Source organism: Grus americana, chromosome 4 (assembly GCF_028858705.1).
Source record: "Grus americana isolate bGruAme1 chromosome 4, bGruAme1.mat, whole genome shotgun sequence".
Taxonomy (NCBI): Eukaryota; Metazoa; Chordata; class Aves; order Gruiformes; family Gruidae; genus Grus; species Grus americana.
This window is the reverse complement of record NC_072855.1, coordinates 50,112,777-51,140,752: the sequence shown is the minus strand read 5'-3', so window position 1 is coordinate 51,140,752 and position 1,027,976 is coordinate 50,112,777. Positions and strand designations below refer to the sequence as shown.

General features: G+C 38.7%; 3 protein-coding genes and 1 long non-coding RNA gene across 11 annotated transcripts; 1 reads left to right on the top strand and 3 right to left on the bottom strand.

Moving 5' to 3' along the window:
- Nucleotides 1–26,417: 26,417 nt before the first annotated feature.
- On the bottom strand, nt 26,418–35,513 carry LOC129206364 (uncharacterized). Its single transcript, XR_008577096.1, has 3 exons — nt 35,376–35,513; nt 26,634–26,719; nt 26,418–26,511 (listed from the first exon to the last, which is right to left on the bottom strand). It is a non-coding gene; the product is annotated as an uncharacterized LOC129206364 (long non-coding RNA).
- An 18,707-nt stretch (nt 35,514–54,220) lies between these two features.
- CCSER1 (coiled-coil serine rich protein 1) lies at nt 54,221–767,092 on the bottom strand. Of its 7 annotated transcripts, none has more exons than XM_054824860.1 (11): nt 766,825–767,092; nt 693,622–694,977; nt 690,879–691,066; nt 634,581–634,674; nt 587,304–587,424; nt 485,247–485,457; nt 430,305–430,382; nt 382,676–382,759; nt 327,369–327,446; nt 201,276–201,321; nt 59,406–59,637 (listed from the first exon to the last, which is right to left on the bottom strand). In XM_054824860.1, the coding sequence occupies exons 2-11, from the start codon at nt 694,931–694,933 to the stop codon at nt 59,552–59,554; spliced, it is 2,298 nt and encodes a 765-aa protein (XP_054680835.1). In that variant the 5' UTR covers nt 694,934–694,977; nt 766,825–767,092; the 3' UTR covers nt 59,406–59,551. The 7 variants fall into 7 exon arrangements, 6 of the variants coding, with proteins under 6 accessions (XP_054680832.1, XP_054680833.1, XP_054680834.1 ...); XR_008577013.1 differs by lacking the exons at nt 59,406–59,637; nt 201,276–201,321 and adding exons at nt 218,317–222,597; nt 225,846–225,964; XM_054824857.1 differs by lacking the exon at nt 201,276–201,321 and having other exon boundaries at nt 54,221–59,637.
- A 63,440-nt stretch (nt 767,093–830,532) lies between these two features.
- MMRN1 (multimerin 1) lies at nt 830,533–877,968 on the bottom strand. The gene is made up of 8 exons (XM_054825192.1): nt 877,324–877,968; nt 860,558–860,677; nt 858,155–858,261; nt 852,612–852,710; nt 848,393–848,566; nt 841,491–843,470; nt 834,324–834,470; nt 830,533–833,195 (listed from the first exon to the last, which is right to left on the bottom strand). The coding sequence occupies exons 1-8, from the start codon at nt 877,848–877,850 to the stop codon at nt 832,774–832,776; spliced, it is 3,576 nt and encodes a 1,191-aa protein (XP_054681167.1). The 5' UTR covers nt 877,851–877,968; the 3' UTR covers nt 830,533–832,773.
- A 24,060-nt stretch (nt 877,969–902,028) lies between these two features.
- On the top strand, nt 902,029–974,570 carry SNCA (synuclein alpha). Of its 2 annotated transcripts, XM_054824204.1 has the most exons (7): nt 902,032–902,270; nt 902,553–902,679; nt 903,984–904,129; nt 910,570–910,611; nt 920,192–920,337; nt 972,845–972,934; nt 973,937–974,570. In XM_054824204.1, the coding sequence occupies exons 3-7, from the start codon at nt 904,009–904,011 to the stop codon at nt 973,967–973,969; spliced, it is 432 nt and encodes a 143-aa protein (XP_054680179.1). In that variant the 5' UTR covers nt 902,032–902,270; nt 902,553–902,679; nt 903,984–904,008; the 3' UTR covers nt 973,970–974,570. The 2 variants fall into 2 exon arrangements, with proteins under 2 accessions (XP_054680180.1, XP_054680179.1); XM_054824205.1 differs by lacking the exon at nt 902,553–902,679 and having other exon boundaries at nt 902,029–902,270.
- Nucleotides 974,571–1,027,976: the final 53,406 nt, after the last annotated feature.

Genomic DNA, 1,027,976 nt, shown 5'->3' with positions numbered 1-1,027,976 from the left:
AAGATCTCGTGACTGCAAAGAGTTATTAGACAGGTAGTTACAGTCAAGGATCACAGCAGTATTACAGATCTGCATTTGTCCTTTTATTGTTCTGTTGTTCTCAAATTAGTCAACCCTAGAAACAATGGTCTTTAAAGAGCTCTCACCTCTGGCACGTGGTTTCACAGTTTTCTGCAGCCCTCAACACTAGCAGTGTTACTGCTTTTTAAAAAGGTAGATATGAAAAAAATAGTCGTTTTATTTAATCTTTGTCTCAGAGTGTTACAAAGCCTTGGTCTGTCTTTGCATGAAAGGATGAGTAATGGGTGGTAGAATCCATTCCTCTATAAAGAAGCACATTGATATAAAAGGAAGCATTTAAGAGAAATACTGCTTAAAGGGAAGACAAAACCACAATTCGCTAATAATGTCACTACGCTTACACTTACTGGAATTATTCTATCTACATGCAAGACACAGCCCAGGATGGAAAAATAGAAATTTAGGTTTACAGGGGTTTTTTTAAATGCATATAACAGCAATGTTCAACACAGTAACAGTATGTGGAGAATATATTGGATAAATTCTACACCTGGAGATCCATGTTTGAATATCTTTTTACAAAAAAAAGGAGGGAATTAGATACTATTTCAGAAAATACACAGATAGTAAAAAGAGTAATTTAATTATTGTGATTAATTATGTGGGCTTTTTCTTGATACTACTGGATATTGAAAAAGAATATTTGAGTGTATTTACACTTATGAGAGCAGGGCAGGATTATGATTTCTAGCCTATTTATGTTACAAAAGAGAGTAGCTCTTTCCTTCCACTAAAGAGGGAAATAGAGCATCTTAATATTCAGTTATTGAATGGTTGCTACATTTGTGCAAAATGCAAAAAAAAGTAACAGAGAGAAACAGGAAGCTGAAACAATCATTCACAGAAAAGTAGATCTTTCTTTAGTTCTCCCTATAATTTAGGCACTCAATCACACAAATATTTATGCATACCTAACTGAACTGAGGAGAAAGCTTTATTTCAGCTTTTCTGAGATGGAGCTTCACTGAAGCAGCAGCAGTAAGTATGGGAGACAGTAGACTTGGAAGAGGCATTGTCTTCAGTTTTCCCACTCTCCTGCTAGTTTACGTCAGTGTACCCACTTATGCGTGCACCAGCCACTCACTTCTGTGTTCAAACCATTAAGAATAAGCATCTGCTACATTTCTCAGCCTAAAAGCTAACCTAATAATTCAAATTATCACAACTCAGGTATGTATTTCTCTCTAGATTCACTATGTACACCAGGACAACCTCTGGATATCACACTGGAAATGACTTTTACTAATTATGAAAAGACGCTGTAATAAGCATTTCAACAGTAGAAGCAAAGTTCATCTTCTGCTTAGAAGTTTTGTTTCATCCATCTAAAATCTTACTAAGAATATATCTGTAAATTCTCCATTTTTTGCATTTCTAATTCAGACAACCCTTTTTCCTCAGTTATTAGGCCTGCGGAGTCAAATACATTCCTATTGTATTATTTCCTAGGGAACATGTAATTTGCTCTCTGATTTCAGCCTGTATGCATATTTGGAGAAAGATGCAAAGGAAGGTGATACAGACCATGGTTTTAAAGTGGAAGAAGGGGCTAAATATGGCCCCTAGACCATACACCACTGAAAGACAGGCAGGTTACATTATTTTTCCTCCACACTCCCCAGTACTAAGGGGGACATAAAGAAATTTCAGTTGTTGTGTTTCTCCCTTCTGTACTTTGTTTTCTCTGAGGCTTAAGCTAACACATTTCACTTAATGTGAAGCTGGAGAAATAAAACAAACTAGAAATAGCAGGAAAGACAATACCATATAACATTTTGTGGGGTTTTGTTCCATCCACAACCTATCGAATAAAAAGAAGACCTGCTGCCGAGCTCCCTGGCTCTACTCTAATTCAAGCTTGTACTCTTTTGGTGTTAATCATTCATTTACAATCTGATTTAAAATATTAGAAATAACCGATATAGAACTCCCACAGAGAAAACAAGCTTTTAAGAACCACCTAACAGAGAACAGGTCCAGCACAAGAAAAGAAAGGGCAGAGAATAACCAAGGGTAAGGCTTTCTCACATACTGTAGCCCTCTATTATTGCACGCAACATGAAATAGGGTAGTGCAGGTCAACAGTATGTACAAAAATTGATCATAGATCAAAGAATCGTCAATAATGCAGCTGCTTCACAGTTTTCTCTATGCAATTTCTTACAGAGCTTTCTTGTTTACCAATGTCAGAGGGAACATACTAACTTTTGTCTCCTCTTAACTTCTTCCCCTACTAAGGAGTAGCACCAATAGTTAAAACATTGATTTTGGCACAAATGACATCGCACTTCAGTATTCGTATCTCAGCCTGACCACCAACGGCTGTTTAATGAGCCCTGTATGTTATGTTTTTCTGTTTTGACTGACTCAGGGCAATAAGCAACCTTGCAGAGAATCTGCCTCAGCCAAATTTTCTTCCACAACTTTTTTGTACTTTACATAGTTCCCAGGCAAGTGATAGGTGAATTGTATCCAGCACATTTAGAGATCTGCGATACAGATGGCGACTGTGAATAACTGTTTTAATACCTGAAATAATAAAATGGGTCAACAAGGAGGGCATAGACTTTATCAAGTCTTCTAAGAGAGAAAAATGTAAGGAAAAAGAAATTCGCAGTTGAAGTCACAGGTCTTTAACTTGTGTTAGCCACATCAAAACAAAGTATAAGCAAGAATTGAAAGGACAAGAGTTTGATGTAAGGTCATGGATGCAATCTTTATTATGGCCATTACCATCAGTTTTTGACCTGCCTTTTTAGGCAAAACCAGCAACACTGTGTTTAAATCCTTTTTGTTGTATTGGTTAGTGGTGCCTTAGTATTTAAAAATATCTGTCTTATTCGCAGTCTCAGAATGGTTTACATGAGCACACTGTAAACTATGTGAATATCACTTATTCTCAGTTTAGCTGTTATACTTTACGTGACGTGCTGTCAGATGCCTTCCAGATTTTGAATACACACTGTCTACCATGCCAACTGTTAGGTCTGTGATACTTCGAAAGAGCTAAGATTTCTCACAACTGCTTCGGCCTCTAGCCTCAGCAATCAGATCTCAATATGTGGATTTGGAATGCTTAGACATCTATATCTGGGATTTTTTTATCACCCTTTATGATGAAAAACTCTGGTCTTTTTATGTCTTGAGTGAAAATGTTTCTGACTTTTAAAAAATCCCCTATATTGCATGCCAAAATCTCACCATATAATTGAATGTGACTGATCTTCTGCCAAGGCCTGGATAGGAGGGAGAACTGCCTGCAGACATGTTTCACAATTTCTGTTAGTAAAGCACTTCACTCAGAATAATTTCTGCTTTTGTGTGTTAAAACTTCACTCTAAAGTTGTGGGAAAAAAAAAACAAATCTGATGCTTATATTAATTACAAAGCAAACAATCTGATCAAGACTGCAGCACAGATCTGTCACCCACCTCATTACAATCTCAGATTTACACTAAGTTAACCATGGTTTTCTTTGGTGTTTTCTTACTCTGTTTTCTTGCCAGTAAATACACTGGTACTACTCTGACTTCAGGAGGAGAAGAATTGGTCTTCTGGATGGGTAGTTTCTTGTTCAACAGGGATGAAGCCAAGACCCCCACATTGGACACTAACAGTTTCAGTTCACTTCCAATTTTTGCACAATAACAGTATTATTATTGTTCCCACCCCCACCCTCCCGTATAGTCCCGTTGCTGCCACATGCATCCTTCATTCGGAGCACACAGGACAAATTTGGCATTTAGACCCTGGTATTTAATGGGCATACATCTCTCACTGGTGCTGTCTGAGTCTGGAAATTTTAACCAGGATCTTAAAATCCAAGAAAATCCTGCTACGCTGTTATATTCCAACCCTTACTTATTTCCTGTAGCAGTTAAGTTGTTGCTTACTTTTGAATATTTTTAGTAACAGTTTTGTTTTGTGAAGCCAGAAGTCCGCGTTCAGCTACAGCAGTATCACTGAGGGTCCACACTTAACAGTTTCTGTAGAATCACAAATAACTTTGTCTTTTTTGCTCTTAAGCACAGATTTTTTTTTTGAAGAGGTCATTTGGACATGCTAGAGCGAGTGATTTCTGGTAAATGGAAAACAAGTAAAGCCGTCCTCTCTGTCACTACTGTGGTAGGCTTCTGAAACAAGACAAAATCTACTAAGGCAATACCATCCCACTTACTGTAATCATAGAACCCTTAGAATTCTCTGGTGCTACATAAGAGGAAAGAAAACCAGAGAGGGAAAGCTGCACTGATCCTGCAAACAGAATTCTCCTGAGCTTGGTCCATTGTGAATCAAACTTGTATCATAAAATTAAAACACAATATTTTTTCCTTGACACACCTGCTAGGAATTATATGACTGATACCTTTCTCCCAAGCACCAGTGGACACCTCGCTACTAACATCCCAGAGGAAGACATGTGCCTACTACACACCTAAGGTGAACCAATTCATTCCACTACAGATGAATCCTGCCAGCATCCTTTTCTCTATGAGACAGGAGGAAAGCTCAGTTTGGAAGCTCTGCAGATTTGGGCAGTGACAGCACAGCAAATGGCTACCTCAACCATTCAAGTTTCAATATCATGTATTTGCATATGCACACTGTCGTAACTCCAACTCTGCACTCTGGAGCAACAGAAAGTCATGGGAAAATTTATTTGGAAAGAGGTTGTATTATTATACCATCTCCTGTCTCTAAGATCAGAAGATAATTGTGTATAAGACCTGCGATATACAGCATGGTTGAATAGTGTCCAGCAGAATGACAACAATACAGTAACAGGCTTCAGTGTTTCAGAGGGATGAATGGCATCAGCTACCTCGAAGATGTTTAAAACTATACAAATAAAAGTGATTAATTTCAGAAAGTTGCATTACTGAGCTTGTCTTAATAAAAAGCATATTATAAATGCTAAATTGTACTGCCAATATGGTTTCAGCTCACCTTGAGGCTAATAAGGTAAAATATATGTTATGGTATACTCTATTTATTAAAATCAGTTCCATATAAATATCTAGGTGGCTTTTTTATTAAACTACAACATAAGCTGACCAGAGCATTATATCATATTGGCATAAATAGCCTACAATGACTTATACTTCATGTCGCACAGCACTTAATAGCCTGTTAATCGTAATATTGGGATTCAGCTAGAAAAGAAAAGGCTTTCAGAGAGAAAATATCATTTAGTAGGCTTCAACTGAGTGGTTCTGAGACATCTTTTGTAGACGGGGAAAAAAAATTCATAATTTCTGTACATAACCTTTTGCAAAACACAGGTGTAATCAATCCCTCCTCTCCTTGTTAAACCATTTGAATAAAGGGAGGTTTCAAGTGCACAAATGCCAGCCAGCTGTTTGATTCACCTGAGAATAAGGAGTACATTGTCTATTTTCTATTATGCTTTTTGAAAAGTCCTACTTTTCCCATTAAGAAGATAAAATAGAATATGCAATTCCAAACAAGACAATGGCAGAAAACCGGTCATTTGGGATCCAATGTGACAGATCACCATTAAAAAAAAAAAGGGGGGGGGGGGGGGAAGGAAAATAGATTGGTCCAAAATGTGAAGAACGTAAAATGCAGAAAAGGAGTAGAAAATGTACAGTCAGGTTATGGGAACTTTACCTTGAACTGAAGAAATTTATCTTCTTTCTCTTGAGAGTATGAGATGAATCAGTTTGGGAGGATCTTTGTCCTGGGAGCTAGAGGTATCACAAGAAGTTCTTACAAGAAAGGAGCATGTTGTGATACCGAAGCACACTTGTATACGAGCACACCAGAAATCTGGTTGAACATTACAGGCATGAACAATTCCTCCCCAACTCTTACTCCTGACCAGTGAATGTGGGTTGCTGACAATAAACTGTGCAACTCCCTTCTTTGCTATTCTGTCAGATTGCCGAGTGGTGTGAAATGCTTCAGGTCATACATCGCACGCGCACGTCGCCTACATGAAGATACAAAAACGAGAAAGGAACCCCGTTGGCCTGCCTGCCCAAATGCTGGCTCAACCTGCAACTCCAATGTACAAGGGGATCTCTGAGGAGCTTATGGCTAATGGTTTCTATTTCATGCTGTCAGTCTATTGCTGTTTAAGCAACACACATGCTGTTTGGGGCTTTTTTTTGTTAACTACATTACCATGTCGACGCAGGTTGAATGAGAGAACAGAGCCTCATTGCATTTAATGTTTCCTAGACATACTGCAAAAATATTGTCCACCTTAAAGGGTAATTAAAAGACAAGCAGATAAGACAAGAAATAAACATTCTGAGCAAGAGAGTGAAAAATTATACAGGTTTTCTTAGTGTGTCAATACTGAACAGGTTCAGAATCATATAACACAAAATCTTTTTTATGTCCATTTTGCACATTGTCTCCTCAGTTCCCTTTTCCTGAGAATCCATCCCTTGACCTACAACAATATGGCGATATTTAATGTTCTGCAAGAAGTTTGGCTTACTTAACCCTGATGTACAATGAAGCGAACAAGGCATTCCTAATGGTGACATGAAGAATACCCTACTGAAGAGTATTTTAATCTCCAATCCAACAACAGTTTATTGCAAACTTTTTCCTCAAACAACAAAGCCTCAGTTTTATACCACTATCTTACTTTTTACCACTTACCACTTATGGAAAGCTAATATTACATCGCTCCTGAACACATCCCCATACTCTCGTCATTTCCCTCTATAACTGGAAAACCAGAAAACATAAACCTATGTCTGTACCTCTACACAAAGGTAAACAATCTCTAAGACTTTTTTTTGGCTGTAGGCCATCTATAAGTGACTAAGCCATAAACCTCTGAGCAATGTGATTTAGAACAGAAATGCTACCACAGCAGAAATGAATCTCAATCTTAGTAGTGTGAACACCAACTGCTATTGTAATGAATCGAGACAGTAATCTGGATAGTTTGAGAGTAATATGCTTCGGAGTTTCTGGAGCATTTAACAAGGCCTATCATGTCTTTTCCTTACTTGAAATTGAGAGAGAATTACTCCACAATTTACAAATGGGGATTTAACTATTTCTAAAAAACCTCGCTATTGAATGTACTTTTGTCACTATCTAAATTTATATTGTACAATATCCTATTGTCTGTGAGACACTTGCTACTAATGGAACAGATCATGTTAGCTTTTCATTACTATTATGGACAAGCACATGGGTAAAGCAGCAAAAACAGTGACATATTAGAAGCCAAGCAGACTTGTGAAACCTCATTCTCATGAAAGAAGTGACTAAAGCACATTATTAGGATGGTACATTGCACTTGAAGAGAAGCAAAATGACCCATTTTTTTCACACATGATAAGAAAGCATTTGGATCTCAGTAGATCCATATAAACCTGTTTGAAGGCTACATATCCCAAAGGAGCTCTAGGTTAGTGGACATGGGAGAGACTTTCAGCAAGGACATATGCCAGAAGGGAACTGGCAGGGTGACACACCTTTAGTTAACCTCAGGTAGCAAAACCAATTATTTCCTTTACAACAGGTCAAGAACTGCTGTGAAATGGGGCTCTAAAAATCCCTCTCTCCAACACAGGAGCCTTCTTCTAAGGAGTTACTGCCTAAGTATTGTACCATCTCTCAAAAGTTAACCAGAAATATTTTTGAGAAGATGAGAGTTAAAACTCATGTAATTTTGTTTCCCCAAACAATGAAATATCTTATGGTACCACTAGTAAGTCCCCACAAAAACAGGTTGTCCTGCTAGCATGAATATGATTTTCTGTGTTGCGTTTGGCTGCTGTGGTATTACTAATGCTTAATACATAATATTTTTTTCTAGTATTGGGATGCTGAAGTTACAAGTTGACAAAGGACAGAGAAAGCCACATGTACAGGACAGTTGTTGCCCATTTAAGACATTTTTTTGCGATTTTTGTCAATTCGAAAGTGTAGCTTGGCATTGCACTACTCAGCCCTCAGACCCTTCAAGATAATAAATGCTCACTGGGTGGAATGCTGTTGGCACCCCAATTCCAATGTAGAATTCAGCCCATCCTTCCCACTTTTAAAATGTTGGTCTTTTTATTGTAATTACATCTTACAAATTACAGTGCAGAAGATATAATGTCCTTTAAAAGTTGAAGAGGAGACGAATGGCAGAAGAAAAAATTTCTCGCTTACTACAGTAATCTATGTTTGACATAATTTAAAACAGCAAAGTTAGTTGATGTTTGTTGCTACCTGTGTCCAAAGTAACCTCTCCAATTGTCACTAATTCTGTTTCAAGAGCCTATTCTCAATTAAATTGGTTTTGTCTCATACCACTAACCTACATTAATTGCTGTAGAATTTTTTTTTTTTCCCTCCACAACCAACACCCCCACCAATCCACATTCAGTTACTTTTATCACAAGCTATAGAAAAATCAAGTTTGACACACAGATTTCCTTTACTTATGCAACACAAACAGCAGCAAGTATAAAATGGGTCCAAAGAAACTCAAGCCCCAGCTTCCCCTTCTACAAATCTTATCCTGTTGTTACAATTTATAGCCCAGATTTCTCTTCTAATAATTGTCTCCAGTCACTTATCTATCAATAACTGGTTAATTGATTTAAGTGAAAGATGCACTGAATGTTCCTTATGTACTGCATAAGGACATTTACCAGTTTGCACGTCCATATTTCATCATGCCAGTGCAAGCCTTCTGTGGTGGCTTGACCCTGGCTGGGGGCCAGGTGCCCACCAGAGCCGCTCTCTCACTCCCCTCATTCACCAAACGGGAGAAAAGGCATAACGAAATGCTTGTAGGTCGAGATAAGGACAGGGAGAGATCACTCACTAATTATCGTCACGAGCAAAACAGACCGAACTTAGAGAGGGAATTCATCTGATTTATGACTAAGCAAAACAGAGTAGAGGAATGAGAAATAAAATCAACTCTTAAAACACCTCCCCCCACCCCTCCCATCTTCCCAGGCTCAACTTCACTCCTGGTTTCAACCTCTGCCCCCCCCTCAGTGGCACAGGGGGACGGGGAATGGGGGTTACGGTCAGTTCATCTCATGGTGTTTCTGCCGTTTCTTCATCCTCAGGGGGAGGACTCCTCTCATCATTCCCCTGCTCCAGCATGGAGTCCCTCTCATGGGGTGCAGACCTTCAGGAGCAAACTGCTCCAGCGTGGGTCCCCCACGGGGTCACAAGTCCTGCCAGCAAACCTGCCCTGGCATGGGCTCCCCTCTTCACGGGTCCACCGGTCCGGCCAGGAACTTGCTCCAGGGTGGGCTTCCCATGGGCCACAGCCTCCTTCGGGTGCCTCCACCTGCTCTGGTGTGGGGTCCTCCACGGGCTGCAGGTGGAATCTCTACACCCCCTCATCCTTCCTCCATGGGCTGCAGGGGGACAGCCTGCTTCACCATGGCCTTCACCAGGGGCTGCAGGGGGATCTCTGCTCCGGCGCCTGGAGCACCTCCTCCCCCTCCTTCTGCACTGACCTTGGTGTCTGCAGAGTTTCTTACATCTCCTCACTCCTCTCTCCAGCTGCAAAAGCTCTCTCTCTCTAAGTGTTTTTCTTCTTCTTAAATATGTTATCAGAGAGGCGCTGATTGGCTTGGCCTTGGCCAGCGGCGGGCCCGTCTTGGAGCCGGCTGGCATTGGCTCTGTCAGACACAGGGGAAGCTTCTGGCAGCTTCTCACAGAAGCCACCCCTGTAGCCCCCCCGCTACCAAAACCTTGCCACGCAAACCCAACACACCTTCATTAGGCTGTGAGTGTTAAAAGTGTAAATGGGTGTCAAAGGAACTACTGACTGAATTCTGTGTTTGTTATCAGTTAACTGATGTACTGACTCTACTACAGGAAAATTCCAGTAGGCTTTGACTTCTGCTGGTTTTAGTTGTTAGAGAGTTTAATTCCTAGGAGCTGTAAAATACCTTGATAAAAGGCCATTTCAAAAAGCAGAATAAAGAAGGAAATCCTAGTACATGGAATAACAAGAGATTATGCTATTGCTTACCTCCACTGTGGACAGCAATAACACAAAATGTTATATTGTATAGGAGGTTAGATTTCTTTGGTTGTGTGCTTAAATGAAAGAGCAAAAAAAAAAAAAAAGTTTTCTGGGGTAGTCAGAGGATAATTGTCTTAGCCTAACATAGGGAAAATTGAGGCAGTAAATGGAGGAAGAATGCTCTTTAAGACTTTAAGAAGTTTTACTTTCTGAAATAAATGCCTTCCTTACAGCAAGGGCCCAGAAGCTGTTTGAGCTTAGAGGAAGGTTATTTACTGTTGTCATTGCATTGCCACAGCTTGTTACAACTACCAGGTGTCTCCCTGTCTTCAAAGCTATGCAAGCTTCCAGGTGACTTCCATGACAGAGAAAGGATGTCATAAAAGATTAGAGAAGATATAATCTTGACAAGGCATAGCAGCTCTTTCCCCTCCATTCTGGGAATAATAAAACCAAATAAACAAACCCCAAAACCCAGAGAAAACAGTTGAGGTAGTTGTGGAAAATTAGTAGTTTTCAGTGTCAGGACACTTCTCTAATATTCAGCTGAGAATCACTTTCATCTACCTCTAGGTTCAGACAGCAATTGATCACACTTCTAAACCTTCCCTTTGCTAAGATAATTTCTATTCTTACAATGATACTTTTAATATTTTGGTTGTTCATTATTGTGGTCCTATTGCTTTGTTTCTAGAGTATATTTATCTTTGTCAGCCTTTTCAGATAATTTTATTCCTGCAGTCCACCAGTGTATGTACATAAAACAGATCTATTGATTTTTCTAATTTTTAAATGCATTTGCAATAGTGAAGTAATCATACATATAGGCAGTAAGTATAATTTTATAAAATCCTATCATTTCCCTGCCTTCTGATTAGAGGCATCCATCATGTTTTGGATGCTCTACGTCATCCACAAATACATACACAACATCATATCAGTAATTTTCTCTCAACATGGTCTTAATGAGTAAGTATGGTGGAGAAGAGGCATACAAATCTAAGTCATCACAAAGAAGGGAATCTAGTTTCAGAAAAAGGGGGGAGAGGAAAGTCCTGAACTGCTAAAAGTACTCAGTGGTGCCAAATACTTTCTTAGTAAGATTTGGCATAAAGGTTTCTCAAGGTAAGTCAGCAAAGGCATGTAGCTGACCTAAGAGTGCGTATCTGTTGATGTCATTTAGGGTCTTTGGAAGAATCCAGTTTGAAATGTGTTCCACTTTTTGGTGTGATTACCAGCTTCATCTTGACATCCATGTCAGAAGTCAAACTCCATTGATGCTTTTGCATATATAGATAGAAATATTCTTACCAGCAAAGCAGCGTTAATTTGGGGAGGCTTGAAAGTCAGGTAGAGAGTGCAGTTAGTTCAGTTCTCAAGCCTGTACATGAGTGGTGCTAAGATTTATACCTTACAACAGAACTTTTTCCTATTAGAATATTTTTATTGTTATTTTTGTCTTTAGTTTTAGAGTACTGTTCTTGATTACTCATATTAACTGGTGCTGTATTGTAGTTAGAAATTTATTTCTACTTTGAATCATTAAGGCCATGACCCTTATTTGTTCCATCACAGTTCTCCAATATATCTCTAAAGAATTGTTATAATTTATTTTGGAAATTACAGATCCTGAGAAGTTTTATTTATTCATATTTTAAATCAATATTTTAATTAATTTCTCTTGTTAACAGGATATGTTTGTGAATTTAGAACACAGTTTTGTTGAGGATAGAAATGTCTTTTGCTGAGTGAAGTTATCTGCTATGCAAAGCTGTTATTGAATCCCCAGCCATAAAATATGTGTCTGTATTAATCACCTAGGTGCAATACTTTACATATAGCTTAGTTTTGCATAGTTTTACTCATATAATTTTCTTTTGAGTGTATTTTCTTGTGACTATTTGTGCTTCTGTTTAAGATGACTCTGAAAACGGTGTTGACCATTTAGTATAAAGTCTTGACTTCCTTTACAAAATTTACATTTGATCCCCTTCCCTCCTTTTTTAATATCTCATGGTTAGTGCATCGAAACTTTCATAGTATTACCAAAGCCAGTGGGTAGTTTACACCATTAGAAGATATTTAATTTATATATAAAAATCTACTTCTTAGACTTGGAAAAACAACTAAGACTTATCCCAAAATGTATCCACTGCCAAAGGAAAACCTCAACAAGATTCAATTGTCCTCCGCAGTAACAGGGATATTTTTCATGCTATTTAGATTGGGAATACAGTATAATGGATATATTAAAGTGTTTCTGTGTCCTACTTAGGCAGCACAATCTGTACCAGTTTGTATTTGGGGACAGAGCTGGCATAACTCATGTCGGCAGGGGATTCACAACGCTGATCAAAAGGGCACTTGTACTAACACTGTTCTGCTCACCTCCACTCCACTTCCACCCTCACCTTGGTCCACATATTTGTGCAACCAAACTGCAAATCTACACCATTTCCTGGTGTGATTAAAACCAATCTAGGCAAAAATAAAAATCATAACCTAAACCTAGTTCATAGCACAACTATAACAACTACAAATAGTTCAAAATCCACTGTGAAGTGCCACTGACTTCAATGGTCCACAAAACTGTGACCCAACCAGAGAACTGCAAAGGTAAATTGCATACCGTTGGCATTTTTCTTTCTCACTTTCTTCAACTGCAGCTTCCCCTGCATATCCTGTGCCATCTTCAGTAGAATTGCTTGCATTTGAAACTTGCATTTGATCACAACTTCCCAAATTGCATCCCTTATTTTTTTCTGTAGATTACCTTTTAGCAGTCTTCTGTTTATAATTGGTTTTGCATTTGTCTCACAAATTCAAACAATTCAAAATAAATGTAAAATAAAGTCTGCCTCAGGTATGGTATTCACTGAAGTCACTAGGTCTTTTTCCTGATTGAGCTAAGTAGCTACAGACTCTGGTCTATTCTGAAGATCATATTAGGGACATAATTAACTGTTGGTAGAGAATAGTAATCTAGGCAAGGACCTAACAGTACAATGAAAAAGATTTTACAGTAAAAAGGAACAGATATATTTTGTTCTCATGTTCCAGGACTATTTTTTGAATAAATTGATTTCTCATAGCATCCAAACCCCCCAAGTGAAAATGCCATCAAGGAACTTCAGTTACAAAACCCCCCCGCTTTATAATATTACCATTATAATCTCTGAAGACACAACACATGCTAGGGTTTCACTAGGTGCCAGTCCTCCTTTGTTGCCAATGGGAGACATTATTTTTCTGCATGAATAGGATGGAGTGACAAGGCACTTTCTCCCCCAAGTTTTAAAAGTGGGTGAGCATATGTGTATAGATGTATACCTGCAGCATTCTGATAGTGCTGGTGAACTTTCATATAGCCCCAGTTGAAAAAATAGATGTGAGCTAGTAAAACAAAAGTATTAGGGATAACACTCAACAATTTCCTGAATAAGTTAGGAGTTGTGATAAGAAAGGAATAAAAAGAGGAAGAAAAGCAGTCTGGTTAAAGTTTAAGATAAATGCTGCATTAAAAATAATCCAGAAACAATATTGAAGAATCAACAGTGGTAGTGACGTTGAAATCTGCATACAAAAATTTTCACATATATATTCTGGGGTAATCACATAAAAAAGGTCATTGACCTGGGATTTTTGCCAAATGTAGCATAGGTCAGATCAGATTTTATTGTACGTCTGCTCCTGGTGCCAATGTGTGTGGAGTTCAGGAATTTGCCTGCAAAAGTTGTTCATTGCACTGAGAGCAGGAGGTCAAAGAGAAACAATCTTCTTCCTACAGTATGTCACATCACCTTGATCTGAATTTAACCCAGGTAACTGGATAAATTCTTGTTTGGAATAATGAGAGTTCACACAGAGGGAGAGTATATGAAATGTCATGAGCTAAACTTAACATAGAAAAACTCAAAAAAATACACGCAGGAGGGCAAACAAACTCAAGCTTACTTTTTGTGATCAGTGACTACAGCTGTAGGGACCGTGGTTTAAGAAGAGGCACTAAATAATCTAGAAGAAAAACAGTTAAATGAGAGCCTCTTATTCCTTGTCCCTGTTGCTGCTGTACTGCATTGTTGGCGTCCTATGGTTCCTAACACCCTTACACAGGTTCAAGAGCTTGGCAGTACATTTTTCTAATATAAAACCAACGTAAATTTTATCATCATTACTACTACTTTTCTCACCTAGCACTTGCCGCTAGACCACTTGTCGACAAGCAACCTGTGGGAATTACCCAGCCTTACTGACATTTGCTGAGCAAAGCAGCAAAGCGAAGAATGGACTTGCCCAAGCATGAAGAACCTACAAGGAGCACCACTTCCTTTCCAGTAGAGAGGCTGCCCCAAAAGAGCAGGGAGGAAGAGCAGAGAAAAAATCTTCAGCAGTATGGAAAAATCCTGTCGAGAAAATGGGGAAAAAAAAAAAAGGTAGCTGCTCATCTTTGCACAGATCTGACATCCCTTCTTATCCTGTTAGCTGTCAACAGAGGAAGAGGTTGTCAATCGGCAACTGAGCAGGAAGCCAGAACTGGAGTAACTGATCCTGTGTTGCTTCTGTTCTCCAAAACCAAGCTTTTGTGGTTATTTTCATTAACCTGGGAGTGGCATTGGAGAAAAACAATTTAATTTCTTAGAACTGCAGATTTCTCGTAGGACTCCATGGAAAAGTACTGGCATTTTTACTCAATGGCTGGTACTGATCCATTGAGGGGCATTAGTACAGTACTTCTTTAATCTCTAATGGAGAAAAAAAAAAAAAGGGAAGGGGAAAGTGATAAAAAAAAGTAATCTGTTTGTAAATTTAACAGATTGATTTCTTTTGGATACTACATTATATATCCAACAATAAGGTTTTATTTTCTCCCTTTTGGGGCCTTTTAAATCAAATTTCTTCTTCTAACTGCCATGCTAACAAACCACCAAGAAATCCAAACTGAGACAGACTAACAAGTCAGTCTTCTCTTGAAGTCTTCATGACTATTACATGCTAATCAGAGCAGAAAAGTATCTGGATTTGTCACATTTCAGGATTTGGACTGATTGACAAGTCATCAAAGTTTTCTTCAGTATGTCTTTTTAAATGAAGTAAGTTAGAAATAAAATGTTTCATCTTAAGTAAAATTAAAGCACATCAGAGAATACCATATGATTCTGCTCCTTCCAAGTATTAAAAGCCAAGCATATACTTTTATGAGAATGACTGATTAATGAGGATTTAATTTAGGATAAATCTCATTTTATACAAATCATCTAGAAAGATTTTCTAGCCAGATATTCTACCGAATATATAATGACAGTCAATTAATGAAATCATATTGTGTTAGGCTGACAGACAGGCTTTGAATAGCTCAAATTCTAGTAGAAGAGAGGCTCACATTTCTAATAATTCTTTGCAATAAAAAGTTATTTTATTTGACTACATTCAATACTTTATGGACCTTAGAGTATTTTCTTAGTAATTATGCTGTACTAATAAATTTGAAATACTTTAAATCATACATTCCTATCCAGCATTGCAACGTTTTCCTTTCAAAAATCTACATGTTTGAATTTCACAGATATACTAGGGTTTGGGGTTGGATGGGGGGGAGGGGAGCTTTTAGGCAATACCTTATTAATGAAATCATTGTCTGGGCTTATATCTTTAGTTATAAAATTTACATATATTTAGTTATATAAACCAATCCTTTTTCAGTTAAATTATTGGCCAACTTACACTAAGCAGCACCTGGCCTTGTGATTTCATAGAGCATACTTAAAATCCCTATTTTTAAAAAAGTCAGCTGCTTGATTTGGTCCACAAGAAACACAAATATTTTCTTTAAGAGATATGTTAGACTACAGGCAACTCCAGCTGGTTCGTTTGTGGTGGTTTTTTTTTTTTTAAATTTGTGTAGCGGTTCATACATATGCATCTCCATCCACAGTTGTATTCAGACACAGAGTGAAGACCAGATCACAAAGCTGAAACTCTTCTTCTGCTGAAGCACCTATAACAAGTCTATGCGTAAGTACTAAGCAAAGTACACATGCACTCAAATAGACTGATCAGTTTTATTCATATAAGTCACTCCAAGTCAATAGAAATGTACCAATATAGAATAGATAAAAATTTCAGATTTTGGCTTATATAAGACACCTCTAAGGATACCTTAAATCTGTATGAATTATGTATAAAGGAAGTATGAGTGTGTGTGCATATAAGATGCTGAGAGTGAATGCTCATTGTAAAATAAATATTTATTTCTGGTAGAACATTTCTTTGTTGATCTCAAAGACCTTTAAAGTGAAATATCCAGCTCATTAAAGTGAACCCAAGCACTTAACCATTCTCACGTAAAAACAACAACAAAAGAAAAAAAAAAAGTGCTAGAGGATTTTTTTCCACAAGGATGTATAGACAGACAAGCAACAGGAAAAAGAATCACAAGGAATAAGGAGAATCTTAATCTATTCATAAGCTGTCTTCTTTATAGATTGTGAGGAAGGTTTGTCTACAAAGAATATAAAGAAAGAAAATCAAGGGTTTCAAAATGCATATGAAGAAAATTGCATCTCATCAGATAAAGAACTTGTTTTTAAGTGATGAAAATGATAATGAATCCATTAGTAATGCTGTTCTCAGGATTAATAATGAAGATGGTGATTGTGAATGCAGTGTAGAAGAAATATTTCCATTCTAGACAGAAGAAAACGGTATAAACAACAGGTTAATGAAAGTTAACTAGAAAAGGAGAGAAGAGAAAGATACATGCTAATAACAAAGCAGCAATAGATGCTTCACTCAAAAAAATGAAGTTTCAGAACAGAATGTTGTATTATTAGCACCAAAATTGGAAACTATACAGAACAGATTAAATAACCCATGAAAAATATGAATGCAAATCTATCTTTTCTTATCTCCATTTGAGTATTGTAATGTATTCTGCAAGTCATCTATATGCTTTTAAATAAACCATGAGCTGGTAGTTTTCATCTTACCGCGTACCAACAACATTGTTCCCTGTACTGTAAGTTTTGAACCATTTACACCTATTGTATCTCGGAGAACATCTATGAAGTTATTTTCAAAGGAAAAATGCATGAAATATGATTTTTACTTCAGGAGTGATAAGTACTGTCTTGAACAAACAGTTGGTATTTCCTAACCTATTCAAAACTGCAATCACACTAAATAACCTTATTTTGACATATTTATTCTTGTTAGTAACTAACTGTTCATCACATGTGGAATTTAGATTCCATTCTCTAGGTCTTTGATGGGAAATTTGGATTGAACAAAAACACTAAAAGGTTAATTTTTTAAAGGTGTTAGGCATTTAATAGTTTTATTATAATTTAACATCTCAGAGTTCAAGCAACTAAGTCTATCACCCAGAACTCACCATTAAAGCATCTCCCAAGTCAAATGTCAAGCAGCTGCTCTGCACTGATGAAGATGACAAATGTTAAAGAGATTAATTTCTTTCAACACTTAGTAGATCAAAACACAGTTATTGTTAAGAGTTAGTTTCCAACCAACAGCATGCATCTGCTGTACTAAAAATATATCTTTGACATTCATCAGTCTACTAAAAAAAAAAAAAAACCAAACCATGAAATGGCAAGCTGCCACTGGAGTTAAAGGAAATGATTATTAACTCTTTGGGGTTTTTGGTTTTCACTAAATCTGAGAATAAAAACCAGGGCTCATTTTATGCTCAGTGTTCAAAAATGGCACTCTTTTTTTCAGAAGTAGCACAAGAGAGCAAGAAAATTCTAAAAAGAAAACATTTCATGAATGGCGCTTTCATCTCTCCGTACAGGAGCGCAAAAGGAAGGAGCTACCTGAGGGCATTCTGTCCTGGGAGTAGGAAGAGGGAAACACTGTCTAGGTGTAGTAAATTGCAAAGCATACTGGGACAAGGAGTGTTCAGGGCCAGAAGAATGCAAACTGCTGTATTAGATAATTGCAGTCAGCACCTCTTTTAAAAAAGGCCTTAGGAAGGAGTGATACACGTGCTACTGTCAGTGATTCTAGCAGTAGTCAGTACACTGCAATAGAGCTGGAGGAGAATTTCGATCTGGTTTTGGCTTATAGCATTAAAAAAAAAAAAAAGATTTAGAAAATGCCTTATTATCATCTTTTTTTTTTTGTCCTTATCATCCTTGTAACAGACAGGACAATTTTCACTGCTGTAGTTGTCCATGGAAGCTAGAAGCTATCTATTCATACACAGACAAAAATCTCTTTACTGATTTGGACAAGTTCTCCCTACTGTCATGCTGGAAAGCATGAGTTCAGCCCATGAAGTGTATTTTCTTGCAAGGTAATTCCTTGCCTTATTCATCAGTCAGGACTATTTCATTTCAACGGAACGACTTAGATCAGTGAGCCACTACTTCATTCAATCTTCCTTTTCAAACACACTCAGCTTTATGCTGTTTTTTTTCTTTAAGTTCCTGTGTCTTATCCTTTTGACTGGTAGCTATACAATCCACCAGTTGCACAGTAGGTGTCAATCCCCTCCCCTCAAAGTACTGCAGCTTCTTCATTATTAGGTTTCATTGCAGTTAAAGTCTATCTGGCCAGCTCATGTCATTTTGTGGGAGGTAACTTAGGGTGGGAGAGAGATCAAAGCATAGAATATGAAGTAAAATATTTTTTTAAAAAAATCTAAAATAAACATATATAACTGCAGTAGAAAACAGCAGATTAATTTTACTGCACGTACATCTGCTTCTGTGAAGGGATACAGACTCCAATTTAATCACCTCAGAAAATGCATTAATATTTACTAATCAAAAAAGGATTCTGTGTATTAAATATGCATATACTGATGTGAAATGTGGACTATCTGATGCATGATGGCTACAAGAATTCACAACATGTTTCATTCAGACTAAAACAATCAGGCAGCTGGAGCCTCAACACATTCAGAGTAGACAACTGCTGGGCTTTCTGCTCTTTGGTAAAAACCATCAAACACTATTTTATAAATAAGTGACAGTGAGTAAAATTAGCTGATGTTCCATATCTAGAAACACCTTCAGCAATGCATTATTCATTGAACCATGTACTGAATTTATTGAAAGAACCTTTGGTACAGTTCATTTAAATTGACTTTCTGTTTCTTATGCAAATCTCATGATACAATAAAGCACTTGTAATGCTGTAAGATAGCTTATATGCTGTATTCTACACAATAAAGTAATTGACAGAAGTATATCCTAGGTGAATAAACCAAGTGTAATAGTCCAAATAATTGTAGTGAAATCGTCTCAAACCAACAACAGGATGTTAAAACAGAATCAATTAAAATTCAATATGAGGCTGCACGTGTCAGGTTCAGTCTGGAAAAACACCATTTAAGTGTCTTATTAGCTTTTTATGGAATAGACATAAGAATCAAGATAGTGTTATCCACAGAAGCATCAAGGAGTGATCGTCCCCCTGTACTGGGCACTGGTGAAGCTGCACCTCGAGTCCTGTGTTCAGTGTTGGGCCCCTCACTACAAGACAGACATTGAGGTGCTGGAGTGTGTCCAGAGAAGGTGGTGGAGAGTGTAGAGCACAAGTCTTACAAGGAACAGCTGAGGGAACTGGGGTGGTTTAGTCTGGAGAAAAGGAGGCTGAGGGGAGACCTTATTGCTCTCTACAACTACCTGAAAGGAGGTTGTAGTCAGGTGGGTGTTGGTCTCTTCTCCCAAGTAACAAGCAATAGGACAACAGCAAAATGGCCTCAAGTTGTGCCGGGGGAGGTTTAGATTGCATATTACATGTAATTTCTTCACCAAAATGGTTGTCAATCACTGGAACAGGCTGCCCAGGGAAGTGGTTGAGTCACCATCCCTGGAGGCATTTAAAAGATGTGTAGCTGTGGTGCTTAGGGACATGGTTTAGAAATGGACTTGGCAGTGCTAGGGTAACGGCTGGACTTGATGATATTAAAGGTCTTTTTCCAACCAAAATGATTCTATGATTCTAAGTGAAGTGGTATTGTGTCAAGGTACACAGAGTGATTTCTACTTTTACTGTATCTTGGTGCCATTTGTAGGAAACTTACTTAACTTCTCAAGTGTTAGGGCAGGTATTAGATATTGTTTCCTGTTCTTATTTTGTTAGTTGGAAGTGTGATGCCTGGCTAATGCCTGGCTCTGAAATCCAGATAATTTTCTTCTCATGCATCTCCACCAGTAATAAAGAGCCAGTAGACCCCTTTGTGACCCTCAAGGACACAGACTTTTGCAGTCCCCTTAGCCACCAACTCTTTTTCTATAGTCCAGGACTGTGACAGAAGTTGAAAAGCCATTTCATTGCATCTGCAGTGGCTAAAGAGAAATAAAAGAGTTCCCAGGACTCATAGAATCTAGTGAAAGAAATAGAGGAATTAAAAAAAAAAAAGTGTTTGCCAACCCTATCAGTTACAGTAAATGCCCTAGATTTCCATCTTAAAAAGAGCAAGCTGGTGATAGATGAGAAGAAATGGTTCCTGAAGAGACCAGAAAGAGCCCTAGAAAATACAACTTTTCTTTGATTCTCTCTCTCTCTCCATTGTTTCTTTAACTTTTTCCATTTCTGAACTCTGGGAGGAAGTCCGTGTTAGCTTAATCCAGCGTCTTTCACATAACTTGCACCACCTACTTTCCTCCTCTTCCCCCACATCCCATGTTCATTTAGCATTTGCTTGGTTTTTTGTGAAACCTGAAAATTTTAATGCACATGATATAACTTTGTGGTCAAGAGACCATGATCTCAGGAGTGAGTGCCAAAAAGTAATGACATCTCCAATTCCATTTAGTCACCCTGCTTGTGAAGCAGGTCAATATCCTTTCTAATATGTGCATGAGTTTTTGAAAGATTTATGTGCAATTTCTACGCACAATATGTCATTATTTAAATGGCATTTAGCCAATTTTCAATTATGTGCATGTTTGAGGTGAGGTTATTGTGCATTAGTTAAGTAAAACAATTCATTTAGGATCACAGAAGTATCTAAACCCACATGTTCTAGTGTACTCATATTCTGAGCCTCTTGCTTCTATCCCCATCCTTCCTTCTCACAAAAAACATCAGATAGGCTTTATTTCTTTGTATTTCCATATCTACTATTTATGAACATTCAGTTCTTCATTTGAACACATTCTCTTAAGCGTCCTAGTAAATAATTAATATTTCTGGTAACAATTGAGCAGATTTATAATTATTGCAAATCATTTAGTTAAGCAAGCTCTACCGTTAATTGAAACCCTGCCATACCAGTTGGCAAAATATACAGTAAAATTTCTTTTCAAATATTCTATGATTGAACTCAATAATCAAGTATCTAGTGAGAATCAATTCATTCTAGCCCTGCAAACAGGGAAATCCTCTTAAAAGATTATCTTTGAATATAGAAATATTGCTGCATAAGAAGTGTTCTTCATGCCTAGGAAACCAAACACAAACAATACCTCCAAATTACTCAGAGGAGTAATAGTATCCCTCCAGAATACACATTACAAGGAACAAAATTAAACAACTTAACAAAAAAGATTAAATATAGCGATTACTCTAAGCCCCTTGGGGTTTCTGAAATTAACCTGCCTCAAATTGCAACTCAAAACCCCACAAATGCACCCAGGAGCCCTTTCTCCCTCTGAACCGTCTTCTCTTTCCTTACATTTTACTTTGAGTTTGTTCTCTCCCCATCTCTGTTTATTTTTCCCCCTCTGCCCGTTTGGCTTGCCTTTCTTTAATCGACCTCTTTTTCTGGCCCAAACTATTAGTTTCTTCATTGATCTTCCATACTCCTCCTTTTTCTTTGGTATGCTTTTTTAGTACTAAAAGCCTACTGCTTTGAACAAAGCATGTGCAAGCCCTAGGTACAAGTTATATACCATTTAAGTTATTTATCATCTTCTGATTTAGATTAGAGTTATCGTGGGCACTTTAGGGTTAGTTCAGGCTTTTCAGAATAGGGGAGATTTTTTCTTTTCCATGGTTCTTCCTCTTGACTCAGGTAATTTTTTAATGAAGTTCAATTCTTTGCATGTTATAATTTCTTCAGCATCTCTTTTTATCTGTGTGGTGACATAAATAAATGTAAAGCTATATCAAACAAAACTCAGCAGACACAACGAGTGTACATGCCACATAAATAATACTTTTCCTTTTCACCTCTTAGAACTTCACACCTTCCTTTGATGGGCTCTGTCTTGGTAGTAAAGACGTGGAATAAACATAAGGAAAGAAAATCACCCCCAAAATTCTCAAAAATTATGCATGATGCAAAACTGAAGATTAATTAAAAAAATCATACAGTTTCCTCAAAAAAACACCAATATTTTTGTCAGTACAAGCAAAACTAATCTACTGCAAGAGCAAGGAATGCTTTGAAGACCACTTAAATACAGAGAATACACTCAAATAGACAAGATACAAGAGATGACAGTGATCAAGGTACCTCCATTGTCCTCACAAAAAAAAAAAAGACAGACTTCAAATACGTAGTAAAAAGATTCAGAGCACTCATCTTAAGCAAATTACTTTATTCTAAACAGAATCCTGCTAGCCAAGAACAGAAACAGAGGTAAGGAGCAAATGTTCCCTGAATTCTGAGTCAGAAACTGGGCACTTACATAGAAAGTGCCAGACCTATTGCAGATTTACACCCACAAAACCAGTGATGAGTTTTGATCTAGCTGAGTACAGCTTTGTGTATTATGAACTTTTGAGATGTGTTTATATACAATGCTGTAGTTGTAAACAGTGAAACTTTTCTATCCATGTTAGGATGCCTGAGTTTCCTACAGACCCACTAACAAATATTCTCAATGTTTTACATACAAGATGTACTACAACAAATCAACTTTCTTGTCTTTTCAGAAATGCAACTTTTTGAAAGTAGTCTTTTACAGAACAACATAATAAGATGCATTAGAAGGTTTGTTGATGATGCATGTCATATTGCAAATTCTTTTTTTAAGTACCGGCCATCGATAAATTGCATAGCATGATGGCACACTTTTATTCTGCTGCTCTGTAGGAAGCAGATCCTCCAACAATTCATGAAACTCTAGCTTACGAGCCACAGCACGTGATTCCATATACACCTATACAGCAGCTGGAGTGTGAAAGAGTTAAAAGTATCATTGTAACCACCGTCACATTTACTTCAGCAGAACCAATGTATGAATTACTTCAAATGACAAAGCTCCTGTTAAAGTGAAATTTGTAATATTTTGCTCTTTTTGAAATAAAGGACTTTTAAAGATATTTACCTGCCTTCCTGTCATACATGGGCTATGCTAATAAATGTGTCAGTTCACTTACTGGGTCTGCACATTTATCGATTGCGCAAATCTTCACCAATATGTTAAAAATTAAGTTTCACTTAAATCCAAGTAGAATAATGTATGATGCTATCCTGTTCTGAAATGTCATCTTGACCAGTGTTGAGTTCTACAAAATATGCTCCCCAAATAGAAATTTTGAAAAGTTTTTATTTTAGCAGAAAAAAAAAAATCCAATAACAAGTTTACAAGAGCTAAAAGAATATTGATGAAACTGAAGCGTTCATGTACTGTCTAGGTACTTGCAGACCCCAACAGTCCTTCTTGGGATTAATCCATTTCAGGAATTTTAGAATGGAAAATAGTAAATATGCATATATAGTCAGGAATACATTTTTCAGTTTGGGGGAAAAAAAATAAAAAGACCAATCCAAAATTATTAATCCAGGATCATTTTGATCACTTAAAGTCTTTGCATGGGCATATAAATAAGTTTTCTCCTACTTTTTTGATGCACTGCTAATGTGTTATTTTGCTTCAGTATCACTACCCACAAGCTAGCTCTCCTACCATGTTTTTCAAGTGTCCTTTGCCATTTCAAATTCCTTTAAAACTTCATGACTACTTTAAATGCATTTTTTATATTAATAAAGCAGCTTATTCTAACCCATTCTGGCAAACAGCAGTGCTCCTGTGCTTCTTTCCACTGATGCAACCACTATCTTGCAGTTTCACTCTCTTTCCACAATTCCGTAAGTATACACCAAAAAAAAAAAACCCCCCAAAAAACCTACACCACTCCACAAACAGACCCAAACCACAAACAAACAGACCTAAACTCTACCATACTACAAAACCTGAATGTCCTGTCTTCCAACTTAATAAACAAACTGTTTTTTCTGTTTTGAAATCTCTTATAGTACCTTGGGGTTTCAGTCAAGGGTCAGAGTTCATTGTGGAATATACTATGCTAGAAAGTACATTTTATTTTTAAAAAACATCCATGGAACTGGTCCTTACCTCAAAGAATTTATAATCTAGGTAGGATAGGGGTTTTTCTGTTGTTGTTCTTAAGTATTAATCCCATCTTTCAAGACTGCTGATAGGAGAAAAGAGATAGCAGTAATGATGAGAGTCCTACTTTTAGCTGGTGGTCAACTTTGTATGATTAGAAAATACTGTCCTTTCACTATATTTGAAATCTTTTAGAGAGAGAAAACTATCAGTTTAAAGAAAGTGTTCTTTGCATACTCATTCAGAATGACATTTACAAAGCAGATGAGGCTGAAGTAATAATCTGGGGGGCTGGGGGAAAGAGGTTTGGAAGCTTGGATTTTTTTTTTTAATAAAGTCTTTTTTATATTTTGGAAAAGTTTGACGGTAAGTACTGAGGGTGGGGAGGAAATCAGCAGGAAGGATATTAATGGATGGAAGAGAAATGCCTTCCGTCTTGAGGTGCCTGGAGGTAGTACATAGTACCAAAGGTATTACATTTCATATGTATAAGATAAAAATACCTTTCAGATGTTAATGCCATTGTTATCTTAATTTATATTAATCTGGAAAGTCTGAAAAGCTATTGCATTGAATAACACTGCATAGAAAGAGATGATAATTAGAAGTGAATGTAGGGTCAAAGAAGTTTTTTTTAAGTGAAGTGTTAATGGATTGGAAGAAGCTTAGAGGTTATATAAAATTAGAAGTACATTTTCTAGCACAAATTTAGTGAAAGCCCACAGATTATTTTCTTCTCCAAGAAATGTGATTTGTATTAACATTATAGTCTATGCCATTTAGTAATCTGAAAAAAAAAAAAACAACCCCAAAACCTCTATATACTATGGTTTTGACTTATTACACGTTCTAAGGAACAAGTGGGGTGGGAATAGTGACCTGTATGTTTCTGTATTGGATTTCAGAGGCAGCCATGAAAGAAAAAGAATAATTTCACTCTTCTGTGGAATAACTCTGTATTTATGGGGTTGTAGCTGAGAACAGGTTTTAGATTTGTATTTGTTTCCTGTATTACTTCCTTCAGATAATGTATTATAATATTTAAAAATGAAAGTATAATATAATATATAAAATTTAAGAATGAAAAAAGATCCTGTTCTTCACCATTCATAAACTGCCTACAGAATTATGTACCTGTATTAAAAACAGAAGAATAAAGCTTTTTTTTAAAATCAGTGATCTACAGCAACTTTCATAAGTTTGAGATCTGGCATAAAATTTAAAAAGCTATAATAAGATAAAAAAGGACTAGGTTATAAACATATATTGTTAAAGCATTGATAATAAATAGTAACAACTTTGCCTTGCCTGGTTTTTGTTGTTCTTTAGTGGTTTTGGTGTTGTTTTGTTGTTGTTTTTTGTTTTGGTTTGGTTTTTTCCTCTCCTTTTGTGCATTGCCTTTTCAGGTCTATCTTCAGAGACTTCAGCATTCAGAGCAACAGCAGCACAGCAAATGGAGAAGGAACGTGAATCCTGGAAGAGAGTTTGACCAGAGTGGGAATGAGAGCAAGAGTAGGCAGACTGAGGTCAGTGACTAAGAGGAGGGTTAAAAACAACACGTAGAAGAAAAGTTAGTTGGAAGACAGCGAACATGAGAATTACAGAAGGTAGCATATAGAAACAGGTGCACATTTTGTATTTTGTGTCATGACCGACAAGGGGGAGCGCTGATTTAGCAAACAGAGTTTTAACAGCTGGTGAAGGATGAGCTAAGCAGGCTTTTTTTAACAGTTTTGTGTAGGAGCAGGGAATGCTGTGTCCCGCAGTAATTAAAATGAGCGGGAGGACTGAGCAATGGGGACCCTGGCACTGCACCTCGGTCAGCAAGCGGCTGAAACCTGTGAGAAAGAGGAGTAACATTCCTTCAGGAGAGCGCGACAGACAGGAAGAGGCCGTTATTGAGAGACAGTCAGTTCAAAAAAAGGCTGCAGTTGGACTCGATGATCTTAAAGGTCTTTCCCAACCAAAATGATTCTATGATTGTATGATTCTACAGAATTGGTGTGCGAGTACAACATTTTGTATATTTTGTGATTCAGGCTCGCAGAGTGACATGCAATAATGCAAACTCTTGTGTTTGGGAAGCAAAAGTGCAGAAGTTTACAACAACTGTTCTTCTCTGTGCAAGAAACCAAGGGAACTAACTGGACACATACTCAAAGGTCAATCCTTGTGAACCTATGGGGCAGGAAAATGAAAACAGAGAAATAAGTCAGAGAATGAGACTTCCGTATTATTTCTTTCAAAGCTAATGCTTTATATCATGGCAAGTTTAAACATGATCATGAACAGAAACTAACCTCAAATAGTGAGATACAAGTGCAGCTACAGTCCACATCAAAAGAACAGGATCACATGTTAGCCTTTTGTTTTCACAATTCTTGTCCTACAATTAAAAAAAAGCTGAAAAAAACCCAAAAGCAGGATAGAGCAAAATGATTACACCCTTTTGCATCAATGGCAGATCTCTACCAAAGATAAATCACCACTAGGGGAGGAAAATGTGATGAAAATAAAGATGACTAGTAGTAAAGTAACATTTAGACTGTGATTAATGTTGGTTCTCCTTCAAACATCAGCTATAAAGAAGAGAAATACTGAAAAAAAACAAAGTATGTATGTTTCTCTGTGTGACATAGGAATAGGAGCTTGTATTTTTGATAAATGCTGAGGGACATCCAAAGTGGGGCTGAAAGGCGAAGAAAACCAAAACCAGATAAAGAGTTTGAACTACAACCTGAATCCAAATAAATTGACCAAAATTGTCAGATTTCTATCATCTTCATCTTGACTAATATTATTCTACTACATTTATATTATTACTTCAGACTATATCTTGGAAGCATTATGGAACCTCTCATATCTCCATGTGTTGTTTTATGAAATCAGGGTTATCCACTATTCTATTATATTTTTATATATGCCAGAACCTAGATCTTAAGCAATTTTATTTCATAACTCTGCTTAGTTGCAAAACATCTTTGTAGCATAAATTAACTTGATGGTGATGTTCAACCACCTTTAGTGCAATGGGTGTAACTAATTAAGATGTGGGGCACTACAAATCTTTAAATATCTTCAGGGTTGTGTACTATCTCTTTCATTCTTCTTTCTGTAATACTATCTCCACCTGTTCTTTTAATTCACACACACACACACACATTGCACTTGTGTACTTCAAAATGTTAAAGACTCTATGCAGAGGAGAATATTATACATAAATTTTTCTGGTTTGGGCAGACAGATTTTTGTCCTCTATGTTTGATACGTAGCTACAAATTCTCACAAAAAACCCCACCAAACAAACAAAAACAAAACAAAACAAAAAACACCATACCACAAAACCACAACACAACAAAAAACCCCCACCTTCCCAAACCCTCCAAATTCTAGATTTCCAGAGACAATGCATTAGAATAACCTAAGATTACACCCAAGCAAAAGCCACATTTTAAAATCAAACTTTCCAATGATCAACTTTTCCAACAATCTGTGCAGAACTAATTTTTATCAGGTTTAATTTCATCTGAGATGAATGGAGAAGAGATTTGAGGTTTTAGCAGATGATTGTCTCTAACTGCAGATTACAAATGAGATAAATATACCCATCCATTATGGCAGCATGTGGGCACAGAGCACAAAAATCTCTATTACTGACAAGTCAGGTACTGGCCTCCCCATGTGGCACTAAAAATTTAACCTTAAAGCAGGAAGATAGTTGCAATAAAAATTTTTTTGTTCAGATTTTTAGCTTAGAAGATTGTACAGTGCTCCCTGGTGTTTGGTTTTAAGCTTTCCAGCAAACTGAAAGGTAAACATTAACCTGTTTTGTAAAAGACAGCTTTTGCAGAAGACCTACTATGGTGCAGGTGATACTGGTACTGATACATATTTTGTCATCCCTTTCCTTCTCCCCTTAAGATCAAGCATGCTATATCCAGAAGAGAAGCGAACCATTATAAGAAGCTCCAGAATAATAAAATAAAATTAAAAACTGTTTAATCAAAAGGTGATGACAGCTGTGCTAAATTAAAGGCTCACTTCTGTAAAAAAAAAAAAAAAGTGATTGAATTCCATCATTTTCTCTTTGCATTAAGTTATGCCCTCACAGTACTTCAGTTGTTTGTCTGCCACTTTCTTCAGTGAAGGGGGTTGGTTTATCAAAGTGACAGAAAAGTGTTCAAAACAGAGACAAATAGTTCATGTTTTCTGCATGTTTTTTGAACAGAACTGGCTGATCAAGAGGTCAAGCACTAAAGCCAACACAGGAAAGAGTTTGGGACCTCCTGTCCTTGGCGTATAAATTGGAGTACCTAGATCACCCCTTTGTGGCAGTACTGAGTTTGGCTCAGCCGCCTCAAATATCTCTCAGGATTAAATCTGAAGGCTTGCTCAGCTGACCTGTTAGTGATACATTCCTGACAGTCATTCCCTCAGGATTCCTGCCTTTCTAATAGGAACCCGTTCTTTGGTTACAACCATTAGAGAAAACCACCACCTAGCACATCATATTTCACAGCTTTTCTTCATTTCTAAGTGCCTCCAGGGGCTACAAATAGACTTACCTTTAATTTACAAGAATCCTTCACATTGTCTAATGCAAACGGAATTGTCTCACTACCTTGGAGGTGTGAATGCCACTTTTTAAAATAGATGTTATCATCTCACATACTTGGCTGCCTAATCAACAATTTCACCCTTCTGCCTTCCAAGTGAGGAGTCATCCTGAGAACATAGTTCAATTTAGAGTGAAGCAACAACATCTACTGACCCTTGTGTAAGTCTATACATTAACAAACATTCTTGATACTAATATCTAAGAGGCATTACTCTGTTCATTATTGCAAATTCATTGAAATCATAAATTATGCACTGGAGTAACAGGAGATCAGCAACTCACACTGAAATAGCCTAAAAATACTAAGGTAGACCCATTTTATGGAATTCAGTTGTGGCTTAATTTCCCAGCAAAGTTTGTTGCCTGTGTGTGGTAGCTTCTTTCTACAATGAGAAGATAATTAGAGAGAGTACTTGATGGAACATCATACATTCTGTCTTTTGTCATATGTTCTAATACGCATTGTGAACCACTAGTAAGGGTTATGCTGTGAATGTGATGGAAACACGTTGGTAAAGGCTCCAGCGCTGGCTGCCCGGTTTAACAGCCTTATAAGTGATTTTCACAAGGATGAGCACCTCCAATTACTACTACTGGCAAAAGAAATCTCAAGTGTTTGGTGAAGCAATAGTTACTGACAATCACTGCTGCATGTAGGCTCGGTCTTGCGTGACAAGGCAGAATCAAAATTATTAGCATTCTTAGACCGTCCATAGAGTATTTCATGGTGATAGCTTCCTCTGCTCTTACAAGAAGAATTGTATTGGTGAACATAGTATTTTAGGGAAAAAAGGGAATGTAGGACAAAATCCTCATCTCCTTGGGGCACCACAAAATTGTCTAGTTATCTTTTCCCATAGAGCTGTTTGCAATCTTTTTATAGACAACAGTTCTTTTGTTAGAGGAATAACAGAAGTTCAATGCAATTGCTTGTTAGGAGAACATGGAAAATGTATGAATAAAAGCTACAAGATCTGAGCTTGCTAAAAAAAGTGTTTCACAAACAGCTTTAGTGCCACCTAATACATACATGGTAGGGGTGCATATCAATTCTTTCAGTGGACGTCAGGTGAAATATTAAAATTCATAGAAAGCTTCTCTGTGTAAAAATGTCCTTTTTGGCCTCTGCTCGGAATATACACACACAAAAGAACATCAGTTGAAAACAGGCCTCCAAGAGCACAGGTTTGGCATAAACTTAGCATAGAATTGTTCAAGTAGAATTTACTCAGACATATTTTCACGAATTTTAATTCACATAAACCAAGCAATTGCCCAAGCTCAGATGGCAACATCTTCCTTCCTAAATTAGTTCTACTTGAATATTTGGGGAGGAAGGGGCATATCAATGTGTATTCAAGTGCAATGATGATATCACATGCTGCCATTGCTATTTTTTCAGTGTCTTATCACCTGACTATAAGAGGCAGCCATGGAAACAGTACTAATTATGTTATTACAAAATATTACCTGAAATGACAATAGGTAGATGAAGGAAGTACTCATCTGCTACAACTAGGAACAAACTCTCTGTTCACTGTAATATAACAGAAAAATAAGGTACTTCAGCTAATAACTTCAACTAACTTTTTGTTCAAAATGTGATTCAGAGGTGAACAGGTTGTGGATAATTTACAGCTATTGTTTATTTAACTTAATTACAGGCATTTTTGATGCAGTGAATATGATTCAGCCTCTGTCTGACTTCCCCTCCTGAGGCTCGCTTTGGTGGCAAACTAAACTTTACAACAACAGACTAAATGGTGTCCTTTTTGCTAGCACAGCTTTTCAGCACGGCAGGAGGAGGAGCACTCTGCTGGACCCCTGCTGCTGCTAAGATTTCCTGCCATTGTTTGAAAAGTTAAAGGTGGTAACAATACTTAAACATTAAGGGTCACAGATCTGTAGGCCCAACCTTGGCATCCTAGTACTCAAAGGATATTGTGGGTAAGTAAGTGAAACTATGCCACAAGTAATTAGAGGTTTCCCCTAGGCTCAGTTCATTAAAAATAATGCAACATCTTCTGTCTTTACTCATAAAAAAAAAAACCCTTTAAAAAGGTGTATTTCAATTATTATCTTGCTTGCAGCTAACCCTGTGTCTGTAAAATATCTCCTGGGCTTCCCTGAAATGCTACTTTTACTGAAGGAGCCTGTTAAATATGATTAGTCCCAAAGCACGGGGTGAAGTGCAGAGCCTTCATTGAAGTCAGGAGACAGCCTCTTCCAGGGTCTGGCTCTAAACATTTGTCCTCACCAGAGACAAAATAAAATAAATCCTGGAGGCACGGGAGTTAATCAGAAAGCAGTTTGCTCTCCAGATCCCTTTGTGGTGCCATCACACTGTTGGAGCACTTCTGAGTTCCCAGATGGCTAGTTTTACATTCAATTTGCATGCTGGAAGTTGGGAGTTTTGGGTTGTTTCCACACACCACACTCCCCCCCTCCAACCTCCTCCCCCCCCCGCCCCCAAAGTCATCTTAAATCCCTTCCACAACTATGTGCTCATTATAGCTCTCCTACTGAAGATACTCTTTCTTACAATCAGGCATTTCTTGGACTCTCTTCGGACATTAAACTTTCTTTGAAATTAAACACATTACTTTCTACGTCCATGGAAAAAACACAACTGAGGCTTTAATACATAGTTAGGTATCTTTTTCTGTGCTGATCTGAGCACATTTCATGAAATTCATCATTTACATCTATATCGTTAAGACCTTAGGGAATTTCCTCGTGTAATTTAAGCTTTTTACGCCCCTATTAACACCTTGCTTTCGTCACAGGAGAATCAATGCTTAGCACATCATACCTATATTTAAAAAGAAAAAAAATTATCCAAGAGTTTAGTCCTTTCTAAAAATATTACTCAGCTCTTGAAGTCTTGTTGTCAATGATGTGTAACTATAAGAAAAAAAATCTCAAATGCTAATAATGTCCACCAGGTATGCACAATTTTGTTGCCAAAAGGTGTTAAGCTTGTGTTAGAGTTGAATTACTCTAAACAAGGCAATTTCCTTCCTGGACATGAGACATGGGGATCTATTAGACTGTTTTCTTATAGCAGTGCACTTATTCTCCTGCTATGTTTGACCTAAATATATAATAAAGATTTAAAATAACTTAGTTGTGTGGCTCTCCTACTCTCTCCTTGTTATTGTAACCTGGACAGATTAATAGGTTTAGAGACTATAATCTCTGAACAATGTTTTGTAGTTTGGGTTTCTTTGTAATCCATACATAAGTTGTTGTGTATCTTTTAAATTGCCCATTTGTGCACTATCCTCTCCTCCCTGCCACAGTGTCATTGTACAACTTCAGCAATTTTTTTTTTTTAAAACACTAAATACAGCTAAAGACAAGACATCAGAACATGTCTTTCCAACTTCACTGTTGTTTTCCTGTGTTTTCCCTGAACTACTCTGTCATATAAGGTTGGAAATTAAAGTTTGGTCAAAATAAATTCAATTTCAACAAGTTCATATGTTACAGTAAAACCAAATGTAAAATGTAATATGAATCAAGTTGTCATGCTGCTACAAAATCTGCCGTGTAGCCCTACCCCTGCTGGTCTAAGGCCAGACAAGAAATATCTGAATAATGTACCTTTGTCTGATAAGTAGGTTGTGATTGTTAAAAGCTGAAATTTAACTGATATATTACTAGTTCAGTCAGTAAACCATGAAAAACCATTTGGACTTGCCAAAAGTATCGGGAAACTAGGGGAAAGATAATTTCAGCGAGGGGAAACGTGATCACAGATTCACGGACCACCTACCCCAATTACACCACCTACTCAAAAGATAAATGTAGAGAAAAGAACTGAGCATGCATTCCAGTTTGCATTCTAGGTGAAGAAATTTAAGCCAATCAGTTAATAGAATAACAATACATATGTATTAGAAAGATTAATATGTTAACGATATATGTATAAATCACCATTGATTTGGAGCTTTGGTGTGCTGTCTTGGGACAGACACCCATATCTGTGCAAATATGCAATAAAATACCTCTGCTCTGTGTGTATATTGGCATATCGCACATCAGGTAAATGAACCCCAAGTTTTGAGACAGCAATATTTTTGGTACACATCAGAATGCACTCATGTTCCCAACTTCCCTACTTTTTAATCTTTTCTCTTTTTTTTTTTTTTTTTTGCCATTGGTTTCTCCTTGCATTGTGTTCTGCAACTCTTAACGCAATAAATAAATCAAATGCTTGTGAAGTTATGTTATGCAAATCTAACAGTAAAAACGAGTTTCAGAAAGATTACTGGAAGAAAGGAAAGACTGAATAGCTCTGGATACTGTCACTAAAAAGCTTAGGTTCCTAATTTTGGTCAGAGATTAGAAGGTTGAGTGTTTTAGCTTTTGGCTATTTCTACAGCCAAATGTGTAAATTTATCCCGAACACAAGCCTTGCACTATCACCTACAATCTGCTACTCGTTTAGCAACCTTGTTAGTAACAAGCTAGCTCTATATGTCTATGAATTCCTAACCAACAGGGTGCTAATCAGAAATTCTTAGTCTAATCACTAACACAAACAGATTTTGGATCATCTCCAAACCTGTTTCCTACTACCAGCACTTCAGAGGACCTGGCTGACCCTACTCAGGGCTTCCAAAACACATCTAATCCATGCACTCTTTAGAAGCTTCTTGTAAACTAAACTGAATAATTGCACAAATAATGTGTCTACCATGAAAGTAAAAGTTTGGATACAAGAAAGGGAAACACGCAGCAGTAGTCTGATAGACTTTCTGATCCCATCAAAAAGCGTAGAGATTGAAGACCTTCTCAAATGCAAACTCTGTTCAAGGTGAGTGTTGAGGGATGCCCAAACGTATGGGAAGGAAGAGGAAATAAAATCAACAGGTTGAACTCTCAGAGCACATGTAGCAGTATTAGATCAAGTTATACTGTCTCTGGCAACAGTCAGAAGCTGATTTCTGGGAAACAGTAGGAGATTCACCAAATTCATGTGCTGACTGTTTATATGACATACCAACCCCAGGGACAGCATTCACTGATTAAGGAACTTTGTAAGTATGGCTTAACGGTCAAGAGACACCCGTTTTCCATTAATCAGTCTAATCCCAATTTGGATCCATTTATAGGTTTTGGCAACCCTGTTAAAAAAAAACAAAACCAAAAAAAACCCAAACAAACCCCCCCCCCCAACAACAACAAAAAGAGCAAAAATAAACCCCACACAGGCTCATGCGCTTCATTACTGGAAAATGTTTCCACAACATCCTGATACAGTGCATTTTGAGTCATGACTAGGAAAAAAATTTCTGATCAAATAACTTTTAAAATTAGTATTAGCACACATTACACATCTACATAACTGATGTTAACCATATGAGGTGTGGATCATTTTTCAATGCCATGGATTCCTTGTATAAGGAATCTGAAATAGGCTATAGTAGTTTACAGAGCCTGAATAAAGGTAATTTTCTCCTCCAAAGTGCTCTTATCTTGAATTGCTTTACTACTCTTTTAGTCATTATGGAAGAGAAAGAAATACTGACAGTCAGTTGAATTATTACCTCTTGTCATATGTTTTTTTTCTCCTTAAACTCAACACTTTGCAGAGAAGACTGTCATTTCAGTGCACTCCCCCAGGGAAGGATTAGGGGCCAGGAGAACTTACACATGAGAGCCAGGATCGCCAGGCTGCCCTGCAGAGCAAGACAGGTGGCAGGTTTTTGGGTTTTTTTTCAGGACTCACATTGAACTCCAGAACGAAGCAAAGGATTCAAGTTCAAAGCAATTACTAACTGAATTCAGCTAAAATTTAGCTTAAATTATTAAAGTGGTAAATTGGCTGAGTCCACTTTAAGTCCTTGCTACTTTTTGCTGAGAGTCAAAGCAACACAAAAATTTGTCCCAAAGCAAGCATGACTTTATTAACCATAAAGAGTGGTCTTTTTCCTTAACAAATAGCAGAGGTGTGTGTGCATGCCCTTTGGGAACCATAGCTATCATGGGGAAAACTAATGTCATGCTCCCAGTGGAATAAAACAACTGGCCGTGTATAAACAAGCAGGTGTTCAGCATTTAGCTGTGGTTTTGCAAATCAGTCCTACCCTCTGCTGGGAAATCTGTAAGCAAGTTCTGCTGACTTAGCAATAGGGGTATTTCTTTACTTCATCTGGGAACAAATACCTGGAAATTACAAAGATCTAAAATACAAGTTGAATTTATCCATCCTAGAACTGCTTAAGAGTAATCAGTCATAAGGAAAAGCTAATTCCTTGTACAATCTGGGAAAATAGAAATTAACTAAAAAAGGAAATTTTTCTTTCATCCTGATTCAGGCCAAAGTCAGGTTTTATAAACTGGTTATCTTGTTCACTTTTCTTCTCAGTTTGTAAATTTATCATCCACAGAAAAGGTAAAGGAATGATGCACTTACCTTTCTGAAGTACTAGGTAGCCAAATACAGAAAGAGAACCAACAGACTTTATCTAATGAATTGGGACATGTATTGGAATCGAGCAGTTGCATTCAGTAGAGCCAAGCAAAGAAAAAAACCAGCCACCCCTAAAAGCCGTCAGTACCACAACCAGCCCTGCAGAAAGAGATCCTTATTATCAAAGGACTTTGGCCATGGTATGCTTATAAATGGGTAACGGTCATGCCACTTGCAACTAGGATCATTGCTGATGCCACATATTAAACTTTAAATGGCTAGAGGATCATATGTTTATTTTTTTCTTTCCAAGAAGTTAGCAATTAACTAACTGAATTCCTACTGAATAGGGATGTGTCTTACAACTATTTTCATGGTTTAAAGTGCTGCCAACTCCCCCCCCCCCCCCTTCCCCAGCGAGCCCTCTATCATGCAAATGTATCTTTTCCTTGGTTGTCTTACTGACAAAAATGAATCTCTGATCTTTGATAGCTTTTGTGAAAACATGCTAGTTTTTTTTTCTTCCTCCATTTCTAACAGCAAAGAAAAAACAGACAAAACTGGGTCAGAAATGAAATGCATATATTTAATAACAGGTGCAAGTTTTCTTAAATACAAGAAAAACTCTGCAGGCTTAGACATTTTAGGACGTTTTGGTCTGAATCATTCTGCAGGTATTTGAGTGCAAATGTGTGCATGAAAAAAACCCCAAACTTAGCATTAACACACAAACATACTGAAAAAGGCCACCGGTATTCCTGGAATGAGAACTGAGGAAATCTGCTCCACAGTTATTTAAAAGAACTTTCAGAGTTTGGCTTTTACCATTTCACAGAGGTTCGCGTAACAGTGAACAGAAAATCCAAACCCCACTGTCAGTGTCCCAGGAACGAGCAGACAGAGCAGCTGAACAGAACCACCGCAAACTTCATTTTTGTAACATCAAGGAACACAAGTAGCAGAAACCATTCAGCAAGCCTTTTGACTTAAAACTTGTGGATGGGGGAAAGAAAGGGAGAAATAAAACTTCATGGAGCAAACTCCAATCCCATCTGTCCCCAAGAGCATCTCAGATTTTTCCATTGCAGTAGATAAACCTTTTTTTTTTTTTTAATTATAAACCTAAAACTCTGAGTGTACTACATTAGTATTTGAAACACCACCAAGGAAAAAATGTTTCATAATAGTGTTCTGTGTTTTTATAGCAATGGTTTAATTATTAAGAGCAGTTAATACAAGTCTGTACCTTTATCTGTGTCTTGTATATTTGTCTGCTGAAAGGCTGAATACAATAGTAAGATCTTTATACTTGGATTCTCTTTTTCTTCGCTTTGTTGTGTGGGTTGGAGATGGAGGGGGAGAAAAGGAATACGCTTGTCACCTGTACGTGAGGATTAATACTTTATTATTGGAAGGCTGCCTCTAAACCTGTTAAAGCTTTTTAACGTAGAGTTTGGTTTTCCACTCACCCTTCATTTGTGCTGAACTTTTAATGAGGTTTTATTCATTTGCAGTTTTGTTCTAGACTGAAAAGCAGAACAAACCCTTAAAGTTTGATTTTAAGACAAAAGTACAGGAATTGTAGCTCATCTGTCTCCCCAGACACCAAAAGGTGATAACTTAGATCTCACTTCAGTACTGTGTGTTTATGTACTTGCATCCATAGTTGATGCAAGTCAAAATATTAAAATTGGTTTTCACAGTTTTGGTCATTCAAATCAGAAACAAGCTGCCATTAACCTGAGTAGAACTAGATTTGGCTTATAACTCATGACAAAAATGATTTTACAAGGATCAAGTCACAATCCACACCTACAACCTGGAATGCTCCAAGTCCACAAGGAACTGAAGCAAGTGCTGATAACACTGATACTGGCACATCCAAGTTTCAGGAGTTATATGGACTGTGACTATTACAAAAACTTGCTATGATATGGTTCAGGATCAAACAATAGTTCAGATATAGCATCAGGTTTATAAAGCCACGTCTCTCCAAATATTTGAGAGATTAGTCTGTATTGAGTTTGTGTCATTGCTTACACTATGATGCATCACTTATGATGCAGCTGACACTTTAAAGACCCATCTTCTTCCTCCATAACATAGCTTTTTTTACCTGAGTGAGGCAGAAGGATATGCTATTACTGTGTCATTAGGCACATGCTCAGGGGGAATAACCCTTCCAGATGGCCCTTGCATAGACCATGACACCGAGAATAGTTAGTCACCTAGAACACACACCAGTCTAGCTCAAAATAGTCAGCCTGGAAGAGGTGACATGGTCCTATGCTGTAAATTCACACAGAATACATTGCAGGGGTTTTGGGGTTTTTTTATAGTAATATACTGGAGAAAATTATATGTATTACTCCTTGCCCTGCAGTGCAGGCTGACATGCTGTCACTATATTCACATATATGTACTGGCACAGAGCAGACAGAGTATTTTTTATGGGGTTTACCAGTAGCTAGAAAGATGATAGGAAAAGCTTAATATGCTCCTGACACAAAGGGAAAGCAACTTGTCAACACTACAGATGCACTAATGAGGGGTCAACTTTCAAAGATGCCTTATCTTCCCAGCATCTTAAAGTATCCATCCTTGTTTCTGGAAGCCTTGCCTGGTATTTTGATGCCTAGTACTTTGCCCGTGTACCCATCCACTTTTCTTAATTTTCTTCTCTCAAGCTAGAAATTTGGCAGATGTCCTTGCAAATTAAGAGGGGAGCATATATTTCTCTTTCCTGTTTGGGCTTTCTACTGGCTGTGAAGCAATAACCTTCAAAAGGTGACTGTCAGCCAGATTATTGGCAAGCAACGTTCTTCTAATTCCAAACAGCAAAGAATAAGAGACAAGGGCAAGTACAACTCCTTTTGTTTTCCTCCCAATATAGCAACCTGCTTTTATTTTTATGCAATCACCATTATTTCCATTAGGGACATACTTTGAAAAGTTCTTCACCATCAAAGATTAAAACTGACAAAGCAGGATCAAGAATTGCTCCAGACTGTAATATCTGGAAATTATAAGCCCAACTCTGCCATTAGATGTTGATCACATTTTACAGCAAAACTGATATTGCAATCCTTTGCTATATTCAGTTGGGGAAAGCCAGTATTTTTTCCAAGTACTGTCTTGTCTTCATTTCTGTAATTACATCCGTCAATATTATTTCTTGACCCTCAGTGCAGTTTGTCACTGAACGTAGTTTCAGGGCCTCCCTGAGAAGAGGATTTCTGTATACTCACACAATTCCATTGCCTGTAGGACATCAGACTGTACAGTATGAAGTTTCTTCTTTCTCCAAAAAGAAACAAAACCAGATTGTTTTTTAGCTAAACATAGTGACTGTTGTGACAGAAACAGTGACCAAGGACGCAGACATCATGCTAAATTGGGGATGCAGATGACTGCAAGAATGAATCTGCTTCTTCAGGCACTGTACTCTTTTTTGCACCCACAGAAAACTGCCTTTTTTTCAGGTTTCCCCATCCCTCACCTGTACAACTCAGTAGTCAAAGCGTCTCAGTTTGGAAACAAACAAACAATTTTCCAATCTGAAAGCAGAATTTTATGATATGTTCATTACTTCATTCCAAAAAGCACGTTAAATTAACTTTAATTCATGTTTGTTGTCAAAGCTCTACAATTTTATTCAAGTTACTTTTCTTGATTTTTGTTGTTTAAAATTAAAAAATAAAAAAAAATAAAAAATGGTTTCAGCAAATATCTCTCTGGCCACCTCAGGCTCTTAAAAAAACCTTTATGTTCACACACAAGACAGCAAAGAAGATGATGAAGATTTATCTTAAAAATAAATATGTATGTATTTAGACAGATCCTTTGGATTGCCATGAATAAAATAGGGGACTTTCTAGATTATAACTTCTGGTCAGACACTTTGTGTAATACCCACTTTCACCATGCTGAAGTAAGTGCAGATTTTAGACGGGAAAGTTGAGAGAAGACCCTTTCAGAAGCCTAGCACTTGGATTTAGGACATGCAGTTTCAAATCTTGGTTTATGCTCCAGCCACTGGATAACCTCAGAAAAATCTGGTTTTTAAAATGCAAATTAGTGCCCAGTAGGCTTCACCAGAATACATACATGAGTCCTTCTTGACATTTAATTGTATAAAACTACTCACTTAAGTAGAATGCTTAAATGTGTGCTTAACAAAGTAAAACAGGAATTAACCTTATTGTTATGTTGTTTATGAGAATGCAAGCCAGAGAAAAAAAGTCAACCTTAAAAAGTTTGTTTGGTAGAACTACAATTAAGGCACAACTCAAGGTTGCTTTCTAGGTTGTAGCGATACCCCACTTGCCCTCAAATTGTCCCAAGGAAAGTGATGTTTGTGTTAAGCTGTTTGAGCTGTTTGCTAGAATTGGTTTTTATGAGTTTAAGAAGTGCAAGGTTAAATTGCGACAATAGCTGCTATGGTAATAACACATGCAGCCAGTAATAATTTACTAATCAAATTTAGTCAAGAAAGTGACAATTTTACACATGCAATGGATGGCAGTTACACTTAAGGGAGCTGCTCTTTCCCTTCAGAGGTATTTGTTATTCTGCTTCTGCCAAGCCATGCCACGTCAGCCTTTGTAATGCTGGAGTCAAGAAAACTTGTCACTTTATTTCTGCTTAAATAAGTATGTGACTTTCCGCAGTTGCTTTTTGGTGAATGGTGAGAAGCACAGCCAAAGAAGTAACTGTGACCCACCTAATCTTCTATTCCAACGATTAACAGCTAAAAAGACCAAGAAAAAAAGGAAAATTTCTCTAAGAAAACCAAGGGGGCAAAGTACTGCTTGGGTTTTCCCTTTGCTTGTTTTAGAGTTAAAACTTCTTTAAGTAAACCACACTTACAAACACAAAGCTGGTTGTGCCGGGACACCAAGATAACTGATTTTTGGGTCCTTCTTCACTCTGAGCAGGGAAGGGCGCTACAAGGGTCAAGTGTTGCTAAGGAGAACCTAACTACCTTCAAAACACTACAGGATGAGGAGATGATGAGCTTTCCTTTGCTTTGCTAATGCATTAGAACATTTGAAGAAAATTATTTGATGTTTTCATTTGGATATAAGCTTTTAAGAGAATGAGTATCTTATTTTTTCTGCCATGTTTATTTCTTAAGAGAAACTGGTTAAGCTTCAAGTAAAGTACACCTTGACCTTGTAAAGGCTGATTGTCACAGCCATATTAATAACAATCTTGTTATTATTATTTTCTTCTTCATTTTTACTCTTTGAACCTGAACAAAGCCACCAAAACACAGGTAATCCTACTCTGAGATTGCAGGACATCCCTGACAAGGAAAGTTGAATAAGAGGAAGGCACATTTTTCCTCTTGCAAGCCTTCAGAAGCAGTGGTGAAGTTCCCCTGAACTATAGGTAGTGTATCCCAGTGCTTTACAAGAGAGCAGAGCAAGATGATAAAACCACCAGAACACCACTGTAAAAACCTTTGCCTGAGTTATATTTTTTAAAAAAAATATATACCCCTTGATGGTCTGGAGGTTAGGGTGTGGTTTCCCTTGTCAAACGGCACCAGCTTATGAAGTTTTGATCAACTTGTCCTTAAAATTAACTTTACAGCGTGCATCCCCCCTCCAGTCCCATGTTGTAACTTACTTCACTCATCTTATCCAGCTTGTTTTCTGGCTGACCCTAAAATCTAGACAAAACCTGGGAAAGAAATGGGCAAAGTGCCACAGCAGGCATTTATGCCAGTTGTTGCGCTAGAGCTTGACTTATTAGTGAAACATAAGTATAAAAACATGGTGACTTTGACTAAAAAGTCTTATTTTGATCATTTCTTTTGTTTAACATGTAGATAACTTATGTTCGCTTATTGAAATAAAGCTTTTCCCCCTTAGCTTAGCTGAGGATGGACATATTTTAAAGCAAAACCTACTTTCTTAAGCCTAAGTGTCAGCAGTTAGATTAGGCTATGATATGTCAAAAAATCCTCCCTATAATGTACTGCAAAGTGCTGTTGCAGTGTGTTAGACAAGGGTCTTTTTCCTGAGTTAAATTCTATAAATGGGAGAAGTGGTTGCGTCAAAAAGCTTGTATTTCAATTAATAATAATAGTACCTTCACCGTGTTACTTAGTCCTCCGCATACCACGATAAAATGTTAAATTGTTAAATCTGCCATCACACTGAAGAAAGACTTCTAGACTGCCCAGAACAGCAATCATCTTTCCTAAAAGTGCAGACACAGCGTACTAGAAGAGCAATGGCCACAGCCTTAAGGCTATAGAATCCGCTTGGACGGTACTAATTTATCAAGGAAACCACAGTTTTTGCTAGAAGACAAATGCAGGGCCAAAGAGCCCCAGGTATCTTCAGACCTTACGTAAGTGATTGTTGGGTACTTGTTCTGAAGGATAATACCATTTTCTGCTATTAGTACTGAAAAGCAGCAGAATTGCGCAGCTAGACTAGATCCAGGCACAGCTGGAGCTGCCAGTCCTTCAGCATGCATTCACAGCACAGGAACAGAGCCACTGAGAGCGGCTGCAAATGGGAACCCTTGGGGCATCTCATCCAGGGACTGCTGAAGTCCTCTGCTTCTCTGATACATGAGAAACTGCTTAGAGAGTCCCTGTCTGTCCCGCACCATCCGAAACCACTGATAATGGGGACGTTGACTCATGGCATGCGACAAGAAGTGGTGATGATCAAGCAATTCCGTGACAACAGCTTTACGCCGTAGGGTAATTTTTTCACAAGAAATTGAAATAATACTTCTGCAGCTATTTCTCTACATACACCACACCCCTTCCCAGAAGGCTAAGCATTATTAGGCTCACCCAGGGTGTCTTGCAAATTGATTATTTTGACTCCAAGTTATCAAAATACAAGAGATGTGTTAGAAAGACTTATTCTTATAGAGTTTAAGTTGGGGTTTGCTTTTTTTTGTTATTTAAAAATCAGAGCTTGCTTTTGTAAGGAATCACGGACATAACTGTCACATTTTATTACATATGTACAATTGTATGCACAATTTTCTTAGTCTATATAGGAGAGAAACAAACGGCTTCTCTCCCCGCCCCGCCTTTCTCTTGGAGTGCCAGACAGTTTCAAGTATTACAGATCTTGAGCAATCATCAGTACCATTTTTAGGGTGACAGATGGAAATTGTCATTATTTCTATAAATATTTAAAGTAGCTTAAGCAATTTCTATGAATATTTTGCTGCTTTATAAATACCTTAAGTAATTCACTTTCTCAGTTGGCTGTAATGACCACAGAAAGTAAAATAAGGAATCGGCATTCTTTATGACATGCCTTCCAAATAGGAAGCAACTGCAGCTCTTGTTTTCTTATGTGCTATATTTTAATTATACATATGTAAAGCCCACGCGGTGATATATTTACCACCAGAAGGTTTTACACTGGGAAACATATAACAGTTTCAGTGATACAGCATAAAGTGAGTTTAGCCTTTTATGGACTAAAGTCTTGGCATCTGTGAAGTTATGCGAAATGTAGGAGTGGGGTTTGGGAACTGCACAAAGTGTGCAATGATCTGTCGTTATGTCAGAAGACAGAAGGCTAAAACCACCTGGATAAATTTAATACCCATATGGCAGGTCTGAATGCTATGATGTGACCCACTGGCCACATGCCCGTGCTGCTGTGGAACAAGCTGCAGCTATTTCAGAAAGCAGAATTTGAAATGACCTGATACCATAGTGCCAAGGTCAGAGCACACAACCCATATGGTTCAGGGCATATGTTCCATATATTTCCGTTAGTTTACTACCCATTTATTCAGTAACACTTCTACAGCAATTGATTAAGCTACACTGAAATGACATCTATTAAAAAGAGACCACTAAAGAACGAGGGGAGGGCAATTTTTAAACCTGGGTTGGTTTTGTGCCTGGTTTACAGCACAGTCCTCCAGTTTGTATGAAGGCAACTTCTTGAAAGGCTTTAGAACCACATCAATGCATGGTTGAAGTATGAGCTAAGTAAACGATAGGTTTGTCTTGAAGCAGCCCTCTCTAAACCTCTGCATTTTTGATTTCTTCAGAAAGGGAGAACAAATCTCATTGGGGCAATCTAGCATTAAGGGCTGGCTCACTATGGCCCCATAAACAGTTTAGCTCTAAAGCAGAGATGAAGACAATATGATTCGGTTCACATCTGTTGCTAACAGTGTACAGCAATTTGAGTGTTCTTTCTGGTACTTGGTACAGAACACGCAGCACCTGAGATCTAAAAAAAACCCCCAAAACCCACAAAGCTATTTTTTGAGCTGGGAAAGGATATACTATGGAATAGTTAGCTCAGCCCCACAACAGCAGAGCATTTGACTTCTATAAGAAGTACTGAAGAATACCTGTTGCCTCTGAGCCCAATTTTCCAGGCCTACCCTTGTGAGGGATGAAGGAATTTAAGCTTGGAGAATTGGAAAATGCAAGACAGAGAGGAGACGTCCCAGCATGAAATGGGGAAGAGAGAAGACATCCATGGCAGAAAGGCAACTCCCAGGTCTCGTGCCTATCAGCAGCCTCCGGCCAAGGTCTTCGCTGATTTTATAATCTACCTGCTGTGGAGAGCAATCCAGCCGCATCCAGTCTGGCCCTAGCAGGGTTACCTCAGAAGCAGCAGAAGTCAGATGGATGACAAGGGTCTTCAGGAGAGTAATTTCTAGGAAACAGGCTATAGGAACAGTCCCTCAAAGGATTTGGTATGAGGAGTACAAGCTACTTTTAAGTTTAGGATGATAACTGCAGAACGCACGGAAGCAAAACATTGAAATATTGGAAGCAGTTAACACAGAGGGGGGCATTTCTCTGATAAGTACTAAGATCTGTAACTGCTCCCCAGGTGAAAGATATTTACTGATTACATGAACCTCTCCCCTTCCAAGCCAGCACAGGAAAGCCATTTTGGTACAAGCCATCCAGAAGATGCCAGCTGCTGAGGAGAGGGGGAAACAAAAGTTCCAATTTTTTGCTTTCCTATTTCTCACTGGATTAACTGATGGCAGCTAGTCACTGCTGTGGCACGTGTATTTTCAAGTAGATTATAACCCTAATGTTTGGAACAGATTAATTCGTTAACAAGCCAACACAAATCAGTTAGCTGCTGCTAACAGCAAACAGCAGCACGTAGGAAGAGCTGGGGCCCACACCAGACTGTCGTGTGCCATTGCTGTCAGGGTAACTTTGACAAGCCCAGTGCTTGCTGCATCTCCCCCCAAAATGGCCACAGCCAACAGTTCCCTTTCAACTTTTACTCTACCAACTCTATTAATTTATATGATCGCATCTAGATGTGAGAATTCAGGCATCGGGGAGAAAAGGATACTTATTGTTTAGGTGCTTTTTTTTCCCTCTGAGAAGACATCAGTGTCCTGAAGAAGTCACCAGCTTTCTGGCTACTTCTGCCCTGCACTCCCTTGGGGGCAGGAGTGAACGAGCAGCTGCGTGGTGCTCAGTTACCAGCTGGGGTTCAACCACAACAACTCTGCAAGGGTTTCCAAAGGAAAAAAAAAAAACCAAACACCCAACAACTCAGCAGTTTGCTGGCTCTGGGATTTTCCTTTACTGAATGTACACGAAGGCCTATTAATAACAGCCTCAAATTTCCACATTCTAATAGAATTAAAATGTTAATTACATTTGAAAGGGTAGGATAAGGAAAATAATTTGTCATTTATAAATTCATTTCTAATCATGTTTGAAATAGAGTATAATAGTTGCTCAAGTAAAGCTGTCCACTGTTAGATTTAGATGCCCTAGTGTACCATGCCAGCTTCTAGCTGTTGCTCTGGAGGAGCATGAGTCTTGATTTTTATTTTTTCATCTTTTTCCCTTGCACACATCCAGGGGCAGAGCTGTTGGCCTAAAGTACCAAGTATCTGACTGGTACCATCTGAAATGGCGCTACGTATCTGCCTGAGCAACAGAGTCTCGCTCAAACTATTTTGCTTAAAGTTTATTTGCACTGTTCAGTATTGCAGGAAAGGATTATTATTTCTACATATTCACCTAGCCTGAGAAAAAAAGAAAAACTAATTATTTTAGAATGCCTATTAACTCAGGCCTTGATTTTTCATGTTCTAATACTGATGTGGAAAATCTTTAGTAGTGTCTTCTTCCAAAAGCTTTGTGGGCCGGGACCTGTCCCTGAATCATCTGTCTAGTCTGTTGGGTTCTGGTTTTTTTTTTTTTTCAAAATAGCGGTGCAAACTTTTGGACAAGAGATATTTTGGTACGTCAATCTACTTTAGTGCCTCAAAATATTTTACTGCAAACAAACAATTGTCAGAGTAGGTTTGAGGAAAGGACAAAATACTATCCAAAAAACCAAGCTGGTATTACTTTTATTTTTTTTTCCTAAAGTACCCTGCCAGTCCATCTTCTCTAATCTGACTTCTCAAATAAAAGCAAGAAAGAACTAATACTATAGCCAGTCTTTTCTTTCCTAGCTGTACCCATTCATCTCCATTCTCAAAATTCGTATACTATGAAAGCATCTAGTGCACACAAGCTCCCAGACAAAAGCTGCTAATTATAACAACTCCGAGCTTGACAGTAGTACAGAAATTAGATTTCATTGTTAGAACTGATTAATTTTTTTTTAAACACAGAATTTGGCTATGGCTTTATATTAAGATTCATGTCATATAGTATTATAATGCATATTACAAAACAGATTCACTGCTTCAGCTAGGATTTCAAGCAAAGCCAGATGTAACTATGCTATAAGTTTCTACTTGAGTTACAGTGGGAAAAAAAAAAATGCAAGCTTGACTTTTGTGATAAGTGTGTAAGCCTTTCTATATCAAGCTGCAACATATTAGCATCAGCACCCAGAGGGGAATCCATTATATAGTAGAAAAAAATGAGATATCAGAAGTTGGAAGAACGCGTTTCTGATCATGAGATCTTTGACACATGTTAAACCAGAAATAACTAGGAAAAAAAAAATGTTTCATAGAAATTTCATATACCACAATCAATTTTGGTCTAAAATGAGAACTGAAAGCTTTTTTTTAAAAAAAAAAAAAAAAAAAAAAGTTGTGCACAGTAGTTACACATTTCATGGGTCCTAATGTTTTTGTTTGAGCTTTAAGTCCCTCAATCATATCCTGAATGTAAGAAACATTCATTGTCTACATCCTTACTATCGCAAGACCTCATACAAAACTTCTGACACTCATGGCCAGTGAGGCTACAAAAGATCCAAAATTCCTAAGAGTGCTCTAATTGTAGGATAACAAACCATACATGTACCCCGGTTACTTATAGCGTCCTTTTACACGCACCCCCTGCACACACACACCCCCCTTTATAGCTTGTTGTGCCCTATATTTGCTCATGGGATACTAAACTGAAAGGGCTGGCACATCTATCAGCTGAAGATATATTAGATCTTTTTTCATTACTATATATCCAGGGAACACTTAAGTGAAAAACCTCCAAACAAACAAACTCCAATCAACCGAAAAGCAAACGAGGGGGCAGAGGGGGAGGAAGCCTCGGTAGAAAGTCAGTCTGACAGTGTAATGCCTGCCTATGCACTCACAGTGTGCCTGGCCCTCTCCCTCCACAGTCTACATGGCCCAAACCACATATTACTCCTTTTTGAAGGCAGTCAGAGCTCTGCCTTTCTAGATTTTCCCAAGGAATTTGAACAAAACAGGTGTAGAGTCAGTACTGGTTAGCCTGGCTCCCCCAGGCATCTAATCAACAGCCCAATAAGATTTCCATAATGATTAACATTAAAAAAAAAAAATATTATTCAGAGGGAATTACAAGTAAACCAGGCAGATGGTCAAAGTGGAGAGCAGGACGGGAAAAGACAGCTGGGGTTCAAGAGAACGGCGAAGCAATTTGACAAAGCTGGCACAGAAATAATACACCAAGGTCTTGAGGCATCAAGATGAGTATTATGTAACTGCTAAGAAATAAAGGTAAGATATCAGCAATTTAAGGAAACTAAATCTATATAAACCTGTATCATTGCTAGAAAGGATAAGGACAAGGATTCTCTGAGCAGACAGTTCAGCCTTAGAAGAAAGTGCCAGGAGTCGCTCAGTCCCTGAGCCAGCGCTGCCTTTTGAGAACTACAAGGGGAAGTTCTTTTTCAAGGCGTAACCTGGGAAGGTTTTTCATGCTGTTTCAAACAGATACTGGTCAGGAATTTTCTTCTTGGAGTCTGCCTTTCAACTCAAGAACCTCGTGGCAAAGTCAGAGTTGCAAAGGTGCCAGTGGCATTCATTTGGATGAGTAAAAACCTTCACAGAAGGACCCCAGTTACTTTACGTGATTTGTTGCCTTTACCATTCTATCAGTTTTTCCACTAGTCACAATTTTAAAGGTCTTCTACAGTGTAAGGTGACTTTTGTTTTGCTTTCACTGTTTCTGTAACAGAGCATAAGCTTTTTTGGGAAATGGTGTGGGTCAATATTTAGCACAGCCGTCTCCCAGTCCGTACAAATTGCATTATCACAGCAATGCAATTCGGCATTATGGATCAAGATTCAAGCGCTTAATTTTACAGTCAGATTGCTCCCGCTATATCTTACAGCTTTCCGATGCCTTTATGCATCGGACACACATGCACAGTGTCAGTGTTCCCGTGGTTGAACTAACGCTACATTTTGGGGATGTACTTCTTGGCTTCAGGTAGTGGCATGTTACCATAGAAACGAATAAAGAAAATGACCTACTCATATGCACCTCATCAGATCCTTCTCTAGTGACTACTTCTTTAAGCCTTGGTGCAGCTAAGACACTGAGCTGCCTTATCTCTTCTTATTCTCCTGAAGCGAAGGGGAGGGCACCGGGAATGCCCAGAGTTAGGTTTCTCTGTTGGAGCCGATGCTTTTCAGTTTGCTCATAAGTGTCAGTTTTAGCTTCTTTTCCTCTCTCTCCAAGATCTTATCTGCAATCTTTTGCTTCTCATCTAGTTTAGTCCATTTAAAAACTGTATTTAGAATCCAAAGGACCTGTGAGGAATTGTATCTTTACGGCAAGAAAGCAGAAAGGCATCACGAAGGTATAGTAACAGCAGGTCCATAACAATTCACCTATAAAATTTTCAATTAGATTTTGTATAGTGCAGACCATGAATTGGGATATTTTTCACACTTGACTCTTAAGAGATCAAGAAATTCTATCCTGAGTCTACTATGGACCAAAAAGAAAGAGTCCGGTACAAAACTGAGAGCAGATGAAATAACTCTCCCAGGATTACACACCTAATTATCAACAGATTAGCAACACAAATTCACAGTGTCTTAATTTGTAGCCAGAGCTCTCTCCACTGAGCTATACTAAGTAACAGAAGAAGTTTCCTATTGACTTTATAAGGCATTAACAAGGTTTCAAAATGCAAATCACTTTAATAAAAGGAGAAAGGTGACAGGCCAGTAATGATAGGCCAGTATGAATAATGGGTCAGTAAGCAGAATGAACCAATTGATTAGAGAAAGACAAACCAATCTCATTTAACGGGTGTAAAAATGCCTGACTCGACAGCAGACCCAGCTCCCAGTAATAAACATTTCACAGGGCTGAGGCACAGGACCGTAATGACTTACCAAAGCACTCTTTCAGCTGACTTACTGTAGCATTCTTCTGAGAGCTGCAACATTTCCATCCCTCGCACAGCCAAGCCCCGAGTTTGTCCCTTTGAATCGAGTAATGAGCCTAAACTACTGCAATCTTAAAAACCAAGATAACCTGTAATTCAGAACATGCTGTTCCCACCCCTTGATACTGCCTCCCCACAAAATACACTTTCTCTAGCTTCTTCTGAGTGTTCTGTGACCAAGACCCCTGGTAGCAATGCTGATAACACCCCCCCCCTTTTCCCACCCTCACCTTTTAAGGCCTGGTACTTATCTCATGACGTGGTAATTAAATCAGGCACAGGGCAAACTCAGCTCTTAAAAGTTCTCAGTGTCTTAAAGGGGTCAGAATACCTTACATTACAGATAGAAATTTGTAACAAAGAATAAAATAAAATAAACAAAATAAAACAAAACAAAATAAAAATCACAAAGGAAAGGATGATTAAAATGACTGAAGTAATTTAAAGCAGAACGTAGACCTAGCTGGTGTTGCTAACAGGAGTGCACATCTGTGATATACAGCAGTGTAGAGGTAGATGCGTGCCGATTCCTCTAAAATAGTGCTCTGCATATCATCAGTTTGCTTGAAACAGTGTCGCATGTAGATGTAATTATGCTCACAAATATTTTAACTTGCACTGAGTCACTATATGCAGGATTTTTTCTGAATGAAATTTGATTCCTAGATAAAGTATTTAACATTTGTCATTAAAAGAGGTGAACTCAAGGAACTATGCTGATTATTAGTGCTTTTCCAAAACTTGAAATATCTTGGAGATCAATTTCCTTTAATTTTATATTAATTTTTTTTCAATCTGAAACCATGAATTAAGACTTAGCGAATTCTTTTATCGGTGGTTTTCTAAAGCAACAACATTGATAATATTTTTAGAGTCATTACAACATAAAACATTATTAATAATAATACACACCAAGCAACTGAGGAATTACTTCGCTACCTGCTGTACATTGTTTCACTCTGAGTAACCAGTAGCTTTTGAGGTATTTATGTGATAGGGAATAAATTCCCGTCCTGTTCTTTCACAAAAGACACGAACAATTAAAGAGGAAGTAAGGAACCACATATAACAAGTAACCATGAAAAAATTCTCAGGCCCCTTACAGACTATCACCATACAAAGACTGAGCTGTCCGTCATTTCGGACCCAGTCACGCTTCGCAGCAGTGTTGTCACGTGGGGAAGTGTCCTTAGCTCCCAAGCACTCTGCATAACCGGTGCAAATTTCAAAGAAACTTCCTCTTCCTTGCACTTGCATTTAATTTGATGTTCCTTTAGCTTCATTGAGTAGAAAGCTGATAATGCAGTAATTTAAATTCACAGAGAAATATCAGTGTTCTGTAACACTGTCATAGATTAAAACCTATTTTTCTACTGATATAATAATAATGTATTTCAGTTTTATTTTTCCTTGGATGCAAAATTACTTTGATACTCAGGAAACAGTGTGAGAAGGAATTTGCAAAATACCGAGGCAGAATAGATCCGCCCCGCGCCCCCACCCGCAATGCAGTAGAATTTTTGTATATATCCTTTTGACTGTGTAAAAAGTTCTGTCGAGCTGTTTGTACTTAATTGTTAACACAGTATCAAATAGCTTCAATCTACAATTCTCATCAAGTGATTAAAGAACCTAGGGAAACATAATATGAGTCTTTTGATTGTGACAGGTTGCTAACAGCATTAAGTCATAAAAGCATTTGTGTTTATTAAAGTGCAACATGTATTTCACCAACAAAAGTATGAAGAGAAGTCAAAGAAATGTAAGATATTTCAAAGGAAAAAAACAACATAGGCACATCATAGAATAACATAGGATTTTTATTAACCAATTCTCTTTTGGCAGAAAGGAAAGAAAAACTGTAAGAGCCCTTTATGTTCACTTCAAATATGGAAATATCTGAATGTGCACCTCTACAGTAAGGTTTAAAATTAAAATTCCATATAAATATTCAAAAATAATATTTTTTTACATCAAACATAAAAGTTAAAATGTCAACTAGAAATATGAACAAACAAATGCCCATTAAATAATACCAGTAGAATCCCATAGTACTGTTTTATGAACCGCCATAACTCTTCAAAGTAACCCACAGAAATCACATCCCCAGTAATCTGATTAAAAAAACAACAGAATGCTGCTTGATATTCTTCAGAGACAACAGTGTTTGTATCCAAAGGCTATGTATTTTTTTCAGTCAGTGCACAAAGATTGAATTTGAAACAATCAGGTTCTTATTGCACACAAGTTACAGAACAATTTAAAAAAAAGAATATAAAAGAAAAAAAAATCAGAGGACATGGGGTACTGTGATACTAAAATCAAAAATTAGGGCTGTGCCTTGAACATTTTTAAATATTAAATAATGTTTGCCTGTTAAATAAGAATTTAAGTCATTTATGGCTTTGTAGGGTAAAAACCACTAAAATTACCAATGAACTTGTCCAATCAGACCTTAGACATATTTTACAGCTTTCTTTTCAGATATCGACTCAAAGTTAGGTACCTTGGGGCAAATATCTTCACTATTGTAAATTCTGCTCCAAGTTGATTTTTAAGTTGCCTTTTTAAGTGCGTTATCTCTTAGAAAAAAATATTCTCATTTCTTTCTTTTTTACATTTAAGTTACCATCTAAATCATCAAAGTGACATCCTGGACTAGAGTAAGTTCAGTGAACAAGCTTTCCATTCCCTCACGTAGAACTGTACGCTTTTCAGTACTATTCAAAAATGCATTATTTATACTTAATCTTCAAGTGAATATTTTCCTCCTTTTCTCATCTTTGTTACTCTTTGAAAGCCTCTAATTCAAGTAATCTGTACAGTATTGCCAATTACGTTAAAAAAAATTTGTTTTCAATTGTATATAACGAATGGCCTTGCAGTGTACTGTTATTGAAATTAAATGGATGTTTAGCAGCATATAATACAAAAATCAATGTCTTATTAGTCCTTCGATTTTTATAGTGGTTAGTAGGTAAAAAAAAACCAAACCAAAACATCCTGAAGAGCAAGGTACTCATAAACAAGTATACAATGAGAAAATGAACAGATATCCTGTCCAATTTTAATACATAAAGCAGAACACTTCCATTTAATAATAAAAACCAAAACAAAAGCCTAAAGCCTTCTAATGGTCATTGGCAGTATTAAAGAACATACACGATTTTCAAAAACATTCAGAGTTGGCCTAATTTTAATTCTCCCCAGATCAGGTTGAATTTCACAGAGGCCAAACTGTTTGTGGAGATTTTTGTGTAAAAGTTTTCCCACAAGAATTGTGGTCCTTCATTGGAAAGTGAAACCAAACCCGTGACCCGATTAACTAAACGCAGCTCGTGACGTAGGGTATGGGTCACGGCTCTCTGCAGCGGTTCCTTACTGTTTCGAGTATGCCGATACCTAGCGTAAGGTCATTACCGTGGCTGCAGGAAATACAATTCTACAAACCTACTTCAGGTAGCTAGAAATGACCACAAAAAGGGCAAGGCTTTAGGAATACAATCTTCTTTTTCGTCTGAATTGTTTCTGTGTTAAGATGCAGTTGTGTTCTGCTAACATTTATCCTTCAGGTAAAGATAACACCCTGGTAATAAAAAGATGTACATTCACTCGGATGCTGTTTGATCAAAATGTTGAAGTACCCTTATCCATACTTTGTGGTGTTACGCGATCTTTTTATCTCATTTCTTGTTATTCCAAGAGATTTATTTTATAAATATTACCTCAGTGTATTTCACAGAGAACGGCTGTGCACCACCACCCCTGCAACAGAAAAAGAACTATCAATCTGTCACCCTTACTCTTCCGTTAGATTCTTCCCAGCTACAAAACATCTGTTCTCCACTTATACAGAGTTTTATGTACTGTTGATACTCTTGCTTAAACAACATCAGATGCATCACTGATTACGGAATTTGCTGATATTCTCCTTGTAATATTGATCATCCCTACATGCAATCTGTAAAGTAGCTACAAAAACTTACTTTTTTTTTTTTTTTTTTCCCCCACTCTTAACCATGGAAAAGAAATAGATAGATTTTTTTAAAAAATCAGTGATTTGGAAAACAAAGCCTGATGGTATAGCTGGACAAGGAACTTGAGTAGGAAGCCTGTTTCTTGTCTTTTCTACTTATCTGGGGGTTTTAGAGAGTATTTGTAGATAAAAGTAAAAATACTTTTTACACATCATACCGTTCAAACACCAAAATATGAATGAAATTGTTTATGTTAGAAAAAGCTATTATTTGTTTGTTCCCATGCTTAAAGTTAAGCAGAGAATTCTGAACCCTGTTGAAATCAAGTTTAGGTAAGAAAAAGAATACAAGCTAATTTGTAGTTCATATTAAGCCCTCATATAAAGTGCATTGACATAATGGAAAAATAAAAATAAATTAAAATTCTACTACTATTGTTGATATCCATATATATTTAAAAACTACCCTATTAGGGCTTTTACAATGTGATAAAAGCAGGTTCAAACCAGGCAACATATTTGTTTGTACAGGTGCTTAAGTAAGTTTGAGAGTCTTTTTGGGTAGACGTAACTCAGCTGTAACCACAACTCACCAACAGAGATGGAGCCTTCAGTTAGGAAATGGATTTTTTTTTCTGTGAATGTACCACTTACTACAGTAGCAGTAGCACTACAGTTCTGGGAGAAAACATTAAACATTTTAATGATCAGATATTTAAAAAAATCCAGTGGAGCCTTCTTAAAGCAGAAATGAGACCGTGGTGCATCCTGTCTACACAGTCAGCACAAGTCCATACCAAAAGGGACTGTTTCTGGAATCCAGAGAGACGCGGCAAGGGTCGCAATACAAAATATAAGGAGATATTATTTGTGCAACAGAAAAATCTTCACAAGTGGAGTATTTTCTGCTCTATAACCTCTAGAATGATTTGGTAAACCGACAGAGATGACACTTGCCACATCCATCAGATTTCACAAATCTTTCATAGTTAAGATCAATCAGAATAGGTTTTCCATCCCCAGGAATCAGAGAACTTAAGTAAGTTTATTGTTGCCCTGCTTTCACAGAGGTAGGATTACTTCTGCAGAAATCCTGCAGTCCTCCCTCTGTTTTTCAAGAACAAGATCAAGGGCAAAAAAACCCCATAGCTAGGGCAATGATTTCCTGGTAATGAAGGTAATAAAAATGGCAAGTTCAAAAATATTTCACAACTGTATAAAATGCAAGTGACAGTTGTAGCTACTGAGAATCTCAGTTTTATAGGAAATTTATGCTGATAAAAGTTGCATTTTTTTCTTTTTTTTTTCTCTTTTCTTTAGATATGGAAAGATATTAAAACAAACAAACAAACAAACAAACAAAAACCCAAATGCACAAAACTTTTCAAAAATATTTCAATAAGTTCCTTTACCATTAAATTTGCAACAACAGAAGATCCTTGAAGACACTAATTAAATCCAGACAGTTGCCCTGGACTGAAAATACACTGCAAATCTCAAGCCCCTCGGAGAGGACAGGTATTCGATGTCTTTTATACTATAAGGAGTTAGTATCATATGCATCACAGTGGATACACTCTCACCACCTGGACAGATTGTCAGTGAGGAAGCAAGATCCAAACAGACTGAGTTTACTAGGTTAAAAACAGCACATGGCATTTTTATCTTTAAAAAAATAAATATCTTACAGATATGCTCTGCAGCTGCTGAAATTTCAAAATGATCTTAGAAGTGCCTTACGTAGGACTTGTTCAAGTAAATTCCATTTAAAGGCGGTCATGGCCTGCATGATTTGAGTTCCTGAGGGATCTCTGCCAACTTCTTACTGACTGGAGAACACTAAAATACATCCTGAAAATGATGCTATGTGTTTCTCCAAGCTGGTAGAAGTCCTCCACCATTATTTTCAATGTACTTTTTCACTCTACTGCCTACTTCATCTGGAACGAGCTTCAAACAGCAAATTCTCCTTCAGAAAAAAATCATCAGTGGCAAGAGTGGAAGAAAAGAGGGCATAGGACATATTTCATTAATGCACTTGGATACAGAACTTATGCTTTCAAACCACTACAAACATCTGTAAGACTCCCCTGGATTTTTTGCTCCAGGTATTTATTTCAAAGTTTTGTTAGAGTTACCGTTACTTTATTGGACTTCATTTATGACCTACGTAGATGTACAAAGAGGTTTGCAAGGATTTTTTTTTTTTTTCTCTTGCACATTAACAAAAAAAAAAAGTACATTTGCTATAGATTGTGAACTGGCATTTTTGCTAGGTCAAATCTTTTCTTGTTTTTTCTGTAAACGAAGAATGGTTTCCAAATTCAGAGATCTCCTATGCATAAACTGAGACTAGTTGGACTAAAGGCCACATTCCCAATTGTCAGGCCACTTAACCCAGTATAGTCTAATCGAAGTCAATGTTATACCAATCAAACCAGTGGAGACATGGCACAACAGTTATGGCATATAAACTACAGCACTGCTTTGTAAGTAGCCTATTTTTATTAGTTTGCAGAGTATACTGTGTATTTAACAGTATAAAGTGAATCAGCACAGACAGAAGTCACTATTTCCAAACTGGCTTTTAGGAAAGGGAAAAATATCCATTTTTAGGCAGTGACTGCAATGAATTTGTAGGACAAACATGACTATCATAGGTAAGTTTTCATATGCTTATCCAAACCCCATGTGAACATCTTAGTCTGGATATAATTTCCAGAAATAGGACACATAAGAAAAGCCCTTCTGATATTGATGTGGATGTGTGCATTTGGAAATGAAAAGCAATAAAGTTAAATACAACAGTCTGGATTGAAAAAAAAGGAATCTATTCTGGCTGTTTCATTTTATGTATAGAGGGCTGGCCTGTCTCGAAAAGGTGGCAGAAATTTATGTTGCAGGATGCTTTCAGATGCTGCTGAACAGCCTAAATAGAGGAGAGGTTTGTAGTAAGAATTCTCCCTCTGGTATGCACACGCTCACAGCTCGAACTTCGTTCACGTGCACAAGGTATACCAAAAAAACCTTTCCACTGCTCTGACAGCCAAATATAAGAACAGTACTGGACAAGCATTTTCTTTCCATCTTAATAATTTATGACCAGGGTTGGCCCTAACCTGTTATTCTATCTTAGAAACACATCCTGTAGAAACAGTCTAGTAAGGGAAGTAAGTCTAGAGATGAGATACCATTTCATGTGTGGCTCTATTAAATTACTAAAAAATATTTAGGGCACAGATCTGATGTTTCTTTTGCCAAGTGTTTGTTTCAAAAAAACGGGACATCGCTTGGAATGGAAACAGTTTTTCTTTGGGGATTTCCTCCTCCTTAAAATGCCCTGTATCACACCAAATGACATGGAAGTAACAAGTAATTTTCAGTAGAAATTTTAGTTATGCTTTGTTGTACAGAAACATATAAAAAAAAGGAAAAAAAGGTACATCCGTGGAAAAAAATAATACGTGCCTTTTCCCCCGGTGTCATGTCTTTGGATATGTACAGCCTTGGAGAAATGTATAAATCATTTTATACATGGAACTCTTAAAAAACTAGAGATTTTTAGTACAAAGGAATCAATTCACTGCAAGAATGTCCACATGCTGTTGCTTTATGATTTACTATATACACAAGAGGATCGAACAAAGGACCTCTGTTTTACAGTTACTGCTGTACTGTACATTAACATGTGGCTAATACCCTCCTCTGGGTGAGATTTACACTTAGTATTACAAATAACATAACAATGTTGAAAATACTGATACAAAACAGCTTCAAGATGACATTTTAAAAATATCCCTCACTTTAATTGAACTGTTTTCTCCAGTTTTTTTAAGTTTCAGCTTTATAAAAGATTCTCCAAGAAAATAGTAGCATTTAAAATGTTCTTTTGGAAATGTATAGATGGATTTTTTTTAATAAAGTGTAATCCAAAAGCCCCCTTTTCCAGGAAAAAAACCAACTATAGATACAGTACTTAAGTTCAAATTGAAGAGTATTTTGTTTGTTTGTTTTTAATGCAGTATAGTACATTTGTATCCTGGAAAAAAAAATTCCTTGATTACAGTGTATGTTAATTTATTTACAGATCTGAAATATAATTGCATACATCAGCTCTTGAGATGAGCAAGACTGAAATGTATTGTTAGTTAAGAACCAGCTGTCCTTCCAATCTACCATGACTTTAAGAGATTGCTCAGATGAAAACATGATTCTGAATAGTGAAATTCTGTTACTACTATTTTAAATTTTTTTGCTAGAATTTAAACTATGAGTTTCAGTGCATGACTGGGAGTCTGGAATACCCATAGTTAATTCAGTAAATCTGTGTTTGCAATTTTTGCACGTTCTGTTTTGGCAGTAGCAACGCACACATGAACACGAAGAAGTCTGGCAAATGTTTGTCTTGATTCTTATGTATCCAGCTCTGGACACCCAAAATTACCACTACAGGATATTTAGACAAAACCTGCTCTCTTCAACATCAGATAATGTCATAAAATTTGCTCTAACCAAATTAAAATCCTCAATAAGTAGGATCTTGAAAATTCAGGTCACTGAAATGACTTTGCAGAATATCTGCCAAAATCATAGTCTAATTTTTTCTTAATCAAACCAATCCTTGTATTAATCTGAGTATTAAGCAGTTAAGCAGATATCTTTAGGTAAAAATTATATCGTTGATTTATTTTATATGCCCTATGTGACTTACCTTTTAAAAGTTATGGCATTTTTAGTGGCTACAGAAGCTCCATTTTTCATTACATGCTACTTTAGTTAAGCCACACTGGTTTGTTTCTTTGTGTGAGAATGTGCTGCACCCTTCTCTTCTGTTATTCATCATCATCAGTTAAAGAGAGAGGTGACTTGTCTCATATCTGCCTCAATAGTACTTAAATGTGCCAGGCTATTTATAAACTACTAACTATATGTCCTACCATCATTCAAACAGATTGTTCTCCATCAGAGAGGTTGTAAACTGTCATGTTTAGTATATGCCACATGTTTAGAGTAACTTGACTGAGATGCCTGTTTTCAAGCCCTCTGAAAGGGGAAAACAGGACCTTTTGTTACTGATAAGTCTACAAGTTCTATGGTTTGATCAGATGATTTCATATTGCCATGAGACCAGCATGCTGCACATCAGGTAGCATCAGATTCATCTCGCTTGTGTGTAATATGCCAAGACTAGCAAACCCGCTGAGTTGGTATAAACCAGGTACTTAAGTGCAGAGAATACAGTCTACAGAAATTACAACTTACATAGGTAATTTGGACTGGGTAATAAGACAATTTCTCTTTCTTTAGTCTTTCACCCATTTTTTGTTTGGGAAATTAAATGAAATTATATGATGCGTTACACAGCACAGAATGTCGCATGGTGTGGTGAGTGATACAGTGCCTGCAAAGCACAAACATCACCACAACTTCACATGTTCTGATAGAACAAAAAAACTCAAATGTAGTTAAATAAAGGTGGGGAGAGGGAAGGGAAGGTTGAGGAACCAAGCTGACATTCTCAGTTTGGGACTCAATTACTGACTCAAATACCTGGTGAGCCTCTATGAACCTTGCTGTTCTTGCTGTTAGAGGAAAATGAGTCACTTCCTCTACTTGGGCATGAGGCATGCATGAAAGACATACAGCAGGAAGCACTAACACACCTCTACAAGTGAGCAAGTTTCATTGTATTAAAAAAAAAAAAAAAGTGTAAAAAGAAGATCCTCAGAAATTTGACTCCTTATTTCCCTAGTCTCTATGAAATTCAAGAGGGTTTACTAATTACTTATCTATTCATTCCTCACATCTACTTTAACAGTAACATTATTAAACATACACAGTATTATTCAAGATCACCTTCTAGAACTTCAGGGAATGATAGTTGCTTATAGAGGGGGAAAAAAAAATATATTTAGCCAATATTGGACTAGCAATGCCAGCCAAGTGGTCCCGTTTATTATACCCATGATGACTTTTGCATGACAAATCAATCTAGTTCATCCTTTTGCCACAGTTCCGGATGGGGAAGTATGGAACCTATAGACAACAATTAGTTTTTAACTTTATTGTTTTTAGGTGAAAGTGGCAGCAGATGAAAACTGAAGACTGAACTCTCGATGAGCTCATGCTCCTCTTTAATCAACTTTCCTTCCAGAGCAAGAATATAAGCACCTTGTTAGCCGTCTTGTTGACCTAAAGTCTGTAGCTCTGCTGTGTGTAAATTGTGGTGGAGGAAAACATTTTTTCTGCTGTACATGTGTAAAGAGATGGGTCCCCTCGGAGGCTGTCCAAGTCTCCCTGTGAAAGTGGTATGCTGCCGAGGTACAGCAGTTTGGTCTTTTGGAGCTCCTGAGAACATTGAGTAGTTGTCTGCCTTGGATGCTGGCTTTGCTGTACTTGGTGGTGTGGTGGCCAAACCATTCTGGGTGACCTCTGAAGCGAGGGTTTCATATGTGCCTCTAGTGTGCTTGATGACTTCCACAATCTCCTTCTCTTTCAGGAGGTTGCTCAGACACAAATTAGACAGCTGACAGCTCTTGCTTTCATAGGCCAGTGCTTGGTTGCTTGATGAGTATCTAAAAGGGTCCTCGGTGGGAATATGTGCTGACTTTCTGTCCCTTGTGCTGAGATTTTGGCTCACCATTCTGTTTGGATATGTAGCCTGGGGAAACAAAACAAAACAAAACAAAAAAATTAGTAATAGAACATAGTAGGAAAATGGCACAGAGTATATAAAACACTCCTCACTATAGATGTACAGCACATGGGGTTGGCAGATTAAAACGAAAGATGAATCTCAGAAGCTGGTAAAACTCCCAGAGCACTGCTAGCATAGAAGTATTGTTCATTCATATTTAACAGAACTAATATTGAAGGTGATTATAGGTAATGATTTGGGCATTTTCTTTAAAAAGTAGTTTAAATCAAAGGAGGAGATTTTTTTTTTCCAGAATACAATAAATGGATAAAAAGTTCCCATGGATTATAAACAGATTTTCAAAAGCATATTGCATGATGAAAAAACAAGAATTTTGACTGCGTAGAGTTCAACTCTTAATACTCTCAAATACTTACAAAATTTAAAGAACATCTTTTGTGAATATCTTCATGCCTCAGTTAAGCTCAGAACATGCTCAATTTTTATTTTCCCTTGAATCTAGGTGTTTTGTGTACTTACAGTAAAATACATGCCAAAATGCTCTGCCAGAGCAGAGCAATAATTTTATTTCAGCTGCCTGGAAAAAATACAGCGTAAGAAGGATTCCAGCACGTTAGCAACTTTTGATGCTGTGTGAGCAGGCATGTATTTGTATTTGTGTAAATAAGGGGAATTTATCCGTACATGGCAAGCCAGATCACTGCAGATGTCCAGTGTGCACTTAGTGTGATGCTTCACTTTGTCCTCCACAGAACATCTGGCTGGGGAGGATATGATGGGGCTGTGGGACCCTCTCTCACACATTTAAAAAATGTATTCTCAGTGTATAAAGTAAAACAAACTGTTAGGAGAAAATGTTAATGCAGTGAAAGCAGGATTCTACCTGTTCCACTACTGACTGTACTAGGTAGCTTCCAGAGGTGATGCCTAGGAACTCGGATCACAGGGAGATGTGCTTGTGCTGAGGAATGGCACCAGCCGAGCCGTCAATGTTGAGAAGTCTGGTCCCTAGACGAACCCGAGTTTTGAGCCTACATGGCTTTGTAAGAAAGCTTCATCTCCTTGTATATTGTTACAAAACACATACGACACCAATTTGCCCAATAAGAATTAAGTACCTGAAAGCTGTATGTGAGTTTCAAAAGTTGTTGACGTAACCTACTTAACTCTACTGTCATTTGTTATCTAATACTGTGTGTACAAAAAAAAAAAGAAAAGGAAGGGTGTGTATGTTTCATTAACCTCTCCAGACACATATCCATATGATGTTTCAAGGAAATCTTTAACTTACACTGCAATTAGTGCACCTCTGACATTTTTTTTTCTTTTTTTTTTTTTTTATCCAGTCAGGTTATGGTAACTAAGCTACAGCTATGTGAGGAAGGATTATAATAATAGCATCTATTGTAACTTATTTTAAAAGTTATTTTGGAACACACATTTGCCCTTGTTTTATCCCTGTCACACTTTCCTAGGTACTGGTCAAAGCACCTAGTTCTGACATTCATTTGCAACAAAAGTCCAATTTTAGTCTGAATCAGTTTTCTGCAACTGCACTCTGAAAGGACATACTAGCAGCTTCTTGACATTTACATTGCTATATGGGCCCTGACGTTGCAGAACAAAGCTGAGAAAATAAAAAAATACTCTGAAGTCTTACAACAATACTTTGCTAAAAATATTTCAGGATATTTCCATGATTCCATAGGAAACTATATTGTTTTAAGATAATCTGCATGACTTCACATACATTTTTATTTTAAGCAACACAGTTGAATGATACAGTCAATAAGCACAGCTTACATCCTTTTTTTAGTGCAGGTAGGCTAATGGTCACGCTTCTACACAAATTCACACAGAGGTTTGGATACGAGTACTGCAGTGCATTTTAGGTGTTAAAGATTGTATTTTCAAAAATTATTAGTTCTGGCGTAACATTTTTCCCGCTTAATTCAGTGCTGATTGCACCCAGACTCATAAATGGGAGTAGAACACTTCTGGAAAACATCACTCAAGTTTTCATGCCTACAGCACACAGGTGTTGAGATGAAATTCAGTTTAATTCCTAGGGAATCATTCTTTGGGAGACCCGTCTGTAAGTTCAGTTACTTTTTTAAAAAAATGTATTTCTATGCCAGTAAATAAAATCTTTCTACTGGGACAAGAGATTCAAATTCAATGCCCTGCCAAAAATCCCTGCATTCGTTCTAAGGGAATGTTTCTGGAGTTACCATATGTCACCCTATGCCCTTTGACAACCTAAAGATTGATATCATAGAACTGAGAGGAACTTCATGATGGAACATCTAATCTATTTTGCACTCCTAGTTAGCATGAGCTTATCCCTATGTTGTTCCTGACATTTTTTTTTTTAACCAGCTGTTAAGGACCTTCATTGATGTAATCTGTACAGCCTCCTCAGCTGACCTCTTCCTCTACATTACCTTTATTTTAGGAAAGAGCTTCTTAATGTCTAAACTGAATCCTTCTGGCTGCAAGTCTATTCCTTCTACCTTTCTTTACCATGAAAATGAAGAAAGGATTGCTCTTTGGTCTTTGAATTCCTGCTTATGTCTTTGAAGAATGCTGTCAAGCTACCCCTTAATCTTCTCTGCTCTAGAATAGAAAATAGCACGTTGTTTTTTTCTCATAGGAGTCATCTTCTAGACTCTGAGTCATTCACATTTGTCTTCTCTATAGATTCTCTTCAGTAGTTCCACATTTTTTCTTGAAGTAGATGGCCCAAGAGTACAGTACTTAAGGTAATCCCCTATCACTACCAAGCAGAAGCAGCATTATTAATCCTATGAATGATTTCTTCACCTGCTTCTTTTTAATTCATACTTCTTCCAGTACAAGGCTAGTAATTTTACTTTGCAACAGCATGAAATTGTTCACTCGTGTTCATCTGGTTGTCCATAATAGTTCCAAGATTTTTTCCTACAAAGTTATTACTAAGTTGTTCAGCTGATTATTGTGACAAAGACCTAATTTCTCATTTGCTTCTTGAATTTCATTATTTCTCCTCTGATGTTTTATCTAATGTATCAAGATCATTCTGAATTCCAGTTTTATCCATTAATATGTTTTCCATCCCACCCAACTTCATGTAAACTGTAAAATTAATAAGAATATTCCCTAGTCCATCATCCAGGTAGTAAATGAATAGTAGGAAATACCATAAACCCCTTCTTTTTTTAACATTGGGCCATTGGTAAGTAATTTCCAAGGACAGTTTTCCAATTTACTCTATGTTTGTTTCATTTAGTCTGCATAGTATGTTTATAAAACAGTATAAAAAAAACTTACTAAAAGCAAGAAATCAGACATCTACAGCTTTTCTTCTAGCCAGAAGGCCTGTTACTGTGCTGTTGAATGAAATTAGATTGGTTTGGCAATTGATTTGATTTGCAATCCATGTTGGCTCTTGTTCATCTTGTTTTCTTCTATGTGCTTATAAATAGGGTTTTTTATTATTTGCCTCAACTTTTTGTCTAAGAATTGAAGTTAAACTAATGGAAAAATATATTCAATATAAACAATATATTTAAGATGAATCATAACCTCCCCCCAACACTGACAAAAATAGACACTGATACTGCACCCTGATCAGTATACACTTGTTTTAATAAAAACGCCTCAGAGATTTTCATAGTGGTATACACTGCCCCATAAAAAGTCTAGGAATTCAGAATAGTTTCTCTTCTTAGAGCTGCTATTGAAGTGCCAGGAAAAGCATATAATTTATCTGTTTAATCAGCAACTACCCATGTTCTTGTCTTCATTCAGCGGGATTACTCAGTCATAAGCAGCATGACATGTGAATAGCCAGAGTTTAAGCACGTTGCTGCAGTCATTTGTAGCCTTGGGTACAGAGGCCACTTCCAGTGAGAAGCATGACCATTGTTGGGGGTCTTGGATACAAGTTGTCTGATAGTCTTAAGACTGGCTTAGCAGTTACTTTTGTCTCTTGAAATAGAATAAAAAATAAAAACTTGTAGGGGAAAAATTCTTATGAAATGAGTTACACCAACAAGGTAGGTTTTAAAGTAAATATAGAAGAACCAACTAGTTTTGAAAATGAGGAGTGCAGAAGCATGTTTGAAGCAAGGCATATTGTTGAAACTGGGTACCAGTAAAAGGCACAAGGCATGATTACATGATTTTTTTATATTGCTATTTTAACTTGATCTTGATGAAATGCTCTGTTTTGAATATCTGGCACTGTGGTGTTTCTTCCCTCTTCCTTATCAAGGTTATACTTCACATGAAATATTTTCATTTTGGAAAATACATGCTGGGTTTGTAGGTCTCCAAAAGATTTGCTTCTGGTTGTTGGACAATGGGGGGAGACAGTGTATGTGTATGTATCGATAAATATTTAATAATATATATGTGGTGAAGGAAGGTCTTACTCAGTTTTGTGAAGCTGTGACTTGCTGAAATTCTCCTCCTACTGAATAAATAAACAAATACCAAGTGGTGATAAATTAAGAGCTGATTTACCTAAATTTTAAAACATCAGTAGAAATTTAGAATGTGCCATCAGTATTCTAAGACATTGGTTTGACCCCCATCTCCAGCAATAAGACACAGATGGTTAACAGGGAAAGACAGACTTATTCTATCAGATGCACAGTCATGGAATGAAGATATTTTAGTAGAAACATTGTCAAAAAGCAATAGTGTCATTGTTATCTATGACAAATTACTGAAGAACAGTTTCTAATCAGGAAAAAAGAAAAAAGTGGTCAGATGGGAGTCAAAATCAACAAGAAATCTTCTCCACTCCACCCCCCTGAATGACATTATTCTTCCCCAAAAAGACTATCAATAAAAAATCCAATGTTGCTTTGAATGTCATGCAAGTTACTCTTTGCTATAATTTAAATGTTTTTATAAAAATCACAACATACAGATTTGAAAAGAAGCGTATGCTGTTGTTCATTTGCTGAATTCAGGTAGTTTAGCCTGAAAGAATCTTATCCAACTGAGTTTTCTTGCTGGCCCATTTTACAGTTATTTAGAGTCCTTATGATCTGGTCGGAATAAGAAAAAAAAAAATCCCAGAATGAAATCCAGAAAAGTAAAATCAACACATCCAGCACCAACAAGAAAAATACTTTGGAAAAACTTGAGGGGTTTTGTTTGGTTTTGTTTGTTGGGGTTTTTTTAACCTATTTCTTCTTACTTTCCTCTGTTTCACACAAAATTTTCTGCAGTGGAATTTTGCGTTCTATGAGCGTTAGACGTGAGTGAGCAAAGCCACAATCCCAACACATCTGTTTGCCAATTTGAAGGCTGAGTCCTTGTCCAAAGCTGAAGGTGGCTTCATGCCAGTCATGTTCCAGCCCAGCCTAGAGCAGCTGCAGGGCTGCTGTAAACTGCTGCTTGGCAGCGCTCCGAGGACCCGATCTGCCAGCTGGTGACTGCTGAGGCAAAAAATCCATTCATCTCTTTCCTTTTTATTTTTCAGTACCTCAGCTAGAACCAACAACTTCTCTGCCCCAGAAATCCCCAAATGCCACCCTACAGTCTGCCTAACTCTGAACCCAGGAAATGGGCTGCAATTGGGATGCAAATGTGGCTCTGAAATTTCTTTCAAAAGTAGCCCATGTTAAATATATGGGCGGGGGGGGGAAGCCTCCTTTGTTGTTTCATTATGTCTTAAAGTTTAAGAAAACATCGGCATTTGAATTTCCTGATCAAACACAAAAAAGTGCATGCTTTCTTGCTTGAGTCTATTTCTCAAAAAAAAAAAGCCCAACCCCCCCAAAAAACAACAAACAACAAGATTTTTATTAAAATATTATTTGCTGTAAAACTTTGATAGGTTTGTATCATGATCACTGGTGTTTTAAGGTACATGAATACAAGAGAGAAGTAAATATTTTAGGTTTGATTATTCCACGCTGGTGCTAAATACATTAAGACCAAACAAAACCTGTGAACTTAATATTCTTAAAATATTTTTTCCACAAATTCTTTTGTGGATTCCTCTTAGCGATTTTCATTCTGGCAACTTTGTCTTATATTAAGAAAAAAAAAACCCAAACCCCTCAATGACCCACTTTAAAGTAATGAAAATTGACTACTCTTACAGAAAGCTCCAGAATGGGACATGTTATTAAAAAAACACTGCAGCCATTCATCACTTTCCATTTTCAAGCCCAATGAGTGAAATATGACAAGAGTTAACGACAAGACAATACTGCTGCAGGACATTAAAAAATGGATACTGTTGCTGACTATCTTGTGATACAGTACTGATATAAAATGACAGAAAAAGACATGAATTACAGAAACACTCAAAAAAGGGTGCCGATTTTTAAGATGCCTGTGCCCAGAGGCATTTGGAAGTCTTAGATGCCTATAATGTAATTCTCCCATCTTAGATGCCTATAATGTAATTCTTCCAAGTAGAACAACTTTCTTAAATGCATCATTCTGACAGTAGGCATAGAGAATAAAACCAAACAAAATACTCTCTCACCAGTGTAGCCAGTGTATCCTGACAACCAGCCAACAACAGTGTATTTGAAAAACAAGGTTTTACCATCCCAAAGGATTTTTGCTTTCAGAGGTGCTAACGAAAACGCACTCTAAAGAGAGCAATTATTCTGACAGAAACCTGAAAACTTTCTGGATTCCCTCAAGTTTTCTACTGCTTCATTATTTTGTGTTCGCAGGTACATGAGGGACATAAAAAAGTATTCTCCGATGTAAAATTTGCTATACAGCCCAGCGTAGCTCACTTGGCCCTTGCTAGGTCTCAGCTGGAATTCAGCACCTTCTGCAGAACTGCCTCCATTTGCAGCCTAGCCCAGGATTCATAAAACACAAAGCAACAAAAAGAAGTCCAGAAATGAAACAAGGTGCTATAACTCTGTATTTCTTTGAAGGATGGAACGTTTGAAGCCCTGCATCACACTTCTGAATTTATATCCCTTCAGATGCCTTTCACAGTTCTGACAGTTTATATAAGTGCAGATCTAATTTACCAAAACACAGGTTAACTCAGTACTTTGGTATGCCACATCTGTCACTATGTCAGCTCCTTAATTTCTACACCTCCTCATTTTTGTGCTCACCAGCTTCCATCCTAGAGATGATCCAATACAAAATGTAATTTAGCTGCAGCAGGTAATTGTTCTTCATTCAAGTCTCTTAAAAAGCACTCACTCTTATTGATTTCAGTAGCACCTGGAACATGAGAGTAGCTTTTACAACCCAGATCTGCAGCTATTGATCAACCGATGCTGCCTTCTGGCAACATGTGACACATGAAAGAAATAAAGCCCAGTGTCAAAATAAGGCATGGAATAGTATCAACAGGTTATGGGTAAGAACCAGCTGCTGATCAATTTGCAAGCTCTGCTCTCAGCCATTACCAAATGAATGCAGTCAACATAAATCAGAAACAATTCTCTGTCTTTCAAACATGTTGCAAAAATTGCAACATGCTAAAATGCATGCCTCTTCCCATAATGCCCTTTTAACCAACAGGCCAGTTGAATACAAATGAACTATAGCCCTAAATGGACTAATGTCCTAAAAGGAATTTATGGTATTGATGATACAGTGTGATAAGTAACTCACAGAGGGCTTAAATCTTCTCACAGCATGGAATTATCCTTGAAAAATTTCATTTATGTAAGTAATAATGCACAATTAAGGACAACAAGGTGCAATGCTGTTTTATAAAGTAGAAAGAAAACAGTAAAGAATTTCCCTTTAATCTCTAGTAACTCACAGTGAATCACTACTCTGCATTCTCAATACTGCATTTCAAGGGTTAACTGGAAGATTATGGGGGTTTTTTTCCCCATGAGGAAAGCTAATAGAAAATTTTGCATTTTACAGCTGTTTACCATGCCTTCCAAATTAAACATTCGGAACTTTGGAGCTGTTCACCAGTGTTAGTCATATTCTTCCAAAATGCTACAAAATTCATTTAGATGATACTGAATACACTTTGTTATATACTTATTCTAAATAACTATAAAAATACTAATGAAAATTAAGGGCTATTAAATAGTGTGGATCTTTCAGTGATATGACTACAGAACAATAGGACATACTATGTGAGATAACAAATCTTATTTCACTCAGTCTGCATCTAAGACTTCCCCAAGATCAGCAAATCAATCCAGAAAAGGTAATTTTTACCAGATGGGCTTTTCTTATTTTGGACCTGGGGACAAAATGGTAGGAAAGATGCAATGGACTTTTACCCCCATTTTGAAAAACTGTTAAACCCCCAGTCTTAGAAACATCCTGTGTTTAGCAAAGACTAGCTCTCCCACCCTCCAGCAATTCTCAGATCACCTCTGTCTCTCTTGATGCCTTTGGCATCTTTTTTTACTGACCTCCTATCCCCTCAGCTTCTTTGGGTAGCCACAGCTGTTGCAGGCAATGATAAGGAAACCATCTTCATCAAGTTCTTGTTATACACAGGCTCCACTTTTGGTCACAGGCAGCAGAGTCTACAATAAGGTGCCCAAGTCAGACTTGCTCATGGACCTTCTAGGCTCCATTCAAGGGGACTGGATAGGCCAGCACTTTGGGTCTCACTATCTCTGTGCAACCCAAGAATTCAGGGCCACATGTGCCATGCTTTTAGCTACAGTCATATAAAAAATCATAGGTGTCTGCGCTTGAGTTCCTCTTTTGCATAATAGATGCAAAATGAACTGACAGAAAATGGAGAAGTGGATCCATGGGAACACCAGGGTCACTTCAAAAGACCACAGTTCATGCAGTGTGAGCAGTGAAGTATGACACAAAGGTCCTGAGGAAACACTAAGGGAGCTTGCTCTGGAATTACAAGCAGGAAAACGGCACAAGTGCTAATTAGCCCTTCTGAGAAAGTGTGCTACTCAGCTGACATTTATTGCTACGCTAACACAGGTGTTCCGGCTTTGCAAGCCAAACTAGTATTTCTGTACAGCATTTGATGTGCCATGTAAACATAATAAGTTGTTCAAAGATCTCCACCTTGTACCTTATCTATTTTTTTGATGACTTGCTGCCTGAAAGCTATGAAGTCCATTTCTAGCCTCGGGTCTGACATGTGGTCACCAAAACCTGATTATCATATCTGTAGATCATCTGAATTAAAACTAACTTGTAGATGGCAATTACCTTTGTCAACTAATTTATATTATGTTTAGTTTTTACCAAGTTTCTAATTATATGATTATTTATTTCTCTACTTTAATGTCACCTAACATGATTTCCTATAGTACCAGAAGTTCCATATGTAAAATGAAATGTATATGACTATGTGTTCAGTAAGATAAGATAGCAGGATACAGTTGTTTTAGAAGTAGTAGTCTGAAAAAGATTTAAATATGCAATGTTCGATTATCTATATACCATATAGCTCTATACCTGAGACATACTTTTAGGAAAAGAAAGAAAAAATATAGTGTCCACATGAATTGCTTATAAATTCTCATTTAAAAAGTGGAGGTATACATTAGACATTATGCGTACAGATGTATTTCTGTTATGTTTAGGATGAGAATCTTAAATACTTTGGCATATGAGGCTTTTGCTTTATCAGCTGGACATATAGGAACTCAAATCTCTATTGTGTCTCTATATTTTTATTATCTTACCTTCTGTGAAGAAAATAATCATATATACTTATCTTTAAGTTCAGGGCTTTCTTGTCCCACTTTCAATTAGTGAATGCCATAAATGAGATTTCTGTGAACGTGTGCCTTCTGAAGAAGGCACTGTTTGCTCTTTCATAAAAAAACCTACATAAAACCCCAGATAAATTGTACTTAGCCAACACTCACCTTTTTACATTACATTCTTTAACAACAATAAAAATCCTTCCATTAAACTGAGTTTCATAAATTAGTGTCCTTACTTTTGAAAGCAATAGGGGCTGAACTTATAAGAACAGTGGGGGAAATTGCATACATTGGCAAATGACGTTCAGCTGCTGTCATGTCAGTCAGTGGCACTATCCCTCAGCTCAGTATACAGTCTGCAAAGAAGTCAGAGGACTAACAAAAAGGGCAAATTTTATCCTGATGACAAGAAAAGAAATCCTAATTGCCCTTTAATTGACTTGACTTTTTATTTTTACAACAAGATTACTGAGACCAAGATATCCTTGAAGAGAAAGAGAAAATGGGGGGGGGGGGGTGTATTTTTTTTTTTATATATATATATATATGAGGTTACCTGGTTTAGGAATGAAATAACACAGAGTAGCCAGATTTTTTTATTCCTAAAATAAATTTGCATAATTAAGCTTTTTTTGTGGTTAGACAAAAATATTATAACATACCTACAATCAATCTGTAGGCTTAACTGGTCAGATTCAGTGCGTTCAACAGAAGCATTGCTATTCCAGAAAGATACTGACTCCCTGCTATAGGATTCAGCCAGAAAAAAAACAGGTGTATGAACTTTGCACCATAGGACCGCAATCAGCGAATCAGATTTCATTCATAACAGAAAAAAATTGCTTAAAATATTTTCTTCAAAGATCATACTGTCTATGATGGCTATAAATCCATGCTGAGTAAATCATTCCATGCCTAGGTTTTTTTAGCTATTGACAGTCTTAGAAATAGGGAAAGAACAAATAGGATTCTCTTGGTGTAGGGAATAACTCTACTAATTTTTTTTCTCTTTTTTTTGCTGTTAAACCAATGACCCAAGAATGTATTTGCTTTGTTGGTATGGAACTGGTTCATATAAATTCTATTCTCTGATCCCCATCTGTCAATATCAAATATATTTACAGTAACAAATGTCAGGGAGATGAAGGGGACTCACAGCCAAGAGGTATAAGTAGATAAGTAGAAATGTGACCCCATAAGGAGTCCATACAGCTGATTTACATTAAAGAGATATTGCTCTAGCAAAAGAGTTAGTGCTTGTAGTTGAATGATGTAATTTATCTCATGTTCTAAAAAAATCCACAAACCTATCACCTATCATTTCAAAATTGTGTATAGCTTTGGTGATAGAAAACTTCCCTTACTGCATAAGTTTGAACAAACCAAGTTTCACATAGGTAAGATAGCCCATCAGATAAGTACATAAAATAACCTCTTCCCACCTATGTCAGTGGCTTACACAAAAGAATAAAATATTTCATAGCATCTTTACTGTATGTCTGTAAGGGTTCATTCAGTTCAGCTCGCTTTAGAACAGCTAGAGTAGCATGGTGTTCATTACCATATACTACTTAGTGTTTGGAAAAGTCAAGTCTAACAAGGTAAAACTATTTCATATATTTCACATATTTTAAGGCCAGCAAAAATGTTATATTCATTTTGTCTGACCTTCTCTGCAGTAGAAGCCATAGATTTCTCTTGGTGAAATCATGTAATCCAAAAAAATGGGGCAGAATTAAAGCATAACTTAAAAGGCTTAAAGTAATGGAGAATGTATTTTATTTCTTTGTAATCCACTAAAGTACTTTTACAACAATGCAACCCAGGTCCTTACTGGAAATGTTGCTATATTCTGGTAACAAATACTAAGTTAGTATTTGAATAAAAGAAAATAAGTAATATCTGCTGACAAAACAGCTGCTAAAATACGGTAGGAGATAAAGTGTCACCGAAGAGCAGAGGGGACTAGCGTCTAAGACATTTAGGAACAGGCAATTCTTGGAGAAAGTGCTGGTTGGGTTTGGAGTTATCCCTGTCTGGAAAAAGTTTTGGTCATGTAAGTGGTTAATATGTATGATTCGATGGTCACAATCTCTTTTGTAAATGATTATACATGAGGATTATACATGCGTGACCATGAGGAGCCTACTTCAGCCTGCAAAATGACAAAGAACCCAACACTTCACAAAAACCTTGTAGTATCTAGATCTACTTGGAAAAATAACCCTCCTTTCCATCTTACTTCCCTGGAAACATGCAAACAACTAATGCAGCTATTTCAAAATAGTCAGCATAGAAGCTCCTTATTTCCTTCAGCAAAGCTATATTACACAAACTTAGCAAGGAAAAACAAACAAAAGGAAACAAAAACATAAATAAGAACCCTCTGAAATTTCTTATTTTGCCTTTCCTTCTAGGAGAATCAACATCAAAAATTTTGGCAAAAACACTGAAATACCTTTATTGGTTTCTGCTTCTCTATTCATTTGCCTAGCCTAAGGAAGGTTAGCAATATTATATTTCATACTATACCTCCAACTTTCTGTAATAATGCACATAGGGAGACATTTACCTGCTGCCTGTTACAGCATACCCTTTCTCTGTAAATGTAAAAGTTTACATTTTCTTTTCTTTACAGCCCATACTGTGGGTCTCTCACTTGAAAAAAAGTGATAGAAAATCATAGAATCATGGAATGGTTTGGTTTGGAAGGGATCCTAAAGATCGTCTAGTTCCAACCCCCCCTGCCATGGGCAGGGACACTTTCCACTAGACCAGGCTGCTCAAAGATGATTTGCTCACTTGGGTTTATGGGCTTTTCAGCTGTAAATTAATGTAGTATTGCTGACTAACCAGTTGCTGCATAATAGCTGCTAAAATGGTTGGGAGTTTTAGGCTTCCTGTGACATAAACATCAGCTCAACTCTTAACCTCTGCTGTTTGCCATCTTATTTCATTAAGCACCATTTTAATGGAACTCCTACATTCTGAAAGATTTAAGTGAAATCATGGTCACATTGAATCCACTAGCAAAACTTCCACTGGCTTTATTGTGCTGTCTTGAGCAGGAATGAACTTAAGCATGTGCCTGAAGGCTATTTAGTACCATATAAATTAGGGACCAGCCTAATTTTCTCTTGTCTGAGCACCACATGCTGTTGTGATGGCAGTCTTTTATCCCTCTTTTCTGCCAAACTAAGGGTATAACGTTACTTTAAATAAGTCATAACCAAAGCAATTTGTTCAAGTACACTGTTTTGCAAATAGAAGTCTTCTGAATACATTTTAAGGAAAAAAAAAAAAAAGAAAAAATGTACTCTATTTATTATTTCTTCTAATTAGCAATTTTGAAAGATGAATATCTGGTTAGAGTTGTATATCAAAGAGACATTTTAGATATACAAAGTATTCCCAAGGGATCAATACTGGGTCCAGTCCTGTTTAATATCGTCGTTAACAATCTGGATGACAGGGCAGAATGCATCCTCAGCAAGTCTGCAGATGACCACAAACTGGGAGGGGTGGTTGATACGCCAGAGAAGTGGGCCAACAGGAACCTCATGAGTTCAACAAGAGGAAGCGCAAAGCCCTGCACCTGAGGAAGAACAACCCTATGCACTAGGACATGCTAGGAAAGCAGCCTGGCAGAAAAGGACCTGGGGGTCCTCGTGGACACCAAGTTGGCCATGAGCCAGCAATGTACCCTTGCTGCAAAGAAGGCAAATGGTATCCTCAGCTGCATTAAACAAAGTATTGCCAGTAGGATGAGGGAGGTGATCCTTCCCCTTTATTCAGCACTTTTCAGTGGTGCCCTGTGACAGGACCAGAGGCGATGTGCACAACTTGAAACACGGGAGGTTCCTTCTGAATATCAGGAAACACTTTTTCACTGTGAGGGTGACTGAGTACTGGCACAGGTTGCCCAGGGAGGTTTTGGAGTCTCCATCCCTGGAAAAAGCTGTCAAAAGCCATCTGGACTTGGTCCTGGGCAACTGGCTTTAGGTGGCCCTGCTTCAGCAGGGGGATTGGACAAGATGACCTGACAACCTCAACCACTCTGTGATTCTGCTCATGTGAGATTAGATTAAGAGCCCAGGTGAGAAGGAAAAGGCTTAACAGGATGGGGTTTAGGAAGTTACATATACATAAAGCCTGCAACTCACCTTCTACTTTCTCTATTTACAACCTATCACCAGGACTGAAGCTCTGAAGACTGTTGACTCGGTGCATTGGTCCTAAATAAGAGCAGAAGAGCTTACAGCTAAATCTGGCAAGGAACACAAATTTTTCCAGGACGTGAGCCCTTTGACCGCCTTAAACACTGGCTTGCAGCCATGCCACTCCAGCAACAAATAGCTTACAAGCCACTCTCAAGAGGACAGATCTCCGACCCGACCATCAGAGTTTCTGCTGTAAACCTAAATCCTCATGAAGCTGAACTCCTCTATTTTGTACCACTCTTAGTGTTGCAAATGTTCTTAGTGTTTTCCCCCATTAGGCAAAACAGTGCTGTTCTAAAACTGTGATTTATCTATAAAGGATCCGTTAAACGTAATCCACATGCAAAGAACCTGCCTATTGGTTGAGAGGCCCCAACACTTAAATTGGCTAAAAATTTAGCCAATGTAGCTAAAAAGGCACCATACTTAAAACTCACAAAAGAAGCAGGATAACAAAACTTTGCACATAGACAACAAAGCTGTCTAAGGCAACATAGAACCCCAACTCACTGTACACTGAAACATAAAAGAGGGGCAATGTTTGAAATTCATGAAGGAGGACACTCACACACAACCTGAGGATTGATAAAAGATAGCCTTACATTTGACTGACATCCATCAACTCATAAAAACCTATAAAGCACACACAAACAACTCCCCAGAATATCCCAACAGCACATCCAAAGTAGCAGGCTACGCAGGCTATGCTTACAATCCATCCTAGGTGATCATTATTATTACAAGCTGCTCATCTCACCTCTGGATTTCTGCCTCTCGACCATTGGCAAACCTCTCCCCTCACTTTCATAAACCTTGCAGGAAACAGGGAATACCGTTATAATTCAGGGCACATATCCACTGTATTGCCTCCAGGCGTCCAGCAAGGGCATAGCATCTACCTTTCAGTCTCTCAAACACGATCTCTGTTGGGATCTGGAAGATGCTTAAGCACTAGTTTGGCAATTCTTTGCTCTGGTCCCAAAGCATTCCTCAGCTGTAGAAACAGAGATTAAGCAGGGTGTCCTGGAGTAAAATCAAGTGTACTGATGCCATTCATGCTTATACTGCTAGGCGTGCTGAAAAAGTACCCTTTTCTCATTAGGAATATCAAGCAGAAATTTTTAAAACCCCAATTCACGAACATTTCCATATCAACCAGGTCTAATAATGATGAATCAAATGTTTCTTGGGCATTGGAGCACAACTGAGCATATTCATCCTAACATATATCTAATTTACTGCTGCCAGGATAGTCCCAAGATTACATTTCCCTGCAACTGTCTGAGCAATTGCATGCAGAGCCACTAGCAACCTCAGGAAGAGTGGCAAACAGTAGGATACCCACCAACTGCTACCTGCCACATGTAATAAGCCGCACAAAGACACCCCGTCAGAGCAGTCTCAACAGTTCACCTCCCCAGGCCAAACAGGTTAACAGCTGACTTGCGGCTTTTCATGTAGGAATAATTACACACTTCTCAGCAGACAAACTCTTGTGCTGATATGCTGCCCGCATAGCGGTAGGGAAGGAAATCAAATGCAGAAGCTCTACAGCCAAACCCGATTACCACAAACCTGCAACACAGCCTTTTTTTTACCACAAGCAGTCATTTCTTAGTGCACGGTGCGTTGATACTTTGAGAAAATTCAGGCTCAAGCAGCATCTCTATTTCATCTTTCTCTTCCTTGACCTTCCCTTTTTCCACTTACTCACTTTCCTGGAGGTGCAGCTACAAGGAAGAGGAACTTACAGCAGTTGCTGCTATGCCAAAAATCAATTTGTCAAAGAGTCCCACTGACAATATGGTGAATAATGCCAACAGAAAGTGTTGAATGTGCCCGAGTGCCAGGCTGCAGTGCAGAGAACTGCTCCTGCCCCGAGCTCCAAAGAATTTGAATGCTGGTGCCAGAAGAGGAGGAGATTATCAAAGCAGGAGTCGTCGTACCCTTCCTGCAAGATTGACCTGTGACGTGGTGCTCTGTGATTCCCTTTCCGTGAGCTATCCCTGCCTTCAAAAGTGGGAAACACACAGATGCTTGAAATCGTTTCATGAGATGCAGTGATATACGGAGCAAATTGTGTTGCAAAAAAAAGCTCTGACTGACTCCTTTGCAAACTGGTTTTGAATTGAAATGAGGATCTTAACTTTTCAGACTGCTTCCCTTTAAATGCAGAAAAGCATGTGTTAGAAAATAAATTGGAAGCAGCTGCTATGTAGAAAGAGAAGTACTCTCTTTTTAGTACCTGAAGATGAATGCTGAAAGTGTACATGAATACCAACTTCATATGGGAACAAAATATGTCACATGCCCATGCAAAAAGGAAATTGCTTTTAAGTCGCAGAAATGTATGTTCTCCTTTCTCTACAGAAATTATTTAATTGAAAATTACATTTAACACCTTTCATTTCAAGATGGAGCAGCATTACTTTGAAATTTTAATAGTGGATTTAACAAAATTTATGCTATAAATTCAATACACGTCATTACCAGAATCTGTAACCAGAATGTTTCATTATAAGTTCTCATTAATATTAAACCATGTCCTCCTGGCAGCTCTGATAAGGGCATCTAATATTATTATTATTATTATTAACCTTATAACAGTCATTAAGCTTTAACAGGATTTAAATCTCACAATATCACCTTAAAATAAGACTTGTATGTCCACATAAAGGAAAATAAAATTTAAGATTATACCTACAGTACAAACATCAAAACTTTTTCTGTGTTTAGTATATATTTACACAGAAAAAATATTAATAATTGTTATTTAACATTCTATTTAATGACAATATCTCTACTTCCTTCTATAGAACTTTTAATATTAAATCATTTTCAAACAATGTTGCCTATAATCAATATCACAAATGCAGAGAAGGAAAGAACTTGTATAGATATAAAAAAAAAAAAAACCCTCACTGAAAAAAATCCACAAATTCCTCACCCACAAGAAGTGTAATAACAGCTCAGACTAAATCCACATGTATGCGTGCACATATTTGGGTTTGTGTCTACAGCCTCATCAAAATATAGATGCCCCCACATGAAAACTATAGATTGTGCAGGTAATATTCCCATAATGTAGCTAGAAATGTTGACATGATGTACAGGCTGAATTTGACCATTTTTGATTTATATAGCCAGTGTAGACATGAAGTGAAAAACACACTAAATCTAACTAGTCCACAATGTCATAAACAATACCTATTTTACTTTATTTCATTCTCTTGGGGGAAAAATATATGGTAATTTGTTAAGCTATTTTCACTTCATTCTTAACATTTATGGCTATTACTAGTAGAAAGCAGCCAACAGCTTGACTTTTTAGCATGCAAAATGCTAAATCAGAAAAAGATTCATAAATGAACAATATGCGCTACTTTCCATTTGTACTGTGTCAGCAAAGCCTTTAACTAGGTATTCTTAGTAGAGTTTGCTAATTATAGGTGGTTTCCAGTTCTTACAAATTGTCAGGGGAAGACAAGGAAATGAGGTATGAGAATAAGATAATTTATAGGGGTGTGGCATTAAAAAAACCCCTAATGTCTCCATCTTGCCAATGTTTTGCATGTGAATTATAGCAAACGCACAGTATTCCCAAGCCTATTTCAGAAATGGCCTGTATTTAACAGCTGTGTCTCTATTCAGACTGTATATTGCTATGTTTAACTGCAGTTGTTACTGTTTCCTTCTCAAACACGAGGAAACTGGATGTCTACGTTGTAGGGAATCACCTCAAGCTCATACTAAAAAGCCAGGTATAACTTCCACAAAGCATTATTTAAACTTCTACCCTGGGGGACTGGGGTTCTCTGCAGAATATTTCTCTCGGGAACCACAGTTTTGAAAACAATATTAAATAAATTGGCCACTGCTATGGTTGCCAATATGGGACATGACCCCATATGCGCAAAACTTACCGCACCATGTTAAGTTTTGCACCTTTTTCATATTTATTGTTTGGGTAAAAATGTTTCCTGCTGGTTTTGGGGGGTGGTCTCACTCCCAGCCAACCCTGCCTGCTTATTCCCTTGTGCTGGTGTCCGTGTTTGAATAGCTATGCAGTGAATTAGGAAGGAAGCTGTTGTGGCTGAAAACTGTACCTTTCAAATCTCCCTATGTGGAAAGTTATTTTTCAGCCAGAACAGTTCACTGATCAAGCTCATTGCACAGTTGTACAAATGCTTTTTATTCACACAAGGAAAGCAGCCAGAACGATCAGCCAAAGAGGAAGAAGGAGACCAAGATCTCTTTTTTTTTTTTTTTTTTCATGAGAGGGCAGCAACGTGGCAAGTGAAAGTGGGTTATGTAAAAAAGTTTGGTGGGGATCCACCTTCTCCTCTGCTTGAGCTCTGCTGCCAGATGTACAGTACTTCTGCTTCTATTGAGCTACGATGACAGCAAATGCACCATCAGCACTTGGCTCCGAAGGGAAGCAAGATTCCTGTAGACGCAAGGGATTATAAAGCTCTGGTGGGAATGGATCCCACCCATCTCCAGTGCCAGGGTTGTCCCTGTGCATAACTACAACCTTCATACTCCTAGTGCAACGTCACTGCCGCCTCCACCCAGCCTGTGTGGCTACTGGATTTGCCACCTTCATCTCTGAGACTTTTGTTCCTAGTTCTGGTTTGTCAAGGTGTGGAAGCAGCCGCAAGTACTGGCTAAGCTTTCTTCTATATGTGATATCAGTGGGAGTTATCAACTTTGCAATTTCACAAAGTCACCATCTAACTATTAATTTTGCTGTTAAAGAATTTATTTACTACCGCACTATGAAAAAGCCATAAATATCCAGCTATCTTAGGTCCTATTAGGCCATTAAATGAAAGCCATCACCATAGTAAATCTTCTTGTCTTCAAGTAAATAATAACAAAACCCAATCAAAACCTAAAAAATATAAACAGCCCTTCACTACTCTTTCTAGAGTGTAAATTATTAATAAACATATTCCATTGGAATAAACACATTTCATGGGGTTTCTGCATCACCTGAAGACACTAACTGGTTAACTGACTCTGAGATCAGATTTGTTCAAAGGCAGATATAGAACGTTGCTCAGCAGGGTGATTTTGGTAAAAAAAATACCTGCAAAACTGCAATGTTCTTATATTTTCCAAGTTTTAAAAAGAAAACATAAAGATAAAATTTATTACTAAATTTGAGAGATAAAATGATTCAGTAAATGCTGCTATGAAAACCTAGTGGTCACAGGAGATATAAAACATTCTTATCCATATTGTGGAAGTGTCAGTTGCAAGGATGACATCAGAAATAAAGTACTGCAGCGTCTCATCTTTCAGAACTTCAGCTTTGATCTTTTTTTCCATTCGAATTTTCCCTCCTTTTAACTTCTCCACTCATACAACCACTACTGCCTGTTATATGATCACTTCACAAATATTAATACAATTATTCTTATGACAATCAAGGGAGAAAAGGAAGAATTATCAGCTTATAGGCATATAACAGACAGAGAATTGATGATTTCCTAATTTTACACAAGAATCTTTCAACCCCCGGATTGACTCAGGTTTTCTGGATTCCAGTCCAGAAGAACATGGTTCTCATTCCTTTGCTCCCTGTAAAAGACAGTTGCTTTTACACAGAGCCAATAAAAGGTTCATCATTTTTTTATTACAAAACAGATAATGAAATTATTAATGCACTCTCATACTGCAATACCTGAATTCCATCTGTTCCAGTATGGCAGACATTTGTTTATTTTTAAAATGTGACAGATTCTTTATCAGATTATTATATATCACCTTTAACATTATTCTCAGACACACTATTCAATATAGGACAAATAAATCAGCATCACTCCTATGATCTGTTACACATATTGAAAAATGCTTTTCCAAAAATTTTACAACTTTTACTTACTTCAATATTTCTATCTTGAGAGTGAAGATACTAGGTTTTCTGCTTATCCACATCGCTCACAATCAGGTGATGTAATGACCCAGACAAAGCTTTTTCATAATTAAACCTTTCTTTTCTTTACAGATTTCTAGGAGGAGATCTTTAATTTAGACAAATGATTGCAGATGGTGATATAAAGCTGTACAGAAGATGAATGGTAGCTGTGGCTTTCAGGTGAAACTCTCTATTTTACGCAGATCCCTTCTAAGGTCTCCAGAACATTTTATCCCTGAAAATAGAGCTTAGGTAGGATTTTAGTCTTTTGTCTACACTTGTGCTAGCTGCTTACAAAGAGCAGTTGCTAAGTGGATCTATTTCTGCAGTCAAGCATAAACCTATATGACTCTTACTGAAGGTTTAGGGCTTTAAAGAATATACCTATAAGGCTTTTTAGGTCATGTGTCCATCGTTGTTGTCATCCCCGTCCTCCCTTCCCCCTATTTCTGATATCTTTTGAGCAATGGGAAATATGAGAGCTGCCGACTCCCAGAAGCATCAAATAAGAATGTATTGTCCTTGGCTTTATAGACAGCATGTCAGATAATTTAAAAAGAAAAAAATCTTTCTTCATTATATATAGTGAAATGTATATGTTCAGATGGCAGATATTTTTATCAGAGTCTATTTTGAGGCAGATCATTAAGTACACTATCATAGTTTTTGAGCTTTAAAGCGAAGATGCAAAGCGGAAATCCTTGTTCCCCTCCCACATTCGCCGGTATGATGGAAGCTCATACACTGCAAAGAACAAGTTGCCACAATACAGGAATCCTTTGCTCCTCACTTTTATTTCAAGCCTCTGAACTCTGCACAAAAGGCAGTAGAATGGTTCCCTGAGGCTGTTAATGCCACATGTTTAAGGTATGAGTTTTCTGATAATCTTGTTTAAGACCTAAATTAAAGGTCTCTGAAGTCAATGTATACCTCTATCAGTGGTCTGAGTAGATTTGTTAAAACATCTTTAGTCCTGCTTTAAATTTCTGGTCATCTTTGTCTTCCCCTTTTTTCCCCTTTTTCTTTCTTTTTTTTTTTTTTTCTCTCTTTCTTTTAATGATTCATATAAATTCATAGCTACTTTTACTGTCTCCTCATTCATTCAGGATTGCTTTCCTGTCTGAAATGGGTAACTTGTGCCCTTCCTTCTCAGCGCTGCTAACCATCACATATATTAACTTTAAAAAATATATAGAAAGAATCTAATTTATCTTTCCAGGTGCGGTTATATAAAATTCGTAAGCTGCTTTTTAGGCTCCAGTTCACCCCTTAAATGATATAACTCAGTAGTTTCTTACAAAGGAATTTACAAATTGACCCACTAACTTTACAGAGCTCTGAATTAGGCCATTAGTAATTGGGATTTATTTCTGAACTTTTTAGTGTGTAGGTAGTTCCAGAGCACATAAGGTCCCTGCTGGAAAGAAGGCTCCTTAATACTATATTAATACATTAGACATTTTAAAAGAGAAGCTCATATTGCTACTGTGATCCTGCAGTGATCTAACCCATGTAAGACTGAGTACTTACCTGGAAATAACCAAAATATCATTCCTCCTTTCAAATTAAGCTCTAGTATTCTTGTCAAAACATACCATCATGATGTGGCAGGACAGTGGGCTGAATTTCAATGGAAATAATAGCCCCATGAAAATTCATTACATAAAAGTAGAAAAACCTCAAAAGATTTCTCTAATGATTGAGGTTTGAGCTTTGTTCAAGTTCTGTACTAATCCTTAAAAAATGTCTGGAGGAATTATAAAGGACCTTTTGCAATTTCCCTAAGTCTGTGTAACTCCAGGTGACCCTTTTTGAAAGGGAGATAATGGTATTTAGTCTTTTGAAAAGTCCTAATAAAATGTGATGATGTAGTACCTAAAGTCAGTTTGGAGACTGTCTTAGGGAGTCTTTAAGTAAAGAGGGTTTTTCATGTTATTATTTCCTGTTGTTGTTTAAAAAAATTAAAAAAGGAAGCTAATTAATTAGTAACAGAAAGCCATTTTATTTTTTGTAAATGTATTCATGAAACTGCTTGTTAACATTCCACCTAATTCAGTCCTTACTGAAACAAAGAAAAACTTAATTTGATTTCACTGGGCTTTGGGTCAGGACCCCAGTGGGTTGCTGTAATTCTATGGTCTTTCTTCCTCCTCCTTCACCACAAACTGCAATAGAACAGGAAAAGATTGTGTATAATGTAGCACACAATCATCTACTGTACTCTCAGTATAAATTTGGGATCACCATTTCACTGAAAATTGTCACAGATCTCCAATTTTACAGCATACAGCAGTCAGTTTGCCATGTTTTACATATATAAAAAAGTTTAATAAAAAAAATACATGAAACCTTTAGGATGCAATGCAGAGGGGCTGGCATATCATTACGTCTTTAAAATTAGACATCTCTAGATATTTCAGATCTTAAAAATCTTGTTTGTGCTACCAAGGTAGGGTTACCTACCCACCTCAGAGGTTCTTTTAAAGCTAGAAAGAACTGCCTCTCTAGGGCTGCAGCTATTCAATGTCTGAATAATGACAATCCTAGCCATTGAGATTCTTTGTCACCCACATTACAGGGGATGGGGAGCTGTTTAGATTGCTGGGGTTTATGACCAGCTCCCTGTGGTCAACGCTCACTCTTACAGCCAAGAATCAAAACCTACACTTCTCCTTCTCAAAGACATGAAATTCATTAGCATTAAAATCAACAACTGATTTAAAGCAAGAAATTTGGCTCTTTGAAACTGCACAGACAGCAAAATGCTGGAAATAGTAACAAAACATTAGAAAAAGGAAAAATGTAACTAACAAGTCAAATGTGGTAGCGGTCCCATGACAAACTGCAGAACCATATGATACAAGTTATTTTTCAAAGTATATTAAAAATGTAATCAAACTATTTTATGAAATACAAATTTAGTTAGCATTATACTGTATATCGCATTATAGATAATGCTTTAAGCTTCATTTCTGAAACAGCTATAGAGTATTTTCAGCCCATTTCTTTCTCAGCAAGTGCACAAAGTACCTCATTCATAGAATCATAGAATCATAGAATGGTTTGGGTTGGAAGGGACCACAAAGACCATCTAGTTCCAACCCCCCTGCCATGGGCAGGGACACCCTCCACTAGACCAGGTTGCCAAAAGTCTCATCCAACCTGGTCTTAAACACTTCCAGGGATGGGGCCTCCACAACCTCTCAGGGCAACCTGTTCCAGTACCTCACCACTCTCACAGTAAAGAATTTCTTCCTAACATCTAATCTAAATCGACCCTCCTTCAGCTTAAGGCCATTACCCCTTGTCCTGTCCTACATGCCTTGATAAACAGTCCCTCACCATCTTTCCTGTAGGCCCCTTCAGGTACTGGTAAGCCGCAATTAGATCTCCCCGGAGCCGCCTTTTCTCCAGGCTGAACAATCCCAACTTTCTCAGGCTGTCTTCACAGGAGAGGTGCTCCAGCCCTCTGATCAGCTTTGTGGCCCTCCTCTGGACTCGCTCCAACAGCTCCATGTCTCTCCTGTACCAGGGCCCCCAGAGCTGGACGCAGTACTCCAGGTGGGGTCTCACAAAAGCAGAGTAGAGGGGCAGGATCACCCCCCTCGACCTGCTGGTCACGCTGCTTTTGATGCAGCCCAGGACATGGTTGGCTTTCTGGGCTGCAAGCGCACACTGCTGGCTCATGTTGAGCTTCTCATCAATCAACACCCCCAAGCCCTTCTCCTTGGGGCTGCTTTCAATCCATTCCTCGCCCAGCCTATAGTCGTGCCTGGGATTGCGCCGACCCACATGCAGGACCTTACACTTGGCCTTGTTGAACTTCATGCGGTTCACACGGGCCCACCTCTCCAGCCTGTCCAGGTCCCTCTGGATGGCATCCCTTCCCTCCAGCGTGTCGACCACACCACACAGCTTGGTGTCGTCGGCAAACTTGCTGAGGGTGCACTCGATCCCACTGTCCATGTCGCCGACAAAGATGTTGAACAGTGCCGGTCCCAGTACCGACCCCTGAGGAATGCCACTCGTCACCGTTCTCCACTTGGACATTGAGCTGTTGACCACAACTCTTTGAGTGCGACCATCCAGCCAGTTCCTTATCCACCGCATGGTCCATCCATCAAATCCATGTCTCTCCAATTTAGAGACAAGGATGTCGTGCGGGACAGTGTCAAATGCCTGGCACAAGTCCAGGTAGGTGACGTCAGTTGCCCTTCCCTTATCCACGGATGCTGTAACCCCATCATAGAAGGCCACCAAGTTTGTCAGGCATGATTTGCCCTTAGTGAAGCTGTGTTGGCTGTCACCAATCACCTCCTCATCTCCCATGTGCCTGAGCATAGTCTCCAGGAGGGTCTGCTCCATAATCTTGCCAGGCACGGAGGTGAGACTGACCGGCCCGTAGTTCCCTGGGTCTTCCTTTTTACCCTTCTTAAAAATGGGGGTTATGTTCCCCCTCTTCCAGTCGGTGGGAACTTCGCCAGACTGCCAGGACTTCTCAAATACGATGGAGAGTGGCCTGGCCACTTCATCTGCCAGTTCCCTCAAGACCCGCGGATGCAACTCATCAGGTCCCATGGACTTGTGCACCTTCAGGTTCCTTAGATATTCTCAAACCTGATCTTCTCCTACAGTGGGCGGTTCTGCATTCTCCCAGTCCCTGCCTTCTGTGACCTAGGCAGTGTGGCTCAAGCATTTGCCAGTGAAGACTGAGGCAAAGAAGTCGTTGAGTACCTCAGCCTTCTCCATATCCTGGGTAACCAGGTCACCCGTTTCATTCTGGAGGGGACCCACATTTTCCCTCGTCCTCCTTTTATCACTGACATACCTATAGAAGCTTTTCTTGTTGTCCTTGACATCCCCGGCCAGACTAATTTCTCTCAGGGCTTTGGCTTTGCTAACCTGCTCCCTGGCTGCTTGGACAGTTTCTCTGTATTCTTCCCAGGCCACCTGCCCTTGCTTCCACCCTCTGTAGGCTTCCTTTTTTTGTTTGACTTTGCCCAGGAGCTCCTTATTCATCCACAGGGGCTTCTTGGTGTTTTTGCTTGACTTCCTCTTTGTTGGGATGCATCGCTCCTGAGCTTGGAGGAGGTGACCCTTGAATATTAGCCAGCTGTCGTGGGCCCCTCTTCCTTCCAGGGCTTTGTCCCATGGTATTCTACCAAGCAGATCCCTGAAGAGGCCAAAGTCTGCTCTCCTGAAGTCCAGGGTAGTGAGCTTGCTGAGTGCTCTCCTCGCTGCCCTGAGGATCCTGAATTCCACCATTTCATGGTCACTGCAGCCAAGGCTGCCCTTGAGCTTGATGTCCCCTACCAGGCCCTCCTTATTGGTGAGAATAAGGTCCAGCATGGCACCTCTCGTCGTGGGCTCCTCTGTCACTTGGAGGAGAAAGTTGTCATTGACACATTCCAGGACCTTCCTGGATGGCTTGCGCTCAGCTGCGTTGTCCCTCCAGCAGATGTCAGGGTGGTTGAAGTCCCCCATAAGGACCAGGGCTTGTGAGTGTGAGGCTGCTCCTATCTGCCTATAGAGGGCTTCATCTGCTCAGTCCCCCTGGTCAGGTGGCCTGTAGCAGACCCCCGCTATGATGTCCCCTGCCCCAGCCCTCCCTTTAATCCTGACCCATAGGCTCTCAGTGGGCTCCTCATCCATCCCCAGGTGGAGCTCCATGCACTCCAGCTGGTCACTGACATAGAGGGCGATGCCCACTCCTCGCCTGCCCTGCCTGTCCTTCCTAAAGAGCCTGTACCCTTCCATCCCAACACTCCAGTCACAGGAGCTATCCCACCACGTCTCTGTAATGCCAATAAGGTCATAGCCTTGCAGGCACACACACACACACACACACATATCTCCAGCTCCTCTTGTTTATTCCCCATGCTCTGTGCTTTCGCGTAGAGGCATTTCAGTTGTGCCCCCAATAAGGCTGACTTATTGGCTGGGGTGGCTGCAATTCTTTTGATGCATCTTCCCAGTGTTACCCTGTTGGTTCCTGTTGCATCCGGAGCCCCTGGCTCATCTCCTCTAGGAGATAAGACTGTTGTACAGCAATGTAGTCAAGAGTCCTCAAGAGAAACAATGTGGATTTTAATGGCATAAAAAGTTTATATAAAATTTTGCTGCATTTTAAACAATAAAGCTGCAAACCTATCATCTTGTGGGAGTCAAAATTAAATCTTAATCTAAACTTGTTCAAAACTGAGAGCTCTGAGCCTATATATCACTCCTAATATTCATTATGAAAAGCAGCATTCAAATTTCCAGTTTAATATTATGGTTCAAATTTGCCAGGGGAAAGACTGAAACGCAACCTCTGTATTTTCAAGGGAACACCAAGATAGATTATAACTTACAGCAACTTATTTTGCTATTTTCTTATTTTTGTTCAGTCAAGCAGCAATGAGAAACATATTGTAATTCTTATGACTAATCAAAATATTCTATAATGATCTCATTCAGAAAACCTCGCAAGAAGAAAAAGAAGTCCTAGTTAGCTTACGCTGTGTAATAAAATGGTCAATTTAAGTAATGCACACAATTCACATTTTCAGTCTTATAATAATGCATTACTAACAAAGCATTAGTAAAGATTATATTATGTTGTATTCTGCAATTTAATTAGGGAACATTCATCTTTGAATCAGCAATCCCCAGGTTTTATGCTTTTCATCAGCCGACAAATTTTATTTTAGCTAAGAAGGCTACACCACTGTGAAGTCTAAAGGGGCTTGTTGCATCTCTGCATGGAGGGCTTTACCTACCTACACTATTTCAGGGGAGGAAGCAGAGGAGAAGGTAGCGAAGCTTAAATGGACCCTGTTTTGCATAATTTTTCTGCTTGTAGGTGGTTCAGGTTTTGGTAGTGGGGGTGGCTGCAGGGCGGCTACTGTGAGGAGAGGCCAGGCCTGCCCCAGGCCGGGCACAGCCGGTTCCAGCCGGCTCCAAGCGACCCACCACAGGGCACGACTGGGCTCCACAGCCAAGATGGCGGCACCTCAGGGAAAGCGTGGTTAAGAAAGGGCAAGAAATGCTGGGCAGAGGGAGGGTAAGGGAAAAAAACCCTATAGTATACAATACAGTACAGTACAGTACAAGGAAGGAAGGAAGGAGGCATGTAAAGGGAAAATTTATTAAGTATTAATAATTCAACAGAACTTCTTTCTATCTCTATGTTCATAAAGCCATCAATGAATTTGCTTTGCAAGCTTTGCTATTTACAAGATGCACAAAAATATGCTAAAAGCTGATCTTCACTAGGCATGTTGATTACTTGCAATGAATAATGAGATTTTTTTTTTCTTTTTTTTGGTGTGTTTATATGTTCTATTTCTTTTACTTGAACACAGTAATAACTTTCAGAGAAGGAACCGACTCGTAGTACACTCTTCGAAATTAAAAAAGTCAGCAGACTATTAGCACAAAATAATTCTTTTAGAGGTATTTTCAAACTATATTTCACTGAAGTACATTACAGATTTATTACCAGAGCCATTCAGTACAACCTGAAGTATATTTTCAGCACCCCAACCAACAAACTAATGTCCTTTAGGTTTCATAGTAGCATTTCAAACCTCACAGTTTCCATGCTTTATCAGTGTGAATAATAAAAGAACAAATAAGCTTCTCATAAGCCTTCCATTCCTGACTTGGTGGGTTTTTTCCACATGCTTACAGAAGAAGAATGTCTTGCAGCAATGTAAGTGCTGTGCATAGGCCTTTGTTTTCCAGATTTGTTGCCTTAAAAATGTATTTTTTTATTCTTTATCTGAAAAGCAGTTTCAGTCTTCAGTGGATATGAAAATGATTCATAATGGAGAGGAAAACACTCTTGGATATAAAGTGCTTCAGGGAAGAGATGTAATATACATAAAAAAAGTAAATACATTTCCTCTCACTACCCTCTGATGTGAATTTTTGTAAATATCTACAACCTGTTCTGTCAATACCAATGTTCGGAACATGTATCAAGAATGTGACATAGAAAAGAATGAACCCAAATAAAATTCATTAAAAAGTCTCTTTTTTAGCCTAGACCAAGGAAAATCAAGCGAAGACTTTCTCATTAACAGAGAAATTAATTCTAATGTTGCTCTGGTAGCTTCTCATTCCAATGAGTGGTCTTCTGATCCTTCACAAAAAATAACCTTGCAAAACAGACTGTCGTTATAGATTCTTTTAAATTCTGTTTCTAAGATGAAGAAATAACAGGAGCAGCATTGCAAATTATCTTTGCGGGTTCTAATATTCTCATGATCAGTCCCATCATGACATCTAATACATTTCCCATCACAACATCTAATCATATAATGTGCATGCAAAATAAAGCTAAAATTGATGTAAATATAGAAAAATTAATTCACGTTAGTTTGCCACATTTGATCTAAAGAAACAGTTTTATATGATTCTATGGGCTTCATAATCACTTAAATAGCACATACTCAAGATGTTTTATTGAATAATGACAGGAGTAGACAGATTCTTAAGGCAAGCTTTTGCTAAATTAATTCAGTATAGCAGGACCATATGCAAATAAAGATTACGTTTTATGTTATGAAGGTCTGATACACTAGGTAGTGATGCGACATGACTTGACACTGAAAATCATATGCATAAATCTTAGGGCTTTCTCAAAGCTGCTAACTCCATGGTTACTATTAGGAAAGCATGCAAGAATTCACAAAGACTAACATTATACACGTTTTAGGCATATATGTACATATGTACTGTGCACCGAAGATCAGTATGTAACCAAATTTCTTTGGTTTTTTATTCCCCCTTCCAGTTCCACCTTATTCTTAGAGCTCTTAGGGTCTTCTAATGAAAAACACTAGAGGACATATAGTTGATAAGGTGATATAAAATTCCTTATTAGTTTATTGCATACATGAGACCCACAATAGAATATATGTCCAAATATTGTAGGTCTGTCACTTTGGAATTTCATGTCTTGCACATATACATCAGACTACAAAACTGGGAGAGTACAGAAACATAATTCAAAATTCCACCAGTACTAATCTTAGCAATTCCTACAATATAAGAACTGAGCATAACAAATGCTTTACCTTATCCTTGTAATATCATTTGCTGAAAGCAGGGATCATACTTTTTCATGGTATATGTCCACTATTTTAAATGGCCCTATACCTAGGAATGAAGTTAGCCTTCCAAATTTTAATGAAGGCAATACTGTAGAGCGAGAAATGGAGGTATGAAGACTGCAAAGAACATATGAATTGAGTATGCTGAACTGTTGTCATAAGCAGATATTTTCTCTTATACTTACAATGTTAAATTGTTGGCAGCATCACAGCCATTATTTTATTAGAGCTAAAAACATTGATAAAATCAATGTATTCCTCGTTTAGATCCTTTTTGCATTTTAGTACAATTCTGAAATTTCTCATATTCCTGTTGTAAGACTAATGTTACCCTTTGCTGCACCAGCAAACTAAAATGTGAAATTTCAGTCTGTTGATTTAATGTACTGTAGGTAACACATTATCATATTGGTGTTGCTGATATCATGGGATCTCTTGCGTGTATTTTTTGTTCCAAGTCAATCATTGAAAAGTTATTTTAAATTTGATACCTGCAAACCTATTTTATACTCCTCCTCATTCCTCCCTTTACTCTGATAATAATTTGAATGATACCTATACTTCTGTAAAGATTCTTCTTTAAAATCCCATATCCTATGCTCACATTTCTATATTCTTCCTGTTGGATATTACCTAATTTAAAATCAGGAAAGAAAAAATAATCCTTTTGGCCATCACCTCTGCAGCTTTATACATCATAAGACCTCTGTGAATCTTCAAAATTGGGTTCTGTTTTATATTGACATACACACTAGTGAGCCCTGAGTAGATAACTAATCACTGCATTAAAGGAAACAAATCCGGTCCCTGAAAGCTCACATTTAGGGACTACCTGTGCATTGCAGTATCTGAGGTGCATGTGTGTCAGCTATACAGTTGTAAGGAAGATAGGCAAGTTAATAAAGGTACACAGGTGACTCTGATTTTGAAAACCTGACTTAACACAAAGGAAATACTTTGATGTCCACTAAAGACACGTCACTCTCAGATATTTTTTTCTTCCCCACAGTACCTCTGCCAGAAGCCAAAACAAGAGTGTAAAACATCACACCAAAGAGCTACAGTTTATTTGGAATGCAATGAAGGTTCCAATCTTTCAGTCTTGACTAAAGCTAAACTTGCATTTCTTTCAGTGAGTTGTGATAACAGAACTGGATCAGATCAAAGTAAAATTGCTTCTGATGCAAGAGACCATAAAAAAAAAAAAAAAAGATGCTGATTACAACAAGTTCCATATACAGGTTGTTAATATTGAGACATCTTCTAAAAACACAAGCAACTCTTGAAGTGATAAGGAGAGTTGTTTCAGTGTTTCATTTCTATAATAGATTAGACAGTTCATAAAGATCTTTGTCATAAATTAAGAAAATCAAACTATGCAATTTTGTAGAGCTGAATAAAAGCAGACAAAGAATAATATCAAGGTAATGAAATAGTAACATGAGTAACATGCAACAGTTTCTAGGGGAAGAGTTTGTCTAGTTCCTGACTGCTTTAAAGATATATCTCTCTGAATTCTTTTGCCTTTTTGAATATACAGCTTTGACAATAACAATCTCCTTACAGAAGTGAGATCCGTCATTTTTGCAGAAAGACTTCTGCTTAGCAAAACTGAATTTTCACCTTCAAGGGCACAGTGAAATATTGCCATAGAGACCACCTATTTTTAGAAAGAACTATCAAACGTGCATCTAGAGCTCCACACTTGCTTTTTCTTGATCTGCATAATGTGGAGAATAACATTTTGGAAGCCAGAAGGGAAGCATTGTTGACATTGAACACTGAGAGAAAAACAACAAAAAAAAATCAAAGCGGGAAGGGGGGAGGGTATAAAAAAACGGGGAAGAGTAGAATGGAAGAGAGATGTTCGTTTCACTGGCAAGCTTTTGTCTTCTCACCAGTTTGGAAAATGTTACTTTTCTTCACATGCAGAATACTGATGTGTGTAATTAAAGTTCAGCTCATTCTAATTGCATAACTTGCAATCATTCCCTTGAAGGAGGTAAACACCAATACTTCTCCTTGTATGCTTGAATGGTAAACCAGTGGAATCTGCCATCATTTTCTGCTTGTGGTTACTTATTTATTTCTATTTTAGCATGTAATTCCTTGACTATAGACTTTTTCATCAGCTTTTCTGGCATCCATTCCACTGGAGCTCGGTGGAGGAAAGCCACAAAAGACTTAGCAAGTATTAATAAGGAAACCTGTAGTGCTTGCAACCCCTGCAGTTTTGAACTAGCACAGCACGATTAATTAGAAACAGTCGGACACTGCAACAAGCCCCTATCTGTATTGCCCTGGTTGGGTTAGCTCTCTGATATGAGGATTTTCTGTAGCTGAAAATCTCCTCTAAGCTGACTTGTGTAACTACTCTAGGTTGCTTTTGGGAGAAAAGTGATTTTCCACCATCTATGCTATAAAAGCGTAACTTTGTAGACTTCCTCTCCTGTAAACCAAGAACACCGACAAAGCCAAGAATAAATGATGCACATGATGGAAAGACAAGGAAAAAAACTCACAAATTTCACATTCTGTTCACCTAGTAGAACTATGACATGTATTAGATGCCAGCTATGCCTTATGATTGGTCTAAAGACTAAGAGCTTTTTAAAGATTCATGGAATAATGAATCAAATCCATCTGTTCTATCATAAATGTCTATTAAAGAAAAAGCCAAACCTTCCCCTTTCAAATTTTATATTTTTATCACCTACATATGTGGCATATTAACATCTCTTTCTTGCTGGAGATAAATACATAAAAAGATAGACTGTTTTAGGAGCCCATAACAGCACAGACATGAATTACTACTAATGTGACTTATTGTTCATGGTCCAAAATAAATTCTAAATTATTATATTGAAAGCTGTCTTCACTTACTGTTGTTTTTAACCACCATCCCATGAATTATTTTTTATTGTTTGAGATCATTCATAGACCAATAACACTTTTATTATACCTATCCTCTCTTATGTAAAAATCCTTTTTATGGTAATTTTGAACTTCTTTACTGTCTGAATGAGTGTTATTAAATTCAATGAGACCATATATTCAGGAAGGTGTTATTTGGTGTAAACAGAATATTAGGCTCCAGCTCTAGATTGTCCTTGTTTCTCTATATATACTGTGTTCATTAAGATCAGATTTTTATCTCTTTTCACTCCTCCTCTATTCCCACACATACTTGTCCTCCTTGGACTCCAAAAGAAACAGTTTCAAAACCAGAAAAATCATAGTGCATGTTTATAACAAAAAGCAATGTCACTGGAACAAGCAGTTTGTAAACTGAAGGGTTAAGACCAGGTTGACCGATATTATTTTTTTTTCCAGATGAAATTTCATTTGCCACAATTTGTCAGCATTCCCCCCCCCCCCTTTTTTTTCTTTTCTCCCAATAAGATTTGCTGTGTTGTGCTATGCTAGGGACCTGTGTGTCCATGTCACACCTTGAACTTCACGCCAGGTGCTGGTTCTGGTTGGTGGTGCCCACACGGAGGGAACAAGTTGCCTGAAGACCTTGTCTCCACATTGCAAATAGCTCTCATGCACAAAATCAGCCGCGGTTACACCAGGAGGAAAGTCAGATCAAACACGCCCTCAAACATGCAGCTCAAGACTCAGACACACGAAACTGTTACTGCAGGATGAAACTCTTGGGAACATGAGGATGCTTTGGGGTTACTTTAGCTGCCTACCAGAGGTATAACATAGTCTTGCTTAAAAAAACCTCTTAGAATTCTGCTTTTTAAAAGACACAGATGGAGATGGGGCACCTGGAGCAGTTTTTCCACTGTTCCTTATAATTTTCGTTGCAAGTTTCTAATGCTGAATTGATTCATCCAATTCAATTGTCAAAGCATATCAGCTACAAAATTTCCTTATCAAAAATTAAACAGCATGTAGCCTTTGTTCCACTATCTAATTCTAGAGAAAAAAAAAAAAAGTCCAAAAGTCTCATGTTCAATAATAAAGTCACAGGGAAGCTGGGAAGTAACTTTTTTTCTTTTTCCTTTAAAAAAACAACAAAAAAAATGATCACAGGCTTATGTCAGAAATTACCCTGGAAAATACATAGCACATCAAGAGCTATGGCAACAACATTTATAAAGCAGAACTCTAGAAGATAAAATACTATTGCATTACCACTATTTATATACAAAAAAGCTTATTAATAAGAAACCATGAAATATGTTCTTTGGAAATTCAGCTGATGACATTTGCATTACAGAATGTGCATTACAGGAATTCATACTACAAAAAGAGAACACAGTGACTAAACAGGTTGGCAAATTATTTTCAATCTATGGATACATCTGCTGATTGATATTTTTGGGAGGGTGAAAGACAACAGCATTTATCACACATCAAATTCTTAAGCTTTTCATCTGAAACACCACATTATCCCCACCACAAAAGAAAACTGAAAACCAGTACTCTGCAAATGCTGACAGCAATAAGACACACAAATGTCAATGGTGTTTCTGCTCAATGCTGCTCTGACTCACCACCATGAGAAAAAGTTCCAATGGTGCAGAGCTGTGAAACATGAAACACTGGTTCTGAACGCAGAGATAAAGAACTAGCAAGGTTTTCTGTGAGGTGACAGAAAGGTACAAACTCAGAATCTGCTGAAAGAGCTTCTCAAGTGATAACACGTCATATTCATAACAACACAATAACAATGTTACGGATAAGAAAACCTGAATGAAACAACTGTTTTCTATATAACAGAAAGCTGCTGAACAAGAAATGTTTAGGAAATTTATGCACTAAAAATAATAAGCCGTACGATCAATGTGACAGAGCAGTAAAATATTTTAAGTTCAGTGGATTTAGCAATACTCATTTCATGTATTTTAATGTGTGGTTTTTTAATATCCTAAATTCAGTGTTTAATGTGGTGACTGCCGGTAGGTATACATGGTTTTTATTGGAGAGATTATGAAGAATGTGCATTTAAGAGCATCCTCTCCAGTAATGATATTGTGTGCAATATAATGTTTATTTTGGGAGATTACACCTTGAGTTTATATGGGGCTAGGCTGAGATATATGGGGCTGGGCAGGATGAACACACTGCCAAAGTCATAACTCTTTATGTGGAAAATGAGACAAACCCGGCTGACTGGATTTTTGCCTACGGCAAATAATCATTTATCATGAAGGAGTTTTGTAAAAAATGATCCTTCAATTTGCATTAGTGCACATGAATATGGAGTACTTCACACTTTCCAACTGTACTCTGTTTAGCTCTAACGCTTACACTGAAATGATCACTTCTTTCTCTTTCAGTATAATTTCCACCTGCATTCATTGTTCTGCGATTAGAGACAGAAACAAATACAATGCAAATCAATCCCAATGCATTACACATACTGTACAATAATAATAATAGTAATAATAATAGAAAGAGATAAAAGGAAACAGGAATGGCAAGACTTTGAGAAGTCACTTGATCCACGTGCCTAGGAAGGCTCATTAGTATTTCAATTATACCCAGTATTGCTAATTTTTTAAATCAAAACTCTCAGTAGATCTCCACACTTTGAGTGACTCCTCCCACATGCTGGTAGGAATTTGCCAGTGTTATGAACATGTTTTGTTTGCTGGGATTATTCAGGTTTTGGAACTATCATTTTGTACCGAAAGCTTCTCTGGATAAAGATTTTGTCTCTTCCTTCCCAGAGTACTGACAAAGCTTTCACTTAAAACATTTTATCTCAAAAAGAAGATGCTGCCACTACATCTCCCCACCACCAGCAGTTCTTCTTGTGCCTTTTGTAGCCCGTAGGTAATGGTAACAACTACATTTTACAATTTACACAGGGACTATCTACTTCTCTCTTTTAATAGTAAATGTAGCTCATTTCTTTCATGACTGAGGACAATTATGAAGGCACCAGAAAGCAAATCAGATAGCACATGTTTAGGTCTCAGATATCAAATAGATCAAAGTAATTTAACCATTCCACATTTCAAAACAAATACAATTCAACTATTTGATGCTGCCTTCATAAGAAATCACTGGATTGGTGATAATTTTGATGAAATCTTTATTTTCACTTCCCAAGCTATTTCAAATCCTCACAAGGAATAATCTCATGTAGCTCCAGTGAATTCATGATACTCCATCAAACTTGCACAGAGGAGAATCTATCTGGGCCACAGTTTTGTGGTAACATTGCCTACAGTTTGAAGACCAAAGCTTATGGAAATTTCTACTACTTACAAAATTTATCAGGCTTCGCAAAGCATATTGAGTTAGGATAGCGTCTGGCTTTTTACAACGTACAGAGTATGATGAAGGAGCTTATTTATGTACTCTGGTTGTCGCATCTGAGGGTCTTGAATCAAGGCCCTCCTCAGTAGCCAGTAACGAGCAGTGTTTATATGGCTATATATACATGTTTAGAATTTGCAGAAAAAACTATGGTCAGTTTTGTCTTTTATTAACCTATCTTAAGGTGACTGCTGATCACCATCTGCTCAAATACTAGGACTCACATCCACAAAATTTCTTTTATATACTCTGATGGAAGAAGGAATTGGCCTCCAAGAAGAAATAAAGATAAGGATGTCCAAGGCAAATTCTGAAGAAAAAGAATTCCATACAAGAAGGTAGAATTTTGTCTCAATTTTCTAATTAATCCTGTAATGCAAACCTTAAACATGAACCACCTGGAGCAAAGAGGTAGAGTTTGTTCACTAAGATTTCATTTCAGGTACATGGGACAAATGCAGGACAACATGTGATCCCATAAAAATTCATACTACCACAGAATAGGTGGGAAAAAAATGAAAGCAACAATTGTTTGACAATTGAAACATGATTCTCTAGAGATACTCCTTTGTTTCATATCTACGGAAAACCCCTTGAATTTCCACCCCACGCTTCATACCCAGCCTTCTGTGACCGCCCAGAGCTGCAACTAAATACACCACCTTAACAAATCAAACCAGAAATATGATGATAAAAGTGGTTAATACTATCTATACAGACTGCCATGCTACAAACGAATTAGTTTTACTCACTGGTTCTATTACTCTAAATATTGCTGTAGTTCTCTTGATTGTATAAAGTTGTTTTTCCTTTAATATCCTACCTAATACTATCAATAAAGTCGTCAGTCACTGACATGGTGATTTGTAGTGAATTATATAAATGATGGCTTTCTCCTTATCTCTCTTTTTTTTTTTTGTTTTGTTTTGTTTTCGTTACTGTTCTTTGCGAGATGTGTGCTTATACAGAGGAATGTGTGTGCGCTCCTGTAATATGCAGGGTGGGAGACAATCTTGCTAGCAGCTGACAAAGACCCAAAGAAGAAGATTCATCATACACACAGGCTCCATAGATGGGGATGTCACTTATGATATATTTTACAAGATGAACACTGACAACGATATAGTGAAGCTGCTAAGGTTACCTCAGTTCTTCAAATGTGATAAACTTTTTTGTATTCCTACTGGCAAGATGGCTAACAATTCTCAGAGAATTCCTTTCTTTTTTTTTTTTTTTTTCATTCCAAAAACAACTGGTGCTTTCTCTCTCCTTGGTGTTGTACGTTCAGTTGTTTATTTGTTATTGCTAAACAAACAAAAAAAAGCGTGCCAACTGAAAGAAAAAAAGGTTATATTCTATTTGATATTAAGTACTTCAAATAGGGAATTATCCCAGTAGGGTGGTGTTGAAACAGCACATTTCAGATGCAACCATAAGAACAAGCTGACAAACTGCAGGAGTCCTACATATAAGACCACAAATACACTGAACGAAATGTTACTTTTATATATGTGTACATGTGTATATATACACACAAGAGAGACCTTATTCACAGTAATTATCACAGATCTGGAAATAATTATTTTAAGAAGCTATAGCACTTGCTGAAAGAAGTGCTAGATTTCTTCCTGTGTATTCTTATAAAGAAATTTTTTATTTAAAAATTCCAGGGTTTTAGCAGGCAGACTGCTCATTAGTCCCTCATATTTACATGTACATTGCAGCTTTCCATGCTAGAAACCTTTGATAAAAATACTTTTTTCTATAGGCATGCTGTGATTTTTGAATCCTCATACAATCTGTCAAAGCAGAACCACTTTCCATAAGAACACTCAGCAGTGACTGTCTTCTGGCAACTGAGATCTGTGACCTCTGACTACCAAGCAGCTTCAGTGACACACTGCCATGACTGGGGCTCTGTTTCACAGCAAACTCCAGCATGCTACTGCCAGGCAGTTTGATGCTAAAGCTGTCTGCAGAAGTGATTTATTTTTTTTCTTTTGTTTGAAATGAGAGAAACGTTTTTCACTTTCACCTCTCTTGAAAGTGGATGACACACATTTGGCCAATCGCTTTGCAAAAACTTGAAATAATTACAGAAATCAGAAAAAAAAAACAAAACCAAAATGGAAGACAAGATAGTTTAATTTTGAATTAATTTTCAGAAGGGTAAATGGGAAGATTCAATTGAGGATGTAATTTCATATATTGAGTGCGATGAGTGGAAATTAAAAGCAACAGAGACACGTTTAAGAAGAAAGACGCAGAAAGTAAGGCATTGTCCAGGATAGTGGAAAGCAAGTGGGTGTTTTAGATTGGCATTTGTCTAGTGGATATATAAAGTAGGAAAGTGCATAAGTACTGCTAAGGCAGCAGTCATGGAGGGTAAGACAAGGAGAACTCATGAAGAAACACTTGGGGACATCATAATGGACTTAAGCCAGGAGGAGGTGATCTCACATTGTCAATCACAGAAAAGTGAAGAAACAGAAAACAGGAACAAAAGCATGACAAGACAGTAATCACAGTGTCAAGATAAAGAGCTGTGCTTTTACGATCATAAATGTTCATTTGGAGGGAAATTTTCAAACTATGTCAGTCCATAGGCATCTCCTAGCTAGAATCAAGTACTATGATTAATGCATGGGTGCAGAGAAGGTGTTCGGAGATTGCGTGTGATTTCAGATTAAAAATCTGTTGTATTCTAAGAAAAGGACTGCATCTGTGTTGTATACCAGAAGCTGCAATTATGCAGATAGCACAATTCAATCCATTAAAATTAGAGCTCTTCATATAGAGTTTGGAATATAGAGTTTCTCTGTGAAGATCAATGTGACAGCAAGTTATCACCAGATACACTGCATGAAACATCAAATTGTACAGTACAGATACTGTGTTTTTCATATGGTGATAGCTGCACTTTGTTCTTAAAATATCCTGTAAAATGCACACTGCTATTGCAAAGTGCTGCTCAGAAATTCACAGATATGTTTTTTCTCGGACTGTCCTTTAAAATGTGTAAATTCAGGGCAAACATAAACAGATGCTGTGCCTCCTGTAAGGCTCATCTGCAGGATTACCAGATGTTGGTTATTTCAAAGGGACTCTGTGATTCAGAGAAGACACAAGCAGAACGTTAGGTAAATGACTTATTAAGAAAACGGGCCCTAAAAAGAATGAAATTAATGCAGGGGAGGAAAAAAAAAAAAAAACACCAAACCAACAGAACACATTTTAAGAGTGACAGTTCTAGGCTTGCATTGGATCTGAGATTAAAGATGAAACTGTTTTAATAACAGATTTTTAGCAAAACTCTCACTCTCAGTTAAGGGTTTCATATTTAAATCCTCATCTCAACTCAAAACCTGAGCTCAAAAGTTCACCTCAAACCTGTTCTTCCTCTCCACACAGTTTGTGTTAAAAGACAGCAACTGGATACAGCAGTTCAAAGGCCGTGTTTTGTTGCAAAGGCACAGCCGCTGGGGAACGGGTTTGCAGAAGGAAAACAATGGACTGGAACGAAGGCCTAATGCAGTGCCTTGGGCAGCCTCATTAGCCATGAGATCTTGAGCAGTAATCAACTGCTGCTTTGTACTGATTCTTACTGGTACCCTGTTCAGGTTCTAGCTTCACTCAAAACTAATAGGATGCAAATTTACCTGTTACTTTGTATATGTAACTACAATTGTGCAAAACACTGTTTCCCTTTACCTTGCTTAATTATATTAGAAGATTAAAGTTATTTGTTATTTTCAGTTCTTTTTAGCTTTATGCATGAGCAGAAACGTATCAATCTGGGAATTAAGCAAACGCTTGAACATCTAATTGAATAATTTAGGGCAAAAAAGGGCCAGGACAGAGAAAGAGAGGTTCTCTTGTCAATAGTGTTCTCATACTTAGAAAATTGCTATCTTCTAACTGAATTAAGAGCTAAGTTCATCCAAGCAGGTTGGTCTTACTCCAAAATAAAGGAGGTAAATGATTAGGAAAACGAGATCGGGAGTACTGTAACTGGAGTTTGGCAACTGGAAGTAAATGTCACCCAAGCTGGTGGTCAAACAAAGAGCTTGATTTACAAATTTGATTTAGTCTGCAACTGAGGAGAAAGACATTTCTGGGGTATTAGAAACAGCCAAAAAGTGGCCTGGGAAAAGTGAAGACTGACTGTTCTCTAGAAAGATGGAAGCCTTTAGTGCAGAGGAAAAATTTCCAGCAAATGCTTTTTCCTGTTTATTTGTCCAAATGTTTGTTTGGCAGGTCTTACTGTTGTTGTCCTACATTCTTCATCTCCTTCTGCTCTCTCCTTCTCCAGAAAAGTGTAATTTTTTGAATTTACAGATTCAAGTGTATTTATGAATCCTCCACATTTTTCATACCTCTACACTAAAGAAAGCTACAATTGCTTCTTATTTCTCAATTTCCCAACCTCAGTTCTCCTCTAATTCCTAAGCAGTATAAGAAATTTTAAATGTGAAGTCAAACCATTGACTGCTTACCATCATTACTAACGTACCTTCCCTATTTGAAGTTACTAAAAATAGAGCCTATAAAGAAAAAGGAAAACACACATCTCTGATTTCAAAACACTAGGTCAGTGCTGCTGCTGAACGTCATCTGGAAAATGTGAAGGGTGTACGCCGTGCTAGGGACACGTTGCTGGACAAGGATTACTGCACACAGGTGAGGAAGTGAAAAAGAGCAGACGACTGAGATGGAGATAAAGTAGGTGTGCTAGCATCTGCTAACCACGTAAGGGTAAAGCACTAACGGACTATTTCTAAAGTAAATCAACATGGCATAATAAACCATCTGCTTAATGGGAAGGCTAAATCCAGTCTTTCACCATTTAAAACAAAAACATTATAAGCAAAGTAAAAGAGCAGGCAAGCTGCGGGCAGCAAATCTAACTCTGTAAGATGTGCAAAGAAGCAATTTGTTAAACACAATTTATAACTAGACAGAAAAAGCCAATGAATTCCACAGATTTTATGGAGATATCTATATACATAACTGTAATGTTCATATTTACAACAATCTCAGGCATCTGCTAAAAAATTATCTTTTCAAAGGTAATGAGCGCTGAAAACAAAAAAAAAGGGAGCTGTTTTCTTGTAAGAAATAAACAGGCCATTAAGTAATTAAATATAGACACTAATTTGACTGTGAGATTTTATAAACTACTCTGTGATCATCCAATTCTGGTACTAAAAGCAGCATTTCGGGAAGCAGAGAAGAAAACACATCTGCAGACTACTTAAAGCCTAAACACTGGCCATGTAGAAGGACAATGTATTCATTACGTTGAGCATAGCAAGACCAGGGTTTCACAGGAAGACTGTGAGCATGCACACCACATACGCATGTGAAGTATATAAAGAATTTGCAGTTCAGTCTACTGTTGCATTACATCTCTTTACAGAGAGAAAGGGACTGGCAGAGCAGGATGGAGTTTAAGTTAAAAGCGTGAAATAATTTTGGTCCAGGTTTCAATATCTGAGATTTAGACATTCTGCCTCAGAGAAAAAAAAAAAAAAAAAACCAAAAAAAAAGCTTTGTGTTTCTTTTAATTTATGATTTATTACTGTCTTTTCTAACACATTAATTAGATCTGTCCTAGGCCATTTATTTCTCATGTGCAAAAAGCGGTAAAGAAAAAATAACTCAAAGAATAAACAGCCTCACTGCTTAGGCACCATCACCAGATAATACTGAAGTGCCACACTATGGATATTGAAAACAGGCTGATGGATAGAAATACAGAATTCAGTACAAAAGACTGGATCTAGTACACACGCTATCAGTAATAATCCCCTGCTTTGGCACAATCAGAGGATTTCCATTCACATCATCAACAGAATCATGCGATATCTCTAAGGATAGAAAAGTCTTCTTTCTAGAAGCTAAGTTGAACACAGGGATTTAAAGCACAGGTTAGGACATTACCCACTGCAATAATCTGAGTGAATGTCTTGGTCCAATTGCTAAATGAGCTTTTTTTCATTTTTTTCTTTTTTCAATTAAAACAATAAAGAAACAAAACAAAAAATGTTGCTTTCCACTTATATTTTTAAATAAAATATAAAGTGGAATATTTTCATTTCAACACAATGTTGGCTTCTCACTTTGACCTCAACGTATTCGCTGAATTTGATCTTACTTCATGAACTAAATATTTGCTGAACTTGTTCACTGACATTTTGTGAAGTTCTACTTAAAGGACTTTTACATTAAGTTGTATCATTTGCTGAGAAAGTAACGTGCTGCTTACAGCATTTTCTGATCCTTTCTCCCCAGACTAAATCTCCATTTCTTGTAAATATTTTTTATAATGACTTTTATTAAATCAGCCCATTTTTTTCTGAGCTGCTGTGCATTAGAGGTTACACATGCCTTGTTTACTTTCATTCTGAAAGCATATTTGTTTAACCAGCATTAGTTCTTTTCTGATACTTGATTAATTCTTAAAATTAAATATGAATACAAATATTTCTCCCTAAGTATTTACTACTGCAAATAAGGAACTTTTCAAGTAAAAGCAGTCAAAATTAAGATTGAGGCTTTGTAACCACCACATCTCTATCTCCAGATAGCTGAATTATTTGAATGAAACTAAATAAATGTTTAGACAAAAGTATTTTAGTTATCAGTTGCTTTTTTAATGGTCAACATGTGTGTGGTGGGTTGAGCCTGGCTGGAGGCCAGGTGCCCACCAGAGCCGCTCTCTCACTCCCCTCATTCACCAAACAGGGGAGAAAAGGCATAACGAAATGCTTGTAGGTCGAGATAAGGACAGGGAGAGATCACTCACTAATTGTTGTCACGAGCAAAACAGAGCAAACTTAGAGAGGGAATTCATCTAATTTATTACTAGGCAAAACAGAGTAGAGCAATGAGAAATAAAATCAACTCTTAAAACACTTCCCCCCACCCCTCCCATCTTCCCGGGCTCAACTTCACTCCCGGCTTCAACCTTCCCCCCCTCAGCGGCACAGGGGGATGGGGAGTGGGGGTTACGGTCAGTTCATCTCACGGTGTTTCTGCCGCTTCTTCCTCCTCAGGGGGAGGACTCCTCTCATCGTTCCCCTGCTCCAGCATGGAGTCCCTCTCACGGGGTGCAGACCTTCAGGAGCAAACTGCTCCAGCGTGGGGTCCCCCACGGGGTCACAAGTCCTGCCAGCAAACCTGCCCTGGCGTGGGCTCCCCTCTGCACGGGTCCACCGGTCCTGCCAGGAACTTGCTCCAGCGTGGGCTTCCCACGGGCCGCAGCCTCCTTCAGGTGCCTCCACCTGCTCTGGTGTGGGGTCCTCCACAGGCTGCAGGTGGAATCTCTACACCCCCTCATCCTTCCTCCATGGGCTGCAGGGGGACAGCCTGCTTCACCATGGCCTTCTCCAGGGGCTGCAGGGGGATCTCTGCTCCGGCGCCTGGAGCTCCTCCTGCCCCTCCATCTGCACTGACCTTGGTGTCTGCAGAGTTTCTTACATCCTCTCACTCCTCTCTCCGGCTGCAAAAGCTCTCTCTCTCTCTAAGTGTTTTTCTACTTCTTAAATATGTTATCTGAGAGGCGCTGATTGGCTTGGCCTTGGCCAGCGGCGGGCCCGTCTTGGAGCCGGCTGGCATTGGCTCTGTCAGACACAGGGGGAGCTTCTAGCAGCTTCTCACAGAAGCCACCCCTGTAGCCCCCCCGCTACCAAAACCTTGCCACGCAAACCCAACACAATGTGTCTTTTAATTCAGGTTTCCCTTGGCATAAAAAGAATGAAGATTTACTGTTTGTTTGATGGATACAATGTGATGCAATTTAGTAATGACTTGTTCTCATCTAGAAAAGCACTTAAACAACAGCCTTAATCTGAAGCATTTTAGCAATTGTCATTGACTTCAGTAAGACAACTTACGTGCTTAAGATTACAGTGGTCTTAAGAATGGTTGAACTGGGAACTTTTGCTGATTTTTTTTTTCTTCCCAGAAAACCAAACCAAAATACATATTCTTTCTAAAACTCTATGAACTGGTTTTAAAATTTGGAACTCCTGTTACTGCTTCCAATTGATGGAGGAAAAAGAAAAATCAGAAAAAGATATAGAAAACCTACAGCTTGCCTAAGAGTTATCACTGTGCTGAACCACTGTTATGCCATATGATAGAGTTCAGCTCTTCCTAAATTAAACTTCTGTCAGTGACAGCTCATAAAGAAGGCAAAATCCTTTGATTCCTCTGTAATACGGGAAAAGAAACCTGCAATTCCCTGTCCTTCATATTGATAATTCTTTAAGCTGTTTGTAGAAATTGACATTTGACTGAATTCTACGTTAGATAAGTTAGCTGAAAACCAGGCCCGAATCAAAAGCACTAAAACTCTCTTTGTTAACATTTACTTGTATAATAAACCAATTACTTATCACACCAGAACAGTTCACCTATGACTTTTCCCATTCCCTGTATATTTTTTGGTCTGCATGTAGATTATGCAGGAACATTTTCATGTCCTAGTCACAAGAGAAGACTATGCTGTAGCAATTTCTGTATCTAATGATTGCAGTAGGTGTACTATTATTATGCCCTTCATTCCCAAGCCTTCCTCTGGCATTTTTAAAAGCTGCTGTTGCTAGTAATCAAAACTCTGTTATGTATTAGTGGAAGGGAATGATGAGAAGTCAAGGTAGATTTTTTTAATGGTGCTACGAAGTGAAAGAAAGCTTAAAGGAAAACAGTGAAAGATGAGAATCCAAGCCCCATTAATAGCCAAATAATTTTTGTCATAAAGATAGCGGAAGTCTGCAAAAACAATGGGGTCACTTGCTCAAAGAGCTATTTTTAAGGAAGGTCAATTAAAAACTGACATGCTCTGCTCTGAGCACAGCTTTGACTTGTTTCCACTTCGGTGGCACAGCATTCATTTATGGCGTAACTTTTCAGAGCAAATTAGCTCCAAGTGACATGGCAAAATCCATTATTCTAGTGCTCTTGCAGAGAGACCCAGAAGTTTCAGACCAAAGCTCCTTCCATGGTGATCTTGTTACCCTTTCAGAGTCTAGGAGCACTAGCTCAAGCAGATAGGTAAGTTAAGCTACCTGCTTAAAACAGGTAGGGGGAACCGAAAACTATTCTCCATGCTCATTACTGCAGAAATGCCTTACCTCACATTTTGTTCAGTATCCCCAATACCATCTGTTTGGAGTACGGCTTGCAGATTTGTATGTGAAAGAGCTCTTGCCAGTCTCCCCTGTTTTGTTGCTACACACAACTCCTGCCATTATTTAAAGAGGCACCAAATAAATAAAGTCAGAACAACAAAAGAGCATAAAAATTAACTTCTCAGTGAATGATATTTGGGGAAAGGTAGAACATGTATTTGCAGTGAAAGAAAATTATTTAATGTATTAATTGTGATATATGTTTGAGTGGAATGGTTCCACTGATCAGGACCACTATGGCAAATAAAAGTGCTTCCAAAACACCAAAGAAAAGGCAAATATATTACTTGTTACTACACTGCTAAAGAATCACTGGAGCATATGAAACAGTAAAGTAACAGCTGAAGAGTAGCACACTATCATGCTTAGCACATCATATTTTCTCCTTCCTCATACATTAAAATATTTTTGTCAAAGGTGCACATGACCTCATGAAAAGATAGTTTCACTTTTCCCTATCATTTTGTAACGATGCAAGCAAAAAGGGGACAAATTTATTGGTTAATATATGGAAATATTTAAACTATAAATCTGTCATGATTCAAATATGTACATTCACTCCCTCCCATAGTCTCCCATCTCCTCCACAATCCATAGCTTTTCTGAGCCTGTCAAATCATCCTTTTGTCCTCTAAAGTATTCTGGAACAATATCTTCTGATGACAGTGACATTTAGTGATGTCAGTAAAGCTGATAAACTGATTATTGGGTTGCTATCATTTCCTATTCTCCTCCCTCACTTCTATAAAGCAGGAATAAAGAAAGTCTACTACCTGTGCTGCATTAAGTAGTCCTTTTAGCCTTCCCTGTAATATTAGTCTCAGTAAAACTGAGCTATCTGCAGACTGAAGTGACGCTACTGTGAACTGTTGTTTCTTGTCCATATTGAAAGTACACTCATATCTACATTATATTAAGGAAAACATGCTGCTAATATTGTATTTAATGAGCAAGAGTTTCAAAACTGATTCTGCTATTTATAATGCTGGAACTTAGAATAGAATAGCATAGCATAGAATAGAATAGACTGTTTCAGTTGGAAGGGACTTACAATGATCATCTAGTCAAACTGCCTGACCAATTCAGGGCTGACCAAAAGTTAAAGCATGATGTTAAGGGCATTGTCCAAATGCCTCTTAAATATTGACAGGCTTGAGGCATCAACCGCCTCTCTAGGAAGCCTGTTCCGGTGTTTGACCACCTTCTCAGTAAAGAAATGCTCCCTAATGTCCAGTCTAACCCTCCCCATGCGCAGCTTTGAGCCATTCCCACGCATCCTGTCACTGGGTCCCAGGAAGAAGAGTTCAGCACCTCCCTCTCCACTTCCCCTCCTCCGGAAGCTGCAGAGAGCCATGGGGTCACCCCTCAGCCTCCTGTTCTCCAAACTAGACAAACCCAAAGCCCTCAGCCACTCCTCATAGGACATTCCTTCCACCCCTTTCACCAGCTTTGTTGCCCTCCTCTGGATGCATTCAAGGACCTTCACATCCTTTTCAAATTGTGGGCCCAGAACTGCACACAGTACTCAAGGGGAGGTCGCACCAACACTGAGTACAGCAGGATAATCCCCTCTCTTGACCGGCTGGTTATGCTGTGTTTGATGCACCCCAGGATGGGGTTTGCCCTCCTGTATGCCAGGGCACACTGCTGACTTGTATTGAGCCTGCTGTCAACCAGCACCCCCAGATCCCTTTCTGCAGGGCCGCTCCTCTCCCAATTTACACTTGTGTCCAGCATAATTTCTACTAGCTGGTCTTCCCTCCAAAATCCTTATGCGTACCAGTGAAGACTGAAATCTCTTATACCTTTCTTAAAACTGCCTATCTTCATATCTTAAACAGACAAAGCGATATGCAAGCCAACTACTCTTGATTTCTGCCTGAAGACTTAGTTTCATGTTTGAAAATTTTCCCTTTTCTCTTCTACTAAGCTTAAGTTTCATTTTATTCATAGTAAATTAAGTATAGTAGGTTGCTATCTAAGTTTTAAAGTCAAGTTAAAATGTGGTAAACCGAACTGTTTGAGAAGGCATATCTTACTGTGTTTCTAATATTTTGGTAAATATTACTTACTCTTCATTAGGGAAATGCAGGCAGAAGGAGAATTTGACTCACCCAGAGTAGTCTGTAAATCACTAGATCATCTAGGAACAGAAAAAATTAATCCTAACTCCCCATTGTTTCCAATCTACTATATAATGGACTGGTTAAGCTGTACGTTCAAAGTGCTTGATTAATGAGTGCATAGGCAGGAAGACTTAATCAAATCTTCCTTTTGCTCCATCTGGGTGAAGCCACTTATGCTTTGGCTAAATGAACTTTCTCCCTCTGTAGAGCATGAGGGAGGAGGGTGAGAAAAAAGCTGCAGCACTATTTGGCATAGCCCTCTCACCCATCAGGGGACAGTGTGTCTCAAGAGCAATTCTAGAAGCCTGACTCCATGGTATTCTCGGTCAGTGCATATCTACACTTTCTAACGAAAGCACATCAATTTCTATCAGCTACTAGGCCAGTCCATGAGTTTAAATAGAAGAAAGTCTTCTACACCTGGTCATGGTAAGAATCCTAATTAGTTTGAGATCTCTGTGTAATGTGAATTCAATTATAGACTCATGAAATCAAGAGTACATTTGTTGTCTTCTGTGGAAGCAGATCAAGACCTTCATTAGAAAAAAAGATCCTATTTTACGCATTGACACCTTTAATTCTTGTTTCTGTACACTACTGACTTCAGTAGAATAAGATACAGCTAAGTATAAGTCAGGATATTAAATCTGGTTCTTATTTAATATGTCTCAGAGATGTTCTAGCTATACACTTTAGCAGTGTCTCTATTTTAAAAATGCTATAAAATTTTATGATGTCACTTTGATCAATTTTGCACTTAGGAAATGATAGTAGATGTTCTACTTACTTTCTCAGTAGAATAAAACCAGGAAAGGAACATGCACTTCCCATGGCAAAGGTGAATCATCAGGATACGTCCATCTGAGTAAGCATCAAACAGTCAAAACCACAAATAGCTTTTAACATACTCTTCAGGCTTTGCAAAAAAAATGAAGACAGCGTTCTTTTCTTGTAGTCTTCTCTCCTGCATGCACTGTGGTCCACCTTCTCACTTCAGCTTTCTGGAATTTGTCCCACTTTGTATTACCAAGTTGCAAATTTCCCTTTTTCTAATAAAAATATCAACGCTAATAACTTTTCCCCCCAAGACTCTTTTCTCTTGACAAATAATAGGAAGGGAACATATTCTGTATCTCAAAACTTGGATCTGTGTGTCAGAAAATCCCCACATCTTTAAGCTCTACTTCTGTGTTTATACAAAACATAACTGACCCTTCCATGAAAGATGATGCAAACACACAAGCATGAGTGAAACCCTAAATGACTTTTTACCACTGCTTTTACACATCCATGAAAATGCAAAAATCTTGCTCCATTTTTTTTTTTTTATTATACCTCACTTCTCAAGTCCCTTGTTCTCCTTTCCTGCATATGGACATTTTTTTCAGCAGCTTTTAGTATTCCACTTTTCATAACCAATATACAGAGAATTTTGCTGTACCTTGAGTGAATCAGACTACTTTTCTAATGACTGGAAGATCCTCCATTAATTCTTGTAAACATGATGTTTTCTACCTACTTTATATCCTCCAACCAAATGAAAAAATAAAGCAAATAGACCCTGACTGAGTTGTCCTGTATTTGGTTTCCTCTCTCTAATAGATTGAGAGATATAAATGACTACTGATGGGATGCCTATAACTGTGCAAAATAACATTCTCAGATGTACTGCCAGACATATTATTTTACTGCAACAAACCCAAAACCAACCAAACAAAAAGGCTGCAATCTTGCAACTGCTTTGCAAAAAGTGACTAAAATCGAAACAAAGCTGTTCTGGTAGTATTTGCACCTTTTCTCATTGAATTCTACAGAGTATTCATTCACAGCAGCTGACACTAGATTGAGACTCAAAATTTATGTCTAGACAATCCAAATCATTTTTAACAGCACATGAGTAAAATAAAACCTGACACAGCACACAAACTAAGGGGGTCTAAGAATTTAACTAAATTGTAATACAATAACAATTTTTACCAGAACTAATACCCAGGTCTTAAAAAATATTTGAAGATGTGGGACCATCCTGAAAAGGGTAGATCTATCATTCCTGTTTAGAGAACAGACAGAGAAGCTGAATATTGAAGGAAATCAGTTTTCTCCATCCAGCTGCCATTTGCTATGTGACCTTGCCAATTCAGTGTTGTACAAAGTGCAAAGCGACTGAATGTCCAAACTTTCTGAAACTGAAGTACCAGAAATTGAGGTGGGAATGGTTGGGGAAGAAAAGGTAGATGAACCTCCTTCTCATACATGTGCATACACACCACGTACATGCTCTCCAATGGACCACATTATATGGATCCCTATTCCAGTAGCCTGAGATGACTGAGTTCATAGTGAAGGAAGCAAGTAGCCTTCTCCATGCTCACCTCAATCCAGTATTATTCAGTACCACTCATTTTGAAGCTCTTCCATTAACAGAAAAGGCAGAAAAGGCTTTACATTTGTAATCTAAGTCTTGAGTGATTATGCTTCCATCGAAAAGATGAATGCATTAATCTAAGTAACTAAAGAAAAAATAGAACAAAAATACAATGAATTGCAAGTAAAAGATTAGTATAGAGAGGAACATGTACCGTGCATCATTCGTGAATATTCAACTAGCACTTTTTTCAAGCAAACAGCACACTAGGGGAATGGATGCTTCAGAAGGCCCGGTGCAGGTTTTCTACACATGGGTAAATTTGCACATCAGGAAACAAGAGCAGCAAACATCAAAAATAAATGTGTTAATGAAGTAAAATATTTCCCTGACTGCAGTGTTGTATTTTATTTCTGAATTGCAAATTTTACTCCTATCTCAAAGTATAAGAGCTTGACAGAGCCATGGCAAAGACCACACCCGGTAAACTTCTGACAAAGAAGAACATCTGCCGTCTCCTAACATTCCTGATAAGCTGTGCTGATAAGTTGGTTGGACAAAGAAATCTTGATGGGTGCAGGATAAAGAAACTGTGATAATGAACTGACTTTCTAGGAAAACAGGAGTCAGAAATAACTACTTTGGGAACTGATGTCCTACACCCACTTATGTATCTACACCAAAAGGTATAAAAAGTAACTTGCTACCTACCCAAAATGAGCTTCTTTGCACAAGATCTCCTGGACAACCTGGACCCTGGCTGGGGACACCTGCCTGACTCCAGACTCCATGACACAGGTCATCTTTGAAGTGAGACTTTTGTGTCATTGATTAGCCCACTGCTGGGAGTGGTTCGGTGAATGTCATACTGGTAACACCTCACCTAATATATCTATAGACTCACACATGGGTAAAGGTTCATAAGTATACTTGCTTCACCAAGCTGGAATTCTGTAATAACTTCTAATATACATATATTTACTTTACTCTTGTAATATATATATACATGCTTTCCTAGTGGTAATTTTGTAGTGACTTGTACTCTGTGTGTGTGTGTGTACACATATATATGTACTAATAGCAGTTTTGTAGTAACTTGTAATAAATTCTCATAAACCCAGATCTCTGTGCCCTTGTGTATTGCAGAATCCTGAGACCCGCCCCAGTCACAATCTTTACACACCTATAAGTCAGATAACCCTCACAGGTCGTGCCTGTGACTGCTACAGAGCTAATAAACACTCCATCAAAAATTTGGCATCCATTTATCTCTTGATACTCAGGGCCAGCATTCAAAGCTTGTAATGACTATCACTGTCCTCTTCTGGAAACATCAACAGCAGGTCTGGAGTAAGCATTGCACTTCCACCAGGGGATTTTCTGTTAACTTCACTGTCAATCCTTTAGCAGACATTTTACTGCCTCTTTGAAAATTTGTAGCATCATAGCCCTACAAAAAGTCCAATTATCATAATTTGCCTCAAGATAGACTGTGAGAAACCCTGAAGTTAAAAATACACAAGTTGGTAAAGTAAAAAATTGTCCAAATATTATGAAAAAGAAAATTAGCTAAGTGAATAAATACATCTTCTAAAAAAGCAGGATATCTAAATAGATAGTCATTACTGGAAATCCTGAAAAAGTATCTGTGTGAAGATGATTATAAAATATGCCACTCACTCTTTTATTACTCAATATTAAACCAGACATGGCATAATAATTACCATTACTGCTGACTGTTTGAACTGCTTTTACTCTATGCTGTGTTTAAAATAATCCTACCTCCAAGAATCTCCTCCCTCAGAAGTGAAAATAAATGTTACTTCTGTGTACAGTTATGTATCCTCTCAAATCTTTCCATTAGCGTACTGCCTCTTCTCCATCAAGGTCCTGAGCAACCTTCAAGGAGCTCCTGTACTCCCCCCATCTCCAACACAACAATGGCTCTTCCTCAGGCAAGCTCCCTCTCTTGTATCCTTCCTTTTAAAATACTCTTTATCCATATTACCTTTTAAGCCTGGAGCTTCCTGAAGCGTCCCTCACAGTGTCCATATTCTAATGGACGGCAGCAAATCCATTACAGCTTCCTATTTCCCTCAGAACCCCAACCTGCTGCTCTTTGCAAGATCGCGTTGTACGCACTGGGAAGGCTCCTACCCGTCTAACAAAACAACACTCCTTCGTGAAGACTTCTGCCATAAAGACGTGCTGAGTGTTTTGGTACTGTGTTTGACACTGCAATATCTCATCTATTAGACTCAGTCTGGAGTAAGGCTTTGCAGGACCAAGTCCAGGGGTCACATGCTGGATTGAGGGTAATGACTGGCACGTATTTTTTGTGTGTATTCATCATTGCCTTCTGATGAGTTTGATACAGGGCACCAAGAGAAGCCGTGTTATGAAATTAGAGATAAGAGAGCACAGGTAACAGAAAACTTTCATTCCCTGAACCACACCGAATGCTTCACCTATTTTTGTAAAAATGCTATTTTCTAACCTGGAGATTCTCTCTTAGGCTTGATGCTGTTCTCTGGGTAGTTGAAAGACACGAACTTGCCAGAAGATCTCTGATCATATTTATCATGTCAGCCTGCTTCAGTCAAAATGTTAGCCTGCGCTTTTCTCACCAGAACTTCCACATTTCTTCAGGGAGACATGTTTCTTTATTTCAGATGGATTCAGGACACTCCTTCCATCGTTTTTGTCTGTGGTTAGTGGATTAGCTTTCACCTAGCCTCCCTCCACACTTCTCCAATCTTATAACAATATTCTTTCTTCTTACCAAGCAAGAGCATGCCTTCTGTATTTCAGGGATAAAAACCTGATATAAAAGCCCAGAATAATCACCCTGCATGGATTTAAACCCACAACTAACAGAAACACAGTATTTCTAGTGCCAGTGAAAAAGAGGTGCTGCAAGAGAGACATCAGGAAAAGAAACACCTCTTGAAAATTAAGACTTCTGTATTATTTTATGAAGGATAGAATGTAAATAACAGATGCCCTGCTATCTGTCCCAGACTTTCTATTATTCAGTCAGTCAGCTTCAAATTCAGGAGCTTTCTTCTCCCTTGGAAGTAATGTAAGATTCTCTGGTAAGTGACCACACATCCCAGCACAGCTCATGCCAGCCCTAAGGGAGATGACCACAAAGTAAATCCATTTAAATCTGCCTGTTCTTTTATTTCTCCAAACACTTAGGAAAAACATTATCTACTTGCCAATGGAGGGACAGTATATTGATCATTTCTTGGGAAAGTGGTTACGGGAATAATGATGGTTACTGTAACTGACTACAGTTTTTTGTTCTCTGGGAAGGCAAGGATGTACTGCCATAATGTTATGTTCTGGATGCATTAGAAAAGCCTTCGTAAGTATGCAAGCTATCTTTTTTTTTTCTTCCCCCCCCCCCCCAAAGCACATAAGATATAGAAAGACTTCTGTACCCCATAACGGTCTGCAGAGTTGAGCAAAGGGGTGGTGGGTGCGTGGGGAGAGGTAGGGAATAAACAATTTATACAATGCTGATTAAGAAAAAGAGGAATTTGCATCTTGTCCAAAGAACTCTCTAGGTTGACAAGAAAAGACCTCAATCAACTTTAACAAGAGCTTTTGGCTCCTACAGCTGTGCCTAAAAGAAGGGAAAAAAGTTGCTGCGACATTAGCAGTGATGCACAGTATAGAAAGGAAAGTTCTACAATGCACAGAAATACCTTCATGGTTGGGAAAACTATGTTTGTACCAACATCTGTCTGAGGCCACAGTCCTTTTTTTAGCTACATAGAGTTATTTCTATCATTGCTTCTGTATGCATGCCAGTTACAGTCAAGTATTTACTGCAGTTTCTCTCAATGCCGATAACATGCCAAAGACTTTTAATGAAAGGCTTGCTGCTAAATAATGTACTTTCTAGAATTACTTGCAACTATTAATGATAATTGCCTTTCTGCTGATATGAAGCTGTATATCTGACACGTTTTCAAAGGCAAACTTGAATTAAAATTTGACATAAAATACAGGTGTTATGGAAAAGAGGGTTTTTTTCAATCTAAGACTAAGAAATATTTCATTATCTTTTCAATAAGTTTCAAAAGAAAAAGATATTTCAACAAAACTAAATTCTTTTTCTGCATTCTTATTGGTCAGAAGTAAGCTTTGTTCATAAATATTGGAAAAAAAATTGTTTAAGTTGTACACATGAAGAAACAACAGGGTTTTAAACAATTACACATAATACTTTTTTTAATGTTGGGCTTCTTCAAATAATAAAAAAATCCTATTCATTACCTGCAATCCAATATTGCCACATGGACAATTTGAATACAAAGTTGTCGATAAATAAGAATTGATGCTTGATTATCATCATTCTGTTTCTAAAGAAAAGACTTGGGGGGCTAGGGGGGGAAGTGTATTAAATGCAGGCCAAACAGTAAGTACACTCAAATGCAGAAAGCTAGTTTATTTTAATAATGCTGATGTGAAGTGTGTGTAACATTAACTCTGAACTGCCAGATTTTCCTAAAAATGATCTTTTTTTGTGGGCTGCTTTCTCTAAATGAATAATTATAAAATGTTAAGTAATTTATTTGTCAAAGCAAAACAGGAAGAAAAAATACTGTAGTATCTTCTAACTTCTGATGCTTTAGCTGATCTTGTACAGTTCCTGAAACCATCGCTACAACTGCCATCCTTAATAAGAAGTATCAGAATGTGATTCTTAACCATTTTTAGTCCAGATGTTATCTGACGCATACACTTCTGTTTATTCCTTCCAATATTGGTTGAAATATTCAGAAAATTATTCAGTTTCTTGGTAAGGGCTTCCTTAGGGTGTTATTTTAGCAAACCAGATGTGAGAGACAAATAAATATTCAATGTTGCCTTCCAGCTGCAAGTAAATTTCTACTGAGTCAGTTTTTTGTTACATAAATGAGGCAGGTAGGTATTAAATACAAAGAATAGCCCAGATGAACAATTTCCTTCTGTGGAAAGTGAGATTAATTGCAATTCAGCAAATTTATTTGCCTATAACAAAAGTAGGGCTATTCAGCTGACTGGGAAATACTGTATGTTGAACATAATTTCCTTCTGCTATTGCTTTAGAATTATAGAAAATATATACGCCAAATTCATTTATTCTAAATGATGACTCACTGCAACCTGATAATTCTTCTGACCTGTCATTTAGGCAGTATCTTTCTTTACTCCCAGCAATCTCTCAAAGGCGTGCTGTGTAACGGCCTATATGCAATGACACTTCATCTTAAACATATGCTGAATTTCAATGTGTTTCACTTCTTTGGTACAAAATAAACTGAAAACATTATTTACATATGCGGTGCACTGCTTTCATTGTACATCTGGAGAGAACACCACGACGCCCACTTCTCATGCTGCCACAACACAGGGCTTAGCCTTGCTCCACCCAAAAAGTTTTTCTTTAATGCAATCCATTAAAGCATAAGTGTTCTGGCTTTACCTATTTAGCTTAATATCAGGTGAAAAAAAAGATATATTGAGGTTGAGCAAATTGATTTAGTCTCAAATTAATCTATCCAATGGATAGATTTAATGCTCCCTGTGCAAAAACAGTAGTTGTGTGCGTCAGTGCTGAGTTTATTTTAGTCTGTGTTCCCTGCACTGATATGAAAAAACTCCTAGGAGCCTACATACCACTTACATAGCACTAGAGGAGATAGTAGGCAAACAATTAGAGGGCTACATTTTTAAAAGTCAGAGAGTAATTGTGATAGAAAATAGGAAGAAAAATTTTAGAAACTTTGAAATAAGCTTTCCTTTTGTTTTTCCTAAACAAAGCAATGTTTGGGGGGCTTTCATTACAATGAACAAAAAGTTAAGCATCATTTTGATAGAAATATTCCCTGTTTTTTTCCTATCCACAAGACTGTGCATGTTTCACCAATACAGTTTGGATGGAAACCAGAACCATTTTCAATGTTCATTAAGAACGGAACAAAAAAGATCCATAATTGCTGAGCTTTATAAATCACAACAGCTATACTCAGGCATCGTACTTGAAAAAGTATAGAAATTGAAAAGGATAGAAATTGTAACTAGAAGAGAGAGGTGAAAAAAAGAAGAGACTGGGGGTGACACTGCATCATAGATACACCAAACTGGAAACAATACAAATAGCTTTTGACACTAGAAAAAAGTTCAATCACTGTTTCTTAAAGGTTACATCCCTTATGCTCCTGCTGCCACCAAACTAAGTGTAGACACCATTTAGCCGCTCTGTTAGTACTAAACACACAGATCATCTTTGGCAATGACAGCAGGGAAATAAATACAGGTAAATATGGTGCAAGTCAAGCACTGAGTACTGCCAGTGGTTCTGGAGGAATAGACAGGATGTGGCAATTCTGTAAACATAATTAATAAAATAAAAAAAAAGCATTTTGGTTCTTTAAACCTACAATCTGAGTTATACAAAAGAAAAAGGCTATTCAAAAATCACAAAAAAACCAATTTAGATAGAGGTGTTCCCATTCTGTTTGCACACAAGCATATCCTTGGGTCAGCATGAAACATTTGTGAAATACAGCCATACTAAACAGTAAACCCATTCTGAGTACTGTCAAGCATATATTCCCCTCATAGGACTTAACATCATGGGTGCTGGTGTACCCACGCTTAGAAAAGGGCTAATACTCAGTAAATACCATGTGTCAATTCTACTTAAAAGTATGCTTTATAAGTAAATCAATCAAAAGTCAGTTCAAACTTGAAAGTATATTATTACATTTATTTTGTAATGGAAGCATCTGATGCTATGCCTTTGCTACAGATGATGCTCATGTTTGAGCTCCAGAAATCTATCTGGAGAAATCTGGAAACAGTGTTATTTCCATTGTTGCTCAGTGCAAAGCCTTTTACAGACTACAGGATGCAATTTATTCTTAATGGGCTAGAGCTAGGACCCCATTAAATCACCACAAATATTTTCCCCAGTTATACTGGTTTGGGCTGGGATGGAGTTAATTTCCTTCACAGCATATGGTCTTGTGTTTTGGATTTGTGACCAAAACACTGTTGATAACACAGGGATGTTTTAGCTATTGCTGAGCAGTGCTTGCACAGTGCAAAGGCATTTTCTGCTTCTCACACCGCCCTGCCAAGGAGGAGGCTGAGGGATGGGCGACAACCTGGGAGGGGACACAGTCGGGACAGCTGACCCTGACTGACCAAAGGGATATGCCATACCATATGACATCATGCTCAGCATATAAAGCTGGGGGAAGAAGGAGGGGGGACGCACGTTCAGAGTGATGGCATTTGTCTTCCCAAGTAACCGTTACGCGTGATGGAGCCCTGCTTTCCTGGAGATGGCTGAACACCTGCCTGCCCATGGGAAGTGGGGAATTAATTCCTTGCTTTGTTTTACTTGCACACGCAGCTGTTGCTTTACCTGTTCAACTGCCTTTATCTCAGCCCACGAGTTCTCTTTTACTCTTCTGATTGTCTCCCGCACCCTGCCGAGGGGGAGTGAGTGAGCAGCTGCATGGGGCTTAGTTGCCAGCTGGGGGTAAGCCACAACAGGCTCACAACCCTTTAAAAAAACTGCAACAATTACCCTTAACCTTTAATATTTCTATTGGAACAAATCAGAGGAAAGCATGACCTGATTCTACTCAGCACCATACAAAAAAAAAAAAAAATCCTGAAATGGTTTATGCCTTAAAGATCTCATAAATTTGAATGTTTAAAAAAAGTGCAACAGGAGAGACCTGTAAATTGGAGGACAGCCGTGTTAGGTACCGACACCCAAGCAACGCTGTGTCAGATGGCAATCTGCCAATAGAACAGGAACAGAACTGAAGCACAGTACTAAGGATTACTCTTCAGAGAGTAAATGTGTAGCTTTGTGATTTCTGATGTAGAGAGGAAACCAGGAGAAAGCTCTTCTTGTGAAGCTAAACAAACGGAGAAGCTGAGTCCTGTTTGGTTTTGCAGCATTGCTGCAGCAACACAAGTACAACTTTCAAAGTTTTTTGAAGTTCATCAATAACTGCCAGCATTGCTGAGCTGTGGTTGCTTATAGTATGTGGGCCTTGATTCACTGAGGTGGCTAAATAGGTATCGCAGAGGGAAACATTTGAATGGGTGGCTATGCTTAGCTTTACATTTTCTATATGAAAAGTTGTTGGACACTGACTTGAGAGTTTGTCCAGAGGCTCCTTGCTCATTCATGCCGGTCTCCTGCCTCCTCCGCTTGATTTCTTACTCATAGGGATTCACTGATCTTTAGCTTGGAGAAAGTGGTGCTTGAATATTGACTAGCTCTCTTGGACCCCCCTACATTCTAGAGCCCTAATCCATGGGATTCTTCCAAGTAGGTCTTTGAAGAGGCCAAAGTTAGCTCTCCTGAAGTCCAGGGTTGTAAACCTACCTATTGCCCTGCTTCTTCCATGCAGGATCCTGAACTCCACCATCTTATGGTCACTGTAGCCAAGGCTGCTCCCAACCTTCACATCCCCAACCACTCCTTTTTTGTTTGTTAGTACAAGGTCCAGCAGTACACCTCTCCTCATTGGGTCCTCTACCACCTGTGTCAAAAAGTCATCATCAATGCTCTGCAGGAACCTCCTGGGCTGCGTGTGCCTGACTGTGTTGACTTTCCAGCAAACATCAGTTTGAAGGTTGAAGTCTCCCATGAGAACCAGGGCCTGTGATTATGAGGCTACTTCCAGCTGTCTGTAGAAGGCCTCATTGACTTCCTCTTCCTGATCAGGTGGCCTGTAGTAAATACCTACAACAGTGTCACCCATATTAGCCTGCCCCTTAATTCTAATCCATAAGCTCTCAACTCGTTCTTCATCCACGCCTAGACAGAGCTCGATATGTTCCAATTGCTCTCTCACAAAAAGAACAACTCCACCACCTCACCTTGCTGGCCTGTCTTTCCTAAAAAGTACGTAGCCATCCATGACAGCATTCCAGTCATGCGAGCTATCCCACCATGTCTCTGTAATTGCAAGGAGGTCATAGCCCTGTGACCGCACACAGATCTCTAGTTCTTCCTGTTTATTCCCCATGACGCACGCATTGGTGTACAGGCACTTCAGAGAGGTAATTGAGCATGCAGGTTTCCCTGGAGGGGAGATGTATATTCCAGAAAATCAGGATATGGATATATGCTACACAGCTAAGAACAAAGAAAAAGAGAGAGTTTGATTTATCAAGGAGGACTTAGAAGTCCTTGAGAAAGGAACAGGAGAGAAATGAAGACAGAGAACTAGTATGTATGGTGGCTGAATATGCTTCAGACGGCAAGTTACTTATAGGGATAGATTGTTGGCCTTATTCTCGGCAGAAAGAACAACTGGACTATGAAATGACTGCACTAATAAAATAGCATTTTAAAATGTTGAAATGATAGCAGTGTAAAATTTAAATTATCCAGAGAAGTAGAGCCTAGATTGCATCTATTTGAAGTAATAAGACCAGGGGGCACAATATGCTATACTATCTGGAATGTGACTAAATTCAACGTATACATCAAATTGCAAAGGAATAGAAAGAAAGAGGCAGACTAGGTGGGATTTAAGACAGAGAAGAATCTCAGCAATGCAAATTTGATTAAAAGAAAGTTAAGTTAGGAAGAAGACATAAACTGTTCAAGGCTGAGTACAGTTAAAACCATATAGAAGTAAACAGAACGAGGCAGAAAAGTAAGAATAAGTGAAATGGGAGGAATTGAGAATGATTAACTGAACATACAGATAATATTGACACTGATTATAGGAGCTGGAAAGTAAATAATACATTGCTGCAACACCACAGCTCTGTGACATTTGGTTGGAAAGGTAGATTGACAAAAGGATTGAGAAAAAGTCTTACTGGAACTTATAAATATCAGTGAAGGAGGCTGAGTGAAAGATATACAAACAGAAATTAAATTAGAATCTCAGCATGGATGAGGAGGAATAAAAGCAGCCAGTGAAATAAAAATAGTACAGAAAATAAAGATGAATTGTAGGCAGGTCTTTAAAATACACAGGATGTGAGCAGCTCGATAAAGGGACCATTAAGGGACAAGAGTGACATCATGGTGACAGACGAAATCAAGTTGCTGACAGGTTGCATGAATTCTTTGCCTACTTTTTAAACACCGGAAGCTGAAGGTGATCCCTGAGAGAGATATCTTTCTGATAGAGAAATGCTTTACTTACTATTTTCATTACCACAGGGTAAAAGAACACTTGATAATGGGGCATGACTTCAGGGATGTAGTAAATATTTAATACCCTGGAATCAATTAAACAGTTCAGTGAGCTGGTAACCAAGACCTGAAAGATGCACTGAAACAATTAGAAGGTCACAGGCCCAGAAGTTAATGAGGGAAACAGGTAAACCTTTGGCGGATGGTTCTGTCATTCACACAACGCTGAACGAGTTCTAGGAGATGGCCAATACGTGCAGATGTGCCCATAAATAAGAAAAGAACCCAACAAGATCAAGGTATGATTCTGTCTTCAGCTGCTAGGACACACTAGTAAGAGAAAAGGGTTATATACAACCTGCAGCAAAGTATGGTCGGCCAGCCCAGATCACACCTGTCAGACATACTTGAGTTCCTCCACACACATTATTGAACTGGAAGGCAAAAAGTTGAAGTAATGAATACAATTTGTCTGGAGTGAAAAACAATCTCACACAGTGTCTGCCGTCAGGTTTGATTGCTTGTATTAGAGTGCCACAGCAGAAAAGAATTATTAAAATGAATTAAAGCCTACTTACAGACAAAAGAAAAGGTCTTAGTGAGAATTATTAGAAATGGAGGAAGATAAAAGATGAACTGTGCTACAAAGCTTAGTCTTTGGTTTGGGTTTTTATTCCTTACATATGAGCAACCTGGGAGATGACATAATTTCCAAGTACAATGGAACAAAGGATATCCTTTCAAGAAGCAGATGCAATATCTTTGTCAGCTAGGCAGGGTTAAGAGGTGAACTAAAAGCCTCTCAGTGTCATAATATGCAGATGGTAGGTCTCACAAGAAAATGTGCAGTAAATTGAAAATTGTAACTACTGTAAGAAAAGAGAAAGTGACTTAGGTAGGAACAACGAAAGCCCTCTTCAAAAGAAAACATAGGTGGTACTGCAAAGGAGATCATCTTATTTCTGCCAGTTATAAAACAGCAAACAACGATACATACACATCCATCCAACCTTCACATTTTTTTTCCACATAATAAAACACACATAATAAAAACATAATAAAAACACACATAATAAAACACACATAAACCTTCACATAATTTTTTCCAGCTCAGGCAAGTGTTACGGAGAATGTGGTCCTTCCTATGGAATTCTTATGGAATAGTCAACTGAAATGTTACGCTGAGCGTGGCTTGCTTTAACATATCCAAGATACTCTTAAATTAATTAAAACAAGTATCAGTAGTTACGTAGCCACTATTTTTCTTAATCACAATTTGAGCTGATCCCACCCCACTGATCCATATTACAGTTATGAACATGGCAATTAAAGCTGTATTAGAGATATGCACAATCAAGGCCTATCGAGACTCTTGGGTCCATTTTTTTAATCTGGTCCACAAGTTTTAAATCACATTGTAATTCAATTTCATTTCTACCACAGCAAAATTTTCAGTGCTCTATAGACAGGAAAGGAAAAAAAAAAGAAGTAAAAAGTAACAAAAGAAAAAAAAACCCAAATAAGAGAATGTCAGCTGCAGAAGGTTCTTGACTTCCACTTCTCATCCTTCAATCTTCTGTGAAGAATTTAAGCAAAGACTGACTAAACTGTTTGCAACTACCTCTTGCTGATTGCTGTAAGAAAATAAGATCCGTTTTTAAGAACAGAGTAAACCCTCAGATCATATAGTAAAAGAAGCGATCCTGTCCTGACAGTTGGGACACCCATAAGACCAGATAAGCTACATCTTTTAGTTCGGTATTACTGCACTAAATTTATCCAAAGCACCTTTGAGAAGGGTGGACATCTCAGGCAAACTGGCAAGCATAGCAGGCACAGTTTTTCTTCTCCATTCTTTACAGCTGGTTCTAATTTTTGTAATACAGAAGTTAGTGGTAAGAAAATTAAATGCAGCTCCACCCAAATCAAATGTTTTTAGGACAATATATCGATTACATTAAATTTTCATATTAAAAAGTAAAAATAAATCAACTTCTTTTTCTGATAGTGTAATTTTTTTCTGACAATGTAATTCTGATAATTTAAACCATCATTTAGATATACTTTTTTGATTGCCATAAATGATAATTTAAGTGTAACACCATGATGATTTTAGCATAATAAAAACCATAATATAAAACCATACAAAAATTAAACACTTTCTTTATGACTAAAAATATTCAGAAGTTTTATTCTTTAGAAAATTTAATCTTGTTCTTCCAGTTTGGAATGGAAAGTAAAGTTTTCTGCATTTGATATTCCAGGCATATAAAAAGCACTACTTATTCCCTGCAAAGAATGAAAACGCTCACATAAATAGGTGTAAGGAAAAGCAAAAAGTATAGGAAACAGGAGTGAGCGCAAATAAATATAAAGGGAGCACAGCAAGACGACGAACTGAAACTAGGTATCAGTGAGAAAGAAACAAAGGGGAAAAGGAGAAAGAGAAGACAGGGCAAGATAAGTCAAATGTGAGAAGAGAGAAGTAGTAAAAAATGTATATCCCCAGTACTGGCAAAAAAAAATTCCCATCTTCATCACTCATTAAAAATGGAGGCCTAAATAATTTATAAGAAACTGCATGCGCATCTGGTTTTTGCAATATAGAGGTGGAGTTACCACTTTTTTTTCCTCTTCATGTTAGCATAAGTAAGAGAAGAATTTTAAGTGCTGGGCTATGGAATAAGATTACCTTACTGAAATCTCACTGCAGAATTGTAAAAATACATAACTCTATGTTTAGGAACAGAAAGTTATATTTTATTCCTCTGGATTATGTCTCCACCTTTATTTTAAACCCTGTATGTGAAGTTTGACATAATTTTGGTCTCACGACCCCAGTGAACACAAGAGTACTGATTTTAAATAGATAAACTGGTGAAAGTGGCCTAATTTGACATTTTCCTGCATATCCCTTAAGGCAAAACACGCTGCAGAACTTGGATGCAATGCTCGCAAAATGCCTGTTTTCTGAAAAGAGAAATTAAATCCTGGTAGCACTTTTACGTTAAGTAGATAATTTTGCTATGAGCTAGATTTCCGCATTAGCTCTATCCCTTAACAAGGTCAAAAGAAGTGACCCTCCCTTAAACGCGAGACACTTCACATTTTGCAAACAACGGGCATTCTACGCTGGGGCTGTTCAGCTGGGCATTAGGTAACAGAGATTTAACTCTGGCTTGTAAGCCACAGTATCCAAACTATCTGAGCCAGCACAGACCGTTTAGTGTTTTTGCTGCTGCTATACATTGTTCCCAAAATCTTGCTTTCCTAAACCAGGTGAAACTGGGAAAGGATAGAAAACCCGAAGTCCTGGGAATACTCATAAAGACCACCAACTTAGCAAAATCTGATCTTATATTCTTGTACGAGAAGGTCATTCATATCTGCGAACACTGACTGACCTAATATGCCCAAGCTCTCAAGCTCTCTAGAATTAAACTGTAAATCTAGGCCCATTATGCTCAGGAGCAAACCTCTCCCTACATCAGTGGCTTTCATGAATCCATGATGACACCAAATCGGTCGAGGTGCCTTTTCACGTCATCATGTTGGAAAACATTTAATGTTCAGAGCAACATGAACGCTAAAATACTACTACTGAAAATATGCAGTATGACAAACAAATAAAAAACCACACTAGTGTTTTCTGTGTTACAGTTATAATAAAATATAATATGCTTTTATCTATTATTTCCCTTTCAATTCTGAACACGCTACTTGAAGAATTTCATTTTTGTCAAGAATATCACCAACTTCAGAGCAAGAAAAGCTACATTACTAGCTGACATTCCTTTTAAGAGAAAAACAGCTTGTGTCTATATTGTTCATCACTCCTCATCTGCACAAGCCCGGAGAGAAGTATCATTTTCCAGATTATCACCCTGTTAGCACAAGGAAGGAGAAAGTATAATGTATCATAGATTATAAAATATAATTAAAGCTTGCACAGAAGAAACATCATTAAAATTATGTCAGCCAGCTGTAAAAAAAAAAAAAAGCCCATTAATTATAATGGGGCGGAGGGATGAGAAGAAAGTGGCAAGTAACAAACTTATCTTTAGATGCTCCGATTAATTTCATCCATAAAACTGTCAGTACACCGTGGCACATATAAATTCCATAAATACAATTTGGATGACTTTGCAATGACGGCAGTCATGAATAATGTGAACACTAAGTATCCTAGGACTGCATATGAAGATTAAAGCCTAAGGTCACAAGTTATGATCTCAGAGCAAGTACTCAATGTGGTATTTGCATAAATTATAGGATCAGTTTAGAGCCACTGGTGAAGAGACTGAAATGGGTATGGAGAAGAAGTTACAGACAAATCCCTGGCATAGGTAAAAAACCGATGTTCTTACAAAAGGAGTTTATGCAGACCATCACATACGTTGTATACATTACAGTATATATTATATTACATATAATGTATTCCTGTATGCAGCTGAAATCTTTATGCATTTGGACTTGCAGTAGAGCATTACAAAACCGGAAGAAATGTACACAAGCATATTATGTATGGATGAATGCATATAGACAAGCTTCCTTTCTTCCAGGAAGGAGGAGATCTAACGTAACGGAATAATTTCTTTTGAATTCACTATGAAAAACTGCAGCACAGTTTTACAAATAACTAATAACTATAATAAGCAAAAGAAACACTGAGGTTCAAGAAAACGAAATATTCTCAAATAAGTTCAAATACTTCTGAGTGGAAATGCTTCAAATATTTCTTTTTAAATGCTGTACTGCAAAATCTGTCAAAACCTTGTCACCCTTCACTTTGATTTCACTTTTTCTACCAAGTTAAACTTGTGTTAGGAAGTTTTAACTTCTCCAGTTCTCCATTATAATTTCAAAACACATCAAGAATTTAACCATACACTCTGGTGAAATGAGACATAAATACCACAGAAAATTTTGAACACTGTATAAAGTATTTATCTCTATGGTAGCCTTATTTATCTGAGAAACTGCAGCCATGAGGGTCCCTATCAGAGACAATACTCATCCTTCAACCTTGGAGAAAGGGTAAAAAGTAGTTTAAATTTAAAACCAAAAAGAACAACCCCACATATATCACTTCAGGAGAAGATAACTTTCAGACACTTCTTTTGTTCAGCACAAAGTATTTGTTCTGAGAATAGTGGAGAGTATCAAATAGCTCTAGCTCGAGACAAAACAGATTTGAATCTTTATATTAAAAAGAATGAATGTGAAGTCTCATATCTGAGCAAGGGTCATAACCACAGGGCTACACAATATTCCGAGATAAGACTCATCATTTTTTTCTGTTGGTATTTCTTCATTAAAAAAACTTGAAAATGTGCTAAAATAGAGACTGAAATACAGGCATTACTTTCCCAAGGGTTCACAGCCACCTACATATCCTCTTTTGCCTTCCTCAATGACAAAAAACCCCCAACCAAAATGTGTTTGAAACAAAACACAGAAAAGAATCAACAAGAAAGCCTGAAAGGAAATCACCCCATAATACACAATGACTCTATGGCTAGGATGGGAGACAGAAACTGTGATTTCAAATTTCAGTCAAGGAAAAAATTCAACCCAAGTGCCCATTGCCTGGGTTACCCATTACCTAAACTGAAAGCATGACGTTATCTTGCTTCCTGGCACTGTGACTGGCTTTAAAGGTTAGCCCTTTCTATTGCTTAATTTTTATGTAATAAATAAATAAATCTAGAAATGAAAGAAGCCCCACAATTCTGTTTTAAATAAAATTAACACTGGTTTTGAATTTAAAAGAACATAATTTCAAGTTTCTTATTTCAAGAAAAAATTGGGAAAAATATTCATTTTCATTGGATTGGAGGGGAAAAAAAAAAAAAAGAGAAGTTAGGTTTCCTCCCCGGGGAGGAAAAAAAGAGTACACTTTAGGCTACAAAGGTAACTGAAAAAGCAATGAAACAACTTCTGGAGTAACTGTAAGGATATGTTTTTACAGTGTAAAAAGGCATATCACTGCAGAGATGTACTGGACAAAACACCAAGTGTGCACACACAAAACATATACAGAAATATGAGATTTTAAATAAAGTTTCAGAGTAAGGAAAAATACAGCAAAGTTACAACATCCAACACTTATTTTGTAAAGGAGTTAACAATTTAGTATTTCATGTGATTATTCAAGTCCTAAAACACCAATCTCTCCCATACAAACTTTTATCTCAAATCAAAATGTTACCAAACTTGTTTCTACGAACAGCTTAAATGGAACTCGAATTGTGATACACAGTGGACTCTTCTATTCCCAATTTCCAACTCCAAAAACCTCAAAATGATTTTCAGAAAATCTGCTATTTATTTATTTTTAATGAGGAATATGAAAGTGCTAACATATGCTCCTTTAAAAGAGTTCAGTAACACAGGGATCTCCAGGGAGGGAATTAAAATTCTCTGCTCTGGAGTAATGCTCAAGATAATATAATCACTGATAACGTAATATAATACTCTAAATAATATAATCACTAGATAATAATCAGTGCTAGAACAGCCTGCCATGTAGTTTTATGCTGAGAAAGACCTGTCCACAAGGAGCAACCTATAGCACATCGATACCCTACACATCAATCTTCCCCAGGGAAACATGGGGCAACCCATCACACCAGCACTACATACCTTCGGTCTTCTGCATACCTCCACAACCCAGTGTTAAGAATTGAGGAAGACACAAATGTGGAAAAATACAACATTACACATTTCCAAATGCAGTGCATACTGAGTATTGCTCCATGATGTCACATTTCCCACCTCAGAATTTGTCTAAGTAAACTCTGTATAAAGTGCTTGAATCTGTCCATATTGGCATCTCTTTATCTCCTCTGACCGGAGGTTACACTATGCACGAAATCTTCAAACGCTTATACAATATAATGCACCAAAATTATGAAAGTTTGGAGTTAATATTTCAATTCCAGCATGAAAAAAAGCAATCCAGATAATTAAGGAAGCAATTTTAGCTCTTCGGTTATGCTTTGCACACAAATCCCTGTAATTTTTGAAGTACAGTGTTTTTACAAAATTCAAGTTGCCTGTAACCAGGGGTGTTGGAGAGAGGCAGCCACTTCCATTCTGGTCACTGTGCCTTGTTTTGAGTTTCTGTGATGATACCACACACTCGCTGACCTTCATATAACCTCAGGAATGATGCTCATACAATAAATCACTTGCCCAAGAAACACAACTTGTTACTGTTTTATCAAAAACACGGCAGCCCAAACCTTTGCTCTCCTTTTGCACTACATCCAAGGTTAGCATAGTGTGCCAGCAAGATTGGCTGCAGAAACTAGGGCTAAATACGCTACATAACCACTCTGAGAGAAGACCTGAATTCATTTGGACGACTTCCTACATTTAGGTAATTTCAAATCCCTGAAGAAGATTTGAATGAACAGCAGACAGCATTTTTCCCTCTCCCTTCTCTTCCTTACACACCTCCATACAATCTCCTTTCTCTTTCTTTTTTTTTTCAGTCTATCAATTGCGTGGCATCAAGAGTTCTTTCCACTAACAAAGGTCAGAAATAAACAAAAGAAAATAAAATGGATGCAGCTATATCTGAGGACAACAGGTATAACAAAGAGCACCAGGGCAATTATAACTGGCATCTTCATTTAAAAAGGGACCTCCCCGAGTCAGGAACCAGTCATAAGTAATGAAACATGAACGTTAAAGTGTCCTCAATTGCTGTTAACTCTTAATTTACATTTTAACATTGAGTACAAAATATAGAGGTTTATGAGTTAAAAAAAAGTAATCAAAAGCTTAACTCTCTCCTTTTTAGCAGGCCGTACGCAATGTATTTCATTGCAGGAGTACTGCAGGAGTAGCCCTTCATTGCGTTATGTGCAGGTCTATACCGCTCTCATCACAGCAGTATCCATCCATATTTACATTCTGTTTCAGCAACACCTGCTCTCCTGGAGAAAATAAAAGTCATTCCTCTATTCTCTGCAGTACTTCATAAGAGTTAGGTTTCAAGTACTTTAGTCAGGGACAGAAGAGAACTCTTACTACTTGAAGAGTTCTGCAAGAGCTAATAAAAGCTGGAAACAACATAGCAAACAAAATCTGAATTCAATACCAGCGTATCAGTGTGGGGATGCAGCCATGTGAAGTTCCTTTGCTTCAACAGAAGGAAATTGCAATACTTCATTATCTGACAGCGCCTTTTTTTTTTTTTTTAAGCTCTTATGCGGTCTTCATGGCACTGAGATTTGAGTGGCTAACATATGTTGCACAATTGTGCCTGTCAAAGGATAAATTTTGGCTCAAGCATTAAGGTATTTATTCTCATATTTAAAAAAAAAAAAAAAGAGCTGGAGAAACAGCATCCTCTTAAGGAGCTGTGAATCGACAATGAATGGCTGTCCCACTCCACGTCTACAGAAAGAGAAAAGGAGCTTTAACAAGCAGAAGAGTGAACTGCTTTAATGTGTACCCGTATTTCTGACATTAGATCAGGGCATGTTAGCGACACCATACACAGATGCCCCTCCAAAGGACAACGCATCCACGAAGGACTTCTCAGTACCTGCCTATTTATGATTTGAAAATAAAAGAACTTCAGCCATGTCAGATGGACTGCATGATGCACAATTTCATACATCCTACCTGAAGAATTCTACAAAAGCTAATAAAAAAAGTTCAAAGCAAATCTGCGTTGCGCTAATCTGCACCCTTCTATTCACACCATAAAACTAAAATGTTAGAGAAGACCATCTCCTTTAAGCATGCAAATAACAATTTTGCAGCTAGTGATCCCATCTTTGAGTTGAGAACATCTTATAGTAAAACATCTAATAAATCATTGTGTTTTGCTACTATAATCTGTCATTCCTCAAATAATTCTCAGAAATGGAAGGAATTTTCTAGCAGATTTCTGCCTAAAAAACTTTTCCTTAAAGCACAAGTTTCAATGATGTACTCTGAAAATATTTTTTCCAGAATAATGCTACAAACTAAACCTTTGTTTTATTACTATGCTTGTACAGCTTGGTAGCTAGGCTATAGCTAAAAAAATGAGAATATCTGGTTAAAATATTTTTACCTGTCTCCAGGGTTAGAAGGTATCTTTACTGGAAGTCCTAGTTATGACGAAGTTTTTACTAGCGTTTTAACTGCATACAAAACCACTTAAATTCACTATCAAACAGTATGATGAACCCAATTTTGACCATTCTCATCATACCCTTATTAGCATTTGGCAATCAACAATACTACGTTTAGTGGAAGACTGTTAAAAGAGCAGCTGAACCATATATCAAGGAAGTTCTGAAACATCCCAACATTAGATGCCAATTTTACAGCAGCTTATCAAGTAGGGTTTTTTGTTTAGTTAGACAAATACATTCAAATCAATTCTTGTCAATGTTTCCACTTTCCATTAAATACAAAATGGAAATGTGGTTTCCTATTAAAAGCGTGGTTTGGCAAATTGGTGTTTTGCTTAATTTCTCTTTGCATTTTTCTACATTTTGTTCAACCACACAGACAAACTTCCATATGTCTGGCCCTGTTATTGCTTATGCTGGTAACACAGTCACTCTCATCTAATCTTGTGAGTCTGACTCTTCTTCACTAATGCTAACTGACCTAAAAAGAAAAGAAAATGCACTAACTTATTGTACCTATTACAAATAATTGGTAGGGTGCATCGTATTCTCACAACCTCATATTTCTTTAAGGACAAAGAGTAAAAAACCAATGCTGACCTCAAATACTTGATTTATGCCTGTTGGCTTTACGCTATATAGTATCAAGAACAACAGGAAGCACTAAATGAAATAAAAGATGTTAAAGTTTAAATGAGTTTGTCACATTTTCTGGTGTTTTTTGGAAGACAAGAAGAAGATCACCTAAGGGGCTGGTCAGGCTGGGTTTTTGCTGGCTTTATTACCCAGCAGATGGAATGGCAAATGTGTGACATACGGAGAAAGCTATCTTATATGCCAGTTTGTTAAACAGATTGTCTTCATCATCTGACCACTTTTAGAAAGGCAATTGAAAACCACAGGCTTCTAGCTTCTCCATAATGAATGTTAAAAATGCAAATATGGAGCCATTTCTCACCCTTCAAAACAACTGTCACAAAACCACACACAGAGTTAAAAATTCTACACAAGCCAAGGTGAGCCGGTATCGACAACAATTCCCATCCTGAAATGCCTGCATGGGACCTGGTGAGAGCTTATATCTTACGAACTGGTCCTTGGTTCTCGTCTCATGGGTACTCGGTGGGAAAAGATTTCAAAACTCTGTCAGTACACACTAACAATAAACACTGCCTTCAACTTTTTTAAAAAAAAAAGAAAAAAGGAAAAAGTGTTCTTGGTCTATACACAAGATCTCAGTGTTGGAAAATCAGGGAGATAATTTCTGTTGCATTCTATGTGCTGATAACGTACTAGTGTACCACACTGACAGGTTCTGTGCATTAAATAGGTTGCACTACTATTAGCATTCTTCTTATTATTTATAATATAGCTATGTATTATCATATACATACATATTCCCTTTTAGTGTGTGCAGTTGGTATGATCAGATGATAATTGCAAGTAACAAAGTGGTCAACTATTTTGATGCGCTATGTCTATATATGGTCTGATTTTCAATACATTAAAACAAGGTAGTCTTGCTGTATATTTAGATTAGAAAACAGGAGTTTTGGAACTGTGCTCCAAACAGCGCAGCAGGGCAGGAGAAATTAATTGTTTTAAGCTAGAACTTGAGAAACTTATGGGAAGGACAGTGAAAGTCTGTACCACACTTTTGTTGTGTGATTCACACACATCTTTATTTCTGCTGGTTCTGCACAGGGAAACACATCAGCACTGGGAACAAGTATCTTCTCCCTCTTTGATGCATAGCTTACCTTCAATTGCTACAATTGCAAATAGAATGTAAAGCAAGGTAACCTGGTATGAGTTAGTGGTGCTAACATTTCCAAGGTACTTGCTGTGTATCTGCTCTCACACTTGCCAAACTCATTGCTAGTTTTGGGGACAGCAGGGACTCCTTCGCTCCCACCAGGTCAGCAACATCACTGGGGCTTTGGTACACTCCATGGGGTTACGCAAGGCAATTTTACTTTAATGCTGGCAGCTACAGTGCAGATACTTGGGACATTAGCAACATTCTTGTCCTCTCACCTAGGGGCATCTTAAAGGTTCCACTTTGAGTCTTTTACTACAGGTTTTGACACTGCCAGAGACAGTTCCACCTGACATGTGGGGCTGGAACTTTTGTGGGCATCAGCAGCCTTATCCAGGGCACTGTGTTCAACATCAGATATACTCACTTTCTGTCCTGTGTTCCTATATAATGCAAGTGTGTTTGTGCTGTTGCTGAAATTGATTTTTGTTTTTTTAAAGACATTTGGAATAGAACTCCTTATCCTCCTTAGAAAATTGCATCTTTAAAGCTTCCTTCTTCCCATTAAGCCAAGCCCAGGAAGCTGACAATAGCAAGTCCTGCGAGGAGGACAAAATGCACAGCTATGCTCAGAAAGGTACTTGAAAATATTAGTGTGTAAGAGACGCAACTTTCTTGTGAGCCTACAGCAATCTCTCTAATGCATATGTTGCTTAGCATGTGAACAGTTGTAATACATTTTAAATCAAGAGAATAACACTTCCTTTCCCTCAGGGAATCTCAAAGGTTAGCACTGCTTCAAACACTTGCAAAGCAAGCTACATACAGCTCGCAGCCACTTGGTTCAGAGCTGAACATAATGCTGGCTTAAGTGTCAGTTAGATGTATTTTCCCGAGAAATGTACCATTTCTTTCTAGCATCATTAAGCCACAAATGCAAACAATTAGCAGAACTACAACTGCTAGAATCATGCTGTCTTACCATTTACATTAATACAACCCAATGCCATGACACAGTTACAGCCTGTGCCACTGGAAGGCTTTCATTAATTTCCACTTCTAATATAATTTTTTTTATTTCAATACCATTCCCACACTACTTTCTTTGGTATATGCTTTAACTGAGCCTATGCCTTCAGAAAAAAAAATGAACTAAACAATTTAATTTGTCAGTTTGAAACTTGAGCTTTTATTTTATGAAGACATTTAAACACAAGTTATACTATTTACTGCTTTTAAAGATCCTTTCAGCTGTTTTCTGCTTCCTCACAATACTTTGATACAGTTAAATCTTACTACTCTGCCTTTAAAGAAGGGGAAAAAAGACAAAAAGATTAAGCAAGTCTCTCAAGGCGCTGTCAATGGGAAAGAAGGAATAAGAATCTGCAGTTATGGCAGAGATTTTTCTTCAGGTTTATTTCCACCGAATTTATTAGGATTATTTTGAAGCAAGATATTATGCACCATAAATAAAGATATAAAACTTTAAAATATTATAATGTTCACAAATAATTACTCATTCCATTCTCTCTTAAGCAGTGTATGTTCATAAGGAGGAAGAACCAGTAGAGATCCCCAGGCTTTGCATGAACAGTTTAAAGCATCTCAAAGACAGGAGAAGAAACCCAGAAGTAGAACTATCATATCAATCTAACCTTTGGTCCTAAATAAAGGGGAATTTTCAAAGTCAGTTACATGCCTCAAAGCTTACCTTTTTCTTTCATTTTCGCCCTTCATACGTATTCTGTTGTCCATGAATTATAACAGAAGTACTGCTTCCAGGTGACTTAATTGATTTTGTAAACCCTTTCTAAAGGCTAGATTTTCAAAGAAGCCTGGTGATCAGTCTCACTGAAATAAATACAAACTACACCAAACTTCCATGGCTTCCTTCAAAAATCCTGTCAGAAAACTGAAACAGTAAGTGTCAGATGACACAATTTATAAAACTTCATTTTTCTAATGCATTTCAGTGACCCCCCTATAATGAATTCCCCTCAAGAGTGGAGTACTAGGAGAGTTCGCTATCACTTGGAAAAACCAGAAGTTGAGTCAATTGCTATTTGCAGCAAGAAACCAGGTTAATCATGAGGGGGGAAATAAATAAATAAATAAATATCTGTTTCTTCTACTACACTAACTTACTAGAGGCCCCAGCAGGGAATATTCCTTATTCCAAATGCATATAACTTCAGGAAGGAAACAAGGACACACTGTGTAACTTAGATGGCAGACAGTGAGATACATCAGTATTTGCCTCTCAGGTAAGTGGGCTTTAATATCTCCAACGCTTACTTTAACAGCATTACCCTTAGTTTTAACTGTAAGTGAAATGGTTCCATCAGAAGTGATGACCCCTGACAATTGATGTAGCTGCAAGTAAACATCTCTTCTTGCTTTGAAGCTGTTAACACGTGTTTTGACAGAAGGATTTATGCTAAGATACTGCTAAGAACACACCCTCTTTTATAACCAGAATTTTAATTGTCTTTTTCCTCTTTAAAATGGTATACTACATAATTTTCCAATGGTGTAAATTAACTTGAGGAACTAAAAAAATAATAAGGATCACTCAAGCCATTCACGGACACACACCCCACCTCCACCCCAAACAATACATATAGGACTGAGCAGAGACACCTTTGTCTTAAAACATGGTTAGAATTCACAGTAGGAGCTGATTTAGGTCAATGCTGAACAAATCTGGAAATCTGACCTCAATTATTCATCATCAGACTCAGTACAAATTGTAACAGAGAAAAAAAATACATTCCCCCCCCCTTTTTTTTTTTAAAATCACATTGCACCTGCCAATGAATCTTCCTAATTAATAAACATTCATGTCTCTGAATACTGTATCTTGGTCAAAGCTGTCATCAAAACCATATGCAGAAGTTGTCAACCTTTAGAGTCTGCCCTTCAATGCAGCTTAAATTACTTTGTTCATTGTTAATCCAAGCTGCTAAATACTGCAAGCACTTAAATCACTTAAAATTGGCAACTATCAGAAGACAAAAAAGTCTTTTCTGATTTTAGATGCTTAGGGTCTCTTACATGTATTGTTTATGGACAGATCAACATATCACATGAGAGTCTTTTCTTCATTATACCTTCTATCGCTGCAGGAGTTTGCCATATAACTAACAGATCTGACAGAGGTAATTAAGAAAAGGTACTTCACGATGTCCAATGCTACAGCAGGTCCAGGGCGAAAAACAGCATTTCTGAAGCAAATGATACAAAAACTGGCACGTGGAACTTCGTATCGCTACTGTAACACTGTTCCTATGGACAGCATGGATTACAAAGTCACGGTAACAGCTTCATTCCAAACTAAATCGACTACAGCGGCAGGTCCATATAGTCTCATATATTTGAAAGTGTGTATTAGCTAACAAACTGGTACTTCTGTGCCCATTGCAATACTTTCTTTCTGGCCCTCAAACCAATATCCTGTGGTATTTTATTGTTCTTAAGTAAGTAAAGGCATCAAATGAGTCAGTAAAGCACCTCTTACTGAATCTGCAGCAAATTTACAAGTACTCATTATAATTTTAACAACTCTGGAGACCGTCTTTAAACTTGCACAGTTTACACAGGAAAACTGATACAATAAATTTTAGGCTTATTCAGTGACTCACTGTAACAAGTGAGCAGCTTGTGAGTGGGATGGGAGGGTACAAATCTGATAAATTAATGAGAAATCTCTTTCTCACAGAGTACAGGAGCCAAGTAGGACTCTGTCATTAGGTCATTTATTTGTGCTTTGCTTTATATTAAACAGCTCCGTCTAGAAGGAAAGATACTGAAAAGTATGTATTGGTGTGCAAACCCCCATGGTAGGCACCCTGTTACGGACAGATGTTATCAGGAAACCAATGATGAAATCTGTTTACCTGACTGGTGTGGAGTGAAATCCTTCACACCATCTGATGAAAGATATAAGGACTTGGTCCAACAAGAGCAGATATCAGATGTCCTGCATCCCAGAGTAGGAACTGGGAACCAAAACTTGAATTCTTTTATTGGGTCTAAACACAATCCTTGCAATTTTCTTTGACTGCCTGAAAGTCACCAAAGGAAATCCGGATACAGATACCTGAATGGCTACCTGTTCGTGCCATAGACTTCCCCTCCTGTAACTAAGAGATCAACAAATTCTGAAAAGCTATGAAAAAGGAATGCAATTTAAATAGTTCTATTTCTATACAGAAATGGTGTTAAAAAATACTATGTACTGGCCACTGACGACTTATATCTGAGATACTCTTTCAGATTCTTAAATTAGAAAGAAAACAATAAGATCAAGGTTCATTTGCATATGGAAAACAACTTCTTGCTTTCAACAGTGATAATGCCACAGGCTTCCTGGCTAGTAGCAAACAGGACACCTGTGTGTGCTCTTTGGTTAACAGCGTAGGAGATGGAACACTTCTTTTGGTAGCCTGTGGAAGCGTGTTCACTGTTACAGGGATGCAATCAGCACAAGCATGGCTATCCACAACCACAGCGATGTGCAGCAGAGCAGAGTTATTGCGGATGAGAAAAGCCAGCATGTAATTCCGTTACTGAAAGTTACACTTCTAAATGTACGCACAGTTTCAGAGAGAAAAAAATTCAGACGAGGTTAAAAACAAGAACACAAATGGAATTCATGCCCTCATGGAAGAGAATCACTTCTGATTCTTGCCAGAGCTGTACGTTTGCATTTTTTATTGCAGGCATGTTTTTTCCCACTGACCCATACACAAGATGGGCATTAAGGAAAATAACATGACACAAATGACAAGAAGCCAGGAGATCATTACGGAAATGTCATCCTCAAAAAAACTAGTATTATTTGGAGGATAATAATTTTAAACAACTCTCTGAACAGAGATTGCGCTATGCTTCCACTGATGTCATTAACCCAAAAATGGCTAAAAAGATCAATCACACAAAAACAGTAGCAACAGCCTGTGCAAAAACCTTGCAAATTTCTTTTTATTACTCTATCAATTTACTTCCTTTTAATTCCTATACCTCTGGAGGAATAAAGAATGACAGTAAATTAACTATTTATAGTTATAAAAATAGTGACTTCCATCTGCTATAACTTGGAACTGCTGTCCCAACAACCTGCATGCTTGATGAGATATGAACAGCAGAATATAATTAGGTAACGTGAGGGATGTATAGTCAACTTTTCACTAAAATACTCTTTAAAAAAGGCACACTAACATGCCAGCCTGACAGTATGTGCTAGGTATGCCCACATAATCAGAAGATTTGAAAATTTTTGGAACATTTTCTGGAATATCTTTCCCACTTTGGAAAGCTCTAGAGGAATAATATCTCAGCATTGCCATCTAGAAATGAGTACATTATGAAAACAAGTAGCAAGGGAGCTTTAATAATATAAATATTTAGACAATGATACTAAGAGTCTGGGGGAAAAAAACCCAAACAATCAAAATACAAAAATGAGAGCACAGCTGTTCCCATTGCTAGCCTAAAGTGTCTGAGCAAAAATTAAAAGTTTTACAAGTGCTTAAGTGACACCTCATAGCACCATGTACCTATTTTTTTTATGTAACGCTGATTTTTTTGTCTAAGTATCGATTCAATTACCAACTGCAACATACAGTAGAGACACTGTTGGCAAATGAAGCTCTCACTGAAGATAACAACTGGCAAATTGCAGCATTCAATCATTTTCAGGAATATTAAATACACTTTATTCCTAAATGAGCAGATCTAAACTTTGTGAACTAATACACTAAATAAATAAGCTTCACACTTCATATTACCCTGCCTGAGTCTTTCCATTTAGGAAAATCCTAAAAAACTATTTCCTGGGGCATACTGGGAGAAGTTGCATTGCTAGTATTTAAATTGTAACTGTGCTTTAGAAAATATTTTTTCTTAGCAACTTTTGTCAACAGTATTTTTTTCATCTGGAAGAGGAGGAACAAAAACCTATATTTAAATATACCGTGGAGTCTAGCAACTAATTCAGAAACTGAGGTCTTGTAGTGGTACTCGGAAAAACCCAGAACTTGTCACAAATCTGCAGACATTATGGGCAGCTCATCTGTAGCCAGAGGTTTTGTTTATTTAGGAGAATCAAATCCCTTTGGTTTCATCACAGAGGGAAAAAAATATTAGTTTAAGTTATACTTTGAGAACTTTATTATATTTTCTCTTCAATCACTGTTAAAATTTTTTTTTCACAGACAAACAGCACTTTTGAAAGGGACATTTTCTTTTTCTCCTGAACAACTCCAGCTGTAAAATGTTTGTCTGACAAGTTGGTGACTGAGCAAAAGCAGAAATTTCAGTTTAAATGCCAACAGATTTTCAGCTTCAGAAGAGTCAAATGATTGCTCCACTGAAACAAAATTAACAGCAAGGAAGCTCACAGGAAATAAGTTTTTAAATAATCTCTTCCAGTATAGGAGTATATTTCTTTTTTATTTAATCATTGCAGGCAATCACTCCTAATAAACACTTGTAATTAAGACAAGGTTAGGCAGCATGATGATAAACACCTTTTATTAGTCACTGAGGACAAGGAACCCTTCCACTTGCAATAGTTTCAAATGGTTGTGGTTTATCCTATCATCCACTTTTCTGTAATAACTAAACCTGAGTTCATAAAGGAATCTAGATCCCTAAATCCCACTAACTGCAAGAGTAGTCATGTTGCCAAATGCTTCTGGCATCCAAGGAGAAATCTCCGCCTTCTGATGTAAGACTAGATCTGACTATCTTGACTACATTGAGGAATGAACCACTTTTCACATTATGTGTACTGAAACAGTTCTCCCTTTTCCACTGTGGACAAATCCTCTGTAAAGAAGATTAAACACCATTGTTTCCCCTGCTGACCCTTCAGCGCGTCATTAGGTTTTAGCAAAATAAAGAGTATGTGAATTAAAAAGTGCAAAAACTGTTCACAATTAAAGGTAAGTTTGTCCATATTTTGTTATAATCAAAAAGTTAGAGGCACATGCAGGTGATCTACCTGCCTGATCGCTTTACTATAACAGCAAACATCGTAAGTACACACATACAGAAAATAAACTTCCTAAATGAGGGATTGAACAGTTCCATTTGTCACAATGTACGTTTTACTTAGGTACATACACAGTGAGATGCTCACGACCTTTAAAGATAGCACCTGCTGAAGTGCTCTGCAACTTCATTATTTTTTTGGACTGTCAGCCACACATTGATGGACATGGTTGTAACACAACAGGGTTTGCCTGCAGACTCCTTTTAACAATCCATTCTAATTTAGGAGGGATGGGAAGGGATTATTACATGCACGCGAGGTTTGCTAAAACAATTTCTACAGGTATTTTCTTTCTTTCAGTTATTTATTTTTGCTTGTATGTATCTTAGGAAAGGCCAAGCATAAAATTGGAGCTGTAAAGGAAGTCAGAATTTATTGCTATGGCTCTGCTCTGAGAGCTCAATAGCTGTGCAGCAAAGCAAGAAGGGTGAAGGGGCTGAATTATTCATTGAACCTTTAAGCATCAACAAATAACACTTAGAGTGAAGAATGCCTGTTTTGCAACAGTAGGTGTGAGGTGGACGCATGAAAGAAAACAGATGTTCCAAAACCCATCTTGTAAGACCATCATAGAATCTTTTTCTTATTAGTAAATCTGAGGGAAAAGAACACTAGCGAGTTATTTACAGGAGATGCATACCACAAATGGGTTTTTTATTTTACTTAGCATAACATCTTGAACACTGCACCTACTGTATCAGCTTAAAGGGAAAAGAAAAACTGATGAAAAATTGATAAAAGGAAAAGCCTTTCTTATCAAGCAGTTACAGTGCTGGAATAAAGCAGCTGTTACTAACATAAACTTAGTATAAGAAATGAAAATATGTGAACTACACCTAACAAACTATATATATAAAATATATATATAACAGATATTATAACCCAAGCAAGTTGTTACTTTGAAGTTCCAGCTTCCATTCCTAATTCCACTTCTGTGATAACTTTCCCAGACAAATCTTTTTGGTCAGAAATTACCTTTGAGCTAAAAATTATTTCTTTTCTTATTTTTTTAGCTATTCAAATTTTGAAAGCATATGCTTTTTTTCTGTATGCCCACATCACACACATAACCAGATCTATTTTATGGTGAGAGCCACTCAATTAATTGATAAATCTGAGCCACCCTGTTGGTAAAGCCAAGTGACTGCAAAACTCTCTAACAGTACAAGTGGAAAGCTAGTATTACGCAAGAAAATGCAATATTGTTTTCAGACTGAATTAACCTCTGTCCAAAGGTATTTATGTGCAGTAATATTTCTCATCTTCAACTAGCTTTCAGTGTCCATAGTTCTAGTACTTTGATTCGTTCTGATTTCACCTGCTGCAGGCCTAACCCTAACATTTTATCACCAACCTATTGCTACATCTTCTCAAGGACCATTTGTAGAAATCATTTGGGAAAAAGAAAAAAGTATAAAATGTTATGATCACTTCTGTTTTCGTACCTCAGTGAATCCAAATCTTTTGCTCCCCCTTTTAATTGCCATTGTAGTTTGCTTCCACCATACAGACGTTCCAAGTTTCCTGCCTGCTGCTTAGGAACAAGAGAACACAGGAGGAAATAGGCAAAATTGTGGCAACCCAGCATCCTGCCTCTGACTGTGGCCATGACCTAATGCTAGGGCAGGGGACAAACGCTCTGGGCAATCATACAAGCTTAGTTCCCAAATAGGCTCCAGTAGCCTCCAGACTTTTAAAGGAGACCATGTAGATTCCTACCTTGGCTGTTCTTTGCGATTCTTCAAGAATATCACATACTAATGATTTAGTAACTGCTCTTCTTAACAAGAGCAAGAAAGCAAGGCATGGGAATTTTGTCCCCTACAGACCACATCAAAATACCACAAAAATGCCTCCCCCAAGTACACTGGCCCTGCTTGCCATTGTCAAAAGGACTGCACCTCTAGCAGAGGCAGCAGGAACAAACGCGTGCCCTGGGCTCGGCAGCTGCGGCTCACCATCGGAGCACAAAAATGAGTGTTGGAGAGGGCACGGCAGTCTAGACAGAGGTTTCTATCCACTGCTCCTGCCGTGTTGTAACTAACCCTTCCACAGAGGGTGGGTAAGAAGTGTTGCCAATGTCTTAAAACTGCAGCAATCACAGCCAAAGGAATAATGTTGAAATTTGACATCGCAGTAAGACTATTGCATCACTGAAGGTGGCTTTGGACAGAAGCAGCTTCAACCCCTATTCTGGCACAGGCAGATAGATCCAGACGGACTGAAACTCAGGGGCAATACTCATGGAGTGACATTTCTCATATCTCACATGTTAGACCACATGTTGGAAAGACATTTAAGACACATACTGCTTTCTGTTTTCAACAAAAACTTGACTAAAAACATTTCCAAACCCATCATCTGTATTTCAGCATGGCACAGCTTCCCTTGTGACAAAAGTAATTTCCTTAGTGAGTTATCATTTGTAAATATTCACTTGCTCTTTTCCTATGCCAGGCCCACATACCACCAAAAAGTAGAAGAGTTTATAGTTTGAAGCTCTCCAAGAGGAAAACAAGGTTGTGATGAATTCTCCTCTCATTTCCTAATAACTTATATACACCTTTATATAAAAGAAATTATCTCTCTTGTTTTGAAGCTTGTACAAAATAAATAGCGTTTCCAGAGAATGGAATAATTCAATTGTACTTCTACTTTTAATTAACTGCAGCAATTATTTATTATTTTGCTGTACTACAAAGAATGAGAGCTATGTATGAAATGAAAGCCACATAAAATAAAGCTTTTAATTTAATTCAATGTTATTCCTTGGACACAAAGTTTGTAAACTCCTTGATACCATTGTGAAAACAAACAGCTGGCTTTTACAGAAAAATTCTGTAAAAGAAAGTAGTACATACACATCTCCAGCAAGAGCAGAGTCCTGTGTAAGACTTGTGTAAGCCATGGCAAGGAGCCATTTTATCAGAATAAATTTTGGGTTGGTAGCTAAGATTATACAGAGATACAAAAATGTAAAGCAAATCAGGGGCAAAATAGTCACGGACAGTTGAGGGGCATCTACTGAAATGCTCTGCCCTCCTGCTTCTATCCCTCGCTGATAAGCCCAGGATTGCTTTTAAAAGGACCAGCTCTTCCTAGACACTTGCCTGCTGCTCAAGAGGATGTTTCAGGACTGTACGGCCTTAAGAAAGTTTATAACAACTACTAAGAGAACTGGAGCAGAAACTCCCAGGGAGCCAATTCTGCTTTTGCGGAAAGGTGTGAATGACCTACGGTCTAGCCACACAGCAAGGTGGCCACCACGTGGACCCTGCTATGCCCCAGGAACCCTTTCAGAATAAACTGAGCTAGAACTAAACTGTAGGAAAAGGTCATGTGAAATTACTTCATGAAGAGGTATCATGCTTTCGCTCTTACTTTTCTATAATATCTTTGCACTCTGCGTAACACCTCACACATAGGTATGCTCTGCTAGGAAGAAGGCGATCCATAAACAAACTGTATTAGATGTCATTTCGAGCCAGCAGTTAGACCCACAAGGAGAATGCAGCCTCGTTATTCTTTGCTCTCTAGCACAGAGATTTTACAATTGCATCTGCTCTTATCTCCACATTGACATCCTGCTCAATATGTATTAACTTCTGGCTAGTAAGTGCATGTTCCCCTTTTATGTCCTTTATCCCATGTTGTTGTTATTCTATATTTCTCAACATGGAACTGGAAATCCATCTATCCAACTTGAAGCCAAGCCTTTCTAAATCACTCCCAAGTTCATTGCTTGCTTTGGCAGTTCCAGCTCAACAGAGGATTTCATCGCATTTCAAGTTCTTTCTCTTAAGTCTTTAAACACATACAAAATCGTTCTTAATAGCTTCACATCCGGAACACAATCAGTTCACCTCCCTTGTATCAAACTGTGTCCGCTCCTGTACCTGCTGGCTGCTCGTCTCTGACGTGACCCTCAGTCCTCTGCCACAATTTCTAACTTTGCATTTTAGTTATTTAAGGCTGAATCCCAAACAGTTAATCAGCTAACTTCCCCCACTGTTAGCCCAGAGAGAAATCTTTTAACATCTCTCCACAAAGTTTACTGCATAAAATCCGTCAAAACTTAATGAGAGGGGGGGAAAAAAAGAAAGAAAAAAAAAAAAAAAAGGAAAAATTGCACACAGCAAATCATTCACTGCCAGAGATGTCTATCAAAGGGATCACTCTCTAAGCTCCAGATGGCAGGTCTCCTACAGGAAGCAGCTGGTCCTTTGGCAGCATATCCTCTAAAAGTGCCAATGGCTAAGTCCGTCTGTGGTAATTCAGGGCCACCACAGGAATTTTATGCTGAAATTATTTCAGCTGTACAAGCTAAGCCTTTGCTCTTCATTGGACCAGAGACAGTAGCCAGACCCACCGCTTTATCACGTACCACCCACCATGCCAGAGATGCTCTTTTCTCTGTGAGGGGGCACGTGGCTGTACCATGTGCTTTGAACTGCTTCTAACATAACCATGAAAGTTGGTAAACTTGATTTATTAGTTGAGCCGCTGTCTGCAATTTCTTCAAGCAGTGACATATATTACTACATGTGTAAAACAGCTAGCAAACCTACGGTACTAAGGTGTGTAAGAAAAAGAACAGTAGGTCAACTTTTACACACGGTGGACAATGCCCTGAATTCCTTACTCAACTTTTTTATTCAGCCCTTAAGCAGAAGAATTCTTATATATTAATTTCAATACTACTTGATTTATTACCATTTCTAAGCTTAATACATTCCATCGCTAAAAAGCTATCCATAAACTGATTTTGTTTTCAAATTTCTTTATTTCTGATCCACATATTTGGTGCACAGTTTCATCTAATTTCCTCCTTTCCTTCACTCTACCAGTCCTCTAGAATCTCCTTAGGAGAGGAGAGAACTTTTAAAGCCAGACAATGTGTAGCTCCTCTCTCTTCTATATAAAACTCTTATCAACATTTTTAAGATGCTGATCAGCAATTCCTCATTACAGTGTTTGTAAGATGACCACCTAACTTCTCCAAACAGCAGTTACAACTCAGTGGGTGCTCAGCAGACTTGTTCTGCAGTAGCGTGCAATACGCTTACCGTTCATAGCGTTGCTCTTCCTAGAGAATGCAATCCCCTAAAATTTAGAGCACTTTCTAACTTATGTAAGCACAATAATAGCTTAGGAAACAGACAATGACACACAATGTCAAGATTTCCAGTCAGACTGCAAAGCCCTGCTTGCTCCACACATCAGTGGCACCAGCTGTAGCCCCATTAAACTCCACAGTGCACAGGTGTTCCCAGAAATGAGTAACAAAAGCAAACTTCCCTTTAGGGTTCTGAAAAAAAAAGAGTTCTTTAACTTCTTCAGGTCTCCAAACATCAAACAGATTGAGGAAATGGGAAGGAGAGAGAAAATGATATATAGAGGAATAACAATAATCTGAATTATAACTTAATTAAATTTAACATATATTTGTACTAGAAAACACATATGCTCATGGTTTACCTGTACAAACCAAGACTCATGAAACATTTTAGGACTTTGACATGAACTCCACTTTTGTTTTAGCTCTGTGTTAAAGGAGTTGTTCTAACCTGGGAAAATAGCATGTATTATCCAAAAGACAAAATGTAATATTTCTAAATAACATTCTAAATCTTCATTTTGTATTGACATTTAAAAGCTATCTGCAGCAAAGACAATTTGGGTAAAAGTATCTCAGCTAACTGTCTACAATTCTGGCAACATTTCAGTGTGTCTCTGAACAGAGTGGAATCAATTCATATAGAATATCAAACAGAAAATGTGACCACCTCATTTTAAAAAATTGAAAAAGCTCACAACTGCAATATTCCAAAGAGCTAATTGAAAGATGAAAACAAGGAAAATAATTCTATAGAAATAAGATAATGGAAAAAAACAAAACAAAACATTAAATTCACCTTAGAATAACCTGTTTGATAAAAGAAATCCACTTCATTTTAATGCTAAGAAATTAATCAAGCTGAAGATTTGGAGAGTTTCATTCATCAGTAAAACATTATTTCATTATACCAATAAACTTGCTCTGACAAAATGAGCAAATGTATGTTTATTAATTGAACTACTAGAGAGCCAAGATACTACACTACAGTTGTCAGCATGTAAGATTCATAGATTAACATTCTCTTATTAAAAATAAGAGCACTTATACTGAGTAATTGGATCTTATTTTCTTAATAGAAGCTCTAAGAGAAGTTGTGGGGCTGTAGAGAGAGCACAAACAATAAAAATTTAATTACACTATGTATGACAGCCTTTTCAATTGGAGGCAATATTTACATTTATTGATATGTCCAGCCAATATCATAGAATATCACTGGCAGATGGTCACTTGTCTTATAAATTATTCTAATATACTAACTGGCAACACAGCAGATTTTCAGCTCATAAAAAGATATTCATTAGTAATACCAGTAATACTTACTGAAGGGAGAATTTGTTTGTCATTTTTTAAGGTAACAATGGTCCTACAAAATGAATAGGTCAATAAAGGAGAAGCGGGTGTTCAAAAACTCAAGACAGTCAAAATAATTGAAGTCCATAATGCAGCTGCATTTGGTAGACCATGGGACAACATTAGCTCCTAAAGCAGTCATTAGAACTGCAGTGTGACAATGTAGAATATTTTTGGTCTTGCAGCTTGCAGATGGGTAGCTATAACCAACTCATTCACAGATACCATTTTTAATAGTTTTTATTACCTGACATGTTATGAGTTGAGAAGGATAAAGAAGGCACAAGCATGTTGCTCTTTAATTAACTAACAGAGGAGTGGGAGAAGGGAGCTGGCCCAAAAAGAGATTTTACAAGCCCTCAGAAGTAGTTTGGAAAAGTTGTGATTCCAGCTAATAGATCCAATGTATTCAGCCAAACTCTGTGATGTTTTATAGGTTTATTTTAAATTGAAATTTAAGGATTAAATAAGGCAGGAGAAACAATATCTTGGGCACTAAAGCTGGAAAATGGATCACTGAGTCTCTGGGACCAGAAGCCTGAATCTTATACTGTGCTTTTGTTATGCAGTGTGTATGACTGTTTACTGCCCCATGCCTACTGCATCAAAGGAAAGTACTTCCAGAGACAGAGAGAGACATAAAGTTCCAAACACTCCCTGAAAAATCTACTCATATAAATTCTTTTTATTTACTCTGCAAAGACTCAGAGACAGGATTGAAGCTTTCTGTGTTGAGCTCAGATCACACCCCTCCTTTGTAAACAGCTAATTCAAATCATAATACTTATCTGGAAAAAGTTTTTCAAAGCAATAGCCACTCTTTTTCCCAAATGCATGCAAAAATAATGATCCCTATCTCTCATTCTTAATAGGATTGCAGATGCTGCTTGATAACGTCTGCACTTGTGAACTTTTAAAAAAAAAAAAAAATTAGGGTTGCATGGAAATAGAAACCTGAATCCAAAAATCTACACAGTTTGTATGCAGGTTTTGCAAGACTTAGTCCATTGTATTGCTGATACAGTCTGAAGGTCACTCAGAGCACCAGCTTTTCAAGAAGCATTTCATAAGCTTGGCCCTGTTCCCAGCCAAATGCCAAACTGCAATCTTACAAACTATGGAAAATCAGTGCTGTAGACACCTCAGAACTTCTGCCTAAGTCTGGTTTGAAAAAGGGTCTTATTTTTTTGGAGAGTAAAATTTCTGCTTTTCCAGGACTACCGTGCTTGTACTAAGACTCAAATGGTCAAAGGCGTGGTAAATCAATCACAAAGGTAAAAGCCAAGAGATGGCCACAAGATGCCACAACAATTGTCATAAGCAGTGACAGTTTCGATATTCGTAGTTCAGAAAGACTGGTACACTGCTAAAGAGATGCAGCGTTTCAAGTCTGTTTTCTGAAGCCGCTCTGAATTAACAGTTGTGGAACAGTTCTTTTCTAAAACTATACTTAATATTGGGGAATAACTGGATGAAAAGTGACCAAGAAAGGAATAAATTTTTTTCAACCTTTGAACTCATTACATTTTTCTTGGTATCTAGTAAACTAATTAATGCACTCTGGACAGTGCATGGAGCTGATGTTTTCAGAGAAGAAAGTACAGAGACTTTCTTTTCCCTCTTTGCTAGTTCATCAGATTTTGATAAGATGGCTGTAATCAAGCCTAGACATGGTAGACCTCAGATTACAAAACTCTGGGTGCAGATGTGCCCTTTGACATTTTCACTAAAAATACTTTTCAGGAACACTAGTAAAAATTCCGGAGAGATTACATTAGGGTGAGAAAGTATTTTCCAAAATGTTACACGCAAAAAAGAAAAGCTACAGGTAGCCTTAAGTATGTCACACTTGTCTGACAAGTATTGTACTTGTTGTGATATAAGTATACAACTTTTATGGAAGTTGTGTTGTACTTTCACAGTATAGCTTATGGCAGCAACAGTCACGTAAACACAAATTGTTTTGTGGTTGCTGTTTTCTTGTCACAATCCCTGAGCAAGGGGCTGAGGGGAGCCAGGAAAACTCAAAAGAGTTTAGTCATGACCCTCCCAGGCACAAGAAACGAAGTGATTAGTATTAGCCTTACCGTGCTACAAAACCTTCTCAGTAAGAGAGGAAAAAGAAGCAAGATCCACCATTAAATGTAAATCTCAGGGAACAGGGGAGCCTTAACAGACTCTTAGTTCCTTGTAGAGACGCACAGTAGCATGACAATTTGGTCCTTAATTTCAGGAACAACCTACTGGTTTCTCCTAGTTTCATTCCACTGGTCCAGAGGGCTTTTCTACAAAGGTTGGAGATGAAACAGAAATAAAATAAAAATATAAAAATCCTTCTGATTGCAAGTATAACCAAGGGAGAACTCAATTTCAGAAAGCCTTGAAAGGCATTAAAATGTTATAATGAGATTTTTTTCCTCCTCCTTATACAACAGTGGATAATCCTCTGAATTACAAGTCCCTTTTTACATAAAGTCATAAATTACGTTGTTAAAATATTGATATAGTCAGACCCGGTTAATTCAAGCTGGTTTTGCTTCTCATTAAGATTTAACAGAGGATGAACCATTTATGGTATAATGTCATGCAGACTTTGGGACACAGGGTATACAGCAAGCATGAATTAGGTGGGAATACAACAGCAACTGAATTGCATTAGAAATAATAGAGAATATCTGATACGGAGAAAATATTTTCCCTTGGGCTAATGCTAAAGGATGGAGACATGGCCAGCCAGCCAGCCTCCTCAGAGAGTTTACATGTGAGTAAGCCTTTGGTGGCCTCTTCTCATCTGCCACCCTCTTTGCCCAGTGGGTGTGACCAGAACATCTCCCTGCACGTCACGCACGCCTCGTGGGGCGAATATGACCTCCCGGGCGGCCCGTTTCAACTGCAGCCGTCCATCACAGCTGTGTGATGGGGCTTGGGCTCCAGGCTGTGCCAACGGACAACGTGGTAAATCTAAATGTACTTTTAAATCTATTGTGAAATAAAGGAGTAGTTCAAAGTAACTGCATTTAAAAACACTTTACAAAGTCATCAGTTTGCAGACTGGCAGTACATGCACTGTAGCTTTAGATCAATATAAGATCTAACTTTATTTAATCCAGAAGAAACACCAGCATGCAGTAATTGTGCCACCATAACAAATGTGTTCTTGAGAAGTGTTGAAAAGAAGTGACTGTTTCCAGGCAATTGTAAGTTGTCTGTACTATTGGAGACGGCAGACCAGCCAACAGCAGCAAAATATCTTTTGAGCAAGAAGTTCAATGAGGAAAAATAAGCAAAAATTTTCGAGAGCTCAGATCTAGTCCCAGGATATTCAGCTGAAGCATTACTATGATGATGGCTGTTATTTACTATCAGAAAATTGCCTAAGCTGAGACTAAGTGACAAAAGACAAACTTAGGCAAAAAATATCAAGTTTTTCTTTCTTACAGAATCCAAGTTCCCAATGACAAATAAAGATGTTCATAAATAAATTCTTTGTTACAAAATATCTAGGTTGGAAAATCCATATAATTGCAGAACTCCCCCCCCATCTCCAACCACATTTCTAAACCATTACATCTCTCAACAAAACAATTCTAGAAATATAAATCAAGTATTAAAAACACTAGATAAGCTAACCTGCTGGTCTACTTTGTGACCATGCATTATTACCCCAAAGTCATTGCAAAAGCATGGCAATATCAAGAAGGGGAAGAGAAACATTCTTACTAATGTTATGATTATAGTAAATTGACTATTAAATCCCAGAGGGAAAAGACAAATACTACCTTTACCAACAGGCAAGTTGAAAATACAGAAATGTTTATTTGGAATTACTTTATTGCATTCATTTAAAAACAAAATTAGGTAGAATAACCTTTCTTAGCATTTCTGAGTTCTTGGAAAAGATGCATCCTTCTGGGTTCTAGAAACAGGAGTCAAATGTGCAGAAAGTCTTACACACGATGTTTTAAAATTAGAAAATCTGTGATCACACCCAAGTTTGCCTGTTATGTCCAGTCACAGACCTGTGGTGGACAGCATATATGTACATTGGAAGTTTCAGGGGATTGCTTAAATGAAAAGACACAGTTCCAGGAAGACAGAGGCTTTCTCTCCAGCAGAAAAGAAGTCTGTTCCCTCTCTGAAATGACAAAACCAGAATTTCCCTGATCATACATTTATCCTTCAACTATCCTCTTGCCTTTTAACTAGCAGAGAAGATGAACACATCCTCCCATAACATCAGACTACACCATCCATCTGACTAATAATTAGAGAGCAGATAAATGGTTTCTTTTTTTACTGCACATCAGAACCAGCGCTCTTAAAAATGTAAAAATCAAAGAGTATAACTCATATTGGGCATACTAAGTCCAATTACATTTGAAGGCATTTCCGGGCCTTACAGCAGAATTAAAACATCACTCTTCAACCTGTTTCACAAAAGGGGCTTGATAAAGTATCTCCATCATTTCTGAGCGTGACAGCACTGCACTGCTCTACAGAAGTTAAGAGAACTAGAGACTAAAATTTTGCAAACCCTCCTTAAACAAAAAGCTAGGCTGCTGTTGCTACTGTTTAACTGTGATGAGATAAGGAAAATTTTATGGCGACTCAGGACTTTTCACTTGCGCTCTTACTTCTGACAAACACAGAGTGTATAAATAGTAAATAAATCACAGGTCTCCATTATTTATCACTCAGCAACCTGGAACTTCCTTCTCTGACGTCAACAGAAAAGTAACTGAAATATTCACAAGTGTCCTAGTTTACAATATTCACTACAATTATAGTGTATAATTACAACTGCAACCAAGCTCTGCTGGTCTCAAATAGAAGCCTTGGTTTGAGGAATCCTGATGGATGGTTCCCTCAGGGAGGAGCGAGACACCATCAGAGGAAGGGTGTTCTCCATGAAGGCACAACTGCCCAGCTGTTTTGCAAATTCTCTGGTTTCACTGGGTAGTACAACACTATAATGAGGCTAAGCTTTCTGCAAACGCTCTACATGGTATTCTGGATATCAAAATAAAACAGAGCAGTTTCACTACATTACGATTTACATTTCTCTCAAAATGTAATTGGTAACATGTTTGGAAGCAGAGGTCTGGCCTCATCGAGAAATGTGCAGACATGTGCTGAGCAGTATGCATGCATGGGCACAGTAAAAGAAGACCTGTCTAATCCTTAGTTAGAATATATTCCTTATTTGGGTCTAAAACTGTGGCTGCCTGATGGGACAGAAAATCCAGTGGAGATTCCAAAGTAGATACAGGTCTATATTTCAGTAAAATACTCCCCAAAATTAAGGCATTATTCAGAATTAGATTTTTCTGATCAAGTGAATGACTTGTATCACTTGTTTGAGAAGAAGGCACAAGAGATGTTTAAATAAAACCAGGAGGCAGTATCAACTGTTTCTTATTTTTTTGTAAACCAAAAAACCCAACAACCTTCCCCTTCCCAACTGTGAGTGAGAGAGGAGAATGAGAGAAGAATGCTAAATGGCAAAATGACTGATACTGAAATACAAAGTAAATATAGAAGCTCAAATATAATAGAAAAGCATCCCTTTGGGAAATTCTACGTTAAGGATACAAACGTGGCCACAAGGAAAATAGTGCAAGGTCCAGTAAATGGGTACAAGATACATTAGAGAAATTAACGAGCAAAAATGATGTTATCACTGTCAAAATAGATTGCTACTATTTAGCTGTAATTAAGTGAAAAATTCAGAGAAAAAATTCTTCAGATTTATGGGACAGACTCATTAAAAAGTTGTGAACAAAGTGCCAAATTAGATGACAAAAATTACATTAAAATACTGAAAATACAGTGTTTGTGAGGTTTGTGAAAAGAAACTACCACTGGGTTAATATTCAGAACTACATGTTCCTTTTACGGCTCCTTTGCCTAGTGGTTCAGGCTATTACTTGTTAGGTGGGACAACAGATCCTCCCTCCAACTATCATTATATTACATTTTAAAAAAAATGTATAATGAGATGTCACTTATTCTGCCTCAGCCTTTTTTAGAAGCAGCTTATTCTTTTACCTTGGTTATCTACGTCTAACAAAAATGGCTGGTGTAAGCTCAGTGCTACCTGCAAGTCCCATTCTTAAGCCCCCCCTTTTGGTCCCTGGACAGATTGGCTGTAGCCCTGTGACAACTCTGATAACTCCCAGATCACTTAGTAATGTCAATTTGGTAAACACCTGACATGTGTCCAAGACCATATTTTAGGTAGAATGCACAACACAGAAGAAAAGGTAGTTTTAACGTCTTTATATGCCAGTTTGACCTTAACTGGCCATGCCTGAACCCACATAAGGCTTCTCCACCTAAAATTAACCTGTCAAGATTATTTGAGTCAGTGAGTTTACATTGGACCAGCACTTTACCTGATATAACGAAAACATTTCTGATTTGTATACTAAGAGGTCGATACACACCGCTACAGCTCTTCTATCTGGAAGTCCACAGTTCAGGATCTGCTTGGGCAGGGAGATTTAGCTCCAAGTGTCAGCCACTTTACATAAGGAATTTTCCTTCACTGGTCACTACCTGCCCTCCCCCCCAACCCACTCAATTTTCTGTCTTCCAGAGACAAGGAACTGCAAATGAAGAATGATTCGCCATTCAGTTCCCCCTAAAGGATTTAGTGTGATGAGACATGTAGTGGCACTAATAGACTGTGAAAGAAGCTAGGCTAAACTAATTGAGTAGTATTGATCCACTAGTGCCAGGGAGATTATCATGCAAGTTTACTTGCCTAGCTGCAGAGTCTTCACAATATGGAAGATTTCAGATGAAGTGAGTGAATCAGGGAAAAATTCAGCCCTCCGAGTGACTCAACTGTGCATTTAGCAACCCTGTTGCAGGAATACTTAACACACAAACTGCGTAGCCTGATTTATCTTTGGAGCTTCACAAATATTAGCTAATTAATCTTTTACCATTGTAGTTTCACTCCACAGGACATCTTAATTTTTCTTTATAATTGAAGCGGAAGATTTTAACTGGCACAGAACTATGTACCATTTCTAAGAAGAAAGCTCCATGACCTCATCCTACTAATTTGTAACATACCACAACTAAAAACTTTAAAAAATGGATAGAGGAAATATGCATATTTATAGAATGAACTACAATCACTTTTCTGATTACTATTTAAAATAAAATGCATGTTGACAGTCATAACAGTAAGTAATCCTGTTTTACTGGAAGTTTAATGAGGGATTTGTGGTTGAAGTTGGTACTTCTGCATTGCAGCCGGCTGAAGTGCTAAAATGTCAAGCACTGACTGATTGCTGTCTAATTACAGACCCATAAACAACTTTATATAGCTACAGAATTACTCCCCTAGGTCTTCAGTGTTGCCATCAAGACTAATTTCAAGAGGGGCGCTTAACTTGTGCATTGTATTTGACATAGAACTTTTTTTTGTCAGAAATTTTAGCATTAGCACTGGTTAAAATCTGCATGAAGATTTCTCAGCTAACTTTGCAACAAAAGCTTTGTTTCTTGCCTTGAAAAATTTATTTTTATTTCTAGTCCTTATTTGCTATTGAAGCTGAAAATTGCATTGAGAGACATGGTGGTTTTGTGAGCATGTAAATGTTACCACAAGACAAGAAATAAATCATCAATTCACTGCAACTCAGTTGTGAAAGGGAAGAAAGTTTAGCATGTATGTATGCTGTGTGTCACCTCTTACTCAAGCACTCAAGAAAATAACATAGAGTGTATAATTATTTACAAATTTATTTATCCTTGTGAGGGTGCGAAACCCTTCTGAGCTCTTTTGAAATCATACGCAACCTCTCTCTTTAACAATACAGCAAATGGCCAAGGGAAAGTTTGAACTGCAAAATCATGACTCTTCCCTCCAGCATGAAGGTGATGTAAAAGAGGAAAGAAATAAGTAGAACAAGACAAGAGCGAGAGAAAGGCATGAGGAAATTGGTTTTTTACAGAGGAGAGGAAAAAGGATGTTTATTTCCAACGGCTTGATTTTGGAGCTACTTTATGTATTCTTTGCCTACAGTTTTAGACTATCTGATTTCCTGAAATATCTAAACGACAACACAGACAAGCACAAGTTCATTTGGACCAGAATTAATAAAAGATTAGTGTGCCATCAAGCTCTGCAAATCTAAATTGCTCCCAAGAACACAAAAAGCAGATTTTAGTAATAAAATATTCTCTTCTTACTCACACATTTTAATATCATTCTAAGTTGTTAATACAATTGGTATGACTCTTACTAATATCTTACCACTGTTCTTAAATTGGAACATGAATTTAAGTGAAAAATGACACACTGTAATGCATCTCTTTTTAAGGACACTTCTTCACCTCTTTTACACTATATAGACCAAATCATTATTAACACATGTTAATTATTTCTTAATGCCTTATTAAACAGCCCATCTCATTACCTAACTATACCACACACATTTTAACACCACGGTGAGGTCAATTAAAGATTTTGTCAAAACAATACAGGAGTAAAGTATATGTTTTCCTTGGTGTACATGTTAAAAGCAAGTCTCAGGTTTGTTTGATTATTTTGTGTTTTGTGCAAATAAGCCATTAAGCTCCTAAGGAAAATTTCTCATTTCCCAACATGCTTTCAACTAATTTTTCTAATCTGAAAGTGTAAACCTAATTTGAGAAGTGTATGGTTTCAGTACCACTACTGTGCATAATGCATTTCCTTCGTATTGACAACGATTCTCTCTCATTTTTTCTAATAAATAGCCTATTGTATTTATTGCATATTACATTTTTGTTTGTACCTCAGCATACTTCACATAAAAATAACAACATTTTCACTGCCCTTTTAAGAGCTCAGTACATTTTCTTAAGAACTTGGTTGACAGAACAGCTTCGAAAAATGCTGAATATTTGAAACAACTAGCCATTCTCATTGCATTCTGTACTACTCAGTGTCCTGTAAATCTACAGCTTTCACTGTAAACTTACACAGTTCAGTAAAACTTTAACATTATACCGTTATGTTTGCCTCTCTTTTCTGCTCCCCCCAAAAGACTGCATTGCAACTCTGATGAGAAAACACAACCGATCTTGACTACTAAGCCCACTAAGACGTTTGCATGGAGTAGTAGCACTGGTGCCTGCGGTGCTGTCACAACGCTCCTATTCAGGTCTTACTCGGTGTGTTTTAAGCCTGGCAGCTTGACTGAACTCTCATGTAGACCTAAAACATGTACCTCTGTGGTCCTTCGCACAATCTTATTCTAAGTTTGTATATGCACGTTAAAGGAATACTTTTTTCCCCTCTGAAGACGTAAAATCACATTGTTTGTGACTGACAGTGAAGCTGGTAAAACAAGTTTCCCATCTGTCCGTCCCTCGACTGCTCACTCCTGTTTTCACAAATGTCAAAATTTCTCTCCACCTGAGTTGTGCTGTTATAATTTATGGCACAGCTGCTCTGTAAACTAAATCCCTGATATGCTACTGATTAAAAATAGAATTTATTTAAATATGAACCCGTTCAATCTGTGCTGTTTCTGTGAAATAGAAAACAGGTATGAAAAATGATCCCCTAAAGCATTGTATGGCCATGTTTGACAGTGTGACAGCATCCTTTTTATATCAAAATGAATAAGCTTCTCACTATCATTTTCTACTATGGCTAATGATAAATGCATAACTCTATCATTTATCCTTACTTATATCTTCTTTTGAAAGGTTACATACAAATAACACTTCATATTTAAAATTTCCTCCTTGGTCAGACAATGCAGAGAAGCATTACTACCACTAATGAAATATTCAACTACAGGGCTTTTTAATCTAATTTGTAGGATGATTTAAATCCCATAGTTCTCCTTTTCCTAAGACCAGAAATGTGAACTAACTGGTTTTGTTCATCCTACACTGGAAACATAAAAACAACCTGAAAGCACACCTTTATCATAGATGATACTATTATCACATTCTGAGTTTTACTCTTTTATTTAAACATTTAAATTCACCCTGACTCTGATTTCTGGGCCTCCAACATTTGGAATCAAATATGCACTTGTGAGCTCGAGTTCTTTCTTTCTCTCCTCTATTGCCTCATCCTCTTCGCAACTTTTGCAGTTTTTCCTTCCTGCTTAACAGGGATTTCCTTGACAGTATGCCACTTAAACATGCTGCTGAAGTTTCCATAAAGCTGGAGCTTCATAAATTAGTATATAAATACACCTATCTTCTTTATGCTCTGCATATCTGCTTTTGAAATTCAAAGAAACAGGTGGTAAAATACTCTGAAGAGTACTGCAATGGCCCCTTCTCCCAAATACTGGCATTGTAACTCTCCAGCACTGATTTGCTGCTAAATTCTGTACCATAGTATGATACGAGAATTTTTGTTATAAAAAAATGTTCTTTAAGTGCTTCAGAAGCAAATTTTAATTATGAATATCCTTTCAGACTCCCCTCTGTCAGAATTTTCACTCACATTCTTTCCTTCTCTGCCTGTTTTGCTTCCTGTTTTGCACCTGACTGCAAGCTAGACTCTAAGAAAGATTTAGACAAGCCAACGATGGACGAGGTGGCAACGTGTTTTCACATGCCCAGCCCCGGAGAAAATCCATAATCCTTAATTAGGCACCTGGATTCCTTATATAGTTCTTAAGAGTGCTTTTCATAAACTGCCTGCTGAAGGGAGAGGTAATCCCCTCTCAGTCCAGAGTTGCTGACTCAGCACTGCAACGTTTGCACCCATGGGCTATCTCAGGTCACTGCATCCTCCCTGGCAAGGAAGAAATCCCCATCAGTTCTTGGGGAGCAAGGCAGAGGCCTCTCACTCCGTGCAAAACAGGAGGAGAAGGGGAAGGTAGACATCTAGGTAGGTGATCATTTTTTAAACAATATTGTTTTCATGACCTCCTCAGCTGTGCGACCAAAGTCGCTCACATCCAAGCTCCTACTAAGCGGCCCTGGTACTAGCAGCGGGTCAGGGAGAGCAGAGCACTCATGGCTCACCCCGATGATCCTGTGCCGCTGTGGAAGGGGAGATTTATGGGCTCAGAAAGAACACAAGGGATATAGAGCATAATTTAAGACCTTTGAGGTGAGGGCACTCTGTAGAAATTGGTCCTAAACTAGCATTATAAAGAACAGCAATTGACTAAAACAAGAAATTGCATTTGAAGTGAGGCTGGCCACAGTAGAGGTAGGTGCAACCAAGGAGAGAAGAGAAGAAGAACTGGAAGGGGCAGGAGAGTAAAAACTTGAATAACGGTACGTGTGTTGAGATCTTGATTCCACCTAAAATCCTCTTTAAAATACTTATAGCCATGATTTAATGACAACTTTCATTTTGCTCCGCATGCTTACAATCTCTTTACGTCCCATGCAGATCAGCTGGATTACCAGTAACAACTTTTTCTCCATCACAGTCGCTCTCTGTCATATTCCTCAGTTAATTTCTGGTTTTTTTCCCAATTATTGACAAATACATTTGACTACATTTAACAGTTGCATCTCTTGTTGATTTTTCACCAACTTGTTATTTATTTGAAGCAAGTGCTATACTTCCAAGCAGACATATGTCTCCCTTGTACTATTTCTATATGTGTGGTTTTTTCTGCTTTATGGTTGGACTCAATGATCTTAAGGGTCTTTTCCAACCTAAATGATTCTATGATCAATATACATTAAAATATTTGAGGAAAATGAGAAGGCTTGATTAGACAAGCAAGTAGAAGCACGTTTCCCTGGATGAAATATCTGAAACAAAAAAATAAATATTAATGTTTAAGAAATGAAACAAAAGAAACCAAAATAAGACAGAACTGCTACTTTGGAAATCCCTAAATACAGACAATTTCAAAGGCCCATCAGCACTCTGTGAATACTGTGAGTGGTGAGCATGTGCATTTTCCCAGAATAAAGTTTTATTCATACTGATCCCGCCTAAACTCATTCACCCTCTCCTTCGGGAAATGACCTGAAATTACAAGCCACAAACACCCATGGCACTATTCTTATCTTAATACATAAATTATTACCGAAAGCCAGAAAGTTCCACTGAGGAGCAGTAGATCTGGAGCCTTGGACATAGATGTCCTTGCCCATACTTTAAGACCTCCTGTGGTGTTGTGCACATGGATCCTTTCTCCTCCAGTGGAAAAAAAAGATCTCAATGGCTAATTAGGAGGATGTATAAATAACTTCTGTGGGAGAGACACATTTTGTAACTAGTAATTGGCACACTGTCTAGCTTTGATTTGCAGTTATATCGCATGACAGACATACGGCTGGAAGGAAGAAAACATTCACTGCCTCAGCCTACTGTAGTATCTTCTTAAATAGCTCAGACGAGTAGAAATGGAAATAAAGTGATTATTCCAACTACCAAAGCCTCACAGGAATACATTGAGTCATGAGAAATTTACCCTCATTTAATAAACTGCTTGAAATTAAAACTGTAAAAAACAGCAAGAGAGTCAAGAGCTGTATAAAGTTCAACCAACCTAACTGCAGCAGCAGGTACCAAGCAAATGGGGACACATTCCTCTTCCCAGTCTGTCCTGACAAACACCAATTAAGATCTCTAAAGGACTCCGACTAGACTTCAAAACAGCAAGCATGACATTTAAATTGACTTTGAATGTAATTTATCTATTGTTTAGATTTACTGAAACTCACTGCCCTTTGCATCTATCCTCTGGCATTTGTCCATTACAGTGGTGTGCCAAAAGTGAATTGTTTCATTAAAATCTGAAACAAAAGGGATCGACTCTGAGTTACAAAAATTAATCTTTTTGAAAGATACTACTTGTTAATAGAGAGCATCTGATCACCAGGATTCGGTGTCTGCACTTAATTCCATTAAGCATTCATACTCCCAAGTGCATTTCAAATTCACCCACAAACACATTTTCAGAGAAACTTGAGTACTATTTTCTTTATAAAATAAGATGGATTCAATTTCCTGGTTTTCCACAAAATTATAACTGTGTAGAATTTCAGCTGTTTCATGAGTGGCATATCAGACATCTCCTTTAACTTAAGTCTTTGTGGGTTTTGGGCTTTTTTTGAGAATTTGATATGTTCTGCATAAATCCAAAACAGTTGCATAAAAAAATCCTCTGACAGATTTTTGATGATCTAGGTGAAAAAACCCTTTGAAATTTCACAATTTCATCACAGGATAGCATCTGTATATAACCTCAAATATCAACAATACACTTTTTAATGAAATAGCATTAATTATATGGCATTCCATTCTCATGAACAAATTTATTTATCTCTTAGTAACTAAATAAAAGCATTGACAGAAATATAAAGTTTTTAAATGCCAATCTATACAATCTCAGTGATGTTTCTCAAATTGCCAAGATGTGAACCAAGAAAAAGGCTTCATGAGCGAAAACATACAGAACAAAAAGTTCAGTAGCATAGGCCAGATACAAACAGTACCCCTTGCATAGCCTCATTTAGTACTGAATACATCTAAAAAGGTGCTAGCCTACTCTATGCAATCATTTAAGGGATATTTGTGATAAATAATATAATACTAACATAATCAGAGAAGGCTTTGATTACCAGGATTGGAATTTAAATAACAGTAGTCAAACACAACTTTTCTTTTTCCTCGAGTCGCTGCAAATTCATGATCAATACAATACAATAACAATTTTGTGTGAAGTGCTCATCTCTCTTACTAGTAACATATAATGCAGAAAATAGGCAGAATTATTTTATAGATTTTATTAGCACTGTTGTAAGCAGTACTACAAGATGAGGCTTTGCTGTCTGTCCTCAGACTGTTCCTAGAAGCAAAATACAGACCTGTGTATTTCATTCAGATCCTGTTCTCCTCATATATCTTCACTTTCCAAATGATTTTTGATGCCTACAATTTACTGAACTTTGACCAACAGACTAAAGGTTATGCTAAAAAAAAATTAAAATCAAATAGCTGCTGGAATTCTATGGTCCTCATTAATCAGAAAAGGGGCTGCTTGAACTTCAGGAGTGATCTTGAAATTGCAAAACCTTAGTAAAAGCGGAACGTGTAAATTCACAAACAGATTTAAATCTTCTTTTAAGTACATGACAGGTATATTGTGCGCTTTTGTGACCCAAAGACTGTTTATAATGCAGAACTGTCTCTACTAATTTGAATCCAAGAATGCTGCAAAATCACCGAGTCTACCAGTGGGATTAGACTCACAGACGTACAACTATTCGTCCATCCATTACATAGATCTCTAGTCATCTCAATGTTTCCAGTTCTTCCTTCTCTAGGAAGCTCACTGTTCAAAACAAATCAATTATTTTAAAATCAAATTACATTTGTGCTTTTGCAAAATGTGATTTTACAGCAGGTACCATAACAAAGCTATTAGCCCACGTGATTACCATAACTGAACCATGATCCTTATCCATTGGCTTAATTGAGACAATTAATAGCTAATTTTATATCCCACATCTTTTACCTTACTAATAAGTAGGGAAAATCCATTACAGTAATGTAATTATACACATTGGAACATAACAAGGAAGCAATGAGAGTTCATTTAGGTTTGACCTCGCAATAATGTACCTTGCAGTTTGCATGCTACAAAGCTGCAGCTCGCAGCTATTTAGGACCACGTTTTATTTATAGCAGTATACATCCTGAATACCTCTAATGTAAGCTTGTGAACCCTAGCTGCTCTAAATGTGAACTGAGGTGAACCCTAGCTGCTCTAAATGTTGTTATCACTCAATATAAGAAAAAGTTGTACACATAAATCCAGCTATTTCAGAGTATTACTTTAAAAAGAAGTACTTGCCACTTCCTTTTTTTGACTTCCTAATATTTATTACGAATTTACAGTCTGAAGTTGAGGGGACAGACAAAACAGCTCCTACTGTCCCAGCAAAAGAGGAATTTAAACAGCAAGTTAATTATGTTTACATGGGAAAATGATTATGCTGTTAAACAGTTATTGCAGAGACACTGCAGATAAGAACGGAAAAGCTGCAAGATGACTAAAGCACCTAGGAATGGTCATGCTTTAGTTTTCAAGATTTTTTTTCTCTTTTTCTTTTTCAGATAAAGTTATACCTCCAGGTACACTGCAGCTTAGAGAGTCATAAGGACTCTAAGTTGTTCCAAAACAAACATTAAATACAAAGGGCTGGCATTTCAAATGGTGTATGAGATGTGTCACCATCAGAAGCAACTGCGTTATATTCATTTTCACCAACTCTGGATTTGGTAACTTGAACTTAGAAAGAACTCTTGTTCTTTCTTATTTCTTGTAAGGAGAATGCTTAGAAACACATCATTCCTGTTTAACATGTCTGTGTATAATAACTGTGCATAAGTTCATGAACTCATATTCATTAATGACATTAATTTTTATTCCTGAGAAACAAGTTGTAAGACATGGTTTTCCACTATCACCAAGGACAGTTGGTGCAACAGCTCTTTAATGAAATTTTCTTCTGCTAAAATACAAAAGTAATCAAGCTACAGGTCAATGATGTTCAGAAACATCATCAGAAAGTTATACAAATTTGCATGTAAATTAGCATCTTCAGGATCTTGCCACTGTCTCCAAAAAAAAAAAAATCAGCTAGCCATATAGCAAACTGTGCATAACATATTTGTGAAAGCCACGTAAACACTGATGAATGACAGTTTGGATACACAGAACTAGACCAATAAAGAACAACAAAAGTACTTCTTCATTCATCAGTGTTTACCATTGCAGAGGTGAACGCTACAGCCGAGTATCAAGCATTTCATACAAACCATTCACAATCACAATAAAAACTGACTGAACAATGCAGCTCAGGGATTTTTCAGAAATGAAACGTCATAGCAGATGTTAATCCACTAAAAAGATTATGGGGTCCAGGCCGTGAGCTATGGACAATCAGAAACCTGTATAGTACTACTCTGTAGCCCGTAAGAGAGAGAGTACCTCTTTGTTCCAGAGCATTAGAGTAAATGTTTAAAAAAAAGAAATTAATTTTAGAAATCCTGCTGAAAAGGTAGTTCATATCCAATGGGAAAAGAAGTAAGGAAGAAAAGAGGTTAATGAAAAGGAAATTTGCTATGAGGACACACAATACTGAAAAGGTTTGAAAACACACATACATTTCCCGAAACATGTGACATCGTACCTGGTGATGTGGGGAACTGCCTTCACACGGTGGTAACGATTACACAGACTGTAATCAAGAATGCAATACGTGACAATGGATGGATGGAAGGAAAAAGGAAGAAAAAAAGAAGAGAGAAGAAATGAGAATGGTATTAAAACACATATAACAAAGATGAACAATGTGAAAACTTCCTAGACATACTCCCCCTTCCAACTCACTTCTGAGACCTCTCATCTTTACAGACCTCACCCTGACATTTGTTTACTTTCCCCTTGTAACTGCAGTAAAGACAGACTGGTCTTCTGTGGATATAACATATTGGTCAATATTATCCTCCATTATTAGAGTATCACAGACTGTGGAAACAAGTCCCACCACTGTCACCAGAGTGCAATTGGGGTTTTGGTGTTGTCAAGTATCTCAACCTTTGTGTGTTCATAACCTAATGTAACGTGTGGGCGAGATGTTTAACAATCTTGCAATCACTGGAGAAAAATCTCAGTTAAATCAACACGAAAAGAGCCATTTAAAATGTATATTAAAATTCCAAAGAAGGATAGACGATATTTATATATAAAACATATATAAAAAAATAGATATTAAAAAGATATATATAAAACCACCTCCACTAAAACTTCACCCCCTGACTGTATCTTCTGTTTTACCACATTAGTCCCACAGTTTTGCGAGGAAGAAACAAATGGGGAGGTAAAAAAAGCAAAGGTACACCAAGCTCTGACTCGGGTTCAGTGTAGTTCCGAGGGGAGCTAAAGAAGAGTGGTGTGATCCGATCCACCTGCTTTCTGAAAGCCTACTCCAGGAGTTATTTGCCTTTATGTGAATGTGGTTCCCCCATAACGTATTCTTCAGCTGAAACATTGCTTAGGAGGTTCCTGTTGTTTGTTTCTTGTTCTTCTCTGATGTAGCTCAGGCTCCCTCCCCCTGAAAAAGGCCTTCCCTTGAAGGGAAGGGGTCTGCTGCAGTCAGGGGGAACGGGGATGGGAGGCAGCAAAGAGAGGGGACCTCTTTAACCAGTGTTGGCCACCAAGCGAGGGCAACATTAAGCAGTAGCAAGATTGTTCACAACTCCCATATTCAGCCTTTCACATGATACACAGCCAGAAAAATAAAACTGCAGATAACCTCAGACTATGGTAAACCACCAATCTTCATCTGTCATTTATATATAGTGTTTTAATTACCTGTGTTACACTCAAATTGGATTTACAAATTTTATGATAATTTAGTCCACTTAAGGAGTAGACTCAATTGCCAAGATGTAATCACTGCTGAAAGCCATCCATAGAAAGAGATATAAAGGAAATTACACTATAAGGAGCTGCTGCTGTTATTTATTGTATCTTTCTTTCTTTCTTTCAGAGTAAATAGCCAGATTACTGACTCGGGGCGGGGGGGAGGAAAGAGTTGCATATGTAACTGCATAGACAGTGCACAGTATGAAAGAAGCTAAGGGACTGTGTTTCTGGATTCACAATTAGAAATACAGCTATAAGGACTGGGCTCCTATTTTGTTTGTTTGGTTTGGGTTTTTTTGCTTTTTGTTAGAATACAGGTTCATGAGAAAGTAAAGATGTTAATGTTGCTTAGTTTGCTGAATCTTTGAATCTTTTGAATAATTTCTCATTCTGATCTTTTCCAATTTCTTAGAGAAGAAAATACTAGACTGAATGTAATAAAAAATTGCTAATACATGTGCAAAATAATAATTTATTGAATTTGTACTCCTTCCTTTACCAGTATTATCTGTATGTCATTTGTTAACATCACGTTATCGTATGTGTATATCATACACATTGTATATATTGCATATTCTGTGTATACACAGATCACGTTCATTTTCTGAACACTACCCAACAATGACAATTTGGAAATAAATGTAAAACTTAGGATATGGGTCCTTTAGGCTGACAAGCAAAGGAGTCATAAATTCATTATAAACAACGACATGATTCTATTTACTAGAAACTGAGTTAGTATCTACCTTATGCATTTTTTTTAATTTTTTTTAAGAAAACTATAATTTATGTGTTATGTAGGTGTTTTGGTTCATATATTTTACTAGTGTAATTTGAAAAGCATAACAAATTAATAAAACTGAGAAACCAAACACAACTAAAGCAACCATGTAATGATGAAAAATACCATCCCTTTTTTTCTGTTATTCAGCTGATTTATCTGAAAACTCATTAATACTATTTTCAAATTAATTTAAATTACTTTCTAAATCAGGAATAATTAGATTACAGACTGAAATCCCATGTTTCAAAGCAAAATTACTATATGTCGTGCAGCCAACTGATGGTTCAAAGTAAAATGTTGGAATCATTGCAAGTTGGTTCTTTTATGCTACCATTCTCCTTAGTGTGCCATCACAGCTTTCAGTTAATGAGAAAATAAGTCTAAAAATAAAACACAGAACTAAAACCTAGATTCACATGAAAAGTTATGTTCTAAAGTCACATATAAATCAAAGAACTGAAAGCCATTGTAATAACATATGAAGTTCAAGACAGTAGGATGAAACAGTAGTTGAATCTACGGATGCAGGCAGCAAAGTTACCATGTTATCCCACCTCTTCCTAATAATTTTGTTAAAATTGAGAAACTTGGCAGTAGTTTCAAGGAGAGATTCTGCTAAAAGGTTGATGGTAGGTCAGTAAAGCCATGGTTAACTGATATAAGTTAAGTGCTTTCTAATACTAACTGGATACTGCTGAGGACTGAAGGAAAACCTAAACAAACGGTGTTTAACCAAGTTGCCTATAACTGAAACTCTAAAAATTCTATTCAAAAATCCTGCTGAGGACTGATAACAGGGGCAATCCCATATCATTAATAAAAATAATCCTAAATGAACACCAACACCAGAATCCAGACTCAAATTCAGCAAACTGCTGAGTGCAAGTGGCCCTGCTGAAACCACCCAAAGCTTGGTCACAGCTCACTTGGCTGCCTGCACAGTTGGGCTTCATTCTGGACTGACAATGCAACCACAGGCAAACCCACCACCATTTAAATACACACCACATTCCTAGCCTTTGGTTTCCACCTTACATGGAAACAAGTAAGGTACTTACCTTACTCCATGAGTAGACATACTGATTTTAATTAATCGATCAATTTATTTCCAGTCATTTTGCTGACTGGAAAAATCCTCCTTTCCAAACTCACTAAGTTTCTCCTTTAATTTGCCTTTTTACGTAGAAGTAGGAATGCTTTGGGCATCAGTGATTTGTGCACAAGATACCCTTTAGCTATGCACAGTCACATCCTCGGCAAAACACAACAGCAATCCAATTGTCCTGTAAGACAAGAGTTGGGCGCCAGGTACCTTCAATAAATGGCAAGAGAAGCATGCAAACATTGTCCTTTATACACTGTTTCAGCAAGTACCTGCATCTGGTATCTTCTACAGGGCTCTGTTGGAAGCGACAGAGTCTGCTGACATCGCTGTTTAGTACAGTAGCCATATCTGAAACACAGTTTGCTTAGCTGCTTTATCAGGACAGTGATTAACATTACTCTGGAGTTGTTCTGGGCAAAGAACAAACTTCCCTTCATTTCCTCTTGAAACCTCAAGGCTGCTACCTAAATTCACTGGTACGCTGCAGCAGCTTTTCAAGAGGATGAATTAGTTTTACACAGACTTTTACAGGGATTTCATTTCATCAGAATTATCCCCTCCACCCACTTAACACTAGTACATACTTTCCTATTGAAATATTGTATTGCTTCTCACCATATAAAACCTGAACTCGACAGCAGCATAATTGCAAAATGGTATCCAGTATTTCATTCTTCACCAACGCAGAGGATAAATATGTAGAATCATATCTATCACTGGTTCATCCCAAACTGTTACTTTTATAATTTAAAAGAAACAAAAAAGTTATACCATCAAAACCAAGACGGACTGAAGAAGAAAGGGCTAAGAAAATTGCTAGTAGGATTCCACACTGAGACTGGTATACGCTGTCCTCCTTGCATTGCAAGGGATGCTGAGTACCATTTATTTGCAGAAGGTCAGGATTTTTCAGTGTAGCTAGACCCTCATCTGTGTTAAACACAGCAAATTCTTTGAAACCACTTCAAAATTTTCAGCAATAAAAGCCTGTGAAAATCTTCAAAGATGCAGTTAGGTACTCTTGATTACCCAAAGACAGAGCAGCAGTTAGAAGTTATTGCAAAATGCTACAGTTTATAACAGGCTGTTAAACTACTCAGGGGAGAAAGAGAAAGCCGCAGGAGATTAGCCCTCTTCCAGCTTCCACAGTGGTGTGGACCTACCACAGACCTCCGTACAAGAAGCATGAACTTCCAAAAGCCCATCAGAGTTTGTTGACCATTATGAATTAAAAAGAAACCAACTCTGTGCCATAGAAAAATGATCTCATGTAATGCAAACACATTTTTAAAAAAAAAAAAAAAAGTGGCAGTGAGAAGAAAAATAATGGAAAAATATCAAAATGCCTCAATAATTATTGTGGGTATAGGAGACTCCAGCACATCAGCCTGAACGAACATGTGAATTTCTGAGAGATGACTTCAGCTGAAGCAAGGGATGTTCACCATCTCAATACTCTCAACACCTTGAAGAAATGGTCCTTGAGGGATTTTCATTTGTTTGTTCTACAGAAAATTCCTAATTGAGAGCTAATGACAAATTTGGGGCACAAGGGATCCTACTGGGTGAATTTTGTACATTTAACTTGTACAATGCGTCTAAACATTCAGCTTACAGCAATTATTTCATCAGCACTAGTACAAGATCTTGGGGTTTTTTACTGTGCTAATGAGTCAAGTGGACGTAAATAAAAAGATACTGCTCACAAATAACGTGTCTCACGTTCCTCTCTGAGGATACTGATCAGACAAAAAAAAAACCAAACACAAACACAAAAAAACCCTCCAAAAAATCAATCTTTCTTTGAACATTTCACTCACTTTACATAATTCCTTCTGGAAAGCTTTCCTCTTCCCAGATTTATTCATCCTTGCTATAGCACAAAATCCTAGTTATGATCTTTAAGTTATGAAAATTTATCAGGATTTTTTTTTTATATTTTATTCGTCATCAATCTTCCATTAATCATATGTAATAAGGATGGTTATAGACCAGTTATATGTCTACGTTCTTTAACTATATAAAAAAGAACAATAATATCAGAAATAAAGCCAACAGAGCCTTATTGGCAAAACTGAAAAGATTTCTTTCTGCAGGTATCTTCCAAAAGATCATACAACAGCATAACACTGAAAACTATTACTCAATAGCAACACAGAAGTGTCATGCATATATATTTTAAATAATTCCATAATTGTTATGACATTTCAGTTTACATGTGTTCACCACATGTCCTCCATGGAGGAGGTCAGAACATGACAATTAGTTAAGTCTGTCAAACTGCATGGTTTTATGTGTAACAGCATGTCCTGTTATTAGCTCAGTTATTTTACTGACTTAGAAAGCCACAGTGGTTTTATACGGATATATACACACACACACGGACTTACAATTTGTCTTCTATGTCTAGGCTTGAGAAAAAGCAAGCTGGGTTTGCAAAGTCTTTTGAAAGCTAACTAGGATTTCCTTACCAGAAAATAAACGAGGTTGCTTACTGAATAATAGGTGGCACAGATTTGCAAAAATGCAGGTGCAAATACTTTAAAAGGTATTTAAATTTTTAGTTCTAGATTTTATACTGAAAATCATCCAAGACTTATGGCAATATGTATACTGTGATTTGTACCATCTTGCTAATTCTTCTGTTCAGCCTCATGGCTAAGTAGAAGAGTTTTCAACACAAAAGTTTCATAAATTGGCAATGTCCAAGAGTTTGAACTAAATGTCATTTCCATCCTTGATGATGCTGTCAGTTTTATGAGCTGTGGCACACGCAGAATATACGGCACACTTAGAGCATGCTCAGCAGTGTTATTTTAAAACCACGACAGATGTACAGCCCCAGCAGGATCTCACTTTACAGAAGCCACAGCAACCCTGCCATACAGCTGATCCCTTTGTTCAAGGAGGCAGAGTATGACCGAGGAAAGCCAACTGCCCAAACCCAGACAATTCCTCCACCTGTGAAGTTCCTACTGAATTCCAGCTCAATTTCCACATTTCGTCCTGCAACTTGTAAGGTCTTCATGAGACTGACACAATTACTGGAGTTGCTTTTCATTTACCACGAGAGGAACGAAAGCATACAGAGTAATGTGGTTCATAACACAAGAGACTGGTCACTTAACTTGGTATAGTATGACTAATTTGCTGAGTAGATCTGAAGGGCTCTGAAGTTCATCACCTTTAGAGCAACATGCAAACCCACTTCTTCAAGCTCATCCATGATAAAGTCAACAAAAACAAGACAGTGAGGGGGAATCTGATTTTATATACTTCCCATGAAAATTTGATGTAATCAAGTGCCAAGGCTGACGAATGCATGAAAGATGAACTGCTATAATCGAGAGAACATTATGGTAGGATCTTTAGTTAGTGTCTCTCCCATACATTTTCTTTTTTTTTTTTTTCCCCAATCATATGCCATCTTTAAAACAAGTTTTTAATACATCCAATTATACATCAAACAATAATCTATCTCCTGGTGAGAAAAATGAAATTGTGCATCTATATCAAGCAAAAACTCATATGAGAAGCAATCTAACCTTCTGAAATGACAGGTCTGTCATGACAAAGTATTTATTTGATGAGAAGGAATAATTGTTTTCAAACATTTTTCTAGTTTTTCTAACCCAAACAGACTTTCTTTCTTGAACTGGCTTTTCACCTATAGGGAAAAATATCAACTATCTTTGCAATGTTAGAAGGCATATTTTTATTATCCTTTTTTCTTCTGTTTTCCTTTTCTTTTTTCTTCTTTTTTTTTTTCCTCATTGCTTGTTATATCATATTGTCATGGTTTAACCGCAGTCGGCAACTAAGCACCACACAGCCGCTTGTTCAGCCGTCCTCCCACCAAGAGGATAGGGAGAATGGAAAAAAAAACTCATAAGTTGAGATAAAGACCCCAATGGGATAATAAAGGATAATAATCATCATAAATAATAATGCACAAATGCAATTGCTCACAACATGCAGAAGAAAAAAAAACCCTGATGCCCAGTCTGTTTCCGAGCAGCGATCCCGCCTCCCAGCCAGCTTCCCCAGTTATATAGGGATATTCCATGGCAGGGAATATCCCTTTGGCCAGCCTGGGCCAGCTGTCCTGGCTGTGCTCTCCCAGCTTCTCGTGCACCTGGCAGGGCGTGGGAAGCTGAAAAACCCTTGACTTAGTGTAGGGACTACAACTACCTAGCAACAACTAAAAACATCTGTGTTATCAACGTTATCCTCATTCTAAATCCAAAACACAGCACTATACCAGGTACTAGAATGAAAATTATCTCTATCTCAGTCAAAATCAGGACACAGAGATCAGATAGCTCCAGGGATGTCTGTTCACAATATGGAACTCCACTTGTGAAAACAGAAAGTTTTGAATTTCCTATGGAGACAGCAGGACTGGATAGGTAAAGTTGTTGTAGGTAGAAGGATAAAATATATTTCTCCCCATGTCCCTCTTTCATGAGAGGGACAGGAATATTCCTTATCCCACCTGAGAGCCAACACAGCTATGAGCATTGCTGACCTATCAAGAGTATCAGTGTTTAAGGAGAAAATGCAAAGAAAATAGCTGCAGTTGCAGCTTGTTAGAAAGGGTATGGATTCCAGGATATTAGGCGCAGTAGCCCACAGCCATAAACACTGTTTTAACCCTGCCGCAAAGCTGTTATTCCAAGAAGGCAGGAAATTAGACCAAGAATAATTTTGGTGAGAAAGCTGGTTTAGAGCTACTTTAGCATGTAATATAGACAATCCTAAAGACAGACACCTGAAGAAGGAAACTGCCACCAGTAACAAAAAAAATAAGTTTGTGTTATAATTGTCAGAGACAAAACAATCCTGCTAATCGACCTCATATCATTCTCACACCTAGAGTCACAAAATGGCCAAATACTACAAGCCTAAGAGCTTAGTCACGTTTCAAGGCTTTTGTTAGGGTTTTCAATGGTCAATTTTTCTGAAGTGAAACCACAGCAGCTGCCACTGACTCCAAGTCTTACTTCATATTTGCCTTAAAAAAAAAAAAGATTACAGAAAACTGAGATTTACTCAAAACTGCAGAGGGGTTCAAAACACAGAGCTCAAAGACTAGTACAAATGTTTTCAAACAACAAAGGACATTCAGTTTTCACTGGGATGTATGTACAGAGATATGATAAGGGTAGAAAACTCATACGTTAACTTTCCCCCAATTTGAGAAGCCTTCAAATATTTTTTAAAGTTTTGTCTTTCAGCCAGAATTGCCTGAGTTATGTCCAGAAAGCTTCAGTCAAAGTCCTGGCACCATCTGCTATCACCTGAAATATAGCCAAGGTACGCCATTGTGTAATTTCAGGTGTACGTGGCCTGTCTTCATTGGAAACTGGATCATTACTGTGCCTTTCAACTCTGCTGAACTACATGTTAGGTGAGCTTTGTGGACTTCTGGGTTTCTTTGGGAATGATTTGTCCAGCTCTATTCAGAAACCGCACGGATTAACTGGATGGTCTCCTTCCTTCCACAGCAACGCTCAGCCAGCCAGATCTGCCGTTTTATATTAGCCTTCCACTGTGCAACAAACAGATTTAATGGACCTAAGAATTTGCTTGCTTGCTTCCTAGACAGGGCTAGGATGGTAAGATGGCAGTATAATAGCAAGGTCATGCCCACGCTCTCCGAAGAGGAGATGGTTAAGCAGCAGTACTTATTGATTCAAAGAATTTCAACAGCATAAACCTAGTCTCATTTCAAAAAGAGAAAATATTTTCAAGCTAAATTACAGGGTAAACAGAAAGAAGGGATTTGCTCCGCTCTAAAGACAGAATTGGAAATGTAAGTCATAGGAAGGAACTGCAGAAGAAATTCTTTTCAAAATTATTTTTCCCCCCAATACTACGTTAAAACAAAAGTTAGAGAAACAGTAAGTAGTGCAACCTTTACTAATGTTTTCTCTAATACCCAGGGAATACTCACCAGCTTATATTGCCTCTCTAGTTTATAGGTTAGTTTGAAAAGAGTACTTTCCTGATGGTCTATCATTTGTAACTACAGTAACCAAGTTACATATTCATTTAGATTCTGCTTTGGTAAACAAGTGACTGACATGCCATGACAGCTGATTAAGATTGTGTATTATACGATATTCAAAATTATCTTCCCAGGCTATCAATCCAAGCATAATGCTATGTTTTAAAAACATGCACACTTGGACAATTCCTCTGATAACAATAGTATCCAAAATGTTTATGCAGCTGTTTAGCAAAGATGCTCTGACAAGAACGGCTGGTTAGACACTTATGAGCATTGAAAGACAATTTCTCTGTGATACAACTATCCTTGAAGATTTACTGAGTCAAAAAATAGCTTAAATGTGGGTTTGAAATTTTAGAAAACTTTTACTTCAGCAAAAAGGGCTACTTATTATCAGGCTGTAATTCATTCTTCAAAATGTTTCATTTTGCCAAAAGATAAATTTCAAAAGTTTTTATAAAAAACAACTGGTAAATCTCACTATAATAATAATGATAACATATTAAAAGAAAAAAATATAACAACAATGATATTTTTGGCCTGTCGGACCACTTGTTTTCTCTTTATCTGTTTTGCTAGCTTGCTTCTGAGAATTTTTTGTACAGCAATAATAAGAAGAGAATCAAGGTTACAGGAAATGCTTTATATTACTTGCTTTTAAATCATACTGTATACATTTATTGTACTCCTACTAGAATTTCATAGTCCTTTATGAGATAGGACTGAAAATTAAGATCAAGCTTCTTGAGTTTTAGAACAAGTTGAGATCGATCTATTTGGGTTTTGCTAAGTAAAAAGCAATTAATATACATGTTAGGAATAAGCAGACTTTACAATATAGTACAGAAAATATTTTCATTGGATAATTCATACCTCCATATTGGTAAATTTACTTCAGCAATGCAATGAAAATGCTAAATTAGAAATCTAAAATATAGTCCACTTAGTCCTACCTATAAAGGTATCCTTTTTGTTTTAAAGTTATGATTTTAAAATATAAAGCTAAAACATCAATATCTATTGATACAGTCTTCAGAGTAGCTCCTGGTTATCATTGCTGGTACCATTACATGTTTCAGTCTGCAAACACTTCAAACCTTGTAATGAGAATTTGAATCTAAATCCTTTGAGATAAACTAATAAACTCCCATGGAAGTAAATAAGCCCTGAATCCAGCAGATATTTCCAGTTTTCCAAAAGCTGTCAGAAACACCTAAAATGTTTAAAGCTATTTCTCCTCTTCTTCTTTGGTCTCAAAATAGGAGAACTCTTCTTCCTCTGACTTAAGGGAAAAACAAATACCATCAAAAAAGAAACACTGTATTTTCATGTTTGTGATTGCCTCCTGGCCTCAACAAAGTTATCCAAATAAAGCTAAGAGTTTGACACTGCGTTTTCACTGTGAAAATGTTGTTCAGGTTGTTTTATTTGGCACCAAAGACAAAATTTGAATACACCATTTTCCCTATTAGGGAAAAAGCTTTGACACCTACCAGCTCTCAAACACTGCAACCCAGCACTGCAGCATCAACTCTATAATCTCTCATACTAATACATCACACACAGTTTTAAAGGTCTCTAGAAGACACAAAACCTCATAAAAAAGCATCTTGACAGTTGACAGTCTTAACTTCTGAAATATTTTAAATAACCAATACGGCACTGCTTCTCCCTAGTGAGCGCTACACACTTCTTCAGCACGAGCTAACCATGAAATTCCTTTCAATAGGAATAACCCATCTTTTTGGAGTAAGGGGAGGAGGAAACAGGCAACACTACGACTATTCAGTAAAGACAGGTGACTCACCAGAAGTAGGCTTTGTTTGAAAAAAAAACCCCACCACACACACACAAACCCCCAAAACAACAAAAACCTCCCAAACAGATAAGTAGTCTAGTAAGTTGGAGTACAAAATTAAGAAAAAGATGGACATGGAAGGACATCTCGGGCAGAAGAAGGGGGCAAAATAACAGAGGCAAGACCAGATGGTGTCTGCCTAAGGATCCTAAAGGACCTCAGGGATGAAATAGTTAAATTAGTACTTGCAGGATATAATCTCATGCTTAGCACAGCCTTGGCATCTAAGGACTGAACAATGATAAATGTGATTTCAATGGGAAAAAAAATGTGACAGATCTGGGGACCCACAGATGCTGATGTCTATACTAGGGAAATTATTAGAAATAGCAGAAAGTCTAGAATTAGTGTACATAAGAATAAACATTTTCTGCTTGAGAGGAGTCAGCTGGCTGGCAGTTTGCCGATGGTACTGTGTTATCCAGGATGCAGAGGGCAAAGGCTGACTATTAAGAATTACAGGACGTTACAAGGCTGAGTGGATGGGCACAAAGTGGGCAGAGTGAGATCATCTCTGGATTATGATCTGTGGCTCTATGGAACATCAGTTCAACACTCAGCAGCCCTCCAGAAAACAAAAGATACACAGGAAATTTTAGGAAATGGAGATAATCCAAAGAAGGGTAACAAGGACTATCAAAACATGTAAAAGTTTCCTGTGCTAGGAACAACTGAATAAACAAGGGCACTTCATCCTGGACATGAAATTACGACAGGACATGGAAAAAGTTGCTAGGAATGAACTACTCAATCAAATGAATAAACAAAAGGAGATGGCTCTTCACACAGCACATCCCAAGCCACAAATATGCCCTGCACAATCCGTGAGAGGCCTCAAAGCCACCCAGACAAATAGCCGGGAGGCAGGGGACTGAGGAGAGCTGATCTTGTACCGTGTTTAACCCAACTCAGTGATAACATAAGCCAGATCAAGGCAATCTGAAGAAAGGAGAAAATGTGACGTGAAGTTTGTCTATTTGTAGATGATGTGATGAAATCTCTGACTGAAGGGCTATTTTTCACAGTCTTTAGGTGCCTGTAAAAAGTGATGGATGCGTGTATGGAAACAAAGAGAAGGAGAAGAGAAAGAAAGAAGAAAAAAAAAAAAAAAAGAAAGGTCCTGACTTCAAAATACCAAGGAACAGCATCGAGATCAAAGGAACAACAAGAGGTCACAAATTCCCTCGCTAAGATACCTAAAATCTGATCAAATCTCAACTATAGCTATGCTTATTGGTAGTAGACATAAAGTTAATTTAACACAACCTATAGCTGTTAATTACATCGTAACCTCAGCTACTGGTAACATACGGAGTCCCTCTGTACTGTGCAGCATCATGGCAAGCCATATTACTCATCCACCCTCACTGTATGGATTACTTTGCATACTGCCTTTGAAAACCAACAGGATCGATATGGAAAAAACATTCCATTGAGGGTTATGACATAGTCAGAAGCATATATGAATTGGAGCTGAAATTACCTGGGCTGTGGGAAAGTACAGGGGAAGGCACTATCATAGGGACTCACCACTACTGGAGACAACACAGGGCAAGCCGACATTCATATACTCTTATTTAGAAAAATCACTGCAGAAAGCAGCCCAGAATTGGAAAAACGAGGTCCTCAGATCTCTTTTAACAACGAGGTCGAGTTGTATCCAAGGGGCTAAGCTGAGGAATAGTTGCTGTTAAATCAATCCATGACTTTAAATAACATCAGATTCTCACACCAACACTGTAAACAGGATTCTTGATGTGACTGATTTTCTGTGCGTGTATTTTAGCCAAAGAATTGAAAGCTCTTTTAGCCTGAGTGAACTCTTCATTCAGTTCTATTCTTCAATATAATTAGGTTTTGTTGTTGGGTACATGTGTGAAAATACTCTGCCCTTTTCCTATACACGACTAAGCACACACACACACAAAAGACATAGTTGCTTTTAGTGCAATTAGTTGCTCCTGTGAAAGAATTCAAGTTTCTCTTGTACTTTCTATTGTGTTTAGAAAAGCTGGATTTTAATCAAGAGAAAAGAATGTCAAACAATTACTTTTCCAAAGAAAAAAAATTAGATTAATTTCCAATTAAACAATTGATTCATAAAGTTGTGACTAATGAATAAACATCTCCATTTTCCAAGATAAAACTAATGAATCATTTTACCAGCCCCAGTATTCTAAGCTATTAATATTTAATTGTGATTTCAGCTTGTTTTTCTTGTCTAGGACTGAAAGAGAAACAGAATAGCGCCAAGTACTTAGGATGTGCAGGCACGTAATTCCTGGCAAATAAAATTAAAGAGGAAAAAAGATCTGTCAATTGGCTCATGTATTTACCATGTGGAATGCTGCCAATGCAAATAAGCAATGTTCAGTACAAAAAATGGGTGAGACCATGAATCTGATTTGAGACATCACACTACAAGGCTGTGCCACATACTTTATTCTCTGCTTTTCTATGGAATGCTAACAACTCTGAAAGCAAGCTTGACCAACAAAATATTTCTGTTCTGGTCTTTTATCTGTCTTGTAAAGTTGATGATAAAAAATGACCCCTCTGTTTTCACCGGCCTCATAATTAAAAAGGTGGCAAAAAAAGCAGAACAGAGGATTAGCTGAATAAAGGGATGGACAATCTATCTAAATCATCATTAACTTCTGTGGGCTGGTTTTGGTGCTCCACTGCTATAACAAATTTTAGCAGGAGGTCAAGCAGCATAATCCAACCCAACTAATGTCAGAGTTAATATAATAGTGCATCCCAGTAAGTTCAGTTTCAAATATACTTGGACTACAGCTTTTCCTCATAAAATAAACACTCTCTTCTAAATGTACAATAGACCAAAACCAGAAGTAGTTCATGTACATATCCATAAAGCCTCATTTTACTTTTTTTCAAATGCTATATTGTCTAGACTCCCTCTTTTAATAGAAGCCACAAGGAAACACAGAAATAATTACTCCTAGAACTTGAGAAAAATACCTGGACAGAACTACGATGGGTCAGTCAACAGCTTGGTGGATAAGCTTTCACTTTCTTCTCCAAGACACAGAAAATTAGCATATACAAAACATTGGTGAGTAAAGGCATTGCTTCACTATATCATGACCTATAGAACATCTGAAAAATTTTCTGCTCCGAAATTGTTATGCATCATCATACTGAAAAGGAGCTGGCAGGAATAAAAGAGGCAATCAGGTGGATCATGGGGACTTACGGAGTACTAGATCATTAGTACAACTGGTACACCAGTGAAATAAAATCAGATTACAGCACATCAAGCTGCTGTAAATATGTGTTGGGTTTGCATGGCAAAGTTTTGGTAGCGGGGGGGGCTACAAGGGTGGCTTCTGTGAGAAGCTGCCAGAAGCTTCCCCTGTGTCTCATAGAGCCAATGCCAGCCGGCTCCAAGACGGACCTGCTGCTGGCCAAGGCCAAGCCAACCAGCGCCTCTGTGATAACATATTTAAGAAGGAAAAAAACGCAAGTTAGGGGAGCTTTTGCAGCCGGAGAGAGGAGTGAGATGTAAGAAACTCTGCAGACACCAAGGTCAGTGCAGAAGGAGGGGGAGGAGGTGCTCCAGGCGCCGGAGCAGAGATCCCCCTGCAGCCCCTGGAGAAGGCCATGGTGAAGCAGGCTGTCCCCCTGCAGCCCATGGAGGAAGGATGAGGGGGTGTAGAGGTTCCACCTGCAGCCCGTGGAGGACCCCACACCAGAGCAGGTGGAGGCACCTGAAGGAGGCTGTGGCCCATGGGAAGCCCACGCTGGAGCAAGGTCCTGGCAGGACCGGTGGACCCGTGCAGAGGGGAGCCCACGCCAGGGCAGGTTTGCTGGCAGGACTTGTGACCCCGTGGGGGACCCACGCTGGAGCAGTTTCCTCCTGAAGGTCTCCACCCTGTGGAAGAGACCATGCTGGAGCAGTTCGTGAAGGACTGTAGCCCATGGGAAGGACTCACATTGGAGAAGTTCGTGAAGGTCTGCACCCCGTGAGAGGGACTCCATGCTGGAGCAGGGGAACGATGAGAGGAGTCCTCCCCCTGAGGAGGAAGAAGCGGCAGAAACACCGTGAGATGAACTGACCGTAACCCCCATTCCCCATTCCCCTGTGCTGCTGAGGGGGGGCGGAGGTTGAAGCCGGGAGTGAAGTTGAGCCTGGGAAGATGGGAGGGGTGGGGGAGGTGTTTTAAGAGTTGATTTTATTTTCTCATTCCTCTACGCTGTTTTGCTTAGTAATAAATTAGATGAATTCCCTCTCTAAGTTCAGTCTGTTTCGCTCGTGACGATAATTAGTGTGTGATCTCTCCCTGTCCTTATCTCAACCCATAAGCTTTTTGTTATACCTTTTCTCCCCTGTCTAGTGAAAGGGCAGTGACAGAGCAACTCTGGTGGGCACCTGGCCCCCAGCCAGGGTCAACCCACCACAAAATATCTTCACGGCAAGAGCAATGACCTGCCAAGACAACTGGTAGGTAACCTTTTGCTATATCTCTGAAAGCTGCCCTAAAGGCTCTGCAGTGGCAGTTTCCATTCTAGACAATGCATTGATCTTTTTGTTGGTGTTGCACTTTTCATCAAAACTCACCAATATATATTGCTGCCTCTCCTATTCAAAACACTGCAAAAATGAACTGTACAAACAAAATATTATTTATGTATAAGGAGCTTCTTATTTGCTATTAAATGCTTAAAGAGGCAAAATTCTATTAGCAAAACAAAGGTCAACTTCGGGAACCAAAACTAAAAGTTAACTATACTTGATCAGTGTTTCTTTTGAGCGTCTTTAAGTATTAAGTCTTTAACCGTATTTTTTTTAAGCATCTTCTATTGTTAGTAAAAACAAGGATGGAAATATTGAAACTTGAAATAATTGTCAGATTTCACAAGTTGTATGAAAGGAAGCCTCAAAAGAGTAAGCTTCAGGAATAATTGTTTCTACCTGTTTCTGTACTTCGCTTATATGATAGGTGCTCAGAACTGTAATTACGGATATTTTCCTACCCTCAGGCCTATTTGAAATACAAAATTGCTCTGTGGCACTGGAGAGAATAAAGAATAAAAATGCCTGCTTCTACATTTAAGTGAACTATACAAGGTATAGGGTAGCTTTTTGCTGACCCCCGCTGCTGACCCATACATTGATAATCTGTGTGCGAAATGCGTGAGTATGACTATGGCCAGCTCCCCTTCTCTATCCTGTGGTTACCTAGCTTGTTTTTGAAAGTGAAAGGGGAAAATTAAGGCCTCTGTTGAACAGATATACTTACAAAACGCACTCCATTTTGGATCTGAGATAATACGGCTGTCAGACTTTTCAGCAGTGGGTTTGTTCAAATTCAGTCACTGTAGCAGCGTCTACGTTCTCCCACAGCATTGTTCAAGGCACATATATACTCTAAAAAAGCAGTGCATTAGAAGGAGCTGCAGTATGATGACGTTGAGAAAGATCAATTATAAGTTCAATTATCTGCAATTCAGAGCACAACCATTTGCTGAGTACAGCCAGGAACCAGCTGGTATGACGTACCTCTAAGAGAGGTACCAACGTGCTGGTAGTCAACGTGTGCACCTGCTTGTGCCTGAACGGTGCTGCATCCCTGCAAGCAGGGAAAGAAAATGTTATTCTGGAAATTTGATATGCTGGGTTAGGATTAGATATTTTCAGTTTTCTTATTAGGGAGCCCACAATTATTTGCACAAAAGCAAGAATAAAAAAAAAAAAAAAAAAAGAAAAAAAAAGAGCGTGATAAAACTACATAACAAAAGGTCATTAATTCCCTCACAGAAAGTAGTCAAGCCGTGAAGAAATATAAGATATCTATGCAGAACGCTTTCACAGTCTTGACTTGTGTACCAGGGTATATCATATCTCCATAATCCTCTTTTAAGGCTATATAATCAGAAAGGTTATCTTTGTGGGTTTTTTTCACCCTGATATGAAAGGATTATTTACATTTCAAGCTGTAAAACTCATTACAGTAACTAATTCCATATAATCAGATAATTTTTATAGTAATTGATTACCATAATTAATTAGTATTTTCAATAGTTTATAACAAATTTATTATACTTATCCTGAAAATAATGGATTTTTTAACATCAAAGAAATGCTGTTACTGAAAATTATTAGTTTGCAAATATAATCATTACTTTAACACCTTTTTGCATTTATGATGAAGCCATTATATTGTTTTGAAATCAAATCCTTACACAAAAAGTTCTCAAATTCCAGACAAAAAGCCATGTTGTTAGTACTTCTGCAAGGCTTCAGAGCTGTATGTCAACCAGCAGTCACAGCTGGACTCTGAGGTATTTGCTGTGTTTAGTACTTAAATTCCCAACAAATGTGCCTTTGTATGTGAAACTTGTCTGCATAGCTTGTGCTACTGCTTCATAGCTTGGATATTCAGTTTGAAAAACTGAAATATATACTGTATACTAGAGAATATTCATATTCAGAACTTGACTGGAGTGCTGGCAGTGTTCATTTTTTTAAATGGAAAGATACTGTCAGTACAATGAGGTTGGGTACTTCTGAACCCGTGCTTTCATTTTAAACAAATAAATGAATGGATTTATAGAGGGTTGCTTCAATGGAAAGTATCAGGACCAGAATCGTGAAAACTATTCCAAGGGACTAATTAATCATAGAACAAATAACAGAAGGCAAAATCTCTCCACTACATTGCTACAAGGAACAAAACCATTGTATTCAGAAGTGATTGTTTTTCTAGTCTTAAAAATAGCAGGTGATTCCAGACGCATTGCTCCACGTGGAGGGGTGGGGAAGCAAGACCGAGTTCATGTGGTCAGTGCTTACTTAAGGCTTTTGGTGCCCTTAGCGCTTGACAGCTACAAAATAAAAGAAACGACAGTGTTCCTAATCTCCCCAGAGGAAGCAGTGAGGGCAGCAGCACCCCCCAAAACCTTGTTGTGTCAGGAGCCACAAGCACAGGCTCCGTTTCCATCTCTGGGATCACTGTGTGTTGTGGGGACTACAAACTAGCCCACGCGCCTCTCCTGGCATCAGGTAGTCAGTCAGCTTAACTTCCCGGCCTTTCCTGTCCAGATTGCATCTCAGATCTGACTTCAGCAGAGGAAAACTTCCGTGTTTTCTTGTGCTAGCTCTGAGAAACCTGGTTCTAGCTCTCTCCAGTTAATGTGAACATTCAAGAGGCTTCTAATTATTATAAAACTATTGCAGTATTATCTTTTTTTTGTTTGATAAGGTACAACAATTAATTTAAAACACAGATGAGGGGTTTTTTTGTTTGCGTCTCATTGTTCATTATAATACAGTATCTCATCTCCAAATTTTTTGTTTCATTTTGTAGTGAAACGTTATTAATGCCTTAACACTACCACCACCTATAGTAAATTTGTTAAAATGGAATGAAAAGCTTCATCCAAAAAGCGACAACATTCTGAAAGTTAAATAATACAAAAATATCATCACTTTATAATTGTAGAGGGCTAAATTCTCATTCTCTTCATTAGTCAGACACAGTCCTCCATGTGCACGAAGGCAGCAGCTTCAAAGTGAAACAGCTCACCCCTGGGCTCTGACTACACCACTTAGCCCTACGTCATTGTTCCTTCATGCTCTTGGTATTCCACAGGCAATGTCTGGCACTATGAGGTGACTATTACCATTACTTAACACTTTTATATTAAAGGGAACAAGCTGGTGAGCTGTATTATTTCTGGACATGGGAAACTGCTCAGAGCTGACTCGGCCACTGGTTCCCACAGCACCTTACCACTCCCTCATGTGTGATCTGCTTTATTCACCAGATGCCATCAAATTATGAGGTTATAGACTGCCTGGGAATAACTTTATCTTAGAATTCTAGTCTGTAAGATAACAAATTTTCATAACGTGCTTAGGAAAACCACGGAACAAAGGAAATATATTAGAGATGCTTTATACACACATGCTGTGTCTACATATGAAGCTGCAGAACTGCATCCAACAGCACAGCAGGAGCAGGGCACACAGGATACAGCTATTCATTTATATAGCTATGCTACGGATGGACTAATTGGAATAATTCTAAGGGATAAGGAATATCCTAAACTCTGCAGGCTTAACAACTTGCTGGAGATGCTTAATCCTTCACAGGAATTGCTCTGAGAAAGGAGAGAAGTATAAATCCTATTACCATGATCAGTCTAGAACATAACATCCTTTACTGATTAAGAAGCACTTTGCTGCATTCACAGTTTGAGAAATCAGCCCTGATAAAGACTACTTCAAAATGGGAATAAAAGTATCAGTATTTAACCCCAGGCTTTACAAACTAACGTTTGTTGGTGATGAAAAATATATTAAACTTCAGATGCTATTTATATTTTTGCCATCCTACATAATAATTTAAAAAATGCAAATTTGTGGCTTTATGTAAACAAATATACAATTAATATTGAGCAGTTCTGGTCCTGAAAGTGCTACCTTCACCTGTCTAAAGCCCACCTATAGGTAAAAAGGTAGCATTTTCGTTAGTACCACCTGAATAACGCACAGGAATTGACTGTAATACACAGTTAGCGACTGTACACCTTGGATACCACATACTATGCTTCCCTAGCACCTATACCAAAAGTCTTTAAACGGTTACACCTAGCACATATTATCCTACCCTAGCCACATACTATGCTACCCTAGCACCCATACCAAAGTCATTAAACAGTTACAACTAGCACCAGAAGATGATCCATCTTCAAAGAAATCTTCCCAGAGCCACGTTTTCTATAATTGAAGTGGTACCCTATCCTAAGTTCACCATCAAAAGCATCTTCTGTGACAATCAGCATGCCTCAACCACGAGTGCTGCCTGTGTATAAAGCAATACGTACATCATTTGTTGACCCTTTTCCTCAATCACTGGAGTAAATACTTCCCAGACATTCCTCTTTCCCTTTCTCCCAGGAGAACCTCAACTACACATACTAATACACAATTATAACACAACAATCTCCTTCCTGCCTCCACAGTGAACGAAGCATATAATGTTTTTTGTCTCTCTTTTCCTTAGACACTAAACATCTTATTGCACCTTTTTGCTACTAACATCTCTACTGTCTCAGAGGTATCAGTTACTGTTCCACTCACAAACTGATGCATGTCTAAATAAACTCATAGCAGACAGTTTCAGGCTCACGTATTGATTTGAAATTTGCTGTGTCCATGGAGCCTTTCATAGACTTAGAACACTGTTGTTGAATATGATACCACCTATGACACGGTACTGTGATTCAAACAAGGAATAAATGCCACTCTCCGTTTCCCTTCAAAAACTAATATTAAATAAAGGTGTAATTTTAATGCTCGGGTTGATATTTAAAAGGGCAAGCTCCCCTGAGAGATTGTATTTCTGCTTCTCAGCATTAAAATCAATAGTGCCAGCAATCTGTATTGCTTTCCACAGATGAAGAACACAGCAGTTTATCAACTAAGTTCACTCCAGGATCAAATGATTGGCATTGACTTTGAAGCCTTTGAGCACTTAAGTAATGCTATCTGAGTATCACCTAATGACTGTATTATACCAGAACCCACAATTTTCTTGTATTAAAGTTCATGTATCACATGTAATGACGTTCCTCAGACACTGAGGTTTTCTAAGTATAAGAGTTATTTCTTAGAAGGCAGCATTATAAAAAAATAATCAAGTACACTACTTCAACTATATTTTCTTTTTCTTATATTCTATATTCTTATTGCATTTATAGCTCTTATGAGAAAGACTGCAAACAAGCAACTTCCTTTTAAATAAGCAGATTATTCCAGGGTCACCTCCTGAGAGACACTACCTCAACTTGTGCTTCCCCCAAAGTGAATGCTATGAGATGTTTGGCTAGTTATTATAATTAAATGGAATTTACAACATTATAGATTCAGAATAGCAGAATAGCCTAGATATTTTATAGTCTGTCATAGGACTTGAACTCGTGCCTTGAGGAGTTTCTGGTTTAAACCACAAATAAATAAAACAAAAATCAAATAAAAAACCTGAAGCAAATGGAAGACGATAGATAAAGGACCAAAGTAATACCGTGTTTGTGAAAGTCTGTTGTATTTGAATAAATGCGTATCTATTCAATTCCTTGGGTTTTGCAAGGAGTGGGGGAAAAATAGTGTACACCTAACTAAAACTGAGAATACTGGTGTCGAAAGAACTTGAATGAAGAAGATATGTGGAAGTTAGGAGGTGATGCAGCAGATGAACTATTTGTGATTTTGTTCTCTCTGCCTTACACTCAGACATACCACAATGACTTAGGGTAGGAGGCAAAGTGTTTTGCAGTAGCTTTCTATTTGGCACAAAAATAGTAAACCTAAGATAATTTCCAGCCTGCAACTGTTAGAATTAACCTGATGACTTGCAGTCAGTCAGCAAATAGTTAATGCTGGCCTTAATGAGCCAGAATAGACCCACACAGAGGAGATAACACCCATCTGGAGAAGTCCAAACAGTAGCAGTTGAGCATAAATAATTACTCGAGGTTTTTACATTTGCCTGGTGTCTCAGTCTCAGAATACAGCCCTCAGGACAACATCCAGTTCCCTTATTATAACAGCAGCAACAAAGGTACTGAAAGAGTTAAACAGGTTAAATTTATAGATGAACGTATATTTCTAAAATATGTTAAAAGTTCAAAGCCAATGCAATCTTCAGTTAGGGCAAAGATGATACACTCCATTTATGGTGTAATAAAGGAATCCATTAATTTTCTATATATTAGCATTCTGCATTCTTCAATACTGCGTACAATGGAGAGCTTGTCTTGGAATAACTCACAGCAAGGAGAACTTTCATGAGAATACAAAGTACTCTGGCTTGACAGTTACTACGTTTTACCAAGAAAACTCTAAAAACACTGAGTGCTCGAGTGAATTATTTAAATTTCACCAAGAACCAGAAATATTTCTACCACCAAAGGCTTAAGTCCACTTTACTAAATTAGTTTATTTGTAATGCTCAGTGTAAGATTTCATCCTATACAATGTAGCATGACTACTGCTTACACATACATTATATGTGGACTAAGCTTTGTCTCAGACAGATCTGCACCAAGGATATGAAAGATCATCTTTCACCTTTTTTCTCCTTTTCCATCCTGTTAAAAGACCACAGGTTAATGTATGCTTAATGGCATCCAATTATATGAAATGATTTATAAGGGAGTGGGAAAGTACCAAAATTATTTCTCATGTCGACAGACTTTCAAGAAGAGTCATACATAGTCTCACTTTTTGGCCTGAAGTAGGTCTGGGCGCAACCTAGTAACATAGTTTGAAGGTGTTAAGCTTCATCTACACTTGTATTTAAATTTTGTTGTTTAAAATGTGTTACCATTCATATTTCAAAAAAAGTATTTACAACCCTACTTTGCATAAGATTTGGTGCAGCTCACCAGGTAAATCGGAAGGACAAGAATACTTGTATCTCTCCTTCAACTTAGTCAATTCAGTGATCAGGGTAAATGGTCCTTGCCCCATGCTCTCATTACATAAACTGTGTATTAATAGTGATCCTATAAATCAAAATTTAATTAAAATCATAAGCTTATTCCAATTTACAAAAATAACAATAATAATGTCTAAAGACACTACCTATTATGAACCACAGTTGGTCTTAAGCAGGTGACTTCAAACCTATGAAATGTATATTTATAAATGTCAAGCATCTCAACATTACTCCCACAGATGCAAACAATCAAGGAAAAAATATAACTGACAAAAAAAAAATATTTTTCAACCCACAGTACAGCTAAAATCAGTAATGCCAGTGGACCAAATTCTAAAATCATTGATACCAGTGGACCAGCAGTGTCCAGAAAAAGCAACAAAGCTTGGCACTTACATTTTCTCAATGAGAAAATTATAGTTTATACTTCTAGTCACTTAAATTTCCAATTAACTTACAAATTCAAACCAAAATTACAATCTCTGAGGCTACCTGAGGGCAAAGAGAAAAGAAAAAAAAAAATGAGGAGAATGTAAGCTAAGTCTGAAAAAAAGCTGTTAATGTTTGCCTGAAGCTCAAAGAAGCATTTAATACTTTTGACGTTAGGATCTCAAGGTGAAACCAGCATGCAAAATTTTGTAATGTGAATCACCCTGAAGCCTTTGCAAAATGTCTGTTGGAAATAGGATTGTAACAAATCTGTCTGGTTTTACAGATTTGCATTCGTACCACTGATTTCAGTTGGGAATGTAAAACCATGTGACTTATTTCATGTTTTCCTTCAAAGGTCTGCTTATACACTATTCTGTTTACCTATGAGGACTTGCATTGTTTTCTGAGCGATGGCTGGTGATCAAGAAGGAAAAAAGCCTGTGATAAGGTGAAATAATACAATATTTGCCCACGCTTGAGGAGATCCCTTTTTTAAACTTTGCCCAAAAATATCTTAAGTGGAAGACTGCATTGTACAGAATGTATTGTACAGATACATTTCCTAGTATGATGATAAACGGGGTTGCCATCATTCACATGGAAAAAAGTAGTTATCTCAGGAATTTTTCTTAGGAGAATAGAGATCACCCAAAGCCTGTCTTTATGCTTGCAAGATCTCCATCTCTGTGTGTAGCTTTAAGGTTGACTGTATAAGCTGTAGATAAACATCTTAAGCTACTTCAGCAGGACTCCAATATACATAACTCTTGGTTAATGCCATGAGGCAGTTAGCTGACTGCAGCATGAAGTTAAACAAGGAATTTTTATTTTTTTTTAATTTTTTTTTTAATTTTTATTGGAGGAAAATGGTCAGATGCTCTGCTTTGTAATGTCACCAGCTGCTTCCACGGGGCAGAAGAGTTTGACCTTGCACGACAAGCCAGCTGTGGAGCCAAAAGCACAGCCATGCAGATCTCAACTGATGGGAATGAAAAGTGGCGTTTTGCCCCTTATCTTCCCTTTTACCTTAAGCAAAAGGGCATAGCTTAAACTACGTTCAGTTTGGATCAAGATGAAGTAGAATGTAATACTGAAAGAGCCTGAATCTGTTGTTTCGCCTAGAGTCTTGCAAGAAGGGTAACACTGTGGCAACACGGTTTCACCTCTCATTCCAGTCTCGGAAATGTAAAATGGCAACTCATTTCTAGTAAAGGATAAGCTGGTCAAGACTTACCAGCTTGGTTTCAGCAACAAGGGATGACGTGATACCATTCCTGGTATCACAAAAGATAGGAGCTTGAAAATTCTCTTATTCTTTAATGATGGTACCAACTGCTCTTTTCTGATATAGCTCACTCTTTGGAAAGAATGACCATTGAAGCCATAGAAGTTCTCATGATAATGACAATGAGAGTAAACAGATACTAGTTTCCCTTGTGGCTTTTCTCATGGTTTTAACCACGTATGTTCCCAATGCTTACTAAAATCATTTGGCTTATGAGAAAACGCAAACAATAACGAGAACGTGGAAAGTTATTTCTTCCACAAAATGTATTTACACATCTACACTTTTTCAAACTGTAGAAACCAATGTTAAATTCTGTCAATCTGATTTTTTATTTTTATTTTCACTACTGATTCCAAATAGTCAGCAGATAATGTGCTATATCTTCAAATACATTAATGTCAAGTTGTACCACAAAGGGAGTAAAAACAGCAATTATGTGTCATTTTGAAAGCACTTGGTAAAGCTAGCAGGGTGACAAAGGGGAAGTAAACGGTCAAACTATCCAGAGAATATTTTGCATTCTGATTTTTTCCTTCCTTCCTTTTCATCTTATGAGATCATTGGCCCAATATTTCTTCATTTTCTGCTCAGACTGAACTACTTAAAAAAAAAAATCAGCTTCAACTAAGTTTTAATATGTATTTTTTCCAAGATTTCTCTAATTCTATTTCAAGTGAATATATTATCACAAAATAGATGGTTCACTCCAAACAAAACTATTTTGAGTGCTTGCATAAACATGTATTATGAATCTAAATGAAAAGGTCTGGTACCACATTAAGAAATACCATAAGCATTAGTCAGCCATTTCAACTATTACTGCTATGATAATACTGCTTCCATATATTCAGAAAGCCTTATTAGAGTAAAATTACTCATTGCACTATGTTTCTAAATGCAGCATACATTTTCATTGATATTTATTTTGTAATAAGCTACGCGTTTATCTTATAATTCAAAAATGAAGCTTATTGCAAGACACTTTTTAGAGATGCTGAACATGCCCGGGGATTTCACAGGGCTGCAGAAACAAGAAGCCCCAGCACAGCTCACGCAGGCGCTGTACAGCACAGCTGCTCCAAGGGTAGCTGGACAGCGGTCCGTACGCAACTGACAGATGCTAATTCTACTACGGACTGTCGACTATGACACTGACACAAGCAGAACCCTGTTAATTATATCAACTTAATTTAAGCCACTTCAAATTACTCAGGGGGGGCAGGAGGACAGACACTGACACAATGGACAGGACACAGGCCCCCAACCCCCAAAAACCCCAACTGTTTGAGCATTCAAAGAACTGATTTCTACTTGCATTTTATTTTGTGGGCATGTGCTGTACAATCCGACTTTACTCACAGTCACTGATTCCCAGCCACTGAATCTATTTTGTATTTCAATACCACAATAAAGAGAAAATATTTTTTAAAAAAATCTTTTTTATTGTTTGTTACACAACCCTGATGAGTTAACCTAGGAACCAAGAAAAGACTGCAATCACATGATGGCATGCAATAAGTTACTTTTAAATGCAATTATTAAGCACACTTTGGCTTAGGGATGTCAAAGTAAACATATTTTCTTCAATAATAACTTCAAAATGGCTCCAGATAGCCATCAGTGCCCTTTCAGAAAGGCTTAGTTGTTCACTTAAAGTCTAGCCAGAAAAATAAAAGGGTGAACAAAAAGAAAGCAGTACCTAAACTGAAACTATTTACTACTTCATCTTTCTGATTTTAACTGATTCTAACTGAATCTGATTTCTGATTCTAACTGACATTATTTACTTTTCATCTTCAGAAACCATCACTTAGTTTTAAATATTTGTTTTGTTTAAAATTTTCCTAATTTTACTTTACTTGGAGATGCTGTATCTTTCTCAAGCAAGATTAACTTGAATGGCTGAAAGAGATGAGCTTAATTTCAGAATTAAGCTAAACGCTACAAGGCAGCGTAATTCCATGTAAACAGTATCACAAAGGCAGAGTTTGAGGGATGACAACATCTGGCACACGTTGCTGAGATACTACAAATGAAAGGAAGCTTGCAACTTCAGAATTTTATTAGAAAATCAGTATTAGAAAGATGATCCCCACTTCTGAGAAAAGAAACTTTTCTAACTTCAATATTTGTTCTGTCAGTAGCTTCCTACATCAAAACAATTCAGTTATTTGCTAGGTAATGCTCTTTAACAAGAACAAGAACTAGAGTTCAGCATGTTTACTTAATTTGCAAAAAATGCATAGGAGTATTTTATAATATGAAGTCTTTTTTCCCCATATTTGTAATTGGAACAAGACTGAAATCCATTAATGACACCAGAAAGTAAACATCAGCATTTGGGAATTAACATTCTAAAATAGCAAGGGATTAGCCTGTAAAGTTTGTTCTTAGCTAATCCAGTCCTTATTAAAAATATTGGCAAATTTGTGTGGACCATATGTAGATGGAATTGTTTTCCCTCAAACTGGCCATTTCATTTTTATAATTTTATGCCTCTTCTTTACAAATGTGCACTCTCAAACTATTGCTCATTTACTGGTTCATAACTGAGGTTGAGCTACTGCCTAAAATCTGAGCCAACAACTTCACACTGATCTTGTATACCCAGTCCTGCACTTTCTCTTTTGAAAAAAATAGCTTTGTATACCTCAGTGTGTGTGTATATATATATATATACACCTCAGTGTGTGTGTGTGTATATATATATGTATATATATACACTTCGTTCACAGCTTCTCTCTCCCTAGGAGACATCTGTGAAGCAGCAATGCAGGACCATGTTGTTCAGCAAGGTGTTATAAAACACACGCACATAAAATATGACTATATGGTGGCTGCAGGATCCTGTGGTGGGGGCGGGGGAAGAAAAAAAAGAATACAAACCCGTCTTTTGCATTTCTTGACATTTTGATCCAGATTCCAGGGGAGCCAAATGGCCATTTCACGCCACACGCTTGGCAAAATCTACTTGTACTACAGCTGTACTGCCATTGAGGAAATCAGTTAAGTGCAGCAGAGTCCCTCTGGTGCCATTGATTCTTCTCCAACAAGTATTAAATAAAACCAGAACAGGGAAAACACACCATGCCTGGGATGGAACTCCACATCATCAGCAATCACAAGGATTTATCTAAATCATGTAATATTTGGTTCATATTATTTAGGCCAAGGACAAGGCTTGACATGTCACTGGGTCACGACTGCTTTTGTGCCTTCCCAAAGGGAAGTTTGCAGATTTCCTTTGTAGCAAAAGATTTGGTCACTGAAATCTGGATGTGCAAGGAATGCTTTTGTAGAATTTCTTGGCATTTCATATCAAATCAACCCAGGAAAGAGTAACATTTTTCCTTTGCAGCTGAAACTAGACCTCATACCTGCTAAGAGCCACATTTGGATGGTAAGGGTCAGCATATGCAAATCCCTTAGTGGGAGCAGAATGTTAATTGCTACATGCTCAAGTTATTTGCTTTCAGCTGCTTTAAATACTTCATCCATCAAAGATAAATTACAGTATTTAAAATGCCTTCTGCTTGTTGTTTTTCTAAAGGAAAAAAAAAACGCACCTCAAACCAGTCTTCAAAGAATTAGTTACAAAATAAGCAATATGAAAAATTACTTCATATTTGCCTGCCTTGATTTTCCACCTAATTCAGAAACAGGGCAACTGCTTAAACAGTATACTTGAAAAAGTACAACAATATAGCACATCATCCTGTAACTATTTAGTTAAGTATTTTTAGGGAATCTTTGTTCCATGACATTGTAAGTCTATTAGGAAATAGCATTATTAGCCTGCTTCCTGCAGTGGTTCCTTTTGTACTTTATAGCTCAATGTAAACGTGAATGAAGAATCTGTAGCGAGGCATCCTATGCTTATGGCAATGAAAGATACATTTGGCTCACAGAAGTACTCAGGCTCAGTAGTTTTCCTTCTCAGATGAATTAATACTGCGGGCTATTCTTCACGCTATTGTTTTATTCCATATGACTTACTGCAGAAATTGCATTTAAATTTATTTTAGCATATCCAGATGTGATTCTCATTTTAGTCTGTGGCTATGTTTGACAGTTCCTTTAAAAATATTTGAGATGCTTATACTACCATAAGCCTAATATTTAATATCATACTCAAAAAAATAATAAGAGATTGTGTTTGCATCCAAAGACAGATTACAGACTTCACAAAGATGAGTAGAGAAATATTTTTTTAAATTTTGAGACTTGTGCACTTATTTGACTTGGACATCTAACTGAATACAATAATATTTTGTTAAAGTTTTCAGTAATGAAGTAGCTCCATTGCTCCCACCAGATCATTTGGATGTGCAACTCGCTGTAAGTTTGACGGTTGGAAGTGAGATCTTTCAAGTTTTTATAACCCTTTTCTCAATTAATAAAAACTTTTCACTGCCACAGGACATCCCCCTAAATGCCTGATCCTCCTGCTATGTGGTCACTGCTGAGGCAAGACAACACAAAATCCATCATGGGATGGAGACATCCCCACCCCTGCTCCAGGAACACAGGCACATTTCATCATACGTGGGAAGAGTTTCATTTTGTTCTTTTCACACTCAAAGTTAAGCACATACAACTGCCTGCCTGGCTGGCTGAAAGGCATGTTAGTAAAAAAAAAAATAAAAATCTTGTATGTAGAAGTTGAGAGGGAAGACTCACAGTGCTCCAACTGAGCATCCCACCTCCCAGCTCTCTGTGTTCTGCTCCCATAGGATGTTTGAGAGGCTGAGCCAAGGGACACCAGCAGGAAAAAAACAAAAAAAACCCCCAAAAACAAAACAAAAAAACCCACCACAAACCACCATGTGACTGCTGTTGCTAGTATCTAGTCATTACACCTGTATCACTAATTCATACCACATGAGGATGTTGACAATTTCAAATGAAAATCAGCAACACTTTCCTACTTAGTGCAGGTAATTTAAGAAAACAACAAGAAAGAAGGTACCACTCTTTTATACACTTTCATGTTGTTCTAAAGTACATTCATATTATTCCCAACCTAGAGTAGCAGTTGCTTTATTTTGTTTTAATTAATTCAGCTTATTTTGCTAATATAAGTGACTACTAGATTGTTTTGTAAAGAATGCATCACAAAAATGAATACTTTGTGTACTTCAAAATGGAAAAATATCAGAATGTTATTTCCATTGTAATCCAAAGAATAAATGACCAAAGACTTTTGTTAGGCATGTGTTAGATAAAACATTCTAAATACAATTTTTAACTTATGAACAATCACCGCTGCTGAAAGACAAACTACGGGTGCTTATAGTTAGGTGACAGCAGCCCAGCTTTACCATCTTTTGTATAGTACAATTAAATTTCATTCTTTGAAATTTCCCAGCCAAGGAATGTGAACAGGCCAACAGAAATCCTTAGCTCTGCTTTCTCCTACTGAACCCAGTATATGCTCACACATCATTACCCAAGAAAGGGTTCATATAGTCAATGAAGCTAAAATAATAACTAGACCGTAACTTTACTTACAGCCACACAGTGGTAAGCAAGAATATTATCCAGTCTACAGGCACCGCCATACATGCCATAGTCGAGGGCTACCAAGCAGGAGATCTGGTTCATGCAGAGTCACCTCAAGCTCAGATTTCATCACCTGACAACTATTTTACTTCTCAAGGCTGGCCCTGGCTGCTAGCAGAAAAGCCAAAAAAAAGTCCTGTTTGGCCTCAACTTGCGTGTTCTTCACAGGAAAGCTCCTTTACCCTTTCCAATGAGGACTGAGCATATATTATGCTGTTTATAATCCGTTCAGGTAGAAGTGAGTAGGCAAAGCTGATGCTAGCAGATATGCTGCACATGGCTAAGATAGCCAAAACCCAAATGAGTTCAAACTTTAAAAGTGTTCCTCAAGCCCTAGTAAGAAAAAAAATCACAACACACTGAAGATCTCTATATCTTTTACCTGTAAAAGGAGTAGTTCACAGAGTGGAAATTCAGATGGAAGCTGTAAGCTAGTGAGGCTTACAAAACAGTAGCTAGTGACAAGTACAGACCAAGTTGATCCCCCAGTAGTATTGTCTCTCTTCTCAACCTCCACAGATTTTGATTTCTTTTTTGAAAAGACACTATGAATAAATTAAATAGAATAATAAGCCTTTTCACATCAGAAATTATTGCTGGTGTTATAGGAGATACAACACAGTAAGATAGAAAGGTTGCACTGAAAACACAGTCCCAGAAGCGGGCAGGGACACATGGTGACGCTGAAACACTAGGGATTGTTCTGTATGTAAACCCACGACTACTGCAAGCTGATCTAGCCTCAAGCCCCCTGGACGGAATACCAGAAGACATGAATTCATACTTCTGGATTGCTTTTGTATCTAGCTAGTGAACCACATGTCTTTGGACTCCTGCCTATGCTTGTCTTCCAAACACTTCTCTCTGCATGGATGACGGCATCTTTCTTGTTTGGAGCCATGCCTCAGTTAGCTTCAGTGCCTGATCTCTTAACTTCAATGACTAAACCTACACATAAATCCTAAATATAAGCAGCACGGGGTAACGGTGATAATCTGATGACTAAAATATTACATGCTAGCATAAGGCCAAATTTATGCATATACTCACTATCCTAACAAATAATGGTCTCTGTTAACCCTCCTTACAGTTTTTACCTGTAAAAACATGGAATACTGCCTCTCTTTGTTAGAGAAAGAGGGGGACACAATTACCTATACCAGTCATAGAGCATTTCTACTTTCTGGTTCTCCAGTCCAAGTCTGGAGTCATTCCCAGAGTTAAGTCGAGAGAGTTGGCAGGTGACTGCGGTAGAGGAATGACAGTGACCACAGGACCCCACAAGGGAAACAGAACAATTCTTTCCACTAGGGAATCACCTGTGGGCTTCTGCAGCTGTCCTGTTAGTACAGAGGATAGGATTTTTCACTGCCCAAACCGGTAATTTTAAAATAAGTAATAAAATCCCAGTATATCCTTATTATACAAGGTAGAGTTTATTTTTACTACGTTAATTTTTACATGTTTTCTTCAGAATTACGGTCTTTTAAAATCCCAAAGATCAGGCAAATGTCAACAAATATCAATCATTTTTTAAATAAAATTTTGGAAGCAGCGAACTTTATATAATATACTATTTTAACAACAAAACTAAGGCAATTATTATCCTTTTGAAGAGACGGGAAGTAAAAATTATTGTTGCTTGATAGGAAAGCTTAACGAGGTTTTCTAGCGAGTACTGCTTTTATTGTATTTTCTTATAACGAATGCTTGAAATAGCTTCCAGAAAGCATTCAGCAGATATTTATTTCCCAACAATAGATGACTCTAACAAAGCACATAAAACCCTCTTATTCTCTTCCTGTGTGTTTGAGCTTCAGCGATATGACCAAATGACAATAATGAATTGACTTTTCTATAAAAGTAAAGCAGTAGACACTTTCCAGATGTTAGAAACGAGTGGATGAAAAGGAGGGAAAGCTTACTAGAAAAATAACTGAAAGAGGAATGAATTTGAATAAATTGAGTTGATATACTCATATAAAGTATTATATACATTGCTACTTAAAATTATATGATACCAAATGTTCATTTTTAACAAACCATACTTCATTATTTGTATTTATAGTTCCTATGGGTGAACTTGATAAATACCCATGAATAATTCAAGCATTAGCAATGTCTTGCTTTGTCACATTAAAACCAAGTAATTCTAATTAGTGGTCTATGAAGCATATAAAAATCCATGGATTTTATGGGAAAACGACAAAATGAACAACAAAGGGAAAAACAGAGGTAACAACAGAGTGGATAATTTCCTACTTTCTCTCTAGAAAGGTACAGACTGTGTAATGTCTGTGAGGGAGAGAATAGCAAAGGGTGCATTCACAAGCATGCTTGTGTGGCATAGAAAAATGCTGAAGATTTTTATTCCAACTGTTAACTCTTTTCAGCCATCTGAAGTAAAAAGTCTATCAGTCTGCCTTTTTTCACTGTTGATAAAATGCAAAAGTAATTGCAATAGTTGCACATGCCTAATCTTAGAAGGGAAATCATGCCTTCTATAGTACAAATTGAATAAAGGCAACATTTTTAAATCTATCCAATGGATTTAAAAACAATACAGAAAACTGTTAATGGTTTAATTGCTATATCAGAAGAGCAACAAATGACATCTTTCATTAATCAGCCTATACACATAGGTAGTTATGCCAAAGCAAAACATGATCATGGCATCTCTAGTCATATATGCAACAAACAGCAGTATGCCAATAAATGTAGTTTCATAGAATTTCTCCACTGTGTTTAACATACTCTAATGGGAACGGCTTGAAAACTTTTTTAATATTGTCTTGCCTATTAAGCCATTCAGTAATTTAAATAGCAATCTTCAGAAGTCCCAAATTTCATTTATCCCCTGAAGACAGAACTACTGACCAAAACAATTAATACAATAGTTTTTAATTTAACTACATATGTGAGAAAAGCACTATCCATTACAATAATGAATCAAAAAGCAAACACAGGCTCTATAACTGTAGATGTTGAATGTCACCCAAGGCAACTAAAATACCAGTGTGTAGGCTGTAATTCCTCATATCATGAAATAACATTTTTTTTATGACTGCACATACTCTAAATCAGAAAAATATGGGTAAATATTTGCTTTAGTTTAAATTCTGCTCGAGACTCCTTTGCTTATGTCTGTTCCAAAATCCATGAGAAGAGCAGTACCTGAAGCTGTTAAGTCTCTGACACTCGCAGGTCCTGAGAAAGAGCCTTTCAGCTGCAGGTTTTACATTTTCTCAGCAGATAATGTTCATTGTTCACGTTCACCCTCATGCATATTTTCTCTACCACAGTTTCTTTCACTGGAAACTTTATCTTGAACTGCTATATACTCTCCTACCCTACTATATTCGTTAATGAGCTAAAGCATCAATTTTCTGCAAGTGATTTTTCTTCCTTTTCCTGACACTTTCTGCATAAAAACATCTGATAATTACACAAAACCCAGAATATTTACAATAATTGAACAACTAAGCTGCTAGTAGGAAAAGTTTTTCACAGGAATATTTAACAATAGTGAATCTGAAGATAGGTATTGCTATTATTATAGCACAGTAGATGGTAGCCTGGAGAAAGAGAAGGGGGTTTTTGTATGGAAGAGTCCAGGAGCAGCGGCAATATTACAGCGGTCAGAAGGGGGAGTACTGAATGAGAGAGCTTACTCCACTGACAAAGCATAAGCTAACATATGTGTATACTGACAATTCATTACAATTCCAAAATAGTTATAAAAAAAAAATAAAAATCAGTCAGCTTTTACATAATTCACTAATAGGAAATACGTTTGCTTTGACAGGTAATTTATTCAGAATAAATGAATCACTGAGTTTACTCCTGATGAAAATCTATCAGTGATTCAATTTCCTACTCAAAGTAGAGTTAGGTAAATAAGGGACTCTTCAGTTTGATGCCTGAATGAAAAAGATCAGATGAGAGATATTTTGTTAGGCCTAAAATGAAAGATTACTTTAATTATTTACCATGTTAACCTTATTTTTAGGTTAAAAAAAAAATAAATGTATCACCACTTTGAAAAGTCAATCTCATTTGAAAAACTTGAAACCAATCATTAATTACTTAAAAAAATTACTGTTTTTAGTAGCTGCAGTTTCTTAGGTTAACTGCACATGAATTTACAAACAGAAAATAAACTCTAAAGAAAGATGCAGCTTCAGAGGACTGCATTTTTTCTCTTCCTTGCATCCCCATCAGTGCTCCCCAAATTACAGACTCAGAGAAGCCTTGGCTGGAAGGGGCCTCTGGAGATCATCTTGCCCTGCACCCTGCTTGAGACTACCACCAACTCCAGGTGAGCTCCGCTTCTGCCTGGCCAAACCTTGAAACTCTTTGAAGATCATTTTGCAACCCAAGCGACCTGTTCCAGAGCTGCACTAACTTCCCTGTGAAAAGTTCTTCCTAATGCTCATTTTGTACCTGTCAAGCTGTAATTTCTATCCTGTTCCCCTTGCCATATCATCTGGCACCATCGAGAAGATTAACTGTCAACCAGCCAGGAAGTTGTCACAAACTCTTAAGGTACTATGGTTAAAAGGCACCTTTTTGTAGACACAAGCTCTAGCATGAGAGATATGGAATTGACAAACACCTGAGCGCATGTAGAAGTTTCACAAATTGCTGTAGAAAATGCAGAGCTCAGTCTTTAGGAAAATAGGTATTTGTAATTTCAATTATGCATATTTTTCTGAGATGTTAGAGCAAGAGAGGTGTTACAGACCTTCCTCCCTCCTGTAGTGACCACAGACATAGTCACCACAGAAACTACTAATGGAAATACACAAAATATATAGGGTGTAAACAACAATCTGTTGGAGGCTGCCATTTCTGCTCATTTTCATGGGAAAAGCAGCAGCTTACAAAAACCCCAGAAGACTAAAGGGTTTCATACAGAAATTTTTTAAAACTTTTATAACAATTAATTATATTTTACAGATGTTTTGAAATACTTGACAGAACTTCCAAAACCATACAATTACAGCTACCTGAGGTAGTTCAAGAAGCCCAGAGCAGAACACTTTATTTTTAAAATTGTCCAGTGCTTTAAAATTAACTTAGCAAGAGCCTATCTAATTTCAATAGATTCCCTCAGTTTTCACCTTTTAACTTTTAAAAGAAGTGTAAAAGAACATATTTTAACACACTACAGCAGCAGTGAAAGCAGAAACAACAAACAGAACAAGCAGTTCCTTAGCTCATGGCTTCTGTACCCTACTCTCCCTCGATTAAGGTGTAATCAAGTCCGCGAATGCAAAGCAGGACAAGAAAATCTGATTATGTCTGAATTTGGTGAATCTCACCCTGATAGACTATTTATTTCAATGATGAAAGACTAAGTTTTTAAAGTGCTATTTTATTTAAACAACTTATTTTTAATAAAATTACGACCATAGCGTTTGTTCTGTGCTCAAGGATAAGATAGCCAAGATAGCAACGGGTTTTTTGGTTTTGGTTTGGTTTTTTTTTTTTATTTCTTCCATATTGAGGTGTAGTATGCAAATCAAACTTCAAGATTTTTACGTACCACTGTACATACCAGTCTAATAAATACTCTTCTCCTTCATCAAGCACAACCTGATGAAACTAAAAATTCAGTTTTCTAAATTCCTCAGTGCTCCTAGGTACAGAAACACATCCCTCAGTGTAATACCCCTTTTGGGGAGTTCTGTACTAGCACAATCTAAATGTAATAAAAATTCTTTTTTAAGAAGAAATCTTTCTTCCTCTTCAATCATGGAATTAAGAAACACAGACAAATAAAACCCACATGCTAAGCTATAATATTAAAACTTTTTATTTCTGTTCTATATCTAATCTCCATGTTTTTTTGAGTGGGTTCCAAATTTGCTTAAATGAATTCTCCAGTCCCCAATGTTTTAAAATAATCACTTTTTAAAAACTTTCACTGTGCTAATGTTTGTTTCCATAGAAACAGGACTGAAAGCAGGAGCTGCTGTTAAAAGAACTAGAATTCTCTCCCACAAATGAAAGACTTAAAAATAATAATATATTAATAAAACTATTGTCAGAATATATATTTTCTCATTTTGTAAAAACAGAGCATGATCTTACATCCACTGGAGTTAATAGGACTATAACTTGTGATTACAATAGAACAAGCCTAAATCACTAAAGAATGTATTACCGAGTTAAAAAACCTGATCAAAAGCCTATTCAGTTAAATGGATAATGTTCTAATGAATTTTTAAATTAAATTTAGCAGGTGACTGTCAGATGAGGCCATTTTTAGAAATATTATAATGAAGAATTATGAGACAAAAATGTGAAACAATAGCTACTGAGGATTATTACTATTTACATAATTTATTTCTATTACTGTTGCTTAATTTTTGGTGAGTGAATTACTTCATTAAATTCTGATTGGAAGTCTTTTACAGTTAGTCAGATATGTTTCTAAACTCCAGCCAGACAGTAACTGAAGCTATGGACATCACCCTGGCATAAACCTAAAATTCTATAGGATTAGGAACCTATTTATTTTGTGGTAATTAAGAGGTTTGCATTTTTCCTCACAAGAGCAGTTCTAAGTGCACCTCTCTGCATACCTTGTAAATGCTTAAACACCCCCTGTAAGAAAATTAGTAACCTAAGAAATCATAATTTACCTCCACCAAAACCATAACTTCAGTCAAAATCTTGAAAAGAGAACCTAACCAAGGTTCCTGAACTCCCAAAAATCTTACCTGTGCAGAATCCTACTGAGTTAAGACACCGAGTTATTTGGATTCAGTGGTGCACAACTATAATTTTTTAGTCTGAAAAGATAGACAAAGACAACTTTTCCTCCTTTGCATCAGCCCCAGCCACTTCACGCTCTGGATCAGCCTCTGTTATACTACAGTCAGGCGGACACAGTCTTTGACAGCTGAAGTTTGCGTGAAGCTCGGGGATTTCCCATCTGCACAGCTTAGAGAGGCCCAATGAATTAGTGACAGCAGCACCCAGGTTTTGGCAGAATACTTGCCATCAAGTTTGGAAGGAATCATGGCAAAGAGAACATCTGAACAGCTTAAGACTTCAAGCATTCTTCCAGACTTTCCACCCTTGAGGAATGAAGCAAAGCTATTGTTGCAACTCTCCCACACAAGGTATTACTGTGTACACACCTTTATCGAGAGCTGACTAAAATTGCATATTCTGTGACATACACAAAATATTTTCATCTTCAAAGGTTAATTCTTTACCTTTTTCATCACCTAATTATATACAGTGCTTTTCTCAATAATCTGCCATCCTGCTGCACATGCCAGGTAAAATCCTTCCAGTTCTCCTGAAGTCTCCAGCCTAGTTAGGTTGACTAACCTGAATAATGTTGTAAATTTTACTATGTAAATATCTTTGTCACTATTATGAAAGATGAAATAGGTATTTGCATCATTTCAAGCTGAAACTCGTCAAACAACTGATACCAGCCTTACTATAGACTTTGAGACCAACCACTGAAATTGGTGACCCTGTGTGAGATTAAGACATTTACCATTTTCTTAGTCAGATGTTCAGTCTGGAGAACTCGTATCTGGCCTATGGTTGGGGGGAGAGTTTTGCACCCTTCTGTGAGGGTAAAACTTCCTTATAAAGCTCAAAATACACCAATTATTTTTTCTATGCTCACAATTTTTATCATAAACAGAAGAGAATTCTGATAGATAAACCTCTGCAGAAAATACCATAGTTGGACTTTACAAATGTGTAGGTAATTTTAATAAGTTTTTTAGGCACTATTTTAACCAAACTACTATTTACATCTCTTGACTCCATATATTTTCATCAACTCTACAAGAAAATGACTGCCAGTACATTTTCCTAAGAGAATCTGTTTTTATTAGTAGGTTAGCCTACTCATTTCTAAATTTCTTTAAAATTCTGAAAGAAGATATTTTAAATCTTTTCATTTGCCACTTACACATTTACCATTACCACCTTAGGTTTTTCTCTATATTAGAAAAACACTCCCATGAAAAAGGTTTCTCTCTCCACAACGCACCATGACTCAAGAAAACAGTTAACTTCTCACCACTGTATCTACCTTCCTTGTTTTCTCCCTCTGGTTGACCAAAGAAGTCATCCACTCCTTTGAAATATCTCAACAGTGTGCAAGTACTTCTTTAAGACTGCTGTGTCATTTGAACTATCTGTGCTGGGAATTTAACTCTTGTAATTTCCATTCTACATATTTTCTGCTGTAATTTATGCCTTAAAAAAGTCACTACGGCTGAATTTAGAACTCTGAAGTATTTATGTTTGCCCCAAGTAATTAAACTTTGGTTATGAGAAACATTACAGTGCCATTTATCAAAAAACTAAGGATTTAACTTCCTTTCATTTTGATGTTAGGTTGGTTTATTTTTAAGAGCAAATTCTTCATTGTATGAAATCCCTTGCCTACAGGCTAGTTTAACTGTGTTAGATTTTGACACTTTTCTTATCATTAGATGGTATGAAATTCTTTGGATTTAATATGGCTCTTTCAAGTGTCTGATCCAATTTGTTCTGTCTGTAAAGTTGATTGTCACGTACCACATAACTGTATTGATTTTTTTTTTTTTTTGAGATTCTACTGTGTTTCAGGAACATCTATTATAGCAAGGCTCTTTCTATGATATTTCTTCTCATTGATTTCTTCTAAGTAGTGCTAATCAAAACTGGTAAGCATTTTTCATTCCCCAAATTACATGTAAATGATAATACATTTTCTTAAAAAGTACTGCACGCTGTCACCTCCAACTAGCAATAACTTATAGTTTGAGAACATTTCAGGTTAAACAAGCAAAATGTTTGGAATAAAGTCATGATTAAAAAGTACCACAGACACAAAAAAGTTAAACCTTTGTCATCTGGTGCAAGGCCCATTAGCTTACTCCAATGGTTTAACAGAGGCTATAAACTTAAACCCCTGTATTTTTACAGGACAGAAGTCTAGTTTAAAGGAAATCTTGCAATGAATATGTGTATTTTCAGAGTTGTGGGGTTTACTCTTCTTCATGTAATATGCAAATAAGATATTCTGGCAGTTTAAATTGCACAGGATATAAGTTTCACTGGTGCATTTGTGCTTTTGCTCCATGTAATGGACAAATGACAGGAAAAAAATATGATGGTTCTTCTCTCTCTAGGGCAATTATATTGCAATTCTGCCCAAAAATCTGGAGCTGCATTTTGTTTTGATATAACATTTTATTTAGTCATAACTGTATTTTGTAAATCTGTATTTTGCTTTTAGGTCAGCGGTACTCCAATAAACAAAGCTGGGTCATATAGCTATAATTACGGACTTCTGATGACATCTATAATAATTTTGGACTCCCCATTCAGTTTGTCCTCTGTCTTTGCATCTTATTTTGTTGCTAATTACAGATGATCTCATATTCATTATCAGTTTGGATTGTATGTTCCTTTATTCCCACTTCTGTTAGTGTCTTCATTGTAAGACAGAAACAAAGTTGCAACCTATTCCATTTCAAAAGGCAAGTTTTTATCTTGTGGAAAGGAGTCTTAGCTCCCATATTGGGATTTATTAGTTGTCCTTGTACTCAGTGTCTCATAGTTTATAGCCACAGTGTTAAAGTGCCCCATCAGTAGAAGCTTGTTATTTTAAAAAGTTATATAAACAGCATCTTAGTCTCAACTACTCATTACTTTGCCACATTTTACCAGCAGCTTCTCTGGACCCTGGGCTACCGGACAAAATGGCAGATGCCACTCAATGCCTGTGACCCCTTCGGATGCCCAGAGGTGCATGACATCCTGGTGACTCACAACACGACCACCAAGCCTACTCTGCTCACTCTGGAGGTGAAGCAGCCACAAGTCCCCAGTGGTCTAAATCATCTTGTGTGAACTCAGACCAATTTAATCTTGCCTCTTCTACTTGCTGCTACTGCAGCAGCATTACTCTAGGATCACTGGTAACATCAATTGGAAGAAAACATAGCCTGCCTTTAAGTTTCTGTGTGACAGGACACAGCATTTATCCAGTAGCATTCCTGCTCTGGATTCCCAGACATCCTCATTTCCCATTTTTGCATGTGAACAATAAGAATGTTCAATGTTTTGCAAGGACCAGAAAAGTTACCACCAATGATTAGAAGATAAGCTTAGGAAGTTCAAGCTCTAATTTTAGCTTCCTATTAGAACTTTGCCACAACATATTCATAGTTCCATATAATCTTTGCCTCCCAGTCACAACACTTTCATAATCTTTGCCTCTCAGTACGCATAAAAGCAGAAAACAGCTGGCTGAATTTTTTTTCCCCCTTCTCCCTCCCCGCAATGTTACGGATCCCCTTATTTATGTGTTTCTTCTGCTTCTGCTTCACAGTTAAGCCACTGACACATTCTATATATGCAGTTTTAAACCTACTTCTCCCATCTGACCATTTCAGTGATGGTAGTTTTACTGTTATTTCATCAGCTAACCATGGAGATTCTGACCACTTCTTCCAATCTATTCATCCACATATTTAACCCAATTATTATCCATTCCTCTGTTTACTTCACAGTTCTGCATCTTCGTTTAGGTACACAAATTTTATCCTGTCTCCTTGCCAGATAAAACATTTTCTGCCCTTCCCACACCTTCCCTTATGTTCAAATCCCAGACACTTCATTATGTGACGCTTCATCGTTCATGTCAAACAGGAGGTCTATACAAGGAAGGAAGATGTCAACAGTGGTACCATGCACACTTCTAATTATTTATAACTTAGCATGTTAAAGCATGTTATCATATCGGTGTACTTCTAAAGTCTTCCCTGATGGTGTTAAATCATGTAGACCAGTAGCAGGAATAATTTAAATGAAAGTAAGCCAGACAGCAATTTGAATTTTCATTTTAGCAGACTGCTAAGTATCACACATACTGGATAAAAATAACTTCAGCATTGTTTTTCTGAAGGATTCAATATGAATACTACTTCTTTCCACTATACCTTAAATAACCGTAATAGCAGCACAATTATATTTCATGAACAGTGTTTCATCTTGATATTTTTTCTCCCCTTAGATATACCCAGTAGAATAGAAACATCTTAGATAATTGCACAAAAGAAAGGACAGTCATATACAGATCATATTTTTTGTTACTTTTGCAAGACCCACGCTCATAGACAAATGCTGTATGTTTTCCTATGGATACACAAGAGCAGCATTGGTGAATTTATGCAAGCAACACGTTTCAAGACTGCCAACAATGAAGCATAGTTCAAACTGCACTGTATTTTAAGAATAAGCCTGTAATGTTATATTATAATGAATCTATTTGACATTCAGCGGTGTGATGCAGTGCATAGTAATTATAATAATGCAGTGCATGGCTGTAGCTTATTATATGCATATGGAAGACACCAATGTCTTTAGGATGGACATTTAACTCAAAGTAGGAGGAGAGAGACAGAAGTAGACTCAAGGAACGTAAGAAAGTCCTTATCTCAAAGTCTGATGGTATTCTGAGAATCTATGTATTCAATATACACACTCACACACGCACACTGTTAAAGCAGCAGAGAGATCATCTTGAATTAGAATGTAAGCCTTTTTCTTCTTTTTTTTAAAAAAATATAGCCCATTGTGTTTGTGATTTCTTGGGGGTTTGGATGGACAACAGGGGGAATTTTATTTTAATTTAAAAGAAATATTATCCATTGGAAATATTTCCAATGGATTCAAGGAAAAAAATGAATGGGATCCCTCTATAAAAGTTCCCTTTCCTCCTCAACTCAAGGGATGGACTTTTCAAATTAATTAGAAGGAAAGTTTCTTACAAGAAACACAACGGGTCTCAGTAACACCTGCCTTAAACCATATTGTTAGATTTTCCATTTCTTAATTTTTTGAGATCCAGATTCTTTATTGTTTGCACAATGGAGAGATTAATTTGGAGAACAGGAATGAGAGATTCTTTAGTTTTAACAATGCTACCCTTTACTATGTTGAACACATGATCTGAGGATATTATTCTTATTCCCCTCCAGACTTTGAGTCATTATGGTATTTTCTTTCCTTCTTGCAACTCTATAGTGCACAGCGCAGCCCCAATTTATGATGTGTTGAACAAAACACAACAAAGAAATAAAGAAGGGGTCAATAGAAGCCGTTAGCTACAAACACGTTACAGGCAATATACAACACCAGTGGTTGAATATTGACCTCAGGGCATTAAGTCTATATTGGCATGCCATGCTACAGCACATGAACACATAGTCATCTTTACAACACAGAGCGGAATTTAAGAGACTCACATAATTGCCTGCGAGAAGGTACAGGAGCACTTCCAAATGCTGTGCCCTGTAAATAAAACACATTTTTTTTTTTTTTTTGGAGCAAAGGATGTCAGATTAACAGCAGCAGCAAATGAAAAAAATGACAAGACATGAAGAAAATGAAGGCAGTGAAATGAAATAGAGACTGTTTAGATACAGGAGCTTGTTATTACTGAAGAACTGCAGTTCCTATTTTCAGATAAACATAAATTATAGTGGAGAACGTTCTATGAGTAATCCACCCATCAGCAGACACAATGAACCAAAAAGAGAGACAAAAGAGAGAGAGAAAGAAAGTAGACAGAAAAAAAAGTATCAGCATAAGACAAGCATGCTCACGCTTGTCAGAAATTAAACTTGATGGAAAGGACAATGTAAAGAGTATATATTAAAATTAATTCCTTTACAAAAATAAGAAGGCTCAGTTACACCGATGTCTTAGCTGATACTGTCACTGTTTGAAGGTAAAGTACATTTCAAACACGTAGGAAGGAGAGTGAGCGCAGTACAGTTTGGTTCCTGCCACTTCCTCCTCAACTTCTCTCCAAAATTCTTTAACAAGTCCTCACTGGGTCAGTTTGATGACAGCTGATAGGAAGCAGCTTTATTAAATCCCCAATCAATATACGCAGTACGCTCTTTCAGTAGAGTGCTTCATCTTTTGTTTATTATGCCAGCAATTACCATGCATCTCTGAAATACCAACTGTGCATGTAAAGAAAATATGAATCAAATGCCAAGCAAGTCATACCAGTTGGGATCTGCAGGCAAGCCACTTCCCAATGCAATCCCTTATCCCCAGTCTCCCTCCTGCCCCCCCAAAAAACCCCACCCAAACCCAGAAAAACAAACTAATAACACAAAGAGATTAAGAGGATGACTACATAGGGAGAAACTCTAGTATATAAAATTTAAAGAGTAGTGTTAAAACAAACTATGTTGTCTCATTCTGAATCTAGATGATGAATCAGAGCTTTGCTTTGCGTTTGTGTCCAAGACTGAATCCTCCTTCCCTATCTAAAAGGGCACACTGATCATTTGGACTGGGTAGTCAAGAATGACTAATTACCGTAGTATTTAGTTTGCCTTAAAAAAAAAAAAAAAAAATCAAACACCTGAAACTTGTGAGACTTCAGTGGATCTTAGCTTTCCTTGAGGTCATTTTGACTTCCACCATCTTTCTGAATTCAAGGCTGGGAACTGATTTACCAGGCATTTAGGTAGTGCTAGGCATTTGTTCTTGGAGATCATTTTCTCTTTCAGGTCTTGTAAAATTCTGTTTTCCTTTAACTAAGAAGAGTGAAGCATATATACATATCTAGAAAGCCCCATAGAGAAACCATCTTTACATCACTGTTCCCATACCACTTCATTTAAGGAAAACCAGAATAATTAGGACTACTCATCACTTCAGTGGCTCTGCCGCTGAGACCACAGCTTGCTACGACACGGCCACACGCAGCACTGTGCAGCTCTGCAGAAGCCCCAAGCTTGTTACTCCGAGTCCAACTCCTTCCTGCAACAGTAGTAAGAGGTCACAAGCAGTGCAACAAGTAGGCAAGGGGGTAAGCTGGGGTTAACTTGTGTTGGGGCAGTAAAAAACACGCCAGCTGCCTCCCTTGTTTCCAAGGTTGCATATACTGCCAGGAAGAGGCGGTAAGCTCTCTGATTTACCAGCCAAACAGCGCAAGCAGGCAGCGTGCTCAAAGCCCTTTCCTCCAGGGCAGGCAGTGCCCTGCAGGGGCACTATGCCCCAACCCCACAGTTATTTGTGGAGTTACTTCAGCACCACCAAAGTCCACCTTTATCTCCAGCTAATTTCTCAAAGTAGCCAAGGGACAAGTTGGCTTGGGTCCCAAATCTAATTGTACGTTTGGCACTTTAACCCAGTTCTTCAGCGGCTACTAAGGCTTTACCAATTATTTCCAGTGCTCCCTTCAGTCTTTTGGAAACAAAATACAATTATTTGAAATACTAAGAATACACGTATTCATCTAAGACAAAAGCTGGAAGTATTGAAGAATACACATTGCACAGGGGCAGTACCACAGCCTCCCTGTTCTGCCAACTATACACTATTCTGCTTTGCTTAAAGGCAGCTTTCTAGAAAAGCTGAGGTAATCAGTGGTACCTTATCTTAAAGTACCTCCTAAAAGTAAGTATTCAGTTCATCCCTTAAAGACATTGAAATGATTTGTGAAACCATACATAAAAACAAAAAGCACAAAGTAAATTGGTCGGACAATGGTTAGCTGACTGCTCGCTTATTTAGCCAAAAGTACTTTTTCCTCTGTGTTTTGAATGTGTAGTATCTACATTCCCCTCCCCACGCATGAAACAAAAAGAAAACATTTAAACAGCTTCAACTTACACAAATCCATCAACCAAAGAATTAAGAATTTAATTAATTTATTGTTAGTTACTATTATCACTTCTGACACCAATTAAGTAATGTATTTCTAACGACATAATGCTCCTTTGAAAAGCAAGATGCCAATGAATTTGACTGCACTACTTTTTCATGTTTCTGATTTCCACAGTAAATGGAAAGGAAAGGGGGGAAAGGACATATGCCTTTATCTTTTAATCAGGCTTTCCTTTCCTTTTTTCCCCCTCACACTCCAGAAATAAATGTTATCCTTCAGTGTCATCTGACGCTCTAAGAAGCGTTTTTCAAAACTAAGCCATTTCAGACATTCTCTGTGGAAAATCCAGGCTCTGCTGGAACTCTTAGCAGTTCCACAGTTTTAATCATATACAGCTTTTTTTCTGTCCTCTCTGTGTGGTATGATACTTGATCCTAAAGATATTTAAGCTTCCATGATAGCTTCAGTGGTAAATACTGTATTAAGTTTTCCAAGTGTCCTGTGACTCCTAGAAACACAGAGCCTTACGCAGGGATAAGATAACGCTATTAAAAATGTAGAGGCATTGTTGTAACTACAAGGTAACTAGTAATCTGAGTTAATGATTTATAAAAGATAGCACACGCATGTGAAGCTTCTAGGTGGCTAACACTTCCCTAGATTTTTGCTCCATAATTTTAACTAAAAGATCACTTAGTGAATAGCATCTCTCAAAATATTGCTCTTAGTATACAGCAAAGTTTGAATTTGAATTAATCTTTAAATATTGTTGCACGCATTAGGTTCACCACAGGACACTGATGTATGTTAAGCATTTCCATACATTTTAAACATATGTAACTCATTTTCATTTAAAATGTTTTGCAGTTATTTTAGAGGGTACATAAAACATGCTAACGATGGCATCTTCTAAACCTTTATTATGTAAATGCGCAGAACAGAGGTGCGGATTCAAAATCTCAGGATAACTCTGCAAATATTTCTTTTTTTTCCCCCTTAATTTTTTTATGCTAAAATCCCAGCAAGTCCATGCTGCCACTGATGAGAAGCAGGAAAAAAGTTTTTATGATGACTGTATTTTTATCTTTCTTAACCACTTTGATTAGTTCTAAAGACCTTTTTGACTTAACATACATAAATAAATCTCTCTGCTAATTCATTTAACATGGAATAAATTTTTAAAATTATATTCCTGATATGACTACATACATTATGCTTCCAACAAACACCAAAATAGTCTAATGAGTGCTGTAACTTACACTTTGTCATGAGTCGATTAATGTGCCAGTGTAAGGAAACTGGGAAAAAAAAAAAAGTTGCTGTTTGTGATGAGAGACGTTCTGGAGGGAAGGTTTAAAAATGGACAGCCCCCGCATTCCACCTTTGAATATAGAGGTGAGGAGAAAACAGTCATCAGTACTTGAAAAGCTCAGCACCAAGAAAGAATCCATCAAGATCCGGAAGCCTCTAAAAGTGAAGCTGTCAGGATGCCTCATTTATAACACCTGGCCTATTTGGCAGACTGATGAGGGAAACAGTTTTTAGGACTGCTTTGCACACAAACACAGTATGATGAGAAAAAGCGCCTGCTCAGATCTTGGTTCCTGCCTACTTCTTACATCCTGTGGCACAAAGAAAACCCCAAATATTGGTATTTCAGTCTGAAGCGTTTGCTGGCCTGCTTGTCCTGGGAGGGCCAGAGCTCATCCTCTAGGGTTGAGCTGCTAAACCAGTCAGCATCTTTTATGTGTAGATGCAACACATACACAGTCACACCCTTTTTTCGAATAAAATAAATTAATTAATAATAATAATAATAGACTTAAGAGCTTTGCGCAACCATATTCATTTATTTAATATTACCATAGCACCAGATGCTGAACTAAGCACTAATCAGCTAGTTTACTCATACTTCAGATAGATTCCCTAGGAGGTATGTTCCCTTTAAAAGCAGGGCAAAGACTAATTTTTCTGTACGACCCTGTGCCACACAATTCAGTGCTACAGTCCCTGCTCCTCATGGCGGGGGCGGCTAGAGAGAGGCTTTTATTCTATCTTTTCTGCCTCCATATAACATGTCCTCAGCATCCCCTCATTGATAATGCAGGAATGTTTGATTACCCAAGACATCCCTAAAGTGAACATGGATTTTACGCACCCAACAAGCAGATATGCTGTTGTTCTGTTTACATTCCTTCAGTCAGTCGTTTATAATTTCTTTTCACTTAGCTTTCAGAAATGCAATCAGAACATTATAAAACTCAGTTCTTTTTGAAAACACTATCAATTTTTAATCTTGTCAAGGTAACAGTATGACACAGTTTCTGTCAGAAGTCACAGTTAAGTATTCACTGGAAGCTCCAATGAACTCAGCAAGGGAATCTGGCATTTAGTTCCCACAGCTATTTTATTTCTCACATCCTCACATTGAACAAAATCAGTTACTGTCAATTTTTTTAAGTAATGACCACAAAACACCAGCCAGCCTAAATATTTGTGACTGTAGCTATTCTGGGACAACAGCAGCAAGGAAGTCCAAACGAAAAGGGTTCATAATGCAACCTGTTCAATAAAGCAAAACAGCCAAGTATGTGTTAGTTTGCTGTTCGAATGAAGCCTTTCAGTAAAAGTACTTTAGCAATTGCATATGCTTCCTACATCTCTCTGAACTCTGAAGTTGTGAGTTCACCTGTTATTAACCATATATAGTGACTGAAGTCCTCTGGGTTCACCTTGAGCAACTTGGAAGTCTGAGTACTGCAATATATGAAATGATCAAATCAATTCAGCTGAACACCCCCTGTGCAGCATACCTACACAAATATTGCTGTTCTTTTTGTGTCACTTTCTATGAGAAAGCTCCACAAAGACGTGTATTGACAACAGACCAATCAATGCCAGAAGAAAATAAAACAGAGCTCACCACCCATCAAATGAAGGTTTTTCCAATAAATGCTCTTTTCTCTTAAAGCACAAAATCTACCTATTACATGGTTAAAAAGGCACTTATTAAAAAAAAAATAAACCAACCAAAAAAACCCCCCAAAAACCACAACAAAACAAAACAAAAAACCCCACACCACACTGAACACTCCATAACCAACCCCAGATTATTATTTTTAAAGAGGCAACTCATGGTAGGCAACATTTTCTCTAGACAAAGTGCATAATTCTTTGACATGAACTTTGAAAATGAACATATCCCTTTTTCTCAACATAGAAATGAGACTGATACCTCAGAACATTTCAGAGCATTACTAAGAATAAAAATCACAGTCTTAAATGACAGGCTATACTGAAGTCTTAGTTGTTACCACATATGAAATGTTCAACTGATCTCACAAGAGTTTTGAAATTCCTTGTCAATACACGATGGCATAATACCACTGATGCATAAGATTGCCCAGAGACAGAAAAACTTGCTGGATCACCACCACATTCTCCTGTAATGGCAGAATGAGTTTCTTTCGTGAACAGAGCAAATATGAAAATGGGAAACTGTGCTCTGATACAATAGCTTTCCCTTGTATCACACAGCACTTCACTGGTTGAGTGTATCAATGAAGTGATGCACAGAGCAGCATGCTGCTACTCCAAGTTTAGCAAAGGCTGATGTGGATCTACTACTTTTCCAATGCAATGTCACTCTATAATGGTTCTAAAAAGAAATAATTTGATTCAATATAATGACATTAGCCTATGTTCAGACATCATGGTGCCGCCATACTCTAAAACATGCAGACTTTTACCAAACTTCATGTCCTTCCTTCAAAGTTTCTGTTTTGGTGCAAGAAACACTCATTATACCTTCTTGATCACTGGATTTTACTGTGCACACTCAACCATTCTGAGCACAAACATCTCAAAAGCCCTTGCACAACTGAAGACCAAAACCTTGCTCTCCAGTATCTCCTCGTTACAATAAAATGATCCATGGCCCCCTTGACGTAAGTATTGCCTCTTCCAACTGCATTTAGAAAGCAGCTTGTAACAGCTGATTGTACCATGTGAGTCCCTTGGTACTAATGTCCCACCACTTATTCTTCCATAAATGCCTGAGATCCCTGCTGTAGGTTTATTCATTTCAGGCCATGGAAATTCACTCTTTTTGTTTTTAAGATTTTTACCATTTTGACAAAACACCCGCTCTTTGTCACATCACCTGTTTTTGTGTGAGGTGATTCAATGGGACTATGGTTGTCAGGATAGCTCTGCCCTGTTTTCTTCTTGAAATTCATATACTGCCTTTTCACTCCACCTCTCATTTTAAAAGATTCCCATTTAAAATTTTAAGTGCTGAGACCATTTCTACTTAAGTAGAATTCATTCATCCTTCAGGCTCAATTTGACAAGCTAAAGAAATGATCATTTGAATACAGAAAGGTGGAGAGTTTGATACTTTGGAAGAATCATCTGCATAACTATAAATGAAAAATAGGAGTCAAAGTAGTAGTATTAAAGAGGAAGACCAAGGCTTTAAAGCAAAACTCAAGCAGAAAAGGAATTGTTACTCCTTTTAGAAAGACAGGATTAGAAAATGTTAAAAAAAACCCTAAGCAAACAAAAATCCCACTACTTCTCACAAGCAATTGTTTACAACTTAATCTCTTTTATAGCATTATCCAACTTTAATAACAGCCAACATTCAGTCTTTACAATCTCTCTGATGAAAAATGGCTTATCATTTGTGTCTTTTTCCTTTATTAGATTTCAGATTGCAATGTGGTTTATCTTAAACAAAGAAACAGGAAAAAATATTTTGTTCCTATGGTGGCCTGAAATACCATGAGGCCTTCATACAACTACAAAATATTTAAAGCTATGTGCAATTGAAGATTTGAAGATGATAGCACAGCAATCACACTTTTGTTGGGTTTTGATTTTTTTTTTTTTTAAAAAAAAGCTATGACAGGCAGGAACAAAATTCCTAAAATAAAATAGCCACAAGAGCAAATGTGGTTCCATAGCCTATAGAAATATTAATATAAATATGTTCCCTCCTCCAAGTATCTTCCAAACTGAAGTTATAGCTCAATAAGGAAGACATACTTCCATCTCAAAATTATCAGTAAATATTTTACTAGCAGTCTCTTGGCACATTGTCAACTCCGAATCAACGTTTACATGCACTTTTCAACAATCTGCTTCCACATATAAGAGAAAGATCCTAAAATACACTTTCACACCAAAGTTTGGATTGCAATCTCATAAGGCCAAACTATACATACTGCTTTAGATCTAGATACAATCAGACAAGGCAATAACAGTCTTTCTGGGTACCTATAGTGCCTTATGTGATAGCAATAGGAGATTTGTTTCAAATGGATAATCCAGCTAATGTTTCTGTATAGCTAGCTTACATTTGTTAATTGGATGCTTCCTTGCAACTATCTTACTAGCGACAACAATCTGCTCAAATTCCTTAGGTAGAAATTTCTTATAAATTGTGAATTCCTGCATGCATCAACATCTGCTGAAATACTGTTCTTTCATTTTAAAAAAAAAATATTTGTAAACATAATTTTAAAAGCCCATGAAATAGGAAAATATTAACTCATTTGCAGACATCTCATTCACACTAGAGATGTTATGTTACATTAATTTCTTAATCACTTTATGATCTGTCTGATTCTTTATCCTCTCAGGGGACTTAAGAGAACTTGAATTTAGTTATCCCTGCCTTCAAGCTTGTAGAAGCTGTTTTAAAGCCACTCTGCTTTGCTCATTAAAGTCTTTCATTAACTTGGTCTTACAGGCCTCTTAGGCACTCTTGCCTATGACATCTATCATTTAGAGCATATTAACTGTTCAGTAAAAGTGTTTCTATTTTAGGGCTGTGTGTTGGAAATTCAGACCGAAACTGCTGGGCAGCCTCAGTACTTAGCCAACTTCCACCACTTCTCTTGTTCTCATCAGCCCTCTGTTCCCACCAAAAGCCACCCTTCTGCTGACAGTCTGATCCGGGCTGATACTATGTATTTAGGTGCTCTTACTTGCACTAATTTTTCTACGAATGGCCACTTTTTTTTTTTTTTTCTGCTTGTAGCTGATTCATAACTATGATATCCAGTTCTGCAAAGTGATGTTCAGCCACTGTTTGGCACACATAAGAGATCCCATTAAAATCAACAACCAAAAAAAGGAATTCATTGCATTATATATCAAGTCAATTTGACATGTATTTTAAGGACAATTAGAAGACTTCCATGCAATAAATTGTCACATACATTAGGCAGTGTAGAAGAACCATTTAAGTTTGTTTAATGTCAGAAAAATACTTTTTGCTGATGTTACATTTAGTACAGGGCTGTAAATGGCTTAGAGAGCAATGGGTACGTCGCTGCCTCTCAGAATGTGTTGACTTTCCAAGTGGGGTGGATGTTATTTCTTATGTGAACCACTTCACTGGAAGCAACCCCTGTGGGCGATTCTGATCGTGTTCAGGAATACACATAATGATTCTGAGATATGGCCACACAGGGTTTGTTTTGGTGTTTTGGTTTTTGTTTTGTTTAGTTTTTAAAGACTGGTCTTTATCCCTAAATTATTCCCTGCTTCAACTATAGGAAAATTTCTTCATTAGGTTCAAAGGGAGACAAAAAGGCAAATGATTATGTTTGAGGAGTTAACTCTTTTTGCTTCCCATTTTCAGCTGCTGTTACTGCTGTCTACACAACTGTCTTCATATATATACACATCTGCATACGTATGCAAAGTGTGTCTGAAACATACAAGTAACACTTCAAAAATTGCATATCATGCAGACATATGCACATCCTGTTGACTGATGATCACAAAATTGGCACCATTCTGTTTGAAAGAGATCTCAGCTGGTCACCTCGTTCCCCCTCCTACTCAAAGCCAGGTGTCAACAATGACTTCTGGCTTAATCACCCCTAAATTAAAAACTCAGTATAGAGAGGTGCAGATTGGATGATTATATCTAGATCAGAATATAACACTGCAGTAAATGTTTGTATAAAGCTTAACCGAATGCCTAGGGATTCACATTCCAATTTTAATTTAGAGTCAGAACCTAATGCTGAAGCACACATTTAGTGCTACCTTTTCAGCTCATATTTCCACTAGAGCTCATTTATGTCTAAAAACAACCCCTCCTGTGCTTGAATAAAAAACAATGTTAATGCTAAAAAGAAATATATGCCAATGAAAAATGTGTGAAATTTGGACTTTTCTCCCTGTTGCGAACTGCAAATCTATTCACATGCTTAGAAAGTGCAGACCTGCAACATTTGCTTTGCCACATTAAATAAATACTTCTACAGTTGTGTATACTCTTTCCTATAACGGACTCTGTTGGAAATATCACAGCAAGACAAACTCATTTTTTTATTTTTAAGGGATGAATATCAAATTTTTACAAATCACCATGAATGCCATTTACCACTGCAGGTTTCCATGTGATTACATTACAGGTCTGACCAAAATTCACTGGAAATCTTCCACCTCCCAAAGTACTTTCTTCTTGTGTAAGCTCAAATACAGTATGAAGCTCTATATATATATTAGCTGACCACATGAAGTCAGGCACCCACGGTCCTCAAGCTGTATGACAACATTTTAAGAAGTTCTTGCTTAAGTGAGCTTGTTTTAATTTTTTGTCACAAATAACAGGAGAAGGTAACATGAATAACATGGTAACACAAATAACGTGAATAGAATTTTTTAGATGAGTTTTTGCTTAATTAAACTAACTTGATGGCTCAACCAGGAAAATCAGGATCATGGTTGAAAAATACATATAAAAAAAGAAATCACATGATTATACACAAGAAAAAGGTGACTGACTGTCAAGGAAAAAAAAGAATGGTTATTAGATGTAGTTATCATCAAGAAAAATCTCATTCAGTATGAAAGCTAGTGCCATTGGATCAATGCTTGATGGTCCTCATGAAACCATGTTAGTGCTCCCAGACCTAACTGGTAAATGCTCACATTACAAGAAAACTCTACTGCAGGGGGGTGGGGAAGTAAGAGGAGGGAGGGAGAAAACATTATCATCCTCGCTCAATAGAGAAATCAAAAATTGATTGGACACAAGCTCTCCTCTTATGCCCCTGAGCTGAAGCAAATTCTTATTTGAGAAAGATTATGCGGCTGAGATCTATGTTAATTTGTATCACCTTCAAACAGAAGACTTCTTTTTTTCAGACTGTTGATTCAGCTTTGCTTCAAAACCAAATTAAAATATAAATAAAACATATACCATACAAGAAAAGGGACATGATTCTGGATACTTCTCATTTTGATTTTTATTTTACAGGCAGTGTGACAAGCTCTCAGAATTTAATTTCAAACCGCCTAGTAGCAAATGCCTTAATTTCCTTAGCTCCTGAAGACAGTTATCTTTCCTGTCTATTCTTTTCCCTTCAAAAGAAGTTTTTTCTTTTTTGTTTTCAAGATAGGTAAATAAGAGCACCTTGGCAGTTGAACCATACAAATAATAATGAAAAGGGACCCCAACAGGTAAATTAAAACGATTAAAAATTTCATGATTCCTACATCTAAACCACAGTCTGATTGCTGTGTTCATGGTTTGATCCACTTCTTTCAGTATCTGAGCTTCTGAATTGATGCAATAAAACATGATTCTTTATTGAATGGATGGTCAGTCATAGAAGTTTGCTGTTAGATCTAGCTTTGCTAACTATTTCTTGTCTTTGTTTTCAGGTAGTTATGTGTGTATATATATATAAAGGTTAATTTGACCTATGCCCACCTGAGCAATATAGTATTTCACTATACTATACCCATCATCTTTTTACAGAAGTCTTTTAGCATAGCGTTTCAAGAGTATCTTAGCTGTTCAAGGAGTTTATTGCAAAAAATAACACAACCTTATATACACAGTTGCCTGACTATTTCTGCTGCTACTTGATTTTATACTTTCCTCAGTGATGAGGTCTGCCACACCTTCCAGAAACACTCTCTCTATTCTATTTAGTCCTGTCCCTTCCTCAAAACTGATCTAGAAATTCATAAGTTGAACACTATTTTTTCCAACCTTTTATACTAAAGTGGTTTCAAAACAATGCCTTGTAACTACATAAAACATTGAATGCAGCTCGGTCCCTTGCCTTTGTTCCTTATCAGATGCCCTGACATCTTGTTAATGCATATTTTGCTAAGAATACAATGCTATGTGCCTCGCACAAAGGGTGTGTGGCATAACAAAACCTAATTTGGCTCCAAACATTTCTTCCTTCCCACACACTGCAATTGAACTAATATTTTTATGCAGTTCCAATACGGAAAAATCTTTTTACCACTTGATGCATTAAAAATCATTACGATAATTAGATTTACTGACAGTGCATATGCCATAATAAATTCCAACTTTTTACTGAATGGACAGTAGGCTATGAGGAAAAAAATACAAATCTATTTTCCTAAGTAGCTTCATCAATGAGACATTAAACAAGAGAAAACTAGAGGTGTGGGGAGGGGATGGGGACAAAAATGCGGGAACAGAAGAAATGGAGAAACTTGGGTAGAAGTTGATGGACTAAATGTCTACTTCTCTTATTAGAATCAATAACAATGCCAAAGTCAAGATGATCTCAGCTACAGCATATGGATGATGCTAGGAGCTGTGTGGAAATGACTTCTAATAAACACAGCTCCAAACACGAACAAAAATAAGGCAGGTGACATTTCTACTTTGAACTTCAAACTGCTGAAGACATTTTTGGGTTTAGGTTTGGGAATCTTTGAAATTCTCATTTGATTAGAGTTGATTCACAGCAACATCTAATGCAGCTTTGTGCAGCTGGAGATACATTCAAGCTGTATTTAGTCTTCTAACTGAAACCTCCTAACTTCCCAAATCACAGATATAACTCTACTACAAAAAAAGATGAGAGTAGATATGAAAAAAGAGTAACTATTGGAAAGGAGGTTATTAAACATGGTAGAATTCAAACCTATATGACAAGGCAAGATATTACAAGGGGTCTTTCAGTGAGGGGAGCGTTAGTTATACACATACATACACATGGGATTTGATACCACGCCAAAGTTTTTGAAGTACCACAAAAATGACAGTAACGTGTTTGTTTTCTGTATCACTGCTGAGAGTCACCTTGACTTTGCCTTATTATTTTGAGTTTGTGTTGTGGTGTGGTTTTTTTACTGTCAAAGAAAGGACAACAGCTATTAAGAACTAATGATGACAAACAAAACTGTCTTAGAGTGATGGCTGTAAAGACAATTACAAACATGGGTTTTCAAAATGTTTCCCCTCTCCTTTTAGAGAATGTCTACTGTAGTAAGAAGGAACTATCACCAAAAGCATGAAGTATACATGCAGCAGCTTGTCTGGGGGTTGAGGGCATATTTTTTCTGTCTCCCAATTTAATAAACATTTAAATTGACATTTAAAGGGAAATCAAAGAAAAAAAGCAAAACTCCTTTAAATTTGACTACGCTTTATGCATTAGAACTCAAAAGTTTCTCATAACAGTACAAATGGGGTATTTGTCATCCCATCAAAGAACTTGTACCTCTGAGTACTTCTTGTCAGAGTATCTCATTAAAACAAGAGTTTAACTATAAACAAAAAAAATTGTAACTGCAGAAGCTAAAATCTGCCAACGCATGATTGATAATAACTAATATCACATTTAGAAATCAAATCCTCATTTACAGATCATCCACTGCCCAAATGATACACCTCCAAACAGAGATCCCATCTTTATAGAATTCCTTTTTTTGAAGTGAAACCCGTATGGTCAAAATGGTTTATTTCCCTACCCACTAAGAATCATACTTGAGAATGAAAAATTATTAGCAATTTTATGGCACACAGCACTTCAGCATCTGGACACACAACCACATAATTAGCTTAAAGTGAAAAGAGGCATGGCTCTAACTGTACATTCACTTAAAATCTTTGTGAACACACACAAGTGAAACTTCTCGATGTGTACTCAAGCCTACAAAACAGGAATATTCTTTTTCTCTGGCAGCATATATAGTGCACACTCACACTGCCACTATGCCTTCATTAGTCAGACATACAGCAGGGAAATATTTCATATTATCCTTGCTTTGCGAAACTCTTCGACTTCTGTTTCAGAAACTCAAAAAGACTTTAACAGAGAAAAGGCAGAGAATGGATGGTGAAGAAATAACACCTGTCAAGGAACCATAGTTACTATTAGGCAACCCTTCGCTCCCTCTCACGTGGTACAGTGACAGAAGGAAGGGTGGATGGGAAGGCCGTCTAAAATGTAGGGGCAGGGCAGGGGCAAGCAAGGAGATTTGAAACTGCTGTTCATTTCCAAGGTCTACTAACCTCCAAGACTTCGAAATCTACACAAAATCCAGGTCAGGTAGAGAAGAAAAACAAAAAGAAGAATTTTTCATAGCAAGCTCTACTTTTCAAAGCTCAAGAAGGGAATAAGGTGCTTAAAGTATGAAAATCCTCCAGTTTACAGCATGTCAGTGAAGGTCCATCCTACTGTGAAGCAGATGCAGAGGCACTCAAAGGAAAACCTAAATTTCCCAGAAAATAAACGTTACATTGTTCATGGAGGTAACTTCAATGACCAAAGCCCCAAATATTCATTGTGGGAATCAAAGGAAAAAGCAGAAGACATGTCAAGGAAAGACAGGTTCAAAGATTTTGGAGATCATCACCCTTCTAACCCAAACCATTCTCTGATATGATAATATAAGCAACAATCTACTCGCAACTGGAGAGGAGATGGAGCCAGCTGCAAAGCAGTCTGAAAAGGAAAATCACATGGGTTTGTGCAGCAACTGATACAGTCAAAATAGAAATGAAGAATGAGAATTGAAGGACTGTAGCTCAGATTTTCACCAATTTCCTCTTTTCTTGTGCTTTACTAACAGAGATGAGGCCACCAAAGTCTCGCTTGTTCTCCCAGAGAGAAGGTGGTTTGTGCCCAGGGCCACAGAGGTGGAAGGTTAATGTACTGACTTGCAGCACTGGGTTACCATTTCCACACAAACCTTCACATGTCTCATTTGAATAGCTTTGTGTCTAGCTGAGCTAGTGCTAGTTAAAATGTGCCAAAAGCAATTAGTGAATAAAGATGCTGCTATAGCAACGGCATCTAATTTTCCAATTAGTAATAATTGCTGAAACACCTGCCATAAAACATAAATACATTTGGATTGGGGGTCTCTTAAACAAACTTTGCTTTAAAGTTGGGGGTTTTTTTAATTGACCATCACGATAATGAAAGAGAAGAAAGTGCCCGTTCTCTTTTTCCTGCTATCAATTGTAATACAAACAGACAAAGCATTATTTATTTTTAAGGGAGTCCAAAGAATGTGTCCTAAAGTCTTAAACTAATTAACTACACTGTGCTTATAGATTCCCAGGCAAGAAAAATTCCAGATGGCAGTCATTTTACAATGAAGAGCAGTGCAATGAACGTAATATTGAAATACCACCTGTAAGACACAAATGCTCTGACTCGCAGAGGAAAAGAGAAAGCATATAGTAGTTCTATGGTAAACAATTGTGGCATCAGACAAGATATAAACGACCATATACACCCTACATATGTTCTGAACTCTGAACGTGTATTTTTTTACATGTAATTTTGAGTATATGTGTACTGTCCAGTTCCAGTCACAAATGGAAATGGGACACACATTCGCTCTGTGTTGCACCTAGAACATTTTTAGCACCTTCTCATAGCAGCTACTATCCAGCCTCATGTTGGAAGTATCTGAAGTCAGTAAGCTGATGCTGATTTCCACTCTTAGATAGCAGCAGTGGACAAGAGTGTAAATTCCCATGGACTTCACATACTTAAATTTTCTGTATTTCAAACATTTACCCTTGCTCCCCATCCATGTAGCAGGGATTATATAGTTCTCCAGCATTTCTCAAAGATTACTTTCAAAATAATACCTTGTTTTCCCCACTTTCTGATAGGATGCATCTGATTACATAGACTTATCTGTCTTATTCGCCCCCCTAAGTATGTTCTTATACACACTGAATTTAGAATAATGTGATTAACGTGATGGAAACATATAGTCATAACACGATGTTTGTAAATAATTTTTCAAACACGCATTAAGTACGGGCAACACGCAATCCTTGAGGAAAGAAAAGTGGGGACGTGTTATTATTTCTTATACAATAACTGTGCCCCAAATTTTGCTTTTTTGAACACTAAAACCCAGGGTAACTCTACGACAAAGCTCTTACAGGTTTCAAAGAGGGAGAAGAAAGCATGCTGTTTTCTCCTCTGTAGTGAAATGATTGATCATACAATGGCAGAGCATTTCATATTGGTCAGCAATTCAGACCATAAAAGACCAGCCACACATTAGTTCCCTGCTTGTAAGAGTCTAAAATCACACATAAGGATTCCCATTTAAGCCTTTTCAGAGATCCTAATCGGAGTGAACACAAGCAGTTAATCAGAAAGGCAGGTTTTGACAACGAATGTAATAAATTCCCAAATGGTCAAGCCCAGCAGTGCTTCTTGAAACAGCAGCAGCAGTAACTGCAGCAAACAGATGTTGTTGTTTCACAAAGATAAGTTTTAACAAACTCTTTAAGACATGGCTCAAAAATAATGTTTCTATATCACAACAGAGTTTTGACTTGTTTTTTGATTGAAACAGAAAAGGAGTAGAACAGCGGTAAAGACAAATTTACACTTTTAGTGATGTACACTGCTCACTGCATTTACATTTGTAAACTGGTTATGCCATCTATTGGGACCAACAGAAACAATTTGCAGATTTTTGTTTTTTTTCCTGGGGGTTTTTAGCTTATCAAAAGCAAGCTGCTTTTCTTTTTTTTTTTTTTTTTTTTTTTAAAGAATAATTTAGCTGTTTACATTCAAATATTTAACACTGAAAAAACAGTTGTTACTACAGCAGACAGTCAAGTGCGGGAAAAACTAATGGTATTTTAATACTCTATTGTTGCAAATGACCTAATTAACTTGTTACAAAAGTGTCCTCTAAGTTACATACTAGTGCATTGTGCTTCAGAGTTTCAATAACGTGTTAACTTCAATAATTTATATAAAATCATGGTCCTTGCCCAGTTATTATTCCTGAATTCCAAAGGGACACCTTTGGATAGAGGGACTTATCTAAAAATTACTATTTCATTACAAAATTCACTTTCACTTCACCTTTGAAAGGTGATGTCACAGTGACAAATACATTTAGAGAGAACAAAGTTTGTGATAAAGGCTCTTGCAGCATTATTAATTACACCCACGCTCTGAATGCTTAAAAAGAAGATGTGCTTCCTTTATATGCTTAAATCATATGAAGGCAACATAAGATGCCACGGAAGCTATCAGAAATCCTACCATTGAAAGGAATGCAAATTGTGTCAAGATTGAAGAAAAGCCTTAATGGTTCCATTAAACAGAATGAGTTTTTTTTTTTTTTCTTTTTTTTTTTTTTCCTGATTTATTTCAGCCTCTGCAGAACTGGCTTTTTATCCTGAAGCCACTTCCTAGGATTTCTATGAGCCAAAAGAATGTGTAGATTAAAAAACACACAAACAAAAAAACCCCAACCCCAAACCAGCCAACTAACCCAAACCATACTATGTCTTATTACACAGCAAACAGAATCCTCCTACGCTGTAATTCTAGTTTCAGTTTATGACCAGCATTTCATAGAAGGTCCTCCTCCTGTATTTCTAAATCAGGTAGGAAACCAAGTACATTTGAAATATGAGGAGAGCTCCTTCAACTCAAGTTTTCTGGTAGTTTTTAAAATAAGTGTATTTATGAGATTATTTTTGGTCATAAAAGACCAGAAATGTTTTCAGAACCTTCACGCTGGTGCAGGACATAAGCCCACTTGCTTTTAAGCACTGGTAATCTCATTGACACTGATAAAGTTATTCATGCTTTGAAAATTAAGTGATTAAGCATATTCTTAAACTTCTTCCTGGGCTGGACCTCTAAGTAATAGGCTTAACACGCTGCACAGGCTGCACACAGTTCTTATATGACAGAGTATGTTTTAAAACAAACTAAAAAGTGAAGTATACTGTTTATCTCTGGTCCTTTTGAGCACATTAGTCTTTCAGGGGGACAATTACGAATTCTGCTTTCTGGAAATGCCCAGGCTAGCACGAGAATTAAAGGAGGTAGAAGACATGCAATTACTTCACAAAAGGACAGATCTACAAAGAATCGACGATGGGCTACACTGCAGGGAATAAGCAGAGTTAAGATTTGTATTGTGAATTAAGATTTAATGAATCCCCAGGCAAGTTTTATCAAAGAAACTAAAGGAAAGGGAAAAGAAAAAGATGACTGCTTGATCATGGATTAGCTAAATGGAAATGCTATGTACGTTAAAAATAACATCCATCCAAGACAGAGTGACCTTGAACATCTAGCTATAGCACTAATCATCAGGAGGTAAAATACTCTGTTATTTCCATGTAATGATGAATTGACTGCCATGAAAAGAAAACTACGTTGTAAGAGTATTTCAAAATCACAGCGGCATATTTGTAATATGCATTTTCTGATAATAAGAGATTGTAAAATATGTTTTTTTTCTTTATGGAAAGGCTAAAAAAGGGAACAGCCTTACAAAACAACGAAAATAATCAATTAAGTGTACAAAATTTTCAGTAGAAAAACATCTCTCTCTCTTTTTTTTTCCTATATCCATCCCAGAGACAGTAATCTAAAATTAGATGGGCACCATATCACATCCAATACACAAATATAACTATCAAACACAATTATCTAAATGATGGTAAGAGTTCACTGCATAAAGTGATTTTTTTCCTTTGATAACTGCGCTAAGGAACTGTTTTTCAGGATAGAGCAAATAGAGTTTATGGACTGATGCAGATATATTATAGGCATAAGGTGGTTATTTGGACAAATATTTCAATCAATCTGTCACAGTAGTTGTTCCATTTCCTATTTCCAATTGATGATAATTTTATATGTAATTGATGGTAAATTATTTGTGGAGCTGGGAACTAGAGCTTTCAAAATCGTAAGTGTGAGGACATTTTTCAACAGTTTTTATTCTGTATTAGACAAACTGCCACAAAGAACAGTGGGGAATGTTCTGTTCCCAACAAATTGAACTCGTCCATGCAAGATATAATCATAGCCCCAATCTCAAGTACCAAAATTGCTGATTAAGAATGCAGCTACTAAGGAGAAAAAGAGTGATCCAAATGTCTTCTGAAAGAGCTCATTGAACATTGCACATTCCACAAAATATCAGCGACAATGGCAATTTTATTCTGTTTGAGACTCAGTGTTCTTCTGTGAAATTACAAGACAGAAAGTTCTCTATGGGAAGGCAAGGAATTTCAAAAGACTTAATTCCTCTAACTAGGGTCATAGTCAAAGGTGAGAACAGAGGCATAAACCTGATGAGAAGCATTACAGCTCATCCTCATGACTTGATGGAAGCCATAGCAGCGTATCTGACTGTGCTCAGGCCCAGACTAGCCAGCAGAGGCTAGGTCCCCCCCCACTTCTGTTCCCCAGCAAGAATCATTAAGCTGCAACCTCTATGAGATCCTTGGCGCCAGCAAGAATTTAAGGCTGCAGAAACATTCCAGAAACAAAATATTCTATAGTTTTAAGGGTGGATCTCTCAGGACCTCTTACAAATTATGGAAAAGCAGATTTTAAAAAAGTGTGATTTAAGAAACAGAATAGTCAGGATCTTCACTTTTTCTCCCTGAGAATATATTTTTTCTTTAGAAATGAGACCCTAAGGGATTAGCCCCCTTATGCATTAAAAAATATAAAATCTTAACATCATTAAAGCTACTTTTCTATTGTGTAAACACTGTATTACTAGATGGTAATAACTAAAGTTACAGTAACCAGAGGAAAACAAAACATTGACAACTCCTTTTTTATCCTATTTGTAGACAGAAGTAGGAAAGTGGCCATCTTCATAATTTCATGTAGAACACTACTGTCAGACTACATCTCTTAAATTCTGTATTTTGTTTTCCTTCAGCTGCACTTACTTGAAACAGTTGAAAAAAATGCTCATTTCTATTTGCTATGAGAGCCATGGGCCAGTAAGTTAAGACTCAAAAATTCCCAGTGAGACTTGGCCTACTAAGAATAGCAATGAAAGAGCCTAATCCCTTCTCTAAAATGATACTGTCTCAGTAACAAGAATATATTTATGTTTCTCCTTTATTCAGGATACATATTCACTAGCAAATAAAAAAATAATTCTACTCATTCAATGCTAGAAAAATAATTTTTGAGGCAGTCTTCAAAAATCAAGAAATACTTATGCATGAATAGAGGCAGTAAATTGTGGCCCTAATCTAAGTCATTTGCCTTTCAGCTTCACCGTCCCTTTTCTCCTTCTCTTCGTAATGTAGCTGCTAGCAGCTGCTCTTTATTCCAATAGATTTTTGGGTACGCATACATCCTTCCTGCCAGTCAACATAAAAATTCATTAGAGACAAACAAGGTGAAAGAAAATCCAAGCAGCATGAGAGAAATTCTGACCCACTAACATCAACAGCCAAACTTTATTTCTGCGTGACCAGCACATCGTCTCCACGCACTTCCCCAGAGAGGGCTAAAGTGGTCTAATGGTTTCATCTCAAGTCAGAAAACATGAAAAACTGCCAGATTTCAGGTATGACCCTGGGCAAACCACACAGCTGCTCTCAATTTCCTCATTTGCAACATGCAGATAATAAATTGGGGAAATGTAGACTGCCATAAAATAACTAAGCATGATTATTGATTTTTGCCTTAATAAAAGGCAACAGTAGCGACCCCAAATTAAGAACATTGTAGCCCAGTGCTAGTAAGCAAGAGAACCTAGGAGGAAGATGATTGTCTACTTTTATAATTATTGATTTTTATAGTGTACATATCACTTTATTACCTTGACACTCGTAAGCAATTAACAAACCAAATACAAGAACAAATGGACCTTATATAAATGCCAGTAGCAGACCTGCTTTAAAGGACAAAAATTAAAGAAATGCTGTTAAGCAGGCTAAATGTCAGAGATTCCTGAATGCTTGCACTTAATTAGAGGAAGACTTTGTTTTAGCAACATATTCTTAATCTATGAGAGTACATAGTTAATTGTATACCTGTGAGGAACAATCTCCATGGATTTCTAAATTCTATAAATGTGAAAACCTGAAGGAGGCTTTTTTGGTGTATGTCCTATTGAGGAGACCTGTGGAGAACAGCTAAGCACCCTCCCATATATACCAAACATAGAAACTACTTTGGGAGCTTCTCCTAAAAGCAAATACATTTTGGTAGCTACTACTTTGCCACCAGGGCTTTAATCCTTCAGGCTCCACACAGAAGCTCCAACTGCTCTGTCCACGCAGAGCAGAGGTCTGCCTGTACAGGCAACTCCTCTATTTGCAGCCACAAACAGTATCCTTGCGAATACAGCCTATAACCAGTGCTCGTGTTTTCAATTTGTAACCCTCCCGTGGTTCTTTCTTTTCTTTCATTTGTTTGTTAGTAATAATAAAGATACTTAGCTCTTACATGGCAAAAGGTTGTGCAGAAGTCTTAAAATATCTAGCAAATCTCTCACCCCACCAACAAGAAGCTGCTGACCAAAGGGCTCATCTTTGAGCCCCTGACCTGGGTGGTCCGGTCCACCAGTTCATGTTGCTTGTGTAACTTCTGTCAACGTCACCAGAAAAAGGGATATTCTTCCCAGAGCAATACTGTTTATGGCATGTCACCTACTTATCCTTTGCATACATGAAGTTCATTATATATGTGAGTAGAAGACTGTTGATCGTGAATTGTGTTTTCCCAGAGACTCCTCCAACCAGCTAACAAGAAAAAAACCTAGGATCTGCATAAACTGAACTCCTGGTCTTCTCTCTCACAGGACTGCCACTGTCAAGGACAGTACAGCATGGGGGAAACCACTGAAGATTGCCAAAGCAACTGTTAACAGAGAAAAAGAGAAAAAACAAACTTATCAACAGATTATTTTTTTTTCCATGGTGACTAAAATATAAACCCACACAATAATTTATTTTACAATAGATTATTTTTTAAAAGTCTGCTGAAATTTGCTCCTAGCTTCACCCTGTTCCAGCCTCTCACCACTCCCTGCACTGCATCATTTAAATCATGGGTGGTAGTTGCCGCTGTAGCCGACATAGGACTTGGTAACAAGCAGAGGGAAAAACCAAGGAACCACAACCTTTTAGACCAGCTTTTCCATAAAAGAAATCATGATGCTGCTACATGCTGGCAAATATAAAACACATTTATTGCAAAACATCAGAAAGGTTGCTGCAACTACCATACTGATCGTAAAAAATATCAGCAACACTGACACGTTATATCTTTCTGTGGCAAGCCAAGGATCAACAGTGTTTGCCACCTCATGGACAAACTGTAAAATACAGACAGCGTACATCATGACTGGCAGCATCTGAAAGTGGGATTACAGGCTTTCAGATGAAAATTTGTTCTCTTCAGATGAACAGGATTTGCAGATTTCCACAACAGTAGTCAATATTGACTGCAGCTACCTGTACTTGGACATAGCATTTTCAAATCTCTTGTAAATAGAGGAAAATTGTATCTTCCTAAACACAGTTGTTTGCTTCAAAGGAGAAGGTAGAGTTAATAAAAATCAGAAAAAGAAAAAAAAAAAAACAAAAAAGCATTATCTAGCCTTCTGCCTCAAAGATGTTTCTAACGTACAATTTATAGAGCAAGTGTATTTGCATATAGCTCAACAAAAGTAAAAATCTTCCATACTAATCCAGAAACTCATTTTCACATACACAACACCACAGTTCATAACAAACCACATTTATCAGAGAAACTAACATGTATTATTATTGAATATCAGGCTAAAGCATGTGACAGGCGTTCCTCTCCCTCCTCCCCCGCCAATGTTTAGTAATTTTTTTTTCTTTCAGTCTTAGATAATTTGTGAGGTGTCAGTCAACCAGCTCCAAATTCCCTTCCTTTGCCCTATAAATTTCCCAAACCTGACCTGCTCTTCTCATTCCAGTCACTGCAACTGTGTAGAAAATGTACGTTCAACCTCTTGCTTTTCTCCTCAGTCTGAGACTAGATTGTTTGAAAAACCCATTGCTAAACTGGGAATTTCTGCCATTTGTCCTAAAAGAGGTGTTAATGTTAAAGGCCAAGCTCAGCCATTTGAATGCTAGCACTGTTAAACTACTAGATAAAATACAAAGACTCAATCTGAGTCATTAATATTTCATTATTCAGAAAAGGATTAGACCAATTTGGTTTTAAATCTCAGGACCAATGTAGAATAAGAATCAACAATACATTCAACAACATACCAATAAATCTCACATTTTCAGGAAGATGAACTAGACAGCTTCATTAGGCTGCCTTGTCTAGGGTTCTGCTCTCAAAAACTGAGCAAGTGTCTCATTTTGTACAATATTCAAGTAGTATTTTGATTTGCATAAAAACTAAAGTAAGGGAATTGAGGGTAAGTATGTAAACTGATAACTGCACTCTGTAACCTAAATTAGTTGGGGTTATCAATTTTTTTTCTTACTTCTAAAACTTTTTATTATTTCCCATAATCAGTGGTAGGAGAAGGGAGTCAGACACTTAAGTCCAGTCTGGTTAGGTACTGCCACAGACAGAGTAACTGTACTTACTAAACACGGAATAAAAATATCCAAATCAGAGGGCAAATTGTCTGTCTGTAATGCATGTTAAAAACTTAAATCGTGAATCAGTAAAACTTAAACCAAATCTGAAATCAAAACTCTGCAGATCTTTTTGCCTTTTATATTTTGGCAGTTCACTGCACTTAGTTCTAAGATTCTCTGTAGCAGGTTTCAGCAGTTTGGCTGACTTTGCAAGAGATGGTCTTTTCAGCTCTTGTTCAGATTCAGATATGTGGAAGTTGGATTTCTTTTTCTTTTCTTTTTTTTTTTTTTTAACTAATAAATACCAAAGCATGTCCCTTCTTGCTAAACTCATAACACTAGCTATTACATTTAGACCTTTGTTGCAGTATTTCCTCATACAACACAATGCATTGCAATTCAATAATCTTTCCCCCACTTCAAAAGGAAAAACCAGGACAAAATAATGGCAAGACCTGCATCTTGGTTTTAAGTACAGTGTTTAATCAAAAGAAAAACACTCCATGAAGATGGGGAAACTGAATAGTAGTAGAAAAAAAAAAAATTATGAGGATTCAGAACAGTCTGCTTCAGTGCTACCCAGAATAGACTAAATACAAATTTAATTTGTAGCAAGATGGCAGAATTTGTATATCTCCAATAAATCAATTCTTTCATCTTTCTACATAAAAGAGAAAATCAAGAGAGTAAACATGATGTATTTTATACTCATTCCCTTAAAAGCCAGTCTTACAAAACCCATCAAGAAGGAAGGTGAAACAAATTCAAGACCTCTCATCCAATGCATTTCGTCAAATTGAACAAAACACCTGCAAGCAAACAAGTCTGCAGACTTGGTCTAATGGGAACAGTACGTAGACAATTGCTCTTTTCCTCCTTATTTTACTCATTTAAGGCCAGCTTACTGATGTTCATACAGAAACTCCCATAGAAACTCCAGTTCCAAGCAGAGACAAACTACTGGTTATTAATCTTACTTTCCTCTGTATTTTCCAACTTCCTTTAGATATCCTGTGAACCATCTCATTAAAGGACAAAATGAAACCAGACTAGATTTATGTAAATCAGTGCAGTATCTGAGCATTTTTTTTTTCTTCTGAGAAAGAATGCAAGAGGCTGGCTGGCTTTTGTGCCCTGAATAATGGTATTTTGCTTCCTGCATCCGGCTAACTTGGGACAATGAAACTTGGGAAACACCATATAGGAAAAATAAGAAGGATCTTTCTTCCTGCAGCAGTAATGATTACAGGGTTTTTTCCCAGTCTATCAGAACTACTGATTATATTTAACTTTTTCTTTTTTCAATTGAAAGTGACAGGTGGGAAAAAATATCTTGATAAAAAAATCAGCATAATCAAAATGAATTAATCTGGATAACTCTTTTCCAAGTGAGTTGCCAGCCCATTAGCAAAAAAGATTGCAGTCACAAGCTATCAGCCTGCATTGGAAGCAGTTAGAAATAACTGTCCTCCAATCCCACTTTTGCAAAGAAATCCACATCAAATGTTTTCTCATGCACTGAAAAAACAGTAATACCAGGACTGAAGTATTTGCTTCCTTTCTGATTCTAAAACTCTCTGACACACTCTGCAGGTCACAAGGCGTCATGTCATCGTGTTACTTTCTCAGTAGAACAGGGGAAAGCATATCAGGACCTAAGGGAAGGGAAAGTAGACTGTAAAAAGGCCTCCTTGAGAGGGGAACAGAAAATAATAACTAAAAAAAAAAGTTAAATGCAAAAAACTTCAGCAGGTACAATTCAAGAGCTTGCACAGAATTTAAAGAGTTTTAAAAGTTTACTCAAATATGTTATTTTACTACTAGATTAGAATAATGGCTTTCTTTTCCATGGCCACGTCTCTCTCCTTGCCTTGGAGAAGCACCAGGATGGCGAGTGAGCTGGAGGTGAGGCGGGGGATCAGCGCAGTGCCGGCACAAAGGCACTCGGGAGAGCACAGGGAGGTTTGCAAGAGGAAAGAGGGGCAGGAAGGAGATTCTCCCCTCGCAGAGAGGGGAAGTGAACCTCACGAAGCAGTCACAACATTCAAAATAGTTTTAAACATTTTTGCAATATCCACAAAGCCTAGAATAACTTCTCCATGTGATATCCAATGCTACTTAGCACACTGTAGGTGCTGTTAGAGTCAATATGTACTCTCACATATGAGGGTGTCAACTTTAAGACTACAGACTATGCCTCTCAACCTGCCACTGCTTCTTTCTTGAGATGAGCTCTCAACCATGACAACTGGCTCCTTGTACTATCTATAAATGTTCTCTTCATGTAAGTGTGTCTTTTTTACATCTCAACAGGAGCGATTCCCCAGGAATAGCGAACAAAGAAGTTGAAAATATTTTAACTTCTTTAGTAGTAATGGAAAAAAATTTCCAAGGGTTTATTTTACATTTCAAGCTTACCCAGCTCCTGGAAAAGTAAGCTCTGCTACGAGCAGTAATGCTGCTTAAAACTTAAAAGCTCTTAAACTGAATGATCAAGTTTCACAGGCATGGGTGGTACCTACTGATTCACCATTACTGATTTGCATTTCAGAAGTACAAATTTCAAAATGTTCATAACTGATTATAAATTAAATTTATAAACATTTATTTTGGCATGACATTTTCTAGCTATAAGAATTGCTCTTCCCATTAAAAATATCTTGATGGGACCTGCTAAACAGTGTCTTCCCCCAGTGATTTCACTCAAGATACCAGATAGAAGAACTGGTATAAAAAAAGGCAGGCACAAGGTACCCTTATGCTACAGGATTCCTTGTTAAAAACTCTTTCCATACTTAAACTTCTCACAGAAATGAAACTTTGGGCATGATGTATCATTTACAATTTCAGAGATAAGTTTATTATAGGAGAATCTGGAGGCTGGATAAAAAAATAAGATTGATGTAATGAAAAGTTTGATTCAAGCTTAAATATTGGCATAGCTACTGCTGCATTATACAATCAAGATGGATGACTGGATAAAGAAGTACTGAAAAAAAATGCAAAAGGGCTTTATAAGAAGCCAGCCAAACATTAATGTTGAATTACTTGAAAGGATAGAAAACTTATCATTATGGAAACAAGATAAATCTAAATAATAATGATATATTAAAATGCAGTAAAGCTGTCTTGTTTTAATTCTTTTTCCAACACTGACAGTTTTACTATGTATATGTAATCAAAATATATTTTTTTTAAAATATTGGTTTATTTGATTTGAAACAACAGATCACATTCAAATTGTGTCATAATATTTCTTCTCCATCATGTCTACACTTTGTGAATATATATGCAATAAAAATGTTATTTTTTCAAAATGAAAGAAAGAAGCTTTTACCAATCAAATTGTATAACAACTGAAGTAAATACTTTCATAGAAGCTTTTCAGGATATCGTATTTATTATATAATATGCAGCTAGCCTAATTAGACTAATTAGTTAAGCTGACAATCATTTAAGTAGGGATGAACTAAATAACTCAGTGATTATATTGTCTAATAAACATGCCTTTTTGGTTGGGTTTTGGTGGGGTTTTTTTGTTTTTGGTTTTGTTTCAGCCAGCTTTCAGTATTAGCTTCTGAATGCTAAACTCCTCCAGAGAAATCTTTACAAAAGCAAGCAAGCAGCTGGTAGCTAAAAGCTACCTTCTACCAAGCAATTATTTACACCAAACAGCTAGGAAATACAATGTAAACAGTATTTCAAGCATCAAAGTTCCTACATAGAATTACACACAACATCCCAATTAATTTTTACAGGAAAAGTCATTAGTGTGCATCAGCAGAGTTCTTTAATCATTATCTTATGCAGCAATAATGTTGACAAGGGAGAGCTCAACTCCTCTTTGGAAGCACTTTCCTGATCTTTAGTCATGCTGTCCAATGTCAAATCTCATGGATGCTGAGGAACTTTCATGCTTTCCTGGCTATGCTGCGTTCACAAACACCACAGTTCCCCCTTTTACTATCCATAAAGCACTTTGCATACTTCATTGTGTCTTTAAATGCACTGACCTCTAGGCATGGAAAAATCACAACTATAGTATTTCTTGAATATAGTTTATTTGTACTACATTTTCAAGTTTGGCAGGGGAAATGAAAAGAAATTTAAGGAGCAATGTCCTCTTTTGACTAACAGTCAAGTACAAAAAGGGCGTGTGATTTAGCAGTGCCATAGTTACATAAGCATACATTTGAACACACATCCAATTCAAAACCCCCACCCTCTGGGAATCTGTGCCCTAGTTTTCCTGGTAGCCTACAGCACATGCCAAATTTGAAATGGAAATATTTCCCTAATCAGCTAAATCTGGGTCAAAATGTCAACTCAGCTTAGGTCCAAGTCATTACCACTCATGATCCCTAGAATGGCCATAATGAATACTTGTGCAGCATGAGGGATTCCAGACATCAACGGCAGGGCACAGCCTCCTAACAACTACCACAAAGCAAAAAATACATACACGCTTACGCCTGCCTTTGGTACACGTGGACCTTACTGCTCACGGCAGGAAAGTAAGCAGCAGGACAGAAACGCCGCACTTGTCTCCATTGTCTTTGTGCCCTCTCAAAGGCTTCATGATAGTTTCTGTTCCATAAAAAGGCACTTGACAATCATGATTCTTGTTGGGACGCTGCTAATTTACATGGTATCTATAGCAAATTAAAGGCACTTATTTTTAGCCAGTCAACTAAAATACATAATATACATAACATTTCCAGATAAAAGCCCACTTGCAAGGAAAGAGCAGACACACAATACTTAAGAGGAATCGCTCAACTGTGCTGAAGAGGAGACTGGTGACAACAGGTAACTCAGGGTATGCAGGTGGGTCTCTCACTGACATGTACCAAGCTCCTTGCCATGTCTAGTCAACAGCTACTGATATTTTGCAAACTAAGATAGCACAGACATCATTAGCTGTTCCTGTTCACTTATACTGTATTTAAAAATAAGCACTGATATAAAAATAGAACATTACACAAGAAAGCAAGGTCTTCACTCTGCAAAGTACTAAAAAAAGGTGGTGATTTATTAATTACTGAAAAAAACATGTGCTCATGCGATTATTGTCTTCAAGGAGTTATACAGACCAAGAGGACAAAACTAAAGCCAAGTCTTAAAACTAGCCGATCCTCTGACTTTACTAGGCTTATACCAATTCACACCAGCAGCATGCCTAGCTCTTCCTTATGATACTTCCATTCTTTTAAGCCAAAAATGCACAATCTCAGCATTAATTGCAGACAATTTTTCTAGTCTCTGGAAAAAAGCTACATAGATTTGATGTGTATGAATACACGCACATACACATATTAATCATACTATAGATAAAGACACGTTACAGAAACTTAAATTAAGTTGTAACGTGTTCAAAATCACCTTCCCTTACTTTGCAAATGGTTCCCGTTTTGATGTAATTGGCCCATTAGTCAACAGAAAGCAGACCGAGTACGGTAAAACTGCGTTACTTGATTGTTTTGGACTGCATCATTACATAGTCTGGAAGTAAGACACCATAACCTATGGAAGGCTATGCCCTTCGCCTAAACCTGATGTTTTCAGACATTATATATATTTTGTTGAAAACTAGCTTTTGTGGGGGGATATCTTTTATACCTGAGGCAATCCCCCAGAAGTGCCTGTACTCCCCTAACCTGGTGCTGAGAGCAGGCAAGCAGCTTTCCCTTAGCTACGGAGAGCATTGTTTCAGGGGTTAATCATCGGGGATTGTTTAAACAGAGGGACATCTGGCACACCTCCCCACAGAGACCAAACAAATCATTTCTAATCTCCCTCTACTGTATCAGGGTCTGGGTTTCATCCAGTGCTAATTTGCAATTTTACTGTGCATTCCATCATTTCCACAATACTGTGTAGTAAAAACACCCAGCTTTACGTTTATTCTAGCGGAGAGGAAAAAAACAGAAGTATAACCAGAAGAGCTTTAAACTGCCAAAAGACAAAAGAAAGTTTAGTTTTCTAAAGAACACTCACCTAGTACTGTTGGTATTGTTTTTAAGAATACATTTGTGGTATTTGGCACAGGTACTGAATTGTGCAAAACCAAGAGTTTGAAGAATAAACAGAGCAAAATGTGGCAATACAAAATGTCTGTAATTTGAGATAATAGGGTGCAATGAAAAATGATACTCTTAGAAGTACCAGTTCTATAAAAATTCCAAACCATCAATTTTACATAGCAAAATGAACAAAGCAACTCCACAAGCAAGGCAATTACTTACTTCTCTTTGTACTAAATGCAGAAGAAATGGAATTAGGCAGAAACATTGTTTTTGCACTGCGAACATAAAAACTTGCAGTTTTGTATGTGAAGAGACTTTAAACCTTTCCCCCCCTTACTTATTTTTTAATTGTTCTACTCTCACTTTTCATCTGAATATTTTAATGTAAATGAGAAAAAGGATCGTAGGTCTTCCACCAAGGGGCTTCAGTAGCAGTGATACACAGGTGTAACTTTGACTAGGATAAAATCCATTACATTTTATTTGAGAGATGAAGAGGTATAAAGAAAAAACGATCCTCTGAGAAGTATATTGCATGGCATCTGTGTCAAGCAGGGTCAGAAATATGACTATATTACCCAGCTGTGCTAGGCAGAGTATCATAAAACAATTTGAGATTCTATCTCTTAGTTTCATCTGTTAGCATATGTCCTGTTTTTCAGGGAATAACCTAATACAAGTAATTTAGAGGTAATTAACTGTAAAAGCCTTTGAATGGACTATCACTTCAACAAAGAAATCAAGTCACTATCTATATTCAGATATATTCAGGGACTGTTTCATCATAGAGCAATATTACTGTTATGCATCTTGGGAGATACATTGCATTTTAAAATTCCCCTTATATTTCAGTCTTAGGATACTAAACTGAGTTTATAATTATATCCAAATTATTGGGTGTAATCAAAATTTCAAGTTGTTTTTACAGACTGACAATGTTTTGGAAAAAAAAAATCATATCGGAGGTGTGTCTGTCTAAGATTTCAAGATGTTGATGTTCTTTAACTGGACTTACACAGTAGCAGTGAAGCAGGCCGAGGGCCTCCGATGAATAGCGAAGTCGTGGCAATGCCATTAGTCAGTAAATAAAACTCCCCAGCCTTTCTGAAGTCTACATGATTTTGCTCCCAAACCAAACAGGAATCAGCCTGGACAGTTTAAATACGGAAGATTGCATCAATGAAATCTCTAACCTCAGTTTGCGTGCACATCTCCTCATGACTGTTTCATTAGTATTAAGAAATGATGATCGTGATAAATATCACGATACCTGAAAAGTTTATGTCTGGCAAAAAGTCCTGTTGTAGCCCATAATATTCAGTAAATCCTAATTCCTTTTCAGGAGAAAGTGTAACTGGCCTTTTTATCTCTACCCTAACAGCTGCAACAACATAAAAGTAAAGTGATCCAGGCACGGCCCTACCTTCACCTTGAAGCGGCCTAAACATTAAGAGTTAGTTATGCAAATATTACTGAACACAATTCAAGCCATTACTCACACTTTAGACTGAGGAGACTGAACAAAAGCTATAATAATGTGATACTAAGATTCCAAAGTGGAAAAGATAAATGACATTTACTCAGCAACACCACAGCTTCTGTATATTTAATGATACACATTAGAGAATCCGCCAACATCTGCCAAGGAAGTGATATATTAAGCAGAAAATTGGTCAAGTTAATAATACTAAGGGTTTGTAATTTAACCTCTGAAACTTCACTATTACTGCAGGGCATTTATATATGAATAAGTAGATACACACATATATCCAAATGGGCCCATACATAACGCTAGGCCATACCGGTGCTTGTCAGGGCAGCTAGAATATACAGTAACATTTCTGTGTAATTGTTTACATGAAGAAACAATTTACACCAGAACATTTACATTTCTATGAATTTATATACAGCTTATTCACACATTATAAACATATGGATGTTTGCATATAGTAATTTTTTCTGTCTATGCAATTGTACATCATTATTTTTACATGTACGTGTATCTATATACATACTCTAGACTACAAATATATATATGTAGGTATTATAAATAAAAATATGTATATACAAAGACAGTATGTATTTATGTTTTGTTGCTAATTTGATGTGTGCCAGATTTCAGATAGTGTAAACCATTTACTTCTCTCAAAAAAATTCCATCCTGAAATCTTGGCATACTTACAAGTGACAATTTATCTTCAAATCTTTAACTGTTCTTAATATGATTTCTATATAAGTATAAGCTAATTACAAATCATTATGACCTAAAAGCTTTTGAGCAGAACCATTTCAGTTCAGTTTCTATAACTAGTAATATCTTGGTTAATAAGTTTCAGTAGTGTGGGGTCACTTTATTCTGAATTGGAGCAGTCGGTGGAAGGAAAAGTCAGCCTGTGGCACATTCACCCTGCCTTGCAGACGTAAAGCCTCAGCCATTTCAGCCACACTTCAAATTGTCTTATGTATCAGATACATACATATTTAAATACATCACACTATTGAAGGACATATTAACATTTATATTGACTTTTAAAAATACCTATAGAGACTTAGGAGCAATACATGTTAATTAACTGCATTTCTAAGACTATCCAACTTCATACTGGAAAACAAAGTTTCCATTTCCTGGAGTTTCCTAAGCACCATCAAGGAATATGAAATTCTATATCTGTATTTCCTCTGATATAACCAGTCTACCAACCAAGTCGCAGCAGGCATGAGTTTGATCCATTTAACAGGTGGTCTTTACAGTTTCCAACAGAGATGCAAGAGCACTGGAAAAGGCAGAGTTAAATGCAGTAACAATTACAGAGAGGATTTTATCTTCTAGGAAGATGCAGATTTTTATCGTCTGGAGAAGATCCATACACACAACAGACAGTGACCTGAGAATGGGCACCACATGCTAGTTGTCAAGTCTGGCATTTCATTTGCAATAGATCTTACATATACTGGAAAAGACCAGCTCAAGGCCTCTAAATGTGGTTCATGATGTTACCACATAATTACACATAAATATAAATGAACCACTGTGAATTTTTTGGAAGAGAAACCTATTTATGTTTAGATAATTTGTATTTGGAGTGAATTACATCTGGAGGCATAGTAAATTTATTCTGAAATCTTTGTATGCATGATGACCTTTCAGATGCTAAAGAGCTAGTAGAAATACAGAGTTATAGATGCAATAATCAAAACAAATGGGCACTTGCTCTGAAACTGTAAATTATTTTATTCATAGTTTCCAAGGATTCACAGAAATTTAAACTTGCTGAAAACAATTCACAGTTCTGAATGGTAACTCAACAAATACCTTGGTAATTTGTTCATTCAAGCTGCATACAATGTCCCCTAGAGGATTTTTGAAAACTGAAGTGCTTAGAATTTTTTAAATTTTTTATTTTTGTTAATACTGCCTTTTGAATAGCACTACTTTTGGGTTAAATCAAGATGAAAAATTTGGCAGGTATTTTCACAAAAGAGATACACTTCACGGTCACTGCCTTCCGTTGCCGCCTCCAGGTCTGCACGCAGCAGTAGTTACAATGGACTTTGAGCACGCTGCATACTCTGCAAGCGCGCAGTTAGGAAACTAGATAACCAAACCAGAGTCTAAAGTGTAAGTGCAGGGTATGTCTTGCTGACCTTGCATCTCAAAGGCCAACAGCTCTTACTTCCAAAAAGCAGGAGGCATTAAAGCCTAACACTATCAAGTTGAAAAAAATGAAAAAAAGGGAATTTAGCTGAGTTTTAAGCCTCTATGCAAGAAAACTAGCATAGGAGCTGATTTAAAATCAGATTTTGGACTGCAGAATACTGATCTTATCTAATCACAGTTTTTCATTAGCACCATATTTACAGGTGTCATTTTTATAACGAAATTATCTAAAACAATCCCTGATCAGCACTCCTTAACAATACCAAACAAAACCACTTGAAAATAAAAACATGCCACTGGCTGGTACGTGTAAACTTGTATTTAATTATATTGGAATAATTAAAAATTAGTTTTATTTCAGTAACAGCTTTTTTCTACCATCCAGAAATAAACAGGAATACCCAAAACTCCACAATGCTTACAAAGTTTTCAGAATAGAGACTTCTTTTCAAGTGAATGCTTCATCTTTTAAAGACCATCCATGGTTTTTAACCTAACATCACAACAATACTCTTCAAACTCTGTGAGGTCTTAGCACTACAGCATAGAATGTAACAGAAGGAGGGGGGAAGATGCATGTTCATGTAGGAGCAGATTTTTTTGAGATGGCAGCTATGCAAAATAAATAACAGGAATGGAAGCAAAAGTGAAGCTTTAGATGAACTGCTCAGGTGAAATCTAAGCAGTCACAAAAATGCTTAGAAATAAAACTTTGTTTTGTTTACGATATAGAAAATATTTTGGTAGAGAGCTGTACTTTAGTCCTGTAAAGCCAGAGCTTCAACTCGTAAAATGCTATAAGCTTTACTGAATGAAATGGGGTAATGTCACCTTACATTGCAGAAATATCTGCCTGGTATATTTTTAGATACCTATGAAGTTCATTGTTGCTAAAGAACAAAATAATGATGGTATATAAAAGCAATACTGTTTTACAGAGCAGCATTAAGATGAACTTTATATAATCATTGAGCCTTATATTATCATATACAGCATGTAAACAGAATATGCTTATAGCTGGAGAGATTAATATTTTTAAAGAAATGATCACTCAAAGTGTTTTAAAGTTCTGGAACATTTGCCTTTTTCTTTCCAAAACATAGTGTGTTTCAAATATAACATTTTAACATCGAATTTTAAAAAAATTTGTCAAGAAACAGAAAATTGATTTCATATTAAAACCAGGAAATGCTTGCAATGGCTTTTTTTGGTTGTGGGTTGTTTTTTTTATTTTTTTCAAACTTTAACTTCAGTACCTGCTATAAAAATAGTTTTATAGTGCAATTATTTTCAGTGTTAAAAACCAAATTCTTTACTTTGTGAATTTCTCATCTTTCATTAGAACTGTGTGATACCATTACCTCTGTGACATCCTTCCTTCAGTCATCTTTTTGATGCTTACATGATTAAGCACCAGCATTAAGAGTATTCAAAGTAAGGCCATAATACTGATTCACAGATTTAGTAATATTTTCTGTATTTGTCCTTACCCTGTTGTCTTCTGGAAGAGGGCAGCGTGGGATTCATATGCTATTTCAGACCTTTCTCCTCAGTGTCTGTGTTCTGAGTCCTGGTATAGTTAGCAGAAAGAGCTAAGCTCCAAGTTTATGTGATGAGGACAGAAGGCACAGGGATCTTAGTGAGATTCAGAATTATCATAGGAAAAGCAGGTAAACAAATGTATTTTTCCTAACACTCTGAATGACAAGTGTAAAGTCAACGGCAATACAAAATCTTAAATATGATACATAAAACAATTAGCTCAAGAAATATTACCTTCTTTCTCGCCTTCAAAAATGACTCTGCAAATCATCAGAAGGTTTTTGTAAATATCCTAAATACAGTTTAATTTTAAGCTAAAGACTTGGAAATCAACAAAAGTGCCAGAAAGGCGCTTTTATGACCTTTCATTATTTCCTTTATTGCCCTTTCCAGATTTGCACATGCAAACTTTAATGTCTTCATCATAGCTATCTTCTGCTAGTTGTTTTCCACACACTGGGCTCATTTTTGTGTAAGCAGTTAGGTCTTATTGTTTCCTGCTTCTTGAAAGCAAGAGTAAGAAGTAAGATTGTAGAAGACTCATGAAGATCAGTGTAACATCCTTACACCTGCCAGCTTTGCCACTTTCTTTGGCCCTGTGTTAGTTACCTATTTACCTCCACAGAGTAACTCGGCATCTACAGAGCGTCCAACATGCCAAGATATGATAATGGCATGAGTTGTTATGCATCCTAAGAGCACCTAATGACTTGCATCCTAACAGCAGTAACAGGTTGTGAGAAGAACATAAAATGGATTTATTAATAAACTGTTGAAGCTGCTTCTGCAAGAGACAGAAAGACACTCATCAAATTTACTAATGCAAGACAGGAGCAATTTTCTCATTTCTAGGTTCTGAAAAATGCCTTCTGAAACCATGGGGAAGGTACATCACACAGACAGCAGATACATCAACTACATCTGCCCATTTCTGGGAGATTTCTAATGTGCAGATAATATAGAATCATAGAATCATTTAGGTTGGCAAACACCTTTAAGATAATCGACTCCACCCATTAACCTAGCACTGCCAAGTCCAACCACTAAACCATGTCCATAAGCACCACATCTACATGCCTTTTAAATCCCTCCAGGGATGGTGACTCAACCACTTCCCTGGGCAGCCTGTTCCAATGACTGACAACCATTTTGGTGAAGAAATTTTTCCTAATAACCAATCTAAACCTCCCCCGGCACAACTTGAGGCCATTTCCTCTTGTTCTATTGCTTATTATTTGGGAGAAGAGACAAACACCCATCTGGCTACAACCTCCTTTCAGGCAGTTGTAGAGAGCAATAAGGTCTCCCCCTCAACCTCCTTTTCTCCAGCCTAAACAACCTCAGTTCCCTCAGCCCCTCCTCATAACACCTGCTCTCTAGACCCTTCACCAGCTTCATTGCCCTTCTCTGGACACACTCCAGCACCTCAATATCTGTCTTGTAGCGAGGGGCCCAACACTGAACACAGGACTCGAGGTGCAGCCACACCAGAGCTGAGTACAGGGGCACAATCACTGCCCTACTCCTGCTGGCCACACTATGTCTGGCACAAGCCAGGATGCTCTTGGCCTTCTTGGCCACGTGGGCACACTGCTGGTTCATATTCAGCCGGCTGTCGACCAACACCCCCAGGTCCATTTCCGCCAGGCAGCTTTCCAGCCACTCTTCCCCAAGCCTGTAGTGCTGCATGGGGTGGTTGTGACCCAAGTGCAGGACCCGGCACTTGGCCTTGTTCAAGCCCCTACAACTGGCCTTGGCCCATCGATCCAGGATGTGCAGATCCCTCTGTAGAGCCTTCCTGCCCTCAAGCAGATCAACACTCCCGCCCAACTTGGTGTTGTCTGCAAACTAGTAGAGGGTGTAACTCAATCCCCTCATCCAAATGCAAATAAGTATGCAAATAAGCGGCAAAGACTAACCACCAAACCAGTATGAATAAGCCTAAGGAAGCTGAATACTCATTCCAGCGCTGTACTTTGAAAGGGTACAATTGCTGGGGAAACTCAATGGTCTTATATTAGCCTTAAGAAAATACTTTAAGGTGCCTTTTTAAGGGAAACTTAGCATTCTGGATTCTGATAAAAAGATGTCACAAACCCAATTATAAACAGGCTAACAAACTAGCTATTTTTTTCCCATGACACTTATTCCGATATCAAACGTTCTCTGAGAAAATCCCACCTGCAACCATGAATTATATTTATTTTAAACTAAGAAGGATCGATTATGCACTTTTCCCTTCAAGCTTGATACAGCTAAAAAAAGTTAAATGTCTCTTCATCTAAAATTCTAGCTCTGTAAAGGGTTGACCTGCATCTCTTCTAACAGACAATGTGTTTTCCAGACTGAGCATGTTTAACTATTGCTTGACATGCTTTTTTGATTTTCTGTGGCACATCTATGTGGACTGAAATGAGATTTAGATTGCTTAATCAATAGCAGGTTATAAAAACACATAATTAGGAATGGAGTTCACTTGAAGGGACAAGGCTATCAAAAGCTACTAGTGCAATAGCACGGTCAGCAGCTCACCCCCTTGGTATCAAGACTGGTGTCAACTCAAATAATACATGTGACACAATAGATATCTGTGTCTCAAGGGAGAGACACAGATAGCAAGCACAGTAACTGGCTCCCTATCACCAAAAATGCTGGATTACTATATATGTGCATTTCATGAATTCTGGGCTTTTTATTATTACTAGAAAAAAAACAAAACAAAACAAGAGAAGGGAGACCTGCTGAGAAATATGAAGCTGTATTTCATAAATTGTAATGCAAGAGAAAACAGCAAAGAACTTCATTTTCAAAACAGAACTCAAACCTTAAGAGAGGAATTATTAATCTATACGGCATGCATCTTTTACCATTTGTGATACATCTTGTTAGAGGATTTAATGAAGGGTGAGGAATGACTATTAAAACTGGGAAAATGCCTTCACTTTCCAGTTGAAATTTGGAGGATGTTGAGCAAATACCCGAGACAAGCTACTTTAGTATAGCCTATAAAAATACTTCCACATAAATAAATACCACATTTTATAGGACAAAGCTTGAACTACCTCTTTAGGACACTGTAGCATTAGCAACAGCATAATGGCAGCCATAGAAAGGCATTAACTCTGCTACAGTTCTCCGTAGTGAGATTTTACAATACTGTCACACGGTAGGTCTTTTAGAGAAGGAAAGCATGTGTTTGTGTGGCACTGAAAACATTTTGGGTGCCACCACAATAACAACACCAGCAGCAAAAACGTTTGGATTCAATCCAAGGGACAGGTTGAACTGTCTTCTGGGCAATGGGAAATCTAAGCTTTAAAAGCTTAACATTTGCTCAGATAGTGACAACATTAATAGGAAGTGAACTTTCCTTCTGAAAACAGTTTGTAACTGCTTCAAAAATAAGCATCTCAGCTTCATCTCAGCATTCATCTGTCAGAGCTGGATAACATCAAGAGAAGCGCATGCTTGTATTCTATTATCTTTTAATTACATTCACAATTTTTACTGTCAGAAGGCACTATGCACATGAGGCTTTTAGTCTCTCCTAGAGTGGGACCAGCTTGCTATGCATTTGACATCTACAGTGGGATGTTACTACTCCACCTTTTCTCCCCTTTCTTTCCCTTTCAGAGGTAAACAAAGAATAAGCGGGCAAAAAAGGTAATTTTAGACATAGTACCTCAATTGACCACTGGCAAATTTCATGTAGAAAAGGACTGGAGAATTTGCATCCTGACAAGGCTTCCATTAGTGTTACGATTTGCTCCTACTCCTTTCACAAGCCTGTTTGCACCTGGTGAATTTCCAGCTGATTTCATATCTTTAAAGCAATTCCCCAGTTTGATTTGTCGCAAAAATCTTCCACTGCTCTTTGTTTATGATGTCTGTCTTATTTACTAATGAGGTCTCCATGTAAATATTTTACTAATGCACAACAATATTAAACTGTAATGGGACTGCCTAAACTCATTTCTTCAGGATAAATTGCATCAGCACAAGGCAGTTTTACAGGTAAAAGAAAATACTATGGCATGTCTTAATGACATGCAGCACACCGCTTTGATCTCTTAAATAGGCATTTCAGTATAATGAATCCTATAACATAAAATATATTCGCTAAAAGCAGTACCAAAAATTTGAAAGGATCAGTTACTAAGTGATCTTCATTGTTTAAAGCGACTGTTTCTACCCACTTTTGGGTAGAAATACAAATATATTCTGGACAGAATCTGAGAATTTCTTTGAATATGCATTTGTCTCCTTAACTAAGGCATCCAATTAAGGTAATGAAAAAATATATTTTGGGCCTGGGAAAACCACAAGATGCATATAAAAACAAAGATTAAAAAACCCACATAAAAAGTCCTAAAAAGAACTGAAATGTTCCTAAATCATAATTCTACTACTGTTCCTAAATCCTAGCTCCCAGAGGAAGTCACTTGGATTTAAAATTATCTGTAATATAAATGGATAATTTAAATTGCCTCAGCACTGGCTTATTCTCTTAAGTCATTACAGCAAACTGAAGCACCCTTTAGTGTTTCTCAAATAAGAAAACAGTTTGTAGACTTGGCAGTTATGTTCATCTTTAGTATAAAGTACAACAGACTTGAATTAGAAGTAATTCCTGAATATATGATTAATTTTATGTATGTTTTATGTACAAATGTGTTCTATCATCCTTCCTCAAAAAACATGCAGCTAAAAATACATTAGATGGGTACTAAGAGGTAAAGCTACCCCTGACCACACTACATTTTGATACCAAATAGAAGTAAATTTACGATCACTGCAGAACATGCAAAATACCTACTACCCTCTTGGTGCACATACGCACGCACTTCAGAACCAATCCTTTAGGCTGGAAAGCAATATATAAGATTTCTACAACCACAGCATAAAGAGAATAATGAGAGCTTCAAAAGGCTTTATTTTAACAGAGCTTTATGTATTCGCTCCATATAACTGAGAAAAAGAAACTTCTGTGTTAGTGTTTAGATACAAGTCTTTTACTTCATCTAAGTCATATATTAAAATATTACTCTACCTTTTTATCTGCCTCATGAATTACTCAATATTTGTTTAGGAATGGCACTGGATTTTCAAGTCATCTAACTTTTGAAATTTCACAATAATTTCCTTTGAAAATAAGGAGAAGGAAAAATAGGCTGATCATTCTCAAGAGAAAGGCAGGAGAGGGAGGGGAAAAGAAAGGATGTAATTGAGGTCATAAGCGAAGCTGGCTGCTACCCAAAAGTTCTACCAGCTGAACCACTGAATTAATTGTTGGCCTGAATTCTCATTATATATTGCTGCAAAATTATACTGCCCAATTAGGTTGGTAATCTAATATTCTAACTACACCTTAGATTTTTTTTTTATACAGCACCCAGCAGTGAATTCCAAGAACTAATTAGATAGTCAATTTGAATCCTGGTTCATAATTTTAATAACTTTTAATGCAAGTTTTTGTTATTTTGCTGCTGTTTTAACTTGAAATCCCTTTTAATTCCTCCCTCCCCTCCAATTTGAAGCAACATGGTGGAAGCACAGCATATGAGCGACATACATAAAAGTATTTTGACATAGGCTATGAATGATTCATTAATTCTTGGTCAATAATTCAAAATGACGTTTCCAAGCTAATAGTGACAATTTTCCAGATTTTATTGGAAAAACACTCAAATTAGAGATGTGCCCAATTATGTGATGCAGGCCTGGTAATTCTCAGCTGCACGACAAGCAATCTAATACACTTCTCTGAACAATCACTGGAACTTTCTCAGATTGCATTTGCTTTAGTAACAGCCCATCGGCCCACCTTCCCACCACTCAAATAGCTGCCTGTTAAATAACGGTTTAGTTCAGCATCTGGGCAGAAGTTAGACGCAATGCATTAGTCTGCTAGGGCCAACGTGGTTACAAATGCATTTCCAAATGCTAGCTGACAACATGGCAAATGTCTCAAGTCTGTTAGCTACCTTTATCACAGCACACAAAGGTTCTTAACGACAGTGGGAATATCAGGTAAATGAAAACTGTCAATTCAAAATGACTTTTCTTTTTATAAATTAAACTCTGTATGAACAAATGGATTAGTACTTGCTTTCTTCCATACTTAGTCAACAACTATACTGCTCAGTTCTGGGCTGGAGTCAGCTAAAAGGAGTAGCAGTGAGGAAGAAAGGAAAAGAGGAAGGGAAGGAAAAAAGGAAAAAATACCTGAGGTATTTTCTCCTTGCCTTGCTGCAACAGACCAGTCCTCTACATACGCTGCAAATAACTGTTTGCCTGCTAAGGTACCTGCTGTGCATTGTTCCCATTAGAGGACAACATGTGCCAGAATACCTTAGTCGAATACACATTTTGACCTAAAAATCTAAAGACAACAGTGCTAGAAAATCCAGAGAATAAAGAAAAATCACATACTGTAGCTATAAGCGTCCTGGCCAAGTCGAAATCTTGATTTTCGGGGGTACGAGATCTAATCCTGATCGGTAGATCTGATCTGGCTGTCAGTAACAGCTGACATTCAAACAGTATGAGGAGGAGGGGTAAATTTTTACTGGAGTTACCACAGCCACAAAGCAGTCCTCGGAAAATTGATCCTTAAAAGCAAATTTTAACCTTACAAGAATAGAATAGGTCTTTTAGTGAGCTTCTTGTCCTGGTTTCAGCTGGGATAAAGTTAATTTTCATAGAATCATAGCATGGTTTGGGTTGAAAAGGACCTTAAAGACCATCTAGTTCCAACCCCCCTGCTGCGGGCAGGGACACCCTCCACTAGACCACGTTGCCCAAAGCGCCATCATTTAGGTTGGAAAAAACTTTTAAGATCATCAAGTCCAACTGTCATCCTAGCACTGCCAAGTCCACCATTAATTTTCTTTCTAGTAGCCGGTATAGTACTGTGCTTTGGATTTAGAATGAGAATAACGTTGCTAACACACTGATGTTTTTAGTTATTGCTAGGTAGTTGTGTCTACACTAAGTCAAGGGCTTTTCAGCTTCCCACGCCCTGCCAGATGCACAAGAAGCTGGGAGAGCACAGCCAGGAATGATGACCTAGACCGGCCAAAGGGATATTCCCTACCATAGAACATCATGCTCCGGATCTAACTGGGGAAACTAGCTGGGAGGCAGGTTTGCTGCTCAGAAACAGACTGGGCATCACTTGCAGGTTTTTTTGCAGGTGGTGAGCAATTGCATTTGTACATCACTTGATTTATATAATATTACTATCATTATTGTTGTCTTCCTTTGTTATCCTATTAAACTGTCTCTATCTCAATCCATGAGGTTTTTTTTTCCATTCTCCTCCCCATCCCCTTTGGGAGGGAGGGGTGAGTGAGTGGCTGTGTGGTGCTCAGTTACCGGCTGGGGTTAAACCATGGCAAGGCTTTACTAGCCAAATGAAACTGAAGTTGCTGCTGTCTTTTTTCCAAGGCTGACTGTTATTTTGCTCATCCTACTGTTGTAGTGCTTACAATTAAAACAAGGTGTCTTTCATTAGGACATCTATATAGCAAGGGGGAAGGAAAACAATTTGTTCTAAAATCAGACAGATATGTACAGAGATGACACTTCAAGGAGATAGTGATGACTGTGAATGTGACTAGCTGCTCACGTAGAAGGAAAGTTGGAAATTTAAGTAGCAACACAAAGCCAAGGAATTATCCTTCACTCGTGTAACAGGTCCAAACTGACAAGCCCAGAAATTAAGCAGGTTTATTTTCCGATGCATGTTCTGCACAGAAATGCAGAATTCTGCCACAGTGTCTTCACTGTTGTGGCCTGTCTCTGGGCTAGTTTAAACTGCACCCTACCACTAAAAGGAGTGAAGAAACTCAAGGCTTGGGCTAAACACCAAAGGCTAACTGAAATAACCAGCATTTAAAGTGGTCTACACTAGTGATGCCCTACATAGACATTAGCAAGGGGAAATACTTCCTTTTGGTGCATTTGGAGCCGTCAAGACAGAGACTGCGATTCCAAATCCCCCTTCCCAATTTTCTTGCTATCAATGGCTTTCCAGTCACCCTGTGAAGTCAGTAAATTTTCATAGACCTATTAATAATTAAACAACACACTAAGAGGAAATAAAATAACTTCACAGAACTTGCTCTCTGCTTTGGTTAAGTAACATGAAAAGTATACTCCACTCCCTAATATAAGCACGAAAGCTGTAGCATATATGACACCATTGACACAAATGTATTTTTATCACCCTACTCATCAATGTATAGTGAGCAAACATAATGAAATCTGAAAGAATTTAACTGGGAAGAGATACTAAATGGCATGTGTAAGGGCAACAGAATGTGGTTTACAGTGTTTTCTACATCGATAGATTCTAGCTCTGCTTTTTCCCAAGTAGGAAAAGCATAGTGCCCAAGATTACACATAACAACCGCTCCTTGTTAAATAATCTCTGTGGTTTTGTACACACTGTTCTCTTAGAGGTCCACCTATTTTAGGTACAAAAGTAGCTTTCCCTCAAAGCTTTGATCAGCAACCCTATTCTCTGTTGATGGTTGGTTGGTGGTTTTTTGTTTGTTTGTTTCTTAAGGGAGGAAAGGAAGAAAGCAGTTTCATTTCCAAGCAAACAATGTAACACAGTCAGGGCTTTAACTGAAGCTCATTCCCACTCATGCTAGTTTGAAATGAACTATCATGGGTACCTGAGCAGTGTCATCAGCCCCACACAGGCTACCCAAGCCCTTTCTAGTGCCTGTGTACAGAGGCAATGCTGTTTAGATGTGCCCTAGAATGTGAAACGATACCTTGCAGTCCCCAAGCAACACCTAGAAATAATTGACCATACAGATTTACTGTATCAGATCCTATATATTTATTATGAATAGAAATACAAAGATGCACAGATAATAAAGAACAGGTCCCTGCCTTGCTTCATGTGCTCTCTGATATCACTAAAGGTAGCTCCTAGTTGTGACTTTCCCTGGAGGCACTTGCAGCTCTGTTCTGAGCCCTGTCGTTGAAAGGGAGGCACAGTTTAATGACCCTGCTCACCTCTGCTTCTCTTACCGCACTCATGCATCCCCCTGAGGCAGCTTGACACAGCCCCCAGCAACTGAGGGCAAGTCAGAGGCCACGTTCGGTTAAATGCTGCACCCCCGGGGCCGCTTTTTGGGGCTGGTGAAGACAGTGCAGTTGGAAGATATGGCAGGATACGTATCTGTATGTGTACACACACGTGTGTGTACTTCTGCACAAGCGACACGCAGGAACTTTAGCATGGCATTAGCTGGTCATGCACCAGCATCAGGAAACAGGCAGTGTAACTATCCCTTGTTGAATTTGTGCTTTCCAAGGAATCTCTAATAAGAATTATCATCTTTCTTTTAGTCCATGGCCTAAATGAAGTAGGTGAGGGGAATTGTCTACCCTCTTCTTTTTGGAGGGGAAATACACACCTCAGATTCCATAGTCCTTCTACTACTATGCATGTAACTGAGCGCACGTGAGACTGGCATGGTCTTGCTCTTCGGGACAAAGGAGGGAGGGAAAGCACAGTGAATTACAACTTTTGAGCAGGGGCCAAAGCCATGCTTGAAAAAAAAAAAAAAAAAGAAAAATCTAGTCCCCCAATAAGATTTTTTTTCTTTGATACTTTGAGGATTTGCTCTCTGAAATCCTACTAAATTTATTTAGTGCAGGCATTTCGTGAATTTATTTTAAGTTTATACTCTTTTACTTGTGGTCTGAAGCTGAAGAATTTTTTTTTTTTATGTGGATCATCTTTTCTTCTGAGAATACAGAAAATGAAGTTTATATGGAATAAACAAGCAAGGTGAAAATAGGTTTTCTTAGTTTCCTTGAAAAAGAGATATTACCCTAAATTATTCCTGATTCTTTAAGAATGTAGCTGAAACCTACCTTACATAAAGACATAACTGTAAAGTTTCACCGCAATTAGGATTTTTCTGCAGTTTTGCTTTTGAAAATGTACAAATATATGCAAGTATATAACAAATCAATAATAGCTACTCAAAATAAATGCTGACCAAATCCTTTTATGGAAATGCCTGTGGAAAATGTAATTAAGAACAGACCAGTTCTTCAGTACATTTCTTTTGCTATTTCTGAACATCTTCCCCAAGCGTGATATTTTTCCCCTCTTGTATCAGGCAATTTTGACTCCTCTGTGGGTTCCAAATTCATTTATTTCAAGGTACTTACTAATTTCCTTCTCAAAAAAAGCTGAACAGTGACAGAAAACAGTTGCTGGGGAAAGCATATTTCCCCTTTACAACAGAAGCTGAATTGAAGTACATTGACTTTTCCCAATAATGGTACAATTTTGTAAGTGTTTTTCTACTGCTACACACAAATTACCTTACACAGAAGCCAGCGATTGCGTTTCAAGCTGTCCAACCCCCCACCCCCACCCCAATCAATAAAAGTATTATAACTCTGTTCTTCCATTTAAATAAAGAAATAAAAGGATCTGGTGATGCAGGTATGTGTGCACCAAAAACTCAAGCCTAGCTGCTCAGTATGCTTTCCCTTAGAAATTATTTTCAACAGTATCTAGGCCTGGACCTTCCGTATGCTGAAAACCTCCTCTCAGGTTTGAACTTTCTCAGCGCTAGTGAAGGACAGCGAGTCCTGCAAAAGCTCAGGCTTGGGGTTAAGTTCCCACGGCTATACAGTGACCGATCTGCCAGACCGCAAAACTCGCCACGACTTCCAAATGGGTAAGATTACCTGACGGCATGAAGTAATTTCTCTGAACTAACTGGAGTACTTTGAAACTAATTGGATTCTGGCGGAAGAGGAAAAAAGGGGTGTGTGTGTAAATTCTTCCATATAAATGAAAATACTTGCTACTTTCCCAGCTCAAAAGATACCATTGGGAACAGCAAGAAAAAGATAAGGTAATTATCACAGAGAATGCCAACGGTATTTTAAGAAATAATGGGAAAGTATCACTAAGAGAAATATTTCCAGGCTGGTGTGGTTTGTGTTTCTCCAGGAGTAAAGGGAATAAAAGCATAGAAGAGGGAGAAAATGAGTGGATTGGGCAGGTGCTGAAGTGTGAAACAACCTCAAAAAATGAGAAAACCATGTTGTCTCGGATGGTGATCTAGAAGCATGGCTGTCTCTTACAAACTTGACCTAGAAGCTAGGCTAATCTGGCCAAAATTGAGATCATAATTTTTATGCTGTGCTGTTCACTATGCATTTTGGGCTGAATGAATTGCTTTCAAAGGCATTGGAAGGAAGCATCAATCACAATTGGGACACACTTGGAAAACTCGAGGGAATCACACCTCAGAAATCATCTCCACAAGAGCCAAATAGCTGGTTTCCATCTTGAAAGAGCTGCAGAAAGCCAATCCTGACGTACATGTGAAACACTCAAAGGGATCCAAGGCAGAAACTCATGTGAGGACTCCCAGAACATTGCACATAACAACCAAAGATAATTAGTTCATTAATCTCAGTCCAAAACGTCAAAATCATGTTTACCATGTGATTTAGAAAACCTTTGTTAAAAACCTCTCATAACTAAACCTATTTTTTTGACCTTGTAGATCTTGCTGCACTATCTTTTATTCAAAACCAAGCGACTTACCATATTCATGACCTGTCTTATCGAAGTTATTACCTAAGGTCAGGGCTAGCTTCGGAGAAAGGGATAGCAGGTAGCAATCTGACAGGAAATGAAACCGGCAGAAGATCAGCTAGCCTAGATACCCGAACCCCTGTCATGGCTAAGGTTACAAAATACCTAAACCACCCTCCAAGACAAATAACAGGCAGCCAGAGCTCTGTTAGAAACGGGTCATAGCAACTTTCACTTCAGTTACATCTTCAACAACCCCCCCAAAAAGTCTTGTTGAGACAGTCAAGCAGAATAAGAAAAGAGAAAGAGTTTCATACCTCACAGGACTGTAATAAACAAAACAAAAAAGGAAAAAAGCAAAGTACAAACAGATCAGTTTATCAGTAGAATGCTGAAGATCTAGTACCTTGTCTTGGTCTTCCCCTTGTGTGTTACCATTTTCCTTAAACAGCATATAACAGGAAAGTAAATGAGGTGACAATGATGGAAAAAATGAAAAAATTGCCTCACTTCAAAATTCCAAGACAGAATTTGAAAATATTTTGTATGCAATCCTTCTCGTAACATGGAGAAGACCACCAAGAGGTTGAGCTCCTTCAGGTCTTTTTTTCTTCTCTTTTTCTGATCTGCAGTTTTGTTGGTGCCACCAGAAGATCAATTCCTATCTCAGCACCACATAGCATTTTCTCCTAATCACTCTGCCCACTCCCCTACACACACCCCCTCCCCCAGCAACAGTATTATCCTTATAGGAAAACAGGGGAAAGGGGGAGCGGGAGCTTGAAGACACGATTGGTCTATGTCAGTAGTGAAGACAGACAAGCAGCCATCAGAGGAACTGTCGGCAAGAAAAGTGTCTATGCAGACTACCATTCATCCACTGGTTATCTCACTTCGGGTGTGCCAGATGAAAAAATCCTACCTTTTGCAAACATCTGGCTGTAAAATGTAACGTTATAAGAAACTTCTGCCACAAAACACACGCCGACAGTAAACAAGTTCATGAAACCAGCGCAAAGCCACAGGGACCATGTTTTCTCTGCAGTTTAAGTCGTGCCTCCATTAAAAGGAACAACAATACATTTATAATACCTGTTTCCTCTATATCACCTCTCATCAGACATAATTTTCAGCATTATTCAAGCTCCATAACACTCTTAGATTCCAGAGTATTCAAATTTGAGCTTGTTTTGCCACCATAAGTTGATTTGACCATTTCCAAAGCTAGTTTCTCAAGAGAATCTCATTGCAAATTTGGTCCCAAATTTGTGAGGTCTTTTATTTCTTAAGATCAGCATAAATGAATGAAGAGCACTTTCTCATATGTATTTGTGAGAGAAGTTAATAAAACTCAGAAGGAAACAGCTCTTTTAAATAAATATATCTTCAGTAATAGACAACTCGAAAAGTGCAGCATTGTACAGAAAAACCTGAAACCCACAAACCTATTTCAGTATCCCCGTACATGAAGATGAAGGAAAGAAACTAACTACACATAAATGAGGAGAAAAACAGTAGTTCATACTACAGTTAAAAGAAAAATCTAATGATTAATTTTCCATAGCTAACATCAACATGGTAACTTTTTTGCTGATCTTAAATATAAAAATATTTTTACTTCAACCAAAGCAAAATTTTTCTCTGGATTAATCTTTGAAAATGTTTTGTAATATGACTGCACAGTAGGAATAGCTATCATCTGATTTGCCCTTTTCTTTTAGATTAGGGAAAGAATATCCAAATGCAAGTGAGAAATTCTCCATAATAGAAAATAATGGAAATTTTTTCATGACTCAAACCAGTTTAGTCTTGCCTGAAGAGAGTCACAGTATCAGGTGATTACATTCTGTTAACTCAGCAAAAGAGAAAAATAACTGAATTTTAAATTTCTAAACTATTTTTTTACCTCTTATTCTTAACATGATATATATAAATCACTGAATTGAACAGTATTATAGTCTATTTTTTGAAGAAAAAAACCATCAAAACCCATAAACCATAAAAAGTAATTCTTTTACATTATACAGAGTGTAACAAATACCAAAAATTAATCATTTTTTACTGAGAGAACATTTTGGATTGAGATGTGTCACTATGTAAACAGATAAAGTAAAAATGTACTGATGAGGACACTTAATTATTCCTCTGTATTCAATTACAGACACTAATATATGAATGTCAACTCAAATATATTTGCCTTAGTTTAGACTAAGCAATTTCAGTCTGGTTACTATACAAACTGATAAAATGTACTAGATTGAGAAAGCATGTCACTAGGACATCTTGTTGATATTTTTTCCTAATAAATTATTTACATGAAGAACACATTATTAAAAGGATGCCAATTTGAGTCCCAGCTCCACTTTACAAATGTCAGAGTATTGGCTGTTTTACAGGGCTTCAAAGACAAAGAAATGATTTAAATTAACTTCTCATGCTTTCATCTGGTGATTTCTACAGTTAACTACACGTATTTCCTATTGTGAGACAACCTTTGTGTGCAGAATTAAGTTGATATCAATTAGATGGCAATGTTTTTAAAAATGACACCAACCAGAGAACAGAGAAAAGCTATTACATTTCATGAGAACCTCTACTCCTCCTTCCAAAGAAACTCTATTGGTTTCCATACCATTAAATAGGCATTCGCTCTGGCAGTAGTGGGAAGAAGTAAACCATCCATGAGCACAAAGCAGCGTATTTAAGCGCATTTCATCAAGTCTGAAACTTGTATACAAGATTTTTGTGTTGTTGTTGTTGGCACAGGTGTCTCTAACAGGGGCGGGGGAGCATTTTAACAGCTAGGCAGCAGTTATCCGGGTCATTTTGACAGCATAACATAGAAGTGGGCAGAATGAGTTAAACTGTTTCTCACGTACATAATTTTCTCCTGCTTTTCAGTAGGAATTTTAACCTCCGAAGAAGCCAACCAAATATTATTCTTAAGTGTTAAAAGCCCAACTTATATCCACCAACATGGAATATCATCCTTAATATTGACGCTGCAGAGTACAACCAGTGCAGCTTAGAACGGACCTTACAAACATACCAAACATTGGTTTGGTTATGGAGGAGAGCTAGAGTAACACTACACAAGTTCAAGAATGATTATAACAATATCATGATGCTATGATCAACATGAAGACTGTGCTTACTTTTATTGGAGAGCTACAAAGATCAGATCTGATGCTACAAAGAACAAAATATTTCAAGACAAAATTTAAGGTATTAGCATGGCATTCCAGGAGCGACCAATTTGCTACCCATGGAAAGACAAAACAGAAGCTTGTTAAAAAAGTGGTGGAAGATATAAAGGAAAAAATTATATCAAGACTTCAGAATTTGTGAAGGGTTTTTACTAGACTTACAGGGCTCTTCAGAGAGAAGGGGTGGTTTACACTACAAAACAGGCAGAAAGCCAATGCCAGTTTGCAGGTATCTGTAAGTCTGCAGGATACAAGACAACTGTGGCAAAGAAATTCCTCTGTTAAACCCGATTTCTTGCTTGTCTGAAGAATACAATCACAAAATACAATATCCATAGCAACATGGGAGGGAAAGAAGAGACACTGGGTTTAGAGCTTAGGTTGAAAGCCCTTACATTTCTAGGAAGAATACTTTATTCGACCGGCACACCCAGATGATATAAAGACACAGAGAAACTGTTCTTACTCCCAAACCACGTGTATAATTTATTTTTTTATTTCTTAAAAAGCTGAAGATCACATTGGTTAGGACTGTAATCCAGCATAGTTCTTAAAACAACATTACATGCAGGTATATGGAGACATATATACATGTATATATTTTTCAAGACCAGGACGATACGCTTGAATGAAAATTTGAGTCAGTGAAGAGGCCGAGATTATGATTATATAGTTCATTTTTGATCGTAAGTTTTGCATTCTTTGTATCGTAACAAATGCTATGAAAATATTTTTATTTGCCAAGAGACAAAACAAGCAAAAAGCAACAAGCATATAACAATAAAGCCTACTAATTTGTTGCTAAGGGAAAAGGCTCAGCCAAGGTGGAGAAAAATTGGCTGAAGAACCCGACAAGAGACATGAGACTGTAAATCATCCATTTAAAAACAGCTCTGAGTGACACTGTTGGCTAGATTTTCCTTTTTGCCACGCAACGCCTTCTCCTATAACAGTATTTACACAATCATTGCTTGGAAACTGTCTGGGAAAGTCTGCTAATGACTAATTAAAGGGATCGCTCGTCAAAGATGGCACAATGACAGTTTGACCTACCTCCCCCATTTTTATACTTCCCCCAAAAAGTTGCTGCTTTTCTGATTTGTGCAATAACCATTATATCATTTAAATATAATTATATACATGAGAGAAAGTAATCTTTCCACTGCACGCATACAGAAAGTATAAATATTAAAAAAGCAGATGATGGCAAATGACTTGAAAGAGCAAGTGATTAAGCTTAATGCTTGTAATTTAAAAGGCACAGGCAAAGCCCATTCACCTACACACTTACAGAGCTCTCTTGAGCAAATACGAGCCAACACAGCTGACTAGATAATTTTAGTGTTATTTATCCTACAAAGAGCACTACAGAAGGAAAAAAAAAAACAACCCAAACAAATAATCCCCACCTTCTATGGTGGCCAAACTTTGATGGCATATGTTCACGAGTACTACGTGAATACTACGAGGATTAACAAAACCAACTTTGAACTGATTAGATTATACACATCCCCTTCAGGTTAGGCTTCTATTTGAGTATGTTTAAGCAGTACCTGCACTGAATTCTATATGCTGTTGTTATGCAGTAAAATATATTTAAAGCCACATATACCCCTGAGTAAAAACAACGGCTTTCTCTTTCTTTTTTAGTACAGAATATAATTTCACACATCACTGTGCATATTCAGTATTGGATATGGCTTTCTGATGGCATTTTTCTTTTTATTTATGTTTCCTTTTTTTTTTTTTTAACTGCAATATCCAAGTGTATTACATGAATTTGGTTTGCATACAATGTGGCAAATCTATGCTGCTTGCTAACTTGCTTTGCCCTAATTATTGGCTGCAGCTGGTCATACCCCTCACTGGGTCCCAGCAGAATAGTGTGGCAAAATTGCTGGAAGTCATAGTAATTAGTCACTGTCTGACAAGAGTAAAGACGCATTTGTTTCAAAAACACTTTTTCTTTTTTTTTTTTTTCCTTAAGGGAAAACAAACTCCCAAACACAAATTGCAACAAAATTCTCTGCATTTGGGAGTTAGCTGATTATCTCTGTGGAGACACTGAATACAATATTCACACTTTTGGAAAGAAGCTCAGAGTTGGCTGCGAAGAAGACCAGGAAAATTTCAGTGCCACACAGGGGCACGGATCTGAACATGAAATTTACTACTTCACCACAGCTTGCCAATTCTCTCTGAAATAAGAAACGATAATTCAGACCATACCCTGAGTGAGTATTCAATAAACAGAGAAGTTGGCTTAAGTAAATGTGTGTGTTCAATTGACCATTGAGGACTCTCAAAAAGGATTTTTCTCAGCTGCTTCCTCTGAACAAGCTCAGATAGCCTTGTCTGTAAATGTAAAGGGTTTGAATCAGAATAAGTTTCTCTTTAATGATTAGATTGCAGGTTTAGACATATGTGAAAGTCAACAGGTTTGATTCAAAGTGCTTTGATTTGGCTTTTACATTCTCATCACTAGATTAATAATGAGCTGTTTTCTTTACTACTGATCTAATTGTAGGTGTCTGGAGAGGAACTGAAATGTCCTAATTAGCAGGAGAAAGAAGCTAATCTACTATGGCAGTAAAGCTAAAAAATATTCCCCTGAATTACAAATTCCGTACACAGTTGAAGTTAGCAGGAGTAATTGTGCATTTTTTTTCCCCTTTGAACACTCATTTCTTGACTGGCAACTCGGAGTGAAGATGTGCTCTATTATGGACCTTTCCAACATGCACTGGAGAGGTTCTTGACCTTGTTTGGCCAAAAGGATCTACTGCTCTACCAGAGAATGATTCACTTTTTTTGGGGGTGATGGTCTTTAAGACTCTTGATGCATATGTGAAATAGAAAATCATGCCTCCCTACTCAACCTTCCCTGCCTGGCTTTTATGTGGTAACCTCTCTCTCTCACGCTTGACATTTTCCTTTTACTGAGTACTGGAGAGTATTGCTGACATTCAGTTTTACAAAGGGTCAAGGAAAGTGGTTAAATTGCCAAAAAACATCGTCACTGATATCCATGGGCCCATAGAGATGTTCAATGTTACATACAAAAACTGAATAGTCTTCAGGCTTAAATAATTGATTTTTCTTTTATTAAATAATCCCTGCTTTTCCTAGTTAGCATTATCTTTCTTAAACATGTCAGACTGAATATATCCATGTACAGTAACATCCTTATGGAAGTCTGAGGCATTGAATTATCCTTCGGTACAGACCAACATCAATTATGATCTGATCTGGGAGCATCGTGAGCACACCTAATTTCCACTGAGTTCATTAGAGTTTTGTAAAGCAGGATCTGAGTCAGAACAGAGGGGTAGATTCAGATGTCAACAGTTTTCACACAAATGCCTGTGATCTCAAACCATTCTTGACCTGTCACTGAAATATAGGAAGAACCATGTCTCTGAGATCATGACTATTCCTTTAGAAGAGTTTGGGAAAGAGCAGAGTCCAGCTCAAATCACAAGCAAAATACCAGTCAGTGAAAAAACATAAGTTAAAGCCACTTATTTTGCATACAAATGTCCTAAAGATCTTGATATTATTAGGAAAGAAATGGAGAATTTTTTATCATTCTCCTCTGGAATTACTGCAACTAAACAGTTACTGTGTGTGGTGGGTTGTGTGGAGGCCAGGTGCCCACCAGAGCTGCTCTGTCACTCCCCTCATTCACTAGACAGGGGAGAAAAAGTGTAACAAAAAGCTTATGGGTTGAGATAAGGACAGGGAGAGATCACTCACCAATTATCATCACGAGCAAAACAGACTGAACTCAGAGAGAAAATTCATCTGATTTATTACTAAGCAAAACAGAGTAGAGGAATGAGAAATAAAATCAACTCTTAAAACACCTCCCCCCACCCCTCCCATCTTCCCGGGCTCAACTTCACTCCTGGCTTCAACCTTCCCCCCGTCAGCGGCACAGGGGGACGGGGAATGGGGGTTACGGTCAGTTCATCTCACGGTGTTTCTGCCGCTTCTTCATCCTCAGGGGGAGGACTCCTCTCATCATTCCCCTGCTCCAGCATGGAGTCCCTCTCACAGGAGACAGTCCTTCACGAACTTCTCCAGCGTGAGTCTCTCCCACGGGGTGCAGACCTTCAGGAGCAAACTGCTCCAGCATGGGGTCCCAAGTCCTGCCAGCAAACCTGCTCTGGCGTGGGCTCCTCTCTCCACGGGTCCACAGGTCCTGCCAGGAACTTGCTCCAGCGTGGGCTTCCCACGGGGCCACAGCCTCCTTCAGGTGCCTCCACCTGCTCTGGTATGGGGTCCTCCATGGGCTGCAGGTGGAATCTCTACACGCCCTCATCCTTCCTCCATGGGCTGCAGGGGGACAGCCTGCTTCACCATGGCCTTCTCCACGGGCTGCAGGGGGATCTCTGCTCCAGCGCCTGGAGCACCTCCTGCCCCTCCTTCTGCACTGACCTTGGTGTCTGCAAAGTTTCTTACATCTTCTCATTCCTCCCTCTGGCTGCAAAAGCTCTCTCTAACTTGGTTTTTTTCCCTTCTTAAATATGTTATCACAGAGGCGCTGATTGGCTTGGCCTTGGCCAGCGGCAGGTCCGTCTTGGAGCCGGCTGGCATTGGCTCTGTCAGACATAGGGGGAGCTTCTAGCAGCTTCTCACAGAAGCCACCCCTGTAGCCCCCCCCGCTACCAAAACCTTGCCACGCAAACCCAATACACTGTGTATTTAACATAGGATTTTGATTTTTATTTTCTAATCTTTGAGAAAATTCTTTTTAGTAACATATGCTAATGCCCAGGATAAAACAGATTATAGGCTGAGCTGATAGTTCAGTTCTATGTATTGTTCTGGTTGCTGAACACTTCCTGAGATAAAAGTTTTTTCAAGCACTTATTGCTCACTAAATTTTAAACTGTCTGGGCTGATATTTCCCATCCCTCAAAGCTGACTTTTTAAAAATTTGAAGTTGAAATAAGTTGGCTAAGTTTTCAAATGGCATCAAAGCAAAACACTCTAAGATAGAGTTCCCAAATCAACTTCATTCACTTCAAAGTTTTAGTGCCTCAGAGTTCGGAGGTTAGAAGACTTCTCTCAGTTAGAAACTTCTCTCATTTTCTTGGATATATCCTTTATCTTCTTATGGAAAGGAATCTAAACTTGGGCAAGTTAGAAGCCATTGAAAAGCCTTCTTCATACAGCTACATGGTAGACATGTTGGTATTTGGCCTCTACATTTTCTTAAATTTTTTTCTATGCACAAAACAAACCCTACTTTCCATGTCCCAAATGTGCCTACAATGCCCCAGGCAGTTGAGCAGGACTTTACTGGCACTCACTCCTCCCACCAGATGTCCACAGTTTTTTCTGCAATTCTTAACGTGCTGCCAACCCCCTCCCTAACCCCCAATTATCCTCTTATTCTGCAGATGCTCACACAGCGTGGAAAATGAAAAGGCACTTGGTTTAAAGGCAAGGAATCAAGGGGAAAGCGAGAAGAGAGGCCACAGGATCCAGAATGCCAGGAAAGAAATCGAGACAGAAAGAGAGAGAAAGAGAAGGCAAGAATCAAAGTGGAGGAATACGCATGCAGACACAGTTGAGAAGGATGTAAGAAATCAGATGCAGGCTGAAGCTGCAAAGTTGAAGAGAAGATGAAAAGACAAGCCTACGACTACTAGACTCCCTATTCTAGGACAAAACCAACGTTAGTGCCAGCAACCACCTGTGAAATTTCTTTATCCCAAGCAAATCTCTATCTTGTTCCTTAGTGAAATAAAAAGTTTCATCGTTTTATCAGAAATCACTGAAGTCAAGTCAAGCATTGTCAAGAGGGGAGACGCTGAGTTTTAGGTACTTGGTGTAGCCTGAATGTACAGCACACTGCAGGGAATCATAATGCAGAACCTGACGACCACGCACCTTTTCCTGTACCGCCTCTGATTCAGTGCCCAGGGTAGGTACTGCCCAGTGAATGATCACATCTGTGTAATGAATGAACCTGCTATCTATACATATCTTTGATAAGTAGAAAATGGAAGATGTGAGATGAATGAGACAATAAAATTACTGAAGAGTACCTACAGAATCAGATCCTTGCTTCCACCATCAAGTTTCTAAATGCAGAGAAACGAACGCACCCCATGTTTTTGCAGCTATCCACTGGTCTGTACATTCTACCTTTTCAGGGTTGTGTGAGGCATTGAGGGTTTGATTTGATAAGGTACAGAATGCTCAGGACTGCAAATTAACTCAGCTGGATCCATGCTTTGAAAATTACAAAGCTAACACCAAAGAATAGCAAAAATAAATGTTCACATACACAACTTAGGCATTTTTGACAATTTGAAGTGTTAGCATCCCCTTGACTCAGTTTTCTACAAGTGAAACAGGCATACAGCATTGTTGTGATAAAGCCATTATTTTGGGGTGTGTTTACTACAGAATTGCATTATGGGACTGAGTTAAGGTTGCAAGAACTCCAATTCTACCAGTTCTAACCAAATTTGAAGCCATAATAATCTTTTAATATAGCTGTTGAAATGCAATTTCTGAACACAAACTTACTAAACATAATAATGTGCCATTAACCTTTGCAATCCAGATGCATTAGATATACATGCATATTCTAATAATGTGCCCTAATGTGATCATCATTATGTATTACCGGAATCTTGCAGACAAGAATTTAAGCTAGTACCTAACAACAAGAAAAACCAGTTTACCATCATAAAACAACAAAAAAAATCATTCAATTTGCAACAGGTTTCTAAACGTGTATGGCATATTTCTACCTACAGTTTCCAAAGCACTGCGTGGATTGCTCCCGAGGCCTCACAATGGCAAAAAAGGGATTGTTTATCATCTTTTGGCAAACAGAGTTTCATAGAAACTAGCATGCTTTCAGGACCGCTTAGGAGAGGAAAAAGCTGATGTAATCTGATAAGAAATTTAATGAGATTATGTATGCACAAATACATATGATTTCTATTTAACTGCGAAAAAAGAGAAGATATCCATCTTGCCACTAATACCTATCAATGCAAAATAATAAAAAATTCTAGCTGCAACTTCTGCTAAAGTACAAAATGACAATACAATTAAAGCTGGTCTAGCTATCAAACTGATTATACAAATTGCCTTTGTGGTAGCAGCATCAAACATTGTATTCCCCAAGAGCTATCAGGAAGGACAAATAATTCACAAATTTACCACTGGATTAATGATAAAATGTCAGAGGTTCAGAGCAAAAGTTTCTTACATTGCCTTTATAGAGTTTCACCTGCCTATGAATAGGAAGTGGAAATTAATGAATTTTCTCACTGTTCTAAGGAAGGAAGATGAAGATGGAATATATATTCTCTTGGGTAATCTTTTAGCCAGGGGGCACCGTTTCTAACAACAAAGGTAAATGAGATAGAGCCCCCAAAAAAACTAGTTTTGTCTTTGAGCAATAATCAGTGCAACATTACGCTAAAAGAAATCCTAGGGCTGGGGCGGCAATTAGCACATGTTTTTAAGTTTCCTCATGGTTTTAATTAATGACAAAATATAAAGACAAGAAGTTGAGCTTGATAGGTAGTAGCTTAATTTCCACTGAAAAGCATTGCAAATAAATGGGGATCTAAACAATCCAAATTCAAGACTTGAAATAAACCCCAAAGTAAAAAAGTAACTTCCTCAAAATGCTGTTTGTTTTTCCCAACTATTTTGCACAAATACCATGCCCAAAACATTTCATTTTTCATGGGTGGTCTTGACCACACATTTCAGCTCTAGATTTATTTTTCCTCAAAGGTTCATTTTGTTTGTTTTTTCAATGAAGTTTTACCTCAACCTTATATAGAAATAAGGTTAGTCATTCATCTGAGATTGCACAAAGACAAATTAATGAGTTTTGGGGGGTTTTTTGAATATGTTAGTTCTGCTACAAAACCAGATAATGGCCCCTTTAAAGGACACGGTTTGAAGTCAAAAACGTGCTTTGACTCCCCAAAATCTCACCTTTGTAAAATTACACTTTACTGGTTTTATTGCCAATGGGCAAGAGAGGGAAAAAAAACCACAAGAAGAAACAACTACCCAAACGAGATAAAAACCACTTTAGCTCTAACAGTTTATGCCATACAAATAACTGTTTGATCCATGGTTTCCCTTTGAATTCTATCGGAAAACAGTCAATTCAGAATATAGTGTTCAGTGAAAATAAACTTCTCGGGTTTTTTTTTCTTCTTACAGGTGTATCAAATTGCAAGTTAAAGTCAGAGAAATACAATCCCTTTAAGTGGAATTTTTAAATACCACTTTTAAAGTAAATGTGCAAATTCAACTAGAGCATCAAGTATACTCTGCTTAAGGTGCTGGGGAAAAAAAATCATAATCATGCATAGAACATTAATATTCAAACCAGAACGGTGACAACAACATGACACAACATAATTGTAAAATTAATAAATATCTGGTTATAAAATTAATATTACAACCTCAGGCCACTACAAGATCAGAGTGCTTTCAAGTTTGAACTGAAGCAGTAATCCACAACTCTAATATCACCTGCCTTGAAGAGCAAACCTTGCATGATCCAGCAGCCTCTTTCAAGGCTGTGGACAGAAATCGCTTTAGATGATCACAGCTCAAAGTTCGTACTTCCTGTAGCAGAAAGTATTTTCTGAGTGGAAGAGAAAGGTCAAATCTTTGAAATCTTCCCTACACAATTCCTCAAAGATCGGAAGCTAAGGAGCTTCCTCAGCTATGGAAAAGCAACTATTTCCACAGCACTGCAAGAGAGCGCTGCTCAGTGCAGCCCAAGACTTGGAACAAAAAATTCTAAAAAAACACCAATGTGACCACTATAACCACAGTCCAAGTGTTTAAGTAAAGTACTATATATCATCTAAGTCGGCAGCTTTTACGCATTAAGAGTGTTTGTATAATCCTCTTCCTAAATATCCACTTAATTGTCTTACACAGCCACTACCAAAAAACTTTTGGCACTTCCACTGACTATGGATATAATATTATTACTTTCAAACTACCTTTGAGATGGGGTATCACTTAGAATGTCAATATAGTATAATTATGTAATGAAATCCTAAACCGGATAAACATAGGATTACTAAAGATGGGCAAAGACAGATGGCCATGAAAAGTACCAATTGTGCCACAAAATTTTATTATCTATTCTATATTTTAATCTCCCAGGAATCTGCTCAATTTCTGAAATCACCACAGTACTTTAAACACGGCAGACGTGACATTAGGTAAAGAAGGATGCATGCAAATATGTTCAGCTTGCACTTTTACTACTATTGTCTTTTTTTTTTATACATAAAAAATAAACATGCTACCTTTCCTTCAGTTTGAAATATTATAGTGTTTAAAGCTGTTTAGTTCAATTTTTATTTCTAAATTACATCACTGTGCATTTATAGTGTAGAGGGTCAGCTGTTTACAACCTAAAGCAGTTTTATCAGCTTTATTTCGTGGTTAGCTTAAGTTGAGGGGGGGGGGGGGGGGGGATATAAAATTGTTAAAACAATGGATATTCCCAAACCAAAATATGTTTTAGATTTGGTTCCTCTCAGTGGAAGGACATCAGATGTTCTGCAAATAGTGCAAGTAAGTCTTTTATACAGAGAAATATCTCTTTAAAGCACAAATACCAGCCAACAGTTCTGATTTTTCACCAATGGGAAGGAATACAAAAAAAAAAAAATCTCTTCTTCGCATCAGCTCCCAGCACCACACCCAGAAACACGGTGATACACATCTACTTCCCTTACCAAATGCGGATGGCTGTTGGTCTTATCTTTGAAATCTTGATCCAAAGACTATAGGCATTCCTTTGGCTGGGCTGAATTATCATGCACTTACACTGTAAATTGCTGGTGATATTTAAAGAGATCATTGGGCCAGAACCTACAGGCTTCCAAGGAAACTTTCAGCCTAATCCACCTGAATAGAAATGTCATTAGCAAAAGGGAGACTATGTTAACCCTGAACTCAGAAGAGCAGCAGCAGGTTGTAGATACGTCCAAACTACCATTCACTTACCTGGCGTGTACGTGCATAGCAATGAAAGAACGGCCACACTGAATTAGGTTTCATTAATTATCTATCTAGGGTGTAGGGTACGCATTGTGTCATACATTCACTGCTGCTCTGTCTCTGATAGCAGGAAACACACAGTGGCTCAAACTAGAAATCCAGCTTTGGCACAGAGTACAGTCACCACTGAGAATTAGTCGTATTTCCCTAGCTGAAAAGGAGTCACCGAGAATTAAAAACAATGGACCTCAATAGTAATTTATGAGCAAAAACTATAGGCTTCTACTAACATCTATCTTGGTCAATAATGGGCAGTAACAGGAATTTTTCATAATTTACATTAAAGAAGCTTTTGACTGTCCCGTGAAATGCTCTGAAAAGCTCTTCATAATAATAAAAAAAAAATTATTTTTTAAGCAAGAAACAGACATGGATATTAAAGAGAAAAAAAAAAGTAAGCCACAGACTATGTGATCTTAGAGATATTTTAGAAATTTTGCACTGGTTTTCAATTTAAAAAAAATTCTACTAATTTACAATGTGACGATACAACTTTCAGGGCGCTAAAATCTATGTCCTGCTAAATCACTGCAGATCATTTTTCTGCAGCCCCCAGAAACAGTACAACAGGAAAATGCTTTCTCTTATAACCTGGCAGAAGAAGGTATGAGTTCAAAGAATGTATGTCCACTTAAATGTTGCTTTTATTACTTTGAGCAGGAGAATATTAAATTTGCCTGCATTTATCACTTTTCCTGGAAACCTCTAATACCCCCCAAATGCTACCACAAGACAGTAAAAATATAAAGTCCTAGAAATTCAATTTTCTGAAGGTTTTTAAAAGTTCCACCTAAAGTTCCACTTTTACTTGATCACAATTCATATAATGCAAAGTATTACAGAACCTGTATTTTACATTAAATAGCTTCCTCTATCAAAATCAGTTATTTTCAGCTTTGTAAGTGTCACTTGCTGAGGTTAAAATCCAGTAAGTAAGCTTTCTAATGTCCTACTTACTCAGCTGATAAAGTTCATTCTCCTAATAACAACACTTAAATACGAGTGTCACTGATACGAAAACAATTAATTGTTCTTTCCCTGTATAGCTTGTTCCCTCTCTCCTGACTCTGCTTCTGTCCTCTCATTTCTGCAGTACTATCAAAATACATGTGCTTTGCTAAATGACTTGGGCTCTGAATATCTTCTGAGATTTATCACAAGAGCTGATACTTGAATTTAAAACTTTAATGGCACACTTAGTCTTATAATTCAGAGATAATTTCATTGAGGGTAGTTCACTAAGATCAGTCAGATCTAAAAAAAGATAGGGTGGGGAAAGAAAAAAATGAAACCAGCCAGTAATGTACCAATGAGACACCTTTCATTAACGCATATTTCTAATTAACCACTGAACGCTTATAAATCGTGGACACTGAACATCCTCAAATAAACTAAACAGAAGAAAGCCACTGAGCTTGCCACAGAGATCACCTATTAGGTTGAGTAATCCGACCTAATATGCTACATGCAGATGTTTCTACATATGTAGGAACTGAAACTTGAATATCAAGCATCACCAAAGCTTTGGATTATCATTTATCATTTTTCACGTCTGCATTAATTTTCTCCTCTAAATTATCCCTCTGTGTTTACTGTAAGTTATGCAGAATGACTTCCAAGTTGAAACAAGCTCAGCAGTTTCCCCACTGGTTTCGCTAGAGGCAGGCTTTGTTCTGGCTCACCTGGCAGAGCTGTACTGATGATGCCTGCGCCTCCGGACAACCGCAGGTCTCAGTCTCTGGTGCGGTAATGCACAAATTGTACACTCTGTGGAGTCTGTGAAGGATACTGTAACCTAAATTACTACATGGTCAATCATTCCCCAGTAATCATCAACAAAGTGCTTAGCATATCACTTTCCTGTTATTGCTTTACTTTGTTTTCACAACTGTAGCTTAGATTTTACCCTGTTTTTCTCCTCTTGCACTGCCTAAAACCAAAACACCACTAATATCTAGTCTTGACTTATTTGAAATTCAAAATATGAAAGGAAAAATACTCAGAAACCTGAAGCAGGCTAAAAAAGTACATGTGCATTGCCTGAGTGTAAGAACACATCCAAAGCCACGACAAAAGCAACACATCTCGTTGCACACAGCAAACACGTAGAGCACCGGCTCCTAGTGCTACATCCACCTGGGAAGAAGAGAGGGGAGAATAACATTCCTGCTCACCTCGTAGAGAATACCCTGTGTAGATGCATTTTTTTTTCCTTCTCTTTTCTGGATAGACTTTAGCAGAAGACACAGCAGCTGGCCTTAGGAACCAAAACTGGAAGCATCTATGGAGTTTCACAGTCTGTCCATTGATTTCCGACCCCACGAAGCAGAAACAGAAGCACCGAGTCATCCTTTATATCTGATACGTTCCAGCTGAGAAGGCTTTTTTGCATGCTCGCATAATGGGATAAGGATACTGGTAAATAGTGAGTGTTTTCATACAACTACTAATATTTTATTTAGAGAACTGAAAATGATATACTTAGGAACTACAAATTCTGCATGGTAAGAAGTAAACTGTTGTATTTTTCCCAAGGGAAGAGAAAGTTGATGTGTTCTATAATGAATAAAGCACCCAGCTGTTAAGACTAGGGATGATTTAATCTTGTCTTGATTATTTTTTTTTAAACCTTAGGAGAGAATGGGTGGCAGATTGATTTGCAACAAGGTTAACTTCACAAACCTGTGTCATTCCCCTCTCTCTGTGACCCTGCTAGAAGCTTCTTCCCCACACCCACCCACACCAGCAGCTTTGCTGCCTGTGTAGCAAGGACCCTGGCTCTGATATGGCTCAGCTGCATCGCCTTGACTCAGGTGGCTAAACCAGACCTGCGAGAAAATCTATAGAAAGATAGGAAGGGTGAAATTACAGCCAGAGGGCAGGCTCGTTGAGATGGGATTGCTGTCAGGTTTGTGATTCAAGAGGGAAAACACCAGCATGGAGAGGACTGCTGGGTCTGGCTGGGATGGAGTCAGCCCTAGGTCACAGCAGCCCATACTGTGCTGTGCTTTGCATTTGCAGCTAAAACTGTGCTGGTAACACATCAGTGCTTTTGCTGCTGCTGAATAGTGTCAAGGCTTTCTCTCTCCTCCTAGCAAGTAGGCTGGGGGTGGACAAGAAGTTGGGAGGAGACACCCAGGATTCAGCTGACCCCAACTGACCAAAGGGATATTCCTCACCATAAGATATCATACTCAGTGATAAAAGCTCAGGGAAGGAAAGTGTAAGGGGGGATGTTTGTGGTTATGGTGCTTGTCTTCCCAAGCAAGTCTTACGCATGCTGAGGTCCTGCTTCCCAGAAAGTGACTCAACATCTGCCTGCCAAGGGGAAGTAGTGAATGAATTCTTTTTGCTTTGCTTGCATGCACAGCTTTTGCTTTCCCCATTAAACTGGCATTATCTTGATCCCTGAGTCTTCTCAGCTTCATTCTATTTTCACCTTCAAGCGAGAAGGGAGTGGATGTTGGCTGGGGTCAACCTGTCACAAAAAGTATAAAATCCTCAAGGGAAAAACAAACAAACAACCCACCCTATTTGTCTCTGCCAAAGGAGCTGGTGAGATACGGCAACTCAGCAACCTGAGGATGGAGCTTACAGCAGGCCACGAGGATGTGGAAGAGAGCTGTGGAAGCCAAACCTTCCTTGCCTGACGCCTCCCTGGCCAGCAAAGGCTCTTTGGGTGCCTTATTAGCAGCGGTGAGCTTAAGAGCTCAGTAAATCCTTGCCCCCTTATTTGTGTGTCAGCCAGTAAATAATTACTTTAGCTTTTAAGTCGTGTATATCCTGGCTGCAGAAGACTCTCTGCATCAGGCCAAAGATGCCTGAATAAACTGACACATGCTGCTATATAAATCTCAGACGTTTTGACAATCTGCATGCAAAAAAATTCACACTGTGTGTACAGGTGCTACATAGAAGAGTTTGATCTGTTCTGTGCAGGCAGTAGCTATTGGGGATCGTAGCATCTCAGAAAACCGTACCCTACATGGACGAGTTACACTCTTTCAAAACAACCAGTTTATAAGCAATATGACATGGTGTGCTGCAGGTCTGCTATGAATGGAGTAAGGTACAATGTACACAAGAATATACCTAGCAGTAGTCTGCTGTCAATATTCCACAACTCACTCCAGCTAATCAGACTGCTTCTCTTACTATCGCACCAACACTTTTCACCAAGTATGAGATAATTTTTCTAGTATGTCAATGTTTGTTTTATGTCGGCTAAGAATCTCTTAATGAAAAAAGAAAAACCCAAAAGAGCTTCATCTGGATAGGCAACAGCTGAGGGCTCTACACTTCCCTGGGAAAGAAGAGCACAGTTCCAGATCTGCTGCCTCGAGACAGTCCCAGGCTCTGCTGCCACCCCCACTGCACAGCAGTCCCCTAGGATGCAGCTACAGGATATTGCAAGGCAAGTCCTAGTTTCTCCTGAGAGCTTGCTGAACATGTAAATGAATATTCATTAGAACAGATAAAGGAATCTTGATATCTCACTTCGTGGGTGACTACGGTAAAAGCAGGAGGGAATCATGTCTCTCTCCACTGCTTTAGCTGTTCCTTTACGTATAAATAATTAGAAAGTAATTTTTAAAAGCTTTATCAGAATATTCCTACCAGTTCCAACTCATTAGCCTTCCTCCTCACCCCAAGACTGAAGTTTATAACTATTCCTGTCTCTCTGGTTTACTCACTTGTAACAGATCCATTTAATCTCCTGAGCCCACGGAAAGGTTTTGGGGTGAAGGGAGAGGGGAGAAAGAGGTTTGACAAAGGCAATGGTAGAAGAAAACAATCTTGCAGCTGAGATTTTAAAAGCTTTCTATGGATTTGGATGCTCAAATCCCTATTAATTTTTACAGCACCTTCAGGAAAATATTAATTCAAGCTCTTTGGAATAGCATCATTTTATTCTCTAGATATGCTGTTTGCACCATTTAATGAAGCTCATAAGAGAAACAGTGCCAAGAAGAACAAGGAAATGAACTACAATTTACTTCCTGATTTATCCATATGTTTTCTGTGCAAGCTACTTGCATTTAGCCTGAACATAAATTTACGTTTTCCCTTTTATAGATTGCAGATTTAAGCACGGGATATATTAAGTCATTTTCTGTAGACTATATAGTAGGCCTGTAAAAGGACAAAACCAGTATCTCACAGGGACAAGGAAAATGACTGCACTCAGCAGTATAATAACGCACTCAGCTTTATGGTGATGAAACAGGTAAGTTACACCACAATATGATGCAATTTTACCAAATTACATTTGAAGGTACAATAATGGACTAACAAAAGCATTCCTCTCAGATACTTGACATTATTAGTAATACTTATTGGTAATATATGGACACAACTTCATACTTACAAGTTATAATGCAAGTAACATGGAAAGTATCATTTAACATTATTAAAATTGATACACTAATGAATCAATGTACTATTCTCCACTTTGAAAATAAATTAAATTATATTTTAATCTTTTCTTTTTAATTTACATTTGTACTCAGCACGCTTTGTTCAAAGTTCGATATGCTGTCTAGCAGCTGGTTCTCTAGGCATATTTACCAGTTAGCTAGTAGTATACTCCTGCTTGCTTTTATTTTCCAAGCATACCTCAACTGTTGTCATTTCCTCCACTAAGCAAGTTGAACTTCTTTTTGAATTGACACAGCCAGCAATCACCTTAAAACCATTCGGTAATAGATGCTTTGTATTATACCCATTGACTACCCCATGGGAAACAGCTGCAGTTTGAATGAGAGTAAATCAGTGCACCATAACAAGCAATTATTGCAACAAAGCTCTGAATTTAAAACGTACAATTCTACAGCATAGGAGTCGGCCCAAGTGTCAGGCCAGAGTTGTGCGCTGTTCAGCTCGACATCTCTCTAGCAGGTTTGCACCTGGGGCACATCTAGACGGCAAGCTACAAACCAACATACTGTATGAGTCAGGCAGCGTCCTAAAGGAAATATGCAGATAGAGCTTGCTTACAGCAGGCCATGAGGAACCAAGGCTTCTCACTGAAAGACTTGGGCTAATCAGTCTTTTGGACGTCACGCCTACGATGCCACTCTCTGTGGATGCACATTGTCAGCTACCAAAGTTACAAATCTTGGCTGGTTTATGTAACCAGTAAAGTACATCCAACTAATGGCCATTCCTTGATGAGGCTCAAACTTGACAAGACTTCTTAGGATCCTACCAGCGAGGCAACAGAGTAATTGGCTTTTCTGATTCCTTTCAGCAAATCTACCCAGTCATCATAATATTTCTTGATGTTACGTCTCAGTGTAATCATTACTAATTTCCCATAATGGAATCCCATATCTTCTTATACTGAAAAATCATATCCATACTATAAAAAGACTTTTACGTCCTGTAAAAAAACCCCAAAAACACGTGCTAGTCTTGCATGTGCTTCATTCCCATGTTCACTAAAAGTCACCTCTCTGACAGTATGTAATATCTCTTGTACCTAAAAATAGTGGTGAATAGTATTCCTTTGCTATGTCTGAAAGTTGGACTGAATTAAAATGTCAGAGCCTATGCACGTAGTTCTGGCTTACATGTCCTTTTTCTTCTTATCCTTTGTCCTGACCTATTTATGGCCTTTCTTGCAATAAAGTTTGAATTACCTGTACAGCTACACTTATCTAGATGCCAAGATACAAATCGTAGATATTTGTACCCTTTACCAATAGCACAAAGGGGACGGTTAGACGAGGTGGAGGAGGCACCTACGGTAGCCTGCTGCGTCTATACTGAGTTTGAAACTAAGGTGACCTGCATTACTGAAATACTTTGAACAAAAGTGTAACTTGTAAATATCTATCTTCCGTAAGTAACTATCTTCCAGCAAAATGACAGTCCCTATTTTAATAACATTTCAGCTGTAAAAAAGGAATCCAGAAAATGTCAAAAGCCCCATTTAAGAGTAGCTCTGCATACATTTGAATCTATCTCTCTTTAACTGCATCAACATCGTCACTCATCAATTCTCCTGTACATGGACTCTGCGTGTCATTTGAACCACCTTCTATGAAGGCTGTATCAGAAACTAGGCCTTACCTAAATATGGAAGTTATTTCACCAGAAACATCCCCATCTCACCTCAAGACACGTGGGTAAAGTTATCGGGGGGGGGGAAAAAAAAAATCGAGACAAGTAGTACATGCATAGCTTAACGATAGCACTCCCATTACAGTGAGGAATGCTATAATGTCAGTTCCTGCGTTCTCCCTGCTCCAAATCTATCAATCAGAGATGTCTGGTCCTTCACATAAACTGGGACAGAATTCAATTTGTCTGTGTTTGCGAAACACAGCCTATGATATTACCCAGAACTTCCACGGTCCTATTTTAAAGGAAATGAACTATAAAGGAAAAGAAAAAATATCTGAAAATCTGAAGACAACATTTCTGTATAATTTTCTATGACAACACCTAGAAAAGAAGATAAAGGTAATGTAGAATTTTTCACAGCATATTTTAAGATGAATTGGAACAACTTTAAATAATCTAAACTCAGGAAGCATCAATTTTTAAAAATATATTATTGGTGTGACTTTTGGCGGCAGTGAGATTCTACAAAGTGTAACCTAAGAAAGGTTCACATTACTCTGCACTGTATTATGATACAGTGTCTAGATACTACATATGATAGTGCACAAGTCATTTGAAAACCAGAGTACTTTGTTAATAAACCAAAAAACCTTAATGTTCAACAATTAAATAATATGGACTGTTCCACTTCCGTGCAGTTTCACAGACTGCAGTGCAATTTATCATTACTCTATCACACTCAGCCCACAGGAGAAATACCACATCTCATCAAAGTAGATTACTGAGAATGACACATCCAAAGAACAGAAGAAAAAAATCATTAACATATCATTTTCAGAAATAGACATACTTAGATAATGAGGCCCAGAAATACTAAATCATCTGACCAATGTCACACAGGAAGCCCATGGCAAATCGGAGACATTAACACAGATATGCCAAATCCCAGTTTGGTACCCTACCACGTAAAACTCTCCTATCTCTAAGCTTATACCTGTGCAGATCTTGAAAACAGTTGTTTAACATTAAGTGGAAATGCAAAAAAAAAAAAAAAAAAAATTCAGCCTGGAGAGTATTTTTGATATGACTTATTCTCCTTTGCTGGAATACTTGATTTATTTTGTTTTAAAACACATTTCAGGAAGACACTATTTTCACTGTAACTAATCACAATTCGAACCTGTTCAGGAAAGGGTTTTATTAAATAACTCTAAGTATGAAAGAAAAAATTAATAAAATCATACATTACTCAGCCGGTCTGTACTGATACTGCTAGCTCTCTGTTTAAACAGGTAGAAAGAACTGCTCATATTTGTTATTGAGTGGGAAAAAGAGAATTCTAACTTCTGCCAAATATTTTTAAGTGTTATGAATTTACATCAGCTCAAAAGTATATGCTTTTGAACGCTGAATTTTAAAAGTGGGTTAGATGTTTCTTCTGTTCCTTAAAATGCTTTTCCCCATTAAAAAAAAAAAAAAAGATGTCACAGTGTGAAAATGAAAATACAGACTGACTTTTACAATCCAGTACATGTGACACATCTTCGTGATGAAAGCTGCAAACTGCTGTTTGCTTATGCTTAAATTTCTCATTAATAAACAATGACTTAAAGGTCTTGTCTGAGACCAACACCCGTTTTGCTAATTCTGAGACAGAAACTTTACCTAGGATGAAGTGACAGATATTGAGATATTCCTTGTTTCTCCTCCCATTTTATCTTGAAAATGAAGTCCTTTTTACCTTGCTCCACGACAACAAAAAAAAATAGAATTGAAGAGTTTATCTATTGCTTACTCTACAATTCCTCCTGCTATCCAAGATTCAGCATGTCAGTCATACGAAGAGATACAGCTTTTCTGATAGTGGCAGTGTTTAAAAAAAAATATATATATATCCACACCATTGTTTTAAACCAGGCTTTCAGCTGGCATCTTTGCTGTCAACATTAAAACGGCAAACACCAGTTTTGATAATGAATGAACTAAAAAAAGCACATATTGGGTGCCCAAAACACCTACAGAGCCAAAGGAACTCAAACCAAAGAAATAATTACGATATGCACTCAAGAGAGCCAATCAGACAACGAATACAACATGTGACTGGGTTAAAACAAGTTTTGATTCCACTCGGAGCAATATATTAGCACAACATGGATTTTTTATTATTCTTTTTAATTTTTTTTTTGACTACTATATGGAGTCTTTGTATGTGGAAAAAAAGGAATTTAGTAGGTAAGTATGTAGAATCCAATTCCCAAAGACAACCACTATTGCATAGCTGAGATTGTCTGTATTTAGTATTTTAGTTTCATTACAAATGCAGTCGTTCTTAAAGGAGGGGTGGGGGAAGTCATACGTAACAGAAGCCTTCTATGTTTTTAATAGCATGAATAATCCCAAGCTTCAGCTCACTTTCCTGGGAAAAACGAGCTGGCAGGCAGCAATGCTTTCTTCACCTTGCTTACGTTACAGAACACGGGAACTGCGTTACGCCAGCTGTTTTGCTCAGGAATGAATCAATATTGGCAGAAGGGTCAGACGAACGTTTTGAGATGATACTTATTCTCCTATCTGTCATTCTTCTCTCTGCTCTCCTGCAGCCAAACCATAGACAAGCTGGTGAATCACAGTGAGTGTATCCGTGAGGCTGACGTTGTCACGAGAAGACAATCAAAAGCCAAGGCAGGTGCTCAAGTAGCATTGCTCACCCTGGGAGGCGCCTTCGGCTGTGCCCCTCTCTCCCCCATATCAACACCTTCCCAGGCTAAAGGAGCATCCATCTGTTTCATTTTCAGATGATCTAGTTTCCAAGATCATAAGTTACAGCAAACCAGGCTGGCACTTAGGTTAAATAAGAGTACAGAATTTTATTTTGTTCTTAAATTGCTTTTTTGCTTTTTAGTTAATATTGCACATTTGGTTTATCTGTTACATTTCTATTTGTAACATTTTAATGTAATTATTTAACAACAGAGAAGGTTGTGTGCAAACATAGGAGCACCCACAAACAAAAGTACACAACCTGAGTGATGATTTTATATGCTTAAAGTCCAACAAAAACTAAGTAATCATTTGAGTAGCATTTTGATGTCAGGGAATATGTATTTTATTCCCATTTTATAAAATACAATGGCACCCCGATACTACAGGGTGACAGAGACAGCAACCCCAGATGCTGGCTTATTTGCAATGTTAAATTTTATTAACTTCTGTTTCCACAGCTCCACAGTAAACAGGCTGCCAGATAATCTTTTCCCTGCAGAAGCCTGTTGCTGTAGCAACCTGTTGGAACAGCCGGGATGCCAAAGTGACCACGCCGTTCGTGCACGCAGCACAAAATAGTTCCAGGAGAACCGAGCTGAAACGACGGAACAAATCCAGCTGCAGCACTGCTGAATGGAGTATTTCTGCAGTTATAATACTGTTTAGGTAGTTAAATCCACCAAGAATGAGGCTCTTTGTACCAGCAAGAGCATGAGAAGACCTTATGTAAATGGGAATCAGCGTGTGCAGTCTATGCATTTCTGGCAAGTTTTTTCCCCCACTACAAAATGTAGCCCTGAATCCATCAGAGACTACCTAAACATGAGCTTATCACCTTGGCGATTTGTTTTCAAGCCAGCTGGCACCTAAATGCTCTTTCCAGCCAGGTCTTAAAGTAACCTCGACTATGTCATATTTATGGCATAGTTCCAATACTAAGTTTGAACGTTTGGGTATTTACTAGAACCATTTTCTGTTAATAATGAAGTAGCAGGTTAATTTGTACGTTAATAAAGACAGAAAAAGGATTTTTAAACGCTGATAACTGGGATCGGTATAATTGACTCAACAAATAAAAACTATATCCTTCATGTATTAGCCATTATAGTCACAAATTCATATTTGAGCACTTCTCAAAATTGATAAACTTAGATACAAAAGGCTGTCTAAACCAGTGTCTCCTTAAAACTTTTGGTAGCAGTCTCGGCTTTGGAAACTGCAGAACCCACCTTCCCTGTCTCCTTCAATTTGCACATGCAGGATTTTTGTGAGTATTTTTATTATTTGGGTTATCTCAGTCTCTCCCACTGATCGTTACATTTAAGAGATGTGCTTATATATTCATGCATATGCATGCATACATACTTCTGAAATCATATTATCTATGTGTATATGTAACATACGTGGAATATTATCCATACGTATAAGAGGGATGGAAACATACATACACAGTACTGTGAGCATATAGCACAATAATAGGATTAAGACTATAGTCAACTCTAGTAGGCTTCTAAGAAACAGGCAAAATATATTAAAATAAATAGAATATTTATAATGACTGTATATGTAAGAATGGCAATATGATCAAATACATTTATTCAAAGTGGAATAAAAGTTTAGATATACTTTCCTATTGAAACTGAGAGAGGAAATATATTTCCATATACAAGCAAGCAGACATACCAGGATGCATCTAAGATGCATGTTTTCTGTATATGTATTAATTACGCATTTATTACAGAAACACAGAGTGGTTGAGGTTGGAAGGGATCTCTGGAGGTCATCTTATCCAATCCCCCTGCTCAAGCAGGGCCACCTAGAGCCCCTTACCCAGAAACGCGTTCAGATGGCTTTTGAATATCTCCAAGGATGGAAACTCTGCAACCTCCCTGGACAGCCCGTGCCAGTGCTCAGTCACCCTCACAGGGAGAAAGTCTTTCCTGATGTGCAGAGGGAACCTTCTGTGTTTCAGGTTGTGCCTGTCACCTCTGGTCCTGTCACTGGGCACCACTGGAAAGAGCCTGGCTCCGTCCTCTTTGCACCCTCCCTTCAGGTATTTGTACACATGGGTAAGATTTCCCCCCCGAGCCTTCTCTAGGCATAAACAATCCCAGCTCTCACAGCTTCTCCTCATAGGAGAGATGTTCCAGTCCCTTCATCATCTTGGTGGCCCTTCACTGGACACTCTCCAGTACATCCATGTCTGTCTCATACTGGGGAGCTCAGAACTGGTCCCAGAACTCCAGGTGTGGCCTCACCAGTGCTGAGCAGATGGGAAGGATCCCTTCCCTTGACCTGCCAACAACAATTTGCCTCAGGCGGCCCAGGATACCATTAGCCTTCATTGTGGCTAAAGCACACTGCTGGCTCATGGTCAGCTTGTACGCCAGGACCCCCGGGTCCCTTTCCGTTAAGCTGCTTTCCAGACGGCACCTCTCTCAGTTGACGTGATCATTCAACGATTACTGAGAGCGGTCCCTCGGTGACAGCAGCCATCCTCCCCGGCACTTGTGGGTGCAGCCCATCAGAGCCCATGGGTTTATGCGTGTCCAGTCTGCTTAAGTATTCTCTAACCTGATCCTCTTCTACCAAGGGTAGTAGTTGCAGTAAATCAGTTATAATTAGTGGATGTAGACATAATTAGTACCTTTATACAGATCAGAAACCAAATCACAAGTTACAAAAGTTATCTAAATTCAAAACAAAACAAAAACAAAACCAGAAGTGGGGTTTTAATCAGAAAACTGAGTCCCAACCTACTGCTGCGATTCTCTTCTTTAAGGCACTTTGTTCCAGGTGGAACAGACTTTAGTCTTTTCTGTCTGGAGTTCAGCAGCAAGGGTGCTTTTTTGCTCAGAACATTTTTCTGCATTTAATTAATAGATTGATTTGATGTAACAAAACACAATCTGGACTTTTAATCAATCTGATTTAAGTCCCTGCTTTTAATTATAACCAGATAAACAATCATAACCAGTGGAAATTAGAGGAGGTATAAAAGACAGTCTAATTTGACTCATTTTCTTCCTAAAACGAAAATGTTATCTTTTCTAGCTTATTTTGTATTGTACCAGCATCAACATCTGTACATCCAGTAAATATTTTCATGTCGATATTTTAATAAGATAAAAATCCTGCTTAATTATAACAGCACAGATCAGTTTTCCTCTGAATTGCAATACCAAAAATGCTTCTCAAACATCATTGCCAAATGGCTTGTTCAAATCTCTACAGAAAGGGCACTGCTCATTGAGAAACAGTGTCAGATCTCTGCTGTCAAAATTATCCACAGGGGACACATTTTACCGTCTCATAATGTTTCTAAACCTTTTGAAACACTTCTGTGGTCTCATAAAGATTTCCCTCGATACCCTGTAAACAAAAGGTCAGATCTGCATTTACCCAGGTTCCACAGTTACGGTAGATTTATCACTGCAATATCTGAAGATATGGCATGGGCAAGCAAGCTGGAGCACTGCAATTCATTTCAAGCAGCTGAGGCCTCCAGCTCCTATTTTGCCTTTTTGATGGTTTTTGTTTGGGGTTTTTTCCCCGTCTTTTTAGCAGAAATGAAAACAAGGCTCAATAGAACATTTTGGTTTGTTTTCTAGATCACTTAAACCATTCAATTAAAAAATTAGAGATAAAACAAGCTCCTCATGTAAAGAAGCACCAGTGAGAAATTTTGATTCTTTTGCTAGGTTTGGCTGATGAACAGTCTTAAGGTAAACTAGTTATTCAGAAATACGTTTTTGGCACAGAAATTAGTCCTGATTATCAAGCATCAAAGGAGCAGTAACAGTTTAAACATCATAAGTGAGCCTGGTGAAGCTTTACATAGTAGATCACAGTTATTCTAAATCAAATAGCAAAGAAACAATATTTGTCCTTTCCCATTTGTTTACTTTGGGCATTTGACAGAACTTTCTGTGCAGTTTGTTTTCTCTGCAGTGTCAATTCTCTCTGCTGTGTCAATTCTCTCTGCTGTGTCAATTCTCTCTGCTGTGTCAATTCTCTCTGCTGTCTCCACTGGCAGCCAGCACCAGGCACAAGCGAAGGACCAGAAGCTATTTTTAAGTTTTTCCTTCCATCCCTCTCCCTGCGTCCCTTAATTGGCTAGGTTCAGGTCCACGTTTTCCCTTTAAGCTAGAAATTGCTTGAGCTCTTAGTGTTAGGTTTTAGCAACAGATGGTACACTTCCCTCTGAGTTAATTCTGAACCAGTATCTCAGGGTTGAGATTGCTAGAGGTGTTATCTTTCAGCAGAGATCCTGATTTTATAATCATTACCAATCCAAAGCCTACTTTAAGCAGTTAAGCTCTGCTGTGGCATTATTCTGTATTAAACAACTGCTTCAATCCATCTAAGAGAAAGACGCTATACCGGAATGCTGAAGATGCAACCGTGAAACAGGGTATTAAATGTAGAGTCATTCGCTATTTGCTATTGAGTAAAATATCCTCTCCTAACCAACACCCAAGTTTCTGCAAGTTCTTGCCAATACCAATGAAACAGCTTTTCTCAACCTGGGGCGCAGGCAAAATTAATAAAATAAAATTATCATAATTAAAAAAAAAGGTAGAATCTAATGGAATGGGGAAAAGCAGGAAAGAGAACAGAGTAAAAAAAAGCATCGATCAACTGTGAGGGCAAAGCTGGAGAGAAGGTTAAGACAATTTGATAAAGTTAAAAGGAAAACAGGAGACAGTTCTTGGTCAATAAAAATGGGGAGAGCAGTGTAAAGGATTCATGGAAGCCTGACGGGATGAGTAAAACAGTGAAAGAAAGGGAGTGGCAATGGGAAGGGCAGAGAACACAAAAATTGCCTAGTCAAGAAAATGCCACAAGATTGAATCGTGAAACCAAGATCTGATGTTAGGAAAATCAATAAACTCTAGAAAGATGTTGGGATTTTAGCAGATGGGCACAAAAAATGCGTATTTTTATTTAACATGTTCTTACAATAACTCCAGTATTAGCACCATGGGTCATGAATCTATTAAAAATATGGAAATAAAGCGAAAATGAAAGGAAATGAGCTTGGCTCTCAGTACTCTTCCTTCCTTGCATGAAGAGCAAAATTCAATTGAAATGTTTCCTGGGGCAGAGAAAGATTAAAAGAAAATTAATGGTACTCTACAGGCACAAATAACGTTTCATAGGGTTTGTCTCTGGTTATCACAGCTAAAGGCTAAATAAAATATTGAGTGAAAGTTTGAATCATATGATATGCAGCTGCTCTTACTTTTTGTTGCCTAAATAAATTTCATTGCACCAACGAGTAAAGAGCTGAAACTGTAACGAGTCCTACTGTTTTGACCTCTGACCAAAATCTTTATATTTAGGTATCAAAAGGCTAGATAACCTGTTTGGGTCCTTCCCCGCAAGAGATGCCACGGACGCTTAATTTGCACAGATCTTTTACACAACAACTTCTGAATTCTTCCAAAGGCAGTCTCATTTACCCTTCAGTTACTGTCTTCTGAGCATATTAACCTTTATCCTTATTTATGCCCAAGACTTTCAAACTAGCATAACTTTATGCAGAATTTACTTTGTAAGGAAATCTTAAATTTTTTCTGCAAGTGGGACATTTCGCTACATTAATTTAAAATCAAAATTCAACCACTTATTTCCATTAATTACATTTGTGGAGCAACTGGGAACTATTAAAACATATATGGCATGATGAATAACCTTCACGCTAAACATTATTCTCTGGTCTCCTTTACTCCTTTCAACCAAAAATTCACCATGTCATCACCACTTCAGCAGGAGTTTTCCTTCTCTTTGTCTCTCTCTCCCCTGTTCATATATCCTGTAATTCATCTACTAGCTAAAATTCCACCTTTCTTCTCCACGACATATAATTCAGGAGAAATTCCCAATAAAATGCACAGAAGAAGAAAATAAACATACTGTTGCTTGTAGTAAGCACGGACCCGATTGTTAGCTTGCTTTCTCTCTGGCACGGCCTGATTTTTTTTAAGAGGAACAACATCTCTGTTGCCATTTTGTGATGTAAAGCATTAAAATAACTATATTCATATTCTTAGTATAAAAATATATAAAAGTGAACAATCCAACCGCTGTTAAAAATACAGACTATAGAACAACATTACAGCTACTGTACAAAGCCAGGAGGGATTTCAATATGCTGCTTTTGCTCAGGCAGATAAGGTCTTGTGCCCTTTCTCACTCAACAATATGAAAAGCAGGGAGGGTTTTTTTGGGAGTGGGATGTTTTTACTGATGTGACATACAGTTGCAACGCCCTGAAGCACATATCAACTCCTTGCCTTGGAGGACAGGATTAGGAGCACACCATCTGTCTGACAGCTGATTCCCATGGGAGGAGAGCAGGGCACACGGGCTGGAAGAGAGCTACAATTCATTGTAAGAGGTTCTCCACTCAGGCAAACCAGGACTATGGTGGCATGGCAGCATGCATCTGTCCTGCAAGCTAGACACAACCTCAGAGCGCCAAATTATCTGCTGATGTTTAACAGTGATGTTCCATCATTAAGCCATTTTATGCAGAATTAGCTCATTAGTTTTATCCAAAGATGTTTCCAAGACAAATAGGCTAATGGTTTATTAAATCAGCACTTATAATTAATACTTGCTTTTTTAAAAATCAGTGTCGTAGCCTGTACTCCAGTCTGACCACTTTGCGTTTCAAATGCAAAACCTTTAGGGAACAAATAAATAAATAAATAAATAAATAGCAACAGAAAGCATGCAGCACAAATTACTTAAAAAAATGTTTTCCCCAAATCCAGTTCAGCTTTGATCTCCCTGTTTATCTATTTTATTTCCTAGTTATGTGCAAATTGCATGATGATACACTTCGAACACAGAACTGCATTTGTGGAGTACCAGACACAATGCCCCATTCCCATGCCCTAGAAGTACTTAAGGGCCATCACAGAATGAAATCTTAAAATTGAAGGATTTTCATTGCTTTCCTGTATGCCCTATCTAGCACTGCTGAATAAGGCTGTGATCCTCTTCAGAAGATCTCCCTAGAAACCAGATGTTTGTTGAGGTTTTAAATTGTTACTTATTGTATCATACTAAAAATATCATGCTGTGAGAAATGTATTATGCACTTGATGTGTATGTTCATGCCCTGACATTTGCTTACTGAACGAGGACCTCTGGATGCATTCTTATTAGCATTGACTTTGGAAACAGCAGCAAGAAAAAAAAATACACACCTTCATCCACCATTTGGGATTAAACAGGTTAAGGGATATTTGTGTCTACCTCTGGTTTCCTTTACAGACATCTGGGCAAACTCCTGTCACCCTGCTCAGAGCTAGCAGATAAGCAGGAGGACTAGATTTTTTTCACTGAATAAGATACCTATCCTGGGCAGGAATTTCCTTTTCCAAAAATACATGTTTTCGTTCAAGCAACCTTTCAACTGGCAAGTTCTGACCTCTCTTCTACACTCAGGGTTTGGGTTAAGGTTAGGGTTGACAGTTTCTGGCCTGCTGTAGTTAATACAATTGAATACATTTGATGGAAGCGAGAAGCTTGCTGGAATTGTAAGCAATTTATACTGTCCACTGAACTATATATGATGTAGTAAACAGTAACATTAGGCTTCAAATCTCTTTTTTTCAAAAGCAGTACAGTGTGCAACAATAGTGCCTATCACAGACTGTAACAGCCTGTTTTAAAATAACTTCATTTGGTTTTTGAAGTGGAGATACAGGAATAGAGCAACGCAGGTGCACAGACAAACATCAGCCAAGATGAATTCAGTCTGGTAGAAAATATCTCACAATATTATAAAGTTTAAAAACTATTATTTGTGGAAGTGGATAATACTTATTCACTTTAGAATAAGGTCTATTTATTTTAATAACAGATAATCACAGCATTCTGGAAACATATTATTGTGGAATATCTTGTATAATTTTTTCCTTGCATACGGAGAAGATTTAAGAATTAGCACAGCTCCACCCCCTCTCCACCAAAATCTTAAAGCAGATTTCTGATTTTGGACATTGGGCTGCTTGCCAGCCAGCTTTTGTCAGATAAACAACGTAAAGCTCAAAAGGAAAACCTTTTCAGCTCCCAGTGGCAGCTCTCTCAAAGCTGACTCTCTCCCCTCCCTGTGTGTTGAACCTTTATGTCTAAATGCATTAGAAAGAGTCCTGAATATTTAAGCACAGCAGAAGACCAACGTGGACGACAGGCAGTGCTTAAAGACAATTTTGGCCTCAGTAGTATGTACGACAACCTTATTCACCCCACAGGTAGTGATTGCCCAATCCTAAATGGAGTTCACTCCAAGACTGGAGCCATCTCATTCAATTGGTGTTTCCAGAACTTAAACAGAAAAATCCTTACAATATTTAAAGTATATAAGAAAAAAATTATATTAAACTATAAAACTTGTTTCTCAAAGCTCATACGCTTTGCATCCAATCTGGACTTTAATTATACTCACAAGAAATTATTCCACCCTTTCATTGTTTAACAAAGGAGGAGAGATCTACAGAGTGTTAATAACTAGAGCAAAGCAAGGATAAAGAAAAGAAGAAAGTGATATCCTCAATCAAGCAGAACATCTTGCAGAATGTCTCCAGACTCTTTAGATGGTCCTTGCAAGCTGCAGTCAGACTGCACAGGACAGACAAGTTCAGCTGTTTGAAATCAATGTCACTTTTTATGTAACAAGGCTAAACTTCTGAAGACATTTAGGTACCTCACTCCCAGTAAAATCACAGATCAAAAAAGTGCTCAAAAGGCCTCTGAGGATGTATGTGGTTGCTAGCAACCTAATGGGGTAAGCATATAGGCTTTTTGTTGAGGGTATGAAACAGGAGGGACATCAGGATGGAATCCACAAAAGGCAGGCTGCTAAACAAAAAGTTCCCCCAACGAGACAGCAGGAACAGGTAGGCTTTAGCCTGAGCTCTGAGAACTCATACCCAAAAGCTGAGTTGTTAGAACATGCCCCCAGAATGTGAGAAAGCTGTCTGATTTCCCTGTTCAGCCTCAGGAGACTTGATTCTCCCAGCAGGGTGCTCCCAGCTGTCCCGTACTGTGGAGTGGGAAGCTTTGATCTCTTCCACTGAAGCTATATGACTTTGCAGAGAACAGGAACACTGCAGCTGTACTATGCAGAGATAAGAGTTCCTCCCCCTGTTCCAATGGCTGCTCAATACACCTGAAATGCATTAAAGCGTAGACCAGATCTCTCACTTCCTCTCCCAGGCATGTGTCTCAATGGCTATATTCTTAGAATCACAGAATAGTTTGTGTTGGAAGGAACCTTTAAAGGTCATCTGGTCCAACCCCCTTCAATGAACAGGGACATTTTCAACTAGATCAGGTTGCTCAGAGCTCTGTCTAATCCGACGTCGAATGTTTCCAGGGATAGGGCATCTACAGGCTGAGTAACCTGTTCCAGTGTTTTACCACCCTTATCGTAAAAATATTCTTCCTTATATCTGGTCTGAAATTCCATAAATTCTCCTTATTGGTCAAACTAGTTTAGAATGCTATGAAAAGTACAACAGCTTCAACAGAAGGACTGGCTGGGAGCATCACAGACATCCAATGGAGTAGGAGGTAAGTGACAGGCAGTCTCACCTCCTCAAGCAGAAAGGTGCACAGATACCAGGTTCCCCAAGTCCTGGGGGACAGCTCTATTTCCTGGCAAAGGAAGCAGCAGACAAACTTTTAAACATCATCCCATGTGCTAATACTTTTGCTCTGCTTCTCCTTTTTTGCATTATGCTCTTTCTTTTTCTATGCTAAGATATGGCGCTTTGATATTGAAACTCGTTTTGTAGTTTGACCTCTGAAGAACCACCTTCAAACTTGAATTCTTTTAATTGTGATTCGACACTGTGGGAACAAACCTGGCTTGCAAAGGAGGCCAGGTGAATCCCCAAGGTTTAGTGTTCTGTTTCATTTCTATACCCTGTCACTAACTGTGAGGCCATTTGGCAGCAGCAGTCTTTAAATCTTCAAGTAATTAGTTCTTGCTAAGATAGGCGGAGATTGTAGGAAGAACATAACATGGAAGACTTTAATAAAAAAAACCCAACCCAATTCCAACAACCCACACTTCTGCAATGTGCCCTACTTGGAAACAGTTGAAGAAAACTTTGTCAGCTAAGTTTGCACCTCTACATACCCTTCTATGCCAATTAAAAGCGATGCAAGAGAAAGAAAAACCTTTCAGAACTGGGATGTGTACAAAGGAAAAAAAACAACAATTAATCTCTGCAATTAAAATTGGTGGTAAACAAAGGATAATTGGGGGAAGGAAGTAGTTTTCTCTTTAAATATTCTGTATAGCTCCACAGTAGTATTTTCACAGATCACTTTGAAGAAATGCTAACAGAGAAACATGTTTTAAAAACATCTTTAAAAAACCCTTACTTGCTTAAAAATATAAGAGCTGTAAGATTTTTCCCCGTAACCAGATCTGTGGGGTTTTTGTTCGTTTGTTTGGGGTTTTTTGATCAATATTCTCAGTACTCATTTATGTTCAAGAAGGAACGCAGCTTTTCTGAAATCAACAGGAATTTCCCTGATGGCGCTGCTGGAGGCAAGATCTCACACCTGTATCTCAGTCTTCTAGTTCTGAAGAAAGTGGTCTGTAATGACACTAGACAGTGAACTGAGTATGTCTCAATGTCAAACAGAAGAAAAAAAAATAAAGAGAGAGGACTGGGGATGACAAGAACAGACAATCCACTAGATTACTTTCATGTCTCAGAAATTTCCTGTGGGACTGGGAAGTGGTGGCGAGACTCTGTCAGCCACTAAGAGACTGTAGATGGGATAAAGGGTCTTAAAAAGCTACAGATCTGCCTACAAATGATGCCAGAAGCAGGGGGATGTTCCTCAGAAGCAACTCTTCCCTTGTTTCCCTGCTAACATTTGTTTCAACTGTAGAGCTGGACCCAACATCATGCTGGGTATAAAAGACTCTTGGAAGATATTCCTCTCCTATACAATTACCTTTTGTTGGTGGTGCTTGTGGGTTTTTTTGTTAAAGTAACTAAATCAAATCTAATTCCTTTCTCTGCTCTCACCACTGTTTTTACTCCCCTTTTCATCTCCAGAAAGTATCAGAATATCTATAAAGTTAGATACTAGTTACTCCTTTTTTTTTTTTTTGTTTGTGTGTGTGTGTGTTAATATTTGCCTTCTAAAACTATTCTTAAAATATTTGCTTGTGAAAAATCAGAGTGAGATGGGATTGCTTTGATGTACTGCCAAGCTGGAAACTGATAACCGGGGATTCTCACAGCAACCAGTTGTCCTAATTTTTCCATTTTATGTGGAAGATAATGGAACGGGTGAAAGGACAAATGGTCAAAAGTTACTCTTTCCTGCTGTTTCTCAAGTGTAAATCAGTGCTTTGATGCCTCAGCTTCTGAGTTGTCCCCCTGCTTCCCCACCCCACCAGTATATCAGAATGCAGTAACAGCCTGCAGTTGAAAGGGGACTTAATGCTTCCTGCTGGTGCTGTTTACAGTTCAGATGAACAGTATCCATGGGCAAGAGCATTGCCCATCATCTTTCAGCTTTCCTGCCTGTGTTTGTACATCATCATAATTCACCAAATACACAAAACCTCCAATGAATTCTATGATTTACTCAACTCAGCACACCAGAACCAAAAGTCCTAGTTTTCCCGTGATCTTTCCTAGAATAGGGAGAGCATTTTTTTTTTAAACTAAACAGCTGTTACATATTACACTAACTTCTTATTCCAGTTGGAGTACAAGACATAAGGGTTTTGCCAATGCTAACAATACTCTCAAATACCTATAACTTCACTATAATAATCTAACATTATTGAAAACTCTGGGATATAAAAAAAAATAAAAATCAACCACACCCACCAAAAAAACCCCACCAAACCCCCATGTCTGTTGTGACCATCAAGGTACAGGAACGAATTCTAGAAATAAGTATACGATCCTGACACTATTGATATGGTTACTTTATAATCCTACTCTTAACACAACAAACTTCAAGTCTCTGGAGAAAAACAATGCACCTTTAAAAGAGAACCCCAGCATCTTTCCTTTCATGTCAACCTTTCTGGACCTAAAAGTTCTATGAAATTTGATAAAATGAATTTCTTTTAAATTACACACATAATAAACAACAAACTAGCCTATGCTGGGAGATGGTGGGGGAGAAAGAGAAATGCATAAAAAATAATGATACTATGCTAGAAAAGTTCTTCAGTATAAACTGTTGGCTGCTACCTTATCAACAGATGGCAATTTACCATTGACGAACTCATCCTCCCTAAGTCCATTACTTATACCTCCTTATGCTCCCAGCCATTTGCTACTCCACATAAGAGTCAGAGACTTTACAGAACCAGGAATGTGTTTTTTAAAAGTATAGAAAAAGTGGGTTTGGTATTAAAATTTTAAATGTTAATTTATGTTCAGGTAAAGAAAATATTTCACTTTGATGTTTGGAGCTGGGAAGTAGTGAAAGACTTAGTATTTCTTATGATGTAGGAAGTCAGAAAATAGCTTCGAGACTGCTGATTTGGTGATGTTCAACTCAGGATACCATCTTATTTTCAATATTTTGTAAAATCAGACGGAAGTAAAGGATTTTAAACACTATCCAAGAAATCACAAGCAACCCTATAAGAGTCTCTGATTCTGTTTCTATACCTGCACAGCTACAAGGTGTCAGTTTAGAATTTTGTTATATTTGTATAAAAACAGGAGGATGTCAGTGGTTCAAGAATGCACCTGGACATAGGAGGAGGGGAAAAAAAATATTGCTCTGGAAATTGTCCTTTTTAAAACAGGTGAATATGTCATTGCTTTAACAGCCACAACAAACTCAGAAGAATAGTCAGAAATCCTTAAGATCACATCACACACTTTTCGCTGTGTGCATCTCAGTTCAACGTGTGCAACACCCCCACTGACAAACACCCCCATATACCTGTGTATATATGAAACCATCCAGGCAGTATTTTTTGTAGCTTTACTAAACTTTAAACACAGCTTTTTAAAGGGAGACTTAATTTAACAACAAAATATTTACATACAGCTGAAGTGATTATCACTTACAAAGTAACTAGCTTTCTAACTTAATTTTAGGAGAGCCTGTCGTGGAATACTGTTAATATAGACCAAGTACAGTGGAAGAAGATTTTGTCTGTCTCAAACAGTTGGTTAAAGTCTTTCCTATAAAATGCCTGAATTATGATAATTATATAACTTAACCCTTTCCATGTATTTCAGAGCAGCCAATAGCCAACTATTACATGTCCCATGGGTGACATAATAGAAATTAATGCACATTATTCAATTACTAATTAATTAGAAGTATTTACTGTGTTTAACTACCATCCTGTATGATAGCGGAGTGGTGATTTCAAGGAATGCACTAACGTATTTTGTTAATCACATGGTAATTATTGTAATAAATTTAAATAAAAATGGTATTAGGGGATCGTAATTCTAACCAGCATCCTCTATTAGACAGACAATTATCAACCATCAAGAGGAGATACTCTCTGCCAATTGCTCGTGGTGGAAATATAGTGAGTCCATAAAAAACAGAATACAGGGAAAATATCGGAGCACCGCCGGCCTCTCTTCAGAAGTTTCCAAGGAGGAGACACTGCAGGTGGTGACGGCAGCTGTGAAGGAGCCAGCTCCTGCTCCTTAGCCCTGGCAAAGCCAGCCAGCTCATCAGAGCAGGGACAAGCCTCCTGGTAATTACACATTGCCATCGCTACCCTGCCAGGCCTGCAAGATGATGACCCCCAGCACAACTCTCTACAGCAGCTATATTTGCTTCATGCCTGTTTATACCATTACTGTTACAAAGCGCACAAAAAAAAAAGTCACAGAAGTGCCTAGGTAAATAACTCTTCAGGCCCATGTCAACAACAAAAAGTAATAACCAAAAATGGTGATTTTAAGCAACTCTTATTTTGCTAGCAGACTGCTCATCTCCATGTGTTATTCGTTGCCTTCAGGTTGAACAAAACAACAGATCTGGCCAGAGCTGTGACTTGATCTTGCTTTAGAGATGGCAGGCTCCAACAGAAGAACTACTACTTTTAAACAAGATGAGGGTTACACAGGTTGCTGCTACAGCTCCACACAAAGCTTTCATACAAACCAATGCAAACAATCATATTTATGTAACTGGATGGCACTTGCTTAGTGGCAAGTTCTGAGAGAGTTTGTTCGGGTAGATTTTGCACCACACAGGAGGGAGGAGAAAGATTTTAAAAAAAAAAAAAAGTTATTCAAAGGGACAACACAAGTGTGTACCAGGTTCTTCCAGAAATCACAAATAAATACCCACACTTGCTATGTGCACATGCAATTTGTTATCAGTGTGCTTTGTTTCCCGTGCATCCCAGTCTCATAACCTGGCAATTAACTGAAAATTGCAAGATTTCTGCATCATAAACTATTATAATACCATATTATGTAAAAACCCTTAAAAACCTCACAGTAGCCTGATACCTCATGGTATAACCATGATGGGCTGGTAGGTCTTCACCAAAGTTAATGAAGTCACAACAGCACGGAATTGGTATAAACTAAAAGGTGAGTTATGCTCCCTTTTAAAATCCAAGAACTTGAAGCGCTCAGGAGAATCATTTTAGAAGCTGGAACCGCTCAGAAAATTCATCGCATGTGCTGGCCTGCAGAAGGAAGGGGCGGGGGGGGAGGCTGCAGCAGCCCGCATTAGCATTTGAGAATTCCTCTAGTAGAAACAACCAACCTATTTCGCATGCTAAAAACAAAGTCCAGGATAGCAAACAACCCGCAATTTATGTGGCTGAAAGGCAAAAAGCAAAAAAGCCTCGAGGAAGTTTTATAATCACAACGTTATCAACTAACAAACACAATTTTATGAGAAATATCTGTGTAGGTGTGCATGGTTTCCAGAAGAGGAAATAATGCAAGCCATTAAATAGATTCTAGAAGAACTATGCAGTTTGCATAAAGCAGGTAATTTTAAAACCAGACACCAATATAGCAAGTTTAGTTTCCAATAAGGTAATCCAATTTTTCCTCTCCTGCATCCATAAAAAATAAAATATAACTAGGAATATGCACACAAGACTGACATTTACTATAATGAGACATTCAATAATCAGTTATATTTTAGTATTCATTTTGTGGTAAGCATTTAAAAAATAAATACCAATATATGACACTGCTTCTCTATGTATGAAGCTTATTAAAAGCCAGCAAAAGCTCTGCCTGTATATTTGCAGCAAAATTAGGGAACAAAAGAAATGTTAAATTATTTACTTGTTCTAGAAAGCACACAAAGGTCGACCAGAAAAAAAAAATCCACATCTTACTTACAATATTGTATCAGCCATCTATTTCACGAACATACGATATTTTTATCTAACGTACATTCTAAGCCTCTTATTTTTAAATTAACTGAATCTATTCACTTTCAAGAATGTAGCTGAATTTCTCTGTTGTTAGTGAGCAAATGCAACATACTTTTATTATTAAAAAACCCAAATGTTTTCAACCTATGTTATATTGCCTCTGTACTGAAGCAAATTATCTAACCCTTAGCCACACAGCAGCTGGGATTTACTTTTCTAAACAGAAATTTTATGCTGGCAGCATCAGTTCTGCTTCATTTGTTACAGACCCACAGATTATTTTATTTTATTTTTTCCTATGAAAACAAATGGAAATGGAACACCTGGTAGCTGTCATGTCAAAACAATGTATTGCAGCCCATGGCACCCTCCATACCTAGGGACTTCTTGCATAATGGCATGAGAACTCTTCAGTTCCAGCCTTCTCCTCCTCCAAGAGCTTTGCGATACTCTACTGCTCATCATTTTATAGAAATACTGGGCCATTATTGCACCATTATTAAACCATTCTGGATTTTCATCCAATAACAAATGCAATAGAAAAATTATTCTATCAAGTCAGATGCTTGCAACTCTTGTTTGTCTCCTACACCTCTCATTTTTTGTGTTTACAAAGTTTGCAAAAACTACTTAAGAACATATTCCTACATACAAAGTCCTGCCTCAAAAAAAAAAAAAATTCTTTTTTCCTCTTAAAAACATACAGGACTTTCCTGGTCACAGAATACCAGAGGAATTCTCCAGAATTTAGGCTACCACAAATGAGTGACACTCAAGTGTTTGACAGTATGCTTTATGTAATTTTTTAAAATTTCTTGGAGTTTTAACTTTGCAATTTTCCTCTGTATCTCTCTTTCTATATCTCCCCTCACACCCCCCTCCATCTTTGCAAGACTTGATCACTGGAATCAACAGCAGCACCTCGCACGTTTCTAATGTTTGCGCTAGATCAGTTCTATTACTGGCTGGTAACAGAAAGCTGCCATCCTTTAAGTGCTCCAAGTCTGAGAAAAATACGAGATAACATCCTCATAGAGTTTTATTAGTTATTAAAAAGAATAAATAAATCTTTTCATGAGAAAGTGTCATTAAATCACTTAACTCACTTAATTTGTCTAAGTAAGAACGAACAAGTACTGTGGATTCTGACTCCAGCTGTAAAAAGAAAAAAAACAATCAACTATAAGTGGACAGTGTTTTCTTTTTGAGAGGACAATCTACACTTTAAATACTCTCATGCTACATTTCCTAGGAATTTAAAACACCAAAGCATTTTAGTGTTCCCTCTCTCTCCAAGCTTTGCACAAAATAATACCAATCTTGTATATATGAAAAAAAAACAACCTTTTTTTTATCACAACCTTTATCAAATACCATGAAGAAAATAAAGAGATGGCCGCATTTCTAAAAGTATCAATGTAACAGCCAGCAAAAAGAAACACTGATAGACAGATCTATAATTGCTATAACCATTTGTTCTCCTACTTCTTTCTTACAGCCAAACTTTGGACCAGATAAACACCGACAGCAGCAGAGGTTTGATCATTTGATATGAGAATTAGAGACACACATATCTTCCAAGCCATTGTATAAACACAGCTAAGCTGACTTGGTAAAAATCTAGATTGAAATAGAAGTGTTAGAGACCTCTGCTGTATTTTCCCATTATTCTTGGACTATGTTCCTTTCTGGTCAGGCAAACCAACAAGCATAAACAACACATGCAAATACCCATACAGATTACAAAATCTCAGTGAAATTTGCCTAAGTCACTCAATGTAAAAGCAGGACTCAAAAGTACTATTTTGAGTAAGATATTTCTGAGAACTGAAAACATTTTTTTTTTCTTTTTTCTCTGGTTGTGTCTAACTTGATACAATTCAAAAACATGCAATAGCTTTAAAGTCCTCTTTAACGTGACTATTAACATTATTGAAGCAGAACATTTATCTGTTTTTAGTAAGTTATGAACAAATAAATTAAAAATACAGAAAAAACCATAAGGATTTATCGTAGCCTGAGAAGAGAGTACAGTTCACCTGCACAGAAAAACCTCCACACAAGAAATCAGAAAGCTAAATGTACAGCACCTGAAGAGCAACCTGCCTGGGCAGAACAGTAGCAATCAGCTTTCCAGTTCTGCTTGGATACCTAAGTCACCAACAACTAGGTGACCTTCACAGGTTCCTTCCCAAGCTAGTTTTTCAATGATTCTAGGAAGCTCTGGACTCAGAAGCCAGAAGAACATCACGTAGAAATGGATAGATAGTACACAGACCTTAACAGTGATAACTGCTGAGATGAACTCTACAGTGCTGAAAGACAAATTCCTTCATCAGGCTTTTAGAGATATCTGCAAACACACCTGAAAGGTACTCTCCGATGATCTTTCCATACAATTCAGCAGCTCTAATTATTAAATGCAATTTAACAGCAACCAATTTATATTCCTTTGTTCAGTACTAGAACAATACAATCTGTATTTAATTTAAAGTCCGCAGTGAAATCCTGAGTCACATTAATGGATCCTTCAGCCTTGAATTTGAATTGCTAGTCCTCATCCTTTTATACCTCCTCTCACTGGTATTTCCCCACATGCAAGAGATAAGATCTTAAAATGCATTTGCATAGCGCAAAGAACATGTCACAGTATAGAAAAGAATCAGACCTTAAAAATCAGAACCATCATCTAAATTCATTCTTACATTGGGAGCCATCAGCACCCCAAGTCATCTTTACTCCAGTGGGACACCACACCTTTGATCTTCCCTCCAATGCTCTTTCTTGCTCTAATGCTAATACAATTAGAATATCTAACATAATAACTGTTTCACCCACCACTGGATCTCCCAAACTCCCCACCTCCCCTTTGGTATGTACGATTTTCTTAATCCAAAATGCAATAGACAAAACTGATGAAATACTGCTTCTCCTAACTCATTGCTGCGTTCCTTGGTGGAGAACCTGGAACAACGCTCTCCCTTCAGAACATCTCTGTCAGGCACAGAAGCAACATTCATTCACCTGACTCTCTGGCAAAAAGTCAGACAATTTAACCTTGCTTATTATCCTAGGATTTTGCCCGAGCTGATTAAAAAAACCCTTTATCAATCCGTAAGTGAACTACCCTATTTAATTTTACTACATAACACTTAAACAAAACACCTTCTGCTCAGAAGATGAAGACTTTCAGGAATACTTGTGTATTCCTGACTCTGTGCGTGTTTGTAATACAGGTGTTCTTTAGCCTCATGATCTTACTGGGGTCAATTACCCTCACATAAAGCCACCGTAAAATTCAATACCATCGGCATCTTCATAAGAGAACATGGTGCAGCTATAAACAGAAAAAAAGCTTGAATGATATCATGAGAACCCACAAATGGTGCCTCAGCTATGCAGCTCCAGCAATCCTTTTCTAAAGCAGACATCCATTGATACACAGAATATTTAAAGAATTAGTACATTACAGTTTTTTCCAGGAACTGAAGACAAGGTCAAAAAAGTCTATGTAACATACCATATATCCCCACTGATGAGGGAGACATCAGTTGTTGAGAGGAAAAAGGAGATTTCTTAAAATTGACAACTGCATATGCATATTGAAAAGGAAGTCTAATAAACTTCTAACATATATATCAATCCTTCTTTAGCAGACTGCTTTGACTAACATTTAAAAGTTAATTTAGCATTCTTCTGAATTACTTCACACCGACGCTATTTTTAAGTGGCAAAAATTTCCAATGGGACAGTGGTATGAGAGATGGCGTTTGGTTATATTATGGCAGCATTTTAATTTAAAACAAAAAAGAGGGTAAAAAAAATACACAGAGGGCAGCATTCAACACTAAAAATAGCCACGGCTCATGAATAGATTCATGATCTGACAAGAGATTTATCTGCACTTATGAAGACTAACACAGATGGGATTACCCTCTTCTGCACAGTTAGACTCTAAAAAAAGGGCAAAAAAAAATCTTTTATTTTTTGTTTCAAATTATTTCTGACATGTTCCACCATCATTATTTAGCTAGGCACAATGTAACTTGTATTTTTAATGAGAAAAAAAAGAACATCAGTTAGAAAAGATTTAGTCACACTATATACAATCATTCATGAGAAGTTTAAGTGTATGTTATCAAAGCAAATCAAAGCTAGTGTTGAAGTTACTCGAATTACAGTAACACAGCCTTTGTTTCACAGATAGCTAAATCTCTCTTTTTCACACTTTCTTTTAAAAGCTCTCAGTATAGATCATGTTCTCTAAGTAGTAATCTGACTCACTGCCAACCTCATTAGCAATTTATAATAAATGTTCCTTTTCTAAAGAATCCTGATTTCTCCATCAGATTAAATGAAATGTATATAACTTTCATTAAGCATTCATTACATGCTTATGAAAGACTATTTTGATTATAGGATGAGAAGTAGAGAACATCACACAATGCGTAGGCTAGAGATAAGAATTTGTTAGAAAAAAAGAACCTTCTTCATCTGTCATTGATCTAGGATGAGTAATTTACTTTCTCTCTACCATTATTAACCCATCTGTAATAATGTTTGTCTGTTTCACATTCACACATTTCCTTTCATCTAACCCTTGGTTTTGGAAATCCCTTCTATGTTTTGCTTCATGTTAGTGGAAACACCTGTTACAACTGATTTCCTCTCCCAGGTCTATAAACTATTGGAATTGACAAAATACCTTAAAAGTACTGGAAAAAAAAAATAATTTTTTTGTCTTCTACTTGAATGCAAAATATAAAAATTCAATAAATGTATCAAATCATTTCCCTAGTTAAACACATCCTCAAACTTGCCTTACTGAAGAATAGGATTAGGAAAGGATTCCTCAAGTCACTCAAACTAATACTTTAATGCCTTTCTGAACTGTAGTAGCTTGGCTACAAACCTCTGAGAGTAGACACCTCTGGTTTTCACACCTTCCTTAGATGTGTCACGCATAATTCAATCCAATGATGTGCCATGGAATCTATCATGTTAATACAGCATTATTTAATAAAAGCAAAGTATTCAGGTAACAAGATCACACCTATTGTGTATGGATTTGAGGCTTCAGTCCTTAAAGGGGGATAATTAAGATTCAAAAATACGATGCGGCTTGCAAAGAGTAACATTTGCACAGCAGTTTACACTGCCATCTTCAAGCAGAGCAAGGTTGACAAGTACTAGCCTGTGAAGCGCTCCCTCTTCAAGACTGAGGCTTATTTTTAGTTCCATGTTGTAATACATCTTGACAAATAAAAATAATGTCTGCTAGCTCATAACTAGTACATGCAAATTTATTTTGAAACAGGCTTGAAGTGAAATAATTGCCTATTTTACCTCCTAAACTATAATTGTCAACTTTGGGCAATGCAGTCCTTTACAAGCACACAGTAATCGTGATACAGGGATTACTCACGTGCTTATGGACAAAATTTCTTGCAGATATACCTCCCCGCTCTCCCAACAGAACGGATGCAGACGTAGGCACATGTCTGCACACACACCCACACCCCTCCTCAATAGAAACAAGCTGATACTATGGGACAGACAGACCAAATTTGAGCAAAAATGACAGGACAAATGATCACATATTGAAAAGTCTCTTGTAATAAAAAAAAAAAGGAATTTCCTTCACATCCCTTCAAGTGAAGGACAGCTTTAGGATTCTCCATTCTCTTCTGTTCTTGTCCTTCCTTTGCAGTCAGCAATGGAGCATTAGCTGGCAGAGGCTGGCACCGCATTGCTATCTCTAAGAGAGCAATACAGATTTATATCTGACCTCCTGCTCTTCAGTTCTTTTCCTCGTTCAGTTTTAATTATCACTCCCATGCTCACGATTTGGAAAATTCAGCCCTTCTCCATTGCCACTGCTTGTACATTATTTCTCCATGTTTACAGCTCACACATAAATTTCATAAACATCCTGCCACCCAACAACCACACTAAGTTATAACAACATTGCAATATGTATGGTAGGGTAAAAAGGAACACTGGATAGAGTGTTCATCTGCTAGCACTATGTGACCTGAAAAAACAAAAAAATTCTGGAGAAGCTGAATGGAAAGAATAAATAGTTATTTTAACCCCATTCATCGATAAATTCCAAATTAAAACAAGTTATGCAAAAAAGTGCTCAGCCTTCCTGCAAAACATATTAATCATCTGATTGTTCCTTTAGTTGCATAGCATACAGTTCAAGTAATTAAGTCTCCCTGCTTTTAAAAATATTGCATTTCAAAGTTTTCTGTTCTAAAATAACTGCAAAGTAAGCCTTGCCCTCTGGATCTTTATCATCTTCCAATTGCTTAAGATAATAATTGTTTCTAACACATCAATAATGTGTATTAAAGACTCTTAGATGCTTAAATGATTTGCTGTGATACTTTAAAAGCCTTCCTCCTAGACCAAACTCTATCTTTCCAGAGCTAATAACATCATTTTCCGATCTTTTGGGAGACAATGCACATCACATTTACCAGGACTGGAGCTTTCTGCCTTCATTTTATGTGCACATATAAATAATCAGAGAACTATTTACATGCATGGAGAATACAAACAAACAAAAAAGATTTTATACTATTACACTGCCAGACATGGTTTCTGTAGTGAAAAGCATTCGAATGAATAAATAAATAAATTATATCTATAAGCCGTGCTTCTGTGTGGTAATTTTTTGGTGAGCTATTTTGTAGTTGCGAAAGAATTTGTAGCTCACATGCAAATATTAAAAAAGCGTCACACTTTTTCCCCCCCAACAAAGCAAAAAACCTTTCAGTTCAATTCAAACCCTTCTCTAGTGGTTTCTTTGTATTTTAGTCTGCTTTCTTCTTTGAAATCTATTCACGAAATGGAACAAAACATAATGAAATAATGCTGAAAAACACACTGAAGGAATGCCACCTTCATGAGTTTTTATGCTCGACACACCACTGCCAGCATATTTCACAGTACATTAAAAGGACGCGTGTGGACATGCAATTATAGCTTTTTATTATGAGCGAGAGGTGTTTGGATGCAAGATACATGCTACTAAAAGGCTGCGCTGCCATTCCGTATCACGGAATGCTTACTAGTCCACTAGAAGCTGATGTCAAGGATTGCAACAAGCCCTTCATCTTCGTGGGGTTTTGTGGGATACACCACGGTGACAAAGCAAAGCCGCACCTCCCCAAGGAAAAGTCATGACAAGGAAATCACAGAAACATCAACAGCGCTGATCAGACATCAGGTTCATACGAGCTGGGCTCCGGCTACAAGCCAAGCACACACTTGAACACTTTTTCCAGGAAGCTAAAATAAATATCTTCTACTTTCATCATTATTGCCCAATAAACTATACTTTTTATTACACACACCTTCCAGCTAATGGTGTGCAAAAACATGGCTTCTCACTTCAAATAGGGGCATTTAAATCTGTTTAATAGCCTTTAGAACTTTATGATAGGTATTAACTCAGAAAGTACTTACAAAGTTTTAAATTCTTACAGTCAGGTGCAACCGAGGCAAAATTAAAAAATTTTGACCAGTCACTATATTTGTTGCTGGTTGGTTGGGGTTTTTTTAAGCGACTCGAATTTTTTTTTTTTTTTTTTTTTTTTTTACAAGTCACACATAGAATTTGCAGCACTGTAATCCCAGGCTATTGTACTAGCAATGCTTTACACTCCTGGACTGTAAGGCCAGGAGGACACAGTGGTTTTATAGTGTTTAAACAGCTACTAGCATTTCAATATATTGAAGAGAACACGTGCAGTAAGAAAAGTATATGTAATACATGAAATTGCTTCACTGGCAAATCCAAAAGAATCTAGCATTGGTGTAGATCTATAAGCATGATATGGTCAAAGCTAAATATTTTATATCCAACTATGTTTGGGGGACAGAAGTTCACAGTATGCAAATGGAATGTAAAAATACGTAGCACCTAAAAGAAGATTAAAAAATAGATATTTTTCTCTTCTGAGGATAGTGCATCTTGGTTAATTGTCAAATAAAGTAAATGGGATGGATAACGGTTATCTCCTAAAAGCCAGGGTAACATTTTAAAGTATTATGGCTACATTTTTTAGCTCTGCTATAAATTTCCCTTCTTGCCTTAGGATGGACAGTTTAGTGTCTCAATCCAACTCAACAAAACTCCAAAGAGTGTGTGCACTTCTGTCTAGCTTATGTTTCTACCAAATTAACGCAGCTTACAAATACATTAAATATGTTATTGAATTACAGACTGTTTCTCAGAGACCTCGCCTACTTCTCTGGGCTTCTTACGGGTTTACCCTAATGAGCAAGGATATGTGTACACCCTCAACTCATGTAACTTTTCTTACATGCATAACTGAATAATCAAATTTCTTAGAGAACTACAATCGTTTAACAAATATCTACAAGATGGAGAAATACTGCTGCCTTTCAAATTTAGAAAGCTGCAATTATTAAAAAAGCAGAGGAGAGAAAATATTTTAATAATAACTACATATATGATCTATACATAGATGCAGAATCAACAGGACTTATTTGTTTTAATCACTCAGATTTCTTTTATTCAGGGGAGGAAAAAAGCCCTATAAATTCTGGGAACGTGGTTAGGCCGCACCAAGGCACAATACTTAAAGAGAATATAAGCATTTGAGCGAGGTTCTTCATCTTCCTATATTTTCTTAGGTAAATACTTGGGTTATAATGTTAAAACAGCAGAAACAGACTGAAAAAATTTACAGATGGCCAAGGGTCCACTTGTCTATTACGTTAATTAATTGAAGTTAATCTCTTTATTCATCAAATTAAAAATAAACCAATTTAGAGCATTAAGTCTTCTCATTACTTGAAACTTTTGTGTTAAAGACAACTACTACTAAAGAGCTTAAAATATAATTTATAAATATATAAAGCCTTCATAGACACAGTCAAGGAAGTTATGTGCTTGTCTTTCTCCAGTACTACTGTTGCCATTTAATACAGAAGACAATACTGCTTTTATTCATGGTACATTTAAAATGGATAAGTTGGGATATATACTTTGAATACTCCTAAGGCAGTGTAGACTTTGTTTGAAGACGTGTCTTCAAAAACAGATTTCTCTAATTGCTTTCTGTCTTACTAGATGCTTGTAAAATGTTTAATTTTTCATTTAAGTCATTTAAGATGTAAAAATCTCTGGAACTACTCATGTTCTTGATGTGAGACATTTTATTACATTTAATAAGCACTATAATGTGACTGGTAAATCATGTCAGGAATTTTAACAACAAAATTAAACTAACTTGGCTTGAAAGTATCACTAGATGAATCACAACCAGTGACAAACCATAAGTAAAATTGATCATAACAGAATTCCTTCTAGTGTAGATGAAAAGCCTACTCCAGTAGTGGCTGGATAAGTGTTAAAATTTCATCAGACTTCTACAAGTAGTCATAAAATGAAGAAGCCATTAATTAAATCTGCAAATGATGCAATACGTGGGAAGATAGTTAAGTGCTAGACAGATCAAAAGAAAAGAAAAAGTGGGCCTATGTTGACAAGAATTACCAAAATGAGAAGTAAAAAAATGCTCCTTAGCGCCTCTAAGGGAGATAAGCTAAACTTTACATGTATAAAAGGCATTAGATTTATGTTTCTATATAAATGCAAAGTAGCATTAACAATGCACTGAAAGATCTAAGACTGAAAATGGAAATGACAGCTAACCCTCCCCCCCCAAAAAAAAAAAAAAAAAAAAAATTAAAATCCAGAAAAGCAATTCGAAAAACTGAAAAGTAAGGTGATGCTCTAGAGCAGAGACTGCCCCTTGGCTTATAGCCTGGAATACATTGAAAAGTCTCCCTACAAAATTTGGTAGTATTTCACAAGCTGCCTAAAGGAAAACCGTTTAGAAAAACATTGGCTGCTCTAGTTCACCTCTAACTTACTTGGACAGACTGACTTGTGATTATCAGTCTCTGGGGTATCTCAGGCTACAGACAAAGAAAAATAGCCAGCATAGACCAGTAGGTTAGCCCTCAAATTCCTGTCATCACCAGAAATTTGTAGTGGTATCTTCAGCTAATGGAGCTTCAGTAAAAACCCTGCTGCTGCTTATGCTGCCCTACTGAGTAGGATTTCTTTCTGGGAATGAACTATTCTGATATACGGACAAGCTCTATATATGTCTCCATACAATCTACGGACCTAATACCAACAAGCACGAATCAAAATTGCAGTCTTTTCATGTGGTCAATCAGTTAAATGTTTGGTTTTATTCTTTACAGAATACAAGTCACTGGATCTAAGTAAACGAATGACTGTAGCATAGAAAATAATTCTAAGTTGTTGTCTGCTTATAGTGAGATTTCATTGTAGCTTTTTTTTTTTTAAAGCAGAACTAAAAATTTCTTTCCTTTTATTTCATGTTAATAGTGCTGTCTCTTTTATGGTGTAACTTTGATTTTATAGGACATTACTATCCTGTGTTTCAGGAATAGCATCCAGATCTTCACCAATCCCCCACAGTGCCTTACATAAAGCTGCATATTTTATCCCATCTTACTTGCCATTCATGCCCACCCACATGAGACACATTACTCAGATTCAAAGATTATAGCATTGTTATGCTGATGATACCTAGATTTATTTCTCTATTAAACATTAATGATGCAGTATCCTGGCATAAATTTAGAGTGCATTTTTAGATGTACAAACTTGAAGATAGCCATGAAATATATCAATTTTTCTGCAAAAAAAATTTATACTGTCAATATATAGTTAACTGCTACTATTTTACTTTGTCTCTTCCAAATAATTAACTGCAAAAACACATTTCTGTCTGTATTTTCACCTAGTCCTGGTAACACTGTAAATCAGCAGAGAAAGGTAACCAAAACCACTTTATAGGAATTAATACTTCCGTAAAGACGATATCGAAATGAGTTATGTACCACTTATTGTTGAATCTTGCACTCGTGTTGGCACATTAATTTTCTCATATCCTTTAACAGCAGAATTAGACTTTTGATAGACATTTATAAAAGATGGCAATGCTTTTTCAAATAAAACCCTCATTTATTTTACATAAGAAAAGACCATTTTCACAATTAAGTTAAAATTGAAACCCCAGACTTGATCAGACACCCAAAGGACTAACCAGTCCGATACTTATCAATCCTCCGCCACCGAGTACAGCAAGAGAGACACAACACATGTAAAACAGCCCAAGCTGGCTTTGGATATCACCATTTCTAGCACCGTCAGTAGGGAACACTTAGTAAGATAATTCCTGTTATCTATCATTCAACCCATCTCGCACAATTTAAACAATCTGCTGCCTCAGCAAAACGGTTAGCTTGCAGCTTTCAGGCTCGCTTTCACAATGTAGCTCATGCTCTCCACCATGGCATCTGTATCACATGAAAAAGTAGAGGTCCTTGCAAAGGCAACAGCAAACTATGAAGGCAAGTCAAGGAAGAGAAACAGGAGGTTGCTGCCTTCCACAGCATTCTGCGTTTTCTTTATCCCCAACAATGCTGTTGCAGAGGTCAATTTTGGAGTCACCACTTGTTCTAATGAAACAGGACACTTTTTAATGGGGTAGTATTTCAAGCAAACGGTAGACTTCTCGCTAAACTGGCAGTTACGTTAAGATATGTACAACAAAAAAATATTTTTGAGATACACCGATATAAATAATTTTCTCTCTCATAATAAATGATCCTTTCCTTGGGACCAAATACTCTACCGTTCTCCATATTATGTTTTCTTGAAAGGAAGCAGGCAATAAGATGTAAGTGCAGGCTTTAGTTTTACAGTACATGCATTTTACTGGAGTAATAGTAGCACGAACTAGTCAGGGAAGGTCTCATCTGTGTTGGGCATGTTTGGAGAGGAAAAAGAAACCCAAAATACCACCACAAAATGGCTTGCAAAATTAAACTTAGTGTCCTGAAATCTTTACAAAGTAACCTGAAAACACATCTATCTGCAACCAGAAAGAACTTGATTAGCGTCCTGGGTTATTTTGCTGATATGTTTCAGAAAGAAAATGGCACACCCTTAAATCAAATACAGCAGAATGTAAAAGTGCAAACTAATTGACCAATCATCCATAACAAAAGACAGTAGGACTCACTGGTTACAAGAAAATTCTGTCTTTTTGAGTTATATTTCACTTTTTCATTAAAGTTTGATATTTTAGAAGCTTGACCTTGCTATGGAACAGTAGGTTATGGCAGCCCACAGGGAAATTGAGACACATTACATACCAAGAATGATGAATTTGGAAACATCATAAGGCTCATGTGGTAGGTTGCTGTCCAGCTGGCCCATATTTTGTGATGCATTAATCAAAAATGGTAGAAGTTAATCCCATCTCAACATGCTAAAGCGGAACAAGCTGCATTATGGTTCCATGCCATGGTCCCATACACCTTCAGTAAAATAACACCGCACACAAATGCAGCTCTTCTAAACAGCATTATACAATTCTCCACACGTGCTTGTAACTGTGATTCATGCGAAATTAAGGGATGAGTGCCTCAGATGTCAATGGAGCTTTTCGAGGAATAATGCAAAATTTCTGCACATGCACTTGCTCCTACTAGAGAAAAAATTACAGGTTTTGTATTTTTTTTTGTTTGTTTTGCTATGAAACAACTAATTCGTTAATGAAAAGTTTTGGAAATTAAGCATCCAAAAACACATTGGCAGTAATCTTTGTCGGAATAAGTTATACACCTTCTCTCATTTTTCTGTAATAATAGATTAATTCTGTCTCAGAAATCAGTATTAACTTGATCTAATCTCAGCACCATTGAATGTACTTTTGGATGAAAACCCTCCAGGTTTATTAGAAAGTAAATATTTTACCTATGAGGCAGAAAATACCAAACCATATTGCAAAGTATTCAACATGTAGTACCATGACTGCCTCCCCCCGCCAAAAAACCCAAAACAACAACCACCACCACAAACCCACAACAAAAACCCAACAACAACAACAAACCCACCCCCCAAAAAACTAATCTGGTTATAGCATGTGAATCTCTGATAAACATGCCAGTTCAAACAGAAGAAACAAGAAGAATAATCTTGATCCTTTCATTCCCGGATTGCTGAAAATATTACCCTTTTCAGAATTAAGGGTTTTCTTGGTTTTGTTTTGAGAAAAGTTCCAATTTGTTCAAACAACCTGGCACAGGAACAGCTATATTAATTCATTTATATAATACATTACTTATAAAATTCAGTAATTCTCTCTTCTCACAGTGTGGGCATGCTACAGACAATCTTGCCAGGCAATGGTGGTAGTGTCAGGTACAGTCCAGTGCCATACGCTAAACAGCAGACCAGTTTCTGAGCACATACATTGAGTTTTATATGCTGCTACCATTAAACCATGAAGAGCAATGGCATTTAAACTATGTCAATTTATGATCCACTAGGAATCTCACTGTATTACTTTTCAAGCTAGGGAAAGACACATAAGGGTTTTAAAATTACCTATTTAAACTGTTAATAACAATCTGATTAACTAATAGCTTTTGTATTATGAACACTCATTTTTACTTTGAAATGTTGACACAAAGCCATCACACTTGATACCTCTACTAAACCGGTATAAACCAATAATGCAGTATCGCAAATTTAAATATTTTATGCAAATATTAATAAAGAAAGCTGGTACAGTTTCCTAATAAAGGATAATTCTTGACATTCAGAGAATTCAAAGCACTTCAGTAAATGGCAAATAAGGAAACCAAGGTAAAGAATGGAAAAATGACCTAGGTGAGATCATACAGAACCATCAGTGGACGCATAAGGTCAGAAAATAGGTTTTCTGATAATGAATTCAGAAGCCTGGCTGCTAAATCATGCTGTGGTGAAAAGAAAACGGGTACAAAAAGGTAAAGTGGAAATTGCAGAACAAGCCTCAGAGTGACATTACAGCTACATATACAGCATAAATGGCAGTGACGCTGAAAAAGCAAAAATACCAATATTAAGATATCATCAATTCATTATTCCCCTCAGAGCTGTAAAATATATTACAGCATTTTATCTTCAACAAGTACCTAATTAATATGTAGAACTACTATTGCATTTTTTTTCAAAAGCTATCAATTGATTTGAGTGGTAATCTGCACAAATGGTAAAATGAAAATTTTCATATACATCGTGTTTTGGTAAGAGCACCTACAACCCAGGCATGGACTATTTCTGTTTGTATATGCTAACTGAGACTTCTGTATCATTTTGAGATGAAGAGAAATGCTCTTGATAAGACAACTTCAATTGCAGTTTCCCTACGAAAGTTTTTCCTTCTTATAATACTTTGTCTTCTTTATTCTTCTTTACCACAAATAATACTGTGCATGCTCTTTCCTTTTTTTTGCCTAGTAGTGCATAAGGATTGTTGTGTGGTTTTTTTGTTTTTTGGTTGTTTTTTTTTTTTTTTAAGCACCACACTTTTCAGATAAGAATTATCATGTCACCATCCCTTACCTTCAACAGCTGCCCATAACAGAAAGGGGATCATTCTTAAGGTATTTACATCATTGATTACATCATCAGGAATGTGGGCTGTCAACTGCTAGAGTGTCACTAGTTGCATCCCTCAGTGGTACTCAACATCTGCAGCATGGCTCTCTAGGACCATGCTTACAGCATTCCCTCTCAAGGAAGGTCTGTACTAGCACGAGACACGTTCTCCAGGCACTCTGAGCATACCAGCATGCTTCTCCAAGTCTTGCCACACATAAAGCATTCTGCTTACGACTATCCAGCAGAAAAAAAATTTCTGACTTCAGTGAAAAGTTTCTTTCCCCGTTGTGCCACTTGGCAACACTGGCTCTTGACTCGGCTCACGGAGCACCTGTATGTGTTACCAGTGACAGTCACATTCCACAAACGGTGCTGGGAAGCTGAGTGTCAGCTTGCTTCAGTCCTTGTTTTCCCTCTCACAACTCAAGGTACCGATTTTCTTTTGCCTCAACTAACCTGCTGCAGGGGCAAGCTGCACTGAAATAGAAACCAGTGGGTTCCTGCATCCCTGTCCCTCCATCCCTTTATGCCAGCTCTAGAGATCAGGGTGCTGCAGGACAAGTGGTCCACACAGGTGGACCCCCCCTCACCATGTCAACTGACTCACACTGTGGCTCCACGATCACCACATTCAATGCTACATGGAGAGCAGAAACAATTTCAGTAGCATCTTGCTGTTGGAGCGCCGTAAGTGTAATGCCGTTACACCGTTATTAGTTACTTCTTCTCTCTCCTTCCTTCCTCTACCCTAAACAAAGAAAAATATTCAACTCATCCCATAAGATCTATTACCAGTTGACTGAATAGCTGTCAAGAAAAGAAATCAATCAACATTTGGAGCTAATATACTATGTAAACATCATCTTACTCCTATACTCAGGGGTTTGCAGGATGCTAGATTAAGGATAGAGCAGAAAAGACACTGCAGCTGAGTTTGGGGAATATATTTAAGGATGGGTGCTTCTGAAAACATTAAGATAAATTTTGTCTAAATGAAATATTGATGAATAGATATTTCTCTCTTGCCAGCTTTACATTAATAGCATTGAGTTTTCCTAGCAAAGATAAAACTACATCTTTATGGCTTCCCTTTCAATAGCTTCAGGGTTTCGGCACTATGGTACGTATGGTAACTGAACTCTTTTTAATGACCCAGATGAAAACACAGCTAACAAAATTAGTACTTTTGCTTCCATTTATTTAAAAAAGTCTATCAACTAATTACACAATGCGGAACTTTGAGATTGATTACTCAAGGATTTAAAACATTACAAAGGCTGGCAAGAATATATACCCACCCAAGCACAAACCTGAGCACGCGCATACTCTTGCCATCATGGCCTGAACTCGGGCTATTAGCGCCACATTTAAAATTTGAACTGGTTTCCACTTATCCGTGTGACTTTTCAAGCCAAGGTCATGACTTCTGACCCCACATTTAAAAACCTGTTGGAACAACAGAGCACCAGTTTAAGCTCGAGTTCAATTCTTTACACCGGCAAGATACTCCTCCTCCATAGCACATAAAGTGGGTCAAAGTCTGGGCTGCACAGTCTCGTCCTGCAGCCCTCCCCACTCTTACACAAGCAGTGGCGATTGTGTCAATCGTCACTGGCATGGTGAGCTCTCCAAGCAACAGAGTACCCGGACACTTGAAAATCACTGTCCACTTTGGGGAAAACAGAAATGCCACACAGCAAGGACTACATTTTCCCCGAGGCCTCTGCTTTTGTGGAGACCTGAGGTGATACACCAGCCAGCTGCAGCCTACAGCAACGGTCTTGTCGGGCCTCCTGCTGCTCCCTTCTTACCAGCACTGGCGCATCTCTGACACCCCAGGGAGCGAGGTCAGGAGCTCCACCAGTGGTGACTAACCCGACAGAGAAGCAAATACCTTCCTGAACTGGCTCACAAGATTGTCTGGTGAGAGCTGGTGCAGATTCTGTAGCAAACTGCCACTGACAGGCTTAGCTGGAGTGAATCACACCTTCAGGGAGGAGTTCGGCTTCCCTGTAATCATCTGCTGCTCCCAATTTCATGATATTGCCCTTTAAACTGCCAGCCCTGGCATTAAACAGCTCTTGAAATGAGACAGCCAGTAGAAAATAGTTTACTTTTTGCAGTTAAGATGTAGGTCCATAATATGAATGAGCAGTTCAGCATCACTGACAGGGCAGCAGGAGGACACAAGTTCACTCTGTGAGAGAACTGAATCCCAGGGGTGATCCTTCTCAGGTAACCTCAGCTCTGGATCACTGAAGGCTGCTTTGGCTAATAAATCTTGTTTCCCAGCTTCCTATTAATAAAGAATTATTGACATTTTTCTCCTTCCCACTTAGCTTTAATTATCTCTACTTAACCATTGCTTACATGCAGAACCCAAGCTGCAAAACAACTGATATGCAAACAGTTTTTGTAGAAAATCTCAGTTTAGAGATCCACGTTGAACAGTTTCTAACAAGGGTTTTTTCATTAAGCTAATCAGATTCCAGCAAATTCTATGAACAAGAGATGGTTTCTAGACTTTTGCTCATCCCCTTCAGCTTCCTTTGGGCTTTCACAAAATGATTCATCTCTGGTCTTGAAATGCAATCTCCAAAACACAGCAGCAATCTCAGAAAGCCTTACCAGCACCAAATGAACAAGAAGGATTATTTTGGGTGTCTTGCTGATAAATTTCTGATTCATTTGTGTGTACATATGTATATAAAAACTACAGTGACTTCTTACCGACATTTGTTTAGTACATGCAACCAGGCTGACTTATCTGAAATTTCAGCAAGAGTCTCTGCTTTCTTAAGGCCTTGAAAAAGATGAAATATTTAAATGTGACATTCAGGTAATTATGACAACACAAGATAATACCTCAAATGAGGACACACAGGGACACTCAAACTGCTCTAGCAGTGATTGCTTCTGGCTCTCGTCAGTCCTTGGCATTTATATTACATTATATATATGTCTATTACATAAATTACCATTGGATCACATCTTGTGGATAGTCCTTGAAGTTCAATAGTGACATTGTTTTAAGAACAACAATGCATAAATTACATATTTTAAGCTTTAAAAATACCAAAGAAACAAAGACCTACTGAATAACTGTAATTTATCTAAATTGAATCCCAGTGAAGGGAAGGTTGTTCTATTTATCATACAATGTATTTTGATTTTGAAGACTTTTTTTCCAGAAAATCTTTAAACAGAAAAAAAATACACATATTTTAGAGTAACAACTGTCAGTACTTAAAAATCAAATTTGCACTTGTGAATAAGATCCATCTCTTTTTTAAGCTAGGACTTTGAGGAAACTATACACGTTATGCGAGGTAGGCAACTGTACAGAAAACTGCAGAAATTTCAGTGACACAGCAGTATCGCAACACAGGAATTTGGATTAACATGCTTTTCACGGACCTGGAGAATTAATGTGACATTAAGAGCAAAGGACTTGATTTCAGAACTTAAAACAAGGGAAGAAATAGTCTATGGAAGGTTAAAACGATGCAACTAATAATGAAAACTTGCAAGTAGAGCACTGGGTACAAGTTTTCTGAAAAACGCAAACAAAACCAATGATTTGATTAAATCATTTGAGAGAACCTTGTCTTGCCACTTCCATCTCAACAATGCTCTATTGTTGCATACAGAACCTTTGCTGTCTTCTGGCCCCAAAAACGCATTAGATCACAAATTTTAAAAACATAAGGTGCATTAAAAAATGTGACAGTGTCTTAACAGTCACGCTGTCCCAACAATCACAGATTAAGAAATCAGATGTGGAAATATCAGGGAAGCATAAATAAAACAGTTTTTGCTTTTGCTGGTCTCCAATTCTTTTTTTTTTCCTCCTAATAACAATTACATTTGCTTAACATCTAAAGACTCACCCTCCAATGAAAGCATCTCAAAAGCTTTCCCTGAAGACTTTTTTCAAGCAATTAATAAATCAAAAGCATATACATGTAAATCGTTATCATAGTAATAAACTATAGAAACACATCTCTTCATTAAAACTAATGTCAATTTTTGACTCAGGAAAACGTGTAAAACACATTATACCCTGAAAAATTATAATAAAGTTGGCAATTTTTAAAATATTACAAAGTAAAACTACGAGCTCTTCGGTATCATCCCTGAAGTTGTACTTCTTAAACCAAGTGACAGACAAGAAAACGGTCCAAGGAAAACCAACATTGGATAGTCATCACATCTCTACAAAGATTATCACTAGTTCATTTGAATAACCTCTAAGTTGGGCTTATTGAGCTATTTTAGTGAGGTTTTATAAATTTAACTTTTCATTAATCTCTGCTGCAGCTTTCCATATATTCATTACAGACAGTTTGCCCATAACACCACAGAATTATGTGGCCAGAGGAAAAAAAAAATAAAAAAAAATAGGTTACATCACTGACCTGCATTAGGTCCCACTGTTACCACTGTCTATAATGTCAAGATCTGACGGGCTCTGGAATCCTTTGTTTATTTAAATTAAAACCTCACACTAGTAGAAAATATAACAACTGTAACAATAGTTTTTAAAATATCTGAGATCAAGTGTTTTTGCAAGTCTTCCCCAAGCTTAATTAGTTTGAGGGTTTTTTAGTTACAATAGCAGGTATATCCAATAAACAAAACAACAACTATTTCCCTAAGCAGCACATAATCACCAACTACTGCTGAGTGGCTGTTATATTATGAGATGGCTGAAATGTAAGTATTTTGTAACTATTGTTAGTAAATGTTTATAAATAACATTTTTTGACTCATGGTAGGAAACAAAAAAAGTTAAAATTATTCAAAAGCAGTGAATGAATTTAAATACAAGATAATAATTGGGTTTCAGCTATGGGTTTTTAATTTAGAAAGAGATAGTTTGTAATAGACCAGGTATAAAAATAAGATCTGCTAAATTTTATTTTTAGCTTATCATGGTTGAAAAGTAATACTTTGCTTAAACTAACACATTATACAAATTACATATTTCATCACAATATGCATATGTACTTTTTAATCTGCCTCTGAAAACAGAACAAAAACTAAATCCTCCAAGAAATTATCTTTCAGAATTGTAGGTTGCTCAGATTTCAAATTCTTCTTGTAGGTAAGAACAGACAAAAAAAAAGTATTTCAATAAAAATGTTAAGATATTTATTATTACTGTTACCACAAGAAAACTCTTATACTGCATACTGACCCATGCATTATTTGTACACCACACCATGACCAAGTTTATTACTATATAAGGGTTTAGCTTCCCAAGAATAAAAAGGAGGGATTCATCAAAACAGTAAAAGGTGAAAAAAACAAACAAACAAACAGATTTTTCCTCCCTTTTATGTACAGGTAAATTTAATTAGATTAATAGCAATTATTAAATAAAATGTCACAAACTAGTTTAACTCATCAAAAGATTAATCTAGATTCAAAATCAGGTTTAAGATGTATATTTGGGACCTGTGCCAAAAATGGCATGTTTTCCTCTGTTCACAGAGCACTAATGAGAATATAACCTGTTTGCAAATGTAAATACAATGAAGCAGTCCTTAATTAGCACATGCAAATGTAAATTCAGAAAATTGCTTATTATCTACAATGTTAAAAATTGTAACTTCTATTTATACAAATTTAGAGATTATATTCTGTGTAATTAGGTGTAAATTTTAAGGATATGCATTAATCATAATTTGTCTTTGCAAATAGGATTAATTAGTGTTTGCAATAGCATATGCAAGTGGAGATTAACTATGAAGCACACTTGCTCAAGTAATAGACTAAATGAAGTCAGCATTTTTCTAATTTTTTTTTTTTTTTTTAACAAAGAGACCTATGTACTTCAGTATCATTTCAGAAACTTTCATAGTAAAAGAAAATATAAAAAAGCACAGAACATGCCCACGCAAAAGACACTGCAATGGATGTTGCTTATGATGGACCAGAACAGCCTGGTGGAGTGCAACTGATTTGCACAGATCGGGACCCCAGTGTTCAGCGTGCAAAAACAGGAGACAACTGGTGAAAGAATATTTACTTCCCTCTGCCTCAGAAGTGGTAAATACCTGAATACCCACACTGTGGCTTTCTACATAATGCACAGTTCCGTTACAAAACTGGATGTGATCAGAACCTAATTAAATATACTGCAAAGGTCATACAAAGCCAAACAGTGGCAGGAAACTGCTTTCTGATAAAACAGAATCACATTGTACTTTATGTATGTATACTGTACTATACTTAAAATTCCAATGTTTTCATCAAGTACTTTGCAGGTAGAAAAAAATCAGACTCATTTTTGCAAAGATAATAAGATTTTCCAAATTCTGAATGAGTAATCCGCTGCTCTCTGCAGTCACAGTGCAAGGAATAATAAAACTAAATACTACCTGTCTATCTCATCCCAAATTCCTTGGACAGAGACAGATAGAGAATGCAGCCTTTAAACTCCATGGAAGGAGAGCAGGGCATAACTTTTAAATACGTTTTGAATTTAGAGAGCTAAACCATGGAAACAACAAACTATTGCTGGTCCCCCTAGTTCTCACAATTTGTAAATAGCTTCTGCTTCAATCTTGATATATGTGTTTATAGGAACTGTACAAAAAATGTCATACTATTCTATTTATGCCACACAAATAAATGAACAACATATTCAATTTCAGATCCCGTTATCAAAAAAATAAATGGATAGATCCCATCTCTGACACCTTTCACAGCAGCCTATCTGCACCTTTTAAAGGCAAAGCAGATTTCTATTCTAGCAATGGTGAAACCTCTTCCAGGCAGATACAGTGGAAAGTCCTTACTTCTAGGACATAATTTCATGCATTCATACAAAATGACACAGCAATTAATACTCATTAGTGCAAGATAAAGTTTTTGGCACATTTCACATACAAAAGGTTCACACTGGAAAACCTCCATTATGCTAATGGAGAATACAATGGTGGAAAAAAGGAGATGAAGTAATGAAAGAGAGTTCTATTAAAAAACCCAAGCCAACACCAATAAGCCCCATAAAATTTTAAAATAATTATTACTTCTTCTACAAAACCTACCCGCTCCTCATATTTGCATACAAATTTGTGCCTGGGTCATTTACATTACAAAGATACATAAAATTCCAACGGTTACCGTGATCCAAATCCACATACTATATTTAGGTTTTTGGAGGCTGTTGACTGCAGCTGGTATTTAAATACTTTTCTGTACTTGGACTGATGCGCTACAAAATTTAGCATATTAGGTGTCTCCTAATAAGTTCCACGTGTCTGCAAAATATTCAGTGAAGATTAGGATCTGTGTACTGATCTGACTCTGTTCACCAACAAATGTCAGTGCTGATTGGTTTCAGAAACCAGTTTAATTATTTTTGAAGATACTGATCAGGATGGTGCCTTATGTTTTGTTAAAAGAATGCCCCAGACCTTAAACATTCATTTAGCACAACCTTAGAGCCCACTGGTGGAAGTGTTTTAGGCTGCTCAAACGAATTGTTTTCCTGAAACAGGAAAAACTACAGTAAGATGTTGAGTTACTGAAGTTAATGTTTGTTGCAGCAAGTAACTCAACTCATTTGAAAAGGTAATGTTATTAAAACATATGGAAAAAAGCACTTTGTATGTTTTGCATTAATATTATATTAGTCTTAGAGATCCTTTGACATTGTATGCTGTGATTTGGATTTGTGTTTCCACGTACAGGTAGAGATGAAATTGTAATCCTCGGGTAAGTAATATAATCATGTACAATCATAAATTGGTTTGCCAACTTTGCCTAACTAAAGGCATCATAAATAATTTAGACTACAAAAAGAAAAGATTTCACGTATGGCTATTGGTCAACCTGCAAAAGCTGAAGTTACTACTGGCCAATTCCTACCCTCAGCAAATGTACTTTCCTTTGAAATTAAGAGGGCGTCAGCATAACTATCCACAGCATCAGCGCATCGCTGCTTAGAATCATGTATTATTGGACCAATTCAGAAAGGTTGCATTGAATTCAACGCAGTTACAATGGGTACGTAGCTTTTGTATACGATGATATTTATAGAGCCTATGTACCACTTTTTACGTGCAAAAAAACCAATTAACTAATTGGTGACTAAATAAGGTACATTTGAGACAGATTCTGGCTCCCTTGTGTTTTTTCTATACCAACCCAGGAAATAGTTTGCACCTAAGGACGAGAATCTGAACTGCCCTGAGGATTAAATACCTTCTCTCCCCAAACTTGGCACATCTCTAGAGAGCTCCGTAGAGTATTTTTAAAGGACTCTCTTAAAAGGTTCCTTCTATGTGGATTTTCTTGGTTATTGTAATTGAAACTAAAGTTATGCAAAAGAATAGAAATTAATGGAAAAGAAGCTATTATAAGTAAGCAAAGAATTGCTGCAATTTCTAGGGTCACTGCAATTCTGACAGCTGTACAGTTATCAAAAACTGGGCAAACTGGCAGAGCTTTTCCCTATAGCGTGAGGGCCAACGCCACACTGATTAAAACATTGCCTCCAGAAACCTCTATTGTAAAGGTTGTAATTTAAGTCCAGAGTCTGTCATGTGGATCCTCTATTTGCCAAATAGAGCCAAAACTGTTGACTATGTAAGTCAGATGTTGGCATCTAAAGACTAAGTAGAAAAATGGTAGCAAACAGTAGGAGAAAGTGTCAAGGTATTTAAATAGCATCATTACTATTTCTGAAGTGCTTTTGCAGAAGCCAAAGCTTACTTGCATCACTACCGCTAATGTGCTACTTCAATACACATTCGGGAAATCTGCAGCTGAGGCAGTAACTCAACAATAACAGGAGCCTGGAGAATATGCTTTCAAGACAGAAAAAGATAGAATGTCTAACGATTTTGTGACAATCCTTGATTTAACTTATTTTCTTAACGTGGCCATACATCCCTTTTTGCGGTAACCAATATAGAAGTTGAATAAGATAAAACACGTTAGTAAAAATTAAGCAATAACTTTTTCCAATTGGAAATTCTACTCTACACCCAAAAGTTTTCCCTCTTGACTTCACTGGTACCTCCATACAAACTTGCACTCCAAGTTATTGGTTTTGCACTATCGATATGACTACAAAGAAAACAAAAAAGATACATTCCAAGGAAAAATTTAAAGCAAGAATGAAAACTGCAGATGGGGAAAACTACTGTTCACAAATGAGCACAGAAGTACATGGAAACAAAAGTGCTGACAAAGAAAAAGTCTGGGAACTAATGCATAAAAAAAATTAAATATAGGAAGGACCAGAGACCATTAGAGAATTGTAATTGGCCAATGAGGCAAGTTTACAAGAATAGGAAGTGAAAGCACTGAAAGTTTTCAGAGAACATTTCAAGGAAAGATAGAATAAAAATATGAAAAAAATGAACCTTTCGTTAAATATATTGGGCAGTCTTCATCCCTGCTGCCCTCCCCAATGCTTCCACCCTTGTCCCTTCTAAAAGAAAATAAAGTTTCCTGTAGGCAGCAGACCTTTTTTCAGAAATAATGTATTTATTAACCTGTGAGAACTGACCCAAATTTCAGTCTTGGGAGAGGTGTAAGAGTGAATAATTGTCATGTACCATGGAAGGTTTCTCCACTAGTTACCTGAAACATCATCTCTTACACACACACACACACACACACACACACAGAGGAAAGAATTTATGCAACTACAGGTTACAAAATAACATGTCACATTAGTGCTGTAGTTGTATTTAATGAGCTTTGGCAATGTGTTTAGCAAAAAGAAAAAAAAAAAACCTTAAAAGTTACTGTGTGCAAAAGAAAACCCAAATACTAAGAAAGTGTGCAGAAGAGATTTTGAGTGACTCACCCTAATGCCTCAGGATAGTTCAATATAATGTTCTGGCATCCTAAATTGAACATGGAAGTTGAGCCAGGCTGTCCACACGTCCTTGTTCTTCAAACAAAACAGAGCTTCCCCTGGCTATAGGTATCGAGCTGCACACTGTAAATACTTCTGCAGAAGTTTTCTCTTGGTCTGATGGCTAAGAAAATCTGAAGCAGCAGGATGCTTCCCCTGGGCAAGAATTCACCAGACAACAGGATAGTTCAGTGATTTCTTTAACCCGGCCTTTAAAAAGCCTCCCGTGAAAAGGAGGTGAAATCTTGCTGTGCAAAATCTCCAAAGGGTATGCTTTCCCAGGTGTATTTAATAAGATTTTTGTTTGGTCCTGCAATAATCTACTCAAATTAACTGAAGAACAAGCTGAGTATTTTATAAGCGCATGGCCCCAAGTCTTTGAACATGTTTTTTACGCTTATGCAAAAATACTGGTACTAATCATAGATTAATTAAATTTATCAGACGTAAAGTAGCACATTACGTTAATTACTCACAAGCAAAGGGCAAGGGGAAGCAACACTGGAACAATGCAGGATAGAAACAAAGCCGAAACGAGTGTCTTCAGCAGAAGGAAAGCTGTCCAATATTGCCAAAATAATAACTTCTCCTGTCTTTACTGTAACAGTAACTCACTGAGAGTTTTAAAAGTCAGCTTTAAGAATTTTATGGGTATTTGTGGGCAACAACAAGGACTATGATATCTGTATTGAGGCGTACAGACTAGCAATATGAAAGAGGAATACATCATGTCAGTGCTCTCTCTGCACCCTCCAATTTACTGTGCTAGGATCTTCCGCCAACGCGTGACATCGTAAACATACAAAAGGCATTCTGTGTTTAGCCAGAACAGTGGCATGACCTACTGAAAATTCATTACATTATGAAATATAAGTTACAGCAAAGCACTAATGCAAAGTAAGCCTTCTGGCAGTCTAAAAATTTTTCTGTAGATGCCCAAAAGAATTTAAAAGTATTTTAATTAAATTGTACATCTGCATGGTCAGCTGAAAATGGCTGCTCTCTATGCAGTCCAAGTTGACAGCACACAGTAAAGCTCTGGATATTTGCCAACCAGAATCTGTTACAAATAGTTCAAGAAAACCAAAGGGTGGGTAAACAAGTTTTATGGGATTTTTACTTGATACAAGATGGAATAAACCAGTATAATTTTCTAGACATTTAAAACGATATCTAAAATTACCTTAACATCCACAGAATTGAAAATGGCATTATTTTCTTTTCATAGATTTTGAACATGGCAGCTAGCACTCTGAACTACAGGAAAAATATCACTTCCTCGTCCCTGAGAATTATTCTGTATGGACAGTTTGCCTTAGGTGTCTTTTTTCTCTTCCCTTCGGCCTAAAAAACAGAAACAGACTGAGGAAAAACAAAAGTTAAAAGAAAAAGTGTGACTCTCTGGTTTCTGTTATTGTTGAAGTTTTAGAAGCATGCTTTATGGGTGATAAAAATGATGTTTTATAGAAAAGAAAGAAAGGGGAGGATGAGCCAAATGGGACTGTAATGTGGAGAGAGAATAAAAACAATACAGCAAGATAAAAGGAAATGAGCAAAGGAGCAGCAGCAGGGGAAAATAATGAGCCAGAACAAAAGCCCCACCACTAACAGAGTTTGCAAATATTCCCAACAGCAAGAGAAATTTGCAGGCATGGCAACAAGAGATTTGAGAAAGGAAGACAGAAAAACCTGGGGTTTAGGAATGGAGTCAGCCAACTAATTTCTTCCCTTCCCACTTAAGTGAGAATAAAAAGCTCTTCGATTCAAACATTTGGCACCTTCTTTTGACTATATATATACCCTGTATATATAATATTTGCTTAATCTGTTTCTCAGCATAAACTTGTTCAACAAAGAACTATAACGATAGTGAACTACTGAAAAAACCTATAGAAATAATGAACATTGGATAGTAATTTTATCACCACTGTAGACAACGAGAAGCATGTTAATTAAACTAGTAGCATAAAGAAGAATAATCAAACTAAACTCAAACCAGAACATATTCCTTTAAGGATGTTGTCAAGGTAGAGAATCATAAGGGAAATCCAATCATAAAAAGTAGGTCTATCAGCAATTACCAGTCTTCAGGTTAAGAAAATCCCGAACCTCATTTGATGAGCTCGACAGTTTACCAGTGACATCGCTCTACGCTTGTTTTTCCTTTTACTTTTTCTCTACTACTGGCCAACATCAGGAAAGAACATTGACGTATGAGGACCTTCAGAAGACAGATCTATTGCTCTCCCTGGATATTTGTTGCAAAGGGAAATACTAAAAAGCAAAGAAAATACCAGATATATGTAGGTGCACTCTGATGGGTTCATATAGGTTTTGTTTTCCTCCTTGTTCTCACTACGTTTTGTTCTCATTTTGCCTTTCACGCTACTTGTCCATGCTATTTTATCAGTCAGATCACTCAAATCACATCTAGGAGTTCCATGACAAGGAAATTTTTTAAAGGTTTTGCTATTTAAGTTACTGCTGAGTTTACACCTGTGCTATTTTAAAATAGACTTGAAAATTTACTTCTCTAACAATACAATAGCAGGTATGTACACCAATTTTATTCAAAATTCTGCCAGAGACTATTATTACTATTATTTTACCAAGTAGTTTATTCCCACAGATCAAATTACTAACGTTTGACATACTTGTGAAATGGCTACACGGAATACGCGGCCCAAATTTAAAAGGCAAACTCTACCTGCTATTCAACTCCAATTTGGTTGACATCAAGCTTGCACGCTCTGAAGTGTTGTACAGATTTAAACAGAAAACGTGATGAAGAATCACCTCATACACAGGACTGCTAATAAAGATGTGATACACAACTTGGTGAAAGATTTTCCAGAACAGTAATATTAAATGCAACGCTAATCCACTACCAAAACAAGGAGAGAATTGCCTCCTTAAAAATATGCTATCTTTATTTTGGCCTTATTTATACAAAATTTGATTGCTAGATTATTTTGAATGAGAATAGGGGAAGACTGTATTCCAACAGAACATGGAGTAAATATCGGTTTCCATATTTTTTTTAAATTAGGCCTTTTCACTGACATTGAAGATCACCTTCTCCCAGATAAACTGAACACAGTCCCAGCTATACCAAATGACCTCTAATCTAAACACTTGTTCTTAACTCCATACTACCAAGAAAGAAGTCCAGTATTAATGCAATTTAATACAGTATCCAATCCATTTATTGATTTATTTTTTTTTAGGCCAGCTTGCAAGCAAAGCTCCAATTTTTTGCGTAATTCATGAAGGCTAATTTTTCTGAGAACATAATTAAATAGGAGCAATGTTATTGGTAAAACTTTTCTTTTTTTTTTTTTTCTCTCTTAACACACTCAATGCAAAGCCCAGCTCCTGTAGCGAAAAAAGGGGCTCTTGGCCTGAGGCGCCAATGGAAGTTCTGCCAACATTGTGTCTCTCATTCCAAGGATGAATTCATAGTAGTTGTCACCACCACCACCAGTCTCAGTGTATCTGGGTATTTTGGAACAAAAGTTATGCTAAGTTGCATTAGTTTCTGAATTTGTTACATGTCTGAATTCACACATCTAATCAACCATTTTATAATACTCACTCCTCACATATTACAGCTCTGTAAGTCCAAGGAAGCTTTTCCCTAACATGAAAAGGAATTATAAGATTATTAACACTCATCCCATTTGGGCCAGCTGCAGGACTACGCTTTGCTTTTGTTTGCTGTGGCAATGGGTTTATGCGGCAAGGTGCTGGCAGCAGGAGGGCTGCAGGGTGGCCTCTGTGAGACAACATCAGGGGCTGCCCCGTGCCGGACACAGCCTCTTCCTGACAGCTCCACAATGGACCCACCATTATGATGGGTCCACAAAACAACACAGCGAGCACCAGTAAAGCTGGTGGCACCTCTGTGAAAACAAATTTAAGAAAGGGCAAAACACCAAATAGCAGAGAAGTGAAGGAAGAAAAGGTGAGAAAAAGCCCTGTGAACAGCAAGGTCAGTGAAGAGGAGGTGCTCCAGGCACCAGAGCAGATACCCATCCACACTGCGGCCTGTGGAGAGCACTGCGTCAGAGCAGGTGGATATGCCCTGAAGGAACTGCAGCCTATGGAGAGCCCACACTGGAGCAGCTCCTGAAGCATAGTTAGCCCCTCAGTTTCAGATCCCAATTAAAAAACAGGAAAGAACAAATGACACAACCTCATAGCCCTGCCTTGAGTTCACTGGGATGCTCTCATTTCCAGAGAGTCCCATAAATGATGTTACCCGTGACTGTCAGCTCATCTTAATACTTAGTTTTGCAATTCAGAAAGCTTTCCACATAGAAGCAATGTGCTCACTTTTCTCCAGTTACCACAATGATTAAAAATTCCTGTTATTTATTTTGCTATACACATATATGAAACAGTCTTTGGTAGGCAACTAACCTGTCAGCTACTGTTTCTCTAGTAAGCACCTTCTAGCATCAAGGAACAGTTTCACAAGCCTTCGAAAAAATTGCGACACTGGGATTATGAACAGAAACACAACAATGTCTGAAGAGCCAACTGCTCATCCTTAGCCTCAGGATTTTTATTCGCATTCTGCAATTACTGGAGCTTTTTCAGGGTACCTGAATGCTTGCACAACATACAGAATCTTAAAAGCTGACTCTACTGGAGCCAGATAGGATCACTGAACCCGGTCTTTTTGCAGACTTCCACTCTAACCAACAAAACTTTAGGTATTACAGAAATAGACAACATGAAGACAGACAAAGTTGGCAATTTCTTAGGGGTTCTCTTTGAAGAATTTATTCATAACCTGACAGGAGTCCTGCAGTAGATTTGTCTCCGCTTTAATCTTTTCTCCTCAATCATGTAACAGACTGGAAGATGAAATATAGACGTACACAGATGCCCAAATATATATTCACATGGACACTTCATAATACTTGCATATTGGGAAGCTCAGGTCTCTGATGTGTGCACTTAAAATTGTTGCATATATTTAAAGTAGGAAGATCCTACTGCCTCTATCATCTGTTCCTCTCAAGCAGTTGTGCTTTCCTCATTCTTTACTTAAAACATAACATTATATGTCAGCAAAAGTGTTGGCCTTTCTCTCCAAATATTGCACAATATAGATGAAGCCCCCTTCTTTCAGCATCAAATACAAAGCTATCACTTAATTTCATCATGACAGTTAACATTAACAGCACCATCCATTTTTTCCTGGATGTTTTTAAGTGAATAAAAATCTCCCTGAAAGTAACGACGCTGGTACTGAATACAAGTTGTAATATGGTATCTAATTCATGTCCTTTCAACTTCAGCATGATATAATACATGCACACACAGAAATATATCTTTGCAAGTTTTTTTGCAGTGCATTTGCTAGTAACCAAACAGAAGGTGTTTTTTTTTTATTGTTGGTATCCAGTAGATTCTGTTTTCAATTTAATGCTTTTTTGTACACTACAAAAGAAATGTATCACTTCCCCAAATCTGATTTATAATCTTTTCCCTTCATGCTCCTTCTTGCTGTTTTATCATTAATGTTAATATTCTGTTGACTCTTAAGAAGTAGAAACTTCCATTACTAAAAATGAATAAATGAATACTAAAAGAGCACTGTATTGAAATGAAGGCAGAGTATACACAGCCTGGATATAGTTCTCACCGCACTTCAATTGTGAAAGTACCAGTAATAGGTCAGGGATAGAAATGGCATCTTCTGTTTCTATTATTGGTATAACATAGGTCATATATTGTATGCTAACTTTTTCTTCCTAAGCTCTTTCAGTTTTAACGCTTATATAAAAGTCTAAAGCATACTGATAAGTCTGAATCATAATCTAAATCACCAAATGGTGTACATACACCTAAAAGCCACTGGTTAACACTGGGTAAACTCAGCTCAAAAACAGGAGATCAGATATTCAAGAAAAACAACTTTTCCAGTCCCTTCACCATGCACACAGCACCTGTGCCCACAGACAGACTCAACTATTATGTTTCAAATTATTGGAGAGACCTTTTGTAAACATTGTAAGCTACAGGAGTTCTTTATTGGCCCAAATGCATATTGAGGCACAGCAGAATAATTTATATACCAGTGTTCACACTGTTCTGCATGTTTTCATATTGAAATTGCTTCAGAAGGTTAATTTTTTAAAAAAACAAAAAAAAAATGCTGACAAATGAAAGAAAATCTCCCTTTAATTCAAGCAGAATGTAATCTTTCTGCCTCTCAGTCCCACCTCAGGATTTTTGAGACTGGCCTGCCTCTCTGACTGCTTCTAACTATTAAAATTACTCTTGTTCCTTTTCAACCTCTCAACTTTTACCACAGAATATTTGCTTTAGCTGTAACATTTTTGCACCTGTGTTAATTTTAAATCCAGTGACTTGATTTCTACTTTTTCCTCTCTTATGCTGTATCAAACAGCATTGCGCTCACACATTCAGAAATCCCTGGAAGAAAGCGCAGAAAGCAAACTCGGGTTATGTGGTAGTACTTGCAAAGCATCAAATGGAGAAAGAACAGTGCGTGCTAGCTAAAATACCAAACCTCTGCGCTTGCTCAGAATGTCAATGCTCAGAACGAGAACAAAGTATTTTGCCAATACTGTTTTACCACTGTATCCCAGTTAACACGGCGTTCCTGGTGCTTGTAACAGGACACCAGCCTTGGATTAAACTAACACCATGGGCATCAAGATCTGTTTCTGTCTGGCCTGTCTGGGTATTTGCCTTAGCTCTTAAGGGCAGTTATCTAATGACCAGGTTACTGTTACCGTTTTCGCACTACCTGTTGGTCAGCTTTTCACAGTCGCAGAGTGTAACAGCTAGTATTAGGCTCACATGGCAAGGTTTTGGCAGCGGGGGCATGCAGGGGTGGCTTTGTCAGCTGTATGTTCGTATCTTACAGATATCAGTAACAAGCACTTTGTGAAGAATGATGTTCTGATAGTGAACGATCCAAATAATTAAAGGCCCTGGACAACACTAGAGACCCCAGGACTATGAACAACTAAGCAATGGTCAGTTACTCACCATCAAAGGCAAGAAACCTTTGAGGCGTGGTAAAACCAGTTGTAAGGATAACAGAGATGTCATGTAAACTTGAAATCAATGATAAAGAGCAAGGTATACAACATGTTAACAAACATATCAGAGAGATCTCAAATGGATTCCAGAATGAGGAGAAAGAAATTATCAACGTTAACATCAGACTCTTGCCAAGGAGTTGTGATATCAGATTTACTGCAGTGCTACCACTCTCACGACCGACCTAAAGTCATTGACCGTCACAAGAGAGGCTGTGCAAGAGTGAGCGATACATCAAAGAAAGGAGTAGATACTAGGAACTTCTTGTACATTTAATTTTTAACTGTTTGAACTAGATGTGCTAGCATCACTGTAACTGGAATAACAAAAAAAAAAAATATATCTTTGATCAGACTGTTAAGCCTAATTAGACTAACACCAAGTTCTTGCCTAGGCATAAAAAGTGTGGGCTTCACCCACATTGATCGTGTCTCCCTGAAGCCTGAACATTACTTGTCAGTCATGATTTTTTTCCAGACCATTCGAATGCTATGTGAACAAAAACCTAAACCTGAGTAATTTCTTATTGATTCATATTGTTTTGTAAAGTTATAGAAAAATGAAAGTAAAACAAAAAAATGCAAAAAAAGTATTGGAAGTGATAGGTAATATCCCAGGAAAGTTAAAATCCCAACTCTTACGCTCTTTATCTCCTAAGTCAAAGGGCGGTGTTCAATTTTGCACTGAAATGACAGCTGCTAGCAACACCTTCATCAGGCGACAGGCTTAGAGATACACCAGCTGTTTCAGTATATTAAGTACTCTTTCAGAGGCTCAGGAGGACCAGGTTAAAAGCTTGTTCATTCAGGAAGTGAAACTAGTTTTCTTCTCATTGGAATCTTGAAATGATATTTTCATTTTATTCTACTCTTATTTTTTCACTAACTTACATAGTTTTTTTCACAATTCTCTCCATCCCCAATATGGATTTCTTTAAGCAAAGCATCACAATGTAAAATGTTCTCTCTGTCCTCTTCCAGATAACAGTACCCTACATGGACTGAAAATATTACCATAATAAAAATGGTGATGAAAAAAGAAAGCATGACAGACAGGAAGAGGTAATGATGTCTGTGCAGAAAGGACTTTCTAGTACCAGGGAAGAGAAGGAAAAATTGCAACAGATGAAGTTCAAGAAGGAAGGTGAAGTTCAAAAGAATAATATGCACACGCTCATTTCTGTTCTTTCTTTAAATTATGTCTTTGCTACTTAATGGGTTTTTCAAGACACTTCCAACAAATACAATTAGAACTATGCAATTATACATGCAAAGAAGTTTCAGAAAGCCTGACCAAAAGGGCAAGAGAAGATGCTGAAGATGGATGTTATGAACAAAAGAAAAGATGATAAGGTTGATAAACAATAACACTATTTTAAGTGGTACATAATGCAACATCACTTATGAAGACGACTTGCATGAATATTTAGTTGATTGCTTTTATTTTCAGTTCAGATCCATTTAAGAATAACTGGTGAAATGTTATTTTTAAATGAGAGCAGTATGGCCACTGTTTGAAATTAAAGCCACAGGTGCTAAACAGTTGCTCCAGTTGAATAACTTATTATATACCATGAGGCCTGATCAAAATGGTATAGTGACAAGATTCAACTATCATCTCTTGTTAGTAAGAAAAAGTTTAGCAGGAAAGCTTTAAGCAATCAAATAGTACAAGCACCTTCTTATCTTACCTGGTAAGGGTGGGTGCAGAGAACATCCTTGGGTGAATGAAGTCAATCTTGGGGGAGGGAATACTGAGGCAGCTAATACTGGTGACAGGGTTTGTGGTGAACTCTCCAGTTTGCTTCTGATTTCTTGCTTAATAAAGCCATAAACCAGGAATTACACACACACACACACCCCCGTTTTGGACAACAACTGCTATCCCCTCAAGCAGCACAGTCAGGTCCAGCAAACACAATATTCACTTTGCACGTATTGGTGCTGTCCTAGCAATGTCTCTTAGAAGCTGAAGTACTCAGAAAATAGGATAAAAAGTAGAGTAAAGCTATGATTCTAACTGATTAAAAAACAGAGCTTACGTTTCTAGGATCAGCTCTCCTATTTCCAGGGATAAAGCCTACCAAGTCCCCTGCAGAAATGTCTACTGCATCGCACATTAAAATTACATACATAATTATGAATATCCATCAATAGAGCATGTATTGAAAGGTGCTGACCCCGTATTCACAAATGGTGCAAAAGTATTATTACTTGAAGACCAAAAAGAAAATACCAGTTTTAAAAAACTAATAGTTTACTTAAGTTTGCAGATCTTGAAGATGTATTTTTTCAGATCTCGGAGACAAGCATCACTGAAGTATTTTCTTACTTGTAGTGAATCACCAATGGATGATTAATTGCACAAAATTACAAGAATAATTGAGTTTTATTTCAAATAACTTTGTGATAGCTTACTAATAATTTATTCATAGACATATTTAATAATGAAGATATTTCTGCCAAAAAAATCATGTTTGACTTTTGACAATACAAATATTATATTTAGTAGTAGCACATTTTGCCAGTAAGGGTAACTTGCAGCTCATTTCCTATACAGCAGTATTTAATTAAATCCATAAGTGTAGAGTGTCCAGATGTTGTTTTTTAATTTAATAATGATGGAACCAATGAGATGCTGATAGGTTTGTAAACTAAGCCTTCAGAACATGGAGAATTCCACAGGGCCTTTAGGAAAAAAAAAAAAAAAAAAGGAAAAAGAAATGAAATGAAATCTTAAAGATGCATGGTTTGATGACAACACAAAGTTAAATGAAAAATGATCATTTCTGCTGTATGCAGTCATGCAAGCAGCATGTAATAATAAAGCTTCGTTCACACCAACGATCAACGTAACAAGGAATTAAGTGACAATGCATACAAAACCAGAAATATGACTTGTCAGCTTGTGCATGACATAGTTCTAGTTAGAAAACAGTTATGTACAACAGATGTCATGTTTGTACAGGAAGAAGGTCACCAGAATGAACTAGTTTATGCTAATAGAGGGAATCTACATGCAGCATGCACACAACATGAAAACATTTCCACATTATGATAAAACTGTGTAAGTAGATCATTCTGCATTAAAAAGCACTCATTCTAAATGTACTAATATGACAAAACCCATACACATTGCTTTATAATACAGTGGTTATCCATGCCTTATTTCTGAATTTTGCTTGTTGATCTCTTCTTCAAGGTGAATCCAAGTTTTTTATAATTTTTAAGAAGATATACTCAAAGCCTATTGTGAAAAGTTGCTAAGTTTAGAGTTTCTGATCGTTATTGAATGCACTTTACTAAATTCTCAGTTCATTCTTCTGAAGAAAATTCAAAAGATTTCAGTGCTGCTATGATATTCCCAAACCATTCTCTGGCCTTACAACTAGGACACTGCTAGTATTCAGCATACTGCACGGGCACAGTCAGCAAGGTATAATTTAGTAGGACAAGGATGGCTTTTTAATTTCAGGCAAATAAAAACGATGGAAAGGTCTTGTTTTTCAGGGTCCTACTTCCTTCTATCCTTAGCATAACAGGTCAGAGCAGACGTAGTAAAAACATGTTATTAATTCCAGGGATAACCGCTCATTTTATTAATACTTAGAGAGGTCATGAACTACCTGGTAGTATCTTTATGATAGAAACAATGTAACTGCACCATGCTGAAAATGTACTACTGCAATAACATTTTAGTAAGTCATACTCATTTATAAGTAGTACACAGAAATTAAAGTAAAAATAAGAAATGAGTTAAAATGTCTAGATGGATATGCTTAAAAAGTAAACTGGGGAACTCTAAGGAGAAGACAGTAATGGAGCTAAAGGAGGAAAAAGTGGGAAAAGCACTGTCTTAAAAAAATAATCTAGGGTGAATAAGTAGTAATAACTAAACACTCTCCTTTCCTTCTTCCCCCTCTTCTCTCCCTCACCCCAAGATGTCTAAGAAAAAGTTAGTGACAGTAAGTCTGACCAATATTTCTAAGTACCTCATATTTTACTGCACTTTAGAAGCAAGATAACAACAGCGTAAGCGCAGATACAAAGACAGAAGAAGTTTATAACAGAGAAATGTAGAATAAGTAGAAAGATGGGAAACTTAACAGGCAAGAAAAACCTTGCACTGTTATTGCAGAGTATATTACAGGAAAACAATATTTTAAAAGACACAGAGACTACAGTATTACGTTAAGTTCTGGTCTATGAGGAAACTTAGCTACTATATCATCAAGTCATATATTACTACAAATATTTAAGCAGCACACAGTGTATTTATACAAGCAGCCAGAAGCAAACTTGCATTCCACAAATCAAAACTGAAGATCATTCATACTAATTGAGCACCACTACAGAATGTAAATTTTACTGTTCTTTATTCCTAGAGATGGCAAAATTAAATGCATAAGACCTGTTCGTAATCAGCCACAGAATTAAAGTGATTAGCGGAAGCCTGTTTTTTCCATACAGCAAGTCAGAACCCAGTTACTTTTGAGGTGCGTTTATCAACTTTTCGTACGGCACCAGAGACTCCAAACCCTCAGCACAAGCGAGCATCCCCTGGCAAGTTCAGCACTGGTCACTTGAACTGTTGATCCCTGCAGTGAGCCAGCCCCAGGTGAACTCATTCATTCATTCATGTTCATGACTTGGTGGCTAAATGGAATTCAAACAGCAAGTACCTAGGGGCTTGACGGTCAGGCAATATGTTTGGTAAGGGCTGGAGGGAGGCAACCATCGAAACCAAAAAAGTTTCAGCATAAATGACACTGTTAATGGATGAAAAGTTTGACAGAATTTGCACAAGTAGGACATCCCAAAACACATATGGATTTTGAAACAGTGTTTTGAAATTGTATACAAAAAAAAACCAAAAAGGAAAATGGACAAGAAGAGAAAATGATTGCTAGAGAAAGTTGTTGGAAAAGAATTAGCATTCCAAGAACAACTTGGATATCCAGATATGAATAAGTACACAGAAGTACAAGCAAAGCCAAGACTGAAATGGGTAATGGTTTGTTTGATTTCTAACGGTACTTTTTTAAAAAAAATTAATTCTGCATTAGAGAATATATTATGCACAGGCTTGCATTATTTCACTGTATACATTAGAGAACAAAATCAGAGAGAAAATAAGAAATAAATCGAGAAAAATAATCTAGCTGTAACATAAAATAGCAGGTAGATAGCAGTCTCCAAGGCAGGGGGGAGGCAGAAGCGGGATCTATTTTCTGTTTTAGGTGGCAAAATGCAACTCATTTCACACTGTACCAAACTATGCAATACCGTAGGCAGGAATATATTTTAAACTGGAAAGTTCAAGAAGTTCAAGTACTTCAATATTACGTTCCCCTGCCCTCCTAAAGTATGAAGCACAGTCCCTCACAGCATCCATGGCTGCCAGGGAGGATGAGGACCACGGAAGGGAGATGGAGGGGAACAGTTAGAGAATCCACCTCCACATTTTCCACGCCCTCCTAGTGAAACACAGAGGCTCTGCAGAAAGCAGGGCCTGGGCTTTGAGAGGCAAACGGAGGCATGCTGTCCAAGGTAACGTACAGCAAGCTACAAAATAAATACCCTGAAAATATATTAGTATGGATTTCTATTAATTTTAACACTGCATGGTAGGACAGGTGTTTAGAGTCAGTGCCTACTTACGTATCACCCAGCACTGTTGCAAACGCAATGCTGGTGATCACCAAGGAAAGGTAATTTTTGTTTGTAGCTATGCAAATCAAACAGTAAGCAGATCAGGAGCAATACCACACAAGTTTGTTGCCTGACACTTTAGAAGCATAATACAAAAGGTAAGGACCACTAAACTGGAAAGGATTCACCTTAAAATGGGGAACGAGTTAAGGTTCAGTCCATAACCTGTTTACATCAGCTTTACTCACAGTTTGAAAGACAAAGAACAAATTCTGAGATGCAAAATCTATAATATCGGCACAAGACAAACACAGAAAAGACATGGTAGAAATCATGTCAGCTCTTGGGAACTTCTACTCTGTGTGGAATAAAATTAAGTACAAATTCTTTTCATCCAAAGACTGATAAAGATCGACAAAGCAGTGCTGAGCCGGACTTCTTTTGGTGACAGAAAAAGAGAACTCTACTGTGATTGTTTAATTCTGCTTTCGAGACACATTTTAATGAAAACTCATTAGCAATAGCACATGCTGCAGAGTGTTTGTGTGATGCCTGCATGATACTTTGGACTACCTATTTAGCTAGCAGCTATTCCAAGAGTTGTATCACTTAACGTGATACCGTAATCAGTCACAATGCTGGTCGACTGTATCTATTCATCGTCTGCTCCGTTTTAGTAACCTGATCGACATGGGAGAAATTATTCCTTGATCTCTCAATAAAATAAGGCTTTGCAAACAAAGGAAGGTGAAGGAGGTTAAATTGGCATTGATTATTTAAGACACATTAATCATTTATTATTCAGCGGCCTCCCACATCAATCTGTTGCGCACATGGCTCTTTCTGCAAGATTCCCAACATGTTTTAAATGATTCTCAGTACACGTATTGGAACTCAGAATAAATTTAGGACTATCATAAGGTGGACATCACTTGACGTTCTGCAGTAGAAAGCAAATAGCTTTCTAAGAAATTTGGATTACTTTCTAACATCTTTCCTTGAATACACATGGCAGCTGGCTTGATATTTTCCTTTTAATTTAGTCAAGAGAGCAAAGTGGTCATGTTAATCACTTAAGGAAACTGTAGCATTTCTCATCGTGGAAGACCTTTCTCCTCCTTATCAAAACTTACTTATGGAATTAAAACATAAAGTTTAAAATAAGTTTCATATTAAGACTGTTTTAATACAGAAAAGAGATTAAGCAGCATGCTTTCCAGTTCAAACAGGTCTGTACAAGAAACATTATCTTTACTACTACAGACTTTAGCTTCCACTTGCTTGCTAATACAGTATTCTAAAGCCATTTCCATTGAAAAATCTCAGTGTGCCACATGGGATAAACAGAGAAATCCATCAGAAGTATTACCCAACAATGTACAGGTATTGCAGGAGATTGCATGATTCAAACTTTGCTGATCATCTTGATAGCCAGAATCTGACTGTAATTATGTTACATCCACTAACAGAAAATATACTATATTAACTTCCATTCTGGTAACTTCTCAAATACTTGCTGAAAACACTCAGTCAACACTGTTTAAACTTTTTCAGAGCAGCTCCAAAGGGACAAGAACATTTCTTCCCTTTGAAACATTGCATTTCTTCCTTCTTCACCCATTCCTTCCCAGAGTAGCCTCTAGCCTTTTTTCATTACTGAACACCCTCCTGGACGAAACGATGCATTCCTCATCTAAGTCAAAGTCAGAACTTCCATTTACTTTTAATGACACATCTAAATGAACTCCAGGGCAAAAGAATAGTCTCTCAAATACTGGAGACAATGTCCAGAAGTCAAACAAAACAGAGCATTGCTTTCTTTTGGGGGCTAACCTGTCTCGGGTTTTTTTCACTGCAAAATAGGCAAGTATTGAGTTTACACAGTCAAACAAAAGAATGTAAACCCAACTATTCACAAAAGCACTAACTTAAGCGTTTCTGAAAAACTACAGTCTGAATATTTGTACAACATTGATGAAATAATGCTATGCAAATTCCTGATCATGCCTTTATCTGACTATTGTTAGCTTCTAAAGTTGCATTAAGGTGACTTTTTAAAAAAAAAAAAAATTTGGAATTACAGCAGCTAATCTGTAGTGATGATGGAATGAACTTAAATTTTCTGCTTACCTGTTAAACTAGATATCTTAAGTATTCAATGTATACTATTCTCAGAATGTGTGACTAATGGGGTGAAAATTCTATCTTGCATTCTCTGATCTGTTTTGTGGTTTTCTATTTAATCTAATTTCACTTTAGCACAATATTCTTGTAGTTACACACACTTATGCACATCCTGAATAAAACGATGTACAGATGCTACTTGCCAGGGTTACAGCTTGCTCTTGAAAATTTCATATAACAGCAAAGTATACAAATGTAATTGCCACTTGATTTCAACAGAAACACAGTTGAACCTATCATTACCTCTAATAGCTATCCTCTGAAGAAAAGCTGCACAATCTAATAAGTGACCAAAAGTTTTTAACAATATTACAAAAAGCATTAACACTTTATTTGCACATTCTTCTTCACTGAATTCTCTTCATGATGATCATAGTAAGAATGTCTTATTCCTGTAAATTAGGTTAGCTTTCTCTGTAATCAGTTTCTTGTAATACAATTTCCACAAGTACTCTGTACAAGATAAATATAGGTGGATGTGATGTTCCATACAAAAACATTCCACATTTCCTTTTGTTCTTGCATTGCATCACCCTGTATAAGAAAAGATATGATTGCAACCATGACATCATAGAGGCATTTTACCAAGGAAGGCTGAAAAATGTGTTCCACTAACATTGAAGAGAATACTGCTAAAAAAAAATATTTTTTTAAAAATTATTGTTGTTGTTATTATCTTTAATACCCAGATCTCAGCCAGAAAACTGTATCTGTTTGGGGGAGGGGGGTTCTAATTTTTTGCAGAATCGGCAATCATCTGCTTTACTGACAGAAGATCTCCTCCCCCAAACTCCAAGGGACTGGAAAGAGGGGAAAAAGAAAAATAATAAATCAGTTAACAATATGGATCTCTGCAGCATAAGATACCACATATTTGATTTGGGAAAGAACAACCAAATGCATAAATCACATCTGTTTAAATAACAAAAAACAACAACAAAATAAAAAAAAACCAAGCCAATGCTATAAATTGCTTATTCTCATTTTTTTGTGGAAGACTTTTATTTAACATCTAAGATGTAGTAAAAAGTAGCTGTTAAGGATAATTAGTCCCAGAAGAAAGGGATACAGCATTGCAACATACAAAAATGTTTTCAAGTATTTTTAAATATTATGGGATTTTTGCCATAAATAGATACACCTGACAGTTTCAGTAAATTCCAACAGACATTATTTCACAGACACAGTAGAACACAAAGCTTCATGTTTGGTAACCCATTAATACGAAATCAGTGCAGATAGTACCCTGACTAAAGTACCGACTTACTTGTTCGAAATAAAAAAAACACTAAGAAGAAAAAAACTAAAACCAAACACAACAACCCACAAGTGTTAATACATATAAAAGTAATAATTAAACTACATTTTTGCTCAAAGTATTGCTTTTTTTTTAAAAAAAGTTCATACTCCTGGCTTGAATCAGCTTAAGAGACAGCCTGAAAAAACACCAGAGTTTAGTTTGTTTCAAGAACTTCTCAGATAGAAACATAAAAATTTCATGTTTTATACTTCAGAAGACTATCCAAAGACTCAGAAGACACAACTTTAGTGTTCGCTGATACAAAACATACTGAAAGGAAGGTTTTAAAACCTGCTTTAATTCCAGTGGTGGTGGTAGAAATTTTAAGCAGCATGTTGATATACACCAATGCAGAATCACAGCCTTATTTTGCAGAACAGTCTTTGGTAAGAAGTATTGTTAGATTTTGCTCAAATCACAGAATAGAACCATACTAGATATTACACGCTGTGGTATTCTTCATCAAAGATTATTCAAGAAGGCTCATACAAACAAGTGAATCTCTTATACATATTCAACCAATGTCCCACAGACAGAATACTTTCATTTAAAAAAACTGGGAGAAAGAAAAAAAATAATCTACAGTTAAGGAATCTTCCTTGACCATGTTCTTGCCTGAGGATACATACAGTCAATTCACCTTCAAGGAAAAATTCTAACAGATGCTCTTCAGGAAACAGAATTTTAACCTCACTTGGCAAAATTGTATTTATTCCATTACCTTACAAAATTGTTTGGACAGCATAGGGCGATTATAAACATAATAACCTCATTAAATTGTCAATAAATGTGTAAATGAATACTGGGAAAAAATTACAATCCACTAATACATATCCCTCCACATTCACTTATGCTAATTCTCGGCTCTTTGGAAAGCATAAAATTAATAGGGCATTGGTATGCTGGCAGGTAGTTATAATTATCTTCCCATGTTTCAGAATGTATTTTAGAATCATTTAAGAGCAAAGGATGAATGGTGTTCCAGTAAATCCCACTGAATCAATGCATGGACACAACAGCAGCAGAGGTAAAACAGGCTGACATAAGTCTGAACACCCACAAAAATGACAAAAATATACTGTTTGAACAGCTACTTACATCATGGCCGATGAGTTCTGTCTGTGTGGATTTATCTGCTTGGGAAGCAAGAGCCTTCTGAAAGCACTGAGCCTTTTCCTGTAAAACAAAATAACATATCTTAGGTGAGTCATGTTCTTCTTCACTAGGCTTTGCAGCTACAAATACCCAGGTAAGTTCAAAACTCATGCACAGACGGCTGTTCAGAAATAGATTTATTATGGCACTATTCTCGTTGGGAGGTTGTTTTCCCTACTGTTATTTCCTTTTCTCAACTTATCTTTCTCTTAGACAGTGGACTCAAAGTCTGACTGCATGGTAGAGCTGGGTCCACAAGAAGGATGTCGCTGAAGCATGATGCAAAGCGATCTTCTTCTAGAGCAGATACAGGTACAAAGCACCAAGCAGCAGCAGTGACTCTTGCAAACACCAGCACCATTCCAAGAGCAAAGAAACCATTTTTAAGAAATATGCAAAATCCACCACAGATCACAATGCTGAGATGACTTCCCCCTTGCCTGACGCAAACACGTTAGCAAAGCCTAAATATTTTTTGGGTATTGTACTGACTTCTGCTTTTCCCATCCTTGTCCCTCTGTACCTCAATCATTTTTGGAAGAGTGACATGGAATCTCTGGGACAGGCTTGCACAAAGAAATTCGGCTGCTTTGACACAATTATGCTTCACCAAAAAAAAAGCATTTTGATACTTCATTTGAAACTCATCACCAAGTTGAAATGTTGATCCTCATCAAGCCCTTACATACACTATATTGTTTTCCACGAGAAAATCATACGATGAAACAACTGTAAATACACAGGATAAGGCAGGAAAAGGCACACAGGAGGGGAAAGTTCCACAAACAGAGAACACAAAGTCCTTTACTGCACTGATTTATGTTTTCCTATCTACTGATTCAGTTTTATTTTTCAGCTGTATCCATACAAAATACTTATCTTGGACTCAAATTCCTTAAGACCTACAAAAGTATGTTTTAATGTCACTGACAGGTGACAGGTATGTATTACATACAGTAAAACAGAATTTGTGTAAATTGAATTTCAAGTTAATTGAATCTCAAGTTGAACGAATCTCAGTTTTTACTGAAATAAAGACATAGAAATGTTATTTTCAGCTATTGTCTGAGTTTTGTTTTCCTTTATAAGGATCTCTTCTAGATATTTTAGAAATCAAAAGTTACTAATATCAAGGCAAGATGCACATCACTACATTAAGTCCATTTTGGCCAAAAGCACGTAAACAGCAGGAAGAAGACAACACACAAATAAACCTATTGCCAGTATTTCAACTCTTAAAACATCCAGTGGGGTTGTGGTGGCGGCAGGAAGCAGAAGTCAGACTGATCACTTCGCTGGTACGAGACAACTTGTGCCCAAACTTGCCGATGTAACTACTGAGTTAGAACTGAATTCATAGCAAAGATAATCTCATTTCTGACAGAAAACCTGCTTCTCCATGAATTTTCTAGTTACGAACCCCGATATTCACAGAAACGGAATGTTCAAGTAACATTATGATTGGGCCAAAATCAGTATTAAACTTTGTATCTGATCAAATGTAACATTTGCATACTTTCTCTGTGGATTCACATATTTTGAAGTAATTGGGGAAAAAAAAACCCAAAGAAATCCCAATCTTCATTAAAGCAACCAATTAATTGGGAAAGCTAGGAAGGCTGGAATAATAGAATGCATTTCTTTCTGTGAACTGCTTATATGCAGTGAGATCCATTTCTAACACATCCAGGTTCTGACTCCACATTATCATCTTTATAAGAAGCAGAAGTGAGACGTCCATGTTGACAAGTAGTATCTTATCTTTACAAAAAGTGTTTTCAATTGTGCTGATGTGAAACCACCTTCATAATATGAATTTAATTATTTTCAAAATTATTAAATAAAAGATAAAATACACTGTATTCTTATTATTTCCAGTGATGCAGGAAAAGCACAAAAAGTTTAAAATCATGGAGATAAATATTTCCCATGCAGTAATGCAGACGACTTATGGTAGGTCACAAAACAGCATCCTCCTGGAAGAGGCTACTTACACTTAATAGTCATTCAACTTCATCTCAGTTATGTTTCCGTAACTTGCACTACTTAATTTCTAGATTTCTTGTCGCCAGAGTAAAGTAGCTGTTCCAAAAGACATACCTTTGTTTATGAAATAATTTTAGTCACGTGAAAGGTATTAGATATCAAAAACCACTATAAAATGTTCTTGCCAATATAAAAATGCTTCTTAAAATGAGAAGCTGACGCTTTAAATATAATTTCATGCTGCGTTGACTATATCAATAGACAGACTTTATAATGAACTCATGTGACAAAGTGCCGGAAAAAAAGTTACACTGCAATGTGAATTTTAGATCTATAAAGTATAGCACACTATACAAAGCAAGCTAAATGCAAAACTTCAGTGCAAGTGATCCCGTAAAAGTGTAGCTGTTATTCACACAGAAATAGCTAGTAACCCTACTCTACACCAAAACAACCCTATAAACTGACACTTTATTTCACTACATAATAACTATTGTAAATATTTGACAACATTTGCTAGATATTTACAACACTGTCTGCTTTTGGCCATAGATTTCCTGTTCCCATCCATGTACAGCACAGCATTTCGGACAGATCCCAGCTCCCACGTACAACCCCAAACCCTCTGCAGGGAGGTCATGTTCTCCAACGAACAAAGAGTCCTTGCAGATTTGCACCTTTGACCAAATACTTCCTTTTCAAAACTTTACTAAGAACAGTCACTTTACAAGAAGCGATGTCCAGCTATTAATTTTGCTTTTGCAGATGTGTTACCTAGCACGCTGGTTGATGTGTCTGAGTCCACACAGTTCCTTCGGTCTTTGGCACTGGAGCAGACAACCGCCCAGCAGTGCTGCCACCAGCACAGCTGCCTGGGGCACTGAGCGAGAGGCAGTCTGAAGAGGAAGGCAATCCTTTTTATTTACATTATTAAGCTGACTAACACGAATGGGAAAGACTGACAAAATTCTAGGCCCCCAGGTACTGGGAAAGGAATTTTGGAACTCAACAGCTGTCTCCTTTTCTCAATTATAGCAAATCATCCAAATAAAAGATCTTTACAAATCAAGCAGCATGTTTTAACATCAATTCGTAACAAAGAAATAAGTTACCTGGACATATATTCCTATAGCAGCCTTCAATTGCCATCACTCCTACAGACAGTTACTATTACAAAGGAACATTTTAAAGCAATTTTTTAAGCTTTGCAATTTCCTTGAGACCTTCTTGCCATTTTAAAACACCAAACTTATCTTCTTTCAGAGGCTTCCTACTGAAATGGAATAATTAGTGACTTTTTCCATACATGAACAAGTATTCATACCACTAACGGCATATGCTGCACCCTAACACCTTCTCCTTAACCTACCACAAAGCTTCCAAAAGCTTTTTCGTAAGTCTACATTGAGATGTAAGGCTTTTGAGAAAGTCAAAACACAGTGTAAGGTGCTTCCTTAATGCCCCGATTTTTCTTTTGAGCTATTTCGTAGAATCACAGAAGGCTAAGTTGTCTCCTGCTTTCTGCCCTTTCATTGTGTGTATCCGAGAGGAATCGGCTCCACCTTTTCTATAAGATATTAGATAGTAAAAAGACTGCAAATAGATCCTTCCTTCTCCTCCTCAGGGTAAACAAAACAGGTGCCTTTGCCTCTCTAAATGCCAAGGGACCAAATCATTTATTTTAAAAATATTTTTAGATTTTTTAGGATCAAAGAACTTCTAGGTGACTTTTTAAGATACAGCATAAATGACCATCATTTCCTACCTTTCCTGTCTATTGTTATTCCCTCTTATTAAAATAAATAGCATTAAGAGTACATTTGCAAGGTGACAGGGAGAAGAGCATGAAAAATTCTCATTCCCGAAGTCCATTCTAATTAGTGAAAAGGCAAGAGCAGCTGCTGGTGATTTTTAAGTCAGATAACTCATAGCAACACCACCAGCAACACTGATCGCAAACTCTCCCTCTCACATACACACGTGTGTGTGTGTGTGTTTGGGGGAGAGATAGATTAAAAAAGAAAACCCTATGTGGAAGGACATTTTCTCCATAATTTGCAGTTGCTTAAATTACTAACTGAAGTATTTCAAACAGCCTTAGTGAAAAGCATTAAACGGTGATCAACAAAACTATTCCTTCACATGGGAATAAGTTCACATGTAGTTTACATCTCAAACTACCTCTAGTACAAGAGTGTCATTGTTTATATACTTATTTATATGTATATGTTTATATATTATTACATTTGTAGTAAGTCACCAACAGGTGCTGAAATAGGAAGATAACAGGCATCAGCTGATCACATGCATGTAAAAACATTACAGATAAAATAGATAAGCGAAACGTAAGATAAAATAGTAAGTGAAAAATGGGCTTGGTCTTCACCACTGAAAGACAGCTACTAAAGGAAAAGCAGAGCTAGTTACGACCAGACTACTTACATTTAGGGAGTCAGTATAGGTTAATACATCTTTAAACATATGACTGGCATTTTACAATGTTCCTTCCTTCCTGAACAGGAGAGCATGAAAACAATTTTCCTAGCTTTGGCTGTGAACAAGTCAAAGTTATTTTTTGTCACCATTCTCTTATCCAGTTCCCTGTCATTGACAGCACCGTGACCACTTGTGGTGCTTTGTTTGATTGCAAATTCCAAAAAGAAAATGCTTGAAAGTTATCTTAAGTGGTCATACTAAATCAAACAGCAAAACTTGCCGTTCCAGCTGTAACGCCAGAATCAGAAGTCTGTTAGCCAGTACAGCTGTGGCTTTTGTCACTAAGGAATTTATTTTGTCTAGCCGATAACATATTAAATATTTTTTTCTAACAGCTGTTTCTCCTTTATTCTTACTTAGATTTAAAAAAAATCTCACAACTTAACTTTTTGCCTTCAAATCTCTTTATACTCAAATAACTCAACTTCTTTCTCCTATAGTCTGTACAGATTATTGCATGACTTTATGAAGACAAATCTGTTTCATTTGGGTTTTCTCTCGGCATACATCCTAAACAGCCTACGATTGTCAGCATCAGCACTGCAGTCAGATTTACAACTTACTTGCAATCATTTCCCTTGCTTCAGGCATTTACCCCACTGCAAATAACGACTTATGTTTGCCACAGAACTGGGGGAGAAAAGCTTTCCTCCAGAAGACTTATAAAAATGCAAAGTCTTTTAATTCTGATGTGCTTTGGGATTAAACTTAATCAACAGCAGCAGTTAGGCAGTGAGAGCAAAGGGATAACAAGTACCACAAAAAAACTCCTCTCCAACATCTATTCTATCTAATTTGCAGGCTACGATAAGCTACAGAATTGACTATATGACAGCTATTTCCACAGAAATGGAGTCCCTGTTGGTTTGAGTCTCAGTTTGGGAAGGAAGCATAACATATACTGCATAGCTCTAGTGATCAGCTGTGGTACAGCTGAATCGCATCACACTTGAAAACACTTTGTGAAGCCCAGCAAAAAGCCCAGCTGTCTCTCGAGCACAGGCTAAGAAAACAGCTATAGCATGGTTCAACAAGCAACAGATAAAGTACTAAGAACTAAGGTGCTAAAAAGCCACAACAAATTTAGAGGCTTTACTCCTGAGTCTCAGCAGTGAATGGGTGCTATCAGCCACAAGGCCACTAGCCCATCGTTCAGGAGAAAAACAAGGGAGAACTTGGTGGGAATGCACCCAGGTATGCACCCAAGTATGCACAAATAGAGGTTTCATTGAGATTATAGTTCTGCCAAATCACTGTAAGTGACAAAGACCAAAACAACATGGAATTTCAGTGAACGCTTCATAGTTTTCACACAGGACTCTTATACAAACCAACACGGCTTTACTACGGGCAAATCGTGCCTCACAAACTTGGTGGCCTTCTATGATGGGGTTACAGCGTTGGTGGATAAGGGAAGGGCAGCTGATACTATCTACCTGGACATGAGCAAGGCATTTGACACTGTCCCACACAACATCCTTGTCTCTAAATTGGAGAGACATGGATTTGATAGATGGACCATGCGGTGGATAAGGAATTGGCTGGATGGTCGTACTCAAAGAGTTGTGGTCAACGGCTCAACGTCCAAGTGGAGAACGGTGACGAATGGCATTCCTCAGGGGTCGGTACTGGGACCGGCACTGTTCAACATCTTTGTCGGCGACATGGACAGTGGGATCGAGTGCACCCTCAGCAAGTTTGCCGACGACACCAAGCTGTGTGGTGTGGTCGACACGCTGGAGGGAAGGGATGCCATCCAGAGGGACCTGGACAGGCTGGAGAGGTGGGCCCATGCAAACCACATGAAGTTCAACAAGGCCAAGTGCAAGGTCCTGCACGTGGGTTGGCGCAATCCCAAGCATGACTATAGGCTGGGCGAGGAATGGATTGAAAGCAGCCCCGAGGAGAAGGACTTGGGGGTGTTGACTGATGAGAAGCTCAACATGAGCCGGCAGTGTGCGCTTGCAGCCCAGAAAGCCAACCGTGTCCTGGGCTGCATCAAGAGAGGCGTGACCAGCAGGTCGAGGGGGGTGATCCTGCCCCTCTGCTCTGCTCTTGTGAGACCCCACCTGGAGTACTGCGTCCAGCTCTGGGGACCCTGAGTACAGGAGAGACATGGAGCTGTTGGAGCGAGTCCAGAGGGGGGCCACGAAGCTGATCAGAGGGCTGGAGCACCTCTCCTATGAGGACAGGCTGAGAGAGTTGGGGCTGTTCAGCCTGGAGAAAAGATGGCTCGGGGGAGATCTAATTGCGGCTTACCAGTACCTGAAGGGGCCTACAGGAAAGCTGGTGAGGGACTGTTTATGAGGGAGTGTAGTGACAGGACAAGGGGTAATGGCCTTAAGCTGAAGGAGGGTCGATTTAGATTAGATGTTAGAAAGAAATTCTTCACTGTGAGAGTGGTGAGGTACTGGGAACAGGTTGCCCAGAGAGGTTGTGGCGGCCCCATCCCTGGAAGTGTTCAAGGCCAGGTTGGATGGGGCTTTGGGCAACCTGGTCTAGTGGAGGGTGTCCCTGCCCATGGCAGGGGGGTTGGAACTAGATGATCTTTGAGGTCCCTTCCAACCCAAACCATTCTATGATTCTGTGATTCTAAAATAGTTTTCCAGTTATTGCAATTTTTTTTGTAAATCACAAAGGCAAAGTCCTATGCATATGGTAAGTATGGTATCTGCAATGAAAGATGATGTCCCTTCTGCTTGGATTTCTGTCAAAGTATCCAATCAAGAAAGGCTAAGACGAGCCTATCTCCAAGCAGTTTGTAATACTTTAATAATTAGTTATTGCCAAGTCTGAATACATTTAATGGAAAAAAAAAAACAACCAACAAACCAAAAACCAAAAGACCCCACAACCCCCACACAAAAAACCCAGCTTCTAAAAATGTAATCCCTTCATAATAGCTCTTTGAAGATGAATAATATTTAGGAAGATTTCTAATCTTAGTAGAAATACAAGCCCCACAATAGCCATGCCAGCTAGCCTTGCTCACAGTAATGCAAAGGCTTACTAGATCTTAGCCAGAGAGGGTTATTAGTATTATTTAAAAAAAAAAAAGTTTTGAAATACTGATAATCCCAAGTATTCTCTTAAACTTTTCATCCCCAAGCTCTACAAGAAAAAAAAAAAAACCCCACAAGTCATCTGTTTTGCTGAATGCTGTACAACCTTACCAATAAAAAGACGACTCCAAGCTATGAGAGCACAGGCTATCTAATCAGAAACAGAAAACACACAAAAAAGTGATTTTCCTAGTCCACTGAGTTGACTAATACCAGAGACAGGAAAAGAGCCTTAAAAATTGTATCTTTTGACTCTCATTTATTTGACTGGACTACACTGTATCCTAAACATTACCATTACCACTTGTGTATGTATTGCAAAATTAAAATAAAATGTTTACAGGGACATGAGACCACCGCAGAATTTCAGGATAAGGATTTTGCAAACATACCTAAGCTTTTACCTTTATTTTTCAAAAGCATCTTTAGAAGATGCTTTAAGGTATAGCATTAAATAATGGCTGTTTATTCTATATTAAAATAACATTGTAGTTCTTGGGTCAGGGTTTTGTTTTTTTAAAAAAAAATAAACGTATTTTGATTATTTCCTGTTTTATTGGTTGCATCAACAAAAAGTAAAATACTCCATTTCCAGGTGGTATTACACTTCATAAATTATATTTTAAAGCAATACCTGGTTATTGTTGATTCCTGTCATTCACTCATTCAGTAAAGCTGTATAGAAAGTAGTCATTTCCTTGCTGATTATGTTTCCCACAATAAATCAATGCTTATTTAAGACATAAGTTTATGTACACGCATCACTGAAAGCATAAAGGAACTTTTTTAGTCATCACATCTCTAAAATAAAAAAAAATTACAAATCACACAGTCATATACGGCCCAGACGTGGCCATGCATGCTTTGAATAATGCAATACAATATTTATATAGTGACACTGTATGAATAATATAGCCATAACAAGCGATGTCAATCTTACCCCCCCCAACAAACTCAAAACCCAAGAAAGTTATTGAAAGAGAAGAAAAAACTCAAGCAGCAGTGCCGCCACAAAAACCTTCAAAAAGCTGACACATCAAGCGTAGTCATTCATGCAGAAATTCTCTCTGCAAGTACAGTTTTGAACTTTTAATAAGCATTGTCATTAGTCTTAATTTGTTTTATGGCTGCATCTCAATGTCCAAGAAGATATCCTAAGTCTTATACTAGCTAGTCTAATAAAGAATTAGCTCTTGCTCAACCCATATATCCTTGGATTATGACTGCTACACCACTTCTAGAACCACACAGACAAATACAATCCTGTTCCAAAACCTAAGACACCCAATAGACAAACCCAGGAGACAATATTATCCCAGTTTGATAACTCAGAAATTGTGATACAGGGACACTAAACCTTACAGCAGCAAAATGCAAAAACACATTAGCACTATTGACTTGATCTTCCTACAAATATTTGAAGGAAAATAGTCAAAAGGTAATTTATTTTTCAAGGTCATGCATGAAGCCACCTGCTGAGTTATGGAGTGCTGCATAGATCCACAGTCCAGATCTTATGTCCCATGCGCAAAAGCAGTCTTCCTCACACCATTAAACTTCAAAGCATTAATTTTAGGTATGAATTTCTGGGCTCAGCTGTTTTCTCAGAGTCCACAAAAGCAAACAGTATTCAGTACAACTATGTGCAAGATTACTGCAAAGCAGGACTACACATTCGGGTTCAAAGACCCAACTTGCATACCTTCAATTTACAGTATTTCAGCTTGTTTTCTAAATGGACATCACAGATATGGCAGTGAAATTCATTTCAATTACGTCTCTCATTTACTTAACCGTACAGTATTAAACAACCCCACTGAAGGTGTGAAACTGGTTACTGTTCTTTTACACAGCAACTGTTAACCCACCAGCTGTAGAATACTTGATCATCAAGAATAACGAGGTTTTACTTCTGTCCTGGTTTTAGCTGAGAGGGTTGATTTTCTTCATAGTAGCTAGTGTGAGGATATGTTTTGGATTTGTGCTGGAGACAGTGTTGATAATATAGAGATGTTTTTGTTCTATGGACTTATTGTTGAGCAGTGTTTACACAGGGCCAAGGCCTTTTCTGCTTCTCCCACTGCCCTGCCAGCGGGATGGCTGGAGGTGCACAAGGAGTTGGGAGGAGACACAGACAGGACAGGTGACCCAAACTGACCAAAGGCATATTCCATACTATATGACGTCATGCTCAGCTTATAAGGAGCTTGGGGGGAAGAGAAGGGGGGGGGCGGCGGCGTTCGGAGTGATGGCGTTTGTCTTCCCAAGTAACCGTTACGTGTGATGGAGCCCTGCTTCCCTGGAGATGGCTGAACACCTGCCTGCCCATGGGAAGTGGGGAATGAATTCCTTGCTTTGCTTTGCTTGTGCGCGCGGCTTTTGCTTTACCTATTAAAATGTCTTTATCTCAACCTACGAGTTTTCTCACTTTAACTTTTCCAATTCTCTCCCCCATCCCGATGTGGGGGGGGAGCAAGTGAGCGGCTGCGTGGTGCTTAGCTGCCGGCTGGGGTAAAACCACGACAACTTCTTGTAAGTTGTGCTTTTCATAAGTTTACTAGGTGAAAATGGAGATGAGACATGTAAAGTCTCTAATTACATTGCTTATAAGCCAAGCAAAGCAGCGTTCAGGTTTTTTAGAAACAACTGCAAGTTAGAAAATTACTATCCTAAACCCTAAACAAGGATATAAACATATTTATTTCAAGTATTTTTTCTCATGGGAGTAGCACACTGCTTTTCTCATAGCATAGCAAGAATTAACTCTTCCGAGAACCTAGATTAGGACAAAATGGATTAGATACATTATTCCTGCACTTCTACTTTCATTAAAATATACAGCCGCAACATCGCCTCTAGTTGGTACGCTCATGATTCAGTTGGCAAAGTTGTGCTGACACACAACACAAAACTAATATGAAAATGAATGCAAACCTATCAAGTTTGGTAAACAAAGAAAGCACACAGTTTACAACCTTGAGGTTTTTTTCTTCCTTTATCCCTTTTTAGAGCAACCACATTTATCACTTTCACGGCGCACATGATTTTAAATGCTGCCAGGTTCTGCATGGGTACACGAACAGAATTTATCAGTGTTTCAAAACATCTGTTTTGGAAGGGTTTTTTTCTTTCCATAACTTCTTCCATGGGTTTTTTGGTGATTATCAGCATTCATTGAAGGAAAAACTCTCTGGTTAAACAAATACAATACAAAAGAATAGCATTATGAAAATCCTGTAGCAAGAACTAACAGATGATTCTGCAACACATTTAATGTCACACTTTACTTAGGGAAGTTATTCTATTAACTTTTGAAGTTAATCAAAGGCACTTCTTAACTTTTTGTTATGGTTTTCTTCCCTCCTATGGGAAATGCTAACGTTACGTACTTTGTCCTTTAGGTCTCTAAGTGGAGATGTTTAAGTGCGTTGCCTGTCAAATGTTTCTGTTGGTTTGCGGTTTCCTTTCCTCCGTGCGTGCAGGGACATTCGTGGGATGTGATTAATGTCCATGCCAGCCACCTTGCACAGAGATTTAATGGCACGCGCATGAGACAAGAGGGCAGGAATCATTAACTCAGCACGTTCCAAATTGCAACTGATGTTTATTGAAGGCTTCTGGCATTAATTAAACCTCACACAGCTAAGTGTTTACAATAATTTTACAGATTGCTGTCCTGAGGAATGAGATTCATGATTGTGGCATTAGAAGTATATATGACAAACACAACCAAAGGGTCATTTTCAAGATATCCCACCAACTGCTGCATGGGGCAGATTTTGATCATTTGTTGATCAAATGAATAGAAAAAAAAATCATATAAATCAAATAATTGCTGCCACCATGGAAATCAACAAAACCACGTACCAGTCTTTGTGATAAATAAGGCTGCAATTTTCATCACTGATATCAACACCGTATGATCCCTGTAGCACTGTAAATATACCTAGCAACACTGAAAACAAACTGCAGCTGCCATTGAGTTGTTCCCCCTGTGACATTATGCCAGTTTTTCAATAAATTATTTGTACATTTTGGCAAGTGTTTTGGATAAAAGCCATCAGTTTGGGTTTAGCACTGCCAGAACGGGACAACTGTGGGGCTTGCTTTTGTCCTGCGCTCATACGCAGCCCACGTATGAATATGCACGCACTGGAAGCGATCACACTGCCTGCCCACCTATTCCTCAGTAATAATTTTTTATTACAGTGACCAATTCTAACTACTCCAAGAAACAGAGTTAGAAAATCAGTGTTTCAGTAAGTTTCATGAAAATCACTGTCTGGACAGATGCGAAGGACCTAAGCTGGCAAGGGGCTTCAGCATGAGCTTCAAGCTCAAAGTCAGCCAGATGGGGAGCTGGCAGACAGCTGTGTGGTGCCTTCAGCCCAGGCAACACTTAGGAGCCCAGGGGATGTTTAGGGACTGTGTGGGAAAGTGGGGCATGGAGAATTACAGGGAACTTCAATAAAAGCCTGAGGAGACATATACAGAATAGGATTTAACAATATCGCTCATGAAAAAGTTTCAGTTACTACACCAGGCTCTCAGATACACTGCAAAGACTTTTTCTTAGGCAATTATTTATACAAGCAAGGACCACAAGGCACTTTTACCCTTTCTGAACCTGCTCTCAAGGGAAGCCACAGCATGGGTTTTGCCAGTAATTGACAGTGGAAACTTATTAAAGAAGATACCTTTTTACTGTGAATTTAGGTTCATCATTCATGTCCTCTACTCTTACCCACTCACTCAACTGAGATACTGAAAATTAAATACAAAGTACATCATATTTAATTTGATAAGACAAAACCAATACACTTTAATATGCGTTATCATAGTGTTCCAAACACTCTTGCACATCTAACCAAGGCTCATGAATAATGTTCAGCAGCTTCGTACTGCTTTCTCAAAGCAGAATAGTTTTGATCAGACAACAAAATTTGCTTTCACTTTTAAAATACCAAAGCAAAGCAATCCAAACCAGCCTTCCTATTTTTGATAGTACTTGCCAGACTACGACACAGTAACATTCCCATAACAAAATGGGAAAGAAGCATATCAATCTCTTCTTCTTTCAAACATTTCCTTAATTAATTCAGAAGCTTTCCCAATGATGGGAATTTGACTTCATGAAAGCTGTGTGACTGTTACGAATTCTACAGCAAATCATTGGGATACTGGAATTTAGTCAAGCATTTATAGCACTGACATTTTGATTTCAAATGAAAGTAATGAAATATGTAGCAAAATATTTTCATCACTGTATAAAAGTTGTACTTTTCCAAGCACCTGCAAAAGATACTAACAATTCTTATACTGTACGAGGAAAGTAACCATTACATTCTAGTTTTTGGGCTGATGCACATGCACAAAGAATCTGAAATAAGTTTTTTCTTACTATTTCTACAAGCATTACAGGATCTTCAGAAAAGAGCATTGAAAAAAGATCTTTTTTTCTCCCTTTTAAAAATACCATTTCTCACAATTTAAGTTAATGGTGACTAGACCTCTATTTCCCACTGACATATATTATAAGCAAAACATGCTGCTATGGTCCCCAGATTACTGCTATAACGGAACCAAAAAGACAACTTATAATCATGACCATAAGCAGTTGTCACATAAAACTGTTTGAAGAGGGGAAATAACAACCCAAACTATCATATATTCATTAAACCTTAGGTATTGCATTATACAAGTCTAAGGAGACACCCTGATACTATCTTACAGAGTTTTTTCAGACAAAAGAAGAATAAATTCTAATTTTGCCTCAGAAAACAAGACATGAAAGAGAGATGAAGGTGAACTTATGGCACTTGAGAAACATTAATAGTCAGTTTATACCATAACATAAATTCAATCTACAGAATAAGCCCCCTTTATTGGCTCATAATCAGCCTGTTGGTACACTACTGTTGAGAAAATTGTTTTGCTGAAATTTTTTACAAGTGTTCTTTAATGCTGCCCCAGTGCTGTTTCAGCTCATAATGTGTGCCTACTATCAAAAAAGGATTTGTTTGTAAACACTGCTTTCAGATAAGCCAACGTTGCCGAGGAAGATGCCTCATTTCTCAACAGATGCTACATGCTGTAGTATCTTGTAAAGATACAGGAGAGCTGAATCCTGTCTGTTGGTCAAAGACCAGAGACTCCTTCTAATCTGTATGCATAAACCAATAAAGACAGCTTTGAAACAAAAGCACTTTCAAACTAGGCATGTTAAAAGATGGAGGTAGAAAACTACAAACGCTGTAAAATTGGATTGGACAAGTGAGCAGCAGAGATCCTTTGGGGGCTAACAAATAAACAGGTAACGAAGCGGTTCAGGAGCTCCCTTGAGCTGCAAAGTGATGGACTGGGAAAGCATTGAGGAAAATATCACGTGCTTTCACATACCAGTTTTCTGTAAGCGGCTGCTTGTGGCCACCACTGGACACAGACAGCTCAAGGGCTGAATAAACCCTTGCACCGATCCAGTACAGTTTTTCTTATTTCATATTCAAAAGTTTAAACCAAATCCATTCTGAAATATCAGTCTCCCAATCACCCAGTTTATACTGTTATACTGTTTCAATGGACAAGAAAACTGGTTGCTGCTATTTTTCATCCAGTAATTCCTTGTTTCTTAAATAGGACAAGATACTTTGTGTAGATTTTTTCCTCCTTCTTCAGTTAAGCTTATAGTACTAGGAGCTAAGAAAAAATAAAAATGAGCAAAAGCTATCAAATGGCCCATCCTAGGGCGAACTTTCTAGCCAACTAATGTAAGCTCCAAGAAAACAGTCATCGCTGTGATTACATTTCAGTAATGTTTGCCACATGGTCTAACAGCAGTACGTATTCTCAAACCGGGCATTATAAAAATAGTCTACCAACGTTGAAAAATAAGCCTTGTATACATATTTTTGTATACAAACCCAAACCTGACTATATATCAAAGATCCAGAATCCAGAGTTTAAAATCAGGAATGCTTAAAGACATAGGAAAAAAAAAATAGACCAAAAACAATGACTAATGTGGCAGATAAGGTTATAGTTTATATGATTAGGTGGTGGGGTGTGGATGGGAGGGGAAAAGGTTATGCTTCAGTAATCAAAATTAATGGGCAACATACAGTGAAAGGTACTAAGTCAATGTTGTGGTCCATGAGTAATTTTACCAATGCACAATGAAGTCATGTTTAAAAAAAAAAAAGTCTCTGCAAAAACTACTACTACTACTACTGACAACAAATAGCTCACTGGATGGTTTGATCTTGAGTTATAAATATTTAGCAACTGCACAGCATTATCCAGGGACTAAGTACTGGTTAGCATTTTTAGAATAAAACAACAAACCTCTGTTTAATGTAAAATAATCCAAACAATTTATTTTAACCTACATCTCTTTGCACTCAATTGGGAGATATATGGCAGCTCTCAATCAATTTTCAAGATTTCAAATTGAACCAAAGTTATAAAGCATGCTAAAGAAATGAGTGTTTTAACACAGAAATGAAAAGAGACACTACGAGATCTTCTAAATGTGCATCCAAAAACTAGTGGCAAAAGCAATTTCGAGTTTACTTGTGAGACCTTGGGGTAGGGTAACAACCTGTGCCTCTACACTATACTACTGCTACTTTGTTCAGATTTCTGTTTTCTCCAGAAACTTCCTGCAGTGTCCACTAGCAAGCTATCTGTGGATTTAGGAATCACCACAAGATGAACAGCACCTACAATCATTAAGTCTAAGCTGTGCAAAAGCACAGCCCATTTTTGTTTAGTGATTATTTAACAAAATCAAATAAGGTATAAAACTGACCATTAAATGGGTTTTGCAGAATTTAAATCTGACTAAAGCTTTTTTTTTTTTTAATCAAGACATCGATCCATTTGTTTCCCAGTTTCCTATGTATCTTCTTGAAACTTAAACTGACTCAACAACTCAGAACATCAGTGAACTCCCAAAGTCAGGTGTATATGGACAAACTAGTTTAGACTGTTGCATATTTGTTAACCACAAAAGGTCTTCCAGTTTTCACATTTTGAGCACGTATGGCACGTTATTCCATTCATGGCAACAAAAAGCCTCATTCCTCTGAATTCAAGAATACATTTACAGTAGGCCATCACATGTCTATTTCCAAATTACATAAAACATGAAATACAAAAGCAGAAAATAAAACAGAATTACTTGAAAAAACCTAATATCAAAGTATAGATATTATCACAAGTGGTAGATGTATCTTGTCTTTTATAGAAAAATAGCTGGTTTTAATTCCACAGAATTTCTCAAGTAGGTCATCTTAAAGTTTCAAGTTATCCCAGCTATATGTTCAAGAAATACTGCAGACAAGATTGACTTGTTATTCACAAGCACCACTATGTCAAAAGAATGGGAAGCTTCTTGAAAAGTGATGCAGCATTCAACATTTTTAAGAAGAGATGCTCAGTTTATTCGGTACACACTGGCTTTTCTAGCATCACTTAGAGACAGCATTTGCTTTCCTATCACAATCTGCACACAAGCAAAAGTGAAGACACTGACTATTTTTTGAAGTGCCAAAACTGCACCCAACCTGTGAAAGACTTAATTGTTTTTGGCAGCTTAAGTCTCCAATTCTACCACAGGGACTACAATGTAGACATTACAAACAGATGAATTTTCCTCATTTGTGTTCTTCTGAGTGCGTTTCATTTCTATCCTAGTCTTAGCTTGTTCTCCTGAGGCACTGCAGAGATCTTCCATGGCTCTGATCCTATATATTCAGCTCAGCACCATATAGCTGCAAAGTTTTACCTGCTGTTCTACAATGTTCCATTAGTTGTCTGTTTTATTTATTTACCAGTCCTGATGGTGGTCACTACCTAGACTTTACTACATAGAAGGAAACCACACCATGCAGAGACCTAGTCAAAGCACTTACACACAACACACACGGCAAAGGAAGCAAGCAATATTAAGAGATCAATAGTTTGTCAGTGGATATCAAAACTGGGGTTTAAGAGAAATATGTCCAGAAGACCACCTTTAGCCCAACAGCTGGTCTTCTCAGAGGCTCAGGTGATACCACTGAAGTTTTGCTGGCTTAGATTGGTGTAGTATGTGTAATCCTTACCTAGTTAGTGACCCAATAGTGCAGTCTATTCCACTGATATGAAACAGGAATTTTCACAGGGTAAAGGAAAAAAACCCAAAACATCACCACAAAAAAGCCAGACAAAATTGCCATGCAACTTTATTATGATCAGAATAGTTAAGAATAGGACACAAACGCTACAAAGCTGAACTTCTGACAAAATTCTCAGTTCTGTTCAGCTGAATTCATCTCCTCTTGTCTCTTTTCATCTGCACTAGATTTGAGATGACTGCCTCTTGCATTCCTTTCTTTCCATTCATGTTTTCTCCTAGTAGACCTGTTCCTTCCTTATTTGTACCTTTTTCTGGTCCTTTCTTTCCCTGCTACAGAATGACTAATAACCTCTGTTCTTTCTCTGCCAGTGAGAGATTTTGCTCTTTCCATTAGACTTCAGTTTCTGATACCTGCAACTCTTAAATCCAAGGTCTCTCTACACAACAACTTCAGTTTCAGGGGCAATCACAACAACTAGCTGCTAAAGTGCCAGGGCTGGCACCCTTTTCAGAGTTCTTACTGAAGAAGTAAAGGTGTCACAGGGAGGACAAAAACAGAACTCAATTCACTGCAGAAGTTATCTTTGAACTGATATTCTTATAGCCTTAGAACATCCCGACACATGAAACACAAACACATAGCATCTTTGTTATTCTCTCCATCACAGAATAACTTACAGATTGCGTACATTTGCTTTATATTATATAACAAACGTTCACCTAGATATTTCAATCAACGTCAGCAATCCCCCAGAGGGAAGGGTGATGCCCCTCACTTTCTGCTTCATCTTCCAACCACTGCCTGACATAGGATGTTTCTGTTTCTCCATCCGCAACCAACAGTGAAGCTGCAGCTAGGTCTGTTTCTATAGCTGGGACTCCATGCAATCTAGAATACAAGACTTTCCAGTCACACTAATAGCAGAAGAGTATATCCCCCACCACACTGCATGGCACTAGTCTTCACCCTACTTTCTTACACCTTCCCCACCTCCAGAATTCCTCTGCATTCAGCAGAGCAGCCTGCACAGCTCAGACTTCATAGGAAAGCTGAGCAGACTAGGATGTTAGATAGGTAAACATGGAGGACATAGTCAATGCTACTTGTCAATACACACTCCTGCATTAACAAGTTCTCAGAAGAGAAAATAAGACTACCCTTTTCATTAACTTGCCGTCCCTACAGCTAGCACATTTAAAATAGTCAGAGGCAGGTAAGAATGCTTTCTGTAAAATGGAGTCCTCTACAGGTCATGTCCTAGGAGCCAGTTAGTATTGATTTCTAGAAACTTAGCTTATCATGGCAAGAAAAAAGTACAGCTCTATGCTGCATGCTGACCCTACATGGTCCAGAGCTGACAGGACAGGAAGACACTATTATAAATTTTTTATAAACTCTTGCTGAATACATAGATAAATATATATGCATATTCACATAAGTGAAAAAGACCATCTCTCTGATGGTGGGTAACATGTGGTGCCTTCCATTGATGGAAGCCATGCACCATTATACCTTCCTGTTCTTGATATAATCCAGTTTAAAGAGAAAACCACTCCTGAAGTTCCAGTCTAAATCACTTTTAGCTGCAAAGACACCATTAGACAATCCAGTTGCACATGTATTATATTTTCCAGAATTCTGGAAAATTTGGTTGCAGTGGTCCAAAGAAATGTTGAAGAATCTTAAATGAATGTAATGTCAGCATTACAACAGTCTCAACTACTTAAGTTACGCTCAGTACAGTGTAAGTATCTCTTTTGCCCTCTAGGAAAAGCCCAACAAGTTTAAATTTAATTTAACATACATTTTTAGTAATACATTCTCAGAAAAAAAAAATGCTCCAAATTGCATTGGCTTTGATGATACCTTTCCAGGGAAATCTTTAAACTGGACATAATGAGAGATCCAAGGTCAAAAGGGAGAGAGAGAGTTGTGCTGTACCATACTTCTCACGCGCCCTTTCCTCTTATATTTTCATCCATTTTGTAGTTCAAAAAGGTAGTCACCAGAAATTCAATGTTCTATACCAATGATTCTTACCAAATTGCCTTGCAGTACAGGTCACATAGTTCATATACTCCCCTCTGTTATGTCTGGTCTTGTGTTTCAACTGACTGCTTTACACAGATGGTTTCTTTATCCATCTCTGAATCTCTACAGTTCTGAGTGGTAGTATCAGGATACTACTCTGCAAAGAACAATAATTCTGATTTCCCCGAGTGTACTGTGTCATTACAATCTGGCAGGTTAACATATCCAGCTTATCACTTCATTCCCTATCCAAAAAGGAAGCTTCAAAATCACACATACCCTTTAGACTTCTTTTGCAAATGCAAACCACGAACACAACGGCATGTTTTAGTCACAAGCACAAATGACAGAATACTTCACTGCAATATCAAATTAAGAACATTTGTGGAAAATCTGGAGAAAAACACTAACATCTTTCTGCATACTTGAACAAGTATTATTTATGCAGTGCAGGATGTCACAAAATCAGTTGCCTTGATCTTGTAATCCACTGTGAAACACTTTCATACCAATGGGGTAGTAGGAACATGTTCCTTAAAATGCTTTGGCACTTATGGGAAATCAAGTATGGTCAGACATTAGTTCACACAAAATACTGCAGTGAATCAGGTTTCAAAGAAGAAACGCAATTAAAAAAGTGTGTATTTATCATTTATATTGTATTAAGTTATCAGAAGACTTGTTTTGTATGTGGTAGACAGAATTTTTAGTATTATAAAAGATCACTGCTTTCTAAATTCAGGTTTGATTTTGTTTTTTAATTGAACACCACCATATAAACATATTTCCCTCTTTTTTGTTCCTTAATATTAATAGCCTTACAAAACGCTGGGCAACCTTTGCTGTATCTCAAAAGGGATAGTTTTCCCTCAGCAATAGCTTTGCTGAAGTTCAACTTTTTAAGTTAGTGTTTTTCTTACCAGTTATTTTGTCTGGAACTTTTTTAAAAAAGAAATGTTTAATGTGTTATCAAAAAATAATCCATATAAAATACACCTTTTTGATTGATTTCTAAGGCCTCCATCCCTCAGCAGCAACTTCTGGCAGGAAGGTGGAAATTTCCAAGGCTTAGACAAGTTATTCCAAGGATTTAGCTCACAAGCAAATACTTTTTGTGTTTGGCTGAAAAGAGGAAACAAAATCTGAACTGCATAACAAACAATGACTACATTAAAAGCAATAAACTCTCATCAGAAGATTAATATCTCCCTCTTTCGGGGGCTGGGGTGGGGGGGAAGCAGGAAGGTAGCTCATGTAACTGGAAATTTTATCACTGCCGGCAGGAACACAAACAGAAACGAAGGCAATCTTCACTACGGTACTTCCCAGGGGAGTGCTTTATTTTTCAGCCTTCATTTTCCTTCAAGGTTTTGTAATTATATTTCCATAATTTAGTCACATAAACAATATTATGATTTAGGTACTTCTCCTTAATTCTATCCCATAAAAAGAGCAGATTTGAATTTTTCACTTAGCAGTGTAATAGCTGGCTTATTAAAAACATGAGGCAGAAATAAGTGATAATAGGATATCCTTGGGTTTTGATATTTGTTTTAGAAATAGCTTTTATATATCTCCTTGGGATAGAGCTTCTTGAACAACACGGCTCTCTTCATTGTAAAGTGATTATATTAAACTGAAATTCATATATCTGGTTGATGGACTTGCCTGTACTTCAAAGACTACATAATGTTAGTGTTGATCTTGTAACTAAAAAGAATTTGGTGATCACCTTACCCTATTACTGAAAAACGAATGTTCTCAATCATATTTCCCTGTGATCAGCACAGAAAATTCTGATGCCTAGCCTCAGAGACAGGTTTTGAAGAATTAAAATTCATTTCTTATGAGTTACTGTCAACTAAACTGTTCTTCTTGATTAGGAAGTCTAGCACTATTTTTCCAAAGCATCCACGCCTGCATCAAGACTTCTAAAGCACCTTATTTGACAGATGACATACTCATACTCATTTGGGGGTTTTTTAGTTGGTTGGTTTTCCTGGGGGTTTGTTTTGGTTTTTTTAATAGTTTTCAAATGCTGGAAGCACCCAATTTATATTAATTTCTGTAAGACTCCCAAATGCCAATTGTATTCGAAGACTTATGCAATTTTCAAGGTAAGGACCAGAAGCCTAACTTTAATGAGAGAAAAGAAAAGGAAAAAAAAAAAAGAAGAAAAAAAGAAGGAAAAAAAAGACAAAGCCCTCAGCCTCCGAAACTTGGCTGTATGATAAATTCATGCCCTTAAACCAAAAGAAAGGAGAAAGGCACTTTACTTTCTATAGCATCAGATTAAAATAACATTTACATATTCACAGCACAACATACTGTCACCAACTGAATTAAATTTTTAAAAGCCAATGAGCAACAATTGTTGCTGTCAACTTGTCAAGTAAAACTAAATTAAAGGAAAACCTGAAGCATTAGCATAGAAGTAGAGGCATTTAAAAAATAAACACAAGTGCAAGAAATTAAGTTGCAGGAAATGAAAGATATTTTTTAAAAATATTATGAAAACAACATCCAGGAGATTGAAGAACAGGTGCTTTGTGAAAAAAACTAATTCCAGTGAACAGAAGTCTGTTTATTTTTATTTACATAAATATTTAGCAGATATTATTACAGGTATGAAACTTCTCTTTTATAGACTGAAGTCAATCAAATAATTACTTAAATTAATGAATGTACCTTTTATTTCTTATTAACACAGTAACTTTCAATTAAATTCTCTGTGATTAAAATGGTGGAAAGAAACAAAATGAAAATGTTTTAATGCAGCAATGCCTTAGGTCATTAATTCATGTTATGACAACAAGTCTTGAAGCTACAAAGGTTGAAGCCAATTAAGGTTGATATAAATACTGAATTTGCACCACATTTGATCTTGGGCACCACAGTGTGAATCCAAGTGTTATCAACCAAAATTGCTATATGAGCATCAGAGTTTCAGGTGTAAAACAGGAAAAAACCTTATACTTAATTTCACACAGGTAACGAAGTAATTTAAGGACCATATTCCTAATACCACATCAGCATTAAAGTGGAAGGATAAATTTAAGAAATAGAGGCTTTCATTTTAGAGTCAGAGGGATTTAGTCTCCCAATAATTATTCCATATTCCAATAATAATTATTAGCGCTATACAGTGCTAATCATCTAATCATTTGTTTTTAATGTTTTCTTAAGTTCCATATAAGATGCATATCTAGGGAAAAAGAAAAACCATACTTGGTTTTGCAAGAGCACAGAAATTGGCGAGCAGAAATAAAGTATAGAAGTAGCACAAAAAAAAAAGCTGGTTTAATGTTACAGAAAAAAGCTTAAAAAAATTATTAAAATAAGTATCTGGAAATTCAGGGAAGCATGGAAGATGGTAATGAAGGAGATACAGTCATTGCTTATTAACTGAATACATAAAGGTATTCTACCAAGAACATTAGCTGCCAACTGCAGAAAACCTGTCAGCAGCAACACTTGCATGGACTTTGCTTTGAAATAAAGAGTTGCTGTATGAACTGGGATATTTCAGTAGATCCACACAGGTACCACAGATGCAACATTGATAATCTAGATCAGAAGACCATATGATGAGAAAGGCATGATTAAAACCTTGTCATTTGGTGAAGAAAAAACAGAGTAACTTAAGTGGATTTTCAAAAAATCTGAATTTATATAAGAATACATTTCTTATAAGAAATAACACTAGCACAAGCCCCAATTTCTGTCGCAGACAAGCAAGGTAGTAGCCAAACAAAAAACAATACAAACTGAACCAACAGATTTCTGCCAGTATTTCTTCAATCTAAAGGCTCCATAGGACTTGCTTCTCAAAGGACAAGTCATTATCTTTGGTATCAAACTCCTAAAGCACATACAAGTTAGAATTACCTACTGCTTAGGTGAGTGAAAACTGCTGGATTGTGTTTTTCAACTTTGTATAGAGGAATGTACACCAAGTATGGTTACAGATAAATTACCAGCTGTATGCATTTTGGGTGCATATTAAAAAGAAAGTCAACAGAGAATTCAATTCTAGTATTCAGTATCAAACACACTGTATTTTTAAGTGTGCCCAGACTACCTTCATTTTCTTTGTGGTAGCTCAAGTCAATGTTTTCTATTACACAGATGTGAATTCTTAACACTAGACTCACACTGAATAAATAGGGAGCAATGGCATCTGCTTTGTGTTCCAGGCCTTTTGGAATACAGAATGACACATTTTCTCGGTCAGCTAGAAACACAGCTATAGATTAGATGTCTCTAGATGCTTAGATTTCTCTTGTTCAACTAAGAAATCCCCTAAATGTGGATGAGAAAGCAGCCATGCTGACATTGTTCTTAAAAAGCAATAAAGTTGAATGGGATAAACAGATTAGAAATTAGAATTATTTTATGAAATACATATTTCTATATAAACATGTATGAAATAATCCAGAAGATATTATAGTTTTAATTTCCTTCTGAAAATTTGAGACAGCTATACTATTTTGGACTTCCTTATTATACCATAGTATTTTTAAGCGAAACTGATTGAACATCCTTTGCTAATCTTTTCTACCCTGTCAAATTCCATTCCTCTAAGATAAGTTCCACCAAATACATTTAATATATCCAAATAAAGGAAATTTGCAAATCACTAGACACCATGTGCATTGACCTTCGCTCTTCTTTTGAATTTGCAGTATGGTTCATTTTAGTCAAGCTGTTGAAACATTTGTGCTATAATGCATCAAATTAAGGCAACCAGCTGTGATGTTTAATTTAAGCTAAAAGTTTATGATCTACAACTACACAATACCTTAGGGAATAACTGATATTTCATGTTACTAAACTAAATGCAGTTACAAAATGGTTACAATCTTCCCCACATTTTACTTAGAGTGCATTGTCATTTAAGCTTTGGGTCTGTAAAGAGCACACGCATTCAAACCTGTGTATTATATAGAATAAATTAACAACCAGTCCTAGCCTTCGCTGAATACATAGATTTGAAGCCTTCTGGTCTAATGTGTTGTTACAATACTCCTATATTTTATCCTGTGTTATGTGTAATGGAGTTTCTCCATTTGTGAGAAAGCGAGAATTAGGAAAAGTCATTAACTATTTTGTCATAATGCACCATCTTTAGGAGATATTTTGTCCCAACAGATACGGTACATAGAGTTGAATAATAATTGGAACAAAACCAACAACACCCTCCCCCCCAAGCATTTTCTAGCTACAAAGCACTCTTGAAAGAAAATCCCGTCCAACAATGGTTAAACCATCGTATTGTTCTTGACAACGGCAGTGAATAAAAGGAGAAAGCAATGACACTTTATGAATGATTAAGTAAACCTTTTGGAATGTCTTGAGAGATTAATAAAGGAGAGAAAAACTAAGGTATGGCTATATATCAGACACAAAAAGTGTGAAAACTAATGTAATGGAAGTTGAAACTTCAGGTTACCCGTCTAGAAAGGAACAAAGTCAGCTAGACTATTGATATATGGCAAAAACATTGTGCATAGTAACTAGCTCACTACTTTGTTCATCAGTGGTCAACTGTTCTTTTTAAAAGTGTAAGCTATAGATGTGATGGTTTATAAACAAAGGATACATAAGGTACATACTCCAACAAGAAAGATACATCGGTAAGTCTTACTGACACCTTGCCTCCAGTGGATTAGAGAGCTGATTTTCATTGATTCTGAAGTGTTCTGGGTAGCTCTTTAAACATTTTCTTAGTTAGAACTGACTGAGCAATCTTCTGCAAGAGCCAAAACACCCAGACAACATTAGCAAAATGAAAGACAAGATCTTCATGCTTACTGCAATCTGCTGGTAACAAGCTGTCACAGGCAAAGAGATTCCAGTGCAAGGATGGTCCATAATGGACACAGCTCTAACCATAGGGGTGCACTGGAGCCTCTCATTATTTTTTTCCTAGCACAGGACCTATAATGAAGGCAGACAGTTATAGAAAATTTAATTTTATTAAATTAAGCATTTTGTAGATTCATTCTATTTTGGTTAGTGCAGCATCCCTTACTAGAAACTGGGAAATTACTACTACATCAACAAAATCTCTCTGTTAGAACTTGCTTCAACTAAAACAGACAAAAAAAAATATCTATTTTTCTTATTATTGCAAGAACAATGATAAACTCTCTACCTTTAACATTCAGAAACTCCCAGAAAATTTAAATACATGTTAATAACATAGATTCCCATTTTTATTTCCCTAAATTCATTTTAATCACCATCCTGCTTCCCTGCCGTATTTCAATCTTGCATGATTGCAGTTGGCAATTTCATCAAAGGGTCATGCAACTGAGAAAGCCATGCTGCTTGAAAGCTGATTACTACTCCAATATCCTTGTGATAAAAACTATTAAGATCTAGTGAAGGGTGAAAACGAGCACAGAATCTGATGCTTTCAACTACATGCTGTTTGATACCACTCTCGAACCTGAAGAGGCTGCTGTATTAACATTTGAAAACTGGAGATTACCTGGTACAACATAAATGCCTGTTTTCCACAACAATATTTCAAAATTTTTCCTTCAGACTCAGGAAAAAAAACCCCAAAACTCAAAATGAACAAAGCCAACCTCAGCCTAAGATGGTTTATAATGTTCTAAACATTTGCTTAAAGGATTTTAAAGTGAAAAATGGGTGCTGAATACTTGGCTTGATCTTTAATAACACAATTATGACGTGACAATCATTAAAACGCTCATATAAAAGTTTATGCAAACCATATGCCATCTGTACAATTTCAAACAAGCACTATAATTTCACAGTGAGAACTAGAAACTGTGAAAAAGCAAAGTACTTTGTGGATACAAGATGTTGGAAGGCATAGCTCTAATATCTACAACATTTTCAACTGATTACAGTCTTTCATTCAAGCAGACACTAGTTACAGCCCAGAGGAACAAAAAATACCCAACAAACTACAAAATAAAGATCCACGATAATTATACTTAAACACAAAATACTTGACAGTCAATTCCTCCTTTGTTTGCCTGCCAAATACTGAAGTCAGAATTTTATGTTACTCTGGCAACAGTGAATTAGATCAAGTGCTTGTAAAAGTAGGCTTTAAATTCTGTTACAAGAATACACTACATCAAGAGTTGCAAAAACACCCCCAGAAAATGAATCCGTAATTTACAGTTTTCAAGGTTAAAAAAAAAAAAAAAGAGTTGAAGCTTTTTGTTTTTAAATGCAGTTTATTATGCTTAACGAACACCTAGAAAATATTAATCATGAGTGATTTTGTTCTGCTTTTAACAGTTAACAAAGAGTATCTCAACTTCACTTTCACTTTCCTTAGTGGCCATGTAAACACCAGCAAAAAGGACTGGCAGAACAACACGGATTTCTCTCCCTATGAATCAGCTATGTCAGACACTTCCTGGAGACACTGGCATCTTTAAAATTCAACCAGAGCCTTGCCATAAATGACCATGAATGATTTGAGACTGCTGTTGCTTCCAAAATTTTTCTACTATTTTCTCCCAAAGACACCAGAATAAAAATAACTTTTATGAAGGTAAATGTAAGTATAGTTACCTGCATGCTGAGAAAACAATTTATTTTATTCTACACTGGGATTTCAGATGCGTAAGACTGTTGCACATAGAGCTGAACTCCTGTTACTATGGCTAGAAAGTGTTCTTTGAGTTAGTGGCTTCCCATCCATCAGCATAACTGCTCAGATGTTTGCTCTTTTTTTAGATCAATACAATTGAGTTCCTACAAATGTTACTTCTTTATTATTCCAGGTTAGCAAAGTAATAAAACACGTTTAACAATGAACATATGCCAGAATCCCACTTGAATTTCATTTTAGAGTTGACTTTACTTTTCCTAACCTACGCTGATGACCAAACTTGGTGGAACTTGCAGGCATAAGCATTTGAAAAATGTAAAGCTGTCTCACTTTTGTGTATCAAAAACCATACATGCAGCATGTAACTTCAAAGTGTTGCTTACAAATAGTGGGCTGGGTGGAGTATCACTTGAATTTGGATTTTGCAGCAACATTATAGTGCGTGAAATGGTATTTTATATCAGAAACAACTAAGAACCTGCCAACATTGATAGATGTGTGTGAAAGACTGGACCACGCCATGGAAGAAATACGCCTTCAAGGATCTTATTTTCTATTTTGTCTTGTGGAACAGAAAAAAAACACACCAGAAAGTTTTCTTGAAAAAGTTCATCTTTTGCAATTCTTACTGTAATATATTACTAAAGTATTACCTATCAAAGAATAGTAAGGTTCTATGTTCAGCTCTATAGCAGCTTTGCTGACTACAGGTTTCCTATACGCTATTCTCCAATACATAAATTCAGTGTTTTCCCCTCTTCTATTTCTCTTTTAGATTCTAGAAGGACAAAGCTTTTTATAATCTTTAAGACCTACCTTGAAGCTCATTTTTACTAAGGATGTGTGTATAACTTCCTTAATAGTTTTCATTTTTGACAAACCAATTCAGAAAAAAAAATCCTTATATTCTGTAAGGATAACTATTAAATATCAACAACTGAGATCTGACCCCTTTTTGGATGGGAAAGAGGGTGGTAATGCTTATATTTTTCCACTAATCAGAATATATCTGCTTTATGTGAAACAACAGGGATGGTTCATGAAAACAGAAGTTCTGGTAATACCAAGAACTATATAACCAAAGATTTTAAGGCAAATCCATGTGAAAAATATTTCATTTTCTCACTATGGACTATATTACAATCAGGACTGAAATTACTTATATCATAATCCACACAATCTCTTTCTAAAAGAGATTAGTGCTGTGTTCAGCAAAATCTTACATTCTACACATTTAAATTTTCCCCAGAAAATCTCAAGAAACCAGGAATTCCTAATAATTCTCACGTAAAACTGGCCAGCAGGTTTTTTAAACAGACACACACATGGATTTACAGCTTTAGATGTGTATCCCACAGAATAAATTCTTGTAAGGAAAGTCTCCTTTTATTCTAAAGTTTCAGGACACTACCAAGTGCCAAAGTACTTGAGCAGTTAGCACATTCAGTAAAAAGTCCCACAGAATAATGGAAGGCTACTGTCTGGTGAGTATGGAATATATTTTTTGAGGAAAAGCATTGTCTTAACGTTGTTTCATTCTCATGGTTGAAAAGCCCTTCTAGACATCAAGTCACTCACTGCAAGCCACTGGAGAAGTGGCTCGCCAAACACAGAAATGTATGGCCAACACAGAAAGCATCTATTCTGCATGAGGAAACGGATTTGAAGGCTTCAGTACTCCTTACTGACCATCTTGTCACACTCACTCTTTCTATAGTTCAAGGAGAGCCAGAAAGCTCTGGAAAGGAGCAGGAACCAGCTCCCTGCTCTGCTAGGAACTGCCCGGGACACCTCCAGCAAGCTTCTGGGGAAGAGGGTGAAAGAAGTCACAAACCCCAATATTAGCAGTATTGGTTTTACACTCATACCATTGCCATTCCAAAGTATAACAGACATTTCCAAGCCTAATTTAAATGCACAGCCTAATTGGCCTACGAAAGACATATCACAGTGAATTGCTAATACTGACGTGCATATTTTATTCTCATCTGCAGATCTGAAGGAAGATTAAAAATTTATTGGGAGAACATATGAATACTTATGAGACATGTTAGTACATATCATTACCCATGGAGTCAGTGTTAATTTCTTAATTCCACATTAACAGAAGCAAGGAAATGGAAAGTGACACTAATTAGTCATGCTGAATATTGATGGCATTTGGGTAGGAATATAAAGTAATACTGAAAATATTTGCATATGTATGTAAATAAATAAATATCCAAATCTAGGTTAACAGCTAGGTAGACAGAGTTCAGCTTTGCTTTCCTCTATTTGGATCCTATCAAGATTCGGGTGTTAAACGAAACCACTGACTAGGAAGGACATATGTCAGTACCCATTGACCTTGCTAACACCAACTCTTTACAGACTGGAAGACAGCAGAAACCTGGACAGAAATGGAGTACAACAAAATCAGGCTCTGAAATTTACTCTGCAACCAGACAGTCTAAGACCAGAAAACTACATGACATAGTGATTCAGATAATGCCTGTAATAGAAAGTGTCCAGATGCCTATGCACACATGAAATTGAGACAATATGGAAACAATCTCGAACCCTTCTCAAGAATATATCTGGAAAAAAGTCTGAAGTTTAAAAAAAACCCCAAACAATAAACCACACATTCACCTGAGACAATACTGGAGGCCTTGAAAGGTGACCTCAGCAAAAAGACAATTTCTTCAGTATTCAGAGTGTTAAAGAAACAACAGTATTTGAAGACTTCTCCTAAGCACAGGAGAATCTCTCAACATAAGACAATTCAGCTGAATTTGAATTTCAGTTGAAAGACTGGCAATCTATAAGTGTCAATGCCATACAAATATAAAATGGTAATACTGGCTGCGTATACGTGCATGTGGGAGGATACAATTTATTACTCTCTAGACATCTGATGTTTACGTTACCCAGACTGATGGTTGAACTTCACATTACACCTAACCTAGAAGAGGCATCCTTATCTATCCTTACCCTCCTCCCTCAAACCCCCATCATCTAGCTGTTCATTTCTATTGCATCTCTTGCCTCCTATCACTTATGTAACCACATGATGAGCTGGATCAGCTCTTTGACATGAGAACAGACTCATTTATTTTTATTGGATCAGTTTTCCATCGTATTCAGATCAACACTGTTCAGTCACTAGCCCTTAAATTGGAAGGGAAGAAGGAAAATAAACAAAAACATCTCTCGCAGAAGCAGATTCTGCAGTCAGATTCAGTACAACTGACCAACAGAAGTGTGATACCTACAGAAACCAAGCACACGTTTGGAAGGATTGGGATATTATTCTTTCACCCCCTGGTGTTTCCTACCATTCAAGAACTGGGGAGGAATGCTCAGGTGGGAAGCTGAATCCAAAGGAGAGAATTTCTACACACACATGTTGCTAAATAATGCCACTCATGGCTAGAGCATATTGTGGATGTAGAAAGGGTAGATTGATTCAAAAATTTATTTGGCAGATTTGGAGAAGAAAAAAAAATATCCGTCAGTATTTATAAAACACCAAGATAAAACTTCAACATAGAATGCTCAAAACCAGCAAATTACCGTAAAATGTGAAGCTATGCTAGGAAGAGCAGTAGTGTAGCATCTTTCCCAAGGCATCTCTGCTACTCAACACTATTAAGAGATAGGACTCTGTATGAGACTGACATTTCAGTTGAACCAACTGATGATGGTTCTCATATTTTTAGAAATAAGTGATTGTTCTTATATCTTTATACTTTTATGACCGTATGGAGAAAGCTGCAAGCATTACAACAGAGAAAGCAATATAGCTCACAATGAAATTTCAGGAAAATTAAAGCCTAACTTCTGGCCAAGCACTTAAACACATGCCTAATTTTAAGGCATTAATTATGCATTAATGCATAATTCAAGTTACTTAGAATAAATCCTATGTATTTAAATCACACATAATGGTCAAGTGCTTTGCTGCAGTAAGAAATGACCCAGAGGATGGTATGGAACTACTCATAACCTTCCTTACTTTTTAGTTTTAGGTTAACCTCTGGTTCATAAAGAGAATTTTTTGAATACAATTGACTCTGTCAATGTCTTAAAGATTGGATGCAACTTTAATATACTGACAACATCACTGATGCTTTTTGAAAACTAAACCAAATAATTTCTGTCACTTTTTAATAAAAATAAAGGAGGAAATCACTGAAGTCATTAAATGAGAATACGAAATGCATAATTTTGTTTTAATATAGTTAAAATAGTCACTTCACAGATGTCAGGTTTAAAGAGGTTACTGGTAGGCTAGTCATCTGAAAGACAGGACTTCATTTTCATATTACAGGCTACATATGAAGTCTTACTTTCATTCTATAATTAACATGTGCTTGGAAGTAGGTACTTCCACATAGGAAGAGAAATAAGCTAGTACAGCACAATGTTTACTTTTGCACACTACCAAGCAGGGTATTTTGCTTGCTCCAGGGGGATAATGAGGCCTTGAATATCAAAATGTCATTTCTCATTACATTACGAAAAGGTATGAGAGTCATGTAGATGTAAGAAATTTAAGTATCCAGAAACATACACATCAGATAACTTCCTTGTGTTGCTGTACTCATCTCTCATTGGCAAAATATATTTATTCTCTCATTCATAATCTTATAAACTATCCTTCCCCACATGGCAGTAACTTTGTTATCCCTGTAAGATACACAATGATATTTGATCACAATTAACTGTCCACTAATGATATTATTTGGTAATTTATTAAGTTTCTATGGGCAGGTAAGCCTTTAATATGGTAATTGAAAGTGTTATAGCACACCTTGACAAAAACAATTTTAAGTTCTGATACTTCAGCTCCTCAGAGTGGAGGCTGTCGATAGCTGCACATCTGCACTCTCCCTAACAGAGCTAGTGTCTACTCTTAGACCATTCCTTTTAAAGTAACACAAATAGGTAATATTAAAGTTTTCTGTGGATAAACTGGCAAAAGCAAGATCAGGTGCTCATAGAACCACTGTAAAACACAATCATTTCTGAAAAACCTATATGAATAGTTTTCATGTGTTTTGGGGGGGATTTTTTTTTTAATTAAAAAGAGTTATTTATATTGTTCAGTAAATAAGAAAATTTATGGCTTCAAAATACAGATTTTCATTTCAGAAGTTGTTTCCCAACAACTGAAACAAGGAAAATAAAAAAAGAAACCCAAGAATTACATTCATCTCTACAAACCAGAATCAAGAATGAGATCTTGATTTCCAATACAAGTCAACTGTATCTTGATTTCCAATGTATTCTTTCCTTTACATGACTGTAAGCTAACATTTATCAATGAATTAGATTAATTGTAATGCATAGGCAATTTCCACATTAATTCTTTGTGTAGAGTATAATAAAAGGTCTTAATCACTAAGATACTTTATCATAAAAAGTGTCCTTTACAAAAAAAAATATTTTTTCAGTGCTAGAAAATGCTCTTCTTTTTGAAGTAGCAGAAAACAGCTACTAAAAGCATTCAAGTCCTATAAACAACTTGTATTCTGTGCTATGAAAACCAGAAACGTTATAGGCGAAACAGGAACAATTTAAAATCATTCTACTTCCCTTGCTGGTTACGTTAGTTACCAGCTCCCGCTGAAATCCTATGTGAAATCTCAGTAAGTGGGAACATCAGAAGACATACAAGACCCTCAGGGTTAAGAATTCAGCAGCTTTTCAGCAGCAACCCACTAAACTGTTCCTCACCTACACAGTGTGTTAGTTAGGAAAGCAACTTCCTAGTGAAGCAGACAAACCTGAGCATTGCATATCATGGCCTTTGTTATGACTGCATTTACACTGATAGAAAAGCCGACTGCTTAGTCTGGGTGCTTAACATTTATACAGCTCACACCATCATGAGAGAAGCAGCCCCTGCTGACAGAACCTGCACCCGTGCAACTTATGTGTACGTGGAATACAAAGGAACAATGCTTGGGTTTATATCACATATTAGTTTCCTGCTGCAGGTAGAAGCCAGCTGCATTCAAGCAGCTCCGTCTTTCAGACCTACTCTTTAGAAACTTCCACACACTCACACTGCAACAAATAAACTCTGCTACAAACACCACTCTGCTCAAAGAGCAAGCTCTGCTGGCATAAGAGCTTTTGTACAGCAGTAAATGGATCCAAACTAGGATTTGTACTATATAAAATTAAGTTTAATGATTTTGTAGAAAATAAACTGTAGGAGTACAGCAAAGTTTCAAAGCAATAATAGCCTCTGTACTGCAAGGCACATCTCGAAGGGTTTAAGGGTACACCGATTTGGACTTAAATTGACTGAACTAGATGAGTACATCTGCACGATGTACGACGACCATGGTTATACTCTAATGCCCTGGCTATTCTTTAACTCCATAATCATGGCCCTTCAAACTTCTGGAGTTGATCCATAAGTTATTGTCAAAGCACATCTCCAGTACCTTTCCAGGTATGGGTACATCCTGGTAATGTTCACTCATAATGAAACAGTCCATTCAAAGCTTTCAAAAAAGCAGCTTCCCACTCTAATAAAGAAAAAGAAATACATTTGTAACCTCAAAGCAAACTTCTTATGTTTTACACATTACATTAAACAATGGAACAGTGAGGATAGTCAGCTCTGCTTTGTAACAGGTGGCTTAATGGGAAATCTCACTTAATGGGAAGAGAATTTTCTATCCTAGTAACTCATTTTGCAGTAATTCAGGTCCACTGTACACATCTAATATCAATTGTCATTAATAATTTCCAATTTAATGTCAATTGAAAAATCACAGATTTCCTGCTTGTGATAGCACTTAATGTCAGGTATTACAATGTCTCACAGTATCTTTTTCAACCTTTCAATAAAATATATGGAGTCCATTTATGATGTTGTTCAAGTTGTTTCTGTGAAGGACTATTGAAAATAACAGTTTCAAAGAACAGGACTGAGAAAAGCATTATATGGTGATAATGCCTCTAACCATACTTACAAGCTGAGAACAAACAGGCAATTAATAATCCTGGATAGCATAAAAAAAAAATCCTACAACCATCTCAAATTAACTTACGATTTTGCCTGTTACTCTTGCCAGCGTTCAGTGAATCCAACCACAAGAACTATACTCTTCAACTACTTGTCCACCCTTGACCTCCGGCATAAAAGCACTACAATTCAGCAGGATTTTTCTTTCCCTCCTTATGAAGGAAGGAATACCCATTTTTCCCTTTTCAATGTTTCAGTTGCGGGGGCAATTTGTATTAACAACTCACCCCATAGGTAAGAACAAAGCTGAGAAATCTGCAACTCTTATCAAGGTACTCTATTTTCAGCATGGTCAACCTTGCATAACTGAAAATATTTTCACAGTAGCCAATTTCAAGAAAAGTGAAGTAAAGACTTGCTTATATTGAGGAAAGACATCAGTGAGTAAACAGCATGCAACACATGGGGAACAAGAGGAAAATTTTTGTTTCCCTTAGTCTTTTATGAAAAAAGAAATAACATGCAACTACACAAATATTCGGACACAACAACTGCAAAATCTCAGGAATGTGAAAGATCTTATCCAAAGGACATTGCTGAAGATATAAACTATTTTGTTGAATTTTATAAAGGCTAATATTGACATAAAGGCTCATAATGACATTTCAAAAATAAGAATATCAGAACTATGTATGATTTTAATGCACATGAGAAATTAAAATGACTGTATGTTGAAGCACTTCCCAAAATGCACAGTCTTCCTCTAATTAGCAGTAAAGACTACAGGTAAAAGAATATGTTGGTCTTGTAAGTGATATGCACAGCATTTAGAACACGTTTTTCCTGTTCATTACTAAGATACAAGTGATTTCACTTTCTTCATAACTGAAGGTTTCTAATGTTTGAGAAAGTGGTCTAGGATTTAGCATAACCATTCTAGAGTGTGACCTCCCATTCCAGAGCTGTGAATAATTCAGTAAGAGCCAGACTTTTAACAAAGCTCTCGGTGCCTTGAGATTCAGTTCAAGTTACCCAAGTGGAATAAACCTAACTGCCAGATGCCTCATTTCTCCTAACTGCTAGTAAATGTAATGCCTGTGAGAGGCTTAATGAATTCCCTAAAGTTATTGTGATTTATCTTACAGAGATTGTTCACTTTGCGACTGAAAGACTGAAGACAGACATTTACACTTGGATGTCTCATTTTTAAGTGTCGCCTATCAGAACTAAGCAATGTTCAGCTATTCAAGCCTTTGGTTTGTTTTATTTATTGTTGCTTATAATTTGAACACACGGATTCCAAAATTTATTCTGTATAGCAACATAATCTACACATAATATCAATTTTGGAAATAAGCATCACTCAGTATAAATACAGAAATCAGATTTTGGTTTTGAATTTTTGAGAGACAAACAGAATAAAGATACAAAAGATCTGTTTAATATATTTAGAGGAAATGCACAATGTACAATGACAAACAACATTCAGTGATATAGAAGACCGTTATCTGCAGGAAACAGTTTAAATGGGAGCAAAGCCCAATAATCATCACAAAATAGCAACATAAACCTCCTTCCACAGCAAATTTATTTTCTTTGTATCCATAATTACATGGGACAAATCTGACCTAATCAAACATAACATCTTGAAATTGTCATCAACTTCTAGAAGCGACCAGTATCTGCTTGCTTGAAATTGTAGAACCGCAAAGATTTTTAATATGATGAATCATTCAGAGATAATCAGAGAGAATTAAATGAATTCTGTGCTAGTTCATTCATTAACAGCAAAATTTTATGCTATCACCCTGTATTCAAGATCCCATTTGCTCTTTAGATCTACACTGATGATATGACAATGGCATAAATACCACAATAATGGGACGAGCAGGATTTTTATAAACTGATTAGGCACTGTGAGGAATAATGATTTTTCCACTTGCAACCCGTGCATCTTTCAGTGATTTGCAGTCACCAAAAAGCAGCAAAACATGGAATTCAAGTGAACATTTCAGTTACTTCTTCGAGAAAGGAGGACACTTCAAAAGACTAACAGAGCATTTCATGATGCTTTCTTCAAATATCAAAGAAATAACATTTTTAGTGCTTGCCAAAGTCACATATCACATGTTAAAGTTGTGCAAACAATCCATTTCAGATCACCTTAAAAAGGAAATACAACATATGACACTATGTAGCTGCTCATCTAAGGTGGCCCTTGAATATATCCAGTTCATACTATAGCTCCAAGATGAAAGGAAGAGATTGTAATCTTTAAATCTTTTGACAGTGTTGTGGTTTTACCCCAGTCAGCAGCTCGCTCACTCCCCACCCTGGCAGGATAGAGGAGAGAATCAGAAGAGTGAAAGTGAAAAAAACTCGTGGGTTGAGATAAAGATAGTTTAATATGTAAAGCAAAAGCCAAACACGCAAGCAAAGCAAGACAAGGAATTAATTCCCCACTTGCCATGGGCAGGCAGGTGTTCAGCCATCCCCAGGAAAGCAGGGCTCTGTCACGCGTAACGGTTACTTGAGAAAACACACACCATTACTCTGAACACCACTGCCCCCCCGCCGCCCTTCCTCTTGCCCAAACCCCTTATAAGCTGAGCATGACGTCATACGGTATGGAATATCCCTGTGGTCAGTTTGGGTCACCTGTCCTGGCTGCGTCCCCTCCCAATTTGTTGTGCACCCCCAGCCATCCCGCTGGCGGGGCAGCGTGAGAAGCAGAAAAGGCCTTGGCTCTGTGTAAGCACTGCTCAACAACAACAACATCTCGGTGTTATCAACACTGTTTTCAGCACAAATCCAAAACACAGCCCCACACTAGCTACTATGAAGAAAATTAACCCTATCCCAGCTGAAACCAGGACAGACAGGAACCACAGTATCTTCACGATTAAGACTAAGAAGCCCACTTCCACTTTATTCCATGACATACAATAGGTCACGCTTCCAAATGTGAAATCACACCCAAGCCAGTTAGCTTAATCCTGCAAAAACAAGTCACCAAAGCCTGAACCAGTCTAGGGGTGAATCCATACAGACATTTGAGTTCAGACAGGGTTTCAAAATGTGAACTCCCCTATGAACTTTTGGTTTGTACTAACAGTCTCTGAGTGCATGAACTCGGCTCCTTTCAGATCAAACTGAACCAAAATGTGTATTTGAGGAACACACTTGTTACGCTTTGACTCCTAATGAGGGTCCAATCCAGAGGACCAAATTTAAGAGTAAAACCCCAAGAAATTGCATAGAGTGGATAGTAGATCAGAACCAAGTGCTATAATCTTCAGATCCATTCCTACTCATGCTGATAAGTACTACCTGATAGTACAGAAACAACACACATTTACAGACTCATGACATAAGCAATGCAGATAACTTCCTTGGATGCAAATAATTGTTCCAATAAACAGTGATTTGAGTCTTGCTTATGTTAAAAAAAAATCTTTGTATTTTAACATCATTTTTCTTTTGTCAGGTTTTTAAAAAATGTTAATGTGAGGAAAAAAATACAGTGATACTGAAGTTAATTCTGAAAGTTTCAAACAACTTCAAACAGAAATCACAAATGCATCTCCTTGGCTTTGATCTGGGATTCTGGATTTTCATCAGAGCAGACTCAAAACCTAGCCATACCCCGCGAATTATTATAAAAGTCCATTAAAAAATAAAAATAAAAAAAGAGTCTGGCATGTAATGGATGGCCTTATAATGGAGGCTCAATAAACGATCAGTTCTTTCTGGTCCTACTTGAAATGAAAACGAGCTCTTCCAAAACACTCAAATTAACATCAAAAAGTTTATTTTTAATAAAAAAATTATCTACTACATAAAAGGTTGCACTAAAATTTCTAGAATCTAAGTATCCTGACACCAGGGAGAGAAAAAAGTTTTCATTTTCACTTTCAGAAGTCATCTCCATAAAAGTACTAAATCCTTGTGGAACCGCACACAAAAAGCCTAGAAGTGCTGAACTTTCATTCCTGCTGAAGAAGAGAGGTCCCCACAGTGGTTTAAATGGAGTTTACCATTATTTTTAACAGTATTTTAAAAGAATGGCCTGAATGGCATGGTATGTTCAGCCATACCTTTTTAACAATGAATGAAAAAACCTCGTGTTAAATAGACTGTAGGGGCTTCTCAGATGATCATTTGGAACTCCATCCTCTAAAGCTTAAAGGGTAATGTACTGTTTTAAACCCTCGTGACACCAAGTTGCACATCTCTCCTTATAAAGCTAGCTTTATATCTCTCTGGTAATCATTACAGTATATTCTGTATATATACGAAAAAATGCCCTGTCTATTAAACTATAAAACTGTACTCTGCTTTTAGGCTGTAACTGCCTCTGCCCCAAAACAATTTTTTTTTTTTTTTAAACAATAAAATTGTAGTTACCAAATTCATGAGGACAGTAATACAGTTTTGGCAGGATGAGTCTCCTTTGGATGACCATGGAAAGAAAGAGATACAAAAGAGCACAAACATTCTTTCTTTCATTCTTGTTCATCTCCCCCAAGCCTGGGTGGACATAAGTTTAGGTAATTCTACTATCTCATCACCAAGAGAGTCTGCAATAAAAGTAGTGTCCAATTTCTTTTCACAAAAACAAATCTCATACCATATTTAGCTTTTTGGTAACTTCTCTGTCAAAGCTAACATTCTGCTTTGGTAAACCGTTTTTTTCAGGACAACTTAAACATCCCTTTAAATTGATGCTAGTGCCTAAAAACCACTCGAAGTCATTTTCTACCTATGTTTCATTAAGCTTAGATGTATTTTAATGCATTTCTGATTCCTCTGCGTGACAAAAATATTACAGGATTCACAGCAGTTGCAGTGAAAAGGACAGTAATAATCATCTCTAACAGGCAACCTTGTGAAGAGAAATTTTCTCTAGCATTCAAGCACAATTTTTTCAAATCTTTCCTAAAGGCCATCTGCCATTCTGGTTGATTTTGAGATTGCACTCTTAGAGCTGCTATCTTGTACATCAGCTACCATAAACCAAAAAAACCTCAGAAAAATAAAATACTAAACCTTCAAAATTATTCTTGTTTTTTTTCATTTTTACCACGTGAAGTCTGAGAGACACCGTTGCTATTTTACTTCAGCAAGATTAGCTTTCAATATTCTATACAGATAAGGGTGGGGTTTTTTTGCACATGTGAGATAGCATATGGCATTGTCAACCTTTTCCTTTCTTAGTTTCCAGCCCATTGTTAAAAATAAGACCTTGTTCTTTTGGTTATTTGGTTAAGGAGGTCACGCCATTAATCACAAAGGGAGACATACAACTTAGTTAACATTGGCCTTTTTTGCAATCTTCTATTTCCAATGCAGTGCACAAATCATCTTTAAATCAAAAAAGACACAATCTGATCTAATGAATGACAGAGTAAGCTGCCAACAATCTTCACATGCGAGGTATTACATTAATATACCTGTCCATCAAAAGCATGTTATTAAATGAAGCATTCTATTATTCTCCTACAAAATGGATACTTACACTTTTCCCCTCTAGGCATGCAATGACAGGACTCGCTGTAAATCAGCACAGCTCATCAGCACATCAAGTAGCTACGCTTACGTGCGCCCGCTAAAGACCTAGCCCTTATTGACAGATAAATCATCATGAGCAGAAATTAGAGCTTTCTTTCCTCTTATAATTTCACACTGAAGTTTTGCAGAGCAAAAGTGTAAGTCAGAAAAGTTACATTTTCTACATTTTAAAAAGGTTTCATTGTGATCATGGTAGACAAATTCTCATTCAGAATTTGCCTATTTCATTTAAATACTTCTTGTCTTTCCTAAACAGCATACATGGGTACTGACGCAAACAAAGACAGTCTCCAGGAATGAAGTCTACAGGTGAGAGTGTTCACGCACAATTTAAAATGCTTCCCAACCTCATGCGAGAAACAGAAACCAGCTATTCTGGGGCTGGCACAAGGGGATGAGAAGATGACTGTATTATTACTTCAAGTCTTACAATGGAACAGGAGACTACATGGCTCTAACCCTAAGACATGAATGGGATGCTATCAGCTTGTTTTCTGTACCGCATTTATGTTCAAACCAGACAATACAGAATCAAGTCCAATGTACAAGTCGATGTACAGCTGACAGTTGGAATTGTTAAACAGTATTTTTTTAAACAGCAAAGAACCATGCATAAGCCTGTCCATGCAATTGTCTCACAATAATTACATATGAAAAACCAAAGCAGCCAACATTTCACAGAAAAAGGAAGGATAGTTTTTTTCACTTATTTTAGCATAAAAACAGATGAGCTGTGAAAGATGTCTCCTTGTACATGATCATTCTCAATTGCATTAATTAGTCATGAGTATAAAATTCTATTCCTACGCCTTCTGAGAAGCATATCGCTATTTATAGTACAATTTGGGAACTACTTTACTTCCCTGAGTGCCTAGTGGGAGAACAGCAATGTTACAGAGCTATGGAATATTATTCTATCTTTTATTTACTCACAGCAGTGTATACAAGTACAAGGCCTCTAGCACCATGAAAGACAAAGAGGGATGCTAATGATTAATAGCACTCTCCAAAAAAATTCAAAAGTAGTAACAAAGTGTGAAGTAACCAGGTTTGACAGTTCTTTAACATTCTTCACCAATAAACATTTGTAATTCTGCAGCCTGAAGTCATTAGCAAGAAAGCTGATGAAGAAACGCTAAGACATTCACAGAGCTAAACTCATGTAACTGGTAAATGTGAGGCCCTTAACACCACTTTAAAGATGCTGTTCTGTAAGTCAGACATATGGTACAATACAGTTATGAAGAGATGATCAACAAACTAAATGAGCACACTTTTAGTAACATTTTATGTTGACACTTTTAGTGCACACTAGTGGAAGTAGACAAAAAAGCCTGAAAAGCATTTCAAAAGTTACCTCACACAAAAGACTTCCAGTATACTAGGAGCTACCTGGGCAGGAGGCAGCAGCTCTCCAGGAGGAGGTGAATAACTTTCTTAGCTTTCTAAACAAACTTCTTTGCGTTGACCAACTCTATTAGCATGGGAAGTCCTTTCTGTTAACTACATATGCCAAGTCAAAAATGATTAAACTATAAAGCATTCTGTGCAAATAGATGATACAGTTTGCAAAAATTATAACAGCAAGACATAATCATTAAAAATATTTTTGAGCAATTCTTATTGAATAAAATGGTAAAAAATAAAAGCAATGTCAATAACAACCTACAAATTTTACAAATTATATTGGTCAAAGCTATGTAAAAGGAAAGTGAGAATAATTCTGTTCTGAAAAGGGATCCCATAAACCTTCATTGTCTTATTTTAAGACAGAGGAGTAATTATATCCTAGTTTCATTGTGACAAAGTACAGAAATATCTAGTTGGTGCACCATGGGGCAACTTGAGCCTGCTGCTCACCTGAGTTACACGGCCCCATGCAGTGCTGAAATTCTGAGCTGTAATCGCTCATACAGTCCTCCCCTTCTCCCTCCTTATTTTTATATTTTTTAACCTACTTTAGTTTTTATGCTGTTACATGTCTTTGATGTGAAAAATATTTTTCCACATATTAATTTTCTCAAAAGTCTTATTCTTAAAAATATATCCTATTTCCTTAAAGATGTATCCCATTTCAACATTGCATACCATAGTTACTCAGACATTCCTGAAGATTCAATTAAAACAGAAGCAATGCTAGATTTTCAGCTCTATAGGACACCTTCTAATAGTTCGTTGTGAATTAACCCAAAAGCCAGTGTCCATGTACAGACTATATATATAGTGTCTTGTTGGGTGTGTTGGGTTTGCGTGGCAAGGTTTTGGTAGCGGGGGGGCCACAGGGGTGGCTTCTGTGAGAAGCTGCCAGAAGCTTCCCCTGTGTCTGACAGAGCCAATGCCAGCCGGCTCCAAGACGGGCCCGCCGCTGGCCAAGGCCAAGCCAATCAGCACCTCTGTGATAACATATTTAAGAAGTAGAAAAACACTTAGAGAGAGCAAGCTTTTGCAGCCGGAGAGAGGAGTGAGAAGATGTAAGAAACTCTGCAGACACCAAGGTCAGTGCAGAAGGAGGGGCAGGAGGTGCTCCAGGCGCCGGAGCAGAGATCCCCCTGCAGCCTGTGGTGAAGGCCATGGTGAAGCAGGCTGTCCCCCTGCAGCCCATGGAGGAAGGATGAGGGGGTGTAGAGATTCCACCTGCAGCCCGTGGAGGACCCCACACCAGAGCAGGTGGAGGCACCTGAAGGAGGCTGTGACCCCATGGGAAGCCCACACTGGAGCAAGTTCCTGGCCGGACCGGTGGACCCGTGAAGAGGGGAGCCCACGCCAGAGCAGGTTTGCTGGCAGGACTTGTGACCCCGTGGGGGACCCCACACTGGAGCAGTTTGCTCCTGAAGGTCTGCACCCCATGAGAGGGACTCCATGCTGGAGCAGGGGAACAATGAGAGGAGTCCTCCCCCTGAGGAGGAAGAAGCGGCAGAAACACCGTGAGATGAACTGACCGTAACCCCCATTCCCCGTCCCCCTGTGCCGCTGAGGGGGGGCAGAGGTTGAAACCAGGAGTGAAGTTGAGCCTGGGAAGATGGGAGGGGTGAGGGGAGGTGTTTTAAGAGTTGATTTTATTTTCTCATTCCTCTACTCTGTTTTGCCTAGTAATAAATCAGATTAATTCCCTCTCTAAGTTCGGTCTGTTTTGCTCGTGACAACAATTAGTGAGTGATCTCTCCCTGTCCTTATCTCGACCCACAAACATTTCGTTATGCCTTTTCTCCCCTGTTTAGTGAATGAGGGGAGTGAGAGAGCAGCTCTGGTGGGCACCTGGCCTCCAGCCAGGGTCAACCCACCACATTAGGATATTCACTTATGATGCTCACCCTCAAACTGGAGTTCACTTGAATTACTTGAACTCACTGTTAATTAGAGTCTTTGCTTAAGAAAAATCAAATTGATGCTCAGAAGCCTTGTTACACATAAAAAAGACAAAGAGGGGAAAAACACGCCACCAAAACCCACAAAAAAACCCCAAGAAAACCACAACAAAAAAGCCACACACCAAAACCCAAAAGCTTCTCCAAGGATAAATTTCTCACATTTTAAGGGGAAGACTACTAGAAAGCAGAAACACCTGAGTATTTCACCTGTAAGTCATCAAATCAAGTCTAGCTCAAGCCCACAGTGAGTTACAAAGCCCTTACTAACCTACATTAAACAAGCTGAATCCTGCTCCTGCTGGGCAGGCGTTTATATCAAGTCATCATTTGTCATTAACATCCACCGTTAGTACAGCCTAAGCAACCTGATGAAAGATTAAATGACCAAGGAGGCTGAACTTGGCTCTTTCATGTCGGCTGATAATTCTCAGCCTGGGGCTCAGTCATATCAATAAAGCCATATAGGAAAAGCCATAAGAGAACAAAATTAAGATGTAATATTTAGTGCCTGTGATAAACAGGCTGATTTTTTAAATCTATACTTATCCCTTCCCAAAGGCCTCTGGATGGCTGAATAGAGCTAAAAATACAATTGTAATTAAAATTTGCACAAATACCTAATCAATACAACTGATGTATGCTTGCTTGAAGCAGAACTCCTTTCTCATTATTTAACCTCTCTTTACTCAAATTTTCTCTGACATGTCATTGATCATTTCATAAGGTGTTTTTTAAAGCAGATTTTAATATTGAACTTATTTGCATGAAAAAGTAAACTCTGTGCTATTAGGGCTTATTTATATTTCCAAACAGACTCTGACAAACAGGAAAGCTTTACTCCATTTTACTTAACAGTATATCTAACAATTATAATACCTTATACTTTTAACCCTCTCCACAGGCAAAGCAGCACGTACAGGAGAATATAGATCTGTCAAGTCTTCCTTTTTCTGTGTTTGTTTCATTTATTTTTAAGTACATGAATCTATTTACAGAAGCAAACGCTATGGCATCTGGTAGAAAAGATGTTATTTGTGATGATCATTTCTGAGAGATGTTATTGCCTCAATCTCACAGTTAAACATTAACCTGGATTTCAGGCATCTTTCCCACGTGAAAAAGCAATATCTGCACCTTACCATCTGGAGACGGGATGGCTAAAGGGGGATCTATTTGCTTTCTTCCACGATCGAACAGGGTATGGAGAAGCAGCAGCCAGATCCTTCTCAGTGGGGCACAGAAAAGCCAAGAGCAACATCACAGGAAAAAAAAAAAAATCTTCACAGAACTGGTTAGACAGGTCATCCAAGGAGGCTGCAGGGTTTCTGTTCCTGGAGAATTTCAACATGTGGCTAGAACAGACCCTGAACAACCTGGTCTAACTTTGAGGTGAACCCCACTTTGAGCCAGGAGGTAGGACTAGAGCACTCCTGAGGTCCTTCTCACCTAAATTACCCATCATTTTAAGTTACCTGCTTTTGTTCTAGTATTCTCTACTAAGAAGCTTGCCTGGCAGGCTACATACTGTTTTTATTTGCATATGGTTTTTTGGTACTTTTTTGAAAAATTATTTCCAGCCTCTACACTAACACATACAGAATATTAGTAAGTACACGGTACAGTGTTCCAATAAATAGTGGGATGACGGAGACGTAAAAAATGAACATCAGATGACTTCTTTAGAATTTTCTATATAAGCCTCCTGGAAGATGTGACAGCTAATAAATTACCTTATGTTTCTAATTATTATGTTCTGCAACTGGTCTTACAGGGCAGCGGTTGGTTTTTATTTTATGTTATTTATCTCAGTAGGCTTTGGGTAGGGATTCATATTCAACTGAACACAGTAATTGAGCATATAGCACATGGGAAAGGATGGAATAGCCCAAACTTAAAAGGTCAGGAGTTCAGCACTATTCATAGGCAGAATTGCGATTCAGTTGACTGCCTGCATCAACAGCTCTCTGGCAACATGGCCACCGTTAGGCCTTCGCTTTATCTACTTCTTCTCGTGCTGAATTTTATGTATTTCTTATCAGACCAGTCTTTGTTTCATTAAATTCCCTTTTAGGCATTTCATCTATCTGGGAAGGTTTTAATAACTCATTAATAATGAAAATCAATTAACAAAATTAATAAAAGGAAAAATAAGGCTGAAGTGGATTTTAAAAAAACTTCATAAGATCTCCTGTTCTGCAGACATTTCCTATTGATTCTAGGAATTATTAAAGACACAACCTCAGCTTTGTCACTCTGTTAGGGTTCTTCCTTTCTAAGCAAACAGATAACTAGATGTGCGTGCAACATGCAGCTTCCTGATTCCCTACAGGCTATGTACATTTTGCACTTCCCTGTTATTTGTCGCCTTACTGGTTAAGAGCTCTCTGTCCCTCTCAATCTGTTTATGCGATTCTGCAGAAAAACAGATCTTGGTAATAGCAACATATGTGAACAAAAGCTCTCTGCTTGGATACTTCTTAAAATTTGCTGGCTAAGCAGAATGGACCATGAATTTTAGGTTTAAAAATTAAGCAAAACAGATGCATGTTACTAATTCTGATTCGACAAATAAAGATCAGATAGTACTAGAGAAGATGTCTTAAGCTACTTGAGGGTAGAGAGAAAGGAGCTGATGAGCCACATCATCCCAGTGGTTCTGAACTGGAAGGAGAAAAACAACAAACATCTTTGTCCCTTAAGAACGGAATTCCATTTCCATAAATTAAACAAGATGCAAGAAAATAAATTCCACAAAATTCCAGAAATTGATCTAAGCTTCCTTATTCACACTGGCTAAGTGAGGATCATTTGCATAGCAAGTTCTATAGGCTGAGCACATCTATGTTTGCAGTGGTCTTAAAAGGTGGGTCTAGTGACAATTTAAAAATCCTCGGTCCTCTCTACACCACCCTTCCCTTCAGAATCTATCACACTGCTCTTGAAAGTAATATGATAAATACATAGTTCAGCCAAAAAAGAAAACGAGCTCTCCTGCTGCTTTAGATCATCCTTTAATTGCACCACTTTTTATTTTTCCAGCCTATTAACCTGAACTCCTCCACAAGCACACCAACCACACTGAAGCAAGTTTACATAAAGGTAGTTTATTTTTCTTCCTTCTCACCACCACACTAGTAGTACAACAGCTCCCCTTGTTCTTTCCAAAAGCATAATAATACAGCATCCTATTACCCAACTAGCATTGTTTGGTGAAACCCTCATTTGTAAGCTGGAACACAAATATCACACTGTGAGAAAGTCTGGTTTTATAAAGTCCTGAGTGGATAATTGGTGACTTCTGATAAATACTACAGCCTACAAACTCTATTACTCTTCCGGTATATCATGAGAGCTCCCTTTGAGAAAAACAATATAATCTGTAAGTCAAATTGGGAAATGTAAGATAAATGTCTTGCATTACTACTAGAAAACTCCAAAATATGTTAAGTACATTTCAAACGTACTGAATAATTCATAAACAATAGCTCCAGAAAAAAAGCAACCAAACCTGAAAAACCAAGACCTCTACATTCTGAACTAAACAAAGTATAGCAGAAAACTGTTTATTGCTTTTATCTTACTAGTCATACAGAGCAACCTAATGACAAAATATTCAGAATTGAATGCCCCACACAAAGCAAATAAATGTATAATGTGTGATATTAAGTTAATTTACTATTAACCAGTAGCTTATTTTCTTCTCCTTGTAGTTTAAATGTAGTATATGGTTAAAAGTCAGTAAGATTTTTTTTTTTTAATTTGATTTTCTGTTGATGACCATATATTACTTGGTCTTCTTCTAAATCAAGATACAAAGGAGTATAAAAAGTTCATCCAGTTAACCTATCAAAGGAGCCCAAATATTAAAGGAGATTACTCGAACAATATTTTTGAAAAGAATTTAGGAACAAAAGTAGAAATTTGCAAGCTAGCTTTTTGCTAGGACACTAGTCAGGCTTTTGTATATAGTCTTATAACATGCTGTTTATCAATGATATCCCACACGGCGTTTTTTACTACCACTCGGCACGAACGCATTACAGCGCTTCAGTCATCTGCCCCTCCCCTGAAGGGCAATGAAGCATTTATATAGACCACTGCCTATCTCATCAAACCCCCAATTTAAATACAGGGTAATAAGCAGGCCATTTATGAAAGCTTTGTCACAGAATCCATCCTCTTCTTGTCATACTGGGATACGGGTGAAAGCTCATCAAGAGTCAAAGGTTTTACAGCTGAACATCAATCCAAATGATTGAGCTTGAAAATAATAGCAGCCTCCACCCAAAAATCATAATCAGGCATCAAGTCAGAGTTCTCAAACAATGGATAAAACATGCGCAGGACATTAAAAGAAGCGCACACTGTGTGTGGTTTCTATAGAAAGGAAGAGGGAACAATATTTCAAAAGACAAAGACACAGGAGATCAAACCAGCAGAAGACAGACCCAAAATGGAGCATTAAAAGAGCTGGATAGAACAAAGAGACTTGGCACCGTGACCAAAACCTACCTCTTGCTGTCATATTTCTACTATGCTCAAAAAAAAAAAAAAAAAAAAAAAATTCTGAATTTTCTTAAATAAATGGCACCACTTTCAATAGCTATCTATCTAGCATCAGCATCCTTCTCTCCCATCCTAGGGAAAATAACACAGGACGTCCAAGATGCTGATTAACTACTCAAATCCAGAAGATCAGTAACACCTTATTCTATTTAATCTGCTTCTCTCCAGCATGGGAAAATTTCTCATCTTGATCTCTCCACTCCGTCCAGTTCCTGGCCACTAAACCAAATCAACCTAAAAAAACTACGGAAAAGGACATAACAGAAGTACATTCCCAATGTCAGAACTAAGACTTCACACAGAGGAATTGGGTATACAGCAGTACCTTCCATGCAAGTTACAGTAAAACTCCACATACGCATCACAGCTCTAACACTTAAACTTAAAATCCCTAAAGACTGTGTCTCAAAGAAAGCAGAGCATATGAGGAAGTGTTTGAGCGCCCTTTGAGCCATGCAATATTCATGATGCCTTAGTATAAAAAGTATCTTCAGTGAGAAAGTGTTCAGGCTTTGAAACAGAGGTTAAATGCAACCTCTTAAATCTCTTGTACCTGACATAACACTTTTTTTCCTTACATACAAACTGAAATTAAGTAACAAGAGAATGACAAAACCAAAACCAACCAAACAAAAAACATACAAAAACTTGGAGAGAGTTTATGGAGTCAGTTTCTGTGAAGCAATATTAGTGAGATCTAATGAATACTTTAATACAGCTAATTTCTTGTTACGTTATTTACTTAGGAAAGGACAGAGATTGCAGTTCAGCTTTTCAGTATCTTAAGAAGAGTTCCCTAGTCCTTACATCAAAATATTTTCAAATAAATGTTTACTATTTTTCTTTCTAAAATTTCTCATTTATGGACAAAAAATATTTAATGTCTTTAAAAGCTAGAATATACTGTGAGTGAAGGAAAAATATTCATTGATGATGAAAACCACAGAACTTCACTAGAAGATAAACAAAAATTATATTATGCTATTAAAATACAGATAATTCTTCATTTGTGATGTTTGCTGTACCAGTGTGTATGCACAGAATTTTCTGTGAATCGTGCCCAGGTACGGCAAAGAAAACTGGACGAGACACTAAATTATAACTGGGGGAGGAAGCAAGCAAAACATTATTCTTATAGTAGACCTCTAGTGAACTACACAGACAGACATCCCCGCATCTTCAAAAGCAAAAATTTCCCCAACGAGAACATTAATTATTGGAAGAAACAGTAGCAGTTGATCATTAAACATTGCTGTGCAGAGCTGAGGATAAAGCATTTATTAATCTGAAACTCATCCACATCAGATGACTGCTGCAAAAATACGTCACACATGCCTTTAGCAACATACTGAAGCTGTTAGGTCATACAAATTGAACTGCTGATCTTAAGAAGCAAAACAAGCTTTTCAGCATGTCTGTGTGTTTTTAAGCAACATTTCTTTTCTTTTTGCTCTTATAAACACACATAATGCAATAGCATGGCACTAGACGATACTGGCAGCATCTTCATGCAAGCTCAAACTTAAGTACTTCTTTGAGAATTTATCCAATATCAGAAATATAGGGCCATGTCAAACAACAGTAAGTTTCCATGGGTTTATCCAACTTTCCTTCTACAACCTTCTTTATCATAAAAATGTTACAACTCCTGAGTGGAAAGTAACTACCAAGAAGCACACTGAATAAGAGAGGCAGCGTGTGTGTACATGAATGTGTACATGTTTCTGTGTATCTATTTATACATATTTCTGTGTATATATATTTACATGTGTGTGCATGCACGTGTGTGTATGTATATATGAAAAACACAATCTGAATTTAAAAGATCCAAGATTTTGAGCAATCAAAACTATACCCAAAAAACCCCCCACACTGGCTCTTTGCTGCCTTATTCATATCCTTTATTCCTAGCACTTCTAAAACAACATAGATTTTCCTTTGCCTCAATTACTCAGCAAGCCTTGGTACCAATCCTGTTTTGCACCACAAAAACTCCCTTTTCAAGTCTTAGGTGAGGACTGTTCCTCAGGTGAGGCATGGCAGCTATACCCTACAGAGCTCCAAGGACACGGGTAAATGCTCTAGCTTGACCTTGATACACTCATGGTATAAAACAAACACTACACTACATGCTGCTACATAGGAAATATAATCTACCATCATTCATCTAAGGAGAAATTCGAATCTCTAAAAACATGTGTAAGTCAAAAGTATATAACAAAGCTGATGAACTGCAACATACAAAATCTTCCTTCCCACCACACCTCCAAGATGCTGCCATTTCCATCTGTCCTAAAATTAATTTGTAGTTGGCTGTCTTTGTACCTTAAGAAGAGTTAAAATTGATTAATTCAAATTGGTTTAAAAAAAAAAGTGAAAAAAGGAATGGTGACATTGAGACCCACTTTTTGTCTTTCACATAACCGCAAGGTGAAGTTATCTGAGATATCGGAGTAAGGCCAGATCATATTTGCCTGCTTGTACTAAAAGACCCGTCAGTGAAGTGCTGCGTGTCTCTCAAACTCAGCAGTCCACAAGTGACACTGCTGCCAGAGACAAGCATATGCAATACATCGCTATTAAAGGAGCGCAAGCCTCAGCACCGGGTCTCAAGGGAGACTTTGGAGAAATGTTGCACTTCAGATTTGCTCATTTCTGCAGTGTTATTTTTATGAAATACGAGCAGAATCTCAGTGAGACCAGGAAGACACTACTCTACGCCAGTGACATAATCGTTTATCTATGCCGAACACCACAATATGACAATGGTTTGTGATAGGGACTTGAACTCATATGCGGAATCACTTCCACAAGTGCCAAGGAATATTAAAGATCCTATCTGACTGGCAGTGCCTCATCAAGGGACTGGCACAGAGGAGGAATAGAGGAATCGGAGCCTAATCCCCATTGTGTGTCACAGGATATTGCCACTTTCACACTCCACATCTGTCTTGTGGAACTGATTCAGAGAACAATTACAGCTCAGATAAGCCTTTTCTGAAATACGTGCAATTAGTTCTCCTGTAAAAGAAGCCGAAAGAAGCCTGACACTTTAATAATGTTTAAGTATACCTGATCTATTTCTTTTCTGCTCCTAACGTTTCCTAAATTAAAGAAGAAAGAGGATTTGAAAGTACTTACAACTTCCTGTTCTTATGTAAATCATCCATATCCCCTCATAAAATAGTCAATATAAAATATTACTACAAACCAGCAGAACACAGAGCAAGTTGGGTAATCAGTGAAAAAAAAAATATCTAGAAATGTAAATATTTTTTAATATAAGGACTATTTTTTTTTCAAATAGGACTTACCTAATTTCTTTAAAATTTCAAGGGTGACTTTTTGAAAATAGAGTGGACTAATAGAAATTTATTTTTCGTAACAATTCAGAAAATGGTATTCTCCATGAGTTCATAAATTTATTTTTCCAGATCTCTTAGCCTGACAAAACAAATTGTGATTCTAGGAATGTGCAATTCAAGGCATCTATATTGGCGTAACCACATGTCGAGGTGATTTCATACTTAAACTAAATGTCTTTCATATACAGTTCATCAGCAGGATTCAAGTGTATCTCAGGCTTTCTGTTACACTTGAGCTGGATTACAAGTACCCATCTTCATGATACTTCAAAAGTGCAGCAATTGGCTAATTGCCCATTATTGAAATCAACCTACAGGAAAGAGCTAAGCTTGCCATCATTCTGCCCTCCAGAAATATAGTATATTTAGGGGACCAAAAAAACCAAACAAAAAACCCAACAGGGTTTGGGACAAGGAGGTAGAACTTGTCTACAATTTGCAAAGATTAAAAAAAAAAAAAAAAAACCAGTTATGTTTTGTTGAGCTGATTCTAGACTATCTAATCCTAAAGCATTAACTTCTACAGCTTGAGGTAAAGCTCACTTAGCCAGCACTGTACCTAGCTATTCCAGAAATGTAAAGTCTAACATTTGACAAAGAGCCACCTCCACAGCAGAAAAATATCTCCAACAGCTGGGCTATAAGGGGGATTCACTTCCTGACCTAACTTTGTCTCCAGTTCCACTCAGAACCCACCCAAACCACCTCATTATGTTTTTTATTTTGATGGGACAACACACATGACTCAGGTTACACAGGGAAATCAAGGTTGAAAGGATAATGTTGTTAAAGCTCATTTTTCAGTGTGAATGCCGTTGTACCAATGACAGAAGCAGGATAAATGTTACTGGAAGCAACACTCAGTTATTTTTGCTACGATACCATGAAAAAATTTTCTGCTTAAAGTCATTCTAAGCGCTCACACTGCAGTGGAAAAAGATGGATTTGGAAAACGTACACGAAGATAAAGTTGCAGGTAAAGCTGGGCAGGAGACAGATGAGGTTTCAAACATCTTTCTGTGTCCATTGAAAACGGAGTCTTTCATTTATTGTGTTTATTTTAATGGGAAAAAATTAAAAGATAACAAGAGCAAGCAAATGACTCCTTTTACCAAACCCCGCGGAATGGATTCACTTCGTTTCTTTGATTTTCTGGATAAGAGGATATTTTCATGAATTGAGTACAGCTTTGAGACAAAGTGATGCCTTGAACCCAAATTTTAAATTCCTGCTCACATTCACCATTTCCAAGGAGCTTTAGAGCAATTTTGGGCACCTGGCATCTTCAAAGCCAAACTTTCCTTCAATTTCTGAAGCAGGTATTTTTCAGGAGATAATGAAAGAATAGAGGAATTTATTCCACTGATCTATCTACCTATATTTATTCCTCCAAAGATGGACAGACACACTTCTGGTGACCAAGGGGGTCAATCCAAAATTATCATTAAAAACAAACAAAAAAGTGGCAAGGGACTACTTTTCCAAGTTGTTCTTTGTTTGCTCAGAGGTAGGTGAGGGGTCCTTGCATTTTACCCTTTGTACCTGGGTCTTGTAGCTGAACATCTAAACCCCTATTTTCATTCCTGAAAGATCTACCCTTTTCTCCCTTCAAGAGCTAGATAGCAATTAGGAGAGAGACCTGTTGCAGGTGTTCTGAAGTTTCATCAGTTTACAGCAAGTCAGCTCATACTCTGTTGACATTTTCCACACTCAGCTCTGCTCAAGGTCTCCTTCATAATGCACTCAAATGTAGTAGAAATACTTTTTTAAAAGTATTTGAAAATTAAAAAAAAAAAATAAAGGGGGGGGGGGCAGGGAGGAAGACCTCTAGAAAAACTAGAGAAAAGAAACAAAAGCTCCCTGAGAACCAAAATTTATCCGAAGTTGACTTTAGGTTACTTGCAGAGTTCTGCAGAAAAACTAATTAACCAAGGATTTTAAATCTACACGCAAGCATCCAACTTAACGGAAAACCACAAGGAAGGTACAGATTTTCATATACTTCTCTCAAGAAGTACAAAACTGACTCCCACTCAAATTGATTTTTATGTTAAAGTGTTATCTCTGAATTAACATCATGATGCCACAATTTTAAGACAGGCAGGTTGTATTTACAACAGTTATATTTCCATATTCAGAATGACAATAGAACATAGGTTGCCCTAAAATACAAAAATAAATATGGTAGTTATTCATCAAACGTTTTGTCTGTAACATTGTAGCTAAGTGAAAAGGTGTACAGTTTCATTAGCCAAAAATTACTGTTCTACTTATATTTTGTAAACATTCACTTTCCTAATACTTGCAGTCTTACAAACACATAAATAACTGTAGGATTTGCAGAATATTAAAGCATGTTTTGCATCAATTTTTGGCTGAGTTTATATAAGCGAAGAAAACCTTTTTATCAGTATTTTCTAGCAATCATTTCAAATTTACTTCATTTTTACCAGCTCTAAGAAGAGAGCTTACTTTCCCTGAACTGCGTGCAGCTCCTCAAAGCACCTTCAAGCAATGAGGAGCGAACTGCATGAAGCTCCAGTTGGAGGGGCGGAGAAGCGCAACAAGGGGATTGCGATGACCACCCGGCACCTGGAGTGGCTTCCTTAGCCGGCAGGATGGTGGGCAAAGCTGCAGCAGGAGCTCCCCCCGAGGCCCTGGGGCCCTGTGAAAAGCCCCAGAGCAAACCAGAGAGAGAACCCTGGGTGTGTCTTTTGGTGGGCCTCAGTATTTACTAGCACCGTAGTGGCAAGGCCCAGGGCACCTCCATAAAGGGGACACAGGATGTGCAGGGCAAGAGGTGGTGGCCAGAGGGACCAACACTCTGCTGCTAAGAGAGTGCACCTCAGGTTGCATCCTCAGCCTCATACGGGCATCAGGGAAACAACACGGGCTCACTGTAAGTATATTGAGGCTTTTTAGATGCTTGAGATCAAAGCCATGGCTGGAAAGAGCTGCTCCATAGCTGCCTAACTTCAGAGAAGCTTAAGCTGAGTGGGTGCTTCCCTGCTGGATTGCTGAGGTCCGTCAAGAAGTACATTTTAATTTAGTGATCCTGTGGATGCTAACAAAGCTATATGGTCACTTTGTTTCCGGAAGATTGTCAAAGTGTTCAGTTCTGGCGCAAGTACTAAGTGTGGTTTTAGTGAGCTTTTTTACTAGCCTGTCACCTTAACTCTAGCTGCTCTAGAAATCATGGCAGCTCTTACGACACCGCACCTTTAAACAAACCAACCCCTCAACTTCTTACAGGTAAATAATATTGCAGGAGAATACACAGTAGAGATTAAAAAATACACAGATGGCCAAAGCTAGCATATTGACTCCATACTTATACAACTCAGGCACAAAAATCCTTTCTTCCAATCCTGTGGACACCCCCTCCCCCATCCCCGCCCCTTTTTTTTTTTTTGATAGGTTTCAGAACCTTAAGTCCAGCTTCTGTCACGTTCACCTCCCAATCTGCTTTTATTTAGGTCGACAGGAGTAAATGAGATATACTGAGTGCTTTCAAAACTTAATTTCAAATGACTAAATGTGGTCTCAAGACTCCCACCTGTACTGTCTTTTACAGGTCCTAGAGTATCAAAACTGAAGGCAGTTAATCATGGATTAAATCCATGATACTTACTTTCAATCATACGGAAATCTTTATTTCATGACCCTAGGAAGATGTGCTTTCCTGTCTATTAAGAGGTGCAAGAACTAAATTCCCTGTGGGACTTTTTTCTGCAACTGACACGTACACAGATGAACTTTGACAACAGTTAACAGCAAATGAGCTACAGCTCATTGTATCAATACAGGATAATTTTACACTGACAAAGTTGTCAGCCAGTTAAATAGCATATGTTCTGAACTAGACTGATATAAAATTAACGCTCTAGCACTGTGCAGAAGCTTGATGTTCCCTGTGTCCCATTTTGTCGTTTAATTTTAGATAATAATTACATAATACATCATTTCTTAATGTAGCCAAATATGAAACAAAGAATATTGATGACCTGTATTTATTTTGCAGATGTTAATATAGCAAAGGAATCTTTCATCCTTGAGCAGCATTACATTTTTCCCATGCAACTTGAAACTTGGCTATTTGTGCTGGTGTAAAAGTATACCGGTGTTTCTTGGTCTTTTATGAAAGAGGCAGTAACGGATGGACCTGAATTCATTCTGTCCAAGTTCTGAGCTAGCCACCAGGCACGTGACAGAAAGGCACAAAAAGCCCCTGAGCTAGATCAGATAATTAAGATCTAATCAGGGTAACAAACCCCACCTTCCCAAGGGTGCTTATACAAAATCTTAGGTGCCTGCACACCTGCCAATTCCAGGGAAACAATGTACATACTGAACGTCTTCCTGAATGTGGTGACCCTACATGCTTTCTCTGTTAGAGAGGAGGTGAAAAGCCAAAAAATTCTCTCTCCTATATTTAAAAATACTGAAGACATACACGGTTTAATCATGTTCCATCAAAAATGGAATGTTAAAGTTATGCAAAGTTAAAGTTATGCCTTAAGAGGACAATAAAATCCATTTTCATGTGTTTATGTTGTTTAATTGCTACATTACATATTTTGCATCACTCCATCGCTGAGAGTATTCTATCTTTAAAATGGTAGCACTCAAGAATTAGCAACTCATATGCTAAGGAAAGGTTCAGCAAGCGTAAGAACATTTATTATTTTATTTAAAAATATCTATTAAGGAGAAAAAAGTATTTCATTTTCTACTGAACAATCCCGTAGGTGTGAAAAGCAGCTCATGGGAGAAGTATTCACAATTCATCAGGACACGTGCATGGCCCTTCAAGATTTCTGGCATGTGCATACAGTGCTGTGCTACTTCTCTGCCTCTTTGATACTGCAAGACAACTGTCAATACAATCTTTTCAAAGAAACTTCTACTAGCAGTGCACCTAGATAGCAGCCACTTCAGAGGCTGACAAGTCTCTAGAAAGGTGCAGTCAGTGTTATCAGTGTTTATCTGAATGATTAACATAGCCTTAGGCTAGCTATTCTGTAGCAGGTGTGAAATTCTATTTCTTTAGTTTCTGGTCTCCAGTGACATTATCAGGTAAATGAACTTAAAAAAAAAAATTGCTTCTCTTGCTTACCAGCTCCTCACGAAGTTGGGCTATGAGTTCATCTCTCTCTTTCAGCTGCAGTTTCAGCACTGAGCATTCATCTTTTATTCCATCCTACAAAAACATCAAAAGAGATGTTATAATAAGCTTAATGCTTTTACTTTGCTCTTGACAAGAAAAGGCTGTTTCACATAGTGTGAGATAATTACATTCAAGTAATGAAACTCAATTCTCATTTGTCATGTGTGGTGTTTTCAATAACATATTCTAAGTTGCTGCATAAACAAATTAATGCATCCAAAGACATTACACAGAAATGTGAATAGCTCCCTGCATCGAAGTCCATTTCATTGTTTTCTGAATCTTTTAAGCCTTTTTACGAGAGATCCTATCAGGCCATTCCTCTTCAGTTAAGGAATGGCTATGAAATGTTATAATTTCACTCCTACAAAACAACATCAGAGAAATATCAATTTAGAAGCATTATTGTGGAGCTCTTGATCTCGGAGAGGATGAAAAAGAAAGCACAACAGACATTCACAGGGAAAGTAAAGCACCCTTGCCATGCATACATCTTTTGTCCCACATCAGCCAAAACAGCAGCAATTCTGCTATTAACTGGGTGGAGGAAAGAAAATAGTTATCACTTAGTGATATAACCATTGACAATAACTTCATTCAGCTTGCATGAAGATTAACCTAATAGCTAAGACTGTAGCCAAACCCAGGTCCATGAGGCAGTCTGCAAACTGTTCCCAAGCATTGTCATGACTTCATGTAAGTCTAAACACCTTATTTGGAGAGGAAAGGCAATCACATATTTTTTGTGATAAACATCCAAGAAGAGAAACTCAAATGAAATGACTGAACTGTTAAAGAATAAAACCCCAACAAACTAACCAGCCAACTAGCTGGTCATACAACTATAAATGAAGAACTGTACCATATCTTTACATCCTTCTAGTACAGAGACATATTTACAAAGTTTGGGAAATGTACTGGTTTGGAGCATCATTATTTTCCCAAAAAAACCCAAGCTATACAACAAGAAAACTTTTGGAAATATGGTGATATTCACACAACATTTAGTTTAAAAAAATAAGAAAATTGGACCTCTCACTAATAGATGATAACAAGTGTAAAAGTACAGAAATTATTCAGACTATGAAGAGCTCAGGGGTTCAAAAGGGTATAACCAGTGTGATAAACTTGAACTCTGTCAGTAATAACGTGTTTGCAACTCCAAATGAACATACAAATAGGAGACAAAAAAAGTAAAATATGTGAAGTCCATTTTCCTCAGTTAAGCATTCAGTTATAATAATAACCTTTCAAAGTAATTATATTGCTCATAATCCACTCTAACAGAATTGGAAGAAGAAAACAGAATACTCACATATAAACCCCCAAATATTTACAACTGCAATAAAAAGAGATACCCTGTTTCTGGCAGACAGACAATGAACCTGCTTACACACTACTTCAGTAGTATGTACAGATCTCCTGAAAAATTCAAATTTAGGAAAGAACTAGGACTTGCACTATCTCCTTCAGGGAAAAACTCACAGGAATTTTTCTTTGCTGTATGGTATAGCAGCATTCCACTCTTACTATCTACTAGCAGAATGCCATCTAGGAATGTTAACTGAAAATGCTAATACATCCCAGAATACAGCCCTTAGCACACAGCACGTTATTAGCACATATTTAACATTTTAGCGAAAATATCTGCTTATAAAAAATATAAACTATCAAGAACTTCACTAATATTTTATCAAAGTGAGGCCTTTATTTTTTAAAATAGTTTAAAAAGTGATGCAGTATTAACTATTGTGCAATTTTTAGTTACATTATTCTGAGTTCTTTCTGTTAGCACGGTTTCACATTGTTGCTATCTCCTGATTTTCCCCTTTCTAACTTTAAAAAAAGGGTTAGCGGAATACACAGTGGAAGAATGAAAACAACAAGGTGCCATAACCAAGACTATTATAAAAATAGCTTTTAGAAAGCATGCACAAGCAAATACAGCAATAAGGGCTGTAATAGTGTGTGGTAACTAGAGGAGGAAAGATTGGAGAGATGAGCCTTGGTACTAGGTATTGTCCAGGAGGCAATGCAGGACTCCCTTGGACTACTGAGAGCTTGAAGAAAGGTTTTGCCTCCCAGAGCTTCCCAAGACTTGAAAACCACAGTGCACGTCTCCTGACAAAAAGCAGTCATGCACCCAGCTGGATCTTCCTCACCCACACAAAGGACTGACCCCTCTTGCGCAGAACAATCCTCCAGGCACTTAACTTCTGTATTCCACACAACAACTTTCTCATACAAAATAGAATGTAACTGTCATTACCGCTTAGAGAAAAATATCTAGGGCTAAGGTAATTTTTCCCTTGTCTTACCACATATCAGTGAAACTCTGATTAACAGGGGCCAGTGGGACATGGTTCTTGCAAATCAACGCTCCACATTATGAACTCCTATGCAGACCTTTCCAGCTTAGTAAAAGCACATCCTGCAATTTCTGGGGGACCCACTGTGCTGGGATATTTGAGACTATATCATTCATGCATTTGCCAGCTTTAGAGAAAAGAATACCTGTTGTTTCCACCCCTTGCTTAAATAATTTCCACTATTAAGCTAAGCTAGCAGTTAGGTAAACAACTGCAGAATGCAGGTGTAACGATCATTGCCAAAAACCAGAAAACCGTCTGCACTCAAGCATGTCAGCAAGGACCGTCCTTAGGCAGGGTCTTCCCTGCAACTTGCTGTGCAGGCACATCAAAGCGCAGGTAGGAGTTACCCAGAATTGCCTAGAAAAAGGGAAATGCTAGCAATTCCCAAATTTTTATGTTATTGTTTAGTAAAAGAAGTAATAATAAGCATAGCCTATATTCCATCCACTCTACACCACACTGGGTTTGCAAGCAACAGAGAGCTGTTTCTTGTTGAATTAGGATTTTATAATCCCATTTTGCTGCATAGCATCTGCATCGGCATCATTCATTCTGCAAATGCAAGACAAAAGGGAACAGACAAATGGTACTTGGTGCTGCTTCTATATTTCTATTTTATTTTGAGGACATTTGTGATATAATATCAACTGAGGAAACAAATAGAAGAAAGAAAATACCATACAGGAATAAAAGAGAAAAAAGTAGTCAACTGCAGAAAGGTTTGGGCAATTTCAATACTCCATCTATTTGTTCAAGTGTAGCACTAAGAGAATAAAAAAATGTTATAGAACCAACTATCTATTGCCAAAACCATGAAAGCAGTTCTTCCAGAAAGTAACTACTGAAAGCTAGGGAAGGAGAGAAAGCTCCAAAAAAATCACATTCTTGTGCAAGAGCCAAAATATTTCAGTGAAGGCTTGTGTGGAGGATACCAAAGTAGCAGCATGCAATTGAAAGGTGTGGGGGGCAGGAGAAGCTGGTAGAATGCGGTGCTGTTTATTAGTCCAGGGGGCAAACAGCAATGCATATCAGAGTGTGAATTCAGAAACAGTTCCCCTTTACTCCTTAGGAGACCTGAAATGTTTCATTATCTACTGGGAAACTAGTGCAATGCAAGGCTGCTATGGAAAGACCAAGAAGTTTGCTGAAAAAAGCTTCTCAAGGTGAATGAGGAAAAGACGACACAGTCCAACGGGGATTTACAGTAAAAAAAATAAGCTACCTGAAAACCAGAATTCCCTTCTAAGGAATTGTCACAACAACAGACATCAAAGAGGAAGGGACTTGAAAAGGATGGTCTGCTTCTAGCAGAGCATGCAATCAATGTATTCCAATTCTACGTTGTAATTACAAAGCTGGAAGAAGTGTTTTCCCCCCCATAAAGCAGGACTTTTTAATATACTTTGAATACTGTGGGGCTGCACGTTTCAGGCTCTTTACTATACCCACATTCCAGTAGATACTTGACCCATGTATTCCTAAACTCAGGCAAATATGCTTATTTATGATGCTGGTTATGATCATGTATGCAAAATATCTTTCACGTTTTTGTCGCCCTTATAATATTTATAGAGTGTAACAGAATAACAGATTGGCATGTAAGTATAGCTGAGTTCAAGTGCCATCCAGAATCAATTAAATGACCATAGATTTAAAATTCTGCTAGGTAACATTTAGCATTTCTAGTTACTAAATCAATATCCTTGGACGCTCTGGTTCCTTATCGCTCTGCAAAATGAGTTTATACCTGTACATTTTATCAAGGCTATCAGTCCAATGAGAACACGGATGCTACAAAAATATTAGTCACCACTCCAAATAATTAAATCATATGCTGTATACACGTGTCCATAAGCTAGCTGTATATACTATAGCCTTGAGGCCATTTTGTTGAGTTTAATAAATACATACAGTATTATGTATTATAATGATACATTATTTTTATGACTGGTTTTCTTGATTTATTAAAAAAAAGAGGATAAGAATTCTGCTCTCCGTTGCAGTGAGCATATTCATAGCAGGGTTGTCCAAGACTCTAGGAATACTTGACAAAAAGAGAAGTTAATTAACAGCTCATTCTTAAAGAGAACTGTTAGACACAGCATGCCCTGTAAACAAAATATCTTCAAACTACTCTCTCTTATTAACTGGAGGTAATCAAAAAGGTTTGTAGCCTAAATTCCAGGTATACTTCATAAAAATGCAAAAGCAGCCGTGTGCAAAGTGTCCATTGCATTTTTTTTACTTATATTCTCTTATATTGAGAAGAAAGCAAACAAAAAAACCCCCAAAAAAACAACATACAAACAAAAAAATCCAGGATTTAGCTGCATATTCACTACAGATCCGCTGTTATTATTGTACGTGTTTACGGTCAGAATGTTCTTCAAATTATCATCTTTTTACTCCTTCAAATTATCACCCTTTTACTTATTTTCAGTCACAGGCTATGACAGCAATTGCTATGTCTCAGTGCTAGTATTTTTCTATTTTGGTTTAATTCTGTCCATCTGGGAAAATGCTAAACATAATCACAAATCTGTTTCCCATCAGATCAGGTCACAAGATGACAAATTGTACTGCGGGTGTGAAGACAGCTGCAGCAGGTTATGCATAAGTGCCAAAAAGTGTAATCATTTCCATTTTGAAAACTTACTTTATACCTCTTCATACTTCGCAACAAATAGGCATATTGTGCTTACTGTAATCAAAGTGCTATAAACAGAACTAACCAAGTATTATGGAAGATAAATTCACTGCAATTTTACTTTGATATTAAACAGAATATGCTGCCAAAATAGTACCATAATATTAGAATATTATAAACCTCATTTGATAAATGTGCTGAATTTTGGATGCTAAGCAGATTGTTTACCAACCTAGGGTAATACAAAAATCAGCAGTTACTTAGAATGTAGTTTCTTTAAAAATATCATCCTGGATCAAACCAAACTAAGAAACAACACTGAATATCAGGGCCAGAAAGCTACACAAGTGCCATAATAGCTGAAGCTTCCTTTCAGTTATGCAGCAGATTGATATAGCAAAATTAATACATTTCTGGATAACGATCTAGAACATTCAGAGAAAGTACAGGTTACTTTAACACGTACAGGATTTTTATGCCAGCAGTGTAGGAGTCTAGACTATGTACAGGGTTATGGATATCTTTTACGGTTCACTTTATACCACCTGGCATCTGAAAAGCACCAAGTACTTTTGTGGATCTTACTTGAAATTTGTAGAGAAGCACCATTATCTATCTCCAAACTGAGACCCCACTTGAGTTGACATGTTGGCACACAGAGTTTTATTAAAAGGAAAAGCATCTACATATTTGAGATTACTCACACGAGTAGACTTCTGGATATTACAGACTGTGTTTTCAGAACCTGGTTTTGTGTCAGATAATGAGCAATTTTATTGGTTATTGTTATTATTGTTTTAATGACAGACTTACTCATCTTAACACAAGGCAGGGACCCTGAGACTGCATTGTTTCGGGTGTCAAAATGAAGCCACTGGTCCATCCTTGAGAGATGGTCCCTGATGTATTTACACTGTGTTACCACGTGTGCACGGCATGACTTTCCAGGGTTTTCTTTTCCCCTTCTGTGTTCGCTCTAGCTCTAACATATTGTATCGATTCATGTCTGTCATATTAATTCCTTTCAATCACACCAAGAGAGAAATGAATTGGCTAGCTGCAATTCTTCACATGTGCAAAGCACGTTGATTTTGCTCCTTTGGCTCATCTGTTGCTTTGGTGCTGTGCCAGCCCAGTTAGTCTTGGCTGGAGTCCTGACAACGCTCCCAACGAGTGGCCGCTGACTGCAGGCAACGGTCATGCTTAACTCGCCTGCTTCTCACGTCACACTGCTGTGCCAGCTGTTGCTCAAGCCCAGCACAAGGACGAGGGCAAGTCCACACTTCAGAAATTCCCGTTAAAGCATAACGTGGCAACACAAAGTGATCTCCCAAGCCCGCCTCACCTCAACAGAAACAGAGTCTCACTACAGGGTATCTTTCCAGTAGGAACAAAACAAATCAATAAAATCCTGAATCAGCTTTGGAAGCTGCGGTCGCATCGGAAACAGACAGCATTACGTACATCGTCTTACAATGTAATTACACCATTCAAATGACATAGCTAAAGGAACAGCTCTATATTTCATTTCTTGATCATGAAATCAAATGGAGTTTGGGGAGCACAGGATCTGATCTTATAATGATAAATAAGGGTGATTAAGCCTCATAAAACCTTATGTAATTCTATAACACGTTCTACCTACGTTCAATTACATAGAATATGTCAATAAGTATTTCACTGGAACAATTTAGGGTAGCTATATCCATTCAAGTACTAGAATTCAATTGATATTTTACTGTGAAAGTAACACTTAAAAAGACTCTGTAGGCTATGCTACTTTAACCTCGACAGTTATGAATACAGAGCTAAATAAACAACATTTTCTTCATAGCAATCCAATTGTCAGTTAACTGTGAAATATAGATTGAGCAAATTAATGGGTTTGGGTTTTTTTTTGCTTCAGCTGAATTTTGCTCTCTTCAGCAGCAATAATAAAAAGCATGGAGTTTAAAGGAGAGCGGCATGATCAATAAACTGCAAAACATAAAATTGAATGATCGTACCAGGTGAAGCCTAAGATGTATCTAACCTGCAGAAATCATGAACAGCAGTCAGGAGTAGAAACGTGTAGTTAAACATATACATGTATTTTTCCTCATATAACCACTCCATTTACTCTCTCCTTAGGCTCTTCCTGAGCCAGAATTCATATACACAGTACCACGACTCCTTTGGTGATATCTCTAAATAAATTATACATTCATTAAAAGAAAACAAACCAACCAAGCAAAACAAACCAATCCCCCCAAACATTCCTTTTGTTTCAAACATGCTGCCAAACAACGTCATTGTTCCTGTCCTAAAAGACAGGAGTATTTCCTGTTCATCTTCTCCATGTCTCCCACAGTTTTACATGTCTGCATGCTTATTGCATAGCTCCTGTCACCTCTATTTGAAGCTTGGGAATTGTTGTCTGTATAGCCTCCTTTCTTGCATAAACCACACTGTATCTCTGAGCAAAACCTGTGATCCACAGGTTGCACGACATGAGTCATTCAAACCGGGTAATCAGGATTCCATGTAGCACTTGAGCAGCAGCTTAGCCATCCATTCACACAAACGCACTATGACATTTTGGGTTGTATTCATTTTTAAGTACTTATTCGAAATAATTCTTAAGGGCCTAGATTTGTAGAAAAAGCCCATGTCTTCTATGTTTTCTGTATAAGAGGAAAAAATTCCATCACAAACCCTTCCGTAAAACTAAAATCATAGTCACAAACTTCAGAATGTCCCTACACCTAATTCATCAAGAGCCCTGCAAGAACTATTAATAATAACTACTCAGCTGTATGCACTTTTTTTTTTTATTTTGATAAGTAGTAAGCTGGTATTTTCAGGGAACTATCCACAAAGGCTGAAAGATCTCTTTCCTCGTTTAGAAAAATATGTTTGTTCTTCCCCATGTGTATTCCTTTGTGTCTGCTGACATTGAATCTCAACTGCCTTTCATCTTTAAATAATTTGGTACAATCAGATCTTTCTGCAACATTTCATACTCCATTTTAATTCTGATTATTCTGGACCCTTCTGGAAGGATAATTCTTCCTTTAATAAATGACTACTTACACCTTTTGTACTCTACGCCTAATCTGCCATTAATCCAAGAGAAGACTTCCCCGCTCATCCTCTTATTTTTTTAAAAAAGCCTTTGATGAAGGGCCTTGTTGAAAGCTTTTTGGAAATTGAGTTAACTACACAAAACAGATCATCCTCATTCACCTGCTGATGACTCTTCCAGCAGAATTCTGAGGTATGATTAAAATCTCAGAAAGTCAAGTCTGCTCTTCCCCATTTATTATATTAATTCATGGGCCAACTAAATCTATTTTCCAGAACAGTTTCTACTAATTTACCTAGTAACAAAATCAGATTAAAAGAACTTAGAAAAATCCCACACAAAAAACACACCCACAAACAACACAACAAACAAACAAAAAACCCCAAACCTGACACTCTGGTGCCTTATTTCTATCCATCATTTCACCAAGAGGAAGATTTAAGCAACAGATAATGGGCAAGCATTAGCAATTCAACAATTTCTTACATCAATTTCTTTAGCATATTTGAATGAGTAGCTGGTGTGAGAGATTTCTTATTCTGTTATTCAATTTTATTCTCAGTTATTTTCAACTGACATTTCAAGAATCATTCCTCAGACTAGTTGCCCCATTGCTGCTGGTGTATCTACTTATGTGGAAACAAACACAGATCATTTATTTACTTTTTTTTATAATAATCTTATAGGCAAGGAGCAGTTCCCTACACAACAATTATCTTTCATTTTCATTGCAAATTCTCTGGAAGACCTCCTGCCACTTACTAATTTGAAGAAAACCTTTTCTAGTCAGGATGGTGCTTTTGTTGTTTGCTTTAGTATTTTGGTCTTCCTTATTTTTTATTTTTACATTAAACTGTAAGCATGAAGTTCAGCAATTTAATATTCTCCTATTAACTCTCATTATCATCAGCGAAAAACACCCTATTCATATCTAATTTTTTGCCCTCATACCAAATCTGCAAAACCGAAACACCTTCACGCTCTTACACGCGAACCACCTTAATCATGTAGTACATGTAGACTAATTCACATCAAAGAATATTCGTAAGGATCTACAGCCTTGTACAGACATAATTTCACTCACAATTGCAACGCAGCCACTTTTTCACTGGTATGTTGTAGTTTCTTCCTGCCAAATAGCATGACAAAACCATTTAGGCCAAGAATAAAGTAAAAACATCTGCCAACTGCTGCATTTTTGTAAAAGTTTCATTACCACCAAGTCGGTAAATGCATTTCTTCATATTCAGAGAATAATAAGCTACACAAAGCCTCTTTTCTCTAAATGGCAAGAAACTGAGCCTAAATTAGATCCTGGCCCCCCCAGGAGGGGATCAATAGCAAAGTTCCTCCTGGCTCCAAGACAGTACAGTCCACTGAGTTGAAATCTACCCTGAGTCCACTGTAGTCTTCTACTATCAGCTTGAAAATGTGACAGCATTTGCATTATTTTATCTTGAATTCAGCATTTATGTTTTAAAAATATTCTTTCTCCTGCTTCTTGGAATCACAAGAATATTTTAGAGAAGGCAAGGAGAGCCTTAACAAATAGTGACTTCAGGTTTTCCAGTTGTGAGGAAAAATGTAACAAATACCTCTTGTGCACAACAACCGAAAGACAAAATATATTTGTATATTTTCCAGTTATTATTGTTAAAGACAAGTCAATATTTTCTGTAGGATCGGAATAAAAGTAACCTTGGATTGACCAGGATGATTCAGGGAGGAAAACAATGAATAAATTTTTAGAACTTCCAAACACATAGGAATTGAGAGAAGTAATCTTATTAAATGCTCTCAAGAGAATAAGAGAGGGGAAGCGAGCCAGCCAGCTCTGGTTGATGTTATAATACTGAAAATAAGTGTAATTCCAGGAAAGTTTTTGGGATGAAAAATACAAGTGTTTGTATACATGGATAATGCATGCAAATAGCAACTACTCACAGAATTAACAGTGATATACAAGTTACCATTAAATACCATTTAGTGCAGGTCTGGACTAGAAGCGAGAAGAATGTGAGAGCTCATGGTGGCTGGGTACCTGGTTCTCTGCCAAGTATTAAGAAAGTGATTAAATAGGGACAAATACTACAAGTTCTTCAATTTACATAAGCAAGGTGTCTTCATGAGAAAGACTTTAGAAATTTTTCATGCATCACATGGTTTATCTTTGTATAAAATGGGAAATGTGTTATACAGACAAATGCAACTTCTAAGGAAAGAGGTGTCAAAAGAGAAAATAGACTAGTAGTACAGCAGAGAACACGCAAATATACTTTGGAAATAAAAAGATTACCCCAGATTAACCTTCACTGTTTTGGGCTTTAAAGTTTCATTTGGCCACTAATACTTTACGATATTAAGAAACTGGAATTATTAATTCTGAAGACCACCTCTATTTTGGCAGGTAGACTGGGGAAAAAGCTGATTTAGAAAATACTTATTCCCTAATAAACATTAAGAACAGTACTATAGACAAAGAATAGTACTATTTTGAAGGTAGGCACACATCCATTTTTAATTTTGAATATACCTTTTGATTTTGACTTTACTTAAATTACCTTAAGTCCAAGTGGCTTTTAAGGTGTCCATCAAAAAGGAAAGCATGAAAACAAGCCTACTATTAAGTAGGCTACAAACAGTCTGCACCTCTGTTGGTAAAAGTTTATAGGAACCAATATTTATTTCATTACTTAAAGAGATGCCTAAAAATTTCCCATTACCTTATTCTGCTAATCATTCTGTGTAAGTTGCTGCATTCTGGCCTAAATACTGTTGTGACTTCAGTGACCAACATAAGCATTCTGGAGTTCTGATGCTATGAATGACATCAAACTAGTCTCAAGATCAACAATTAAAAAAAAATAAAAAATAAAAAACATCAAATCCAGTAAAATTCTATTTCTGTGTGCCCAATCTGAAACAATTTCTTTCCAGAGACAATAAGTTCTGGGGCAGCAACCCAAATAAAATTTTAAGAAATCAGTACCTCTGAAACTGTCACAGATTCCCACCCTCCCTTAATTGGGGACTTATTAAAGGATGAACAGATTGAAAATTACTTTTTAACACATAATATAAACTACATTTTCAAAAGCCTATTTATTTCACTTTGTGCAATGTTTGTTTCTATATTATTAAGGGAACATGTTGCTACACGTTATGTAAAACTTGCAGATGTAAAATACGAAGATTGTTTCCTGCCTTTATCACGCTTGCTAAAGACAGTTGGATTTGTTTCTTCAGATTAGGAATTTTGCAAGTTATTAACATATCCTCTTTCACCTACTGCCACTTAGTTCGCAGAGGTCTTGGACACCCATTTCTTCTATAAGACCACTGAGGTTTTATCCCTTCTCACGAGGTAGGCAAGAGTAGATTCTGAATTACAGTGGACATGCTTCACACTGAGTACTGATGTATGAAGTCAATCGCTAGACTTATCACTTATATAAATATGAGGGAATTTCACAGTAATGAAAAGATGTCATCTTCAGTATATATCTTATTAAAAATTAACAAAAGGATAATTGGCTGCATTTATTTTTTATTTAAACTATTCATGCTACTCATTTTGATGCTTTCAATGAAATATTTTGCTTTTATTTTCCTCTTTGAGTGGTTACATCTCCATCGGCTGCTTATATTCTCTAAGAGAGAATCCTGAATTTTGCATGTCAATGTTCAAGGTAGGTGGTCACAGAAAAATAAAAATCTAAAAAGACTTAACTAGACCATGCGCTCAGTGTGACTCCTTCACAAACTGCATACCCAATTATTTATTGACCTTAAATGAAAATGTATTTTCATTTGAGAGTAAGCCTTTGTTCAACCAATGTGACATTTTGCTTGTAGTTTTTATGCAGCTATATCAATCTTTAAATACCACCAACTTTGCATACATATAGAAAAATCTAATTTCTGGACTGACATTACGATCATTGCAAAAGAAAAGACATCTTTATCTTAATGAGTTTTTAAGCAAAAATAAAATAAAAATGGCTTTGTCAGATAACTGAGACAAACAAAATTCAGATGGTAATTGTGCTACGGCAGCATAATTAAAATACTACAAAATTTAAGTCTCTTAAGACAATACAATACCAACTATAAATATCTACCTCATTTGGCCAGAAAACAGTACATTCTAATTTGTACAACACTCCTTGGCACGATCAACATGCTAATACAGAACTGTTCTTTCTGTTTCTGAGCTACCACGTACAGAGAGACATCACTGCACTAAACCACACAGAAATCAAATTCTATGCATAAAATAATAATAATAAAAAAATCTAGAAATCAAAAGGATTTGGTTTCATTTGGGTTGTTATTTTTTTATACTTAGATTCCCCTCCATTGCACATTTTAAACCAGATTATTTCAAGTCTACAAGTCTTGCAGAAGAAACCTGAACTATATCATTCCTTTTCCAAAAAAAGTAACTAAGAATGTATTTAGGAGCACTATAAATTTGGCAGACAGTCTCTGTAAAATTTTCCTCCATAAAAAGAAATGAGCAAAAACCCTAATAATGGCAAGATACCATAGGAAACAACTAAGGCCATGAAGCAAAGACATCTTTTGTTTGTTTCTTCGTAACCAAGTAGCAGATTACCACTTTTTCTTTAAGACTGAAGCCAGTTGGGGATTTTGTAACAACACCTCTCCTCACTTTAAAGTGTTTATTTCATTAGAAAAAGCCCTTGACCTTTTTCAATAAAAATTCATCAGTTTTGAAGAGCCTTACAGGGGCAAAATATTTTCATCCCGTTGAGCGAGAAGAATAGCCGTTACCCTGCACCGCTGCCTACCCACCAGCTCAGCGGCTGAGGTTACCCCGGGGAGGTGGGTACAGACTCCTGGGCTTCCTCACCCTCGCAACAGGGACTTGCACCCAGGTCACCTGCACTCACCGTGGCTGCCCTGACCACCACCTTACTGAGATTTTAGAGCAGCCTGCACTTTTTCTCTCTCCAGAAAAATGAGAGAAAGCCTCAGCAGTTTGCATAAAAATTAATTCCTGTTGCAAGTAAAGCATCATTCAAGTTTCTTTGTTAGAAATGAGAAAAGAGCGCTGAGTCTGCAGTGGCAAAGACACCGACAGAAATTTACTGTTGAGTGTGGCTGCTGCTTCTGCTTTGCAATAGAGTATTTATTTTAACTTCTTTGCATATGCTGGGAACATATGTTTTGCAGAACTTTTTATTAATATTAAAATACTTGAAATGAATGGAGATAAACTAAAGATTAATTTGCCTGGTAATAACATTGTAATTATGCCTGTGGGTATCGAATTAAAAGCATCCAAATGCTAATAAGAACTAGTTAACTCCAGCGGGTAGCCGTGATTAGCTATTACTAGACTTGATTTTTTACAGATGGGGAAAGTTGCAGGGTTACAGCCTAAGAAAAATAGGTGGTTCTTCTGTACGGATATTCATATGAACCATCTCTTTCCTCTCATAAATCTTACCATTTAATTCTTTAATATTTGTCATTATGGAACTGGGAAGCCTAACCTTGCAACCTCTTCTCTGCTCATTTTGAGCAAACAAAGAAAAATGCCAAGAAACTCAGCCAAAACCAAGCTTGATGTTATTTTCTTTAGGCAGTTTCCCAAAGATCCAGTTACTGAAACATTATTTGTAAGTCATAGTTTAAGTGAATTGTGTGTGCCACAGAGGCATTAATTATTCTGTCACTTGCAGTGCAATATTACATCTAGTTAAGTTCCTGTGTGATTCTTCTTTGCCACCGTTACAGGGTCTTAGGTATATACCCTTTCCTATTCTGATTATTTAAAAGCATATTCCACTTATAGCAGACCTCTGCCATCTCCTGGTTTTTTTGTTTGTTTGTTTTTTTAAAGAAAAAAAAAAAAGAGAGAGAAAGGAAAATAGATGCATTTCAGTGTCCATTTTTTCCTGGGCAAGAGTTCTATCCTGAATACCCCCAGAGAAGCTTAGCCAATAGATGTGGTGAGTGAGACCAGATAGATTAATGAGCTCATTATAATTCATTAAAGAGTGATGTGGGGATGACTGCCCACTTTAATTAGTTTTATTACTGCAGGAAATTGTTTCATATGCCAAGCTCATCACCAAGCATGCCTGGAAAACATTAGAGTGGTAATCAGACTTGATACGAGACCCTTTCATTAGCCTGTAAGGCTAAAGGCACTTATAATGACAAGGAAAGTATTAAAAAGATGGACATGAGAGTGGCTAGCATAAAATAATTTATCATGTCTAATAATTCAGTGATAAACAGCACAATGGTGATTTCAAGTTAAAAATTTGGTGGAACAGCCCTGTTGCTATGGTACACCGTGTACTCTTCCTGTAATCATGACATTAGCTGACAGTAATAGATTTAGGAGGTTTAACAGGTCAGGTTTGCTCAGATAATACATCCTAATGCAAATTAAACATGACTCAAATATTCTAATGAAACTGTTAATTGGTAACTGGAATTTCTTCAGAAATATGTGGGCTTCTTCCCAGTCATCCCCCTGATTAGCAAACATTTCCACACATTTCTTGACAATTCAAGTTGCAGGTAAACAACAGGTAAAAATGTTTTGTAGCTAACAGGTAAAATCCCCAGGTAAAATAATAGTAGGTCTGGATGGAGAGGAATGGAAAATTAGCTTGTTTCATTCAGTCTGCGAAAGCCCCACTGAAGAAAGGATTATGTTCTAGGATCCACTTTTTTTAACATTTAAAGGCCACATTCACATTCCAGGTTTCTTCATCATTACGCAAATGGTTTAAGGTCTAATCTCTGTAACCTCAATAACTTATTACAATCATGACTACCTTATTTTAATTACACTCTCTTTCACTCTAAGCAACATTAAGTCTTCCGAAGACCTACATTTCTGATTAGTTGTATTTTGAATACTTTGTTTAGTAATATCAAGCTCTATAACTTAGCAATTGTTAGGTATTTGTTTGAATACAAAAGTTAAGGGAATATCTATAAATGCCTCTGTTCTATTCATGAACAGAAGACAGTAATGAACTATAATCTAAATTGGTCATTGATGATCAAATTTCTCAATGGTAGGTCATAATGAAATATGGCAAAATATGGCTGAGCATATCTTTAGTGATAGGAATTCTTTCAATTTTAAGATAATTTTTGGAGGTTTTAGAGTAGCATAATGCAAGACTTTTTTCCCTTCTCCCCCTCAAATTTTGAAGTAATTAAACAATGTAAAATAAAACTGCTTCTGAAGTCATCTCAGTTCTCAAATGTACCATTATATTTTCATGCCTTGTGTTGTTCAGCCACTCTGAACAACCACTACCTCAAAGCCATTCTTTCACCTCAAAGTTTCACCAACAAATCCCTAGTTACTTTTGAATTTTCTAGTGCAAAAGAGCAGGTTTCTTTTTGATTACACAGAGCAACTGTCCATTGTTATTTGGCTTCTCGTAAGAAAATAGATGTCACTAGCTCCTCACCCCTTTGCACGAGCTTTGCAACATTTCCCTTCCCAGGCAGCCCCACTGCTTATTCCTCATGTATGAGACCGTTGAGACTGACAGGACAGCAGCACCTGGCTGTCAGATATTTTCACATTCCTATTGTAAATATGGTATGTATAAGTATCACAAATGGAGGGTTAACAAAAAGAAATAAAGATAGCCAACACAGATTTCTGGGATGTCTTCTGTACACTTCTGTGTGCTGTTATCTTAAAGGCAGTCCTTGCTATTACTTTAGTGGTATCGTGAGCCACAATGTAAGTCTTACAAAAGTCTTCTGACAATCTCACGTAAGAGGAAGGTGAACAAAAAGGACAATTAAAAATGTCTGAATAAAACTGAGAAGTTTTTTTTTTATTTGCCATTTGTTGCCATGATCATAACTCAGTTCTGTCTTTTGCTTGTTATTGCTCTCACACCCCTTAAATCTCCTTATATTATACCTGGGTCAGGCATAATTAAGGGCTGTATACTTTTCCCAAGCCACACAGGTTCTGAGCCCAGGACTTTACATTCCAAAAAGCTTTACAGTTACTTGAGAGTGTGTAGGGTGAACCAATACTACTGAAGATGAAAATATTTACCGATAAGATTCCTGGCTCTGCTTTCAATCATTGAAACAGATGGAGGGATTTTTGTGGGTGTTATTTTAGGAGTGATTAATACTGATTTCCCAATCAGTTAGTATTGCATGTTGTGCCTTCTTGCATGTAATCTTTTGAGGCTCAACAGTATCCTTAGCAACTGACTTGGAATATCTAGTCCAACATGTGAAGTGGGAATCATTTTATATTTTAATAGTCCAATGTAAGGAGAAACATTTCTACAGTTTAAGCTGTGAAACTGTAAAGAGAGAAACAAAACAAACCCACCGCACCATACCACCTCCCTTTCACATCTAGGTGGGAGGATTTGAGCAGATTTCAGCATAGTCATCTGACAATTGTACACAGTGGATTTATGGGAGCTATGGAAAACAGAAAGAGTCATTTCAGCAATGCAAGCTGAAACAAATTCATCTGCTCAAGTGAAATTTGTTTAACATCAGCACTGTTTATGCATATAGGATAAAACTAGCTGTAGCTTCGCTAATCCATGTGGACTGATCATTCTGCACACTTTGAAAACTGCCAAATTACTGTCATCTCACCTTGTTCTCACTTGTATCACATACTTATTTGCAGTTTTCTGGGAGTCAGAGTGGAACTGGGGTTAAGAAGCAAATCTCAAGCAAGGCAGTAACATAAAAGAGACATTGCAGAGCATTTCTGTCTTGCTGCTTTGAGTTGATTCTCTCTGAACTTGAAGTATAATTGCTCTTGATGGGATAAAATTAACGTAAAGGCTGTTTTTTGTCTGTCTGTTTGATTTTGCTAGCACATATATGTTTAACAACTGTCAGCAATGACTACACTCCCTCTTGTATGGCTAATTATGTGTTTTCAGGCTTAAAAGATCTCTGTCTTCTTGCTCAATTCAAATTGCACAGAACAATTACCTTATGTCAGCAAGTTAGAAATGGATGAAAGGGTTATTTCCTTCTCAGTTAAGTTTCTCAGTTGGAGATTAAATGAAAATCTGAACGAAAGAAGATGATGGCTCTTAGAGTAAATCCAGCTGATGGACTGGTAAACTCTTCCTGAGAGTGTATCTGCTATTGTCAATGCTTCAAACACTTGTCATTCAAACATCTTTGGTCTGACAGAAAAGCAAGCAGAATTTAGACTTAACTATTCTTTCTCAGTTGCAGCTGTCTTTATGTGCCTTTAACATTCACTCTGTCCTATAAAAGTCAAATGCTACCTCCTGAAAATACAAAATGGCTGATTTTGCAGTAAAAGAGCAAAAGTTTTAACTAAAATTAGTAGAGACAATCATCTGAGTGTGAAACTCCTGTGGAAATACACATGAATACACATGGTTTCATCTGATTATTCCCCCCTCCCCAAGGAATGTAGATGTGTGAAAATCCTATAACAACAATTACAGAATGACTTAGAAAATTATGTAGTCTTGGAGATCCTGTCCTTCAGCACCTTTCAGACTGTGGATGAAGAGTTTAATTAAGGCTATAAACTAGGGATAGAGATTATTTCCATATCTATATATATATATATATGATTAAACACCTGTCCTAATGAGGTCCTGATCTTTAAAGATGGTATTAAATGCTCTATCTCATGGGTTAAATCTTTGAAGCGAATGTCAGAATTTACAATCAACAATGACAGAATGACTCATTTGCACAGGAAGTTTTCATCACATTAAAAGGTGCCTCCAAAGAATACCTCCGCTACCCTAAGGAGAAACACTGCTTCGCTTTTCTTGTCTGCCATATATACAACAATAACTCATGCAAAAGGCTATGAAAACATTAACACCACATCTGTAGTCTATAATAAAGAAGCTGATTACATCTGATATGGGGCATGTTCACACTTTGAGACAAATTGTGAAACATAAGCTTATGAAAATGAGAGTAAATTTTCTGAATACAGAACCAAACAAAGGTCATAAACTTCACCGTTTTTTGTAAACTTGAGAATTTTTGAAGTTAAACAAGTTTGCTTGTACATTTAATAGATACAGATATAGTTTCACGCAGTACCAGTAATGCTGCAGCACAGCCTTCCTTCCATGTACTGGGAAGCAGATCCTGCCCAGGTGAACACTGCTGCATGTATTATCACTAACAAAACAAAATAATTACTTTTGCACAAAATTCACCTTCTACCCCTCCACCAAAAGTCCCTTGTCATAATAGCCATGGAAATAGATTCTGATCCTCTATGTATCTCCACAGTTGTATGGAGATGGAGGATTTGCCCCACATATTTTCCTCAAGAGCTGTTCTCAATTTCAGTCGCTGATAGTCTGAACTGGTAAAAATAGGCTTAGCACTCACTACTAGGTGTTATGAAAATTAATGGGACTATGCAAAGTAGTAAACCTGTGTTATACACCTATAGGACTGAGCAGTAATTTTTTATATCCTGCAGAGAGACGAGCTTAGACTTCAGAGAACAGAAAAAGCCAGACTGGTTTTGCAGAGAAATCAAATAGAATGAAAACCCCAGAGCAGAACTTCTCCATTAAAACAGAGGCATAGATTTTCTTGATTCAATGGAGAGAAGCAACTTATGGGAGAAACACAATGGTTTATGGTGTCATAAAGATCAATCTGGGCAACCCCTATTTTGCTCTCTACAAGAGCAATGTGTGTTCGCTAGGTATCTTATTGGCTGGCTGGTTTATAATTTTTTACTTTAACCCCAACAGCTTTTAAAGTTGTTGGCATGTAGCCAAACCTTCAACAAAAGGATGAAGTTATTTCACTCTTCATAAAACATCAGATGAATTATTTACTGTTTAACCCTATTGTCAATTTTCTACTAAACCTTACCACAAGGTAAATCCTTTTGCAATGATACAAATCAGCTATTGTAAAATGCTTTAGGAATGCTATTACCCTTTGCAATCCAGTCCATTAAAAGCAAAGTAGTATATATGCATTAAGTATGAATAAGATCAAAAGGCATTAACTTCTAGTCACCAGAAGTAAATCAAATTCCAATTTATTAGGAAAAGAACCATTTGCTGACCATTTGCTACACAGGAAGTTTGTTGACTCAGTCACCTTCTCAATGCTAAAGAAGGTGCCAATATTATTCAAAATATATATATGACACAAGTGAACAAGAAAATATACATAAACCATCTTATTTCTAGAGAGCGCAACCTGTTATACACACAATACAAATTTATGCATTTGAATGCAGACATGAATTATATACAATCCTCTCCTCCAGCAGCTGTAACTGAAATCCTACAATTCTTTCCAAAAAAAGTGTCTATTCAGTTCCTTATTGGATATAGGTGACAAACGATACATCCAGTAAGGATTGTGCTTTTAATTTACTCTTATCCTCTCATTTCAACTACTGACTCCTACCTATCCTACCTGAAGTTATTCCACTCTACTAGTAACACAATTAGAAGCAGAGAGCAATATCCTATTGCTCTGGATATCATGTCTGCTCACTTGGTTTTGGGTATCCCACAGGGGTGCTGCTCCCTCATGCAGGAGTGCAGTAGGTCAATGCTGCATCAGGACAGCTGCTTCTATGCCCTAAATCCTTAATCAGCTCCATGAATAGTTGCCAAAGGCTACCTATACATTAACCTCAGTCCAGTTCAGACACAGTGTCTTATCCCCGGCCTCCCAGAGCCTGCCAGTCCCTGCTGGTCGAAATTGGGTTGAGAAGCTGTGAAAGAAGAGTAAATAAGTAATGTAATAAAAGAATGGATTAAATAAATCGCAGAGGAAAGATGATGTGATAGAAGAAATATAAGGAAAATCATGAAAGAAAAATTAAGCTAGAGCAATTATCAAAAATAGCAGAAAAAAGTTTACAGCTTTTGATAGAAAATATGATTAAAAGGAAAAAAGAGAAACAAAGAATAAATGCCATAGAAAATCTGAACTTAATTTTTTCTGGTACAATTTATAATAATCAGCACCAAAACAGGTACAGCAATGTCAATAGTGCCATATTACGTGTAAGTAGAACATAATTTTCCTGTACAAGAACCTAACCATTAATGTTTTATCAATGTCCGAACTTTTGATGTGTACAAAAGTAATTTGCTGAAAGACTGGGTGCAGTATTCATCTTTTATTCTTGCCTTGGAAAGAAAGGCGATCCTGCAGAAATCACCTAGAAGAAATAATGGCCTAAGGAATGAAGTCAGGGTTACATCGAGAAATGCCCATGGCTGGAAAATTCTGAGTATTCAATAATTTTTAAAGAGGCAGCCCCATTGGAAAATTGCTGTTCCAGCAGTAAAAAAGGACTCAAATCAATGAAAAGACAGCAAAGGAAAGAGAGAAAGTTTGATGTTACAGACCATAAGAGAGAAGACGTTAATGAGTTTGGAAAAAAAAAAACCCTCAAAGATCAACTGGACCTTGAGTAGACAGTGCATCTGGACAGGAACATAGGCTAAGGACCATTTCTCACCGGGGGAAGCTGAAAATTATAGATAGAAAATAAAGGGCCAGAGCAAATGAGGCAGCATGAGGAGGTGAGGAGGCCGTACCTCTGGATGCTGAGTGAAAAGCGTGGGGTTTGATGGAAGAGGAAATATGCCTAATACTTTTTAGTCATTTTTTTGGTTCCCCAGACAATGCCATGATCACTACACACTATTGCTGCATGATTTTTAGTCTCTGGATTCAGATAAGAGTCCGCACGTGACTGGCAAGGCACTTCTTCACCTATGCCTCTTCAATTCAACCCATGTCTTAAAATAGGAAAATGAGCACAATGCGTGGCTAAGACAGAAAGGATGGATCACCATCTCATACAAGCTTCACTAGTTAAGATTTCATAAGTGTTTTATAACTTTATATGGTACCTATTTCAGTATCAACAGAATGGTAATCATAATGAATGTGATTTAATGGAGGAACGTATATATCCTGAGACGGATTTGACAGAAAATAATAAAAGTTTACTCTAAGCTTTATATAATAATCAAAATTAAATACCAGATGGTATTATTTTTGCACTGACAAAAACATTCTGTCTATGCTTTATGTCACTATAATAATCTTCATGATAGAAAATAAATTAAGATATTGATTACTTTTTTCCCTTCTAATGGAAACAAAACTATTATAAGAAGGTATCTAGTTTATTTTTAAACACAGAAAGGCCAAAGAGCCATCTAGCTAATCAGAGGATGGTGCTGTGGAACCAAGAAAGGGATTGCACCTCATTTTCTTCCCTTCTCTGTTTCCTTTCCACTGTTGAAAGCCAGGATGGCATGGCTTATTCTCACCAGCATGCTTGGCTATCTCATTATATCAGTAGGCAGAAGTCATAGCTTATCCTGTCCCATCATACAAAACAGTTCAATGTGCTAAACCGCAAGGCTTTCCAGCCTCAGTCTTCTCATTGTTCCGCAACACTTCTGACATTTTTAAAAGCACTGTACAAAAAAAAATTTGATAGATTACAATTTTTAACTGCAAAAATTTGCTCATTAAAGATGTCTTCTAATTGGGTCAATCAATAACGTATGTCTGTAATTTGCTGAAGGAAAAGCGTAAGAGGACAATAATAGCACTTTACAAAAGCGGTTAATTTACACAAGGAGAATAAAACACTTAAGTGTAACAAAATGTAAAATGTTTGCTCTTTTGTGGTTTGTGGGGAAGCCACGAAAAACATACAGGCAACTAAGAAGAGAGGGTGGCAAGGTGGAGGAAGACATTAATCCACAGAGTGCGCTTCTCTTTCACAGAAGAACTGTCTAGGTAGCTCAGTAGTCCAGTAACTAAACAAAAGGATTATTATTACTCTGTCCAGAAAGTAAACCAAGGTGAATCCAGGTTTCAAAACCAGAAATAACCCTGAAAAGTGTGGGAGACTACATGCCTTGGGTTTCCAGAGCTCAAAGCCCACAGCGGAGGCTTGTACTATGGCTCGTTTCCCCTCACACAAAAAATGTGGCAACTTCCATTGTAATAGAAAGGATAAGAGATTTATAAAGATATGGAATCTAGGTCCAAAAGACAGGCCGAAAAAGTTTCTGATGTTTCATCATGGATCTAGAAGCCAAGATGGGGCTTTTACCTCATAAAGCTCATGGTATCAGGCAGGTTCCCCCTGTCAGAAGGTGAGGAGGATTCAGGGACTGACTCATGCTGAAAATGGAGTGGGTTTCTGTAAATCTTTGAGAGAGAATATTATGCAGATCTGATTGAGTGCAGTGCCATCTCAGTGAGACATGCTCTGGATTACATCCTGCTACAGTCAGATATAAAATATGACAATTAATTTCTAAAAATTACAAGTTTAAGATCAGGCATGAAACTTGGATCTTTCGTTATCTGAGCTACAGCTAAACTGTTCTTAAAAGTACATGTAAAAAACACTTTATAATTCAGCTGAGCAATAAACCACTTTAAAAAATAATTTCAATACATAATTTTAACTTTCCAAAAAGCATTAATGCTATGTCATCTTAACTAATGAAGTCATAATAAACGCAGGATCAAAACAGGAAGAAGCCAGTATGTCATATGTGAACAAACGCAACAGGAATTAATCTCTAACGATACTGTTTTGAAAAAGTTTGGTAAAAATCAGGAGATTTTCTTAGTCAAAGTTATCTGTCTCTAATCAGGATGAAATGAAAACAATTTATGCTTGTTTAGACTGTTAAGTCAAACACTTCCTGAATCTAATTTTTGGTTTTGGAAATCTTTAAAAATTAATGATGATTTGACAGATCTTTTATCTGTATAACTATGTTCCCAGGGTGTAAAATACATGTTATGCATTACTCAGATTAAATAATATTGTATCCAAAAGACCTATTAATCACATAACTTTTCACTTATTAAAAAGGAACATATATCTTTTTTGAAATATTAGGTTGCAGCTGCATCCCTATCAGAAAGGTTAAACAGATTTATCTTGCGAGTTGAAATAGGATGGTCTTGATAATCATCAAACATTCCTTTCGGGATCACAGGTCTGTGCTTTCTTTTAGCAGACATTCATTACTGTACACTCGCTTGGCAGATGCACAATATCCGAACTGTCTAGTTGCCATGTGATGGCTATTCATTCTGAAACATCAAGTTTGTTAAAATAATTTCCCTACATATCCGAGGGCATGACACCACTTTAGCTCTTCTGGGTTTTTTTAAGCTCTGTTTGTACAATAACACTCCTAGATAAAGATATTGGCAGTAAAGATGGCAGATTATCACATTTTCTTCTGAATGGCCATATAATAAAGGAATGCTAGATAATCCCTGGGTTTTTTTTAAAAGGAAATAATTGTTATTACTACAACACTTACAATCAGAATATTGTTATATTATAAACATGCAAAGTATTTTTCGTTACTGAATTGAGTGCTGGTGAATTATGTATCATGTTCCAGTAATTAGGACCCTTCCTCAAGGAAGCACTGCTGTTCAGTATGGTTGCTTTTGTTCTGAAGAGCACAATTTTAACGACTCTTGGATTTTATTTCACCAGCACTGAAAATGCCAGAGGTAAGCACTAATGAACCCAAGCATATGTGCAAAGATATGCACATGCTTATATTAGACCTACTTTAAAGGCCATAAAAGGAAGTTGTTGCAGTTGAAGTTATGGTTTTCAAAATACTTATTAATTCAAGAAGTGTAGTATGTCAAAGTGTCTGCAAAGACCACCTGCAGAAAACTTAAGTTTTAAGCATGACAGAGGTATAGAAATAACTTCTCATGAAAATTGAAGGATACTTGATTAATACATTTGGGAGAACTACTGTAAAATCAATATATTGACAAAGACACCAAGATTGTATGGACAGTTCTAGCAGCCTCTTATATTTCACTTAATAAATTTATTCAGTAAAAAGTTGAGGGCGATTTACATATTGCGGTGGCTTTACAAAACAGGAAAAATATGTGAACTGCAGTAAATATGGACTTGAACAAGTTTTCCAAGCAGAAGGGGGAGTTTTATTACAACATTGCTTCTTAGAAATGCATTTAATGCACTAAAGTAAGTAGGTACCTTCTATACCTCTCTGAATATATGTTTGGGTGTGCAATTTACAAATCGTGTACAATTTGTAACGTCTTTTTCAGGCAACCCTGTTTTTCCACATACTGTGTAAATTGTGCAGCTATTTTTTATAATAAAGACTTAACATATAAATATCTACCATAGCTACAGTAAATTTTCTTCTATTTTAATTACCATCAATGACATAGCATAGTGAATGCTTTTAGCTGATATTAAGCATTTTTGCACATTCAAATAAATCATTAAAAGATTTTATATTAAGTATTAGAAATACTTTGGAAGCCTTTGACAATGTGTGTTTGCAGACCAGTCCACAAAGAAAAAGGCATAAGCTAACAAAAATGTAACAAACTCTTGACTTTTTAATCTTAAGCACCCTAGCTGGTCGCTCTATTTGTAATTTTCAAACACTAAACTTCAGTCCAAAGCTTTGTTATGTACCAGAGCAGGCACTAACTGCTCTGAAGACCAGCAATTTTTTTTTTTTTTTTAAACAGGAAATACTTACCAGTGACTTTTAAGGAATCTTTAGTTTTAGATACCAGCAATTCTTAAAAGAATTGACTGCCTTGAAGAAAGTACTGATATTTTGCACTCAAAATATCATTCTTTTTCATGTCTTATCCTAAGTAGCAAAAACTAAGGAGCTTACATCAGCAGGCACTTTTGAGAACTTTAGCTAAAACCAGCCAGTTTTGAATAACAACATAACCACATCTGGAAGAGCTATATTTAAGAAAGAATCTCCTTCCTGAAATCAGCAAACCATTTCTGTCTAGGCTTTTTCACTTTACAGACACTTAGGAATGAAGGGGGGCAGGGGGATGGAGTTAAAAACATGACTATTTCTTTTACTTCTGACAACCTTGAAACTTCAGCCTCAGCTATATTCTCCTGATTTATCTTAGCATTGAACTACATACTTGACTCAAACACCCAGTTAATCTTCTGTCTCTGCCCCTTTCTCCCCCATGGAAAACCCAAAGATGGAGAAGTATATTTTCAGGTTAGAAAATAATTTACTGATTTTCATTTGAACAGGCAGAACTTTTCTTTTTTTTTTTTTTAAAGACACTGCTGCTGAATCCCTTTTTGCGTAAGCAGAATTTTACAATTCAAATACAATGCTTTTCTGAGAGTGAGAGAAACCAGATGTTTCTGCAGAAGCTTACTATAAAAGCTCCTGGAAAGGGACACTGAATTCATTTGGTTTTCTGAAGAATTAAATAAGAAAGTTTAACAAAGATCTTTACCTTCTTAGTAGGAAAAAAAAATTCCAAATAATTTGACTGGGAATGGACAAAGAGCTGAGGAGATATTATTTGGTGTCACTCTCAATGGGAAAGATTTAATAGATGCAAGCTGATGCTATTATAATGGAAAGACAGTATTTTTCCTCCCTTAGCATCACTGCAAAGATTAGAATTTTAAAAAGACAGCTGCAACTATGCAGTTGATCTACCCAGGAAAAACATAGCAGCTGGCTTTGCAGCTAGCTGGAACCCTCACTTCAAGTAACTTTTGTCCTTTAGCCCTAATTACTTAGATCAGGGCTGACCAGCTTCTGTTTTGGAGACAATTTTTTTGCTCAAGTGAATTTAGGACAAGCTATCATTTCCCAAAATAGTGAGCAGGTGGCAATTCTCCAAATAATGGAGAAAATATGGCAACTACAGGACCCATCAGTGAGAGAACCTGCAGCTCAGGGAGGTCACAGGGACCCTGCTCAATCTTATGTCCATGAGTATTTTCTCATGCTAGCACAGACCCCAGCTGGAATGACACTGCTCCTAGTGCAGGAGCATCTCCTATGTAGCCAAGGCCTTTTGCATAGAAATGACCAGAGTAAAACTGTCTCCACATCACCGTTGTGAGGGATGCTGCCCTCCAACCCATCCAGCAGTCTCGTATTAGCCCCCTTCTCCAAATGTAGCCCTTACTACCTGAAGGGGTCCCCTGGCCCAGCCCAGCCTCTCCCAGTACATATACAACAGAGCCTGGATAGATGGGAATTTGGCAGCAAAAAGCCAGTTACTTTCTAGTATAGACTAAACTTTTCATCAGAAAACTAACCTTGCTCCTGTGAGTCCATCACATAAGTCAGTCAAACTAGCATTACAGAACTGCTAAGCCATTTCCACACAGATTGGCCAGCTAGCAAGAGAAGCAGCAAAACCTTGACTTCTCTCCCAGTTCAGACTTTCTTGCAGGTGGGGTATGGCTCATCAGCCATTTGGTGACTACTGCTAATGTAGGTATCTTCTACTACTCTCCGCCATGTGTCTTTCTTGCCACTTATTATCTTTCTGTTGTTCTCAAGAAAAAACACATTAATGCCTTATGAGGTATATCATCACATCATATCTGTAATCTTTCTATTATGACACATTTAAAGTTCTCTCTTTTTTTCTCCATCTTAATTGCTTTACTAAAATTTCATTTTGACTGATTAACTGAAACATTATCATGCTCTAATAGCTACAGAAATCTGATGGATATATTTAGGAGCAATAAATTAGTGTTGCTGTAACAGAATTTGAACATGGATCTAGCTGTCTTCACAGTCGGTTTCATCTGTCTAGTCATGTTGCACACTTGCTTTTCATACAGACATTATATCTTCCTTTCACTTCTGAGCAAAGCATCAGCTCTAAGCTTATTTTCTACTGAAAATAAATAGGACTAAGTTTTATGGGTTTGAGTTGGTTTGGTGGGGTTGTTTGGGGTATTTTTTTGGGTTTTTTTGGGGGGTGGTGGTTGGTTTTTTTAAATGAATTCATTAAAAAGATGAAACCATAGGCCATCCTTACCCCTCTGCTTGTTCCTAGCCTCTCATCCAGCTGGGTGACAGAAAAATGGAGGGATGAAAACTGTAATTTGCTTAATGGAATTTTCATTATTATTTGAATTTCAATTTCATTATCTGTTGAACAGGAAATAAGCGTTTGTTTCCTCTTGTGATACGAGGGAAGGGGGAAGAGACTTGAAGAGAGAAAATGTAGTAATAAAATGTTGCTTTGAATTCTGTGTATTAAATGATAAAGACTCTTATCCTAAACTTTCAGACTTTATGTACATAATGTAATAGATGACTACTAAGACTTTAATAAACAAAATTAAAATTAGCAGCCTTTTTCAAAATGTATTCATTTTACGTTATTTACAGCAGCTCTCTTGATCCAAACTTATTCATTAGGGGACAATGCTACTTAGAGAGGAACCTAATTGTCATTGAAACTGTCAAATAGGCAGGGGTTTTTAATCTCATCATCAGCATGAGATTAAAAAGAACTAGAGCAAGGTGATTCCAACATGTTTCCTGTAATGTAAGGTGTCAATTCTTCTGAAGCTCTGTTACGTTCACGATAGAGAAAAACTAATTAAGACATAGCTATGTTAGGCAAGACATTGTCCATCCCTTTCATGCACACCAGATCTAATCTTACCAATTTGATGGCATCCTCAGACCCGCCTAAAAGCAGTAATTAAATCATAACATTCATAACAGTCAAACAGTCAGATGCCGGTGTGGACTATTTCATGTGAATTAATATTCTTATTACCAATTAGCACTCCCATGGTTTTCAGTATGCAGCCGGCAGTATCATGTTCACTGCCCTATTCTTATGTATTTTGGCATCTAGAACATTTGCAAGTACTAATATTTTGCACATCTACCATGGCTGCCTTCTGAGAACTTCAAAGGATTAATAAAATTAGTCTCACCACGCCACTAAAAAGAATAAGTGTACTCTGGCAGTTCTGCAGGTAGAATTTAAATCGCCTACATTATCTGCCCTAGGAAGATATGCAGCTTTTGGGACAGAAGTTCTGTATTCTCCGATTTTCACTTTTGTACCTTAAACTCAAGGCCATCTTTCTCTATAAACTACTAAAATAGCACAAAGCTTGCACTATTTGCAATTTAAACACATTTTTGTAAACCACAAATGGAAATTCCTGCCCCTGCAATCTTCTCCCTTTTGTCCACCCAGAGAAAGAAAAATCCAGTGCTACTTTTGAAAAATCACAGGTAAACACAGTCCTTTCTTCTTCTTCTGAGGCACTTGATAAGAACCTTTGATTGACATTTGATTTACTTTTTTTCCCTTTTCCTTTATTGCCCTTTTCTCTCATGAAACAAAGGAAAAAGAGGGGATGAGTAGGCTGCAGCCATTGAGAGCTACACAGATGCAGCTCTCTACACAGTGTAATTTAAAAAAAAAAAGCACCTAGGAATTGACAGCATGTTTACAGTAAGTATTTCTGTAAGGAATATATACCTGTATCTGTGGGTGGGTATATATCAGGGCAAAATCAGTTCCCAAGTGAGCCTGCTAGTAAACTTTATAGTAAAATAAACTTTATATTAAACTTTCTAAAAACTCCATAAAAAGTCTGAAGGGCCTTTAACTCACACAACCCAAAAGGCTCTGCTAGGACTAAAACAAGAACACATAACTTTTCAAGTAGAGAAAACTTTTGAAACAAAACGAGTCACTTCTCAGCTGCACCATGCCACAGGAGATGTCTTCACTGCTTTGCTGACCTGGCTTGAGCAGCCCCACTCGCCATTCACACTGAGCTTTGCCCTGGGGCCAGGGGCCCAGGACTTCCCATGGGGGCCGGCTGGCCACCCTCACTACTGTAACCTGGGCTCCCTGCGCAGTCCCCAGGTCCCCGCTGCCTCCCTCATCTGCCCCTGGAAGGAGGCGGCAGTGGCTCCTCTCCCTGTGCAGGCTAGCTAGCTCTCCCAAAGGCACCAGTGACCTCCCCTTGCCTCCAGGATGGGCCCTTCTCAAAAGTAGAATAGGGCTTGTTTGTTTATACAGACTTTATAAGGACTTTGGTAAAAAATTGTTCTGTTTCCTGGAGCAGAACAGCATCAGTCATTTCTCACACAACACTCTACTACCTCCTACACTTGACTGTTAAATTGAATTTACTTAGTAACAGTGGTGCAAAGCTGACCTCTCACTGTCCAGTCCAGTCCTGCCACCCATAACACTTCTCAGGTAAGTCTTCTGGGGCTTCTCTTTACGTACGGAAGTCCCATTGTCTGAAAAACTACGTCCTCATTCCTGGCATCTTTGCTCTCCACTGGTTATCCTTCCAGAGCACATTCTTGTCAAAGCTGGATGTTTAGGTGTTCTTGACCAGACCAGATTGTCGTCACCTATAAAATTACTAAAAGTTGTTTCATTCAAATAATTTTGCTCTAGCTTGTCACGCAAGGAAAAAGAAAGTTTTGTTTGACTAATACTATAAAATACTGCCACTTACTGTAAGTTGCTTGTCTTGGGCTTACAGCTGAACTAATAGGTTATTGGAATGAGCAGGTCCTATGCCAAGAGTCAAGGTCCTGCCCCTTCCTTTACCCCAGCTCATGTCCAACCTGTGTGTAAGCAAGCAGAGTCAAATTAAAATGGGGATCTCGCATGCAAATAGGTGTGATGGCAGAAGAGAAGTGAGGCTGGAAATATGGCTGCGTCTTCTGGCAGTTTGAGATTATATCAAGTTTGAAAAGAGATTAAGGCAGGGAAGCACCAAGTACCAAAGTGGAAGATCATAAGACTTGCATTTTCTGTCACTGACAAGCTGTTTAAGTCATTTCTTCACAGCTCTATGGTGTAGTTTTCCCTTTTGCTTTGTTACTTTAAGTTACAAAATTTTCAAACTTCTACACCCCACCCCCCATCTCCAAATTAAAGAATAATAACCTACTCATTAAAGAAAAGAACTAGGGAAGTTCACACCTCCTGGGTGATTTATAACCTTGAGAAAGCCACTCAACAACTCCATGCCTGCACAACAGAGTGCTGTAGACCTGCCAATCTGTACTATATATACACATTGTTGCAGTGGCTTTTTAAAAAAAAAAAATTACTTTTAAGAATTTCACTCATGTAATAAAGATTGACAAGCATACGATTCATTCTGTAGGTCATCTGCTACACAGATGTATTTTACATTCCTTCTCTGAACAACTTTTTTTTGGTTAAAACAAGGTCATTTGGATTTTCAAATTCTATTCTGGATTATCAAGTCCTTTCAGTTCAAATTATAATGGATGGTATTGATCCCTGATCTTCGCATTTATTTACACTTTCACAGTGTTTTTCACACAACTCTAAGAAAGCAGCCATATTCCACCTCTGTGAGAAAACAGCATAGGTCTTTCACAAAACTGCAGATCCTTGCTCACATACCAAGCACCCACTGCTGAATACAGCTCAGCAGAGAATCACGCAGCTCAGAACATCACAAAACATGCCTGAATCCGTTACACGCATGAAGTTTAAAAAGTGACTTCAAGTCTAATAATTGCAGCCTATTATTTAAATAAGCTCTAGCCTAATCATATATATTGATTTGGTTCACAAATGCAAGAGATATGTTGCCTTAAAATTATGTATTTTTACTTTTCCTGAATAATTCTTGTTCATCTGCAATTCATTGAATACACACTTCTTCCAGTCCCCTGACAAGAAAAGTCACAATTTAAACCAAATGGGACTACAGGGCCTACAAAAGACAAATCAGAAATGAACTTTTATCTAACACCTGCTGAGTATTGTGTCAGCTAACATGACTTGACAAGTTTTTTCTCCTTCTGACCATATACTGAATCTGAATATGTCTATTAGCTTTTCTTAGCTTATAAGTTTGTTCTTATTTATATGCCAAATGGAAGCATTACAACAGTTGATAGTCCTAAAAAAATACATAGGAAATTATGCAGATACATTAATGCTTGCTGTATCCCTCTTCAGATGAGGAATGAAATAGTTAACAATATGGACTTTTAAATTAAATTTTAAAGTGTCAGTGGGCACCCTCAGTTGACTCTTCATAGTGAGATGATAGCTGTCACACAAACAATATTATTCCTACAAGTATATCATTTTGCTAAGGCTATAACGTCATCATATTCCTAGGTAACTGACTAGGGGTTTGTTTTTTAAAGCTCTTTTGTAGTAATTTTATCTATCACACTTTTATTCAGTGCTTTTAAATAATTTTACTGCTAGAGTTACAGCTAAAGTAGATGCCAGTAATTTCTGTAAGGTCTTTCTTTGAAGTATGTTGCATTACTGCTGTTTTGTTTATACCACCATGATACCGGTAAATACTAATTTTCATGCCAAATAGCCATTTCTGATATTAAAACTGTCACAACTTGTCAAGAGCACCAAGCACGTTCCTCTTTGCAGAACAATAGCGTAACAAGTGGAGGTCAACCTTCTCTGCAGGAGACTCCTAGTAACACCACTGGGGACAAGGCTACGCTGCAGCCAAGAAAATCACGGTACAAAATACAATTGGCTCTCCATAAAAATCCCAACAAGCCCCCAAATCCTTACTCTTAAAAACTTCAATTGCCCAAAGGACTGTAGAAGAGCCAATCTACAAGAAGCCGGTACGACACCGTAAAATCATGCAAGATGCTCATATTTTTCATGGTATCTTTTTTTTCCAATGGCACAAAGGAATCCTGCCCTCTATGTATACTAGCAGCAATTCTCTCCCATCATATAGTGCAGGAGTATTTTTATTTAAAAACAGGATTAACATCAACTGTCACATCACAGACTGTATTTGAACCCTTTTTAGGTAAAATATTATTGAGGAGAGATTTTCTGGTGCTAGCCATGTGCTATTTTGTGCAATAATTTTGTTCTGTTACAGTTGGTATCACAGAGACAAAACCAAGTCAAGAGGGTGAAATGATGAACATGCTGTTATTTAAGATGAGACAGAAAAAAACCCCAACAACCAGATGGAAAGAGCCACCTGATAAACTGAAATCATGCAGGGTAAATAAAGATTGCTTCTGTTGATTTAACCTAACAATTGGTGAATTCCACTAAACATGCTGGTTGTAAACATTTTGGTTATGGTGCCAAATGCTCGGTTTTGCTCAACAGTCTAATGCTCCATTAGTCACAGTGTGACACAGTCAGGTTTTTGGTGGTTTTGTGGTGGGTTTTTTTCACCCACATACCAAGGAATGAAGATGTTACTTAATTCATTTAAAGAAAATGTACTTCTTGAACCCAAAGGACTCATGTGTAACTTTCTTTAATCATTCTTAAGTCTAAGCTGATCCTATGAAAACTACATCTCAACCGCAAAAAAAAAAAAAGTTGATAACAGGCTGGTACGGTTGAAAAGTAGCACAGCACGGCTCATGTATATTGTATATCTGCGGGGATATCTTTCCAGCTGAAACCTTTGATGAATTTCCCTGGCAGCACTCTAAGTTTTGTAATGAAAAAAGTCAGGTTAAAAGTATCTCTTCTACATTAATCTGCCTTCAGACTAATTTAATGCAGGTACAAAGTACAACATTAGTCACATAGCTTAGGATGGTAATTTTAATTACTACTTCAGTCACTGGTCCAAACTATAGGTCAGTGGTGTCCCATGGCACACATATTATGCTTTAGAAGGGACTTGGGGAGGCATCATTCCTTTCTTACGCAGGAGAGAAGTGGCATGGTCTGTCTGACGTTATCTGACATACATCCATCTGTCCATGCATTCACTCATCCATCCACCCATCTTGAGTTGGACATCTTTGGCACAACCGACTGCCCAGAAACATGGCAACTGCAGGACTTGGACTCCCTTTGGCTCTTACTGTGTGAAATAACAAGCACTAAACCTCTGGCCTGCAAGAGCCTACAGAATCACCATACCAAGCTCTTCAAACACATAGAGTAGGCGCTTCATTTGCTTCTGATCTTTTGTTTGACTTAAGTGACATCACTGTTTCTTGACTACTTGTTTGTCTGCCATTAGGCTCGCGCTGACATTAAATGCTACCATTGTTTGCAGTCATATCTTTCTTACCTGTCTCCTAACAAATCACCTACAGTCAGAGGGATACAAGCACCTGAGAAAGTGATCAGCTGTACTCCAGTTCACAACATCATGTTTAGTTACATTTTTCAGCCTGCCAATACAGCCTGAAGGGATGAAGCTGCTGCAATTGGACAGTCAAATAGCAACCTCTTAGATACGCCACAAAAGAACATTTGATGCACTTTAAATCATAATCATAAGCCAATTTAGCTTAATCTGTTCCCTGGTGAGGCATGCACTTGCTTAGATTCAGTCAGTTTTGCCACTTCGGACCCTTCAGGGTCTTTTAAGCTAACTGCATCACAAAGCTCGCCTGCACTTTTGTTTTGAATGATTCACGGAGGTGTGCAAGACATTCCTACAAACAGGTGAGCAATTGTGATTTCCACAAACCAGAAAAAAGTTTATGAAAATATTAGAGAAAGGGATTGAATACAAATGGACACTTATACCTCATCTCCTTGCGGCAGAAGGGTGACTAAATTTTTTTAGCAAATGCTTGCCATTTGTATTTCCACACTTACAGCCCCTGGCGCACAGGCTCCCAGAGAAGAAACAACATACAACAGAAAACAAACAACAACCACCACCCCCAAAACCCCTCATTTCCATATGACACAGGAAGGACTTTGTAGATAGAAAATAATAAAGAACTGTACAAACAATATTAAACACTACATTTCCCATTAAATATATGATGCAAACTTGAAAAAAGTTTTTTTCAAGCTGTCTTTCCATTCCTATAAGCAGGAGATTTTAAGTATTACACAGAGAACTGATGCATCACATAGTACTAATTACTTCTCTGCCTAATGCTATATTGAACTGAAAGTTATCTTAAAATATAATAAATATTCCTCAGATACCCCTTCTTTATTTAAAGAGAAATTGTAATTTCCTACACACGATTGTGAACGGGGAGATCTGTTTGCAGAGCAGGCTTGGCTCCCCAGTTCGGGTGGCAAAGGAGTCGCAGAATTCTTGCTTGGAGTGGGAAGATCAGCCCTTTGAGTAAGACACAGGTCAGTGAGGAATAACTAACAGCTGGAAATCGAAACCAGGAAAAGCAGAGTCAGTTCCCCAGTCCGAGACCAGGGCAGCATGCAACATCACCAATACAGTGGAAATACCTCAAGCCTCTTTCTGTGAAAGGAAGATAACAACACCTCTTCATCATATAGGAGTGTTAGGAGGATTAGTGTTCGCAAGAGCCTCGGCATGTCAAAATTAATTAATATTTATGATGATCAGTTCCCTCAAATTTGCATGCTGAAGATATCTAAATGACATGTGAGTAGCATTTATATGATCGCAGTACTGATACATAAAAAAAAATGACGGCTTCATAACATTTGCTAATTTTTTCCCCAATTAATTTCATTTACTCTAAGGACCTCTTTCTAAGAGGTCCATATCGCTTTATAAAATAGATTAAATCCAATAATAATGTTGTTTTAATTTATGAACAGATAATTCTGCATAATTTTTTTCTTGTCACAATAAGGAATTATCATTTTGCTAACAAATTTGCATTCATCCTCATGCATCACTGAGAATAATTACAGAAATCAGATGAAGAATACTGGAATCAACCATTCTGTGGCTGTAGGGGGAGAGAGAAGATATTCAAAAGAGGAGACGGAAGCAAAAGGTTTAAGGATTAATAACTTAAAGGCCTGTATATATTACCATTCAAAATGTTTACAGGCATGGCAATAAACAACAAATATACAAACTTGCAATTGAAAGAGTGTCCTCAAGAATATAGCAGTGCACAAAGCAAAGTAATGAAGATACTAAGAAGCCACAAGTATCATTCTAGTCATTTCTAATTATGACAATTACCTTACCGTCCCAGCTAAAGGCGTTGCTGCTTATACGCCCTAGAGGTGGGCGAATGAGATGGCTTATCAGCCGCTTGTGTCGTGCCTGCGCAGAGCGGGACAATGTCTGAGGTAGCTGACATTTCCATGGGACAGGAAAACCATTTCTCATCCAAATTTAAGTCTGTATCGAAATGACAACTAGAATTGAAGTTGTCAAGTTCAACAAACTCCCTTCCTTTCCGCAAAGTCCTTCCTCTCAGTGCTGCTCAGTGAGCAGAGCACACTATGGCCAGAACAGGGAATGCACATCCAGGCCTGCTTGCAGAAAGACATTGGCCTATTGAGCTTGCAAATATGGGAACACTTATTCTATGTCCAGAGACTGAAAATTTAATGAAGCAAAGAAAACTGACCTATAGGAATCCAATCACACAGAAACGAGTCAACCTTGTATTCCTAGTTCGTCTCTCAAACAGTATCCTAACTTCGTCCTGCTTCACAGTTGCAATACCAGCATGAAAAAAAAATATTAAATGTCTTCAAAAATTTCCTCTTGTAGTACAAAAAAAAAATCGTAACTTTTGTATCTGTGTATGTAAAACTCCCAAAATTTTTAACAGTGGCATGCCAGATTAACTACTTTTAAACATTCACTGTCACCAGTTTTCTTCCTATTTATCCTTTTCATGGTTTTATTGTCTCTATTTTCATAAGATACATAATTATATCCTGCAGGTTTTCAGTCAGCGCATGTTTCCCAGGCATTTTAAAATTGATGCCTACACAGCAGCCTGTGAAAGAGGTGAGGCTCCAGGTATTTTAGTGAAAGGTAAACAAAAAACTTCAGCAATAGTATTTGTTTGACATTGCTTGTAAAAACTTGATAATTCATTGGCCTTGAAAACAACTCCTCGTTCCTTAGATCCAATCTTCCCTTTGTTTGGTTTTAGATACATTGATTTTTTTCCTGAATCTTACTTCTATTTTCCGATTTATTGAAATAAACTGGCTATTCACACATCTTGTTAGAAGCACCACAGATTTGCTCTGTACAGTCATGTGGAGCATTATGTGCTTCTCCCTTTCACATAAATATGCAACTTCACTCTGTTTTGCAAGGATCCTGCCATGTGGAGGAAAAAAAAAAAAAATCAATCATGCTCGTTCATTCCTTTCTTGGCTACTGACAACATCCAGAAATGTAACAATTACAGCAAACGGTAATGTTGATTTCAAGTGACAGAGATAGTCAGACACCAGAGGAACAGAATCATTAGGGGACAAAAAGTCTGTTCTAAGGTGACTTTAATCAAATTATGATTGGGACTAAACAATACCACTGAGAGCAAATACTACAAGACTACGGAACTGGCTGGGAGGGAGAGGAGGTCCCTGTCACTCCCAATTCCTAACCAAGAGCAATGATGTTGCTGACAGCGATGAGCTTTACTATCTGCTGGCTCGGAACTGAACTACTCGGTGTCAATGGACAAGGTTTTCTCCTATCCCTTTTCAAATCTTCAGTTCTGTACTTAAGGATACCTATCCATTCATTGTTCATATATCCTGATCCGTGATGCCTTTGCTAATCTTAATCCCATCAAACCCTGTAATTATTTGGACATAAATGTTCATTGTTCTAAGATCAAAAACCATTAGGAATTAACTACAAAGCCAGATCCTATGAAGTGAAATGATCATTTTATCACAAAGTTGCCTTTTATGAGAACAAACATGAAGTTTTACAGATGCAGATCTGGGAATCAGACATGTCCATGATCTCTTGTGTACCTAAAGAGAACTTTTTTTCCACTATGCCCTTAATAGCCTTAATTTAATCTTTCAGAACTCCTGTTTAAAACACTAAGATCTATCACAAGGTTACCCATAACAGCGTACAGCTCTTCCCCTCATAGCTGTGTAAGTTTAAAACACTCAGAAAACATTATCCAAATTAAAACTGTATTATTCCTTCTCATCTACAGCATTCATCCTTGCTTGAAGATATCAAATCTAGGAGGAAAAAAAGAAGTTTCTTCCTTGGTTCATGTATTCCCCCTGAATTTCTGTCACACAATCTAATGAACATTCTGTTCATTATTCACCTGAACACAATCAAGTGACTAAATCTGTTTACATGCTTCCCCTCCCCATGATTAACTCCTTGAAACCACAAAGGCAGCACTCTTTTTTCTTTTTTTTTTTTTTTAAAACAGAAATTTCTAAGTGAATCATATCCACATCTGTTTATTAAAAAATGTTTGGAAATGTATAATATCTAAAAACTACAGTTTTTAAATTGTCACAGTTTTCTGTAAGCTACTTGAAGTAGGAACAGCATTTTCCTATACACACTCCTCATGACAACAACACAACATACCCACAGCCTAGAGATTAGGTTTTCAAGATTTTAAAAAGAAATAAAACTGACACTTTCCATTGTCTCCATCCCCAATATCTTTCAGAACTCTTATTAATTTCTGATAAATGAAGAAGCCCAAATAAACAGAATATTCTACACATGCAATGAGACATAACTTTCCTGAACTACTATTAAGAGCCAGATCATTCAGCCACATTTAAGAACCCTCCAACAAACAAAAAAAGATGGCTTAAAATCAGAGGACATCACACCTTTCAGACACAAGAAACTTACTCCAATAATACTATAACTATGTTATACTTCCAATATTTAAATACAGGGAAATTTTTTTTTTCACAGAGAATTAGCTTTAACATTGTACAACCATACAAAGGTTGGTGGGAAGAGGAACAGCAGTTAGAAAGTCCCAACCAAGCATTGTAAGTCACCTAGTTCAGTTGTATGACACAAACAAAGCCTTCCACACAAGCCAGTTTCTTCTGCAAAATTAAATGGCCCAGCATAGACACATAGCTTGCAAGGGAGATTACAACTTACCAAGAGACACAGCATGACCAATGGACAAACTCAAAGGGAAAAAAACCACCAAACCAGGAATACAACAAAAAAACAAACTACAGCAAAGCAGCACTCATCACATCTCAGTACCTTGCTCTACCAGAAAAGTAGCAAGAGGAAAGGCAGGATATAGCCAGATTTCTTAAATGGCACAAGGTGTCTGTGTTTCAGCAATTAAATCTTGCCTTTAATTTCAGGTGATTAAAATTAACAGAATATATCCCACTCTCCTTAACGGTTGTCTAAATTGCTCTCCAAAATACCTGTCTCCAAAATATCTCTCTCTCTAAACTCTAGGAGAACGTTATCAAACTCAGTTATTTTTAGCGTCATACTTTTGAGACATCCAACTTGATAAGAATTCCAAAACACCAACCCTGTATTTCCTACAGTAAAGGATTATGTTTGAAAATATGTGGCTGGGTCATTAACATTACTTATTTAGACACTGGGAAAGTTGTTTATGCATGTTTTAATAGATGAGTCAAGGAACTTTTTAACGGATACTTTCAATTTGAAAACTTTTTTTTATGAAGTTGAAACTTTTTTTCCAAAAACATGTTAAGTTTCCATACAAGTGTCTTTCAGAGGTTTTCTGGGTGGAAAATGCAATAACTGGCCCGAAAGAGAGACCACCTGCTATTGTGAGAATACTCATCTGAGATGTAGGAAACCCGTTTTCAAGTCCCCAGTTTGTTTAAGTTATTCTAGAAAGAAAACATCTGTTGTTCTAACACATAGTGGAAACTGAATCATTATTATAGATACATTTTTGCATTGCAAACAGTCCTATATTGTAATTATATTGAATTAAATTTATGAAAACACTCCAATTTTATCTCATTTACAACAATACAACCATGAAAAATACTCTTGGGTTAGAACAGTCAATAAGGATTTACATTTTCACCTCTAAAATAATTGATGGGGTTAAAATGGTCAGTACAGATTTACATTTTCACTTCTAAAGTAATTAATGCCTCTGACATAATCCATGCCACTCCCAACCTGAAGGCATACGCCACTGTAGTCAATAGGCTCTATACCATTCATTTAAACAGAATTTCACTCCAAACCCATTGGAATAATTCTGCTCACTAAAAGAATGTTCATCATAATTTCCAAATGCCAACATCCTCCCCTAGAATTACTTATGCCTATCAGTCCCTAGCCAAGGGAAATTAGGAGGATTAACTATCTGTATTGAGATGATTAGGATGAAGAACCTTAAGTGCTTTTACTGGGGATATCAGGACCCTCCCATGGAGCTTCAAGAAAATCTTCCTTCATAGTCTTAGTGATAACATGTTTTCAGCAGCCTGTAATGCTACAAGTTTTATGACTTCTTAATCTTAGAGTACTCAGCAGGTAAAACTTACCCTGTAGGTATGTATCAGAATTCATTGTGTGATCGTGTGTCTGCCTGAAGGAGGAAACTTGAATGAACCTAATATTTACCCTCATAGTACTGATTATATTATTTTTTTTAGTTATGCTGAAACCCTGTTAACTAAAAAAAAGTAATGATGATCCTTCTGCCTGCCTTTGGTTGAAGCATCATCTGTGTTTCTGATTGCTTTTGGAGATTTTAGTAAGACAGACATTAATCCTTTTTCTGTATGTGGCTTGCTGAGAATATAACTGAATTTATAACATTAAAAGCATCAATTTTGCCTAAGCCAATGGCTTGCAATTTTGAAGTAATGAACTAGCCCTCACTCCATGAAGAAAGTTTCACTAAATTAAGGAAAACATTCTAAAAGAAAAGAGAATGCATGTTCACAAAATTTGGGAAAGGCAGCTGTGATCAAGGCATAGAGGCAGAAAGAAATCAGGCAATACAGGCATGGTTCCCAGTCTTGTTACAGCAAAATCAAATGTAACCAAGACTATTGCTGCTAAGGACGATCATTGTATAGTCCTACCCCTGTGTTAATGTTTATCCAAACAATGTACTAATCAAGATGTGATTGTCAAGACATAGAAGCATAACTGATAAATTGTTAGTTTGACCAACAAGCCTTGAAGAACCTTTGGGACTTCTCAAAAGTACCAGGAAACTAGGGGAAAGGTAATTCCGGCAAGGGGAATTGCGACCACTGACCCACGGACCATCTACCTCAATTATACCACCTACTCAAAGGATGAAGGTGGAGAAAAGAACTGAGCATGCGTTCTAGTTTGCATGCTAGGTGAAGAAATCTAAACCAATCATTTAATAGAATAACAATGCATATGTATTAGAAAGATGAATATGTTAATGTTGTATGTATAAATCACCACTGATTTGGAGCTTTGGTGTGCTGTCTTGGGACAGACACCCATATCTGTGCAAATATGCGATAAAATACCTCTGCTCTGCGTGTATATTGGCGTATCGCACACTGGGTAAATGAACCCCTCATTTTGCGATAACAGTCTGTTCCTGATTCTTTCAGTAATTCTATCAGTGACACTGGGAAATTAAATATGTTGTACCTATGCTCCTTGCAATAAAAATTAAAATTAAAAAAAGGCAAAAAAAAAAGTTAAATCTCGTAAAATGTCCTTGTGCCAGGAAAACTGTACTTCTGAGCTCAGGTTTCTTGAATGATCCCGCATTCCGGGTGTCAGGGCATTCAGCTATTACCTCTCTTGAAGTATTTTGTTCTCAGACCAAACTTTGAGCTACAAGCCCCGAAGGAAATTGTAATCTTAGAAAATACCATCTTGTGTTCAGAATGTGTAAATATTTGTCTGTCTTCTCCATACATGAAGCATGGCAGGTATACATTGCCCACAGACACTCAAGACCACTTTTGTCTGGGTGATAAATTCTTTCTTAGCTATAAATCAGTCATTCAGAAAAGACTATCCATTGTGGGGTTCTTGATGTTCACTCTCTTCTACAGTCTGTTTTTTAACACTTCACTACACTTAGATTGGTTAATTAGTGCCACTAGCCTTTGTCAAACTTTTGTCCAGGTCTTTACTCTGCCTTGGGAGATTGCTTATTTAATCTAGTTGTTTCTTCTTGCTCGCCCAATTTCCCCTGAGAGCGCTAAAGCAAATACTTTCACATAGGGAAGTCTAATAACCTGAAGTAGCTAAGCAACAACTTTACCTGAATGATTAACTCACATACAGTATTCCTAAAATTGTATAGCAGTATTTTTAGATTATACAGTAGCTCCATTGCCTTCTGTAGCTCCTCCTTTCAAAACCTGCAGGTAGAGGTAAATATTTCTGGTTCCTCAGTGTACAGGACAGCTTGTTCAACGGACACATACAAAGTACATACATACATGTTCAAATTTGGCCATAAATGTAGTGTATTTTCAACATGAGCAAGAAGTCAGAATGAATGGCAGACACAGAGAGCATGTTGGGTGAGAGACAACTTGTTTCCCAGACTCAGTTTACAGGCCAGGATAAACTAAGAACTGAATGAAATTATTAGGTCAATGGAAATCTGGGCAAGTATATAGTTTTTAATTTTTTTTTTCTATTTTTATGATGTTATTCTTTGTCACTCCATTTCATATCAGTCAAAGCTTAAGAGGAGAATTTCACAGCCACATCTACGCCCTGCTAGAAGAGCTGATGCAGATATTACTGATGAAACAGGTGACATGGTTCTACTCAGACAGACTTGCTGGCAGAGCCCTGTTCCTTAGGAAAAGTACACAGAGCTACTGAGAAAAAGGAAAAGAGACTGAATAGATGCATAGAGGTTTCTTGCAACAGGTCGCATAATACCTACGTCTCACTCCTACCTTCAGAATAAATTCAGTGCTTTTGCAGATCTCATATTCTACGATGATAAAGACTGTGAAGCAAATCAGATGTATAAGCATCTTCTCAGAAACTACAAAATTGAAGGCTTTCATCACAGGCAGAAAGCCACTGTGATGACATGACTTTTGAAAGTCTGTGCTATACCAGTAAGACATAAGGAGTAGTAGAGAAAGCAAATACTGATACAGGAAATAAAAGTAAAGAGTGGGAGGAATCCATTAAACCACTGAAGAAAAATGAGAGACTAGTTTAAAATAAGCTGGAGATCGGCGGAGTAGATTAGGAGAGGTGGGACTGAGTCATACTTCTATAACTCTATTCACTTTAGTAGAAATACAAAACATATTTCTGTAACAAACAAAAACCACAGAGGCTTCAGAGCTTACATGCTGCTCAGTGCAGGCAGAAATTCAGGTGGAGAGTGGAATGAGAGGGATAAGAGCTAATGAGGCCTCCAGCCCATGAAAGAAGATCACTGAACCTTAACCTGTATCTGCTCATGGGTCATAGTGTCTAAGTAATTATTTCAGAGTCCGTTTCAAAAACAACAAGAAACAATACATTAAAATGGTCTCATTCAAAGAAGTGCCAGCAAACAGTCAAAATACTGGACATAGTGCATGTAAGGGAGAGTCAACAGGCTGGCTGTGTGTCAACTAGCATAAGAGGCTTGTTGAAGTACAAGCCAAATTTGTTGTCATCTTTGCTGACTAAGGAAAAGATCTCATTGTTTCAGCTAGATATGCAAAGTCACACTCTCAAAGGTAAATTGCCTTGGCCAACCAGTGATCATTATTGTGACTGTCATATTGATTATTCCAAACATCTGCACTAAAAATATTAATCTGATTATTGACAAGATGGAAAATTTATGTCTTGTTAAAGTTGTATATAAAGCCCATTCCTGACTGCAAATATCTGCATTTACAGAGCCTGTAGAGCTGCAGGATGAATGGCAGAACTGTGAGTATAGACCTAATTTAGCATAGATCTCTACCTTATTAGACCTATAGCAGTGGTAACACTGCTAAGGACTTAGCTTTTGCTACTTGTGCTGGTAGAAGTCAGAACACAGTAAGATAATAAAAGCTGAAGGAAATTCTCGGCTCCCTCAAAGCAGAAAGGAAAGGAAGGAAGGATTTTTTTTCTTATGCTTAATAGCAAGTAGTAAAGCATAGTTGAGATTAATCACGAAATTCAAATGCAATTAAACATTGCTATAATAAATAACCATTATGGTTACTATTTACAAGTTGGTTGTGGCTAATAAGCAGCGAGACTGGTGTTTATTATAACAGATAATGTATAATTAGGTAAAGTAGATATGTACTAAATGGTTGCCACAGATCCCTTCTTAAGAGTGACTGTCACTATATTTTAGAATAATATGAAAAATAATAAAATACTATTATAATAAAGCACAGTATAATGAATAGGAGAATGGAATAGGTTCTAAAAAACGGATGAGACATTGCTTGGTAAGTTGACCTTTCAGAAATACCCCCTCCTTCACTGATCTTCTAAATGAACGGAAAGATTATTTTTAATTAGAGCTTATGAGCATATATATAAGTAGTCATAATTAAAAGTCACTCACATTTGAGCCAGCTACAGTTTTGCTATTATAACATAGAATAACAGGTTAAGGTTGCATGACAAATACCATTCTGCTCACTTGTATTTCAAATTCTTCATTCTGAAATTCTTCAACTGTGACATATTTTTTCCCCCCAAGATAAGGCTCTAATTCATCAAGAAGTATTATACAGGTTCAGAAAGATAAACTTCTGTTCAAAGGAAGATTCCTCCCAACAGAAAAATTTAAGTGCAAAACCACCAACAAAGATGATGTTCTTTTGTGAGAGAAAAAATAAACTTTTCCCATAAAAGCGAAAAAGATCTTGCTTTTTTAAAGAGCTTTAACCACAGAAAACAGCAGAGGATTGAAAGCTTAAATTTGACATAAAAATAACCTTCACTAAAAAGAAATGCCTATGAGTGTTTTACCAAAAATTGGTTTAGAAAAGCTTTTGAAGAAGTGCACTGTCTGCATACATGTCTGAACAGGATTTTTTTTTCTAAGCTTTTAAAGAGCACAGGTAGGGAAGGCTGCTCCGAACGCACATGTGTCGCTAACTCCACAGGGAGAAGGAAACCCAAAGCCACATGAAAAATTGCCTGTACTTCTGGTACTGTGCAAACACCAACTTCCATTGCTATTTCACTATTTATAACAGTTATGGAGCAAAAGTTGCTGAATGACATTAATAATACTTTTTTGTTTTCATTTTCTCAGGGTTGCCTTTAGGATTAAATAGCACTGGAGTTGGCTACCCTTACTTCTTACTCAAATGTTTCTATTCCTTTTGCTGGGTATCACTGACAATCCTTTCTAGGTACTGTCTTAACACAAAAAAACCCATAAATATTCCATTAAAATAATGCTGCCATTCAGCAAGACCTGGACAGGCTAGAGAGCTGGACAGAGAGGAACCTAATAAAGTTCAACAAAGGCAAGTGTAGGGTCCTGCATCTAGGGAGGAATAACCACATGCACCAGTACAAGTGAGGGACTGACCTGTTGGGAAGCAGCACCATGGAGAAGGCCCTGGGAGTCCTGCTGGACTCCATGAGCCAGAACGTGTCCTTGTGGCCAAGAAGGCCAATGGTATCCTGGGGTGCATTAAGAAGAATGTGGCCAGCAGGTCAAGGGAGGTTGTTCTCACCCTCTGCTCTGCCCTGATGAGACCACATCTGGAGTGCTGTGTCCAGTTCTGGGCTCCCCAGTTCAAGACAGACAGGGAACTATGGAGAGAGTCCAGCGGAGGGATATAAAGATGATTAGGGGACTGGAGCATCTCTCGTATGAGGAAAGGCTGAGAGAGCTGGGTCTGTTAAGTGTGGAGAAGAGAAGACTAAGAGGGGATCTTATCAGCGCTTACAGATATCTAAAGGGCAGATGTCAAGAGGATGGGGCCAGACTCTTCTCCATGGTGCCCAGTGACAGGACGAGGGGCAACGGGCACAAACTGGAACACAGGAAGTTCCATCTGAACATGAGGAAACTCTTCTTTACTTTGAGGGTGACAGAGCACTAAAACAGGCTGCCCAGAGAGGTTGTGGAGTCTCCTTCTCTGGAGACATTCAAAACCTGCCTGGATGTGATCCTGTGCAACCTGCTCTAGGTGAACCTGCTTTAGCAGGGGGCTGGACTAGATGATCTCCAGAGGTCCCTTCCAACTCCTACTGTTCTGTGAATCTGTGATTCTGTAAGGGTGTACAATGGACTAAGGTGGAGTATCTCTTGCTGTACTGGAAAATACTTTCCTCCAAATATTCCTGAGTATGGTCTCACATGATTTGGATCTTTCTGGCAGCGCTGCACATCACAACATGCACAGTACATTGTGAAAATGGTAGCTGAGTTCAGTGTTACCAGAGCTGAGATGCAACATGCAAGCACTCCATGGGAATCTTGCTTCTCACTTTCTTTAGATTAAATTCAAAATCTTAAAATATTTTGAACAAATTTAGGTTCTCCTTCATATTTACAGAGCACATATCCTGTGGGATTAAAAATCATAAGCATCTGCTTTGTTGAAGTTGGATATAATAAGAGTATGATGACAGGATTTGCATCCTTTATACAGAAATGCAGACTTTGCTTTGAAGATGAACTGATAAAATCCAAGAAAGGACAGTTCTTCTTGGTATAAAACCAGGTACGACTGCGAACAGCAGCTTGGTTTCATTTCACAGTCTAATATAAAAGTTCATTAGCTCAGAGATCTTCAACTATCCCAAAGAGACACAGCATTTATACTGCCCTGCTTCGTTACATCTGTGTTTTCAGAACCACAGAATGGAATTTCTTTTTCAATCTTCATTTCTATAGCAAAGAGGTGGAAAGGTTATTATCATGTTGCTAAGGGAAATGCATCATCCCATCATCAAAAGCCAATATTATAGACTGACAGTATTTAGAGAGGGTTATGGCTTGTAAAACCAGTCATTCACATTACTACTGAAACAATATTGCTCTCTCTTGGAGTGAGTCAGGGAGAAATAACAGAAACTGTTACATTTTATATTACTTTTATTTCTACTTAAGGGCATTGGCTGTGAGATGTATTTGACTTTTTCTTGGTCTGGCCTCCATTCTCCTTGCATTCCAAAGGAAAATGTTTCCTGTTTTGAAAATTGACTGAAAATGAAAGATTAAATAATGCTTCCTGCCCCCCCCCTTTTTTTTTTCAGTTTCTTGTACCATTTTCTACTATAAAATATAAGGAAGGAGACTTTTAATATGAAGAAATACCTTCATTTTTTTTATTAGAGCAAGTATTCCACTTCAGTGAAGTCATTTACAACCCATTTTGAGGTATACAAGCACCATTTCTTTTAAAAATAAATAAAGGTGTATTTGTCGGTGTGCTCCTGATGCAAATAGAGCAGTGTTTGTTCACTTTAGCTGAGAAATTAAGCATCTGAGTTTATTGTAACCATTTCAAGGTAGATTTTCTTACCTCTTACACCTTTACCTGAGCTGATCAGCCCCTTTCTTTGTATGTGACATATCTTACTGGTTTTCTTAGGCACAGGGAGAAACAATAACTACCGAATCTGCCTTGTAACGTTGAGTAGACTTCAATGTGCATTTAATGTGGTTTCCCAAGAAAAAAAAAAAAAACGTGTGTGTTCTACCATCTTGGCACATTGCTCAACTTCTGCCAAATCTGACTGAAAGCCAGGAGTCTTGAAAACATTAAACCCCAAAAGACGAATAAGAATCAGTGGATATCCCATCTGTACCTCCACTGATGAAACCACCAAGCATGCACAGCCCTTAACCATTCTAGTAACAGAAATCAGCTGGCTAGCTAGTTGGTTATGAACTGTAAGGTACAACTCTTGCACAGATGTACAAAATATGGGAATAAAAAAACCCCAACCCCCCCCCAAAAAAACCCAAAAACCAAACACCAAAAACCCCTATTTTTTTTTTATGGGGTTGGCCAGGTCTGAAGGAGGCTGGTATTTCCTGCACTGGAGGCACATGCAGGAGAGCTGCAAACTTTACATCATCAAACTTCATTAATTCTACTTCCTCAGCTTTAGTTCAGCGTTATCACAAAGCGATTGAAAACACATCCTAAGCTACTAATTGTTTTCATACAGTAGGCAGAAACTTACTGGGGAAAGGGGAAATTTTAAAAGGGATGTTCCTGCAACTTTGTCCAAATTATGACACACATTTGAGACAATGGTGCTGAAAACCCAAGTTCCCTCTTCCTTGTCTGAGCAAACAACTAGCAAGGCAACGGCTCTGCTTGCAGCCGGAGCACCGCTCTGAATACCCGTGTGGCCTCAGGAGACTTCTGCCAAGAGTTGAGCTCTGTCTAAGGCCATTCTGTGTCCAAGGGCTGGATACCATGAAGTTAGGTGAAAAAGTGGCATAGGGCCACTTGCTCCTCACTGCTTAAACCTTACAAAGTTGCAAGTATCATCCCACCATTTATTATTAAAATTAACTAAAATGACACGCCTGTGGCTTACACTGGATTTATGCCAAAACTGTACTTCGACGTATCTTTAATGCTTCCTGTATCTTTGCAGTAACTATTTTTTATTAAAACAGGTACTTGAAATGCAATATAAAGAGAAATCTGTTGATGAAAAATGACATACATGCATATAAAGGAATGCATATATCAATATGTATCACCAGCAGATGAGATGGATAAAAACACTGTCTTATAAATACTGGTTTATAGCTCTAGTCTGCTGGAAAAATAATCCTCTCAAAACCAATAATGTTTTATTCAAGGTATTTCTTGAAAACTGCATGGTGTATATATGTACGAGCATCTGCTGAAATCACAGTAATTTAAAGGAAAGGAAGCAGTAATAATAGCACTTCATAGTACACCAGATAACATTGTAAACCAAAATTCATATACAAAATTTATTATGAAATTAATTAACTGTACCTTGAAAAATAATGGCTCCTCAGGAAGAGGGCTAACAGGGAGTGAGGTGGTGCTACTAGCTGGACTCATGTCTGTACTCTGAAAGAAAAGCACACAGGAGTTTGCATTTCCAATCAAGTTCTACAGACATCTTATTACATTTCAGGATGGGGGGTGGGGGGGGGAAGCTCAAAATCAACACTGAAAATCCAACAGAATTAGACTGACAAAGCAACTGCAATCTGTACTGTATTTACCTTTAATTAGTAAAAGTAAGTATTTCACTAACGGGTAAGTACTTTACATTTTCTTTACTTTAAATGAACTCCCCCTTCAAAGACTGAAAGATATGCACAAATACACAAACATACTGTGTCTACAAAAGACTAATACAAGAGGATAACTGAGAACATAAAAATTTGTTCATATAGAAAAAGCTATGATATACAATTTATTTTTTTATTATTATTATTTGATGGCCCCATAGTAAAGTTAGAAGGCAAAATTAACAGGAAAGCAATATATTGCAGGGAAGTATTTGGATCAAAGTTTAAAAAAAGATCACTTTCATGTGAGTCAATATATCTTACAAATGAGCACTAATATATTAAAAGAAGCAGTGAACAGCAAAGTTAATAACGAAAATAAGTCAGTATACTTCAATGGACCTATCCAGATTAAAATGCTTGAAAGATTGATCTAAAAACGCACTGGTTTTAGGTAGTATTTCCGTAACCTGTTGGTTAGCCTGGTTGTTATTTTTACAGATATGACAGATATGAAAAGAAGTGTGAAAATTCTTAATAATTTGGAATGGTAATAAAAATAGAAGAACAAAATCTAGATTTAAAAAGTACACAAACAATACCAAGATTGTTCTGGAGAAAACTAGAATATATGATACTTCTTGGGAAGTAAGTCCTGAAGTGTTAAAATGAAAAAATCCACCACCAACAACAATAAAACAGAAAAGATGTAATGGAGAATATAAAAAACCAAGTTTGCATGGGCCAGAAGTCCATTTCCTCGTCACACCACAGCATTGCAATGCAGAATGATTTAATGAATTCAGCTTGTGCAATTTACTATTCAGATATCTGGTTTCACATCACTATGAATCTATTATGAACCCTTCAACAAGCCCAAATTCTGCAAGCAAAGAATACCACTCCACCTATGAAGTTCCAACAGTTCATTCATCAGAAGATTGTTATGCAGAAATATGGTATTTTATTCAACTAACTGGTACAGGATGAAAACTGAGATGAAATTTGGAGTATGAAATCCCTATGTCAGATCTGAAATAGAGGTCATAGACTTCAAAGTTAACATTACTGAGAAAATCGCTGAGTTTAATTAGATACGTATCAGTTACACCATAGCTGAAAGAAAAGACAACAGTTACTTGCTAAATAAAAGGGGTGCAAGTCAAGGAGAAAGGAGGGGGCCATGGTAATTATTTCCTTTGAAAAAAGAGAGAGAGAGGTAGTTTATAATCCATGGAACACAGAGTTGTTGTTGAGGAATAAGGGAGATTATAACATGTCAGAAAGCCAATATCTTTGTTGAACACATCGCTCTGGTATTCAGAAACATGACAAATTTTAACACAGACTCCTGCACTTGATCATCAAGGAAACTGACTGATAGTATTTACTAAAAGGAAGCAAAACATAGCTCTTTTAGATTAAACTCAAAGTGCAGACAAAACTGGAGACCTCCTCTGTGAGAACATTCTGCCTCAAAAGCCAATAGTTAGCTGAGGACAATTTGTCTTTTAATTTACACAGAATAGAAAAAAACTAAGAGGGAAAAAAAATCAAGTAGCTGCTTTCCAAACCAAATCAAGCGCCCTAATTTGCAATTAGAAGTGTGCAAGAAGGCAGTCCAATCTTTTAAGCATTGAAATAGCCTCAGTATGAAAATCTGCAAAGCAGATTGGTACACATACACTACACGAGCTGCAAGTTCTTCAGTGATAGCTGGAATCTACGAAAGGTCGGACAGCCCAGAGGATGTCGAAGTCGTTTTGACAAAAACTCCTCAGGGCACATCCACACGATGGCCTCAGAAAACCATCCGCTCTTCTGCGATGACTGGACATGAGCCAGCCCAGGTCTGGATGCTACGCGGATGTGGCAGCCTGCCTGAACTCAGAAGGCTGCTGAGAGGTGGGGGATATTAGTAGGGGCACCATGACTGCATAGCTTCTGGACTGCAAATGGTTTGTGCCTGGCCAGATAGGAGCATTGGCAGAAAAGCCTGTGTCTGGCTACATCTGTCCACATACCCATACCCTCAGCAGCCCCTCCAACAACTTCAGTAATTTTCCTCTCTAAGGAATGCAGAGCAGCTTCTCTGCCAGTGTAAATTAATTAAATCCAGTGGCGCTAACACAGTTTATAATAGCGGAGAATTGAGTGAGACAGTACCAAAAGGGTTGTTTTTTCAGCTATTAAAAAAACTCTTCCAAACTAATGACTGCTTTGAGAGATGTTGTCAGCTTGCCCTCCTGAAGGGACATATTAACAATTTCAAATAACATCACACCTCCCACCTAAATTTACCATCCACGGAGTATTTGTCATAATCACACTTTGCAGTCTAAATCTCCCCATACACAAAAAAACCCCTACCTCTGTGAGGAATTCACCCAACAAGGACTTTTTATTTGATGCTGCCTAAATAAATTCTGTTCTCATAAAAGCAGCGCTCACTTTAAGTCTGGCTTAAAGTTGATAGATTTTAGTTATAAATTAACTAGAAGATGCTCCACTATTACACTGTAATCATATCTTATAAATTGTAGTAGATGTTAAACATCATTTGTACCATAATTATAAATATTAGGCAAAATTAGGTAAATTAGGATGTCTCCTAATTTTGCAGTACTTTGCTGTGCAATTGTAACATTTCAAAATGTATTTTTGATGTACAGTGAAACCGCAGCTGGGTTTCGTAGTCTGAGCCTTTTCCCTGCATTGCTGGAAACCTCTGAGTGTTCTGGAGGGCACAGAATGTTGCAAAGCTTTAATCACCTCAACTCCATTTTTGAAATGTCTGAATACTAAGCAATTAAAGTATTTCCCGGAACAACAGTTTAGAAAATACTGTCTTGCCCATGTTGAAAACAACCCCGTGAGCTTTTCCTTCAGTGCTTTTAGGCCATTTTTTAATTTTGAGAAAGCTGTTCAAATCTAGCAAATGGACATTATTAGAATTTTGCCAATAATTGTTGTACGATCACAATGATCAATGTTCAAGTTTCCTTCTAATTGCTAAAGTTGATCAGCCTAAATACACATCATCCTCATTGTGCAACTGAATGGGTACCGTGGAGTCACTGCCAGGCCGTGCTAATCATTTATCTTCAGACAGTAATGTTAAAAAAGTGATTAACTATCAGGAAATTTCTTGATGAGAAGGCAAAGGAAGAAAAGTCTAAGAGAACAAACTTTTCCCACTTAGCATCCTGTTTGGAGATCCAGGATCAGGACCCTGCTTGAGGACAGATTCCTACCATTTTAGCTAGATTAAAGAGAAAGCAGCTCTTTCTGGAGCTGGTTTAAAGTAATCACAGGCTTGGTTTTGCTCTGGGTTTTTTCACTTGTGTATACCTGCCTCAAAATAGAATGTTTCATAAAAGGCATACTGATGTAAATTGTCTAATTGCAAATCAGAGAATGTAGTCAGTTTTTCCAGCAATACAGAAGATCAAGTTTATAAAAACGCACATTGTTAAAACCATGCTCCTTTGAAAACTAGTCATCTTCCACTCTTCAGCCACTGCTCTTTAAATGAAAACAGGTTCCCTTCACCTCATAAACTGGGATTTTTCTCACTACAAACCCTTGTCTTTAATCCAATCTTCTCTAGGAAGAGGACTATGTATCAACCTTCATTAATTGTACCATAAAATATGGACCATCCACTGTATATCATCCACTGGCAGAAGCCAATGTAATTTGCTACAACTGCTTTTCAACAAGGGTACACACTGCAATGATAGTTGGCAGACATTGACTGCTCTGGAGATCAGTATCGCAATTTATTGATCTAAGAAGTTAATACTGACAGAGAAAACCTTCAGTGCATACTAGAGCTAGAGATCAAATAAATCTTTATAATAACTGAAGAAAAGACAATCTGTGTACTTTATAGCTTTTTCTAAGGAGTAGTGGATGAGTGTTGAACTGACTTTCAGGGTGATAGTTTTAGTTGTATCATAAGTTATGCCAGTAAGTATCATTTTATAATCTAGAGGTTGAGTACAACTAGAAAATTAAATAAGTGCAGTCAGCAAGCTCAGCAGTGACATTTTGATATACTGAAGGTAATCAAAGACCTGCAAATGGATTTATTAATGGGTCTGCACAATATCTTTATGAAATATTGTGCTTAAATATTATTACCCCATTTTATCAATGATAGTGAAAAAGAAGGGGAAGTGATTTGCTCAAAGCTATGAAGGGATGTTAAAAACAAAAAGACAGAAGTCAGGAACTCACAAGTCCAAGCACTCCAGTTGTTCATCCAGAGTGCGTAATGCTCCCCTACATACTTTTGGAGTGTTGTGATTTCTGTAGTTTCTATATTATTTAATGTCATGAAGAGTTTTTGCTGATACATACACTTCCTACAAATAAAATTACTGTAAACAATTGAGGCCAGCAAAATCAAAATTAGTTTTGCTGAGAAAAAATAGCAGACACATGAAATGAGCTTTCACCTCCCACCCTCCACCAGTTTGATTAATTTTCCCCAATATCACTAGAATGAAAGTGCCTCCTTAAAATGTGTTTTGGCCTATTTTCTAACACCTTTGAATACAATCCAGGAGGTTATTCATAAACCTATTTCATGTGTCTTTTATTAGTAGGTATAGTTAATTATTCTTACTAATATGTGCAGTTATCAGCTGAGACATTTGATTACCATTTTCAGGTATTTGCCTGGTACATTGCCTAGAGCGTGCTGCTCCCGCAGCTTAGAAGGCTGCGTGGGTCTTGCATCTGACCTGAGTTATTGTAGCTCCCATTGCAGGGGAGAACCATAAATTACAGCTACTACTGCTGCTTGCTACCTCTTTTTATGCTAGTACGTGGGGTGTGGATAGCCAAGTCAGTTTTTAGTGGTTCAATTATCTACTGATTCTCAATCAGCGCTTACTATACAGGCGGACAGATTAGCCTTGATTCCTCTTACAATCTAAGCAAAGCTAATCACCTGAGCTGTGAAATGCCAGTGGGAAATTTCACCTCATTTAAAATACGATGCTGATATGTCACTTAACAGCGTTTGTGTATCTAGTACGGTTTATTTTAGAAGACTGAGTTTGCTCAGGAACTCAGCAAACGTACTAAATGTAATATTTTGCACAATAATTTTTTCAGCAAAGAGGGATCAGGATGAAGGATATTTTGTTGACTACTATTTGTTTCTACTTTGAAAAATAGCTGGAAAGATGCTCTTTTAGCCCTTTAATTAAGCTAAATTAATTAAAAAGCCATAACCAGCAAGCAACATAGAGTATATAACCAGTCCACGGTTTGTTGCAGGGCTACAGTGTTTGAAATAGTTTAGACTCAGATTCTATTTTCACATTGTTTAATTTATGTTTAATATATATTTAATTTACTCAAATATTTAAATTTAGTAAGCTAGCTATCGTCCCTCTCCTTATATTAAAAGCAGAAGTGTAAGAATATCAAAGTACCAGGCACAAATTACTATTATTATCTGCTTTTCAGTTTCTAAAAGTGGCAACATCAAAATGCCTAACAAATAAAACATCTGGTAGCTGCACAAGGAGAACACCTTATTAAACATGTTTTTGAATTGTAAACAAAGTAGAAAGCTGAACTAAGCCTCTAAATAGAGGCTCAAGAATTGGAAGTTGCTAGTTTACAATTCACTACATACAGAGGGAAAAAACCAGTCGGTTTTTATAAGCATATAAATGTCACGTTTCTTATAATAGAAAATGACATATATATCACTACATAACTAATAGATTTATTTAATAGCAAATATCCCTTCCTTTCTACTCTTTATTTTCACCTTGATTTTTCACTGCTTGTCCTCCAGTTTGTCTTTATTCTCTGCTTTCCTTCACAAGACTCATAATAAACAGAGACACAAGTTTCCTTGGTCAGATAGCTCCCTGGCACACAGAGGTTAGATGAAGGGTCCATGAATATGTAGGAGAAAACCACTCTTACCTTCCCAAACAGCAAATTCAGCTTGAGTTAATCTCTAAAAAACCCCTTCACTTCTGCCTGCAAGCAGAATGTAATTTCGAAAGTAATTTGGACAATGACTTTGGGGTTAACATCTCTTCACAAAGAGTACTGCAGGATCATCAATGACTGTCACTGTGTGAGTTGGGATTGCTACTATGACACATTATATTAAATGCAACTTCAGTCATATTTTTCTCCTAATGAAAACCGGGGGGTTGCTTTCACAGACACAAACGCTTTGTTGACAACACAGTGGAGAACTGATTTCCTTCAGCAAAACTCTACTCCCTCTTCAGTTTCTATTGTTTCTTTCATACTTCATTGACTATACTATCCAGCCTTGACATTTTGTTATTGTATATTCTTCCCTAATAATATCATATAACATCAGCTTTTTCTGCTCTTTCAACAGTCAATTGAGAGAACCAAGTACTCTCCTGGGATTTTAATCTGCAGGCTGCCTATTTCAATTGCTTTTCTCTCCTTGCAGGAGATCTTTCAGGTTCAAATATACACATCTTTTGTTCAAACTGCGTACAGTTTTGGAGCAAATATGATGGTTGTCTCATACAGAGTGTTCAGTGATGTTTTTTTTACTCCAGTCACAAAGACATTTTCTTTCTCCAAATCCTGCATCACAGCACTAAGAGTAACTACGCTGATACTCCATGCTACAGCCATAGCCTGAATCTGGAAGAAAATGTCTGCATCCGCTCAAAGAAAGGTCTATCAGCAAAATATCTCTGGGCTCTCTCAAACTCCTACATCTTCCCTGCATACAGATCCATGATTTTTCTGCCCTTCCAAACAAAACACTTGGAAAAGAAATACTCAATTAATTAGACCAAGAAGGATCAAATCTGATAACAGAATCGCCTCCTCTCCCTCCCTTACACATTCAGGCATGTTCTGCATCATTACATATCGTAACATACTGGGACCAAGAGATAAGGTGGAGCCAAAAAGGATCAGATATTAATACAAACAACAGATGCACCTACAATTACATTAAAGAGGATGAAAACATACACAGGATATACATTTATATGCTTCTGGATATGTGGAAATAACTGTCTTAATGGGTCAGGAAAAAAAGGCTCCTGAAAACAGGTTGTTCTATAAGTTCCTCTGGAGTATCCACAGACAGCCACTCTTGAAGCCACGCATAGATTTAGGTGCCAATTTCAGCAAAATAGTTCCTATGCTGACATACTCATACAATTAACTGTTTTCCATGAAGTTCTGAAAGATGTTCATGATCTCCTTACAGCCTATGTAACATCTTTTTTAGTCTACAAGAGAAAGACATGATTCTTTCAAGAGAAAAATCTGTTTGTGCTTGCTATTCATTTTCTTTAAGGTACACATTTGCTCATACACTAAACTCACGTCCAAAAAACCTACACATTCTTTACTGTTCAGTACATTCCTTTGCCCATATGTACATATGGATATAGGTGATATCTCCTGCAACCCTGTGGTCAGTTTTCCGCATACAGTTTCCTTGCCACATATTGTTTTCATGTGAATGAGGCCAAAGTTTCATAACATTAATAAAAATGTATTTTTAAATGTGAACATAATGAAGCCAGCCTGATTTTTATTAATAATTTGCTGCTCAATTGTCCGGTTGTTTTCTACCTTTGTTTTACTTTGTAAGCATCAAGAACAACACTTCCAGATTTTCACACCGGTGTTTTAAATGTGAGGTTATGTTTTATTTTTCTATGTATCTCAAAAAGATTCAGATGCCTTCATTTGCTATGCATTTCAATGAGGTCTTAACAAGCCACTTTGCACTTTCTAAATGTTGTGACTGCAATTATTCTCACTTCATCATCAGTTCTCAGAAGGGTTTTTACAATTTCAGTATGGAACCACTTCTGACAGGGTATTTCAACTTATTTAGATGCAGAGGCTTCACTCTCAAAACTGTCTTGAATTCCCCAATAACAGCTTAAAGGAAACATGTTAAACATCTGTATGTGTCTGTTGCTAAATCACGGAAGACAGATTTATTTTTTTTTTCCCACTGTAAGAAGAGAAGCAAGTGACACTTAACAATTTGAAATATGCTTTCCCTGGCTGCAGCACTACTTCTGCATGATGTCAGAAATAAAAGGTAAACATTTAGTAAGTAAGTTTTGCCATGTAATAGTTGCTTCACAGTTTTTTAATAGTAATGTCCTTTAATATTTTTAGCAAGTTGAATCTCTGTGTAATAGAAGTCAATAAATCATCTCCTGAAATGTAGAAATTCTGATTACCATAGACACAGTTCCGAAGCACGCTAAGCTTGCTTTCTGGTTTAGCAAGCAGATTTCCAAGTGGAGTTGGTCAAGGCAAAACAAATATTCCTTGATTTTGTAAATACGTGGTACGCTGAGTTTCTACCTTCAGACAGCAGCTTTCATTCTTAAGGGAGACATTAAGAAAGGTAAGGCACAATGGGAACTTCCACTCCCACCCTGGCAGAGAGTTCAACAGAAACTACCCCAACTGCAGTAAGATCTCCATAGTCTATCTAGCTCTACTAGCTCTTCCTCCCTTCTCTAGTCTAATATTCACTTCTCCTCCCAACAGCTCAAATCAAGATCTGTCAAGATTGTCCAATATTTCTTACTTCTTAGCGTACTTGCACAGCATCTTCTATTCATCGTACTTCTCACTCCTTCTCCCATCCCATCAGCAACACTACTCCATCCATCTGAACCTGAGAGTCTTCCCACCTTCTCTACCTTTCTCCCTTCCCTTGGTCCATGCCCATCCCCTTCAGTCCACGTATATAGGCTGATATACATATAATGTATTAAAATAGATATATAATATATATAAAGTATATATAATATATATTAATATGTATTTTAAAATATATATTTAGATATAAAAAATACACACACACAAAAAAATTAACTGAAGGAATCTCTTTCTTTAGTTGCTGTGATGTAGCAGCCATTACGATTGGTTTGCTACTGAAAAGCTATGCAGTGAAGTTGGTGAAATACTGCACATTTGAAAAATATGTCAGGTTTCACTACAGTGAACATCCATTTTGACACAGTTTCTCAGCCCCAAGCTCCATACAGTCTGGGGAGGCCATAGCGCATTGCTTAAGAAACTGATGCAACTTGCAAAGGATTGGAGGAGTTAAAGTTGCCTGGACTGGTACTTAGGCATTGCATTATCATTATTTTCAGAGCTCTCAGCTGAACATTTTGCTTTCATTTTTGTGTTTTGCAAACTTGCTGAGATATCTGAATAGCATTTTATAAAGCCATTAGCAATAAAATATTCATTTTTCATTTATATTATGTCCAGGAATACAAATGATTATAATTTCTTCCTACCCTTCGACATTAATAGGGAAGCCAGGGAGAAAAATTGAACACACCTTTCACATTCATTTAACTACAATGAAATATAAAGAGCTTTTCAAATGAAAAATACTTCAAAAAAATAAATACCATCTGTTTTCTTTGAAAGTATTGTTACGTGCATCTCCACTATTGTATTTATATATTTATTTTCCAATTTGGTAATTCTACAAAGCAAGGCTAAGGTACTGGCTCTATCACCATGTGATAAATCAGTATTCCTTGAAATAGCTTTGGTAGAACTATTACAAAAATAAATCAGCAAGAGTCAAAGCAAATGAGGAGACATGTCAGCAAACTCCTAGGCTCATGCTATAGGGTAGGAATTTATACATATTCATGTTATGCCATGAAGCAGCTGGCACCCTGGCTTCTCTGATGGCAATCTCCCTGTATGGCTCCGTATAGGTTCTTTTATCTGCTTCTTTCCCTTCGCCTTGCATCCACCACTACAATTTTAGCTCGCAGCAGCTGCCATTGCTTATAAGAATCTCTATAGGCTCAGTTATGGTAAAAACAGAAGCTTTTCTTGGCATCGTCGTTGCATCTTTCACGCCTCAGTACCGCAGAGGTGATGGCAGGTGCTAACGCTGCTTGGCTGCTGCAGGGGGGCCGTGTGGTTGTCACTGCATCAGCTGCTTCCAGAGCCAAGCTCGTGAAGAGCGAACTGCACGTGACTCCCTTGTCCTAGGCACGAGCTATCGTCTGAGTTGTAAGCAAAAGCTAGTTCCCCAACTTCTTCCTAAAACCCCCAAGAACTCCAAGGGAAATCGATGTCTGAAAGAATATAAAACAACACCCAGAGAGATCATAGGATCTGCATGCAGCAGACACGCTGGGTTTAACTGATGTCCATCAGCAAAGCCGAGCTGAAAAGCCTGGCTCACATTAATCCTTTTGTACGCGGGCTCTTATCCTACTGCTACTCCCAACCTTTTGGGGATGCTAAGTTCAATACAAAAATTTCATCCATCTGCTTTTTCATGCCACTTAAAGTTGGGACAATTTTCTATTTGTCTGCGTCAGATACCGCATACAAAGGACAATCTCAAAAAGGATGTTGCTCTGAGAATAGTTTTTGGCAAAGAGTTTGCGCTGGAATATAGGAAATTAACAGATCAAATATAAGAAACTTTTAGTACATACACTGCCAACGCAAAAACATACTTGTGGAACATTGCATTTTCAACGGAAGAAATCGATATTGAGGGAATGCTAAAATCAATATTGCCCATGCCTATCTATTTTATTACACCTTTCAATTAATGGCCACATACTTTTTTTTTGCCAGAAGTTCTGCTTCAATCAGAGCACATGATGATGGCTTTTAAAAACTTCTCCATATTTCTTTTTAACATACACCACTCATATTGCAACACTAGGATGTTGCAAAGGGTCTGGAAACTGACCACTTAACGATCAGAAGACAATTCTGCTGTCAGCTTTCAATCCTTTCTAGTCTAATGGCTCTATTTTTCACTCAGTTATGCTTGTCCTTCAGTAGTACAAAGTTGAATTGGTTTCTGTATTAGAAGGGCGATGGATAGGTGCCCAGAAGCAGTTTTAACCCTCGTCATAGCCAGAGACACAGAGTTCAGTACCAGGAGTTCTGGGAAATCTTATATTAACAAAACCGCATTATATACATTTTTTCAAAATAAGGAGAATTTGCAATTTTTACTAATGGCTCTTAAAGACAATATATTAACAGTGAATAAAAATGCCACATACATCACTTTTCAGTTGTTTGTATTCTGCAAAGAAGTTAGAGAATATCATATCCAGCAGACAGGGGGAAGAAATGCCATTGTGTGGCTTTTTAATGGACGCACACAAAAATCCAATAGAAAGTTTTCATCATTTCCTTCATGAAAGAGAACAATATTTTTCATAGGACTCTTTGCTGGATGCTTCCTACAGGTTATTGTAGGCAGGTACCTAAACTTAAATTTAGGTAAGAATGCCCTGGCTAGGAAAGCTACTTGAAGGTATATATTTTTCAGAGGATGCCTACAACATCACACAAACTAGAAAACAACAAATACTATTATTTCCATCTGTTTACCACAAGTTTCCTAAAACAAAAAAACTTTGCTTTTAAAACATCACTAGTAAATGCTTATATTGGGACCATGTGAAAAACACACCTAATTGCCTGAAAGTCAGACCATGTTATTTTAGAAAATAAGATGCCTAGCATCCCAAAACCGGGAACTAAAACCACCCAGACTCACAATCTTATGGATTTTGTAGGAAAATTAATGACTATGCCATTCTTCATGAATTATGATCTGGCTATGCCAGAAAGGAACCATCCTACCAAATGAAAACTGAATCTGGGTCAAATACATGTATTGAGTATATGTAGTAAAAGTAAGAAAGATCATAAACCTGAACTTAATCATTTATATTGTTAAACTCTTTTCAGGGAAATCTTGTGCAGCTTAAAGCATAATCAAGTAGAAAGAAACTGCCCTCCAACAATTGCCGGAGAAGATACTTCTCTCCTCACACATAAAGACACTGGATTCCAAACGCCTACAAATGCATTCCTGATGTCCTGTGTCCACATGGCTTCCTAACTGATCCTCAGCATGAGAAAAGAAAAAAATGCACAGTATTTCCAAGTATTATATGAACTAGTAAATAATCTCAATTTATTTTGAAAACACACTCATTCCACTGAGCAGCAAGAGTAATAAACTTTTTGCAACAATTTTGGTGAGAAAAGGGACTTTTTCCTTGAACATAGGATGCCATATAATTCCAAATCTTCAAAAAGACATGCACGGGCCTTGAATAAATTTACACAACAGTGACTTACACACAATAGTCACAGATTTAAGTGATTGATGTTGCTGTTTTGCAAGCCATTTCAAGCAGATGAAGGGTACTGCCCACGTGGAGTGTGACGTATAATTAAGGCCTAAAGTAGAGAATCACAATTAATAAGGTTCCATTTATGAAATCAACACCCATGGGAAAAGACAAGGAAAAATTATGTGAGGAAAAAATGTAAAAATGCATGAACATCAAAATAGCATTGATAGCTTTATTTTCTACTTTGAGCAATATGATCACTTCTGCAGTCTCTTTTGAATGCATTTATAATTAAAACTGATTAATGGTTTATAGCAGAAAATCAATAAAAAGTTCAATTCTTATGATCATTTAAATACTTTTCAACAAAAACTTCTGCTTCTTCTCATTTAAATCTGTGCCTCAGGTGCACAAATTTAACGTTCACCTTACAGCATTTCCATAAGCAAGGCTAAATTAACCTGTCAGCCAAAATCAGCCAGTTCCTCCAGGACAAAAATATCTTCTCCCCTGTGGACTGTCCAGGCAGGGAGCTACTACACAGTTAGTTAGGATATAAACATACACAGTGAATAAGATGTTCTGGTCTAACTTCCCACATGAATACTCTTCACACAATTGTCAGTGTGAAATATAACTAACCTCTAAACTGGAAGAAACTCATTGCTCTGTAAACGTAAATTGTAACTACAGTAAGCACCTCTTCTGGATAAATCCCAATTTTTTTCCTCACACTTTACATTCATAAAACAAAATAGGGAAACTGGAGATTTGAAAAGGTCAAAGCCTTCTGTACATCATCATGCAATTCTCCAGCTAAGAGTACTGTATTCTTAACAACTCAGCTTAGTCTGCTGAGCGATTATTATCAGAATAATTTCTAAAAACAGCATCAATTGCTAGATGCTGGGAAGAAAGAGAACAGGTTGTGATTGCTGAAAAACAAGACTGAGAAAAAGAACCTATGTCTTTTGTGCTTATTTTGACACAAGCCTTTAAGGATTTGACTTACTGAATTTCAGCTACCTACACAAAGATACACTACTCATTTGATATGTTTAAAGGAAATGTTCCATATTTTTACATGTTTTGTAAAATGTGGAATCTCTGTTTTCTCTATCTTAAGCAGTTAGACTAAAGAATAAAATTTAGCAGGATGTCAAGCAATAAAATAATAAGATACTGTGTTGTTATAGGAATCTGAGAAATTCTGAGGACAAAAGTCACATCTCTCAGATTTCAACTGTATGTTAAATATTACGGTTAATTTGCATAAAAGACAATTATTTTTCATGCATGCAAAAAGTCACAGATGGAATGTGAACTAACTCACATCATACCCAAAAAATCGCCCTACAACTCGATCAAGAGCTAGAGTAAATTATTCATTAATAACACTAACCTTAGAGGTCTAGTTTCTGTTTATTCTTTATGAAGAATTCTTTACGAAGAATGGGGGGGGAGTGGGCTTCTAACGTTGCGTGATTGCCTTGTGAAAACAAGTGACTTTTCAGATGTGTTCCTGAAGGCCACCAGACAAGAACAGATACATTTTGTTTCTGGTTGCTACGGGATACAGAAGACCATTTTCACACAGTGAATCATGTCTGCATTTAAAAAATGATGTTAGCAGGAACTTCTACCACCGATGTGTGGATAAGTCTTTCTGTCACCTTCAGTGATCCTGCAGTGATCTACAGTCCTGATGTAGGATGAGAAACTTGGGTTTTTTGATTTGCAATAATTATCTATCCCCATGGCCTTTACAAAGTGCATATTGTCATTAATACATAGAAAAAATCATAAGCATGATTACACAGGGGATGAAACACTTCTCTGGAACAACATACTGAATAATTCACTGCCTATTTGATTCTATAATGTATATATTCAGAGTAAAATTGGTATGACTGAAGCCTTGTATGACATGATTTTCATCCAGTTACATGACAGCTGAAGACTTTACAGACAATGGGGAAAAAACAATTGTATCTGACAATTTACCCTACTGTAGCGGTTGCAATCAGCATTCTGACGCGTGATTTTTGTGCAAATCCACTTGTACACCATATATAGGAGCTTCCATAAGAAGAAACATCAGTTGCAGTTAATTTCCATTGAGCAACACAAACTTGGAGGAGGGACGGGAAGCCTTCAAAAGATAATTTCTCTGAAATGAAAAGAACTATACTACATAGAAAGAAAATTTTGCAGCTTACTAGAGGATTGTCTCAATAAAAGACAATTCCTGAAAAAAGCCTCAGTGGTATACCATCAACAACAGCTTTGGTAGTTGATTTCCATGAATAATTCTGTAGATTTTGTATATTTTATTCTAAAAAAGAAGAATTCAAGTATTTCTATTGGTAAACATTAACAAGACCATCTTTGTTATGGCCTCAGTTCAGCTGATGCCTGAACTGCTTGCTGTGATGAAATGTGCTCCTGAAATGAAGAATCACTTAGAAGAACTGAGAACTAAGGCATTTTACTGGAACATTTTTGTGAGAGGGTGAGAAATCAGGAAGCCAAATGCAATAGCATCCTAAAGGTGTAATTGATTTCAGAAGATACATAGTTAAGCTGGATTGGTATCAGGTCAATAAATAACATTACATGTGACTATACAGGGGGTTTATCTCTGGACCCACTCAGATTTAGCTTGAACAAAACAAAACATGTCTGAAGAAGATTATGAAAGCTCTGAGTTAACCTTTTAACTGACAGATTAATGTAATTAGATAATTCAATGAGGTATGAATGAAGAAGAAAAGGACACAAAAGTGACTGATGGCATCCAACAGCGTGCTGGTGAGAGAGCTAGGGCATTCCGTACTGAAGAAACCACCAAAAAGTCAGAAGCAAAAGAGCAAAATACCCACTGGTGCCAAAAAGGACAACACCTGAAGAAGAACGTTTTGACATAGAGGTCTAAAATAAGGGGAAGGGAGTATTGATTATAAGTTTTGGCTAGGAAGTAGTCATTAGAAACTGAAGGTTTTTGAGTGAAGGAGATGAAGGATGGACTTGAGGAAGAGCAGGACAGTTGCAGAAGCAGAAGTCTAAGCACAGTTTAAGAGGACTCTCAGTGAATGTGAAAGAAGTCATTAAATTAGTACTGAGGTTGTCTTGAGTTAAAACAGAAGACATTAGAGAAGCCTTGTCTTGTGACAAGTAAGACGTGTCCTGGTTTTCGCTGAGAGGGTTGATTTTCTTCATAGTAGCTAGTGTGGGGATATGTTTTGGATTTGTGCTGGAGACAGTGTTGATAATATAGAGATGTTTTTGTTCTATGGACTTCTTGTTGAGCAGTGTTTACACGGGGCCAAGGCCTTTTCTGCTTCTTGCACTGCCCTGCCAGCGGGATGGCTGGGGCTGCACAAGGAGTTGGGAGGAGACACAGACAGGACAGGTGACCCAAACTGACCAAAGGCATATTCCATACTATATGACGTCATGCTCAGTTTATAAGGAGCTTGGGGGAAGAGAGGGGGGGGGGGGGGGCAGCATTCGGAGCGATGGCGTTTGTCTTCCCAAGTAACCGTTACGCGTGATGGAGCCCTGCTTTCCTGGAGATGGCTGAACACCTGCCTGCCCATGGGAAGTGGTGAATGAATTCCTTGCTTTGCTTTGCTTGTGCGCGCAGCTTTTGCTTTACCTATTAAACTGTCTTTATCTCAACCCACGAGTTTTCTCACTTTAACTTTTCCAATTCTCTCCTCCATCCCGATGAGGGGGGGAGCGAGTGAGCGGCTGCGTGGTGCTTAGCTGCCGGCTGGGGTAAAACCACGACAACATGGAAGAAGTTGATGAGGGCAAGTAGGAGGAAGTATTTACATCAGGTTTTCTATCAAAAGCTAATTGAAATATGGTGGGCTGACTGGGGCAAGTGGGGAGACTGGAGAATAAGAAAGTGAGGATCTTGATATAGGCTGAACAAAGAGCAGGATGGAAGTGTCAAAAGAAAGGAATTCTTTGGAAGAGGCTGGTAGAAAAAGATAATGCACAATTTCTTCTCTCTGAAGGGGAAAAAAACAGTAAAAAGTAAAACAACATACCAACCTCACTATTATCTGGTTTGTTCTAGGGATGGACTTCTCCATGTCCATGTGCGCTACAAAAACTATAACCTGAGGCTAAAACGGAAGAAACCCATACAAGAAGGAGAAAGGTCTGGTATTCCTGGTTAGATAACAGCACCTTTCTTGTACAGTTCCATGTGTGTGCTCTGATAGGGCTTTTGCATGTAATTGTAATCCTGCTATATTGGTCAATAAAGAAAAAAAAAAGCAAAATAAAATAAAATAAGATAAAGATGAAACATAGAAATGAGCCCAAGACACTAGCCAATATGAAGGATAAAATAATTCCATATGCTTACAAATTAATACAAAGAAAGCCAAACTAAACCAAAAACCAAATTAAAATAAACTACATCAACACACGTAACTACTGTTTTTCACCTTGACCCACAATTTTTTTTTACTAAGAAAAAAACTATGGCTGGCTGGCTATCTATCCTCAATACATATACTCAAGCATGTTTGCTTCACTATCCACTGACATTCAAACAAAGCAAAAGAAGTGTTTTCACTTTCCTGAAGGAGCATTCTGTAAGACAGATGATAAAACAGGTAAAATATGATGTCTTGTGAGACCATTTACAGTGCCCAGTGCAATATATAGACAAACACAATTAACCAGGTAATTATAGATTGATTCCATTTCCCAGCAGAGCCCACTGGTTTTTTTCCTCTCAGTTAATGCACTGATATTATATGCAAACCACCTAGTTTATAATAAAAATGAACATGGAAGACAATGTTTCCTCCAAACTCAAAAAGCAAATGAAATGTCAATTTAAGATCAAAAAGTGCATCACAGAAATGAACAGAAAACAGAAACCACACTAATTATTTGTCCAGTTATTGATGTGCTTAGAAAAATAATCTGATTTAGAGCACAAAAGAAAAAAAGGACAAGTATTATGTAAAAGAGGTCTTCGATGTCTTGCTGTATAACACCAAACCTATATTGAACAACTTTCCCACATTTCATTTACATGGTTTTGTTCTAACAGCTGAAGGAAAACCTGTAAACGAAAGATCTTACAAATGCTGAAAGATTTCAATTTGTCTTATTGATTTGGCAGGTACACAATTAAAGTTACTCACATGTCTGCACTTAATTGTTTCCAAGATTAGGCCTCCGGGTACACACAAGACAGCTTGCAATGACACCTACAGGCAGCCTGCCTAATGTTTTTCATTATAAAGAATTCCTGTGACCTTTTCTTCAAAGCTTTCATGCACACCCTCCTCTCTGCAGGTCTTTTATATTTAGTGCAGAAAACAGCCTTGAACTGAAGAAGTGACTTTTCTTTGTCTCAAGAAATCTTGCTGAGGTATAAACCACTTTAAAGTACAATTTCTCTACAAGTTTTTGCATTCCTTGGGAAAATGTTTGCAGTCTACCACCAAAATAAAAACTATACACGCCTATCACACTACCAAAGTAGTGCTACTTGGGTGCTACTAAATCCACAAGGGAATAGCTGTGAGCTGCCAGTGACAGGAAGCTGTCCCTTCGCTGTATGATACAGGACAGCTTCTACAAGGAAATAAAGAGCTTTTCATCTGACCTGAACCATAGGGAGAGATTCATGGAAGCAGAAGAAAAGTCCTTAACATGAAATTGCACCAAAGACACCACACCTAGATTCTATGGACTGACTTGTAACTTTTATTACCTAGAACTGTAGCAGCACATACCAGATGCAACACCTACTTATAAGGAAAATATTCAGGACAATTGTTTTGTATTTAAAAAAAAAAAAAAAAAACCAAAACTGTTCAGGTTCCAATTGTGCTTGCTGACTGCTGAAGTAACTGACTGTTAATTACAAACACACAGGCACCTGCTGTGAGAGAGCAGGCAGGAGATGCAGGAAATTTCCGAGAATCACACATGGCATGGACGAGGTTAGAAACAAGATGTGCCTGCTGTCTGCCAGCAGAGTTATCTGTCCTTATCTGATGGGATATATAACGCATTTTCTGATGCACATCTGGAAACTTAGGAAGAAATCCTCTGAAGATTAAATGCTACAGCAGTTCTTTGTGGGTTCGTATGGAAAGACACCAATGCTGCTTTCAGTCAGAGACTGTAGTTTGAAGGGCAGCCCTGGAAAAGGCAGCAGCATACTGAAGTTCCCCTGTGCCTTAATACTGGTGACCCTCAGATTGCTAGCAGCAAACTGAGCAGTTTTACCCTACTACTCCCTGCTTTTTTCCTACAAAGCCACCATGTCACCAAAAAAGTGTTTGAAAGTTACATAGACACCTCAACTATCTGACGTTCTTCAGACTTCTGATGTGGGCAAAATAAATAAAACTAGGCTCCAGAGATCTCACAAAAGACAGATAAATGTTGTGAAAGCATAAAAAACACCCATAAAGCTCTGCCATTACAGTTTAACATTACTCAGCAGTCACTAACAGGCTCATTTATTCAGCACCACAAGTGTTCTTCCCTTGCTCTTCTAATACACATAACATTGACTATGACAACTTTTCAAGATGCAAGCGGTCACTATCAAGCCTTGTCTGTTGATCTGAAGCCAGATGGTGATATTGCAGGCTCAGGATCACAGGTCTGTGATGGCTGGAAAGCAAAGCTTCACCCGATCCCATCATTTTTCATTCCCAAGTGACAAGCTTTCTGGAAGCATCGAGAACAGGGCGAGATACAGGAGGACAGAAAGGAAGCCTGCACTAGGGAAGTGATGGAGATTGAAGAAGGTTGCTGCAGACAGACCACACAGCTCAAGGTGGCTTACGTCCTTGTTTCAACGGGCAGACTTAACAACTTGGGAACATACAGTCTGTCTGCTAAGGGTCTGCTAAAGCTATGGTTTCCATTTATAACAGAAGAGGCTAGAAATAGTTATTGGTACCAATATAGTCATGGCAATAGCATTTTATGTGATTAATACTGCATTTTGCCTACTCTAACCACCATCCTCAACATTAACCTTCCTCCTGCTTACACTACAAACAGCAGCATGGCACAGCTCACAAAAAAAAACCCGCAAAAAGCTAACTGCATGTAGCACGGTAGAAACATTATATTTGTGCCTTCCATCTTTAAAGCATAAACAAAAGTTGCCTTCGCTTCCCAGTTTATAAGAGTGTAAAATACTGAGTGAATCCAACTGTCTCGTCCAAAAAAATGGCATGTCTTCTCAGACATTTTACCGGCATCCTAAGAAAACCCTCCTCCAAAATTAGATACACACCAGCAAATATGTGAATGATTTTCAGCAAAACATTTCCTCAGTTTTGCAAGTAGCAACATAAAGTAAAACAATGAAACACTGCTTTGTAGCCTGCCTATAAACCTCCTATTTCCTTCTAACAATATTCCTCTGTTGCTCTTCCTTCTTTGCCCCGAGACATCTCACAGTATCTTTAGCATCTCTGTGAAGAATGGGCTAGAACATATACCATTTATGCATGGCATTGCATTCATATTTTTAAGTGCAGATGTCTCTGTGAACTGGTCTATATAACAGATGTGCAAGATACAAATACACCCTTTTTAAGATGAAGTTTATATTTCACTGCCTTGAAATGACTATTTTACTTGAGCAAAAAGCATTTGAGATGAACTGCCCCCTCAGTGGTAGCTATAGGAATGAAAAAAAATGGGAAAGCATTAATAGCAGTCTGCAATCAAAATGAAAGTATATGTAGAATTTCTCATGAACCTTTTTCAGACTATTCAGAAGTTACAGGACTTTCTTCAGAATCAAAAGAAGTCAAGGGGAAAAAATCCAAGTTAATTTAGTAAGTTTTCACAGCAGGCAGTCTCAAGTGAACCAGCACAAATCATATGTTGGGGGGGGATGTTGGTGTTTGGTGTCCTATTGTTTATGCCCCATAGATATTGTGAGGAACAAAGAATTGTAAAGATGGCAGGTTTAGAAGCAAACAGAGGCCAAAGATCTGCAAGTCCTTCTGCTTTGTCTGATTCCTACAGTATGTCTGAGCAGCCCTTCAGATCTGCTAAATAAAGATTTAGGCTCAAGTATCAATTATGTGGTGTAGTTCAAGCACTCCTGGCTAGTGCCAGGGAAACGAAGAGAGTACGCCAGACTCACTATTATCCTAATCAATGCTGATCAACTCAAATAAACAGAATAATAGTTGCTTATGCCAAAACTAAATTGAGCAAACACCTTCAGACTGCTTCTTTGCTAACCAGCACTTCTTGGTTCTTGTCTGTAAGCCTTTCAGAGACTCAAACCCAATAACCCTTACCCTACTTGTTGTCCTGCTGATTAAGACAGGGCTAACTGTGGTATAATAAAAGAGATAATTAAGCTTAGGACCAATTAATTCATTTTCACAACAGTTTATGACAGTAAGATGCAAAGAGTAAATAGATGGCCCAAGAGTTAAAGACTCCATGGCTGATGCTGGCACTAATCTCATATTTGCCAATGTCTCAAAGCTGAGCTTCACCCACAAAATCTTTTTTCACCCTTATGAGTTTTAATCACTTGCTCACATACCATAAACAAAGAAAGAGCTTACCAAGAATAAACAATAAGAGCAATGCAAACACATTGCTGTAATATAAACACTTTCTCAGTGACAACAACTTACTTCATAGAGATTACAGGCCAAATTAGGAAACAATAAAAGAGAATTAAAGCAAACTCTAAGAGGCTGGGTTCAAAAAATGAGAAATACAGCAGTAGTACATGTTAACTACCCAGCTATCATGATAATATACTTTCATATCCTACTATCTCAGTAGGGCATTAGAGTTTTTTGTGAGACACTGGGATGTTTTGTACTGAATTTTGAAAATTTTAATGTGATAACTAAAGTTATTATTGGCACTCTCTGAGGAGAAACACTAAATCACTGATATCTACCCCCGAACTGTCACGGAGAAAAAAGAACCAAAGAGAAGGGATTATAAAGCACTACAACCCCTTTATCTCCTGCTCAGCTCACAGAGCAGCTTGCTCAAGAAGTAGTTAGGGAAAGTTAATGATACGTTGCATTTTTCTGCAGTACGTATGGTGAAGAAATTTTAAGGACTAACAAATTTTCAGATCTCAAACTCAAAGACATAACCTGCAAGCAGTAAAGGAAGACCATGCAGATTCTCATCTCAGCAAACCTAGATACCTGTAAATTTAACATGAAGCGTGCAGCCTTAACTTGTAAAGGGTGATTAGTTAGCTTAAGCTCTTTCCAAATTAATATTGCATAATATCACAATCACACTAATTCTCTCAGGCTTTGGCACAATATTCTGCATGGTTCCTCCCAAAGCTTGGCAGTCTTTTCTCCAGCAGCTGTTTCTTTTAAATTGTAAAACTCTTGCTCTTTTCCTTTCTCCAAGGACGGTCAGAGCTGCGTGCCATTCTGGGTCATGGATGTAGCAGAGCTTTTTCTCATACTTTGTCCTCATTCCCACCCAGTTTTGACTGTTTAAAAATCCCTCTTTGCTTAGACACCAACAGTACTTAACCATTAGAGCAGAACCTATTCAAACAGCCCAAATAAAAACTTACTATACAGATAGACTACCATGTATAAAAGCTATGTATTCTATTAACTTCTTGACATGATGCAAGTAGGTCTGAAAAATGTACTGACACAAAGGGAAAAAAATGAAAGCAAATAGCTTTCATTATAGGAAGTTTTAATGCCCTAGAGCATCTCTGCTGCTTTCAATTGCTGATGCTGGTCTTAAGCACGCATTAAAATTGTTGTGAATTTCAAGGATGGCCTGAGAGGAACATGTACTCAGGTTTTAGGTGGCTTTGACACAAAACAAAAGCACAAATACTTTAGTTAGGACAGATGCTCTCAGTCAGAGCTTTTTTGACAAATATATCTCACAAAAACTTCCTTTCTCAATAATGCCAAAGCCATTTAGAAACTTATCTTTCATCAAAATTCCCTGTTCAACAATAGTGTATCAGAAATAAATGCAGCACAATTCAGCATACATGTATGCACAAGGAGTGCCATATCAAATTAAATGAAAACCCACAGTTGTGAGCACTTAGTCTGATGCTCTACACAAGCCATTCCACCACTGTCTCGTGTTTAGGGATACTCTTGATACAAGGTCAAGAGTAGTATCCCAACTGAAGTCCCTAAATGCAAAACTTGACAATAAATTCCTAGGGAAGAGGAGAAAGGGCTGGAAAGAAAGGCAGAATCAAGGAAATCAAGTTCCAGAAGTTTTCTACCTCGCAGCAAAGTTCCTTATGAAAACAAAGGCTTACAGAAGAGAGTAGAGCATTGATTCTTTTAATTAAATAGCTTTGCCCCCAACTATTTGTAGCTGTTAATATTGTTATTAATATGGTATTTCCCTCCATTGTACATCCCAATTTTTAATAGTTGTATTGGGTTTAAGTAGAAGGGAGGGGGTGCCTCAGGGGTGGCTTCTAGGAGAAGACACCAGAAATTGTCCCATGTCAAACAGAGCCAGTTCCAGCTGGCTCCAAGACGGACCTGCTGCTGGACAAAGATGAGCCCATCAATGATGGTGGTAGCACCTCTGTGATAACTTATTTAAGAAAGGGTAAAAAAACTTGTGCAGCAGCTGTGAGAGAGGAGTGAGAATATTTTAGAGGAACAGCCCTGCAGACACCAAGGTCAGTGAAGAAGGAAGGGGAGGAGGTGCTCCAGGCACCAAAGCAGAGATTCCCCTGCAGCCTGTGGTGAAGATCATGGTGAGGCAGGTTGTCCCCCTGCAGCCCATAGAGGACCACGTCAGAGCAGATATCCAACCTGCAGCCAACGGAGGTCCCCATGCTGGAGCAGGTGGATGTGCCTTGAAGGAAGCTGAAGCCTGTGGAGAGTGCACACCGGAGCAGTCCATTCCTGAAGGACTGCATCCTGTGGAAAGGACCCACACTGGAGCAAGCAATTCTTGAAGAACTGCAGCTAATGGGAAGGATCATGTTGGAGAAATTCATGAAGGACTGTATCCCATGGAGGGGGACACCCCCACTGTAGCAGGGGAACAGCATGAGGAGGAAGAAGCAGCAGTGACAAGGCATTATAAACTGACCACAACCCCCATTCCCTGTCCCTCTGCATCACTCAGGGGGAAGAGGTAGAAGTGTTGGGAGGACATTGAGCCTAGGAAGAATGGAGGGGTAGGAGGAAAGTGGTTTTAGTTTTTCTTTTTTTCATAGAATCATAGACTGGGTTGGAAGGGACCTTAACTATTCTACTCTGTTACAATTAATTGGCAATTAAATAAATTAAATTCTTTGTGTCAAGTGTGTTTTGCCTATGACAATAATTAGTAAAAGGTCTCCCCGCTCTTATTTTCACCCATGAGCTTTTCATTGCATTTTTCCCCCCTTGTCCTGTTGATGGTGGGGGAGTAATGGAGCAGCTCAGTGTGCACCCAGCAGTCAGCCACGGTCAACCCACGACAATATTGCACCATGCCAAAAAAGTCAGTATTAAGAACCTACAGAGCTGAAGAAATTCTGATTTGCTGTGGAAAGATTGGAATAGGCCCTCTTTATTTGGAAAGATCTTTGACAAAGCTCCAATTGACAGGTGCCTGCTTTCACCATCAGTTACACACTAGATAACAACAAAATAATATTTGAAAGGAACTATGCCCCAAAGTGGATGCAATGTTGAGCGTCATTCCAAGAGAGAGTATCTAGACAGATGGCCAATTGTATGCGAGTGAAATGGACTGACAACATGAAATTGTGAAAAGGAAAATAAAAATAATATAGATAAAATTCCAAAGACTTAAAATACTGTTCCTCATGAAAAATTAAAATCAAAGGCACTATTTAAGGAGCATAATGGGTAAAAACTAAACATTAAAATGATGTTTACAGAAATCAAAGTGCAGAAGTGTACCTTCAGTAACTCATCAATTGAATCAGAACTAATTTTCACCAGCATTCTTCAAGACACTAGTCTTGAAAACTAATTTTAGAAGTAAGCTTTAGCAGGGGGCTGGACTAGATCTCCAGAGGTCCTTTCCAACCCCTACCGTTCTGTGATTCTGTAAGGGCCTCAAATGCACGTTGATAAGGTTCTTTTGTTATATGCACTGGAAGAGAAGCAAGGACTGACTGTATAGTGGACCACAACATTATTATATGAAGTCTATAAAAACAGAATGAAAAGATCAGGCCCTAGACCAGTTAGCCATAAACTTGTGCACATGAAGACAAAAAAGGAATGAGGCTTTCAAATTATGTCTTCTTTAGAAATTGTTTGGGGTTTTTTTTGTTGTTTTGATTTTGGGGGTTTTGGTTTTTGGTAAAGAGTGAAATAATCCTGCACTTTCCACCTCAACTTTATTAGCAACTATTAATTTTTAAATTTTAGTTTATTTCACTCGTGCAAGCCCAGGATCAGTAAGTGTTCTCAGACAACTGCAGCCTACACACAATTTATAGAATATGTACAATATATACAACCATTAAAAAATACATCATCAAAATGCATGACAATGTGCAGTTATATGTTATGTAACTTCCATAATTCATATACCCAAAGAATAATGGGACCACGCTAATGTATAATGTGACATTGCCTTGACTCTGCCTTAAAAGAATAATGAACATTCCAGTTCATTTTTCCTGTTACATAAGTACATTCACATCGCATTTATAATCTGGCTTCTACATATAAATTTGTTATTGCCATACTTTTACACTTCATACATCCCAGGGTATATAGCTTATGGTTATTATTTTTAATTGTTCTGTTCAAGTACAATACACTCAGAAGACTTCCTGGCTTTTACTAGTTATAGAAATAGACCCCAATTGCTAGGCAGGTCAGTTTTTGCTTCCTCTCACTCTTGAACTGTCAAGACTCAAGCCTTATAATGTTCTGGAAAGAAGAGTGCAGGGTGAACAACATAATTGTAGTTAGATGACTATTTTTCTTTAAGACATCCAAATATGCTACAGCTGTGTAGCAATATGTCTTTAACTGTGTAAATGCCCCAAACATTCCATAACTCACTGAAAGAAAATGCCTTATCTTCACCAGAAACCTTATTTGGAGAAAAGGCAGAGTTTTCCAACAGAACAAAAGGAAATTTTCTTTCTTTCAGCAACATAAGTCTTTTTCAGTGTACACCTAACAATGTTTATTCTTGTCAATCTTTGGTGCAAGAGGGTGACCTTAATAACTTTGATCAATAGCATAATACAATGATCGATAGAAGAGGGGAAAGCTATACATCAGATGAGTAAATGCCTCCAGGTTATGGGAACAAAATAGGGAGGGTGGGAGGGAGGGAAGGACAAAGTGAAGCTGCTGCCGTAGGCTTTGAAGGACATAAAAAAGACAAGAAACTTGATCTTAAAACTGACCTGCTCTAGAATGAGTGGGGAAAAATCAGTAAAAATAAGAACAAATGCTTCAATAGAAAGCACTCCTAGGAACTGTGGATTATACAGGTTCCCTTGCCAGGACACATCAGATTGGTAAGAGGAACCGTGAGTTTCAAATCATAAGGTTTAGCACAGGGCCATTCAGGAGGCAGACTATAGAAGGAGGCTTTCTGCTTCTTTTCAGTTCGGCTTCGTGCCAAGTACTTCAAGAAACTCCACTGACAGCCTCTACATTTGGAGTTAATGCATTGCAGGATGGTTTCCAGGCACTGCTGGCAGGTTTCATATACCTTGCCCACAAAACTAGTGTGTATTTGGGGAACGACAGAAAGTGCTGTGGAGATTCACATTTGATCATGGAGAAGCTTACGGGGATTATAAAGAAGGGGAGAACTGATGCTGAAAATGCCAAGTTGTGCATAGTTAAGACAGATTCTCACTCTTCCTGGCAAGGGGAGGTGAGGAGACTCTTCATTAAATTGGTATGCATATGTTACTTTATCTTCCTACTTCAAGTCAATTAAATTGACTTGAAACCTTAACTCCTGTGGGTTGTCCATTTCCTAAAACCTTTATATCACTATTACATCAAAATAAAGGCTATGACAAAATCTCTGCTGGTTAGTATAGAAACTGCACATTATGGAATATTTTTCACTTCTTTAGGAGCCTGAAATTCAATTTCAGTGACCAATTTAATGCTTCAGACCAGAAGAAAAAGCAGCAATTCTCCCAGAATTGATGAAACTGCCAAATGAATGAGCGTATCAGCTAGAGGCATCTCTCCTTAGGTGGAAGTTAATGAAGTCAAGATCCTGACTTAGGTATTAGACTATGTTCATAATACACGACCTGCAGTTTGCTAAGTGCCAAGGGAAAACCGAAAGGCGAGACAGACCAAAATAACATTTTATAAGATCCCTGCTTAGGAAATAGTGAACTTACAATTGTTCTTCTAAGAATTGGATTTCTGAGGGGTTTTTGTTTGGTTTTGGTTTTTTTACCTTTTTGTTATTCATCTCACTGAAAAAGGCTTATTAACTTCCAATGCCAATATATTAATGTTTTACTTAAAGCCAGCTGTCTGCTTTCCACATTAGTCTAGCGCAGTGATCCAAAATCATTTCTGCAATGCATTAAATTGCTTCAGTATTTTAACAGTAACTCTTCTTGAAATGTTAGTCATTGCTAAGAACGTAATTTACATAAAAAGCACTGTATTAAATACAGAGATAGTCCCTGGATGCAGGGAAGAAGAAAAAAAAAAACCACTCACAAAAAACCCCCACCAAAAAAAAAAAAACAACCCAAAAGACATTCTTCTTAGACAACTGTTGAATAAAGACCAATGCAAAATCACACACCGATACTCCCACGATACTTGTCGGGTTTTTTGTCTCCCCCTGAACCAATGAATCTTGGATACTTTTCTGCACAGAGGAACAACATTGAAGGGAGGAATGGAAAGCATTCGCCTCCTGTCTTCATGAGCTGCTTGCTCAATTGCCAGAAGTGGGTCTAAATTTCCTTGGGTACAAGAAGGATGTAATCACAGGCTTCCAGCATCCCTCCCATCCTGCTGTTGTGAAAAGAGAGGTACCACTGCTATCACTTTCTCTGGTTGCTTACTAAAAAGATCATCAGTGGGATTGATAAGGAGACCCAGTTTTACTGGTGTTTGGCAAACACAACCACAGAAAACATGTATAAGAGAGACCCTTGAGTACAGTTAAATGAAGATGTGCTTCATTTCCCAACCTTGAGCTAGACCTTGCATGAACAAGGGCAGCATTCTGGAAACCTCATAATATAGTAGACAACGTTTGCTAGACTCCAGTTTAGCATTTCCGCAACAAAATTCCCAAGTCACTCTTAAATGATTTCTTTCAATCTGGACCATTAACAGTTCAGCATGATCAGTAAGAGCTAGCTTTATAAAAATAGAAGTGCTCACAACTATATGAACTTATTTCAAAATGGTGAAATATATATGAAAATATCTGTCAGCGCCTAATCAAATAGAGATTTTTGCTTTTCCACATGACTGGCAAACTGTACTAGCCATTTGGCAGGGCACATGCTTGGTTCAAAATATGCCTACATAATCCAAACTCAAGTATGCAATAAAAATAATTTTAGTAATATTCCCAGTTACAAAGTTACCCACTTGAAATGGATAATAAATTCAGAGCCAAAATGAAATTTTCTAATACACCCACTATACAGGAAACAATATACACCTTGCCCTATACCATATTTTGTAAGAACACGAGTAGTTTTTGCACACACACAGAGGTATATATATAATGCACATTAATATATACATACACACACACTGATGCACATACATAAGTTTTAAACATGTTTTCCATACTTTGACATATATGACATAAGTCAAATATTATTGTTCCTTTAACTCAACTCAGAAACTTGAAGTGCTTCTTGATTTTGAAGTTAAATCTGATAACCTTGACTGCAGCTGTTTTTTCTTATTGTCAACAATAGTTACGTAATTAAACTGCTTTAAATGTCATCCAATTATATCTCAAAACAGACTAAGATTTTATGCATTGTATTTTAGGTTTGACCTAATGAAGTTTACATTAAAATAATTTATTGAAGGGCCAGTAGGTGTTCCTATAAATGAGTAACTACATACTTACACATCTGCATCAAATTTCTGTTTTTCTTTATGCGGACACATTTTGATTTTCCTCTTTTGTTGAACAGTCAGCAATAGCCAGGATAGATCTGAACCCTATGTTCTTTAAAACAAATCCAGAAATGAAGATAAATCTTTCTAATGATGGCTAATCACTGCACCACATTCACGTAATTCATACATGCCACAACTAAAACCAGCTTCATCACAAAATCTCAGTCCTGGAGGGGTATGCCAAGGTAATTTCATCTCCATGCCATCACATGGCACCACAGTAATACAGAGACTTGGTTGTGCACTGTTGCAAGCCTAGTTTGGCTTGTTTGAAACCCCAGATTTTAGAACTGTCACTATTTTGGCAGGGTGGTTCAGCAGGAAACAAGCACTCCTTGGGCACCAGAGAAGTCTACAACAAGCCGGAGGGGTTCTCCAGGCTTGATTGACAGACTGATGCATGAAGTTCTGCAGAGAACAAGACTGCAGAGATCACTTTTATACACCTCTGGCAAAAGAGAAAGGCCTCCAAATCTGCCTCCTTTTTCACAGGGGAGTTACCTAACAGTTTTTAATTCCTGACATAAGTAATAGTTATTTAAGAAATGAGAAGCATTTCAGGACTAAAAAAGGAAGGGTCATTTTTAGTCAGAATATTAGCATTACATTAAAGAATACTTTTCATTGCCTTCAAACATTAGCCTCAGGATAGACAAGATAGGGTTTGGTTTCTTTCTTGTATATACTATTGTAAAGAGTGACTGGCTAGGATAATTTTTTCCTGATTCTCTAGGGGATTTCACACACAACCCACATGTAATTCCCTCCAGGTCCAGGTAAACAACCATCAACTTTGCATGAGTACTTTACAGGTAACTCTTCCTATGCAATACTAACAAATAGATAGTACCAAAGTGCAGTTACTGGTGTGACTGCAATGTTGTCATATTTTGACATCTTCAGACAGTACTCTTAATTTTTAAGAGATAGGCAGGTTTGCCTGCATTAACATATTTACCTTAATTTCAGACAATATTTTTCCCAAAAAGATGCTTCAATACTGACTTTCTGCACATTAAAGAAGGGAAGAAGAAAATACAAGAGTCTAGACAGATAATTAGACTGATAAGCAGTCCTTCCTTTCTTCCTTGTGTTACATTAATTCCTACAGGTTGAGGTTAAAACTAGATGCTCACAGTATCGATGTTCTTATAAACAGATTCCTGGTTAGTGGGCAGGCCTTTCCTGCACAAAATCATAACCAAGGTCCCTGTTTCAGAAAAAGAGTAAAATAATCACTAACTTACTCTCTCTTTAGATAAACAAATTAAATCTAAGCAAGTGTTTGCATCCCATTGACTTCCAAACAATTTTAAAATGTGCCCACATGCTACTTTAAACAAAAGCATTTTCAAAAATTGCATGGAATATACATGTGGTCATATAGCTGGTAAAGGACATTTAATTGACCTAGTGTTTTAGATCATGTTTTATGTAACTCCATAAATTCCAGAGAAGAAATCTGGAAATAAGGCAGGGTTTGAGTAGCTATTCCAAGTCTAGCTCACTCTATCACCGCTGCTTTGACTTTCTATCCTCCCATCTCAAAAAGACAGTGGAATAGACCTTTTAAGTTACGTTCAGTATGACACTCAGCTCTGGCTGTCAGTAATTTAGAAAACAAACTAAAAAGGGTCTTTGAAACTTAATTCTCTATTACATAGGCTTTATTTTCAACAGACAAACAGAAATTAAAAAGTATTTTCCTATATCACTGTGACATTTATAATGCAGGGAGGGGAGTAATTAGGAAAAAATAAAAGATAAGAGAAATAGATTAAATTAGTAACTACTACACATTCATATTTTTCAGAGAAGCTACTGAAAATTTTACTTCTGATAATTTGATGGACTGACTTGGATGAACTGCTGTCATTAGCCAGTTACTACCCAACACTAATAGTATATGCTTATTCTAATCAATCAATGCCACCTGGCTGCTGGAACGACTCAGGTTAGAGGTGAGTATTCGTTACAAGCAGATACAAGGAGGAGAGATGAGCTGGCATCGCAAGGCTCAGAGCCTCCTCCAACCCTACGCCCACTCCCTCCCCCAGCAAAGAGCCTGGCTTTGACTTCAGCACTTGAACCAATCCTCAGAGAGTCTGAGCCAGTTACAGTTTTCAGATCAACGTCCCAGCTACTGCCTAAATTCAAGATTGGATTTAGGTGACTGGTTTGGGTCCAATTCTCAGGATAAATTTAAATAAACTATGTGCACAAGTGCAACTTTCTTGCTTTATATTACTCACAGGTAAATAATCATGAGAGTGCCTCAGAATAATTCTATACTGATTTCCTTCCATAAAACTATTTTAATCAAACAACAATTGTGTGCAGTATTTAGAAATACTAAGTAAGCAGAGAGATTTAAAAGACAAAGCAAGACCAGAAATACTTAGGGAGCTGTGAGGCAGACAATGACAGTCTATGGGCAGCTGCTGAGAGTCTGGACCTACATGTCCCATAAAATTAGCAAAAAGTTAGCACTTCCTCTTGTATCGTAAATATAAACCACCACTGAACTATGTTTGCTCTTCCAGAATCCAAATTTTAGACTCTTAAATTGCTGGAGACTCTTAAATTTTAAGTAAGATGACAACTCACACTGAAAGCTTCTTTAGCATGAAGACCCTATATATTATTTTAGACTTTTTCTATTTAAAAAGCCTTGTTGACATTTTTTCTAAATGCTATTTTATGCCACACTTTCACTCAAAATGTAAAACATTTTTGCTCTTTTAGTAAACTGAAGCGAATACATGAGGACTCTGTTGTTTGCAAGATGAAAAGTGAAGGTATAAAATAAGAGACAGTTTCAGGAATTCTTGACAAGCGACACTAAACCCATGATTTCTTAATTTTCCCATACTGCAAATGGTGTAGGGAAAGCAAAAGACATCCAAGCTATTATTATGTCACACTGAATGATAGCAAAGGGCACTCTGGCAAGCTGAACATAAAATGCATCCTTCATTTCAGCAGACAAGCCCTGTTTAGTAAAGAAGATGTGATATCCTAGCATAACACTAAAACTGAATGAAAATGATACTTATTTTTCAGGATCCAGAATAAAAGATGCCATCACAGAAACACAGCACCTTCTAATTCATAGTAATTTATACCCATAGCATCCAGATGGAAGATAAAAAAAGCTTTTCTATACACATACACAGGGAAATGTCATTGCTGAATGCTTCCAATTTGACTTGATTTATGGGAAAACACTCTATTATCTTCCAGGAGCCACTATTCCAAAATATTAAAAAATATACTGTTCAGGATATCCATCTTGCCTACGTGGATAGTATGAGCTTTGCAACAGATCTAGTTTATAAGAATAAGAAAAAAAAAAAAGAAAAGGCAAAACAAAAAAAAGTGTGACAAAACCACTTTAGAGATTGACCTGAATTAAGGGAAAAGCCATAATCTGCATCACTCCAGGAAGTAGGAAAGAGAAGAAAATTACAAAGGAAGACTGATTGGTGGTCTGCACTTGTTTCTTTATTAATAAAATACAATGAAAAACGGGGCACAATTTATTTTAATGCTTTTAAACAAGATGAAAAATCATTGACAAAAAAAGTGATGCTTCCCGTGTTGACTAAGGAATAGGAGTGACAGCACGTGTTGGTATGTGCGTGTGCATGTACGTACAAACAGAATGTATGATGTGGCTTCACACTGCCTAATAACCTATTTGCACGGCATGAATCCAGTTTTCCTCCCTGTTGGGGGAAGCAGAGCATTCTGAAACAGAGAACTGAGACATACCAGTCTTCAGACTCTTATGAATAACACATTAGTATGTTGTACGTCAAGTCTGACACTTACTTGCTAAGCTGTGGTACCTGGAGGAGGGAAGGTTGCCCCTGGTTCCCTCTGGATGGTCCCAGCACTCAGAAACACTAACCCAGCCCAGCTGACAGACAGCATCGGAGAAACCACATGCCTTTGCAGAATGCCAACTGGTTGGTTTACAACCGCTAACTCATCTTCAGAAAAGAAAGGAAGAAAGACAGGAGCTTCAGATGTGACAGGCAGACGATGAGACAAGCCAATTTACTTCTTCACTAGCTTGGATTTTGTTCTAATTTATCAGTTATAACTTTTGGCCTGGTTTCTGGCCTTCACCCAAGCTAAAGGCATATAAGCTATTTTAGACCTAAAATTACTTTGCACTACAGGCAATTAGTGAGGCCAAGAGGCCACCAGAGCACTGCATATGATGAATGTAATTGTTAGTGGAAAATCCTGGAGGGTTTTTGACCTTGTTGGTATTTTTTTTTTTTTCCTTTCTCTGGGAATATCCTGAAAAGATCACACAGCTGGGACAACACTGTTGCCTCAGAAAGAAATGATAAGGCAATTTACTCATTACAGAATTAATAGCTTCAGAGGCTAAAGAGTTTATGAACAAGAACATTAAAAAGATCTTAGTACCAATACATAGGAAATTGTTAATAGCAGTCTGTCCAACTTAAAATCTAGTAGGCTTAATGTTCTTTGCAAAAAAAAAAAAACAAAAACAAACCCACAAACAAAAATTAATTAAAAAAAAATTAAAAGTCTCAGAGAGGAGGAATCAGCAACATAGATTGCTAGAGTACTGCAGAAACATGGACCAAGGTGAGGTGGGGAGCACCTGCTGCATTGCGAGTAACACTGTTCGACACAAATAAAAATAACAGAACTGAAAAAACTCCCATGAGTTTGTATAATTCACCTTCATATTTCTTTCCAAAAATGAAAAGGGAAGTTCCTTAAGCCAATACAGCACTGAAGCCACAGAGAAGGCTGTACTGAAATCACTGTTGCTCAGCAGGACACCTCCGCCCCCAGCATTCAACGAGCTAATCTGGGCACTGCCAGCAAGGAGGCTGGAGCAGCCTGAATTTCACGTCGGCGCTACGGCTGCCTTAGAGCCTATTCAAAGTCTCCGACAGCTTTTGAAGCTCATGTTGTGCTTAATGGTGTGGCAGCTACATTACAAGCTACTTCCAGTTTAAAACAAGCTCCGTTGCATCTACACAAGCTGCAGCCACTGCACTGCACATATTTCCTATGTCTGCTCCTTTCCAGTTCAGTGTTGACAGTTCTTTTAGACAGGTTTGTATTTTTTGGTGTGTAGAGAGCTGCTCTGAGGAGGTTACATCTCCTACACAGAAAGGAGGATTAACTGGTTAAGAGTAGTGCTCCTTCATTTGGCATACAGAGAAACTGATAAAAACAAGTGTTAGACAAAAAAAAAAAAGCATCAAAGTCTAACAGGAAATGTAATAACACCACTTCTTGGGTAACCATGAGGAACACTCCAAGCTTCACAGGAGCTTGTCACCAGATACAGTGATAAATATGTATTCACATAAATCATTATGCCCACACTGATGGATAATACTTTACTCCAGCTGCCTATTACACAGAAGGTATTTCAACATCCTCCTGCAGAGCCTCAATAAAAGGAGCATCAAACGGAAGGTTTAATTTTTCATCATCGTACGAACACTCTGATTCCTGCGGGAGTGCTCTCTGCAAAGCCAGGTGGATTGTGCAGTCAGAGAAACGCAGCAGACCTATGCCTTGTAATGAAATCAAACAGCTCACTAAATCTAATACACACTCTAGCTAAAATTTGAGCTTCAAAAGCAACAGCCCACAGCTTCAGAGATTAAAACTAGGAGAAAAGCACTGATGGTGCTGTTAGATGTACTATTTTAGTGTCATTCTTGCCTCACATGGAAAGTTTCTTCTCAAAGATAGAGCCAAGCTGTGTGGGCTTGATACTGCCATTAAGTCTTGTAACTGCATTATTTTACTGCATGCTTAACAATGCTGAAAAAAGGAGATTTAGGGGGTTTTGTCTAAAAGGTAAGGAGACTTCTGCATAAGCTGGATTTGACTTTTTTCACTAGTGGCTTGTTTGGGTTTTTTAAATGCCTGTTAAAGATCTTTTCCTTAAACAGAAAGGCTACAACAATGAAAGTAGCATAAGGGAAAACAATTGTCTCTTTATTTTTTTGTATATGGAAAATAGAATACATACCTCCACATGAGTAGCCCTACCACAGCAAACACATTTAGAGCAAACATTACTCCAGCTTTTTATTTTGTTGCTGTCTACGGTACTGCAAAAATTCAAACATCCTAGGTTGCAGTTATCTTGACCTGTTTGGTTTCTGATTTGAGATTCTGGGAGCAGTTCAGTTGCCTATGTGTAAGTATCTCTGAGATATCCTGAGGTATTTAAGTCATGTGCATAGGTCAGGAGATCTGACACAGGACCTATAGGAGACCCATGCTCTTTAAAAGCTGGAGCTAGAAGCTAGATGAGATTACCACAGGCATATGAAATGGCACTCAACATCTACAGTAAAGGAACTGAATCAAGCCCTTTCAAAATTTAAAAATATTTACGTTATGCCTTGCTAGTGTACATAATTTCAAAAAGTGCAGTTTATAATAAGGTAGAAGTCTGCAAGAACCTCTGTAGGAAGACAGGGTTCTTCCTCTAAACCACCCTGAACTTGGAGTGAGGTTTTGCCACCTCAGGAGGTACACCTAGGAAGCTCTCATCAAAACTGAAATACCATGGGAAACTATGACACTGCAGACCTTCAAGAAAAATCTTAAGAATAGCTAATCAAAAAGAATAATCCTTACTGAGGCTTATATTACATTTTTCATCGTGCCTTTGTCTTCATCTGTTCATTTTTTACTTCTTCCTGTGTATGGAATTATGAAAATAGAGCACAAAATCTCATCTCACTCACACTCCCCCTTCAATCCTTATACACATACATGCACGGCCCACATTACGCTCCAGAAGCCAGTGGAAGCTCTGGATTTCCAGAAGAAATTTAAGGTGGCTGAACCACCATGGTATTTGTTCAAGTTTATATATTCTTGGTTGGAGCAAACCAGGGTAATTCCACCCAAACCTGCCAGAGTTCCAGCAGGACCACAGACTGAAAGCAGTACTGGCACAGCATTTCTCACAGATGGATGAACTCAAAATGCCATTGTCACTCAATCCTATAATATAGGGGGTTTTACCTACAGAAATCACATGAGAAAGCTTGAGGGAACATACTACTACCCCTAGCATTGTGTTTCGCAGAATTCAGTGTATTATGTCTGAATATAAAGAAACAGTTCCATAGTTCCTATTATACTTTAATACTGCTTCAAAAAAATCTCTTTCAGTTTTCGTATTCTCATTTCCTTCCCATGTACATATTAGCAAACTGCTCCAGGAAGGATGGTTCCTATTCCTTATAGTCTGATACTGACGGATATATTTAATTTTCCGTTTCCCACATCTTACCACTCGTATCCAGTGCCTATACCATTCTCTTCCTCCTCACACACACAGGTATTTTCCTCTCCATTATCTCTGATAAATGGAAAGTACCGTCTATCACATTCAAAACCAAACCCAAGTGTCCTTACATCTTTGGGAGATTTCTCAGTGAGGAAAGCAGCTGTAAGAAGAGCCTTTACTATTCTTGAACGGATCATTAAAAACAGCTGAAGTAGATCTAATTTTATCCTTTCTAAGAAGGAAGAAAAGTTTGTCTTCCATTTCCTACCACAATTTTGATTTAGTATCAAAATTAAATATCCTTTCAATAATCTTTCATATTGTCTGCCAGACCGCAGTACACATTAGCTATTCTCTATCCTCACTCACTGTACTACTTTATTAATGTGAACTCAAGGTCTCCTGCCCTTTTTCATAATTTCTAATTACCTATAGGCAATATTATAAGGAATGTCCATTAGCATAAAGATTATTTTTGGCATGATAAGACACATTTTAAGGCTATCAATCCTTCTCCACACTGAAAATGATATATTTTGCCACCTCTGGGTTTTTCTTATAACTTTTAAAAAGTAGCATTCCATGCAAAGAGGTTAAATTCACTATATCCTGTTTGAATTTTATTCCCAGCTATTTTTATTCCACTAAGTTCCAATTTAAAGTTGAGGCTTGCCATCATGTATAATGACTGACAGAAATTTTAAAAAGGATAATTTCATCTTCCCCCTATGTTCACCAACAGTGTTTAGAGTTTGGTCTGTCATGCCATGAAACTTGCTTGGCTCTGCAATCTGCAAATGCACTTCTAAGTACCAGAAAACGTCTGTGTGAGCATCAGGCAGGAAACAAGTTCACCATTTGAAAAGGCTTGTCATTTGAAAATACAAGTAGCACATATGTGGCTCATAAATGCTAGCTCTCCTTGTAGGAAGAAATGTCTAGTTAGTTTTCTGTTCCAGCTCATGTATTCTTCAATATTTAAAGGTAAGCTTGCACATGACAAGCATGAGATCATTCACAGAGGTACTGTAAAATACACATGCATATTTATATTACACATTCAAAGGTAAATTCAAAAAAACAGTCTTTCTTGTTCTATGTGTTTGCAAAACACTAGTAAATGTTGCCTAATTCGAAAATAAAGAAAGGCTTTTTAGTACATGGAAACCACAAAAGAAGATCAGAATTTGCTGCTGTACTCTCAGCCATGTAGAAGAATAAATTACTTCCTCCTCCAACCTTACTTGTCCTACCCAGAAATTGCTCTGGTCTAATGACTCCCTTGGTGACTGCCCAGTGCATTCTCCCTTCCTGCCACAGAGGTGTTGCAGCTATACATCAAGAGAAGGCAGAGGTTTAGTTTTCCCAACTTGCAGTCAGTGCAGCGGAACAGGCACAAGGCAGGAAATGAGATTCCCTCATGAAGAACTGTACCAGTTTCCTTCTCTTTCCTGATCTTCCCCTGCCCAAAAGAAGAGCAAGGCAGGAAATGAAATATCATTTCTTCCTTGGGCTTCCTCTAAGAGCAGTTACCAGCTGCTCCTTGTGTTGACATGTGCTGAAAGACTGATGCTATCCCAATTCACCTGCTGTAGTCTTGGTACAGAGCAAAATCTATTTTATAAGAGAGAATGAGAAAGCAGCAGATTAAAATCTCTTGGGTTTCTATCATCTTTTTCAGAATGAAAAACTAAGGCTATAGGAAACACTCACTAGAAGTTTTGAAACAGAAAGAAGCAGCAGCTCGGCAGAATAAATTATCAAGCTCTTGCCATTCTGTATACTATTTCTAAAACAACTGCTTCTGCTCCCTGAAGGCATTTAACAGTGGGCATAGTTTAACAGCTGCTAAGCATGTAAAACTGTCTACTTAAAAATGCCTCTTGGAAGTTTTACACAACTTGTGCATCTCCCATACAAACCTATTTCACAAAAAAAGATAAATCTATTCCCACCAAGAAATCAGCTCAGAGGTAATCTTGGGTAGTCTGAGAAGTTTTTTATTGCCTGCATGCTATAAATTTTTCTTCTTTCTTTCCAAAGCTGTGTTCGCCTTTTCTTCCCAGGTCTACTGCTTCTTATAATCAGCATCTGATTAATCCACCCTATTAAAAAAACCCAGCAGTACACAAAGCCAAATAAACAATTTCAAATTTTTTGGGTAGCACTAAAATTCCTGAAGATTGGGCCTAAAGGTATGATTTCATTTGAAACAATATATTAATTCAGAATATATACATTAGTTTTTATCTCGCTTTTACTGGAACTTAAGACAACCTTTCTACTTCCAAAAGTCATTTTATATATATACACACATATATGCATGCACTTAAAATCACTTCAGTTTTGTCTTTGAAAGCAATGAACATTACCATTTGTATACAAAACTATGTGAACATTTTGGCAACATGGCTTGCAAAATCTAAAAACTATAAAGATTTTACAGGGTATAGTATTGCTAGGCATACAAGCACGTATGTGCCCTAAACACAGGCTTGTATGACCTTAGTGACTGATCTGTTTCTGTCTTTTAACAATGAAGATGAAAACACAACAAAGCCAATGTATAGGGTTCCACAGAAAATGCAAAGTTTTTAATAGGTCTTTCAAAGCCTACAAAATTCTACAGCAACTGTACAGTAATCTATTATTTTTTGAGGATAGATTAAAAAAACCTCAACAAAGGCTTATCATTCTACATTAAACCCTGTAAAATTTATTTAAAAGGAGATGGAAAGACTCTTTTGGAGTCTTCTCTCAATTGACACCTATTATGGTTAATGGACAGACTTGAACTGACCTTTTATATATCAGACAGTCACTGAAAAAGATGGATATTACAAAAAGTGATATGCATACGCAAAGCAAGAGGCCAGTGATGCACAGTAGCAGAAATTTACTATCAATTAATCCACCCTGGATGGAGTAAAATAAAAGGAAAAATATTGCTATCTTGCAATGTTCACAAAATATTCACATTCACAACATCTAGAAGCATATATATATATATTTTTAAAAAAAAAGGAATGTTTAAAGCACAGATGACAAATGCAGATCAAGAACAGCATCATCCATATCTCTGAAAGCAGGCTTAATGAGCCTTTTGTCCAAAGTCCTATCTGGAATGCAATGGTGCATTGGAAGTACAGGTGATGGCCACAAGGCCATCATGAACTTACCTTTGCAAACACTTAACTTCTGGAATTGATTTGGCTTGAGAAAGTCTTAAGATGACAATATTTATTCTAGCTATAGGTAAAGATTAATTTTTGTAAACAAAATTAACCTGAGCTAACTTGAACTATACCACTTCTGCGCTATAATCAATCAAATGACAACAGCAACAACAAAGCTTTTTAATTTTAACAGCTGAGGATTTTTTCATGGTCTAGTCAAAGATAAAATAATTGCAATAGGCAGACTTTCAAAATAAAACTGATGACTGCACTATTCCCTGTTAGTATGCGAAAGAACGGATTTATAAACGTAGCACCGCTTAGAATACATCTGTGCTGCACAGAGAAACAGAAGCTTCTTGGTCCCCACAGAGGCCTCATATGTGAAAACTCTGTCAAGCTGTCGAGATCCCTAGCTCTCAAAATTTAAACTAGGTCTTCAGTGCCTTTTTAAAAAAAAGTACTTTGGGAGAGAGGAGAAAACGTTTAGCAGGAGAGCAGCTAAATGAATGTAACTGTAAATTCATAGAGCCATTATTTTCTTTTAATTTACTGCAGCAGAAGTTAAAAGTACCACAATCCCTGGTGTAAGTCCATTATTTAATGTTACTGAAATCTAAGTTGCTTCAAAAACATTATTTTCTAGACAGATAGAGTTTATGCAGAAAAAAGTCACTGTTACCAGAATAGCCAGTGCATGTTTTTGCTTTACATACAAGAATGGAAGCAGGAGGTTTTGTCAGTAGAAGTTCCCGCTGTGCAGCACCCCAGTCATTTCATGTCACAGTCCAGCTTGGATGGCTGATCCAGGCAGGCTCTACAGGCCTTTCTAGATGGTCAGTGCATGAGAAGTGCCTCCATCTGCACTAGTTATTTTACAACTTGCAAATTTAAGTAGGCAGATTGTCTTCATCTGTTTCATGAAGGCCTGTACATCATGCTGCAACTGAGTTGCTGTGCGTTGGACTCAAGTAGAAAACAGGAATTCAGGCAGCCATGGCAAAAACTGATTATTTGATTAGTTATGCTGTAAGACCATGACACAAAGCAGACTAGCATTTGAAACTGAAAAGAATGGCAGACTTCAGATTTCTCGTTTTTGGTGAAAATTAAGAATTGTTGGAATGAGTCTGCATAAGAATCAGAAAAACACACAAACTACAGTTTGTGCTTGAGTTTACTTGAAAATTTAGCCCAGTTTTCACTAATGTGGTTATTTTAATTTCAACTGTACTTTGCCAATCATGGGGTGAAACTAAACACTCTGCTTTCAGTACAAGCAACCCCTTTGCTGGTATCCAGCGGTACACAATGCCCTCTCCTCTATCTGCCTTACAAGCTATCAGTGCGTTCTGCTGGGCAGAAACATAAATAAAGTTCTGCCTTAAAACCTAATATAGGAAGAAAAAAACCCCACACAACTTGTTTTAAGTTAATTCTCACAATCTCACTACCAACACCCTTCTAACTCAGAATAAATCCTGTATGTTATATAATTATAAACACGTCAATTTTTTTTTTCCTTATTCACTCCTTCTAAGTTTTTTTTTTTCTTCTTCAAAAACAGGTGAGTCAACTTGTTACCATAGTGGTGATGAACAAGAAAAGTCTGAATAATGTCACGGGCCAAAGCATACTTTTAGGATAATTTGAGAATTTCAGCAGACAGTATATAAATACTTCATGTTATTGCTCCAAAAGCCATCTGGAATAATGGCTACCCCAAGCCTTCATCTTCTTGCTTTCTCTTGCAGTTGGAACTCAGAGTCTTACAGCAGGAGACAGTATTAAGGAAGAAAAAAACTAGTTCTTGATATACTAAAGTGATAAAACTTTTAACACTAGCATTAACTGGGGCAGCAGACCAAAGTCTCAAGTCTCACATGATGCAATGTTACCTTGTCAAAACAACAACAACAACAACAAACCAACAAAAAAACCCAAACAAACAAAAAAAAGACTTAAGAAATCTAAGCAGCTCAGCTGCTAGATCTTATTTCTGGAGTTCATGAAAAACACTACACACACAAACCACAGCAAGACCAGTAAGACAGATGACAAAAAGATCCAGAATCAAGAAATAAAGCATATTTGTTCTTAGAAACAAGGGATAAGGTGTTAATCTTAGTGAAATAGGATTCTTGCAGTACTGGCAAAGTTATTGTCAGGATAAATTACTTGCTTCAGCAAATACCGAGCACAGAGGCAAGCTTGTCAGGGTGCCAGACTAGCTCAAACAACTGCCCTTCCAGTAAAGTATTTCTATTGTGCATTTAGTTCATATTTCACTGCTTTTTCTCCTGTTCCTATTTTTGCGTCTTTGCTTTATGCCCTCTCCTTCGTGCAACTATATTCCAGATTATGGCAAGAATTTGCAATTTAATATTAAAACCAAGATGGAAGCAATGAAGGGGGGGTTTTTTTGTGTAATGTGCACAGAATGGCTTCCTGAATGACATACATGAATAAAGCTATCGCTGCTAGTATTGCATTTCCCAAAAAGAAGATATGAATTAAAAATTAGTTTATGACTATGTAAATTTTGATTATTCTGGCATATTGAAACAGGTCTAGAAGAACACATATTTTCAATTCCAGCATGTCAAAAAGGTTCATTTCTATCTTTATTCCTGTGTTGGGTTTGCGTGGCAAGGTTTTGGTAGTGGGGGGGGGCTACAGGGGTGGCTTCTGTAAGAAGCTGCTAGAAGCTCCCCCTGTGTCTGACAGAGCCAATGCCAGCCGGCTCCAAGACGGACCTGCCGCTGGCCAAGGCCAAGCCAATCAGCGCCTCTCTGATAACATATTTAAGAAGAAGAAAAACACTTAGAGAGAGAGAGCTTTTGCAGCCAGAGAGAGGGGTGAGGAGATGTAAGAAACTCTGCAGACACCAAGGTCAGTGCAGATGGAGGGGCAGGAGGTGCTCCAGGCGCCGGAGCAGAGATCCCCCTGCAGCCCCTGGAGAAGGCCATGGTGAAGCAGGCTGTCCCCCTGCAGCCCATGGAGGAAGGATGAGGGGGTGTAGAGATTCCACCTGCAGCCTGTGGAGGACCCCACACCAGAGCAGGTGGAGGCACCCGAAGGAGGCTGTGGCCCGTGGGAAGCCCATGCTGGAGCAAGCTCCTGGCAGGACCTGTGGACCCGTGGAGAGAGGAGCCCATGCCAGGGCAGGTTTGCTGGCAGGACTTGTGACCCTGTGGGGGACCCCACGCTGGAGCAGTCTGATCCAGAAGGTCTGCACCCCATGGAAGAGACCCATGCTGGAGCAGTTCATGAAGGACTGTAGCCCATGGGAAGGACTCACGCTGGAGAAGTTCGTGAAGGACTGTCTCCTGTGAGAGGGACTCCATGCTGGAGCAGGGGAACGATGAGAGGAGTCCTCCCCCTGAGGAGGAGGAAGTGGCAGAAACACCGTGAGATGAACTGACCGTAACCCCCATTCCCCGTCCCCCTGTGCCGCTGAGGGGGGGGAAGGTTGGAGCCGGGAGTGAAGTTGAGCCCGGGAAGATGGGAGGGGTGGGGGGAGGTGTTTTAAGATTTGATTTTATTTCTCATTCCTCTACTCTGTTTTGCCTAGTAATAAATCAGATGAAATCCCTCTCTATGTTCAGTCTGTTTTGCTCGTGACGATAATTAGTGAGTGATCTCTCCCTGTCCTTATCTCGACCTACAAGCTTTTCGTTGTACTTTTTCCCCCCTGTCTAGTGAACGAGGGGAGTGAGATAGCGGCTCTGGTTGGCACCTGGCCCCCGGCCCCCAGGCAGGGTCAACCCACCACAATTCCATATAAAAATGGAGTGAAGATCTAAATTGTAACCATGGCACAGACAAAACTAAATGAGATCTTAAAAGATAAAATTCAGCACAACAATAATATACTCTTGGAAGACTCACTACATGTATCTATTTATATACTGGTACTACTACACGAACAAATGAAAACAATGCAAGTAAGCACTGGCTTTGAAGACCGGGGGCGATTCTGCAACTATGCTACCTGCTCAGGGTGCCATCTTCCAGCTCTGATGGAAACATATTCCGTAAGACACTTACTCTATCAAACTACCAAAGTCTCAATTGTTTTCCAGTAGCATCTGTAAGGTCACACTCCATTTCAGCTATCTGTCCACAGTTTTGAATATCACTTATAAACAGTATCAATTTAAACACATAGTATTATGCTATGACAATATCATAGAACCAAAGTACATCCAAGTTCGATTAAGAATACAATGGAAACTTGGTGTTTACACAACTCAAATTTTTTCTGTCTTTAAATGCTGTCAAGATATTAATAACTGCTTTTCTAAGATCCTCCACAGTATTCAGGTGGAAATACATGGTGGGGGGAGGAAAATGGACAATATCAAAATAATGAGAAGAATATTGTGTACTAATTCTAGTGCTAGTATAATATTGTATACTAATTCTTACTAATTCTAGCCAATTAAGTTGCACGTAATGCAAGTCCTAAAGTGACTAGAATACGAGAAAATAATTTATCCAAATACTCCTACATAACTATATTTCCAGAAAAGCTGGGATATAGATAGTAAACAAGTATATTTTGATCCAATAAACTGCCCTAATAAATTGTTCGAGAAGCTGCCAAAATATGCCGTAGCCATGAGATAAACAGAAAGATGCTTAAGTTGAGAAAAATAAATTAAATTATATGAATATATAAACAAACCAACAGTCAAATATTGTATTGTATGAGCAAACCACAGTATTTGATAAAATATAGCCTGCAAAACTGCCAGACAAAATACTTATGAAGCCTGCACTGTCAAAACATAATGGCATCTCAATAAAAAAAGACACACCTAAGAAAGAGATTAATCATGAAAGTCAAAAGAAATATATAAAAGTTCATATTCATTAGAAAAATCATTTGTGAAAAAACAGTCCAATCACAGATGGAATGACATAGGGTAGGAAAGATCAGTATCTAAATAATAGTCTAAGAAACACAGATTTTAAAAAAGACTTTCTATTTGGAATTCTATTACAGGTTATTAGTGTGGTTTCAGTTTTTAGCAGCAAATTCAATACCACCACCAGTGTAATTAGCAAGAGACAGTGGGCTTATTTTAGGTATATCTGTAAGAACTGCATGCTCATGTGCCTATTACAAAGCCACATGTATCCTCCTAACTAATTTATTGTAAAAATATATAAATAATTTACAGCTATATACCCAGATTTTACCCACAGACAGGCGTACACAATCACAATGAAAAAAGCAGTCTGGCACCACCAGAAAGCAAATTATAATGACAACCCCATACAAATAGAAACTATGAATACAAATTCATTTTGCTGTCACTGTCTTATTCATTCAGAGTTATCCAAAGCTCACTAACATCAATGCAGAGCTCTTCATTGCCTCATGAGCTTTGAAGAGATCTTTAATGGGAAAGAGAACTAGCCAGCATATACTTACGATAGTTCGCTGGTTTTACAAAGGTCAGTATGATTACCAGAATTTTCATCCTGGGTTATCTTAAACTTTACCTTGAATGTTCAGTTTGAGTACTCCAAAAAAGTTAACTCTGTTTAAACGTCAAAGTAGCCTACGCAAAAAGAATACAAAGTTCTTCCTTGTGATAGGGCCAATCAGGAAAGTTAATAGCTCTGATTTGCTTAGATCTTAAGTTATTATTTTGGTTAAATCTTTTATCTATAAAACATCCAGACACATTAAACTGTCTCTCTCTACATGCACTGTGCTAGTCTTATTTTGAAAGCAATCATTGCTCCATAGCACTGTGCATGAGAAACTAAATATCAGACAGACTAGGAGTACAAGTTTAACACACCATCTGATCCAAAGCTGCATCAGAAAGTGTAGATGGAAAAAAATACTGCTAGGTCTTCTAACTGCACAGGGCATTGGGGACTGGAGAGAAAAAGAAATGCTCATTCTCATAGCAAAAGGACTGACACAAACACTGCTTGCTTTCTCTGTGCCATTGCCAGAAGTTTAATAGCAGCAAAGGTTTTTAAGAGATGAGCAAGGCTGGCATGGCTATACATATACACTGGAAATTCATTTATTTAATCACTGATCTAAATTCATAACATAGTTTAAATCAAAAGTGAAGAACAATTTTTAGAAGAGATTTTGCATGGAGTGACAAGTATTGAAACTTGGTCCTCTTTTTCCACAGTAGCATTTTGTATCTGTGACCCTCATATAAAAAGAAAAAACCAAACAAACCAACCACCCAACCAACCAAACCACACACACACACAAAAAAAAAGCCAACCAAAAAAACCACCCAAAAAACCCCCACCAAAATCAACAATGATTTGCCCAATCAGAACAGGAAAAATAGAGCTACATAAGAGAAATAAAAATCCTAGAATATAAGTGATCCTTAGCTAGCCATTCATTCTAGTTATCTCTACACTGCTTAAAAGAGGTAAGTCGACAAACTGTATCCTTGCTTAGCTGCTTTATGACATGCTCAGTTTCTACTGAGGCAACATCAGTTATTTCTGAACATACCTTTGTTCATATCTAAATTATCTTCACACAGATTTGACATAAGAACTGTTGATAAAAAGAAGAATCTTCTCTTTTAAGCTTGTAAATAAGGACATTGCTTTTACCTGACAACTTCCCAACATTTTTTATTAAGTCCAGGAGTGAAAACAGAGTTGAGTTTACAATTTAATTTAAAAATAAAATAAATTCCTAGGCATGAGCTAATTTTGCATTTTTCATCCATGAGCTCTTAATCACATGGATGATTATTGTCTCTATAAGGGGAACTCACCATGAAAACCTAAGAAGAAAGAAAGATGAAGAGAGTAGCTTTCTGAGAAGGCACCAAGTACCAACTGGATTAAAATGGACCTATGCTATTTCACACCCAGCTGAGGCTCTGACTGAAGGCAGAGAACTGCTGTATTTATAATATTAAGGTATATAAAAGACAGAAATACGGATTGTCAGACATACGCAATATTTCTTTATATATACCGCACATTCATAAAAAAAATACAAGTGCCTACCAACTGGCTCTGTACAATTACAAAAACAGGTGTACGATAGGTCCCTGATGTGTGATTTCTAAATCCTTTTCCAAGAAAAGGTTCCTTTTCTGTCACTGGGAATCATCATGTCACCCTTCAAACAAATTAATTCCTCTTCATGAATTCAAGTGGAGCCAGACTACACAAAATCAGCACTATTATTTTGGTCAAAATCATGAATTTATGTAAGCATGCTGTATCAACAGTTTTCATAGCTTTTTTTCTTCCACTAGGAAAATGATCAGCACTGTTCTGATAACCTGGGCTACAAAGTAATGGCATGCACTGCGCAGAGAAAATATTAAATAAATCTGCAGCACAGAGCTATGCCAACAATCATGCTACGAACTGTCAGAATTTCTCTTGCCACTACACTAGCACTTATTTCATAAATTCTGGCTGATCAAGGGTAAGGGATAATTAGGAGATCAAATTTAAATTTGCCAAATAGTCTACACGGTCATATACAAACACAAATATTGAAATGGGTAACTACATGTACAGTTGGCGCACTGTTACCTGAATACCAGAACTACATTTTTATCTATTACATTTTTATTCTTCTTGCACTTCCATTTATGGCAACGGTTTCATACCATCAATTGCTTTATCTATATAACCATTTTTCCATGTCAGGAAATCACTGAAACCAATCATGAGGAAGAAAAAAATCTTAATATAGCAGGAATGCAGGACTGTATAACTTCAGAAGTTGAGAAACTATTTAAATGAGGATAAATCTTTTTGGCTTTAACCTACTGGACTTGAAGGCAATGGCACGAGTTATAAGCCTCATACTACATGCTCCTTTGTAAGTTACAAAACTGTTTGATGAGTTGGTATTCTCATATCTACAACCCCAGTAAATTTGCAGGAAATTCAATTATAGTGCAGCTTGGGTGTTGTGCTCATCTTCGTCCCACTCCTACTTCCAATTGCTTTTTGTTAAAAGAACTGGATAACTCATTGGGAAATTTGCTAGATCTGGCAGTAGTATTTGTTTTCTTATCAGAAACTCTTCCATCTACCCTCTGTACTAAATGTGTCATTTAGTTCAAAATTACTGATGAGCTCTAACAACTGAGTATAATCAATTCCTTCTAAAGACTTTTACAGACATTCTGGGTTTCTTCCATTGCTTGCTCATTATTTTGCCATGTATTTTTCAGTATGTGCAGATTTATCAGAAAATATAATTGGTGCGATCAGCTCCATTGCCAAGGAGTGTCGGGTGGGATTTAGCTGACTGACCTGCAGTAACTGATCAAAACCATGGAAGTACTAAATGGGAAAATGGTTTCATTTTTGTAGCTGTTATAATTTTATGGTCTTCAGCCACAAGTTAATCACAGCCAATTGCACAGAACTGCTGATGTTGGGACATTACATATTAATGGGGTTGCTATTTTTAATGCTTCTCTGCAAGGTACTGTCAAGACTTGGCTGTTGAGGAGGCTGGGGCAGCACACTATGCAAATCTGTGCTGACCTGGAGCACATCACACTGTCATATGAAAATGTTTCATTCAGGAAACCACAAGAGAAGTAAGAAAGCAGCTAATCACTTGCCTTCTGAATACATGGAGAAGACATGTATATCAATATGATCTCTACATGTGGGAGGACAACGCGTTTCATGGTGAATCTGGTTTCAACAAGGCTGCAACACATAGGCATATGTAGTCTACAAAGATTAAGCTACTAGGTCAGCAGCGGAACAAACAACATAAATTGAGGAGAGAAATTTTCCATTTTTCAGTATTAAAAATTAAGTCTATTCACTCAAGTCTGATAATCTCAAAGTGTGGCTCAAAAACGTTCTGAATGTGGCCTGCAAAAGAGCTTCATCATGAGTGTGGCCAATGACATGAACTGACAACTGAGTTGGATCATTTCAGAAGATCTTTTTGCTGAGTTGAGATTAGTTTGACTCTGCAGGACCCCAGAGCTGTGTGCCAGTCCCAGCCTGTAACCTCCAACTCGTTAAGTACCCATAGTGTGTCAGCAAATGAACACAGTTAGGAGCACCTGTTGTAAAGTATGAAGATCCCGAAGAGCAAAGGAGTCCAGGAAGGCTGAACATTCTTCAAGAAGGAAATCTGAAAGGTGCAGGAGCAGACTGTGCCCATGTGCCAAAAGGTGAGCCAGCAGGGAAGAAGATCAGCCTGGCTGAACAGAAAGCTTTGGCTGAAACTCAGGAAAAAAAGAGAGTTCATGACCTTTGGAAGAAGGGGCAGGCAACTCAACAGGACTACAAGGATGTCATGAGGTTTGGAACAGACTGCCCAGGGAAGTGATTGAGTCATTGTCCCCAAAGGTATTTAATAGATGTGTAGATGTGGCACTTAGGGACATGGTTTAGTGCTGGACTTGGCAGCGTTAGGTTTACAGTTAGACTTGATGATCTTAAAGGTCTTTTCCAATCTAAATGATTCTATGATTCTAAGATATAGACATATATAACCTGTTTCTTAACCCTTCGTCTTTAAAATCATTCCCACACTGCTCAACTTCTACCAAATGAGGTCTTCTAAATGAATCAGTGACATGCATTTATCTGCCAGGAAAATGGCTTTCCCAAGTACCATTACACAACTCTTAACAATTTCAAGAGATTTTAAACATTGCACACACTGAAATCCATATTGCACACATTGAAATAGTCTGATGGTTCTCCAGCACCCTTTTTTAATAACTGGTGTAAGGCTTATTCAGCTAAGAAACCTAAGCAATAGGATTGGGACTGGAATTGCAGCATGACAACCTATTTCAAACTACTACATATGCTAAGGTCAGCACGCATTATGACAATGTTGGAGACGGTATTTGCCCTATGCAGCTTGCCTAAAAAATATGGGGAAACAAAGAGTTTTCTTGTACCTTGAGAATGTCTAGCTAAATAACAAGCACTGGGTTTGTTCCTATTAAATATCTTAAAATGGATAATCCTAGAATAAAACATCTTTGCTGCCAAAGAGAACATCTGATTACATCCACTGGCTCCCAATATTCTCCATTACCCTGAGATATGCTACTACAAAATAAACACAAACTGTGCCAATGAGGTGTTCTGCTCTCTCTTTGCAAGCAGCTGGGCAAGGGTATGCCAATGTATATTTCCAAGTGAAAAAGCAATTTAATACGATAAAGTTAAATCCTATTACTAAATCTAGTACATTTTTTTTATTAGTTATTTAAATTTATGGGTATATGCAGTACCTACACACCATGAAATGAAGAAATTACTGACTTCCAGCATGAATTACTTGATAAAAATGGCTGCATTAAATGCAGAGTTGTTGAATAAATCAGTAATGCTACAGTGGTTAATTACAAAGTTACTTAAAGGAAGAAAACCTGCAGTATTTTACAGTGTATTAAACTTGCAATTGCTTCCGAAGTGACTAACAGACAATATTAGTAAACACAATACATTTCATAATGGACTGCAGGAAACGCTTTAATTTCTTTAAAAACCATAGTTTAAGGCCAAATCCATATTGCGAAATATCGCAAACACTTAGCTTTCTCTTAGTACTTTCCATTAGTAGATTGCAAGTGCAGCATAAAAGACAACTCTATAATTATGCTTATTTTACTGATAAGGTGAAAGATGCATGGGGAGAAGTAATGTAGCCAGTGATATCTGACAGGTTAATTGCAGACTGAGTGGTCTCACTCTGTCCCCCAAGTCTCAGAGAACTGTCATGGCCAGTCTCACAGTGATTTTGATGTAATTTTCCACATTTCTCATTTTTTCAAGTGCAATCTAAAAACACTGTATTGGACACATTAAGTTTTAATGACAGCCACAGACAGCTGCAATTTCCCTCAGTAAAATAAATGATTAATTAGTAAAACACAGTATGCAATATATGTCCAGAGAGACTTATCCCTATTGCTAATCGTAGCAATTAGGTTCAATTTCTAAAGCTCCACAGCCTGCATGGTGTTTTGCAGAGCTGTGAAAGAAGCATGAGCACGCACTGAATAATTTATACTCCAAATTACACAAACATACAGACAACGTATCTTAATTTTCTAGATTAGCAACCAGTAAGGTCACTTCTGATAGCCCCATAAAAATATCTAAAAGTAGAATTATGTAGTTGATAACCTATGTATTTCATAAAGAATATAGGGAAAATGTGACTTGCAGAAATAAGCCTGAATGTGGGCAAGATTTTCTTTTTACTGGGACATTCAGTAAAATTAATCAACAAGCTTAACATATGAAGTTTGAACAAAAACCCATTACCACTGACTAAATGGATTCTTTCCCAAAATAGCTATATTTTTTCACTATGTTTATTTCAGCATAAAGACCCTCTCTTGCCAGGCACAAAACCAAAACCATATGAGTTTTCCTCATACGTCTCTGCCTGAAATGTTCTACCAACAATTTCAAAGGCGGCAAAGTCCTTAAATGTCCTCTCAATTAGCCAGCCTTCGACATTGCCTCAGTTAGCTGTAACTCAAACCATAAAAAAGTTAATAGATGGAAATAACTTCAGACTCATTTGGAAGAGCACAGGAAAGCCCATATATTGTTTGGGAAAGAAGCATTATATATTCATTATTGTTGATAGCAAAAAGTGAGGAAGAAGCTACAATGTAATTTTTAGAAGCTCATTAATTATACGCAACCTATTAGTGGCCAGAAATGTAATAAAACATAGAAAATATAGCACAGTATATTGAGGAGAAAGGATGACACAGACTCTGAGTTGAAGACCAGTTAAGAGCAGAAAGGCCTGTTTGAAGTCAGAAAGTGAAGAATCCATTTCTTAGGAAAGGGCGAACCTACCAATTTCATCCATCCAACTCTTCGTTTTCTTGTCTTTTGTTTTGTTTTTTAATGAGAGAAGTTATTACTGAGAAAAAGGTCAACACCAAGGAGACTTTAAGGAAAAAAAAACAAACCAAAAAACCAAACAGTTCAATAAACATCAGTGAGATGGAGTGAAAAGGGAGACCAATAACTACTTGTAAATCACAGACAGGCTACATGACAGCTTGTACTGTTTTATATGCTGCAGCAGCTTCTATCAAGCTGCCTGTGCTGCTAATCTCTGGTAATGCTTTGTCATGAAACTTTGCAGCCCACAAGTCTTGGTTACTTCATTTATTGAAGATTTTTCTGTCAGAAATGGAACATCTATGAGAAAAAGCTGTCAAACAGATTCAGGCATACTTTCTGGACTGATTTCTGGTGGATCACTGAGTTTCCTCAGGTGCCAGGGTCCTCCAGATTATCTTCAGCTTTGTTCAATGTGGTTCTCAAAACATTAGGGGACAAGCTGCCTTATGAGACTTGCATGGCCAAAGCTGTAAGGAATTATTAGTAGACATTTTCAAGGCTTTTTCACTGAAAATGAAATGGTAATTAATTCTCTTAATTGAACGATCATTCATTAGTCTTTTACTAAATACATTACCTAATAACATTCTCAATCTTGCAAGTTACTGCCATGTCTTCAATTTCCCTTTTCACGATAAGACTAATAACAAGCTAAACTCACAGCTTTATAAATCTGCAGCACAGTACAGAATATATTGTATGCAGTTTTTCCATTTAGATTCTTCAATTACAAGCAACTGCAACAAAAAAAATAGCATACTGTACTAGCTAGTATTACATATTGGCAGATCATAATTAAATTGTTCCTTAGAAGCAGTGCTCAGTGCTTAAGAAGATGGATTACATTGAATAACTGGACTAATATTTTAACTCAATTAACATGTTATTTTTCAATAAAGAGGTGTACACTACTGTAATTTCTTCTTCTATGGATAAGATCAGCTATAAAACAGAAATACTGCAGCTTTTTTTCTGAAAACTTATGTGCCATTTTTCCCATGTAGATTGCATGCTTTGTGTATTTTTTAAAGTGGATGAAAACATGTGACATATTATTTTTATAAATAAATACACTTATTTTATACTGTTATAGGCATAAAATATTTCACTTCAATACCATATAAGCCTGCCAGAGACTATGTTTCACAAAATCTAAAAATACATGAACATTCCATGGCAAGGAAAGAATTTTTCATTTTTGTCTTTTAATTCTGTACTGTTGTGAGTCTGATTTATAATATTGGTTGGGACGGAAGTGATTTTTTGAAGAAGAAATTACATCTAGTTACAATGGAAGCAGGGTACCTTCTCCATGGAAACTGCCTGCCAAATATGTTCAGATGACTTATTTATCAGATTCTTCGACACAATATTTCAATTTGATGGAATTATATTTTCCTAGAGTCTTCCACTAATAATTTAAAAGTGACATAAATGTATAAATGTCTGTATTTCTGAAGATAATCAAGTTGTGGCATTCCAATATCAATTTGTAATGAATTTCAAGGTCATCTTCTCTTTGGTTGTTCAAACTAGCTACTTATGTTCTTTTGAATCATATTCTGGTTTTGGCTTAATTCCTAATATTTTAATGTGTTTTAAAGACTGTTTGTGAATATTTTTTTGTTACTGCTCATTCACTCTCCTGCATTATACCATGGATGATGCTCACTGTATAGTGGACAGGCTTGTTAACTCTTTGTTGAACTACAGTTTTCATATCTCCATAATGACCTTGAAAAGTAATTTCTGTTTCAAGAATTAGTATGTGTATTTATATTAGTAGAACTGGAATATTGCACTACATATCAAATGACTATTTCTGAGATAGGGCTACCAAAAAGTACCATATCTTTTCTATCACTGATATTATACAAGTCATGCATTAAAAAACAAAATACAAATAACAACTCAATGTAGCAAAAGTTTGCAATAATCATCACATTGGTCATTTCATTCCAGCTACGTAAGAGTTGTGTTTAGCCATGTACTAGAACAATGTGTATTACTAGTAGGATATTCCATCTCAATGGTGCTGAAAAACAGGGAGATAAATTACAATGCATATATATTATATATGCATCGCATACAACATCCAACTGTAGAATTAGAAAGAGGCCATTTTGATTTCATAAGGAAGGCAAGATGAAAAGAAAAGGAAAGGACAGAATCACACTGCGTTACAGTCAGATGGGGAGATGGACATTATATGGTACAAAGGAACAAGTAAGTAAAAGACTGAATGATTAATATGAAAAAATAAAATCAATACAAGTTACATAAGTAAGTATTAGTAACTGGACATGAAATTCCAGTGAGTCACAGGAAATACCTTGTGTTCCTTTTGTGGAGATCATCTGGTGAATGTGTTTAAAGACGAAGTAGTATAAGGTACAACATATCTCCATACAGAAAATCACAGTAGATTCTTACACAAGTTTAATGGAGCTTGGTAAGTTAAAAATAAAATTCTTACACTTACCGTCGTGGTAAGAACGAACTTTCCTGAGCAAAACAGAATTATTCACACTAGAAGCAACAGAGCATGCTGCCAATGTTACCAGCTCACTGTTACCACTGCTATGTCATATAATATTATAATTATTATTTATTTCCATATATAATACGGTTATGAATCCTTCTCAGTGGACAAGAACCTTTTAATTCACTCTATATTCTGACATTATATAAGCAGGAACTAATGGTGAATTAATGATTTCAATTCTGGATTCAGCAATATACAAGTCCATCAAGAAGCCAAATAGAATACATAAAGTTTCTAGTGAGCTGAAGGAAACCGGAAGGCATGAGGCTTGCCATCCAGCAGAAACATGCTATTTAGAAGGCTTAATGGGTAAACACCATGGCTAAACCTTTGACAAACCTTCTCAGACAGGACAACAATTGGTTGAATTTAGATACAGATGATCAAGAAGTGAGCAGTAAAAACCACAAACTTTCCAAAACTTGTTTTGGTATCTAAATGTCTCAGTTAAGCGACTAGCATTTCATCATATGATGAAGTTGCAACAAGGGAAATTCTGATTATATCTTAGGATAAAAAATTATAATGATGTAGTCAAATATTGGTACAGTTGCCCAGAGGCAATGTGAAAACTTAAGTGGACAAGGACCTGAGAAACCTGTTCTAAGCTGGCCTTGCTTTGAGTAGAGGGATTGGACCTCCAGAGAGCCCTCTGAACCTAAATTATTCTGTAATTATATGAACAAAAACCAAACAAAATTATCTTTCTTGTAGATCTCAAAGACGACGCACGCTGCAGTTCACTAAGATGAAAGCTTATCAAAAATGTGTCTGAGTCAAAGCTCCACAGCTGGAAAGTGACAAAAAAAGCCGAAACCCCAACCCAATAATAATTTTATTTCTTCTAAAATCCTAAAGGGCACTGGATGCAAAAGAAAATTTTCAAAGCAACACCAGCAGTCCATGGCAGAAGCAGGAGAATACAGCAGGACAGGACAAGCCGGGACTCTTGAAATTGTTAGAATGGCCTAAGAAATCTGATCTCAGTCATCATTTACAAACTCAAGCTAGTAACCTCTAATTTTACTACTGTTACTTAAAATAACATTTTCTTCCTTTGCATCTCTCCTCTGAATAAATTGCACGCAAATTCATACTGATTAACAAACATAATAAGAAAAAGGAAAAGCTCTAAAATACTAGGGGAAAACAATACAATTTATTTTGATCTAAAGCAGTTCATCTCCCCTGCCCCCTTTTTGGTAAAAGCTCAGGAGCTTTATACTCTGCACACCAAGATGGCAGTATCAGTTAAATTCTGCTATAGTATAAACTTTCTGACCTCCACCATGTTGAGGCACTGCTATTTATACTTCTGCATCAATTCCATATATTCAAGACATATTAAAAGACACCAAGTCCATAAACTCTTCTGACCCTTTTCTGCTGCTTAGCTCATTAATGCTGAAAGCTATTAATTTAACAAATGAGTGGGTGATTACCTCTTGAAGAACCCTCTTCATTTTCAGAAGCAATGTCTTTACAGCTGTGCAATCTTGCAGCATCAATCTGAAGGGCAAAGATTCAATGCCTCCACCTTCTTCCAGACCAGTAAAAGGCCACTCCACAGATGGGCTGCCAGCCAGCTGGCTAACACGAGGGTACCTGGCTTCTCCTTGGTCTACCTCCTTCGACAGCTTCAGAGATAGGTTCCTTACAAGAGAAAACAGAATGATCAACCCTGAAATATGAAAAAGAACTCAATAATTTTTGACTTTTAGTTCCTTTGAGTTTAAATACACATTACGCATTCACTTTCTGAGCCTTCTAGCATGAATGGCCTTTATGATGTACATATGGCCATATGGTGTTAGCAATGAAATATGCATTTATATGTATAACATTTTCTACAGGAATTGAAGCCCATGTTCTATCCCACGCCCTTCAAAAGAAATCCATGTTCTTAAAACTAAATATCCTATGGGCAAAACTGCTATGGGTTTATTTTATTTCAGTTCAGCTTTATGAAAAAAATAAATCTATCATTCAGTTTCAAAAGCTAAATCACGTTTTTTCCATATGCTTTGACTTAGAACTCAAAAAGAAAAGAAAACCACCAAAGGAAATACTCCCTTCAGGGCTGGCCCAGTGACATAAGATGAACTTGCTATTCTATAAAACAGAATTTGAAATTTAATTAATCTGTACTCACTCTAAAGTTTAGTTACCATTGAAGCTATTTAAGCAGAATATGAAACAAAACAACATTAAGTTGTGGCTGAGAATCCATTAAAGACAATAGAAAGATTCGGAAAGATTTTGATGGACTTTGGAGGTAACGGAATACCATTATTTTGCTGCATACATACTATCTTCCTTTAATATCAGGGCAAGATAAGATCTATAAGACTTTGCCATGTTGGAGCAAGTCCAGCAAAGACCAACAAGACAGCGAGGGTGCTGGAGCGCATAATAAATGAAAAGGCTAGGAGAGCCACCTTTGCTCAGTCTTCCAAAGAGAAGGCGAAGGCAATCTCACTGCTGACCAGAACAACGTCACCACTGGAAGGGTGCGAAGATAATGGAGCCAGGCTATCCTTAGGGATGCCGGCAATAGGATGAAAGGCAATAGATAGAAGCTAGAATACAGGAAATTGTGACCAAATATAAGAACTTTATTTACTTACTTATTACCACGAGGGTGGTCAAACAAAGGAACAGGGGCTCAGAGATGTTATGGGACACCCGTCCTTGGAGATATTCACAACATGAAGCATCAAGCCCTTAAGTAACTTGCTCTAATTGGACCTACTTTGAGCCAGGGCTTGGAAAAGAGACCTTCAGAGCTCCCTTCCCACCTGTGTGATTCTATGATCCAGAGGTCATAGATTCAATCAGCCAAAATCAGCCACAATCAGGCAAAAAATTAATAGTAGAAAAATAATTTAGAGATTACTTGACATTTTGATGGAACAGAATATAACTAAAAACACTAAGGATTTTCTGGCATGAAAGCATTCACAACTTTAATGTTGCACCTATTTTCTCTTCAACGAACAGGGAAAAAGAACAAATCTGAATGGAGAATAAATCTGAGAATGTGTCTGAACTGTGCAATAGTGGTATATTAATTACTACTAAATTACAAAAGTGTTGTAACAGCAATGCATAACATCCGTGTTCATACTAAATTAATTCACTACAATTAAAGATGTTAGCATAAGTGGTGAAGAAAATGACAATTATTATTCATTTAATGTATAGTTCCAATTTTCTGTTCCATTTGAATTTTCATGCAACACAAAACTGATTCTGAATTTTAAGCGTGGCCATATTTTGGAAGGACAAAAAATATTTTTTCACATGAAATTTTCTTTAGTTAACTTTGGTTTCATAGGAACCACATACAAAAAGGGATTAATGTGATTTCTCAAGACTAGCAATTCCCAGTGCCATAGTAACAAATTGGAAATGAGGCTACTAGAATTATCTTTTATGGATGGTTCATTTTTATATTTTGCAAGCTATGTAATGTGCAGTAGGGACGTGTTAGATCAAAAAATGCACCATGGAGACCACGGATATGGATAGATACTTATGATGGCCAATGAAACTAAAATTTTCTAATCCAGGCTTTTCGAGACTCATGTAAAGCAATTACATTAGTCTGTTTTATTTTTTAAATACATTGAAATAACTTTACTACTAGAATATTTTGTGTCCTTTAAAATAATAGTCTGAGGTGGATGGTAAAGGTGCTTTTGACTGAAGGTATTAAGCCACTGCTGATTCATAGCCTTTATTAAAGAAGCCTCAGGTATAAATCATGCAAAGAAAAAACAACTTTTAACTGAAGTTTCATAACATAGGCCACTTTTAAGGTTTTATAAAAGAAGCCACATTCAAACTATTGGAATCTACACTTGAGTAAGATTTATGTAGGCAGAAAAGCACATTATTTAATTTGAATAAGATGAAACAACAAGGTCCTCTTTTTTCCTGTCCAGTGCCTGCCGGCTGGGAGACTAATCATTCCTTAGCATATTCTGCATGTTCACTTGTGAGTTCCACTGAAGTTTCATCTTCCTCATGCTCCTGAAGAGGCATCTTATGTGGGTAATATCCTGACACTAAGAAAGGACCAACTTAAGATGTAATGCCTCGCAGAAGGAGTCATTTACAGCACATATCAGGGTGAAGAACCTGACATCAACAGCAATACCCTGCTGCTCCAGTGATGAGGAAGCAAGCAGTACTCTCGAAGAACTATCATTGTCTCTTACATGGAGGAGACACAGTGTTTATGTATAAGCTATAAGTGTACTGGAAATACAGCAAATCTTAATTTCAACTGAAGAAAATACCTCCAATGACTTCAGTGGGCTTTATGTTGACATCACACTGCTCAACACACAAAATTACTGTCTTTTCAAATACAGAACCTTGTACTAAAGTATGAAAAGCACCATAATAACCCATTATCACTCATGGTCATAATAGTTCAAAATCTAACCCAATTACTACTGGAAAATGGTGACTCGAGTTGGTATACAGTGAGCATTCAGATCATATAGTACCTCTGAACTATCTGAAAGGAATATAGCTGATCTGTGACAGAAAAAAACCTCTTCACTGTCTGATACAACTCCTACTCGCTGCAGGAAAAAGCCCATTTTAATTTCATTCCGGAACTGATATTTCATCAAGTACATTATTAACAATGTCCAGGTGGTCTATTACAGTATTATTATGGTAATCCACTGCACTTCATCTCAAAGCAGCGGTAGAGATTTAGCAAGAAAAAGAAAAAAGTTCTTACTAAAATTAGAAGTTTCTCCTTACTAGTAAAACATCTTTTTACCTCTGAAGTTGGAGAATGGACTGGTTCCTCGACTGGTAGTGGAGGAGATCACCAGCCCCCTCCACCTTCCAAAGATGCATTTATTGTAATAAAAATATTTCACAGGCAAATGTTATCTGTGACAAACTTCTGAAAATGTGGATAAAAGCCTCAAAACGTCTATTTTAATGGCCAACGACAATGTACGTCATTTAAATGACTATTAATTCTATAATATTATCAACATAAAATATTTTAGAAAAGTAATTTGGTCAGTTTGAAATATATGGCTCCTGTCTGAGCTCTAAATTTGCCTGACATACACACACACGTAGGCTATGTCCCTACTTTAATAAAACCATACCCGAATATGTTCCTGGGCACGGGAAGTCAGTCAGTGTTAAAGCACTTCTGAAATGGCTTCACCCAACCCAGCTATCACTCTTTCAAACAATTCCCTGGCATAGTTTGGTTGGCAGTACAGTCAAATTGGATGGGATCGCTCGATTCTGCAGGATGTCAGCGATGCAGATGTGCACTAAAGAACCATCCCATGTAGATGTCATCTCAAATCTCTGAGCATGGCTATGGAGCCATGAAGCTCCAAGCTTGAGATTTGTAACCCAGCCAGACTCCTAGGCAAGAGAAAAGCCAGCCTGTTTTGAAAGGTCTGAGATGAACTGTGGATGCAGTGGCAACTCACAGCTTAGAAGACTGGCAGGAAGCTGCTCTTAATTCTCTCCCAGGTATTAAAGACTTCTCTTCCCAGATAACAAGTGGTTCTCACATTCTGTTTGATGAAGATCAGACGAAGTCTGACAAATGACATACTTAAAACTCTACCCAGTCCTTTATATCAATGTCACAGGGGAAACAGTAATTCAAGTTGCTCAAGTGGTGTCGACCTGTGGAATACTTACTATACAGCTGCATGTTACATCTAAGGGGACCACAAATGACAACAGAGAAAAGCAAGCTGTCAGTAGAATTACTGTCACCGTAAGGTCTGAAAATCCACAGAAAATACATTACAAATTTGTAATATATTAAATAGGATGAAAACCTGTGCAACTTGATGGTACTTTGGGCCTGCTGCTTGTTTCTGTTGTATCTGGACATATCTACTGAACACCATGAATATATTTCCTCATTTCTAATGGATACAAAAAACCAGAAGCTACAATATCCACATTTAACAAAATGGTAGTGCCATTAAGACAGAGTTCTATTTCAAAAGCATTCTTTATTGAAATAGTGAGATAGCACTAAAATAATCAATCAGTGACTTTTAGCATTTTAATAGCCTCCATAAATCCAATGCAACTGCACGTTAACTAACTGGGGAAGAGAGACAATTGTGTAGCTTCTTTCAAAGCTCCTTTCCGTTAAGAAGGTAGAACAAGAACAACTTTATTATTCCAAAGCATCTTTAAAGGGGTTTTTTGTTGGGTGTTTTTTTTTTCTCTCTCCAGTAAAAGAAGAAGAAAAAAAAAAGACCCAAAGATTCACAACTTGAGCTAGTTTGACTTATTCTTCCCTTCTTACTAATCCTCAGATCAATGACTTGAAGAGCTTATGGTAATTTGAACTTCACTCACATAAAGATCCCCAGATTATGTAGAGTTTAATCTTCTTAGTTTTCATCAGCAGTGCTCAAGACATTGCTATAGCAGAATTAGCCTAAACTAATCAATTGGTCCCACAGAGTCTGCACTTCTTGATACCAGCTTAACAGAAGAGAACCCATGTAACACTGTGAGCATCAGGACGGCTCTGCAAGCAGAGTAAAAGACCACAGCCTCTGTGGGAAGAGCTGAATATACCTTCTTTCCTCCCAGAGGGCTTATCTTCTAAAGCAGGGCCTTCGAAAAAGCCTTAAATGACTTATTTTCGGTGTTTGAGTGTACAACTGTTATGTGTATATGTTCACATATAAGTACATCATGTGTGCATATACACACACATATAGATTTTTATATATAGTTATAAAATTCATACACACAGTCACAGATAAACACATATAAATTTGATCTTCATAAATATTTCAGCAAAAATACTTCTCTTATTTGTTCATAACTTGGCCCACTAGGAAACATATGTCCTTTTACATTAGAAAAATGTTATTAGCTCCATACAGAGGTTATATCCTGAAATCCTTTTTCATACAAAACTAGATAGCCTTCAATTCACGCTTTTTTCTCCCATCTAGAATTTTCATTTTTTCTTACCAACAGCAAATAGATGAAAGGGTTCCTCTTTGCTAAAAGTCACTAGTTACTATTTTGAGAAAGGTCTTTCAGTTGGACTATATACGACACATAAGAGCAATTACTTCTGATTTTTAGAGAAAAATCTGCGTACCTCAAAGACTTCCAAAATTCAGTTCAAAGCACTCTGTGGCTCTCTTACAATGATATACATTACAGTCAAGGCCTACAATCATCCCAGACTGAATCTTAATCTCAGAGTAATCTCTTACTAATCTCAGTAAGAGACATGTTCTATCCCAAACAGTTTACAACTGAAATGTATAGACACCTTTTGGAAAGAAGGAAAAAAAAAGAAAGAAAAAAAGGCCTTTCCCCATATTTAGCAGAAGTGAGGCATAGACCTTTAAAAGCATGTTCCTAAATGTTCTGATGGGTATATCAAATAATGTACTGCTAGGAGCCTAGATATTGTCAAGATCTGGTCAAGAAGGATAAAAATTGCCAGACTCCTCACTCAGTTCTGAAAATGCTGAGAAGATAAAAAGGTAACCAGAACATAAACACTTGGCTAATTATCCATATTAGCATTCTTTGGCATCGAAATTTATACTTCTCACTGTCTCACACAATTTCTCAACGTTACTTCTGTTCTAACAGAGAATGCTTCAGAAGTTACAGGGACAACATCTCAGAATATTAAACTGCACTGTGTCATAAGGTACATATTGTTTGACATTGTACAGCTTTTAGAACTACATATCATTTATTGGTACTCTGATGCTATGATTTTTCAAGGTCAGCCTTTTAGAAAAATGATGTTCGGTATCTGTCACTATCAAACTATGCACCCACACACAAATGTGCACACAAACTCTAATGGCTCGTGCTGCTATAAGTTAAGAGACTGTCAGCCTTTTCCATTAGAACTTGTTTTCTTTCAAAGGTTTATATCACAGTCATAAAGACTTCCTTTGGGCTAGAACCTGGTGATCATGAAATATGGAATCAAATTAAAAAAAAAAAAAGGAAAAAAGCCTTCAGTTTTTCAGCTGCTGGTAACGTACAGCTGATATGGGCATGTCAAGCATTTCTTTCCTTTCTCTAAATTCTATAAGAATAAAGAGCTCTGTGTATATCCCCTGATTTAGCACACAAAAACACAACACTCGAGATTTCAGTCCTTTTCTTCCTCCTGGAATCTACTAGGAAAATTTAAATGTGATACAAATAAGATAATGTAACACCATGCAGTAAATGGATAACATCCAAAAAAATAGTTACTTGGAAGAGACCAGTGGGACTTACTCAATTTCAAGTACTAACAGTACAGTTATAAATAAAGCATTACAGACAAACCAGGAAAAGTAAATGAGGCTGGCCGGGCATTGAGAGTTTGGCAGAGTTTGAGTCTTTTTTTTTTTTTTTAAATTCTTTTTCTCCAAAAATTCAACAGGGTATCATTCTTGAAATTATTTTACAACTGGTACACAAAATATAAATTGCAGCTTAATTATTCACAAAAGCAAGCAGTAATTCGCATTACATCTCTGGTTGGGATATAAACAAAAGAAGGCTAACCTTTTATTTGGACAATGGATAAATCCACCTGCAGGCATTGCAGCCTTTGTAAACACTACATACTTCTGACTGGACACTGCCTCAACACAGATAAAAGCTAAAGGCACTTGGTGTCCTCTCCAAATGCACTCCACAGAGCTGACCAACTCAGCTGACTCAGGACTAGAAGAACAAAATTTGGATCTAATCTATTAAAGACAACAGGCATTCAAGCATGCCCAGCAAACTTGATAGTATTGGGGGAAAAGGAGAAATATAAATCTGTTTTGCCACTGCCACCTTCTAGATCAAAACAACATTTCTCCTCACCTTTGCTCTCTGCTCTAAATGCTTGAGTCTTGCTTTTAGAAATTGTGCAAATGGAATATAAAACTGTCAAGTTTTTACAAGGTTAAAAAGATTTAAAAAAAAAAAAGCTCAAAAAAAATCACGATAAATAGTGGATTTGATGACTGCCTTCCAAGAAGCACAAGAATTGTCAGATACTTCCTACTACAGGTCAGCATTTTTTGCTACCAAAGCTTCTCGAAATTCTGGTCAAAATTATGTATATTTTATTAAAAAAAAAAAGAAAGAAAAAAGAAAAAAAAAGTATTTGCTGTGCCCAGGAAGAAGCTGCAGAACTGTTAGTATAGGCTTCAGTGGGAAGATAGGTATGTTAACACGTAAGATTAAATCCACTAAAAGTCAAAAAGATAGCAGGGTTTGCAACGAATATTTGCTTAGCACCTAGCAGAATTTACAGACATGAGTTAGACAGGTAAGATGGACTTCCAATGAAACCAGAAAATTAAGTGGAAAATTCATATACTTTATAAAGGACACAAACCACTCCAAGTCCTGTGTGACTTGTTTTTTAAATATTTGGGAAGCACCTAACCACATTACTCCCGCGTAAACCAAGATATTGTCTTTTGATGAAGCTATTAAGCATTAAGAACACTTTTGTGAAGCAAGCAGGCAATTCATTACAACTTGTGTAGGCTGAGAGGTCCATTCAAGATGCGTAACAGTCAGTGTTAAAGGTCTAATAAATATTTACTAGAACACCCAAAGAGGAGCACTTTCAGCACTCTGCTTGCTTTCCTTACATCCCAACCCCTACCCGCCTTCGTCCTGGGCAGGTGATTCAGGGAAATCTTTCTGGATTGAGTCCAATTACAGAAATGTCCTGGCTTCCAACCATGCCAGGGCGTGAGAACAGATATGGACATCTAAATAATCATCCTATAGGTTATCGTGCTGTACTTACACACATCCCTCCACTAGCAAAAATGCACACGCCTACAGGACTAGATGGCAGCCAGAATGCCAGGGACTAGAAGAGAGAGGACTAAAAACACCATCAGAGCTGAGCAGTTAGAGTTAAGGGATGCCCTGTACAACAATTAGGTAGTTAAAACTCCGTGAGTGTTCAGAAAATTCCAACTAGTAATCCTAAACTTATCATTACCTCTGTACATTTTCACATAGTAAAATATATAATCATTAATATAATATAATCAGCAAAATAATCAGTAATTACAAATACAGCTTTCTGAGTGAAGATAATGTTCAATACTCTTTAATGGAATGAACACAATGGACCTTCATTTTAGTGAAAGTATATGCTTAAACAAGCGTGTCCCTTCTCATTGCCCTCTAACAGTTTAAGAATAATGAGTAGAAAAGAGTTGTATTTAAATTCAGAGGACACCTTCCACCTACTTTATGTAGGGAATTTGATTAATATGTCAGGAAGAAACTGCAACTTTAAAATCTATCCTATTTCATTATCACATAAAATAGTTGGAACCTAATGTTATTGTTAAAAGAGCTTTTATGTTAAATCCTCTTTTATGACCAATAAATGAAAGCACGTAATGGCTTTAGGGACATAATTTATAAAGAAATCCAGAACACGCGTGTTACTATATATCCATTCTTAAAAGACAGCAAACTACTAGAGGTTTTTTAATGCTTAAATTGAACCCCTCTATAAGGTTTTCAGGAAACACTATGGAATTAATCCTTTACAAAATTTCCAATTCCACTGACAAACATATGAACAGTCACAGTGACTTCAAAAGCCTGATCTAAACAAATGTAACAAAACAACACGAGAAATCCAGCACCAATGCTAATTCAATACACCAGTCATTTAGTGAAGTTTGCTGATAAAAAACTTGATGCTTTTCCTGGCACAGTGGTTACAAATAGTGTGTTTTCTTGCTAGCTGAGTATGTGCGCACATGTGTCTATGTGTGCATGTATATACATATATTTGTTTGATATTTTCAAGGAGACTCATAGAATATCCTGAGTTGGAAGGGACACATGAGGATCATCAAGTTCAACTCCTGGCTCCACGCAAAGCAACCTAAAAGTTAAACCATGTATCTAGAGAAGTTGTTGAACTTATAAAAAAGAGCAGTGTTTAAAGCAAGAAGTGAGAATGAAATCGTCAGTCCATTCACTGATGTGAAATCTGTTGTTTCATGATTAACAGTTCCTGGCAGACTTAGACGCGAAATAATATGTATTTTTCCCCACAGTTAAAAAATATACACTTTCTGGGCTCCAGCCAAAATTAACCGTAAATGAAGTGTACAGAACAGAAGAAATAAAGAACCTTCCTTTCAGAGTAACTGCATAAAAGCTATCCAAGAACTGTAGCTCTAGCACTTTGAGCTACACCGTTAGCTGAATCTTGTCTATGAAGAGTGCCAGGTACCAATGTGAAATAAATAGTTCACATCCAGATGCACGTCATCTTAAAACAAACATGAGAACCAAGAGCTTCACAAGCACAAAGACGTCCCAGGAACCACTCACCTTCAAGAGGCTCAAAGCCTCCCCTGAACGCTGCACAGCTCAACACATCAACTTACAAAAACTGCCATTGGCATAAATAGAGGCCAATAACTTATTAAGAACAAATTCCCAGTTATATGGGGATGAAAGCTTGTAAGTTGTGGGGCCCTTTGGGTGTTATCTCTTTGTGAGCCTGCTCTCAAGCCACCGGAGGACTTGTTATTCATTCAGACAGGCTTCACTTACAAGGCAGGTGTTGCAATGTGTGCACTCGGATTTTAATTAGTGAAATTAAACCCCTCCAGAAGTACATGCTCGATTTTTTAAACAAAGGCATTAGAGACCAAACAAAAAGAAAGCAATAAACCAATTAATGTCTGAATTAACCTAATTGCTTTGTTCTTACATGACATAATCAATCACTAAGTGCCACAGCAGAAACATGTTATTTTATCATATGGTGAATCTAGCCCACCTAGAGGAGATGTCTCTGCCTTTGCCAGAACGGTCTTCAATGCTTTTCTTTTTGATTGCAAACAACTCATTAAAAAATAATCAGAATATTTAGTTTAATTTGACTAAAGCACTGCAGTAGTGTTTCCGTATTGCCCTCTTATAGAAGAAAAAATTCCTCCTCCCTCTTTTCCACCGTAATGTGACCTGCTATGAAAAAGTAAATCTAAAAAACTGTCAAACTGAGGCCAGAGGCAGATGAGAGATGTTTGGTTTGGTTGACTGTGAAGGACCAAAGCTCAGATGCCTGAATCATATTTAAACCTCTCTAAATATTTATTTGTACACCAGCACACAGAAGGAAGTAGCATGCTAAAACTTCAATACTAGCACCGTGTGTTGCTTACAATATTTTTGTGTTGATGCAGAAGTGCTTACAAACCGCGTCCCATCAGAAGCTTCATTCTCTCTACAATGCCTCATCTCTCTCTTTGCTTCCAGGACATTAGGTCCTCTGCCTTTTAACTTTGTTTTTTAGATCGTCACATTAAAATTAAATGTTTGTTTCAGTTGTTTACTCTCTGGTTGCTGCATTCTCTACTTTGGGGACTCTGCTTGAATTACCTGAATATTTGGAGTTACCGTAATTGCTTCTAGTTTGGAATGCCAGGCTTGTTTAAGGTTGAGAAGAACATGAAGACTAGTATTGTGCAAAACTGCAAGTTTAGAAAAGATGCATGTCACTGAGAACATATGGCCCATGATTCGCATTTAATGTCTGATGTCTGAATTCTTCTGCACTCCACATATTCGAATTTTAAGCAGTAAATAACAGTAATATTCACAACACAATTTCTTGTAACTTAACAGTACTGTTATAACTTGTACCATTAATTTATTTAAGGTTGCAACAAATATGATAATGAAAAAACACACTTGTAAATGTTCCTTTGAGGAAGTTATTAAATATTTAGTAAGATTATTAATTTATAATAGATTTCATAGCATTTCTTCTGTGAAACATTAAATGTACATTACATAATAGAGTAGTTAATACTTTTAGTTACTAATTTTGCAAAGTCTTTTCAGGAGAGCATTAATAACATGCAGCCCTAATAACTGCTGGAGTATGTGTTAAAACTTGCTGTCCAAAGCTCCATCTAGACTGAGATTAAAACTGAACTTGCAAACTCATTTATTTTCAAGGCACTTAGCAATACCGCTCCAGCTTTTGGGATAAGTTGATTTTTTTTAAAATAAAAGCTGCACAAAACGTCAATTTCTGGCCTGCATTGTTGCCAGATACAGCTTGAAATCTTGATCTAAGCACACCCAATAGATTTTGAAAGCAGAAGAGAAAGAGCTCAAAAGATATGCCTGTGCACATATAGACATTGTACAATCTTTGAAGTTTAGTATCGCTTGACTTATGACTCTGAATCTTCTGAGTTGCTAATGCGAGGCCATCCTCCCACCTTTGCTTTCAGGGACCAGAAATCCATCAGCCACTTGCATTAGCATACATATTACTGGCCAGGCTGTCACTCTCTAAATCTGACAAACAAAACCTTAGGAACACTTTAGGGTGTGCATGCACTGACAGGGAAGATGCCACACAACTACACATCGGACACTGGCAGAAGAGAAAAGAAGAGAAAAAGAGAAGATTAATTAGGAGAGCGTAACAGAAGGATGAACAAGAAATTTGCCTGCTATTACCAGAATGTTTGTCTTTTTTTTCTTCTTTTTTCCTTGAGTGGGTGGTGGGTTGGGTTTTTTTGTGTCTTTTTTTTTTTTTTAAAAAAAACAACTTTGTTTTCTTATGCATTTGAACAAGCAATAAGACATTTTGAGAACAACTTCAATAAAAAGAGAAGCAGACAACATACCTAGGAAATAAAGAGGCTTTCTCTAGACCTGTAATTAGACATCTAATTAGTCTGGAGTGTCTCAGCTTTAAGACTAACGTCACAACTTCAATATAATATACAACAGAACAGACTGTGTTCAGAGGTGCTCTCTGTGGGTCATTTGGGCGGGTGTCCTTCTTAAGGCTTGCACAGAGGTGTGAATACCCCTCTCCCGGAGCCATACCTCTGTTTCCAGCATGGGCCTATGTGAATGCTATCTCATCTTCTCTTTTGTGCACACTGAAGCGTACTTGACATTTAAAAAAAGATAACACTGGCTGGTAGCAAAGGGGAAGATTCCTATTCATACTAAGCCGAATAAACACCGATCACTATCTTTGCCCAATTGTCTTCTAAACGAAGCCCAGAATGCAAATACTGCTCTGTCCAAAGATGGTAAAAATGATAAAAGTCTTCCTCTCCTCTGTGACATCTCCCAGGAGACACAATATCATTCTGGTGAATACAGTGAAGGGCACTGGTCAAAAAGGGATAAAGTTCATTTTTTCTGACAGGACTGACAAATATATATTTGACAAATATGCACTGGTTTTTACTTGCTTTGTGAGGAGTTGATGGAGAAAGATGAGCCAGATACCAAATTACCTCTTAAAAAAATCCTGATGTCACAAAACCATAGGGAAGCTAGCAGCATTCACTTAAATCCACAGTTCTTAGGCCCCAAAAATCGAAATGTCATGCCTTTGAGTCTGCATCTAGCCATTTATGGAGATTTTTACCACCTAACTAAAAACTTCCTTTATTGATTAAAATAGCAAGTTGATGTAAAGCATGGTGAAAGCTTCGGACAGAGAAGAGGGCACTAAAGACCTGTGGGCATGCAGAATGCATATTTTTAGTTGTTTCTTTGAGTGGCCAGGAATTGTTCACATTCCTCCCATGCAATATAGAGGAGTAGGGATATCTGTCCTTGGAATTTTTGATTCCATCTCACTTCTTTGGTCTCCTAATATCCCTTCCCCCACAGTCTGTGTACCTGCATCTCCCACACTTTAACACCTGGCAGCAAACTCTCAAAACTACTATAGAGGTGTTTCCACAAAGGAAGATTGTATCCCTATATGCACCCCTAACAAGGCACTACCTTTCTTCTCCTGGAAGGCGTCATGCAGCCAGCATAATAAATTGAGGTTATTAAGCACAGTCAAGCTAAATTGAAAACAGGCTGATTTAGAAGATCCTTTGACTAGTACAAGGGTTCCAACTAAACTCCAAGCATAATCTGTAAGTTTTCCTCCTTCTCAATAGAACCACTGTCTATCTTTTGCTGAAATTAATTTTCAGCTTGGCCAGGGTCACATGGCAAAACATAATGTTTGCCAGCAAAATCTGGCAGCAGACAATTAAATAAATAAGTTTTCCCTTAGAGGCATTTTTATTAGTTCTAGAAGCAGCATTTTGAAATTTTAGTATCATCCATCAGACAAAACGAACCCTGATGGGCTGCAGCCTGCATTTTTTTTACACAACATCATTTGTCAAGCTTTTTCTTTAATTTTCAAGAACAAATGCAATGTTGGAAAAAAGGAAACAGAAATTCCTAGATCAGAGCACAGTTTAAGCAAAAATCTCCTCTAATTACTTTATAAGTCCTGTAATATTACAAATTATTTTTAGAAAACAGAAAATACAGTAAGAACTCATTAACCTAATGCAGATGGTTCCTCCTTCATCCCATCACTTCTGAATAAAGCCCTTCACAGGAATAACTAAGAGATAAATGAAGCAACTCATTTAAATGAAGGCAAAAACTGTCAGACAATTAATGCCTTTATCCATGTGTCAGAAAACATGGAAGACCCAATCCAAACTACTGGACCTCTGATTTGCACTTGCAAATCTCTCAGAAATGCATGGTGAAAGGTATGAGATCTTTACTCTTGCTCCTCAGGATAAGCCATTAAGAGTTTTTGACATGCAGAACTTGCATGTCACAAGTCATGTGCTCTTGCCAGAATAATAATAATGAGAAGAGAAGAGAAGAGGAAGAGAAGAGGAAGAGAAGAGGAAGAGAAAATAGACAGCAGGAGGCACAGGAATATTAACTTCATTTTTAAAGCAAACTAAGTGAGGATAACCAAAGAAATAATTGCAATTCTCACGCCTTTAAGTGGAAGACTAGAACGCTGCTTTTTACAAATGGTGATCAGCTACCAACAGAGAGGAACCCTGTGGATCCTACAAGGACGATTAAGCTACACAAGAATAAATGATTGTCCCTTCAGAACACGAACCAAAGAAGTCACTTAGATATTTACTGCAGAGACTGCAGTATCAATATAATTGTTGAGGCAGCCACTGAAACCAGCAAAAGTTTTAAGGAAGAAAGTTTAAGATGGTGTATCTTTATTAGTCTCCACTCTTCTTTGTTTTTATCCTGCTTGGCTGATTAAGTGAGACAACTGGTAATGTTATTTGTGTAGATGACTTTTTTCCCCACAGCATCATCTAAAACAACAGGCTGAGCATTCTATACTTAATTACTTTATTTCCAATTTTGTATGTGCTACACCTTTTTTTTTTAAAAAAAAAAAAAAGTTTGGTATTTTAATCAGCATTAAATTCCAGTACTTCCAAGAGACACAGTGGGTAACTACAGTTGAAAATGGCAAGGAATAACCAAGGTGAAAAAATAGCAATTCTGCACCTTGATTATATATTTATGTCTGTCTTTATATCCTTCTATACTCATCTCTGAAACTAGTTGAAAGCTCTGGAAGGTTGGAAAATACATACATACTCTTTATCCACAAGATTCCTGGTATTTAACCAAACTAAAGCAAACTGAAACCGCTTTTGTTTATAGGCCCATAAGGTTATCAATAAAAACAGGTGCAAAATTAATGAGAGATGTGTGGTAGCTGGCAGTTTTGTTATTTTGTGACTATTTGGTACATGTTTCCTCTTTTATTCTTGATATTGGCAGAAAAAACAATTAAAGCCTTGGATAGGTGCACTGCTTATCACAGTACACAGAAGATAAAACACACAAACTAGCAAAAATCTCTTCAAATTGGGCTTACTGCTCTTATATGAGAAATATTTGGACTTGTAATAATTTAATATAGGCAAGAATTCTACTTTATATCCCTGCTTAAGTTGGCACATTTTATCATCACGCTAAACTATTCCTTAAATGTGAAAAGAAAGTACTGAGCCTCTCATTAGCACTACTGGCTACAGAAGCAGTAAATTTCATGGCAGTCATAGATCCAAATGTTGGTAATAACACATAAAATATATCCTGAGAAGTTTTTAGAGAGGAAGGGAAATAATATAGAGTGAACGTATAGGGAGGTACTGTTGAAGGACATCCTCTTCCCAGCCCGGAGGACACTATTTCACCTGTGTTCCAGCAGTCTATCTCTGTGCATGTTCCGACTCAGAAGGAGATCAAAAGCAATTTCATATTCTGCTGAGGCATTTCAGAGCTTATCACACTACTTGTGTAACTTCAACTGTGGTCTCTCCTGACTCTCTCCACTGAATTTCAAATTTCTACATCTAAGTGGAAAAAAATTCCATTTTCAGTTAGCTTGCCATCAGTGTTTGAAGTCACAAAGCAGAGTTAAAGCAGGGGACTTTTTTTTTTTTTAAAAAAAGAGCTATCTTCTGCTAAAAAACCTGAAGAGTACGGGCAGCTCTTACACTGGGGATTGTAGGGTTCTTCCCTACCAGAACATTACCGGGTCAGCCTGGTCAAGTATTTCTCAGTTGTTTTACTCATGTGTTAAAGGCCCAGTGGACATGCCAATGCCAAATCCAACACCACAGCACATCAGAAGAAGTGCATTGTGCCTGTGCAGTGGCCTCAGGCAGGGGGAGGTGGGGAAAGGGTGAATCCCTCCCAGCTAAAAAGCCTAAGAGCTGCTCCTGCTCTAGGACTGAACTAATCCCAATACATTTTTGAACAGATATTTTGAAGGTCTAGAAGAGTATTCCTGCTAAAATGTTTTTATTGTCTCCCTCTACTTCATGGTTGCAGAAATTAGGATAAAGATTTAGATACATAAGAGAAGGAGCTTCATGTAGCAGAACTCCGACATCTATCTGATGTGACAACGGCTACTGCTGCTGAAGGGAACTTTTTAGTTTTAGGTGAAAGACACAAGTTTCACTTATGTAAAGGTGTGGGGTTTACCTTGTACCACCACACCATCTCAACACATTGTATTCATTGCATAAGGCAATTAATGCTGTTTCTTGACTGATCAAAGATTCCTGTCATATATGTACAAATTGCACTTAGGTAGTTGAGAGCAGGAGGAAGCTCTGAGCCACCCACAGCAACAATGCAAGGGCTCAGGCAAAACATGCAGAAAAAAGAGAAAGGGCATATAATCAAAAAATACTCCTTTCCTCAAGGACTTGTATGTGAAAGTGAAGGGTACAGAAGAGAAGTTATCACCTCATTTTGTGCTGCGAATCCCCCAAACTATCCTTCCAAACTCATTCCAGTAATGCCAGACAGATGGCAAAGAGTGATTTCAGTGGTTCTAGGTGAACACACCTGGCTAAAAGCCTTATTATTCAGTTGTTTCCTTGATCCTACCAAAGACATTCAAGAACAGTTTGCCTTGCTAGTGTTTTCTAATATTTATGTATACTTCCTCTATTGCACCTGTTTTCAAGAGACAAAACCTTGCAAATGGGCAAAGGGATAGGAAAAGACTTCTGCACTAGAACTCACTGAGGCAGTCAGTTGTAAGAAAATATAAATATTGTTTGAAGATATAAGCGACATTTTTTCCTGCTTTTTAGGAATAGCTGCTTGGAAGCAAAGAAGGAAAAAAACAGACTCTATTCTTTGCTGCCTGAATGCAAAATCCAGTAAATACTTCTGTTTCGGATACACTTTCCAAACTTGTGATGACAAAACCTGTTACTGCTCTGCTTTGAAAATCCTACAAAGCACCAAAGCCCACGAGCCACACCACATCACCCAGTTCACTACTTGACACTGTTTCCTAGTAGAAATAATGACTGGAAAGACAAATAAACATCAAGACAGGCATCTCTTAAGGAAGTGGAGCATAGAAGCTGAAATAAAAAGCCCCACTGAAGCACTAACAAATAAATAAATACATGATGAATCATTCATGGAAAAGAAAATCAATAACTGAGAAGTGAAATTTACAGTAAGAGCAATTTGACTGTGTCTAACACAGAGAATGACAGCTCTGAAGAGCAACAGAAAGAAACTGTAAATATGTACAATATATCAAGTAGCCAGTGATGAAAGGCAACTGGAACGACACTCACATCTGTGCCTTACTTTGTCACCCATGACCACCCAAAATCCATGAAGAGAGAATGACGATCCTGCTTTATAAGCTACATATCCTGGTCCTGCAGTCCAAGCACATGGAAGTGACAGGATAACGCAGACTAAATGTAGGTATTTTAGGCTCAACTTGAGTTTAGCATCACCTGTGATATTATATAGTTCCAAGCAGCCCGACTGAGAACTACAATGTAAGTATACAGCTGCAGGCAAGTCCTGACTGACAGCCAAGAAAAATGGTGAATTATTGTCACCCGCATACAGATGGAAAACTCGGGCACGGACAGATTATGTTTCTCGTCAAAGCTAACTCGAAGCAGTTTGATGTCAGACCTTGAAAAAGAAAATAAAGCATTTCAATGAGACAAGCAAGTTAATCTGTGAAAACTTGTTCACAGAATTTATTTGTGCTCATTTGTGTTTGTACAAATGAGAAACAAGGGGAGAGTATAACCGGGTTTTTTTATACCTTTTCATCCCCTAAGGAAAAAAAGAATAGAAAAAGAAAGAATTCCTGGTAAGACCCTGAAGTTATCTTCAGCACTAATGTATTGCTTTTATGAAACCATCACTCTCAGATTTACTTGATTTCACTATACATAATTGGGAACTATATTACAAAACCAAAAAGCATGAATTGGGAAAATGGAGATTTGAACCATACTAGGAATTTTTACCAAGCTGACAGTTAAGGTTTTTCTAAGGCAGCTCTTCCACAGAGAAGGACCTCTATGATGCACCCGTGCCTCAAGGAAGCTGCCTTTGGGAAGGTATAAAGTTTTATTTTAATCTAGCTCTAAGTTTATCTGGGCTACAGTGTTTGAAAATGACTACTGGAACCAGAGCCTGAAACTCTCACCCTTCCTGCCAACTAATTTAGCAAAATTTTTATGCTTAGGTCAAACTGCTTGTAAGAATTCTAAGTTCATTCTCCTGTCTATGAAGTTAATTAAAAAGCAATCTCTCGGACTCAGTCTTTCCCAGAAAAGCTCCATAGTAACTTGCAACTTGCATACTACAAATAATATGTATACAACTGTTACAATGTTCTCAATCTGAGAAACAAAATATTTGGCATATTAAAAGCATACTACTGACTTAACATTCGGCTCATATAGTTCCTTCTCTAGCTTTCCTTTGTTGTTAGTTTTTCAGATTACAGCCATCACATTAATCTTTTAAGTATGCTGTAATATTTTTAGCTCATATGTAGAAAGACTCAGTCATATATTTGTTTATTTTCTTTAAATACCTTCCTACATAGTAGAAACAAAATGATGGAATAGAAGTTACACATCATTCTTGCAAATGGGGCAAAATGGGCAGAAGTATCGACTCATCTAAGGCGAATTTTTTTTTAAAATAGAAATAATACGGGGGAAGAAAAGAAGAAATATATATATGGTAATAACCTCAGAAACTTCAATAAATAGCTAATTGCTGTTGCAATCCTAATTGCATTATCAGTAAAATATTTTAATTTGATGAAGAAATTAATGGAAGACTCTCTGCCACACAGTTTCTCTGCAGAACTGACATTTACACCTGTCTTTTAAAACTCTTGTAGTGAAAGTACATAAAAGCAATACGTGATATAAGCCACTCTATATAATCTCACTCTGAATAAAATCCAATGATTTTATTTCACTTAATGTGGAAATCCTTTCTGACTGTTAATGTGTTCATAAAGAGTTCAGTCTCCACTGTAAGAAAAATTTGAACCCCAGAGGGAACTTCTGAAGCATAAACAGGATTAAGATTTCTTGATGCTTTTTTATATAACACTTTTCATACACCAAGATGAAAAATCTCAGTGTATGAACAGTTCCCATAAGCCTTTTCTATGCAGATGCTTTTCTTTTTTATCCCAAAGCACAAATACAGCATAAATAGCAATGACAGAGATTCAGCATTCATAATGTTAGCTTATAAAATAAATATTAAAGATCACAAAAAGGGACACTTCCCATTATAATAATGTACAGCAGACAGCAGGCTTTGGTTCACTCCCTATGGAAAATGTGCCAAACATGCTCTTCTGTATAAAGTACATAGCTGAGAAATTCAAAATGTGAAACCTTTGTTCTCCTGCATGTAAATTGCCTTCTCAGTATTGTGTGCCAGAAGGGCTTGCTATGCCAAAAAGAAAGCAGTCAGGAGGAAAAGAAAACAGCAGGAAGTAGGATGTGAATTTGGTGTTATTCTAAAATGCAAAGAATACATTTAAAATGTGAAAATCTGTAAGAGAAAGAACCGGGTAAGCTACTGCTGCAGCTACCAGATGCGGCAGGTATCTCTGAAACTGAGGCAAGCTTGCCAAAGTTGTTGCAATTCTTCCAAAGTGAGGCTCATGGATCAAAAACTGGGCAGCCTGCTGGCAAAATACAAGAAATGGCTTCCTCATGGTGATCTCCTTGCCTCCTTCACCAATGCTCCATGAACAGACATGGTCACACATCTTTGTATGAGCAATTTTCACCAGAACACATTCTGACAGACCTCAATCTACATGGCTGTCTGCACTTAAAAGGGTTGTCTTTCAACAAACTTCAGCTCTGGATCAATTTTATCAGTCAGGTCAACATTATCTTTGTATAGAATCATAGAATCATAGAATGGTTTGGGTTGGAAGGGACCTTAAAGATGATCTAGTTCCAACTCCCCTGCTGCGGGCAGGGACACCCTCCACTAGACCACGTTGCCCAAAGCCCCATCCAACCTGGTCTTAAACACTTCCAGGGATGGGGCCTCCACAACCTCTCTGGGCAACCTGTTCCCAGTACCTCACCACTCTCACAGTAAAGAATTTCTTTCTGACATCTAATCTAAATCGACCCTCCTTCAGCTTAAACCCATTACCCCTTGTCCTGTCACCACACTCCCTGATAAACAGTCCCTCTCCATCTTTCCTGTAGGCCCCTTCAGGTACTGGTAAGCCGCAATTAGATCTCCCCTGAGCCGCCTTTTCTCCAGGCTGAACAATCCCAACTCTCTCAGCCTGTCCTCATAGGAGAGGTGCTCCAGCCGTATGCATTCTTGGAGGAACTGTTATCAAATATACAACACCTGAAATAGTCTACTGTTTCATTTTTCTTTCTTTTATTGCTCAGTTGTAACAGCAATTGTTTAATAGTACTTCAATTAGCTCATTTTTCACAGTAAAAGCAAGTTTGAGCTGCAGTTAAGCAGTTGGAGCTAACTTTTTAGAGCCTCTTTTTCACTGGAAAAAAACACTTTCAGTATTGAATCAGACTAAACATACATTGCAAAATTCAAGGCAACCCATGAATGGAATCTGCTATGTTCTGCCATCATCATTGCTCTGGTTATATGGAAATAGCAATTTATTTGTGTGAACTAAGTTTCTGCTTTGGACTAGTGTAAGGCCACAAGAGCAAGCAGGAAACCCACTTCAGAGCCTCCAACTCTGCTCAGCTCTGTTTCCTGGTTTTCGCAGAAAGAGATTTTGTTTTCTTTCCTTGACAAAAATGTTATTTCCTAAATTGAAAGCTGTGTCCTTGACTGTACAGACATTTTTAGAGGGTGTTTACCCCTACACAAAGTCTACATTTTAGTCAATGGCATAGGCATTACTTTTATGGCATCTAAATCATAGAGGAAACACACTGACAGCCAAACAAGAGTTTTGCTCCAGTAGTGTAAACTCTGCTGCTCTCGGTTTCATGACTCTCAAGAGTGTTCTAAATGCATATATTGTATTGGGGTACTTAAAAAAAAAAAAAAAAGTCTTTATAAAAATCTGTTCTATATTTGCAAAAATTAACACTTTTGGCTTTTTTATTCCTTTTCTTTTTGCACTAAATATTCATCATCACATCTGAAAAAACACACATGAAGAACTGAGAATAATTTTGGTCACAGCAGAATCTATACCACCAGGATTTGTGTTTCGCTCTCAGCAGTTACTCATTCAGCACACAGAAAAACAAAAAACAGAATAAAAAAACCCACAGAGCAATAGCCATCGGCCACACAGGATGGCTTTGTGTGCTATAAAATTTGAGATGCTTTTACAGGGATAGACATAGCTAAAATTGTAATTGCTCACAGAATTCATAGAAATATAGACTATCTCGAGTTGGAAGGGACTCATAAGGATCATTGAGTCCAACTCCCTGCTCCTCACAGGACAACCTGTAAACTAAACCATATGAGCATTGTCCAGTACTCTGACAGGCTTGGTGCCATGACCACTTCTCTGGGGACCCTGTTCCAGTGACTGACCACCCTCTCCCTAAAAAACCTTTCCCTAATGTCCAACCTGAGCTTCCCCTGATGCAGCTTCATACCATTTCCTCATATCCTATCACTAGTCACCAGAGGGAGGAGATCAGCACCTCCCCTTCTGCTGCCCCCCTTGAGAAAGTTGTAGATTGCGATGAGGTCTCCCCTCAGCCTTCTCTTCTCCAAGCTGAACAAACCAAGTGACCGAAGCCACTCCTCATAAGTCTTGCCCTCAAGGCCTTTCAGCATCTCAGCTGCCCTTCTGTGGACACACTCTAATAGTTTGATGTCCTTGCTATATTGAGGTAACCAAAATTGCACACAGTACTCGAGGTGGGGCCACAATAGTGCAGAGTGGTACAATGACCTCCATCGGGGTTCTAGCTTCTCTTGTTTATTCCTCATGCTGCATGCATTAGTAGAGACATTTCAAATGTGCTTCAGTGTACTCAGCATATCATGGAGCAGACTGAAGGACCTCACTAGCACAGTATCCCTCAAACACTGGTATGCCATCCCATGGCTTATCACTAGGGAGCCTGGTTTTATCCCTTTCCCCCCTTCAAATCTAGTTTAAAGTTCTTTCAATAAGCCCTGCTAACTCTTATGTGAACATCCTTTTCCTGCTTTGAGAAAGGTTTACCTCATCTGGTGCTAGCAGGCCTGGTGTCATATAAAGCATCCCATGATCAAAAACCCCAAAATTCTGTCAGTGACACCAGTCACGGAGTTAAGAATTGATCAGCTGGGTCTGCCTGCTTCTTCCAACATCATTCCCTGCAACTGGAAAGATAGAGAAAAACATTGCTTGCGCTCCTGAATCCTTAACCAGTCATCCCAAGGCCCTAAAGTCTCTTTTGATTACCCTCAGACTTCTTATTGCAATTTCATCACTGCCTACATGAAAAAGCAACAATGGATAATAATCCAAGGGCCGTACTAGGGTAGAAAGTTTTCTTGTCACATCTTGAATCCAGGCCCCTGGGAGACAGCAGACTTCCCTAAGACGTGGGCCAGGTTGGTAAATTGGGCCTTCTGTTCCTCTCAGAAGAATCCTAGGACAATAACCCGTCTCTTTTTTTCTTAATAGAAGTGGTTTGGATATGGTCAACACCTCCAACCTAGATGGACCATCATCCTCACCATTGCTTCTTTCCACTTCCAGAGCTGAGTACCTATTGTACAAGGGCACCTGGCAAGGTGAGGTAGTCACAGAGGAGATGCACCTGCTGCGCTGGGCAAGAATTTGTCGCCGTTCCCCCCCATCCCTTAAGCCACTGCCTTCTGCCAGGTGGAGAGAGGACAGGGGATCCTCTGTATCGTGTGTCTGCCTGACAGGCCTGTCCCAGGGATGGCAGGGTGCAGTTCCAGTGGTCTATCTCCTTCTCAGACTCCCTGATGCTCCTCAATCTACTCACCTCCTCCCAGAGCTCTGCCACCGAGCTGAGGAGTTCCTCGCCTGGGGCGCACCTCCCACAGGAGCACTCGCTGCTGCAGCCTGGTCCCGGCATAGAGTAGGGCACACCCTGCAGCCTCACACCGGGGTGGCTGCATGTTCCCAGAGCTCTGTCTGGGAAGCTCCACCAGTTGCGGACATGGCCTTCTGCCAGGCTGATACCACTGCTCCCTGGTCGAATCAGCTGAGGTACAGTGCCCTTCTACCCGCCCTGCCGCACCACGCCCCGGTCGCCAGGGCTGCCCAGCGGCCTATTTATAGGTGTGGAGGGAGGGAGGGGGCTCGGCCACCGCTGCTCCTGGCCCAGTCCCGTTCTCGCCAGCCGCTTTCGCGAGAGCTGCGGCCTTCCGGCCCGCCTCTCCCGCTCCCCTCAGGTTTCCCCAGGTCAGGAACCCGCACACCGCGCTGGTGGCTGCGCTGCCCATCGTGCCTTGGTGACAGCTCCCAGTTTGAGTTAATTCACTGAATAAACTCAAATATTTCTTCACCCAAGAAGACGGCTTGCTGGTACTGAATATTTCTTTAAAAAAACAAGAGGAGTGAAACGCAAAAACATTCAAGTCCTTTCCCTGCCTTGTCAGCAGTGTGAATTTACACCCTAAACTATGTAGCTGCTTCGTGTATATGTGGGAAATGAATAATGAAACTCTATGTGCTGTACAGTAAAATGTAAGCACCTACTAAATAAGAACCCTTACAAAGCCATTTAAGATATGCATATTACATGCTTCTGGACATATGATAAAATCAAATTTTATAATGTGAGAAGAAAACTTCTACCAAGCTTTATCTATACCAAAACTGGGAACAATAAAGTGGTTGATGTTTGAGATTTTGAAATCCAAACCTATTTTGCCTGGGGAGAGAAGGCCAGCCCTGATACTTTTGCATTATGACTGAGTTTATCTATGTGCGTCCTAGATTAACCCTCGTGTCTTCAGATGCCCCCTGTCTTATTTCTGAGGTGAGAAATGCATACACCAGTGATTATTATTACCTCTGAGAGACATCATAATTTCAGGAAATGAACCATCAAATTAGAAATTTTCTTTACGCATTTTTTTCGCAACATTTCCATGCAGCTGGTTTGGTGTGAAATGATGCGTAATGCTCCAAGAATAAAAGTAATAAGGATCCATTCATATTACATATCAGGAAGGGTAATTTTCTCAAATTCATAACAATGAAAAAGTAAGAAATTGAACATTTTCTCAAACACACACAGAATGACATAATACAACAATATATCCAAGAGAAAAGAGATGGAGATGACTTGCTATGACTGCAGATGTTTGAACTATTCTTCCTATACAGGAGCCTCTTTAAATGGAAGAATACAGTGCATGTAAATTCTGCAGTCCACAAGCTTTTTTTAAGGAGGGAAAACATTTTAAAAGCTTGATTCAGTGCAGGGAAATACATGCAGAGAAGACCAGAAACTAAGAGCTAATCTTTCAAGTCCACACTATATTAATAGTAGCTCTCTTCAGGAGTACCGTTTGTAAGCCTTTACAGTACTAGTTTGTGAAAGAAAAAAGTTCTCTTTAAAAAAAAAAAAAAAAAAGGAAAAGTTTCTTCTATACAGGCTAATTCAGTTGAAAAAGTTCTGATGAGAAGTTTATAGTTTGTTTGGTTTTAACAAACTATAATAACAGCTTTGAAATTATTACATCTTTTTTTTTCCTATCAGGTAAATTTTGTTTTTTCTTTCACAGGAGGTATTAGACCCTGGTTTGAAAGAGATCATAGCAGGATGTAGCTGAACAAAGCCCAATGAGAGGTAGCAAATCACTCTCATCCAATTTACCATTTTGAGGCTTCTGAGGAAGGAATGAAGGAAGATGAATTTGTGACAGGGAAGAAGTTAATCCTTAGCCTTATCTTTCCAAGTTTAAAATCCATTTCTAGGCTTAGTTCCTTAGTTTTTGATTAATCACCTCTGCTTTAAAGAATTTTTTGTGGTTTTATTTCCTTTTCCTTTAGTTCCTCCCTTTTTATTTCTACCAAATCTACATTGTCTACTTTCATCAATATCCTTTTGATTTCTTCCTTCATTTTCCCTCCCCAGTTCTACCTCATGAAATGTAGCACTGTCCCTTATATTGCCAATCTTGTGCCATCTGATATCTTCGAAGAAAAACATACAGCCACCTAAGTGGCATTAGAAAGTTACTGGTGTTTGTTTCAGACTTGCTATCAGGTCTCTTTGACATTTTCCTAGGCCAGACTGTATCTAGAACACCTAGCGACTTTACGATCTATAATTTCACCCTCTGCTGCTGTTCTTTTCATAACTAAAGCTTTCTGTTTTAAAGTGCACAGATACCTTTCAGTTTGAACTTGAATCCTCTCCTTTCATCACTGCATCCTCTCTGACCAGTATCATACCCTCCTTCCACTTAGACATCAACTTCGAAGCGTCTGCCCTGCTCTACCTGTTAATATGTCCTGGTTGCACATTCATACCTTCCCAATTTGGTTTCCTTCCTTCAGCTTCCACACATGATTTGGTATTCCATTCTTTTAAAAGAAATGTACATTATCTCTTGATGACTTTGTATGCAATTTACTACACTGCCTTTTCCCCCTAGTATACCTTGTATGTATGTATGCATTTACCAGTATGGGGGGAAAAAGTCTTGCCCATGCTTCTTATAGCCCCAGGTATGGCAGTGGATTACCTAACCAACACCTTCATTCTACCTCCTAATTACCTGCAGTGATTACCTGCACCTTTCATTCTACCAAATTCCCCTTACCAAAGACTTCTATAAAGACCGTTATTTTCCAATAGGGCAGCCATATTCATCACAAGCAGCTGTGTTCCCCAACTACGTTTTCTCTAAATGCTAAAATATTCCCAGCTTTCAATGCTGGAGACTACATGCGCCCAGTGAAACAGAAGTATCGTTCAACCTGGGAGCTTTAGCTGGAAGAATTCCTTAGAGACATAAGTGTTTCACAATCAATTTGGTTGAACAGTTCTGTATAAATTTTAAATAATTACTTTATCAGTACCTAATTTGTCTAACTGGATTGAGAAAGAACTTCAATTTAAAACTGCTTTGTGACTGTCATGTGTAACCAGTGTTCCCCAATGAGCTGTTTTCAGATAAAAGAGAAAGACCACTCATTTTGGTCTGATGCCAGGTCATAACTTTAACATGTATATTTACTGCAATATTCAGCTAATCTGTAGTTTATTGCTGTTGTGTTAATAAAGTCTTCTTATTTTTCAGCTTTATAGATCAATAATATCAATAATGTCACAGGGGAGAGATTTTACAGAACACCCATAAAGAATGCTTTCTTACATTACCTTGCAATTTCACATTTCAGAAAGTTCAGCAATTTATCTTTAAATAGAAAAGAAAACCTAATCTAAACAAGGAAACAAAAAACCTACACAGCAATTCATAAGGAGATGCCTACAATAATACAATTTCTGTAAAAAACTATAACCAGAAGTAGGTTTCCATAAGCAACAAAATAGCAAAAGTTTCAAAAGGATTTTCCTTTTTTAAAGGCATCTAACTGTTGATGATTATATCTATATCATTAATGTAGTAATAACAGTAAAAAATTATGCAGCTATTTCCTTCCTAGAACAAAAGAAAATAGTTCGGTGTTTGCTTTTCAGTTTTAAATCCCCAGTCTTGCAGTACAAAACTTTTTTGTAACTAAGCTATGGTAGAATGGGTGGAAACAAGGAAAAGAGACCAAAAACTAAATTGCTTGAGTGAGATCAGTTTTATAGGAATATTGGAACAGTCAGAAAAAGACCAAAAGAAAAAAATCCACAAGTCCAACCTCTCATCAGCAGTCTTTCTCTCAAAGTTTACACCATTAAATGGAAGACTGAGCTGAAGTCCAGCTGAAGTCCAACGTAAGAATTCAATTAGCTGTTTACTACAGATTCTTTTTGATTCTTTACCCTTGTTCCTCCTCTTTCTCCCATATTTTTCCTTAGCACAGTTTGAAACAAGGGTCAGATGTTTCCACTTGTAGGGCTGCATTACAGAAAAATCCACAACCATGACACGCCATTCCCTTCTCTTATTGTGGCCCCCATCATGAGCTAGAGGATTATGAAACATAGGCAGTAAATGGAAATTACTTGTCTAAAAATTCTTCTGGACATTACTGTTTTACAGGACTTAGGGAGTACTGCAAAACAGTTCTTTATTTCATTGCAGACAACAACACACCTTTCCAGACGAAATTTGAAAATCAGGTCATGGAAGGAATTACTACTCCTGTTTCCAAATTGCTTTGGGATAATTTTTTGCCTTTTGATTTCTAGGTTCTTAAAGGTGCCACTTTGGATATTGTAAACTCATCTTCTTTATTGATAACCAAATGCATGTTATAGAATCATGATCATTACCAGTAATTTCTCCTTTTTTTTTTTTTTAATACACCTGCCAATATACTAATAGAACTTATCACAACGAACTGTAAATCTGCTCCAATTATTATAGAAATCTGACAAATTGCCTGCAGTCTAAATGACACATTTCGGATATCTTCTGTCAAGTATCAACTTCATATACACAAGTTAATTACCTTATATCTTCTAGAGTTAATGCCTCAAAGCAACCCAACTCAGTTGGCTTTTGTAACAACTTGGGATTCACACAGCAACAACTAACAAAGTAGTTCAGTTTTTTGAGCAGTTACAGGGATCTGAATTGAATGCCTTGTGCTATTACTTTTTGATATGACACGTTGGAACGTCTGCAATTCTGCAAAGAAGGATTGGTTAACTTTCTCACGGTTTATTTAAAAAAGCTACAATAGATGAGAAAGCTGACTGCTAAAACATGCAATCATGGCTTGTAACCTCATTATTACAAACTTCATCAACCTGTTCCTGGTCTTACAGTTGTTTTTATTAATCTGTTCACATGAGACTAGTTGTTTTACTCTTTATTTGCATGTGGCAAACTCAGAGTCATGCCTACTATTGCATGAACTTCAGGCAGTAGTAATTCCACTAAGGTTTAGTTAGATATTCGAAGTACTATTGATATTAAAAAAAACTAAAAATATCTGCATCCCACCTTGTAAATCTGGGGGTTTCCTATCTTTCTGGGCTCTTACTACTGGTCTTTTAGTGCCTGCAGGTGTCAGTGCTTGTTCTCTGTTCTGACTTACAGGGAAAACCTGACTATTTTCTACAAGTGGTGGAATGGGTTATTGCTAAACTCCTTATTAACTGCCTCAAGTAACAGTCCTAACCTTGGCTGAGTCGTTCATCTTCCATGCTCCCAGGCAACGGCTTAGAGAGGGAACCACAATCCTAGAACATCTGGCATCATTTTATAGAGGTCACCTTGGGTTTCCCCAAACTTTTACAGCCCAACAAGTATTTCTTGGTAGTGCCACCAGAGAATGCCCAATTTCTGTTTGTATAGATTCTGTGCACTCAAAGGAAAAGAACGAATTGACCACAAAACATTTCAGATATTAACTAGGCTTGGGTCTGATTCAGAAAATGCACACGCCTCAGTTTCCCAGTTCTGACTGTGCTTTTTCCTTGCAATTCAGCACTACAGAGCTCTATTGCTTGGCAAGAAGCACCTCAAACAACACGAGAGTGCTGCACAGATTTTCTAGATGCATCCTGTAAACTAGCAATAAATTCAGTCCCGTAAACTTTAAATTGACTGGGGAGAAGTACTAGACAAATCTTGCCACAACACTGTAAGTGCTTGAGGGAATGATGCCATGCCCCACCCCACAGTGTTCGGCGGGGAAAGCAACAGCACTGCTAAGAGATACCTCCTGTCTTGGAATTTCCTGCACAGAGAACAGGCCAGCGGAGACTGTGGCAATGAAAACACCTACAACTCCTTTAAGATCCAAATAGTATGCTTCTTTCTGATCACAGCTTTCATACACCAGAACTTTTAGTCTTGATAATTTCTAAGTCAAGCCCAACCTGGGCCAATAGATTTCATGTAGCCATGCCAGCTTTACCAGTTGGCGTAAGTCAATGAATGCACACACCTACATAATTGAGGAAGTGGCATGTGGAAGACAGAACAATAAAGGCAAACTGAATTCTGACATTATTAGTTCCAGTAATGCTTTTAGTCCAAATATTTCTACTGATCTTTTGAAAAGTCTTAACAAGTAGTGGGCACATATTTCAGGACAGAGTGCGAGGGAATGGGAGGCAGAAGGAAAGATACTGATTTTGTTATGAAGTTACCACATACACAGACTTACAATTAACTTCTATATGAAAAATGTGGTTTGAGTGTTTTTTCTAGTTAATTTTTCTACACTTTCTCTTCCAACCGAAAGTTTTCATGTGAAGGCTAAACACTGAAGGAAATCCATCTTTATATACAGCTTACATATTCCATCACAGTCATGGCTTTTCAAAATTGCCACATCCACACAGGCACACATTCACACATATGTGATAAATAAATGTAATGATTTTGCTTTGTGTAAGTTCTATTAAGGCTCCTTATGCAGAAGAACTCAGAACTGTTAGGAACATACCAGTCACTGAGTTCAAGCCTCCGCTATACCTAGCAAACCAATTCTGTAATAGAAAACAGCTACAGTAAGTATGGGGTAAAGGATGAATTTTAATGACCACTGGTCTGCAGTGCAATTACTGTCTTGCTGTGCTGGGTTCCATAGTTACTGAATTGTGCTCCACAACTACTGACATGGCATGGGGCATTATCTTACCATTCTATCTCACACATTGGTTAAGAGACACAGCTCGAAACATGAGTCCAGAAAACTCTTCCATTATGGATAATCAGCACAATCTGTTCGCTGTCTGTTACCAGTCAAGAGACTGGGTTTTCACAAAAAGACAAGCAGACAATATCTAGTTTTGTATATGTAATGTGGCGTATCAAAGTCTAGGGCCTAGGAAGAAGGCCATATATATATTTTCTGTGAAGCACTCCTACCTCAGCTAATGTGGTCATGTACCCTTGTGAAGCTTAAAACAGCAATTTTAAGCATTGTATATAAAACCATTCAGCACATCTAGATATCACATGTAATGTTCTGAGGTTTTAAAAAGGGAGATTTTATTTTTTTTTCTTAATACTGGCAGGGAGGAATTGCTTTCGTTTTCTATGAAAAGGGCAAAAAAAGTAGGTTCAAACATTGATTGTCTATTTACCAATCTATTTATAAAATAGAAAAGGTTTACTAGCCACTAGCACAGAGAATAAAATTAAACTACAGAAAATTCATGACACTAAACCTGACAGAGGAAACAAATGAAATTAAATCCAGGAAGGGTCTCATACTTATTACAGAGTGCAATTTTTATTTTAAGTGCCATATGGTGCAACAAGTGCTTTTTTGGCAGATCTCTTTGCTAGTTTCTTAAACGGCATCAAGTGCCTTTCTACAACGAAAATAAATTAAACAGCAAGAAGCACAGAGTGAGTTGTATCAACAGTTTGTGAGAAAATAGCACTAGAAAGTTACACGATAACCAGTCTTACAGAAGTAGTTTAAGTTCTTCAGGTGCTTATCAGGAAGCAATAAAAATTTGAATTAAATTGCCTAACAGTATTTCTGACACATGCCTGCATGACAACAAAAACACTTTTAAAAACAAGCTTAATGCCCATCTAATTTAGAATGATTTTTTCACACTCTTATACGAACAATACTAATTAAACCAAATGGCTGAATCATGGTTCACATTTGTTTTAAAAAATCTTCATGCAAATGATGATATAAAGCCAAATGTTTCACAGTTAGAAATTTATGGCGGCATATCATTTTATTGGCACAGTAAAAGGCTACAGTCATGTTAACATCTCCGTATATAAAATGCTGATCTGCTTTTTAATGTCCATCGTCCTCTACCTGCTTCTATTGAGAATCACGAAAATCAGTCTTTTGCTGGCTTTTGGACAATCATTAGATTCCTTTAGTTCAAAAACTTTGATTTATTTCCCTTCTCCCCCACATTTGGGGCCAGCCATAAAAAGTCCAGAAGCGGTTATAGTGCAGCACTTGAAGGGTTACGGAGACTATTTATTTACCCACTTCAACGTTCGCTTCTGTGCCTTCACAAAATTTGTGTGCCATTACTAAGAAATAACAGGCAAAAAGGTGGTTTAGCAAAACTGAACAGTGTAATAACAAACATCTCAAGTGTCTGCAGCACAACAAAGGAAAGATAAGAGCTTATATTGTTCAAATGACTTGAAACTTGATTCTTCATATCTGGAGCCGACGCTTTTTTCCTTTGCTGTGCAGTGGGAAGGGGGAGGTTGCTGTCAGCCACACGGACAGCTTTACACCCCCAAAGTCTACTCCAGACAGCATGAGTACTCACCAGAAGTCAATTTATACTCTTCCCCTCCTCCAGCTGCAAAGAGTCATTCTGCTACACCTCCGGTGAAGAACCCTGTCTTTCACATCTGGCAGCCCAGCTGTGTCAACTAAAGAGGTTTCAGCTGATCTACAGTAACAGGAGGTACGCCACTGCTTTTGACCCTGGTGCTTCAGAAAAACTTTTATATAGCCACTGGGGAATATCTCAGCCCCCTACCACTTCCAATAGTAACTGAGTCCCTTGTAGAGCTGATAAGCTGTGGGGGAAGTGAGACTGGGATAGCAACGATCGTAAGAGAAACGGTATTAGAAGAGACCAATACCACGGGCAGTAATGCAATAATCTACTGTGCAGAAGACACTGCACTACAATTCCTGTGTGATCAACTAAAATGGTCAGAAATTTTAGTGCTAAAATTATGCGGCAATTTTCAGTTGCTATTAGTAAAATTATTGCTTTAGGAAAGTACCTAAGAAACAACCATTCAAAGAAATGATAAAAAGTGATGGCTTTGCAAAGCTGGAATCACTCTGCTCCATCTGTCCTGGGGTGAATTGAAAGAGGACACATTTTAAATTCCAAGCCTGAAGTATTAACAGCCTGGAAAGCACCATATGGATTTTGGCATCCCTTAGTTTAAAAAAAAAAAAAAAATTCGAAAATATAAATCATTAAAAAGACAGACCAAGGGGTTTTTTTCTTATTGTGAAAAAGTAGGTCTATATGACTGAAAATGTTTTAAAATAACAAAAGTTGCCACATGCCATAGTTACTCTGAAAGCGTCCCAAAAGCCTGCAATATTTTCTACTACCTTTTTTTCTGCAAGTCTTACAGTATTTGCAACAGAAAATGGCAATTGCAAAGTAAAATGTACTAGGTTTTAATATTTGGTATATAAATAATCTTATCAATAAACCATAAAGACATTTGTCTTTAGAATTCCATTTGTATTGAAGCTTCAAAACAGTAAATACCCAGATATGATACAGACAGAGGCTGAATACTAAGGGCTGAAAACATCAAGAACATAATCAAAAATTACATTTAGAATTAAAGAAATGTAATAAAAGACAAAACAATATACGTTTGTGAATTAAATTCTCTTCTCTAAGTAGCAAGAAAAATGCAAAAATTATTCCAGGCAGCAATATCCAAATGCATAATTTCTTCTTTTTTTCTTTTTTCTTTTTTTTTTTTCCCCAAAAAGAGCCTAAAGCTAGTAACGTACACAATTTTTGTTCCACTGCATCTCTTAAAACAGTGGAATATAGTATATGATATTTGAAGCAATTCCTGTAATGTATTATAATAGATGCTATTATATGCTATACTCAATTAGAGTACAGAATAGAAAAGGCACTTTGCTTCATTATCATTGTTTATTATTTATGCAGAAAGAAAATGAAATTTGGAAGAAAACCATGATCAAACATGCTGAACATCACAAATATATGTAAAAAAGTGCAAATAGGAGCGAAATCTTCATTCTACAAGCAGTAACAACATTCATGATGAAAATAGTAAACTCTGGTATAATTTGCATGCTTTTGTTTTGGCATTCTGCAGTAAATGACAGTTCTTCAGACATAAACTGCCTTTTAAAAATAAAACAGAGGAGAATCTTAAATGCAAACTTTTTACATCTCAGTAAAAAAGCTCATCCTTCATTAGACTTGGTACTGGCATCAAAAATTATAAATATACCCGAGTTGCTTGTTTCTGCAGCTTAAGGAGTACAGTATTTCTTGTTGCTTAGCATTTCACAGCGTTGATGTCAGGCTGCCTAACTTCTTCATGAAAGGAGATTAAGCACTAGGCACAGTTCCCTGATCTTAAGTATTAATATGAAACAATTGATATATATAAAACTATAGAATGACTCATTCATTCCTGTTCATTAAAGATAATGATATTATTGGCATCCTCATGCATTTCCAACAGTTCATATTCTCTACTGCTAGCTTTCCTTATCCTGAGATAGCACATCAACCCAACAAAATGAATACCAGAGAAATCATTATTATTCATTTTGCTTCGAAATACTTTGCTAATCTAGTGGAAGCATGTTATAAAACAGTTTTGAGAATGAAGTATGGTATATGCTGCCTAGGAGAGCTAATTAGACAAGAAAAAATGGGCTAAACAAAAGAGAGAGTGGAAAAAAAGCTAAGTGTCTTTTTTTTTCTTCTGAGATTGACATTAAATAAGCTTTTGGAGCTAGATATTAAAATAGCAATCTAACGAGGAAATGTCTCATTTGTTGAATTCAAACTAACAAAGCCCATTTATAATATAAACCACTAGTCTTACTATGTCTCAAAAAGGTGAATTTTAATGATGTAAGCTGATATGTTCTTTTTTTCTTCCCGTTCTCCTTTAAAAAAAAAAAAAGTAGGGAAAAAAAGGACTGGAGAGAAGACAACCACTGGGTCTTCCAAGTAACTGATTCATATTTGCTTAAATTGACCACTTTGGTCACAGACATATCTTTAGTGTGGAAGTGACATAAAGAAAAATTGGATTTTTTTTCCTCATAATAGCTGCACAGTCAACCTTAATTTAGTGATAAATATCAGAGAGAGTTGAAATTTAAAAAAAAAACACTTAAACCAATCCAGTGTTTGAGCTCTTATTATATATAATATGGAATGTGTGGAACTTCATGAAGCCATAGGAGACAAAGACAATAAATACTATTTGGTAGGAACAGTCTAACTGTTGCACTTTACTTTCTTGACTCCCACCTGCATTACTATGGCTCTTACCTGCTAGTTTTATTCATTCTAGACATCCTAAAAAACCAGATTACTTAGCCGAATAAAGCAAGGATGATTAGGCAAAGAATTACACGCAACAAGCTAGTGAAATTATAACCCCATCAAGCCCTTTAATCCATTTAAGTTACCATCAGCATATGTGCTTAAAATACTTCAGGTATTTTTAGGTACTCCTTAGGAAGTATACTTTAGGTATATCTCAGGTATATAATAAAAATTCCCTTAACGAGCTAAGAACACTTACAATGTGAAAACTAAAAAGACAGTGAAATTGTAAAATGTGCTTATTGTCATCATGAAAACAGAACCAATTCCAGGCACCAAAATACAACTTTGATGACAAGAATTCCAGTTGCCACCTACATCCTACAGAATAGAAATTGGAATTGGCCTGAAATTCTCTTTTTTTTAAAGGATTATTCTGTTTTCATATGCAGGTGACATATATCAGACAAATGAAATTCCTGTGAGATTAATTATGGTAGAATTCATTCCTCAACATACAAAGGAATATAAAGCTAGGATTTTTGTACATGCTTCCTTTTCCTGACAATACGCTGTCAGGATTTTAGTTATTTTAAATTAACATTTGCTGGTTTTAGCTGTTTCAAATCAGACTTTTCAGACTACATAAGGACATCTCCTATGCTCTAAATAGCTGCTTAGAAATCCTCATACTCTCTGGGAGGGTAAAAAATCTAAAACTATTAGATAAAAATACCTGACAGGATGGATTTCTACTAATGTAAACAAAAAAGACTCCAAACTTTTTAGAGAGGGAGAGGTTTGATTGCACAGCGTTTACAGTTAGTTATGATGTTGTTGAGAGCCTCTGGGAAAGGATTAGGGGGATGAAAAACACAGGAGAAGTTTTAGTGGGTGTCTAATACCAATCGCCCAGCCAGGATGTAAGTGCAGATGAGTTATTCTACAGGTAATTAGGATAAATTTCTGGGTTGGTAGCCCTTGTCCTTATGGGGGATTTCAACTTCCCAGACATCAACTGGGAATCTCATACTGCTGTGATGAGCAGTTCTTGGAAATTCTTGAAGTTTGTAGGAGATAACTTCTTGTCACAGGTACTCAGTGAGCCAACTAGTCTTCCTAGACTTGCTGTTTGTGAATAGAGAAGGACTCTTGGGGGATGTGATGATAGGTGGCTGTCTTGGCCACAGTGATCATGAAATGGGTGAGTTTAAAATTTTCAGTGGAATGAGAAAAAAGGAGAGCAGAGTTGCTACCCTGGACTTCAGGAGAGCAAACTTTAAGCTATTCAGGGAGCTATTTAGCAGGGTACTCTGGGAATCTGCTTTTGAGGGCTTAGGAGTCCACAAGTGCTGGACAGTCTTTAAGAACCACCTTTTAGAGGCATAGGAGCAGGTAATTGTACTGTGTCATAAGTCAAGAAAGCAGGGCAGAAGACCAGCTCGGCTGAAGAGGGAACTTTTGGTCAGCCCTGAATTGGTCAGGCAGTTCGACTAGATGATCATTGTAAGTCCCTTGCAACTGAAATAGTCTATTCTAGTCTAAAAAAGAGTTTTGTGAGTGTGGTATTGTAGAATGATACATGATTCAGTAGCAAGTATCCCACTAGGGTGGTGAAAAGGCAGCCTGATGGCTTTTGACAGGACAAGGGCAGATTCTGTTTTTCTCCCATCCTCTCTACCCAGCACCTCCGAACAACAATTATCATATACTCAGCAAAATCAAAGTAATAAGTTCTTTAGCAATTCTGTCATTGCACTTTATATCACATCATTGAAAATGGGAAGTATGTTTTCAGTTCAACGAAATCCACCAAGTAGGTGGTGTTTGCAAATTGTATGGGCCTTCACTAAATCTGGAATGATGCTCAAGAAACAGTAAAAACCTTCAGAATAATGATATAATTAGACTGCTACTCTGCCAATAGCTCCCTGTTTCAAAGAGCAGGATCCAGTTTAATCACTATCAAATGCAAATAGAGGAGGGCCTCAAGCTCATGTAAGACTTCCCAAGTCATAAGCAAGTGTTTCAACTCCATACAGCCATTAATATGAAATCAGTTATGCAGTATGATTGCAGTCAAATTGCTCTAGACACTGTAATCTGGAATTTCTTTACTGTTTTGTATTTACATTTTTAACATGACACTGGAAGAACAAAGGTTAACTTGGGCATCTGTGACCATCTTTTACCATTGCATATTTTTACTCCACATTTTTACAGAGTGAAATGCAAAGAACACATCCTCAATAAGAACATCTCTGCAGATCCCTAAGGTTCAATAGTCAAGGTTGTGGTCAATTTTTCAGCTTTTTCAAAAATATAGTCTGAAGCACTTTTCCTCTGTGACCTGCCAACTTCGACTGAAGCTCTTCGGATTACCATTTGTAGGAACTGATTTCCCAAAGTGAATGAAGTTTGATGCAAAAAGGGAAATTTTTCTTCAAATGCAAATGTTCTTTATATTCTTCTTCCTCAGAATAGCAGATGCAGAAGCAAAATAGCATAAATTATGATTGACCTCACCAGGAATAATTTATGCTCCTGAGCCACTTTATGTGTGTAGCCAGGAGGGAGCTGTCTGACTGTATGAATTTTTACACATCTTTCAGCTAATTTACAGATCTACTGTAAAATCAAATGCTCAAGGACATCATAAATATTTGTGGCACCCTCTAAAGAACTTTGAGTTCGTAAACCAATGAATCGATTACACCCATCCATAAAAGTACTCTTTTAATCTCCAACAGATACAATCTTCATTTTATTGAAGTGCTTCAGAGCAACATAAGAGAGGGCAGATCAACCAGCATTTTCATGGTATGAAATATAAGTGTCTCAGTGCAACAAGAGGAAAGTCACATGCTGACCTTTCCTAAGACATACCAAAGACTTTGTAACCACTACCATCAAATACTGGAAAACAGAGTGGGGGCATGAATAACTTGTGATCCACCATAATTATCAGAAAGTTAATATCTACATATAGGTCTCCATATGCTAATGGTACTAGGTCTTAACTTTTTTCAACTTTCCACCTTCCAGAAACTCATTTATTTTTAACAATCACTAATGTATCCTTCTTAACAATTACTGAAGAATCATTTTATTAACAATAAGGGACATCTTGAAAAACAGGGTCAGAATCTCTCATGGCTTAATTAGCCAAACTCCATTAATTTTCATTTTAAGAGGCTGATTTCCCTTACCAGAAAATTTGGACACTTACTTCAAAACACAGCATGATGATAAAGATCCATTTTTGATACAGGTATGTTGCCACAAAAAAACTTGCCCACAGATGGCAAATTGCATTTATTGCCATCTTCTTGCAGAGAGTCCCATAATCTGCCAATTAGGGGAATAATCTTGAAAGGAGCCAAGTTCAGCACTAAATGTTAACAAAGAGAATTTAAACACTCATGGTGAATATATTCTCTAGTTTTAGATTCTCAGCCTCCCTCCCCTTCCTATTTTTTTAATGATTTATGCTATATTTAATTTATTGAAGAATTGACAAAGGAAAACTGCAATGGTAAGAATATAGCAAGTAATACATACTTTGAAAGAAAATAAAGCTCTTTATTTTCTTCTGCAGTGCCTTTAAAAATTACCTGTGAACATATTAGGTTAAAACATTTCAGAAAAACTATGATTTTAAACTGCCCCATTAAAACCGCTGAAAAAATTCCCACGAACAGTTCAGATTTTTGGTGACACTGCTACTGGCAGTGTTCCCTTAAAACCTGGAAATGAATATTATTTCCATCAATTTTACCAGTCATGTTTTAGCAGTTTCACAGACATTTCCCTACTCCTACACTGGCTGTGTAGTAGAGCAGAATCCATTAGTGTTGCAGAAAAAGGAAATAGTTAATTTTAAACCAAATTTTATCAGATGAGAAAAGTAGGAAAGTATAATCCAAACAACACTCCAATCACCCTGTTAGATTAGTAGGGTAATGAAATGACAGTCTACATTCATTCTGTAGTCGCAATATAATTACACAACACACTCAAAAGATCCCACAAAGGGCCACATTACTGAAGCCAAGGTTATTATAAGAAATAGCAGCGTGTGGTTGTGGGAATATAAGGTGAAACAAGTTAATAATTTCCTATTATCTACTGGTAAAGCTGCTATCTCCATTTTTGGAAATAAACGACATGAGAAAAAAGCTAAATTAAACAACCGATAATTTAGGTGAGGTAGCAACAGAGTACAGACGGTGATCCTAAGTTGCACATATCACGGCAACAGCAAAAATCACCTCCTCCTATTTGGAAAACACTCATTTAAATGGCTTCTTTAGTGAAAAACATGCTAAGGTAGAAAGCACTTGAAAGCTTTAGAGGAACATTATGGTAAGTACTCATACACAGTAGCGGATAAAGAAATCTACGAGGTGCTAAGCCTCTCTGTTCCAAAGCCTGATAATAAGAACTTGGGAGAACATTTAGAAGTCCTGGACTCAAATCCCTCCTCTGCCTGAAGCAGTTTTGACCTACATGTTTCTACTCCTCCTCATGATTCAACTACAAAGCTACAGGGCGTTTTTCAGAAAGTATTGAAGGCTCCACTGATTTTCTGACCATTTTAAACAGAAGAGCTTCGACAGAAGGGGATGAAATATCCTCAGAATACTAACTTAAATCAAGGAGCTCTCCATGGATGAAGGGCTTCACATTCTCTACACCAGAAGGACTGAAATGGAAGTTTCCCAAATATAGTCCAGTTTTCAAGTGATTGACCTACTGGATAAAGCAGAAGTCTATGATTAATTTTTTCCAAAATTTTCTGTCAGGTCAGTTACAGCCTTCTTTTGCAGCAGAAAACCAGCACATACAAGTGCAGAAACACTATGAGACTACCAAAACACTGAGCAAGAAAACTGGTAGAAATACTTCTGTCAAGTTGAAAGAGATTATAATAAGAAAGATAGTCGACAAAACCTGAAACTACTCCTTAGTATATTTTCAGTGGCTCTTTGAAAGAACACTTTTAGCATCTTTCTAACATCTGGTTCCACAGGTGAGGAAGTCAGGGCGATGCCTATTCTGTGAATCCCAAAGGAGCTGAAGAAAGGAGCCAGATGCAGAGCAATTCGTGTCAAAATTAACTGGCTTTGAGCATGCCTAGAGGCATAAAGTTGGGCGCCACAGATTAGATAAAGATTTTGAGAATAGTGGAAGTTCTATTTACATTTTTTTAAAACTATTCAGGTACCTACATCTCTCTAGTCATTGTCTCAAGTGGATTTCTTCTTATAAATTTTTTCTGACTCTGGTATCGTAAATAACTTTATTTAGTTCTATGGGTGGTTTGTCAATTCTGTAGAAAAGTCATAGTTCTCTTTAAATTCTGCAGGAGTTTTAGAAAATGATGCACCCAAATGTAAGAGATGTTAAACATTCTTTAAACCCTGAAAAATACTATCACTAGATTTGCAATAGAGTATGCAATGTTTTTTTCCTAAATTATTTATCAAATACTGTGCAAATACTTACAGGCTTCACAGTTCAAAGCCTGAAGAGACTGCAATTCATCTTGTCTCCATTGTCATGTAGGCCAATTTAGAAGAGATTCATTCCTTTAGCACTAGGTTGAAAAAAATCACTTCTCTTAGAAGCAGTGTGGCATGAATATATCACAATATCCCTATCCAGCTAACACAAACTTTTTAATGGGAAATCACATAAATGCAGAATGAAATAGCTGCTTGTTGGTTATGTATATGTATGTCAAATTTCAAACTGGCTAAATATAGTATCATATAGACCTTAGAATGGGCTGCAAAACACAAAAGCTGACTGTATACCTAGTAAATCTTTTGACAAGGAATGAACTGGTGAAAACAGTGTTGAAAAGAAAATGGGCCATGCAGATAACACCAGACGGAGCTAATACAGGGCATATATTCCCTCCTCTTACCATAAGACTCCAGGTGTAGTAGCTACACAGCTAGCAGCCACCCAATGGAGTGGTTTACAGCTATCCCAGCCACAGAATACAGATACCTCCCCTGCTGCAAACTGTTTTGGTGATGTGCCCTATCTTAATCCTATACACTTGTTTCGTATCAGCACAGCTGGGTTCTAGTCTCTGATAAGGAGTTCTGCATGTGACCTGTTACGGTAAAAGGACAATAAAAATTGTCCTCAAACAGACCGTAAAAATTATAAATCACCATTTACGAGTGAGAGCAGCAGCAGAGATCGTGTATTTGCTCTCCAGGAGCACAGAAAAAGTCAAAAAGTCAATCCTTAAATTCAATAACTTACATGCTAAGCAAATAAAAGGGCTTCTATTTGATAAGTAGTATTAGATGATATTATAGATAACAGCACTGAGACAAATGGTCTGTTATAATGATATTAAGAATTAAGAACACCAGAAATCAGTGGGAAAGGTTAAGGAAAAACATACACATTTCTCATTTAAACAAACAACGATGAGTATTTTCATCCTTCATAACATTCATGAAGATGATGCCTAAGTAACTGGCTTGTTGAAAGTTTCTGAGAAATCTGAGTTGAGAACAAGGCAGATAACCTTTGCCTTCTACTTCCGCTAATGGCTGGAACACTCCACAAGAATAACCAGATAAACTGAACATTTTTATCTCTGTCTGAAAATTATCACTGATTCAATGGCTTACAGTCTTATTCCACGGCTTTCACATCACTAAAAGAAAAAAGGTATCTACTAAAAATCGATAGAGCTCTATATCCTTTTCAAAAAAACAGGTTGGATTACTACTGCATGAGTAGGTTTGTACTGTATCTGCTCTAACGTAGCTGCTTTTGTCAGGATTTACATACCTCTTCATGTGAACTTGATTCCTTCTTTCTTAACTTGCCCTAATGCCAAATGACTAGGGAATAGTGTCTACAAATTAATCTAGCACTAAGACAACTGTGTTAAAACCCCATCACCTATAGTGCAGAAGTTTTCTGTGATGTTGCTGGGAGCATCTGCCAGAAAAGCTGCTCTAGATTTTCCACTCCAAGCTGAATTTTATATGCCAAGCTTTTTGAACCTTAAAGCTGGTATCTACCAAATGAGTTGTCACGTTCCAAAAGAGATTTTCAAAGACATTCAGAAAATACTGTGCTTGTATAAGAGTTGTTTCCAGCATTCAGAATACCCTTAGCAACAACTAATTCATTTCATCACAAATTTATTCCATCTAACTTCGGAATTAATTGTCAAATACTTCTCCCTCTTATCTTATTCAGGCTTTAGACACCAAGTCCTTGTTCTAAAGATGAATTATTATGTCTTCCCCAACTACCTACTAATAACACGAGGCTTTAAAAGAACTACTAAAAAATTAATAGTCATAAACAACAAGTGATTTCCTGATTTTAACTTCCATCATTGATTTTTGTATTTTTCTGGACACGTACAAACTATGAAGCTAATATTGATTGGAATAATTTTATTTTATTAATTTTATCCCCTGCCTACTCTTTTGTTTTTATGTTCTTTGTCTCTTTGAAACAGTAACAGAGAAATTGAACCTCTGGTAGCATTACCTCTCAAATACGCAGTACGACACTATACGTATTATTAGGACTCAAAGATACAGTTCTTATAAAGAACTTACTTACTAAATGGTTTTGGGCAAATCACTTACAGAACTTCTCCATAGCACTATACTAACTTAAAAAATAACAATAATCTATTTAATAGTGTCTAGAGACCCACAAACTGACCTAATATTTTTCACAGCTCTATACAAGGTGGTGAGCATGATCCACTTTTGCTACAGGGATTTTTTCTGCAGGACTGTCTCTTTTCAGGGGTTGAATAAGTAACTTGGTGCTGCCAATAGCATTTACAGTGGAAAGAAGTGTTGCGGAGTGGTCTGAAATACCTACAATTCTGTTTTAATTATCCCTCTGTTTAAAATACAGAGATATCAAGCAAATAAATAAATAAAATGCAAAGGAGAAATATACAATAGGAATCATAAAATCCCAAGGTAGATTCCATTCTATCTCCTTAAAAAGTAGCATCACATTCTTATGAATATTGTGGTTTCGTTTTTTTCTGGACTAATGATGCTTTAGCACTCCATTCTTAAAGCTGTCATTGCTGAGATGCAGGTAATAACAATATCACCACAATTCAAATTTGTGTCACCCAATGAAATGTCAGCCTTACCTTTTAAAATTTTTCCTTCATATGCTCCCAGATTTTCATCAGCATTTTTAAATGTATACTGTATGGTGAAAGTCCTTTCAAAAGGAAAATCACAATAATCTCTTTGGCTGCAGGTGCTAGTTGCAATCAGATGTAGACTCGCTGATACAGCGTGCCTAGCCCATGCTCAGATCTATGTTTCACCTTTCAAGAGTTGACAGCAGTATAAGACCACACAATAAAAAATGTTTTACCGGTAAAAATGATTACTAGTTGTGAACAAAACTACTCCGTAACACCTTGTGATTGGTGTCTTGACATTTCCCAAATCACTACTCTCCATAAGCCCCAAATGATTCACAAAAATCAATGGCTACTGGCAGAAGAATACTTTAGAAAGATGACAGGCAAGAGGCAGTGTAATGTTATCCTTTTTAACCTATGTGGCAGTACAAATTATATCAGTGTTGTATTTTTAGGCATACATGGTTCTTAATACATATCAATGTACATGGAGCCATACAATAATAAATAACAGTTGTTGAACCAATGAGATTATAGACTCAGTGCATGTAAACCACAGAGGAATAACAACAAGGAAAATAAGGTTGAAGCCAAGAGGATAAGGGCTACTCAAATATCTCAAATATATGAACACATCACTGCTTTGTTATGTATTATAGTTCTTCACAGGAAAAAGCCATAAACAGGTTTCACATATGTGTTTGCTTACATATGAAAAAATTAGTTATCAATATTTGTTTGTGTAATCATATCCCAACATGAAATCTAATATCCATCAAGAAAACTAAGGACTACTTCAGAGATCATTTCTGGTAAAGGCTGAGCCCCTGCTCTATGATATTGATAAGCATACCCTTTTAGACTCTACATCTATAGTAAATAAATTCAACAGGTTTATTTATTAGAAATATAAATGTGATCCTGTGATTTATTTAGAAATATAAACTCGAAGAGGCAGGAATTAATTGTAGGGTTTTTTAAAAATGCAATTCAGCATATTGGAGAACAGTAGAGAGACATAAAAATAGTAATTTCATAAAAAATTGTAAGATGAAGGATAGCTTAGAGTAAGTTAAAAGACTGACTGACAGCAGCAACTCGAAATTGAGTAGCAAAGTACAATTCGCATAGGCTTTGATTTTCCAGGATCCTGCATCCAACTTCTGCTTGTTTTCCGTTGGAGTTAGATGCCTAATGCCCTTATTGCCTCTAAAAATATCAATCATTGATCATATAGTGCAAAAAGAATTTCCAGATTTGAATGGAAGCATACTTGGACTAAGGAGTAACAGTTCCTGTTACTTCCCATATTTTCAAAGCATCTATCAGCACAGTGAATAAGTTCTAGCTGGTAGCAGCATTTTGAAAAATAGGAGGATAGAAGATTTGTGCTTCAAAATTCAATCACTGACACAGGAGGGAGTGAGCTTGTGTTGTGAAGTCCTTAGTCTTGGAGCTGTACAGAAAAGAGAGTAACTGAGAGTAGTCAAGGATATTCTAAATGGTGCTGACACAGAGAGGCAACCCACGCCAGGTGACTTGCAAGTCAGAACTGCATTCATGGAGTAATTGAGTCTGGGAAGTAAATACAGAAATAGAGAAGCTGCAGAAGTACTTTTTGTATGATGGTTTCTCCAGCTTCTCTCTTTTGTTTACTTTTTATTTTCCACAAGATGGAAGTTTTCTTTGGATTTAATCATCTATGAAAAGATAACATTACAGGCTTTTAACATCCTCAAGCTCCAAATGTTCCTTCTTAGCAAAAAAGTTTGAAAATTTAATAGATGTTACACTGACATCAACAGAGACCAAGCAGTTCAACATCAAACTGGAAATCTATCAAGGCAATAAATGGATGGGTTTGTATATAAAAGTACTTGGATAAATTCTCAACCCAATCCCCAGGTCCTCTGCGCAATTGTCCTCTTCTGGTTTTGACACTGTTTATAACTATAAGCTAATGCCATAAACACTTCAGTTGTCTGCAAAGTATTAGAGTATCTGCGTTGACATAGCCATATACAATTCAAGTAATTAATCTTCTTGTTGGAGGTTCTTGCATATTTGTCAGTCACAGCGATGTTTATAGTATCATGAAGCCTTGCAGTTATCTTCCTAACACAAGCGAACCTAGAAATGCATCAGAAATCTGTCTTTTTCCTGAAGACTTGTAATATGCTAATCAAGGAAACATCATTTTAACATTTCAGATACATTACTGTGTGCAAATTACATGTGTGTGGCAGAAACCGATGCTGAAAATTAAGTAAAATAATTTCATATGAGCCAATAGTTATCTGACACCCCCCAAGATTAGTGTAAATAGTCCACCTCAGATTCAATTCAAAGATCAATCCCCAGCAGCCACTCAGCCATCAGGCTCCAGAAGGAGCGTTCTCCGGCCTTTGCTTTGGGATAGGCTGGAAATGGGATGAAGGGAGGCATGAATGAGACAGGATGAAAATATAGCATTGGGGAACATTTGCTAAACCTACAGGGCTCAAGCCAAAAAAGAAACAGTAATTGAGGGTGTGCTATTCACAGTATGCAAAAAACATCCCACCCCGGTTTCTCTAAATTAAAGACAGAAAGATGGCATTTTGCCCCATGAAATGGTGAAAAAGTGTTGGGGGGCTGGGAGAACCACTACAATAAAATTGAAAAGCACTTTTGCTCCATATCCTTTTGTTTAAAAACACACAAAATGTAGGACCTGACCACTTGTGGTCTTCAAGATTCCCAGAGCACAGGCTGTAAGAAATGAGGGGTAGAATTTAGAAGGTGTCTTAAGTAATTAATTTTCCTATATTCTATAATTTAAGACAATTAGACGCTTATCCTAAATCTCATTAATGGTTAATTCCTTCTAAAATATTAAATGCATAAGCTACTTCTGAAACTAGGATTTTTAATTCTAATTGCCTGAGAAATTATGACTCTTGATGCTGTTGCTAGTGATCTGTGATCTCCCCCAGCAGTTTCTTCCCTAACCAGAGTATTGTTAATTATCTTGCCTTCCTCAAGCCATTAGTAGCGTACATTTTACCCCAGGTACAGTCTTAAGCTTCCTAATGGTTGAAATAAACTCCTACCTGTTTTGCATACAGCTTCATTACATAAGGAAAAGTGATTTGATCCACTCTGATTGGAGTAGCAAATCCATTAAAGCTAGTTATAAGTATACACGGCTATAATATTCCTCGTAAAAGAGTACTTGAGTTATATTCTTGTGCTTATTTAAGGAAGAGGTCAGACATGATGACCTGCTGATCCCAACAAGCTAGAATAATCTATGAATTATTTACTATCTTTACTATATCATCAGAATGTATATTTTCACATGGTTTGTACTGTTGGCCTTGGCTTATTTTTGCCAAATACAGTAATAATGAAACTCGACATATCAGGGTTTTATACCAGCATGAGCAGGACACAAATAAAACAAAAATATGTAAACTGGAAGAAAAGCAGGCCAGATGTCAGGTTTCTGATCAGGAATAAAATTCTGCTGTATCTTGAGGTTATAACTTATAACATAAAATCTCATCAATATTCACTGATCTTGTGTATGTACATTGGGGGGGAAAAAGAATAATCTCCAAAAAGGCTTAATCTATTCCAGATTTTTGTATTTGGTTTTCCTGAAGCAGAGAACAAGGACAGCATTAAAAAGGTATAGGCAAGCCGCCTCTTAACCTGCAAGATCTAACCAAGACTTTTGAATAAAAATTATGTAAGTGTGCATTGACTAATTTACACAAACTAAATTCCTATCATTTTTCATAAAACTAGGTTCTTATTTCTAGATAAGATGCAGAAATAGAAACAGTATGTCCTCCTACTGATATTTACTTAGAGAGACAGTATTATGAGGAAGAAAATAGTAAGGAAAGTTCATTGTTCTCACAATTTCCTTCACTGACACATATTTATTAAGATATTTTGATTGAATCCCAATATGTTCAGTGCTTGTAGCCCTTGCTGACATCTCCAAAACACTACAGACCTTTTCAAAAGGAAATACTTCGTTTCTGACGGATCTCATTTGCAATTTTAGCAAATTCCCTTCGAGCCAATGACTTACATTTGTATTTGGTCTCACTCAAGTGCATTGGGAAGTTTGTATTCTAGTCTGTACTCAAGGACTGTCTCTCACTATTTAGATAAAAGAAAGCAAACTGACAAGCACAACAACATAACTATAGCTTTAATTTCTCACAGTGCAACTAAAGCCTCAAGGGCTTACTCCTCAGTAAGAGAACTGGAAGCTGCAAATTAATCTGGCTGGAACTTCCTAATATTACAAGTAGTAGGGGATCATTAAGCTCTCAGCAGCCTAGGGTGATGCATGGGTTTTGTAAACTGTGACAACCAAATATGAACCTAGAAGACCTTATATGACTCAGGGACTGCTGGAGTACAATACTGTGTGCCTGGCAGGGCTTCTCCTACGCGCAGGTATGTATCTCACACATGTATAAGTCTATGGCAAGGAGATACATGTATGCAACCGTTTCAGAGAGAAGCATGGCTTCCCTGCAGTACAGTTACATGCATGCACAGTTCTACTCCGGCATAACCTAATAACCGTCAATTTAACACTGACCATCAACCTGATCCAACTCTTTCGCTGGAGCAAAAACCAAGATCTATAACATATTTTTGAGAAGAGTGCTGTCGGTATTGTTATTGGATCCCAACACCTTCAGAAAGTTCGCCGTTAAAGGAGAGTAACTGTGAAGAAAAGCTGGTCAGAAAGCAGACATAGATGCTACCGATTGTTCTCATGATAGCCTTTAAGTGAAAACTAATTTGTCAAAAGAGAATATTTTCATGAGGTAATCATTCTTATTTTATTAATATACAACAGTAATTTCCTCTATCCTTGAATTCACAAATATTTACAAAAGAGTTTGTTATATAAGCACTAGAATAGCAGTGCTGTTAATGCACACTGCTAAAAATAAAAATGGAAGTATACATTTTACTGCTTCATTGCACCTCGGTTGATATAAGCACAATCCACACAACTATCTCACCTCAAGACCTACCTTATTTAGTAAACAAAGAATTTTCAAACTGGTCTTTTTGCAAAGAAAATCAATACCATTTTACAATTATTAGACTGATTTAGTCACCTCTATATTCAAATACTATCTGTATTACTTGATTTACATAATCCATTACAGCATTGCATTTTCCTCATTTCAAACAGCATACTGCCTATATAACCATCCTACTCTTCCTAGCCATTTCAAAGACGTCTACTATTATTTCATAAATAGTGGGTGATTTATCATTTCTGGTTTAGGCAAAGCACCGTGTTTAATATGGTATGTCAGAATAAGCTCTATTCTGCATGCCATTACTTTCAAATATTTTCCCCATCTCTTTTACTTGTCGGTCGCAATGGGTTTTCTTGCTTGTGTTTTACTTTTGTATTATTACTTCTTGCTTTTTTTCTGTGTGGGTAACTTCAATACTCCAAGAGAATTACCGCTGTTAGAGTGGTACTGAAGTCACACTCATTCTCTTACGCTTTCTCAACGAGAAATTCAAATGTTCGCCTCTCTTCAACATTAACCTGTGAACCACCATGCCCCAAAAAAGCCTCTAGGTAACATAAAAAGTAGGGCGCTAGATTACTTTATGTTGTTTTAGCCTAATGTATCTAACACCCACAATTCTTGTTTCTCTGATATGATCTAGTACAGATGAATGAACAGTGAAAAGACCTTCCAGCTAATTTAATTGGACCTCTGCCCTTCCTATAAATGTAATAAATAATTACTTTATGAAACAGCATTTGCCTATGTCTACTAGTTGACAAAGATAAATATTGTCATTTTTTTAGCAAACTGCAAATTCTATAAATCTAAATTTAACAGTAGGTAACGGAAGACTCATGGCAAAGGGCAGGGGGAGATCCCAAATCACCACATATACACACATTCGCCAACTAGTGCTCCCCTGGAGATATCACTTGTACATTTTTAATGAAATATTCTCTGAGTGATGTTGCTTACATTTCTTCTAGATTCAAACTCCATAGAATATAAAACGTGTTCCTTTTTTCCCCACTTGAATTTGCTTCTTAATAGATTTGGACAATAACGTGCACGTGTGTAATAACACTGAATAGTACAAATACTGCATTGAGAAGATTACTTAATTAATAAAGCCGTGCTACTGCTGGCAGTGCGTCAAGTAAAAGATTGCTGTGGCTGATCACAGCACACATGAAGGCAATCCCTGCTTCAAGGAGATTACAGTGTCTGTTGTTACAAGAAATAAACAGTAATAACAATTACTGAAGCCTTGGGGAAAAAAAAGGGGTTGCTAACTTCATGTTTTCTTTGTCCCTCAATAAAAAAAACAGGTGAAGGGATTTTCTAACAGTGGTTTGTGTCTGGTGGATTAAGCAGCACCAGCCCTTCTGTGGGAATAATTCTCCTGACAATTTTCCTGGCTGACTGATGGCCTGGCACTAGACTTTTGTTCCAGGAACAGAGAGAAAATCCAGGAAATAGATTAAAGGAAAGGATCAAAATGCATTTCCATGGCATCACAAACAGCATACTATAGGGGAAATTCATATGCACTTTGCAGTTATTAAATATATATTATATATGTACATAAACTCAAACATATATATGTAAAAATCCATTTCTTTGAATACAAGCCAATAATTTCACTCAAAAGTCTGGTTCTGCTGAATACAGTAATTTGCCATTATCTCTACTGAATTAAGGATTCACCTGACAGCTATTTTATAAATTTCATTATACTTCCCTCTATTTAAGACTCTAGTCAGAACTTTCATGGATTTTCGTTCTATTTCAAACAGTAACGGTATACATAGACTTATAGTAAACCTAGATAAAGATCAGTGTAATTAAATGAAATTGTTAATATGTGTCTTATGAAAGACACGGAGGCGACTTCACAAGATCACTGCCTGAAGGTGTGTTTGAACTGTGAGACACAATGTTAACACAGTCCTAATGCAGGATTTACGCAGATAACTTCTAAGCTACCAGCCTGGGTATGAGGGCAGCAGATTCCAGTACACACTTCATCCAGTTTTTGAGTAAGTCTTTGTGAAAGAGACATCCGCTGTGATATGTGCTTTCTATTGGCATCCTACAGAGTGTACTTTTCTTTCAGACCTTCTTCTTTTGTTTCATGAATTTTAAGCTTCAAAAGACAGAGAAATGTGTCTAGGGACAGTTAAATTTACTTTCACACATTTTTTGCTACTTTCTTCCACTTTTGTCCTGTATTTTCAACGTGGTTTTAACCTGTTGTGATCGTCTTTCCCTTTTTTGTACTTGCTTTTCCCTCAGCGACTCAATCGTCATCTTGTTTTAAAAAAATCTGTCTCCTAATTTATCAAATGCATTTTTCATCCAAATATAAAAACTGACAAAGAAGCCCCTACGCATCTTGTGAAAATTCCTCAAAGATCTCTAGTACAGGCATTTTATGAGTACATTTTTTTAAGCTTCATAACCTATTATAAACCTATTGCATAAAACGGGCAGCGAGCTTCCATTTAATGCATTTTCTTACCAAATACAAATTACATCAAGAGTACAGCAACACTTCTTCCTGTCTTCCTTTTGCACTTCAGTTTTGGGGCATGCACTATACTTTTTATCAATCTTCAGCTATTTTGAAGATAAGCGAAGAAGCCCTGCTAAGCTTAGAAGCAAAAAAAAAAAAGAGAAGAAATCTGTAGAGTGAATGGACAGAGAATGCCTCCCTCAATCACAATTCCTGCCAAGGATCAAGTGCCAAATCAACATCCTTGACAACTTCCCTATTTTTCATTCAAAACCGAAGTCTTTGGAGAGCTAATGAAGACCAGGCTAGCTTCCTAGTAACTATCCTATGAAATCTGGATGACTTCAGTCAATCCCATCAGGGTCATCAATTTGGCCATCATCATGTCTTAAAACTGGAGTGTACACATCAAGAGAGGATAAGTTGAGTTAGCAACAGTTCAGACAGGGATCCTTGTCCATAGAGGGAGAAAATGGCGCCAGAAACTTGCTTGTCACGTGACCTCAAACTTAATCTGCTAGTATACAAGAAAATGGCAGAACCTGGCACAGTTTATTGACAAATTGAAGTCTTATAAGATGAAATAACCAGACGCTGCTGCGCTTTCTCTCCTGCACTTTGTCTTGCAGCAAGATTTACAGGAAAAAAATTAACAAAAATTTTGAGTTGTGTTATTGTAGCAATTTAACAAAACTGTGTAGTAAAACGTTCTTATTTTTACAGTGTCTGCTAATCTTTAACAGCTCTTACATTCCCCTGAATATTCCTTTTATCTTCAACAGGCAAGGAAAAGTAAAAGCACAATATTGTGGAAATGGAATAAAGTTTAAGATATAACGAACACCAAGGTCTACTTTAAAACCTCTTCATTTGAGGTGGTGATTACCAAAGTCATTTTCCTATGCAGACTGGGGTTGATCCTGAATTCTCATCCACAAACATGTTACATCATATATATTCAAACCAGCTGCCTGACAGGCATAAAATTGTGCTATGGTTGATTGCAAAAGCAGACAACTTATTGTACTCCTCACTGAATAAAATCAAGCCATTAATCTTTATTAGGTAAACAATCTCTCAAAAAAGGCACTCCTGCTCATTAGAAAACTTAGAGAATTTAAGATAAACACAGCAGTGCCTCATAATCATCAGTAATGACTTTAAGGCTCATTTTACTTTATTACAAAAAACTCTGCACAACTTTTGCTGGCTTCAATGGGAAAGAATACTAGAGAGGGGAAAAAAAAACCCAGCAAGTTGGTTTTTTGTTGTTTCCCATCTTGTACATCAATCCTTCTTGACCAGATGCACATACCTCTTTTTTCCTACTGAAAATTGCATTTGTGGGTGGTAGAGGTGTTTGGGTGAAGAATGGAACATTAACAGGATTTCTGGACTTTCAACCAAAACAAATCAGTCTATGTAGACTTAAAAATTCAGAACACAGAAGATCCACAGTTCTTACACTTACATAGGAGAGACTATGTCCTCCTATGCTAGTCAACAGAATTTAGCGAACGATAAGGTATACTTTTGGAAAGTGAGTTTTGGCAGCTGCAGTCTTTGAGGAAAGCTGTGAAGTCTTCCATGTCAAATGGAAGAGCAAAATAAGGGCAAGCGAAGTTCTAGCATGAGAAACAAGGATTCAGTATAACTAGGTTGCTAATTCTGTGAAACTCAATTCAACAATTACCTCCTTATACACGTGACATGCTGTAAGCTTATTATCACTCTAACCTTTCAAGTACTAAGTAGAAATAAAAGAAATTCAATATGCTTCTTATGCAAACAAAATACTGAATTTTATATGTAATCAACATGTCAAATCCATGTTCAGATGAAGTCTACAAACAGCTGCTTATAAACCCTACAAGATCTTACAAACCAGTCTGTCTGAGAAAATGACATCAATTTATTGTTTGGGAAAGAAGGACAAGTTAGCAGTAAGAAACTAAGAGTGCCAAGTATCAAAAGAACTAAAATACAGAAAAAGAATATAAAAAACCTTGAAAAGAATACTGTCTCCTGACTAAGGCTTTCTGATATGTTGTCACAGTATGCTGAAACCATCAAAAGAAGCCTCACACTTTCATTGCTGTAAAGAATGTTACAGTCAACATTTTGTTTGCTCCAGCAGCTGAAACGGCACATGATGTGATTCAGAGTCAATCACAAACTTAATATTATCCCAAAGCAATTGATTACCGCTGCGTCTGGTCTCAGTCCAGAGCTATTAATAGGCTTCATGCATTAATCCAATTTAGATCTTCATGGCATGTAGAGTTGTTCACTTTATAGGTTAATATAGAATATAATGTTCAAGCAGTGGAGAGATTTTATAATAATGTGTAAATATTGAGTCATCCAGAAACAGGGGAAGAAGGATTTTTTTTACTTTGTTGAGTCAAGGAGTTACTAACAGACCATCAAAATAACTATGGGAGATGACACCTGATCACAAAAAAGGTATCTCTATCCCAATGAGACATGGTAGTTCTTCATTTAGCACTGTCAAACCATCCCCTGAGTTACAGGGATAGAGCTCTGTGGACTTGTAAATGCATTTAAATGGAGGATCTGTAAAACCACAACAAAAAAGGTTAGCATACATTTCAGGGAGATTAATTAATTGGGACGGCAAAGAGGACATAATTCCTGCTGACCTGGGTCAGAAATGCGTCTAAAGGCGGCCAAAAAAATATAGGGACAGAGATAGTGACTTTTAGAAATTGATGTGGCATAAAGTAAATTAAGCTTTGGGGTTTTATTATTTCCTTCCTTTTTTTGTTGTTGTTTAAACAAACATTAATTCAATTTTTGTAAATAATGACAAAAATTAACATTTATGTTTGATCTGAAACTTGTGTGATTTCATGCTAGTTTGCCAATATCAAGCATTTGACATCTACAGACATGGCAATATTAAAAATGAGAGTGTAAGTCTTCAGAAGGTACATGGTATTGATGAGGAAGAAGTATTTTGCAGCACACAATGACTGCTAAACCAGCTCTCTGGCAGTGCGTAAAGTAAGGACAAGCTCATCTGAACTCTAATGTAGTTTGTGAAATCATCCCACTTTGATTTTTCTATCAGATTGTATCTAGATGCCCCTTACAGTCCAAAGCAACTGTTTGTGGCCTATTATCTTTATAGAGCTGATGGCACAGGACTCATAGTCCTCAAGACTACTGTGACTGCATCTTGGCTCTTATAAATTTTACCTGAATATCTGCCTTTCTCTTAACAATGACAATGGAAAGAGAGAACAGCAATATTCATTTTTGTTCCCACAAGATGCACGTGAGAGGCAGTTATAGCTGGCAGGCTTACTAAATGCTACTTGGGAGAAATTGCCACCTGCTGCATTGGGAAGAGGGGAACATGTCTACTAGAGTAGAAAAAACAAGAGATGATCAACTTGGAATTATCTAGAAATATGTCATGGGATTCATCCTGGAAGGTCACTCCTCAAATTACTGTGTAATCGCTTCCCAGATTCACAAGTAAAAGGACAGTAAGTGAAATATGTTGTGCAAAATTTAAAACTTCTCCTTTTGGAAAGAAGCTCTTCACAGCTTCCGCAAGCAAGACAAGACATCATAACCAGTGGAGCTGGTGCAGCTCTAACAGCCACCCAGCAGCATGTGATGATTTCTTTCATTGTTACTGCAGGTAACAGTGAATAACTGAACAGGTTAACACAAGAAGAGAAAGGGGATTGCTCTGGGGACAGGGACTCAAGCAAAAACTCCTGCAACCAGTACAATGCCCAAAAAGGAAGGATCTGACTAAATAAGCTTACATACGCGGATATGCTTACACACATATACGGTCCAACCTTGAACATGCAATCTAGGTATTTTAAACATGCAGAGAAGCAAGGATTTGGCTCTCTGTTGCAGATTTGTAACTCTGAAGCTACTGCAATGAAAGCCTTTTTTGCCTACTCAAGTTACCTCCTCAGTCTTCATTAAGAAAAAAAAAAATGAAAGGGCAAAAAACTGCTCTAACTTGAAAGCAAAATGGATTCAATCAAAGGGAAAAAGAATTACAGCTCAGAGCCAGTATTATTGCAAATCCTGTGGGAAAAAAAAAAAAAACCAGAAATAGCTAGTTCTTATAATTTCAAACAAAATATGCAATTTTCAATTGGAAGTAATTCTTCTTACTAAAATTGCATTTTATTTTTAAGAAGGCCAAGAGAAACCATTAAAAGCTTGAAACAGAAGCAAGATATTTTGAGGATATCCAGCTTACTCTTAGTTCCACATCTACCAATAAAGCCTTTAATTCCGAATTGGAAGAAAATAGTTTTAAATTGCCCAGTAACCAAAGCATAATAATGCAATCACGTTATGCTCAAGCTTTCTGAACTGCTTATTCAAATGCTGTAAGTTGACTATGAAGAACATTGAGCATTGTAGAAAATGATAAGAGTTAGGTAACTTAGGTATTTAAACTGGAACTCTTACAGTGAAAATAAATTTGATATCACTGTGCAAATAAAGCTATGTATCAGCCCATGATACGGAAGTTACAAAATGTTATTGTTTACAGGAAAACTTCACTCATGAGCTCTCAGTTTAAGTATACACAATGAAGGCAAATAAAGGCAAATGTAAATTTATAATAAATTTTTAATGCGGAGCAGATCCAGAAAAAGAACTATACAACCTGACAGTTCATAGGTTTAAATCTAGGTTACTCAGTCTTCATATAATGTTAGCCTCTCCTCATCTGTCTATCTCAGTGCTGTCCATCCAGTTGTTTCTGCTTTTAAAACTGGTAAGCATGAAATAACAGTGAATGATGCCATTTTTGTCAAAGGGAAAGTAAAATACGAAGTTTCTGGATTTTAATGGGGCCAAAGATTTAAGGAAAAGTGATTCCTCCCCCTCCAGAGCCTTGCAAAGGCTTTTACCGGCAACCAGGTCTGAGCATTGTGCCAGCCAGTGCCCAGTACGGTACCATCTTCACTCAAACTCCTCCAGACGCAGAGGAGAGATTTTCAGGCCAAAAAAAGCAGAAATTTGAACAGCACTGGCATCGCAGAGAAACATTTCCTTCCATGCTCAATAGACAAACTCATTTAGTGATGTGAAGGTCCATAATGTTGCTGACACAGACTTTAACATTGTGTGCTTGGTGATATAAAGTGACAGAACCTATTTACTATGTGATTCTCGGGCTCTTTCTTCACCCTAATTAAGAAATACTACCCACTAAGGGCTTGAAAAGTTTATTTCCGTTGATGACTGGATTTTCTACACTTATTCTCTATCTGAAACTTCTAATAGTGAGGAATAACCCACCAATTCAGCATTAAATAAGCACTGCTGTCCTGTATACATAAGAGTTAACATTTGTATTCTCCAAAAGTGTAGAATGATATGCCTTAGGCCATTACAGTCTCCCGGACAGAAATGAAACAGTACACAAACACGACAATGAAAAATGAAAGCTTAGCTTTAAATGGGTGCGAAGCCGGAGAAAAAACCCTTGGAAGCTCCTTGTTAGAACTGTGCCAACAGTTAGAAGGTTATTTTCCTGCCTACGGTGATGTTTACTGTCTTTCTACGTATTGTTAAAACCATCTTTGTCAGAAATTATAATCCCATAGGCACGTAAAAAAATTATTCTGTAAAGTGAGACTTATACAATTTGTAAAGGATCTGATTGTGCCAACTAGCAGGTATTTTCCCCATGTTCCCAGAGTCTCTGTCAAGACTGTATCTCTCTCCCTGCGGCCCAGCTGATCTGTTTGCTGGAGCCGCAATTCAGTACCTAGTCCTTGTCTGAAGCGACAGAAACTCTTTGTCACAGTGCTGTTAAGGCAAATGCTTTTAGGGAACGTACAAATCTCTCAGGTAAGCAGAGAGATGCAAATGAATGTGCCCCCCAGCCACACAAATGCCATGTTCTGAATTCATACTTTAAAGGGGTAACCCTACGGACACTGCTTGCCTTCAAAGAAAATGCATGTGAGGAGCTATGGGGGGGACTCTGGCCGGTTTATGCTTCATTCAAAGCATCCCAGTGTAGCTGGTCATCCTGAAGCATTTCAGATTTCATTTCAGCTACAGTTAGAAATAGAAGTTACTCTAAACTTCATAACTGTCCTTCAAATTGGTAAAAAAAAAAAAAAAAAAAAAAAAAGCCCTGAGATCATTATTCAAGAAGGAAGTTTATTTTTTTACCTTGCTTTACACACTTGCTTTATCAGGTTTGTTACTAAAGGTTGTCACAAATGAGAAACTAAAGCAACTGAGCCCTATTTGCATCAAAACAACTTCACTGCGGTGCTTGAAGCTTAAGTCGATAGCTTTCCTATTATTGATGCAATTGTTACCAGCAATGGGGAGAGAAACGGGGGGAGGGTGAGAGAGAAGGGGAAGAAAATGTGCGAGAGAAAGCACAATGTCTATAAGCTTGACTGGCATAACTGCTCTTCTCACTTTCTTCCTGCTGTGTGAAGACTTGTTTTCATCTACACTACAGAATATTTCAGAGAATCTAATCTTAAATTGTGTCATTATATACAAAAGGAAGAAAAAAAGCCCACAGACACTATATTACCTATCATATTTTCAGGAAGTTGTATTTTTCTCCTCTTCTTTGCAAATCTAATATATTAACACAAGTATTCACTGAACAGACTGCTTACGAATTTCTATGATCTTTCTTGAAATCCATTCTTTAGTAATGAATTGGTATTTCTGGTGCAATGGGTAATCAGTGGGCCGCCCCTTTCCCATTTTTTAGAGCATATTTAAAGACAGGGAGCTCACTATCACATCAAGGGACCACTCAAAGCATTCAGCAAGATGCCACACAAATGCCTTTAAGCACTGTGCCTGCCCCATGGTGTGCTGGAGTCACTTCCCCCTGAACAGCCTGGGGGGAGAATGATTTCATAAACCAAAAAGCTCTGCGGAATATATCCTGCCTTCTATCCTACAAGTTTGTATTTCCAGAACCGAGACAAAAGCACTGCAAGGGATGTGGAGCACGGTGACAGCCATTGCTCCTCTTCAGCACTATACCTGTAAACACAAACAGTTCAAGGGCAAAGTTTAAGTGCCTGAGACACTAGCTGAGTCTCCTGTGGGTTATGACAACCTTATAAATATTTTGGTGCCTAAAAAAGACAGGACCCGGGTCAAAATCGACGATTATCCTAACTCCTTGCCCACACTAAAAATAGTAAAAGGCAGCATTTTTAAAATCGTATTCTTTCTTTTAAAAAGTGCCTTTTTTATGGATCTAAATTCTGTGAAGTTTCAATAAGACTGGCCAGGGACACCCTCCTCTAGACCAGGTTGCCCAAAGCCCCATGCAACCCGGCCTTGAACACTTCCAGGGATGGGGCAGCCACAGCTTCTCTGAGCAACCTGGTCCAGTGCCTCACCAGCCTCACAGTGAAGAATTCCTTCCTAATATCTAATTCAAATCTACCCACCTTCATCTTAAGGCCATTATCCCTTGTCCTGTCACTCCATGCCCTTGTAAACAGTCCCTCTCCAGCTTTCTTGTAGCCCCCCTTTAGGTACTGGAAGGCTGCTACAAGGTGTCCTCAGAGACTTCTCTTCTCCAGGCTGAACAGCCCCAAGTCTCTCAGCCTGTCTTCATAGGAGAGGTGCTCCAGCCCTCTGATCAGCTTTGTGGCCCTCCTCTGGACTCGCTCCAACAGCTCCATGTCTTTCTTGTACTGGGAACCCCAGAGCTGAACACTGTACTCCAAGTGGGGTCTCACGAGAGCAGAGTAGAGGGGCAGGATCACTTCTCTCCACCTGCTGCTGGCCACGCTGCTTTTGATGCAACCCAGGATACTGGTGGCTTTCTGGCCTGCAAACACACATTGCCAGGTCATGGTGAGCTTCTTGTTCACCAACATCCCCAAGTCCTTCTCCTCAGGGCTGCTCTCAATCCATTCTCAGCCCAGCCTGTAGTCATGCTTGGGATTGCCCTGACCCATGTGCAGGACCTTGCACTTGGCCTTGTTGAACTTCATGCAGTTCGCACAGGCCCACCTCTCCAGCCTGCCAAGGTCCCTCTGGATGGCATCCCTTCCCTCCAGCGTGTCGACCACACCACACAGCTTGGTGTTGGCTGCAAACTTGCTGAGGGTGCACTCGATCCCACTGTCCATGTCACCAACAAAGATGTCAAAACAACGCCAGTCCCAATGATGACCCCCAAGGAACGCCACTCATCATTGGTGTCCGCTTGGACATCGAGGCATTGGCCACAACTCTTTGAGTGTGACCATACAGCCAATTCCTTATCGACCAAGTGGTCCATCCATCAAATCCATGTCTCTCCAATTCAGAGACAAGGATGTTGTGCGGGACAGTGTCAAATGCCTTGCACAAGTCCAGGTAGATGATGTCAGTTGCTCTTCCTTCAACCACCGATGCTTTAACCCTGTCGTAGAAGGCCATCAAATTCATCAGGCACAACTTGTCCTTAGTGAAGCTATGTTGGCTATCACAAATCACCTCCTTATTTTCCATGTGCCTGAGCACAGTTTCCAGAAGGATCATAACCAGTCTTTGTTACCTAGGGTACTTGTTCATCAAAACATCCTCTTGTGCTAACCAGTTCTGAACACTCTTGTTCCAAAGATCCATTTCAATTAATGCCAAGTACTGGTAAGAGCTGTCACAACATAACATACTAACTTCACAAATTCTGTTATTCAAAAAACACCTGATAGGCAGCATTATGAAACAGCATCACTGTTTACTAACATTTTTTTAGAAAAGCTACAGCACAAAATACAAGATGTTTTTTGCATAGAGCAAACTCTTCTGAATGTAGTTCTGTCTCCAAGATAAGGCGAGACATTTTGCCTGCTTGCCAGTTTAATATTTTGCCTGCAGTAGATCTTCAGATCTGCCAAATTAACTTTTTAAACACTTTTTTTTTCAGACTGCGCACAGTGATACATTTCATCTGCAACCAAAGATGGAAATAAATCATAAAAATTGACCAAATACATGCTGTAGCTGACATACAGACTATACCCTAATTGGTTACCATTCAGGTCTCCTCTGAGATGCATATGTTATGTGTAAACTGCAGGCCAGAGGTGATTTGCAGTCAGTCGTGGAGCAGTCCAGCCTTTGTGCTTAGGTTTCATTTCCACAAAAACTACGGCACATATGGGAGGACAGGGAGGATGTGTACACGGTTGCCAGCTCCACACAGAGACAGGACACAGCTGAAGAGCATCCTTCCCAGGAAGGCACTTTTAAACACAAACTTCTTTGCTAACCCCCATCCACCTCTGACTCCCCCTTGGGCATGGATTCCTACATTTTGAGAAGCTTGGGTTGCCTTCTACGTCCAAACAGGGACCTGTCAGATAAATGCCACTCCTCCTGGCATCTCTTGCTGGAAGTCTCTACATTTCCTCAGGGCTTTATTTATCTGTTTTGGTTGTGTTTTAGAGGATGCCAGAAGCAGTAACTATTCATATATTTTCTCATTCTTTCTTCTTTTTTTTAAGAAACTGCACCTTAACACTACCCTCTTCTCAACCTTCCCCTTCTCTTTATACAAAAGAATAGTTCTGCTTATCGCCCTCCTAATCCAAATGAATCTTAGAGATCTCTTATATTTCAGCTCTCCCTAGGAATAGAAAATGAGGAAAATAAATGGCTCCTGGTTGGGATCTGTTCTTACACCTTGCTTATCCTCAAAATGAAAAATAAACAATCCAAAAATGCCCCATGAAAGATCATCTGAAAGTCAGTATTTTAACATGCAATAGCAAAATATTTTAGTGTGCCCAGCATTAAAAGGGTCTAACAAGGTGCCTACAAAATCCCAGTTTTCTTTTATCACTTTGTAACTATAACCCTGGCACTTATATATACACACACATTACAAGACACCGTAACTGTAAACAGAAGCTAAGAAAAACACCCCAAACAACAGTGAACCTGCTCTAAGGTAGTCAAAGTTTATTCAATATAATTTGTCAGTATCTAAAAAGCACAGTAATTCTTGTCACATCAGGTTATTAGTCTGCCAGTCAGCTCCAATTTACTTTCCACTAACAACGGCAACAACTGGATTTTGAATATATTTCTTTTCCTTTGATACCTCTACATATGCACTTGCACAGCAACATAATTGTAAAGAATAAAGAATGAAATATCCAAACTGTATGTTTAAACAAAAAGGTGACATTAAGACATATTTTTTGTGAGGAATACTGGGCAATAACCTGTCTTACTAGAGAGAAAGAATTATTCACTCTTACAAAAAGTCAGTCAAATCTCAGCTTGCAAGCATGGGAAGTACTTTAATGCAGTAAAAGCAATATAAGCCATGACAAAAGGAATAAGAATAACTGGGCAAAATAGCACACATTTTGAATCTAGGGTATGAATTTCATACAATTAAGCCTGTGATTTTAAAAATACTTGACAAAGCCATTCTTTGAGGCTATTCAGATAGCTCATCTAAAATGTGGTCTCTTCACAAACATTAAGCCAGAAAAACAAGCTAAATATGTCAAGTAAATTATGCAGAGTGATCCAGTCACTTGTGGTGAGATCCAAAAGATACTTAAAGGTTGTGACATTGAACATGGTAACAGATGCTGAGAACCCAGCTCCTGGAGCAGAAACCACAGCCCTAAATTGGCCACCTAAATTTATTATAAAGTGGGTAGAGATAAAGAAGTTGCCTAAAAGTAGAACAGGCTCAGAACAGGAACCCCTAAGCAACCCGTGTGAAACACAGGTGAAGACTGTCTTAATTCTTTTCGATTTACAGTGACTAAACTGGATGGCAGAGACATCCAAAACTGTAAGACCTCAATCCGCATTGTCCAACAGCTCCTTTATTACAGATTACAATTCTCAGATTGACACTTTTTTCTTTTATTGTATTTAGGCATCTAAACCACCAGAACATGCTCCACCATTTATTTTGCCGCATGAGTGCAAGCCGGAGGGTGGAGGCAAGACTACAGCTGTCTTACGATCCCCATGATTACACCATGCACTAACCAGAGTGAGCGCTGACTAGAAAGCAAGCAGCTTTGCAGGAAAGGACTTCGGGGTCCTGGTGGACAACAAGTGAACAGTAGTCAGAGCATGCCCCAGCAGTGATGAAGGCCAACCACATACTGAGCTGCAGTAGTGAAGCCAGCAGGTTGAGGGAAGTGATTCCTCCTATTCATTAAGCACTAGTGAAACCACCACTGTGGTACTACACACAGTTTTGGGCTTCTGACAGTAAGACAGACATGTATCTACTGAAGCGAGGCCAGTGGATGGCCACTGGAACCAGGGGCTGGAGTGCCATGATGTATGAGGGGAAGCTGAGAGAACAGGGGGTGTTCAGCCTTAAAAATAGTCTCGCTACCTAAAACTACCTTATGCCAGAGAGATGGTGCAGAGATGATGAAGAACGTAACAACACAGAGATGCAGAACATAATAAATTCTTATTAAATATATGGAAAAAATTGTTTCTCATGAGGGTCATCAAACACTGGGAGAGGGCCTCAGAGAGGCTGTCAGTTCTCCGTCCATGGAGATACTAACAACTCTAACGGACAAGGCCTGGAACAACCTGCTCCAAATGGATCCACTCTGTGCAAAGGCTTGGACTAGAGAGCTCCAGAGACCCCTTCCCACCTAAATTATTCTATGATTCTATGACTGAGCTCAGGGATTTATTTTTATATATATATATATTATTATACAGAGACTGAGGTACCTAAATTCTCCCTAAATCGTTTTTGTGGATATGAAGGTAGTTCTGGATACACAGCTACTCCTCACTTCACCAATAGTTCTTCTCTCCCTACTGCCTTGAGCCCTTCATCATTCTCTGCTGGAAGTACCACTGCCTGACACTGTCCATCAGTAGAGATGACAGACACTTAGACTCCACACTCTTTGTGTTCTTTCCAAAAACAAAATTATATTCAACTAAAATTCTGGGTTGGAAAAATCCAAAGCCACTTATCCCTTGGCCATCTGCTTACCTTGTCACTTCTCTCTCCTCCTGTCTTCCTTATTTCCTTGTGTCTCTAATGATTCTACTATGTGAGTACATAAAAGTAGATAAAAATTAGGGGCTAACCATTCAATAGCTTATATTCTGTACTGAATTGCTAATAGTGACTATTAACTCAAGTATTTTGATTAGCCTACTGGTTAATATGAGCACATATACCATATGTAACCACAATAATCCCAGATAATTGTCTAAAATATTACACTTAAAGTAAGTTCAGAGTGTCAAATAATGGTTTAATTCACACAATGATGAAATATCGCTAGGTTGAAAAAAAATTCCTGTTATCTCTCTTACATGAACAACAAAAAAACAATAAAGCAAAGAGATAACTGAATAGAACTTTTTTTAAAATCTGCAATTACCTGAATCCTTTCTAAAATAAAATTAATAAAATACATAACTTATTATATAATTTATTTTACTAGGTTTAAAATTGTAAGCGTGAATACAATTTCATTCTTCTTACCAAAAAAAAAAAGTGCCAGATAAACATTGGATATATTTAAGAGAGATAGAGAGTAGCATTATCTCAAATGTGAAAAAGTCTATTATTAATCTACAGTGTAGTTTGTTTCATAACCATGATAAAATACTACTTTTAAAAAATAAAATGCTTAGACTTTTGCAGAAATTAGTTTAATATATCATACCACAGGAACAGTATAGTCAAGCCACAGTATTTCAGGAAAAAAAGTGCAAGTGAATCTGTAACTCTCAGTGGCAAAAATGAGCAGGCTGAACTGAAAAATATATCTGACATGTCTTAGACCTGAAATATTTTGAGATATAAATTGTATTTTAACACAGCCAGGTTTTGTTGGCAAATCTTGCAACAAGTCAACTAATGCTCCTGCTGGTATCAGTGACAGAGTCCTCACTGATTCCAGAACTGCTCCCATTCAGAGAAGCAAAATGCTTTCCTAGCCCAGGGGAGTATCTCAAATTCTTTCACAATCATACACAAAAATAGAAAGAAACAAAACCGTGACTCCCTTTGCTTTTCTTTGCATACTTAACGTAGTCATTTCTCCCAAATCTCCTTCCAAGTGAATGTAATGGGATGAATACTCAGCAAAACCAGTAAATACTTAGTGAAGTTCACAGAAAGCAAAATTATACTGTATTACACAGACAAAAGTAGCAGAAAAACAACTCCGAAATCCACCACATAAATCCCATATCCAAAATGGACATCCCTTGTCATTCTCCAACAGACACTGGAAACCTAACCTAGCTTATGATGGTGAAGTTAACAAAAGCATTCAAGAAAGGCAAACCTACATTGTTCCTAGCACCTATAAATCTGGTAATTTATTAACTTAGCTCCTTCCATCATGACTTTTGATCATAGAAAAGGTAACCAGAGATTGTAGCCATAAAAACCCTGGAAAGCAATCATGCTATTATTAGCATGATATTTACTTACGTTCCTCTGAGAATGCTAAAATACTGACAAATGAATGAAATTATGGATTAAGAACAGGGGGTAGGAAAAAATAAAAAAAAAGAGAGACGAAGACAGAAAAGCAAATCAACATGTGTCATAAGCCAGCAGAGTCGACATAATGATTTATTTCAGAGTTTTCCCTGGCAAGGAATGCCTTCTTTTAACACCCTTAGGTTTTGAAATTGATGACTCAGAGGCTTCCTCCACTACTAACTGCTGTCAACCGAGACTCAATAATTTAGCACTGGTTTGTCATATGACTCTGACAAGTAATGTTTGATCTTCATCATCCTGTCATAGGATGCCATGAGACATGATGAATTGGCAATAATATGCCAAGATGCTAAGAAATGACAAACACTTCTCTCTGTCTCAAGTCCAAAGGATCTTTAACATGATAGTGCACAAGATGATGTAATTGAAAAACATGGAAAAAAGAATGCAGCTGCAGAGTCAGCTCATAGTTGATAACAGACAGGGCCGTTTCCTCCACCTCAAGACTGCATACCACATGGAAGTATAACTCTGCACAGGGATCAAAAATAAGCTATGTGAGAAAGTTCTGGAGTTTTGATCTGATGGGATAAGTTCGTTCCAACAGTCCAAATTGCTCTGTGTTCTGAGTCACGGCTGCTAAAGCCAAAATGTGAGACTGAACCATGAAAGAAAAAATACCTGATTCTAGAAAAATCTTGAAAATTTCACTCCCAGAAGAGCCAACTAACTGAGAGGTAGGAAATATATTGTGGTGGGGGCAGGGAAGTGGAGGACTTAATACATTTTTTTCCTAGTTATTTTGACATATATTAAAGTCTTCTCCACTGGTAATGCCAATGCATTTAGAGCTTTCCCACCTCATTTCCTAGTTTCTAGATCTCTTTATCCCCCCACTTAAAACACCATGCATTTCAGATTAAACTCTTCTCCATTATTAAATCTTTGGTGCTTTTTTTTTTTAATTTCTAAAATGCCTATTTCCATTGCTGATAAAATCCAGGATATTAGCAAAGCACCTCTATTTCACTGAGCTAAATTTTATGCTGTTGTGGCTTTGCACGATAACAGTCTGTTCAAGATTTACAAGAGGCAATGACAAGCCTTTTCTTTAAATTATTGTGGCAGATTAGGATTTCCGCTTGAGTATTTCTGTTTCATAGTCTACATTCAGTGCCTCTATCTAATTATTCAAACAACTGATGCATATTGTGCAACAGAGATGTACACCTCCACGAATCATTAGCTACATATATATACCCTAACACAGAGTGAGCTCAAAATTAATTTAAAAAAAACCTGCTAAAAGATATGCCATTTTATGTGTGATAGCAACATCATAGTAAACCACATTAACCTGGTATTCAAATGGATGTATTAAAAACAGTTCAACATGCAGAATTGCCTGACTGGATGCTTATGGTGCTTCTGTAGAGCTAATCCAGCCAAGGCAGAAAATTATTATTCATTTCATATGAGCAGCTGAGCATAAGGCAATATAATGAGGAAGCTCAGCTAGCAGGCTACTTAACATTTCTTCCTTGAAGCACTGAAACCCCTATTAAATTTCTGGACTAAGAGACTTAAGAAAAAAATCTAACTCTAAATCTAAGCACCTTATGATTAACTGGTGCTTGCTAGGGAAGGCACTGTAAAATCAATTGCAGTGGCACAGCAGAGAAAGGCTTTAACAAACAAATAAAAGAAACCTGCAGCGAGAGCGACCGCATTTAGTCGAGATCTGCATGCAGCGGCAAAGGTCAAACACAATTGTCTCCTATACCCTTCATACAACAATAACAATTGGTTTTTAGGATGCTATTGCTTTCTTGTAAGGCACAATGATGTTGACCTAAGGTCTCAGTTCTTTGAAGTGTGCAATTCTGATAGCAAAGGTCGTCATCTTTAGTGAGCCTTTTTGGGCAACATTATATTAATTCACTGTATTACTGTATAAGGCACTGCTCACAGAGAAAAGGAGTAGGTGGAGGGTGTAAACTAGCAGGAAAAAAATGGAGAAAACAGGTTTCTTGACAGGAAAGTTAATTCATACTGAGTCATCTTTGGCTATGATTACTGAATGACTAATTTTTGTCTTCAACTTTCAGAAATTCATATCTAAGCATTTAATCCCGGTGAGGAGAGCTCCTCCGCTGAAGTAGCTTGATATCATCTCTCTGACTTGTGTGTATTCACAACAGTATAGCATTCAAAACTGTATGTATTTTATTGATATTGAAACATTTTCCCTGTTAGAGAATCCCCCGGGGATGCATTCGCTGTAATCCCAGGCTAACTCTACCAGCTATCCAGCACCCCAGAGGCCAGGCTCCACCAGAGCCACCCCAGGGCTGCTGAAGGTTTTGATGGTCTACCCACTTTTAACCGGATACCTGAAAAATGAAGTAGTTTTGCTCAACAGCTGGAGAAAAGTAGCACGAGTGAAATATTAGTTTTGTATGGTCACCTGCAAATTGAGAGGAAGTAAACAAGAGAGCAGAAGAGATCCCAAAGCATCGCGGCTTGTTCAGCTGAACCTCTAAAAATTCAGCTACTTGTTCCTCTTTTCAAAGCCATAAAGTTCTGACATAATATGATTTTCTATTTAAGACTCACATTGGTGCTTCCTGTCTCAGTACTTGCCAAGAACACCAGCAAAAGGAAAAGATGGCATCACCACATTTTGGCTTTTCCAAAAGTCATTCTGGCTAGAAAGCAAAATAACATGGCACAGAGCAGTTTTAGATTTTTCAAAGAATCAATTTTGCCAATGTTTCTCAGAAACATATGACAGAGAAAAGGCATTCATTTTCCCTCCTGAAACACCAGCTAAATAAGAGCATCTAGTGACATGATGAGGAATTCCTCAAGTGGAACAAGACAGCAGGAACACAAAAAAGATGGAAAAGAGAGTGAAGTTAATTCCACCGCTCCATCTCTACCAGGCCAATCCTCAACGGCTGTGCCAAGCTCCCATTTATTGTAGCAGACTAAACTCTGCAGGTAGAGTTTGGCCACTGTGTGCACTTCAGGAAAAAAAAAACAAAACAAAAAAAAAAAAAGAGGAAACAAGAAAAGAAAAGGAAAAAAAAAAGCCACAACGGTTACATACCAGCTTGACTTTATAAAGGAATTTTCATTTCTAAGCAGGACAAGAATCTGTAACAGCATTATCTGCTACACAACAGTATCCGGTTTTGCATTTATCTTGTTCTTTTTGCAGTGAGCAGGCAAACTTTCATGCTTCAGTAACAGGCTCATAAAAAGTGCCTGATGGACTGCAGAAGGTATTTCTACTGCCCTGAAAAATTACATAAATCAAATGCTGAGCGATTGCCACTTTCCAGCTAAACGCTATTATAAATAACTGTTTGTAGGGCCTTACCATTTTTTTCTGCCTGTCAACTACTGATAGAGATTCACTCCCTAAATCACAGTAATTTCCTTTTAGCTGTCAGAAACGAGATTTAATATGGTGATAAAGAAATAGATGAAAAAGTGTGCTTTACTTTTTAAACGAGTTGTATAATTTTGTGTAGTTGTTTCAAAAGCTTTGTGCTTTCATTTTTTAGTTCATGTCCAAACAATGACACCAATTTATTGTGAAATATGACATTCTCTTCAAAAGCTTTGATATAAATAATTTGATAAAGTTTCTTCTCCCCACTCAAACTTAGCACAGAAACTTTAGTTCAGAAATAATGTCTATTATCAGGTTGCTTTCAGATTTTTTTAAAGTAGAAGCATGAAATTGGTCACTTATAATTTTATTGGAATTAGCATTCAAAGCTGAATATCCTTCCTCATCATTTATAATATCACATAGATCATCATAATGTAATTTATTCTGAGTACCTGAAAACAAGATTCCGTCAGACAGAAAGATTCATACATTTGCATCTAATGTCACAATAGTATTGTACAGACTAATGTGTGAATGGCAGAATTAACATGCAAATTTGGGGGGTAAAATTTAGACAGACTATGTAAGATTTTCATGTAAGAAATTAAGTCCTGCTCACTAATTATCATGCAGATGGCGGTCAGTGATAATGCAGAAGCTGATATTTTTTTCGTCCCCCAAAATAATATTACTTTTAAATTTAAAAACACTTTTCAAAGTAAAACTGTGAAAAATGAATTACATTATGAACTGAAAATTGCCAATAGAAAGAGGAGACCCCTCAAACTGTGGTTCCCAAAAACGAATATACACAAATATTGTGTTAGTCAAGAGCTTTAAACAGAGGAAGTGATATATTTCTACATGTAAATAACACCTTTGAGCTGCGATCATCCTTTGGCAGCACTGAAACGGCATATGTAATTGCTAAAGTCAACAGATTTTCTTCAAGAGCTTTGCTGCTTATGTTTACTATCCAATTTTACAGAGATTAATTTCACAAAAACAGAATTTTTATGTGGCGATATCCCCAGGGGTATGCAGTCATCAGTTCGCATAATGATATTTTAGTAGATAGAAGAATAGCTGTAGGAGTCTTACAAAGAAATACAGCTCATCCTTTTAAAAACTGCACACAAAAGAAAACAAAAAATTTAATCCAGAATATATTAATCTTAATTTTCTCCCTTTTTGGGGGGTTGAAAATAGAAATTTTCAACCATGAATGTTACTTTCCACTTTTCAATGAGTAAAATGGTCCTCCTGTGGAATTCTCAGAATGAAAATATTCATCCTCCTAAAACACAAGTTTTTGTGTCTGGCTTCATACTTAGAAATGAAAAGAGTCCAATGCTGCTGTGGCAGCACACAAACACCAGTGATGCCCTGTGCTGCTCCAGGTGGAAGTTCTGGGGTGGTTAAAGTGGCTATTTCACATTACCTTCTTTTCAAATCTCATTTTTTTCCCAAACCTCACATATGTTACATGAAAGCAGAGTTATCACCTGGTTTTCACACCTGCATACAGAAATGACGGATAACTGGTTTCAACGTACACCTTCTTTCTCAGTAATTCACTATACCTGATGCAGGTTTCTAAACCAGCTTTTCGTGCAGTGTCTTCCTTCGCTTCAGATATACTCCCCCTTCTTACAGCCAGGAGGTGATGTATGGCAGAGGGCAGCCAGGCAAACTCTGGGTTTATGAGGACATTTTCACTACTGACTTCCCAAGTGAACTGTTTCAGTCATGAAAGAAGAACGTTAAATGAACTGACTGACAGATCCCAACAGGCAGAGCTAAGGGCAACATATGTCTTCCCAACCTTTACTTGCTCAAACCATGTTTTGTCCTTCCAGCATCCCTCAGCTTTACAGGATACAGACTTCTTACAAAACTTCTCTCTTTGACAAATTATCTTCTTTCCTGGGATAGGGTCAGCGTTCTTGTTGGCCCCATGATGCTGAGGAAAATATAATGACCTGACCAAGTGTTTTTTAAAAGATAGTTTTTCATCACAAAGGAGTCACCAGTCATCAATTTAACCAAGTAGATACCACGACCATATCTGAAGAGGCAATCTTTTAGTGTATAGAATTTATTGGGGTTTTTTATTGATGGCACCAATATAAACCTGAGCTAGGGCATGAAAATAAAAATTAAATGTTACGACAGCTCTTCTTTTTCATTGTCCTTGTAAAACCATTCAGATTTAGTATTTAGGCATTTGTGGTAATGAGTATCATTCCCATTGGACTTAATTGACTTCACAGACCTGAATAGTAAGTGAACACAATATGTGTGGATATAATCTAAGTTTATTAAAGATCTTCCTGGCAGGCTGAGGAACAGTGCTTTGAATTCTGTTCTAGATTCTGTCAGCAAAGATTCTACTATTTCTAGTCACTTCTATCCAACACACATAATAAACACATTTCTAAGCAGAAAATAACTTGCAGATTTAAACCAGACTTTCCTCTGAGACCAAAGGACATAAGAAAAAGGGCCAAAACTGGATGGATGTCAACAATACTGTTTGCTGCTTCTGTTCTTTCAGTTTCCTGGATATTTACTAAATTCCTGAGAATTACAAGAAAGATTTGTGCCCTGTTACTTTTCCACACTAAAATCAATGAAAAGTCTCGCATCAAACTCATTGTTGCTTTTCAGAACAATAACCAGTTTTTCCTTATTTTGCACTATTTCCTTTTCACTCCTTTCCTCCTAATGCTAGAAAATATTTTCAGATTTTTGAATTTGATGCTGTAGCAATTTTCTATATTTTAACATCATACCACAAGAAGCAAAGGGGCCGTAACATCAATTTAATGTTTCAATGTTTCAAAAAAAATCACTCTCCCAAAACCATAAAATCTTCTCATGCCAAAGGACTATAGATATAATGAAAATGCTCCTTTAAACAAATACTGTGGTCAGATTTGCTTTCTAGTACTTCAAGAATAACCTGACGTTTGAAACAACCCATTTGAAATGGCTGACTGCCTTTCCATTTCCCATCATTCAAGTGATTCAGCGTGTGTCCATACCATAATCTGTTGGGGAAGGTCTTTTTGAGACAACACGTTAAAGAACGTACAATCGCTGCACTCTTACAGCATTTTGGATTTCTAATGCCACGATGAGGCTTACTGCCCTCTTCAAGTTTAAGTACCCAAAGGTTGATTAAAATAAAATACAAGCTATCATAATGTCAGAGTATTAAAAGGAAGGCAAGAAGACAGACAGCAAAACAAGTTGAAAATAATAAATTTTAAAAAGCCGGATAGTCCTCAAGTTCACTGTATCCATCTGTCATTAGTAAGGCATAGGTACTGTGGGCTAATTAAATGTTAATGAAATATAAATAATCTGCTGGTCTCAAAGCGTTAGCTAAGGAGCAGTAACTGCATAACAGCTGCTGCAGCTCACTAAAAGTGCTCGTGTCAGCACCTCAAACAACATCTAAAATCTGGCTTCAAAACAACTGAATGAAATAATAATGACTTCTTCATGTAACTCATTTCAGAGGACCTGCAATTATTTTTGCTTAAGACAGAGGTGAAAGGTCCAAGTCATAGCAACGAATGCTGAAGAGTTTCGTTTCATGGAGCAATACAATTAAAATGAGATTTTTCATCTGCTGTTTTGTAAAAATCTTTTTAAGTAAGGAACAGTGTCTGTAAAAGCAGTACTGTATTAAGATGCTAATGATATCGATAAAAGGAACTCTTGCCAGAAATATTATTGTTAGATACACAAAAGCTTTACTCTTCTTCCATAGCATCACGGTCAAACAGTGCATTGGGCAAAGATAAGATTTAAGCTCTCTCCCCATTTAAAGCCTGATTTTTATGCATGAACTTCCTCCTAGCCAGAAAGAAGGCTTACTTCTTGTTACGGTCCAGCTGCAGACAATGAGGACAGACAGGAAGGACTGGGATGGCAAGTGAAACGTCACACATGCAGGAAACTGAGCCAGAGCTTGAGGTAGATCACAGGACGTGCTGAGAACTAAACACACCGCGCGTCATCCATAGCAAGCAATTGAAAGGCCAACCCCAACAACCTCATGTTTAAATTGTATCCTTAAACTGGAAATCTTGCTCAGGAATGGCAGAGGCGTTCCCTCAGCTCAGGCTGCATGCACTCCTACAGCCCTTCTGCAAGCGGGCGACTTGGGGGTTGGGCAACTCGTCTGTTTGGGGGATCTAACGTGGGCACAGTTCAGATGGTCCAAGACAGGTGCCTGAGCTCCCTATCTGCTCTTCGATAAAAAGAGATGCCATCTACAAGGAAGGGATTCTGAACATCTTGCTTTTAGACCCGAGGTGCCATAAATTGAAGAGAATGACTGTACTCAAAAATCTCCAGTTCACGATGAGACAAATCCTTTTCCTCCTAACATTTGGTCAACCATTTCACTTCATCCCAAGTCAGACAAAGGTCTCAAGTTATCAAACCACTTCTCCCCATCTTTAAACCTTGCTTGTGCAGCATGGAAAGAGTAAAGAACATTTGTGTTCTGTTGGAATGCAATATATTTGGTAAAACCACCTTTGGTTTGAGTGTTGCGTGCCAGAGTTGATAGCTGCCAACTATCCCATGTTTCCCATCCCGATGGCTGGGGGACTGTAATTTCTCCTGCCCCACTGCCTAGACACAGGCTGTGAGATGGAGCTCAGGCTTTTCCTGTCAAGGCCGAGCTAATAGAAGCGCTGTCACCAAACTACTTGAAAATAAGCAGATCCATCATTACCTGCATGTTTACAGACACAAAATTAAGTATAAATCACTCCACAAACAATTCATCATGCAATGCTAATGCAGGTGTTCTTATGTGCACACACATCAGCATGCATTGTGAAAACACATCTAACAACTAGAAAAGGTTAGTGATTGATTGATCGATTGATTGATGGTTTCTAAGGACCTTCTAAGCAACTTGTAAATATGGGGCTGTTTGAAGCTATTCATATCAGTGCTGCATCAAGAAAAAGGATTTCCACTCCATACCAAAACCCGTTCACCCCAAAAATACACACCATGACTGCAAAGATGTAATATTTTTTCTTTAAGAGGTAAAGCAAAAACATTCTTAAAAATACAGAGCAACAGTACAGAAACTCTCTTTGCTAAATGCCAACAGAGACGAAGTCCATCTGACACAAACCGTGATTCTGAAACTATAAGGGAAATGTTTTACTCTGCTGTTGTATAAATTTGGCATCTCTTCAGCAAGAAAGAAAATTGCTGGAAATGAATTGAGAAACTCAATAATCAGTATGCTAGTCACATTTATCCCTTGCAAATAATGCAAAGAAAAATTAAACAAACCACAATATTACAAAGAGACAGTGTCAAAATCAATTAAAAACTTCAGATTCTTTAGTGTTCTGAAATCAGGGGAGTTCTTGTTATAACTTAAGCAGAAGTAGTAATTCCATAGGACATCAATGTCTGTAAAATCCCTCTATACTGGATGGGCATGTGCATAAACACTGGCATTTGTCATATAGGAAGTCTGCACTTCTGTGTTCAGAAAAAAAAAATCAAATACTGTTTTTGAACCATTAGTCAAGAATTTTCCAGCAACTTCTTGCACTTGGAAAATACAATCTCTTTTCAGCTCCTTGACCGAGATTATTACACACATCATCAGACAGTGTGCGTGGTGTGTGTCCATTGTCAGAAAAATGGTCACCATTTCAAAGAATCTGATTTTTAATTAGAACAGGTCAAACATTTGCTTGGCATACGTAAATTCATGCTGCCTGGGCTCATGTTGAAACTGGATTCTCTATCCAGCAAAAACATTTTTCCCAATGAATCCAGGAGCTTCCTAACCGAATAGGAAACATGAAGCACGCTGTACTGCTTAGCTCACTGCTGAAACCTCTGGACTAGGCACCATCAAAGCAACCCACACCAGGGATTCAGGGTGGGAAGCGAGGAATGTCACATCTAACCAAAACTGCAGGGAGAATAACGTAGTCACTGTGGAACTAACCAAAAGTAAATCCGGCCAGGACAGGAGGGGTTTTTCCCCAAAAGCACCATGGGATCTTTACTGACCACAAATGGTCAGAATCATGATTTTACAATTCATTTGAAATCAAGTACCTCATGAATCTCAGCCCCTAAGATTTCAGTTTGCAATTAAGTTGTAGAACGACACCTGCTAAATCACCAGCATCAATTTCCTTTTTCTTTAGGGATGCCTTACCTAAATACACATCCGATCAGAATTATTTAAAGTCAAACAGGAGAGAATCTTTAGTCATTATGGACAGAAGTAGAAGAAAGTCTTGTTTATGTTGTGCTTTATATTACGACTTATGTAGTCCTAAAAAACATTATTAGGTGATACACTCATTCCAGATTCCAAAATATGTTATTATGAAAAAGATGAAACACAATGGAATATTACTGTCATCTTCAAAGTTCTCCTACTTAACTTGGGAGAAACACTAAGAGATTTCAAGCTTTTCTCATTTATTTTTTTTTAACTTTTAGATCATATCTTTCATCTTTTTAATATGTCATTATGCTCTTTAAATCTTTTATATTTTGCTTCTTTTTAAGCTCTTGTCCACATGCAGGGAGGCAATTAAGGACGACTTTTTTTTGCATGCAACTGCAAATAGATAAGTTTAATGAGAGTCATTCACTTATACTACCAGTCTCTCTGATGGAAGACATGTTCAAGAATGCATTAGCCTTCACATTGAGCAATATCTATGGAACATTAAAAAAAATACACATTACTCTTAGTTCTTAGAAAAAAGACAAGAAAAGAGGTAATACCCATGTTTTAATTTCACTCTGTATAAATTCTCAGAAAACTCCAAAAGCTTTCCTAACCTTCCTATCAAAGGAGCCAATAAGGGAAGTCATCACAGACATGACAGGTGTGAAGCTTTCATTTATTTTCCTTAAGTATGGTGAAAATATATTTTATTCAGCACTCTGGAAGCCAGAAGCTGACTTTTAGCTTTTTACCTCTCAACCTGCTATCTGATCTCAGTCTCCGATCCTTCTTTTTGCAATTAAATAAATGCAGCATATTAGACTAAAACATTAGTCCTTTGATTAAAAAACAAATCACCTTGAAAACAGGATCCTCTCTATTGTAATTGTGTGGGTTTTTTTCCTCCCTAAGACACAATAAGATTCCTTGATAGGTCATCACTGGAGACTGAATCCTGGGTGCACGTCATGAAGCTCCAACGCCTGTTCTTAAAGGATGATACCAGGCAATTTCCAAGGAGAGACAGATTCCTAGACCTTAACATGTCATCTCATCATTAATAAAGACCAAATACTTTCTACGTGATCACAGTGTACTCCAGAAGCCAGGCCTTCAAAAGCAGCACTGGAGTAGACTGGACATCCCTTTTTGCAGTATTTAAGTATTATATTCATCCTGACAAGACAGCTGAAGGCACATTTAACTGATGAACCAGCACTCCAAACTCCATCCATACTCAGGATGTAATTTCTGTGCCATACTCAGCACAGAATTTGAACGTGAACACTGAGTAGTTTAAAGCAATATGTACAAATAAACTTGAAAATACAGTCAAAAAGTGTCAGTATTTTCTGTAGAACTTCAACTGGTCTAATCACTGCTCATTAATTCATGCATAAAATATAAAGTTAGCTAGTCTAAAGTCTCTTTCCCCAAGATACATATTTTTAAACAAGTCTCTGTTAACAAAACTTTTTGCCTTCTTTGCTCCGTTGTGGTTTTTTTCAGTTTACACTCTTAGTTGTGCTTCATAGGTATATTTTAGATGCAGAGGCAAGGCAAAACTTAACTATATTGCTGATACACAGCCAGTGCCATGAAGTGACATGTGGACAGGAGCAAGAACAACTCCAGCCAGAAACTCAGACACAAAACTGGTGTTTCATGACATGAAGTACTGTATAAAACAGCACATAGTGTCACATGAAGAGATGGGACACAGGTATTTATAAAAGCCACATTAAGCAGGCAACCTTTCACTCCAGATTTGTCCCTCCAGTTGTTGATTTACTGCAGGTAATTTGCAAAAGTATTTTAATCAGTTCAAATGAATAACAATGAAAGCACTGCTGAACTGTGGGCGTTCTCCAGCTCTTGAGGTATTTTTGTTACTCTCTTCCTTTTGTCAGGCTCATGTAATTGAAGAGCATGTTTAAAAAAACCCGATAGAGGCCTTCAATATTCTGTTCTTTTCCGGCATTAAAGCTTGTAGCTTCCTTCCTTCCTGTTAAGAACTACATGGCAACACAAAGGAAAGTACCGTAAGAAAACTGTTTAAATTCCAGCATACTGTGAGATTAATAAACCATGGAAATCTGACATTACTGCAGATGCAGAGCATTAATTCTTTCAAGCAAAGCTTTAAAAAAACATATTCCATAAAGGTATAGACAAAATACTTCATTTTATTTGGGCGAAAGGGGTGGTATGAACAGTTGACTTTAAAACCACCTGTACTTCCTGAAATGCTACCCCACCTGTACAATGTATTTTTTTGTATTTTAAAATAATTATAACAAAAATTATTACTCAAAAAACCCAGTATATCCAAGTCAACAGATTTAGGTTTTGCAAAGCATCAAGACTGCTCCCACGGCTTTGCCAGTGTGGCTACTGTGTTCCAACGTACTGCTGTGCTGGCCCCGAGCATCTCCTGCATCACCGCAACCCAGCCATCATAACTGCTCTCATCCGCTTGTCCACAGCATCTACAGCCTTCAACATTTGCTACAAATTGAGCTTCCATACCACATACGGATCGTTGCTGCCCAGTATAATTAATTTCCCAGGCTTCTTGGGAATGCATCCTATCATTTGGCAAGGAATGCAGCTCTGCAGCTCTCCATCTGACTCCTATCACGAATCGAGATTATAGTTCCGGGAAAAGAGTTAATGCTTTCATACAGTATATTTTGAAATATGAAAGTGACTGTGGTGATCTTCGAGCAAAACACCATCGTTGACTTTCTTTGTAAATTGTGACAATATACATCTGTAAACCAGGATTAAATTTAATTGCCATTACAAATTATAAATATCAGTGTATGATAAATATCAATTCAATGATTAAAAATTCTACAGCCACAACTCTTTCAGCCACCGGGGTTCTCACTGCAAACTTAACCACAGCTGGTGCAATTTCACAGCATCAGTAGCCTTCACATACCCACCACGGCAGAAGCTCTGGTAAGGCTGCTGCTGTCATGAGAAGGGTCTACCAGGACAAAAGCACCGGCTGCATGTGTGTGCTTCACTTCCATCCCCACGCTCCCAGACATGCACCGTAACTCCTTTTGTGCCCAGTGACATGAAGATGAGCTAAGTTTACCTCATTCCCTTCTGGGAAAACCTACGCCAAGATTAACAGATAGACCCATATCAACACAGAGAACATCACACTGCTGTAACATCAGTTCAGCTAAAAAGATTTGACTGTCTAAAACACGCGATGCTTCCAAAGGACAAAGCGTCAACTGAGAAATTCTGTACAGATGCACAAGCATCACTGCACCCTATGTAATCCGTGCATATTTGTAAAATACTTATTTGTAAATAAATTTCACACAATCTTAAATTTTAGTGGTATGTCCTGACCAGATCAGGAGGAGCTGAGAGGCAGGAATTTACATAAACTACACTTGTGATAGGCAATGCAATGTGGTAACAAAACAACGATTTAGAAGGATAGACATAAAGTTAAAAACATGTAGCTTACAGCTATGATTGGGACAACTTCAAAAAGGTTTGTGAACAGGAACTGGGGCCATGTAATCATAAGATGAATGAAAAACTAGTCAATATGAAAACAAGTTATTCTCATTTTCAGTAAGGTTTCAATATCTGGAGGTAAATCCAGCTATGTACTTGCAGTGAGAAGACAGCTTGAAAATAACCACGTTAGAAGTGGATATCAATGGCTCAATGATACATTTTATAACAAGGCTTGGGACTTTTCATTCATTTTTTGCTTGACTATAGTAAGTACTATCAATTGCACATTGCAATGTGCACTACTGTTCATTAAAGTAGTACTAAATTGCCTGGCAATACCATATCTTTTCATTTATAGAAATTTGCAGTACTACAAAAATATTGAGGCAACATAAGACCGTAGTATAATATATTATCAAAATACAAATTTAAGAGGAATAAAATGTTTCAATAACAAAATGAAGCTTCTTGCCCAATCACAGATTTGACAGTGAAAAAAGTAATGTTTTATCTTGTCTGATGTTAATCTTTGCTGATATTCCCTAAGGTGAAATATATCCACATGAGCTTATGTGTTTATATGAAATTATGATTATTGCATAGGAGATTATTTTTTACATTACTTTTATCAGGGGAAAAAAAAAGAGGTCAATTTTGATTCTCAATCACTCAAGTGAATCTTCAACAGTTTGTACTTTATTGTATGAACAAAAGCAGAATTTACACCAAGGAGCTTTTCCGTGTAGGTATATGCATGCCTGGCATCTAAAAAGGCAGAAGCTATTCTTCACATGATGTATCTTCTCATCGTACGCATACAACTTCCAAATTCGAGATATACAAACTTGGAAATATTAATTTTACATTAGATGTTAGTCACAAATCGGAACAAAAAATACACAGTTTTCCAGAGATTCCATCTGCTAACATTGTTCAGCATCACTTTGGCTTCAAACATTCTAAACATATACTGCTCTCCTCAGAAAAAACAAATTCTGGAGAAAGAATAATATTTTTTCTCAGGAGCTACGTTAGATTATACAGCTTATCATTTCAAATGACTGGAAAGGAAATGCTGGATTTCCACAAAACTATTCCCTCAATATTCTTCTGCTGGACTGAGCAACCCTACAGCAAACGTACAATATCCTCATGCATGCCGGTAAGCAAGATAAAGGCATTGCATCATAAGAACCAACTTCCACTGGCTGGACAGAGGGCACTAAAAATCATCTGAAAGCAGCTTTTTCCAATATAACATTCTTATAGGTGTCACATACAATCTAAAAATCCTATGCAAAACTAATGAGGTTTTTATATTTTGCTGTTTGCAAATGACTTCTCTGCTCCTCGAATTTTGCACACTAGTGCATACTAGCAATACTAAAATCTTTCAAAGGGAACATTTTAACACAAGTCTTTTCTTTTGTGGTGATATAACCTAAGCAAGACTTTTTTTCCCCCTCCAATGTGTTTATAATAAAATGCTTGCAATGGTGATAAAATCGAGATTTAAAGCAATATTGTTGGGCTTCCAACAACATGAGTTCACTAGAACAAGCTGAAAAAAAATCTTAACACAATCGCTTTGCTTCAGCTAGCACCTCATGATTTCTAGATTAAAAAAAAAACCCAAACAGTAAACAAGCAAAAAATATCAAACCCAAAAAAGACATTTGTTTCTAGCTTGGCAATGGGTTACAAAAAAACCAACCAACGAAACAAAAACCACCAAACGAAACACAAAACAAACCCAAAAAACAAACCCAAGTTTCAGTAAGCAAAGTATTAAATAGAATCAACAATCTCTACAATCAATATTCTGGTATCCTTTTTTCACTCCCAACAACATTTCAATTCTATAAATGCAATTATACATGTGTATTTCCTTGTGCAGCAACATTTTAGGAAATTCTGTTTGTGCAATTACTGCCAAGCACACTGGACATCAATTGGAGTTTTGACTAGGTTGTCATAAATGAACCTGTACAGAAGAAAAATTAGTAAAAGTGATAGATCGACCCTTCACAAAACACGGCAAAGACAATGTAACAGCTATAGCTCCTGCACCACCGATATGTTAGAAATAAGCACTAAACTGAAATACATTCCAGAGGAGGTGAGAAAAAAAGCAGCCATGTCCCACACCTACAAAATCCCAAGACTTTTATTACAATGATTTTTCTGCAGTTATTTGAGTAAATCAAATACACTAGGGAGCTCAGCAAAATAAGTGCCTAAAAGGGGGGAGGGGTCTCTAGCCTAATAACAAACCACCTCCGTTGGGATCGCTTTTTGGGTTTGTCTGTGTATTGTCAAACATACTGCGTACAGATGAAGAACAGGAAATTTTAAGCCACAGAATGCAGCTTCTTAGACGCTCAAAAAAAAAAAAAAAGTGTATTTAATATTGCCAAAATACCTTTAACTGATAAAAGCTTGAGTCTTTTATTATCTGCCTAATAGGATGGCATGGAAGGTTCCTTAGAGGAAACCTAGAAGGATTATCCCTAACGTTAAGGGCACAGATTAGTTTCCATATCATCTGAGCTCAGCAGGAATAAATATTCCCTTGGGTGATGTTCTTAGGATATGCCAAATACAGATCATGAGATTTCAGAATAAAATCTGGATTTTATTCTGAAAAATATCAGCCTTGAACCACCTGAAAAAGATTGCATTATTTGGGTTAAAATTATCACTATAATTTTAAGATAAAAAGATGGCATTACATTCCCTGTTTCAACCTTAAGAAAAAACAGTGCGTAAATCATGCTTTTATAAACTATATATACAATCAGTAAATTTCCAAGAAAGTCTCGCCACAAAACAAAATAGATATTAAAGGCAGATACTGAGCTTTTAAAACCTTAGCGATATCTAGTAGAGTTCTAAATGCTTACCTCAAAACTGAGTTAATACAAAGACATTCTCTCTTTGACTGATGCTTTTTGTACTTAGCCATTCTTTCCCACAACACTGTTCTATTAATTTCAGAAATTCATCGGTTCTGGTATCTACCACTCAGCATTAATTAAAGTCATCTATACAATTTAGTCCCAGCGTAGATGAAGCTCTAGTGTTAGACATCTAACAATACCTCCGGCTCCTTAGAACCCCCATAGTACTGCTATTCCGCTGCTTAACTAGATTTGCTCATCCCTGCATTGTAATAAACAGAGATTAGATCTGTTTTGCACTCAGACCACTACATTTAATTAAACATAAATGGTTTGTACTCTGTCCACAGCAATGCATGGGTAACTCCCATTCAAGCTGAACCACTAATTTCAACTCCCATTGGCCAAATTCCTTTTATTCAAAGAAAAAAACAATGACCTACAGTTCAAGTCCGTATGAGGTAGAGGTGAATTTAATGCACAATGAATATGAACACTGTATTTCAGAGATTTTGATCTAGAGCGACCAAAAGACACTTTAGGATTTTGATGTAATAGAATTTTTTAAAGTGAAGAATTTGATTTCACAAAAGATGTACTCCTAAATTGTCAGCATCAGTATCATTTTTTGAATAGTTTCCACTCTAATAGTGAATACACAGGCAACTGAGTTTCCAGTGTATGGAATTGTATCCATATGCCAAGATTTTGGCCTGACTTGACTCAACACTTCTGTGGTTCTCTTCCAAACAGTAGCACAAAAAAATCACCTGAGGGAACACTGTTGTGGGCAGCTGTGATATCATCAGTTCATGTAGGACCAACAAATTTGTTTAATCCACAATTCAGCAGGTAGATAGGGAAATAAGGACAGATAAGGAGATTCAGCAACTGGATAAGAAGTCTACTTTCACTGATTTTTCTTCTTAAAAATGTCCTCATCTTCTGTTTTCAGCCTGTATACCAAAATTCCTAATGAGCTGAGATCTATTTTAATGATTATTGAGATTTGTTCATAGTTGAGATTTATTTCAATGGTTCTTCATAATGAGTTGAGATTTGTTTTAATGATTGTCACAGAAGGATGAGTTTTACATAGGAAATATAAAGAAAAGATATGAAGAGCAGTGGAGTCTATTGGTCATTCTGTTTTGTTATTCAAGGGTACTGACTTTGACAGGGATGGGTTCTTACAAAAATCCCACTTCTTACTAGCATCTACTGTAGCACGCTAAATTTTCTTCATCATTTTTCAGCACCTCAAAATCCATGGAAATAAATGTTTGAGAACAGCGTGTACTGTAAACAACTTGTGCTAAACCTTGTAGCCTGAAAACACCTTAATCAAGAGGTAAAATGCATCTGTTCCCATGTCCTCACTAAAGCATCTCCTTGAAACTCAAAGCTATAAATCAGCTATGTAGTGCTTGGCTAGGGATTAGGGCTATGAGGGCAAAAAGCTCCTGAAGCAGATTTGCTATGAAAAAGCCACTTTTATTCTACTGATAGCAGTTATGTTTTAGCAAGTTTCTGTTTTGTTCCCTCGCTCCAGACATTCACTCCTCTCCCTCAGCTGTCTGCTTTAGGTTTCTGCTCCCGAGTGACGCTGAAGCAAATAGATGGGTGGTTGTATCCTAATTTCAAGGTGAGGCTGCGACGAGGGAGATGGTAGAATAAGGAAGGCATGAACCTCGCTTTTTATCGTCCATAGCTGAGAATAACTACGGTGTAAGTAGATGCTGCACAAACCCAGAACGCCACTGACAGTTTTCCATTTCCAGTTTCAGGAAACTGTGCAAGTGCGTAGAAATCTTTGCCTAAATGCTCTGGTCCATTTCAACACTGTGAGTTTAACCTCCCCCACTGCTGGAAGGTTCCAGTGCAGTGCCAAAGCACAATGAACAAGGTTTGGAGCCTGCAGAAGGTGACACTAGCCTGGGAAAGCCTCTGTACAAGGTGCAGAACTACCATCCAATTCAACTAGAATACCGGGAGTAACTTCTTTACTTTTTCAAAATGTGATTTGGAATCTTTATCCATCAGAAGTGGTTAAGATCCAGATTAAGCATCCCCAGCTGGAAAAAGTAGGATCTTAAGTATCTAATAACTAATACTTAAGTTAAAACTCTATTACCCTGAAAGATTTCAGTCTTCCCTAGTGAAATCACTATGGGTAGCAAATGGATTTATAAGTATCATTAATATCCAAAGTGAATTTTAAATGTGCATGTAATGAAGGACAGAAAAGGTAAGAGATCACCAAATTTCTTTTTAATGGTTAAAACTGTACAAGAGACTTTTTTTGCTCTACAGTCTTCACCTGAAGAGAAAGAAATAGTTTAAATTATTCAAAATGAAAAGAGAGTCCACTCTTTACAAGGACACAACCTTCACCTGTTTGAATTACAGCTTTGTCCTTTGTATCTTCCCATTGAATAGTTGCAAATTTCCAACTAGTTCTGTTGGAAATAAGACTGCTTTTATCTTTAATTTCTGCTTTCCTTTCAGTTTTCAGTACTTATTTTCCTAAAGTTCTTTAAATATTGCCATGCAAAACTATGTATATTTACATTTCACAGACATGTATTGTCCCAGTTTGCTTTCCTGAATGAAAGAACACTGGATAAAACAGCACAAGCTTGCCACAAAGACTTATGCACAGGCTTAAATTTCAATGGACCAGTCATTTGCTTAAATTTGAATAAGTATGCAGATCTTCATAGGACTGTAGTTGAATTTAAAAAATATATTAACTTCATTATGACACTTTCAGGCTTCAGATAAAAGCACATTTATGGTAAGTTATATTTTCTGCAAAACTCAATACATCAGTATCTGTGACTTTCAGACATAGGAATAATACAGAGGAGAATTTTCAAATCGTCATCTTCTATATCTATTTTTTCTCACTTTTCAGTGGGGGATTTGAGCAAAGCTATATGAATCCAATTGACTCCGTGAACTTTGTTGACTTTGTAATGTTCTAATACACATAGCCATTGTATTTTAGGAGAAAAAAAAATAACCAAGATGGGAATTGAAAATCAATGGCTACTTGATTTCCAGAAGTAGTATTCATACATGCTAAAGGCCTCCATTTTCCAAGCACACCTACGTGTAAGGACACATGTTGTCTACTAGTTTTTGGGAGTCTACTCTTGGGCAGTATAACTTACTGGGCAAAGCCACTCAGCATAATGCAGTATCGGGCATTTTATCATTAAATATAGAGACCTTTTAATGTCAGGAATTTAAAGTCTACAAAGTGAATCTCAGCTGTTCAGCTGCTTTATCACTGTATTTGCATTAATATAAGAAATGAGGAGATTGTAATTAGTCTTTTGAAGCCAGTATAACAGCTGCCATGTTTTATACTATCTAGCTATATAACTCATAGTTTAAAGTTACTGTTTTTAACTACATTAGTTCATCACTATCTGGAAGAAGTAGCAACCTCAGGATAGGCATGATCTTCAGTCAAAGTTTCCCCAAAAAATTTGGTTGACCCAAGATTTTTCTTTATTTTTGCTTTGGCAGATGGATAAAGCCATTGTGAACTAAATTTTAAAAAATACAGCCTTTGACCAATATGTGACGTGATGTCCTCGCATAGCCACCAGTATGCATCCAAGGTGACAGATCTTTAGAACAGACATGAATTTTTCATAGGTGTGCTTGAATGAACAAGTTTATCCCTGTGTCATCAATATACAATGGGATTCATAACCCCAGGAAACCTGAGGAGTAGACGGCAAGACAACAAACCTGCTTTCTGCTCATCAGCATTCCTAGGATAGACAGGGCTGAAGTGCATGTTTTCAGCAGCAGTCCTGATCACAAAATACATCTGCCTGTTAGAAAAGAATGTCCTATTGTAAGCAAGTACAGATTCAAGATTAGATGCCTCACAAAATGTAGTAGCTCTGTCTTGTAACAAAACCCTCTTGTAACAAAAATGCAATGATTGAACAAAGATTAGCACCCGTTCTTCCACTCACTGTCAACAACGATGAATATTTACATGATATATTAATCAGTATAATAGATGTAAAACATCAAGTTCTTTGTCTCCAACACTGATGAAGGATCTAAAGAAAGAGGGCTTCAACATGAAAGAAAAGAAAAATCCAGATCATAGTTGATAAATGCATCTCAAACACTGATCAACTGTATCAATCAAAAAAAAAAAGTTTGTTAAAAACAAATCTGCTATCATTTCCAGGTAGCTGGTTGGCAGTATGTGACTACTTATGCCAACAGTGATATGCATACATACTCCAGTCAAGTTAGGTAGCATTCCACTCAAGCTAAAATACTCAATTTTTCAGTAAAACTAACAAGTGAACAAGAAAATACTAAGTTAACTGTTGTTTCTAGGGTTCAAGGGAGGCTGCTCAGCAGCTATTTTAGATTTCTTGTCATGGCATTGTATTGAACCACTGACACCTACAGGCAAAGTTGCATATATTAATTCTTCAAGAAATATCTCTGCAGCTTCACTGTTACGAGACAAGACACCTCTGAGGATAAGCAATGGAACCGCATTGGACAGCCTGATTTATTGGCAAGGTAAATGGGAATCCAACGCGGTTGGCCCAGGCATCCCATTTTGTGTGAAGTATTTCTCCCCATTCTCGCCAGTGAAAATGAAGCAAACGAGTAGATGAAATTCTTTCTGCATTATCATGAGTTCCCTAAGCTTGTGTCATTATTCTGACCCTTATGAACCTCACGCACGGTCAATTAAACACCCCCAAAGACACGCTGCTTATACGTATTCCTAATAAATTTGAAATTTTGCCTGCCGCCAATAGCTACCATTTTGAAGATGATCATAGGGAAGTGTGATGTATTAAGTAAACTCATTTATAGCCTCTGCTGTTAGTTTTGACGATTTACTAATTATTTCATTATATATAATAAGGATGACATATTTGAAAAATATTTTAGGAAGTGTTCAGTGTCTATGGAAAATTAGTTCAGAGTTCAGGAAAATTGCTTACTTCACCCAAATCAGGCTAACTTTAAGAAAATTGCACATAGAAAAGTAACTCTGACTACCTCACAAGTACATGTGCGAAAATCATAGATACTTGTTTTTAAGACAAGATTAAAAAATACCCCAAATTAATTAGCCAGTCCCATAAGAATGACTCCATCAGACTTTCCATAGAAGTATGCTTCTTCCATAGCCAGAGATAGCAAAAATAGTGCACAGAAGTAAGCTTTCTGAAAGATCCGTTTTGCTCTTTACTTACTTTGCAAAGGTCATTTAAGAAAACAGGTAAATGCAGTAAATCAGGAAAATACCACTTATAAGAATTGTGCATGCAAGGCCGCTTTTACATCAGCGAAAATAAACTAATAATTTTATGATCTATTAACTGCCCAAAAATCACTGGAGGACCTGTGGCCCTGTTTATGAAGTCTTAGTGACAGCTAAGCTTGAGTTAGCTCGCTCCAACCCAAGAGAGTAAAGCAAGCTGTAAAAACATACTCATTATCTTTTCTTGTTTCAGGTTAGACTTCTTGTCTGTCTTTTATTACTTTTCTCGACATGTTCTGCGGTCATCTTTGAAGCAGCCGCCAACAAGCAAAAAAACCCAAACGAAACCACCAGCTCTCGCTTTCTCTCGGTGCCACCAAAGGCGTTGTCCGGCCAGAGAAGCACGGCCCGTTCCTCCCAGCTGGGTACAGGCCGTGGCAGAGCCGGGCTGAGCGGTGCCTGCGCTCGCTCTGATCCCTCACTCTCAGCGCTACCACCAGGCTGGATGATGGGGAAGAGGGTTTAAACGAGGAAGTATTTCAAACAGATAATGCTGAGCCTTAAACTCGTTTCAGTTCTGTTCGCAATTTGTCTGCAGGCAGCACAACAGATTTGTCTCAACTCCCATTAAAGGCAATTTCATCAGCTTTTCAATACGGCTTTGAACAGGCTCGGGATGGTAATGAAGCAGCACATAATAATCATGGCAGCTATACGTTTGGAGCGTATGGCCTCTGCAGCAGTGCTCGATGGGAATTTCGCAGAGGAGTACTAACAGAGATCAGCACAAAACCATCTGTAACACAACTCACGAGTTTCACAGCCCCCCAACCCTCCTTCTTTATGGAGGAGAATGTCAAGGTCAATGAATATTTGGGAAGTTGAGGCGGCCACTGAGCTCAATCGTACCCAGCATTATCTCGCCCTAATAGTTTTCTATGCATTCGTGCTTGACAGCAATTGGGAGCTAGCCTGAGAAATTTAAGGTTCTTAAATGATCTAAACAAATGGATGTGGGTGAAAGTGAAAAGCGATTGTGAAGAGACGTGTTTTCTTTCCCCAAAATGCAGAATCCAGAAAATTTCTGTTTTTAACACTGTGGCTGCAAGACAAAAAACACTTCCTCCATTTTTAAAGGTGACTTGTAAAAGAACAGCAACTGCACACACACACGCACAGTAAAGGTCTCAAACATGCGAAAATTAGTCTAAATCTAGAGACTTTCCCCTCACTCATGATCGCAAACACATGTCAGTTAGCCCCAGGTCTCTCAATAATGATCCAGAAGCATTCTCCACAACCATACAGTCTTTTTTCTTACATACAACTGTGAAAAATGCTGCTTGTCAATCTCAGAATGAATATTACATCCAAAACAAAAGAGTTGAGACTTTGAAGTATATATCCTTAGTGCCCCTAAACATGTGTTTCTCAATGTACAGTATTCTTACGTAAAAATGAACAAGCTGTATGATACTTCGCATCGAGAGGTAGGCACTCTCACTTTACAAGTAAGCACAGAAAATTAGATGACATATTTGGTAGAGTTTACGTAAGTGCTGGGTTGTAGTTCAACATCAACACATTCCCATATCTGGAGTTTGAAAGAGATACACAGAAATAACACAGTATTTTTTAATACATATTTCAATAATAGTTGATAATATATTATCCAGACTGTTTATTTCTTTTAAAAGAAACCAAAGAACCTTCTCCTTTATAAATTCATTGTCATCTCATGAAAGTAAGTGTGCTAATTGGCTTCAGCTTGTTTCCTTTACTCCAAGGGACCAAATTTCAGGTGTTCCCAACTCTTGCAGACTGTGCCAGTTTCAGCACAGGAATGAGCATTCCTGATGGTTAAGCTTTTAAAGCTTCCTCAATAGATACATAAAAACTCTGATTAAGATCAAGTATAAAAGATGCTTTAAATGTTTTTATTTAATATTTGCTCTACTGCACACTTGATGCTGTAAGTTCTCCCCGTCTGATATTTTCTTTTAACAAATACAAAAAGTACAGATGATAACGTTTAGAGCCAAAAAAAAAAAAAATAGTAAGGTTAACACTTGGCTTAGCAGTATTATTAAGTATCACATGCATAATGTGACTGTGCAATCCTATTTAAAAGCACTTAAGCTTTAGTGAAATACAGAACTGCTAATTTTCCTTACTTCCTCCTCCTCCTCGCTTGTGCATCCATTATTTCCAGGTTAAGAGAATAAAAAGAAGAGTATGCCAAAGAAAGTGTGAAGCTATAGTGCAGATGCCCTGATCCAAGTAAGATTTACGACATAGGATTAGATCTCTGGTAATCAGAGAAATAAGATAAGGCCCCAGAAATAAAATAACTCATCCACATTGCTCTTTCATTCACTAATCCTCTTTGCAAAGTGCTTTTTGCCACACAACTCAAAATCTCTAACTCCAAAAATTAGTGGCAGAAAAAGGGGGGAGAAGCAGGAAGACGGAACACAAAACCACCAACATATTGTAGAGAGATACTTAAAAGCTTTTGCTTCAAATATTTCGTATTATTTAGTCTTTTCCTTGGAAAGTTTTCATAGCTGCTTTGACTCAGAAGACCATAATTTCTCTTGTATACACACAGTGGTTTGTAAAGCTGAAAAACCTTTCTTTAACTGTTCCCATAGTAACCAAAACCATTCTATTATATGTATTTAATTGTTGCCTTTTCAAGTATAATCTACTATTGTAGCTGGAGTCAGCGTGTCCTGTTGCCATCTAAATTATGGATTCCCTGAAGTCTATCAGGCATTCATTATAAATTCTAGTTCGCTTTCAATAATTTGGAATTTAAAGCATTTAGTGCATTTTATTATGTAGTATCACATTAAAAATAATTCAGGAATAAGTATGTAGATAGCACAAAGCTGGAAGCATTAAAAATTATTTTGAACAGATGAATTTTAGTCATTTCAACTTTAAATATGAGGATAAACAAGCCTTGTTAGAGGTCATGTCAAAGTTCTCTACCTGAATGGGGATATGACTCCTTTCTGAACTATGGCTCAGCTTTGTGATTCATTCCTGTAACGTACTTGGACTGAATTCCAAGTTCTCTAAATGTATTCCTGGGTTTAGGTGACATCTTTAAAAACCAGAACCAATTTCTAGGAGAATAAATGAAGAATGATGATCTGCCTGCTTAAGCTTTCTTAAACAAAATAATCTGGTTTGTATCAGCCCTGTTTTTATTCTCTGAATTTTAATGGCAGTATATAATTTTAAAGTGCAGCACAGTTGAAGAGAACTTGAAAACCATTACAAATAGTATTTGTTATTACACATGATACTTGCATTACTGTATTTCAAGTCCATCTGCTATGAAAGTAAAATATATTTTATATGCTATTTTAATGCATATTTGCTCCCACAACGCCAGCACAGGATTTAGAAAGCAATATGGTAACCCTGCTTCTGAACACTTGTGCTTTCCCACCGAACCATAAATGCTATTTGCTAGCTCCTCCATTAGTCATCCCAAATAGAGTGTGCTGTTCATTGGACAAGAAAACAAGGAGGTTTTTATTTACCCATGGAGGTACACGGCACGTTTTCGAGTGCTGAAACACACTTTGTCAGAATTGACAATAAACAATCAATATAGCAATGTTTATCTAGAGCCTATCTCTGAAAATGTTTCTCTAGAACATTTAAATTTTTCCAGTCAAAAATATCAATCACTTCCATTTCTATAGGTCCAGATAAGGAATAGAAAAATCAGATGACAACATCAGATTAGGATTACAATAGGATTACAAAAATAAGGCTCAAAACACAGCCCTATTAATAGGGGGCTACTGCAGGACAAAATAACTTGGCATCACCTTACCACTTCATTTATCTGTCAAAAAGGACTTCTCTTTCTCCTGTTCTGCCTTTAAACTGTGTGCATGAGACATTTAGGTTGATGCAATCAAAACTCCAAGAAGTGTGTTTTAAAATAAAAGCATGCTTTTCATTCTTGGTTCTCATAATGTTTATTCCAGGTTGTTTTGTGGCTCTGATTTAAAGTGTCTGTCACTTCTGCACCTACTACTGCCAGGAGAGATGAGTCCTTTTCAACTCAGTATTTTCCAAAGTAGTAACCTGGGCATATACTAAAATTGTACATAAAGATGTTTATTAAACAAAAGGACATAATAAAAAGATAATTGGAAGTGGGACTGGAATACTCCTGAAAAATCGATATTAAAAAGTTTGAATAAAGGGCTGGGGATGGAGGAGTAGGTCACTACGGTAGTTAGATCATTACCATACTTTTAGGTGAATACCCTATAGACTTTGTGTATAAACAAACAGATAGATAGAGAGTTTTACCAAGAATATAGGTTATAAGCATGACTGATTAAAACATGGGAAGGTTTACCTCAAAGCTAACCCTCTTTTTCCCTGCCTGTGCTTCACTTGATTTTTCCCAATAGCTCACTCCCAGTAATCTCTTATCCATGCTTCCCTCCTCCAACTTGTCTTGCTCATCCCAGGAATCCTCCTGGGATCTGGGGGATTCACTGAACATACAAAACAGCTGGTCCTGGAGCAAAAAAGGGAGAGCTGTGGGTTGTAGCCTATCTCACACTTTGATGCATACATACATGCTTCTGAAAAAGTCACCTCCCAGTTAAGATGCAAGCACCGGCCTCTTCTTTCCCTGCATCTTTTTTGGAGACATACATTAAAGCTGTACACAAGCTGACGTTGTGTGCTGCTGTGAGGGAAGCTCCGAATCTGGATTATTGATAGATGGATATATTTGCAGTACATGTAGCAGCAAATATTTTTTGTGTGCAACAAAAGCTACGCACTACTCCATTGTGTAATGACAAAGAGAAATTAAAATACCAAAACCAAAACAATTTGTAATCAAATAATTGGAGTAAAATCCTACCATATCCATAAAGATCTAGTAAATGAACCTGGTGCAGGAAGTACATGAAATGCTTACAGGTATGGCACGGGAGAAGAAAAACAAAAAGTATTCTTCCCTCCCAGACATCAGTGAACTTTTTACATGGTGGCTACTGCAGCTACTACTAATAAAAATCAGCTTGGTTATTTCATGTCCTCAGTATAACAGACCTTAACCCTGCTCCTGGAGCACAGGTGGAAGAACTTCTATTTGTACTTGCTTCAAAACTGTATGGATAATTTTTGCAGTATTGAGCTATTTTAAATTCACTGTTGCTTGGTACAATATTTTGTCTTTACAGCTTAACTTTATTTCAATATAATTTCAAATTTATGGCTCTATCCAATTCCACCAATGCTGCATGTGTCCTAACGTGTTGATGCAGTATCCTTTCACTTTTACCTCCTCTGCTTCCTACTTCCCCATTTCCCAGCTTGCCTTTTTTTTCTTTCTAATGCTGTAGGTGTCTCATATCTCCCATATGGTGGCCGATGCAGCCGCTGTCTTAACTGGAAAAAGCCAGGAAGGGGAAGAGGAGAATAAGAGCAATAGCACTGCTTCACCTTTTTAGCTATAGCTTTCCATCTCTGCTACCAGTAAATCCATGCAAGTAAATCACAGCGTATTCAATACTCAATGTAAATATAGATCTTGATTGCTTACTAAAATCCTTGTTCCCTGGGCTATTCTTAAGTACATTGAAAATGTACATACAAGAGTAAGAGGGATATTGCCTCTCCAGGAAAAAATAAATAAGAACAAAAGAAACTGGAGCTGGAGGTGGGGGAAAGGAAATTGCTCTTAAAATTATTTCTGTCCTTTCTCTAATAGCTCTTTTTTACTCTGCAAAACAGAGCAGATCTGGCTGTTAGAAATACTAATATTTAGATTTTATGCATACTTCTGGAGCATCTCTCCCCATTTAGTTTTGCAAAATAAAAAGTGAAATCCCACTGATGGTATGCGAAACATAGCATGCAGATATGTATATTTTTTTCACATAATTCATTCCCTCTGGGATGCAGCTAATATCTCAACTTGAAGCACCATGAAGCACTTACTATATTTTTAAGCAGTACGCTGATTGCTTTTAGTTTGCTCCAGTGGTATTCCTATTTAAGTCACGATAATATGACTCAGAGTAGTATATTTTCTAACAAAGTTAACTCTAATACAGCCACTGCACAGGATGATGGGTTTTAGAAATGTTCTGCAAAATACATGGTTTAGAAAACCCCTCAATAAAACAAATAACAGCACCATCACAACACTATTGTTTGTCACTGATCAGGTTCAAAAGAATATCTCATAATGTTTTCCCTGGAAGTGTACAATAAGCTATAAAACAGTACAGCGTAGCCCAATAGCTATACCATGCAATCATAAATGCAAATCTACCTAGTTTTTCCCTGACATCCCTCCTTTCCCCCATCTTCCACTGACAGTAAGAAATTACCAAGAAATGCTGTTCTTTGTTATGCTTCAGAGATATTATTAAATTACTGTGCCACTGAAACAAATACATCTCTGCTATGTACGTGATCTGTTTTTTCTAGTTTTAATCTACAATGCATTTGTCTAACCAAATTAAGTACTTCACAATCGTAGCATTACATGTACAAGCATATTTCCTTCTTATTTGTTTTCATTTTATGATGCTTTAATTGTTCACAAGTAATAACATAGTTGATTAATTTTTGTATTTGAGCCGCAATTATGCTTTGAAATCTAATTTGTAAGAACTGGGGTTGTACTTTAATACAAACACCATGGACTTCTAAATTACAAAACAAATCATCCTCTGGTCCCTTCTCCCCAGCTGCTACCACCAACCCCCACCTCTTCAGCATTAAGAGAATGCTACCTCAAACTGATGTTTCTGCTGCACGAAAGTATGGACCCAAACCTGCCTTAATTTCCTTGTGAGACGATAAAATACAATCACTGGATGTAGCTCAAACAGAATTTTAATTATGGTTTAGCAACAGTCAATGCTTTTACAAACCAGAAAGTATAATTCTGTTTCTGGAGTGGTTACCTAAGACTAAGTGCTTCCACTTAATTTTGTGCAAGCTTGGGTCAAAGAAGTCAAGTTTAACAAATATTTTTGCCCCAATTTTACAGAAATATAACTTCTGTATCCTTTCTAGATCTCGGATGTACTAGCATACAAGAAAAGGAATAAGTGGGCACAGCTGGCACTTCTCTCTCTCTCTCTCTCCATTTGAATTTAATGGGCTTTCGCCCAAAGCTCTCAGTTCTGTACTTTAAAAGCATGTTCCTTCCATGAAGTCTCACAGCGACTGCAAATTCTCATTAGGCAAAACCAGGCACCAAGGTTAACCGTGGGAATTAACATTGCCTTCCCAATTGCTGCAGTATGCTTCAAGAATTGATTACTGAAATACAATTTTAACAACCACTATACAAGTGCATATGAACTAACTTTAAGCTTAGACTGTCATAAAAATGGCTTTTTTGAAATGAGCAAAAAGACCAGACAGTAAGACCACAGCATTTGTTTTGATGTTTCAATGCACTGCCCTAAAATCAAGTACCAGCTAAATAAAAACTGTAGATCTCCTTTAATATATGAAGCTGAGGGACTAACAATGCTTGTTCTGAGTGTCTGTGTTGGACACGAATTTAGGCTGGATGAAAATGAAGTCTTCCACAGGTAACCTTTTTTTTCCTTAATTTTTTTAAATCCCAAGTAAACGAGAGAGTCATTTTCCACATGCCCAACTGTTGCCCTGGCTCAGAAAGACATTAAGTCTGACTGGCTTTGTACAGTCATCCCAGCAGGAGACGTGTGAGCTCTACAGGGCTTAGGCAGCTGCCACGTAGGATAATGGAAAACACCATAGTTCTATTAGAATAATGAACCCTTAAGTGACTAATGATATGATTTAGAACAGCAAGTCTTCAGATGAGGATCTCCAGATAATGTAATTGATGTTCAATTGTTTAAGCCTGCTCAGTGGCTCAGCTTCCTAGAACCTCTCAACCATCTCCATCTGCATTGCTTACAGTAATCATCCTTTTCAAGGAATCAGGTAAGATTTTATTTACTTCAGCTACATCTCCTTTTAGACTTGCTCCAGAGGTTAAGGAATCTTGAGATATATATATGTATCATCATTTCTATTTCATCACACAATAAAAATCTCAGTACAAAATTCAAATTCAAGCATATGTCCTATCTAGTCATAACTGTGTCTTATGGTTCATTGCTCTAATTACAATGTATATGCCAAGAATATTTTGCAATGATTACTCAAGGCCATTAGCTTAAAAGAGTTCTTGGTTGCTGAGTGTTAGGCTGCCACTTTGGGATTCAGTTGACATTGGTGGTCTGACTCATACTTCTCAGTAATGGAAATAAAGCAGAAACTTCTAGACACTGCAGTACACACGGGATAAAATTTCCACTCTTGAATCATGTGTATCTTAAGCACCTGCCTTTACTTATCTATCTGGGTGACAACTGGCATCTTTTCAAATAAGATCTCTAATTAAATACTGCAAAATTACGTATCCTGATGTATTTCTTTTTGGGAAATTTCTGGACATGAAGGATGAGCTAATCAGATGACTAAAGCTTCCACTACTGCAGGAGTTTCCAGTGGAGAACAGGATGATTCACAGAGAACAAAGTAAAAAAGGATGCATGGGAACACACAGATATTAATTTAATTTAGGAATAAAAAAATTTGTCTCAGGTCTGATATATAAATTGAGAAATCTTACTCTGACAGACATTCTTATTAGAGTGATGGCCAAAACCAGAATGACATTATGGTATCATAAGGGTATATAAGCTTAGGGATGTGAATGGAATAAAATGATCTTTTACTCTTGCTCCAGGCTAAACCAGAGCCGTTTTCTAAATGTAACTGTGGTTTGGTGACAATGTTTTTCTCATAATGACTTCAAGTCTAGTGAAGAAATTTTAGTCATTGATGCAGTTATGTTGTCCATTGCTTGCTGCTGAAGGAGGGGACATTTGTATTACAGGTGACTATAATGGCATTGTCCTTAGTTTATACAGTGCAATGCTTTAAGTCAGCTGTGGTCATACTCTCTGCCAATGTAAATTACGATAACTATTTTGACTCCAAAAACTCTATACGAATTTTCACCATTTGGAGCTCAGGCACATCACATTTCAGCAAAGCTGTATTATCTCTACACATTTTGATTTTCTGAATTTTCTTCTATTAATAAAGATTAGCTACACAATGCTACATGCACTAGACTTATTTTGAAATTACAAGAATTAATCTCAACTTGGAAATGCCATAGGGTTCTTGATCCTCCATGCCTTGATTCAAAGCAACCTCATTAAGCACCTTGCTTAACATCCCATCCCTATATCTTTTCCTGAAATGCCATTAAGTTCAGTCACATCGGTAACACTTTAAGAGCAATGATTGAAACACTTATGGTCGACTGTCCATTAGAAACCACATCTCTTCTCAGAGGAAGAGGAAGGTTTCCAAACAATGACCATATTTGCAAAGATTTCTTGGCAGGGCTATAGATAAATCTACATAACATCTTTCTTCCATAGGACAATTGCCATCATTCCTGTGCCTCTGCAGGCACCTGGAGTACTGCGTCCAGCTCTGGGGGCCCCAGCATATAAAAGACATGGAGCTGTTGGAGCGAGTCCAGAGGAGGGCCACGAAGCTGATCAGAGGGCTGGAGCACCTCTCCTATGAGGACAGGCTGAGAGAGTTGGGATTGTTCAGCCTGGAGAAAAGGTGGCTCGGGGGAGATCTAATTGCGGCTTACCAGTACCTGAAGGGGCCTACAGGAAAGCTGGTGAGGGACTGTTTATCAGGGCGTGGAGTGACAGGACAAGGGGTGATGGGTTTAAGCTAAAAGAGGGTAGATTTGGATTAGATATGAGGAGGAAATTCTTTACTGTGAGGTTGGTGAGGCACTGGACCAGGTTGCCCTGAGAAATTGTGGCTGCCCCCTCCCTGGAAGTGTTCAAGGCCAGGTTGGATGGGGCTTTGGGCAACGTGGTCTAGTGGAGGGTGTCCCTGCCCATGGCAGGGGGGTTGGAACTAGATGGTCTTTGAGGTCCCTTCCAACTCAAACCATTCTATGATTCTATGATTATTCACCACCGCACAGGAAAAGACAGGACTTGAACTGCAAAATACTTAAAATATTAAGTGTTGTAATTACACTTAGTTAGTGGCTCTCAAAGAAACAGCTTATTCAACATTTGCAACTAAAGATCATATTAAGCTGTACAGAACTTCTTAATCCTTTCATTGCAAACAATTGCCTAAGATACTTAAAATACTTCTGTAGATTATTGTCCCGTCAATATTTGCTATAAATTGCTGGTTGCTGTGACTGAGAAGGAACGTCAGAACTGATGATAATCCCACTCTATAACCAGATACAAAGTTTCTTTCACATTAGCTTTGCAGTGCAATTACATTTCATTTGCACAACTGTTATTTATTTTATAAGTCTTTGTACAAAATAATTCTCATTTTGGCAGTGGCCAGACATAGAGAAAAAAATAGAAACATCAGAATCTTGTTTATTGTTCTGTTTTTCCTGAAGGCAATGAGAAAGATGTTACCAATTTGAGCAGCCCAGACAAGAGACAAAGTCAGGTAGGAGTTTCAGCTAGTTAGGGCTAGAAAATAGCAGACAATAAAAGAAGTTTAAATACTACGTTTTTCCTATTTTATGAAATGTTTCCCATTTCCAAGAAGACGTGCATACAGCGAAATAGCTCATTTTCCCATTATGTGCAAACAGCAATACAGGATGTAGAAGACGACCACAGAACTGTTATGGCCATGGGCTACAGTTTGTTTTTTCTCTGTCTTATTGTAGATAGGCAGGGAATCAGAATCATCAAAAAATAGTTTTTAATCAAATATAACAGCTTGCTTCGTAGTCCCTTTTAAACCAAGAGTGAATTTGTTGTTTGTTACCCTGATTATGTTTTGGTTGTTTATTAATTCCTTGCATAGTGATAGCCAGAGCTACATATTTTTAATATGCTCTTCCTGCTGGTGTAAAAAAATAAAGATTCAAAAATCTAGCAGAAATTATTTTTCAAATAAATGTTTGCCTTTTCACCAAAAAAACCCCACTTTTTTTTCATTGCGCATAACTTTATCAAAGGAAACAGACATCTATTACTAAGATATATTCCATTCATCCCATGTTTCTTCGGAAGACTCTTACATATCCTAGTTACGTATAGGCATTTCTATCAGGCAAAACCCACCCGTTCACTATGGTCTAAAGTAAATCAAATATCCTACCGTACTTTGGAAACTACCTTCCCAAACACATCAACTGCAGTTTCCAGCCTTTGCAGGTGGCCTGTCACATGAGGTTATGCTCCTCACCAGTAACACCTGCATCTCTCCTGTCCATTGAGAGACAGGCAGCGCTCATGACTAGTTTCCACAGGTGTGAGAAGGAGACAGCACACCAAAATTTCCTATCATGAGAGACACATCAATGTGTCTTAGCCATCCTTAAATCTACACAGAGAAAGAGCCACACACCCACCACCAAAGGGCTGTAAAGTAGGGGGGCTACAGGGTCCCACAAGGAGCCCGAATGGCATGGAGGAGGGACAGCTGAGCTCCTCAAGGGTGCTGGGAGCTGACACGGTGAGAAGCAGCAGAGGAAGCAGCTTGTGGAGGGGACGGGTGGGAGCTGGACCCACGCGTGCACGCTCCACCATTCTGGCCCGCACCCTCAGGAGACTCAGGCCTGGCTGGTTCCTCGTGGAGGACCTCCCATGCCCACGCGTGTTGAGCAATTCTGGGAATGTATTTGGCCTTTGCAGAAACGTATTTGATTCCCTCTAGTCCAAGAAGCAATTTTAATAGTGCATTTGACCACTGACAGCATAAGCATATCGTTATATTTATTCAATTTCCAAGTGCCTGCTTTAAAGAAATGGGTATAAATTCTACCTCCCCCATCTCTTACCTTTCACTAAAATGCTCTGGTGGAAAGTATACTGTAATTGAGCTGATGGCTCTTTTCTCGTTTTGCAGCTAAACTGGAACCACAGCTTTCAAACCAATGTCATTCCAGAGCAACACTGGGCGTCCCTATACTCTCTGTATTACCCTAAGAGTGACACATGCTTTCATCGTACATCGTCCCAATTATCCAGGAAACTGAAACAGTTCAATCATCTTTTATCAGGTTGTCCAAATGAGTCTGAAAAGCATTCATTTTTCACATTACCGAAACATGCCTTCTTGAATAGACTGTCAAAACAGACACAAATCTTGCAGTGGGGTACCACAGCCTGACAAACTGGCTGCATTAGAGATCACACTTCGTGTCACCACCAAGGAGCACCAAAAATTACAGAGGTAAAACAACAACACTGTCTCTCTGGGGAAAAACATGTCTACCCTGAGATTTATCAAAATACGAAAAAAAAAAAATTAGAGGGAGAGAGAGAAAAGGAAAATCTGCAACTGAAATTAGTGAAGAGTAATACATAATCAACTTGGTTTGAACTCATTTTGAAAGGAATTAGGCAAGGCTGCAAAAGTAAAAAAAGATTACCAGTGTCTTTGATGTAACAATTACGTTTTTACAACTTGAAGATCAGAGAGAGAAAAAAAGTTCCTAAATTTTGGAATACAGTTCTTGCAGCTAGCAAATATAGGATAGATATGTACGAAAACCTTCCTAGATGCCAAACTGAGTATCTGTACTAAACAGTGCAGTACAAAATAACATAAAACCTATAATCCTCCCACTTGCCATTCTGTTTCCCATCAGTAAGCACCCAGCTAGTCACTGTGACTCCAAGGAGCTTTCTTATGTATTTGAACTCATGCATAAGAATCTTGCTCAGGTAAGTACAGTTGCAAGGTACAAGTTAAACAGCTTTGGCACAGACAGAATATTGAAGAGACTCACTACATAGGCCTATTCATGCATTTACCAGTAGAAAAATCTGACTGGATTCTTAAGAGTCTGAAGAACTGCAGCGTTTACCTAGGATCTTCACCTGGGAATCTCGCCTAAAGCTCAGGAAAACATTTCTGACATGGAAATCAGTTGACAATTTACTGTGTCTGCTTCATGACATCACAGGATCTGTATTTCTAAAAACAATTTAACAGCAAATAATATCTTTCAAAAATGAAACAATCAAAATCAGACACATGATGGCAGCTGAAGCATAAATGCACAAACCAGCTTTAAATTAGCCAGCTCAGAGGGCTACATGTTGCCATCACTATTCTGGGCTGCAGGGCAGTCATTCCAAACATCCCAATTAAATGAAGTACATAAGCACCTGCTTAACTTCAAATCCCACTAATTAAAAATTAAGCACCTGAATTTCATTGTACTTTTTTCAAGCACCAGTAGCACTTGAATGGTTTTCTGTGTTTACATATGAACAGCACACAGCAGCAGAACACTGCTCAGAGACGTGTGTGTCTCCGCAACCTCTTTCTCCGTACTGCTCCTTGTAGTGTGAGCTTTCAGCTGATCGTTTGGCCTCAGAAGCTGAAGCCAAGGGCTTTTAAAGCATAACATCCAGTTCCCTGGCCATGCCTCCTTTCCCATGCTCCCTTGTAAGAACTTGAAATGGACAGGAGGATTCCTCATGTCATTGCTCTTTCCTGGCAGCTGATTTATTTATATTTTAATTCAGCTAGGAAGGACAAAAATTAAGACTATACAAACAGAATAAACCATTCAAATTGTTTTAGCATTTGGGCACCTTCAAGAGCAACTGACTGATTTATCACTACAGCAACACAATGAGGCCTTGATAACTTGAATTGTTTAAGACAGCACGAGGATTTTAAGTCTTGTATTTCTAACAAAGTATAGCAAAGTTAATGCAACATCCTAGACGAAGTGGAGGGTACAGAGGACAAAGTAAGGTAGAGCTCACACTTCTTCTTTTCTATCCTGACCTCACATTGACATTCAGACCATATATTTCTCTGCTTCACAGTCTGTTGTGGAGTGGAAGGATAAAAGCTACAAAGGCGTGCTCTTGCTCTTGCCAGCTGAGCACTGAAAGCACATGTTGCCGAGTGCAGAAAACAAGTCTTGTGCTTTGTTCACCTATAAAAAACAGAGAAATTCCCCTGTTCCAAAACACATATTTCAGAAGAGCAGTGAATCCCTGTCGTACTCTACCAGCCTTCAAAGCAACACAGAACAATGACCAAAGCACCTAGCAAGGACGTCATCTTCCTCCTGCAGGTGCTATAGCTTCACCAAACAGGTTCTGTCTTGCTTCGTATGACAGGGATGTCACTCCCAGGCAGCTAAAGAGATGATGTTTGCGTGGCCAGAGCCTTTTCTGCTTATTTTGTGGCTATCACATTACTCAGCCAAGTGCATTCCTGCTGAATAACTGAGGTAGGGATTTTGCCCAATGCACAAGCACACAAGAGTTAGCAATTATCTAGATAACACTAAGGAATTGTTTCCTGATGAAATGTTTTGAGCTTCCAAGAAAAAAGAGGGGAAAAAAAATCGGCCTTTTATTCCACCAATCCTGATAACATCTAATCACTGACACTTCAAAGAATTGTTAAGCTTTGCTGCTACCACTTCTGGCAAGATTCTTTGCTGCTTACAGTAAAATTACATTAAGTAAATACAGTACATTATTTAAAGCCACTAAACAGTTTCTAAGACAAAATAACATCATTAGTCAAATATTACACAACTTACATTAAAGGCTTTTTTTTTCCCCACCCAGGCTTCACAGCTTCTTGTGTCCTGAAGGTCTTGGATATAATTCCACTGTGGTTTACCACATAATTATTTTTAGTTATTTGTAACTGTTTAACATCTTATTATGATTAATATATATTTTATCTGCTTTGGATTACACATTGCTTCTGTAAGTAGTTTTAGAAAGCATTAGTTATTCTAAACATATTCTGTCCAAATCCCCGAAGGCAGCAACTTCTCTTTATAAGACCTCGGTGGCTGGCTATCACTCAGCCCTCTGTGATATGTGCAATTTTGGGACATACAAGTCAAAATCATTCAGGTACACAAAGATAAGCATAAAAATCAAAGCATCGATGTTATTTCCCACAGAGGTAATTACAAATACCTATAATTATAATTCGCTGGTGCAGATCAGCCCATACATGGACTCTGCACTCAAGTCAATGGAATTCAACATGTGCCAAGGGCTTCCTCTTGCTTGATATTTACACTGGAGACAGATGACACTGGGATATTTAGACACAGGAATTGGGATCTGCTTTGCTTCCATTAAAACTGGATACGGGGAAAATTATCTACATGTAGAAAGCACAGTGTAAAGCGAGAGACCTAAAAGGTATGCTGATGTTCCACAAAGCCTGAGATTTTCGTGGAGCTGTATGTTTTCACCCCCCTACAATTACTTTGAAGGTTTCTACAATATTTACTGAATTCCCATTCTAACAACATGCAAAAGTTTTCCAGCAAGATGTTTGTTTCATTTCCAATATACTTGTAAGAACTATTGGTTTAAAGACACTAATACAATGATGCTGTTTCACGTGAAGAAATTCAAATTTATTTAATCTGTTTAAGCACTAGCTTGTTTCTTTTTGAAAGAATTCCAGAGCCACAAGTCATATTTTCAGATGTGAAAACTGGAAGAGTGGCAGAGGTTAGAGCATGTTTCCGAGACCTCTGAGTGCATAAGACAAGTATGATTTAAGTCTATGTGCTTAGAAGATATCACTAGTCAGGTTGTAAAGGAAATATTTAAAAAACCCAAACACGCCAGAAAGCAGATTAATAGACTTGCTAATACCAGTAAGGTGAAGGAAAGAAAATCTAGGAGGTGTCATCGTTCAGCTTTCAAGCACATGCTAAACAGATACAGGAGTTTCCTTACTTTGAATTCATAAGAGATTACAAAATGCTGAAACTGCTGATAGTAGAGGAAAAAGCCAATCAAACAACAGTGCAGGCTTGCCTTTTAGCAGAGAGAAGGCAAAAATGTACTATGCTGTTTGAACTAACCACAGAAATTATTCTGAATTTCAGCACAGTATTTCGCAGCCCATTGCCTTTCCAATTCCTTAGTATTCAGGGTGCCATATGACTGAAACGCTAAAACAATTAGATGCTAACCGTATTTCAAACATTAAGTCATTGTGATAATACCTAGATGATAGGCAATATACTGTGTTAAATTTTAAGTACAGGTAGACTAGATGAAATGGGTTTATCGCCAGATTGAAAAAGACATCACAGTCAGATACAGACTTAAGCCACAGATCTGTACCAAAATCACATCCCATCTAATCTAATCCATTGGTGGAGTTTGGGGGTTTGAGGGGGTTTTTGGGTGATGGGGAGGATGTTTTCATTTTCTTACAGTAATAGGCATGCAAGCTAAGATTTTATAGACAAAATGACAGCTGAATTTGTATAAACCCAGAGAACTGGAAAAATAAATATAAATGGTAAGGACCAATAATGATGTCGTGTTATCCACTGTCATGTTTTTAATTACCTTCCACACTTTAAAATGCACAGACCCCAAGTTTCTGTTGTGATAAAGTATTACCATTATGTTTTCTTCCTTTTCATTGAAAAAAGTTCTTTTTGTTCTCCACGGACTCAACTGTTAAGAAACAACCATCCTGCCTGGTATTGCAAGACAAACGTTACTGAGCATGCTGTGGTTATGACTGTCATCTAATGCAAGATCTCAAATTACAGTCTACTTGATTAAATAGAATTTCCTTGGAAGACCGCTACCACACTTTTGAAGATGCCATCATGTCTCATAACGCAGCAGTAAAATGGTCACTGAAAAATACTGAAATATCTCAGATGAGCACAGCATTTAGGATTTATGTTCTTTCTAAAAATCAGCTACTGTCTAGAAAAACTGTGCAAGAGTGACAGGACTATTTAAACAAAAAGAATTGCCTTATTAAGCCTGTTAAAAAGCCAGTTTCTCGGCTAATAAATGCCCGTTCCCTCTATCTACCTCATTACCAAAAGCCTTGGGAAAAAAGGTAGGCTAATGAACAAAAGAAGCAGCCTAGCCTCAGGCCAATTTCTGCTTTTGGAACTGCCTATGTAACCACTGATGAAACAGAAAGGAGGTGTACATGCATACCCACAAGAAAGAATCTGGCCTGGTGTTTAAATTGCACTTGTAAAAGATCATGTTATTTGAATAACTCACTGTTTAGACACATCAGGCGTTACTGTCTGTTCTTTTTTCCTTGTATCCACTGTCGGCTCTACGGGAGTAAGTACTACGGCAGCACATGAGACTATCGACTGGTATGAGTCTTCCCGGCAAACTGCAAAGACAAAAAAAAAAAATCTCAGTGTTAAATGTGAACTCAGTTTGTGTTTTAAATGTTTAAAGAAAAAAAAATATAATCAAGTCATATTGTGATAAACAAATATGTAAATGATTAATCAGACTTCACTGTGGTCATCTGCAATGAAAACTTCATTGTTTTTCACATTTCCTAAAGTGTTTGCTTGGCACTTTTTTTTTTTTTTTTGCCATAGACTGATACCACTTATTTTCACTCACTAAGTTTTACCTCACGCATGATCTGATGGACAGTCTGCTCTAGCTGATTGATGTGTCTGAGTCCTAAAAGGACTCATACTTCCATAAATGACATCAGAATATGATGTACTACTATTTCCTTTTTCATCACAAAATGAGAATGAGAGTGGAAATTATAGATGGTTTTCAGACAAACCTCCCACCTTCAAAAATTTTTGTAAGAAAGTAGATTTGAGAAAATCTGATTATGATTTTTTTTGTCTTCCACCTAACATCTCATTTTAATCCCAAGAAGACAAATCCAAATGGTCTAGGAGTGATATCTGATATATTGATTCATGCTTTTCCTTAATACAAATTATCTCCATATTACTGTGCTGGATGACATGACTTAGATGATATATAGAGCTAGAAGAATGATCAAGTATTTCAGCTGAGCATCTGGTTCAATTAGCACTCATAAATGAATACCCAAAAGTTCCTGATCTCCAGACAACTATATTTGTTCAAAGTTATACATATTCTAAATTGCAAGCATCACTAGTAATTTAGCATTTAGCAGTCACCACTCCTACTGATTTTGAAGGTATAGATTTCCTTTACAGCCAAGGTGTACCTTTATGAACCAAATAAAAGCTGGAATTAAGAACTGGATGTATTGAACAAAACACAGCAGCTTCTTATAACATACATTTATGGTACTATTATATATCATATATAAACAAGAAGAAATGTGGTGACCTATCTTTTAAGCAGAAAGTCACACGGTATTTTTATACATAATATACAGAACTATGTTATAGAGTGTACATGTGCACATACCCAGCCAACATCATAGCCTGTAAAACAAGAACTGTGATAAAATCTCAGCAATTCCAAACCAGAAAGAACCTATTTTACAAATATATACATTTATGCAAGATTGTGACAGCTGGAGACATTGAACTGTGGCATTTATTTATCAGTGGAAAACTTGCTTCTGAAAACTCTCCTACCTTCCACCCTCCATGATCATGTGCCTCCTTACTGCCCACAAACAACGTACCTTTTGCGTAGCCTATGCTCCTCGTACTAGAGAAGCAAAACTGGAGTAAAACTTCCTCCATATTGCCTTGACTGGGTCAAGAACAACTAACTGTGTTGTTTTACCCTGAGCATTCAAATTCCATTCAGCGTGAATTCAGCACACAAGATAGACTGCGGGCCGACAAACACCCTGGAGCAATAACCGGTGCTTTAAGGCAGTTAGAGAGTAGATTTTAAGGAACAGGTCAGAACAGGGTTGGATATTTCTACAAAGGTCAGAAAAGTGCAAAGGTCTTTTTGTTTTCAGAGCAATTCTGAGGCATTCAGCAAGCAGCACAATCGGCTGGAACACAAGCAGATTCTGGCAGGAGGAAAATATTTTAGTGGAGTACATGTAATTACATTTAATGCATTTGATCTTCTCCAGCATTGCTTATGCTTGTATTTTTAAATATTAACATGCAAGTTGAGCTAAGTGACTAAGACACATAAGATGACCTGTACGGAAACCTTGCCTTCATTCTTCTTTGGAACCAGAGCTACTCAAATCTTTGTCACTATCATAGACACCCATCTCAAAAACACAGTCATGCCCAAAGAGAACTTGCTATACTGCCTACAGGTATGCGAGTACGATATACATTATAGCTTCATGCATAAGAAGTTAAGGAGGGAACTCATGCAAAATACATTGAACTAGCGATTACATAAGAAAAAAAGAATTTTAGGTGATTTTTATCCTACTATGTTACATGCAACCAGCAGATCATCTACTAGCAAGTTATTACATACTACCACATACAAAATAGTATCTTCTCATTACAACCAGTGACTGAATATGTGCAAATAAGAACATTTATGTCTATTTGTCTCTTGATTTACAGTCAAAGAATTTTATAAAGATAGGTTTGTCAAAGGATGATACTGATATTCAGTACCTGAATTTTAACCTGAAACACTGATAAAAAAGGGAGAGTAAAGGATGAAGTAAATATGTATTTTTCTTTAAAAGACCTGTAGCACCACTTGAATATCTAGTTATTACTCCAGAACTTGTAAAAAGTCTGGTGACTATGGAAGCATCACAGGATGGGATTTTCCCTAGATCAGCTGCTGTCAATCAGGACAGTTACAAAGAAAGATAAAATAGGAAATCATAAGTAACAAAGACAACACTGCTAGTCTCCTACTCCTTACAGAAATTTCACGAATGAATAAAACTGTGAAATTGCTTTTGTTTAATAATTAATGCTATATAGGAGTTGTATAATCTCCTAATTTACAGCCAAAGACAAACCCAGTGGTCATCCAGTGATCTGAGCTCATGGAATTTATTATCTTCCCATTCTAGATGGCAATACTCTTTGGTCTGGCTTTTGAAAACCACTACAATTCCTCCTTTTTATCTCAAGTCTCTGTGCACACAGTCATAAGTCATTATGGGACAGTATAATTAACTAAAGTGTCATGAAATAGCGACAGCACAGCAGCAAGTAATTTTCACCTACTGGAGTGTATGCTCTTATTATCTGTTCATAACTTGCATTAAAATAATGAGAATGTGCTTGAATGTGGACTCTCAACTTTAACATTGATGGGGATGGGCACTGTTTTACTTAAGCAGACTGTGTTTTACACTTCAAACTTCTCTTCTATACCTTCATTGTTTATCTACCAGTGGTTTACATTACCCCCAAAAAAGCCAATTAGTGAAGTCCACATATTGTACTCTTCATGAATCCAAGTCTCTTAAATCCTCAAAATATTACAGATCTCAGAATATCAAGCAATTACACTAAGGGGTTACCTCTTTTAACCATAAATCCTCTCATGTGTCCAACTTGCACTTTATCAGCCAGCAAGAACTTTACAAATTTAGCCTTACCACATGAATTCGTAAGGAAAACAGAGAAAAGCAGAATTTTCAGTCATCTGAGTTGCTGTTTGGAAAGCCATCAACAGAACCAGCCGCCCCAGCCTATTACATTATTCCTGACGTGAGTGTGCAAGTGAATTCAATGCTCACCACCCCCCGGGCCCAGCCATTCAGCCAGTCCTCAATCGACCTCACTCCCTGCCCATCCAGCCCACGCATCAACGTCTTGCCTATGAGGATCTTATGGGAGACAGTGTTGGAAGTCTTACTGAAGTTATGGTATACAACATCCACTCTTCCAATAAAGAAACCAATAAAGAAAATATTCCCATCTAGACACTACATTTTTACAATGGCACACAAACATTAAGCACCCACTGCAGGTAGAGGTTCATTATTATACTTGCTGTTGCGTACTTCCAGAAGCATTGGGAAAAAAAAAAAAAACCAACAAAAAAACACTTTACAAGGTTTCAACATCAAGGGAAACAATTGGCTAATTTTATACTACCTGTAGCAATTTCTTTAAGTTTAGGAGACTAATATTTAGTATCTCAGAATGTGTTATACATTCAATACCTTCTGAAAAAAGAAATAATTTGCATGCAAGATGGTATTTTTCAGTACCATTGCATCTCCTTTATTCACAATTCAACCATTACATGAATCAGCTAATAACTGTAGTGAAATAATACAAATGGAGGAACATCTTTGCTATGTATTATCATTAAAGAAACATATTTTTCTTAGTGAAGTAAAAGACACTACATACCAAGAACAAGTCATATAAAGGACAACTCTACAGAACAAGAAAACAGACAGTCTAACTTCATATAATAGTATTGTAAAAGTTCTATACTGATTTTGAAGTTGCATAATTTCTCCTCGGATTCTTCAATTTATACTTTAATGATGCATACAGTTTGTTTTCTTCCATTGCCAAATGGTTTAAAAGTACCCCATATATTTATCACTAGGAGTGCTGGCTTGAATTTACCCTACTTGGTTTAAGCAGTCCCAGAACATCATTCACTATGAAAATAGATCTCTACATGTGGAGAAGAAAAATCTTAGGTTTGTTGTTGGTTTTTTTTTTCCTTTGCTGTTCCTTTCAAGAACAATGAGAATGTCTAATTAAACAGTTTTCTTCTACTTTGAACCAACCAGTGAAAAATTTTTAATTCCCTAAACAGTAGGACAGTAGGAAGCCTTCAACAGCTACTGAATAGAATGTATCTCTCTGGAGAATAAAAATATTTTTAAGCTCTAGGGGTGTCATTTACAGCATCTATTTCAAACACTGTTAATTGTTCACATTTTCCCCCTTTTTTTTTTTTTTTAATAGTGGAGAGAGAAAATCTGGTTATCATCACTATCAAAAAAAAAAGTCTCCCTGGACACAATATGCAAGTGATAGATGAAATTAGCAGCAAGCACTACCTGCTTAGAGAAAACAGAAGGGAAATATTCATATGCAGTGTGCAATCAAGCATAAGGGATTGATGACACAGGGAGACAAAAAACAGTGACGTATTTCTGGATTTAAAAAAGCTGGGCACTTGTTCTGACAATTCAAAGTATTTACACTTGTGCCTTTAAAGTTTAAAACAATCAGCTCTCCTCCTTCAAGAGACAGATCAATTCTAGAAACAACTGCTGTTTTACACCAACAAACCTTCTGCTTTGGTAAAAAACTAGGCAACCAGCCAGGAGCATGGAAGGTGCTAAATACTTTCCCCTGAAATATCCATCAACTGCCACTGTAGAAGACAGGACTGAAGCATGGGGGAGCAATATCTGGATCCCAAGTATCCAATCGCACATTCCTTTTACTACTGAAGGCCAGAAGATATGTTTTAATTACTCCAGAGCACAAATTCTCAGTGCAGGCATTTACAGTTTCCTAAACTGGGCTCTGCCATGAGGAGGGTCAGGAAATGAGCCATGCTCTGAGATGCTCCGAGCAAAGGACAAGGAAGAGCTGCAAGATATGCAACCTATATGCAGGTTCTTCAGGTAACGGAAACACAAGACAAAGAACTGTTACAGGTGAGACAACACAAAACCCAACCAACCAAATAAAAAGGAATAGAGGATCTACTGTAAATTCCTTTAGTAGATTAGTCTAGTTTTGAGGACAAGTGAAGAGCTGAGGAAGGAAAAAGGAACGTTTAAAACATGTAACTCAAACTATTTTCCCAGGAAAGCTACTGTCAGTAGAAATAGTTTATAAGACAGAATCTCGAAACCTAGTTACTAAATCTGGTATGTCCAGTAAGAACCGTGGTTAATCACCGTGCTAATCCTTTCCTCACTGCACGGACATGTCCCCTGACATTCTTGCTCCACTCAGTGGGCTCAGAAAAGAACCACTGTTCAGACCTGTCTCTTCATCAACCCCAAACATCACCTGCGTGAAACACTTCAGCAAAAACAAGTGTATGATTTCGGTTCCATACCCTCTTTCTCAGCCCCAGAAACACAGCAAAGTCTTTTAATAATTTCTTATTAAATCCTAAAGCCCAAGGAGACTTTTAGTCTCTTTAAAGCAACACAAAAGGTCAAGGTACTTTGCGTGAAAGCCATTTTTGCCCATCTACTTTAAAAAAAAAAAAGCCTAATATTAAAAAAAATAATAAAAAAGCTTAATTTTCCTGCTGCTTGATTCTAGATTTGATGATGGTCTTTGGGAAACTAAATGGATGTCTATTTTATTATTAGGTCAATAGTTATTCTAGGGCCTCTTGTCCCCTAGAAACAGCTACATTGCACAATATTGGCCAAATGAATACTTAAGAGAATGAGACTATACACTCACAGTCCCCAAAGGGTTTGCTGCAATAATTCTGCAATAAAACCACAGGCCCAATTCTTAAACACAGCATAGTCACAATCAGAAATTTTGTAACAGCAACAATTACAGGCCCATTACAGGCAAATGAATTACTTTCTATCGGGTTCTTATGTTTCCTGGCAGTATTCACGAAGGCTGCACACACATATCTGCTTTGTGCTATCCACAATGGCACCCAACGGTGAAGGGTACGTAACGCGGCATTAAGCAGGAGCCAGGGAATTCTTCTAACACACCAGTGGTTCTGTAGTGATTATCTGCACCCTTGCTTTTGTATCCTAAGTTTGTTAGTTGTCACAAGCCACTGCGACACTATGGTAATGGCTGCATGTGAAAATTGGGCCTGCTGACTTGTATTCTATGTATAAGAAATTAAACTGCTGCTTCTTTTAACATTAATGCTTAATGGAATGCTGCCGTTAGTGTTGACACCGAATGGAAGGGTATGCCCTGATCACCTAAGGACTCTATGGACATGGCAAGTGATGAATACTGATGGCTAACATAATCACCTAGATAATGACAACGCTGGTGGCCCACTTCATGCACATTTTCTCTTAAGTCCACTGTATTGACAGAATGACTGTAGTTTGGTCTCTCTTGAGAAGGACAGGGTAGTACCTTAACTCCTGTTCAGAGTCTTCTCAAGCAGCCTCCCCCAGCTTACGATGACTTGCAGACTTGCTTAAACGAAGGGGATGTGTCTATATTTACTAATCCCTCATGGATTATATGAATTTGTTCAGATACTTCCATTGTTGTGTAAACTTGTAGCATCCACAACATCCTGCAGAGTTCCAAAGCTGAACTACAGGTTATGTGAAGAAATATTCCTATTAGCCCACTTTAAACTTGCCACCAGCTAGTTTCATTTGGCTCCCCCAATTTTAGTATTGGAAAAGACAATGCACAATTTCCCCTTCACTTTCCACTCAGGATTTTACAGACTTCTTTTGGATGCTTTGCCCATTATCTCTTTCACAGGCTGCAGAATCTGCATTTGTTCCATATAAAACCTGTTCCGTATCTCTGCTAACCTCTCCATGAACAACCGTTCCTTGTTGCAGTTCCTGCAATGATAGGTCACTGTAGCAACACCAGGAGAAACAATAAGTGCATTCACGGAAAATTAAGTAGGTTAGTTTTTCAGTTGTAACTAGTATACACCTAAAATATTCTATCTATTTATGCTTCAGGCTGCTTCGAAAATACTTTCTTATTCACAGTGAACTACTTAACGCAAATATTGTTCCAAGCAGCCTACACAGGAATTGAAAAGACAACCTTTAAAAGTAAAAGCATATTCTGTATCCAGTGGGTAAGTATTGCTTCTCACTATCCAAAAGCATTGTTTTAGTCTTAACATTAGGACTTTTAAAATAACAACTAACTTTCATTAGCTTTTGGCAACACTGTTGGTCAGGGTGACGTCACAGGCTTCTATTTTTAGCACTGTAGTGTGTGACTTGTTTTGTGACATGGACATGAATAAAAATCACATGCATAAATGAGGGAAAGGTTGTGATGAAAGACTAATGATCTGAGCCCCAACAATCATGTCTTGCCAAACTGCAGGAAGTCTCATAATCAAATGGTATGAATATCCACTAGAATAAAAAGTGGAGGCTTAGTCATTCAGTCTGGGATGCACAGTAATCATCACCATGTGGTCCAAGTAAGTGCATTGGTTTATTCACAAAGAGGCTTTGAAGATAACTAGTTAAATTAATTTACTATAGAAAACAGCCACAGGTAGGTTCACGGGGCAAAGGAGGCTGAACCAGTTCGTCACCGCCGGTAGCATATCTGCCATTCTTGGCCTATAGACAGGCCTGAGCTCTTGGACCTCCTGGTCCTCCTGACTTACCAACGGAGCCACAAAGTGTGAGGCTGCCTGCAGGAGCTCTCACCAGGAAATACGGAAGAAAAACAGCACAGTCCCTGGTGATGGAAAAAAACAGAACAGCCAAAAGCTACACTTTTCCAGTAAGAATGCAAAAGGCGTTATTGAAAGTGCCAATTTCAGATGGAAGCATAAAGCCACCCTCTGGTAAAAGCCATAAGGTACCAGAGACTGGGAAACCCTCGCCTCTCCTCCTACAAGACATGGAGGAAATCCCAACAGGGATCTCATCAGCCGCAAGAGCCGGCTGCCTCCAAGTTCCATTTTCAGCCAAGAGAAGGATAATAGTTTTACTTCTGGTTTTGATCACGTTTGGGTTTCTATTTAATTTATGTGATGCCTTCAAGAAAAGGAGAGAAACAGGAGTGACTGTGACACCGGCATCTTAAAAGGAGGAATATAAAAACACCTGCAGGGCATTTCTGTAGGCACAATACAAGCCCCTGAAGGAATGACTACTCTAACAACAATATCCTCGACTGTCATTCACCGCAAGTAAAACTGTCAAAACTCAATAGCGAGCATTTTCAAGAGCATAGTCTCTTGGCTTCAACTATTATTCTTGGCCTAGCTGAAATAAAGACTGAAAAGCAAGCAAGATTAATTTGTTGTTGTTTGTACTGAATGGCTGTAGCCACAAGAAATTAATTTAAACAACTAATACACAGATAAACCTCTAAAATCATAGTTTTCCAAGAGAAATTATTAAACAAAAATCACAATGTCAGCTCTCCTTACAGTTTCTAACAACAAAAGCTCACCAGGAATGTTACGTGAGGTATTTTTGTTTTGCAAGAGTACGAGGCTATTTGGCTTTCTATTACAACCGTATTGGCACCTGCTGGCAGGAGCACGAGGTACAGCTGCCAGTAGAGCTGTACGTCTTCTCAGCTGCAGAATGACTGCCTTTGTCAGCCTCAGTGGCAAGCAACCCAGCGAGCAGTGCCTACAGCAGCACATTTGCCATAGCTATTCCTGACTCATTCCTTCTTTCGCAGAAGTCACTCATATACCGTGTAGTAGAAATTTACACCAGGCATTGAAACGATTAGAGGATCCATAACAAAAATGCCCTATCTTTACTTGGTGAACACATCTTCCATATTTATTATAAAATGCAAACAATAGGCCCTCTCATGGGTGGTTTCCTTATTTCTTTTCTTTTTTTTTCTTAAAAAAAACCAAACGACAAACAACTCTTGACGGAATTTTGCTGTCATTGTTTTTGTTTAGTGATTAAAACTGCCCCAACTCTGGAACCTTGCTTAGTTAATAACTCCAATATTTGCACATCTCCCTTGAGAAACTTTAAGCTCACTAAGTGCTTAACTGGTATTGCAGTTTTGTTTTGTTTTTTTCTTAGGGCTAAAATTGTCAAAATTTTATAAAATCAGTTTTCTGGTACCATTTAATAAATCTAACAACAACACATACCAAATAAAATTAGTCTCTTCAGAAAATAAAAATAAACATATATTGGGTAAAGTCAATTCCACCTTATTCTTCAGCCCCTGTCTGCAGTGGTTACAGACTTTTCCTGGCCTAAGCTGCAGCCTGGCCCCCACACTCATACAGGATCCTGGGGGAAAGCAAATGCAACTCAAATGTCTCTGCAGTCACTTAATCTTGCATATGAGCATGTATAAGCAAACAGCTGGCTACTACTCCAGCTGACTGCTCCAGAGTAACCACAAAGCAGAGGAGAAATGAGGAAAGCAGGTAGAGCGTCACCCACAGTCTTACCACTCCAGCAGAAAAGCTGGACTCCTTACTCCAGCAGCAAAGGGACAGACCAGCAGCATTACGATCACCTATTGATATATCTCTGAACCAAGAGGAGAAATGGAGAGGCTTTAAGGAACAGCAGGTTAAATCCTGGGATGAGACAGAACACGTCACACCTTCCTCCTGTGGGCATCTACGGCTAGGCACCAGCTAAACCTGTATGTCAAGGAAGAGCACTTATACGTTCACAGGATTGGAAAGTGAAGGCTCTTCACTGCTATGTTGTGAAAGCGAGCAAAAGATGGGCTCCAGAAGACAAGCAGAGTAAGAATTTCCTAGGCTGCTTACAAAGGTTTTCATGCGGTACCAGGGAAATGGTGTTCACAAGTTAGCTAGGTGACAAGAAAGGTCAGTGGCAGCTGTGGAAAGAGAATGGTACGAAGTCTCCTGTGCCACAAAGAAAATTGGGAAACAGAATATGAATGGCCCTTTGTCATGCCTGCACTTTTAAAATTCTGCCCATTTACATACCTCTCATATTTTGCTATGCTTTGTGTTTGTCATATATAATTTACTAGATTTCAAGGCCAAATGAAACTATTGTGGTCATCTGATCTGACACGTGGCACAGGTACATGCTGCGGTTCTTCCAAAAGTTCAATATTACAGTCGTGATGCAAAACTTTGAGGAGTAGAGGTCACTGCTATGCCAGGCTTGCAAGTGATGTGCTGAGTTCTTCCAATTAATGGTCAAAATAACAGCATAATTTTTCCAATTGATTTTCACAAGTACAGACTGCTAGCCAAACATCTATGCTGCAGAAAAAGCACATGCCAAGCAAAATATATGCATCTGTCTGAAAATTGATCATTGCAGTGATGCCTTTTCACACTTCCTCTAAAAGTCTCAAATATTCTAAAAAAAATCACTAAGGCTTGAAATCTAACCAAGGTTTGAGGGAAATGTATTTTATTTTAAAGACAAATACACGTTGACATAGGAATAGATTATGCCTGGCAAAAAGGTTCAGGGTCAAAATGACAGGCAGGTCAGGCAAGCTTAGTGGTCCTGAAGAGCCATTAAACTGGATGATTCTAACGAACAGTGTTTGAATGGAGCCTAGTGCAGGATTATAGCCCTAGAAACAAAGAACGCAGACTATCACTACGCCTCTGAAGTGGAGTTTTGGTTCACAGCAAACCAAGACTCTTTTGCTGTCTCTGCAAAAATGTCCAACATAAGCCTTGACTGTAAAAATATGAACTGGTGACTCTGAAGTCAGACTCAACTTGGTTACCATCTCACCTTCTCAAAAAGATGACTCAAGGGTGCGTTCATTATGCTACGTGTGATCCTGTACGGAAGAAAATCCCAGACCTCCCTAAACAAGCAGAGGGAGGTATAATAGAAGCCAAACTGTAGCTTTAAGAGCAATTAAACTATTGGGAAGGAAAAAAAAAAAGAAAAAGAAAACAACAAAACATAAAATTGGTGGCTGTGTGTCTTTAGATGTGTTGGAAATTAAGACCAATACCTTTCTGAAAGATGTGTGTTAGTCAGGTATATATTTTAAAGTTTGTCACAAATATAACTATGCAAAGTATAATCACTTTGTTGTTTAGGAAACCCAGGTTCATGAATTGAGGCCCCTATCTAACTGTGAAAGTCATAAAAGTTGGTTGCTCAAGATCACACTACAAGAGTGCAACACAGATGCTTCAGTTATCCTGACCTGTAGACCAGTGTTTTTAATTATACAAGCGATCATGGCAAGCAAAACAACATTAGCATGTACAGAGGTATTTTGGAGGCTGTTTTCCTTAAGAAAGTTATCTAAATAATTTTCTTCTTCCTATAATTTTCAAATCCAATACTGACATTTACATTGCAGTCCCACAGAGCTCAACGGAGTGAAAGAAGAATCATGTATCAGAAGATTAGATATAAAATTCTAGGGGTTTAATTTCTTCCAAAAATATTTTCCTCTGCATATGCCCTAACTCTGCACAACATGCAGATGTCTGTTAACTGACCATGTGCTTGGCACCCATATGTAAATATGTCTGAAAAACTTCAGAGCAGGCTAACACAGGATAATGAAGCATCATGCAGATAGACTAGTACAGGAAACAGAATAGCCAGAACTCAGTGGTCTCCATCCAGGCCTGCAATACATACGCTCTAAGGCCATTAAACATCAGAAAACTTATCATACAATCATAGAATGGTTCAAGTTGGAAGGGACCTCAAAGACCATCTAGTTCCAACCCCCCTGCCATGGGCAGGGACACCCTCCACTAGACCACGTTGCCCAAAGCCCCATCCAACCTGGCCTTAAACACTTCCAGGGATGGGGCAGCCACAATTTCTCAGGGCAACCTGGTCCAGTGCCTCACCAACCTCACAGTAAAGAATTTCCTCCTAATATCTAATCCAAATCTACCCTCTTTTAGCTTAAACCCATTACCCCTTGTCCTATCACTACACTCCCTGATAAACAGTCCCTCTCCAGCTTTCCTGTAGCCCCCTTCAGGTACTGGGAGGCTGCTGTAAGGTCTCCCTGGAGCCTTCTCTTCTCCAGGCTGAACAACCCCAACTCTCTCAGCCTAATTCAAATTCCTAACATGAATCAAATACAAATCTAACTTGGAAAGAAATTCAGTTGCTTCTCTTCTTGTTTTTTGTTATGCGTAAAGTTCTTCAACAGAACACTGTGGTACAAACCTACAAACCGATGAAACACCCAAACTCAAGCCATTACAAATTCACCAGGGTCTGTTCAGATTCTACCAGTCATAAGAACTGCAAAGCAAAGAATGAATAAATAAGTCACTTTTCTTTTATTGGCAACCAACGATTTGGAGACTAGATAATAAGAAAATATACATTTGCATATTATCCCCCTACCTTGATTTAAGTTCCTTTCCTTTGGTTTTGGCTCTCAAAAGGAAAGACTGCCATTTAGTGGTCAGGTAGATTTACTGCACCTTTTAAACTGAATGCAATTCTGTACATTGGTAATATTAGTAAGAGAATTGCAAATGCTGAGTGATGGCATGGTTATTAATACTGTTGTTTTCACTTGATGAAATACCATAAATGTTTTTTGGAGGGGAAGGATGATGCTTTATTTAAAGCATGACTTGGAACCTGCACTGAATTTTTTTTGCGCCTCATCTCCCCTGATAGCAAAGAACTACATGCTCTTTCTCCTGCATTTCACCAGGTGATAATCTAGGCTATAAATTTTATGAATACAGAAGAGAACACAGGGAAATTCTGAAGGTGGTGACAGGAAGATAACTCGAAAACCTGTTCCAGAGAAAAAGTCATTATGTTCTAAAACAATAGAAGATGCACAGGAAATAGGAGTAAATCACATATTACTGATTTTCACAGGATAACTCTCCAGCCGAAGATAAAAAGTAAATGGCCAAATTCACCTGGAGCTTTCTTTAGATTCATTAACCTCAGGATTTCTGAACCCAAGTTGAACTGGTTATATAGAAGCAAAGAGATGAAAGCTCAATTCTCAAACTGCACCATTTGTCAAAGCAGATGAAGAGTGTTCATGAATATGGAAGACTGGTTGTGCATCTGTGAATGCAGCAGAATCTGGCCTAATGACTATTTAAATAGTGAGAACACATTCACAGCCCCATGTTCCATCTTCCCTTGGGAAATCTTCGATCTTTACTTCAGATGTCATGCCAGCGGCATCCAAGGAACCAGTCAAGTACAACAGATCCTTTTGAAAGCAGAGTGCAAATGCACCAGATTTCAAGGGGTACCTAAAAATGAAGATAAACCACGTGTTTTTTTCCGTAATCCACAGTGATTCTGGAGACAGCCTTTACCTACAACTAAATACCAGAGAATCTGGCCTTAAATAAAATCAGCTATATCCAGCAGTGTCCGCCATTTATTTCCAATGGACAATACTCACCTTTACTACTTACTTACATAGCTTGCTCCTAAAGGATGGCACGCACAAACATCACATGCACACAAATATCCAGGCTCTAGAAAAATTGTAACCTACATAGCGAAGCTGGATAAATTAGCTCCCAAGTTTCTAAAATGTAGCGCACGTAATGGCACTGCACCATTCTCATCCAAATGTCAACAGCCGTCACCTCTTCAACCTAATTTAAAATCCTAACGCTCACTGGAAGGAGTCCCACTAAATTCAAGAATACTCTAGACATCAGGGCGCAAAGGTTATCCTTGTCTCTTCAAAGGGAGGGTGACTAATGTGATCTTCAGTACGCCGAGCATTTATTTGCATTTTGGAGTGCGTGACCACCAATTCTGGAGCCTCCTTCCCACTAGTTCTTTAAACCGCTGTGTATAAGAAGGTAATTTACTTCACTCTCTAGTGAACAATTATGCTCTTAGCTGATTGGAATTTAAGAGCAGGCCTAAGATTAACACTTGACATTTGTTGAAAGCCCTCCAATTTAAAAACAAGAATTATTTGGAAGTTACCCAATATCTTAAATATCGTATGAATCAATCAAAATAAAACTTCACTTCTGATAAAATCTACGAATGTTATATACTGCATTTGATCTACAGTTAAGATAATAATCAAAATATAAAGATCCAAAAATTGAAGAAAACATACTTAACACATCATTATCCTTAAAAACACCTCTCATAATTGTCCTATATGATAAATTTGTATCCATCAGTGGCATTTGAACAAGCTAGATGCTTTATACGCTTGATAGCATAAAAAAGCTGGAAAATAAGCTGAAGTAACATTATTGCATTTGAAAGAGTAACTCCTGTTTCAGTCAAAGTATAGTTTTATACCTCTGCAACAAATATCTATAAATCACCACCACTCAGATGTGAGATGCCATGCATAAAACGTGCTAAAGTTACTGCGCTTAGGCCATCAGCCCCCATTTAGATTTAAAAAGCAGGCAATGTATTTTCTACTCAACAAAGATTTCTCACCATATGCTTTTAGTTTTCTTTCATATGTTTGGTTTCTCTTTATTAGCTTTGGTTTCAGAGGTACCGTCTAGTGTAAGGATATAAAGCATAAAATACTGTTATGAGATAGCTGCAATCCCCTGGGATTGAACACTTGACCAAGGTTTCATTTGACTACCATTCCCTGTCCGCCCCTGTACAACTGTACAAGCGACGTGGATAGCAATGATTGTATACAGAACTGCTACCCACAGATGAAAAATGCTATGAAAGAGCAATACATTAAAATTTGATATTGATACTACTTCTGAATTCTGAGCATCTATTTTGATTTTTAGATCTACTAATGGGTTTGTTGCTGAAATGTGTTTTTAATATGAAGTAATATATTAAACATTTTGCAACTTGTCAATGCAGAGACAGCAGAGAGACTGTTCAATTTAAGTAGCAAATGACTCCCAGAGCTGTACTGTCAGTATTAATGATGTCAGGTCACAAACATGAAAGAAAGGAATGAGTATATACTTTACAGAACCATGATTCCTTCTGATAGAGCAGGAAGCAAAGACTGCACAGTAAGGTATGGTTCACTGCAGCTTCAGATAGGATATACGTAGCCCCCCGTGCTTCCCAAGGAAGGTCAAGAATGACAGGCGGACCAACACTCCTTCTCAGTCCCTTGAAATTCAAAGATGTAAGAAGTACCCACAGAGTGAAAACTAAGTTTAAAAGTCAGGATGATTGTGGGATCAAGGTTGATCATGAAGATCTCTAAGACATCTATTTACCATGGGGTAGGTGAAACTTCCCTTCCTTAGATAACTATTTTAACTATTTTATTTATTAAAAAAGCAGCCAACAAGTGGTGTCTTTTCAGTATGATGGAAGTCAGAATTTCTGGCTGTATCAGTCAGAAATAACAGTCCTTAGCTCAGCATCTGACCTAGCAGCTAAAACCTAAGGGGTGGGAAGTTTTAACCAGTTCTGGGGGTCACATTTATGTTACTGTTTGCGATTTTCTGATGTTGGCATAGTCCTGAAGGAGCCAGAGCAGGTAGCTTGTTTTCTAGTGGCAAGATCATGTTGAGAGCAAGAGAAACATTAGAAAACCAGAAGGAAACTTTGAGATAACATACAGTCTCCACTTCAGTACTCCTTGTGCAGAAACAGCTGTATGGGGTTTGCGTGGCAAGGTTTTGGTAGCGGGGGGGCTACAGGGGTGGCTTCTGTGAGAAACTGCCAGAAGCTTCCCCTGTGTCTGACAGAGCCAATGCCAGCCGGCTCCAAGACGGGCCTGCCGCTGGCCAAGGCCAAGCCAATCAGCGCCTCTGTGATAACATATTTAAGAAGGGAAAAAAACCAGAGAGAGCTTTTGCAGCTGGAGAGAGGAGTGAGAAGATGTAAGAAACCCTGCAGACACCAAGGTCAGTGCAGAAGGAGGGGCAGGAGGTGCTCCAGGCGCCGGAGCAGAGATCCCCCTGCAGCCCCTGGTGAAGGCCATGGTGAGGCAGGCTGTCCCCCTGCAGCCCATGGAGGAAGGATGAGGGGGTGTAGAGATTCCACCTGCAGCCCATGGAGGACCCCACACCAGAGCAGGTGGAGGCACCTGAAGGAAGCTGTGACCCCATGGGAAGCCCACCCTGGAGCAAGTTTCCTGGCCGGACCTGTGGACCCGTGGAGAGAGGAGCCCACGCCAGGGCAGGTTTGCTGGCAGGACTTGTGACCCCGTGGGGGACCCCACGCTCGAGCAGTCTGATCCCAAAGGTCTGCACCCCATGGAAGAGACCCACGCTGAAGCAGTTTGTGAAGGACTGTAGCCCATGGGAGAGACTCACGCTGGAGAAGTTCGTGAAGGACTGTCTCCTGTGAGAGGGACTCCATGCTGGAGCAGGGGAATGATGAGAGGAGTCCTCCCCCTGAGGATGAAGAAGCGGCAGAAACACCGGGTGATGAACTGACCGTAACCCCCATTCCCCGTCCCCCTGTTCCGCTGAGGGGGGGAAGGTTGAAGCCGGGAGTGAAGTTGAGCCCGGGAAGATGGGAGGGGTGGGGGGAGGTGTTTTAAGATTTGATTTTATTTCTCATTCCTCTACTCTGTTTTGCCTAGTAATAAATCAGATGAATTCCCTCTCTAAGTTCGGTCTGTTTTGCTCGTGACGATAATTAGTGACTGATCTCTCCCTGTCCTTATCTCGACCCACAAGCATTTCGTTATGCCTTTTCTCCCCTGTTTAGTGAATGAGGGGACTGAGAGACCGGCTCTGGTGGGCACCTGGCCTCCAGCCAGGGTCAACCCACCACAACAGCTTAATGTGAAAACCATCCAGTTATGCCTCCAAATAATAAGGAAATGCATTGAAAAGGTATATACAAATTGTATCAAAAATAAAACCTTATGTAAAGTCCAGGATACAGCTAATGCACCCCATACCTGTACTCAGCAGGAGTTTCCCACACCTCAATTAAAGACTATAACATGAAGATATGAAGCCTGCTGTGGAGGTTAGCAGTGATGAGGTCCTTCTGCTGATGTACAGAGGGCTGTACAGTCAATTACCACACACATTAGCTCTGTTATCTCTTCCTTGGTTATGAATATCTAACTTGTCATGAATATAAAAGAATGAAGAAATATTTCTAATTAGACTAATCAAAACCAGACTGAAGTTCAGCAATGTGTTAGGCAATCTCCAGGTTCTGCCTTGCTGACACATGGAAAACAAGGGAAGTAACAACCATTTCGTGTTTTATAGTTTCTCATAGGACAATGAAACGTCATAAGAAATGTTTGTGGGCCAAGACACTGCTACTGAAAACAATCTGGTCACAAGCATTTGGAGAGTACTTGCACAGTTATACAGGTACATCCACAGTGACATGTCCTTGAAAGATGGCAAAACCCAGCCAGCTTGTATGAATTTTTGGGTAACATACACTGATAGTTACACAATGCCTTCCAAACAGGTAAAAAGAAAACTGCAGAAAATGATGAACTGATTTAAAAGAGAGCTTGTTAAACAAGAGAGGGCTCGCTTGATAGGCTCCACAGTAAATGTCTCAACTAACCAAGATTCCAGAAACTACTGGGTTAGTACTACCTTCCAGTGTCCAGCTTCTTGCTTTGAAATTTCAACAGGAATGGTGTTTTGCCTGCTAGAGCCACTGAAAGGAAAGGCAGAAAAACCTCTTGACACCTTGCCCAATTTTCTAGTGAATATAAGGCATGAAAATAAATGCTTTTGTTTTCCCAAGTGCTTAATTCCAAACAAGTATCACTTCTACTAGCAGAAACTGAATGTTTTTTCATTTAAAAAAAAAAAAAAAGCACATTTATTCAGGTACTCATACAGATATTCACAAGTATTAGTTTAGACTCACATAATAAAAAATATACAGAAAAACATCTACCTCCAGGATTTCAACACTACTAGATATATTCCTGACGCAAGGCTGTTGTGCTCCAGACTTATCCCAGCAGAAGACCCAGAAAACAATGAGGATTGAAAGGGACACACGCTGCTGCCATGCTCAGCTTGATGTGCAGTGCCCAGACTCTGGAAGGGAAGAAGGCTCCAAGCAGTTACTGTCTGCTCCTGCTGCCAGGTGAGGCAGAGGTGGGCATGGTCCTGCCGGCAGGTAAGGCCAGGTAGCCCCAGCCCCACGAGCCAGCTGCCAGGGCCACGGTGAGAAGGGCTACGGGAAGTTTCTCTGCCCAGTTGAGCAAAGGCAAATAAGGGGCCAACTGTAAGTCAACAGTGCTTCCCGAGGCACCTTTGGAGGAAATACAAGTGTTGAGCTACTTTATTACATCTATCTTCGAGCGAAGGCTCAGTCTAGCTCTTGCTTGTTTTTATAGGCTTACCTGAGATTGTGAGCGAAGTCTGAAAATATGATTTCAGTATATCACTGAAACTGGAAGGCAAAGAACAAATAAAAATTCTTCTGCATTTTAAAAATCTCAGCACTTATAAACCAAATTATTTCTTGAGCATTTGAAGTTGGCCGTAATTTGTTGTGAACCCTGCCAGCAGAGCCCTGCCCTCTGACCAAGGTCTCCGTGTTGACAGAGTATGGATGACATCAATATACCGAATATTAAGCTTATCAACACTATCTTTTCATTGTTAATGATGAATATGAAACAAAAATTTACAGAGTTGCTACAAAAGTATATGAAATATGTTTAAACATTTAATAATATTTAATGATACTTAATAATAGTTATGCCGTAGCTTAAACATCTGTAGGTTTTTATAAGTTCTACCTAAAAAATTAAATAGGAAAGCTTTTTTAAAGTAAGAATTTCCTGAAATTGTATATACAGTCTACATTCATGCACGCATATTATCATTTGAAGGCTAATACTGGGCACTCCTGTTAATAGCATACCACAGATGCTACCACATATCTAAGAACAGCAAACATGCTGAACAGAAAACTTAGAGCCCAGTTAACCTCTCCTTAATGTTAAAGGGATGAGAAGAATCAGGTACATGAGAAACCTCACTGCTGTTAAGCTCATTTGGGAAAAGGCTTGTCTAATGCGTGTCGTGTACATTGCTTCGAATACTTAACAACAAAATCATTTACTGCATGCTCAGGTGGCTCGCTCCCTCCCTCCCACGTGCCATCAGCTTTACAGGTAAGTGAACTGGCAAGCTGCAAAACACCAGTCCTGATGGGAAGCTTCGGCCACTTGTTTCCTTTTAGCCTGTTTTTCCATATATGCAAGCAGGAGACATTCAGTTCCTGCCACTTCTCTCTCTATCTACTAAATAGACCACCTCCCTCCCCCCAGGTTACAGAGTGTCTCTGCTCTTGATTTTTATGAAAACGTGAGTGCCTGGTTAAAGCAAATTTTCCAGTTTTTCACTGAACAAACAACAAAGACAAGGGCTAAAATCAATTTGGATGGAATATCTTAGAAATATTTCTATAGAGCAACTAAAAGTATTTCCTACATTACAAGCCCAATTTACAGGTAAACTATTACCGTGCTGTTAAAGAGGTATTTCACAGTTTTGACTGTGGAGCTGCATTCCCTTGAGAGGTATTTTCATAGTTTAGTTACTATTATTACAATGTGAGAATGCTAAAGTCCAATAGAATAGAAATTACCCTTACATATAATTTGCAGGAATGCTTTGTCATGTACAGAAATTAGTAATGCTATTAGGAAAAGAATATTGAACAACAGTAGTCAACTTCAAAAATTTTAGATAGTAAAATTTACATTAACACAGCACTAACTTTGCATTTTTAAGAACCTAGTAATCAGTGATGAAGAAGTAAGCAATCCACTTAAGTGGCTTACGCAGTGTATTAAGGTGCACATTCAAGTGGGCAGTTATTTCAGAAAGCTCCAGTTCCCGGTCAAATCAAGTGCAAAACCTTACTTATATTAGAGAGGGAAAAAAAGCACACGGAGCATGCATGCACTGCATTTTGTACACTGAATAAAAACAGGCAAGCAAATGCTCATTTCTGCAGAGTGCTGTTGACTACTTTTCTGTGTGAACATGAAGAAAAAGTTTGTAAAAGTGCAAGAAAAAAGGTTTAGCCATTTATTTTCCTTGTGCCTTTGAAATTCATCCACTCTTCAGTTAATTCATAAACTCAAGCTCTCAAGGCCCATATCTAATCAGCAAAATTACTGCTAATATCAGAAAGCATTTTGACATACCAATTAAAAAAACCAAAACATGATCACACTTTAAATTTTAATTCTTTTTCTAATCTTTTAAACATCTAAATATCTTATTGGCTTCAGATATGCACCACTGCCTTCCTGACACAGAGTGCGTGCACCATGGAGATCTTACACTGTAAAAAAAAAAAAAAATATCCCACAGGGGCAAAGGCATAAGCAGGGCCATGACCCTGATATATCACGGGAATGGTGGCAGAGATACACATTGTAGAAGAACTTGCTGTTTAAGAATCCAACTAACTTTTATTAATTAGGTACTGTGTAAAGAGGGATTATCATTCAACTTCTCAGTAACTTGTATTGATTTTACAGTGATATGACTAAATCTATAGTTGCTCTAAAAGCAATTTTGTTTTCGTTGGTGTGGCTTTTTTAGGGATACTGATAAACATTCACATTAAAAAGCACAGCAACTATAGACATAATTACCTTGTTACCAGGTTGCAAATTACTGCTGAAATTAACAGCATCATATAAGATTTAAAAATAATTATATAACATGCTGGTGAAGATTAAACTTACTGACACATAAGCAAATAAACACAAGCAGAATTATGCTGCCTACAACCCACTCTGTGGTCCAGGGTCACATCTCAAACCCACAAACCATCCCATCAACGTGTTTTGGACTTTGCTGGCTTCAGGTACATACAAACAAAAATATGACAAAGGGGCTGTGGGGGAGGTGGGGATGAGGGTGCAGAAGGATAAGATACAATTTATCCACATTTTGCAATATATCAGATAATCGAACCATGCAAGTTTTCCCTAATGCTTAAGAACAGAATCAGGGTACAAAAAATTATGAGGGATGAATTTGGCCTTTTGTGCTGTTAGCTTCTTTGCAGTTTTGAGTAAAAAAAAAAGGTTGAGTGTATGCCATATTATAAAGGAAATGTATTAAATTCTGCAAGATCTTTTCTATAAAAAGATGAGTTTCTCTTCTCTACTGCTAAGGTCTACCAGGTAAAGACAGGAGAATGGATGAGAACAGACATAGTTCTAATCCAGAACAGAAACTCCCAGGTTACCATGTTATTCTGGCCTTTGTATTATAATATCTATATATAGGAATTCCCTGTACTTACAAATTAATTTTTATGAAATGAATTATCACCTCTTTACTGAATTATATATATCTAACTCCTTATTATCCCAAATGTAGGTAGATTACGGTCATAGGTAGAGTAAAAAATAAAGTAATTAAGAATTCTCAACTTCTACCAAAGCATGCTTCTACAGTAATTTTTCCTTGTGGCCTTAATTCACATATTTCAAGCACTTTATAGGCACTGAATTGCTGCTTTCCTTAATTCATATATTCTATTCAAGCACTTTATAGCCACTGAATCACAGCTTTCCTTTATATCTTCATATTTCCAATCAATGCTTGTAGTTGAAACTCTGTATTTGCAGGATCATAAAAGCATATTCCTTTATGAAGTAAAAAACTATTTTCAAAGACTATTTTAAGCTCTAAGGGTTTTTAAAAGTAGTTAAGCATACAAGATATCACAGTTAAACTGGAAGTGCATTTTGAGTGAACCTTGAAAGAACCTTTTTCAGACAAAACTGGAGTGCAGATGAAGAGGCTATTCATAACAGAAAATGGTAATCATTGCTAAATCCATCACTGATACAGCACACTCCGGTAAACAGATCAGTGCATTGTGCACATGTTTGCTGAATTCCAGCCTTCCATTTTGCCCATCGTGTGAAAAGGTAAAGCTAAGGCCCAAGTCTTTAACACAGATGTGCATGCTCTTTTGCTTAGGTTGTAGGGCTTAACTGAACCAAGCTTTAGTAGATCCAAAATTTTAACAGCTATGAAAGACCTAGCTCTTTTTGGACTCTGGACTTTGGTTTGATTTCAACCTCAATCTCATCAGCCTCCTGGGAGCTTGTATCTCACTGAAAATCTGAGGAAGAACCCGAGGTATTCAAGTGCTTTTATAAAATAAGACTTGTGCTCTGAGGTCAGTTAGGTCTTGCAATGTGAAGCAAAAAAAAAATACCTTTAAAAACCAGGACACAGACCCTTAGCTGAGGAAAACTGGACTAACTCAAACTGAGCGCTAATGTTGTACATATATGTACAGTTCGACACGGCTGTTTAATCAGTCCTCTTGGTAGCTTGGGAATACAAGCAGTATAAGGCATCCATGTACTAGAAACAGCAACAGCCTATCTAGCTAACTAAAGCAGATACGTATAATAATGTAGTTACTGTGCAAGATCGATGCCTCTTCACAAACAGATAAAATTGGAGGAGGGGGGCTCACTCTTGCTTCCAGTTATCCTCAGCACTAAGCGGTTTTTGGAGTGAATGTTAATTTGAATTTTAAGTAACACCCTCTGAAGCCACCATTTATTACCTGGCTCTGTAAAGGACAGCTAACACCTCAAAATGCTACAGTATTAATTATGTATATAAATCACTACACAAAGGACACACAGTTAAGTTTTATCATTAATTAATTGTTTGCTGTTTTCGTTACAAAGACTCAAGGCTTAATTAAGTACCACAGGAATAGTCTTTCATGTTTTCTGACAGACGCTGTCATAGATGAAAGTGTTCAGAGACTTTCTTCCTCCTCCCAATTAGACTTACGCCCTCTACAGTTATCCTACCAATTCAAGGCACTGTAACAAAGCATGTTAAGAAACACCACACGGAGATACGCATGACAGGTCTAGCTACCTGCAGTTGACCACATACCCCCACAGAGCTCTTCCCTTAAAGCCTCTGAGACTCTATTGAGTACTCAAACAATGGAACGCTATCGTAACACTGTGCTGCACATAGTAGAGCTACATCTCTTATTTTCCAACTTTCGGAGACTATCAGAGAGTCTTATATGGTTGAGGCTGCTGTTACAGTTAAAATTCATTGACTTGGGAGACCTACGCACTGCCAGAATCTCAACCCGCAGAGTGCTGTTCAGGTAATTTATTACTGAAAGATGTTGCAACTTCTTTTGCTTAAGCGTAAAGGATAAAACTGCGCAGATAGCTATACATGAAAAACTGCTCCAACAACAGAAGTGATAATTAATTTAAAATAAAACAGTGAGGCACTGTTAAACCAAGGTAAGAGCATGTCCATGTATGACAGCAGTTATGCTCCACCAGTTGCAAAACCAATATACTTAAGCTGGTACAATTTGTCACACAAACAGTATGATAAAGCCTCAGGAAAAAGAAAAAAAAAACTGTTGCCTTCTCACAAAAAACTTCACAAAATCAGTTAATAGGTACAACACTTGCTCGGGATCATCTGGAAGGAATCTTACTTCACTGTTTTGCTAGGATTTAACTTTTCCACACTACTTGTCAATCAAATCCTTCAGCTGCATCTAAATTCTCTCTTACAACAAAGATTTTAAAAACAGACACATGTAAAACAGAGGGAATTCTTTCTTATTTCAGAGCATTATGATTTATTGTATTATTTCATAGCAGTAGTATTCACCCACAGCAGTTGATAACAACCAGCGGATGATAAGGATTATGGCAAACAAATCAAAATTATGATTTCCACCACAAAGAGGCTACTAAGCCCAAAGAACATTAACTAACAGAGTCTTGAACAAACAATGAGCTGATGAATGTGTGATCCTGACATACACGGGCACAGATGAGGAATTTACACTACTGAGCTACTATCTGCATCTTGAACGCTGGAAGAATTCTGATGTTTCTTACCTTTAATACACTCTTCCAGGATCTCCACCTTCAAGGCTTTTCTCCAATCCTCAGATGGTCAATTGAGTTCTGTTGTTATTTATTTTCCATGTAAACATGGAACACTTTGGGAAATACACTTCATTTAATGACAGCAAGGCTGAGAAGAACAAGTTATCTTTTAAGAGCAACATGAGCGCCAAACCCAAACTATTGAAATTGCTACTATTAAAGTTTATATTTAAGCACCTAGTAAGCATTCATGGATGGTCGAACACAGAAAAGCAAAGACTAAGCGAGGATCTGAAAGTCAAAGTGCAAATTTAACTGACCAAAGCCAAACTATGTGCCTTCGAGAGTTCTACTTAAACACCAAAATATGTAAGAATATTTGTATTATTTTGAGGACTGGTGTATATATTTACTGAAATCATCATCCCAGCATGACCATGTATGGGAGACTCACGAGGCCCTGCATTTATTCTCCAAATGATTCTAGAGCAAATATGCTCTATTTATTACTGTAACCTTTTTCTTTTCCCTCATGGCAACATCAGAATGCTCAACATAGCCTCTAGGTTTCTTTTTAGGCTAATGAATCATCACTAATAAAAATTAGAAGCAGCTCATAGTTCTGTTGATTGAAAAACCTGTTGATTAAGACCAAGAAGAGAAAAATAGTCGAATTCCTCCTTTTTACACTCTTTTTTCCACTAATGAAGTAAAAGATCACACAAAATTTTAAAAGTCTGGACATTCAGTTTTGTGAGAAAGTGAGCAGATTAGAATCAGAATATGCAACAGAAGCTAACTTACTGAATAAATGGTATTTACCTGGACATTTTCCTTACTGCAATGAAGAAATCATATTGCTTCACAGAAGTCATGAATGAAAACAAATACAATGTGACAATGGCTTGTATTTACAGCTCTGTATGTATTAAGAGACTAAACTAAATCTCTGTGGCAATGATGTTTAAACTGTTAGTTGATTTGTAATATGGCAGTTTCAAGATCTTCTCTTTTACTTCTTTTACATCACATAAAGAACAGTTTAAATACATCAGAAAAAAAGAAGTGTTTCTGATTTGTTACCCACATCAGGGAAAAAAGATATCTGCATCTTAGATTAGTATCCGTTAAGTTTAAAATAAGTGTCTGTTAAAGAAAATCATAAAAAAATACGATTTTGATTAAGAATCAGGGTCACAGAGGTAAGAAACACAACAGTGGAACTCTAGGCACATTTGTTCACTCATCTCACGGTCTATTTTTCCTCTTCATCACTTCAGACATCACTCAGATCTATGAATACTGGATATGAATCAAAATAAGGAACAAGTTGAAACACGGAAAACTCTAAAGGCAACTGGTTGCAGTCTCGTAAGTGAGGTAATGGAAAGCTGGTAGGAAACACACCATAGGAAACATCCCGTATTGGCAGGAAAAAGGAAGACTAAAAACAAACAAAACCAAATGGGCCAGATGAAGTAATTAGCTCTTTCCATCTGTAACTTCTGTGGTATCCATCCCTACTAGGTGAACTGAATGCTGCTGGTGAAGCGATTAGCCATGAAAGAGGTAAAGCTGGCATGTAAAATTTCAACAGTAAGCTTCAGGGTTATTTGCCTGCTGCTGTCAGCGGGCAGTTTATACTAGCTGGAGCAATCATGACAAATTCTTTTTCAAATACACTGGCTTTCACTGCAGGTATTTGGAAACAACCCAGTAAATGGGGCTTGTTAGGCATAGCTGGAGATTGAGTTTATCTCATATTTAGGAAGTCATCTCTATAGCTGTTGAAGTTAGCAACTTAATTTGCTTTGAATTTAAAAATCAAAATTAATGGCAACAAAAGAAAACAATTTTCAGCTCAATTTCAGCATAATGAACAGGAGCTGCATACATAAACAACAAAAGTGGTCTGCATTTTAAGATTACATAGTGAACTTGATTCTCCAGCAGTCCTTCAAATGGAATTCCCATTTCAGTCAATTATAGACTGTTTACTCCATTGCTTTTTGAGCCTTCAAACACCACTGGTTTTAATTAATTAAACAAATAAGCAACAGTTTGATTAATCAAGTGCACATGCAAAAGCCATTGAAAACTCAGGATCAAGGAAACCTTCCTAGCAACTTCAAGAGGCTTTGCAATCAGGCTCTGCAAGACCACATCAGTAAGGGGCTACCAGAAAAATAAATGACAAATAAGAGAAATGCAATTCTGCAGATATGTATCTGTATGCACGTGACTACATCTTTACCACAAAACCTGACAGGCTTCTAGCACTTCTCAAATACAACGCAGTTGTATTTGCATGCAAAACACAGATTGAGCCCTTGTATCTGTTTTAAGAAGCCAAGGTAGAATCCACACAAACAACAGTAGGCTCCATGACAGCAGGCATCTACACCTGGGTTAGTTGCTTAGATTCCTTTATAGCCCATGCAGAGCAATGGGCACATCTGAAGTATGTCTCACAACAAACGATGGATTCCCATCCAGACACTCAAAACGCCTGCTGTCAATACTAACCAAGGACTGCAGTTAAGACAAGTCTTAAGTCCTAGGGACTTAGCTTCTGCATGGATATTTAGCCAAATAAACCAAAGACTGGATGAATAGCACCAACAGCTTACTTGGGATAGCCTGCAAGATCACCGCTATCAGTCTTGGTCTGCCCATGCAGAAAAATGTCCGGGCAGCTCTTAAATCATCTTCTGAACCACATTTTAAGGTAAATTGCCATTGATCTTGATTTGTCTTAAAATGCCAAGTTCTAAACTGCAGAGGCTCAGGAACTGATTCACTAACAGCTCAGGCGTCTGGGCAGGGGGCACAGGCTTACCAACAGGACAGTTCTCAATATTAACTAAATCACAGAGTAGAACCATGATTCTAAGTAGCTAGCAACAGTAAAACATATAGAGAAAGGTGTGTTTCCATGCCCTTCGAAGTCTTCAAATGTGAGAAATTCATGTGCAGAAGCAAGGCAGACCCTATTTGAGCAGATACATGAAGAAAAACCAAACTCATGTGTGTCTATTAGAAGGAAGATTGCAATTACGCATCACCAAAAAAAGAACTGAAATAATTTAAAAATGCTGAATACAACCCGTGGTGTAAGAGTGACACGGAAACAAAAAAAAAAAAAAAACAAACCACCAAAAACCTAAACCTCTCAAAATTACAGTTCACCTAAATGACTGACACTAATTGTGACAATGACATGAAACTACAATAACTACAACGCATGAAGAAATACTCGTCCTACAAAAATGTTTCACATTAATATAATTAGGCTACATTCATATATCAATAATTGACAACACTTATTTCTTTCAGCTAAGTGGCTTTAAATAACTTCCTATGAAATACAATGAATGTAGGTTACTATGGTGATCAGTATAATTCAGGAATAATTGGTTTACATTTTAAACAAACACGTTTGATTCTTCAACCTGAGGCTCAGAAAACATTTAGTAGCCACTTTGAACTTCAGTTTTCCTGCTTAAAACCCATGACATACTGAGGAAACGACAACCTCCTCAAAGTGAATAATGCATTTAAATGATCGCTCCACCATGCTGAATTACATATAAAACAATACCATTCTCCCCTTGATTTCTGTTAAGTGGTAATATTTGAAACTTATCACAAAAAGTATCACGCAATTAGCCTGTAAATTGATATGACTGATCAATTTTCAGGCGTTGATATTCCAGGCTGTGATCTCTCCATCGCAACATAGACCACATTAGGCCAGAGCAGTATTGAGATGAGAAACCACTGGGAGAGCAGGAACCATCTGTGACTTGGGGACTGGCTCTGTTTCTTCGACATGAGCACTGGCTCCCTGTCCCAGTATTGTGCAAGATGATACTGTGCCTTTTCACAGTTACAGCGCACAAAGACAGATGCTCAGTTCATTAACGTAAGCCCAACACTACTGATTTTTTTTCCAGAACTAAAGTGATTTATATTGGCTCATAAAATCTATGTTTGTTGGCTGGATGAAAGATGTCAAAATATTTTTCATACAAGTAGGGATGGTCAATTATGTGTTCTTTCAAAATTTTCTTCTGGTTTTGAAAGCAAGTATTTTTCCAATTCTGCAAATAAACAGATGTTAGCAATATCATAATTAATAATTTCTATAGCAGAAGCATCCAAACTCTCAATACTAGTAGATGACAGAACAGAGTACAGAGGAGAAGGTCGTATAACCATGAGATCTAGACAGTCACAAAACATTCCAATCTATGCTTGGCTATCGGGCACCCTGGTAAGTGTAGGTGACAGAAATGGCTCTGGTTTGTCATCTTGGTGGTTTGGAGGTTTTTCCCCCCTCAGTGCAGTTTGTTTTCCAAATTGGGTTTTAAACTAAGAATACAGTTGGGGATATAATTCCATTAATATTGCTTATGATGCCATAAAATGTTTTGAGATTCTTCAAGATGAAGAGCTTCAGTTCATATATGGGTGCACGCAGGGAATATATACTCATGAACTAAATGTATTTTACACGTTGGTACGATATGTATTACAAGAGCACACCTATAGATCTGCAGAAGGTGGAATGACAGCCCAGAGCACCAGAGCCCCTGGACCAAGCCCCTTCTTCAGTGCAGGCTGATTATCACAGCCTGAGGATAAAACTCTTGATGATCCTTATTACTGATACTCCAGATCAGAATCTCCTGTTTGCTTCCATGCACTGTCAATCAAGAGACTGAGCTCCCTTGTAGAGCATTTTGTTTCATCATTGTTGATTTTAAAGCTATTTACTTTCTCCTTTGTTAAGAGAAATATCACTTGCAAAATTACAGCTAAAAAAAAAGGCATAACAAAACATTTCTCAAACAATCAAGTTATCAGAATCTTATTTGCAAAACACTTACTGTGAGTTATTAAACTTCAGGCTACATTATAGCACTTGGAATCACAGCATATAAACACCTATGAAATAAAGAATGCATCCCAACAGAATCCTTATGTGAGAGAGAAATACCGATGAGCAAGTAGAGAAGTATCTTGCAAAGGATTATACGATCTGTGGCACAGATAGAAGCAGATCTCAAATTTTCTGAATCGAGACTACACACTTTTCCTGTAAACTGTATGATTTATTTCTGCTTGTTCAGAGTAGGGCTGTAATTCCATTACAGTTTCTGGGAAGACCATAAAACATACCAGAAAATAAGCTGTTCAGAATACAAAAAGCTAACATATAAGCGGAAAGTTAGTGCTGGTTTAATTTAAGATATTTATCAAGTAAAAACAGTTTAAAAATATATTCATTTTTATTTGTTAGTGTTTACACAGCTTCTATCTGTTTTCAGTTTAAAAAAACCCCAAAAATCAAAACTAACAAGAAAAATATTTTTCCCCTTCTCACCTACTCTTTCTTTTCTTCCTCCTCAAACCCCAGAAATCCAACAACCAAACCTACATTTTTGTGTCAGCATAATTATTGATTTCTGGACCAGAGGTACCACAGGGACTCCACAAATCTGCACGATGCCCTTGAGTGCTAGATGCACCGTTAGAATCTTTCTGAATTATGTGAAAGATATATGAGATCTCACATTACCAGACAGTTCCCTACTGGGTACAAATGTGAAGAGGAACACGAATCAAAGTCACTCTCTCCAAAGTCACTGGAAGTAAATTCTTTCATCTGACTCAATAGTCACCTATTTAAAATGACAGTACTTGACTAAATTAAACCTCCCAACAAGATTTTACATTCATTTCTTTTAGTGAATATTACATACTACATCTCTAAGGAAACCAGCAAGCCTACATTAGTAGATATGAACCTGTGAAATTCAGGTTATCCTTGACCCTCCCCAGTTTCATTAGAGCTGAATCAACTCTAACGTCATAAAGACCAAGGAGGATAGTCTGATGCAATAACAAAATTAAGCTGTTTTGCATTTTATAACTGGAGCAAAATTAGATCTTTACCAATCTATTTGCCAGGGATACTTTCAAAAGCAAAACACAGTTTTGCATTCATTTTGAAATTGAAACCAAGTTCCTAACACAAATATTTCTTTAAAGTAGATCTGTTTATAAAATTATACAGAGAACACAGAACATTTTTTGCTGTTCTCAAAGCCAATATACGTATACAAAAGTTTATCACTACCTTACCAATGCAAGATTTCCTTTTGCCAAAAATGTTGAAAGAAATCATCCAATATAAATAATTAATTGAATATCATATTCCCTTCCAACCTACTCTCCAAGTACCCAGCAAGTGCTATGGGGCATGAAGAGATCCCTAGATCACAACCTCAAAACCCCATTTACTACATTAACAGGGAAAGAAAACTTGCTCCTTGAAAATGAGTGAAATTTAAGGCTACCCCTTTATTAGAAATTCTAAATAACTCTGACACTGTCCATGAGAATTCCCTTTTAATAAGTCTGCTATATCACCTCCAGAATATGTGAACTGCTCTTATTCCCATTTTCAAGTCACAAAGTGGACGAGTAGTAATAAGTAGTGACTCAGCAGCATCGCTTTACCGTCACCTGAAGAATTAAGAAAATAAATAAGGAGTTTCCAGTATTTTCAGGATGCAAGAGTTTCTGTAATGTTACCTCACACAAATACATTTAAATCTTCTCAGGATAGCACATGATAATTTTTCAGAATGAATGCCAGTTAAGGTAAAACCTTTTGAAAAAAAAAATATCACAGGAAACAGTCGAAAGCTGTACAATAAACACAGTGTAATACTCCCTATGGTATGTGCTATGGAAAATAAAATTAGACCTTTTAAGCTACTACATTAAATTCTAAGGTGGAACACTGAAAAAAAAAAAAAATAAACCCAGATAAACATTTCCAATTCCTATCCTCTGCCCAGACAGTGCCCTGGCTATTAATTTTAAAATACTGAGGTAAACTAAAAGGCGTGAATAGTTATTAGCTTATTCTTGCAATCTGGACAGCTATACTACACAGAATTATGCATATGAACAGCAAGGGGGGGAGGGGGAACCCACCAAAACAAACAAAAATACCAAGATCGCTAAAGAGCAGAAGGCCAAGTCTAGCTGCTGGGTGGCTCATACGGAAAGCTGCATCAGCACATAAGAAATAATAGCTCACCACATTGTTGACAACCTAAAAGAACAATGATTTCACAGATCTATTCCTCCTGCAAGTAGGCCTTACCTAACCTACTTTATTTTTGCATCCATACATATCCTATTTACTGTATGTACGCACTGCATCAGATAAAGAAAATACGGACAGTATTCTGATTTTTATCAAATCATAACATCTGACACTTAAACGGTGAGTGCTCCATAACTCCGTAAAACCACTTTAATCAGTGTGTGATACTTCCATAAGTGATTTGATTACTTGGTACCTATCAAAAGGGTGAGGAGTAGAGGTTAAAGCACTTAACAGCACAGAGCACATACTCAGGTAGGAGCTGTGATGCCATTAAAACTCAGTAGATCCAGCCTACAGTTGTTGATAGAAAATTACTTCTCCTGAAATTTAGATTTGATTTTACAATGTACAATCTCTTTCAAAATAAATTCATTTAAGTCTTTCACTGGGTTTTCACTCATTTTTCCCAGTTGAGGTATTCTAGATGTTCATATAGGTCATGTCAGAGATGGAAAATACTGTAAAAACCTTGAGTGCAGAAAAATCTTTTGAAAATACGTGTGGAAGATAAGAAAGCAGAAGTATAGTTTTAGTCAGCTATTGGGAAAATTTATTGAAACATACTTGCTCAGGATACGAAGTTCAGAAACAAAACTGTGATATCATGGTCTTTGGCTTAGGTAACAAAAATCAAATATCCTCGTTGACAATCCCCTATTCAGATCAATTTAGTTATGTAGGGGTCTACACATGTGATCAAGGCTGCCAAGAAGGACAAAGCTTCTGTTCAGGAGAAACCCAGACTATGGCACTTTCTAGGCTGACTTGAAGCAATTTCAGTGGAAACAACGGACATAGGGCCCAACAATTTCTTCTGTTACATGCAGAATATTCAGGCACTATCTTTATGCAAAAGAAACAAGATGAATTTATTTAAGAAGAGAGATAGTGAGGGACCTTATCTGCTTCTAATCTGTTTCTATTAAAGAACCAATCTCACATTGCTTCTTAAACAGGAGCCCAGTGGGTTAAAAGGCATGCTGAGATTTTTTAAATGAAGCTCATCTAAATGAACCTTGAATAAGTTATTTTTGCTGTGGGTTTTCTTCCCCTTCTCCTCCACCCCATAATTGTTTTCAAGGTCTCCTCAGACTACTGAGTGCAGAAAATTGGCAGTTATAAAAAAAAAAATCTCTTTAAAGAGTATTTCTTAGGAGTAAAGTCTTCATATTACCTATTTCTACACTGCTTGGATGATTAAGAATGAGTCAGGAACGATGCCCTCATTGTTTTGGGAAAATAGAAGAGTTTATATGGACTAAGCGTCACTAGAGAAGAGTACTTCTGAAGGATTTTTCTTCTTGAAGAGATATAAATATTTTAATTTAAATAAGCATAGTGTGCTTTGCTACCAACTCTAATTTTCCTTGCAATACAAAAAAAAAAAAAATTGTGACATCTTCAAATCTTTCTTTCATATCCATTCCTAGAAAACAGATTAAATTAAACAGCTAGACAGCATTCCCAAACTTATTTTAGGAAAAATAATTATTACTCATTTAATAATATAACCTTTTGTTCCTCTAAAGTATGCTGCTATTAGTACCACAATTCAGAAGAAATTAGTCCATACATGAGCTATCTGTAACTATACATTTCCTCAGCTGGGCTGCACAGTTTAGTCTTCTATCATATCTGTTAGCAATACTGTACTTACATATACTTTTAGCCACAACATGATTATATTTAAGGCAAACGACGGCAACTGAATAGCTATAAAAATTCAGTCTCACAGGGGGCACTATATGAACTGATTCACAGCTCCTAGGATCAAGGTCACTGCTGAATGAGCTTAAATCTGAAGTGTATGATCCCACTGACTTCAGTGGAGTTAGTTGTGTGCCTTAGGCTAAATACATGCTTAATGCCCCACCGAGACGCCTTCACAGCAAATTCTGGAAGCACCGAACAATTCCTGTTTCTCAAAGGAAAGATGTCTTTTTTCTAAACACTCTTTGATACACTAGTAACGTATTTCCCACAAACTAGCGAACATGTGTATATACTAAATGAACAAGGACACAGAAAAGATCTGAATCTACAATGAACTTAAAACAGAAATCAAAAGGATAAATGGTAAATGTAAAACATGCTGAATCATCCTTGATACAGACAGGAATCTGAACAGAACAGTAAACGCAGTGACCTCAATCCTGATGAGATACCAAAATTTCAAATATATTTTTTCAGCAATAAATATAGGGACAATTCATCCCCACACATAATTAGAAAGTAGGCTGATCTCCATGGAGTTCTGCCGACTCCAGAATGCCTAACCTACAATTTATAAATGCAACTAGCGTTATTAAATAATCATGGTGATTCTATTCTACAACATAAGAAACAAAATAATCTATTGGGAGACAGCATTCTCCATTACTATATCAGTAAAAATATGGCAAACTTAACTAAAGTCTTGGTTGTGTAGACTTTTAAGCTTGGAAACAAGCAAGACTTGCCATCTTTGACCTACAGCTTTGAACTATACGGTTACCTGAAGACACTGTTACCTGAAATCAAGAACTAACTGAAGGTTGAAAAGATACAGGCTGTCTGCACTGTACCTCAATATGAGACTTAAACAAGAACGTAAAGCAGAAAGAAGCCCAAAATACATTTCTCTAATAGAAAGCAAACAGAACTAGGTCAAGAAAAGGACTAAAGATGAACAAGTAAAATTTTTTTTTCACACCACCTCTAAAATGAGCTGAACCTGCAAAAGAAGTAACTGATTATGTAGGTTAGAGTTGTAATCATAATAAATCCAAATGTCATCTAAAATAACACAGGCTCCTGTATATTCCAGGAAAGCACAGAAAGCTTGTTAGGAAAGAAGAGAGAAAAGACATCGTAAATGTGATGGGGACAGGGGGGCAAAACAACCTCACTTGTATTTAAGAAGAAAATTACACAACTGAAAGTGTCATCTATTTACAAACTCTGGAAACTATAAATTCTCACCCTGGAAGAAAGCACAGCCTTTTCTGTTATCTCCCCTGGCCTCGTCGCATTCCCTTTGCCAGCCTTCTAGTGCCTGCCAGCAAGCTGATTCAATGGCTCATTACTCCTGCATGCCAACAGAAGAAATCCACAGGAGCTTTTCTTGCAGGTTAGAGAAGAGTGCGGGCTATTGCGGGACTAGATATACCATGTAATGCACCTCTGCATTGCTTCTTACCCATACTGGGTGTTTGCTGTGGGGAACAAGGAGGGCAGCGCAGGCAGCAAGCATGCTTGTATTATGGAGAGGTCCTGCTTACGACCTGGATTTCATTCAACCTGTTGATTTCTTTTCAGAACTGAGGGACAGAATAACACTTCTGCTGGTATCTGAAAGCTGGAAGAGTTTGGAAAATTCTCTTAAGCTGCTTGCTGTATATCACCCTAAACCAAATTTAAAGCAACTTCATTCCAAACTATGTTATTTTTCCCAGAAGCTAAAGGTGAGATTTTTCCCACTCCATTTTTCCTTCTTAGCTGTAGTTATTTCTCTTCCCCATTCTATTTACCCCTACTATTGACTACCTGTGATAACTCAGAGTCAAAGGATCACAGACCAAGATTCCACAAAAACTCACAAGAAGGCAGTGCCTTTTGCCTGCTGGACCTCCTTCCACAGCCAAAACCATCTCTTTCAGATGCACAGTGATAGAGTCACCAGGTTCTTCAGGTGAGTAACCCCACACAACTCTGCACAGCCCGTCTGTGAATACACACATGCTGTATTTGCCAGCTGAGCAGCTTTGATTGAAAATCCTCAGAACCAGGAGCTATTTCCATTTAATCTAATACATGCTGACAATAAGATGGTTAAGCAAAGTATCTATGTCATTCTGGCCTAAAACCAATAATTTACAAGTACGTCATGTCAGAAGTGTTACATTAAGAAGCTTAAAGAATACCTTTTCCTAATTCCCCAATTCTGCAAAAATCTCCAAATGTAGTCAAACAAATTAAAGATTGAGTAGGGAAGAAAACAATGAAATTGAACCTTAGGAATAGAGTTATTCTATGTTTTATTCATGGAGAAAATGTATTAGAAATACAGAGGCTTGTCAAAACTATTTTCTGTGAAATTAACAATTTGGGGAAAAAGCACAAAAATATTACAACGCAACTGTACTTTCATTTTATCTACTGCTTGCCTGCTTTTCAACCTCCAAATAAGTGTATTTTTACAGTAAATTGCTTTTTTTTTATAAAGAAAAACTTCTGTGAGAAAAAAATTGGTCAAGTCAGGAAGATCTTCCACAGGTTAATCATGTTGCCTGGGCTTTGACAGTCAGCAAAATCATAATCATTATAATAAAGAGAGGTTTACTACCAACACTTTCTCCTTTTTTCCATAAGAGATTCTCAGGCCCTAGGGCGCCTCTGGTTTCCTTTATCTCTGCAAAGAGACCACGTTAATCCTTTTTTCCTAAAAAAAAATGTGAAGTGTGTTTGTGGGGCTGGAAATTAAATATTTAGAGAGGGAAGAGAAAATGAGCACATCAGCCATCCTGCAACCAAAAAGCACCACATTGATTTACTATCTTCAATTTTCTGTTTTATTTCTCATCCTTGCAGATTCCACAGCTACTCTGTTACAAACAAAACCTGTCACTAGTTCTCAAAAGTTGGGTGTGAGGAATTAAAGCATTTAAAACTCTGAAACAGCTCAAAGAAACGCCTTTGGTTTGTCAGTACGTTTTACGTACGTACTACTACTAGGTACATACATTTACGTACACACTACTTCCAGCATATACACACAGTACCACAGGCTGAGGGATGCTACAGGGGACCGTGGCCTCCGGCGGCTCCAGGGCTTGTTCTCAAAAGTGCATTCTGAATATTTTCATCTGGAACTACATTTTCCTTTAAATCTTAACTGGAAATAGACTCTCCCTCCCAAAGATGTTATAGTATGATGGAAACAGGAAAAAAACCAGCCAAAACCCCATATCAGCCCACTAACGTTATCCTCAGTAGGCATAATGAACGCATTGTCTTTCACAGAAGCTACTGGAGTGGTGGCAAACAAGTGCTTTGACAAACTTTCATTTTAAAGCCGTTCCCTGCAGTAAGGGTTGCATGGAAGAATTTTGAAACCAGGCGTGGGAGGAGGAGATTGCCAGGCACTATTCATTTTGGGTCAGATTCAACAGTCCTAAAATAAGCCCGAGTACAGAAGGTAAAACCAGAAAATTTCTTCGAGGTCACCTTTCAGAGTTTATCTCAAATTGTACCTTTGGCAGAGAGGTGTACAATTTCCTTCTTACAACATGCTACAGAAAACTAGCTAAGCTATACAGCCCAAAAGTACAGACTACTTCTGGGGGGTCTCAGAGAGGCTAAAACATTCTCAGGAAGCCCATGTACCCCTGACCTACCTCCGAAGCATTTGCTACCTATTGACCCCCCTCCTAAAGCTGAAACTAAGCTACAACAAATCTCAGGGCTTACTTACCTGCACGACATTTATTTGTGAATTCCTTCCCCCTCGAGGGAAGTTGGAGGTAAAAACAGAAATAAAAATCAACAAAAGCCAAACAATATTAAGCATTTGACAAAATCCTCACAGGGACAAGAGAAGGGACAACAGGCTCTCTCATCACAAGAGACTCAGGTACAAGACATAGAACAATAAAGTCAACTAATATTTTCAAACACCACAGCTGATATGACCCAATCTTGGAGTAATGGTGGATGCAATTTTGGAAAGATTTAAAAAGTAATTTATTTTTGAGCCCAGGCTTTAGTTGATGAGTATGATAGGCTTTTGCAGTACTTTTTCCCTCCTGTTATAAAGAAACTTGTGTTTTGCTTTGGCATTTTTTCAGCAGAAGGAAAGACAAAAATAACAGGAGCAGTTACTGCAGCGGACACTCCAGCAAACGTAGTGTCTGCTCCACTTCCCGGAATGACGTATTAAGAGGCACAAAATATAACATAATTGGCCTCTAAAGATTGTAATGACTCCACTTATTCATGTAGCTCCATCCCAATGGTATCCGAGTATCTCTCAAACTTTAATACCAAATCCCCGTGACTATGGGAGTACTGCTTTCTACATACTACAAGTACATTGACTAGCCCAGGGTAACGCTGGAAATCTACATCAAAGAACTCAGCTCAACCCAGGAGACTTAGACTGAAGTCTTAACTATCAGACTATCCTTCCTTTCTTCACCTAAGAGTGGAGCTACAAGGATCCCAGAGACAAATACTTCAAAATGTCAAAAGCCATCACCAACTCACACTTTCTAGCCAGACACAGTTTCAGTCTGACCTTGAAGTAGGATCATTGCAGAAGTTGTATGGAAGGTGTAGTTGTTACATGAACTGAGTTATGGCTGTTCTGCAGAATAATTGTAAGCTTGTAATTGTCCCACTTAGTCCCTAAGTTTCTTGGTTGTACTCACAAAAACTGAGAAGAAACAGTATGCTCCTCTCAAATTCTCATCACATTTCCATTTTGGCAAGACAGCCAGTCCAGATCTTTGTAAACTTACAAAGCAGAACAGAAAAGCAGCACTTGGCACACTACTTAAACTTTGCCATCTAAAAATGCAGAATTGCTTGAAATAGGACGGTATGCTTTGATTTGTCATGATGTTTATTATTGCTTTTATTTTCTCCCTGCAAATATTATTAAAGAAGATGTTTCATCTCAATGTATGTATAAAATCAAAGGAATGAAGGAAGACAGTATGCCTAATTTAATTACTGTCCTGGTTCTTTCAGTAAACGATGGCTGAGCATACCAATATGAATAAGGATTTGTAACTAAGTGTCACACTATAATTATGAAAGAGCAGGAAACTGAGATACGGACTCTGATTCTAATTGCTCCATGATAACCATCCAAATGCATCTCAAAGTATTCTTTCATGACCCCGGGGTTCAGGACTGTGCTCTTTTGCCCTTCTTATGAAGGAAAAACCTCTTGGCATCTAAATTATGGGTGTGATGTTCTGTGATGCTGATCTTTTTGGCTCCATTTAAGTGAACAGGACTTACATGTACATATCAATAATAAAATTTGTTTCAGCTAGAAAGGAACCTAACTTATACCCACCATTTGAACATATCAGTCCTTGACCCTTCTTTATACCAAAAAGAGAGCTAAAAATACTAATTTGCTCAGGAAACTGAGTATTTTCTTTGATCCCCTGAGAACACACAGCAAAAGTCAATTATATACAATATCTCAGACATGCTTAAAACATATTCTGAGAGAAGCACACCTAGAAGCTAGTGTTACCTGCCTTCTGTGGCTTATGTTAGGTTCATTCGTAAGTCAACTTTTCAGGTAAAATACACTAAAAGAGTTTTAGAATAAAGTTACATTGGTAGTAGTTCTGGATTGTGATTTTTTATTTCCTCAATTAAAACTGGAATGAGATTACATCATACATTTACATTAATAACAGAACAGAAACAGGACTCACAATTCAGTACCACTTTACTACTTTTCCAGAATACGGACCAGGATGCTCCAGCATGCTGAAGGACTAACCTTATATTAGTCTCAAATTGCTATTTAGTTTTTTACCAAATTTAATATTAACTCCTTTTCTATAGTGATTTTTTTCTCCCTCTCCTTACTTTCAGTAAGGACTCCTAATAACACACCTAGCCACAAGCATGCAACAGTTATTATTGACTAACACAGATTTGCTCTTTTCATTTGATAGTGCTACCTATTCTTTCACTGCAAAGCCCACAAAAATCCCTTTTCTCCACACCCAGGGTTCTTTCAGAAGCTGCAGAACGTGCTTAAAAGAGTTCAGAAGACAACAAGTTTTATTTAATTTCCCTGGAGACCTTAAGTTACTCCATTACTGTATAAGATTTATTAAACAATGCTTCAGGAGAAAACGTGTAGATTAGTAGAATAGGTCGTTCTGAAAATCCAAATCCCTCTGTTTCTATTTTGTCTAGCTATGGAGAAACTGGTTCCACATGACTCTCCATTCCATATGTCGAAGCTGAGCTGTAAGTTGGGTGTATGCATGAAATCAGGCTGGCCACGGTTCTGCCTTGTGCTGCTCTCCCTTCATGACAAGAAGTTTCACAGATGACTAGCAGGCATTTACTCAGTGAGTCTTTTTCCCTTGTGAAATTAAAAACTAACATGACATTCCCCTTTTAATTGTTATATGGATACTTATACAGTGATGTAATTAATGTTGTAAAGGCACACATCAGTTTTTGTCATGTTCACTATTAGCACTGTTTACTTTTTTATTAAATTGTTGTCCAAAATCTGTAGTGACAATGCAATATGCTACTGAGCTAAGCAATCTGTGAACCTCCTTTTTTGCAGAGACACAGAGGTCTTTGTTACTTCACCATCACGATCTTTATTTTGTTCAAAACCTGTAAATGCAAACTGAAAAGTTATTAGACATTTCAAGCAGAAAATCAAAGGGATGCTGCCCCAGTTTAACCTGATCTGTAACATAAAAATCTCTAAAGGTGGCATTTGGGAATGGTGAAGCTTTCAAAAGACCTCAAGGAGTTGGGTGCCCAGTTCCAATTAAAAATCAAATATGTAATTGTTTTTAAACACAAAAAACATAATTTGTTGTCAACAATATATTAATGAATAAAGCAATACATTCCAGTTACTACCTAAGTATCTTTTCTCCGGTTCTAAGAAGTTGTCTGACAAAAATACATAGTTAGGATTTTTTTTCAATTCTCTATTTAAAGTTAAAAACACTGAAGTGTCTGCTTTTCTTGCACTGACAAACACAAACAGATTACATGGGCACTTTGTCAGATTCTCAGAGACAACTTCTGCTTGGGAACAGGCGTCCTGCTTTGCTACAAATCTCAGGAAAAACATCCACCACGTGGTATTTCCCCCTTTTGAGTTTCTGTGCCGGTGCCACTCTTACAAAATGAGACACCACGTACGCAGACACCAGCAGTGCTAGTGCCAGAGCTCGCTGCCCACGCACGCTGCCCACGCTCTCCTCCACAGACACTGATGCCGACTCCAGGCTTCGGACAAGAGCCAGACTTTGGCTGGCTGAGGACCGGCCCCGGAGCCAAAGGCACCCTGCAACCCTCACGCTTGGGGCATGCCAGGAGCCAACGCTTTTGGTTTCAATGAATCCCAGCTGCTCTGCTGTAGCCAAGGAGCTGGCATTCAGTGTTTTCCTGCCAAACTAAGTAGTGTAACTTATAAATACAGCATATTCTTCTATTCCCTTATTACATTTAGATGATGTTTTGCATTTCAAAGACAAGTAAATTTATTTCTGCTTTACAGTTTGTAACTACCTGTGTTAATAACCCACTACCAGCACTGAATTTTTCTGTACTTTTTCTTTAGTAGCATCTGTATTTCTCCCACTCCTGGTCAAAAAAGAACGCAAACCAAAACACCAAAGGAGTTTCATTTCAGCTCAGCACTCCTACCCTCCATTAAAAAATTAATAAAAATAATTAGTACATTTAATTAATAGACACAGGAGGAGCTCCAAACCCACCATAGAATTTTCACACAGCTTGTTCGTCACATTCAAAATAACTCAGAAACTACCTAATTAATATCACTGGGTCATTACACCAACACTTTAGTTTGGCTGGGTACTAATGGCAGTTGAGCTGCAGGCTATCTCAATTTAAAAGAAATACAATAAAAATTCCTGACTTTTACTTTCTAAAAAACAAGTGCTCTGTGGTTTTGTCGGTGAGGCTGCTATTACCTAATGCAATTATGTTACTAGAAGATCATTATCTGATATGATGACTGTAATTTGACATTTAAATAAGTATGTTTAAGTTGTGCATCCATCTCAAAAGCCAAAACGCTATTTCTACCTTGCCCTCAGAAGTTTGCAAAACCCATATAATATTCTGTCAAATTAATAACAATCTTTTAATGAAAAAATAGATATTTGTGTTGTGATACAAATTCTGTAGCCCAAGACACTATGTTTTGGATCTCACTAACGTGCACTAAATAAAAACTACCCAATACAAACACACGACAAAGGTTAGAGCCCACAGTTTCCAACCACTTCACTAAGATGTGCCTCTCCCTGCTCATTACTGACAGTACTAAGCAGACACCATACCACAGCATTACTTTTTAAACACAAAGAGTATCTATTTAATAGTTCTATTTTATTAGGTATACATGAGCAAGTGTTACATCATAAGAGCGATACTACTACATCAGAACTTCACATGCTCATTCCTTTCACTTTTATTAACACAAAGCTACACCAAGAACAGGCCCTTCTTTCTCAACATCCACTAATAGAAGAAAATATATATAGGGCACGTAAGAGCCATTGCCACCAGGTCAAAAGTCATTTTATTACGTCACGCATACTCTTTTTCATTTATAAACCTTGAACAAGTACCAAAGCATGTATTAGCACATACACAGAATTAAATACACACTTAAAAAGCTTCTAACAGTCTTAAGTTAGGTTTGAACAAAATGTGCCCTATCTCTGAAAGTGTTTACTTTTTTAAGAGTTGAACAATATTTAGAAGGATGCTCAAGTACACTTTCGTATTTCCACTCTTAATTTATTTTTTTCCAGCAAATAAGACAAATAATCTCATTTTTGAACTATGCTGGGTGAAATAACTATGCTTTACATGTATATTGGATCACTGCTTTACAGATGCGGCTGCGGCATTAAACCCAAAACAGGTAAAGTTCTGACTGAAGACAAATCTCTTTTAAAAATTATAGCGAGCTACATTATTCAAAACTATTCAGCAAGCATTCAAGCAACAACATGATGGATGCAGCAGGCCAGTCTGGGTACACAGCTAATCAATATTGCACTCGTGAATAGTCATTGTGTAGCATAGAGCCTGATGTAGATCTGACACACGCACGTGCTTAATATCCGGTACCGTGAGCAGTCCTGCCGACTTCAGCCACATCACTTGCTACAGATCACAGCTCCACACATACACCTTTGTGGAAAGATGTAGGGGCCCTGGTTTTATGACACCTTTGGCAAATAGTTAAGAAATTACAAAAGACCTTGGATAACTATGCCTTTGTGACCTTTTAGAAAAGGCTACTATTTACTGTAGTCATGATTTAATGACAACACTAACCATACAAAACCAAATCTTTGGTTTTAAATAGGCTATGGCACAGCACAAGCACACAACTCAACCACATTTACGTGCATTACTTAAATAAATTCCCCACTGCTTATATCACTGAATATAAAGGTCTTTCGTATATATTTCAGTAATCAATGTGTGGAATCAGGTAAGTAATGTTTCATAAGGGAAGAGGAAAATAAATGAGGTTTAATTAATGCTGCCACTTTCTATAAACCAGCAATGGCTTCCCGCTACAGAAACCACTAACTTCATTATTTTATAACAGGAAGTCAACGTTCTAGCATATCTTAAAAGTCTAATTTACTTAGAGTAATAAAAAGGCACCCTCAAGGCTCATCATGTATGTCATATTATGCCTAGTGTTAAATATTCCAGCTTAAGAACGGTATGCAAAAACCTCAGCAAATCAAGTTGATTAATATTTTGCATTTGTATGCAGTAGTGCTCTCCACTCAACAAGTACTATATAAATATTATTTTATTAAATTTCAAAGCAATTGTGTTAGGTGGGATAATAAAATGTCTCTGTCTTACATTCTTTATCTCAGCAATACAGCCTTTAAAACAGAAACAAAAGTAGTAAATTAATGCAGCAAACTCACTTATGGAGAGAAGGTCAGAAACAAGGGAATTCCAAACTTCTAAAGCCATGTTAAGACTAGCAGGGCACAGAAATCTACATTCAAAGTAAGAGCATCTATATGAGGTTTGCAGGTGTCTCCTTATCTTCAATTGTATGGTTAGAGAAAAAGTTAGGGATATTTTTTAAATTTCTAGGGTTCACAGTTCCTTTTTGCAGGAACCTCATTTCATGAGGATGCTGCTGGAGGGCAACCATACCATTAGGGAAAAGGTGAGAGGACAGAACAAGAATGTGACTAAAAAATAAGCTGGAGTAATAAATAAAAAACCTGCAAACAATGAAAGAGGTAACAGATCTTTGTCTTTTTCTTGTTTCTAGCTCTGTATTTTAATTAATACAGAGTTCCACTTTCTGGAACAATGTCTCCTTGCCTGCCAACTGGCTCCTAGCTCCTCTTTTAAAACTCACTCCTTAATACCCATTTCTCCCAGAAATCCTTCCAATAGTGAGTTATTGTCTATTCATATGTGGTCACTAAAATTATGGTAAATCAATACAATTATTTTGTTAAATTATTATATTGTCAACTTCAGTAGAAAGTCAAAAAGACATATCCTCACCCTAACAAATACTATTCTTTTCAACCACAGCAGAAAAAAAGCAGAAGCTGTTGTAAATCTGGCCTTAAATAACAAGAGTCTCTAAAAATCTGGAGCTCCTAATGGCAATTAAGAGACTTTCTCAATTCACCATTAACCAGCCCATCAACCGTATTTATTAACTGCGGCACTACACTTCAGAATTTCTATGTTTCAATGTTACAGCTTGCTGCATACAGCCTGCTGACCAAGGAATAGTTTGTGATATTCAGGTCAAAGATGTGATATTAGCCCTTGTATTGATGTAATTTGTCATTTTAGAGATTTTTGTAGGCTCTTGAATAATAGGAACTTGCCTGATTCATTAGTTATCCCTCTGTAACAAATGAAGAACTGAATTCTTTTCATATTTCAATGCATTTGTTAAAATACCGAATGCTTCTCTTGAAACATTTCCCCCTATAGTAATGCCCCACAGAATTCCTTAATAAAGATCCAAAGTGGGGCACAAGTGGATTGTAATATGACTTTAGGACTGATGGCCTTAACCAAATAAATGCTATAATCAAAATTAGTATGTACAACATCAACGGGATTTTTATTGCACTACAAATAGTCAGAGTAGTGTTGATAACTTTCACTTCCAGAAGAGAATAATTTTAAAGTTTCCATGCAAAAAGCAGCATTTCATGTCATATCTTTATACTCAAACACCTTCATTTTAATAACAGATCTAGAAGTACATGTATTAACTCTCAGTTGACTTCAGTACAATACACGTGTGAATGCCGGATATACAGATCCCTTTCAAGTATTAGAGAAACATAAGGAACTTGTTTGGAATATAAACAAATACTGCTACAAAACTGCTTACATTTGTAAAGCTTACATAACACATGGCTCAATCCTATATAGGATGGACAGCATGTACCAAGAGGGAAGAGAATCTGTAGACCTGGGATTGTCTTGAACAATTTTTGGTGAAGCAAGACATAGGTAAACTATTAATCTTAAAAGAAGCCTTTACAAAGAGTCCAACAAACCAGCTACTAGCAAATACTATGGAAAATCATCTACTCTTGTTTTCAGGGTGGCCACATACTGAAAGAAATTAAATAGACCCTTGTTTTTATTCAAATTGAATTAGAATAACAAATTCTGGGTCATCCTCAGTGTGTAATCCGTTGCCTTCTTGTTTATGAAGAGGACAAGACTAAAGATCTTTTAAAAAACATATATTGCATCCCAATTATCTGCAATAGCTGATATGTGCATACCCAGAAGTATGATTACTTCCAATCTGATGAGCTTACAAAAATTTAAAGCCCTGCATTAAACTAGTTGTCTATCTTGAACGTGATCACTTTATCACTTTTATATTCTGGTGCTTATAAAATATTTGCATCAATAATATTTGATAATGTATTTTAAGTGAAAACATTTAGAAGAATTCTATTTAGGTATGAATGGAGAGGTCTATTGGAGAAAACAAGCAAGCCCAAAAATGAAAACACAGAATGGATTGATTAGGAGTTACTAAAAAAGAGTTTTGGTTGAAAAGTCTTAAATTCTGGAAATGGGACACAGCTTAATATAGCAATCAGAAAAGCAACTTGCCAAAAAAGTTTAGATATCAGTATCTAACTCTAGAGTTTTATGTACTTCAGTGGTATGTAAATACTAAAAGACTCTGAAAATCAAGACTCTTATCTCAGTATCTTAACATGAATTAAGATGACAACTTACGAACAACCACATCTAACTATCTAGTGCCAGATCTTAACCCAGTATAAAGACATCAGCTTTATTTGGTGAAATTCTGTCAACTTATACTGTGGCTCGATCCTTCCAACTCTTTCTTCCAACTGAATGACTCAAAACCAACAGGGGCAACTAGGCAAATCCTATTTTTTTTTTCACCTAGACCCACCACCAAACAAATAAATAAATAAAAGAGCAAATATTAATAAGATAAACACCTTTGTGTTTAAAGATGATGTATATACTACAACATGTGTCCCTACATTACTGCTCAGAACAGAAGTGGTCACCATTCTTCAAAGGGCCATGTAGATCTTTCTGTTTTAAAAGCACCTCATTTGCTCTGGATAATGAGCCAAGAGTAGAAAGATTATGTGTCATATCACATCTCCATCTTAATGACTTTACCATCAAGTATATTGTCATTTAGGCATTATGGTCTTAGCTGTTCCAGAAGCTGCTACAAATCTTTATAATAATGTGCTGGGCATAACTTTTCCATCACTGTTAATTCAGTTCTTTATAAATATAAAAAAGGATGAAAACACAGGTGAGGTGAAGTTCAACATGTTAGAGAAGTTTATTTATGGAAAATGGTTCTGCCAGCTAATTTGTTTCCAAAAGGCCCAAGGAATGAACAAGTCCAAACACTATGATTTGTTATGAAAAGTAACATCTGTTTTTGAAGCTTTTTGACTCATGTTTCTTCACCCATAAGCTGACTTTCCATAACAACTTAATATCATTATTCAGGACTGGTTAGAAAGGGACTTTTCTGTGCAGTTAATTTGTTGCATCGTAGCTCCCAGAAATTTAGGAAACTCTGATCATGCACATATTGCTGCTACAACCCTCCATACTCTCTGGCTACTTTGCTTTCTACCAAATAAACCAAAACAGTTGTTTTGTCCTGTAAGTAGATATGCAAACAAGATTAAAAAGCGCAATACAATGGTTAAACAGAATTATCATACAGATAATTCAGATTTATTCACAGAATTAACACACATAGAACATTTGAAACAGAAGCATAATTCAAGCAGTTTATCTGTAACCATTGCTAAATTTACAGCAAAGGAAGGACCAGAACCAAAGATGGAGCACACCAGCAGGCACGTCTCAAACCCCACTTCCACACGAGCCTACATGAATGTGCATTATAGGTACCTACATGGGTGGATGGACAAAAAGGACAGAAAACAGCAGGTGAAAAAGAAGGTGAGAATTACTCCTGCTTAAAAGCACGTAACTGCCATAACAGAGTACAAACTCAGAGCTCTACTTGCGATCACATAGAAATCTTACGTACGTTTGAAGTTTCTCCAAACCCTGTGGAGTTAGCAGGACTTTTCCTGTTCACGGACTAGACCCTACACTGTCCCATGTCACAGCCAAAGGAAATACAGGATTCCCCACTGCGGGTGCCACAACGTACCAAGACCTTGCGTAACCCTGTTATAAAATTGTTCTGAACACACTACGAGTTGACCTTGGTTATTGCTATTAAGGCAGTGCAACAGTGACAATCAACCATGAGAGAAAGGATCCAGTTACACTCATGTCTCAAGTCAAACCTTCTTTATTTGAAGCATATTATTCTGGCACACACAAAATTGGATTGCAATTATACCAGCAACAGTCTTTTTGGTAACTGCCTGGGGTAGGCAGCAGTCATTTTAAGTATCCAGAAAACCAGATGCGACTGCCCGTGGTGCTGGAATTCTTCTGTAGCTGTAAAAATCACTTACATTTCATAACTGACCATACAAGGTCCAAATGCAGCATAAAGAGTATCTCTGTTAAATGGTAAGCACATTTAGAAATAACACTACAAAATGCATGCTGCTCTTCCTCTTCCAAGAAAATGACTTTTTTTATTTCCAAGTAATTGTACGGAATACGTTTAACTTTATATAAGTTAATAATACCACCTCGCTGAAGATATTCAGTATTTATCTGACTTACCGGAACGATGGTGATGTTGTTCTTCTAGGAACTCCAAATCAAGCATTAGATCATCTTCATCCAATTCACAGGAACCCAAGTTATTCAAAACATCCTAACATATTTAAAAAAAAAAAAAGAAAAGAAAAAGAAAAGAAAAGAAAAAAGAAGCAGCATTTAGACAGATGTTTTAACCAAAATGTTCTGCACAAAATAATGAGCAGATCTGGGAAATATGTTTAAGAAAGTAGAAAAATTTTTTGTAGCCCCAATATTGGAGCAGTGAGAAATTGTACAAAATAACTGTCCAAGTAGGAATGTCACTATTCTCTGTTTTTACAGGACCTCGAATATTTAACAAAAAAAAAATCCAGAAGTACAAGTAATACCATCTATATAACTCCATTTTTTTTTTACTGTTCAATGATGGTTTTGTGTCTTTCCAAGTTTAATCATAACTATTTATGAAGCATAAAAAGGTTATTTTAGAGCACAATATAAAAGTATCAGTACTTGTTTTTCATTAAATTTTGGATTTCTAAGCACTGCCTTCCCTTACCAATATACTTTGAAGAGAGATTTACTGTTCTATTTATCCGAGGGATAGAGAGACACAAATTTAGGATAAACAGGAAATTCAGGCATGAATGATCAACTCATGAATTTTTAATATTATGGTGGGTGGTAAAGGCTTACACGGACAGAAAAGAAAGCCTGACTGAAGTGTAACTGTGTAGGTCCCCGTTCCCTTCATTCTGTTTGCCAAGTTTCAAACAAACACAGACAGATGAGGCAAGCTTACACAATGCATCCTCTTGAAAGGCAAAAAGGGGTGGGGGGGCTACAATCAAGAGAGAGCAAAACCAGCAGCTTTTTGCATTACATTCTTCCCTACAGGATTAGCTTCTCAGAAGATAAAATGACTAGTTATGTCTTAGGTAGACATCTTTACGCTGTAAACTCCGAGTACAGCAATATCACTATTTAGGCTTCATTTGGGGTCGTGGCACAGCGTTCAGCTCAGCGTTTGCGAAGCCCTGCCTGGACAACCAGTGCCTGCAGCCTGACACAGGAATGACAATCAGTCTCAGAAGAGACGCACCGCTGACGGGGGACAGAGCCGCATGCAAGGAGTCATGGCTAAAGAAAACCTCCCCTCTCTGCCATCCAGGGAGAAACAGCAGCAGGAGGAAGGAAACCCACACCAGGACGGTTCACTTCTTTCTTGTTCACCATTCCTAGGCTCACCACGGGCAACTACGTAAAATGAGGCAACGAGGCAACTGTTTTCTCTAGCCCCAACCACCTATACGTTCCTATACTCGATGTATTAAAAGAGATATTCATTCTCTGTTTTCTTCCCATGTATATTTTATTCTATGGTCTTTTTTTTGACCTGATAATATCATGATTTTCTACACAGTCAATAACACCTAATCAAAGATAATTGATGCATTCTCTAGCTGGCATTTTGTTTGCAAATCTACAAGTGATATTGCAACACGCTTAGTCCTTCAGTCCATTCACAAGCAAAAAAAGTCAGTAGATCCTGGATGAGATACTGGCACTCCATACATCTCACATGTTCCCAACACAAATGTAACCCAGAAAACGGGGGAATTCAGTGCGGAAGAGGCCAGGTGATCATCCCAAAGTATTGAACTGTCTATGAGATCTCAGTAGAGCAATCTGCTGTACAGAAAGAAATATAACAGTAGCATATATTAAACTAGCAAAAGAACTCCCTGACTTCAGTTCCAATCTTTTTTTTCTTATGTTCCTTCTAATTCTTTGAAGCATTTTCCCCCCATAATAGATGCCAATTCTTATTCATGCTCACAACTTACACTTATTCAACCCTTTGGCATAATTATTTCTTCAAGTTCTGTTTTCCGCTCTTTCACAAACAACACACAGGCAACACAAGGGCTTTTTCCAGCATTCTTTTCCTGACTTACCGTTAGCATGAGAAAACCTCTTCTGAGATACAGAACCCACTGCTAATGCTGTTACTGGATTTACAGATGCCAAGCACAGAAAGTGACAACTGCAAAGTGCAGAGACCTCCACGTAAACAGCGAACAGCAGCGTACAGAAGGAAAATATACATTCCATGAACATTACACTGACACAAAACACACACCTTGAGATGGAAGGGTACAGGCTCTTTAGGAAGGACAGGCATGGCAGGCGAGGAGGGGGCATCGCCCTCTATGTCAGTGACCAGCTGGAGTGCATGGAGCTCCACCTGGGGATGGAGGAGGAGCCCACTGAGAGCCTATGGGTCAGGAATAAAGGGAGCACTGGGGCAGGGGACATCATAGCGGGGGTCTGCTACAGGCCACCTGACCAGGGGGACTGAGCAGATGAAGCCCTCTATAGGCAGATAGGAGCAGCCTCACACTCACAAGCCCTGGTCCTTATGGGGGACTTCAACCACCCTGACATCTGCTGGAGGGACAACGCAGCTGAGCTCAAGACATCCAGGAAGGTCCTGGAATGTGTCAATGACAACTTTCTCCTCCAAGTGACAGAGGAGCCCACGACGAGAGGTGCCATGCTGGACCTTATTCTCACCAATAAGGAGGGCCTGGTAGGGGACATCAAGCTCAAGGGCAGCCTTGGCTGCAGTGACCATGAAATGGTGGAATTCAAGATCCTCAGGGCAGCGAGGAGAGCACTCAGCAAGCTCACTACCCTGGACTTCAGGAGAGCAGACTTTGGCCTCTTCAGGGATCTGCTTGGTAGAATACCATGGGACAAGGAAGAGGGGCCCAAGACAGCTGGCTAATATTCAAGGGTCACCTCCTCCAAGCTCAGGAGCGATGCATCCCAACAAAGAGGAAGTCAAGCAAAAACACCAAGAGGCCCCCGTGGATGAACAAGGAGCTCCTGGGCAGTCAAACAAAAAAAGGAAGCCTACAGAGGGTGGAAGCAAGGGCAGGTAGCCTGGGAAGAATACAGAGAAACTGTCCAAGCAGCCAGGGAGCAGGTTAGGAAAGCCAAAGCCCTGATAGAAATTAGTCTGGCCAGGGATGTCAAGGACAACAAGAAAAGCTTCTATAGGTATGTCAGTGATAAGAGGAGGATGAGGGAAAATGTGGGTCCCCTCCGGAATGAAACGGGTGACCTGGTTACCCAGGATATGGAGAAGGCTGAGGTACTCAACGACTTCTTTGCCTCAGTCTTCACTGGCAAATGCTTGAGCCACACTGCCCAGGTCACAGAAGGCAGGGACTGGGAGAATGCAGAACCGCCCACTGTAGGAGAAGATCAGGTTCGAGAATATCTAAGGAACCTGAAGGTGCACAAGTCCATGGGACCTCATGAGTTGCATCCGCGGGTCTTGAGGGAACTGGCGGATGAAGTGGCCAGGCCACTCTCCATCATATTTGAGAAGTCCTGGCAGTCTGGTGAAGTTCCCACCGACTGGAAGAGGGGGAACATAACCCCCATTTTTAAGAAGGGTAAAAAGGAAGACCCAGGGAACTACGGGCCGGTCAGTCTCACCTCCGTGCCTGGCAAGATTATGGAGCAGACCCTCCTGGAGACTATGCTCAGGCACATGGGAGATGAGGAGGTGATTGGTGACAGCCAACACAGCTTCACTAAGGGCAAATCATGCCTGACAAACTTGGTGGCCTTCTATGATGGGGTTACAGCATCCGTGGATAAGGGAAGGGCAACTGACGTCACCTACCTGGACTTGTGCAAGGCATTTGACACTGTCCCGCACAACAACCTTGTCTCTAAATTGGAGAGACATGGATTTGATGGATGGACCATGCGGTGGATAAGGAATTGGCTGGATGGTCACACTCAAAGAGTTCTGGTCAACGGCTCAATGTCCAAGTGGAGAACGGTGATGAGTGGCGTTCCTCAGGGGTCAGTACTGGGACCAGCACTGTTCAACATCTTTGTCAGCGACATGGACAGTGGGATCGAGTGCACCCTCAGCAAGTTTGCCGACGACACCAAGCTGTGTGGTGTGGTCGACACGCTGGAGGGAAGGGATGCCATCCAGAGGGACCTGGACAGGCTGGAGAGGTGGGCCCATGCAAACCACATGAAGTTCAACAAGGCCAAGTGCAAGGTCCTGCACGTGGGTTGGCGCAATCCCAAGCATGACTATAGGCTGGGCGAGGAATGGATTGAAAGCAGCCCCGAGGAGAAGGACTTGGGGGTATTGATTGATGAGAAGCTCAACATGAGCCGGCAGTGTGCGCTTGCAGCCCAGAAAGCCAACCGTGTCCTGGGCTGCATCAAGAGAGGCGTGACCAGCAGGTCGAGGGGGGTGATCCTGCCCCTCTGCTCTGCTCTTGTGAGACCCCACGTGGAGTACTGCGTCCAGCTCTGGGGACCCTGAGTACAGGAGAGACATGGAGCTGTTGGAGCGAGTCCAGAGGAGGGCCACGAAGCTGATCAGAGGGCTGGAGCACCTCTCCTATGAGGACAGGCTGAGAGAGTTGGGATTGTTCAGCCTGGAGAAAAGGCGGCTCCGGGGAGATCTAATTGCGGGTTTCCAGTACCTGAAGGGAGCCTACAGGAAAGATGGTGAGGGACTGTTTATCAGGGAGTGTAGTGACAGGACAAGGGGTAATGGCCTTAAGCTGAAGGAGGGTCGATTTAGATTAGATGTTAGAAAGAAATTCTTTATTGTGAGAGTGGTGAGGCACTGGACCAGGTTCCCCAGAGAGGTTGTGGAGGCCCCATGCCTGGAAGTGTTCAAGGCCAGGTTGGATGGGGCTTTGGGCAACCTGGTCTAGTGGAGGGTGTCCCTGCCTGCAGCAGGGGGGTTGGAACTAGGTGATCTTTAAGGTCCCTTCCACCCCTAAGCATTCCATGGTTCTATGATCTTATTTCCTCTATCTTAACTTGAAGAGCTGCTGACAAGTCTTCATCAGTGACTGTTTCTGTCCCTCATGCTGACAAGACACAGATGTTCAATAATCATTTATTTCTATGCAGTACAAAAAGCATAAAAATAAAACAAAAATGCAATATGCAGATGCATTATATTAGCTTACTGTAGCTGACACTTACATCAACACAAACCTTTCTAGTCTGGATTTGCATTAACACATAACAAACCCAAACTAAAACTAGTTTACCAAAGAAAATTTTAAATAAAAAGTGTTGTGTATTAAACAAAAGTGGGAGAACACACATTGCTCAATGTTACAGATAACTCAAAACTTAAATAAATTTTGAAGCACTGTTGGAGCTAGTGAAACACTGAAGATTGAAAATCTCATTTAGGGCTTACATATATCCTTTGGTACCTAAATATCTTTCAAAATTGTAGCAGCAAGACACTAAGTTTTGTTTCTCTGTTCTTTTTTTACAAATACCAAGAGCATGGCTGACATGACTGAAGTATCTTCAGTCCAACTGTTATTATCAGCGGCATTTCAGAAGAAGAAGGAAGGAGAATCAATGATTATGGCAAGTTAAGAGCAGATGAACATAAGGAAACAATGCCTAAACAAAGGAAGAGTTTGGGTTTTTTGCTCCCTGTGTAAATTTAGACACTAGTATGCACACGAGCTTGATCAAATGGTATATTAAACTACTCAGAGAATGTACAACATACCTTGTTTATATATTATGTTATTAATCTAAGAAAAGCGTTTCAATGACAAAGTCCAGAAGAACAATCCCTGCAATGTTTAAGCAACAGCTTGAAGTTTTTCATGCCAGTAGTGGCAAAAGATAAAAAGGTTGAAGCATGCAGGTTTGTTCTTTACCTTAAAATTATCTTCTACATGACAGTTCACCAACTGAACCCATAATAATGCTAAGCATCCTTTGATGAGCCATACCAGTACTAAAGACCATGATTTGATACTAATTGAGCATCTCCTACATCTTGTGCAGTAACTTATGCACGGTCTGAAATCTTGGGAGAGTGCCTGCAAAAATCTAGTGATTCATAGCCTTCGTCAAAAACCAAATTCTATTTGATTTGAAAAAAAAAATACACAAACAGAACCACAGTTTTCTACACTGAAGAAACTCCACCAGGTAAGATGGACCACAAGGAAAGTTTGTATACAACTCTCCCCCTGCATATTATTGTTTTTCAGGAAGGTCTTTGCTTCCAATAACCTTCAAAGTGGAGGCAAACCATGCTCCATCTATCCTCTCTGTCCTTCAAGGCTGATGTGCATCCTGCTCCTCACAGCAACTTCTCTGCTTGTCCAACTGAGCTGAGGGCTCCCAACTGACTTCCCAACTCACCTGAGACCTCTTTTCCTACAGCCTCTTCAACTGCACCAACAACTGTAGGCAAGTTAAAGTGACAAAGAAAAGCTCCCCCAGGTTTATTCTTCTCGGAAGTACCTCCACCAGGGAAACAGTTTCCCCTCTTTCCCCAGGAGTTCATTTGCTCTTTGTGAAGAACAGAGGTGTCAATGATGTCAGTCCAGCTGCTTCCCTGCTCTCATCGCCCACCTCTGCAGGTGGAGTCCTTCCATAGATACAAAACAAACGAATTCATGAATGCATAAAAGCATATCCAAGCAGAGAGCTTTAGTTAGGTTCCCAGGGCTGTCCTGAGTAATATTTTCTGAAAACATATAATTAGAAGATATAATAAGAAAAAAGGGCTCCTAGAATGAACTGCCTAATGCCACAGAACAGCTCAGTGGTACCGCTGCAAGTGCACACCTATGTCCTCCACCCCTCTGCCTCCTCGCCAGGATCCATTACTCCTTTGTTGCTATGACAATTAGTAACAATTGTCATTTCTAAGTTTAATATGTCTTGATCCTTTTCCTGTTCTCCCTCTCACCACTGCTGCTGCATTCTTTGAAGAATAATGCAATCAAATTTTTTAAAAAAGAAAAAGAAAATAAAAGAGAGAGAGAGATCAAGCCCTAAAGAGCACTCGAAGTGAATAGTTTCAAGGCTTTGCTATATAAAGAAAAAGAAATGAATGCTTCCATCAAGATCCTAAGGAAACATTTGTTTTCTATGATGGCATAGCTTTTATTTATTCCAGGAGGCAAACCACTTATAGTTAAGGCAGAAGCTCTGCAGCAAAAACCTCTTTATTGGCTCTATAACAGCCCCTTAAAAGCCCTACGACATATTTCCTACTTCTGGTGTCTGCTTGACTTCAACCACCATTTTGCCTTTCTAATGGACCAAAAATTAACATAACATTCCTTTTTTCTTCCAGTTGATCAGAATCTGTGAGAAGAACATGTGAACAGGCTTACTTAGTTGATCATTTGCCCACGTCTCAGTTTTTCCTGGTCAAAACATGCTGCAGCCCCAGTTTACCTACTACTCTTTCCACCTATGACTTGGTGAACTGCTACCATTATTTAAACAAGTTTCTATTTAAACAAGAGTTTAATGGTGATATTTTAATGTTACTAATTCAGAATAAAAAGACTGATGTCTGTAGCAGAACAGGATGCTAATTGAAGAATATTTCAAGGCATCAGTAACTTTTCAGTAACAATTTTCATATTTAAAATTCTGTCAGCAACAAGAAGTATAAACTGCTGGTTTTCATCCAAGAGCTAGGTATCTTACTCAAAGCTCACTGAACTCAGTGGTACTCAATTCAGTTGTGACTAAGCCCAGATGTTCTTAACATTCTTAAGAAATATGACCTAAGAATCATTTTATTATCAAAAGACGCGCTGTGATTTGCATGGATATAGTTCAGAAATAACTGAAACATTACAAGGATAGAGATGTATTAGATATAGAGTTCCTCCCAGCCAGACGGTATGTATCTGGATAGTAAGTTTCCTCAGGGTTGCTGAAGGGGGCTTCCTTCCTACCTTAGCTCCCTCCCTATCTCCATCTTTCTCTTCCCAGCTTCCTTTCTTATAATCACTCAACGGAAATCTAATGCATAATACATGATTTTTCAGTCATTTGCCACAAGTCAACTATTTCATTATTTTTAGACCTGTTCCAGCTCAGAGTCTACAACACTTAAAATGAGTCCGAAAGCTGGAATAAATAAAAGTAGCTTCAGGAGTAAATACATGTAAAGTGCCCAACATAACAGGTCTCAAATCTACTATTAAGCTTAACCAAACAACAAAAAGCAAATAACATTTTTTTTTATGAAGCCCCCTTTACTATGTGGGGTTTTTTAATTATTATTCAAAAAATCCAACTTACACATATAAACACCTAGTGAAATTACTGCTTATGGAATTACAGTACACTCCTTTAAAAACTGACCACTCTGGTATTCAAAAATGTCAATAAAACATACATATGAATATACAAATACAGTAAAGCATATTATTTTGTTAAGCAATGCAATTCAATTCCAAAATGGAGCTAGCAAAATTGTACCAATTCCACAAGATATACAAAGCAAGGTAAATCCATGTAGAACTAAATATTTACAACGAATATGAAAACCAAGATGAGTAATTTGGTTTAGGTGACAAATCTGCCCATTTTAAGCACGCAACGATCAATGGTATCAATCAAAAGATTAATTTCTTGATGTTTTCACACATTTTTATTCTAGACTTTTTGCTCCCATACCACTGAAATAACGAAGTAACAGCAAGGTCCTAAAGGCAGCAGACACAGGTTCTCTGTCATTACCAGCATCTTTGGAGAGTTGTAGACATTATTTTGTAATTTTATTCTAATTAACATGCAGTCCCTAATCAATATGATGTTCAATGGCTTCTGTTTCTTTTTCATTTTATATGCTGCTATCTTGAGGGAAATTCAGCCCAGACAAATTTTGTTTTCCCAAGCAAGTGGATGCAGATTTTTTTTTTTTCTGACCAGTGCTTTTGTGTATCCACACACAGGTTACCACTGGGACCTGACATTTTCCAGTGTTTTTCAGCCTTCTTTTACATGGATGACAGATTTCCTTTTCATTACAGTATAGTGATATTGCAACAAAATCTTGACTATTGCTTGGAGATTGTTGAAGACCTTTGAGAACTTGAGGTTCAGTAAGCAACTTAATGAAGCTACAAGACTGAAGCACTGACATGGTTGCAGTTATTCAGTTCATAAACGTTTCTGTCAGACACTTACAGGGCTGAAGATAGTATTCACAGAAGTGACTGAAAGTTAACTTGGCTTATACATACATACATTGATATAACCTATCATGAACTCGAACATATTGACTATGTTTTAACCTTTAATGTATCTTTGGATCAAGCTTTGCACCTGTGCTCAGCCAATGCACTATTTTTCCCAGAAAATATTTTGTCACTGCCCTTCTCCTGGTGCGTGCTTATGTAAAATACTCGCCGCTGCTCCAGTTCAAACCAAGCAGATGAGCTTTGGTCACGGGCATCCCTTTTTGAAACGCCATTCTTCATCATCACCTATGTTGTATACAGATGCATTTCTCCTGAAGAATGGGTAATCCTACCTCATTGCCACTTTAGACTTTATCAGGAAAGCCCTAAAATCCAGGGGAAAAATTTTTTAAAGCTTCTTCCCCCAGTATAATAGCCTGTGTCTCATTTGCATAAGTGATTATGCAGGGATCACAGGATTTTCAATGATATTTTTAGACCTACAATGAAAACATTTTAAAAACTCATTTTTAAAAAAAATGCTTTGGGTTCTGTTTTGTTTTCCTTTCTGCCCATGTTGGCCTCTAGACATCTTTCTGATCATCTTCCTGTGTTATTGTTCTTAACTATTTTCTGAATACAGATTTTCATATTTTTGGGGTAGATTTTCTCAAAATATAAGGATTTAGTGTTCATGCCACCCCACTGAAATGAGGTACTAAATGTGTTTTATAAAATTCCTCCCAGAGAAAAACAGTCTAGTATTGCATATATAATAGTATGTTAGCATTTAACATTATAGATCGCTTTGTTCCTTCGCTGTAGAAATATGTTGGGGGCTATTTGAGATCAATGCTTTTGCAAGAGGACATAGAAAACACACTCTAGGGAGAATAATTTGATTCTTTTGTAAACTCATATGTATGACAATTCACCTGTATCTACACAGGGTCACTGCATATCTGATGCTGGAAAAGATCAGAATTAAATACTTATTTCAAGTCTGAAATGATTTCTAAAGATTGCCAAAAGATAGTACTTCATCAAAATTGTATTCAGCAAAGGAACATGGCATACAATCAGCATAAGAATGAAAACTGAGATATATTCAAGGAAAAAGAAAGACCTTGAGCTATTTAAAGTAATGTTAACTCCTAGAACCGTACCTGAATAATTCATGGACATAATGAAGTATTTCCCCTTCTGCACTCTCCCACACACTTCAAAGGGAAAAAATCAAAGTACACGAAACCCAGCAAACAGAAAAACCTTTAAAAACACTGAATCCCTGCCAACAGCCTAAAAATCTCTGTATCAAATGTAAAGCTTATGGATGCCTTTCATATAGCAAGAACAGCTTAAAAGCATTACTTTTTCCTGAATAGCACCACCCAAAAAGCATATTATTCCCTACTCAAAGCACAGACTTTAGAAAGGAAAAAATAAATCTTGTAGCATTTCATAAGAACATTTTCTGTAGCTAACGTGTGGAAATCCATTTATTTTATAAATTAATGTGCCCTTAAGACCCAAAGACAGAAAATCATCAGTGGAGTGAACTGTCTAACTATAGAGCTCAGATCCATCATACTATTCTGCAAAATACTTCTTTGCATGCACACTTTCGGCTGTGTAAGGGAAGCACAGTATTTTCCATCCTGTTGTTTCTGCCCTTTCAATTCTCTCTGTGCATTAAATCAATGTCTGCAATGATGCTCCTTTTGCCTGAGTGATTATAACTAATGGACTCTCCTAACAGGTCTCGGTTTGCATTCACCCACACGGGGTTCATTCTGCCACAATACAGTTGGCTCGCTGAAGCCACAGAAGTTTCATACAACGCAAAGCTCAAGCACCACCAGCAGCACAACAGGAGCTGGCCGTGCTCCTGTCCGGCCATGGTGTCAGTCAGGATCAGAAGATGGCAGAATTGGTACTTACCTTCAGAAGTCCATGGGCAAAAAGCATTCTAGTAAATATCATGTTTATGTACAGCACCAACATTCACTCCCCATGTTAATCAACTTCCCTGTCATTAGGACAGCACGCATAGGGATCATACGTTGGGGTACTTAGACATCCCAACGTGACTAGCCTACATCCCACCGCAAACCTCCGAGGGCTTCTCTTCCTACATAGCAGCTGTAGATGCTGCCAGCTGGTCTTGGATCCATTTGCTGCTGTTGGGTCATCTGGACACTCCAGCACTGGTGAAGATAACTTGAGGCTGAAAACCACGGCTTGGCAGCACTGATCATAGTGCAAGAGCACAACCTGCCTCTAAGAGTGCACCCGTGAATACCAATGCATGCATCTTTGCAGATGTAACCAAAGACACACTTGGTATTTGCTTGTCTTGAACTCAGACATTGCACGCTAAAAAGGAGGGGCAATAGCCAGTGTTTTTGTAACACGGCAGTGCCACTACCAGTATAACTGGTAACAACACAGGTATATAAATAACGTGCAACTCCAAAGACTCAGACAGAGAATGGTGGCATATTTGCACAAACAATGTACAGGAAAACATGCAAGCAAAAAAAATCTGGCAAGATGACAACAAAGTTGGCAGGAAACGTGTGTGATGGAACCAGAACGAGTCCTGGTCCCCAAAATAAGATGGCCTATAGGAGAGGCAGACGAGGTCCTCTGCCTTTCCTTTTGGGGCGGAGGCTGAGAAGCACAAAACCACGAAGGACGAGCGAGCAAAGAAGGAAGCAGCAGCACACTTTGGGCTCCAGTTTCCAACACCTGAAAGCACAGGAGCTTGGCCCACACAGCCTCCATGAGCGTGATGGCAAGGACCACTGCCATCACTGGTACCTGCGCTCCAGTGAAACTGGCCTTGTTTGTCAGTCTCCTAAACAGCCCCATCACAGCCATCTTTAATTCCTACACTTACATGTCTATGCATATGCCCACTGGCAACACACGGGCCAGCCGCACGGACAAATGGCTCTTGGAGAGCTGGGAGCCAGCGGGTGCCCTCAGCATTTCAAATTTAGCGTATTTCATACATTTATTATTCAAATGAATCCAAATTCAAGTCAACCCTAGATAAGGATCAGCTCTTGACAAAGCTCATAGAGACAACAATCACCTAACCTTGAATTAACTATTTAGTAATAGAATATCGAAGTAAAAGCCACATTTAAAATGCACACAAGCACTTCTGTGCACCAGAAAGCTTGAGATTTGAGTCTGTGAATAAAAGAAAAACCAACATCATTTCAGTCAGAGAGGCACTTTACTGACTGCTCGCCATTCTTTCAAATAATTCTAGAGCACTCAGATTCACTGTGGTTATAAACAGAATCCAGACAATTGGATTTTCTGTGTTCAAAAAGAAAAAGTTGTATACATTTTTCATACATCAGCCTATAATTTCATTAACAGAATCCTAGAAAAAATTCTTTTGTTAAGAAAGTATGAAAATGCAGTCAAAGAAATGCAATAAAGCTTAAAATGACCAAATAACGCCTCCTTTAATAGTTTTTTCCCCCCCTTACTCATACACACATATGCTTTCCTCCCAGCAGAGGGATACATCTGCAACACATAATTTGCTTTGTGGATTAGTTAATGTTTTTACAGCTTTTGTAATAGGCAAAGCAGTATGCAAGCATTCTAGTACAGTCATTATCATCATATAACTTTGGGAAAGTTTTCTACATCTCATGTGCCAGGTTTTTGTGCCAAACACAGAAAAAGCTCCTTGAGTATCTCCATCCTGCATTTATATAGGATATAATTTAGGCCAATCTGTGAAGCTTATTTGTATATACACCTTAGAGATGTGAGTACAATGGGTTAACACATGGATTGGTCAGGTAAACTTTTCCAAAACCACTTGAATTAAACACATAACTTACAGCTAAACCTTTCGGTAATTGAAACTTTGGCAACTAGAAACTTCTGGCTGTGTCCAAGTCAATGCTTCAGCCAACATTTAAAGGGTCAAAAATTGCTTTATGACACCCAATGAATCTTTGATTTCATTTTTGCCTTTTCTTGGCCAGTAGAACACAGAGAGGAAAATACAAGGATATAGCCATACAACAAGTGAGGACCTGTGCCAAAACCAACACTTAAATTCAGGACATAATCTTGATAAACCACCACACCACTCCTAAGGGGCAAACCACAGCAATCTCTTCAAAGAACATTATTCTTCTGACAAACCCCATCAGAACAATTCTCCTTCTGCCACCATCCAGCAGCAGCCACATTTGTCTGGCAGAGACAGCTGAATTCAAGCCCCATTTCCCCAAACGGGACTAACGTTGTTTAGCATGTGTTTTCAGTATTTCTGAAAAACAATGCTGGAAAAGGTACATGTATGGTACCAAACTCAAGAACCAATCAATTATTCTTGCAAATAATCTCTCCCCATAGTGTCACAGTTCTAGTTGTATCATCTATGCTGTTGGAGTCAGCACCTTTGGACGTCCAATGAAGATAATCTACTTTATGGCTTGAGCACTATTTTATTTCTAGGAAAAGACTAAGAACTTGCTACATATGAAAAACTCAAAACTCTCGTAGATATATGATTAAATAAATAAAATATTTTTGCCTAGTAACAGGAAAATATAATACTTTTACCCTCCCAATATTATTATAAGCCAATTCAAGGCTGAACCTTCTGTTTCTAACTCTAATTTGTAGCCTATAATAAATCACTAAAAAGTGAGCCCTCTAAATGAAACCACAAGTGACCCTTTACTATAGCATCGTTAATGCAATATCATAATAGATATGCTATTGCTAATATTATTTGAATTCTTTCTGTTTCCATGGTAACTTTGGCCTACAGCTGCGCTGGTAAACAGGGTTTTAAATCACTCCTTGAGAAAGGCTTGTGCTCAAATGTCATTTTTCCACAAGTGTATACTTTTCTCCACTGTCTTTGTTTTGGGGTTTTTTTGGGTTGGTTTTGTTTGGGGTTGGTTTTTGGGGGGTTTTGGTTTGCTTTGTTTGGTTTTGATTTTTTTTGGGGGGGGGGGCGGTTGTTTTTTTTTAAAAAGGAAAACTGTGGCAATTACTGGTCCACAAGACAGATTGGTTTTGGTTATTACAGTTGAACGGGCAATGAATTGGGAACTTGAAGAAGCAAGGCAACCAGTAACAAGCTTTGACTAACATCAGCAGTACAAAATACAATACTCCATCCTGGAGAGGCACCTAAATCTCACAGAGACTGAGAAACAACCCCTTGCTGGAAATTCTCTAATGCATACATTTTACAGGCTTTGTTACTTCACCTCTGTACTTTCAAAACTCTTTGATGCTTAAACCAACTCTTTCAGTATCCACATGTGCATTATCTTCTACAAGTGTTTAGCCCCCTAGACATCAGAATGGAAGAACAGCATGAATATCTATGGAACAGTGTCCAATTCTTTCCCATGACTTACACAGGTGCTTCAACTGAACAGAAAAATTCAGTTTGCCAGGCATGCCTAGCTTAAGAACAACAGTATATTGGTATCACAGGTCACCTGGCTTTTACATCCAAATTCAGAGATGACAGAACCTGTACATTCAGCTGCCACTCACCTTGCCAAACACAACTGGAGGTAACTGACAGAATCTGGTTGTGTCACTGCATTTGCCTCTCAAAAAAAAAAAAATCTGTCAATGAAGTCAGTACACTATAAAGGGGACAATCTCCTTGTAGGAGCAAAGCAGAAATACTTGAGAACACCACACTCTTGGAGAGGTATAACACTCCTTGAACTAAGGCCAGGACAGATACTTAGGCAAGTCCTTAAGCTTTTGGGCACCTACCCCAACAATAGCACTAGTTTTATTACTGCTTCAGAGCCCAAAGAAGCAGCGAAAAGATGATTCCCTCTGTAAGGCAATGAACTCACAGTCCATTTTCAGTATAACATAACCCTTAGTAATATTAATTGCATCGCAAACTATTACTTGCTGGCAGGACATCCAATCCTTCAGTAATTTGAGTCAATATAGCTGTTTACAAATCAGACTGATATCAAGTTTATCAGATTGGGAAAATGTAATTGCTGATGCATTGTAACCAGTGAAACCTCAAATACAATGTTAGATATAACATATTATATATACATATGGAGCCCAAACAATGTTATACACATATTGCGGAGATTGGATCAGTGTCTGGTTCTTAAGAAGAAAACAGTGTTCTAAGAAGCTATGTACTGGATTTGCCACAAGGCAAAGCACAAAACCTGCTCTTCACTCTGCTTATGGGTCTTTTACCCACAATTCTGTTTCCATTTATTTCCATTCACTGCGTGGCTTTGCAGTTTAAATAGCATCTGCGGTATTTCTTTGACAATTCCCTTTCTTCCTATAAATTTAACAGAAATAATGTGCACGTAATGAAGAATAGCAAAGAAATAGCATATTTTTGGTTTAAAAGGACAATGAATGAAAATATGCATTTACTTATTCAGCAACTTACTTGCTAAAGGCTTTCCGGTTTGCCATTAAATATCATATATCTAGTTCATCCTGAGCACATGAAAAGTCTGCTGTTTGAACAAGCGGGGATGGGCAGCCTATCACACTGACAAGTTTGACGTCAGATCTGAGAGAGTCAGGAAAGACTTCACTCTGTTAGAAAGTTCTCCAAAGACCTTTTTCACTAATCAACATATATAAATCTTCAGTATAGAGAGTAATTGAAACTCTTTGAGGTCATAGTGACACTTTCAGAAACTTTCTCAAATCCTTACCAAAAAAGACTGTCATTATAATGATTTTTCACTTACCATTAATTCCCAGCTGCCTAATTTAGTAGGGTAGAAAACAGTCCCCCCAGTACTAATTGGAATAAATTTTTAATTTAATAGTCTAATGCGCTCCAGTTTGGGGGTTTTTTTTTTTCCTTTCAGCAAATCAATGGTCTCATTATTTGTTAACAGCTAGGTGCTCAGGGCATACTGTTAAGAGACCTAAAATAAGATAGCCTCTTGATCAAAAGTCTAGGTTTAAAAAGGATCAGCAATATATACATCTCATGGTAAATTTCTTTTGTACAGTTACGATTTTCTTTCAGAAAGAGGTAAACCAGAGCCTTCTGTTTTGAATAACATAGTAGCAGTTTACAAAATGTTGCTGTTTCCTTCCAACTTGAAACAGGCAATATTACAAAAATCCACACTCACTCGGCGCTAAGGACAGGTTTTTATCCCATAATGTGCATAGACCAGATCCTCACGGACTAAGCTTCAGTAGGGCCATCACAATAAACTAACCTGGAGAACACTTACCACAAGATATTATGTATAACATGCGTATAACACATAAACTTAATGCTCAAATTTATGCTAAGACCTTCTTGGACTCTTAAATGAGACCAGTCATCAATATCTATGTAGTCAGGACCTTACAGAATAAACTGAAGTACTACACAGTAAATATTTACTGTCTTAGCAATGGCAGATTATCATTATTTTCAAATGTTTACTAGAACGAGGAAGCACTTGTACTACGGAGTATCATACTTCTATAGTACTTGTACAATACCACATTAGTGACACTAAAACTACCTCATTTTCTCTTGTTGCTTTGATTTTCACCCAGACTCAAACCTCGCTTCAGTCCATAGGTTCTAATAATGCTTTCTACAAGGATTAGCAGACATCTTCACACATCCAAAATAGAGTGATATGTTCTTTCTTGGTCAATATCCCTATTTTTAAGATGCTTTACTGCATGTAAGCACCTTCTGTAGCTGCTGTTGCTTTTACAGTAAGATAAGAGGAAAGTACAGAGGTAAAGAGGTTTTAGAAACATGCAGTAGAATCTACATAAAAATTAGATATTATTGGATGTGCTGAGCAAAAGAAATTTGATCAAATATGAAACTCCATACCTTCTACATCCTTAATTCTGTATGTATAGACTGGATTAATCAAACATTAGTTTTGGTTTTCTTTCTATTTATTGGAGTCATAGAGCAAATGCAGTCGTTATGAGAAAGCCAACACACGTAAATGCCATTCTGGTGTTCAGCACTAAGCAGTGCTATTAGTCCCAGCTTTACAGTAGAAGTGTGCATGTACTTTACAAATGACAGCTTATTAGCCTACTTTTCTAAAGAATAACGTTGATGTCATCTCATTGTCTAAGCACAAACCTTTTTGTGGGTTTGGTTTTTTTTTTCCTCCAGGAAGTTTTGAACCTCTTTACCAACATTAACTAAATTGGACAGAAAAGTGACAATCTTAGAGGCAAAATGCAGAAGCTAACCAACAGCAGGTATTTGGATGGAAGAGTGAGATTCAAGCACTGAAACAGTGAGAGTGTACCAGCATAATCATAGGTAGCCTGCTGTTACTAAGAGAACGGAGAGGTTTTTCTTCTTTAAGTCTGTATTCACTTCAGGCAGTTGAGCATCCTAAGCTGTGAGAGAACTATATACAAATTATTGTAGACAGAGATTTACTGAGTTAAAGGTTAGGCATAAATGCTACAGTTTTATTGTTTATAAATGTGTGATAATTGGAACTGACTGAGGAACAGGCATGTTCCTTCAATACAGACACATACACATACAAATACAGAACATCAGTTCATCTGCTGCAGCAGCACCCGTCACCACAAACACACGGTTTCAGGATCTTCCTCCCTGCTCCGACTCCCCACTGAACAGAGCTCATTTAAAGTCCAATGACCATGTAATAAAAGGCATAAGGAACGGTCCTACCTGAGAGATGACCAGTTAGTTATGACTTTAGCCTCCTAAAATAACTGTGCCACATAGACACAACAGCCCTGTTGCCCAACTGGCAGAGATTTAGGAGGGCAAGAGGCAGAGATTTGAAAGTACTAGGCTAGAACACTAAAAACAAACCAAACAACCAAACCAATCATACCTGCTTACAACTATAAGCACATAGAACTAATTTCAATCTTCATCTGTTCTTTTAGGGGATGAGAAAGGAAATAAAAATTAAAACTGCCTTTCCCTTCTACTGGTCACTCAGAGATACTTCACCATGGGTGTGATGAGCTCGCACTGCTCTTGGCTCGAGTCCTGTATTTCAGCCCCAAGACAAGTACCCTTCTATACTCCAAACAATTTGACAGTGCGTACTTCCTTCTTCAAGGTGAAGATTCAGACTATCCACAGCAATATGAACTGCAAAGATCTAATGGATTTGTTGTTTTCCTTCCCCTCAGGATACACAGGAGGCTAGCACTGCAAAATTTGACAACAGTCTATCAATCAAAGTTTAGCATTTTGATCCCTGGGGAAAAGTCCAGTTTAATCTATGAGAATGTAAACACCAAATGTTTTAAAAAGATATCTTTGTGTGCAAAAATGCATGTCACACAGTGTTCTTTGGGTACCATCTATGAACAGAGCAATAACTATTCATCTATAGGATTTCCATGCATCATCTACAAAAGTAAAACATGACACTAAAGATTCTTGTGTCATTTATCAAATACAAAGAAGAGAAGAGCTACCAATATACATATATTTGCCATGTATAAAACAGGTCTCCAAAATTATCTATTCTTACTATTTTATATGGTTACACATTAATAGACCTGTGGTTTGTGAGCCATAAAAATCCAGGATTCAGACTTATAGCTTTGAATATTTCCCAGTGGAAGATAGGCTTGCATTGACAGAAGTAGGATGCTTCTTATATGCTCCACTTATTGCATGGGTTGGGTAAGTGTCCAAGGAAAAACAGATTTTATGCCTTTTGGAAAAAAAGCAGGTGATTATTTGCTTTTACTCAATGACACTCTGCTTCATAAAAGGCATTTCCAGGGGAATCGGAGTTGGTATATGATTTGCTTTGTTACATATCTTGCCAAAGCCTTCTGACTTACTATAACTAATATTAAACTTGTATCTTGTTTGGATACGAAACAAGCGAAAACTTGACACCTGCTTGTATTTTGCTTCAACTTTTTGAGTTTGACGAAGCTATAAACTAGAAGGACACAAACATTACACCTGAAAGGCAGCATAACCTAAAGGAACATCAGTCAGCTGAGAAAATGTGAGCTTTGATACGCTTTCTGCTTCATTACATCAGGTAATCTTTTCATCCTGAAGATACTGTCTCCACCCCTACCCCAAGTCTGTCTAGCTTATTCAAACAGTAATTCTCAGAACAAGTAACTTTAAGTGACTTTTTCCACTCACATTCAGCAGGAGATTCAGCAAAGACAGTTGAGATCACCAAACCCATCTTTCTGCTCCATCCCTCCTCTACTTTATTGCAACCTTACAAGGACACGTGGAACAAGTATTCAGATCTAAACTTCCACAACTTACTACTAGATGTGTTAAAATAAATTTCTTTAAGGTAATTTATCTTAACTGCCTGTGATGTAAACTTTTGTGACCCAGGAGCAGTTACACATCGTATTCTGCTTTCCCAGTCAGAAAAGGAGCCAAGTGGAAAACCGAGAGCTGTAACTGCCTCAGCCATAATAGCTTTTCACTTACAGCATCCTACGACTATGTAGAACACCAAGGGTGTCTTTTGATGAATGTCTTTATGCCAGTGTTCATATACTAAAAAAACCAGAAATAATGTCAATTTAGTGTAATATTAAACAAAGACAATTCACAAGATACTTTTACTTTTTTTTGCAGTGTCATATTGCATGAAATTTAGCTCTTTCATCTGTGCACAACGTCTGTGTTCTATTAAATCATTCTTTTCTGAAATGTCTTGAGACAGTTTACAGCAAATAGGAAACCACGCCTAACCTCTGTTATGCAGCAATATACTAGGATCTTATTTCCCCTTCCACATAGTACTTGCATTGCCGCCAAGCAGCAGCTTTGAACAACTGGATACTCCAACTCTGCTGCTCAAAAAGCTGCTGATTTCTTTTCCAGCCTCTTACAGAGGCAGAAGTGTGCTGAGCTGGCCTATCCATCGCTTCACTCAAAGCATTTCTCCGCATCACAAGGAGAACTGCTTGGCCCGCCAGTTGCCCAGTGCCTTTAGGCATCTCATGGCATACGCCATGCCACACGATTCTGAAGGTGAAGCTTGGCGCCTGACCGTCCAGAGTTTCAACGTAAGGATTTGACTCACCACAGTAATTTATCTGTCAGGCTTCTTTACTGCTGAGTGATCTCAGATACCTCCAATCCCAAAGATGACACAGCGCAAATTTCATGGTATCGCAGGGTTACTGCGCCCTGGCTATGACAATGGCGTCATCAGAAATAAAAGCTCAAAGAGGCTTCCGTGTCACAGGCCTCACCTGCTGAGAAACCAGAGCACTTTGCTTGCCTGCCTCCCACGCCTCAACACGGTTTTCTACGCTGCAAGCGGCATGCTTCTCCTAAATGCTTCCAAACTATTATCACACCGTTATTTGTATGAAATAAGGAAAAACATAATTTATGTTTTAATCAAAAGGCTTTGCTATCATACTACACAAGAAATCGAGCAGCCGTCTACTCTGAGAAGTACAGACATATTTTACATCAGCATTCAACGTCGCAAAGAAGCCTACTGCCACCGAGTGGCTACGAGGAAAAATACATTTCTTGGTGAAATGCACTGAGTCTGCGGAAAGCCAGTAGATCCTAATTTTGATGCATTTCCTGAAAGAATGACACCAAATTGCAGTTGGAGATCTGTTTGTGTTAAGAAAATGAGGTAATCAAAAATTAATTTCTAGGCACAACAATCAACAGACATCTTCCTGGATCTCTGAAAGAGACAAATGGCATATTGATATCGCAGCATAATTGCCTTCAATTTTTGCCTCAAGGTTCTGTATCATAAATTTAAACTATAATGGAAAGGTATGCGAATTTAAATATTAATGCTACCCAGAATTTAGAAGTACATCATTATTTCTGTTATCAGTGGCAGACTTGATAGCTCTCTGGCATACTTTTAAATTAACTTCATGTGCAGAAGTTCCAACCGCATTCTCCGTTATATTTGGATTTCAACCAAACACACACGTGCTTGCTTTTCAAACTAAAAATAACAGGATGATAAGGTACTGCCTTCTGCCCTTATATATAGACTTTATATTTCAAATTTTCACCTTAAAAATGCTTTTAAAAAGTTAATTAAAAAAGATATATATACCACAAGGATTTTTTAAATCCTCAGGACAAAGTCCCACTTAAAAAGAAAAAAAGCACTTAAGTTGTGATTGACAATCACTTGTCTCATTGCTTATTTCTTCATGGGAGCTCTTAAACTGGGCATAATCTTGTTATGGGACTGTGGCCCACTCCTGGTGATTTGAAGGTACTATGAAAGAACACACTGCAAGTTCTTCAGGTGTGACTTGTCATTTTCTCTTACTGATATATAAAAAACCCCAAGTATAACAATCGTAACAACTTTCTGTATCCATATGCATTATACCACATAGATATTCTACATTTCTCTGTTCCATTATCAACAAAATAATTGTTCAGGATAGTGAATACTGTCTTCTGTTTCATGTGATACATAGTACTAGAAACACCAATAGTTTCTACTAGGAGCTGATGGTTTCAACTCAAGCACAAAGAAAAATTATGTCTTCAGATTCATTTTTGCACACTTGAAACTCCTTCTACGCAGCTCAGAGAAAATAACAGCCTCTGACATAAGCAATCTTTCTGCACTCCAAGTCAGCAACGGGCAAAAAGTAAAGTTGCTAAAGATTGCATTTATTTTTTGAATACTGGGAGGTAGTTAAATTCCATATCAAGGCAACTCTATTCATAGATTGGCTATGCGCTCAGAAAAGAGCTCTTAATTTAATCTCTACAGTCTAACTAAATAATCTCTGCTGCTTTTAGCTGATAATATAGCCTTTAACACAATGTGATACAAACGGAAGTAAAAGAAAAAGGTTCTGGGAGGAGCTGAAAGCAGCCTGCTATTAGTGTTGAGAAGGTCAGAGAGAAGACAGAACCAGGCTCTTCCCAGCAGTGCATGGCACAAGGACAAGCGATAACAGAGACACACATTGAAACAAGACGTTCAGATTGGATATAAGGAGAAACTCATTCCCCATGAGGACAGCCAGGTACTGAAACAGTTCCTTGAGGCTGTGCAGTCTCCAGCCTTGGAGGCTTTCAAGACCCAGCTGGATCAAGCCCTGAACAACCTGGTCTGATCTCAAACCTGACCTTGCTGTGAGCAGAAGGTCGGAATACTGACATCCCGAGGTCCCTTCCAACCTGAACGATCCTGTGATTCTACAAGAAGCTATATGTACAAGGCTTATAGAGACAAGAGACCTACCTTCCTATCGGCTATTTTAAATTAAGCTAGTAAGAAAGAAAACAAACAGAAAACATCAGAAGCACAAAACATCACAAACAAGGGATAAGTAAGGCATTTCCCAAAGCAATGTTAGGAAAAAAAGCTTGACTGAAAATAGCAAAATAAGTGTATCGTTATCACATGCGATAATTTTCCAGTACTGATAAGCTAATAAAATTAGAGTTCCTTTCACAGACAACTCTTGTATTAAATACATGTTCAAGCAGAGGTTCCCATCTGTAGAAGCCCAGAGACTATCTTGGAATTTATTAGGGCAAGTTAGATGGGATTTCTTACCAAATAAGGTTAACCTCTCAATGATCTCTAAGAAAGAATTTGAAGTCTTCTGAATATTAAATATTCATCCTATTCTTTCACTTACTATCACCAGACTCTTTATGTTATTTTTTTTTTTCTTTTTAACAATTAATTGCATTGTGTGTTTAAGAGAAGTCCTTCCTTATCTACTTGTGTGTAAAGCCTGTGAAAGCTTGACTTCTAGTCGGGGGGTCATTGAAACTTCTTCGTTCCCAGCTCACAGCTGCTGGTCAACACACAGCAATTATAAATACAAATTAAAACTAACTGTTTCGCTGAGGACACTGTACAGAAGGAGAGGTTCATTCACACAACATTCAAATAAGCAACCAATGCATCTTCTCCATTCTGTGGTTGTTTTGATGTACAGAATATTTTTCTATGACTGTGAAAAAAACCAGTCTCCTTTCCTTAGTTAGGCTTCCAAATTTATGACTTGGAAAATTACTTTATGACTACACAGTTTCTTATTATAGTACTGCTGAAGAAAAATTTCAAACTCATTTGCATCTGCTGATACAATATCATAGGATTACATTTTACGCTGACAGGTAAGAGAGTCATTACTACTACTAAATCTTAAGAATAAAAGCAAAAAAATAAAGTCGATAGGTTTTTGTAATCATTTTGAAGCTTGATTTCAGTCTCTGGACAGTAAATTCTAATGAACATGCAAGTAACTTGTGGTCTGTCCACAGGTATATTCAGAGTTCACATAACGAAGTCCACAATATAGTAGGCGGTCTGCAAATTTATCCAAAGGCAATGTTATGGCACTAGGTGACTCGCTCATTTCTTACAAAACAACTCATTGAATCAGCTGCTTGGCAAAGACAACAAAGCAGTCATGAGTTTACATGCAGTGTTCCTCAGATTGTCCTGCACAGACGTGCAAATTAATCAAATACTGTCCCAACAACGCAATTTTCAACTATTCTTTATCCACAGATAGGAGTCTTTTAAACAGAAGTTGGCTTTCAGAATGTTACGTTCTACGAGCTTAAAATGCAAGGCTAATGAAATTTCAGGAAGGGTTTTTGGAATGGAACTACACATTGACTAACAGGAACCAGGAACAAGACAAAGAAATGGCACTTTTGAATTTATTCACTTACTAATGAAATGACTCCCCCAACAGTACAGTCTCCAATGAAAAATAGTTCTATTATTTAAGGAGTAAGCGGGCAGCAGAAATGTGTGACTAACAGCTCAGCACAAGTGTGATTACTGCAAAGCGCTTATTCTGAAGCGGGTCTGTAACTGAGCATCTTAACATCACTGCCCCTCCTAGATGTCTGAGATGGGTCCTCTAGGGAAGTGGCTTCAGACGGGCTCACATCGGCTGGGAGCTCTGTTTCAGAGTTGTACTGTGCAAGCCTAAGTGCTCTTCTCACTCTTTGGAGTTAAAATGAAAGCTTAGTAAAAAGGATTTTTTGGTGAAAAAAGACACTGATGAACACTTTCATTAAACTCCCAGAAGCTAAAACTATCATCTAAATTCAGTGAAATATACTTTCTTTTAAAAACAAAAAAATTCAGAATTTTTCTATCCCCGTTACACTTCAGCTGGGTATTCAGCCCTTGTTTCCCCAAATCCCTGACACTCTGATACAACCATAAGCATATGCTTTTCTTTCCTTACTATTACTACAACATTCTCCATGCTGGGCTTTTTTAGTTTGGTCTGGGTTTTTTCATGGGTTGTTTTCGGGGATTTTTTTGGTTGGTGGGTTTTGGGGTGGGGTTTTTTTTGGGGGGGGGGGGGGTCCTCATTTTAGATGTTCTTTATAGGCAGCACAAATACAAGTTTCTGATTTTTCAAACATGAAATCACAGACATCTAAGTCAAATCCTACATAAACACAAAGAGATTCCATATCATTAGGAACCAGATCTTCTGCCTTTTTAAAAAATGTCCAAGGTTTTTATAAAAAGGACACAGCTGCCTTACCATTTCCACAACAAGCATAATTTGGCCATATGGAATCATCTGAAGAAGTTCTGTTTTTGACTCAGCTGGTTGAATACCATCCAATCCTAGTACCGACAACAATACCCTCGACCAAAGCAAAGCTTAGCAAGCATCAATGTTTTGCACTTCTTTCATTTTTCATCTCAGGATCCAGATAATTCAGGACATGCGCTACAAGGAGACAGAAATACCGTTTTTCTCAAACTCACAGGGAATTTTACTGACATAGCACAGTAAAAAAAGAAATCCAAGGTCTCCATTCCTGTGCTACAGCCAATTCTCTCCATGAATACAGTTCTATCAAATTGGGCCTCTCACCAAGTTTTGATTTAAGAAAAACCTCCCACTATTGTATTACTACTGGTTCTGCAGCATTAGGCTTCAGACCAAGATACATTCCCCAGTGAAGATACAGTATTAGTATAAAACAACTACAGTTTTATACTACCACATCAGTGGTCATCACAGATCTATAAATAAGACAAGGACTACCTCAATGCCCAGCAGATGTTTTGGGGCTGGGGGAACAAATACATATGCTAGCACATCATTAAAGCGAAGTTCTGATCTGAAATTAGTCACATTTTCAAAAGGTGGCACATTGACTAATAAAAAAAAGTGTTTGCTGGAGGCTGCAGTTTTTTCCTGTTAGTAATGCTTCTGCTCATCCCAATTATTTTCATGAGCACCACAGCACAGTATTTAATCAAGGGTAGAACAAGAAACAGAATAGAAAATGAAGAGGTAAATGAGGGGGATGACTGGACATCCTTAGCAGAACTATCTACCATCTTAAAATAATGGATATTTTTCTTCTAAACTGCAGATCATACATTCAGTGAATATTAATACATTCTTTCAACAATCTAAAATGCAAGTTGCTTGATAAATTTATTGCTGTAGGACTTTCAGACAATTCTATAAAATAAAGGGAATAACCTTACACAGCATTATTTTGTGTATGGGGCATGAGGAAGTTTAAAACAATACCTTGTTCCTTGAAAGATTTGGCCAATGCTTTGGGGGAAGAGAAATAATGCAAATTCTACTTCTCAACACAAGGCCAGTTATCACCTTTTCCCCTCATTAAGAAAACTATAAAAGCGTTTTTTCATACTCAAGCACATTTTCAGATTGCTTCAATTCCATCAAAGTCACTCTACTTAGTTTTTGCTATTGCTGGTTGGCTCAAGGCTCTGCAGTAGCCAACAGGACACGCTAAAGGCCGAGGAAGTTAGTGGCATTTAAGATGACTGATCCTGCCAGTATCACCTGAAACATTTAAAGTGTCAAAACAGAAAAATTTGCTCCTGGAAAAAGAGAGTGGGATTACATCAATTTGGTCGACAAAACTGGCACTTAGTTTTCCACCAGTTCACTGGTGTGCTAACATACCTTGGTATGTGTAACTGAAGGAAGTTTGTAAAATGTCACCATAGGAAAGTTTATAAAAATACACTGGCTGCTAAAGTTAAAAAAAAATCTCTAAGACATTTCTAATGTATTTTTTTTGAGCAACTGCGATACAAAGATATGCACTATGACAGTTATTATTTCTGGACATTCGAACTCATGACAAATTCATATAATTAAATATACATATATGCCTACATGAGCTAGCATAAAACTCTCAACTTCACACACAAATACGCACCCCAGAATCTCTCTCAGACAGAAGATATGGGCCCAATGACTTAATAGCAATGACAGCTACCAAATGGGAAAGATACTTTCAGTTAATGGTGATCTATAGTGCTCTCAATGAGTATTTCAGGTTCACGCTGATTCTCTGGTGTTGGCTCCTCTAATAACAGGCTTTTCTTCCTCCACTCCTGTGACACATGCAGAGAATAAATGAATTGTCTGTTGAAAATCCTGCCTGATTCGACTTTGCACCTTCTACATACACCAACTTTATCTGCTGGCAAGTCATGCTGAAGCTTCACAACTGCCCGCAGAGTGCACAGCAGATATCTCAGAATCATGGAAAGTTGTAGAAAGACTCAAGCAGGATAAAAGCAGTGACTGAGTCAAGTCTGCTACCCCAAGGTAGTATGAAATACATGTATATAATTTCTATCCACTGCTTATCCAATTTTTTCTTAGAGATTTCCAGTGATGGAGATTCCACCATACCCGTAGTCAAACTACCTCTGTTTTTGCCCACCCTTACATCAGAAAGTACTTCTTAATACACATCCTGGACCCTATTAAGTATTAAGACAAATACTTCTTGTCCTAACCATCTTCAATACAGAGAATAAGTTATTTCCTCCATCTTTCCAGCAGACTTTAGTGTATTTGGAAGTAATTATTACTTCCTCCTCCAATTTATCTTCTTGGATATTGGACCTCAAATCATTCAAATATTGCCTGGAGTTTTCTCTGATCATTCCTATTGCTTCTCCTCCCCTGACACATCACAAATTTTTGAGATATAGGTGCCTAAACTGAACACAGTACTCTGTGTTGAAAACTGAGTTCCTGTTTCTGCATCCCAGAATTAGGGAGTATGTCTCTGCAATACAAAGAGTTTTCCAGTAACAGCTATTCAGAGTTATGCAACTTTCCAGACCACATTAAAGTACCGCTGTACAGTATACTCTATAAATCAAGATATGGATATTAAGACTAAGATATATCCAAAACAATGTTTTCAGTTCAGCAGCTTCTGGACATACAGATATTAAGTTCTATGCACCACAAACTGAAGCATCATCCCCTTAATCTGCTGAGTAAATAGGCACAGTTTTCAACACAACTTTTATCACCAGTACTTCCCAATCCCACTGCTATACTAGCTTAAAGAAACGGAAAACTGTCTTCACTCAGTGAAAACATCCATGATACCTTTATTCTCCCCATGACCATACCAAGGCATTAAAGTTATTTCTGTGTTCTCAGCAGAACAGAAATAAAATAAAAATAGAGAAAAAAAACCACACCAAAACATCCCAGTACAATCAACAACATTAAAAGGAAACCCATGGAGAAACTCAAAAGGACCAAACTGGATGTGCTAGAGTACACATAAGCTAAAGAATGGAGGTATTAAGACATGAGGGACGATAAAGACAAGTTCAGGATGCATAAGGGAAAAGCTACAGAAAGGTGGCCAATTATTTGGCTTCTGCTGGGTATTCCTGGGCTGCCACCTATGAATCTGTATTCTGACTGTAACACCAGCGACACTACAGAAAGCCAAGTTTTAACTATTTCCATTTTAAACCCTTTTCTCCTGTCACTAGTAACTCGTCCGTGTCTTTTATAGTCAGAAATCGTTCTTCCCAAGCTCGCCTTCACTTTAGCATAACATTATAACAAACTAACTTATTGTTAGTGCTGGAAGAATGCTGGCACTAACGAAAGTAAATCAGTAACTAAAAACTAAACGTACATCTTTCAATAGAAAAGGACACCATAGATGGGGTGTGGGAAGATGTACCAGCAGAGAACCTTCCTTCCACTGCTCTCTTCCCCTGGTACTGTAAGCGCAGGATTGGGCCTGGCTTTTCATATTTAGACAGGCTCTTCTCCTGTATATAAGCACAGGACGTACAACCTCCAAGGGCTCACACTGCCCACCAGCAATATGTTTTTTTTCTGCTAGACCAAGTTTAATATAACTGAAAAAGTGTGTTCTAAAAAATACTATTTCATGATTTGCGCCTGAAGCATCAATATTTTTGTAGCACTTTATTTACCTGCGACAGGCTATATGGAGCTCAGCATCGGTATCTCTTAATCTATAAAAGTGTGTTTTATTATTATACTGGTGAGTGAAAAACTAGCTACATCACAGTATAATATACTCTCAGTACTGCAAATCTGAACTTGGGTTTCTCATCTGCAGTTCTGCAGTCTGTGCTGATGTGTAAGATTAGAGCAGAGCCCAGCGAGGGAAGATTGCTCCCCTGGTGATACAGAGTTTCATTAACTTGATCAAGGGTTGTATTAAAGTATTAAGTAAAACCTTAAAACACTGCCTGTTGCAGCTCTTGCACAGACATTCACAAACCTAAAATTTATTAGGATGGGCAATCATATTGATAAAAACAACATATGAACACACAACAGCAAATAAAACCATATAAAACTGCAAGTTATAATGGGTCCTCCACTTCTCAGTGAATACACAGAATTAACAGCAGGTTATTCTCCATGGAAGAATTCAAGGGGGTTTTTTTCCCTCTTTTTTTACATTCTCTTCACTTTCTTTTCATAAATAAATAGATAAAAGGCAAGAAAACTAACCCCTGTGGATCTATACACTGCAGTGAGAAATTTTGATTCTCCATTCTGCCTATCTGTCCTTTTAGTACAACTTGGGTACCATTACTTCATGACCATAGGTAAAATCATCTAAAGATAAACAAATGAAATTTAGTATTGCAAAGGGAAAAAGCAAGTACACCACATGTACTTGCCACTAAAGTACTGCTTGCAACAGCATCACTACTCATCTCAAGTGGGGAAAAAAAAAGTTTGATCCAGTAATGTGGAGAAAAATCACACTTCCACTTTGAGCATACAGAACCCATTAAGCATCTTTCACACAGTCCAAAAGTGGTGGTGATGGGGATTGTTTTTTAGTTTATTAATAAAATCACAGAATTTTGGTCCCCCGCCATGGATAGCTGCTTCCCTAGTTGTGTTTCTTATGTAGCCAAAATAACACTCTAAGGTTTCCAGAAAAGCAAAACTCATCTGAAAAAAGCAAAATTTCATATTACAATATTTTAACCAACTTTGATTGAATGTTCCAAATAATTCCACTGAACATCACAGTCCCTTATGTCCCAGCGAGCTGCACTGTCAAACCACATCTGAAGTATAAAATGCAATAGTCTTCAGATGCTTCCTTCAAATAGTTTCTCTGGGGGCACTCTTCAGGCAAGGCGTTGTTTTTCTTATCAAAACAGAATATTCATTTTCATGCTGAGGGGTTTTTTTTTATATATCCAAATTGTTGTATATTCTAAGGTGACTATCATGCTTCAATATAGCATGTGCAGGGTTAATGGTACATTTTAATATTGTATTTATACAGGGAACAAGAAATGTAAAGCCTAATAGCAGATAATTCTAAAACTCAAAAAACTGGTGCACTCACAAATTGTACCTCTCACACTAGCGTGAAAGCCTGTAATTGCCAAAGAAATAGATTATTAGTTAATCTTCCTGGTACTTTGCTCAATTTCTCTTACAGGTCTGCTTTATCAAATTTTATTCTGCATACATGTAATTTTCTGTTCCAGATAAATAGCTTAGGTTCATCATAACAGTTCAGCCATGCCTGCAGGCTAACTGGAGTTGGAGTGTTCATTTTCAACCTAAGATTGGATGCACTTGGCCAGTCAATGCACCACAAACCTCATTTTTTCCCTCTAGTAATATAAAAGCAATAAAGCCAGTCAAGTTAATGGAGGTTTGCACTCTGGTAAAAGCTAGGAGAACAGGGGTGGCTGGCTGGGTAGATAGCTGGTTATTTTTTAAATGCAACAGGTAGGACAAAGACATTTTTCTTCCCAGATTAAGGAAATCTAAGATTTTCCTTAAATCACATAAGTCTTTCCTTCACCCATGAGAGTATTAATACTTGAAATAAATGTTTTACTGAAATAAAAAGGAGATTTCTGTTTATTGCTTGTAAGGCTAACAGGAAAAAAATTACTTTCCTCTTGGCAAATGCCTCTGGGCTGAAATGTCAATAGCCTCATAAAACAAACTGATACCTACGAATTAGCTATGACATTTTTAATGAAGAGAAAATGAATTCTGAACAATGCAATAGTAACTTTACTTGTTGAATCAACATTTTGAAGTATATTTCCAGTCTCAAAGCCACCAGAAATCTGTAGAACTGTATCAATAATAAACTGAAGAATATTAACATGAAGAAGCTACCTCAGAATTACAAGCATAAATCTTTATCTTTCCTTTGTCATGCATGTATACACAGCTGCTTCTGATTCTATTCATTTTGGCAAAATCCAGACTCATGCAGGTCATTAGTTCTTGCACACATTCAGACACTAAACTGAAAAGGACAGATTAAGAGATAGCAAAATTCTCCAGTAAAGTATCTTTTATCACCTTATGCTTCTAGGGATATAATCCCTCATTATATCAGCATCTTCACAGCCAGCAAGATGACTGTTGTGGTTTTTGGGGTTTTTTTTCCCCCAGATGGGGAAAAAAAGAAGGCATTTAAGCAACTTAGCTCAAGCTACACAGCAAGCCTATGAGAGAGGCTAAGGGAGAGCCTCACACAGTTAACAGCTCCTCATCCTTTCACAAGCTACAGTTCCAGGCATAGCAAATCAAAGTCCTTCTCCAAGAAACGTGAACTCAAAACATCTATCCAGATTTTATTACTACCCCTTCACTGCGGTACCTCAGAAAAACAACAAAGACATTCATGCTATATTACACCATAGGCATGTAGTGCATAACTAACATTATTATGAACTACTTTCTATTATGGTAAACAAACCTGTACTACCCAAAGATCTAGATGAAATTATCATAAATATTTTAAAAATTGTACAGCATTCCAAGCATGCCACTAGCTTTGTACAGATATAAAGGCAATGCTGTGACTATAAAGAGTCTACAAGTTAAACACATCAGATAAACAGGGCTCTCCATCAGTCCTGGACACAGAAAACAGAAATGGAAAATAAACATCAGCATGACTGACAGTGTTCCATTAATGACTACGATGGAGAGTTCCAAGTGAGAAAACCATGAATAAGGAGAATTAAGGGCACAGTGATTACAGGATTTTCCAAAAAGGAATGGAATAATTTAATAACCAGGCTATAACTTTCTTCTTACAACGTTAAACCTCCTATTTATAATGTATGTATTTGTGTTAAGGAGCCAAGCATCTGCATTATCTCCTCAGTGAACTGTAACTGTTTGTAATGCTATGAGTACTACTGGGGAAGCCAGCTATGCAGAATGACCGTCAATGTACTTTTTTTTTTCTTCTTTAACACCTTTATTTCTAATTACAATGCACTGTTGATCCTTCTTGCCTTCTCACACAGTGCTTATACCATTGCAAAGAAGGACAGAAGGAAGGAACCTCTAATTCCTAAAGGCCCTGTGAGTCATTGATTTCCAAGACCTACAATCATTTGTCTGTCTTGAGAAGGTAATGGATGAAATGTAGTGTGTCAAGCCTTAAACAGCTTTCACCCTGGCATCAGTAAGCAGGAACATTGAAGTACGTGATATAGTGCTATATAATACACATGTATTTAGAAATAAATCCCAAAGGCAGCAGCAAACCCAACTACCCTAATACATCAATCAGCATAGGAAAGCAGGTAATGGAAGAGTAATATCTGCTCACTAAATATTAAGTTGTTATCGCTTTATCTGTTATTTCCATATTCTTTCTTTTTACCTACACCTGTACTTTCAGCTTACTGGCTAAATTGAGATAAAATTCATTCTGCCTTAAAAGGATATTTTAATACCTGGTTGCAATCCCAGTAATCTCCTTCCTATTCGTGTTGCACCCTTTTTCAACCCTCTGTGAGGGGCCAATGACACAGCAAGCATTTTTCATATCAGATTCTTTTTCCAGCAGCAGGAGCATGTACTGTAATAAGTTCTTGTCAGACTTTTTGCAAAAATGAGAAAAGAAAATTCTTGTACTACAGCAGACATTTTGGAAAGCAATGCTACTTTTTGTTTTTCCTGACCCTTTTTTCCTAGAGATCTAGAGAGTATATTAAGAAAAAAAAGGGGGTTGAAGTACTGTTTTGAACAGTTTTGGTTTGGGGGTTTTTTTTGGTTTTGTTCGGTTTTGGTTTTTTACTTTCTCAGGGAACAAAGAGTCTACTTGCTTAGTGACTGACATTTCTAAGCTGATGACATTAAAGCTTTATTTACACACCACAAAAACCTAGTGTGGTCTTTCACCCATTTCTCAGATCTTCAATTCCAGAATTGTACAGTAAGAGGGTACAGTTATTTCTTCAATTCATGTAAGAATTGGGAAAAATATAACCTCATTAAAAAAAGCCTTTGACTAAATTTATACTATTTCTTTTCTGGACTTCAAATAAAAAGCCATACTGAGAAAGAAGATTAAATGGAGCATAAAGTAAGCAATCTAAACTGCACGTGTCTTCCAGTATTTGACAACACAACTTATATTTGAATGTCATGAAGAATAATGGTATGATCCTTGGCTATATCCAACCTTTTACATCCTGTCTTTCCTCATGCAAAATTTCAATTGATTTCATTAGGAGTTCCCCAATACATTACTGCTGTTCTAATAAAAAATACAATCCTAAGACAAAATGTCATATGCTCTGTATACTATGATGCTCTAGGAAATAAAAAGGGAGAGTATATTTTTTTCCAATGTTATAGAACCTTATTTCAGATAACATCAACAACTAAACCTCCTTGACATGCAGTCTGAAGTATTATTAAAAAAATGCTAATTGATCCATGAATTTCAGAGCAACAGTTGTAGAAGTCAGTCCTAGTTTCTTCTTGCAAGTCAGCAATGAAATATTTGATAGATAACAGGCTTCAGCTGCTTGAGATCAATGGAGACGGGTGAGGCCAGGATGAATAGTATGGAAGCATGCAGTAACCGAAAACTTTTTAGCAATTTAGATTGTTAAATTCAAATGCATTTTCAGGTATGAATATTGCCTCCTGACTTCAAGGATCACAGACTAAAGGGAGGAAAAGTGCCCTGAAAACACTTGTAATTTGGTGGTTTGTTTCACAGTTTATAGTATTTGTGCTGGTAGTTAACCACAATACTGTTTCTAGCATGACTGTTAATGATGAAAGACACCGTAGTGCTGGACATGGGAATTTCTGGATGACAACTATTCTTTATTTAAAGTTGTCTTTGATCTCCTCTCCCTAAGTCCATCCCCTTACCAAAAGGCCTCTAAGGACACCAAATCAAATGAAATCCTGAAATGAATTATTTTCACCTGCTTGCTGCAACTGTTTGTGATGTTTTCCAATACCCTTCTAGCCAGGATTTTTGGATAATTTTTTGAAAACATTTAGCAACAAAGCTAAGACGACTGTAGGATGCAAAATCTCTTGGCAAATTAAAAAAAAACATTTCCAAGAAAACACGCGGATCCAAAGCAGGGTAGCATAAAAAAAATGCTAACTCACGTATATCATACATGGCAACACCAGTCAGCATGTATAGGAAAAAGACCGCTATAAAACAGAGTATTTATTTAGCTATATTAAACCAATTCCCATTTAATAAAATGGGAACTATTGAGTATAGAATCTCAAGTTGAACCTGAAACAGTATCAGCCAACTCAGATCAGATGATATTACAAACCTGCCTCGTTTACATAATGAGTACCAAAACACCCTGCAAATAGTTAAGAATCCAGCTAACCCAACAGTACAGAGACACAAGGGGACAAACACTATCAGTTGAAAGAGATAACCATGTGGTATGCAAAAATTCAGCTGGATCCACATAGCACGTGATCTGCCATCACAAAGAACAAATTAACAAAACTGGGTCGAATGCTTCAATAGTGAGCAAGACTCAAAGACGAACCAGCCCAATGAGGCTAATCTATTGAGGTCCTCTCAACAGTCAGCAAGGTAGAACAGTGAAAAAACTTACACATGGTTTTGAAGGGAGGCTGACATTAGTCACTCTTAGTTATCTCCTGGAGGATCCTTTTTCTCCACTGACCGCAAAATATACCAGGGAAATTAACCATAAGTTGAAGTTAAGTTTTACAAATAGGTCCTACCGGGTATGTGCTATACAAGATCACAGAGGACAAGTGTCCAGCATTAGGAGATGAGAAAACTTGAATCCATATGCGGTAGAAGACAATATATAAGTAATTTATTTATTACACTAGAGTTAATACAAAACATTCTTAAGAGTTAGCTAAAGCTTCTCTTTCTTTAGCTCTAGGCACAAAGACTTGCTTAGTAAAAAAAAAATAAATCAGAGATGTAAATCTTCAGTATATAAATGAGAAATGTTGGGAAGCTATGCAAAATATAATCAGCTCCACTTGCTAACTGCAAGACAGCCTTGAAGGAACGAAGCTGTTCACACCAGTCCCTTGAAAAACACTCGGTTAAGGCCAGATTCACCAAGCCTTTAGAAAAGACAACAAGGGAAAAGCAGCCAAGGAAATACCTCACTGTCTGAAGCCCTCAAGAAATTGAAAGCATGAGCAATCCTTTAGCATGGAAGAATCACCAGCATTAGTGATCTTACATGTCAGAGAAGAAAAATCTGTGGGGTTGACACAGACCTTAAAGAGACAGCAGATAGGCTCTCTCAAACGGCCTGTGCATTCACACAGGCTGTTGTCTTAAAAGGGGGGACCCTTCTGGGCTCACAGAGAGAAAACTAAGCCAATTTGCCACCAGGGCAAACCAAAGCAAGTGCCAGATCACTGCAGCTACCAAACAGGAACAGCTCTTCCCATTCCCTTCACAAGCCTTCTTTTTTAAGGGAAGAGAAGGAATGGCAGCCAAGCACAGTAAGAAATTCATTAGATAATGCCTTTCCTCTCTAAGGAAGTAACGTGAAACAGCACAATAAAACCAAATAGCCCACAGGTTCTCAACAACATCTGGTGCAGAAAGCTTCATCTCCAAGAGCCATAAAAGTTTTATCTTGCCATCCTTTTATATGGCAATAAGTTTTCTGTCTTTGTGGTCTCTTCTTAGCATTTATTCCTGTGAATATTTAGTAACAGTAGAAAAATTAGGTAAGAGGAATGCTTTTAAAACATAGTCCTGCAGCCATTGCATCCACAATCAGAACATAAGGCTGAAGATGAGGTTTCAATTCTTAATCATGAGTGATGTGTGTGTGATTAGCAGAGAAACTTGCAATCAGTCCAGTCAGGTCACATACCTGCTCAATTGTTCTCTACCGTCCACATCTCTTAGGAGAAAAGACCCTGTCAGACAGGCCTGCGAGATGGCAGCAGCCTCTGCAGCTATCACACTAAGATATACAAAGCATTGTTAATTATAACGCAATCAAAGCTCAAGTCTCTGAGCTCGTCACTTCCACTATGTACAAATGAGATTTTCTGTTACCATGAACACCTTCTATTAACTTATGTCACCTCCTGCAGCACCTCATGTGCTAATGTTATAAGAGCACTTTATAGGTTGACAGTATGAGTTAACAAGTGTAGAGAAAATAACATGACAAGCGTGTGGAAATGACACAAGTATCCCCCTTGTGAGCTTAGCCCCCTAATAAAGCTTGGCAGCTTTCACCTAAAAATGTAAATGATGAAAACTGCTAAATTAAGAAAGGCACTATCCTTTTTTTTAATTTTTTTATTTAATCAACAAAATATGAAGAAATAGGAGTTTGTAGTGAATAGCTGCAGCACCAGATGAGCAATAGCATCACCTTTGTAAAAAGCAGCTATATAAAGAAGTTGATTAACCAGGTATATTTTTATTTTTTCTGAAGTAGTACTGCTTTTCCAGACTTCTACATGTGTGAAAAATAGATAGCTTACCTTCTGTTTGTGTTGGCTGAAGGCACTTAAAAGCAGGGAGATGAGAAACCAAGAGCTGCTGAAAAACTACATTAGCAGAATTGTTGCAACCATGATTGACTAAAGATCTAGGAGAGGTAAGGTTTATTAGAAGAAATAATATCTTTTACTGGACCAATTTTATAGCTAGAAGAAACAGATGTGTTCCCTGGACACAAACACTTCTTCCAGGATAATTACTTATTACCTCAGGAACGGGCCCTGAAAAGGATTTATGTGCCAAAAGCTTGTTCATTTTTTCCTCTATTTCAATTAGAATAATAAAATATATTACCTGTACTGCTCACATGTTTCTGCACTGTGGTGCAGCACATCTTTTGACAAGAACAAATATCTCTTCACAACATCTGTGGAATTCAACACAAGTGGATGATAGATGAATTAACTGATGAAAAATATTCACTTAATGGCTGACAGACAAGCAGTTATGATCAGTAGTCCTTCCAGAAAATATACATGCAGCCCTCAGACAAATAAAAACCCATTAAGAACAGCAGAACAGCTGCAACAAAGAAAATCCTAAGTCAATTATTTCCCATAACACACCGAAATAATTTCATATGTCATCCCACTGAGCTACAATAGGACTTCTACTTCAGTGAATACAATTGATAACACGAAATGTGTGTTGCTGCCTGCACTTTGTTTTCTTTAATACATAAATAGTTGTATCGGCTTTACAGGAAACAATATAGTGGAAAATTGCCAACTACACACAAATTTAGAAAGAGCTACTGTCTTCACTGAGCAAAATGCTTTATGAGGTACTAGATGATCATATCATTTGCATGAGTAACACCTAGGTGAAGTCAATACACTTTGCAGCAAATAATTCATCTTCCTGGGAGGTGCAGTGTAATTTATCCTGCAAAATTAAAGTATTCACTGCCTATTGTAGCTATCAACTACACATACAATTGTAAGACAAAAATGAGGTGGTGATTTTTGTCTTTCTGTACCAGTTATTTTCACAAATGCTTGACAGGGTATTATTAATTATTACGTTAGAATCAAACAGATTCTTTTTTTACTTTTGCTTAACCCACCCTCCCCCCAAAAATTTCATACAGTCAAGTAAAAAGCCATAAAACCAATAAAAAGTCTCAAAATATTCTGCAAAGTAACACATGTAAAGACCTGTCTATTCAACTGAAAAGAAGAAAAGACCAAGAAGGTAACTTTGTTTACAGTTTACAAGCAGCTTTAATAGACAGAAAAATGCCAGGTACTAAAAGATGTCCTTGATTCTAGGTACAGAAGACAAACCGAGGCCTAATGGCTGTAAGTAAAAACACAGTTACCATTAATTAAGGAATTAGGCATGTTTTTTCAAATAGTTTTTGCATCTGGTTTGTTGTTTTTTAAAAACACACACCTTTGGAATAACCTAGCACGTAAAAGTGCAGCTGTTCCATCTCTTCATACTTTCAATACTCCAACACAACACATTGTCCTTGACCCAGAGGTAACTGGTAGGGTTTTATGACGTGTCCTACACAACAAGTCTAGCCAGAGGATCCAATAGTCCTTTCGAGTTCTAGAAATCTATTAATTTTTTTTTTCTGTTGAAACTTGTGGCTACACATGTACCAGGAAGTTGTTTGATATCACGTCTTGTACACCCGCAAGCAAATGATCTGTTCTCCTCCACCCTGTGACCACCAACTCTGAAGTTTTGTCATACCACATGCATTGATACTTGCCTTCTGCTTGGATGCAGTATCCCCTCTTACCTTAGTAAACACAAGTACAGGAAAGAACGAAACAGTCTCGTTTTGGTCTAGAAATACTGTTAGTAAAAATACTTTTCAACAATTTGTCTAAGAAAAAAATGCTAAAATAGAAGGGACCTCAGACAATAATATATAATTTTTTCTTCTATTCATTGATGTATATCCTTTTGATTTATACTCAAGAATATCATTAAGTATATAGTCCTATTCAAGTTCATCATTATTTTGAAGCCACCCATAAAAGTTAAAACTTTTATGATTTCAGTCTTCCTTTACACATTGTTTGAACTTCAGAGTACAACCATTCCCTACAAATACACATGTGAATTTTGTAACACTAGCATGCAAACTTTGTATGCAGAAACAGCATATCAAAATGGAACTCCTAATTCACATTAGGATCTGCTAATCCTTTCTGCTCACCATCAATATGAAAATAACTTGCAGTACATCCATACAAAAATTTTGCCTGAAGCTGCATCTTTCTGCCTTTGAAATATGTATGAGAATGAATAAAAACGGAAATTTCCTTTGTTATTTGCTGAACAATTCTAGGCTTGAACAAAGCCCTCGGCAGAATCCGTAGCATTTGTTGTATTTTTGGTAAAGAAATACTGTTTGCCATCACAAGACAGAGCCAGAATAATGAGCAATGAGTTTGTTCACCAACTATTAAAACATGCAATAATGACTGAAGCACCTGATCATGAAAAAGTTTTTACTTATCCCTAGGAACATTGGGTTTTCTTTCCTCAAAACAACAACAAATCAGGCTCAAGAACAATTTAGTTTTGGCAGCTTCATGTGCTAGCTCCAAAAAGGAGAGTTCTATTAAACAAAGTGAAATGTGCATAATAGGGAGAACAGAGGATCCTAAAACCTTTTATCAGACACCCTGCTGCATGGAATTTTCAAAAAATAAATATTGAACAACAACAAATATCTTTGAACTTCTCTATAGTTAATAGACCTTACAGACCTCCTACAGTGCGGCAATAAATATGCCTCAAGAAATCAGTGTATCACTTCATACCATTTAATAATGTCACAATTGCCTTTGTTATGCAGACTGTATAGAAGGGTGAATGCTAGCCGAGAGCAAAATGGTGCATTAACAGTGCCTTCCTTTCTTGTGTTAGCAAGCATAGCATCTCTGCCTCAGTTCTATTCTCTCCCACCTGTAGGTCCTTCCAGTAGACAGCTGAGTCCACTTAAAGCATCGAGTTCAGAATAGTTTGTCATCCAGTTTCCCAACTCAAGTTATTAAAACAAGAACTGCTGTGATTCATGAACCATGGCTGCTGAATGGCTGACTATTCCTTTCACTTAAGTTCAAGATTTTTATTCATGTATCTGTATCTCTTTGAAATAAAAACCTCACAAAGACACCAACATGCTGAGATTCAATGTCTCATCAGTGCCTAATACAGGCGATGAAGAATCTGACATCCACAAACCCCCATCCTAAATCTGTCTATTCTGAAGATTTCATTTGCACAAATAAGCTTTGTAAGTCACTACTCACTTCTCAATGGGTTATTTTACTCCTGCTTTTGCATCTGGGCACAGAAAAGTAAGAAGGGCATTTTACTTTTCCATTATTTTCTTATTTTAGAAATAGTAAGATAAATAAAAATAAATACATATTTATGAATATACACATTCACAAGAACTCAGGAACACTATTTCATGTAAATGTACTAAACTGTACTGTTTTGAGGAATTACTTCTGCTTCCTTTCTGCTCTTCGAAACCTGAAAAGCAGTATGAATAGCTTGACAGCTTGTCTCTGAAATAGAGGTAGTTCTCAGTCACTAATAATGATTCCTGTCTGTTTAAAAGACATACACACTTTCCTACTGTGATCAAATCATAGAAAATAATCCTCTTTTTTTTTAACTTCTTCTTCCAAAGGTAAACCTTAGAAGTGATTCAGTGTAAAAACAAGTTAACCTAGGCATGACTTTGTAGTTGACTGAGAACTAATTTACATTAAGTAGACGTTGTGTTTCATAAAACCCACATCCTTAACACGTACCTGGGAGCAAGCAGCATCTGAAGCCCAGTCATGACTCTGTCTTAATTTCCTTTATTAATTTTTCTTCCTGCATAATCGTTAATGATTGTGCACACTTCCTCTGGCATAGGAATGGGGAATCCAAAGAACAATATCCCAAGCTATAGGGAAAGCAAAACTTCCCAAAAGTTACCTTCTGACACAGAGAAAAAAATTGTCCTGACTCCTTATCTCTGGTGATCAGTTTAATAGCGTAGGCGTGAAGAAGACATAGTACTTAGGCATCTCAAAGTCTCTGCATCACTAGGAGACCCACCTAATACCACATCACCAGCAGCAGCCAGTCTCTGATCTCCAGCACAAGGCTGTAGTTTGACATGCACTCTTAAGTTAACAGCCACGCCAAAAAAAGATGTTTTCTCTGCTTGCCACTCTCAGCTAGCAATTCCCCTGTGCCCACAGCACTCCCTACAGTGTGGTGCCAGGACTACAGTGAACCAAACCAGGGTCAATTGATCCAGCTGTTGCTTGGCTATTTTTGGCCAGGGAGTTTTCTGACCAGCAGAAGCTCTGAAGTATAAAGTTAAAGCAGTAAAAGTACAATATGAATAAATAGGTGACACCACATGTTTTCATAATTCCTTTAGAAATATCAACACATTAGACACACAGAATTAATTTCAGTAGCTTACTTTTCTACCTGCAGTTATATTCTGGATACAATTCTGTCCATAAAACATTTTATGGTCTCTACTGACTTCTCCCGCTCCCCCTCCCCCCCCCGCATCTAAATCCACTTAATATAGCCTCAGTCTTATTCTGAAACTGTTCATAAATTCATTTTAATGCGTCACATTTATATTTTTAGATATTGCCCTGAAGAATGCCAAATCATTTAAGCAAACAATTCATCACAAGCCCTAATCAGAGTAAAGAAAAAAAATTCCCATGTTTCATGCCTGTAAATTAAGGAACACAACAGTGATGTCTAAACAACAGCTGTGAAAACAGTTGTACCTGGTGAATACCAGGTGAAAGGAGAAAAAGATACAGAAAAAGAAATATTATGGTCTATTGCAAAAAGAACACATAATTGTCACATCAGAAAGGAGAAAATGTATCTTGTATAAAGACTTGAATTAACAAATTAGGGAAGATATCAGTGCTGGGGATACTTTGTGATTTAACTTTGATCAGAGGTAACATGAATGGAAGCTATAGGCATAAATCTTTCTGAATCAAGATGCATACATACTCCTTTTCCTTTTTTTCTTTCTCTGTTTACAGGCTCAGAGAAAGTAAAGTGTTTCAAAAGAAAAGGTATAGCTTTGATAACAAGATCAAATCGCTTTCCCTGTCACATCCATCCTTAAAGAATAAAGACAAAAATGACAACTTCTTATTCTCATCTGGAGGAAGAATGTGACTAATGAAAATATGAAAAGACTTACACTACCATGCACACTGCCACACTTACAGCAGGAAAATTGCGTTACTTCCCTCTTTCAGCTGAAATGTCTGACAGGTTGTTGCCAGCAATGCATATTTTACAGGCTGCCTTATTTTCCTCTGAGCAATGTCTCAGAGGGAATATTCATAGAAAATAAGACTAAGCCCTGGATTTCAGTATCTCAGTAACAGAAAGGTTACAATTTTTTCTTGGCAACCCGTTATCAGCTCTTCACCTGTTTAGTTCCCAGCTTCTCCCTCGATTCCTGCCTGATTTACAAAAATATAGAAAGCCTCTCCCCTCTTTCCAGCTCCTTTGACTGACCTACTTCACATCCTCTTAACTTTTAGAGCTCCACTAGCCCCAAATTTCCTCAACACTCCTTTCCTTCCCAATGCTTCATCGCTTCTTTTTCCACATCACCTGCAGTGTTTAATTCCAGTTTTCTTATCAGCACTTCATAATCCTCCTCATTTTCTGATGGGAACATAGTCCTAACCTTTCTTTATTCTCCTCACTCCTCTCTGGATCAGGTCCTAACTTTCCCCACTCCCACCTCCTCCACTCCAGTAAAGAGTCAGATCCCAAAAGTTGGCAAATATATAAAGACAAAAGTCTGCCAGGGTAACAGTCTGCCAAGTCTACAGATTTATACAGACAATTTCATTTAACTGTTTCCTCTCAGTATTTACTCATTTGACTTCACACAAGTTTCACAATGCCTATTTTAGGACAATTTCTTCAAAATATATTCCAAACACTTAAAATCCGATCATTTCAGGTTGGAGTAAGTCAAAACTGGTGAGTTTTACTTTTATCAACCACCACATGACAAAAGATGACTGGAGACTTCTCATGCAAATGCAAACTTCTGATTTGTGGAGCAATTAAAACTAATCTCATCTCCTTTGATATACTCCAAAATGGTATCCAGTGAAGAATCTTGTAGGAGTCATTTTCAGGAGACAACATGAGTTCTGCTACAGCACTGCCTGTTTTACAGGATCAAACATAACAGGGTGGGTATGTGGGAGTAACTTAAAACATGCATATGAATAAAAAACAATTAAGTAAGAAAAACTGAATCCCTTCTTTTGGTCCAAGATATCTCTCTGAGCAACAGACTTTGCTGAACAATCTTCCATTAGCCTTGGACTGATTAAAACTCCCTATCCCATTGCAGATGTTCAAGATCCTGAAGCAGGTTGCTACTAAACATTTTAACTCCTTTCCCTAGGTTTTCTTTGGTATCAAAGACGGCATTTTAAGTAAGTGTCATGCAATTAATTGCTCCAGCTCTTACTAACTACTTCTTCTCAAGTACCAATGTTCCCCTGACTGACAATCCGCTCCAAATCATAACAGCTATCCAGACTGTTTATGTAACTATAAATCCTAGACAATTATGTGACACTAATATTCCTCAAAATCAAGAAAGCTTCTCAAAGCACAAAAATGCAAAATGTTTGTTTCTTGATAAAGAATTCAGATACAGAAATATACATTCCTGTCCTGAATTCAAAGTGTATTAATTCCAGAAAGGTTTGTATTGTTTGGGGGGTTGTGTGTGATTTTTTAATGACAATATCTATTCAGTGAGTTATGAAAATTTAAAAAGATACATATTAAGTTATTCACCATGCCTATGTTATTTCAAAGAATGTTATTAGTTTTACTGTATGAATGCTATGAATACAGAAAATTATCTCTGAGGCAACAAAACATGTTTTAACCTCATTCCTTCCTGAATGATGTATTTTTGCCTATTCCTCCCTTAAAAGGTGAGTTAACCTAGATAAGCCTTCCCAAACCTAATTTCCATATATCAATCAGTAATATAGCATGCAAAACGTGATCCTGAGTCTTTAATGGGCTATCCTGCACTTGACTCTAAATCAAACAACACTCTTGTCCTAAATGGCAAGCTTTTAGGGCCTGCACTAGTTTTCTAGCCACTGCCACATCCTTAATCCAGGGTTCACTTAACGTTGCCTCCAGCAACACACAGGCAAGACAAGAACTGCAAATATAAAGCTTGAACAAGTGACCCAACAGCATTTCCATTTCTCACCCCATTACATTCTTTTTATCAATCAAAGGGATCAAAGGCCTGGAAGAATCACCCTACCTTGAATTGCTATAGCCCAGGGGAAAAAAATACCGTATTTCTTTTGAGCTTATTCTCACATAAGCAGAAGAATACAAATAGGCAGCTCACGGGAAAGCACTGCAGAACTCTGACCACAAGACCATTCTCGGTCACACTGTTTGAGAGACCTACACAGCAGGAAACTATATGCACAAGGAAGGACAGGAGCTAGTCACTCTATAAACAAGACCAGGGCATTTTTCTGTCTTTATTTCCATAAAAACCAAGTGAGTGAAAACTACCTGTGAATCATCTGACCTACATGATGAAAAACCCAAGATGCTGTTTAATTTGTATTCACTAGTCATAAATTTCAACTTCAGTGAATTAGCTCTCCATTAACTGTCTCCCTTAGAGGAGTCACCTAGTAGTTTCTGTTCTCCTGTTGTATGTATTATTTGCATATGCTAACCTGAGAAGATATACCACAGCTGCAAAATTACTGCCAGTGCTAAGGGTAACTCCCAAGATAAGACATGACAGTAATCTTCCAGTGCATAGAAGGAATTATTTACCTTTTTTTTCCCTGAAGTAGTACTTTCTGTGACCAATACTCAACAGAAATATTTTTCCACTTAAGTATATTACTCATTGCATAAAGATCTCTCTGTTATTTAAAATTCCAGTGTAGTATTTCAAATATGGACATTAGATCAACCACACTAGGTCACATAACCCTGTAACTTGTCTCCACCAAAGATAATTGTCAGGTTCCCCGTGTCCCTTCTACAGCAAGAAGGAGATCCCAATATGCAAGCACAAGGAGTACATCAGGTTGTACTACCTCTTCTGATTCCTTTGGAAACACTTGTTAGGGTCCTGGGTGCCTCCTTCCCCCTTACACTTCTACTTTCCCATCCAGAATCATAGCACACCACGGGAACTCCCTGTCAACCACCTCCTTTCTCCGGCACACTTGCCCCATACAGCAAGATCAGGAAATAGAAGAGGGTGTGTGTACACACAGGGACAATCCCAGTTCCTGTGAGTTTATGATGTATGGGGTAAGTTTACGATTTCTTCCCACCCCATCACGTCTGCAGGCAGAGTGTGACTGGACAGGGCCCGCTGGCACAACAAATGAGTTGGTAGCGCAATGGGAGGTGTCAAAGGAGCTCTGTTCAGTATTCCCTGCAGTTCTCTGTCCTTGCATTTCAATCTTGGACTCTGTGGTGCGCTGACCCTGGCTGGACACCAGGTGCCCACCAAAGCCACTCTATCACTCCCCTCCTCAGCTGCACAGGGGAGAGAAAATATAAGGAAAGGCTCCTGGGTCGAGATAAGGATGAGGAGATCACTCACTAATTACTATCACAGGCAAAACAGACTCAATTCAGGAAAATTAATTTATTACCAGTCAAATCAGAGTAGGATAATGAGAAATAAAACCAAATCTTAAAAAACCTTCCCCTCAACTCTGCCTTCTTCCTGGGCTCAACCTTACTCCTGATTTCTCTACCTCCTCCCCCTCAGTGGCACAGGGAATGGAGATTATGGTCAATTCATCACACCTTGTCTCTGCTGCTCCTTCCTCCTCAGGGGGAGGACTCCTCAGACTCTGCCCCTGCTCCAGTTTGGGGTCCCTCCCATGGGAAACAGTCCTCCAAGAACTTCTTCAGTGTGACTCCTTTCCATTTCTTCACAAACTGCTCCAGCGTGGGTCCCTTCCACAGGGTGCAGTCCTTCAGGAGCAAACTGCTCCAGCATGGGTCCCCCACAGGGTCACAAGTCCTGCCAGCAAACCTGCTCTAGCGTGGGCTCCTCTCTCCATGAGACCACAGGTCCTGCCAGGAGCCTGCTCCAGTGCGGGCTTCCCACAGGGTCACAGCCTCCTTCAGGTGCCTCCACCTGCTCTGGCGTGGCGTCCTCCACGGGCTGCAGGTGGATATCTGCTCCACTGTTAACCTCCGTGGGCTGCAGGAGGACAGCCTGCCTCACCATGGTCTTCTCCAGGGGCTGCAGGGGAATCTCTGCTCCAGTGCCTGAAGCACCTCCTCCCCCTCCTTCACTGACCTTGATGTCTGCACAGTTGTTCCTCTCTCATATGCTCACTCCTCTCTCTGGCTGAAATTGCTCCTGGTGGGGTTATTTTTTTTCTCCTTAACTATGTTATCCCAGAGGTGCTACCACCATCACTGATGGGCTCGGCCTTGGCCAGCAGTGGGTTCATCTTGGAGCTGGCTGGCATCGGCTCTGTTACACATGGGGGAAGCTTCTAGTGGCTTCTCACAGAAGCCACCCCTGTAGCACTACCACCAAAACCTTGTCATGAAAATGCAATACAGACTCATCTCTTATCAGTATCAAAGGGCTTTGAGCATCTGACATACGAGGGTGGTTGTGGGGAAACAGTGAAGACAGAACCAGACTCCTCTTAGTGGTGTCTAGTGAATAGACTGGTGCAAACTGAAATACAAGAAATCCAAGAAAGAGGTTTGTGGGTTTGTTTTGTTGTTTTAGTTTGGTTTTTTAAACCATAAGGCTAGTCAAACACCTGGACATGTTGTCAAGAGAGGTTCTGGAGTCTCCACCCTCAGAGATATTCAAAACCCAACTGCACATGCCCTTGGGTAATTAAAAAACCCTGTTTTGAGCAGAGGTGTTGCAGCAGACAATCTCCAGAGGTGCCTTCTCACTGTAGTAATTTCGTTCCTCTCCTACTACCGATTAAAGTATTGTGAGTCAGTAGGGAGTATTGATTCGATTTGTCAGAGGATTGTTTAATCCTTGTTCAGAGTGATGGCATTTGTCTTCCCAAGTAATTGTTATGCATGAGGTAGCCTTGCTTTCCCAGAGATGGCTGAACATCTGCCTGCCGATGGGAAGTGGTGAAGGAATTCCTTGTTTTGCTTTGCTTGCATGTGCAGCTTTTCCTTTACCTGTTAAACTCTCTTTTATCTCAACCCATGAGTTTTTTCACTTGTACCCTTCGATTCTCCTCCCCATCCTCCTGGAGGGAGTAAGCAAGTGGCTTCCTGGTGCTGAGCTGCCTACTGCAGTTAACCTATGACAGAACTAACAGAACTAATTCTGTTCTATTTTCACTATGTAACAACACCTCCATCCACTACCGTTATTACTGCAGGATTTAAAATTGCTAATAACTACTCTACCTTCTACCTATATTAACATAACTATTCAATCAGAATAATTACATCAATATTAGAATAACAGTTTAGCCTTTTTGGGCTATAATGATTATCTCCTTAAAGAAGTGCACAGAACATTATAGTATAAGTATTAAGTCACATTTAAATTAATTTGTTAGTTAGTTGACCTCAAGAATTAATTCAAAGTGTCTAACAACTGCAATTTGATTTTTACAAGCTCTTAATATGTTACAAAATGTATATTACAGTACAGACATTAATTTCCCACAGGGTATTTGGCTGAAAAGCTTCTAGTTGACTTGACCTAAAAATCACAGACAAAATGCTTAAATCCCAATTTGCCATTTCCACTTTTTTATGCTAATAGTATGTGAAAGGCACTTTCTCTGTGCTAAATTAAGAATATAAGGCCCAAATTACTACTTACCTACAATTGGCAGTTTATTCCTATTTAGATAGCACGGTTCAGCCTTAAACTATCAAAGTAGTCCTGACAGTTCTTGCTTTAAGTGGCTTCCACAGTTTTTTTCCACAAAGGAGCAAACCACCAAATTCATTGCAAAAGGGGAAATTTTGTGACGTTAGTACAAAGCTAGTTATAGATGAATGCTGTCAAGTCCACTTCACATGAAGGGTGAACCGCTGCCTTACAGGGTTTGCTTGAACAGTTCGATAAGAATTGATGTTCCTAAATATTCTCCCTTGAGAAGCCCAGCACAGCAGAGATGAATTTGAATTAAGCAGAAATCCCATAATTCAGTGACAGAACAAAATGTAACATCTATTTTAACTATGAAAAAGCTTTTGTGATCATCACAGATACCAGAGATAATATATGCATAGCAAGTTAACAACAGGTTGCAGTTATTCAGAGAAAACATAACCTTGTTAGTTCTAAAGAAGGTTGTGCAGAGGACATTAAAGGAGTGTGTGCATTTTGCTTACCTGGTTCATATTTTTTGTAACAGTTTTGGTATATCTGAAAATGGCTGTTTTGTTTGGGGTTTTTTTTGAAGCTGAACTGAAACTCTGAGCACTCAAATGCTCTCCGTAACCTTTCATTCACTGCCTTTCCAATGCAGGCTGTCAAGACAGAAGCTCATCTGCTGTTAAGACATTAATCATTAATGCATCTCCAGTCTGTAGATGAAGAGTGTGTCCCATAGGGTTTTCTCAAGCCTCTACAGGTCACACTTACAGGTCACAAAAACAACCACCTTCAGTTCCACTTTTAAGTCTACTGGTCACCCACTGTAATTCATAAACCATTCAACTCAAGTATTTTCAATAGTATCTTCCACCTAATGTGGTGGTCACACATTGCATAAAAATCTCATCTTCCAATTGGTCTCAGCATAGACTGTCAGAAGGTATGAAGTAGAAGGTCAAATCCATACTCAAGGATAAAAGAGCAGTAAAATACCAGTGTTAAAGCAACTTGGAGTAAATATGAAAATCACTTCAATCCTCTCCAGACTACCAGTCAACCTAGTTTTACCTATGCTCAGCGTTTCATCAGACACCAGCATATCCTACTATTATCCTACTATTCAGCACAGAGAAGAGGAACATAAACATTTTAGCCCTTATTCATGCACGTTCAGTGTCCATGGGGGCACAGGATCCTGTTGTTTCTCACATGATGCAGCAATTAGGTTAGAACTAGTGCTTGATAATAAGACTACTCAGGAAACATTAAAAATATAGTAATCTGTGAGAAGCACTGATCACACTTTCATGAGTTGCAGATTCGGATACTGCTTCATAACCTAGGATATCAAACCCAAGGATAGATTTGAATACAGTGGTTTGGATAATTGCTCCATCACTGCAAGTACCATTTCTGAATTACACTAGAAACCTGACTGTTAATTGCTAAGTCACCCCAAATCATTTAGGTACTAACAAAACCTAGGTACAGTTACTCACACAGACTATCCAGGACACCTAACTAAAATTTAGACACCAGCAGCTAATTAGATAATTATCACAAACACACATTCCAACCAGGGGCCATAACACATTTCCATTAAAATCATCTATGTTTTGTCTTTCTGCTCCCTCCAGAGATACACCAGGAATCTCAAATACTTGCAGTTAATATTGAATCATCAGATCGCTTAGGTTGGAAAAGACCTTTAAGATCATCAACTCCAACCATTAACACTGCCAAGTCCACCACTAAACCATGTCCCTAAGCACCACATCTACGTGTCTCAAATCCCTCGAGGGATGGTGACTCAACCACTTCCCTGGGCAGCCTGTTCCAATGACTGACAACCATTCTGGTGAAGAAATTTTTCCTAATAACCAATCTAAACCTCCCCCGGCACAGCTTGAGGCCATTTCCTCTTGTTCTATCACTTGTTACTTGGGAGAAGAGACAAACACCCATCTGGCTACAACCTCCTTTCAGGCAGTTGTAGAGAGCAATAAGGTCTCCCCTCAACCTCCTTTTCTCCAGCCTAAACAACCCCAGTTCCCTCAGCCCCTCCTCATAACACCTGCTCTCTAGACCCTTCACCAGCTTCATTGCCCTTCTCTGGACACACTCCAGCACCTCAATATCTGTCTTGCAGTGAGAGGCCCAACACTGAACACAGGACTCGAGGTGCAGCCACACCAGTGCTGAGTACAGGGGCACAATCACTGCCCTAGTCCTGCTGGCCACACTATGTCTGGCACAAGCCAGGACGCTGTTGGCCTTCTTGGCCACCTGGGCACACTGCCGGCTCATATTCAGCCGGCTGTCGACCAACACCCCCAGGTCTTTTTCCACTGGGCAGCTTTCCAGCCACTCTTCCCCAAGCCTGTAGTGCTGCATGGGGTGGTTGTGACCCAAGTGCAGTCTGTTCCAGTGCTCTGTCACCCTCAGAGTAAAGTGTTTCCTCATGTTCAGATGGAACCTCCTGTGTTCCAGTTTATGCCTGTTGCCTCTTGTCCTGTCACTGGGCACCATTGAGAAGAGTCTGGACTCCTGAAAAGTGATGGCAAATGGCTTGGTGAGCACTTCTGCCAGCTGCCTCAGTACCCTTGGGTGAATCCCATCCCACCCCATACCTGTGTGCATCTAAGTGGTGTAGCAGGTGGCTAACCATTTCCTCTTGGATTATGGGTGCTTCATTCTGCTCCCTGCCCCTGTCTTCCAGCTTAGGAGGCTGGGCACCCAAACAACAACTGGTCTTACTATTAAAGACTGAGGCAAAGAAGGCATTAAGTACCTCAACCTTTTCCTCATCCTTTGTCACTATGTTTCCTCCCCTCATCCAATAAAGGATGGAGATTCTCCTTAGCCATCCTTTTGTTAATTTATTTGTAGAAACAGTTTTTATTGTCTTTAACTGCAGTAGTCAGATTAAGCTCTAGCTGGGCTTTGGCCCTTCTAATTTTCTCCCTGCATAACCTCGTGACACCCTTGTAGTCATCCTGAGTTGCCTGCCCCTTCATCCAAAGGCCATAAACTCTCCTTTGTTTCCTGAGTTCCAGCCAAAGCTCTCTGTTCAGCCAGGCTGGTCTTCCCCACCAGCCCGTCTTGCAGCATGTGTGGACAGCCTGCTCCTGCACCTTTAAGATTTCCTTCTTGAAGAATGTCCAGCCTTCCTGGACTCCTTTGCCCTTCAGGACTGCCTCCCAAGGGACTCTGTCAACCAGGCTCCTAAACAGGCCAAAGTCTGCCCTTCACAAATCCAAGGTAGCAGTTCTGCTGACCCCTCCTCCTTACTTCAACAATCAAAAACTCTATCATTTCACCATCACTATACCCAAGACAGCCTCCAACAGTCACATCACCCACAAGTCCTTCCCTGTTTGCAAATATCTCTTTTGCTAGTATCTCACTATTTTCATGTCCATCATTTACCTTTTTTATGTCTTCCCAAAGTTTCAGATGGCCCTCTCTGCACTGAATTAATCAATTATTAATTTTGTAAATTTAATGTTTAACTGACACATTCAACCTCTCCCATTATCAAATTGAATCCTGTAGTAGCCCATGAAATATTACCCTTTATTCCAACACTGGTTTTTGCATATACTGTTCTTAATTTATATTGTAAATATACTTATTGAGATGTTAGGTACTCAGAGCATCCCCACATAATAAGCACAGTACAAGCATGAAGAAAAGGGGATTTTGCCTAAGTGTCAGCACTGGATGGATAAGCAAAAGACCTCAGTAATACACTACTGGCACACATCTTGAAAAGTTATCTTAGTTCAGCATTGTGTTGTTACTTGTAGGCAAGGCAAAAAAATAACATGAAAATTGAGAAAGGAAATTAAGAAAGTTTTCTAACGGCAGTTACTCTAGTGCACAGTAGGCAGCGTGGGAGACAACACGAATGCAACTATTTGACAGTTTGACAAGTGATCAATGAAGACATATCACTGTTAAAGCTGAGGGAAAAAAAAAGACATGACCCTAGGCCATGAAAGTCCTTTAACTGGCAACAAGCAGTTTTGTCTAATATATTGGAAACATGGGAAAAACGCAAAGAAAGAAATGGCACAGTCAAAGCAACAACCTGGTAAAATAAGTTGTGCAGCTGTAATTGGACGGACACAAGCAGGCAAGGCCACCTTGCTCTAGACAGAATGAGAGGATGATCCAGCACCAAGGGCAAGCATAAAAATTTTTACCTGTAAGGATGAAAACTTGTAGCTGAAGTTAAGAAATTAAAAACTGGCAATTTGGACAAGATTAAAATATGTGAAACAGGAAAAAACTGCGCTCAAGAAAGTGCCCAGAGAAACACATACCTGCAGAATAGAAAGGACAGTGGTAACATTCACCCACTGAGACAGGAAAGAGCTGAAAAATTAGATTTCTTTTAGTCATACAGCACATATGCTGATAGCCAGGTGTGGACATGGGAGCAGTCAAAAACAGATAATTATTTTCTTTGTAAATAATTGTAGAGAGGCAGAAAGGCAGGTCTGAGAGCACCAAATGCAAGTGGGGTGTCTCATGCTGCCGCATGTATGCAGTCATATTTCTAGACAGAGTAAAAACGTGTGCATACAGCACAGCGTAGCTGTGTGGTCTAGGAGCTCCAAACTTTAACTTGTAGTAATGTACAGCTACTTTCATTTGTATCATCCGTCATGACTGTCTGGTTTTAATGACTGACTATTATTTGTCAGCATTTCAAAATCTTCAGCAACTTTTAAAAAAAAAAATCAGCTTTTTTTTTCCCCGTCTTTACTACTGGTAAAGGTGATATTTAGGATTTTTCCTAAGTATTTCCTTTCCATGTTAGCCACTATTGCGAGAAGTGATGGATAATTTTGTTGCTCTCACACACATCTCAATTTCTACTGTTAATTCTAGGTACTGTAGTACATCAACTCTTTTTTCCTGCTGTTCTGTCACCTAATGCTCTTAAAGAACTTGCTTACAGTGATCTCGGGGTCTGATCCTAGTTTCTTTCAATGCAGTTATTCTAATACCCCCCTACATTTCAACTGCCCGGGTTTACGTCCTTTTCATTGGTCTTGCAGTGCTGCATATTTCAGGTCATTCAGGTTTTTTACCATACTGCTTTGCGTTTTTCCTTCTTTTTGCTTCTTTTGCACATTGGAAAAGAACCACCACCTAGCTGGAGAACAGGCTGGTAAGCCACAGCCTCTATCAGTCTTCTGAGACATAGTTAACTAGTTTATATGTTATGTCTAAATATTTAAAGTTGTAACTGATGACTTCATAGTTGGAACATTTGAATGACCAGAGTTTCTATACCAATATGAATCTGTTTAAATTGCATCAGTATCAACCATATTCATTTGAAAAGGGTCTAGTATACTGCACAGGCTAATCAACATTAAACTGTTCCAAAAACGTGCCCTGTTTCCACTTTCTGTGTAACTATGTAATACTAAAGTCTAAAACCATTTTTAGTGAAATGATGGCATCTTGTGGCAGAAATTGGTCACTGCAAGAATAACGGTTTTGAAACTATTCTGATGAAAAACACATAATTAGCAATCTAAGCAGTTAATCTCCAGTGTATGTTTCAGTTCCTTATTTACATTACTATGAAACTGGCACATTTGCAGTTATTTTGAAAGACTTTTTTCCTTCCCTACATCTCATTTATGAGTAGCACCACTCTTGTCCAGATCATAAATTATTTTTGACATCTCACAAGTGAGTTAATTCCACTCTTACAGGTGGTGACCATCTTTGTAGATTTGATACATATTGTCAGTATTTAGGAGATCCACCTAGCCAAGCTTTTACCTATCATCTTCAAAAAAAGCACTGCCAGTTGTGCCATAATACTCTGCTGAACAAGTTGTTTAGGAAGAACAGTTTCTCAGATGCTAGTTTGTTTTCTCTTCTCCTCTCCTGTGAAAATCTAGCATCTCCTCAGTTCTTCTGGCTCCTCATTCCCACCAGCCCCTCAGCAGAAGCAGCCCACATTGCCTGCCAACAAGAAAAAGGAAGTAAACAGAGTCTTGGAGGACTTGCTTCACTTTGCGAGTAAAGGGTATGTTTCATGCTACAAACATTCTTCAGCCTAACACGACGTCTGGATGATGCCAGAAAACCAGCATCCATAGCTACTACCACTCACTCGGTGCCGCAGAGCGGAACTGAACAGGAATGCTGCCCTCATCCGGGAGGCCTCAGCAATCCCCCATGAACTTGCCATCCCTTAAATGCCTGTGGTTCATTTGATTCCAAAATTGAACAAAATGAATACTGATAGCCAGAGAGGAGTGATTAATGGTTTTCTAGGCATGCGAGAAAGTTAGATTAAGTTTTTTAATAATACTATGTTTAGCATCTCCAATTCTTTACCTAGTATTTATTCTTCATAAGGATCATTCATGGTAACAATCTGCTACTGTGGTGTTAAACATTAATTGCTTGTGACAAGTATTTTGAAAGGGCCTTTTTACTGTTATGTATTATTCTGAACATCAGTTTCTTCAATTTTTAATTCCTTTTCCTTCCAGGGAACTCTGCTTATTGTTGTCTCGTTGTTTGGGGGAGGAGGTATTGTTAGTTTTGGTTTCATTTGTTTTACTTCATAAATCTTACCTTTTACTGAAAAAGCTTTCATCTAGCATTTCTCTTCACATGTGAAGATTATATCCCCATGCATTGGGGGGAAAGCAGGAATAATATTACCTTCACTCATGAATACACACAGTAATCTTGACATAAAAGTTCTCGGTCTGTGACTAATACAAATAAGCAGGAGCTAATTGTGGATTTGTGAAAAATCTTACTAATGGAAGTGAAAAAGAAATGTAGATTTCATACACAAAACATGAAGAGGAGATCAAATCACCACCTACCCCTCAGGCACTTTGCTTATTTCCTGTTGTTACTGTGTTGTCACCTTCCTGGTCCCATCATTAATACAGGGCTAAATGGAATGAAATGCTAAGGCATCAGTCTAGCCTAGTATTTAAATGAACACTGAGATCTGCCTAACAGCTTGGGTCTAACAACCCAAATAAGGTTTACAGGCTTGAGCCAGGATTAATCAGCTTTTTAGGGCAGGAAACTACATCTTTGTAATGCTCTGTATGCCTACATCAAGCAGCATCTTTAACTGTCATTGTGATCTTTCTGGCTCTGAAAAACAAGATGTATTTCTGATATTTGGATGTGAATTTCCTGCAAAAAACACAGAGAACATGCTTAACTATATGCTTTAATAGCACAAAGGTTTCTTCTACTATTTAGCAATTCTACCTCTATTTCTATGCTATATCTCTGGGTGTAATAATTCATTGGATAAAAAAAATAAAATCAAGGGTATTTTGTTGAAATAAATTTTGGATTACTGTACTACATCTGACAAGTTGGCAACAATCTAGAAAGGGTAAGGCAGATCTATAAAATCTTCTCTTTCCTAAAATTAATTTGCCTCCTGCCCTTTCAGGTAGTATAAAATTAATCAGTGAATACTGACAAATCTGCACAATCTGGTACTGCTAAGAAAAGTATAATCCTGTCATTGAAGCGTAGGTAATCCAATCCTCCCAGGTTACACAAAGTGAATGTACAGGCAAGTGTTTCTGTAAAAGACATCAAGTAACTCCATTTTAGTTGAGTTTTTTTAGTGACCATTGCTCCAGGACACTGGTACACCGGAAAATCTGTTGTACGTAATAAGAATGCGCTTGGTAGCGATGTAATTTTCTCCCGCCATCCACAGCAGCATTTGTGAGCCCAGCCACAAAGGAACATTTGGACGATACATTCAGACACATGGGTGAGATTTACCAAGACAAAAGACAGATTTCACATCCTCTTGAGAAAGCCCCAAACCCCAATTTCCCACCACAACTTCTGTAAGGAGACTTCACGCTAAATCAGATCCTTCTCTGGGGACGTGTTTTTAAATGGCCAACCAGGAACTAGTATGGGCAAATCTCAGAGAGGAAGACGATTTTAGCGTTCCTTGACTTCTCAGCTGAGAAAGAAGTTACATTTAGTGGCAGCCCATACAGCACACAGGCATAGAAGTTGTCTAAGTAACGGTATGAATTGTTTAGTTTTGGTATTAGCCTGTAAAACTACACGAAAAGAGCACATAACTGGAAATCTAGCATCAGTTTGCACCAGTTTCACATCTCTGACAAAATGCAAAAAACCTCTCTTACAAAAGGCAGTTGTGTTCACATCTGAGTCTCTCAGGGATGTGTTTAGTCCTGCATCATTGTAACATAACGGCTATTACGTAAACCTGAAAAGGAAAAGGTCCTTTATTTATACATCTGTTTAGCAGCTCTGGGCAGGGGTAAGAAACTTGGAGCTCTTTGCTTTCAATGGAAAGCTGTTTTCAGATATGAGTAGAAAATTAATCCTTTTTTTCAGCTAGCACATTGAATAGAATATTTCAAACTAATAATAGTCATAAAAATTGTTTTAGTGTTTCCCATAAGATAAAGAGTGGATGCCACTGCTGTAGATGTTCAGTCTTAGCATCTTTCTATCTCTTGCTGGAAAGCACATGCATAAGTATAAATTACACTCGCCTTAATGTTTATTCTCACTGGCTACAGGAAAGCACAAACTTGTCAGTCATTCTCTACTATTGTTTCACTAGAAGAGGTTTCTAAAGTACTCTCCTGTAGTTATCTGATCTGTCCTAGCTTTTCCAGTCCTCAGGACACTCAAGGGGTTCTCAGAAGAGATCCTTTCCTTTCCTCCTTACCTAGTGCTCAGAGTGAAAGCCATTCAAACTTGTCACCAGTTTTGAAAGAGACCTCTCAGACCATTCAAATGAGCCTCCTTACAGACAACTTCCTCTCTATCCAACTTCTGATCTGAATCTCATCTCACTCATACCAGGCATGAGTCCATGAAATAACTAACGCAGTAACAATAAAATGTTGCCACAGAGTAGCCCACTGTATTTAACCTCAGAAATAGTCACACTGAATTTTGCTGCAGATCCCTCTCCCAGCATTTTTCTCCCAAGCAAATCAGCAAAGCATGACAAGAATCTCTTCACAGAAAGTATGCAAACCTTTTCACAATGTCATACCCCGAAAAAAAAAAATACTTTAAATGTCTGTAGCTGAGCCTGGATCACATTTTGGAAGCCTGATACAGCTTTTTTTTTTTTTTTTCACCCCCTTTATCACCATCCATTACTTGTAACTACAATGAGAAGCAGCAACTTTACACCAATCACAGAAAAACAAAAAACTTATGCATATGGGAATAAAACTCACCATGCTGTTCATTTTTGAAGAGGATGAGCTTGCTCTCTGCTTCCGTAGGCTGTTAAGCTCTTCTGTGTTTCCATCCTTTGGTTTTATGATCAGCCGACTGCCTCCAGCAGTACCTTCTGAAGAGGATCTCAGTCGTTTCTCAACAAATCTGCCTTCTCGGTATGGACTGAAGCTATTGGCAAGATCAGCTACAAGTAGAGAAGCAATCAACAATCATTATAGAGCATTACTCTCTACAAATATTTTCTTAATGAGAACACTACTTTACTCGAAATGCTTACATTGAAAGGCAATCACATAAGAGATGTTCTGTAGAAAGCAGATCCTGCCTACCTAGATAAAAGTGTCACCTGAGCCACCAGATAGCTCTTCAGCCCTCAGTGACTAGCACACTCAGCATGCTACAGCCCAGTCCACAGCTCCTCACAGAATCCAGAAGGATCTTTGCTCCATCCTTTCCTTTCTCCCCTTGTTCTAGGAACCTTCCAAACCACTGTCCAGTAAAATCCACCAGAGAAACTATTGCTGGTCCACTGGTGCCAAAACCCAACCTGCCCTGCATTTCAACGCAAGTCCAGGTTTTGTGTGGCCAGGTCGCAGCTTTGTTATCACTGCAGAGGACAGGGATGCACATTGGTTTTGGCTTCCGTTTGGCCTTCCTAGCTGAGCTCTGCATCCGTGCTTTCCAAACCCAGCCTGCAGCCAGCAGACTGAATCCCAATCCCCAATTCCAGTTAAACAATAACACATCAGAAAAGAGGAAAAAAATTACATTTTGAGGTGCTAGGGCAAATTTAGAGATGAGGAAAGAGAAAAGCATAATAGCATAATAAGTGAAACATGGAAAACTTTACCTTCTTTTGCCTTTTGTGAGGGAACAGACATTTTCTCTAAGGCTTTTCAAAAAAATCCGTATCACACAAAATATATATAAAGATATACTAAGAAATATACGGCATCTCAAACCTGCTCATACATTAATGTCATGTTCACGACGCTATCTATAATGATATCAGCTATGAGACCAGCTACGGAAGACAAAGTATCTATTACTAAAGAAAATGCACAGAAATATTTTTCATTCACATCTGTTTTTAAAAACTGTTTCAGCAAAACCAAATGTTCAAACCCGTCTGTCTGTAATAGATATAACTACTCATAACCATATCTTACTGAAGGCCACAAGCTTTTTCTGTATTTGTTTCATTTGACATGGCAGGATTTTTTGTTTTTTTTCAATGGTTCCTTTGCATGCTTGGCCAGTTTCTAATTTTAACTACATTCTTCACCACACAAGTAAAAAAAAATTGCATTTTGAACAGCACTATAAAACCCTAACAATTAATCATCAACTTTTATGTAGTGCAGTATTAGCTCTAGAGTTTCGGTGAACATGAATCCCATTTACAAAAATCCCTCTATCACAGTTTCAACTGCAGTTCGCTGCCTTCCAGAAATACACATTAAATATACAACTGCCGATGCATGAGTCTCAAATGCTCTGTGTATTTCTAAACACCACTCCGAGCTGCTCACTTGCTGTTCTGCAGTACACTCTAGTAAGTCAGATTCAAAAGGATGAGCTCATTCGCAGATAAGCCAGCGCTGCAAGAAAACCGAGTGCTCAGGACCAGCAGACACATAAGAGAAAATATTTTTTTCTCCCAATTGACTAAGATTCTGAGGGAAAGAGGTCCCTTCTGGTGAAAGCTAATTTAGTGGATTAATTTGACTTTATATTGCCATTTATGTACAAGATACCCAACCAAGCCTTGCAGTGACAAATAATTCAAAAAGCAAGATTGCTTTTGATTGCTTATAATCTACGTGCCTAGATAAACGTCCAAGCAAAAAGATGGGTACGAATTCATATGAGTTTACACTCATTTATCTTCTAATACAAACACTATAAATGTTAGCTCTCACAAATCTTGGTCTACCAGATAAAGCTTCAGGATTATGCAAAAAAGCACCAGTCCTTAGGTTGGTTTGAGAAAATAAACTGTCAGAGACAAATGCCTTTTGACAGATGTCCTTCACTCAAGGGCCTGGTGCCTTTATTCATCTGCATCTCTATAAACTGAGATTTCCAGGCACAGCCCTTCCACTTAATCTTGTTAATATTTCCAAAATCCTTTTCATAAGCTAAAGATCCATTGTGAAATTTAGATAGTAATTAACTCTCTCCATTTCACAGATTACATAATGAGAAGTTGCACAATGTTATTTCAGATGGAAGCAGAAAGAGGATCTCTGATACTCTGCACAGAAACATCCACTCCAAGCTACTCCAACATCAGCTGAATAGAGCAAGCGAGTCCGGAAATTTCAAGATCCAGATCAATGTAAGATAAACCATGTAATTTTTCATAACCAGACTAAAAGGTTTATTTCTCTGGTGATGTTTCCATCTCAAGCAATGCAACTCTTTAGCTCAAGATAGGCACGTCTCAAAAATCCCAGCTCCAGCCTTCAACAAGAGACAACAATCAATAATCTCTCTCAATTCATTTTCTACCACAGGAAAGCATAGCTACGAACAGCACCAATGGGCGTTAGCAAACTGTAAAACTCAAAAAATGATAGATTTTTTAATTCCTACAGTTTTGGGAGGAGGGCAGAATACATAACTTTTTAACTTCCTAGCTAGCACTGGCAACTCTACCAAAACACTTCATGACCAAACAATTCTTACAGAAGAACTGAGGCCAAAAAAAACCCCAAATCCAACAACGATATATACCTTTAGAATGGTTTATTTCATAACCCCGTTGTGCTTTAAAGGGCTGAGGTTCAGAACATGGAACAATCTTAGACTCCAATACAGGAATTTTTTCTCTCACATGCTTGGATGGCGTACTTTCATCTCTGTTCCCACTCAACTCCTGTGCCTTTGGAGAGAGTATTGCTGGTTCTTCTCTGCGCTGTAACACAATAGTTTCTAAATGTGCATTTGCCGAGTTAATTTCTTCTATGTGCCTGGCATCATTAATATGTAGTTCATTGGCTTGCAACAATACTTTTGTTTGATTAGTAGCTGAGGTTTTGAATAAGGTATTAGATTCAACACTACACGAGCTTGCGTGACTCACAGGAGATATGCCGGCAGAACGGCCAGTACTTTCCACAATATCCGTTTCCTTCACAGGAGCAGCAGCAGGATTAAAACAGATCTGAGAGGTAGAGACATTGTGGCCAAAATCCTCTGCGAGCAGCACCCCAGTCCCACTGCTGGGCAGAGCATCAGCCTCTGAAACAGAATCCTCTGTCAGGGCGACAAAGTCAGAGGGGGTCTGGGCAGCTGTGAGGTCAGCTGACAGCAGCGGGGACTGCAAGGAGCTTCCCATGCACTCTGTCGTCTCGGCTGAACATGGAGGAGAGGACTTGGCGATCACAGGTTCACTTTCCACGTACGATTTAACCTCCAGCAGGCACCTGGACTGCTGCACAGAGGAAACTGACTGACTCTCCGGAACTGGTTTGGAAAATTTGTAGTGCGATGAGAAAGATTTAGGGAGAAGTTTTCGCGTGGATTGTTTGACAGAGTATCGGCTCTGCTCCTCTGCAAAGCCTGAATCATCACCCTCATTCTTCCCAGAGCTTATGCAATTTATAAAGACATTCTTATTAGCTGAGGGCTCCTTTCCCTTTTCAAAATCGTCTGTCAAAGATCTTGTTATCTTCTTGCTACGCGAGCTGCCGAAGCCAACCGAATGCCTTCCTCTGCTTTTAATGTGTTCATCTAAGCTCAGTTTTTGAAAAGCACTGAGAGAAGATTGGGCACCATTTGAGATATTAATGTTCTGACTAGCCGAGTCAGGCTTCTGCTCACTCCCTTTCTTGTTATGGAAGCTAATAGAAGGAGTGCGGAAAATACTCCGGCGCTTGCCTGTGCTCCCTGAGCTGGAGTTAGTGCTGGATGGGGAGGCGTGGACACCAATGGCATTAGCAGAAGAAGGTGAGGAAGGAAGGGAGTCGTGTCTTCGGCTAATACTTCTCCTGAATATTGGCAACCGAGATACTAGAGTCGATCGTCTGGATCCTGAGTCCCCCATCAGGGCACAAAGCGTCCGTGGCTCTTCGCAGCCAATAAACTAATCTGGGATGAGAGAGGGGAAAAAAAAAAAAAAGAAAAAGATAAATTATTCAGCCTCAAAGTCCACTTGAACAGGCTTTAAGTCAGCCTAAATACATGAGATGCCAACACCAATTTTATATACAGCTGCAAGTTGTTGCGTTTGCATTACTGAAGATTTTTAGAATTTCAAAGGGATGTTCAATAGGCAGCGCTGAAAACCCAGCAGCTGAACAAAGATGTGGCTCAAAACATTCTATAGATAAGAGATATAGTATTACATATGACATATTGTACAATGTGATAGATCACACTGGATAACATCATGAAATCTACATGCCAAAAGATACACAAATAGAGCACTTAAATGTCCTCGGTTTTTGAAGTTCTTGGCACAAGTCATCTTATAAACTGTAAATTCTCCTAGAAGAAACTTGATTTTTCATTACCAGAGTAGAACAAAACATTATTTTGTGTTCCTAAATACTCAGGTTTTTGCAAGAAAGAAGAGGATTTAAATTTTCCAGTCTTCACTGAACTTTCAGTTGGATTTTTAATTCCTTTATGTGCTCCTGCTAAAGGCTGTATGTATCACCTTACAGCAGAGAAAATGCTGGCATTACAGACAAGCTAAAATATGCACCACCAAAAATTTTTCTTAAGGAACTATAAGTTCTAGGAATCTACTGTGAAAGTCATGTTTCTAGATTTGAATTGTAATGTTTCCTTTGAACGCTTCTCTGAAATCCTCTTGTAGTCTACTTGCTTATAATGAGCTTCTCTGCAGGGCTGGGGTTTTTTTGTAAAATTAGTGAAAATTTTTCATACTCAGACACTTGGCATTTTTTATAAATATTTAAGCAATAAAAACTTATTTTGATCAGCACAGCAGATGTACTGGAAAAAAATTAATCTTTACAAAACGTACAGCAGTTCTATCTCGTTATAATAAACTACCATTGTGAGAGACAGGACCACAGAGGGAGCAATAAAAACATGTGATATATAATCACAAGAGGCTGTAGATATAATGCCTGAGTGCAACTTCGTGAGCTGCAAGTGTTCAGCACGTAGGAATAAAAATCAGGTCATTTATCTAAACAATGTTTGTATGTCAAGTGCAAAAACAAATTCATTCATCTAATGAGCAATTTAATATGTGTTATGTGGCTACAGCAAATATCTATGAACAATATATATCTTTATACAGTGTGTATATATGTACACACACACACATATATATACACAAATAAAAATGGGAACAGAGTATTTAAGGACTAATAAAACTACATATATGTTATATTACTGAAAGAAAGGGTAATGAATAAGTTCAGAGACTATTTCTGACTGTACTTTCTGCATTGTTAACTTTTTTTGAAAAAAAAAAGCTACTACAGCTCCAGTCTGAACATGCATTGCCAAGTAGGCACAATATTCACAAGCACCAGGAATCAATAAGCAATTTTGTAGTTTAAGGTGAGAGAAACAGCTTGGGAACAGCCACTAATTCCTAGAAGTCATTGGTGATCTCTGATGACAAACTAAAACCTGACCTAGACAATACTCAGGTCTTGCAATTGAAACCCAAATTTGAATTCAGTCTGACTGGGACAGAACCAATGGTCCAGGCACACACACAGGTTATCGGAATAACTTTACATCCAAACTGACACACAGCTCCATTTCACTGACACTTAAGGTAGTTTGCATTTACACCGCTGAAAGCAAAAGCAGAGGCAACAGCACAGAGCAACTGAGGCCCTGAGAACTCACACGGGGGCTTACGTTATGCCAGCTTGTTCGTACATTCACGGTTGAACCTACTGAAAATGGGCTTTGGAAAACTGCATGCAACCCTCTTCACCCTCCTGTACAAACATCTGTTGGTTCTTTAACCACTTCCAGACCTCTTGTGTTGTTTTCAGTTTGCTTGGTTGGTTTTGTGAATGTGTACTTGCAGGCATGCTGATATGTATGGATACGCACAAACACACAACGCAAGATTATTTAAGAGATCGTGAAGGTTCTTCCTTGTATTTTAAGGAGACATCGTAACTGCTGATAAAAGGACTTTAGAATGCAATTTTACAACTGCAGTAGATGAGCAAAATATTTTTACAGTATATTAAATCCTTGTAGACATTTTATGCTCATACAAAACATTTGCCCCATGATTCTCTCTCCTGCCCACACCTTAATTGTCAGTTCACTGGAGAACAAACCATCCTGGTTTACAATTATGAAATGCTCTGAGTTGAGAGCAAAAGGAAGCAGAAAACTGAGGAAAAAGCCTATATTGTGACTTTCACTGGAAATAGAAAGGCTGTGTCCAATTAATAATAGAGATTATTCCCAATAACTGACCATGAATATACACAGCCTTAGCTTTCCATGTGGTTAACAATTTTTAATAGAATACATCACCTCTAACAGCAGATAACAAAACGGCATTTATTCATTCATTCTTCCTTGCCTCTTGAAGGAAGAGCACAAATAAACTGCAACATTTCTCTTATTGTCTAAGCAGCAGAAATCCTCACCCATAAAATATGAACTAATATATTTACCTATATGAATGCTTATGTGCATACACAGTTTGAATACTTTGAATATTGTGAATAGTATATTAATATTTTGAATATTATTTGCATGTACTTTTTTAATATATATACAGACACACATTTTGCAATGTAAATGTTCCAAAGTTTAGCACTGAGTTAAAATGACAAGTCTACCTGCAACACAGGAGAAAATAATATGTATTTCAAGATATTAATACTCTCAGCTATTAATGAAATAAAATCAGTCTTTTTTTTTTCCACTTATTGCAGAGGAGTTATAAACTGCGAGATATATATCCTATTATGAACAAAATAGGAGCGGTTTCCTTTCTGTCTCCACATTTAATGTAATTACTTGTGCTTATCACTTTACTGCAGTAACCCTTACATAGCGAAATTCACTCCAGCGACATATTCTTTATGAAACCACTACTTTTCTGTATCTATCATCCTCATCCCTACTGGCATCATCCTTAAAAGCTGCAACAACAAAACACCCTTGCAAGGGCATTATGCCATTCCACACAACACTTTCACATTTAAGCTGGACAATTCTGATCCTACACAGTCAATCTAGGACCTAATACAAAGCTCTGTGTATCTTAAAAGAAATTATTGGGTTTTTAGAATACTAGCAAGAAGTCAAGTAAACAAGAAGCATCAAGGAAAAGTGACAGTCTAGGAAGGCTTTCAATTGGATCAGGCTCCTTATTTAGGACAAAATATATTTTGCATTATTATCACATAATTTGAACAGTCAAAAAATAGTATACACAGTATTCTGTACAGAGGTCTGATTCTTGGTTAAATACACAAAGTATTAATTAGTTCATAATATTTTTTTATTTTAAAATCCAGTTATTGCTGAAACTGAAGTGATTACTCAATGCTACAGTAGACAGACATTCAAATTTCACTTTTTATTGAATGAATTCGATGCATGCTTTTTCATCTGGTATTACACAAGACACAGTTTGATATACTGAAGGAAAATAAGTAAACTATTTGAAAATATTTAACTGCAGCCAGAGCAGTGATGGATTATTTCAGGATCTGCTCTTCCTCAAGAGCTTGGCTACAGTTCAGTTTCTGAGCTCCTGTGCCAAAACCAATGCCAATGAGAAACAGGCAAAGTGCAAACAAAACTTTTTCCCCTCTTACTAGCAAGTTAAAAAAGTTAATCAAATGGAAATAGTTTCCTTTCACATTGGTCTGCACCAAGATGTTGCAAAATAACATATTTTTGAGATTAATTTGCAAAGTCATGCATTTAATTGCCAGAGAAAACAAAGAGGACAAGTTTTTTTATACTCAGGGCTCATTCTTTCCACACAGGAGACCTTTGGAGGAACCATCCAACTACACAATATTAGGCCTTTATCTTGCTTACGGCAGTTGTACAAGTATAAAATACATAAATAAACAGTGTAAGAATTATACAACAAGCTCTGTATTTTATATATTACTGTATCTTGTCAAAAGAAGAAAATTGCTCAACTTTCAGACAGTGGATGTAATGGCAGAAAAAAACCCACAAGTGTTAAAACAAGTAAAATAGTAAAAATATTACACCAAAGTCTTCAGAGAAATCTACTCCAGCAATCCACCAGCTGAAAAGTAAAACCCAGTATTTTTTATTTCATCTTCTGCCAAGTGGTTACTCACACAAGTGTGACGAAGTGCACAGCGTATTCAATAAAGAGCAACTCTCGCTGGTGGGTTTGAACTCCAGTAGATGGAGCCATGGATCTACTTTTTCATTGACTGCAAGCATGAAAAGCAAGTCAGTACCTTTGACATTTCTCATTGCCTTTGAGGCAAAATTTAGGACTTGAAATTATTAGTGAATTTTACCATTATCATAGTTACATATACATACCAAAAGCTAATACATGCTTATTCAACAGAGAATTGTAATGCATAGGCCAGTACAAACAGTCCTTTTATAAATAAACCAACCTGCTACTAATTCTCAACACTTTTTAAACAAAGCTTTCCTAAAGATGTTCCCCTTAAAGATGCACCTCCTACAAATATCAAATAGTATCTTCCACGCAAAGAACATAACTGAATTAGCTAAGTTTAAATTGGGAAATGACATGACACATAGCTGAAAGGCCCCAACCTTAAATCAAAGAGCAGAAGATCAATACTCATCTGCTCCCCAACTCTCTCCTCCACAGCAGTATGATTTTTAGGCTGCGCTCATAGTTTAAGGAAGATAATACATTTTCTTTAATGCTTTGAATCAGGAACCATATAATAAAGGAAAACACACAGGACTAACATGAATCTTGAACTGCAAACATATCCCATCCCTCACGTGAGCACTACCATACGGCAGGAGGCAAGGACAACATGATAGACAGTCTTCTGTAGACTAGCTGGCTCCAGACTTAACACAGAAATTAAATTTACCCCAGGATACTACAAATATCCACAAAAACACATGAAAATAAGTATTTTAAATTGTTGGTGAGTCAACACAAGTCCTAATACAGTTGATGCACTTGTAAGGAGCAGTCCTTTAGCACAACGGGTAACATCGTAGCTTGTGGCTCCCACCCAAATCATTAAACTTCCATCATTCGGATTTCAGCAGTATATTGTCCTCAGCATTTAAGCATTACCGCCTTCAATATCGTTCTAATTTTATTCCAATATTGTTTGTGTCTCTAGTACATTTGTGACTTGTTTTTATCTACGCATAAGCAATCCTGTACACAAGAACATAAAAGCCTAAAAAAGCCATTAAAATATTGTTTTACATTTTAAAAAAAGCAAACAAAGAAACACCTGCAGATAAATACTTAGGGCTTTAGTTGTTATCAAGGTTAATGGAACTGGATTAATAGGGCCATACTGAAAATACTAGCAAAGCCAAATGCCCGTACAATAGAAGGCACTAGCTAAGAAACATGGGATTATTGATACTGAAGCACTTTGGTTTTGCAAACAAAACAAGTGAAATTCCTTCTAATACCTAACAGCTCCATTTGCTTTTGAGAATAACACTCTTCCCTTTTGAGAATAACACTCTTCCCTTTTCTTTCCATATGCGTAACCCTTGCAGCATGGTACAGAGCTCAAGAATGTATTTTGCAGAACAGCAGCCACAGTCATATTCTTGGTGCAAAATTTTATAAGCTACTACCATGTCTGCACTTGCTTGGAGTTTAATTTTTCACAAAAGTTTTTATAAACAAAAGAACACCCAACATAGGGAGCTAGACCTTTAAAAAAAAATTGTATCTGTGCGCATGTGTAGACATACAACTCCACACACTTTTTTTCCCTCTGTACTGAAAACTGATTTGGCAAAATAGCTTTTCTGTATTAATTGGGCTTGTACTAGTTGAAGACAGCTATTTTATAAGTCTGTATCTGCTATTCCCAGTTTTGGGATGAAATTAGAAGTGTAACAAACATTCAAAGAAGAAAAATGGACATAAATTATCTATATATCCTCTTTTGACTTTAAATTAGCCAGATGGCAAAATGTTAGCATGAGATAGATCACCTGTGACTCATACTTTCATTCATTATCACTAAGTATGTAAATTCATCCCACTTTACCAGGTGAGCTGTGGCTTTATAAAAAGAGAACCAGGGAAACTGATCTTTAGGAACCTTAAGGTCACTGTTCTCTCCTACCTACATTTAACTCATCCCCTACTTCCAATGCTTCTGTATCACACCAAAGATTGCCTCAAAGTACTTCAGTATAACACATATCTGGACAGATGTGAACCAATCTTAGTGGTAGTCTTTACATACACTCAGCAGCAGTTACTCTTCAGTAAGAGCTGGGATCACCTACTGGCAAAAAGTTGGCCGTGTGAAGAAGAAAATAAACAACCTTAAACAGCTTTAAACTGTTTAAACTTTAAACTTTTTTTTTTTTTAAACTTTGAAGTTGCCAGGGAAAGGGAACCTCAACCCATCCCACTCCTACCAGTTTGATGCCAGTGCCAGCAACAGATGCCCAGAGCTGGGAGAAGGATCACAGTTAGCAGGAGAGCAGCACAAAGGAGTTCCAGCCAGTAAGTCAGCCTCATCGGGGGCCCAACTTAACTGCCTCTATGCAAACACACATAGCACGGGGAATAAACAGGAGGAGTTGGAGACATGCACATGCCTGCAGGGCTATGATCTCATTGCCATCACTGAGACACGGTGAGATGGCTCCTGCGACTGGAGTGTTGGAATGGAATGGTACAGGCTCTTTAGGAAGGACAGGCGGGGGAGACGAGGACGAGCTCTGCCTGGAGATGCATGAGGAGCTGACCGAGAGCTTATGGGTCAGAACTGAAGGGAGGGCAAGGACAGGTGACACTATAATGGGGATCTGCTACAGGCTTCCCAACCAGGAAGACCAAGTAGATGAGGCCCTCTATAGACAGATAGGAGCAGCCTCACATTCACAAGCCCTGGTCCTCATGGGGGATCTCAACCACTCCAATATCTATTGGAGGGACAACACAGCAGGGCACAAGCAATCCAGGAGGTTCATGGAATGTGCTGATAACTTCTTTCTCCAAGTGAGAGAGAAGCCATGCTGGACCTTGTTCTTACCAGCAAGGAGGGGCTGGTGGGGAATGTGACGATCAAGGGCAGCCTCAGCTGCAGTGACCATGAAATGGTGGAGTTCAAGATCCTTAGGGCAGCAAGAAAGGCACACAGCAAGCTCACTACCCTGGACTTCAGGAGAGCAGACTTTGGCCTCTTCAAGGATCTGCTTGGGAGAGTACCATGGCACAAAGCCCTGGAGGGAAGAGGGGCCCAAGACAGCTGTTTAGTATTCAAGGATCACCTCCTCCAAGTTCAGGAGCAATACATGCCAACAAAGAAGAAGTCAGGCAAAAATGCCAAAACACCTGCATGGATGAAGAAGGAGCTCCTGGACAAACTCAAACAAAAAAAGGAAGCCTACAGAGGGTAGAAGCAAGGGCAGGTAGCCTGGGATGAATACAGAGAAAATTGTCCAAGCAGCCAGGGATCAGGTTAGAAAAGCTAAAGCCCTGAGAGAATTCAATATGGCCAGGGATGTCAAGGGCAACAAGAAAATCTTCTATAGGTACATAAGTGGTAAAAGGAAGACTAGGGAAAATGTGGGCCTTCTCCGGAAGAAAATGGGAGACCTGGTTACCCAAGATATGGAGAAGGCTGAGGTACTCAATGACTTTTTTGCCTCAGTCTTCACCAGCAGGTGCTCAAGCCACACCACCCAAGTCGTGGAAGGCACAGGCAGGGACTGGGAGAGTGAAGAACACCCACTGTAGAAGATCAGGTTCGAGACCATCTAAGGAACATGAAGGTGCACAAGTCCATGGGCCCTGATAAGATGCATCTGCTGATCCTGAGGGAACTAGCAGATTAAGTGGCTAAGCCACTATACATGACATTTGAGAAGTTGTGGCAGTCCGGTAAAATTCCCACTGGCTGGAGGATCATTCTATGAACTTTCACCTATTCAACTATCAGACACAAACAGGTCTGAAACAAGGCAAGGACCATACCACAGTGAAGCAGCAGTCACATTCATGTGAGTGGGTTTTGGTGTGTAGTGTTGTTTTTCAACAGAAGAGAAACCATATCTCTCACCTCTGTCGTTTATCTGGAGAAGTATACATTTCTTACAAAATCTGGTATTCACAGTACTTACAGTTTAATTACAAATAGTTACAAGTATAAATAATAACCTGGAAATAGAAGTATGGAAGAGTATATGCTTGCTTTGTCATTCAAATGTCATGACATCCACTCCCCTGATTACCTTTCCCAAATGTGTTTGCAAGCAATGAATTATTCACTTTTAACAAGCTTAGTGGACTTACATAGGTCCTTGAGTACACATGGAAATTATACTGTAATGGGACAAAAAGACATTGACTAATGTTGAGACACCTTTGGTGAACACTGAGATGGCAGTCTAGTGACTGGGTAGGATTCAATATCATCAAACGGCATCCCTTCTTCGCTCACATCCTTCTCTTCTCTCACCCTCACTCATGGTGCATATGCTAGTGTTTTTATGATGCTTAGAGATAACAGAAAATCTTGTTCAATTAAAGCTTTAAGGAAAATAATTGTTTAGACTTCACACTAACTACTAGGATTTAGACATAAACATGGGAGGTGTTCATTTACAGACAGTGAGTTGACTTTCAGCTGTATTTTATTTTAACCAAGAAGGAAAAGCAACCTAGAAAGAATCAAGGATCTTCCTTTTTCTTCATGCAGGAAAAAATAGGTGAAACATGCCTGCTAGAGCACTGACTCATTTGCACATGGGCAAATAGCAGATCTAGCATTTGCCTCAGCCCAGAACATTAAGAGAGGGAGAGACTCCTTGCCAGCTGTTTGCTCTGGAATTCAAGTGGAACAGATCACCGCTGTGCAAGCCAGCTGGTATTCTCTCAGGGAAAATACCCGGAATAACACAGCCCTAGCTCTGTACCCACGGTGCACTGCTCACTGCATAAAATTTGTTGGTAGCATGAAGCAAAGCACCAATATTGGCTACAACTCCCACAGGCAGTCAAAGTTTCTCTATCAGAAGCACAAAAAAACCCCCACAAAAAACCCCAAATGACTTCCTTAAAATAGAGACGTAGTAAGTGTGTCTAAAGCATGATCGGGTTACTTTGCGCAACTGGTAGAGAATTCAAGTTCTGCTTTAATGTACTCCTGAAAATCTGTCTTTCGATGTGTTACAAATGCGTACTTCTTGCTCACTTCAAGCAACCATCTCATAACTGTCTCAGCACTACGTGGTCCCAGCAGAACTGCAAGTCTTTGTTCTGTGCTCTCCCGTGCCTATTCCTCTTGTCTTCCAGAATCACAGCTTCAGTGTCATCAGCAATTTATTTTTTATGCTAAAGCTTCCTGAACATTTTCCAGTCTGGCTCCTTTTCAGTCTCAACCGCTGCCTGCTTCTGCTGTGTATATGGCAACCTCAGTGACAACAAGGGCTGGGGTCATTTATTACCTCTGTCACCGGCTGAATGTGTGACCTTAACTGCATATAAAATGGATCAGATCCTCATCTGTTGTAAATTCATGGGGCTCCACTGAAGTGAATCATGCTGATTTAAACCATTTGGCCTTTCATCCCTATAAGCCTCAGTCACCCCATCTGTAATTCTTCTCTAACTCTTGCAAAAGCAACACTTGGACATGTATGATGTAATCACTCCTAGTACACAGGCTCCCAATTTAAGTGGATGGAAAAAGGATTTTGAGTCTTTTTTATGACGACCAAGTACAGAATTCCTTAATGGATTATAATGAAAACTGATAAAACCCTAACAAATTAATCACACAGTTCTGAAGACCCATACACCTGTGCTGCATTCATATTTCTCCCTAAGTGTCTGTTTAGAGCCGCTGCTGAAAATAGAGTACTGAGATAGAGGGACCCATGGTCCCCCTTACACCCTCACAGTGATAAGGACTGGGCAATAGGAATTCTTCCAAGGGATGCAGATAAGTGAAAGGATTTGAAAAATAAAATAAATCAGTGTGGCTAATAGTATTCATGAAAGCAAACTGTGAAAGCTTTGCCTAACATTAGGCAAACTAATTTACAGATTGGTCTTTGATTATTAATAAGGTAATTGTAGTATATCACTGTAGCAGCTGTTGACTGTGTTACCTCAAAATAATATATCATTAACAGCAACAGAAGCAAGAATGCTCTTTTCCAAATTTCCCTAAGATCAACAGAAGAGAACAACAATTCCGAACTCATGCCTTGAAAGAAGTCTGGTGGTGCAAAATGAACTGATAATCCTTAGACTGACTGTTCCAGGCAAGGTACTCACAGCTTACTAAACTCTAATGAGAGGGGATCACACAGTTCCTGTTCCCTGCAGGCTTTACCACACAAGATGCATGCCTCATGGGGCTGAATATTAATACGTTCATAATTATCACCCCAACATTGTGTAATTTTACTATTTTAATTGCAAAATAATTGCTTTAGTTTCTTTATATGTTAATGTACTCCATTGGACACCACATATAAGAAGAATACATTTTTAGGAATCAGTCATGCTATATTTAGAAATAAATCATAGTACTTATCACATTCTACTTCAGACTTCCATGAAACTTAGCGAAGACTCAGGCAATTCTCCTTTTGCTATATTGAAAATAATTATTTCTAGAGTAATCAAGCTCATTTTAATCTCCTTACTAATAAAAAAACAACAAAGACGACGACGACGACTCAAAGACACCTAAATATATTCATATATTCAAATTCTGATTGCAAGTTGTAAATCAAACATTAAAACACAGTGGCTCATGTTTCTGCAGGAGTATAGCACGCTTTAGGAAAATCATGTGCCATAGTAGTAATGCCCAAAACCACATACACCAAGTTTAGACACGCATAAAGACCTGCATGTTGTTTTGAAAACTGAAGGTTAAGAAGGTCTAAGCATAAAACCGAAGCCCACGAAGCAAGCACAGAAAGGGGAAAAAGAAACCAGCTTGCAAACTCAGAGCTGCCTAACCAGAAAAAACCAGCATGGAAGTTCACAGAGTCCTAGAAAAAATAAACACCTAATTTCGTTTGCTTTCCTCTGGATTTAGGAACCCAACTTTCTGGAAATTCACAGCCTGTAGTCACAAAACACAGACTTCTGTTAATGTTAGGATTCAAACCAACATTCAACACAGAAAAGTCTACAAAAGATGGTATATCACAGTTTCCATCTATCCCAAGTACAAAACAAATATCCAGATGTTAAGTGGAAGAGTAAGGCTCTTTGAAGCCATCAGTTGCGTTTCCCCTACTTAGCAATGATCTGATCTGTGACCCATGAGAACCTGTCCCTCTCATCTAACATGGATCATACTCAGGTGTTGTAGTTTTGTCCTGTAAAAGCAGCTTGAGACAACTACGTGGAAGGTTGCAGAAAAGTATTGCTGCATTATCAGAGAATGTATTATACCAGGAATATTTTAACCTAATAGATATTTTAACTTCATGTTTAGAATTCATATTTTAGAAACAGCCAAATAAAGACCTTTGGATGATAATTAACATTATTTAGGAGGATTTTATGAATTAAAAATTAAGCGAAATAGTTTGTGAAATTAATTTTCTACAAGTTTTTCACATAGGTCTTCATTGAAATTATTCACATCAACATAACACCTTACAAACGCAAGACAATTCTAATAATCAGCACTGTATGAGAAGAAAAAGCAGCAAGCAGTCCTCAGTTAGTGTCAAAACCAGGTTTCACACTCGGGTTGGTACTATTTGGGAATCTAAATACTAAACCCGAGTCCCAAACAAATACTTCTCCTAGACCCATTAATACAAAAGATGTTAAAGCAAGAAAAGGTGAAGCAGACGTGGAGCAGTGAAAAGCAACCATTTGGGAAGAATAACAGGCAAGGAGAAATACTGATTATATTAAGGGAGAGTGATTCCAGAAAAGGAAAGCTGTATGAAGGCTACCATGAACAAATGATTAAGTTCATTTCATTCAGCTTGTTCAAGAAACAAGAAAGTGTAAACATAGGCCCAAAATGGGTGAAAACTGTTCCTTCAGTTGAGATATTCAATTAATAATCTTTTACAACTGCCTTTTGTTCTGAAGTTTATTGCCTTACTGTATTGCCTCTCACAACTGAGGCAATTACCTGTTACTTGATCCTCACTCCACCACCATGTTCAACAGTTTCAAACAACTATCCCCAAAACTGAGCAGAGCAGGTGACAGTTAATCTTATTGGGTAACACTTTTAAGTGTTTGTTCCTGGACATCTCTGGTGTACCTTCTCACTGTTAACCAAAACAAACCTGTACAGCTTTGAAGGGTCTTTAACCAGACTCCATCATTACGCCCCAGGTTGGTATCATTTGCTCCCCTTTATCAAACATAACTCTCAAAGCTAGTCTGATTTTCTGAAAGATCAGGGATGCTTGTGAAGATATTTTTATAAAAGATAGCCTTTTAAGCCAGTCCTGGAAGTTCAATCAAAAAATTAACTTCTTAGCAGAGTACAATTCATTTGTATCTGCCTCCTGGTTGGGACAACTGAGAGCAGAGATGACTGCACCATGCCTACAAGTTTGGTAGGAAGACAAATTGCTATTTCTTTACCACATGTTCCCTCACATGTAAGAAACAGATCTGTAGCCCACATTTTGCCTCCAACAATTTTCAGTATATAAAAAAAAGTTCAGCAAATAGAGAGGCAGAAAATTGGTGAGCAAGGATGCCAACAGCAACAGAGAAACGATGACAGAAATCTCTCATGTCCATTCAGAGTGGGCAGTTTGGAGACCTATCTCATGGCTGAGGAATACAGAGACCAGGTAAGGCAGCATCCTAACAGGAGAAATGCCTATTGAAGTACAGAACTGCTCAGAAACTCAAGGAAGAAATTCAACTCTCCTCTCAACCTAGAGACAAGATAAATGTCTAGAACAGAGAGTTAAAGAAAAAGCAACTGGAAGATGAAAAAAAACAGTTAACAAGAGACACAATGATAGAAAACAAAAAAAAAAAATTGGTGATAAAGCCATGTCCAAACAAGGAAAAGTCCTAAAGTCATTCTGATTTTTTTTTTTTTAATATATTTCAATGGAATTTGACACAGAAGAGTTTACTGACACTTAACTGCTTAATGACATTATCTCAAAGCCGGTCAAACTCAACTGAAACCTACAAAAAGGACCTTGTGAACAAGTGTGCTACAAGGTTCAGTTTTTCTCTGCTAACTCATAGATGCTAACTAATTCAATTCTGCCAAGCACTTAAGCACATGCTTGACTTTAAGAATGAGAATAATCTCATCCCTATTCAGTGAAACACTTAAAAGCACATACTTAACTTTCAAAACATGAGTGGTCCCATTGACTTCAATGGGACATAAGTAGAATGCCCAGTGCTTTGCTGGATTAGCACACAAGGATATAATTTAGCCCCCCTTCACTGGATATGTTGGACATCCTGTGTCTTGCCATTTCATAATAAAAGAGAGTATTGTAAAAATAACTTTAAAGGGTAAAATTAACTATATAGCAACTGTAAACCAAATTGCCCTATTCTGAATGCTTTTTAGGGTTATTGTAAAAGCTGAAATGAATTCTCAGTATATTGTATACAATAAGAACAAATGAATATATTATTTTCTTAAATTTATGCACACAGCTAATTGCTATGCAAGCACAATTAAGAAGATCTAAGAAATGCAAAACCAAGATACCATACGGTTCTCAGTTCCAAAAATCAGAGACATAAAAGCAGATTTCACACACTTGTGTGTGAACACAAGAACTCCGATCAAAAGACAACTAAATACAGCAGGACTCCATGCTTTCCTGAGTTTTTTAAACAGTTTTGAATGCATAAAAGAGGTGTCAAAAACCAAGCCTGGGTATTTCCCAGTTACCTGAATCACTCTTAATAAGTAAACAGTTTGCACATTAATTATTTGAAGGTTAATAATTTCTGCATATATACTTATGAGATATCAACATTTGTTTATCACTGATCTCTGACTCTATACAGATCTGAGGTTTTGCTGATTTAGTTATGATCTTTTGGTAAGTGAGTTAAGTAGTTTTGCACATTGTTCATTCTACACAAGCATATTTTGACTGCTTTAATAACACTGATAAGTCTCAAGAAAGTTTTTTGGGGGAAGATGTTAGCAAACAGGAGGGAAAGTTCAGAAAATTAAGCTGTATGTTCTTATTTACTACATAAGCACTCACAACTGAGTAACTACAAGCCCACAGCTAAAACTTTTGGACGGCTTTAAGATTTAGCTCATGACAGTGTCTATTCATGACTTATTCCATCACACCCAAGCTCTACAATATTAAACAGCAATAGTGCTTCCATACTTTCAAAGTGGCCTACAAACATCAGAAAACATGTTGTGAATACAAACATACAGCCTCTCAGCTGCTGCAAAAGCAGTTATGCAAGACTCATCCTTTCTCCATGACCCTCAAGTGATCAGATAACACAACTCACACTGCCACTAGTAAATATTACTCCTATTATGGCTTGTATTACAAAGACTGGTCCTTCCCATTAAAAGGGCTTGCTTTTACATATTCAATAATTGTAGCTTATTCTGCTTAGATGTATCTGGTTCAAAGTGGAAAACATCAGTCAGAAAGTGTTGTTGCACCTGAAAATGAAGCCAACAACTGATTCATTACAGTCAATAGCTCAATGACCAAGTGGATATCAGTAACGAGCCATGTTTCTCAATGGTACCTGCTGGGACCAGTGCTATTTAATATCTTCATCAATGTCATAAACAGTGGGACTGAGCGCACCCCAAGCAAGTTTGCCAACGACACCAAGCTGTGTGGTGCGGTCGACATGCTGGAGGGAAGGGATGCCATCCAGAGGGACCTTGACAGGCTTGAGGAGTGTGCCCATGTGAACTGCATGAAGTTCGACAAGGCCAAGTGCAAGGTCCTGCACATGGGTCAGGGCAACCCCCAGTATCAATACAGACTGGGGGATGAATGGATTAAGGGTAGCCCTGCAGAGAAGAACCTGCGGATACTGGTGGATGGAACATTTACAAAGGGCCATAGAAACGATCAGCAGGCTGGAACACCTCTCCTGTGAGGACAGGCTGAGAGAGTTGGGGTTGCTCAGTCTGGAGAAGAGAAGGCTCCTGGCAGACCTTATTGTGGCCTTTCAGTACTTAAGGGGGCTTATAATTAAGACAGAGACTTTTCACCAGGGCCTCTAGTGATAGGACAAGGGGCAACATTTTTAAACTGAAAGAGGGTAGGTGTAGATTGGACCTCAGGAAGAAATTTTTTTTTATGATGAGAGTAGTGAGACACTGGAACAGGTTGTCCAGAGAAACTGTGGATGCCCCATCCCTGAAAGTGTTCAAGGTCTGGTTGGATGGGGCTTTGAGAAGCCTGATGCAATGAAAGATGTCCTGGCCCAGGGCAGGGGGGTTGAATTAGATGATCTTCAAAGGTCCCTTCTGACCCAAGCAATTCTGTGAGTCTGCCCAATTCCCAGAGCTACAAAGCAGTGTGGAAAGACATCTAAAACTTGTCAGCTGCATAAAGCCTGCTAGAATTACTCCACAAAGCAAGAGACCCTGTATGCTAGGGTCAAACTTAAATTCCAGGTAACCCACAAAGGTGCACCAAAACTGATTTTGAGACATGTAGCTCTGGCAAAGTCCCTCAGTGAGCAACATAAAAATTAAAATAAGCCAGCGACACAATTCAGACTTTACACACTAATAAGCAAAACATCTTCTGTTTACAACTGCTTAACATAGCTGCTGAACCAGGCCCTCCTATACCACAGCACATGTGAATGTATTCCTAAAACACGCACATTTACATTTGAATATAAAAACATCTACTGATCTCCATATATTCTAATTCTCATGTAGTTCTTGATCTTTTTGTTTGTTACATAATGAAGTTTTCAAACTGGCACAAACTAGTACAATTAAAAGCCAGAATGGGGATGCTTAAGCTACTGTTATTATCAGCTTCTGTGAATAAAAACTCATTATTACCCAAAATGAGCATACTTGCTCAACAGTGCATCTCTTTGCATGTTTGCAGCTCTCCTTGTATTTTCATGAATTTATTTCCCAGAAGTGGAATGTGTTCTTCAATTATTCTTGGTCAGAAAAAGAGACAACCAAATTCACCAATCAAAATGCTCTACTACTAATTAAACACAAACAGGGAATGTTCTGTTGGAAGATGCAAACCGCAACCAAAATTCAAAACATCAGCTGAATTCCAAAAGTGGTAGTCAGATTAAGCAACCTTATCTTGAAGCTTTAAAGCAACCTTCTGAATCCTGGTGCAGTACACCTACTTGGTATACTTGTGGGAATATGCATAGATGGCATAACCAAGATATGGCTAGCGTGAATCAAGAGCAAGCACCCACACTGCCTAGAAGGCTCAGAAGGATGGTGAGTGTATTTATACTTATCCTAGTAGCTCTCATCAGTCCTGTCAACCACATGTGTTAGACAATAAGCAGTTGCTTTGCACTTGTATATCACACATTTAAGCAAGTATCCTGCTTGCAGATTCTTTGTACAGCATAAAAACAACACTAACAAAATGACACGGAGAGAAGGAGTTACAGTCTACAGAGGGGAAATGTTTGGAACTAGTGGAGGTGAGCTCTGTTGCCAGACTGCAAACCGCCAGCTTCAGAGCAAGCGAACCAACCTCTCTGCTTTAGCAGAGTGGGATGAAATTTCTAGAACTTAAAAAGGGCAACCAAGAAATTGAACTAGTGACGACACTATGCCATCTGCCAGCTTGGATGGGATATTCAAAACCATCTGACACACAGCAGTGTTAACTAGTCAGTCTTACTGAGATCTTTTGGAAAAAAAAAAAAATCACAATTCTGTGCAGAGGGACAATGAGTACTTTTAAAAAGCTACTGTATCTGACTACTACTAATGTAGGCTGTAGCAAAAAGTTGCATAAACATCATCATATCATTTGACAGAGTTATATGCAATGTCTTTATGCTCAGTGATGACATAAGATGAGCAATCTCACTCATTTTCTTCTGGCAAGAGCATATTATCACAAAAGCAAGTCTCTCATACCACGTGCAGGAGATGATTAAGAAACAAGGTAATAAGCCTTCAGCATCTGACAAGGATCAGACAGTGCAACTTAGTAAAGTAAAAAACTGAATGGAAATTAAGTCTTTTCATAAAAAGAAAAATCCTGCTAAAAGAAGCTTCAAGATAATTTTTTCTTCAGTTGCTGACAAAAGTATCTAGTATTAAAAAAAAAGGAGCTTATTTCAGAAGCCATTTATTATTTGGATTAGATCAGTACTTGCAGGTCCTGTCTTAGGCACCCTATGGTACACAATACACATAACATTTAAGAAAATATGGTCCATGCTTCAATGGGCTTACAACTCAAATACAAACTAGATATCTGAATTTAACAAAGCTGCAAGATGAAATTAAAATAGTGGTATAGAATTTACAGTTACTTTGTCACAGTATGAAGTTTTCTATTGTGGTTCTAACTTAGTCTTACAAGTAAGAATTACACATCACATAGACCATAGATGGAAGTCAGTAGAAATCGGTCTTCCTTCTCCTCTGCCTTAACTCTAGAGATAATAACAGACTGAAAGAAAATGCATCATAATATTTTACAGAACATTATTGCTATATTACTTTTCCCATAACAACATGGATAAAAATAACACCTCTGCTTTAGACCAGAATCCCTGTCAAGCAGGGCAGAGATTGTACTCCATTATCTCTTAAGCTCATTACTGCTTTAACAATTATGTCCGGGGTTACAACATTTTTTGGCTGTGGACCAAAGACTGTTCTGTAAAATATTATGATGCATTTTCTTTCAATCTGTTCTTTTGGTCCAATCACAAGCTATTTTAGAAGAGAAAGCTAGCAGAAAAACAGTTGTAGCTCCAGGAACGTCAACACCAACCCTGATCCTCACGGGTTACTTTGCCTTTGTCAAGTATACAACACAAAACGCACAATTCTTCACCTTGCTACCGTCGTAAATATGTATTCTCTCACATCCCTGTGGTCAGGTCTCAATTTCTCTCTTAGATTTACCTCTGTCTTAGAGCAATGGGGCAGGACGTGTCAAGGCTTTAGCTGACTGCTTTTACGCTCTACTTCGTCCTTGACTCAAAACTCTTCAAGTTATTCACAATAAAAGTCAGGTAAAATGGATACATACAACATTTTTATAACAACTGGAAATGTGATCATGGGAAATACTTTATTGACTACTACTACTAACTAAACTTTTGTTCTATTACTGTACATATTGCACCAGGGTGTGCTAAAAGGCCAAGGGAAGTGGCTGGGTTGCATTAGAAGGCACTTGGAGGGCCCTGGGGCACCAGGAAAAGGGCAGGATCACCCTGGGGCACCAGCCTGTATTTGCCCGCCAAAATGCATATGGGGAATCCTGGGGCACCCCAAAAGGCACAGCACATGGGACAGGCCAGGGCCATACTGGCCAAATCAAGGCCTGCTGTGGGACCCACAGCCCTCAGCAGCAGAGCCCAAGGCTCAGCCTGGAGGCATGTGGAGAGTGGCCTGTGGAGGCAAGGGCAGCCCTGAAGCACTGCTAGGCCTGAGGGCAGCCACCCACATGCGAGTGCCTGGGCAATGCCCCTGCCCTGGCACAGCTCGTCCTCGCTGAGCGCTGGGGAGCACGGCCCAATGCCCCTGGCACTCAGGCCCACTCCCCCAGTGGGGAGACAGAGTAGCAGGCTGAGATAGCCAGATGCTTGGTCCCTCCATCCTTGCCTTGACCTTCTCTGCCTGCTGGGTGCCGGGCAAAGGCCTTGTGATATCACAGGGCCTTTGGGGACAGCATGGTGGGTAACAGCTCACGCCATCACCCTCTCATTGTGCAGACGCTGGCATTGTTGGTGACTGGCTGAGCTCGGCAGGGATGGGAGCGAGAGATTGTCTGTGCAAAGATTGCAGCTTGCCAGGGAGCACTGACATGCTCAGCCCAGGGCTCTCCCTGGGCCTCACTCTCTGCATGGCCTCTCTCTTCCCCGGCAGTCTCGGCCTTTCCAGCCGTCCCGCCTGGGCTACTGTCATGTGGGATGTGCCTCCCCAGGACCTGGAGCAACAGGGTGCTGGCACAGGGAGCCAGTGCTCCTACCGACCATGCCCAGTGGAGCAGCCTCAACCCTCCTCTGCCCAGCTGGGTATAACCCTGGGGTCCCTGGAGGCAGCCTCTCCGACCTACGCAGTCCTGTGCCTGCTGCTCAGCGGGGTTTTGCTTGTATATTGCATTTGCAGCAAAGCCAAGAGAAGCCTGAGAGAGGTGAGTGGTGGGGGTCAGGCAGGTGGTATGGTGCGAGGTCGCTGGGAGCCAGGATGCACCAAGACCCTGGGCCAATAATGCATAGGACAAGGACTAACAGCCCACGTGGAGAAGAAAGCCAGGGCAGGCACTAAAGGTCCTCTGCCTCTTCCCCAGCCCTTTGCCCAACCCCAGAAGGCAGAGGTTGATCTCAGCCATGGAGGAGGAAACAAAGACAGGCTGACCCACAAGGAGCAGATGACAGAGCCTGCCTGACATCATCTTCACACAACCTGCTGCCTGGAGCAGCCCAGCCAGGCCTGGATTTCTCCAGGAGAGGCTGAGCCCAGCCACAGAGATCTAAGCCCCCTGAGGCCTCTGCCCCTTTCATTGTGCTCCCTGCCCTGTCATTTCCAGGAGATGGGCCAGAAACCCTCAGCTTCTCCAGGGACATGCTGCCAGCATACTTGCTCCTGCAAGAACTACGAGCTGATCTGTCGGCTGAAGGAAAATCCTGACTTGATGAACAAGTACCTGAGGCACCTGCAGCACTGCTACCTGCAGGGGGACATTCTCCAGAGACAATAGAAGAAGAAAACATGGGGAGACTTGGAAGATTAGGACATGCATTTGTCCACTTGACCATACATCCATAGCTCCAGCAAGGAACGAGAGCAGGCCAGGATATTGCAGGGGATGCAGCGAGCAATGCAGTCCCTGTGCACTGGGACATCTCCAGCAATAAATGCTTTATATGAAACCAGCTCCAAGCTAAATGTAACATCAAATGAATGTTCAAAGATACAGAGGCAAGTTCCTCTGCACAGGGATGTTGCAAAGTGCCTCCCAACCAAAGAGAAATCACATTCATGCTAATTGTTCAGTGTTCTCCAAAGAAAAAGCAGGAAACAAGGACTGCATCATCAGCAGTTAAAGCACAGTCACAAAAATCAGACCCTTCCTACGCTGCCTCTGAACAACATTATTCCTATAATTAGTCCCCCAGGATTAAGTGAGGCTGCTCTCACATTCTAAGTTAAACACATTCAAATGGCTGCACAGACCAACATAAATTTTTTCTTCTTACTAGTGCCACTGCCAGAACACCTCCTTTGTTCCTGTCACCCTGTTATCCATCCCTCTTCATTCACAGAGAACATGCTCTAGTCCCACGATTGCAATCATGTCTTTGACCAACTTTTAGCCAGTTTAAGTATTGCTATGAATCAAAGCAGGGATTTGGGAACCCATCACTGTAACAGCTCTGACTCTCCACTGTGAAGAAGGGAAAATTGCCTGACTCAAACACAGGGACACAGGAACTCAGTGAATGAGAAAGTGCAGAGAGGTAGGAGGCAAATCTGACATAAGTATTCTTGGGGCTTGAGACTCCCTGGTCAGTGGCTAAGAGTGAACTGGTCAGAATCTGGTCTGAAATACCATCATTTTCAGATTTTGGGTATGTTTCACGAAGCCAGCACACTCCTAATGAGGTATGTACAAGCAAGTCCATGAATGGATGATTGGTTATGCGCATATACATACAAGAAGTCTTTTACAAGATATAAGGACCATTCCTTATACCACCATAATTTCCTGCTGTGATGTATATATCTTGTAATGCAAAATTCATTAGGAAAAAATATGCCATAGTTAATATTCCAATTGGAATGTCACCAGAAGAGGAATGATGCACTATTCATAATGCCCAGCAACATACCTCTCAGGACTTCTGGACAGATTTTGTCAATATGACATAGCAGCTCAGCAGGGGGCAAAAAAAAAAAAAACCAAACAACATAACAAAAAACAGATATGCAACACATTTTGTTTTTAAGATATCATAAACATATCAACACCCTTCTGCAACTTGTTTCCCTGACTGAATTACTGCTATTAATGCACAGGTTCATTATATATCAACATTTTCGGTTCTACCTTAAGCTCAGTTATTTGAACCCTTCATCAATGCCTTCAGTAGTTCAAAGCAAGCAATGGATCAAGGTGAAGTCTAGAACATTGGGGGTTTTTTTTAAATATCTATTTTCTTATCATAATTCTAATTTCAGAGCCGAATATTTTAAGATATATCCATTCCAGTTGGTTTGAGATAGAACGTCATTACTAAAGACAGTTATTTCAAACAAGAAATGGAATGTCTGTCTTCTGGGCAGGCCATGACCCAAAAGCATTCCAATATCATTTTATATCCAAAGGTCAAAAGAGTGAAACTTTGAAATATCACTCCCAGATATGATTGATACAGCTGTAACAGAAACGTGTGTGTGGTCTTTCAAGGCCAACCAAAGGTTTCTGTGGGTAAAAGCATTTTGAGAGGTATTTTGTGCTAGTAAGGAAAGTAAAAGTACTGAAGTGTATGAAAGCAGGTTACTCTAGTTGAAAAGACAAGACACCATTTCTTAAATAAACATGGCTTTAAGGGAAGCAGTTTCAAAGGCTGGTCATCTTCAAATCTAAAGCCTAGGAGTGTCTCTTCTTCATACAAAGTGATTTAGTCTTAGAAGAAAAGATATGGAAGAAAAACACATGTACTTGACTGTCCTGCACAAATGAAGCACACAGCAAAAGTCAAGTCAACAGGTGCCTTTAGCAGACAGGAAAGTTAATGACAGAGCAACTCTCCCCCCCTCACAATAACTTCTGCTTCACTAAAAGTGACCTTCCTTAAACTGCACTTCTTTCTACTGATGGTCTGAGTTAAGCCTCTGCAGAGCCAGGATTTCATGTTTGCATCTAATACAAAAGTCAGCTTAGATCAGTGGCACATTATTTGATTGTTACTTGCACTTTAATCTCCTCTAGGGACATCAGAGAGGTTGGACAAGGTGAAAAAAAAAAAAAGCATTTTGAGAAGTAAGAAGTGATCATTCTTTGAAAGCAGCTGTAGAAAAACACAGAAGAACAGAGGTATTGAAGAACAAACCCCTTAATTTTGGTGAACCTCATAAATGGACAACTCCAATGCCGAAATGAAGTCCACGTTCCTGGAGGCAGCTACTGGATAGGTCCAGGGGCAAAACTAACAGCATGATGTATGCTTTGGAATGAAATCTGACTGGGAGGCATGTGGAACCGTGCCAGGATCTAGACCAAAGTGGGAATGACATTGGGAGGCTACTCCTTTGAATTAGGAAGTGAAAGCCCAACAGATAAGATGTGCTGAATGCTGAAGTTAATAACTGTCTTCCTAGTGAAAATAATTCCCATGCCTCACCAACAGAACTACAGTCTATATCCCAGGAAAGTACAGAATATTAGTGTAAGTAATGCAGTCTTACACAGTTTGATCACTCGCCCAGATATAATCAAGTAATATCACTGAACAATGGAAGGATTTCTTGCTTGTGTTTTATCCTCAGCAGATGCTTTGAATACCACAGTGGCCCAATAAGGCAAAATAATCTGAGATGCAACAAAGAAATCTATTAGAAATTTGTCCACATACAAAAAACATGCCATTTGTTCCCATTTATTGCACTCAAGAACTTTGCGCATAACAAAGAAATAAGTATTCAGCCTTGATTCGTCCTCAATTAGATAAGGGATAGAGATGAAACATCTACAGCCTACAAAATTACTACCAAGGAAAGATCTGACAATTATTGACTGGCTTAAGCAGAATTGGAAAAAAAAACCCCACAAACCACAAAACAAGTGATGGACTTCTAGTGCACTGTAAATAAACTGTAGAAAGAGACAATAACACTTTGTAGGAAATAGGTCAAGTTTCACACTTGACAAAACTGCTAAAAGAGCTTCTACAGTTAAAAAAATATTGAATGAAAAGGAAGTCTTTTGCCTTTTCTTTCAGCTTTGGTATTATTTTCAAGAACTTAAGAATCAAAGTCCCATAAGACTACATATAACTCTAGCAAAGGGCTATGTAAGAAAGTCATAAGATCATCAGTTTTCCGCTGAAGGAAATATTACACACATTTCTACACATTATACACATATTAAGCACTTCTCCATAGAACTATAAGGCTGAATTGAAAAAAGTTAATCAATACATTCCTCAGGAGGCTATAAAGGCTAACATACTATTCACAACAAACAATACAAGATTCCTCTTAGAGAACATGACTAGACAGATGCAATTTTAACCAACATTTTTAAAAATACATCCTATTACAGCCAGTCAATCCCTTTCCACTTTCCACAGCAAAGCTGATTCTAGTGGACTTTGAATTCAGATTATATTCTTCAGACTACTCCAAGGCTGAGCTGATCTATCAAAACTTGCAGTGGAAATCTGGCCTCTTCCTCTGTTCCTATTATCTTGCATCCTGTTCTGACATAACTTTATACCTACCTTACACGTCCTCAGGATTCAATGGTATTAGAAAGCAAGCACCTTCCATTAGTAGCGACAACTGGAATTAACATCCAGCACCTGGAATTCCCTTTATTAATGAATTATATTGTATTCAAAAGGAGTAAAGAGACTGAGGAGACAATGTCTTTCAGCACTGTCTCCAAGGTGGTAGCATGTCATTTAACAGATGCTATGCCCCTGGGCAGCTCCCCATCAACCCTGCAGCTGTGGCTGTCTCTGCAGAAACATCAGTCTTCAAGACACCCGTGGTGTCCCCCTGCATCTCCATGGTGCCTTGTGTGATCTTGGGGAAGTCACCTAGTTATTCAAACATTAAAATGGATAACCCTTTCAGGGTTATCGAAAGGATTTAATGTAACATCTATATAAAAGCTTTAAAAAAAAAAATCTTTAAAAGTGGCAAATCCTTCTGAAACACAAATAGGGACAGCAAACAGTGGGGACAGCACCAAAAAGAAAACAACTGCCTTATGAATGGAACACAAATTAATTATGAATTATTTTAGTATTATCCCAAACCCTCAAGTGGGAAAGTTCTGTTGCTAATTGTTAGACCGTACATCTGCTGTTTGCTGAGAACATATGGTGCAATTGTAACAGGAACTGCTGACTAAGGGAATACAACACTTTATTTGGATAAAAAAGCATTACTTGAGAAGCACTTGCATTGTTCAGCATCCTGCACTAACCACATACAAGTTACTCTGCCATTGATTTGGGCACATGTTTGCACGACCCTGTTTTGAACTGTTCATTCTGTATTTTTTCCTTTCTGAATAAGTAGCTAGGACAAAGTCACTCAACGGACCAAATAATACAGGAATAAAGGACATCTCCCTCTCTCTGGGTTAGCTGGCAATAGTGGGCTAACCTCCAGAGAAAATAAGTATTTTCAGAATTATCTTTGTTTTGATTTTAAAAAAATTAAAAAGTCTCTGGGTGACAGCATCAGACTTATGATCTGTCCTAAAAGTCTGTACTGAACTTTACAATCAAAATATGCCTATCAAAAACCTGCTAATTTGTGTGTGCTAACCAATTGGAAATCTATGAATGAGTGTAAATTATTTCATGTTTACTTGATCTTCTTATTACTCCAGTCCTCTACCACCACCCATTCTTTAGCATGCAAGACACTCCTGTGTTTATTTGAGCAGATGAATCATCTAATTTGACACAAAGGTGAATGGACATAGTGGATGCTATGGATTAGCCCTACTGTGTGTCATCTGCTTTCAACAGACAAAAACAATATTCAGCATCTTACTGCTCCTTGTATTAAGGCTTCTGTTTTCCTTACGTTCTTGCAATGAATTACAAAATAAACATTTTCCTGTTATTCAGCTTTGACAGATTAGCAGTCTGAATTTGCCAAGCAGAGGAATTCAGAGTTCCACAATTTATTGAATGAGGAAGTCAATAACAGGTCAAAGCTCAAAAGCTGGCCTGCCTCTTTAAAGTTATTTTCATTCTTATACAAATACTTCATAGGCATGCAGTGCACATGGCACTTCCACACACTTGCTCCTGTCTGATTTGAGGAAACTGTATGCAAGGAAATGTTTGCAATATTCAGGCCAATAGGTTATATTAATTGTTATGGTCTCATTTTCATCCATTATGACTGCAGCTTTAAGAATCTCCTTTCATACGGAGGATCTGAAGAAGGTTAGAAACAAAAGGCAGACACACCCATGAAATGGAGAAAGCAGCCAACTACTCAGACTTTAAACTTTGCTCAGGAAGATGGCTATTAGAATACAAGGAAAAACATACATAGGAATTTTAAAAGAAAAGTACAAGTAAAGCGAGGCTTAGGAGCAAGGTTACTAAAAATAGAGGCGGAGACAAATTATCAGAGAATTCCTAAAGATACGTAGGAGCTATGGCCAGACAGGCAATTCAGATTGTACTGAAAATGTAACTAAAAGTTATTTAACACAGTATATACTACAGCCCAACACGAAACTTTCAGCCCACAAAAATAAAGCACTGCTGGGAATTTCCACAGCAATGACACTGGTAAAAATCCAGAAGCTTAACACTAGCCTTTCTTTAGCTGATTTTAAGCTATTATATCTGTACTTGCAATACACGTAACTCTGTTGCTTTAATCCAGACCAGCCATAGTTACATGGCAATAGCAAATCATGTGCCAATCCTACCTCTGAACAGCCAATTCATATATGTCATCTGCAATCACTAAAGTTGCTATGGAAGAAATAAACTGTTGTTTGAAAGAAGAGATTGATTTATGGTTTTATTCCTCTCTGATCCCACAAGTCCTGCTCTGACCTTCTTCTCTTCAGGCTACTTCATGTTGTGTAACATTTTCAAGCTGGGGACAGCAGCACAAGGTACACACCTACATGGCTGCTCCCAGTCTGGCCCTGACACATGTCCGTTGTGCCAGCAGAACTCTCGCACCGTGCCCAGGGACCTGCTCCAAAACAACTTCCCAGCTTCAGCCTGTGACATCTAAAAGACCTTCAAAAGCTTCATGAGTGAATAGCCAAAGTGACAGCTATAATCCTCAAGCTCTGGCAAACAGAAATGACAGAAGAACTGACCAAATAGCACAAACCCAGGTTTCCCTCTGCAGTTCCGCAAGCTGAGACTAATATAAGGCAGCACAGTGAACTTCTGGAAAGGCATTAAATGCAGGAGGCACTGCAGTGAAGCAGAAGCAATCCCTTGAAAGACAGGAATTTCAAGGCAACACTGACTGGGTCCAGGAGATACCAGTATAACATAATATTAGCAGCTCATACTGCTTCTGTGGAGATTATGAAAATACCAAATCTCAATGCTGTGAATAGGAGTGCTGAAATACGTAAGGCAGATCAAGTGAAAGAGTTGTGTAAAAAGTTACACTTTATATAATGTCTAAGACTGACAGTTTCAAGAGTTGCTGTTGACAGACATAAGTAAAAGGCAATGTTGAATGACAGAGGGGAAGGCTTGTAAGGCTGGCCAGGAATACTTACTTGAGTCATTCCCCCATTTAGGAATTGGCTGTACAGCAAAACAATACCCAACAGGAAGCATTTCCAAGGCAAAAACTAGAAGAGCAGCTGGCAACAATTCTCTGATGCTCTGTTTAGGGCTACATGAACTATATTGTCTCTTCGAGGGAAGCAGAAACACTTGAGAGAAAGAAAACCCCAAAGACAAGGTCCTATTCTGACAGTCTCTTTAAATTGCAAGGGAAAAGCCAATTAGAAAGTGTAACCCATTAAGCTATAATTATTAACTTGGTCAGTAAAAGGTCAAATCAATGTCTATTTCTGAGAATATATGCAAACCCATTATGAGGAAGGAGGAAATATTTATTTTGCTGACAAATGTCTGAGCATAACAGGCCAGGTGCGGTGACGGCACAAAGGTGCGAGCAACTACAATGCTCCCAAGAAAGGATGGCCGCAGCCGTGCCATGAGATGATAACATCAGACCTCAACTGAAATGACATCAACCTGACAGGATCCAGCAACAAGGGTCCTATGAAACTTCATCTGTAAACGCAGTACACAATTCACAATCAGAAATGCCTGAGGCACAACGGGACACCCAATAACAGGCTACGCAACTCATACCACTTTATACAAGGAAGGGATAATTATACCCAATTCTACCTTGCTTGCCCACCTACCACATCATTTAAGTTTTATGTGTTGTTATATCACTTCCACTTCAAAATAGGGAGAAGCTTTGTTTTGTGCCCACACTTCACAAGTTCAGACACACTGAACTATCTGAAACACAGATATTAATTATCCAACAGTTTGGATCTTTCTATTAGAAGACAATAAAATACATCAACATCTTTTGACCCAAAACCAGCACTTGCTAGTGTAACAGTCACTATGACTGCCAGCATACCCAGGACTGAGTCAAAGACCTCAGGATTTATTTAGAGCAAATCCTATGGCTGCAGTTTGGTCTGGTGAGCCATGCAGTTCTTCCACATATGGAATCTAACACACATGCTGACGGCTGTACTTGCTAGAGCTAACTCTCTCAGTCTGCCTCATACAGTTTCTAAAAATAAAAAGACAATAGCCAAAAAGCTTTCTAACTGCTTGTACTAAATTTTCTAAACATGACGACTTCAACCACTATTAGTGTTTGGATATATAGGGAAGCAAATGCAAAACAGATAGTAAATGAATCAAAGGTGCCAAGGTTTTGTTTAGACCAGAGATGAGCATCACATTTAGCAGCAAGCCCTCTGGAAAGCCTGTACTGATTCAAGAGCCAGAGAACAGACTCTAGATGCGCAGTTTGCCTCAAAGACATTCCATTGCCAATCACCAAGTGGTGAAAATAAGGCTCATCATCTCTTTAGAACCAGGATCCGAGCACAGCAAAGAGCAATGGGAAGAAAATGCAGGCCAAAAAGCTAAGAGCCCAGTTCCAAACTGGAAGCATGGAAAGCAGAAAAAAAAGTGAGGCTAAAGGTGGTGAGGGGAATTGAGGAGAAGAGATAAGGGCAAGAACATACCCTTATCACCTGGACATTAATAATTTTTGCTATTTTTCTTCTAGTTTTATTTCAGCCACCTTCTCTATCATAGATCAGCAAAAGAAAATGAGCAACTCTGAACAGAATGCAAGGGGAAATAATCTGGAATTTGAATCCATTAGGTTTGAAAAAGATATGACAGCCAAACTGGTTTTATAAATTAAGAACCTTCCCAGCCTCGTGGATCATTATCAACGTGTCAAAATGAACGTTTTAAAATAACTGAGATATTTTAGCTAGAAGTACTGAAAGAAGTTGAGAGAAACTTATTCTTGCATTTTTCTTGCTGTGATCCAGCAGGAAAGAACAAGAAATTTTGTCCCACCATATTACTACAATGGCTTGTCTGCTGATTGACAAAAGAAGCAGGTTTCTGCAACATCTTTGTTTGGTGCTGGTTTTATTGGTTACCTTTAAATAGCACCCATCACACTACCACAACCCTCAATACATGACAAACATAGAAACAGTAAGAAAACTGTACAAGTTGTCTGTAAGTGGTTGCAGGGCACAGCGTAGCTTTTACTTTCATGTCTCTATTGGAACTGTAATTTTGGTGATATCAGTATCAAAGCACTAGAAATGACTGACTGGATCAAATTGAACTGTGCAGGCACACACGCAATCCCTAGCACCTACAAATCAATACTGTTATTTAGGTTAGGAACAATGAACTGCATACAGTGCTCCTAGGCTAGACTCCAGGGGTAAACACGTTTTCCCACTGGCTTTTGTAACAGCATAAAAATGGTTGCAAGTCAAAGGTAGCTTACTAATACTTCAGAGGTGGTTCTTCGGAGTGTTTCTCAGCAACTTGATCCGAAGAAGCAGCTGTCTATGAGAATGCAAGCCTATAGCTTCAGGTCTTAAATCTTTATTAAGCATTTCCCAGTCATTTCCTCCCCCTGCAAAATGAACGTGAGCAGGAGTGAACATCCAGTAGCATCAAAATCAGATACTGGCATTTGTCTTCATTTATAACATAAAAGAGACTTTGCATTATTAGACATTACAGCCATGTTTATGAATCCACCTGCAAAAAACAACTTGTTTCTTCCATCTCTAAGAAAGCCAAAGAAATTGAACTATGTTTCAGTTAGTACTGAACTGCTTACTTTTAGGGAAAAAAATATAATTTTGCTCATTTCTTACAAGTAAAGTAACATTAATTAAAGCCCTATAATTAATAAATACCAAATAAAACTGATTTTTTAATACTGGTGAAGACTTCTTTACTTTTCCTGACGCTACATGACTTGAAAAATAAAACTGAAGTTAATTTCATACAAGACCATTTGCCCAAAGTATTCTCATAATGTCATGGATCAATGCTTGAAGCACAGTGTATGTTTTAGTGGCAGTGATCAATATGATTGGCTAAACAGCCATCAGAAAAGCTGTTATTTTTAAGAAGATTAGCTCCCTGAAGACACATAATCACTATCATGACTTATCTCAAATGCCCCGTTTACTACATAAAATGATTCTAAAAAGGTATTTTTTCATCCCATATTGAAAGTATGTTTTAAAAATCATAGGCAAACACAGAAGGTGTTTGGTTTTAGCAGCAATTTTTTTCCATCTTTTTCCTACTCCAAGTCTTGTTGCAGATGAAACTGACAGTTAAAGCTCATTTAGATCAGTTCTTAGACAGACAATGACAAGAGGTTTCATCACTAACCCAAAATGAAATATTTTTAGAACCATAGAAATATAATAGCTCATAATCACATATATAAGTGCTAGTTGTTCATATACGCATTTTTAAGTGCTAGCAAACCTAATTCTTAAATATCCACTCTAAGACATCTGGATTGGCGTTATCATTGTGCTGGCAATGTGTTCATGACCCAGAAAAAAAAAGTCCAAGTATCAGCTGCTCCAAGAGACTGAAAATAACTGTGGTCTACCTACAGTAATCAGTGCAACCCAGTGCTCACTTCTGGGAAAGGATTTGTCCCCCTGACAAACTTTCAGCACTGGACATGCAATGCCAGTTTAAGATCCTTGCTCTCATCAAGTCAAACTTCATTAACTATTTTCTATAGTCTCAAGTAAAGAAGTTGGAAAAATCTTTAGCTTATGACACAGCAGAATGGAAAATGGACAGACTGGGTCACTGGTATATCAGTCTTCCATACTGCGTGGGCAAGTACTGCTATGAAGACTGACACTATAACCTATGCATAACAAATACCAGTGCTTCAAATTAAAGTTTGCCTTAAAAAAGAACAATTACCATTTTTAACACTGCTAATTCTTCTTCAGCTGCCTAGAATAACATTGGCTTTTATCTAGTCTTAGAATGAAATATTTTTTCTTTCAAAGAAGCAGAGATAACTGTGAATGTGTTGAGACATTTTCAAGAGCAGGCCATGCAACCATAACGATAGGAAAAACACTGTTTCATACATTAGCCGACATGCTCACTGAGAATGGCAGACACAAGTCACCCTTGAATGGCATTACACCACATTTCCACTCAGAGAGGGATTTTTGTGAGCCTGGGTTCGACAGCTAACACTGCAACTCAGCAAACCTGGGTGCTACCTTATTATTACAGGTTCTATTAGAATCACTGTAATTAAGGAACTGTCAGCACTTCCATTATGAATTCTCTTCCAGGAGTTAATAACTGAGCTGTAAAATTTGCCTTGGGATGGGATTTTTGCATCTGGGTGTGAATGCCTTTTTCAGTGCAAGAAAAAAATGGGTCTGAGTTTTTCCTCTTTTCTCTGAATATAGACAATTATAATGCTTAAAAGCATCTGAAAGCATTCTGAAATACAGTGCCTATAACAATAGAGCAGCACTTTCAGAGTTTTTAACAAAATAATTCAATACGTACGCCTTACTGTATTTCTGTGGACATAACATGGACAAGAGATTTATGGCATGTGGAGTCAGTTCCTGCCAGTGGACTCTCTTGTGACTTTAGGCAGGTAACTTAATGTGCCTGTGCTTTGCCTTCCCTGTCTCTGCTAGGAGGGTAATTGGCATAATGATCTACACATGAAATGCACTCTGAAACCTAGGGAATACGCTGTGTAACTGACATGTCCTTTTTAATATAATAGGCAACTGTTGACCCTTGTGCATCTGCAGACTCTACATGCTTCACATGCGTATAGATGCCATCTGTATGACAAGTCAGGCCACCTACAGACATTCAACATCAGCTTCATAGACATAGCCATTTCATTGATTATGTGGGACAGGTAATTCAAAAGTTTCAAGATCTTCATTACACCCGAATATTGGAGGCCTCATCGCAGGAGTCTAGAGAGCTTAATATACTTATTACAACAGCCTAACCATTTGTTACTACCCAGATAACTCTACCAGGAAATCTAAGCTGTTTAATCAAACATTAAAAATGTGAACAAGATTGTTTACTCCAAGATTTTCAAAGTTACCACTGTTGGTATTACCTTTTCCACCTCTCTATGTGTACCTGATCAAAAATCTGTCATGAAAACTGATCTTTAAATTCCATAGAACTTTTTTGCCTCTCAAAAGTAGAATCTCCCATATATGAATGGTGAATCAACAACACAACAGCTCTTGGAAGTAGCACAATTAGAAAAATTGCCCTACTTTCAAAACCATGACCAAATTAACTCTTCCAGGCAGTATTTATAGGTATACTTCTTCCCTGAGGGTTTTTAAACAGAAGGACTCACATCAAGAGACCTGAAGCCTGATGCTGCAGTCATGCCATCAACAGAATCTCAGGGCAGTTTGTGGGCAGTTTGTGAAGGGAGATATTGCAGTTATCAGTCTCTTCAACACTGTATTTTCTCTGCTTGACTTGATTCACAGTCATCGAGGATTGTGGCATCACTATCCGTGGCATAATACTGACCAGAACAAAAACCTGTTATATCTGTACAGGGAAAATGAGCTTTGGGCTTTAAGCCTCTAACACTGCATTCACAATCACTTTATACTTGCCATGCTTCTCTAAGAGTATAATAGTACCCTTCTTAAAAAAAAAAAAAAAAAAGCTGTTCCATAAGTACTTAAGGCACAAGCTGAATGACAGCAGAAATCAGAACAAGTAAAACAGTTGAAATTAACACTTCATTATAACAATACAACTTAAAATGTACATACATTCTCACTTCAGATAAAAAGAATAATATTTGCCTGTAACTATGGCTTCAGGAAACATGTAAAAAAATTGCCTTTGAATCACCACTAGAATTACATTATTCCTTCAAATAAACACAAACAAGCAAAAAAAAAAAAATCCCTTGTTTTAGTGCAGAGAGGTGTAAAGATAAGAGACACACTTAAGTACTCCTTCCTACTACATGAGAGGATCTGAATATCCAAATTCCTGGCACTCCTCAGAAGCCTGGAACCACAGGAGGCAGACAGGGGAACCAGCAGGTGGTATGACAGTTAGGGATCCTTGAATACATAACACACTCCTGTTTTCCTTTACATCTCTACTTTCTCATAACAGCAAACAACTAGAAAAAAGAAAAAATCTCACCTAAGCCATTGTTTGCAACAAAAATCTACCACAGGTTTAAGTACTTTACTGAGCAGAGATCAACTTCAAACTAAATCCACAACAGAGTCTGGTTTTAGAAGACTATGTTAAACTGATAATAAAATGACCACGCCTATCTTTCCTGAAAAAGCTGAAGGTCCTCCTTCTGCTCTCTTTTGACTGAAATGCCAAGTATTTTGAAGTCTTGTTCATGTTAATATACCACTCCATCATTACACGATGAAGAGTCCTGCACTTACGTGAGTGATCTATATTGCAGAACCTGGGAGGCCATTACCTTGTTTAAGCCTTTTAGAGCAATTTTACCCTATCATCACAGCAAAACTGGAAGTGCAGCTCCCAAAGGTCTTGTCCACAAGGAGCCAGTGTCACATCACTGTCTCTCTCCCTACTTGCTCTAAAGCAGAGTTAGCTTACAGTTTGCCAAATACTAGATTTCATATTATCGTAAGACAAGATGACCCAGCAATTTACAAGAACAAACCAAGGCCTCATGTGTTACAACTGAATTCAGATTCAGCTGACATACAGAATGAACTTTGCAAGCAACAAAGAACCTCCAATAAAGACTATTACAAAAAAAATCCCAAACCCCCATATTTAGAAAAACTGCACAACAGAGGAATACATTGTATCACGATTTTAAACAGTGTTTCAAGAGGGGATAAAGTAAAAGAAACACCAAAAACCACAAACAAAAAAATCAACCCCAACCCACAAACCTCAAAGTGCTACTTTACAAACTACCTTGTAAAATCATCACCATGACGACTTCTCAGAATTTTTTCATCCAAATATCCTAGGTGTTTGTAGGTGTTATCTAAGCCACACCCCCACCTTACACTTAACGACATTACAGGAGGATAAACAGAGACAAAGGATCCAAGATTCTCACTGATGGTCAAACATCCTAACAGTGTCAAAGTTGAAAGCAATTTCCCCACTTTGGATTTTGGGGGACGATTTCACAAACTTGTGAATTTTTAGAATCAAATTCATTCATTGTTAAAAATAAGAGTAAAACTTCAACAACTGTGTGTACATGTCTATATGTGGAACTCCTAAGTTAAATTTGCTGCTTATACAGCAAAGTACATGAAGATCTCAGTTTTTCAGTATTTTCTTTCTTTCAAAAAACAGGAAAAAGCTTGCTGAATCTTATTCGGGGAATGCAAATTTCAGACAGCTCATCTAGTCCATTTCAAACCTCACTACTAAATTACAATTGTAGTTTAAATGAAGGAATGGGTCAATATGCACTGCTTGGCCTCTTCTATAAGAAAACAAAAAGAGAGGTCTATCTGCCTGAAATCAATATTGATATCAAGAAAATCCATACTGGTAAAGAAAGTTAATACACTGTGGATTTAACCAGGTGAAAAATTACTGTATCTTCATTTTTACCTGAAAGAAAATAACCCAATTATTTGCAGAAAGAGTTGTCTGTAATTGGCATTAGTCAGTTGCTAAATTTTGTGTGCTCCTTCACTCTCAGTAATATGTAGATGTGAATATTGAACAGTTAAAAGTGATAAGTACTCAACTGTTCTAAAGAAGCCAATTTCCTAAAGCAAAATCCTATTCTACTTCAAATAAGAAAAAGAGCAAGCCACCTTAAAGTTTTATTGTAAATACTATCATATGAAACTCATTCAAGTTACAAAATCTTGTAAAACAAGGAAACAACTTTCAAACTACGTGGCTTCCCTTACTTGTATTTCTCCTAAGCAAGTTGTCTGTCATAAGATTTGCCATTCAAAGGTGCTTCTGGGTGGTGCCAGATCATTTGTAGAAATGAATGAGTAAGCATTAGAAGCACACTCATCAATCACAAGACAGCAAGCAAAAACAGCAGAGGCAGCAGGAAAGGTTACAGCTAAGAATCCTATGAGAATCCCAAGGAAAAGAAAAGGATTGAGAAAAAAGAGGAAAAAAGATAAGGGAAAATAAGCTTTGAAGACAAAAGTGAGCTTACAGAGAGGAGAGTGAGTAATGTTAGAAAAGACAAAGACTATCGCATTAGAGAAAGAAAAAACCTTCCTGCTCACAGGGAAGTGCAGAAGCAGAATTTTGTTTTCCTCATTATATTTTTGGAAGCTCAGCTATTTCCAGTCTGCCTCCTTTCAGCTGCCTATGCACAGATCCCAGCACGTAGATGGAGCTCACACAAATTTAACTGAACATTGTACTTTTATATCTGTACAGATTAGACCAGAGAAACAAAGCCTGACTCACTTTCTAAGATCCACAACAATATGATCAATTTTAGGGCCACTGAAGACATTTATAAAGCATTATTAAAACACCTCACTCCGTAGTTCCGTACCATCTGCCTTCTTTTTCACCTGCCACACATGCCCATTCCTTCTCCTCCATCCCAGGTCTCCATCCTCACAGGCCATTAATTTTAATTAGTCTTTCATTCCTATGCCCTCAAATTCCATATCCTAAGTGGTCTTCTGATCACAATTTTTCTACCAGCGATTGCTCCACTGTGTCGGCTGTAATTTTTTCAAGTAAAAATAGATCAAGTAAAATCCTTTCTTAAAAACTTGTGAACCAAGGACTGTTTCCCAGGCAGCACCTCACTGACAGGCTGTGAGGATCCTGGGACTCTCCCCAGCAGTCTCTCCTGTCGAAGCAATTCCGTTTCGTACCAAATACATACACAGGCACTCGGCGAGAGAATAGAAAGCTGTCCCACGGAAGTGAGTCATCCCAGAGTTACCTATCTCACAAAAGTCAATCAAGGACAACTGAGGGAGAAGATAAGTATCAACAGTCCTATCTTTTCCTGCAAACTGCAGGGAACTTTAAATCTTTTTATTGAAAAATGTCCAAAAATCAGAATAAAACAAATTGATTTTGTGTCTTAACAAAACAGTTTTTAAGCTAAATTAGTTATTTCAGTCTGCCATATATTGAAGCAATAATTGCTGTTGGCCAAGCCAATATTTATTTATTTTAATTTGTTTTATAGTTCAGCCTCCAAACTAAATATCAATTAAATTGCAGACCTCAGACTTTTTGGTTTAGTACCTTAGTACAACTCCTACAGCTCCCAAGGATTAAAACATCTAGAAGCCAAAGATCAATTATTTGTTGAAAGCCTCACCACATTAGACTTTCTGGCTCCGACTGAAGTATTTTTGGAAGAAGGACATTCTACAATAAATTAAAAGAGTTAGAACAGATACATCACAAATCAGATCCATATGTACGTAGAATGACACTTACATTAGCAAAACTGGGTGTGCTGTACACATATTAAAGAAACAGAAAACAATCCTTGCCCTTTTCCGCTTTTCAGTACAAAATATCACTTATTGTGCATGTCTCCGTGAAGCTGGTTCTAATAAATTATGGCATTAAGGTGAGTTAAATCAATACAAGTGCCTGGCACCAGGAGAGTTTCAATACACTTATGTACAAAAATCACTTTCCTACCCCTTCTAAATAAACCTGGTGTTAAAATATGCCTTTATATTATTCCAGCAGATCTTGCAGTGACAACTACTGAAATCATGAACTGGATTGACAGTCTTCAGACTGTGGTGCATTTGTACTCTCACTATAAGGTTCCTAAAGCAAATAAATGTGTAAAGACCCAACTGTGAGGCAGCGTGGACCTCACAGTCATCAGTTACATTGTCCATTCAAAATGAAGTTACACTTATTAGCTAATACGTGAACACAAATAGAAATCTAGTACAGAGAGCTCACACTTCTGGCTAAAGTGTAATGATTTTGAGATCTAGTCACTAGAACTGAGACCCAGGCTTCTCTCAATTTAGGAATGACTGTATTTCCACAGACGGAAACTGCTTTTAATCTTTACTTGGAGATTTTGTTTGCTGAACTTACATGGCAGCTGCAGCTTTGAGTTGCAATAAAATTGCATGTAGCAGGAGCTTAAATCGTCTCCTTCCTAGATATATTGACAAAAGCTGGAAACAAAGATTTTTCACACATCAATGAGTAGAAAATACATATTGTTAAGTGTATCACTTTAATCCATTAGTAAAGGAGTCACTTTAGTGTTCGCTTTAGTGATTAACATGAGAATCATTCCTGTGCTAAAAACATGATGTTAAGAGTTTTGCCTGTCTATTTGTGGGAACTTTTACATATTTTCCAAAACCTGTTTTCCCCCATGTCTTATACCATCCATGCATCCAGAAAGTTACGAGTTTTAATTTGTAATAAGGTTCAAAGAAGAAACTCTATCATTTATCAATTAACATTTATCATAGCCACTCATAATGCATGTGTTTCAGAGAGAAAGGTTTTCCATGGATGAGATAGGAAGTAGCAATTTCAACAAAAAAATTCAGAAGCATCATCATCAAGCTCAATGTATGCTCTGAGAATGCAATTAAAATGATCTCGACATACAATAGGTCTGAACTATTGAACTGTAATTAGCAAAACCCTTTTCAAATATGCTGTATGGACAGAAAAAGATAGAGAATGCATACCAGATTTAAAAATGGACAGTGTAGCTGTGCTTAGCAAAGTACTAAATTAACTGGAAAAATACACGAGCTAGCTCAAGGGCTTGTTTACTAAGTGTTAAATATGTTTTATACAACTTCACTGGTTTGTTGAAAGAGTTCTCAAATGAAGAAATGGGAATTCTACCTGGCACCAATGCACTGGCCACACAGAAAAACAGTTACGTGCTTGGCAGTGTCCTAAAACACAAAAGCACAGGTCAGACAAGCCCTGAGGTCTTAAAAAAGGAAATTCCCATGGAGCCTCACATTCCTCAGCTGTAATCCTTCACACAAGGCCAGCTGAGGGAGGGGGGTTAAAGACCAGCACTTAGGAGTGCAGTTCAGTCTAGAATTGCAGAGGGAGTCAGAACAACATCTGGAGCAGGGGGTGCAACCTGCATCCTAATCAATTTATGCTACTTAGCTGGTGCACCAGTGTATTCTCCACCAGCTAGAAACTCCTCCTGGCTATCACACTGCTGTCCAGACAGTTTTCCATTAAGAAAGCTTATCAGTTATAAATGTGTGCACCTCAACAATATTCAAAAAGTAAAGGAATAGTAATTGCAGACCAGATCTAGTAATATGAGTCTGTTCCTTGTTTTCAGTACATTAATAATTTCTGGGGTTTTTTTCCCTTTTTAAATAATTCCTTCCTTAACAGCAGAAACAAAATACAACATTTATTTTCCTTTTTGTTTGTTTGTTTTCAGGCCTGCCAAATCCCCCAGTGAACAGTTGCTTCAAATCATCCTGCCACCGCAAATGGGCTCTGGCCTCCTCTCCCACCCAGCTGGCTCTCACTGCCCCCTCATCCCTTCCTGCTGGCATGGGTGCTACTAGGGCACAGAAGAAATCAAATCAGAGACCTTAACAACTTTAAAACTAACTGGACAAAAGCAAAGTGAATTCTCCACAGGCTTAGTTACGATGCAGCTATGGTGAGAAACACTCACACAATGCTAATGCCTGGGACAAAGACAACAGCAGAATTATCCCTCTGGTGGCAGCGTGGACATCTAAAGAATTTAAGTAACTCTGACCATTGCTGCAACATGTAGAACCCTCAGCAGTACAAAATAAAGTGGCAGTACACTACCTTGTTACAATTTTGCTTGGTTTAGTTTTAAAACACATCTCAAATGTTTTATTCATCTTTACCCTCTAGGGGATGACTTAAGGCTTTATTAAAAGCACTAAAGATCAATATTTTTTTGCTGCTAATTTGCTATCCTTATAAAAGCGTCCCTGTCCATCTTTACACGCTGTCTCAAAAAAAGATTTTGTAACAAAATGAGTAACACTAGTGTTAGAAATAATGTGTACGCTATGGCTGAAAAGCTGCCCACTGCTTCTCCAACTGTGAGCCTAGGAAAAGCTCATTCACCTATTTGGCTCCAGAGAATGCCCAAAGATATGCAAAACTATATGCTAATATATGGATATATCACATTCAAATCCAGGAAACACCTGTGTACATGTAAGGGAACTCTACCATTTCCGCAGAGTTTCAAACAAATTATTCCTTCCTTCCTTTCAGAGCAAATGGCTAAAATTTGTTCTCTTGTGAGATGAGTAAAGGATAACATTTGAACCTTTATATGTTTCCAGATTTTTGCAGGAAGCTTTCAGACAGCTCCCACCATCTCTTTCCTGTAACCACAAAGCTACACAAAGACCTTTCTCTCCTTCACGTGCATTCTGGTGCAGGAAGATTTTGCAAGCTAACCTGTGCTGTTTTGCAAACAGAACTTCTCTGCACACAGGAAGGTTGCCCTGTCACCACTAATTGCTACAATAACTGTACAGCCAGCATTAGCCAAACCTAGGATACACGGACCCTTGCACTTCCCAAGCATCATAATTTGAGTAGCTGTCAAATATTATCCTACATTCACCTTACATCCAAGGGGGAAGAAGGGGAAGACTTCATAAATTTTCACATAATTTCCTGCTCTCTGCTCACACTACCTCAAAATAACAGTATTCATCCTGTTTAAGGGGATGAATCAATGTGTGAGGCTTTGTGATACTCATTACAAGCCTTCCATTCTTCAGAGATGGACAAGGGAGAAGTTTGCATCTTCCAAGTCTGATTTTGTGGCTCACTTCATAGAATCATAGGATGGTTTGGGTTGGAAGGGACCTCAAAGATCATCTAGTTCCAACCCCCAGCCATGGGCAGGGACACCCTCCACTAGACCAGGCTGCCCAAAGCCCCATCCAGCCTGGCCTTGAACACTTCCAGGGATGGGGCATCCACAACCTCTCTGGGGAACCTGTTCCAGTGCCTCACCACCCTCGCAGTAAAGAATTTCTTTCTGACATCTAATCTAAATCGACCCTCCTTCAGCTTAAGGCCATTACCCCTTGTCCTGTCACTACACTCCCTGATAAACAGTCCCTCTCCATCTTTCCTGTAGGCCCCTTCAGGTACTGTAAGGCTGCTATAAGGTCTCCCCAGAGCCTTCTCCAGGCTGAACAATCCCAACTCTCTCAGCCTGTCCTCATAGGAGGGGTGCTCCAGCCCTCTGATCACCTTTGTGGCCCTCCTCTGGACTCAATCCAACAACTCCGTGTCCTTCTTACGTTGGGGAGCCCAGAGCTGAATGCAGTACTCCAGGTTGGATCTCGTAAGAGCAGAGTAGAGGGGGAGAATCACCTCCTTCGACCTGCTGGTCACACTGCTTTTGATGTGGACCGGGATACTTCTTGTGCTTCCTCTACATGAGGGGACTAAAGAACTGCCCAGAACAGTTCTGCTCCCAGGATCTGAAGTAAAGAAGTATATATTTTTTAATGCTTGGATATAATTTCATAGAAAAGTAAGTTTCTGGAAAGTCATTAGGGAAATTCCTTTGTCATCTCAAATTTTAAGTTCTCCATAGCATTCATTTTCACATGTTGAAACAGTAATTTCCATTAGCCAAAATGGATAAAGAAACAGGCTTATTACATGATACCTGGTAGTTTTCCAAAACAATCACCTTTGTCCTCCAGGGAAATCAGCTCTTTAGAGAAAAAAGGACACCACCAAAAAAAAAAAAAAAGAAAGCAGCATGTATTTTGTTATATATATTAAAAAAGCACACCAAACAAACCCCAACCCCTCTGCTTTTTTCACTTGTTTTCTACCCTCCTTTCCCACCTTCTACTGCACTTTGATAGCAGATGCATTTGATGAATTATGTGTTGGCTCTGGGTCTAAAGCACAAATGAAGGCTATTTTCTTGAGGGCCATTTGCCAGAGAAAGTCACAGGGGGGGAAAAAATGCTCTTGCTAAAGCTACAACTCCCCTTGGCCCATGCCAAGGATGGCAGGGAGATGGCACAGGAAAGACCTGTTTCAGACAGATGTCTGGAAGCTTTTATCACATTACTATTGCAAGTATGGCAAAAAGGTTCTAAAATTGTTCTAAAATATCCTGAGGATATATCTTTCTCTTTCTATCAGTACTGCTGTAATAAAACTTCCCTACACTTCTACTGAATCTTTAAAGATAATCAGTATATGCACATTTCCACTTACTGTTTTGAATACTTATTTTCAGAATATTTTCAATAAATCAGAACAACAGAACCAAAACAAGGCTAATTCTGAGCCCTATGACCATCTCTTAAATGCTCTGCCTTTCTTTTTTTGCCATGTTTTTAACTATTTTATTATTATAGATCTATACTTTTAAGGCTTCTACTGCAATTGCTCGAAGAAAAAAAAAAACACCAACTGCTACAGAAATTCTACCACATTATTTTCTTTCTTAGAAATGCTCCAATATTCAAAAGTATTTTGTTGACAACTAGTGCAATATGAAGTAACAATACAGGACTCCCAACTATCATCATCTAATAGGCATTAGAAAAGAAGCCCGAGACAAGATGCTTCTGTTAAATAGGTATTAAGAGCAGATGCCAACAGAGATGTTAAACAGCACCAGCTTACCTCCATGCAAAGAAACAAAGCAGGAGTATTAGCTCATTTTATATTGGTCACTGAAGAGCTGACAGGTGGTACCACCTACAGGTCGCTGTTCATGAGACTTTAATTAAATGAATACACCTAAATCCAACAGTAGTGTACAAATAGCTGTCTGAACTACACACTGAATTTGGTTCTGGAAGCACTACAGCTTATTATCCGTGTGCTGGATCCTACATCCTCTGATCTAGCCTCTCCTCACACACACAGAGGTGCCCATACTAGGTTTGCATTAAAAGGTAAGAGTTTTATAAGTCTTTCTTTTGACATGTTCAATACTGTTTACAAACTACTTTTTATAGCTCTCATTAAGATGACAGAAGTTTATTACATTTCAAGCCATTTTCCTTTGAACACAGAATGCAGGAAGGCACCAGTTGTCAGAAAATTGAAATAAGGCCCATAAACGCGTTTGAAAATATGGATCAATTAAAATGAGTGTTTTAAATAGCAGATGAACAATACTCCACCTCTGAGACTCCCTCTTTGTACAGAAAAGCTGTATCTACTGTGACAGTGCCTTTAACATTCACCTTCTTTCTGAAGGAGGAACAGTAGCCCCATGACTAAAGTGCCTGTTCACGAAGGCACTTTTTGTGAAGTTGGAAACCAAGAGTCAGTTTAACCCCACCAAAACATTACAGGGGATTGGAGGATCTTGCTGTCAGACACATGCCTTTCAATTGCATCAAGACATTTCAGTGAAATAAAAGTATTATAGTGATGCTTGAGAAGCCTGGTGTTTCAACCAACTGGCTATCAAATTTGTATCATTAGCTACACTTGATCAACCTCCATGCCTCAGTGTATTGTACCAAACAGAACTGACACCGTTTGATGCAAATGCTTCTTGAGGGGGAAAGAATCCTGCAAACGAATGGGTTTGGAGTTGCAGAGCAATGAACTGAATATTTAACACAATCTGGGCTCTGCAGGGGGAATGTTTTAACAGCTAGAGTGTAGTATCTCTCTCCTTTATGAGCTAGGACCCTAGCTTTCCTCTTATCTCCGTGTTGAAACAATGCAGCTAAATGGCAAGAACTGTAGCTGCTTTTTATTGATTCTGCACTGTTTCACCATCACACCTCTATGTTCTGACTGCATTTTAACTATGTATTTGATACAACATCTACATCTTTGAGCAGAAGGTCACAATGTGGCATTGGGTTTTCATTCATTCTTAAGAAGCCGAGAAGCTGAGAAAATGCATTTGAAGAAAAGGCAACCTAACTGAATAGACATGGCTTTAAATTAAACGAATGAGAGAAATAACTTGGAAATAGATTCCAGTAAGGGGACTAAAAATCACTCTCAATTGCGTTTTGAGAGTTCTCTCAATCTCAAAACTGGCTACATATGTTTACAGATGTGATCTGATACGCCACTTCAAGGAGGGGACAGATGCCCTCAAACATTGACACCAAGGCTTTATCAGAATCTAGCTATTGGTCTGTGAAGGTCTGGTCCTGCATTGCATAGAGCATGTGCTTATAATAAGTGGACTCACCTTGCTGCTCGTCTCTTCGCAGTACAGTTCAGAGGCCTTACCTAGCCTTACTTACACAGGGGTAAATGATTAATACACTTCCATGAGGGAACAAATGCCTGTTAAGCAACTCATAAAAATGGAGTAAATTCAAGACACAATATTAGGATATGATCACCTGATTAGATTTAAACCTGCTATTCACCAAGTTTTTATGAAATCCATATCTGTACTAGCGCAAGTAATAGTAAACTGGGCATTCCAAATTCTTATTGGCAGCTAATCTATAACAAATTGAAAATTCTATGCATTATGTTGAGAACAGCCATACAGTCCTTCCAGTAACTATGAAAAGTGCTGTAAATAGTAAGTCAGGAAAACTCTTATAAATTGTCACACTCTCATTTAAAAAAAAATAGATGCCAGCTTTTCAAAGCTCTACCTTCAAATGAAGAGCAGAAAAAAGCTTGTGCACTTTTCACCCTTGCTGCCAGCCCATGCTTTTTGCTTTTAGATTTGTGCCAGACAGAATCAGCGAGACCTGAGTGATTTTGCAATGCATTCTTTCTCCTGATTTTTTTTTCAAAATTTCCCAAGTATCTCTAGCACATATTTAATATTTCTGAGCAAATATATCTTTGAATGCAATGAGATGCATATACAACAGCTTGAATTTTACACTTGCAAATGCAAGTATACGTGGATGAGTAAGCCAAGAGACTATAATTAGCCCTGTCACTCCCTGTTCTGTCTTCACAGATTGGCATAAAATTCAGAAGCAGTCTACACAATTGAATCTTATATAGACTGACTAGTTTTGCAAGTAATGAATTTAATAAATTCCACAGACGCGGGATGAAAATTTACATTTAAACATGCTCAAAACAATGCATTTTGAAGCCTATATGTGATTATTTGCAGAAAATACTTGTTCCCAAGAAAATACTAGCATTTTAAATCTGAAGATAAAGGACTGCTAATCTGCCTTCACTTCTGTAAAAAAATATATTTTTCATTTCAACCTAAAATAACTGGTTTTCAAGTAACAGATGAAAACATCCATAAACCTCTTTTTCAAAAAAAAAAAAAATAACAGAGAGCCTCAAAACATTCTGCAAAACACCACTGCAACCCAAATCTCTACCCAAACCTATGCATCTGATCTAGCAGACACTGGTGTCAGGTCATTTAAAAGCACTGTGTAACATGCCTTCCTTCAAAACAAAACTGGTGTTAGCAGTATCCAAAAAAAAAAAAAAAAAGACACAAATCAAACCACTTGCCAACTTGTTTTAATGGCCTCCTACTAATCCACATTTACGTATTAAGTATCTTAAGTACACACTACAAATGACACAGAATAACGGTGAAGTGTGACATTGTATATTATCAGTAGGCAATTTTCAAGCAGGAGTATCTAAGTTTGTAGACATAATTTTGCAAGCTTTGTCATCTTAGAGCTTACATACATGCACGCTGAGATCAAGGATAATTTTGTCATTGCTTAAAATGCTGCGTGCTGTGTCCAGCGTTACTAGGTCACTAATAATCCAATTCAGAGGGTTTTGTGAACTTTTAAAAGTTGCTGTTACAAACGCATAGGAAACACTGCACAGAAAGCGTGCCAGCTCAAGCCTGAGCCGTAAGTGAAGCCAAGCCTCAGCTGTGCTGAGCGGGAAGGGGGGTTGATGCATCACTGAGCACTGACTGCCAGGTGAAGCCCCACTCCCGAGCTGCGAGGGTCTTCTCTCAGCTCCAAGGATACTACAGGTCACTGCCATGCTGCTGTCAGAGCTCTCAGGCCCTTTTCCAGAGGGCCTTGGGGCTTGTTCACCTCGGGTTTTTGGTGTAAAGTATTTCACAGATTGGAAGGAAGCAAAGAATAAAGCCAGAGCCCATGCAGTCTATAGTTAGCTCAATATTCTCAGTAAGACAGTGGCTTTCTTGGTTTGAATTCTCTAATTTTGCAGATTTGTGCTTCTGCCAATAGGACAGCTCCTAAAATCAGTCATTCAGACACTGTAAATATTTTTATCACCAGATATATGTATGTATTATCCTCTGAAGGGATGAAGCCTTGAAAGCCCACTGAGCTCGCTAGCTTAGCATCGTGTAAATTATTCTAAGAATATTTTATTTATGTTTGCCTCTCCTATAAACCAAAATATTCCCAGAAAAGAGTTATAGTTCATTAAAATATTTTTCTATTTTATGTCCTTTCTGACAAGCTATACTTGTCAACTGAATGTACTACTCTGCGATTTATATGTTTGATTTTACTTTCGTTATGGGATTATAAAGAGATATAACTCCATATTTCAAACAGACCACACAGCCTTCTAAATATTTTCTCATTTAATACCGCTGTCCAATCTCAGCCAAAGTGTCTCTGGCCATTCTGCTGCTCTCCATGGCACATTTCTTTTGCATGAAAACACCAGCTGTTTGATCCAGAGCACTAAGAATATGCTACTGCAAGATACAAGAGTTACAGATAGTATAAACATTGTCAACTTGGGACTAATTTTTAACATTTCTTATTTTGTATAGAAATCACCAAAGAAAGAAGTTCCAAGAATGTATTTTTTACATTTCGATGTGTTTTGTTTCAGCTTAGCGAGCAATTATTTTGATACTGTGTTGGGTTTGCGTGGCAAGGTTTTGGTAGCGGGGGGGCTACAGGGGTGGCTTCTGTGAGAAGCTGCCAGAAGCTTCCCCTGTGTCTGACAGAGCCAATGCCAGCCGGCTCCAAGACGGACCCGCCGCTGGCCAAGGTCAAGCCAATCAGCGCCTCTCTGATAACATATTTAAGAAGAAGAAAAACACTTAGAGAGAGAGAGAGCTTTTGCAGCCGGAGAGAGGAGTGAGAAGATGTAAGAAACTCTGCAGACACCAAGGTCAGTGCAGAAGGAGGGGGAGGAGGAGCTCCAGGCGCCGGAGCAGAGATCCCCCTGCAGCCTGTGGTGAAGGCCATGGTGAAGCAGGCTGTCCCCCTGCAGCCCATGGAGGAAGGATGAGGGGGTGTAGAGATTCCACCTGCAGCCCGTGGAGGACCCCATACCAGAGCAGGTAGAGGCACCTGAAGGAGGCTGTGGCCCGTGGGAAGCCCACCCTGGAGCAAGTTCCTGGCCGGACTGGTGGACCCGTGAAGAGGGGAGCCCACGCCAGGGCAGGTTTGCTGGCAGGACTTGTGACCCCGTGGGGGACCCCACACTGGAGCAGTTTGCTCCTGAAGGTCTGCACCCCATGAGAGGGACTCCATGCTGGAGCAGGGGAACGATGAGAGGAGTCCTCCCCCTGAGGATGAAGAAGCAGCAGAAACACCATGAGATGAACTGACCGTAACCCCCATTCCCCGTCCCCCTGTGCCGCTGAGGGGGGGAAGGTTGAAGCCGGGAGTGAAGTTGAGCCTGGGAAGATGGGAGGGGTGGGGGGAGGTGTTTTAAGAGTTGATTTTATTTCTCATTCCTCTACTCTGTTTTGCCTAGTAATAAATCAGATGAATTCCCTCTCTGAGTTTGGTCTGTTTTGCTCGTGACAACAATTAGTGAGTGATCTCTCCCTGTCCTTATCTCGACCTACAAGCATTTCGTTATGCCTTTTCTCCCCTGTTTAGTGAATGAGAGGAGTGATAGAGCGGCTCTGGTGGGCACCTGGCCTCCAGCCAGGGTTAACCCACCACCGATACGCTGAACTAACTGAATCAAGACGTGCATATGCTTAACTTGAGGAACTTTGTGATCTTACCGCAGCAACCTTTGGGCTGCCTTCCCAGGCCCGGCCTGCAGAACGCTGCCTCCTATCAGGCTGCAAGTCCCTGGGGCCAGGAACTTTCTGCTTGTACTTTAGGAAGTGTAGACCAATCTGAAATATAACTGTTAGCAAATGTCTGATACTGAGGTCACTTCTTTCGCTTTTTTGTTGTTGTGGTGGTGTTTTGTTTTTTTTTTTTTTTTTAAAGAAAACAAAACATGTCCCCCTTAAATTGGAAATTATATAAAGACTGAAAAACAGATTATGATGAATAGAGGTGGATCCTTGAGGAAGTGAATGCGCTGACCCCGGTCCAACAAAACACTTCGCCAATGATTAACTTCAAGTACACAAAGCAGTCCTACGCAACTCATCAGAACTATTAAAAAAATCTGCTTTACTGTCAGCTGGGGAGAGAGCCTGACTGCTTGCAATTATTCTTGCACTTGTATGCCAATTCTGCCAGTCAGCGATGGAGATCCAAAAGCAGTACTTCTCCCATACACTGTAAATGTCACCATTTTAATGTATTAGTCAGATGAACCCCAACATTTGTACGCACATCCTTAAAACCCACACGCTAGAGAAGTTTTACTCAAGTCAGTCAACTAATCACTTTATATTAAAACAAAAGCATGAGTATAATACTTTCAAAAAGTCTCTCTGACCATTACTCCCTCTCAATTGCAAAATACCCAAAACAAATACACGGGTCACTGACAGCATTAAAACTTTTTTTTGCCAAGACACAATCACATATTCCTTATAACTGAGTTCTTTTTGCCCCTCTTATCATAAGTATTTTCCAACATGTAGCACCATGCTGTATTTTATTATCCCATCTTGAATGAAACGTTCAAAAGCATCTGGATATTGTTACTTTCAATGACAACATAAATGCACTAAGACCAATTGTTGCGCACACAAAGAAAAGTAGTTTAAATAAGGTTATTAAAATAAGAGCCAAAACATTTCAACTAACCACATTACAATTATCAAATACAAGGAAATAGAATTCCCTGGTAGAAAATTGTAAGGCTTTCTTTTGGAGGCTGTTTCTGTGTAAATAACACACAAAGAACTTCACATCAATTTTCAACTAACAATTTCAACAGCAGACCCTTTAGGAAGAAAAGGAAAGGGTTATCATCTTATTTTGATTTCACTTGAAGCACAAGCTAACCAAGACCTTTCAAATCCTTGTTCTTGCCTCTCTTAGTGTAACTTGCATGATTTATCATAATTGATTCTGACCTACCCAGTACTAGCCAGAGTTTTTACTAGCTGTACCCATTTTCTAGAAGTCAGTTTGTTTCTCCAAAAGTGGTACTTCCTTCATGCTGAATTCAGATATCACATGAGCCACTACAAGGCAGGCTTCCTTCCTGCCAATGAACTTGTACAGCATGAAGAGTTTTTACTATTTGAATGCTAGGCTGTTTCCAAGTGTGGCAACCATGCAGTAGTTTTAACCTCTGATCAGGTTAGAAAAGAAATCTCTAGCCCATGTGCCATCAATATAATTTCCAAGGGATGAGCACTTTCTGCATAGAAAGCCTCGTAAACATCCTCACTAAATTCCAAATAATCTGTTGACAGGCATTTCCTGCACAAGCCTTCAGCTTGGACTTAGTCTTCTTTATTGAAGGAGATTTGGCATAAACAAAGAGTACAACATCACCGATTCCAATAATTAACAGAAGTTCTACTTAGTATTTTTCCAACATCAATACCATAGCTGCAATAGTAAAAGATGTTTCTGATAAAAAAAAACCCCAAACTTAGACATTACACCCAGCACTATACAAAAACACATCTGTGGTTTGTTCCTTCCCAAGCTATACGACACTTTCACTGAAGTAACTTCACTGTTCTCCCTGGATGGAACAGTCAGTTTCTCCCTTCCTGGGGAGGCATTAGGAGCTTGAGAGCCTTGTCAATTTTTAAAGGTTTTCTTGTTTTGTCTTAATCATTATTTTCAACAAGTTTTCACAAATCAAAGAGAATAAAAGTGTAAATATTTCTATTATTGGAGAACTGATGTGTACCAACACAGCCACACTCAAAACTAAGCATCCCTTCTGTCTTCTATGCCCCTGATGTAAGCAATCAGATTTAAAAGGTTTCTGCAATTTCAAAGACTTAGGTAAAACCCCTTACTGAAACCCTGATTTCTATGCATTGTTCCTGACATTTGACAGTGGCACCAGACAAACTACATGCTCTCCAAGAGATCAATCACAGCTACATAGGGAGCCATTTATTGTCCCATAACAGACCACTAGACCAATTTCAGTACATGAGAATTACAGTAACCTCCAGCATGAAACAGGAGTTAGATATTCAGTTAGATGAAGGGATTGTTTTCTGCTCTGCGGATTGAGGTTTAGATGGGGGAGGAGGGAAACCCTGTTATTGGCAGGCTTGAGGCATCGGCATATCCTTATCTTATATGACTTTTTTGTGACTAAAGGATCAAAAAAGATGGAAGAATGCGGTAAAACCCAACTAAGTCCCTCTACAATTCTCTACCAAATTTTTTGTAAAATGAATCAAAAAGCTATGCACATTTTTTTCTTCACTTATCCATTAAACGTGCACAGCACGAAGCTTGTCTTATTCACAACCAAGTCTTCTTGAAATATCTGTTGATCAGGACAGTGAGTGATGTTAAGTAGATGCCTGTAGCCCCATTGCACCAAATGGTTAAGACAGACACATCGCTCTCATCAGAGCAACAGCCCGCTGAAGTCAGGGTATTGTACTCAGTAAAACATCTCAGCCTAAGCAGGTTCCAGTTTTCCAGTTAGATACACCATGAGGGGTAAAGTTCAACTCTAAATGGTTTGAGACAGAGCCCGGTAGGGTTTTTCGGTTGTTGTTTTTCTTTCTTTTAATAAGACACCCTTGTTTTATTTCCTGCGAGGACAATATACAGTAAACAATAATTCAACACTTCCAATATTCCTTCACCTGTTAATTAGGGAAATTTAAAAGAAAAAAGGAAATGTAAAGACGGAAATAGAGTTCTAACAAAATGTGGGGGGAAAAAAGTAGCAATGTAATATAAAGAGGGAAACAGACTGAGAACAAATATTTTGAGTGACAAGATAATTATATTTGAGGTTAACAGCTCCCCCCTCAGCATTAAAAATCTAATTATAATGAAATCTTCCATATACCCAGACTGGTTATCAGAGTATAATACATTTCAGCATATTCTCAGCTGCTGAATCAGTGTGTTTGAGCATCAGCTAATAATCTCTCAAAAAAAAAATGTGGTACCTTCTATTCAAAATTCATTCATAAAGCCCAGATCAGAGAACATATTTGAAACTGTAGTGAGTCCTGAATAAACAGATACTAAGAAGGAGACTTTTTTCTCCTAGCTGAGTGTATCCGTCTCAGGTACTGCACCTTCTTCTCTCACATCACTAATTGACTGCAAATTTTATTACAAAGTATGCTAAATCAACAAACAAGAAACATTTTACTTTTAAATTCAATTTTTATTCCATGTTTCCCTGTGTGTACTCCTTCAGTAGTAAACAAACATATTAAAGCTGTTGAGCTCTGATTAGCTCTTATGATAGTCTCAGTATGGCTGTTCTACGCATCATTTCCCAAAAGCTTACCAGATTCTCTCTACCGAGGTATCCATCTGTACAGACACGGAGACTAAGGGCTCCTAATCCACTTCTAAATTCTCTAATTCATATGAAGCTGCTCCTATTACTTTATCTTAATAAAGTTTTTGGCAATAGAGTCAGGCACAGCACTTTATCTCCCCATGGTGCTGCGCCAACCCTCACGTAACACCTGTGTTGCAAGCATCTCATCGGCATAGTGAATGTTGTGTCACTTCATCTATGTAAGTTGAGATCACTGAACCTACTGAATCCGCTAAGTTCTTTCTTTTTACAAAGACAATTCGACTGCAAGAAAACCTTTTTATCCCTTTAATGACACTAGCTCTGGTGCTGTTCTAAAGTGAGTAGAGGAAGGAAGCGGCACCACAGGTCCCTACAGCAATTAGCTTATAGAGCAAAGCACGATAACCTTTATCTTAGCATGCATAACTACTAATGCTATTATGGGTTATTAAATTATCTGGCCCTGTTAGACTCCAACTCCAATATTTAACTCTCTGACCTCCAGAAGGCAGCCTGCAGTGACATTTCCTGACAGAACACACGCCACAATTTAAATTGCAAAAATTGCTTCCGTATACAGTGTTTATGTTCAATGCTTCCAGGAAGAATGTTCCAATACAGATGAAAAACACCTCTCAGCACAATACTGATCGTAACATCCACATGGCTAAAAACATCGGGCTGTTCCTATCACTTGTCTTTCCATATTCATTCAATTTTGGTTTTTTTTAACATGGATTTCAACATCCTTAATAAAGCCAAACATCTTTCAGTTCAATGGTTTCTAGTCTTTTTCTTTTATTCAACTAATTGGATAATCATCTATTTGGATATAAGCATAGAATAACCCTACTATTGTCCTTGGCAGAGTTACTGCAGGCTCATACTAGCCTAAATTTGAGATAAAAATTTAGCCCATTATCAATCTTCCCACTACCTGAGGTGTTCCAAGTGACCACTGACTGACCAGTGATCCAACACCATGCATACTTATATGTGGAAAGCATAGCTTTATTTGCATATGCAGTAGCCTAAGCATGTTTTTTGAGATGTCTAATACTCTACTATTCTGGAATATATTTTTTAGGCTGCACAGACGCCTTAAGCTCTGAAAAGCTGCTAAGGCTACTGTTCACAACACTACTTTGATAATTTTCTAAAAAATTGTACAAACAAATCAGACCTGATATTGAGATGATTAAAAACCTTGGGCTTGTTATTAAGAGATTTCAGCATCCCGTCACTTTTTTTTTTTTTAAATTTCTGTTAGCTAATACGGAAATTCAGCTTTCTTAATAAGCGGGAATCTGGAGCTCACATTTTCAAAAAACTTCAGACTTCCTGCTCTGATGACAGGATTTACCATTCCTGCAAGATCTAAGCTGCCAAGAAAAGAAAGAGAAAATCCTGTTTCCAAGCTAAGCTTCTCAGTATGAGTAGATGGAAAACAAAGCAAAGTTATTTTCTGTATCAAGAAAAGACTAAAAGTATAGGCCTATGCATGATACTGAATTGCTAGTATTCATATAAACAATGCATTAACTTAGCAATCTAAATATCAACTTAAGAACTTCGCCACTGATCAGTTCAGATAAAACATTCAGATACCATGTTAACCAAGGGCCACCAGACACAGTGCAATGAGACAGCAGAAGAGTGGAATTGCTGCCTGCTGAGGTGATGAACTGGGTGTTTAATTACACCTGTTCAGACCAGTCTTTAAAAAAAGATAGATTTTATTAGCTGTTTCAGTCCTATTTCCCTGAAAAGTTTCTAAACATTAGTATACACTAACACAGAGAAAGCTGCACACACAAAAATGGAGAGGACTTGAAAAGAAGTGGAGAGCACAATTAAGCAAAGATGTATACTGAAATTAAAATCGAAAAGACCAAGTGAGCTTTTACTTACAACTAACCTGTGCATATGCATTAGCTTTCCGGGTGGTTACACTTTTTACTATAACAAGGTGCCTCTAACAACAGATATTCCTCTGTTCTTAGCTGTCTATTGAAATAAGAGCACAAATAGACCAACACCGAAGACACCCTCTGCTGACTATGCTGTTAGGGTCTAGCTGTCTTTTTTTAATTTAAAAAAAAAAAATCCCTCTGCCATTTAAGGGTAATCAATATGCTGCATGTAATGATCAACAATGATCAATGCTTTACAACACAGTGATTTATATTCCCAGCTCTCATTTCTTGAGGGGTACCAAGGACTGCAGATACCTGGCCCATTACCATTTTATGGAGAAAACAATGCTGATGACTGCAGTATTTAATGTCAACATCCTATCCAAATATTTTGTTAAATCTCAACTTTCAGGGCTTTAGCAAATCTCAAAAGTTCAAGGAACAGAAGCAATGCCTATGTAGGAGTCACATCTGCAACTCCTCCTGGAGCTCTTGCCACTCTACCGTGCAAGGCAGGGCACTGGATTAAACACATCAAGGACTGATCTATTTCAGCCATAGCTGTGTTCTTACTTTACAAAATGCCTAACAGAAAGTCTAAACCTTAACCAAGATGCACAGTGAAAGCCAGCAAAGAGAGGCAATAACAGACTGGACTGATTATTCTTGACCAACAAAGATGATAAAATAATTATCATCTCAGCTGAGTCTGACTTCTCAGGAAATAATTGTTTATCATAATCATCAGCTAATCAAGTTTCTGTTTCTGGAAGGTCAAAAAGATCAGCTTTAAATAAAAAAGCAAAACTTTTTTTTTTTTTAATATTTAAACATCGATGCCATTTCCTAAAACTGTAGGAGACACTGCTCTACAAAAACCTAATACCAGGTAAAAAAAAAAAGTCTGACACATTTGAACAATCTTCTTTCCTGATTTCGTCTGCCTTTTTCCTCCTTTCTTCACATCATCTTCCCTTCCTATTCAATTTTTCAACTCCAAGCCCCTGTGGGATCTCTGGAAATGACATCCTCTTCTCCTTGGGCAGGATGAGGCAAGACGCACAAAGAAAGGTGCATTTGAACTTGGCAAGCTGCAGTCCAAGCTACGCTTGCAGAAGCTCAGAGGGTGGCAGGAGCCCAGGGCACACATTACAATCACACCTCACCAAAGGCAGAGGAGCACAACACTAAAGCTATGCCTATAATTGGTAGCTAGAGGTGAGAAAAATCTGTAACAGCAGAGGTCCTGGGTTTGATGTACCAGTGAAAGAGAGCACTGGAAAGAAGTGTTTTCAGTGCTTCTGAAGTGCTGAGGAGGAATGCAGTTTAACGTGCTTGGTAACAAAACTGGGATTTAAACAGAAATTTGTGCCAGTTCTTCTGCTGGCAAAAATCAACACAGGTCCACTGAAGTGCACAGAGTAATGGTGATGGCTGTGGGTGGTCTCAGACAATCGCTTTTGCTGTTGGTATTCAGTTCACTTGCTTGGCCATTGTAATCAATCTGCTAATGAAATTAAATAACAATCATAGCAATCATTTTTCTACACAAATTCCCAGGTGTATGCGCTATCTTACTGTGAACCCAATTCAAAATGCATGGATATACTGGCTTTTCCTTTCCTCCGACTTAGGCATGAAATGCAAAATATATTGCGCCTCCAAGTCCTGTAATCTTGTTCTTTTTCATAATTCAAAGCATTTCTGCTTTCCATATTAAGACAGTCTTATTCATTCATTTAAGGAGAAGCTATTTGCCAGGAGACCAATACACTATTTCAAATTCTGTCTTCTCTGAGGTTTAATTTTTTTATACATCTGCAGAATGGGGAAATGTCAGTTCGTTAGACTCCTTAAGATCACTATTTAAAAGGTACCACACAAATGCTAATCACTCCTAGTTTGAGGCATACTAAGAGAATATAGCTATATTAGCTGTTTCCCAGTGAAAACCTCAGTGGGTCTGTAAGTATATAGGAGGCAAAACTTCATGGTGTATTGTTAGAGGAGAGATTCATTAAGAAATACACAGGGTGGACCCCTCAAGATAAGAGCTATCAAGAGAGAAGGATGATGAAAGGCAGTTGGCACCTCTGACAATAGTCTTTACAACAGGAAATAATGAGGTGTAGCAAGATGCACCCTGCTCTCCTGGCCTGGCTGTCCCCACTGCTCCCACCCACATTCTGCACTGTGCGGTTTTTTCAACCTCAGAAAACAATTAATTAATATTTGTAAAGTGCTTGTGGAAAGATCAAGCACTGTGTAAGCACTAAATGTTATTGCTATGGTAAAGCTTTTAAAGTAGTTGAAAAATATATGCCATTAGTTTTAATGAAGCTTTATATATATATATTCTTACAGCAGAACAGATACTTGTTCTTAAGTTTTAATCCACCTTACTTATACCATAGTTCACAGGGAAAATTAAATTTTAAAGACATCATAGAAATTTAAACCAATTTTTCAGATCATCACTGCTGTAGAAATCTCTCAACCAAAACACTTAGTCAAACAGAGCACACAACAATTTTTACTAGGCAGTAGCAAATACCTTTATCACAGCAATCATGTATGCAAAAGGATAGAAGCTTATGTAAATGTGTATGTTTTACACAGCATATATGCACAAACACAGCATACGTTATGTTTGCTTAGATTTTATTTTTTTTTCCCCCCAGAAAAAGAGAGAAGCAAATCAGCCTTCACTGTCAGACTGTCCATCTGACACTGGTGCTACTGCCTTCTCTGAAAGCCTCTGCTGGTCCCCAGCCAAACAGGCTCATCCAAACGAGCTACAGCTGTCATAAGCCAAAAGGAGCATCATTCAAGGTCAGCAGTCCTATTGTCATCTTCTAACGTGCTATCAAGCTCCTGGCACACAACCTGCACACATACACATAAAACATCACTCCTTCCTTGACACCAGATTTCTCCATTCGCTCTTCACAGGCCCTTAGTGCTATCCCTCTACCTCTAACACTCGTTGTTCACATTTTTCCACGAGGGCGTATTCCCATTTCTGATGAAGCCACCATCAAAGTCCTGAGGAAGCCTTTGATCTTTTGCTATAACCAAAACTGGAACATAGTATTGAAGCAGCTGATACAAACCATTCCAGGAGTTTGTCTACCACTGCTGACTGGGCAGAAACAAGGATAGTCCTTAGGAAAGGGTATTCCCATCCAAATCCTTCAGTCACCAAAACACTTACAACCAGCCTCTTGGTCAGCAACCAGTACTCCCACTATAGTCTGTTAGTGTGACATGGCATCCCAGTAGTTTTAGCTGATACACAACGGACAGCCTTTGACACCCTTCACTTGCAATATCCTAGGTAGCTAAGGTTCAGCTTCTCCACAGATGCTGTATTTTGTCATTTCATTTTTGTCATATTTCATTAACATAGATTTTCACAGGATTAAGTATTAAATAACATTTTAATAAAGAAATAGAGATGAGGGGGAGCTTTATGCCTCAAAGTCATTAAAATATTGAACTTCCCACTACGTCATTAGCTGTGTATGTCTGCTGAGTCTTTAATCATATTTTGAAGAACAAGAAATCGCAGACATGGAAACCACATGAAAGAAATGGCCTCAATCCAAAAGGAAATAATGTATCATTCCAAACTATATAACTCAGTAGTAGTTTAATTATAGCTTGCCTAATTATGCCTTATGACACTGCTCTACAATATCGTAGCATAAAAATCAACTCTCTCATATATACACACACACAAAACTTATATTAAAAAAGCATTATGCCTGTGCTATACACAAGAACACCAGAAGTTCACAGTCAGCCAAGAAACATGCCATATGTCCTCCATACACTTCACTCCATGAAATGCTACCACAACAATCTTCTAAAGAATCCAGCTGCGGCAAAGTGATAGACAACATACGCTACGCCCCAACTACCTACAAACTTCTTCGGTTTGTTTTCCACTTGAACCATTGATGTGCTTGAATATAACTCTTGGCATCAAGATTCCTTTGGAGAAGTATCGTTTCCAAGAAAGAAAAAATACCACACACTAAATTCCTAAAAACACAAGTACTGGAAGAGAGAATCACAGTGGAAATTAATGAGAGAAACCTAGTTAAATTGTGATCTTTGTACTGGACAGCTCAGACAGAAGACTGGTAAAGCTCACTTCCACTTTCTGTGAGTTCAGATTTATGGGTACGGTATTTACATATCCACTAGAGTCCAAGAAAATGTCAATATGGAAATGTGTTCAAACAGTTTCAAGGCATGTATTGACTGCATAAAGTGTCTTATAAAACTGCAGGTCAGCATCAAACCCCTACAGAAATACAGAGCCAATACACTAAGACACAGGAAAATATAAATATTTCCCCCTTTAATCTCCAGATGATGATGGACTTTATTAAACAGATGCCACCCATCTTTCATTTCAGTTAGCTGAAAACAAATTAGATGCACGTTTTCATAATGAAAATGTGAATTCAATGCGAAGCTTTGTCTAACAACAGGCTTGTACAGCAAAGCCTAAGCAGAGTTAAGCCATGGTCTCTGAGGGCTCCTCCTGGCACAGACTGCTAATGTAGGATAGGGAGCGACTGTAACCGCATGAGTCCACAGATGTAAAAGGCAAAAGGCCAGCAGACAGCAAGGAGAGCAGCTGCACTTGTAGCTGGGGGGGGAGTAGGGCGAAGAAGCCTAAGTTTCTGGTTAGCAAAATGCATAATCCCTCAATTTTTGAGTTTGAAAGTGATCAGGCATTTTTCTTTCCACATTCTCAAAAAAACAAGACTTTAAGTGTAGTCTTGCACAACAGAATTGCAAGCTTTTAGAAAAGCCACTTACACTGGCAGGAGAAAGCTAGCATGAGAGCTATGAACGCTGGCTCGCCGTGCGGACCATCCAGAGGACAGCCTGTGGGCCATACTGGGCACATGGGACACTTCCATCTGGCCCATCACCTGGAGGAGATGCAGAACAGCTGCTCAAGCAGTGATCGCAGACCTAGCAGCTGAACACCTCCTCTTGAACAGCCTGGCATACAACATAGATGCCGCTTCTGCGGTGGCCGGGGGGGTGACATTTGCTGCCAAGGATGGAAGGAAGCACTTTTCAGGTCCTGGATCCCTCTTTTTACCCCCAAAAACTTGAGCCATTCTAGCCCGTAGACCATATCAAAATAAGTTCCTCCACACAGATTTTAAGGAAAATTTTATTCAATATGCAGGCTTTCAGAAAACAGTCTTCTGTAAAAAAATAAATATGGATACAGTTCATTTTTTCCAAATCCCATGGAAACCAATTAAATTAATTAACCTCTCTCCATCAAGTCTGTCCTAGTGTGGAAGAACATGAAGATTGAAGAGGCTAGATCATTTTCCTACTCTAAGCTGCAAAAAAAAAAATTAAAAAAAATTAATGGACCAAGTAATTAACATGAGCAGTGAAAAATGCTTCCATATTAATTATTACGTATACACTAACAATCTTTTTGCTCATCTAGAATCTGAAAGTTTAAGAACTGATTTTTGAAAAGAAGTGATGCTAGTCATGGCCACAGTGCTTTTCACACCCTTATCTGTTAAGGGCTCAAACCGTGACACACACATGCTATGTAAGAAAGTAGGGGAGATCAGATTTAAAGAACAAATACCTCAGAGAAAAGATTTTTTTTCTTCCTGTGAATAGAGTTGAGAGGCTAAAATATTATTAGCTATGAGAAATCTAATGTTAATCTGAAGTCATGTTACAAAATCTGAAATTAATTCAGCTGCCAAGACATTGTTGCCATAATTTGATACACAGAAAACAAGATCTCCCTTGTTTGGCCATGTGGGACAGTGGATTATCAAAGTGCAAAAAAAACCCCATAAACCACCACCCAGAAAGAAAGATCAGCAGCATTCCCTTAGCTCACAGAATAAGATTGTCAGCTCATGAAATTTGCATTATCTTGGGCACTGAGGACATAGCTAGCTCTCGCGAAGGCTTTCAGTTCCTAATTTCCACAACTGCAAACACTTTCAGTTTGAGGACTCTGTGAATGCAGAACTTTGATCTGGCACAGCCATTCCCCAAGATGCAGCCAGCCCACACGCCTGCCTCAGGCATGGGTAAAATCTTATGTCCGGGAAGAACATAAGATACTGCCCCTCAGAAATATTCTTCCCGTGTCCTACCATTTTCAGGTCAGAATTTCTGCATACTTGGTAACACACACTGGATTTCACTTCCAGCTTGTCCTGCATTCCCTTGAAAACACACAGACTTTTAACTTTCACCACACACTTTGGCATGAAGCTTCAAGTGTACATACTCATTGCATGAAAAGCAAGTTAGAAAATACTATTTACTGTTTTTTAAACTGGCTACACCTAATTTCATTTGTCACAGTCAATGACAGTCAATAAACACAGATAATATATTTTAAGCATACAAAACAACTTACCAATAATATTCTTGACTGTATTTTTCACATCACAACTGATCTAGAGAGCGTATATATTGAGGAAGCAAAAATCCTTTAAAACAAAAATCTTTAAAACTTGATAATTACATTTTCTGAGAGCACTCATTCCTTCCATCAAGTTGTGTGATTAATTCAAGTACGGCCTTCTTTGTTAAATCCACAACTTTATTTTAAGGGATTTGCACCATGAAATTTAAAATCTTTTAGGTATTTATGCCTTACTGTATCCAAGCTATGACATCACCAATTTCACGTCTTGAACTAATACTTCATTTCAATACAGCCGGGGGGGCGGGGGGAGGGGGATAACAGCATACCTGAAACCTCTCTCAAACCGAAAAAATTAGAAAGAAAAATCCAGAAGAGCGAGAGTTGCTGAAATGTTTTTTTTTAAAATACACTTTAAGTATTTAAAGTATTTTAAATATTTTAATAAATTGTTCATTGAATATTTAAAAATACAGGGCTTAGTTCTCAGATTTTGTATCTGTAGATTATTTTCTTGATCTCCATCACTCAACTGCTCTGTGCTTTCTAGGGAAGAGTGCTGAAACCACAGTAACAGCCTGAATTACTTATGGATTTAGGGAGAGATTAACCCAGCTTTTCAGTAATGATAGTATTTTCTCAAAAGCCCATGGAGGTCATGACTAGCTTTAATGACATATTGTTTATTATACTCAGGACATGGACAAAACGTGATTTAGATGAATGAGATGCTTCAGCATGGAAAACATTGCTGTGAATTGTACGCCTTACTCAGCCCTTCAAAAGACGACAGCCTGTTCCTCCACAGCAATCACAAGCAATCATATTCCTTTCAACTACACTAACTCACACACACCATAAAGTATGCCAGGAGCTGCCAGAAAGCTATTGTCTTGCTGGAAGTATATGCCATCCTCCTCCTGTGGTTTCAATTCTAGCAAGATCTCCCCAACAGATAAACAGTGAGGTGTCAGATGAGGATAAAGGATGAGCACAATCCAGACAGCTAGCTAAAGGGTACACTCATTTACGCGGTACGGATTTGGAGATGCAGTCAGCTAACAAGGCAAGCAGGGTAAAACCAGCCCATGAGCGCTAAGATCCCAAGGATGAACAAGTTGCAAAGCACACAGTTCCTCCTGCTAGAACAGACCTTGGAGACCTGTTCCTTGTGAAAACTTTGCTGCGCGAGGTGTTGCTTCAGATACAGGACAAAAAGAAGGTCCCAAATCCAAAGCTGCTGGGCTGAGCAACCAAAGCACAGGATCGAAGGATCCACATTGTTCTAGGGAGACAGAAGACCCACATGCTGCTGTATTTGAACAGAGCCCAAAAGAGAGACAGAAGGTAAAAACGGCATAAAAGGCTGTAATACACGGGGAGCCTGTCAAGCTGCTCACAATACATCCTTACGGTGAACGAAGGGTAAGCACCAGGACAGATGGCAGAAACTTTTAAAGCCTACTGGTGGCTTTTTTTCTTTTGTAATCAGATGTAGCTGTAGAGATTAGCACAACATAGTAAACAGTTTGCAGATTACACTGAAATTCATCTCTGTATGTATCTATTCCTGGACAAATAAACAAATACAAAATAAATTCTGTTTCATCTCCAGCCAGGATATGATTCCAATTTCCATCAAATCTGACCTCTCCAGCAAATGCCACTCAGTAGGAAAACCCTTAGGGCATTAAATGGATAAAGTGAGGCATGCAAATACTCCATTCTAGCAGAACACGTCTCCATGGGTCTTCAATTGATTCTGAAAACTAGATTCATGACAAAACATTGCACCCTTTATAAAAATCTTCCCAGAATGATATTGCAGGCTATGACCTAGTATTCATTACGGGAAAAAAACCTGTTCATTTTTTATACATTGATTAACTGATGGCAAAAAATCAAGTTAACAGAGGGGAAGAAAAAAAACCCAACCAACTCATGGCAAAATATCTCCTGAAATAATTTCACCTCTACACGATCGCAATAACTGGCATCTTTCCCCTAATACCATGAATGTATGTAGAATATTACTTTGTTCAGTTATACTGACTTCACTAGGAGCATAGTTTGAGTAAGGATTGTAGGAAAGGGAATAAAGAGAATTACATTTTGTTCATAATAGCTTTTGACTTGGGAATCCAGAAGACATCTAAGCAGCATATTCTGGTTAATTTACTTTGATATGTGAAGATTAACTCCAGGGAAATAAAAATAATACATTCAAGGATTCTTTTCACCACCTCTGTAATTGTTTCTATTGTCACAGATTCATTAAATCCCCCTGGTAAACCCTTAAGTATTCTAGGTCTGCAGTATTCAAGATAATAATGTAGCCCATGAAACAACTTTCCTGAAAAACAATCATTCATAAATGATAAATTACAAAAGGTCTTTCTAATACACATATACAGTAACCAGAGCACAACTGGAGTGCAACCAACATCGACTGAAGCGCAACTAATGCGAGCAAAGGCAAAACTATCACAGTGCCTAAGCAAGAATCCCAGTTGAAAAAGGATGCTTCACCCTTGAGTCACTTTGTTGTACCCTGCATACCAGTTTCTCTCAGCTGAAATTTTCATTCCAAGAAACAGGTGCGTTTTCTGCACACAAGCTCAGCAAAAGGTTTTACAGGAAGACGGTAATGCACACCTGTCTGACAGAACAAACCAAGCTCATTTTATACCTAAATGCTCTTGAATAATCACTATAGTGCCCTGCCCAAACTGTTTTCCAAAATAACCAGATGAGGAGGTTTTTGCTGTTGTTACTGCGCCAAACACTCACACCATATAATTATTTTTGTCACTCTCTTCAATATTTATTCTGTATGTTCTCCATCATGAATTGTGATCAGCTACAGTTCAGAAACATAATATGCTTTCTAAATCTTAGCTTAAAAACTGAAGTACTGAAACTTACTGTTCCATACGTCTGTTAAGCTTCTCTTGACACAAAGGCTCCCTTGCTTTATTTCTAAGCTCATTTTCTACTAGACCAACAAAGCACTTAAGACACTTTGGTAGGATTGCACGCTATTTGAATACAAATATTTAGATTTTGTATTTGCTACTAATTGGTTAAGTGTTTTGCCATCTCACAGAAAAACAGATGCCTCTGAAGTTTCCTCCTACTTCTCTACTTCTAACACACCTCCTTAAACCAGAGGTACCAGAGAGGCGTTGAATAGCAACAGAGCATAGTTTACTAACTTCTCATCTTCAGCTGGGTGTCTGTAACTGGGACCTTCCCCTCCGTTACTTATACTATGGCCAGCCCAATACGCAGTTCACTATGTTGGCACATCTTCTGTTCTGCCAAGCACTTAGGGTGCATCAGTTCAAAGCAAAACTCATTAATCTGCATCTTCTTAACAGTAGAGTTTGTTTGGCCTTTCCCCATCCTTTTCTGACACCACACAAGTAGTCATCAAGTCTGGGCTTCTTCGCTTGGATGTCAGTGAAAACAGTCTCACTTAAAAACACAATACCTATTACCTTTTCAGTCAAAAGCTGAGTTTAACAAGAACTCCATACCTGCAACATGCTTCCTTGAGGACTTCAGGTAGGTAAGTATTGAAAACAAAAACAAAGCCAAATATTCAGGTGGTGTAAACAGATACAGCATACAAGCTTAAACAAATCAATTCATATCAGGCAGGCGTCAGTCCAACGCCCTGAAAGAGTCCTCCACCCTATGCTTTTGGAAAAGGTGATATAAAAATAACCCAGGAGGGAGGGAGGAAGACCATTACCAATAAAAAATAAAAATAAAATAAAATCAACCTTAGGAAAGCCACTCAGGCTTTTTTCTCACATATCATTATGAGCACCAGAGCTAACAAGGCCTAGTTACCTACAGATTTGCATGTTGTGGTTAGTTCATTTTAATGTCTAAGAAGCTCCCAGCAGCCAGGACACATACAAGACTCCTCTTCTAGACTGACTCTTTGATACTGATCATAGAATGAGCTCACCAAGCAGCTTTTCTCTCAACCAGAGAACTTACATGAGCCTCTCTCCTCCGATTTCTCAAAACTTATTAAAAATTTAATTAAGTTTCAAGACTCCTATTCTTTTGTCAAATATTGCTGAAAGCCACCACCAAGTTCAAAAATATCTGGTGCAGATTAATCTACAAACAATACACCAGGACAGTAGGATAGCAAGTATTGTTTCCATAGGAAATCACGATAAGCTATTTTCACCCTATTGTGTTTTCATCTGTCCTCTGACAACACAGTTTACCAAAGGTTTGCAAGCTTCCTTTTCAACTTCCAGGACAGAAAAGCAGCTTCAAGAGGAACCAAGGGAGAGGTACTAAAGGCTCTGCAGTTCAAAAGCTATTGCACTGCCCGCCTACTCCATCCTTCTTTCACTTGGCCGCCGGCAGTTGCTGCTCAGCCTGACAAATACAAGGCCAAACAGGAGCTACAAGCAATAGGTGGATCTGGCTCCACTGAAGAAAGCAGTACTGTAACACTAGCTGAATATCTACACCCATAAGCATACATTTGTAAACAGCTTTTCATTCCTTCATTATTTATTACTAAAAAAATCTCCATAGATTTCATATAGTTACCGGTTTTACTATCTAAATCAGAAAGAAATAGTGGTTTCTGAAAACCAGTAACAAAAACCTGGCAACAAAAGGAGTTCAAACGCCTGTATTTTGGGGGTTTTGTTTTTAACTGGGGAGGGTGGGCCACCTTCACTGTCCTTTCAAGCCTTCCTCAAATCCTTGACTTGAAACAGTTGTTCAGTTCCTCACCAATAGCTCTCATGCCTCTTGCAAGCTGTTCTGTGTCATGTCAAGTCTTGTTTTATTTTAACTATACAAACTCTTTATGACAAGGACTTAGTCTATGTTTAGAAAATGCTGCATAACGATATAGTGCTGTGTAAGTGTTTTATGATTTCTCTGGTGTTCAAGTTCAGCATTTTGGAAGTCACATGCATTGTCCTGTGCAATTGCAGACCATAAGGAAAAAAGAATCATTAATGTGAGTAGAGAACTGCTTCCTTCATACTACTCTTTTTCCCCTATTTTCAAAGCATATAGAATCACAACAAAATAACTACACTGTAGGATCTCAATCAAATTCAGATGAAAGCATGAGAAAACAGACAAACTCTAAAATTCTCACACCCTTTTCCAATAGTAACTTCTTGCTTACCTTCTTCAATGACTAATATCATCCTGAGACCCTCTTAAACTAAGGCTACAGATAACATGTGTATTGCTAGTATATAGCTTTCAGAAACATCTTGCCCACAACATATTAAACACCTTAAACCTAGGATGAGTAGTATTTTTTTATTTGTTCTTTTCTGCCCCTCTACCTGTTATTAAGTATTTAGAGATCTGAGAATAGATTTTAAAAGCTGTGAACTTATGTTCGGATTTGACCGTACTAGAGCAAGTAAATTTAAGAAATCCTTTTTTCTGAACCATTCACTATTCCACATCTAGAACAGAGCATAGCTTTCAACTGGAAGCACCACAGCTTACCTCCTGACTTTCACAAAGAATATTTGTACTATATATAGATATGTACCTACACAGCATTTACCTCAGAAAATTGACCCCTACGGTGTCTAAGGAATATTATGTATCCCTGCAAGCAATTCCCAGGATGGGTTAGCTAAAAACTTCATTCAAGTCTTATTAATGCCCTAGTCTTCTTCATTTGCTAACAGTCTTAATTTGAAACTATTATAGGTATAAATGATATGTGTCTTTTGACAAAGACGATTCAGAAGCATAATCAAGTTACTAGGCCTTTAGCTACGCCACATAAGGTGGCTGTTTGCGTGCTCTCAGCTCACGTCAAACACTAAATGAAGAAAGTTCAAACTAACTTTTCTGTACATTAGAAATATACACAAGCGTAGCACAGCTGCAGATCTGACAGTCTAAAACAGCCCTGTAGCTTCTGGTTCTGATTTCTGCCTGTTAAAAGTTTAATCTGTAAGGAAACCTGTCATTAACAGACAATTGTACTTTACTCTCTTATTAAGGGCCATTAGCAAGTACTAAAAACTGGTGTGAAATCTGCTCAGACCATGCCACACAGAGTCAGCCACCAAAAACATATTCCGCCAAGATCAGGATGTTAAGATGAGGGCTTAGAGAGGATAGAGATTACCTTGTGGCTAATGTGACTAATCCCTGAATTTCTTCTAACAGCCTTTTTGTGGCAGAGTAGAACAAAGGCACAGAGCTGGGAGAACGTAACAGCCGATTTTTCTTTCATTCCCCACCACCTCTCCTCTGTCTTTTTCTTCCCCCATCTCAGCAGAAGCCCCAGAGTTTACTAGCTATAAAATAAAAATTAGCAGATAAAAGAAACCATTTGTGGTGTTAACTCTTAACAGCTGACAACTTAATTTCGCTATATTACTTTTACTTCCTCCTCATTGTGTTAGTCTTGACCATTCCGATATTCCTATTCTTCTGGACTCTCAACTCATTGAAAGAATAAATTTGATAAGCTAATTTTAGAGGTACCAAGAATTCAATGGTGTAACAAAAACCATGAAAACAGTACAAGCTCGGTAACTTTTGAAAATCAGTCCTTGACAAAAATAAACGCTGTACAAAGCAAGCTGACATTAAAATATTATGTAAGGGTATAATCAAGGCCTTCTTAAAATCAGTAGCTGTTTTGCCATTGGCTTATGGGGCCAACATTTCTCACAGTTTATGGCTGCTACATTAAAAAAAAATGCATTCAAAACACTAGCAAATTAGGAAGCTTGAGCCTTCTACCCACAGTATAATCGCTGCACTAACTATGGCTACAAAACACTAGAGAATTCACACAAAACAAAACCACATTATTTTGCTGTTCACAGTGAGGGTAGAGCCTGCCATCATCTTTGCACACCACATTCCTTATGCCATATCTACTTTTACATTGGGAAACAGCAAAACCAAAAGAGAATAGAAGATACCTACATCATTCCTCTACCCCAGGATCTCTGGCAGCTTATTAACCTCTAAAAGGAGGAACCTGCAGTGATTAGAATGCCTTCCTAGAGTGCCTCTGGAAGACACTTCAGTGTGCTTTCACATACTACATGGGGTTTTTTTCCAAGTAGTCAAATAGTCACGCAACAAGGAGTTATACCACAAAGTTTACACTTCTATATGCACATCGAAACTAATATTTGTGTCACATGATACAAATTTGTAAATGCCATTTCCTACAGATGCTGTGTGTCCCAACTATACTTGCTTTAAATATCAAGAAATATTAAAAATTTAGTATGCATTGATATTTATTATCTATAGGTACTTTATCATTTTAAGCACAATTGATACCTTGCATTCACAGCTGAAGGTATGATCTGCTCACAAAGTATTTGAGAGGTCTGTGAATTTGAAAGAATGTACATCCACTTGCAGAATCACTTTAAATAAATATGGAGAAAGCCACATCATTTTCCCTATCGCCAGTTTCTGCCAGTCACCTCCCTTCAGCAACATCAAGAGAAAAAAACATTATTATTGGAAGAATCTGCTTACCAAGGCAATTTATTAATATTTCTGAATACTGCAAATGAAATTATCTTGTTAGCACTTTCATCCTTTCAATGTATAGACTAAGTGCTTATTTAAAGCTTCTGTGCTAACTGCAGAACAAATACTATTTTTCTTGCATAGGCTAAAGTACTAAGTATAGTGACAATTAATAAAGAAAATGAAAGGCAATCTTATTTTTGGCAGGACTGTTATTCTACTTCCATTGTATTTGTGCCCCAGCATGTTCAGTTGGTCATCAAGAATCCAGCCCACATATTTTAAAGTTATAAAACCTGTTAAAACAGTCACCAAGGCTCCCATTCAAATGAGTAGCAGCTCTGTCACTGGCCTAAATGGCCAAAACTCCAAGAACTGATAGCAAAACTTCGTATTTTCCTCCTCTCTCCTCACCAGTCATATAGTAAAAAACTTAATACAAAACACTTTAAATAAATGAGTCACTATAGTCCAGAAATATAGCCCCCCGATTGGCACTGCACTATATATAGCTAGAAGAGACTGAAGAATTTGGAGGTACTACCTAGAATGCAGAACAAAATACAAAGCACAAAAAGCCGGTGTATTTGGTTCCTGGCAGAGGGGGCAGCAGCTGCTGAATATTGCCACCTTAGCACAGCACACATCTCCTACCACCTTCTGACTCTACCAGGTGACTCCATCTGTCTCAGGGCCCGAGATTTTGCCAGCATGGCTAACAAGGACAAGTTAACATCATTGGAAGGTGATATTTGCACAGGTGTCATTGCTTCACAGGTTCTGCTTCAAATTACAAGGTTTAGGCTACCTTACAAGCAACATGAAGATGAGGAACCTGTTGAATACTTCTATACTCTCACCTAAATCTAAATCTCACAGTACTAAAGCAGTAAATCCCTTGAGACCTGCTATTTTCACGTTAAAACATCTGAAGACTTCACATCAAGACAGCACAAAGAAGGAGCAGCAAAGAGACCCAAAAACAGGAGTGAAAGAAGCAAAAACAGAGAAGAACGGCAGAGGTGGAAATGCACTAGAACCATTATATTTTTCAGAATCAATGATTTGCACTAGCAAAATGTTTAGGCAAAGAGTATCTTTTAAAGCTTCCTACCAGTCTGTCACAACTGGTTCTTCACACTGGAAGACAGCTGTGACCCTCAGAAGCATTACTGACTGGGTTGGAGCTCAAATTCCTGATATACTAGAGCATTATAAAAAATTAAGTGGTATTTTCCTAAATAATGTAAAAGTGTCATTACATTTTAGGACTGCTGAACTGCTTTCTCTCAAACTTAACAGTAAAACTAAATCCAGGAAAAGCTTTTTCTCCTAGACTTAAAAATAATCCGCTAGCAATTAATCTTCATAGAGAAAATGCTGCATAACTTTATGCCCAAATCCTGCAACTGGATCTGTAGGAAGTTTTCACATCTATGCCAAATTATCAAAAAAAAAAAAAAAAACCCCAACCAAACCTGTCCTAACACGGTTAAGTCATTAAGACAAGACTGTGGGACTTGGGATGCATATTCCAGTTCAACTGTCTGTCTCGATCACAAATCATCTGTGTGACTTCAATGCAATCACTGCTTCAATTTTCCATCTATGAAGAAAATAATTACACATTCATACCTCAAAACTCACAGAGGCTTTCATAGCAATAACCAAGGCAAAAAATAGTACCATTTACAGTCAACTTAGAACATTTGGATATAGAAAGTTTCTGGAACACCTCTTTAGATTAGGTTATAACACTACTGATACAAAAACACTGTCATTCACATCTTCTGAAACACCTCAATAGTGTATTCAGGGGATTGGGGGGGGGGTGTGACAGTTTTTGTGCTGAATTACTAAATGCATGCAACAGATTACAGCACACATTTAAAAAAATAGAAATTTCCATATTTTTCTGCTTTTACTTATTGCTTTCCTGTGGTTTCTTTTCCTCAACACTATCATTGTATTTTATTATAAAACAACTACCCTGTACAGGACAGATCACATTTCAGGTAAAAGCAGTAGCCTTTGTAGCAAACATCAACATTTTGTTGCCATACAATGGAGAAATGATACTACAGTCTTCAGTCACAAAGCGTGTGAGTTTATATTATCTAGATGATACTCTTCCAGGTAATGCAGTGAGAACAAGTCAAAAAGCAGTAAGTACAAATAACCGTATGTTTAACTAGCGAACAGCTATACAGGTTTAATACAATTGCATGTAAAATATATGTCTGCATCTTCCATAATCTCAAAGTTATAGGCCCTGCTGAAGCATAGGAATATACCTGAAATGTTACAAGTACAAATCACACTGCACATTTTAAGTGCTTACAAGTTGTGTATTTTGTATGCCCCCTCACACAGACAGCACATTCAATAGCTAAAGTCTAAGACAAAAGCGTATTTACTTTATCAAGGTAACCCAGTTTACTGTCATTGCAGAAAACTGCCAAATAAATGCAGTAATGAGAGAAAAACCTGATGAAGCTATATAGTTATTTCTCAGGAAACAAACCCAACCTCTACTTGCCATTATTTATTATGTACGCATTTCATTTCCCCCTCCTCCCCGTGACGAGCCCCTCCAATTGCAGCAAAACCACTTGCAAAGGGAAGACCCAAGGCACTGAATCTTATAAGAAGCAGTAACTTCTGCAAGACAGAGGACACAGTTCACTTCTCCCCCTAACAAGCTGGTAGTTATTCCAAAAACAAAGTATGCACTGCATATTAATTTGACTTGAAGTGGTTTCTTTTCCATTAATACTTTCACTAACACACAAATGATATTTCACCTGATGCTTTACTTACATTAATCAACCTCAGAAAAACAACTGTGCAGCTTTTACTTCCTACCTTGCCTCAAAGATCTGTAACACCTGGTAAATACACAGGTGTGTTTACCTCCTCAGACATCTCCAGAAGAACAGTGAAAACAATCCAGGAACTTAAACTCCATGAAAACATCATCTCCTCAGAATGTGCAGATTTTCATGTTTTTCAAAATCTACCATTAAGTTTATTTTGACAAAATACTTTTTCTCAGTGACTCGTATCTATGCAATTCACAACAACTCATAAAAAACATAGATTGACCTTATGCAATTCTGACCTTCCAACTACTCCAGATGGGCTAATCCAACAAAGCCATAGTATCTTCCACGAACCTTCATGGAAGAGTAGGAATTTGTCTGGACAGAGCAGTATCTATACATCTCTCTTGCAATTTATGAAACATTCCATCTAGCAAATAAAAACATTGCCAAATTTATTTTAAGTTGTTCAACATCCAGCTACTAACTACAAAGGCTTATACGAGGCATTAGGCTTGAATTAGGAAGAAGTTCAACCACACACATACAGCTTCGGCAGCATGAGAGATCGTGCTCTCACACAACCATATGCTTAGACCTGAGGAAACAAGATGCTTTTTCAGCATCTTCTGTGACTAACAGACTTAAATACCAAACACTCTCTCTTGTAACCCAGACATGGTACAAACATTAAGTACTGTTCCAGGTCCTCCTTCTGGTACAGCTTATCACATCCACCCCCCTACTCAGGCCTGCACCAAGCTCTCCAGAAGGCAGGCCTTGTTCAAGCCAACGTGCACCAGCTATTCCAAGAAGTCCTGCCAGGGACTACAGACAGGGCTACAGGACTTCACTCTGTGGACTGACAAACAACTTCTCCACTGAACTAAAGTCCCTCATCAAACTTCCAGAGAAAGCTGCTGCACTTAGTATACCTCCAAGCCAAACTGGGGAAGTTCTTCAAGCTACAGGGACCATTGCGCTCCAAATTCCAAGGAGTAAAGGAATGCCAATTTGCAGAAAATATCCCTTGTTTGTATGACACACTTTCAACAGACCCTGGACAGCCACATATTACCTTTCTCCTGAGACAGTCCTGCCTATTTAGGGGATGTTGCTCTCCATTTGGGATGCTAGAGATGAGTAATAACTTCAGGGTGAAGAGAGTCATCATCACATCTCTAAGAGAACTTTCTAACGCTAGTCCTTCCTCTGGGTTACTCCAGGACTGAGTCAGCCCTTCCCATTTCCATTTCTAAGCAAACATTCTTGAAATATTTTTTACTGTTTCTGCAATAATTCTCTGTCCTACAGCAGCCTCAAAAATCATGGCTAAAGCAAACCACTGCAGAGATGATCACCAATGCAAAAACTGTTTATATACTATTACTACTTTTAGCTACATAAATACAAACATTGTTGTCCTTTAAACCAATTGCATTTGTACTACAGAGACACATACAATGAGGAGTTGTAAAGAGGACAAGCACCCTCCTGAATGACTAGGCGCAATGTCTTTGCTATCTGAGCTTTTCCAGTTCATTAATATTTCACTTTTATATATTCCTCAGCTGTTTTTACAACATGTTCCTTTCTCTCCTTCTTAAGTATGAGCAAGGAGAATTGTTTGAAGTAACTAGTAGACCTTGCCTCACATCCCCACCTCCACACCCCCTGAGAGTTTAACACTTCAAGTGCACTATACACTAGATAGAAAAACACATCTGGCGTAGAAAAGGATAAGAGCAGATTCTGAGTCTCCCTTCTAGTCACATTCAACTATAAAGGTGTGCAATAAGAAAATAAAGTGTACCGCAGTTTCCCTCTATGCCAAGACACTTACTGTTGCCAATCTCAAAGGCGAGACAGAGAAATAAAGCTGTGGGGGGTTCCCTTCTCTGTGGGAAAGCAGAACTACCCCGTTCCTTTGCAAGACAACTCACAGTAACTTTCTTTTCCTTGCCAAAAGTGAAAGATAACCTCTTCCAGCCAGGAGAAGCAACACAAAAACTATCTAGAGGAAATATGGGATTTTCAGAACCTCTTCCATAGCAAGCACTACCATCACCATCTGCTCCACCTTCTAAGGGTGCCATGCATTTTTGGAAAACACAGGCAGCAACCGCCAGCTCCTACCTCCAAATCCAACCCCATGGCAAAGGCCGCACACCAACTACCAGTACCCCAGCACTACCCATTCACATTTCCAAAACCACTTCTCCCTGTCACCCCCACAGGTTAACTGCAGATTGCTTAATAAACACTGAGAGAAAAAATAAAAAAATTAAAAATGAAAGAAGAAACGCCAAAAACAAACAAAAAAAGGACCTGATCTTCCTCCCCTTCACCTGCAGCAGCGAGGCCGAAGCTGACTCCCGGAGAGGTGCAGCCGCCGCGGCACCGGCTCCCCGCGCTGTGCCCCACCGCGGGCCGGGCCCACCGGGCCCCACAACGCCCCCGGGCCTCCCCCTCCAGCACCGCGGCCCCGCTGCCTCTGCCCCGGGCTGCGCCGGCTCCCGGGTGACACCTGCGGGGGCCGAGCCCCTGCCCGCCCCACCACAAAGACGCTAGTGCCGGTGTCCCCCCCGCCACCCGCGCTAATCCCCGCCGCTACCGGAGCGCGGCTCCTGGGGATCTGCGCTGAGCTGCGGCACCGGCAGCCCCGATCCTCCGCCGCCACCACCACTGCAGCCGCGCCGCGGGTCGGCGCAGGGCGGCCGGGAGCCACCGCCCCGCCGGCGGGGAAGGCGAGGCCAGGCGATGGGGGACCGCCCGCGCCCCGGGGCGACACCCGCCCGCATCACCTCAGCGCCTGGGGCGGCGAGAGGCGAGGCGGCCCCCGCGGCCGCGCACCCCCGCCCTCCCCCGCCAACCGCCCCCCCCGGGGTACCCGCGCGCCGGGAACCCAGCGGCGCTCCGCGGCCTGGGCCGGCTGCCCCCTGCGCCGCACCGGCAGGCTCAGCCCGGCGGTGCCGCCTGAAGGGGACGCGTTACCTGGCCGGGCTCCTCCAGCGCCCGGGGCGCTCGCTGTCCGCCGGCGGGGGCTGGGGACCCTCCTGGCCCCCTACGGCGCCGCCACCGCCCCGCTTGCGCGCTGGGTGGGTGGGTGGTTTCCTGCGTCCCCCCGGCGCGAAGTGAATAATCCGTCCGGAGCGGCGGCACCCCAATCAGTCAGTCGTCAGTCAGTCAGTCAGTCAGTCAGTCATGTTACGGCCGGGCGTGTGTGTGTGTGTCTGTGTGCGCGGCGGGTGGATTGGCGGCGTGTGAGGAGGGAGGCGGCGGGCGGGGGCGGGCCGGGGCGGCGCTTCCGCGCGTGTGCCGGTGCGCGTGTGCCCGCGGCGTGATGCGGGGCGGCCTCTCTCTGTGTGTGTGTGTGTGTCCGTACGCGTGGCGTGGCGTGGCGTGAGGGTGGGTCGTGTGTGTGCACGCGTGTCGCGAGAGGTGCTGCGCGTGTCCGTGTCGTGTCCCGTCGCCCCCACCCCCGCCGCGGCGTTGCCACCTGCCGGCGCTGCCCTCCGCCGCGGCGGGACCGTGAGGCGGGGGCCGGGGGGGGCCGCACCCCGCCGGGCTCGGTACCAGCGCGGGGGCGGGCCGGGCGCAGCAGCTTCCCCGGGCTCCTCAGGCGAGAGGCAAACATGCGGGGCGCGGGGGGGAAAGTCCGAGTCTCCCCGGGAGGAATTCAGCGCCGCTCCGGTGTGTTTACACTCACCATCTGCTCGGAGATTTGTATTTATTTTTTTCCCTTTCCCGTAGGGCGGTGGGGCCGTCTGATTTCACTTCCTCATCCTCTTTTCAGATACGTGTTTTGTAATTATTTTCCAGTTGTTCTATCGCCATCCCGGCGCATTGCCGCTCCTAGGAAGGGAACGAGGAATCGGCGTTGAGAAGGAGCCTGCACACCAAAGGCAGGTCTCGTCGGTACCACTGCAAGAGCAGGAACGATTCCCCCGGAATATTGGGTCAGGGCAGAGGTCAATTACATGATATTTAAATGTAATGAATTAAGCTCCTTATTCAATTCAGAAAGAAAAAGTAAAACAGAGGAATATCCATGTTCTCTGCAACTAATACTTAAGGGATATGATTGAGATTTCATACCGTTTTTTCTTGCCAACTTATACAGGATCTTTCCTGCATCACGCACCAAAGTGAACTATCTTGCCTCAGTAAGGGCATCATTTGAGTAAAATGAGTGACACTTCACGAGTGTCAAACTGCAGAGGTGCGTCCCTAACACTACGAAAACCAACAGGCATAAGAAACGCATTGACTTTGCAGACTTCAGTCTCCACAGGAACAAAGTATGTTCTTCATTCTGTGATGTTGTTGCTCATCCTGAAACCGAAGAACCCAAAGTAATTTTGACTATTAGGCTTATACAGAGAAACGCAGATCAGAAAGGAGTCAGAGTTTTGAAGAATTTTGAGTAAAACACATTTCCACAGAATACGGGTACAACTTAACAGCAACAGTGAGGTTCTGCTGAAATTTTGAATGAGAATTGTGCACAGAAGCAGTTGTGTCTGTGTCATGTTTGGTACGAATGTGTCAGGAAACTGAATGCTTACAAATACATCTTTACAAAAGCTAAACTTTCAAACAAGCGAGTTCACCATACCTAATTACATTTAAATATAACTCTGTCAATCTGCTCAACATGCTCAAGAGACCATTCTATGAAATGTAATAACCAAACCTAAAGGTGTTTGTGTTTCTTCTTGGGCCAGATAATAAAGCTAAACCACATAAAATGTTCCACGGTCACAGAGGAAAGTTTGGCGTATGCAGCACACAGTAGTACCACAACGATGCTACATGGAGAGAAACAGATTTTTAGTAACCTGTCATCCACAGTTAAAAGGCAAAAAATCTTATATGACACCACCTCAAGAATAGATGCTCATCATTGAAAGTACCTACCTTCATGATTTGGGAATTTCAAACTAGAGCGTGCAGTAACCAGATTGGTTTACTGACAGCTAGTTCACTACCCAGCAGAGCATTTAAGCATGTGCTCAACTCCGTGTGCATGAGTCGTCGCAATGGAGACTGGGGTATTTGCCGTAAGTAAAATTATGGGTCTGCTTAGCCACTTTATGAAGCTGACAGAGCCTTGAAGTTGGAGGCAGAGGAATCTGTGTTTTGCTGAATCAGGGTTCTCCTAAGAGTCTTGCATGATTTTTGAACTCCATCTCTCACCCTCCTCCTTCTTCCTTGTATTCAGCAGAAGACTCCCAGAGCCTACTAATGGTTAACTCCGACTCTCCGGCACGTTTCTATAAGCTCTCCTGCCTGCCGTTGCCCTGAAAGGTGAGCCCCTGTGATTAAGTGGCACTTCCAGACACGCTCACAAGTGATGCTTCCAGTGAAGCCGGCGAGGCTTTGATCAGCCCCGTGACACAGGCAGACGAACAACAGCCAGCAGCTAGAGGTTGTACAGAATAATGGCAGCTTTTCCAACACTAAATTGCATTCTAGTGAATTGGGGAGAAAAAAGACCCAAACATTGTAATAACCTTAACCATCAAGCGATACCTGTTTTGAAGTAGGTTTGCTAACTGAGACCCTGGCAAATAGCTGTGGGAGCTACAGGAGGAGGAACACTGATGGCCACCACACCCTGGACCTGCCCAAGCACACGTAACCTGATTCTCTTCTCCCACCGGTTTCCTATGGGTATGGCCCTGTGACTTCAGCAGAAAACCTCTCTGTATGACAGGGTATTTCATCAAAATATTCATTAGGTATTGCTAGCACAACAAAGCCTTAAGAGGAAATTCCAGATTCAGAGATGTGCGGATTCACCAGGAACAAGACATTCTCGTTGACTGAGAAATAAATGTCCTGAAAGTCACACCAACTGTCATGTCTGATTCCCTTGCATCATCTGTCCACTTTTTCCATTCCCCCTCAGTTTGTGTCCATTCCTTGTTGCCTGACCGATGATTTCACATGATCCCCTGGGCTTGATGCTGCCTCCTTCCCAATAAATAAGAGGGATGTGGTTTTTTCACACTTTTATCACTCTTTCTTTTCCCCCCACGTGTCAGTGTGGATCCATCTCAGGGTAGGGGGAGCTGAGGCATGTGAGATCAAATCGGTTTCGACAGTGACGTCCATCAGGGTTAAGCATGCATCCCTGTGTAACCCTCTTCAAGGCCTCAGCCCTTCGCCAAACAACATCTCTCTGTTCCTGAGACAGCTCTTTGGCAGAGAGAAGTGCGTGCTAGTCTGCCTTATTCAACAGACCGGGCACTCAGTGGTTGTCTGTGTGAGTGACCCTAACTGCATGGAGTTTGGGGCTGGCCATAGCTATAAACGGTCCTTTTGGGGTAAAACAGATTCATCTCTGTTTTGTAGGAGCATTTTATGAGCCTCAAAGGAACTGGTTCTGGGAGGACAGCTAAGTACGCCAAGCAGTGACTCACGACCACGGGCTGGGGGAGTAACCTGACCTCGGCACTGTGATACTCCGGGGCATCTTGGGAGGTCCAGGGGATGTATGGCTGCACGGACTTCACTAAAGGTCTTTCTCCAGCAATACTATTTGAGCCAGGGTGGCATTGGGGGGTTGTGGCTACTCCACAGCCCCCAGGAAGCACTTTGGGTTTACCTTACCATCACAGGAGAGGGCAAGGAGGCTCCTGTTCCAAATTGCTTCCACTCTCCTTTCAAGAAATATCTGTCCAGTGAAGCACTGTCACGCTAATCAATATGTATTGGGTTTGTATTGCATACGATCATATCCACTTACGCCTTTGGAGCAAGGATTAATCAAGTGACCTTCCACTTGCTGTTTAGTGCCACATATGTGCAATGTACTGAGTAAATACTGTCACTGAAAACTGGTCAGTTTGGTAAAAACAATGAATTTTATCACACTAACACTGAAATCTCAAAGGAGATTGAAGCCCACTTTAGTTAATCATAAAAGAATTGTAATCAGAAGCAGTTTTTAAATTAATGTTCATGGCTTTTGTCGCCTGCTTTTAAAGAGGCTGTAAATTGATTTATAGTCTCTGTCACTGGGCTCCCTCAGTGCCAATGGCACGAATGACACCACGGTTGGGAAGATAACCACCTTTGCTATTGAGGCCAGAAAGAACAATTAGAATTAGAAATGGAGAATGTCTATTAATTCAAAAAGAGAAATGCTCCTTACACTTTCAAAATTTAGTTTATTAAATTGAACAAAGAAAGGTTATTTGATTACCTCTGTGGTGAGATACTGACATGAATTTACCTTTGATGAAAAATCTCCAGTTTGGCATTAAAAAAGGATCAATCCCTGTGCCCTTGCTTTACTCCTTGTTTAGTCTGTTAAAACAGCCCAATTTTGGCTTTGCTATTTCTTTTCAAACAGATTCAGGCAGTTAACATAGGCATTGTCATCGTCCATTGCTGGAAATTGTGATGCCAGTGAATGTGTAACTGTACCACAGAAGGGCAGCAAAAAGATTTCTCTTTAACAAACCAGCTTTGTGAATACATTTTTTTAGCTAGTCCGACTTTAAGCACTGTCAATATGCAATCGTCATGCTTTACTGTTACCGGTATAATCAAAGCAGTTACAATCTTATCAGCTCTAATATTCATATAAATTACCTTAGCGGTATAGTTTGTTTACATTTCCATGTAGAAATACGCCATAACTGGAGAATGCAGTTTCGTGTAAGCATAAATCTATTTATTTCAATGTTTCACTGTCAAAACTGTCATAGTGAAAAATTTAACATTCCTAACTGAGAGGGATATTTTCCCACTAAAATCTGTACACGCCGGCGGAGAGTCTGATCCTGCAGTAGGTGTGCCAACTCCTGGTTCTCCACTGTAATCCCTGAAGCTCCATGTGGGTACATAAATCTGAAGGACTCCAAAGGACTCGGGCATTATATTTTTACAAACAGCAGTTAATAAAATCATCCCGTAGCTGCCTTCTGTGTTTGCGTGCCTTTTTATTTGGTCAGCAGAAGTCTGTATAGTCTATTACTTTTCATTCTGAGCTCTTTCACTTGGAGGATCTGCATGGCAAAATATTTTGGTTCTCCAGGCTACCAGGGTTTATTTGTTTGTAATTTGTCTGTTTAGCTTTGTAACCTTTGTACATGAATTGCAAAAATATTTTTGTTTGTCTGGGGATTTTTTTAAATGTTATTTTTATAACATTTATATGTTTGGCAAAATTGAAGTTGACAAGCGTTCTTTTCAGCCTTGTTATTTATCCATTGTACAAAATGGGAATAGGAAGGAAACCTGCTGAAAGGGAGAGCTGTATTTCTGTTTGAAACAGATTGTTAGCATTGAAAACATAGTCTGAGGGTGGTATTCTGTACCATAAAATAGAGGACTATAAAAGAATAATGTATGCCTCATTTTATCATATCTGTGGCTCTAATGCATCATCACAGCAGGAGCTTTCCACAGTACCACTGAACCTGGGGGGGTTGAGCAAATTCTGCATTTAAGTCTCATTAATTAGGTTTGCCTTAGGCCTAAATAGCGCCTAAAGTTGTTCAGTTAGTATGGAATTATAAAAGTTTTCCTCATATGTTTGTGAGCAGTAGCTTCTCTACTTTGCAGACGAAAGACCACACACGAGAAAAAATCTGAGCTCAGACAGATCTGACATCACCTGAGATTATGCAGAGGAACGTAGGATGTCCAGGGGTATACATTAATACATGGAAACATGTAAGGGGCGCCCATATATCAAGCAGCGTTCACACCTAAAATACCAGTTAATGAAAAGGCTTCCAGCACAGGTAGACTAAGGGCCCCGTTGTTACAACTGCTACAGGCACTCCGGATCACAGGTTTTGCTCGGCACCGCTCATCCAGGTAGAGCGATGCCAGCTTTCCAGCACTCCCTTCCCAAATTCTCCCTTTCACTTCTGCTGCTGTAGATCGAACTTCTCCCCTGAAATGCCCATTCTTCATGCTCCCATCCATCGATACTGACTTTACAGAGAAGTTGTTTCTCAACTTCTTTAGCTTGGCAAATTAAAAAAAATTTTGCTAGTAAGAACATCTAGTTAAACTTTAAATATCGGTCAAAGAATAAGAATTAATATCAAAACCAAAAGAATATGTCACGTATTTTACATTATTCAGCTGTCCTGTGTGATCTATAATCAGCGTCTTGGCAACACCCAGAAAAATGTATAAGCTCATTCAGTTGCTGATGTACTTCCACAGAGCCTTTCAGTTTGATCTTCAGTAGGAGGAATCTACCTGGAAAAACATCCTGGGAAAAAATACGCAATAACTTCTGAGTCCTCTCAATGCGTTACCTCTGTATATTCACTATGTAGCGGTCACACTGGTAAGAATTTGGAAAGCTGTACGTGGATGATCGCCAATGCTTTTTCAGGAAGGCAAAGGATTTGGTCTTTGTATAAAACATCAGCTCCACATTTCCTCAAGCACAGGAAAAAGCACGTTAGTTTTTAGATCTTTAGCGTTCACACAAACAAACTTGTGGCAGACCTTGAATGCCTATACAACAGTAAAGATGTATCTAAGTAAAAATTAAAGCATTTAGACTGAACTAAAAACTCGAATTTTTTAATCTAGGAGGCAGATTGTTTATGGGCTACAACGACGTGGTGTGCGGGAATACTCAGCGAGCACGTGCCTGTGCCTGCCCTGAGGCTGCGGCTGGAGAGCAGACGTAGGCGATTAAATGAACTGACAGTCTCACACTGGAAGCCCCTTGCCGAGCTGGGGTTACAAGAAAACTGTCCCAGCCTGACCCTGTCGCCTTTTCCGCAGCACCACCCTTACTTTGTATTTGTTACCACGTGCAATACAGTCTCAGGCACATAGGTGTAAATGTGAGGTAGTGGTTTTACAGAGCAGTACCTGCATGGAAATTCCCTGATTTTGTACCAAAGTCTGCAAGAGGTTGGCGCCTTGCGTTTCCCTTCCGATCGCTGTTGCGGCAGAGGCAGCTTCGCTTCATCAGCCGTCGCGCTGGCGCGTGCCGTCACAAGGCTGCAGGAGACAAGGCGTCAAGCCACAAGCTCTCACAATGCGCAATCAAACCGAAATGCAAAGACGTGCCAAGATGCATCCATTTTCACATTCATGTCTATTGTGCCTGGGTTCATGCTTAGTATTTATGGAAAAGAGGGCATTTTCTTTATTCAAACATCTCATTTTAAAGTCGGATTCCAAAAATATTCTAGTCTCTTTTAGAGACGGACAGTCTCTGAAACTCGTGTTGTGATTCTGACTTAAGTGCAAGGTCTGCTGCTAGTGGCTGGAAATCTAGTCTACTTAATGAATTTATTAGGCTTTGGCTCACATCCTAAAGGATATTTATTACTCCATTACATACTCTATTATTACACAGTGTTATTGTTATGAACATCACAAACACCCATGATGTATAGCTCTATCATAGTCAGTACAAGAAAAAAATCAGCGCACTTCCCCAAATATAGAAATGCTCCATGTTGCCTCATGCGCTGAATATTTGAACAGGCTCTTATTTTGGCTCAGGTCCCTGAAGCACACATTTTTTAGAAAAAAAAAATGAAAAATCCCTTCCTAGGGAACATGTAGCTGAAAGACAGGATCGATGGTAATGGGACAAGTCTGGATTTCAGCAAAAGGCACCAGCTCCCTACCACTGGCAACTGCTCTTCTCCTGTGGAAGTTTCTTTCCCAGTTGGTCATCATAAATGACCTGAAGGATGACACCAGAATGGTCTGTTAACTTCATCCTGGGTAATTTAAGTATTTGTGCTATGTACGGTCACATAAATGTCATAATTGACATTAAACAGCCAAATTTTCAGTAGTGTGGATTTCAAAAGCAGTGAACACAAACCATAGAGGCTGAGGGTAGAAAGGTACCAGAAATTTGTGGAGCTTGGCAGTGCCCAAACGTTGCCAAATACACACACTTCACAACTAAATCGAGAAGAGAAACTGTTCAAAACACAAAACTTATTTCACTAATATACAGCGATAATAATTCACGTGTCACAACATTTCCTGACTTCTATATCCCTATTCACTCTTCCTCTGAGTATAATTTTACATTTATCATGACAATCTTTGAATCTTATACAGATAATAAATAGGCTCCTTCTGAAATACGTGTACAGAGTAGTTATGAAATAAACACAGATAGTTGTTACCAGCTCTATTTAATGTTTAAAGTTTTTCGGATTACTTTAACTTGTCTGTACCTAGACCATAGACAATCACGTGCCATTGGAATGGACACTAAATAAAACGGAAAATGAAAACCTGAGCGTTGTAAAGCAAAACATGCCAGTATATTAAATATATGTTCATTAACACACACACACACAGAGAAATGCAGTGTGTCTTGCCCTCCCAAGGGCAACAGTAAGTTATGCCTCAACAAGCAGCACGGATTTACGTCCCTAAATGCTTCTCTCTTCAACAAATGTTTGTATACCTGCCGTGGAACCTGAGGAATCATATGTCCTTTAGTTAATTCCAAGATACTGAATTAATCTTTGAGAACAAAACATGTTTGATAATTCTATTCATTAAATTATGATACTAAAAAACACTAGGGCAAGACAAAATCTTTTTCTGTATTGTAGGTATAAGGCATTTTCACACAAACCTGTGGTTTCTTTTCTTTGATTGGATCTTCTCCCTGAAGCGATTTTATATAGGATTCAGGCAGAAATTGTCACTTAGTCTGTGTTTTAGCCCGGCAGGATTCTGGTCTTCACTGAAAATTTTGGGGATTAAATAAATCTGAGAGATTCTGGAGAGTATATAGGAGCTAGGGACCTAAATCCTATTAAAATACTGGAAATTGGACTCTGACTCCCACCGACTTCCTCAAATGATCCATCCTAAACGGACGTACTCTTTACGACCACATTTTCTTTTGGAATCTACATGAAAGATTTCTTTTATAAAGCATAGGACCTCTGAAAATACCAACTGATGCCCACAGATTTTTATTTAGAAATTATGAATATCATCTGCATTATATAAGACCACCTAATTTTAGCCCTTGTAGAAGATATACTGACTCAACGAAAGAGAAAGCTTGCTATGGAAGCTGATGAGCAAATATACATATATTTGGCTAACACTTAAGCGAAGAACACAAACTTGTATCTGCTGAACTTGATGTCAAAGGTCCCAGTAATTTTAACAGAGCAGCACTGGAGTCATATCAGTGGGTGACTTACCTATAACCACAGTACTAAACAGATCCCAACGTAAGGATGGTGCTTATATTTAGAGTCCCAAGAGTTTCTCCCTGCCTCTTTGCCACGAGTGGAATCTAGGCCTTAGCTGTTAGGAACAGAGCAGGGCTTGGAGCTGAGCATTTTAAAGCATCCGTAGCATTAATAGCCAGAGCATAAAATCCAGATGGTAGTATGATTACACTCTAATAGCTTTAAAAAGAGAAAGGTGATTACAGGTATTTGGGGTCTGATCTAAATACTGTTAAAAACACGTCAAGAAAAAAAGCAGTTGTCTGCAGAAAGCACCTAGAGTTACTGAACTGCCATTCCTTAACAACTGCTCCCACAGTAGTAGAGGTGGCAATAAAGATGAAATATTAAAATTTGTTCTTCTACAATAATGGCTTTTTAATAAAAAAGGTAGTAAGGTATAAAAATGTATTTTAAAACTATACGTATTCTAAATCTACAAATACATAGAGCACGCCCCTGTGAGCAGAGGCAGAATTTTATCCTGTTCCAACTTTCACCGCCTAGCTTTTCCACAAAGACACACTCTCAGATGCACTAAAGAGAACAAATGATTTATTATTTGCAAATGGAGAAGTGTGTCTTTAAAAATTGCTTAAACTTGCCTTCAAAATGCATGCAGAAATTTCTGAATTATCTTTGATAGTATACGCTGTGTTCAAACAAACCTCGCTGTTAGGCTCAACTATCAACACCACTCTGCTTTAGCTTTTAAATAGTGTGAAAAAAGAGGGCGGGAGAAGAAAGGCAGCAGAAGTGCTAATGCAATTGTTTGATGTGTGTATGCGAGAGGCAGAGAGGAGGAGGCAGGCATTCTGCTACGCGGGCTGCTGGCAATGGGAATCCCTTTCCCGCACCCTTTTTAGCAGAAAATAATTACAGCTGTACATAAAAATCATACTGTTGATTTTATTGGTCTAATATTGCTATTTCTTACATCTCCACTGAGCGGTCTGATTTTCACTGATCTTTTTTTTCTGTCCCTCGCCGTACGCTGTAGCCGGTGAAGAGAGCTGTGAACGCGTCTGCCCCTGCGCCGCTCGGCGTGGCAGTTTGCCAGCGGAGAGTGACTGACTTCACTTCAAAATGTTTTCCGTTTAATTAGTGTGAAAAAAAAAACCAAACCAGCAACCCAATTATCTAAAAGGACCATGTGGGTTCTCTTCACAGCAAGGAAAATAACGCCACTGACATCCTCTAGTACGGGAATATCTAGGTTGTTTTATCAGAAGACTGATCGGATATTTAACCGTGTATTCTGAGAATAACAGGTTTGGCTATAAAGCCGGGAGTTTCATGACTGGCCTACTAGGAGGATGCTGTGTTAGAGTTTGAACCCGTAAAGCCTGGGTTCAACCATTTCTCCTGCAAGAAGTCTTCCCCCCAGCCTGCTGCCTGCACCTTCCCCGTGCCCCTGCCCAGCCCCAGACACCCTCAGCGGTACATTTAACAGGGAAAACCAGTTAAAGGAATCAGGACCTGGGGGCTAGCAAATAGGTGGGGAAATCAGAAGCAGCGCTAATAATAGAAATAATGTCAGGTTTTGCAGCATTACTCTTGGCTCCAACATCCTGCATCTACCAAAATCAATTGGAAAATTACCTTTGACTTCAATGTTGGGTTCCTTGGACTTGATCCAGACTCACTTATTTCAATTCCACTTACATTAATCTAACTATGCCAGGAAGTTGGGCTGAGGGCTGAAGCTGGTTTTGCAGAACAGTTCCTTTTATGCCAATAAAATGCCTAAAAATACTATTTCTACGTGTTGTATAGAACCATTCTATAATTCTATGATTCTATGCATATAAACTAGTCCATTGATTTATGTTTAAAGTGCATAATTTGAAATGCACACTGAAATGTTTTACTTCTACAAGCCAGAGGCAAAAAAAAAAAAAAAAATCATTTTCCTTTGCAATAGAAAGCCCATTACATCAATAGAATTTTATGTGTGCACGTGTGTAAAAGTTCAGAGTTTTACATAAAATTATCTGGCTCTTACTTACATCGTGGGAATATGCTCCGACCTACCACAGGATAAATTTCTGGAAACTCAGATTCTAGTATTTACTCAGCACTTAAAGGAGACATGATGTTCAGCACTGGTTGGAAAACTCATTTGTGCCCATTATGGTAGTATTTATAGAAGAAAGCCTCCTGACACTGATTGTAGAGCAAGATTTTCCTGAGAAAACGAAACAGGCAGAAGGTCTCCAGGGCCTCGCTGTGGTCGTGCCAAGGTTTTGCCCGATCTGCAGAGAAACGAGGGCACCTTTCAGCTTCATTCAGGGACCGCTGCTCCCGTGGCCTGCTTGTAAATATGGCTTTGACATCGGAATGCCTTAACTGCACGTATAGGGCTGCTGCCCAAAGAGCTAGAAAGCTGTCTGAGGCCACGGCAAGTGCCAAAACATCTGTTAGTGCCGTGAGGGGGTTGAGCCAGGGGGTCAGAGAGTCACGTTCAGACCCCCGCTCAACCCGGCTCTCTGACGTTCAGGTGAGCACAGTAACCTGGAAAATATTTTCTATTCTTCATGGTCCACATTGCATAAATAACTGCATATTTGTTAGCCTGGTCTTTTACGTCTGCAGGCAAGTGCAGTAACCTATGGAGCCAGCATCCAGTTGTCTCTTTCTCAGGGTCCCTTCACGTAAACACCTCCAGAAGAAGAAGAAATCGAGGCAGACCTCAGTCCTCCAGAGTATCTACTAGCCTGTTTGTCAGGACAGTCCCTCTGAGGAGTACATCATAGGGATTCATGGTTTTGGGAAACAGGCAGGACAGGAACGTGAACTTGGGCCTCTTTAATCACAAGCCATTGGAAACCGGGCAATGTTGTGCTATGTCCCTCCACCCAGTCCCCACCGGGCAGGAACAATTTAGGTCGGAAGGGATCTCAGGAGGTCATCTGGTCCAAGGTCAAAGCAGGGCCAACTTCAAGACATACCCGACTAACGTCACATTTTAGAATAAACTCCCAGAAAAGGGTCATACTTTGGATCCCCAATGAAGGGGTGGGTGGCACGTATGCGAGCTTCGGTACTTTCTTCTAATGTTGACTTCCTAGATGTTCCAAGCAATATGGGCTTTTCTGGTGTCAGAGCATCCCTTCCTCAGGCTTTTTTCACTTTTTTCCAAAGGAGCCTGGATGCCCAGTTTAGGCCTGAATGCTAAATACACACTGAGTGTCAAGACAGATGGAGAAGCCCCAAAAAGGTGGCCCTGACCTGCTGAGCACCCTGGCTCCTCTGCAAGCACTGCAGCACTCTGGAGCACCTTTCCCATGACAGGTATTTGTCTGCGGACCCTCCAAGATGTCAAATCAGCCCCTGTAAAAGGGGGATTGCCAGATTAAGTCATCGGGCAAAGGAGAGACCAGACTCAGTGGCTCTGACAGCAGAGCTCTGACATTGCTTTTACCCCTGGTATACTACTGCAAATAGTAGAGACACCCTACTCACAGTTTTTCACAAAGGGTTTTATGAAGCACAGTGCTTGATGATTACCAATGTTGGCTATTAAAAAAATAAAAATCTTACAAATCTAAACAGATCTTTATAATGGAAAGTATAGACTGAAATCCCAGCAAAGAGCTACTCTTTTGGAAACAGACTCAATCAAAATCCCATCAGTATGTGAATTATTATTTGAGTAAAGAAAACACAGGACAGAATATGAGTGAAAATGATTAATGATAGAAATACTATAGGTAGAGTAGAAGAAAATATGGCTTAATACCAGTGACCCTAATGCATGACAGAGCTTGTGATGTGGCAGAGTGCTGTGGGGGAAAGGCTGCGGACTAACCAGCCTCTTCACAAGATTACAAAAATTCCAAGGAAATTATGAGAAAAGGAACAAATAAAACACTTCGAACATTTGAATGGTAGCTATGCAGTTAATTAGTTACAATAGCTTAGGACTGAGGAGTAGAAAGTTTCTAACTTTCACATAAGCTTTTTTTTTTTTTTCGGTCACAGAGCCCAAGCAACACTGAAATGGTCAGTGACACAGGGGTAGCGATTGACTGGTTGGTTATAGCTACAGCTAGACACAGCTTAAACTCTAAGCTGAATCCAACTGTGCTTTATGGCATAACCTTAGATGAGTCAGTTGATCATCTTGTTTAACAACTATTCCACCTGGATGCCTGAAAATTTGTGAAGACTTCATTCATAATGCAACTATTGAAAATAAAAAAAATATTCAAGAAAATTTGGTGTGTCTGATCATCACAAACTAATTAATAGGAAAAGTTGATCTGGTAGCTAAAAGACAGTTTTCCCAGAAGGGACAACAAAGGTCCTTGAAGTTTTGGGGTGGCTAGAGTGAGTGTGATGGTCAGAGCTCACCCAAGCCCTGCTGACATACAGCGGAAGGAATCTGTACCGGTCTTGTGCCAGAAATAAATACGCTTTGATCGCTTTAGTGAGCAGACTGTGTGAACCATGGCAGAACCAGATATTCGAGTTCCTCCACCTCCTGGGAAACCGAACACCATCTCATTGACCAAAGCACCACCTCTCCCTGCGGGAGAGGCCAGGCTGGTGCACAGACGGGTGCTAAGGAGGGGAGAGGGAGAGGAGAGTCCTGCCTGGCCCCTGAGAGGCTGGAGAGCTGCTCTGCCCCAGCTCTGCTCTCGGCGCTTGACACCTCCTCCAAGCTCACCCCCCCCCCCCCCCAATATAAGACTGTCTGAGCACAGCGTCTTGCTGTCGTGCTGCTTCTTTCACCCTGGGGTGTGGGTTGAAGCCAGCACCTGGGGCAGACCTTCAAAACAGGGGCTCCCAAAATTTCTCATTGGCCCTTTGCACCATTTTCGGCGTATTCATACCTGAACAAATGGCAAATCCTTATGTCCACGGGTAAGAGTTGGTAAGAAATGCTCTCAAAATAGTCAACCAGCAAGTAACTAGCACCAGAATAATTTTATATCATCGGGGAGAAGAGGCACACGTACGACACAAAGCTCAGCATTTCCATTCGTGTGATGACAGCAGTGTGTTGGTAAACCTCTAACAGCATTTTGCAGTTGTTCCCCAGCCCCTCTGCAGCTGAGAATAAAGCAAGCGAGGCTCTTTGTGTACTGGAGCCAGACGCCCGAGAAGCAGCCCTGCCCCATGCAACGGGCTCTCCCGTGAGCCCTCCAGCCGCAGAGCGGCGGCGAAGCGACCCCATGATCAGAGGAGCGAAGATAAGGAGGCCCTTCAGGAAACCCTGGGAACAGGCCAAAGGAAACGCTCTTGCTCTGGTAGTTTTTTTGTTACCAAATCCTAAGGAGGGGCCTTTAAGAAACAGTTCAAGCTTACTTTTTAAATGAGGTAAAGCTCGTACATGATCTTTCCATAGCATCTCCTCATTTCTTCAAATGTTGTACAACACATACACTTGAATCCCATTTATGGAAAGAAAAAAAAATCTTTTCTGAACGACATGTCTTTTTTAGGAGAGAGAAAACATTTCTAGCAAGTACTATGTCAGCCCAACGAGCTAATGCAAACCCACGTTTACCAGTAACAGCTAGTAATAACATTGCACATCTGAGATGTTTGCTTCTGTCTACTAACCATAACATAAAGAAACGTGAAATGGTGTTCTATGGTACAAACCAGAAATACCCTAGGAAAAGCAAGCCTATGTATTTAATTATTCTTTACCACTGTGCATTCAATCAAATCTTCTATCGCAGTTGACAAGACCAACTTTAGACCTTCCTGTTGTTTTGTCATATAAAAACAGGATGTCACTCCCCCGGGGAAAATAATTGTCAACAACAAAGAGTTGGTTTCTTTGACATCTGCTAAGATATTGCTGAAAAATCTCTTTAGTATGGATCACTTCACCTCACCAAGTAGGAGAACTGACTGGAAACTAAGCTCTAAAGCCTGATGCCTACCATTGTGCCTGACATGAAAATGCAGTATCTACATTCCCCATAGCTTAGAGAAAGACATAACCCCTGCCAGGCAAAATGCACGTGCACTTACTCCGGTCTCTCTGCCTCAAGTTCACGTTGCAACATAACAAATGGCTGTTCACAGAGACTTAAATTCTGTTTGGGGGGGTGGGGGGAGCAGGGAAAAGGAAAAATAGTGCTTAGATTGAGACAGGCATGTCTGCAACACCAGCATCATTTTTAGACAGGTTCAGAAAGATAATCTTGAAAGTCGCTACAGTGAAAGCATAGTGGTAGTTACATATCCATAAAGATATGGAACACTTTTGGTTAAAATAGTCTGTGGCATATAGCTGATGTCTCAAGAATAAATAGGCCTCAGGGACAGAGGGAGAAGGAGCCTCAGTCAGATTCCCTGACCGGACTCTCCTCTTACAGCATTGCACATAACGCATTCCCAAACCAAAGACACGGTTTTGTAGGGATCTCGAATTTTCTTAATTTCGTGAGAAAATCATTACGCATTAGACTATGAAGCACATGGTTAGGTAGTTTGTCAATGGTTATCTGATAATGTATGACAATTTACAGTGATTGTCTACAGAGCTAAAGACTTGCAGTGTCATCAAAATTAGTCGCTGAGGTTTTATTTGACATGCAAATTAAGAAGCACGAAGAAATTAAGAAGAAAGATACTGCTTATTTTTTTTTTTTTGAAGAATACTCAGGCAGATGCAAGAGGAGTCTCAAAATGGTGTTTCATTTCTTCCTTTTTTTTAAATCAACAGCATGATTACATTATACATGGGCTTCCTCAGTCTACACAAGAATAACTTAAATAACTGAGATATTATATCTTAGTGCTTCCAGTACAGCACCAGTTGGGCTGAGTCAGCTGGTGCTTAGAAGCAGCAAGAGAGATGATATGCCTTCCTTCAGTTTTCCCTGGTGTTTGAGGTTCTCAGGGCCAAACCTGTCCTTGGCTTCTGCTGCAGGTCGTGGGAGGTGATGATGGTTTCGGAGTTTGCACGATTTCCACCCATGGCAACTCCCCTTCAGCCCAACCCACTGAAGCATCCTTTGTGCCTGCCTGGAAGGAGCAGGGGTAACTGCAGGAACGCCACAGCCCTCGTGCTCCTGGGCAAAGCAGGAGCTGCTTTATATTCTGACTTACAAATACTGAAGCTGCATATTTAACCTTGCCTTTCGTTCTCCATCTTCTTTTTCAATTTGCTGCTTCTTCAGTGCTGTCCCCTCCACTTAAAACAATTGCCCCATTAACAAAGGCCAAGGACCAGCCGTATTCCCTTTAGCTCTTAAAGTCCCACTTCTTCCAGTGAACTTTATTGCTCAGCTAACCTTAAATAATCTTAACCAGCTGCTGCTGCTCCTATGTATGGCTCTGTCCACATTAAAACAAATCTTGCAGATAGTGGCTCATGAAAGAACAGCATTCACTGTAATACGAACGGGGTTGGACCGTGTGCCAGGTGTCTCCTTTTAAGCTGCATGTATGTTAAATAATCAAGTGCCGCATACATCAGTGTAGATTAATAACAGAAAAGTGTTTCCATTATTCCTTTCAAGTCACTCACTTTGCTGAAAGCTCAAATCTTAGATTTTTTTTCAGAGGACTATCCATCTAGATGTATTTATTGTAAATGTCTATGGTAAGCAGAAAGCTAATGCAAGGTTAGTGATAATTAAAATTAATTGAGGAACTTAATTACCATGGAAGCGAATAAACATCAATAGTAATATGTGCATTAAAATACACTGGCAATAGCTGTGTGCATTTAAGCACTCATAAACAACATCAGATATATCTTGTAGCTGCATATGGGTTTACCACGTAAGCAATTCACAGTTTGTGTTAATTCATGGTAAACTACTTTTGAGTGCACCGATTAATGCTACTAGAAAAGCGCACCATGCAAATGGCAATACAGCCAGTGTCCATGTAAGCACTGGGGGGAAAAAAAAAAAAAGATTATAATGATCAGTACTGTTTCAGAGCCATATCAGATTAATTCAGAAGGGAGACTTAAATTGTTATGCCTTATTTATGATTTAGATATAGAACACACAAAACAAATGAATGCTTATCCTGAGATTTCATTCTACTCAATACCCTGCTTTTCACAAAGCCCACAGCTTGTCTTCATTCATGAACTACCCCATCGTAAATCTGATGGCACTTGACAGGGAACTTTTATACTTCATCTTTTTAGCGAAACAGAGCATCAGTTGCCAAAGATCACCAAGTCAATAAGAGAATAAAAATAAATGAGAGCCAGTGTATCCACAGAAAATGCGGTCAATCACTTCCATTTTTATTTCAAGCACGCGAGGAGACAGACCTGTATTTCACTTAACCCATTTACACTCCGTTTTATACTTACGAAATGGAGCTGATGGGTGCAGATGGCTGCAGGGTGATTTGTGGTTACGGGTCGGGAGCTCTGGGCTCTGCGTGCAGATCTTCCACCGGGTTTGGCAGCAACCTTTATGCACTCAGTGTACTCCTAACTTTTCAAAATTGGGCAAAGATACGGCCCCATCTTGACAAACCTTGTTTTAATTAAACAAGAGGCAATATATGTTTAAAATAGTACTGTAACTGGCAATTTTGCATTGATTGGAATAAAATAGCAGTAAAAAGTAAAATTCCTATTTTGCTCTTCTTGATCTGCTATGTGGATAGAAAACAGCAAAAAAAGTCAGCCAGGGATCAGATCATTACTAAGTGTGAGTTACTAACTGAGGTAGTCCCTCATGCTAATGGGTTAGAAATACCCACCGTACAGACTGAACAAGTTGAAGTAATTGTACAAAACACTTTGAAAGTTTTACCAGGAGTTGGAAGAGAAGAAATGGAGTCTAGCCTGTTTATTCCCCAGTACATTTTTTCCTATAGCCAACTACCAAGCAGTTTCATTCGTATCTATCACAAGAAGCCATCAGGATACACAGAAGGTGTGGAAGTCCCTGTTAGCAAGCCCATAATAGATAAATCCAGATGTGCCCACTCCACCTCTGCTACGAGACCACCACGAGGCAGCTTAGCAGGGAAAGGCACAGCAAACGACTGTGGTGTCAGAGGCAGAGCCCTACATATTGTACTGATCCACGAGAGCGAGCTCAGCGCAAGCCGTCGCGAGCAGCCTGACTCTGAACGTACTCAAGAGCAGCCTGGGAGCATCACGGTGAGTCTAGACGTCCTCACATTTTGAACAAAAGTCTCTTCCTTAGCAATGTCAGTCATTCCTGGACTTCCCAGAGCAAACTGACTCCCAGCACTCTCCAAGGGGGGGGGGGGGGGAATAAAAATTTCATCTTTATCATCATATCAGGCTTCCCCGGGGCTCTCCCAGAGACCAAACTTGGAGACTGTACAACAGTGCTGCCTCAAGCATGACCCCAAGCATAGCCAGAGGCCATCCGTCAGATCTCCAGCAACAGGAGGCAGCTTAAAGCAGACGCAGTCGGACGCTTGCAGACAGACTGTCAGCACGAGGGTGCCGGGAGGCTGCGAGGAAGCCCTGTGTGTGGGAGGAGGTTGGATATGGAAGATGCAAGTCTACAGCCATTCTTGATTCTTCCTGTGATCACCATACCTATACGTTGCTGATATGCGTTATCAGAAGCACGTGTGTGTGCAGAAGCATTAGCAGTAATGAAATCCCTTGGTATCAGCAATCCGAAGACGGTTGTGGGAAAAGAGGAAGGGTCTGTCACCGGTCTTGTCATCTTTCTGCTGAGCTCTGCCCTCATTTTCATGAGCAGCACAGGGCTGTAACTACAGTCTGCAGTAGTAGGAGTTACTGTACACTGATATATCACAAAGGAAACCAAACCCTTTACCTGCTGGGCAGACTCCTGGTTTTTCTTCTTCTGTGATGAAACAGATGTTGTGTAGCCTACATTATAAAACTAATTTTTAAGCTATTTATTCTAATACTTTCTTTTCAGAACACTGGAGATCTTCTGCAATGAATAGTTAACAACAGCAAAGTACATGAGTGTTTGTTTGCTTTACAGAAATCAGGTTTGCATTAGAGACCAAAACAGGTGAAGATCGGTTTTAGGAGGCGATTTATGTCTGCAGCCAAAATGCGTTGGGTGGAAAGAACTAGGTCTGCAGGAATTACTTGGGTCCAGGTGCAAACTGCTTCGTAAGTGGGAACCTGCATTACACTTGAGACAATTCTCTGCTACAGGGAACGGTATCAAGAAGGAAGAAGGCTCTATGCACTAGCTATGTCACTTTTGCCAAAGTACACTCAGTTCCTTCAGCCTATCACATGGGAGTAGGAACATTTGTGTAGCTCTCACTGAACATGCATTTAGATGGCTTGGATTTATTTCACTCTTTCTTGACACGTTCAGAAATTACTCTAGTCTACCAGTCGATAGAGGACCACGTCAGCCCTAACCATAGATGTTATCATTTAGGCATGTGATAAACCAAAAATTTCCTTAATGCAGTTCTTTCAGTAGCAGACAGTATTCAGCGTTGAAAAGAAGCATAAAAATATTCACCCTGAGTCTGACTGCATGGCAGTGCAGGGCAACTGTGTGTCTACACAAAGAAAGCTTTAAATCATTTTCTTGTCCTTGTAGCTCTAGATCTACTCCCCAAGTCCATGCTCTTCACGCAGCTGTCGCAGCACTGACTCGGACTGAAGGACGCAGGGAATTTTAACGCTGCATCTCCTCTACCCGCTCTCAGGGAGGTCAATGGCACGTGAAATAGTCTAGTGACAACATGATGTACGGCAGTGTCCGCATGACACAACGGAGATTTTGCATCTCGTTCTACAGGGACAAAGACCAAATATCTTAAAAATGCCCATCACCCCGTCTGAGCTGTCAGATACTCGCTGATGAACAGGGTCACATAACAATAATAAAAACGTATTTGCCAGATAAGGCCTAGGGATAGCGAAAAATTTCAACTAGGCAACATGGTTAAATCATCCTTTCTGAACTGCAAAACATATTTCAGAGTTCGCTATGATGCCACTAGCTCCCAAGCTCAGGAAAGGCTCCTGCACTAGCCGGTCATCTCACATGATACTTTTTCACAAGTGTTGCTGAATCTGGAGTTCAGATAATCGCTTCTAACAAGTTCTTTTTGACCACAATAGATGACTCCACCTTTCTGACAACTGCTGTAGCTAGAATAGGAAACAGTATTTAATCTTGTTTCAGGACTGCAATCTGGTGGTTCCCTTCACATACCAAAGAACAAAATATTACCTCTTACATTAAGTTCACTAGTTAAAAGGAGTTATAAATATCTCACATGAACTCACATACTTTACTTGATTAGGTGTTAAAATCTAATCTAGAAATGTCTACATTAAAACTAATTTTAGCTTGAACGATAGCTTCTCTTTTTAAAAGATATCTTAGAATACCAGGTTGGAAGGGATCTCAAGGATCATCTGGTCCAACCTTTCTTGGCAAAAGCACAGTATAGACAAGATGTCCCAGCACCCTGTCCAACTGAATCTTAAAAGTGTTCAGTGTTGGGGAATCCACCACTTCCCTGGGAAGATTATTCCAATGGTTGATTGCTCTCATTGTGAAAAATTTTCTTCTTGTCTCCAGTTGGAATCTCACCAGGAGTCACTTGTATCCATTACCTCTCATCTTTTCCATGTGACTCCTTGTAAAAAGGAAATCTCCATCTTCTTTGTAGCCACCCTTTAAATACTGGAATATGGTGATAAGGTCTCCCCTAAGCCTTCTTTTCTCAAGGCTGAACAAACCTCAGCCTTTCCTCATATGGCAGGCTTCCCAGTCCTCTGACCATTTTTGTGGCCCTTCTCTGGACCCTCTCCAGCCTGTCCACACTTCTTTTGCGTAGCAGGGACCAAAACTGAACACAATATTCCAGTTGTGGCCCAACAAGCACTGAGCGGGATAATGACTTTTTTTACCTTTGCTGGTGATGCCCTTGTTGATGCAACACAGCATCCTGTTGTCTTGCTTTGCTGCAGCAGCACACTGTTCACTCATATTGAGCTTGTTGTCCACCAGGACACTCAGATACCTTTCCACAGAACTGCCCCCCAGCTGGGTAGATCCCAGCCTGTGCTGCACTCCTGGATTACGTCCTCCCAGGTGCAAGACCTTACACTTGTCCTTGTTGAACTTCATAGGGTTCTTCTTAGCCCACTCTTCCAGCCTATCTATGACTTCCTGCAGGGTGGCTCTCCCCTCCCAAGTGTCCACTTCCCCATTCAGTTTGGTATCATCAGCAAACTTCATCAGGGTACACATGATGCCATCATCCAGATCACTTATGAAGATATTAAACAACTTTGGGCCCAATATCAGTCCCTGGAGGACCCCACTTGTGACAGGTTGCCAATTTGAAAAGGAGCTATTTACCACCACCCTCTGGGTGCAGCCTGTCAGCCTGTTTCCCACCCACTGCACAGACCAGTTGTCCAGAGTGTAACGCATCAGTTTCTGTAGGAGGAGGCTGTGGGGAACCATATCAAAAGTCTTGGAAAAATCCAGGTAGACAATGTCCACTGCTTGCCCCATATCAACCATGCAGGTTACTTTGTCATAGAAGGCAATCAGGTTGGTCAAGCATGACTTGCCCTTGGCGAATCTGTGCTGGCTTTTCCCAGACACATGCTTCATTTGACTTGTGATAGCCCCCAGGAGGATTTGTTCCATAACTTTCCCAGGGACTGAAGTAAGATTGATGGGTCTGTAATTTCCCGGATCCTCCTTTAAGCCCTTCTTGTAGATGGGGGTGACATAAACCTTCTTCCAGTCTTCTGGGATGTCCCCTGATCTCCACAACTCCTCAAAGATTATGGAGAACCACCTCACAAAGATGTCAGCCAGCCTTCTTAACACCCTCGTGTGGATGTTGTCAGGGCCCATGCATTTGTAGGGGTCAACCTCCTGTAATAGTTCACATACAACTCTTTCTTTACTGACGGTGGATCTGTGTTTGCATCAGTCTGGATTTTTGTTCCCAAGGCCTGGGGCCCAACAGTGCTGGTAAACACAGAGGTGAAGAAAGCATTGAGAACCTCTGCCTTTTCAGCATTGCTGGTGACTAGTTCACCTGTCCTGTTTAACAGTGGGCCAATATTATCCTTCTGCTTGTGGTTTTTGACATCTAGGGCCAATTTCAATCAAGATCAAAGATGTCAGATGAAGTAAAATCCATTTTTTCCTCTAGCCATTTTTATCCCAATGGTTAATTGCTCTTAAAAGTAAATATTAAAATTCAGGTTAGCTTTCTTGATTACTCAGAATAATTTGACCCTTATGCTATTCATTTTTCATGTTGCTTTTAATAAGCAACAGGCAGGGGGGCTGGGGAGGGGAAGCAATCTATGTTTTCCGCAGGAGGAGGGGGATAGAAATGAGAAAACCCCAGGAAAAGCCAGATCCACCACCTAATGGCAAAATTTTCAGAATGTGAAAACCTAGAGAGCTCCACTGAGCTCGCTAATCGTGCCAATTAAGACTACTTGATAACCAGATTTCATTTTTAATGCTTAAATCTTTCTATGTTAACTTATTCAAATTTCTGCAGTTACCTATCAACAGACAAAATATCTGAGCAGAATCTAAAAAAAAAAAAAAAAAAGGCTTGCAGCTTTTCCATTGATAGTTTTGTGGCTTGCAGAGAGACTCTCCCAAGAATCACTCAAATTCACTCCAGGTCGAAGTTTTACATTTGGATCTGCGAAAGACTCTTGTTCTAACATATAGAATATGGATGCTCACACAAGATTCATTCACAACCATAATTCAAGTCAGCTTACAGAGCTCTGAAAATGCAAATTAAATCTTCAGAGGTGTGACTTCACAGGCCTGAAATCTTGTACTATTGAGCAGTAATTCACTCTCTCCAATTGCCCTATATAATTAAGCCATACACCCCTGTAGAACCTGAAGGCTGCAGGAAGGTTGAAAACAACATTTACCGCCCTACATCAAGAAGCTGGTGGAGGAGTGAGGAAGAGATCAGCAGCTTTGTCGCTTACTGAAACAGAGGTATCTGCGATAATTAACGGTTGGCTATTCTCCAGCTTGAGCAGTCTTTCACAGGCCAGTGATAAAAAAAAATTCGTGGGTTTCACAGGTTTCTGTCTGCACTCATTGGAGGCATGCTTTAGTACGTGTTCACTAGAATACAGACAAATGCATCACATTTTCCAAACGTGAATAATATTTTAGCAGGACCTTCAGCAGTAGATGCAAAGCTAGCTATTGTTCCCGACGCGGGCTGCCTTTTCAAAGTGAGCAGATAATGGTGAGTTTGATCTCACCGAGTTAGCAGCATATTCTTTTTTTGCATCTCAGAGTGACATGACATAGCAGAAAGGTTAATGTACTTTTATGCCAACTGATAGATGAGTTCAGGCTTAAATCCAGATTAGTAAAAGCAGTCACTTTCTAACACTTTCTGTCCTTTATTTTTTTTGGTGGCTACAGAAGAAAACATCTTTTCCCATATTGGCTTAACAGATCACTATCATGGGCAGATGTTTGATACTCAGTTTTATGAAATATTTGTCATCTGAAACAAGGAGTTTGGTTTTTAGAGCCAGCTTTGTCAAAATGCCCAGCCACCTGGCAGGAAAGTCTCACGTTTGCTGCTTAGCTCCTACCTAAACTCCCTTCCAGCCTCTGAAAGGGCAGCCTGGCAGCAGCGGCAACGCGTGTCCCTGACTTACTTTCCCTGTGCTCTCTGAGGGGGCTGAGATTTGAGTTTGCTGACATCAGTAAGCCCTTGGATTCATGTGTCAGGCCCCTACTTTTCAGAAACGCAGAAGTAATCATTCCTTGGGTACATATCTCATGATATATCAGTTTACTTTTTGTTTTCATTTGAAGCCTGCGGATCCACAGTTAGAAACAATAAAATAACTGATTTTTTTTTTTTACTCTACCATTTTTTCCAGTGAATCTGCCATTTCCTGATATTCACCTTAAAACAGTGGGACCAAATAGTTATACCAACATGCACGTATTTAATTATGTAGAAAGCACAGACATCATAAATTTGTTAGGCTGAAGAAACACTTGTGTGGAAAGTAGATCGTAGCACTACAAGTTGGAGTGGATGATACCTCACACAGTATGTTGCCCAGAACTTATAGATGAGTTTGTATTTTCTTAAAGAGCTTGGAAGCTACGACTGAAGTCATTAGAAAAACTAGTCCCAACTTGCCTGCCTAGCGTGGCCTAGTGCAGCCCTGGCTTTGGGCGTCAGTGGCAAGAGGGCTGCTACAGCACAGCGATACGGTCATTCTGAGATTGGCAAGAACTCGACAGAATATAGGAAGACGCGCACTGCTACACCTTATTTGCTGACTTCCTGGACCTCACGTACCCTTGGAAAAGAAAGAGGGGAAAAAAGTTTGTACTTTCCTGTAAACAGTGACACAGAGAAGCTATTTTCCTGTGTTCTGTACATTCTATTTTTGCCTTAGTAGTAAGTTATATTTTTACAGTATCTCTGCAGAAATATTCTTGAAAAAGAGCCTAACTTCCTAAAAAGATATAAGAACGAGTGACCCCTTCATTACTAGAAATGGAATCTGCTAAATAAGAATTTCCGTGACTATTGTACAACACACACATCTCAGCAGAAAATACTCCTTTTCACCTTAGGTGGAATACATATATTTCATTCACTTATTTCTAAAAATATCAAGTTTCATTACCTAAAACCATCTCTCTTCAAAACAAATTTTAATAGGTTGAAGCATTGCACATCCAAAATAAAGAACAGTAAGAACAAAGTTTTACAAAGAGCTAGCGAACATCCTCTTGTTGTCAGTTTCCTGCAAATGTGTCTGCAGAAAGCAATGCCCATCCCTCATTTTAGATTTTGTCACCACTGCATACCCCACGGGGACAGAGGGCAAACCAAGCGTAGAAGGGAAAGGAAATCCATCAAGGAAATCCTGAATGCTAGCATAACTTTTCTGCAGGAAGGAGTCACAGGTTAGGTAAGGAGATCAAGCCTTGCTTGAATATAACATAGAATGATACATACAAATAAGCACGGGTATCTGTATGTATATACATTCTACATGGCAAACGTTTTGTAGAGATATGTGATTGAATTTAAGAATAGCAATCTTAATTCCTTTGGATTACAGGGTAGAAGAACAGTCAAAGTACCTGTGGTGCAAAACACGTGAATTCACAACTACTTTGTCTTGTGACTATTTCTTTGATCAACAAGTGTTTCAAGTAAGGTGGTTGCATAGGCACAAAGCACTTCTTTTTCTAGCTCTAGCCTTTCAAATCTACGATATCTATAGTAATAGTATTAGCTTCACATGAAAGACTTGGTATTTACTTCAGCAGAGAAAGGAGCTTAGGCAGCTCTTGATGCACAGCCATTCTCTAAGCTGACTTTCCGATACCTAGATTTATTTGTTGTATTTCAAAAGCAGTTTACAGAGATAGGATTTTAAGGAGCAAGACTTTTCACTACATCTTTCTTCTAGTTGTCTTCTGTATTCTCATTCCGGTCCCCCTAGATAAGAATGCATTTTAATTTCACATTCTCTTAATTAGCTATTATCATAACTAGAATATTATGGATCAAGTTGAGACTACAGTGTGAAATTTCACATCTCCCCAGTGTACCAATTTGACAATTAGGTAGAATATAAGCATGAACCCGCATGGCAACTGCACAAACGCTTCAGACTGAGAGCAGTTTTATGCAGATAATAAAATAAATGCAAAAAGAATCTTTAAGAAAGGGTGACTATTTGCTATTTTCTTTAGTCATTTTGTCGTAGGTACAACACAGTCCATGCAAACCAGGGGAACTCACCATCTCTTCCTTGTTTCCTTTCTACTCAACTGAAGCAGCTATTTTCTGTTCATCCCTGTCATGGTTTAGCCCCAGCCGGCAGCTGAGCACCACGTGGCTGCTCGCTCACCCCTCCACCCCGGTGGGATATGAAGGAGAATCAGAAGAAAGATGTAAAACTCACGGGTTGGGATACGGACAGTTTACTGGGACAGCAAAGGACGTGGAAAATAACAAGAACAGTACTCGTAAAAGAATATACGAAGCGGGTGACAGACAATTCAGTTTGCTCACCCCTTGGAGCCCGATGCCCAGCCTGTCCCCAAGCAGGGACCACCCCCCACCCTGGCCGGCCCCCTTATATATTGAGCATGACATCATATGGTATGGAATATGCTTTGGCCAGTTTGGGTCAGCTGTCCTGGCTGTGTCCCCTCCCAGCTTCTTATGAGAATTATCTCTACCTCAGCCAAAACCCAGGACAATCACTCTTTGGGCTTACCTCTGCACAGCTGAGAGCAGCGAGGCAAAGCACTTGGCTGCTTGCAGTTGTACTTTCTGGGTGCTGAGAGCGGTCATGGGGGCCTCTTCCCAGCTCCCTCACGTCTCCCCTTGGGCCTTGCTTGCGGAGGGCACAGGCACACATGGGCAGAAGCAAGGTCTGCTCTGACTAGCCCGTCACGCAGCCGGTGGGAGACCCCTCCCCTGCACAGCAGTTAAGAAGCAATGAAGACAAGGAAGAGCCCTCTCAGCTGGCATATATGGTTAATAAAAGACTCACGATGTAGCCACGTGTTGCTGGTAAAGATAGCAATCAAAACATCAGAGTCCCTTGAAAAAACAACACTAAAACTCAATTAAAAACAATACAAAATAAAAAAATCTCTTTATAAGTTCCAGGCATCATAAACTGAAAAAAAATATGCCATATTTCTTCCAGGGCTGATCCTTCTGTTTCTTTCCACCTGAGATTCTTTACAGTTCTTAACTAGTACAGGACTATAAATGCCACAGCCAGTGCACTTTGCCAGACCTTTTTGCCACAAAATAAATGGAAGGAATAGAACAGCTACACCTGCTGAGACAGAAAGAAAGAGAAAGAAGAAAATGACAAGCCTTTTCTTGTCCCCATTTGGTCAGGCTACAGTAGCCCTCAAGCGATAACATAGAAACTCTCTCTGAGCAAACCCTAAAGCCAGCCCCAAAGATGATTCCTCACCTGAAACAGGACCCTGTTTAAATCTCTCAGCTGAACTGATCCACAGCACCCAGGGCTTCTTTTATTACAGAGCAGGGCTAGCTACTCAGCTGTGGCCATTTTTAGCTTCTTTCAGGAACAAAATGGATTTTGTGCCCTCCAGTTGAATTTAACAAAAACATCTGCTGTAAAAGAGAAGAGGAGGAGGAGGAGGCAGAGAAGTTTTTTGGAAAAGATAAAAGTTTTCAAATCATTTAAAATGGCTATAACGTGTTCATTTCATTCACAAAAGATAGTTAAATAAGCTGAAATTGGAAGTCTTTATCCTGAGTAGGAGAAATGTTTGATGTTGGACAACACTTTTATCCTTAATTTTTGTCTGGATGTTTGAACAAGCGCTTTTTTTAAAAAGGGGGGAATGCTAAGATCAAAATAGGAATCGGTAAGAGGAAAAGGAATCAGGTATTACAGAAAGTTGGGGGGGGAGGGCTGGAATCTCATTACACTAATACCTAGGTGTATTGCAAAAATTAATTAATTTTCATTGCGCTCATTGTGAGATGAGGGGATGATAGTATCTCTGTTATTCAGCACAGGAACTGAAGCACAGACGGCAGGAAAAAATAAAAAGACACTTTCACCATGGGAATCTCATTTGACTGACATAACACGTGATTTTTTCATAGCACAATGTTATATAGCACTCAGTATAGGTAAAGCCCAGCCTTTACACACTAGTTTCTCTAAAAATAATAAGTACAACATAATCAATCAGCCCTTGTAAACAGTGGGTTCAGAGCGTTCTCATGCCAGACTATGAATTAACGGTTAATAGCAGAGGGCTTCGCCTCTTCTTAAAAAAAAAAAATTAAGATAGTGGGAATCCCCTCATAATTTCTATAACACCTGAGATTATGAAGCACTTAGTAAGACAAATCGTTATAAGAACAGACAGAAAATTTTGCAGATAAAATAGTCTGTATGTGAATCAACGCTGAGTAGCCTGGTTTCCGTGTTGGGTAGCCTTCCTTTCCTGAGATCTCTGTCTGATGTTAATGATACAACAGGAGCTAATTAGTGAATAGTCAAGTGTGTACTAGAGAAATCGTACCTTTTTTCCCCACTTTTCAACTTAAAACTCATAGCCATTCCCTGCTAATTGCATTGTATGGATTACTTAAGTGCCAACGTAAGCTGCATGAAAAAGATAACACTAAACTGGGAGATGAGTGAAAAGGATCTGACCTTCTTAGTCAAGGTCATTGATAGTGTAATTATTCTGATAAGCTAGGCATAATGATCTCGTGTGCTATCAAGACACCCAGGCTATTCAGTTCAGCAAAAATACATTGCATTTTCCAGTATACGATCCGTGCATATGCTTTTAAAACATGTATCAGCCGTAAACGTGGATCTGCCTGAACTCGGGGCTGTGTGCCAGGATGATGCTGCCAATGGAAGAAAGAAAGGTGCTGGAAAGGGCTCCTACATGCAAGGCTGCCCTAGGCATCCCTCCCACTAGACGAACAAAAGCAGGGCTGAATTTCTCAGCTCTAGGCAGGAATTTTTCCGCTGTCTCCCTCTCACAGAGCTCTGGGCGATCAGGGATGTGAGCCGTTCAGCCGAGCAGCCTCTGCTGCCAAGGAGCCCAGCGTCAGCGTGTAAGGTCTGGGAAGCACCGTCAAACTCCCCGGGGAGGATGGACCAGCAGCAGGACCAAGCTTCAGCTGCTGTGCTACCTCTCAGGACAGGGCCGAAGCCAAGGGACGCACCTCACAGCCCCCACCAGAAATCCTGCCTGAATCAATCCCCTTGCCTTCCATGGATTCCCACTATACTGTCCCACCGGCTCTAGCGCAACGTACAGCCAAAATAAAAGAACTAAAGAGAAATCACCTGCTCTGTGCAACTGGCATATGTTTGCAGACTCAAATTAAATGAGCCTGTGTGTGTTTATTGTGGGGCATAAAGTTCATAGGGAATTGCTCTCACTCTCCCAACAAACAGTGGGTTGAAAGAAAGCTCAGCCCTCATAACAATCCCTGAATTTAAAATAACCTTAATTTTATTCACAAGGAAATCTCTTATGCATGTGCAGTTGACGGGACAAAATGTAAAGTTTCATTGAACTTCAGGCTGGCTGCGCTTTTTTCTTTTTCATTCCTGTGGCTCTACAAATAAATTTCAACGTAACCAGGAAAAACAGTGTTATATCACGCGGGTTCCTATAAAATCAAGGCGAGGGTTTTCAGCACATAGAAAACACACCTAGCACGTGGCTAAGACACTGGAGGAACGTAACACAAAATATCGCAATGCTTACAAGGACCCATATTTAACACATGACCAACCACCGTGGACTGTTCTGCGTGACTGGCGGGAAATGATGTACCCACCTCACTGGGATTGCTATTCCAATTGAAAAAAAAAAGCAGCTGGGGAAAGGGCTGGGCAGCCAGAGGAAAGGCAGGCTGCCAGCACACGAAAGGCTTCAGAAAGGATCAGCCCTCCGAGGGCGTGCGGAGCCTCCTGCCAGGCCTGAAGAGAAACAAGGCTGCAAAGAAATAATTCCTTAGTATTAAGATTAAATGAAAAGAAGTCGTTTCTAGAGAACAAAAGCAGTGATTTTTTGTTCCTGAAGTTCTACCAAAGATCTTTTGGGCTCCTTTTTATGCTGCAGCCATGGCAGAATATGTGTTTATTTGATAGGAATGATATCTTTCTAACCTCAGAAGGAAATACAGAGTCTCCCATTGCAGAAATCAAACTTATATGCTGGTCTGCGATTTGTCCTGTGTATTTGCTGTGCAGTAATATATTATCATCTGCTCAGTAGCCTCTGGGCTGGGGTAAGTATTTGTGCTGCCACACTTAATCCTCTGATCAGCACATCATCTCCACTTCTGTTTGTTTGTTCACAAATGCAACATATCTCTGTAAGTAAAGCAACAGAGGTTTAGACAAATAAATCATAAAAATCGTCACAGTGTAGCGGAGTGTTTTTCCCTCTGTTACTTTGCATTTACTTCACGATCTCACCAGCGAAGTTGTATTAAAACCACTGTAGTTGCTCGTGGTGCTTTCACACACCCACAGCAGTGGAAAAGATGCATAAAATACGCAAGTTGATGGCCAGACCTTTACAACGGAGGATAAGGGACAACTTTTACCTCCCTATTCCAGCATAGATCCTAAATAATATTTTTCTTCTATTACTCATCACAGATGGTTTTGCTCTTTGTAAACCACTGAGGCTGGTTTAACAGTTAAGACTCAAGAGCTCACAGATACCACTGGAGAGCCATTTCTATCTTATTCCCAGATCTAGTTCATCGTGAGTCTGAGGCAAGAAAAGTCCAACAAGCACTGAGTAACACTGAGATTTGGGAAAATAATCTCATTGATCATTTAATTTTCGTCCCAAAAGACGAGGTGGAACATGCGTTTTTTCCTCAGTGACCTAGCCACTTTAATCCTTGGCTACAGTCTATCAGCTACTCTTTTCAAGCCTAGGATATTTGTTCTTTACCTCAGAAATAAAATATTCTCTCATGATTCCACACAGGTACACTCCTTCTTCTTGATTTCGGGTCAAGGAAGGTGCTAACTATGCTCTACACAACAGAAGTCTCTGAATTGCTATGGAAGCTGTTAGGAAAATCAATGTATTCAAGTCTCTGCAAACCTCCTTCTTCCTTAATCCTCATTTCAGGGTCAGCAAATCTTCTTTTCCTTGGTGACTCTACTTCTCCCGTGGAATATGTATCTTTAATTACGTTTTGCTATACATAATCCAAGCCATACAATGTCATACATGTGACAACAGAGAAAATGGCTTCGTCGCTAGGATGGCAGTTACGCTGAAGGAAGGCTGACAGGAATACAAAGACATACTGGGTGGTGTTTCCTGCATTTTGAAAGATTCAAGGATCGTAGGTAAAAACAGAACCAAAAAATCTGAAATGTTTCAGTTTTCATTAGTTTCACATCGTTATGTTAACTTGATAGTGGGAAAAAAGCAGCAAAAAAGACTTCAGATTTACAGTGAAACCTGCCTTAAAATTATACTCACTTTCTCTCCAGATTTTCTCTCTGGATTTCCACAAATCACTTTTCTCCTGCTGTGCTTCTCAGATGGAAAGCTTTCCCTGAAAAAGAACTGCCTTTTGCTACGTGTCCGCACAGCATACTTCACAACGAGGTCCACAGCAACTGGGACCTTTCAGTTCTATGGAAAAAAATCAGTTAAAAAACTATTGCTTTAACAGGAAAAACACACTCCGTAGGCTTTCACGCAGCACTCATCCACTAGGACTAATTTGAATATATGAGAAACCAAATGGGTTGGGTAGGGAATCAAAAGCAACGACATACGCTACGTGACGAACAATCGCCCACACAGGCCGAAGCTAATATTTGAAAGTTGCTTTTACAGCTGCTACGGTGATGAAAGACTGCTATCCCAGATGAGGCAACAGTTCTGGAGTATCACTCGGGAACAAGGAGCATCTGGATTTACCTTGTAATTTGGCTCATACTATATCCTCCTCGGAGCAAGTCTGGGGTGCCTCGATTTTTTTGAGAGTGTGCCTTGCTCGGCCTTGCAATAATTATATAATTACTGTACACAGTCATCTAAACATCACCCCCCTTGGAGATGCTCTAAGTTGGGCAGACAGAAAAAAATCAAGATATTCCTACTAACTAAAGCATTTTCAAAACATTTAGCCAAAATGCTTTTAAAAGCAAATCCAGGTTACAAGTATGTGATAGCAGTGCCAGGCATTTTCAGAGCTGCCTTGGGTCCTATATGCCATTAAAACATTTGATGGGAGATCCCTTAAATGCGGTCCTCCTGTTACACTGTCTGGTGCTGTATTTCTGCTCTAGATAATTAAGCAAGAAATATCCTTTTTTCTCCCTGTCTTTACTAAATTAGACTCTGCTCAAATTAATCTGCTCCATATGGTCATTAGCTGAGTTATATTTCATATGTAGGATAATAAGGTGGGATTTATTGTAGACATCCCACTATTCCAGATGCGGCTGCATGGTCATGGGTTGAAAAGTCAATTCCCTCCTCTGCCCCCACTTCATTCCTGTGTCAGATATCGCTTTGGAGTAGCCGAGTAATATGCCAAGGCAGTCTGACAGAGGGCACAGGAGAATGCACACCATAAACGCCAGAGGAATAAAACTGGTGGGTTTCTCTGGGGAAAAAAAACCAACTGTAAGCTTATTTTCAGCTATGGGGAAGCAAAGCGAACAATAGGTATGTATGGAAGGATTACAAATTTCTCAGTTCCAAACAAATTATCTTAATTAGACAAGTCTTTCTTCTCTCTTCGTCTCTGCTTTTTTTTCTGCAATTATTTTGCTCAGCAATGAATACTATGCCCTGTCTGCTGCACAGTGATGAAAAAGAACAGCTGTGTGGCTATGTTTCCACAGCAATCAAAGAAAAAGGCAAACAGTGGGGTTTTTTTGGTTTTGGTTTTTTTTTTTTTCTTTTGCAATCATGCACTTCTGATACGAGTGGTGGGTTTTAGGCATTTAGCCCAGTGGATGTCAAGAATGCTACAGTGATTAAATATTATCTTGTCACATCTGTTTAGCGGCAATATATAACTCTTAAAAAATCTAGGTCACGATAGCTTGTTAGTCACCCATCTACGCTGGCAAGATACGGTAACTTATGTAAGACTAAGACCCATACTGGAGAGGGAAAGTCAAGGAGAGATGTGGGAGTTGTTAATGACAGGTCTGAGAGGAAATCTTGTATCTGCAAATAGAGCCCCCCCCACCCCGTCAAGTGCAGTGTCCCAGCTGGCGTGAGTGTGGGGCTCTGTGAAAGAGAATGCAAGGGGGAAAAAATCACAGTAAGAGGATTAAGCAAATAATGATCCCATCATAAGTGGCATGCAGCCATATCATGGTTTATGGTACTCTCCAGGAAAAAAAACCTTAAGAGAGCAAGATACATTTCTGATAAGAAACAACGGAGTGTAGGAGCTCCGGGTTCAGGTCTTTCACGTGGACAGTTTCTCCAAACCTGTTTGTTTTTCTATGGAGTAGATACAATAAGCTTTTCTCTGTATGGTGAAGGTCTATCAACAAAACTGTACAAAACAAAATTATTGTCTGATCCTGATGGATATAATGTGTTGAATAGCATATTTTGTTATAAAACTTAATTTGCTAGGAATGGGAGCTGCAAGTATATTCCCCATGACAACTAATATCCATGCGTTAAGCAGCTGTCTACATGTTCTAGGTTACCCTAGATGGTACCCTAGGTTACCAATGATGGTGCGCTGTGAACGATGAATACAAGTAGTGTGGAAACATCAGCTTCACAGTGTATTCAAGTTTTTGGAGTGGACTATTATTTATTTTGTGCGTCTTGTCTCTGCAACATCCTTGCATTTGAGGAGGCGAGTGGGCAGTTACTGCAGTGAAAATAAGAGAACTCCAGGGCTGATGAGCTTTTAAGTGTCTCTAGTCCGATATTTCCAGCTGTCAGTATGGAAATACTTAGAAGAGACCGAGTGTGGTAGGGATAAGGTTATCATGTTTCCTGTGCCTTACAAAGAAAACACTGGATGACTCCTTGTTGTCTGCGATCCACATACCCACACATCAAGTAAATCTGTGCTTGCCAATACCTTCCTGGGAGCAGGCTTCTGGAATAAGATGCCACCTAGAAATCGATGTAGCATCCTTACCTCAGTTTATGTATCCAATCTTTGTATATTTATCATTAACCCCAACCTCCAAGTTAAATTTTTACCTCATAGTTGTCAAAGCCTCTTGCAGTCTTCCCTCAGCTTAAGCTACGACTTAACACACTTCTGAAGGTGGACCCCTGGGTCTGTATGGAGGGATGGCATGGGCTGGAGCCAAGGACTGTAAGCTGTGCTGCCTTGTCTACTTGTATAGCACCTCACACATGTTTTGGATTTTCAGGGTTGTGCCATGGAAAAGTATTAATGAACAAAGAAAAATGCAGCAGAAAGCAGAGTAAGTGCTTTGGAATGGGTAAATTAATCATTGTTAACAAGAGTTAAAGGAACCAGGATTTGCCTACTTGGTTTTTAGCCAGTAACTTGACTGAGAGTAACTCTCTGGATACACACAGCACTCAGAGATCTTTGCCAGTGAAAGACATTTAAGTTGAAGAGGCTGACACAGTTCCAGCTGGTACAGCTGTATGCTTGTGGGTTTTTCTTCCATTTCAGTTGTGAGGGTTTGTCTTACTTTGCTCTTTTGTGATTTATTCTTCTCCAGCTACCAATCTTAGAGACTGGGAGGTTTTAACACAATGAGGGCTCTAGAGAAATAAGCAACAGAATTGCTTATGCCATTTCTATTGGGACCACTTCTGTGTTTTTACTCTAATCCTAGCGTTATGGTCACATAAATAGAGATTATGTGGAAGAATACAAAAGATGTTAAGCTACAGAATTTCCTCCCTCTTGTGAGTAGAGACCAGCAGCACCTTGGCTGGAAAGCTTCCAGATGCAGGAGATCAGGGGAGGGGAAAGGAGATTTCTTTTGAGTGATGTAGGCTGGGCTCCTTTTTTGGATTTCAGCCCAATCGCTCACGTTAACAGCGCAGAATTAGCAGCAGCAAAGGGAGCAATGTGCGGGTGGGTTTTAGCAGCTGCAGTTCTGCACCGCGTGCGTTCTGCAGCACCCGTCACCAGTATTCGGTAAAAACATATCGGAAGTCAAAAGCTCAACCATGTACTTACCAGAAAGGGTGTGTGAAGTAAGAGGGTGTAGGAAGACAGACCCTGTACCCGGTTGCCAGTGTGGTGGCAGGGCTGAAGGAAGAGCGTAGGCCTTCCAGCTGCGGCTCCGTCGGTACCAAAGTTAACGAGATCTTCATGTCACATTGAGACTAATGGCAGTTTTGCAGTTTTACTTGAATGAAAAGCAGGCATTTCACAGGAGAAACCTGTGCAGCAACATGTAACATGCCACCAGATGTGGCATGCAACAATATAGTGGCAGGATACAAAAATACTTGGGAATTTCTTCTTTCCTCCCTCCAGCATACATGTGCCTTTCTGTAACCTCATCTTTGCAGGTTTTGGTTTATAATGTGAACTCTTTTTTAGCAGTAAAAATGAATTAGGCTCACGTTTTGTTCAATAGCAGAAGCAGCTGACTCCTGAGACTGGTGTGCTCTGGACCTCTCTAAGGGCAGACAGGCTGAAGAGTGAGGGAGGTCTGCAGAGGAACGCGTCCCGGGCACACCTCATGTCTTCTCCATACTGGCAGAGCTGTCCAACAAAAGGAAAAGAACCACCGTATCACAGGTGGCTGGCTAAAAACATGCATGTACCATTGCTTCACAAAGAGCTGAAAGGAAAAGACACACCTGAAATGGAAGAAGAAAAAAAGAACAGAGCAGAAACTAACCAGCAGTGGACAGGAGCAGGAGGTGGAGAAAGGAAATGAGTTATTGCTAGCTAACAAAGCTAAGGGTGATAATAAAAGCCTGTATAACGGAATGGACATAAAAGAAGAACCAGGGGAAAGCAGGTCCACTGATAAATGAGAGGGATAGCCAAATTAACCAGAATTTTATAATGGCAGCATTAATGAACTGTTATCTTATATCAGTCACCCAGAAGAGAAAAGAGGTGAAGAGGTATGAGGGATATGCATTAATGAAGACCTAGCTAATAGGGAAGAAACAGTTGACTGAAGTAATGGAATTATATTGTGGAATTTTTAGGAGATTTCAGTTAAGAGATGGGAATAATAAAAGTGTGTTGAAATCTCCGTCATTATTCAAATTCAAGCTACAAAGTATTCAGGAAAGCTGAGAAAAAATGCTGCCGTGAGAGGGCCCTATTCACGAGCTGATGGAGATAACATTAACGGTGTCCATCAACAGCGAGAGGCCGTTTCCTTGCCTTCAGCAGGTTTGGATTCAGACCTGGGCAGGTGAGCGGGTCACATGGGGTGCTCAGTCCTGCAAGGTGGAGACACCCCTGGACTTTGTCCAAAAAAGCACTTCAACAGGTGATAAAATTTTCAGTACAAAAGTTGCTTTCTTATCTGCCATATGACTCTGAAGTTGCTCGTAGTTAAGCATGTGCTTTGCTCAACCCGGGCCTGATTGCTCCGCGGTTTTCAGGACTGACTCCATCTGAATTTGGTGTTTCCACCTTCCCAGTCTTTGTAGCCTGAACTTGCTGGGAGCCGATGCACGGGAGCTGCCGCGTACTGCAATACCCCTTTCTCAAAAGGGAAGAAGTGAACTGGATCCACAAATACATTGTTAAGAGAGAAGAATTCCCATGAGGGTAATTTATTTTGCAGAAGATTTATCCTTCCCTTCCCCCCTCCCCCCCGCCACGTCCATAACAGGAGCCATCAGCTTCTCATCAAGGTAAAATGTAGTAAAAAAAAAAAAAAAGAAGAAAGTGACTGGTAATTGGTTCTTTCAGTAATACTCTGCAGAATAGCTGGAGTTCTTGACACACATTATAAGTGAACACCAAAACTGCGGTTTCTGTGGGTATAGGTTTATACCTGTGTTAAAAAGAAAATATGTTGATGCTGTTATTAGTGATTTTCACACAAAAGGATTTCTGCATTCAAATTACAAATGCACAAAAGAGAGAAGAGTGGGAACTACAAGACTGCTTTCTAGCTTGATACTTGTTTCATATGCGGAATTGACAGACGGATTTGTGATTGCTAATTAGGAAGGGCACAATTCCTTAGCCAGGAAGACATTTTTATTCAAATTCATGTATTTCCACATTAAAAGAGGATTATAAAATTATTAACATTTTTATGTTCCAGTTAGCAATTGTATTTCCTAGCATCTCAACATTTAAATTTAAAAGATTTTTATCCGCTGTCTGGAAAATGATTTGTATATATTTTTCTTTTAGAAACTGTATGAAAAATAAGGCAGTCAGACATTCTGCTGTTGGCAAGAGGCAATTGAAATCATCACCCCCAGCCACCTTCTTACCCAGTTGCGTGTTTACGGAGGAGAAAGCGCACGTAGGCACCTCGTGTCCCCAGCAGGGTAAGGCTGCTAGAACCGGAGGGTGTTTTGTCTATGGATTTGGGCTTTTCCTAAAATGTGGATTTTCTTGTAATGCATTACAGCCGTTCTCGCTAGGAAGCCTGTGGGGAGTTCCCTGCGGAAGCAGAGCTGCAGCTGCAGGCACTTCAAGGGGCGTTCGTTCTGCCGCTGCTGGCGGTCAGCAGGTCCCGTCCCGCTGCCTGCCACCACCCTCTTGCTCGGAAGGGGAGCTGGAGACAAACCCCCTTTTCTCCAGCAGATCAGCTCTAACAGTTGTGCTGTATCATCTCTTTTTGCTCTACAAGTTTATCTGGAAGGCCTTGGGTTCATGCCTAGAAGTCCCTGGCTCTGTCACCGCGCTGTCACCAGACCCCTGACGCGTGTTCAGTGATGAGGGCCTACGTGTGTAACAGTAAAATAATGCCTCAGTCCTGCAAGCTCGATTTCATCCTTTTCCCCTCTTCTTCCATTTCAGTTTCCAATTACTTTAAAGGAACTGTAAGTAGGCGTTAGGTCCACTAAGGACATGTACTGAGTCTTCCACTAGATTTGGAGGAATATTTTAGTCTGTGCTTACTGGGCTCAGGAAAAAAAACCCAACCAGCCCGACGCTCCCATTCAAGAGACAGTCACGCTGAAAAGCAGGAAAACTCGAGCAGTTTGATCAAATGCCAGAAAGGTTTGCAGTTTTTCTGAGCAGTACGATGCTTGCGGAAACAGATTGCATCCTACCAGAAGCCTCAGTTTAGTTGAATGTTAGCTTCGTGTGAAGTACGAGATCACTGGGATCGGACAAGTGGATAAAAATTACATAGAGTTTTTTTTATGAGCCTTTTTTAAAAATCATCTAATGATTTCTCTCTGTTTGTGTTAAAAATGCGACAAAGCGCAAACTCATTTCTTATCAGACTAAGAGAAATGGGCTCATTTAAGTCGGTAGTATTTCAAATGAATGACTGCTCTTCAAAAACCTGATCATCTAAGGAGCTATTCCTTCCTGTCCAACGTGAGTTTTATTTTTCAAACAGTCTCCTGGTAGAATGACTGTATTGTTTCTCAGTATGAAATACTAATTCATTTCAACTGACCTGTCTTCTCTTTTTGTCAGAATTGCTGTCAAATAGAATCTCAGGAATTACTTTCCTTACTAGAGTGGGAAAAAAGAGCTTTCACCTACACATGCTGTCATTCTTACCTGATCTGAAAGCAAAGTGTCACTAGACATTTTAAAAATAAAATTTAGAGAGGATTTATGTATTACTCTCTTTCCAGTATGATTTATAATTCACTCACCTAAATTTCTAAAATTACTTACATATAATTACATATCCAAATTCAATACAACTTTTTATGTGATGTCTTATTTTTCTATTCCCCTTGCAGACACTTGTAATTTTTGTTGTAGGCCTTGTTTGATGGTACTGTGCTGTTAAACTTATCAGCACATTCCTGGACTCCAGACTCATCAGGTGAGACATTCGGAGAGCACGGCAATATGAGTGAGACGGATACATTGCATGCATTCATAAAAGCCACTCATTAAAATTTTGATGTTTTTCTTCCCACGATTCAGGACACAGCTTGTTTCAACACATGAAGACTGAGTATGGAACCTTTGGTGTTGATGAAGTAAGTTTCTAATAGTGAATTTCAAGGCAAAGGTTTTCAAAGGTACGATGGGTGCATCCACTAGAAGGCCCATCTGTGTTTTTGAAAGTCCCACATCCAAGCATCACTTGCTGGCCTGATTCTAAAATATTTAAGCCCTCCTGCTTTGTAACACATTCCATATATTCAGACATCAAATTTTCTGTTTCTGCTTGGAAGTAGAGAAAACAAAATTTTAAGCAATATTCCTAATACAGAAAAAGACAGTACGTACGATACATCTAGTTTTCCATCTCACTTATGATAATAATTCTTCTGCAGATAATTTTGGTAATCTCGGCTGGGTATTTTACAATTTCAGAATATTTTGAAGGAGTCCTAAATGTCACAGAGTAGAGAATACAAAGGCAAGACCTCTGTGGAGAGACGCTAATAAGTCAGTGCATGTAAAACGTTCATCTGGAGACTGTATTGATCATAGAAGATCACCTTAATCATAGATGAAAGAGTGCCAATACTAGTTAAATACAAGGAATGATTGGCAGAGGTTGGGGGGGGGGGGTGTGTGCTTATATATATTGCATAAATGTATAAATTAAGAGGTCTGGAAATTTTACATTAGAAAGATAATAACTGCAAAACAGCGGTACCAAGCATTCCCCAAAGTACCTACCATTAGAACGGCCGCACTGTGATATTGTGCTGCTTCGATACGGTTTTTGAGCCTCTAGGGAAAGAGAAAAAAGCAGAGCTGTGATGATAACCTAACAAAAATAAACTAAACCAGCAGTGAAATGAAGTTACAGGCCAAGATGAGGACACACACTCTTGTTTACAAGTCTTGCATAAGAATGGCCGGGATGAATGTACAATACGAGATCTGTTCTGCTGCTGTTTTGCTACAAGTCTGAGCTAGACCTGGCAAAAGGATGAAAATATTATTTGGCAAAGGCTTCAAGTAATTCAAAGTCTGTCTTGGCTTCAATGGGAGTTACAATGGAACGTGGTAATTTTTGAAATCCCTAGGAAATAAATATTCTAGGAAGAAAATTATTTTACTTGGAAGCTCTTTTTTTGAATAAAGAAAACATTTTGTTCTGAAAACATTAGAAGATACGATAGTAAAGAACTGGAAACTGTAAGAAAAGTCCTTACGGTTATAGGTAATTCATTTCACAATGTCAAAATGGCACCAAGCTTTGATCTTTTTAGCATCGGTATTGGAGAACAGGAGGGTTGCAGAGATTTAGGAAAGGAAGAGAGCACTTCTGCTCTAGAGGAGGAATGTACCAAGAGGAATAAGAGGATTAGAGAGCTTCTGACCGTGCCAGCTGAAGTGGGTGCTGCTTGCTGGGAAGGCCAGGGTTGTTCTATCAGAAATATTTCCAGATGAACTCTATTTTGTTCTTTCCTCCCAGCTCCCCACCCCCTCCCCCAGCTGCAGGTTTAGCGTCCATGGTGGCCTGCTTTCCCTCACATGCTCTCATTAACTAGATCTTCGGTTCGTGCTTGCATCTCTCACTTAGTATAGTTGCTGTCACCAATAATATATTCCCTTTGATTCCCTTCCTCACTTTCTTCCCTCCATGGCCCTCCAGAAGACATCAGAAAATTTGCATTTCTATCTATCTTAACAGTGCACGACTCGGGAACAGTGAAGATAGATAACTCATGACACACGCAACTGGGAATGGCATCAGAGACAAGTCTTACTTGACATATGCAGGCATGCCCTACGTAGCTCCTTTGGCAAAGCACTGCTCCCCAGTCAGACAGACTCCTCTTGTGATTATAGCCTTTCTGTCAGGATTTTCAAAGCAATTCCTGCATACCTTTCGTGAAACGGGAAAAAATCAGTACTCCTCCATTCCACCCTTCTCCCATCTGCCAGCACAGTGATTTACAAGGAAATAGGTTTTTTTAAAAATAAGCATTCAAACAGATGAAAAGTGCTGGAAACATTAATGTATCTGTATCACACGTTATCGTACACTTTATATCAAAAGTAGTTTCAGACACACCTGTGTTATTCTATGCAAGACACTTCTTACTTGGAAAGCTACTCTTGGAGTGAGTGTTTTATCTCGATACACGATTTGCTTTGGAAGACTTTCCAGACTTCGTTGGTTGCATCCAAGGGTCTCCTCAGTGTGCCAACACAAGGCTAAAGCAACGAAAGCATTTTGTCACTGCAGGACAATCGCAGGTGTACCTAAAACTAAGCTTGTGCTGCAGGTTTGTTGTACCTAAGCTGGTGGCAAGGCACACAGCACCTCCAAAGATTAAAGGCACAATTTCAACATTCAGTCTCTAACAGATATTGCTTCTTACATTATTCAGTAAAATAACAGACTTAGCCACTTTGTTTCTCCAGAATTTGCTAATGGATTTTAAGAATAAAGATGACGAGAACGATGTCATTGTACTTCTCAGAGTCATTGTAATATAATGGATTGCTTGTCAGCAGAAAGGAGCGATGAGTCACAAACGGTGTGACAATGGGGAAAACACGTCAGATTTATAATGAGGGGATTAAATCTGAGGTGTGACCATCTTTGCCATTCAGAAGGATTTTACAGCAGGTGCCACTCAGATTAAAAATACAACCTTGTAAGAAAGCTAAAGACAAAACCTGTGGTTAATACAACCTTGAGTTCACGTGCAGAAGCCAGCGTTCAAAAGGTAAAAATCTAGCTCAAACATTGCAGCTAAACACAGATGAGTTCAGTGCAAGTGTAAACTAATTATACCAACACACATGAACCCCTAAAGGACCGCAAAAAGAAAACTTCTTTCTGATCACAAACAATTAGCAGCTGGCTGTCGTCCCACAGCAGGAAGACCGGCATCCTTTTTTACATTTTATTCTAATGAGTGCAACTGTGGAAATAGCATTATTATTTATGTAGGCCCCGGTCCAAGAGAGCACTTAATCTTATCAGCAGGAATTTTAACCCCAACATACGGCTAAGGCAAATAGGTTAGTAAGATTAAAGAGTGATTAGTTGCTCGCAGCCACGGTTCAAGAAAGCGTATGTGCGTGCAAAGAGCGCTTTGCCATGTAGGTCCCGGAGACATCCAGCCCGGGGCTCCTGGCCGCCTTTCCCCGGGGAAGGGAAGGGACAGCGCCTGCCAAAGGGAGCACCTTCCCCGGGACACTGCGGGGGTAGAAACAGGCTAAACCAGCACTGGCCGAAGCAGCGAGCGGCACGACGCTGCTTTCTTTTGCCTCTCTCTTTGCTTGGCCTGCAAAGCCCGGCTTGGTCATACTGACAGCTGGTTCCGTGCCTCAAGAGGTTGTAGCTCAGGCTACACAGACTTTACGTCTTTCTCCGCCTCGGCCTTTGGAGGCCTTGCGGCAATGCAAAGAAATCGCCAAGAAAATAAAATCAGGTGTTTACGCTTTGGATATGTAGTGTATTTATTGATCTGAAAAGGAAACCTGGTGGGAAGCAAATGACAAGTGGAAATGAAGCCACCCACTACATAAACTCTCACAATTGGTGGTTGAGTTTGTGGGGGTTTTGGTGGCGGGGGGGGAAGGCTATTTGGTCAGCAAAGCTTAGTTTTCCCTTCTGTGTGTCAGTATCTCCTGGTGTGTAGCATCTACCTGTAGCTTCAAAAATCATCTTAGCTTTAATAGCTATGCCTTCAAGCTGTGCTACAGGTTTCTTTTTTTTTTTTTCCTTGAAATTTTAATCCTTCATATCCACTGTTTGTTTTCATTTACTGCATGGCTACCTTTGCCTGACCACTGGGTCTAGCTGAAACAATACTAAAAAAGCATTGACTCCTTATGCTTTCTTTTAAAATTTTTGTCCTTATATACTCTTTTTCTAAATGTCTTTTGTAGCAGCAGTATTATATTTTCGCAAGACTTTTAAAGTCTTTCATTTTGACCTGGGAAAATTCTTAGCCTTTTGTTTTCAGGTTTTGTTTCAAGGTATTGTTTCATTTTTTATGCAAGGAAGAAATAAAATTAATACACATGGAAGGAAAGTCTTAAACAAATCACGTGTCTTGCTACTTTAGCCTTCTGACATAGCTCTGCTGGACTGCTCAGAGGCTTTCATCTGCTTTACAAACACTCATGATTATTTTGGAACAGTTCAGAGAGTTGCTGCCCAATTACTTCATTGCAACATCCCAGCTAAGCAGCTTTTCTAGGCTGTGTGAAGGCTTTGAGCCCACTTAGAAAAGTTAGCCAGGTTATTCTGAAACGCCTTCAGTGGTGATTTAAATTAATTTGGCCCGCTGCCTTGAGACAGGCTAACTTCCCTGAGTCCATCAGGACACGCTGCATCCGGGAAGGCTGGTGGCACAGACCGACAGAACAGACCTCAGTTTAGCTACACCATCACAGAACGACAAGTACAGTTACCTTCATGAAACCACCAATATTCCCGTTCACGGATCCGCCCTGACATGGCACCTCTGTTTCTTTTGTCATCTGGGACTCCCTATTCTGTATGTTGTCAGATATATGTTTGCCATACAGTGTTTGATAGGTGTGAAAACACATACTGTGTTTTCATTGGGTTTTATTTATCTCACGCCAAAGAATCATAGTAAATAACCCACACAGCTATGTCTAGGTCAAAGCAATATCTACTAATGTAATTACAAGCCCATAAAAGCCCGAGGCACCTATGCAGGTCCATAATGCAGTATTAATCACTACAATAACTAATTTAGAGCTGCCTGTTGATTCTACCTTTTTTCCGTTAAAATACACTGATTCTACCTTTTTTCCATTAAAAAACATCTGTGTGTCTATTTTCCCTTTCAGACACCTATGAAATCCATAGGCCTGCTCTGGGCTGGTGCCTTTCGTCTTACTGGGATACAAGCAGAAGGTCACATTTGTGGGGTCCTAAGTACTCGGTGTGCTTTACTTACAGCTGATGTTACCTGAAGGCAAGCCACATTTTAAAATACACATACTGAAATATTACTACCTGCAGAGCCAATATTGCTTAGATCTTAAAGAAAAAGTATATCAGGCAGGTTAAAGCTCCTCATTGATAAGAAAAATCAAATCAGCCAAGTTTGGTGGCTAAAGTGTTGTGACATTATATATTTGCTCATCTTTTTATTTTAATGATCTGATTCATAATCCTTAACTCTTAAATACAGCACATTATCTTATCTTTTTGCCCAAGACTTGAATAGGATGTGCTGTTCTGCACTCTGAAAAGGCTAACTTGCCATTTTTTAGTCGGTGATGCAAGCACCCTTATATTCTCATCACCTTGAGAATGGCTGAAGGTGCACAGAAGCCTTGGCACACCTTCCCATATCCTTGCGGCATTTTACAACAAATGTTCTTGACACGGAAAGAGCCAGAGTCACACGCTGTAGTTGCTTGAAGGATACAACAAGGTGTGCCAAAAATTTGGTGTTTCTCAGAGCAATCCAGCCCAGCCCAAAGGTTTTCTTTAACACACTCAGCACCCTGTAAGACCCTTGCAGAGAGGTTACAATGGGTTAAAGAAGACCCGGTGCAAATCCCCTGCATAGAGGCAAGTTTAACTCAAGGAAAAACCTGATTCAGTCCCCTAAAAGCAGAATTTGGCCCGGAATCAAAAAGACAACAGCACAAATTCTCACCTGCCTGCCTCACTGACCAAGAGACGCTTTACCTGCTGTTTGCAATACAGATCAATGTCACCTGCAATTTTACTGCCAACAAAGTTATCAAACCAGCTTTGATATTTATTGCTGGTGATGTAAAAAGTATGAACACCCCAAAGCAATTTTTCTGTCTCAAACTCAATTTGCAGCACAGGCTGCAAAGCTCACAAAACCCAACCTTTTCTTCCCTATGGCAAATTGAGCTCCCACTGGATTTCTGGCATTTTCTTTCCTCCACTTCAGAGAAGCAATGGGGTGCATCTCCCACGCAGATTATTTGTGCACAGGCTCTCATCTCCGTCAGAGCCCCAGCTCTCCCCTTCACTTGGTTAAAGTCCCCCTGAGCCCCAGCTGGGAAACAGCAGATGAAGCCCTGTTCCAAGCTGAATTATCTTCCTCACAGCATCTTCAAAAGGACACGGGAAAGGAATCCCTCTAAGAGCCTGCGTCTGAAAAATTCCCATCTACGCTCTCCCAAATGATTGCCCTGGGTGAGTTTAAAACACGAGGGTGATGCTGAAGAGGTAACAGAGCCTTGTGAAGGGAGATTTCTGCTTTCACCATTGGTGGCCATCGTGGTCCACAGAGCAAGGGTTTAATTCAAACTACAAATATGAGCTACTGCAGGCTGAGCTAAAGTGTCCATGGTGATTTTTCAAGATTTTTGTCTCCCCTAATAACAGTCAGCAAAATCTGCAAAATACACACAGCACAGGACTGAATATTTTGGGCCTTACTCTGAAAGGTACTAAATAAAATGTATGCAGTACTTCTGGGTGCTGGGTTTGGTTTAGGGTTTTTTATTATTATTATTTCAGATGCATTTTTTTGCTAAGAACATGTTTTACTGTTAATAAACATATTGATGAATCTAAAAAAAACCTCTCCGTTCTCAGATTCTTAAAGAAAATAAATCTCATATTGATCAAAGCATGGCAAATATTGTAAGAAGAATTCATTTTAAAATATACAGCATAGAATCAACTTGGAAATTTCAAAGCGCATCATGAGGTGCTTTGAAAATGTTTCAATCAACCTTCACACGGCTCAGAAATCCTCCGTTCGGATTTTGCATAAACAAGTTTGCCCTGTCCTTACTGACGCTGTAAGGACTACCAACAAGGTACTAATGAGGATTTTTGTGCGTGTGTGAGTAGGGACGTATCTCTTAACAAAGAATTTGACTAATCTGACAAGGTCACTTCTATATAAGCAGCCAAACATCTGTCAGCCTGTAATGACTTCTTCTGATCAATAATGACATGGCCAGATTTGAAACTGGCAACCTGGAGGCAAAAGGCTTTGTACCCTGTTACTAATTTCCTGAGCTTTCCAGTCCCCTCCGAGGTGCTGCTTTCTAATGAATACATTCTACATTCGAAATGACAAATGGCTTCAATTAAAAAGAGATCTTTGGGAAAACATTCCTGTTGTTCAGCAAACGACCCTACAGTATTAGTCATTTATTCTTTTAGGCCACTGGAGTTAATATGTCAGTTCTATAAATTAAATGTTTCTGTGTGAATCATGAAGAAAGATGCCTGGGAGCTGCAGTGCCTTGGGACGCAAGCCCTTCCTCCTGCTCTCACGATGAGATGGGAAGCGTGGGCTGGTGAGGGCCGCGATCAAGAGACATGCGTCCCCAAGAGCATCTATAGAATGGAAGCCCTACCTCTCTTAAAGCTTTATAATTGTTACAAGTGCCACATATAAAAGACAGCAAGGATTGCAGACACTGCAACACTGAGGGAACTGGGTGAGCTCAGTTACCGCAGGAGGGAAAGCTCACTGTTTCTCTCATTACTCTGAACTTGTAGGAATGAGGTAGAAAGGCCAGCTTCTGCAAAACTGAGCTTTTAGCAAGGAGTTTTGCTTCTTTACTCCTCACTCCAGATTATTTTTCATGCTGTTACCTGCAACGCAAGCATTTTCTTTCAGCCTTGGTTGCTGGCAACAGATGGAAAGCTAACACAGGGGTCTAAGTGCACAATAGCCTGCTTTGTGTGCCCCACAGACCTTCTGACCACTTCGGTGGTGCGCTTTTCAAAGTTAAGCCTTTAATTCAGATATTCAGGGCCCGATCCCAACATTCCTCTTGAAGCCTGAGGTCAAGTGAAAGCTGTGCAGATCATAATATTTCTCATAGGTGTACGTGCCGAGCAGTCCCAAGTCCACCTGAGTTGCGGACCAGCAAGTTCAAGAGGTGAAGAGGAGATGCTATGCTAGAAGAATTATAAATCCTTGCCTTGATTTTAAGCAAAATATTTCAGAAGCATATCATTGTGGTAGGGCCACAAGAAATGCAGCAAAGTTTACTGGCTCACATAACTTGATTAAGCTTAATCTTTGCTGTTTAAGCATTCCTTCAGGAACTGAACAGGGACAGAGGCAGAGAATCTACAGCAACACTGAAGCTTTTTGGCTTGAGCTCTTCACTGCTGAGGCTTACAGAGGATTTTCGCCCACCCTGCAGCCCCCAGATCCTCAGAGCTAGTCAGGCTGCGATCAGCTATCCCAGCACGACTTCGAGCAGCCCCACCAACTTACATCCCACTCTGGTCTCACAGCCGGATGCCACAGGAGAGCTGACAGATTGCATTGCCCAGCTTCACTCAGCCTGTGCTGCCCTGAGCTCTGCTGCGCAAAGAGGTCCTCATCTTCCTCTCTTTGTTAGAGCAGCCACAGGATTGCTCTATCAGGTCACCATTTGAATCTCTGATGGTTTGCACCCTATTGCCTGTGCATTAAATACCACCAGCGTCTTAAGCTGGGTCACCAGAGGCAAACTGGGTGCTAAGCATTACCACCTGAGCTCTTCTAAAATGGTTCACAACTTCTACTGGCACAAATAGGACAAAGCAGAAGGCTGTGGGAAATTAAACCAGGAGTTTTAAAGTGGCTAGAAGCTGTTGTCTGTAATAAGAGGACTCTCGGACAAGAAATCGCATTAACGTCTTGGAACCTCTTGTATTCGTGGCATTGCTGTGAAATATGAGCTTTCCCTTTCTCTCTCCAAACTTTTGGGAAAGTTTTCTATGATTTGACTTTACTGAAAGGTCATCTAGATGTTTGGGTCCAGCAATTTCCATCTCTCTTTTTTAAAGTTCAGTGGCTGCCAACTCTGTGCTCGTCTCAGCTCTTTGCAAAGCCTTCAGAGATTATTATCTTCAATTTGGACCAGTGAGTTTTTTACTGAATGATCTCCAAGAGAAACAAATTGGTTGCTTCATGAAGAAATACTGAAAGCACGTAAAGATGATTCTTGCTGTCAGTTGAATATCTGAAAAAAGCCCTACACAGCTGAACTGCTGCAGTTTTGGTTCATGCCTATGCTCATTTCTGTAGGAGCACAGGGTAGAAAACCGCATTGGCAGTTCAAATGAGATCCTGATCAACTGGAATCCCCTAGATCTGATTACTCTCCAAGTCCAGGAAAATTAATATCTACAGGCCTTGTTCATTAGCAGCAATGCCACTGTTAAAGAGATTGTATAAGGAGTGGCAACATTTATGCAAGCTGAATGCCTGTGATGACACAAAATTGGATGTCACCACAGCATATCCTAGATGCTTAGGCAGTACTATACAGTCTTCATAAATGTGAAGTTACCTACTTCAACTTTCACAAGAAAAGCTGTAGCTATCATATAATCAAATGGCAAAAGCTGTCAGCACTAGAAGCTAGTAGTAAAAGTAGTAAAAGACCACAGACAGTAGTCCTATCTTAAGTCTATCATGCTCTGTGGCTTGAAACTGTAAGTCAACTCCACAATTCAGTTTTCCATTAACAATCTAAGATGCAACACAGCTGGGCAATAGCTGCTTTGGCTTTCGGCTAAACCCTTAACAAATTTTTGGGCGCACCGTTAGTCTGCTGTACCTTGTATATACACAGAAGTTCTGTTGTGTGCATATGTGGTGATTCTACCTTCCACCATTAAACATCACTTGTTAAACACTCACTAAACATCCCTCTACATTGACAGGAATCTATCTGAGAATTTCAGAGGTCCATCCAGTGTATCACTCATTTTAAAGCCTACTACCCAAAGCACAGCAGTAGGCAGATACAAAAACTTGGCCTGAGGAGGTTTTTTGGCTCTGACATTGAAGGTCTGGAACTTGAAATCCACCTTAGCAAGATATCTGTGCTATAATTTACTTTAGCTTTGTTACAAATTTGAATTCTCTGATGCCTCTCTTCTACTGTATGAAATGCTGAGGAGTCTGTTCAGATTTACAGTTCACTGATCTGTGCTGAAAGTATCTATTATGATAAGCAGAGGAATGAATGGAAGGGAAAATTGTCTATCAGCGCTCTCAGAGAGGTGAAGTTCTCAAGAACAGCAATCATGAAAGCTATAAACCAGCTACATTTTGCAAGTGTAGGTCTGAGAACATTTGCCCATCAGCTCTAGTAAATTGCATCATACTTGGGTGTATCTGTCAGTATATTAATGTCACTATTAAACATTTGATAGAAACAGGGCATCTGCAGAATCTGAGAGTGAGAGAAATGAACACCAGCAGTAGGACAGCAATTCAGTGGTAAATACATTCATTTTCATTTGGAAGCAACTACACAGAGCAGTTTGAACTGTAATTCAGAGGTGTTAGGAGCATTCAGAGGGCTTTAACCCGAAGAAGCACCAAATGTCACTACAGTTACTTACATCGCGGTCCAAACTGCTGTGTAAGAAGTCATTTAAAGGCTTAAGGTAGTTTAAGGATTTTCTCGATGCTTACACTGATATTGCCATGGTGTCTGCTTTATAGTTTGCTACTATTTTTACATCATTTTGATGCAGAAGATTTAAAGCTCTACACCATACCTAAATGCAAACCCACACACACACACATTATATATCTTAGAAAAATCAGACAAACTTTTGTGCCAGCTTCAGTCCTGTAGTTTTCTAGTTCATGTAACTGGCATGATTTGAAGTACTAAAAGATAAAAAATCACCTTGTTAGTTAGATTGTCTGTCTCCCTGAACGCATTCTCAGAGCCAGGATCCAAAAGGTTGATGTTTCTTGAAATTACATTTTATTCTTGTAAACACTGCAGAAGTATCTTATGAAGAGAAATACGAGGGTCTCTCCTGGCTTCTACATCTCAGCAATGCTAACCAAGCACTGTCTGCAGGGTCTTCATCAAGCCCAAGTCTGTACCTCAGCTGCACCTTAGCACCTGGGATCAAGATTATTGGCACCAACTGCTGATTTATTTGATTGTTATTCATGCTTGGGGGTGGCACTGTCTCCTTTCATGTCTGTCAGCACTTAACAGACAATAACGGTTAATTGTAATTAGTAACCGTCACTAAACCTGTGCCAAAAACGAACTTGACTTCAGATTCCTGGCTGAAATACTAGCAGCATGTATAAACTGCACACGTTTCTCTGCTCCTTCCTCCCAAAACCAGGGAGGCTTTCTGATTTTCTGGGCAGGATCAGCTGGAGGATCCTTAGTGCTTGTGAGATGTACTGGGATGTTAGAAGAACGGAGGAGGACAGTAAAAGGACCTAGACCTTATCTGCCCCTTCTCTCCTGCCATGTGTGCTGTGTGGCTGCTCCTCAGCACCTTGCCAGCCGTGGCAGCTCACTGGGGTGGAGTGGGGAGCTTTGGGAGGGCTCTCCTGCATCACTGGCTCAGGCTCTTTTGGGTCTTCCAAGCTACAGCTGTAAGTAAGGAAACAGAGAGTTCAACCCAGTTACCAAAGGAGAAATGTCAGCGTCATGAGCTATCACAACTAGACCAGAGAGTTTTTTGTACAAAGCCAAAACCAGCTGAGGGGATCCGCAGTGCAGGATTTAAAGTGCATCTGCCCTGTGCAATGACTTAGGTGTTGAAATGTCTCAGGGCGTTGGCTCAGGCGACAGTGTAATCACCACGGGAATGACTCTCACACTTCTCCTACTGAAGGCCAGGCAGACTGTAGGTGGCATGGACAGCAGTTAGTGTCAGTAACCTACACCTGAAGCACCCTGTCATTACAGGAGTAGCTGACATTGCATAATTAAAGCTTCCCTTCTCTCTTCCGTCTGCTTGGGAAGAAGTGTCTTGGGAAAGACAAAGTGATGCAACTGGAGTGGGAAATACAGCTGCTGAGGTAAGCAGGGACACCAGCAGTCTCAAGCAAAGAGCTGGAATGGAAATGGAAATGAAATGGAAATGAAAGGTGGCAAGAGCAAAAATGTGGCGAACAGTTTGGATTTAAAAGTGCGTGACAAACTGCCTCTGGGGAATCAGTAACCGCTGCCTATCCGGTATCCGCACTGTAACTCAAGTACCAGCACCTCCACAGAGTCGCAGTTCATTCAGAGATGACTGGGTTTACTCGGGATTTCCAAACCACAGTGGGAAAGCAGTAGGTGTGCAGCTGGTTGTGAATGGATTCCTACCCAAAATAACAACCAGGAAACAACACAACTCAAAGTCCACACAGGTGGGGGCTGGACCACTGGAGGAACATTTGAATGGCCTTGAAGCTAGCTGACTGGACAAGGAGTGTTGCAGTCAATGGAAGATGCCAATCGATCCGTTTTTCTAAAAATTGCAGTCAGAGGCGAGAAACCTACAGCAAGGTGGGAACATGGAGGTGTCTCGTGTTTTATTTAATCACAGCGATGGAGAGCAGCCTCTCATTTCTGTTGCTGCTTCTGGCCAGATGCGTGTAGCACTTCTCCACCTGGAGTGCTGGTAGCTCCTGGAGGAACCTCTCAGCCCCTCCGATGCCAAGCACTTTGCGACCATTGCCGCATGCCTGCTCAAACGTCTAGCGCTGATTGCCCAACGTGGTGCCACTCCCCCTCTCTTTAGCCTTATTGAGAGCATAAGAGAGAGAACTCCCATGCACAGCCTCCTCATTACGACCCACAGTGTGGTGCCCTTAAATAGCACCTTTTTTGTGTAGGTCTAATTGGCCAATATATAGTAGCTGCTATTGGCTCCTTTGAGTACTTGCATGGCACACTGGGCGTGCACGCATGTAATCTATCATGTCAAACTCATTTTCTTTTACGCAGTATTGTTCCTGCCTTTCTTCTTCCAGAGAGTTATTATTCTGCGTGAATTTCCTTTGTAATTAAGTGGCTTGGTTGCCGTTCCCAGCTCTGGAAAAATGACAAAGGGGAAAAAAAGGAAAGAGCCGCCGCCTCAAATTGGTTTGCATTCAGCAGGGTTGCCTGCCATTTGCGGACACCAGCAGATGTCAGCCTAAATTGAAAAATGGAAAAGAAATACTGTATCATAATGTTAGCATCTCCCATGCCAGATGGGAACCTTATACAACATGGCAGGAGCAGTTAGCCAGCAGTGGTTAAAATTCAGCGTTGGAACAAGTACGGTTACGCTGCACGCACCAATAGTGTATTTTGATTATAGAACTTAATTGTATCATAGATCAATGATAGTTTAATTTATGAGGATTGATTTTGTTAATTCAAGCAGTTCAAAAGGCACTGTTAAAACTTCAGTTCATTTAACTGCATCTGACTTAAGCTTTGCTCATGCTATCAGAAGATAAATGACTGTATATAACTAATACCTTCACCCCCATTCATATATTTATTTCAGCATCTGTCACTAACTGTGAGTTACATTTAAATGCAAAGTGTTAGTTGGGCAGGATATAGCACTGGGCTTTGAATACTTAAGATCCAGTAACAAAAGCATCACATGATTATTTGTACATGTACACTTACTGATTCTTCTGACGTTTTATTATTGCCATATCCCTGAATTTCATAATAGATAATTGTTGCACTCATATTAAACAGCAACAGGACAGTTGCGAATGGTGTGTCAAAAGAAAAAAGGATGGGCAGGCCAATTGAAGACATGGTTTGTGTAGACCACAACTTACCGGCTATGGTACACAAACCTGACATCCAGTACAAGCAAACATAATGTTTATTTTCCAAGAGTCTCACAGGACCCTTTCTTAAAGGTCCAGATCATAAAGCCAGGGTCTACACAAAAACCTTAACATTTACTCAAAATTGACATTTCCCACCAATCTGCCCCACACACATTTCTATTGCTGATATTTCAGGCAAAAGATCTGAGAGGCAGAAAATCAGGCAAATAAAGTTAAAAAGAAACAAACAAACAAATCCCCCCAAAACTCCACCAACCCCCCCCCCCCAAAAAAAAAAGCAATCAAGTTCATGATTTTTAGGCAAGTACAGTGCATTTTTTGTTCCCTGAGAATTCTCACTTTAAATGTGAAAGCAATTTGCTGAAACAAGTGAAATCACAAGGAGGGACTGGTTTGTCAGCTTGAAATTGACTGTTTTCAAGGAAAAGCATTCGTACGCTCACTTTAATTTCACACTGATTTTTGCTTCTTCCTCTGTCTCTTGTTTAATCTGATAAAATCAGCCAATACTCCCTCCACTCTCGTGCTGCCTGGGATGAGCCAAATTCACACAGGATGCACCTTGCTGCAACATCTGCACTTTACAGTGAGTCTGAGTGGACTTTTGTCACCACAACCAGGCAATCAATAAGCACGGGGTTTCACTTCTTTGTTTTGCTTTTTAATCCCATGATTATCCTGTATCACTTGCAATGGAGTTGGGGGAAGGAATGGAATCATAGAATCATAGAATATCTTGATTTGGAAGGGACCCATGTATTGTTCTTATGAAAATCCAAGAAGAGGAGATGCATTTTTCTACATGGTCCCAGTGAATCAGGACAACTTCATCATGTGACAAATATGAACTGTGAAGAGGTGCTGGAAAAGCAAATAAATCATCTTTCTGTCAACAAAGTGTCATATCACAGGAGACTGCAAAATGGAAAGCTTTTCTAATATCTATTCTATTTCAACAGCATTGGTCGAATAAAGAGAAACAGAATCATATCTCTCACTATGAATTTTGTGTTAGGGAAAGTTCCTCTTCCCTCCACTCCTCTGCCATACCAGCTCCTCAAGCCAGCTTTGCTTCATCTGCTTTGAGATCCGTTGAACGGTGCTGACTCAGACCGTCTAATGCTTTCTTGAGCTTTTGGAAAGAACAGCAGAAAAAAAAAAATCATTATATAGTTGACAATCATAACATTGTCAAAAAAACAAGTTAGAAAATTAAGTCAGAGCATGAAGAGAGAATGGCACGCAGGGATAGATTAGCCCACAAATTGCAAGTTGCATTACAACAGCAATAACCAGTAAAAAGGATAAAAAGCAAAATGGAAAAAATGGTCCAAAGCTCATTCTTTGCATTAATTTCTGTCCCGTCTATTCCATATAGCCAAGTAATTGTGGCTCCAGGGTCTCTCAAACCACACAGACAGAAGGTGCATCCAAGGTTTCCCCAGGCATGTCAGCCATCGGCTCTTTCCCTGGCCACACACTCCCAAACCTGCTGTGCAGGGACTCTCCTGTGCCCTTGGATCAGGGAGCAGGACAAGCTCTTGCTGGGTCCTCATGTTTCCTTTGCCAGCTTCAGGGTTTCTGAGACAGATTGCCGTTTCACAGGACAGGTGGCAAGAAGCCATCAGACAACTCTGAGCTCCCAAAGGGAAGTCATCTCTCCCCTTCAAACCACCACGACGAAGTGCTCTTGCTTCCTGATGAAGAACAGGTCTCCCCCACGTCTCCCAAGCACAGAGACATTCTTTTCCTGGAAGTGGCAAATTGGAGGGGATAAAGCAGAGCAGGCAGGTTGGTCCTCTCACCCAGTTTTCCCATTTGAGTTGAGACACTTTTTCAGAACAACTTTCATGGGTCCCACAGTGTTTCATCTTTTTTCAAGCTTTACCTGTAAGGAAGAACTTCTTTTTCCACTCCGCCTCCCCCAGGACTTACCTTGTCTCTCCCTCTCCTGCTTCACATAACACAAGCTATAATAACATGTATCGTTGGGAAAGGAACCAAGCAGTAGTGATTTTTAACAGGTTTCTACAGAACAGCACAAGGACAAGTTCATCTGGCTTTTAAAAATCAGGAATGTATGAGAACATGCTCTGTTCATCATAAAAATCTTTCAGTTCTTCCCCTCATAGCGTTAAACCAGCAAACCTGATAAAAATGCTTCATTTTGCTCAAAGGGGTGTGCGGACTGGGTAAAACGGCACTGCCTGGCTAAAGAACGGCCTGAGTCACACAGAAAGAAAATCAGCAGTAGGACAAAAATACCGTCTTAGTGTTTCTCCGGCTCTTTGTTTTATTTTGCTCACCAGCTGGACTCATTCCATCTTCCTTGAGAAAACCTGACTCTATTTTGAAGCATACCTTGACCCGAGTGTTAGCCCTCTGGAAATCACACAGATCCCATGAATGCTAGCTAATGAATCACTGCCCACAATCATTTTTTCCTTGTATTTCCTTTTTTTCTTAATCCTGCTTTCTTCCATGTTTTCCTCCTCTGTTCCAGCATCTCTTGTCAAATACTGTTTTTCCTTTGTCACTTGCTGCTTTCCAGTTTTGGATGCTCTCCTCCAGCAGCACAGCAGCCTTCAGCTCACAGTACATCTTCTTTCCTTTCCCCGTGAGGCATGTCCCGTAACGCTGGCTTCTCTCACACCAGTGACATAGTTTCTCTCATCGTTATCAGGATGCATCTCACACCTAGGTTTTTAAGGCGGTTTTTTTTGTTGTTGTTGTACATTCTCAACATAGTTTCTCCTTTTCTCCCTCTCCCACTGTCATTTTCTGTTGACATTCCCAGGCTGGGATCCTGCCATGCAGCCACCTGTTAGGAAGCAAAGAGCAGGAGCCTCTGGGGAACGGACTGTCATATTTATCTGCGCAGCACTAAGTTACGGTGGTGGGCAGGTGGCGTGCAACTCATCACGACGCACGTACAAATGTATTAGGCTGGTAGCAACGGTACAACTGTGTAAGGGGCGCAGATCCTGGAAGAGAGAGAAACTGGAAATCTGAAACAGAGCCACATGGCTACCAGAGGAACATAAGTGAACTCTTGACAGTGTAATTATACTCACCAGAGCACTCAAAAATAATTGCTATCCTTAAGAATCAAGCTGCTTGCTTTAATCTTAATGGGAAAACTGTTTTAGATGGCATTGGTACAAAGGAAGGAGAGGCCAGACAAAGCAAGATGTTTTCCTTTCGCTTTCATTGGGTTTGTCTTTACGTCTTGGATTGTTACCCTTCTGTATGGCAGCACAATACAGTAATTATCAAATTAGCCGCTGTAAATCCAGAACTCATTCCATATGGTCAGATAAAAGGATTGTGAGGACACACACACAATGAAGACATTTAATGTGGAGGATTTTAGATTTGCAGGAATACCTGGCAATTCATGTAAAACTGGCAACATACAAGTAAATCAGAATGAGTTTCCAAAGCAAAATGTCACTATTTTCTGAAAGATTATAGCAGTTCAACAGCCTGGATAGTTTTGCGGAGGAACTGGGTTCACAGCTCCTAGGAGAATAGAGGGAATCTTTGTGACTTCAAAACGTGCAATTTAGATCTGCTAGCTGCAAGGAGAATTAGTCTTGTAATGCAACAGGGTGTGAAAATGAGGGGATTTTTTTAAGAATTGCAACTGTTTCTGTGAAAGCATTTATGTATCTATGTATTTGAGCAAAGCCTCTTTGAATTTTAAAGTGTTTAGCTTCAAATGTCTTGGAGACTCCAGAGGAATACATAGTTTCAAGCTAACTGTTTGAAATGCTGCAACAAATAGTCCCACTCCAAGACGAAAGTATCGGACATCAAAGTGATCCCAGGAGGAAAGGAAACCAGAATCATTCAATGCATTTTAAATTACTTTTCACAATCAAAATCTATAAAGCCATGTATGACACCAGATTAGAAGCTGGGGTCTCTGCAGTCACCAGTAAGCGTAGCTTTACTGAAGTTAGTTTTTATGCTGAGAGACACAGAAGTGTCTCATTTATCTTCGTCTTTGGGTGTTTGTGAAACTTTCTGGTTTCATGTGAAACCCACCATCTAGAAATTGTTCCTGTCCCCATGGCTCTCCCGCTGGATGTCCCTGAGCCAGGCAGGAAAGCCCAGATGGAAATTGCAATTGCAATCCCTGCGTCACAGAACGTGACCCCTCTGCCAGAGAAGCGGGGAAGGGAAAGCTGTTCAGGTGCAGCCTTGAAGGGAAGCTGCCCCAAAAGGAGACTTTAATTTGTTAAGGCCCATGTGAACCAGCTTTCTGGCGGTGACTGAAACGGTATGGTCACAGACCAGACCCTAAATGGGTGCATGGGAACCCAGTGATGTTTGTAAAGTTCATAAAACAAAATGGATGAGAGATCACACAACACATGCCCTTAAAAACAAACACAAAGGTGTACTGAGGCGGTAGGGAAAGATGCCATTCCCAAGGCAATTCCTTTTACACTCCTGGATTATGGCAGTAATAGGATTTGAAAGCAAATTCTCAAGCATTTGATAAACAAACCAGTGAATCATCAGCATAGCAATGACGGTGGAAGTTAGGTTGTGTGCTGCCTGCTCCAAAGAAACGTAGAAGCTCGGAGCAGCACGGATGCAAAAATTGAGGCCTCGTGAGATTTCACAGTGTGTCTGGAGTGAACTGGCAGGAAATAAAAGCAAGGTAAAAGCATGAAGCTATATGGAATTCACTACAGAAAAATTGAAATACTGCAGAAGTATTGATCACTTCAGCGGTGAACTGCTGTGATCAATTCCATCAGGTACGAGACAGGTCCAACAACATCAGCACTTGCAGCATGCTGTTCTCAGCACACAGGAGCATGTGGCTGGTGCTGTAATTCTGCAGAGGACAGTCATCATGCTGGGGAAAGATCAAAACTCAAACAAAAATTTCTCATTAAAGGTGTTAGCTGGGAAGCGGCTTCGTAACCAAGCTGTCATTGCCAGCACTTTTGAAAATAATTGTGGGAAGAAAAGTAGCGAATTGGATGGTGATGAAAGGTTACTCCAAGGCAGTCCTCTTACCACCAGACATCATTATTTTAGTCAATCGTTAGGAAGCAAGAGCTATCCCGTTTACAAAGACAGCAGCGTAACTGGTGATAGGCAACACTTCATCCTGAGATCAGTGATCCGCCCTAACACTCGGTGGCTTAGGAGCCAGTTACCAGCATTCACTAGTTTTGGTCACACTCTTCACAGATGGCAAACAAACGTTGCTGCTCATAATAATTGCACTGGTTGCAGGCTGTGAGGCTCATGATCATATCTCAGAGCAGCCTGAAGGTGAAACGGTACAAACACGACAGGAGATTAGCAAGAAAACTTGACTTGAGCGGGAACCTGGCTCTTACTGTGTTAATCCTGTCAGGCAGTTCCACTGCTCTGATACTTCAACTTTTTACATGCCTGCTGTAAATGTTAATTTACTTCTGTCAAACATATCGCATTTTTCAACATCATTATGGTAAAGTACCTGCCGTGCACTTGTTGCTCTGTATAGCTCTATTCCATCAGACAGGAAGAGCGACACACAGCTTGGTATTTATTCGTTGCTACAACCACCTAAACCTGAGATTTTGAAAACTTTGCCACACTGATACTGCCACTAGCACGGCACTGTGTGCAGGAAGGATAGCCTTCCTCCCTCTTACAAGTTCAATACGGTTAGCAGAACTAAAGGGCTACAAAACCAACTCCCCATTTTTAGCTTTCCTCAATATATACTGAAAAATTGTTTGACATTTTTTGCTACAATTTTTAAAGTCTATCTTAGGATTTTGAACTGCACAATTTCACCTCATTATTTTCTTAAACAAATATTTTTGTAATAGGTATTACTTGGCTTAAATTCAACTGTGCAGTTCTCATTTAGATAAGGATTCCATTTTTTCCACAGTAAGTTATTGCAAAAGTGTATTCAGAATTGCATGCAGCTGACGTCAGGTAATCTGACATGAGATAGACACTTCACTCAATGAGTTCATTTTTATCAGTGCTTGTAAGCCAAAGGAAGCTCTGTATGTACACGTCAATGCACAAGCTGGAGTTAGGCTTGTTACATACCCGTGTGTAAGTTATACACCGGTTTTGATCTAATACTTGGAGATGGCACAATAGGAGCTGAGACTGCCTGAGATACCCTAGATGCCGCCAGCTTAATCACGTTCTTCCCAGTAACAAAGCAAACCTGCTATTCAGATCCACTCAGATCCAGTTTTGCTGTTCCCATCGATAGCTTTCCTGGCAAGTTTCAGAAGTGACATGATTCTCTGTTCTGTACCTCCCTTCTGCATTCAGGTGGTCATCAAGACTTTACTTGTGTTTAAACGCTTTAATTTTACAGCTCTACATGCCTTGCCATTCTTTCTCTCTTTTCAGTAAATCATAAGTTTTTCTGATCAGCACAGAAGAGAATTTTTCACCTGGCTCTTGGCAGTGGTAAAAAGCTCTACAAGTCTGTCCTCTGCACCAGGCAACAAATTCACATACCAGCTCTTGAGTAACTCTTCCTGCAATGTTTTTAATTATTCTCTGGTTTTAACTGTCCCTTTCCACCTTCGTATCTTTGAACCGCCTTCTAATCCTGTTTCAAAAAATAGATCAAGGTCTACCTGCTGGCTACAGCCTTCTGCTGGGCAGCATCGCTGGGCGACCAACACTGTATCTGAACCTGAAAGGATCTCCGAGTATCGGAGGTCAATTATTTTTCTCTGCCAGTACAGAGCCTTTGACGTACACACGTTGTCTCATTAACAGTCACTGGGGAAATAACCTCAGAGAGTACAATCTGCAGACAGAGGTATGAGACAAGCTACCAAATGAGTTGTCAGACTGTATATACATCTGTAAAAATGAAAAACATGGCTTGAAGTGGCATGGCGTTTAAAACAGGGGACTACTAGAGAGCTTCTCCGCTGTGTGCACTTTCTGCTCTAACAAAAGCGTGTATCACCTAGTTGAAAAGTAATTTCTCCCCACCTGCTTTTCCTGTTATTGCACTAAAAAAAAAAAAACAAACCAAAAAACCCCACAAAACACCAAAACCAAACAAACCCACACACACACACACAAAAAAAACCCTGCACACAAACAACAACAGTGAAATATTGTTTGTGTACAAATAGATTGAAAGAATACTCTACCCTTACTTCCACATGAGCTTTTGGGAGTTTTGTAGTGTACTATAACAGAACTAAAATGACAGTAATTGGGGTGCCCATAGGACTTAGCAAACTAAAAATAATTAAAAAATATATATTTGGGCTTATTTTATGGCTCAGAAGGAGTCTAGTGCAAGGATATTACATCATAAACAATTTCCAAAGTCACCACAGTCCGGTCATTCTCAAGACCAGCAGAAAAGCAGAAAGAAATGCAAGGTAGGAGACAGGACAGGCTGAGAAAAGGCAGGGCTGTGGTTCAGCTCAGTCACAGTGAACACACATGGGTGCTGCGAGAGCCTGGAGAACACATTCTGAGTGCACCTGGCACGGGGCTTCACAGGAGCAGCGGTTCAAGTTCTCAGCCTCCACTGAAATTTGTAGTGAGGCTTCGTACTTGCGTGGTAATATCGTACGCCCACCAAATAAGCTTCATATCACACCACAGAGATGAAGTCTCACAAGAAAATCTACTTCATACAGGGAAACATGGAAACTGGTTTCTATTCTGAAATAATTCAAAATTAAGCCTTTTTACGCCATAGGGGAGACTGCTATAAAAGCTCACCTTTCATACAGCCCCTCTCAGCTGGGCATCCTATTTGATGATGAACACTCTCCCTTATTGGTCGAGTATGTTAAAATATCTTAGTTTTAATTTATTTTTCTCTTCATCCTTATTTAGGAAGGCATATGTATTGTTATTTATGCCTTCTCTTTAAAGCTTTTAATTGTTTAATTTTGCAGATGTTTGCTGGATTAAAAAACAACTTGTAGACTGTTTAATAGGTGGTTGTTTGTAAAGTACATCAAACAAGCAAAAGGGTAAAACATTATTTTATGCTTTACTAGCCTGTGATATTCCCCTGGCTTATGCATCGCTGCCTTTCCTTCACAATTATTTAAGCATCTGAACTTCCTCTGGGGAGAATGGCCATAGGTACCGGATAAGTCAAAGTCCAAACCTTTGCAAACAAGACAAGCCCACAGGCAAACTAAAGAGTGGGCCTAGACCTGTACCTTCTGCTCTAGAAGCTGGGAGTTCCTCATAGCTTTCATTTTTCTGTTTAGCTCACACAAATAATTCAACATGTAAAGGGATGACCTTCAGCAATTTTTGGCCAAGGTAAGCTGTATTTAATGCATTGCTGATGGCATTCCACAGTTTCCTTCGCTGCCTTTTCACTTTTAGTGAGATCTCCCTCCTTTTCCTGTAAGCATAGCTCCTACTTTTCCAGAGTTAAACATATTATGATAATGTATACCTATTAAAGCTGTAGTAATGCCCGGGTGTTGGGGCCAAGGTAACAGAGTGATCAGCTTAGACCCTAGAAATTATTGACGAAAACCATACCTGAGGTCTACTATGTTCTTCTAGAATGTGTCTAAGTGCTGAGCCTGAAAATTGTCTCTTGCTTGTGTAAGCTGGTAATGGTGCTTTCTTTGTCAGGAAGTAATTGGAAACAATTTTCTCATGTGTATTTTTTCACTTCAGTAAGTAGCAATAAGCAGCCTAGCAATGGATGGCTGAACTTTTTTTTTGTTCTCTTCCAAGGCACTTTGCAGGGGAGTCAGACAGCTGAGGATAATTCTCAGTCTAAATATGTCCACCATTTTAGGCATTTGGGGTTTTTTTAATTACCACCATTCTTGGCAATGTTTAGTGTCAAATGTGTGATTTCATTTGAGACATAGGAGCCTTTAATCACGCTAAATCTGTGTGGATGTGCGATATACTGGTTTCCAATAGCGGGTTCAAAGAGCTTTCAAAAGGGTTTTGGTATTTATAAAGAATTTTTGGGCACTTCAGATAATTTGTATGGTATCTCCCAACTCCTGCAGATCCGAATAGCAAGCTTTCTGGAAGTACTTGTACACTGTTTGTAAACAGCCATGGTCTGTTTTGGTTGCAACTTGCATTTTCTAAGATAAGAATCTTCAACAGCAACCACCGCAATAAATATTTTCAGAAACACTTTAGTTTGTTTACATGTAATATGTGAATGCAGAAGACTGTTTTCAGCTAGCAGCCACCACAGATTTCTGAGAGTGGGGAAGCAGGGCAAGGAAGTTCATGATGAGCCAGCGTGTTGGTTGTAACAGATCTCTAGCAACTTCAGCTAGGAAGCAGCTTGCTGATAAAGTTTCCTTACCAAGCACCCTTGACTGGAGTTCCATCTAAAGACGGTGTTTCATCATATCATTTGCAACTTTGCAAAGAGAAAATTACTACAATGGGACTTCTGCTGTATATTTGAAATACAAAGCAGTGACAAATACTTGTACTTCTTCTAGAACTCTGCTGAAAATGTGATTACACCACGAAGATTTAGTAAGTACAAAAGCTTCCTCCACAATAACTAAAGAAGATTCCCATCTTCTGCTTTTCATAACACTCTAGCATGGGAACAGGAATATGGGGCTCAGGCTTTCTAGCAGTCAGCTAAACATAAAAAGAAGTATGAATTAAGCAAATTAAAACTGGATGAAAAAATGTAGACCTTGCTAACTCTGTGATACATCTGATGGCCTCAAGGGGTTAATGAAATCCACGGAGTTGCTAGGCAATGGTTCCTGCACCCAAGTAGCAGCCACCAGTGAAAGACCGTAAAGCCATGGTATACATTTTTGATCTTTGGAAATGTCAAAAGTGTTTATTTTCCTCATTTTGTTTTGCATTGGTTTGTGCTCTTCTGCTCACCTGCCCAAATTTAGCTGCTAGGAAGATTCAGTTTTGCAACTGTCTCAATGCACTTGTTATCCCACTTTCAAAGGTACTCAATCATCAGATACACACCGGTTTTGGTGGGGCTTAGCTGCAGTGTTGCTTTTAATGGATGCTTTCAGGTCAATGCCTGAATTCAGAGATAATGGCTTTCTTCCCACTTGCTGCCAATGTAGATGTTGTTATCTTGGAGAAAAAAAAATAATTGCATGAAAATATCCCAGATGTATGGACAGATGGCAATACCTTTAAGTCAGCATCAGGCAGGCATGTGTTAGCAGGGAAGTTTGGCATGAGCTGGAGCAAAGCAGGGCTGTGCTGGCTGTCCAGCTAGAAAAGGTACGTGAGGAAAATAAACTGCTGATCTCAGCATGAATGCTAAGTATGTGAGAGGCTGGGGAATGCGTTCAGCGATAACTTGGTTGGTAAAGGTGAGAAAATGATAATGCAAGCTCTGGGGTAAATTCGATGGGCTTGTCAAAGCCAAACCAGACAAAATGTTGCCATGGTTATTGAGTCATCCAAATAAAGAGAACACCACTCACTCTGAAGTACAAAGGCTCGGGATGGCTTTGTGGTCCCTCACAAGGGCTGTGGGTGGAGATGAACGTTCAGATTTGCTGCCTGCTATCATTAGGGAATGCAAATCAGAGCATGAAAATGAAAGCAGAGGGGTGACAAGGTGCCTCGGGAACCACCTTTCCTGGTTGATGCCTAAAAAGTTCTCCTGGGAGTACAGACCAATTGCTGTCTATTCTGCATAATGGGTAGGCTGACTGATTTTATTGATCCTCAGTTATTTTTCAATATTATTTGCTTCATTAGTCCAGACAGCCTAGGTACTTAGTCACAGGCCCGTAAATGAGCCTCAGTGGCCAATGCAAACCTATCTTCATGATGAAAATCTGCATTTTAGTTTTTAACAATAGACAAAGCCAAGTATACTTAGTTTTAATACATCCAGGGAAAGATTTGAATGGATTATTGCATGGTATAAAAAGGGGAGTGTATACTTATATTTTTAAAATATTATGTCTTCCATATTTTAAAAAATACAATGAGAATTAGCTTCAGTACTATTTTCTATTAGGGAAATGATTTTTCTATGTGTTATGCCTACAGATGCAGTTTTAATCCGAATTCTTACTGTATCCCAATGAATTTGGGGGTTTGTGAGAAAAAAAGAAAAAAAAAAAAAACAGAGAAAAGAAAAGAGGAAATAAAACCAGTACAATGACACAGAAAGTATCTGGTTGCCAGGGGAAAACAGTGTCTGTGAAGATGAGGACCCAGCTTGAAGAATTTAGTGGCAGGGGCAGCAAGGGCAAAGAAAGTCACATTAAAACAGAGATGCAGTCTCTGGTGAGTCATTTGAATTTCATCTGCAGAGTAATTTTCATGCCATTTAGCCATAGACACAGCAGGAATAAAGAGGGCTAAACACATTAAAATGACAAAATTACAAGGAGAGATTGGGGCTTGTGGTCATTATATTTGATAAAATTCAATGATACGGTAGGCTTAGTGTCATATCAAAGATTTTGAGTGTTTACAGAAAAATATGATATGCAACAGGAGAAAGGTCTGTAGTACGCTCATTTAGTGTTCATGGTACATTAAGAATCCATCAGGTACAAAGAAGAAAGGATTTCTGGCCTCAAAAAAACCCAAAGCAAAAATACAAACAACAGCAAAACATCTCAATCTGTTAAGATTTGCAGTTGATCCTTAGAGTAGTGGCTCTGTTTTTTTCAGATCCTTCAAGGAAACATAGGATATTTTAATAATTATTTATGTGCTGCAAGATCCCTTAACAATTAATTACTGGATTTAGGGCCTCAGAAAATGGGCTTGGATTGAGAGCTTTCATCAATTCGCAATTGCTGTCCTTAAGCAGAAGCCACGGTAGGATGCCCCCCTGAAGCTGGGAGACAGCCATTCAGTGCTGCACACTTCTGTAGTTCAGGTAGGCAGTGCACACAGGCACACGTCACAGGCACGCTTCAGCACCAATGGTCCTGGCAGAGAATGCACATTTCAGTTTTGAACAACAAAGTGTAGCTTTTTACACTTGAGGAAAAATGCTGTGAATTCTCTTATCCACATACAGCCCAGGAGAATTCAGTCATTTCATGCACATTCATCTTAAGATCTGGTAAGGTACATTAAGTAATACTTAGAAGAGAGCTGAAGATTCTCATGTGTTTTCAAGAAAAGTTCCTGACAGTGGAAAACAAAATAATTCGGGGACCTTCAAAACATTCTGGGCTTCAATAAATTGGCATAGATCTCTGGAGCATGCTGATTAACAATAACTGAATGTAAGGGCCACGGAAGGACAGCATCTACTCCTTTAAGGGCAGCTGGTCAAAGGAGCCATAGACAAGAACATGCACAGACAAACCTGCCTGACACGTGGTAAGGGAGGTAGCAGTGAGAGCAAACCTGGTCGGTGGTGCTAATTTGTAAGGAGATGTGGAGTGTGAGAAAGTTTATTTTTTCAGCTGGGAGGATAAGGAAAGGGAGGGAGACAAATACACGGAGATGTAAAACCTAATCAATTAGTGTTAACAAAGGCAATAACCAGAAACAAACCTGGTCAGTCACACCAGTCCATGGGATATCAAGAAACTGCAGCAACCCAGGACTTTGCAACTGATAAGGATGCAAACCTGAGGTGGTTTTTTTTTTTTTTTCAGGCAGTCATAGCACAAACTAAAAATATTTTTTTTTATTGGATTGGTGCTTGGAAATCACCTTCTGGTTTATGCAGACTGAAGTTCATTTCATCTTGCCTCAGTAGTTAGTGAATATAGTGCAGAAGCAAACAAAATTATAGATTTATTCTCAAACTTAGAAAGTACTATGATTATTTCATTTAACCTTGTGCACTTTATAGGCCAAAGTTTACCTGCTAAAATCTGTGTGAAGCCAGTATAACCATGTTTGCCCAAAAACATATCACCGCAGGAAAATCCAGCTGTGATTTAAATGCTTCAAGCAACAGACTCCACCAAATCCATTATAATGTTTTCCCATGACTAATTATATTCACTGCTAAAAATGAGCATCTTATTTCTAATGCGAGTGTAGCAACATGCAGCCTTTAGGTATTCCCACTTGTTTTTTTTCTGCTAGACAAAAAACCAGTTTAGCATCATACAGGTTACATAAAAAATCATGACTTAATTAAAGCTGACATATCAAGGTATGTGGTGAATAATGTCACGCAAAATGGAAAAGAAATATATTTTTTCCAAACAGAATATATACACATGATTATCACTTGATACAATGAGCTAAGGAATAACCCAGCATGTGAATCATCAAAATCTACCCATCAACTTTAGTATGCACTCAGGTTGTAAAAGAATAATCAAAACGAGCTTTGATTTGTCTTGAGAACTGACTCTTGGCAACCTTGTGTAAGTATGTTTCTGCAATGTAAATGTAGACGATAGTTAGATTTGTGCTTCCCAGTCATGCTTATATAAGGAAGATGCTTATTTTCCCCCCTCTCCAACCTGTGGACTCTCTTTGTAGATGTGCATATGGCTACAACCAAGCAACTTCTTGGAGAATCAGCACTTCAGATGCCATCACATCGGTGACTTTGAGAAACTTACTGCTGTTAAAGAAACAAAGTATTTAAAGGCAAAGATGAATTACATGCAGGTAGCTTCATTTGATGGTAACTGTTAAAATTTATGACTGACTTAGGTACGATACAACAAGTAACCACTAAACGTAGTTACTGGTGGATACTTGGCTGGTATAGAGCCAGCTGCCAGTCTGAGCCAGACTTCTTGACCATAATTTAACTCTAATAAAGCATTTCCAGTAATTACTCTGTCAGTGTACTTGTTACTATTAATATTTTCAGCCTGAAAAGTGAGTTTGTCTATTCCATCAATGACCAGATAGCCAGAGGCACGTGGACTAAATGATTCAATGGTATATTCAAAAACATAGACCCCCAGGTATGGAACATGGAACTTCCCGGTTGCTGGGGCAAATGAAGCTCCGTAGTTGACATCCAGATTGTTAAATCTGATGGGTCCTGGAGTTGTCATTCCGTACGTATGAGAGGCAAAAAAAGCCACCATAGGTGCATATCTGTATGATCCTTTTGAAAAATCTGCAAAGGAATAACAAACAACTTCAAGTAATGTTACATTGTAGAAAGGCAACTAGGACCAGCCAGAAGATCAAAAGCAGCTTTTCTGAAGTCACGTTGTCCAGTCGATTGAGCAACTGAAACACAGTATTTCTGCATAAACACAGAGTTTTTCTGTATTGTATAAAAAATAATTTTCTCCACAATTAGTGCTAGGTGTATCCACAAAAGAATAATTTTAGAAACAGCAAGGGAACTTTATCTTTGTCTATACTATGTTATCATTAAAGGAGCTACTATTTTTCTTTTCTTTCTTTCCCCACCCCACCCTCCCAAAGTTTTTCCCACCCCAGGATGTCTTTCATTGTTCATCTGTGTGTGCTGAAGCCAAGAATTTTCTCTACAAACACTGAAGAGGTTTAGCACTCCTGACGTGAAATGAGGGAATAAAAGTATATGTTTTTCTCTTCAAGCTGAGCTTGCACACTATGATTCCCTGCCACTGTACAAATGATTTTATTCACTATTCATATGCAGTCATGAGTGAGAATCAGCCAAATGGCTGCTGAAAGCTGCATAAAATTCACATTCCATGTGGCCTGAATGTAAATTATTTGTTTTCTGGACTCAATAAGCACAGTTTCCACTTCTCTTTTTTGAAATATCTTTCAAGGGCTGCATCCTTTGCTGATGAAAATCAGAGGCACGCCTAAAATGACTCCTTGAGGCCATAGTGCCACAGATCATAGTAGCTACTGGTATTTATAAAGCATTTATAGCCATACTGAAGCTAGTATTCCCCAGTGATGTGATTTTACTTCCCCCTCCCCCCCTTCGATTTCCGTCATATCACGTTCAAATACATCTATTGCACATCTTTCCACTCTGCACAATTCAGCAGGGAGCTTTCCAGCTATTATGGCTGGTCCCAGGCCAATTTAATCCCATTGTCTGGTCACGTTAAAGAAAGAGATTGTGAGTCACCCACGAGGATTGATGTCTTCAGCACCAAAACTCAGGACACCACTACTTGAATTGGGACTCATTAAAGCAAAACGTGAGATCTTTGACCAGCAAATGCTCTCTAATTAGGCCCTGGGGCAGAGGCCCTTACTGCTAGCATATTGCACTACTAAATTCTTTACTTGCCCACACTCAGAGAATTGTCGTCCACCAGCTTCGTACTGCAGTTGACTCCTCCAAAGGGGTGTCGGCAAGCACAAATAAAACTCTGTCTGTCGTTGATACAGGTTCCTCCATTCTGGCACGGGGAACTGACACAAGCTGAATACTGCCCTGTGATAGGGAGGAAGGAAAACCAACCACCTCAGTTGCAATGTCATTATAGTGACACTTCCCTGGTTTTCAGTATTTTGGAAAGCCTCTTTGTCAATTCATAAAGCCAGTGGAATTTCTGCTGAGGTTGTGTGTGAAGGCCAGCTTCAGATCCTGTCCAGGCTATTCATTCCCTTTGCTAGTCCAGCCTCCCTCTTTGCCTGAACACAGCATGCCCTCAGCTAGCCTCCAAGGTATTCAGTATTACCTACAAATACTGAGTTCTGCTTGTCTCAGAGGGTCAGGTACATGTAATAAGATGAAAGATATTAAAAATCTAACTTCTTTGCAGTGTCTTGCTCAACAAGCATTGTGAGAACCATCAAAAGATTGGGATATCTGAACAGCTGTGATTAGACAGTCCCAGAGACCCCTATCAACAAATACCAACCTTCCCTTGCTCATTTCTTCCCTCCTGTCCTCCTTAATTTAATGACCTCTGTCCCTGCAACGTAAGTTTAAAGACAGCAAAGCCTGGCTACAGCCAAGCATTAGGAAATTCTCCTTTTGCTGTTCCCTACACAAATCTTTCCAGAATAATCTAAGGCAGGGTGGCCCTACAGGTGGTCCTCAGGACAGATTCAATCTGGAGGATACTCATTCCCTTCAGGAGACAGGGGGGCAGAGAATCCACCCCTCCTTGCCGCAGCCTGACACAGAGACCTGCAGTCTCCCCAGCACCAGCTGCTCACTTTCCTCTTCCAGCCGGTCACAGTGGCAGTGGACTTTTTGTGCTGAGCCCCACACAGCTGGCTCAGCCTCCTTCTTTCCTCCTTGTATGGTAGCCCTCAGACACTGCAGCAAACCAAGACACAAGTTAAAATCAGGTGGTCTGCCATCATGTGATTGAAGAAATATGTTGGATCAACTAATTAATCTTTACTAAGAATGTGAATGTGCTGAGAGGCTTGGAGCTGACCATGCTGCAGGAGCCCTTCAGAAACAAACAGCAAAACTTTGAAGAGTCAACACTGACATACCCAATTTTATTTCCTTCTTTTGGTGAGAAAAAAGAAATAGTTATTTTCCTGCTGGTTCAGGCAAACCTGTGCACTAGCGCAGGCACAGAAGGCTGCTCTCTTCAAACATAGAGAGCTTTATCCTTGGGTGTACCAAGGATGGTTGAACTTGATGATCTTAGAGGACTTTTCCAGCCTGAAAGATTCTATGATTCTATGAAAACACAGATTTTGTATTGCCGGTGTACAGGTTGGACTGTCCTGTCTACGATATTACTCACCAGATGTGTCACAACCATTGCGGGACAGTCTGGCTACTGGTGATGAAAGATCTTAAATGCTCTCCAAACCACTTCTAGTACTTGTCCTTGTCCATAAATAACTCAATTCCAGGGTATCTACCAAGATTGCTGTAAAATCTTTGTATTGCAAGCAACACAAATTATACCAAACAAGTGGTTTTGCAGAGCACCCTCACTAAGGATGTTCCTGTCTCTCTTCCTATGTATGAACTGGCCAGACCATGCCTAGCCAATACGGACAAATCTGTCAGTCCAGTGCTGCTGAGCCCTGAGACAGTAACTACTGAGTGTAATTCTATGTGTTCTCATAGCAGTTTGAGGGGAAGAACATTCAGGCCACATTAAAAATTAAATATTGCTATGAAAAACTCTGAACCCAAAACATTCCCAAGCCAGACTTTTTTTTTTTCTTTCTCTTGCTTTGTTCAAATAGAAGTCAGATATTTTAGAAAATGAACCTTTTTCTTTGCCAGGAACTACCAGCAAAGCTCTGGAAAGAGAATTCCACACAGCCTTGTGATGGTAAATCTAGATTGGTGGATGGGAACTGAAAAAACCTTTTATAAAAGGGTCTACTTATTGCCAGGGAAATGTTGAACTGGATCTTCACATAGATATTTCAGCAATGCCTATAGTTATCTTCAGATTCCCATCCAGCCATTTCACAGACTGCTGCATTAAGGCAAACTATTTCCATGAGAAATTTGAATTCCATGAGCAAAATGTTGAAGCACGTTGTACAGTGCCACTTGAATTTGCACTGATGGAGCATATGGACTTAAAAACACAACAGCAATTCTTTTCACAGAAAATAACGTCCATCCTGTAATGCCTGAAATAAAGCAATTTAGGGCTATCATGACTGAGGTCACAGCACAGGCAACTGGACACAAAGAAATAATGTTTTTCTTCTCAGATAATAGTTTTGCTGCACGCTTAATTGAATTTATTTTTCACTCATATTTGCCAAGCATCCACAACATTTCACTGATATTTACCAAGCATCCACATATTTACCAAGTATGAAAGGAAAACAGCTGACTGTGCTGACTATATCACATTCCAAAAATACAAAAGCTTTGTGTGATAACACGGCAGCCTCTCTGCTAATTGGCCTCTGCTTATCATAAACAAGAAGTAAATCCATGAAACAGAAAAAAAAAATCACAAAAAGGAAATGATAATGAGATTGAGATGTGTTTTAACAGTTTGCTGAGGGATGATTTTGCCTGAAATTAACCTTTGAGTTAAATAAAATTCAGACACAGCTTTACCTCCAATAAATTAACCCTCCAGGCGCAGCATTGCTTAACAGCAGCTGGGGATCCCGCTCCATATGCTAGAACTAGGAGAAGCTGTGAAGAAGTTTGAGTCAAGTTAGGATTTTCAGAGTAAGAGATGAGTGCCCTAGATCTCCACTGAGCAGGTAATTGCTGTGTAACAATAGCATGGTTTTGCTGTCATTTCTGGCTGAGGCTGCCCCACTGCCTGGTATTTTCTTTTTACTTGCTGAAGGGCATCCTGAGACACTATGCTCATATTCTCTGCTTGAGGTAAAGATGCCAAGAGGTTCAGATTAGGAAAGGATTTCCTACTATAGTACATATCCTATTTTTAATTAATCTTTCACAGCTTAGTAGTGCAGATGAGTAAAAGAGAGAGACTATGTAAAATAAATTAAAGGCTTAAACTGCAGCTATTAAAAACAGAGAATAAACTGAATGCAGTTGCTATTTACACTCAGTAGAAGTGAGGATAGCCAGCTAATGCTGAGTTTTGCTACTCTTTGGGAGGGCAAGCAGCCAGATGCTCTTTTGGGAAACAGACTGTCAATGCTGTACAAACAAATCTTCAAACAAATAATGAAGCTCTGTCAGTACCTACTGGGGTATTATTGAGAAGCAAATCAAATATTTAGCAATGTAATCGTGTCCTTATAGAAAGAAGTGACTCCAGTGGCTCAATTTGGAAATGGTGGAACAAGAAGTAACTTACCAACATTTTCTTAATATTTAGTTATCAGTAACTGTCTCTCAGGAAGATCTGGGAGATTGGAAGAACCTGGGAATCTACTAAACCACCCTGCTTGCACAGGGGCAGACTGGTTGTCACTCTACAACTATTAATCACCTCTGAGCTTAGCGTACTCAGTCTGATGGTGATAAAAGCAATGAGCATCCCCAGCAGCCTAGATATGGGGAGTGTCAGGGAGCTGCAGGAGAGGCAGCCAGGAACTGATGGTGACAGCAGGGCTGGTGCTTCACCTAGAGGGGTAACAAGCAGAGCATGGCAGGTTGAGCATGGCAACCAGGGCTAGTCACAGCCCATCACGATTGAAAAGCCCTGGGATTTTGGCTTCAGCTGAAATAGGGATCCCAGGGCAGGCTGCACAGTGTGGGGGCTAGGTCAGGATGCCCAGGGCAATTAGGGCTATCCATACACTCAGGCCCTGACAGGGAATTCAAGTATAAGCACTGCGTAGGGTGTTTGTGGTGCAAAACAGCACAAAGATTCACACACAGTGCTCTTGGGCAAAAAGGAAGGAGGAGAGGTGCTGAGGTACCCCAGTTTTAGGTAGGGGCAGACTGTCAAGAGTGATCTGAGCTACTTGGATTCTGGCAACTCCGCTTCTCTGTTAAGATGAGGTGTCTAATGTTTTCAATGTGATGATTTCAGGATCACTAAATTAATAAAAATCCGAAATAAACAGTTTCATCTACCCCTTAGTCTAAAGGGTAAATAGGCAAAATTGAAGCATATGTCATCAAATTGAGCTAGAATAACTATCAAACTTGTGCAATTAAAACACAAGATGCAAAACATTTAAATAGGTTAATTTCACTGCAGGCTTGAATGATAAAGTGACAGTGGAAATCATGTGAAAACAAGACCAGAAATAAGACAGAGAAAATAAGAATGAAAATAAATTATCTCTCACACACACTGATGCATTGTTTTAAATACATACAGCTGCACTCTCAGTTATTCATGTTGATGGGAGGGTGGCGTAATCTGAATAAAGCAAAACCACAATTAATACAAGACATGCACCAAGAGAGTGCATTCACCTTTGAAAAGCACAGCAGCCTCTAGGTACTCTAGAGAGTAGGGACAGCACTAAATGGCAACAGGAAAATGGGAACTCAGCTAAGCTGCCCTTGCACTGCACCACGCATTTCTGCAGTAGAACAGTGCATTGGGAGGTAGGACCAGACATAATCCATAACAAAGACTAATGAAGAGTTTACTGTATATTTTTTCTTTAAAGGCTGTCATCTCCCCTATGTTAGCTACTTGAAGCTGTCTTAAGACCATTGCTTTTTCATTCACCATTACATTGCCATTACAGTTAATGTCAGGTAAAACATTAGGTTTTTCATCCCTCATACATGTAGTGCAGCCTTTAGGTGACATAAACCTTTTCTTTTCTTCATTCCACAACATGGGAAGTCTCCAAACCTGTATGTCGCTGCATATGCAATGCAAACTCACATTGTTTCCTGTTGATTTCAAATGACTACTGAGGAAAGTAGGGCCAAATCCCGAACACATTAAAGCCAATGAAAATCCCAATCTGTTAGAGTAGGATCAAATATTGAACATGTTGGAATCAATGAGAATTATCACTGACCTCTTTCTAGAATGTTATTCTAATCTTTTTGAATGGAAAAAGATCATCTAAGATCAAATACATTTTATAATTAGCCACTTATGTCTTTAGGGTTTCTTCTAGAAACTTTAGTAGAGTCAGTACACATCTCTGGATGGTCTCCCAGAACTTAGAGAGAAAAAGATTTCTCAGAGAAGTAAAATCTACCCAGGCAGAAGATGGATACTTGTTAATTAGGATAATGGTCTGTCTTCTTTAACTTACAGAAATGCAATGTATGACTTTGCTAGGCATGAAATATCGTTGAGTGCAAAGGCTCATTATTGATGGAAAAGTCTGCATAAACATTGCTATGTAGAAACCGTGCTTAAAAATAGGGGTTTTCAACATCTGCAAAGATCTGCATTTTCTGTAGAAGTGAGCATATATCCAATGTTATCAAGTAAGCTATTTGTTAAAATTCAGCATGAGATAAATAATAAATAGGAAAGACATTAATTCATTAATGTGGAGTAAAAAACAAAGCAGGTGGCAGCTTCCCGTGCTGCAGGCAGGTAGCACTAGTGACATTTTCCAACAAAGTAGAAGACTCTGGAAGGATCAAAGGCATCACATCTCCTTTTACCTTAGTTTTAATTCTGAACAAGAGTCTTGAATTTCCATCCTGTGCAGTGGCAGGAAGAGGCAGAAAACAAAAACAACTGAGAAAGAATTGCCATTTTTAATATCAAAATAATCAAATTACTTTGTAGTAAGAATTTGTCAAATCTCAGTGCATTTTTAAGTGACTGCCTGTTGGAATAGCTGTGTGTCCTCTCTAACTGAAAAGATAACCAAGGACTGAAATCCTTCACTGGGGCTGGCTTTCAGCAGAAGCCAAGCTACTCATGGAATTGAGACTTTTAAAAGGATCCTTTTCATTGATTACTGAAAAGTGCTATATGTAGGAAAGGAGATGACAAAGGAGGGAGGGTGGGAAAGGGAGGGAAGAGGTGTGGAGAGGGAAAGGAAGATTGACCATGGTCTTAGCGCATGAACAAGAGTGGTAGCTCTTACTACCCCTACCTCTGCTTACAGTAGGGACCAAATATAATTTCAGAAATGTTTGTAAGTTTTAGAATGCTTTACAGAAAGGATTTAAGTCTGGGTCTTCAAAAGTATGTGGACGCCTATCTGTCATTTAGGAATCTGTCTCACTTATTTTAATGTGAATTAGAGTCCTCTGAGGATTTCTAGTCACTTAACCAAACTGTTCTTCATTTTCTGTATTTTCCTAGAAATGATATTTCCATAAAACATTAGTTTGTGCTATTGATTTTCACTCAAGTCTGATTCCAAAAGTCATAATTCAGAGTTTGTATTTCTGTCAATTCATCCATATGAATTTATTTCATATGATGACATTTGAATTTAAGTTCAGAAGTGAATCACATTCAAAATGTCCTTTTTAAGAACGGCAGCTCCTACTCATCTAAGCCATTCTCCAGATGGACTCAAGTCAAACCTACCTTCATTGGCTGGGCTCCTGATTCTGCAAGAACACACTTGTAATTGTAACTGCACTAATAACCTCAATGCGGCACTGAAGGAGCTGACAAAAGCCTCATTACAGTCATTTAGTGTATTCACTTGCTTCAGGTTTTTGATCCTTTTCATCCCCACTGACACTGCAAAGAACTGATGCAACTCCATATTCCTCTCCCAGCTTGCATGTTTTTTTTAATGAAATTGCTAATTGAGATGCAGGCACAAACTTCTTGTAGTTCAGTTCAGATTTTTTCTAAATTGTCAGTTATGTTTTGAAGATCAGGTTCTCAGCTGAGTGTGTGTGCATGCACATGTATCTTAAACTGATCAGATGTGAATTTACTAAGGAAAATTAAATGAAGCTTCTAGATGCCTTAGTGCAGAGTCTCCACATAAGAAAAATAAATTCTCTTGTAAGCAAGAGACTAGAGTAACCTCAAGTTCCTCCAAAACACTTTTTATGGCAGTCTTTGGACTTTTTATTCATCCTCAGTCAAGTTCTGCCACCTCAGTTCATCACAATGAGGGTGATGAGTCTTTTTATTAGAGAGACCCTAATTTTCAGTAGAGTAAAATGTATTACCTGGATCTATAGTATTATCCGTGTTTCTCTGACTTCGGCTTGCCAGGCTCATGGTGATGTTTGCTGCTCCTTTTTTCGCTGGGGCTGGTTTCTTAATAACTGGTTTCACCTGTTTCTGAAGTTTGGTGATGTTGTTCATTGAACTTGCTACCAATATGTCAACATGGTGGGTTAAATTTGTCAAAATAGTTCCTGCTTTTATTTCAAGCACAGATTCGATGAGCTCTTTGAGGCCTCTCTGCAGCAGGGGGATATCTGGCTGAGCAAGTTTAATTAGCACAGGTATACTCGCGTTCACTTTTTGGATGCTGCTGTTGGTATCCTGACACAGCCCCCAGGCCTCATGAGCAGTCTTGTTCAGAAGTGGAATGCTGTTTGAGAAGCGGATCGACTTGGCTTCCAGGGCCCTGATCCTGGAACTCAGTGTCTGGAGCTGAAGTGACACCACTTGTTCTTTTTCTGTTGAGGGAGCCTTGGTTTTTTTCAGTGAGACACAGTTGTTTGCCAAAAACTTGGAAATCTTTGACTCCACACTTACAAGGCGAACCTCATGGTCCTTTGATTCCTCCACAGAATCAAACAGTTTTTCTTCCAGGCGGCTGATGTCTTGCTGTTGTTTGTCCACTTTTGATGATGTTTCATTTAAAATATAGAAAAATCTTCTGAAATTGTGGAGGATACTTTCATCAGACTTCTCGTATGGAAGACCAGAAAGTGATGGTGCTACTTGTGAAGTGAATTCATACTTCTTGCCAATAAGCAGTGTCCAGAGGGATTCATTCAGCTGTTGGAACTGGGGAATGAAAGCCAGGAGGCTGTCCATTTTCTCAGCTCTGCCACGGCAGACTTCAGTCTCATTGCTTAGAGCACGTAGTGTATCTTTCAGTACATAGTTATCTTGAATAGAATCAATAGCACTGTTTATTACTAGCATGGTCTTGTTTAATCCATCTTCTATTTCCATGGAGCATTCATTAACACGACTCTCAAACAGTTCCTGGTAAGCCTGAGATTCGTTTTTCAGTCCTTCCTGAGTTTTGGAAAGCTCCTTAATTGCAGAACTCATTCTGTTAATGACAGTCGTGAGGTTTTCAAGCTTCTCATTGATCACTTCAGCTTGAATTTGTTGTTCATACTCTGATGTCAGACTAAAAGGTACCCCTTGTTCAATCAAGGGTTGCAGGATCTCCATATCATAGCACAAATCATTAATTTGCTCATTCATTTTGTCCATCTTACTGTCCAATGGAAGGATCAGGTCAGAGAGACTTTTGTTCAGGACAAGCACATTCTCTTGGGTTGCTGCCAGCTGCATTTGGAAATCCCTTCTGCTTTCTGACAACATGTCATCACAGACTCCCAGAACAGAGTCTCTCTGAATTTCCAGTGTAACACTGAGATTGCTGATCTTGCTGTCCTGGACTCTTAAGTCATCATAGATCTGCAGCACCATCATGCCTTGTTTCTTTACTTTTTCATGCAGTGTGAACATGTACTCAGTAACATTGTACTCTGTGACTTTATCTGCTGAAGGGATGTTTTGGCTTGAAGACTGTTCAGCTGATAACAGTTGCTCATGAACATCTTTCAATTCAGTAAGAGTCCTATTTAAAGATTCATAATAAATGACACTTCTTGACTGTTGATGCTCTAAGTTATGTTCCAAGGATTTCTGCTTTTCCTGTAATGCTTTCATAGGCTTGTCACAAGTGAGAGTAATTTCCTCTTTCATCTGCACCACATGACTCTTTAGCTCCAGAATGTCAAGCTTTGTTGGCCCACTGTCTTTCTCCTGAGCAAATTTTTGTTGGGTTTCATTCAGGTGCTTGACTAATTGTTTTGTATTTTCAAGATCATCTGACAAACTAGACACAGTCTTGAAAATTTGAGCCACGCTCTCTTGCATTTCACCTTGAAATACTTTAAACTGTTCTCTGACAATATCTTTGATTAATTCATTAATACTTCTGGATTTGAGACCTTTTGGCAAAAGGAGAAATATGGAAACAATCAAACAATTGTGTTAGCAACATCTAAGTTTTTTTCACAATGTGAACAAACATAGTGCTGCACAGAAGTGAAACACACACAACCCCACCTGAATTTCCCCATCCACAGAGCAAAATTTAAAGCTGAGGAATGCAGAGGATGGCTAATAGTGTTAGAAGACTCATCTCTGTTTTTACTGAAATCAATGGGAGTTTTACTATTGTTTTGAAAGGGCAAACTCAGAATCTACATATGTGGTATCAACTTTGATCTCCTAGCTAAGCTCTTTCTGAGCACTGAAATGAGGAGATCTGTGTGGTTTTGTGGTTTGCTCATAAGAAAATGATGTGACCTTTCTCCACTGGGAAAGGAAAGAAAAAACACCTGCTTTATCAACATTACGGTCAAGGAGGGAAAGCAGAGATTATTACCTTCCTATTGCATTGCATGTGGTAAGCAATCATACACCACACTATAGTGAGGAAGCAGCCAAATAAAAAGCATAGCCTTATTGAATATCTGAAGTTAGTAACATGACAACTGCTGAAAAAGGCAGACATTTTAAAGGTACAACCCTTTTTTCAGTCTTGCATACTACAAGTCTTTAAACAGCTCTTAGGAATACTGATCCTGAAAAGCACTAAGCAGAGGTGAGTGTGTGGGAATTCTGCTCCTGTGAATAACATAAAAATATGTCTCCTGTATAGCCTTAGATGTGTTAAGACAGTCATAAAATAGTGTTCATCAAAAGTGCTGCATAACATATTCAAACTAGAGCAGTAGTTCTGCTCTGGTGTGAGATTAAAAGGATGTTTTAAAATTTGTTCTCTAAAGGTAGCCCCTACATCCAGCTAAATCACTGAAGCATTCTTTGCACATTTTTTCTAAACCCTATGAACACTTGCAGCCAGCTTGTGATATAATAAACTCTTCAACCTCTACAATGCCTTGATGACCGTTGGTTCTCTGATTAAAACTGTATTGATAAAGGCAGAAATTCTCTGCTGCCTTCCTCTATTTTCCTCTCAATTACTTCTATCGTGTGGACTTTATTGCTTCATCTCTAAAACAGCAAGGCATGTTCTGAAACCTTATTTGAAAGTATATTCTCAGCAAGAGCAGTAAAATGGCAGGAAATTAGACCCATGAAACCAAATGCAACTTTGGGCTCCAGGGGTGGGAAAAGATTCCAAATAAAAATTATTTTGTTCAGCAAGCTAGAGAGAAGCATAGTACTTTTTCTATTCAGGAGATCCATTTGAATTATGCGTTTCCACCTGGAAACAGAGATAAAGTAGTTGATAATATTTGCTTTTTATGAACTATAAATGAGTCTCAGTTTTTGTTATGTCTGGTAAAATGGACAGTAAACACCTCTTATGCTTAAGGGAGAAACCTGTCACTTGTTCAGATGGTGAGTTTTTTTCAAGGCAGAATATAATAGGCAGGTACAATAAGTTTGCTAGCCTAGAAAAGAGCTACTGCAGAAATATAGCATGAAGTTTCCTGAGCAATAAACTCAATTACTGTCAACTGTGGTCACAGGTGTCACAGCAATTTTTACACAAAGTATAAAAAACAAAGTGATAATACTGGGATTGCTTTTATTATTTTACTTTTTACTACCTGAACAGCAAGTAAATTACTAGACAGATGTATACCCATGAATGGTATACACTTAGACACAGAGCTTCAGTGAAGCAAAAACAGTAAGATAAGATACCTGAGAATAAGGATGTCCTGGCAGCTGAGAGGAAGAACCAGGATGTGAATGCAGAGTAAAATAAGTGACATGTAGAGAAACCACTGTAACTGATGATTTGGTCAGGTTACTTTATGATGCTGAAAAATGTTCTATGCTTTAAGACACACAATGAACTGTGAAAAAAGTTTAATGGCTGTGGAAAGAAATGAGGTTACTCTACACCTTCTTTGAGGAATTAATTAAATTTCTTCATCTCAGCAACAAATCTTGATAGCAGACCATCCTGCTGCGAGAGGTCTTCCACAGGATCTATACTGGCCTTTTCTTTCTGCGACCGTCAAAAAACTGTCAGCCTCACTCTCTCCCATTCCTACTCTATTTAGTTGGATCGCAGGAGATGTATGGAGCTCAGCTCTGGCTTTCAGGTGTTCCTGTTATCAAGGAGGCGGAACCTGATAAAAGAGACAGCTTTGGGATTTTCTCCCCTACTTGCTGTCTAGGACAACTAGGCACCTGGTAAGCAAGTGCTGTTCCAAAATTCACCAGGGGCTGTGGGAGCACACTTCTCCATGGAAAGACCTGACCCAAATTTGTGTTGTAGGTAACAATTGGGTATATTCTTATACTGAGCTGAGAATACACGAGTACCTTCATGGATGCAACTCAATTTCTCTGTTGCTCATTTTGAAATAGAAAGGTCCAAACTACCTGTGAACATTAAAGATCTCTTGCACTTTTTATGAGATTATAAATTTTAACTCCCTGGCTGAAATCCAAAGTGTGTAATTACTTTGTGTCAACATACACTCCCTTTGCAGTTTCATTTATTTGAAGAATAATGTGCAAAATAAATGTATGTACACAGAAGACTGAGTTAAGATTATGTATCCAGCTGTAAATGACATTCCTGAGTTGGAAGTGATTAACACCATTGCTGAGTTCATTTTTAAAGGAGTGTGCATTTTAATAATGAAGAGGGAAGGAGTCTGTAAAAAGACTTGATGTGGAGTGAAAGGAGGATGAAACAATAGCAAGAACTAAGCAGGGTTTATTAAATTGAAGAGAGAACACCCAATTATTTTCTAAGTAAAAAGTAGGAGCAGTCTCCTGAGTACTGAAAACAATCTAAAGAATACACAACAGGTTTCACTAATCAAATTAGAGGAGCTTAGTGAGTGTTGTCCTGTATCGACAGATGACAAGTTTGTGGTACCAAAGTCTGTTTACAGATGAAACCAAGAAATAAAGGCTTTGTAAACTGTATTGAATTGTTTGTTCACAGAAACAGACCTCACTCCTAACAAACCCTGATACAAAGCTGGGCAGCCATTAGAATTTCCATGATAAGAAAAAAAGGTGATTAATGGATATGGGCAAAGGACCCGGGCACCATGGGAAGAAAATGGAAAAGCAGGGGAAGAAGGAAGAAGGCTGAACAGCATGAAGCAACTACAGACTTCACTGTGCTTCAGGACAGCAGTGGTAGTGGTGAAAGTTCTGTTTTGCTCCAGGTGAGTTTCTAAGAGTAATTTTTAGCAGAGTAATTTTTAGCAAGTCTGATGTGCCTATACTGCACATGTGTACCAAGTTAGAGGACAGCACAGGAACTCCCTTCCAGCTCCTGCTTCTTTAGGATGCTCTTTGCCCACTTGGAACATGACTGACTGATTCCTTGGAGAGAAACTGCAGTTGCCCTTTGTCATTACATATATACATATACAAGCCAACAGAAACACTAACCTTGTTCTCTCCCCCCTCCTCCCCTCAATTCCTGCTGTTTACTTACGTACAAGCCAAGAATAACCTGTATCGGAGTGCCCATAATTAGAGTCAAGGAAAGTAGTTGATAGCAGCATTTTCATTAGAGCTACTTGATTAGGAGATAGATTGAGAACATAAATCAAAAAATGGCCAGCAACTGAAGATTTCATCTAAGCAGGTAAAATATAGAGCATTGCAGATCAAAACAATAAAGGCTTGAAACACATTTGCAGAGAAGTGTGAAATAATGTTTTGGGGTTTTTTTGGTACTGCACATTTTAATTAGGACGTGGACCCTTAAATATAGATAGGGAATGAAGAAGCAGGAGTACAGGATGCAGCAAAAGACCTCTTGGAATAGCGTGAAAATGACAGCTAGAATGAGTGGAATATAAAAAAGAATGGAGAGAAAGCAGAAGGGAAATGGGAAATATTCAAAGACAAATTAAATGTATGCCCAAGGGTCAAGAATGCCATCTAGCAATATATGGAGAGGTGAAAGCAGGTCACTGAGTGAGAGATGGGATAAAGTTGATCCAGGGTATAAGAGAGCCATCTAGCATGTAGCATGAGCAACTCAGGAGACAGAGGAGGGCTGAAAATACAAGAAATGGGACCACACTTGATAAATTTGAGGGATATACAAAAGCACTTGTTTCATTTTGTTTTATCTCCATGTGAGGTGCTCCAGTTCCCTTGTTCTATTTTTAAACAATAGAAAAGTCCTCTGGATTCTAAAGCATATAATACAGTTTGGGGGAAATTCCTGAAAAATGCAAAAAATATTGCACATCAAGGAAACGAAAGCTTCAGTCCCAATCTGTTTGTTAAGCAGCATTTGTAGGTGGGTAACAAACAGATCTTGCTGCAGAATTCACAAACAATGGCTGCATAATTCTGCTGGCGAGGGTCTGCCCAACCTCCTGATCCCTAGCCCTGTCTTTCTCATCTACTGAACATGAGTACAGATGTTTATCAAAGGTAGCCTCATACGATCAGAGGCAAATTATTCAGCAGGATGTTTGCCATATTATATATAAAATGAACACAGAATTCCTTATGTGTTTCCCCTGCATATGTAAATTATGCATTAAAGAATATTATGTAGACTTGGTAGCAAAGCAAATACTACATCCTTTAGCAGCTGTCAGATAAACAAAAAACAGAGATAAGAATATTTGCAGAAGTTCTAAGTAAATGTCTTGACAGTGGCTTAAGTTACCATGTAGACAATATAGTACCCAAGAACGTAAATTCTTTGTTACTATAAAAGGTACCATAACAAATGTTGAAATAAACAAATCCCTCTATTATGATATTAAGCTAAAACACAGTTCTCCCTGTAAGTGTTGAGCAACACAATAGGACAGTCTATGAATGTTTTTAGCATTTTTTTTTTCTGGCACCTTTAACTGGGTGAATGATTACATTAATTTATTTTTCTTACCTTTTAGAAAAGATTGGAAGTCTCTGCCCTTATCTTCATTGATTTTGCCTTCCAGAGAAGAAAGTGTCGTACTCACATCATTCATCGCAGCAGCAATGCTGTCAACCTTCTTCTGTAGAAAAGTCAGTTTCATCTCCTGGCTGCTAATCTTCTCGTTCATTTTTTGTGTAAGTGCTTGGTGTGAGAATAAAATGAGAAAAAAAAAAAAGTAACGTTAAAACATTGGAGGGAGGGAGGGCAGGAAGAAAGTGCACTTGACTTGAGAGATATTAGCTGGAAGTGGGGTGAAAAGTTTCTGAATTTTTAATCTTGAGTGAATCATCTTGATTTTTGTCATGTATCATGTATTAGTAACATTCAGCAGAACAGCACTAATTACTGAAGCATCTGTATCCGTTATAAAATATTTATAATTCTACAAGAGTATTTTGAATGGTTAGCATATTTTAATCAGCGTAATGCCATTCTCCCTCCACCTAGCACCCTACAGGGTATTCAGCTCTCATTTAGTCCATCTCCTTTAACACAATCACGAAAGCATTGATTTTTACTTACCATTTATAACATAACTTCATGAATTTGTAAGGCTTGTCTCTGAAGGAATATATCATCTTTTCAGTGTTGGAGTCAAAATAAAGACTTGTTTAAAGCAGTAGCAAGGCAGAAAAACAGCTAATACATAAATTACTTTGGAATAACCATTAGTCTGTCACTAAGAATAGGTGCCCAACCTGTGAATTCTAGTTTATTTTAAAACCTGCACAAATTGTTTCTGACACTTGTAGTCTCTCCAGGCACAAAAAGGCCTAGCTGGATGCTTTTAAGATTGGTAGTGGTGAAGAAGGCCTTGATCTTGCAAATTAAGACTCCACATGACTTCAGCTAGCCATCTGACAGGAAGGAGACTCAGTCTGGGATTTTCAGAAGACGCTGATAAAATTAAATACTCTAATTCCTGTAGGCAAAGATATAAAATCTTTTCAGTTCCTTCAACACTTCAGCCTAAATGGCCTACCTTAGACACATGATATACTACCCTAACACAATTCAGGCCATCCTGTGACTTAATAAACTGCTGTGCAGGACATTCTTTAGCAGGACATACAAATAATTATTAGTGTAAATTTACAGTATTGCTATTGATCTCATGTCACTTTTCATTATGGCATCAGTATCAAGTCCCATGGCAGTAAACAGTTATAATCAGCAATCATGTAGAATCACAGGGGCCTAAAGACTACAACAACAAAACCCCAAGTTTTATGTAAAAGGGCATATTATTCTGACTAGACTTTTATTCTTCAAGACTCTAGGACATAAAAAATAAATGTATGATATCTAACCCGATAGCGTGTAGGAAAATCCAGAAATTTCACTAAATGCACCCAAGTCAGCGCAGATGAAGCATGCCAACACCCATGAGAACACTCTCCTGTAGAGGCATGTTGGTTGTAAAATTCATAATTGGTAGAGCCTGGTGAATAAGGCTGGCTGTTTTAGGTTAGGGTGTTAGCATCTCCAGCTGTTTACTTTGCCCATGGTGTCTACTTACACAGACACAAAATTGTGTTTATAACTCAACCACCTAGTTTAGAGTCTGGCAATTCTCCCCAACAGCACCGTGGAGACAAGCTATTGATGGATCTCCTTTGCCTGAATACTCTTCATCATAATACTACTCTGACAGAGACAAGTCTGGATACTTCTGCTCCTGGTTGAGTTGTTACTACGAGAAACTGATTTGAATTCATTACTGGCTCATGCAAAGCCATGAGCCCAAACTGATAACTAACCTGCAGGGTGCAACGCTTTCTTCAGTTTGGTTTCTGTTAGTTCCTACTGAAGGGGGAAGACAAGCTGCATAGATGAACCTGAAAGTGAGGTTTATAAGTGGCATGGCTGCATAGTGGGAGCTGGAAACAATCTGGCTTGTAGAGTCCTGGCAGCTGCTGATGGTATGACAGACCAGGGCAGTCAGTCCTGGCCCCAGGTCATGGGAGCCAGAACAGGTATCTCTCTCCTTGTAAACTGACCCCATTCAATTTAAAAATAGCTGAAAAGCAATTAACATGGAGCTCGGATTCCAATTTCAGAGTTATTTTTCAGAGCAGAATTCCTATGAAGAGAAGTGGCATGTTTTAATGCTCTATTGATCAAGCTCGCTTTTTCATATGGGTCCTGTCTGCTTAGCTAGACAACAATCTCCTGCCTCCAGCAGTGGGAAACTTGGTTGTTCACACAATATCACCAAGGGGAAACAGCCTCCTCCTTTCTAACTACCATTTGAAAATATCTTTCTATACCTTCATGCCAGATTCAGTCTTTCCCTCTCCTGCCTATGCTTTCTATTTTTTCTATTTGTCTATTATGTTTTAAAGTAAAACACATATATGGATATAAGTACATACATGTGTACTGTTTCCATAAAGCCCTGTGGCAGTCTAGATTTTGACATCCTGTTCTCCCAGCATGCAGGAACATCCCAGCACCAGAACAGTCTACTGACAACTGTGAAACACAGACCTGAGAACATAACTTGCCTTATTATTTGGTTCCATAAAATGTTTTCAGATATAGGCCAACCACATGAGTGACACTAACACCATAGTAACAGCCGATGATTACACAAAAAGCCAGCACAGACATCTGTAATCGAAAGATCAACAGATCCAAAAGAAAAGGAAGGTAGTAAGAAAGTTCAAGGAACATGCCTCCTTTACAGACTTTCACATCTTGTCCATCTTCTGGCTCCTCACCATGTAAACTACAAGTTCATTTGACAGTACGTAGAGAATGCTGCCAAGTAACCTGCATATAATTTGCCACCAAAAAATTACCTGACAAATGCAGTCTCACTCACTGCTGGGGAGTATATCATAACCAGAGAATAATGTTTTTCAAACAACTCCCTTATTCAAGCATGTTTCACATATTTCTTTTGTTGTTATTTAAACACGATATACCGATTGTTGGCAGTACTCTGAGTATGCAGACTTTCTAAATAATTCTGCGTTACCAACATCTCTACATCCTCAAAGGCATATACACCTTCCTTCAGGCAGTACAGACTGGAATATAGTATAGTCTGTCAACTACTTGAATATCTCTAAATCATGGAAAACTTTTCATGTTTCTTTATAGTGAAGTGTTAATATTTGAATTCGTGGTTAATTGGAATGATCTGATAAACCATGATTGTTTCTGCTCCCAGTTTAGTGAGTGTGCAAACACGCCTGGCATGAATAAAATTCTGTTCCCATGAATACTTATGCAGACAAATATGAAATTAATTTTCTGGAACATTTATGATGGTAAACTTTAAATCATACAGATGGTAATGAAAAATAAATATAAAGGGAAGTGAGCACACCCAACAATTCTAGAGACTAAGAGAGGAAGAAGCTTTTCATGCAGTGGTCACCTAAGGTAACCTCTCAATGTAGATCGCTATTTGAATAAAAGCGTTATTTTTACTATCTCTTACAATGCTGAGGTCTGTACACAACTTTGCAAGAAAACACTGACATTATATTCTAAAACCTTATGGTCTAAAAGGTTGAAGTAAACACAGTAGTGAAGACATGAATAGTGTAATAAGAAACAGTCTCAAACATCTGTGGTATAAAGCTGTAAACTGTCCCTGTGTTGCTTAGTTATTTGATCATCCTAGATGGAGTAACTTAAAAAACCCACCTAAGCTGCCCTTGCTAAAGTTTGAAGTGTCATTGTACTGATTTTGAATAAAGCACCAATTTTTATAAGAAAACGTATAACAATGTTCATGTATTCAGGTAATACAATTAACATCACTACATTTTCTTTTATGAACAATGCTAGTCTATACTACTCCTAGATTTGGGGTTTAGGGTTTTTGGCTGTGTTGGGTTTTTTGGCTTTTTTTTTCCTCTTTTTCTGTTAATTCATCTATTTTACTCAGTAATATAACAGTTTAAATATTTCTATGCAGAATGACTTTCCTGGTTTTAGTTTAGTCACAAGACACTCTATAAATGCTAAGCTACTGGTACCTGTAAAATCAGTTTCTTCTGCCTATCTTTATTAGAGAAGCATACTGCTGAACCATGACTGCTAGAAATTCTAATGTTTTGTTCAGGTCCCTTCAGCAGACAGGGGTTTTCTCAAATTGTTTTTGCAGTGACCTTAGCAAGTCATACAGTCAGTGATTGGGCTAGGGGTGGTAGTAATTATAACAACTGACCTGGCCCACTGGGGTCCTGAGGAGCTCCTGGTGTCCTCTCACTGACAGTTCTGCTGCTTTCAGCCTGATTGCTGTGTATAAGTGGCTGTTCTTCTTGAGCTAAAAGAGAGAGAAAAAGGAAAGGAAGTGAGTGAAACACTGAACATGACAATCAGGATTCCACCACGACTGCTTTCTCTTTCTATTCTAAACCAACTTTACCAAAGCCCAATCATCAGCAGTGACTTTTGTTATCTGCTTAGTCCATCTATAACACAGTGCAGGACCACATTGATGAAGACAGTGAATGGCTTTATAAATGGCTTCCTGAGACTGGCAGTAGCTGGTGTTAATACTAAAACGTCAAAACTCACCCTATAACGAACAGATTGTTGAAAACTCCAGAGCTAAAAATTCTAGAGGAAGATTTTAAATCAATATAAAACATCAATGCAAAGACAATACAAAGATCGTCAGCTGTAAAATTAATTATATTTTTTAATAGCCACAAAATTAGTCAGGTTTGTTGAAATTTTTTTTTTGACAGATTACACAAATCTTCAGCCACAGAAATCTTCCTGCTGAAGGCAATGGTGATATCACATTGTTGCAGCGCCTAAAAAGTAAAACCCATTTCAAAATGTAATTAAATTCTGAATTCCAACGAATGTCATCTGAGATTTGCAACTGGTACATACATTAAAAAACTTCACAAAGATTATAAGTTTGTAAATATTTTCTCTGGTCATGGCAGATGGAGATTTTCTGTGCTTATTTTACATCTCAGCCCAAAGATCCCAAAGCAATTTGCAAAAAGCAAGACTAACATTATTATTATTTCAATATTACAGTTGGGGAAACTGAGGTCCAGAAACATGAAGTGCTTTCACTCACAAAAAGCAGGGAACAACTGATGGAACTGGGAACTGAACTGAGATTTCCACCTTCCTGACTTGTTTCTCTACCCATTAGGCTTAACTGTGTCACTTTAATTTCCTTATTGTTTAAAAAAATTAAATATGGACAAAGTAAGTCATAAATTTGCTAGTGTAAATTCATACCAATTTTTATATGCTTGCTCAGTTCATGAAGCATTTTGAAGTGGATGTTGTTCCAGCTGGAGCACTTCTAAGAAATACCACTTATGTGGCACTGACGTGATTTCGAATCTTTAGTATAGTACAAGCAGAATAACTTGGGTATGGTGACATTATTTTCCAGTTCGAATATTAAAAGCTAGTCTGACCATAATGTGAGTTTCCAAGGAAACAAAATAAAATGCTGAATCAAGAAATTCCCTATGTTTCATCAGCCTCTTGGCAGTATATATGAAGATCAATAGCTTACATTTAAGGATGATATAAAGTGTCTGAGGCTGTAAATTGGGGGGATGGAGACTAACAATTAGGTCAGAAACTTAAAGGAAAATATCATATGGACTGAAAGTTTCATAGAATTTATTGAAATTGGCTGATAAGAAATACAAAATCATCAAATAATTGTAATTTCAACAGACTGTTATCTTTGTGTGGCATGGTTATTGACAGGAGTTTATACTTGCATTCAGCCCAATTCATTACACAGGATTTATCAGGTGGTGATGTGATGATATAATCTATGACAAGGGAGTCAGTTACTTGCCTGTGATAAAGACCAGCTGATCGATGTCCTTTTATTCTTTCATTTACCTATCTTTCTGTTGCTGCAAATGTATTCACTGCCACTGTTACTGCTACAGAAACCAATTTTTTTTTTATACTATCCATGTTATTTATTATTAAACCAACTGCCCCACTCACAGCTTCACATTGTGGAATACCCAAACCCTTACAGTTTTATTCACTTTTAGAGTTTCAAGGATATATATTTATCACTGCGTACTTGTTTTACTAATGCTTTAAACTGTTCAGATAATTTAATCCCTGTAAGACCCAGGACACAGTACCACTCTGTTGGAGCAAACCAGTAACGGAGCAAGCCGATAGTACATTATACTGCTTCTAAAAGCAGCAAGGACTGTAGCCACTGATGCGCGCACACACACAAAACTCACCCAGAGACAATACCTCATATTGTACAGTTATTAAATTTCATCATTGTATAGGAAAGGTACTTCTCAGGCACCATTAGAAATTCAGGACTTTCATTTGTAAAACAAATTCAGAAGAGTCACTGGCAGTATAGCTTCTCCTATACCACTCTTCCAGTGGGGCTCGGTCCTTTTCCAAAGGAACCACTCTGACACATCATATGATGATTGCGTCTTACGTGCTGCTTGGTCCCACAGCTGAGATTCCCCATCCTAGATGCTGAACAGCAGCAGATGTGATGGGAGCACCAAACTCTAATACATATGCTTTTTAGGGTAGAAATCACCATCAAATGACTTGCATTTGAGACCTTTTAAAAATGGATATGCCATGCTCAGTTTAAGCAGAAAAGATAAAATAAAAATTGGACTTCTAGACCCACCTTATAGGTGTCATTTGTAATAACAAAGCAACAGCAACAAAAGAAGCAGCAATTCAAAATGCTGAGCAATGAGGAGTTCTTCCAGTTCCTCCAGGAGCTTCAGGGTCCTCAGCACTTCTGAATATCAGGTAACACACATAGGATTTTAACATTAGGCTCCTATCATTGAATATATTGGCCTAGATGTATAATTTATTGTCCCATGTATTTTTAAACACAGTGTGAAAAATTATTTCAGGGAATATTAAAAATATGGAAATTGGATCTTTTTCTCTCAATATATTTTTGATGAAGGAGTGGCTTGAAGGGGAATCCCTGTGGGGAGTTTGGTAGTTTCCTCCCATTCCCTGTGTTTCAAGGTGAATTGCTACCTTTTGTGTCTGCAGCTCACCCCAGGCAGAGAATAGCAGATAGCACTCGCTCATGCGTGGAACATTTTACAGCCATCTGCTGGAGAAATGACATCGCTACCATGCAAGAGAATTCAGTGCTAAAAATGGCTATGGCATTGTCAGCAACTCTGAGAACCAGCTTTAAACCACAGCCAGGGAAGATGGAAATTAATTCATACACATTAAGTCACCTCAGTCTCACTCCACAGCAAAGCTGAATTCAAACACAGCATGATCTGCTTTTGAAGATGCATCTTCCAGTTCTTGAAATCATTTGTGGCACATAATATAGTGTTCAGGGACCATGTGCATGAACGAACTGGGATTTCCTCCCTTCAGACATTACTACATGCACATTGTTTTCTCCAGCTTAAGGATGAAAAGTTAAAATGAAGCTGTGTTTAGGAAAAATGATATGCCATGAACTTTGTAACTCAGAACTTACAAGTCCTTTCATTTTAGCAGTTTTGCTCCCAGTTAAGTATTTGATATTCCCAAATCAAAATACTGATGGTTTATTTGTTGCATTGTCCATATTGCACTGTTTCATTAGACTTGTAAGAAATTATGTCTACATTTTTCTCTTCTTAAAAAGTTTCTTGTAAAATTGCATGGTCCTTGCTGGATCCATGTCCAATCCAATTTGGTCATCTGTTGCCACATAGGAGGTAAAGTTAGAAATGGTGATCTGAACATGTCTTTTCCCAGAGGCTCTTTTGTCTCACTCACTACGTACTACTAGTTACTCACTACTACTTGAGAAGCATCTGTAACCAAGCAGTTACATTGAGACTACCAAATACGGTTTACAGATGTCTAGTAATAACTATCAGATGGTGACAAGTGTTTCCTCCTGCCTAGATTATCAGACTGAAATAGTTACGTATGATTTCACTTGATTTGAGAGAGAAGCTAAACCAGAAGGTGCTTTGAATTAGCATTTGCTACAAGCAACCCACATCACACTAACAGTGCCTTCCCAGGATCTGAAACATATTGTCAGAATACCCCAGTTCCCTTGGCACAGAAACCCTTCAATAACAGTTCTGTTGTTGAGCAGATCAAGTGCAGAGAGGCCAAGCGGAGGGCTCAGCGACTCTGTAGAGCCCCAGTCGGAGCTTACAATTTCTCTCCCTGCCCCCACTGCGGTAGAAAGAGTGCCTGAAGACACGGCTATCGGGCTCCCAACTGTTCAAGTTCATTAGCTGACGTCCCTTCATGGGAATTGAATAATACGGGCAGGGCTTGTGCTGGTGGTCTGCTCCTCATGGGAGACAGGATTCCAGAAGCAGGGAAGAAGAGCCTTTCTGACATAACACCTTTCATCCCAATCTCTTTAAGGACTTCTACGAGCATTAATTAATTAAATATCCCAGTGCCCCAGTGAGATAAGTGTCATCTCAATTTTCTAGATGGGTAAACTTGGGTATGCAGATTATAAGTGGCTTCCCCAAGTTATTCAGCAAGCCAGAAGAGGTTTGAAAATAGAACCCAGGAGATGTAATTTCAAACCCGCTCCTGTAACACTTGACAACACTTTCCTTTATTCTTATTTTTACACAGATGCCACTACAAATTGAGTTATACAGCTTTTTTTCCTGGTCAGTGCTTCCCTGTTGTTTGGATGCCATTTGAGATTTATCAACTGTAGCCTCCCCCTTCAATAAGCATTTTTTTAATCTATTTTTGCTAATGCTTGCATTTTTTAAAAGCAAACCTTTAAAACATCTGATCCATGCTCACTGGCCAGCCTTGCTGACTGACTGTGTCCCGCGTTAATATCTGACTCTACGCTCGGCTGCACAGAAGAGAATTCTGTGCCTTCTGAGGTTCTGGCTCTTCAGCATTGAAATTTCCCTCCTGGATGTGAATAATAGTGATTTCTCTTCATTCCTCTACATTAATTTTTAATCACAGCCTCTACTTTACCACTGCTGATTGAATTCCCTACCACATCTAATGGCCTTTCTTGTAATATTCATTCATTTAAAATATGTATGCTGATGCCATATCTTATTTTTCAAGGGCAGCTTGTTTAAGGCCAGCAGCAAAGAAATAGCTATTATACAGATGTTAAACTACAGTACGTTGCCATATGTTTGATCACCAGGGCAGAGATAAAACACTCTATTCTGTCAAAAAAGGGCACAATTATACAGGGATCATGTGTAATATCTAGTAAAATTCAGTCACTGTTGAAATGAGCAACAAAAGTCCTACTCAATTCAGAGAGAAACAAAGTTGATACATTATTTTGTCATGTCTGAAATATATTCTTAGAGCCTGAAACTGAAAGCCAAGAGAGTCACAGTGCTGTAGATGAATTTTACAGCAAGTATTCAATAGAGGACCTGGATTTAATATCCCTAGCACTGCAATACTCAATAACTAAAAGGTCAAAAGTAGAGATGCACTGAATGCAAACTCTGTATTTTAGCAAAATGGAATAAGGCTGAAGATTTTATGAGTTTTATTTAGAGTGGAAGAGAGGAAAGGACATTCTGCTTAGCTGCTCTGGAAACTCACATGCAGGGAAGAGTCAACATCCCAAAGCATTTTAGTCTACTGTGCATTTTTCCTGGTTTTAAATTAACAGGAGGAATTGTATTGATTTTCAGCAGAGCCGTTTCCTCACAAATCAAATTGCATTGTTTTCTTTTGCTGAAGTGAATAGTCTCAAATCCTTACAACTCTACTCACCTTTGGGTTGGCAGCTTTGCCCACTGTACCCAGGACAGCACTTCCACTCCAGCGATGTTACTATTTTATGTTTGATTCTGTAGGCTTGCTGTGTTGTTATCTGGGACCTGCAAAACAAGACCATTTTGAATTTATTTTAAGTGACTAAACAGGAGTTGTGGGATACCTGTATAACTACATTATGTTACCTTACACGTTAAATGTATCCTTTCATCAGCTGCTTGAAACAAAGTGAAGCCTAACTAGGGTTTGGTGTTTCAATAGCACTCACAGTTTTAATATTTCAGCCTTCAGATCATTTGCATGGATTTTAAAGGAAACTGATGTCTGTTCAGTGCCCTCATGCTTCTTCCCTGAATATCTTATTCAAAAGTCAAATACTGCTAACTTTTATGGATGATACTACAATTAATATCTACTAAACTGGAAAGAGTGAGCCAAAAATACAATTGTGAAATACTATTTCCTCTGAAATCAGTGAAAAAAGCATTCACAATGAGCTTATGCCATGATAGTTCGCATTTAGTGCACACTGGAAGCTCTCCATTCTGATTATTTTAAAGAAGATTATACAAACATTAATCTGATAAAGTGTAAAAAAATTTCCACTCTGGAAGTTGATGAAAGGACAATAAGGCTATGTAATTGTGATGCTTCTGTTATTACTGTTAACATATACAACTGCAGAAGCAGCACCAATTCCGCTCCTGTGTTCCAACACACTCTGCATGTCCTGGCTACCCCGTCACTTCTTTTAATGTCACAGAGAAGTCAGTTTAGAATGAACATGCTGCAAGAGGGCATACAGAAGAAACTAACTACAGTCACTCTAATTGACTCTTTTAATACGTTAAATACAAAGTTTGAATAAAAAGAATTATATACAGTTCTGCTAATTGCTAAACACTACCACACAGTACACCTCAAATCTCAAAATACAATGATAAAATAGTTACAGAACTGTTTTGGACACACAATTGCTGTCTAAATCATTCCAGAAAGGGAGGCAAATTTGAAGACTGTCAGACCAAAAAATATCCTCCCAATGAATTAAAAAAATGCCACCGTGTTTTACACTGTAGTTAATCTTGTCACCCCTTCACAAGGGATGTAATATTATACATATTAAAATTCATAGCAGCTGGCAGAAGCTTTGCATGTGTCCCCAACCAGCTTTTCCTCTGAGAAATTGCTTTTTGAGTAGCAAGAACTCAATAAAGATTAAGGTGAACTGAAATCAAGAGAGTTCTCAGTTATTTTGCTGTATGGATGGTCTTATTTTATGATAAAACTACCTTATTCTGCATTGCATAATCCATTCCTGAAAGCACTCATAAAAATTAAGTGTCCATAAAAGGAGTTAATCAGGAATAGCTACTTCAAAAATAGCTCTCCAAGTAGACAAGCCCCAGAACTGTATATAATAGAGACTTATTTACAGGAGCAGCACAAGGAGCTAATTTTCTTACAAAAAAAGAAGTCAGAGTTATTGTGAATCTTCCAGATTGAATTAAAAAGAGGAAAAAAAAAAGGGGGGGGGGGGAGGGCAGTATGCAACTTTTCAACCACAGGGTACACTCCACAGTTTTGCAATACCATCAACTATATTTCAGAATCACCAAATTCTAAGGCTACTCTGTTCCCAGTGTCACCTCAAAGCTTTAAGCATGTTCTGCCATACCACCTAGAGGACAATCTTCAGAACAGTCAACCTGACTTGTAAGATGCTTTTGAAACTTTTCAGGGAAAAAAGACATTACAACTTCTGTTTCAGTTTGCCATTTTCCAGACCTGTACATTAAAACCCAATTTCATTTACTTTTGAAATCTAATGTTTGGAGAATACAACAAGGCACCCAAACCACAAGAGACAATCTGAATATGTTTAACAGAGTCATCATTTACAAATTGTATCCAGGCCAATTACTTTTCTAGGTCCATTGCCTGACCAAAGCTGTGCCAGAAATAAGCACCCAGCAGAGATATAACAACAAAAATATTTATGCCTCTCAGGGGAAGCCTTTTGCTCCAACAAAGTATAAGCATGGAAAACTGCATAGAAAGGATTTTCTTTTCCACATGTGCTTTAAAGCTTTGTAGATGTGCAGCTTTCCTTGCAGCACTCGGGAAGAGGGGAGCAGGCAGTAGGCTTATTTGGAGACTTTGAACTGATCAGAGGGTGCCAGAGTGAAGGCAGGCCAAGCCTGTACTGTGGAGCTCAAGGACACTTCCCAGTCATAAGCTTTTATACTTGCTATAGGGACATGTTAATATGAGATCTGAAAACATGTTTATCTGCTTCTTCCTGTTTTCATTTTAATTTCTAAAGTCATGGTTGTATTAATTATGCAGCTGGTGATAACTACAGTACTTCAAGTACTCTTTCTTCCTAGTTCTACACACCTCTGAGCGCAGGATCCAATATGCCAAGTGCAAGGCTTCACTCTGCCTGATGAGAAGGTTGCCAGGTTGTCCACTACCACTGTAGGTAACAGTCTGGTATGAACGTAAGCACACCAGTTCCTGTAAGAGACAGAACATAAACATAATTAAAAGTACAAATAACATTTTCCACAATATGGTGATATATTATACTTGAAGGGTAAAGTTAAATCTATAATTTAGCAATAGGGTTAAGTTATGAAAATTAATTTGGTTTCTCTCAGACTGCCAGTGTACTCTTGGGCAATTACTTCGTCTTTGTGCTTCAGCTACCCATTAACAACAAAGAAAACAGACGACCATTTCTCCATCTCTAAATATATCTATATTGCAAATCTAAATTTTTCTTTATAAATGTGGAGCACCAAGTAAAAAGTAGCTCTTCTAGACTGCAGTAATGACAGGTCTTAAACCACACCTATTTTTCAGACTATAGAAATTGTTCATCCAGAATTCAAAGGATTGTGTACTAAGGCTTTTAACTACTCATAACTTTCACTTTATGGATAGACATTTCTACTCTCCCAGCCTTTCACCAGCAATAGTGTGAGTACACGCAGACTGTGTTTTGCAGTGCACTTTGAGGTCAAAGCCACACACAGCAACAACACCTCATAGCTCTGCACTTGCCTGTGCCACTGGCTACCCACCCAGAGAAGAAAGTCACATACAAAATGATCAAACTGTTAATCACTCTAGCACAGGACGTAGGAGCTGGCAAGTGCAAGGCCAGGTTTGGTTTTTTAAAAAGGATTCTAAGGAGGTTGCATGAAATCGCAAACTGTTAAATCAGATTTTGAAACCAGGCAACTTGGTAGGAGCTACAGTAGGGAACAGAATTAAATAGAAATTATAAACTGAATAACAACTCAGGACAGATTTGTACAGGGAAATTATGCCTTAGAAATCTATTGGCATTCTTTGAATCAGAAGCAAGTAGATACAGGGGTGATTTTCAGAGGCTTTTGGCCAGATCACTCACCAAAAGCTATTGGGGGGGAGGGGAGGGGGGAAAGCAATCTGTCACATAGTAAGAGGATAGATCCTGTTATAGATTAATAAGACATTAAATCAGGGAGGTGAAAGACTAGCTAGCTTTCTCAAGAAACAGTTTATCAGCAGAATCCCACATGAATCTGTAATAGACATTATATTCATTAATAAGAGGGAAAAGTAGGTGAATAGGGAGATGACAGAGTTATACAGAGCTATATACACAATGATTTTGTGTAGTAAAACCAAAGCTGATCTTGAAGAATTGTGGAAATATCATAATGCTGAATTTCCAGCTAATTAAGTGTCAGGAAAGGGTCTTGTGATGCAGTGTCATGCACAAATAAAGACAGTCTTAAACAGGAAGTATGACTACCTAAATTAATTATCATCAGGAAAAAGATCTTGGAGTCATTGTGATTAGCTTCTTGAATATGCCAATTTAGTATTTTGTATTAACTAAACTAGTGAATCAAATACATGGAATTATTAGAGAAGGACTAGAGAACAAACAGAAATCACCACTGTTTCAGTACATCAACTCCTTGTTGCTGCATGAGTTTATGGTTAGCCCACAGTTTGAATACAGAATTCAGATTCATTCCTACATCCTAAAAAGAAGTGAAAAGAAAGATACAACTAGAACATGAAGAGCGGGAGGGATGGGAAAACACAACATTCATTATTCAGTTGGTCTTGTTATGAAAAAGCAGCATCAAAACAAAAGATGTTTAAAGTTAAAGGGGGGGGCAGGAAGGGTCAGGGTCATGTTTCCACAAACAGACTGTGTCAGATTTGGAAGTTTAGGAAGCCAAAATGGATTTTAAAAAGCTGTTAAATGATTTCATGAAAGAACATGCCATTAGGGTGTTGTTGACTTGGTTTTGGGTTTTTTTTTTTTTAAACATAAATTCATATCTATACCTCTGTCTCAGGAAGTCTCCCAGCTGCAGACTGGAAGGCATCCTGAAGAAAGTGTTACTGCATTTCTGCCTGTGGAACAAATGTCTGTTTGGTCTAGTAGTGATTTTTTTTTTTCCCCTCTTAGTACAGCCTTTCTCAGGGCCGCACATTATTCCCTTGTCCATGCTGAAACATATTTCATTTTTGACTTGGCAAGTTAGTGATAAGACATTGTTTCAGTTCTAGGGCTGGTAAACTTGCAAATACTTCCATGCCAATATTTGCGTATGAGACCTTAAAGTTCATCTTCCTGGGTCATGTTTTGCTGCTAATCATTGCTTCCAGTTATAGTAGTTCTATTAGTGTTTCACGATCCAGTAAGGAAATATATATTTGCACCCTGAAATCAGTATTTGCTATGGGCTCCTTACAGTGGAAATCAAAATACAATTAAGACCAGATTAGTTCCATTTACTTAACTGGCATTAGTACAGATTTACACCGCTTCAAACAAGAACAGCAGCACAAAACACAAAATAGTATCAGTGTCTATCCTTAAGTAATTGCTTTTGTCTACTGAGATCCTACCAGAGCACTTGCATTAAACTTGGTAGTGCTTTACTTGGAAAATGATTCCTGAGAAAACAGCAGGATAAGCTAGCAAGTAAGATGCTAAGGCCAACAGACTGAACGTCTCAGTATTTCTGCTGCTAGTATCATGGTGCTCCCTCACACAACACATATTGTTTAATTGATGAATAATGTGTTTCATATAAAATGGGGTTTTATTGAGTCTCTTTGATCTGATTTTCCTCACTCTCCACTTCCTTGAGAGTTTTCATTAGGATAATATTTCTTTTTAATTGGGTATAAAAAGGCTGTGCTTTTGCTTGATGCTTCCTTTATGTTCTGTTTCCTCTAGCTATAGCCTTTTGTCTGTGTGTATAAATTACAGATTCCATGAATAAATATTTGCTAAAAATTAAATGCAGCTCTCAAGTGTGAGCTTAAAGATTAGGTACTCTTCTCACTACCTCTGTGGAAGCCAGGAGCAACTCTATACAAGTCTGAGACACATAAAATTGGCAGAATCAAAAGGAGATTTAAGTCTTTTGAGTTTTGCAGAGGAATAATGAAGTTACTTACATCACCCCTCTAGCTGGGGCATATGAGTCCTTTACAGTCTCCTGTATCACACAGAGACTAGCAGCAGTAACTAAATAATAATGATATTTGCGATTAAACATTGCTAACAGCCAGAGAGAAGAGCTTGTAGCTCCATCCCTTCCAGCACACCTCTGCAGCAGCAAGGGAGGATAGGCATCCCCTCTTGCCACCACTCAGAGGGAGCAGAACATGGCAGGGCACTTAGCTCCTTTACAAGCATGACCAGGAAGACAGCTCTTCCATAGGGCTCCCTTGCTGAGCATGAGGGAGCAGCAAGAGAATGGTTTCTCCCTAACAGAAGGTGAGGGACAACCACACAAGCTAGGCACTGACCTCACCAGAGCATGCAGTACCACAGCATTAGAGACAGGCAAGCAGCAGTAGGGTAACAGGAACAGGTCAACTAGCAGCCCAGCAAGCATCAGGCAGATAATAGGTAACAAGTCAGGTCCAAAAAGAGAACAGGCTCAAGCATGAGCTTAAATGGAGCCCCTGGCCCATGAGTGTGGGTGGAGGTTTCAGGTGAGGCTGCCTAGGGTCATTAGAGCTTGTTGGCAAGCCTAGGGCACTACTGCTGAGCTCCTTTCTCACTACAGGTATGAGGTCTCTTCCATTTTACAGCTGTAGTGAGGGTTCTGCATATTCATACCCAAGATTAAAACCCATACTTTTCTCTGAAATGCAGCACAGAGATTTTTAAAAAAAAAAAAAAAATCTCTCAGTAGATGAATGGGATACTGAACACTTCTTAACAGATGCAGAAAGTGATACTGGGCCAGGCTGACAGTGGGCTATTCAAGAGGAGCTCTAATGAAGCATGGTGATTTGCTTATGATTTAAACTTGGTATAGAGAATGTAAACATCTAAAGTCCTGAATAACTCTCAGCAATTAACTGATGACATACAAAGTCTGATCAGAAGGCCTCTGAAGTGATACCATCACCTCAAGCAGTTACGCAGTACCACACCTTTGTTACTGTTGCAAGTTAGCTGTCTGTAAAGTGAGGAACTAAGAGCCAACATCTTGGGCAGCTGGGTGCTAAGCTTGCCACCTCTGCAAATCAAGAACCCAAATACAGGAGTCAGATTTTAAAATCTGGGCTACAATAAGTCAGCAGTGAGGTTAGGCCTTGAACTTGTGGCTCCCCAGCCTGCGCTCTACCCTTGCATGCAGGCCTGACAGCTCACCAAAGGGATTGAGCAGAAGACATACAGCGGTGTCCTCAGTGCCAAAATTTTCAGCAGTGCGTACCGTTGGGGTGTAGTTTTTGGTAATTGGATTCCATTTTACATCTGAGCAAATGTGATCAATGAAAAAATAAAACAATGAAAACAGGCATAAAAAGCAGTTGTAAAATACATGAAAGCCTTGGAATACAGAGAGTTCGGTTTAAAAAAAAACAAACTATGTTTTAAAATTCATAATGTAAACCCACTAATTATCATTATTATTGAGAATGGCTAGCTTCAAGGTATCAGCTATTGGAACTTGCCCATTTGAAGATGCCCTCCAAAAGAAAACATGGTACAATTCATCCCAAATGTATCAGTTAAGGACTGCTCCTGGGTTTTAAAGACAGTCTGAACTCAGTCTCTGGTCTCTACCAAAAATTTAACTCAACTTGAGCAGACTGTCTCTATTTAAAATATTTAAGTCATTCTTAAGCTACATGAGTGCAACGTCTGGAGCTATGGTTCTCACATGGCCCAGCAATCTTTGATCAGGCTAAATTGAAGGAAATATTCACAGCAAAAGAGCCCCTGGTGTGACTCATAATTAGGTTTACGCTACCAATGAAATAAGCTCATTAAGAGATGTTAAGAATGTAAATATAATTTTGAAATCAAATTGTCTGAAAAAATGTAGATTTGGAAATAGAAGATGAAGCGTGGCGGAAGAACTATGACAGGCTGTGTTAATGCAAAGGCAGAACAGAAGACAACTGATTTGCATAACAGGACTTTAAACCTGAAAATCCTCTTTAACTCTCCATGGAATAATATATTCCAGATCAGCAACACAGGCTTCTAACATGCAGATTTTGTTGAGAGCTGTAGGAGCCTGGCGCTTCTTTTGCATTGAGCCTGATTTCAATCAGGAAGGCTGTATTTAAAAACAAAACCAAATCCTTGCAACGTACAACAGAAATCCAGCCTGGAGAGAGCAGTGCAAGCCCCAACTGGCATAAAGCCCATGTGACAGATTTCATCCTCCTCTTGCATGTAGTGGCCAGGAAAACTCACTGGTAGCAAAGTGTGGGAGAGGACCTCTGAGTCCTCAGACCTTTGAAATAGCTGTTTTGCGATATTTGTAGCAGTATTTCCAACTTGAATCAAAATACTGCTATGCCAACGCTACATCAAGTGTGGTTTGATGCTATCTGAGAAGTAGGGCAAAGTATGAAGAGCAGCATTTGTTTCTTTTGCAACCAATAAGCATGTCTGCACTGCAACCTTGGCAGGCCCAAGTCCTCTAGGGTTTATGGCCATTGCAAATTCCAAGTCCTTCAGTAGCTAATGGGCCATGGAGCCTGCCTGTACAGCTGGAGCAAAGCACCTACAACCGGCAGGGTATTAGCAGGACCCAGATGGTGCTTGTCTTCAGCTTTTGGGATCCTACATGTCCGGTACAGCTTATTCAGATCTTGCATTAATGCCCACTCAGAAAAGTTCTCTTCTGCTTATACCAGTCCTGTTTCTTTTTCCACAGAGAAAACATTCCCCTGAACCATTTCTTCGTTTCTACAGTTGGCCCAAAAATAGAAAAGATGCAGTCTGGAGATAAGTGTGAAACAGAAGTAGTTTGGGGGCAATTGTAAGCAAGGACTGCCCGCACTGTGTCCATGGCAAGAAGCCTGGTGCCCAGTCTACATGAGTATGTACCAATAATGCAGGTGTTTCCCTCGGCTGGAAAAAAGCTTATTTCTGAGAGTATAAGACAGATTATCACAGTGTTTCCCTGTCTTCAGCTGACTCATCCTCAGCAATTTACATCAACCTCATGATATGAAGTATATACATGGTGTGAATTACTGGGCAACATCTTGCAACTTCAACGGCATGTGATTCACAGCAAAAAGCAACTTCCCTGTCTGCGTGATGAAACCATGTGGCCTACAGAAACCTGCCGAGATGCACAGCTAGGAGATGAACAGTAGGTAATGTCTCAGCAGTAGTTATTTACTTATTCTCGTTTAAGCTTTCATAAGCAGCAAATACAGTTTCTTAATTTACTGTGCAGATTTTTGAAGCTGGACTTGACTTTATACAATGAAAACCACGCCACTTGGTTTGAAGTAGGTGTATAAGCACATACGCTTACATATGTCCCTGGCTCCTGATTCAGGGGACACTCAAGAGCCCTCAAACTCATCATTGCTTCTCTGGCGTGGTGCCAGCACTCTTAAACCCCCTCACCTAATTCACAGTTAGCAGGGTTTATGCTCTGCTTTACCACCACTTTGGTGGCAGTCTGGGTGCCCCGTCTGAGCTGCTCGCCCCGACCCGGAGAAGCAGCGAGAAGCTCACGCCGCCGCGCCCCGCGGGCTGCCACCACCGAACGGGAGCCACCGCCATCTGCCATGCCGGCAAGCCGGCACCTGGCTCAGACTTCCCCCTGCCCCAAAGCGCAGCCGGCTACCGGCCCTGCCGTGCGGCAGCGCCAGGTGCCCTGAGGCGACGGCGGGGAAAGAGAGGAGCGGCGTGCGTGCGGCGCTGTGAGGCGGGGCGGTGTGAGGCGCTGCCCTGTGAGGCCGGCAGGTGGCGGCCGTTGCTCGCAGAGGCGGGAAGCTGCCGGTGGCGGTTAACGCGCCTGTCGCTCCGCGGCGCTGGCGACGCGTGGGGCCGTGTGGACGCGTCTGTCAGCAACAGCCACCCCGCTCACGCCTGCTGAGGGGCCGCGCCGGGTGGGCGTTGTGGCCGTGTAAATTCGGGTACATCCCGGAGCGGGGCTTCATCACTTCGTACGTGTCACTGGCACCAGCGGTCAGGGAGAGACCCGCCGCCCTCTGCTGAGGGGGAGCATCAGGGGATGATGATCAGGGAGAGCAGACGGCCTGTGCGGAAGGCAGCAAAAGAAGAAAATAAATTTAATTCCAAAGAAGGAGCGCTGTGCCTGCTTGCTGGTAAAGTTATCTGGTCTGTGACAGGATTGTTCTGAACACATTTGCAATCAATGGAAATGTTTCCGTTTAACTTCAACAGGCTCTGAACCAGTCCTCTTGATGCTATGAAACCTGATGTTGCTGAAAAGTGAAGTACAATTTACACTAACATAGAAAAATTATAATTTCCTTAGGGTGAGAGGGTGACTGGAAGTTTATGATACTGCAAGGACCCCTTCCACAGCACATTTCCACTGTGAACTGCTCTTTGGGTACATGGCCAAGGCAAAACCCAAACCCTCACAAAAAGTGCCAGCTTCAGAGTATGAGGTACACCTATACACGATTGTTTCCCACTTGCTTGTAAGCACAGATTGTTGTAAGTGGTCCTAAAGTCACTCAACAGGAATATTGGTGGCAGTCAGGCCACAAAGGGTATAGATTTTGTTCTGCCCCTTTCATATTATACCTGAAAATGAGTTATTTTTATCCGTGAGTAAATTAGATTACCTGGCTTTTAATAGAAATGCTATTGAATCAGCGCAGCTGAACATTACTGAATCATGAAAATGAGATTATTGTGTTGCTGAAGGAATACAAAAGGACCCAGGGCTGGAGCCATTGTTAAAGTCCGTGCATGGCTTGGTGGTTGTGCCTCTTTCACATTGTTTGCAGTTTATTCATATTTCACAGAATAGTTTATGAAATACTAATCTCGATTCTACACTTGTTTTCATTTTGTATTGTCCTTTGCACCTCACAAAGCATGTAGAAAGATGTCTTGAGCAGCTGGAGTCAGTAGATGCCTCGCAAGGAGAGGCTGAGGGACCAGGGCTTGTTCAGGCCGGGGAAGTGGCAGCTTTTAGGGCACCTACCAGCAGACCCCCAGGCCCAACAGGGAGGCTATTTAGAAGCTGGATCTAGGCTCTTCCCAGCAGTACATGGCAGGAGGGCAAGAGATAACAGGCCCAAATTGAAACAAGAGAGGTTCAGACTGAGTAGGAGAAACTTGTTCCCCATTGAGGACCCCCAGGCGCTGGAGCAGGGCCCAGAGAGGTTGTGCAATCACCAGCCCAAAGCATGGAACTCAGTACCTGACTGGATCAAGCCCTTAGCAACCTGATCTGATCTCACACCTGGCCCTACTGTGAGCATGAGTTTGGACTAGTGACCTCCAGAGGTCCCTTCCAACCTGAACGATCCTATGGGTCTGTGAACCTTCCCTGATCTTGGCTTATATATGTACCTGCTTTAGGTGATATGATTGTTCTTCTGAATACGGTAGGTTAAGTGCAGTCATACATAAAAACATATAATGACATGGTGTGGAAGAAATCAATTTTTTCTATTTTTTTTTTCTTTTTTAAGCTGGGATCTTTTCCAGTCTGAAAGACTGTTACACAAACATCAGAGTATAAGTACTGTATTTAGGTTGTATAAAAGTACATTGCTGTGATATATTTTCAGTTTGCTTTAAACAACCTGCCAAGTTTGGATGAGGAGAGATAATGTTGATTGACATAATGTAAACACTCCGATTATAAGGATAGAAAGCACTCTCAAAAGGGTTTTTTTGCTATTGCATGGGAGATCTGATTTTGGTTTCAGCAACTTCCTTTGAACTCCACTAGGTGACTACAGAGACCTCCCACCTTTTTGATACTAGTGATACAGTAAATTCTGTATCTTTAAATGAACATCAGTCATCTTTCAAAAATATAAGCTCTAGTTCAAAGGGAAATTATAAACTTGAACCAAAATCAGTTACTTTTTTAGGTTCACTGCCTGTCTTCCTTTGCTTTGAAATGTATGAATCTCAGCCGAAATAAAAATTCAGTACTCACCAGGGACTGACCATAACCAAATCAAATTGGGAAATCTGTTTTACATACTGATTGGAATGGAAAACCTGGACAGCCTCTGAAAAGTGCATTTCATATGCAGTATAATATAGTATGTGATTGTAAAATATGTTATGGAATATGTTTTTAGCCCTGAGAAACAGCTGACTTGTTGACACTGAAGTATCAGGTGGGGGGGAGTCATCCCATTATGTTTAATGTGTTTTTTTCAGGACTCAGGGTCCTGACATTTTGTCCTGCCTATTACAAAACACAAATTCTACTCTCGTTATTCATTTCCTTTTTTTGTATGTACAGTGCTGAAGCTTTGGACTGTGAACAGCCTCTTTGTCTCATCCAAGTTTTTATTTACTGTTGTGACTGATTGTGTGTCCCACCTTGTGCTGCAAAAATTAATTCACACTTTCCACTTGTCTAGCATTTCACCAATCTATTTTAGCATTTAAAAAGTTGTCTTCTTGTGAACCAGATCAGGTCTTTTATACCTTATGTCCCCCTCTGTGTCCAGAACTTTTCAAAATAACCAAACTTTCCCACAGATAAAATTTAGACTTTTAAAAGATATCCATTAATCTGCTTTGAAAATCATCCAGTAAAACACCGCTGAAAACCCAGACAAACTGCTGTTTAAAAGAGTCTTAATTCTGCATTTTTCCCTCTGGAATATAAATTTCTTTTCCATCATCTAACTGACCCAGAGTACAAAATTCATTAACCTAGTTCTGGTCTAGTTTACTGTCAGTGCTTCTCTGATGACCTTCAGTGGTGCTGGTTTTCAGTAGTTTGTTAGTCCTTTTGCAATCTACAGAAAAGAAGATTGCAGTATGTCAGTAATGGCTTCTCCACTTTGAGAAATACTGACCAGAAAAAAAAGCCTTTATAAGTGACAAAATAAAAATGTTAAAAAGAAGATCCATCCCAATTCCGGGGGGGGGGTGTGAATGTTTTTCTTTAGTCTGTTTATAGTGTTCTTTTGGGCAGCTTCTCTTTTCTTATTTAGCTTCATTAAATGGCTAAATGCCTTGCCGGTTGCTTTGTACCTGATTTGCCACTTAGTCATGCAGACTTATATCTTTACTTTGTCACTGATTGATTTCTTAGGGGCTGCTTGAACAAAAAGCATCTGAGTCAAAGTCCATGAAATTCAAGGTGATTTTTGTCCCAGGCTTTTCCTCATGACTTATGTTGTTATTTATCAGGAGCATAATGCAGAATAGATGCTTTGAGATTTGGCAGAAAAATTGTCTTTTGAAACACTTGCATTCTCCAACTGGCCACACAAATAATGCCTTTGGAAAACACATGGGGACACCTTGCTGCTGTTCTTTTCCTTGCCATGTCTATTCTAGGAATTAGTGTCAGTTTTCTAAAATGTTAATTATATTCAGATTTGTAAGAATGCATATTTTCTGTGCAGACTTGAGCAGATGTTTCTGGTGTGCCTCAAGTGAAATGCTGCAAAGAGTTGAATGTTTGCAGTGGCTGAGAGGCAAATCCTAACACTGTCCAGTTTGTTACGGTAATCGTGATCTGTGCAGCGAAGCAAAGAGACATGAGTAGCAATGGAAAACAGCCTGTTCCTAATCCTTGCTGTTCCCAGGCAGATGAAACAGAGGGCAAAAGCAAAGATAAGCATAAGCATTAGTGCAATAGTTAGTGTAACGAGATGAACTGAAACCTTTATTATATTCATTAAAATATTTCAGAAGTCACCTGTATAGTAGGGCCTTAACTGAATCTGATCACAGAAAAACTAAATCATCAGGCTCTGAGGAGGCTAAAAGAAACAGATGCTGGGGCTTCTTGTCTTTTATAAATACATTGTGAGTGTTTCAAAAGCAACCTGGCTGGAGATGTGATTTTTTTTCTGCCCAGTGCTATGTTTCCTGTGCTACTGAAAACAGTCTGTCATGACCCTACCTAGCCATGATTACCGAAAGGCTCTCTCAGAAAACCAGAACTTCAGAATTTGGTTATTTCCTGATTTTTTTGTCTGCTTTTCAGAAATTATTATTTTATCACCTAGAGTACAGAATTGTAAGGACATGTGTTTACCATTTCTTCTCTCTCTGAAAGACAAAACCTCCTATAGGGTCTCTCTGGGAGGCAGTGCAAGCTGGGTAAACCATCTCCCACAATGATTCCTTCCCACCCAGGTGTTGGAACCACTTAAAAAGTGGAGTAAACATACCCTGTAATGGGATATCAGCAGTGGAAAAGATTTTGTCAATGCATGGGGAATAATAGCACTGATGTAATAAGAAAAGTCTATGAATCGCATGGACCTTGTGCAGCTCTTGCCCTCTACCAGTACTGCCGTGCAGTGTGCAGTAGTACCTAATCTGCACAGTGCAATGAGGTGTTTTGCTTCTTCACACCAGCAGTCTCAGTCATCTGTTAACTGTTTTACGTCTCTGCTCAGCAGAAGACAACACCAATCTCTAAACACGTGTGTTAAAATTCTCTTTGGACAGTTACGTTTCCTTGGTACCATGCCACATGCATTATTATGGAACTGCATAATTATGTCCTTTGTCCCATTAACTCTGTGGGTGAAATAGCATGAAAGGAGTGAATTCCAGCACTTGGGTGAACGATTTGGTCTTTAGGACTGTAATGGGAGTAACACTACGTTCAGCATGCATAGGAAAATTAGATTGTGTGTTTACAGCCAAGAGTCCGAAGTACGTTCAAGATGCTACTGGAGAAGAGGGGCGCATTGCAAAGGTCATGGCTGGAATACAACATTGTGAGAGCGAAGCAAGCACTGCTTGTCAAATATCCTCTGACACTTAGCCACCAAGGCAACCTAAGTACCAGTGTAAGAGGTTCCTCCTTCCAGGTCACAGTGAATATACCCAGTGAGGCAGAAACCTAAGCCGTGCGTGACTTTATTTATTGTAAATGGACAGTGATGCAAAATCTTAAGAAATCAATTCAAGAATTGTTCTCTCTGCTCCATTAAAAAGTGACATGATCAAAAGAGACTGAACCTTACATTAACTAGGCAGTCGAATCAGGTTTCTACATGTCTTGTGTATTTGAACCATCTGCTGAGCTTAACCATTCATTTTAATTTGTCAGTACACTAGAAATTCTACTGAGCTGATACATGCAAAAGCAATTTCTGGGGAGAAATGCAGAGGTCTGGTCATGAGAATGAAATATTTCAGCACTCCTACCACATGTGACAGCTAAGCAAATCTGTCCCTGGTGCTGACTTTATTAAACCCTTCCGTGCCTGGTAATAAAATACTGTCACTTCGCCACTACCCAAGGTAATGGCAGGAAAAGTCTATGAAGACCCTCAGTAGATTCATGATAATTGGAAAATGTGTAATATACACATACTAAGAGAAAAGAGTTATGTAGAGCGATCCAACAATGTGGAGATAGTGTGGTTAATTTACAGCCTGAATGAATGTCTCATATATTCAGGAGCTGCCTTGAATAGTAATTAATAAAATTGGGTTCAGAATGGAAGGATGAGTGTGCTAGTCTCAAGACTCAGCCTCAGACTTGCTCCATAGCACCACTGTTATTTAAGCTGCTTTACATAGTGAAATACTGCAATTGTCTCTCTCCACAGGCTAAAAAAGATGTATCTCACATGAACTCAATTGAAAAGAATGTATTATCAATTTTCTTCGAGACCAAATTGGTGCTCACATTTAATGTCACTGAACTTTGGAAAAACTCTCTGCTGCCGAAGCACAGCTCTAGTTTTCCAGCATTTCTTTATTCATTGATATGGGTAGCACAAAAATTTGGAGATAGATAGAAATTTTAAAAAGTTGCATATTTGTTTGTAGAGACATAAGCTTTACATTTCAGAGATTAAGTCAAATTCACTGCTAGGAGTGAAGAAAGGAATTTTCCTTCAGCTCAGGTCATTCCAGGTATGCTTCCTATGAAGTTTCCTTATCCGTCTGAAAGCTTGGGTGCAGGACCTCCTAGAAGGGGAGATACCTCACCAGAAAAAACACTCTTCTGAAATGGTTTGAGAGAAAGTAGCTACAGAATGTATAAATTATGTCCTCCTGTACCTGTTCTAAGGTTAACTATAAAATTGTTCCACCTACTTCAAAAGAAAAGGTTTTAATTGCATTTTCATTCTGGTGAAGAATAAGGAAAAGTTCAGTGTTTTTAGAGATAAGGATATAACTGATATTTAGCACTTAAAACACCATATTGAGATGTGATATAGAGAGGCTCAAAGCCAAGCTTTGCCTTATTAACCGCATAATCTTGAATCTGGAGCCTTTAGCCCTACTGACTGTACTCCTCATCAGGTGACTGCCTGTTGCATCACATCTCTGCCCCCAGAAGTTCTGCTGAAACCTGAAAAGCCAAACTGAGATGAGTTTTTGAAATAAAGTCATGGTCTCTGGCAAATATGGTTCTGTTTCAGCAAGAGAAAAAAAAATTATTCTGGGGGTTTTAATAGTGCATTTCTTTCAATAAAATGAAATGGAAACCTGTCAGGACCCTGATGGCTCTTGTGGGTCTTATTCACCCTGACCTGGGGTGTCCACCCGTACACCCTGCCCATGGGCTCAGGAGCCCCACTGAAGTTCACCCCAGGGCTACATTGTGCCTGTGCCAATCCTGACCTGCAAGCTGACTTCCTGGCCTAACTTTGACCTTGCCCCATCACTATGGACTTGCCCAGTTACCACCAGGCCATGTCTTACCTTGGCCAGGCCTGATCGCATCTTAGTGGTTTGCCTTCCCATCTTGATCTTGCCACTGCAGCATCACCATGGCTGTGCCTGGTGATCTGGGGTCTGGGATGACGCTAGCTGCCATATCTGGATGTGTCCTGCCTGCCACACTTGGTGGTTGTCAGAAATATTCTTCAGGTGCAGAATTTGAAAATCCATGCTCTTCTGACATTTTAACAGAAATTTTGCAAAAATAGAGTGAACCAGAACTTTTTTCTAATCTATTTCTAGTATGCATGTGATATGTGTGCATAATATTGTCTTCAGATAAAGTAGGGTAGAGAGAGTGAGGGAATTATCTTTGTAATTAAGGCAGTAAGGCATACGATCTCCTTCAGAAAGAGATATTTGGGTAATTAGGTTTGTACAACAGGCACATATTTTACCTTGTAGGTAATCTGACATCCCTGGAGGCTCTCCAACAAAGTATATGTATTGCTGTTTTTAAAATCATAAATATATTTAAAAAAACAAATGCTCATTCTTGTTTTGTTTTCCTTCCTCTTGTCTCTCCCTGACCTCTCTCTATTGTTGCTTTTCTATGCACACTCTTAACATCAGCATCTCTGCACATATGTTAGCACAATGGGTTGCCATAAAGGATTACAGAGTCATGCAGTTCCTACAAGGTCACTCAAAACTTCAGGCTGGAATACAGACTGTAACCACAGAGTTGCTTTAATCCAAAGTAAAAGCAAAAAGCAAATTGTGCTTCCAAATTTCCTTGGAGGTAGTACACTTTGCAACTATGAACTCTGCTATTGACTCATTCATGCGGTGCTCAGGTGTTAAATGCGTAAAGCTCGAAGAAAGTTGTATGTCTTTATTGGACATTTTATTTGCAATAAAGATGCAAAATTTTTTTTTAAAAAGAAAATATATGGTAGAAATGAATTTAGGGTGTAGTCAATAACACCTGCGCATAACAAATAAAAATGCTTGTGTTCTTATGCAGAGTTTTTCAGCCATAGCTTTTCAGGTGTTTCGCAGCAGTGATCAGTAACATTGAGCACACTAGCCTTGGCATTTTATCATTACTTTACTGGGGAAAAAAGAGTCACAAGCGACTTTATTATTCGTCCAGGTCTAACTCATAGGGAGAGGGAGACAGAGTAATGAAGTGACTTAAGTCACAGTCCAGGTCAGTGGCAAAACTGGAAGAAAAGCTCAAATCACCTTAGCTGATTGTAAAAACACTCGTATGCGGTAGGAAGACAAGGCTTCTAATACAAGAATTTTAATGTGAAGAGGATCAAGCCTCACCTAGAGCTGTAGACTTTTGCTAGAGAGAGGCTTTGTAGCCAGGCAGTTGGAGAAAGAGAGTGGGGATTCAGCATTCTGTTTTATGCTGGGTTTCATGCTGCTACACATTCCTGTAACTTTGATATACAATCCTGGCTTTATCACTAACTTGCTTAACGGACCCAAAAAAAATAAACCATCTTTATGCATGTTGCACAGCAGGTTGGTCCTCGACCACGCGTGTAATAAGGTGCTAGCCACTGCAGGATTTGCTTATTTTGCATCTCTGCAGTTGCAACCACATTTCATTGTGATAAATAAGAGACCTTGTTCACCAGAGACTAATTTTTTGCCTTCTATATTTATATCTTACATAAAAGGTAGAAAGAATACCTGCCAATTCACAGTGTTTTTCTGAAGATTAATTTCACTGGAATACTATTCTTGACAAAAGCTGAGAAAGCTAAAGGCTCTAAGGTTAGCTTATGTTAAGAACTATTTTAATGGAGATGCAGTTATCAGCTCTTGCGTATAAAGCAAACTCATTTAACTCAGGTTAACTCAGATGCTCTGCCAAGCACCATAGTAAGGTGTTGTAACAGATGACATTCACCACAGAAGGAGTATGCTAGGAAAGCTCTCTGGAAAACACAGCTCCCTGCTGCGGTATCACTTCCCGGTTGAGGCAAAGGACTCCTTTCCTTTGGGTCTTTGAGCATCATTTCACTTACGCATGATCCAACAGATGCTCAGGTCAGTGGGAATCTTTTCTTTGAGTTGAAGGAACATTAGCTCACAGCCACATATAGCAGGATAATTGTAGGAGTATTTCTAAAGGTTGACTTATTCTCCTTTGTTCGAATTTAAGAGAAAGAGGTTTTCCTCCTTTTAGATGCTAACATTTGGCAAGTACTACCAAAAGAAGAAATCTATACTCTGAAAGCCTACTCTGTAAATACTATGGAAAACAACCAATCCTTTGTGTCTTCCATTTTCTACCAGTATCTGAATACATATCAGCAATTAAGTGAACCTTGCAACATCTCCAAAGTCAGTATTAACATCCCCACTGAGAACTGAAGACATTGGGGAACAAAGAAAATAATTGAATGTTCCAGAGCTATAAAACTAGACAGTACAATTTGATATGCTTGGTTATGCATAGCTATTATGTATTAAGTTATACAGTTTTGAATGCACATTCACCTGCAACACCACTTTTCATAAGTTTTTATCACAGAATAAGGTGTTTCAAATTGTCAGACATCGATGCATTTTGTACACTTAATTGCCTGTATTTTCAATTTAGTGGAGAAGTTTACAAACACAATCATTTTTAATAGATTCCAAATGAAAAAGTGCATTTGTAATTTCTTTTACCCACAAGAAAAGAAAGAAAAAAAAGCAACAAAAGTTTACTGTGCATAAACCAGGGAGGCATCTATTGTAGTCCTTTCCTACCCATATGTGATAATGACTTTTCTGTTGATTTTGAGATAACTACCCTGAGCAATAATATATTGCAGCATTTACACTGTTACAAATGTATGGTTTTGAGTGAGTGAATACTGCAGGTTTGGTCTCTTGCTTGTTTTAGACTGTCTTCTTTAAGCTAAGAAAACAATTTTACTGAAATTACTAGAACTTTTGCCAATTATTTCACTGGGAACAGGAAAATAGCCATTCCTAAGCAGTACATAGAAGACAAGAAAAAATATGTAACTTTCCTTACTTTCCCCTGGTAGTTTCAAAGCCAGATGCTTTGGAGTTGGCATCCTGCTGGGTGCTGGTAATACCAGTGCTGTGGGATGACGGTTTGAGAGACCTGTTCCCTGTAGCTGTATCCAGGCTTGTAGTGATCTCTTGCTGGAGAGGGACCTCTCTAGCATTGCTCTGTGGAAATGTCCCTTTGCTGCTAGATGAGCTTCCCATCTTATCTTTGTCAGAGTCACCATCACTGTGTCCATTTGACCGGCTTGCAGGGGTAGAGGTTGTAGGATTAGAGGTTTTCTTCACTGCTTTCAGTCCCAGAGTCTTGCCTGAAGATGCAAAAGGAGATCCTTGTGAGGTACTCACTTCGGCAGCTTGGATCTCAGAATGAGGTGACCCCACAATTGTGGTTGGAGATGGAGTCAAATCTGAGCGATTTGTCTGGGTTTCACCACCCTGGCCTGTGGTCCAGAGCTTTTCTGGAGCATTAAATCCAATGCTGCCATTCTGTAAGTGCAATAGGAGCAGCAATACAATTATCTTCTTCATTCTGCTGGTTTGTAAATGGTACAGGTTCTCTCACATTTATTTTCCAAGCAAGAAATCCTCTAGCTTCTCCCTTCTCCTGAGCTGCTGCTCATACAGTGAGCCTACTCAGAGGATGCCCTGACAGGCTTTATTTTTGTAGAAAGGAAACAGGTTTTGGTGTTTCAAAACTGACTGAGGAAGCCTGGTTTCCTGTTTCTGTGCATTCCTCTGCAACCTGTGACCCCTTGGAGAGTGGGAGCCTGGCAGCCTTTGTGGGAGGAAAAAAAGAAGTTTCTGCTGAAGGCACAGGATAAAGATTAATGGCACAATAGAAATGTGGAAAAATATGTACTGTGAAGTAATCCTGAGGGATAAAACCTGAAATTATTAGGTAATTTTCCTTTCACATGTACGTGTACAGAGCACAGAAGTGACTAGTCACGTGCCCTTTGGATGGTTCATACTTGTGACCTTGTTATTGAAAGAAGAGTTGGCAAAACTGGTGTGCTGCATAAAGCTGAATGTTTACTGTGTCTTCTCTTTTTGTTTGAATGTTTAAGCACTCTGCTGTCAAAAGTGAGGAGATGGATATTCAGTATAAAGTGTAAAGATAATTTTTTACACCAGATGGATAGATGAATACTAGAGCACATTACCCAGAGAGGTTGTGGGATTTCCATGCCTGGAGATATTAAAAACTCAACTAGACAAGACACTGAGCAATGTAATCTAAGCCCTGCTTTGAATTGGGTTTTGGACCAGATGACCTTTGGATGTCCTTTCCAATCTATATTACTCTATGAAATTATGCTTAGTAGCCTCTACTACCATTCTCCGGCTCTCTGAGACAAAGGAGAGCTAGTTGCTTGTGAAGGAAAAGAAAGGGAAAAGGTAATTGTTGAAGAAATTGCATAGAGAAATGTAACATGAAATTTTAAAGTAGGGACAAAGCAGTAACAGAGTAGACCTGTCAGGAACCAAAGAGATCTGAGAGGGTATTATCAACCTGTTCAAAAAGCCTCTAGCCACTGACACAAGTGCTGTACTAAGGACTATGGACAATGCATCTGTGAAAGCAACCTTACACACCTGGAAACAGAACAGCATCTCCTGGGCACGCTTCATATTATTTGAGGATCATCTTTTCTCAAAAACAGAAGCAAAATCTCCAGTCCATGGAAGTTTGATGACTAACAGTGACACCACGGAAAAGCTGGTTAATGACTTCCAGCTCTTTTCAGAAGATACTTTCAGGGGAGGGGGAAAAAAAAAAAGAAACAAACAAACAAACAAAACCCCACTAGCTCTTATTGCAGTCAAATAAATCTCTGTGATGGCTGTCCCTGTTTTGAAAGATTTGGATAACAGTTCCTTGCTTTCAGTTTCCAGGTGATAGTCTGGCATTTTAGGTGTCTAAAGGGTTGAGTTTTCCATTTGCTATAATATTGTTTTTTTGTTTTATTGTCTCAGTAAAGTGTAGGCTTCTATTGTGCAAGTAAAACAGATGTGATTTTGTGATACAACATGTTAGAAAAGAAATGCAGTTGTGCTCCCTTTTGGAGACTTTTTTTCCCCTTTTTCTTATTCATACTGAAAATCTGTATCTGCCCTTTGAATGTAGGACACAGGAGACAGCGTGATAAACAATATCATTTAAAGTCTAACATAAGCTATTTCATGTGAGCACTTCTCTTTTTGAGCTCCATATTTGAGATTTTCAATTAGTATCATTACCTGAATTAACATCTGTCAGCCCATATTTTTAGAAATCCCAAGACAAAATGAGGGGTAAATCAGTATTGACCATATTTGCAAATTAAATGCAAGCTGGCTTTAAAATAGAAAAATCACAGCAGTTGCATACTGTGTTTATTTACACAGTCAGAGTGCCTAATAACAAAGAAAGCTTGGATTCTGCTTTGAGTTATTCCACTGCAAGTGTTAATTCTGCCTCTAAAGTCAGGGAAGCAACTGCAGATTTCCACCAGTGCAGAGAAGAGCAGTGTAGAAGAGTCTGGCTTTTGGTTGTTGGTAGATTTCATTACAACAGTGTTCGTTTCCCTGTCTGAATACTCCAAAATGAAAATTTATTGCTAATATGATTTTATTAGTACATGTCTGGGCTGTTGATTAAAAGATAAAATTGTTTGAAGCTGGTTTTATTTAGCAAAACAATCTCGGGACCGTGAGAAACTCAGGATATCCATTTTCAGATTGCAGCAGGCTGGATCTGAATCCCAAGCTCATTATAGATCCCATTTCAGCATTAGTTCACATCCAAGTGCCACTTGTCTCAGTGCAAACTGAACCCAGGAAAAGATAAGCAATTGGATGCATTTGGTGAAACTTAGGTAGAAATAGGTTCAAAATTATCCTGAAAACCCCCATTCAACACGCTGCTTGCTCCCTTATGCATAAATCCATAGGTGCCACGCATTTTGTAGTAGTTGTGTATCAGTGTTACTGAAATCCCTGCATGTTGGGCTGGCCTCAGGGGCTTTTATTGTAAAATTTAAAAATTGACCTTGGAGCAGAAGCTGGATCTCAAGTTCTCAGTCTGTATTAAGTTCCCATCCCGGAGTCTCCGCTCATGCTTGCTGTTGTACACATATTCTTTCACCCAATGAGTCTTCACTTTTATATGTATCGGCACATTCAACAGGAGAGATGAAGAGTCTCTCATCTCCCATGAGAGCACAGGATAGTAAAAGAAGCAGTTTTCTGGGAGGTGGAAATGGAGTCTGAAGATGCAACTGCACTCCTGGGGGGCATTTAAATCACCAGGCTACCTTATATAAAAGAGCGGTACCCTTCTGCTCGCAAAAGAGTTATCCCTGTTTGATACTGTGGAAGATAGAACAGAATTTATTTTCAGGGCCACAGCTGTGGCTCTCCAGATAAGGCAAGTATTTTATGGAAGCCTAAGTAAGCTGACCAAAGGCTGGGATTTTAGAAACACTTTTATATTTAACATCAGCTAATGGCACACGCTCAACACTAACTTCAGACAAATCCCTGCTCATCTCATTGAATAACTTGAGCCATCCTCAGGGACTTTCAGCTCTCCTCGAGCACTGGAAAGGGAGCATCAGGTTTGCTCTCTTCTGCAGTTATCAGACTGCACAGCCACTTTGGCAGAACTACTGTTGAGTCTCCAGATTATTCAATAACTTCTAAAAGCTTACCTGTGCTACACAGCCATGGTCTGTCTCACAGCTCTCTATCATTCTCACTCTTTGGGGTTTACCAGTAGTAAACCTGTCTCCAGTCTTAGAGTAGTCCAAATCTACAGGGCTTAAGCACCCCAGAATTATCCAGGCCACGTACTGCACAGCCAGATCGTCTTCTCTACCTGTGCTGGCAGTTAAAATAACAGCTGTAAAATGCTGATCAGACCATTGCCTGTATGCCTGCTTAGCACCAAGTGTCACAAGTGATATGGTAAAAAATGAGAGTTTCTGTGTGAGAAAGCTGTTATTGAATAACGCTTTATCGCTGGGAGAATTTGGCTTTCCCTTGCCCCAGATAAAACATATTTGAGATAATTTTTCACATTGCTTGCAGTGCCTCTTGTTACCAGCTGAGCTGGTCCAGTGAAAAAGCCACTTTTCTTTCTTCTCTCATATACAGACAGGATAGGGCAGCACTAAAGACATGAGAATAGGCAGATCAGCACCAGGAAGAAGAAATCGCTTCTGTAGTCACTCTGCAATGATGCAGGAAATTCTCATCAAGTTATATGAAGAGCTTAATACCCCTCTGTATCAGAAGAGAAAGTCTCTTGTTCTTGTCATAATGCTTCCCCTCTAAGCTGCAAAAGCATATTGAAGGCTTCTGAGCAATTCTGAATTCCCATATTATTTTTTTAAGTTAACAGCTTGTATCCAAAGTATATGGCTGGTTAACATTAATTAAAAGCACACAATATAAGAGATGCCATCATGCTCAAAGTCACTACATTTTACTGGTTATAGCCACTGTGTACTCAGACAAGAATATTTCTCCATAAAAGTCAATCCAGAAAGTTCAAATTTTACATCTAAAATAAGAATCAATAAATCAATAAGGTTTATTTAGGTTTGTTTTGATTGCATAATACAGACCACTGTGTCCCTCTCAAAAAAACCTCCTTCGAATCTTACGTTCCTTCAAACAGTAGTAACAGGAAAAATCATTTGTGTAGAAAGGACACAGCAGCAGAGGGATTTTCCAATTAAAGGTCAGTATGTGAAGTTTGCATGATTACAGCATGAATTCTCAGTGGTTTTGATGACTCAGCTGCAATCTGGATCCAGCTAAGGCAGAGAGTCATACTCCATCATCTGCATCACTCTTGATCAAACTAAGCAAACAAAATACCCTACAGTATTTGAGTATACCTTTGCTGAAGTATCATGCAATAGTGTATTCCAATATATATTCCGATATAGTCTTTTTCTTTGCCTGTGGGCAATTTTTTAGCCTTCATAGACATTTATGTATCAAAACCATCTTTTATGTGGGAACTGTGGCAGCCGATGAAGGAGATTGCTCTCTGCTTTGCTCTAACTTCAGCCTGTCCTTAGGGCAAAGTTGACATCAGGTAAGTGGGAACTGGCAATGGTCTGGGTTACTTTAAAAAAAAAACAAACAACTGTGAGCTGTTCCTAGTGTTTCCTTTCTAGAAATGATTTTCATATGCAAATATACCAAAGAACACTAGGATTTTCCTAGAACAAAAGAAATAACTCACTGGTGCAGAGCTCTAGCCTTGGCCATTTCCTTCCCTGTACTGCCTGCCAAGTGTGATGGAGGCACACATCTTTGGTGAGCACTGTAGCCTTGTCTAGCAGCTTTTAGGGGATGGTGCTAAAAGACAGTTTAGTTTAGCTTAGGGAATGCTCACACTGTTGGAGACCAAACCATTCCCAAGTGCCTAGGAATCAGCAAAAAGGCATAGGAAACCAACAGTTACTTATATAGCCTTTAAATCCAACATGAAGAAAAGCTTGGCTAGCCCAAGGATAATGTGGCAAGCTGGGGACTAAGTAATCATTTCTGAAGGACAGAAACTTCCTGGACGCATTTTTCATGTGTCTGATAGTGTGAAATTCCCACGCATATCTGCTACTGACAAAGCTTCGTTAGCAACACCCTGTGAAAAACAAACTGGTGCTGCTAGAGATAAGGACCAAAAAGCTCCCATGCTAGCTTATTCCCTAGTATATTGATCAATAATATTCTGTGGAAACCAGAAGGTAGCCAGGGCTGTGAGAAAAGACCAGAGCAGTAAATATTTCCTCTATTGGTAGCACACATTCATATCTGTGCTGGGTTGCTCTCCCACAGCTGAAGGTGGCTCCACAAGGAGTGATCAACCCTCCTGAACAGCAGGGCTTCAAGTGACTGGACAAGCAGCAGCTACCTGCCCACTGGAAGCAGTCAAACCCCTTGGAATTCTTATCGGGGTAGCTTATCGAGCACTGCTAATTCCTCCGGAGCGTGAATCATCTCTGTTCTGCGGAGTCTAGTGCTAACAGGCTGTACCCAGCATGTGTGTCTCTTTCCTTTGGCAAAAATGGTGCCTTGGTTTGGCTGGGGTTTTGTTCACATCAGAAGGGAGATCAGGATGCTTCCACTGCAGCTTTGGTAGCAAAAAGAAGGGAATAATGAAGTGAGAGAGGTGTGACTGAAGGGGAACAGGGCATCATATCGAAAGGAAACTGATGAGAGGCAAAGAACAGATGACAATTGCAGAAGTAGTGAGTTCTGGAAAGGGAACTCCTTGCTAAAATGTGGATTTACAACTTTGATTGAGCTTTCTTAGAGCTCAGAAGTGCTTTTAATTTCAAGCTTTTCCTGATAGGAACGAAACAAAAAACTTCAAAAAGTAGAACACCAGAATAAGGCCTACGCTGCTTTGTCTCCAGGGGGTCTCCAAAGAAGTTGCTCTCTTTCCTTACACTATGTGCCTGTGCCAGGATGCAAAGAAGCAAGCAGATGAGTAAATGAAATGTGCATCAGGGCTACTGTTGGCCTCACAGAAATGAGGTAGGAGTCCAGTATAAGGTGAGAGCCCTCTTCACCTTTGCTTTCTCCTCTCCATTTCACTCCTTATGTTTCCTGAATATAGTAAAGGATACTTAGGACATTTCAAAAGTAGCAGCCAGAAACGACCCATAATTACCAAGGTAATAAAACTGGCAAGTCTATCAAGCTGTGTGAGGAGCAGCCTACAGTTTGCTATGTCTGCATGCTGGAAATGTCAGACTAAAGTGATAGCTGATATTCCTCCCATCACTGTGTTTCTTATAACTGCTGTTTCCATGGCAAATATACAGACTTGGCTTTCTGCAACCATGCTCTTTTATCACTTTTCTTGTAGATATGTATTTCATGGGAAAATAGATTTCTTTCCCCCGTCCCTGAGCAGATCAGTCTGGAGTGAAAGCCACAGCTCCTTTAAGGGATAGTGAGAAGCCTTTTTTTTTTTTTTTAAGCAGAAGGAACATTGCGCAAAATGGGCAAAGAACAAGTCTTAATGGATACAATCAAGATAAAAATTTGCTATAAAAAGTCTGCATGTGATTTCCTAAGATGACAGGAGTTCTGCTCATGATGTTTTGTTTTTCTGCATTTTGCTCATCTGAGGCACCTATGGGTCAGTTTAATTTTCATCATTTTATACACAGAATTGCTGTTTCCATTTTCCAGCACTGAGGTCCCAGTGTTGCAACTGGTAGCACGCAGATAGCTATGAAGTTCTTCCATTACGCATCAGGCTATGGCCCGGTGCCAGACTCTGCCTGGGGCATTTGAAAAGGCTTAGTGGGATAGAAACCTAAAAAGGGAAGGTGATAATACAGCTGTAGACATTTCAGTATACATAAATTTAAATCTAAGTTTATCCATAATTCTGTCTCCTAATTTTTACTGCTGTGCTTGAAATTTGTCCAGGCTTGGTTGGATACGTGACTAGAGCTTTTTGCTGTTCATAGGGTGGGTGTATGAATTGCACAGGAATAAATATGTCAGTCTAGTTTTTGCAGTGAGCTTTGCTTTGATAATGATGTTCTAGTTCAGTAGGGGATGGAACATGATTTGCCTGGTGTTTCCCAACTGGCATCTCTGTGTCTCAAAGCATATTGGGTCAGACTATGGTAGTGTCTTAATTTCATGCACATGTGACTCAAGGGTAAGTTGAGTCCCAGAACTGAACCAGTTAGCTCCACATTGCAGGAAGAGCTGCAAAAGTAGCTCTCTCTAGAGTGGAGCAATCCTGTGGCAGAGGAATATTTCCTCCAGCTGGATCTGTAAGCAGGTTATTATATGAATAGGCTTGGTGGAAGAGCTGAGGATGCTGAATGCCTATACAAGAGATTAATCTGATTTTCAATGACTAGCTGGAGCCAATTTCCACACTGATTTTGATTTAACCTGCTCATTTCCTTTTATAGAATTTGCTTTATGATGTTCTGTCTTTTCCTCTACTTATAAAGATACTCGGGGATCTATGTTCTTTAAGATTTGGCATTTGAAGGTAGGGCAAATTACCTCCAGATGTGTCCAGTGAGATCATGTTTTAATTTTCCAGTCGGAAAATGTTGTATAGCCATGGGGAAAGCTGAAAAACATGGATTTGTCAGAAAAGATATTCCAAACCAGCTGAAATTTACTCTTCATTGTAGCCTTTGACACAAGAGTTTCAAAAATATCTTTTCCACCCAGACTTAAAACCTCGCATTCTGCTATTGTGTGGATTGCTACTTTATGGGACCATGCTTTGTTTTCCTGGAAACCTTGATAATACATGAAACTTATCTGTATTGAAGGATTCTCATAGTCCTCTGGTCTTGCAACAGAAGGATGTTGTTCCAAGCTCTAGGAGTGAGCCCTCTGCTATTTACAGAGCAGCTTTCCCCATGACATGGAAAATAGATTTGAGAGACTTTTCCCTGGCCCATGCGATTAATTCTATTCCTAGAAAATAAGTCAGATGTCTTGATGTGCCCTGAGAGAAAAACAAAAGGAGGGCAACAGGAACCTCTGCGTATAATCTCCAATTTGAGCAGGTATAGATTGGTTGTAGTGACTAATTTTTCCCCTGGAACCAAAAAGCGAAGGAGGGTTGACTAATGTGCTGTGCAATGGTTTCTGCAGCTGGGAGTTTAGAGTTGGACTGGAGCCTGAAGGAGCCTAATTTAGAAAATAATGAGCTTTGGGAGTGAGTACTAAATCTAAATATATGTATGTATGCTCATGTATAGTAGCTATGACACAGTAAGTGCCACATGAGTGCTTGGATTTGGAAGGTCTCTCTTTCTTAGCTGTATTGGTGAGAGGAAAACTGGAGGTTAAGAGGGAGTCAAAGGAGGTAACAGCAAGCAGTAAAGGCCACCAGCAACTGATTTCAAATGGAAGAGCTGGAAAACCTTGTACCAAGTATATAAGTGTCATTTTTTATTTCTCACCCTGGATTCTTTGTTTTGTTCACAATTCAGATTGAATCCCTAGGAGCATGCCAGTAAATCTACAGAATGGGTTTATTTCTTTAAAAAAATAGAAATAATAATAAAGTCTTAATTCATCAAAATGCTCAAGGGTTTGTTGTTGTTAGAAAATCCTTAAATTAATAAAGTGTGTTTTGCATCACCATGCCAGTCACCAGTGGTGAAAAGATGAAAGGAAATAAAAAGAAGAGAAACAAACTGAGTAACTGAGAAAAAGCTTTCAAAATAAAAATCTCTCACAAACAAAACAAAAAAAGGGAATGTAAAATTGCTCCACTTTGTAAGATAAGAATTTTAAATTTCAAAGCTTCCTGTGAAACCCTTTTCCTCTCTTCTGTCAGCTCTACTACAAAGATGAATTGAACCTGATATGTTTTTATCATGTGTAGCTAAAAGGTAGAACCTGCAACCAGCTCTTTTAGCAACTGAGAAATGTAAGACCACAGTATGACACCTAGCACAATGTTCCTACAAGGAGGTACAGCAATATGGGCCTGTCTGATCTATCTTCTGGAGTGCCTTTAAATGCTTATGAAATGATCAGGCAGCATCCCTGAGCCTTGCCAGGAAGGCACTGAGATTTGCTCAATTCCTCTGCATAATATTCAGATGCCAAAAAAAGAACAGAAAAAGACGTTTTCCAAGCATTGAGCAACTGCACTGTTCAAACTTGGTACAGGAGTAGCTAAGGGGCTTTGGGAACCCAACCTCTTGGAGTGCGCTACGTGAACCTGTTTTGAAATTAATCGACAGAAGAATTAGGAGTGAGCAAGGCCTGACCTTCCCTTCAGTACTAAAGCTTAATCCATCACTTCCCTTTCTAGAGGGAACAGGAAACATCTATTATGAAAAGCCCTGAGATTTCATTGCCAGTCACATTGATGGGCCATAAGCACCAGGATCTTTCAGAGACCTAGAAACAACACAGCAGCCACTGATTTAACTAGCTGCTTCTTGGCCGGGGAGGGGCAGTGACATGGACTTCATATATTGTATTGCAGTGAATGTCACTGGTGAGAAAGGCCATGTAACTTTTCTACATGATAGAGAGAGAAATCCTGTCCTACTCTTTCAACATCTGCAGAATTTCTTTCTCCAGCTGATCCTACTGCAAGCGCAAGGGTCTTTCCACTCCTGGGGAATGCCAGAGTGCTGAGCCCTTTGGGGACTGATTATTTCTATCTCCCCTAGCTCTTTTTTTCTGTTCGGAGGAAGGGGGGTGAGCTAGATGCTTCTCTTCTCTGTTTGTACCAAAAAGCATTTCTGGAATTTCTGAACTTGTTCTGGTTTCCTCGAAGCTTTGATTTAGCTTGTTTGGTTGTAACAGTAACTAGCTAATGGCCAGGTAACTATTACTGACCTTGGTTTAGTGTTTGCTTAGCTTCGTACAATTGTGTGACATAATATTTATTGTTATCTGTGCTTAACGCACAGCAATCACAAGCAGTTATTATGTGTAGAATGAATTATCTATGACCCTCAAACAAAATGCAGCATAAAGAACCCCAGGCATGGACTCAGAGCAGGAGCTTTAAAGCACAGGCACAGGATCATATCAGCGTGCCCACAACTATGAACAGCTCAGCACTGGTCAATTATTGGTTATCACAGGAAAGCAACCTTGGCAGATGGGTAAAACCAGTTCTAGTGGTAAGGGAAGAGAACAAAGAATTAACGTATAACATACGTTAAGCACACAAATGTGGCTGTAACATGGTATTACAGACCAAGGAAGAAAAAGCAGAGTGCAGATGCTGTTACCAAACGTAAAAATGATCCTGGGTTGAGAAGGAAGAATCAACATCCCACTCCTCCCAGAGAGGAGATGCTGATGGTGCTGTAACTCCCCGCCCAGGGCCTGAAGCCACCAACCTTCATACCCAGCGGGACAGTGCAAGGGTGAACACAACATTGGAAAAAGGGGTAGGTTCTAAGAAGTTGGTGTATATGTCATTTTTAATTGTATTTCGTTTGAACTGTGTAAGTATCATTGTAACTGGACTAAAAATAGTTGTTTGATTGACTGGCTTAGAGTTTGATTAAACTAAAAATAAGTTCTTGGTTTTGCATAAAAGGTGTGTTCCCTTTTTTGCTCATGGATTTGGAGTATTACAGTGGAGAATTCAGGGAATCTCATCTTTAATATGAATGCAACAAACTGCTAACATAGTGCAGAGCAGAGTCGGTACTGTGAGGAGCAGACTGGAGGCAGCAGGGAAAAAACCATCAGTGTGTGTTGCAGTCCAGCACAAGCCTTGGCAGTAACCGGGGCCGTTAACCAGGAGTGTTTCCAACTACGGGTGTGTGTGTGGGGGAATTCAGTGGATTAATTTCTTGTAAAAGGACTCACTGACAATGAACGTGCATTGCTGGTGAAAATCCAAAGAAAATGTGGCAGAACAGGGCAGGCCAGGCTGTGCTTGGCTTCCTGGGAAGCTCCATGAAAACGGGAAGTTCTATAAAATGGGTTGTGTGGTCTGCTGGGAAATACAGGCTTGACAAATTTACAAGGCACAGTAAAATGAAATGATGATGGCTTATTCCTGGCTTTTCATACTGCTTGAACTGAGCAGCACATTTTACTGTTGTGTGGCAAGTCGAGGCCGAAGATACTTGTTTATGATTGTGTGTGAGCTATGCTCACCCTCTGCAATAATAAAATGTTCCCTATGAGCCCCGTTTCAATTTCTCCATGTTCTGCTTCACTGTTGGTTTGCCACTGCCAGCTACATTTTCTGAGTTTCAATCAGTCCCAACTGATAAATTTGTGACACAGAGGGGCGGAAAAGATAGCTGTGCTTTGGGATGGTAGCTGTTGCTTTGCAACAAAATACGCATATTTAAAGCAGCAGACTACAGTCTTCCTACAGCCACTCAGGTAGGCATTGTAGGGTGTATCAAAGAATATGGGAACGCCTGCCTGAACGTACATCATGATGTTGAGTAACCCACAGTGGCAGGCATGTAATAAATTCAGTTGGTACACAAGAGCTGTGTATAGTCCCTTTAGTGTGCCACAGCATTCAGCCTCACCATTGCCTGGATCAGGTGTGGGGTGGCAGTGCATCACGGCTCCCTGAGCCTGCGCACTGGATCTCCTTCTTAAGGCCACCGGCAAACTAGTGGATAGGTTGGGAGGTGGCTAGGGACCCCTAATTTGAACGTCCCCCTTCTTCTTCTTTCCCCCAGCTTCTATTGCTGAGCATGAAGCCATATGGTATGGAATGTCCCTTTGGTCAGCTGTCCTGGCTGTGTCCCCTCCCAACCCCTTGTGCACCCCCAGCGTCCTCACTGGTGGGGTGGTGTGAGGAGCAGAAAAGACCTTGGCTCTGTGCAAGCACCACTCAGCAATAACAAAAACATCCCTGTGTTATCAACACTGTTTTGGTCACAAATCCAAAACATAGCCCTGTACTAGCTACTATGAAAAAATTTATCCCAGACAGACCAGTACACTTAGTTATGGTTGAATTATCTCTCAGTCTGGTTTGCAACCTTCTAGGCTTCCTTCCAAACACATGAACTGCTGTTACCACTAGAAGCTCAACTCTACATCCGTTTACCAGCCTCTAAGCTCTGAGATGCTCTGCTGTGTCACTACCTCTCCTATCCTCTATTATACTTTGCCAGTTACAACCTTGTGTCTCTCTTTTTAATGTACAAGATTCACATAGGGGGGACATGAAGAGTATGTCAATATGTTGTGGTTGAAGAAATGGTTCAATAACTTGAGCAAACTCATCAGCTGTTTTCTCCAAAGGATTAACACTTTTGACCTTTTGCTATGTTCTTTCCAGTGTTTAGATGCTGAACTCTCTAGTCAGCCAAAATGCATTGAGTTCAATGAGAATTAGACTTAGACGAAAATTTCTGCTGGTTCCTTCTTCTGTTGCCCTAACAACCACTATGTATACCTCACAAGTAACATTTTCATCCAAAAACATACATTTCCATTCTGAAGAATGATCCTGGAAATCAAATATCGCACATACTTTATATGTGCCTGTTTTCCCATAGGAATCCAAAATGTCAGATATCAAGCAACTCTCCTGCCAAGTTGCTTGTTTTTTTTAATTTACCCCCATCAAAAAGGGAAAACTTCTTGTTTAAGCAATTCAACACTGAAGACAAGATTACAAAATAGAAGAGATCAATGGGAGGTTCTCCATTTTCTCCAACAAGCTTCGGATAAGGATAGACAGGTGTGTTCCAAAAATAATTTCCTTGAGAAGCAACTAGTAACCAAAGCAGAATTAATAACTGATCCTCAATTTCTTCCTAACAAAAAAAGTTTTGCCATATTCTATAACAACAGCTCCAGGAATGGTAGTTTTCAGTGGAGGACTGCAGATTTTTTAGATTAAAAAAAATAAATCTTCAAAATTCAGTTAAAGCTGTAAAATGCTCAATGATCATGCATGTAAAGGTGCCACCAAATATATATTAGCATGTAGTCCACAATATCCTTCAATATGGTAAGGCTTAAAAATTGTTATATTCCAAGAAGTTTTGTCTGATAATCTGTCTGTATGAAATAGTTTCTCTATAGGGGAACACTGGTAGCTCAGACGCCTCATTTCAACAGCGCACATCAGCATGTTCTTAAATTTATATGTACTCACAGGAGCAACCCAGGCTTCATGTATGATCAATACTCCGTTCGTTGACAAGAGTCCTGACATTACTGACCATATTCTACACATTTGCTATAGATGACTGTCTCTAGGATTTTTAAACTCTTGTAATACTAAGTTTACTTTAAAACCTATCATGAACGCACTTTGAAGATATAACTAATTCATATTATGCTTGTGAGTTTTTCATCCTTCAGTATGGTGTGCAAATTTTCAATGCCAATAATCCTTTCCTGACAAATCAAACCCCGTAAGTCATCACGTTAAAATGTCTTGCAATGACATTATAATCTTAAAAATTATGTTTCAAACTTGTTAAGGCCTCAATCAAAGAAAGGACTTAACCCTTCCTGAAGTATGTGTTTCAACACACTCTATCAAGTCATAAAATAATGGATTTATAATCTATTTGAAATGTGTCAGCAAGGTTTAAAGTGGGGGAAAAACCCAAAACAAAACCCAAAACATTTTCTTTTACATTTGTTTTGAAATAGTTACTATTTAATTTTATTTTGTCAGCAGGATAAATTACTCTCCTTAAAATTCCAAGGACTTGGCAAATACTTGGAAAATTCATAACGCTTACTGTAAAACAGGTGACTGCACTTGCAGTTCTTGCCCTGATTAACTGTTCTGCTGAAGGTGGGTGAGTAGGTAAGACAGACAATCAGGTTTCTTGCTTTCCCCTCTCCCCACTTTCCTCAACCTTGTTAAGTCTCAGATTTGCTCATGGGCTGGAGTTTCATGTCCAGAGCTGATCACAGTCATCTCAGTCATCACAACAGATGAGGCAAAACGGAGAAATAGAGCAATGTGTATAATCAGTTGTAAGCTCTGCTTCCAGCTCACTTCTACCTCAACTTCTTTTCCTCTTCCTCCTCTGTTCTTAGCAGTTTCTTCAGGTCTACACCCACAAGAGAGTAGATGCAGATTTTATCTTCTGTATCATTTCCATAAATTTGTATTGGGATTACAGTTGTGCCAGGAAATGCGCTTAAAGATTGTATAGTTCAGGTATGCATCTGTATTCCTTGCTGCTTATTGAGCAGAAGTCTTTAAATGTTTCTGAGCATCTTGCAATAACAAAAAGATTAACAAAAGAAAAATCCTCAACCTCCTCCTGTTTTGCTGAATACAATAACTGATATTGCACTAGGAATACCAGAATTCCTACATCATCACTGAGAATCTCTTTTAGATTAATTGGTATGTGTTTTACACAATATTTTAAACTAGCAATATCAATTCTCTTTAACCCCTATTTTCTCTCTTGAGTGGTAAAATTGACTTAGACAAAGAGGTAGTATTGTTGCAGAATTACAATACAGTAGTTGTGTTTTCAGACAACTCCTTATTAAAGGTTGACTGAAATTATCATACAATGTAAGAACATTATCTTCTACAATCCCAATCCCACAGTTTTAGCAACAACGTAGACCATAAAGAGACACTCTCTAACTGATGTAAAATGTTCTGTGGTCCCTGCAAGGAATCAGCCTTCCACAGAGCTGGACTAAATGGTAGCACCAATCAGACAGGTAAATTCAAATGGAGATCACTGAAGTCAAAAGCAGGAGAGGATGGTTTTCAATAACTACGCACTGGATGTGCCAAAACTGCAAAATTATAACATTATGTTGAGAAGGTGCTGGATGGGAGCAATATAGCTGACTTGTGGAAAATGTGAAAGATGCTGGAAATGCTGTTCTCAGACCGAGATGGCTTAATGAGGTGTCAAGGTCTCATTTTCTCATTGAGGCTGTTAGTACCTCACTGCACAGATGACCCCCCCAAGAGTGAATGCTATATTATCCACAATAGACAACTGTAGCAGTGACACAATCTTTTCAAATCACTAAATGGAAATACAATACTCACCATTTCTTTAAGGTGTTCAGCACGCTGATTTTAAGTGAAGAACATGAAAGTTCATGCAGGAAGCTGAGTGTTCAGTTTAAAAGTATGTCATCAGACACGTTTCAAATTGAAACATAAGCTTGCTGATGATGGGGAATACCTTCCTTTAGCAGAGCATTCAAGCTAGTCATAGAATAATGAAAGCTGCATATGGCTCATGAATAGCGAGAAGAAATTCTTTACAATTTCGATTTATGCCCATTTCAAGTAGTTCTGAAAGAGTTTAATATTTCAAGGGGGTTTCATAAGTACCTAGTAACATGGTTATGAGCATGCTGGCAGAAGATAGTACTGATGAGTGTATGCTACAGGTACAAACAATTTACTGCTTGGTTAGATATTAGCAGTAAATAATAATTATTATCAATTGATTGAAACATTGAAAACACATTAGCCCTTTATAAACAGTTTATGTACAAACGCTTAACGTAGATTGTAGTCAAAACATATAAACTGTTACCTGTGAGAGGGCCTTGATTAGGGACAGTAACAGTTAGGTTCTGCTGCTCCTAACCAGAACAGCACTGTGCCTGGTGGCACGGAAAGGAAGAAGATATTGAATGGGTTTGTGTGGTGTGTAAAAGGATGCATCAAGTTCAACGCATCTTGACACAGACATTTCTGAGCAGCGGCATAACCAGGAATCTTTTATTTGTACAGCAAATCAGATCAGTCTTTTTCAGAGAAGCTTGAAATTGCAGCAACAAAGGCAGCATCTTGTGGTGTGTTAGCCACAGGTTGAACACATGTGGACCTTGGCTGCAAACAGCTGATTACAGTGAAAGCTGATGAGAAACAATCCACTCCATATTCTAAGTTCACTGCTAAAAAAGCTACAGGGATGCTAAACTCTCATTTCAGAGGGCACTGGGTACCTAGGCAGGCAGTGACCTGGGATTATCAGTTATTGTGAATGGTTCATCTGTTTCATTATCACCACTCCTTCTCACATTCTTCATCTGTGCTTTATTTCCCTGTTTGTATCTTGTCATGAAACCAAGATAATAAGCCCTTTTGAGCAAAGAATATTGTCTGATCATGGCTGTAAAACATCAAGCACAATGGGGCATTCATCAGCAGTTATGAGTGCTAATAAAAAGTGAATACAAAAATATATTGATAGGGAAAACAAATTTAACTTCGAAAATATTTTGAATATCTCCTGTAGATTAGGACCATGAGGAGCGGATAAACTGATTCTGAGACTCTGATTCTGCACAAGTTCTGCATCTGTGTCTCAAAACACAAAGGATGTGTGTGTCTAGGATTTTGGCCCAGGGGAAAATGCAGAGGCCCAATAGCAGATGCCCAATATGAAAGCAGACCAGTCTTTTAGGATGCTTTTCCTGGAGATACAGAGAAATGACTACTTGTTTTAAAAAAGGAGATTCAGCTGTTTCAGGCAAGATCATTTGGATTTCTTACACCGAGCACATAGCAGGAGAATGACTACTGAGGGGTCTGAGCCACAACACTGGGTAGTGAATGCGCCTTCAGGACAGTGCAAAGCCTTAACTGTCTAAGTGAAAAAAGCCTATTTAGATTAACGAAATCAGTAGCCCTGTTTTCGGTGGCAACCGATTTTGAGCTGTTCAGAAAACAATGCTGAAAATCTGCCCACTTGTTTAGCTGCTTTGGGTGACTGACTTCACTCACCCAAGCATGAAAATCTGAATATCTCTCAGTCTGACAGTGAGTCGCCTTAGAGTCACTGATGGTATGAACAGCCTGGGAAGTAGGCACTCCTACAGCTGGGACTTACCAACTTTTATCCCAGCAGAGGTAGGACGTGATTGCGGTAACTCTGACATTGCTGACATAGGGCATTTAAAATGACAGCTTTGGCAAATACAGCTTCTACCCCGACTTTGACAAATGCAATCTTTTTCCAGTATCCCCTCAATAAACTGCTGGAGCAATAATTTTCCTAGCACGCTGCTTCCACCATATGACCTCTCTTTTTGTGTGTCCTCACTGTCCCTTGCTGCTCCTGGACAGCACACCTCCAGGCTCCCTGTAGCCTGTCCTTACTGATCCGACCACCTCCTTTCTGCTGCCAACATGCCAGTTCTTGCCTCCCTTCTGCCAGGTGCCTGTGCCATCTGACCTTTAATGATTGTTTGGAAACATTTCATGCCCATCAATCTTCATGCATGAAAAGTCATTCCCCAGAAACCACTAACAACTTATAATTCCTTTCTGGACAAACCCCTCATTGAGATGCCTACACAAATTTGACTTGCGTTTGATTGTGGCCTTTCATTGTGACTCCTGCCACCACATTTGCTCCTTTGGTCTCCCTTTGTCCCTTACCTAACTAACTTGTCCCTTACTTAAGTGATCTTTCAAGTCTTTTTCTCCTGCCTCCTGGGCATCACCGCGAATGTGAACGCTTCAAACTGCTTGTGAATTGAAACAAATTGGAGAGCCTAACAGAAATTAAATGTTTCTAAGGTAATCTTTTTTCAAGATCTGAGCCTGAGGCTGTAACTGGAATGGTAATTTAAATTAAATTAAATTTACATTTACATTTATTTTGTGCATGAATATGAGGAAAAATAAACTTTTTTTTTCTATTGATTGTCTACATTGCCCAAGCCTGAGTATACTTCCCCTTGTGAAGAAATCTGAAATGGCTTCCTGCAATCACTCCATGCCCTGCTTAGTGCTGCATATAGATAAATCTTAATAGCCCAGGTGTTGCCTTAAAATTAAGAATTTTAAATCAAGACAACGCCTAAATGTTTTGTGGCAATAAAAACATAGACAAGATGGTACAGACCCATGGGTTGGAGATTGCACTGAGATCAGATTCCAATAAGTGGTTCCATGTAATAAATAATGGAGCCAAAGAAACGAAAACAGATAATGTTCTTAGAGAGATATTTCCTTTTGTTATTCTTAGTTCCTCCAAGTCAATCTCTGGTTTAATGTCAGCATGAATGGGAGTTGAATTGGACCTGTAGTTGGCGTTACAAAAAAAAGCGCTGGCAACTGATAACCGTGTCATGAGTTTTTGGTGACTGGTATGGCAGCACCCAACAGTATCTAAGGGTCCCACTTGGCTGGGAAGCCTGCGTGTTGGAATCAGAGAAGTGAGAAGAGAATAATGTCTTGCTTTTTCCAGAGAAAACTTTAGGTTTTTCTTATGGGTTGATATGGCAAAACATAATCAAACAAACTATGTAGTCTTTATGTACTTGTTATGTATATCATTGGGGTTTTTTTGCACACACTGAATGTTCAGAAAGAGAATCTCCTTTTTGTGTAGCAAATGTTGGTGAACATCAGATATATAGAACTTCTGTTTATTAAATTTATCAGATAACAGACTTCTAGCAATAAAGCAAGCTCGTTCACAAGCAACATGAAAAACACAAATTTCTGTGTGAAGATGCAGTCATGTGTTTGGATTGCTCATATGCTTATCACCTCTGGATTATTAATATCTCTGATTGCAAAAGTGTGATCTGAACAAAAACTGCTGCTTTTCTTTTGTGTGATGTCTACTTTCCCTCAGAAATTGTAGAAAGACGACAGTTTGATAGAATGAAGTATGCTCCTGTATGGGTTTTGCACTTGTTTAAACAGTTTGCTGGTAACTACCTTTAGTATCTAATTAAAGCTGCTGCCTTGTATCTCTTGAGAAATGCTGCCATCCAGGTAATTAATGTGCTGTGCCTGCACTGGCTCAGATACCTATATTTGCAGCAGGCTACTTTAGAGCATGCAGTCTTATCATTGACCTTGGAGACATCTAGTGCTGGCCTGTCACTCAAACAGGATTTGGGACAAGACAGGCGTCAGTCCTGACCCTGCATGACCATTCCCGCCTTTCTAGCATTAGCATTTCCAGTTATATGAGATACTGCTAACGTTGCATCACATGTGAGGAAGATGATTCTTTCTTTCCATTACAGTCAACCCATTGGTGCTGAGTAACGGGAAACATCTTAAAGAACAATCAACACTGATTTTGCCAGGCACCCTTAGGTCAGCCTCATCTGATGTACTGGGTGTCCCTGAGTAGAAACATGCTGCCAGATGGCCTCCTGGGCACTTAAGCTGTTGCTTTTCAGAGTACAGCTTTGCTTAACGTCTCAGGTGCAACAGACAGAGTTGCTTTTGCCCTTCAGCACTGAATTTCCAGCCTAGATAAATTAATTAATTTATGAAATGTTACCATTGCCTCTGAAAGGTGCGATGTCTCTGTAACTTCAGCCTTGACAGGTTTTGCCTGTAACAGAGGTGGTATAAAGCCGTGAGACCCTTCTTTCTGTTGGTTAGAGTTATGTCAAGATTGGCATAGTTGGGCTGATATTTACCAGCTCAGACGTACATCAACCTTCTTTAAATATATGTATATATACACATGTGTGTGTATGTGTGTACATATCTCCAATGTGGGGTTTTTGGCATATTTAACTGTCTCAGTTAAAACATTTTTAATATCTAATACACTTTGTAAATATTCTCTCACATATACGTATACATATACATATACATATACATATACATATACATATACATATACATACTAAATCACCCAAAATGACTGAGCTATGCCTGAGTAGCTTTTGGGAAGAAATCTTATCATAGAATCAGAATATCCTGAGTTGGAAGGGACCCATAAGGATCATCGAGTCCAACTCCTGGCTCCACAGAGGACCAGCCAAATCAGAGCACATGACTGAGAGTGTTGTCCAGATACTTCTTGAACTCAGTCAAGCTCGGTGCTGTGACCACTTCCCTGGGGAGCCGGTTCCAGTGCCCGACCACCCTCTCGGTGAAGAACCTTTTCTTGATATCCAACCTAAACCTCCCCCATTGCAGCTTCATTCCGTTCCCTCGGGTTCTATCACTGGTCACCACAGGGAGGAGATCAGCGCCTGCCCCCTCGCTCCCCCTCGTGAGGAAACCGTAGGCCATAATGAGGTCTCCCCTCAGTCTCCTCTTCTCTAGGCTGAACAAACCATGGGACTTCAGCCTCTCCTCATACGTCTTCCCCTTATGTTTTACCTATGCTAAAATATTCTGGTGAACTTTTCTTTTGAGAATGTTTATACTGTTCATGTTTGGAAGAAGGAATTTGAGGTTCAGTGACCTCAGTGGAGATATACATGTGGGGTTTTTTTCAGATATGCTTTAAGTTCCAGCCTAATTTTTTCAAATGTTAAGACTTAGGGAAGAAGCCGTCCTTCTTCCACGGTCTCCACCCATGCACATTTTTCTTGGTTAGATCTCTGACGCATCCACCTGCACTGGACATGCTCTGGCCTGAAGCCGGACATGGCTTGGCCTTGGCCTGTAGTTTGCAGACATGAGATGGTACATGCCGTGCTGTGTGCACCGGAGCTGACATCAGGAAGGACTAGACCCATTGTCTGATCTGACTATGTCAAACACAAGGGCTGGAACTGCAGACAAATGAGGTTTCTGAGTAAGAACATGATGCCAGAACAGGTAAATCAGAAGCACAGGAAAAGCAACAAGAATAAAGGCTGGAGCTAGGTCTGGTCATGGAGGTCTGTCTCTGTGAGGTGTTCTGTCTGTGCTCTGGTTTTGATCTGAAGTGAAGGACCCTTTATGCACAAAGACATCGAGAATGTCAATCTGAATTTCAAACAAACCTGCTTCAGCTCCATTCGTGTCTCTTGTCAATGGTTGCATGGCATGACAGTGGACATCCAGTGACCTAGTCCATAGTCAGCACCCAGTTATATCTGTCAAAAGAGTTCACAAGCAGAAATCTTTGCAATAGGAATGAACTGGAAATGGCAACTGCTGCACAATAATGGATATGGATTTAAAATTAATAAACATAATGCTTCCACTGGAAAACTAACTCTGAAATGACAACTTGCAACTTGATTGTACAAAGGCTTTAATACATGTGCTTAACCTTCAGCTGAGCAAACATCACTGGAAACACCATGCAAATGAGGCACGTGCATGCTCTGGAGTGTTACGTTACAACGCTTATGAGCATGCTAAGTATTAAGATAATGACATGCTAAACCTCAGGCTTATGTGTAAGCAAATGAGAGGTCATATTCAACTTTTTTGTGAAATTGAGCATGTTTTTGAGTTGTCAGAAATTGCTCATGCACACAGGTAGTTACAGCATGGTCAGTGACGACAGCAATGGCCCACATGGAGGCCTGAGTGAGAAAAGAAATGCAAAAGTTGTGATGCAAGAGTCTATGAAAATGGTCTGAACTCCCAGTTGCCTCTAAAGCAATGCACGTAGTAAACTTTTCTGTAAGAAACCCAAAGACGCAAATATATTTGCATGAAAAAGGCACTGTTTCACACAGTTAACGGATTTATCAAATTAAGACCATTTTCCACTTATCTGCAATCAGTAGAAAGACCCTGCAGTGGAATAATCAATGTTACCTGTGAATAGCTTGCCCTAAGACAGCTTCCTTTCATACTGCAGCTTTTCAGGTTTTCAAAGGTACCTTTCTCTGAGTAACATCACCTATCTGTTCTGTGGTAACACAGAGAGCCTGTGTGACTCACACTTTGAATAAAAAGGGGAAAGCTTTCAATTTAATATGTAGTGTTCAAGAAGCACCCCTTTCCAGTGTTTCCACATGAAGAGTTTTACATCTGAATTTTTTAACCTGAAGACAGTAATTTCTGACCAGTTTTACTCTGCACCATTGTTCGGTTGTCAATAATTGTTCTTTTCATAGTGATAAAGTAGATTTACTTGATCACTAGCAACTAAACCGATAAGTTAGCCTGCAACGCAAGATGGATTGAAGGAGGTTTTATTACTACTTAATTGATTTTTGCTCTAGATGCTCATGCAAAGTAAACAGTGTCATTAAATAAGGATTTGTTTTAAATGCAATCAGTGGGCAATCTGCTCGCTACTATCCTTTCTTCAGACAGGAAAGGCTTCAGGGGAGAACTTACTGTGACACTAATAGTACTGAGGAGACAACCTAAAAAAACCTCACCTAGCTGTTGTAGACAATGTGGTTTAAATAGGAACTACCTTGCAGATGCAATGTTAATTCCCTATCATATTTAATTCTGTTTTCTACTTAAGTTCCATCCATTTTCAGAATGAAGAATTTCTTGTGTCAACATTTGTACTTTATTTTTTTTTCCTCCTGTGCCTCTTACCCTCTGATTTAGAATTTAATAGTTGCCTATTTTGAAAACTACAGCTGAAATTTTAAGCTTTATTTCTACTGTGGTAACTGATCCCTCGTGCCTTTACCTCTCTATTTCTAGCTGCATGATTTTATCAAATGACAAGCTGTCACTTTGTTTAAGAGCAGAACATAATGCCTCCCTTTGATAAACACAAGGCAAAAAAAGAACCCTTGCAAAAGTTAGGATTTGCAAACATCTGAGCTCTTCTTTGTAAAGTTTTCAGAAATAGACCCATAAATATACACGGTTATTTATCATACTAGATTCTCTGTTATTGCCAACATAATTAAATAAGTCTATCCAGATTTACATCAGCATAATAAAAAGCAAAATTTCATGCTCATAGTCGTTTGCATGCTAGAGAAACAAAAGGCTTCTTCAAACCTGGAAGGTAATACTTACATAAGGAGTGAAATATTCACTTGAATTCTGATTTTGGGTCTAAGTTTACTGGCCTGGGTAGTAGAGAATGACTGAGGGAGTGGCTTTCACTGAGCCAAGTTATATACTAAGGTATATAAATTGCTGGGCCAGTTAACAAAATGTGGAAAGAATATGATTTTGATTCACTTTGATTTACTGCCTGAAACTATACCTATTTTCCTCTCCCCCAAACTGGGAGGAAATAGACATACCACATCTAGTTCTTACACTACTAAGTGTGAATGTGCTGCATGGGATGAATGAGATGAGGCACCTCATGTAATTTAATTCCTGGAATCTTTTCAATTTATTTTTTTTTTTAAGGCTTTTCTTGAGGGCAGAATTATGAGGGAATGATTTGTATTCTCAGTCCACACCTTCTTACACAAAGAAATAAAATATATTGTTGAATGCTTGGTTGATTACAACTAGTAGTGGAATGAACCAAAAGAAAGTTTACCAAACAGTATAGAAATATTAAGGCTTATGAAGAAACCTGACAAGAGGAAGACTGCACTACGTGTTCAGAATGAAAACAAAACCAGGGATGCATCAGCTGTCTGCACAAGATGATGGATGAAAGATGCTCCTTGCAGCTCACAACCCTGTATCTCATCTATACCGTGTTCTGTTTCTCCTTCTGGAGTGCAATAAAAAACAAACTGTTTCTGTAGGTCTTGCAGGATTTTATACAGCATATGAACTGATGTACTGAAGCTGAAGGTCCATCTGTTCTAATGCCTTGTCTCCTACTGATCTTGGCTTTTCATGCCTAAATTCTGCTACCAAAATAGAGAGCTTTGATAACTTTCCCTTTCTGGGGAAAACCCGACTTCTATGCATCAGATTAAGACTTTAATAGCAGAGGCCACGGAGTATATGGTGGAGGATGCTAGGAGAGGTGTGGAGGATGCTAGTAGAGGTGTGTAGGGGTCGGGCAAATCTAGCAGGAGTAAGGTGAGGTTTCTCATAGTGTTCCTGATTAGGGATGAAGATTTTTTTCTGTGTGCAATAGGGTTAAGACTCAAATTACAGCTGCAAGAGCATCACGTCCTGCACTTAAAAAATGAGCTGGGATCGTGAACGTTGTGGGAACACTGGCATTGAACCCTAGCCACTTATGGCCAAAGCTATGGAAGTAGAAGAAAAAGCAACTAGATGCTTGAGGAGATTTTGTAAGGCTTTAGCAAAGTGAAAGGTGAAGTAAAACATAGGTGTACTGCAGCCACCATCAACAGCTTCCTTACACTTCTTCTAAGATGCGGTGCTCCAGTCTTTTGAGCGAGTGGTGAGCGTGCAGTGTCACAGGGGAACCGAGTCTCCTGGTCTCCCTTTTACTCTTGTTCCTCTCTTGGTCTGCGTCGATGGAACAAGTGCTCCCACTTTATCACGCCTCTCACCTCGCTCCCACGGAGGACGCGAGAGGGTGGGCGCGGGTGGCCGGGCTGGGGGGGAGCGCAGCCCCTCCGCGGAAACCCCAGCAGAGGGTGGGCCGGGAGAAGGCGGGGCAGCGTGGCGTTAGCCTCCCTGCATCCCTCCGCTCCTCCCTCCCTCCCTCCCGCGGCGCATCCTCTCTCCACCCCTCGCCCTTGCCTCTCCCTCACACTCGCCGCCTGCGGGGCTGCCGTCGGGGGTGGCGCCAGCAGACCCGGCCCGTTTTCCCCCGCCTCGGGGATGTGCTGAGAAGGGGCAGCTCCCCTCGGGCCCCTCCGTGCCTCGCCCTCCGCCTCCCCGTCCCGTGCCCCCCCTCCACGCCCCACGCCTCCTCGGAACGGGTCGGTCGCCGGTGGCGGAGGAGGCCGGCGGTAAGTGGCGGGGCGGGGTGGGCGCCGTCTCCGGTGGCGGCTGGGGGCGCGGGGGCCGCTCCGTTCCGTTCCGTTCCGCTCCGCGGCGGGGTGGCGGCGGCCCCCCGGGGCGCTCCGGGCGCGGGGAGGGAGCGGCGCGGCGGGCGTGAACGGCTCCGCTCCGCGTCGGTGCTGCCGAGGGCTGGGCTCACTGCGTCTGTGTAGCCGTAGGGGTGCCTGTATGTACCTTATACACGCATAGAATCATATATATGTAAAATATCTGAAATATTTTATATATAGATACATTTCCTGTTGAACGTCCTCTTGTGGGCACGGGGAGGGAGGAGAAGCCGGGCGCTGTGGCCGCCCTGTGCCGTCGGCCAGAGCCAGTGGGTGCCCTTACGGTCACGTCGCCCTGCCCTCCTCGGTAGGTGCCTCTCTCTCTATATGTATGTATACATATCGTCACCACGCCCTCTCCCTCCCTTTGCAGGTGCCTGTGCGTTATTTGATATACACCCCCCCGCGGTCGTGACTGGGGACCCCCTTGGTGGGGGAGGCGGAGGGTCCCCTGGGCTAGGGCCTGCGTCCCCCTGTCTCTGTGTGTATAAGGCACTCCAGCCCCAGGGTGACAGGTACCGTAGGCAGTTTGGCTGGAGCACAAATACTGCCTTTCTTCACACACTCATCACGAGTTAGTAGAAAGCTGCAGCAGCCCAGATGCCTTCCTAGACATCCCTTCCTCCTACTCAGCCTCTGGCAAAGAAAATAACAGGCAGCACTTCTTTCTGTGTGGGTGGAGGAATAGAAAGGACTATCGATAACAGATTCGTTGAAGGGACCCTGACTTGTTGGTTTTTATTACTGTTTTAGTAGTTTCAGTGTAGCGCTGGGTTGCATAGCTGCCACAGAACTCGCTTGGTGGCTTTAGTGCAGTGCTTTTACAATCCTGCATTCTTGCTTTTGCTTTTTAGTAAAATTTTGTCTCAGTCCTGATACACGCAAAGAACCTATTCGGTAAAACTCAATTTCCAGAGGAGTGATGTGGACTGTGCACAAAATGCTGGACTACTGGAAAAGCAGCGTTTTCTATTTGCTCCAGTCCTCCTGGGTTTTAATGGCAGCTCCTTATAACAAGTGAACATTTGTCATTTAGAAGGTGGTGGTTTTTTGGTTGGGTTTTTTTAAGTTGCTAGTGTTTCTTTAAGATAATTTTTTCTTCTGGATGAGAGGTGGAGTATCATCAAATCACGGGGCTATATCTTGCAATCAGCACATGAACAGAACTGTCCTATGGAGGAAATGATGCCTTGGTAGGCAAGAAAAGGACTTATCGTATCAATGAATCCATCTTCCAACCAGACCTGCGTTATCAGCAACCTCTCTGTAGGATTCTGTGGAAAGAGGATCCCCAAGCCTTTCTTGGATTGAGGGAGCTGGTCTTGCAGCACTATTTAACTCGTTATGTATGGCAGCATGTGAGAAAATGTAAAGGTGATTCATGATTTCACTGTTCTTTCTATCTGAAATACTGAGTGCAACCTCACATACAGAGATGTGTTTGTGTATTGCTAGTAGAGATGTGGATGAAAGCTACATAATATGGGGGTATCAATATAATTTTTAAGTAATTGTGATCTCATTTGGTTTGAATAAAATTTTCTTCCCTTTCTGGGATAAAAAACTGGAAAAAAATCTTACTGAAAGTGTACTGTATAATTTTTCCTCTAGAGCTGTGTGAAGAAATTCTTCAGCCATGGATGTGTTCATGAAAGGACTTTCCAAGGCAAAGGAGGGAGTCGTAGCAGCAGCAGAAAAAACCAAGCAGGGTGTGGCAGAAGCGGCAGGAAAGACGAAAGAAGGCGTCCTCTATGTGGGTAGGTGGGCAGCAGAGATCGCACTGCTGGTCGGTGTACCCTGGCATTCATTGCTGGATCCTCATCAGACCTATTCTGCAAGAAAAAAAAAAAAAAATTAACCACTCATAGGAGACCATTACAAAACAAATAAAAGGAGAATTGTGCCCTCCAGAGCTCCAGTTCTTTGAAGGCAAATGTTGGTTCTTATGTCATGGTGTTTTGCTGGCTGTGCATTACTGCCCTGTGGAGCCACATCTGTAACGCCATACTGAATGAGGTCGTATCGTAAGAAGTGCCTTACAGTACAGCTCACTAGCTGGCACTCTATTCAAGAAGTTTGCTAGGTTAAGGCTGAAGGGGTAGTTGGCAGAGTAAAAATAAATTTTAAAAAAAAAGATGTAAAAGCTGAAGTGGAAGGTAGCTTCACAGCATCCCATAGAACACGTGGGTTTTAAGTGGGATTTTAAGAGAAGAAACTTGAGAGGTTAATTCAGGAACTGAGCATAAGCCGTGCGTACTGCTTGGCATGTCGACAGTAACATTTTGTATGGCAAAGTGTCATCTCCTCATTTTTCGAATTATCTTCATGTTCTGTACTTACTATTGCATATCCATAGCAGATATTTTCCATGACTTCTCAAGGAAGAGCCACTGTAGTTCATGATGTAGGGCAGGTAGACCCCAAGGTAGCAAAGCAGTTAAGTCACTTACCTAGGCCACACAAGAGCCTTCCACAGAGCCAGGGCTAAAACTCTTTTCAAATCCCAGGTCGGTACTTTCATTGCACGATCATCATTGTCACTTAGCATTTATCAGGCTTTAGAGGACTATCTTGCAAATGCTGCCATGAAACATCCACAGGAAAAGAATCTGCCAAGACCATATGAATAAGTAGTCATTTAAGAAAAAAAAAGGATCTATTTCTCCTATTCATCAGAGTTGGTTTATAAAGGAATGGAGGGGGAAAGATACCCTTTTCTGTAGGTCTCTTCTTTTTTGCTGATTTTGTAGCAGGTCAGTTCTGTAATGGACGCTGTGTGTGACTAGGGAGATGTGCACAGATACCAAAGAGAAGTTAAACAGAGATGAAAACTGGAGGCATTTCTTATTTTTTTTAAATGGGAGGTCTCGGCAATTCTGATGTCTTTTCAGGATTCCCTCTGCCCTTGCAGGCTACTGCCAGTCTGTAACAAATTATTTCTGCTCCAGATAGTTTGGACTACTCATTTGGAATACACGTTTCTCCGCTGAGCCATAGCAAAGCTCAGTACTCTTGCCAACAGAGATGGCAGTCATTTTGAAAACTAATTGTAAGATGAGTCTATTTTAAAATGAGTGTCTGCTCATTTTCAGTATATCAAAATCGGTGTTCTTTCACTGTACATTGTGCTTGATACCAAAGTTATTTTTCAGGGGTAGGGCTTTCTTTTTTTATTTTTTATTTTCTTTTCTTGTAGTTCCTGACCATGCTTCTAGAGTCATTGATTGATTTGTATTAGAAACCTGCATTGTGTACTGAATTAATCTTTGTGTCCGACCTGTTCTCCAGACCGTAATAATATTTGAACCTAGTTCTGCTTCCAAAGGCAACAGATTTCTTATTGTCTTCAGAGACGCATTTGCTGAGGTTGAACTTTGGAGGGCAAGCTTGCTATTTATTTCAAGAACAAAATACAGAGGACAGCGGAGCCCTGAGCCGTGACAGGGACCCATGCATGTGAATGTAGCAATGGTGAAGGATCCTTCCCACAGCAGATGCCTGCCTTTCAGGGGGAAAGAGCTGTATGCACGGTTTCAGTCATGCAGGTGAAAAAGCCCTTGGTTGGAAGCTGTCTCCAGGAGCTGTGGCAGCTCATGTGCCTGGGTGTGTGCCTGCCCATGCCTGCTTGCAGGGAGCTGCAGCTTCCCCAGCTGAAGTTTTAACAGGATCAAGTAGGGTAAGGGCAAACGAGGAGCTGGGTATTTCTCTGTCTACTTCCCAAGCACACAGCAGGGGCGGCTCTTCTCCTGAGCAGCGTTAGCAAAGGCTGGTGTGATAATCTCTTGGTTCTATAGGCTGATAACGGCTGCAGTGCAAAAGGTGGTGAAACCCCCTTATGAGCAGAGGAGAGGAGCAGCACACTTCGTTAGAGCTCCCAAAGGTTTCTCCCTCCCTATGTCTATAGTTGGGTTTTCAGATATGAGTTTCACAGCCAGATTATGCTGTGAAAGCTGCCTGACATCTTGCAAAAAAGAACCTAACAACATTGGGCTGAGAGGGACCTGCTAATCGTTTTCAGTTTCAGCAGTCGTCTCCATAACATTCAGCCTTCCATTGCTGGTGGAGAATTAATAAGATGTAAAGTCTTTGGTCCAGATCCCCTAGGTGATATGGTCTCCCACTGAAATCAAAGTAAATACGGAAAACATCTGGACCTTTCTGTCCAGGTTGCTGTTAGCTATTATGTGAAAGATTGTAACAGAATTCTACCTGGTAAGAGTTCTATTAACAAAAGCTGCTGCTTTGGATGAAATATGGTCATTGTAACTTATTTTTTTTTATTTTCTTCTTTTTTTTTCTTTTTTTTTTTTTTGGCACAAGAAAAGTTCCCTTTGGCACAGAGGGAAACTTAGCGCTCTGAGGGAGAGCAGCGTATTAAAGGATTAACTGAGGATTTTTTCCCTCTCCATGCTGAAGTCTGTTCTTTCTTCCCTCAGTCCGCTGTCTTTGTCCTGCTTTTGAATACCCCAGATACTGTTCAATACAGTCTATAGTGTGTTGTTATGCTTTCAGGTGGTGGTTTGGGGTTTTTTTCCTAAATTCCTCTGCTGATGTTGTTCAGCATTGACCAGCTGAAATCAGTGTCTCTGTCTTGATTCATACAAGCACAGCATCAGGACTTTTCTTGGTGTCAAACAATGGCCTGATCATTGATTAGAAAGGAGGACTGAGGTTCAGCAGTCCTGTGCTGCATTGTGTATGCCGTAAATTTAAAACTATGCCTCCATGTATCCTTCAAGAGTTGGTGGTGTGAAGCAGTGAGGAAATGACTGGCAATACTTACCCTACTTGCTTTGAAACCAGGAACTGTTTACAGTTCCTTACATCCAGTAAGAAGGATGCTCTTGCACACTCTCAGTGATGTACTGCTCAAGAGCTCCTCTGAGCTCTGTGTGTGCTACCAGGGAGCTGAAGTTTTTGCTCGATTGACTCTTGAGTGCATGTTCAACGCTCAGGAATGGAAGTTTCCAGTCTGATCATTTTTGATGTGTTATACCCTCACAGAACAAGGGAATAGTTTATCAGGAGCAGAACGACTAGCAGATGAGTTGTTTACTACTCCCTGTGCTTAGCTGGCACATGGCCTTAGAGTAGAACAGCGCAGTCATGACCTATTTGGCAAGACCATCCCAATTCCTCTGCTGCACTCTCTTTTCATAAGCTTTCTTATTTTCCTTTGGTAGTAGAAAAGCCAGCAGAGTAGTCAAGGGACTCAAGGTCTGTCTGGTAAAATAATGGGCTTCAGCACTTGAGAGCAAGTGTTTTCCTTAGATGATGATTTCTCCCTCCCCTAATTTGGGCTTACATCTCCTTGGCTTTAACCATCTCTTAGTAAGTGACCTGAATCTCAAGGAAGGCTTGCTTGGAATAGTCTGTTTGTCTCTCAAGAAGAGTGTATCGTCAAACTGCTGATACACACATTCTTTTTGGAATAATGACAGTGATGATAATAAATAATGAAATTAAGAGAGACTATTGTATTTTTTTTTATTGTACAAAGGCAAAAATTCTGGTTTTGGCTTCTCCCTCCCCTCACACAAATGTGTATTATAGCCAGAAAAAGTAGCATTACCATGTACTGCTATTGCTCCTGCATCGCCTAAGGAGTGTAAGCCAGTGTTAGGTCCCTTGGTCTTTGTATTATCCCTACTCTGATGCCTTCATTCCCCCTGTTATGCACGGCATGATGAGCAAGATTATTGATGTTTTGGGAATGTCAAAATGGAAAACAGCTAGTTTCTGTCAGAAACAATGTGGATGACCAGCTTTCCTTCATTGCCAGCCTACGGAATTGTTGTCCTACAGAATTCAACTGTTGTATTTATAAGCCTGTTCAGGCAGATCCTAGTGTACTTCTAGATCCTGTTGTAGCTGTGATGGCAGAAACAGCTACTTCCATGCAAGTGTGCAGTAGTGGGGCAGATAGTATTGAGCTGTAACATCGCTGTAAGGTCTGGACCACCGCTTAGCTGGTTCTTTGCCAATTTATGGATTTGGCTATACATATCTCTGTTCTGTATGGGTCTGCCAGCCGGGCTTTCGCTAAAGAAAAGCCTGTCTTCTGCTAACAGAAAGAGACCAGCATTTCTACATGAATTGTGGTTACAGCAGTGTTACGTCAGGGTAAGTGAAGTAAGAATCAACTTGCGTACGCCCCTGTGGAGAGAGAGGCGTTGCAGAGGTCCTCAGGGAGTTCTGTCATACCATCCAGCTCTCACCGGCCCTAGGGAACTGAGTACTTGCTGTTCACACGTTTCCATGCGTTAGTGGCTTGGCTTGCAGACAATAACTTCAACGAGATGAACGAGATACTGGCCAGGTCTAACAATGCATTTAAAAGCATATGCTTAATGTTAAGTATAGACACACTGTAAGCCCGAAATGGTGTTTAGACACTTCCTAGAAGTCGGTAGAACCATCATCTGCTTAGATTCCAGCATGTGTTCAAAGTGCTTTGCTTCCCTAGGTCTCATGGTGCCACAAGATTGAGAACCAAAGTCCTAAAACAAGTCCTTAGGCATTAACACCTTGGATTTAATAAAATGGACAATTCTTTCAATGGCAAATATTTTCACTGAGATAAAACACGCTTTTTAAAAAGAGAAAAACAGAATAAAGGGGGGAAAGATTTCTCAGCTGTTTAACCTCTTCATTTGCTAGTTAAAGGAACATGTCACTTTACTTGATGAAACATTTTTTTTCCTCTTATTTATCATGGAGTATTCTTCTGCTCTAGCTCATAGACAACAGACCCTTTTCAATGCTGTAATCAATCTGATGGTGCCAAAAATACGTTGCTTAAGTTCCATAAATTGGCGCTAGCAGCAAGTAAGACACATTGATGAATGAACTTGTATTTTATTTCAGTGTTTAATTGTATTATTGTAAAGAATTGTGGACAGACTTGCTTTCTTCTAATGTATTTCTGCTCATACATTTTCTTCTAATATATTTCTGTTTGTATCGGTTTGTATATGATTATATACATAGTGTTAAGCTAAAATTATATAGATGTTAGAAGTACAAAATCAGAAGTATAAATTATAATGTCTCAAATACTGAGTGACATACAGACAAAAACATTGCATTACAAATAAGGCAATTTCTGGTTTGGTAATAAAAAAAAATCATCCTATCTCAGGCAGACTAGGGTAAGCCAATAAACTAGGAGCCATAAACTCTCTCTCTATAATGCTTAATTGCAAGTTGTTAAGCATCGTAGTCCACAGATGAGTACTAATCCCTGAAACGTAGCCAAATTATAAACGGACAGGTAGAGCTCTGGTAGGAAAAAAGACATGGAGTTTTCAACAGCAGTATGTGCTAATTTGTTTCTTTTCCCATCGACGACAGGAGAGATTGTTCCCTTCCATGCAGGGTGGTAAAAAGTCAGGGTATTTTTACATAGGTGTTCCAGAAACTGGTTTGATGTTGAGGGTGGCAGAGTTACGCTGCTTACACAGGTCTTTTGTTATGTCTCAGCCTTGTACTAGCTCTTGGTTTCTGTCTGCAGAATCTTTACGTAAGTTGTCACGTGTGCCTGTGACAAGGAGGACACGGGATGCGGCAGACCTTGGGTTTGACCCAGGTGGCATTTTCCTGTTCGAATCCTATCTACTGCTTAATGTTTCCCTTTCAGATTAATTTCTGTCTAGATCTGGCTAGCAGTACCAGCTCCCCATGATTTTAACCTCTAGGTCTTTCTGTAGTTAAAAACCGGTTGTTAACCGCTGCAGACTGAGATCTGGAGAAGAGATGCTAGATGAAATTTTAAGGATCTTGTGGAAACTTTGGCTCTGATCTTCTGCAAAGGCATGCATGAGTCTCCTCAGGATGTTAACAGTAACATGGTTTCCGTGCAGTCATCCATGTGAGTTTGCAAAGTGGGAGGCTTAATTAGCACGGCCATTAAGAAAATAGCAAGGCAGTCAGTACATATACATACAAGAAATAAACTGCAGAAGTGTTTCCAGTATTATTTACCTTTCTACACCCAATATACATTCATGCAGTTGCTCTTTATTGACCGTTTTGCCCTTTCCCTTAGATTGCATTATCTTGAATTAATTTTAATAATCTTAGGAAATACTGTGTGCAACCGTATGTAATCTATATAGTCATCCCTCTTTATCATCCATCTAGTCTTTATCAGTACTTAAGAACATGTATTTTCAACCTAATATTGTTCTTTGTTTAGGTTCCAGGACCAAGGAAGGAGTCGTTCATGGTGTCACAACAGGTAAGACAATTATCTCTTAATTTCAGCTGCCTCCCTACATTTGATTAACCAACCATTTAGCTGTTAAAAATTCTGTGTATTTTTTTGAGAACACTCCAATTTATGAATTTTGAAAAAACCGTAGATAATTGAGAGGCAGAAAGCAACATTGATTTTGTCAAAATGCATGCACTGTTTTACAATCAAATATGTAAATTTAATAGAGTTGTTTCTATTTTTGAGGGATATTGTGAATCAAAGTCAAGCTGTACTAGTATGAGCCAGGAGACTAACGAAACCAGATTCCGAAACAGAAGGAAATAACTTGTTTTTGTAGAAAGAGATAAATCAAGGGTCTTTCTATTGTTCATTTATCGCCAAAGGTGAAATATTCTGTGCTGGAAAGTTATAAACTAGTTGGCATGAAAAAGTCAAGTCTTTCTTAATATATATATTTTTATTAGTAGTAGTATTATTTTTTGCTATGAAGAACTTTGACCTATGGAAAGTGAAAGCCTGGCTTGGATGCCCAGGTTTGTCTCCTTGTGATCTGAGGAGGCAGAAAAGTGGGATCTGGGGGTGGGAGCGAAGGAGAGGAATGCCGCTGGGGGAGGACGGGGGAAGGCAAAGTGGGGAGGGAGCTGGGCGTACCTCAGGGGGACTTTAATGTCCTCATTTGGGAGCTCATAGTCGGGCAGGACCGATGGTTGTGGAAGAGACAGGAATTACTGCAACAAACGAAGGAGGGAAAATAATGTCGGAGGAGCCTCCTTCATACAGTAGGGACGGTAAGAGCTAGGTAGAACGGGAAAACCGCAGGGAGTGTTTGCAGTTAAGGCAAACGACGTCAGCAGCGTGCCCGTGCTGAAGTGTTTTAGACTGTCCACCCTGAAGCTGGCATGCAGAACGGAGTTCAGCCCCGCAGCCGCTCACTCGGCCCTGCCGTTGGCTGCAGCCCGCGTGGTTCAGCCGAAGCTACCGTTAGGCTGGCTGCCGCGTCACCGCCGTGCGGTGTCACCACTGCGGGAGGTTCGCAGGGTGACGAGCGGCGGCGGGAGCTCGCGCACGGGGCCCACGCGAGCGGGGAGAGACTGCGGCTCGGCAGGGGGCGTTCCCGGCGCGGCTGAGTCCGGGCACGCTGATTGGACGAGCCGGCAAGGGGCGGAGCCCGCACCCGTCCGCGCGGGTGATTTATCCCGGCTGAAGCCGCCCGCCCGCCCGCCCGGTGGCTGCTGCCTCCCCCCTGCTGCCGCCCTCCCGCAGGCCGAGTCCTGTCAGAGCGGGCGGCCACCCAGGCTTCGGGCTGCGGGGAGCGTGCGGAGGTACGCCCCGAGGTGGAGGGCGATAGCGGTGTGACATGGTGCATGAGCTGCTCTGCTTGGGGCTGAGGAGCGTCCGAGAGTCTCTCTGCCATCTCTGGCGCACAACAGCCAGCTCAGAGAGACCACCTCGAAGGTAGGTCTGGGATCCGGTTTGTGCCAGGAGGAGGGCAACGTGATGGGGGACAGGGAGGGGTGGAAGCAGGTTACTGTGCACAGCTGTGAGAGGAACCCCTCCTTACCCTCTCAGATACCCGTACAGGGTACGTTTGAGGCTCCGGGTATGGTAGATGAAGGGCGTGATGAGATGGAAAAGGAGGAACCTGTGTAAGCACCCTCACCAAGGGCACATCAACCACCCCTTGCAACAAGACTTGCATTAAGACCAATGTTGAGACGATACAATGGTGAGTTATGGTCATCGGTGGCTCCCTCCTGAGCAGAATGGAGCCACCCATCTGCAGACTGGATCCTCTTTTCAGGGAAGTTTGCTGCTTCCCTGGGGCCCCAATCAGGGATGTTGCCAGGCCACTGATGAGCTTAGTACAGCCTTTGGGCTATTACCCACTCCTGATCTTCCGTACGGTACTAATAATGCTGTAACAAGAAGTCAAAGATCAAGCAAAAGAGATTGCAGGGCCCTAGGAAAACTGCTAAAAGGTTCAGGAGCACAGGTAGCGTTTTCCTCAGTCCCCCTAGGGGGGAGAGACTTTGGAAGAAACAGGCGTACCAAAGACATTAATATCTGCCTCCAGGACTGATGTGTCTGACAGAGCTTTGGTTTTTATAACCATGAAAGAATCTTGAGACACAAGGTATGCTATGGCCTGATGGGATCCACCTGTCCCAATGAGGAAGATGCATCTTTGCTTGTAAGCTGGTAGGACTGATGGGAGAGGATTTTAAACTGGTACATCTGTGGCAGCAGAGAATCCCATGTGAGCTTAACACCTATCATCTGTGCTCTTAGTGGTTCTTCATTCCAGCCTGAGGTCTGTTTCCAGCAACACACAGAGAGTGCAGCTTCAGAGAAGGTGTGCTTGCTGCACCCACAGTTGTGCTGCCGCTGCAGTGTGGATATGCCCCATCAATCCCTCCATTCCTAGAAGATTCTTGTGACCCATCAACGTGTCCCACTTGGAGCTGGTTGGGTGGGAAGATAGAAGGGAAATAGCTTACAGGAAAGAAACGCATTTCAGAGTTTTGATAAACTGATTTGAATTTGTCAGTTATGAGAGTTTGGAAATGTTTTTTAGAACTCCCTAATCTCTCAGGAGCAACAGTGCTTTCAAACTGAAGTTAATGCTGAGCATGTATATTCACATTAGCATTTCTACACTGAAAAAGTAAATTTGCATTTTTAAATTCGTTTGCAGGGATCACTTTAGGTATGAACTGAAACCAGTAACTAATAATTTGTAGTAAGTGGCAAAATGAATGGAAGTCTTTGATCTCTACAGAGTGCAAGAAAACCTCAGCTGATCGTAGTGCATTGAACAGAATGTGTAATTTTCTGCTGTAGAATATGGATTTCTGGAGATGTGAAGAAAATGTGTGGTCAAGAAGTTTAAGGTGTTTTTCCCCTAAGAAATTAGAAATCAAATAAGGGAGTAGAAAAGGATTTCTTCTTTCTTTTTGCTCTGTATACAGCCACTGTATCATTCATCTGTGCTCACATAAGCCAATGCAAAGGATAAACAACTGTAGGTAAACTAACTTGGCAGTGTTTAATATCACAACCCAAATAAATGATTAAGAAGTCAGTCAAGAGTATTTTTAGTAAGAAAATTGAACAGAACATCTGTGATAGTCCTTCAGAGTTTAGCCTCTGGCTAAACATGCATGTTCTTGTTTTGAGGTTTGAAATCTCAGTTTGCTGGACCTCAATTAAGAGAAATGTTCAGAGGGATCATTACTATAACCCATAGAGGATTGCAGTAGAATGAGATTTGAGGCACATATATCCAATCTCATCACAGATGTGGGAGCAGCAACCGACAGCACTGTCAAGCAAGATAACAGAGGTGATGTTCACCAAGCTGGGCTCTGTGTTAGAATAAGTCAAGGGTATTTGCACGTGTATAAAACTTGCTGAAGCACTGTGATGCTGCAATACGTTAGCTTAGTCAGGAACTTCTTTCCCTCCTCCTGAGAGAAACAGCTGATCTTGAATGCTGTGAATACCTGTCTTTGTCTGATTGCAATATGCGTAGTGAGACAGGAAATTTTAAGTAGGTGAATAGAATTTTTGACAGGTTTGAAAAGATGTTAAATTTTGTTATGGAAGATACAAAACTGACTACAAAGCCAAACATAAGGAGAGCACATCTGTTACGTGCTGTGCCTAAGAAAAGTTACTGGGAATTTTAGGCAAAACAGTGGTCGTTCCTCTCCTGCTTTAGAAAATGGGTGACACAAAGTGAAACACCCAGAGCTTGGGAATAATGGGTATTGTGCCACAGTTTGCCTCCATCTGGCCTGTTAAATTGTTTGAAAGGAGTTTGGCTGTTGAATGAAAATGGAAAATGAATGGAGGACATACAGGTTGAAATGTGGCAGTGGGAAAGGAAAACTAATGCAAAATCCAGAAAGCATGATTTCTAAAATGAAACAGTATAGGCTTGGTACTGTAAGAACAGAGGAATTGCTTGGACACATTTTAAAAATAATAATAAAAAAAATTGCAAATCTATGAAGAGTTGTTCTGGCAAGCAGAGAAGGTAGATAAAAACAGATTTGGGTTCACAGTAGTGATGCTGTGAAATATAATATGAAGACACTGAGAAATGCTAGTGAAGTTGTCTTAAAAATCAAATCCATTTAAATATCAACACTATTAAAGCTGTTGTGACAAAACTGCCTTTTAGAGCACTTGTAAAGACCTACTTTGGCATTTGCCAGTTCTGGTGGTCTTATGATGCAGCAAGGTGTTAATAGCATGTGAAATCTGAGGTGAAATAACACCTTTTTTTATGTGAATAAAAATTATTCAGGAGGTTGGAGACAGTCAAATGCAAACTAGAATCACAGATCAAAATAAGTGTGTGTTCACAGTTGTGCAGTCAGTCCTTTCTTATTGTCTGAGTTCCAAGGTCTTGCTAGTTCTGCTATTTTTGAGTGGTTTGTGGTTTAAAACTCTTTGCTGGTGAAGGGACTGGGAGCTGGCACACCTCAAAGTGCTGAACAGCTAAATATGCTTTTCAGTCAGTTGTTTTCCAAACCCTGAAGTACTGGACTGAGATGTTTCTTGCTTTAAACAAAGTATGACCTGATTATTCCAGATTTAGTTGCATCAGGACACTAAAATGAGGATACCAGGCTGTGATTCACAGGAATATGGTGAGCATGTTATTTGTCAGGTCACCCTTTCTCAGAACTTCTGAAGATGAAGCAGCTTTGCTTATTGGTTTTATGGGGCGTTAGCTTGTGTATCTGACTTGCCTGCCTAATTAACATGTCTGCTGGCCTTTGACTGTAAACGTATAGTTCATCCATCTTGTTTATCTCCCAGGGATAACTGTCCAGAAGTGTACAATATCAAAGATGAAATATTTACAGTCAATCTCCTGATAATCAAAGTAAAGCACCGGTTGTACAAAAGATTAGGGCAAAAAGCCCTTGACACTTGAACCATATGTCTGGACTCAGCTTCAGGAAGCAGACATAATATCAACAGTTATGAACCATAGTCAAGTGTTTTGCATAATTCATTCATCTGATCATTTTTGTTGTTCTTGGCATTCTCAGTCATTGTTATGCCTGATGTGATTGTTCTAACCCCATCAGGTATCTTATAGTAAATTGTATGGATTAAAGAACCCCCAATGTATTTATGGCTTCTTTGTGAATCATAGAATGGTTTGGGTTGGAGGGGATCTCAAAGATCATCTAGTTCCCCCCTGCCATGGGCAGGGACACCCTCCACTAGACCAGGTTGCCCAAAGCCCCATCTAGCCTGGCCTTGAACACTTCCAGGGAGGGGGCAGCCACAGCTTCTCTGGGCAACCTGTTCCAGTGCCTCACCACCCTCACAGTAAAGAACTTCTTTCTAGCATCTAATCTAAATCGACCCTCCTTCAGCTTGAACCCATTACCCCTTGTCCTGTCACTCCACTCCCTGATAAACAGTCCTTCTCCAGCTTTCCTGTAGGCTCCTGTCAGGTACTGGTAAGCCGCAATTAGATCTCCCCGGAGCCGCCTTTTCTCCAGGCTGAACAGCCCCAACTTTCTCAGCCTGTCTTCACAGGAGAGGTGCTCCAGCCCTCTGATCACCTTCGTGGCCCTCCTCTGGACTTGCTCCAACAGCTCCATGTCTTTGTTGTACTGGGGACCCAAAAGCTGGATGCAGTAGTCCAGGTAGGGTCTCACAAGGGGGAAAATCCACTGCGTAGTCCATCCATCAAAGCCATGCGTCTCCAATTTAGAGACAAGGATGTTCTGAGGGACAGTATCAGATGCTTTGCATACGTCCAGGTAGATGAAGTCAGTCGCTCTTCCCTCATCCACCAATACTGTAACCCTGTCATAGAAGGCCACCAAATTTGTCAGTCACAATTTGTGCTTTAGTGGAGCTGTGTTGGCTGTCATCAATCACCTCCCTCTTTCCCATGTGCCTGAGCATAGTTTCCAGGAGGATCTGCTCCATGATCTTGCTGGGAAATGAATTCTTCAAGTACCTAAGGCAACCTTATTGTCGGAAATACATATTCGAAAGTATATTTAGGGTAGTAAGAGTAATTTCATTAATCCAGAGCAATCCTGTGGTTTTCATCTACTGCTGTTGTTCAAAATTGAAAGTAACTAATTCTCATTTTGAATTGCTCCAAAGGTTTCACATTGATATCATATGTTACCCAGTTGTCTATAATAAGTAGGGAAAAGAAAGTTTCAATGCTAATAAATTTTGCACAGTGCTACAGTCAGTCTTAGAACTTAAATTTCAAAGTTAGCCTTGGAACAGTCATTGTACGCCATCCCAGGATCGTTTATTGCAATGGACAGTCTCTGCATAAATGGACAGAAGTAATCGGGCCATAGCATGGCAGAGCCCTGCAGAAGCTGATTTACTATGTTTCTCAGCACTGCGATGCAAAGCAGGCATCAACTTTACAAAGACTTAATGGGTTAAGATCATTAAATAACCTGGTGTTCAAATTAATTTAATTAGTTATCACCCCCCTGCATTCTGAACTGATTTGTTTGTGCGTGCTAAATGCTTTTCCCCTGTTACTACTTAGTGTAAGCAATAAAATACTTAAGACTGGAAACCTATTTTGTTTTTTCTTCTGTCGCTAGGGTTTCAGAGCTGAAGGGTCACCAGGCTGGAACTTATTTACAGAGTCACTCTGGTAACAGGGACTTTGTTGGTGTTTAGGTATTCCTTAGAGACACGAAAGACAACTTTCTCCTACTAGTAGGAGTGCTTTTGCAAGTTGTGCTACATGTATAGTTTGCGGGATTTATCTTCATGGCTCTGATTTCTGAATCAGTGTATGAGAGATCTTTCATGGTGTGTCCTGTGTCACCTTTCTTAGGCTATGTCTGAAATAGAAGTAATCTTAAATATACTGCTTTTGTTACTACTTTGATCAGGTATCTTCTTGTTGTGCCAGTAACAGTGTTAGTGGCCTGATTGTTTGCTTTTTTGTTTTGTTTGCATGTACTAAGCCTTTCCTAGGGTAATGTATTTCTGGGAGGAGAAAACAGATTTCAGGCAGAGCTTTCCCAAAACGCTCTAGTAGTGGCAACGGCAGCCACTGGGTAGTTGCTCTTGGTAGGTGGTCGTACTTGCCATGACAACATAGCCTGAGAAATGTGGGTTTAATAATGGCATTGGGAATTAGGTGATTTATATTGCAGCATCCACAGTGCACCTGGTTTCACTCTGTTTCTTGGTATTTTGCTTTTGAGGTGCAGTTTTTTAAGATCTCAAGATAATAAAACTAATTATGACTATTGACAATGAACACAGTGCAACCATGCACCATTTTATCGGAAGGGAGGAGTCTGCTTCAGAGCAGCTGAGCATGTGATCCTTTGGCAGCCTCAAGCCTGCTCAGTTTGTCTCTTTTAAATGTTCTGCCATCCAACGTGGCTTGGAAAAGGGAGTTTTCAAAACAGTGTATGTCAATTCCATACAAAAAAAATTAATGGAAGAAAACATATAGAAAAAGGATCTTGATTTATATACCTTCTATTGGATTTGTTTGGGTTTTTTCCCTTCTCTCCTGGAAAAGGAATGAGACAGAAGAAAAATTAAGCAATACTGAAACTTGCCCAAAACACAGCTCTTCCTTTTTTCTTTTTTTTTAAATTTCTTGGAGAGTATTACTTTAAAACATATTTTTGCAAGATGCTATTTTTTTACCTGTCTCTGTCTGAGATTTCTTGTTGCCATTCTAAATAATATAAGTGTTAAGAAGTTTCCATCTTATAAGGTACTCGTTTTGGAAAGATTTGGAAAAAGTTTTGGAAAGTTTTGGAAAGACTCGATGGACAATCAGATCTTAACATTCTTTGGAAGATAGTATGTTACTAGGACACACACCTTGAGATATCCGTTTGCAAGAACAAGTAGAAAAACTTCCTATATAGGATTTTATGTGTAGAATGCAGAGATTTTTGTAGTCTGTAGCTGGTAATAATCAAATGGGGAATCTTAATAGATGTGTTTCTGCGCTTGCTAGCATTATGTCAAACCTTCCCTGAGGGCAATGTTTGCTTTTCAGCAAAACCCACTTTTAATTTTTATTTTCTGGAAAAGCGAGGCAATAGACTACTAGATGGATACAATGAAAATTGTTGTGAATTTGTATCTTATTAACATGTATAGGTTGGAAGCTATTTGGAGCAGACTTTTTCTGTTTCTGGTTTCAGACAAAGTATAGTCCATTGTCGTCCTGCTTTATAATGAAAGCTCCTGGTTTTGGTCATAATAGACGTAATACTCAATTGGTTACTAACTTTTCGCTTTAAGCTAGTTAGAATGAGTGTTAATTGACCTGCCTCCATTTTCAGTCAACAAATATTTATTATTTGGGTCTTTAATAAAAATCATGTATTAGGCATATTGTTTACCTTTCCTGCTTTTTCCTACTTGTTGTTATTTAATGTCAAGCATAGCAATCTATGCTGTGTGCCCTGTGATGTGTGCAGCTGATACCCTTTATGTAAGGAATTAGAGAATTCTAATTTATCCATAGAAGGTCTTTTCTTCATCTGCGCTTCCCAGACAAGTCTCTGAAAGCGTGGCCTGTCTGCCAAACAGAATCCATCCCATGATCATGAAGGGTGCAAATAGAGCTAGGAATACGTCTTATGGATCAGGTGGGATTTGGGCTGAAGGAAAGTATAGGATTAGTTAGAATTACAAAACTAATGCTGGATGTTTCTGAAGAACAATCCCTTGTTTAGATGAGTAAATGTGGTTTTTTTGCCAAAAATCTGGCTGTGTAACTTTAAGGCATGAAGTCATCCCATCTCTTTTCTTAGACTGGTTTCACTGTAGCGCAAGCTGCTTTCAGAAAGAGCCCTTGGGGATGAATGAGCAGAAAGAACCCAGTGATATTCTGAAAGGTGGAATGGCAACTGCTGATGTATATGTAGGCTAAATGAGTTGTTGTTTCCCTGGGGCTTGGAAGTTAGCTATTAATCCAGTTTGCTTTGGCATCCAGTCTTTTTGTAGATTAGTATGTTATAGATGGGCACATCAGCAGCGGGGCAGAAGTCTCAGAGAATCAGCTAAAAGGTTTTATTTTAAATTCTCCAGTTGAGCAACAGTAGCTCTACCTATTAATCAAGTATCTTTTAAAAAATAAAAGAATAATCAACGGCTTTTGAGTCTAATGTAAAAAATCTTGTATTCCATGCCCTGTAACATGCAGCAAGTGTTTGGTGGATTAATTGGAATGCATTTCCAAACTGGGATATATTGAATGCAATTATTGTACATTATACAGTGAATTGGATATAATAAGGACCCTTAAATAATGATTTTCTTCCCTAAAATACAACTAGAGATGAATGAAAATGTCAAATGTCTTTCATGTGAAAGAAATTGAGCTGCAAATAAGGCTTATTTTTACCTCTGCTGCTCCAGTGTTACCAGATGGATAGTCTCATTCCTTAAGATCCACTTGGGGTACACAAAGTGTAATGGCCTTATGGCTCTTCGTGATGTTGGGCTGTCAGTGACAGATATGATTCTCGGAAAAACTTACAGCTCCTAGAGCCATAATGTGTTGGACTTTTTTTTTTTCCCCCCATCTTCTGCTTCTCTTCAGTGGCTGAGAAGACCAAAGAGCAAGTGTCTAATGTTGGAGGAGCTGTGGTGACAGGAGTGACGGCGGTGGCCCAGAAGACAGTGGAAGGAGCAGGGAACATTGCTGCAGCCACTGGCTTGGTGAAGAAGGATCAGTTGGCCAAACAGGTTTGTTTATTTACAGTCTATTCCAGATAAACAAGTGAGCAATGAGTGGCCTCTCTGAACTGAAGGGCAGATGGAGTGTTTTCTTTTGTGTCTATCAGCGGTATGAGTGCAGGATGATTCGTGTTATGCTAAAAAATCAACAGCAAAGAATATATCTGCTGTTTATAGCTTGTATTTTGAAGGACCTGCAGGATTTGGGAACTTGAGTAGGATTGAGCATCTAGCCTTACTATTCTGAGAAGTCTTAACAAATTTGGATCACTATTTAAAGTGTGATGTGGTGGTGATTCTGAACTCAGCAGCCTCTAGTGGGGGCCAGCAGCTGTAGGATTGCTGTGCAGTTGAAGGGGAAGATAATTATTTTTCTGAATAACTCGGGATTGAAGAGCAACCTGCTGGAGCCGAAAGGTCAAACAGCAGATCTCAGGTTTAACAGCACAATTTATATCCTCTGCAGATGAAGAGCAGAAGGGTTTGTGTACCAATCCACTGACTGGTTAGCTACATGGCATCTAAAGTAAAGATCTAGCTGGAGAGTCACTGTCTTCCATGAATATAATGACATGAACTCATAAATGCCTCCAAACTATTCTGAACTCTTCAGATTAAATCTGCTGTAGCTCATCCTACAAAAGACCCTGTAGGTATTTTTATTGCAGCACCGAGGTGAATATTAAGTATTTTCACAATACGAAGAGTTACTACACTTTTATTGGTACACTGCAGTCATATTCTTCTACTTACACTAGGTGAAAAGTGACCCCAGATAGCTGGTGGAAATGATGCTTTCCAAAATCTCTTTAGTGTTTTTTTGGAGACAAAAATAACCCAGAAGAGACAAATATATCCTTTTGTACTGTTTTCCCTATGAATGCTTAAGTGTTGGAAAAAATAGGGTTATGAAGAATATTAGTATTTGCACAAAAATATGGGTGTTGTGGATTTAGCATGAAGAAGTTCTATGGTATCTTATTTCCAGTTAGTGTGCAGAGAAGCTGTTAAAATTGAATCCTTAAAACCTCTTTTTGTCCTTATCTGTTACTGAAGAGTATTCCTGTCTGTCTGACAAATCCTATTGGTGCTTTAGTTTTGGGGGAAAAAATGGGTGTTATGTTGTGGTAGGCATTCACTCCACTGTGGTGGATTGGTCTTGAAAACATCTCACAAATGGTTGTTTTCTCTTCCAGAGCAGTTTTCCTGGGGGGCTTTTTAGTCCCTTTTTTGTTCAGCTATAAGTAAAATGTTGTTTTTGCTGTGGCCATAGTCCTTTGTAAAAGCTATGTTGAAGATTTATAAAATTGAGTATCTAATGAACTGCCAGGGGATACACGAGTATGGCACGGCCACAGTAGTCTATACCCTTAGTTTCTGCTAAAGCTCTTCTGTAGCTTTATGCTGAGAATATTCTGTTCATAGGTCTTTGAATACTTTACTCAGTGTCATAAGAATTGTCATTGCTGTAATATGCAATTACGTACTTTAGTATTGACCATACCTAATATTTTTTACCTTAATATATACACGTAGATCCTTGTAATTATAAAGTATGAAGCAAATGTCTGCTGACTTTCATTTAATTCTGTTCTGTATATTGTAAAGCTTAAATATGAGTCATGATGGCTGCAACAGAATAAAATAACATCTGTGAAATTAAAGAACATCCATAATGTACATGCATATTATTCCACAGCCCTATAAATAGCATCATTATTCTGAACTGGTGCTTTGTTCTTCAGATACGCAAAGGCATTCATTTGATTCTTGATACTGGTATTTTTAGATTGAGATTTTCAGCCATCTATGCAGTATGGCCATCTAGCTGGTTAGTATGTACGGCTCCTAACGGACTGCTCTGTCTCTTACTGGTTTTGCAAGGGATGAGTAGCCATTTCAAAAATGTTAACATCAAAGTTCAATCATGTAAAGGTATTCTGCAACAACCTAGTATTTCTGCATTTCTGAGCAGTTCAGAGATAAGTGAGATTGATTTTGCTTGGATTTTCCAGGTAAGCTGACAATTGGGTGAGGATCAGGTGTGGGCATTCAGAATACCAGCGGGACACGGGTGCCTTGTAGGAAACAGGATGTATCTTTCTGAAATAAGAGAAGGTACCAACCAGGCGTACAATCAAAATATCAATGTAACTTTGTTTATTTTATCTCTATAAGGTTATGTCTCATAAGGCTGTGATATCTCTACTCTATACTGGGAATAAGAGACCTCAACTAGCAAATTCCTTCCTTGAGCTTTAGCATGGCTAGCAGTGCCTTTGGCAGATTATTCTTCCTATAAACATCTATTTGGGATTGTCCTAAAGCAAATGGCTGTGTATCCCATGTGCAAGAAGATCGCTTACCTTGCTTACACGGTGTAAGTAAATGATGGGATTTGACAGGGAATTGCAGATGAAGTTTATCCCTTAAAAGTGGACAGAAGAATGATTACAGACTGTTTTTTCCACAGAAGACTAAAAGGCATTAGCCAATAATCTGTTATGTTAGTTGCCTTCTAAACTTGAGACAGATGATTTTCTTCAGTTCACATGGGCCTGCATAATGGAGTTCAAATCCTCCAACTGAGCGTAGCAAACAGTGACCTCATGAGGCCCCTTCCAACCTGAATTACTCTGTGAACTGCTGCAGGCTCAGCCTCCATGCAACTGGACGAGTTTGCTTATTTGCCATCAATTACAGGCCTGCAAAATAAATATGATCAGCTGCTTCCAAACCTGTGTCTGGGAGCCCACCTAAACTAATGGTCGTTGCTGGGATCTGCTACTACTGATCTGCTCACCTGTGTGAAAGCCTGTAATCTTGTGGTGTGGTGACTGGAATTTTTCCTGTGCCGTGGTGGGAGTCTGGTTTTGACTCTCAACTCGTTGAGAACAGTCGTAGCATTTCTGTACCTGTGGATACAACAATATTAATGCAAAGGAAATATTAAGTAGATTCTTGGCAACATGCTTTCTCAAGAAGTTTGTCCGAGGTTGCCTGGTGCAGCCTTTAATACTGGCGTGCTTTGGGCCACGGAGAGCAGGTTTCACCATCCAGCTGAGGCCAGGCTGGAGGGCCGCTGTCACACCACGCTGTCACCTACCCACCCCGCAGCTGGCATAAGCAGAGTGACAGCTGAGACTAGTGAGTGACAGGGCTGGCTTGATAGTGCCCGTCTGAGGACTGCCCCGGGGGATTTTACGCTTTGGCAGAAACTCACTGCTTAATGCAGCAAGGGCAGTGGCAGCTGGTAGGCTTGTATTCATTTTAAAAGGGTTAACATACTGCAAGTAGGGTTTTAATAAGTTAGGAACCAATTCTTAAGATTATTTAGATTCCAACAGTTCTTTCATGCATTGCTGGCATGCATCTAGTAAAAAAAAATTCAAATGCACATTAGCATTTACCATAGATCCTATTAAAAATGGATTAACTCTTTATAAGCTAGTTATAAATTTGAGCCTAATTTTAAAATCTGCCCATAGTAGTGCTGTTGTTTGTAATCATTGGGACTGTTCCTGGAAGCAGAAAAGAAGTTGCTTCTCTTTTTCATGCTTTCTTCTCTCTCAAGAGAAGAAAATAAACTGAAGTACTGGGTTACACAGATAAAACATTTGTTTTGAATTTATTCTGTGCCCGTGCAAGTTTTATTTCTTTGTACAGTGTGAGTGTGCTTCTAAATTAATCAACTAAAAAAAGGAAGATTAATAATCATTACATTTACTGTAGAAGTGAACATGGTTTTTTCTAAGTTAAGAAAGTGGTGAAATCCTTTGAATACTCTATTTTCAGCTTAGCTTGAGCGTATAGATCCAGATAGTATGGATGGGTACTAGCTAGTGAATATCTAGTGTATAATACTGCCTGAGAACAAAATATGCATTATGAAGTTTAGTTTGAGATAGGTGAGTAACTGAAGTTCTTGACCTTGCTAAATTCATGTCATTTGGTTCTCTACCATCTCAAGAATAAATCTGTTGGTAAGATCTATGATTTTTATGGTGAATAATTTTATTTATACTGTTCTAGCACCAAAATCCCTAGTCAAACTGAAACCTCAAGGTACTTGAGTGCCATGCAAAGATGTAGTTAGACAGATTTTCTGTGCTGTCGATTTTACTAAAGTAAATAGAGTAGCAAGCCTTGTCCTTACCATGTTTAGGCTCTATATGATCTGCATGTATTATGTTTGGTATCTATATGTGCTAAATCCTTTTTCTTTCTAGAGTGTCTCTTAATTTAACATATACAGTAAATAGCACTGTAAACAGAAACACAAAATTAGTGGCGGATAACATAGATAATATACTTACAGAGCAGGTAATATAACTCATTGGTTTAATTACCAAGCTTTCAGGGAAAAAGATGACTGTAAGTGGGAAGACTGTTGATGTAGGTATTGGGCACTTTTTCCATAGAAAATATTATTTAACTAAAAGCCCTTGCTAATTGCATTTAACATGAAAAATAATTTAGAAGAATGAAAGCAATAGTAACTTTGCTTATCTTCTTCCCCCCATCCCAGCCTGTATTTCCTGGGACTCTTAGAAGCCAAACACTGTCCTAGCATAAATATTCAGTACAGTGAACCCCATAGAGTATTTCTTGTATTATTACTTTTCTTGGTGAGAATAGCTAGTCTTATGAACAATTGAATTCTCCCATTTTACATTGCTTAGAACCAGGGTGAATTAATTTTGGGGAATCACCATAATCAAATTTACCAATAGGAGCCTTTTTGCTCCTTTTTACAGGGAAGCTCCATGAGACATTGTGCACTGCTGAGAATAAAGGCATGATGAAACACCTTTTAATTTTGCTGAAATGAGAGCAACTCAGTTTTGATTAAGATACAAGCATCACAGTGTACTCCAGCCAGCTGTTATTTGTTCATTTGGGCAATCTTACTGGGAGGAGGAATGGAAATCCTGTGAGTGCCCCTGAAGATTTGTCTCCTTTCCAGTGGCAGAATGGAGGTTTCTTTTCTACTTTATTAAATGCCAATTTTGAAATACAAATGATACCTCATCTTTCAAAGATTTCTGTTCTGTCTTGTTGCAAACTAAGATTCCTGAGTGTTCCCAAAAAAAGTGTTCATTACCACTGTAGATTAAAAGAAAAAAAAGCTGAATATGAAATCTGTCTTTTGCACTTTACATTTTGCATTTTAAAAATGCAGAGATCTGTTTAGAAATCCTTCTGTAGAAATCTTATGTGGAAATAACTAAAACTTAGGATCGACATTTGGCTTTTACTGAAGTTGTCTTGTAGCATTCCCTGAAGTTTAAATGCTTAACAATAAAGTCTCCAGCACTGTTTTAGTAGCCCCCTTGCTACCTGCATACAATATAAATGTCTTGCTTAGTACTTGAAAAAGCTCAAATAGGCATTTTCTCATTTTGTCTCTATCTTTGAGATATATTTTGCATATTTTATTTCCTACTGTGCCATAATACTGACATGCCACATGGAAAACTCTTGAAACTTTTTTAAACCTGATTTCTTAATGCATTTTTTTGTAAAGTTCCAGAAATAGGTCTAATCATGTCAAAATTTTGGTTTAGGTGAAACTATGCCTTTTGAAAGAATATGAATATCTCCTAGTTTTCTGACTATCTTTACACTCGGTATACTCTACAGAGTAGAGATCCCTTGTTGAAGGATCACTGTTCACCTTCTTTCTGGTCTGTAGGTGAGTTGATTAATCTTGAAAAGCTTAGCTCAGAAACACAAAGGAAAAGCTACTGAGCAGAGCTATCCAACTTACTACTTCAGAAAGGGAGTTAGGGAGTTTTCCCACCTTTCCATTACATTTTATGCTGTTAGCCAGCTGATATCCCAATGAAAAGCAGGACAGTAGGTGTGAGTTACATGAGACTTCAACTGTTGGAAATGCAGAAATATCCTCCACCCAATTAACTTCTAGAGTTGATGCTTTTCTGTTGACACAATAGAGCAAACGGGCTGCAGAGGTGCAGCAACATCTAATTGCCCTCCTCAACTACATCTTGCTATTTCTGGCTCTAATATAAGGTCACAGTAGAGAACAGGTAAGTTGATGATTAAATACATGTTATCTAGATCCCTAGCAAGCCTGCCAAGCAGCCAGAGGTCTAACCCTCTGCACTGGAGCCAAGCAGTGCCAGTTCTGCCTTGTGGTGCAATGCAGAGGGTGGGATTTTTGGTTGCTCAGAGTGAGCCTGACTGTGGTTCTGATGTGACGCTGTTGCTTGGTCTCTAGGAGCAATTAAAGCGGGGGTTTGGAAAGCTTGCATACTGTGGTTTCTGGTAGAATAACTAGCAGACAATAACTCTTCCTCAAGGAAGCCAAAGTGATTTAAATGACGTATAGGAGAAGGCCTGCTCAAGTAGTCACAACTGAACATCAATCAGACAATACCTGCTTTCAAATTTCTATTTAAATCATACCACATGAAGATCACATAGTTTGAGATAGGTTTTACTTTTTCCCTTGCCATTTTATTTCTTGATCTATGAATAATGTATGAGTGGCTGCTGCAAAACAGGAAGGATATTTAGCAGCAATTAGCGATGTTTCTTTTTCTAGCGTATGTAGATGGACTGAGTGTGGAAGAATGAGGAGAGAGATTCACCATTAGGGAATCCACATTGCTCAGGAGCTGAATCACAGAAGACCCCTCTTAAGAGAAAGCATTTGTTAGCTGTTTCTTTGAATTCATGAAGGAAGTGGAACTGTCATGTCTCTTTGATTATAGCATAGCTTGACTGATGTATTTTAGTAGGGCCTTTCTTTCTGGTCTCAGAATTAATGATGGTGTGTTATATTAAAACATCTGTAACAAATTCTGTAAAGTCAATCCATTTTCTTGAAACAGAAAACTCTGATTTATTATAGACCATAAGGCACCCATAGGTAGATGATATTAAGTTTTTTAATCTGCTTTATGTACACAGTCAAATCTCCCCCTTATGACACTGCATATTTTTTTTTTGGATGGGAAAGCTCAGGAATCATCTCAGTTGTACAGAGGTATGAATGTCAGTAGACTTGTGAAATTGCATTGCAATCCTACATGAATGCTCTGTGTTGGAATGCACACAAAAGACACTCCCCATCCTTTTACTAGGAGACTGATTTTCGCGTTTATTAAGTGTTTGCTTGTCTGCAGTCTATGCTCTTTTTCCTCCCTCTTGTGTTCTTTACTCCAGTTTCCCTTCCACCTCCTATACCCTCCGTCTCCAATTTCCTTTTTAACTAACCTAATATTGTCCCCGTAGCACATTCCAGGCTGCTGGGTTTGTCTCCCCTGTGCGTGTATGGCCATTGCATTTTTGTGGAAGTCTCCCAGGCTATCGTGGGACCGGTTCTGTTTCACAGTGTCCCAGTCTTTCCTATGCATCCATCTGTGGCATTTCATGCAGCATTCACAGAAATGTTTGTTGGGGTTTTTGGTTTGGTTTTTTTCTCCTTTAAATAGTTGCCAATCCCATGTTAAATATTCAGGAAGGTGCTACTTGCTGAGAGGAATATGTTTAAGTTCATCTGGGGATGATTCATATTCATGCCAACTATTCCTGTTCTTGCCTGCTGTTGAGCGAAAGATTCGGCTGTTTCAGATGGGAATAGTTTTATGTAACCCATGATAGTTGGGTAAACTTAATAGTGGCATTTTTGTGCAACTGAAGGTACAGGTTTTATAAGCTTGCAAATATTACTGGGTTACAATAATGGTCTCCGTAGCATCTTCTGCCATGTTTCAGCATTCCTTTCCTCTGCTGGCCAAGATGAAGTGTATAAGCCTTGGAAGGTAAGGAGCCTAAATGTGATTCATTCAGTGCCTATCTGGAAGTTATCTTTGGAAGATTTGTGATGATAGCTGGTGCCATTTGCTGATATTGTAAAAGCCAAACATGGCAGCTGGCAGGTTTTTTTAGCTAGCTATGAAAGTTTATGGTGCTTAAGTGACATTTTGGCAAAGCACTGCAGTGTGTGTTTATGTCTGCCAGTTTCTATTCAGCAAAGCACTGCAGTGGGATGCTTAATAGGTATGAGTGGCAAAGTCAAGTCCTGGATTGCTGTGGTGATGAGGGTTGTATAAACTTCAAAATGATTCAGGACTGAAGCATGGAGGACATATCTCTCTGTGGAAAAATAGATTAATCTCTATTTTCAGAATATCAGTCCAATGTCACCTCCTAAAAAATAAAAAAAATACCCCCAAAAAACCCCACCTGTGGGTTGAGGTGAGGAAGGAAGAAAGAAGGAAGGCAGAATGCTTTTGTTAGGATTACCTAATTACTGGCAGTGCTGTTACTACTCTTAGTAGAAAGGAAGTGTGTACGAGGACTAGTGATAATCAGCCAATACTAGTGGCATATGATATATGCCATTTTGGTGGCTATTTTGACCACTGATAGAACTTCCTAAAGAATCTGTGTTAACAGATAAAAGCTTTTACATAACCTGTGGATGCCTGGGACTTCTTCAAAGTTGCTAGCATGTAACTAAGAGAAGAGATGACCCATCATTAAACTGTCTCACTCTCACCTGCTTTCAGCTGTGTTAAATCTATCCCTTAGAGGAAGTTAAGTGGCCTGTGTAGGGATTATTGGTAATAATTTTTCAGTTTTTAAGTACTTGTCTCAAAGTGTTTCAAAAGCTTCTGTGATATATCTGGAGACTGGAGTTTGTTACTGCCTGAGAAAGCTACATTGCATGTCTCAAGTACATCTGAAAACTTAGATTGCAAATCTTACTTTGCCAGTGCCTTGTCTAATGCAAAATATTCCTTGTGAGGAAACTGGAGGTGTAAGCTGCTAAAGTTGTCCTCTAAAAAAAACCACCCTGATTTTTGCATGAGTGAAGCAGGCACAGAACCTGATTCTGAAATGTATTGGAGATACTGATTGCCCTCCAAGCTTTTGGTGCTTTTGGTGTTAGCTTTCAGAGCTGTTTGTTTGCTTGTGCTTTGTTAGCACATGCCCAGGAGGCTTGCCAGGCTTGGGTCAGAAGAGTCACAATGAAGCTCAGGATGAGGAGACACAGCCAATAAAGAACTTCTTTTGCCCTGCTTAGTAGGCTAGCTACAAACAGAAAGAGGAGCAGTCTGTAACTGTGCTTCCTTCAGAAGCACATAAAACAGGATTTGTGCCTTTGAGACTGCTTAATCCCTCTGTCCCACCTCCCACTCCATCCTGTGTGGAGGGGGCATCACCTAGAGCAGCTGATACCCTGACAGTGTCACATCAGCAGCACGTATTTCTTCTCTGGGGCTGTGGCACAAAGTAAAGGCTCAAGGCTTTTTTTGGCTGACATTTGCATTGTGAAATGCAATCCTTTCTTTATGTGCTATTATATGTAAAGAAGATATGTGGAATTTTTTTCTTACTAATTCCCTGTGATGGCTTTAGGGCCCAAAGGATGCAGCCTGGTCTAAACAGATGTGCACAACCCTGGAATGGTGTGAAAAATTGAATTACGGTGTCAGGGTGGGTGTCATTCATGAGAAATGTGTTCTTATCCACAGAGACAGTATTTCTAACAGGGAGTGTCCCTTCAAGCTGAAGAAGGGAAGATGCCAGTGGTTGAAACAAACTATCACATCTGAAAAAAAATTCTTTTTACAGCTAGAAATGCAAAAGATGCTTGGGGAAGGAAATTACAAGGGCAACTGAGCTAGGGTAGAGAACGCTTAAGACCTGGAGCTTTTGTTGATTTTGTATGAACCTTCAGGAAGGAGGCTGGAAGCTGTAAAACCTGTTTGCAGTTCTAGTATTTAGAACTGGCTACGAGCTTCTGATTGCTTCTAATGTGTTTATAATTAAGCTAATAAGATATAATCAGTTAATACTTTAAAGATGTTGAAATGAGTGGTTTAATTCTAGGCATGTATGCAGTCACTAGAACTGTCCGAGACCCCAGTTTGGTAGAATATATCTCCCTAATGCAGTTTATATCCCTAATACAGTTTATAGATGATGATGTGCGCATGAAACACTTATGCTTCGCCTAATGAATATACTTATGGCAATTAAAAATAACAACATTACGCTGTGATATCGAACACTTCATTACTTAACACCCAGCATATATTAGAGTGCAATTCTTACGTAGCTAAGATGCTCTTTAACCCCTGTTTGACTTAGCTAATGCTTTGTGTAGTTGATGTGAACAAAAGCTTCTTTTCAGATTCCTAGTAGTATCAGTTTTAATGGTTAGGTTGCATTTAATTTTGTGAATGTGATATTTCATCTTACAAATCCCTCAAGATATAACTGACAGAGTTCAGATAGACTTACTGTATGTAAATGATTTTGTAGAGAAAGATCAGAGATCAAACAGAGCTGGAGGCTGAATTAATTTCCCTCTCTGGAGAAAATTATTCTAACAGGTCAAGAGGAAAGTCACTGGAAAGGTGATGTAAATATGAATGAGTTTCACATGGATCCTCAGACATATTTCCCCCTTCCTCTTCATGCCCACCATGGTCTTAGAAATTTGTCTGAAGTGCATTTGCTGTGTTTGGTGGTGCTGGACCAATGCATTTAGCAGCTGAACACTCTTCCTTGTCCACAGCCTGGAGAGAGGCTATGTACTGCCCTGTTATGAGCATATATTTGTGTAGCAGAACTTTAAAGGGTGAGGGCAGGAGGGATTAGTGATGGCTGTTGTGACAGAGTGTAGCACAGGGTTGTCAGATCAACAGGTGGAAGATGGAAAATTCTGCTAGGAGCTTTATACCGGTGGTTTCCTTTTTGTTAGCTTGGAATTTATAAAACAGCTTTTCGAAATGAGGATGAATTTTTTCCAACATCATTATTTCCAATAAATTTCATGTGTTTACTTTTTTAAAAATAAGTAATAGCTGTTCTAGTAGCTTTGAAGGAGGGCATGTGTTCACATACATCTGATCTGCTGTCTAAACCAGAGTAGTGAACTTGCTTTTCATGGTCATCAGCATAATGTTTCCTTCTCATTCTATTTTTGGAAGGGGTGGTGTGCTCATCATTCACAGGAAAGGTAACAGATTTAGCAGTGCTTCTTTCCACCTCCTACACACCATCTATGCATCCATGAGATGAGGGTTTTAAGTCTTAGCTCTCTCTGCAGATTTTTCCCTGAGGTTCATTTCAGATGTGTGCTTTATAATGTGGCTGGCTGGACTGTTGTGAATGCCTACTGTTGCCCAAACTGAGAAACAGGGGAGGCTGGGAGAAGTAATTAAACTGGTTTAAAAAGCAAAGCTCAGACCTTGCTTTGTAATCTATGTGGAGTGGTATAAACGCCTTGATAACAGTTAAGATGAGGGTAGTGGATTTGTTCGTTCATATTTTCCTGGCTGCTTTGTTCTTTAGCTCACTTCTATGCCCTAGATTTTGTGTGGTACGTAATGGGAAGGGAAACAGCTAAACAGAAGCCTATGCTGGCCTCCTGAAGGAGAATCATGCTTGGCAATTCATCTCTGTATGCTGGCTATGAGAAGAGAACATGAACTATTGATTGTACTTGAAATAAAATGAGTGAGTGTAGCTTGTCAAGCTGTCATCTCTAAGTTACTGTGTTCTACAGACTGTTAAGGGCATTCAGTTACTTGATGTTTTGTCTGTGTATCTTGGATTTAAAACTGGCCTGAGAAAAAGGTAACTATTTTAACCAGGACAGATGGTGCTAGACGCATCCTGACAGTGTCCATTAACAAAATGCTGTTGAAAGCTGCTGACACACCTTGTTTCTGCTGGTAAATCTTGTTAGCCTGGTAGTGTATTCTTTGCTAATTGTTTCAAAGCCAAGTATGTAACTGTTATTTCAGATGGATTACAGTTGTGTTAATGAAAGGAAAACAAGTTTAGCTGGCAGGTAAAGTTTTCTTTTTAACTCTATCACTGCTTCTGTCTGCAACTCTGAAATTTACGCTATCACCATATTAAACACCTCCGTCAGTTCCACTGTGCTCTTTGGCAATAGCTCAAATCAGATGCCAGGATACAGTATCAAAAGTTGTAGATTTTAGACGTGGAGGTCTCCAAAATCATTGGCATTGAAACCATGCCTGCTGGTAGCTCTGAGGGGGCTTTAATTGGAAAGCTCTGAATAGGTGAGGGCACCTGAAGTTTGCAAAGGCAGTGTGAAGGCTAGTCAGTAACTTTTATTGCAGTAGCTGGGTGCTTAAAGCACTGATGACTGCAGGTCTGTTTCCTTCTCTCTGATAAGCTTTGCAAATGTAGGTGTTAAAGCTGTTTAGTTGATATCTTTTACAGGGAAAAATCAGAAAGAAAATTCCCCTTAGGTCAGCTGTTGTGTTTAAAGTTTGCAGGTTGTAATGTGCATCTTATGTCAGAATCTGTTCCTGTTTCAGGTATCTTATGCAATTTTCACTAGAGACTGATGATAGCTGTGGATGCTCTGTCAAAGGCTCCCCTGATTTCAGGGGGAAGGTGAACAGACAGTTAGGACCTGGTCAGAGATGTCTGTGGAATTGTAATGTTTCGGGTCTTTTTTGGTTTTTGAACACTCATTTGTTTTTTAACAACTTCTTGAGAGAAAGAAAGCTTTTCCTTTTGTTTTGAAAGTACCTGGTTCATTTAGGTGAATGTGAGCAAGTCTGCTCTCAACAGTGTTTAGAGTAATTCTCTAGGCAGGGCTTTGGCATTTGTCGTCTTATGCTTCTTCGTACCTCTACCACCCCTTATTCATTTCAGCCTGTGGTAAGGGAAGAGTTACTACCAAAATATCCTTGGGGGAAAGAAGAGGCAGGAGGCAAGTAGCTTTAAATCTAGAAGTATGCATTGCTGTTCTAGGAGATGCAACAACACGTTTTTCTCTCACCTGGTATTGGTATCTCCTCTGAAATGCTCTGAGGTTTTTCTCTGCATCCTCTAGGTAGCAAAAGTCTGTTTAGTGGAGACAAAGCAGATGGTGGGGGTGGGTTCAGGAAGGAGGGAAAGATAGGAGAGGGGAGTTCTGATGGTCAGGGGTGGGGGGGAAGAGTGGCCATGCATGAGAGAAGGCGGCTCTCTTATTCCCCTAACATTCAAGCACCACGACGCAACTTCTTATTCCTGTTTCCTTGGGGTATGGGATGCTAGCACAGAGCTCCCCCTTCCAGAAATCTCTGCTTCTGATCTTGGACTGCTGTGAACTTGGAAGAAAAGGGGTTCAGCCTGTGGTACGCTATGTGCAATGGATTCTGCTTTTCTCTTATCCCCAGCTGCTTAATTTTTGCTAGCAAAATAGTGGCTCTGAAGTCTAGCTGCCCTGGAACTGGAACGTTTCAGCCTGATGTTTTGCCTTTTTGGTCAACATCAGTCATTAACATTAATCCTATGGGAGGAAGAAATTACATTTCAGATTACTTTTTTATAACCACTCTGCATCAGTCCTAATGCTGATCCTGTTGGTAATCACCAGGAGACTTACTTGGAGGAGAACTTAATCAGTGATGATTACTTTTGAGTATTACATCCTAACACTTACAACTGGAGTTTTTCCATGTTCTGACTTTGTTTAGAAAAGCAGGGCTTTCAGTGATTGTTTTTCAGGGACACAGATTCAGCTAAGAGTGCAGTTTATCTGAAAGGACTTGTACAGTGTCCATCATGTCATGTCCTCTTCTACTGCTTTCCTGTCCCGCCCTTCAATGCCTGAAGTATATTTTGAGCTGTGTGTGAACCATCACATCAGTCCAAGTATTGCTAGATTCTGTGTTGCTGACATGCCACTAGTTCACCTAATTAGTATCCCTTACCCCAAGGAGAAAGAAAGGGTTGTCTTGCATTCAACCAAGTCAGATTCTGAGGATCTGGTATTTGAATGGGTTTGCATACGTGAAGGAAGGAGAAAAGTAATTTTGAAAGATTAATGGCTTTAAGAAAAATCTATAGCTATGTGCTTAATAAGTGTTTATTAATTATCCAAGTTTAAAAAAATCTAAATACCTTCTAAAATTTCCAGTGGGTTAAAATCTGTTCACACTGGGCCTTAGGTAAGTCTCTCTTGCAAACACCCTTGTCCTGTGGAGGAGGACTATCCTTTTGGTCTGCATGGGGTGCAACGCATAGTGTTTGACCAGCTATTTCACCAGTCTAGTGCAAGGTCATGTTGTGCTATTATCTTCCCTGTTCCATTGTCATGATCTCTGTGGCCATCCTGAGAAAGTAAAGATGACCACCTTGTATTGGTAGACATTAATCTACTGTTTACCAGATGGCAAGGGGAGTGATTGTCCATCATTGGGCATGATACTGACACTCAAAGGAAACGCCAACAATTTCCGCAAAGTGTAAAGAACATCCTTCTAAGTGCTCTCTCCTCTTACCCATTTTTACTGTTTCAGGAGTGTGTGTTTGTGTGTATACCACAGTTGTAACCACTTCCTGCCCTTGACCTCCCAGGTGGACTGGTAGGAGACTGGAACTGGTTTAATGCTTTCCTGCTTTTCTTACAAATCATCAATGTACAAGTCAAACTAGGCTTTTTATTACCCTAATACTCAGTTTCAGTTATTTAAATCTATTGAATACTAGCTTGCTTGCACAGGTGTAAACAGGTACATGATTTTTATCTAGTGTGGCTATGCAGGAAATACTGAAGATCTAGTTTGGGTAGAGATGTCTCTATTAATAGTGATGGTCCAAGAGAAGTAAGATTTCAGCTTGACTTTTGGGCTTTTCTTTACATTTGGCTGAGCATATCTGGCATTCGGGGAGAAAAACACACCTGTCATAGCATTTACTAAAGCTTCTTTAGAAGGGAGAAAACTTGAAATCATTTGTAATTTTTGTTTTGACATGAACTGTCCCCTACTTGCAAAAATGACTTCAACGCAGCTGTTGAAATCATGACTGTGTTTCAAGCTACTGTACAGAATATATCAGTGAAGAACTTGTGTAACAATATCTCGTCTGTTATGTCCCTTATTGTAAGCATGTAATTTCAGATTTTGATATAAGATGCATTGGATTGGTGTTTTGAGTTTTGGTTTTGTTTTTCTTTAATTTTTAAATCTGTTCTGGAGGGGAGGAAGGAATCTAGCTGGCTCATCCCCAGACATTGTGGCCTGTCTTTCAAAACACCTGACTATCTGTTGATCACTGGCCCTCTCTGACAGAAGAATGCACTGCACTTTCACAAAATGCCATTCTGCATGTCACTGTTTGAGACTGACAGGTGGGACAAAGAAATGCAGAAATCCCGTTTATCTTTGCATCAGAGCAGCTATCTTCCTCACAATGAGGCACTGCATGAAGTTTCCTTGCTTGTTTTGGAGCAAGTAACTAACAGAAGTTTGTAAGGTCTGCTAGTGGGATCCAGGCTATGCAAGCTTAGGAGTGAAGGAGCCTGACCAAGAGGCTCCTCTTGGCTCATGAATTGAACTGTGGATCTCAAGAAGCACAGCCTGCCTCAGTCCAAATATCAAAGGGCAAGAGACCAGAGTCGGACACTTCCATGCTCTGTGGACTAGCACTGGGGAAAACTTGAGACTCTCATTTGCTAGTGGTTATGCATGCAAAAGAAGCATTCACTGAAAAAAAAAAAACCCATGCTTATGCCTGAGTGCATGCTACTTGTGATCATCTTTGTCCAGGAGTGCTAGACAGGCTTAATTGCTTTAATACATTAATGGTAAAACTAGAAGCGTGTCAAAGATAAGACACTTCCATTCTTCAGCTGCTCAATAGTGCTTCGATGAGCAGGTAAACTGAACTGCAGTCACTGGGGCTGCTCAGGAAGTAAGGAAGAATTTCAGCGTTTGACAGGTATTTGCAGGAAAAACAAGCAGAAGTGAATGGGGCTACTGATAATATAATCTAAACTACATAGGTGTGCCTGTATATGCATAACTGATGAAGTAGTACTACATTGTTTAGCAATACTAAATACTGTAGTATGTTGTTTTGTAATTGTTCTGATTAATAGTATGCTTTCAGTCATGTCTCTACATAGATTGACTACCATGAGTGCATAGTTTTGTTAAGCCAGTCCTTGGGATATTTCCATACAGAGTTTTTGCCCTTTTTTGACTCTGTGTTCAGAACACGTGTGACTCATTTCTGCTTAGCTTTTACTGTTGGAGCAATGCATGTCACAGTATTCAATTTTTTGTTAATAATATCAACCATCATCTTGTAAAGTTATATGTAAGAAAGAAATGATAGTAATTGTCCTTGACAAACAAAAAAGAGTTTTGCCATGAGGCGTTATTGAATAATGATTAGAAGAAATTCTACAGGATGGAAATAATTGGGATATGTAATTTTTCTGGCTTTAAAATGTAACATGACAGTATTTTGTTGTTCCTTGTATTGTTCTTGCATAGCATCTTGAGTGTTGTCTTCTCTACTGTGAGAGTCAGAATGAGTCATCTGGGCAGGTGCTCCATTCCGGAGACATCAAGCAATAGGAGCATAACAACCGAATAGTACAAAGCAGCAAATAACATCATATTCTTATCATGCAAGAATGCGGTTGGGGTCTGTTAAATTCATCCCTTGGTCCCATTTGATATGTCCTATGGCTGCATGAAGAAGGGCTATTTTGAGCCTGTCAGCTGTTAATTCCAGCTTGTACCATTGTTTCTTTGATCAGCCTGGTATGTCTTGAAGATTGGCATGATTTGAAAGAAACTAGAATTTATTAGGGACGAGAGGTTAAGGCTGGTATGGTGGTAGCTGGGCAAAGGTGGCAATTGAGTTTTACTTTCTTTGACAGTAAGTTGGTGGGGTTTTTATCTCACTGTTTTCTTGTCCACCTCAGCATGGACTGATGCTCTTTGAGGGTGAGTACAGGAACGAGGATGGGGCAAGACAGAAAGGGATGATGTCAGTCAAATGTAATAAACAGAAAAATTTGTGTTACATTTACTTGGTGTTTGCTATATCTATTCAAGATTGTTCTGGTCTTTCAGTACTTTAATTATGCCATATAAACAGTTTTGGTTTTTGAGACTGTGCAGAGACTGAACATCTGAGAATCTGAGATAATTTGGTGCATGGTCAGATTGTTACTGAATACTCTACTTCTTGATCATCAGTACTAATGTAACTGTGAAATTAGTAAAAAGATTCAGAAGTAAAAAAGCCAGGGATCAGGATGCTCTTGTCAGAGGGAAACTGGTTCTTCAACTGTGAATATATGCTTGACCAAACATTAGTTCATTGCACAGAAGTGCTTCACAAAAAAATAGCATATATGTGCCTTGTGCTATTGGGAAGATCATCCAGACTGTCATGTGTTTGCTTTTCTGAAGTACTATTCTATCAATATGCATTTAGTCTATTGTATGTGCCGTGATCAGTGATGACATACACTGCCTTTTCACTTATTTTCCCTTACAAAAGACCAGCATATTTCCTACTCTGTACACAGTTTTTTAACTCTATAGTAAGTGGTAATAATTTAGAATGATCCTGGGTTTGTCTTTTTTTTCTCTGCTTTCCCATCCTCCTTTCTCTTTTTCCCAACCCAATAGTTTTGCTCTTCGCTACCACGTTCTCTGAAATACAATAAGCTATGAGAGCTGCCTTCAGACTGCCAGAGAAGCAGATGATTATTACAAGGTGTTGGGAGTTTTTGATCTGATACCAGTTAGAGCAATCACAAGGCTAGTGACCTTTGGGTTCTTGAGCAGCTATTTTATGAGGACAGAATGGTAGAACACCCTATATTCTAGTCCTTGTCCTTCATGTCCGTCACTGGAAGGAAAGGAGTTTAGGTGGAAATGGAACAGAGGGAAGTTTTTGGCTTCTGTGGAGTTTGGGTTCTTTGAAAATTTTTCAGTCTTACTGCTGTTAGTGATCAAGGATGGAGACATGTCTACAACAAGGAGACATTTCAGAAGAATAGACCTGCAGGTATTAAAATATCAGAGATGTGTGTGAAATTTTGCACCAAAGTAATTAAATTTTTAACTTCAGAGGAAGAATTTTGCCTTGCTTATTTTTCTGTACTTTTCTAGTGCTTACTAATTCTTTCATCCTTGTGACTTAAGTGTTATCTTAGTACTTGGGCTGTATTTGAAGTATTTCCTACCAGAACATATATGCAGTAGCATGAGGTATGATAGCAGTACCATTCTATGCATGTTTTTATTGACAATGTCTGTCTTCTGTGTCACATTGTTTAGACACGATAGGCTCAAGTGCCTCATATAAATGTCTCTTTCTCTTTGAGAAAAGAGGTGGGAAACTGAATTAAGTGTTCAGTGCCAGTTAGTATTTAAAGATACAGTTTAAAAGTACATGTTCAGATAGCCTGCACTGGCAACACTGAGCTCATATATGTCTTGGTTTGCTCAGTCCAGACATGATAGATATAGAAGCTGCAGAAACACTGGATTTGCATAGTCCTACTCCATTTTAGAAGATAGTGAGCAACACTAGTCCTAAGCACTGACTGCATTAGCTTCAAGATCAATTCTTTCAGAGAATGAATCACTTTACCTCTTGCATGGCTGGGGAGGAGGATGCCTTGTGCCTTAATGGGTTGTATCGAGGGGGGGATGCACACAGGCCAGTGTTGGCCTGAAGCTGATGTGTTGATACTTCTCCTTCTGTACCTCTAATCCTGGACCAGACCCACCAAAACCACATTCCCCAATCACAAGGGATTGTCTTCTAAGCACCCACAGTCCTTCCCTCAAACCCAGTATGAACTGAAAATAAAAGCTTGTGAGTAGAACATGACATGTTTTTAATAACCTCTGGGTGAAGAGTCCTGTGGTGTTGTCTGAAGTTGCACTGTGTCCTGAAGAGTGTAGTCTGAATGCATAAAGGAATACAGTTCTCCAAGCTTTGTAGGTGTACTGCTTTTTTTGCTTTGGGAGTTTTTTGTATTTTATCCAAGAAAAAAATGCAACAGAAGTGTAGCTCATTAGAATAGGAGCCTCAAACATTTAAACTGACAAAAATCATTAGTTCTTACACTCTGAACAGTATGCAGATTATTTCAAAGAACTTAAAAGCCAAATGTCACTTTTCATCTTCAGATGCTTCTAGTCCATTGGAAATGCAAGGCAGGAAGCTTAGATTTCTCTTGCTGTTTGAGAGACAAAAGAATATAAGCTACATTAATTAGTCCAACTAGTAGTATTAATGTCAGAGGTGGGAACCTGAACTGGCTAACTGTCTGCCAAACATAGACATGTATGTAAGTATAGATTCACTGCCTCAGTATTGATTTAGATGCGTACAGGTAGTGTTTAGATGGCTTATTGGAACATTCCCTGGGGCTTTACCAGCAACTATTTACACTGGTTAGAATTTGCCAGCAGTCCTAAAGCATTTTAGAAACTGTGCTGTCAACAGTTTCTGAACACTGAAAGAAATCTTGATGCCATCTGTCTAGTCAGGCGCACCCTGATCAATTGTTCGTCCTCTTAAGTTTAAACTAATTAAAATTTTATTTGGGTGATGACTGTCTTTAGTTGTTTAAAGATTGTTTCTTACAGTAACAGGAAAACCAAGCTTGGTAACAATCTCTTTGAATGTTTCTGTTTAAAAGCTTCTAATACAAAGGCAAGGGGGTGTCTCTCAGAACAGCATGAAATTCAGATGTGACATTAAGTTGCGTTGTTCACTCAGCTGCATCTTCTGGTATTGCTGCTTCAGGGTCTTCAGCATTGGGCTGGATTTGCAGTGTAGATTTAAAATGTTCATTGTGCTTCTTGAAATTATAACCATCCCTGAAATGTTTGAAGTTTTGTATGGTGTTAATATTTTTGTGGATTTTTGGAAGGAAAAAATGGGGTTGGGCCTTCTATGCTGTCTGCTGAATTATAAGGAAATGTTTAAGTTCTGTTTGAGTCAAACTGGACTGAAATGGTTGTAACTTCAGTTAACCTGTGGTGCCATAGCCTTATTTCTTGTGTCTAAGATGTCTAAAAATGAATGTATAAGAATATCAGCTGTAGTTTGTCTAGAAACTATTCCGTGTAGCTGCTGGTGGTAACTTTGGGGGTTTTTTTTTTTGGGATGAACCAGGTCAGAGTGAAGGTATATTCAATTTGGGATGTGATAGCAGGCTGGGAAATCCCTCTGTCCATGATGATGCTTCATAACATGAGACATATTTCATACTCAGCAGACAACACCATCCTGCTGCTATAGAAGAGCAAATGATTTAACTCCTGATTATAAACACCTAATTCCTGGTAATGACAGCAGTGAGCATTCAGTATTAAGGACAGAAGTAATTTTCCTCCTCAGAAGGAAACAGGGACAATTTTGAAACAAAAACAACAAAAAAGGGGTGAGTGTGCTGTAACTTCTCTACCTCTAGCAAGGGTATATTTCTTACCTGATGATGGTGGTGTTTGTGATTTCAGTTGCTATTAGCTTGAGTAGACATTGATCTTACAGTAAAAAAAAAGTGCTTAAGGACATTTATGTACAGGATTATTGATGTTCAAGTGAATGAATAGTAAGAATATTTACAGGGATAAAGGAGATATGGTAAGTATCAGGAAAAACAACAGCTGAAGCAGTCCCTACCTTCTTGAGAACTTCCCTCCAACACACTAGAACCAATCATATGGTGGAGATAATTGTAAAAGCCGTAAGGCTGTTAATCATCGTATCTCTTTTCATATCTACAGAGGACAGAAATGGCCTTTGACACGTTCTCAGTTCTTGTACTTTCCCTTCCACATGTGTAAGATATTTTGAACACATTGCTTTGTATAAGGTAGCTATCCCTGGCCACTTTCTTTTTTCCCCTCCTGGTGCCTACTGACCAAGAGAACTTCCATTTTTAAGGAGTCATATTGATTTCCTAGGGACACGAGCAGTTGCTGCAACAACTATCCATCGTCCTCCACATTGGAAATTAGCATTAGTTGGTTTAGTCCCTTTGCTTATAAATGCATCAGATATAAGAACCTAAGAGCAGCTGTAAATGTTGGTGTGGCATGGGAATATCATCTCAAAGATGCAGGACATGTGTGGCATGGCCTCACTCCACAGTATTCTCCCCTTGCCTGCAGGGATTTGTAATTGAGGAACTTGCTAATGCAGAGGTGCCAGTAGGCTGTATGGAAGGTGCCATGTTTCTCTGATACCCTTCAACTTGTCCAGTGGTTATTTGAATGCATGTAACCCTCTGCAGCCACAATGTCCTACGGTAAGGTTTTGATCGTGACACTGGTGATTTTAGTTGATGTCCTTTAGTTTCCATCTGGGAAGACAGCTGACATTCTTTATCATCTCTGTGCTGTTTAGCAGGTAAAGGTCAAGTTGATGATCAAAAAAATATCAAATCTGAGCTCTTTCAGTTGCTCTTCATCCTGATATTTTTTGATGTTAACTGGGTTTCTGTTTTTGTTTGCACTTCCTAAAAATTATTCAGATTGTAATAAAATGGGAGAGAAGGGGAAATCCTACACTTTCATGTAACTTATTCAGTAGAGCTGTGTTGTCATAGATTGATCATAAAAAAAGCCTGGGGAAGGGAGGGGGAAGGATAATCTATCCATCTCGGTTCCAGTAGCCGCCATCTTCCTATAGTGCATTTTCTCATGCTTATTTCAAAACTTTGTTATGCAGAAATTTCAGCTGTTGTGTCTGCAAATGATGTGTGAACAGATTTCAATTTCCATGAGTTTTTCCCTTATTCAAAATTATCTGGCTGTTCCAGCCTATTGATTGCTCTGTCTGTTATTTGCAATTTGTTATTTGTACTCTGCATTTGGTCCCTGATTGTGTGTAATGTTCCTGCTTTTGGATAGAAAGTCTTCCAAGCTCACAAAGCTTTTCAGAAGGGACTGTGCAAATACTCTGGCAAATACATTACTGTATGCATATTTGCAGTGGCTTTTCATATGTATGATAATGGAATGTAAATAAAAGGAATGGTGAATGCAATTGAAATGGTTATAAGAATTGTGTTTGTACAAATGATCTGGAATATTTTGTGATGGATTAATGTTACTGCAGCTTTTCCTGGATACTTCTTAAAATAGGCATTGTAAAGACACCATCTTCAAATTTTCTATGCACCATTGAGATAGAAATTTGTATTGGCTATTTCTGCATGACAAACCTTAAGTTATTTTATACTTTATTTAAAAAAAAAAATCCATAAGTGAAAGTACCATTTAGTCCAAGAAAAATTGCATACTACTGCTATTGTCTGAGGAATGCTCTGGTCCAACAATTTGGACATCTGGTTATTTAAAAGAAAATTTCAGACTAAGTGTCTCTACGGAGAGAGCATCATCACAGCTGATGTTGGAAGTTTTGGTGGGAGAGGGAATCTGCTGTTGTATGTATGGGCATTACTGGATGCTTCTTTTGTAGTGAGACTTACTGAGATAGTTAATTGCGCTGACCTTTAAACTGTTGTCGTTAGGCTTCAGACTTAACAGCCAGAAGGGGTGAGGTGGCATCTCTGAGCTGTCATTTGGGTCTTTCTGTAGTTTTGAGCACATATGTATGTAACAGTTAAACTTGGCTCATGTTTTCAAGATTTCCTGCTAGAAATAGTATTTTTTTAAAGTGAAACTTTAGGCTTGTGAACAAATACAGACACGGCTTCTGGGATAAATTCTGCAGGTTTTGTGCTTGAGATTTAGTTTCTAGATTTTTGTATTTCTGTTCTGCTGCCAGTATTCAGAACTCCTTCTACTTCATTATCACTTATAAATTTGTGACTAGTACACTGTCTTTTCTGTCACAGAAATTTAGGGAAGATGGTTTAAAAAAAAAAAAGAAACAAAAAACCACCTTTAGTAACTGATGAGGCACCTTCCTTTAAACTGGAATACTGTCGTTTATTGGTGTTCTTTTCAGCCTCCCAATTTTAATTCACAAGGCTTTGTTTTTATTCAAATCAATTTGAGTTAACTTTTTAATTAAGATTTTGAGGTACACAACCAGTTGCTTCATTAAAATCTAACTATTAATTCCACTGTGCCCTCTTAATCCACTAATTTTGCAATTCTATCTGAAAGAAGCTATCTTGTCAGGCAAGATTTGCTCTTGTGTTTTATTGCTCGTGATTCTGTTTTCTTCTAACCCTGGGATTTTCAGCTATGCATAATGTTGGCCTACATATCTTACCAGTGGAGTCAGTGGCAGATTTACTGATCTTTTCTGTGAGAGCAGCTTTAGGGCTGGTGTGGTGTGGTTCACAAATCCCCACCCTAGATGTCTAACTTGTTGATCAAGTGCCAGACTACCATGTGACTGTCTGTGGTTGTCGGTTGATTTTCCTTGATGCTTATTTTAGACCACCTGAAGATCTGGTCAAGTATTTGATAGAAAATTTGGTGGGGAGGGTAACTGGACTTTCAAAAAAATGTGGTATTTCACTTCTAGGTGGTTTTATTATCTTGGTTTTGGGTTGGTTTTTTTCTAGTGTTTTCATGTAGGCTTGTCCTGATTATTTTACTTCCTCCTCTGAAGCAACTGAAGGGAAGGTTGCCCTTCAAGTGGAGTGTTATTACTCTAAGGCTATGAATGCAGAGAAGCAGTGTTTTCTTGAGAAAGTGGAGTAACATCCCATTTTAGCTTTTTAATGATGCAATTATCTTCCATCAACCTCTACTCTCTGGGCAATGGGAGCCCATCCTTGGCAGAGCAGAAGGCAATTCAGTGAAGCTTTATTTGCAGATAACTCAACAATTTTGACTATTTCCAAGTAAAGGAAACTTAAATTGCTAAATTGCTGTTGTGTTTTAAAGAGCAACAGCAAATTACTTTGTTTCTTTCTCAGCAGTGATAAAATAAGTGATGTCATTTTAGTATTAAAAATTTGGACACTGTCCAAGGCAATTGTTGAGTGACCCGTAATTAGGATTCTAACTTCAGAGTGTCTAATTTGAGATTCATTAGAAGTGCCCTAAAACCAGGTATTTCTAAAGTGCCTCCAACTGGGGTCCTCAATGCTGCTAATTCTGAATCACTCTTAAATGAACAAAGACTTGGCCAAAAAGTTCAACAACAAAAATTCCTCAAGCCAGTGATTAAAACCCCACACTCCACCCAAATGCGTGCCATAAATAAGTGACATACTCCTACTATGAAAAGATTAGTTGAGGAGAAAAAAGCTTATGGTAAAACTCAAATGTCATCTTTGTTAGCATGGTGCGTGTAGGAGCCTTTTCTAAAAAGGAGGATTCAGTACGATGTGAATAGATGAGTACAGTATGTTAAGACTTGTGAAAAACATAGTAAATCTGAGTCTTGCATTTTCAGTATGTTGTTGGGAGCACTGTTTCTTGCTTCTTAATTTGTACGATGTACTGTTCCACCAGCTACAATGCAGCCCTGAAATTATTGCTCCTTTTGGGAAAAGGAAATGAAATAAGGTCAGTGTTTTCATGTGTCTGATCATCTGAGAAAGATACAGTTCTGTTGTGTTCAGAGCAAATGCGGTACAGAATTGTCGGAGAGTCTGGGGACTCCAAGTGTATAACCGTGCAAGTACAATTTAGGGCAGGTCAGACAGAAGATTTATTAACTATGAACATGATGAGAGGACACCATGAGGCTTTCGGCAACCTGGTCTAGTGGAGGGTGACCCTGCCCGTGGCAGGGGGGTTGGAACTAGATGATCTTTGAGGTCCCTTCCAACCCAAACCATTTTATGACTGTATGACATTGGGCTAATGTCTCCCTCTCTTCTCCCCTGTCCTCTGCATGTGATTGCAGATACCTAACCTATGGACTGTTTCAGAAGAAAAAGGTGAGAAAAACAGTCATTTCAATCTTAAAGCCAGGTATCTAACCCTGGGAGGGATGGACTGAAGTAGCTTGCAAACTGCCACAGTTCAAAGAAAGAATCAAACAGTAAAGAGCGTGACAATGTGAGGAGATGGCTCTTGTTGGAGCCCAGAGGAGTGGCACTCTCAGTAGTACCCCTGCTCAGAAGTGCCTAGTTAGAAATGATCACAGGCTGCTAGCTTTTAGTCAAAAGGAATGTTCTTTTAGTTAGGATAAACTTCTTAGCCAGACCTCTCAAATCTTTAGTATTAATAATTTTACCACCACAGAATGACTGAGAGCAGAATTTAAAAAAAGATTTTTCTAGAATCTGCAGCTGTAGTTGCTAAAGCAAAAAGAATGACCTCTATTTGGGAAGTTCAGGAGACATGGTGTTCACAATGTTGGCTTAGTAATTTCTCTGTACCTTTACTGAGAGTTCAGCCCCTTTAATGTTTCAATTAGCTTGTTTCCCATTAAAATGCATTTTGATACATAATTCTGCAAGGAAGTGGTTTGATCATGGTTCTTGGTGATTTCTTTGAACAACATGAGAAACACAAAGGTTTCTGACTAAAAAGAATCAAGACAAACTGAGGGTTAGAATGGGGTTAGCAGGGAAATTAAAATTGGCTACAATGCATGTCAGAACTTTTCTCTGAACATCCTAGTGAGTTATGACTCTTGCTGGAAACTGATGGAGAATTCACTGCACCACTGAAATTTGGGATTGCATCTTCTGCCTGTATAATCCTGCTGTGAACAACCTGAACTTGGCATCAGCTTGCCTGGTTGAAGCCTTGCCCTAGAGCTTTTCTTTATCCCAAGGAGCAGCTCGCAAATAGCAGGTGATATGCTTAGCTATACTTTGAGGACTCCGCTTCAGATTTTCTTGCAGGAAAAGAAAATAAACCCACTTAGTCATTTGAGCAAAAGAGAATCCAGTACTATTGCATGCTCTCACTATTATTTCTTTTTTAAGGGCAATGAACAGAAGTGCCAGGGGTTATAGAAAGAATGACAAATAGTGTACTTGCTGCAATGAGAGACTGAAGATAAGTAATTGGTTGGCTATATTTCTGTGTCTGAAAGATCAGCATGGGGGCTGAATGACTATCAGAGTTTGTAACCTACACTAAATAATGAGGGGATGCAGCCAAAACACAACCTGTGGCTAAGGTAATGATGGGAGCAGCATACACTGGGGAAGCAATCTGTGCTATTCCAAAGGACAGCATGTAAAAATAAATAAAAAACATTAGTTCAAAAACATTGGGCAAAAAGATAAAAGCAGTGACAGCATATAAAGTGATCAGCAAAAGCCCAGCAAGGTATCCAATGTGGAGAACGTGGCTGCTTTTTTTCCCCTGAGACAACTGATGTTATGGCAAAAAGAGAACATTCAAATATTGGCAAAAAAATGAATATTCATCCTGAACAGCATTATTTTGGTGATATACAAACTTTTATATGGCTCTCACTGGAAAAACTTTTTAAATGAGGAAAACTTTTTTTCTACATAAGATTCATATCCTTTTTCTGTACTGAGGACTGGGAGGGTGCTGTGTATGTGAAGCACATGCAGGTTGGTTTTCTTTATAGACGACAAAGGAGTTCAAAGGATGGTTATTTATAAAATGAAACTGGGGAAGACAACATGTGAAGGCTTTGTGAAGGCATTTTTAGTTGCATTGAGGGATAGTTATGAAGCTGGTACATCTTGAGGATGTAATCTTAATAATTAGATGTTTTGCCCTTGTAAACACGCAATCAGAGAAACTGACAACAATGCTTGATAACTTGCCTGATGGCAGACAAGCAAGTAGTCAACAGAGGCTCCACAAAAATATGGGAAGTGACATTTGCAGTTGGTGACCCTGCAGTGAAGTCTGTGCTTCCTCTCAGGATGTCAAGAGAAAAATCAGAAATTGATATATTGTACTGTAAAAAAAAAAAAAAAATTCTATGAATTGTTGTTCTGGTGGAAATGGAGACAGTAACATTCAGTTAAGGATTAGTATAGTAAGCAGGGAAGAAAATTCAAGGTTGAATGGATCGAGTGAAACTTTTTCCAGGTCCTTCCAGTACCAGTTGTAAACAAGATGGCTAATACTGAATATTAGCTGCTTCTATAGCAACAACTTCCCTTAAAGATACCTTAAGGGCATGTTGATAGGCAAAATTAATTTTTAACTCTTGAGCTTAAAGTGCCTGGGATGTATTTTGAGCTGCTTTGAAATTTGGATCTGTGGACAGAGTCTGTTGGAGAAGTAGGAGGAATGGTTCTGATGTATCATAAACTTCCTGTGGCTTTGTATCAAATCACTAAAGATCTTATAAGCCCTGTTTACCTACCTGTAGAGCTTGTAGTATGTTTCTGCCTTGCCTGTGTAAAATGTAAGAGCTTGGCATGCTGTTGTTGTAAGCAAGTTGAAGACTTCTGCTGAGGTGAACATCAGCACTGTGTTTAGTAAAGCATTCAGAACACTAAAATTCATGGATGTGGTTGACAGAGGTGTATAGACTCTGTTTAATCTCACTTTAACTCCATGGCAGGCCTTGAGCACCACCCTTCCCAAAAGTCATTCCTGTACCAGACAGGTTAACACTGGATGTTTTGTGCTGTGTTGTTTATTTGCCGGAAGGTGGTTAAGTGAAGATAGAGCTCTCCAACAACGGGGGCTCATGGGTAACGTAGCTGTTATTGTAATGCTAACATTAGGAAAAAATAAATTGAAGTATAACATGCAAATGATAGGAGGAGGGGTTGAATGTAAGAAGGTGTCTGAAACTGTCTTATTACCTTTAGGTTTTTTCCTCTATTGACTTATTGGTTTTGAGTAGTTGAGAGATCTGTTTCCTCATTTATTTCACAAATTTCCCATCAAAGTCTAAAGGAACAGAGCAGTCAAAACCAGGGACTTAATAGTTTCACCAAAGCTACTATGAGACATTTCCTTACATTACACCGTGGAAGTTGGACTAGTAATGATAGCTTTTGCCAGTTCATTCCTCTTTCATATTGATTTTACACAGATCTTAGTGTTTCCCTTGCTATCTGTGCATTTTGTTTACATGTGTTCTGTTCTTTGTTTTTTATACCAAATTTGTAGGTGCCAAATAATGTAACTAGAATTATTTTACATATGTAAATAAATATTGTTTTTAAGAAGCATTTTATATGCAGGGAAGAAAAATAAATCCACACTACTAATTTGAACAATGTTGTAAAAGTGTGAATGCCAGGATAAGTGTCTTCTAATTTTTTTTTTTCTTTTTGAGGCTGGCAGATTAGGAGAAAAGAAGAATGCTCTCCCCCTTCATACACAGGTGTTGCTGGGAAATGGCTGTTCCCTAATTATCCCCACTATGCAGACAATAACAGCAGGATGTCTGGCTTGACTTTGGCCTCAGGAGAAGTTACTACAAAGAGACAGGACCGTAGTTTTTTGCCTGTGGCAGTGATTCATTTGCTTTTTTCTTGCAGTTCTGTAGCTATCTGTAGTTGCTTGCAACATCTTGCTTGCATGGTTACTCTTCAAAACCACTGCCTCTGCTTGTTCTCAGTCTACGTACCTCTCCTCTCCCTCCTAGAACCAAGGATGAGATTTCCCCACAGTTCACCACAGGGAAATTGAAAACTTGAGGACACAGAGAAAGATGATGCCACTGCTTTTTTTTTTCTTTATACCTCTAGCTCTCTTTACAGTTCCTGTAGGACTGTTCCCTGAAATGATCCTGCTTTCCAATATTACTGCTTTTTCGTAGCTACTTTCACCTGTACTTTTTGTGGCCATGCAAGTTAAGAATATTGGTAATGCTAGAGGGGTCCACGTGATGCACATGGGATGTGATAAGGCCAACAGCCTCATACTTTGTTTTTTATTATAATTTCTAAGCATCCAAGTGTATAAGTCTGAGACAAATGACAGCTCTAGTCCTGAAAAACTTGCAACCACAAAGCCCAATCCAAAACTGACTGGGCTTTTGAAAATAATGTCACTGACTTTGGATCTGGGCCTTTTGCTTAATGCCAAGCGTGTTGGCCTTATGTAGTTTTGATCAGGTAAAAGATAAACTTGAAAAAGTGCCAATATAATAGATGCTTATTTCCTTTTTAGAAAGCTATTGCAGTGTGGGAGCTCACTGATTAGTTCAAAGGTACCTTTTGAACATGTGTTGGTGACCACTGTTAGTAGCAGTTATTGACTGCTGCCCAGGTGGTCATTTGATCTGATTTGTAGTAACTTAAAAAGATGGATTCCTGCCTGTGTCAAACATGGGTCTGTGCTTCTCCTAATATCTATACTGGCAGTAGCAGCCAGAGGTCAACCAAGCAGATGATCTCAGTCTCTCCTTTTTCTTCTCATTCCAAAAATTAATGGTTAAACAGTAAACATAATTTAAGTGATTGATTTAGCTGATCTGCACTGACAGATATATGAATAAAAATCTGGCCTGATTTTGAGAAAGAACTAACTAAATAGGATATTCTTTGAGGAACAGGTTTCTAAAAGCTGTCTTGTTTTGAATATCCAACCACCCTCTGATAATTCATCCGAAAGAATTCCTTACAGGCCAGTTATAAATTGTCTTCTCTAGCAGAGTTAATCATAGTGGATAAACTATGATGATGTAATTGTCTAAGGTTTAGGCAATTCTACTTTACCATACACTTAAATTATATTGCAACATGTAATATACCTGATAACATTTCACTAAAAGTATATTAAATCAAGGATTTTCCATTTCTAGTATATTGTACACATTTTGTCTGTTTTGTTAATCTAGTGTAATATAATTAGGAACTTCTGGGTTTGGTGCTGTAGGTTTTGTTTGACATATCAAATGTTTTAATATTAATTTTAATACTGCTGTTCTATTAATTTCTTCTTTTCCTGCTGTGAAGAAACATGGCTCGGTCCACATGGCAGCCAGGAAATCTCTGTGCACAAAACTAGGTAATAAAAATGACAACAAAAAAAAAGTTGATACTTAGAAAATAGGCTGAGGCTTGCAGCTGTGCAGCAGGAAAGCACAATAGTCATTAAGTAGTTAATGAGCTCAGTGGTTTTAAGTGTGGGGGAGGAATGGCTTTGTTTTATTGAGGTTGGAGTCTCTCTCGGCAGCAAAGGAGAGGGGACTTTAAGAAACCTTCAAATGTTCTGAAACCCTGGTTTTCTTTGGGCTCAGTTGGAGGGGGGGAAACCTGTAACAGTTGTAAGGAAACTACTGACTGCACCATTTCATGTTGGAAAATACAGCAAGCAAAAGATCAGCAACTCTGAAAATTACCTCCCACAAATCACACTGAAAGAAACAGCAGGACTTGGCTTGTGTAAAGGGCCGTGTGTGTGCTTGGGTTCATTCTTCTATGTGAGTATGTGAATTTAAGCATATGTATGCAAAAATCCTGAGCAGGATCAGGACATTGGGGTGCTGTTAAAATAAGTTGAGCTGGTGGGTATTGTTACTTGAAACTTTCTCATGGGAACCCCAGTGCTTGGGCTGAGTGAGGGTCATGGGGATCAGGGTCCCATCATGTTTCTTCAAGCCTGCTTGCACCAGCTATCTAGGCTTGTGCGTATTTCTTCCTTAACACATAAAACATCAAAATAGCTTCGAACCTGAGGGCAAGTACTCGGTTTTTCTGGCTGTGATAGATGCTGTTGGTGATACAGGCCTGACATGAGTCAGATATTAGTCACGGAGCATTCTGCACTTCCAAAGATACAGGCTGTAACTTAGCGTGCAGAGAATGGAGTGGTTTTATGTAGTGCAGCCCCAACTTTCCATTTCAACCAGACGAGCAGGATGACGGGATTAAAGACTTTGGATCTTATTAATGGCCAAGGCTGGGGCTGAGGTTTTGGTTGGCACTGATGCCAGGGATGCAATGGGAGGAGAGCAGAGGGTACTGTGTGCCCAGGTGCCTGCTATACCTAAAGGGTCTCAAATCACTGGGATCCCAACTGAGCTGTGCTGAACCAGATGAAAAGCACCAGTGAGCAGCACTGCTTGGGCTGCCTTCCTCTCCGTGCCAGCCAAGGGTGTGCTGGTACCTCTGCGGTGCCTACGGCGCTTGTTATGAGCTGCAGCCTGGTGTCAGCAGGCAGTGGCCATGACGTACTTTCTGTTTCAGAATAGCAAAAAACCTTCCTCACTTTATGTAAAAATAAACACCGTGTGAAGCAGCTGAGTAGCATGTAATCATGATAGTGTAAAGTTGGCAGGAGAGGCAGAGCATTCACTCCTTTCTCCTAGATGCTAACACAGGCTGTGCTTGGATGAGGAGGTAATGAGACTTGTGATCGATGTACGGTTCGGTGTTTGAGCATTGCCTGGCTTCCAAGGGCAGAGAGTTCCATTGATTTCCATGTCAAGAGCTATGCCAATGTAAAAGTGGGACATGCAACAGGATTTTTCAGATATTCTGTGGTCTTAGTTAAAACCTGATTTTTGAGAGATTCAATAGGCTACCCTGGATCTTAAGTCTGGTTATTCTGTTGTGTTGTGGGTTGACCCTGGCTGGAGGCCAGGTGCCCACCAAAGCTGCTCTATCACTGCCCTCAGCTGCACAGGGGAGAGAAAATACAACAAAAGGCTCATGGGTTGAGATAAGAGCAGGGAGAGATCACTCAGCAATTACTGTTGTGGGCAAATCAGATTTGACTTGGGGAAGTTAGTTTATCCTACTCAATTTTGGTAATAAATTAATGAGAAATAAAACCAAATCTTAAAACACCTCCCCCCGCCCCTCCCTTCTTCCCAGGCTTAACTTCACTCCTGATTTCTCTACCTCATCCCCCCAGTGGCACACGGGGACAGGGAATGGGGGCTGTGGTCAGTTCATCACATGTTGTCTCTGCTGCTGCTTCCTTCTCAGGGGGAGGATTCCTCACACTCTTCCCCTGCTCCAGTTTGGGGTCCATCCCATGGGAGACAGTCCTCCACGAACTTTTTCAGTGTGAGTCCTTCCCATGGGCTGCAGTTCTTCATGAACTGCTCCAGTGTGGGTCCTTCCACAGGGTGCAGACCTTCACAAGCAAACTGCTCCAGCATGGGTCCCCCATGGGGTCAGAAGTCCTGCCAGCAAACCTGCTCTGGCATGGGCTCCTCTCTCTATGAGGCCACAGGTCCTGCCAGGAGCCTGCTCCAGTGCGGGCTTCCCCCAGGGCCGCAGCCTCCTTCAGGTGCCTCCACCTGCTCTGGCATGGGGCCCTCCACAGGCTACAGGTGGATATCTGCTCCACCATGATCCTCCATGGGCTGCAGGGGGACAGCCTGCCTCACCATGGTCTTCTCCAGGGGCTGCAGGGGAATCTCTGCTCTGGCACCTGGAGCACCTCCTCCCCCTCCTTCACTGACCTTGGTGTCTACAAAGTTGTTTTTCTTCTTCCTCCCTCTGGCTGCAGTTGCTGTTGTACAGTTTTTCTCCCCTTTCTTAAATACATTAGCCCAGAGGCACTATCACCGTGGCTAATGGGCTTGCCAGTGGCAGGTCCATCTTGGAGCTGGCTGGCATTGGCTCTGTTGGACTTGTGGGAAGCTTCTAGCGGCTTCTAACAGAAGCCATCCCTGTAGTTCTCCAGCTACCAAAACCTCGCCACGCAAACTCATACACTTTGTTATTGCTGTGGAAACTGAGCTACTTTGAAAAATAGTCCCTGGAGTACACTTAATATCATAATAAACTTTACCAGTCCAAATCTGTCCAAATAGTTTTAACTCGCTTTTCTGAGCTTCTGGTTTGCACTAGTTTTCTCAGGTATCAGGTGGATCAGGGTTTTTTAATTTATTTTAAATAAAATGTAATTGTGTAATTTTTATTATGGGAGCCGAGACCATAAGAAAAACACCCAACATCATGAGGAGGGTGACTAATGTTGGCAACATTGGCAATGCTGATAGACATTAGAAGATAAAGGAGAGCAGATGGTGTTTCATGATTTTTGAGTGCTTTGCTTATCTTGGTATCTCTAATGTAGCCCTTTGAAGAATATTACCTGTATTTTAACCTTTTCCTTCTCTCTCAAAAAAAAAAGTGAGAATAATCATAATGTTTCATAACATTACAGCATGGTACCTAAAGTGTCTCTGCATACATGCAAAGATTTGTTTGTGCTTGGAAAGCACTGCTTTGTATCAGCAGTGAGCACTTCATTTTCAACTTTTCACTCCAAAACTTTCCAAAGAAGACGGAAGTTGTAAGTAAACATGAAAAGCATTTGACTTTAAAACTATGGTAAGCCTCTGGGATTATTTGGCTTTGTAGCAGTGCAAAGCTTATCACTCCATGCTTCAAGTGAACCTCAAGAAGCAGTCTGGGAAACAGAGAGGTTGTCCAAGGGAGGGACTGGGAGCTGGTTCCTGCTGTGCAGTTTGTAAAGAGCAAGTGTCAAAGGGTGGGTTTTGCTTGTGAACTTTACAGACTTCGAAATAGGCTCTTTCTCAGCAGTTATGTGTCACTGCGAGAAAACAACTAACTACACAGTCTAATAATTAATGGGAAAGGAAATAAACATTGTCAGAGAAGTGCTGGCAGACCTATACTAGCCTCAAGGTGGCAAATACAGAGTTAAATCTGTCACAATGTATGGAAAGGTTGAACAGATTTGGTGTGAACCATGAGAGGTTATAGAATCATAGAATGCTTAGGGTTGGAAGGGACCTCAAAGACCATCTAGTTCCAACCCCCCTGCTGCGGGCAGGGACACCCTCCACTAGACCACGTTGCCCAAAGCCCCATCCAACCTGGCCTTGAACACTTCCAGGGATGGGGCAGCCACAACCTCTCTGGGCACCTGTTCCAGTGCCTCACCACTCTCACAGTAAAGAATTTCTTTCTAACATCTAATCTAAATCGACCCTTCTTCAGCTTAAACCCATTACCCCTTGTCCTGTCACTACACTCCCTGATAAACAGTCCCTGACCATCTTTCCTGGCTCCCTTCAGGTACTGGTAAGCCGCAATTAGATCTCCCCGGAGCTTTCTTTTCTCCAGGCTCAACAGCCCCAACTCTCTCAGCCTGTCCTCACAGGAGAGGTGCTCCAGCCCTCTGATCAGCTTCGTGGCCCTCCTCTGGACTCGCTCCAACAGGTCCATGTCTCTCCTGTACTGGGGCCCCCAGAGCTGGACGCAGTACTCCAGGTGGGGTCTCACCAGAGCAGAGCAGAGGGGCAGGATCACCTCCCTCGACCTGCTGGTCACTGGTTATGATAGATGTCTGAGGAAAGATTATATTTAGAAGGGAGAACAATACTCGTGTAGCTCTCTGAGGAACTTCATCCCAAATGTCGACACAGCTTTTATAGTATTAAAAAAGAAGTTTTAGTTTAAGGAAGTTTTTCAGAGTACGCTATACTGGTGGAAGAACTGCATTACAAGAGTTGGTGCTGGTACAGACATACCAATAAAGACAGACTGGTTTCATGATCCCAGTATGAACAACTAATCTAGCAAAACTTTCCAGTGGAAACTCAGTCTGGGATTTCTGCAGGGTGAGTTCACTCAGCAGTTTGCAAGCTCAGCAGCTAGAGTTAATTACTTTGTTAAACTCCCATGTAGAAAGACAACTTTTAATTTGCAATTGATTAAATACTGTGACTAAAGCAAAGAAACATGTTGTGGAAGGGGATAAAAAGTTGTTTTATTTGCACTGGAAAGCTCCTTTAGTATTTCGATAAGTACTCTTACCATGCCAGAACGCTTAAACACCTACTGGATAGTTTACTGAGATTTCGTGACTCAGGGTCAGTTAAAATGTAGAATCAAAGTGGTGGAGCAGCAGCATCGTTGTTCCCTGAGCTGGAGTGTTGAGTGATATTGCAGGTCTGGTCAGTACTGCATTGTGGTTGTCTTCAACTACCGGCCAGCAGGCTGGAGGACTTCTGCTGACAGCCATCCAGCAGCAACCCTAGGGCTTGGAGCAGGGCAGGTGGTTCTTTGGGGACATGGAGAGAAGCTTCATCATTTCCAAAGGTCTGGCCCCTTGGGCCAGGAGATCTTCCCATGTAATGGCAGGGGACCATTCATTGCAATAGGTCAGTGCTGGCTGGTGTTGGGGGACTGCTCCTTCCCAAGGTGAAAGGCACAGTGAGATGGTGATGGTGAGGCCCTCACTGAGGGGCCATCTGCCAGAGAAGCTGTGGCAACATGTGGCTGCTAGGTTTGTGGTTTGTGATCCTAAAATGTGTAAAAAAAAAAAAAAAAAAAAAAATTAAAAGCAGAAAGGAAACAAAATATATTTCAGGCAGAAAAATCAGAGCTGCCTGAGACATGAGCTCAGCTGGGCTGGGAGTCTTGTCAGCTGTGGGCTGCCCCTTGCAGCGATGAGCTCAGGTCTCAGGCTGTTGTCTGACAGCAAAACGTATCACTCATATAGCATATATAAAAGTAGGTTGTTTTCTGTGCTCAGCCATATCTGTACCAGAAAGGTAATTAGGCAGGCAAGAGGAGGAGTGAACGCTTCCTTTAGGCTAGCCACAGACACTTGTCCTGTGGAAGGAGATTGAGTGATGTTTCTAAGGCACAAGTGCTGCAGAATTACTCACTTAGCCTGGTACATCTAGTCTTAGTGGTGTTATAGGCTTTTGTGGGTTCAATCTGGCAGCCACAGCCAGAGAAAAAGCCTTCCCCTTCCTTTGTGGAGAGAGCTGTATGTGAAGATCTGTGCCTTTGACTTGTCTGAAGCAGACCGCTTGAGCTGAAGTTAACAAATTCTCTGGGAATCTGTTCCCCAAAAGACATAAAAAAAGCTTTTTCAGTTTGTCTGGGTTACTTTGATTTTTTTCTTTATTATTATATATTCAGATGGTCATTTATTTCCATTTTTCTTGCCTGTTACACCACCAGAAAATATTCCTGAAATTAAATATTGCTAGTTGCTCATTGCAGAGTGACAACTGAGTTACCAAATCAGTTGGTGCTGTAAAGCTTTCAGATAAAGCTGCAAATGTTCTGTTTTGACTGTATGAAGGAAGCAAAATGAATATTAATGGAAGTCAGAAATATCTGAGAAAATCTTTGTGGTTCAAGACAGTTTTTCTGCAAGGTTTTGGACCAGATGCTCAATGACACCTATTTTTTTCCTGGCCTGTTATCAAATCTGCATCTGTCCCAAACAGATGTATATCGCTATAGTATTTTCTGAATTTATGCTCTGAAACTTCTCAGACAAACATTAGCACTTTCAAAGCTTAGTTTTATAATCTGGAGGTTGAAATTTCTCACCAGATTTTAAAATAAAATACAACCGTTTAAAACTGTCTCAATGAAAAGCAGTTATGATGAGTGTGACACAAGAAGATAGAAATAAGGAATTGTTACTAGGCCATGCAAGCCCAAAACCTAATATCCAAATAACTGTTTCAGCTGTGGTTACTGAGAAGGGAGAGACTAGGTTGCCACACAATGATTATTTTTCACAGACTAGAGCCCAGGAAGTGATGAACAGCTGCAGTATGAGCCCTCACAGATGGACAAAATGAGCATGTTTCCTCTCCTATGATCACTCTCATCATTAAACTTAGATTACTTGAAGTTACTTTTCCTTCAGTATTGGAGAGGTTCATCACCTTTATAATATTAAGAAAATATTTACCATTTTTTTCCATGGGCCTCTCTCTGCATATTCATTAATGTGAACTGTGTTTTTTTATGCTAATAGTGTTCCTGGGGGTTTGTGTCATTTTTCCATTGGTATATTCACCGGATAAACTAGATAATAAATTTAATTTTGCTTTCTGTGCAATCAAACCTCCATCAGCTGCTGTGGAGCACCTTCTGTCTTTCAGAAGAACAAGTGAGATCATTCAGAACTGGGTCCCTACCAAAATTATCTACCTTCACACAGTGCAGTTGAACAGTTTTGCCTAATCAGGACCATCTCAGCTCTTTAATGTGTGTGTACTGGGAGAATTCAAATGACACTGTATGATCGACCAGTCTTCCTCTGAAATTGTATCAATGTGTTATATTCCAGTTAGTTAGATCTTACATCTGAGTCTTCGGTTAGAGCTGTATAAAAGCCTTTCCAAGAAGATTTGTAGCCTTAATGAATTTTGCTTTTAGAGTTGCAGTGATTCAGGGTAAACTGTAGTCTTGGTAGATAAGGAATCTGTCATGGTAGAGAAGTGGTGGATCGTGGGGTCTGTAGTCAGCACAGCTGCTCAAATACACACCTGCCAAATATGTGGCTCTAGATACATAGAAAATATGTATTTAAAGAAAGTGATATGTCAAGGAGTGATATAGCCTTGATGCATCACTTAGATACCATATTACTTACATATCTATCATATCTTTCTTGTGCTACTGTGGCTCTAATATCAGTATCAGATGGTACACTTATCGGTGTAAGAAATTAGAAGGGAGAGAGATATTCTGTTAGTCTCTCTTATAAAGCTTCTTGGGTTGTCTGCATGATTGACAAGGGTTTTGAAGTTTTATCAGAGAACAAATTGATGGGCTAACCGATGGGTGGACATAAGTTTACATCGGTTACACATTGTTAGATTTTGCTAACAGTGCACTTTGCCCTGGCATTTATTTGTGCAAAACCTGTTTTAATCTAGAGTATGAGGCCAAGTTACTTTGTAGTTAGCATTAATAAAAAACGCCATTTGTCAAATGGAATAAAATTAAGTTGTGATAGAAATAATTAAGAAACAGTTAATTGAAATTGAAAGGCATGTAAAGAAGGAGCTGTGAATCTAATGGTGGTGGCTGGGATGTGGGAAAAAGTGGGCAATAGTCCATCAAAAGTCAACGCTCCTCCCCACAACCTGCAGCTCTTCTCAGTGGCTTTCTCATTCTCATAAAACATGTGGTGCCTTTTGTAGAATATTTTGAGGGAGTGTTTTTTGCTTCCCCTGACGAATAAATCAATTTGCAGTACAGTGCATTCATTATTTACACTAGGTTTTTCATACTGTTGAACAAGCTAGTCAGTGCTTTTTCACCAGAAAAGGTAAGCTGGGCTGTGGTATGGGACTAATTCTCTGTACAAGCACATCAGTGGGATTGCACCAGTGGTGACTGCCTGGCCATCCATGCAATTTAACAAGCATATTTTGAAGGCACTATTTTGGCGGGTAACAAATATCCAGGAGTTAGCCAGCACTGGGCTGAAAAAAAGAAAGGATACTGACCATAAGGCATTTTGTGTGAAGTTACAAAGTCCTTGCTGAAGTGCAAGGCCTGACCCACAGACTCTGTCCCTGTGTTTGTAAGGCTGAAGCATGAATTACTCATGGAGCGGGGACTCGGAGCAAACTGCAGAAGCCAGCGTGCTTAAGGTGATTAATAAAAAGTCTGAACTGGTGCTTTATGGTGTAGATGAGTCATTAATATAACAGACACACTAACAAGCATGGGAGAGAGTTTGTGTGGGAGGGTGGAGGAGCCATCTCTCCTTAGGTTGCTGACAGAGGCTGGTTACATCTCCTTGCTCCCAGGTGTTTAATTTCAGCTCACTGGTTAGAGACACACATATCCTCATAGTGTGTGATTAGTATTGCGATGAAAAACAATCACGTGCACTTCAATGGGATTAACATGTTCAAGTGCTTTAGGGTATTGGTGCCCGCAGGACTGGTGTCCTACACCTTTGAAGAGGGTAGTGTTAATTCTGCATTCAGTGAGTGGAGCGTGTCTCCAGCCATTAGTCGCGAGGCACTTAGCTTTGAAATGGGACACAGTAATTAAAATTGATTTCATAGAAGCCCCCAAGATGTACATATGTTCTGTGCATACAGATTGTGTGGGGTTCACAATCCCATCTTCTGTCTGTTTATATTAATTCTGTCGTCTTTTTTCATTAAAGTTTAGGAGACAGATCAATTTTTAATTTGAGGGGGTTTTTTGCTGGAGAAATGGACAAATGGTGATACATTGTATTCACATAAAGGAATTAGTATTAGATTTGAAACCAGTTAAACAATCATGGAAGGAAAAAAAATCCTTTCTTCCTAAGTGCTAAATATTTAACAGGCTGCTGAATGATCAAAGGTCCCTTTTAGGATTTTAAAATGACAAGATAAAAATGAGTTTAAATTCTCTAACATTTGCATTTGTGACAGTAAGAATATGAGAAGCAATGTCAAATGCTTGAAGCACTCCCACTTGCGCAGTGATCACTGCGTCATTGTACTGATACAAGCCAATTTAGAATATTTCAGCCCTGCTATAAATGTTGGGCCTAACTCAGTTGGGAAATGGGAGCATCACCCACACAACACAAAGCACTGGAGTGTTTTTTTTGCACAGGGTAATCAGCAGCAGTATAAAAAAACCCCAACTTCAGTGCTGAAGGGATTCTGTTTCTGCAGTGAATAGTCATTGGGGGGGAATATTGTTTCTAAAGTTTGCTTTGATTTACATAAATCTTGGTTTCAATGGTGTTATTGGAACAGGTTTTAGGAACACACTTTGCTCAAATGCGGTCCCTTTATATGTGAATCTTAATGCTCCTTTTGCTTTGAGGTTACAGTAGAAGAGCCTCTCTTGTCATTGATGTAATTTGGGAAATTACAGATGGATAAATGCTGAGTCTATCTCACTGGATAAAAATTGTTTGCATCAGATTTCAAAGATACCCTACCTTATCATTTTAAGTAGCTTTTTCTTTGGCACTTGAAACACTTTGGATTTCTAAAGTTAGTTCTTGATTAACTACAGTGTTAGTTTAGTATTAAATGTATGTAAAAGCTTTGCCTTCCATGGAATTACTTGCTTCAGTGTATGCTTGAACATCTTTGGCTGAATCAGGGCTTACATGAATTTAAATGTGTAAAAATAATTCAAGTAAATCAGCTTTTAAGCTTTCATTAGTAATGTTATTTTAAGCTTCTTTTATCAGATTGCTTATATATGGTATACATTTGTTGTCGTTGTTGCAAAGAATGTGTTAAATTCTTTTTCTGCAAGAATCCATTCAGAAAAATGCTTCTGAATATTTGTGGTACTAGCTATTACTCTGTAAATAGCTTTTTCAGGATGCTAGATGGTCCAAGGCACATCCTGGCAGAAGTGTCTCCTGTTAACGTAAATGTAGCCCACTAAGAATCCACACTTTACATATATATGTTTGGAATGTTGCAGGTACAGAAAAGAAATTAATAGCAGTAGAGCAGTCACTGGTGGAATTTCCAGTGTCACTGCCTTTCTTGGATAATTCTTGGCAGGTGGTCAGCTAAACCAGAGAGTAAGAACCAGTTGGTTTGTTGCCTGCTCTTACAGAAATGATACACGTGTTTAACAGAAATCACTGCTATTTTCAGTAGTATGGTTTCTCATTGAATCTGCTTGTTGAACAATGCTTATTATGAAATAGTAAACACGTCAGCTGGCTTTATGCTAAACCACTACAAAAATTATCATACTTTAATGACAACCATTGAAGTACCGCTACAATGGGTATGCACAAATACTTAGCATCAGATAACTGAAATGAAATGATTTGGAAATGATGATTAAAAGATGATGATATAGCATACTGCTGAATTTCATTTAGTTTGTTCATGGCAACCTACACTTACTTTTAGCTTTGTGTTCCATATAAGTATTTTCTAGTATGGCTCATTTCTAAAATGGTATTTGCACGTAAACTCAGCAGCTGGGTGTCTTAACTGATATTGCTTGAGCATTTGCAAACACTTGGACATCCGGATGTGGCAATCATGTGAGTTGTTTGTGCTCAGATCTGCATGGGTGATTCTTAAGATCTGACTCTCATTCTTATCCAAAGGTTTACCAAGCAACATGTGTAGAGAAATATCTTTACAGCTCGTAGCAGATAGGTTTTTGTGGGTTTTTTTTTTCAAACTACACGTCTTTTTCTGAAGCATGGACTCATCCTCCAGTCTTTTTGCATCATGCTCAATACTGAAAATATGAAAGAGCTCCATCATGGTGAGAACCTAAATACTGAAGATACTGTATTGCTCTGGGCAGCATATCAATGTTCACTGCACGAACTGGAATGTGGCTTGTAGGAGAAAGAACTGTAGTGACTGGAATTGATTTGCCATGTGTTTTCTCAATTCCTCCTCTATTAACTGAGCACTCTCATCTCTGTATAATAAGCTTTGATAATCATTCTGATTGGCATGACATGCATGAAATTATTCTTCCACAACCTTATCTGAACTTCTGTAAATCACATGTAGCTGACTGTTATTCCATGAATTTGAAGAAAAGTAGTTTGGTTTTGTTTTTTTCTATTTATCCCCAAAGTAGAGAGTGTAATGAGTGCAATTTGCTAAGCAGTATTTCACTCAGAACTTCCTGACAGAAATGTGGTTTTACGTGCTGTTCTGGATGTGGTGAACAGAATGAATGCTTTACCTCAACAACTTTTTTTTGTGTGCTGCCTCTATGGTGTGTATGCATCCTTTTTTCCTCTCATATGCTTAAAAATTAATGGGGCAGTGGCTAGAGTATGATTAGAGTCCCCTCTCTTAAGTCATAAAAGCAGATGAGGAGAAGAGGGTATTTCCCTTTTGTGCTTCTTGTGGCTGTGGGACCAACTGCTTCTTGTGAATTTTGGCAGTTTATGGTGATTGCTTTGCTGTGACTCCAGTGCATTCCCAGGTGCCGAGGGCAGATCCCTGCTTAGCAGGTGAAGTTTGGGGAGCTACTGTGATTAATAATAAGAAAGGATCAGAGGGAAAGTGTCATTCTAACAATTCTGACAACTAACATTCTATGCTGCTTTGATCCTTTAAAAGCAGCTCTGCATTTTAATTTCAAATGGTTTGACAGAGTTTATTAATAGAAAGCTCTTTCTTGTAAAAACGGTGCAGTAACAATTCCCCTTTGAAGCTCCATCTATGGCTCAGGAGATCATCAGCCCGCACTGGTTCAGGTAGTTTGCTGATGTTAGATGCTTCTGGGGCTTGCTCTGCTTTTCCTCTATCAGCCTGATGAGCAGTGTCTCTGCCCTACTTGACTCCGCTCCAAGCACTGAGCAGCTGCATCCCAACTCCAGCAAGACTTACCTTGTGTGCAGTTCTCATAAATGAGCACCAGAGATACAGGGTAGTGGATGCTCAACAGGTTTTTCCTAACTGTATTGGGTGGACAGAATGAGCTGTGTTAGTCTAGAGAAGACTGAAACGAGTCGGGATAACACTTTTTCCAGTATCAAAATCTTGCTACAGAGAGGGGACTGTGTCCACTGGGAATAGGACTAGAAATACTGGTGCTAGATGGTAGTGAGGGAGATGGAGGTTAGACACCAGGGAAGATGCTAATGGTGACTAATTAAGTGCAGGAAAGATTGCCTGGCGATGCTGTGGGATTTTTGTCACTGGAGGCTCTTAAGGTAGCTTTTCCCAGACATCTGTCGGGAATGATTTAGGGAAAGCTGAACCTGCCTAATGCAGATGTGAGACTTAGGTGACTCCTCAAGGCCATCCAAACTTGCATTCTTATGGCTTTCTATTTATGAAGAGTGGTGAAGATGGTGATTTATATGGTATGCATCCCTTTTGGAACAGCAGCAGGTATCTGAAAAGAGGATCATAAAGACAAGCTGCTCTCGGTGGTACAAGTATTGAGTATAAAAATGGCTTAGTGAAGTATTACACCAGGCTTATATTGACATAGATAAGAGCAGAATTTGCCTTGGTAAAGGCTGTTTTGCTTTGAACCCCACTCTCATGCAGTGTAGAGGATAGCAAACTTCAGGCTGATGCTTTCCTTCATCTAAGCCAGAAATTAAAAACAAAGATAACAGTAACAGTGCTGGGGAAGGAGGGAAAGAAAACAGATACCTAAATACTGTCTGTTTAGGTACTGGTCCTGTAAGGGTCTCTTTGCCTTCTACACCTTACTGAATAAACTTTATTAAATAATTCTTTGCACTTAGTTAAAAAGAATTATTTCTTCTTCTACAGGAGAAGAATAAGCTGAAGAGATGGTTTTTGATGTTTGTGTTTCATGCCACTGAACTGTGAAGTAATCTTTCCCAATGCAAGTGAAAGCTCTGAATAGTTGTATACTTGCTCCTAGATGGAGAGATACTTCAGGAATATAAATTTTAAAATGCAGGCTGACTTTTTAGTCTTTTGTAGTGTTTGATCTGCTGCTGAATAGATTACAATTGCAGGAAATACTCCTGAAACCTTTATAGTTCAAATAATTGCTGCAGGTGCTTTTCAGAGCAAGTGCTGGTTTCTTCCTTAGAAGAAACATATTTTTAAATCGCCCAGCTAGGTGAAGTGCTCTAATAGGTTGGAACTGAAGGAATGCTTTAGAGAGATGCTGACTGATAACAACTGAAGGGTAACCACTTCACTAACAGCACATCTGTCAATCAATTACAGCCTTTGAAGGTGACCATGCTGCCACTAGCCCTCCTGTCAGCCCACAGCTTGATGTGCTGGAGAGTAAAACCAATGAGTCAATGCTGATTGCAGTAGCTTATCCACTCATAGTCTAGAGAAAAGTGAAAAGGAGAAAAAGCTACCCTCTTTCCACTAACTGCAGAGATCTCTTTCTCTTTCTTTAAAAACTTCCTTGGAAATGAAAGAAGTTACTTCATTGCTTTGTGAATACACTCACACAAGATGGGGTACAGAACTGAAATGTGTGCTGTCCCTGGGGCTGTGTGTAATGGAGTGGGAACTCATGCTGTTCGTGATGCTAGAGGGTGGCTGGTCCTGCAGTTCTGTATAGGGGACTTTTTCTAAGATTACGAGAAATAACTATGGTTTTGAGATTGCTCTTTTGGATAATACAGCATTGAATGAACTGTTTGTGTGAGTGGAGAATTCTTTTACAGGGAACTTATTTTCCTCCTGTAATTTTGTCTCTTAGGAAAGACAATATATACCCATGGAGTCTATACAATAACTTCTTCTGGAGTTTATCTGCACTAAAAATTTATGTAATGTTGGAATGTGATTATGATATTCAAACAGTTTGAAATAAAGTGTGGTAAAATAACTTTACAGCTGTGACTGGGACCATGCTATTTAAATCATCTTTATTGACTTAATGGAGCCAAATCCAAACAAGGTAGCTCATTTTTATGCTGACTGCAAAGCTGATGTGTACCATTGTTTTAGTTAATGTGATCAGTCAAGATAATGTATCATTATGTTCTAGTTTTATTTAATGAAGACAAAGCTCAGGTATCATTCTTAGAGGTTGTTCTTGGCTCATACAGATTTGGAGAGTCCTCCATTGCTGCAGGGGGACAGATGGATTTAGCTAATCCCATGGAGCTCCTGACAAATACAGGGCCAGGCTGTTCTTAAAGACTTCTAATTAAGGCAATTCCTCTAGGATTATATAAACTTAGTTCACTTACATTTTCCTGACAGGTTCCTTCATCTTTCCTCTCTGTTCTAGGATGTGATCATTCCTGCTGTTCTCCTTTGGGATCTCCCAACATCCCCGGCAAAGTGTATTGTGTAGACTGAATTCTGTATTCAGGAGAAGGCACCCTTGGGCTAGATTAGACCAAGTAGATTACCTCACAGACCTTGTTAATACATGACAGAATGGCTTGCCTTTTTTGCAGTAACATGAAATTGCTGGCTTATGTTAGTCTTTGACTTTGTAATCATTTTCCATTTGCACCATTTGCCCTGCCTTTTTTCATTTGGTGAGTGCCTAAGTGTAGCATATTAACGCCTTTTCCTATTGAGATGCATCTTATTTCAGTCACTCAATTTTGTCAAGATATCTTTGACTTATGTATTAAGAATAACAAAAATAAATGCGGGCTGTTTATTGTTACTACTTAATGCGTAAAACCGAGCGTACAGTTAGGTGCAGTCCTTGGTCCTTCTTCCAAATCCTTATTAAAAATACTGGTATACTGGACTCAAGATTTCTGTGAAACTGCGCTCTGAAACTTCAATTTTGAGAATGTAAGTCACGATGTTGATAGTGGATATTGCTTGAGCAGATCAATTACCCTAAAATATTTTTATTGACTTATGCTTCTTTACCTTGTTCAGGAGAATGTCAAGTGAGGCACAGCTGTGACCACATCCCCCCTGATGTGAAGTTTAGTTAGCATGTATCATTCCCACTGTTTTGCAATTAGAAATTACTTGAGTCTTTCTAAATGGTAAGCTCTAGCTTTTTTTTTCCCCTGCCTGTGGAACTTTCAATGTTACCATAGATTTGGGAAGCTGAAAAGGATGAAGCTGAAAAGACTGTGTGTTCTGGATGCATTTACATGTGTTACTTGATGGCACATTGACGCAGCCCCTAGGCAACCTGATATTTTAAGTCACCTGTAATTAATGCACCTGTCCATCACTGTAGAACTCAAGCCGGGCAATGGCTGGGTTCTCCATGTAATCCACATCCATTTATCAGCAAATAAAAACATACCAGCAGCTCTAATTAGGTACTTTACCAGCTTGCTTAATGCAAAACATAAATCTGAGTTTGAGGAAAGTTGATTGCTCCCAGAAATGTTCCTGTTGTACTCTGAACTGAGTTGAGTCTCATCTTTACAAGTAATACTAAATGAGGAATTTTAAAGGCAGGAAACAAAAATACACACAATCTATGTTGTATTGAAATTTGGTTTTCCAGGAATTTACAACAGTTCATAAATTGTAAACAGCAAGTACTTCCAACTATTTGTAGATGTCAAGATGGACCTGTAACCACAGACGCTTAAGACAGTCTTTTCATGTTTGTTCCTCCTTCCATAGGCCTCAGTCTTTATCCTTTTCACTTTTGTCATTGCCAACTGAAGGGCATAAAAACATGAATCAAAATGCAACCTGTAGCGCTTGCCGGCACTGTTAGCCTTTCATGGGAATTGTGCTATTGTGCTGACATTTATTTGTTTAATTAAATGTCTCTTCTTTGCTTCCACTCTCCGTTTAAGGAGGGTGGAAGTCCTATTTCATTATTGGTACTCTAAATGCGTTGTGCACTGGAACAGCTAGTTTCCTTCACGCCTGATGCTTTCTCATAATTTCCTTCACTTAGGTGTTTAGCTTAGGGAAAATTAGTTTACTTTCTAGCTAGTGGACGGATATGTCTCTTCTCTGTATCTCTGGAGTAAAACAACTAGACTGTTGCTAATGCTTTGTCATTCACAGCTGAGGCTTGGAGGCACTGACTGTTGCAATGAGTTAGCCGGACCTTTAGAGCATCCTAAGCTGACCTGGCAACTCAGCTACAACTGGTCAGCTCCACATGTTTAATACCTTAGGACTAGAAAAGCAAATAGAGGCCACTGTAGCATATCTTTGGTTTGTATGTTGTTGGGAATTTGCTGTTGTTCAAGGGTTTTTCCTCCCATCAGGTAAGTTGGGCTTTATGGACAAAATACCTGTAAAAAATAAGTTACCAAATGGAAAAGACAGTTATTTGTTCGCTTAGGTCCAATATCCAGTCCCCAGGTATCCTGGTACTTGGTGGAGAAGAAAGAATACAAATTATTTTCTTTTCAAAGGGGAATTTTAAGCCCATTGGCACAGTAAATTGCTATTCAGCTTGTAGGAAGAGGTGAATTTGGACAGTATGCATAACAGCTGCACTGAGGGTATACAAAAGGAATCCCCATTTTTTTCTTTAAAGTCCATCATATAATGACTGACAGTTCCTGAAGAAAGTTCTTACAGGATGCATAACACCAAAATGAAATGGGTTTATTCAGGCTGGAGGGATATTCAGTTACCAGTTGTAAGGGCTTAAGGCAGCTCTGCTGAGTTATAGGTTTGGGATGCAATAGCAGGCACAAGACCAACAGCTTTAGGGATAATCAATTTACCTCTAAATAATAGTGTGGTAATAAAGACAGATTAGTAGTACAATTATCCAGACTGTAACAACAGCAAAATCAATAATTCACTAGTACTGGGCTAGACTTAATACCCAGGCTTGCAAAGATGTACATGACCATGGCTATCAGGCAGGAAGCAGGCGTGGCTTCTCCAGACAAGCTACTTCGACCAGTTGACAAACTTGGGGAATGTCAGATTCCCTGATGGGACTGTCCTTTCTATTGTTGAGTTGGGAAAGCACTGTTTGGGCTTCTTTACCAAGCATCACATCCCACCTCTCTGCCAGTTCTGTCCTTGGTGTGCACAGGGCTTAGTACAGTGTAAGGCAATACTACCCTTGCTCTAATCTATCATTACATGGTAATTTTGCAAGATAATAATGCTATTGGATGTGATTTTTTAATTTAATTTTTTACATTCTTATTTTTATTTCAAACTCCCCCAGGTACCAGCTGGTGTGTACATAAAACAAACTGGACTATGTTAAAAATGCTTTACACAGAACATTTCGTTGGAGTCTTAAAGGACTTTCTGAAAGGGACTTTAAAAGTCTTTGCAAAAGAGGTGTACCAAAATTATCTTCTAAAACTTTCTTTTTCTGTATTCTAATTCACTGCTTTTTCCATAGTGCCTCTTATCTTGGCTAACAGCTAGTCAATAATTAGAAAACAGTCAATAACAGACTGGCAAATGATGTGGTGTGACCAGTGCTCATTGAGTTTATAATATTCTGTTTTATTGCAATTAACTATTACTTCTCATGTTACTTAATTTGTTAGGTGCTTGAGGCAAGCCAAGCCTCACCTTATTTTTATGTATATAATTGATTATGGACAGTAGAGCTTTCTACTAGAGAAAAAATCCTCCCAGAGCATCTGCATGGGAAATTTCATAGAGGTCTTAAGAACACACAGGAAATCAGCCAGTGTGAAACAACATGAATGTGAAAGTTTGAGGGGAGCTTATCAATGTGTATAAATACCTGACAGGAGTGGTGGTAAAGGACATTTAACCAGGCTCTTCAGTGGTGCCCAGTGAAATGGCAGGAGGCAGTGGGCACTAACTGAAATGGAGGAAACTCCATTTAAATGCAAGAAAAAGCTTTTTCACTGTGCAATTAGTCAAACACTGGACCAGATTGTGAAGTCTCCATCTGCAGGGATGGTCAAAACCCAACCAGGCATGGCCCTGAGCACCCTGCTGTAGGTGACCCTGCTCTCAGCTTGGAGGTTGGACTAGACAATCTCCGGAGGTGCCTTCTGACCTCTGTGATTAGTGGAAGTGACTTCCAGGGTGATCTCTTGCCAGTATAAACGTTTTAAGAGCTGACAGTTTGGTAGCTTGATTTATTTATCTCAGAATATAAAATGACTCCAGAAGGAATTAGTCTCCCGTAATCATGAGAATATACATGCCTGTAAGACTCCTTCAGCATTCATAATGGAAAGAAAAAGCGTGTCACTAGCCAGAGAGATAGTAAATTATAATGCTTGATTAGCTGCTAAATTGCAATTATAATGCTTCATTTTGAAGTTGCTTTTGTCCGTGACTTGAGATAAAATAACTTCTTTCGGGTGGCAGTAACTTGGCGTTGAAAAATACGTCACCGAGAGGACTGAATGCACACCCCTGAAGGTGACCATTTTGCCACATGGTGCTGATGTGGTACCATCAGCAGACCTCTTGGTCTGTTTTCCATGTGTAGAAGATCTTAAACAGTCTCTCCCATTTGACCAAGAGAGGTGGGAAAGAATGGGGTGCAATTTTCACCAAACCCACTGAAATAAGAGAAACCCTTTTGGTGATGTTTTTCTGGTAAAAGGAATAGGCCTGATGGTTTGGCAAATATTCCATAATTTAAACAGAGCCAGGTCTTCAGGAAGACTTTTTAATTAGTTTGATTGCTATTTTATTGCAAAAGTGGGTCATTTCAGTCACATGCACAGCTTAGCCAGATTCATTCCGTAGTAAAAGAGGAGTCAACATTTTGAAGCCATTGCAGCAAATAAGTTCTACTTCACATCTTATTTTTGCTGTTCTTGTTTACCAGTTATTTTGTACCTGTTCTTTGAGCCAGAACTGGTGCCTAGGGTCATGCAAATGTACCACTTTACAATGATGGGTCCCTGTCTCCCCTTCGTTCATAAAATGTTGTAAATTGTTCAACAAAATGAGAGCACAGCATGCTTTAGGAGGGAGGGTGTACACCATAGCCGTTCACTCTCAGGGAAGGTGTGGGTGGGCTTGTGAGGTAGCCTGATAGCACGTAGGGCTGTGCAAGCCTGATGGTCACGAAGCTTTGTCAAGGCGGGCAGGAGTGCTGACAGCACGAACTGACACCGCCGTTGGGAAGGGCAGCATGGCGTGCTCTGCTCTGGCTAGCCGCAAAAGCTTGCTTTCCGTAACACGGGGTCTGAGGGCACAAGACTCTCTGGAGATGTAGAAATAAAGTCTTAACCAGAGTCACCAGGCTTCAAACCAAGATGTAGGTGGGGATTTGCTTTTTCTTAAGGGAGTCCTCAGGGAACAAGCAGATGTCCTCACCTCACCATTCTTTTAACACCTTGTTTATTGCGTGACTTTTTAAAGTGTTTTCCCTGCAAAAGAGCTCCTGCTCCCCAGTGAAAATCTGACTTCATCTCTGAGAAGCCTTTGTTTAGCTTTTCAGATCTTCTAATAAAAAGCTGTCCTTCTATATGGCTTAAGAATAGAGGTGGCAGCTTCAAGAGGAAAATGTGTCTTTCATACTAAGACAAGAATTGGTCTATTGGGTGTTTTTCCTCTTCCATAACTGAATTAGGATATGGAGTTATTGATCATGAGAACATAAAATTGCATTTCTTTATTTTAAAGGAGGTAAATAATGATAGAAGGTGTACCTTAGATGGCTCTGTGTTATTGGGGGTGGTTGTTTACTTTTGTGATATCCTAACTTCGGAGGGATGGTACATCAGAAGCAGAGAGCACCACCGTTAAAAATTATGTGGTTACCTATGCTATACATTTAAATGTAACAAATGTGACCCTAAGTAATGTCATTCTCGTCTGAACTGCAGGGACATCAACATGAAAGGTGGTGTTTGTGTTACTGTTTGCAGCTGGACAAAGGTGATAAGGCTTTTGCAGGCAGAGTTCCCTTGATGGTTTTGTACAGCTTATGAGTTGTTTCATTTGAAAAAATATTGCCGTTGTGATTGATGTTGTATTTTACTAGTGCTGCTGATTGTTTTATTTGAAGCTGTAGAGGCATCTCCATCCTGAGCTTGCTGAAGGAACTTGGGAAGATGATGAAATCAGCCCTTTTTAGGCATTTAGTGTCTCTGTAATCCTGATGGACAGTCCAGACCCGTGGCAGAGGTTCCTAACAAACAAACAGCGCATGAGCCTTGAAGCTTTTCTTTGAAATTCGGCTGGCAAATCTTTTTCTTCCTTGTTACTAATGGTCCTGGCAATTTCACTTGCCATCTGTTTTCCTGCTACAGATAACATTAAGCTGCATGCTTTCTTCCTCGTGCAACCTCAGGACCGATTTTGGGCACAGTTTTACTTGATGTACTGATTGTTAGCCAAAGCTGTTCCTCAGTGATAGGGGGAAGCAGAAATTATAGTTTGGATTAAACAGGAGAGCAGTAGACTGGAGCTGTAGGTCCTTAGAGCTGATATGTTAGATCAAGTGCTCAGTAACAGCTTTAAAATTTGCATTGCACACACTATTTAGCTATTTCAGTCAAAGCTCATAGGGGTTGATGCTACTTCTTGTAAAACTAAATAGGCATAGATACTCCTAAAAATGTGTTTAGAAGCTAGGGTAATTAAATACTGCATGTCAAATAATCTTAGGAGCTCAAGTGTTTTAATAAGCTGGGGCAGAACTGTAATTGGGCCAGGTTTTTCTGATAATTTCATGCTTGAAAAGTTACCGGTCATGTTGAACACCCAAATTTGTTAGTTCTTCTGGAAGACACAGGCCTAAATAAAGATATTAGCAATCTTATTCATTGGTGTCTCTTGACTTTTGGAATTTGTTCCATGTTTTCTGTGCCATAGAGCAGCTCAGTATGTTAACTGATAGCAGGCACATGCATGGAGAGAACTTGGCAGAATAGTAGGCATTGACTCCATATGGACTATACTGTTTCTCTAAAGCAAAAAGCATATCTGGCCCCACTGACAAGCAACGGGACCAAATATCTTCATACTGGAACTTTAAAGTCTGAAGTAAGAGCTAGGGAGATTAATCCACATTATGGAAATAAATTCTGCACATCATGGACTTTGAGAGTGAAAAACGTGTGAACGTGCACATGTATCAGTGCCAGAAAAGGTGACCGAACCAGGGAAGAACAGGATTCGTATCTGGCAGATAAAGTCACAGTTTGTGCATGGAGAGATGCGGGCAAGTAAGGAACAGAGTATTACGACCAAGGTTACTTGGTTAAACCAGGGAGCTGATAATGTGGCAAACTGTGAACAGCAGAAGCATGATAAATAGTGTGAAAGTAAAGAGGGTTTAGTGCCACCCGTTTTGTATATTATTTTCTATTTTGTGTTAAACTCGCAGAGGTAAGTTTCAGGTTTAGCTCCTCTTATCCTTATTTTATCTATATCCTAAATTTAATTTAGCATCACTATCCTCTAAATTGCAGATTTTGAAGAATTACCTCATTAGTCTGGTTTGTGACTTACTTAATTTTGTATTTCTGTCTATGCTACCAGCCTGCAGGGGGCTTTTTAAGTGAATTTCTTCCCGAGTGTCCGTAATTGTTTTTAGTGCATTTCTGTCTAGATTGGCAACTGGTATAAATCAGCATGGTCACGATAGTTCCGCTGAGCTACTCTGCTTATTTTCATACCAATTTTCTTACAGTTCAGGGTGAACTCCAGCAGTCTTTGTTCTGGCAAAACTCATGTTTCTTCTCTGTGAACTTCTGTAACAGTAACAACTACTACAGGAACTGGCCCAATTGAAATGTTTGGGTTTTTTCCTTTATAATTTGTGTTTGTTTCAGATGGTAAGTAGTATCTGTAGTTCTAGGACAACACTTAAGCAATTTTACTCAGCAAATTATTCTTTACACTGTTGCAATCCCATTAATTCCAAGAGGTTCTTATGAAAATTGCTATATAAAATAGAAGAACTTCTATAATGGTCAATAATAGATGCCCAGTAAAAAATGTAAAAAGCTGAGTATCAGGTAGTGCCGTGTATCATGTACTAATACTGCAGAGAGTAACATGTTGGTTGACATAAGAAAGCTTGTAGAGGTGTGACCCATTAAAGGAAAAAAGCTTTTCCCAATACAATTAGGTTCTAAAACTGAAGGAAGAAAACAGCATGCAATAGTCTGAGTTATAATAGTTATCCCTTTTTGGCCACTTTGAAACGTACTGTGAAAATGCTAAAACTGTAAAATAAACAATAATTTATGAGAGGCTTGATATGTCTATAACAATAAAAATATATAATTGAATTAATAACATTAGAAAATATATCATTAAATTAGTATTTCATTTGTGCGCCTTAATACTATCCAATTCTTTTGGCATACTTTTACAACTACTTTTGCATACCTGTGCCTGTATTCCCCCAAGTAGTTCAACAGTAATTAATGTGATAACCTACTTAAACAATTTGTGTGGGACTATATTTCCTAGATCCATTTCTTAAGGAACAAAAAAAACTTGTTTTGGTTTGCTTCATGACTTGACCAAAGGATTTTCAGTGGGATTAAAATATTTTCCAAAGATATTCAGCAAATTGGTGATGGTAGTTCTTTTGTTCAGACTGACTTCTTGGCCTGTCCATGGCAAGAGAGAAATGGGATTATCAGCATTTCAGCTATTCAGAAAGGTGATAGTAGTCATTCCAATGAATACCCCTGTGGAACATGGAGAAGATCTTTCTGGAGCTAATGTCCTCTAGCTCTTCACAACCCCTGGCACCGTTCCACAACCAAAGGACAGGCCAAGAAGTCAACCACTGATGGGGAGGAAAGACACGCTTTGGTGTACATGGCGAGGCAAGCAGTTGCAGTCTGTCACTTTTCTTTTTCTGTTTTAAATGTAGAATGAAGAAGGTTTCCTGCAGGAGGGAATGGTGAATAATACAGATGTTTCTGTGGATCCTGAAAATGAGGCTTACGAAATGCCTCCAGAGGTAAATCTGTTGTGATATTTGCTGTGAATGCAGGTAGGAGAAGGGCGCAGGAGGGGGCTGCATGCTGGACTTACGTTAGCCCGGCACAGGCTGGTGCTGTGAGCTGCAAGGGCACAGCAGAAACACAGTCTCTTTGGCCACAATCTCTGAGAGATACAGTGCTGGGAATCAGAAAATCCATTGCTTTCTTGATGGGAAGTTTAATGGGAAAATAATATGTCCGTTTTTAAACACTTGTGTCTGGGTTTCTGAGTAATCCACAGTAAACTTGTGTCTTTTTCTTATGTTTGATAGGGTATATGGGAAAAACTGCATCTTTATAGATTGTTTTAATAGCTTGACCATTTATCAAAGCATCATGCTTTGTAAGACATGATAATTTATTATTATGCTCCTAAGTTGATGCAATTATGGGAGTAAATTATTTTGTTGTTTCTCAGGAACCTGCTATCTAAAATATAATGACAATGTCTGGCATGATGCATTGGTAGTTGGAGTGGCAGTTTCACAGTAGCACAGGTAACTAGGCTGAAAAGGGGAGGTGTAAAACATTTAGGCCATGATTCAGTAAAAGTCTTAAAGGCACGCTTGATCGCTAATGCTTGAATATCGCTGAAATTACGGGGGCTGCTCATGTACCTGTAGTTAAACACACATTTAAATGATTTACTGACTCGTGCGAGTATCTGCAGCACCTGGTGTACTGTTCAGCCCAGAGGTGGTCCTCCAAGTGAATGGCCGTGGGTGGCCTCGTGAGTTCCTGGCAACTTCAGTTGAATGGTGTGTTAACCACTGTAAAAGCCTAATTCTCCCGTAAATACCACAGCTTGTAAGGTACAGTATCTAGAAGATGTGACAAAATAATAATAAATGGCAAGATCCTGATCACATGTAAATCCATAATATTTTGGCATTGAATCCACTAGGACTAGAACAAGCAGTGAAAGTAGGATGTATTTATCTAAAATACTAGTTGTGCTGATTTTTGCTCTCCTCATTTAGGAAGAGTATCAAGACTATGAACCTGAAGCATGAGAGTCCTTTCCTTCCTTTATATCTCCTGAAATCTACTAACTACTAAAGACGTCCCATCCTGTACAAGTGCTGAGTTCCAATGTGCCCAGTTGTCAAATTTTTTTACAGTTTTTACGGTGTATTTTGAAGTCTTCCATCAGCAATGATTGGAGTATCTGTGACTGCATCCACCTTGTTTCAGCATTTCCCTCCTGCTGAAATGAAAGCTGGTTGGCAGGGTCATTGTTGTGCTGTGGATATTGTGGCTTCAAGTTTAAAAGTTAAAAAAAGAAAATATTAAATAAAAACACCTAAGTGTCTACTGCTTATTTCTAACTCTGTACATGTTTTGTTGATAGGCTGTCAGTAATTTGATATTGTTTATGATACACTTTTTATTTGTTTCCTATGACTATTCTTTCTGTGCAGAGATGACTTATTGTGAGAGCTTTATATATATGTGTATGTATTATACATATAAAAAAAAGTAATTGAGCATGAACTATGCACCTATAAATATTAGCTGTTGAAATTTTATTGTTTTGTGATGTGTTTTATTAACTTGTGTCTGTAAATAATGGTGTTCAACTGAAGCGAATAAAATGTAACCCATTAAAATGAACTTCTAAATTAGTGATGATTTATAACACCTTCTTGCCTGTCCAAAAGCTTATGTTAAAGCATTTGGGCTGTGTTGCTTCCTGCAAAGGAACTGGAGGGACAAAACCAGCAAATGGAAGCCCAGTCTATACCAAAAACAGGATGAAGAATGAGAGTATCAGGGCTGGAGTATCCTCAACTGGAGTAAATTGTTGACAAAATAGATTCATCTGTAGTGCTAACCAACTTTCTTTTGTAAGGAGAACCTGCAAGTAAATGACGCCATTAATAATGGGTTGCAGCAAATTATCAGGAAATTGTGAGGCCCTTTGAAGAATTACTGTTTTCAAGGTTGTTAAAGTGCTGGGCTATACAGAAGAGTGATGCATTAGTTGCAATCAATTTGTCTTGTATAACGTCCCATTTAGCAAGAGTACAGTCTACTGTCTGTTTTCAGACATGGTAATTTTAGTTATTACGTTGCCTGGATACTTTTCTGTATAGTGAAAAGATTTAAATGTGACCTGCTTTTACTCCTCTCATATTTTATTTTCTGTTATTTTGGGTCAAATGTTGCCTCTAACTTGAACCATACAATGTTGTTTATTGTTGTTTGAGGTTCTCTAATCCCGAGTAGAATTTTGAACTTCCCTTACAGCTAGTCTTTCCAGTGTTCTGTGGCATGGATCTTAAAACAGGGTAAGTATTACTGTCTGTTTTTATAAATGGGGAAACTTAGACACAACCACGTAATGCGTGTCACTAGTATGCGCAAAAAGAGACCCAAAACCCCAGAGGCCGATCTATCAACTTTTTCTGGAACTTGAGCTCCTTTCTGGCTTTCTGCAACCTTTCTGGTGTTAACACACCCAACGTGGAATAGATCCTTCCAGGTATGTACCCATCCCTGCTGCATATAGTAGGAACTGATGGGGTAGTACTATGAGCCAAAATCACGTGAACATAGTGGTTTCACAATGCTTAGACAACCAGTGCTTTAATTTCCCATGTCATCCCTCATTGTCAACCCCATATTTCTAAGGAAATTCATTTATTTCAGAAGAACTGCCATCAAGCTCTTTTTTCAAAGCAATTAAGAATTCCCTTGATCATTTCAAACAACTTGTGAATATTTTCATCAATAGTTAAATTGCTTAATGGGGCCCAAAGTCCTACTCTGTTTTGCAGAAATCTTTCATGATAACCTGCAACAGCCTACTAACAATTTGCGGTCTCCTTCACAGGCAGTGTGTCAAAAGAATCTCTCAACTTGGACTTCTTTACTGTTGAAATTCATCTTAGTGCCTCCATGGCAAATCTATTGATTGCATCCATGGAAAACTCGTATCAGGACAGGGCACAATGTGAGATACTGCTTTTATAATTATTAACACTGTTTAAGGGTCTTTCTGTTCTAGTAGAAGGATTTAGGAAGAAAAGCCCGATGCTGTAGTGTGATTTTTCCCAGGCTGCTAGCAGAGTCTTATCCGCCAAAAGCAATAACTGAGAGCAGTCAGATGCCTGATACTTCAGAAAATAGCAGCCTAAGTAGAATATGTATTTCTGTTGTTCATCTTCTCTTCCACAGCCCACAGGTCTTGATTCCCTAATAGAGAAACAATAGAACAATCAAGTTAAACTGTTTCATTGCTCGCATGTTGCAAGTAAGTCGTGCACTTCTTAAATAAGCCGTGGGGAGCAGTGTGTCATAAAACGCAGTAATAAGAATAAATTGACTCCTGAGACTGGCCCATTGTCTGAGCATGTAGGAGTTAATTATTTTCTTTCATAGGTTAACATCAGCAAATCGTTCAGAGTTTTCAGGTCATTCAAAATGTACCATAGGCGATGGCCTCTTGCAAACATGCCCTCAGATGGCCCCGAAAGTCCATGGGACCCCTGGTTACTATGGCAGCACAGTGTGATGCACTGCTCTGGTAACAAGCTGCATTTTAATTAGATTCCTTAAGGGCTGTCCAACCATCCTTTCCAGGTAAACTAAATGCCATTTTGTCTTATTTCCTGCAGTGAGATGGATACTGACGCATGGATTGCAAATGTCAGAATTGTTGTTGGATGCTAAAGCTGAACTAAATAGCTACTGCTGGATTCAGATACTTTTTAAGTGTCCACCCTGGGTATTAAAAAAATGCTTCTGCTGTTGTAATAACATTTGCTTAAGCAATGCCTGCCAGAGAGGAATATACCTCAGAGCCTTTTCCTTAAGAGCCTAGATTTCAACTCAAAGCAATTTTCTGTCCTCAAATTATGAGTTAATGAGTATCGCCATATCCCAGTCCTCCAGGGGAAAAAAAACCCCAGATGTTGCTTTTTTTGATTGATTTTGACAGCTTTAATTGGTCTTATAATGGTTCCCAATTAGGCCCATTTTAGTAATGTTTTTATTACTGTAAATCATAGTGTTAAGACTTGTTACGTGCCTTTGGTATACGTCATACTTGAAGAATAAGGCAAGAAATGCCCTCCTTCCCCCGCCAAGACTTTTCTTTCCCTCGAGACAGATGTAGACAAGTTACAGTGAATTACAGTGTCCTAAACTCGAGGAAAAGTAACATGCCTGCATCAGAAAGCACGTGTTTTACTCATCCTGGCTTTCACAGCGTGGGCAGTCTAGGCGCAGTGATTCTCCTATGGAACCATCTGACATGGGCAGCAGGTCAATCAGCTGCAGCAAACTCAGAGTAGAGACCTCTGCCTCCAAGAGCTGGGAGACTCCGGAATTCAGGGCCACCCATTTAATGGCTGGAATTCTTCCAGGAGCTCAATGGAAGACAGGTGCAGAATGGCTACCTATGCATATTCATAAAATCTTAATATACCATGTAGAACTACTTAATTGCCTCTAAGATTTGATCCAAAGTTTACTGAAATCAGTGGAAAGATTCCTGCTGGCTTCACATGGGGGCTTTAGGACATCCATAGCTCCAGGATGCATTTGATCTCCTCATACAAATGACGTGTGGCAGTCCGTAGTGACATGGTAAGTTTCCAGTTCTTTTCTATATGATTTTTAGGGAGAACATAACTGCTGAAACCCTTGCTTCTAGGATTTCCTAAGGCACTGGCTGTATGGTACTTTTTTTGTCAGATGGCGCGCAGTGGAGGTGATGCTCCAGGGCTCTGATCTCTAACTCACTGAAAATAAAGGGAGTCTTTTCATTGACTTATGTGGGTATGGATGATTCCTGGTGCCACTCTTAAGTCTGCATAGAACTCGGAGATGGCAGAGATCAGATGATTGAGGTCTCTCTGCAGAATATGCAAGAGTAGCAAAAGTAGCACAAAAACAAAGATTACCATAAAATCCCACAGGTAGGTCCTTGTCAGGGTTTCTCAGCAGAGCTGTGGTCTTATCCGCTGGCATAATACCGTGCTGTAAATACTGCATGGTACAGCATACCTCAAATACTGGGTTTGAATGGAGTAGTTGCCCTTAGGTATTGCAACCTTAGAGGTAATTGCTCCTTCAGTTAATTGATATTTAGTGACATATGAATGCAACTTAAATCTTTGTATTCTGCTCTGGAAAAACTTAGGAGGTAAGTGGGAGAACATAGTTGGTTCCCTGACACTGGTTTTGGGTTTGATTGCAGTCCACACAAGGCTTGCAGTGACTTTGTCTAAATTTTGGCCCCTAGCTTGAGGTTTTCAATATTACTGGAAAAGACACTAATAATGGTCTTCAAGTATAATCATTCTGCTTGGATATATGCAGGTCTGAACTATTAGCATCAGTTTTCACATAAGTAGACTTGCTCTTGAGTTATGGTAACCAAGAGCAAATGAGATCTTAGCCTTTAGTATCTCTATGCTGCATTTTCTAATGGAAAGTATCATCTGTTTAAATGCAGACATAAACAACTTGTCTCAAGTCTGCCTGACATTTAACGTGTAACTTAGAAGGTTCCTCTGATCTAAAAAAGGCTGGCAGATGGAGAAACAGCAGGTGAAACATCAGATGAGACAGCCAGGAGGTAACAAACAGGGTAGGAAACTAGGTCAGATGAGACTTCTTCCATGTTGGAAGAAATGCTTCCTCCAGTGGAGGCATAGAAGTGAGTTTTCAGCATTTGCCATTAATATTTGCATCTCTGAATAGGTCAGAATCTGTCAGTATCAGATACATCTTTGGGGCGTATTTCCGTGGAAAAGGTGAATATCTGAGACTTAGGAGTGTGCTTTTTACAGCCGCGGTGTTAGGAGACCTCTTCACAAGAGGCCAGAGCAGCCGTGCATTTCTGATGATTAACTTGAGATTTAACAAGGAGAGTGTTGTTACGAAAAGAGCACTGCTGAGATACCTCGACTTCTTTTCTTTTTCTCTCTACTCACCACTCCCACATTGGTTTATTTCTCTCCACTAATCTGCTAAATTTTCGGAGGGTCCCCATTGCTATGTCAATTTTTCTTGCAAAATCTTATTCCAGCCATTGCGTCTAGTATATTGTGACGATACACTACTGTCTCCAAAGACATGGCAAGGCAGAGGCACTGCCCAAAAGTGCTGAGGCAGAGAGGCATGGTGGCTGTTTAAGGAAGGCGGAGGAGGAGGTAGGAGAAGCAAAACAAGCGTGAAAGCCTTGCTGAGAATTGGCTGGCGTTCATCCTGCCTCCCTCCCTGGGGCAGTGCTGCTGGTGTCGGAGGCTAGCGATAGAAAATAGCCCGTGGTTTTACAGTGCTTCCAGGGACAGACACCTCAAGGAGCTGGGTAAATGCAGAACAAGGCTGCTTTGCTCTGCGTGAGGCAGAATTCCCATGCTGTTTGAGGAGACCTGGGGTTTTATGTTGAAGTCCTCTATTTTGGTTTTTTTATGTTGAATTCCTCTATTTTTCTGCTACCTGATAGTCCTCTGTACCAAGAAAATAAAAGCAATTGACCAAAGAGTGTTACAGATTAATAAATATAAAACAAAGTATAAAAGCTGGTTTTATCAGTCTCCTGCACAGAAAAGTTCAATGCCTATGGGACTGTTACCCTCTGTTGTTTGATCAGGAGTTTTATTCATGTGAATTTCAGTTGTAAAATTCTGTGAAGCCTTGCAAAAATAAGAGGTTCATCTGATGTTAGCATTTGATAAGATAGCGTCCTGCTGAATTGGTTACATTGCCCACTTCCCAAAACCAGAAAAATTTTGCAAGGAGCAGCCTAGCAAGAAGACAAGACAGTGCTGTTGAGTAAAAGTAGACAAACATGTTAATAGTGAAAATGTAAAGGACAATAACTTACAAAAGCTACATAATAAGGCCAAAAAGAAATGAAATCTCTTATCTTGGTCCACTAAGTAAGTGGCAACTTTCACTGGCAAAGAAAGGTGATGGCAGCTCCCATGACACACTTAAAACTACTATTTCTTCAGCCCCCTCACTCCAAAATTGTTTTCTCTCCTGGCCCAGATTTGCAGCAAGAAAGTGATATATTTGATTTAAATAATTGGATATTCTTACATGTGAAATAAATGAAAGTGAATTCAAAGCCTTCAATTTTCTTTCATTCTCAGTTTTATGAAAGCTCAACAAATTCAAATGCAATGATAATTCTAGTCTGTTGCAGTCTGCGAAAGGCAGTTGCAGTGCGCTAAAGGGGCACATCTCCTGTGTTAACACATTTCATGGAGATGAGTTTGTCCTGCCATTAGGAGCTGCTCAATGTCCGCATGTTTATAATCTGGGTTTGCTGTTGGCTGCACCTGATAGAGACCTGCTATTTGGAAAATGCTAGAAGAAAGGAAAGGAATTGTCCTTTTTTTTTTTAAATGCACTGTTGCTACTACACTTCTGGACTAGGTGTTCTTGATACAGCTAGATCAATCGAGAATCACATTTATTCTCACCCGTGTTGTGTTTAGTGCTCCTTCAGAGGCTGAAGCACTTGTCACGGTGCCAGTTCCACTTGACTGAGCGTGATAATAAAAGCACCCTGCCCAGAAACCCTGGCATTGCCTAGTTACACAATGGATTTTTTTGGCAAACCTTTATTTTGTGGGGTTGGCCTTCTGCTCCTAGGAACAGCATGTTTTTTCTGAACCCCTGACTGCCAGTGGGATGTTGACTCCTATGTGACCATGAACAAGCTCTTCATGTAAACCATCATGTTAAAGTAGTCTGTCTGTCTCGCATGAAGAGATAAGCGATGCTGCTTAAATAAAGGGAATTACCGTGAATTTGAGTATACCCCTGAACAGACGAATGTTAGCAGAGCAGCTCTGACCCGGAGCACCTCTAGGAGGATGTTAGCTGGCTGATGCAAGTCAGTCTAGAGGAAATGAAAGCAAAAGCGCATGCTCCCTCAGGAGAGTGGGTAGATCTGAAAGAAGAGAATTGGTGGTGAGAGGAGTGCACTTTGGGGAGAAACGGCATTTAACATGTTGATAAATTGCCCATCTGTTTTCTCTCTTTAATCGCTTGGTCTTGTCTTACATGTTGCAAGGTTGCTGGAGAAAAGGTCACTGCCTATTCCATGGCTGTTCACTCCGAGCACAATGAGACCCCAGATATTACTGAAACGTAAGTGAAGTGTGAGAATAATTCTGTTAAACTGGAGGTTCATGAGTTGAGTGTTTTGCCTCTGGAGACCCTTTTGAAATCTGCAGAACGGTATGGGTTCAGCTCTCAGCCCCTGCAGGCTACTTCAACTCTTCGTAAGCTGTTGCCCGAGTTCCTGCCAGCCTTCTCATTACACAAAATATAGGTGCTGCCATGGAAAATAAAGTTTGAGTTTCCTCAACAGCAAAGAATTTTGGTATTGTTTAATTGTCTATCTGTGCAACCGGTGTAGGGCTGCGCCTTCTGCTCTTGTGTCTGGGATGGGGGCGAAGGGTTGGCATTAGAACATTAAATCAGTGGGCAAGTGCAGATCCTGTAACCATGTAGCACAGCAAGGGCATCCTTTGGTAATGTAAGATATAAAAACAGCCTTTACTTCAAATTCTGCTAATTGCTTATGGTGTTATGGTAGGAAAGTCACCCCAGCTGAATTTGACCCCAACTGTAAGACAGAAATAGCTGTACTTGTAAAGGGCTCACAGATCTGAGAGGTGTTATTACTGCTAATTCTGAAGCTTATCTGACACCCTTGACTAGTATGAACATGACATGGTAGAAGAAGATAAAGAAGCGGAAATTAATTTGTAGCTAGTTGCCACAGTTTGACGTTTCTTTTCCTCAGCCTTCTCCTGTCACAAGTTTTTATGTCTTTTACCAGGGCTGAATGGCTATCTTTAAGAGACACAGCACAAGATCAAGACAACTGAGCTGGAAAGTGCATTCAAAAGGATGAGATAGCAGGCTCTCCAGTGTCATGCAGGTATTACTGCTAAAGTGTCTAAACCATACTGTTCATAGAAGGCTGACTTTTTGAAAAAAGGAAACATTACCACAGTGGGGGTTCTTTATATCCCATTTATCGTTCTACTGGTGGCAAAGGCTGACAGCAGGTCTTTTCCTCCAACTTCTTAGTTTAAACTGAAAGCAAAGAATGGATTCACTTAGATGTAAAATGTAAGAAAATTCTTTAGTTTTCTCATTAAATAAACTAAATCATGAATGTTCACATAGATACCATTCATTTGCACAATGACAGTTTACTCTGAGGTACCTGAAGATTAACGTATGTCCATCTTCCCTGGCCTGGGGTCGTGCCCCAGCCACACACTGACCCCAAGACCTGGATCCCCACTGCGATGACCCCTGGGCAAGAGGAGAGCTGTGACTTGCTCTCATCAGGCCTGAGCTTGTTGATTGGGGCAGCAAGACTCCAGTTTGTGGTATGGTACGGTTGTGCCCAAGTGTTAGGAACTGGAGTGCATCCTTCCTAGCCATTTTTTTTAACCCCAGGGTCTGGAAAGAATTTCACTCACAAACAAGAATGGTTCTGACACTGTTCCCTAAACACTCCTACTGAAGAATAATCTTTTTTCTCTTTTAACTTTGGTCCTTGTCTTTCTGCTGATCTTAGAGCATTCAGTTACAAAGCCAAAGATGTGTTGACTATCAGGTCATAACCTTGCCCATCCCTAATTCCCTGTGGAATCTCTTTAGAGACATGATACAGAAAGTACAGAGTCAGGACAGTTGGAGATGCTCTGCCATAAAAAAAACCTGCCCTGTTTTTTTTTTCCTCTTCCATTGGTTATTTCCAAACTAAATGGTGATGAGCATGTTCATTTTTGTGTGTACATTACTAGATAATAAGTAGGTAGCTTGGCCATCTGAAGGGAAATAGAGCAACAGAGCTAGAGAATGGAAACCAGCATTGTGGTGTCTTCTCCATAATTATCTTTCTGTATCAGTGATTCTAGTTACATGTCACAGTGTAGTGAGTTTGGGTTTGCAGAGCCAAGAGGGAACCTTGGAATAAGCGGTCCAGGTGAGAACCAGGTGTGAACAAGCACTGGAGAAGCAAAATCCATTTTTAACTATAGGGACAATTAAAAGTCAGGCAGACCTCAGAGTCCAGATTTAATTAATCTGCTCATTGCAATCCAAGTAGTTTATTTTCACGCTTGTCAATCTGACTTCCTTCTCCAGAAAGGAGACTGGGGTCACCTTGCTGTTACTCTTGAATCCCACTTTGCAGAGTAATTTGCTATTCAAAAATTGTAAAAGAATCCATTTCCTCCTCCTGCCACTGAGAGCATCAGGGCTTCAGATTTCTGCCTCTCTCTTTGCTGATGCATATCAGATCTACCTTCTCTGAAAGTAGCTTGCCGCAATTTTTGTGGGTTCGCAAAGCTTTACCTGTCACTTAAGAGCTTGTTGAAGCACAGAGGGACCAATCACTTTCCTATTGGTATTCACCCAGGTTCTCACAGCGCTGTACTTCCACTGCTGTTTGTAATGGTATTGCTTGTAAGAAAATCAGTGTTTGTGACTGTCATTTACAGTTTATCGGCCAGCTCGCTGGTGTCATTTCTGTGTTTGCTGTTGAGACTGTAAATTCTCTGGACAGGTCTGCAGCCTGTTTCAGATCTCGCTTTCATAGTAGTTAGATATCCATGAAATCCCAGGTGCTTCAGTTATTATAATTTATTGTCTGCATTAGGAGAGCATCCTCAGGCCCTACACATGATTGGGCCAGGAGCTTTAAAATAGCAGGTTGAAGAAGCAGATCTGACAAAGAGTGTAAATGGATTAGCTGCTATTTACAAAGCTGAAAGGGAGATGAGGTTTTGGTGACTTTTTAGAGTATCCGACATACCCTCAGTGCCATGCAAATAAATAACAACAACATTGCAGGGAAAGGCTGTGAAATACTTTCCTTTTAAATGCCGTCAGTCTCCCATTTGTCACAAATTACATACGCTTGAGGGTGAGGAAGATTATTTTTTGGAATCAATTGGAAAAAAACCTAGATTGTAGACTGACCTGCTGGGGATTGAGTACTGACCCTCCAATGCAATGTTCTTGCATTTTGTGATGAAAGAGTGAGTAAAGTGTAGAGTACTGTTGGCGACTGAGCATCGAGTAGCGTGCTCCTCGCCCCGTTAGGATGTCACCGCAAGGTCAGGGCCAAGCACTTCCCCTCTTAAGCTGTACGATCACACCTTCCCTCTTGAACACAGGAGCAAGAGTGCTCTGGCGAGTGCCTCTGCTGAAGCGGCGCGTGTTCTCACCCTTGCGTTGCAGAGACGCAAGGCAGAAGGCACCCGCCTCCTGTAGTGCAGGAGCTTTGTGTGAGGGACAAGTAACCTCATCCCCTTAGCCCAAGCCTTTCTACACCCAGGGTGTGAACATTAATGATCAGCTGTGTTTAATTATAAACTACCCAGATAATCAGGCTGGCTTTAAAGACTTGCCTGTTGCTTTTGATAGTTAATTAGAAGTTTGTCTCTATAGTGGCTTGAGAATAGGGCAAAAACCTGCACAAATTTCAGGTCTATCGCTATTAGTTCTCTGTGAGCAAAGTACTGAAAATTATTGTGGTTCTACTGGTCTTGAATAAACAACAGGTCAACCCTTTAAAATGAAAGAGCTGGGAAAATACTGTATTTTACAATACAGTTTAAGTTTATAAAGCTGGAAGGTTTCAAACCAGAAAGGAAATCCACACTCATATTTCCAAAACCACTTTGCAACTTAGGTTTTTTTCTGCTAAATGAGATTTTGACAAAATTCACTCTGTCCCATGAGGGATTTACATTTGGATGGAAATTTGTAAGATTTTTCATGTTACTTCTAGCACCACATAATCTAGTAAGATCATTCCAGTATATCTACCTTGCAATAAGAAGCTGACTTAAAACTGTCTGTGTTACTGTCTGGATAGAAATACCTTAGGTCTCTCCTCCCCCAACAGCAAATTCTGGTCTGTAGATTTATCACTGCTATTATTTTAGGTGAATGACACACACACACCCCCCCCCCCAACTTCTGAGACTAACTTTGTGGGGTATCTTGAAAACCAACATCACCTTACAGGTTCATTTCTGAATAGACTTTAAAAACCCTACCAAGAATGTTATTCATATGTCATCATTTACGTACTGTTTTTTAATAGGTTCTTCTTTAAAAGAACTTAAAAAAACCCAACCCTCTCATCTGATTTGTAGCACCAATATGCCTTTTTTTTTTCTTTTCTTCTTTTCTTAAACACTATTTACCATTCAGGCCATCAGACAAGGAGTTGAGGAGCAGACAATCTATTTAGATATGAGATTTTTTTTTTTTGAAGAAATGATTCACTAAATGATAGCATACTGTTTATATTTCAGTTATGTAGTGACAAAATGGTATAAAATTAATTCCAAGTCAGGCCGTCAGTGCAGGCAAGGCAGTGCATCTGAACCACAGTGCTTGCTCATCCCTGCCTCCCTGCTTCTCCTGCTCCCTCTTTTCTCCTTTCTCTGCTGCGTGTGCGTAGGCAGCCTGAAGTGTCTGGTGCAGGTGAAGAGCTTGATGAAGGCTGGGGAGTTTCCAGGTCAAGGCTTTAGGTCACTTGCTGGTGGACACACAGAAGTACAAATATCAGGGTTACAGACAGATAGACAACCTTTTGTCTGAGTGTGTTTCCAGGAGGAAACAAACACTACCACCTAAAACACTTCACCTGCATAAGTAAATAACAGCTTTTTGTGGATACTTTTAAAAACCTGACCTCATAAATTTTTAGCTCTAGAGATGTCAGGACACAAGCCAGTGTGATGAAGATGACTAGTAAGATTTGCTTGGTTTACTCCTTTTATTTGGGAGGAGGTTACTGTCTTTGCAGCCTGCCCAGCGCTCATGGGCAGTCACACCACGGAGACTGCTCTTCGTTTTTAAATTACGGTTGATCAGAAGTCATGATCTTTTTGTTACTTTTAGTCTGTAACTCAGATGGAAAACAACATCTGTTAGAATGGAAGAAAACAGGCATGTTCTGTTTAAGCAGCTCTAAACCCACTCATTTAACTCTGTACCAAATATATCAAAAGCCCTTATTTCATATTATTGAATTCGTATTTATTGCATGAGCTCTTGACTTTCAGCGAGCCTCTTCCATGTGACCCTCACATTGGACTACAGGAATGGTCACTCTGAAGGAAACACAGGGTCTGGGATTGCGGTGGGTGCTGATTTTGATTCTGAATTTGAGGGTTTTAATTTCTTCTTTCAGCCAGGTGAAAACTCAGTGGCAAGTCCCTAAGAAAAGTGGGAAAAGACAAGCCAATTCTTTGTTCTCCAGTCCCAGGAAAAATCTCTGTAGAAATGCCCAGTAAGGTAAGTCTTCCAGTCTGTCCTTTTCGCACTAGAAGCCTCTTTTCTTTTTCATCCCTATTTAAGCATTCCTGCTTTCTCTTCTTACCTACCCTGGAGCAAAAGGCAATCTAAAGTGTTGGGGAAACACCAGCATTTGCTGATACTTTGCAGCATCCAGCTGTAGCTTCTAGGAAATAACTTTTAGATTTTGCACCAACTGCCCAAAGGCTGGGACAAAGGAGACATGCAGAGAGCATGGCAGTGAAGCTGAGCAAGCAGAATAGAAACGTAAGAGAGAAAGATCTATTGTGAAGAAGGGGAGAAGAGACAGAGGGATGCTCTGCTTCTTTTTCTGCCCTTAGTTGCTGGTAGGCATGCTCTGTGTGCTTGAAAATCTGGACCTTCCGTCTCAGACTATGGTCACTACCATGTTCAGACAGAGAAAAACAGGTGGCTCCTTGATGGCAATAACATTAATTAAACCAGGCTGTACTGGGGTTGCTATCTCAGTGTAAGATAGTGTGCTGCAGTTATGCCATGCCGTTCATTTCTAATCCACCTGCTGCTGCTTGTTGTTTATTTGTTTAATATTTCTTTACTCATACATTGCACCACCTTTCTCCATCCTTTGCCAAAATTATATTGCTAATGATTAACTGCATGTGGCTCTCCTGTGGAGCAGTGCTCGGTGCTGGGTTATTTCATGCGGTGCTGTAGCGAAACAGCAAGTGAGAAAATTCAAGCCTAGAAAAGCAATAATTTATTGTAGCAGAAATGAGCGCTGAATGAGTCACGCTGCTGACAGATTCTGACATGCAACCTATCTATTAGAGGTTTGCCTTTCTGCAAGTTTTTCTCCCTCTCTGCTCCAGATGTGCTCTTACAGGCTGCACAGTCAAATTATTTCCTCTCATGGAACTTGCTGTCTGTCCTTATCTACAAAAGCTTTTGAAAAAAGACCCTAAGCCTGAAAGTTGGTAAATGTGTGAAGCTGTAGCAGGGCTTTTCTTCTGTCTTGCGTTGCTTTGATAGTGTTAGTAGAAGATGAATGTTAACAGCAGGTATTGGGGGATTGTAAAATATAGCCTGGAGGCTGATAACTACCTGGTCTGTGAAAAGATTTTTATGCTAGCCACGTTTTTCCAAAAAGACATCTGTGTCATCACTGGTTTCATTGGACTTGAGGGTATTTGCTCAGTGCCAAGATATGAAAGCTTAGATTAAGGCAGCACTTTAAAGTGTGCCTTTACTCCCAGCTGCATCCTATAAATACTAGGTCAAGCATCCTTTACCTCCTAATGGTAAGCAGTCCTCCTAAAAGGGGAGGCTCTTGAAACCTGCTGGTGCTTTCCCAGAACTGAAGGCCGTGTGATTTGGGATTGCGTGAGCTAGAAGCCCCGTTTATCTCCCTGTCCACAGAACAGTCCTTCTGTCTTGAGCCAGAGCTGTGCAAAGGGGCAAAAGGCAGGAATCCTCTGGTAGAAACTGCAGCTAAGCGCTGCCTTCTCCACAGATGAGCGATAGGTGTCTTACACAATGAGTCAGTCTTCTAATTCAAAGTACAACTATATTTTACATTGTGGGTTGAGGGGAGGCTGAAGAATGAGACTGAACTTATTTAGTAGTAATCGTTATGTGCAAACTGTTTCTGAATCTCACCGGGAGTTGCTAAGAAAACAGTATGAAATAATATTTGAATATTGACAGTGACAAGGACTGCATAATACTTTAATTTCTGATGCTTCCTCAGCCCTGGGTTGCTCCTTAAAGAAAAGGAAAAGCAGCACAAGAAAACAGTATATATTCAATTCTGTGCATATAGATGCGAACACAATTTTGAGAGATTTGATCACATCCTTCCAAGGAAGGAAGGATGATTTCTGTTTAAATTTAGTGTTCGTCTGCTAGCTTTAGTAGTTTGTCTGGGGGAGGTGGGCTTGTTGTCTCCTCTGATGCCATCACAGAAACTCTTTATAAAGGCTGAGGTCACTCAGATAAGCTGTTTTACAGGTGTCCTTAACAGAGAAAACCAGCTTTTGTTGTATTCTGCATCAACTTTAAGTTGTTTCGAGTATGTATCTTAACCTGAGCTGCATTGCTAAATTCATTAACAGTGCTTCTTTAAGAGTCTGAAAAACCCCAGATCATTTTTGGTTGGTTTGTTGGGGTTTGTTTGGTTTTTAATTTTAATCTTCTTTGCCAACAATTTGGTCAAAATGTGAACAAAATGTGAAAATTTTGAAAAATATCAGCCAGCCTGCCTTAGTTAGCATCCAAAAACTTAAATTTTAGGTTGATGCCTTGCAGACTTTAATTAAAAATAATAAAAAGGATGAAGTATGTCTTAACTGTGCACTGGAATAGTAGAAAGTCATGCTTCTCAGAGAACAAATGCAGTATATTTTTTTTCCCGAAGTGAGGGAACAGTGTAGTGCTGGGGGCTGGTGGGACCTCCAGCGACTTGCTCATCAGTTATATCATGGAGAGAGCAAGGAAAGGGGCAAAGATGAAGCCTGGTAAAGATCCTACAGAAAGTAGTTTTGGGGCATTTAATTCCAGTGACGCGAATCGTTACAGAAATGAGCACGACAGAAAAGGCCAAGGGCATGACAAAGGCTCTGAGAGCTTTCAGCGGAAACTTGACCGAAGGGAATCGATGGCTGGAAGGAAGGAGGGAAGGCAGCTCCAGACAATACGCTGTGCACTACGTGTCTGGTGAGCTTAAAGAAGATGGGGAGGTGAAGAAGCAGTGGCAGGGATGGGCCCTGGCGTGAGCCATAGGCAACACGGGGACAGACCTGAAATGCTTGGTTATAAAGCTCCACCTTCCAAAAGTGCCCAGCCTGCTAATTAAAAAGGGATATGTGAGATTTACCGCTTCCACAGAGCTATTAATGGACTGTTGTGTTGGTTTCGTGGGTTTTTTTAAAAGACTTGTTCCAAGAAGATGTGTCTGCTTGCCAGCCTCACCTTACAGTCTCGAGAGGGAGTTATTTAAGGCAACACTCACTCTGGCAGACACAGCTGGTGGTTCGGATGGGGCTTGCAGGAGAGGAAACTGTTGGCTTAAACTGTTTTATCTGCAAAGGCTTTTGCTTCCCACCAGAGACCTTGTGCACAGCATTTAAATCTTAGGTGCGTTATTAACAATAACAGAACGTAAAAGAAAAGGAAGCAATCTTTAAATACACCCCGGCACACACAGTTATATGATCTCTGAAATCACCCTTCGGCGCTCAGTCACCTCTCAGGAAGCCTCCTGCTCTTAAAGCACTGGCAGATTTCCACGCGCAGCGCAGTGGGGTTTTTAGATTAGACTCGAAATGTGATGTTTTGCATCCCTGCAGCAGTAGGTACCTCTGCAGCCTGCGCTTTGAGCTGCCTTTCTGCTTTTCACTGGAAAGTGGCAGGACGTTGGGGTGAGGTCGCCCGCATCTCTCCTGCTGGCAGGGTTTCTGGAGGGATGGAGAGGCAGCTGCGGTTCTGTCCATCACAGGGGCCAGGGGATGGATTCAGTCTGCTAGCACTTTGGCTACGGTGTCGTATCTTTCCTGAAAAGTGTTTTTAACTGTGGCTAAAACACACGAAACCTGGAGATTGGAAAATATTCCTAATGGGCAGGAAGAAAGGTGTGACTATTGATAGTTACTCGTATTGCAGCTCTCAAAATAGGCAGCTCAGTCCCTGCACTGCACACGGTTATATCGCTGGAGGGGAAGGTTTCAGGTAGGTAATGAGTACTGGAGCTCGGGTGGTGGAAGAGCTGGAGGAGCGCACTGTGAGCAGAAAGCTGTTGCATGGGCCAGGCAATGTTTCCACTTAAAAGCACTTGTAGGAAAGGATTAATAAAATAGAAATTAATCGATACAGTTACTGGCTTAGCTGAACAGATAGACAAGTCAAATGTTTCCCTCTCTGTAGGAATCAGCATACCATCTCACTCAGAGTCCGGGGCAGTGGAGGTGGCAGCGACCCTGCCTCTGCCGAGCGTCCTGCCGAGAGCTCGTGGGCTCGAACCTCGTGGGGAGGTCGTTTGTGGTGCTCAGGGGTCTGCTCACTAAAAGCAAGCAGGTTTTGCCATCCCTTTACTCCGAGTATGAAGTGTTCACCTCTCGGCTGGCCAGATGCTTATACATGATCTTAGTGTTGTAAAAGGCATTACCCCTTCTGCAAAAGTAACAGGAAAGACCCATTCAATAAAAACAGGTTCCACAAAGCTGTAACTAATCCTTGTACTTCTTAGTCTGGCTGGGAAAGAAACTGCTGAAGTACCGTACAGGGCATTGCCACCATAATATTTATTTAGTGACTGGAGATCGATGGTACCAGAACGTTTGTAGCGTTACAGGAGCTGGGGTCGAATCTCTTTGTTGCTCATCTGAATTAAACCAGAAAACACTTATTTTTGGTGCCAAGAGAATTACAACTTTCTTCTCCCATATATGGATATTCGGATGATAGTTCTTTTATTTTTCTGTCGAGAAGCTATTACATGGGCATCATGATGGTAAAGAGTTTTGGGTTTGTTTTTAATTATCTTTGTTTTCTTATTGCCTCCATAAAATTCATTATTTCTTCCCCAGCTTTTTATGTCTCCCTTCTGAAGACAGATTCTGTTTATGGGTGTGTTATTGTTCTCTTCAGCCTTTATATATTTTTATCACTATCTCCAATTTTGACTGATGAGTTTATTTTTATCTAGAGCAGGTGCAGAGGGCTGGAGAATTGCAGTAAAAAATTGACTTTTAATGCTAGCACAATAGAAAATTTGCTGATAGAGCATTTGATGTCTCAGGTCCAAACTGGGTTCCAGGTTGGTAAAAGAACTCAATTCTGGCTATTGTCATGTCAATACAATACAGATTTCTCACTGTCATCCAGTTCCTAATAGTGCCTTGGATGGAATGTATTTCAGAAAAGATGGAAATAAATGTCTTCTGTCCTTTCAGCTCAAGCTTACAGCCCTTTCACAAGCTACCAGTCGCTGCATTACCTTTCCAACCTGTGCAGCATCCTGAAAATATTAGAAACAAAGAACGATACGATTACCCCAACTACTGGAACACCGCCTATCAAGTATAAACAGTAAATCAGCTTTCCAAACAAAGCCTGTGTGGAGTGCAGCCTGCTGCTCAAAGCATTGGCATGATGCTCCTACTTCTCTCTTTAGCTGATGCAGTGTTCTGTCTTGGTTGCTGGTATTTCTTCTTTCTGGATCTGTTTTTCTCCAGGATCGTTTTCCATAAGAGAGATCTTAGTCAATTGAAATAGGTGGAAGAGTAGCATTATTCTATTCCTTTCTTTTCCTTTAAAAACAGGCATTTTGCTGTTGGCTTTTTTTTTCCTTGTATTTTTATCAAGATTCGATCATTTATCTGCAGTTTGTTCATGATGCTCAGCTTCAGTTATTTTAGAAGTGCCTGAGTTTTTCTAGTGAAACAAGTCTATTATGATTGTTAAGCATCTCTTTGTGATATATCAAGGCCCTTATACACTGATTTGATTGATTAAAGAGGGATTAAATTACAGCCTTCCCTGTCCGCATACACCAGTTACACTTCCATGTCTATTGAACAGAACTCTGCTTTAAGCAAAGAATTTTTTTAAAATATACATATTACATATAGAATATCAAGTATCCATAGGCTGCAAATCTACTCTGTGTGAAACTGTGGGAAATAATATATTGGCCTTAGAAATAACACTTTGAAGAAAATGCAGCAGTCAGTGCAATACACGTGTTGCAATACACTGCAACCCTCATGCTGAGAAACAGCTGCATATTGCAATCTGAAAATATATTCATATTAATTTAGATTAGTTTTAATACACTCATGGTCACTGCTTGTTAACTTAGGATTCAGTGTATTCTCATTAACAAGAACGATATTTTTCTGTGTGCTCAATAATCACCACAAAGAGGTACTTGATTGTTAGGTCCTGGGTGAAAAATATTCCTAGTCAATGACCCTTAAGCACTTAGACAATTCAGAGCAATAAAATGAGAAGCAGACTTGCCTGCCACTCCTCTAATGTAGCATGGGATTTTTCAAAGGAGCCTACCAGCGTTTAGATACCCGCCAGGCTTCATACTGCAATTTGTTTACTTTATTCCAGGTAACTCAATCTTCTTTTAGAGTTTTAGCCGCAACTCCAAGCCCAATGTGAAACGATGGGGTCTGCCACTAAGGGAGCTTGCAGGCAGGGCGAAGAACTGATTTTATTGATGGGGGTGTTTTCAAATGGAAAATGACATGTTGCTTTTATTAATCTATTTTATTCCCTACCTGTTGTGGAAATGTTTTCTATTTGTAAAGGCTGTGTTTCTTATGCTATATAAGGCTTTATTCTACTGAAAAATTTCCATAACCTCTAGGGTTTAAATTAATATTAATGTATTTCTGTGTACTATCCACGGGGAAAGAAAAGTGTACAAACTATTACTGGGATGTGAATGGAGATGTACGTAATTCATTAGGCATCTGTTTTTAAAATCAAGCTGCTCACCTGAGGGCCAGCACAGCTCTTGGCTGTGTGCACCAGGCTTCTGCCGAGCGCAAGACTGGGAGTTGGTGTATAGATGCTGTTTATACACATATTTTCCTGCTCTCCACCCTTCAAATCTCTGCACGACCAGCCTGCACCTTTGATCTGCACGTGGTTTGTGTCAACTGGTGCTGAGCAGGGCAATCCAGACAGAAGAGTGGAGCTTCTGCATCCGCTGCTTTGGGTGGGGGTACCTGTGCCCAAAGGTGCATGTTTAAAGGTGGACTAACATCTTCACTGCTTCCCCATGCTGAAATGGGAACCCACCTCAGAAGGGTGTCTTCAGGCAATGATGCATGCAGTATGTCAAAAGGCAGTGCTCTGCCTAGGATTTAGATATCATAGTGATGAGACTGGTGAAAAGACATGACGTATTAGGACAGAAAACTCACAGAATACTATTCTCAGCCATAATTTTGAGGGAAAATCAGCATAAGAATATGTGAACACAAAAAAATTAATGCCTTCGAAAGTACCAGAATGTTTTGTGTGTGAAAAATTAATCGCCTCTGCTGGGGAATAACTCCCGGTACACATGAGGAAATTTCCAGTAGCTATGAGAATAGAATAGCACGAACACAAACCAGCAAACATCTCTTAAGTACAAGCAAAGCAGAAGGACTGGAGGGAAGGCGATCCCACAAGAAACTGTTGATGCAGGTTTCTGTCAGCAGATGATGAAAGCAAAAGCAAGCCTCCTCTCAGGAGATGGGCGGCTTTGTGGGGAAAGGAAAGCAAAAGCATTTCTTGTCCCCCTCAGCTCAGTGCCTTCCTGAACTAGCACCATCATCTCCTGGGCCTCTCCATCACCTTTCTATTAAGTTTATCCAGAAATTGTTTAATTTTGCTCCTTCTCTGATCCACAGAGGCAGGTGATCTACAACTACTTTCAGTTACCCTGTCAACTCAAGAGGCAAAAGAGACTGCAATTAGTCAAAAGGCTGAATCTATGAAGAAGTCCCATTAAAATCTCCAGGATTGCTGAGGAGGTGATGGCTAACAGTTCCTGAAGGGCTAGAAAATGATATAGAAACAAGCAACGTTTAGAAATCCCATTAACAAAACATATAGGACTATATACCAAAATGTATACAAAGATTTCAAAGTCGAATACTCATCAACGAGAAAATATTTGGCATTGCTTTGCCCCTTCCATATTACTGCATGATTCAGGCTTCAATTAAACGTGCATCTTATTTTCTGCCTGATCTCCATCTCATTCAGAAAGATTGTCCCTGTGAAGCCTTCACATTCTGCTGCCTTACAGCTCTGTATAGTATTTATCCTACTCTGACAGTACGTTGAGAAAAGTAACCCTAAGATGACAACTCGGCACAAAAAGAAAGGAAGGTGGCCTGCCATCCGGGGTGCTGGACTGCAGACATCTCCTCTACCACGATTCACCTGCTCCCTTCTCTCTGATACCTTCGGTGGAGCCGGGGGAACAGACAGAATAAAGATTCAAGGGCTTCCTAGTGCAGCTATCAGACGCTATGTGCTGTGGAAGTGAATCATGTTTTCTTTCACCCTATTGGAACACCAAGATTTCCTTCTAAGGAAATCCTTGAAAATATAATGGCAAGACAATTGCTCTCGCACACAGCTTTCTGTTTCAGATTTCCAAGGGCAAAATCCCACTGTGAGTTTTGTGCTGTCCCGCACAAAATCATATTTCCTTTTAGCCTTATTCTGCCATCTTTTTCTTGAGTGTAACTGAGGTCTGAAAGCACTCGGCCGCTACGGTGTAGTTTGTGTTAAACGCACAAAAAAATCACTGTGATTTGAAGAGATTCTCAGACTGCCTGATAAATAACGTACCTGTCTCAAAGCAAGTCCCTCAAGACTTTTTCCTGAGAATAATAGATGTGGTCATTTCAGTTAGCCTGGATCCTTTCACCAAAAAAAAAAAAAAAGATTTCACGATTAAGGCTGCTTTGATGTGAAATATCTCAAGGTTTTTTCCAAAATCCATTAAAATCAGGGATAGGATTCCCTGTGGCTTCAACTGGCTTTTGGTCAGCCAGTGTCTCGGTAACGTGGGGTGAGCCGCAGAGCTTGGAAAGACTCGTGACCTGGTGGAAGCTGCCACCCTCCCCTCAGTACAACAGTAATGCGTAGGCAGGCTCGGCATGGTGCTACGCGCTCTGATTTGAAGTTACCAGATGGTAACGTGGTGATGAAAGGAAGTCCATGGATCATCATCTCTTCCAGATGCATCCCTGCCTTGACCGGTATTATATATATATATAATATATATATATTCAGTGAAGGACAGCACTTTTTTGTCTTTTGCTCTTTAACTTGTTTATCTTGATGTAGTATATTACAGCTTTTGTTTTCAAACCAGAAATGGAAGGGACACTGTTTCTCTCAAGACAGCAAGCTTGTGCTTTTAAAAGATTTTTAGATTAATAGCTGTATTTACTCACCTTCTGTTTGTTTGCTTCATTTTTCTTCTTCCCATCCTTTTAGTAGTTTATGCTATTGGAAATGTTATTAGTGGACGTCAAGATCAGTGCAAATACTAATGTACCTATATTTCCTGGTGCTTGACCAAGCGCGGCTTTCTTCCTTCCATTTTTGAAGAAATCCTATTAATTTTTTTTAATTAATTTAAGGCTCATTTCCTTTATGCCATTCCCAGTTATTGGCTGCTGTTCAGGAGGGCGTATGTTCGTGGCTCGAGGACAGCTATGCTCAGCAGGGGTGTACGCGTGAAGGGCCACCCCACCCACACAGATGCTCTACAGGGAAGGTAGGAACTGGTCGTGGGAAAATCTAAAGAGCACATCTAATTCGGGGGCCGTTTGGCATTAACTGCGCTGTCTGCCTGCATTGCATCATGAAAGCCCTTGTTTGGAGGTTTCCTGCCCTTCACCTCTGTGGGCTGATGTTTTCTGCTGGATTACCCGCTTTGAAACGCAGCATGGCCTCGTCTCTCCTGAGCCCCTGGGGAGATGGGAAAGCAGTTGCGCTGCGTGATGCATCCCGTAAAGCAGTCAGCTAAACCTCAGCTGCAATTGTAGAGGCGACAGTAAGGGTTGGGAAGGGTATCAAACCTCAGGCTTCAGGACTTCGGCCAGTCTCTAATTGACCGGGATCAGGATGGGGTGACGAAGTACTTTTTTTGCATTTTGCAGTCTGGTCCTGGCCTCGCTGTGCTGAGCTGGAGAGGTGTTCTCTGCGTGTCTGAGCGGCACAGAGCAATTTCCATAGCAGAACTTGATCAGCTTCTGTTTTAATTCTTAGTGCTAATACTGTTATTAAATGTATGGTGGCAGTGCATATGGCTGTCGGCCTAATCAGGATTCAAAATTCTCTTGTGCTAGGTGCTGTACAGTCACAAATGCACATTTCATGCCCCAAATGCTTTCTAATAGCTTCTTTGGGTATTGTACTGATAAGTGACGCCTATGTTTGTTGATTGCTTTTGCTTGTTTCAGAGAGTTTTTTTGAAGAGCCGGGTGCTACGCTATTACCAGGAACCAGGTAATGGCAGATACTTACTTTTCACAGTACCTGAAGGCAAACCCGCATTACCAAATGCTGTTGTACCATAACACTGCAAAAAGGAAGGAAGGTGTTGTACCAATCTGCGTGCTCAGTAAAGGAAAACGTTTATAAGTCCATGATCACTTGGTTTCATTTATTGAAGCTCAATAGATTTGATGTCATATATTAAACATCACGTGTAAACATAGCTGTGGAGCTTCTCTTCAGGAACTCAGGGTTTTGTCTCTCTCCAGTGAATCTGGATGCTCGGCGTGTCTCTGAGGAAAGGGAGGTGTTACAGAGCTCGGCGATGCCTCCCTTGGGAGAGCGTGTCGCCTACCTGCCGATAAGGATTGATGCTCTCTGCCTACAGCAGGCACTGGCACTGGATAGTTGTTTCCTGGTTAAGGTTTCGCATACTTCAGATTGTGAAAAATGTGTTGATGCAATGTTTATGGGAAGGCCTCAAATCCACTTGACATTTCAGTTCTGGCGTAGGCCTGGATTTGGCTTTGGAGTGGTGTTGGTGAATCTGGTTCATTCCAATGGAGGGGAAAAATCAGACGTCAGTACTAATATCCTTAGATTCGTCATCTGCTTAGAAGTTCCAGAATAATGAGATATAAATGACTGGTATCTGTATCAGTGATCACTGTTCTTAGCTTATCACATTTGAGGCTCTCCCTGAATTATATATAATCATATTTATGGAAGAGGGATGTTCTCATGCAGAGATCTGGAAGCAAGGAGCTCAGGGTTCAGCTCCAGGAGGACATGGTGTCCTTGTACGTCCTGTGTCTGGGCCCAGAAATGAGTGTGGACAACACTGTGCTTGCCCTAAGTGGCTGTCACAGATGGGGAGAGACGGTGTAAGGTGTTTTCAAACATTCCAGGCAAACTTAAGACACTGCTGCCCCTGCGAACTTCACTGACGTGGATGAAGGCCAGAGCTTGGTGTTTGGGAGGCATTGGGTGGCATCCTTTTTACCTTACAGCAGCTTGATTCTACTGTCAGCAGGATTTCTTCTACACCTCTGTGCCTTGAAGTAGATGATATCTTGGGCCTTTGTGAAACAAAAGAATAGAGATATTAAACATGAATTTACAAACATCCTTTCTTTCCAGGATAAAGAGTTTGGCTGGCCTCTTATCTTTTGGTGGCTTTTTCAGTAGAATTAAGGTGGCAAGAGTATTTTTTTCCTAGGTCATACGTAGAGGCTACAAACTCCCAATAGCATGCATGGCACGATAGCAGGAATTGCTGCATTTACAAAGAAATGCTAACCAGAAAGTGAATTTGTGTAAGCAAAACTCTGCTAGGTGTTTCAGAGATGGCGGCTTTCCCAATCTCTTCCAGTGCTGCAGGCCAGTCTTCACAGCACAGGCCGTCTGTGGAAGAAGGAGGCCATCGCTGCCTTCTGCTCCTCAGGCAGAATTTCTGAAAAAGCAAAAGGCCTTCATACCTCACCCCTCTGCTTGTCCTTTGTATTCAGGGAGGTGGGCATTTGGAGGACCCTTGGCATACCCCTATTAGTGTAGGACCCAAGGAGAAGGCCTGTTGTTGGAAGGATGAATGAGTGGGATGGGGAAGGGCTTTGTACAGATGCAAAATTTCTGCTGGTCAGTGGTCCCTTAGTGGTCCTAACTGGTTGTCGCAGGTTAGAACAAGCCTAGATTGCTCTGACTTACTGCCAGGGCCAGGACTGGAGCTGCTGTGGCTGAAAGCTGACCCCTGGGTCTCTCACTATGCTTTTGCTAAGACACCGTTTATTCAGGGTCAGATCTAGTCCCTGCACCTCCCCCTGGAGAGGAACGCAGGGAAACCTTGTCAGAAAGGTATTAGCCAAGGGGCCGGAGGGGCAGAAATGTGAAACAGTGCAGTGCAGGTTAATATAAACACATTTAATCCTCGAACCTCCTCTCAGCATTAATCATTTCCATCTGCAGCACGTGCCGCCGTTGCCGTCAGAGTTGATCCTTGTCCAGCTGGCTGTTGCAACTCTCGCACAAGATGCCAGATCTTCCCAGAAGCCAGGATCATTAACGCCATGAATCACACCGCCCCAGCTGGCTCAAACCGCAGGGCTGGCTTTCAGAGACCTTTGTGTCCAGGCGGTTTCTCTTCGCTTGCTCACCTTGAGAAATGCAGTAGGGTTTCCACTGTCGTGCCTACTCTTTTTCCTGTGCAATGTTTATCCTTATGCTTCTGACATATTTAATTTGTTAGCTGTTGTGCTGTTTTAATTGACATCTAAAGCAGATCCGTGTGAATAATGCAGAAATATGGGAATGCTTGTGTCTACTTGCCAATAAATTTGCATCTAGTGCATCTGTGCTATTTAATTTTCAGGGCTAAGGGACGCTGCCTTTTGTTCTGCGTTTATGAAGCACTGGAGCCATAATAAGGTGTTCGGGTGCCTGAAGTCAAATGGTAGCTCTGAGGTCCTCTTGGACCTGAGCCACCAGAGTAGGAGGGATGTCCCCTGGAGGACCTGTGCCCAGCTGAACTCGCAATGTGAACAGCCATCCATTTCTTCCTCCTTTGAGGTGCCAGGGAGAGGAAGACCTGACAGGGAGGGAGAACATGCACAGCCCTACTGTGGTGGGTTGACCCTGGCTGGAGGCCAGGTGCCCCCCAAAGCTGCTCTATCACTGCCCTCCTCAACTGCACAGGGGAGAGAAAATACAACAAAAGGCTCATGGGTTGAGATAAGGACAGGGAGATCACTCAGCAATTACTGTCACGGGCAAAACTGACTTGACTTGGGGAAATTAGTTTAATTTATTACCAATCAAAATCAGAGTAGGATAATGAGAAATAAAAACTAAATCTTAAAACACCTTCCTTCCACCCCTCCCTTCTTCCTAGGCTTATGGCTCAGGCTATGCCACCAAGTTAGCCACTGTTTGAACTTAACGCTCTGCTGCATTCGTGTATGGTCCTGAAAGGCATCCCGTCTTGAAGACATCCAGGGATGGAGACTCGGTTGCTTTCATTCACAATATGCTTTAGTGATTAATCACTCTCATAATGAAAAGTTATATTTTACTCCCAGTTATAATTTCTCTGGCTTCAGCTTCCATCAGGTGATCCAAGTTACGCTTTTCTGTGCTAGATTAAATGGCACTTCAGGACTTCTTGTTTCCCCCCAGAGAAGTACTTGTGTGTTGTAATTGCATCACCTTTCAGTCTTCATTTTGATACTCACTAAACAGATCATCCTCTTCAAGCCTTTCAAGTGCAAGGTGTATTCTTTGTCTCTCAGGTCTTTGTGGAAACGCTTTTCTGCATCTTTTCAAATCTTTGCAAAGGAATTAGTAACAGCTCAATGACACTGTCATACGCTCCTCTTTCTGCTGCAGGATATGTTTTTCTGTTATAGTATGACACTGAGACCTCAGGGTGGGATTTCCGGACATTGTGGCAGAGCCTTCCCTGAGTTACTGCTCCAGGACGGAGACCATCATTTTCCAAGCTTGTTCTGTAGTCTGTGTGTTTAGATACGGTGCTTTGCACTGAAACATATTGAAATGAAAATTTCATGGCCAGGCCCAGCTTCTCAGATTGTCTCTGTTGTTCTGTATGACTGCTTGTCTGTCTCAATATTTCCATTCTGCCCATTTTTGTCATCTGCAAATTTGATCATCAAAGTTTTTGAAAGTACTTCTGGATCACTGGTGAGAACAATTGAGTTGTATCAGATCCAATATACTTCCATGCAAAAAATCACTAGAAACAATGTGATTTCAATTACGGTTCTTTAATAAAATCGTGTTCTTGAAATCTGTCAGCCTGTCAAGTCCAATCCATTTATATGAGGCAGTTTTTATCAGAATGTGCTGCAAAGCTAAACTGAGCACTTGAGCAAGGTCTACGTACGCTACACTACACACCTGCAGTTTTTCCATTAAACAAACCATAGATCCTCAAGGATGTTTTTCATAAACCTCTGTTGATGGCATTAATTACATCCTTCACTGTCTATCAGTTGAATCTTGTATTAATTTCCCCGTGACTTTACTTGGGACTGATGCTGACTTAATTTCTCTGGGTCATCTTCCTTTTTCTTTTTGAATTTTGGGATGAGAAAATTCACTAGCTGTGCATGCCAAAAATAATAGGTATCATATCTTTTGAATTTCTGTCCTGTGCTGTGGTATCCACAGATATACCTTGTTACACAACTCATGTGAGCGTTACAGACAGCAGATGATTTCTCACTTCTCCTGAAAACAGGTACAAATGACCACTGCTGCTTGATAATCAAAAGATAAATATTTGTTTGCTTGGTTTTGATTTTTTCTTAAGACTACATCTGCTTGAGAAAGTTCACTCCATTATGTTTAGGAGGAGAAAGGAAATCAAACTCATCGTCAGCTAAACACCTGATACTGGCACTTTTTTTATATGTCCTTATTGCTTTCTTCAGTAATTCTTTAACAGAAGTTGTCAGAAAGAAAATATTGGCAGGAAAAAATGAAGGACACAGTAGGGTAGGAATAGCTGGCCTTAATTTGCAGAAAAAAAGAAGTATTCTACTCACTTTAAATAAAGGATATTTTTGCAAAATTGCAGATGAAAATATATGTATTTTAGCAGTTTTCTAGTTTTTTGGTCACCAAAAAGATGACTTTTTTCTTAGCCTCATATTTAAGAGCATGTAACATAAAAGTATACGTGGCTTTGCACTGCCTATTGATTCTGTTGCTACCTGAAGTCTCTGATCTCTGCTGTCATCAGACTGCTACTGACTTGGGGTCATTTAATATACCAAAAGACACAGGAACATCAGGCTGTGGTTTGCTGGAGGCTGAACAGAGGTTACAAAACTTCTTTCCCTAAATGCTTCTTTTTGTGTATAATAAACAGTGAAAAAGTATTAGTACTTAAACCATTTAATTGGTTTTGCTCCAGCTCTTCAGCTTTGAGTTGTTGTAATTGCATTTGAGAATGAAGTCGCTCATGTTTGTACTATTATGGTTTTTTATTTTAGTTTTTTATTCCTAACAAACTGATCCATGCAGAAAAGAAACTAGATGATAGTGCCAAAAGCATAGGCTGAAGTTTACAGAAAAAGGATGCTGTAATTTGCAAACAATCCAAATCTTTCTCTTTATTTCCTGACAGTAACTATAACTGGGAAACTCTCTGCAGCATCACTGGCATGCAAATGTACCAATTAGAGAAATTAAAAATGTAATAAATGCATAGAGCATGATCAGTTTTTATGCTCTTCAGGTTTCTTGGACAGTCCCCAGACGATGAGAAAATATATCAAAATATGCTCGAGGTGCTCATTTGGGTTCCAGAGTTTAATCCCCCCCCCCGCCCAAGTCTGACTGATTCAGTGTTTGGATATACTCTGTTCAGTGAGGATCCTCTTACTCTGAGCCAAAGCCCATCAGAGTCAATTCCAACATTTGACGAAGACCTGCAGGTGATATCCTATTTCCCTCAAAAGAGCTTTAAGAGTCTCAGATGTGTGCTGTAGAAATTTACTTCCCCTACAGATCAGGAAAAAACATTCAGTGTACCTACTGCATGTGAGAGCTTTAGTGAGTTTTCTTACCACCACCACCCCCCATTTCGATTCTGCAAAGGTTGAATTTGCAATAAATTGGGAAAAGTTCACAGGTTTTGGGGCCAATAGCACTCCAAAATGTCTTGGGTCCAACATGTCTTAATATTCAAGAGGAATGTCTTTGTTGAAACTCCCTCTGTCATCCAGATTCATCTCCTGTTGTTTTACAGTTCCTAAAAAAATGATCTGACGTACTACAAATCTGAGAAAGAGTGTGAGGCTGCTTAATGCCTGGGAATAAAAAAAAAAAAAAAGGTAGAGAGGCAATTAAAAAAAAAAAACAAAACCAAAACACAACACTGCCTTGGCTTGTATTTTATCTCATTGCTACTAGCTCCAATTAGGCAGACAACATGTCGACACAGCCCAGACTGCATGTTCTTACATGAAAAAGCAGCATTTTTAATTAAACACACTCACCTACTTTTTCATAGTGACAAGCCTGCTGCAATTTACAGTGATATTAATTCTCCTTAAAACCGAATTTCTTATCTTTTTCCCCAACCAAGAACTTTTCATTCTCAAATTCATAATTTTCTCTATCTGCAGTATTTGCCCTGGTTCACAAGAACAGTGTCATATTAAGGTTCCTTCATTTTCCTTACAGATTATGAGTTTTGTTAGACTTCATGCTAACACCCTGGTCATTTTTCACTTCAACCATTGCAACAGGGAGCCGGTCCAAGGGGTTACTCTGCTGCAGCCCAACAGCACCACTGTCCTGCAGAACGTTCCTGGTAGTGGGTGGGTTCTTCTCACAGGCATAATACAATACATTCACTGGAAGACAAAGCTGATAAAAGACCAGTTTCCATTTGGATTGATTAGAAGGATTCTACTGAAACTGCTTTTCTTTTTCTTTTTTTTTTTCTTTTCTTTTCTTTGGAGAAATAGGCTTCAATCCCCCATCTCGTTTCAGCTTACAATCCTTTCTATTTGGGCTGACTGATTAGCAGTATTTTTTTAAGCGGAAAGACAAGCTCTTTTTTTGCTAATCATAAAAGGCAGCAAGTTTCTTAAGTGCGAAGTAGAATGTGTTCATGGGCTGCTAAATAATAAACTCCCTTTAATGGCAAAATATACTGTATATTTCATTTTGATAGCAGAGGCCACAGGACATATTCTACAGCAGGACAGTTTGATGGGTAACACTCAACTTTATTCTCACCTTTGCTTATATTGCAAGATGGACTGGATTAAAAACTGCTCACATTTTATGTGTGTTCTTTAGGAATGACTTCCAGCCCAGAACAGAAGATGTCTACAGGCCACCAATGCTGCTTTCAAGCTTAGAGAGTCTCCAAGTGGGCACAACTCTTAGGTGGTCTCAAAGCCCTCCCGTGACGTTGTCAGTCTGCACACTTTCTAGTGAATTCATTTGGCGGCTAGAATATTTTCCTCAAAGCCACGCTTCACATGAGTTTTTACTGAATATCAATGTAATGAAAATCAGTTCTGAAAGGGCATGTGCAGCAAAATGAATATGGACAGTGGAAATGTGAGTATGAAGAGTAACAAGGGCATGGAAATACACCAGGTGATCTCTTTCTTTGGTCAAAACATCTCCAGTGAGGAATGTGAACACTTGAACGGAACTACTTACAAAGAATTACTGCAGCTAGTATTTAGTGCCTAGTCCCCCATTAAACCCTATTTGGGAAATAAACAATATGCTTTTGCCCTGCATGCAAACCTCAACAGAAGCAGAGTTTGTCAGATTCACCCTGAATTATTCCTTGAGCTGAGGGCTCCACTTTCACACCTGTTAAGTCCGCAACAAAACTCCTCCTGGTTTCAGTGCTGAAACATCAAGTCGATACTCTGGATGGTGCGTGGGGACCACTTTATTAAACGCGCTGACATTTACTGCCATGGTAGGCTTTTCCATCCAGCTGCTGAGCAGCTTCAGGAAGGCAAAAGTGTACTTTTGCTGGGCCAGAGAGCATATGATCATTTGGCTGCTGAGTATGAAAGGGAGAGTCTGCTAAACTCAAAGGTTAGATTAGAAATTTGATTTGCTGAAGAGAATGTGAGCTAAAGTGCATCTGGTCTAGTATTGTAGATATAAATATGATCCAAAATATGACTTTGACAGAGGTGGTGTTGATTGGCAAGTCACAGAGAGAAAACTGTAAAGGAATTCTGACCTTACTGAAATGAGTTTGGAGTGATGCCATATTTTCCCCCTTCAGGATCTCCATAGGATGGACGTGTCTCCAAGGGGCTGTGCAAGATATACATTGCCATAGAGAGAAAGACCGGGATTTTCTGCCTATTGGCAGATACAACCGAAGTACCTAAAGTAAAAGAGAAAAACTGCAATGGGTGTCTCCAATTGCTTAAAGCTCTGTTCATCAGTGCTTTATTTTTCCAGTTACGTTCACACTGGGCATATTTAACCATTCATTTGACAAGGGTGTTTCAGCTGATGTTGGTGTGGGTGGAATTCTGCGTGAGGCTGCAAAGGCTCACAGTATTGCTAGCTGCAAGTTTCATTTCTCCAGCTAACTCTCCATGTCATCAGCATTAAAAGTCCTGTAGGAAGGACCTTCTCAGACAGAAACCACTCCGTTGTATTCTTTCTTCTCCAGTGAGCTCAGGCCCAGAACTCTAGGACAAGACTGAAACAATCTTTTCTGAAGAATACCTTTTAAAATTAATCTTCCAAACTATTACAAATTTGCTTGTAATAGTATGTAGCACTTATCTATGAGGAGGTTTCATCTTCAGTGTAATGTACGCACATTATCTAGTGAATTTAGCCAATTAAGTCTCATCAAAATGTTACAAATTGCAAACTTCTTAGTGAAGATGATTATATTGGAGACAGATGTTCAATTAAACTATTAATAGAAGCTTAATCAAATTTTTTTAATCTCCTGAAATGGAAAAAAACCCAACACCCCATCCTAAAACCTCTTCTGTATCCCACGATGTTCCTAAGTAAAGAAGATTTAGCAAGCAAGTTGAAACATAGGCAGAATGCTTATGTTCTTCTGTAAATTCCAGCCTATTAGCTACTACTTAGAGATTAACGTACAAAAGCAATGTCTCCTTTGATTCATTTTCTTTAAGTTATATTAACTGTTTCTAGGAAACATTTTAATATGAGAGGGATATTACCAGTTTCCCTCTCTGCTTTCCATAATGAAGTAAACAAGCCCAAAGACCAATCTAAGCCGTGCAGAGGCTTTTGAGAAAAATATTTTGCAGGCTATCTGACAGCTAGGGTAACTTGAACTGCCAGGGTTCATTTTTCTTAGAAAATCTGGAAAAAATGCATCACAAAGTTGTTCATTTAACGTAAGTGCACTTCTGGGCTTAGAAATAAATCTGACCCAGAACCACTATTCATGAGTCATAGTCCACAGACATCTGTGCCAACAGTGAAGCAAAGCTGAGCAAAAATACATTTGCAAGTTCTCTCCTTACCTCTAATTCATATAATTTAACAAATGTTTACTATAGTTTTAACAGATCTAGTAAATCATGCCAAAAGATGCCTATGGAACTAATTTTCTAAAGCAGTTAAAGACAACTATTTCATTTAGTATTTTGTTGTATCAGTACTCAAAATAAAGTCTCTGTATTGCCAAGGTAATATGGATGAAATCTTCACCAAAGGCAATGGTGGATGTTCACACTGGAACCAACCTCTTGCTTAGGGGTCCAGGCACCTCCCGGTCACAAGGATGCTACATCCCAGCAGCGCGTGCTACAGTATCTCTGAGCAATATTGATGGTGTTATTACGTGGCTGTTGCAATGCACGCCACCTCTAGGCACCTGGAATTGCATTCTTTTGGGGCACCACACTGTCAGAAAAACTTCTCTAGAGAGCAGTCTGTCATCAGACACTTAAGTTAGGCAGTCAGGGTGCCCATCAGGAAAGCTGTTGGCTGAGTGTAGGCAGTGGAAACCTCTTATCTTGTTGACCAGAAGGAGGGTGTGCTGTCCTTTCTGAGGTTACAAGTGTTCCCACCTGGTAAGGAGAGGTGTGTATTGGGGCGGTCTCGGCTGTTTCACAGGTGGGTCCTGTTCCTAGTCCTATTCTCACCGCCTGTTAAGTCAGCCTAAACTCTGAGAGTCTGAGGTGTGGGCTTTCAGGGTTTCTTTCTTATGGTTTTAGTTTTTCTGTTAAAGGGGAGATGGGGCAGTAGTATCCAGCTGGATGCAGAAGGAAAGCTGTCATTCTGCATATGGCACTGGTTTTATTTTTAATTTGGTTTTGTGATTTCAGAGGCAGCCCAATCTTGGCCTCTGCTTAGGCTCAGTGCATAATTGCATTGTGTCTGCTGATCAGTTCAGTGTGTAGAACAACAACAGATCCAGAAAGCCTCCAGGTTCTCCTGAAGTTGGATTCCAGTCACTTAAACAATTTCCTAGGATGCTGTCAGGCAGCGCATTCAGCAGAGCAAAAGGAGACTGGTAGGTGCCAGGCACGGTGGGAGAGGGAGGAACTCTGCTCCAGATGCCTGCTTGACCTCATTCTCAGAAGCTGCACTTTAAACAGCAAAACAACCTTTAGCTATGTTAGACGTCATTTGGATGGAGAGGATGCCCCCCACCAGTTGAGCTGCTGCAGCAGCAGGTTTGCAGCGTGCTGCTCGGGGGAGGCAGGAAGGAACACGGTTCCCCAGGGCATGATTCAGAAAAAGGCAAGGAAAGCACATGCTTGTTGGTGATCCCTATAGAGGTTTACCAAATTTACCTCTTCATAAGGGAAAACTAGCAGCCATTGATGTAAATTTATTGCTCTCTTCTTTGCTCTGCTAGAGATTGCTGCAGGTGATGGTTTTTAAATGTATACTAAATGTATACGTTATTTGAGTGAAAGCAGTGATGGATCAGAGCCGGAGTGCTTTCTACTCCCACTTCACACATTGTTTTAAAGATTCTCACATTGATTGATGTTGGCAAAATTGTGCATGGTTGTCTCTTGCATGGGCGTTAAGGCTATTTTGTGGAACTAAAGCAAGCTGCAATACAGCTATACCCAACATCCGTGATGCTGTTTTATCCACCAGCAGAAAAGCAATGGGATATGTTCTCAAATCAACTTTATTCTAGAGAATGGTACCACACAGAGATGGCTGCGCAGCCAGAGTCCACTGTTTATGAGACATTATTTGATTTTTTTTTTAAACTTGATTTCTTCTATTTCAAGCAGAAGTCTGTGAACCAGAAATCAAAGAAAATTTTATTTCAGAAGCACCTGAACGCAATGTATTTGAACTAAAATATTCCCCTCACTTGGCAGCTGCTCCAGGGGACCATAATATTCTTGTTGCCAGCAACAAGGTCTGCAGCAGCAAGGGAGCCCCCGGGCTGTCTGTCTCCTGGGCATCCCTGCCGTACGTGCTGCTTCAGAGCAGCCCAAAACTTCCAGCTCCTCCATCCCAGCTCTCTCACAAGAACACTGGCATTTCTAAGAGCCCCATGTCCGGTTCTGGATTAGGGATGTGAGGGTATTATTCCAAAGGCTGGAGCAATGTGCTCAGGTTCTGCACCTTCAATTCATTAATTCAGTACCCAGGAACCCAGAAGAGTATTGAAGAAATCAGAATCTCAAAGTAAGTGGACAAGAGCGAAATGTCAGACTTTCTTAGGTTTCTACATTACTTGTAGGCTTGCTGTACACAACATTTTAAATTATTTAGATCAGAACAGAATATGCATGCTACAAACTGGGAACATTTATACACTTAGCTATATCAGGCATAGCTTTTTATTTCCAATGAGATTTATAAAACAAACCAGTTACCTCAAACACAGCACAGTAGTGGTCACTCCTCTTCTCTGAATAACTCCAACTCATGCCTAGCAGGGTTGACTTTGATTTTAAATGTAATTCTGAAGAATTATTTAATTTTAGTTTTCCTTTGCAGTGCCTAGGTTGCAAGTGTCTGACAAAAATATTCCCGAGGTAAATGTTACTGCTCGCGATCCCTGTGTTCCCAGTGCAAATTATCCACCTTTGTGTATTGTAGAGGGTGATAAAAAACCATTGGGAGTGATCCAAACATTTGTTTATAATAGCATTGTTGATCTAATTCCTCTCTTCCTGACGACATTCTCAGGCGTGTAAAGTGACTGGATCTTTCCCAGGCCCTTCCATCCAGCTTAGAGAAGCCCTTCCAGCAGCTCATTACTGACTTACAGTAAGCACGACAGACTAATTAGACTAATAGTTCGATTGGATTATGACTTATAGGTTTTCCTACTTTAATTTAGATGCATACAATATAGAATGTTACAACCACACAATTACACAGATTCTTTCTAAGAAATTGCCCAACAGGGATGGACAATCTCTATTCAAATTTTCCGTTGAAAATTATAAATATAGGAGCAGAACTGCAGTTTCAGCTTCTCTCTCTATTTTTTCTTTTCACAGCTGAGGAATATGTCTGTAAGCCTCAGGATACATCCATGAGTCTCGGAACTTACCCTTTTTCTTGTGTTTAAGAATTTGGCTGCAGAGCGAAGTTGAGTTTACACTGCACAATAAGACTCAGAGATATAACAGTACTGATCTCTGTTGATTTCAAGAAAAGTCCTGCAAATGCCATAGGATTGAGTTCTGAATAATTTCAGGGGTGTTCATGTAGTTTCAGAAATTTCAAGGCAAAATCGTAGCCTTAAGGATAAGACTTACTGACTCCACACCGCAAAACTGCTGGATATTCTGTTCTTTAGATGATGCTTAAATATATATATATTTTTCTTTCTCAGACTAGAATGTTAGTAAGCCAGCTGGCAAGCCTGCTTCAGATTGATTTAACCTGGAACAACATCTTTCATATGATCAAGTTATTCCATAGCTAAGTTTCAGGACATATTTGTTATTTTCATCTTCTGGTAGTTTTAATTTTGGTTCCAGGCATAGATGAAGCAACACTCCTCCAGTACAAAATCTGATGAGCCTGATACGGTCTAAGCTGAGACTTGAATGGATCTAGTCCTGACTGACATGCACGCGCTCACCTATGTGTGCTTTCCCAGATGAGCTTGGCTTATGCTTCTGAGCGCTGTACTGGTGCAGGTGCAGGGTACCCAGCTCAGCACCCAGCACGTGGAAGAACCAAATCTAAGGTATCAACACAGCATAGACATCCCCAAGAAACTAATCAATCGTCTAGAGGGGGATGGGGGTTTCCTCCTTTTCTGATCCTCGTATACCGTCTGTCATTTCAGTGATGTGTCCTTGTGTGCTGTTCATCACAGTATCTAGTTTTATCTTTGCAACAGTTACCTGGTCAATGGTTTTCAATTGCTGTAAATACTTTCTTCTCTCTCCTGGGATGCTTTTACCTATTCTTTATCACTTCAAAAAGATCTTTGACTTGAATCCCTCCAGACAGTTCTTAAAAGGTCAGCTCTGCTTTATTTAAAAAAAAAAATTGCAGTATTTTTTGTCCAGTTAATTCCCAACAGTTATTTAACACTTGTGAATTTCTTTTTTTATGTTTATTTTTTCCCATTCAGGCCTGCCCTGACCATTTCTGTTACATTTCAGACAAGGGAATGCTGAAATCTGGGGTTGGTTCTCAGATTGCACTGACCGCGTGTTGTGGCGTGTGTGTTCATCAGATGCAGATGGAGCTCACAGAATAAACTCTCTTCACCTCTTCTGGGATTTCCAGGTCCTGGAAACATCTTACTAGTGGTCTGCACAGGTGATCCAGAGACAAATTGCCGTCAGCTGCTTGTGTACCAGGTGAGCCACTTTGATATCACTCTATCACCAGGCCAATACAGAGCTGGGTCTTGTTCTTAAGCCCAGTTGCTCTTAAAAGACTGGCAGCTTGTTCAATTGCAGGTAAAAAAAAAGGTCAACAGACAGGTTTGAACTTTTCAGGGTGAGTCCTGCTTTTGTTTAGGCATATGGAAATCATTTCTTTAAGGTAAAATAAACCTGGGAATTTTCATCCTCCTCTGCATAGCACGTAACAGTATAGTGTATTAAGCAAACAAAAGTCCACTTCTAAGTCAGAAACTAATTCATTTAAAGACCTACACAGATCTGAGGAGGTGAAAGGTTGCCTTGGTCTGTGTTTTCATAATAGCCCGTGGTGGCATTTTCAGCACCCAGGAGCTGGATCGTGGATAGACTTCAGGAAGAGTTCAAGAATACTCCTGGATTCTTACTACTTACTTTGATGTTGACCTAGAGAACAGCTTTTGCTTACTTTGAAGTAGAGCTGTAATCAGGAATGCAGCCCTCTTTGTAGATTTGGCAGATAACGGGCTTGTTCCCCCCCCCGCCCCCTCCTCCGTTGACTCTAAACGCTCAGCATCTAATGGAATGCTCTCTGCTCATTCTGCTTTTAACTCTGTAAGATCTCAAGGTAGGTACGAGTTTGCCTGAAATCCCATTGTGGCAGTTTCTGGATTTGATGAGTACTACTGACACAGATTGAGGCATCATGAAGGGAATCCCAGCCACACACTGAAAATATATATTCTCTGTCACGCTAATGTTAATATTCTTTCTCTTGGTGACGTCCTCTTACTTCTTCCCCCACCTGCACCTCAAACTCCCACTCTACAGAGGCTTCTTTTGTGCATGATTAGTCACTGCTTCTTCCTGCCAAAATAAACCTACCTACAATTTTCTTCTTATGTTTGTGAGGGCCCTGAAATTCTCTCAGACTTACTCTGTTTGAGCAGTTGATCTCTTTTCATTTCTTCCCTTCTTCGCCATGAGAAAATATTCATTGCAGAGCTTGAGAGGCCAGGAGAGGTCAGGAAAAGTTGTGTGTGCCCTTTCAATCAACTGTTCACTAATGGTAGGCAAGATTTTTGCAAAGAGCTGTGCTCAATATTAAGCCATTTCAGCGTAGCTTTAGAAATTGTGCAGCTTTTGTGAATTCTGCTTTGCAGTTTGGTGGTAAAGGAGAGCTATATCCAGCAAAATTGAGATGACTGTAATGAAAACATTTCATTCTGAGACTCTGAAATTTCACCAGGCGGGTGGTTTTGAAGGCAACTTCTGATTATGAATGTACTGCAGAGCCACGCTGCCTTACAGAATGCAAAAATAATTACAATTAACTTATAGAATATTTCCTTTTAAATATTAGGAAAATTTGTTCTCACCTCCGTCCCAAGTGTTCAAGCTGAATTGTGAACAGTTGTTGAGCTGTAAGTAGCTAGAAAGGATGGACACAAGTGATAACACGACTACAGTAGTCTCAGTGCCAGACTCCAGAAAATTAATTGTATTCTCAGAAGATACAAGTGGAATCTGTATTAACATTTTTTTAATTCAAATATCTTTTTCTCAAAGAGGCTGATAGCTCTTGCAAAGCTAGACCTTCCAAACTTAGGGAATGTGATCTAAGGTGACTGATTTTTTGTAAACTCACGCACTGAAAGTCTCCTTATGGTAGAGGAAAGGTTGTCCAAGACACAATCTAAGCAGCTCATCTGAGAGCACTGGACATTTCTGGTTGTTGCAAGTCACTTCAAGATGAGTGACTGTAACAGCAGCTTTGTTTCAGAGGAAGTGTTGTGCATGGATGTTCTTGCTGTCACATCTTAACTGGCCCATCAGACTACATAGCCAATGCAAATATTCAGACAGGCTGCATGCAGGAAAAATTGCTGTATTTAGTAATAATTTCATCTGGTTATGTCTTAGAAAATAGATGGGAAAACAAAGCAAGGGGCACACGTCAGGAATAAATCTTGCACCTTTCTGAACAAGATCTGCCAATTCTCACGGCAGTAAGTATAGCTTTACCCACTGAGTCCAGCTGGTGGGGAGAGGAGGAGCTAATTAAGGAAACATCCGACATTATCAAGCGTTTAACCATCAAACGTGCTCGGAGGAGGATGGTGCTCACGATGCCAGAGCCAGCCAGGGAACATCTCCCAGAGCGAGCAGCTGCCAGGAGCGCTGGGTTTTGCTGACGTTACATCGCCACCTGGTGACGTGCCGGGGAGAACAGCCCTTAAACCCGACATCGGCCGCTTCGGTCACTACAAGGGCGAACCGTCCCCTCCACTGTCGCCGCTCTGCTAACAGCAAGCCCTTTGCGAACTCCAGCGTGTCCCCATGCACGCAACCGTGCCCGCACGTCCCCCCTTCTGCCAGGGCTGAGCCGTCAGCAAATGTCGCTGAAATGCTGATGATAACTTTCCAAGAAGGATTAAAAGTATTAGCTTTGGTGATGGTCTTGCACTCAAAACTGGTGCTGTGTTTGCTGTCCTGCCTTCCTAACTTTAGGATCTTTTTCCTCCTTTATTCAGCTTTGAGGATCATAGAATCATAGAATGGTTTGGGTTGGAAGGGACCTTCAAGATCATCCAGTTCCAACCCCCTGCCATGGGCAGGGACACCCTCCACTAGACCACGTTGCCCAAAGCCCCATCCAACCTGGCCTTGAACACTTCCAGGGATGGGGCAGCCACAGCTTCTCTGGGCAACCTACAACATACAAGATGGTCTTCTCCACATCTCTCCTGTGTCACCAAATCCATTTTTTCCCCTAAAATGTAGGAAAAAGAGCAGCGGGTGAGCTGACATATATATACAAAACATTTAAGCACTTGGTGAAGCAGTCCTTAATGTTGAGACAAATTATTCCTTTATTTTCATCTATATGATATTTTTGTCTGTAGAAAAAGGCATAAATAAGAAATTGAGTGAATAACTGCAAAAATTACATAGTTCTGCTCACGTATTACAGATGATGCAAACTACACCAACAGAGAGAGACAGAGCCCAAGTGAATTGTGAAACTCTGACTGCAAGATGCTCAATCTTTAACAAGGATAGGTGACTCATTCTGACTACCAAAAAGACTTGGAATATTTTTTTATTTGTTCAGAAATAAGAAAAAAACAAAAACCCATCCCAGTACTTTAGCATCGTGAAATAGAGAAATGAGTCAAGCTTTGAGATGTCTGTATGAACCATTAGAACCAGCAAACACTCTTGAGAATGTGGATAAATGGAAAAGAGACTTAAGACCTCAAATACAGTAACTGAGTGAACAGGTTATTTTTGCAAAGTATCTTTTTATCTTTGAGCATGAAGGAAAAACTCTTGAGGGTTGAAGAGTGACTACCTGTTAGAAGGTGTAAATTGTATTTATACATTCCCTAATGGTTTTATCTAGATAAAGAGTAGTATGAAAGCTCCCTGTGTTAATTGCACTTCAATTTAAGCACATTAATTACACTAATTAGAAAGTCAGCATGATGAGTCTTATTAACCAGTCATGCCATGTTTTAAAAATATAGCTTAGTAAATCAGAATTTAAAAAAAAGTTGATCTGAGCCCCAGAAAACTTCGCGTATGGTAAAGTTAGATATGACTACTGAGGTTTAGCTGGAAGGATTTCCTGGAAGTGTAACATTAGCAAATCCCCTCTCTTTTAACCTGTCTAAAGTTCCTGTAAACACCTATCAGTACAATGCTCAGTGTACCCACTGCTGAACAAGCTTAAAATAATGTCAGTGTTTCATACGCCCTTTGGGAAAGCAGAACAAAGGAAATCCATTTGGACTGGCTGTATAAGCACAAGGCTACAACAGAAGACAGCTGTATTGTGAAGAAACAATACAGAAAAAAACACTCTTGCACGAGATTAGTTCTAGATTGAATGAACTAAGAAGAAACCATCATCTGTGAACAATATTATTTATTTTGGCTTGAAAGAGAGATGCATCTGTGCACTGCCTAGAGGCACAAACAAGTCATATTGGAGAACTAAAGTCAGGTTATATTAATAAAAATAATCATAGATGGAGCAGTGAGGGCAGAGCCATGGCTGTTCAGGAAATCTACGTAGTACTATAATTCCTACATGTACTGCTTAATTTTGCAAGGCCTGTGTTATTTTAATGGCAGTTAGTGAACTCAATAGCCTGTATAAATGTAACAGAAAGCAAAATTATATTTCATTCCATGACTTACAAGTCTTAAAGCATTCTCTACTGAAAAGCATTCAAAATATACCGGACACAAATGCACATGGTTTGACCGATCAGTAATCAGAGTATTCCATTTCAAAGAAGTATGACTACAAAACAGCTTCTGCTGAAAAATAGAGCTTTAAGTTTTTGCAACTACACTGTCCTGTGTTTTTGTTCACAATCCTGGATTTTATAAGTAATTGTAGACTATATTTTGTCTCCCTACTGAAGAAGCCAAGAAAAATGGCTTCTCTAAGACACCTTGATGACTACAGGTGAGTGGGATGAACCCTGTCCATGATGAAGAGCGAAAGTGCTAAGTGAATGGGTGATCGCAGGCTCAGGGAGGCTCCAGCGAGCCAGGTGAAGGTCACCAGCACATCACAGCTTGTCTTGCGCTATGGCACTTTTCTCATGATCTGTCTCCAAATGTTACAGACATTTAGTAGTTGAGGTCAATCATAAAGGAAAAAACCTGAAACTCCTGAATGTAGTTTATTCAGCAAGTTAATTCATTTAAACGGTTGAGCATTAGACTCAGCAAAACAGTATCACCTCCCCTTAATTGTAAGGTTGCAACTAGCTGCAGTTATATTCATTAGGCATTTTGTACTATCCAGTACCATCTTGTATTGAGACAGCATACAGGTCAGGGCCCTACAACAAGTAGGAGCTGGTCATCCGTTCTGAAACCATCTGCTGGAGTCCCCCTCTAGTCAACGTCCTTCCCGTTTCTTGGTTTTACCAACACTCAAGCTGTGAATGAAGCATCCATGCACATACGCATCCCACCTCCTCCGGGAGAAGATACTGTGATTTCACACAGAAAGGCACTTTCTGCTCTTAATGGTAGCCACCGCCAGTCATTTTCAGGTGGTTTGGCTGCTCAGTTGCCCAGCCTCGAGCCTGTTCATCCTGAGCCTAACAGTCAAATGGCAGGGGACCCGTGTTCCTCGGGCAGAGCCGAAAACGCTCTCCTAGATGGCTTGCTGTGCTCTGCATTGCCTTCTCAGCTCTTTTCATTTCACAGCTTTACTTTAAGAGTAATTGGGTTTTGCTCTCTTACTGCTGGAACACCAAGGTATGGAAAAGACATATCAAAGCCTGAACAAAATAGCATTTCAGGAGTGAGATTAGAAAGACTCTTTTCTCTTTCTTTTTTTCAATTGCCTCCTAACAACGGCTCCTAGTAGGCAAAGTTTCAAGAGCGAAAAGCGATTAGGGCTATTCTGCAAAAATACATGCATTTAAAAAATCTGATCTTAGTGGGAGGAGAAACTGTCATTCAAGCTATGTGTAGAGCAATGATTCTTGCTATTTTGCTGTTGTCAGGTATTTACTCATGGCAGTTTTCTTTTGCAAAGACTGAATGTACATTATTGCATGACTGTGCCGTGGCATGGCACAGGGCTTAGAGCTGGGACTGCAACTCTTGCTTGGAGAAACAGCATTGCTGGCAGAGGACAACTGGTGGATTATCTGGCCTTACAAAGTCTGCACAGATCACCACAGATAGGAAGGCTGTAGTTTCTCTGGCCTCAAACCTGCCTCGCTTTTGGGCTAGCACAAGTATTTGTGCAGTCAGGTGACAGGCAAGTCTTGAGGAGCTAGAAAATAGCCTGGCCAAAACCAATAATGGGGGTTATTTTTCAGCCTGCTCAGTACCCCAGTATGTTCACAGAAAAGCTCGTGCTAGCACAAGGAATGTGTGGAAATAAACAGTCGGGGAGAATGGCAGGACTGCCTCTTTCGATGGCCGGGCTTGCTTAGGTGGGCTGAAAGTGTCTCTGACGTACAGCCGAAGGATAGTCATCTGACAATGTTTGAGTCACTGCACAGCCCAGCTTGTTAATGCTGTTAGGGAAGTTAAAATTTGGAAAGTTTCCCCATCTGGATATTTACTTTGGGAGGTAACCTTGAGTTAAGTTTGGGGGGAAGACAATCAAACTGGGTGACACGCCATCACTGACACTGTTGGTTGTATTAAAGTCTTTGTCAGCTTAACAGTGCATAGAGGAACAGGCTGCTTGCGAGGCTCAGCTTTGCGCGACTGAAATGGGAGCGGGCTGAGGCACACCATCATTTGGTTTTGGCAACTGACTCTTAAGTCATGAAATCTTCACTCGTGAGACTTACTGGGGTATGTTAGGACAGTGTTAGAAGGATATTTCCTCATTGCATGAAAAGGAATTGAGACGTAGCCATTGGGCTGCTCTGATGTGGAGGATTTTGTGCAATACTTGCAAGACAGCTGTGGCATTAACTGTGTCGTTAATGGCGAGTAATGTAAATATGAATGCATTGGTGTCTCTCTGCTAGAAATTTTTTTGTCTCAAACGTACTGGTGCGATAAAAGCTTACAGCTTCTTTTAAATTAGCAGGTAATTTATCTTGCTTAGACCATAGAAGTGCATGTTTGCGGACAGCTCTTTAGAGAGTGTCACCTTTAATGGGTGTCAGTTACCTCATCTGTCTGACCTGGGAGATTATCGATATGGAAGGAAAAACAAGCTAGTAAGGTTTTACTTCATGACTTTGTGACCAGAACCAAAGGCTTCTGCTGAAGTTAATCTGTGCTATTTTGTAATAATTCCAGTATCAACAATGAACCAAGCAAAAAAATGACCAACATTAATTAACTGGGCCTTGACTAATCTGGTGGTCAGCAAGATGCAGCAGACGACTGAAGAAAGATTGCCGGGGTGGGGAGGATGTGAAACAGCTGCCTGAAACACAGCAAACAGCAGCAGAAGCAGCACCAGCAGCAGCAGCTGAGCAAGCCACTGTAGTACAAGCACTGGCGAGGCCAGAGACAGGCTGTAGACATTTATAATGAATTAGTCTGGGATGAAGAGATAAGGAAGACCTTGTAAAATCACTTAACAAGTCAGAACAAACCATTCAAAGGAAAGCATAACCTGCAAGGAGTGTTACCTTAGCAGGAAAAAAATCAAGGTCATTCTAACTTTGCAGCAAAGGTGTACTTATTTCAAGAAAGACAGCAAAATCCTTGGTGTGTGAAGCACGTCAGAAAGGTTTTGACAAACAGCGTGAAAGCAAAAGGCTGTTTAATTTGAACCAGTGAATAGGGACAGGACTTATGAGATCAATACTCATTAGCTACCATTATCAAAGGTAAAATATGATCAGAAGTGACAGTAACACAACTTATCATCACCCACCAGGTGAACAGTGGTAACTTATGCGGAAGCTGATGGTCATCGTTACCGATGGAAAATAGAGCACATATGAAGAAGGCGAGACAATAGGCAAAAGTACACATACACTGATAAAACTAACCTTGAGCTGTATCCTTAGGTAACAACTAACCAAGATTCATGTTTAATATTCTAGTCCAATAGTGATGACTTTTCCCTTACCTAGACATTTTATGGTTTGTTTGTCTGAACATATAAAAGCATGCAAATCTAAAGATAAGGCAGGATTTAGCCTCAGGGCTTCTCCCCAAACATATGTTCTCAGTAAAAAGCAAATGTTAAAACTAAATTTATGTTTCAGAGCCTGCTTTGACACTTGGCGTGCAGACTCTTCCAGCGTGTTCCAAGCATCAACCAAAATACGTGACCTTCAGTCATCTTCCAAATGACCTCTTTAGGAGCTCTATGCAATTCCAAAGGTAAAGTAACTTTAATGAAAAATTAAATATGTGTTCAATTGCTGCTGGATGAAAGGGTTGATAATGAAGAGAGAAAAGGGCTCTTTCTTTCTCCTGACCATCTGGGGAGAGTGTGTATTTTCATATATGGGGACTTTTCAAGGGCTTTCTACTTCACATGTATGTGCAACACTTGAGAAGCCAGAGAAGTACTGGGCTGGTGGATGCGGAACAACAAAGAAACATCCCTCAGATGTGATACATGCATAGCTTTGAACTCTTACCTCATCTTTTTTTCATCTGGGTTAGTCACCATAAAGTACACCACCAGTTGCCTCACAGATGTTCAGTCAAGCCCCTACTGTGTCCTCAGAGCCCTTTACAGTTTTGGGCTGCTCTTGCCTTAATCTGAAGTTCATTAAAAATATATTAGAGAAGGTGGCTTTGTTTTGCCTGTGTACCTGGAGAAATATAGCCCTAGCAAGAAACATCTTGCTACCCAGAACAGTGCAACAGGATGTGTCTAAGACACAGGCTGCAGAAGAGCATCAGCATCCAACATCTTACCTCGCGGACACTTCCCTTGATAGCAGCAAAGACTTAAGCAAAGTTGTTCATTCATTACAGAAAGGATCAGAGCAGACTAAGCTGGGAAAACTATAAAATGTGAAATTATATAAATCTGTATGTGATAGGTGTGTTAGCAACTGACTCACAGGTGTTCTGAGCCTCATAAAAAGAGACAGGAGGGCTACAAGTAAGGTAACAACAAGAGCATTTTGGTTTTGTTGCAAAACCTATGTGTTACTGTCTGTTGCAGTTTAGTGGTTTAATTCATGCACTTTTTTAGTTTTTGGAAAGGAAAAGCAGTGAAAACAAAGTGTTGATACATTGAAGGGAAACCACCAGTTCTACTCTGCATGCCACAAGTTCTGTGGCTGGTGGATGTGGTCAGTCTAAGGTTATACAGAGAAAAGCAAGTGCAGAGGCTTTTATTTGTCTTTCCTGTTTGAATATATGTATTTTCATGTAGAGTCAGAGGAAATTCCAGCACAGAAAGAGGGGTTGGATAACTGGTAATGGGAGCTTATAGCTCTGGAGAGGACCTCCAGTCACTTGGTGTTACAACTGTCCATGCCAAAACATTTTTGTGCTCGATGTCCAAGTGGAGAACGGTGACGAGTGGTGTTCCTCAGGGGTCAGTACTGGGACCGGCACTGTTCAACATCTTTGTCAGCGACATGGACAGTAGGATTGAGGGCACCCTCAGCAAGTTTGCTGACGATACCAAGCTGTGTGGTGCAGTTGACATGCTGGAGGGAAGGGATGCCATCCAGAGGGACCTGGACAGGCTGGAGAGGTGGGCCCGTGCGAACCGCATGAAGTTCAACAAGGCCAAGTGCAAGGTCCTGCACGTGGGTCGGCACAATCCCAAGCACGACTATAGGCTGGGCGAGGAATGGATTGAAAGCAGCCCCGAGGAGAAGGACTTGGGGGTGTTGATTGATGAGAAGCTCAACATGAGCCAGCAGCGTGCGCTTGCAGCCCAGAAAGCCAACTGTGTCCTGGGCTGCACCAAAAGCAGCGTGACCAGCAGGTCGAGGGAGGTGATCCTGCCCCTCTGCTCTGCTCTTGTGAGACCCCACCTGGAGTACTGCGTCCAGCTCTGGGGGCCCCAGTACAGGAGAGACATGGAGCTGTTGGAGCGAGTCCAGAGGAGGCCACGAAGCTGATCAGAGGGCTGGAGCACCTCTCCTGTGAGGACAGGCTGAGAGAGTTGGGGTTGTTCAGCCTGGAGAAGAGAAGGCTCCAGGGAGACCTTACAACAGCCTTCCAGTACCTGAAGGGAGCCAGGAAAGATGGTCAGGGACTGTTTACAAGGGCGTGGAGTGACAGGACAAGGGGTAATGGCCTTAAGCTGAAGGAGGGTCGATTTAAATTAGATGTTAGAAAGAAATTCTTTACTGTTAAGAGTGGTGAGGCACTGGAACAGGTTGCCCAGTGAAGTTGTGGAGGCCCCATCCCTGGAAGTGTTCAAGACCAGGTTGGATGGGGTTTTGCCAACCTGGTCTAGTGGAGGGTGTCCCTGCCCGCGGCAGGGGGGTTGGAACTAGATGGTCTTTAAGATCCCTTCCAACCCAAAACATTTGTGATTCTATGATCCTGTAATTTTATTTTCTATAGTGGTAGTAAGCCCTATTTGAATACAGCTCTGGAAGCTCAGTCCCAGCCTCGAACCCTCAAAATATCCAAGCAAAATGCATTTTTAACTGATTGGTACCTGTTTGTTTTGCTGCCATTACAGTCCAGTAGTTTAAACGGCATTCTCCATTTGCAGTAGTTACCATTCTGCAATGTTCCTGAGGAAAGATCCTACCGTTCTCTAGCTTTCATTTTTTTAGGTAAATAAGCTATGCTCTTTCAGTCTTTTTCCTCATACTTTGCCTGCAGTCATGTAAAACATTAAGCAAAAATACAGGGAAAATACTGAGAAAGAAAAACTCCGTGCAGAGCTAGAGGAGCGGAAAGGATTATTTCAAATGAAGTAAGAGTGGAGGAGAAAACGAAATAAAAATGTCTGTAGCCTGGGACAGAGTAGTATGAGGCAATGTGCAGTTGACAAATTTGGGTAAACCTTCTAACCTTGATTTCTTTGTAAAAAAAAATAATGAAGGCATTCATTGATGAATAAACCATTTTTCATACCCTTGGTAGATGCAGAATTGTAAAGAATTGTTTCTTTTCATCTTTGAAGGAGTGATGTGCTATTTCTGGGCCATTTCTCAGAAAAACAAATTTCCAAGTACTTGCTCAGAAGACTGCACTGAAACAAAAAGACATGGGTATAACAACCCAAATAGTTGCTGTCTGTTTCTGTGTAGAAAACTGTTGTCCTATGCTTCTCCAGCACTACTGTACTCGCCTGCTGGCCACATGTGCTGGTGACATACTTGGCCCTGCTGGAGTCGATCATGTCTATTCTGACATGATACCCGATTCATTTTTCATCCATAGAAAACCAGAAGTGCTTTTTTTATTGCCTTCCATTATTCAGAAGCAAGAAACAAAATAGCAAGCTCATTTAGTACCGGTGCTCGTTGCCCTCTTCATATTCGTACTATGGCAGACTACTCCACAGCGAGGTCTCTCGAGCTTTCTGCAGATGTAATTTTGTCTAAGTGCATGAACTCGTGTGTTTGGGTTACCAGGTCTGACACTGATAGGTGGCAAAACTCTGTATGACTCAAATTAAAAGCAGACAGACTGGGGTACAGATTCAGATCTTCCATATCGTGCTTCTGCGGTGGCTGGTGTGGTCTTGTACTCAGGCTGTGCCCTCTCATCGCTGTGTTGTAGTTGGGTCAACAGGAGGGAGTTACCTGGGGAAAAACAGAATGTGGGAAATCCTAGGCATTTTCCTTTTTTAATGTATTTTGATTAAGCAATAAAGATTACAAAGGCTCTTCTAACCTTAAAATAAATGGCTGGGAAAAAAAGCTTACATAAAAAAGTAAGAGGAGTCTTTAAATAATCTTTAGACAGAGACTAAAACTACCTACAATGCTTGAGCAAGTGAAAAAATAAGTAAATTAGCCCAACTTTGGATGTAAATAAATCACATAAATAGATCAGTTCAACTAAGAGACCCAAGTTTCTGGTTTTAACACGAAAGTTAACTACCTCATAAACAAATTATATTCCCAGGCAAAAGGTACGTCCCAATTGTAAAACTAAAAAAGTGCAATTTACATTTTGAGCTGCTAAAAGGAAAGAAAAATTGTATTTCAATGGCTTAGCCACCCTTTGTCAGATCTTTTGTAGCTCTTCAGACAACATCAATTTAACACCATTATTTTCTGTAAATGTGCTATTTTCCTCTGCAGTTATTACGCAGAGTTCATCAGAGAACAACCAAATGATCTGAATACGCCTCTTGCAGCCGGTGTTTTATTCCAATATGAAGCTGCTCTCTGGGTATCGATGGAGAAGTGTGTATTTTGCTCACAGTACATACTGAATTTCTGTAATTTTCCAGGAAACCCAGCAACTCCATTTATTTAGCATACATCTAAATGTATGTCAAGCAGAGCAAAGCAAGCCATACCAACCATTCTGCTTTGAGGAACAATTACAAAAGCTTTGACCATCTGTAGACAGGGAGAGGATTCCTCACCTGAGCTCTTGGTTCGAAGGGGATTGGCATTACGGAGAAAATGAGGCTGATGCCAGCAAACATTTCACACTGATCTGCTTGAAAATAGCATTTACATTTTATTTCAATTGTATTTGTCTGCTTATTCTCTTCATATATTAAGATTTAGTAATAATATTTTAATTGGTTTTTATTTTAGTAAAAGGGGTAATAAAGCTTGCAGTAGGGGGATATTAAAAAGGATATTAGGAGATTACAGAATAACGATAAAGTAAAAATTGCTGCTGCTCAGGCAGATATTGACCGTGCAAAGGAAATTAGAACAAAGTCTTGTGCAGAAAAAAAAGAAAAGAAGAAATGGGACAGTCATGTAGAGAGAATGGGATTAAGTTCAGCACAGTTTGCATCAGTTTCAAAGAAGCTGCTCTGTCCTATAGAAATAAATAGTTGAGCACTGAAACTAGATGAAGAAGATGGTTCTAAAGGTTACAAAAGACACAGAGAAACAGATCCTAAAGGTTACAAAAGACCAGGGAAACAGGTTATTCTCCACCCCAGAGCTCTGGCTCAAGGTGTCAAAGATTTTTTTTTTTTATTTTACATAAACACCAAATTGAGGTGCCATAAATACCATGACCATCGAATAACAAATGCATAACTTTTTTTGAGAAAGATTATAAAAAATGAGTTGTGCAAACATTGCGAACCTGACAGAGAAAAATAGAAACACTGTGCAGCAGTAGACGTCAGACCAAAGCAAACTAACCTCTAGATCCATGAGACATATGGATTTATTTTTTTTTAAGACAAGAAAGCAGAATAGTTTTCATCTACTTACACTTAAGCATAGTATTTGATTTCATACTACCAGAAAAGTTACTATTTAAACAGAGGAAGACAAAGTTTAATAGAAAAAATATAAAGCAGGTAAAAAGCTGCTCAAAGGGCAGATAGCAGTGGGCAGTCAGGAGACATTTGGCTGGAGGAGGTTTGGGGGTGATCTCTGTGGGCCTTTATGGTTGTGCTGATGAGCTTTTATCACATAACCTAACAATTATTACTAAGTATTGGAGACATACGGACTGTATCTGCCTATTCCAGGTGCTCGGCATACATAGGTGCTCCTGTAGTACGTGGTGTGTATGACTGGAAAAGTTCTGCATCTACGGTAGCAATACCATGACTGGCCAGATGCGTGCTCCTCAGGGAAACCACACAGCTCAGTAGGACCTGCTGACTGAGTGCAGAGCAAATGCCATGCTAAACTGCGAATCACTTAAGGGGCTCAGAGCCATTTTTTGAGCTCCATGGAGAAGCTGAGGAAGGTGAGCAGCCCCTATCTCCAGGCAGGTGAGACAGGTGACTCTGAAACAGAGCTGGTGAGCACTGTCATCAGAACATCAAGGTGGACGCATTGCAGGGTCCAAACCGCAACATTTAAAGGCGGCTCTGGCTGAGCTGTTCAGTTATTAGCATCTTTGTACGACTGCTGCCCCTTAGCAAAATGAGACATGGATCGCTCCAGATGTTGTCACTTTTTCACACATTATGACAAAGCATGAGATTCCTACTAATCCCTCCGCTTGGCTGAACAAAGCTATCCTTGTGAATGGCAAATAAACAGAGAGAACATAACAAAGAAAAGATTTTGCAAAGCTATTGCCACTAAGCTTGAATTTTAAGAAATGTAAAAATTAGAAAAGGCAGACTATTAATTCCATCTAAATGACTGGTCTTATTTCTATTCTAATCATCTATTTTAACTCCATGTAATCACAATATTGCGATTAGCTCACTGAAATGTAATCTTATTAGTGGTTCACAAGGTTGCATTTAATCTAGCTGATTATGCTAGTGCATCTCCGAGTAGTTGGTTCTGTATTGTTGCTGCTCCAAATGAACTGCCTGTGCATTAAAACTCACCAGATAAATATTATTACGTAGCTTATTCCGATTTGTTCTAGTGTTCTGCACATAGTAGTCATTTTTCCTTTATTTGAAGTCTTATGTAAATTTTCTATTGCTAACAAGCCACAAAAATGCTTAGAGCATATGTCTTCTGTATGTCAGCATCTACTTGCGGTCTTCATAATTAAAACAAAACAACAACAAAACCCCCAATCAACCAAACAAACAGATTTTTTTCCTATGGATACTAGTATAGCTTGTTTCTGCACTCTCACTCTGTTGATAACCTCCTTGGTGAAGAATGCCTGACTTGGTTAGTAGCTCCACGGCGCTATTTGCAGAAGGAGATCACAGCTGCAAGACAGGCTTTGCAGTGGTTTCACTTTCTTTCAATAATGGATTAGTTCTTATGTTAATCGCTATTAAGACAAGTAATTGTTTATAGAGAGCAACTTTAATAGGAATGCTAAGGTTTGCACTCTGCTTTTGCCTGTGTATTGAAAGCCACTCAGCCGTGAAAGATTACATTTCCACCTGGGGACTTGTGCCAAGGGAAAAGGAAGGTCACCTCTTGCAAATGGACAACAAAAGCATTTTATGCAGCAATTGCAGGTTTGGTACAAGAGTTAAAAGCCAGGACAATGGAGCTATGACTGGTCAGGAAAAAGGAAACGTGGAACGAAGCAACGATTTTAGCCTGGTTGTAAGGAGGATGCAACCTCGCTGAAGCCTCTGTAATTACAGCAGGGCTGAATTGAGCCATGCTGTCTCCAAACAAACAAGCTCTATCTAGGAAGAATAAGAAGTGTAAGTATTTGATGTGGCCTTTTGAATGTGCATTAGCTGGACAGTGACATCTTTAGCCATCCCACTCTCTAGCACCTAATACCACAGAAAGCTGGGAGAGTGCAACGTGTTCATCTTTCCGCTGTCCTCCACGGTACTGCAGTTTTGCAGTCAATGGAAAGGGGAAGGGGAAAGGACCTGGGCGAATGGGCTGGTGTTCAATCTCAAGGTCCACCTCCATCTACCAGTGTGAGATGGCCTAAACTGCTCAGGATTTCTTCACATCTTGGGAATCTTGCTCACAAAATGCTGCCAGAGTGACGCTTGGTGCATGCTAAGATGAGGCATTTCTTAGCAGCACTTGAACTGCCCAACAGTTGTGTGTCAACACATACCTACATTTGGCACCACCAGGATGACTTGTGCTCCTGTGCATGGCGGTTGTGTGGCATTAAAGTGCATTTCAAGTGCTCAGACTTTTTTCCATCTGTCAAGTTGAGTTTGACAATGAAGCCAATGAGCTTTACAGTTGTTGCTAAAATGGTATAAACCCAGAAGTGGAACTAAAGCACATAAAGCTGCTGGAGTGCTTGTTATTATCTTGTAGTTAAAACAGATGCCTCATACTAAAGGGTGAATAACAATTTCATAGGAGCTGTATGAGCCACCGCAGACTATTTTTACTTCTAGCTTATAGCCATGATGGTGGTGGGAATGAGCAGCCAAACCTGGCCGCCACCCTGTTTGTCTCACCCAGAGCCGCAGGACAAGACCACACCGTGCCCTGAAAGCCTTTTTGAAATGGTAAGCATACAAAAATGCTTTTTGATGTAACTGGGCTGTGCATTGCAATATTGATACAGGTGTTTATAGTATACACGGGAGAGAGATGCAGTTATGGGTGTTTATTTAGTCTGCAACAGAAGAAAAGGATGCACAGTAGGAAAATAATATCTGTTTTCCTCAGCTGCTTTATATGAAATGCATTTGGGATGCTGTAATCAGGCTTCTTTAGTGGTTCTACCTTGTATAAATTTTTGCTTTTGGCTTTGTACAGATACTATCTCCTTTCCCCATGAGTGAGGAGACTGTTAGATCAAATGCAGTGGTACGATACTAGCTATAAGCTGCCTCTGAGGTCACAGTTTCATTATAACTTTACTGACCCAGAGATTCTCCCTGCCTTAGGGGCAGCTTTGGGTGTGGGCGAACAGCACAGAGGTTGGAAGAAGGAGCTTCTGCTGTGCTATTTACAGAGAAACAGCAAGTGGACATGGTAATAACAGTAATAATCTGGCTGAACAACAAATCACGTAGTGGCTGAGGCTGGAAGGCAAGGGACAGGACCTCTGGAGGTCACCTGGTCCATTTCCCCCTGCTCAAGCAGGGCCACCTACAGCAGGTTGCCTAGGACCACGTCCAGATAGCTTTTGAGTATCTCCAGTGATGGAGACTCCGCAACCTCTCCAGGCAACCTGTGCCAGTGCTCAGTCACTGTCAGATTAAAAAAAGCTATCAAACTTAGCTTCTATGTACTGGGTCAGATACTTAACTGGTACCATCCTTGCAGTTGATGTAGTCTTCAGTCCACTCTTCTGTCCTGTGCTGAAAACTTCCCTAACTCTCCCATGTAGTTCAGAGTCCTTTCAAGATCCTGAATCTGCCGTTCCCCTTTGTCTTATGGGCTGCCCCTGGCTGACAAGATAAATGGATGTTTTCAGAGCGGAAGAGAACTTTAATGCTTTTTCCCCTCTTCCTACATGTTTTTGAAAAAAGCCCTCAAAATCATGACCCAAACTCTGTGTGACACACTGTGGTGTCATCTGGGGAAATCAGCTTTCCAGACATTCAGCTTCATACTAACTCCCAGGGGTGCCACCAGCGAGTCGAAAGGACAAGAGTTCATGACTACTGCAGCTCCCACATTCTCTTTCCAAGCACGCTCCAGGGGAAAGGGGAGCATATGCAGGAATATACCTCTGGTGTGATTTATTGCCATATGACAGCCCCACCACTGAAGTGCTGTGCGCTTGCATGGCACCCGGGGGAGCAGAGGTGTGTGCCCTACGTGCCTCCTTTCGCCACGGCTTTCCATTGCGCTGCACAGTGCATCTCCAGGCAAACAGCCTCATAAAGGAACAAGAGAAAGTCTGCTTGCAGTGAGCATACGGCTATGAGCACGTCTCTCCGTGCTGATTAAATGCCTGCTTTTTATTCATGGCTCCTTCCACTCTGATAAACATCAGAAACAGCCTAATTATGTTTTTCTCACTACTCAGCTTGTGTTCATTAATCTTATCTACACGTACCTCCACATTACGCCATAGAGACTTGGAGTCAGATTTTTCAAAGGCTTTTAAGCACCTTATTCACAGTGATTTCTATCAACTATGACAAGGACGATTTCTATAAATTCTTGTTTTCTCCAATCAATGGAAGGAAAGCTGGTAGCTTAGAAAAACATACACAAATCATCTAAGTAGAAGCGAGGCAGAGTATGGAAACTCCAATTGGCTGTGGGTTTCCAGATTTCCAACATAAGTTTCATACTAAACAGAAAAAATCTCTGAAACAGAGTCAATTTAAACAGTCTGTATTCTGCTGTACAATTGGAAATTGTTAAATAAAACACCTAGAACTAAATTCTTATGAAAAGTGGGCTATTATGAAAAATGACATGTTGCAGTATTGTCAGAATTCTTTTTCCTTGCCTTGTCCTCTGACAAAATGTTTTGCCAAATCAATGCAATTTCACTAAGTTCAGTTTCAAGGAAGACACACTTTTTTAAGGGAAATTAAGTTTCCTGGTCACTGCCCAGCCAGCCTGGCCTGAACTGATACTTTGAATGAGCTGAGCAAGTCCTCCCTCCTGGATTGTTTGAAAGGTTCAGCTCCAGCCCTGTAAATACTCATATTTTGGTTACTTGCTGTGCAATATGCACACACAGTTCTCCTTTCTTTCTGCAAAATCCCCATATCTAGAAACACACTGAATAAAGCAGGGAGAGATGACATGAGAGGTTTTTTTAGTGGAGCAGTTATCGGGTTGGAGGTGCCTGTCAATGTGTACGGTTGTAATATCCTGGGGGATTTGTGATGCTTAAGGGCTGGTCTGGATGTCGCTGCGTGGAGCAACATGGATGTTAGCGAGACCGATGTCCAACGTCTTTAGCTCACAGAGCCCATATGGGGCTTTGGGGACAGCTGCAAGTTTTGGAACTCATGTGCTCAGAAGATTCTGGATATGTTCAAGAGTGGAAAACCCCAAATTTTCCATTGAAGGCATGAAAGCCCTGCTCAGGCAGGTGTTTTCTGAGCCTTTACTAAAACGTGGCAATTCTGACAAGCCTCAGTAACAGAAATATTTCTATTTGGCTGAAAGCTGCCTGGGCAGTTCAAGTATAACACGATAGTTGTTTCCAGCACGGGCAGAGAGCAGTATGAATATGCCCCATGATAACAGGGTGACCAACAGAAACTGCACTTTAAATAACAGGAAAAAACCCAGACAGGATCTGGCTTTTTCTAGGATGTAAAAAACACATACTCAAGGAAGAGGGGAGGTGAAGATTCTGCTATATGCGTGTTTTAAATATTGAACAAATTATATAGCTTACCATGTGACCTCAATTTCTAAAACCGTTTTCAGTAAAACCTGAGTTATTTAATGAACCCACTGTTCAGTGCACCACCACTGTGACTGACACAGTAGACTCACAC

Excerpts from the sequence above, each read along its gene's own strand:
- CCSER1 (XM_054824857.1), bottom strand. The coding sequence starts at position 694,933 with ATGGGGGACTCAGGATCCAGACGATCGACTCTAGTATCTCGGTTGCCA. Across the intron at positions 382,760-430,304 it reads AGGAGCCATTATTTTTCAAG|GATGGAATAAAAGATGAATG; the intron begins GTACAGTTAATT and ends ATGTTTTTGTAG. Across the intron at positions 327,447-382,675 it reads CCCAACTTCGTGAGGAGCTG|GAAAAGGCTCAGTGCTTTCA; the intron begins GTAAGCAAGAGA and ends TTTGTTTTACAG.
- SNCA (XM_054824205.1), top strand. The coding sequence starts at position 904,009 with ATGGATGTGTTCATGAAAGGACTTTCCAAGGCAAAGGAGGGAGTCGTA. Across the intron at positions 920,338-972,844 it reads AGGATCAGTTGGCCAAACAG|AATGAAGAAGGTTTCCTGCA; the intron begins GTTTGTTTATTT and ends TTTTAAATGTAG. Across the intron at positions 972,935-973,936 it reads CTTACGAAATGCCTCCAGAG|GAAGAGTATCAAGACTATGA; the intron begins GTAAATCTGTTG and ends CTCCTCATTTAG.
- MMRN1 (XM_054825192.1), bottom strand. The coding sequence starts at position 877,850 with ATGAAGAAGATAATTGTATTGCTGCTCCTATTGCACTTACAGAATGGC. Across the intron at positions 860,678-877,323 it reads TTTGAAACTACCAGGGGAAA|GAACTGGTGTGCTTACGTTC; the intron begins GTAAGGAAAGTT and ends TGTCTCTTACAG. Across the intron at positions 834,471-841,490 it reads GGATAATACTATAGATCCAG|GGCAGTATTCAGCTTGTGTC; the intron begins GTAATACATTTT and ends TCCCTATCACAG.